Below are 1,153,433 nucleotides of genomic sequence, written 5' to 3' on the forward strand. Positions count from 1 at the left end.
TGTAAAGGTAACAATGACAAGATCAGCTGTAGCACATTTTAGAAATTCCTGTACACGCTTTGCGAGCTAATTTATTGTCCACATTCACAGGTTGGAGCCCAGGCTACAGGTGGAGGTGGGCTCTGAGCAACCCGCCCTCGCAGCGCGCTGGAACTACACTTCCCAGTGTGCCCGGCGGGGCGGGGCGGGGCGGGGCGGGCGCTGGCTCCTTCCCAGAAGCAGAAGCGGAAACAAAAGAGTCTCGCCGGCGTCCCCGCCCGCACACTCGCGCACTCTCGCGCTCGGGCGCACTCGGAGCAGGCACCGGCGCCCGGAGCGAGCCAGCGAGCGGCGAGCCCGGGACCCACCCGGCTGAGCCAGCCGAGCAGCCGGCGAGCAGAGCCCGCGACGACCCCACGCCCCCGAGCCCCGCAGCTGCCCGCCGCCCGCCAGTGTCCTCACCGCCCTCCCTGACCCATGGCGCTGAAGCGGATTCAGAAAGTGAGTGCCCGGGCCGGGCCTGGGGCGGCGGGGCGGGCTTCGGCCCCCTGCCCACGCTGACCCCGGCGGTGGTCCCGAGAGACGCGCCGGGAGGGCACAGGAGGAGAGGGTGTGCTGGGGCTGGGGCGGGGACGGGGGCCGGAGGTGCCGGCCGGGCCGGCGGGCACCCGGCAGGTGAGGAAGGAGCACCGGCAGGTCCCGGGGGCTGGAGGTGCTTGGAGGCAGGGAGCCCGCTGTGCGCTCGCGGCGGAGCTGCTCCCGGAGCCCCCGTCTGGAGATCCTCCGGGATCTCCAGACCTCCCCGAAATCTGTGCTTCACGGTCACGGCTGGATTTTGCCCCTACCCCCGGCTAGTTTTGGCCCTTGTCATGCTGCTTTCTCCACGTTGTTTTCTTAAGCCCGTTCTCTTTGATATTCTTGCTTCCCCGAGCTCCTGGGGAGGGCTAGGAAGGTGTGGTGGGCCTGCAGCCTTCCTCCGCGGAGCTGTTGGGTTTGTTCTTTCTCTCCTGTGCGGCTGGCTCTTGCTCAGATGCCCGAATGGGCTGGAAAAGCTCATTTGGGGCCGAGAAGCCTCCTGCCCCTTCTATTTTGGTGCCTCTGCTGCTGCCACTTCAGGTCACATAGCTGTAGTGAAAACATAGTTGCTGATACACAACAAGATGACCTCCTGGCTGTGATTCATGGTGAGTCAAGCCAAGCAGGTTCTTTTTCCCTCATGATAAACTTGTAAGTAAAGTTTGAGACACAACAGAAACTGTCACAAATTAAATTGTTTGATGCTTTGACGCATGGGTATAGAATGAGGAAGAAATGTATTATATTCATTACATATTTATCCATCCCAACGCAATGTGAAGAATTGTCTTACCTTGCATAATATTATCACTACCGTCTTTAATGTGAACGTCTTACAAAATTGGGGTTAGGGCATTTTCTTTCTGTTTACTTTTATTATTTGTTGGGTTATTTGGTCTGTTCACTGACGCAAGTTTTAGGTTTCGCTATTGTAGTTCATGGGGAGAACATGGAGAATTTGTTTTTTTAATGAGAAGTTCGTTCAGCCAGTTAAGCCAACAGTGGATAGCATGTTTTGTAAAGGATTTCAGAAGACATCTATGCCTACCAAAAGAATTTATCAGCTTTTTCAGGCATGAATCAGTAGAGCAGTGATAGAGATGTATACATTGTGTTCTCAGTCTCCATTGGTGGCATCTTCTGGTACAGCGGACAACAATTTTGAGACCTAGCCAATTTTTTTTTTTATTTTTGGTTCAAATACTAAAACTAGAATATTGGTTTTGTGTGTGTGTGTGTCTTTTAAGATTCCTCTCACTGTAAAACACAAAGCTAATTAGCATTTATTAATTAATATGTTTTATGATTTGAAGATAATGCAAGTACATATTTTTTTCATATAGTTAGATTCTAATTTTGAAGCCCTACTTGGCATCTATGCCATGCTTTGTATATTTATTAATGATGATGTAATATTGGCTCACATTTGAAGTAAACAGCACATATTTTCCAAGGAAGTCTTAAAATTCCACTTCCTTCTTCCCTAGTTGTGAGAATTTTTCGCAAGACTTTACACATAGAATAGATTTGAATAGTATAGAATTTGTCCACAGTAATTAGACATTCAAAGAAAATTGACACTATTTGTGAGTATTATACTGGGCAATTATCAATCATCATGCTGAGTGAATATATTTGGCTTGTATTTGTAATATGGCATGTACCCAAGTCGTATTTTTAGTAGGTATTAGTTATTATTAGTTTCTAACAGAGTTGTCTGGCAAAAAAAAAAAAATTCTTACCTAGAAATGATGTCAGACCTTTAACAAATTGATATTTTGGAGAAGAAATTTGGAATCACATAACATCCCATCTCTGCGTCAATCTTTGGCTTTCCTTTTCTGTTGGAAAAGTTGACCTGCACAAATCTCTTTCCATTAATCACATTTTCAAACCATTTCCTCAAACTTTAGGTGGTATTATTTTGTTTGATTCCCCCCTTTTCCTCTTTCTTTACCTACCTCCTTGATTAGAAGCCAGTTCCAGGGGAGGTGTGCTGTTTGCCACGTGAACAGTTACAAACCCCTCTTTGATATCATCAGTGTACAAATTCTTAAATCTTGGATGCTTCAGCAAAAGAATGTACATATTAGCTTTTGGACTTTCTTTTTAAGTTAATTAAAGTAACACTGTCAAGTACCTTCCAGGTCATTGGGTTGTGATTTTCTTGTACCCACACGGGCAGACTTTAGAACTATGCAGAACCTCAGTGAACTCTGCAGTAGTGCAGTGGAGTCTCAGAGTGGAGTGGAGGGCAGAGGAACAGCCTCTGGGGTGGTGTATGAGAATCATCCCCGGGACATTTTCAGACTGTCTCCGCTGCTGTAAATGGAGAGATGTTGAATCCCTCGGTTGGGCTGGGGTAGAAAGAAGGCTGAGAATCACTGATGTTCTAGTCTACTCTCCTTTCTGTTCAGAGAAGGAGCCTGAGATCTGGAGTGGAGTGCTTTGTCCAGGTTAATCTCTTAAGAAGTGACTTGGCATATTTGAAAATGTTAAAAAGTTCATGACTTTACATTTCTTCAGTCATGTGAAAAGATTAAAGATGGCTGAGTTAAAATTGTATGAATATACAAAGTATGAGGATATGAGTGCTTAAATATATTTTTATGCTTGAGTATGCTAAATGATTTAATACTCTAATTTAGACATCCAGTGCCAGTTTTGCATTTCAGCTCATAAATTTACACACCCATGCCCTATTTTTAGATGCAGTGGTAGATGTTATCACAGTCACCTAAGTCACTAAAGGAAAAAAATCTGAACAAAGTCTGAGGAGAAATATCTAAAACATGTCTGAAAAAGAGGGCAGTTTTCCAGCTGGGCGTTTATTATTTTCTAGAATTAATTTTGAAGTGTTTTTTCTATCAATTCTGTTTTCAAACCTTGGTAAACTTTTTTTTGGAAATAAACTTTTTTTTTTCAATACTGAATGTCTTGAAAACCAGAAAGGAAAAAAAAAGGAAATCCTAATACAGTCATCATCATCTTAGTATATTTCCCTCTAGATTTTTTTAATTTGTCAAGAAATTGAAGTAATAATCATACTAACATGATGTGATCTATCTTTTGAAAAGTGAAACAAAAGAGTTTTGTTTTGCAAATATAGCAACACAGATATCTATTCCTTAATGTATAGTTCTGTCCCCAAGATGGATTTTTTTTTTAGTAGTCAATTTCACTTAAAATGTATATGTAAATATAAATTAAAATACAATTTTATGAATGTTTTAAGCTGCTGAATTTTTCAATTTATACAATTTCACATTAAACTATTTATGTCAGTGTGAAAATCTTAGGATACTTTAAAAAAAAAAACAAGAAACACCCAGCCTTTTGTGGATGGAGCATCAAATGGGAGAAGCAGCTCTGGTTTCTATTCCTGGCTCTGAATTACTAGCTTCTTCCCCTGTCCCTAATGACGCTGCTGAGAAGTACAACCAGCATGTGTAACACATAATGATTACTCTGTGCTAGACACTGTACTAAGTGCTTGACATATATTAATTGATTTTATCATTAGTAAGCCCAAGAGATAGAAACAATTATCCCCATTTTACAGAAGATGAAACTAAGGCACAAAGATGTTGAGTAGTGTACTCAGAATCACATATGTGGTAAGTGGCAGTGTTAGGAGTCCAAACCAGACTGTTGGCTCCAGAGTCCATGCTCTTAACTATTTCACTATCCAGATGGACTCACATCTTATATCTGTTTTACCTAAATTGAAAGACATAGAGTCAGATGAACTTATGGATGTAAGTATTTTGCAAACTGGAATTTTCTATACAAATGTAAAGTGGCATTATAATTAACACTGGCATATTTAATAATTTTCATTGATGGATCACTCGTGTTGGTTATGCATTGTAAATTTCTGCTCTGCAGTCATACGCACTGGATCAGTTAACATGGTAAAAGAATAATATATCTGTACATCTTTGTTTTGTCACTTATTCATAAATGTAATTCATAAATGTTTTGTCATAAGTATCATCTCATTGTGAAGATTTCATTTGAGAAAGTAGTTTATGAATTGATCTAGCTGTTTAGTTCCTGTAATGACTTTGAATAGTAGTCAGCAGTTCAGTTTGCACAGATATGTTAGGAAGACTGGCGGATTAGAAGATTAAGCCTAAGACTCCAGGTTCCTTCCAAAAAAAAAGACACTGCTTTAAAAAGTTTTTAAAAAGAAGGAACACAGTATTCATGCTTTTTGGTAGATAAATGGTTTGTCCTGAGATGAAAGGAAAAAAGTGTTCTTTATCTAAAAGCCACTGTATGAATTTTTCTGCTTTTAAGTCTTTATAATTAAGCTCAGTCTTCCTTTGGCCCCAGTATCATGTATTTTTCTTTCCTCATCACAACAAAGGTGTAAAAAGACAAGATAACTACTGTCTATCCTAGTTTAAAAGTTCTGAGGTTCCTTCTCTGTGGAAATAAATAGCATATCCAAATATGGCTGTTTGTGCCTATTTTAGGAAGCCGGGTACATATTATAAAAACCAAACCTAGCAGGATGTGGGATTGCCTCCAGCGAAGGAGAGTAGCATCCTTACTCGTTTTAGTTCCCCGAAATACATGTAGAAAACATATTTAATGAGTGCCACTAATCAAAATGGTCAGTCTAATAGTTCCCATCAAACTGAGTTAATAGGTGTCTCCAAGGTATTAGTTCCCCTCATCCCTTTTTCAACAGTGGATGAACTCGTATTACACTTAAAAGCTATTATTGAGGTACTTGTCCTCTCTCCTCTTAACCCTGTATGCTGCAATAAAAGATATTTAGTTCTGGGATGAATCTGTGAAGGTTCAGTTAACACACATTAGATGGTAGTCCGAGGCTCCTGTGTTCCAGGGGTTGTCCTTAGTATGGGAGGGCACTGCCATCCTGAAACAGTCTGGCGCTGCCCATCTGATCACCACCTTTCTCTGCGGCTTCCAGACTTGTCTCTTTTCGGAGGTTTCCCCCACTGTTCTCTAGTCATACTACCCTGTTTGTGTGACTCTTCTCCTTCACTGACGGCACCTTGCTTATTAGGCTTCTCATCTCCTTTGAGATTTTGGAAAGCCTTTCTAACTGGGGTGAGGTAGGGGATTGGTTCCTTCACCTTAAACTTCTTTAGCCAGTAAAATTAACCTGATGGTTCTCACTCCAGGAGGCCACCCTCCTTTTGTGAGTGGTTTGGATTGCTCTGGAGGGGACCTAACAGACCCGGTGCCTGGGCTCATGTTCTTCTCTAAATCTGTAAAACTCTTGCCTGTGTTTTTACTTGCCCCAAGTTTTGATGTGTTCTGTTTTTTATTTTCACTTAGTTAAAAATATGTTCTGATTTCCCTTTTAATTTATTTTTTGACTCAAGTCATTTAGGAGTATATTATTTATTTCCCAAATAATTGGGATTTTACAGTGCTTTCTGTTCTTGATTTCTAATTTAATTCCATTGTGATCAGAGAATATGTGTTTTTATTTGACTCCTTTAAACTTTTTGAGATTTGTTTTAGGGCCCAGAATGTGGTCTCTCTTTTTTACTTACGCAATAATAGCACCCTTTTGGTGTTCAGCATAGCCTTTGAATGAACAGTGAATGAAGTTTAATAATTTCTAGTCTTCATTTTGCTGGGTGTCTGTAGAGTCTAGGTTATGCCTAAGGAATGAATGCCAAACTAAGGTCTACACCTTCCCAGTGCCTCAGTGTCTCCTTGTACTTCCCTGAGCTTTCAGAACAGGGGTGACATAATCAGTTTAGAGGATCACAAACAACATTTTAAAAATTGGAGAAGGAAATATTAGTGCTTTGGGTGTAGTAATGGTGTTGTTTTTTCAAACTTTTGTTTTAGTTATGTATATATGTCCCTGTGTGTGTGTGTATGTGTATGTGTACTAGGTTGTGATGTTTAATGTTTTTCTTATGAATTACCATGAGGGAAGATTGAAAATCATTGTTCCATAGCATAAGATCTTTAGGTAAAAACAATATTGTCAAAAATACCTGCCATATATTCATACATGTACATATATGTGTTAACATGTATGTATAGAGAAAGCAAATGAACACATACACACACATATATAGATAAAGACATAATGTAAAATATTCTAGCCTTGGAAATATTTCTATGTAATACGAACTGTCAGTGCTCTTTGTTATCTAGTACAAGTAGCAACATTTTATAGTCATAAAATACAACCACAGTATTTAAGAATAGAACTGAGTGATGCTAAAAGAGATTAATTTATGATGCAAATACTTATTAAGTGCCTACTATATCTATGCCAGCTATTAGGGACAGAGCTGTGAGAAAGTAAATATTTGGTAAACATTGGTAGATAAGTTTGTGTTTTAAGTAGGTTTTAAGAACTAGATTGCTAGTTTTTTTCTTTTTCCTTGAAGCACCGTCTTTCTTGGTTACCATGAAGTAAATAGTAATTTTTCATAATGGGGCACTCCAAATGTTCTATGTTGCATGTTCCATTGTGTGTCAAAATTCTATTATGTGTTTGAAAAGTTGTATGTAATTTCCTATCTTTTTTTTTTTTTTTTTGCATCTCAGAGTGTCTTTGAGCACAAACACTCTCAAAGCGTATGAAGTAGTGTTCATGTCTAACCTTAAGTCTCCTGGGAAAAGGTAATAAGAATTCCTTTTCATTGCTTCACTCTTCACAGTTTTGTTTCTCTTGAGCATAGCTGAAAATGTGCAAATGGCCTTAATTCAGTCCTGGAGCATTGTTGGCTCCAGTGTTGATTGAGAATAATGTGCTCTAGTTATTACAGCCTTGAGATGAGTATTGTTTGGGGTTGGGAAGGGTGCTGGAGTGGAAATCAGCTGGTCTGAGCCTTTGTCCTAGCTTTGGCTTTGTGACCTTGGCCAAGAAACTCATAGCCTTTATTCTCTTTATCTAGGAATGGATTGAACTAGGTAACTTCTATGGTCCTTTCTGATTTATAATTTTTGGCACACCTAAGTAATGTTATTTACTGTTTTGTTCTTGTTCCATAGAAAAATGGTTATAAAAATAAATATTGAGCAATGCTATATGAAACTTGAGTTAACATTCTATTTATTTTAAATTGTCAGAATTGAAATAGACATCTTAATGTATAAGATCAGTGAGCCTCTAAAGACGTATTACTTTTTGATTAAAGAGCATTTATTTGTGATGCAAATAAGATGTATTTCTGTTTTTGTACTGGTAACACAATGTACTTTTCTAATTCCATTTAGCATCCATCTGTTTCACAGGTATCTTTTATACTTTGAAGATTATTTTATCCATGTATTTAGACAACTGCCTTACACAACTGCCTTTCATGTAGATTTTTTAGATTCAAGTTAATGCATTTAGGCAGCACCTTACGTATATAAGGCATATACAAAATGTAATAAGGAGATATTTAGGAAAGTAAGGATAGCCAGCATTGTCTAGAAAATTTAAAACTAATAAGGGTATAAAACATCTTCTGTCTAAAAGGAAATGATGTTTGAAGCTAGGGGCAAGATAGCATTTTGCGGAATTTAAAGTCATTATGACTGGTGTAGAAAACATTGGGGGAAGTGGGAGAATATATGAGGCTAGAGAGGAGTCAGATCCTGGAAGGTCTGCTCAGCCATTTTAAGGATTTATAGCATTTTAAGGATTTATACATCTTCTGTTAAGGCTAATGAAAAGCACTGATACGGTTTAACGTGGTACTTTAACAAGGTGATTTTGACCCCACTGTGCTGGTAGAGAAATAGGAGGTCAGTTAGGACATCATTACACTTGTTAAGTGAAACCCAAAAGGATTTGAGCTAGCGTGATGGCAGAGGACATTTGGAAAGAGGGGTATGTAAGAAGGGTATGTAAGAAAATTACATACTTGGCCTTTTTGAATTGGCCTGACCCACCCATGCCTGCCCCTACTTGGCCCTGCAGGTCACACCTCTAAGGCTCGGCAGTCTGGCCAGTCTTCCGCCTACTGCCTAGTCTGTTCTCAGATTCCTTCATAGCATCTCCCTGGTTTACACTTTTGGCTTCTTACCCTGAAATGTCTCTCCTCTGGCTTTTCTCTGATGCCCTTTGGACCTCAGGTTTTTTTTATGACTAGCCTGTTCCTGGGACCATTTCAGTGGGAGGATCTGTACCAAAGGAGAAGCTGAATAACTTGGTACTGATTCATGTGCGGGGGTGGGAGGGTGGGGTGGGACAAGAAGGGAAAAATTCCAAAGTTTAGAGTTCGGATTACTGGAATAAGTGCTTTTTTACTATAATACTTCGTAAAGTAGACTCAAATACAGTTTTTTTTTTTCCCCTGGGATACCTTGGACTTGTCTAAGATGTGTTTTTATTTATGTAATTCCTACAATGGAAGTATTACATGTGAAGGGAGGTGATTGAGTCTTTTCTTTAAAAGGAAGCCATGTTTTAAATTAGAGGCAAGATAGCATTTTGGGAAATTGGAAGTCATTATGGCTGCTTTAGAGAGCACTGGGGGAAAGTGGTTGCAGATCTGAGGCATTGGGTAGACAGTGTCCCTAATCCTGACCTCAAATGTTTATTCTAAATTGTGCTCTTTATAGTTCAGATTCAGTAAATATTAATTTGATGTGGTGAAGTCAATGGCATCATTGCTTTTTTGATCTTCTTCCTTTTGTGTTGAATTTGGCTGCTTTGATATCATTACTTTTAATAAACAGCCTTTGCCAGAGATACCTGATCCAAAGAGACAGAGAAGCAGCCAGGACCAGTTTGTTGAAGTGAATTTGGTCCCTATAACTTAATTGGATGTCGTCAGCATTTTGAAGTCTTCCAGCAAGAATCTCCATGGTTTAAAATAAAGATGTTCTTTAATTCAAGGGCTTAAAGAAGTCTGTATTCAGAGACATTTCTGAGAATTGTTTGACATCTCCCTATTGAAATAGCTCTAGTCAACTGGATAAGGAGATCAGAGTCTGAACTATAAGCCCATGAAATGTTTATTTACAGACAAACCAAATATAGCTCTTATATCCCTTTAGAGACAACATCAAAAATGCAATCCAGTAAGAATCACTGCCTTGTTTTAGGAGTTTTGAGATAAAGATGGTTGTGTCACATTAATTAATTGCCTGTTGAACCAGGATTTTTGAAATAATGCTTTCATATGCTTTGGATTCAGTAATTTAGAATTTGGACTGTAAATCAGTCCTTATGCATGGGCTGCTTATGTCCTTTACACACACCCGGTGGGGTATATATTATATCTATTATGGAAATTTAGACCTTCTGAATGTTGAAAGTAGACAAGAACAAAGCATTTTCAGTCTGGTCAGCATAAATTTTAGAGAATATTTACTGCATAGTGTCATATGAAGTCTGACCATAAATAAGGCAACTGACTTGTTAGCTTTCATTCTCTACTGTTCAGATTGGGCTGTTACCCTTCTGGGAGCTGAGAGATTAATGCAGCCCTCTCTTCTCTTATATTCCCTTCTTTGTTTCCTTTTATTTGCTTACTTTCTTTGAATTAGGCAGCCTCGTCTACTTTTAGATTTTAAGTCCCCTAGAGGCAGGGACTGTGTCTAAGTTGGTTTTATGGAGAACACTCAGCATATTGTGGGGGTGTTATAAACATACCATCCTTGCCAATTTAAAATTCAGCTTCAGGCCTCTCAGTACTTTTCTTTGTGTCTAGTTGGTTATAAAAATCTGAACCAGAATAGAGGTGCTTAGCCATGTAAGTCTATATAAATGCATTAAGTACTTGTTTTTGTGGATTCATAGTGCTTTTATAGTGCCAGTCATAATATAGGGACTATCTTGTAATCTACCTTTCATTACTGTATATCTTTATTTTGAAATTTAAATACCCTAATTAGTTTTTTTTATTTGAGTGTGAGTCACACTGGAACAGAAAACTGCTTCACTGACACAGATTACACAGATAACTTTAGCATTCTTTCACCAGTTTGATTGATCTGTGTTTAAGTATAAGGTTGGTTTGTTTTAAACTTACTTTGTCTCAAAGGAGAAGGAAATTGAAACTGTATTTCAATTTTAGATTTAAAAAGTCACTGAAAATGAAATTGAAAGATATACACACACACACAAAATATATGTATACACACTGTGTTTACTGTAACAAGTTCTTTTCATGTATGGGTTTATAGCTAGTATCATTATTTGATAGCCATCTTTTACATCATATGATTTCTCTGTATTCTGTTCAAAATATAGCTGGCAGTAGAATTGCTGGGTCCTTGAGCATACCTGTGTTCACTGTTAGTGGTTATTGTCAAACTTTTCCTCTTCTACCAGCAGCATATGAGAGTTCCAGTTGCTTCATATCTGTGCCAACATTTGTACTGTCTTCTTTAGTGGCATAGCATTTTGAAAAATTTTCCATTTCCGTCCACTACAATGTCACTGTCTTCACTTGTAGTTTTTGAATTCCAAGTTTGCCATTTTCTTTCCATTTTCAGCAAATTGATGAAATAAAGTTAAAGTAAGTTCTCATGGTCCTACTCAGATGTCAAACATCAGCTTAAAGGATGTGCTGTCCACTTCTTTTATGTGCAACTTTCTGTAATGAAACTTTGTAGAGCCTTGGAAGGGTTGGGGAGGGTACCAATCACATTGAAGTCTATGTAAATGGCGCCCCTTGGAGTTGGTGCACATGGCCTGTGGGGCAAAATGCAGCAGCCCTGACTGCTGCTTGTAATAACTGACAAATACACACACACACACACACACACACACATGCACACTCTCTCTCTCTCTCTCTCACCTTTTTCTGTGCTCCAGCAATCCACATTTTAACAAATGAGGATTATTTGTGTTTAAGCATTGTGGTGTGCCACAAGTTTAAAGGAGTGGAGTAAGGTAGAAACCCTGAGGCAATCCGTCTGGCTTTTCAGCATTTCCTACCTCTTATAACCTTTTTAATGTTTCATATTTGTGTTTATTTTTGATATAGAAGGTAGTTTGTGCCAGTCAAGCTATTTTATACCGGTTCCTTCCTAGATCACACTTCTGTCCTAGGAGAAACTTTCTTTCTAGCACTCCCTTGAGTGTTGTAAACCTTAATGAACACATTCAGATGGTGACCCTTGAGGCTTGTAGCTATTTTTACATACATTTTCTTGGAGAAACAACTACGTGGAAGTTTCTAAGGATCCAGAGGACCTCTTTTCTATATCTTTTAAACCATATCTTATGAAGTTACTTAAGTATTTATTTATTCATTTATTTTGTTAAGAGGGGCACTGGGGTTTGAACCCAGGACCTTGTGCATACTATGCACCACTGAGCTATACACTGCCTCCCCCATGAAGTTACTTTTTTCCACAAATAAGTTCTCCTTGAATTTCATGCCCCAGTTTAATCATTAACAAATGTGCCTGACCAGTGACTTATGAAGATTTTTATTAGCATCATAATATTATGTCATTAAAATAAATCTTTAAAAGATTGGGAGTGTACAGTTGGGACTAGAGTATAAAATCAGAATCATGATCCCTATTAGAAAGGATGTTGAAGTGCTTAATAAACTCTTGCTATAATCAGTTGGGCTGGTTAAATTGAGCTTGGAACAAGTAAGGAAAAAAAACCTCTGTCCAGACAGGCAGCTCTGTCTATGGGTAGCTCTGTCACCAAGGATTGCTAGTGTTTGGAAGACAACTTAACTTTGAGACTAGGTCAGCTCAGCACAAATCCCTAACTCCTTTTGGAAAAGCAGCCGAAAGCTATGTCCTGAAAGTAGGTCAGCAGCATCTTAAATAAACAATAAGAATGGAATGTTTAGAGTGTTGAGGGCTTCTAAATCAGAAAAACCATAACAAAAATGTCTAACAAGAATTCTGTGTGGCTTTGAACACCTTGCTAGAATGTCATACGTTCTGTAAATTGAAAATAGTTGTGGCAGTGGTATGTGTTTTTAATACCTTAATGATTAATATTCTTTTGAGGTTCATTTCTAGATGTTATTATATGTTATTATAAAAAGCTACCCCCAGTGTTTTCAAGTGATTTTTCACTATTTTCAACACCTGTTATTAAGATTTTTTTTAAATTATATGCAGTCTGTATATCTACATGAAGGAGTAATTGATTCTGATTCTATTGCCAAATCTAATCATTTGCATTCCTAAAAAATAGAAATTTGAGATATCTATGCTCTACTGATCATGTTATTCCTTAAATTTTATTGTTTAACTCAAACTATCAAACACCTGATATGAAAGGCATTGTGCTAAGTATTGTGGAGGAATCCATGAATAAAATGCATGTAAATCCTGATTTTAAAATAACATTTTGGTAGAAGAGGAAAGAAAAGGAGGAAACTAGTATTTATTAAGCTTCTGTTATACACAGCAGATATTAAGCTAGGTACTTACGTGTTTTCATTTAATTTTCAGTGTAGTTCTTCGAGGTCATCAGTGATATCCCCATATGAGGCACTTGAGCAAGAGGTCAAGCAAGTTGGCCAAGGTCACATAGCTAGTAAGTGCCAGTAGCAAGGCCAGCTCTGACTCCAAAACTCATGTTTTTTAAGTGGCCATTGGGAAGACAGCCACTGTTAAGGACAATGGATAGAATTTGGGCACAGGAAGATAGTGTAACAGGGAAGAACAAATCTGACTCCATATTAGATCTGTTCCTTTAGCTCTAACTCTTTGCTGTGTTTCCTGGGTTTAGTCATGCTGGTTCTGCACCTTTTGTAAAAGAATGTTGCCTATTGCCTGAAGATAGCCCATTCTCAAGGCTCTGACCTGTAAGGGTATAAAACTTTTTCATTCATACAGAGATAAGAAGTTTCAGAACACAAAGGATTCTGACACCAGAAAGTTTCCAACAACCAACCACACTTCTGCCCCCTTTTAGTGTTAAAAGAGCCTAAATTCTGACTTGGGTGAGATCGTTCTCCAGGACGTTTGTGCCCCATCTTCTCGGTCTGCTGGCTTTCTGAATAAAGTCGTTATTCCTTGCCCCAACACCTTATCTCTCATTTATTGGCCTGTTGTGCAGCAAATAGAATGAGTTTGGACTTGGTAACAATAGAAGGAAGGTTATTTTGGACAATTATTACAGTGAGGTGAAATTACTGGGTCAGAGACCATATTCATTTTCTGCTTTCACAGTTACTGCCAAGTTGCCCTCCAGAAGATTCTGTCTCAACTTACTCTCTCTCCAACATCGAGTGACATGCTTATTTCCCACCAAAGCCATGGGTGGAGATACTCTAATAGGTTGGCTGTGGTTTGGTTTGGGTGATGGCCTTGTGGGGGTTTGACTATTTATACAGTGCTCTCTCTGTTTCTTCCCTACAAAGCACTGTTTTCCTTTGTTTTGCTTCTGTAACACACACATATACACACAGATACAATACTTAATTAAAATGAATGGTTTAAAATGCTTTGTCTCTGGGACCTTTTACTTTTAATCAGCATGGGATAAAATCATAGCCATGAGCCTTGGATTTTGTGAGGATCCTATACATTTGAGCAACTTGTGTAAGTCAGTGTTAATTCTTAGAGAAAGAGTGAAGAACAAAGGAAGAGATTACTGGTCCTAGCATTTCCTTTTGAAATATAAGAATCACTAAACTATTTTTAATACTCCATATGTGGGTGTGATGCTAGACGTAGATAAATAAGAATGCCAATAATAGTAGAGAAAACATAAATCAATTAATAGGGTGGTTTTTGAAAACCTTGGAGTAAACTCAGTCAAAGGGAGAATTTAACAAGTATAAATAGTCCTTGATTTCTTGTGTTTATCTAGAAGTACACTGGCTTCTGAAGAGACTTAAGAGCAAAAGGGATGAGTTTTGGTTTGTTTGTTTGTAGTTTTTGTTTGTTTTATACTTTCACCTCCTTAGCACATCTCAGAATTCTTCATTTTTCAAATTTAAGACCTGTATTTTTGTGGGCAAGGGAGGGTATTTATTGTGCCTTTTGTTTTCTGTTGGTCATTCTGTCTGTGCATATGCACCATAGTTTCAGTGGCTTATTTCCAGGAACGTTTCCAGACATTTTGACAAAGGGAGAGAACATTAGAAATTTAGACCCTTTAAAAGAGTCTAGGCTGTGTAAGTCTCCTCACCAAAGTGCTTGAGTCGTTATTAGTCGTAAGGAATGATTGCTGTGACTGTTAAGAATGATGTACTGTCAACTGCCTCTTTCCTATAAGTGAGCTTTAAATAGACAACTTAAGAACCTGGCCTTTGTAGATCAGTTGTTAGATTTTATCTCTCGTTCTTAGCTCTAACTTCAAACAGGAGGTAGAATCAGGACACAAAGAAACGAGAACAAGATAACAAGTATTTTTCTATACTATTTTAAAGGGATTTGAAAGAACAGTCTGACATTTGAAATTTGAACACAATTCAAGGCTATTCCAAGTAAACTATGGTTTGAGGTTTTTTGTTGAACAAAATTAATTTGTATGTGTATGTATAATTTATTCACATATACATTACTAATAAAATATATACATGCAAGTCATCAGTTTTTTTTTAAACCACAATTAGAGACTATCATTTTCTAATTAACTAGTTTTTCTAGTTAAGGGCAAAGAAGTTCCATTTACCCATTTAAACTAATGTTTAGAAAACTCAACATGATGAATCTTTTCAAAAGCAATCTCCTAAAAGCCCAAATTTAGAAAAATGTTAAGTAAAGCACAGTAATTCTAAAATGGGGCTGTGACTTGGGAACTGCTCCTCCCCAGTCACTTAAACTGGTTAAATAATTAGAGAATTGGATGGTTGTCATCAGTTCCATATTATCTTTTTTTTTTCTGAGGGGGGAGGTAATTAGTTTGTTTATTTTTTTTTTTACGTGGAGATACTGGGGATTGAACCCAGGACCTCCTGCATGCTAAGCATGCACTCTACCACTGAGCTATACCCTACCCCTAGTTCCATATTATCTTTTTTTTTTTTTAACATTTTTCATATTATCTTAACACTTATTTGAATGCCTTCTATGTGCCAGAGACTGCTGTATGCCTCATATGTACCATTTCACTTGTTTATCATAGAAACTGTGGATGAAGGCTGTAATGCCATTTTGTATTAAAGGAAACTTAAGGCTTGTAGAGAAAAAAATGTTTTGCCCAGGATCATTTGGCAAGTGAGTGATGGTACATGGACTTGAACTGAAAAGCCTTGCTTTTTTAACCACTATCACTAGGTCAAAGACTGAAATCTTCCTCTTTATTGTTTAACTAAACCTGGACCAAAGAAGCCGCTAACTCTGTTAGTTAATTCTTGTCAGGAGGAGAAGCACGGCACCAGCTGTGGGGGAAAAAAACAACAAAAAACAAAAATGAAAGTACCAGGGTGTAGAGGGTGTATTGAGAAAGACTGGACGCCTTGGAAGGAGACTTGAGGTTGCACTTGGCCCAGTTCCTTAGCTCATATATCACTTTCTTTTCCCTACCACATCCTCTTCCTTGTTTGTCTCTATTAGAACACTGAACTCATTGCTGTAACCACTGTATTGCAGTGATTCTAAGGCGCTCGTCTTTTTCATTTTAACATTTCTAAAGTCTGGATGTGTCTTTATAATTGATGGTGTCTTAAAATTAATTGGCAGAGTTTTTTCCTTAACTATTGGTACATAAAATAAAGATGTAGTTTACAGTCAATGGTGTCTTAGATTTGCTGAATACAGTGTTTGTTTACATGTGTCCCATGAAAATGTTTATATCATTTGCACGGTTTTAAATACCAGGTGTATACAGTGCTTTTTCTGATAGCTAGTCCCTTTTAATCTCCAGCCCTGCATGTTGAGCTAAATTTTTCCTTGGTGTCACAAGGATCACAGATTCATTGTGTCTGTTTTCCAAATCAGTGTGTCTTGTAGTCGTCCCACATCTCAGTAGGTGGTATCTACCTTTGTTACATTTGTGAAGCTAAAAAGCCAGAGGTTCCACTACCAGGATTTGATTCCCAGTTCCACCCTATACTAGTTCTGTGAGCACACAGTGAAGTGTGGCACCTTTATTCTTCATCTGCAAAGTTAGGAGCATAGTAACACCTATGTCTCAGGATTGTTAGGATGGTAAAACATCAAGTAAATATTGGCTGCCACTAGTCTTCACCATACGTATTTGTGACCTTTCTCCTTACTCTGTACATGTGATTCATCATCAAATCCTGTGATAAGTAAGCCCTTCAAAATATCCCAGACCCGTCCTCTTTTACCTGCCCCTCCTCCAGTCCAAGCCCCTCTTCTTGTAGCTTCTCTTTCCCACCTCTAATCCATTCAACACACAGACCAGTCGGAGCCATCTCTTAAATCAGATCATACCACTTCTTAACATCCCTCTCAATGCACTTGGTGTAAAACCCCAAATCCTTAATATGGTGTATGTTGTTCTCAGTTTTCTGCCTGGCCTCTGCCAATTTCAACCTCATCTTATACCGCTCTGCCTCCCAATGTCACTCATTTCTCCCAAAATTAACTCTCTCGTTCTCTAGATTTCAGCTGAAATGTTACTTTCTCAAAGACATTCCCTGATCTTCCCAACTAAATTAGATTCTTCATTCCTGACATTCGGTCTTTCGTATTGAATGTGACCCTTTCATATTTGAGGGTGAGCAGTTCCTTCCAACTGAAGGGAAGGAAGTTAAGTAATTTCCCCAAGGTCACAGGGCTCGAGCTGGAATGCCAACCCAGGACTGGCCAGCTAAAGCTGCGCCGCTTCCATGTTTCTTCCTTTGCTTCCTTGAGAGCAGGAAAGAGCATATGAGTCAGTGTGCTAGGCTTCACAATGTGGCCCACTGCTCTCCTTTCTTTCCATTTAACCTGCACGTTGTTCCTGTAACACCCATCTCTCTGTGAGCTTTCACTTGACCAACTTGGATTATGAGCTTGTTGAAGTAGGATCTGTTTCTTACGTATTGCATACCTAGCACTTAATATACGTTACCTTGAATGCAGTAGATACTCATTAAATATTTTGTCTTAGGGATGTTCAAGAAAAACCGTATTTTAACCCATTTGATTTTTTCCCAAAGTTTGGAGCTGTCTCATGAAGGAACTTAATATCCTTATTCCATACTCTTCTACCTGTCAGTGACAGAGTACATTTTATGTCTCCATATTTTTGAATAGGACTGCCTAAAATGATTTTAAAATGAGTAGTTTGTGTCTTCATGGATTATTATGCATGTTTCCCTGGAAAAGAATTAACCTGAAGTATTTTTTCTTCGCTTCAGGAATTAAGTGATCTACAACGCGACCCCCCTGCTCACTGTTCGGCTGGACCTGTGGGCGATGACTGTAAGCTTTGCTCTCTTGCTAGGATTTTACTACCATTAATAATACAGGTCTGAACACTTGTTAATGACTCCAAAACTGCTTTGTTTGTTTCAGTGTTCCACTGGCAAGCAACTATTATGGGGCCTGTAAGTATGATTCATATATATGAAATTAAATCCCTCAGCCATGCTTCATTCTTGACATTTCACCTTTGAGCAGATGTTTGTGGCTAGGGTTGAAGTTTCCTGTACCCTGAATCACCCAGGAAGCAAAATATGAGTAGAGGATTTATGATGATTTTCTAGAGCCCTGGTGGCAAATACTTGCTAGGATGGCGTTGTCTTTGCCAAATCCATGATTGTTAGGCGTAGTAATGGATCGCCCACAATTTGCAACCAGGCTGCATGTTTGCTTTATCTTTTTTTAAACACAGGGAGTCAGTTGTCCAGAACTAATCATAATTATTCTCACATCAACAGTTCTAGTAGTTTAGAAGTGAGTCTAATTAACCCAGTAATGGAATTCCTACACAGAACAAGCACCAGTTTGCAGTCAGTCTCATCGCTGTTCCTGTGTGTGAGGGAGAACTGATACTTAAGTATCACAGTGGCTCTGTCCTTGCCACCTCAGGAACTGGCCTCTTGGTTTCGTTGCATTGTCTTGAACTTAAAATTATCTGCTGTTTTATGCCTGGCTTCTCTTAACACATATTACCTTTATTAAGATTTTTTTCTTTCTACACCTGAGAAGCAGTTATGACTTGAAGCAGGCTCTTCTTTCTGTGGGCAAAAATCTGATTGCATAAGAATGGGCCCTGCCAGCTCAAATCTATTTTCTGGGTGAGAGTAACTTAGTAACATGTTTCCATGAACAGCATTCTCTCCTCCTTCCCGGGACAGAGCCTTACCTACCTAGTAAGCCATAGAGTTTTTAATCTTATTCCCTTATGTTTAAATTTTAAAAAATAGAACAACTGTTGAATTTTCAGAGCAGGAGTCCTGGGCCAGTGTCTTAAATTACTAAATTGTTACATTAAGTTAGTTTTTTAAAAGGGTGAAGTGCACCATATTTATTTATCTAAGAATTTTTAGTAAGAATCTATTTGTTTTTCATTGCTTACTAAGACCTTCAAAATAGTATCATTTCAAGGCTCACCCTTGCCATTTGAATTATATAGCCCTTGACAAATATTTCTTAGGTGAATCACGTGTAGCAAATGGTGACAATTATGTACTCATACCTACCCTTTCCTTTAGTAATGTAAATACGCTGCTCTGTAGTATCGTTTGAATATCTAAGCAGACCATATCTGTTGATTGTAATTTATTTACATTTTCTACATTCCTTATAATTTTTTATGAATTAGAATTATGTATATAGTAAGAATAATTCTATAGTACAGTCCTCTAATGTATATGCAGAAACTTAAGGAGGAAGTAATGAGCTTTGCTATTATTACTAAACTGTTAATATAATACAATTGATTAAATATAAAGGAATTAAAATAGAATTTAAGGTATTTTTGCTACTTTTTTCCTTTTTAAAAAATCATCCTTTTTTTTCTCCTTGCTTGTAACATTATAAATATTTCCTAATTGCCATAAAAAGACATGGCCAAATTTAAATTCCTGTTAGAAAGTTGTTTCTTAATTTGATAATTGTATGAAATTGAATTTGTCTAGTTTTGTTTGGGGCTTTTTTGCATTTTCCATGTTATCTTCTAAACTGTTGCTAAGTGAAGATTTGATATCTAAATGATGTAGCAGTGTCACTTAGCCTTTTCATAACTTGGTCATTTCAATTCATCTCCATTCTTGCCCTTTAAAGTACCGTCAGAACTTAAGTTTCATAATTAAGAAGGTAAACAGTAGCCCCAGTCCTTTTTTCCATACTGATTGCTGCTGTAGAAAATTATTCTTTTCTCCCAACAGCCTTGTGTGTTTACTGATCTTTAAAAGTCTGTACTCATAAACAGATTTGTTTGGGCAAATCACACCACTGTGTGTGTCCTATTTTTGTTTTGTTTTAAACTGTGATGCCATTATGATTGTTGGAAAATCCTCCTTCGTGCCTGCAACGAGAAACCTGTTTTCAAGGTAAATGATTTGAACTTTTGACAAGATGGCATTTTTTTTTCAAACTGGTAACTTTGGGGGAAATCATTTTAGGTTACTAAATAAATATAGTAATCAAACACTGATGCAATTTATTTTGTAATTTCAGCCTGATAGCGCATATCAAGGTGGAGTCTTCTTTCTCACTGTACATTTTCCGACAGACTATCCTTTTAAACCACCAAAGGTATTTTTATTTTAATGATTGACGTGAGTCCTGGTCAGGGATTTTACTCTATCCAGAGATATTTTCATGATGTCAGAAGACTGTGGGTAGGTTAGCATGTTCAAACTGTTTTATAAAACCACTGAATCTAAAATATACTTTCTTACTCAAATATTGTATTGTATCTATAAATAAAAGGTAGTATCTGTTAGGCTGTAAATTAGCTTCCCTACTTGTCTTTCTCTCCTTATGTATAGTTTGGGAAGTTTTTATGGTCAAGAATTAGCATTTTCCATTCAGTCGTTCCTAGGTTGACCCTTCTTTCTCAGTTTTTAAGTCATCAGCAAACATTTATTGAGCACCTGTACTGTTCTGTTGCATTGGGGAAGACACAAGAAAATATGACACAGTTCCTTTAGTGTGATAGGAAAGATAAAAGCACATCCTTATTAAATCTAAAGAGGAAACAAATGATGGAGGTATCAATGAGGGAGAAAATCATTAACAAATTGTGTAACTGAGGAAATAATTATTTTAGATTTCTGAAAACACCTGATTAATATTATATATGAAATAATGTAACAACTCTTGTGGGAGAATAGAATTCTTGGTGGATTTCTTAGGACAAGTAAGCTGGGGCTCCTCAACCTTCCTCTGAAACAGGGTCAACACCCTAATTTTAGTTCCAAATATCTCACTTCCAGGTGTCACTTGATAATCAAGTTAAGACAAGGATTGCTTTGAGGAATGATGAAAGCAATGGTTGATTTCTTCCATTGCTACTCAGCCAGTCACACTAGCTATTACAGACTTAATTTACTACACTTTCCAAAATACTTCTCAGTTCCTTGGGGTAGGGGAAGGCAGGAAACTGACTTTATTTACTTTCACATTTTCAGTAGATAAAACTACATGTGCATAAAGTAGATGTTCATCCAGTTTGTGCTGAATATATTTCTCCTCTAAGATCCCATAAAACTGAGGACATTTTACCCTAGAGCAAATTAGTTCTGTTTGGTTTCTCAGTTTATGGATTATCACAGTTTTGTTTTGTTTTGTTTCATGTTTAGATTGCTTTCACCACAAAAATTTACCACCCAAACATAAACAGCAATGGAAGTATTTGTCTTGATATCCTGAGGTCACAGTGGTCACCAGCTCTGACTGTATCAAAAGGTAATTTCGTTTATCAGATTTATAACAGTGAAACAAGAAAAACACAGCAGGAGTATCTTAGGGAACAAAGTGTAAAAAAGCCAATCTACTATGTTTTTTTCTGCTTTGATCTTGCTTTGCTTTCTTAGCTCTTATGTTGTTCTCGCTTTTAACAGTTAGCTTGCGGGACTGATGGGCAAGTATAAATGATGAAATGAGAGAAAGTTAAAATGCTAGAGCTAGGAATTTGGGGATAAGCCTGTTGACATTTTACCCCTTCAGTTTGGGCTTTATCTTTTAAAAAAAGAGAGAGACAGAACCAGAGACACAGAGGGAGAAAGAGACAGAATTAAAAATAAGATTTTAGGACCAGTTTTTTCTTTCATTAAATGGAATTATTTATTGATACAATGCGTAAAGCATTATATCTCTTTTACTTCATGTAAGAAGAAATGTCAGATTAGTCAGATAAATGATTTAAAATGGAAGACATGGGATTGGGGATTAACAGACACACAGTACTATATATAAAATAGATAAACAACAAGGACCTATTGTATAGCACAGGGAACTATGTTCATTTTCTTGTAGTAACACATAATGGAGAAGAATTTGGAAAGAAAATATATATGTATGTTTGTGTATAACTGAATCACTTTGCTATACACCTGAAACTAACATTGTAAATCAACTACACTTCAATAAAAATTTTAAAAAAAATAAAATTTTAAAATAAAAATACACATTCTATATGTAAAAAATAAAATGGAAGACATATTCCACACTTCAGAAGAATGCAGTACATATAGCATGTTAGTCTAAACTTCAAATAATCAACAGCATCATTGTAAGGACTGGTACACAATCCATGTGGATTCTCAACTTTAACACATTCTTTGCTAAATTATGAGATATGTATATAGAGCATTGGAAATTGTTTTATTTCATTAGCCAATACTATTTGCTGTGCCAGCCTCTTAATTTTGTCTTGTTTCTCTAACAGAAAAGAACCTGAGTTACTGTTCTGAGTTAGAAGCGTCTGCCCCTGAAAGGAACTTGGCAGTTTTCCCTTTTTATAAAATTAAGAAAACTGTTTCTCTTGAAGAATCTGGGGGAGGAATCCCTAGTCATTTAAAACACTTTTTAAAATAAATGCTACCTGAATACTTGTTTTAAAAAGTGGTAAGGTTTTTAGGAAGCAGTGTCCACAACCATGATTATTTCAAGTATTAGATAAGTAATAACCCTTCAGGTCAGTTAGTTATTTTTGAATGACAGGTTTTCTGACTTAAAATGTTCGTATACCACATATGCACCCAGCACATAGTAAGCACTCAAATGATTGTCAACTATTATTACCTTTTTCCTTATCTTAAAACATTTTGATTTGTTTGCATAATAGCGAAATCAGGGGACGTGGCTCTTGGCAGCAGGAGTGGGGAGATGAAGAACTTCCCTGTTGCTTATTATTGTAGCTTAAACCTTCTTCCTTTGTTTGTACATTTTCTACTTTTTATATTTTAAATGTCTTTTTTTTTATCATGAGTTTAGTCTGGGAACTTTCTGGAGATCTGAGCCCAGATAATCTACCCTGTTGGTTTAACATACAAGACTTGAAATTTCACTGGGCAGACAAGATAAAAAAGATGAATAAAGTATTAGATTTTGTTAGTTCTTTGCAATCCCTTTCCATGTCATTTAAGAATCAGCTCCACTTTATAAATTCACTTCTGTAAGAGTAGGAAAAGATAAAGGAATACAGTAGAGTAAAGTGAAGATGAAAGATTTTTCCAGAGATTTCTTGTACCGCCTCAGAAGCGGTGGCATGTAATTGAAGCAGACAAATGAGGAACCAGAGTCCTATTCCCTCCTTTTTCAGATACTTACATTTGTTAAAAATTATAGCTATTTGCATTAGTACTTTGATGTAATGTTCCAAGAAACAACTACCATATTTTTTCAACTTTCATTTACATTTTAAAATATATGTTACGAAGTGATAGCTGTTCATATTATTTTTAAATGCATTGATATGGATAATGCACATGGAATAAAAAATTCATTGAAAATAATCTTACAAATCTTCCTTCTTTAGCACTAAGCCCAAGCTGAAAAAATGCATGAGCATGATCTCTAAAATAGTAGATTGTTAACTATCATTTGATTACTTTACCTTTAATTGATTAAACACAAATTTTCTGCATTAAAATGGAATAAAAAGTGGACAGTTTTCTCATTAAAGTAAAAAAATATCTCTAAGAAACATCTAATGCCATTCTAGTATTTTTTCCATTATGTACCATTTGGGGTATATGTGTTGTTACCTAAAAATATTTTTGTAGAGAACTTTTGAGTTTAAAGGTTATTAATAGCTACTTTGGAGGCTCACATTTTTTAAATAAGTAGAAATTCAAATTGAATTTAAAGCTTCAAAAGTTATAATAATTTTGTGTTATACATACTGTACAGTAATTTTGCATTTTAAAAAATTAGATACTTGCTACCAACCAAAGTTAACCTAAAGTGTAATTTAATGTGTTCATTTTATTATATGTTTTCTTTTTAAGTTTTGTCTATTCAGTATAGTTATTTTCACATGTGTAATTTGTATAAAGTAGAAAACTCAGAATCTAATATGATGTTTTCTTTTAAATCTAGTTTTATTGTCCATATGTTCTCTACTTTGTGACCCTAATCCAGATGACCCCTTAGTACCAGATATTGCACAAATCTATAAATCAGACAAAGAAAAGTAAGTGTTCACTTATGTTAGTTTCTCTTTGGGTACATTTTCTATGTAATCTGCCAAAACATAAGTATTATCAATGTTTTAAAATACATTTAGTTATGCTTGTTATGTTTATATTGTTTGTTTATCTTTCCAATGCAGTAAACCTTTCTTTTTTAAAAACTCTATTAGTCTTTTTACAAAGAATCTTCTTCCGTCTCACTTATTGTTTAATCCTTTATTATTTAATGGTACTTCTGCATTTGCATAGTATGCATATTTTTTGGTAGTAAAGAACTATAATTTTAGGTAGTAAATTTATAAATGAAAAAAATTGATAATTGGAAAGTATTGAATATCATATTGCTTAGCCTTTCCCAGAAAGAGGGTTACTTCTAATTCCCCACTAAACTGACCTAATTTTCAAGCTGTTTTATCTTACTTACATTGATTCATTTGCATTTTACAAATAGTGCCCATTCAGGGTTGGCGTTTATAGGTTTCTATTAGAAGTTGGTTTCTTCATTTTTTTTATGATTTAGGTATGTTTTCATATAGGTTATGAAGAGATCCATTAATTTAAAAAATCATTTTATGTTTTCTGTTTTATTTATTCATGAGCCTAAGTTACATTGACCCAATAATTAGTGTATGTATGATTATTGCAATTAAGCATATGAAGGTAGAGTATACAGTTTTATATAGATAGATTCTAAAAGATTTAATTTATGTTTTGATTATATCCCTTTTGTATACCTACAGATACAACAGACATGCAAGAGAATGGACTCAGAAATATGCAATGTAAAATAAAAAAATTTTTCATATATACCAGAGTACTGTAAAAGCTAGGTTTTTTCAACATTAGCAGTAAATTGAGCACTGTTTACTGTTTCATTGTACCATGAAATCCTTTGATTTTTACCCATTTTAAATGTATTTCTGAAGCAAGACAAAACAAACTTCCAAAAATATCCTTAAGACTGTGATGAGAGCATTTATCATTTTGTATGCATTGAGAAAGACATTTATTATGGTTTTTAAGATACTTGGACATCTGCATCTTCAGCTTACAAGATCTACAATGCATCTGAAAAGCAACCAAATTATTTTTTGCTGAAGCTAGATGTTTTTACATGGAAAATACTGTATGTGTTGTCTGAATGTCGTCAGTTTTATAAATCTGTATTCAGATTTCATTCTTTGTTAGCTCACTTTATAATTTGTATTTTTTTACTGTATAGACTAAATATATTCTATTTACATGTATGTCAACTCATTACTTTTTTCCTGTGAACAGTATTGATAAAACCCAACACCTGATAATGAAATGAATTAACTGGCTGTCTCCCCTGTCTTAAGGTATTCTGTAGGTTGCAGATTTCTTAAACATGAAATGATCTTTACACTGTAATTCTCAGTATACTGATTATGAAGAAACACTTGTTTTGATTTTGTTATACTTGACTTAACTTTATTGCAATGTGAATTAATTGCACTGCTAAGTAGGAAGATGTGTAACTTTTATTTGTTGCTATTCACATCTGAATTTTTTTCCTGTATAGGCAATATTATATTGACACCTTTTACAGATCTTAATGTAGTTTTTTCCATATAAATAAAATGCTTTTTCTACTATTTGTCTTGATTACTTAAAAAGATTTTAAAAATTACTTTAAATTACTTTATAAGTAAGGATCAATACTCTATATGAAATTTTGCATGAAAATTAATTCCAAATTATGAGAATGAGATCTATTGTATTAGGCATTAATCACCATTAGTTATATAAATTTTGTTGTTTTAGATTTGTATCTGTTTGCCAAGTTGCCAATCTAAAGGATGATATACGTTGGTTCCTTGTTATAGAAGAGAGTTTAGAATAAGTTGGGGTTTGTCTTAGATCACATCTAAAATGGATTATTTACAAAAGTACTGAGATGAATGTAGGTAGTGTTACCCAGATTGAAGAAAATCTTTATAGACTTGAAGAATAATTAGGCTAATTCATTAAAATGCCCCTCTAGGTGTAACTGATGTATTTCTTAACAGTGTAAAACTAGAATTTCTAAAATAGAATTTTAGTGCCATCACAGTTTAAAAGAGGACATCCATTTTTTACCGTAGAAGTTACAAAGAAAATTTTGAAATGATACTTTTCCTATTTTATAAATTGTCAGTTAAAAGTGATTTAAATAAGCAAGTTATTGTTGCAGATTTTAAAGAAAGCTAGAAAGTTCTAATGTTTTAACTTGGAAAAAAAAATACATCTCTGATTACTAGCATGCTTACCAAACCTGAGTGTCACTTTTAGGAAGGGTTGTAGCTCTTCTGATGATTGCAGTAGCTGTATAAGTGTGCAAGAATCTGTGATGGGTGTAGTCATTAGCAAAGCATTTAAATCACTGAAGTATTTTACCATGGTTCATTATTATTAAAGCACAAAATAACCCATTGTTAGAAAATGTGTTTTTATAAATGAATGTAAGATAATGAAATGAATTGTGAAATGGATGTTTAAGAAAATATAGGTTTAAAAAGTAACTATATTAAGTGATGTCTTGAAACAGCCATATCATGAAAAACACTACTTTACTAGCTACATTATTATAAGCTACATTAGCCCAGAATTTGAACACGCAACATCATTATATTTAAGTATTTAGTATATTTTGATAATAAAAGGTTTTGTTTCTTGAATATCTTCCACTTTTTAAAAAAACTTTTATTTGTGTGGCATTTATTTTTAGAAGTGTCTCTTTTTCCTTTATTAAAGTTTTTGAAACTTGCCTAACTCTTGTTTGCCTTTGCTTACATCTGAATTGTACAGTCACACTCTTGAGGAGTAAGCCCAAATTCTCATAATTAATTAAAAATCTTCAAAGTTCAGCAGTGGCATATTGGTCAGTCAGATCACCATTTTGAGTATGTTGTTTTGTTTAATTCTAACAGAGTATGTGAATTACCTAACTGAAAATTCCAAGCCAAGAGCCTTTCTCCATAGGTTAACCATTAATTTAAGGACCTCCTTGGAAGAAGGGAAATGGGTAGTCTTTTGGAGATTTAGGATCCTATCTCTGGAAGTCCTGGATGCTTTGAGACATAGTTGGAAACCATATTCAAATTGGATTCTGGACACTTGGTTTTAAATTGTAAATGAACTGAACTAGTAGGAAGAGGGAATATTCACGTAAAAGTTCTAGCATTTGGGGGACATTTTTGTATGATAAGATTTATTTCTTTTCTTTTTTTAAATAGAGGTGCTAGGAATTGAACCCAGGACTTTGTGCATGCTGAGCACATAATCAACCACTGAGCTATACCCTCCCATGAAGATAGATTTCTTGACAGACTTATTTTAGTGCTCTCTTAGGTTCTACTGTTGTAGAGGGAGGGATGTTCCTTTCTTACCTCGGGAGGAAGTCGCTTTGATTATGCTGGCACAAGTGCAAATTCTGAGCGGTGCTTTCCTCATCTCATTTACTTGATTGTGTTAAGATCTTTCTAGTGCAAAAGATCACTATGAGTTGTGTACGAGATTTTTTTGTTGTCAACTCTTAATATACATGTTGTGGGGAACAGTTGTGAGACCACTTGTGTTAGCACTCCTGATACACTTGTTTTGGCAGGCCTGTGACCACCCACACATTCAGTGTGTCAGTAGAAGAATTCACAAGACGAAGCATATGGTTGTGCTCACAGCTAAGATTTATTATAGCAACACAGCAAAAATACACAGCTGTATCAGTAAGGGGGAGAGACAGATCAGGCAGCGTCTTAGGAAGCCATGTGCAGTCTTCCTTGTTGCATTAGTGAGGATCACCCCCAGCATTATGCTAAATACAAATTGTAGTAGCAAGCCTTATTTGTTGATATCTCAGGCAAAGCTTTCATTACTTCAATATTAAGTATGGTGTTTGCTTCATATTACTAAGTTACCTTCTATTCCTAAGTTTATTGAGGATTTTTTATCACTGTTGAGTTACATGTTGAATTTTATTGAATGTGTTTTCTACATCAGTAAGATTATTATTGTGATTTTTATCCTTTTTCTCTTTTCATGTAGTATGAGTGATATTAACTAATGTTCAAATGTTAAATTATCCTTACATTTCTGGACCAAAACCCACTTTGAGATGTATTATCTCTTTAAAAATCACTGGATTCTATTTGCTAAATTTCGTTGAGGATTTTCACATCTATGTTCATAAGAGAAGATGGCCTGTAATTTCCTTTTTTGAGTATTTGTGACCTCATAAAGAGTTGGGCAGTATTTCCTCTTTATTTACTGAAATAATTTGTGTAAGGTTTGTGTAATTTCTTCTTTAAATATTTTGAAGAACATTCTGAAGCCATCTGTGCCTGGAGTTTTCTTTGTGGGAAGGTTTTAATAACAAATTCTATCTCTAACGTATATAGGACTAGACATATTTTCTAATTGTTACTCTGTTTTGTTAAATTGTGTTTTTCAAGGAATTTGTGCATTTCATCTAAATTATCAATCTAATTGGCATAGAGTTGTTCATGATATCCTCTTTATAGTCTCTTTATAATCATATCTTACATATTATATATTTATATTTTCATTCTTTTTTCTTGATGACTGCTAAGGGATTTTTAATTTTATTAATCTTTCAAAGAATCATTTGATTTTAAAATTTTTCTCTTGTACATTTGTTTTACATTTCACTGATTTCTATTTACAATTTTCTTCTATTTCTTTTAGTTTTGATTTTTTAAGCTTGTTGAGATTGAAACAGATAATTTTAGCCTTTCTTATTTTCTAATATGTGCATTTAAGACTATTTCCCCTTAAGCACCACTTTACCTGCATCTTACAAGTTTTGAAATATTACATATTATCATTCAGTTTTATAATTCCTATTTTGATTTTTCCATTTACCCTTGAGTTGTATATACAAATGTATTGTTTAATTCTCAGACAATTGTGTTTTTTAAATTTTTGCTATTTATTTCTAGCCAAGTTCTCCATGGCCAGAAAACATAATCTGAGTTATTTCAATCCTTTGAAATGTGTTGAAGCTTGATTTAAGGCCCAGAATATGATAAATTTTGATAAATGTTCCATTTGCATTTCAAAATAATATGAATCTGTTATTAGGTGCTGAGTTTATGTGCCAATTAGATCAAGTTTGTTAATTGTGTTCACAATATTTGCTTGTTCTCACAGCCATTATGGGAGATGTATTCATATCTTTATGATTGTGAAATTGTCTATTTATTAGTTTATTTTTGCTTTAAAGATTATGAAGTTGTGGGGAGGATACAGCTCAGCGGTAGAGCACGTGCTTAGCATGCACAAGGTCCAGATTTCAATCCCCAGTACCTCCTTAAAAAAAAAAAAAAGATTTTGAAGTCATAGTAATGGATACACATACAGTAAACTCACATATAAAAAGATGTATAGAATGCCTCATTAAGAGATATTTCTTAATGAGAAAAGGATCATTCTCATTATGTTTTATTGGCAGAATGAGAATCTTATTAAAAAATGTCTCTCTTTATAATAATGCTTTTGCCTTAAGGTCTACTTTATCTAATATTAAAATAGCTTTCTTTTTGGCTAGTGTTTGCAGTGTATATCTCTTTCTGTTCTTTAACTTTCTTTTAAAAAATCTGTGTCTCTTGTGCTCATTACATAGTTGGGTTTTATTTGATTTGGTTTTTGTCCAATATGACAGTTTTAGTATTTTAATTGGAGTATTTAGTCCTTTGCATTTAATGGAATTGCTGGTGTAGTTGGGTTTCTACCATGTTCCTGACTTTTTTTTAAACCGTGTTTAATTTTTTGCCTCCTTTCTTGCCTTCTTTTAGATTAATCAATCTTTATAATAATCCCATTTTTCCCCTCTGATAACTTGTTAGACATTCTTTTCTTTTTGTGTGTGTGTGATTACCCTGAATTAAAATATCCATCTTTGTCTTATACTTTTAGTATAAATTCTTACTTATACCATTTTCCCAGTAATATAAGAAACTTAAACTACTTGGGCCCGTTACCCCTTTCTCACCTTTTACATTATTACTGTTACGAAGTTTGACTCTACATATATATTAAATTCCACAAATGTTAATATTCTTATTTTGTATGTTATTGCCAGTATACAGACCTCTGTATTTACTTTTCTAGTGTTCTTCATTGTTTCTTGAATTTTCATGTTTCTATCTGAGATCATTTGCCTTCCTTTTAATATTTTAGTGCAAATCTGGTGACAAATACTTTTTTTTCTTGAAATGTTTTTCTGCTATCATTTTTTACAGGATATTTTCACTGGGAATAAAATTTAGCTTACTATTTTCTTTCAGCACTTTAAAGATATCATTCCATTGTCTTCAGATGCCACAATTCTGTTGAGAAATCAGCCATTTTACTGTTGCTGCTTTAAAAATAATGTCTATTTTCTCTGACTGCTTTTAAGATTATACTTTTGTTTTTTATTTTTAGCAATTATACTATGATGTTACAAGGTGTGGTTTTCTTTGTCTTTATCCTGCTTGAGGTTCATACAGCTTCCTGAACCTGTAGGTTGATATATTTTCGTGAGTTTTGGAAAATCTCAGCCATTGTATTATCAAACATTGCCTCTGCCCCATTCTATTTTTCCCCTTTAGGACTCCAGTATAAAATATATTAGACCTTTTAACGATATCCCACATATTTCCTAGCCATTTTCTGTGTTATCCTTTGTTCTTTTTTCCTTTGTGCTTCTGTTTGGAAATTTGTATTCACCTTTTTTCCAGTTCACTAACCCTGTCTTCTGTGTATTCAATCTGCCCTCAAACCCATCCACTCAATTTCAGATGCTGTAGTTAATTTCAGGTGTATCTTTTCAGTTTTAGAAATACCATTTGATTTTTTAAACATATTTTAGTTTTCTATTAAGTTCCTAAATTGTTTATTTTGTCCATGTTTTTTTCTATTGTTTGAAGTCCTTAATCATGGTTATTTTAAAAGTCTTTGTCTGCTAACTTCAATGAACGGAATCACCTGTGGGTGTGGTTTTATGCTTTTATTGAAAGCCAGATATTGTGTATAAAAACTGAAGAGTCTCTGTATGATGTTCTGTTCCACCAGAGAGGGCTCACCCTCTCCTCTGCTAGGGAATAGCGTGTAAAGACGATCACCTTAAGGCAGTTAGGATCCGCACTTAGTTGAGTCTGGTTTGCAGTTTTAAGTGATAGAGTTTTGTCTGGTTTACCCTTCTTCATATGCATAGCCTTCTAGGATTGTCTTTGTCTCCCCAGACCAGAAGATTCCACTCTGCTTTTCAATAGTATTTTTGATTCACAGCTTTATCCTCTTGCTTCTGAGAGCTGCAGAATTTGGCAAACATCTGGAGGGGTAACTAACCATACATTTGAAGCCTTTCAAACCCACCATTTTATCACTTTTGATCTGTGCAACCACCAGAAGTACTACTTGTTTTTCAATCATGAACAGTCACCTTCTGTCAGAGATGAAGCCTGAATTCTCAGCCTTATGCTAAGTCCAAATCAACAAGTGTCCCAGGTAAAAGGGGGACTGTCGATCATCAGTGTCAGCTCCCCACTTCAGTCTTTTAACTCCTAGTGTGTTCCTTGGGGCCCCTGTCTTTCTGCCGGCCTTGGTCTTAATGCTGTGAGATGGCAGGAAATTATACTACTTTTTCACAAGTTTAGTTCTTTAGCTTCCTTATCAACATCGCCTGATTCTGGCACATATCTTGAGGAGAAAACCAGTTGCGTGTTGAAGTCCTTTAAGTTTCCACTTTTGTCACTTCAGCACTATGCAACCACAGGAAGTCCTGCTAGTTTCTCTGTCCCCTAATGGTGCTCACTGCCTGTGCTCAGCCCAAATTCTCAGCCTCTAGCTTCTGCTCCAGGAGAATGACTGCAGATACTCAGAGCTCAGTTTGATGTATTTCATCCAGTTCTGATTCTCAGTAGGACCTCCGATCTGGAAACAGAAATCCCTACCTCTTCATTCTTTGAAGAGGTACTACTACAACCTCCTACCTTTTTTCCTACCCTTGGACTGTCTTCAAATTTGTCATCCTCAGAAATATGAAAGTATTTCATTTAACCCAAATCTCATCTTGTGGGTTATCATTTAAAAAATTTTAATAGTTCTCCACAGCCTCGGCAAAGAAAGAAAGAGGAGTCTGGGAAAGAAAGAAGGGAGATGCTTATGGGTTAGCCTTTGAATCCTACACTTCTACTTCAAACAGTGAAGCTCATTTTTATCGGATTTATATATCAGTGTCCTGTGGGTTCACAGGTTCATTTTCTTGGTTTAAATATCAACCAGTAGATTAAAGTACTAAGTCCTTAAGACTCTCATGATCTGACGTGACTTGCATCTCCAGACTAATTTTCAACTCCCTGGTGCCCACCAAACTTCCTACAGTTCCCATTGGCTCTTAACCTCTTCCACTTCAGTAGAGACTGGTGCTTCTCAATCTCAGACTTTGGTCAAAATGTTCATGCTGCCTAAAGTGCCCTCTTCAATCCTTTAACTCCATAATTCCATGTTTCTTCTTCCTTACCTGATGAGGAAGTGAGTAGTCCTCACTGGTGCTGACATTACACTCAATGTTCATCTTTTCCCACCAGCTTTGTTGAAATACAAGTGACATAAAACAGTGTGTGAGTTTAAGGTGTACAACAGGTTGATTTCACACACGTGCATATTGTAAAATGATTGCCACAGTAGAGCTAATTAACACCTCACATCATTACTTTTTTTGTGGTTAGAAAATTTAAGGTTTATTCTCTTACTAGCACATAGGCTTTCTTCACTCTTTTTCATTTTTTTTATTGTTTTTCTCTTCTGATTGGATAATATCAAAGTTTTTGCCTTCTAACTAACAGATTGTTATTTTGCTTATTCCATTGTGATATTGATGCTCTTTACTGTACTTTGCACTTCATTCATTGACCTCCTCAGCTCCAGAATTTCTGTTTCAGTTTTTTATGATTTGTATCTCTTTGTTAAACGTCTTAATATTTTCATTTATTGACTTCCCTATTTCATTGAATTGTCTTTATGTATATTCTTGTAGCTCATTAAGTTTCCTTAAAACAGCTATTTTGGATTCTTTTTCAGGTAAATTGCAGATCTCTGTTTTGAGGATCAACTCCTGGAAGACTACTGTGATCCTTTGTGACATCACGTTTCCTTGATTTTCATGTTCCTTGAAGTTGTGTGCTGCTGTCTTTGCATTTGAAGTAGCACCTCCTCCAGTATTTACTAACTGCCTTCAGGAGAGAAATAACTTCTGCCAGCCCTGCTAGGGATTCTGAGGCTTTCTCAGACCTTATATAGACACACCTGCTCCATACTTCTTGCTCCATTAGTGGCGGACCTCTTAAATTTGGATGCCTTTTCTCAGTCCTGTAATGCACCAGGTTGAATTCTGACAGCTTTCCTTTTGTTTTCTCAAAGGGGGCGCTAATGCTCAAGTTGCAGTCTCTCTGGCCTGCATATTCTGGCTGGCTTTCTGAGCGTGTTCACCAGCCATATGCCAAAGCTGGCTCTCACTACTGTTATCAGAAATGCATGCAGGGAGCTGGACACAGGGCGGGTGTGTGTGTGTGTGTGTGTGTGTGTGTGTGTGTGTGTGTGTGTGTGTGTGTGTGTGTGTGTGTGTGTGTGTGTGTGGTGTACCAAACATGGGATGCTTGTGAACCAGCTGGGGGTCCACAGGTGATGTGTCCCTTGCAGCTCATGGGCTGGTTTCTTGATGGAGTCCACAACACAGTATGAGCCGTGTCCCTTTAATGCCCTCCAGGAATTCTGTCAGGCATTCTCCCAGCCTCTTCCTACTCCCCAGTTCTGAAGTTCATGATTCAGTATTCTGGATGGGCTGAGAGAACTCCTTTCTGTGTTCCACACACCTGGGGAAGCCAGGTGGGCACTTACTCTCACTTTCCCTTGTTGGAGATATCACAGGCTCAGAAGATGGAGTTGAGCTGTCTGGTGGGAGGGTTGACGTGCAAAAATCCAACTGTTCCTTTTACCTTCTCCAATATGTCCAAACTCATATATATATATATTTGATTTAACACTGTCCTGGAAATAATAAAGTAAAAATAAGTGAAAGTGGCCTTGGTAGGTTTATGTGCAATTAATGAGAGAAAAAGATTAGGTGGAGAATACTGGATGTAAAACCTTGATTTGATAGCCTGCAAGAAATCAGTGTTAAGTTTTTGATCAGCAAAATGATATAATAAAAGCATTTGTCTTGGGCTATTTATCTAGCAAAGTATCAAATCTGAATTGGAATAGTCTGTCATAGTAGAATCCTCAAGCCAGTCTTAGCTTCCAGGTGTTTAACTAGTTAATGAAATCCTGGTGATTACACTTAGAAATGTCTTTGCAATATGAGCCATGGCAGAGTCTTAGTTCAGAATCTCAACCTCTTTCCTGGATTATAGCAATAGCCTCCTAATTCATCTCCTTCTTTACAGTTTCCTCGCTCCCATCAGTCAGTGCTCCTACCAAAGAGGTTTTTCTAAAAACAAGTTTAAGCTGCCTAAAAAGTTACTTGTCCATCTTTTGCTGACAAACTTCTTAGCACATTACACATAGCCCTTCACAACCTAATGCGACTCAGCCTCTTTAGATTTGTCTCATACCTCTCATTTCACATACATTTTGTGTTTTTAAGGACACCATGCCCTCGTGCATATCTGTGCCTTGTACACACTGTTTTCTTTTTCTGGAAAGTATCTCCACCCTTCCTCACTTGAAAAAACAGTTCAAATGTCACCTACTCTATGAAGCCATCCCCTATTCTCCCAGCAGATTTAAACAGATGGATCATGCCTTAGTCATCTTTGTATTTTTAGAACTTACTGCAGTATCTAACATTGTACTGGCTTCTACAAAGAACTGAGTTTTTTTTTTTAAGTATTTAAAAAGATAAAGATTACTGTTGTATTTTGAAAAAAATGTAAAACAATATGGAGCCATATAAAGTAAAAAGTGAGTGCCATCTACTCACTCCTGAAATACTCAGGTATAGTCACCATTAAACCCAATTTTGTGTGTATTATTTTGCACAATTTTTACGCATCACACACAGGCATAAGAATGTGTGTAGTTTAAAAAATTTGAGCCTGTGGTTTTGAATGACTGAATGAGTGAATAAAGGAACTTCTTTTATTTTAACAATCCACTAATTGTTAAAGAAGACAAGGAAGAGTCTTTATGAGGATGAGGATAGGAATAAACAATACAATGTAAGGGAGTGTTAAAAAACTACTGCAACAACATGACTGAATTGCCTATAGTATGCTTACATAGAGTCAAATATAATTTCAAAGCTGCAAACTGTGAATTTATAGTCAAATATAATTTCAAAGCTGCAAACTGGATTTACAGGAAATTTTTAACAAGATGAAACAAGGGAGATAATCCTTTCTATATAACTCTCTGAATACCAGTTTCCATACCTGTATAATAGAAATAATTCCACCTTGTAGGATTTATGAAAGGATTAGGGATAATACATTAACATGCTTGGCACATAGTTGAGCAATAAATTATAGTTACTATCACTTGTATTGATCATGTTTTTTACAATAATGTGAGGGCAGATGATGTAGGTTATCTTGTTTATTAATAGCATTATTCCTGCAATACAATTATTCTGAATTTCTTTCATTCTTTAAATCAGCTTTCAAATCCGGCAATGTGAATTTGGGTTTTATAAATTTGCATAAAATTATAGCTATCCTTTTTACTTGTCCTTCCTCCTGCTGACTCATAGAATCAGCTTTAAAATAGAAAAGCTATATTTATTTTGCATAATACTGCTACAGTGAGTGGCCAGAAATAACTCTGATACACTCTTAATAATTAAGGATGCTTGCAGATGTTGTTCTAATTGAGAAATAATTTGTAAACTAATTTGGGTATATGGGAACTATTAATATGCAATAGATCTTTCTTTCTAATTTATCTCTTCCATCTTTTTGTATACTGTTTTTAAAGGCAAACTCGTGATGTGATAATAGACTCTAAATGAAAGAAAATGGTTTGAAGAAAATTATACATGTAGTTTTCTTCATATATAAATTATATTACTGTTGTATTTTGAAAAAAGTTGTAAATGAAGAAAACTAACTTTATTAAAATTTTGATTTGTAGGAAAGATAAGCTCAGAGATATTCAGATTATAATTTTTTCTCACATTGCTGCAATAAATTGTTACACTTTTGTAATGTTCGTATGTTTTTACTTTATTTCCCCGGTCAAAATGTAACCCCTTTGAAACAGGTATGATGTCATCTTTTTGTACCACTTCTAGTGCCTATCATAGTGCTATCTGACTGCTGATGAGTAAATTTTTTTTAACATTTTTTATTGATTTATAATCATTTTACAGTGTTGTGTCAAATTCCAGTGTAGAGCACAATTTTTCAGTTACACATGAACATATATATATTCATTGTCACATTTTTTCCTCTGTGAGCTACCATAAGATCTTGTATATATTTCCCTGTGCTACACAGTAGAGAGTAAATTGTTTTTAAATGTAGTATTTACAGTATAATCTTATTTCTAGAAATATATTTTACTTATGAGTTCAGAATCACATCTATACCCCGTGCTGAGCCTACTAGGTGATTGCTTCTACTGTTGCTGGATTATTTATCCATTATAATTACAAAAGCAAGACTGCTTTCTCTTAGGAATATTTTTTTCTTGAAGTGATATCTCTGTATCTAACTCTGTTATTCATCAGGGAATTCTCTTGGTCTCTGACTACTGCTATTTATTGGTGCTACCTTCAGCTTTACCAGTGTGCAGTTATCAATGAATGTGATCATTGTTTTCATAGACATGTTCCCAAATTTTACACGGTTCCCATCTTGACCCATAGCTGTCCCTCCTGTTGGCCAATGACACTTGTAACAGGTAAGTGCTGTTTTCTATGGGGCTGTTTGTATATAAATAATTTGTGCAGGTACTAATCTTCTCACATTTTTTTATCTCCCTCTCTCTGTCACTCTCTTTGTCCCTCAATCCATCTGTCATGCTCAATACACTATGCTAGGTACTATAGGGGACAGAAAGAAGCAGAAGACTTAATGTTGTACTCAAGTAGCTTACCAAATGTTGAGGAAAAAATATTTGCACATAAACATAGATTAAAAACTGGAGTGCTATATGATGTCACAAGAAAATAATACAAGCTCATATACCCTAGAAGATCCAAGGAAAATCTTTTGAGCTGGAATGATGTGATGTGTTGACTGAGTCTGAGGGAGAGTCTGATAATGGGAAAAGCACAAGACAATGAATTGGAAGACCAGGTTTCCACCTCCACAACTTACTAACTATTGCAACCTTGCAACGTGGGCTTTCTGAAGTTAATTTCTCTCATCTATAAGTTGGGAACTATGATGATAATACCTTCTCTGTTGACTTCTTCAACTTGGAATTATACAATTAAGTACAATTACATTAAAATGTTCTGAAAACATTAAAGAATGATTCCAACCTAGGAGTATGTTGTTTTAGTTTTTCATCACCTACCACAGTGTTTACACTCAAACATTGCTAATTTAAAAAATGTTAAAAGTTCAATAGAAGGGGAGAAGCGATGCAGATATATAATATGTATGTACATATGCTATTTAATATGGAGAGGAAACAACCAGAAAAGTAAAGACAGGGCTGTGAAGCAAATCTGACTTTTTTTGTTTCAGGACAATCCATACCATATCTATAATTATTTAGATACTAATAATAATTGTTATGAATAATGTAAGGAAAATTATAGCCATTATTTATTGAGTTTTTACTATGTGCCAGAGGCCATGTTAAGAACCTTTAACACATTTTCTAATTTAATCTTCATAATGATCTCAAGAATCAACCATTACTGTTCCTTCACAGAGGGGAAATCTCTGGGTCAGAGAGATTGTCATCTGGCAAGGTCACATAGCTAGTAAGTAACAAGAGCAGGATTTGAACCTAGATCTGTCTAACTTCTAAGCCTCTATTCTTATTCAGTAATTTCCATAACTTTGACATATCACAGAAAATGGAACAGTAAACTCAGAGCCAGACTGAAGTGGTTTGATGTACTTATTAAATCAGAAGAAGAAGTGGTTATTTAATTAATAAATTATTTCAAACAAAGGGGAAGTGAGGAATGATGCTATAGAGGAAACAGAAAGGCCAGTTCATGGAGGACCTGTATGCCATGTATGAGAATTGAAGCTTGATTCTGTGGGTAATCAGGAGCCACTGAAGATTTCAAGTACATAGAGTTAGTGCTCCATACGTGTCTGATAAACAAATGAATAAATGGGATTTGCCTTTTAGAAAGATGGACCTGGTGACAGTGTGGAATACAGTTTGGAGGGAAATAAGACTGAAAGTAGGAGAACTACATCAGATTTTGGGAAAATATGGCAGAGCCTGAACCAGTGGCATACAGGAGCTGGTTGGTACAGCTTGAAGAGCCAATTATGTGTATGTCAGGTTCAGCAACATCCAGGTGGTACTTTGAAATCAGCCATGGTGGGAGTATTTACGCCATGGAGAGCTGATATATCATCACACTACTGGCCTGAACAAATGCAGTGGCAATAGAGGCAAAGAGGAGGGAAGTACTTCCTAGAGAATTTAATGAAGTAGAATCAGCAACTTATCATCAGTTGGTCGATGGGGGAGGAGTGAGGGAGATTATAAAATGATTTATCAATTCCTGGCTTAGATAATTTCAGTGGGATTACTGGTGTCTCTTACCAAGAGAAGGAGTTCAAGATAGGGGAAAGATAGTGAATTCTGTTTAGGGAAAACTGAGGTAGCTGTGAAACATAGTGGTAAAGATGCACAGAAGAGAGCAGTTATACAGATGTGGGACCAAAAGGAGAGATCTGGATTCAAAATAAAATACGGGAATCATGAGGATATAACTGATAGCTGATGTGATGGAAATGGATGAACTTTTAAAACATAATAAAGGGACGGAACCCTGGAGAAGACTGTGGTAAGTCTTCAAGTTTTGTAAAGTGAATATACATGAAACCGTATGCCTTTTTGTTTAAAGAGAGTTTGCATAAGTAGGTAGAATTACATTTTTTGTGTAAATACTGAATTTGGAATAAAATTATCACTGCAGTGTACATGAGTTTTAAGGAATATTGGCATCTGATGAGAACAGAAATGTTACAGATCAGATCTATAAGAATTTTACAGCAAGATTTATCAAAATGACATTTTTAAAACCACAAAAAGATTTTTTACATATCCAAAAGAAGAGTAACTTTATGTCAAACATCTGAAAGAAGAGAAATATTCTAGAAAAATGTAGAGAAAAACTGTTTCAGAAATTGTAATTGTTCATTTTTGACCTCTGCCACTAGACTTTACTGGAGGTGGGGAGAATGTCTTGCCTTCTACCTACGTTTGGGAACTTGTACATAAGAAAACTCCCCCAAACACCTGTTTCTTGCAAGACAGGGTGAGAGGTGAGAACAGATGACCTAGAAGGTCCCTTTCAATCCTGAGAATCTGTGAAAAGGGAAGTGGTGATACTTGCTTATTACTGAAAAGAAGTGGGTTAGTCCTTTGCAGCATCAAAGGGCCAGTGATTCCAAAGCTACAGAAGGATAGCAGATTCTCCGTTCCATATTACACTGCTGAGAATTTTCTAACACAGCTATCCAGCAGAGGAAAGGCTGTTTCAGGAGGCGGCTATCCTTGAAACTGGAATGTAAACGCTAGAAGGGCTCTTAGATAGCTTTAGTTTCGGTCTTCCCAATCTTTTTCATGCCATCACCCCCAGGGAGAACAGTTGTACAGCAAACGCCATCAGGGAGAACAGTTGTACAGCAAACGCCATCGCAAGGCGTACTTGTCACACGTTCTCAGAGCTTAGGTTGAGAAAACTCTGATCTGGTCCAACATCCTTAACTGCAGTGGGAGAAATTAAATCTGAGAGAAGGGATGCGACGTTCCCGGATCAAAATGTTAATGCTAACGCTGGGGCTAGAATCCGTTTCCGGACAGCTAACTAGCCAAAGTTTCCTTCCTGCAAATTAAGCATATTGCCTTGAAGACTGGGTCACCGATGGTTGCAGTGGATGGGACGATGGTATTGCTTTAAATGTGGTCCCATGACTACTGGCATTAGAACTTGTTAAAGGTTGAGGAACTTGTTAAAAATACAGATGCATGGGACCCACACAGACGTACTGAATCACGCTTTGCAGTAAAGCCCGGGAATCTGCATTTTTAGATTTGAAACCATGTTCCATTCCCCTCCTCGGCAGTGTGTAGTCGGACTCCTGCTTGCACTGAGGCGCTCAGGTGGGCTCGCAGCACCCAGCAGCCTGACCTCAGCAGCGTGGGCGGCACAGCTACCCATGTCCTCGTGGTAATACTGTTTGTTACGTCCTAGCCCTTTCCGCCGTCACAGGCGGACGCCACCCAGTGCCTGGTCGGGGTGAGGACATCGTAGTGCCTCCATCAGCCTCCAGGACCCGCGGCGGAACAGACCGCGGAGGGGGCCCGGGGGCAGAGGCGGCTCAGCAGCGCCCCCTCGAGGCCAGGGCCCTCCGCAGGCGAGCCGGGCTGCGGTTTCCCTTCTCCGCCCCCGAGCTCCTCCTCCTCCTTCGCAGTACTGCCCACCAGGGTAGCCGGTACAGCGCCTGCGCCAGTACTTCCTTGCCCCGCCTCCTGCCTAAACCGGATGTTAAGCGATTTCCCACAGTGCCCCGCGAGTGGCGGGCATGATAGCGGGGTCTGGACAGTTTCTCACGGCTTCAAGTCGTCATTGTTGGAGTTGTTCTTGTGTGCCAGGGGGCTGTACGAGGTTGGGGCTTGGTTAGTGCTTTGTCCGCGGCTGCAATGGCGCTGCTCCGGGGCGTGTGGGGCGTGCTGAGTGCCCTGGGAAAATCAGGAGCGGACCTCTGTGCGGGCTGTGGAAGTCGACTGCGTTCTCCCTTCAGGTAGGACAGCCCGCCTGCGCCTCAGGAGGCGGCAGGGCTCAGGACAGCCTGGGATTGGAATGTAGGCGCTTTTCTCCCCTTTCTGATCCTCCTAAAAGGTCAGGGCCATCTTGGCCCTTTGATTCACACCTCGACCTTGCCTAGGGGGTCGTGGTTTTGGGACCAGGCCTTACTCCATCACTACCCAGTGCCTTGGCTTCCGGCCTCCGTCCACCTTCCGCCTTCCTCTCCGCCCCTCTTCACCATTCATCCTTGGAGCACCCGGTTCGGCGTGCCCTGCGAAGTTGCTCCAAGAGCCTCCCGCCTTCATTTAGGCATGGAGAAGGCGGGGCCCAGGAGCTTTCCTCCACTCTCTGCCCTAAGGAGGTAAGGGCTTTGGGACTTAAGTTTTGCAAGCTCTTACCCCTGGATAGGACAGGATTTTAAATGTAACTAGCTTTCTTGTCGGCGGTGTCGTATTAGCATCTTGATGACATCTTATTTGGCATCTGTGTTCGTGTGCATATGAATATGGGCACTTAAATGCTTAATGATGGTTATTTTCTTTTTATTTGTATGTAGTTTTGCGTATGTACCGAGATGGTATTCATCCAACTTGACTGGTTATCCAAAGAAGCCTATGACTTCATACGTTCGATTTTCTAAAGAACAGCTACCCTTATTTAAAGCTCAGAACCCAGGTAAGGAATTTTGGGCTTTGTACTCTTCCCTGATGTAATAAAGAGATCATTAAGCAGTTAGACTGCAAACGTGATTTACACTACTAAACCACCTACTGCCTGCAGAAACATAACCGTTCAGTTTAATGGACTGTAAAATAGGAGGGTTTTTTTGTTTGTTTGTTTGTTGGTTGGTTGGTTTTTTTTTTTTTTACCATAAAGGTGCTTTAAATGTAATTGAGGACTAGTGAAAGATACTTTAAAAATAGTGTATAGAGGGGGAAGCACCCAGGGAAGAGGATGAAAAAGCTGGATTTTGGGCCTAGTTGTCAGTGGCCTAGAGGACCATTGATGAATCATTTTATCTCTTGCTTACTAGATCCTCCTTCTGCCTCAGGGAATTGTTAAAGTTGCAGTGAAATAACTTTGTGGAAGTGTTATGTAAACTTTAAAGCTCTGCACAAATTAATGTTAATTTCAAGTGCTTTTTCACTGAAAATTGGTTCTTGAGTTCCTGAGATTTCCAGTTAGGTTTGTTGACTCCCTAGAAAGACTGTGGGTCTTCATTTGGGTTATAGTGTGAAAATAATGACTAAATTAGTAATAGCCTTTGCTTATGATTTCTAAAGCCCTTTCACACACAGTGCATCACCAGGCACTTGGGAAAATCAAATGAGTTGTAATCTCACATTATAAAGAATTGGTTTAAGACACATGCTTAAGTACTTACATCTTTTAAAATGTAGGAGTTGAAACTAACAAGTGGTTTGTTAAATCATTTATACCTTGTTATTCCAGTTAAGATGGGGAAGGAAGTGGGGAAAAATGATTGATTTTAGGATGATTTAGTTTTTTTGCAAATGGTATTATGAAATACAAGGAGGTGTTATGTGAATCAAGACTATATTTTGTTGTTTAGTCAGGTTTTATGATCTTGATAATTACTGAAAGACTTGAAAAAATTGTTTCAATGAAATATGAAGTAAAAATCTTGTAGACATTGATTACCCAATTGCTTAAACTAATAATGAATTTCTGAGGACCATTTTGGTAGTGTGTGATATATTCCTTAATTAATCGATAACAGACTTTAACACTGTTAAAGCATTAAGTTATTTATCATTTAAATTAGCTGGTTAAAGGAAAGATAAATCATTGTATTAAGTTGTGTGAGTATAGGGGTGTCTGTAAAAATACTAACTTTCAGAGCTAGTGGATTATGTGTTCCTGGAAGTCTTTAGAAATTAATCCTGAGACATAAAATTGTGACATCTTTTTTCACTATTCCATTCTATAGATGCGAAAAATTCAGAACTGATAAAAAAAATTGCTGAGCTTTGGAGGGAACTTCCTGATTCAGAGAAAAAAGTAAGCATATAGGTTTTCAACATTGCTGACCAGTTATTCAGTTAAAAACAGTTGTCATCTCCTTTAAGGGACCAGATGCCCTGGGTTTTACTTAACATCCATTGCCCAAAAGGAACTTCATACCTTCTGATCCATGTAGATGATGAGACTGGATATATGGGGGTGGCAGTGAAGAGTTGGCAGGAATTTGAAATTGGAAGCCAATTGCTAGATTCTTACCTTGGTTATCATGTATATGAAAAATACGTGATTTATAAATGAGATTGCAAGGCACATTTTCTACCTGGTGGTTCGGTATGTCTTTACCCAAAGTTATGTAATTGTCTCTCCCTGGCAGATGTGCTATGTTTAATTAGCCAGCAACAGCATAGTGACTTCTTATTTGGGTCTTTTAATTTATAGATATATGAAGATGCTTACAGGGCAGACTGGCAGGCATACAAAGAAGAGATAAATAGAATTCAAGAGCAACTAACTCCAAGTCAGGTGGTATCGTTGGAAAAAGAAATCATGCAGAAACGTTTAAAAAAGAAAGCGTTAATAAAAAAGAGAGTAAGTATCATTGAAATATTCTTTTCCTTTGACAAAGAACTGAAATTTATGTATCTATGAATATAGGTCTTTTTTTCTTATTTTGATGATATATGTGGCTATATGGTAGAATGTCATCAGGTGTACTCCAGTTAGGAAAAAAGGACAGTTCCCTTCTGCCACTAGAGAAGCACTTGCCTTTGAGTCTGTGTTGGAAACCCTTGTTGATACTTTTGGATGTATCTGAATTTAAGATATATAGTTAGGACTAGCATGAAAGCTGTAGGAACATAGTTTTGAAATAGCTAAATCAGGAATAGCAAGAATCTTCGTTTCTGAGTCTTATCTAGAATAGCCTGCTGATTTGAATTGTTCTATAGCTAATGGTGAATTTGATTCTGAATATTGCTGAAGAGATTGGTCTGAGAATTCCAGCATTCCTGCCATGTCTAGTTCTGATGCTTGCTTTGTCTCTTCAGATTAGGTTTTTCACCTTTTAGTATGCCTTGGAATTTTTTCTTAATAGCTAAACATGATATGCTAGATAAAAGGAACTGCTGTAAATAGGCCTTGCTAATGTGGTGGTAAGGTGTGGGGGGCAAGGCAAGTGTTATACAGTCCTGTGATTAGGTCCTGGTCCTTTAATGAGCCTATGCCTTTGCATCGTGAAGTTCACAAGTGTTCCTCAGATTTTTCTCCCCCTCCCTTTGGTGGAACAGGATGGCTTGACTGAGCTGCCACTCAGGGTATTCCTTTCACTCAGTTCAGGCTCTGATAGTACCCTAGCAGGTTAGGTTCTGATTAACTAGTTTTCCTTGAGGGCAGTCTTTGTTAAGAATAATAAAGTGCTCAGCCATTTCAAAAAATTCCTTTTCCTCTCCTCCTGCTCGGAGTAGGAGAGGATTTTTCTTGATATTTAGTGTGAGAATCTGGTAAAGTTCCTGGAGGTAAATCTCACAATATTGTGAGGGCTTTCCTATGACTGTGTCCCCCTGGAGTTTTTAAACTCTCAGAGTTGCCCATGTGGAACCTCTAGCATTTTGTTAACTATAGTTCAGGTTTTCCTACCCAGCACGGGTTTCCACTTCTGAGTTTCTCCTTCTATAAGCTCCCTGTGTTCACCTGTCTGTGTCTGTGTCTCCAATCTTGGGGGTAGCAGTTTGCCCTGTGTCCTCTTCTGTGGATCCAAGAAGAGTTGTTGATATTTTAGTCTCTTGAGCTTTTATCCTTGTTGGGACAGAGTGGTGACTCCCAAGCTTCTTACATGGGGAACTGGAAACCTGAATCTTGAGTATTTTTTCCTGCAGATTTCCATTCTCTCCTGTAGGAATTTTTCTTCCCATTAGGTTCCCAGTTCCAACTAGTTAGAGATCAGGTGAGAAGTGTGGGAACCAGGAAGTTGCAACTGAAGCATCTAAGAGAGAAAACTCTAGTAGTAGCTCTAGAAACAGAAGGGGAAGTGATGCATGGTTAAGTTGTAAAATGCCTAGAGTCAACAGTAGTTGCATGACTGAAAGGTTCAGGAGGAAGGAAGTGATCTCTACGTGTAAATCAGAGGAGCCCTACTTTACTTATCCATGAAAATTGGGTTTGTTATTGACTATACCAAATTGCTATTAAAAGCCACATCATTTTATAAACTACAATACTATTTAAATTCAGAAACTAAATAGGCAATATCCCTCATCCTCTGAGCTTAGAAACGGAATTGATTTAGATAGCAAGGAATACTTGTATTCTCTTCCATTCCCACCCCACTTTTGATACCTAGTAAAAAGAACTGAATCTAACACATCTATTGAGGGTTAAAGGTTGAGAGACATGCAGAGAAGGAAATGAAATAGGAGTTTTATTAACAGATGTTCACGAGTTGTGGAGGCACATAGTGATTTGTCCAAGGAGATGGTAGTGTCCTGTAAGGATGAAACAGAGATTGTTTTATCTTTTAAGAAAGGTTATGTACATATGTGCTCAGTTATTCAGTTCATGGAGACCATGAAAATAATATGTAAAGGAAATGTTTTTGTATGAAAAATAATTAATAAAATTATAATAATTTTCAAAATAGTACTATCAAAAAATTCTGACCCTAAGAGGGAATAGTCACATACTTTATATAAGAATTGTAATACTCACTTTAAAGAACATTCTGTAATGCATAGTAGTGACTAAAGTTTCTGTAGGTAAAATTAAGTCTCAGAGGTTAAAACTTCATCTCACTCTTCGATTTTTAATACTCAGGAGTTAACAATGCTTGGAAAACCAAAAAGACCACGCTCAGCTTACAACATTTTTATAGCTGAACGCTTCCAGGAAGCTAAGGATGGTACATCACAGGTAAAACAGAACTGTGTTTGTTTTAAAAATTTTTTTTATTCTAATTTTTAAATACCTTGACAAGAAATTTTAGTGGTGCCATATGTCAGGTGGTAAAAAGAAGTAGTAAATACTATAAACAAGTACCATATACAAATAAGGCCCTCTTTCTTGTATCTCTTTTAAAGAAAAATCCTTTTTCTTACCACATACAATTAATTTGAATATGTAGTTGCCAATATGTATATATAGTTAACTTTTTTAATTTAAAAGACATGTAAAATTTTCAAGTTTATAAAGGTGTTAAACTTCTGGAGACTTTTCCTTTCCAGCAATTCTTCACTGTTTTACAATCACCAGGAAAGAATGAGAGTAGAGGTATAATATTTTGTACCAGGATTTGCATATCATCTATGGCTTCATGTTGTATCCTTTAGTAACATTTTGGTTATGCCCATGGCAATGTGTTACACATGTGAATGTCGTCATATGAATGTGTCAAAAAAAAAAGCTTGTCATTCCTGTTGTGGCTTAGTCTTTCCTTTATTTCCTTCTCAGAAGCTCCAAATTGGCAGTTGTATTTTTCCTTTTATAATATGACGTGGTAAGAAAAGTGTTCAGATCCCTAACTCTTGTCAGTCTGAGATTTAGGTTTTTGCCCCTCTGCCTCTTTGGGTTACTTGGATCTTTAGTTCATTTCGCACATCCTGTTAAATATATGATTAAATAATGTGTATGTTTTATGTACTTTTTTTCAGGCTACATACTTTCGCTGATTTACTTCTATTGGGATTTTGGATATAGTGTCCATTACTAAATCTACATTACTACATTACTAAAAATGCAAGCCTTTTTTTTTTTATTTTTTTAATATATTTCTATTGAAGTATAGTCAGTTTACAATGTTGTGTCAATTTCTGGTATACAGCACAATACTCTGGTCATATAGGAACATACATGTGTTCATTTTCATATTCTTTTTAACCATAAGCTGCTACAAGATATTGAATATAGTTCCCTGTGCTGTACAGTATAAATTTGTTTATTTTATATATAGTAGTCACCCTATTTATTTTTTAAGTTGAAATTTGCTCAGTCACGAATTTACCATGGACTTAGTTTTCTTATTAGTATAAGAACGTTATATGCTAGAGAATCCTTCTAAATCAGTGATTCTCAACTCTGTACTTTGGAATCGTCTTGGAATCTTCATAGCTGGGTCTTTTTCCTGGAAATTAAAATTAACTCGATTATATCATTTTTACTCATGTAAAAAATGTTGGTTATACATCCTTATAGTAGAAAGAATCAAAATAAGGTTTGTTATGAAAGATACTAGTTTTTAAGTTAGGGTCCTTACTCCTAAAGCAAATACATTTTGTTTTAGTTTATTCTTGCGGTATTTCCACATCTCTAAATAATATCCTTATATTGTTACCTCTTGATTTTTTTGAAATTTTAAGCATTACCTATTTTAGGCATTACCTCCCACTGTTTATTTAAGACGAAAATTAACTTTTTCTCATTCTGCTATTCACAGTTCCATCACCCTATTGCCCAATATAATTACCATAATTTTGTTTAGATCAGTATTGAGTACTTACTATGTGAACTGTATTCATAGGTGAGCTGTTCCACTTGCTAAGATTATTTTTCCTTTCTTATAAGACTTTTCCTGAAATTGATTATGTCTTGTTTTTTATTTGCTTAGTTTTTTATGTACTATCAGTAATTCAGCCTCAGGCTCTTCAGTTTTCACTAGCTTTGAGTACATTTAGTTGCATTAGATATTCTGTCAGTTTGAATCTGGAGCTGTTGATTTGTTCCAGTTTGGTTGTTTCCTTTTCTACCTAGTGTTCAGCTGACATCCTGGGACCTTCTTCATCCTTGTGGTGCTTTTGCTTCTTTTGTTGTCTTTCTTGGTTTACTAATTCTGTTATAGCATCTCCCCCAGTAAGAGTACATGGGAGATTAAGTTTTTGAGATTTTGTATGTCTAAAAATGTCTCCACTTACATTTGTTTGATAGGTTGACTTGACATAGAATTCTAGGGTAGAAATCATGTTCTCTCAAGATTTTTAAAAGATTGCTCCTTTCTCTTGTAGCCTTTTTAAATTGCTTTTGAGAAGTATAAAGCCATTTTCGTTGTGGATCTTTTGAATGTGATCTGATTTCTTTTTTCTCCCCTTTTCTCTCGCTCCCTTTTTTTTCCTTCTGACTCTCTTGAACTCTTACTTGTTTATGCATCTTCTGAACTAGTCCTCTGATTTTCTTAACTTACCTGTATTGTTTTCTCTTTTCTGTCAGTGTAGTTTTTGCTTTTCTTTCTGGGATATACATTTTCACTTAATCTCCCTGTTTTCAGCATGGTACCATTACCCCAGCTGTCCTGGGTATTCACAGAGCAACTGTTTGAAAGGATGAATGTCCTCCATGGTGGGGGTTTAACCTCTTTTTAAACAGACCTCTTCCATCAGTCCTCCTGTTTTAGCCCAACCTTCACCTCTATTTTATACCTATCTGGTGCTGCCAATTTCTGTGCTACTTGGGAATTCTGCATTGTAAATCAATCTGCCTTTTTGACTTTCCCACAGCAAGCTAAGTTATAAAAAAAAAAATGAGGGCATTTAAGCAATTCTTTCCAAAACTAAGAGAACAGTTATTTAGTGAGTAACTATACCTGAATATATTAGATGTGTTTGTAAAGATAAATTTAAAATGTTCAAAACATAGTGGTTGTGTAGGCTCAGATACTATTTTGTACCTTTATTTTTGTTGATAGGAAAATAAAATGCTGTCAAAGCTTTGGTCAGAATAGTAAAGTTCATTGTTCTAACTCTACTTCTTAAAATCACTGATGTTACCCTCCTAGCTTTAAACAGATACTTTTCAAATCATATTCCTCTTTCCCTCATATTCTCCTTCTCCTGTCCCTCTGTCTCTGCCCCTCATTCTCCACCCACCCATTTTCCCCTTCAGTCTTTGCTGTCTGGGAGCAACAGCACAGGCTGTGTGAGGTGTACTCACTCTCCTCTCTGCCTCTTCTCCAGCTGTGGGATTCCTGCATCCCTTTAATTTTATAGATGAAGAACCAAGCCTAAGGGAGGTAATACGACTTTTTTCCAAGTCACATAATTAAGTTCAGCTAAGTAGAATAAGGACCAGTTGTTGTTCCTATTGCTAACCTAAACACTTCGGCACAAATTTTAGAAAAAAAAAACACTAAGCTACAGAGAGGAAATAAAAACACTTAGTTTTTAAACTTAATCTATGACAGGATGTAGATTATACTCAAATATTAATATTTCTGAATCCAGAAAGACAAATATCTGCACAGCAAAAGGAACCACCAACAAAATCAAAAAGTCATCCTACCAAATGGGTAAAATATTTGCAATGATTTATCTGATAAGGGGTTAATATCCAAAATATATAAAGAATGCATACAACTGAATAGCAAAAAAAAAAAAATCTGTTTAAAAAAGGGCAAAGGATTTGAATAGACCTCTTCCAAAAGAAGACATACAGATGGCTAGTAGTACATGAAAAGGTGCTCAGCATCACTATCAGGGCAATATAAGTCAAAACTACACTAAGATATCACCTCATACCTGTTAGAATGGCTACTTATCAAAAGGTCAAGAAATAACAAGTGTTGGTGAGGATGCAGAGGAAAGGGAACCCTTGTACACTCTTGGTGGAAATATGAATTGGTGCAATCACTATGGAAAACAATTTGGAGATTCCTCAAAAAATTAAAAATAGAACTATCATATGGTTCAGCACTTCTTGTGCATATTTTTCTGAAGAGAGCGAAACACTAACTCAAAAGGATATCTATACCCGTATGTTCACTGCAGCATTATTTACAATAGCCAAGACACAGAAGCAACCAATGTGTCCATTAATGGATGAATGGATAAAGAAAATTACATATGCAGTGGAATATTATTCAGCCATTATAAATAAGGAAGTCTTACTATTTGCAACATCATGGATGGTCCTTTAGAGTATTACACTAAGTGAAGTCAGAAAGACAATGTATAATCTTATTTGTATGTGGAATCTTTAAAAAAAAAAAAAAAACAACTCTAGATACAGAAACCAGATTAGTATTTGCCAAAATGGGGGAAGGTGGGCGAAATGGGTAAAGGTGGTTAAAATGTACAAACATCAGTTATAAATAAAGTCCTAGGATGTAATGTACAAGAATTGGTGAGTCTCTGCCCATGATTCTTGATTATCTGAGTTTTTGTTGTTGCAATGAATAATTTAAAAAACCTTCCTCTAGTCACTGAAGTCCCTATATCTGGTTCTTAAACATACATTGTTTTACAGGTAAAGCTGAAAACTGTAAATGAAAACTGGAAAAATCTCTCTAGTTCTCAAAAGCAAGTAAGTAGTATGGTTCTAGTCTCAAGTGTCTAGTTAGAATATCTATGAGAATATATTAGGACAAGTCTTGATTCATGTGAAAACAACGTTATATCACTAAGTTCACAGTTAAAATATTTTAAAGTTATTTTCGTATTCTTGGAACTAATTTGGCTTTTTTCTTTTGGTAGTTTTTGGCTGCAAATAAAGTTGGTTTTTAAAACATTGTCATTTATAACTTAGTGTTGCTCTATCTAGTGATGATCACAGTCTGCTCTTGCTCCTTTTCCACATTCCAAGCCTTGAAATTGTAACAACTTCATTAATATTTAAAAATCTTTATCTCTTACCTTTTTCTTGTCTAATTTTTACCTCACAGAAACACTCCTTTTCAGTCCCCCTTTATACATGCACAATAGTAAGGTAATTTATAGGGAAGCATTTCAGAAATTATTTGCAGAAATTCCTCTAAAGAAATCATTTTAACAATTACACTTTTTCTCAGGTATATATTCAACTTGCTAAAGATGATAAAATTCGTTATTATAATGAAATGAAATCTTGGGAAGAACAAATGGTTGAAGTTGGACGAGATGATCTTATACGTCGCAAAATGAAGCACCCAGCAAAAAATGACACTGAGGAGTATTAAAATAGAAGATTGAGTTATGTTCATAATGGATAGACACAAGAAACCAATTAGGTCTCAATACCTAAAGCTGTTGTAAAATTAGAAAGGATAAAGTTGGTAAACATTTTATATTTAATTTCTTTTTCTTTAGCCCATGGACTTCTGCCAGCCAGTTCAATACATTTTGTATTGGTATCTTGCTTTGAAAACCCAAACAGATGAGAGTTCATGCGGAATTTATTTTGTGTTTAGGAACTACTGAGGATCAAAATAATCGATGAAAGGTAACAAGTGAATCATTTTACCTTTGATAAAGGTAAATCAAACTGTGAGGGTTTTTTTTTTTTTTTTATATTTGATGACTATGGAAAGAGTATTCTTGTTTCCTTATATTATGGAAGCAGGAGTTTCCTGTTCAACAGTGTCTCAAATTTTGTGGAAGCCATAGTGTGCTATGATACAACTGTGCATTTTTAAAAGAGTGTCCAGAACTCATCTTGGTAAATTCCAAATCCTAGGTGTAATTCATATTGCAGTCAGATTTGATGGTTGTACATGCGAGGAACTGCTGGTGTCAGTTGGAACTTTTATGAAAGGGATGGTGAGATTTATAAATCTTTTCCTCATGGTCTTTTTTCCTAAAGTAAAAACTAAGAAATTATGTACCAAATCTATTTTGCAGCTTTCTGTCTTTTTTTTTAAAGTAAGATTTGTATTCTGAATAATTTTCTCTCTCATGTAAATATATTTATCCAGAAAGTAGAAAACTTGTCTGGTATAAGCTTTAAAATGAGAGATATAAAAAAACAAGTCTCCAGAATCTCTAGACTTGGAACCTGTCATTTTAAAACATGTTGCGTAACCTATAAAAGTCTAAAAGGGACAGCCAGCTCTGGCCTGTTGGCCGAATCCAGCCTGCTTCTCATGGCCTTGTGAGCTAAGAACTGTGTTTATATTTTAAATGTTTAAAAAAAAAAAGAATATTTCAAGATGTAAAAATTAACATGAAATTCAGTTTCCATAAGTAAAGTTTTACTAGAGCAAAGTCATACCATATCCTTTACTTATTGTTTATGGCTGCTTTTGTGCAACAGTGACAGAGTTGACTACTTGCTAAAGAGCTGCATAGCCTGCAAATGCTGATCCATATAGTGTGGCATGAGATTCTCTTAAATTATTTGCTGTGGCTTGGTAAAATGAACCTTAAGAGATTGCCGGTTAGCACATAAACTTCATCATCTTTTAGCATTTGTTTATCATTTTAGGAGGGTCAAAGCAAAGGTTTGTAAAATCCACACCACCTTTTTGAGCTAAATAATTCAACTGTCATCATCAGTTCACAAAAATAGGATAACTCAAAATTTATATGTACTTTATATTATGCAAAAGATTACACAAAAAATTGTATATCCTAGATCTCCAGAAACAAGTGAAGATTTTTGTTGTTTGTGGATAGAAAATAAGTAAAAAGTCACAAAAAATGACTTTTTATATACTGAACTTGATAAAGGTAGGGACTGTAAAGAAAAATATAACTTAAAAGGAAACATAAGATTTACATATATAAAGTTGAGTGTTTTCAAACAACTTTCCCTGTGGTTAGGAATACAGGATGGAGTCTGTCATTAGATAAATAGACACCAGGGGTCTGAGGCTAGACTATTTTTGGGGGGAGGATTTAGGAAAGAAAAGACGTGTGCTAGTGTCTGTCATAAGTTTTTCTCGGTTAGGTTTCCAGGAGAGAATTAAGCTGTATTCCCTGTAGCATCTAGAATAGTGCTGATTTTGTCCTTAGGAAAATGGAGAAAATAATCACTCGAATCATTTACTGTGCTTTATGCTTCAGATGAGCCCAGGAGCCAGTGTTTGTAATGAATATTATAGAATGGGTGAAGTAGAAAAATGAATTATGTAAACACCTGTAGGACAAATGTAGTATAAAACATGACTTTGCAATTACCTTCTGAGCTCTTTTGGTACTTTATAGTGAACATATTCAAATCATGTCTTCCCAAGTATATTGTGGAGTTCAGTGTCTAGTAAGTTCTCAAGTATTTACATCTTAATATGGTGAAAAGAGCTAGAGCAAGACCATTTTATGATAATATTTGGGTTTCTATGTTTCTAAAAAAATTGTTAATGCTTCAAATATTAGGATAACCTGATTTTACACCGTAATAAAATTTAGTACATGTTGAAGACTGGCATGCCATATATCAGATACCATCCAGTTTAACAGTATACACAAGTTTTCTGTTGTTACAAAGAGTAAGAATTTACATCAAAAACCATTGGCCAGTCATATAAATTCTTACTTTTAAGGCTTTTAAGTTGACCCAACAAAGTAATTGCTGTAAGAGGTAAAGAAGAGTGCCACGAGAAGGGATGCTGAAGAAATGAAAGTGGTGTTTATGGTGTCTGAGCAGTTGGTCATAAAGAGATGTTTACACTTTGGTTCATTAGCATACCAATATTAGATTTTTTGGAATAATTTGATGATGGACAGGGCGTGTGTGATGATTTTACTTTCTGATTTTTATTTAATGAATATTGTGTGCAAATTCAGCCTACTGTAATCATGTAATTTTGCTATTGCTTTTGGCTAACTCCTTTTTTTTACAAGTTTTTTAAATAGTCCCTGTGAATGTGTGTATTTAAATTTCTGAATTAAAATGATACTACTTACAAGTGTAGTTAAAGTAACTAGAAAATTTTATTGATTTGCCTGACATTTACTATACCTAGAGTCACCACCAGGTTGTGCTAAAGTAGCAGGAAGTTTTTATATGGTTAAGTGATAGTACCCCATTATTTCTTCTAATTTTATGTATCTTTACTATAAGAATATTCTCTCCCTTTCTTTCCTGTCCTCACAGCCACTCTCCCTCCTTCTCTTCAAAGCTCTAAGCTGTTACAAATTTGAAAATGTTATAAGTACAGATTGTATGTATATGTTTTGAAATTTTAAAGCAGTAATACTCTTTTTTAAAACTGAACCTTTGGGAAGAATAAGAAACAGAAAGCGAAACTATACAAAGCTAGTATCATCAGTCTCACATTGTTCACAAATAAAATACTTTTGGTAATTGAAGGAAATAATAAAGATCAGAGCAAAAAGAGAGACTAAAAATCAGGAGAGAAGACCAATGAAACTAAGAGCTGGTATTTTGGAAAGATAAAATTGATAAACTTTTCATCTGCCTCATTAATAAAAGATAGAAGGCCCAAGTAAACAAAATTAGAAATGCAAGGGAAGTGACAACTGATATCACAGAAATACAATCAGAAGAGAATTCTGCAAATAGTTATATGCCAATAAATTGGGCAACCTAGAAAAAAATGGATGAATTCCTAGAATCATACAATTTTCCAAGACTAAATCAGGAAGAAATAGAAAATCTGAATATACCAATTACCAGTACTGAAATTAAATCTAATTTAAAAAACTTCCAAGAAGCAAAAGCTGAGGACTGAATGGCTTCACAGGGGAAGTCTACCAAACATTTAAAGAGTAATACCTATCCTCAAACTATTCCAAAAAAATTGAAGATATTATATATAGAAAACCCTAAAGACTCCACCAAAAAGAAGAGGAAATACTTCTGAACTCATTCTACAAGGCAAGCATTAACCTGATAACAAAACCAGACAAAGATGCTACAGAAAAAGAAAATGCACAGGCCAATATTCTTGATGAATATACATGGAAAAATTCTCAACAAAATCAGAAACATAAATCCACAGAATGGATTAGAGAACCAGAATAAACTCAAACACATACTGTATGACAAAGAAGATTATACAATAGGGAAATTACAATCTCTTCAATAAATGGTGCTGGGAAAACTAGATAGCTACATATAAAAGAATGAAATTGGAACATCTTTTCCATATACAAAAATAAACTCAAAATGGATTTAAGACCTAAATGTAAGGCTTGAAATCATAAAACTCCCAGAAGAAAACAAGTAGTATGCTCTTTGACATAGGACATAGCAATATTTTTTTGGATCTGTCTCCCCAGGCAAGGGAAACAAAAGCAAAAATAAACACATGGGATGTAATCAAACTTAAAAGCTTTTGCAAGGCAAAGGAAACCAGCAACAAAATGAGAAGGCAATCTACTGATTGTGAGAAGATATGTGCAAATGATGTGATAGGTGTTAATATGTAGAATATATAAAGAACTCAAAACAACTCCATATCAAAAAAGCCAAACAACCTGATTGAAAAATGAGCAGAGAAACTGAATAGGCATTTTCCCAAAGACATACATATGGCCAACAGGCACGTGTTAAGATGCTCAGAATCACTAATCAGGGAAACACAAGTCAGAACCATAATTAGGTATCACCTCACACCTGTCAGAATGGCTATCCTCCAAAAGACAAGAAATAACAAGTGTTGGTGAGGATGTGGAGAAAATGGAACCCCAGTACATTGTTAATAACAATGTAAATTGGCACAGCCACTGTGGAAAACTATGATGGTTCCTCAAAGAGTTAAAAAATCCAGCAATTCCATTCCTGTATATATATCCGAAGAAAATCAAAACTGTTTCAAAAAGATATGTGTACCCTAATTCCATATGTAAATATAAAATGTAATTATTACTCAGCCATAAAAAAAAAGAGTAAAAATTTGCCACTTGTGATGGACCTGGAGGGTATTACACTTAGTTAAATAAGTCAGACAAACAAATATTGTACGTTTTCATGTATATGTAGACTCTAAAAAATAAACTAGGCAATATAACAAAACAGAAACAGACTCATACAGAGGAACAAACTAGTTATTAGAGAGAAGAGGGGCAAATAGATGAAGGAGATAGGTAAAAACTACTACGTATAAATAAGCCACAAGGATATAATGTACAGCATAGGAAATACAGCCAATATTTTATAACTATATGAAGTATAATCTATAAAAACATTACATCATGATATACCCCTGAAAATAGTGTAATACTGTAAGTCAAGTATACTTTGATTTTTAAAAAATTACTTTTTTTAAGTTGAAATTTTTATTCATTGAATCTTGGTTAGGGAAGCAATGAGAGGAGGAGTCTAAAGTTGTTTATTATTATTAATTATTATTAGAAATTATTAAAGCATTATGACCATTCTTCTACTCAATTTTGAATTTTTTTCCTCAGCAGTCTGAACAGTTCTTCAGTAGTTGTGTGACTAAGGTGAACAGTTTTACTGGTGGTAGTTACCTAGAATTGCCAGTAGTTTTTCCAAGCTGAAATTTGTACCCTGACTATAATACTTTGTAGATGGGGAGTAGTGGAGATTTGTTAAAAGTAGAAACATTTTCTTATAATTTTGACATGAATAGCATCTGAATTTATGTATGTTTAGTATCAGATATTAACAGTTTGAAAGATTTTTCCAAAACTCCTCACCTTCAGTTTTTACTTTTGCTAAGCTCCTAGTTGTCATTTGTAATAAGAGCCAGACTGACAAATTGACTGGTGACTTTACAACTCATAGTCAGTACTATTATTGATGGTGTTATCTTGGATTCAGAAGAGAAGTGTTCCTCTTAGGGAAAATGGGAATTGATTGTTGATTGAATTTGTTGCTGGGTGGTAAGAGCTAGAAAATGTACACAAACGAAACAACCACAATAACTAGTCATTGTTCTATAAAAACCAAGTGATGAAAAAAAGGCTTGAAAATGATGAGACTAAGTCTTCTTTTTCCCTCTTCCAAGGTTTTATTAAAGTGACTAAAGAAATGCAAAACAAGTATAGCAGACAATAAAGCAACATTAGAAAACAGGAAACAGTACCATCAACAGAGCAACAATTTCTAGGTATTTTTGGAAGTTAGGAGTTAGGAATCAAGAGGTGCTCATTAAAGCCAATATGAGCGAACCACATAGAGTGAGTGAAGTAGAAACACAGAAGTCTCACTAGTTCTGGGTTTGGGGGAAGGCGATAACAAAGGTTAATCCTTAAGGTGAGTGGAGAGACATTGGGATTGGTTGGTGCAGGAGAGGAGTTCATGAAAATGGACAGACTAGAGTTTGTTTCTTCCCGGTTACTTTGCTTAAACTGAGGAAGTAGAGTGATGCGCTACTGCAGGGCAGGCTCTGTTTGAACTAGGTGGTGTGATTCTCAGCGCTTGCTTAACAGAATCAGCCCTAGAGCTTTTATACATACAGATGTTTAGGCCAGAATCTGGAGGATAAAACTGGCATTGGTGTTTTTTAAAAGTCCTCTAAGTATAGTAATACTCAGCTAAGCTTGAGAACCAGTTCGTGGGAGCAGTGCCCTAGCTCAGAGCTTCCCAACCTGATAGAAGTATTTGGTATTGAGAGGGTTATAGATAAGCTAATCATAGCCCATTATCTAAGCTGGGAGATTTTTGAAAAAGTGGAAAACTATTAAAAGTTATACCTGGACGACAGGCAACATGACACAGTTGCTCTAGTTATGAATGTTCTTGGTTATTCATTCCTTTCACCTCTTCATGTAGTCGGCTACTGCCTAGAAGAGCCAGTGCTTCATTAGGGAGCCTCTTCTGTTTACTCCAGTATGCCTTGTGAATATTAGTGTTTTTTGTATGCCATGATATGAAAGATGGGTAAATATGGTTTCTAGCCAACTCTATGCTACTTTTAACATGTAGTAAGATACGAATTTCCTCTGAAATAGATGCCACCTCCCATGGTGTTGAACCCCCAATATAAACCTTGGCCAGTAGGCTTAATGCTATTGAAGCGTGGAATCAAACTGACTGAAAGACTGTTTTCCCTTTTTCCCATGTGTGGCCAAACATATTGACTTTCTTTTTAAGAGCACATGGAACATTCTTCAGAATAGGCCATATATGTTAGGTCATAAAACAAGCTTCTGTAAGTTTAAAAAGATTAAAATCATACAAAATAATCACAGTGAAACAATAAGAAAGTTTGGGAAAGTCACAAATACATGAAATTTAAGCATCACATTCCTAAATAACAAATGTGTCAAAAAATGAATCACAAGAGAAAAGGAAACTATTTTGAGATGAGTGAAAATGAAGACAACATACCAAAACATAGTGGGATGCAGCTAAAGCAGTGCTTAGAGGAATATGTATAGGTACTCCTGCCTACCTTATAGACAAAGATCACAAATCAACAACCTAAACTTTCACCTTAGGACAGCGGAAGAAGAGCAAGTTAAGTCCAAAGCCAGTGGGTAAAATGAAATGAAAATTTCAGCAGAAATGAGTAAAATATTCTGTCTGTGAATAACCGGGTGACCAGCAAATTATCTCTGTTGCATTTCCGTTATAATTATTAAGTGATATAAGATAACCCTCAAGCTCAGAAGGACCAAAATTTTGAATTTGTGGAGGAGCTTGCTTCCGTGAACAAATTTGTCAGTGAACAGTAGCCAAATTTTAGGGCTCTTGAACTTGAGCTTGAGGCCAAATGGCATGGCTGGATGCCCTTCTCGTAGATCCTGGATCTGACTTCAACAATGTGAGACTTTATCATCACAGATGCTTGTTCTCTGGTTACTGTCGCATAGTTTCTCAAAGACTGGGCCAAGGATCTGGTGCGCCAGAATCACCTTTTGTGCTTGTTTTAAAAAAACCCAAAAAACCAAAAAACCAATGGGCCAAAGACCTTAACAGACACTGCACCAAAGAAGGTATACAAATGGCAAGTAAGCACATGGAAAGATGCTCCCCATCATATGTCTTTAGAGAAATGCAAAATAAAACAACAATGAAATAACACAACGTAACTACTAGAATCTGAAAAGGCTACGTACTGTATGATTCCAACTATTAAGACATTCTGAAAAAGGGAAAACTGTGGAGATAGTTAAAGATCAGCAGTTTCCAGGGGTTAGGAGAGAAGGAGCAATAAAAAGGTAGAACACAGGAAATTTAGGGCTGTCAGACTGCTCTGTGTGACACTGTAGTGGTGGATACACGTCCTTATACATTTGTCCAAACCTATAGAAATGTGCAACACCAAGACTGAACTATAATGTCAACTGCATACTTTGGCTGATAGTGGTGTGTGTCCATGTTCATTCATCAGTTGTAACAAATGTGTCACTCTGGCAGGATATGTTGTTAATGGTGGAGAGGCTATACCTTGGCAGGGGCAGGGAGCATACAGGAAATCTCTCTACCTTCCTCTTAGTTTTGCTGTGAACCTAAAACTGCTCTGAAATATAAAATCTGTTTAAAAAAAAAACACCCTCCTCCCCATGCCAGGGCCCAACCCTAGCCCTACTGAGTCCCAGTCTCTAAAGGTCCCTTAAATTTTCATTTTCAGCAAGTAACTGAGATGATACCTATGCCCACTAAAATTTAAAATCTGCTGTGCAAGAGGACATAGACACCCTCAGCTTTTTCATCAGCTGATGCTGCCCAGTTCAGGAACAGCTCAGTCCCCAGCTGGCTGTGGCTGAAGGCATCAGAGTCTGACAGCGAACTGGAGTGAATGTCAGCTGTCTTCCTTCCAGAAAATAATCTTCCCTCTCTCCTCTGCTTTCTTAACCTCAGCTAGTGATGTAATACACATACTGTGCTGCCGCTTGATTTTTGTTGTTATTTTTACATTTAGCAATATCTCAGGACATAGAGAACTTTTTTAAGAGGCTGTACTGTATTCCACTGTACCATAACTTTTCTTTAACATATTCCCTAATGTTGGTTTTTAAACATTTGCCATTACAAAAAATGCTACCATAAATTGTCTTGTGCATGCATATATGTAGATGCCATTTTGCTCCTTTGTGAATATATCTGTAGGATATACATGGTAATGCCAGATTAGAGTTATATGCATTTGCATTTTTGATCTGTGGTGCCAAGTTACCCTCCACAGAGGAAGTACCAGTCATAACACCCATCAGCAATATGTGGGCACTACATAATTTTTTTTAACAGCTGCATATTATTCTGTTATAGGGATTGCCATAATTTGTTTAATCTGTCTCCTGCTTGTGAACATTGAAATCGTTTCTCTATCACATTTATTTTGCTCTCAAATCCGCACTGTTCTATTGTACTATGACTAAGCAACCCACCATGAGGGATTTGACAGTCTCAGGAGGGTCCTTGTGGTTAACTTATTATTGTCATTATCATAACAACAGCACTACAAACTCTTTCCTAAGGGTGTCTGTGTCTATGATCTCACTTTTGTGGCTAGACCTCACCTCTAGCCCCTGGAAATTTCTTCTGTGAACCCAGCAGGATGACATCCCTCAAGTCAAATTCCACAGCTTTGAAGCAGATCAGGAGATCAGGGCCCCCTAATGACTGATTACACACAGCTCTGACCCCACACAGCTTCAAGCTTGTTGATTTCTGCAGCCTTTCATCCCTGCATCCTGAAGATGAGTCCACCTCTTCCCCAGTGGGAAAGCAAACAGTGGAGCAGGAAAAGCATGATGCATGTCCCCCAGGCTATGCAGAGGGGAAACACTCTGATCTCTGCAGTGACTTGTTTGCAAATGCCTTTCCCTTAATGCCAGAGGACCCAAGAGAGAAGTGGGAATGGGGACTGGCACCTGGAAACTGAAGGTTTATTGGCATGAAGCAATATACAAAGTGGTTTCGGCTGAGCATCTCCAGCTTCTCATATCTTAGTACTGCTCTAGCCTCAAACTTGGATAGTTTCATACTGTTTGTCAAAGAGTTCCCAAATATTTATAAGTTTTCAGAGATGATGGTCTTAGGGTAGGGACAGTTCTCAGAAAAGAGTGCTACAATTCCTGCCATGGTGGCTTTTTCTCAATCTCCTTGGCTTCTCTAGATTGTATCCAACTAGAAATCAGAGTGACATTGAAATGCTAGTAGAAATTATTTTGGCCAGAGACACATGAATATTTAAATCCTACCAAAGAATAACCAAGAAAGGCATATAGTCAAGGAAGGTTAACAAAGGAAAACAGAGGAATGCTTGATTGAAAAATGTGCTCCTTGACCCCTAAACCCAATATAGACAATTCATATGAAGTTGTCCAAAGAGGAAGCCTATCCTTACTCAATTTCACCCATCCAAAGATCCCCAGCCACAGTTCTGGTGTACCACAAAATGGCCATGAGGGAAGAAGAGGGACGAGAAGGAGATGACTACAACCCGTGAGCATAGACCCTGGACCTTACCACCTTAGCAGCTTGGAAGGAAGACAAAAGAGAACCACACTTCTATGGATGCACCTCCAGGGGGAAGCATGATCAAGCAAGGACAAGGTAAGGGCATGCTTCATGTGTCCAAAGGACAGCCCCTCATCCATGGATTTTATTATTCAATCCATGAATCTGGCAAGTGTTTTGTATTGCAATTGATAGCTTTGGATTTAATAATTTTAAACATAGTAGCCTTCAGTTCTTGGTTGCACTGAGCAATGTTTTATTTAGAGCGTTGTTTTGTTTTGCTGACATACACTTACGCTTCCTGGCATAAAAAATTCTGAAATCAGTGATGTTCTCCTAATCACTAACTATGATGGTGGTATGGTTACAAGGATCTTGTAAAGATGGATAACAGACCAAGAAAAGTCAAAATTAAATTAACAATACTGGCAATAAATTAAATGCTTTATTGGAAGTCTTCTCTTGGACCCATAGTTTATGAAAATGATTTATAATTTAATTGATCATATGCTTTACATGATCTTTACATGATCTTGATCTTTACATGAAAATCAAGAAATATTTGAAATTACTCCCACTCTGCTATGAAGGAAAAAGTAAGCTATATCAAGAGGTCTGAGTCAACACCTTGGCAAACCTGAATGTCAATTGGCTGCTTCATTGGGAAGTAGTTTTGTTGTCTAGTTCAGTGGATTTTTCCCAATTTCTATGAAATTCAGACATCCATAGCTATTCACCCTGGATAACTGCAGCTCCACGCATACTCTCATCAGGCTCTGTTTTAGCGTTTTTCAAAAGTAGTTTATTCCACAAACATCAGAGGGCAGCATTTGATAGGGATTTCAGAAAGGCAGCAAAAATTCCCCCTAGCTCCACTGAGCTAGGCTTTTCTCTCTTCTTTTCTCTCTTCTTTCCTGGTTTCACTCCTGTTTTCAAGCCAGGAAATGCCTTTTTTTTTTTTTTTTTTTTTTTGCTACCCACTGCCCGCTGCTCCCTCTAGGGACACAGCGAGCTGGCTGGGGTTCCTAGTGGGTTAGTGCTTGGCACCCCTTTCCCCTCCTTTTAGGACTCCTGTCTGTACCACATAGGCTGGACAGGCAAAAACTCAATTCCCTTACAGTTAAGGTTCCAGATGTGATTTAAGTTTGTCCAATCAGATGAACTTGTGGGACGTTGGAAGACAGATACGGAGACTGGACATGGAGAAGCACAGTTACTGCTTCTGTTTCTTGTAGGCAAGCGTGGTGTGGGGCGGCTGGGCTTTCTGTAGTAGCATCACCATGTCCAGTCACTAGCTCCGTGGGCGTCAAGGCATGGGGTCTTGACTGTGGATTTGGATGATGCCAGTCCAGCAGCGTGCCTTTGAAGGCTAACAGCAGCACCTGTGGGGCATCATGCTTCTCAGATTGCTGCTTAGGCTGTGAGTTTCCGGAGCTAACAGTTCCAGGACTGTTTCCTGATCCTACCTTCTCGGTTCTACCTGGTGCCTTGGTAGGGCAGTTTTGTCATTTGGGAGCCATTCCTGGAGGTCCTACCTCAAATTTACTTCTCCAGATCTTCTAATATTTTATATTCACCCCATTCTTAAATCCCTTCCTGCTTACAATAGCTAAAGTGGTTTCTGTTTTTCTAAGCTGAGCCCTGGGCTGAAGGCAAACAAAAGCTGCAGCCCAAGTATAGCACTGTCATCCGGATCTCTGTGCTCTTGGGAGCCATCAGGTGAACCGATGAAGCACCAGCAGGAAATCGCAGGAGTAATGAGCTCCTTCTTCCCGTGTGCTTGGCTCCATGTCTAAAGCATGCAACCGTGACCCCACTACTGCTGCTATTATAAGACATGTGAGGTGGTAATCTCTTGGACTGCATGTTGGCGACCAAGCTCGCAGCCATAATTCATTCAAAAAGTGTTTACCTAGCAGATGACAGTGAGACAGTTTAGGAAGGCTTCTTAGGACTAACCACACTAACATTAGTGTAGCATGGCTTCGCTGGCCCCCCACAGACACACTGGCTAATGGGTTCTGCTATCACTGGCTTGAGGGACCTACAGCTCCGAGGATGCCTGCCAACTTCCTCAGCTATTCTGCATGCTTTCCTTGTGTATGAGACACAGCTGGGATGTGTTTCCTGACACTATTCACACACTAGTATGAGAAATATCTAGACTGATTCAACTTCATGGGATAGATCCTAAACCAGACACATTCTACTTACTTATGCTTTTCAACAGCTGCTCTTGGAGTATTTGAAGTCCAAGGGCACTTTCCATGAATCTGCAGTATACCAGCCACTCTTAGAACGACTTCATTACTCCAGCTGGTATATCAAATACAGAGTCTCCAGTAAGTGGATTCTTTACTGGATAAATGTCCAGATTTTTACACAAGATACTTGACAAGACTCCAATTCAACCTGCAGCTTACAAAATCAACCTCAGAGTTTGATTTTCAGAGAGTCGCAAACTGAAATTACTCAAGTTTTTTTATGACCAGCAACCTACAAGAATCCCTAACTTTTGTAGCTGCAGGGCTGAGACTGCTATGAGAATTAGTAAATGAATCAGATTTCCAAGTACTCAATCTCAAAAGCCCACCATTAAAATTTCATTGCATAAGGAAGCAATTCACTTCCTTGTCTATAGAAACCATTCTTTTTGCCATACTAAGAGCTCTGTTCCAAGAGGAAGCTAATAACTCCCCTCACGCTACATCTACTGTCATCAGGCCAGGGACTAGGACCAGCTTTCATTTGTTGCCTGGAGTCATATGCAAAACCAGACATTTCAAAAGAAAGTTTATGTTCTGAAAGCATTGCAAGAATTGGTTAATTTTTATCAACAAAAGAAAAAAAGAAAGAGAAAAATCTTTCTATTAGTAGATATTGAGGCTACTTGGCTCAGAAGCATAGATGGTACTTTCAGGTGGGGCTAAATTTGTTTCTCTGGGTACACAATTCCCTGATGGTCTACACCCTACAACTTGCTCCCTAGAACCAATTTTCACGTGTTAGAATTCTTCAATTGTAAACAACATAAACCAACTCTGGATAACTGGAATGGTGTAGTGATTAATAGCTTCGGCTTTCCTGGGTCCAAATCCTGATTCTTTAACTTACTAATTATGTCACTGGCCAATGGACTTCTACTTGCAAGAGCTAGCTTTATTTCTGTAGGAACATGCTGCCTCATTTCACTTTGAACCCCCCACAATATGTACATAAGTCCTTAATAAAGATTTGTAGAATGAATGAATAAAGGTCTGCAGAAGTGTTTCATAACTTGCTTCAGATTACCCAGGAAATGTATTAACTCATTAAGCATTTATTGAGAACTTACTATGTTAAGACTAGTACTTAGAGTTAAGCAACACAGACAAGCTACCTATCCTTACGGAGCTTAAATTCTAGTATACACTGATGATAAGGATACTGAGAATAAATAAGGAACAAGAAAGTAGCAAAATAGTAAAAAACTGCTATGTTGGAAATATGTAATAGAAGTGATTGGCAGTGTGGTTCTTTATGTGCAGTGGTTGGAAAAGTCTGCAATGAGTAGACTTTTTAAATTGTAAAATATACATAATATAAAATTTACCATTTAACCATTTAAAAACGTACAGTTCAGTGGCATTAAGTCAATTTACATTGTTGTACACCCATCACTGCCCTCCATTTCCAGAACTTTTTTGTCATCACAAACTGAAACTCTGTACCTATTGAAAAGCACTAACTCTCCATTTCTCTGTCCCCTCAACCGCTGGTCACCACTTATCTACTTTTCATCTCTATGAATTTGCCTGTTCTAGGTGCCTCGTGTAAATGGAATAATACCATATTTGTTCTCCTGTATCTGACTTATTTCACTTAGAATGTCTTCAAGGTTCATCCACGTTGTAGCATTTATGAGAAGCTGACTTTTTAAAAAGCTTTTAGTTGCAGTATAACATACAAATAGAAAAATGGATAACTCCTCACAACCTGAACACATCAGCGAGCAGCATGTAGATAAGAAATATAGTTACCAGCACTGCAGAAGACCCCTGTCATGCTCCCTTCTAGTCATAATCCCAATGGTAACTTCTCTCCTGACTTCTAAGAGCATAGATTAATTTCACCTGACTTTAACTTTATATAAATGAAACCATATAGTATTGGTTCTTTTTCTTTCTGCTTCCTTTTGCTTAGTGTTATGTTTGTGGCATTCATCCGTATTGTTGTGTCTAGATATAGTTCTTTTATTCTCATTGCTATGTGTGAATATTCTCATTGCTACGTGTGATTACTCTCATTCTTTTGTGTGAATATACCACTGTTTCTTTATCCATTATGCTGTCGATGGGTGCTTTGGTAGTTTCTGTTTTTAGCTATTATAAATAGTGCTGCCATGAACATTCTTGAACATGTCTTTCAGTGAACACATAAATAGACTTATTTATATGTATATATGATGTATGTTGAATATATAGTACATAATATAAATATATAATATGAAAATATGTACAGGTTTCCCCTGCTAACCGAAAACAGGGTGTTCTTGTGAAACCTTTCATAAGCCAAAACAGAGTAAAGTGAAGAAACAACTACCTTAGGACACATCTTGCTGGTGGAGGCACAGGATAAGCAGAGATAAAGCACAGGTGCTCACGGGCACAGTTCAGAGCCCTGGTGGCTTGATGCTGCGATGCTGAGTGTAGTTCCCTTGCTGCCTCTGCAATGGCTTGCTGCAAAACAAATGCTGAACGCTGCTTTTGTTTTTCACTTTTTTTTTTTTTCAAAAGCAAAAACCCTCTTCAGATTTATTTTGGTTAGCAAAAACAGGTACTAAGTTGGGTCTTTGATTAACGTGAAGGGGTATAAAGCAAACTTTTGAAAAGCGGGGGATACCTGTATATGCATGTACATGCATATTCAGAGTTGGAAATGCTGAGTCACAGAGTGTGTATGTGTTCAGCTTTAGTAGCTTTCCAGAGTGGTTTACCCATTTAGAAAGGATCACCTTTAAGCAGAGGCCTGAAGGACGAAGTGGGGTGGAGGCTGCCTTGAGATTTCTATCTTAACACCTCCACACCATTCTGCCAAAAATATGCCCTTTCTTAAAGTGGTTAGTGTCCAATGGGAGAAGTCCTCCCACTCCTTTCTGCGTGGTCTCCCAGTGACACTGTGGTGAGAGGAGCCTCTGTCATTTTGGGCAGACCCAGGGCGATGGGAGATGATGACTGATGACTCAGCCTCCCCAACTCCATTCCCCAGGGCTCCACTCGCCACATCAGTGAGCCTGGCACTGGGGGGAGACGTAAACACAACACGATGTTGATATCAATTCTAGCAGAGATGGCAAGAGCCACAGCCCGAGAAGAGGAGGAGAGAATCAGGGTAAATAAGCTAGTGAGAAAAAGACCAAGTGAGAGACTCGAAAGGCATGTGCAAAGAATTGTTTAAGTAACAGTGGCAAATGGAAACAAAAGGCCTGGACTGCTAAAATAATCAGTGGTACCTGTCTCAGATTCCCAGGCATCTCTGTGTTTTGGGGAGGTCTTGGGGCCCGGGGCTTGGCCAAATGTGTGGCCTGGGAGAAAAACCATCAGTAGAGGCTGGAATTAGGGCTTTCTTTTCAACAGAAATGAAAGGAGGCAAAAAAATAAATAAAATAAAATAACTGGCCACAGTAATGCCTGTAAATGGTGTGTGGGTGTGAGGGCCTGCCTCTTTGTCCCAGCTCAGGAAGTATAAACAAAACTGGTAGAAATGGGTCATTTTGGGAAAATGTTTCCAGTGGGAAAGAGAAGACTCTAGTTGCTTTGCCCTTCAGTATTTTAAGTTCCTTCAGGGTACAGAGAGATTCAAGTGGGCATCTTTCAGATGCTGCTCATAAAGTCCGATTTTTTAAAGAAAATAAAGAGCAAAAATGGTGGGTACGTCAAGGTGAGGTTTCCTTTTGTATACAGGTGGCCACAAATGACTGATCCCTTTTCAAACTGCTGTGTCTTTAAGGTGGCCAAGCAGGTGTGCAGCCAACTGCTCTCAACCACAATGCCCAGGGCTAGAAGGGACTGAGCCTTATGCCAGAATCTCTTTTGGTTACTTTTGTTTCTTTAGTATGTACAAAAAGATTTTAAAAGTAGCTCAGGCTCATCATTCTGAACTATAGTTGAGTGTTCATATTAATAGAGTTGTAGATGCAGACAGTATTAAAGATGGGAGCGTACATATCCTGTCACAGTTGTGCATATGTACGTTCTAAGAGAATTTCTTGGATGACATAATTCTCTTTCATTTATTTGTGTTTCCTAAGAGTTTTCTGGGAAAAAAATACAAGTTAAATTAGCTAAGAAAATTTCAGTTAGCTGGGTTCTACTCATCTTGGTTTCCCTATATACAGGGATAAAGGAAAGGAGAAAGAGAGAAAGAACCCATTTAAACACGGGGCCCCAAGTGGTCCAGTCTGTACGGTGTGTCACATTCAACTAAACACAAGTTTCACAATCAGACTCATCAGAATGTAGTTCAAATACTTACTGAGACTCTCAAAGAAAATCAGAAGACTGTCTTGGGGAAGTCCTTAAAATGATTTCTTCGTCGCTTATTCTATTCCCTACCCACTCTAAAGTTCTTTCCAAAGGCTCTCTCGGATCATCTCACCAGATCTCTTTCTCATCCCTGTGTGCACTCAGAGTTCTGCTCTTTCCCCGCTTTTCTGCCCAGACAGAGTAAGTTTCCCCCCTCTTTCTAAGGTTAAAATTATATACACCCTCAGTTTGCCTATTATCTTCCAATACTCAGATCTTTCTATCCATTGTCCTGATTAGCTTCACAGAAGGCCTGGAGGCAAGCACACAGTCACAGAGGGGCAAAGTTGTGAACTCTTACACTGTAACTTTTTGGTGCCATCTGCACAGTAATTTTAATATAATCCATATGACAGACTGTTTTCCCATCACTAAATGGCAATTTTTTTTTTTTAATTAGAGGCAAGGCTGACAGAGTTACCCAAATCCACATTTTTGAAAACTTGAGGAAGGGATGTGGGAAAGAACTGAAACGTGGTACAAGATGAGCAACAGCTTTGAGCAGAGCTGTAATTCTGCTTAGACCCACCTCTTTCCCTCCTCTGAGGACATCACATAGGCTTGTACTTTTCCCTGCAAGCCCCATTTCTTAAAACCTGATGTCATAAACCAATAAGTCTTCCCCTTGGAAATTTGCCTTTTTGATGGTTATTTATTTGATCAGAAGACAAAACCTAAAAGGGAGAGAACAGAACTTCAAGGTTAAGTTTAGCCATTCCTTTGCTGTCTCTAGTGCCTGAGAGTTTCTTCATTAGGACTCTCTTTCTCTATTAAAATCAAACAGTCTGATCTCTGCTTAAAAAGGGGCTGGGATTGTCCACTGCTGGTATTTAATGCTGAACCTGAAGCCAGGACAGCTAAGGTGCTTTACCTGCAGCATCCTCAAACCAGAGCAGTCAGAGAGGGAGTCTAAGAGCACACAAAGTAAAAACACATAAAGATATGATTTGATAAGATATAAGCATAACAAAAAGAAGAGAAAAATACTACATACACGCTAAATATAAACATGCTGAAGAGATCGTCAGATAAGAGGGTTTTGATAGTGTGACAGAACAAATAAAGAAATATTTCCTCAACCAATAGTATATTTAGAAAATTTCTGTGTCATTTGTACTTGTCTAGAAAGAGCTATTTCAAAAGCATCTAGATGTCTTGAGATTAAACTTCTCAGCCCTTAGGGAAAGAAGCAATTGCCTGTTCATTTACTCATTCATTCAAAATATATTTAAGCAGAATTTACACATACCAAGCACAGTATTAGGCACTAGGAATAGGACAGAGACTAAGATCAGCATGGTCCCTTCCGTCATGCAGCTTACAATATGACAGGGAAGGCAGACATTGAATAGGTTACTACTCATTCAGACATTGAATATGTGCATTGATATGATGGAGAAGTGCATGGTGCTTTGGAAGCTAGTCAGTCAGGGAACAAAATGGAAGAATATGAGTTTAAAAAAAAGGAGGTTAGGATTGCCTTCCTTTTTTGGCCTGTTAAACCAGGTGAGTGTCTGTTGAGCAATCCAGGTACCACTGCTGTCACCTCTGGGCAGAGTCTTTCTCCTTTGCCTGAAAAGAATACATTAACATCAGATTAAGCAAAGAGCTCATAAAATGCTTGATGGCGCACTGACCAATCAAAACATACCAAGCATTCTTTTCCAGAGGATTGGGAAAGAGATTCATTTTGAAATAATTATCTGGCAATAGGTTCAACCTGAAAAAAATAAACATGAAGCCATAATTATTTTTCAACAGAACTGGAGCCTTATTCATCCTACTTGCTGAAATTGTATATCTATTTCATAGCACTGGAAGCTCAATACTGTGTTTTATGTTCTGAGGGTAAAAACATGATGTCTGTTTTATTTCACAACATGAATTGAAAGCATTTGTGGGACAGGATGTTGTTTTGGTTCAGTAGGTTGTTCAAGGTTCCTTAGGAGTTTTATCCAGTAACTGCTTTCAGCTTTAAGATATTAATGTTTCCATTTGGTTTTCAGATCCAAAGACTGCATAAGCAGATTTTTCTGTTTTTGATGCCTTACTCTACTGCTAGTGTGGTTTAAGGTAATCAATCATATAACTGAGAGTAATAAGGGACTTTGGCTAGGAGTTTTTACACAAATAAAACTTGCGTTGGTTTGAGTGGGGATGGCGATTATTCAAGGATTGCAGGAATTGCTTGGAGTCAGACCTCAGAAATGTCCCAGACTTGCAGCTCATGTGCTGTTTGGGAAGGCTGTCCCTCATGTTAATTCAGGTAAGATGCTGGCCAGGCTCATGCTAGGAAAATGAGAGTACCTGATGGTAACGATAAAGTGACTGATTCCCTTAGGCTATCCAGCAAGTCTCTACCTGTAACCTCAGGAATCTTTCTGCCAAACACCAGAAGGAAAACCTGCTCTCTCTTTTCCAAGTCCAGGGTTTGTGTTTAGGAACACAATGAAATAAGTCAAATTTGTCATGGACTGTTTTCCCTAGGACCCTTTTTCCCTTCAGGAGTGTGTTATTCCCATTTTCCAGGACTCAGAACTCTCCTACTGCCCTCTAGAGTTCACCACTGCGGAGCCCTACTTTGGTTGGCCCTATTTGGCACAATATTGCTACCTGTTTTGATATTTTCCCCCAAGTTTTATGCTTCCCCAACATTTTGGCTTCCAATTGTTGCAACAGGTTACCTCAAGTCAGGGCTTAAACCAGCACAATTTTATTATTTTACAGATCCGAAGGTCTCACTGGGTTAAAATCAGTGTTGGGCAGGGCTGCATTGCTTCCTGGAGACGCTAGGGGAGAACCCATTATCTTGCCTTTTCCAGTTTCTATAAGCTCTCTTCCATCTTCACAGCCAGCAATGTCTGGTTGAGTCTTAACTCAGATCATGTATCTCTAACTTTGCTTTTGTCATCACTTTTTACTCTGACTCTTACTCTCCTAGCTTTTCCCTTTCCAAACATAACACTCTTCCCTACCATTGGTGGTAACCACTAACCTAACTTCTATGTTTCAATTTCCTTGCTTTTCATTTTAGTTTTGCCGCCCAGTTACATATCCCTAAATAATATATTTTTGTTTGTTTTTAAACTTTATATAAATGAAATCACACACTACATATTTATTGTGGCTGACTTTCTTTTTCCATTAAAAAAATTTTTGAAATTAACTCAAATTTACAGAAAAGTTGAAAATATGGGCTAAAACTTCTCTTTTCCTGCACTATTTGAGATAAATTGCTAACATAATCATCATTTTAGAATTCTTTAGTATTTCTTACAAACAACATTCTATTGCATAACCTCAATGCGATTATCAAAAGCAGGAAATTAGCATTGATGTGGTACCATTTACTCCTTAGATTCCATTCAAGTTTTGTAACTTGTCTCAGTAAAGTCCTTTATAGCTAGTAGACCCAGTTTAAAGTCACATGTTGCATTTTTTTGTCCTGTATCTTTGGTCTCCTACAACCCAGAATAGTTCCTCAACCTTTCCTTGACTTTCAGGACCATGAAACTTTTACAGATTATAAGTCAGTCAGTTTGTAAATGTCCCTTAACTGGAGCTTATCTGATGTTTCCTCTTGATTAGATTTAATGCATACATCTTTGGCAGAAAAACTCTAAAAGTGATGTTATGTTCTTTTCATTGCATTCTACCAGATGGCACATAATTTCTATGTTCCATTATTGTTGTTCATTTTGATTAAGCTGATTAAGTCTTCTAGGCTTCTCAACTGTAAATTTACTCTAATTAATAGATATTTTGTGGGAAGATTTCATTTTATTTTATTTTTTATTGAAGTGTAGTTGATTTACGATGTTAGTTTCAGGTATATAGCAAAGTGATTCAGTTATACATATACATACATATATATATACACATACATATTTTCAGATTATTTTCCATTATAGCTTATTATAAGAAATTGAGTGTAGTTTCCTGTGCTATACAGTAGATCCTTGTTTTTTTTCCCATCTATTTTATATACAGAGAACAGTATGTATCTGTTAATCCCAAATTCCTAATTTATTCCCCCCTCCCTTCCCCTTTTGGTAACCATGGTTTGCTTTCTGTGTCCATGAGTCTATTTTTGGCTTGTAAATAAAATTTGTATCTTTTAAAAAATTCCACATATAAATGATATTATAGGATATTTCTCTTTCTCTGTCTGACTTACTTCACTTAGTATGATATTCTCTAGGTCCATTCATGTTGCTGCAAATGGCATGATTACATTCTTTTTTATGGCTGAGTAATATTCCATTGTGTATATACACCACATCTTTATCCATTCACCTGTCAATAGACATTTAGGTTGTTTTCATGTCTTGGCTATTGTAAATAGTGATGGTATGAATATTGGGGTGCATGTGTCTTTTCAAATTATAGTTTTTCTCAGGATATATGCTCAGGAGTGGGATTGCTGGGTCATATGGTAAGTCTATTTTTAGTTTTTTAAGGAACCTCCATACTGTTTTCTGTAGTGGCTACACCAAATTACATTCCCATAAACAATGTAGGAGGGTTCCTTTTTCTCTTGTGGAAAGATTTTTTGATGATATTGAAGTACCTTATTTAAATATCCCACAAAACTTTTAGTTTATTCATTTTAAAATTTATATTAAATTTGAGTCATGGTTTCCAATTTTATTAAGTGGGCTATAATGCTTTAATAATTTATTTTGATGCTCAAATCATGCCAGACAGTGGTCCCTTCAGGATAGTTCTTTGCCCCTTTGACCTGTCACCATCATTTTTTTTTAGCAATTCTGCATTTTCTGGCACAAGAAGACTGTTCCAGGATCAACTTCTATTTTCACGCCCCTACCCTGGAACCAGCTATTCCTCCAAGAAATTTAGCTGTAAGATTCCTTTTAGTGGGTATTTAGAGAACAAGGTCTGGGCAGTTGGTTTGCTCATTTCTCTTGAGTGTATTGTTGCTCCCATGCTCTCTTAGTGGACATAGCTAAAGAATATAGGTATGTGTATGCATACATTTATGTGTATATATAATATTCACACATAACAATACATATGTACACCTATATTTATTTCTCTATCAATTTATCTACGTGTTAAAAACTATGAGTCCACAATGATAACTCTAATTTTAATTCAGTACTAGTTTTTCTCTTTCTACATTATTACTCCCTTTCTCCCAACAGTCAGAAAGCTGCTTCCCATTATTCTTAACAAATTTACTTAATTGATCAAGCCCTTGTAGGCAACCAATCTCCTATCACTGCTTCTGGTCCCTTCCCCACTTTTAAGCTCTCTTTGCTTTACTGGTGCTCTGACACCATGCAGTAGGCCTGTGACCAGCCTTATGACCGTTTGTAATCCCTCTGCCTTGCGCCTCCCTAAGCAACCATTGATCTCTATCACTATAGATGGGTTTGAATTTTCTGGAGTTTTATGTAAATAGACTCATACAGTGTGTACTCTTTCATTCGGCATAATTAAAATTCACCCATGTTGTTGTGTTCCCAGTTCCTTCCTTGTCATTGTGGAGTAGTATCCCATTGTATGGACACACAAAAATTTGTTTATCTGTTCACCTGTTGATGGACATTTGAGTTGTTTCCACTTTTTGGCTAATAAAAATAAAGCTGCTATAAACATTCATGTACAAATCTTTGTATGGTCATATATCTCCTTTTCTCTTGAGTATATACCTAGGAATAAAATAGCTGGATAATATTCTAGGAATATGTTTAACTTCTAAAGAAACTGCCAAAATCTTTTCCAAAGTGGCGTGCCATTTTGTATTCCCACCAGCAGTGTATGAAAGTTTCAGGTTTTTGACATCCTTGTTCATACTCTGTAAGGCCAGTCTTTTTAATTTTAGCCATTGTGATAGGTATGTAGTACCTCACTGTGCTTTTAATTTTTCATTTCCCTAGCGACTAGTTGAACTTATTTTCATATGCCTTCTGTGTATCTTCTTTGGTGAAGTACCTGAGTAAATCTTTTGTCTGGTTTTTAATTGTGTTGTTTGTTCTCTTACAGTTGAGTTCTGAGAGTTCTTTATTTATTCTGGATACAAGTCCTTTATCAGATATATCCTTTGCAAAGATTTTCCCCAGTATGTGGCTTGTCTTTTCATTCTTTCTTTAATTTAATTTTATTTTCATTCTTTTATTTAAAAAATGGTTTTCAAAGAGCAGAAGTATTAAATTTTGATGAAGTCCACTTGATGAATTTGTTTGTTATGAATTGTCTTTTTGGCATCATATCTAAGAAATCTTTGCTTAACCGAAGGTCACCATAAGTATTTAATATTTTTGCTGCTGTTATAAATGGTAATGTTTTTCAATTTAATTTTCCCAATATTTGTTGCTAGTCTATAGACGTAATGCTATATAGTTCCTCTCCATCATGTCTGGAGGCACATAATGTCTGGTTTTTCCACTCTTAGCCATGTTGAGATTTGAGTTGAGATAGTGTCAATATGATCTATCCGTGGAAAAGTTCCCCATCAACCTTTCACCTAGTATTTCTGGACCACCAATATTGCCTAAATGAATTATTTCATTAGGGGTTTCAAACTGATGATTTTCTAATGCTATCATTCTTCTTTTTTTTTTTTTTAACATTTTTTATTGATTTATAATCATTTTACAATGTTGTGTCAAATTCCAGTGTAGAGCACAATTTTTCACTTACACATGAACATATATATTCCCTAATGCTATCATTCTTCTTGAATTTACTAGCTATGGTTCACTTATAAAGAAGAAATTTCCTTGGTCACTTATTTTGTTAGCCTGAGGTAGTGTACCGGGAAACAGTGTACAAACTTGATTGTTTCTTTTTATTTATCATTTTTAGAATAAAGATTTCATGCTCTAGCAACTTCTAATATTGATCAATGAGTTTTTATTTGGAGTATCATTAGGGACACATGGATTTGTATATATTTGATGTACTTCAATCCATCAGAGCCATTATATTTTAGATGCTTGAGTTGTCCCATCTTGGCCTATATGAGCCCCTTCTAATTGGCTCGTGTGTTCTTTCAGTATCTCTCTAGTAGCCACGGATACCTTTTTAGCTTTCAGGCCAGGCAAGACATCTCAGATTCATCCTGTACATTTCCTGTTACAGATTTAGAGCTGCCATTTCTATAAGGTGCCCTGGTTCTCTTTTTGGAGACATAATATAAAGAAATGATCACAATATACATGCTTTGGTCACTCATTGCTCTGGGACTGTCATTATTTCTTTCAATGGTGTATGTTCGTAAACAGAAGTATTTAATTTAAATTTAGTCAAGCTTATTAATATTTTTCTTAATATTAATCTTATATGTTTTGTGTGTCTTGTTTGAGTATATTTTCTTACCCTGAAGTTCTAAAAATATTCTCCTATATCATCTTCTAGAATGGTTTATTGTTTTGCCTTTCCTATTTAGTGCCACGAGCTAACTGGAATTGATTTTGCTGCATGTCAAGTGTTCCAACATCATTTTCCCCCAGTAATGCTCCACTTCCCTGTCGTTATGTATTGAAAAGTCCACCCATTTCTAACTACTCTGCAGTACTTCCTTTCTCCTAAGTCAGCTCTCCATATGTGCAGGTCCCTTCTGGAGCACACATATTTTCTTCCATTGGTCTATTTGCCTATCCTTGCACCGCTACCTCATTCCACTAAGTACTATAGTTTAATGTCTTACTTTCCAGTAGAGTCAATCTTCCTATTGTAATTGTTTCTTGTGTATTTTTGGGTTTTTCTATGTATAGTGTGGACATTTTAACAATAGTAATTCTTCCAATTCATGAGCAGGAATATCATTCCATTTATTTGTGTCTTTTTCAATTTTTTTCTTCAGGCTCTTATAGTTTTCTGAGTACAGGTCTTTCACCTCCTTGGTTAAATCTATTACTTGGTTTTTTTTCTTTTTGATGTGATTATAAATGATATTAAAAACTCTCTTTCTGATAGTTCATTATTAATGTATAGGCACACCACAGATTTCTCTATACTGATTTTGTATCCTGACATTTTACTGAATTTATTAGTTCTAGGTGTTTTTTTGGTGTCTTTAGAATTTTCTATATGTAGTGCCGTGTCATCGACAAATAGTGACAGTTTTACTTCTTCCTTTCTGATTTGGATTGCTTTTATTTCTTTTTCTTGCCTAATTTCTGTGGTTAGGACTTCCAATACTGTGTTGAATTGCAGTGGTCGGCGTGGACACCCTTATCTTGTTCCTGATTAAAGGAAAATCTTTCAGCTTTTCACCATTGAGTATGATGTTAGCAGTGGACTTGTCACATATGGCCTTTATTATGTTGAGGTACATTCTCTACTTCCTTTGTTGAGAGTTTTTTTTTTTTTTTTTAATCATAAATGGATGTTGAATTTTGTCAAATGCTTTTTCTGCATCTGTTGAGACAGGTGAGATGATCATATAGTTTTTACCCTTCATTTTGTTTATTTGGTGTATCACATTGATTGATTTACAAATGCTGAAACATCCTTATATCCCTGGAATAAATCCCACTTGATTCTGGTATATGATCATTTTAATGTATTGTTGGATTTAGTCTGCTAAAATTTGTTGAAGATTTTTGCATCTATATTCATTAAGGATATTGGCCTGCAATTTTCTTTCCTTTTTCTTTAGTGTCCTTGTCTGGTTTTGGGATTAGGATAGTGCTGGCTTCATAAAATACATTTGGAAGGTTTCCCATCTTTTCAGTTTCTGGGTAAAGTTTCAGAAGGATAGGTATTGAATCTTCTCTGTGTGTTTTGTAGAATTTGCCAGTGAAGCCAACTGGTGCTGGGCTTTTGTTTGTTGAGAGATGTTTAATTACTGTTTCAATCTCCTTACTAGCAATTTGTCTATTCAGATTTTCTATGAAATAACAAATTTTAATTTTGATTATATATCCAGAAATCTTGCTAAACTGAATTAATAATATATTTCTAGATTATTTTTGTATTTATATGTATATATAATCATACCAAATAATGACATTTTTGTGCTCAACCTATATTGATCATGTTTCTTTGTCTTACTTTATAGTTTTGACTAGAACTTTTAGGGCGGTGTTGCCAGGAAGTGGGATAATGGCATCCTTATTTTGTTCCTGATATCAAACAGATAATTTCCAGTGTTTCCTCATTAAAAATTGCTTGTGGGTTTATAAAATTTATTTTTATATACTATTTCTAAATAAGGAAGAGTCTTTCTATTCCTAGTTGACCGAGCATTTTCTTTTTAATCACAAAAGAATGTTGAATTTTACCAATTTTTTTCTGCATCTACTGAATTGATTTAAAATTTTTTCTTCTTGAACTTCTTAATATGGCAAATTCCATTGGTTGATTATTTTTAAGTGTTAAACCAACTGAGAATTGCTGGTGTAGACCCACCTTGGTTTATATTATATCCTTTTGCTATATTACTATATCTATTACTATACTGCCAGATTCAGGTTGCCACCTTAGTGGGGTTTCAGAGGTGAGTGAAAGTAGGTGCATGTTTTCAGCCTGCCATCTTTACCTCCAAGTTAATAGTCCTTGATTTTTGCCAGCTGATTTACTATGTTGGCATCTTCACTTCTATGTGGTATTCCTTGCCACCTCTCTCTACCCTGAATTCTGGCATCCCTAATTGAATTATCTTCTGGTTGTAAACTAATATGAATGTTCCCAGCATTGTGCTGGTACTACATTGCAAGTATTTTACTTGTGCTAGTTTTCCTTTATTGGACAGTGAACCCCTTGAGATCCCAATCTTGCTTCTTTGTCTTTGTGCTGTCAGATGCCTGACACAGTACATGTCTAGTAAATTTGTGATGAAGGAAAGGCTGGACAGGAACCTCCATTTTCCCCTGATATGTATCAAAAAATCCCTTACCGCTACAGTACCATTTGGCAACTGCTAAAAATGCAGCTGCCAAATGATGTACAAGACTGTGTTTAAATGCCCCATTGGGTACAATAAATTCCACTAGTATAGAACCATTCTGTTTAAACTTTCAAAGCATTTTAACAATAGTCCTCTTCTTTGATCCTCACAACAACTGTGAAATAGGTATATTAGTAGCTTTATATGTAAGTAAATGAGTCCAGAGAGACTAAATATTTACCCAAAACCATATGGCTAATGTTTGGTCAAATTTAGGTTAGAATCCAAGTCTCCAGACGTTAAACTCAGGCTCCTCTAAGTAGAACAGTTGTTCTCAACCTGTGGGTCTCAGGAGCTGCCACAGAATGAGGATGGGAGTAGGATGGAGGGTAAATGATCAGAGATCTGAGCCCTCCACCCTTGTCACTGTTCTGCCTTTGTCCCCTCTATGTGTTACCATTCCAAGTAACTTTTCATTTGGAAACTAGCTTTGTTGCTGATAACAACATGAATCCCCTAGTTTTTAAGCACATACTTACTTTCTGGCACCATGTGATGTTTCAGTTTTACTTTGTAAATTCCTGGTCCTGTACTTGGTTTCAGCCATTTCTCCAAGGAGTTCTGGTTCCTTTTGGTCAGGAATGAGTTTTAGAATACAACACCTGGGCTCTAGTTGTGCTCATGGCTACTGGTGATCCCCCATTTTTTCTAGCTCTTTTCAGGGAAAAGGGAAATAACATTTTTTAAAATCCTGTGTTTTTTACTGATATTACATGTATCAAATGCAATGTCATAGTGTTTCTTATCTTCTCCCATTCCATTTTTTTATCTCCCTTCTCCCATAGTGAAAACTCTGCTATCCAAACAACACTGCAAACAGTATTTTGTCATTTTCTCTGTCCTACAGTGTACACGAAACATTTTTAGAACAGTAACACCAATACCCTTATTCAACTCAAAACTTCTGAATAGAGTTCAAAATTTCTTTGCAGTTCATTTTTGTCTTTAGGCTATACCATAGTAAGTGTGAACAGTCAAAGAATTGTGTTCAAAATTTACTTGAATTAAATTAATTATTTTCCAGTGTGGTTAAGTGTTCTATCAATTTGATTTATAGATACAGTCATTTGTTTTTGTTTGTATTCAATTTTAGAGTTTGGGTTTTAAAAATCCATTTTGATTTGACTTAAAAATATTTATGTGTTTCACAGTTGAATATGTATGTTTACATAGATAGATAGATATGTGTGTATTTACTCAGAGAAGTCCTGAGCCCTATTTTTTCACTCCTCTCTTAGTTCCCAACTACTCCACTCTATTACTCCAGTCCATATAATCATTTTCATTTGTAGTTTATCTTTTCTCTGCTTCTGTATATACATTTTTTTCTTCTTTCATATAAAATGGCAGCATACTCTATACCACTCTAATGTATCTAGCTTTAAAGTTTTAAAAATATATTTGAATTTATCAATTTATGACTTTAGTAGTTTTTGCGTGTTGTTTAAGAATTCTTTACCTGCCCGAAGGTCATGAACATTTTCTACTGTATTATCCTGTAAATTTTTAAAGTTTTGCCTTTTTCATTTAAGTCTTTAATCAGTCTAGAGTTGATTTCACACATGGTGTAAGGGAGCAGTCCATTATTTTTTGTTATTGTTTGTTTTGTTTTGTTTTTTAATATGAATGTCCATTTATCCTATTTATCCTGATATACTTTGTTGAGTAGTTTATTTTTTACCCACTGATATTTAATGTCAGTTTAGTTACATAATCAAGTGTCTGCACTTTCATGAGTTTTTTTCTGAGCTTTTGCTCTGTTTTATTTGTCATTTCATCTATTTTGGAGAAAAATCTCTAATTTTAAAATTTCAGACATATTTTTTCATTCTAGAATTTTCATTTTAAAAAATAATTACCATTTCTCTTTTGGAGGATTTTCTACTGTTCACTCATTATGAATGTTTTTCTTCTATGTTCTTGAGGATAGTTAAAATAAAATCTTTGCTAATTCCAATAACTGGCCAGTCATTCTCCACTGATTGCCTTTTCTCTTAAATATGCATCACATTATTCTATTTATTTATATGTCTGGTAATTTTGGATTATATCCTGGACACTGTAAAGATATTTTGTAGTCTCTATTAGATTCCTCTGAGAATGTTGATTTTGTAGGCAATTAACTTTTCTTACTTCAAGCTCCTAACTCTCTTTACCATGAAGGTAAAAATCTATGTTTATCTCTTTCAGCCTTATCAAGGCTATTTAGAGTCTGTTTCATGCATGCACAGTTAAGAGATCAGCCAGATATTTGGGTAGAATTTACATCCAGAATTAGGGACTTTCCCTTTTTGACTTCCTCCTTTCCTGGATCTCTCCCCTCACCTTTCAGCTATTGTTTTTGGCCCAAATCTGTTCTTCGGTTTTTAAAGCCACTAAGATTGCTGACTTCCATCTGAGTTTTAGCTGACTAATGCCTGTGTGCAAATAAAAATCCACTTGAAAATGAAAAACTCACCCAGTTCCATTACCTTCATCTTAGTGTAGACTCCTCCACAGTTTCTACCTGCTTTTAGTTGCTTTCCAGTTCTTTCAGGGAATTGTTTTTATATTTTTTCTAGAATATTATTTGTTATATGTAGAGGGTTAGTCTAATAGGTGCTATTTAATCATTAATAGGAGCAGAGTACCACACTATTTTATTTATTTTGGCTTTTAATTAAACTTATATCTTGTATAACAAGTCCCCTCACCTTAGTCTAATTCTTCAAAGTGTATTAGCTATTCTTGTGTAGAACCTGAAGTCTTAGCTCATACACTCTTCTACTTTCCAGGATAAATGGAAGGACTCTGGAATTAGTCATGCCAAAGGAAGAATACATGTAATACAGGAAAGGAAGCTGTTTATGCTTTGTACATGCATCTTTAATGTCAAGGGTGGTGGTAACCTGAGGCATAGACATGATATACACATGCATGTCTGGTGTGTTGAGGGAAAGTCATTTAACACAGGACAGAATATCTGAGAAAAAAAAGTATTTTAGTTGAATGGAGAAACACCTGGGAATTCTGAAAATGGAGACATGGGTGGGTTAGTTGAACAAAAGCAACTGTCACTGAGAATGCAGAAAGGGACCAGATATGAAAGGGAATTAAAAACTGATAAACTTTGTATTCAGTGATATGTTGCTAAAGGAGATACTTATAAGGATAAAAAAACATTTCCTCCATCACTCAAATCACAGCACGTGTCAACCTCTTACTTTGCTTACACATATAATAACACTATAGAAAATCCAGAAAAAACAGGAAAAAAACATCCAAAATTCCACTCTCTTTATAAAACCACAAATATTTTATATTCCCTTCTAAGTCTTATTCAGAAACAAACACATATTTTTCATATATGTAATCATACCCTGCGTTGAGTGTCCTTGATATATCATAATTTTTATTATTTCTATCACCTCAGTGAATAAGCAATTTTCATCTTGCTGATCTTCATAATTACATCTTTTTAAATATCTGCATTGTGTTCCGTTTTTTTCAGGTACCTGACTTTTTGAATCATTATTCAATTTGTTGGACATTTATACTGCTACTAACACTATAAATAATGTTCCATGAACATTTTTAGTATATTGTTAGTCTTTCCTTTTTGTGGGAGACAGATTGTCAGCAGTAAGATACCTGTCCTAGCATAGATACATATAATGATGTTTCATGCATCTTAATATTTACTCACTAGAGCCCGGATGTTAAAAAGCCCTTAGGGGGATATGTGTGAGAGTCTTTCTATTCCAGATCATTACTAAGAGAAGGGACTTTGCCTGTTTGTGGTTTTAGGATCTAGCATAGTGCCTATTATTAAATAGACTCATAAGAGTTGTGTTTCAAATGAGTCAATCAGTGAATAAATGGATGATTAGTTTAGTTGTCTTGTGAGGAGAGTTTTAACTCAATTCTTGCCATCTGGATGCAATTTGGATACAAATGTACCCTATGAGGTTGGCAAGGTCTAGAGAGACATTTAGAGAGTTACTCCTGTGATTTAAAGAAATCTGGAATCTTGCCCTAAGAACACAATTCACAACAGTATCTGTCTGGGATTTTTACTTTTGCTTCCTGGATCTCTTCAAATCCAAGTACTTTCATGGGCACCCTTCTCGGGGGAAAAAAAAGAATATGATCTTTTCTTTTTATTTATTTATTTTTTGTTTTTTAATTTTTAAAATTGAAGTATAGTTGGTTTACGGTGTGTTAATTTCTGGTGTATAGAACAGTGATTCAGTTATACACATACACACACACATATTCCTTTTCATATTCTTTTTTATTATAGGCTGTTACAAGGTATTGAATATAGTTCTCTGTGCTATATAGTAGGTCCTTTTTGTTTATCTGTTTTATATATTAGTTAGTATCTGCAAATCTCGAGCTCCCAATTCGCTACTCCCTTCCCCCCGGTAATCATAAGTTTGTTTTCTATGGCTATGAGTCTGTTTCTGTTTTGTAAATAAGTTCCTTTGTGTCATTTTTTAGATTCCACATTAAAGCAATATCGTATGGCATTTTTCTTTCTCTTTGTGGCTTACTTTTTTCTTCTGAAGGAAACTTTCCCATTACTTTCTACCTCAGTGCAATAGGTAGAAAGGTAGGGCAGGCTAAGCTTGGGCCAGAATGTTTGGATACCTTGGCTCTGTTCTCTCCTGGGCATCAGAGAACAACTGCGTTCACGCTCAACTTAAACGGGGTCAATGTTTCTGTTTTGCTGTTTGATGCTTTTTTTTTCTTTTGGTGGTGGGATAAAGGGAGAGAAACAATTTTGGTTCAGATCAACTTGTAAAAAAGAAGTTTGCTTTGGGATTTAGCTAATCAGATTCATAGAATTGTGGAAAGGAGATTTTCTATCAATGTCACTTGTATTTTACTAAAAATAATAATTACTACCGAAGACACTTTGTGCCAAGCTTTTTTCTAGCACTTTGCTTACATAACTTGGCTTGATTCAATCATCACAACAACCTAACCCTAGGAAGTAGATAATATTATTATTATTGTTTCCGTTTTGTAAATTCGGAAAATGATGCTTGAAGTTCTTAAATCACCTTTCCTTAAGCTCACGGAAGTGATGAAGTCAGGATTCAAAGACAAGTCTGCCTGATACCAACGTCCATGCTTGTGTATCCATTTACAGAGCACTTCTGTGTAAATTCCACTCTCTGATTCACAGCTGCAGCAGTAGGAAGGAGACTGGGATTAGTCCTGCATGGCAGAGGTAGAGACAGGGATTCAGAGATCCTGGTCTTTGCCATCCAGGTTCTCACAGGAAAGAATGATAAGAGCCGGGCTGCGCATGTAGACCTTCTGGTTCCTCATCCCACACCCTTCCCATTGCTCCCCCTGGAGATCTCTCTGAATCCTCCACTTTAAAGTTGAGGAAACTGGGGCCCAGAGTATTGCAATGATTTACCAAGGTCACACAGCTGGTTAGCAAACTAAGACAAGAGCCCAGGTTTTCTGCCTCCCAAGCTAGTGTCTTTTCTATCATGTCTACGTGGCAAACAAACGCTAGTTGTTAAAGAATGTTCAATGTGAGTTATATTCCAAACCAGAAAAGATATTAACACAGGCCTTCCAGGGCCAAGACCTTTAACATCGATTTCATTTTGAAAAAATGTCCTCCATCATTTGAAATACCTAGTCTATCTGTTAACCGTCAAATATATACTGAATGATTAATAAAAATGTGCTTAGCACTGGGGCCAGCCCCTGAGTGGGGTCTCCACAGTCATTCTATGAAAAGTCTCAGGATTAGCAACCCTCCCTCCCCCAGTGTAGACCTCAAAAGAGCCAAAGTAAATAGAATTTTCCGCCTCAACAGCTGTATTTATTTTGGGCTGTTTCTCCACCTACAACGCCCATTTGCTGTCCTCGGAGCTTCTGAACCTGTTTATTTTCAACCTCCCAGAGGCAGCCAGCTGTTGTATTCCTGTGTCAAGGCAGAGAGAAGTCTTCTGGAGGGAAGCAAGCCATTTCAAAAGCTTAAAGGAAATAACCCAAAGGAGAATTTACCAATTGAGGCTATCTCCTGAGCAAGACACCATCCCTGCTCTCAAATATCTTAAGTAGCTTAACAAGACGTAATTGGAGATAGCACTTGAGCACTGAAAATTACACAATAAAATAAAAAGGGCTAAGTAGCAATATAAGCTCAGGTTTTAAGTGGTATCAAGTGAATGGGATTGAACAGAGTCTCCTAGTTGGTGGGCTGGACTAAACTCATGGAAATATTTTGCCTGGGCTCTGAGTTTGTTTCTGCATGTATTTGCTTTTTAGTAGCCAGTATTAGAACATTAAGAGCCTAAAATCCAGATTTCTGACTCCAAGCGACAATTACTATAACAAAACCCCAAATGACAATTACTATAACTAATAATAGTAGTTACTTTTTTGTGGGGTGGAAGAGTTTAAAATTAACTTTTAATCTTGTCTTAGGGCAAAAGACAACCAAAAAAAAAAAAAAAAAAGCAAAAAAACCCCCAAACAAAACCAACCCCAAATTTAATTTATGCACATAAATTAAAAGACTTTTGTTTGGAGGATGGGCTTATTCTCTGAGTGACCTTTCTTTCTCAACTAAGCCTGTGTAACATGTTCCAACGGAGTTTTAGCAGACAAAACATTTCAATGTATTTTCATGGCTTCATGATTCATGGCACATTTACATTTTATTGTGATGTTTGATTCTCTTGAGTTTTCTCTAGGGTAAAGAAACTGGCACATTTAAATTGTATTTAAAAATGGTGTTTATTTGCCTTTGCATGGATTTGGGGAAAAAATAAGTTTCTATGTTGTTCATCATTCACTTTTTAAATACATTTGAAAATTTCTAATAGTTACTTTTATTGAGCTATTTCTGTATTCCAAACAATTTGTTAAATAACTTACATGCTTTAAATTTGTGAGGGATTTATTATGCGGAGACAATTCCATGTGGGTCCTGAATTTCTGCACATCTTATGAGCAAGGTGCTGGCTGGCTCCCCTCTGTTCCAGACTAGCTTTTGAAGGATGCTTGGATAACAAACAGCCTTGGAAGACAGACAGGTGTCTCCTGTTAGAACAAAGGACAGGCATGTTTATTGACCATTATAAAAGATTCCTGTTCCTTAAACTCAAGGTTTCTCTTTTGTCACACAATCCTCTTTGCATCTCCAGTGGGAAATGGGGCTTGGGGAGCCAGTGCAGAAATGCTGATTCTCTATCTACTGCTGTTGCTGTAAGTCATCAACTGTCCTCTGTTTCTGACCCAGGAATCTTCTATCTTCTTCTATCATCCATGAACGTATGGCAGGCTAATCTATTCTTGGGCAAGTAGGGTAGTATCTCAGAGTCTACACAGTCCTTTGAAAGATTTTATTATTCCCATTTTACAGAATAGAAACTGAGGTTTTAGGAGGCGTTTTCAACTGCTAGTATGATTATATCTGATTTTGTACTTCAGTTTTTCCTCTGGATAGTCTGCCTTTTAGAGATTAAATTGCCATTTCAAAGTGTATTTCTGGCACCCAAGTCCTAGTTTGATTCTCAGTTCCTCAGACAGTCATCTGTCCGTCTATTGAATGTTTACTCAGTGCATAATATTGATCTTGTTCTCATCAGTTCTTCCAGGGAATGAAATCTATCTTTGAACCTCAGCTCCCATAACTCATAGTATTGTGGTGGAAATTAAATAAAAATAATGGATATAAAAACATCTAATACAAATGATTCTCAGACTTTAGGTGGCATGTGAAATGCCAGGATTTAAAACACAGAACCCAAGAAAGACCTCATCCCAAGAGAATTTGAATCAGTAGATCGAGGTGAAAACCAAAAACCAGAATTTTCACTGTCTAGTCCTTGCTTACCTCTTGTCCTGTCACTCTACCTTGTGCTTGACTTTCTAGCAACTCCTAGGAGCATGTAATTCTTTCTGCTTCTCCTCTTCTGCACCTTGGCCATATTTCTTCTCCACCTAGAAGAGCTAACCCCTTTTCATCCTTTAGCTCAGGTGTCTCCCCCTTTAGGAAGCCTTCCCCATATGACAAAGGGACATCCTTTTTTTATCCTCCCAACATTTGCTGTGTTTACCTCTATCATTCACTTAGACCTTTTATTAAATGCCTATGTCTGTCTCTACCACCAGACTATAAACTCCTTGAGGGTAAGTAATTTGTCTTGTTCACTCTTATACTTTATACAGGAAGCCTTTTATGGGATAGTAGAGTATATGGTTCCCAAAAGGTGTTGGGCTTTGAAATCAATTTCTGTTGAATGAATAAAAGAATGAATAAATGGTGGAATGAATGAAGCCATTTGTTTGCAGAAAACTTTCAATATAAAATCCCATTAAAGATATACTCTTGATTTTCTTAGCTACACTGATTTAATGTGAGGTAATCCCAGAAATGTGAGGAAAGGGAGAGAGAGCAAGAAGTTAAATTTTAGCATGGGTAGAGAGAATGAAGATAATAGAGCCTGGCCTCCTTACTTTACTGAGAAGGAAACTGAGGTTAGAAGGAATAAGTGAGTAACCCAACATTACACAGCTTGTTAGTGGGAAAGCAAGATTGGAAACTTCATCTTTTGCTTTTCTGTCCCAAGTTCTCTAGACTAACCATGATCCCTCCCTTCCACTAAGTTATTACCCTACTCCAAGCCCAGCTAAAGTTTTCATTATCCTGGCTTTTATTAACCTCATCTGATATTGATAATATTGTTATTTCACATTATCTGAACAATTCTAATACCATGTTTTCTTTACATAAATTTGCTTTCTCTGATGTATACCCAGTATTGTTTTTTTAACTTTCATTGTGTTTATACTTAGTGTTTAATTATATTTTTGTTTTTATATCCTGTGAATCATATTTGCTTCCTCATCTTGACTGACTAGTTTTGATATGATAGGTTTTTCCAGAAAAATGATTCTTTCACTAGTATTTAGGGGAGGAAAATGCGGTATATTAAAAAATAAGCCTCCTTGGTTTCCCAAATTCATCCAAAATACAATCATCTCCATCTGTGTTTCTTCTCTCACTTTTATAATCAGATGTGGAAAATATTTAACATCCCATTGAGTCCTCCAGTTTAAGTCAGCACACATGATAAATTGCATGGGGGTGTTTAATTTGCCTCGCAGTGGAAACCTTTATCTTTGCCCTGCAGCCTGACTGTAGTTTAATGAAAGAAAGGCCCTTTGACTAGATCTTGTGCAATATGGGGTCCCAACCAGGTCTATGAATAATTTATTAGGCAAAGATCTTATTTCTGTTTATGAAATACTATTCTGGGACCAGTAGGGCTAGACCTGTGCAGTAGTCACAAAGTTCTTCTTGAGTTCCAGCTAGGACTGTGCAGAAAATTGTTGCTAAAACTCCTCAAACATATGGCAAGGTCCCGGGCAATCTGTAACTTTTTTGTGTTGTGTCCAAAAGTTTCCAATTATCAACAAAAGATGGCATACCAGCTCAATTACTCCCGATGCATTCCAGTCAAGGATTCCAAGTAACCCTAGTTGTGTGGGTGTACATGGCCTGAAATCACAGGATCAGTGAAAATTTCAAGCGTAAATACACAATGGAGATCATTTACATATCACAACCAGACAAACGTCTCCCACTGAGCTGAGTGTGCTTTCAACAGGAAGCAGGAATTTTTGGGCCACCTCCCAACCCCTGATTCTCAGCGGTTGTAAACTATTTCAGATACATTTTGTTTCCAGTTTTGCAACAAACTTCTCCAACAGCTTATTTGCTTCATGTGTCAACAAACTTGAAAAATTAGTCTCTTGCATAAGATCATGAGAAATGTGAAAGCTATTGTTAGTGACCTGTCTCCCCCCAAAACTTGGGCAAAGATATTATGGACTGACATGGAAGCAGGCTTATCGTGATGGGCCTTAGCTCGTCCCTTCAATTCCTAGATAACTCTTACATGCATTGGAATGAATTGGCCGGGGATCCTTTTAAAGGATGTTTATATTTAGTGACTCTAAGAGCCAAAAACTAACAAAGTAAGAAAGGGAAAAGAAGACTTTGCATGGTTCCAGGAAAATCGTTGCTGCCTGCTTTGGAGGCAAATCATCCCCAGAGATGAGGCTACAGGGAGATCCCTGAGGGCAAAGCCCCGATAGCCTAGGTCCTGTGACGGCGCTCAACATTTTCTTTATCTGTTCAGATATTAGCAGAAACTACCAAACCTGTCTGTGAAAGTGGCACAAAGTCAACCTTGATCTTCCCAAACTGCAGCTCAGATCATGTCACTGAATAGTTACTGGTTCTTCCTCATTTATAAAATCAACTGCAGAATTCTCACCCTGGCTCTCAGTACCCTCCCCAAATAATTATCCAATCTGATCTTCCATTCATCATACAGATTCTAATAAAAGTGGATTATTGGTGAGTCCATGAGATAGCCCCTATCTTTTCTATTTTGTTGTCTTTGTCCATGTGGTGTGACAAATACTGTTGACAACGGTACTGTTACTAACTCTAGTATTTGTTGAGTACTTGCTGTGGGCCAGGTACCATGTGACAACGGTCCCTGCATTGTCTTATTTCATTCTCATCACAATCTGTGAGGTCAGGACACAGAGTTGCTGCTTACTTGCTTAAGATCACAGAACCTACAAGTGGCAGGGTAAGGAATTTGATCCTGTCCTGTGTATGTTTGACACGAGAGCCCTTGTGATACTGCATCTGAAGGTCTGTAAAAAATCATATCTTGGAGAGAGTTCATTTTCTCTACCATTCTTTATAATCACTTCGCAATCTTTCTGACCCTCTCCCTAATGACATGGTGAGAGTGGGGAGCACAACTTTGCATTTTCTATATCCCATGCAGCACCATGGTCTTGCACAGAGTAGGTGTTTATTTGTTCTAGATGACTCTCTGATTATCTGGTGATGAGGACAGGATTCTGAAAAGAAAGGGAAATAAGATCCAAAGTGACCTCTGGCATCGCGGTGTTCCCTCTCTGTGCTCCTCTTTTCCTCCTGGGAGAAGGTCCCATTCTCCAGGGCACCATCAGAATGGGGAAGCAGAAAGCTGTAAGTGTTCTATCAGGGCCAGAGCTGGTTTGTACCACTTCATGAGAATCAGTAACGAGTATGTTTTCTAAACTTTATGCTCAGAGGGAGTAACATTGGAAGCTTGAAATTGACCATGTGGGCACATTTACACCATGGAAATCAGCAAACACTACAAATTAGGACCACCCCCTGCCCATCTCCCAGAGAGCTGGTTTTGCCAGTACCCTAGAGCCTGCCCAAAGATGTGAGGGCCCCATGATTCCAACTGCCTCTGCTCCCTTTAACCATCTCAACTTTGGGACCTGCAGAACTTTGTTGAGTGCCTACTGGAAGCAGATACTCTGCCAGGTGATATGAAGAATACTATGATTACTGCCATCGGGTTCCTCAATGAGGAAATAACAGATAATGAACAACATGAGTAATTGCTAACTGATGATCTCATTTGTTTTCTCTCTTCATTAGTTTTAAAATTAAAAGTATGTCTATTTACCTCTATGAAAGTGTAGGAGAATTGTAAGTGTCATGAGGGCAAGAACTTGACTTTTCACCACTGTTACCCACATGCTGGAATAGGGTGGGGCATGGTGTAAGTGTTAAACAGTGAATGAATGAAATTACACATGAGGAAACTGAAAAGAATATATTAAAACACTGACAATACTTACCTATGAATGGTGGGGTCATGGGTTATTTAAATTTTCTTCCTCTTCTTTTATTATTTGGTGGGGGCCTTATCTGTAGTTTGGAAAATTTTAGTAATGTGTATGTATTACAATGGAAGCCAAATACAAATAAAAGGAGAAAAACATCTGTAATTATGCAAAGTGGTGAATGTTAAGAACCAGAAGACACAGAAACACAAGCCTTAGTGAAGTCTAGTTTCAGGAGAGTCTTGTTGGAAGGCTACTTGCAGAAAGGCTTGAGGTTTGAGACAGGTTCAAAATCTCTTTCTGTCAGTCATTGTAGGCTAGCTATCACAGGAGAAGGATCAGGTAAAACAGTTAATGCTAAGGGCTGAGTGACTGGCAGCTAATGATACCATCCCTCCAAGCACTGAAAATTCAAGCAGGTGGACTATGCAGTAAAATCTTCTATGGTGTTGCCAATTTTTCATTTGCTTCTTTGTCAATTACTGAGAAATGTACATTAACATCACTCACTTTGGTGGTGGATTTGTCAGTCTCTCCTTCAGAAACAGCGATTCATTCTGTGAAATGTTTTTCAGATCTATTTTCCAGGTCACTAGTTTTCCTTTCATCTGTGTCTAAACCAATGTTTAAACCTTCCTTTGAGGTTCAAATTTTAATTATGAATTAAAAAAAAATCTTTAGACACTTTATTTGGTCGTTTACCCCTTTGTCTCATCAATGTTGATACTTTAAATACTTTTGTATAGTTCTTTAAACTTATTTTTGTGTTTGGTATCTGATCATTCCATCATCTGCAGTCTGCTTAAGGCTGGTTCTGCAGTTTATTTATTTCATGATGTTGGTGATGACTTGCTTCCAAATACACTTAGAGTCTTTTTAAATTGCGCACTAAATTCCTCTGGCAACTTTGAGGCCCATCTTTAAGTGTGTTCCTCAGGAGAGGACTGGCTTCTTCTGTTAGGTGTTTTATGGCACTATCCACCTGGGGCTGTTTAGATGTGTGAGTTCTAGCTCCAAATCTGTGAGGTGGGCTCATGATGAGTTAGCAATTACCAGGGGAGATTTTTTTTCTTTTATTCTGCTCCTTCTAGAGCTAAGGCTGAAACAGCATAGTGTTCCCACTACTGTTCTTTCATAAATTTTTCCTCCTAATTTGTCCACTGAACTCATTATCTTTTAGGGGCTCCTGAATTTACACAGTGGTCTATGATACAACCTCCCACATTTCAGTGCTTTTGCCACTTGTGCATAGACTGTTAGACTCAAGCTGTCAGCTACTAGAGACTTATAAAATGACCCCCAGTGAAAGGTGGTTCCAATGCTTACTTTTTTCTTGGGACTTGTACTTTCTTGTTATTTCCTCTTCTCCCCACTAGTTCAGCTATGTATTGAAAAATATGAATTCTGTATTTTAGAAAACATTTTTGGATGTTCTGTACTTGGAGAGCCTTTCTGGAGTATAGATTGCCTTAGTGTCAAAAATAGATGTCCTGGGTCCAAGCAACAACTTGCTGTCCTGTTTAAGAGGAGTCAGTGCCCTCATTACCCTTCTCCTCTGCAAGTTTCATTCTTCCTCATCCTCCCATCATCATTTCATCTCTTCCAACTCATAAGTAATAAGAGCTCCCATTTTTCTGAGCACTTGCTATGTGTCAGTCATTGCCCCAAGTTCTTTACATGTTTTATTTCATTTAGTCTTTAGAGTAGTCCTGAGATGTAGGTAAAATTTGAATCTTTATCTTGTAGAAGAGGAGCCTGAGCTTCAGAAAAGTTAAGCTATGTGCCCATGGGAGTCTGCGTGCTTGTCCACCAGGCTAAACAGTCTGTCATGACTGACAGGCAACTTGATGTGGCAATCTCAGTGTCTTGAACTCAGATATGTTTAGGAAACCCAGGTAATTAGAATTAAAGGATTTTCTTTGCAGAGAAATACAGTAAATGTGCACTGTGAGTCTTTAAGGGAGTGAAGTATGTAGCTTTCCCCAAATTCCTTCGACCACAGAACTCCTCTTTTTTTTCCCCCCAGGGGAACATCTCTAACATCAATGTCATAGAACACATTCTGGGAAATGTTACTATAACATGATGAAATTTATCCCTCTCTTTCTGCACACTTAAGCATCAAAAATTTTGGAAGTTTCAGAGAAAGGTGAAAAACAGTCTTTATAGTGATGATGATGATAATGATCAACACCAAATGGAGGGTCCCAGCCTGGCCATCCTTTTAATCGTGCAAATTTGTCTTCACGTGACTTTTCCAGTGTTTACAACCAGCCTCTCATGACTTATCACCAAGGGCATCAAAAGACTATGTCACAGTCTAAAGGGAGCTAGTTACCAAAGGGGGTTCCCTGACTTCCTGCTATGTGGAGAGCATTGTTGGCACAAGTGTAAGTGTCAGAGGGACATTAAAGGGGCCACCCTCACTAGGAGTTATACATTCAGCGACACTAAAATCCCAGCAGGCTCACCAAAAGGAATTCACAAAAATGTTGACAGTGATTATGACTGTTATTTTTCTCTTTAAACTTGTCTGTATATTTAAAATGTCTACAATATTATGTATGATTTTTTAAAAATTGAGTTGTGATTGACATATAATGTTATATTAGTTTCAGGTGTACAACTAAGTGATACAAGAAAAGGATTTTTCAAAGAGGAATCTTGTAACTACTTACGAGGGCCAGTAAGTTTTAAAATTTTTGGAATCTGAAGTGCAGGGAGGAAAGTGGCGTTTCCAAAGCCACACGGTCTGTCAGAGGTCAAATTGTAGTTCTTTACTTCCCTGGCCAGGATGCTCCTCAGGATACGGTGTTAAATTACCCAATCGTCACCCAGGGTGAGCCACTGCTGGGGCTGCCCTTCCTCAGGAAAGAAGTTCCCCAAAGAAGAGAAACATGTGTCTTCTGGATGAGTGAGTCCCCACCCTCAGGATAAACAGGAAGCTATGCTGCCTGTTCCACGAGTTCTCTTGCCCACGCTTCAGAGTTACTCTGTTTTTCTCTCCCAAAGGGTGCTGTGAAAGGAGAGGGAAGGGCTTGCAATAGGAGTAGGGGAGAATTTCCCTCTCTCTCCAGGACACCCTCCTATGATACACGGGGCATTGTTGCTGCTGTTTTTGTTTTTGTTTTCCCAGGCTGTTTATTTCTATTGAGAACCCCCAGAAGACATGGAGAAAGAATGTCACTCGGCCTCCTTTCTAGGGAAGAGTGGCTAGAACCACCTAATGTGAAAGTTTGGGGGATCTTTGGTTGCGGAGGTTGAGAGATTGGGAGGTCTGTGGTGATTCTGGAACTCATTTTACAAAATAGACAATGAAGTAATTGATTGATTCACTGTTTTCAATTAAGATTGCATTTTTGTGGTTTTTCTTGTGGAAATAAGAGCTCAGAGGGATGACGGTATAACATTGGAAGAAGGATGTTGGAACCTCACCCACCTGTATTTGCCCTCCCATACAACTTGAGCAGTGGAAGCTGGAAAGTGGGGGATGAAACGAGGACTAAGTCCTAAGTCTAAGTCCTCCCTCATCGTGGTGTAAGACTAGAAGGAGCACCCAGAAAGCCTTGGTGCCAGCCTCCTCAGTTCTCACATGGGGGAAAGGAAATTTTACAGAGGAGGCAATGATAGTTATTTACATATTCATTGACTATCTAGGATGTACTACATCCCGAGCTAGGCATTGACCGTACGGCAAAAAACAATACCGGCGAGTCCCTGCCTTCTGCAATCTAGAGATTCAGTAAGTGAAACAACAACCCCCAAACCAGAATCCAGATCTCTGAGGTCCCAGTCGGTGGTCTTTCTTACGTTTTCCATCTAATACACCTTGGGCACCGAAGTTTTTCTATATGATTTTGAGCAGCTCACTAAACATGTGTAGGCTTCGGTTTTACTCATGTACCAAAAGAAACTGATACATTTATTCATTCATTATTTATTTACCAAATATTTACTGAGAACCATCTATATCCCAGGCTTATAGAACTCAGAATAGGATCTTTTTGCTGAGAGCAAATTTCCGTCTGTCAGTCAGGAGTTCTTTCCAAACAGTAACCAATAGGTGGCTGGAAATTCCAGAGTTGGCTGCATTTTCTTTCCGCCATTCAAAGTTGACTTACTCCTCCAAGTACCTGAACCCCAACTGGATTTCTTTCCCCTTCCTTCCCTTCTTCTTTCTCTTCTTTCTTTCTGCCCACCCATCTTCTTTCCACCTGATGTGTAAAACTTAACCCCAGTGAACTGATTTACAATAAGAGATTTCAAAGTCATAAAGCTGGATACTTGCACTGGCACAGTTAGTATATTCTTGCTTTGTAGCTGCTCCTCATTGTAACCTTTATTTGTTATTCCTAAGTGAGAACTTCTAAGTCTCAAGTTTTTATTCAACAAAGGGGATGTCAATACTGGATTACATCTACCACCATGTCAGGAAAACATGTTGCTGGCATTAATCCCATAGAAGGCAAGAGTAGGGGGAAGAAAAAGGAAAAATGCAAAGTGACATGACTGATTCTTGACAAGTTCAGATAAAAAGGAAGAAAAAGGCACTGGTCCTTATCAGGGCAAATAGTGTTATCTCTCAAAGTACATAAGAATTTCCAATATTAACCAACCTGTACCCTTCAAAAGACGTTTTCTCATAGCTGAAGAATCACATTCATGTTGGCAGCTGATTTATAAGGGCAGGAATGTGGTTTCTTGGACCATTGCCTCATTAGAATGGAGAAAATGTAGAACTAAGTGGGGCTCATCTGTTTGTTTTTTCAGTTCACTTGCATGTAATTTTTTCTTTCAACTTTCAGGAGATTAATGAAAAGTAGTTACTTGAAATTAGCAAGAGTTGATGGGCATAGTTCGAAACACTGCACAGTAGCCCTTTCAGGGTCTTATTTCAATAAGTGAGCAGGTGAATCTACATACTTTCTTTGAAGATCATTGTTAGAGCAGCGTAAAGATGGACCATCTCATTGAGATATTCCTCCCGTTAAGCTGGAAGTTCTCCCAGACACTCTGTGTCCATTCATTGCTCGTGGTGTGTGTGAAGGGGGTAGGGGGACTGTTTCAGAAGGCCCTGGGAGCCTCAGCAAGTACAGTTGATAGATCTATGGTCTAATTGGTAAAAAGGGCAAGTCCTGACTGGAGAAGCACAAAGCTGGCCCCCCTTTTTGGCAGGATCTTGATGCTGCCAGGACTTGGTTTTTCTCAGGTCGGAAGTACTCTCCTGGAAGCCAAGTGGGTGCCATTTCAAACATTTTCCTATGGGTGGGGAAAAAATGGCAAAGTTAAAAAATACACACACACACACACACACAAAGACACACACACACACACCCTTATTTATTTATTTAGTGGAGGTGCTAGGGATTGAACCCAGGACCACATGCATGCTAACTGAACTATACCCTCCCCTACTCCCCAAAATGTCCAGTTTTAAAGTTCCATTCTATTGAGAGCAAGAAGATCACGACCAAACAGTAGGCTGGAAAGAAAACTGTTCTTCAGAAAATCCCACGTGATGCTCCATTGTACTGTTTGTTTTATTTTTTCACTTAACGTTTATACTTCTGTTTCCGCGACAACACCTACCTATTGCACATGTGCGTTTTTCGCAGAGCACCACAGGTAAGTGTCTTGTATCCCTTAGCTACAGTTCTTGCTACTCTGTACCACTACTACCTCTGTGACTGCCATCAGTCTTCCTGTAACTACTACCCTGGGTCATCTCAGCATTGTATTTGGATGCTCAACAATTCTAATATTATTCTGAACTCTAGAAAACTGTGATGTTTTAGAAGTCTGTCTGTAGGTGACAGAAAATTTAACACAAACTGGGGTTAAGAAAAGAACATTAGCGTTTCACTGTTGACTATACAGTGAGCTAAGACAACCTGAAATCTTCCCACGACAAACAAAAAGAAATGCTCCATGAATTTTTTTCTTGATTTTAAACCATGAATTTGATTTCTCAAATATTTTTGGAGTATTCACATTATTTGTTTTATCAAGGATGAGTTTTAGTATTTCTGCTTGTTTTTACTTTATTGTTTTTGGGCATTTTGACTTTATTGTTTTTCTGTTTTCTATTTTATTGACTTCTGCTTTTACCTTTATGGTTTCCTTCTTTCTACTTGCATTGAGTTTATTTTGCTCTTTTTTCCCTAGTTTATCAAGGTCCTTTCTGTTAGCATTTAATGTTATAAATTTCCCTCTAAGCACTGCTTTAAATCATCATATAAATTCTGATATGTTGTATTTTCATTTTTGTTTGGTTTAAAATATTTCCTAATTTCCCTTGAGACTTTGATGAATGGGTTTATTTTGAAGGATGTTGCTTAATTTCCAAGTGTTAGGTTTCCTGTTATCTTTCTGTAAGTATTTCTGTTTTAATTCCATTATAGTGAGAGAGCATACTTTGTTTGACTTCAGTTCTTTTAAATGTGTTAAGGTTTGCTTCATGACCTGGGATATAGTCTATGCTGGTGACTGTGCCACATGCATTTGAAAAGAATGTGTATTCTGCTGTTGGATGCAGAAGGTTCTAAAAGTATCAGTGAGATCCAGTTGGTTGATGGTGCTGCTCAGTTCATCTACATTCTTGCTGATTTCCTATTAGTTCTATCAATTACTGAGAGAGACAAATTGAAGTCTCCGTAATTGTGGATCTGCCTATTTCTAGCTTTAGTTCCATCAGTTTTTGCTTCATGCATTTTGAAGTCCTGTTAAAGGTACAAACATATTTAGAATTGCTATGTCTTCTTGGTGAAATGAGCCTTTTATCGTTATGTGATGCCCATCTTTGTCCTTAGTAAGCAGTTTTCTCTGCCGTTTACATTGGTATTAATGCAGCCACCATAGCTCTCTTTTGATTAGAGTTTGCCTAGAATCTCTTTTACTATCCTTTTACATTTAACCTACCTATGTCATTAAACTTGAGGTAAGTTTCTTAGAGACAGTGTATAGTTGGGTCAGATTTTTTATTTATCTACTTTGGCATTCTCTGTCTTTTAGTTAGTGTGTCACAACTGAGGATCATTTTGACACCTCTCTCATAGTTGTGTCAACCCAAACTGTCTCCAGATACTGTCAAATCTCTCTCCCTCTCCCTCAATATTTCTTTCCCTCTTTCTCTGTCAGTCAGCTGTCTATCTACCTACCTACCTACCCATTTGCCAAATGTCTCTTGATGGGCAGAATTGCTCTCAGTTGAGTGCCATTGCCCTAAAGACTTCCATATGCATCCTTAACTTGTCACAGTCTGTCTTACCAGTACACTTCCTGAAGAATGTTAAGAATCTTAGAACTTGATTCCATTTGTCCCAGTCCTTTTAGTGAGCTGTTGTCATATACTTTACACTGTGTCATGTGTTCTAAGTTCTAAAAGATGTTATTATCATTGTTGCTTTGAAGTTAGTATTCTTTTCTATTTATCCACAGGTGTATACTCTTTTCAGTGCTTTTCATTTCCTTCCTCCCAGTTTTTTTGTGTTTCTAGCTGAGAAAATTTCCCATCTACCTAAAGAAGTCCCCATAGTACTTACATCAATGATGTGCTACTGGCAACACGTTCCCTTTGTTTTTGTTTGAAAAAATATTTTCACTGGCCAATAATTCTAGATTGGCAGTGTTTTTCTCTCTCACAACTTTAAGGAAGTCATTCGATTGTCTTCTGACTTCCATAGTGTGTCACTTTGAGTTCCCTGAGGAAAACACCAAGATGATATTAAAGATGCAAGAAAGACTTACTGGAGGAAAAATGCTTGTGAAAAATAAAAGGAGAAGGAGAGGAGGAGGTAGGGAGAACCTTCAGTCATCCAGGAAGTTCCGACACCCGTGAAAGATGAGAAGGAAGAAAGGATTGGTCAGAAGGCCTCAGACTATCAAACAATTGTAAGAAATGCTTGGCCAGACCAGTGGAGGTCTCCTTAGCTAAGCTGCCTGTTAGAGAAATCCCACATCTACTCAAGTGGCTTGGTTCTAATACCTTCTTTGTGCTCATTCATTGGCTAGAAGCGGCCTAAAGGAAGTGTGACTTCGTGTGAAGGTTTCAGTGAATCTGAACATGCAGCAGCTGTCAATCAGATATGCTCCCTGCAGTAGGGTTTCTTGAAAGAAGATGTGAGGAGTGCACTTCCATGGCCATCACACACAGTTTCTCCTGAAAAGGTAGCAGTCCGTCTTCCTGTAGCTCTCCTTAAGACAGTGGGTGTTTCTTTCTCTGCCTGCTTTTAAGAATTTCTCCTTTAAAAAAATAGTTTCTATAATATGTCCACATATGAGTTTTCTTTATGTTTACAATGTTTTGGAATTGTTGAACTTCTTGAATTGGTGGGTTGATGTCTTCCATTGTTACTGGAAATTTCTCAGTCATATGTTTTCAAATATTCTCCTGCTCCATTTTCTCTCCCACCTCTCCTTCTGGGACTCCATTCTGCCTATATTACACTGTTGGAGTATGTCTCATGTTTGGACATACTTTTTCTTTCCAGTTTAGTTTTTCTCTGTGGTTCAGTTTGTGTATTTACTACTTATCAGCCTTTGAATTCAGTAATCATGACTTTTATGTCCTGTTTGCTCTTAAACCCACCCAATATGGTCTTAAATCCAGAAATTACATATTTTTAGTTCTGAAATTTTTGTTTTATATTGTGGATTCTGGTTTTCTCTTTAAATCCTGTATCATTTCTTCTGTTTTCTTTAACATGTTAGGCATACTTATTGTATTCCACTTTTACTATAACTTCATTATCCCAGTCCTCTATGGGTTTGTATTTATTTTATTTTTTGAGTATCAATCACTGTTCCTGCTTCTTTGAATATATAATATATTCTGAGTGTATGCTAGGCATTGTGTGTAAAAGGACTGTAGACACTTCACTTCTGATGATATCTTCCATTAGAGAGGGATCCTCTTTTTCTTTGTTAGGAAGATAAGGTCAGTGGCTAATCACCTCAATTCAGTCATAGACGGAGTTGGAATAGGGCTGGATTTACAATTTTAGCAAGATTCTGTCTATCCCTGGTTTGTCTCTGTCCTTTAGGCAAGGCCTTTCCAGGCCTTTCATTGAGAGCCTGGGGTGTCTTCGTCTTCCCATCCCTTAGAAAGACTTTTATTTCATCTAATTCTCCTCATCTTCTTGATGTCTTTAACATGTTTCTTTATCCGTTTGTTTTTTAGTTGTTGCAGAAAGAGCTTTGACCTCCTGTAACCTCCTACATTGTATCCAGGAGCAGAAGTGTATCTAATCTGTTAGTCATACTAATAATATTGCAGTACGTAATCTTGTACATGCTTCATTTCATACAAATGCAGTACAGCTATAGGATAAATTCTTATACCAAAGACACATACATTCGTAATTCTGGTAGATTTTTCCAAATTGCTCTCCTTAGAGACTGTACCAATTTACATCTCCACCAGCAGTATATGAAAATACCTGTTTCACAGCACTATTACCAGTACTGTGTGTTAACTTTGCAGGTCTTTGTACACAGAGTGACATGATCAGAGCCTTGCATTAAGGTTAATTCAGTGACATTTGATAGATGGATAGGAAAAGGCCAAGGACAAAGTTTACTTACCTCATAGTTTTGTTTTTGTTTCTAACGATCTACCAAGTGAAAGCCAACTGTACTCATGCTTGAACATGTTCCCCATCTTTTCCCATCAGGCTTCTTTTTAGCTGAAAAATTGATGGCTCCACATCCTTTCATGGGCTTGGACAAATGTTAGGAGATTTTTAATGGCTGTATGTCTGTTTGTCACACCGATCTCAGCATTGGAGTCAGGAACAACCAGTTTTGTGATTCAAGAGTAGAAGGGACAGAGATGGCTGTGGTTTCCCCTTAGGGCTCCAGCAGAGGAGACAATCTGGGGACAGCAAAGAACATGTGATGATGTCTCTGTTAAGAAGAAATCTGTTCCTGCCTCATTCTTGGCCCAAACAGCCATAAGCCTGATAAAACAATATTGCATGTTAGCTTCAGGAATGTAGCTCAGCCATTTCAGTGTTTCCTTTCTGGGTCTCTGTGGACTTCTAACCCTCACTTTAACAGTAAGGCTATATTATCCTCATTTTCTCCTGCCATCACTCGGCTGTTTTTCTTTCTCCTGGGTTCAGTGAGTCATTTCCTCAAGTCTTCCCTGGTTTGGCTTCAAAAATTTAGGGTAATCATCAAGAGCTGTCCTCCTCTCCCCTTCAGGCTTAAATTCCTCTCAGTGTTAGAGACCTTTCACACCCCAGTGTCTGAGGTGGGTGGGCTCCAGCTAATATCTTTCCTTAAATCTTGGTGTGTGTGCTTGAGAAAGCTTGACAGTTAAATCGCGAGAAAGAGGTTAACAAAATGAATATTACAGGAAAGAAAGAGAGGAGAGAGAGAGGGAGAGGCAGACTCATGCTTCGTCCAAATTGCTGATATAGATGCATTACTGAAATATTTAAACCACTGGACATTTCCTTCAGAATAACATGAAAAAAAAAAACTGCTTTGTGAGAAACTGACATAGTTTTTGTTTTGCCTTCTAGGTCTCTGTGTTCTTTAACTCTATGTAGATAAGCTCTTGAATCCTGAAGTGAGACAGATCTGGGTTCAAATACTGACCTACCACCTTCTAGCTTTCTGATCGTTGTCAGGTTATTTGACCTGCATGTGTTTTCCCTTTCTTATCTGAAAACGTGGAGAGTATAATAGTATCCATTTCACAGGACTGGTGGAGCCATTAGATGAGGAAAGCTTCATAAATTGTAATCCACTATTTGCTCGTATGTTTTTCTGGGATGTTCTCATGTATTCAGTAAATAATTAGGTCTACATCAGGTGTTGTCAGACTACAGCCTACTGGGCAATCTGGCCCACGCCTTATATTTGTAAATAAAGTTTCATTGGAATAAAGCCATATACATTTTTTATATATTGTCCATGGCTGCTTTTGCTCTACAGTTGCAGAGTTGAGTATTACAACAGAGACCATGCGGCCCTCAACAACAAAAATACTTAACTGGATGGCCCTTAATAGAAAAAGTTTGCCAATCCCTGGTGTAGATCATCATATTTTAAGTGTCTTAAAAGTAAACAGTTGTGGATAAATTTGTAATTCTGTGTCTCGGTTTCTCTAAGTGAAAAAAAAATGCATATATTAGGTAAGATGACTCCTGAATAGGATATTCCTAGAACTATTCAGCTATTGTAACTTGTGGAATCTGGGAATTTGCAATTGGTTTGGTCTTTCTGGTGGGCCCTTCTATAAGCTGGAAGGAGAGATGAAAAGCAGAAAACAGCCCTCAGTAACTCAGATGTCAAATATCATAGTGAATCACAAGGAGAGATTTATTCCAGAGAGGGGGATGGCAGTTTTGTGAGGCTTTAGCGTTTTCCCTCTGCAGCCAGGTGCAGGAGATTTTGGTCACCACTGGGCCCCTTCCTGGCTGATTTAACAATTTCCCCAATTCTCTGGCTTAAAAAGAAATCATTCTATCCGTCTTCCCACTGCCTGCTCTCCATCCCCCTCCCTCTCCAGGTTGGCCCCTGACTTTTTGTCCTCCTCTTGTCTGACTTCTTTCTCCAGTGGTTTCTCAGCCCTCGGCTCTCCACCCTCTCCCGCCCCCAAATGCAATAGAGGTGGACTGCCCAGTGTCCCAGCCACCCTCGACTATGCCACCAGTACTGACTCCAGCAGAGCCTCAGCTCAGGGCCTGAACTCCAGGCAGCTGGGGGACCAGCAAGCAGTATGAAAGGGAACTACCACCCACCAGTAATCATGTGACTCATGTGTCCTTTGAACTTTAGGGGTGGGAAGCAGAGAAACCTGGGAAATGTTTGACCGTTCCTGCTGGGTACCCGGGGAGCCGCCTCAGACACTGAGTCAGGACTCTCTGTTTCAGCTCTGCCCCAAACCAAGCGTGGAGTCCTTGGGTGGTCCCTTCTCTTCCCTGAGTCTTAGTTTCTCTGAGTAAAGTGAAAATCAGTCCTTTCCTGCCTTCCTCACAGCGCTTTATGCTGGTCACATGTACCTGAAAGAGCTTTCTTTTTTTTAAAAAAAAATTACTATTTGATTTCTGTTTTTTCCTTTTCAAAATTGCATCATGCTTATGTGCTATAAGAACATCTGTCCTTTTCACGGCCACCCAGCAGTGTCCACCATTCTTCATTACAGAACCCTGATTTCCTTTGGGAGAGTCAACCTGCCACCATTGTGTGTAATCTTGCTGAGATAAAAGTCCAGCTGCCTGTGCCCTGAAGGTCCAGATGGTTTCTTTCCTGCCTCCTGTAGCCAGAAGGCGGGCAGTGGCTTCAGCTGGGCTGGTGGAAGCTCTCTGCTGGGACTTTGACTTCTGAGTGTGTGAAATTGGTCTGTGAAGGGGTTGGCATTCTTTTTTCCCGGCAGCAACATCCCTGCCAGGACCAATCCTATAATTCCTGCTTTCTAGACCCTGAAGCTAAACTGGCTTCTGCCTATTTCTGGTTGGAGGCCTAGTTCTCCAATTTTCCTGCATTGTTTTAAATAGATTTTATTTAAGTTGGCCAGAATTTACTTCTGTTACCTGTAATCAAAACCCCCAAATGACACACATGTTCATTCAGGATCATTTATGGAGTATGGGTAAGGCCATGTACTTAGAGCCCTGTATCCATTATTTATTTAATCTTCCTATGAGCTGGTTATTATTATTTCTAAATAACATATGAGGAAACTGAGGCTTGGTGAGGCTGAATAACCTACCCACATATGCGTAAGGAGCAAGTGCCAGAAATGGGTATTAAACAAAGGTTTGATCCAAGATGTCTTTGATTTTACACTTTTTAACCTTTATATTATGTGAAAATGGTACAACAGTGGACATTTTGTTTTGTAGCATGTGCTTTTTTGGTTTAGAAATTTATTATGAGCATCCCCATGTCAATAATATTCTTGACCAATATGACATATAATGGCTGCCTAATAGTCCATCATTTGAATTCACTAGCATTTACCGAAACAAATTGATAATGATTAAAATTATGCAATACACTTAATGAATATCCTTAAATATCTCAAATTTTCTCCTTAAAATAAGTTCTTAGATGTGAAATTTCTGGGTTTAAAACTCCTGCTTAATATTAAGATTTTTGATGCATATTGACACAATGCCCATCAGAGAAATCTCAAATGTTCCCGTTCTTCTCAAATGTTTGGGTACCAACAAAAGGGCTTTCTAAATGGGGGAAAGTGCTAAAAAGGTATTAAGAGCCCACAAATTAATGCCTTTCTTATTAAAAAAAAGAATAAAATGCCTAAGTTATATCTATCACAGGAAAATAATAGAGAAATAAAAATAAATAAGGGTCCAAAATTAAGGTACAACCTGAAATGTAATTAGTATTCAAAATGTAGGCATTGGGTTTGTATACAGATCCTGGAGAAAGGGAATTACTTTAATTTTGAAGGTTTTTTTAAGGAGCAGAATCAAAGAGGGAAGCAAGGGGAAGGTGATGGTGAGGCTGGAGAGGGGGAGGGAGAGGAGGATCCCGCAATGCATCTGTGGTGGTCATAGAAGCTGCTTGGATTTACTCCCAAGGCTTTTCCTCTGCATTCCTCAAGAGACAAAGGAAAGTGAGGTTTCTCCCCAGACTTTTGGTAGCCCCTGTGGTAAGGAGGCAGCTGGGCCACCCAGACTTACATATTTGAGGCAATAAATAGTGATCAAAGCAGTATGCCTTGAAGGGAACAAAACTCTTCCTCTCCGTATACCACTCTTTTTATTCCTCAGTAAGTGCACTTGGTTTCTTTTGTAAGAACTTCTACATTAGGATGAAAACTGACATCTGAAAATTCTATTGCCCATCATGAAAACTCTAGCTATAATTGCTTTATAATTTTTATTCCAATCATTTAGCAAGACCTAAGAGAATGAGATACATGACTGAATTATTTTCAGAGGGACAAGGCAGCATGAGGAGGTAAAATCATCATGGTTAGCAGTAAGGGACACCTCTAGGAAGTTTTGGAGACATTTGGGAAATGAGTGGGAACTTGAGGCTTCAGGGAGCCTGGAGTGAGGGTGTGAAGAACCACTGGTAGATAGAAAGTGGGTTGTGTAATAGGGAGAAACAAGAGTGAACTTTGCACTACTTGATAGACTAGTATAGGTATGTTGTAGCAAATGCCAGTAATGTGTCAGGGCTTAGAATAAGAAGTGAGTCTCCCAACACCTGAGTGTATCTCATTGATTCTGGGATCTAGTTCAATATCACTGAAGATGGGATGCATCTTACAATCAATGGTGTGTCATTTGGTAGTATCTTTTTCTTTATTAGTGGTACATAAAGAAATGGTGCATATTCGAATCTATGGTGTCTTCAACCTGTGTGTGTGTGTGTGTGTGAAAGAGAGACAGAGAGAGAGAAAGAGAGAAGGGGAGAGATGGAAGGAGAGAGAGGGAGAGAATACTGTTCATCAAAGGAAATGTCAGAAAGAATATATATTGACTACATACTCTATTTACCTTAATAGTTGGTATCCTCTTGGTTTTCATTTTTCATTTATTCTTTTCTTTTTTGGAGAAAGAAGCTTATAGACCACTGAACCTGATGTCTTCATTCTGCTGATGAGGAAATGTCCCTGAAGTATTAGGTGACATTGTGTCCATCACATGCGTTTGGGGAGCAGTGATCTGAGTGAGCGTTTGGAGCATCACTTCTCGAAAATGGCTTACAAATTACAATGGTTAGGAACCCCAAGCAATAGGGTCTGTTTGGAGTAGAAGGACTAAGAGTGATGAGAGGTGTGCTCTGTGAAAACCACAGAAGGGGAGGGAGGATGAAGACACTGATCAGGGTCCGGGGTAGTCCGTAGTGTTAACACTGGTTCCATTTTGCTGACCGGACTCCCCACCCCCACTCACTTTAAGTGGCTGTGAGGCATGGTCAGATACTGGATTTAGTTTTCCCTTTGAATGAGGAGAATCTCTCTTGCCTTGTTGGCCAGAGAAGAGACACCTGTTGTTTTATGTCCTCTCCCTACACCTATGGGAATCAGTCAGCATTGCACTTGTTATTTACGTGTAGATTTGGGTCCAGGTGGGCCCGGACAAAGCAGCATGGTCACATTTTTCCCGCTGATCACCCTAAAATTGTCCCACCTAATTTTTAGCCCCCTTACTGATGCTGTAACCTCCCTTCCCACAATTTTCTCTTTCTCTAATTAAATGATATTCTGATCATCCTCAGGTCTAACTGGGACATGGCTGAGGAGTGTTTCTGGATCTCCTTTTAGTCACTATCTTCTTTGAGTCTTAGTGCTGGCGTTTTAGCCATGTGACCCTGGGAATCTTGAACCACAATTTGCTCATTACACATAGGGATAGTGAGACAATTAAATGAAATGCACACGAAGTCTTTTTGTTTCTCAATGTCAGACACAATGTTCAATAAATGATAGCTATTTTAAATTACTTTTTATGGTAGTTCCACTCCCCTTCCTCAAGCACTATATTACAATTTTTTCACCATTATAGCAAATTTATTCTCTATAAATTATAGCTTTTAATATTAATGAATGATGCTTGTGTGATTTTTAAGTTGTTACTCTCCCAAGAGGGTTTGCATGCCTCACTTCAGTTTGTTTTTGTAGAGCATAGACCCTTCTTATACTGAAGGAAGTCTAGTGAAGTCATTTCAGGGGGTACACTGGTGGGGAGGTGAGGAGGAATGTCTTCCCATCCACTTTGTCTCCTCCTTCCATCTCTAGGTAAGGCTGATCCTATTGTCTACCCAGGCATTTCCCCTTGTTCTAAATGCCCACTCTGTGGCAGTCCCAGTCTTGTATACACCAATTCTACATCTTCCCCATTTAACTTCTCTGTTCCAGAAAACCATTCCAGGTCTTTTAAAGTAGAGAAATATTCTCTCTCTTTTTCTTTTTTTCCACTACCACCTACTTCCTTTCTCTCGATGATGATACCCCAGGCAAAACACAATTGAGTTATTTTCACCTCTCTCCCATATCTCAAATTCTCTTTAGCTTTCTCTTTCTTTCTACTTCTGCACAATAAATTGCACTGTGTCTTCTATTTGTAAATCCAGAAATGACTATGATTGTAAGTAATAAGGAGGAGACTGGAGACTGTGGTAAGAACAGTATCCAGGAAAAGAAAGCTGTAAATATTTTTGTGTTTTTATTGGATTTATTCAGATTATAAAAGTAATACCGAGTCACTTAAAAAGTTTGAATGATATAAACATGTATGAAGGGGAAAGAGAGAGTCTCATATAACCTCACCTACAAGAGGCAACCACTGATAACATTTTGGGGCATATCGGTTCAGAGATTTTCTTTTTCCTAGCGGTGTTAACTTTTGAGGTGTAATTAGACATAATGGAGAAGAGCTGGTTTCCTAAAGCTCTAAAGCACATTTGAAAATACCCAGACCCACTCTTAGGAATCAGCATAAAACCTCCAATAAAGTCTGGTCTTCTTCAACCCTTCTTCAAAATACATAAAAAGAATCTGTATTCAACTTGCTATTTTGTTTAATAACGACCATTGCTCAAGTATTGTATGGCACTGTTTTCTTAATAAACAAAATGGGTTTCAGATTCGTGATAAGTAGAACAGGCCTAACCTGGAAACTTGGCCACCATTAAAATATTATTTCTGTAAGAAAATGTGTACTGACAAACTTTGGAAAGATAATTTGGGAACAGCTAATATTTACTTCCAAGTGAGTGAAGCTTTTGGTCAAAGCATGCAGAAAAGGACCAGACTGGGAGCAGATCTCACTTCATTGGGTGTTAAAGAAAACCTGGCTTAGAATCCAGCTCTGGCTTAGATGATAAAACCTTGGGCAAGTCATCGAACTTTGCTTGGTTGTTTGGCTCTTGCTAGGAAATACTGTAGCAGGTATCATCTGTATGCATGAATATTACGTGGTGGCTGCCACGAAGGCAACAAATAATGGTTTGAGAATGGAAAATGGGACCGTTTTGTTTAAAAAAAAAAAAAAGTGCAGTCAAGTGTTTTTAGAAAAAAAAAAGTTGATTTTAGGGCTAAAACTAGCAAAGTGCAGCAAATTAAGAACAGCTGAGTCAAACAGGCAGTGACAGTGAAAACCCGGGAACTGAGGCTATTCCACAACCTTTCAAAGGCAGCAAGGTCTGCATTCTTGTGTTTCTCTCTGCATGCTGTCTGTCCCTGCTCTCCAATAATTTTGACTTATAGGTGATGGCTCTGGCTGTGAGCTTGACTCTGAGCCAGACTTTGATATCTTTGAAACTTGTCTTCCCCAGTGAATTGAGCCAGTCTTTCAGTGTCCCAATTTCAAATCCTGAGAGTGGAAAAATCTGATTGGCCCAGATTATGTCAAATGTCCTTCCATCATCCAGTCAACTGTAACTAGAGATGCAGTAGGGGCTCGGCTTGGGAGTAGATTCTCTTAGAAAAAGCTGTGGTAGTGATGGCCACCATCTTTGACGTAACTTAAGAGAAAAGAAGGGGGGGTGCTTCTTAATTTCTGGTTCTAATTCTTTGATAGCTTTTATTTCAATGTAATTCAATTCGACAAATACTCAGATCTCTTCAGTTCTAAGTCATACTTTTTCATAATTTAATGTATCTGGTATCTAGTCATGCCTCAATCACTGTGTTCAGCCAATGATTTAGGTTGTAATATTTCTTTTTCCTCCTCCCTCATAGCCAAAAACTATTACTAAATTGATGAGATTTTTGGACCAAGGAGATACCGCCTATATTACCGACAGGGCATCCATTGCATTCCATGGAGGACATAATAAAGTTGCCACTAGATATGGGGCTGGGTTAGAAGATGGGGAAATATTTCAATGTCTTCTTCCCACCACATCTTAAACACTGCACCAAAAGACAAAGGAGGCTGTTTTCCTCTTTGCTGTAAGAGATGAAGTCTATTAAAGATTCTGAGGTGGTCTTAGAATTTATAGCCCTGGGAAGCAAACATTTATTTTATAGAATAATAACTATCAGTGCTGACTGAGCAGGAAGCCAATGCTAGAGCACGTGTGGGTACAAAATGTAGCTTTGTATGCAACCAAATTCCAAGCAATTGCCTCGTCTAATTCACTCAGAATTTTTTTTCTTGAATGCTTCCTTTGGAAGTGAAATTCTTTCTACTTGGTTTCAGCCCAAAGGTGAGCATTTTTTTTTGAGAAGGTTAAATCTTTTCAGATGTTTTTGAGGTGTACAAAGAGGAAAAGCGAAACCATCCTCTATTATGCATATTTCTCGCTTCCATTACCCAAATAAGTTTAAACTTTACTATTTTTATTCTATTTTGAGAGTCCCATGATCTGCTCAAAAAGTAGCTTATGGAAAAAAGAACTCTTCTCGAATAAGTCCTGAAAATAGCAACTTTTCTGCTTGCTTATGAGAGTAAACTTTTCAAACTATGTGAGAGGTACACATAAGATCTATATATAGAAACTCATCAACTGGAAAACTGGCAGATAGAATCTGGTACATTCCAGGAAAAACTTGAATCAAGTTTTTAAAAAAATAGTTAACCTTTAAAGCATCCATGGATTGGCAAAACAGAGCATTCAAACTAATTATGGAGGCCGCACGTACAGTGGGTCAGCTTTGATGCTTAGTAGCTGACTGTGGTTGGTTAAATTGCTTCCCCTTTGTTTCAAGTTTCTCATTTGTAAGAGGGTCATAATAAAATAACTTATTTCAAAAGATTGTTGTGAGCAATAAATCAGGTAATAAACCCAAGGCACATAGAACAGTGAGTAGCACATTGTAAGCTATCAGTAAATGTTTTTTATTGAAATACATGAAAACTACTTTAAGATAGCTACAAATACTATTTAACTGAGAAATCAACAGTGCCATTTTAGTAGTCATTCGGTGTTTCAACTCATTACTGTCAAACTTAATGGCATTTTTTTCTCATGTCAGTGATTTCATGTGTTTCTTTACAGTTGGTGCAACCTGCCAAATGCAGACTGGACCAATTGGAAATGGGACAGTTTCTGAGTATGAGCATTCCGTATGCATAGTAAAAATTCCAAGCTACTCACTAGACTGCACATTTGGAGATACTCTCCTGACATTTGATATGTCTCTGGAAAAGCAAAAGTGACTCTTGTAGAAACAGGAGACTGTTGGCACCCAGCAGACCCTCCTGGGCCCATCCACACCCCACCACCTCCAGTGTTAACTTTGCCGGAGAACCATAAAACGTGGGGGTATCACTGATGCCACCAACAATTTCTTTAACTGGCTTACTACCTTTCTTTTGCATGAGGCTAAAAGATTCCCGATTTTTCCCTTTAAGGCTGGCTAGGCCAGAACTCCATGCTCAGCATCAGTGACCATTTTGCATAACACCCTGAAACAAGGCAGACACTCAATTTGATCAATGTTAATAAGTGAAGGACACATTTCCACTGTAGATGAATATGGATTTCCATGCTATGTTTGTTCCTAAAATGTGTGCTGTAGACTACTTTTTTATAAATTGAAATTGATCATATTGTCCTTTCATAGACATAATTTCAGGTATCTTTTTACTTGTCTACAGACATGTAACATAAAGTTTAAGTGTTTCTTTCTTTTTCTGACTTCACAGCCTACTAATACTGACTCCCTCTTCTCTGTCAAGACAGTCATGACATGCAGGCATCTCTTTTGAATTAGAATTATCAGTTCCACCACTCTCCCCCTCAACATTTGCTTCTTGCAAATTTTAATTTCCAAGTGATAGGTTGTCTTCAAGTCAGGGCATACCTATAAATATATTTATTGCATCATCAAAAGGCAAATAGAAAATAAATTTCAAAGGTAGATAATGTTTCCAATTTTATAATCCTGAAATTAGTGAGTAGAAAGAGTATCAATCCTAAGAAAATAAAAGATGAAAGTTTGGGGTAAAATCTCTTAAACGTAACAAAAAACTCTGTTACTTTTATGACACAAAAACCAAGGTACCTATTTTCCCTTGGCATAAATAGTATGTGTTGGCTAGCTAGGAATGGTTGTAATTATGTGGTATACAATAAAAGGTTCCAAAGATGCCAAAAACAGAAAAATGGGTGAACCAGACCAGAAATCATGTATTGGGTAAACAGCTTCCCAGACAAATGAATTTAGCTGATTTTAAAAAAGCAGTTTCATTTACTTTCAGTTTTATGATCTTTATAGGTAGATCCAAACTCTGTTAAAAGATTTAGGTACATGGGTTAATATCACATATTTAATTCCATGAAATAGTATAGTTTAACAGAATAAACTGACCGTACTTTGGGAAACTACTTTTAGGACTTGAAACACCAAGTAACTTAAAGCTAACCTTTGTACAAGTTATAAAAAAGGGTGGGGAGGAAATTAGATCACTCTTGATTGACATCTTGAGGTTTTTTATTTGTTGTCGTTTTTTGTTTTAGTTTTGTTTTCTTCTTGGGAGAAAATTTTAATTAGATTTAACTCTTTTTGGTAGTAGGATGCACAATAATTATGATTTTGAACAATGTCTAATCATCTGGGATTTAATATAAAGTATACATTTAAAATTCTAAATTTAAGATAATTTATATTTTCTCAAATAAAATAGAAAATACAAATAAGCAGAAACATTTTAAAATCTGTGATATTTTTCAACCAGAGATAATCACTGTTAACTGTTAACTTCAATATATATATATTCAGTCTCTTATTCCCCCATGATTTTACAATCAAGATTTTAAAAAATAGCATATATATATATATAATGCCATACCATGAATATTGTTCTGAAAGCTGTTTTTCTAACCTAACAGTATATAGCATTGACATGGTCCCATGTCACTCTTTGGAAGTTCTGGCATTTCCTATTTTATGTATAGGACCAAACAGGTGCAGGAGAACTGATGGCTTTGGAAGCAACCAGCTATTGTAGACTTGGCAAAGACATTGACATTGAGATGTCTTCAAAGAAGTTTTATGAGACATGGACATGGTTAAGTGGGAGCTGGAACATTACATTGTGGATGTCTCATAATGGGTTATGCTAATAGATTGATGTGTGACAATATATAATGTCCTCTTTGAAGAGCCCTTTGAGGTGGCACTAAACTTCTGTTTTAGCTGGTGAAGAAGTGCTTGGTGAAAGATAAATGTGACCCCATTTGCAATCACAGTCTGCTGAAGGGGAACCTGATATTTCTGTTTCCTTATGTATACATTATACATTCACCATCACAAATAAGTTATCAGAACTCAGTCAAGAAAACAAAAAATGCACTATTATTTTTAGCAAAGAGAAATTTTTGAGCATTTCCTCCAATAGGTTTTATGTATTGATAATCTGCTAGAGCACTTCACTAGTTTTCATACATTTCATATTTAATCATCATAATAAACCTGTAACCTAAGTATTTTTCCTTTTTATTTTTTCATTTATTTATTTTTTATTACATTACTTTCAGGTGTACAACATAGTGATTCAATATTTTCTCAACATCAAAAACCAAACAACTCAATTAAAAAATGGGCAGAAGACCTGAATAGACATTTTTCCAAAGAAGACATACATATGGCCCACGGGCAAATGAAAAGAAGCTCACCACTGTTAATCATCTGAGAAATGCAAATTAAAACCACAGTCAGAATGGCTATCATCAGAAAGTCTACAAGTGAAAATGTTGGTGAGGATGTGGAGAAAAGGGAACCATAGTACACTGTTGGTGGAAATGTAAACTAGTGCAGCCACTGTGGAAAGCAATATGGTGGTTTCTCCAAAACTGAAAATAGAACTACCCATATGACCCATTAATTCCACTCCCGGGTACATATCTGGGAAAAAAAATGCTAATTCGAAAAGATACATGCACCCCAGTGTTCATAGCAGCAGTATTTACAATAGACAAGACATGAAAACAACCTAAGTGTTCATCAACAGATATATACACACACACACACACACACACACAAGGATATATTGTACAACAACAAAGAATAAAGAGAAATGAATCTAAAAATATTTTTATAGGTTATACTCCATTTAAAGTTATTATAAAATATTGGCTATATTCCCTGTGCTGTATAATATATTCCTTGTAGCTTATTTATTTTATATGTAGTAGTTTGTATCTCTTAATCCCCTTCACCTATCTTTCTGCTCCTCCTTTCTTCTCCTTCTGCTGTGGTCGGCTGACTACAATGGACAGCCTGATACGTGTGAGTGGCCCCTAGTCTGGTTGGTTGCTGGGCCCTCCTTTGTGTAGAGGCTACCAGCTGTTGGTTGGCATGGCCAGGTCATAAGGAGGGTGAGGCTGGGGCCCTGGGACCCTTCAGCCCCTTATTATACTGGTCCACTGTTGGGCAGAATCATGTTCTAGAATAAATAGTTGCAGGGCCAGGGTTCCCAGTGTCGGCCTGCTGATGATGGGGCAGGTTCCTGACATGGCTGGCACCAGGTTCCAGGGTGTTCCAAAGCTGGTGCTGGCCTGCTGGTGAGTGAGGCTGTATCCCGGGCTGGTGGGCTGAGGGGTCTCAGGTGTTGGTCTGGTGGTGGGTGGGGCTGAGGCCCAGGGCAACACGAGGCTCATGCTGGCTCACTGGTGCGTGGAGCCAGGTCCCATTATCTCTGGCTGCAGTGCCCTTGGTGTCCCAGGGCTAGTGCTGGGTCACCAGTGTGTGGGGCTGGGTCCTGGACCCTCTGGTGGACAGGCCTGTGTCCCAGGGTGGCTGTGGGATCAGGGGGTCTTAACACAGTCCACCTGCTGGTATGTGGGGTGTGTCCCTGCATGGCTAGGTGCTTGGCCTGAGGCATCCCAGGGTGGTGAGTGCAACCAGGTTCTGGTGCTAATAGGCTAGAGGGAGGATTCCAAAATGACACTCTGTCCACATGGCAGAACAAGCTCCTCAGAGTGGCTGCTGCCAGTGTCTGTGTCCCCGAGGTGAGGTAGAGTTGCCTCCTGCTTTTCTGGGAGACTCTCCAAGATCAGCAGGTGGGTCTAACCCAGACCCTTTTCAAATTACTCCTGCATTGGGTCCTAGATCATGTGAGATTTTGTGTGCTTCCCTTAAGAGTGGCATCTGTATTTCCCATATCCCTTTGGGTCTCCCCAAAGTAAGCCACGCCAGCCTTCCAATTCAAATATTCTTGGGGCTTCTCTTCCTGGTGCAGGACTTCTGGGCTAGGGATTCCAACTGGGGGCTGGAGCCCTTGCTCCTTGGGGTTAACCTCTGCAGTTGTAATTATCCTCCTGTTTGTGGGTCGCCCACCTAGGGGTGTGGATCTTGATTCTTGACTATACTGGGTCTCCGCTCCCCCCTACCCATCTCATTGTGGGTCCTTCTTTATATCTTTAGTTGTAGAAGATCTTTTCTGTTGTATTCTAGTCTCTCTCATCAATAGTTGCTATGTAAATAGTTGTAAATTTGGTGTGCTTGTGAAATGAGTTGAGCAGAGGATCTTCCTACTCCCCCATCTCCCTCACCCTTCTAACAGAAAGCATTTAATACAGGAAATTGATTATTCAGTATTGGACATAGGCAAAAAGGGAACATTAAGGTAGTACAGATAAACACTTGCGGGGAGCAACTGTGATCCCCATGGCTGGGAGGACAAAAGGAAGAGCTAGAGTAACAAAACCTGCAAGTGTGGAGGGGCCCCGAGAAGCTCCAGCCACCACCTCTACAGAGGCGGTGCCACCACCTGCTCTTGGTACCTCTGAGTAAGAAGCTAATTCCAGCAGGGGTGGAAGAAGCTCAAAACTGCAACTAACCTGTGCTGCTGGCGCCAAAGGACATTACTGGGACAGTGATGACAGGAACAGGTGGCACAAAGGACAGAGCAGATCCCTTCTTCCTCCTCCAGCCTTCTCGTCTCCTCTATTGTTTCCATTTACAGAACCTAACAGAAAGTGCTTTTGCAAAAGAGAGATGGCATGTGCAGAGCCCCGGGCCCAGCATCATGGAGCAGATATAAAAGAGCCAGTTTGTAGCTGAGAGACGGTAGCTTAATCCCTCACAGAGAGTGCTCGAATATACACATGATTCCCATTTTGTAGTCACAAGGTGCTAAATGAGAGCTGGACATTCCTGTTTCTCTGGTTATGAGTTATTAATCCATAAGCACAGGCGAAAAAGCTTATGAAGAAGACAAGTTGTCTAAGAAGGTAAGCATGGGTTCATGGTAATTGAGTTCTCCACTAATCTGTGCTTAGTAAGTAAATCCAATTGATTTTGTCAATAAAAAAGTAGCAGTAGTTTCCAAAATTATTTTAAAAACCTTTTTTGACAGAAAAACTTAAAATTGAAGATATTCAATTGTCAATTTGGTATTTTTAAATCAATTGGGGGAAATGTTATTTTATTTACTTGAGAATCTGAGCATTAACCCAACCCTGCATTCTGCCGGACATATTTAGAACCAGCATCAATTTGGTAGTAACTGGCTGTAAAGAGTAGATAGGCACCACATACTAAGGGCTAGTCCTCTTTTACTGCTTGTCATTTAATCCCTTCCTTGAAATAGCTCTTCTTCTAAAGTCCATGAAAATAATCATTTAAAAGCCATATATATATATGGTTTTATATATATATATATAAACTGTCACTTAGAGCCAAAAAAAGCAAGAGAGAAATTCTATTGGTTATTTTGTGCTTGAGCAGAACTCTTGATGTTTTATCTTTTCCCCTTTTCGTTCAGTTTTGTTGGAAAGTAGAACATTAATTCATTCACTGTATTTAGTGTCTCCAGTGTGTTAACTTTGTTTAGTGCTGGGAATATAAAGATAAAGAGACTGAGCCTTCTCTTGAGGGACTTAATGAACTAATAGATAAAGATGGGTTTGCATACAGTAACTGAATTGTCAGGTACCACAGCAGCATCAGGGGACAGTGCCATGAAGACACTAGAGCAGTGGTCAATTCTGCCTTTGGGATGGGGGTGGATAGGAAAGTCTCCACTGAGGCATTGACTTTTGAGTCTTAAAAATGAGAATGTATCAATCAAGTAGGATGCATTGATCCTTCTTCTTTCCATCCCATCCCTTTCTTGTGTGGATCAGATGTTTTATGTGGAAATATCAGAGATATTGTACCAGTGAAACAGTAAGAACAAAACCACAGGTGTAACGGCCCAAAGAAAGAAGAAAGAATTCAAAAATATAAAGATCTTTGCCAAGAAGAGCAAGTTTGTTTTTTTTTTAATTGTTGGTTTGACCTTGAGCTTTCATAATACACTCTTCCTCTTCCATTTAGCTAGTCACATACTCCCTTCAAATGTTATTTTAGCCATTTTGCCTTTGGCCTTATAAAATGCAAATTATACAATGGAAAAGCAATTTTAATATAGGAATTAAATGCAGACTCCATTTGTTTTCACTAAGTATGTGCTATAATCAGGGAATACTGAGCTGTATAACTGATGGTAGAATTTAACTTGGAGTTAAAATACGGCAGTAATTGAAACATATTTGAGGGAGGATTTCAATCACAAATATGCGGGGTTTGAGTGGTTTGGATTTTTGAACAACGTGTTTGAACATGGGTTGAAGGATGAGTCTGGAAGATTTTTGGTTGATTTTCAAGAGGAAAAATATCATTGAAGTGTTTAATTTCTCTTTATATTAAAAAAAGGAATATGTAATTGGATACCTTATTACTTCAGTGAAAGGAATATTGCAGGAACTGACTATATCCCAGTCATTTGTGCCCCAGCCAGCAAGACCCAACTTTAGAGAAAGGTGTGACACCTGGACATAGAGATTATGTTTTGTTGGAGTAAGAATTTAAAATAGTGATTTTCAAATGACTTCTGGGTCTTCTGGAAAACATGTTAATGTGTAGATCTTCAAGCTCTCTTCCTCCATTTCCCTCTGTGAGATTCAGATTCAGTTGGTTTGGGAAGAGTCCCATAAATCTGCATTTTTAGTAAGTACTCCAAGTGATTCTAACATAGGTGACCTTGGGCTACATTTGAAGAAAGGCACCATAGAAATTTCATTCTGAAAATTTTTGTATCTGAAATTCCTTCTTCATAATGCAGAATACAAAGCCACTGAAAGGCAAAAATCTTGGAACAATTCTTAAATTCTTCTTACTGATTTCTGCTAAAGTAAGATGACTTTCCTAACTTAATGCCTGTAAGCATGAAGGCAATGATGGTGTATGGTCTTGTTAGTTATCGTGTTCTTTTTCTTTTTTCTCTCTTTTAAGATTTTTCTGTTTTTCATATGCTCTCCTGGTTCTTCCTCATTTCTTTCTGTTGTATTGTATCTACATTGTCAGCACATAGAGACATTACAGACTATACTGTCTCCTGTATCATGATCATTTAGTCTTAGTTCTGCAGGTAATATATGTTTAATGTTCAGTCCTTATATTGGATATCTCCCAAATCATTTTGTGTGCTGAGAGCTTAAAGTAGATTCTTTAGAAGACCCCGTAAGAAGGGCTCTTGGGAGCAATATTTTCTAAGTATACTCATAACAGTTTATCTGTAGCCTTGTTGTACTAGTAAACAAGTTTTAGCTGCATATAGAATCCTTGATATGGGAGTTTTCTTAATTTTTTCCTTGAATGCCTTAATTTTCTCTTCTTGAATATATTATAATAAATATAAAATAAGTTGAATATATTATATTAAATGTATTATTTCTCTGACTTGTGGCATAAAATGTTGCTGTTGAAAAGTCTGATTACGATCTTATTTTCTCCTTATAAATGATTTGGACTTTTTTGCCTGGCAGTCCGAAGACTGTTTTTCTTCTTATTTAAAAAATATAATCACTTTTACTAGAATATTCTCAGGGTTGGCTATTCTAGGTTGATTTTCCTAAGTTCTGGAAGACTCCTTTAAATATGTAGAGTCATATCATCCTTTATTTCATGAAAGTTTTCTTAAATTACAGTTTTTAGTATTGTTCTGCTCCATTGCTTTGATTTTCTTCTTCAGAGACTCCTATTATGTGGGAGTCCTCCTCCCATTGTTCTAACTCTATCACTTTCTCTTAAATCTCTTTAAAATATATCTTTCTTTCTTTATTTTTCCTTAAAATATTATTCTCCTTCAATTTTTCTATTCCTCTTCTGGTATTATTCATTATGTCTGTTTACTCTTTAGTTTCTTCTAAGTTAGTGTTGATTTCTTAATTTAAATTTGGTTAATTCTTTCCTGAGTCCTTTTTCCTCTCTTTCAAATCTCCATTTCCTCCATTCATATTAGAGTTTTTAAAATTCTTATTTATTTCTTCTTTCCTCAAGTAGAGTTCTCAATTTCTCTACACAAAACAATTATTAGAAATAATGTCCATCATTTATTGAGTATTTACTACATTCCAAGTCCTGAAAAAATTAAATGTTTTATAAGGTATTAGTTGATTTTTATCACACCGTTTGGACGTAGCCACTTTATGCCTATTTTAAATAAGGGAGTTCACTGATGAATATAGATGCAAAAATCCTCAACAAAATACTAGCAAACTGACTCAAACAATACATTAAAAGGATCATACACCATGACAAGTGGGATTTATCCCAGGGATGCAAGGATTTTTCAGTATCTGCAAATCAATGTGATACACCACATGAACAAATTAAAGAATAAAAACATATGATCTCAATAGATGCAAAAAAAGCTTTTGATAAAATTCAACGTCCATTTATGATAAAAACTCTCCAGAAAGTGGGCATGGAGGGGACATACCTCAACATAATAAAGGGCATATATGACAAGCCCACAGCTAACATCATACTCAGTGGTGAAAAGCTGAAAACATTCCCTCTAAGAACAGGAACAAGACAAGGAGGCCCACTCTCGCCACTTTTATTCAACATAGTTTTGGAAGTCCTAGCCACAGCAACCAGAGAAGAAAAGGAAATAAAAGGGATACAAATTGGAAAGGAAGAAGTAAAACTGTCACTGGTTACAGATGACATGATACTATACATAGAAAATCCTAAAGGCACCAGAAAACTACTAGAGCTCAATGAATTACTATTAGATCAATACATTCGGTAGAGTTGCAGGATACAAAAGTGACATACGGAAATCTGTTGCATTTCTATACACTAACAACAAAACATCAGAAAGAGAAATTAAGGAAACAATCCCATTTACCATTGCATCAAAAAAATAAAATGTTTAGGAATAAACCTACCTAAGGAGGCAAAAGACTTGTACTCTGAAAACTGTAAGACACTGGTGAAAGAAACTCTGACGTAAATCACAGGAGTAATTTTTTTGGATTTGTCTCCTAGAGTAATGGAAACAAAAGCAAATAACATAAACAAATGGGGCCTAATTAAACTTAGAAAATTTTGCACAGCAAAGGAAACCATGAACAAAATGGAAAGACAACCTACAGAATGGGAGAAAATTTTTGCAAGTGATGCTATCAACAAGGGCTTTGTTTCCAAAATATATAACAGCTCACACAGTTCAGTATCAAAAAAAAAAAAAAAAAACCAAAAAACCAAAAACCAAACAAACAACTCAGTCAAAAAATGGGCAGATCTAAATAGATATTTCTCCAAAGAAGACATACAGATCGCCAACAGGTACATGAAGAGATGCTCAACATTGCTAATTATCAGAGAAATACATATCAAAACCACAATGATGTATTACCTCACACCAGTCAGAATGGCCATCATCAAAAAGTCTATAAATTAATAAATGCTGGAGAGGGCATGGAGAAAAGGGAACCCTCCTACACTGTTGGTGGGAATGTAAATTGGTGCAGTCACTATGGAAAACTGTATAGAGCAATGATCCAGTAATCCCACTCCTGGACATATATCCAGAGGAGATTCTAATTTGAAAACATACATGCACCTCAGTGTTCCTAGCAGCACTATTTACAATAGCCAAGACATGGAAGCAACCTAAATGTCCATTGACAGATGAGTGGATAAAGAAGATATGATACATATATACAATGGAATACTACTCAGCCATAAAAAGAATGAAATAATGTCATTTGCAGCAACATGGATGGACCTATCACACAAAGACAAATATCATATGATATCATTTATATGTGAAATGTAAAAAAATATGGTACAAATGAACTTACAAAACAGAAATAGACTTGCAGACATAGAAAACAAACTTATAGTTATCTACCAAAGGGGGAAGGGGTGGGGAGGGAATAATTTGGAATTTGGCATTAACAGATACACATTGCTATATATAAAATAGATAAATAAGGACCTACTGTATAGCACAGGGAACTATATTCAGTATCTTGTAATAATCTATAATGTATAAGAATCTGAATATATATATATATATGCTGAATATATATTCTGAATATTCAGTATATAACTGAATATATATATATATATAAAATATATAACTGAATCACTTTGCTGTACACCTGAAACATCATAAATCAATTATACTTCAATAAAAAAATTTAAAAAATTTTAAAAACGGATAACTAAGGTTTAAAGAGGTAAAATATTTGGTCCCAGGTTGGAGTAGGCAGCTTCTAAGATGGTACTAATGATTCCTGCCTCCTGTTATTAATGCCCGTATGTATTCTCTTTACCTCATTATGGACTGGATTAAATGACTTGCTATAATAAACAGAGCATGGAAAATGTGATGGTATGTCACTTCTGAAATTAGCCCACAAAGAGACTATGATATGGCCACTTGCTCTCTCTTGCTTTCTTGCTTGCTCATCCTGATGGAAGCCAGCTGCCATGTTGTATGTTGCCTTAGGAGAGACACATGTAGAAGGAACTGAGGGAGGTTTCCAACCAATAGCCAGCAAGGAGCTGATGCCCTCAGCCCCAAAGCCCGTGAGGAACTGGATACTGCTAACAACCATATAAATGACTTGCAAGTGGATTGTTCCTCAGTTAAGCCTTTGAATGAAACTGCAACTCCAGTTGCCGTTTTGATTGCAGTCTTGTGAGAGATTTACAGCCAGAGGCACCCAGCTAAGTTATACTTAGATTAAAAATTTACTAATAATATTTGTTGTTTTAAGCTGTTACTTTGGGAGTAATTTGTTATACAGCAAGAGCTAAATAATGTACAGGTCATAAAAGTAATAAGTGTGATAGCTGACTTGGAACACAGGGGCTCTGGTTTCAACGTCTATATTCTTTACCTCTTTGTGACATTGACTTTGAGTAGCCTTTACCTTTATGAGCTACTATTTCCACCATAATGAATTTGATGGTCTTCCTGTTCTTTCTTTATTCTATTTATTCTTCTTTGAAAGAACTTTTTCTAACTAGAAACTGTCTGTTGCTGAACTGAGTAATAAGTGAGCACTGTATTTAACTCATAGAAATTTGGAGTTAGAAGGAAACTGAAAATTCAGATAGTACAAACCAAACTGTTCCCAGTTTTTACACGTGAGGAAATTACGCTCAGTGAAATTAAGAGACTTGCCTAAAGTTACAGAATTAATGAAAGAATGAGAGTTAAAATCCAGGGCTTCTAATGTCCGGTTTAGGGCTGTGAGCATGTACCTACTGATAATTCTGCATGATCATAGCTCTTTACCACATTCTGAATCTGGAGTAGATTCAATTTGATTCTCATTCATTTCCTTTGTACAAAAACACAGGGATCCCCAAGGGAATAGCTGGCAGACAATGAGTAGGATATTTACTTCCTTTGCTCTTAGGCTCACCTTCTCTGAAGGAGGGGTCCACAGCCTGTCCAACTGAAAGACTATTCGTCTTCCAATCCCTTAACCACAGCACTGGATCCAACATGGCAATGAAGTTGCATTTTAAGAGCCAACTCAGAATAATTTGTCTTGGCTCTTTGGACTTACTGAGAAGCATTTCCTGAACTGGAGTGGAAGGGGCTGTGATCAACAAGTAATGTCAACCATGAGTGGAGGTTGAGGGTGTGGTAGAGTATGTGCCATGTATTTGGCCACTGGCATTTCTGCAGTTTTGGGGCCCGGTCCTTCCTTTGATGATCCACACTTTTCCTATGAACCATTTTTGCCATTCAAACTGCCCAGGAAGGCTCACTTTCAATGCTCCGTTGGCCCTCACTCCTGGAATCTTCTTCTTCTCATTTGACGTGAGGTTCAGCACATAAGTGGCATTGGTAGAATTTACCTTGCAACTGAGTGTAGTGTTAGAAGCAGAGCCAGTTCTCACATCCCTGAAGGTTGGATGTTTTTATGGCTTTGTAGGCTTCATTTCTGGCTGGATCTAAAAGTCTCATTGCCAGCAGACTGTCAGTCCATCAGAAAAAAATGTAGCAAGGTACAATTTTGTACATGCGTAATCTGTCATCTTTTGCTAAACATTCCATCTTCCTCAGTCCCAGGGAGTCATGAGAATAAATTTATGTGTGAGAGTTAGTCCATGTATCCTGGACGACAGGGTGAAATACCGGTTTAGTAGATCAAAAGCACAATTAACATGTGTCTTGAAACTTGGACAACTGTAGGAGCTATGAGGCTGAGGCTTATACATCTCCATGGGTGGTAGTTTCATCATAGTACTGGTAGCTGGTTTGTTTTTTTTTTTCTTTTTCTTTCCCACTTTAGCAAAGTGGAGTGTTGGGTACTATTAGAATTCAGGTAAGTGACTGGAATAGTTCATTTCTTTCTTTTATTCTTTTGTTTGCTGTTTAACTTTCTTCTTCCATTTTAATCTGCTCTATTCTCTTCAATGACCCACATTTTCTCTCTTACTTTTCAGCCCCGGGGTGTTGAAACCCCAATGAACATTTTTACTTTTCAGAAATTTTTTTTTTTATTAGAAGCCTATTTTATTGAAATAATAAGAAAATCCTAGGATATTCCCTGATAACAAGATATCCTCTGCCCTTGACTTCTGGAAGACACAAAACCCTTCTGATGAGAAAGCAACAAAAACCTGAACATGACTTGGTGCTTTGAGCTGTGGAATTTGGGCAAGTCACTTTTGCTCTACTTCATTTGTACCCAGGTATAAATGTGTGTGAGTGTGTGTGTGTGTGTGTGTGTGTGTGTGTGTGAGTGTGAGAGAGAGAGAGAGAGAGTGAGTGAGAGAGGGAGAGAGAGAGAGAGAGTGAGGGAAAGAAATCAGTAGTTTTCTGAGCCTTTGGAATCCTGGGATCATGGAAGGCAAAGACTGAGCTAGTGAAATACCCTGTCCTTCTTTGACCAGAACAGCTTTGTTATTACTAATTTTCTGTGAGAGCTTTCTGCCTCAGAGTTTATGTGGAACACAGATTCTAGTTTTTAAATGTGAAGACTGCCAGCATCAATGGGCCTTAGGTACCTCCCACCTCTAAAATTTTGCATTACCTGCATCCAATCAGATCGCCTCAGGTAGGAGGGAAATCCCATGTGATTGTTAAAAACACCATCTGTGTCAGATGTCTCTGTGTTTGAATCACAACCACTCCAGACTGTGGGTCTCCAGGCATGTTATCCTCTCAAGGCGTTAGCTACTCTCTTCTTTAAGATGGAGGTAATAATTGTACCAATCTCATAGGATTGTGGTGAGAGCCAGGCGAGATAATTAACAGTGTCCAGCAAATTATAAATGCTCAATAAGTGCTAGGTATTATTATTAGCCCGAAAAGACATTCACATTACACATGGTATGCTCAGCTTCCTTTATTACTTATTTATGTATATTTCAAATAAGCCTCCACCTAGAACCATCTCTGAAGGCATGAAAATAGAATGTTAACTACATGGCTGCTCTTTTAACTTGACATCACAGGGAAAATTTACATAGTTTTAGAATGGTCATTTAAAAGCAAACTAATCTCTAAAATCTACTGCACCATACCATGGCTGTATAATTTGAGGCCAAAAAACTTCATTGAAAAGTTAAAGTTAAAAAAAAATTGAGGTGAAATAAATTGTTTCTTGGATGATGCTTTGCTAAAAATCAGCTTTTTCATAAGTTTTAAGTGTATATTTGCACATCTTAATTTTTGTTTTGAGTCTGTGTGTCTCAGTTTTTTGAATTGTGAAGTCAAAGGACTGGACCAGATATTTTTTTCAAATTCAACACTGATGATTCTAAGTTGATATTCACAAAATGTGTCACCCTAATCAATTGGTCTTATTTCTCCAGTCCTTTGTTTCCTCAGTGGCAAATTAAGAGAATGTTCCTGCCTATCAGCTGCTTTTAATTCTAGCATTAGAGTTTTGACTTTTCTTTTATGTTCTTCTTCAGCTGAGTTATTCTTTGGTTATATAATCATCGAAACTGTATCAAAAATAATTTCTAAACATATGTTTCTAAGTGCATAGTTAAAAGCTTGTTAACTTACACCAGGCAATTGCTGGGTGTTGGTGACAATGATGTAAAGACACATTTCCTGCTTTCAGAATCTCAGACATCAGATAAATAATAATAATGATGATGCTTATGATGATAATAAAGATAATAGATGCAAAGATAATTGCTTTGATGGGAATGAGCACAGCATTCACTCGAAACAAAAGTTAAAGAGAAGCTAAATCCACCTGGTGGTGAGGAGCTTGTGAAGGTCAGGTGAACAAGATGGGAGAGAGTATTCCAGCTGCAGTGATACTTTTTGTAAAGCAGCGCTCCAGATAAGAGCGCAGGGCTAGACCAGGAATTACAAATTGTTCTGTACTGTTGGAGGGTGAAATGTAAAAAGAGAATGAGGTGGGCTCGCTAAACAGGAGCCCGCTAAGAGCTTTGCAGGCCATTTAACTGAATAATATCTGGACACATACTGAGATTATTCAAACATAATTGAAATGCCAAGATTTTAAACTAAAATAGAAAAGAGATTTTAATGTAAATTGCTGAAACTCTTACAAAAGTACATAAGTTCAGGATCAATAGTTTTGTATTTTGCCTTAGAAGAAACTAACTCAGAGAAACTAATTAAGAGAGTCTGGGAAAGAACACCAGCCTATTTTACTTTAAAATGTTCCCAGAGGAGATTTTTTCATCAGATTACCACTAATCAAAAAGTCCAGCATTCATTTCTAAAGTAAATGTAACATAATACTGACTTCTAATTTTGTTTTGTTTTTAATCTCCTATGGATTTTCATATTTTGTAAACTTGAAGACTTAAGGTGATCTTAGGTACTCAAGTTTTTCTCAGTGATTTGCTTTTTGAGAGCCCTGCTCCACTAAAATAAAATCTACAACGTTGATTCTCTGGCATCTGATCTGTTCCTATACTTTTGGGTAATTGAAATTTATTCTTTTATTAAATAATGTAGGAAGATAAAGGCAAACAAAACAAATATACTTAAAGAGGACAAAAAAGATTGTCAATTATTCTAATTTTGGTTCAATTTTTGTAGGAAAGCACTGCACTTAAAGTTGTGAATTCAAGGTTCTGTTATTTATATACCATTTTAATGACAGTACTATGGATTAGTTCATTAGCTTTTCTTTCTTTTTTTTATCTTTTAATGTTTTTTTATTGAAGTATAGTTGGTTTACAATGTGTTAATTTTTCGTGTACAGAATAGTGATTCAGTTATGCATATATATTCCTTTTCATATTCTTTTTCATTATAAGCTATTAACTTCATTAGCATTTCTAAAATTAAAGTTATGCATCCATATGGTTTACAGAATCAAATTGTTCTAGAAGACTTGTATAACAACCAGAAGTACCATATGCTTTCCCATTTCCTACAGGCAACCCCTGTTAACACTTGCAGCTTCATTCTATTTTTACCTTCATATCTCGAAATAACATGCTTATATTGCTACTTCTTGATTTTAAAAAAGTTTGAGTCATTATCCATTTATGTTCCCCTAAAGCAGATGAGGTTTCACTTTTTTTTAACCATTGCTCCCCAAAGCACCCACTACCCACATGCATACTTCCCAGTCCCTCAATTCCTAATCTAGTTCTATTTATAACTTAGGTTAAATCAGTATCTGTGGTTTACATGATTACAACTACATACATCCTAGTTATATACATACACACATCCTCAGCCATGTAGCTTACTCTGACTACTCTAACTTTTCAGCATAATGCTTTGCTTTTCTTGGAGTTATCAACTGTCTTTATTTTTTTTTTTTTTGTTCCATCGTTTTCTATAAACCAATCATGACTTTAACTCCAAAGTCTCCACCAACTTTCTTAATCTCCTCTGAATATGTTCATACTCAGGAATTCTATCATTTAATCTAGAAGAAATCTCAACCTTTGAGACTTCCGACCTATTTCCGTTTTTGTTCTCCTTTCACCATCATTCTGAGGAGCCCCTTTGCCTCTATCATGTGCTGGATCTCTTATTTTCCTTGTTTCAGGTTTTTCTCTTCATCTCGATGTACTCCCTTGTTGTGGTGGCACAGTCTTGCTCAGATAGAGTGTCAGGAAAAGAATCTTCTTTGAGACCTCTCTTACTTACACATGAATTTGTCCTCATGTTTGATTGAGAGTTTTGCTAGGTTTTACTTCTTTAAGAGCTTGCTCAGTGTCAGGAAAAGAATCTTCTTTGAGACCTCTCTTACTTAACACATGAATTTGTCCTCATGTTTGATTGAGAGTTTTGCTAGGTTTTACTTCTTTGTTGAAGGAGTTGAAGATGGATGTTGAAAAGGATCCATCAGGCACTGCTGCACTGCCTTCTAGCTGCTGGTGTTTCATCTATTTGGCAGGACTCCTCTGTTTTCTCTGTGCCTGCACCCAAGAAGCTTAACACTGGTGGAGAAAGTCAGGACAAGCAGGCTGATCCCATTATAAATTTATAACTACCAACATCAACTGGGCTTTCAACAGTACCAATTCATTCTTTTAAACATTTTTTATTGAGGTATACTTGATTTAAAACAGCAGCATGTCTAACTCATTCTTTTACAGATTCAAAAGGCTATTTTAAAACTTTTAAACACACACACACACACACCCACACACACACACACACCCCTTTACTTTCCTCAAACCTCTGGTGGCTCTCCTCCCAAACTCTCAACAGATAACTTTGACTTTTTTGGGGAAAATAAATGCCATCAGATGGGATTCCCTTGTGTTCTAGAAACAAAACCTACAAACTAACCAACATTTATACCCATCTGTTCATCTTCTGATGAACTGTTTCTCCTCTGCTTGTGTCTTGGAGTCTATTCTGTTTTTGTTTTCAGATTCCTATAATATTGATTCCTCCTTTTATTCTTATGTATTCAATTTCTGTCAACTGGATCATGTGTAGTGGTTTTTCCGGTGCTCAAACCTCACCTTTTGATTGTCATCCAACCTAACAGCCAACCAACCCAATAAACAAGAAATATCTTCTACCCACATTATTCTTCAGCTACTGCTATTTCCTCCCCTTCTCAGCCAAACTTCTCTCAAACTGTTGCCTTTACTCTTCATTTCATTAGCTATCTTCACTCCTCCACCACTCCATTCTGGCTTTCTTGCTAAGGTTCCAGGGACCTCCCTCAAAAAATTTGGACCTCCCTTACTATACAAAGATGATCACACTTTCCTTTTGGAAATAATCCTTTTCCTGGGCTTACATGACAAAACTTTATTTGTTTTGTTTTTTTCTTATCACTTTTTTCATCTCCTTTTCCATTATACTGTGATCTACCAGATCACTAAATATTAGAATTTGTGAAAGACTCTTTCCTTGGTTTTCTTTAACTCTTTTCTCATTCCTTAGACAGTAGTAGCCATGTATATGGCTAGAATTACCACCTAGAAACAAATCAATAAAATGTTTTAATCTCTATCCAAGATCTTTTCTGAACTCCAGACCCATATATTCAGTTGTTTACTTGACACATCTTCTTGGAAGTCTCAATGGCACCATAAACTCAATATGTCTAATTCAACTTCATCTTTCCTCCAATGTAGTCAGTCCTCTTCCAGTGTTTCCTATTTCAGTTAATGGTATCTATCTCTCTCCGATTATGTTAGCCAGAAGCCTAGAGTCATTCCTGACATTTCCCTCTGCACCACCCCGTGTCCAATTTGTTACCAATCTAGTTGATGATATTTTCCATCAAAGTATTTCTCAAATCCTCGCACAGTTCTCTATCTTCATTACTCTAGAAAAGCTACCAGCATCTGTTACCCAAACTTCCTGTATAGTCTCTTAATTGGCCTAACTACTTCTATCCTGTCCCTCAGTCTGTTCTCCATCCTATAACCACTGTCATCATTTTAAAATGCAAATCTAAGTAAATCATCCTTTACTTAAAGGCTCTACATGGCTTCCTTTTGTTCTAAGGATAAAAACAAAAACTCCTTCACTGGACCTATAGGGTTTACATGCTCTACTCTTTATACATCTCACCTGCCTTGGCAAGCACCACCTGCTTTCTTATTGTCTTTTACCAACTATGCTGGTTTTCTTTTGGTTCCTCCAATGGAGGGACATATGCTGCTTCCTCTAACCACGTTATCTTTGCTTATGCTGATCCTACTGAGAGCTGATAGATAGCTTAATGGCTAAGCATAGGGCACCTGAAGTCTGATTTTCAAGGGAGACTGTCTGGGTTCAGATCTTGATTTGATAACTTACTTGTTTGTAGAACCTTGAGTAACTTACTTTACCTCCTGTGCCTCAGTTTCCTCAACTGGAATTAAAGGATAATTTTATATTTGATCATAATAATGCTATTATGAGCAAACAATCATTTTCAGGGAAGGCTCTTTCTTCTCTCTTGCCCAGTTGATATTTTCTCAAACTTCTGTTCTTAGCCCCAGATTCATTTTCTCAGAGAAGCTTTCACTGACCTCTCTGAACCCCATTACTTTATTACAGGTTGTCTTGTATGTTGAGTCTCATTTGTAATGCTTAGTACAGGTAGATCTTTCTACTTTCCTGAGTGATTTATATATTTATTTTTGGTTGCCATTCTGTCTTTCTCACTAGAATGTCAGCTCCAGGAGCCAAGGGATAGTGTTTATTTTTGGTCACTATTCTTTAGGCCTACCACAGTATCCATCACTTGGTAGGTTCCCCCCCACCAAAGTATTTGTTGACAGAAAAAGACTGTAAACATCTTTGATAGAGGGCTCCTTGACAACCTGTTTTGATGCTTAAATTAAAGTGCTTTGCACAGTAATGAATAAGTTCTGAGAAGGAACACATGGTGGTGAATCAAGCACTTAAGCTGTGCATCTGCTCCTGGGTCTTCAGGAGGACCCTGAGCAGGAGGGCTCTCTGCTCACAAGGCAGGGCTTTGTGGAGATGATGTGTCAGGTGCACAGGCCTGGGTTCAACCCTTGGCTCCATTATCTGCTGCAACCCTTGGCTCCATTATCTGCTGCTGTGTGACCTTAGTCATGTCACTTGACTTCCCACAGTCCGGTTTCCTCATCTGTCAGTCATATCACAGGACCCAGCACAGAGTCAATTCTTGTTAATTAGGCAACTGAATCTATAAGAATTTTGACTAATCTTAAGCATAGTACATGACTCTTTATGGGCTCCTGCCAATGATACTGCTTGCCCCTTGTGTAGGCCAGTACCCAGTCTTCTTGGCTGGTTACAAACTATCTCATTCTCCGCTTCTCACCCTTCCACCCCCCCCCCCCCCCATAAAAAATAAAGTATTTGTGCTCTTGGTCACAAAAGAGGGTTATGAATCAGTGTGAACGGGGAAAATAAAGTTTCAATGGCATCCCTGATACAAACAAGTTTCTTCTTCCCTGGTGCTTCAAGTCCAAGTTTGACAGTGGCAGTGATGGGCCGACCTGGGAAGGTGGGATCAGAGATTCCTCTGCTGGTCATCATCTGTAAGAGACTGACCTTGGGAACAGAGAAAAGCCCTCAGTCCCTGACAAGACAGCTCTGCCCAGATGCCGGCTGGTTCGGGCTAACCACCACAAGACTCTCGGAGCCTCTTTCCTCCTGAGCCTGTCTTTTTTTATCAGCTGAATCCATTCCTTGAGAATTACATAGAAAATGACTCCCCCCTCACCTCATTTAAGAAAAACAAAATCCCATTCCTCACAATAAAGAGTAAGCCTCCTGTCCTTCCACCTGGCTACTTTGCTGGGATGAGAGGAGCCATCTGCTTTGAACTTTTAGTAGAGGAATAAAGTTCATGTAAGCAACGACCACAGTGATGTCTGCTAGGGATGGACATTGTTTCTTCCGCAATCCTTCCCTTTTTCTTCTTCCTCCTGTTTCAAACTTGTGGGACCAACCAGGGCTGTGCGTTTTAGGGTGAAGTGTGTGTACGTAAATAAAGTGGGATCTGTGTGTACTCCGAGTGCGATCAGAAGGGTGCTGTGCTGCAACCGGGCCAGGCTCTGTGTTGGAAGAAGTGTGAAAGTATGCGTGTGAGACCAGACTTATACGTGTAAGCGCAGGAGAGTGGCAGTGTGTACGTGGTGAGTGTGTGCGCGAGCCGAGGGCCGGCCGCCCGCCCGCCGCGGCTCCCCGTGGGCCGGCCGGGCCAATGAGCGCGCGGCTGCAGGCGCGGCGGGCGGGGAGGGGGCGCCGGGCCCTGCGGATGGAGGCGCGGGCGGCGCGGCGCGCTCATTCCGCGCGGGCGTTGCTGACGGGGGGCGGCGCAGCCACTGGCCCGGGACCGGGGCCGCGACCGGGGGCGGCGGGCGGCGTAGGTGGCGCCCGGGGCTGGGATGCGCCGGGGGCTCCGTGGCGGCGGCGGCGTTGGCGGCGGCGTCGGCGGCTGCGGGAGGACGAGCTAGCGCCGGGGCGCGGGGAGCCAGTCGAGCCCGGCCGGCGAGCGGAGGCGGCGGCGCAGGCAGAGCGGCGGCCGCAGCTGGAGTCCGAGCGCCGCGTGCCCACCATGGCCGCCCAGGGCGAGCCCGGCTACCTGGCGGCGCAGTCGGACCCGGGCTCCAACAGCGAGCGCAGCACGGACTCCCCCATGCCGGGCTCCGAGGACGACCTGGTCGCCGGGGCGCCCCTGCACAGCCCCGAGTGGAGCGAGGAACGCTTCCGCGTGGACAGGAAGAAACTTGAGGCCATGTTACAAGGTAGGCATCCCCGCGCGTTCTCGGACACACCGGCTGAGCCCCCGACTCCTTCCCGAACATCCTTGCCTAGCGCCCCAGCGCACGCCACTCTGGCCCAAAGCCGACTTAGTTTCCTTGTCCCTTCCCCCGCGGAGCCGGGGGACACCCAGGGAGTGGAGACCTGGCGGGAGTCTCCACCCTTCCACGCCTCCCAGGTCTCCACGCACGGGAACGCTGTGCTAACTTGACCGGCTTCAGAAAGCCGAGGGCAGTGTGTACACCGGCGCGCCCGAATTGCGTTCTTGGACTTTAGAGGTGCCAACTTTAGTTCGGACACCTGGGCTGTGACATCCGGACTCAGTCGGACCGCACAGAGTGTGCGTGACTCTCCCCACTCTGGCAGTCTTGAGGTCTAGCTGTTTCTCTCTCTCCTCGTCAGTATCCACTTCCTTCAGCTGAGGGGCCTTGTCTTGCTATTGGGAAACGCTCTGCAGATGTCAAGGCTTAAGACCAGAGCTCCCGCCCCACCCCCACCTCCACCCAGGAGTAAGAGGGGCCAGGATGGGGGTGAGCGGCCAGAGCGTGGGGATTGTGTCAGGGCAACGCTGCTGAGTTGGAGGACAGTGTGTGTTCATCTCCTGACTGGTTTATAAAACACATCTTGAGTTACACTAGATTATTAAAAATCTTCCCGTACTGTGGGCGTCAGACTTTGTCTTTCACAACATGGGGTTTTTAAAAAAAATTTAAATTTTGTATTTTTTTAAACTCCCTCGTTTCTGTGGGACTTTCCCAGGCATAACAGCTTTAACCATATCGGACTGGGAACAAATTCTGATTTTTAATGGGAATGATTGGAGTTCTCAGAGCGAATGCCAGGATGTCCAGGGTCATTTTTATCTTCCTTAAAAAAGTGTTAATTACTAGCCAGTAGTAGTCAATGTGGCTCATTTCCCTCATCCATAGAACTGTTATTCTTAAAATACTGTGGAGGGACCAGGCAGTACTTTCACTAAGGGTGCAGTAGTGGATTCATTCAGTAGCTGGTGTCCTTATATCAAGGGAGGATTGGAGCTTTCCAACTTTCTTTTGTGGTTTGGTGCATAACTTACTTTGACTTTATCAGTTAGTGCATCGCAGTATGGGAGCTATTTAGCCCTCCGTGGAAGTGCAGTGGTTTTTTAGAACAATTAAGCAGGTTATTTTAAGACAGAACAAGATGTTTTCCAAAACAATAACTTGGTGGAAACAAATAGCAGGAGTGTTTGGCAGGCATTTTTGGATGAGCTACAGACTTGTCTCCCTTGTGCTTATTTTTATTGATAAACATCCCCAGGGCTTGTCATGTCTCTGTCCTTCTCCCTCTTTTTTTCCCCCGTTAAATTATGTAACTTTCTAGGAGAGTTACTTCTGTGATAAACTGTTCAGGTTAAGAATACTGCAAAGTAGATTAGGAAATTAAACCCCAGTTGCATTTTCAGTAGCCTATTTTAGTTACTTCATTTGTCCCATGGTTTTTTTCCCCCTAGTATCTATTATAAAACAAAATATTAAATTTACTCAAAAATATTATTGTGAGCTTGTTTGGGTTGAACTGATAACATACATACCTATCCTTTCAACAGGTTTCCAATTTGTTTTCCACATGAGTTTGGAAGGATGTGAAAGATGGATCTCCTAATAATGCTGTGTCTTCCTTACCTGTCTTGCCTGGGTGCATACAAGTAACCACAGTCGTGGTAGCTTCTAGGAAGCCCTCTTGCATGACCTGAGTTTTAGAAGTGGATTTCTTTTTTGAATTAATTCCCATTTAGAATGAAATGAAACATGAATGAGGCATTTTTTTTTAAATTTGAAGGCTGTTCCCTTTGTAGATATGACATTCTGACATGAGATGGTTGGAAATTGCTTTGCTGTGGTAGTTTCTTTTACAGAAAGCCTTAATAGAGTTAGCATTTCTTCAGCAACATATGTATCAATGAAATATTTACACTTAAAGTGCAAAGAGTTCTTTAGTAAACGAACATAATGCTTTGATTAATGTTGTAAAATCATTAAGTGAATGATGTCTTCTAAGAAAGTAAGAAAGAAACCTAGCACACTAAGTACCAAGGCATTTTGTCATGTGGGCTTCCTAGTGTCATGTTTTGTTGGAATTACCACGTTTGAAGGAATAAGACTAGTTTTCCGAAGCAAACATAATCATGTGTCTCATTGCTTTTATACCAGGTGGTTAAAGCAAATGTGGGTACTAGAATCACTCAGATCTAGGTTCAAATCCCAGGAGGACCTTGGGACAGTTTCTGGGCACCTCTCTGTCTCAGTTTGCCTGTCTGCAAAATGGGACTGATATTAGTACCTTTCTCTCTCAGTTTTGTGGGAATTAAAAGAGATATTGCCTAATAAGCTAAAACTTGCCACACTGCTTTGTAAATGATAACAGCTTAATATGTCAGTTACTTTTGTTACTACTAGTAATAAATATAGCATGGATTCAAAAGATTTCCAATGCCTATCACAATTTCTGGCATATAGTATATGTTTAAATATTTAGGGAACAAAGAAGAATTCTGTAATTTCATAATTGTGGAATGGAAATAAAATAGAGAACAAGGTAGAAAGTTTGGAAAGTCAACAAATGTTCTAGTATTGTTAGATATTCTTGGGTGGAAAGCTTTTCATTAAAAAAAATGCCGAGTAAGAAAAGTCTATATTTGCCTTGTTGAGTTTCTGATTATTGTGAATTTGGATTTGCTATTTTTTTTGCACAGTTGCCTTAAAATATGTGGAGGTTTCCAGTTTAAGTCAGGATAAGTAAGATTCTCTGCCTTTAAGTCTGCATAGTGCAAATTGGTGATTATAATGCTTGGAATTTGTTTCCAGAGAGACTGTCCTGGGGGTAAGTTAATCTTTAATGAGTTGTATTTTTATTAGTAGAGAAATTCTTCTACGCAATGGACCAAAAATTTAGTGAGGTTAAAATATGGGCAGTAGGGTAGTGGTCAAAGAAATGAAATATCATTCTTGGATGATCATTGAATCCCAAAAGAATTGATATGCATAAAATCCACCAGGCCAAAAATGTAGGGAAAAAATCATTAGCTTTTTATTTTTTAGTTTTTATTTTGTCTGAAAATTACTTTGGAACAGCCATGCAGAGTATCTCGCATTTTTGTTTGAATCTAAATTAAAATCTTATTAGTCAACAGTTTTGTAAATGGGAATTTATTTTCAAGTTTAGTTTAGGTTTTTGATGGGTATGATCAGCCTTGGAGTGGATACCATGGACAGCATTATAATGACAAAAATTGTGTTTGATTTATTGAATTCTGATCTTCAAAATTTAGACTTCATACTTCATGTGAGGTAGTATCGATTCATTCAAGTCAATTAAATGTGCGTTACGGTGGGTAAAGAGGAAGGTAGGTTCAGAGCAAGGTCTGTGAGAAAGTAGGAAGTAAATGGGTTAAATGAGTCAGAAATACAGCCTTGATGTTTGCCAGAGTCCTGAGAGGCAAATGTGGAATTTATATATTTATACTTTTCCTTTGTTTTATACCTTACTATTATACTTTTATTTTTATGTTAAAGAACATATATGTGTGCCATGCAAATAAAAATTCCTACATAAAATTTAGAGGCATAGGCATTTTCAAAGTTCTGAATTCCTTATTTCATCATAGAAGGAAGTGTTATAAGGGGGGCAGCGACCTATTTTCATGAATTGAGGTTGACATCTGGTGGGCTTTTAGGATATTGCTATTAAACACTTTAAAAACCATGTTGCATTTTTACAGTTATGGGCACAACAAGGATCATTGACTGCTGCTTGCTTGAGCAGCAGAACTGGCCTCCAAAACAGCTAATCACACATTGATTGAAAGTAAAAGCAGCAATTACATAGTTATGTATCTTTTTAATTTGGCAAACTTTAGTGAAGATTGTCTTATGATTTGGTAAATAGATAATAGTTTTTTAGATTAGTTTTTGTGGGAGCAGGGAGAAAGATGAAGTAAACTATATGAAACTGGGGGAGTACTGAAATTGAAAATAAATAAGAGCTAAGCTTATATAGTTTTCTAGTTAAGGCTTGATTAAGGCTGATAAACAACAAGAATAAATCAAATAACTTTATGAAGCTTAGTGTTCAAAAGCAAGGGGCCCTTGGCCAGATCTGGATTTGAGTGTCGGTCTTACCTTTTAATAGAGAGCTTGGGAAAATTCATTACCTGTAGCCCCCTTTCTAAAAGAGGGTGTTAGTCATAGTGCCTACATCCTGAGGTGGTTGTGACAACTAAGAGAAAAAAAGATGTATGTAAAAACCTCACAGTGCTGGCCACTTAAGTGCTGAATAAATGAATATTAACCATATTCATTATAAATCATAGTTCATAAAATGCACATTCTTGCATTGAAAATGAAAATCAAGTGTATTGGGAAATGAATTAAATGATCTTATGATAAATGAATGTTCACAGCTATGTAAATATTATTATTGGCCTTCCTGGTAGCTCACAGCGTGCTGAGGGTATTAGCCCCTTGTAAAGGTGGATGAGTACGTTCTGAGTGAAGCCGTATTAGACACGAGGGTGGAATTGTAGATTTTGCTCAGGATGAAAGGGCTTTACACCCTCTTGTCATTGTTCTTGGCTTGCATATTTTTTATTCTTTGAACAGTTCTGAACCAGTCACTTCTAATATTTTTACTAGAGATTAGCTGCAAAATCAGTTAATCACCCTTTTAGTTTTATGTTGCTCTGAACTTGTGGTTCATTGGTGTCCAGAAAGAGACTTTTTCGAAGAAAATATTGTGCCTGGGCTAACGTGTTCTCTTTGCTCTCTTGTAAAATGGGAACAATCATAGTCCTGTCTTCCGGGGATGCTGTGAGCACAGAATGAGGTGATGTGTGTGAAATGCATAGCTCACTGCCAGGCACACGGTGCTTGGTCACTGTTACTGCAGCAGCAGGAGCAGCAGCAGCACCGTGCCTTGTGATGGACAAGGATTTCAAAGGCTTAGTTGGTTGCCAGGCTTTTTTTCTTGAAACAACTGCATATGAATTTTTTTTTTTTTTGACGGAGGGGAAGGGGTGATTTGTTTTTCAGTGAAAGTCTTCCTCCGATCAGAAAAGTTTATTAGGACGCATGTAATAGAATCAGCAGAACTGAAGGTTAAGAATGTTTTCTAAACTAAATGAAAAAAATCCATCAGAGGTTGTGGAGCCTGGCAGTAAAGAGCTCAGGAACTGCCCTCCAGCCGGCCTGGGTTGGGGTCCTCACTTTGCCTTTTGCCGAGTCCCAGGAGGATGATGTGAGGTGGGCCCTGTGCTCGTGGGCATGGGGTCAGTGCTCTCAGTAAATGTACACGCTCTCACTCAGTCTTATCTCTGTGCAGACTTCTGGGGTTTTGGTTAAGTTGATCATTGATAAGTTAAAACGGAAAGGCTTGTCAGATCGATGATTTTAACAGGCAGGAATGTATTTGGCTGCAATTAACAGAAAGCCCAACACAGAGTGGCTTCGTCAAGCCAGGGGATTATTTTCTTGACCAAACAAAAAAACTGGGGCTAAGAGGTCCAGGCCCCAGTAGCTGCCTTGAAGGAGCCCAGCAACTTCCCCCACGACGTTGGCCATCCTTACCTATGGCTTTTGGACTTATTGTTGCGGTCTGGCCTGGGGTAAAAGGAGGACAAAACTTGTTTTTTATTCCAGATTTCGCCTAAAAAGGCAAAAGTGTGACAAAGAGTTCTCCCTCCTGGAATTTCCCACTGTATTTCTTTGGCTATTCTTTGCTACAAGAGATTCTGGGAAAGTAGCTTCTTTTCCAGCTTCTCTAGCAGAAGTAGGTGAGGAGGAAGGGAGTCAGAACCGATGCAGAGTGATCCAACCCATGGTTTCCCCACAACAGGCGAAGCAGGGGGTGTTGTGACAGAAATTCCAAGTTGTGTCTGAAGCAAAAGGTTACCTGTGTCAGACACTTTGGCCTGCATTGATAATCTCCAGAAATCTAGATTATTTGGCAATTTTTATGTGGGTGGACTTTCTTCTTGGCATTAGTCTGGGAATAAACCTAATTGCCAAAGAGAAAACACTTTTGATCATGGAAAGCTGCTCTCATCTTGTTACTCCATTTGCAAACAGGACCTAGGGCCTCTTAATACTGTAACTATCTTTCCTTCCTCCAGTATTTTCTCCCTGTCAAGTGTTTTGTTGTTTTTTTTCACTGAAAATTACATGACACAATACAAATGCCTGTTTTACCTTTTATTACTCTAAGATTTCTTTTCTCCTCTCCCTCTTCCTTACCACCCACCACCCATCTCAAATTGCTTTTAGAATTGATGGGTTCAGTGTAGTTCATGCTCCTGCCCTTTTGGCTTTTCTTAGAGTGGTCACTGCAATAGAATCTGGCTGCAAAGCCAGAATTTGTTCAAAAGATGAAGTCATTTTGGAAGCAGTTTGGTAGTAGAGTTATCATCAGATTTGTGCCATGTTTTGCTGTTTGAAATTGCCCAGAGTGATGAGCTAATAAAATATACTCATTGGCTCATCCTTGGTTTATTCTGTTGATTTTAAAATATAGTTCTTAAAAAAATGCGTGGGATAATAGTGCCCAAATGATTCCTTTACGTAAAATGCTTCATAAACTACCTGGAGTGAGGCACAATTTTAAGGTTAATTTATTAGTGGCTTTTGCAATGTGTGGGGGTGATCTTGGCAAGAAACCCTCGTTGTTATACCGCAGAAGCCACCACATTCGATTTTTAATCCATGCGGTACTAGCACTTAGGGCAGTGTGTTACCAAAATGCACAAACCATTAATAGAAACATTTTGTGGATAACGTACATTTATAAATCAATTTACTACCTAATAAGCTACTAATAACTGAAGTTGATAAAAGCATTTATATTTGTAACATGTATTAAATCTTGTTCCCATTTATGATGCTGGCATATAAAAATACCATGCTCACTTTCTAGCTACAAAGTAGTTCCTCTGATACAGTGAGTAAGATAGACCACGTATTAGTCGGCATATTGACTTGCTCTGGAGCTTAACTACATATCTGGTGGAAGAAGATGCTTAAACATAAGATCTAAAAATTAGCCATTGCGTTTTTTCCACATTGTGAAAGTAATACAAACTTATTATAGAATACTTGAAAGTACAAACAGATGTAAATAAGGAAACCCAAAAGTCACCCCTAAGTCCAGAATCCAGCAGTAATCACTGATAATATTTCAGGAATTTTTTTTACTGGTCTTTAAAAAGTATGTTCACACATAATTTATTTTTGCACAGATATTGAGTTCCTCCTATAGTCAGGTACAGTGTTAGACAAAACCAAAATAAATTATGGTCCCTTGTTTGACTTGTGTCCCTTAAATTCTAAACTGGGGTCACACTTCCTTTCTTTTTCACTTAACATTGTATCATGGGTATTTTCCATTTCATTTAAGATTTTTGAAGAACATAGTTTTAAGTAGCTATATAATATTACCTTGACATATCATGATTTGCTCAAACATTATGACATTTTATAACATTTTCAGGTGGCCAGGCAGTGGGAAGAACCTAATGTTTCTATTCAGACTGTCCCAGATATAGATACTGGCTTTATCATTTATTGATTACATGGGCTGGGACAAGTTAATAACTTTTCTGAGCCTCAGTCTTCTCATTTCTAAAATGGGATAAATATAATTCCTAGGTTGTGAGTGTTAAAAATAGTACATGTAAAGCATGCGACCAGTGCCAGATGTAGTGCACATACTCAATATTGGCAGATGATGAATATTGACACTGCTACCCCAAACCCTTTTGCCTAAAACCTTTTTTTAAGAGGGCATCTTTAATTATTCTTACAGGAAAAATTCCTACTAGTGAAATTTTTCAGGCAAAGGGAATAGATATTTTTAAGGCTCTTGACAAAGTTGCAAAATTATTTTCTGAAAAGAGCCACAGGTTAGGCAGAAGAGACAACAGCTTTGCAGGATTTCTGCTCCTTGTACCTTTGATCCCAAACCTGACTTATTTGAGCTGGTGATTGTGAGAAATTAGGAAATAATTGAATTACCAGTCCAGAGTTAGGGTTTGTTTCTTTCACCAAAAACTTTGAGTGACGTTTATTGTACCCAATTAGCATGTCTGGGAATTAATCATTCTTCAAATCTGAGCATAAAATTCACCTGGGGAGATTGTACAAAATGGCAAACTCTGGGCTCTCAAGAGATTCTAGTTCTGTAGGTTTGAGGGCCATAGTGGTGGAAGGAATCTGTAGTTTGAAAAGAATCTCATGTGAGTCTAATCTACATGGTCCCAGGAACATACTTTGAGAAATATTGCTAGATATTTAGATGAAGATGATCAAAAGTAGGAAGACTGAGATCCTTTTCTTTGATTCCGTTTACCCCTGAAGCTCGTAGTTTCTCCATGTTATTAAACCATTTTGAAGCATTTTTAGTCTAGGAGCATAGTTTATAACTGGCACAGTGTTGTTTAGAGTGGCCTATCCTAAGGGCCTTGGAGGAACAGCACAAACCTATATACTCCTGTGGAGGAGATACATTGTCTTTGTTATTGCACAGTGGGCTCAGAGTGCATTCAATTTTCCTACAAACTCCTATTGAGTTAGGTGTAATAGACACCTTTTGAATATATTATGAAACAAGTTAAAGCACACATTTTTTTATTACAGAAATTTAAAAAGCCGTATGAGGAGAACTTTTAGAAAAACAATCACTGGTAATCTAACCATTCTAACAGCCATTTTCATTTTTCTGCCGTGAAATGTAGTCCTTGCAATATGGTCCTTGACTATTTGCATAGAGTTTATGTAGCTGCTCTTGTAGCACTGACTACTGTTTTGCATTCAGCACTAATCTAATATATTAAGTATTTTTGTATTTCTAAGCAGTTTTCAGAATTAAAATTTTATGGTTACATAATGGTGCATTTGGTCCAAAAATATTTCTTTGCAGTTACACACCACCTTACAGTGAACATGAATTATGTAGCTTTTTTCCTCTTTTGAAACTATATTCTGAGGAAAAAAATTTGAGGGCTATGGCTACTGAAGAATGATGGTGATTTTGAAAGCGGTAGTTGAATTTAACTGAGCACTTACTATGTGTGAAATACTGTTCTGATGCTTTATGCCTGTACAGATGCTGTTTGGATCTGATTCATAGACAGAAAAGCTGTTAAGTCCTTTCAATTTGGGGCCTGGGTTTCTTTTTGGAATTCTGAGTGGATCTACATACTCATTTTCTTCTTAGGGTTGTCATAGATTCATAGCTCTTAGGTAGTATGGAGACATATCGAGTCTGAGCCTAGAATGATAAACTGTACTCCAGAATAGGTTCCAGTGCTTCCCCGGCTCCCAGCTGAAATGCAGAGGGGTTTGGTGGTAGGACAGGGGTGAGTTAGAATTCTTGGTGAGAATGCAGACGTTCCAAAGCATTGCCTTCTGCCAGCTTTGGTTAAGTTTTCTCTGTTTCTTCCTTTGTGAAATGAGGATAATAATACCTTTCTCCTAGGGTTATTATGAGGATTATATGATAATGTATGTAAAGTTGGCTTGCAGTTGGTGCCCTGCAATGGTCTGTGTGTTTCAAATTAATTTCTTATTCCTCTCCAGCATCTATCCCAGTGCTGTGAAAATACACAGAATTTCTATGTTTATGAAAAAAATTCTGTGTTTATAGAATAAATGACTCACGATGAATCTGAATTAAAAACTGTCCCATTTTGGGCTGGTGGACCTGGCATTGACCTCATAGAATGGAACTTTAAAGCTAGGGCATGTACTTGACCTTAAGAAACACCAAATAGTTCTGCTTTACATAAATAAGGCAGAGTATTTCTCCACATACAATGTAGTCTTTCTTCACCCTCAGTCTGGGCTGTGTAGAATGTTGTGTTATTAGTGACAGTACATTAGTGTGGAGTTTTGAGTGAGGATATGCAAAACTTAATTCAAGTGAGGTTAATGTTGGATAATTTTTGTCTGTGTCTGATCTGGATTAGTTTTACAGATTAAAATTGGTCAAGGTAAATATAATTTTTCAATTTATTTGGTTACAGACACTAGATTATCTTATTCTTAGATCAGTACATCTTCAGATACTTGTTTAAATATGATTTTAAGGCTTGTCGAATAAAAGATAATCTACTTTTAAAATAAGTGGACTTTTATGTTAGTTTACTCACTGTACTGGGATAACTCATTGAGGTATTTTGGGTCAAAGGGAAATAAGTGGAGTGGGTGACCGGGTGTCAGGCGACTTGAGTTCATGACCTGCTTTTGCCACTGGCACGGTCACCTTGCACGGTCATTTAACCCCTCAGAGTTTGGATTACATGCCCCCTAAAATCCCTTCCAACTTCAGCATTCTGAGTCTTTTGCGTATTATACAAGCCCAGCAGTACTTGGCATGTGGTGTTGGAGCCTGACTCAGATCTATACCCCTGAGAAATTTTGGGAGTGATTTGCCCTGATTTGAACCCCACACGTGAACATTCACAGCAAATGGGGAAGCTGGTGGAATGAAAACTGTTGGAGTGTCTTTGGAGGGGCAAATACTCCCAAGACAGCTGACCATAAGCTCTGCTTTCTGACATCTTGGCAGTCAGGTTGACAGTGCCCTGTAGTCTGTGAGCTAGATGTTAGCTAATTTAAGGTTTTCTGCAGTAATTGAGCAGGAATGTCAGTGTAAACTATAGTTGAGACTTGTTGGTGTTGACATCCCATGTTAGGTGAACAAAGGAGGTTGTATGCGTCCCCAAGTAGCATCTTTTTGTCACATTTTCCTTCCTCCTCTGCCAACGTGTTCAGTTACCAAGTTTCACGTTCCAGGGTTTATACGCCATGTAAACCACTAGAGAAATGTAGCAGGGAAGCATATTAATGTCCATTAGAGTAAAATCTCAATTTAAAGGACGTTTATATGTTCGAGTTTTAGGTATTTTCCAAATTATTGTAATTTCTTGATTATTGAGAACTAACGGTATTTCTCTTATCTTATACAGAAGACCATAAGGCTTATATTATCTGTTTTGAGTTGGTTCCTATATCATATTTTGAGCTTTTGACGTGCCAAACAAAGGCAATATTTTGGCAAGCTTCTATTATCTTTCAAATTGCTTGATTGTTATAATTTAATTTTATAAAGCCAGGAAGATACATGTTTAGCTTGAGTATTACAAGAGGAACCATATAAAGAAGTGTTTATTTTAACCCAGGGGGAATGTTTTTCTTAAGTTAAAAAAAAAATTGTATGGGAAACAGAAACCCAAGATTAGCATAGTTCTATAGAGTTTTAAGTGTTTTTTTTATTTTAACAAAGATCTCTAATTTAGTAAAACATTGTTGACAGTCATATTGTCACCTGAACAGAAAGATTACCTTCAAAAATATATTTACTCTTAGTGAATGGACATCTGGGATGCATTATCTATGGAAAGTTTATTTGACTAAGTTAAAACAAGTAGGCTTGAGCAAAAAATATTATAAAAATAAATTTGAAGGAAGTTCTACATAAATGATTAGCTTTCAAGCTTGTGAATATTTTCTCATTATAAATCATTGAGACTTCTGGGCATACCCAGAGGGAACCTTACTTAATTCAAAAAGATACACCTGCACCCCAATGTTCATATAAGCAGCACTATTTACAATGGCCAAGACATGGAAGCAACCTAAATGTCCATCAACAGACGACTGGATAAAGAACTTGTGGTATATTTATACAATGGAATACTACTCACCATAAAAAAAATAAAATAATGCCATTTGCAGGGTGGACCTGGAGAATGTCATTCTAAGTGACGTAAGCCAGAAGGAGAAAGAAAAATACCATATGATATCACTTATGTGTGGAATCTTAAAAAAAAAAAAAAAGGACAAATGAACTTATTTACAAAACAGAAACAGATTCACAGACATGGAAAACAAACTTATGGTTACCAGTAGGGGAAGGGGTTGGGAAGGGATAAATTGGGAATTTGAGATTTGCAGATACTAACTAATATATATAAAATAGAAAAACAGGAAGTTTGTACTATATAGCACAGGAAACTATATTCAGTATCTTGTAACTTGTGGTGAAAAAGAATATGAAAATGAATATATGTATGTTCCTATATGACTGAGGCATTGTGCTGTACACCAGAAACTGACACAACATTGTGAACTGACTATACTTAAATAAAACTATATAATAAAAAATAAATCATTCAGGAATAGTGAGGCCATTTGAAAAACTCAATGGGAAATTATGGCATGTGTTAAAATCGTGAGGTCTTGTAATGGAGCTGCACAAGTGAATGAGGCCTTTTACCTTTAAGAGGAATACAGTCTAGTGGAAGAGAGGAAGCCTGTCTGTACTTGTTCACAGAAAAGAAGAGACGACCCCACAGAGTAAGGCCCTACTTACTTAATGTGCATCTTTGTCTGGGGCTGCCTACCTCAGTCGCACAAGATAAGGATGTGTGACAGCTGGTTTATTTGGGAATTGCTCTTAAGTAGAGTCACATGCGGAAGAAGGAGGCAAAGCCAATACAGTGATGCATTATTGAGTTGGTTACCTCTGAGGGTGATTGCTATTTCTGGTGAATCCTAGAGTCTACATCCATAAATCTCCCATCTAAGAGACTCAGAAAAGTGTTAGTCTATCAGCTTCTGTCACTCTTTGAAGAGGATTAAGGGTTGCTCCATGAGGTTTGCCTCCCGTGTACTTCTGGGTTACACATGTGTGACACCTACGAGTCCCTACAGGCATCCAACAGACTCTCAGTGCAAGAAGTGAGAAGTCTGTCTGGTGTAAGTTTGAGATGAGGCACTGTCAGCACAAAGTGGTGTTTTTGCCTTGTTTTTTTTTTTTTTTTTTGTTTGTTTGTTTGTTTGTTTTCTTTACTGTAGCCTGACTGGAATCAGAAATGAAGTGCAGTGGAGGTGAGGTGTTGTGTACAGTCCAGTATCTTTATATACTTTAAATGCAAAAAAACCCCCAAAAACCTTCAGAAAGGGAGAGATAGAGGTGGGCATTTGAAATGTTTCATACTTTTGTTCTAATCAAAGAAAAGTCTTTACTGTAAATTCTTGTTTACTTCTGTTGTGTATGTTTATGCTGGGTTTGCTGTATTGTGAGATTACAGAAATGAACCTGCCTGTGGTCAGACAGATGGTGGAGTAGGAAGCTCCAGAATTCACTCTCCTACAGAAACACTGCTTTAACAATATACAGGTCAAAAAGCCACTATGTGAATGTCAAGGCAAACTCAAAGGCAAAAATGGCTGCAGTGAAATGGGTCAGAAAAGTGCTTTGACTTTATCTACATCAGCCCCCTTTTCAAGCTGGCAAAGCTAGCAGTTGAGAGGAGAAGCCCAATGTGCTGCTTTTCCCTTGGAAGGCAAAGAGAATAGTGGAACTTACAGCCAACATTCCAGTTTTCTGGGGGGACAACCTGAGGGATAGGTTTCTGTTTTGCCTGACTTGGAGTGCTGATGGGGAACTGGCATACTTTGGATGGCTGGTGGCTGTTGAGAACTAGAGAGAGCTCAGCAGCCTGTGGGGGCACCAGAGAACCTGCAGTGCTGCAGACAGACATCAGAGGGGCAGGAGGCTAAAGCTGTATGAAAAAGAAACCAGCAAGCTTCCCCAATTGGTAGATCACACACACAAGCCCAGAGAAGATGCATCCTTGTAAAAAGTTTGAAAGGCACCCAGAATATCTAACTGGGCTGATTGATGGAAGTCTTCCTCTGTACGAAGCCAGTTTGTAAAGGCTGGGAGAGGTGGCTGTCTTTTAAATGCAAAAACCACAACAGAAAATGACAAGGCACACCAAAAAGCAGGAATACATGGCCCAATCAAAGGAATAAAACAAATCTTCAGAAACTAACCCTAAAGAAATAGAGATCTATAAATTACCTGACAAAGAATTCAAAATAATTGTCTTAAAGCAACTCTGTGTGCTGCAAGAGAACGTAGTAAATGAAATAAGGTAAACAGTGCATGAACAAAATGAGGCCAGTCAACAAAGAGGAGTTATAAAAAGAGAACCAAACAAAATCTGGAGCTAAAGAATGTCATAACTGAATTGAAAAATTCACTTAAAGTGGATCAACATTGGACTTGGTCAAGCAGAAGTATCAGTGAACTTAAAGACAGATCATTTGAAATTACTGAATCAGAGGAATGAAAGGCAAGAAAAATGAAAAAAAGTGAAAGAAGCCTAAGGGACTTACAGACACTATCAAGTTGACCAGTATGTACTGTATGGGAGTCTCTGACAAGAAGAGAGAAAAACAGGGAGCTTATTTGAAGAAATAATGGCAGGAAACTCCCCAAATCTAAGGAAGGAAATAAACACCCAAATTTAAGAAGCTTAAAAAAAAAAAACTCCAACTAGGATGAACCCAAAGAAGTCCAAACATTATGATCAAATAGTCAAAAGTCAAAGGCAGAGAATCTTGAGAGGAACAAGAGAAAAATAACTTGTTATGTGCAAGGGAGCTCCTGTAAGCTTATCAGCAGGTTTCTCAGCACAAACATTATAGGCCAGAAGGGAGTGGGATAATCTATTCAAAGTGGTGAAAGAAAAAAGAAACCTGTCAACCAAGAATGCTGTATTCAGCAAAACTGTCCTTCAGAAATGAAGGAGAAATAAAGACTTTCATGGATAAATAAAAGCTGAGGGAGGTCATCATCACTAAAGCATATGAAAATATGAAGAAGTGCAAATCAAAACTGTAGTGAGGTATCACCTCACACCAGTCAGAATGGCCATCATCAAAAAGTCCAGAAATAAATGCTGGAGAAGGTGTGGAGAAATGGGAACCTTCCTACGCTGCTTGTATGAATGTGAATTGGTGCAGCTGTTACGAAGAACAGTATGGGAGTTCCCTAAAAAACTAAAAATAGAGCAACCATATATTCCAGCAATCCCACTCCTAGGTATATATTTTTTTTAACGTTTTTTATTGATTTATAATCATTTTACAATGTTGTGTCAAATTCCAGTGTTCAGCACAATTTTTCAGTTATTCATGGACATATACACACTCGATGTCACATTTTTTTCTCTGTGAGTTATCATAACATTTTGTGTATATTTCCCTGTGCTATACAGTGTAGTCTATTCTACAATTTTGAAATCCCAGTCTATCCCTTCCCACCCTCCACTCCCCTGGTAACCACAAGTCTGTATTCTCTGTCTGTGAGTCTATTTCTGTCCTTTATTGATGCTTTGTTTTTGTTTGTTTGTTTGTTTTTGTTTTTGTTTTTTAGATTCCACATATGAGCGATCTCATATGGTATTTTTCTTTCTCTTTCTGGCTTACTTCACTTAGAATGACATTCTCCAGGAGCATCCATGTTGCTGCAAATGGCATTATGTTGTCGGTTTTCTAGGTATATATTTAGAAAAGATAAAAATTCCGATTCAAAAAGATACATGCACCCCAGTGTTCATAGCAGCACTATATACAATAGCCAAGGCATGGAAACAACCACATGCTCATCACCGTAAGATTGGCTTAAGAAGATGTGGTGTGTACGTATATGTATAGACACACAGTGGGATATTTCTCAGTCATTAAAAAGAATGAAATATTGCCTTTTGCAGCAACATGGATGGACCTAGAGAATATTATACTTAGTGAAGTCATACAGAAAAAGACAAGTATATCACTAAGTGGAATCTAAAACTAATAGAAATGAATCTATATACAAAACAGAAACAGACTCACAGACATAGAAAAGAGACTTAGGGTTACCAAAGGAAAAGGGAGGGTGGAGGGATAAATTAGGAGTATGGGATCAAAAGATATGAACTACTGTACCTAAAATAGATAAGCAACAATGACTTACTGTATAGCACAGGGAATTATATTCAATATCTTGTAATAACCTATAATGGAAAATAATCTGAAAAAATATATAATGAATCACTTTGATGTATACCTGAAACTAACACAATATTGTACATCAACCATATTTTAATAACAAAAATGAATTATAGACCTAAACATAAGACCTGAAGCTCTTAGAAGAAAACATAGGGAAAAGCTTTATGACGTTGGGTTCGGCAGTTATTTCGTGGGTGTAATATGAAGAGCACAAGCACCAAAAGCAATAATAGACAAATGATATTACATCAGAGTTAAGTGCTGCAAAGGAGACAATCAGCTGAGTGAAAAGGCAACCTATAGAATTGGAGAAAATATTTGCAAGTCATATATCTGATTGAGAGATTAATACCCATGATAAAGAACAATAAACAATGTAATTAAGAAGTGGGTAAGAAACTTAAGCAGCCATTTTCCCAAAGAAGATGTACAGATGGCCAAAAAAAAAAAAAATGAAAAGGTGTTCAACCTGAAATAATCATTAGGGAAATGAAGTTTAAAAACACTGTGAGAGACCACCTCACACTCATTAGGATGGCCATTATAAAAAAGACCAGGAAATAACAAGTGTTGGTGAGGATGTTGAGAAGTTAGAACTCTTGTGCACTCTTGGTGGGAATATAAAATGGAACAGCTATGGAAAATAGTATGAAAGTTCCTTGAAAAATTAAAACTGTCATGTGATCCAGCAGTCCTACTTCTGGGTATATATGCCAAAGAATTGAAAACAGCATCTCAGAGAGAGAGGTTCACATGCATGTTCATTGCAGCATTATTCATAATAGCCAAGTGCTGGAAGCAACCTAAATGTTCAACAGTAGATAAATGGATGAAGAAAATACAGTATGTACATAGAATAGAATGTTACTCAGACTTAAAAGAGGGAATTAAAAAATGATTCTGATAACTTTTTAAAAATTATTTTTTTAAGTATAGTCAGTTTACAATGTGTCAGTTTCTGGTGTACAGCATAATGTTTCAGTCATCCATGAACATATTTATATTCCTTTTCATATTGTTTTTCATTACAGGTTACTACAAGATATTGCATATAGTGCCTGTGCTATACAGCAGAAACTTGTTGTTTATCTATTTTATATATAGCAGTTAATATCTGCAAATTTCAAACTCTTAATTTATCCTTTCCAACCCCTTTCCCCTCCCTGATAGCCATGAGTTTGTTTTCTATGTCTGTGAGTCTGTTTCTGTTTTGTAAATAAATTCATGTGTCTTTTTTTTAGATTCCACATATGCATGATATCATATGGTATTTTTCTTTCTCTTTCTTGCTTACTTCACTTAGGATGACAATCTCCAGTTCCACCCATGTTGCAGCAAATAGCATTATTTTATTCAGAAAGAGGGAAATCTTATCACATGCTACAACATGGATGAAGCTCTAGGACAGTCACAAAAAGACAAATGTATACTGTTTGATTCCACTTATATGAGGTATCTGAAATAATCAGACTCTTAGAAACAAAAAGTAGAATGGTGGTGCCAGGGCCTGGGGGAAGAAAAAGGAAAATTGGTCAGTGGTTTAAGTTTCCATTTTGCAAGATGAAAAACTTCTGGAGGTCTGATGCATGACAGTATGTGTGTAGTTAATCCTAGTGTACTGTATACTTAGAAAAGGTTAGGATGGTAAATTTTATGGACCACCAAAAAAAAAAAAAAAAAAAAAAAAGAAAAGAAAAAGGAAAAAAGTCCTTTGTGCTGATTTTTTACCTAATATGACAGATTTGCCTTAAATAAGCCTTTATGAACAGTCATAATCTTTTAAAAACTGAAAGTTTTCAGCATGAAAGAGAAAAGGCACTTAAAGAATCATAACTAGTTCTTTATCTTTTGTTCAAAGTTTAGAGAGGGGAAGCAGTTTTATTTCAGAAGGGTGAAAGCATTCGTCCATTGAAACCTGAACCATGAGTATTTCCTTCTGAGAGATGCATAAAAATAAGCAGGCCTGAAGGCAGAGTCCTGCAGTAACTGGAACCTCGTAATAGCCTTTACATTTGGTTCTAACACGCACATAACAGGAAGAAGGATTCAGTTATTTTCAAGCCCTCAAATCCCAAATGTGCTGAATAAACATTTCTTTTAAAAAATAAATACTCAAAATGGATTTGTATGACTTGAAGTTTGAAAGAAATGTTCTTGCATTCCATAGTTAACAATTGTAACAGTATCACTTTCTCAAATTCCCATATTTTTAAAGTGGACTATTGTGGTTTGGCTTAGCTACTAAATTAAATTATTGCCTGCTTGCACATTCCTGCTGGTTACACTATAATCTTTACCTCCGTTGGAAAATATGCCCTATTTTGAATGTTTGTTTCGAGCTACTTGGCTTGAAATACCTCTGTTTAGCTGTGAGGCATAGATATGTGTGTGATCTGTGTTATGAATCTAGAAAGAAAAGAAATAAAATTGTGTTACACATACACGTTACTTGGGCTATGAGGCACTTTAGAAGTGGAATGAAAAATACTAAGTACAGTTAAATTGTTTTGACAGTTGGTAAGAATGGTTCTAATTATATACATATACACATACACATAACACATATATGTGCATATGTGTAAGATACACATACATACATGGCTGTATATGTTATGGAGTGAATTGTGTCCACCCAAAATTCATATGTTGAAGTTCTAAACCTTAGAATCTCAGAATGTGATCTTGTTTGGAGATAGGGTCTTTACATAGGTAATCAAATGAAAGTGAAGTCATTAGGGTGGACCCTATTCTGGTGTAACTGGTGTATTTATAAAGAAGGGGAAACTTTAGACACAGAGGCACGTAGAGGGCAGACAGTGTGAAGAGACACAGGGAGAACCTGGCCTTCCCTCACAGCTGTCAGAAGAATCCAACCCTGCAGTACCTTCACTTTGGACTTCTAGCTTTCAGAACTGTGAGATGGTAAATTTATGTTGTTTAAACCTCCCAGTTTGGGTACTTAGCTATGGCAGCACTAACAAAGTAATACAGTGTGTTTCTCTATTATGCTGCAAATCAGGATGTACTTATTTAGCTGTAATACAAGATGAGTCTTTGAACATTTTAACACTTCTTATTATCTCTTAAGCACTCTTTCTTTTTTTTTAATTGAAGTACCATCAGGTACAATGTGCCAATTTCTGGTATACAGCACAGTGTCCCAGTAATGTAAATACATACATATATTCATTTTCATATTCTTTTTCATTAAAGGTTATTACAAGATATTGAACATAGTTCCTTGTGCTATACAGCAGAAACTTAAAAAAAATCTATTGTTATATATAGTGGCTAAAAGTTGTAAATCTAAAACTCCCAAATTCATCCCTTCCCACCCCTTTTCCCCGGTAACCATAAGATCGTTTACTATGTCTGTGAGTCTGTTTCTGTTCTATAGATGAGTTCTTAGTGTCCTTTTTTTCTTTTGTTTTTGCAGATTCCACATATAGAGTGATATCATATGGTATTTTTCTTTCTCTTTCTGGCTTACTTCACTTAGAATTACGATCTTTAGATCCATCCATTTTGCTGCAAATGGCATTTTATTCTTTTTTGTGGCTGAATACTATTTCATTGTATAAATATACCACAACTTCTTTATCCAGTCATCTGTTGATGGACATTTAGGTTGTTTCCATGTCTTGGTTATTGTATAATTTGTATATTGCTGCTATGAACATTGGGGTGCATGTATCTTTTCAAATTAGAGTTTCCTCTGGATATATACCCAGAAGTGGGATGGCTTGATCATATGGTAAGTCTATTGTTTTTTTTTGAGGAATCTCCATACTGTTTTCCATAATGACTATACAAACAACATTTCCACCAGCAGTGCAAGAGGGTTCCCTTTTCTCTACACCCTCTCCAGCTTTTATTATTCATGAATTTTTGAATCATGGCCATCCTGACTGGTGTGAGGTGATACCTCATAGTTTTGATTTGCATTTCTCTGATGATTAGCAATATTGAGCATTTTTTCATGTGCCTATTGGCCTTTTGTATGTCTTCATTGGAGAATTGCTTGTTTAAGTCTTCTGCCCATTTTTGGATTGGGATGTTTGTTTTTTGTTCATAAGTTGTATGAGCTGTTTATATATTCTGGAAATTAAGCCTTTGTCAGTCACATCATTTGCAAATATTTTCTCCCATTCCATAGGTTGTTGTTTTGTTTTGCTTATGGTTTCTTTTGTGTGCAAAAGCTTATAAGTTTAATTAGGTCCCATTTGTTTATTTGGTCTTATTTCTGTTGCTTGGATAGACTGCCCTAGGAAAACATTGCTAAGATTTATGTTAGAGAATGTTTTGCCTATGTTTTCTTCTAGGAGATTTATTGCGTCTTGTCTTATATTTAAGTCTTTAAGCCATTTTGAGTTTATTTTTGTGTTTGGAGTGAAGGAGTATTCTAACTCTTAAAAAATTAGTTTCCCAGTTTTGCAGGTTGAGAAATTCAGGTTGGCTGTGATGATGAAGCCGTTAGATTTGAAAGTGGATCTAGAAGCTCTGACCCTGCTCTGTACAAATACAAATCAGACCTTATTCAGGAGTTTATGAGATTGTGCAATTTATATCAATGGTAGAGTCCTCTAGAGACCTAAACAAACCCACTCTCATCTAGCACCAAAAAAAAGGGAAAAATCTTGAAATTACACATACCGGAATTAAGTTTTCTGGAGATTAGAAACAGATGTCATCAAATGACCATTTTCCCCACTGCCCCAAGGTATACGTGCCTTTTTCTTGTACTGATGTTGTCATCAGTAGAAGGGACATGAGTTCGGTGCTTGGAAAAGTGGGAGATGCAGTGTTCTTTCAGCTATATGCCTCTACAGTCCAATGCATACCCCGGTTTCCCATATCCCATGTCTGAGTAAGTGCATATCTGAGTTTATGAACCCCAAATGATGCGAGAACACACCTGGCTTACCCAAATCTCTGACTGGGGAATATTGGAGTTAGTGCTAGAGAAGAAGAAAGCTATTTAAAAATGCTAGGTATTATTGTTGTTGCTGTGGATGTTGAGAGAGGTTAACCTTTGGGTGAAGAAGTACTATACCTACTTCAATTTGGTGGATGAAGGTAGTGAAGGCTGTTAAACTGGCCTGAGCAATGATTTTCACAGTAATTTTTAATTAAGAAAGTGAAAGAAACTACGTTAAATAAAGCTAGCCTTCTTCCAGTTATGTTATTGGCTGTTTGTCTAGTAGTCTAGTAACTCAAAATACACCAAGGTGTGTCGTCTAAAAGTTCTTGGTGTTTACTGTTAGACTGTGCGATTTTTGGAGTAATGAAGACCCTATATCTCTTGGAAAAGTTGACCTAGTCATTGGTAGACTTTTATGGTCTATTCCAAAAATGAATTTCATCTTTAGAAAATAGCTAATCGAGGGAGATTATATGATTTATTGTGTTTATGAATTTGAATTATTGTTTGTTGTCGCTCTGAGTGCCCTTTCTAAATGTGGTGTGCTTTTTTATGACTATTCCAGTCATAACATTTCAAACCCACGGCTTTTAGTTATAAAATAATCTAGTCAGTCACTTCAGAGTAACTTTTTGTTTTTATTTTTAATATTTTAAATTGTGAAGTGTAATACAGATACAAAAATGTGGCAGAAATGAACAATAAAGTATTTCCATCACTCAGGTCAAGAAAGAAAATATTGTCAGCATCCCAGAAGCACTCTCTTCATGCTCACTCCTTGCCTTTGAAGTCCCAGCTTCCTTGTTTGGATGCTAATCTCTGTCTTAGTTTGCTGTATAGATTTACCACCTATATGTATGTGAATCCCTGTATATTTTGTTGGCTTTTGCCTTCTTTTAAACTTCATGTAAATACAGTTATATAATATATAATCTATTGGGTCTGGCTTTCTCCCTTAAAATTTGAAATTCATCCATATTCTTGTATATATTAGAGTTTATTGATTTTTTTCATTGCTGAGTTTTTCTGTGGTATAAACATATTTTAGTCTATCCTTTCCACTCTGACAATCCTTGTTTTTTAATTGGAGTGCTTAGTTCCAGAAATACTTAATATGATTTTTGAGATAGTTGGATTTTTTTTTTTTTAGTATATATGTTGCTGAAACAAGCATGAGATAGTTGGATTTAGATACATAATTTTATGGGGTTTTGTCTTTTTTTTTTAAATTTTACTTCATTTTCAGTAGACTTTATTTTTCAGAGCAATTTTAGGTTCACAGGAAAACTGAGAGGAAGGTACAGAGATTTCTCCTGCATTTCCTGTCCCCACACATGCAGTCATTGCCAGCGTCTCCCACCAGGGTAGTACAGTGGTTTCAGTCGCTGAACCTCCATCAGCACATCGTAATCACCCAAAGTCCATCGTTTACATTAGCGCTCACTTTTAGTGTACATTATGCGGTGAACAAGTGTGTAATGGAATGTTCTTTGCTTTTTCCTATCCAGCCTTATTTTGACTTAATTGATTACTTACAAAATTTCCACTTAACTTATCTAATAGCTTTTTGGCAATAGCCCTTTTTCTTATTCATGGTGGCTGTAGGATTATACGGCCATATGTATTTTAAAGCCATATGCATTTTAAAAAAATTAAGATGGTAAGTTTATTTGTGAATCTGTTTACATAGTTGCCATTTCTTGAGCTCTTTATTTCTTCCTTAATATCCAAGTTTCCATGTAGTACTTAACTTTCATCCTGAAAAAAAAGATCCTTTTATTACTTGTAGTATAATTTTTGCTGGAGACCAGTTTTTAAGGTTTTATTTGAGCATGTTTACTGCTGTAAATTTGTACTTTTTTTGCTCTGGAGTCTACCATTGTATGCAAATACTACAGTTTTTTTGTACTACCAGTCATGTTATTTTTGTCTGTTCACTATTATGAATAAAGCTGCTATGAATGTTGTTGTGCATACTGTTAGGTTGACTAATTTCTATTGGACGTGTGCCTAGGGATGAAAATGATACATGGTAAAAAATATGTTTAATTTTAGAAGGTATTGCCAGTTAGTTTTCCAAAGTGGTTGTACCACTTTGCACTTTATGTATAAGCTTAGAGTCTTCTAGCTGCTCCATAACTTTGCCAGTAATAGGCATTGTCACTTTTTAAAATTGTGGTCCTTCTGGTGAGTGTGTAGCAGCATTTCATTGTGGTTTAAATTTGCACGTTCTCGATTACTAATGAAGTTGAGTATTTTTTTCATGTTTACTGGCTATTTGGATGGTCACTTTCATGACACATTTATTCAGTATGTTGTAATCTTACATAACTCCAGTGAGTCTTACATAACTCCTGACTTTTTAGTTTCTAGCTGAGAGCATGATGTGGGTTCTCAGATGCCCTTCCTGAAATCAGCATGTGCTTCCCTGGGAAGGCCCCAAATCTGTCCTCCCCTTCCCGGTCTTCTGTACCTCACTATATTCCTGGCTTGGCAATTCTTCAATTTCTTTTTAATTCTCTAATGCCTCCAAGATTTAAAAAAAAAAAGTCCATCTTTTCTAGATAACTACAGTGAGAGGATCTCTGTTATCTGTTACTTGGTCTTTCATTACAAAAGTGGAATTTCTCAGTGTTTTTTTTTTATCAAATGATTCCAGTTTTTCTAATAATTTTAAAGATATGGAGGAAAACATCATGAGACATTAAGTTTTAGAGGGAGTAACTTTTAAGGGAATTTGTATGGAACTTCACTTACGGTTTTGTTACAAATTATTTCTTGGCTTTCAATGAATTTTTCATATAAGAGCTATGCTTAAATTTTCGGTTTTCATTTTGCAATATTATTTCTTGATGTTTTAAGAAAAAATATTTTGGCTACACTTGAACTTTAAAATAGTCTAGATATATAATTATGGCAGCAAGTAAAAAAGCACATTCTTTCACAGTAATTTCTTATATATCAGAATATCTGCCCTTTCAGTTGAGTTGATATAAATAGACTGACTGGATAGATGTGGATTGTGTTCTCATAGAACTTACAAAATGTAATACAGTGGGTTGGGGCACCAGGGATCTGTCTTCCCACCTGGACAACAGTTGCAGTGGCGGACTCTATCTGCTGTAACTATTTTGGAACTCTGGAGTCTGACACATGCTACAACATCGATGAACCTTCAAGATGTTATGCTAAGTGAAATAAATATGATTCCTCTTATATGAGGTACCTAGAGTAGTGAATTCATAGATACAGAAAGTAGAATGGTGGTGCAGGGGGCTAGGGGAGGGAAATCGAGTGTTACTGTTACAAGTAGAGTTTCAGATTGGGAAGATGAGACAGTCCTAGGTGAAAACCACCTAGATGGTGGCGGTGGTCACACCTCAGTGTGACTGTACCTAATGTCACTGAACTGCACACTTAAAAATGGTTAACATAGTACATTTTATGTTATGTGTATTTTACCACAATTAAAAATAAATGATAAAAAGTGATACAAAACATTGGAAAACATTTTATTAATTCTTGCTCCTCAAATATCTAAATGAAGCCACAATTTGGATGTTTTACATGTTGTAGCTATGCATAGAAATCATATAGTGAATTATTTTCCTGAAGCGAGGCCTATTTTTGACCTGATGTTTGTTTTTATAGATTTAGAGTTTTATATATTTAGTTTCTTTTAGTGGGACCCATTGTCTTGATGTGACATACAACTCTTTTAGGTGAGGGAGCCTTCTCCATCTAATAAAATAAATCCTTGACTATTTGTAAATTATTGTTGGAAACTCGTTCTAGATTGTAAATTATCCAATGAGCATTGTGTATGTGCATTCTTAAAAATGATATGGCTGTGGTAAAGATTGTGTAGGATGAGCAATAATAGTTTTCCTGACCATGGCAACTTTTTCAGGAGAAACTTTATAAAGACTAGTAAGCAAATGAATAAATAATTGGAAAACCAAGTTCATCCATCCAGATTATTCAGTACCAAGTTACAGGCTCAGAAACAATTTACTTTGAAAATACAGCTGAATTATTCTGCACGTCTGTAGGTCCTGCAGGCTTTGTATAAACAACCCTTGTTTTACTGCAGAAGTAGTATGTCCCTCACGTATGGCCGTTGTGCTGCTTGCTTCAGCTTAGCCTTTTAGATTATTTTAGTCACCTTTTAATTTAGGATGTATAGATGTGCATTTTAGTCTTGGTTTTTAATTAAATACTTGCATTTACACTTCCATAAATCTGCTCTTGCAGGTTGATTTAAAAGTTATCCTTTAGGTGGGAGGGTATATAGCTCAATTGATAGAGTGCCTGCTTAGCATGCAGGAGCTCCTGGGTTCAATTCCCAGTACCTCTATCCCACCCTCCACCCCCCAAAAAAGCAAATGAAAGTTATCCTTTGGATATATTTTTAAGAATAATTTCATTCTTAAAGTTTAAAATGGAAAATTTCAACTTTGATTTCTCCTTAGAGTATTTATTACTATGGTACTGAGTAGTTTGGCTGTTTTGTGACTGCTTTATTAGATACGAAAGTATGAGGTTTGATGTTAACTTGTAGTGTTTTTCTGCGTCTGAGATTTGCTCATGATCTTGTATCTTGGATTTGAATGGTTGTGACTAGCTTGAACTAGCCTGACTTCAATGTTTTTCTTTAAATTCATTTGATATATGTAGTGGAAATAGAAAATGCCAAGAAAAGTGGGTACTCCATTCAGGCCGATATTTGGCTCATATTCTTTAGGTATTTGTTGGAGGAACAGTGCCTGGAGAGGCGAGCCCTGCGTGGGGGAAGGGTGAAGTTGGCCCTCTGGTGGCAGCTCCAGGCTTCTTTTTCTTGTTTCAGGAAATTTTGTTGCTGCCCAAACTTGCACATTCCACCTAGTGAAACAAGCCCACCCACCCCTTTAATTAGTCCTGCTCTCTCGGAGACTCTTTGACCTGTCTTTTGTGGAGTTCACTGTTTATGCAAAGAAGGTTATCAAGTTATTCTCTCCCAAACATGCAGCATCCTTTCTGTGTTGGGCTCTGGTAAATACCATTTTCTCTGTCTTACTGTGTTTGGTTATGTTCTGGTGCCCTAGAGGTTTAGAGCCCCTGCAGGCTTAGCTCCCTGGAGAGCAGCTCAGTTGGGCTGGCCCTTATTTCAGCTCCAAAAGAAGAAGTCCACACAGGTGCCCAGGGCCTCGTTCCTCTTTGTCTCACTTAATGAGCCCATGACCATCCCATTATTCTTGATTCCGAAAGGTAGACAGGAGTTAGCAGAGTGTGTGTCATTGTATCTTATTTTATCTGTTACATACCCATCCTGAGCCTTGATTTCTCTTTTGAACCAGAACTAAGCAGTTAATGCTGTTTTGACATTTTTAGTCCTGTTGCCCATTATTACTAGTATAATTGAGGATACTTCTGGGTCATGAGACAAAAAATACTATTACTTGTATTAGCTTATGGACATTGTTGCTGTGTCTCCAAGTTAACTGTTTTTCGAATTTCAGGAGTAATAGGGTGGAAGGTGCAGAGCTGTAAGTAAGTGGTAAGTGAAGTGGGTTTGGATATTAAAACTAGGGAGTGGTGGGGGTTAAGGCAAACTGGAGAGGCTGTGCCTGGCCTAAAGGGAACACCTCTGCTACATCAGGTTGTGGCCCTGTAGAAACGCAGGCCAGGTGTGGCCAGATCTTTCTAGTGTTCAAACAAAAAGGCAGAAATTTGATTTTTTTTTTTTACGTGCAGTCTCCCAATTTTTATTATTGGCAATGAGTTCAGATTAAAAAAAAATTATGGAACAAGTAAAATAGAACCCTTTTCAGCCTCCAGTGGAGAGTATAGGAAGCTGGTTTGTTGCCCCTCCAGGTAGCAGGTGATGCTTATAGAACGTTCCTCCAGTGAGGTGTCAGGGTGACTAGTCTTGTAGGAGTCGGCTCTGGGGCTCTCAGGAAAAACTCAGATCCAGATGGCACTCGCAGTTGATCACAGTTTTACCTGAAATGAATGGTGCTCTTTATTATTGTAATTTAACTTGTTATCTTGTTATCAGTAGTTTCAAATCGTTAAGAAAAAAAAATCAATGTAACAGTATCAGTTTTGGAATCCAGAGGATGTTTGTACTTTTAAAAAAATGATAGGCTTTAAAAAATGATAACCTATTGGCCTCCTGCCTTGTGAATGTGTCAGCTTTTATTTTATTTTTAATATTTAAGGTATGAATCAGACTTCTAGGTGCATTTTAAATTGATACCTAGAGAAATAATGGAGGAATCTTATTTTCTTCACTGGTAAGAATTTTTAACTCATTCTTGTAGCATTTTTTTTAAAGAAAATTTTTTTAGAGCAATTTTAGATTTACAGAATAGCTGTGAATATAGTACAGAGAGTTCCCATATATCCCACACCCAGGTTCCCCTCATTAATAATATCGTACATTAGCGTGGTACATTTTCACAGTTAATGAACCAATAATGGTGTATTATGACCCAAAGACCATATTTTATTCAGATTTCCTTCTTTTTAACATAATGTCCTTTTTCTGTTCCAGGATCCAATCCAGGACACCACATTACATTAATTGTCATGTCTCCTAGGCTCCTCTTGGCCTACAGTTTCTCAGACTTCCCTTGTTTTTGATGGTTTTGACAGTTTTGAGGAGTACTGGTTAAGTGATTTGTAGACTGTCTTTCAGTTGGGACTTGTCTGAGGTTTTTTTTTTTTTTGATTGGACTGGGGTTCTGTGTTTTGGGGAGGAGGACCAGAGAGGTGCAGTACCAATTCTTACCACACACAGTGTGACCTGTTACTATGGATGTTAATCCTGATCACCTGGCTGACTTAGTATTTGTCAGGTTTCTCCATTGCAATATTATTCTTTAAAAATTTCCCCTTTCCATGTTGGACACTTTGGAAGAAAGTCACTAGGTGCAGTCCACACTTACGTGGGGACTTATGCTGTACCTTCCTGAGCAGGGAGCACCTATGTAATATTTTGGATTTTTTTTGCATGGGAGGTAGGTTTCTTCTCCCCCTTTTCTTTATTCAATCATTTGTGTATATCAGTGTGGACCATGGATATTTATTTCATACTTCGTGATATAAGGCAATACTACTTTATTGCTCAGATTCCAGCTTTGCCCATTGAGAGCTTTTCAGTTGGCTCCTGTGTCCCTTTGGCATATTCACATCATTGTTGTACCTTTTTTTTTTTTTTAACTGAGCACTTTCTTACTTTCTGGCACTGCACGATGGCCATGCTCATCTTTTCTAGCCCTTGATCAGCCCTAGAATCAGCCACTTCTTTGAGGAGTCCTGGTGTCTTTAGTTGGAGAATGGTATTAAAAACCAAGATCTGGTGTGCTCATGGCTGCTGAGATGTGTTACTTCTAGGCCCTCTCACTGACAGAGCAAGAAGCTATACTGTGCATAGTAAGCCATGTATATAAACATATTTCTCTTTGCATCCACTTGTATCTGTACTAAGCTAAACATGAGCTCAGAACTGGTTGCTCCGACTCTAACCTCACACATGGATTGTTGGAGCTTTCTTCTCTTGTTTGTAAACTCTTGCTCCAACCATGAGACATCTGGCTCCCACGGTCCACCATTCATTTCCTTAATTGTTCACCTTCGGTATACAGTGTATAGTGGTTTTAGAGTTGTTTACTAATGCCTGCTGTGAGAAATAATTTTATCCACAGTTCCTTTTGCCTTTACCCTTCCATACTGCAGTTATCTCTGAGGATACTTAGGTTGGCACTTCCCTCTTCCCACTTTGGTGAGTTTATGTCACACATTTGTTAGAGTCCTTTGTCACAGTCTGCATTCCATCCTGGGGTTCTCCAACCTCATAAACAGTTTAAAATTGGCATACATTAAGGTTTTCTCTGTATGCTGTAAAGTTTTACGGGTTTTGACCAGTGCACAGTGTCATGTATTCACCATTATAATTTACAGAATAGTTTCACCATCCTAACCATCCCATATACTTTACCTATTGAACCCTCACCTCTTCCCAACCTCCTGGTGACGACTGACCTGTTTACTATCTTTGTAATTTTACCTTTTCCAGAAGGTCACATAAATGTAATCATATAGTATGTGGCCTTTTCACATTGGCTTCTTTTACTTAGCTATATGCATTTAAGATTCATCCATATTTTTGCATGACTTTATGTAGTTCACTGTCTTTTGTTTTTTTGGTTTTTTTCCTGAATAGTATTCCACTATAGGGAAGATAGTTTCTTTTTATACATTTACCTGTTGAGGCTGTTCAATTTTTTGGCTATTATGAATAAAGCTTCTATAAACATTCTTACACAGGTGTTTGTGTGGACATAAATTTTCAAATGAATTGCATAAATGCCTAGAAATGAGATTGCTGGTTTGTCTGTTAAGTCTATGTTTAGCTTTATGACACTGCCAAACCATATTCTAAAGTGACTGTGTACCCTTTTGCCTTCCCACCAGCAGTGAATGAGAGTTCCCATTCTGCATTTTTGTCAGCATTTGGTATTGTCAGTTTTTTGGATTTTAGCCATTCTAATATATGTATAGTGGTATCTCATTTTAATTTCCTACTTGGTGTATTTTCCTAATGATGTGTGGTGTTGACTAGTTTTTCACATGTTTATTTGCCATCTGTGTATCTTCTTTGCGAGGTTTGTTCAGATCTCTTGCCCTTTGTTTTTTTGTTTGTTTTTAAAAAAATTTATTAATATTTTTACATATTTGATCATCATGTTAAATACTTTGAAATATTTTCCTTATGCTACTCATCTATTTATTGATTTATGCATTTCTCATTTAAGCATGTATGCTTAAATTTTATATAGCATTTATAGATATTTAAATTTATACTTATGAAAGGAGATTATTCTGATAATGATTTACTGCTTTGGGGAATTCTTGTAGTAGAACTTCCCAAATTCTTCAGGTTGGTTTTTCTTTCTTTCTTTCTTTTTTTTTAATTGAAGTATAGTCAGTTTACACTGTTGTGTCCATTTCTGGTGTACAGCACAATGTCATACATGGGTATACATGTATTCATTTTCATTTTCTTTTTCACCATAAACTGCTATAAGATATTGAATATACTTCCCTGTGCTATACAGTATAAACTTGTTTATCTATTTTATATATACCAGTCAGCATCTGCAAATCTCTAACTCCCAGTTTATCCCTTTCCACCCCTCTCCCCCCATCTTGCCCATTTTTAAATTGGGCTGTTTATTTTCTAAGTGTTAAGTTTTAAGAATTCTTTGTATCTTTTATATGGAATTCCTTTATTGGATATGTGTTTTGCAAATATTTTCTCCCAATCTTTGACTTGTTTCTTTGTTTACTTAGTAGTATCCTTCACAGGGAAGTCCAGCTTATCTTTTCTTAGATCGTGTTTTTGGTACGTATCCAAAATTTCATCATCAGACCCACGGTTGTGTAGATTTTCTTCTGTTTTTGCTTCTGGAACCTTTATAGGTGTTTTTTTTTTTTTTTTTAATTGAAGCATAGTCAGTTACAATGTGTCAATTTCTGGTGTACAGGAATCTTTATAGTTTTGCATTTTATATTTAGGCCTATGATCCACTTTGTGTTGCTTTTTGTTAAAGATCTAAGCCTGTGTTTATTGTTACTAATTACTTTGCGCATACATGGCCAGTGGTTCCAGCACTATTTGTTGAGCAGACTGTCCGTTTTCCATTGAATTGCTCTTGTGCCTTTTTTCAAAAATCAGATGTCTATATTTGTGTGGATCTATTTCTGCTCTTTTAACTCTGTTCCATTGATCTATGTGTCTATTGTTTTGTCAGTTCCACTCAGTCTTGATTGAGTTTGATCTTAATTGGTATTAAATTTTAGTTGAGAGTTGAGAAGGAGGTTCTCATTCAGTTGTATAACAATGCTTGTGTGTTCGAGTGTTCTTAAACCATTAGATCTTTTATCTCCTTCATCTTGTCATTTACTCTTTTTTTTAAACTTTTTTTATTGAGTTATAGTCATTTTACAATGCTGTGTCAAATTCCAGTGTAGAGCACAATCTTTCAGCCATACATGAACATACATATACTCATTGTCACATTTCATTTTCTCTGTGAGCTACCACAAGACCCTGTACACATTTCCCCGTGCTGTACCGCATAATCTTGTCCATCTACTCTACACATGCCCATCAGTATCCACAAACCTTGAACTCCCAGTCTGTCCCCTACCACCCTCCCCTTGTCAGTTACTCTTAACATTGCGCATCATGTTTGTTTTCAAGTGACATTGAGAATGCACGTCTCTAGTCCTCCTTCGTATCTCTGTAAGAGTGGCTACAACTGCTCCCTGACATGTGATGTACTTATTTACTTGTTTTTCATCTGTTCCTCTGTTCCTTCACAAGAATTGAAGACCCACTGGAGCAGGACTTGGTGGTTGTTCACTGCTTTATCTCTTTCACCTAGGACTTGCCTGGCATATAGTAAGTGCTCAGTGATGCAGTGTAAACTAGGTGAAGGGAATATGGTGTCTCATCTTTATAACATCCTTGAGCAATAGGTTACCGCACAAAGGTGCATTTACCAAATAGCTAAGCATTCTAATCATGTAAGCGTTAAGCAGGACTTACAATTGGAAAAATCTGCAGTTGGTGTTGTCAAAGCGCAATTCCATGCTTCTCTCATTTCTTAAACACACTGTACTGAACCCAATGTATTCTTTCTGCTGTCTCATACAGTATTTTGACCAGAAATCAAAAAATTGAGTTAAAGGACTATTTCTGAAATTCACTAACCAAGGGATCATAGAAAAGTTACAATTTCTTTGGGTCTTGGTGGACCGCTGCTTTCAGTGACCAGATGAGCTCTTTAAGACCCCATCAGTCTCTAAAATTCTGATTGATAAAGACCTCATTCCTTGTGGCAGAGAATATATGTCTTTCCTCAAAATAATGTTCATGTATGTAGAACTGTTATCTCTAACAGCAGGTGGCTTCAGCCAGCCATATTTTTAATTATTAAAAAAAAATCATACGTCTGTCTTTTGTTGCTAAGTGTTCTTGTGTTTATCTCTGTATTTTCCCCACTGAATTGTTGTTTTATTTTTTTTTTCATCCTCATTAAATTGACTCCCACAGGGCTTGTCCATCTTATATTCTGTGAGTGGCTTTCTTAGTAAATAATAGATGTGGTAGGTGGCAGTTGTCCTAAAGTCCACATCCTAATCCCCAGAGTCTGTGAATATGTTACCAGGGCAAGGGAAAATTAGGGTTGCTGGTGTGAAATTAAGTTTGCTTATCAGCTGACCTTAAAATAGGGGAATTAGCCTGAATTATCCGGGTGAGCCCACTGTAATCACAAAGGTGGTAAGTGAAACAGGGAGGCAGGAGGGTTAGAGGGATAGAACGTGAGAAAAACCCAACTGACCCTGCTTGGCTTTAAATGAGCCAAGGAATGTGGCTAGCCTCGGGAAGCTGGAAAAGGCAGAGAGACAGATTCTCCAATAGAGCTTCCAGAAGGAACACAGCCCAGCCAACACCTTGATTTTAGCCCAGTAAAACCCATTTGGGACTTCTGGCCTTGAAAACTGTAAGATAATAAATTTGTGTTGTTTTAAGCCATTAAGTTTGTGGTAATTTGTTACAGCAGCAGTAGGGCGCTAATGCAAATACAGCTGTCTAGTGCAAAGAGTGCTGTGTGAATCAATTTCAGAAATTAATTTTCTGAAAATATTTATAAAATATATCAAACCAAACAGTTTTTTGGGAGGGAGACCCCCTATTTTTAGCTTTCTGTAATGAATTATAGTGATCATTTTGTATGCTAAAACATCTTGTGTCATTTTCAAGGTTAGCTCTTTAGAAGTTTTGCCAGTAGAGTACAAAAATTATAAGAAATTTGAAAGTGTCAGCCTGCTGGGTCTGGATGAGAGGACATTCACTCATATGATTACAGTTTTAGCTTCTTGGTTACTTACAGTATTTGAGGGGGATAGTGACCTACAGAATTTAAAACATCAAATAATTTATATTTGAATTTGGATTATGTTGGATGGCTTAGAATAAAACTTTTATTTTAAAAATAACTAAAATTTTTATTGTGTATATTTAAAAATAGTTAATACTAAAATGAATTACATATTATCAGCATTTTAACGGGTGATTTCTTACTAGCTGGCAAGTGGAAGGCAGGAATTGATTGAATTCAGGGTTGTTAATCCCTTATTAGAATCACCAGGAGCCATGAAGATTTGCTGACGTCACACTGATTCCAGCAGTAAGGAAAGCTGTGGTTCAGCGAGGGTAGTTGAAGGGATTAGCTCAGGTTAGCTAACCTAACTTACCTAGCTTTGTTTTAGAACCCTGAGCAGAGTTTGCATCTCTGGGTTCTGACACCAGTCTTTTTCTGTCTTGCTGCACTCAGAGGTAAGGTAAAAACTAGAAAATTTTAAGCTCTTAAAGTTAAACTTCATTGCTTCCATTAATTCTGCAGTTACGTACTTTTCATAAAGAGCCTGCAGGATATAGATGCTCTTTCTAGATGCAGCATCTTAGACAAACAGGCATTTGTATTGTTCAGTTTCTGAATTTTCTGCTTTTTCATTTTTCTTGTAATGCAACCGTAGATAGCAGTAGTTCTGGAAATATAAAGAAATGGCCAAGAATCAGATAAAATGCTGGTTTCTTTGCTAGGATAAAATGCTTTGTTTGCTTTCCCCAAAAAATGGAAGCTGAGGTCTAGCATATTCAATATAAGAATTACTTTGTGCTTTGGACTCATATGAACACTTGATAAGGCAAAAATGAAGGACCTAGTTTTAAAAATTTAGTAGTAATATTGTTTTAACTGTCTGATTTTTTAAACTTTCTACGTAAATTACAGGTAGTTTTTTCTTCCCCACCTTTGTTAGAATTTAATTTTGGTATAAATTCTGCTACATTTTGCCTACCTCTTTTTCTATAATGCATATTAATATGCTATTTTATTTCTTCATAAGCTTAATTATGTTATGTTTGTTTCTTTTTTGGCTTTGTGTCTGATCAAGAGCATAACAGAAAAACAAAACAAAGCAAAACCAGGCTATCAGTTTGACGAAGCTGAGTTTAGACTTTAACTATAAATAAGGTACCTGATCTTTTTGTATTGGCAGTCATTCCTTATTTCACGATTGTAAGCATGTTACTGCTTTAAAAAATGCAATGCTTGGATTTAATAAATAGGGGATTGCTAAAATGTTAAAAAAAAAAAAAAGAGCACAACCAAATGTGTAAACTCTGAACTCATTATTTTCAGTTTGCATGTTTGTTCAGATTTCGTGATAGATACTTAAAAGTCCTTTCAAGAGTAAAAGAACAAATCATAAGTAACTCACACATAGTGGGGAGAGTAAAATCATTATTTTAGTTAAAATTGTTTAGCTTTAGAATAATTACTTGGGGAAAAGTACATTTTTGAGATTTAAAAAATTTTTGAGTTATGTTCAGATGGTGCAAACTTCTGAAACTTGCTGTAATGCACTTTCTGTGGTTATGACAATTTCATGAATATCAGAGTTCTTTTACTGTTGAAGAGAAGGGAGGCTGTTGGATTCCTCAGGTGGTTGGCCTTACGGAATGAGGAGCAAGCTAACAAGTGCAGCTTGTGGTCCCAGATACTTCACCTGTTTGATTGAATTAATTACACCTGAGCAGCATTGCTTTTGTGTCGTGTCGGGGAGAGAGCTGACTGCCCAGTTGGTCAGAAAGTAGAGTCCGCGGTAACCCTACCAGGAGTCCTAAAACATCCATATAAATAGGCACATTTTCACTTGTGATCATCGAGATCAAAAAAGGGAAGCTGAGTCCAGGTAATGAGGTTCTCTGTATGTGGAGTCAGTTAATTTTCAGTGAGCCCAGCAGCATTCCCGCCTCTCCTCACGATAATGATTAGCAGCCCGTGGCAAGGGGAGTTTCAGGGAGTGCTCAAAAAATGTGTGTCAGTGAGGCCTCTCATGTGAAACGAAATGTTGGCCTGGCATGTCTGGAACCCAAACGATGGCCAAATGGGTTTGGCCTTTGTTAAACAGAGTTTTAATCATTAAATGGAAATAGATGAAGTTGGTGAACTATAAATATAGTGGCTTCAAAGCCCTGATTTCTGTTTTTAAATAGTCCCTAACCTTGCTTGGCGGAGAGTCAAGTGAAATATTTCACCGCTGATGTTATCACTAAAGAGAATTAGTTCTGTAAATGGTCCTCGCTTCTCTAAGCATGCCGTTCTACACTGAGGATCAGAACCGTCATTCCCGGTTAAGGTAGCATTTGGGTGGAGAAGTAATATTAAATTGTATGTTTTTAAAAATGTCTTCCCTTTATTTGCTTAATTATGTTTATTTCGATAATTTATACATTACAGAATGAGAAAGCCTATTTGTAAGACGAACTTCTATTTAGATGTGTTGGAGGATGGTTAATATTACGACCAATTATTAACTTGGGATGACAGTTACACTCCCCAGGTTGTGCTAAAAATGTGACTTTACTGCTGAATGGGAAGCCTTGATTCTGTCTAATTTTTACTGTCATTGGTGTGTGCATGCAAGTGGAAAAAGATTAACTTTGCTCATTTGCAGTTTCTCAAATTCTGAAATTGCGTGACTAATTCTAAAACGTTATAATAAGTCACTTTGGTCATGCATTGAAGCATTTCATGTGAGGAAAAAATGTATAAGTTACTGAAATTCTTGATGGGCCATAAATCCACTCAGCATAAAAGTTTGCAAACTGGTTAAGAGTATAAAAGGGAAAAAGTTTTCAAGAAATGTTACATACAGAATTTTGACATAGAGTTAAGTTAGCTTAATTTCATTTTGTCCTTAGAATTAATTTGATTGCTAGAGCACTTGATGCAGGAAGACAGGAGCCTTGGCTTTTTTCAGATCACTTTTTTGATTGTTTGTGAGTTCTTTTAATAAAAGAGCTTTTACAGTATTACAAATATACAAATATTGCTTGCTGCAGAATTTGCTGCAGAATGCTTGGAGTGGTTAAGAAAAAAACCAATCTTAAATTACTAAATCTGCAGATAAAGGAGAATGTTCCAGGCATCAAAGTCCAAAGGAATCTCAAATTTTTTCATACGTCTGTTTCTTCTCAGTCATACTCAGTTTATATTGTATTTTAAATATCATGTATTCTCTTGCATTATTATTATTTTTTGTTTTAGTGTAACATTTTTAGTAATTTCTTCGTATAGGGTGTATAGTAGGCAGAATTATAGTTTCCCCCAAATGTCCGTGTCCTTATTCCTGAACCCTGTGAATGTTTCCTTACACGATAAAAGGTACTTCACAGATGTGACTAAGTTAAGGACCTTGGTGAGATAATTATTTTTCTTCTTTTTGAAGAATTTCTTTTACTATTTCTTACCCTTGAACATTCTTGTTTTGCCTTCATTTTTAAAAAATATTCTCACTGGGTAAATAATTACAGGTTAACCATTTTTTTTCCTCTCTCATTACTTTAAAGACGTTTCACCATCTCCTGGCTTACTTTGTCTCTGAGAAATTGATAATCATTATCTTTGTTGCCCTGTAAATAATATGTATTCTTTTCTTTAGTTGTTTTAAAGATTTCCTCTTGAACACTGGTTTTAAGCAGTTTGATGACGCTATATGTCAGTGTTGTTTTATTCATGTGTCTTAAGCCTGGAGTTCATTGAGCTTTTTGACTTTATGTGTTTATAGTTTTCATCTGATTTAGTAAATTTTCAACCATTATTTCTTCCAACGTTTTTTTCTGTTCCCCCTCCTTGGGGCCCCATCTACATGCACATTAGACTGTTGAAGTTGTGTCACAGCTCGCTGATGCTGTTTATTTTTTCCAGTACTTTCTACCATTGTGTTTCATTTTAGTCTCTATTACTATGACTTTAAATCTACTAATATCTTTTTTTTTTTTTGCAAATTGGTTAAGAGTATGAAGGGAAAAATTATCAAGAAATACGATTTACAGACTACTGACATGGAGTTGACTGTCTGTGACTGTCTTAATGTGCTGTCCACCCAGTGTGTTTTCCACCCCACATATTGTAGTTTTTCCTCTCTAGGAGTTCAGTTAGGATCTTTTGAATATCTTAAAAATTTAAAAATTTCACCGTTGTTTATGTCCTCATCTGCTACTTCTAACACGTGCCAGTTCTGGGTCAGTTGTCCGTAACTGATTTATCTCCTAGTTATGGATCGTATTTCCCTGCTTCTTTTCATGCCTGCTCATTGCTGATCAGATGCCAGACATTGTGCTTTTCATCTTGTTGGGCACTGGGTATTTTTATATTCTTGAGCTTTGTTATAGGATGTAGTTAAGTCACTCGGAAAGGGTTGGATACTTTCATGTCTTGCTTTTAAGCTTTCTTAGGCAGAAATGAAGCAGCATTTACTATAATTTTATCACCTCCTGAGGTAAAACCCTGCTAAATACTCGACCTGATGTCTTGTTAATGATGAGATTTCCCACTCTGATTGGTGGGAACAGGAGGAGCCATTTCCAGCCTGTGTGGGCCTTTGGGGATTGTTCCCTCTCGTCCTTTCTTGTGGTTCTTGGGTCGTTTTCTCTCGCACATGGCTCGGTCAGCTGAAGACCCCAGGGGGAACCCAGCATACCTCCACGTGTCTCTGTCACCTCTTCATCTTTGTGCTGTGCCCTGCTGACGGTGGACATCAGCCTCCTGGAACCGCTGGCTCCATCTGCTCCGCTCAGGGAGCTCACCAGCCCGCCTGGCCTTGTGCTCTTTGTGCTCCAGTCTGGAAATTCTGTCCAGGCAATAAGCTTCATGTGGTTACCTTGCTTGTTTCCTATCTCTCAGGAATCACTGTCCTTTGTGGCTTAGTGTCAAGTGTTTTAAAATCATTTTTTAAAATATTCTGTCTACTTTTGAGTTGTTAAGTGTGTGGATAAATCCAGTCCCTGTTTGTCCATCTTGGCTGGAAGAGGACGTCACTTGCCTATGTATGAGATCATAATGATCTCCAAGTAACAGTCTTAGGATTGCCTTGTTGTTAACTTAGGATGCCTCTTGTTTAATAAAAACACCCAGACTTTTGTTCTTTTGCTGTGGCTTGAACAGTATTATGTTGTTGTACATTTAGGATGACTGATGACTTATCTAAAGGCCTATAAGACAGAGTAAAAACTTCAGAGTTCAGTGAGAATGCTGGAAGGTATTAAAATTCACATTCTGAATGACTTAACAAAACTGAGAAATGGTAGCATACTTACTCACTTTTTTCTGTTTTAAAAACATGTTTTAAGATCAGAGTGCAGCTATTATGTAGGTTGTGTGTATCTGTTTTCTGGAATACATAAAAATTTAAATTCAGAAACAATGGAGTGTTTTAAAGTTTCCTTGAGTGTCTCTTAGCGACAGCAAACAAATAATTTTCTTTGGATTGCATTTTTATAGGTGATAAAATTTTTCGTGATATGACAAAGTTATTGAAATTTCTTGGGAAACAGTTGCCAACGTTTTCTCCAGTGTTTGCTATAAGAAACAGGTTGTGTAGTTGAATACCCAAATGCGTGTACTTAATTACTAATGGAATCCTGTTCCACATTTTATTATATACAACTTTTCCTTTTGACTTGCAAATGGAAAAAAATAAAAGCTCTGTGCTATTTGCTGATAGCTATGTGATCAAAGTTTGCAGTGAGTGAAAGGTGATGACATGTTTTAAGCTGATTTCAATTAGAAATCTCTTTGTTTTAGCTTTATGTTTTGGTTATGTATCTGGGCAAAGCATAGTAATTTGGGGTCATTTTCAGTCTTCCTTTTCCCTTTCTCATTTTGGGCTGTTTAAAAAATAAAATGGTTTTAAAGCAAAGTCTTTCACAAAGTGCTTTGCTCTTAGTTACTGCTTATTTGCCATGGCCCAAAATCAAGTCTGTAAATGAGAAAATGGTCTGGGCTCCAGAAGTGCCGATAGCCACATGGAACCATCGGGGCTCTCCTTGGCTCTGCAGGCGGCGGGCACTTTGTGCTCATCATCTCAGAAGCCCTGGGAGCACTGCAGCGACGTTACAGATGAGGGACTCGATCCTCAGTGAGGTCATAGGAAGCTGCCCCTCCAGTCACACCACCAGCAAAGGGCTGACTCTCTGGGCTCTGTGACACCCACGACATTGTGCTGTCTTCTGCCCTATCCTTTTGGACAGGTAGAGACAACTTTTGGCTCTTCTAGGGCCCTTGTCCTGTCGTAGAGATAGGTACCTTCAGCCAGGGGAGCACTGACCTGTCAGTTACAGTCGTGAACTAGTCTGTAGGGAAATTCCACCGCTTTATTGAAAGTGGGCTGTGATAACCATTTTATATGATTTTAGGAAATGTGGATGTGAATGGCTCTGACTGTTTAAGAAAAGCCTATGAAATGATGTCCTTTTAGGAACAATTAAAGAGTATCTATGAAATGACACACTTTTGTGCATAATTTTGTTCTCATATCAACGGAAAAGGGGAATAGGGAAGAAGAAACTATTTAAGAACCTGGGTGCTGGCCACTTCTGACACTCTCTTCTTTTTGATTTGCATCTGATTTACGTATGTACCATTTTTGCTTCATTTTATTATAAGCCAAACCTTCCAGCACTTTTTCAGATTTGCCAATTCATCTCCTGGGTATAACGTGAATATTTTTGACTATTTGTGTTCCTGAGTTAGAAGGTCATAGTTTGAAAATCGAGGGAAAGATGCATGTTACGTTTAGGATTTTATCGGCCCTTATGCTTACTATATGGGATTTTAGCAGGGAGGCACAGGTGAGGGATCTCTGGCATGTGTCTGCTAGTCCCTGTGCCGAGGGACACAGTGTGAACATGGCAGGCCCGGGCTCTCATCTCCAAGGGCTTGCAGTCAAGGATTGCAGGACTTTTGGAACCTTGAACAGAGGCTGAGCAGAGCCTCCTTGATCCTGTCCTCAGGGGAGCTGGTCGGTTAAGTGGGCCAGAAAGCTCTGCCTCTGTGCAACCCTTGGAGGTTTAGGAAAGAGAACAAGCCTCTGAGGGAGAAGGCAGACTACCCCTTGTCCTCACGGTAGCTGGAAACCACTGTCCCCCCAGCCCGGACTGCCTGCCCTGGGAGGACAATACTAAATTCTAACGGAAAGATAAAATACTGTAACTGGGAGCCCTTTGTCGTATTATGTAGATCTCTCTTTGGTTCAGGTTGTAAAATTGATTAATACTCTCAAAGTCCTTGAGAGTCTGTGCTAGCTTCTTCAACTAATCTGTGGAAGAAGCGGGGAGATGGCATTTTTAAAATGAGGGTTTGTGATGTAGTGCTGGTCCAGGTAAATATCCAGGCCAAACCCAGATTTTTCTCTCTCCTTCTTCTATTTTTCTCCTTTTTTTAGTTTTTCTTCCTTTTATTCTCTCTTCCTCTCCCTCTTTTTTTCCCTGTAAAGAGGGCTAAGAAATGCATGAGAAATGTGTTGTTTAATATTTCCCATCTATGAACCGAAAAGTGTGCATGTATAAATGAAATTTCAGTGAGTAAAATGTTGGATGTTGATTTTGTTATCTTTTGGGGGTGTGGCTGTACTTACGCTAAGCTTACCTGTGTGCTCTTTGTTTGGACCATATCTGTAGACTGACTTTGTGATTTACACATCTAAAACTGTTAAATATTACATATATGTGTGTGTATAAGTCTGATTATAACCATACTAAAATGCATTTTAAAGATTTGTAGGTGGCTTATAGCAATTAAAGTACTTATTCTGAGACATTCATTTTCCTGAAGCTGAGAGGGTCAATTAATAATCAGAATGTTGCTTGGTAACGCTATAGAGCAGATCTTCAATTAATAAATAAAAATAGCTGATAAATGAATGTGGCCTTATAGCAGAAAGGGTTATCCTAATTTAACAGTATTTCTGGAGAACTGAAGCCTATACTTTTAACTCCCAAGTGAGTAAAAACTGTATTTCAGCATGTATTTTTCAGGTTGTAAAGATAATGTATGATTATTGTAGACAAAGTTACAAGAAAGGGTAAAAAAAAAATAAAAGTGCCTCTATTTTAACTATTCTGCAGTACTTTTTTAGTGATAATCACTGTTAATCTTGGTTTTATCTTAATATCTTTACTTTTTTCCCATGGCTATATATGCTTGTGTCTGTTAAAAATCAGCATCAGATTGAGCATATTGTAAAACAGATAAAATTTTAAGTTTAGGTGCTTCTGAAATTCTTTATACACTTTTCTGCCTTCTTGAATACACTGACTTTCTTAGTGTTTTAAGATCACGATTTTGTACTGTAGGGTGTGAGCATTTTATTTTTGTCTCCTGGTCTGATGTTAATCTGTATCCTGAAGTTAGGCTCCTAACATGTCCTCCGTTCTTCTACATTGTGGTTCAGTTGTGCTGTGACATGGTTTAGCAGGTAACTAACCTTTTTAGGAATTTTGTTAAGAGTCAGTAAAATTCAGAGAGAGGACTTAAAGAATAAAGAGGAGGCTTTCTTGCTGGGATTCATGGTTTTATTTCCATCAATCTCCTTATAGGAGGCTGACAAATCCTCCCTCCCCCCAAGATGTCCATGTCCCAGTCCCCAAACGTGTGAATATATTACCATATATGGCAAAGGGGTTTTGCAGATGTGATAAAGAATCTTGAGCTGGGGAAACTGTCCTGGGTTATCCAGAGGGCCCCATGTAATCATTGGGGTCCATATAAGAAGAAGGGTCATAACAGAGAAGGAGACAGGAGGACAGCAGCAGAGGTTGGAATGATATGCTTTGAAGAGGGGGGAGGCGGCCTGAGCAGGGAATGTGGACGGCCTCTCGTAACTAGAAAAGACAAGGGAATGATTCTCCCTAGAGCCTCTGGAAGGAATGTAGCCCTGCCAACACTGTAATCTTAGCCTGTAAGATCCATTTAAGATTTCTGACCTCCTGAGCAGCTAGATCATAAATTTGTGTTGTTTTCAGCCACTAAGTTTGTAGTAACTTGTTGTAGCAGCAATAGGAAACTAACATACCCCCCAAACAGTGAGGTTTCTAGAGGGCAGAACTTTCTTACATTTTAAAATCTAATGCAGAACACAGTGCCTGCTAACTAAAGGTACGGAAGAAGAAAAGAATGAGCAAATTAGGAAATGAGTACTGACTTCAACACTGGAATTTAGTTAAACTTACAGTCTAGGGGTTGTCAAAGTTGACAAGAATGAAATTTTGAGGTGGTGGTTTTCAAAAAAAGGCTTCCCTAAATTTAGAGGAATTTGTAACAGAGATCTGTTAATTCATTAAAACTCAGCTGTGCTTAGGGATGTAATTCTCCATTTAATTAAAGAATGTTTGTGTTTAAAACACCCTTGCAGCACAGCAAGTGCGACACTTTTTTTTTTCAGGGGGGAAACTCATCTTAACAGTTAGTTTTCTGAAGTCTTGCCAGGAAGTGGCCAGGGACATCGAGAACGGAACTTGCTTTCTCATTGCCAGCTGGAGCAAAATCACTGTCAATAGCTTTAGTGGGAAAAAGACTCTCAACACCTTCTCCTATTGCATAGGTCAGCTGAACTACCTCAGCAAAAAGACCAGTGTCTGTAGTAACCGTCCACGCCTGGGAGGCTTTGGCGGCCATGAGACGTGGTTAACGGAGGGCGGTGCCATCCTGACACGGCCCGTGCTTCCCGGCGGGCGGACACGGTGCCGCCTCCGCTTGTTTTGTTGGCAGGTAACCGCTTCCAACCCAGGCGTCTATGAGAAAGGCACTTACTGCGAACCCGAGTGTTTTCCTCCGTTACTCAGTTTCAGCAAGTTTCCTTAGCTGGGCCGAAGTCTGCAGCCAGCTGCAAGTGGCACATCAGAAGCTTAGAGAAGGAATCCTTAGACCAGTCGCTCCGACGTGGTCAGCGTGGAGCACCGTTGGAAACCTGATGGGAGAAGTAGGAAATGGTGTGAAAACTGAGAGTGGTCTGGGGATGCTGCCCCTCACGTCCCTGGAGGCTGTGTGGCATTGTCATTAATGTTCGTGGTGATGACCTGGGTTCAGCTGTCTCTCTGTGCCTTATGAAAGGTGTGGAAAAGGTGTCTCATACGTTTGTAGAACACTTCATATACTTAATGATTAACTTCAGTTTTGTTGTAGTTGTTTTGCTTAGGAGTATAAATTTCAGTTTTCTATGATTAATTCCCTAAAAGTGCCCGAAGTGTTGATCTCATGAACCAGTCTTTACCATAAACCCTCAGAAATAATTTGAACTCTTTGCCCCTTTTGTGAGAGCTGTGAAAAGAAAGAAAAGTGATTTGTCGTTTCTTAAAAAAGGAAATATACAATGTATCTATAATGAAATAATACATAAAATATATATCTATTTCCTCTTCCTCCCCCCATAATTGGCTTATTTGACTTTGATGCTTCAGTATTTGATTTGAGTTTTTAAAAATTTTTAATTTTTTAGCTCCTGCTCAGTGCTATAACTAGACTTGTACATAGTATAGCCGACAAGAACTTAAGACCAGCAGTTTCAAGTTGAGATTTAAATAAATTGCTTATTGTTAAATGGATAATTTATAGTGGTATTTTTCAAGTTCCTAGTGTCTAGAGATCCCCTGGCCAACTGTGTCTGGCAAGGTGGTGAAGGCTGCCCCGGTGGGGGTCGTGAGATACCATCATCTGGTTCTGAAGTGAACTTCTCAGGCAGGGACAATCAGGCAGAGGCACCTTCTAGCATAAAGGCTCGGGTGTTAGGAGGGAGGCATGGTCTGCTCAGAGAGATGAAGGATGTTAGGTGATCAGAATACTGCAGGGAGGAAATCTGAAAGACAAGAAAGAAAAAAAAATGTTAATCTCTCCTGGAGTAGGAATTTTGCAGCCAATGACATTCTAATCCTAACTTTCCCACCACATGAATTTGGGTAATTTACCCCACGTCTCTACCTTAGTTCCCATCTGCACAATTGATGGTGCTAATAGTGTCTGTCTCTAGGAGAGCTTTCATAAGAACCAGCTGAGATGATACAGAAACTTCTACGACACTGGCTGGAATCAAGTCCTCTACATGGGATATCCCTCCTTTTCTTCATTCTCCTCAGGACCCCTAGTGACCATCCCTGGGACTCTGAGCAGGCTGGATCGGACTGTTCAGGTGCCAGACAGAGCCCCAGACTTGTATGGGAAGGGCCTGGCTTGGGAATGCCCTTGCTAAGCACCGTTTGGTTTATTTCCTTCAAAGAGGAGTTCCCCCTTAGAGGTTCACACACTACACCTGGGTCACATTTGTTTCAAGGCCTTCTAAATCTAATTTTGTGTTGCATAGTATTTTTAAAATGTTCCAGCAGGTTATCTCTTCACCCCAAAGTTTAAACTGAGAAATCCTCCTGGCAGGGATGAAAGGAAGGGAGGAAGGGTTGCTGGCCAGCAAAAACAGAATAGAAGAGAAGCTTGTGCATGGATCGCCCACATCAGCACACCACATCCACTCCAAGGAGGCAGGAGGTTTCCCAGTCCCCCACATCCAGCCAGGGTTTTTTTAGGTAAGGGTTGGTCTTTGTGTTCGCTGTTTGTCTTGGACTTCTCCACACTCTTTCCTGCTCCTGGTGCTCCATCGCCTTCCCCCCACCTCCCTCACCTTCTCTCTACTCGTTGGATTATCAGAAGAGAGGGTAAGAATCATATCTGAACACCTTCTGTAAGAACGACATGAAAATACCAAGGCCTTTCTGAAAGAAGTAGTTTCACCTCCCAGCTGCTGGGCCGTGGGCTCTCCTTGCGGCGGGATGCGGAGACCGCTCAGGCCTCCCCTCTCTTACCTTCTGTGTTCCTAGGGAAAGGTTTCCCCCAAAACCAAGTCAGGACCTTCCACTTTTTAGGTTACGCTTAAGAATTCTCAGTTTGGGCTTAAATTTTTTTCTTTTCCTTCTTCAGATAGCACAGGTAGGGAAATGAACCTGGGTGTTTGGTAAAATGCAGTTACAAGTGCTGTTTGTGTGCTTTCTCAGGTTACGCTGAAAGAGGGGAAACAGCCCATCAAGTAATGTGTTGATTTACAGTTCATACAGTTGGTACAGCCAGTGACATTCATCTGGAGATGGTGCAACTCCACGTTTATCTGTGCAGCTTTCTGGAGGGTCTTCAGTCTCAAACCCCTTTAATTACCCAGAGTTGCCTTGTCTCCCTTGTTACTGTTCCTTCACCGCAGGGAACGTGGGTCCTTGACATAACATTTTAGCGTCTCGGTGGCTCTATACCACAGTTGAATGGAATGTCAGGAGTCTTTCTGGGGGAAATACTTATTTTTATGAGTGTCCTTCAAACCTATAGCCTTGGGAACTATAACTCGAGGTGACTTCTTGATCACCTGCAGTAATCAGCATAGAAGCAGCATGACCGCCCAGCCACAGAGCAATATTGAGATGAATGTGTGTTTCTTGGTTCTGGGAAGCTCAAGAAAATTTCGTAGGAGTTTTAGTTAAAAACAATAGGTGCAGCGTCTAGTTCTGATGTCAGGCTTAGAGAAATTATCTTTGGCCAAGGTTGTCTTCTATCTTGTCTTGCAACATTGAAATGCCTGCTGCAGCGTGATGCCTGCATGTGCTTTTCCTGGCTCACTGCTCTCAGAAGTTTGGCCCTGGTAGGCTTAAAGGTTCTCCAAGTTGGCCCAGCTCTCAGGACGAGCTCTTTGAGTGTGATAGGCTGGAGGCAATGGCAGGAGCAGCCAGGATAAGTGGAGCTACGATTCTGGTGTTGAAAGAGGATGAAATGGAGCTATTCAGAACAGATGCAGAGTTACTCATTCCAATTGATCCCGTCTTCGTAGGCTTCTTGTCAAGCTTTAGAACTGCTTCTTACTTTGGCTTTGTATGTTTATCTTTCCCTTAACTTTCTAGCCATAATGTATTTGAGCCAGCAGAACCCAGAATTTGTGCGAATACACTTTGGAAACTTAAAGGTTAGGGAAGTTCCGTGTCAATAGGAAATTTAACTTAAACCAGAACTGGGTGTGTATTTCCTGGACCTGAACCCATTTAACCTGGAATCACTAAGCCAACTGGTAATTTAGCGTTGACCCAACCTAAACGGAAACAAATGGGTAGCAAGTACAGTTTCGGTCAGACTCTGCCAGATGCTCTTGCTTTATGTGAAACATAAAGTAGGATCTTGGTCACCTTGGTCAGATGTTTCACGACACCATTTCTGTTTCGGGTGTGTGAAAATACTGCTGCTGGTCTTTTTTTGTTCTTCTTGCATAGAAATATTTTCTTGACTCTGGTCATTTTCAGTACCCAGCAAAGGTATCCGTTTCACAAATTTCCCATTTCCTTTACCTTCTTTTGTCATTCCTGTGTATCCAGTGCATTCTAGCCTGGTTTGTAAGCAGTACGTGAAACAATTTGAATTGTGAACCTGACTTCCCAGTTTTCTTATTTCTGCTTCGTAGCCTGCAAGTTTTTAGGAGGGCACTCTGGTCAGAGCTGACCAGTTCTGAATGGAGTAATGAGAATTCAGAGACTTGCATAAGTTTATTTTGGAGGGAGCCTTTGTCTTTCCACTGGCCCTGTCAAAGTACCTAGCTAGTGGAAATGCTTATTTCAAAACTTGTTGAATTGAGCTGATACAGTCAAGCAGTGTATTGTTTTTATAGATGGTGTTGATGGAGGCCAGATTTATAGAGATTACCTAGAGGCAAGACTGTATTACTTCCATGGGGATTCCATTATTAACCTAATATGAAAACATCATTTGTGGATTCAAACAAATTTCATTAAAAATAATATGATTCTTTATGTGCATAAAACTGAAAACCACACAAAAAAATCACCCTTAAACATTTAACGTCTCTCATACCTCTATTTGTAGATAGATATTTAGCATATATATTTATACTTAAATATGTAGAGAAAACTAGGCGGACAGTATGCCAAAAAGAATTATCTTTGATGTTAGGAAGCGTGAGAAAAAACAGCCAGAGAGAAGAACACCATGTTGGTGTATGTAGGTATGTAGTTGGTGGTCCCCTCACTTTTGGAGGGAGAGGGAAATAAAATACTGTGAATGTTTTCCATTGTCATTGGCTATTCTTTGAGAGCATGTTTTTCTGTGGTATTCCATCATATGGATATTTAGTTTGTTTTGGTTATTTGGGGGATGGGAGAGAAGATTTAGTGCTTATTATTAATAATTCTTCATCAGGATTAATGGAAGAAAACTCAGGCGGACAGTTGACATCTGACTTCGGATTTCGTACTGTCTGAAGTCGTACTTCAAGCAAAATGACTGTACAACGCCGTGATGTGGCTTCAATTTTGGAGGCTGCGTATTTTCCCTTCTCAGCTCCGTCCCACTCTTCCAACACTTTCTCTTCTGCCTTCCCTGCTTCCTCCAGTTGCAGGTGGGGCTGCGCTAGTGATTGTGCTGGGATGCCCTGAGCTGACTACCTTTTTGTCTTCTGAAGTGTCAGGCCCAGTTTCTAGCACTTTTACAAAGGCGTAGCTCAGTGCTGGCTCCTTAAAGTAGTCAATGGATGTTTGTTCCCTTAACTACTTTTCTTACAGGAGAAGGTAGCTAGATGACTCATAAAAAGGTAGCTAGACTCTGAAGTGCATCCATTGGAAAAATCTTACCTGGCCTTTGTCGGTACTGAAGATGCTGGCTTTGTAAAGCTTTTGAGCCCTTCTAGGCAGCTCTTAGTTAGGTGACAGTGCTGGACAAGAAGGAGTAGGCATTTCTGAGGCCACAATGGTTTGAAAGAGGTTTTGCTAACACTACTAAACTAATTTGATGGTTTGTAGTTCTTGGTCCTTTCTGGAAGGTATTCATAGCCTCATAGGCAGCATAGGTGAGGGCTGTAGGTTTGCTCCTCAATAGCCTTATGCCAGGGAGGGTGTAACTACTAAAACAAATTTCACATGGAAGTCTGCCTCACATGCAAAGCCTTATTAATGAGCAGGGCCCAGTATGGCTGTTTCATAAGTTCAGTGAGATCCTAACTCTCTGTCCTCCTGTGATGTCCTTCCTACAGTCCTTGTGTGATGTTCACTCCAGCCAGAAGGGAAGTTGTTCAAGCACCATGATTAACTTTTGGTCAACCCATGCACTGGAAGTGCTAAGCCTAGGGTGCTGATCCAAAGGGGCTGGGCCACTGGACTTGCTCAGTTCATGGGCTCTGTTTGGTCAAGGGCTGGGGTACTCTACAGTCTTCGTAGCCAGTCCACATTTTACAGATATTGCCATTTCTCCCATGAAAACGATTTTTAACATTTATTTTGCTAATTAACAAAGCCTCTGGTATTTAAGAAAGGGAAAGAAAAATTCACATGCCTGCTGGCTGACCTTGGAGTGTGTCCTGAGTGGAGGCTTTCAGATACTAAGGAAGCAGGCCTGCAGTGGTCTTAGCTGGAGTATCCAGCCATTCCTGGGGTGTGGGTCAGAACCAGCCAATGTGCATTTGTCACATGAGCTGTGCTGAAGTATTTAAAATATAATTGCAGAGAACACAATAGGAGGATGCTTTGTGATTTTTCTTGTATGTGAGAACCAGATTGGGACATGCATTTGGACACAAAAATGTTGAAATATAAGGAACATTTTTGTGGTTGATGGGAAAAATTGGAAACATATTTGATGCTAAGATGGGCCTGGAAAACCTGGACACATGGTTGCCAGAGAAGAGGCCATTTCAGTGCTGTTTTCTGGGCAGAGGCAACTTGAAGTGAGATAAAAACACAGAATGCTAATAAACTTTGCATAAACTAGAAATGCATACTGAAGTAAGGTATATTTACAAATACAAAGTTGATTATATGTATGGATTGCATATGAAAGCATACACAGCCTTTTCACCTTCAGCAGTGTTTAAATATTTGGTCTCTTGGCCCTTTGAATTTAAAAAAAAAATTTAAGGACTCCCAAAGAGATGTCATTTGTGTAGATTACAGCTGTTGATATTGACAGTATTAGAAATTAACATGGAGAAATTTTAATATATTTATCAGTACATTAAAACATAAATCTAAACCCATTGCATGTTAATGAAAAATTTTTTTTCATGAAAAATTCTGAATTTTTCCAAAATGAGACTTTGAGATGAATGACATTGTTTTATGTTATTGCACGTCTCTGTAGTGTCTTCTGTACTGCAAGGCAGCTGGATTCTCATGCCTGCTTCTGCATTCAGTCTGTTGCACTCTTAACTCTTCATGTAGCCTCTGAAAAACTCTAGTGTACACTTGTGAGGACAGGAGAATGAAAAAGGCACAGAATGACCGAGTATTGTTACAAAAATAGTTTTAATCTCTCAGACTCCCCTGGAAAGGATGTCAGGGGTCCCCAAGGGTCCTGGACAACACTTTGAGAACTTTTGCTCCAGTGTGTCAACAAGTGCCCTTTCACCCACTTAACACCAGCCCTGAGAAGCAAGTAGTGTCTCCATCTACAGCTGAGGGAAGCAGAAGTTCCTGCAGGCCTCCCCTTGAGCACACAGATCCTGAAAGTTCCTCAGGTGCCACTGCAGCAGTGTTTCAGCCAGGGTCTTCTCATGGTTCTGCTCACGCGGTTGGTCCTTCTCAGTAATGTCTTCATTTACCAGAGCTTGTGTCTGCACATCAGCGAGGGGGAAGCATTCGCCGTCACTGAGGCAACTTCACATCAGAGATTTGTTGTTTGCAGAGTTACAGCTCTGGGTGATTTTACAGATTTTTTTTATATCAGGTTTTCACTGTAATATTTTAATGCTTAATGAGCACTTACAAGAAGAGTAAGTGATACTCTTTACTATGGTTGTTTTTTTTTTTTTTGTAATTGTTTTTAATAGGTTGTTTCAGGACAGTCAGTCATTTTATTTTTCTCACCTTATGTGGATAATATTTCACACCTTAGAAGGGAAAGTGGATTTGGCAGAATGTCACCTAATGAACTATGTTTATACTCTCCACAAACTTGTGCCCTCCGTGGAGGTCAAAGCAAGTCTCTCTCCCAAGTCTTTCAGGAACAGAGCTATTGAGTAGGAGCTGTACTTTGAAATTTTAAAATTGTGGTAGACTGTTCCTTTTTGTTCCATGTACTGTTCCTTTAATAGTCAATGAAAATGAATTATGAGAAAAATGAAAATTACTAGAAAAGCAGCAGAGATAAGCCCTGCTTTTTAAATTATTTTATTCCATATACATGTGACAACTCTTTCAAGTTACTGTAAAAGTTTCTAAATGCTTCTCAATTCTGTTATTCAGTGTCATCTTGCTGTCTGGGAACAGGCCACACTTTGAGTATCATTCAATGTCCATTATAACCACTGTGCCTTCTCACATAATTCAAACCTGGAATTTTAGTCATTTTACATCCCACCTTCCATCCTTAACCTCAGTTTAAACTAGAAAATTCTTATATATTCTGTGCCTCCTCAAATAATGTGTAAATAGTATTGTACCTTGGAAACTATGTTACAGAAGTAAGGTGTATATATTCAAAGTATAATATTAAAAAGGATCACTTAACTCTTCCAAAAATACACTCAAACATGAGTTCAAGTAACACTGTTCTGAACCTTATTTTCTCACCTAACAACATGTCAGCACTGGCTTCCTTGTTTGAGGACAAAATAGCAAGTTAGTGAGAGATAGAATCCCAGATGGCTTGAGTTAAGGGAAGGAATGAGTGGTTGCTTATTTTTTCTTTACTGGATTCTTCGACAGTCATTTGGTGGAAGGCTTGTGGATGAGGAGGGGAACAGAGCCACAGCCAGTCAGAAGGGGTGGCAGCTGAGAAAAAGAGGGAGAACAGAATCAAACAGGTCAGCCAGGAGCAGAGGGGGCGCCGGAGACAGCGAAAGCCACTTTATATCAGATGATGTTGGTTTCCAAGCTGTCCAGCTGTCTACTGGACCTGTGGCTGTCGTGGTCAGCGCTGGGTCTCTCTGGGCATTGACCACTTATTGGATGCCTACCACGTGCCAGGCAGGGGCTGGTTTCTTTTCATGTAACCTCACTGAATCCTCACGACAGACCCAGGGAGGAGGGCAAGAGGGCAGTGAAGCCCATGAAAGTGAAAGACTTCTTCAAGGGCACACGGCTGTTAACTCGTGAAGCTGGGATTGGAACCCACATCAGGGTGATGCCACAGCCTGTTGCTCCTCCCTGATGCTGCAGGTGGAAAAGATCAAGAGTTGAGACCGAGGTGGGCCTACATGAGAGCTGCAGTGTGTCTGGGGCTTACTCAGTCCGGTGTAGATTCCTACCCATTCCTCCAGGACTTCTCCGGATAAAGAAGATGGACGATGAAGTATCTGTTTCCAGAAACATTTTTAAGGAAATCAGAGAGAGGCCAAGAGGGACTTAAGTTTCTCCAGAGAGGAAGTTGAGAAACTCAAGTATAGCAAACCACTAATGCCAGATGTTATTTATCCAAAGGTTTTTGGCTGCGTTGCAATGCTTTCTGGATCTCTGCTAGTTCTCTGCAATCTCTCTGAAGCTGCTTTGAGTTTTATAAATATACGTACCTGAATTTGAAACCATGGTCATTTAATCCAAAATACGCTCTTAAAACCCTAAATTCTTTGTAATAACAATGGTGGAAGCACAGAAGGAATCACTCCAAACGATTATTTGAAGTATTATTTTATTCCAAGTGGAAAAGATATTTCTGCACTGGCAACTATTTCGGCTAGAGTAAGCTGTGTTTTTGCTTTAAAGAAAGTCACATTTAGCACTGTCTTACTACATACACATGGAATGTTTCCTACTTAAATTTTTAATTATTATTCCTTAATGGAAGGCCAAAAGGAGGTTCCACTGTAGCTGACTTCGACTTTTCTACCTAAGTGATATCAGAAGCTTTTATATTTAGTCATAAGGCAAAAAATAATTACTTACTACCACGTAAAGTGTGTGGAGAAGTGGATATGGGGGTAAGGACAACTAAAATTTTCTCTTGTAAAAAGTACTGTTGATTGGCGACCTCAGTTTCTAATTATCCTTCTTTTCCTGTGTGACATTTTCAGTAACATTCCAACTTTGATATCTTTACTTTTGATCACTTTTTTCTCTTCATTTAGAGAGTGTTTTCAAGGGAGTATTTTTTTGTTCCAGAGACTTAAGAATCTCTTCCCATTGCTGTTTTTTATTTTTCTACCAGTACATTTTGAAATCTGTTCCTCAGTATAATCACACAGCCCCTAGTCTAGGGCTCACGGTGTATTCTAATACACCTTCCTAATTGGTGGAAAACTTGGAGTGTATTAGTCTACTTAATTTATTTTTCTTCCTAATAAAGAGTGATGCAGAAACATTTTCTTCTCTTTTTGACTCTGGCTGTTGAAAATGTTCCTAAAATAATAGCCCACATTCCTGCCTTAGTAAGCACAGTGGAAATGATTGCCTCCTGATGGCTAAAAACTTTGTAGTGTTTGAGAGCGGCTTTTCCAGATATCACTTCTTCTTAAACTGACCACTGTGTGGTGAATGGGGAGATTTGAAAGGAGTGGAAATAGACAGCTTCTGGCATGACTGTCAGGAGGCAGGGGATCTGGTTGCTGTGTCCCCGTCCATGAAAGAGGAGCTCGGAATCTGTGGCTGAGCCGTGCTTCTCTCCCACCTGTGCGTGTGGGAGTCGCAGGTGTGCAGACTTCTCCCCGCGCCCCTTTGCTGCTTCTCAGTGAGAGCTTTCATCCTCTTGTGCATGTGAAGGAAGAAGTGGCGGTGTTGAAATAAATCCTCATGACACCTACATGACTTACGAGTTGATCCCTCGTGAAAGTCTGGGCTGATGAGGACTTGATGAGGTGCTCAAAGCTGCCCTCGTGCTGGACCACTGATGGCCACCCATCCCTGCTCTGCTCCCCCAGAGACCTGCTGCCCTGATTCGCTTGTGCCTCTGGCTTCACTGGAACTTCCCTTACAGCTGGTTTGGAAGTGAGGCTTCGTGGGTGGCCGTCTTGGGGATGGGCTGCTCCACGTGGGAGAAAAGACACCCTGACTTTACTCTCAGGTTCCGCTGAGGTGGCCTTACACCTGTGGTAGAGGGAGAAATTTCCTTACTCAGGAGTCGCTGTGTGTGTGCGGGTGTTCCTTGGTGGCAGACACCATAACAGTGTCTCATGTCACTGTGGTCACACCCTGGAGCCTGGCCTGGGGTGAGGAGTGTTTCCCTGGCTGCACTGTTCTTATGTTGCCGAGAAATTTAGGGCTCTCACTGGGTGCCGTCTTATCACCGCCAGGGGATTAGTTCCTTCTCTCAGGAGGGAGGCGGAGTGGAAAGTGCTCAGTCCTTCCTAAGTTATGAAGTGACGGGAGAGTTTTCTCCCCAGCAGCTGAGCCAGTTGTGAGGCACCGACGCCTCCCCTGTGTCACCTGTGTGCCTCTGGATTCCTCTGGCCATTGAGCTGTGTGCTCCCAGAGGGAACGCAGGCTCATCAGCTTTAAGGGAGCATGATTAGAAAGGTAAATCTACAGGGCAAAGGAAGCCCTGAGGTCTTCCAGTGAATAAAAGAGCAGCTTTTGGGATTACCAGTTATTTTAGATAATATGATGTGTGCACTATCCACTCTTTTTTTAAAAATTTAATTAATTAATTTTAAAAAAACTGAGTTATAGTCAGTTTACAGTGTTGTGTCAGTTTCTGGTGTACAACACAATTCTTCAGTCATACATGAATATACATGTTCATTTTCATATTCTTCACTGTCCACTCTTACTCACTCCAGTTTAGTTCCGTAGCTGTGTGAGAATTGACTCTGTTCCATTTTCCTCTGAATTTGATGCTTTGGGTTTTTTGGCTCTCTGTGCTACCAGCCTCTCCTTCCTGATTTCAAACAACATTTCCTTTAAATTTGAAAACTTAATGGGGGATACAAACAAGAGAGATTAAACTCCGTGTATAACAGAGCTAGTGGTTTTTCAAGATCAGCATCAGAGGAATTTTGTGTTTAATTTTTAAGTCAGCTTAAGATGTCTTAATGATGGGAGTAAGAACAGAAAAATTTATGTGACAGCTATTGTAGTTGATTCTAGGAAAGGTTTTAATCAGGGAGAGCCACGGTGTGGTATTCAGATTTTGAAGTTGTGCACAGAAATCTTAGAGGCGTCTAAGAATTATTTTCTTTTTTTGTTTTTTTTTAGATTGTGATACAGTTGACATGTAACATTATATTAGTTTCAGGTGTACAAAATGTTTTGATATTTGTATATGTTGTGAAATGATCACAATAAATCTAGTTAACATCTGTCACTATACATAGGTACAATTTTGTTTTTCCTTGTAAGGACTTTTAGGATTTCCTTTCTTAGCAACTTTCAAATATATGATACAGTATTATTAACTGTAGTCACTATGCTATATTATTTTTCTTTTAGAAAATAAATGGTAACTATTTCTTGGTCTCCTGAAATCAGTGAAATTTTTCTCTTGTCCATATTTATTAAAGGAAGTAATAAGAACCTGTTTATATTCTCATTTTTATAAGGATAATACAATGTCTCAGATAACTGTGCTTAATAATATCAAATGTTTCATACACTGAAGCATCTTCTTAAGCATTAACTGAACTACTTTTAGTAATAGTCCTTTCCTAAATTTGTGTACTTCAGAGAGCCACAAAAAACTAAGTGGTAGTGATTATATTTAGAATGTTAATCAGTTTATTATGATATTAAGTCATTCACTGTCAACTTGTTTGTAATCATACACATACATGTTTAATACTGATTTAGATGTCTTCTTTTTCTTGATCCATAGATATTGATTGATATGGTCCTTGAGAGAATGTTTGAAATACAATCCAGGTTTTAAAAAGAGGATATTTCAACTTTTCATGTGCCTCTGTTTTGTGGTTCTTTTAAAAAAAAGTTCAAAGGATGGATTTTGGGTATTCATCATGCTGTATTAGAACTAAGAGGAGGGAAGTGCTGAGGGACCCCATTTGCTCCAATTTGGGGAGATTGAGAAAAGCTCATCTCTTTGCTTTGAATGGATAATACATACACATGGTAGATTTCAAAAGATAAAAATATACATTAAAAGTAAATTTTTTCCATTCCTTTCATCATCAAATTACTCTTTTTTTTTTTTTTTTTTTTTAAGATTACTATTTCTACCAGGTTCTTAAGGTTTTCTCCACCCACAGGTCATCTGTGCATATATACAAGCATATGTTTGTATAACCTGTTTTGTTTTCAAACCAAAATTCTAGCATTTTCTACACACTTTCTGTAAGCTTTTAATTTTTCACTTAATACTTTGAAGGTTGTCCTTTACCAGTACTCATTCTTTGTAACGTCTGGCTGGATATACTAATACTATTTATCTAGGGCTCTATTGGTGAGTATTTCTGTTGGTTTCAAATAGTTTTAGGGTATGTGCAAGTTGATTTCAAATGATACTACAAAGCTGCTCTCCGTAGACTCCCCACTTTGTATTCATGGCAGTAATCAGTGAGATTGCCTAGTTTTCTGCATTCTCTCCAGCATCATGTAGTCTAACTTTCTACCTTTTATTTAATCTGATAAATAAAAAATGGTGTTTCAATGTAGTTTAAATTGGCATTTCCATTAAATGAGGTTCAACATCAAAGAATACCTTTAACTGTCACGAGATATGATTTGAGCACCAGCCTGTTAGGCCCTTTTCTTTGTGGTGTATATCCTCTGTCTAGATGATATATATTCCTATTCAATTACTATCCACTCAGATGTCTCAAAGTCCACTTATATTTGGTTCCTATTGGTTCTGTAATAAAGCACCACAGACTTAGTGATTTAAAACAACACACAATCATTATCTTACAGTTCTGGAGGTCCGGAGTCCAAAACGGATCTCACTGGGCTAAAATCAGTGTGCTGGCAGGGTTGTGTTCCTCCTGGAGGCTCTGGGGGAGAATCCCTTTCCTTGCCTCTTCTGGCTTCCAGAGGCTGCCTGCATTCCCTGGCTCGTGGCCCGTTCCTCCATCCTCAAAGCCAGCTGTGAAACCTGACACTGACTGACTCTTCCATCTTTTAAGGACCTTTGTGATGACACTGGGCCCACTCAGAGAACCCAGGATAGTTGCCTTACTTTAAGGTCAGCTGCTAGCAATTTTAATCCTATTTTAGCCCATGTGCTTCCTACCCATGTGACCGAACCTGTTCACAGGTTTCAGTGATTAGTGTGTGGGGGCCATTATTCTGCTTACCATGACTCTTAAACTGCATGTATCCAAAACAAAATTCAGCTTTCCCACCCTAAACTAAGTCTTCCTCTGATGTTCTGTGTTTTAGGAAATGGCTCTACTGTCTGTTGGTTGAGCAAATGGTTACCTCAGTGTTGTCTCTGATTTCATCTTTTGCTTTCTTTGTATGTAATCTATCGTCCACTTTTGTAGATTTTGCTTCCAAGAAAGCTTTCAGGGCAAAGAAAGCTATCTGTCTCTGCTGTACCTGTGCCAGGGCACCTTTTATATCTTGTTTGAACTGCTGTAGAACTTCCTAACTACTCTCCCGGTATGTTTTTTTTTTTTCTGCTTTATTGAGGTATGATTTGCAAATGAAAATTGTCCAGTCAGTCCTCTGTATTCGCAGGTTCACGTCCACAGATTCAACCAAATGCAGATTGAAAATAATTGAGAAAAAAAATTCCAGAAAGTTCCAAAAAGCAGAACTTGAATTTGAAGCTCGCAGGCAACTATTTACATAATACTTACATTGTATTTACAACTATTTACAAAGCATTTACATTGTATTAGGTATTATAAGTGGTCTAGAAATGATTTAACTATACGGATGTGTGTAGGCTACATGCAAAGACCGTGCCATTTTGTATAAGGGACTTGAGCATCTGTGGAGTTTGATATCTGCCGGGGCCAGGAAACCAATCTTCCTGTTGATGCTGAGAGACGACTGTATATATGTGGGTTGTACAACACGATGTCTTGTAAGTGTACAGTGTTTGGGTATGTCCTTTTGACCTCCTCCAGATGTTCTCCACATTTTAGCCTGAGTGATTACTTTAAAAAATGCAAATATGCTAGCGTCACTTCTCTTCTTAAAAGCTTCAAGATAAAAAAGTCTATGATGTGGCTTCAAGACTGTACTACTGTTCCTTTTCTCGTCATTCTCTGTGGTCCTTCTTCCAGTTTCCACTGTGCCTCAGGGCTATCATGTGGACTCGTCCCTCTGCATCTCTGCCACCACTTGCCATCTTTACTTAGTTAACTCACATTCATTCTTCATATTTTGGTCAGTACACTTCCTCACGGAAAACCTTCCTTGTGCCCATCACACTGTGTCAAGAACCTCAGTTGAGGGCTCTTGGACTTCTCTGTACTTTTTCTTCATAACTGTTGTCACAGTCTATAATCTAAACTACTTTATTGACTAGTTGAGTGTCCTTACTTTGAATGTTAACACACCACACACGTGTACACATGCATAATTTTTCAGCAACTGTTCTTGGCTCTGGTATGTTGAAACTCCCTTTTCTGTGAGGTAGAGTATAACGTTCCTTAATGATGTTTCAGAGATGATAACTTTCCTTTCTCATTTCTGTGTTTAAGTCTCAATCTTGTGGTTTTTTACATCTTTTATCTTCAAATCAGGAATGGGAAGAAATAACCTCTTCCCCCATGAATTCTATTCTCCCCAAAAGGTGACCATCCCCTGTGTTGTCAGTTGCAGTTACATATTGACTAGGGTTTGGGTGGTGTTGGGACCAGTCCTGGTGTCTCTTAGTAATATCTGTGTGGAGGGCTTCCCCAGCATCTGGTGCCCCGCCGCTACTCTGTGAACAGGTTCTGAGGTGTCCTTAGCTCTGGGCCTTAGCTGTAATTGCGGGTACAAGGACTGTTGCTGTGATGCTCTGCTGATTTCTCATGGTGTTGGCTAATTAATTTCTCTCTTCCTTATTGGGCAGTGAGGTTCGTGTGTATAAGAATCATATCTGTTTCTTCCTCTTCATTTATTTCTTAGTGTGGGTGACCAACTATCCCACTTAGTTTAGGACCGATGGGTTTTCTGAAGAAATAGGACTTTCAGTGCTAACAATGGAAAACCCCTGGGGAAACTGGGATGAGTTAGTGTAGTTCAGTGTTTTCTTAGTACAGTGACTAACACAGTGGGTATACTACACTTTTTGAATAAATGAGTACAGAAGAGTTTGACAAAGTCTAACATGATTTCAAGTGTTCCTGTTTTACTCAGTTAATAAAAATTCAGAATAAATAGTCATTGTGCAGCATCACCTGTATAGTTATTAATTTCTTTCTCCTTAGATCTCTAATTGGCAAGTGTTAATTTAAGGAGTTTTGGAGGTAGAGAATGAAAAGTGGAATTCAGTTGACTCAGTGCTGTGTAAACCAGATCAACAATCTGTGATATTTCATAAGACTGGAGTAATGTATTTGTATAGTACTTCTTACTGCTATTCTTTCCTTTGGTTTTGAAGAGTGTTTTGCATGGTCAAGTAAGGATCAGGTGGTCTGTGTGCTCTGTTCCTATCCAGGACCATGTGACACAACTCCCTGTGTGGTCATTTTGAAATTCACTTTTTTAAAAAAACAGCTGTGTTTTCTCAATAATTATTGTTAATTCATTTGTTCATTTAATTATAAAAATTCTAGATAGTGTAGGTGTCATTTTCCCAGTATGACAGATAATGATATATCTTCAGCGAGGTAGTTAAGATGTACTGTTACTATATGTTAACAGATGAACAACTTTTGTTTTGAAAGGTAAGGTTTGGTACACTACACACAAAATTCACAGTATTTCTAATATACATTTTGATTGTTTTCTTTCAGTTAAACATTATCGTTTAAGAGAGATCCTCACCTTAAAGTTTTTCTGTAACTGTACAGTGAGCTTATACGAGTTAGTCGTCAAAATGTAGGCACGTGCAGTTTTCTTTATGAGGATTAAATCCTCTAAGTAGAATAACTGAAAAATGCTACTTATTTCCTTGATTCTTTTGTTTCTTAATCCATGTATTCATTCATTGATCCACCCATTTAATGTATATTGTAGGTCTGCTACATTTCAGGTACATAGATTAGGGGATTGGTGAGTAAAAAACAAATGTATAGGTACGATTCCTGTCTGGGTGGATTTCAAGCTCTACAGTTCCTGGTAGCCCCTGTTGATGAGCAGTTAGCTCTGCAACGCGTGCCGAGTACTGTCTCAGGCATTGTTGCTAGCTGCCTGAAATACAAAGCGTATAAGATCTGCACAGATTTCCTGCTCTCACATGTCACGTAATAGATATAAACACACACATGCACTATACACATACAGACACTACACACTATATGTGTATGCAAGTACATATACAGGCATAGAAGCATGCAGTTACATATAAACATATGTACCTTGTTTGGCATTGTGTGTGTGTGTGTGTGTAAATCAGTGAGCTCACGGAATTGGCTTCAGTGACTTCTCTGGTCAGGTTTGCCCACACCTCTGTGAGAGAGACACAGGGATCTGCCAGTTAGCCTGCTCCCAGCTATGGGGTTTATTTGCGTGTCTTGTGCAGAAGATGTTACCACGGTGGCATAATTAAGACCTCATAAATATTGAGTGCCACATGGCTCATGTATAATTTGCACATCATGAATATTTAGTACCTCAGGTGCCTCATGCGTATTTACAGCCTTACGAATATTATCTGCCTTTTGTATATTTAGTGCTTCATGAATTTTTAGGTGCCTTTTGGTCCTTCCATCCCTTTCTGTGTTTGCACACAAATGTTCAACTTTGTCACGTCTCATTACTTATCTGAGCTTACACGTTTGAGGAGTTTCATTTATCCATCTATTTTTCCTGTATCATTGAGCTGAATTTTCTGCCCTATTGACAAGAATTGAATTTTCTGAAACAATACAGCAGGTGTACATTACAGATGGCAGGTTATGAAGTTCCCTGAGCCTCATGTGCAGAAGCTTCAGGTAAAGGAAGAAATATTTCCCATAGTCAAAATTTCAGATCAGTATTGTGAAGTTTGTGGATGGAGATAGTAATGCTGTTTGAAACACTTTTTTGTCCTCAGGATTTTGAATTTGATCTTAGTTTCATTCTTCTACATTGTAAACATTTTTAATATAGTTATGAATCAAAGTTATAGTGTTTGGAAGTGTTATTTTGTAAGATAAAGTGTCAGACTAATGCCAGTAGGTTTTGCGTGGCTAAGAAGCTCCATTTCATTCTGACCAAGAGCCAGGTCTTCATGAAGCTCCTGGCTTTTGAGTAAATCTGAGAGCATGTTTAAGGTTAGCAGGAATCAATAGGATTGTTTGCATTTTTCTGTCTTGTGGAAAGTAGTTCATTCTTTTCATTAATAACCGGTCAGGAAGGGGCCTAGAGTTTGGTTTCTTGTCTGCCATTTTCAGGGAGAGTCTCACGTAGATGGTTCGAGGAAGTACCTTTGAACAGATACCCCAGCCACCCGACGTGTACTACCTGGAGAAGTGGTTTCTGGCTGTCTACTGAGAAGTGGTTGCAGACAGTGGAAGGGCTTTTCCAGTGTGACTCAAAGAGGATAAACTTGGATAAATTGGGGGATCATACGAAAAATACACATACTGTAAATATTTATACCCTTAAAATATAAATATACTTTGACTTTTGTTGTTGTTGTTATAGGGCCAAGGCATTTTCTGAATATGAAGGATTATAAATAGTCACATTTTTCAGGATTATTTATTTGACAGACATTTGGGAACAGATGCAGCTGGTGGGGGTGGAGCTGCCCTGGGGTGTGTGTGTGTGTGTCTTGGCAGCCTCGAGGGTTCAGGGCCGTCTTGGGCATCGGTCACTTCACTTTGTAGGAGAGCAGGGAGAATGTTGGTGATGTGGAAGGTGACCAGGAAACCTGCTTCTACTGGTTTTGACATCTTCAGTTCTCTTTTATCTCTAACCTGAATTTCAAGCTGAGCGTCTCTGCTCCGAATCAGTGACAGAGCAGGTAAGAAAGGTATCTCTTGCGTCAGAGCCTCTCCTTTGTGGCATTCTGGAGCCTTTGAAGCAGGCAGGGCCTGAGCAGTGTTCTCCAGCGGACCCAGCTCCCCACGCGGGGCCCTCCCTCCCAGGGAGGGCGTGATGCCCGGTGGGCACACCGTGGTCTAGGCACCTCATGTCTCCCAGGTGGTGAGAGCAGATCCCATGACTCTGACGTTAGTGTGAATATACAGATATAGCTCTCATCCACCGCTGAGTGCTCCTCCGGACTCAGCACTCTGCCTGGAGGAGCACATCCCATCCCCATGATGGATGGCAGAGCAGGCGCTGGCGGTGCCCCGCCATACCCCATCCACTCACAGCACCAGGTAGGGGGGCCAGTGGCTTGGTTTGCCTGGGCCTGAGGGCTTTCCTGGGAGCTGGACGTGGAGCTGAAACTGGCTGATGAGTTGGTCCCTCAGGCCCCTGAGAGCACTGCAGGGTTTGCTCACGGCAGAAGCTGGCCTCCCCCAGTGACAGGCTAGGGCGGGGAGGTGAATGCCCGCCTCTGAGCCTCGCAGGGGGCAGCACGGTGATGTCTCTCTGAGAGGTCCCCACAGAGGGGACCCCTCACACACACACCTGTACACTTTCTTCTTTCCTGCTTCATTTTCCCTCCTCCCCTGGGATCAACTTCTGCATCATTTACTTTCACTCAGGTACTTGTCACGGAGTCTGCTGGGAGGATCCAGTCAAAAGCATAATGACCAGGAGCCATTTCTTCCCTCATTTAACAGAAGGGGAGACTGAGGTGCAGGGAGGTGAAGTCACTTTGCTCAGCGTCATTCAGGGGACACATGGTCAAACTAGTAATGAACTTTCTGTTACTGCGTAGTGCGCAGATTCTGCTTTGTCCATCCTCGCCCATTTGCAGTTATTTCCAGAAAATCTAACATTTTATTCACATGGAATTAACAGTAAGCAGCCATCCATCCAGTGGGATTGTGGATGGTATGATATTTATTATTTTATCTCTGCTCCCTTTATTTTTGGAGGATTGAGTGTGGAGCAGAAACCTCCTCTTAAGAGGGTTTGGGGTGTTTTCACTAAGGAGAAATCCGTCTTCTATACAGAGTTTCCCAGATCAGCGGAGTTGCTGACTAAGGACGCAGTGCTGATCCTTGCCCTCGCGACGCTCAGTCTGGCCTCGGCTGGAAGGAGGACGTTGACGTCTCTGGCGGGGTTGAATGTAAACGGCCTGCTTGTGCTGAGCACTTGTGTCTGCTGCTCTTGGCTCTCACCCTTCAGCTCTCTATCTATGAAGTGACTCATTATAAGGAAGTCCGTTAGGAACAAATCTCCCCTGTGTTAGAGCATCTCTTAAAATTTCTCTTTAATTAAAGAATTTTGGTGCTTTTCAGTTCTAGTTACTACCAAGAAGCGTAGTGTGTGCGTTGAGGGAGACTGTGATAATTATGGTACTTGAATTTCTCGTAAAGATGGATGCTTTGGAAAATGGGTGTATTTCCCCCTTGTTTGAAAGAAGGAGCCTTGGGAACTTAAAAACTTAAAAAAAAAAGCTTTCACTGTAGACCTGCAGCCTAACTGAAAGTGACTCCCTACGTGAGCGTTTCAGTTCCTTTCCCACCGTTCTCCATCCCTCACAGTTTTATAGATTCTTTAGATTCTCTGCTGAAAAAAAGGCAACTGCCTGGCAGATGGTCCACAGGAACGAAATGAGATTGTGCAGAAGTGTGGAATATAACCATATGCCCATGTTTAGGAGTCAGTGGGAAATATTTTACTATAAAAAAGACATGAAAGAATTTTGCTTTTGCGAAGCCGATCTTTGACTGTAAGGGCTCACTTGCCTTCTCTAGTCTGTTCATCCTTTCTCCAAGTGCGCTGCTGCCTTTCCTCAAAGATCTAAACAGATACTCCCCAGTTTTGGGAAATATGCCCTCATTAGTCACATCTGGCTCCGCGTTTTCCAGCTTCACATCTGCCTCACATCCTGCGCTCTGAAGTGCCACAGACGTGTGTGCTTGTTCCCGTTGCGTTAGGTGCTGCTGAGTCGTGGGAAGACGAGAAATGCTGGGAAGGACTAAACCCGGTGTGGGTGTGATTTGGGGGCCTCTTCCCTCGGGAAGACTGGAAAACATTCATTCCCTCTGTTGTGGCATAGTAAGAAGTACGGGATGTTAAGCTTAACTGGCGGGGAGGTTGTAAGATGCAGTGAGAAAACGATATTGTCCCAGGTGCTCTGAATTCTTCTTGTATGTAGTTCTGTCTCTAGGCTGTGCAACCAAGTATCACAGGTTTGATACCTACATAAAAAGTAGTGCTCAGCCATGTTTCTCAAGATGAGGTGGTGATGACTATTTTTCTAGAACACATAGAGCATAGTTCCTGGGATGTGAAAACCTTTGCATTCTCTCCATACCTTTTATAATTTTATACATGTGACTTCATGATATCCTTAACTTCTCCCTAGAATGAAAGTTTCCACAGAATATTTTGTTAGGGGAAAAATATCCTCTAATAAATACCTCATTCATTATATTAATGGGTCTTATCTGGACACAGTTCTTTTTTCAGGTGTCATGATGAGAAATACATGCAGTAGTGTGGCTATTATTTTGGTTACAATCAGGATAATATTCTTTGTCCTCTCTTTCGTTGTTCATTTTTATTTTTGTGTGTGGCGGAGAAGGTTGGGGACAGATTTTGAGTCACTATCATTAGAGAATAGTCTGCATAGTTGAAAATAGTTGATTTTCCTTCCTAACTCCTTAAAATAAGTTTTGAAAAAACTCTTCTTCATTTTTCTTTTACTTACCTGTCCTCTTCCTCCCCTGTTATCTCCACCTTGGAGAGGATTGGATCCAGTGTCTATTGCTTCATCAAAGATCATCTCCATTTAAAAATTCAGAGACCAGTTTCCCTCCATTTCAGGGCAGAAGGGGGACGAATAAAGGAGACTATTTTTTTCCTTCCGATGGGAGTATTTCTTCATAAACTGTAACCACCTGAGTATCTCCCAAATGACATTCTTGCTTGAACCAGTGCAAGACAATGAAAGACATTTGATTGTCTTTCACAAAGTCTAGTAGAACAGGGATGGGAGGGAACACTGGTGCTTCTCTGCTTTGTGATTCCTTACATTTTTGGAAGTTCTTCAGGCAAAGATTGCTCAAGAATTGCTTCAAGATGCATGTAGGGAGGCTCAGGATAGTCTTTGCTAAGTGTTCGGGGTGAGCTTTTTGCTCCTCCCTTTGCGTGCATTGTCTCTGCTGGTGAGTGTGAGGGGGGTTTCTCGTGGTTCGTCCAGCAGCGCTATTTTGAGAAGTTGAATTCTGGCCCTTGCTGCTGTAACAGGCACATCACATGGCACCCCATTTTTTGAGATCATTTTTGTTGGCTTGTGATGGTGCTTGTAAAAGGTGCTTATTTGGAAGGCCCACAGCTGTAGAGTTCTGCTTATAGCCACTGAGTAGGTACAGTTAAGCTAAATGCCTTGTACCCAGGGAGTCTGTGTGGATTCAGGGCCGGGGACCAGAAGATCAAGGCTGTCTCTGAATCGGCGTGGTGGGAGGAGCTTGGCAGGACCTGCTGGAAGGCAAACATCCTAGCTTGGGTAGACATTTGAAGAATTTGGGCAAGATGTATTCTTTTGTGCATTCCTTTTGACTTCGTTAATCTTAAAATATTCTTAAAATATTTGGAAGTTTAGATTCTATTGGGTTTAGTTAGCTATATGAGTAAACACAAATTCATAAAGTCCTTATTTTCTCAAAGGAGATAATTTAAAAAATGAATAGACTTATGATAAACACTTACGTGGTTTTTACTTTTATGTTATGTGTGTGTCTATATTTTGGGGGAGATCGTTTTCAGTGTACTCTATTTATATCCCTAGAAAATTTTGGGGAGTAAAAATACATATAATGCTATAATATAGTGATCATATTCTTTCCTAGCATACACATTTTGGCCATTTAATGAATGGCCCTAGTTTTTGTGTGTATACTAAAAGAATAATAGTTGTAATCAGTATTGCACATACAATTTTATGACCCATTTACAAATCATGCCTTATTTTATTTGTTTTTTTTACTGGATAGTTAATTGTTTTTCTCTTACTGCTTCACCTTTTGCAAATCATTAAAACTGTCTTTTCAGATAACCTTAAAATGTTTGAATCAGTGCCTGTGTCTGTATCTTCTCAGCTCTCATATTGCTTTTTCCATGCCCTTTGCTTATTTATAAATATTTTTAAATGAACATATTTATGCCAATAGTTTTTCCTTTTTACTTCATGTTTTGGGTTATATTCTTAGGATCTAGTCTCCTAGAAATAGAATTACTGCATAAAATACATGGAAATTATAGGTACTCTTTATATAGATCACATTACTTTCTAAAATGATATACACACATTTGCATTTCCCTGGGCAGGCACTGTATCCTTACTGGTGCTTACAGTATTACTGAATTTCATGGTTATTATAGTTAACATAAATTGTAAAACTTTTACTTACTTGAGGTAAAGTCTTTACATGCTCTGGGAAAATATACCATTAAAAAAACAAAAGGATGCATTCAGGTATTGTATCTGACCCATTACATACCAAGAATTTATTTTCAAACCATTCTGAAATGAACCTAAACAGATTTAGCAAAATTGGAAAGATAATCTAGAGAATTTTTACACTTTAAAAATTAGGATAGGTGCTTTAAGTGTGAACATCTAGAACTTGACAGAGCACTGCCAGCTGTCAACCCCAGGCTGGAAGAGAAATTTTCATTACCTTTTTAGAAAAGCTTGAATATTTTGAGACTGGTGAATAGTCTAGGTCTAAGACATTTAAGTTCCTTGAATGTAAGAAAAACGAGCTTAAACTTTCCAAAGTAAACAGAGTACCAGAAAACTGCTGAGAAGATAGAACTGTTCAAGGAAACGAATACATCCAGGCCCACTGTGCTATTAACAGCAGATTCATTTTAATTGAGATAGAATGTGGTCCTTAACCAAAGTTACAATTCTGGGAATAAGAATAAAGCTATGGCTTAGAATATGACCACCACGTTTGCATCATAAATATACGCACATATTTTATGAAAGGAAATCGAGGTACTGATACCGGTCGTTAACTTTTATCCTAGGCCAAAGACTATTACCTTAAAATTACTCTTCAAGCATTGTTTGAGATGAAAACCACATTTAAAGGTGGTTTTCTGCCTACTGATGAAAAACGAATTCATGTTAACAAACCAAGGACCTTAAATGGAATAAATTATAATCAGATGTTAGATTTCAATCAGCTTTAACAAAAACAAATGATTCCTTTCATAAATGAGAATTGATGGCTTAGCCCTCAGAGTTTATCTTTCTTCAAACTAAACGTCTCGAGAGGAGGGGATCTGCTTAATTTCCTAAAAGCAGACTTGTGATTTATCGGCAGCAAACTGCTGAGTTCAAGAAATAAGAGCTCCCCTAAATGTTGTCCTAGGCATTCTGAATGAGGATGCCTTGATCTGTAGTAACTTGATTATGCAAAGCCACATTGTACAGAAGGTTGAGTTGTGCGGCTGGCCGCAGAAGCAGGACCTGCGGAGATGGTGGTTCAGAGCCCCTCTGAATGAGTACCTTTGCTGTCTTCCTTTTGCATACCTGCACTCATTCCATAACCCTGTGGATTATAGACCTGGTCCTCTTGAGTGGAGGAAGACGTCCTCCAGGACTACCGGACACCTGCTGACTGTCTTAGTACTTTACACTCCCTCTCGTGAGATGTGTCAGGCCATGTTGGCTCAGCAGTCCTTGAGTACAGCAGGTTTAGAAAGAGGAGGAAATGATTTTAGTAATAAAATAAAAGTCTGTGACCGCTTCTGCTGTTCTTTAGTTAGTCCTGCAAAGCAGCTTCTCTGGGCTGTAACGAATTATGCTACATACCCACACCACTGGCATGGCCTTAATGCGAAGAATGACTTATGTTGTCAGATGTAAACCTTTCACCTGTCTCAGTATAATTGTATTTCTCTGTAGTCCTGGGGTTAAGGTGAAATGTGCAGAAGATGGCAGTGGGGGCAGCTGGCCAGGATATTAGGAAACCAATTTGATGGAGAGTTTGGAAACAAAAAGCATCCATGTCACCATGTGATTTTGGTGATGTCACAGTGCTTGAGACTTAACTGTTTGTTAGAACTATCTGGCATGTTTATTAAAATGCAGATTTTGGGGTACCCATAGCAATTAAGATTCAGTCTGAGGGTGAGGCCCCAAAATATGATTTTTTTTGTGAGCACCCCTCTCCCCTAGTGTGTCTTCAAGTTGCTATGCCTACAGTCCACTGGGATGTTAGAAAGCCCTTGTCCAATTGGTTTGTTTGCTTAAGCAGATCTGTCTCATTCGAGCTAGTGGGAGCGTCCAATGAAAAAAGATACGTTTTGTGATAATAGTTAAATTTATTGACAACTTAAAAGATGACAGAAAGGTCAGGTGAATGCATTGCCCGCTTGGTAGTTCACAGGTTAATTTTGTGGAGAAAGTGAAAGTACCTAGACAGTACGTTGACAGAGGTGGAGTCCTCCTTGCAGTGAAAATTACAGTCTTCCATCAGGAGTGGGAGGTCAGTAACATTCTCTTGGTACAATTTCTAAACTCATAAAGGAAATCAATAGAAGAGTGGACAATAAGGCACGCATTTAGTCCTGGATCCAACATGCAAGTAATATTAAATATTACTGGTATTAGGTAGGCCTGTGGAATTTTTCTTAATAATGGTCTTCAGATAAGTTCAGATCTGTCTGTTGTGTGCAAAAGCCTCTCTCCTTTCTTGACAGCTACAGGCATTCTCTGCCCCGCTGCCTTTCCATTTGGCCTTTTTCTGCTTCTGCCTTCCGACAGGATTCTGCACTGCCCAGAAGACTTCAAAGCACAAGGGCTCTTCCAGTCTGCTGCCCCTTGAGTGATTCACTTAATGCCACCATTATCCCGCAGCATTCTAGTAGTAGAAGAACCCGCAAGTCTTGCTGCTGCTGTCTTGAAGGCTGCAGTGATCAGCTACCGTTTTCTTTTTGTTGTTGCTGTTTCATAATCTGATATTTAGACCACTCAACTTTAGTCAGAATCTTTTAAAATAAAATATAAGTGTACAGCCTCTAAGATCAAGATAAAAAAATTAAAAGCATGATTTCTATCTTTACATATCATGGAAGAGCATTAGCTCTGCTTTGTACTTAGCAAATGTAGTTATAATGGTCTTAGGCCAAATGATCACACTTGCCCTTTGTATTCTTTCTGTGTCCAGAGTACTGAAATTGTCTGGTACGTTAAAAATGATCATCAAATAATACATATACACAGTTTAAAAATGAAATTGTTTAAAAGGTTTATTAGGAAACCATAGTACCCTTTCCTATAATATCATGTACTATTCCTTAGTTGCAGTTGCTTTTTACTCTTTGAGCTATTTCTTCTAGTATTTTCTCCATTTTCTAGATTATTTTTATTGCTTTCTCTTGATTCATTTATTTCAGACATATTCTACTGAACTCTTCTGTGTTACAAATGGTTTAGTTGTCCACTTTTCTCCTCCCCTCTCTTCCCAATAAAGATAAGTCGCAAGTTTTAGTTAAATCAGTATTTAGTCTTTATATTATATTATGTATCTGCTGCTGTTCCCTGACAAACCCAGGAGTATACAGAGATTTCATTTCCTCCTTTGTTAGAATTTTGTTTTCCCTGGAGTTAATGATTGCCTTGTTTTTTCCCCCTCAAGCTTAATATTCTTTATACCTATTACAAACTCTTCCCACACTCTATATGTCCTCCCAGTGTAATTTTCCACATGGTCAAGGTTTCAGATGATTAATCAGTTACTCCACTCCTCCCCCACCCCAAGAACCTTCCTCCTGAAGCTAGTTGTTCTGCTTCCTCCTTTACCATTTGCCTTCTGTTCTGGGTGTGCAGCTGTCATCTTGGAATGGTCCTACCATCTAAGGAATTATTTTCACTTCCATCTTGGAATCCCCCCCCCCCCCCCCCAATCTGTCTTTAACTCTCGATTTCCTATATTTGGGAAAGTCTCTCACTTCCTTGGCTGAGTTCCTCATTTGGTAGCATGCAACTTATAATAGTGCCAGGAACTAGTAGGGAAATAATTTTTTTTTTCAACTTTGCCTGAAAATGTCACCATATCCTTTGACTTAATTGAAGGTTTAGCCACGTAAAGAATTTGGGGTTGAAAATTTCCCTTAGAATTTGACTTTACTCCATTATCACATGGCTTCCTATGGCATGAATGTGAATTCTGATGCCATTATAATTGCCTGTGACTTGTTCTAGTCTCTCTGGAAGATTTTAAGATGCTTTTATTCCAGATGTGAAATTTCAGTAGGCTATGCCTTGATATGGGTAATTTTTAATTCATTTAGCTAGATATTTAGTTGGCTTTATCAATAAAAACTTATTTTTTTAATTCTGAAAAACTTCTGGGTTTTTGTTTTTTGTTTTTTGTTTTTTTTTGATATTTTCTCTCCAGTTTATATTCTGTGTTCTCTCCTTCTGGAGAATTTGATTAGTTGGTTTTGGACTCTTGGACTGGCCTTCTTAAAAAAGATATATTTTATCTTTCCTCCTTTATTTTATATACATATGTCATCTTGTTTCCTTTCCAGAGATTTAAAATTTTTTCTAAATCTTGGATAGAAATGTATTATTTTTGTTATATTTTTAGTTTACAAGATTTTTTTCTTATTCTCTAAATATTCTCCTTTTAAAAATATTGTCCCATTTTGGGAGTGCATTACTTTTCCTTCTCATTTTGATAATACTGTAGGCTTAAAAAAATTCCCCATTCTCCTTCCTCTGTCTTCCCCTGTTCCCCACCCTGTCCTTCCTTACTGTCGTCTCCTCCTTCATCTTCCTCCTCCTCCTCCCCAATCCTCCCTTCCTCTTCTACCCTTCTCCTTTCTTCTCCCTGTCCTCCTCCTCTTTTCCCTTCTTCTGCTTCTCCTTCATCTCCTCCTCCCCCACTTTCTTTCTGTCATTTTGTTTTGCTCTTGTTCATATTTTAGAGTGAGGCACTAAAACCTTATCTGCTTTGGTGGGATTTGTTGACAGGTAGTCCTCACCAACCAGAGAATGACCTTGTATGCTGATACTTTCCAAGGTGAATAACTGCTCTGTGGCCATCTTACCACAGTGCAGTCCTCAGCACGTAGAGCAGTGCAGCAGCTGTGGACCGGAATTAGAGTATGCTGCACTAGAATCGGACATGTGCAGTACCCAGGAGCAAATTTTAACCCTGAGTAGGAGCAGCTGTTGTAGTTTTCATGGCAGTGCGTGGCCCTTGAGTAAGTCTAAGCCACTGATGGTTCAGAGAGAAGAGGCAGAGATAATGTGCTATTTAGAAGATCATTTACTGCCCCATCTTGTGACGACAGCAACGGAAAACACCCATATATTTCCAGACACTCCTCTGGGGAGCATTGCCTCCTCTGGTAATGAATCTCTGTGAGCCAACTTGGGAAAGTCACGTTCCCGGTCACTGGGGAGCTCCCTGTCCTCTCTGCTGTCCTGCACCTACAACTCCTTTTAGGAACAGGTGCTATTTTAAGGGCTCTGAAGCATATAAAAGGGAAACTGAAGTTTTAGACAGACAGACAAGGGTGTTCACAGCATTCTGCCTGCCATGTCTTTTCCACATCACCCCATGTCTCTTCTATCTCTTCCCTTATTTAACAGTCTGCTCAGAAGCTCCATACTGTATTCATATTTTGAATTCCTATTACCTGTAACTCTTATATGTATAATGTTCAACTTTTCAGAGTCTTGTCATTTTTTTATTATTGGTCTCAAAGAACTTACAGTCTTCCTGGTAAGTTCTTTGAGACCAAAGTTATGAGCTTTCATTTATTAAGTTCTTATAGAGTGCTTATTTGCATATTTTAGAGGTGAAGATAGAGCCTTCGGGAGGCTGGATGACTTGCCATTACACTGCTAGTAACTGGTAAACCTGGAGTTGAACCTAGTTTTTTCTGATGCCACAGCTTCTATCTCCTCTCTCTATGCCTCAGGTGCTAAATAAGTAGTGTTTAAGTGAATCAATAAATGAGCCTTTCAGCATTAAGATGATTGGAGTAGCCCTGATGAAAGCAAGCCCACCTTTGCGCTCTCCTGCCCCTGTGCCCACTTTGGTGGAGAGAATAACAAATAGTTCACTCTGTCACAGATTTTCTGCGTATACCTGAACTTTAAACATGCCTGGAACACATTTGGTTCTAATTTGAAAACCAGTTGGTGTGCTCCATTGCCATGTTATTACAAACACAAAAGAAATATAAACTTCATTCCATTAAATAACCATCCACATAAACTCTTAAATAGTTTTGGGTTGGGACAAAGCTGGATATTAAGGAAATGGTTATTAATGTTGTATGTTTAACTCAAACTACTCTAATACTTTAACTCTCCCACCACCTCTCCAGACACCAACCAACCTTTTTCTTTTTTCCCCTCAAAATGTTTCCCAGGATGTTGAGACAGATAACAGCTTTGATTTCGAGCTGCCGACGCCCACTATTTGGAAGTATTCCTTGTTTTCAGTCCTTTGTAGCCTGTCACAGTGCTCTCTGCTTGGATCTTTTCAAACCTCCTTGGGTCATAGCAAAGCAAGTTATTATCCCCTATAGTATAGCACTGTGAAACGGAAGCGTAATGTGTGCCACAATGTAATTTAAAATTTTACAACCATATAAACAAGAAACAAAACAGGTGAGATTAATTTTAATTTAATTTTCTTTGACCCAGTATATAAAAAATTATTTCAACATATAATCAAAAATTATTGATGAGATTTTTACTTTTTTTTTGTATTGTCTTTGAAATCCACTGTGTTTTGTAGTCTTGTAGCATGTCTGGATTCAGACTGTAGCCACGTTTCAAGTGCTCAGTAGCCACAAGTGGCCAGTGGTTATTGTTTTGGACAACACAGGTCTCTGGCAAGACCAATGTGAGCTACATAAAGGCTATGAACATCCTTTAGCTTTTGGTAAAGCTAGAAGAGTATTGATTAAAAAAAAGTAAACTAATATTATGTAATACTCCAAAGTTGTCAAATAGTGCTTATGACCACAGGCTGAACTAAATGGTGCTTCAGAGATTGCTTATTTAAGAGAAATAGGGTTTATCCCTATCAAATTATCTAGGACATATTTCACAGAACTAGAACACATCATAATAAAATTTATATGGAAACACAAAAGACCTAGAATTGCCAAAGCATTACTGAAGAAAAAGAAAGAGGCTGGAGGAATAATTCTCCCAGACTTCAGACAATTCTATAGAGCTACAGTAATCAAAACAGCGTGGTATTGGTACAAAAACAGACATATGGACCAATGGAGCAGAATAGAGAGCCCAGAAATGAACCCACAAACTTTTGGTCAACTCATCTTCGACAAAGGAGGCAAGAATATACAATGGAATAAAGACAGTCTCTTCAGCAAATGATGTTGGGAACACTGGACAGCAGCATGTAAATCAGTGAAGCTAGGACACTCCCTTACACCATACACAAAAATAAACTCAAAATGGATCAAAGACTTAAGCATAAGACAAGATACAATAAACCTCCTAGAAGAAAATATAGGCAAAACATCTGACATACATCTCAGAAATGTTCACCTAGGGCAGTCTACCCAAGCAATAGAAATAAAAGCAAGAATAAACAAATGAGACCTAATTAAACTTACTAGCTTCTGCACAGCAAAGGAAACCATAAATAAAACAAAATGACAACCTATGGAATGGGAGAAAATTTTTGCAAGTGAAACTGACAAAGGCTTGGTCTCCAGAATATATAAGCAGTTCATATGACTTAAGAAAAAACAAACAACTCAATCCAAAAATGGGCAAAAGACCTAAACAAGCAATTCTCCAAGGAAAAAATACGAATGATCAATAGGCATATGAAAAAATGCTCAGTATCACTAATTATTAGAGAAATGCACTTCAAAACTATGATGAGATATCACCTCACACCAGTCAGAATGGCCATCATTCAGAAGTCCACAAATGACAAATGCTGGAGAGGCTGTGGAGAAAAGGGAACCCTCCTTCATTGCTGGTGGGAATGCAGTTTGATGCAGCCACTGTGGAAAACAGTATGGAGATTCCTCAAAAGACTAGGAATAGACTTACCATATGACCCAGGAATCCCGCTCCTGGGCATATACCCAGAAGGAACACTACTTCAAATAGACACTTGCACCCCAATGTTCATAGCAGCACTATTTACAATAGCCAAGACATGGAAACAGCCTAAATGTCCATCAACAGATGACTGAATAAAGAAGTGGTGGTATATTTATACAATGGAATACTACTCAGCCATAAAAACTTACAACATAATGCCATTTGCAGCAACATGGATGTTCCTGGAGAATGTCATTCTAAGTGAAGTAAGCCAGAAAGAGAAAGAAAAATACCATATGAGATTGCTCATATGTGGAATCTAAAAAAAAAAAAAAACCACAAAAACATAAATACAAAACAGAAATAGACTCATAGACATAGAACACAAACTTGTGATTGCCAAGATGGGAGTGGGAAGGGATAGACTGGGAGTTCAAAATTTGTAAATACTGACAGGCATATGTAGAATGGATAAACAAGATTATACTGTATAGCACAGGGAAATATATACAAGATCTTGTAGTAGCTCACAGCGAAAAAACAATGTGGCAATGTATATATGTATGTTCATGTGTAACAAAAATTGTGCTGTACACTGGAATTTGACACAACATTGTAAAATGACTATAATGCAATAAAAAAATGTTTAAAAAAAAGAGAAATAGGGTTTGAAAGCAAAACACTTGACATGACCAAAGTTTCTGTTAATCAGTTGGACTGAGAGTCCATTGACATACATTAAGATCATCAGCCCACAAGGAAGTCTTCATTGTCAGGCCAATAAATTTGAAGTCTGAATAAACTGTTAGCCAGGGTTGCTTGAAGAGTTCAAGTTTGCTTGAAGCAATGAATCATATAACTTAGATGTTCTCAGATTTTTGTGAAGTTCGTTTTCCTGCATTTGACAGCAACAGATGCTTTCTGAAACTAAAGCCCGTAGATTAGAGAACGCTGGCCTTTGCTGGAGGCTACTCTGTGCTCTGAGTGTGCCAGGGCCACCACTGTCTTAGATTGTCCCTTGCATTAGACTGTTGGCAGAGCTTTGTTGCCCTGAGAGATTTAACATGAAAAAAAAATCCCCTGCAATACTAGTTTTGAGAGATGTGTAGTCTGCAAAGGACTTAACTTAGAGTTAGCAGATGTAAGCTTTAGAGAGGCAGCAGTGGCCTCCGTTGTTAGAAGAGATCAGGGCTCCTCTTCTCACTCCATCATCTTTGTCATTCCTATTAGCTCTGTTGAAAATTTGGTGGGAAAGGAAATTTTTAAAAAGTAGCTGCCGTGGATGTCTTGGATGATTGGTGTAGTTCATGCTCTTTGCCCAAATTATCATAGATAATCCATCCCTTTTCTTTCAGACTCTTAGCCATTGAGCCCTTTTAGAATGTGGTAAATTACTAAGGTGTTATCTGTTTTTTTTTTCTTTTTTCCTGTTTCATTTAATGTGACCTTTCAGTAAAAAATGGCTTTCTTTTAAAACTACAATTTATTATTGATATATAATTAGAAATATATGGTAAAATCATTCTCTTTTTATTCCTGCCTTTTAGAGAGCATCTCTTTCTGTCTTTTGGGTAGCTATTAAATTTGGATGTGAATCACAGAGGGTTTCCAAATACTGGATTGTTTAGTGTTTTCAGCTGTGAAGTTTCTTACCCTAGGTGTAAGTTGGTAAAACTTCCTTACTGAGAGTTAAGTTGCACATAATCAGTAATTCAGTCTAGAAAATGCCAAGTTAAGTAAGGCCTATGATGTTCCGTATTTGGTGTGATTTTATTGACTTTTATCTGTAGCTGATACTACATGATTCATTTGTCTCCTTAGTTAGCTTATATCCACATTGGACCTTCAGATATTTGCCAGGTTGTCTCATACGCTGGGCTGAAAATGAGGCTGTGACAAATTTGTAAAGGTAAAAACCTTGGTTCACTCTCTAATAGGAAGAACAATTTCAAATGATTTTTACGTGATTTTTCACCCTAATTAAAGGCTATTAAAAGCTATTTATTTAGACTTTTTAAAGATACTCTGAAAAATGCAAAGGAGGAAGGGATAAATGACCCAATAATTCATCCACTCAAATAAGACTTGTTAATATTTTTATGTTTATCCTGTAAGTCTTTTTAAATCTAGCATAAACATTGTATGTATATGCACACATGTATATATAAATACAGAATTGATCATTTTGTACATCTTGTTTTATAGTCCTCTTTAAGAATTTTTTGTATTTTTGGACTTGGGAATTTTTTTAACTGGAAAAATAAAACAGTATTTAAGGAAAAAGCCTGAAGCTGAAGAAAACCATCCTGAAATATCCAGCCACTACTAAGATAAAAAATTTATTTTATTTTATTTTTGTTTCTTGTTGGTTTTTCTTAGTAGGCGTACATGACTCTTTTTTCAGAGTGGCTGAGTTTGATTTGTTCTCAATGGACTCTGGGAAGCAGTGAGGGAGTTTTAGGAGAGACAGGGTCTGAAAATCCTCACACTTACTGTGATACACAACCTTCCGATGACACTACTTTCTACTGGAGGGACCCTCTTGGAGATGTTCTTGGGAGATGTTCTTCAGTTGGTTAGAGTATTTGAATGATTTTAATTGTGAATCGAAGAACCTTTAAAATTGACTTAATGTCCGCTATTTCTGCATTTAGTTCTCAGAGCTGTGCACGCCAGTCCAGAGTTTAGATACGATTCATGAACGTAAGTTCTCTGGGGATATACAGAAACTGCATCTTCTACAGCTCTTGCTGATTCCTCTCTCAGTAGAATTGGCCAAATTGTAGGGAAGTTTTCTGAAAACAGTAATATATGAGTAAAATATATGGTATAGCTCTTTTAGCATGTAGATTAAATTGATACATTAAGTGAATGTTTAAAAAAAAACTGTTAGTAAAATATTTTTGCAGGCAAATCAGACTAGCTAAATGGTTACATTTATCTTACAGGTGCCCTTAAGATACAGCAGCCTTGTTATTTATAAATGTGCTACAGTTAGGTTCTGTGGGGGGGAAAAGCGAGGAATGCCCTGAATCTTTATAGATTTGAAGAATTATTTCTCAATTTTTTTTTATAATTTGAATTTATTTTTTCTTGCTCAAATTTCACAAAGGTGAAAAAACTCATTGCTTTTCAAAGGAATGTTTAAACATATTCCATACTATATTTTAAATATGAAATACATAGCCCTTGTGTTTTTTTATTTGGCTGCATAAAGCATCAGATGTTATAGTGGAAAAGCATTTCAGAATGAAAAGGATATTTAAACAAGTTTCCATATGCCCGGTGAAGAATTTAAAATTGAGCTCTTCCCCCCCTCTTTTTTAATTCAGTAATTAACTAAACTTGCCCTGTAGTTGGAGGGACTGTAATAGTTTACACCTGTTTCAACTTTGGCTGTTTTTATTGGCTGGGGCTTTTGCCATCCCATATTTCTTGCGAAGCAAAAATATGAAATAAAATATAGCAGAGCATTGGAGAAATTATAATAAACATAAAAAATGAATTGTTCAGCTTAAAATATGAAATGCTTACCTGCACAATCCACAAAGCCAGGTTTCAGTAGTATTGAAGTAATTTATTCTTGGAGTTCTGTGTCGTGAAAATAAAGACAGTTGCTTTCATTGGCAGGAATAACCCAGGGTTTTGTTTTTTTTTTTTTTTTTTTTTATAATCAGATGATTAAATTTTGGAACATCAAGGCAGAAGGCATATTGTAAAGACAGAGAAAGCCTGCTAAATCATCCTGTGTGTGCGTTCATGTTACTGTGAATAAAAAACCTGAGGGTGTGCCGGTGTGTAAGAGAGTGAAGACTCCGTAGATCTGTTGTACCACAGAAGAGAGTCAGCCTTCAAAGGTCAGGGCGTGCTGCGATGGCAGGCGTGGGCTGGCTCATTTCACAGGCAGCGTTTCCCCCTCCAAACGTAATGAAAAGAAAACTGTTGGGTCAAGATAGTATCATATCATGTTTTTTCTTGCAGTCCCACTTTCAGAGGGTCCCCCAGAAGCACTCTTTATCCTTCAGTCCTGACGTTAGTTGCTGAGCTCTGGTGTTGGGTAAAGAGTAAGATGACTAGCTTCTTAGTGCATTGTCCAGAGTAAGAGGAGCTAAATTAAATTTCTGGTAAGTTTTAATTTGGATAGAGTTGTGACTGTAACAAGATCTTTGGGAAAATTGTCTCTAGAACTGAATTTTAATTCTTGATTCACCTCACTAGTTGGATGGCTGTGCCTGTATGAACCAAGGTTGCAGGTTGAAGGAAGGCAAGGCCTTGCCTGTTTCGATTCACCAGCAGCTGGTGAGAGACTGAGCTGCTCTTTCCTTTCTGGGTCTGTCAGATGAACATCTTAAATACCTGAGTTTACACGGAGAGAGAAATATTCTGCAAACCTCCTCCCCCCACTCTCTCGTTTCTTCAGGAGTTTATATTTTAATACCGAGGAGTTTAGAGTAAGTTTGAGAACTGGCCCCTCAAATGTGAGCACAGGAGGACCCCTCTTTGCAGAGGGGAGAGAATGATTTTGGTGAAGTGTTGCTCTCCCTTGATTGACTTCTTTGGTCTTGACAGCGTTGCTTGTGTGGGGTCTGTAAAAGTCATGTGGGAGACCCAGCAACCTGGCTCAGTTCTGGAAAGCAATACGAGGCACGCCGTGAGGACATTCCCAGCACAGGGCCGCTGACCGGGCCTCCCCATGGTCTGCGCCTGACACAGTGGCTGACCGGGAGCCCAGCCAGGGGCTGTTCCCAGGTGTTTGCGGTCTTGGAAATGGGCACGTCTCAGGATTCAGGGGAAAATCGGGCCCAGATTTGGAGTTTCTTGTACACTTGGACTTAAAAGAGCCCCAGGTTTTTGGTGCCAATGAGAGTGCCATCTCTGACTCCCTGCCTCCTGCTCCCCCTCAAATTGTAAGGTTGCTAAAAAATGCAGGTATTTGGTTACATTTTAGATGCTTTTCCTGGGAATACAGTTATAATTTGGGTCTAAGTAAGGAAATGTCCCCTTTTTTATTCATCCAGGGATTGAAAGGCCATTCTATGAAGTCTGTTTAGCTGGACTTGGCATGAAGGGGCATTTCAAGGTTGTGACATAATGCACTTGCCATGAGGAAAATAAGTGTCCTAAAAGAAGTTTCTGTAATAAAATGTAATCGTATCATGAAATTAAAACTGAGAGATTCTAAGTGGTGAAGCAGCCCCCTGTGGGTGAAGGGGGTGTTCATCTGCCTTGCTCGATAGGCCTTGGAAAACATCTTAGTAAAACTTCATTTTAAGGAAGAGTTCCCTCCACGTCACTGCAATTTTTTTTCCAATCTTTGTGCCCTGGTATGCAATCTTCATTGCCAAGCAATTGTGTCATCGAGCAGGGGCTCCCTTTAAACTATTTTAAAATGGAGATAAAGATAGCCCAAGAGGTGGCTGGGTTGAAATGCCCCCAAGGCTTTTGTGTCATTAGGTCTGGGGGCTGACCTACTATCTCGCTGGCCCCTCTGGCTGGGATCAGCCACGTTTGCCAATTTATTTAGGAAGAGTGAGCTTTGTTTTTTTGGTTCAAAATTGCTTTTTATGTTCTTTCAAAAGCTTTAGTGTTGGCATCTTTCCAAGTCAGAGTGAAAAATTCATAACTTGTAGAGTTAACTACAAAGAGTCTGTGTAAATGCGTGATTCACATGCTCACATCAGTGTCTCTGCTCAGTTCATGGTGTTGATGGTGTGGTGTTTGTGTAAAAAGTACAGTTAAAATTATTAGTTTCATTTTGGCGCTGTAACAAATCACCACAATTACAGGGCTTACAGCAACGTAAACTTATTTTCTTGCAGTTCTGGAGGTCAGAACGCAGAAATGCACTTTACTGGGCTCTTTCAAGGTATTGGCAGGAGCACACTTTGTCCAAAGGCTCCAGGGGAGAATCTGTTTCCTTGCTTCTCCCAGCTGCTGGAGGCCACCTATATTCCTTGGCTTGTGACCGCGTCCTCTGTCTTCAAAGCCAGCAGGGTAGCTTCTCTGTATCTTTCTCCACTCTGACCCCTTTCCTTTTGTGAATTGAGATTTTAATACTTATTATTTTCAGAGCAGAGAGAATTTCTTGGAGTTTTGAGTTCTCTACTTAATGGGAAGATCTGCCACACCTCTTGGGTCTTTAATAATTTTAGCGAGTGCCCTCGTACATACACACGCACACACACGCGTGTGTGCACCCACGTGTATGTGCAGTGCCCCTTGATGACATTGCCCAGCAGGTGTTTGGGCTGCCGTGGTCTTCTAGATTTCAGTCTCCGGGAGTTCTTGCTCCAGCTCATTTCTCCAGTTAGCCACTCTTCCACCCGGGGCCTGAAGCTGACACTTGGTGTCTGCCTTCTGAAAAGTGCAGTTTGAGGCTGTTGCAAGCAAGATGCTGTCAGCTCTTTGCCCCGTCTCTCCTTTTAGTCAAATTTCCCACGCCTCCCCACAGATTAAAGAAAAAATGTTCACAGAGTTGTAAAAGTTTTGAACGTACAGAACTGGGTTTGTCCTTTATTTGTAGGCTACCATTTAGATACAAAAACAAATGTTCAAACACAATGACCTTTCAGTTAAACTCACATGAAATTTTGTTGTCTGTTCCCCTCACCATTACTTTTTAGTCCTCATGGTCCCTCTCTTTGTAAATGTTGAATAAAGGATTGAGTTAAAGTAGTATATGATGCCAGCCGAAATCCGAGTAGATTATATAGTCATTGGAAAGCATAAAACTGAAACAGCTCCTAGCAGGCCTTGTCAGATAAGCCATCATTTGAAAAGGCAACCTCATGCCTGGGGCTGATTACAGACAGGAAGTGCTCACAGCACTACCGCTGAATATTACAATGCATTGTTCATGTATGTAGTTGCTTAACAATCAGGGGACAATGTTACTTTCATCCATGTGTGAAAACAGACATTTGGAGGCTTCCAGACAGAAAAAGGGGTGTGAAGTTATTAAAGATGTCTAGCTGATTGGATTAGTGCATTATGCTTAGCAATGTTGCATCACAGATGAGGCCTGTAATAAGCGTGCGCTGGGCTTTGGGAGAGCAAGGCTCGGGTCTTGTTTACCTTTGTATTCCCATGCCTGATACTTGAGAGTGTTTTGAATGCATAGGTTGAAAAATGAAACTATTTTAAATGTATACATTTTTATTTACAGCTGCTGCTGAAGGAAAAGGCAAAAGTGGGGAAGACTTTTTTCAAAAGGTAAGTTGCTTTTTACTCCTACCTTGGTGATAATTAAGGAGAAATATACCTGTCCGAGTTGCTCCAGCAGAGGCCCCTGAGAGCTCCCCTTCCATTTGAAGGGGCGGGGAATAGGTTTCAGTAAGCTAGCTGGAGCTGCTGGTGGGGGCAAGGAAAGGGCAGCAGGCTGTTTAGGACTTAGGCTTCTTCTGGGCAAATGTAGTCAAGTTTTTGCTTGGAGGCAAGGAGGCCTTGAGGGCTGCCAGATGTGCTGCCTAGATCATCCCCCTTTCCTGCTGCCGCCCACTTCCCCCTTCCCCAAACACCTGCCTGACTTGGGTGGTGGAAAGAAGTGGTCGCTCACAGCCTCTTCATTTTTTTCTGGTCAGCACGACCGTGAGTGGGTTAAATATAATCGACAGAAGATGCACCGTTAGACCTGCTTGCTCACGCTTGGTAACCATGTCCACTGTGTCCCTCGCTGCCCTCTCTAAGTTCTCACCCTCCGTGAAACCAGTCTGGCCAGTCATAGATGGAAATAGGAGTGGAGCTGATTGAAGATGAGACACTATGAAGAGAAGTTGATTAATTCTAGTTAGCTGTGTTTTAAAATAAGTGTTTTATGTAAGGGAAGATGCCTGTCCTTTCAAAGAAATGGACTCGAGTTAATTTTCTTCTTTCCTTTGTTCACTGGAATTCATTAGATTTGTGTGTTGTTGGGATCCAGAAAGCATGTGTGTAGGGGCAACCGTGCAGGTGTCCTAGAGTGAAATGCAGCAATTATGGATGAGGCTAAATATCACTGTAGAGGGTTATCGAGCTTTTGGAAAATACCTGTGTGACCAGATGTGGCTTTTACAAGCCTCTTCATTCTCTTGCCTTCTGTGTGACCTGCTCTTTTTTGGGGGGGGGGGTCAACTTCATCCTTCATCTGCATTTTCTTCCAGAGATATTAAAAGTGAGTATTTTCAGATCTGACACTGGTATTGCCATTTCTTCATTCTGAAAATACTTAACCACCTGCTGCATGCAACACGCTGGAAAGACCAGAGTGAGCAAGGCATAGTCCCTGCCCTAAAGGAATCAGTCTGGTGTTTGATAATGCAGTCACCTAAATAGCAGGAAAGTCTGGGGCCATAGAGGATTAAGTACTTGACTGGGACTTGAGATTAAAAAGGACTTCTTGAGGTCTTTAGAAGAGTAAAAGTTAGCTCAGTGAAGAAGTGGGCTTGGGTGGGTTGGAAGGGCAATCTAGGGGAAAAAACAGAAAAGAAGAAGGCTCAGAGGTGGAAGAACTCACGCAGCTCTCAACGTCAAGTACCTGGCTGGCACATGACATCTGAGGGGTTCATGGTGCAAGGTGAGGTACACTATCCTGTAAGACCAAATACCTTCTTTATGTGGGCTGCCTTTCCTAAAGGGATTTCAGTGTTAAAAACTTAAACATACTGTGCCAGCCGAGTAGAATGTGCCAGACCACAGTTTTCCACCCCTGCTTTTTAGGCTCATGCTGTTGAAGTTTGTGTCCTGTGCCTGAAGCCTCTTTCATTGGCATTATCTGCCACTGGTTAATATCCAACTTGTACTCAATCCTTGGGCGATTCAGAATACTCTGCTTTTAGCTGGGGCAGGCTTGCCGCAAGGGGAAGAAAAGAGAGGACAAATAGCAGAAGTCACAGATTTGCCTTGGGTTGCCTGGGATGGTACAAATACACGCGATCTGTGGAGGGTTTTAAAAAATGTTCTCAAACTTACAAAGAGATGTGAAAAGCAGATTGCTCAGCTTTGTGTGACTCAGACTTTTAAAAAGCTGAATCAAAACACAGTGTATGTGGTTATAAAGGACCTTCATTCTTGGAAGATTTGCTAATATTTATCACTCTTTGTGGAGCCATATATACATTCCAGCAGTTTAAACGGAAACACATGTTTGAATCCAGAAACATGTGTCTGTCCCACAAACTGAGTTGGAATCGTGGATTCCATTCTTGGTCACAGGTTAATGAGGTTTCTGAATAACTAAATGGGAGTACTTTTCTTCTCATTTTCTTCTCTAGTTCAGTAAAGACTGTCTTCCTGATTGACAAGTGTCCATATAGGATTTGGATATTTACTCTGGAAACAAGCCATGTAACTTAATACAAGGCAAATATCCCCAATTTCCGGAAAGTAATTTTTAGTGTTTTGACCAGACAGAAGTAGACATTATGGTTCATCTGCAGTAGAGTGAAGGAATGGAGAAGTATGGGATTGTCCTCCAGAAACTTTCTTCTAGTCTCACGTCTACCAATGAAAAATAATGGCATTTTGGGGAAACATTGAGGAACAAAAAATAAACCACATTGCTAGTCATTAGCATCTTTGAAAAAAACTTTCTTCTTCCAGGGAAATGCAAATATAATGATTCTATATGCTTATTATTAGATTTTTTTTTTTTTTTTGGTTTTGACTTTTGGGCATGTATCACAAACCAAAATCAAAATCTCTCTTGAGCTGAGTTTAAAATTTGACTCTCCTGACTTTAAAAACATCTGAGTCTGAAAGGATACCTCTCAGATTCATACTGGCTCTCCCTAAAGAGGGGATTGGAGGAGAAGTGTGAGACTTTTATATGTTACTTTTTTTTGGTACCATCAAAATATATGTAAAATGATAACAATATGATTATATTAAAGTAATCATTCCCATTAATAATTTTTGCAATTAAAAATAAAGGAAAAACTTAAATATCTTTAAGAATAAGAACTGGTAGATTTCTACAAAGGGTCAAAATTGTAGTTTAACAGCTACTGAGATCATTAAATACATTGTCTCAGATTTGGAGCTGTGCTAGTAGTTGTTCAGTTTACTCTACCCTTACACTTCTCCCACAGAGTCACAGTTACCGTTTCTTTCAGAGATCAGCCCCGATTTTCTGTGTACTGTTCTATTGTATGTGTTTAAAATGTTTCATTTCCACTGCTACTCTGTTAGGATAAAAGACCAACTTACTGTAGCAGTCGAGCCATACAGTATAGTACCTTGAGGAAAAGTTATTTATTTTACTTCCATGTAACGTTCTAAGGAGAATGTTCCTGCTTGGTGGGTGGCGTCATGCCCTGCTGCCAGTTAGAGACCAGACCCCTTCTAAGACATAGCTCTGCTGTTCCTTAAGGCATGGAAGTCACCTCTGTGTCTGAAGCCGGGTCATCACCGTGTCGGAATGTGAGCTGGTGAGAAAGAGGGAGAGACGATGGAGGGAAGTGTGCCACGGTCTGAAGGCCCAGGCTCGGTTCTGGCACGTGTCACTTACTCTCACATTCCACTGGAGAAAACTCATTTGTGTGGCCTTACATAACTGCAATAATAAGGGTGCGAGGAGGAGCATACGGAGGAAATACTGATTTTGCAAGCACTATCTACCAAAAGACAGATTGGTAGGAAAAAAATACATGTGGTCAAAGTGTAATGTCTCTGCACACTATGCTTCAAAACCTTTTGTATTAATTTTTAGGGCTGCTGTAAAAATGTACCAGAATTCCAGTGGCTTAAACAACAAAAACTGGTTGTCCCACAGTTCTGGAGGCTAGAAGTCCGAGGTCAGGGTGTGGACAGGGCTGGTTCCTTCTGAGGCTGTGAGGGAGAAGCTGTTCCACACCTCTGTTCTAGCCCCTGGAGGTTGGCTTGCCGTCTTTGGCATTCCCGGCTTGTAGAGGCATCACCCCGATCTCGATCTTCTTCACCTGGTGTCTCCCTGTGAGTCTCTCTCTGCCCAAATTTCCTCTTTTTATAAGGACACCAGTTGCATTGGATTAGGGCTCACCCTAATGATCTTATCTTAATAATTACATCTGCAGGGACCTCATTTCCAAATAAGGTCACGTTTGAAAGTACTCCCGGTTAAGATTTTCACACATGAATTTTGGGGGACACAATTCAACCTGTGGTAGCTTTTAATGGGTGAAATGATTTTGTAGAAAATTTACTGTAATTAGAAAAATTTGGCAAATTTGTAAATGTTATTATCATGTTTTGATGCTCAATTTGATCTATGGATTTTAACTTCCTAGTCATTTAAACCAAATCATTTTCCTTATTACAAGTCATTTTTAAGTTGTCTGTAACAAGTGTATAATTAACATGCAGGAAAGAGAAAAAAAAATCTACATAGTCATGTCACCTTTGAAAGACAACTACCATTTATACACCCTTAGTCCTTTTTTCTGTGTCTACTAAAAATGTATATAAAGTGCTTTTTAATGTTCTCTAATTGGCTGATGGCATTACAAATTAGACTGTTTGCACTGGATGCATCCCAAATATTTTTCTATGTTAAAACTTTGCAAGTTCTCCAGTTATTGTAATTTTCATTCTTTGGATCTAACTGTACTTACAAAAGGAGAGAATGAATACAACTTTATTGATATTCTCTCTAGTTCTTTGTCCACTTCTCATGGCAACTTTAATTGAAACACATGGAAATGATCTGCCAGGATTTTTACAGTCCTTTGGGCCGTTGTTCATGGCTTACTCACTGTCTGTCCTGCTTCCTTTTAATCTGTTCTTTTTTTCTTTCTCTTGTGAAATGACTATGGCTAGATCTTGGAGGGGAAAATGTGTTACAGTATATTAGGTGGGGATGAGTAAAGTGATTGTATTACAAATGTGAGTCATCAAAGCAAAATGCTTTACGAAAGCTGAATCCCAGTGGCTGAAGAAGACAAAATCCAGTCAACATCATAATTGATAAAAGCCAAGTTTTTCACTGCATTGAGTTATATACATCATTTCTTCACAAAGTACGTATCACATATTTTAAATGTAGGGGGATTTTATATTCTCAAAATGTGTCAGTTTAGGAAACTGACCTATAAGCTGTGGCTTTTCAGAAGGGCCATCAGTAAGATTCATATAAATAAGATACTGTTTGGTGGTTTATGTGGTATATTTTTATTACCCTCAAACTCATCCTTTTTAGGCAGACAGATTACTTTTGTCATTTTGGAAGTTTTATGTGTCGGCTTCTGGGGAAAATTGCTGGGAGGAATATGGGCTCCCTTTGTGCCTCAGAATGAGTCTTAGATGGGGGCTGCTTGAATCTTTCTATTGGAGGGAGGCAGAAATCCCCAAGTAAAATTGCTTGTTCTTTCTCCACTGGCCGTTGTTTTGTATAGGTTGGATGGATCATGTTACTCTGGTAATAGAAATAACTTTTGTTAATTATTTAGAAGTGAATTCAGTTGACTATAGCCCATGATATACTTTCTCTGAGTCTTTATGCTTAAACATGTAAAATTTTGATTTCAATAAAATTAGGATAGTTAAAATTTTGATCTTAATATTTGTTTCAATAGGTAGTAAATTCACATGATTCACAATTCAGACATTACAAAAGGGTGTATATATAGGGAAGAGTATTTGCCGTCATGGTTCTGAGGACATGCTGAGAAGGCTGTGCAGAATTAGTGTCAGTTTTGATTCCAGACTTAAGCAAGGGTTATCAGCAATGGATGTCATCACTAATGGACAGTTAGGCCCGAAAGCTAGCATTCAGGGACACTGTGTTCTTGTTCTTGACTCTTCTGCATTACAGCCCTGAGAATAAGCTTCACTTAGAGAATCTGTGATCACTGTTCTCTCATATGACTGGCTAAATAAGGGTAACTGGCCCGCACAAGACTTAGAAGAAAGGAACAGCCCCTAAAATAGGCTATCTGGTCATCTTCTAGAAAGTTGTTACAGATGAGAATCTGTCCTATTTTTGTATCTTTTAATTTGGTCTCTGTCTTCTACCCAAGAGTCCAGCAGATAAGGGCTAGTGAGAAAAGATTAAGAAAAAGGCTGTCTTAAGCTCATCACCCGTTCTTCTTGCCTTCTGAGCTGTGTCTTTGTGTTCATTTGGACACGAGAAGCCTGGGTGTCACACCCGTATTCTCAAGCACGTTGTCACCTGTTGAGTTCTGTCACAACGTTGCATACTCGGCTTTTATTTTGGCAGTCATTTCACACAACTGCTCTATAAAAACCACATTTGCTGTTTTATTCCTCTTTCTGCAAACATGGAAGCAGGGGATGTCCGTGAGATTCCTTTAGAGAGTGTGTTTCATGGCAGTGAATATACCCTAATTGCTATTTTGATTTTTTAAAGTGAATAATTGTAATAAATTTAAATCTGTATCTTGTGAAAGTTTAGTTGTTCCTGGTTGTAATGTTCTTCTCTCTTCTTGAAACCAAACTCAAAGCATGGGATCATGTGGAAAATCAAATTAACTTTATGATTGGATTACTGTATAGGCCTTAAAAATCATGCTTTTTTGGTAAATACTTAATGACTTGGAAAATCGAATATCATGTAAGTGCAAAAATTAGGACAAAAGGCATATAAATAGCTTGACTCGTTTTATATATATATATATATATTTATGCTAGAAACATTACTGGGGCAGAAATTATTCTAAAATGTTAACAATGTCTGTCTCAGTGGTGGGATTATGGTTGATCTATATTTGTTCTCATTACTTTCTGTACAGTGAACCCCTATTACTTCTAAAACCAGGATTAATAACCACCACCACTTCATGGAGAAAAACAGATTGTAATGGCTAAACTAGGTTGAGATTGCCCATGAATGCATAAATTATTGCCAGTTTATAGAACATACCATATTTCGTTGAAAGAAGTCTGAAAGGTCGTTTGGTTCTGCAGTACTGAAGTTCCTTCTGTATCCCCTACAGCAAGCAGGTATAAAGACAGTACGGGGCTCAGATGCGAGGTAGATCATTTTCAGTCAGTGCTAATTTTCAGAAAGTTTTCCCCTTTCTTTCATCCATGTGCCCTTGTTTTGCCAGTTGGAGGTATAAAAATTTTTTGAAGGTTTTTTTTTTTTTTTTTTTTTTAGAAAATCTGTATGTCTTCTTTTCTTCAGACTAAAGATACTTTGATTTTATTTATCATATGCCTTGATTTTCAGATCCCTTACCATTCTATTCACTTTCAGGAGCAAGATCAAGGTTGCATTTTAAATGTGGCAGCAATATCTGGGTACAGTATTTTGGCTATAGCCTAACCCTGTACTGTTACAGTGTCCATGGTGTGGATGGATGGGATCCAGAAGCAGCTAAAGATTATGTAATTCTCAGGCACTGTTAAATGGTCACAGGCATGAGGAGTTGACGTTTGTTTTACCGCTCTTCATCCAATCAAAGAGGAGTGTTTGGCTTCAGTTGTCATTGCTAGGTGCATGTAAAATAAGGATGCTAGATTTCTGACTGGCAGGTAAAGCTTAGAGATAGCTCACGTATTCTGTCTCTCACTGTAAACTCTTGACCTGACATTTTGCTTGAAGACCACATGGCCATTAAGGTGGCCAGAACATGGAAGTGTGGGAAGCATTCCTCTGAAAGATTTTACCCGGTTCTGTGACTGCGTAGTTAGAACTCCTGTGTGATGTTCTTTCTTCAGTATGCATCCACAAGGTTTCCTGGGGAAAGGATTCGGCCGCAGGAGAACAGTCCATTAGATGATGGGGACAGTACGGTGCCTTTCAGTGTGACTCCAGTGAATGCTGTGACAGTTAGTAAAGAACTTTAAGCTTTGCTGATTTAAAATGGGTTTTTGGAAGAGTCAGTGCATTTTAAAACTGGGTGTGGTGGTGATGTCTTTTTCTTCTAGACAATGATCTGAATAGTCTTTGGTTGATTTTTTTTTTTTTTTCAAAGTCAGATAGTTAGTTGGTGGCAGCTAGGACTTGAAGAGTGCTTTCCTGACTTTGTTTGACTATTCTTAATAAAACATAAATGATTTTCTTTAAATCAGATGTTATCATGTCCTCTAAGGTGGATGGTGCTCCTGTCATGAGAGTTCTGTCTAGAGCTGTAAGTTTTGCTGAGTAGGGCTCTGAATTAAGGTCATTGTGGTACATTAGAGGGCTAAACAAGGGGCTAGAGATAAGTTAATATAGTGAAATAAATGGTGTTGATTTTGTATTCTTTTTTATTTTGTTGGAACACTCAGATTTCAAAATCATATTAAATTTGTTCTGAAGTCTACACCTGATATTTTACTATTTTACTCTATCTAGGAGACTTACAATAATGGCTTATTGTCATCTCCTGAATCAATCCTTTCTTGAATTTAGGAACTCTGTTTTTTAAAAAGCAGCCTTCTGCTTGATGTGTTTAACATTTTGCACTTTATTTAGACAAAACAGATTGCTGTGGAATTTGTCCTTTCGCTAATTAAACTCTTACCTTGCTTTTTGTCTCTGAATAGTACTTTTAAATGTACATACCTTGTCATTGGTGTGATTGTATGCCTGCCTTCCCACATACCCTCCCATGAAAAGAGGAGAGGGGCAAGCCGTGTTTTACATCACCTAACTCTATTGCCCAGCTCTTCCAGCCACAGCTGACAGATGTAGATGTGGGCACCAGACCCAGTGATGACTCTTCCACAGACACTTGCCGTGGCCTGTGTGACTGGCTCTGAAAACTCACTGAGTGAGACTTGTTTCTAGCAAAATGGGAAACTGAGACCTGCAGTAATGATGGGAATGGGATGGGAAAGGTCCTTATGTAGGGTGGGGGTGGGGAGAGAAGCCGGGGTGGCAGTGTTGACCACGTGGAAACGCTGGAGTCATAGGGAGAAGAAGCTGTGAGGAAGCAGCGGAGGCTCACCCACAGAAGGGTGCGTGGAGCAAAGAGAAAGAGAGAGAAGTGGACAGGCTGGAAGTGAGTGATGCCTCTGTGGAGGGCTGGCCATTTGTGATGCTTCTCAAGTTTAGATCTGTCGGTGTATTTGCAGTCTTCTTCCTTCTCTTGACTTGGCTGAGAACCTTTGTGAGGCCTTGAAACTAAGATTCAGACTAAAAATGCACAAAAGACATTCAGTTACTTGAATAATTGCATAATCATCCTCTTCAGAAGGCTATCCATGCACCTGTTCACAAACATGTGGGATGTGGGATGTTGAGTAGCTTAACCCCTCAATGAGTATCTCAAATTAACTTACATCTTTAAAGGAGCAGCATTCTAGGTAATACATAAGACATTCTCCCAAAGCAGGTCATTAAAATATGTCTGTAGCAGCAATACCTCAGTGTGCTGGAAAACATGAAAATGTACTATACTGGTACCTGATGAACACTCTGAATATAATTCATATATATGTGTATATATGTGTGTATGTGTGTGTGTGTGTGTATACATATATATGAATTGTATTCTCATTCAAGGTGTGTTTCTTTTTGTAAGTCAGTTGCCAGCATTATTCAAGGAATAGTAAGATCATAATTGCTGTTAATATCTTAGGTGGAAAAAGCTTGTCCTTATTTTCCAAAAAGATTTTGTTGTGGGCTTTAATTGTACGTTTTAGGATTTCTCCTTCTCTTTGACTGCTGACACTAATAATTGTTTTACTCAATATTGTACTTTTTGTGGGAAGTTTGCAGTCAGCCAACATACAGATGGGTTAGTACAGCCTAAAACATTTTCTATTTTTCTTAATAGTGGTTAGGGAGAACACTTTGTTACTCTCTGCCTCTTTAAGTAACTTGATCCTTAAATATCCTAAATGTTACTCTTTGATTTTGTATGTTTAGCAGTTGTGGTTTGTCTCAAACTAGTTCTTTTGCAGTTTTTAAAAATTTCTTTGGAGGCAGTTTCCTTCTTGAAAGGAGCTGCCTTTTGTCACTTTAAATGGTGAAAAAATAGATTTCATGACCTTTTTATTTTCCTTTGGTGGAGTCAGAATGGTCTAGGAGAAGTGTATCTGTTTGTCGTTCTATCCTCACCGTTGACCGCTGCTAGTCCTCTTGTCACCCTAGGTTATCATCCACTTGCTCAAATTTGCTGCTGCTTAGTGGCTAAATTGATGATGGTTGGGAGTGAAGGCATTTAGCCAGAGGTGAAACCAACTACAGGCAAATATATAGAGGCTTCTGTGTTTCCTTCTTGATTTTCTTTCTTGAGTTCACCATCAATAAACTTTTTTGAGAGAGAGAAAAAAAAACCAACTTCAACTCCCATGTGCCTGTTTATTTTGGAGTTACCAGGAAACCCTAATCCTATGTGAATAAGAAAACTTTAAACTCCTTTAGCTTGGAGTTGTTTTCTTAAGTAGACTGTCTTCCTGTTGTATTTTTGTAGGGATTTTCTAAGATGATGGTCCAAATCCACGTGTAAGTCAGTAGGTGGTGCAGTATCGAAGCTCTGTGGCTCTTCCCTAAGTTGGTAGGTTTGGAGAGCCTACATTTTTCTTGGTTTCAGCCAGTATTTTGAGAATTTTTAACAAAACTGACTGAAATACTATTTTTCACTGTTCAATTGGAACATAGATACTGAGTTTCTTCTCGTGTATGAGTACGACTTCACTTCAGTATCCCACTCCTCCGTTAACATGTATGGTGTGCCTATGTCATACTCTGTGAATCTAAAACCTTCTATTGTCTTCTATTTTCATAGAAACGCTAAAGAAGAAATAATCTCTACCTTCAAAGAGCTTTCAGCCTGAGGGGGAAAGATGTTTACAAGAAGGGGTTAGAATGAGTGATTAAAGACAGGCTTTACAAAGATGCTAAAGAGGCCATTCGTGAGATGTTTACTGCCCTGCCTGTGAATGTGGCACCGCCCAGGTGCACGATCGTGGTGGGGGGAAGCGTGGCCATCTGGCCCCTGTCCTCAGGAGGGTCACACTGTACAGAAGAGATGACAGTGTGGCAAGAGCAGGTGATGGGGAAACAGGAGGAGTGACTTGTTCTACTCTGAGGAATCCTGGAAGGCTTCCCTGGGCAGAAAGTGAGCAGGGATTTGAGGAAAAGGTAAAAAGAGTATGATTAGTATGTTGGGTGAGATTAGGTAAGGCTTTGTGGGAGAGTTTCTGAGCAGAGAGCAGGGTTTAGATTAGGTTAAAATGCCTTCTTAGATCTGTGATTCCATGACCTAAATGTTTTAATGGAGGCAAACAGACAGGCATTCCTCGCAGAAAGAAGGAACTGAGTGCCGTTGCAAAGACAAGAGTCAGTGGAGAGTGTTTTTCTGTGCTATGACCGAGAAAGCAAATGTGTTAAAAGTGATACATATCATTGTATCATTTTATCTGAGCTAATTATTCAGATTCAAGGGAAAGGGTGAGAGGATGAGTAGGAGGTTTTGAAATCCAGATTCAGTTTAGGAGATCCTGTTGTTCGTATTCTTTTGTCTACTGAGAGATGATGAGAATTAAAGACAATAGCTGGGATAACCAAACACTTTGCAGTACAGTTCGTTTTGCCACTTTTGACTTCTTTGTAAGCGCTGGGTATGGGATGTATTACTACTTTTTTCTTCCCTCTGCTTTCCTGGAGGGTAAATACATTCCAGGAAGATTAACTTTTTAACTGTGCTTTTGAAACACAAGTTTTCAACTGTTGTCATACTTTCATTCCGTTTTGGACAACAAAATTTCCAAGTTTGGAATGGTGGCTCTAAAAGAAAAAGCATCATTTGACTAAGTCCTGAACCTTCTATGATAGCAGTTTTTAAAAAAATATATTTTCCAAGAAGACTGTTGAAAGTTTTGGTTTTGCAATTTACTTCTGGCCGTGTTTTATGGGAATCAAAGTAAAACTTCTGAGACCAATGATTCAAATTTGGCAAATAATAGAAAATTTGGTTCTATTTGTACTAAATTAAAGCCTCTCTTAAAGAAATTGTTGGCTATCAGTGACTTAACATTTTCTAGTATCAACGTTAAACCACCAGTATAATGGTGAACAGGTACAGAGAAGAGAAGGCCAAGAACATTCAAGATCCAGTATTATATGCAGAATAAATACAGCCAATGCTGAATTTTTTAGGTTAAAGTTTTCTAACTGAATTAACTGGAATTCATGTTCCTTCCCTTTCACATTTCCCCAACTCTATCATTAACCGTTTTAAAGTTAGTAAACTCTTAATCTACAGCAGTGTTCTTAACCCTCATTGGTGTAGGTTTGCCTGAGGATCTTGAAAAGTGATTGATGCCCAAATTAGAGATTCTGATTTAATTGTTCTGGAATTGAGTATTAGTATTAAAAAAAAAAAACTGCTCAGGTGATTTTTAACATGCAGCTGAGGTTGGGGACCACTGATATGGCGTATGGGTAAATGCAAAGAGAAATTGTAAGTTCATGTTGGTCTCTAATGCTGATTAAAAGGAAGGCATTGTGTGTATTTTGTGTGTGTTTGTGTCAGTTATAGATGGATTTCACTTTCTTTTAAGTTTCATACTCTGAGGACTAAATGTTTCATGATATGATTTCGAAGAGGGTATACTGTGGAACACCAGTTTCTGCATTGTTAGTAAATATCATACTTTTAAAAGCTCCATGATTAGGAGTTGGAAGAATATACAGTTAAAAGTTCTTTCCTGCAAAACTGCTTCCAGCTGTTAATGTGATAATTATTTGCATTTTGTGACTTTTTAGAGGCACATATAGTATACAGTATGCTTAATACTGTTTGATCAATTTTTTTTCTTTGGTGAAAATCTAGTCTAAACAATCAGCGAATCATTTGGAAATCGTTTTTCACTGACCAAGATTTGTGTTAGGGCTGGACACATCGTTATACAAAGGAGGCTTTCTTAAAAAGTGTATTATCAGTGAGCCTCATGATAATGTTGAGTGTAAATCACTTGAAAGTGCATGATTCTTTCCAAAGACACAACTGCTATTGTTTGATAACCAAGCTCAGAATTTCTTTAACATCTCTCCATCACTGTCTAGATGAAGCTAGTTGTCTACCTTTGGCTTTGAGTGTTCATTCCAGTCTGGTTCTTTCCTGTTTATTTACCTTTGTCTCTCATTGCTCCTCAAACCAATCTCCCTGGTATCAACCAGTGGTTTCCCCAAGCTGTAATCATTCCTGACTCTTGTGGCTGGAGATAAAATTATCTACCCACCTAGGTCTTTCTCACCTTGATCTCTGACCCTCTCCAGTTGTGTAACAAAAAGTCCCACCATCCTGTGGCATGTTCTGGGCAGTTCCAGTCCACATTGACAGTTTTCATTTCTTTATACATTGCACGTACATAATGGCATCATTTTGGATTTTATTAAAAAGTTTATTTTCTTGCATTGCCATTCTGTTGCTCTGGATTGATATACTAATAGTCCAACTCATTTCTGAACTCCTGAAAGACTCAAGTATTTTGGGCCCTAACACATTTCTTTGTGGGTATGTTTGGGGCTAAGTAACTTCTTAGAATCTTGATACTGCAAAACTGGGAGGGGTCTTAGAGATTTCCTGGTTTAGCATACAGATGAAGGAAGACCTAGAGAATTTAATTCATCTGTCCAAGTCATGTAACTTCCTAATTCTTGAAGCTGGGGAGGAAACTCAATTCACTGTTCTTTTCATTACACGGACAATTCACATCTTAAAAAAAAATCCATATGTTCTTCCAAGAAAAAATTAAAATCTCACGTCCTTATTTCTTGTTAATGGTAAAACACAGTAAATTATTGTTACTTAAAACAGATCAAAGCAGTAAGAGTCAGTGCTGTCATGCTCCCTACCCTCCCACACCACCTGGAAAGATACCTTGGAAGCTCTTCAGGAGCACGTGTCTCTGGTGGGGTCTGGGAAGCTGGTTTTTTTAAAACTTGAATGTTCCGAGAGGTGATTACAATGGACATTCCTTTATACTGTCGTCTCCTTATCCCTTCTTCCCTTTCCTGATTCATGCCATGTCCTCATTCTGAATCAAGCAGTGGGTGAAACAGATAAAAGATGTCCATGTTACCAAAAAACACTAAACTAGGAGCCATGAGATCTGAGTCCCAGCACAGTCCCAAACTGAAATCTTGGGCAAAGCATTTGGTTGTTGAGACTCAGTCCTCTTGCAAAATGGCGACAGTTCCTTTGTGAGGAGAGAATTGTTGTTAAAATCAGTTGAAAGTGAGCAGTTTCAAATCAGATGAAATCAAAAAGCTTCGAGCAAATGTGAGAGACAATTGGATTCTTCAGAGAGACATCCTCTGCCAGTGCTTGCATCTTTGAGGCCGAGGGCAGCCTGCAGGGCTTTATTGTGTGAGACTTTGTCTTTAATTGCTTGGAGGAAAAAATCACACACATGTCTATAATATTGTTGGTGATCTTCTCAGTTTAGAGTGGAGTGGGGATAGTAGCCTTCATCTGAGGATTCTACTTTCTGGATTCTTATGCTGAGAAAAGATTTCCATTTATTGGTTTTTTTAATTGACATATGTTGATAAGTATTTTTGTATTTTGCAGTAAAAATGTTTGCTTCTTTAACGGTTTTTTTTTTCCCTTTCTTTTTATTTTTTCTTGAGGTGGTGTTGATGGTGTTAAGTTCTTGTGCAGCATGATAGTTTGTCACTTATAGAAATCCTATTACTCCTTTGTTATGAAATGGAGAATTGTCAGGGAATGAATGGTAGGCTGTGGCTGGGTGAGGTTTGCTACCAATGAAGAATTATCAGGGCAAACTCAACTTTCATTTTGGATACAAAAAAATATTTTTGTTCTGCCTGGCAGAAGAGGATAAAAAGAAAATCCAAGCAACTTTTTGATTCAGGAGCTGCCAGTTCTCTCCATGGCTCAAGGACCGTTTGAGGTCTCGGCCACAAGTATTTGCCATCTTGGTTCAGATGTGCACCATCTTCCCTCCTCGTGCGTGCTCTGCTTTCAGCTTGTGGCTTCATGACTCTCTGCTCGGAGTGATGAACGTCTTTTGAAGACTACTCATGAACTCCTCTTTCTCCAGCCCACTGACCTGTTGACAGGGCTAGTGGGAGCCATGTGTCATTACTGTTTGGAAGGCTTTTGTTGAATATGGAATGCAGGGCACTGTTAGGCTTCTGCAGGGATGTGATAAGACAGTAGATTCTGTTGGTTGCTCACCATAAGGGGAGGCATGTAATTGAGGATCAGTACAGGTTTGAATACTGTACCTGACGATTACATTGGTACAGGCATGGTGGACTAGTGCTGTGGGGGTTAGGGGGAGCCACTTAAATAGGACCGTAAGGTGAAGAAGACCGGAAAGTTTGGGCAGATATGAGATAGGAAGATAAAGGGGCAAATATGAGGAAATGGGAGTGAGGAATCTTGCTAGCAACTAGTAAAATGGAGAAGAACATGAAAGAATGAAGGATGATGTCAAAGTTTCTAAGGCGTAAAGAACAGACATAGTAGCGTCTAGCAGGAGAGCTGTTTTAGAGTCATGGTGGAGACAGTAGAGTGTAGCAGAGAGATCAGGGCAGGAAATAGTGACTTATTTGGAATCACTTGCATTATTCTAGAAATGGAGAGGTGATTCATGTAAAATTGCCCATAAGCTAGTTTTCTTATCCATCTTCTTAACATTATGGAAAATAGCAGTTGTATTTTATGGTAAATAAGTATGTTTTTTTTTTTTCTCTTAAGATTTGGAATAAAAAGAAGCCGGCTAGAAGATATCCAGTAGGAGGTGTGGGCATATGTGTATTCTTTTTGAAATGTGGGTCTGGGTTTGGAATCACTCCAGCTGCAGCTAAAGGAAGAAAGCTTCGTTTCTTCGGCTCTTGCCTGCTCTTCTCTCTCCCTGTCTCAGGCTCCTCTCCCCTAACTCTCCTGCCCTCACTTTGGTCTCAGTGCTACTGAGATGTACGCCAGTGCCTCACTGCCACATGTGCATCAATACGTGGTTACCCAGAGTTCACAGACTTGAAAGTTCCTTCTTCTGAAGAGCCACGTGTGTCACATCAGCCTGCCCAGTGGTTTTGTGGCATGGTGGTAACGAGAAAGGAGGTCCAAGGCTACTGAACCCAGCTTATTAATAGTTATTGGGAAAAGAGCATTGGATGAGGTGAAAGAAGGGGGAGGTAATCCCAGCGCTGGATGTCTTTTCTAGGTCTCTGGTTCCTTTTTCATTATGAGAGGCTCAGAACCATCTGGTCTCTAAAGCTCTGACACTGTTTTTTTCGTACCCAGATCCATGCCCATACCATAAGCATTCCCAATAAATCAAAACAGAGTGTAGTAGCCACTCATAGAGCATATTTGTTCTTCATGTGAGATTATGTAGCACTCTTGCATTTGCCAAGGCTTTTATTTTCCTACGCTCCCCAGAAGGATAGTGTAGTCGGAAGGTCTTCAGCTGTTCAAGTAGTCTTGATAAGCAAGCCTGCCATTGAAATGAATCCAGGTTAATCTTCTCAGGAACCATGTGGTCCTGATAAATGGGGTCAGGTACAAAAAAAGGGATTCAGGGTTTGCCCTGGGCCTCATTACTAGCTCTTGTTAACTGCATTTTGGACAGAAATGGTAATTTCTCATTAAGCGTAAGAAAGCATTATCTTTAGTACTCCCTTTACTGGCAGAAGCAAAATATAGTGAATTAAGCAATATAAGTGTCTCAGAAAGGGTTGGATGAGAAAAAGAATTGAATCCACAGCATAGTTTCTGTTCTAGATTCACATCATATGCCCTACATTTGTTTAGGGGAGACATTCCTTGCAGACTCTTTTCTGTTTGGTACTAAAGGTGTTGGTTTTATAGGAAGAAACAAAAGTGATGGCAGAGCCATTATACCAAAATGTTTACCTGTAAACAGGTGGGGCTATTGTGAATTGTAATAAGTAGTCTTTATTCATATTGAGAAAGCTGAATTGTGGTTTTTTCACATGTGAAATTTTAAGGTGTTTTTAAGTCATTGGATTTTAAAGAAATTAACAAACTACCCCTCTCTCCATTTCGTGAGTTTTTAATTCCAGAGACCAAGAAAATTTACATATGCAGCTTATAGACATTTACTAAATCTTAAGATGGTTGTAGGGATCACGGAATAAAGTTACTCAGTACATATTTGTTGATAGAATGAGTGAAATGATGAATTTACTCATTAAAATGATTTTTTTGAGTTTTTTAGTGTGTGCTAGGTACCGTGTTGGGCATTAGGAATACAATGGTGAATAATTTAGATTTAAGTTCTGCCATTATGGAGCTAACAGAAATTTTACTAAAGGATACAGACAAAATATAAGAAAATAAGCAAATAAAATAATTATGGATTATAATACATCTATGAAAGAAACATGCAAGGTGCTGAAATGGAGGAAGGCTAGGACAAACACATCAAGTAAAAAACTCAATTTTTAAAAACAAAGTAATTTCAGGGGACAGCTAAATTTTAATCATTTGCTTTGAATAGACAGAAAGCTTTTTTAAGTATTTACTTCAGCTTTCAAAAGCAAGTCTTTACCCTCCCACTTACTCTAACACATTTAAGAAATCTTACCCATTAAGAATGTAATTGTATTTTCTTTCAGTTGTCTTGATTGGAATTCTTTTACAGTTCTTCCCAAACAGTGATACATTCCTTAGAGCTAAGCCTCAGCAGGAATAATGAAGCATCTCATTTGATGTATTATTCCATTACCTATGATGTCAAGACGGTTGGTAAATAATTTCTTTTTATAGAGCAATCAGAGTGGAGGGGGAAGGGGAGAAAGAAGGATTTCACCCCCAATCTCAACAGTCTGGTCCCTAGGAAGTGATTTAGGGAGGCTCTGGCATGTGACGACTGCTATTCATTATCTGCTCTCTGTTGGACAGACTTGGGGTTTTGTTTGCCTTTTAAATCAGGGCAACACTTGGATTGTGGTTTTGCTGTCGTGCCCTTTCTTCATGTGGGAATTTTTCTAGGGCTTGTTGCAAACTCCGAGGCAGATGTTTGTCTTCCTGAGGTTAGGGGATGATTTGGCGCCATCTAGGTTGATTTCTGTGCTTTTCCTGAAAGAACATTTGCTCAGTAGTTTCAGGCAGTCACGGCAGCTGAAAGGAAGTGGGAGGGTGGTACCTTCGTGCCCCGAGCTAGTCAAGTATCTGTTAGCCTCAATTAATCATTTGTAATTTTAAGTTCTAATGATGGAGTGAAACTTATCACTCATATTTTAGGAAACCAATAGCTTTTATACTTTCTAATGAAAGATGAATTGGCCAACTGGTTAATAACATGGTTAGTCAGAGAAAAACTCACTTTAAGGGATTCTTTGGTTTTTGTTATTTTGGTGAAATACACATACCACAAAATTGATCATTTTAACACGTTTAAGTGTGCAGTTCAGTGGCATTAAGTCCATTCACATTTTAGTAGTACTTAAACTCTTGCTATGAAATAGCAGCCCATCTGAACTGATATTTTAACCTTAAGATAGTCACATGTTTACAGGGAAAAGAAACTTAAATTGAATCACAGATCCAAAATATTCTGCTGGGAAGATAAAATTGGAACTGTAATTGCTTTACAGTAACTGGAATAGCCAGAGTTCTTAGAGGCCAGCTTTGTGCATTTCAGTGAACGGTGTCTAGTCACTCTGGAGCAGGCAGTTAGAATTATTAAATAGTTGATCGATGCTGAGTGCCTCAAAAGAAGCTCAAGGAGTTGTCTGCATTTGTGAGGGTAAGATGCCCTGCACTTCAGGAGTGAGTGACAATAAACTGCAGCTGCTTCTCGTGGCTCTTACTTTGCGTTGTAAAAGGTGCTGGTGGGGGAGGGCAGAGCACAATCCCGTCTAGAGCCCTGTCCATCTTCCTGGAGGTGTTTATTAAGTCTGTGTGTGCTGTGTTCCCATGTGGAGAAGACTGACGCTGGTAGGGCAGAGAAGGAAGTCAGAGAGATGAGTTCTAGGCTGGTGTTATTCCTGGAACTTTGTGGAACTTTTTCTGTAATGAGTTCCTGGTAACTTGAGACATCTGTAAAACCTTGCCGTTTTTTGTGTCTGGGCCATGAAGTCATCACTCCTGTTCCACCGGCCTGGCCCGTCGTCCTCTATGCAGCCAGTGGACTTACAGGAAGGTGTGGTTGACTGCACAACCCATCACTGAATTTGACAGATCAGCAAACAACACATATGCTCCTGAAAACATAGACCATTCATTTCTATTATTCTGAAACCTTAATTGCCTATGAGGTGATATTTACTTATGGGGCTTTTCAACCAGATCTGTCTTCTCTGGGACACCACTAAACGAAATTTTGTGTTGTCTGGCTTTTTCAACTAACCATTACTTAAAGGAAAGCTGAGTTGACTTTCTCAGCTTAAAAACTGGGGAGTTGTAATGCCTGTGGTTGGTTAGCCTCCTGAAGGCTTTGTGACGGTGCCAACCTCGGATCAGGACATGAGCATCCGAGGGAGGGATAATATTCTCGCTTACGTGATGGCCTTGTGCATCCAAAAACATTTGGCTGTATCTAGCAATTTGAAGCACCCTCCTTTGATTACAGAGGTCTTAGTCGTCTTCTTTCTTTGCATCTAATTTTGTCAGGCTTCCCAGATATTTCCTGAAGCAGTTTCCTCCCGAGTCATCAATCACCATCTGTCCATCAGAGAAACCTTTCCATTACCTCCAAACTCGAACTTGGCTGGCCTGGGTTGAACACAGCAATGTTAATATTTTTAGTGTGAATTCCGAATGGCAGAGTGGTCAAGCTTTAAGATCCACTGTGTTACCCCTTGTTCCAAAAAGGGATTTGAAGTGATTTAATAATCTACTAATCTAGTAATTTAATAATCTAATAATTTAGTAACAGACTGAAAGAAATGCAAGAGGAAATTGGTGTGAAGGGAAAATTAAGAATTGGAAAATAATTTGAGGTGAGGAACAGTAAAATTTGTCTACAGCACACACCTCAGAATCAGAGCTTTGCCCCATGGCCAGAGCCAAAAAGGAAGCCTGACCAGTTGTAAGAATCATAAGGTCCAGGAGATTAAAACTGAGTCAGGGACTCAGGAATATCACAGGTTTTATTGCTCCAGGAACCTCAACCTCAGAAGAGTTTGCCTGAATTTTCTGAAGGAGGCACTGCAGTATGTGTCTGGTAGAATATGTTGTCAACAGCAGCCACCTAGCCCGGTGTATGATTGTTCCTTTTCACCTCTCTGTATAGGAAAAATAGAGTTGCTGCTGCGTTTGTGCTAATATGAATGAGAGCAGTTCTACAAAAGTTAGGAATTTAGGGTTCCTGGGATGACTTACACAGCTGTGAAGCAGCCCTCTATTCTCCCAGCTGAGTTAGGTAAGCTATTGCTTGTTTATTTTTCATTGTCACTAGTAACTCTGGCGATAGCACCCCTTACGGCACGCAGCCACCCTTTCCTGTGCCTGTAATGCATCAGACATGGTACTAAGGCACTCACTGCAGGAGAGCTCTCGTAATCCTTGCAGAAGCCCTGTAGCTTTATCCTTATTTTAGGGCAAAGAAATTGGCTCAGAGAATGTGACTGACCCGGCCAGGTTTTCATGGCTGCCTGGTGCTGACTCCATCACCTGAGACCAAGAAGTGGTGCAGAGAAGGCAGTGCAGCTCTTTTGAGCCAAATCTCAAAAGCAGTCCGGGGAGCAGCCTTTTTTCCACATTAGCTTGTGCAGCGCAGACATGGCCCCCACCGGCCGCCGCCGTGCTGGGGCGCCTCTGTTTTCTGTTTAGCCCCGGGTGTGTTGCCCGCGCGCTTTGTGACATTCCACAGCTGGCTCCCCTTAAGACTCAGACGTGGGCATCCAGGGCCACATTAGAGCGACTGGAAAAGCAAGATTAGAACAAGTTCTTTTTTTTTTTTTTTGCTTTGATTTTTAAATATTCTTAAACTTTGAAAATATAATTAAATTTAATTTGGCTAATGTTACCCGGAAGGGCAGAAAGGGGGGAAAAAGTCTTCCACATAAAGATATCTGAGATCTGATAGTCTTTCTGCCATGTCCTCTTGATTAAAAATTTAAGTTAAAAACAATGTGTATATTATCTCTTTCCATCATTTTGACGGTATGGTGTATGCTGAAAAGTATCTTTAATATGGCTGTATATATTTTAAGCTAGAGGCAAGGTTACTTTTAAAGGTCAGTTGTTAATAACATCATTTGTTGAATGGTGTTGTATCCACATTCTAAAAGGTTTAATGTATGTTTAGACAAAGTGTTTGCTTTATATGGACAGATAGGCCCCCCCCCCCAACTGCCCCATTACACACACATCATTTTGGTACCTTAGGTCAAAGTAGAGAAGCTGATGGTAAGTTTTAAAGAGAGAAAAGATATGCAGTTAGAACCATATTGGCATTTTGGCAGGTATTTATTTTTCCAGGGTGAACGTGCTTTCGGAAATTGCCAGTAGTTGCTAGGCAGACTTCAACAAACACAAAGGACATTACCCAAGCGTCCAACCTGGCTGGTTTCTCAATTTAAATTTTGTGATTCTGGCTCACAGAATGTAGTAAACTCTATTACTCTTCAAACTCGGAGTGCAGAATTTTGTCAGCAGTCCCACTGGCATTTGAGGCAGTGATGAAGTTCTCTCCCCAGGAGGCCAGGTGACTGACTTTAAGCAAGGGTGTGCTATCCAAGGTTGTGGGCAAGGTCATATGAACTGCCTCAAGGGTGGAGAGAAACTATATAAAGAAAACAGCTCCCTCTTGCCAGGAGCGGTCGTCTTTTCCTTTGGTGCTTTCCTTTCTGATGACTGGATTTGCCTGCCGAAGATATGCTGGCTTTCTGTATCTTTCTCTTTCTTCTGGCAAATGAACAAAATTTTGTTGTACTCAGTCTTTTACTTAAATAGCTTTTCTAGATGAATTTTGAGCAATGAAACTGAAGAAATACATGCCTTTTCTGCACTAGTGATTAGATGTGAAAAACTTAAAAAAAAAATTACTGGTTAACCATAGGTCTGTCCATTGATTGTGTTTTGTTTTGCACTGACCCCCCCCACCCCAGGCCAAGAACAGTACTATGCTATTTACTATGAGTTAGAAAATGCAGATGAGGTATGAAGGCTCAAAGTTTAAAAGACAACACCTCTTAAATGTGTCCACCATGCTATGGGCAAGATGCTGATAAATATAACTTTTCTTTCTGCTTTCCCAAATAGAGTAAACATGCACATTTGGGATAGTAGTAAGAATGTAAAATAGGAAATTTACCTTTATCTGTAAAAGGATTGAGTGACCCATTGTTTGGGCTGAAATTCTCCACAATACACTAACAGAAGTAGCTTTACCATGCGTTCTGGTGAGGTATGACTGTCATCTGTCCTTCCAAAAAGGCTTCGGGTCTTGCAGGCTGCCTGCGTTATCTGTTTGGATATCATTACATAGAAATGAGGCTACAGCGGTTACTGTAAAGATGGATATCCTTCTGTGTATTGCTCTGACTGCTAATAGCCCTTTTTAGTTAGTCTCATGTGTCTGGAATATTTTGATGGAGGCTTGCATAGTATCTGTGCCTCCTGCACAGAGCCTCTTAGGAAGCTCACAATAGAAATAATGGGAGTAACAATTTTATTTTAGGTCATCTTTTGTGAAAAATGCAACAGGTAACCCTGCAGTTGAGAGACATAAGGTCTCTCTTGCCTTCTTCTGAATTTAATTTTTTTTAAACTAACCACTAAGGAGTTTACATGCTGGATACAACAGAAGATGTTTCTTTTTGTAAGTTTATACTCCATTTGGAAAAAGACCTTTTTCTTTTTGGTAAAAAATGCTTTATACTCACTGAAAGAAAAAAAAAAAAAGCAGAATTGCTGAGCAGAAACTAAAGAACAGCCAAATTCCTCCCTGAAGATAACATACAAATTTTGGAAGCATCTCTCTGCTCAACTTCCCATCATAATTTTGCCTATTAATTTTTATTTAATTGTCACTTACTCTCTCAACTAGTCTATATTCTGTTTCTTCTAGTCATCAACTTTTCTTGTTCGTAACTATGGATTTGAACGTCCTGTTTGGTGATCATGGAATCACTTAATTTTCCCATAATAATATGAAAATATTTTACTAGAAAACTAGCATTAAACATTGAAAATTTATCTATAGGAACCATTGAAAAGAGAGGATGTTAAATTTCTGCTGCAAGAAATTTAGTGTATAAAGCATTGAAATTAGGTTGTCTTAGGAAATAGCAGGAATGTCAGAATCTCTCTGCTGCTTTAGAGTATCAGAAATCCTTGGCTTTTAGCTTAATTCAGAAATTTGAAAGAACTTACAGATAATTCATGAGTTTAGGAAGTATTTTAACGTCATAAAATACTAGTTATCTGGAATCCAGAGGAATGAATCATAGTGGTTATAGTATCAAAGACTGAAGGAGTGGTTTTCCCAAGGTGATTTTCCACACTCCTGAAAACCATCATCTGCACAATAACCTGTGTCTTTTGGCTTGTCAGCACTTTGGAAACCTAAGACTTTTCCAAGTCACAAAACCCTCTTTGGCTCTTCACAACTCCTTTTCTGTCTTGTTGATGGGATATAAAGAGCTATCCTTCACCATTGCAAGAATGTGTGCTTAAGGGATTTGGGGAGTGCTTTCTCAAAAAAAAAAAAAAAAAAGAAAGAAAGAAAGAAAGAAAGTGTGTAATCATGGGAGAGAAGCATAGCACAGCCCTGCAAATGTGAAACCAGGTGAAATTTTCTCCAGCCACCTTTGGTCCTTCGCTTGGTCTCGAACTACAGAGAAAAGTTGACAAGCATTGCCGTGATTGACTGTTACTGTGAGTGTTGTAAACTTTTCGGAGGACACACTGTGTTCAGCAGTGTATTTTCCAGAAATCACGACATTTTTTCCCACCCCAGCTTCAGGACACGCTGAGTACTTCGTCAACTTGATCTAGTGTTTTCATGCCTTATTTGAATTTGGAAAGGTTTTCAGAAATAAACATGACATAACCAACTATAAAAAAAAAAAACAAACCAAAAAGAATCCCCGAAGATTTTGCTTGTTCAGCAAGCCACCAGGCCATCCCAGTGAGCGGTGTCACCGCTTTTGATGGAGACCTTTCACAGTAGAACATGGCTGAAGTCATCATCTGCTGCAGGAGCACGTGGTACTTGGAAGTTTTAGATGCTCACAACATATAAAAATATTCCAGCAACTCTCCTCTCTGAGCTGTGGTCTCGTACACATCCCAGTGCACGTGGAGTCTGAACTGGTACTGATCCTTCAACATTTTCTTGTGCTCACCCGTTTTAAATGCCATTTCCTTCTGCCCTTTTTCAGAGAAGCCTTTGCGTCTAAACTATAAATGGTTTTTATCAGACACAGAATTTTATTCCATGTTGTGTACTGCACTCCTGTGTGATAACCACTCTGCTGTGACTTAGTTTATTACTGTGGAGATGTCCTATGATTTTAAAGGCCGTAGTAGAGCAATGCCATGTTTAGCCTCATTCTCTGAATCAGTCAGTCTCACTCTGTCTCACACCCACACACACACCCACACCCACCATCCTGTATCTTTAACTGCCAGAGCGCTGAGGCACAGAATGGCTCTCTGTTGTTGGAAATCCTCTCCACTGCCTAAGCATAAAGCTCCTTGGTCCTTCTGCCTCTCCTCCTGATCATGTTGACTTCTGACCACTTTGCTTCTCTTTCCTCTTAGCTTTTCTTGTTTTCTTGGTAGTTCCACTACACAAGATTTGCGCAGGACCTTGTCCTGTTACCTCATGATTGGCACCGAGGACACTGAGTGGAGGGCCGTGTGTCCCTGGCATTCTGAAGAGAGCTTCAGAAGAACTGCCAACCCTGGAATCCGTGCAGCTCTTCACACTTCCTAAGAGGTGGCAGAAGCTGCTGTAAGAACAGTAGCCGCTACTACAAGCCACCCCTCTTCCCTGCAAACCCCCTTCCCAGTAAGAAGATGGAAGTGGGAGGAAAGAGGTGGAGAGTCGTTGGTGATATGGGGCTCGTCCCCATGAAGAGGTGAGAAGGTGATCTCTTGGGAGAAAGGACTTCGCAAGGAAATCTCAAAGACTGGACGTGTCTGCAAGAGGAGGCGGGCCACTGTTTTATTACCTGCTGGTGCAGATGTGCTGATGTGCCCCAATGCCCATGTGAGATTTGAAAAGAGGACTGGGCGGAAATTCTCCTGTAGTTCACTGTGGGTCCAGTAGATACCACTGAAGATAACTTGACTGGAGAGCTGTCTTTCTGGTTACTCACCGCTAGTGAGTGGAGCTCAGCATCTAGAGACCACTGGGTGTTCTGCTGGTGTCAGAGGATAAGGACACGTGGAGGCTGTTGGTTTTCTCATGTCAGGGAAGTGTGCAGTGGAACCAAGGATGCTTCTCAAAGCCTCATACAGATTCCCCACAAGAGAGCCACACCCGCAGACCTTCCCTGCTGAGCCTGTCAGCCGCTGGTTAGCATTAGCCAGGGAAGCACTGGAAAGCAGTGGAGAAAAGATTGCTGATGCAGCCAGAGAAGTAAGGAGGCATTTTTCTTCCATTCCATCTTCCCCTTAATAGCTGATCTTCACTGGCATGTGCTGTCGGCTTTAATGTGTTAACTCATCTAATCCTCCCAACCACCCCAGACCATAGTTTCTAATACTGTTCATAGTTTAGATACATAGGAAACCAAGGCACAGAGAGATTTAGTACCTGGAATTTGGATCCAGGTGGTCCAGCTCCCAAGGACATGCTGTAACCACCATATTGTGTTGTCACACCATCCGAAATCAAAAGAAGTGATTTTCAGTATTTTGACTGTAACCAGCAGTAAGCAGTACATTCTACACCCTGACCCAGTACATATCTACATAAAAATAAATGATAAAAGTTTAATGAAATAACATTTACATGTAATACAACCTGATCTTTTCCTATTCTTTTCTCTTCTGTTAAAAAAAAAAAATGCTAGTTCCCACCTACTTCATGGATGCTCTGGAGCTTGGAAGAGATTTGAAGGGAGGAAAGGTCAGTGCCCCCTCCCCAGTGTGCCTTCTCTCTGTGTTGCTCTCTCCTCTTCTGTCCCTTCTCCCATGCCGCCCTGAGTTTCCTGAGCTGTAAATCCAGCTGGTCATGGCGCATGGGGTTAGCAGAATCGGTTATGAGGGTGGGGTACTGCACTGAACTGGACTGAGTTTCTAATACTGAAAGTGACCAGAAATGTGTGTATGGATGCTTAGCTTCATGAGAAGAGATGGGGAAGAGGGGTCCAGCGAGCCCTGTTGAAAGTAGTGACAGCAGGGTTCATGGTACTGTCCCCTGCCAGTCGATTTCTTTGTGAGCTGGTGATATCAGCCTTTGACTAAATGACTCTGTGAGGGGCTGCAGTCTGACTGAGATGGCCTGTCCTCTGTGGGTCTTGCCTGCCATCCATGGAACATAGGCTACACTCTTCTTACTCACAGCTGAAGTGGAGCTGTTAGGTTTCTCATTTCAGACCTCAAGCTATTTGGTATTACTAGCCCAGAGCTGATTTTTATCGAAATGGCTTATTTTGCTAGTTCAGACTTACTTATTACTGCATTTATTACTTATTGCATGTCATAGTCATTCATTCCTCCTTGGTGTATAGTTTATTTTCAGTAAAACTCAGCCTGTTTATATCCTTTTAATAAGCTTTCAAAGTCAACCTGGAGCTCCTTTGTTAAAAATAAGTCAAGAAGAAAAAAATGTCTCAGTAGGAGAAGATGAAACCAATGGCAGTGAGTCTTGAGAAATTTATAAGAAGGACAAATGTTAATGGCAAAACTTCTGATAGAGTTCATTGAATCACGCTTTCTAGAGACCAAAAAATTACTAGGCTCCTCCTTCACCCCACTCCCAACTTCCAGATTACTTTTGTTGGCGATGAGGAATGCCTGCCTTGAACACTTTCCAGGCTGAAGTGATCGTGACCAGGCTCTGAGCTTTGTGACCTTAATCGCCCATTTGTCTGGGAGTTGGAGTGAAGCCAACTTCTCAAAGGGAGATTTTGGCCTTTTTTGCCTGTACTTCAGTGCTTGCATGTACTTCTGCGGCCCAGTGAGGTGGGCTGTCTCTTCTTTATTTGGCACTAGGCCATCATCCTGTATTGAGAGACTGTGAGCAGAGAAGACCCAGCACATGCCAGTATTGTGGAGGACACTCACCACATCACAGACTGGACCCTATGGGGAACCTCCAGGGAAATTGCTTACAGATCTTTTTTTTCCCCCAATTCTAATTTTTTATTGAAGTGTAGTTGATTTCTGATGTTAGTTTCAGAGGTACAGCAAAGCGATTCAGTTATACATATACATACATATTTTTTCAGATTCTTTCCATTACAGCTCATTATGAGAACTTGAATAGAGTTCCCTGTGCTATTCAGCTTGTTCTTATGGTTTATCTATTTTATATATAGTAATGTGTATCTATTAATCTCAAACTCCTAATCTACCCCTCCCTCCACTTTCCCCTGCTGGTAACCTCAGTTTGTTTCTATGTCCATGAGTCTATTTCTGGTTTGTAAATAAAATTTGTATTTTTTTTTTTTTAGATTCCACATATAAGTGACATGTGATATTTGTCTTTTTCTGACTTACTTCACTTAATACGATAATCTCTAGGTCCATCCATGTTGCTGCAAATGGCATTATTTCATTCTTTTTTTGTGGCTGAGTAATATTCCAGTAATATTCTTCTTCTGTGGTGTATATATATATATATATACACACATCACATCGTCTTTATCCATTCATCTGTTGGTGGACATTTAGGTTGGTAGCATGTCTTGAGTATTTGTAAATAGTGCTGCTTTCAATATTGGGATGCATGTGTCTTTTCAAATTATAGTTTTATCAGGATATATACCCAGGAATGGGATTGCTGGGTCATACGGTAACTGCTTTTAGTTTTTTGAAGAACCTCCATAGTGTTCTCCATAGTGGCTTCACCAATTTACAGAGTTTACAGATCTTAATACCAGCTTACAGACCTTAATTCCAGCAACTCTGTGCTTTTGCCTTGAAAAATGGAGCTTACTTTTTAGCTTTATGGACCATGTTGAATACTATACAAATGTGGTTTCTCTTTTTGCTGGAGGGAAGCAGGAGTCAGATTTGCAGCCCAAGGAAGTGACCATTCAAGCCCGTGTGGTGTGAAATTCTCTGCTCCAATCCTTCCCTTGGCTTTATTCTTCTCCCATTCTAATTTTCCTTCTGGGATTCTCTTGATTCTTCATACAATGCTTTTGTCTCATACATGCTTTTTAAGACACCTCCAGTCCTCATGGTGAATTATGTACATCCAGAGTGCTGTTGCCACATAAGTGTAACGTGTGTTCTTAAAGCTTTAGCCTCATTCATCTACTGCCTTAAGTAGTGGTTGTGGTTGAAAAATATGTTAAGACTCCAAATTCATAGTGGGAGAATGAGACCACAGCTTCTCTACAGACCTTGAAATCTTGTTCCAGGTTTGGCAAGGGTAGATATGATTAAGATAAAAGTGAATTTTTCTTCAGATAATAGGATGAAGATGATTGAAAGGTCATGTTAATTACTCAGAGTTACCTAGGAGATTTTAAGGAACCATCCAGAGGGCCGTCCCAAACTGAGTAAAGAATTTGGACAGAAAGCATATTAAGAATTCTTACTCAACAGTTCAGAAGGTGGAATGTGAGGTGTTGATACTGAGAAGCAAGAGAACTCTTAAGCAGCTGCACTGCTTTGAGAAGCTGCTTTCCCTTTTTCAAATTAGTCATCCCCTCTGTAAAGTGAAGAAACTAGGCAAAGTGAACATAACAATCTTTCCAGCTCTAAAGCTCTGTGATTTTCCAAAGGCAACTGAAATAGAACCTTGAAAAGAGAGTTTACCATCACTACTTGTTGTGAGTAGAAACTTGGAAGTCTTGGGATTCGGGGCCCTTAGTGGTGGTGGAATTAACCTTCATCCACAGACCTGCACTGCAGCCTCTTGGCTGAATGATTGGCCTCCAGACCCAGAATACAAGTGTTTTTCTGACAATTTGCAGTATAGCAAATGAAAGTAACTGTGTGTACACACATGTATGCAGGTGTGATGATAGTCGTTACCAGGAAGGTTACCAATTCACAGTCATGTTCTCAGTGAGTTTTGATATGCCCATTGTGGGTGTTCAGTGTTTACTGTTCTGACTTGAATTTCACAGCATTACCCATTTAAAACAGTCAGTTATAGAGAGGTGCCAAGATGGCAGAGTAGAGAGACTCACAGCTCACTCTCTCCCACAAATACACGAAGAATTACATCTACAAACCGACTGAATCACACAGGACACTTACTGAACTCTGGTGGAGTGTCTCTTGTTTCAAAATACACAAGGATTCTCACAAAATCTGATAAACAACAAGTTTATACTGTATAGCACAGGAAACTGTTCAATATCTTATAGTAACTTGTGGTGAAAAAGAATATGAAAATGGATATATGTATGTTCATGTATGACAGAGGCATTGTGCTGTACACCAGAAATTGACAAAACATTGTGAACAGACTATACCTCAATAAAAATATATACATACACAAAAAAACCCTGGTCAATTATATAATGCCTTGTTACTTTACCTTAGAATGAATTTTTAAACATTTTATAGAGACATAACATTTTAAAGTTGGAAGGGACCTTAAAATCTACCTTGTTAAGCATTTTAGTTTTGTGAGTTTGGGGACAAGGGTATTTAATATTGCCTGGCTGGATGTAGCTTGCTTTTATTTGTTTTACAGAACTCTTAAACATAGTCTACACATTTGGTAGAAGAAAACAAGCACTTTGCCTAGCATGTAGTTGGAGCTTAGTTTTTTCTTCCTTTCCTCAAATGATTGTCTGCTGTTAGTGGAAGACTTCATAATTTGCATGTGTACACGTGGAGGCTGAGCTGAGGTCTCCTTGACGGCCTGGTGTATATATGCACTGGAACGTTTTGGCCATGGCAGTAAAGACTTTAACCACTAATACAAGAGACAAACAGGGAACAGATTAGTAGACTAGCCACACAGTAGCACATAGTTACTGCCTTAGAGCTAATTGTTGAGTGCTTTTAATGTGATTGCAACATTGTATTTAAAAAGCTAGTTATTCTCTACAATGTGTATATTTAGCCAGGGTGAATGAATTTTGATGGTTTGTGCTGCTGATTGGTAGCTGCCAAATTTCACAAAAGAAAATGCATTTTCAGTGAGGAGGAGCAGACACAGATACCGCCCTGAGCTTGGCCAAGTAACCAGAAATAGTTTGGGGATTCATGGAGTTGTCTCCAAAATTCCAGGGATATTGCATCATCTTCCTGGGTCTGGTTTGTTTTCGGTTCTTTTTGAAACTGAGCCCCACTGGTGGCACAAATGCTCCATAAATCACACCCATACTAAGATTGTGCACACCAGAGGCATTTGCGGAAATTTAAAGCCCCCGTCGTAAGCATCAGACTGGACAGGTCTCTTCTGAAGTATGGCTTTAGGTCTGTGAAAACAGCATTTCTTCAAGGTTTGAACTCAGAATAGTTGAGCATGAAAAACTGCTGAAGTCTAACCTTCATTTGCCATCTGTTCAATCCACAGTCCTGTTTGAATCAGGGTACTGTGTATCCTTTACCCAGTATTACTGCCGCTGCCTTGTTCCACTCCAGCAAGTACATGTTTAGCCTGTACGGATTTTGACTTCAGTAAGGAGACATAGTTTTTTAAATCACAGAAGTTCTAGTAAGTTTGGTCTTGCAGAATTTTCATGCCTTAATTTTTATTTTTATTCCTTAAAATATTCGCAATACTTTATTTCCGAGGATTCTGTAGGCAAATAATGTTTGTATTAGTTTGTATCCGTATTTGAGATCAAATTCAGTAATTGTTTCGTGATGCTAATAAGCATCTGAGAGATTAAAGACTTACTTTCCCATCACTATTAATATTTTACTTACGTTTTCTTAGTGCTGTCTCTGCTAGCAGTATTGACTTTGTCAGTTGTGTTAGAACTATTTAAAAATATTTTTCAATATATGGATTATGTTCTGCATGTAGACATGTAAGATTATGTTAAATATGATCATTTCAGCAGTAGTGTCAACCATGTACTGAGCAGTTACTGTGCATCACGGAGTGCCAAGTTGGTGGGTTTTCCTAAAAGCATTAAATATTGGTCTTTGATTCCACTCCCCATCCCCAAAGATTTGATTGGTCGAAGGGACAGCCTGGAGTATTGGGATTTTTAACAACCTCCCCAGGGGATTCTTTATTAATAGGTAAGTTTCTCTTTTAAATAATTTTAGATCTCCACAAATGTTGCCAAGGCCTCTTGCACTCCTGTCACCCAGATTCCCAAGTGTTAACATTTTCAATGAGTTTTCTCCCCTTTTTATTAATCTATGTAATATTAAATAATGAAATAAGGTTCCATCAACCCCAAATACTAAATGCTATGGAGTGTACCTCCCCCAAAGAAGAACACTCTCCTGCGTGCACTTATATTTACAATGACCACTCTAGTCTTCTTCCCCCTTCACCTCCATTCTTCCTGCCCCATTTGCTTGGGTGTCAGTGTCATCATGTTGGGGGTGGGGCAGAGTAAGGCAAAGGAAAGTAAGGGAAGGAATTGGAAGAAACTGTCTATTAGCTGTCAGGAAATTAGCATTATACAAAACCATCATACGGTCCACACACTTCATTCAGATTTCACCAAATGCCCCAGCAATGCCTGTCTTTCCCTTTCTAGTCCAGAACTGTACGTATGAGCCTATGTTGAATTTAGTTGCATGTCTATCTGTCGTCTTCAGATGGAACACATTCCTTTGTCCCTTGCTTGTTTTTCACATTCTTGAGAGACGATTCCTTCTGTAGGGAAACCCTCAGCCGGGACCACTCAGTGTTCTCCCCTGACAGGACTCAGGCTGTGCATTCTTGGCAGGGGTGATGCCATGCCCTTCAGAGTGCATCACGTCACAAAAATACTCCGTTGATCTGTCCTGCCACTGGTGATGTTAACTGTGATCACCTGATGAGGCTGGTGAATGCTGACTTCTCCACTGTGAAGTCACCATCATCCCCTTTGTATTTAGATTTTATGAGATGTTCCCAGATTGTGCCGATATCCTGTTCTTCATCAGTCTCCACCCATAAGCCCTTGAGTTCATTAATGGTCCTTCCTTTTCAGGCCTCCCCCTCCCCTGAGAGATGCCGAATGGTGACTATTTATTTTAATTTTCCCATCTACATTTGTTAGTTGACATTCTGTAAGGGCTTTCTTTTCTTCTCTGTTCATCAGTTTATTTATTTACTTGTTTATATCAGTATGGATTAATAATTCTCATTTTATTCCATGGATTGTAATCTGATAATTTCATTATTTCGATAGTCAGATTGCCCCAGATTTGAGCTCTTTCCCATCGACTCTTGTGTTCTTCTGACAAATTCCCATCAATATTCTCTGCCCCTGTCCTGACCCTTGTTCTTTTGAGGAGAATCATGATCTGGGTACCAGTGGTGTCATTACTTCTAGGCCCTCCCAGCAGGCAGAACTAGGAAATAATACATAAAAGGGGAAAAAATTCAGTAAAATATTAACATTTAGGAATCTGGGTGACAGGAGTGCAAGAGTTCTTGGCAACATTTTTGGAGACCCAGAATACTCACGTGTATATCTGTGACTATTTCTGTATCTTCCTCTGTTTGTATAACTTAAAAAAAAATGGGTTTATTCTGATCAATTTGTAATTCAATTCCTCAGTATTCTTTCAATTTGTAATTCAATTCCTCAGTATTCTTTCTAGCCTTCCTTCTCCAGAAGTTGAGAAAACTGGCTTTCATTATCCGCAGTGTATTAATCTTATGCCCAATTAATTAAGTCTGCTAATGTAACCAATATTGCAACTATTCAGGAATTCTCTTTTCTGCCATCTTTGTGCTCCCCCGTTCCCCTCTCTCCCTGGCTGTCCGCGCACGATTCCCCCACCCCTCCCATCGTGGCCACACTTCTTTGGATTTCAGCATCTTCATGCCGGGAGGGAAGAGAAGGGGATGTAAAGAGAGAAGTCTCCCCTCCACCCACTGGTGATTAATTGTACTGCCAAGATTGAAAATCACTGTATTTAACGTGTTACGTACATTAGGTCTGATTTAAATATTTCAAAACATATATTTCTTTCTCATGAAGATTTGAGAAGATATATCTTTTTAGCAGCTTAGCTTTTTATAATTAGTCCATTTCTCCCGTAAATGGAGTCGAGAGCAATTCTTATAAATTGGGAGGCTCTAGCAGGGTATTGATAGCTGGATTTTACTCTAATGCTTTTAATTTCCTTCGTGGTAGTAGGATATGCGTGATCTGGTATACTGGTAGCAGCCTGCTTCTGGCGGTGTTTTTAAGTGGGGAGATTCTTTTCTTTATATTTGTGGCTTTAAAGGGGCTCGAGTCCTGAGCTTGGATTTTTCTGATTTTTCTTTTGGTCTCTGCAGTTCTCTCATGCCTCTGCTTCTGCTTCTTCACTCACCTCGGGAGCACTGACATCAAGATGGTCCTACGTCTTCTCTCCCTGGAGTTTAGAAATGGCATTTGAAAGCAGTAGCACATCCCCTAAACTAACCCCTGTCTGTCCCTTTTAGGAAATCTGGAGGGAGAAGTGGTTGCGAGCCAGTGGTCTAGACGATAAAAATCAAAGCCCCCAACCTGATTGGAGTCAAAAGAATCCTAGGAGTGATCTAAAGTGAAATGCGTTGCTGTGTGATTCATGATGATCTAAGACTTTGCATCTGTTTTTCATTTTCTGAAGATTGTTAAGTTGGTTGCTATTATCGACAGTGTTTAGGTTTAAACAATTAAAATTGAGGTGTAGAGTTACCTCTGTATGCTGTTGTCAGATTTTGCTTATTTGTTGGCACATGTTCATTCTGCAAAGGTTCTATGGCACAAGTTTACTTTAGATAATCTCTTACATAGTGGAAAATATCTGAAGTCGGTTGGAGGATAACAGAGTACTTGATGTAAAATTTCACTTTTACTTGAAAAATTGGATTAAGTATTATTGAATTTATACTAATTTCAAATCTGATACAGTTTGGATTTTAAAAATATGAAACTTGTAGTATTCATTTGACTAAAGGTTAAATTTCATAACTGAGATTTGATCCAGTTTTAAAAGATCAAGAAGTCAAGAAAGGAAAAGCATAAAAATTAGAGTGTAGTTTGAGAAGAAAATTGGGAAAAATAGAGAACTGTATTTTTAACTTCGAGAACTTCCGTATTTTGGAATTTTCAAAAATGGCTATGAATGGGGGATACACGGTTGTATCTCTTACGTTCTGAATTCCTGCTCGCTGTGTTTTCACGGTGATGACGTCTGTGTGAGACTCATAGCATCACGCAGTTCTGTCATCTCAGCATGTGTGTGGAGTGACACCTGTCATCTCATGTACCTGAAGGAAGCATCAGGGACTGTGGAATTAGTAGTCCATACAGGCCGAGATATTGTTGACACAGTTCATGGAAATATTCTACTAGAAGCATATAAATGTCCCAAAGGCTTGTAAAAAAAAATTAAGATAGTGTTAAAGCAAAAGAAAAAAGAAAAAAAAATTTTTTCTAAAGTTATCTCTGTAAATTATGCCACCTAAAATAGCTTCTTCAGCAAAAAGATACTCCATTTAATTTTTCTCATTCTGGAAAGTATATTTTTTATAGGGATATTCCATTTTAAAAATGCCTGAATGAAATGAACCTTTTAAGAAGGATTTTCGTATGTTTTCCAGTAAGGATAAAGAAGGAAGTTCAATATAAGACTTTTAACTAAAACTGGGAATAGTTTTGTTGTCCTTCAGTTCTTACATTAGAAATACAAAACCAGACATCAGCTAAGTCGCCATAGCAATCATCTCTGTTTTTGAGATGAATAACAGATTTCAGTCTGAATTTTTGGCAAATTCTTGAAAAGTGAAAAAAAAGTTCACCAAAAACATCAGGTGTTTTGACTAGAAATTCAGTCATTGATTATTTTGCATTATAACTAGAAAGTGTGACATGACCACTGATGACATTCACAGCTTTCTCACTTGGGTTCTTATCCGTGGGAACATAGGAAAGAACTATTTTGTTGGTTAGACTGCAGTTTCATATGGTTCATGGTAATAAATATATTGTAAATCATCATGATAAAACAAAGAAGAGTTTGTAATGATCTGTTAAGAAGATGGAAAAAAAAAAAAAAAGAGTTCTGCCTGATGACCTTGTCAGCCTGTGGAAGACTTGTACTAAATGAATTTGATTGCATTTGTTCTCATCTGCTACTTTTCCAAATATTCAGACTCTTGCAACTGCAGTTGCACAGTGTCTAGAGTGGTGCTGGCTACGTCGCAGGTTCTCAGTCAGTGTTTGTTGAATAAATAACGTGCATAATATTTTTATCTGTAAGTTGGTTTTGAAAATTCAGTTAAAAGAGCCGTTTCCTTCCCCTCAGCTTCCACACCTTCCTGCCACAGATCTGTTTCTCCCCCTCCAGTTTGGCCTTTTCCAGGATGTCATTTATGTAGCATCATGCAGTATTTAATCTTTGGCATCTTCTTTTGCTTAATAATAATCTTTCGAGATGCATCTGGGTTTCTGGGTATATCAGTAGTTTATTGTTTCTGTTCTTAGGAGAAGGAGAAATCTGTGGTGTAGATTTACTACTTTTTTGTTGTTGTTCACTCACCAGTTCAGAGGCATTTGAATTGTTTACATTGTATGGCCGTTATACATGAAGGTTCTGTAGAATTCACAGATTGGTCTCTGTGTGGCCATACATTTTTATGTCTCTTGGGTAAGTGCCTTTGATTGGAGTTGCTGGCTCATAATGGTAAGTGTGTGTTTCACTTTGTCAGAAACTGCCAAATTGTTTTGTAAAGTGGCTCTACCATTTTGGATTCCCACCAGCAGCGTGTGAGCATTTCAGTTGTTTCACATCCTTTCCAGCGCTTGGTACTGTCCACCTTTCTAATGTCGGCCCTTCTGGTGGATACCTTAGTTAATTTCTCATTGTGGATTTATTTACATTTTTCTGATGACCAGTGTTGCTGAGCAGGTTTTCATGTGCTATTATTGGCCATTTCTATGGAATCTTTTGTTCAGTGTCTGTTCCACATTTTGCTAATTTTTCATTGGGGCTGTTTATTGAGGAGTAAGAGTTCTGGATGCAGGTCCTTTGTTGGGTGTATGTTTTGTCAGTATTTTTCCAGTTTGTGCCTTTGTTCTACATTTCAAGCATTTTCATTTTACTCTTTCTATATAGTTTTCATCTCTAGTAAACTCACCCCCTCCATATGTACACGGTGATCATTTTTGCAGTCAGATCCTTATCATAGTTGTTACTGTTTTAAATGTCCTGTCTGATGCTTAAAATCTGGGCCATCTTGGGGTCTGGTTCTGTTGACTATGTCATTTGTTAACAATCATGAAAAAATATAGAATAAAATGGAAATCTTGAATACTCTTATTTTTAGGAAGTAGTTTTAATTTCTCTGTTCTAGATTTTTTTTCCTTTAAAAATCAGATGTGTTACCAAATATCACAACTTTTGGGGTAGAGGTGCTGCTCCTTTTACTACCTTCTTGTGGAACAGGTGAAGAAGAGTGAAACTGGATAAAGGCAAGGAAGACAGGGGAGAGGTGGAAGGGAAGAAGGGGGTGTGGGCATCCATCATCAGTTCCTAAAAGGCCAAATTCACCTTTTAATGTAACTGAAATGTTTAGTTGAGTCTTTATTTTGCGAATGAGAGAATAGAGTGTCAGAGGTGACTGGTATTTATAAGATCAATATGTAAGATTTATTGCTACTTAATGGCGAAGCCAGGACTGAAAGATGCTCCTGATTCAAAGCTCCATGGTGCTAAACAAGATCTTTGATCTCTCTAAACTTCCTTGTCAAGTGTCGAAGGAGGAGCATGCCTGCTTTATAAGGCTGTATGGATGAGGTGGAGATCGTGTGTGTGTGTGTTTACGAAGTGTTGATGTATACCAGGTGCTTGGTAAACGTTTCTTTCCTTGGTTTCATCTTGGCTTACTGTAAATTACTTTTTTTGTGGACATACTAAATAGAAAGTTGGTAGTAAATGCAGAATTAAATCTTTTATGATCCTTCGTTTTTTTTCCCCCCAACAAAATGCACAGGGTCAGACTGAAAGTAAGACTTCTTTTGGAAGATTCCCTGAATCATTTCAGCTTCAGAAAATAGAAGTTTTATATCATCTTTAGATGCTCTGATTTCAGTCAGTGCATATTATTGCCTTGGGTCAGGTATGCCAATTTATACAAAAAAGCAGTTTTGAAGACTTTTCCTTGCCTTTTCTTCTGTGAATTCCTCTTGTTGTGAGCTTTTGATCTTCACTGAATGACCTTGGAAAAGAAAGGGAAAAGATCAATAAAGTGTAAATCTTAAACTTTCCCGTCAATTTTTTTTCCCACATGAATTCACAGCATTCTGAATCTCACCTAAGGTCTGACCCTCATTGAAGAAAACCTCAAAAATTTTCTTTGGCACAACAGCCTGCATCCTAGGAATCATTTCTGAGCTTTGCACTACTTTGTTTGCCCTTTTAACGAACACACATTCCAAGGATTGCATTAGTTTAAATGGATGGTGTGTGTAACTCGAAGTTCTCTTACTTGGGAAAACTCAGTTTTATTAGTGACATTGAGTTCTTGTGTTTGTTTACTACATTTATAGAAAGCGCTTTGCTTTGGGCCAGTTACAGTATGCAAACCAGAGCCCATCAACTTGTAAAACAAGATTTCTTTTCCTTCTCTAAAACTGGTGGGTGTACCTAGTTCAATAATTTTTCTGATCAGACCAAAGAAGAATTTAAAAACTGAGGACTTGGGACCAGCCTTGTGTTCACGTAGCTATTTCTTTTTTCTTTAACAGTAGGGTTCCAAGAAGAGATAGTGTCTAGATGTTTACTTGAGGGATTAATAAACCTTTCTTTTGGAGTTTAAAAGGATTGTAAAAAGTTTTATACAGTAAAAGTCCAAGCTGATAGCGTGAGCAGTTAGGAAAGCTATTTGTCTTAGAATATTCACCAGACTATATGTTAAAAACTTCACTGCTGACAGTGAGCAATAAATCATAGTTTCCTAAGCCGTGTTTATGAATATGTAATTAAAATACTTCTGCTACTAAGTGAAAACTCTTTTCTTGTGTAGTATCTACAGTAGTGCTTGCCACGTAGTAAGCTCTCTGTAAGGATTGGTTGAGTGAGAGTAGATATTGAGCCTTTTAATTTGTTACTGGTTTTGAAAATACAGTTTAGTTAAATTTTTTACTTAAAAGGATTATTTGAGCTTAGGGCTCAAGGTGTGGCCTGTGGTCTGTTCAAGTCAACATTCTCGCTTAAGTGTCCAGAGAAGAACCAAGGTGCAGAAGATGGAAAGAGGTTGGCTCCGTGGGGAAGGACTCTTCCTCTGCCTCATTCTCTACCTGCTGCTCCAAGAAAGAGAGACACTTTCGTTATTAGTGACTTAGGTCTTGACCAGCATGGGATAGATCCTGTGGTCCAGCAGTGTTTGACAGAAATGCTTCCATCCATACATCAGCCACAGCATTCCCACTCATGTCAGCATCTCCTTCACATGATGACATCGTTCCTGTGGCTAAATAGGATCTAGTACAACCCGTTGATGAGGTGGAACCCAGAGGAATGTGGGGGTGTCAGGAAGTGCAGCATGGCAGCTGAGAACCTGTGGCTTCCAGATACCTTCACTGAGGAGTTTGTGGATGTGGATCAGGTGCCTGCAAGTCTCAGGGCTTGTGTCAACAGTGAAGGTCCATCAGATACGATAAGCCACTATGGGTGGTCAGCATCTGAAACCTGGACATCTTCTATTTCCCCATTGATGAACAGAGCTTCACACTCACCTTTGGCGCTTTCATCTAAACCAGTGGCCGTCAGGCACAGGTCCAGCTTCTACATGATGAACCTTCTGGTAAACCGGTGGCTTTCTGCTTGTCATCAGTGCCTTCAGTTTCTAAGTGCTGGCAGAAGGTGAGAGTCGTGCCCCATTCCAGATGATACTTCTGCAGGACCACGTTATCTTTCTACCCATGATGAATGACTTATTCCTGGCCACTGGCACCCCCTCATCAGTGTCTGCTTGGCCCTGTTTATCTCTGATGGTGCAGGTCAGCTTGCTGGAGACCGTGTTCATCACCTGCTTGTTGTACCTGGCCCCCACCTATGCCTTGGGGGGCCACTCTCTGTTTCTATGTTGCACCAGCCCAAGGAAATGCTGCCCCACTGCATACCAGGAGGGAAACAAGGGTCTAGGTCTCACCCCCGGCCATCTACCTGCCCTGAAGGTGCCAGGGACCAGAGAGACAGAGTTAAATGGATGCCTTGCATCAACAAGGGCCGCTAGGAACGTGAGACTCAGAAGCAACACTTGGTAGACCTGTGGGTGCTGTTCAGCCACACAGTAGACACTCTGTCTGCTCTTCCACCTCTACCTGCCCTTCTTGGCCTCCTCAGTCAGCACCGTCATTATTCTCCAGAACACCTCGGCCGACGCCCATGTGCAAACTCCAGTCCACAGCTTCTCTTGCCCCTGAAGACCAGTCAGGCTCTCATGCCCGTCCAGGTCCCAGCCCCACAGCCCTGGCAACCACCTTGTTTTTAACTCACAAATTCCTGCTGTACTTCTTTGGTTGAATTATCCCCAGTAAACTCCTTTGCAGGGGGAAAAAGGGGGACAATTTGACTTTATTTTTTGAAGATACATTTTTGGTAGAATTTAAGCCCTTAATAATTTTATAGTTGCTAATGTTTTTTTGTGAAGAAAGATCTAGGAGTTTTAAGTAAAACGCTTGTGTTTGATAGTGTACATTGAGAATATAAACAGTATTCCTAGGGAAACTTAAAAAATACGTTAATAAGTAACATAATGTGACATTCAGTATGCCAGTAGTAGTTACATACTTGTTAAATAGGTCCAATGTATGAAACTAAGAAAATAGTATCCCTCAAAATGTTACATAATTCAGAGTGACCATTATTTTCCCTATATTAGCTGGAACTTTCCCCATTTTCCTCCTGAATTATTGTTTCATTGCTTAAAGTGCATTAAAATATTTCTGTTTGACTCTTTTTCTGCAAAGTACATATTTTGGGCCCTTGATGATTTCAAGCAGCATAAAATTAGTTTTCTTTGGTGACTGAACTGGTTACAAATGCCTTAGTAGTAAACATTCATGGATTCACAATAAAAGGGAAGAGGTGAAGGGAAGGAGGGAGGGAGGGGTGCGCTTGTCTGTAATACTGTGAAGTTACAGGTAATGCTTTTAAAGAAATGTGGTTTGGTTACTTAAGGCTTTTCTACCATTTTATTATAAAAAATACAAAAAATTTCAAAGGATGATGCAAGGGCTACCATATACCCACTACCTACATTCTGTAACTACTTTTTCCATACTTCCTTCATCACATGTGGATCCATCTGTCCATCTTTCTGTTTATTCGTCCATCCATTTTACTTTTTGATGCATTTCCAATGGATGTGCAGACATCAGCACACTTCAGCCCTTCACTGTGCATACCAGCAACTGGCATTTGATACGTATTCCTAGTGTTTTGTTGCTGTTAAATTTTGAGTAAGTGTAGCATTCAATATGTTTTGACAAACATACACATCCCAGTAACCCCAAGTCTTAGGAAGATATAGACTATGACTTGAAGTTTCCTCCTACCCCTTCCCCCAAACTCCCTTGAGTCTCCTATCCCACCCACTGTGACAGCCACTCTGAGTTTTTTTTTTTTTAATCAATAACCTTTTTTGTTCTAGAATATTACATAAATTGAGATCTACCATATGTACTGTATGGTGTAAGACTCACTGAGCATAATGTTCTTGGGGTTTCATCCATATTGTCACGTATATCAGTAATTCGTTCATCTTTATTAATGAGTTGTATTACACTGTATGGAACCCACCAGAGTTTATTTCCTTGTTTATGGACACTGGCTGCTTCCCGTTTTTGATTATTATGAACAAAGCTGCTGAGAACAAGTCATTTACTTGCTGGGTATTTCCATTTGATTAACTCGGGGACTTGAAAATTAGTGTGCTCAAAATTGAGCTCACCTGAATGTGTCTCTTCTCCGTGAGTCCCTGTGTCAGTGAGTGGCACCACCCTGCGCAGTGCTGCCCGACTCATAACCTCGGGTGCCGTTCTCGACTGCCCCCGTCCCTGATCTCTCAGCCATAGTCAGATACAAAGTCCTGCCAGTACTGTCTTCGTGTCTACTCACTTTGCATTGTGCCATGATCACTATCCTGTTGGAAGTTGTCACCATTTTCCTCTGGGTTGCCAAAATAACCTCCTTACTGGGCTCCTTGCCACCTCTCCGGGTTCTCCATTACTTTCTCCAAACTACGGTCAAAGATCTTTGAAAAAATACACATTCGATCACATTATTTTCCTATTAAAACGTCTAGTTGTTTCCCATTGCTCCTAGGATAAAAAAGTAAAATCCTTAGTTTGCAAGGCTCTGCATTGATTTGACTCCCGTATCTTCCCTGGTTCTTAAATTTCTAACCACGTTGGGTCTGCACATCCCACGTGCTTCTCACCTTAGACTTCATCTTCCTCTATCTTGGAATGTCTCTCTGATCAGATCATTCCCACTTACACAGTTGTGTTTTAGTGTCTCCTGTATTAAAAACAGACCCAAACTGCCTGTATTATTTGGGATTAGAATTGTCTGTGGAAACGGAAAGTGAAAGCAAAGCACAATGATGGTTGTTTAAGTAAGTTGGAAGATTATTTCTCCTGAAAGGATTCTGCGTGTACAGTTTCCCACTCCGAGACTGTGGCCCTTGTCTTCATAATCCAGATTGGAACTTCAGACGTTGTGGTCCAATCAGCAGGATGGAAGAAAGGACATGAGACAGTCACTATTTGGATGGTGAGACTTCCTGGAGCTGGCTAACACTTCCCTGGGCAGAACGTAGTTACCTGACCACACCTGTTTTCAAGGAAGGCTGAGTACTTATGTTAGGTCCATATTCCCAGGTAAAAACTGGAGATTCTAACTGGGAGAAAGTCAACATTGGGGTAGGCTGTTTGCAACTGCCAGACTTCCCTTAACCTCACATTCCCCTCCAGCACTGTCTTGTTTTTTCTGCTGCTTTTTATAATCAAAACTTGAAAGAGTTGTCGACTAATGATAATTCTCCTTTTTCAAACCCCCTTCTCAATTCTCAAGTCACACCAACTCCTGTGCTCGTTTTCCACTAAGTTGATTATGTCAAGGTTACCCTGACCTTGGTGTTTCAGAAATCCAAAGAGTACTTAAAAGTCTTCATCCGATTTGATTTCTCAGTAGCTTTCAGTTCTTTTCTTTTTCCCTTCAGGGACGCTCCTGTGTGCAGATCAGCCTTGAGTTTTTCATTCATTTTCTGTGACTTCATCTGCCACTATTCTGGAAGCTCATTACCTCTTATTTTTCAGCCTCTCCTATTCTGCCCATTGTCTGAATGCTGGAGTTTCTCAAGGTTTAGGTGTTTTTCGTTTGTTTGTTTGTTTGTTTAATTGTAGTAGCAGACACATAGCATAAAATTTACCGTAAAACTTCAGCCATGTTTAAGTGGCATTAAGTATATTCACATTGTTATGCAACCATCACCACCATCTACATGCAGTACTTTTCCAGCTTCTCAAAGTAAGACTCCATAACCATGAAATAATACCTGCCCATTTCCTGTACCCCCAGTTCCTTCCAGCTGCCATTCTGCTTTGTCTCTTCTTGGTGTCCTCCCTATGCGAGAGCCTCAGTTTCCATGACCTTAAATGTCACCTATCCAATTCCAAATTTATGTTTCAATTAGATTTTTTCCCCCTTTGATCACTAGATTCTTAAAACTTTAGCTTGATATTTCCACTTGGATGGAAATCTACTTCAGTGGCTCATAGACTTTAAAAATACAACTTATCTAAAACTTAACTCTTAACTTCCTCAGTCTCATTGCTTCTTCTCCTTTCTTCATTGATGGCACCAGCTATCCAGTTATTTAAACCAGAGATGTGGTTGATAACTTAATAACTTCCTTTCCTTCCCACCTCCCCAATCAAATCAGTCAGTAGTCTTGTGCGTTCTGCCCTCAGTACATGTGGATTTGATTGACTTTTCTTCGTTCTGCCATCCTAACCCTTCTCCATGCTCCTGTCATCTCTTGCCCGGCAACTGCAGTGTCCTCCTAACTCATCTGTCTACTGCCAGTCCTGCCCCCTTCAGCGTGTTCTTTAAAACACAGATTCAGTCATGTTCCTCCAAAACTTGGAACCCTTCATTGCCTTCCTAGTGCTCTGAGAATAAGATCCACTCTTTCTCATGACTTTCCAGGCTTTGTATGAAGTTGACCCTTCTCTCTGCATCTCATCTGTTGCCACTTTCTCCTTCCTTTCTGGTCTTTCAATTCCTTTAACACCGAGTTCCCTCCTGCTTCAGGGCTTTTGTGCTGCATTGTACTCTCTGTCTGAGATGTCCTTTATATGTGTGTGTGTGTGTGTGTGTGTGTGTGTGTGTGTGTGTGTGTGTATAATTTTATTGAATTATAGTCAGTTTACAATGTTGTGTCAATTTCCAGTGTAGAGCACAATTTTTCAGTTATACATGAACACATATATATTCATTGTCGCATTCTTTTTCACTATGAGGTACCACCAGATCTTGTATATATTTCCCTGTGCTGTACAGTATAATCTTGTTTATCTATTCTACATATGCCTGTCAGTATCTACAAATTTTGAACTCCCAGTCTGTCCCTTACCACCCCCCTCCCCACTGGCAACCGCAAGTTTGTATTCTATGTCTATGAGTCTGTTTCTGTTTTGTATTTATGTTCTTTTTTTTTTTTTTCTCTTTTTAGATTCCACATATGAGCGATGTCATATGGTGTTTTTCTTTCTCTTTCTGGCTTCACTTAGAATGACATTCTCCAGGGACATCCATGTTGCTGCAAATGGCGTTATGTTGTCATTTTTATGGCTGAATAGTATTCCATTGTATAAATATACCACACCTTCTTTATCCAGTCATCTGTTGATGGACATTTAGGCTGTTTCCATGTCTTGGCTATTGTAAATAGTGCTGCTATGAACATTGGGGTGCAGGTGTCATTTTGAAGTAGGGTTCCTTCTGGATATATGCCCAGGAGAGGGATTCCTGGGTCATATGGTAAGTCTATTCCTAGTCTTTTGAGCTTTATATATTCTTAACTTCCTTCAAGTCTTGGCTTAAATGACCCTTCGTTGGAGAGATAGTCCCACCCAGTGTAAAGTACACACCCTGTTATTGTTCTGATTCAGAGCATCCTGTTCTTTTTTAACCCCTCTCCCACTTTAAAAAATGATTTCTTCCCCTCCTTTCTCCATTTCCTGAAGTAGACTTATTTTGTTAAAAAATTTGTTCATTTCCCACAGTAAATTGTAAATGTGACCAGGGACTGTTTAAATTCTATTCACTATAGTATACCTAATGTTTCACACGATGACTGGCACATGTTTGGCGTGTAGTAAATATTTGTACGTGAATGAAAGCTGATCCTTCTCCCTGGCATGATTCATGTTACCCCCTTTGATGTAGCCATGCTCCATACCGTGGCTTACTTTTTCAAGGTAGCTTTCCCTGTTACAGACTACGTGACATCCCTTTTTTAGGTGGTATCATTGCAACTTCTAGATTTCTTTCATGAAAGGTCTTGTTCTGTGTAATTATACATTGGTAAGGGTTGTTTGGTTGGTTGTTTTCCTGACTATACGCTCAGCCTCGTGAGAGCAGTGGCTGGACCTGTGTTTGCCTGCCATTGTCGTCCCATCAGTTGAGGATAGAGTCCCACACTCATCTTGTGTTGTAAATGAATTCATGGCTGTGAAAGTATACCTCACCAACGGGTTCGCATTTCATAATGTGATAATTATATGCCATTTTATCAGATGTGGCTAGGTGCTGGAAACTGAGGATGTATTGAGAGAATCTTAATTTCTTGAAATTAGCATTTGGAAAGTTTAGTGCTTTTTAATTGGATTCTCCTTGGATCTTTAAGAACCTAAAAATTCACAAAGCAAAAACTGTTTTGAAACTTTCACTCTAAGAATCACATGAAGAAATCTGAAATACTGCTAAATGTGATTCTGCACTGTTGCGGATTAGTGAAATCCTACATCTGCATGTTTGTCTTTCCAGGTCTCCCTTGTGACATCATTAGTGAGCTACAGCCTCCAGAGAAACTTCTTTGGAAATTTTCATAATCAATTAAATTCATTTTTGAAATGTGTGAATTCTTTGACTGTTACTCATAACTTTTTATGGGCTCCACACATTTTCCTTTATCAGAAAGATTTAAAATTACTTTCGCAGAAAAATACATTTGGAGTACAGGAGATATTTTCTACCACACTGTATAAATTAGGTGGGGTAACACTTTATTTATCTGGCATCCTCTTGGAAGGAATTATTTCCAGTGTTGATTCAGGAAAGTCTAGTGGCTTTTAAAATCCTGCCATGTGCCAGGGGATTCATGTACAACTTTGTGTTAATTGGCCTCAGTTTCCCAGCAGCTTTTAACCCTAGGCCTCCCCACCATACACCCTTGACCAGAAGTCAGGTGCTGGGCTCCAAAGCTGTCTGTTCACTCTCATTCTCCCTAAGATCAAAGCCTAGCTAGGTATAAAATACCATAAGGCACTGCGTTTTCTGATTCTGGTAGCAGCACCGTCTATGCACTCTTTTGGATACTGCCCCTTTCCTGTTGAGTTTCTTTTAATTTAACTGAGGTAAACAGGAAATGGACGGGTAGCTTGCTGGTTGTATTTGGCATACAAGCCTGTTTCGTTAAGTCCGCACTATATTCGTCTGAGTAGTGATTTTTGATATGTTATGTATCTGCCAACATTTAAAAGCAAGGAGATTTTACATACCAATCTGGTTTGGTAGCTTTTCTTGAAAAATCTGAGAGGCTGGGTGCGTTGGGCCAGCTCCTGTACATGCCCATTGGAGCTGGTGATGGTAGCCCTGGGCAGGACAGGTGCTCTGTTTGTCTCACCCCCCTGCCACGCACTGTTGTTTCCCTGACACTGAGGTCCAGTGTCCATTACCATTTATCCTTGTTGTGAGACTGTTGATTTTCTCAAGGTGGACTAAAATAGTTCTTGTACCCCTGTCTGGAAGTCAAGGGGAAAGGTGATTGGGAGGGCAGTGAATTCCAAGAAAATGAGAGAAGGTATATTTGTTTGGGGGAAATGAGTAATTTTCATATGTCTTTTTCTTTCCTTTGTGGAATGTACATCTGAATTAAAAGCATGCACTGTGCCCATTCATTCCCCACAATTCCTCGCTTGGCTCTTCTAGACATACGGCTGTGTAGTAGTCCATTGTATATATTCCATTCTTCTGTCTATGGGCACTTAGATTGTTTCCATATCTTGGCTATTGTAAATAATGCTGCCATGAACATAAGGGAGAGTGTATCTTTTTTAATTAGTGGTTTCATATTCGTTGGATAAATACCCAGAAGTGGAATAGCTGGATCGTATGATAATTCTATTCTTAATTTTTTGAGTACTCTCCATACGGTTTTCCATAGTGACTACACCAGTTTACATTCCCATCAACAGTGTATGGAGGTTCCCCTTTCTCCACATCTTCTCCACCATCACTTGTTATTTCCTGCCTTTTTGATAATATCCATTCTAATGGGCAAGAGATAATATCTCATTGTGGTTTTGATTTGCATTTCCCTAATAATTAGTGATGTCAGGCATCTTTCATATGCCTGTTGGCCATCTGTATGTCTTCTTTGGAAAAATGTCTGTTCAAATCCTCTGCACACTTTTTAATCAGGTTGGTTTTGTTTGTTGTTATTGAATTTTATGAGTTCTTTATATATTTTAGATATTAATCCCTTATCAAATAAATGATTTGTAAATATTTTCTTTCATTTAGTAGGTCATCTTTTCATTTTATTAATGGTTTCCTTTGTTGTGTAGATGCTTTTCAGTTTGATGTAGTCTCATTTGTTTGCGGTTGCTTTTGTTTCCCTTGCCTGAGGAGACATATCGAGAAAGATACTGCTAAGTCTGGTGACCAGTTGCATACTGCCTGTGTTTTCTTGTAGGTTTTTTATGATGTCAGGTCTTAGATTTAAGTGTTTAATCCATTTTGAGTTAATTTTTGTTTATGTGTAAGATAGTGGTCTAGTTTCATTCTTTTGCATGTAGCTGCCCAGTTTCTCCAACACCATTTATGGAAGAGGCTATCCTGTGTTCTTTGCTCCTTTACCATAAATTTATTGTCCATATATGTGTAGGCTTATTTCTGGGCTCCCAGTTCTGTTCCTTTGATCTATGTGTCTGTTTTTCTGCCAACACCATGTTGTTTTGATTACTATGGCTTTGTAGTATAATTTGAAATAAAAGTGTGTGCTCCCTCCAACTTTGTTCTTTTTTTTTTCTTTCCCTAGAATTCCTGTGGCTATTTGGCATCTTTTTGATTCCATACAAATTTTAGGATTGTTTTTTGTATTTCTGTGAAAAATATTGTTGGGATTGCATTGAATCTGTAGATTACTTTAGGTAATGTAGACGTTTTAACAGTGTTAATTCTTCCAGTCCAGTGAGCACAGAATGTCTTTTCAGTTCTTTATGTCTTCTTCAGTTTCTTTCAGCAGTGTCTTACAGTTTTTAGTGTACAGGTCTTATGCCTCCTTGATTAAATTTAATCTAAGGTATTTTGTTAATTTTGTTGTGATTGTAAATGAGATTGTTTTCTTAGTTTCTCTTTATCACAGTTCATTATTAGTGTACAGAAATGCAACAGATTTTTGTATATTGATTTTGTACCCTGTAACTTTACTGTATGTGTTTGTTATTTCTAAAAGTGTTTTGGTAGAGCCTTTATGGTTTTCTTTGTATAAAATCATGTCATCTACAAATAGTGACAATTTTACTTCTTCTTTTTCAATTTGGATGCCTTTTATATCTTTTTATTGCCTAATTGCTCTGGCTAGGGCTTCCAATACTGTGGTGAATAAGATTCGGCCATCCTTGTCTTGTTCTTGATATTAGAGGAATAACTTTTGTTTTTCACCATTGAGGATGATGTTAGCTCTGGGTTGTCATATATAATGTGTGTGTGTGTGTGTGTGTGTGTAGGTATGTTCCTGTATACTCGTTTCATTGAGAGTTTTTTTAAAAATCATAAGTGGGGGTTGCATCTTGTTGAATGCTTTTTCTGCCTCTATTTAGATGATCATGATTTTTATCTTCTATTTTGCTACTGTGGTGTATCACATGGATTGATTTGCAGATGTTGAAACACCCTTGATTCCCTGTAGTAAGTCCCACTTGATCATGGTGTGATCCTTTTAATGTATTGCTGTATTTGGTTTCCTGATACTGTTATTGAGGATTTTTTTTCATCTATCTTTGTCAGAGATATTGGCCTGCAGTTTTCTTTTCCATGTGTTGTCTTTGCTTTTGGTATAGGGGTGATGTTGGCCTTGTAAAATGAGTTAGGAGACTTTCTCTCCTCTTCACTTTTTTGGAAGAGTTTGAGGATAGGTATTAAATTTCCTTTGAATGTTTGGTAGAGTTCACCAGGGAAGCTGTCTGGTCCTGGACTTTTGTTTTTTGGGATGTTTTTGACTGCTGTTTTAATCTCCTTACTAGTGATTGATCTATTCAGATTTTCCTTTTCTTTGTGATTTGGTCTTGAAAAGTTGTATGGGTCTAAGAATTTATCCATTTCTTCTAGGTTGTCTAATTTGTTAGCATATAGCTGTTCATAGTATTTTCTTATAATCCTTTATATTTCTGTGCTATGTTTTTGTAATTTCTCTTTTTTCATTTCTGATTTTATTTATCAGAGCCTCTCTTTTTTCCTTGGTGGGTGTAGCTAAAGGTTTGCCAATTTTGTTTATCTTTTCAAAGAATCAGCTTTTAGTTTCATTGATCTTTAGGTATAAGATTAGACTGTTTATTTGAGATTTTTGTTTGTTTTTGAGGTGGGCTTGTATTGCTGTAAACTTCTCTTTTAGTTCCTCTTTTGCTGCGTCCTGTAGATTTTGTTATGTCATATTTTAATTTTTATTTGTCTTCAGGCATTTTAAAATTTTTCCTTTTGTTGTTTCATTGACCCAATAGTTCAGTAGCATGTTGTTTAGTTTCCACATATTTGTGATTTTTCTAGCTTTCTTCTTGTGATCAATTTCTAGTTTTATACCATTGTGGCTGGAAAAGATGCTTGATATGATATCAGTGTTATAAATGTATTGAGAATTGTTTTGTGTCCCGACATATGCATTTGAGAAGAATGTGTATTCTGCTGCATTTGGATGGAATATTCTATATAAATCTAAGTCCATCTGGTCTAATGTTTTATTTAAGGCTGCTGTCTCCTTGTTGACTTTTTGTCTGGATGATCTACCCCTTGATAAAAGTGGGGTTTTAAAGTCCCCTACTATTATTACATTGCTATCAATTTCCCCCTTCGGGTCTGTTAATAATTGCTTTGTATGCTTTGGTGCTCCTATGTTAGGTTCATATGTATTAATAACTGTTGTGTCTTTTTGATCATTTGTCCCCCTTTTCATTATATTATGTCCATCTTTGTCTCTTGTACCTTTCTTGTCTGTTTTGTCTCATGTGAGTATGGCTGCACCCTCTTTCTTTTGGCTGCCATTTGGTTGGTATCATCTTTCATCCCTTCACTTTGATCCTGTGTTTGTCTTTAGAGCTGAGATGAGTCTCCTGGAGGCAGCACATAGTTGAGTGTTGTTTTTTACTCCATCTGTCTAGTCACTTTGTGTCTTTGAATTGGTGACTTTAATCCATTTACATTTAGAGTGATTATTGATATATGAGGACTCAGTGCTGCCATTTTAGCTTTCGTTTTCTGGTTGTTCTGCATCTCCTTTTTTCTTTTCCGTTGTGTTGGTTTCTGACTGCCATTTTATTTTGGCAGTTTTCTGTAATATTTTTCTCAGTTTTCTCTTTTATGTTTTTGCTCTAGATTTATGTTTTGTGGTTACCATGAGATTTGTATAAAATGTTTCATGGCTAAAATAGTCTTTTTTATGTGGATAGCATCTTACCTTCATTTATGTCTATGGGTTCTGTTCTTTTCCTCTTCTCCTTTTATGTTTTTGTTGTCTCAAGTTACCCTTTTTATGTTGTGAATTTGATACCAAATCAAGTAGCTGTAGTTTTTTTTTTTTTAAACTGCTTTCCCCCCTTTAACCTTTAGGTTATAATTAAGTGTTTAACAATTACTGTGATACAGAGTTGCATTTTTCTGATTTCTCCTGTCTGATTATCACCTTACTTAAAAGTTTTGTGTATTTTTGCCTTTTCGTTCCAGGGAGAAGAGCTCCTTTCAACATTTCTTGTAAGACAGGTCTAGTAATGAACTCTCTTAAAGTATGTTTGCTGGGAATGCCTTTATTTTTCCTTATCTATGAAGGATAACTGCTGGATAGAATGTTCTTGGCTGACAGTATTTTATCTCTCAATACTTTGAGTATGTCATTCTACTCTCTGGCCTGTAGACTTTCTTCTGAGAAATCTGCTCATAGCTTAATGGGGGTTCTTTCTAGGTTACGGTCTTTTTTCCTCCCTGGCTGCCTTTAAAATTTATTCTTTGGCATTGACTTTTGGCAGTTTTAATGTAGTGTGTCTTGGTGAAGGTATTTTTTGCATCAAGCTAGATATCCTCTTGGCTTCATTGACTTGTATATACAGTTTCTTCCCCAGGTTTGGGGAGTTCTCAGCTTTTATTTCTTTTTCTTTTTCTTTTTTTATAGAAGTATACTCAGTTTACAATTTTGTGTCAGTTTCTGGTGTACAGCATAATAGTTCATTCATACATATACATACATATATTCATTATAGGTTACTATAAGATATTGAATATAGTGCCCTGTGCTATATACAGAAGAAACTTGTTGTTTATATATAGTAGTTAGTATCTGCAAATCTCAAACTCCTAATTTATTCCATCCCACCCCCTTTCCCCACTGATGACTATAAATTTGTTTTCTATGTCTATGAGTCTGTTTCTGTTTTGTAAATAAGATTGTCTTTTTTTTTTAAGATTCCACATATGAATAATATTGTTATTTTATTTCTCTTTCTGGCTTACTTCACTTAGAATGACAATTCCAGGTCCATCCATCTTGCTGCAGATGGCATTATTTTATTTTTCAGGGCTGAGTAGTATTCCATTGCTGTTATTTCTTTAAATAAACTCTGCTCCCTTCCCCTTCCCTTCTCCTTCTGGGATACTCATTAATTTTATCTTGCCCTTCTGATACATCTTACCCTTCCTAATGGAGTCAAGATTTTTTTTTTTCCAAATTTCTTTACTAGAAACAAAATCTTAGCCCTCTCTCCTGGGTAATTTCTAGATTTCTGTATTCAAACTTACTAATTCTGTCTTCCATATGGTCTGCTCTGTTTCCAGTGCTTTCTAATGTGTTTTTCTAAAAAAAAAAAAAAAGCCTCATTTACTGAGTTCTTCAGTCCAGAATTTGTTTAGTTCTTTAAAATTTTAGAGTTTCAGTCTCTTTGCTAAAGTATTGTTTCCGTTCACAAGTTTTATTCCTGAGACCATTGGACTATCTTTCTCATACATCACTGAGTTTCTTCATGACAGGTACTTTAAATTCTCTGTCATTCAGATTGCAGTATTCCTTTAAGAAATGACTTTAAGTTTGGTTTCTGGAGAATTGTCATTTTCTTTTTGCAATACTATGTTACCATGGTTTTTCACGATGCTTGATGAGTTGTTCCTCTGCTGGTGCATTTGAAGTAGTGAATGAATACCTTTCTTCCTTAGGTAACGCTTTTTTTTCCACTTGATTCTAACAATACAACAGGTTTGTAAGTAGAGGCTTTTCTTTCAGTAGATGGCGCTGTATCACAAGTTTTGTATTTCTCTTACCTGAGCTGCCTTTTGGCTATCTTGAGAATTGGCACTTGCCATCCTCCACTGCCTCTCTGTCAGTTATGTCTCCTGATGCCCTCATTGTCACTGTTTGTGCCTCTGGGGTTGCTGGTGCCTTGCTGCTGCTGGCGTCACTGCTGGGAATAGTGGGAGGGTGGGCACCTCCACCATGTCTGGGCCACCTGGGTTGCAGGCACTGCTGCTGCAGCAGGTGGAGAAGGAAGGATGGGGAGGTGAGTTGGGGTCATGGATACCTCTCTGCATCCAGGGTTTTGGGGTTCATGGGCACTGTTGCTGCATGTTGAGGGGGCAGCACCAGGGTTGTAGGCTCTGCTTCTGCAGCTGCCCAGTCCCCTGGCTACAAGTGCACTTGCACCTGGGAGGCCAGAGCCTTGTCCACTGACTCTCCTGCTGCTGCCGAGTTCTCTGGTTTTGCTGGCTCAGCCGCTGTGGCTGAGGGCCAGGGTCATGGATGCTACCTCTGCTGCTTCCCTGGTCTCACCGCCTCCATGTGTTCCAGTCCACCCATTTTTAGGTATGCGGACGTGTGGATGTCTCTGGTGGCCTGGTGTGTTGGGCAGAGGAACCTTTGTTGAGTTACAGATGTTTCACTAGTTGTAGATTAAAGGGGAGAGACAGAGGGAGCATCTCATGCCACCATAATGCTGATGTCACTCCATCTTAACCATTTTTAATTGTACCGTTCAGTGGTATTAAATACCTTCCTCACCACCATCCAGCTCTATAGTTCTTTTCAAAAAGTATTGAAACTCTATACCCATTAAATAATAACTCCCCTTTGCTTTCTCTCCACAGCCCCTAGAAACCACTGTTCTACTGCTGACTCTATGATTATGACTCTTTAAGTTTCTCATATAAATGGAGTCACACAGGATTTGTATTTTTGTGACTGGTTTATTTCACCTAGCATGATGTCTTCGAGGTTCATCCATGTTGTAGCATGTTAGGATTTCCTTCCTTTTTAAGGCTGAATACTTCATTGTATGTATATATCACATTTTGTTCATCCATTCATCCAGTGATGGACATTTGGGTTTTCACATTTTAACTCTTTTGAATAGTGCTGCTATGAACATGGTTGATACATGGAAGTACAGATGTTTCTCCAACACCCTGATTTCAGTTCTTCTGGGTATATACCCAGAAGTGGAATTGCTAAATCATATGTTAATTCTATTTTTAATTCTTTGAGGAACTGTCATACTGTTTTCCACAGTAGCTGTACCGTGTTACATTTTCACCAGTAGTGCACAAGAGGTCCATTTTAGCCACATTCTTTTCAACACTTGTTACTTTTTTTTAGTAACTATCCAGATTGGATATGAAGTGGTATCTCATTATACTTTTGAGTTGCATTTCCCCAGTGTTCAGTGGTGTTGAACATCTTTTCATGTGCTTATTATCCATTTTGTATATCTTTATTGGAGAAATACCTATTCAGATTCTTTGCCCATTTTTGGATCAAGTTGTTTGTCTTTTTGTTGTTGAGTTTTAGCATGCCTATTTTTAAGCCAGTCCCTGGCAATGGGAGTGACATCTGTCTTAGATAAGTGGGTTGAGTTTTGGACTCTGGGTAGGCAACTTACCACGCCCAGTTGCATGGAGAAGAGATTGTGTTCAGTTTAAACACGTCTAAGGAGCTAGTGAGATATCAAGGTGGAGACAGGCTTAAAAGGCTGCGTGTCTGAAAAGAGCAAGGGAAGGTTGTACCTTGGAATAAGATCTCGGACTAACTGATGCTGAATCTTTTAAAGAACTATCTTGCAGAGGCAGTAATGCCCAGCAAATATTCTAGGTGCCCCTTGCATGTCCCAGTTTCCTTTGGGTCTGCAGAGCTAGATATGTAGTCATGGCCAACAGACTGTGAGGGAGGTAGTGTGTTTTCCTTTTAGGCCAGGGCAGTAAAAGATCAATGCAGGATTCTTCCTGTTGTTCTCCCAAAGGGAGACTGAGGGGGCCATGGACTCCAGATGGGCAACTGTAAAATGGAAGGGCCTCCATCAGCTTGGGTCCCTGAATGACTGTGTAGAGCCAAACCCCTTGCTGACTCATGCAGGCCATTCAATGTGAGAGAGAAATAAACTTTTGTTGTGTTCATCTACAGAGCACACTACATGTGGAGTTGCTGCAGTAGCACAGCCTGCATGGAGTTTTACCTCTTCTTGATGTTTCAAGGACATTGTGCTATTGTATTGATCTGCCATTGCTCATCAACGTCAGTGCCTTCAGGGATGACTAAGCTAAGTAAGGTTGTTGCTCTAAGAAGAGTAAGATGAGCTGGGTGGTATAATGTATTGCCTAAAGAAGTATTTAATGTGGATTCATATGAATGGAGTAACTAGGCATATGAAAAATTGGAGGTTAGAAAATTAACAATCAAAGGTTGGTAACTTAATTTCATTAAATATATCAATAGCATTGCATCCCCCCTACCCCAAGCTGTATGCTGTTACACTCAAGTTACACAAATGTTAGAATCTGATAGTTCAAATGTAATAAATCTCTATAGCTACTCATGATGTCATGTAGAGATCTGCGTAATCCTTCTGAACAATTATAATAAAGTGATACTTGGAGAATAAAATAGCCTGAAGAATCACAGATCATTATGTCTCAGGGGAATCAAGAAACCAAATTTTCACTAACATTGTAGGCCGTCATGAATAACTCACTCATATGCCCTGAAAATTCTCCTTGGTTTGGAGCATAGATCAAAAAGTGGAAACTAGATGTTTTTCTTGCCTACTAAGTGTTTTTACATAATTGAAATGAGTCCCAACGTTTAGAAATAAGGAGATTTAACACAAAAATCTGGCTCATCTTTTAAAATGAGTGGGCGTGCTCCCTTCCCCCACGGCTGTGCCAACCGTAGGCCAGAAAAGAAATGACAGAACTTAGGTTTCCCACTTTCCGCAGCCTGTACTTGGCCCAGCTTGCCCCTTGCTGTACCTATCCCACCGCTTCAGACATCTTGGTTGAGGGGTGGGTTTCCTCTATCATAAAGCAGATATACCCTGGGGGAATTAATCCTGTCTGTGGTCTAGAATTGACTTTCATTTAATGAATATTCACTCAGTTCATTTATTCTGATAAGCATACTCCTCAAAAATACCACGTTTTGGATGAGTTAAAGGAGCCTTTGTAGATGGAACGGCCATACTGTGTAATCCACCGAGTGCTATGTAACTGGAAAGACTTGTGTAAAGGGAGTCTCCTCTTGCCTTCCTGATGCCTCCTTCATCACTGCTGACTATGTCACCACTGCTTATTGAGATCCCTAGTGCAAGATTCTCATGTTTAAAGATGGAGAAAATACAGTTGTTGGCCACCAGGAGCCGAACTCATTGGTGGGATTGGTTACATAAACGAAGAAATAAGCACTATAACATTGTTGCTACAGAGTCTGAATGGGGAGGGGAGAGAGAAGGCTGACCTCTGACTGGGAAAGTTGGAGGAATTTTCACAGTGGAGGGCACATTTGAGCTAGGTTTTGATTGATAAGTAAGAGTTCTCCGAACTTTTTGAAATAAAGTAGCTAAACCTGCCTACAGTATAAACAATTTGAAACTCCTTATCAGTGATTTTCAGTGGGGCATAAAAGGTCGTCCTCACCTTGTACCAGTGATGTGGGACCCTCAGAACGACTGTGCAAGCTGAAATCGTGCGAAGCCCTTTTAGCAGTCAGTGGGAAAGTGGAATGGTCTCCAACCTTTAAAACTTTGTCAAAACATTAAAAAAAAATCTCTTGTCAGTCATGAATGTATAGGAAAGTGGAAAAGAATAGAAAAACTGATACTTACTCAGAACACCTGATTTAAACATTAGAAATACTGAGAATGTGTTTTCATTTGTAAAAAAAAAAAAAGCTTGTCAAGAACTTGTCGAGTTGGAACAGTGCTGGCTTTCTTTTTGTTGTATAACTTGCAGTAGGGAGAGAGTATTTTCTGTGCCTCAGTAAAGTGTCATAATCATACATCTGGATCAGATTCAAATATTTCATCCTTTGTACTTTCAAAATTGTGAAATATCTCCCAGAGACTTTTTTATGTGAAGTGTTTTGCTGGTGTGTCTTCCCCTGGGGCATCTTAATCCTTTTTGTCAGAACAGCTTTCATTCTTTACGTTGATACCTCTGTCCTCGCTGAGTTCCTGTGTGTATTCAGAGTCTCTCAGACATCGGCAGCGTCACCATGCCCCGTGTCAGCTGTTGATCTTACACCCATTGACATTTGATTCAAATTTCAATTCCAGCCGTATAATTTTTTGTTTCTTTGCTGCACTTTCATCTTTGTTGGCCAGTTTTCACTTTTGGTTATCCATTTTTCATAAATGTCACTTGGTTTTACCACTGGAAGATGAGAGTTCAGCACAATTCCTTGCTTTGCTGTCTGTGCGTGAACTGATGACAGATGTCCAGTGAATAATCACAGACAGACTCTGAAAGAAGCACCATGATTGGTCACTAGTCAAGGTGAGCATCTGTTATATATGTAATCATTTGTCTACTGAAGAGCTGGCAGTGGAATTTGTAATTTGATGCAACCACTCACAATCACAATTAATATACTGTGGTAACTGTAATGTAAACTTGTGTTGTTTGAGGGTTGGTAGTGTTTCACTGAGCTGTGGTAACTGAAATTCATGCATGTGAAAACCGTGCAAAGCCAGTACTGTCTCTGTGAATATCTTGAGTCAGTTTTCCCACCCTTTGTTGGAAGTTCAGCATCTGGAGTGCTGGCCGCTGGGTGTCACTGTGACAACCAAAATGCTTCCCACATTCTCCGTGCGTGGGGATGAGGATACTTCCCTGGACTGAACCATTCTGGAGCCATCTATGAGTCACTCTGTTATTAATTGATCAGAGTGTTGAGGGGCAGCCCCTCACTGCTAGTGACTGTGTCAGTGTGGCAGAGTTCAGACGGTGACCTCCCCACAGTGTCTGGTGCTTTCCACTTTCTTCATAAGCCAGGTGAGGCAGAAATCGCCCTTGTGCAGGGAATCATGTGACTTAGGATCGAGCTGGGCTGTGTCATGTGCCTCTCTGCTGCTTAACCTCTTTGAAGCCTGATTTCAACTGTGAAGCAGGTGTCACACGTCTGATTTGCAAGATGATTGTGAGGACTTGGGACGTGTGCGTGAATGTCAGGCAGATGTGGGCAGTTGTTCTGGGGATGATGAATCATTGGACATTTCTTGGATTTGGAATGAAATACAACAGAGGCTTCAAATGTCTCAGTAAAATAAACATCCTCAGCTTTGAGACACCGCCTCGTGTGAGAAGTTCACTGCTTTCCCATCCCCACTTTTCAGCGTCTTCTAATTGGCTTTTTTCTCCCTTAGCTCCTTTTATGGTGTGGTTCGGCAAATTGACTCATAATCCCTTAGTGCACGAAGTGACTTGAAACAGCCTTCTCCGTGAAGGTGGACCTTCTTATTGTTACAAGGAAAGCAGAGCACACATGAGCTAGTCTTTTGGAGACGCAGCTGCAGATGGCTCCCAGCTGGTAGCCATTGTGGGCGATGAATTTTCAATAGTTTAGAGTCTGAATGCCGAGTGTTCTTTTCCTGGTCCAAGAATAAATGGTTCAAGTAAAGTCAGCATAAATAGACCTGTCTTGGGTTGATCTGAGATCCTGATTATTTACCTGTGGATTTTTCACCTTACGTCTGGATTGAAGAATTGGGTGAAATAAGCACGTTAGTAGGATGTTGTTGGTTTGGCCAGGGTTTCCTTCACCTGTAAGATATTATCCTATAATTGCTGCACAGACTTGCAGGATGTGTGGTATAGAGAACACTCATAGATACGTTCTCTTTCCACATGGTGTGCTAATCCGGAAGTTGTTGGCGATGGAATACAACTATTATAACTTGAGCATTGAAGGATTTAAGTGGAATTTTTAAAATCATGAATCTACATGAAGGATTTGATTAGATTGTGCTTATTTTATTCTAATTTTGGCAAGTTATTTAAGAAAAGTGATATAATTTAAATGATTGCATGTAAATCTGAGGTGAAATTTTTTTCAATAGCTGATAGAACTTGCTTCCAATCAAAAAACTTCCGTATTCCAGCTTCTGTAAACGTCACTCCCCCTTCCCACTCTCCTTCCCTTACTCCCCACAGAAACTGAAACCAAAATAAGAACATAGGGTCCCAGGTTTATTAGGTACCTTTTTAATATAAAAAGCAGTGCTGCTACTCTTTGATGAGGAAATATTACTCCTTGTTTATGAAAAGCAAATATGAATTAGAAAGCTAAGATGACCCTTTAGGTTCCAAAGCTGTTACCTGTCCATAAGATTTTATCTTCATCAGACTTTCCACGATGAAATGTAACCTTAAAAATGAACTATAAAAGTACCTGTTCTTTCTAATGTTAACAATCTTAATTTTAATTGCTGTATATATTCCAAAATTGGTTTTCTTTGGTCAGATACTTTCATTACAATGAATATTTGCATTTCATCATATAGGAGATTAGCATAAGAATTAAGTTCCATTTTAATTATGAATCCCCTGTAAATAATGAGTGCAGTAAGTCTAACAATAGAAATTTAAAAGTTATTTTTCAAAAAGTTACATTTTTAGATAGGCTTCTCCAAAATTTCCTCTCTCCCTGTGATATACAGGATTGCTGCCTGTTATCAGAGAGCAGCTAAAGAAACCTAGCAGAAGTTGGTAGGATTGAGAAGGGTTTCTTTTGACAGTGAAGATGTCCGGAAGTTGAAACTGACCAGTTTGAGATGTCGTAAACATACAGCCTCCAGAATGATGACTTAGAACAAGTCTTTAAAATATTCAAGATGTCTTTTAATGTTTATTGAGAATGATTCAAAATCACATATTTGTTCTTGGAGCTTTGATTTTGTAAAGGTGGAAACCAGGACAATAATACAATTTAGGGGGAAAAGAAACTAGCTAGAACTCACTTCAAGATTTTTTTTCTTTTTTCCTGAGGCAGAAGATAGTCATTTTCTCCTTAGAGGTTTTGTGGCTTTGCATACCTAGGCATTCCTAGCTCAAGCAATGTCAGGGTATGTGTAGTTTTAGTCTTGAAAGGAAACGTTAGTCATTTTCAGCATGTTCCCTAGCTTTCAGTTCAAATTTCACACAATGGGGGGCATCAGCATCTTATTTTGGTCAGCGTTCGCCACTTAATTGAGTTATTCCTTGAATGCAAACCGAACACTTTGGACATCATCCTGATTTGCTTAAGAATGAGGGTGTCTTGTGGGTTTCTGGGAATTGATTTCTCTGTGAAGTTCTGCAGGAATTAATTGGATAATGGAAAATGGAGACTATCCTCTTGAAAAGGTATCATTGTTTCCATGCATTATAAGATCTATAAAATGAACTGCTTTTAGTGTCCTGTTTCCATGATTTTTTTTTTAAATGTCACTTGAATTCTCACGGTTATCTGTTAAACCTGTCTCGATTTTGTGAGGATGGTGAGACGGCCCACAGCCCCTGTGATAGCTGCTCCTGCTGATCTCCTTGCCCAACGTGCTGACCCATTGGATGTAGTGGTAACTTGTTGCATCCATAGCCCAGTCTACTCAGTGACTTACACATCATGTGTGTCCACACCCAGGCTCTTGTTCAACTCAAAGACATGGCCTCTTTGAAAAGAAAAGGAAGCGCTTAGGTCAGGGTTGTCTGGAAGCCCTGGGACCTCTTTTTAGAAACATGTGGAACTGACCTGTAAGCTTTCTAGCTCTTTTTGCCCCTAGGAGGAATCCTAGCTTTTTCTCCGACCTTCACTCATTAGCTGCTTTATTAATGTACAGCATCCAGAATTACGAGTTAAAACAAGAATCTTTAAAATGTTTAAGGTGTAATTTAATGTCTGTAGGACATGATTCAAAATGAGTAGTTCTTTGAACTTTGGTTTTGTGCAGGTGGAAATGGGCCATAATAAGATTAAAAAAAAAAGCTGGAACTCACTTCAGGACTATTTTGTGTGTATGAGACATGATGGTAATTTTTTTTTTCTCAGAGGTTTTGTGGTTTCTTTGATTTCAGCCACTGCTTCCTGACCTCCCCTTTTCCAGTTCCCCCATCTACCTGTCTTGATGACCCTGTAGGGTATCTTTTTAAGCATAACATGCTAGATACAGAGCTTCTGACCTGCTTGGTGCCCTCCTTTATGCCTCTGAACTCCCTGACCCCCACCCTTACCCCACTTCTGCCAGGGGACATGGCTGCCAGCTCCCTGTTCCAGTAATTCAGTGTCGGTCCTGGGGTTCCTGGCCCAGCCTCCACCCACACTTCCAGCGGAGACCTGTACTCCCCCTCCTCCTGATCATGCTCTCTGCTGCTGGTGTCTCCTGTACCACTGCTCCTCCCACAACTGGCTGTTGTGAAAACCAGTTAGCAGTGTGCCATGTCTGAGCTGTAGAAACTGGCTTGGGGTCACTGTAGATGATGATTTGAAAAGCTTCATTGGTAAATTCCTATGCGGAATTTTGACTGCCTAAAAGTGAAGTATGGCCCCTTCCCATTTGTAGTTAGCCTGCCAGTTCTCAGAGTTGACGCCTGGCAAGTGACAGTGAGCACAGGCCGCCGGTGGCTCTGGTTTGTGTGGGGTCTTCAAGTCTGTATTGCGCATGTCCATGCACAGAGCCATAGAAGGGTGGTGAAGATGAGGGACACACTCCCTGGCCTGGATGCATAAGGTGAGCCTTGAAGCAGCTCCGCTGGCTGCATGAATCACGCTCAGGCTTGCTGGGGTACCTGCCCCCTCTTCTAGACCTTTCTGCACGCATTGCTCTTCTGCCTTGGTCGCTTTATCCCCCCTTTCCCCAGCTAGCCAGCTCTTTCTCCTCCTTTAGGTGACAGCATTAGCGGCATTTCCTTGAGATAACGTTCTGTGACTGTGCGCGACGGGGTCAGGATCCCTTCTGTACATCATACTGGCCTGCCCCATTCTGAAGCTCGGCGCACATGGTACCTAACGGTGGCTTAACTTGTCTTTTCCCCTGTTAGACCACGAGCACTCCCTTGTTTGCTGTTGTAGCCCTAGTACCTAGGACAGTGCCTGGCCAGGTGTCATCAGTAAGGAACGAACACAGCAAGGGTGTTACCCAGCACTCAGTGTGTGCCAGGCTCTGTGCCTGGGGTTTCCCACGTGTTTCATTATTGAAATCCAACAGCAGCTGTGTGAGTAATTAACTGTATAGAGGAACAAAGCGAGGCTGATGAAAGTAATTTGCCCAACACGGTAGCAAGAAGGCGGCAGAGCTGGTCTTTGATTCTTGAGCCACGTGCCCTTAGTATTTTAAACACAGCGATGAACAAATAAAGGGGTGTCTGAGAAGGCATCCAATCAGAGCTCCAGTGGGGGCTGCAGCCTAGTGAACGACCCCCGAGGTTGGCCTTGGCTGGCCACAAACAATCAGTGGAGTTGGTTTTTTCCTAGTCATATGGGAAAGGTCAGCTACAGGTGCCCAATTCCAAAAGTAGTATTTTTTTTTTTCTTTAAAAATTTTGACATTTACTGCAGCTCATCGAATTTTGGAGATCACGTGGTACGGAACGATGGAACTCTGATTTTAGAATTAGGGATACTAAGCTTGGGATATCCTCTCTTCCCCTCATGGACAGTCTTGATGTGGGTAGTTCGAAAGTAAGTTTTTTGGGTCTCACTTCTTCACTGCACAGTAGAGACACTGGACTGGTGTGAGGTTTAGAGGGAGTGTGTGTAATGAGGCATTTTGACTTGGTGACTATTACCTACTGTTAGGATATTTTCTGTGGCACATTATTTTCTGTCATAGAGCATCTATTGGTGTTTAATATAAAGAGATGATCACATGCAGGGTAATTTCTGCAAATAATTAAGATTTCAGAAAGTTATGTCTTCCAGCAATATTCAACAAGGAAGCTTCTCTATTACAGTATTATAATGATGGCACTGGACATAGTTTACTGGTTTAAATGGCCAAATTATTTAATTAAGAAAAAGTATATAATTTTCTTCCTGCTCCCACACCAATAGCATCATAGTGAGATTGTAATTCTCCATTTTATCTCTTAAGGTGTCTTAGCCAACTTAGAGGAAAATTTTGAATCTAATTTTAGTCACTTTGGAGATGCACGTACAGTAACTGGAACTAATAGGTGATAAAGTGTGACCAGTGAGAAACCCCTCCTACCTGGGCCTTCCTGCCCTCGTTCAGTGACTAGTGAACTTGCCCACAGATTTGCGTTTACTTGGCTTTTGGGACTTGAGTGATTTTGCAGGTTTTATCTTGGAGAACCCTTTACTAACGTCCCCCCGACCCCGACCTTTCCGGAGAGGAGCCGGGGCCCCTGGTGCGCTGGTTCTGTGTGGTACCCAGCCCGCTGCCAGACAGTCGCCCTTTTTTGTTCCTCCGCATCCCTGACTTGACTGTGAGCTTGTGAACACAGGGAATCGTTTCTTGTTGCTCTGGGCCCTGGCACCTGTGGCACCTAAGGAGGCTTTTGATAAATATTTGTAGGTTGTTAAAACCAGACAGTCTGCCCAAAGTACACACATTTGAAAGAGCTAGAGGCCCCGTATTCAGTGTAGTGCGGTGGCTGAGCGAATGGTCTTTGTCTGCGCTCTGGGGCTTTCCTCCCCGCTGCTTCCCTGCGGCTGTGTGGGGAATAAAGGAATCTACTTCCTCAGGGTGTCGTGAGGATTTATGTACCCAAATGTGTGCTGGCTGTGTGCAGGGTAGAGAGCTTTTATTTTGCAGAGACAAATGATTAACAAAGAGAAAAAAGGAGAATTTCAGATTGTGATGAAGGTTAGGAGGGAAACAAACACAGTGAGGGGTTGGGGGATGGGGTGCGGGGGAGGGCGTTGGGAGGGTGGTGGGTGGGGACGTGAGGGTAGGTGCACTGCCCTGAAGGGGACACTGGGCACATTCTTGGGGGGCCCAGTGCGGCTGCAGCAGAGGATGTGGAGGAGGATAACATTTATTTTATTTTAAAATGTGGATTTAGAGTTAACTGAGCAATTTAATGGTGAAGACAATGAAACACGTTAACACGGACAGTGTAGATGGGAAGAGAAGAGGCAGGGGCCAGGTCTGTAGGATGCGGGTGACAAGCTTACCTACCTTCAGGGCCAGGCGGGTACCTTGACTTTGTGAAGATAGTGTGAACTCACTTTTGTTTGCCAATTTTTAATAGAGACAGGGGTGCAGGGAAATACTTCTCCAAGACAAACGGCAATGCAAACACCATGATGAATGTCAAGTTCTGTGCCGGCACCCAACCCATTGCCCTGCAAACGTGGTGATGATAATGGCACTTGGCTCTTGATCTCATTATGGGAGACCCAGCCTGCAATCTTCCGACCCTGAGTGAAGGGGGCATCTAGTCCTCAGTGCCAGCTGGGTGTGGCTGGGTAGGAACGTGGGCTCCAGGTACTGAATCTGCCACATTTTTCCAGAGAACCAGAATCTGAATGTCTATGTGAAATTCCCAGGTTTAAGAATGTCGGCTCACATTAAAGAAAGAAAAACTTTATAATGGGTTGACAAAATGCATCTGTGGGCTGCCCATCCGAAACGTCGGCTGCAGGCCCTCTTCTGCTCTGATCAAGGGGATTAAGTGAAGTATAGTGCACGTTAACATGCTGACCCTCTCACCTCGTGCCCAGTGCATAGCCAACACCGAGGGGAAAGGGTGCTTTTTATGCATCGCACTGTTGGTGCGTTTCACTGCCTTCACCATTCATTTGTTTTGTTAACTCCAAATCTGTATTAAAAGATAAATATTCTAGTGATTAAGTGGTAGTTGCTGTCATTTGCCTACTAATTTGTTTAGCTGTTTGCTCTGTTAGATTGATTAATTTTATATTCGTGGTATAAAAGTAAATATGAATCTAGGCTAATTCATGTGATAAAAGTGGAGAAAAACAAAGGATGAGTGTGTTTTGGTTACTTACTCTTCTCATTTACCGTCAACATTCTCTGCTTTGCACACATGACTTTCATCCCTGCTCTGGGGCTTTCGCACATGGGGGTCTCAGGTCCTCTTGGCCAGTGTTAGCTGTGTGTAAGTGGGAAAGAACTGTGGCAAAAATGCTATTTTAGACCAGGCGAAAGGTGATGGGGAGTGCAGCTTTAGGATGACGTGGTGTTCTGTTTAGATGCTTTACGTCAGTTTTAATGAAGTACAAATGTGCCCATAGCAAGTCACCCCACCCCCCGAAAAAAAAATCTTCATTAAGTATGGCCTAACCCACGTAGTTTTGTATTACAAGGATCATGTTTGGTGTGTTGAAATCCACTGGCGATTGTCTTGGGGAATTTTATTCAGTGTAAGCATCTTGAATGGTTTGGCATCAAACTGGGTCAGTTACTTATTCGTGTACTTTTTGGTCTTGACGTTAAAATTCTGGGGCATCACAGAGAGGAACATGGGGAGTAACAAAATATAGTTGAATATTTTAATAGATTAAAGGCTTATAAAAATGCATCTCTTTTTTCCCCCCAAGGGTTTATTTTTTTGCATTGTTTTAAGAGAAGATCATTTTGTTGCATCAACATGAGGCTAAGGACTTGAAAATAATTTTTGAGGGGAGAAATCTTATCTGTAAATACAAGCTCTTAATTGAATCAACATTTTTCTTCTCATTTTTGTTACAGATTATGGAGGAAACAAATACGCAGATTGCTTGGCCGTCAAAACTGAAGATTGGAGCCAAATCCAAGAAAGGTAAATCATGAGAGATGGAGAAATTGGTAGTTTTGATAAAGGAGACTGTGGAATTCTTGCAAGTTTGCCAGGGAGAAAAATCAGCCTTTATCCTTACCATGTTTGTCCCCAAATATTTGTTAAATAGCAGTGCTTTGGGAGGATTATCATAATGAAAAACAATGTACAGCCTTTTATTCGATAGCAGAATGATATTTTAAAGTATTTTATTATAATAGAAATGTTATTCCAGAAAATGCCATAGCATGTTATGATTTCAAGGATGACCACGAGTCATGGTAACTCTTCACAAGTAATCGCGTGTTTTCAACACATGAACTCACACTGTTTACATTTTAGGCTTCCTTTTTCTGTACCACACAGATTTAATAGCTGATTATTTTCCCTTCCAATATGATATGAACTTAGTTTCCTTTCTCGTCGGCTTCTTCTCTTTCTCTGTCACACAGTGAAGAACCCACTAGACTTCTCTTTCAGGCTGAGCATTTCTCTAGCCTGGCCTTCCCTCGGCTTTAACCTAGAGGACACTCACGCACACTTGGGTGGTCAGAAATGGAAGTATGGGACCCTTAGTTTTCTCGCAAGGTTACATCGTATTTTCAAATGATCTGCCAGTATATATTTTTATGGATAGTTTTTCTTTTCCCAGCATAACCTCAGTGTCAAGAAACTTGGTTGTGTGTAATTCATTAAAAGATGCACATAGTCACTAGCAGATAATGGAAGCTGCTACCATCAAGCAGTTTAAAAACCAGTGGTTGTGCAAGCTGGCCATCATCTGCTAGCCTTTTTCTTGTTGCTGTTTAGTTTTGTGTTTGCTGTCCCTTTTCCCTGTGACTTTTCATGCTAAATGGTCCTAAACACTGCAAGATTTGCAACTTTTTTTCTTTTTGTCCAGATTCCCTTCTTTTAATCTCACGTTGTTAGAGTTACTCCTCACATAGAGTGTAAGTTACTTTACAGCTATTGCTGTGAGTGCTATTAACTGGACTTCAGTGCACTGGAATTCCTACTGAAGTTCTGACCTTGTTACTATCTTTTTTGTGACCATGGTGGTAAGAGAAGGGAAACTTATGTGCTCAGCCGTCATAAGAAGACATGGTGAATTTCTGAGTGGAATTCCACAACTTTGTGGAAACCTTGCATTTGCCAAGTGCTGTTGGATAAGTTTCTCACCTAATCTTCAGTGTGCTGAGTTGCTGTAGACTCACTCTGCAGGAGAAACTGCCTTTAGTGGGCTGTCTACCTGTTTGGTTGTTTGTGGCCATTCAAAACCCCTGGCCTGCAACTTGAATAAATTGTAATTTGGACATGTCCTGTTGTCAGGTATTTTAACTTAGAGAATGAAATGAGCTTCATTACTAGCTTAATAAAAATGTAACTTGATGTCTCCCCAAAGAAAACCCCCAAGGAAACAAGAATATTAAAACAACCTCAGATAATTTTGGATGGCTTATTCCCTTGCGTCACCCACACTACAGTTTTCCCCCCACGATCGTGAGAAATGGAGAATTGATTCATTTTTTAGTTTAAAATGTGGTTACAACTTTAGAGATGTTAAATAATATGGAGATGAATGGATTAATGTTTTAGATTTGTTTCCAGTCGTTGACACATTTAACCCATTCAGAAGGGCCAACTATATTCCACATTTTGATTATACATTGTGCTCTGAAAATAAGAATATTTCAGCAGTACATTTGAGGGCATTTAGCATAATTTCCACATGGTTAAAGTTAACCTTTGGAATTATGCCTAAGAATTGATTCCTCCAGGCCTGGGTCTACAGACATCATTTTGTTTTTTTATTATTTATGAAGTGCTGTGAATGTACACAGTACTGCACGATGAGCAGGATGTGCCAAAAGAGAGAGGCTGAGTTCAAGGAAGGGAAAAAGAAATCAAAAGTTTTCCTTAGAGGAAATTACTGTTCAGAGTTTACTTGAGTTGCTCTTATTACTTAAGCATACAGCTGCTGAATCAGTTCTTGGCTAACATTCTTGATATGATGAATATTCCTATATTATTTTTAAAATGGTCTTGTTCAGAGATGAAGTTTGTTTGACTGCAGTTTGTGGTTAGTGAGAATGCCATGCAAATGGCAGGAGGAACCTGAGGAGGTAATGGCTTGCCCTTTCACCGATCGTGGCTGTCCTTTCTCACCTCTGAACGTCGTAGAGGAAAGTTAGTGGTCTTTATTTTAAGCCTTCTTCATCCCAAACTATTATTATTTCATGAGACCAAAGAATAGAAATGTATCTAGGGCCCCGTGCCACGTTTTGGATGGTTATTGAATTCTGAGTCCCAGGGTGATGTGGAGATTTGGAAGAGACAGGCGAGCCCTGGCGTGCTGGAGAGACAGTACAGCCGTGTGTTTGTGTTGTACCTCACTTTCTAGATTTATGATGCTTACTGGTTGAATATTTGAGCCTAGACAAACATTTTTCATGGCTACTGTTACCATAGTCTGTCCCTTTCTTTACCTTATTGGAATTAGTCCTGTGTTTTTCAAATGAACTTCTAGTAGTCCTGTCCCAACTTTATATTTTTAAGTCATCAATCTTTTGTCAGAGCCGCCATATGACAACTGCCTGGATCCTGCCTGGCAGAAAGGCAAGAAGCCACCAGCTGGCATTTGCCATCATTTAGGAAATGAAGATTCTTCTCTAGAGATTCCGGGTCAGTCGGTCTGAGGTGGGACTGGGAATCCATATATTTAACAAGTTCCTCCAGTGGTTCTTAAGGTTGAGTTTGGGAAACCAGAATCTCACCACCTGACACAGAAATACCATGATTTAGTCACTGAGGAGACCATGTGTTCAGAAAGGCAGCGAATGATGACTGCTATTGAGAAACAGGCAACATCCTTCAGTGGTGGTTGCTCTTGGATAATGTCCATCTTGGTTTCTAAAGGACAACACCTTTATGGATTCATTCATTTTAAGTTTCTTTGCAGTCAGTTAACATGGATAAGTGTAGAGTGATGATCACCTCGCTGTTCAGTGTCCGTGTGAGATAGTTTTGGATAAAAGATCGTGTGGTGTTTGTCCTGTCCCCTCCACCTCTCTTTCTCCTGTGCCACCTTCTCCCCTCCCTCGTGTCCTTTCACTCGTCTTCCATTCATCTTTAACCACAGAGAAGATAGTGGAAAAAATGGAATAGGAGCATTGTCATTTAGTAAGCAGGACATTTTGGGGAAGTGCATGTTTTATGATACAAATTCAGGGACTATAGAATTTTTAAAAATATTCCCTAGCATTTGAAATTATTGGAAGATTGAATCCTCATTCAAGCCAGAAAAAACTTAAGAATTTAAGAGTCAGTACACCAGAAATTGACACAACATTGTAAACTGACTATAACTCAATTTAAAAAAAAAAAGTCAATATACTGGGCACTTAACTAGGCCAGTCTAGGAGTGTCTTAATGTGAGTCATGATTAAGAAAAATAAAGCAATCCTTAGTATTTCTTCTGTATAACATAAATTCATTTTGAGTGGAAGAAAATGAAGCTCCAGCTCTTGGGGTCAGAATACTAGAACGTTCTGCTTTATGTAGAAAAACCTGAGGTTTGTGCCTGTGAGAGCAGTATTTAAGAACTAAGGTATATAATACTGTAAAAGCTTACTAACATAGAATAACTTCAGGCATTCATTAGAATTTTGAATGTTACTCTGAATCACAGCCTATTTTAAAGTAAATGCAGCTTTATTAAAGTACAAGTAACATTTGGAGCAAGTTTAACTGTTTTGCCAAATAGAAATCCTGCCAAAGCTGCCTTAGCAAATAGATAAAAGTGATTTGTGATGAGAATTTATCACCCTGGTATGATCACGCTGCGTGCTTCGTGATGCCAGATGAGTGTATTCTTTCACATAAAGGAAACATTTTTCTTACAGTCCTCTTCTTGCTCTTAACTTGCTCATCAATCTCTTTCTTCTTCGACTGGCAAGGGTAAAGTGGGTAAAAATTGTTGACAGTCTTCATGCCAGATTTCAAATAAATAAGGTCAGCATTCATGAAGCTTGATTGTCTTTTGTTCTGGGAAGAGCTGTCCTGCAGAGTTTAACTAAGTGATGGGAACTGTTCTCTGTGTGCGTTTCTCTGACGACCACGTAGGACGCCCCAGGACAGCGAGGGGATGAAAGGTGTTGACTGGGTGGCTTGATGCATCCTGTTTTGGAGGCCATTTGGCACCAAGTTTGGCTATTCTCTTCCTCCTCGAATAAACAAGAGAATCATCAAAATTCCATGAGGTTTTATTATTTTTGGTTGTGTTCCATCAGAATAAGCAATATCTGGTAGAAAAATCTTAGCATGGGAAAAACCGTAGGCTGTTTACTTCATTCTTTTTCAGAGGAAAAAATTTGTTGAGTGTGCTTCTACTTTGGCTTTGTGTCCTCACCTGGGACGAGGTGAGGCCTTTACCATAGTGACACTCAGAGGGCAGAAAAGAGGCCTGGCGTCGTGTGCTGGACCACAGTGTTTCCAGGGGTGGGTTGTGACCTGTTCGTGTATCATGAATTAATTTAGGTGGGTTGTGACCTGTTAGTGTATCGTGAATTAATTTAGGGGTCACAACCAGCTTTTAAAAAAAAATACAGCTAGATTAGAGAAGAAAATACCGGACTGTGCAAGTAGTGTCATGAACCTTTTTGTCATATACGTATGTTTATACATACGAACAAATACACACATGTATATGACTAGGTCATGATGTAAAATGGGTGACAAAGGTCAGAGAACCCTGTTCTAGGCAGTTAGCTCCCCAGAGGGTAAAGAGTACATGAATTTTGTTTATCACTGTGTCCCTAGTGCTGTAACCAGCACATAGTTGGCACTGAGTAAATATTTGTAGGTTGTCTGGTCCCTCAGCTCAGTTCACTCATGGTTATAGTGGAACTGCTGATACGGACGGGGATGTCTGTCACTACGGTGTATTGTGTAGGAAGAAGGTTTAGAACCACAGCCTTCACGAAGGAGTGGCATTCACTATTATGAATTACTATTATCAGTACTGTGACTAATGGTATCTTTCCTGTAGACCTCTTAAGTGAACGAAGGTGGGACATGATTTGTGGCTGAAGCTTCCTTTCGTGGTTCTGAGCAGCCCTAGCTGGGGAAGTGGAAAGAAACGTAAGGGAAATTAGCTGGTGGTTGTCATTCATGGGACACCTGAATGTCAGTGTATCTCTTTCTACATGAATAACCTCATTTGTAGATAGTGCCAAACGTGCACACTTGAGTTCTTTTCTGAATGTGATGTTCTCATACACAGACACACAACACATGCACACACACACACTTCATGTTGTGGGTGAAACGATTCATGCTATGTGACACCTTATCTGGACTCAGGACCCGAGCTTGGGTTTGTTTCTCGATCTCCAGCAGACTCCGTCTTCTTCCCTCCTGAAGGCCCCGGGATGGGCTTACTTGCTCTTCTTGTAACTACTGCAGGGCAGCTGCTCGCTCCAGTCTTCTCTCTGTCTCCTGTGCCAGGGCCGGAGAGGAAAGTGGTCATTGCTTTTCAACTGTCCCCTCAAACCTGAAAAAAGCAAATAAATCTGATGGTTTTTTAGAAAGATATTTTTCATTAACTTAGTTAAGGAAGCGAATTTGGGATAGAATGGAGAGGTGAGAAAGTCAATGGAAAAGTGAAAGCATTAAGATAATAAGGAGACAAACCAGAGACTGGGAGGAAATATTTGCACAAGATATATCTGATAAAGGGCTATTACTCAAAATGTGCAAAGAATTCTTAATACTCAACAGTAAGGAAATGAACATCGCAGTTAAAAATTGGGGAAAAGGCCATAATAACATATACCTCATCAAAGAAGGCATACAGATGGCAGATAAGCATGTGAAACGATGCTCAATATCATATGTCATGAGGGATTTGCAAATGAAAACAGTGAGCTACCACTACACACCTGTTAGAATGGCTGCAGCCAAAACGCTGACAACCCCACGTGCTGGTAAGGACGCGGAGCAACAGGAACTCTCACTCATTGTGAAATGGTACAGCCACTTTGGAACGTAGTCCAGCAGTTTCTTATAAAACTAAACATAATCTTACCATACAGCCGAGCGATTGCGCTCCTTGGTATCTCCTCAAATGAACTGAAAACTTAGATCCACACAAAAACCTACACACAGATGTTGATAGCAGCTTTATTCACGGTCAAACTTGGCAGCAACCAAAAGGTCCTTCGGTAGGCGAACCGGTACCTGCAGACAGTGGGATATCATTCAGCGCTGAAAAGAGGTGAGCTATCAAGCCTTGAGAAGACATGGAGGAACTTTAACTGTGTATTACGAAGTGAAAGAAGCCAATAATAGGTACTGTATTATTCCAACTATATGACGTTTTAGAAAAGGCTAAACTGTGGAGACAATAAAAAGATTAGAGGTTAGTATCTGCTAGGGGTTTGTGGGGAGGGAAGGATGAATAGGAAGAGCACAGAGGATTTTTAGGGCAGCTCAGCTATTCTGTATGATCGGAAGTGGTGAATGCATGTCATTATACAGTCATCAGAAGCTACAAAATAGGTTTTGATGTTGGTGTGATGTTGATGGTAGGGGAGGCTGTGCCTTTCTGTGGGGAGGGGCATACTGAAACTGTACTTTGCATCAGTTTTGCTGTGAACCTGAAACTGCTCTGAAGTAAAGTCTGTATTTTAAAAAGTAGTCATATATATTGGGTGCAACACTTTAATCAGCATCTTAAAATGTATTATATACAAAGATAATGTTACGTGATCAATAACTCTTAGTGTATAAGTGTAAAAGCACCACAAAATCTCTTAAGAACCAATGAAAAGTTTTGTAAAATTAAAAGAAGAAAGCAAGAAGGACGGTTAAATGGTAAATCACACCTTTTTTTCCCCAGAAAGTGGCTGGAGCCAAGTCATGAGCTCTCTTAGCTTACCTGCCTCTGTGACCATCTCCTTGGAAGAGTTCCTTTTCCTTCAGCCCTTTTCTTTCCTGAACAGGTGTTTTATTTGAAGTCCGTTGCCTTTAGTGAAGAAAGTGCCACCCCAGGACCCTGTCTAACTACAGTTCTTTCTTCTTGTTAAACCCCGTGAGGGGGAAGGGCAAAAATATTTCTTACTTGCCTCCCTTGTAATAGGCGTGTTCTCGGTGTGTTATCTCTCTTAATCCTCACAAAATCCTACATGAATGGCTGTTATTAGCCCTGTTAAACGTGTTAATAACTGATGCGGAGAGATGGTGTAACTTGTCATGATAGTGTTTGAAGTGATGGAGTTAGGCTGTAAACATTGATTTCAAAGTTCAGGGTAATTCCCACCACTCCACAAGCAGGCATGTTGGTGCTAATGATGAGTGCTGGTGACCAGACAAATGAAGATTCACTTGCACATTCATTTAAAAACACTCAGATTTAGAGTATGTTTCTTAACTGTCTTCTTCAAGAAGAAATGAAATCCCAGCTCCTTACTCACGTTTTAGAAGCTTGCTGAATGTCCATCTTTTACAGTTTTCAACCTAGATTTATGTTTATTTTTCCCTGTGCCTTTTGCAGTATTTTTTCCTTCCTTTTGGCCTCTTTTGAGACCCATTCATGGTTTTACTGGGATTTATGTACTTTTATCTGGAGTAGTGGTTCTCAAGCTGGGACGATTTCATTCCCCCGGGGATGTTTGGCACTGTCTGGAGATATTTTTGGTTATCACAGTAGCCAGTGGTGCTACTGGCATCTGATGAGTAGAGGCCAGGGATGAGGCTAAACATTCTGCAACTCACAGGACAGCTCCCCCCACAATGAGGCTTATTTGATGCAAAATGGCAGTAGAGCGAGGTCGAGAAATGCTGAGCTTAGAGGAGCAGGCGTGGTATCAGGAGACTGCTGTCTGCACAGCACTGGATTCTTAGGCCATTTCATGAAGCGCAATGCCCTGTGTAACTGGTTTCCTTTTGCAGCCTTAGAAACAGGATAGTTTATCTATATTGGTGACTCCCGAAGGAAGGGCATACCTAGGTAACAATGTAGGCGAACTGACAGAATTTCAGTAAGAGAGAGAAGACATGGTAGGGGGGCAGGTGTACACATTTGAAAAGCTGATTTGCAGTCTATTTTGATTTGTGGAGTTTGTGCAACTTCAACTGCTTGTTTATTCTCTGTGAGTGTTTGAACTGTGTTTTAAGTTGTGCCTGTAGCCCCAGGGCTGGGGAATGACGGATGCACCAGCTACCGTCCCCATTCCTGCTGCCTGTGTCTTCTGTCCCTCTTTTCTGGAATGTGTGGTTGTGATCACTGTGACAGTTTATGACCATGTTTGAACACTGTGATGGTGCCGTGTGCTCCTCTCTTGGCCTGGAGATGGACACCAGATTTTGATGGTTTCCCAAACCACGTGTGGCATTTCCCTAGCTTTCCTCCATTAGTCACGGCACTGCTGGACAGAACTGGGTGACAATCTGTCAAGCCTGTCCGTAGCCATTAGATGATTTTCCCGAAGCCTTTTGCAGTTGCAAACATTACCGAGCTACCATGTGGCATTTCTCATTAGCTACAGAAAACAACAAATCATAGTGGCATCCTCATTTCTTCAGATGGTCTTTTTGTGGCATTAAAGGATGGTTTGTGGCTTATTATAACATTCTTAAACAAACCTTGGTACTAACAGGCATTTTTATCAAAAGATACTAGAGAGATTTCAGGAATGAGGAGTTAACGTTCTTTTTATATCCTGTTGCCAGACATGACTCTTAAAGCAGAATAAGCCCTGCCTGAAATAAAAAACAAGAAAACAGAGTATGAATGTGGTTGGCTCTTTGGTCTATGCACAGAGCTCTGTATTATCGCTTTGTGAAAATGGGCTTGTTCTATGCACACACACATTTTTTGCAATGGGGTTTATCCACTTAAATGAGAGGATATTTTCCATATAAGCACGTAAATAATAATGCTATTTTTATAGCTGTATGAAATGCCATTGTGTGTATGTGGGGTATGGATGTATCTTAATGTATTTTGACAGATCTGTTTTGCTGGACATTGGGCTATGTTCTCTATTTTTCTGCAATGAATGTCCAATTTATTTGTGCATTTATATATAAGCTCTTTTGTTGCATAAATTCTTACAAGTAGAGTTCTGAGGCCACAGGTAGTGAGCAGCTTTGATAATTTTTAGGGTTGCACCTTGTCCTCCCAGATGACCATTGAACCCCTACCAGGCAGGGACCCACTTCTGGAAAGGGACTGGCTCTTCCCTCCCGTCTTTGCCAGCATGTGCTTTCCCATCCTCGGGCAGCCTAAACAGTGAAAAAGACGTGGTCTCCTGCACTTTGGTAATTAATAGAAAAATTGAACACTTTCACCTGTTTATGGAGCGCTTACTTGCATCCTATCAATTGTCCTTTTGTTGATTTAATCATACCCTTTCCCTATTCTAGTCAGTAGTTCATCTGTTTTTTCCCTAATGAAATAAAGTCCTTTAAATTGCTTTTTTCTACTCGGCAGTTTAAGATTACTTATGTGTGTCTCTAACTGTATTGTCCAAATGGCTCATTTCTCACTATTAATATTTATTTACTACTAATTCATGGATCATTGCTATTTGAAACTAGAAAGAGATGAATTGACTTTAAATGTTAATAATGTGTTAATTTTTGAAGGATTGTAGAAAAGTGTGCATGAATACTTAACACACTGGATTTCCAAAGTAAACTATTTGAAGATTAGATCTTTAATATTAATAGCATGGAATTTGTCTAAACATATATACACATATACATATACATATGTATATATATGTACGTGTATGTGTGTATGTATTTGGCAAGGCACGAGAAATGGAATATTATTTAAGAATCATTGAGCTCTGGTTTTATATTTTAGTGGAGAAAGTTTCTGAAAATTTTTCCATTCCCTTATTTTCAAGGTAAAGATGCTTAAATACGTAATTTTGGGTTGACCTGCATTCCATTTCTACATTGTCTGCATTTTTAGAGTGGGATCCATAAGTAAGAATATTTAGTTGTTGGTATAATTTACTTCCTCTTCAGCATTCAGTTCACTTAACAGAACAAAAACCACCTTCTGCATTGCCCTGTTTCAGAAATGCCCCTTTGCTTTCTTTGTTGTGATTGCTTTCTCAAATCTGACACAGCCCCAAGGGGTTCTGATTTATTTCACTTGGCTGGGAGGTATGTATGAATTCAGGAAAGTGAGGGAGAAGAAAGCAAAAAGGACTTTCAGCCACCAAGGACATACATGTTTGAAATCAAACTATATATCTTAATTTCCTTCACTTTCATGATCAAATGGGTATATTCTACTTTAATCCTCTTGGCAGGGAGAGGGTATAGCTCAGTGGTAGAGTGTGTTTAGCATGCACGAGGTCCTGGGTTCAATCCCCAGTACCTCCATTAAATAAGTAAATAAATAAATAAACTTAATTACTACCCACCTCTCCACCCCCAAAAAAGGTCCTCTTGGGTTTTCTCCTTAGGTCAGGTTTTGAGTACAGTTTGTTTCAGCAGCACTGACTTCTGTTCAGTTCCCCAGCCCATGAAGCCATTTCACACCTTTACGTCTGCTGTGTCTGCTGTGTGTTGACTCTTCATTTTCCTGTTGGTCAGCTCCTAGTCATCCTTCCACATCCATCTCGGATGGCGTGTCTTCCTGGAAAGCTTCACCCACACTCCAGATGGAGTCTGTACTCTGTTCCCTGCATGAACTCAGTTCTTAGACATACTTACATTTTGGCACTTTTCATGCTTGTGATGTAGTAGCCTGGACGTTGCCCTTTCCTCCTGGACTGTGAGCGCACGGACCTGTGTCAAAGGCCAGCACATCTTCCTCCCTTCCATGTGCATGTGCCTGTCAGGAGTGGACTTAAAGTTTACATTATCGTTTAGGTTTAGAATAAATGTGAAGTTAATTCAGCAATGGTTGAAGTCATTCTGGTGTCTTTTGAGTAATTTTTGAGAAAGTGAAGAAGAGCCCTGGCAGTTGGCCACACTGAATACCCCTCACAGAATATAAATGATCAGACAGGGCTACTCCTTGAGTGTGTCTGAGGCCAGGCTGAGACTCTGCAGCCACGAAAGTAATTAAGCCTCTCTCTCTCGTGACTGACCTAAGTGATCACTGCTACTTTACCAATGATGACTCTGACTCTGCTTTAATCCTCTGCCTTCTACATTAAATTTTCCAAGATACTCACTGAATACATTTCCCTTACTTCTGGACAGTTTACAATCCAAAACTGGCCACTATTTCCTTACACCTTGGAATCACCGAAAACAAACCCAGATTCTATAATAAGCATACTTCAGTTTCCTCCTCAGGTGCCGCAGTTTCTTTGGTGTCTTCTCTCCTGCTGTAGCAAGCTGAAGAAGTCTCAGGTTACTGACTGCAGGTGTGTTCCTGGTGGTTTTTGGGTAGTGGGCACCACAGTGAGTGTTGGAGGAACTTAGGAAAGAAGCACTGATCTCAGTCTCTGCCCCTTGGATATTTAGTTTGACCCTCTGCCCTACTCACTTGCAACAAATTTTTAAAACTGCATTTGCTGTCAAGACTAGAATCATTTAGTGGAGAAGGAGGAGAGTGCAAGCCACAGCCAAGGATGATATTCCTTAGGAGTTGGGAGTTCCTTGTGTGGATTTTGGAAGCGTGGGTAGGGTTGAGGCATTCTATGTGGGAAAGACTCAGAGCTGAGAAGGATCATTGTGTGTTAGAGGAAGAGAGGAGGCTGGTGAAAGGGAGAGAGTTCGAAGGGTTGGTAGCTAATAAGGTTGGACAGGTGGGGCAGATCAGTGAGAGCTGTGACCTCATGAGAACCTCGTCCATTCTGTAGACAGTGTAAAGTCTGGGGAAGGGGGTGGTGGTCACAGGAGATAATTGACAATTGTTGTAGGAGGAGGGTAAAGACTGGAGGACAAGTGTGATGGATCATATTTGATGGCAGTAGGATCAAGGAAACTTTTTTAATTGAAGCATATTCAGTTACAACGCATCGATTTCTGGTTTCTTAAAGGGTGAGTCGGCAGAACATGGCGACTTGACAAAAGCAAGGAACTGGGTAGTTGGCTGATGTAACAAATACTGTTCTTAGGCTCTTGGTCTATCTCTGCCTACGTTTACCTGTGGTGGGCATTTCCCACGCAGGCTGACAGCTTCCCACCTCAAGTGCTGCGTCCCTGACCTTCTCTCCCGGGTCAGCACTGCGAGAATTTACTCCTCTGGGGCAGAGCAGCCAAGTGCTGGCAGTGATGCTGGTGTGTGAACTCTCCCGGGGACAACCTTCAACCAGTGAAGGACTGAGGTCAGAAAACAAATGTCCAGTTTCCCCTTCTCTCTGTGGGACAGATCTAAGGCAACTTCTTCACGTCCCCTCAGAACTCCCTGGGGGGATTGAGCCCCAGCAGTGACTGTTCATTCCGTTTTCTTGGTTGGCTTCCCTCTCTCTCTGTCGTGTTTTCCTTGCTCCCTAGCTTGTGCTCCCTGGGACCACCTCTCAAATAGACAAGCCCAAGAAACACACACTAACCCAGAGTCTTGTCTCAGTGTCTTTTTTGAGGGAACTCAAACTAAAATGGCCCTCTTGGATGATTGAACAGTCATTATGCCATGGAAAAATGGAATTGGCATTCTTTCCCCGTCGTTAATTACCGACTCTTTTGTTTAGTGAAAAAATGACTTCAGTGATCTCAAGTGTATTTTATATATCAGTACAGAAATATGGCAAAATGATTTAGAGTTCATGGCTCATTGTGAGAAAAAAAAAATGCTCCAAACCATCTGCAGAAGTATTAAAATGATCCCAAGTGGAACATAGACACTTGAAGCAGTTTCCAGGCACATTAGATTGTTGTCAACAAAGAGAAAAATATCCATTCTGGAGAGAAGCAGGAAGAGAGAAAGGGTCCGGAAACCTGTGATTTTAGCAGGTCAGGAAAAAAATGTTAGTGGGTGAGCAGGCAGGAGCCCTGAGCTTCCTCACCTGGGTGTCATCCAGGTAGTTGAGGAATCCTAGGCCATTGGCAGCTCTGGTGTGATTCTTGCCAGGTTAGGGAGCACTGATGATCGATCACTGGGGAGAGACTCAGCCATAGCATCGTTTCTGTCCACTTGTCCTCTCCTGAAAGTCATGCTTAGTGGCTTGAGCCAAGTTAGGAAAAATATTTCCGTTACTAACAATGTAGTTGTTAAGTGTGCTCCATGGGGATTCTGAAGTACTTACTTGACAGTAATCATTAATTTCAAATCAATTTCATTCTTTTCCTACTTTTCCTTATGATCATATTAGCATCCAAATATTTTAAAAGTCAGCACTTGATGGAGTTTAATAGACAAATGGCAAGAACATTGCTTATAACTAAAAGAAGCAGTGAATCCAATCAGTTTCCATGAACAGTCATACCTACATTCTGCAGCATTTGGAACTGATGCTTGACTGAAAAGATGCCCATGCAGGGGTGGTCCTGTCTATTACATTCTCTTAGAAAATGAAACCCTGGCTTTCCTTAGCCCTATGTTCTGTGTTGGACCTTATTCTAGAAGGGAAAGAATAGTGTTTATTGATGTTTTTCTCCTAACATCTGTGAGTCAGAGATGCTTAATTCTGTTGAAATGAGTTTAAAACATGGATAGTTTGTTTACCATTTAATATATTTTGGAGGGTTCATATGCATTATCATGTTATAAACTCATCAGTCACTTGAATTAAGGGATAAGATAATAAGACATGAATTCTTTTTAGGAACATTTTTTTTTTAAATCAGATCTTCACCTCCATTGAATAAAACATCATATATAGGAAATTAAAATTAAGTAATGATCACATCAGTGGCCTTTGAGAGAGCAACAGAACCTAGAATACAGTGATCAGGAAGGGAAGAAGCAGCAGCGAAAGCTGAAGGGCACCTGTCTGTGAGACAGGATGGCAGCAGACGGGGCGATGCTTGACACATCGTGGGCTGAGGTGAAATTAGCTTATTTTTCTTGTTCTGTTTCATCCTTACAAGAATAAAAGTCAGTTGAGTGGATGTCTAGGCTGAGAAAGTATAGAGAAGAGCATGGCACTAGGGAAAATAGGAGACCAGGGCTAGATTTAAGAGAACATGTGTTGGGGCTAGGATTAGTTCGCCTTGGGCTATTCACCTCAATTTGTGAGTCCTTCTGCTGATATGATGCTCATTTTAATAAAATAACCTACTTCAAATTTTGGTTTCTGTGGCCCTCAGTTGACTACTAGGTATGCTCATGAGTTTAATGAGCCAGGTCGTTAATTCTGCCAGGTCCTTGCCTAGTAGAATGCTCGGCTGGTAGTATGTCCTCAATAAATGTTTATTTAAACTGGTCTGAACATATTTTCCTGAGTTTGGTGAGAAGGAGGTGAAAAGAGTAAAGATTATTATAGATTTAAGAGAAAGGGGAGAAAATTGAGTGTAAATTTCCTCTACTTTTTCTCAGTCTATTTGGAGATGAAGTCATCTCTTGGGAGCATAGGGGGATAGTCTGGACACTTGAAGAAACTGAGGAGAGTTCAGAACAGCTGCTTATGGAAAATTCAATAGAGATGAATAAAAACTTGCCAAACCAAGTTAGTATCCAGCTGAGGCTACATAGTATGTATTTGTAGAATTTGTAGTTCTGGTTGTTTGGTCACTCAGAAGTGGAGAGCACAGATTGGGGGAATTTCAGGGTGTGTGATGAGAAGGTGAAATGGATGACCAGGGAAGACTGAAGGCAGCAGGAGGCTAGAGAGAGGGCAGGGAACCAGCAGACACGATGACCTAGAGCACCTGTAGGGTTGAGGGCATTCAGGAGCTGCATTGCTGGGAGAATGTATCCACAGAAAGAAATCATCAGTTAGAAGTGGCATGGTCTGGGTTGTGATAAGGTTCAGTTTATGGCTGGCTGAGTTTGTGAGTTACTAATGCATAATTAATTACACAACTTAATAATTCTTAGCGCCTTTAAGGTCGCTTAGCAGAATTACATTGGATTCTTTAAACAAGCAAAAAGAAACTTGTTAATGAGTTAAAACCAAGTAAGATTGAAACAGTTAGTGTCATTATGACTCCAGTTTACCGAATTTTATGTGATTTTAAAGCTAAGTAGCCAAGCTCATATTCCTTTGGTAATTGACTTTCATGTATGGAAGAATGACTTACATAACAGCCTATCAGTGCTTTTGCTAGCCAGTTTTAAAATGTTACATGTGCAAACACCTCATAACTTATGCATGTTTTCCAGTGAGAATTACATCATAGGTCGAAAGAAAATAAATGCATCCATGTTTCTTAGATGTTACACAATCTAGGAACTACATAACTTCCTAGTTACATAATTTGAAGTCATTGTGTAATCTCATGGCTCCTGACAAGGGGGAAAAAGTTCTATTTCTTATAGAAGTTCAACACAATGATTGGCTAAAGAACATTTGTGTGTGGGTGTGTGTGTGTAATTTTTCAAATACGCAGATATTAAGTACTGGTTAGAATTGATCTGACCCTCTCTCTGGCTGCTCCCTCTCGACCACCCAATGGACATCTGGGTCATCTCTCAGTTCCAGAACATCGGTAGTTGTGACCTGTGCCAGCCCAGAGCTATGCACAGGGTTCCTTGGAGTCATAGGGAGTATTGGCCACCCTCCCACCCGTTCCTTCTCTGCCAGGCCTTTGACTCTGCCTGAGTGGCCATGTATGCTCAGCCCTCCTTGTCCCACCAGCATCCCCTGAATTGGTTGCTGCAGTGGCGGGGCTGGGTGACTTCCAGGATGTGTAGGCTTTGGCTTACAAACTGCCAACTCTGGAGCACGTCTGCCCAAAGCCACAGCTGCCACTGTCATGACAAGGCAGACAGTGCACCTTCAGGTCTCTGATTCTGATACCTCCAGTGACTCATCACAGGGTCTGGCCTCCCTTACTGAGAAGGGAATTGGAGAGATGAAGGCAGATCAGAGTCTCCACAGATCTTGCTGCCTGTTCTGGCTGCCTGTCTCTGCCCCTTTACTAGCCAGAGTCTTATTTGAACGCAGATACCTGCCTGGTACAGTGTCAGCTGAAGTGCTCTACTCCCTTTGAAATCCGTTTTGCTCAAATCCCTCCTCATTTGCAGTGAGGCTCCGGAGTTCTCTCTAGCCATGTGGGTAGGGGGTGGGTTTGGGGAGACGGTCATCTAGCTGGTCATTTCTACCTTATTTAACGTGTGGCTTCATTTCCCGCCTGTGCTCTTTATTATGTGTTAATGGCAGGGAGCACAGTCTTTCCTTTTGGCTCTGTTTTACAGACATCAGCCAGACGAGACGTGTGTGTTTGTGACCGACTTAAATGTGCGCTGCAGCGAGAGATCTCGCTTAGTCTGCGCTTTTCCTTGGAGACTCTCTGCTTCCTGGCAGCCCCACCCTGCTGCAGGCTCTACTCTGGGCTCTGCCCACACGTAATTCTGCAAACATTTTAAGACGTCAGATTTTCTCTCTGCCTTCATCTTGATTCTGGGCCCCATTTGGGCTTCTCTGAAGTGTAGATCATCTGGTCTAGGTTCCAGCTTGTGAAGTTACCTTCTCCCTCACCTACCCGTCCTTAAGAGGGGAGAGGAGCAAGCTGGGAACATGTTTCACCACATCATAGCAGAAGGCAGAAATAGCTACTTTGGGGAATTAAACCTCATGTGTTTGTGTTGTGTGTTTGCTTGCTTTACTTTTACAAATACACTTGGTTCTTGAATCTTCAGACTGTGGTGGACCTGTGGACCCTCATCTAACTCCTGGGGCCTTCCTGGCCACCTCAGGATTGGTAGATGGCTTGGATTACTAGTCTTGACACCACACATTTGGAACTGCCTGAGGAGATATCCTGTGGGCTCTTGGTTTCCTGAAAACTTGTTTTTAGGGGAAAGTTAGTAAAAAAAGATTTTTGTATGCTGAAGTATGTTGTTGAAGGCTTGCCTTATGATTGTTTTGATTGATGTTTCTTAACTTTATGGGGAACGGTTGCACACTCAGTGCATTAAAAATACCCTTTATAATTGGGGATGCCAAGATCAACTTTAATGTAGATTTAATGTTAGTGTTGTTTTTACTTATAAAATTATTTAAAAGGTTTCTGCTGCTTTCCCTCTCTTATCCATAAGGGATTAGAATCTGTTCCTTTATGTAATGTAATTTTAATTAGAATGAAAATTGAGTGATTTGATCAACTCTTCCCTTCTCATTAAAATTAAGTCTTTAGAGAGGAGGGTATGGCTCAAGTTTAGAGCATGTGCTTAGCATGTATGAGGTCCTGGGTTCAATCCCCAGTACTGCCTCTAAAGATAAATAAGTAAATAAGATCCTCATTAACCCTCCCCCCAAATTAAGTCTTTGTCCCCTTGAATGGGAAGAATTAAAAATAAAAATGGAATCAGATAATAAACATGTCTATTTTCATTCAGATAAGACTATATTACTATCCACAGTGGGTTTAATATTTTGACCTGTTTCAATAATAATAGTAATCAACTATTATTTATTGAACACCTACCAAGTCAGGCACTGGTTTACAGTGTATATGTTTTATAATTTATCTCACTGTAATAAATTCTTTGAACTAAGCATCTCATCTCAAATGCAGAAACAGGCTCAGAGAGCTCCACATGGTTATATAGCTCGTAGGTGCCCTAACTGAAATCTGCATCCACAGTTCATTCTGTGGTATCCTGTCCTCTTGACAGTGCTTAGAGCTTCTAGTATAGAACCCTGGACCAGACGTTTTGTACTCGGAGAACACAAACATACTTTTGAGCACTTTAATCTTTCTGATTTTATAAGACAGTGCTTTTTATTCCATGTCTTATGCATAGAGAGGAGATGGCTGTGCAGCCCTCGTCCGCCCTGTGTCTCTTACTTGTACACAAAAGAAATCAACTGGTTGCCTTTTCTTTTGGAACAACTAGAATTGGCCTCCTACCTTTTTTTTTTTTTTTTTTTTTTGATCATGATCTTAAAAATATCCACCTATTACCATGGAATGTTCTACATTTGTTTCTTAAGGTTGAATAACTCAATTGATGGTAAATATCTTTTAATCTGTGTACAAAGGAACAAGTTTACCCCAGGGGAAAAAAATCAGATCTTCAGACTGTTACGTAAGATGAAACCTTTTCCTCCTGGAACTTGGCAGAGTTTAGAGTCCAGGAGGAAAAGAGTATGTGTGTGAGAGGGAGATTGAGAAAATGTGAAGAAGTTGCCTGAGAAATGTAAGCAATTGATTGAAAAGGAAGCAGAAGCTATTCTTACAGAGCTTTGTAACTATCTTACTGATGTTAATGTTTGCCTTTAAAAGATGATAGAATTTATTATAGCTCTTTTTGTTCCAAAACCCAATTGAATTTTACTGAGAGAAAATGGAATTTTCCATGGGACAGTGAAAAAGTAATACATACGTGATTAAAATGTTCATTCTGGCTACAGTTTACCTATTTACTTCCCCTTGAGAAAGCTTAATGCATATGTCCAAAATCTCTAGCCAGATAGTTAAAAAATGGTTTTCATACTTGACAATTGCAAAAGGATTCATAGAAAAGTTCTATTAAAAAAGTAGATGTCTTTTTGTATTGAAAACATAGTCTTTAAAAATAGGATTCATGTTCATTTAGCAGTACACCTGAGTAATACCGCTTAAGAGCTTAAGCAATAAGCTATGAATGTATGGGGAGATTAGATAGACAATCATGATGTAGCTATAATAAGCTGAACTCTGTGGACACCTGTAATCCTTCTCATTTTTATAAATCGCTAAGAATAGGACTTTGTGAAACAGTTGCCAGCTCTTGAGGTAGTGCCGGTGCACGGTAGTATTCAGAACGTTTTTTGAGTGTGCATGTGTGAATAGGAACATGCATGGTTGATGCCTGGGTCGGTGGTTTGATATGTGACTACATGGGTATAACACCTCCCTTTGCTGCCGATGCAGTTTTTCCTGGTTCTAATACACAGCCAGTGGTTCCTCTTCTTTTCCCTGTCTCCTTACTCTGATACACTTAGATATGTGCTCAGGGAGTGTGCTGGCTTAAAACTGGAAGGATAATCCCAGGCACACAGGCCAGATAAATTTGGGTGAGATTTATGTTATGGAGGTGGTGTTGGTAGGGACCAAGTCTCACCCAGAATAGCCTCAGCACCCTGGACATTCTCAGTCCCAGACTGAGCTGAAGCCGAGCAAGTCAGAGGGCTCGCTGGCTGCCGCAGCCACCGCGTGGTCAGTCAGCCTGGTTGTGGTGAGTGCAGGACTGGCTGATCCTGATTATCTTGGAAGCACTTTCTTTTATGCTTTAACGGTCTCAGCCTAGCACAGAGTAATGGTTAGGACCATGACGTCTTGATCCAGAACTGCATATGTTGGAATCCTGGCTCAGCCTACTTGCTCGTTATGAAACAGTGGGCACTGGGCCCCCTTAAACCTCTCAATTCCTCATCTGTAAAATGGGAACACAAGTACTAGCTATCTCTTAGGAGATTTGTATTGATGTCCACCTTCGACTGTGAAAGCTGCACTTCCATCCGTGGGAAAAGTCTTTTCTTTGAATGTGGTCACTGACGTGCCCAAGGGTCTGAACAAAAATGAGGAGGATTCTAACATGTAGTCAGGGCTGTGTTTAATTATTCATCTGCCACCATGCCTTGGTCATCTGCAACTACTGGGGAGCGAACGCTGTCTCCCTGTGACTCGTGAGCTTGGTGAGGCCTTCGGGTCTCTGTTCCCATCAAGTGCCAGTGTTTAATTAAACTCTTCGGAGTCTGTGATCATGATGATAAAAATGTTCATCCTGGAAAAGTTTGAAAATGCTTTCTGGTTAGAATGAGATTTTTAGTATGTTTTGACTGTGATCTTTGGCTATAAATGCCTGAAATGCTGACATAGTTGAATTTATTTTTGTTTTAAATACAATTGCTAACATTTCCAAGCGTCCATATGGACTCGATAAATACTTTGCTTCTGCTTACTGTATATAGGAACTGGATGAAAAGGAATGATTATGATTTGGGGAATCCTGAACATTTGTCTTCATTTAGCTTGATGCTGAAGTGAATTAGAAATATTTCTTTGTCATCATAATTTGGGGGTTTCAGAATTGTTTGCATTTTCAGGAAATTGGTGGTAACTTTATGTTAGCTGGGGAAAGTGAATTTTAAAATTCTCCTTGAAGAGGCAAATGATCTATTTTTCAGAGGAAAAACTTATTTTTCAAGAGAATTTGCTGCCAAACTATCTGCATTGGCTTTAGGCATTGCTTGATCTTTTGGCACATCAAGAAATTATTTTCTTTGTCTAAATATTAAATCAGTATTTGGGGAAGGCTGGGTATTAGATGGGGTGCAGTGTGAGGGCACAAAAACAGTCAGCTGTGCGTATTTCCATATCTGCAAGCGGATTTAGTTTCTGCAACTGTCAGTCAAGCAGATCTTATGGAATGAATTTTCATTCCCCCATGAGTTGCCATACAAATTCTCATTCTCCAGGAAATAAATCACAATGGCCTTTCTGACAAAGGTAGATGGTGAAAAACAGTAAGAGGATGTAGTCCCTCCACTGTTAAGCAGAAGTAAATTGCTTGTTTTGTTTCTTTTATACTATTAAAAAAAAACAGTTTCTTCTAAACATGCCTTATCTACGTGGGGAGAGGCTGTGTTCTTTTTGTGACTGTTTACTTCTGCCCGCAGCGAGGACTGCTTGGAACATGCGGTCTGCTGGGAGGCCCTTGTCGGGGCTGTTTTCTCAGCCTCTCTACGATAGCTGGCTGGTGCGTGGCGGCACCTTCGGCTGTGATGTGCCACAAGCTGTTGAAACCTTTTGATGCTGAGTTTCACAGGGCACAAAGCCCTCTAGGATGTATTTTATCAAACTCTTCCGTGTATGTGTCCATCTTGTGGAGAGGTTGGTGTTACTTGTGCTTAACAAATGTGTTCACTGAGATTGGAAGAGAAATACAAAGTAAACTTTTTTAAAGCATCTGCTATATCTCAGTCAGTGAGCTAGACCACAGCCACCCTGGGATTACCTCCCCACCCCCATGCATGACTGGGAAACTGATACTGTGGCATTTCTGGGAAGCTGTCCAGCTAATAGGTGTGGGTATCAAGCTTGTATCCTTTAGACTCTAAAGCCCACATACCACACCAGTCACCTCACTGAATTTTACAGTGACGTGAACTATTCAGGATCATCAGTGAATATTGTCAAGCTGGAAAGAAATTCACAGAATTCCTGTCTGTGTCCCAAGCTGTGTTATTTGCACCGTTAGGTCCCTGGATGAAAGTGGATTTCTCATAGGTGCCTTGTTCTTAGCTTGACCCCAAGTGAACTTATGATCTCCCTAGATTTGTCCCTCTTTTTGAGTTCCCGTTTCAGATGCTCAAGCCAGAATCCCAGGAGTTACCCTTGACCCCTGTCTCTCACCCTCCACATTTCATCGGGCACAAAGTACCATTGATTCCAGCTGTGAGGCATCACTGTGTCCGTTGGGAGAATGTCTGGGGAAGAAGCAGGGTAGAGGCCTGGTTTAGCTCTGACACCTGCGAAAGGAGATTGCGGGAGAGGAGACTGGGTCAGGGGCGCCTCAGACTGTGACACAGGTCCAACAGCGCCTCTGCTGGGCCAGCAGCAGTTCTGAAGCAAAAGTTGCCTGTTACGGAAATCCCTCGTGAACAGAAAGGACAAGATCCTGATATGCCCCTGGGCTTAGTCTTTGGGGGCTGCTGGGGGAGAGTGTCCTGGGCTTACAAGCGGAGGTGAACCCTGAGCTCTGCAGCTGGAGCAGTCTTGCAGCTGCACTGCAAGTTCTGAAAGGGAGATGGGAATAGTGCCCCTGACTGGCCACCAGCATTGCTCCAGTCTGTTCACCCCGACCCCAGTTTCTCCTCCCAAAACCCCGCCCCGCTCACCTGGGCTACGGTACTCTGGCCACTGGGTCTCCATTCTTGTTCCACTCTGATCCATCCCTCCAGCCGTTTGGTTTTCCTTTGGTTTTTAAGAAGGAGGCTTGATTCAACAAATGCAAATTTAAAAGTTTCTGCTTCTTGTAGGCTACATCTCGAAGTAAGACCACGTTTAAAATGGATTTGTACAAGTCACCTTGAATGAATTCTCTTTGGCAGAATTATGGCTTATTTGCTAACACCTTTTAGGTAACTTGGAAACCAAGAAATAGAGCCCTCAAAGGAGTTATATACAAAAATACCGACCAGTGGCAACAGGGAGAGATTTTCAATAAATTTTCCCTGGTGTGACTTTTAGACCGCATGAAATATTAAAACTGCGAAGTCTTGCTTAAGGTGAAAGGACGTGTTTCTTTGTCCTTCTTTTCTTTTTTCTTTTTCATTTTGTTATAGTGTCACTACTAGAAAATAGCTAATATGACACATGAAATGGGATATTTTTTAACTTCCTGTGGTTCCATGCCAGAATTTTTTAATGAATGCCATCTTAGACCTCTAGTATTTCTAACCTAAGGCCTTTGAGCATCACAATACATGCATGAAGCCAAGGTTGGAGGACCACCAGTATACAAACCGAGGAATAGTCAGGTTTATCAGAATTTCAAGATGATTTCCTTTCCATGAAAGGCTTTGGGTACATCCACCCTGATGATCAGATCACCTGGCCTCAAGGCCTGGGGAGAAATTCTCTAGTGGGCCATTGTTTATTTTTCTCCTGATGTTCCCTCTTTGTTTTCTCTTGTCCTCTTTTTGGACTCACCTCTAATGATGTAAATAGTGATCTTATCACACCTTTATTTTTTAACCCCCAGGCTGAATTCCAGACAGGGCCCTGAAGGAGCTGTCCTGTGTCCACCACTTAACCTCTCATCCCCGCTCACCCTCGACCCCAGTGTTGGAGAGCAGACTCTGAGTGGGAGTTTCGTGTCGGAGACATTTGTGGGGGGTGCCCTCCCCCTGGAGACAACATGTGGGGGAAGGCGGGGTGGAGAAGAAGGCTTGACGGGGGAGGGAGGAGTAAGCTGCAGGCCCGCCTCCATGGCAGGGCCCCCTACCCCCGGGAAGCTTTGGCATTGAGAGGCCCTTCAGAGCTGCCCCAAGTTGGGTCACAGGGCCAGGCTTTTATTTATCATGAGCTGAGAAGTCCCTAAATGCTAGTGGAAGGAGGCTTGACCAGGCAGGGGAGTTTCTCCAGCAGGGGCTGGCCACTCCCAGCATCCTGGGGGAGTGAGTCCTGCATCCTGCAGGGAAACCGGCAGGGCTCGCCTCCGCTGGGCTCCTGGGCTGGATGTCTCCTCCCGCGGCCCCTGGGCCTGCTTGTCTGCTGCTCCTCTCACCCGCACACTTCCTATTGGCGGGTTCCTCCCTGCTTTGCCTGTTTACCTCCTGTTTGCTCTTCAGATCTTACCTCGTGGCTCTCCACCACAGGGAAGCTCTTAGCAGACTAAACTCTTGTTATGCAAAACCCAAAGCTATTTCTCTTTCTCCTCCTTTGTAGTGTCATTACTTGTTGAGGGTCTTCATTCCCTCTGAGAGGCCCCTTTGTGAGGCATGGCCCACTGACTCCCTCAGGGGTGGTACATGGTGCTGCCAGGCATTCAGCAAACAGATTTTGATTCAACAAAATGAGGCAGTGTTAAAATTACTTATTAAAAAATTATTTTGCTTTTCAAATATTTCTTCTCTCATAAACAATTTAAATAATACGCAGAGTTCTGTGATTACATTTGGTACTTGCTTTATTCATTACTTCCTCGAATGTAACATGCTATTTTTTTTTTCTGGTGCTTCTTGTGAAGAGTCAAATACTAAATAACTCATGTGAGTCATCATAGAGGTGGAAATATTGGTCAGTTTGGAGCATTTATGACTGACTAAATTTCCGTAAAATTTAAGAAACACTACAATGCTATATTTCTAATGGACATATCTGTGATTTATTGATGCATTTTTAGAAAGTATAAACAAGCAAACAGATTTTAAAATTATCTCCATGCTGATTAAAGAAAGACCATGTGTGAAGGTAAACATGTATTTACTTACAAAGCAGTTAAATTGAAGGTCAGTGTTACGGTGTAGAATTCTCGTGTCAGTGGAAGACTTAGTAGAGCACAGTGCTCACCAGTACTTGACAAACAGCAGTGAGCTGAGTAGTTTGAAGGAAACGTAAGTCTTAATTGTTTGTCATATTTGTTTAAGATGAGAAACATTGATTTGGTTGGAAGAGTAAAGAAAATAGAATTCACGAAACTTTGGTTTAATATTTTCTGTACTTTACTTCCAATAATTCTTACATGAACTGCAAGATTTTCCCCTCATGTTTTTTTTTTGAGATAATATAGATACATTTTAGTATAACAAACTCCTTTGTTCTTAGACTGAGCTTCTTTAAATTGAATTTATAAGTTCTGTCAAATTTTAAAAATATTTATATATCCTTTTCAAAGGAGATGTTAAAGTTTCTCCCTTTATAAGGAAATAAAAAGTACTTTTGATGACTTGGTTTAGCACTCTCAGAGATTGGTATATAAATCTTAGGTGAATGGCTCATGTGGAAGCCTACTGGTTAGAGAAGGCTGCCCCTTTGAAATGGACAGTCTGAGCAAGTCTTTGGTAATTGGCTCCATGGAAAGTCATCCAGTTGGCCTGGCTTTTGGTACTATTTTGTAGCTTATAGAGTATGTGCCTCAGCCAGGGAGTCACAGGGTCTGGATTTGAGTCCTCACTGGGTCATGTCTAGCTGGATTCCCTTAACCTTTGTGACCAACCTCCTCATCTGTGAAATAGAAATAATGACTCCCGCTTCATTGCGTAGCTGCAGGATGTACATGCGGGCGTCTGTGGGGAGTGCCCTGGGGAGTCCTGGCACTAGGCCCCCAGCAAATGGTAGCGATTATTATTATGACCAGTGTCTGGAAATAGCATATGCTTTTATTTCCTTATTTCAAAGTTAATTTTTGAAATGAAGGTTTATTTCCCCATCGAGTTCTAAAAGTTTTACACGTGTATAAAGAAAAGACTGTTACAATTTAGAAATTATATTTTGGAAACTTATGAGACTCTTAAAATTTTGGGGCTATTCCCTGAAACTCCTTTGACATTTAAAAGTTGTTAAGACACCATCAGTTAATTCAAAACGAGATCAGGTCTGATTCATTTGGATGAATCTGATGGGGTCTGAATTTATTTGATTATATTGAGGCTTTTTGTTCCCAGTATTTCCCTGGATCTTGTGTGTGTATGTATGTGTGTGTGATCAAGGGGAAGTATGGAGTGCCTGGGATTTTGGTGGAAAAAAACTCTTTGGGAATTAATAATTTCTAAATCAGTGTTTGTATCCTTTACTTTTGTTCTTGAATCTTAATAGATCCCCAGGACAGAGTTGAGAACAAAGTGCTGTGGAAGTCCACAGAAGGAGTGACTAACTCATTCTGGAAGGAGTGACATTTGGGTTGGCTTTGAAGGATGACTTGTTTGCCAGATGGAGAACGGGACGGGTGTGGGGTGGCTTTTACAGACCAAGGGAGTGATATGTGAAAAGGCAGAGCCCTGGAAGCACACGCATTTCATTAACAGTAAAAATATTAGCCACTGGAACCGCAAGCAGTTACAGTGTGAACGCTGCTCCCAGAGCTGTGCTAGCGGGGCCTCAAGTTGGGCAGGTGTGAGAGATACTGGAAGGGGATTTGGGGCCCAGTTGAGAAGGGTGTGTTTCTCATGGAGTTTGTTCTTTTCTTGGAAGGCTGTGCTCACGTTTGTATTGTAGGGAGGTTTCTGGGTGGAGCAGTTGCTGAGGAGGTGAGAGAATAGAGGGGCTGTTGGAAGGCGTAGACCATAATCCCGGTGAGAGATGAGACGTGGTGACAAGTGAGAACCAATGAGGTGAAGAGTGGGATCCTTAGGTGATAGGATTGATTTGCAGAAGGAGAAAGGATTTTAATTAATATGTATGGGATGTCATGAGCTTTAACCTCATACTGAATTTTTTTTGAAGTGAAGAAACAGGAAGTTTATTTTCTAAAGTGCATCCAGTGAGTATCTTACATAATTGAGGAAATGGTTTCTCTTTTAGGCATCTGACTCTTTTATCAAAAGAAAATCTGTCCTGCTGAGCCCCGCCCCCAGGGGGACAGAAGCAGCCCTGAGCAGTGTTCTGGTCCCAAAGTGAAAGGCGGGTGCCCGCAACAGAGCCCCTTCAATGCCCAGACCCCCTAGGCCTGGTAGGACTGCTGTGAGGGGGGCAGCACCCTAAAAGACACCCACATTTCCCCACACACAGCCACAGAACCCATGACATAGGTTAGTATTTTGCAACCAGTTGTTTTTTTTTTTTAAGAAGAAGAAATGTCAGTACATTCCTTAAAAAAAAGTAAGACAAATAAATTTGGGAAAGAGTAATTAAACAAAGTGAAATAGTTTTTGCTCTAAATATGTTATTCCTCATAATCTTTAATCTGATAATATGCTTTGTGAATTCCAAGAGAACAATAATAGAATAACAGAAATCTATCTCAAGATCTATTTGTTTTCTTTTATTTTTTTTAATTCTTAGATGACTCATATCCTCACTTTACAAAATGGGTAACTGAGAGCAAATAAGATTAAATATCTTGTCCAAGGATTTTATAGTTAATAAGAAGTCCTTATATTTAAATCCGTGCTGTTTATTTTACATGATACTGGTTCCCTTTTGAAATTGTTGGGTTTAGGGTTTGAGGATAAGAAACAAGTCAAGGCCGACTCAGAGGCTTCTGGTTTGAGTGACCACAGTTGCTGGCACTTTTAACTGAAATAGGAAATGTGAGCCAGGGAGCAGTTTTGTATTTGTTTTGTGTGTGTGGGAACAGAATGGATAATCATTTAAGCTTTGGACTCGTGGCATTTGAGGTAGTTGGTGGAGATGTCTAGTAAACAGTTGGAATACCAAAAAAAGGAAAGGTGTATTTTTTGTACTTGACAGAACTGTAACTTTTTCTGCTATACAATGGGCCAATAAAGTTTGGATATTCAATTGTATTATGACTTTAAATAGAAGTTTCTAAGCTGATGTCTCAAATTGCCACAGCAGTCACTTTGAAAGCTTCTGGGTTTTTTTTTCTAGATGAGATTATCACTTCACACCCAGGTAGCATACTTTATTTTTTGTGTGCATATTTTATTAGAAAGCTGTCTAGAAAAAACTTGAGAAAAATATGTTTAATCTTTTTCTTTAGAGAGAATTATGCTGTGTCTAGCTCCTCTGGAGAATTTTAAGAATTTCCTGACACCAGGAAGCATCCTTGTGAATAACTGTTGTATCACAGTGGTGTTTTCAAGAGTCATTCATCTCTGCTGTGAGGTTACGTGTATGATTTTTTTAAAAATTATGTTCTAATAGTGTGTCTTATACAACTTTGGCTTGGTCCGCTTAAAGATTCATACTTCACTGTTACTACGTTGTTGATTGTTGAAATCAATATTCCTTAGTTTTTTGCCATCCCTTCTATTACTGCCCAGCTTACTGGAGAACTAGCCATCAGATCGAGAACTGTAACTCCCTCTTCTTTTTTTTTGTATTTATGTATTTTTAAATTGAAGTATAGTCAGTTTACAATGTTGTGTAACACCCTTCTTAACTGGTCAGTATTACATAGAGGTGAGGTAGACCCCTAAGTACTCTGGGATGCATGAAGTTAATGTCAAGTAAGCCATATGAATAACATAGTTATGTCAATTCAGAAGGCATGTGTGCTGGATGGGGCTTGGTCATGGTTTTATAGACCATTTTCTCCTTGTAGGAAGGTGGCTCAGAGGGCATTCCGGTGGTGGGTATGATGAGGGAAAGTCAGAAGGGCACACAGCATCTTTATGGAATGACACGCAGGCTGATTAGGCTGGAATGCAGGGTTCATGGAATACTGTAGTTTGAGATAGGCCTAAAATAAGGTGGCTTGGAACTAAACTAACTTTACAGTATCTGTTTTTTTAAGAAGATTCAATCTCCAGGTCTCTAAGTATGAGTCTGGCTATCAGCCTTCCGTGGGCTGATGTAAGACCACAGGGCCAGTGCAACTGAAGCTGTAAAATGGCACACGGATGCTGCCAGCCAATTAGGATCTGGTCCTCCCCTCTTCTCTCCTGAATTTTCATTTCTCTGATGCCACTTGATTTCACCATTTGGGCAAATTTTCTGATATTTTGATGGTGATTTTCAGATAAGCTTAAAGAAAAAGATGAAATTAGCTGAATTTATTTTAAAATACCAACAGAAATTAAACAAGGAGACAGCAGCTGTAAAAACATACACCAGACTTGTCAGTTACGGTCTTACCGTGCCAGCGTCGGTGCGGGCTCACACCGTGTGCTGTGGTTTCCATGACTACTGCTGGGCAGCAGGTCCCCCAGGTTGGTAAGCTCTAGCTTCAGAGTTTTTCATGGAAAGGAAATTTAAGACTTTTCAAAGACTGAAGTCAATACTTCTTTCTTTTTTTTTTTTCTTTTAGCAGATGGGTTATACATTTTTAAAAAAAGAAAAATGGTCACCACAGTTTTGATTTCCAAGTTATAAGTGAAGCCAGACTTGAAGGCAGTATTTCAAGGGCTTTGAAATTCTGGCATCTAAATGGTTTCTCCTATATCGTCCCCATGACAACAAAACTCAGTGCAGGTATTGAGTGTCATCTTTGCTGTAAAATATTCATGCCATGAAATTGCCTTTAGGTCTTCATGCTACTTAATAAGCTAAGGCAGGAGAATTTAGCTTGTTTACGGTGTTATATGGACAAATATTTCAAAATCTTTTTTGTTTTATGAGCTTAATAAAATTAGAATTATAAATGAACTGCTAAGAATTGAGTGATACACTGTATTATAGTCTTAATGTTTTGTTTACTTAAAAACAAACATTATTTCAGTTGCCAGTTGGAAAAAATACTGTTTTATGATTGAAAATTTTAAATTCCTTAAGCACAGAAGAAGATTGTTGTTTTAATAATGCTGATTTTTGTAGTGTAATAAAGTCTCTCAGTATTCTCGAATACACCCTCTCCCCAATTCTGCCAAACAAAAACTTTATTTCCCGGTTAACACCTGATCAAGCCATACATTCATTGAAAGATGTAATTTAAAATAGTTTTCAGTGTTTTAGTTCAGTGGCCATTTTAATGTGTGCTTTTTGAAGCTTTGTAAAGGATTTAAACTGTTACCCAGGTATAATGAATGGGGTGCTTTTAAGGAATAAGCTGTTTATTCCTTAACCAGAAACACTTGAATTTTAAATCTTGTATTTGTTTATTGTTAAATATTCTGTTTTATTTTATTGACCATTGAGGAGAAAGCATAAAATCTTAAATTCCATGATGAACTTTCCATGATTTGACATCTTTATTCTTATCTTGGGTAAGAAACCATTTGCTGATCCCATTTGTCAAATCCAGATGTCTCTGTGTGGTGTTCAGTACAGTGTCCACTTCTAGACCACAATTCCAGGAGAAGGATGCAAGAAGTCATGGCAAAGACATTGGGAGGTGGTGAGCAGGGGTAGCTATATAAGCTCTGAACCACGGAAGGGAAATTAATTACAGCAAATGGACAGGATGTCTGGTCTGGAAGAAATGAGAAAATTTGACTAATTTTGAGAGATCTTACAAGTGCATTTTTACTTGGTGTATTTCCACAGATTCAGTCAGGCCTTAAATTAGATTTTTCTTCTTGTCTCCTGTTATGACTTTATTCTGATACATCCACATTCTTGATTAAATGTTGCAACATACCACTTCCCTCACTTTGACCACATGGTAACTCTGATTTTCCAATGACTCTTCATCACTTTAAATTTTAGCCACAGGATTTGGTTGTTCATGAGGTGTTCTCTGCAGCGTTATATCTTTCATAGTGGAAACCAGTGGCTGGCAGTGTGGGCACTGGAGCCTGACTACCTGGGTTTGGATCCTGGCCCTGCCAGTGACTGGCTCTGTGACCTTGGGCAAGTTACTAATGTCTGTTGTCACAGTATCTTCATCTGTGAAATAGGAATAGTAATGGTACCTGCTTCTTAGGATTATAAAGGAATTGAAATAGCAGAGTTGTCTAATATGTCGGTTTTCTACCACTGCTGTAACATATTACCACAGCCTTACTGACTTAAAATAACACACATTTATTATCTTACGGTTTTGTAGGTCGCAATTCCCACACAGGTCTCACTGGGTCACAGTCAAGGTGTCAGTAGGACTATGTTCCTTTCTGCAGGCTCTAGGGGAGAATTCATTTTCTTGCCTTTTCTGGTTCCAACAGGCTGCCCACCTTTCTTGGCTTGAGGGTGCCCCATTCGTCCACCCTCAAAGCCTTTTCTTCTGTAGTCACATCTCCCTCTGACTCTCCTCTTCTGCCTCCCTCTTCTCTTTTTAAGGACCCTTGTGGTTACATAGAACCCAATTATGTAATTCAGGAAAATCTCCCTACTTTTAATATCAGCTGATTAGCAACCTTAATTCCATCTGCAACCTTAAATATCCTTTGCCATGTAACCTAACATATTCACAAGATCCAGGGAGTTAACATGTGGAAATCTTGGGGGACTGTTCTGTCCCTTTTGACCTCATGCTGGTGTTACAGGGTAGATGTGTTTATATTTTCGTATAGTTCTTCTCTGTTTTGGAGCAGATATGTTACCACAGGCAGAGAGAGGAGTCAGAGAGAGAAGTGGGAAGAATTATTTGCTGATGCTGGTTTTTTGCACCCACATAGACTAGGGATAATTTCTCTGTCATACTTTCGTAGCCATCCAAATTGGCCTTCCCCTTTGGTTAGTGCCTCTGAAAGTTTGCTAGTAGCAGTTAAGAAGATATGAACAACATTTAATCCGTTTATCCTTGAGAGGTTGTTTTTCTAGTGAAATTTTTTTTTATCCATAAAATATGACCTAACTACATCAACTATTATGATTTAGAGTGGGCAAAGACTCAAAACAATGAAATAAAATGTATTAACATTGGCGAGGTGGCTCACAGGTTACAAATGTTTTCATAAAGATTATTTTATGAAGCCTGTCAGGATTTTTGAGAAGTAAAGCAGCCCAAATCTTTTAGACAGCAGAGTCATCTCTAGAGATTTGCTTGCTCATTGCTTCTGCTGAGGAGGACGGGGCAAGAAAAACACCTGCTTCTAACTTAATTAAAATTTGGCCTAAGTGGGATCCGTGGGAAGAGGGAAAAATGAATGCGTAGGTGACTTTTCACGTGTGCCGCCGAGGAAACTGAGGCAAACGTGACGGCTGCCTGGGTTTGTGCCTGTGTTTCTCCGTCCGTGTGGTTCTCTGTTCCTTGATGTGACTCAGTTTGCAGGGGTGGGACAGGGGAGTGGAATTCTTTTCCTTTCCTAAACCAGGCCAGGAATATATGAAGGCATTGTTCTAGTGCAGCGTACAGTTACCAGCACACTCAGTGATCACATGTAATAAAAAGGAGGTGGAGGGAAAAATCTGTTCTGAGTTCACAGAACTCATGAAAGAAAAAATTTGAAGTCAGCTGATATGTCAACAGCAGCGAAATAATTCATTTTCTTCAAATAGTGAATGCCAATAACAATAGCCGTGATTCTGGCAGCGGAATAGTGCTTGCGAGGGCGACTTTCAGCCCTTGGCTCTCTCCTTTGCCTCCGTTTCCAAAGGACATTCTCCCTAACAACAGAACCGAATGATTTATCCTTGCTCATGTAGCAGCCGAGGTCCATGGGACCACACAGTGTGGTTGGGGGGCCAGGTCTGTCTTCCTAGGGCTATAATTGCAAAGGAAGTACTCTTTTTACAAAAAAGAGAAATACAAAGTGATATATTAGTTACTAAACCCTTTTGGGATGCAACGGAGATTAGCTTTGGGGTGCCAGAGTAAATTACATTAAATAAAGTCATGAGCCTTTTACTACTGTCTTCATTGGCCCTGAAGCTTGTGAGGTCAGTGAAGTGAATGAGGCAGCCTTCCCTTAATGTCCACCTTGCTTGTGTCTCTGTATCAAAAATGTTGAAAGATACGGGAATGAACTTTATGTTGACTAATTATTTATAAGTAAATAAATAATTTATGTAACAAGTTGATGTAAGTCTCCACAACTTTTTTCATTTTTAGAAGGTATAGATTTTAAGTAACATAAACATTAATGTGCTTTCCCTAAAAATAGGCATTTGAAAGCTGCTTATAGCTTTTCATTTGCTTTTAAATATAAAAGTAATAATAGTTGTAGCGCTGTTGCTTTTTTGATCAGGGGTTGGCAAACCACATTCCACAGACCACATCTGCCGTGTTGCCTGTTTTTGTAAATAAAGTTTTATTAGAATGCAGCCACATTCATCATTTACATATTGTCTCTGCTTACTTTCCTGCTACAGAGGCAGAGTTGGGTAGTTGAAATAGAGACCTGATGTCCTGCAAAGCCAAAGATGTTTACTGTCTGGCCCTTTACAGAAAAAAAATATTGTCAACTCTTAGATAGGTAAGGTATATCACACCACACTAGGTGATGTGGGTTCAAAAATTATTTAAGGCTGAGTCTCTAATAACTTACAATATAATTAGAGAAGAGACATCCTCAAGTTGAAGTGATAACACAAGTCAAATTTAAATTCATTTATTCATTCACTCAAATTGAGTGACTTTTGAGTGTCTCCTGTGTGGATCTAGAAGTAAGCCGTGAAGACGAAGTTTCTGTCTTCATGGAGCTCACAGCCTTGTAGAGCAGGCAGATGATAAAGAAATGAACATACAGTGTAATGGCTGGTATGTGCTTTTATTTTTATATGTATTGAGATGCAATCCTGGGGCCCACCAACGATGTTGTTTGTTTTCAGCAAAAAGAAAATAGTTAATTTTCCTCAAGGTCTTAATCTCCAGTGAGATTCAGATTTTTAAAAAAGGGAAGAGAGGGAGAATGAAAACATCTCAAACCAATAATTCTTTCTCTGCGCTTTTGCGCGTGGTTCAAAATTATATTTATACATTGATAAAAAGTGGCAAAGACGGCGTACATGTTTTGGTGTGGTAGAAGAATATTTGATCAGGCAACAGGAAACCTGTGTATTAGTCCCTGTTAAGTCACTTTTTGGCCGAGTGGCCTTTAAAGTTTCTTAATGTCTCTGCAACATGTAGGCGGTTGTGTCCTGTCAGTGCCTCTCAAAGTTGAATGTGTATCAGAATCATCTGGAAGGACTGTTAAAACCCAGATTGCTGCCCTGTCCCCTGAGTTTCTGATTTAGTGGGTCTGTTGTGGGGCCTGAGAATTTTCATGTCTCACGAGGTCCCAGGTGAGGCCAACTCTGCTGCTGGCCTGGGAACCACCCTGAGAGAATCACCACCCTGCGTGATTGTGGGGGGCCCTCTCAGTCCCGCGATTGTTTTAAACTCCCTGAGAAAAGCTTTGTAGCTCTTAGGACCAGACTAGAAGATCCCACTAATGGTTTGACCAAGGTGACTACTTAATATTCAGGACTGTTTACTGAGGAAAAGCTTCCAAAGAAGTGAGAATTATAAAACACTTTCCCGTGGTCACATGGATTGATATGCATTTATTACGTTTTCTATGGCTTCTTTAGGAAAATTAATGGACAGTAAATTCTGAGGGTGGAAGCCATGATTGTTCATGATTTTCTCCTCTTTGTATCCCAAGCCCACGGTTTGCAGTACGTGCTCAATACTAATATGTTTAATGGACCTACACTTAGAGAAAGATGGACTGCATCATAAGGTCCTCTTCCTGAGTGCTGTTGGTTTCCTGTAAAATTCCACTTAGAATTAAGGAGCATTAATTTCATTGGATGCCAGAAGTCTAAAATGTATTCTGTGTTTGCAAACTGTAGTGTTGTTATTTCTATAGAAATTAACCTCAAACCTTCAGTGATACTCAGTCTCTCCCCTTTTGAATGTACAGCAGAAGAAACAGGCAGATACAAAACAACCAGCATATTAAAGTAAATGAAAGTTCTCCACACTTTTCATTATATATGATAGCAACCACTTACTTAGTTCAGTGTAACTGAAGACATTTCAGTTAGGACTTTTGCAGAGCATCCCCCAAAGCTGTAACGTTAGTAGGGTGGGTTTTTTCTCTAAAAAGTAAATATTTATTTCAATCTCTGTTTATAAAACTGCTACTGTGGGACTACGAAGATAAAATTTCGACCATCAAGAGACTTTCAGACCCTTAATTGGATAAGGCAAGGATTGCACATTGAAATGTCTAAGAAGCTGGGCACCCAATACTGAAACTTCGGATTTTTGTGATTTTTTTTTTAATGTTGGCTCCAGTTAAAAATAAAACATAAAGTGAATCAACAAAACGTAGTTCACCAGCTGAATTCCAACCTGAGGCCTTCCGTTTGTAATACCCAAATACGGATCGTGCAGACATAGTATTTGGCGTGCCTCAACGAGTTGGGGGGTGAGACCAGATACAGATGCAGAGATTAGAAAAGGCTGTTTAGAGAAGGTGGTATTTGACATGGACTTTGAAAGATGAGTAAAGGTTCAAAATCTAGAACAGTGTCAGGATAGTGCATGAGGAAACAGCAGGAGAGAATGTGGGGACGTGCTTAAGGGAGGTGGATGGAGCAAGCGTTTAGGGCATCGTGAGCAGTTTATTCCCAATAGCGGGACAACCAGCATCGTCGCTACTGAGGGCAAAGCCTGATAGAAGCAGTTGGGACTCTCCTGCGTGGGGGCCCTACTGGCCGGTGGGAAGGCTTGATGCTCAGTTAGGCAACTCGAATCACCAGTCACGGCCAAGTGCTGCTTACCTGGATTGTATTTATGCCCTGCTTTATTGATTCCAGTGCCACGGGACATACATGTACAGCACCCGGGGAGAAAAGAAACGCTACCATTTAAACTAAGATGCGGTCCTTTCTGGTCATTTGGAATTATTATTTTAAGTTTCTAAGAGCTCTTTTAGAAATGTTTGGACACAAATGTGAAAATATGAACCTTTGTGTCCCAGTTTGCACAGTAATGGAACTGTGCCATCCATGACCAGCACAGGACCAAGGGCTGCGGGAGCTGTCAGTTGAAGGTGCATCACAACTTCACTGGTGTTGAAATATACATCTTAAAATCAGTGAAATACAATAAGTAAGATTTCTACTTGCTGGATATTATGTTTCTGCCCATAAACTGGATTGAGTGGAAGATTTTTGAAACTAAACAGCTAGATCATAACTAACATTACCGTCCAACTGTTATCACTTCCAAGTGAAAAGTTTTTTTTTTAAGAAAGACCTAAGTTTTAGAAATCTGAAGGGCACCTGCTTTTTAATTGGAATCAGTCTTTACTCTTTTGAAGCCACAAATATTTTCTTGCGGGAAGGGTTCTCACTGAACACAGCTGATTCCCATTTCATGTTTGTGTTCTTTTTTGGAAAAGTCTTTTGCTTCCCACATTTTTCTCTTTCTAAAAAGAAATGTTAAGAGTTTATGAAGTTGATGCACAACCCTGGAGAATCAACTATTAATCACAAGCTGATAGAAGAGGTTTGCAATGGAAGATGGACACACCCAAATCAATAGCAGCGGGGGGGGAGCAGGGCTGCTGGTTTCCAGGAACTGTTCTTAATTCAGAAAGTGCCATGGGCTCAGAATGATTATAGTTGTTTTTCTCATCTCTGGTAATTTTTTTTTAAATCATCCATTCCTGTAACTTATCTAAAATACCCCTTTAAAATTCTACACTATGAAGTGATTCTAACATAAATGGTACAGTTGCTAAAATACTGATCTTAACTGTTTCCTAGTGTCTCTACTGTGATTTTGACTGGTGTCAGCTTAAACATCTCAGTTTTGAAATGTTACTGGTAAATGTTTGTAATATATAGATGTCAAAAAAAAAAAAAAACTGTGTCAACCATAGATGTCCTTAAAATTTAACTAAGTCTTTTATTAATAGTATCTGAGATATGTTTTGTGTTTATGAAGGAACATGCCTAGTAGGAACTAGTTCATCTTTTTCTGTGTGTGTGTGTGTTTGTGTTACAGTTTTGGGATACAATACTTACCAGTTAAGATGCAAAATATTTCACTACTGGAGCAAACAGATCAGTATTGGTGGAGAAAAACAGGAACTAATACAACCCCAAATATAACCGGGGCTTACTGTCACTCAGAATGCATACTCTGCTTATATTTTATTTTTATTTTTTTGCTTATATTTTAATTTTCCTTTATTGAACTATAAATGCTTCAAATTTTGTTTCTAAGAGGCAATGAAAGTTGATTTATTTTTAAAGTGCCTGTAACATTTATCCATTTACGTGTATCTTTGGAACCAAAAATTCATAGGCTCAGTGTTTTTAGGTGATCTAATTCACTTGGGAATTGAGACTGTGCTTTTTTTTTCTCCCCCCTGGAAAATCAAGTTAAAGAGAAGGTGTTAAAATGGCAAGTCTCCCTGACTGTTATAAACTTCTCTGCGGTGTACTTCGCTGTGATCTAGCATGAGCCTTTGGACTTGTGCAGTGTTGCTTATTCTGAGACCTAGAATCGAATGCTGTGTGCGTTTTTTCTTTTATACCGTTTCAGGTAAGGAGGGAAAATGCGCCCCCACCCCAAATCCAAAAACCAAAACCTAGTTTGGTGTAATAGTAGTTCTGAATCTGAGATATTTCTCAATTGTTTTAAAAACTCTGAAATGTTTTACCGGAGGCATGGTTGGCCCACTGGCGCTTGGGTTATTGTTGAGTTGTTGCCTGAAACATATAAACCAGCTTTTGTTATCATCATTGTATTGATGGCATTTTCAATGGACGGTTATACAATTCTCTGATCTCAGAAGTGCTCAGGGGCAGAGTTTGAATATCTCAGTAGATGGACCTGATTCTGTCTCACACAAGTGCAGAGACTTCTTAACTGTCCCAGTGTCCCTCTGAGGCCGATTCCACCCTGAAGGCCTTTGGACCCTGGGGTGGCAGCAGTTGAACCAGGACTCAACAAGGGTGATGGAAGAGCTCTTTTCCTCCAACACTATTATCTTCCTTGGCCGCTGACCACTTTCTGTCTCATGTCTCTTCCTCCTGAGTCTTCCTCTGATACTCAGATCCTCCACTGGATATTTTAGAGACGCTGTTGATTGAGGAATTAGTTTTGATTATTTTCAAGAGCACATCTGCTCTGTGTATTAGGAGACATTTTCAAAAATAGTATGGGCATAGTTTTGTCAGCCTTGGGGATATGTAGCATTTACTTGATCATGCACTGTCGTTCATGGCTACAAAGAACAGAAACCTCAGTCAGCAGTAGTTTCCAAAAGCAGAAGCTGTGTTTTTCCTTGCATCACAAGAGATCTGGAGGCCAGCAGCCTAGGGCCAGTTCCACTGATGGATAATGTTTGAGGCCAGGCTCCAGGTGCTTGCATTCTCTCAGTTACATGCTGATCTTCATGCTTGTCGTCTGTGGTCACAGGATGGTAGCCGCATCGCTAAGCCATCAGGAGGAAGTGGGGAGGAAGAAGGCCTGTGTGATATTCCATCCCTCCTTCCTCTAATGATGGAAATTTAGACTGCCTCTGCTGGTCTCCCACCAGCCCAGAGGCTCAGAGTTACCTGATTTTTTTGTTTTCCTGTTTGATTTTACCTTTCAGGTGTAGATCTTTGATCCATCTGGAATGTGTTTTTGTATATGATGTGAGGTAGGGATCCAAATTTATTTCCATAAAAGGATTCAATTTTCTTAGCACCAGTTTTTAGGAAATCTAGGCTTCCCCACTGATTTGTGATGCCATTTCTCTTGATAACTAAGTTGATGTACATAGACATACAGACACACACTCTCTCTCTTCCTCCCTCCCTGATATTTTTCTGGAATTTGTTCTTTTTGTCTCTTAGATGTCATAACATGTCTTAGTAAATCATAGGCAAAGACTGTTTTTTCTAGTCCTGTCCTGTCCTTCCTGTCCTTTTTGTTTTCTATTTTATCCTAAGATTTTCTTTTCCTTTTTTCTCTTTTTTGCTTTCCCCATCTTAAAATTGACATTGTGGTGGAGGTGGTGTCTCTGCATTCTCATTATGTGGTAGAGCTTATCAATTTTTGTGTTTCTATTTCACTGATCACCAATTTAAAAAGCAAGTTTGAGGTATTAGGTACACAAGAAGACTAGATTCAACAATAACCCCTGTAAAAACAGCAATATGAAAATCATACTATGCTGGCTACCACAGAAGTTCGTGGTTTGGTTTGATTTTCTTTGTTTCTTTACTGCCAGATGGAACAAAGTGTTCACCTAAAACTATAACATTTGGCCCTGAACAGTGTGGCCTTTTTTCACTCTTGTACCCTCCTCATCCCTCTTATCTGGCTAAAACGGAGTGTACTGGGAATTTAGAGTGAATAACTTTGAGAGGAAGTGCTTATTTTCTTGTATTCCAAGTAGAAAATGACATTTTGGATTCTGTTGAATAGTACTTGAAAGACTCTGAATAAATCTAGCAAATTCCATCAGCCAACTGGAGAGTCCTGAGGTTGGAAACATGAAGGTCTACAAAAACCAGTCACAGGGGATTAAGGCACCTTTGGTCACAAGTTGTTTTAAAAAAACAACAGCAGCAGCAAACTCTGCAGCTGTTGTAAAGTGGGCGTTTCCTCTTGGAGAGAGGTGCAGTCTCTTGGAATTCTATTTGGATTTCTTTCTAACCTGCCAGAGGTTGGCAGCCTCTGCTCAGCTGATATCCCACACTGCAGGGAGCAGAAGGAACGTCTCATCTATGTCTGGAGTGTGTGGTCTAGGGGGAGCCCAGGGACACCTTAGGCGTGGCTGGGAATTTTTCCTTCTGTGGCCGTCTGTACTGTACTGGCTTTAGGGAATAATGAGTGTGTGTGTGTGTGTGTGTGTGTGTGTGTGTGTAATTGTGTAAGACTCTCCTTGAACTATAAGGAATTTTTTACCTTCCAAATAACCAAGAGAAAAAAAGAGGAAGCCTGAAAAGGGACTTTGGATGTGAAAATGCTCTTCTTGTAGCAGACCAAAATTGCAAGCGGGTACCCTGCAGACCTGAGGCTTATTGCTGCCATACCAGACGAATTACAGTATGTATTGTAGCCATTGTATTTTAGGTTACATCTGCTTTCTCTTAAAGTTCCTTGGTAAACCGAAACTGTCAGTGAGTAGAAGCCTGACTCTGAACATTTGGAAAAGCAACCATGTCCAGATCACAAGACTTTCCTTTTGTTTTTGTTTTCATGGAGGAATTGTTCTGGGTTTGGTGACAGTTTATTTAAACCAAGTTCGAATATAGGGAGCTAAACAGCCTTATTTTACCCTTATAAACTTTGGTTTGTTTGATTCCTTTTTTTAAAAAAAAAAACCTGCCAGGGCACACATTTTAGTGTCTGCTCTGCTTTCTGTCCCCAGCACTGCTGTCTCGCCCTTGGTCGTCTTGGGGAAAGAGGCAGATGACAGCATTTGTCCTCTGATTGTTCTCCGCCTTACAGCCTCCGCGCCCAAAGCCAGAGGGGCTGTTGAGCTAAAAACTGAGAAAAGCGGGTCCCTTGGTGGGCAGCTGAGACTCTTCATGTGACTTTGGTTTACATTTGGTCGGTTCACATTACAGTCCATTTGGTGAATTCTTTCTTGGGCTCTGGCAACTCCGCACCACTTCCCAGGTTTCAGTGGGGGTTTTTCAGCTACCTTCCTGGATTATTTATACATTTTTTTCTTTTTAATTTTTGTTTTCCCTTGGGTGTATTAAATGACAGCATGGAAGGGGGATTCTGATTGGGTTTTGGGGAAATCTTGGCAACAGCGGTGGAGTCTAGAGTAGACCCGGCCGCACCCACATCTGGAACAGCCCGGGACTCTGCTGGTGGCACTGCCCGTGGCGTGGTGATGGTCACCTCTCTGTTCTGCTCTCTCGGCCGTGAGGTGACCTCGCTTGCCCCGTAGGTGCTCATGGGCCCTCTGTCTGGTTTTGCCCACCTCTCCTTTCTCCATTTTCCTCTCGATTTGTTCCCCCCACATTTCTTTATGCCATTACTTCTTCTCACCCTTCAGATGTCACACCTCTGCGTGTTCCATTTTCACTAGTGTCTTGAAGTTTTGCGTCTTTTCCTTTGGAAAAAAATTCCTTTTTCCACATGTGACCCATTCTAGCATCGTCAGGATGGAGGCCTTTTTTCAATTCCCTTTCACATCTTTAGAAATCAGTAGCTTTTCTCACTCAAAGACCAGTTGGAAAGGCTTCTTTTTGCTTTTCTGCTTTTTTGCTGTTCCTCAGTGGACTCGGTTGCTTCTTCCTTAGAAACCACAGCATTCTGGGTGAAATGAAACTCACTGTTTTGAGATTGTGTGTGTGTGGGTAGAAGAGCAGCATATTGAGTCTCTAGTCTCTGCCTCCCATAGTTGTTTTTTTTTTTTTAACATTTTATTGATTTTACCCTGTTTCTATATTTAGGACAAGTTTACTGAGTTTGCCTCTGGTTCTCTTTCTAGCAGGACACCCAGGAGCCCTGTTTGTTTGCTTCTTCTTACCGTAAACGTTCTCCGGGTAGACACACCTCTTTCCATAGAGGTTCTTGGTCATCGGAACTCTTTAGCACCTATTAGGGTTTTTGCTAGAAGGTTCTCCATGGTAATAATGACATATTAAGTTAGCAGCTAATTCCTTTGTGAGGAAAGGCAGGAGTTGAATAAACAGAGTGATATTTGTACAAGTATATCTGATTTGACACTTTGGCAACATTGAGATACCTTTTTAAATGGGTTCATCTCACAAAGAAAAGAAATAACTTTCTATCCTTTGTGTGCTGCACTGTGCAAACCATGCTATCAAAACTTACCTGTCTGAAACTCAGGGACCTAATAGATCCAGATAACGTGAATTTATTAGACTTTGGTAGTGAAGAATCCTTGTATGGTATTTGCAAAGAATTTCCCTAGGTGCTAACATTAAAATTTTCAATTTATTTTCTTGGTGCTTTAATTTCTTATTTGCTGTGACAAGAAAACTCTTATTATGCATAGAAATAGCCATATGTAATTAAAATGCACAATGCTGAACATAATTCATGTGTATAATCAGATACCTCACTTTAGAATAGACAAGGGGTGCATGTAAGATAATACCAGTTCTCTGCCTGGCATGAAACCAGCCGCCTCGTTGGACGTTAACACTACCGGCATATTGTCTTCTGTGGATTTATATTTGCTCAAGAATGTGTGGACATTTCTCATCTGTGAAATACAGATTTCAGTAAGTTCTTTGAAATCATAGCACATTCTCTGTAGGAGGAGTTTTTGGCTTTACCAATTCATTTTCCAACTATTGCATTTCTGTGTCTACTGGAGAATGCATGCCTAACTGAGATGTAGGAGGTGAAAATCTCACCAGATACCAAAGTGCCTCTGTGTGGGCATTGCTTTTTGTGTGAAAGACACAAAAATAAATGTCAGAGAGTCCACTGCCAGCGTGTAGCTCAGGATCATGAGTGGATATTCAGGATCTCTGACTTAGGGTTCCGTCGCTTCAGGAAGTGTTGTCTGGAAAGAGGGGCAGGAAGGGCACAGGCCTTTTCCTAACTGCGCACCTGGGTAGCTCGCGTCCGGCCCCGTCGTTCTCAGGCGCTCTGAGTTAGAGAGTAAAGGAGGTGGCAGGACTGGACCAAGAGAAGACGTTCATCAAAGATGATCTGTATGTTTAGGTTGCTCATGGGTAAAGTGTGTTAGAACCCGAGACGCTACACATACTGATGCAGTCTGTCCTTAGGCCTGAAACCTCCAGCTCACATCAGCTGTGAGCAACTGGCCTGCTCATCAAAGGCTTCCCTTTTTGCTGTCGCAGCAAGAGGTTTGACGTTCTTGGAAGCTGGCGACGCTGAGAAGCTGCGCAGCCTGTCTCAGAGACAGCCTTAGAAATCGTGCTTGCTTTTCAGAGCGGTTCTGGAGAAGACAAGACGTACTGACGTGCATTTGCATTATGTTTTCTCTGTCTTAAAAAATTATACATCTAGATTCTTAGTCACCCAGTGGATTATTAGGCCTTTGGGAGCCAAACCTGGGACCAGAGCCATCATATTAAAAAAATTTTTTTCTTGGCTGGGAAAATACATTGCATATTTTCTACAACCAGTCCATAAAAACCCTTCTAGAATGCACCCTGTTCATAAGTTTGTAGTCCACAATGTGCGTTGAGCATGTGCTGTGTGTACCCGGAGACACTGAATTACGTGGGAGCCCTCACTGTAGGTGCCTAAAGATTGCTGGGTGGTTTCTCCCCCTCCTCCCGGACCAAATGAACACTTCACTGAATTCTGCTGAGTAAAAAGGGAATTTGTGGTAGATCCTGGTGGAGGCAATTCTGTTGCTGTCATGAGTGTGATACTCAGTAACAAGCAGTTACTGGCACACAGTTATCTCTTTTTTTCTCCCCTCCCCCATGGGGGCTGTGACTGGAAAAAAAAAACAAAAACAAAAAACAACAACAAAACCAGCCCATTATTCTTCCGATCTCCCATTTGGTAAAGACAAAGTTACTTCTAGTAACCAAACTGTTGGACTAGATAATTCCATTTCAGCCCTTTAGACCATTACCAAAAGCTGTCAAGCATCAGAAATATTTCCCCAGCCACTTCTCACCATCTGTAGGTCCAAGATAATGAAACAAATGGGACTAACTTTTATTATTTCTTACTTGTAAAAAATTTCTGTTGCTCTTGGGACTAAAAACTATTAAGTTCTGTAAAGTGTGATCAGAAAAAAGAAACTGGAATTAAAATAAAAACTGAGCATTTGTTCCAATGAGGGTTTTTTTTTTTTTTTTTTAAGCTGGCCTCTTGCTGAAAGCTCAATTTAGATTCCATGGACAATACCTTTAGGCATTAAAATAGAAGTCTAAACATATTCCAGTATAAACAAAAACAACCAAAAAATGTAAAACCTAAAGTCTTTGTAAACTGTTCTAGAGAAAAAAATCAGATTGCTCTCTGGGAAGTAGGCATTTTAAGCCCTTTTCTGGCACGTGGAAAGGATTAATTGGTAGGAACAGCTCCGCATGCTCACGGTTCGTATTTGGGTAGTGCCAAGGAACTTTCTTCCCCGACTTACAAGTCAAAGTAGGGGAGGGATGAAAACGGCTGAATTGCTCTTTCATTGTTAAGACAGTACTTTCCGTTATTCTTTTTCTTTGTTGTAAAAGAAACTCCTTGTTCACCTTCTGTTTTGTGAAACCTAAAAATACAGTTAGACTAAGAAGAAGGACAGAAAGGTGAGGAAGTTTCACTTCTGAGGGAATTGTGGTCGTTTGAAACATGGCATCGCGTTAGCTGTTTTCCATAAACACATTTTAAGCTGACACGTTCTTAGCTCTGTTTTTGGTTTTAATAGTAAGTCCACTGTGAATTCACACATTGTGGGAAGAGCCAGTGGTGCTAAAAGGAGCCTGGCTGTTTGTTGCCAGGTCTGAGAATGGGGTTGGTTTTCTCACGGAACCCTTATTCCACCAAGGGTGCTCAGTTACTGTAAATTACACTCCTGCAGCAGATTGGTGAGTCCCCAACTGACAGTTTCCACTACTTTCCAGCTTCTTAATGCATCTGTGCCTGATAGTTTTGCTTCTTGTTAAGCCGAAGAACTCATACATTATGAATCTTCCACAGAGAAGCTCACGTGCACCTTCTAGGTGCAATCTCACTCACCACAATAAATACGTCACCACCAAACACTGGAGAATACGTTTCCTAAGTCACTTATTTGAACTAAAACTGAATGCAGAGAAATTTCTCTTAGCCAAGAAATGCTTTTTGGAATCTATTGTAATGGGATTTAAACTGTCTTTGTTAATGGCCTTGGGATTATTTGCTTTAGGGTTAAAGGATAATTTTCCCCTCAAATGGAAAATCCTGACTCTCATACAGATATAAATTGAACACATGTTAGAGATTTTATTTATCTCATTATTAGTGAGAGAGCCAGACAGATGTTATAACCTTGCAAAGGAGAAGCACGCACTTTCATGGAATAAAGGAACGTCAGGATGAATTTACAAATGAATCTGAAGCGGGCTTTTTATCTAAAGGGAAGGGGGAAGGAAGTCAAGTGATTCACCAGGGGACAGAATTTACTTGCATGTGTGAGACAACACTTATTCTGCTTTGCTCTCAATTACCTAAAATTTAAGGAGTTATAAATAGTTCAAAGGCACTGCAAAGCTAGCGTCAGAGAACCTGGGAGGATGCGCCCTGAAGGACGTGCGGTTCTCCGCAGGAGACACCCCGCAGTCTCGGGTGCTTATCGTTGGCTCACATTAGTTGTGAGGGACACGGATGAACATTCGATGGTGCCAGAGGAACCAGTTGAGCCATAACATACACAGCCTCCCTGTGTTTTTTCCTGAAAGGTCACAGGTTATTTTAATTCCTTTACAGACAAAGGAACATCTTCATTCACTGTCATCAAGGATGTAAAGTTCATTCGTTAGGGGTATGATTTAAGATTCTGTAAGGTAAGACACTAAGAATTTATAAACAGAATGATGAGTTTGTGTGAAACTAGATGATGCTGAGAAAACCTCTCCTTTGCGAGGTTATAACATCTATCTGGTTCTCTCACTAATAATGAGATAAATAAAACTCTTTAACGTGTGTTCAATTCCTATCTGTATGAGAGTCAGGGTTGTCCATTCCAGGAGAAAAGTATCCTTTAACTCTAAAACAAATAATTCCAAGGCCATTAATAAAGACATTTAAAATCCCATTACAGTAGATTCCAAAAAGCATGAATGGAGGTCACTCCCTCTGTACCAGCTGTCTGTAGAAGGAGAAGGATGGGGCTGGGAAGAAAGTTGATTCCTTTCTCATTGGAAAACGAGATGTACAAGTCCTTGAGGAGAAGGCAGTGACGAGGTTTTAAATCTACAAGAGAGAAACACTGAAAAATGAGTCAGTGAAGGACTTTAAGCTCCATGGAGCCTAATCCAGTTTCCCTTTGAAGGAACTGGCAGAGATACCTGTCCATATAGCATTTTAGGGATGGCTTATTGTGATTTCCCTTGTACGTTAATTAGTTCCATCTGTCTCTCTTTATTTTGATAAAATCACTTAGAAAAATGTAGACATGTTTGTGTGCTTAAATACTATAAAACAGCAGGAAAGGGTGTTGTGCCCCTGTAGATAAGGGTTGTCGAGAATAATTGACTAACAAATGGTCCAGGCTGCTGATTCCTTGATTCTGTTTACGAAAAATAAATAAATGAATAAATAACTGAAGGCCGTGACTTGGGCTCCTCTCCTGGAGACCGCAGAGCCGGCACTGGCGTGGGAATCCGATTGCTGGACTGTGTCACCATCCTCCAGGAGTGCGGAGTTAAGTGCCTATATAATCCTTTCCATCAGCAGATTTTAAGAACTGATGGGTTTTGAAGTTCACATCAGCCACTGAGAAAAGCAACCATTTCCATGATGATTTTTATAGGGAAAAAGTTCTTATGAAATATTTCCATCAGGAAAGAACTGGGAGTCTCCAGCCAGATGCAGATACGTCCAGTTGTAGAAGTCAGCTTTGTTTGGTAGGTGTGAGTCCAGGTTTCTATCTGAATCCTTTTTCAAGTGTCTGTTGTCAGCTTGGCACTGCTTCCCCCACGTGTCACTGTTGTTGATTTACATCGGAAAGAGGCTGCACACCCTGTGGCCCCAGCCTGGGACAGGCCCGTTCCTCCTCACTTGAGTGGAAATTTGTGGCCAGGAGCCTCTCTGAGCCTATCAAATTCAAGGCCAAGTAAGTGAAAGCTGAAGAAAGTGCAAACACAGAAAAACAAAAATCATGGAAACTGGAAGAGAACAAGACAAGAGACTGGAAGAGGTGACACCGACATGAGGAAGTCGGGTCAGACATTGAGATCTGATTTGCAGCCAGCTTGATGGGAATGTCTGTGAAATATTGGAGAGGGTCATTGTCAGGCTTGCTGAATACAGTACAAAATGTCTGAAGCATACAGTGGAAGTGCCAAGATCAAAAATCCATAAGGTTTTCCATGGTATCTGGCCAAAAATGTAGTCAACTTTGTTTTCTTTTGTTTCCACATCATGTGGTTAGAGAAAGAGGAGTAGGTTATTAGGTGCCTGGCATTCTTTACAAGCCCAGGGGTCTGGGTCTGCCCTGCTGCAGGTGAGGTCCGGCCTGTCTGGTTAAATGAGTGGACTGATTGTCACAATGGGCCACTTGGGCCAGGTGACATATGTGGCATTAAGCTCCTGTACATTCTCTCTTCAAAATTTTCTTTACATGGCAATTGACTTGAGTTTTTATTGTGAGATGGAAATTAAAAGGCATTGGCCAAACATGCAAGTGTACTTTGGAACTTAAAAAAAAAATTAAATAAAAGAGTATTCCTCTCTTTCTAGATTTGCCTTATAATCACAGTGCAGTATTTGGGCAATTTCATCTTTGAACAAAGGATGGTCACTGCATTCTTCACGGCCACAGCAAACCCCCCTCCCTGTGTGGTTAGACTCAGTGGAATAGAAGGTCTATCTGAATTTCATAGGTTCTAAATGAAAAATGAAGTCAGCTCTATTATGTTTGCTGTTTCAAAGCCCTGTGATCTCTTTGTGAGTAAAGGAAAGGTAGGGGAAGCCACTGACAATTGAGTTGTTAACATGAAGTGATTTCCCTCCTGATACCCAGATGTCGTTCTGTCAGATCTTCATACTGACCCAATCTTGCCATCCCTACCAGGGATAAAAATAATAGAGTTTTCCAGTAATGAATAAACCTTGAAAAAATAGGATAGTTACTTTAAAGATATTGGAGACTTTGGGAAGAATTATTGCCTAACATGTATTTTATCTTCTTTTCCCTATATTGTTCAGGCAGCGGCCACTGTAGCTGATCGTACAAGTTGGCCAGCTTTTAAAGGTGATTTTTGAACTATGAGCATGTAGCCCTGAGCTTCTCCTAAGACAGCATCCCCAAAAGACAAGTTAAATCTGGTTTAGATGAAGGAAGAACATGTTTGCAGATAAAAGTGAACTTCATAAATTTTGGCCTTATTCAAAGAAAAAAATAAATACAGTGATTCCTAATAATGGTTAGCGCCACCCTGGCGGGTGCCGCTGAAGATGAATTACTCACGGTGGGGAGAGAACCAGGAGGAATTCAGTTCTGAGCACAGACCCTGTCAGGTGGGACAGGATCACATGCTGGTGATCTGTTCATCTTTGAACTATTTTTTTTGCACAAGCATGTTTCTTCCTAAACTCTGGAGATGCCCATTTCTCCCGAAAGCAGAGAGGACAGTAATAAATTTTGGACCTTCCATGTTGAAATTGGAGAGTGTAAGGTTAGTGAGAAGTTGTTTGCTAGTGGCTGGAACTGTAGGGAGACCAAAGCTGGGAAACTAGAGCTGGAAAGCACCGGGGCATTGGGTGGGAGTTAAAGCTACACTAGTAGATGGATTATCCAGGCAGATGACACAGACAAATGCCAAAGGGGATACCTCGGGAGCAGAGGCAGAGAAGGCGGGAAAAGAGTCTGAGAAGGAATACCGGGTGAAGACTCAGTCATAAAATTGCTGTAAGTTTAGTGCTGTTTGGGGGCCCCTGGAAGGTGTAGGTGCAGTAACACATACTAATGTTCACTAAGCACGTATTAGGAAATAGGCAGTTTATCAAAACCGTTTTATGAGAAGGAAACAGAGTTCACATCAGTAGAACCAGGACTCATACTGATTTTACTTTGATAATAACCATTTGCCTACCTTAGGCTTTTGAATGTTATTAGGCAAATGTTCAAACACAGAGAGCTAGAAATGACTGCAAATTGCCAGAAACACAATTCCATCAAGGATCTGTAAGAATTTAGCTTGCTTACCCAGAGACCTTAGACGTGAGCAGCAGATGTGGAAAAAATCTAGTTTATGTGACTGTGGGGAAAATCTGTACTTGGCATGTGGTATCCTTTTCCGGACACCTTATTGGCAGGGAGATCCATTAACTTGGAAGGGGCCTGAAATTCACTTGTGGATGAAAAAGCGAAAGAAATGCTTAAGGCAGTAAAGCATACAGAAAGTGAAGAAGGGGATACGTGTGTGTATGTGCTGATATAGCAGAAGGGCAAAAAGACCTGAGTAAGAGTAAAACCCGCCCCAGACTCAGGAGAGAGAAACAGAGAGCCTTGAAACTGAGCCATAATTTCCTTTTTTGGGGGTTCCAGGTCAAGTGTTTCCCACTTTATTTCTAAAACAGGAAAAAGGGTTGGTTTTAAATTTTATGCCTTTAATTTTCTTTAATCCCTGTCTAATAGAGAGAAAAATATAAAATTAGTGGGCTGAAATTCAGGGACACTGAGGAAATGAAAATGGAATAAAATTGGGCAAGTTCACTAGCCTGTCTGGGAATAATCAACAAATTATGTGAGAACAAACATTTCAGTAAATCACGACTCATCCAGAATAATCAGTCTGTGTTAACTAGGAGAAAATTTGAATTCAAAAGCTATTATTTGAAGAAAGTTTTCTTTCCTTCCTTTGGGTTGTATTATCAAATTATTACCTAATACTCCTGAGGAGACTAGTTTAATGACTAGTTGTTATGATTCTGTTGGTAGTTTATGGTTTAAAAGGTATAAATTTGGCTTCTGAAGGACCAGATGGTGTTCAAATAGCATTTCTCTAGCCCATTTTTGTTTACATTCATTTACTTATTAGCACTTTCTTCATTTCCAAAGAAAAGTAAACCCCAGCCTGGCTCAAAGCTTCCTTGTTTGAATTGGTGACATTCACATTAGTGAGGCTGCACATAATAAACTCTCAGTGCGAAGCCTGAAACATGTTCTCTGACAAGGATATGAGAATCCCTTTAGTATCTCAGATTTGAAAACCTACTTGAGCACAGTTCAGGATAGGCCATAGCACAAATGAAGCAGTCTAACCTTTCTCCAACTAAAATTTTTGGTTCTAAGATATGGACTCAGAAGGGGAAAAGACTATTCTCCTGCTCCAAAAGGGTACTTCTCATGCTTCTGTACTTACGAATACTTTTGTCAGAAAAGTTAATGCCTATTTCACTTCTTCTGAGCTCTATTAAGAGGAAAAAAGCACCGTTAAAATTTAATCAACAGAAGCAGGTGTTACAGAGAAGGGTAGGTCTGTTGAAAGATGCCAGTGAATCCGACTACCATAACTACCATCTCTTTCCCAGGCACACGATAGTGTTAGTCCACAAGGCACATGAAATCTTTCAAGTCCCAGTAACGTCAGAGGACGTGTTGTGTTACTGGATGCAGTGCGGAATGTTCCCTTTTGGCCCAGTTCTTAGCCCCACATCCCCAACCCCCAAAGCTTCCTCCTGCTGGTTTGAAAATCTTGATCACTCAGGCCGGACAGTAGTACTGCTCTCCAGTTACACTGCTGTGAGTGTCTGGTGGTTGCACAGGCGGTTCATGCTGATCATGTTCCAAGAGAAAGCAATCCATGAGCCAGAGTAAGGGCAAATCTCGTCTTGGGTACAGGGCCGTGGGGAGGGGTAGAGAGGCGTGGCAGGGCAGCTGGACCTTGATGGAATACTGTAGTAGGAGAATAGCCCCGTGCATGTATTTTTAAATGTCACTGCTCTCCCTGGAATGTAGTAGGGAGAGTAACTGAGTGTGGGTGCAGGAAAATGTTTCACTTCCTTGTTAGCACATACACTTGTGTGTGTTATGCAAATCTTAACAGTTGGATCATCTCAGAGTTATCAACTGAAGGAGCTAAGATATCTTCTTCAACAATAAAATCTCTTAATTTTTGAAGCAACCCCCCCCCCTTTCATGCCCATATTTCATTAGGGAAGGATTTTATACCATTATGAAAATGAGTACCATGTCATGTATTTTCTTCGATTTTAAATTTCTCATTTTTCTCTATCTCTTAACTGGTATTCTCTGAACCACTATTGGCCCAACCATAGATACATAAACAGGTCTAAACTTGAGCATTCAATAATTGTTATCTTCCTTTGGAAAATATTTGTGTGAATATTGATGGCTTTTTTATTTTGAGGTTTCACCTTCATCATATGTTTTATTTCATTAACCATATACCATGTTTATATTTTAGCAGCTAGGAAGCTGAGAGGATCCCCAGATATTTAAGATTTGGGCCTAAATTCCTAAAAGTGGGAATACATAGAAAATGCTCAATAAAGTAGTGTGGGTTAGGGACTTTTGTACCGATTAGTATGAACATGGGAGATTTTTGGAAATAGGACTTGCAAAGTGTCCCAGGTTTACATGTCTTTATTATATGGTCTTTCAAAGCTATCTGAACCAGTGGTTAAGTTTTTAATTACCATTGCAAAATGAAAATTCCTAAAATTTTCTGAGTAATCATTTATAATATGTAGCAGATATGACCTAGTTTAACTTCTAGAAGTCTTGCTTAAAACTCCTTTGCTGGGTTTTCTAATTTATAATGTATCATTGAGAGATTCTGCTATGAAAAATATAAATCATAGAGATGTGATGGATTTATGCTAAATTAGTCTTCATTGATTTCTCGGTTTTAGAATTCCTATTGTGGCCATAATGATCTAATCTGATTATTTTGCTTTTTGGTGCAGGGAGCGGGGAGGAACAATGAGGTGACAACAAAGTGGATACACCTCGTTTTAATCCTTGCCTTTCTCTTCTCAAATGCTCTCCTCTCACAGGCTGCAGAGGGAGTCTGTCCACTCTAGGGAGTTACTGTGCTGCTGTGTTGGACGTTCCTACTACTCCTTAAAAGTGAGGGAAGGTGGGAGAGTACAGCTTAGTGGTAGAGTGTGCTCAGCATGCACGGGGTCCTGGGTTCAATCCCCAGTCCCCCCATTAAAATAAATAAACAAACCTAATTACCCTCCCCTCCCCCCGGGGGGGGGGGAGTGAGGGAAAGTAAAAGATCAAATGTCAAATCGCATATAAATGTTTTCCTAAAAAGCCCGGAATAAGAGTTTATCATATTGTCTTTTATTAATCTCTCTTCATGATGCGAACAGTCCAATAGGAGTTTCCCATTAAAAAAGAAATACTCATGTAATAAAGCTAATCAGAGACATGTTAATGTAATTTATATTAAACCCATAGTAAAAGAGAAGTTGTTGGCACTTGATGGGACAGTCCAGGGAGGAGAAATGCAGCGCTTACAGCAGGGGGTGTGAGGGTGTGCCAGAGATTAAAGATTCAAAAGAATTTAAAATTTCTTCACTTAAAGTCAGTTCCTAGAAGGGACAAGGGAGGGAAGCAGGGACGATTGCCCCAGAACAAAATGATGGCGAGTGTAGCTGGTGGCTGTGATGGGTGTGCCAAGAGCAGTGGGCTTCTTTGCGTGGAGGAGGTGGGGACACAGGCATGAAAAATCTCAGTCAGTCTCATGAAAGCCTGTCATCCAATGCCTGGATTCTAAGATGCAGTGAGCAGCATATTCTGTGGAGGATATAAACATGCACACAGTGCATCCCGTCAGATCAGGGAGCCTGCAGACTGAGGAGAGTGGTAGGTGTGTGGATAATAGGGAGCATGTGCAGGACTGCTCAGGGATGAACAGTGACAGGAGAAGCCAGCAGGGACCTGATGAAACGTGACGTTGGGGTTGACCTTAGGTGGGCGGATTGGACAGGTGGAGCTGAACGTAGGGAACAGTGTGCTGTGTGATGACTTCAAGCACAGAGGCGTGGAGATAGGGAGTCATGGGACGTTTCGTTGTAATGGTGAGTGTTTAGGTTTGGCTGTAGCAGGTTATGAAGGGAAAGAAGGGAAGTGAAAGAGAAACAGCTGAGTGAGATCCCAATCGTTAAGGTTTTGAAGAGTACAGCAAACAGTCCATGTTTCTGATTCTGTAAAGTTGGGGAATCATTGGAGGTTTATGATGAGGAAGATGGTTTGAAGAGAATTATTTTTAACAAATAACTTTTGCTGGTTGCAAAAGTAGTACACTTTCCGTCAATAAGATTGTAGCAGTCTTGATGACAGTTCGGGAGGAATGTTACAGAGAAGAAAGCTTGCTGGGAGTGGGGAGTTTTAAAAAACTGGGCCCTCAGTGAACCTGATGAGGGAAGAAGGGGTGGGGATTAGGACTCAGTTCCATTCCAGGTCTGAAGTTTTTTGATATGATTCAAGTTGTTCTGAAACAAGATTTCACATCATCAGTTGAATAAAGATCTATTTCTGGAGCAGAATGATAAAAGTTCTAGGATTTTTACTCTTAAAAAAAATAAGAGTTTTTAAAAAGAAATAACTTGATTCAGTTGTGCCTTCTTTCACAGACTTTCCATTCTTTCTGATTGTTACTATTTCCTCCTGTGTCTCTTAAAATAACTGAGCGAAGTTATTGAACACAAGTTTGGGGTCATCTTATTGGTTAGCATTCATGTTTTAAATGTAATTGCTGAAATTATATTCAAAAGTATAACTGTTGAAAATTTCTGAATAGAAGATAAATACCAGCTTGCAGTAGTGCCAAACGAAAATTGAATATTTGAATGTTTTAAAATAGGCTCTCCTAATGTCGAAAAAAATTCCATACTCCTTAGACCAAGACTTCTTAACATTTTCAGCCTTATTGAGACGCTATAGATTCATTCAAAAAATTTACGAAAGCAGGTGTGCACAGTCTTTGAATGCAATTATAGGCTGGTTCACAGGCCCCACAAAAATGATCCATAGACCTTTCCTGCCCAGCAAGGGAGTCCGGCTGTAGAATGATGCAGTGGTTTAGAGAAATTCCACTTCTGTAGATTTGAAGTTGGCACAAAACAGATCTATGTATATGTTTAAAATAGTGGTCTTTTTGGGAGGCATGCAAACAAATACTTTAGAGGTAACAGTTGCATAGAAGCCCAGAAAATATTACAGAAATTTTTAAGTGCTGTTGAATCCACACATGTTTCTCAAAGGTCCTATAAACATTACAACACATTTATCTAGGAACATCTGAAGGTGCCAGGATACTTCTGGTAATGTACCAGGGTGAACATGACCATATGGTGGAAATGCATTTGCATAGCCTGTGGAGAGAGAGACAGAGAGACAGAGACAGAGAGATAGCAATGGGTGTGGGGGGAGGGAGGGACAGAGGAGAGAAAATAAAGAGAGAACTGTATTACGGTTCTTTACTATAGTTGTGAAATTGGCTGTGTTGAGCAATAAGAGGAAATCAGTCTTTTCTGAACATGTCTGCTAAGACCTAAGGAATATTATTTTTAACCCATGTAAGGAAGGCATAGGGTCCACCCCTAATGGTGCCTTTGTGGAGAAGAGGTGGCGCTGATGCTGAAGGCCGGGTCCCCCACTTCACCACCTCAACCTCAGGCACACTTTCTTGTCCAGAGAAGAAGAGGAGTTGTTGGTGGAAAAGGTGTCCTCTCAGTCTTAGTCTGACAAAAGCCAAAATCAACTCCCAGTGATTTAAATAAACTCAAACAAAGGAGCGAGCTACTTAGAGTAGACAGAGTAGATGTGCGGAGAGTTATTAATAGATGAAGAGGCACAAAAACTGGCAATAGCTGGAAACCATTTGCACCCAAGGGCTGAAGGGGCAGGGGGAGGACAGAGTGGTGGGAGCCTGGGAGAAGGGGCGGGGCCGGAGGGTGCTCAGTGGTGTCCCCGCCATGGAGCCACAGCTCCAGCCAGAGATGCTGGTTCAGCTTCCTGGGCACAGAGCAGAGCGGAGGAACCTGGGGCAGAGGTTTTCAATTCTTGGACTTCTGTGCTGAGCAGACAAAGAAATTGTTACTGCCACCCTGCTGAAGCTATTTTTGTTAGGAGGGCACTGACTTAGAGATGATTACTTACTTACGTTAATCGGTGGTTTAATCGCACTGTGGGAATGATATGTAAGTAATGCTTCTCTCAATGTCTTTGCTTGGTGGGGGACATGGAAGAATTCTTTCAAGAAGGAGCACTATAATCTCACTACCAGGATTGCTTTTGTTTCCATTTATTTTGGAAACAATTGCTGAAGAAAAAGAGACATGTGGCCATAAATGTTGGAAAGAATTCCATGTGTAGTGAGTGGTGGCGACGAACACATGCCTTTCACCAACTCTTTGGACTCTGTTCCGGCTGTGTCTTTCCACTACAGTTCACCCCATCATTATACAGTCTTGCTCCAGTTTCACTGGGGAAGTCTGTGTTAGAGCCAAAGTACGTCGATAAACTATGAAGGGCAAGGGCACAACAAATAAAAAGAGGTGAAGTCCAGGAAACGCCTGGCAAGAAGCCTGTCACAGAGTTGTAAGTGAGAAAGAAGGAACTTTTCTAACTGAGAAGGCACTGTTGTTATAATCGTGCACGTTTTTAAAGGTCTCAGTTTTTAAGAGAATTCTTCTTGAAATATTGTGCTTGGAAAACAAGGAGTTCTGACTTAAATACATTTTGTTTTAAAGTACAAGGATGTAACGGGAGCAAGGTGTTTCAGGTTTTACTGATACAGATGATCTTCTTTTAAAATATGCATATTTTTCTCACATTATAAACGTATTTCTTTTCATAGTAGAAAATACAGAAGAGCCTGAAGCATAAGTAAAATGAAAATTACCTGAGACCCAGCTATTTAGAAGTAGTTGCTATTAATTTGGTTGTTTTCCTCTTTATTCTATGGAATATGTATGTATGTATCCTTGAAATTATGATATTATGAGTCTTCATTAATATTTCCAAATTGCTCTCCAGACATTTTTCACCAGTTTTTATTTCCATCAAGAGTATGTTAGTTTGTCTAATTATATCCTTGTTAGCCCTACAATTTAAAAAATCTTTCTCAATTTAAAAAAAAATTTAATAAATTTTATTCATGTTTATATATTGCTTTTGTTGATGATTTAAATTATCTATTGATTGGCCATTTTTCTATTAGGTTATTTATCCCTTTTTTTTTTTTTTTTTTTTTGCCTATTTTCCTATGAGACAATTAGTATTTTTTCCCTTGATTTAGAGGAGCTCTCTGTATGGAAACAAATTTATTTAAGATGATCAAATTTCTTGTTAGAAAAGATACAACAGATTGGTCACGCCTTATCAGGTGACATTTGTTTTCTGTGATTTTTGATGAGACGCCCCTACGTCCTTGTTCTCAAAAGATTAGTCAGTTTTTAAAATACTGAACTCTCCAATTTTTCCTTATTTAAGATATTTAAGCAGGAGTATTACCTTTGGATAAATATTTGGTGAATACTGAATTTAGAAATCGTTAGGCCTCAAGGTAACTTTAGATTTTTTTTTATTAAGAACAATAAGGGACCATTTTAAAGTTATTAGATAATTTAAACTACATTTCCCCCAGAAGACAGAAATCTCTTAGGACTGAGAAATTAAGACACTTGGTTCCTAGTTCCTGGAAACAGTTACCAGAAAAGTATGAGTGAGTGAGCGAGAAAAACAATACAGAGAATAGTTTACAGCCAGACACAGGGGATGACTATTGTTTCCAAGCTGTGCGGCCGCATAAAAACCAGTCACCTGCCAGCTGCTGAGCGGGTCTGTGGATGGTGCAATGGGGGTAGGAGGGAAGGATTGGCAGGTAGGCATTTTCCAAATAATTTTCAGGCTCATTTACCTAATATTAGATACTTTCAATTTTTTTTTGTAAACATTACTAACTTTCTTGAGATCACAAAAAAGATTGAACTATCTTTACCACCCAGAGTCATCTGAACGCTTAATTAGCTGGTCTGCAGTGCAGTCTGTAAAACTTCCTCACGAGATCTTACGACAAAGAAGAGAAAGGTGGAGAATTTTAATGCCAGTCTCAAGCTGGTGAGTTATTTTTAGAACTGAGCTCGTAAATTGTGCTATGTCTTACATAAACCCTTAATTGTGCCTCAAATACCTTTTTCAAAAGACACAATTTCTGTTTTTTAAATTTCTCCTCTGCATAGGCCAGACATCAAACAAAGGGACCATGTATGTGGTGTGACAGGGTCACATCTTCATTGATGGGACGTCCCTTGTGTAATGTGTGTGACTCCTCAATGTCTGGTGGCTTCTTTGTGACGGCAGCCAGAAGTTACGTGTTAAGACTTTGCATGAGTGGTCCCAGCTGCTGCAAGACGGAGCAGTCTGCCCTGGCCACAGATGCAGAGTTTGGGGTTGAGACCACAGGCAGTACCGCTGGGACTGCCATGGACACTGTGGGCATCAGTATTCCTTGGAGAGAGACGGAAGATCAGTCACTTCTGGCTCCTAGAAGTTCTTGCATAACTTGCTGTTATCTCAGTAGTTTCCTGGGGATACTTGATCCTGGCACGAGCCTCCAACCCCACTTTTGGGCTCCTTCCTTTATTAGATGGACCACTGAGTATCAGACTGGACTCCAGTTCCACTCCACGGGGCTAGTTTTTTTTTCCACGCCCCTTCCTCATCCCGGGTTCTTGCATCCTGGATTTTTGCTTTTGTCACGCGATGTGGCTTGGGCTGCTTGCCCACTGTCACCGAGTTGCCCATCTCTAGTTGTCCATATGTGGCGTTCTTCCCGGGAATAACCTCGCACTGCTCACACTTTCTGTAGACTTAGGTAAAAACCATCCTGACGATTCCAGATCTCCTCCTGGCACTTCCTTCCCCTTCCTCTCCCTTCCCAGAATCCTGTTCCTTATCTCTGGAGTGCAGAGCTCGGATGCCAAAAGACTTGAAGCACTAATTGAGTTAAGCTTTGTGTTTTTAACTTTCTTTTTCCACCCCCTGTGTTCCGAAGCTAGATTTCTCTTGTGCTTTGAATTTTTTTCCTCCCTCCCTCTACCTGAACAGCAGCTCTGCAGTTATGCTCAGAGTTCAATTTACGCTGCATAAGATAAGGTGGTTTACACGATAAGGTCGTTAACTGTTTTCCAGTTCTCACACACCTTAAATACATCTGTTCTTGGTGATCTCATCTGTTATGCCTTGAGTTTGCTTTATACTTTGTTTGCATTTTGTTGTTTTTCTCTGAGATTATTTCTAGGTTTTTGCTGAATCCCTAAAACTCTGTTTCTGATTAAATAAATACCTTTGATAGAGTACAGAGGAATCTTAACAGAAAAGAGGTATGTGCACAATTTACCTCCTTTTTTATGCCTTATTTCCTCCTCAACTTGAAATATCAGTAAAGAACAATTATAATAGCATGTTATCATTATATTTGAACTGTCTTATTGCTGATTTTGTTGGGAACGCTGGTATTCCATCAGCAAAAGCTCTTATATGTCTTCTAGCTAGCTGTAGATTTTCTCAGGTTGATAGCAAGTTTCTGCCAACTTGATGAAGGGTCCACATGCTCCATCTTGGTACGTGAGTACACCCTTTCATTTCGTTCCACAAGAACTCGCCTGAAGTGTTTATTTCCATAGTGAAGAGGGCGCCCCATCTCTAATCACTGCCAAATACTTAACTGAAAAATGTCTCGAGGAACTTGCCATAGTTTCTGTCTTTTCGTTTGTTAGTGTCATTCATGCCCCTGTCATGTCAAGAATACCCTTTCTCTGTTGAGTACTGTTTCATTCTGCCAAAAGGAATTTTGACAGGAAGTTATCTAAGGGCATCATGGTATATAATGGAAACATTTTTTTTCCCCTGGTGAAAACTAGATTTTTGAATTTAGAATATATTTGCTTTTTCACATCTCACTGTTCCTTTTCTCTTCTAGTTGACTGGCAGGTAGATTAATTTTTTTTGTTTTAAGACAAGGTAAATAAGGCTGAACACAAGGCTTATCCTAAAGCAGCATAGTTGCCTTAGGTGAATTTGTTTTTTCTCGATCCCAGTTGTAATGTCTAACTGTTACGGCCACTCACCAACATTTTGCCTTAAATACTTAGAGCTTCGGCTCTTCCTGTCCAAATAGACTCTTTGCCCTTTTACCCTAACTCAGTTTATTGAAATTCTTGTTGTCAAAGAGCATCCCTTGAAAGAATCTGGCAACTATATTACTGGCTACAAAATAAGCTTAAAGTGCATTGACTTCCTGTTACTCTGTTTCATTCTTTTAAAGTCATTTCCAGTCAGGTTTAATAAGTGAGTTCAGGTTTTCTCTCTCTGTTGACAAAGTGTCTATCTTTACTTCAAAAAAAATTGTGATACTGGTGTTAGTTGACCCATATAACATTTCTGTCTAAAAAGGAAAGTCTGTTTCTCAAGAAGTCAGATGGAAACTCTTTTTAGTTTCACAGAAAAACTTGGGCCATGGCCAGTTGACTGTAAACTCAATTCACTTTTGCTGATCAGCAAAGTGACTTTCCAGCCTAAAGGAAAAGTGATCAAAACAGCAGACGTATTGGATGGTGTCTAATTTTGAACTGGGACACTGTTCAAGTAGGGCTGGAGGTAGAATCCCACCTCCATGTGGGGTTGTCGCTGCATTGTGTGTGTGCGCGTGCGCACGCCTACAAGCACCTTATGCAAGAGATGCCCGTGGGGCGAACACTTGATACACATGTCCGCGTTCCTAGAGTGTTGCGAAACAGAAGGAAAGCGCACGCTGCCGTGTCTGAAGCCGGGGGGGGGGGGGGGGGGGGGAGGGAGGGTGTCTGTCACCGCGGTTGCACAGAGCTAACCTTCCTCCGCTCAGAAGCAGATTGCTCTTTCAGACATATTTGTGTTTACTCCCTGCATCTTCAGGTTCTTGGAAACATTTAAGATTGTGATATCTTTGGTGTGAGCCACTTATCATGAGATAACCAAAAAATTGGAAAATAAACCTGTTTCTGAGGTTAGTTTTATTTAAGAACCTGTTAGGACTGCGTCACACCAAAGAAATTTAGATTTGTGAGAGAGTATAGCAATGATCTGACCAAACACCCTCGTTTTTTTTGAAGGAAGTACATACTCTAGAGACTCAGTGGCCTTTCCAAGGTGGCAGAGCTTGTTTTTGCTTAATGGGATTCAGAACTTAGTATCACGATGGTAGAATCTACATCTTTCCCCACAACATGAAGGGAATGTGTAGCCTGTGGCAGAGTCAGAGACGTGGAAACTTCCCCCCTTCTCTGTGGGCTCTGCTGGTTTTCCCTAGCATCTCCCTGTGTGATCCAAGTCAGGCAGTGCCCTTGAGATGTGTGGGGCTTTTTCTGAGACTTGATGTATTTTGGCTGTTTGACAGAATTCTTACCCTAGAGCCAAAGTCTTCCTTACTTAAAAATGTTGGCCGTTACTACTTTGGAACTACTTGCCAATGGTGGATATATCTGCAGTGGTCAGAGGGAATTTCAGAGGAAGTTGAAATCCTCTGCCTGTCAACACCGACTACTCCCAGTGGTGTTGATGGACCTGTCCCCAGTCAGTGTCCTTCTTGGTTAGACAGGTTTAAAGGCTAAGACTCTTTAAGGAGAACATGAAATAGAAGTGAAGAGAGCTCCAAACCAGGAGGAAGTGAATTCTGTCCACTGGTTTCTTCTTACGGATTTAAGGCCAGTTTGATCGTTTGTTTATAGGCATAAGTGTGCCAAAGCCGACTTGACTTTAGGCCACAATATGGAACAGATGCGCAGTTCTAATGTGATGTCTTTTATTTTGAGGTGTTGTGAGTGGGAGGAGTGGGGTTAGTCAAACAAAGGATTTTCTGTTGTTTTCTCTCTCCAAGAGAACATGCTGAGAATGAAAGCATTGCTTTGAATTTTTCTGATTGAATCTTTTCACTCGACAGCCTTCAATCATGGAGGCAGGAAGGCAGTTACAGACAGATCATTGGTGGAACACTGAAGGCTTAAATTCATCAAGTGTCAACAGCGCCTTCCTTTCTGTAGCATAATAAATGCGGTGAAATGGCCAACAAGACTTTTCTATAGATTTTTGCTGTGGGATAGGAGTGAAATGGAATGGGGTGAGGAGTGAGACGCTGTGGAACGGGGGTTTAAGCTTGAGGAGAGAAGGAAAAGACAATCAAATACTCATCAGTGTTTCCAGGAATGGGAGTGTTTCCCAGGATGGAAGACCAGAGAGCAGAAACCAGAGTTTCAAGAGATAATCTTTTAAAACCATAACTTAAGCTTGTATAGACATCCCAACTCTTTGAAATGTTTATCTTTACTGAAAGTATGGTTTTTAGCATGTTCTTATGAAAACAATTGTTGCCTTACCAAGTCCTTATGAATTTCCATATAGAGTTGTGAAAAAAAAAAAGAACAACTTTTTTTTTGCCCCAAAGTTTAGCTCTTTTGCAGGGTACACGTAGAAAGCACCCATATCATATCCTTGTCCGAACAGCTTCATGTTACCTATAGAAGGCTGGATCACTGTCTGGTCTCCTCTCTTCCATAGGGTGACACCAGAGAGCAGAGCAGACTGATGTGATAGGAACCTAAAAAACCAAAAATCAGGATGAATATCTGACAGTTTTCTGTATTTTCATAGAGGTACTAAAATCAGAATATTTGAAATCAAAACTGTTTTGGAAGTGCAGGATACCTGGTCACCTTGGATAGGAGGTTTAGACTCTGACTACAGATTTGCAGCCCCTCTCTGTGTTTAGCCATCTCCAGAAATAGGGGAGCCATCAGTCTTTTCAGCAACAGTTTGCTAAGTATGTGCTCCTTATTTGGCAGGGTGGAAGTTACAAAACCAGTTAAGACAATCCCTGTGTTCAGAGAGCTGGAGGGTGGATTGTACAGCAGTGGTTATGGTTTCTAGAGTAATGGCTCCAAACTGCCATGCCCACATTAGAGCTGTCCTCCAAAGCAGTTAGCTTTGGGGAGGGGGAGACTACACACTTACCTCCTGTTTCTCCACCAGCTTCCAGCAGTCTTCATGGCTGACCTTTTCCTTGTGTTTAGGTTTATTAATATGGTTCATACTTTGATTTTTCATCTCTCCATCAAGTTTTTCCAGAATGGGTCTGAATGAAACCTAGTTCCTTGTGGTATTACATGGACAAGCCTGAATGGTAAACTGTAACGCTCATTGAAAGCAGAGAATTGTACTTTGCGGTTTGAATGAGCACATTAAGTTCAACTGGGAATAAGGGCTCCAATCCGGTGGATATCTTCTGACAAGAGGGAAAAGGGAATGACAAATACAAACTACTGGCCACTTAAGTAGTCTGAGCCAGAATTTTGTCATTTTTGTTTTACCCCGTACTTACAAGACTTGATTATCTAAAGAATCACTTGGGTCCTGATTTGGGTCCTGGAGACAGCTGCATGCTGTTGGCGACTTTTCTGTCGCGTGTGTCCGTTGATGGTTTATACTGTTGGTCACTAGATGGTGCTCTTTCACTTTGAAAGACTTTTTTTCTTAATTGAGGCTTTTGCTTTTTTATTTTGTTTATTGTTCTGTTGACGCAGAGATGGTGGAAAATCAAATTCTTTCCTAAATTGGATCTGAGGTTTCCTGTCCCTCTGAAGATGCATAGGAGTTTTAATGTGATTATCCAGACTGCAAAGTAATAGGTTTTCAGATTATCATACCACTCAGTACTTACTGTTAATTTATTTTGTGAAAAAACTTTTTTTTTCTTTAGAAACATTTTATGTTATATATACTTGGCCAATACATAAGAGACTACAATTACATTTTTTATGTGGTTTGATCTACTGTGTCCAACCCTTGATTTAAGAATCACTTGGGAAAACAACAGAATGCTGATTGCTGGGTCCTGGAGACCCAGGAACCTGTGTTTTAGCAAGTGCTGCAAGTGCGTCTGATGAACAGGCACGTTTTGGGAAGCACCAGGCTGTGAACCCCCGCTGGAGGAATGAGCATTTTTAGTAGACATTTATGTCAGAGTCAGCCTACAGTGGTTCAAAGCAAAGTTGAAGATCGTTGAGACCAAACTTTTGAGTGTCGACAGCTCTTGAGTAAATATTGTCTAGAGGAGTCCTAATGGATATGATAGGAATTCCTAAAGAGAATATTTGTTTACGTAAGTGTGTTAAAGTTGGCCAGAGCCTCACACAGAAAGGGCGGTTCCTGTTAGGATGCATTAAGGAGCAAGCAGTGTGGACAGGAGGCTCTCCCAGCTTATGGTGGTCCAACCTCAATTTTCCCCTACTTTTATTTAGGCTCCTCTCCTTATAATACCTGATATTTAAACATTTTAGAAAGTTTTAACCAATCTTGAGGTCTTTGATCTTCACAATGTACCTTTGACGGGGCAAATGTCAGAGGAGGGATTAAAGAACAGGATAAGGAGAAGTGCCCAAGCCAGGAGCCTCCACTGGGAGACACAGTCTCGGGAGAGGGTGGGGCTGGAGGTGATGGCACCGACTCAAATTAAACACAGCTGCGGGGAGGGCTCCCCAGGAGGCCAGATACATTCCTGAGCTCTGAAGCTCCATGGTGTATTGTTGTTGACTATGATTGCTCCATCCTGGTCCTGAGAGTGGGTAACTTTAGAAAATGGTTTCCTTCCTCTTCCAGTCTTTCATTCCTGTCTGTCTGTCTGTCTCTTGATTCTTCTCTCTCTCTTTCAATGGCATTGATGACTGTGGGGTGGAGGAGGATAGCGTAAATCAGTTTCAGGAAGTATCCATAGTTTGACAAAATCTACACTAGATTGTTTTAGATAATCAGTGGTTTAGAAGGACTTGGGCAGAACTGCTTGCTCATTTGGAAGTTGCTCAGCAAACATTAGCTAACTCTGTTGTTGACCTAAGTGTATGAAGTATACTTAGCAGAGAAGGCAGTGTGTTGTAGGCAGTCAGTAAGATTGGCATTATTAATGACTGTGATGATGGTAAATTTTCTGTTATTCAGCTTTATCACTAAAGCTAATGGTGTAGAACTTTCCGCTTACTCCAGGATGGTAGGGTAACAGAACACCCAGACTGCTGAAGAGACTTGAAAACCTGATTAAAGAGAGAATCCAAGAGGCATGTCCCCTCACCTCAAGAGCTTCAGCTCCGATGTCTCCCCGCACCTGGAAGATCCTAGCTCAGCCAACTGCCTCGCCTCCCCTATGCCTTACTTCTTAGTGAAGCCTAATGCCCCTTCCCATAGCTGGTCTTCCTGATCCTTTGTCCTGTTCTCCTTTTTCTTTTTTTTCATAATAGTTATGTTCTGATATAGTAGGTAATTTGTTTATTTGATTTCTTTTTGCCTCCCTGCACAAGACTGCAAGCTCCATGTGGACAGAGTCCTTCTTTGCTTTTTCATTACTGATGTATCTCCCAGCCCCTGGAATAGTGCCCAGCACATGGTAGAGGTTCAGAAAATATTTGCTGAATGAGTGAATGCTTGACTGTATAATATTCCCTGGCAGCAGTAAACAATAGACATAGTGCATATATATAAATTTTTTTTAATTGAAGTATAATCAGTTACAATGTGTCAATTCCTGGTGTACAGCATAATGTTTTAGTCATATATATACATACATATGTTCGTTTTCATATCCTTTTTCACTAAAAGCTGTTACAAGATATTGACTATAGATCCCTGTGCTATACAGAAGAAATTTATTTTCTATCTATTTTTATATATAGTTGTTAATATTTGCAAATCTCAAACTCCCAAATTTGTCCCTTCTCATCCCCTTTCTCCCCCGGTAACCATAAGATTTTTTACTATGTCTGTGAGTCTGTTCCTGTTTTGTAGATGAGTTCATAGTGTCCTTTTTTTTTTCTTAAGATTCCACATATGAGTGATATCATATGGTATTTTTCTTTCTCTTTCTGGCTTACTTCACTTAGAATGACAATCTCCAGGGCCATCCATGTTGCTGCAAACAGCATTATTTCATTCTGTTTTTATGGCTGAGTAGTATTTAGATATAGCATGTATTTAGTCACTTGATACTAATTCTGAATAAATATTAAATATTACTGAGTGAAGATTAAGTTTTTTTCTATTAACCTTGATCCATAAAATATCTTCTAAATTATCACATAGTTTAAAGTATGGATCCAGAGTTAGAAATCACTGGATTATAATAAGCCCTGAACAGTTTTCTGGGCAAGTTAGTAAACTGTTCTGTGCCTTAGTTTCCTCTGCAAGTAACCTCATAAAACCATGTGTAGATTAAATGAGTCAGTGCATTTAAAGGCTTAGATCAGGGCCTGGAATGTAGCAAGAGATGAATTAATAAGTTGAATGCTTAGACTCCTCCCTTGTTTAAAAAATAATCACATGGTATTCTTATTTTGCAATTAAATTTAAAGTTGGGTTAGCTAGTGTTTAGAAGTAATAAAACGTAGATAAATGCACGGTTTGGGTATTTTTCATATTCCTGTTTTTAGCACAATGACAATACACCTAGAATAAACCAAGCACCGGGTTTATTATGGCATCACTTTTCTTATATTGTAGCATCAGTTTTAAAACAGAGTTTGGGGGTTTCTTATGAGCCCTTTGTTTCTAATTTCTTGTAGATCCCCATATTAAGGTTTCTGGAAAGAAAGAAGATGTTAAGGAAGCCAAGGAAATGATCATGTCTGTCTTAGACACAAAAGTAAGTGAATGTTAAGGACACTCAGATGTCAGAACCTTGTCTCTGCAAGGGCTACTTCATGCTGTTATGAAAGAATCATTTGGAGAAGAAAAACCAGGAGAAAGTAATGGTGGGTTTTAAAATAAGCACGTGTGATTCTACAATGGATGTAAAGTTCTGTTTAAAATGTGAATAGGTTCTCTCATACTGGGTAATTGAATAATATATTCTCTCTCTCTGTATATGTATATGTATGTATGTATATATGTATGCACATACGTACATATATGCCATCTTCAGAAAGTCATCGACCCCGATTGGTATAGGGCAAGTAATAAAGATCTCAAGAATTAGCATATTTGCCTTCATGATGCCAGTGGAAAACCAAAGGAATCTGTATGGCTGTGTGAGAGATGGCATGAAACTTGACACTTTGTCCTGTATGTTCCTCTCAGTGCAAGTATATGTAGAGAGAGACAATAGGGAAATTAAAGTATGTAAAACTGTGTACTTATTTGTGAGAATTTATTTTAATAAACACTTCTAAATCACTTACTATATGCCAGGCACTGAGCTATGCACTTTACAAATATTAATTTGTTTAATCCTCATACCTTAACTCAGCACAGAGATAGATGTTGGGGAATTTGCCCGGGATCCAGTAGCTGATGGGTGGGGAGGTGATGTCTGGTTCTTAACCACTATGTTTTGCCACCTAGTATTTACTGAGATGGTTTCTGATCTCTTCCTCTTTCTTTTCTTGTTCCTTTTTGTTGTTCCTGTTGTTTTTTATTTTTAAGAATGATTCACCTTATAATTATTAAATATTTTAGAATTTTCTCTCTAAAAAGGATATCTTTTTCTTTTTTTTTCAATTTTAGAGGTTAAACTAAAAACTGTTTAAAAACTAAAATATTTCATGGATATAAGTTTAAAATTTAAGAATTCAGAAGATGTAACACTATTGATATTTTTAACATCTTGCTGTATTTTGACTTTTTAATTTTACTTTCTAAGGACTGAAGAATTTCAATATCAATTTTGTAATTGATTCATAATCATAATTCATAATTATTTATGAAGCCTTAGAATTTTACATTTTGCTTTAATATAACTAATCTGACACTCTGTATTGGTTTACTCAAGCCATTTACCCTGGAGTTCTGTACTTGGTGGTCCCTTCATCACATTTCCTACCAGCAAGAATACTACATCTCCTTTGTCAAATTTGACATACAGTGACAGAGAAGTTGTGGAAACATTTGTAAATACTTTTTTTTTATTCCATTCTGAGTTTTATTTTTACTTCTAGTTTTCTCTCATTGTTCAATAGTCCTAGTAACATACATACTCAGCCTTGTAATTGTTTTCATATGTTTCTAGTTATTTGAATTATGTTTCATGAATAAGGCCTATTAAAGAAAAAATGAGTTATTTATTTGTAATTGTATCTGAATTACGTAACTGCCACTTTCTAAAACATTGTCTTGGTAAAGAATGTATCTCTCTATTTCTTCTGACAAGTTTGTCTTTAAATGAGAATTTTTTAACACCTTCCTTGTGGTATGACTCCTGTACAGTAAACTACACATATTTCAGATGTACAATTTGATGAGTTTTGATAGGTGTATAGTGGAAGGGCATAGTGCAGTGGTAGAGTGCTTGCCTAGCATGCATGAGGTCCTGGGTTCAATCCCCCGTACCTCCATTAAACAAACAAGCCTAATTCCCCCCAACAACAAAAAATAAATAAAAAGATAAACTTAAAAAAAAAAACCCTGAGAATTTCTTTTTTATTAGCCAAAGAGAAATAGATAGAAATTGAACATTCATAGATTAAGATTATCTCATTAAGAAATCTGTAAGATCTCCTACTGGGTCACTTTGTTAATACAGTTCCCTTGGGGGAAAGGTGTTTGAAGGAATTGTTCTTTCCTTTTTCATGCATCAAGAAATAATACATTATTTCCATGTAGAGCAATCGGGTTACCTTGAAGATGGATGTTTCACATACAGAACATTCTCATGTCATTGGCAAAGGTGGCAACAATATTAAAAAGGTGATGGAAGAAACAGGATGCCACATCCACTTTCCAGATTCCAACAGGAATAACCAAGCAGAAAAAAGCAACCAGGTGCTTTGTCTTTTCACATGAACTTTTACGGGACAAATTAAAGCTTGATTTTTCTGTATGCGTGTCTTCTTTTGGGAGAGGAGAGCAAAAGAGTAACCACGGAGACAGCACATGGATAGACTGTGTGTCCTCCTCTAAGGAGACCGGAGGTGCTCTGCTTTTGTAAAGAGATGAGTTGTAGATGGGCCGTAAGTTCTTGGTCTCTACATGGGTGGCGGAAGAGAGGGAAGGATGTCAGGGCAGCATACAATGCGGTCCCTGTGGAAAGGCTCAGAAGGCCTGTGAGTTAGGAGAGGACCTGCAAGCTTGCCTGGTCCCAGCTCCTATGTTTTTCTGGGATTGTGCATCGCACAAGCGGTCCTCCTGGCTACGGCACATCACATTCTGAGAGACAGTGAATGAGTGTCCGACTTCCTCAGGTTGACTTAAATTGTGTCTCTCTTTAGTTTATACACATTTTTTTCCAGTTCTTGTGGTTGAAAATAAGTGGAACTCACCTGTCTACATGAAAAGGCTTTTAGTACTTGAAGAACAGGTGGTATTATTTGTGCCATTTAGAAGTTTTCTCTCCTGATCTAATCACACTACTAGGAATTAGGTCAGCCACGAAGATGAGTAAGATAGTGTTCTCTGGGGGGGACTGATGGTGACAGTGGGCACGTACATGAGGAACTGGATAGAAAGCCATGAATGAAGCGAGGGCAGTAATCAGAATATGTGACAGCTGGTGTGGCTTGGGCATGGCTCACGAGAGCAGTGTCCTGGAGCCCCACCCCTTCCCCTAATGCCGAGAGTAGTTCTTTAGTGGATGCAACATAGGAAGGCCCAGGAGCTCCCAGGGGAGGGCTGCTGGAGCAACGGTTTTTTGCCAGGCAGCATGGGAGTAGTTCATTATCTTGAGAACTTAGCGCAGCAGCATCACTGCACGTTGATGTCCATCTCGTATGCAGAGAGTTTGAACCAAAGGGAGAACATGCAGTGAACAGGAGAAATTATGAAGGGGGCAGGATGGCCTGCTGGGGCCTGTGATGTTTTAGGTAAGTCCAGGAGGTGATGTAGATCACCGGACACGAATGTTAAAATACAAATTCTGATCAAGTAGGTCTGGGTTGGTGCCTGAGATCCTTCACTTTTAACGAGCTCCCAGATAAAGGCCCTGCTGTTTCCTTTCCTGGACAACACTTTGAGTAGCGAGGATGTAGATAACTGGAAAAACAGATGTGGGTCCAATTACAATAAATCTGACTCTTTGTTTTCTTATTTTTGTAGGTATCTATAGCAGGACAACCGGCAGGAGTAGAATCTGCCCGAGTTAGAATTCGGGTAACTATTTATTACTTTATGGACTGTAAATCAGTGTCCGCGATGCTTGCATTGTAAGGCAATAAAAATACCATAGTTTATCAATCTATATCCAGGTCATATGTTCAATATGTAGGAAATAGTGACAGAAATTGTTTTAATGTATTGAAGATGTTTCTTCGACTCATTCTGGATTTTATCTGACTTGGTTTCTCTGATGATTTTGAAATGATCAAAAAGATTCCTGAGGAAAAACGCCACAGGCAGTCCAGGTTACATAGTCTCAGGTTTCACCAAAGGCTCCTTTCATTTAAAAAACTTTATACCGTCTGTCTAAGTTTATGGCTGTAATAAAAGCCTTATGCTTTAAGATTCCATCTTTAGAAAAGAATGAATGAATTATACACATCTCTAAATGTCCAGCGATTTAACTGTCTGATCTGGGTTCTCATAATTTATTTTCAGGAGCTGCTTCCTTTGGTGCTGATGTTTGAGCTACCGATTGCTGGAATTCTTCAACCAGTGCCCGATCCTAATTCCCCCTCTATTCAGCACATATCACAAACGTACAACATTTCAGTGTCATTTAAACAGCGGTCCCGCGTGTATGGTGCTACTGTGATAGTACGAGGGTCTCAGAATAACACAAGTGCTGTGAAGGCAAGTGGTTTTGATAATTCTGAACATTGTAGGTGTATAGATCATGAAAGTTTTATTTTTTAAAGGATTTTAGATGAATTTGTTTCCCAGAATTTTTTTCTCTTATTACATTCTGGTTTTTAGAACGTGTTGAATTTTTCCATAGCTGTCAGAAGTGCAATAGACTCTTTCCCTTTGTGTGGACAGTTACTGTATAGGATTATTTCTCTCCCGCCCTTCCTCCTAGGAAGGAACTGCCATGCTGTTGGAACATCTTGCTGGGAGCTTGGCATCCGCCATCCCCGTGAGCACACAGCTAGATATTGCAGCTCAACATCATCTCTTTATGATGGGTCGAAATGGAAGCAACATCAAACATATCATGCAGAGAACGGGTGCTCAGATCCACTTTCCTGATCCCAGTAATCCACAAAAGAAATCCACCGTCTACCTCCAGGGCACCATTGAGTCTGTCTGTCTTGCAAGGCAATATCTCATGGTAGGTTTACTGAAATTAATGTTACACTGTACCCAGAGAGGTAAAAAAAAAAAAAAAAGATATGTTGCTGCACATATTGTACCAGTGTGGTATTTATAGAAGCACTTTGGAATCCTGGTCAAATAAGGAAGTGTCTTGGTAAAAGGAAATAAAAGAATAAGGTATATAGTGCCTCACAGACTTAATTTCATTAGCTAGGTGAGTAATTTCCTTGCAGTCTTTGTTTTTTTAAACTTAGACTAAACATGGAAGAGGTTACAGTGAAAGAATTGGCTGTATTTTGTGAAAGGTGATTATTTTTATCTGATGTATTAGTTTGCTTTGATAAAGAAAGTCTTCTGTTTAAACAGAAAAGTTAAAAAATACATTAAAAATTTTTTAAATTTTTTATTGACGTATAGTCAGTTTACGATGTGTTAATTTCTGGTGTACAGCATAATGCGTCTGTTTTATACCTTTTGAAAATACATTTAAAATTTTACCCTCAAAGACATAAATTTTGGTAGCATGAAACTTTGAATATTTCATAAATCTCTGAAACAATTTAAAAAATGCTATTTAAGCCATGAATTTGAGTGTCGTGCATTGAAGAAAAATAGCAGTTATATAATGTACTACTGCTTCCAACTTATAATTTGCAATTTTTCTTTCCTTCCTATATTCATTTAAAAACTCAGTGTGTAGGTTGATATATAGTAACAAAATGGACTGACATACTCTGGACTCACAAGTTTTCTTATTATAAACACCATTGTATTCTCCTGTTCAAGTTAGACCTTTAGTGACATTTGAATCCGTAAGCTTCAGGTGTGACCTTTGCTTTTATTAACTTACAGAATTAGTTTTTGAGAAACTTAAAGAAAATCCAAATTTGTATTGTTGATCCAATTCTTCTGACAGACGACAATCTGTTATAATCAATAAAGGTTATAATACACTAATTTTAAGAAATTAATTTTGTGCATGATTTTTTGTAGCCAAGCTGAGTTAGGCTATTTTTAATATGCTACTAATTAGATAGCGTTTTTGTATCCAAAGATTATTATGATTATTCTTCACATTTTTTTGCACTGTTCAAGTTCTTTAGATCTTATTCTGAGCTCAGTGAACTTTCAAGCATTCTGTGCAGTAATGAGTTCATATTCATACTTTGATAATACCAGCCAAAATATGGGTGTGCAGTGAGATGCAGTATTATTATTGCACAATCTTGAAAGACGTGAGGAAAGGGTAAATTAAAAGGCTTTAACTTATGTTTTAAATGCCATCACTTTTTTTTTATAGCAATGTCCTTACAAACATCACTTATCCAGAGGAGAAACGGAACACAGTGATTTCATTTTAGTTCTAGTATGTTTGATGGTGACTTCTGAGACTTAACATGCAGACCCGTCAGTCAGTGGGCCAGCACTGAGTATCCTGTGCATCAAAAAAAAAATGTATGGGTTGTGGTTCCTATACTTAGTAGATGAGGGGACAGAAAGAAAGCATCAGAGATAAAAAAAAACAGTGCTGAACTCTGTGGTGCTAAAAAGTGAGATAGTTTAAAGAAGGGATAATGGTAGCAGTTTACTCCAGGAAGGAGGTAAGGTTTGAGCTGCATCAGAAAAGAGGTACCCCAATACTTTCGATAAGTAAAGACCCCGATGGACAGCATTTCTTTAAAAGATAGTCAAGAGGGTGGTCTAGTCTGGAGGAAGGGGCGGATGTGTACACATGTAGGCCCATGATTGCACAAGCAAAGCTGGGCTGAGATGTGGAGATTTTAAAATGCTGACACATGTTTAGATTCCATTCAGGAGGCGATAAAAAGCCACTGCTGCGAGTCTTTGAGCCAGGGCACAGTATTGGTACCCTTGATGTGGTTGAGAAACTAGTTTCTGGCATTACTAACAAAACCAAAGTCAGAGAGTGGAGGAATTTTCCAAGGTGGAGAGTAGGTTAAAAGTTCAGAGCCAGAAACAGAAACATAAGATGTGTATTTTTGTCATCCAAAAAATAGTTTCCACCCCTCAACATTATTTCCACACCAGCATTCTAAGCTGTGTGAAGGTATGTAACTTAGCTTTAATATTTTGGCTTACTTCTTAATCCATAAGATACTGCATTCTTTGTAGGCATGTTACATTATTGGATGTTTAAATGAGTAACCTTTTAACCTCCCACACTTTCTCTCATGATGTTTCCTAGGGTTGTCTTCCTCTTGTGCTGATGTTTGATATGAAGGAAGAAATTGAAGTCGATCCACAGTTCATTGCTCAGTTGATGGAGCAGCTCGATGTCTTCATCAGTATTAAACCAAAGCCAAAACAGCCGAGCAAGGTGGGTTCAGAGTCTGGACCCAAAGAGAACCGCATATCATATCACATTCTGTATAGTTTTATTTTCATTTAAGTGTGTATTTGCCTATACATGAAACTAAATATTCTATATAATATCCATCATTATGTGTTATACTTAGTTATTTTATATAGATACAGATTTGTAACAACATTCATTATGATCATTTTATCTATGTGTTGGTTTTTGGAGTCCATTTGTGACTATTTTTATTATATATGAGAAGGAAAGAGAAAACTTTTTTTATTAACTTGCCATCTGGTAACTTGAAGGTTTACTAAGCTGCCAGAGAGTTGATAAGGCTAAGTAAACGTTACGTTCTGTGTGTCAGTATACATGTACATACCCGATGCAGTTCAGCAAATACCTAGGTACTTACTGTTTGTGAGCCGCTGGGAGATTCAAAGATTAGGTGCCGATTCTCCTTCATAAATATTTTACATAATGACATGTCCCCAGTTCAGCCTTCTTGGAATTTCTCCTCTAAGATGTTGCAAAATTTCATTAATTACATGTACTGCCCAAATTTAATGGGATAATTATGATGATATCAAGTACTAGTGAACATGTGAGGAAAGAGGAATGTTCCTACTTTGAATCGTGTACATTGGCACAGCCACTTTGAAGAGCCATTTGTAACCATCTGATCATGCTGGAAAAGCGGACGGGCTTCCCACCCGCCCCCAGCAGTTCTGCTTCTAGTTAGACATGCTGATGAAGCTTTGTATCAGAAATCAAAGGACAAGGACGGTGTTAAAAAAAAAAAAAAAGAAAAGAAAAGCAAGTTGTGGAATAACATGTACTACATGATAACATTCATGTATACATTTTATTATAGTTGGTAAAACACCAAACAATTGTAACTCCCATTTTTTAAATTTCTAAACTGTGAATTTTATCATAGCTGCCTATGGTATACATGTAAGATGCATTACTGTATACAATTTTGTATATGTGTAAATAATGTGGTGTTTGGTGGCCAACTTAAGAAAAGCAAACACGCCTTCCTCAGAAGAAAACCATAAAGGAAAAAATAGGATTGCTTCTAAATGAACTTGACATACTGAGTTGCACGTTAGAGAATAGGATACTAATTTTATGAACCGTGGAGCTTTACGCTTGACTAATCTGCGCTGACTGGAGTCACTGTAGGTACCAGGACTGAAGGATACAGACAGAAGGGACCTCTGAGGACTTGGGCATGTAGAGATGCACAGGCATAGGAAGATTTCTAGATTTGAGTGAGAAGTGAGCCGGGGTCAGGGGAGAACAGGTTGTGAGAGCTCTGAGAGCTTGAGTGGCCCCAGGGCCGTGTGATGCTGCCTCGCTGGCCCTGAGGCTGACCACTGCCCTCACTGCTTTCTCAGCCACACGTTTTCTTCATTGTTCATTGGAGGCTTTCCCCCTTGGGTGCACATTTTCAGTTCTGCAGATGGGTCCATTGAGGAAAAAAAAATGATTTATTGTCTGGAAATGAATTTTACCACAAGCTTTGCCACAGATCTGTCATCGAGAAATAGTGGCACCTCAGGGTCCGTTAGTTAACTAGTAGACTGTAAATGTCAAATGTGACTGTTACTGTGCAGTCTATATATGGTGACAAGTTGGATTTGTTTTGGAAAGACGAGGTGCAGGGGGAGGGGAGCTTTCGTGTAAAAGCAAGAGGATGTGAACGAGAAAAAAAAGAATGGGCTGAGGGACGGCCCCAAGTTGCAGCCCTCTGACTGCCCCTCCACAGCTGCGCCGTGACCGTGGGCAGCGAGGCCCTGAACCTCACTGAACAGGAATAAGAATTCCCACCCCATAAGGGTTTGGCAGGAATTGAAATATATGTGCAGCTTCCATCAGTGCCTGGCACACAGGCCACACCCAGCAAATGGTGACTAACATTTCATGGCCTTACCAAAAGGACTGAGCTTCAGAAATAAGGGGTTAGAATTTGCAGTTGATTTTAAAGCAGCATTAATCCAGTGCCTGAGTGGAATTCTTATTACCATATTCATTTCTCATCCTCCTCCCCAGTTCATTGTGGACTACTTGCATGTCACTTTTTCTTTCTCATTATGTGTTTTCATAGTCTGTGATTGTGAAAAGTGTTGAGCGAAATGCCTTAAATATGTATGAAGCAAGGAAATGTCTCCTCGGACTTGAAAGCAGTGGGGTTACCATAGCAACCAGTCCGTCCCCAGCATCGTGCCCTGCCGGCCTGGCATGTCCCAGCCTGGATATCTTAGCTTCAGCAGGCCTCGGACTCACTGGACTAGGTATAAAATTTATTATTATAGCCTTTCTTAGTCACTGGGGGATTGCATATCCAGTTCCCTTTCTTTCTGTCATTAGAGGCTACATTTTAAAGGCAATACTTCTCCCTCTTCAGGCTCTTAAGATCAGGTGAAAAGCAACAAAACTCGAATCAATCCATTTTGATTTTTTTTGTTAGACTCTATGGATTTCTGTTAACCAGATTCTTTTTATTTCAGCATAAATAATCAAGGTCTGGCTGTTTTATTTTCAGTGGCTGTGTTTGTTCTTCTAAATTAAGAATGCCATTGAGAGTGAAATGAGCAGACTGACTGTAATTTATGTGTTTGTTCTCCCTTGCATTTGCAATATTGCCATCAGTCCCTAGAGATAAAGATTATCCAGTGTGCTTTTCAAAAAGTAATTGCAAATCTGCAAGAGAGGTGGGGAGAAGGGGAGGTGAAAGCAGGCAGGACCCCCACTCCCACAGGCGAGGCCTGCCTTGCCCAGCCACAAAGGAAATCTAGCCTGTGGCCACCAAGGGAAGCAGACGGACCTGTATTTATATCTAAGGCGAAGAAGAGAAAGATGAAAGGACAGCAGGATCTCGGTGCTTTAGTTCCTTGAGAGAGTAGATGTGTGTTGCCTCATTTACAGATTCCCATCTTGCGGGCTGAAGCTCACTGCTATATTACCGTTATGCTGGGTTCACTACTTTCTTGCACATTATATTTAAAGTTAATGTAACAACCCTCACAAATCATTCTGCCTCATTCAGTGTTGATTTGAGACAGAAAAAAAATATACTTTCAGCAGGCTTTAAATTTTTTAATAGCTATTCTTGCTTTTAGAAAGTGTAATACGGTTATACTATGATTAGGATTCCAAATAGCCCTGCCCAGACACCATTACAGGTAAAGTCAGATTCCTACCCCACCTTGGCCCCTAATCTCCTACAGTTGAGGAGATCTGAAGAGTCGTAGTAACACTGCAATGCATGTGAGTTGGGAAATTGCCAGTCAGGCGACTTAGCAGGAACTGAGTTCCTCCTGCACTAGAGAGGAAAAAAGTGGACAAAAGATCAGAGTGACTTAATTTTTAAAAATGTTTTCATGACTGTCCCTATCCTGTAATACTTAATGCTCTAAGTATTCCCGGAAACTTATTATACAGATTCACTCTTCAGAACATATTTGAAATGCCTAAAGGGAAATTTCATTACTAAATCAAACATTTAATCCTTAAAAGAAGCAAAAACCCCCAAATACTATTTTCCTGAGAAAAGTTTTCATATGCGTTGGGATGGACCACAAAGAAGTCATGGATGTGTTTTGACATCCACACGAAAACGTTTCCAGGTAGGCTAGCCCGTCTGCAAATGGACAGAAGGAAGCCATCCCACCGCAGGCAGACATCCCCTATCCACAGCTAATTGTAAGTGGTTTGAAAAGAGGTTGTTTGGAAGCTGGTGACAAGTGAGTTATGCAGATAAATAAAAATGGGTTTCCACTGGAGCAGAGCTGTGCTCATCCTGGCAGTCGAAGTGAGTCCAGAGCTGCAGGGGGGTGCTCAGTGACTGGGCTGCTGTCCTGGTCCGGGCACACCTGTCTTCCATTTCCAGATCACCATCTACTTCTGGATAAGCTGGGTCCTGTGCTGGAGTTGTGCACATGCAGTGTTTCATGTGAATATTTGAAAGAAGGTAGTCTATCACTCATATGTTATATTTAGAAAATATCAGATTATGTGTGTGTGATTTTAAATGGCAATATTGGTGCCATCTGTATTTTAAAATTTTAAATTTATGTGTATTGACTTCACATTCATTCATTACAGGTCTTTTGGGACCCACCACCTTGTCTCTAAACACTTCGACTTCTCCGAACTCACTCTTGAATGCTCTCAATAGCTCAGTCAGTCCTTTGCAAAGTCCGAGTTCTGGCACCCCCAGCCCCACATTGTGGGCACCCCCACTTGCGAATACTTCAAGTGCCACAGGTCAGTATCATTTAAGTATAACCAAAGGCGTGTATCCTTAGACATGATCAGTTTTTAAATGAAATTTATGAGTGGTTCTGTTTCCTCAGGGAAAAATTATGGTTCAAAGCATACTGTAGCCAGACAGATTCCCCAGTGTGTAAATTAGCTAAAATGAAGCATAGCAAAGAAGTGAGTTTTTTCATAAAAGTAGTATGTAATCTTCCAATGTGACAAGCAGATCAGGAATAAGAGCATGATGTGCAGGGGGCAGTGGCAAAGGCACGGAAGGGTCACTGACCCGGCAGTGAGGAAATGCAGGTTCTAGTTTGACAGATTTGCTTGGTAGCCACATGCACATGCTGAGTCCAGCTAGTGTCCTCCTCTGCACAGTGAAGAGCTTGGATTAAATATTCTCTAAAGTGTTCTTCCATTTTCATAATTTTTGTGTTTTTATAGTAATGTGTTAAACCTGTTAACAGAGGTATCAAAATTGAATTCTCTTCTGAATGTGCAGCAACAAAAATGACATTTTTTGTTGTCATTACTGAAAATGATAAAATAATACGTGTTGATTCTGAATTTTTTTCCTGTCTAATATTTGCCTTCATGCAATGTTGTAGGTTTTTCTGCTATACCACACCTTATGATTCCATCTACTGCCCAAGCCACATTAACCAATATTTTGTTGTCTGGAGTGCCCACCTTCGGGCACACAGCTCCATCTCCGCCTCCTGGCTTGACGCCTGTTGATGTCCATATCAACAGTATGCAGACAGAAAGCAAAAAAATCTCTGCTTCTTTAAATGGACACGCACAGGTAATGCCCTTCAGCTAGAATCATGTGATCAGTGCTGTTTGTGAGGGATAAGCCACAGGTGACACATTTAAGCTTTCACTGAAATGAATTTTAGAATTATGACCATATCTGTATGTTATTTTTTCTATTATTATTTCAGTCTCCAAATATAAAATATGGTGCAATATCCACCTCGCCGCTTGGAGAAAAAGTGCTTAGTGCGAATCATGGTGATCCTTCCAGACCAACAACTGGATCTGAGCAGGTGTCTCCCAAATCAAATCCTGCAGAAGGTACCTTTCCTTCTGCTCTGCATTTTGGATAAAGGGGATTGTAGAAAGTCTGTGCAGTGATTTTAAGTTGGTTTTGCTAACTGGTCATAATTCATCCTGCCTCTAGTATGCAGAAAGACATTATCTTGAATAAAATTCCAAAGAGCATGGTGATAAACTGAAAAGGACTTTTCCACAGAAAGAATCACTTTCCCATTACATTGGACTCCCTCAATTAAAGTGAATGTAATTGTGTAGCAGGAAAGCATCAGTTTACTCTGTGTGTGTGTGTGTGTGTGTGTGTATAATTTTTTCCAAGTAGAGTATTTCTTTTTATAACTCCTTCATCCCCTAAGAGTCTTTCAAAAATATGAGCATCTTTTCTTCAAAGTTCATCTTGAGATTTTGAGACAGCCTGAATTTAAGATGTCTTCTCTGCAGCTGAAAATTGTTACATTTATGTCTCTATAGTGTTGGATTCTGATTTGTTTCCACTGCAGGTGATTGTTGATTTTAAGGTGATGATCGGATTTTACTTTTTTCTCTCCTCCTCTGCAGGTTGTAATGATGCTTTTGTTGAAGTCGGCATGCCTCGAAGTCCTTCTCATTCTGGAAATGCTGGTGACTTGAAACAGATGATGGGTCCCTCCAAAGTTTCCTGTGCTAAGAGGCAAACAGTAGAACTATTGCAAGGCACGAAAAACTCACATTTGCAGTATGTATTTTAATCTTAAAGGCCCTTGACCCTTTGATAGAAAGTGTATAATAGGCTGGAGTTGTTTTAAACTCAATAGTTCATGCTCTTTAGTTCAAGTGAGTTTGATTTTATCTGAGTTTTTTCATTTCTCTTTATAATTACCCTTTCTTTTTCCTTTTAAGCTTTTTAAATTAAGAAATAATACCTGGTAAATTTCACCACTGCTATAAAACAAAATTCAACTGAGTAAATTTAAAGATCAAATTGGCTTTATTTAACGATTCATGCATCAGCAGCCATCCTATTTAGCAAATAGAAAGGAGCTCCAAAGAGCTGCAGGAAAGATTTTTAAAAGCAGAAGGAGGGTGGGACAAAGGATTCATAAACAAAAGAAAGGTTTATTTCAGACAAGGTCACCTTCCTTTGGGAGAAGGCACTGATCAGTCAGGTGGATTACCTCACTAGTGCTGGCCAAGAAATTCTAGATAGGGCTGGTTAAGATTACATTCCTAGGAGAGGCTGAAACTGGTTAGGTCAGGAATAAAGTCTTGGTTTGCTGACAAGGGGTTTAGCACAAGTGACTCCATTTTGGGACTGTTGTGTCCAATTCTCTCCTTTTGATCAGACTCAGCCTGAGCAAGAGATGTGAAAATTTTGAGGCGTTAGTCCCACTCTCAGGATTCTGTAGTTCTTACAGCTTTTACTTATTCTCTATGTGACATTCACAGGTCATGATTTTTTGTTGTTGTTGCATCTCTGTGGTATTCAGAGGTCATGACTTCAGGCTCACAATTGTTTGCTCAGTCATTTTCTTCATTTCTTTTCTGGCATTTAGCTGTTAGGGAGATCATTTGCTTGGTGGTTAGTGGCTGTGAACGTGCATTTAAAACTTTTGAGAGAATGCAATGCACCAGGGAGATCATTATGACTATCTGTGGTCCCCCAGACTCAAACCAACCAAAATTAAATAAGTTAAAGCCCTTGCTGAAAGAGTCATTTTTTTTAAGCCAAATGGCTTTTGCTCAGTGACCTTATGTAACTGGCTTGTAGCTTCCCCAGAAGTGTTATTCCAGGTGCAGCAAGGGGTGTTGGCCGCAGCACAGACACTTCCTTGCTCAGCTAAAAGACAGTCAGAGGCTATCCCATTGTCAAGAACAACGCTGGTCAGAGAGTCTAAGGATGTTTGTTGGGCGTCTGTTATCTTAGTAGTAGATTCTACAGTATTTTCAAGAGTTAAGGAGAGGTTCCTGATAATGGTTGACATAAATTTACTCATAACCATGGGGGTAGGGCTCGGCCATGGAATGTGAATCCTGAATCATGAAAGCCTCTTGGTAAATCTTTTCTAAATCGACAGTGTAAATTCAGGGGAAGTTGCTCAGTGAAGTGTCTCAGTTTGATCGTAAATAATTAGGGGCACAGTTAGAAGACCTAAGAGACATTGCCCAGTTAATGCGCACGCCATCTAGGCATCCATATCCCAGGGAGAACGATAGCCACCACAGACAGAGATAAATGCTGTCAGGGCACAAACTACTTCCACTGAAGTGGCTCTGTTCGGGGCTTCATTCGCAGGGGCTGTTGCATTTGCCCACTCAAGCTACTAGTTTGTTAAGTGTTCAGTGCCTTTAGAAAGTAAATCTAACGAAATAAGTTCTAAATGCCAGAGGTTACCCCCTCTTAGCAGTGGCCTTGGGATACAGGTGACGGTATTATCTTTCCAGTACAATTCTGAGTAAATGAAAGAAAAGGAGAAGTATAAAGTCTCGTTTAAAGTATAAAGTCTCGATCTCGGGTCTTGGGAGGAAGCAGTCTACCTCAGTCACTTCTCTCACTAGTCAGCTTGAGTCTTCGGTCTCCGGCTGGTGTGCAGGACTGGATGTCGGGTGGAGGCGTCTTCAGCTGTGAGATGTGTGCCTAGGGTCCTGTAGTTTAGCTGCCATCCGGGTAGTGAAGATGATCTGACATAGTGCCTTCCAAGGAGACTCAAACACTTCTTCTTGTGATAATGTAAGATAATAAAATGCCTTTGTGAAGAGATGAAGTGAGGGGAATGACGTAGGCATTGCGACGTCGTGTTAGGCTTCTACTGACCTGGTGGTACGTCAGAAGGAGTATCGTCTGCTCCAGGTGGTCCTAGATCGTTGAGCCATGATGGTGTTCATGGCTGGGGATCCCAGGATGGAGTGGAGGGAGATGGCCACTTCACCACACTTCTCAGAGAAGTGCACTGTTTAAAACTTACGGCTTGCTTATTTCTGGAACTTTTTATTCAATATTTTCAGACCGAGGTTGATTGTGAGTAACTGGAACCATGGAAAGTAAAACCGCAGATAAAGGAGGACTACTGGATTTAATTTACTTATTTTATATGAGCATTTAATTTGTTAAGCCATTTAAATAGAGGTTTTTTACAAATTAATTTTGGCAGTAACATCTGAAGGTGGAAAATACCATACATCTGCAACACATATGTAGGCACACATAAATAGTCTCAAACAGAGACCTTTTGGATTTCATTTTTAAATCACTGCCATGAATCAGGTACAATAATACAGAATTCATTAGTTATGAAAGAAGTTGGATTTAAGTTGTTTTTCTGGTAGATGGAGTAAGTTAAGTTTACCTACTCAGATGGTTAAAGCATTTGTGGGGAAGCCACTTAAAAGATTTTTTATCTACCTTTGTTTCAATGACTGTTTCCCTTTTGTTTACCTTCTGATAAGAATTACCTCCCTGAAGTTTGTAGAATATTTACATCTCGGAGGTACAGGGAAAGAACGCAAGTTTCTCCAAGGACTTTGGTTTCCTAAGGGTAGAATTTCTACAATGCTTATAAGCCTTTTGGGATAAATAGGGGAGGTCTGAGGATTGGAAAAAGGCGTAGGTGGATTTTGAACTACCTCTAGAGCTGTATTTCTAGTTTTGCAAAGATTTGTGAGATACAGTTGCTCTGAATTCCTTAAAGAATTGGGTTGCAACCTAAACAACATCATAGTTTGATCCACCCATCCAACTACATTATTCTTAATTTGCTTTAAAAAAATTATATATATATATATATATATATATATAAAATCAGGGAGAAGATTTCTAAGATGAAAATCAGAAGATTTCTAAGATGGAAATCAAAAGATTTCTAAGATGGAAATCAAAAGATTTCTAAGATGGAAATCAAAAGATTTCTGTGTTTTAGTAAATCCCTTTCACAAAGGCTTAAGAGGGTTTTTCTTTCCCTCTGAGTTTTTGACTTAAGGGAAGAGGCCTAAAAAGAATTCCTATCAGGCTCTGAATATAAGCTTCCAATTTCTGACCAACTTCTGACTAGAGGGCTACTTTAAAAAATTCTTTTAACCTAGTGTACAGTAGGGACAAACAGTAAATGTTTCTGGCGGTAGTGAACAACCTCATGGATTTCAGAGGTGCTCCCCAAGAGGGTGCAAAAGATATTTTATTTTCCTCTCTTTATTGGGCTCTACAGACAGAGCCCCAGGAGCGCTGACTCTGGTAAGAATTCTCACCTTTAACCAGCTCCTGCCAGTTTTCCTGGATGCCATATGCAGACCCCAAGTGGGGTTTAAGGAAGTGGATGTAGCTCAGTATTGGCCAGAATTTGGCAGTTTTTCATTAATTTTAATTTAGTTTCCCTTAGCTATTTAGGAGAATAATGTAGCAGTTTACCAGAAAATTCCTCAGAGTCTCAACAACTCTGGGAGGGTCCCATAGAGGGGCTCTCCCTTTGACAGTAGATACGAGGGTCTATAAGACCACTAATTTGGCAGACTTCTGTTTAGTCTTGAAGTCTCTTCAGAGTGGAGACATTTGAGACAGGATTACTAGAACAAGTGCTCAAACAAAGGAGGGTAGAGGGGAGCAGGAGGAGTCACATCAGTCTCATAGTCCCTTGTTTAGGTACCTCTGGTGTCTTTAATTTTTCATTAGCCTTTTTGCAATGAATCTTTCAATGAATCTGTTTTGGAATTTTGAAGCCGTTTGGAGGCGTCTGCATGCCAATTAAAATAGGTGTCCCATTCTGTTTGATTTAGGAGCCCTTGCTTTTAAGTACAACTTCTTAAATAATGTTATCTATTTGGAATGTTCTTCATAATGGCCATTGTAATTCTGTGTTGTCTTTAGTAAGACTTGGCCATTTTTGTAGATATCTGTAGCTTCCAGGATCATAGTTCTTAGACATAAAACAAACAGGTGTACTGGCAGATAGCACACTTAACTCTTCGGGTTTTAAGAATCCCATTTTTTTTAGCCAAGCTATTTGTGGCTTGGAGCCAGGTTAATACCTAAGAAGGATGTGCCACAGGTTTTGGGATTCTGTGGTGTTTTACAAAGTGAACCTTGTTGCAAAGAAATCTTTTTGACGTTGGTGGGTGACCTAGTGTCAATCTAACCTGCTCTGTGGCCTAACACAGGAGCCTTTGTGTTAGGCGGCTAGTGCTTTAACAGCTTTTTAAGTGTGCCACCTGCACTCACCAATTTTTGAAGCCTTTTGGCTTCTGACATTCCTGTTAGCAATAGCCTTTATCTACACAAAACAAGACAAACAAATGTGTACACTTCATCAGTAACCAAGAGATGCTGTGTCCTGGCCCAGAAAAGGCCCTTTGTATACCGCCAACAATTCCCAGCATGGAACATTGGCCTGGGAAAGGACTGAACCAGAAGTCCTCAACAAATGGGAACTAACAGTTCCCACATGGGTCTTGGGACAGAATCAAAGCCTGGGTTTTCCACCAATTAAATGAGAATCGTGGTCTGAAATAAAGGCTAGGGGCTTGGGCTCCAGGCAGAATTGTCTGCCAGCTCAAGCTGACCTGCCCTGTACTGGAAAGCCAGTTAGATTGGGAGCTCCCTGCAAAGAAAGCAGAGCTCAGAACCAAGAGGAGATTACCTACAGCCCTCAGACACAGTGAGAGAGACAGAGAACTCGAAAGGGTTTGCGGGTGCCACACCTGTGTTTCTCATTTGTCCCCAAAGCTGTTGAAATCTCCTGCAGTCCTATCACTGCCACTTAATGAGTTAAAAAACAAAATCCAACTGAGTAAATTTAAAGATCAAGTTTTCTTTATTCAGCAATTCCTGAATCAGACAGCATCCCATCTACAAAGTAGAAAGAAAATTTGAAGAGCTGTAGAAAAAGAAAGATTTTTAAAGGCAGAAAGAAGGAGGGACAAGGAAGTCAAAGAAAGGATTATGTCAGTCAGTCGGTCAAGGCAGGGATCTATCAGTCAGCTTACCTCCCTAGTGTTGGCCAGGAACGTCCAGACTGACTGGCTGAGGTTGTATCGCTAGGAGAGGCGGAAACCGCAGTCAGGTTAGGGATAGTCTTAGTTTGCTGACTTGGATCTTAGAGCAAGTGACTCCACTTGGGGCCTGTTGTCTCTTTTTCAGTACCTTTAAGTCTTCTCTATCGTTTATGTCTGGGTCTTCTAAACCATCTATATGCCTCTGAGACTTTAACATTCTCTCTGCTTTTCAGGAATCAGCAGGGCAATTTTTACTCTCTGATTTTTGCTATTAGAAATTTTCCTGCTGTGAATTCACCTTCATTTAGCTTTGAGTTTCTAAGCTAAACTATGGCTCCCTTGTTCCAAGGTAGTTAATTGTTCACCTTTGTAATAAATACTTGGCAGTATCATGATTTTAATTACTACAACTTACAGTAAGTATAAATACTTAGGTTAACTATAACTGTCTCTTGCCATGGCACCGTTACAGATGTGTTACCCTTACTCTATTTTCTTTTTCCATTTATTTTATTTTCTCAAATAGGCAGTCTATTCACGTTTTTTAAAAAAGCAAAACAATGGAATGCTTCTACATTGAAAGGTTTTGCTCCCTAGCACCTCCATCCACCCAGTTTCCTCTATTTTCTTACCTGTCTGCACAGAATAGAGTATCTTTAGGCAAATATAGCATATATATTATTTCCTTTTTCTCAATAAAATGTTTGTTTTTATAAACTCTGGTTAATTACCATTGTCTTCATTTTGTCCAAATCTGTTTTATCTGTGTTTTTATTTACATGGTACTAATACCCCAAATTAACATTATTTAGTATAGGTCAGAGAAATGATTTTATTTTCTCTCTATATTGATGCATTTAAAGTACATAGCTGTTACTTGCATCATTAAATGTGATCCCTGAGTGTTTTCTGACTTTTTATTTCTTATCTGCATTAAGCTGCAGTTTCCAGAATGGTCTCCCTGCCTCCAATCTCTTATTGGCTTGATCAGTCCTTTATTTTGTTCTAGTAATTTCTGTCACATTCTGGCTTTAAAACCACCAGTGATCTGCCTTACATGCTTCCTTTTCTTTGCTTATGCTATTCCCGCTGAGTTGCTCTTCTCTTGGCCTTTTGCACTGGTGAGCCTGAAGGTGTCCTTTAAATTCCAGTTCCCATACCTGTGTGAAGCCTCTGAACTTTTGTCAAAGTCCATTGCTCCTCCTCTTGTATTCCAACAGCCCTTTCTAAATTCCTCTGAATTCCCCTGGCACAAGTGAGTAGTGAATGATAAAAAGAAGAACGCACGAAAACATCAGCTCTTTGACTAATACCGTTTCTTATTTCTGATTTACTTGAGCTTACTGTGCAGTTGGATTTGAACTTGAGATGCACGTACAGGGCATTATCAAGTCTTGTAGCTCAGATAAGTGTCCCCCATTTTAAGAAGCACTTTCATGCTCTTCCCCTGCACCCTGGACAGATGGTAAAGGATATTTATTTATCTGCTACTTTTATCATCACAGACTTATTAGCAATGTCATGTATGTTTCACACAGATGGACTGGACCATCTGCACGCCTTCAGATTAACTTAGTCTGCTTACGTCAGTGATATCTCCTTGATGTATACAAATTAAAAATCTTGTCTGTATGTCTATTTCATATATACCAACTACAGTATATCGTTATATTTAATATGTGTGAAAAAATATCATGAATAGTTTCAGCACCAGCTCTGGGGTCAGAAAATCTGGGTTCAAATCCCAGCTCTACCATTCACCAGAGATGTGACCTTAGACAAGGTACTTCCCTCATCAGAAAAATAGGGATGGTAATACTGCCTTCCTCATAGTAGTGCCGTGAGGATTAAATGAGGTAATACCTGTAAATGGTTGACAGCGGTAAAAGTACATAGTAAATGTGGCACCTAGAAACATTGGGTCCATTTGTATGGAACAGTGGAGCATTCAATTCCAAACTCTCTTTCACAGCAGCACTGACAGGTTGCTCTCAGATCCTGAACTGAGTGCAGCAGAAAGCCCTCTGGCTGACAAGAAGGCTCCAGGGAGTGAGCGCGCTGCAGAGAGGGCTGCAGCCGCCCAGCAAAACAATGAAAGGGCCCGCCTGGCCCCACGGCCATCATATGTCAATATGCAGGTAATGATAAAAATAAAAAGAAATGGGTAAGTCATCCAAATGTAGGGTGCGTGGGTGAGGGAACAGGGAGTTCAGTGAGTCTTAAGCAGCAGAACAGAAGTTAAGTTTTCCTTCTGCATGCTGGCCAAAATTAAATTTAACTTTATATGCACTAGTTAGGAATTGGTTTTGGTATAAACATTAAAAATGAAGTGCAGGATTTAGTTTAAGTGAGAATTCTTTAAAATATAGTATTAAAGATGACATAAAATGGTCTATATCACTATGTCTTATGCAAATGACACTTTTCATCTGTTAAAAAGAATTTAGATGAATGTGAGAGCTGTTATTTCTCAGCATTATTGCCTCATGTCATAGTCATAGTCTTGGATAAATAGATGTAATATCCTTCTGTCTGTGAAATGGAGATAATAACTTTGTTTGGTGTCCTTAGTCATTATAAAAATAACTAATGTGAGGCTTTAGTTTTCCAAAAGTAGATGCTAAATATGATTGATGATTATGTTGGTTCACAGATTTTTATGATTATTTTACACTTTCTTCTGCCAGGATTTTCTCTGTATCCATTTTCAAAATACTAGGTTAAGTACTCAAAGCAGACTATTGATCATGAAATTCAGAATTCTGATCTTTATATCGATTGCAATATGAAAAATAAGGATTTTGTGCTTTTAGAGATGCCTATAAACTTTTTAGTATCGGAATCACTGGGTAGACTTACCTACTTTATTAAGGGATTTATCATCCTTATCCTCCACCTCCAAAAAAGGGAAAACTTTTCACAATATCCTGCAAACAAAGACACTGTCACAGGTATATCCAAGAAATTAATTCATGGAACTAAATTGTACTTCTATAATGCCAGTGAACACTACAGTACAATCCTACTTGTCTGTTTTTTAAATCCTTTGCATCTGAACATTTTCATGAGTTTTTAGAAGAATGTTTTTATAAAAGCCATGGCCTTTATAAAGTACAAAGTTAAAAAAAGACATTTATTACATTTTCTCTGGTGGGTTTATTTTCAGTTAATATAAATTAAAATTCTCTTATAATCTAAGAAGTATCAAATCCCTTTGTGATCCCTTTATGGTTTTTGTGCATTTTGTGATTTTCATCTTTTCCATCAGGCTTAAGCCTACAGTGAACCATTTTCATGGTCCTTTCTTTTAGGATGGATATGAATATTCTTGGTGATAGTGTTTCAACTTAAATAGATGTATTTATGCCATTAGTGAAGAGCTGACTCTTAAAAAATCACTAAGAAATCAATGATAGTCACTGAGCATTGACAGGGAGGAAGATGGAAGACTTCCCTGATTCCTTCAGCTAGAAATGATCTCTGTCTCCTGATTGTTCTTGGAGTTCTGTATCTCCAGCTCTCTTTTCACATGTTTCTCACTTTCTAATTTATTTTGCAGTGATTTCTTTCACCCATTCCTGCTAAGACTCTACATGCTTCGAGGCTATAGATTATTCAGTTCATTGTTGTCTTCTTCCACAAAGTGCAGCACAGTCCCTTTAACCAAAAGGCACTCGATAAATATTTATTGAACAAGTGAATTTAGAATCTCCCCACAACTTGCCCTTATACATTAGTCATGAAAAGCTGATTTTAACTCCCGGAGCCATTTTTGACCTACGATTTCAAAAAACATCAAACCGTGTTATCTAAAAATCTGACCTTCCCAGTTTACTGGCATGTTCTTTCTGGTTTGTCGGGATCAGCCCGTTTACTTTTTATGATTTTGGACCAATCATTTGTAGCACGGTTTACTCTCAGAAGTGCCCTGTTTCAGACCATAAATTATATGGACACCCTACATATGATGGCATAGTCCTCCTGGGAGGAAGGTCCAAAGAGTTCTTGCCAACTGGTTCTTGACCCTCCTGGTAGACCCTTGAGACATTCTTGAATTGAGTCTAAGGTAGTTTCTAAATTGGGTAGTTGAGAACACTGCGTTAGCATTTGAGATGTAGCTATTGTATCTGGTCTGCTTTCTTCAAAACAACCTACCTTGGTCCCTACATAGCCCTGACTGTCACAGCCACTCTTTCAGTGTGAACGGGAAGAACAAATGGTGTCATCCTAGTCCTATGCAACAAAAGATAACTAGGTTTTATTTTTTTCTTTAGGTTAATTTTTTTAAATTTAGGTTTAATTTTAATGTGTTTTAAAAGCTAGACATTTACCATTTGTGTCATTTCAACAGCAAAGACAATGCTGATTAGGCTAAATAATCTCCTGGGTTGTCTTGACATCATGCCACCTTAGGCCATGCTTTACCTAAATGAAGAGGGGACTTGGAGAAACAAAGGAGGCTGACAGAGAACCTGAAAGCGTTTTGATAATGCATTGTTTTGAAATGTAGCATAACTATCATTAGGCTGTGCCCTATACTTTAGCATATGTTGGTCCTGGTGTGTTAAATATTCATAGTAAATAGGATTTTTTTTTCCTTTTGAAGGAAAATTTCTAACTCTTATCACTGTCATGACAAAGTCAGAAGTAATAATTTATTATTCTAGTTAATTAGTTTTGAAAGGATGTTCAAGTTTATCAGACAGTCTGGATTACTGTCACATTAGCATGTGTCCCTGGCAGATTCATGGGCTGTAGTCAAAATCTTTGTTCCCTAATCATGGGGAAGACATTAAGATAGACTGGCAATAAAGATACTTTCTCTGATTTTCAGGCATTTGACTATGAACAAAAGAAGCTATTAGCAACCAAAGGTATGTGATATGTTAATGATCTATACTTTGATTTTTTTTTCAACAGACACATAAAAAGGTTTTTCAATATTTATGTTGAACTGTGAAATTGAACCTCCATTTATAAAAAGAAACCCAGAATGTTTAGGTTCATGTTGCACAAATTTTGTTGAGGTGGAATAGATTATTAGCATTAGGTCAATTAAGAAATATGTATCATTTAAAAATTTACCATTACTTTGTATAAAATGTTTCATTTGTGAAGATATTTTAAGGCATTCTGTGTTAAGAAATAATATTCAGTGATAATAATTTCTTTACATGTATCAAAGAAACAATACTCATCAATATTTCATTTAAGAAATACATTTAAAATACCAAACATTTATTTTATGTTCTGTTTCCCAAAGCAATGTTAAAGAAACCAGTGGTGACAGAGGTCAGAACACCCACAAATACCTGGAGTGGCCTCGGGTTTTCTAAATCCATGCCAGCTGAAACTATCAAGGAGCTGAGGAGGGCCAACCATGTGTCCTATAAGCCCACAATGACAACCACTTTTGAGGTTTGTAGCGTCATGCCCTACCCATTCTTCCTGTCTGTTCTCTTCAGCGAAAAGAGAACAATCATCTCTTCCCCTCTCATTCTGTATTTACATAAGGCAAGCCATTCATGGTGATTTTTTAAAAATTTCTATTTCTGTAAGTATATTGCTGTGAAATTGATACAATCTAATTGCAATCTTTTATATGTCTTCTGTAAGTTGTTGACCAGCTGAGAAGGAGATGTAAATGTGGATAAACGTGTTTTTGTTACGGGGGAGAGTGTCGTAAGTGATACAGCAGGGCTGAGATTAAGCAAAGGACAGATGTATCACTAGCAAGCCCACCATAGGGGGAAAAGGCAAATACTCAAGAAAAACAAGTTCTCAGATATGAGTTAAAAATTCAGTGTGTTCACATGTGCCAGGAACACAGCAGGAAGTATCACAAACAAGAGCTCCAGAGCGTTATGTTTCCCAGACGCCAGCTGCACTGCTCGCGGGGGACTGGGAAGCTAGCATCCTCAGCATATGGAGAAGGGATCCCGAGTCCCAGGCTTCTGGGTCCGGCTCTACATGACTCACTCAGCAAGGGCCTTTCAATAGGAGAGTGTCAGACTGTGGCTCTGAGCCTTTTCTAAGTGACGATGGAGTCAGAACGCACGTACACACGTGGTACTGGGGAGACCGTGTAAACCCAAACGTGGATGAGAATGATTTATCCAAGAATCGCCGTGTTCAACCACAACACTGTAGGCTGAAAAAGAGATACTGGTTCAGAGTTTATCATAATTGTTAGCCTAATGACTAGCATTTAGAGACTGACCTGCTTTTCTCCACCCATTTTCTTTGTAATAAATTAGAATGTCAATGAAAGGCGAAAACAAACATGCAATTTTTTTCTTTGTCCCTTTGAGTAAGTGAAAAAGAAAATGCTATTGCAATACAAAAAGAACAGTCTCCTGTGAATTTCATGGTCAGACTTACAGTAGCAACCTGGCAGGCTGTATTTAAAGATTGAAGTTACTGTCAGCAGCTGGAATGTCGGAACCATTATGAAAAATTTGAGGCTCTAGGAGGTACACGCCTCTTTCTGCTGTTAAAGTTCTGAGAGGAAATAAGCATTTCCTTTTGTGGGCAGAAACCTTAAAACCGCTGTGCTAATTCTTAGGCTTCCACTGGTGCGCCTACAGTCGTCCACTCCACTTACCTTTGTCATTGGCAGAGTAGAGTATTAGAGATGGCTGATTGAGTTTTTGTAGTTTCAGAGAGGAAATACTCCACTTTAGAAATGCTAATTTGGTTCTCAAAGACCAACAGCAAGGCAGGTTGAAATGGTGAGCATTCTAACAGCGTAGTGGTCAAGTGCAGGGACCGAGGGGTCTGACAGCCACCACCGCCAGTTGTACAGCCCCGGTGAGTGACTCTACTCTTCTGAGCCCAGTTTTCTCATTGGACTTGTTTCGAGGATGACATGGGAGAGAACACCCAGTATGTAGCATGGTGTGTAGGAAGTTCTCAGTGATGTTTACTGAGAAATAGGCTACTGTTATTTCCACTCAAGAACTTAACTCTGAAGGAAACCAAGAGCCCGATGAAAGATGTGATCATGTCTGTGAATGCTGATGCTGGGAGTATTTCTGCACATTCAAACTAGGTATGTTTCTTATATTTAAAGGAATAACTTAGAGCAGTATATGAACATATATAAAGTACTAGTAATAATTATCTTAAATCACATTCATTTATTTCTTTGTGGTTTATTAGGTACATTTTCATCCATAAGCTTATTTGATTCCTGTAAGCTCCCAGAGGGAAAGCAGCCCAGATGGGTTAAGTGCCTTACTTGAGGTCATGGTGGTAGGTGTCAGAGAAAGAACCTGAATTCATTTTGCAAAATTTCTTATACTCCTCTGCCTAATGGTTTAACTCAAGAGGATACATAGCAAAGGTGCTAGGTAAATGTTCTAGAACCATGTTGCCATACCTTAACAGACGTAAGAATCACTTGGAGAACGTGATAAAAATGCACTCTCCCCCCAGGATCCCATTCATCAGTTAGGGAGCCAGCACAAACCAGTAACCTGCATTTTCAGCAAAAGCCTGGTGTGATCCAGTTGAGGCACCCTTCTAGAAACACTACCCTACAGGGCTGTAACACCAAGAGGGATGACACAGAAATGATGTCAGAACCGGACTCTTCTGCCCCAGCACTTGTCCAAGGACAGTAGACTGCTTCCTGTGGGCAGTAGTGTGCAGGGTCCTGACACAGTGGCTGAACCCCCTCCTGTGGCTTTTCGTGCTTTGGGCCAGTCTGTCCCGCCTTCCTGGCTAACATCTAACAGCCCACTCACACTGAAGGTGGGGGAGAAGATGTGACGAGCTAGATTAGGGCAGGGTATCCACCGTGTAACCTGCTTTTATCCTGGCCCCTTTAAACACTGCTGATGGAGAGAGAATCACACTCTCTTTGGGAATGGTGTTCTAGATCCGTCCTGGTGTGCAGGACTTGAACTTTCCCTCGGGCATCTCAAGTCCACTGAAATGGGGTGGAAGGGCCCTGGTAGCATGATCTGATATTCTGCAGCAGTTCCTCTCTGCAGCTGCATGCCTTTCCCTTGTTTCTGTCGCAGCTCAGAGGGATTAAAACTGGGCAATTAGTGAGGATTGCTTCTCTGGGTTAGGACATGGGGATGGGATGGGGTTGAGAAGGACCTGGGGAAAAGTGGAGAGAACTTAAAAAAGTTTTTTTGAAAGATTGACCACATCTCTGCTTGTAGCACTAATATTTTCAAATTAGAGGGTAGCTAGAAACATTCTCTTTCCTTATTCTTAACGGACGGGAGTAGATGCTGATCTGGAGCAGCACGTTTAGCCAGTAGGTCCTGGTGGGTGTGCGGGGGATCAAGGTACAGGAGCTTCCTGCTCTAGGAAGCTTGCTTAAGGCAAGAAATTGATACTGTGAACACCTTGTTCAGATGACTGAGAAACTAGATTTGAGCAACTATTTCCAGTTTTAAGGCAGTTTTGAGAAATTAGCCTTTTCCAACGAGCTCCTTTAGATAAGAAGCAGATAGCTTGAGGCTTATTTTTGTTTTCTTCAAGACTCAAAAATATGATCTTATCCACTTGTTGATAGACTGGGACACCAAAGGGCAAACAAAAGGCTGCTTTGACCTGCAGTATTTCTGTCGCATTAACAGAACTACAGAAGGTTTGGGATTTTCCTTTTCTTTTTGCCACTCATCTGTTAAAACCATTAGGAACGGTTCCATATTCTCTGGAGCAAATAAAAACCTGCATTGGGAATCAAAAGTTTTTTTAATTTGCCCAGCACTAAGAGTGATGAGGTTGTCTGATTATTTTAAGTTTTACAAACCTAAGAGTGGAGGTGAGCTGCTCTTTTGATACTTTAGTTAGTAGATAGCAAACTATTAAATATTACAAGATTGTGTTTGACGTAATGTTTTTAGAAAACACCGTGTTTAGCCAGGTCTGATACAGCTGTGTGCATTAAGTCAGCTTACAGCTTAGATGAGTGGTTTTTTTATATTCAAAGAGTTTAGATGCAGAAGTTTTAAAATATATAGAAATAATGCATAATGATCTCATTAATGCTTGTAGTAATTACCATTCCTTAGTAAAAGATTCTGTTGGAATTAGCCAGTAAACATAAAACTTTTAGAATCAGAGAACCCCGACTCTTAATACTCTAGATAGAGTACAAAGTAAGGTGCCTATAATACAGTGATTTTAAAAATGAATAAAGAATGAATAAATGCAAGTTCAGTGCGGATTTTGAGATCTTTTAAATTACTATTTCTATTTAGATTTGGAGGAATTAAAGGAAAATTTTCCCAAGTATTTGTAATTTGCTGGGAGATCATATACTTACCTGGATACAGAAGAAATGCCAGCTCCCTCTCCACCTCCCACTCTGAGAGCCTGGGTGCTCAATTCCTGTCAAAGCACTGGGCGTAGCTACACCTCTTCCCCATTCGTCCTTCTTACGTGATACAAGGCAGAGAAGCTCCACTCTACCAGCTGGAAGATTTGCCTTGTGGTTCCCCAAAACAGGAGTCTTAGTACCCACTCTTCCAGGTCTTTAGGAGTGAATCTTTATGCTGGGGCTCTCAGAACTCCTCTGGGCACCCTCATAATCTGCTCCCTCATAATGAAGGAAGAACACCTCACCGTGCGTATTACCAAGTGTCCTTGGTGACTGGAGGACAAAGGCTACAGACGGTTATTGCAGCCTCTTGAGAATCAGCATCCGTGGGTAACTGCAGGGGCTAGCAATCAAAATTAACGGTAGTGGTCCAAAGTGGATTCCTTTCTCTTCCTACCCCAGGAGACCTACCATTTTAAACATTTCCTTTTCTGGCTTTGATTGTTTGCAGGGCTCGTCGATGTCCCTCTCGAGGTCCAACAGTCGTGAGCACCTGGGAAGTGGAAGCGAATCTGATAACTGGAGAGACAGAAATGGAATAGGACCCACAAGGCATAGTGAATTTGCAGCTTCTATTGGCAGCCCCAAGCGCAAACAGAACAAATCAAGTGAGCTTTGACTTTTAGTCATACTTTTAGATGTAACCAGCTTGGAATTTGTTTATTTGGTTTAGGGTGATGTTCAAGTATAAACTCTGGACTCCATGCCTTCAAGTGTTTCGGATTACTCACAGAAGCCTCTGAGAAGCCTTCCCTATTTTTCCAGGGAAGCAGGCCACGTGGTTCTCTGCTTTCACTGCATTTTGTATATGTTTTCACTCTCACATTTGTCGTATTGAAGCACAATTACTTACGTATCTCTCTCTTTCTATAGAATTTGAGCTCCATGAGCCAGGGACTGTATTCAATCTGTAAGCAATTATTTAGTGTCCATGAGCCAAGCATTCTTTCTGCCTTATTTTTTTTAATTGAAGTATAGTTGACATACAATATTATGTTAGTTTCAGGTGTTCTGATAGTGATTTGACATTTGCAGGCATTATGAAATGATTGCTACCATCAGTCTAGAAATCATTTATTCCTATACAGTTATTACAGTATTACTGACCATATTCCTTGTGCTGTATATTACATCCCTGTGGTTTACTTATTTTATAGCTGGAGGTTTGTACCTCTTAATCACCTTCATCTGTTTCACCGCCCCCACCTCCCCTCTGGCAACCACCCCTTTGTTCTCTGTATTTACATGAGTCTGTTTTCATTTAGTTTTGTTTTGTTTTTTTGGATTCCTCATTTAAGTGAGCTCACATAGTATTTGTCTTTCTCTGACTTATTTCACTTAATGAAATACCCTCTAGATCATCTATGTTATTGCAAATGGCAAGACTTTATTTTCTTTATGACTGAGTAATCCATTGTATGTATGTATGTGTATACACAGACGCACACAGAGCACCTTTTCTTGAATCCAGTTGTCTGTTGATGGACACAAGTTGCTGCCGTATCTTAACTATTGCAAATAATGCTGCAGTAAACACAGGGGTACATATAGTCTTTTGAATTAGTGTTTCTGCTTTCTTTGGATAAATACCCAGAAGTGAAATTGCTTGAAATGGCAGTTCTATTTTTAATTCTTTGAGGAGCCTCCATACTGTCTTCCATAGTGTCTGCTCTAATTTTATAATGCCACTAATAGTAGGCTGTGCCTTATTTCTTAATTTGTTTTTTCCTCCCAGATGTCTAATGGGGTCTGATACCTCATAGGTGCTCAGTAAATGTGTGTGGAATGAATGTGTGAATGAGTCGTGCACACATGAACATCGAAATTATGAGGAAAAGGCAGGGATGTAAAGGAGTTGAACAGAATGTGGTCAAATTAGTATCTTGGACAATAGAAGAAAGTCTGCCCAGCTACCAAAGGTGAAGAACAGGATTTTTCAAACTGACAAGATGTAGCTAAATGACATCAACAGGAGAAAAAGTTTAAAGCATAGGCTTTGAACAAATATGAAGACTGAGCATGAGTCTCGTGGTTGTGTCTGTAACAGCACCCATAAGTCTCCATAAACAGACATGAATTGACACAGTAATCACCAGGTATGCCCCAATGCCTTTTTTTTTTTTTTTAAGGGTTTCTGGCAATTTTGAAAGCCTGAAACATATAGCTTGGAGTATTTGAAGAATACTTGAAGAAAGGCAATCTAAATGAGCACAGTAAACACTCAGTAACAGCCAGTTGTTACCATCAATCAAGAGTCTCAGATTGGAAAAGGCCGGTCGTGGTGTCGGCCAAGTCTGAATAAGAAAGCATGGTCAACTCTTTCATTCCCAAGTATGCTGTCCGTGGTACCTAGAGGCCTCCTTGAGTCCTGGGCTAGGTCCTCCATCGCCCACAGGGGATGGAGCTAAGAGGCTGGCTGGTGCCAGGGGCAGATCTCAGGGTGAAATGATCTCCGTTTCACATTCCAACATAAATTAGCTCTGTGCATCTCTCCTCTGTCTTTATCTCCTTTCCCTTCACTTAACAACGGATAATTAAAATTGACTATGCAACTTAGCTGCACTGAAGTTCAGAATTGGGGTTAAGATAAAAGATTGATTAAAGAAGAACTGTTCTTTGGCTTTTGTCAGATGTTTTAAGAGCCTAGCGGATTTAAAAGAGACTATAGACACTGTAAGTAAAGATAAAAAGAAATGTAAAAAAAAAATGGTGTATCATTATAAATATTTGTCAGATAAAAATATTTTAAAACATTTTTTCAGCTTTTACTGATGTACTTGCTTCACCCAATATATGTAAAATATTATCATTTAAACATGTAATCAATGTAAAGACATATACTTTATTTTTTGTGGTAAGTCTTTAAAATATGGTGTGTTGTATTTTACACTTACGGAAACATTTTAATTCCCACTGGCACATTTCAAGTGCTCAATAGCCACATATGGCCAGTGGCTACTGTATTGAACAACAAAGTTTTAGATAATTTTTCCTGACACCTTTACCAATGTCTAGGTTTTCTCTGGGCATCCCTGTTTCATCAGGTGTCCCACTATAATTCTCAGTAACTCTGTCTTTTTTTTTTTTTTCTCAAAGTAACCTATCATTTGGACAGTAAACTATGTGGCCAGCCTGCCAGTGAAGTCCATGTTGTCAAGTCAGTGGCCACTCCAGTGCGTGTCACACTTGAACCAGGACCTCACTGGTCATTCATTCCTCCTCGGTCTATTTTGGTGACTCTGGGGCCTTACCTTCGATTGGTGGAATGTTCCAGGGCTCAGGGCCTCAGGGCTTGGTCCTGGATCCTTTTCTCTACACATTCTTCCCACAAGAGATGAAACATCTATTTTTAAAAGAGAAACCTTATCAAGAAACTTCTTCCACCTGAGATATACATAGGACTTTCAAATGGGAGATGAAAACAATGACAGAAAGTAATTAGTGGCACCCGGTGCAGTGCAGAACAAGATTCTTAGATTTGGTGAATGCACGGATCCCAGTGGAGAGTAGATGGATCTGATTAGCTTGGTGAGTGTCTTCTGTCCCCATCAGTCTGGGAATCCCTCCAGAAGCTGCGTCTGGTGTAAGAGGATAGAATCCCCACAGTGGTGACAGTCGGTTGTCGGTCAGGTAGGAATGGCTGCACAGCTCTGCTTGATTCTGTAGATGGCTACGGAGGGCCATCCTGCATCCAAAAGGAGCCTGGACTTCCTGTAATTTTCCATACCTTTATTGTGCCCTAGGGGTCCTCCTTCCAGTTCCTCATTTAATTCACATCAAATCAATTAGAAAGAGCAAATGTTTCAGAATGCCTGGGGAGAATATGAAGAATGATTATGAACTACAGAGGCACTGTTGCTGAATTGCTGCCCCCCAAGTGTAACCTTTTAAATGGCAAGAGCCTCCCTGAAAGCAATAACCAGCATTTCTTTAATGAAAAGCCAATGCTTCAGTAAAGGATGGCTGTATTGCTGCAGCTACTGCTCTATTCAGCCCAAAACAATGACTCTGGAATATTTGAGTGATTAAAACTTTTAATTAAACCACGTTCTCTCTGGGCATTTGTGCTTCAAGCCTGCCTCTCCTTTCCCTTTCAGCGGAACACTATCTGAGCAGCAGCAATTACATGGACTGCATTTCCTCGCTGACAGGAAGCAACGGCTGTAACCTGAACAGCTCTTTCAAAGGCTCTGACCTCCCTGAGCTCTTCAGCAAACTGGGCCTGGGCAAATACACAGACGTCTTCCAGCAGCAAGAGGTCAGTCATTATGTGTTTATTTTCCCAGGCACCTTTGTTTTGGTTGTGTGTATGACGACTTGCAGAATGGAACCACTCGCTGACCTAAGATGACTGTGCTTTCACCGAGCATTTATGCAAGTCTCACAGCTTGGTTTTGCTGCTGAGAAAAATCGCCCTCTCATTTCTTATTTATTTAGTGCAGCTGGTAAACAGGATAGCAGAAACAGGAAATTGTGTTTGCAAAAACACATATAGCCATCCTTCACCAGTTTCAAAACTAAAAGACCTAAGGAGTATATTGATTCGTAGGAACTTTTGATTCACGGCTTCCCTAAGGTCAGCAGCAAGTCTATATTTAATATGATTTTCCTGTTTCATCTGTTGCTATATCTTCATTTGCGGCACTAAAAAGTAATAGCATCTGAAATAACTATGGTTGTTTTCATGTTACTGAAGTCTGTTCTCACAGAATATAATGCGCTTTTTATACATGTTAACTTATTCATTAATTTACTGTTTGGCTTTTACCTCAACTGAGACAGAACTAAGATGTCTCCTGAAACATCCTTACCATGGATTTTGGTCAAACTGATCAGCCGTGGCCATGCAGCACTGGCATAAAGAAAAAAGCTCCTAAGCATGATTCTTTCTCGTCATCTGATCTAGTCATAACACCAGGGCACAGCTAATCCACGGCAACAGGAAGTGAGAACAGTTCTCTAAATCTGTCTGTTTTTCAAATCCTGACATGGTCCACGTTTCATGCCAGTTGGCTTTATTTCATGCTAGAGAACATCTGATTATGTCAGTAATCCCCAGGCATGCAGCAGTCAATAAAGAATCTAAGATTTTCATTAGGCACTTTATATCATAAATCTAATGTCATGCCCATGGTTCAATAACTTATCAAGTTTAATTGCTGAACTTTTTTAACACTCAAAAAATGGATATTTTGGACTTCAGGATAATGATTTTGTTTTCTTTTCCCCACGTCTAAATGAGTGTTCATTTAACTGAGGGTTTTTCTAAGTTGAATAATAATACTTTCATCATCAGTACATTAAAGAACTGCATTTACTTAGTCTTGCTGGTTAGATATAGGTGGCTGAGAAGCTCAAGGGCAGAGGTATTTTAATTTGTTCATGTATAGAAGGTTTTAGAAGTAAGTGATTAGATGTTATTCAATGATATTCTGGGTTTGTTTTTGATATATGTATTTATTTCCTATTTGAAGAAGCACAGAAATAAATTGACCATAGTTACTGCTTATCTAGTTACTTCAAAAAGAAAGAAAACATAATATAAAGCCAGGATGGCTTATCTAATATTAACGGGAGCAGGGGTCAGCGAATTACAGCCTGCAGACCCAGTGCCTCATTTTGTAAATGAAGTTTTACTGGGACACAGCCATACCAACTCATTTACATATTGCCTGTTTGCTTTTGAGCTAAACCAGCAGAGTTGAGTAGGTGAACCAGAGACCATATGGCCCACTAAGCCTAAAATATTTATTCTCTGGACCTTTAAGAAGAGTTCGAGGATCCCTGAAATAATCTTCATTGACCAGAATTTCTAAAAAACATCTCTAGACCTGTTATAAATGATAAATAAAAAGGTTTCTCAAGATCTGGATGTACCTTCCAAATCAAAACAGAAAATTGCAAATTAATTTCCATATAATTTGAGTAAAAAGTATATCTTACTATTTGCAGGTGTGTTGAAATTTGGTACTGTTGCCTTCATGGAGGATATTTTCTAATATTCAGATATGACTTAACAAGAATCCCCCATTAAGCAACCTTCTGAGATTTATTTTAAGCAGGATGAAGATTTATTTAGCAGCTTTCACAGATGATCTGTCTATATGCATTGTTACTAACCATAGCTGCCAGCTCTTTTACCCCTTTGGTGAGTGCACTGCATTGTATCTAAGATCATGTTTAATGTCCACTACAACCCTGTGAGGTATGGTCTTGTCAACCCTAAGCGCCTACAACGCATAGTGGCACAGCGTCTGAGCCAAAGTCTCTCTGGCTTCAGAGCCTGTTGCCTTTCTGTTCTTCCAGACAGTCTCCAAAGGAAGGTGAGACTCTTGGGCTGCTTCCTTCCACACTTTGTTGCTGATGCCAGGTTGTACAGTTACACTGTTCCTGGAAATACTTCATATATGCCACTTTCAGAGATCGTCTGCTGGGCTGAGCCAAGTGTGTCACGGGTCTGAGGTAGTTGGTGAATTCTGCTGTGACTCTTATGTAGACTATAATGGAAGATACCACTTATGGTGCTATTTTTTTTTTTAATGGGGAGACATTTAACCAAGTCAGAATCCAAAACTAAGAAATATTTTCTCGCTTGAACAGATAAGTGTTCCTCCTTTCACCAGTTCACAAAAACCGTGTAATTTGTGTTTTCCTTTTTGCCCTGAGTGCCAGGATGCTAAGACCTAAGTTTATATCTCAGGTGCAGTAAATCATTGGCTTAGACTGTCTTTGGCTAGAATTACCGCCTTCATTTTACCACCTCTGTTACTTAACTCTTGTCCCTGAGGTTTGTGACACCACCATTCTTTTCTGGAAGTAAGCAGAGCATAATGAATAAACAAGTGTAATAATGAGTTGAACCTATAAGGAGGAAGAAAATAAGTACTTAATATATTGATTATAGATTACTTTTTCACCCACAGATTGATCTTCAGACATTCCTCACTCTCACAGATCAGGATCTGAAGGAGCTGGGAATTACGACTTTTGGTGCCAGGAGGAAAATGCTGCTTGCAATCTCAGGTGAATATAAATGTTCTTATTCACATCTTAAAATCTGAAGAACCTCTGCCAGTGGTCTCAGCCCGCAGGGCTGGTTCTGCCCATCACTCGCTTCCTGTCCTGGGACTTCGTGGTTGTGCAGAGTGTTTTCCCACCAATGCTGACATATGCCAAGAACACCCCCACTCCTTCATTAAGGCATAGCCTGAAAACCTGCCTTGACAATGTCATTCCTTAAAATGGATCTCTTCAGGAAGGTCTAACCCAAATTCCCCTTGCAGAATGTGAGGATGAGGGAGCAGTTTAATTCTCCATTTCGTGGTTGTGTTAACTTATGATCACTGGGTTTGTGAATAATTATTCTGGGTTGGTTATCATGCTTTAAATGCATGTGCCCTCATAAACCAGCTCAGGTCACTGCACCAGAGAAAAAGAATATGCTCCTGGGTATAGCTGGAACCTGGTAGTGTTTCTTGTCTTAATGCTTTTTAATTTTTCTCCAAGTTTTAATAGAATTTGTGAATCATAGAAGAGTGTAGTATCCTAAAAATAGTCACAGGATGAAGGAGAGTCTGAAGGTCTGTCTCCCAGACTGCCACTTTAGTGCATCTTTTGCATAAGAAAATATTCTATATGCATTTACTAGGTACCTCCGCCAGGTGATGAGTCGGGAGTTGGCAAATACTTAACGATGTACCTCAAAAAGATGTTGACAGAAATGAGGAAGAAAATTAGGGGGCAAAAAAATGATGTGCTTACTTTCTGAAGACTTTCTGATAAAGTTCATGAGTGTTAATTTTATATGTGTGCCAGTCTCTCAAAAAGACAGAGACACCAGGTGTCAGGTGTGGTGAGAAAATGACTTTGCTTTTTCAAAACACGGAATTTGCAGGCTTTGCTAGTTTGAGGCCAGCAGTGGCCTCCAACTGGTGAAAGTCCTTTCTTAAACAGCATTCTCTGATCAGATCATCAAGTAAAATTAAAAGCCTCCGTAGTTTTCCATTTTATTTTAGCAGCAGATCAACGCTACCCACCACCCCAATATCTGCTTTAGATTTTAGATCTATATAAGCAGAGTAGCTTTAGGGCTGGAAATTCAGCCGTTGGGCAGCCTGTTAGGCTCCTCCATGGGTAAATAGAGTTCTGCACACAGCAGACTGAGAAGCCTTCTTCCACCCGGTGCACCCAGGCCGCTGCATTAACGGTGCTCCACAGGGCAGCCGCTGTTTCTTGTGCTTGTATCAGCTCGGTACAGTGGATAGAACGCTGTATTCAGAATAGGAGAACTGACATTTGCTTCTCCACATCATGAGCCCTTGGATGAGTTTCCAAACCTCTTTTGGTTTTGGTTTCATACCCATGACGGTGGATTGGCGTAGATGATCATGTAGGGTCACTTTCCATTTCTAAGCCCTGCCCTTCCATGTGATGGCTCACCAGGCGGAGTGAAGCGAACCTGAGGTTTTACCAGTACGTGTTATTAGGAGGGGTCCCTTGTTCTTTTTTACTGTCTATGCCAATATCATAGTTTTCAACTTGTTTACCCTAAAGCTCAGCTTCAGAGGGCTATTTCTGGATCCAAATTAACTTTATATATCTTTATATTCTTTTAATTGTTTGAAAGTAAAATTAATATACTGCTTGAAATTTGATTAACTCAGTCACCACACCAGTACTGTTAAAATATGCCAGTGGGCTAGCACATTTACACCAGAGAAGTGTATGTTTCAGAACGCCATAATCTTTCACTAGAGATTTGTGGGATGTCCGTGACAGTATAATGAATAGTCAGTCCTTTCTTTGTGCACCAACCCAATTACAAACTTTCTAAAACTTCCAGCAACAAGCACACATCTCTAAATATTTTCACAGGTTCCAGTTGCATCGTCAGTACCTCTGCTCTGGAATACATAGGTGATGTATTCCAGGTGTGTTCTGGGGAGTAGGGTGTGAAACAGGAGGCGTTTTGAGTCCTTGTTTAAAAAATATTTTCTTTAATCATCATCTTTAGTGTGGTTCTATTGAGATTGTAGCCTGCTTCTCCAAACTGCCTCTCAGTGGGTTTCACAGGTCCTCTTGCTTTTAAAGGGAATTAAAGACTGAATAAGATGCCTTATGAATGCTCTGCACAGCAAGAAGTATTTGATTATTTTAAGGATGATTTTGCCTTACTTTGTTGAGTGCATTTGTTTGAACCTGGTAAATCATTTTCTCTGCAAGAAATAAGTTTTTATAGAGAAACACTTCATCAAAAAGCTTCTTTTTCCAATTCAACTCATCTGATAACAGACATTCATTTATAGTCTCAGAGCACTTCATTTCCAGATAGATGCAGGGTCTCAGGGCAGCCTTGACTCCCGTTGGTCTTGTGGTTACACAGTTTAGCTATAGAGTTTGCTCAAAATTCCTTTTAAAAATTTTGTAGATTTTTAACTGGAAATCAAGAGTTGTTCTTTCAGTGTAAGGTTTTGTTTTGCTTTTAATCTTGGGCCAGAAGACATTTATTTTAATTGTTATAGGAGTTAAGATTTATCTCTAATAGAATGGACCAGAGAAAAAAAATTCTTTTTTCCCCCAAATTCACAAGTCGATTTTTCTCTGAGAATTATAGTGATTGGTTACCTAAGTGTACAGGAACTAAGTGAAAGGAAGTTTAGCATCCTGTTGACAGGCTTGCCGCCACGGCCTCAGGTAGATCTAACATCTCCCGACCTATTCTTTTAGTTTGTGACTCTGTTCAGATCCGCACCAAGATCCTGAGAGCTGCCAGGATTGTGTGAACCTTGGAATTTCAAAGAAAAAAGGTTGGTATTTTCCCAAACTACCCCTTAGGCCTACTGAAAAAAAAAATCAGAAGAGGGAGTTTGCTTTTTAATTTAAAAAACAACAACAAAAAACGGAAGTCTCTTTGGTAGGACTTGATTCTTGATAATCTCTCTAAAAGACTTACCTGTGTACTTCACACTCTTAGAAACTACATCTTTAGGGAATGGCTGACTTTCTTCATGATCATTTATTCTCTCAAAAATCTGGGGGATGTGACTTTTCACATTGAAGTTTTCAACATCTATTTAAAAATGTCTTCGGTGACCCGATCGTTTTCATGTGCTTAATTGTACATGTTTTATGTGCTAGGAGAGAACGGTGTTTGCCGCCTTCCTTTCTTTTCCTTCTCTATAGTGTGGGAGTGTCCTGGATTCATGGGTTATCCCCCCACGAGAACATGGAGGGCAAAGAAAGTCTCCTCATTTAAAGGCGATAAAAACTTTCCCAGGCTATGTTTAAGAGGATTCAGATATTTTTAATTCTCCTACAAGTGTGCCTTTAAATATATTCAATTGTCTTGATTTCTGAATTTTTTGTGTTTGTTTTTTAAACAGGACACACGTGATAGGAATGTCATTGCTACTGTTTCTGGGGGAACTTGAAACAGTAGCCATCCATATGCATGCCTGCATGTTTTTTACTCCTAATATCTTCCTTGCTTCTTTAGAGTTTCTAAGCTATGTTTTTCTGTTAAAAAAAAAATCAATTTAGTATACATATAAAGTGCGAAACGAAGGCTCTGTTATCCAGCATACCTGAAACTACCAATTTCTCAAACTTCTATTCCCGATGCCTTGGGTGGTCTCCACCCAGTGGGTAGATCCCTGCCACCCACAGCATGGACCTTTGCCTCAGGCAGAAAGGGCTTCCTACTTCATCCGTTTCTGAAACTCAAGTTTTCTTATCTATAAAATGGAGGATGGTAGTATTACCTGCCCTTTAGAATGTAAAGTACTTGTCATATTAATAGGCTCTAATAAATCACTGTTGTTTTCTTTTCTCCCCTAAAACCTAGAGGTAAACAACAAAGAGGTGTCTCCCCTCTTGGAGTGCCCCTGTGGGGCAAACACTGACATTTTGGGAGGCAGTGGGGTGAAGTGTTAAGGTCACTGGTCCATCTTTCAGAACTTGGGAGACAAGAGCATGTCTGGCCAGATGGCTGTCCCTGGACACCTCTGACCCACTGCAACCTGCCTGAGTCTCTGTTCTCGTCCTCAGCTTTCCTGTAGCAGGCCATCGCTTGCCCTGTAACTTCAGAATTCAAAAAGGGATTGTATGTGTGTATGGTTGAAAAAGCACCGAGCACTTTGTAAATATTAGGTGCCGACTCACTTGCTCCACCTGACCCCCACCCTCCCAAAGAAAAAGACAACTTTAAGCACATCATCTATATAATCCCTCTATCTGAGACTGAATAAATTTAAAGATACAGTTGACCCTTGAACCACATGGGCATTAATCCCTGTATAACTTAAGTCACTCTTTGTATCTGCAGTGCCTCCTTCTGCATCTGCAGATTCAGTCAACCACAGACCAGGTAATACTGGTATTTACTATTGAAAAATATCCACGTAGAAGTGGACCCAGTCAGTTCAAACCCACATGATTCAATGGTCAGCTGTACTTGCATTTGGCAGCTATCAGAAACCCCACTTTCCACAGACTGACAGTTCTATCTACTTGTATGAATTCATTAGTGAGAATTGTATCAGTTGACTTGAGGATTTGTGAATGTGTGTATGAAGGGGAAGATGGGACACTGCTTCAAGTGTTCACCTTTGTGGTTAATCATTTTGAGTTGGGAAAAGACAAATTAAACAGTACTGTGGTTTCTTTAAAATTAAAATTGAGCATCTTAGTTTTTCCCTGAAAATTTAGATTCAAGTATTGGTCATTTTCAGTTGTGTTAATTTCCTAAACTGTTGCTATTTTTACTAAGTTGATTTTTTTACTCAAAGAAACCTGCTGGTAAGCTTCTTCGGATAGCTCTTCCTGACTCAAGGAGTGTAGGCAAATGAGTCCCTGGAGCCATGGGGCTGGGGCTTAACTCAACTCATCAGTATGCTCCTCCAATGTTCTTGTGTTTAGATGTGGAGTCTTCTTTTCATGTCTGATTTAAATAATTAATGACTTCTGTGTTTGATATGGGTGAGTTTATTGAGCTGTAATAATTTTCTGGGTCACTGGTAATGCATCCTCTCAACTGCCTTTTACCAGCTTCGATGGTCCCCCTCCCTTTGCCTCAAATGACATCTGGGATAGGTCGAACTGTTTATATTGTGTATCTGGACTTCAGAGGGTTCTGAGAATGACATATCCCCTGGGTAGTTTACAAACTGCAATGAAAACTATTTGCTGTCCTTGGTTCTCTCAGCTACAAGATGCTACCTTTCATATCAGACGTTCTAGCATTTCAAAAATGTCTTGACAGTGGACTAAAGGTTTTCCTTTTTGCTACCTACTTAACTTTCCCCCCAAAACTTAACCACATCACCATTTCTGAGCTCTAATGCCATGTCCTGAAGATTACAGAACTTCCCCACTGAGCTAACAATCCTCTCTTTCTCTCTCTAGAATTAAATAAAAACCGAAGAAAGCTTTTTGAACCACCAAATGCACGCACCTCTTTCCTGGAAGGCGGAGCAAGTGGGAGGCTACCCCGTCAGTATCACTCAGACATTGCTAGTGTCAGTGGCCGCTGGTAGCAGGACCCTTCAGGCACATGCCCGCCAACTCTGTCAAGTGGACACAGGAGCTCTTTGAACAGTCTTCACTGCACACCGTCCTCAGCACTCTGGGTGTCTGGTATCAGGACCAAAGCATCTTATTCGCACCTGAACTTTGTGCCAGAAAGGAAGAAAAAAGAGAAGATGTTCTTATGTCACCATACAGAATGCCACATGTGGATCACTTTTTTTTTTAATGGCAATTGGACAGAATTTGCAATATGAGGATAGGGCTTTTTTTCCCCGTTTTTATTTACCTATATAACATGTGCACTGATTTTTTTTACTTAAAATGAAGGATGAGTTGACATCTGGGATGCCAGAAAACATAGAACTTATTTTGTTTGCTTTTTGGTATTTGGGGATTTTTAAAAAAATAATCAAAGTGGAATTTCCTGGCACTGCTTTAGAGCAATTGCTGAGGGCTTGCAGCACTTTACGCTTTCTAGCTTCTCGTCCTGTGGAAATGCTCTCTTTCATTTTCATGTCACTTGATGTATTGGTACGAATCGGATTTAGTCACATCTTTTCTGCGTTAAATTTTTATTTGAATTAGTACTGGATTATTAGTTTTTGTGCAGAATATTCTGTGACTTTGGGAAATAGTGACTCCACTTGGTTCTGGACCAGTTCTGTTCATTTATGTCAGCATCCTAGGAACACTCAGCGTTGAACCTAGTTCACCGTAACAGGTACAAGCAAAGAAAGACCAAATGGACTTTGCAATATTAACCCTTTGCAGTCATCATATTTAGCTGCTGCCTTTATTGCTAAAATGATCTTAATGGTTATCTGAAGGCAAAGGGCTATTCTTAGTATACTGCCACTAAAGGACACTTATTTATATCAAACTTTTATTTTTAGATATTATAAGCATACAGTACATAACTGATTAAATTGATATCTACTAGAGATTTATGATAGAGAATGGACGGCATTCAATAACTGGAGCCCTAGATTGTCACTTTATTTAAAAAAGACAAATAATCATCTGACAAGACAGCACTGTTGCCATTAGGAGGAGAAATACATTACTGTCTTTATGTACACATTAGCTGTGCTCCATATGGTCACAGGACTTACCTAAAACCACATCTGTCTGCTTGAAGTAGACTTGGGTTTGTTGAGAATGGAAAGGCTTTATTTGAGTCTCCAGGGTAACAATTTATAAAGACAGCTGAATTCTGAAGGAGGGGGAAAAAAAGACTATTTTGTAAGTGGCTAACTCATCGTTACAATCTTATACTGTGAAAGTCCAAGAAATCAGGCAACATTGTTTCCTAGGTCTTTTCAGACATCTTCTTATGGATTTATGAAGGGTTTTCAATCCATGAAGAAAATCACTAAGTGCCTTTCTTTCTTTAAAGCATTATTATTTCCAAGTGTATTAATTTGTTGGAAAACTTTCCCATAGGAAATGTTGTGACTTACCTGTACTGTAATGACTTATTTATGTTCAGTATTCAAGACTTTCTACGTGGACATAAACCACTGTCACGGGCTCTCCTCAGAAGGCATTAGATAATCATACAGAACAACTGGGGACTTTCATACAAGTGCGGGATCAGAAATACTTGTCTGACATTTTTCCATGGCTAAGTGTTACCATTAAGGTAAGAACAAGAATTAAAATTTTGCACAGAGAAAAATTCACTTAAAAAAATTGGTTACCTTGAAGGCATAGATAATGGACCTGTCATAAAATTATCAATTGTAACGGCTCTAAGGGGATGTAGAACTAACTTGCTCCCTGTGCAAATACAATGGTATCATCCTGCACATGTCACATGTATGCAGGTCACTACGGGAAGCTCCCTGCCTTATGGGGCTGTATGAACACATCATGCTACACATTCAGCACAGGGTAAGAATTCCAGATCTGTTTCCTGTTCAACAACTATACTTAATAAGACCTTCCCAAATAGAAAATAATCATTTAGAGTTTTATCCCAGCTCTCAACCTGTTGCATCTGTAGCAGGAGGAAGATGGAATGGATTTACAGTGTTAAGTTGATACAGGTTTTATGAACAGTGCTTTAATATTATGCCAAAGGGAAAAGTGTCCCAATTAAACTAGATTAAATAGGGTGGCTAAAAAAAATAAATAAAAACACTGGAAATGACTTTTCTCACTTTCTCTTGATGCAATGAAGGGAATATGACACTACAGTATACGGTGTTATCAGTGTTATATGATGCACAAAATATTTGGATTATTTGAATAAATGTTAGTTTTTAATCAATCTGTGCCTTAATAGTGACCGGTTATCTGTAAATATAGAACAGATACAGATTGTATTTTTGTGTGGGTTTTTGTCCTTTTAGTGATTTTTTTTTTTAAAAAAATGAAAGATGGAATTAAACATTGAAAATGGGAATTTTTCTAAACTAATCAATTGTTATATGAAAAATAAATTTATATAATCCGTTTGTATTGCCCTTGCTAGATGAAATGAGTCTTTGTTTTCTAACTTTTTTTTTTTCTGTTTTCAGCAGAATTGAATATGCACTCTCTGTCCTGTTGTCTTGCATTGATGGTCCTCATTTTCAGCTAGAAGCTAAGGCACTTTATTTGAGCCAGAGAATCAAGGACCAGTAATCAGCCATCCGTTCTGTGGCCACCCATAGGTACATACAAAAAGAGTAAGATTATGAACAGGTTTATTCTTCTTCTTTCTTTTATAAAGACTCAGGTATACGATTGCTTTGATGTCTTCATCCATCAGCAAAGGAGCTCCTTACTAAAGTGATGCTGGGCTTCTTGACCCAGGTTCCCATTTCAGAAACTAACCACTGTGCTATCATGCTGGATGGTTACTGTGCCTTGCCCTGAGATTTGTCTAAATCTCAGAAACCCTAGCCCTCCACCCATTATGCTCCCAGAAATATCTCCACTTAAATTACGTGTGCCAATGGTTCTTAAAAATTGTTTCTAGCACAAGAGTTCTTTTGATAACTAGAAATATTACTTGGGAACCCAATATTAAATAATTCATCCGTTAACTCATTCATTCATTACATAAATACTTAATGAGAGCTAAGTACCAGACCCTGTTCTAGGGACACCAGTAATTGAACCATAAAGCCTTATCCTCACTAGGCTTACATTCAAAATGAAGAAAGACGAAAGTGTTGTAGATGAATAGAAGGATGGAATACCCTACCCTTTAACACAGGCCTCCGTGAATTTATAGCACTTCAAGCCAACTCGAGTGCTGCCTAGAAACCCTGGTTTTTGACAAAACTTTTGAAAGTACCTATCTCATAAAAACAGGCCTTTGCTCCCAGTGCAGCATATTGACACCTCCCCTTCCTTTTTCTAGGTTTCATAGGTTTAATCACATTCTTAAAAGGAGTGTGTGGCCAAAAGGGTTATGACACACCTTGTACAATGACCTGTCACTTCTTAGATTTGACTCCAAGTGACTTTGCAGTATTTGGGAATCAAGTTTACCTTGAGAGAATATGTGTTTGCTATCCCTGAGGATACTCCAAGAAGGCAGTCATAGAGAGATGCCACCCGGATGGTAACAGGTTATTCCTGACTTTGCTTCCCTTCACTAAAACAAAAACTAATCACTATTGATGGACAAGACACCACTAAGGAGGGGCTTGCAACAACCGGGGCTCAGGTCTTGGCAGTCTGAGTTCCTCCCTGCAGTGCCCAAGTAGCATTCCCAGCCAGCGGTTTTGCTCATCTGCAGAATCAAGAAGGGAGCACAGTCTGACGAGGAAACTCAGAGGGGTGCAGGGGTGCCGGTCTGCCTCATTCAGGCCCTGGGGCCTGGTCTGCCCATGCCAGGTAACGGAGCTGAGTCATAGCTCCACCCACCGCCAATCCTGGCTCCAGGCACCTTCTGACCAGAAGCCCTGTTTGGGAAAATCTGGGAGTTACCTGAAGCGGGCCCTCCCAGTCCCACTCAGGCAGGAGGGCCGAGTCATAGCCCCAGCCTCTGTGGAGTGTGACGCTTCCACTCCATCTGACAGGAAGGGGCTGTATCACAACACCTGGAAGCTGCTGCAAAACCCAGTAATGCTCAACCTGAGAGGCGGGAGATCAGAGATGACCTCCTTCAGAGCAAAGCAAATGGCCCTGTGTGGGTTGGGTTGAATCAAAACCACAAACAAAGAGACTTTCATGGGCGCTGCTCCTCCCACTGCATTAGGGAGGGAAATGAATTCATATCGTTACTCAATGTTGAATACAGCCTTCAGGCTGCCTGACTAGAGAACCTAATCAGAGAACACCGCAGAGCCCCTCTAACAACCCTGCTTATGGCAGCCCTTAAAAGGAGCAAGCCATGGCTTTTCCCATCTGCAGAGCAGAACCAGTGGCCTCATCTGACCAACGTATTCAGTGCACGCTCTTGCCTGATTCCAGTCCCCAAACAAGCTGTGTAGCCCCTGGGTCCTATCCTACAACCCTGCCAAGCAGGCTAATTCATAGCCCCACCTACTGTTGAGTATAGTACCCAGTAGTGACCATTTAATAAACATCACCAGAGAATCCAGGCAACTGCGGAGCCCATCCTACAGCTTCCCTGGGCAGGGAACCAAGCAGCAGCAGTCTGTCCAGCTGTTCTCAGCTATGGCTCATGCCTCACCCCAACCTCAGAGCTCAAACAGTTGCCTTGCTCCAAAATAGACCTTAATAGCAGTTGCCCACCTGCCCAAGGATGTTACCAGCAGACACGCCCAGAAAAACCAACTGAGCTGACCGGTGAAAAACTGTCTCTGCCTAAGTAAACCAGCAAAGTCTGGAAGGGGAACCTACTTATTCAAATACAACAACATAAGAAATAAAGGATCACAAAACATCAGGTAAATGTGGCAACATGCAAGGAGATTAATAAATCACTAATAAATGAGCCTAAAGAAATGGAGGGCTAGTAAATGTCAGGGAAATAATTCATAATAATCCTCAAAGAAATTCAATGAGATACAAGAACATAGAGGCAACACAATGAAATTCGGAAAGTAGTCCATGAACAAAATGAGAAGTTCAGTAAAGAAAAAGAAACCACACCCCAAAAAACCATACTGGGAATCCTAGAGCTGAAAAAAGTAGAATAACTGAATTGAAGAATTTGATAGAGAGCCTTGAAAGCAGGCTTGATCATGCAGAAGAAAGAACCAGCAACCTGGAAGATAAAACATTTAAAATTATGTAGTTGAGGAACAAAAAGGATGAAAAAGAGGAGGCAGGTTGGCAGAGCAGGAGATTCTGAGCCCAACTCCTCCCACTGACACACCAAACTACATATAGAACAACTTTCTCTGAGAACAACCTAAAGACAAGTAGAACAGCTCTTCTACAACTAAGGATATAAGGGAAAAAACCCTTGAGACAGGTAGAAGGGGCAGAGACACAATCTAGTCAGGGCCAACAACCCTAGAGGGTGGCCCACAAGCAGAAGGGGCTATCACAAAGTTGGAGATCCCACCTAAGAAGTTAGGAGTTAAAGCCCCAAATTGAGAACTGCAGCCCTGGGGATGGCACTGGGAATATAAGCCCCCTTAACTGGTTTTGAAAACCCTTGGGACTTACAATCAGGAGTGCCAGAGGACAAGAGGAAACCAAGAATTTGCTCTTAAAGGGGTCACTTGCTCTAAGTTTCAGCATAGAGGCAGCAGAATGAAAAAAGTACCTGTTACTCTAGCCAGTCTGCTAAGACAGCCTTAGCATGCCCCTCACCCCCCAGCCTATTCTGAGCTCCAGTTCTAGACCTCCTTACCCACCAGGGCAGCAGTTCCCAGTGCACCACAGGAGAAGCCATGGTCTATAATGGGCTCCAGTGGCCCTCACCCTAACCAAGGTGAAGACCCCAGTGTAACCTTAGAATCCCTGGCTTTTAGCAGGCTCTGACCCCAGCCCCTAGTCCCCAACCCCTACCTACCAAGGTGACTGTCTTGGCATGCCCTGGGAGAAACCCTGGTCCATGACCACTTCAGCTCCAACCCTTCTGCCAAAGCCACCAGACACACAGAGTCTGCATAGGGATGCTTCGACACAAGGGCATACTTTCAAAACTGGGAGAGTAATTGTCACCTAATTTGTAAACACAGAAATCAAACAAAATGAAGACAGAGAATGTGTTTCAAATGAAAGAAAAAGGCTGAACCCTACCAAAAAAACAAACAAACAAACAAAAAAAAACACTAATGAAACAGAGATGAGTGATTTATCTGATAAATAGTTCAAAGGAATGGTCACTAAAATGCTCCCTAAACTTGGGAGAAGAATGGAGAACACAATGAGCACTTCAAGAAGAATTAGAAAATATAGAAAAGAACCAATCAGAGCTGAAGAATGCTATAACTGAGACAAAAACTACACTGCAGGGAATCAATAGCATATTAGACATAAAGGGGGAAAAGTGACAGTAATACAGTAATAGTGGGGAACTTTAACACCCCACTTACATCAGTGGATAGATCATCTAGAAAAAAAACTAATGAAGAAATAGTGGTTTTTAATGACACATTAGCTCAAATGGAGATTATATATATGTATATATATCCATATATCTATATCTATATATATAGAGAGAGAATATGAATGAGAGAGAGAGAGAGAATTCCATCACATAACAGCAGAATATACATTCTTTTCAAATGCACTTGGAACTTTCTCCAGGATAGATCACAAGCAAGGCCACAAAACAAGTATCAGTAAATTTAAGAAGACTGAAATCATACCAAAGATCTTTTTCACCCACAACATATGCAACATGAAATTAATTACAGGAAGAAAACTTGAAAAAAAACACAAGACACTGAGACTAAACAATATGCAACTAAAAAACCAATGGGTCAACAAAGAAACCAAAGAGGAAAAATTTTTAAAAAGCACCTTGAGATGAATGAAAATAGAAACACAACTTTCCAAAATCTAAGTGACACAGCAAAAGCAACTGTAAGAGGGAAGTTCATAGTGATACAGGCCAACCTCAAAAAATAAGAAAATGCCAAATAATCTAGTTTTACAACTAAAGGAATTAGAAGAACAAAGCCAAAAGGTAATATAAAGAAGAAAATAATAAATATTAGAGCAGAAATAAATAAAATAGAGACTAAAAAATAAAAGCAAAAATCCATGAAACTAAGAGCTATTTTTTTAAAGATATAAAAAAAATTAACAAACGTTTACTCTGACTCATAAAAGAAAAAGAGGACCCAAAAGATAAAATTGGACGAAAGGGGAAATTACAACTGATACCACAGAAATACAATCAAAAGAGAATATACAATTATATGCAAACAGAATGGACAACCTAGAAGAAATGGATAAATTCCTAGAAACACAATATTCCAAGACTGAATCAGGACTAAACAGACTATCTGAACAGACCAATCACTAGTAATGAAATTGAATCAGTAGTCAAAAAACTCCCCCAAAACAAAAGTCCAGGACCAAATGGCTTCATGGGGGAATTCTACCAAACATTTAGAGTTAGTACCTTTCCTTTTCAAACTATTCTAGAATACTGAAGAGGAGGGAATATGCCCAAACTCATTTTACAAGGCCAGCATTACCTAATACCAAAATAGAAAAGGACACTATCAGAAAACTACTGATCAATATCTTGGGTGAATATAGATGCAAAAATTCTCAATGAAATACAAGCAAACCATATTCAGCAGCACATTAAAAGTATCATTCACCATGGTCAAGTGGGATTTATCGCTGGATGCCAGGATGAATCAAAATATGCAAACCAATCAATATGATACATCACATTAATAAAATGAAAGAAAAAAAACACTATGATCATCTCAATAGATACAGAAAAAGCATTTGACAAAATCAGTATCTTTTCATGATAAAGAGTCTTAACAAATTAGGTATGAGAAAGAAAAATGCCATATATCCCTTCTATGTGTAATCTAAAATAATAAGGACACAAATGAACTAATTATTATTTATAACTCAGATGACTGATTTCTTGAATATGTGTAAGCACATCTGACTGTCCTTTATGATTGGATTACCACATTCTGTTTATTCTTATTTTGTGGTTGGGTTTATTCCTTTGTTAACTATGTAAGTTTAAAAAGCTAAAGCTCTAATCTGTTCTTAGAAACAATGATCAGTACATATATTTAAACTAAAAAAAATGTGCAGTATATTGTGTATATATATATTCACATGCAATATAATGTTTATGTGCAAAAAAGTAAGGTATAAAAGAAATGTATCTCAATGTAATAAAGCCCACAGCTAACATCATACTTAATGGAGAAAGGTTGAAAGCTTTTCCTAGAAGACCAGAAATAAGATAAGGGTGTCCACTCTCTACACTCTTATTCAACATAGGACTGGAAGTCCTAGCCAGAGCATCAGGCAAGAAAAAGAAATAAAATCATCAAAATTGAAAAACAAAGTAAAATTGTCTCTCTCTGCAGATAACATGATTTTATATGTAGAACATCCTTAAAGATCCCATTGAAACACTGTTATTTCTAATCAATGAATTTGGTAAAGCTGCCAGATGCAAAATTAACCTACAAAAATCAACAGCATTTCTACCTACTAACAAAAATTACCTAAAAAATAAAGAAATGGATCTCATTTACAAAAGAATAAAAATAGTAAATACTTAGGAATAAATTTAACCTAGGAAGTAAAAGATCTATCTCTGAAAATTGCAAGACATCAAAGAAAGAAACTGAAGAAAACAAATAAATAGAATAATATACCATGGACATGGATTAGAAGAATTCATACTGTTCAAATGTCCATAACTACCCAAAACCATCTGTAGATTCAGCATAATCCCTATCAAGATTCCAATGGCATTTTTTAACAGAAGTAGGAAAAAACCTAGATTTTATATAGAACCAGAAAGACTCCAAATAGCCAAAGCAATCCCGAGAAAGAACAAAGCAGGAAGAATCATCCTTCTTGATTTCAAGCTATACTATAAACCTATAGTAATCAAACCAGTATAGTTTTAGATAAAAACAGAGAAATAATGGAACAGAAATAAACCCAAACATACATGGTCAACTAATATTTAAAATGGAGCCAGAGATAGTCGACAGAGAAAAGGCAGTCTTTCTAATAAATTGTCATTCACATGTAAAAGAATGTAACAATATCCCTATCTTACTTTGCTCACAAAAATTAACTCAAAATGGATTAAAGTATTAAATGTAAGACCTGAAACTGAAACCATGAAACTTCTAGAAGAAAATACATGAAAAAAGCTCCTTGATGTGGGTCTTGGCAATGATTTTTTGATACGACTTCTAAAGCCCAAGCAACAAAAGCAAAAATAAAAAGTGAGACTACATCAAACTAAAATGCTCTGCACAGCAAAAGAAACAGTCAACAAAATGGAAAGATAATCCAGGAATGAGAAAAAATATTTTCAGTCCATACATCTGATCAGGAGTTAATATCCAGAATACATGAAGAACTCATACAACTCAAAAGCAAAAAACCAAAAAATCCAATTAAAATAGGGCAAAAGAACTGAATAGATTTTTTTCCCCCAAAGAAGATACAGGAATGGCCAACAAATACAAGATAGGATGCTCTACATCACTAGTCATTAGGGAAATGCCAATCAAAACCACAATGAGGTAGCACCTGATGCCTGTTAGAATGACCATCATGAAAAAGATGAGGGAATAAATGTGTCAAGTGTGGAGAAAAGGGAGTCCTTGTGCACTACTAGTGGAACCGTATACTAGTATAGCCACTGTGGAAAACAGAGTGGAAGATTTTTTTTTAAATTAAAAATAAAACCATCATGTGATCCAGCAAATCCACTTCTGGAAATATATCCAAAGCAAACAAAGACACTAACTTGAAAAGATACCACCCCTATGTTCATAGCAGCAATATTATTTACGATATCCAAGACATGAAAGCAACCTAAAGGTCTTATCAATGGATAGAGTTTAAGATTAAGAAGTTGTGGTAAATAAATACAATGGAGCATTCATTATTCAGCCATTAAAAATGAGAAAATTCTGTTATCTGCAACAACATAGACTGAACATGAGGGCTTTATGCTAACTGAAATAAGTTAAAGAAAGACAAATGTAGTATTATCTCACTCACATGTGGAATCTAATTTTTTAAATTCATAGAAAAAGATTAGATTTATGGAAGCCAGAGGCAGAAGGTGGTTGAAAGGTACAAACTTCCAGTTATAAGATAAGTACGTGATGATAAAACATGATGACTATAGTTAACACTTCTGTATGATATATAGGAAAGTGGTTTAGAGGGTAAATCCTAAAAGGCCTCATTACAAGGAAATAATTTTTCTTGCTTTTTCTTTTTATTGCATCTATGTAAGATGATGGGTGATAAATGTTGCAGCAATCATTTTACAATATGTGCAAGTTAAACTATTATGCTGCACACCTTAAATTTATCGAGAGATGTATGTCAATTATAGCTCAATAAAACTGGGGGGAAATGCAGTAATATTCAGAAGTTAATTCCAAAAATAGACCTCCCAATTGTTTTATGTATCCCTTAACAGCCTATTGCGGATATGGATGATTTTAGTACTTTTGTCTTTTACCTTCCTACTAGCTTTTTGCATAAAGGATTTCTGACCTTTACTGTATGTTTGCCTTTACCAATGAGCTTTTTAATTCCATAATTTTCTTGTTTCTAGTTGTGGCAGTAATCATGAGTAGAGGAGACTACAAATGCAGGGTTTTAAAAATGCACTTGATATTAAGAGATTGGCAACTTAAAACAATTTATACACACACACACACACACACACACACACACATATACTCATACATATATACATATACATATATATACATATATATATATATATACATATATATATATATATATATGTATATATATATATATATATGTAGAGAGAGAGAGGGAGACTGCTATATAAAAAACTCATGGTAATTACACACCAAAAATTTATAATAGGTATACACACAAAAAAAGAGAAAGGAATCCAAACATAACACTAAAGGTAGTCATCAAATCATATGAGAAAAGAACAAAAGAAAGGGGAAAAAAGACCTGCAAAACAACCCCCAAACAAGTAACAAAATGGCAATAAGAACACACATATCAATAATTACCTAAAATGTAAATGGACTAAATGTTCCAATCAAAAGACATAGAGTGGCTGAATGGATACAAAAACTAGACTCATATATATGCTGCCTACAAGAGACAAACTTCAGACCTAAAGACACACACAGACTGAAAGTTAGAGGATGGAAAAAGGTATTCCATGCAAATGGAAATCAAAAGAAAGCCAAAATAGCAATACTTAATATCAGACAAAATAGACTTCAAAATAAAGACTGTTACAAGAGACAAAAGATACTACATAATAATCAAGGAATCAACCAAGAAGAAGATATAACAATTAGAAATACATGCACCCAACATAGGAGCACCTCACTATACAAGGCAAATATTAACAAACATAGAAGGAGAGATCGACCTAATACAGAACTACTAGGAGACTCCAAAAACCCCACTGACATCAATGGACAGATCATCCAGACAAAATTAATAAGGAAGCACTGGCCTTAAATGACACACTAAATCAGATGGACTTAATTGATAGAGGTATACATTTCATCTGAAGGCAATAGAATATACTGTCAAGTGCACATGAAACATCTCCAAGATAGATCCCATGCTAGGCCACAAAACAAGCCTCAGTGAATTTAAGAGAACTGAAATTTTATCAGACATCTTTTCCGACCACAATGCTATGAGACTAGAAATCAACTACAAGAAAAAAAAAAAAACTGCGAAAACACAAACACATGGAGGCTAAACAATGTGCTACTAAACAATCAATGGATCACTGAAGAAATCAAAGGAGAATTCAAAAAGTACTTAGAGACAAATGAAAATGAAAACATAATGAACCAAAACCTCTGGGACAAAGCAAAAATAGTTCTAAGAGGAAAGTATATAGTGATACAAGCTTACCTCAGGAAACAAGAACAATCTCAAATAAACAACCTAAACTTACACCTAAAGCAATTAGAGAAAGAATAACAAAACCCAAAGTTAGTAGAAGGAAAGAAATCATAAATATTAGAGCAGAAATAAATAGAAATTTAAAAAACAATAGAGGGGGGGTGCCAGGATGGTGCAGTAGAAGGATACTCCAAGCTCGCCCTCTCCCACAAATACACCAAGAGAGACATCCACAGACCCACCCATTCACTCAGAACACCTGCTGAACTTTGACAGAATATCACCTTCTTCAAAAGACAAAATTTCTCACAAAATCTGGTAGGAAAAAAAAAAAGGAAAGGAAATTAGCGTGGTACTTGTCCCACAGGGAGGGAGAAGCAAAGAAGAATAGCACTCTTATGCTGGGATGCCCCTTCTCCAATGGAGAGGTCAGTGGGGACAGAGGGATAACCTCCAAAGCTCAGAGGAATGCACAGCAGCCTCTTGGCCAACAGAACTGAAACCAGCATAAGGGTCTCTGTGATCCCCAGTGCTAGACATGAGCCGGCAGGGGTGGGCAGGGACTGGCTGCCCGACCTGGGTGGCAGGTTGGGGCAGACTGTGCAGAGGCAGCCTCAGGGGGCTGGAGTGTGCTATGGGCTGTGGCTGGGATTGTATACAGAATAAAATAGCCTGGATCCCCCATTAAAAAAAAAAACAAAACACTGCTGGTGTGTGTTGTGGGGAGGGGTGGAACACAGCTTGGCCATAGCCACTGTCTTCACAGGCCCAGGCGTTCTCATGAGAAGAGAGGCGGAGCTCAGCAATAGCCACCATATTCACTGGTGCGTGGCTCTCAGGCAGAGGTGGGGTTGAAACCTGAATCCATACCCAGGGGTTCTGCAACTTCATACCTGGGACTGAGGTTTATTTACAGCTCCAAGAACAGGGGACTGATTTGCTCCACAGGTGCTGTTTTTGGACCCATGCCTCTAAGAAAAATGAGCAAGGAGAGGAGTTCTGTCACACAGCAGGGGCGAGGGCTAGTGCAGCCATTTTCAGCGGGCCTGAATACAATACAAGGATGTGGCACTGGGGACGGTGCTGACCTGGTAGCATGACTGCACAATTGCTGCAGGCCTGGAGACTCTAGCAGTGCAGGCCTCTAAGATGAATGAGCAGAGTCTTCACAGCAGGGGTGAGTGTAGGAGCAGCATTTTAGCGAGCCTGCTTACCATGCATGGACGTGGTGCTGACCCAATAGCACGCCACAATCCATGTGTGTGGCCCAGATGTCAGTGGATCTGCACTGGTAGTTCTGAGGGCAGAGAACCTGGGGGACACCAGAGCAGAGTACTGATATTCCTACCACTGAAGTGGGGACAAGGGCAGCATCAACAAACAGAACTTGAAACACACCAACCCTGCCTACCATGCACTGCAGCTCAGAACCAGGTCTGGAAGCCTCCCTTCCACAGAAGAGGAACAGACCTGGCCCCTGTCAGGGCTGTGACAACCACAGAACAAAAAGGAGGACCTGCCCAACAACCAGGGCAGGCTCTGATCACAACAAAATCAGCCACACCCCCAAAGGGATAACAGTCAACACACACAGAAGTAAGACATGGCAACCATCTATACTAGAAACAGACCATGCGACAAAATTATTAGAGATACACAGTCTACACAGGAGCACATCCTTTTTTTTTAAGCCCTCTAAGACCATAGTAGATAATTGATACTCCATAATCCACAGTGCCAGAGAGATCTAAGTAAAATGAAGCAGCAGAGGAACTACTCCCAATTAAAAGAACAAGAGAAGTCCCCTGAAAAAATGATCTAAGAAATAGACCTTGATAGTCTACTAGATCACGACTTCAAAAAGGGGATGATAAAAGCACTGAAGGAAATAAGAGAGACTATGAATAAACATGCAGAATACCATAAAAAGAGGGGCCAATTAAAAATAGAAAACTCAATGGCTGAGATAACAGCCAAGCTAAAGGCAGTCAAAAGGAGACTACATAATGCAGAGGGACAAATAAGTGACCTAGAAGACAGGATAACAGAAATCACCCAATCAGAACAGGCAGAAAAGCAAGTGAAAACTAGTGAAAGAAATATAAGGGACCTATGGGTCATATAAAGTGCATCAACCTACACATAATAGGGGTCCCAGAAGGAGAAGAAAGAGAAAAGGGGATTGAAAAGGTAATTGAAGAAATTATGGCTGAAAACTTCCCAAACCTAAAGAAGGAATCAGATATCCTAGTATAGGAAGAACAGAGGGTCCCAAATAAGAAGAACCCAAATGGACCTAACCAAGACATCTTATAATTAAGATGGCCAAGGTTAAAGATAAAGAAATGATTTCAAAGGCATCAAGAAAAAAAAATAATCAGTTACAAGGGAACCCCCATAAGGCTTTTCACCTGATTTCTAAACAAAAACATTGTAGGCCAGAAGGGAGAGGCAAGATATATTCCAAGTCCTGAGTGAGAAAAGGCTGTAAACTAGGATACTCTATCCAGCAAGACTATCCATTAGAATAGAAGGAAAGATAAAGAATTTCACAGACAAGCAAAAACTAAAGAATTCAGCAATACTAAACCTATGCTAAAAGAAATACTGAAAGGTCTAAATAGAAAAGCAGGATGCTACAGAAATGAGAAAACCATAATTAGAAATGAGATAACTACAATGAGTTGCAACAGAACAAACATGAAGATGCACAAGAGGACATCAAAATCATTACAGGTAGGAGAGAGGAGCAAGAAAATACAGATTATTTTTCTTTTTTTCTTTCTTTTTAGGATATGTTTGAGCTTATATGACTATCAGTTTAAAGCAAACAGATATAGTAATGGGTTAATATACTTGAAAAACAGAGTAACCACAAATCGAAAGCATTCAATAGAGTCACAAAAACCAAAAAGAAACCAAGATAATACAAAAGAAAATTATCAAACCACAAAAAGAAACAGAAAGGAACACATATCTATCAATAATTACTATAAATATCAATGGACTGGATGCTCCCATCAAAAGACACAGACTGGCAGACTGGATAATAAAACAAGAACCTACAACATTCTGCATATAAGAGACCCATTGTAGAGTGAGGGACACATAAAAGATTGAAAATGAGAGGATGGAAAAAGATGTTTCATGCAAATGGAAACAAGAAAGCAGGAAGAGCAATATGGATTTCAGATAAAATAGACTAAAACAAAGACCATAAAGAAAGATAAAGAAGGACACTATATAATGATTAAAAAAGCAATACAAGATGACAATATTACACTCATAAACATATATGCACCCAATATAGGAATATCTAAACATATAAAGCAAATACTAACAGACATAAAGGGAGACATTGATGGGAACACAATCATAGTAGGAGACTTTAACACCCCATTAACATCACTGGACAGATCTTCCCGACAGAAAATCATTAAGGCAACAAAGAAACTAAAGGACACAACAGAATAACTGGAGTTGGTTGATATTTTCAGGACATTACATCCCCCTAAAACAGAATATACATTCTTTTCAAGCATGGAGCATTCTCCAGGATAGATCATATTTTCAGGCACAAAAGAAGTCTCAACAAATTTAAGAAGACAGAAATTATTTCAAGTATCTTTTCTGACCACAATGCCATGCAACTAGAAATCAACAGAAAAACAAAGGAGAAAAAAATGACAGCATAGAGATTAAACAACATGCAACTAAAAAAACACCAATGGGTCAATGATGAAATCAAAGAAGAAATAAAAATACTTTGAGACAAATTATATGAAAACACAGCCACACAAAATTTATGGGATGCAGCAAAAGCAGTTCTAAGAGGGAAGTTCATATAGAAATAGGCCTTCCTCAAAAAACAGGAACAATCTAAAGTTAACAACCTAAGCTATCACCTAAAAGAATCAGAAAGAAGAGCAAACAAAACCTAAAATTAGCACAAGGAAGGAAATAATGAAGATCAGAGAGGAAATAAATAAAATAGAGATGAAAAAAATAGAAAAAAAATCAATCAAACCAAGAGCTTTTTTTTTTTTAAGTAAACAAAATTAACAAACCTCTGGAAGGCTCACCAAGTAGAGAAGAGAGAGCACAAATAAACAAAATAAGAAAGGAAAATGGAGAAATTACAACCAATACCACAGAAATACAAAATATCATAAGAGAATACTATGAACAACTACATGGAAACAAACTGGACAACCTAGAAGAAATGGACAAGTTTCTGGAAACATACAGTCCAAGACTGAATCAAGAAGAAATAGACCACTTGAACAGATTGATCACTAGAAAACGAAATAGAATCAGCAATTTAAAAAAGAGTCCCTGCAAACAAAAGTCCAGGATCAGATGGCTCCACTGGGAAATTCTACCAAACATACAAAGGAGAACTCATACTGATCCTTCTCAAACTCTTCCAAAAGACTGAAAAGGAGGGAGTACTCCCAAACTCATTCTATGAAGCCACCATCACCATGATACCAAAACCAGACAAAGATACTACCAAAAAAAAAAAAAAAAAAAAAAAAAAAAGTACAGGCCAATATCACTGATGAACATAGATGCAAAAATCCCCAACAAAATGTTAGCAAACAGAATCCAACAGCACATAAAAAAGGTCATACTTCATGATCAAGTACGATTCATCCCAAGGACACAACTATGGTTCAACATACAGAAATCAATCAATGTGATCCACCACATTAACAAAAGAAAGGACAAAAATCACATAATCATCTCAATAGATGCAGAAAAAACATTTGATAAAATTCAATACCCATTTATGATAAAAAAAAAAAAACCTCTTACCAAAGGGGTATACAGGAAACATATCTCAACATAATAAAAGCTATTTATGACAAACCCACAGCCAGCATAATACTCAATGATGAAAAACTGAAAGCCTTCCCACTAAAACCTGGGACAAGATAAGAATGCCCACTCTCACCACTTCTATTCAATATAGTCCTGGAATTCCTAGCCACAGCAATCAGGCAAGAAAAAGAAATAAAAGGGATCCAAATTGAAAGAGAAGAGGTAAAACTGTCACTATATGCAGATGACTTGATATGATGTATAGAAAACCCTAAAAGCTCCACACAAAAACTACCAGAGCTGATAAAAGAATTTGGCAAGGTAGCAGGATACAAGATTAACATCCAGAAATCAGTTGCATTTCTTTACACTAAAAATGAAATAGCAAAATGGCCATCACTCAAAAATCCACAAATGACAAATGCTGGAGAGGCTGTGGAGAAAAGGGAGGGAATGCAGGTTGGTGCAGCCACTGCAGAAAACAGTATAGAGATTCCTCAAAAGACTAGGAATAGACTTACCATATGACCCAGGGCATATATCCAGATGGAACCCTACTTCAAAATGACGCCTGCACCCCAATGTTCATAGCAGCACTATTTACAATAGTCGAGACATGGAAACAGCCTAAATGTCCATCAACAGATGACTGGATAAAGAAGAAGTGGTATATTTATATAATGGAATACTATTCAGCCATCAAAACCGACCACATAACGCTATTTGCAGCAACATGGATGCTCCTGGATAATGTCATTCTAAGTGAAGTAAGCCAGAAAGAGAAAGAAAAATACCATATGAGATCACTCATATGTGGAATCTAAAAAAACAAAAACAAAAACAAAAACAAAAACAAAGCATAAATACAAAACAGAAACAGATTCCTAGACATAGGATACGAATTTGTGGTTGCGAAGGGGGAAGGGGGTAGGAAGGGATAGACTGGGATTTCAAAATGTAGAATAGATAAACAAGATTATACTGTATAGCACAGGGAAATATATACAAGATCTTATGGTAGCTCACAGAGAAAAAAATGTGACAATGAATATATATATGTTCATGTATAACTGAAAAATTGTGCTCTACACTGGAATTTGACACAACATTGTAAAATGATTATAAATCAATAAAAAGTGTTTAAAAATGAAATAGAAGGGAAAGAAAGTAAAGAAACAATCCCTTTTAAAATCACATCCAAAACAATAAAATACTTTGGAATAAATTTGACCAGGGAGGTGAAAGACTTATATATGGAGAACTACAAAACATGATTAAGGAAATTAAAAATGACTTATAAAGAAATGGAAAAATATTCCATGCTCTTGGATTGGAAGAATCAATACTGTTAAAATGGACATACTATTCAGGGCAATCTACAGATTTAATGTGATCCCTATCAAATTACCCAGGATATTTTTCACAGAACTGGAACTAATGATCCTGAGATTTATATGGAATCACAAAAGATCCAGAATTGCCAAAGCAATATTGAAGAAAAAGAACGAAGCTGGTGGAATAACCCTCCCAGACATCAGACAATATTACAAAGCTACAGTAATCAAACCAGCATGGTATTGGCATAAAAACAGACACATGGATCAATGGAAAGAATAGAGAGCCCAGAAATAAATCCACAAACCTACGGTCAATTAATCTTTGACAAAGGAGGCAAGAATATACATTGGAGAAGAGATAGTCTCTTCAGCAAGTGGTGCTGGGAAAACTGGACAGCAGCATGTAAATCATTGAAGTTAGAACACTCCCTCACACCATACACAAAAATAAACTCAAAATGACTTAAAGACTTACACATAAGACAAGACATGATAAAACTCCTAGAAGAAAACATAGGCAAAATATTATCTGACATAAATCGTAGCAATGTTCTCTAGGGCAGTCTACTCAGGCAACAGAAATAAAAGCAAAAATAAACAAATGGGACCTACTTTAACTTATAAGCTTTGCACACCAAAGGAAACCATAAGCAAAACAAAAACAACCTATGGAATGGGAGAAAATATTTGCAAATGATGCAACTGACAAAAGTTTAATTTACAGCATAAACAGGTCATACAACTTAATAAACAAACAAATCAATTCAAAAATGGGCAGAATACCTAAACAAGCAATTCTCCAATGAAGACATACAAATGGTCAATAGGCACATAAAAAAATCTTCAATATCACTAATTATCAGAGAAATGCAAATCAAAACTACCATGATGTATCACTTCACACCAGTCAGAATAGCCATCATTGAAAAGTCCACAAATGATAAATGCTGGAGAGGGTGTAGAGAAAAGGAACCCTCCTACACTGCTGGTAGGAATGTAGTTTGGTGCAGCCATAAAAACAGACTAATCATATGATTCAGCTATCCCACTTCTGGGCATATATCTAGGAGGGAACTCTGATTCAAAAAGATATATGCACCCCAAAGTTCACAGCAGCACCATATACAATAGCCAAGACATGGAAGCAACCTAAATGTCCATCAACAGATGACTGGATAAAGAAGTTGTGGTATATTTATACAATGGAATACTACTCACCCATAAAAAAGAATAAAATAATGCCATTTGCGGCAACATGAATGGAGCTGGAGGTCGTCATTCTAAGTGAAGCAAGCCAGAAAGAGAAAGATAAATACCATGTGATATCACTCATATGTATTAAAAAAAAAAGAAAAAAAGAGGACACTACTTAACGCATCTACAAAACAGAAATGGACAAGCAGACATACTTAACAATCTTATGGGAAAGGGGGTAGGAAGTAATGAATTGCAGCAATTGAGATATGCAAACATTAGCCACTATATATAAAAGTAGATTTAGAAAACAAGTTTCTTCTGTATGGCACAGGGAACTATATTCTATATCTTGCAATAACCTTTAATGAAAAAAATGAAAACAAATATATGTTTGTATATGCATGACTAAGACATTATGCTGTACACCAGAAACTGACACAATGTAACTGACTATACTTCAAAAAAAAAAAAAAATAGAAACGATCAAAGAAGCTAAAAGCTGGCTCTTTGAAAAGGTACACAAATCTGATAAACCTTTAGCCAGACGCATCAAGAAAAAAAGGGAGAGGGCCCAAATTAATAAAATCAGAAATGAAAAATGGTAAGTTACAACCAACATCACAGAAATACAAAAGATCATAAGACACAACTACAAACAACTATGCTAATAAAATAGGAAACCTAGAAGAAATGGACAAATTCTTTGAAATGTACCATCTCCAAAGATTGAACAAGAGGGAATAGAAATATGAACAGCCAATAACCAGTAATAAAATTTAATCAGTAAATTAAAAGCTCCCAACAAATACAAGTCCAGGACCAGATGGCTTCACAGGTGAATTCTACCAAACATTTAGAGAGAGCTTAATACTATCCTTCTCAAACTATTTCAAAAAATTGCAGAGGAAGAAATACTTCCAAACTCATTCTATGAGGCTACCATCACCTTGATAACAAAACTAGAAAAAGATATCATAAAAAAGAAAATTACAGGCCAATATCACTGATGAACATAGATTCAAAAATCTACAACATAATATTAGCAAGCTGAATCTAACAATATATTAAAAGGATCATACACCATGGTCAAGTGGTATTTATCCCAGGGATGCAAGGGTTTTTCAATATCTGCAAGTCAATCAACATGATGAACCACCATAACAAACTGGAGAATAAAAACCATATGATTACCTTAATAGATGCAGAAGAAGGTTTTAATAAAATTCAACAGCCATTTATCATTTTAAAAAAATCTCCCAAAAGTGGGCACAGAGGAAATATACCTCAACATAATAAAGGCCATATATGACAAACTCACAGCTAACCTCATAATCAATCATGAAAAGCTGAAAGCATTTCCTTTGAGACCAGGAAGAAGACAAAGATGCTTAGTCTCAACACTTTTATTCAACATAGTTTTAGAAGTCAAAGCCACAGCAATCAGAGAAGAAAAAGAGATAAAAGGAATCCAAATTGGAAAGGAAGAAATAAAACTGTCACTCTCTGCAGATCACATGATACTGTACATAGAAAATCCTTAAGATGCCAACAGAAAACTACTAGAGCTCATCAATGAATTCAGTAAAGTTGCAGGATTCAAAATTAACATACAGAAATCAGTTGCATTTCTATACACTAACAATGAAGTGTCAGGGAAATTAAGAAAACAAGCCCATTTACCATTGCATCAAAAATAAGATACCTGGGAATAAACCAACCTAAGGAACAAAAAATCTGTGCTTGGAAAACTACCAGATACTGATAAAAGAAACTGAAGATGACACAGATGGAAAGATATACTGTATTCTTGGATTGGAATATTAATATTGTTCAAATGACAGTATTATCTAAGGCAATCTACAGATTCTGTATAATTCCTATAAAATTACCAGTGGCATTTTTCACAGAACTAGAACAAAATATTTTTAAAATGTTTATGGAAACACAAAAGGCCCCAAAGAGCCGAAACAATCTTGAGAAAGGAAAGCAGAGCTGAGGGATCAGTCTCCCTGACTTTTGCCTATACTACCAAACTACAGTAATCAAAACAGTATGATGTTGGCACAAAAACAGACAGATCAATGGAGCAAGATGAGAGCCCAGAAATAAGCCCACACACTTATGGTCAATTAATCCACAACAAAGGAGGCAAGAATATACAATGGAGAAAAGACAGTCTCTTCAATAAGTGGTGCTGGGAAAACTGGACAGCAGCATGTTAAATAATGAAATTAGAACATTAACTAACACTGTACATAAAAATAAGTTCAAAATGCATTAAAGACCTAAATGTAGGACTGGGAACCATAAAACTCCTAGAGGAAAACAGGCAGAATGCTCTTAGACAAAAATTGCAGCAACATTTTTTCAATCTGTCTCCTAAAGCAAAGGAAATAAAAGCAAAAATAAACCAGCAGGACCCAATTAAACTTGAAAGCTTTTGCACAGGAAAGGAAACCATCAACAAAATTAACAGGCACCGTACTGAATGGGAGAAAAGAGGTGCAACTGATATGACCGATAAGGGGCTAAGATCCAAAATATATAAATACCTCGTAACACTCAACATTAAAAACCAAAAAACCCAATTAAAAAATAGGCGGAAGATCTGAGTAGATATTTTCCCAAAGAGGACATGCAGATGGGCAAAAGGCACATGAAAAGATGCTCAACATCGCTAATCATTGGGGAAATGCAAATCAAAACAATGAGATAACACCTCACACCTGTCAGAATGGCTATAATCAAAAAGAACACAAATAATAAATGTTGGCAAGAATGTGGAGAAAAGGGAACCCTCATATACTGTCAGTGGAAATGTAAATTAGTGCAGCCACTGTGGAAAACAGTATGGTGGTTTATCAAAATAGTAAAAATAGAACTACGATATGACATAGAAATTCCACTCCTGGGTCTATATCGAAAAAAATGAAAACACTAATTTGAAAAGATACATCAACTCCAATTTTTAATCACAGCATTATTTACAATTGCCAATGTACAGAAGCAACCTAAGTGTCCATCAACAGATTAATGGAGATAGATAGACAGACAGACAGAAAGACAGAAAGGAATCAATGGAATACTACTACTTAGCCATAAAAAAGAATTAAATTGTAGCAACATCGATGGACTTGGAGGGCATTATGGAATGAGTCAGATGGAGAAAGACATTTATTGTATGATACCATTTATATGTAGAATCTAAAAAATACAGCAAACTAGCAAATAAAACAAAAAAAGAAGTAGACTCACAGATACAGAGAACAAACTAGTGGTTATCTGTGGGTAGAGGGAAGGGAGGGGCAACATAGGAGTAGGGGATTAAGAGGTACAAAGTATTATGTATAAAATAAGCTGTAAGGATACACTGTACAACCAAGGGAATAAAATCATTATCTTATAACAAGAAAAAAAACAGCTCTCCCAAAAGACACTGGACAACGGAATCATGGAGTCTCTCAGATGACGTTTCCAAGGGAATTTCAGTCTCTTGGCTATGTAAATCTTGGTATACATTATTAAATTGGCTCAGGATTTGTCCTGAGTAGTTATTAACTATATTCAATTATGTTAATGTGCATTTAACTTAATTTGGATAATATACTGAAGTTTTTTCAATGTTACATAATTCCAGTCTTCACCAGAGGCTATGATCCTGCTTTTCCTTCCCCTTACAATCCTGCTCCAGGTAAGTCTTTTCCTTTTCTCACCTCAAGAGTCATTCAGATAACTTTCAGTGAATTTGGCTGAGTGGTGAAGAAGCTGGACTTCGTAGTTTGACAAACATGCACTCAGATCTTGACTTTAGACCTCAGGAGAATCCGTCTTTGCCTGACAGGCCCTATCTGTAAAATGGAAATAACACCTACCTCTTAGAGTGGTTGGAAGGGGAAGTACAAGTCCTGTGTTAGTCACCCCACGTGGTACATGGCACATAGTGAGCAGTGATTCAGGAGCAGCTACTTTGGTTACTAGCTGGGCGTTCCTTTCACTGTATGTTTCCTTGCTCATCAGGGAGCTTCACTGTGTTCATCTGCCTTCTGCTTCAGGAGGGGAAGCCCATTTCCTGGGCCAGAATATTAATCATGAGAACCATAAATTCCAGTGTCAGGTACCTGCCTCCAGACTGAAGACTGAAGTCAGGGCACTTTCCTGAAGGTGAAGGTCAAGGACCTCACACTTTGTACAGAAATCTGTACTGTATTTGATTGCTTTTTATTTTGATTCTTTTAAACCTCTGACTCACCAGAGTTCTGATAACAGACTTCTCCAAACGTGTGGAGAGGATTTAGCAGCTAATTCTAATAGTCATATACTTTGTGCCTAATTGTCATGTTCCAGAGAGTTCTTACTACTTCCAGATGGCTATTTTTTCCCCTAAGATCACCTCAAACCTACTCCCTGGTTTTGCCCAATTTCTCCCATTCTAATTCCCTTGGTCCCACCACTACCCTGAGATTTAATACTGGTTTCCTTTGGTTGTGTATAATGAGCTTTTCTTTTCTTCTCTTTTGGAAGTAGCCATTTGCCTAGATTTGTGCTAAGTTTAGTTGTTTTCCACTTTAAAAAGTGAGTTGAATTAGATAATAGTTGACCATTTCCACAGATGTGGCCAGGGCATTTCAAAAACACTTCATCAAGGGATTTCACATTTTGATTGCTTTTTAAAATACTTTGACTCATTCTGCAAGGAGACAAGTGGAGCCTGAAGTTCCCTTTCTCAAGGATTAGGCCATGAGTGTGTTTTGGAACAGATTTTTGGGAACTGGATTCTCAGTCTGACTGTGGAGGCAGAATTTCAGTGTGGGAACCAGAATCTTTAGGAAAAAATTACAGTAACTAGAATGTTTCACTTTGTAATAGACTGTTTGGATGGATTACAAGAATAGCTCAATAATTTGGTGTGTGTGCCCCCCCCCTTTTTTTCAAGGCCAGAGAAAATAAGTGACTCTGAAATTACTGTGTTCAGTGCTTCTTAATCCCTAATAGAGAGGTTGTGGGAATTAGACATTACAGGACTTTAGCAAAACATCTAGAAAACAATTTAGGTTCAAACAAAATTTTCACTGAAGTACTACTGACTTTGTCTGAACCGCTGATGCAGTCTGATACATAAAGTCATTGTGGATGCTGTTCTTCAGTGGTTTAACTTTGGTGATGTGGGTGGGTGACACTTCCTGTATTTTTTCCCTTCTTTGCCAGAATCTTCAACTGGCACTAACAACAACCAAATGAAATTGCTCTACTTAAATTCTCTCTATAGGTTGAAAGAGTCTCCACAGTGAAAAGTTATGCTACCATCTGTTTCATAAATCTGAGTTAAATTCCTCAGCGGGGGTGGGGGAGTTCCATCCTATTACTTTCTTTATATATTTTAAATCTTTAAAGGACACATAAAACCATCTTAAATATTTCCATCAAAATTGTGGGAACAAGGTAGCTTTAAGGACAGTTACAGCTTTCACCTGTCATGAAATAAATTTTGAATCAGGTACTCCCATATAATGATGTCTTTAAAAAACTGACTTGTTAAAAAATATCAGAGAACATAGAACTGAGTTAGAAAAGAGTATCACAGGAATGATAAAAGTAATACCTATCTCCTTTGTATTTTTAAAAGCCTAGTATAAATGCAAACTTTTTGGAATATCCAACGTATTAGGAAGTGGAAACATGAAAAATGGATCCCTTAATTTCTGGTCACACTACTTTTAAGGCAATAATAAGTTAACAAGACAGAGAGGCCAGTTAAAAAGTTAAAGAAAGAATTTAAAAGCAAACCTTAGGTGCCTAACTATACGTCCTCCTTATACAGCACTTCTTGCTGAGGTATTCTGTATTTCTGCCAGTTTGTTAGAAACAATTAAACCTAGGTGATGCAAACCTGGGTGTTATTCCGGTGCTTCCTAAACCGTTACGTGATTAAAAAGCCAGCTTTTTTCAATGCATTTAAAAAAAATGAATTCATTTGACTAATACAGTTGTAAAATACAGTAAAACATTGTGGCAGTATGAAATTATTATAGTTTCTAAACACTTCCTCTCACTTCCTGTACTTACTGGAGACCAGGGATAGACAGTTCTCCCATGCACACCTGTCCAGAGACCACTCTTAGAGGAGGACTCAGTGATAAGGTTTCAAAACAGATACCTTAAAAACGTATCTGAAAGGATCCACATGGAATTACTGTCATCGCATACTTTACCAGCTGTGCCAGCCTAGAGAGAACTTGGATGTGCTTTCAAGTGTCTTTAAGACACAGCAAGCTGAATAAATCTCCTGGAGAAATACTGAATGCGCCTCCTGTGTGTGCTCAGCATCAGCGTGCTTTGCTGTTGATGTCTGTTCTTTTGCCAGCCCTGTGGCTACTACTGCTCCTTCCTCTGTGCTTAGTGTATCAAATTCTCCCTCTGCTGGTTTCTCCATCTCATGCTGTCCCGTGAATTTATGCTTCCCCACAATTGAGGGGAAATAGCATTTTCAGGCACTTGGAGGAGAGTTTATTTTGTGTGGCAGTACCTCTAGGATCTGGCATGCTCTCGAAGCGGAAAATATTTCCTTTGATGTTCTCAAGATGGTGGCTTGGAGGGTTCCAAAGCAAAGGCTGGAGGGGCACGCATGTAATATTATAGCATTTTGGAGGCAGGCCCGTTGTCATTTTCACCTTTGCAAGGCTAATCCAGGCCACTTTGTTTGGAGCCATTCTTTATTAGCAGATGTTAGAACTTTACCTCTTTAGGATACTCTAGGAATTTGATTTCAATGTTTCGCTAAAGTAGAGGAATCATCTCAATACCCATGGCATGCAGTGACAAGGATACACTTTCAGCAGCAAAAAAAGGAAGCAAAATCCCAAACAGTGGCCACTCCAGCCCACAGCCTAGAGAAACAAGTTGACAGTTATGTGAAGAGGATGTCCAAACCAATGTGCCTGCTCTGGAACCAGAACGGAGAAACCACGTGGAGCAACTGTAACAAACCAACTACAGGCTGGTTGAGGATTATGAGGAACAACTGTTCACATGAAAGGGAAAGGAACCAAATACAATAGTAAAAAGGAAAAGAGAGAAAGTGGGGGACATGCTACAGCAAGCCTCTGCACACGGCAGAATGAAATCCCCGGGACTGTGTGTGTGGACCTTGGATAGGTTCTGCGTCCAAATCCTCCAGCCACGCAGTGGGAACTGCTCCATTTAACAAGCGGACTCCTGAGATGGTGGCTCCATGAAGCAGCTTCCTTTCCAAGGACTGCTCAGGCCTTCCATATCTCTTCTAGTTCTTTTTGGGGTAGAGAGGGGACAGACAAGAGCACTGCCATTCCCATGATGGGAGGAGTGGGGGAGGCACCATGGCAAATCTGAAGTTAAGCCATGATCAGAACTTGGACACAGAACCTTCCTTTGTAAATAAATAAATACACCTCCTGCAGCTACACATCTACTGTCCTGCCTGGGTGCATGGGGCTGCGTGTGTACAGTGCCCGTGACGGCTTGGAGGGTCGCGTATGATACTCTCACTCCTGGCTCTCAGCCTCAGCTCCACTTGTGAGTTACAAACATTCATTCCTGCCTTGTGCTTTTTTCTTTTTTGACTTGCCATGCTTCTGCCCATACATCTAATTTTAATGTTTACTGAATTAAAACCAATAGTTTTGAAATACAGATGTCCCAGCTCCACTCTTAATGAAAAATTTCTGGGGGAAGGTTCAGGGAATCTGTATTTTTCTCAAAGCTTCCCAGATGGTTCTCTTATATCAGGGCTAGAAGCCCAGCCTTTGTAACCTTTGGACCAGACCATTGTTAAGTGATCATTTCAAATTCAGCATTTTCTATTGTAAATTTGAGTCTAAAACCACCTTTTAAATACTATGTAAAGAATTCTGGTAGAGGATGAATTGCAATTTGCTTTTGTTTGACAAATCCATTCTTCAAAGTGTAAATAAAAGGGGGGCAATTAAGAGTTCTAAATGGGGCAATCCTGAGGAACATGCATTCTAAGCTCTCTCACACATTAAAAACATGTACTGTGTACACATCAGTTGCAAGATAATCGAAAATCAGTCACAGATTCCGTAAAGATTTGTATAAGGCAGTGGTCTGAGTATTAGACTAATGGGTTGGACATTGTACTGGGAAGGGACAAAATTACATTATTAGAATTCTGCCTTTCAGACTGGCCTCCCTTCCCCCAGTTTGTAAAGCACCCCCCAACCGCTTTAAAAGTCAATTTTTGTTACTGAAGTTCTTTTTTGTATGATAAAGCCTAAACCTCCATGTCCTCAAGCTCATCATTAGAAGTAATGATCTGCCGCATTCTGTACCGCCATATTCTCTCCCTCTTTTCGTACACCAACAGGTTTCTCCCTCTGAAGGGATGAGATGTTAGTCGGGACCCAGAGCAGGCAGTGGCACCTGTGTGCTGAAGAAGGCAGCTCGCATTGTGGGTCTGGGAGCCCACGCGCTGCTGGGACTTAAAACATTTCTCTTCCCGGACTGTCACTGTACCCGAAGCCCATCATTAAATCTGCCTCTTGGGCAAAGACAGCTATGTTCCTGAACAAGCTGCAACAAGATGTGGAGGTGGGAATCTGTATCACTGTACCTCTTTTTATCTTTCCTATGTTGCTGGATCCCTCGGTTCTGAGTTCGGTCAGCTTCATGGACATATAACCAGTGCAGCCACCCAGGGCCAGATGCTTAGATAGGCCTTGTGCTTGGTTCAATGCTCTGCTGTTGCCATCTTGAAATTCTTAGTAATTTTTGAATAAGAGGCTATGCGTTCTCATTTTGGGCCCACCAATTATGCAGCTGTTCCTGCCTCTAAGGTTGATCCAGCTCCCTATGAATGCTCAGAAACACTTGGCCAGTCCAACTTCCTTTCCATTTTTGTGGCTGTCACATTAAACTGTGCAGCAAAATGAATGTGGAGAGGTGACCTGATTCGGGGGATTAGACATAGGTCTTCTCACTGGAACTGTGATGGGGAGAATGCTTCCCTTGGCCCATTTCCCCTACTTGGCAAGACACATAGAGCTCCATCTGAGCCACACTTGGCCCGTAGACTGGGCTCCATTCAATAAACAGCCAATTCGGCATATAATTTTATCATTATTGTTTCTGTGGAGAGTTTTAGGGAAGCCAGAATCATAAAAGAATCCTTTCTTCCTGGCCTCTTGCTTAGGCTGGGCCATGGCATGTGTGTGAAGTAAAAGGGCCATGTGGTCTGGCCAGTGACTGCCATTAACTTCTTGTTCATTCTGACCAGGGGCTTTGCAAAGGAGCCTGCAGGTCCACTCTTCTCCCTTTTTGGATCATCTGCCTTTCTGTAATCTTTAAGCTAAAACCAGCTTCGTATCAAGTGGGACATCAGGAATAAAATGAGAGGGGGAGTAAAATGAGAGGAAAAAGGGATGTTGGACCAGGACAGGGCAGGTCAGTGGAGAAGGAAAATTGTTTTCTTTAGCCTAGGGCATTGGACAGGAAGGAGGTAGCATGTAGTCAAATGAAGGTTAAAACCCTTGCCCAGAATTGCTTCCTGAACCCTTTAAGTAGCCCATGATTTATGTTCTAAGATATCCTGGATTTAGCCTGATATGTATCAGGGAGGAGAAAGGTCAGATGGAAGAGTCAACATGACAAGTAGAGGTGGCACTGGGAGGAACAGTACCTGGCTAAATTCTGAGAACTGCAGAGATCAGAAGTTACTCAAAGGAGAGAAGAATGTGAGTGTCTTGGTATTTAAAAGTGCTGGGGACTTCCTGGCAAGCACAGCCTGCAGAGGGGGTCAGTCTCTTCCAGAGAGCTTTGCACACATCAGGATGTGAAAATGGGCAGGCTGACTCTCAACTGCTTACTGAGCTCTTGCCAAGTACTGTACATGCACTGTGCTAAGTAGTTCACACAGATTATCTCATTTCCTCCTCACAGTCACCTTCAGAGAGAATGTATTGGTTAGCAGTCCTTAGGTTGCAAGTGACAGAAACTCATCTCAAATGTGTTTTAGCCAAAAAGGGAATGCATTGACTCGTATAACTGAAAAGACCAGGGAATGCTTTAGGCATGGCTGGATCCCTGTGCTCAACAATGTTCTTAGGAATCCGTTTTTCTCCAACTCTCAGCTTTGCCTTTCTTTCTGTTGGCTTTATTCATTAGCTCTCCCCAAGACAGCTGCTAGCAATTCTAAGTTTATAGCCTATGGAAAGATGTCTTTCACAATATTCTAGCAAAAGTCCTGAAGGAGACACTTACTGGCTTATATCAGATCACATGATGAACCCTGACCCAGTCTTTGACTTTGATTAGGCAGGCTTGGCTTACACACCCATGCATAAAGCCCACAGAGCCACATGGATTGAGTAGGGGAGGTGTAGCGCCCCAAAATAAAAAGGACTGTTGTTGGAAGGAGATGAAAAAAAATATAGCATGGAAAACAAAATCTTCTATTATAAAGTGGCACTATTGTCACTCCCTCTTGCAAATGGTAAAACTGATGCTGTCATTTACCTAATTTGTGGGAGGTCATAGAATCACTGGGAGATTAAATGGGATTTAAACACAAGTTCTTCTCCACTCTTTTCCACTATGCTGAGATGCAAAAGATCTGGGGCAATGTGGGCTGGGCTGATGTGGCTGGGTCGCAAGTTGCCTATTTGTTTTTAGAGTGGAATTATGGGTTAGAATATTGGAAAATGACTTGAAATGGAACATCTCTGTCTCTGGGAGCAGACAAGAGGGTGGGATTCTGTGCAGCCTGCCCTCTGCAGGCAATGCTGAGAAGTGCTGATCAGACTATCATGTACAGGCAAGGGTCAGAGCTGAACGTGCACAGCTTAAAAGTGGCAGGACCTCCTCCAGACTGTGTGTTGAAAACTCTTGACTTGGGGGAGTCACAGATGGGAATAAATGTGGAAATGCTCTTTCCTGACACTTTAGCCCTCTTGGGGGATTCACATGCTCTGATTTCTCTAATTGTCAAAGAACCTAAAGAAGCCTTGACGTGGAAAATAATGAAAGGGTTATGTGTTTTAGCCAAAAAGGGAAAAAACTGACTCTGTTTTCCAACTTACATACACTGTTTTCCAACTTACCTTTTTTTTTCCAATCAAGAAAAACACTGCAGTTATCACAGGAAGGGGAAGAGGCATGGAACGAGGCAGATATCCCCCATCCCACTTTTACTTTCACCCTCCATTCCCAGCCCTTCTTCCTGGAGGGGGAACATGTCTGATGTATCTTTGAATTCCTCCAATGGTATTGCTGGGAAAGTGTTTAATTCCAAACATTCTGCTGTGCTCCTCCCAGAGATCTGATGGAATTTAAAAGGTGACTATTGGATTTAGCCCACTTAGCAGCTTGTCATTATTCCAGAGCAAGGTATTTGGCTTCTCTGACACTCAGGCTTCTCATCTTAAAGTGTAGTTAACAAATGACTACTACCCAGGGTTATGCTAAAGATTAAATAAAACAATTGGGCTTAAGCATCTCACTTGGTATCTTTCAATCAGCATGTACTCAATACATGTTCATATCTTCTCCCCTTCTGTCCCAGTTATCTTTGGAGGGCAGCACTTCCAAAACTGTTGGAAAAAACAACTACTAAAGCTATCTGCTTAGAAATGACATTTTGAAATCTGACATCCAGGTTCCTTGACTCTCCTGAGGTAGATCTTCCACATAAAATAGTTGTCAATGTCTCCCAGCCAGACTCACAGGGAGCACACCTGGAGCTGATGACTGGATTTATTCTCCATTGCAGGGAGGAAGAAAGCACCCTGGTGAACTGTGGTGTCTCAGTATGTGGTGTTAGGAAGGCCTTCAAGGGCCATAAAGAAAGATAAAGTAGGACATTACATAATGATTAAAAGAGCAGTACAGGATGAGGATATTACACTCCTTAACATATATACACCTAATATAAGAGCAGCTAAATACATAAAGCAAATACTAACAGACATAAAGGGAGACATTGATGGGAACACAATCCTAGTAGGAGACTTTAACACCCCATTAACATCACTGGATAGATCTTCCAGGCATAAAATCAACAAGACAACAAAGAAACTAAAGGACACAATAGAATAATTAGAGTTGGTTGACATTTTCAGGACATTTCATCCCCTCAGACAGTATATATTCTTTTCAACTGCACATGAAACATTCTCTAGGATAGATCATGTACTTAGACACCAAAGAAGCCTCAACAAATTTAAGAGGATAGAAATTATTTCAAGCATCTTTTCTGACCACAATGCCATGAAACTAGAAATCAACAACAGAAAAACAAAGGAGAAAAAAATGACAGCATGGAACTTAAACATGCTACTAGAAAACCAATGGGTCAATGATGAAATCAAAGAAGAAATTAAAAAGAACTTGGAGACAAATGACAGTGAAAACACAGCCACACGAAATCTATCGGATGCAGCAAAAGCAGTCCTAAGAGGGAAGTTCATAGTGATACAGACCTTCCTCAAAAAAACAGTGTCAAATAAACAAACTAACCTACCATCTAAAAGAATTAAAAAAAGAAGAGCAAACAAAACCAAAAGTTAGCACAAGGAAGGAAATAATAAAGATCAGAAAGGAAACAAGTAAAATAGAGGTTAAAAAAAAGACAAGAGAAAAAAATCAATCAAACCAAGAGCTGGTTATTTTTGAAAGAGTAAACAAAACTGACAAACCTCTGGTCAGGCTCACCAAGAAGAAAAGAGAGAGAACACAAATAAACAAAATAAGAAAGCAAAATGGAGAAATTATAACCAATACCACAGAAATACAAAATATCATTAGAGAATACTATGAACAACTATATGGAAACAAATTGGATAACCTAGAAGAAATGGACAAGTTTCTGGAAACATACAGTCCAAGACTGAATCAAGAAGAAATAGACCACTTGAACAGATTGATCACTAGAAAATGAAATAGAATAAAAAAAAAAAAAAAAAGCCCTACAGGCAAAAGTCCAGGACCAGATGGCTCCACTGGGAAATTCTACCAAACATACAAAGGAGAACTCATACTGATCCTTCTCAAACTCTTCCAAAAGACTGAAAAGGAGGGAGTACTCCCAAACTCATTCTATGAAGCCACCATCGCCCTGATACCGAAACCAGACAAAGATACTGCCAAAAAAGAAAATTACAGGCTATATCATTGATAAACATAGATCCTCAACAAAATATTAACAAACAGAATCCAACAGCACATAAAAAAGATCATACATCATGATCAAGTAGGATTCATCCCAGGGACACAATGATGGTTCAACATACAAAAATCAATGTGATACACCACATCAACAAAAGAAAGGACAAAAATCACATAATCATCTCAATAGATGCAGAAAAAGCATTTGATAAAATTCAACACCCATTTATGATAAAAACTCTTCCAAAGGGGGTACAGAGGAAACATAACTCAACATAATAAAAGCTATTTATGACAAACCCACAGCCAGCATAATACTCAGTGGTGAAAACTGAAAGCCTTCCCACTAAAATCTGGAACAAGACAAGGATGCCCACTCCCACCACTTCTATTCAATATAGTCTTGGAAGTCCTAGTCACAGCAATCAGGCAAGAAAAGGAAATAAAAGGGATCCAAATTGAAAGAGAAGAGGTAAAACTGTCACTATATGCAGATGACATGATACGATATATAGAAAACCCTAAAAGCTCTACACAAAAACTACTAGAGCTGATAAAAGAATTTGGCAAGGTAGCAGGATACAAGATTAACATCCAGAAATCAGTTGCATTTCTTTACACTAACAATGAAATAGCAGGAAAAGAAAGTAAAGAAACAATCCCTTTTAAAATTGCATCCAAAACAATAAAATACTTTGGAATAAATGTGACCAGGGAGGTGACAGACTTCTACATGGAGAACTACAAAACATGATTAAGGAAATTAAAAATGACTTAAAGAAATGGAAAAATATTCCATGCTCTTGGATTGGAAGAATCAATACTGTTAAAATGGCCATACTACTCAAGGCAATCTACAGATTTAATGTGATCCCTATCAAATTACCCAGGATATTTTTCACAGAACTGGAACTAATGATCCTGAGATTTATATGGAATCACAAAAGATCCAGAATTGCCAAAGCAATATTGAAGAAAAAGAACGAAGCTGGTGGAATAACCCTCCCAGACATCAGACAATATTACAAAGCTACAGTAATCAAACCAGCATGGTATTGGCATAAAAACAGACACATGGATCAATGGAACAGAATAGAGAGCCCAGAAATAAATCCACAGATCTACGGTCAATTAATCTTTGACAAAGGAGGCTAGAATATACAATGGAGAAGAGATAGTCTCCTCAGCAAGTGGTGCTGGGAAAACTGGACAGCAGCATGTAAATCATTGAAGTTAGAACTCTCCCTCACATCATACACAAAAATAAACTCAAAATGACTTAAAGACTTACACATAAGACAAGACATGATAAACCTCCTAGAAGAAAGTTTAGGCAAAATATTCTCTGACATAAATCTTGGCAATGTTCACCTAGGGCAGTCTACTCAGGCAATAGAAATAAAAACAAAAATAAACAAATGGGACCTACTTTAACTTATAAGCTTTTGCACACCAAAGGAAACCATAAGCAAAACAAAACAATCTATGGAATGGGAGAAAATATTTGCAAATGACGCAACTGACAAAGGCTTACTTTCCAGAATATATAAATAGCTCATACAACTTAATAATGAAAAAACAAACAACCCAATCCAAAAATGGGCAGAAGATCTAAACAAGGAATTCCTCAATGAAGATATACAAATGGCCAATAGGCATATGAAAAAATGCTCAATATCATTAGTTGTCAGAGGAACGCAAATCAAAACTATAATAAGGTATCACTTCACACCAGTCACAATGGCCATCATTCAAAAGTCCACAAATGATAATCGCTGGAGAGGGTGTAGAGAAAAGGAACCCTCCTACACTGCTGGTAGGAATGTAGTTTGGTGCAGCCATTATGGAAAACAGTGGAGATTCCTCAAAAAACTAAAAATAGACTTACCATATGATCCAGCAATCCCACTTCTGGGTATATATACAGAGGGAACTCTAATGCAAAAAGATACATGCACCCTAATGTTCATAGCAGCACTATACACAATAGCCAAGACATGGAAGCAATCTAAATTTCCATCAACAGATGACTGGATGAAGAAGTTGTGGTATATTTATACAATGGAATAGTACTCAGCCATAAGAAAGAGTAAAATAACGCCATTTGCAGCAACATGGATGGACCCAGAGATCGTCATTTTAAGTGAAGTAAGCCAGTAAGGGAAAGATAAATATCATTTATCACTCATATATTGAATCTAAAAAAAATAAAGGACACTGTGAACTCATTACAAAACAGAATCAGACTTGCAGACTTAGTAAGTAATCTTACGGTTACTGGGGGAAGGGGGTGGGAAGGGATAAATTTGGGAGTTTGAGATTTACAAATGTTAGCCACTATATATAAAAATGGATTTTAAAAGTTTCTTCTATATAGCACAGGGAACTATGTTCAAGATCTTGTAATAACCTTTAATGAAAAAAATATGAAAACGAATATATGTATATGTATGCATGACTGCAACATTGTGCTGTACACCAGAAACTGACACATTGTAATTGATTGTATGTCAATTAAAAAAAAAAAAGAAAGGTCTTATAGGATCTGGGCTGGTGTTAGGTGATTTGGGGGAAGGGTTTAAAGGAGGGGTTTTGCTCTGGGTGGGATGCTGTCAGGAAACAGGGGTAATTCTGACTGGGTAAAAATGCATTTTATCTAGAAGGATACAGGATAGGATAAAGGTGTAATATGTAAAAATGCAACAAGCAGTGACTCATATGAGCTAGGATAGTGGGATGTTTGGAATTCTGAGGGTTGGACAATGTTCATGTTTTGTCTATGTTCAGACGTGGTGATGGAATGGTCTCATTTTTGTCTTCATCTATCACGGTCACAGAGTGGCCTTTTCTGATGTTGATGTTGTGTAAAACTGTTTGTGTTCAACAGGAGAACAGTGAGTTCTGGCTGTGAGTGCCAGGCAGCACTCCCAGATGTTAGGGGCTACCTTTCTCTTGTGACTTTTTTGTTTTTGTTCTGGTTAAGTATTTTCTTGAGCAAGCTAATTTATGTATAGCGTTGACTATCTAGTACATGCCAGGGATTGTTCCAAGAGCTTAACTGATGTCAATACATTTAATCCCATAATACCCTTGAAGAGGTGAGTACTTTTTTTAAACCCCCATTTTACAGATGAGGAAACTGAGGATCAGAGAGATGAAATAATTTGCCCAAGATCATGGCTCATGGCTGACAGAGCCTGGGACACAACCCTATGCAATCTGGCTCATGAGTCAGGGCTCTTAAGCTTCATCAATGAAGACAGATTGTGTTTGTCCCAGAAGGCAGCCATCTGTGTCCTTTCAGCAATCCCCATCCCTGCACAACCACATGAGTTTTACCTGCCTGCCCTTTAGGACAGCTCCTGCCATGCACACAAGAAGGAAGAGATTTTGAAAGGGCATGTCCCTACTGCCCTGATGTCTGGGACTGAAGCTTCAGAACTAGTCCTGGGACAGCTTGGGAGAGAAAGGCCAGAAAAGGACAGAAGGAACATCAACCACAACAAGTTCTCATGGTCCACATAAAGGTTTTTCAAAGTTACTTTTGAGTTTTGCTCTTCCTTGGATCTTCTCATTCCATCATTGACTCTGGATTCTCTGCATTTGTTCATTCAAAATTCTTTAACTGAATACCTACTGTGTGTACACAGTGTGTGTGTGCCTATGTGTAACCCAGACATTGCCAGCCAACCTGTGGGCAGTCTCCCTTCTCTGCTGCACCTATGTCAAAGAACCGGCACACCGGCCCCTGTTTATACCAAAGCAAGAGACAGGTCACTCTCTCTGGTTCAGTTGTTGGCAAGGGAGATAGTGAATCTTGAGGGCAGGTCAAGTCACAACCTCCTACCTGCCAGCACTTGGACTGTGTGGCCAACACCTGAGCAAACGGGATGAGACGTTTACATCCCAGAGAATGCTGCAGCAATTCCAGGTGTTGCTCAACCAGAGTGACAGCGTGGAAGATGAACTGATTAGGTTGGGAATGGCTGACCAACCATTCACTACTGTTTTAGTGCTGAGGTCAGAGAGTGGGAAGATGCAGGACCATCTTCCTACATGGTCAGCTTATGGACACAGTGACATTGGCTTGAGGTTTCTTTTGGCAACGCATCTTCCAAAGGAATTATAATCGAGACTCCTCCCAAAGCTATAATCTAAGACCATCAGCAATTTCTGTTGTCTGCAGTATTTCTCCAGAAGGAAAAAATGCAAAGACCCCAAAGAAAGTGGGAAATGCATGTGGAAATGGCAAAGATAAGCTCAGAGCTGATAAAGACGTGAGATTCTGCTTCTAGGGGGTCAAATATCAGTGAACAAAAAGCCCACCTTCCCTCTAGTAGCCTATCTTGTAGAAGCTACTAGGAGGGAGCTCTTCCTTATGCCTAGTTAAATCTCTCCTTCTGCAGCTAGTTCACCTCCTCTTTGCATGCTTAGTTCTTTTGCATTGGAGAGAAACAAAATTATCTGTGGGGAAAAAGCTGTAGAATGAGTACTCTATCCTTGACAGGCTCTGCGTTCAGCTTCCCTTCAGTCTTCTAGACCCTCCAGTTTCCCCTCCTGTATCTATTTTCATAGGCTCCCCAGCCTGTGTCCCCTTCCTCGACAAATTAGTTTTGCTTTCAGGTCAAATAAGCTCACCTAAGGAAGAGAGGGAGAAAAAAATCTGCTTAGGTGTGAATGGGCAAGAAATTCTTTTAATTCTCAAAGTGGCTGTTGGTAACTTGTCCAGAAATAATGACTTTATCCAACAGAATGAAGAACCAATGGTGGAGTATCAGGCATCAGCTGTTGTCCTTTCTAGAAAAGATTTTCTGTATGGTTTTTGTAAAACTTTGAATGGTACCAGGGAACCAGGCACTTGCTCTGTCCCCATTAGAGGCTCCGTGGAGGACTGATGATCATCATGAGTTAAATAAATAAATAACGATCATCATGAGTTAAATAATGCTGTTGCCTGTTTTGTGGTCAATGCAAGGCATCCATAATCATTATGGTCTATGAAACTGCTTTTTACATACTTTGGTTATTACTGAGATGGGCAACTGAACCTGCAACTGGAGGTCATGATCTTGGAGAGTAATAGATTCAGGCTGGGTTTAATATGTGGGAGTGCCATTTGCCCCATCTCCACTCCAGGGTATCCTGTTCTCAAAGGACAATTGGATGTACCTTTAGGCCTTGCTGTGCTTTTTGTAACTAACCATGTGATCCCAATTGCTTTTTATTAGTACATGACCCTGGTAATTTATACTCTGACATTCTGAGCTAAAATATCCTGTGAACATCATCCAGGACACAAGCTGACAGAGGCTTGGAAACTCACATTGGACATACACCAAAGATGCCTGAAACCAGACACTATTATAGAGATCTATGTGGATCTGAGCCAAGTCATGTCCCAGTTCTGACATATTTATCAGGGAGGTAAGGTTTTCATTGGCTAGCTTTGGGGGAAGTGAATCCCCTCCTTGCAGTGCTCTAAGGTCATTCCAGAAAGACAGGGTAGGCTTAGCTGCAAATTACAACATGAAAGCATCCTGGGTTAGACCCAGTGACATACAATGATATACGAACAGGTTCCTTTGGGGATGATTATGCTTCTCATCCAAGCTCATGCCTCAGGGTAAATGAGAGTAGTCATAGAGGAACCATCATTGGGGATGAGGCACGAAGGCATTTACACAATACACTGAAGTCTAAAGTAAGAATGATGTAAAATTAAAAGTGGAAGGGGGCTAAATCTAATTAATGTTCAAACTGGTTGTTGTGGCTCTTTTCTTAGCTTGGTTTCCCCAAAATACAGAAGAAAATCTTTTGTGTTAACACTTCACTGGGAGTGCACTGATCAACGAGGAGTGAAGATAAAAGGGGAGTGAGTCAGAGAAGGCAGGACTGTAAAGATAAGGCAGTGCATCCCCAAGCTGGACATAGCTGTGTGACGAGATGATCGTGGGGTCTTGCAAGAAGTGTTCCAAGGGCCACGGATCCCCAGTCTCTCCAACCAGCCATAATCAGACTTATGCTCCCCCAAGCATCAATTCCCACATGCTTCTTTCTGGGGTTGTGCATGCATGGGTTCCAAGAGGATCCCTTTGGGCCTCACACCTCAAGGGGGCAAGCAACCCCCAAGCAGATGGTACACAGTACGGGCATGAGCAAGATACTGTTGTGACAAGCTCAAGAGAGACTGAAGGATCAGGACCAACCCACACAGCAGGCCCTGCAGTCCACGGCAGGAGATGGAGGCAGAGATCTGACTTTCTGACAATAGCGCAAGCTAAGGTTAGGGCTGTTTAAACCAGAAAGCAAGGAGAGGGTACAGGTCTACATTTCCTATCTCCTCCTCACACCCTGGAGGGTGCTGAAACGAAATGAAAACAGAGTTTGCCTTTCAGCCCGCAGGTAGCCAAGAGTCAAGAAAGCCTGAGTTTAGAAGAAGTGACCCAACAAATTAAAAACTCTCTGGACAATGGCCTTATAGTTATCGTTCAGAACAATGGGATAAATAAATAGATCAAAGCCATGGAAAACAAAAGATACTGCTTTTGATGCAGCAGAAGAGTTCATAAAAGGATGTCACCATTTGGAGGAAGGGGTAGAGGCAATTAACATTTTAAACAGTTTAGAGGGAGGGATTATAATAAGAGATTTTCATAATTATCCTATTAATATTATATTCTTTTTGCAATGTAGTCTAAGAAAAGACAACAAGAATAAATAGGAAAAAAATGTCCTGAAGGGCACCTTTTTGGAGGAAGCTAACGTATTTCAGAAGATAGGTAGGGGCTAATGAGAAGGCAGTATTGATCAGACTGATAATCCTGAGTCGGAAGGGGAAAGAGACCAGGGTTGGTAAGAAGAAAAGAATGGGTGAGGTCCGTGGATTCAGAGTAACATATATGGATTACAAAAGATTGTGTGGGGAAACAAAATACAGAGGGGAGCCTGCAGAATGTTTGAACTGTGTAACTACAGAGTAAGGTAAGCCAAGGACACCGTGGATGTTAGAGTAGAGGTGCTTCTGCCATTGGGGTAGGACACCTGTGACCTGTGGGGCTCCTCCTCAGGAGAACACCTGCATACAAATGAGGTAAATGGTCTTTAGAGGTGTTACTATGGGTGGGAATTCTAGAATTTGAGAGCTGAGAGCAAGTATGAAGAATGAGGTGAAGGAGAAGAATGTGAGTTCTGCAAATAGAGGTAAATGGAGCCTGTGTGATCCTAGGGTCCTGGAGGGTTTGGTTTTTGTAGAGGTTAGAGCAAGTATTACAAATATCAAGCAGTTTCTTACCCACATTGCTTCCAAGCTGGACTTAACAGCAATGTTGCCTGAAGGAACTGAGGGATGAAGAAGTGATGGACACATTCTCTCTGGGTTGCAGCGAAGGGTGAATGGGGACACAGCTGTTGATGCATAGATTCTCTCTGCTTTTATTTCCAGGAGGATGGTCTGGCCCACCCAGAAGGGAAAGACAGAGTAGAACAGGAAGGCCTCAGGGAATAGTATCCAAAGGGGAAATGAAGTGCTTTTTTTTGTTAACAGCTGAGTCCATACCCAACATTACTTCCAATTCCCCCTCCCAAAGAGGGCTTCTTTGACAAAACTGAGTTTGGGAACATGGTTGAGGTAAAGTGAGGTATCCCTTCCCTCTGCCATGATACTGGACAGTTGGGTCGATGGAGCGCAGTCTGAGTTCATCCCTAGGGGCTGGGCCCTGGGCACGCATCACATGGAAACAGAAAGTGGGAAGAGGAAGTGAAAAGGGGGCCCATGGGGCAGGGACCAGAAATGGCACGAGGCAGGCTGAAGCCTGGATTCTGTCTCTGAAGCTCAGCACTAGCCCACTAGGAGTAACAGATCCAAAGAATGCTGGAGGCTCTGCCAATTTGATCTGTAAATTTTCCTTTTTTGTGGAGGAATATATGGGAAAGACCATTCAATGACACTTCTCTCCTAGATGTTAGCTGACCTAGAAATTTAAGGTGACAGACAGGAAAGTCATCCCCACCTCAACATTCCCCAGTTCCTCAGATCAAGGTTCAAGTTCCTTATTATAGTTTTCAAGACCCTCCACACTTCGTTTCTAGTCTCATCTTCCAAGACTCATAACACATACCCTCTGATTAGCCTGAGTAAACAGCTAGATAGTCCTTGAACATTCTCCATATCCAGGAGCACACGTCCATGTCCCTTCAGCCTGATGTGCCCTCCCTGACACTCGCTGGTTGGAGAAATCTTACCCATTTCTGCAGGCCCAATTCCAAAGGCAGCTCCACCATGCAGATTTCTTGATTGCCTGGGTGGAAGTATCTTATTCCTCCTTTGAACTGCTGTAGCTCTAAGTAGCCCTCTCACATGGTTGGTCAAATATTGCCTTGTAACACAGTCTGAGGATGGATGCTAGCTTTCATTCTTCTTTCCACTGCCTCAGTGGGCGGCTAGGATGGTGCCTAAGGTAAGGACTCAACCATACGAGCTCAGCAAATACTTGCCAGCATGAACTGAGTTCAAGGATACTTGATGGAAAATAGGAGATACCATAGAGAAGTGCAAATGACCAGCATTTCTCTTCTGCTTCTGCTTAATAAATATTACTGCATAATCAGTTACAGCGGAGGAGGTCCTGGAGGTGCCTGAACTAAGGCAGGAAGCAGAAGGGTGGAAGACACATGAGTTACAATTATCTTCTTTCCAAATTCAGAATCTGTTGTTCTTGAAATGGGCAAAAAGCATGCTCGGCTGCAGCTCAGTGTCATTTCACAGCATGAGCCATCTGCTATAATTGCTCTGTGAATATTTGTTCTGACATTTGGTTTGATGTGTGTGTCAAAGACCAAATGATGAAACGGATAAGAATTACTGAGAAGAGCTTCAAACTGGAAAGGGGAAATGGAACTGAGAACAAAAATGAAACATAAGTAGGAGCAACTAGGGGTACTATCTGGTGGCTGATATCATTGTGGAGTGTACTGGGAGTCAAATCTGCTAAATAACACGCTTAGCAATGAGGACTTTCACTGGCCTGAGAAGAGGCTGGTACTAGAAACCAGGAAATCTAAGTTCTTTTCATAGCTCTAATCTCCTCTAGCAATTAACTTCGATCGACCTCAATTTTTCCATCTATGAAATGGTCCTGATACACTGCAAAACATCTGTCTCCCAGAGAGTATGGAGCACACAAAAGACACTCCTCTCAATTCACGTCCTGAGAACCCCTGGCCTTTAATTCTATTAGAACAACAGGTCATGCAGGACAACACAATTTGTATCAATCTATTCCAAAATTATTGCGTAAGTAGCTACTGTGTGTGGGCTCTGCAATATGTTCTGGGAATGGAAAACTGAAAAAGACAGATACCTTTTGAGGCCAAATTGCATTTGATATGATTGTAGCCAAGTTTGCTTTACGAGTATGACCTTGGGCACCCTGCTTTCCATCACCAAGCCTGTTTCCTTACCTGAACAAATAAGATGACAATAAAATCCAACTCAAAGGATTGTTGTGAGGATCATATAATATAAAGATGTGCAAAGCTTTCAGCAGAATGTCTGGCACATAGACCACTAACAAATGTAAGCACTGATGATGATAATGATTTGAGTGTATCAGAGTGACAGAGAAGCTAGGATTTGGAGGGAGGCATGCAGACCAATCTGAGTCAATCACATGACAACTTTTAAAAATTCAGATAAATCATGGTACATTCAGACAGTGGAATATTATTTGGTGCTGAAAAGAAATGAGCTGGAGAGTGACTTCACCAAGATGAAGGTCAGGTCACCCCTGACTTCACTCCCCCTCACAAGAAGAAAAACTAAAACTATTCATGGACAGGACACCACTGAGAGAATCCTAGAACATGGGGATGAGGCTGAAGCACCTCCAATACCACAGAGACCAAGACAGACTGCACTGAATGGGCAAGAAGAAATGGCTACATGCTGACCACGTTGCCCCCACCCCAGGCCAGGGTAGTACCATGTGGTTGGTCTCCTCTGAGTCTGTAGTTCCTCCACAGGAAAACAGAGCCTGGGAGGGACATCTAGCTCCCCGCCAGTGTGTGGCTTGGTGGGAGCCCCCACTCTAGTGTCACCCCATGGGAGTCTACAGGACTCAACCACTGGGCATTTGACTGTGAAGGAGAAGAGAGGAGAGGCTTGCAACCACAGCACTCAAATCTTGGCAGACTAAGTTCCTTCCTGCCAAGCTGCAAACCAGCAGATTTGCTCAAGTGTAGAACTAAGTTAGTGGTACACTTTGACCAGGAAACTCAGTGGAGTGCAGGTCTGCCTGATTCGAGTCCTTAAAGTTTTGCCAGCCTTAGAGCCTGGTTTGCCCATGCCCAGGCAAGGGATCTGAGTCACAGCTCCACCTGCTGCTGCAAGCATGACTCCTGGCCCCAGATGACCAGCTGGGCTGGAGGGAAGCTAGCAACCTAGCAACACTCCACCTGAGAGCGGGCAGAGCTCACGTCCAGGGCAAAGCCAGTACCAGGTGTTAAGAGCTCCGCTGCTACGTCCAGGCAGAGGAATTAACCCATAGCACACCTAAGGCTGACGTTAGCTCCTGGCCCCTCCTGACTGGAAAGCCTCTTCAGGAAAACTAGGAGTTGCCTGGAGTGGCCCCTCCCTGCCCCACGCAGGCAGGGAACTGAGAGCTCACCTGCTGTGGAGCCTGGCTTCTGGCCCCATCTGACCAGAAGAACTAGAGACAACACCTGGAAGCTGGTAACCCAACAATGCTCAAGCCAAGAGACGGGCAGGCAAAGTTTAGTCTGCAGAGCAAAGCCAGCGGTCCTTTTCAACCCAAGGGAAGTTGAGGCATGGGTCAGCTTGAGTTAAGGCCACAAACAAAGAGACTTACTGACCTTAGAGCTGCTTCTACTGCTGTGCCTGGGCAGGGAAGCTACTCCGTAGCCCCATTTATGCACAAACAGGGAAACTAATCAGATCATACAGGAAGCTGCAATGCCCATTCAACAGTGCTCACTTACAGCAGCACTTGGACAGACAGTACAGTTTTCCCATCTTCAGGGCAAAACCAGTGGCTTCACATGGCAGGGAATTCAGTGCACACACTTGCTCGACTTCTCCAAACACAAGGCATATAAGCCCTGGGTCTTGTCCTACTGCCGTGGCAGGGCAAGGAAGCTAATTCACAGCCCTGCCTACTGCTGAGTAAAGTACCCAGTCAAGACCATCTAGTAAGCAACACCAGAGAAACCAGGCAACTGTAAATTCCTTCTTACAGCCTCACTTGGGCAGCAAACCAAGCCAGCAGGCATATCCAGCTTCTCAGCCAGTGGCACACCCCTCATCCTGAACTCAGAGGTCAAATAGTTGCCTCATCCAAAAACAGACCCTAATAGCAGGCCCTGCCTACCAGGGGCATTACTAGCAGACATGCCCAGAAACCTAAACTGAGCTGATTTGTTAAAAAAAAAAAAAAGTCTCTGCCAAAGCAAATGTGTAAAGTCTAGAGAAGAGTCTGCTTATTCAACTACGCAGATACCAATGTAAGGAGTCTACTTATCTGAAAAGTTAGATAAATATGACACCACCAAAAGAAACTAATAAAGCTCCAATAACTGACTGTAAATAAATGGAGATCTATGAACTACCAGACAAGGAATACAAAATAATCCTCTTAAAGAAGTTTAGTAAACTGTAAGAAAACACAGACAGGTGACTAAAAATTAAAAGAAAACAATGCATGAACAAAACAAGAAGTTCCAAAAAGGAGTAGAAACCATAAAAAAAAAAAAAAGACATCTAAGAGCTGAAAAATGGAATAACTGAACTGAAGAATTCAATAGAGAGCTTCAAAAGCATACTTGACCATACACACAAAACACTCAGCAACCTGAAAAATAGGCCATTCAAAAGTATCCAATCTTAGGAGCAAAAATAAAAAAGAACAAACAGGAGTGAAGAACGCCTATAGGACCTATGGTACACAATGTGAAGAAACAACATTATGGAATTAGAAGGAGAAGAGAAAGAGAAAGGAACAGAAAGTATATTTAAAGCAATAATGGCTAAAAATTTCCCAAACCTGGGGAGAGAAATGGCATCCAGATCCAAAAGGCCCAAGAGGACCCTAAATAGATTGAACCTGAATAGGGCTACATTGAGACACATTATAACTGTCAGAAGTCAAGACAAAAAAATAATTTTAAAAGCATCAAGGGAAGAGAGAAGTAATATACAAAGTAGCCCCCATAAGACTGTTGGTGGATTTCTCAGTGGAAACATCTCAGTCCAGGAGAGAATGGGGTGACACACTCAAAATATTGAAAGAAAAAAACTGTCAACCAAGACTTCCATACCTAGTGAAGCTGTTCTCCACAAATAGAGGTACAAAGACTCTCCTAACAGACAAAAGCTGAAGAAATTCATTACCATTAGATATGTCTTACAAGAAATGCTAAAGGGAGTTATTTTAGTGAAAGCAAAAGAACACTAATTAACACCATAAAAACAAGAATGTAGCATAAAACTCACTGGTTAATGGTAAATATATAGTCAACATTAGATTCTGTAATATGATAACGGTGGTACATAATTGACTTACAATTCTAGTTTAAAAGTTAAAAAACAAATGAAGTCAAAATATCCATAACAACAATAATCTTATTAGTTACACAATATAAAAATACATAAATTGTAGCATCAATAACCTAAAATGTGGGGAAGGGGGAGTAAAAGTATGAAGTACAGGAATCCTCTTGAAGTTAAAATTTAAACCCTTATTTTAAACTGGTAACAGCTTAAGATATTTAACGTAAGCTTCATGGTAAACACAAGGGGGAAATTTTTAGCAATTACACAAAAGAACATGATAAAGAAGTCAAAGCATACTGATATCAATAGACATCAAAACACACAAAAAAAGACAGCAGTATAAGAAACAAGCAGTAATGGATTTATAAAAAACCTGAAAACAATTAACAAAAAGGCAATAGTAAGTCTTTGCCTATTCATAATTACTTTAAGTGGAAATACATCAAAATCTCTAATCAAAAGACACAGAATGGCTAAAGGAATAAGAAAAATCAAGATCCAACAATATGCTTCCACAAAGACTCACTTTAGCTTTAAAAATGCACACAGACTAAGTGTGAAGGAATGAACGAAAGGTATTTCAAGCAAATGTCAGCAACAACAAAAAAGCAGGGGTTCTATACTTATATCAGAAAAAGTAGACTTTAAACTAAAAATGCTAAAAAAGAAACAAAGAAGTTACTATATAATGATAAAGAGGTCAATCTATGAAGAAGATTAAAAAATTGTAAATATTTATGTACCCCATGTTGGCGCACCTAAATACGGAAAGCAGAAACTAACAGAAGGAAAAATAAACAGGAATACAATAATAGTTGGGGATTTGATATCTTGCTCTCAGACAGAGAAGCAATAAAGAAATAGCAGATTTGAACAACACTATTGGCCAAATGGACCCAACAGACATATTCAGAACATTCAATTGGACAACAGCGGAACACACATTTTTCTCAATCACACCTGGAACATTTTCTAGATATGTTAGGCCATAAACCAACTCTCAGAAAATTCATAAAGACTGAAATCGTTCCAAGTATCTTCTCTTATCAAAATAGTATGAGCCTAGAAATCACTAGAGTAAATCCGGAGAATCCATGAATGGCAACACAATATACCAAAACTTTTGGGATGCAGCAAAAGCAATTCTAAGAGGGAAGCTTGTAACAATAAAAACCTACATCAAGAAGCAAGAAAGATCCCAAATAAATCACCTAACTCTAACTCTACTCCTTAAGGAACCAGAAAAAGAAGAATAAACTAAGACCAAATTTAGCAGAAGGAATAATATAGATTAGAGCAGAAATAACTGAAATAAAGAACAGAAAAACACTGGAAAAGATTAACCAAACTAAAAGTTGATTCTTTGAAAATAAAAACAAAATTGACAAACCTTTAGTTGGACTAACCAAAGAAACAAGAGGAGACCCAAACCAACAAAATTATAAATAAAAAAGGAGTCATTACAGCATATACCACATAAATACAAAGGATCATTAGAAGCTACTACAAACAACTATATGCCAACACACTGTACAAACTAGAACAAATGGAAAAATTCTCAGAAACATACAATGTACTAAGACTGAATCAAGAAAAAACAGAAAATCTGAATAGAATTACTAGCAAGTAGATTTAATCAGTAATCAAAAATCTCCCAACAAAAAAACACCCAGTACTAGATGGCTTTGCTTTTGAATTTTACCAATTATTTAAAGAAGAACTGACACCAATCCTTCTCAAACTCTTCCAAAAAAAAAAAACAAAGAGGAGCTCATTTTTTATGAGGCCAGCATTATTCTGATACCAAAAGCATAAAATAAAACACTACTAGGAAAGAAAACTACAGGTCAATATCCCTGATAAATATAGAAGCAAAAATTCTCAACAAAATATTAACAAACCAAATTCAGCAGCACATTAAAGGGTCATTCACCACAATCAAGGGGAATTTATCCCTAAGATGATAGGATATTTCAATAACCACAAGTCAGTCAATGTGTTATATCACGTTAATAATGATGAAGGAAAAGCATGATGTTATCATCTAAATAGAGCAGAACAAGTATTTGACAAAATTCAATATCCATTTAGGATAAAAATGCTTAACAAATTAGGTAAAGAAGGAACATATCTCAATGTAATAAAGGTCATATACAACAAGCCCACAACTAACATCCTTAATGAAGGAAGATTGAAAGCTTTTTCTCTAAGATTAGGAAGAAGACAAAGGTGCCCACTCTCACCACTCCTAGCCAACAGTGCACTGGAAGTTCTAGCCAGAGCAACCAGGCAACAAAAAGAAATAAAAGGCATCAGAATTAGAAAGAAAGAAGTAAAACTGTCTCTATTTGGAGATGATGTGATTTTATACATAGAAAATCCTGAAGACTCCACTAAAAACACCTTTTATCCTAGTCACTCTCTTATTTGTGGGGGACACATTCGAAGACCCCCATGGATGCCTGATATCACGGTTAGTACTGAAGCCTATGCATGCTTTTCCCTATACAGGTACTAGTGGGCAGGTAGTGTATATAGCATGCACATGCTGGACAAAGGAATAAATCACATCCCAGGCAGAACAGAGTGAGATGATACAAGATTTTATCACACTATTCAGATCAGTGGGCAATTTGCAATTTATAAATTTTTTTTATTTCTGGAATTTTCCATTTAATATTTTCAGACCATGATTAGGCTGTGAGCAACTGAAACCACAGAAAGTGACACTGTGGATCAGGGGAGATGACTATATATCTAATCCGTGAATTCAGTAAAGTTGCAGGATACAAAATTAACAAAAATTAATAGTGTTTCTATACACTAACAACAAAATGTCTGAAAAAGAAATGAAATTGATCCTATTTACAACAGCGTCAAAAACAATGAAACTTAGGAATAAATTTAACCAAGGAAGTGAAAGTTCTCTACTCTAAAAAATACAAGACATCGATAAAAAAAAAAATCAAAGACACAATTAAATGGAAAGGTAGGCCATGTTCATGGACTGGAAGAACTAACACTGTTAAAATGTCCATACTACCCAAAGCCGTCTATAGATTCAATACAATCCCTGTAAGATTCCAATGGCACTTTGTACAGAAATATGAAAAAAAATCCAAAAACTTATATGGAACCACAAATAGCCTGAATAGCTAAAACAATTTAGAGAAAGAGGAAGAAAGCAGGAAAGCTATAGTAATCAAAACAGTATGGTACTGGCATAAGAACAGACAAACAGACCGAGGGAAAAGGATTGAGAACCCAGAAATAAACCCTAGTATACACGGTCAACTTATATTTGACAAGGGGGCCAAGGATACTCAATGGAGAAAAGACATTTTCTTTAATAAATAAATGGTCCTGGGAAAATTGGATATTCACGTATAAAAGAATGAAAGTATAACCCTATCTCATAGAAAAAGAAACCATATTTATTGTTACCAGAGGTAGGGGGTGGAGGAGGGGATTGGAAAAGATGGTCAAAAGGTGCAAACTTAACAGCTGTAAGATGAGTAAGTGCTTGGGATGTACTGTACGACATGGTAACTATACATACAGCTGCTGTAAATACATATGAAAGTTATTAAGAGAGTAAATCTCTTAACATCTGTCATAAAAATGGAGTTATCAAGTCACAAAAAGACATGGAGGAAACTTAAGTGCATATTACTAAGTGAAAGAAGCCAATCTGAAAAGGCTACGTACTGTATGATTCCAACTATGCAACTTTCTGAAAAAGGCAAACTACAAAGACCATAAAAAGATCAATTGACAGAGATGGAGAAGAAGCAAGAGGGAAACACATCGAGGATTTTTAGGCCAGAGAAAATACTTTATATGGTATGATAATGATAGATATATTGTCATTATACATTTGTCAAAATCCACAGAATGCACAGCAGCAAGAGTGAACCCTAAGGTAATCGATGGATTATGATTATGATTATGGTGAGTCAATGCAGACTTATTCTTAATAACAAATGTACCATTGTGGTGAATGATACTGATAATAGGGAGGCTATTCATGTGTAGGGACAAGGGGCAACTTCTTCTGAATTTTACTGTCAATCAAAAATTACTCCAAAAAATGAAGTTAAAAAAGTACTTAAAAAAAAATTCTAATGTCCTGAATAAAATCCTTCTCTTGGGTTTTGGTCACTTAGAAATTCCAAACATTTCTACTCTTGGCTTGCACTTAGCAGATGTTCTATTCAATGTTCCTAAGGTCCAGGATTCAGTGTTTCAGTGTTCAGTCTCTAGCTTCTGTTGTTGGCACTTAGGAACTTTAAGTAGTCATGACCATGGCTCATGACAGCTTCCTATCCTGGGGAAGGCTGGGAAGGGTGAAGAAGTGAGCAGGGGCAGCCCATGAGGGACACTTGTTTTCAGCTTCCAGCTTTCCCAAGGTGCCATTTTCTGTATTTGAGAAGATTAGACTGCCAGGAGTGACAGAAATTGAGACTCAGAGATAGTTAAGTGGCTTGCTATTTAGGATTGGGACTAAAACCTACATTTGCTAACTCTCACTGCAATACTCTCTCCTTTATGGTACATTTCACTGAGTTTGTTGCATAGCAAATGATAGAAAAGAACAAGGAGGGTCTGTGGTCTTAAATCTGTATCTCTCTTGATATGTTTTTTGTCATCAACAAGTTCAAGTAAGTTTTAAGTTAACTACGTATAGTATCCAAGATGGTTTTATGCTACTCTGCATTGTAACGGGTTAGCCCCAGTCTCCTTTTAAGTACTCCCAAAGCACATGTGGTTTTCTTTTCTTTTCTTTTTTTTTTTGGAGCAGCAATATTCTAAGGTAAGTTGGGTCCCTCCTCCAGGTACAAGGAATGACCCACAATGTTTCTAAAGCCCATTACACTAATCTCAATGATTGGCTTTGTTCCGGCCAATGAAATATAAAGATATATCTATTAGGGACTTTTGGGAAAGAATTTCCTCTCTGACAAAAAAAGAAAAAGTCTTCTAATAAATTCCTTCTTATGTACTCAGCATGGGAGAGGCATTTTCCTTAACTTCTTGTCTTTGGCTATTTCCAAAATGATGAGATGTTGTGGCAGCCATTTTGTGACCATGAGACAAAACCAAGAGAATTGGAGAGAAGTCATTAGGCTGTTGAATTGCTTAACTCTGGAACTCTCTAGCTTCAAGCTTCTTTTTACATGAAATAATGACGACTAATTATTTTAAATATTCTGCTACTTAGAGCCAAAAGCATTCTAACTGATTTTGGAAACTTCCTGGAGGAGACGAGAAGTAGGTCTTAAAAGACAGTAAGATTTAGACAGAAGGTAGACAGAAAGGAAGTGGGGCAATCTTCTATTAGAGGATGAGCAAAGGCAAAGAAATAGAAATTAGCTTAACCCATTTGGCTGGTTGTGGAAAATGTCAAATGAAATAACTGCGCCTTTAGAAACTCATAGTATTTACTTTTACTCTGTGTATATGGATTTGCAAATGTTTATTTGTTTGCCGATTTTTGTCAACAGGATGAGAAAAGTGGTTTGGCTCAGGTACCTGAGATGAGGACAGTACGGTTTTTTTCCCAGCTTTTAGTCCCTGGCCAGGCCCCACAAGTTTTTTCTGCAGTCTTACGGAGCGTGGCTGCAGGCAGAAGCCAAAGGAACCCTTCTCACAGGGTGTTGTATAAGGCCGGCCCAAAGCAGAGGCTTTGGTTTTCAGGTAACTAGACTCCACAGAGCTGCGGCAAGGCCAACACTGTGTGGACTGCTTTAGCCAGCTCTAGGGGCACCAAAGGCCTGTGGACTGGGCTGCATCGTTGTCTCCTGGAGGCGGGTATGAGCAGCTGTGCAGGAATTTCTCTCTGAACTGCCACAACATGGGTAGAAGCTAAGGGAAAAAGCCTACATGACCCAGGTACAAATTCACCTGAGACAGTTCCTGCAACACAGAAATAATAGCATGAGACCCTGAGGGGAATGAAGTCCTTCACTGTGCGGCTGGGCCTGATTCTATGAAATATAGTCCTTACAGTCAATGCGGCTCTGCTGGAATTCTCTGGCAAGTGAAGCTAGATCAGGGTTTCTCATTATCAGCACCACCGATTCTTGGGCCAGATGAGTCTTTGTTATGAGAGCTGCCCTGTGCATCATGGGATGTTCAGCAGCATCCCTGGCCTCTACTCACTAGATACCAGGAGCACTCCGCCTCCTGAGCTGTGATGACTAAAAGTGTCTCCAGACATTCTGAGAACCACTGGTCTAGAGAACCATGGGAAGAATGAGTGAGTGAGTGAGTGAGTGAGTGAATGAATGTGTGTGTGTGTGTATGTTTGTGAGAGAGAGAGAGAGAGAGAAACGCACACACATGCATGAGAGAGAATGTAGTATCTGTTAGTCATTTACATTTATATTTGTCGATCATTTAGATTTCCACCTTTTCACTTTACAAAAGCTTCAGTCAACATTTCCTTAGTTTAATCTTTGTCAACATCTGTAATTATTTTCCTGGGATAAATTCCTAGACATGGAGTTGCTTGGTTAAAGAACAGTAAACTTTAAGGCTTTTTATATACACTGACTAAATGGCCTATAGAAAGATTTTTCCAAATTAGATTCCAATCAAATTCGACACCTCTTTTGAATCTTTCCAGAGTTTAGGACCTAGTTTTGCACATGGCAGGTCCTCAGTGAATACTTGCTAGTTAATTGACTGAATGTTGTTTGTGAGTTTCCACCCCTCTTTTTTCCAACAAATACCTGGTCATGTTGGTCTATGACACTTCGTAACAATTTCTGTATGGGCTGGGTCTGCAGAAGAATATATAGTTACATATATTATTTCCTGTAGATCCACACCTCTTAAAGTGTGGTCCTTGAACCCATGATCTTCACCTCGGAACTTTCTAGAAATGCAAATTCTCTGGTCCCACACCTCGACCTACTTTGTGTTTTAAAATCCTTCCAGGTGATCCTCTAAAGCTGAAGTCTGAGAATCACTGCAACAGACAGTAAGAATGAACAAACACTTCTCTCATTAGCATGAAGCTGCTCTTCCTTAGAACTTCCCTCTATAATGGCATCTCCCTGGTAGGAACTGGCCAGCCTGCTGTTTGTTCATAAGAGATCGTGATCCTTCACAATCTAAATGTATGTAATGCTGTCTCATTCCATCTGGTACCTGGTTGGTCTCTGTAAGGTTCTCCTATACCTTATACTAAGGCTAACTCAGCCTGCCTGATGGTCTACTGCCTATAAGCCAACAGCTGAGATGATCACAAGAGACCCAGAATTGCCAAAACAATACTGAAGAAAAAGAATGAAGCTGGAGGAACAACCCTCTCAAACTTCGGACAATACTACAGAGCTACAGTAATCAAAACAGCATTGTATTGGCATGAAAACAGACACATGGATCAATCGAACCAAATAGAGAGCCCAGAAATAAACCCACAGACCTACGGTCAATTAATCTTTGACAAAGGAGGCAAGAATATACAATGGAATAAAGACAGTCTCTTCAGCAAATAGTATTGGGAAAACTGGACAGCTGCATGCATATCAATGAAGTTAGAATATTCCCTCACTCCATACACAAAAAATAAACTCAAAATGGCTTAAACAAACATAAGACAAGACACTATAAACTTCTTAGAAGAAAACATAGGCAAAACATTCTCTGACATAAATCTCAGCAATGTTTTCCTAGGACAGTCTACCCAGGCAATAGAAATAAAAGCAAAAATAAACAATTAGGACCTAATTAAACTTATAAGCTTTTGCACACCAAAGGAAACCATAAGCAAAACAAAACAACAATCTATGGATTGGGAGAAAATATTTGCAATTGATGAGACTGACAAGGGCTTAATTTCCAGAATGTATAAACAGCTCATACAACTTAATAATGAAAAAACAAACAACCCAATCCAAAAATGGGCAGAAGAATGACACAAGCAATTCTCCAATGAAGACAAATGGCCAATAGGCACATGAAAAAATGCTGAATATCGCTAATTATCAGAGAAATGCAAATCAAAACTACAATGAGGTATCACCTCACACCAGTCAGAATGGCCATCATTCAAAAGTCCACAAATGATAAATGCTGGAGAGGGTGTGGAGAAAAGGGAACTCTCTCACACTGTTGGTGGGAATGTAGTTTGGTGAGGCCATTATGGAAAACAATATTTTGATTCCTCAAAAAGGCTAAAAATAGACTTACCTTATGACCCAGCAACCCCACTCCTAGGCATATAACCAGAGGGAACCTTAATTCAAAAAGATACATACACCCCAGTGTTCATAGCAGCACTATATACAATAGCCAAGACATGGAAACAACCTAAATGTCCATCAACAGATGACTGGATAAAGAAGCTGTAGTATATTTATACAATGGAATACTGCTCAGCCATAAAAAAGGAATAAAATAATGCCATTTGCAGCAACATGGATATACCTGGAGATTGTTATTCTAAGTGAAGTAAGCCAGAAAGGGAAAGAAAAATACCATCTAATGTCACTTGTATGTGAAATCTTAAAAAAAAAAAAGACAAATGAACTTATTTACATAACAGAAACAGACTCACAGACATAGAAAACAAACTTGTGGTTACCAGCAGGGGAAGAGGGTGGGAAGGGATAAATTGGGAGTTTAAGTTTTGTAGGTACTAACATATATAAAATAGATAAACAAGTTCATACTGTATAGCATAGGGAACTATATTCAGTACCTTGTAGTAACTTATGGTGAAAAAGAATATTTTCACGTACGACTGAAGCATTACGTTGTACACCAGAAATTGACACAACATTGTAAACTGACTATACTTCAATAAAAAATATACATATACAAAAAAAGGATACTTGCATGTTCAACCTCATTTGCTAGATTGCTCATTAGATAGATAACCCTATCTTGGCCAGATATGAAGTACCCTGTGAGTAAGGTGGCCATCTGTTCAGGACTGGGTCCTTCCTCCAATATAATCAGAGATCATGGGACTCTAGCAGGCCCCCCTGCCAGAGCAAAGAGCAGAAAGGTCCCTGGGGCCGAACTGCACAGGTGGCTGTGAGCAGGGCAGAGGAGAAGATGGGGTGTTGCACACACCTTCCAAGGCTGAGTCATTCTTTCCTCCATAAAGGACAACCCCAGGGCATCCAGTTGTCTTTCCAAAGTGTAGGCGACAAAGTCAGGAGGTCAGTTTGGAAGGGAACAGCTGCAGTTGGCAGGAACCTTAGTGCTTGCACTCACACCTGGTTCCCCTCCTCCCTCGTGGGTTAGAAATGAGTTTCTGTACTAACAGCTCCTGACATCTGTAATCTCTGGGAACTACAGGATTTTTTGTATGTGCGTGTGTGTGCGCGCGTGCATGCAGTTGCCTAATTAGACTGCACTCTCTTAATTAAAGGCAGGGGCTATGCCTCTTACCACATGCTCAGCCTTGCTTATAATGGGGATTTTTAAGTCAGACTGCCTGCAATCCAAATGCTCATGCATGCTGAAGGACCTCATCTTCAGGCTTCCCAGGGAGCACTGTGTGGTCCTGCTCACAGGACACATGCTTCTGAGAAGCTTAATTGTATAAGAGATTAAAAAACCTAATGAAAAACAATTAGTCAAAATTCTTCATTAGGGCCAGTTTCAGATACTGCTTTGTAACTGAGAAGTTTTTAAATGGTGAAATGTATCACTATTCATGTCTGACATCTCTATCCCAGGTTCACGGCAACCTATCTGATGACCAGTTCAGAGAGTCAGCAGCTCAAGGGAATGGGGTTAAATTCTAAACAAGCCGGGAAGCTCTACAGCCCCTCTGGCTGGGAGGCAGGAACTAGTCAAAATAATCCCATCTGATTTAAGCAGACCAGGTCAGTGAATAAAGCCACCATTCTAAGGAAACGGGTGCCGGCGTTCGAGCAGTACTAGCTGAAGTGAGAGTCAGAATAAAATGCGCACAGTCAGAACACGTTTGCATGACTGGAGGCCTCTGTAGCTGTGAAGAGCACAGCTTGACATGGCTGGAATGCGCTGGAATGAAGAATCCTAAGGTTTCTTGCTAACCTGACCCTAACATGAGTGGACGGTGACCAACTGTTCTGGTTTTACACTCAAAGTCTGTGTCCCTAGAAGTCCCTCAGTCCCAGAAACACTAAGGTAGGTCACTCTACCTGGCTTCTGGACGTCTTCTCTGACAGTCTCTTCCCGCAGAGTTCAGAGATGGCTGAATTCCTCGTGAGATACATTTGATGCAGTCCTGGAAAATAAGAAAGCCAAGTCAGCTATTTTGATCTGAACTTTTCTTCTCTCCATGAAGTGTGTGCTTGGTGTTTGTAGATTTTATATGTTTTTCCTACCTCTCAGATCTACGGCAGGGAAGCAGCAGGTATGGCAGTCCTAAAGTGGGGCAGCTGCTCGTGTTGGAAGTAGAATCTGCCTCAACACTGGGGGCCAGACTTCCCCGGATCCTTTGAGTTTCCTCCAGGTGTCTCCCCTCAACCTCTGGTGTTCCAGCAAGAGGTGTTGGGTGAGGTGATGTGTTACAGTGGGAGTGTGTATTATATTGCTACAAGTTTCGGTGTCTTTCCCATTCAGTTACTTGGTTATCACCTCTCTCATTCCTAGGACCCTGGTCAGGCGTGTTTCCGTTTACAGGCTTATCAATGCCCTTTTGGATTTTTGACACTGTCTGGCTACAAAGTCTAAAATTCTGAGAAGCACTTAGGTTCCAGAATATTTGAAAATAGAACAGTAGAATATGTTGAGAGTATGGTTTTTGGATTCAGACTTCCTGGCTTTGAATCCCATTTTTTTCCCTTTAATATGTATGACCTTGGGCAAGTTATTCAAATTCTCTGACCTTAGTTTTCTTACTATAAAACAGGGGTAGTAATGGTATCTTTCTCATAAAGTTGTCATGAGAATAAATGAGCTAATTTATAAAATAAAGTGATTTTCAATTAAAAAATTTCTTTTCCAGTTTTACTGATATAATTGACATTAACATTGTCTAAGTTTATGGTGTTCACTGTATTGATTTGCCGCATTTACATATTGCAAAATGATTACCGCTAGTGTTAGCAAACACCGCCATCACATTGTTACTATTTCTTTTTTTGTGTTGAGAACATTTAAGATTTACTCTCTTAGCAACTCTCAAGTACGCAATACAGTATTTTTAACTATAATCATCATGCCCTGCATTAGATTCCCTCGAACTTATTCATCTTATAACTGGAAGTTTGTACCTGACAGTTTTTCTTTCATGTAATGCAAGTGTCTGACTGAAGCTTTGATTGCCAGGGATCCACTTCAAAGAGGCATCCACTTCAAAGACAGCTATCTTGAATAAACACCTTGCCTGCCACATGACTAGATAAAGAGCCAGGCTCGAGCTGCTCCCCCACCACTCAGGCTCCTTTGTTTCAGAGTTTTTTCTTTAATAGCAGTAGCTTTATTGAGATATAATTCACAAAGTTCATATCTTTATATCTTTAAAGTATACAATTCGGTAGTTTTTATATATTTACAGAGTTGTGCAAACATCACTGTTATCTATTCCAAAACAATTCTAAAATTCCAAAAAGAAATCCCATCCCTTTTACCATTTCTTCCCGTCCCCTGGCAACCACTCACTGACTTTCAGTCTCTATAGATTTGCCTATTATGGACATTTCATACAAGTGGAATCATACAGTATGTGTGGCCTTTTTCACTTAGCGTAATGTTTACAAGGTTCACCCATGTTGTAGCACGGGTAAGTATTTACTTCCTTTTTATTTCTGAACGTTATTCCATTGTTTGGACAGACCAATTTTTTATCCACTCATCAATTAAGGAACACTTAAACTGTTGAAAAGTAATACTTTTAAAATTACACAGCTTAAAACATCAATCCCACATAATGTATGTGTGGACTAGTAATGATCAGTAATATTTATTGTGGATCTACTATACACAAGGGGTTGTTCTAAATGCTTGTAAGTTTCAGCCCATTTAATGTTCACTACAACCCCATGAGGGGGCTGTCACTATTACCACCATTATTTTTACACAGAAATTGGGAAATAAGGAGATTAAATGACCTATCTCAAGATAAACAGTTAGTATATGATTCAAACCTAGGAAGTCTGTCTGCAAAGCCTGCATTTTATTTTTCATTAAAAGAACTATTATATAATAAAACTGACTTTTTTTGTGGGGGGGGGATATACAGTTCTATGAATTGTAATACACACCACCACAATCAGATAAAGAACTATTCCATAACCCCCACAATACTCTTTATATCCATCCTACCCCGTCCCAACTATTGGAGGAGGTCACTGAGAGGATGTGACAGCTGGTTTCAGAGATCTTGGTTGATTTTGGTAACTGACCACTTGGGCTGCTTGTTTTTTCCCTTCCTGTTCTATGTCTTAAGTTCACCAATAAACAGAAGGCCTTGAAACCCTAGGTCCCCACATTTGATCCCAATAAAGGCAGAACCTCAGAACTGCTGCCTGATTTTCCCTATTCTTGACCTCACTGTGTGGGCTGAAGTATGCTGTGTAATTTCCAGGACCTTCGAGTAAAAATCCTTTTTATTCCCCAAAAGTTTTCTATTATTGTTGAGCTCATCTTGCAATCATGATAAGGACCACAAGGGCCAGTCCAGCAACAACACTGGTTACTGATAGGTTGAGACCAGTATGAAACAGACCCCTTGATCCACATCTCCCCTTTTTCCCTACACCTCAGCCCTGGGTAACCAACACTCTCCGTTTCTATGAGTTTGGCTTCTTTAGATTCCACATAAGTGACATCATACAGTAGTTGTCTTTCTCTGACTTATTTCACTTAGCATAATGTTCTCAAGATCCATTCATGTTGTCTCAAATGGCAGGATTTCCTTCTTTCTCATAAGTGAATATTTTCCTATTATGTGTATTTATACTACAACTCCTTTATCAAATCATCCCTTAAGGGACAGTTGGGCTGTTTCCATGCCTCGGCTACTGTGAATAACACTCCAGTGAGCATGACAGTGCAGATATCCCTTCAAGATATTGTTTTCATTTCCTTTATGTATACTGAGAAGTGGGATTGTTGGATCATATGGCGGTTTTATTTTTAATTCTTTGAGTAACCTCCATACTGTGTTTTATAGTGGCTGCACAAATTTTCCCACCAACAGTGCACAAGGGTTCCCTTCTCTCTACATCCTCATCAATACTTGTTATCTTTTATCTTTTCCAAAATAGCTATTTTAACGGGAGTGTGGTGATAACTTATTATGGACTTGATTTGCATTTCCCTGATATTTAGTGATGTGGAGCTTCTTCTCATGTACCTGTTAGCCATTTGTATGTCTGTTTTGGAAAAATGTCTAGTCAGTTCCTCTACCCATTTTTAATCAGATTTTTTTTGCTTTTTTAGTTGTATAAGACCTTTATATATTTTAGAATATTAACTGCTTATTAGCAATATGATTTACAAACATGTTATCCCATTTCATAGGTTACCTTTTCATTCTGTTGAAAAAGAGCATTTCTTTTGCTGTGCAGAAATCTGATGTAGTTCTACTTATTAATTTTTGCTTTTGCTGCTTATGGTTTTGGTGTCATATCCAAAAAATTACTGCCAAAATCAATGACAAGAAGTTTTTCCTATGTTTTCTTGTAGGAGTTTAATGGTTTTCAAGTCTTATGTTTAAGAATTTCATCCATTTCAAGGATGGGATGATGTAGGCAAAATGAATTGTCTTTCTTCTCTTCTTGTGTAGTTATTCTCAGACTCCACCCACCCCCCTCCCCATGTTGCTGAAGTTTATTAAGCAGGCTCCAGGGCTTTTCCAAGAGCGGCTTTTGTTCATGGATAGCTTTCTAATTGTTGATCTTTGTGAGGAAACGGAGGCTGGAGTGATGTCACCTCAAAGAAATGCTTAGAGCACAAAAGGAGTGCTATGTAAACACTTGCTATAACCATTATGCCCATTAATATTATGGCTGCAAGTGGAAAGTGTTTAAGAGAAATGGCTCCAAAATATACTTTTATTATTTGCTAGCTGTATGGTTTAGGCAATTTATTTTACCTTTCAGTCTCAGTTTTCTTACTGGTAAAGTCATACCCCATCAGTTTGTTATGAGAACTAAATGAGATAACTAGAGTATCCAGCAAAATGTCTGGCAGCTGGCTTGCTGATTCTTTTCTACCCATAGTAAGTTAACACAGATTTGGTGCCAAAATTATTTAGTCACATTATTCAAGTAGTTACATGTAAGGCTGGTCCCTGGATTGTCATTGCTCCTGGGTTGGGTGCAGCGTGTGCTAAACTTTATGCATGATTAAAATTGACATCCATGGTCTCTTTGTAACTTCAATGGCAAGGGCTACTGAAAAAATTTCTCTGAACCCCATAGCTCCTGAGAATATATAACTTCACTTCACAACAATGCATATTTTCATGAGTCATGGAAACAGTTATCAACTCCCAGAAGATTTTGTTAACAATCACAAGATTGCTTATTAGCTATAAATGAATGCTTCGGTCTGGCCAGAGCCAGCTCAGTACCATGCAGTATCTGGAGATGTGCCAACTAGGGCACTGCGGTCTTTCTCCAGATGGTGCCATTACAGATTGCCTTATGTCTCCATCCCTTTGATCCCCTCCTTGCATGGCATGGCCTCACACTCCCCCTGCTTTTTGCCTCTGTTACTTTGTCTGACTCACAGAAGAGCACGCACAGCCCTCCCTTCTCCCACCCCCGACACAAGACAGCTTCTACATAGCATCACATTGTCTATTTGTTCCTCCTGCTTTGATTTCTTGGAAGAACCAAGCTTTCAAGCTTGATCTGTCTTTCCTTGAGAGGACAAGAAATGAGACCCTTTCTGACCCATGTGTAGGGTTCATGCCTCTACCATATGGTTCCAAGGAAAGTCCACAGCTGTTCTGGGGCCAGGGAGCCCCATGCTAGTCACCACACAAGAAAGGTCAGCAGCATAACTCTCTTTACCTTACATGCATACTCCCATTCTTTTCACCAGCTTCCATTTTTATCAGAAGGCCAGATAAATGGATCATGGATTCTAGACAACTGTTCTAAGCCACACTTCTGAGTCTTTAATAGAGCAGGTCACGTCTGGGTGATAACACTTGCATCTTTTCATTACCTTAAACAGTTCACACTTCTGGGTATCTGATATGAATGTAAAGATGAATAAACAACACGATTGTTTCACGGGTATGAGATCATGTCTCTTTACATCACCATTTGACTGAACTTTTGTTAGCCACCCACTGTATGCCATGCTGTGCCAAGCCCTGTGAGAACAATTCACATAACACGCAACATATTGGCACGACACTTGTATTATGGTGAGAGAGAGAAATTCATCAGTGATAAGAGGACCATGAAGTAAAATCTATGACAGAGACATACTGAGGGGAGCACGCTGAGTCCTCGTTGGAGGCGAGGGAGGTGAACAAGGGGGAGATTTTGCAAAACTGACACTAAGCTGACTTAGTGTGGAGCAGTGGTTAAAAGCCAGATGGATAAAGACAAGTGGGAGAGAAACCCACAGCTCCCTTAGCCCTCTGTCCCTTCTGATTTTGTCACTGTAGACTACACATTGTCCCTGCTCTCTCTGTGCATTATGGACTCTGGAATTTTCACATAAAGAAATGGAAATCCCTGTTCCTCATAGTACAACAACAAAGTAAAATCTCTATTCCTTGGGAAACAGTGACTGTTCAGGGTAGTTTTGCTCCACTCTGTACTCAGACATGGCCTGTAATTTTAGTTTTTGATTTGTTCTCCACTAACCCCTTATGATACTGGGGCTGCAGATGGAGCAGGTTCTCCTGGATCTCTGAACTTGAGAAGACAGACCATTTCTATGATGCCCTGTACCCTCATCTTTGGGAATCTGTAATCATGGAAACAGGGCAGGCAAATTTCATGAGGAAAGGGTTTTCTGCTTGGAGAGTTCAGTCCTGTGTAAGTGGCAGGAGAAATGTCTGAGTAATCAGGGAAGAGTATGAGGATTCAGGATGCCAGAAGAATGTAGGGAAAGAGGAGGAAACTTGTAAGGGAAATAAGGTAGCTTCAAATATAAACTTGGTCTTCCTTGCAGCATTTTTGTTGCATTCTGATTACGTCCCTAGCTAAGTTGCTCTGGGCAACAGAAAACGAATTATAGCATTTCTTAAGAGATAATCAAGCCTTAGCAACAACCAACATCTGTAGTGGAATTGCAAGGACTCCCACGCAAGGATGCACATCCAAAATTACCAGCTCTTTCCTAGGGAAGGACTTTATTTTCCGGAAATAATCTGTTGTTCCTGGAAAACTAAAAGCCCTCTGCAGTCTTTTAGGCCTGACTGAGTATATGGTTTCTATGCTGCTAAACAGGTCAGGATGGATGCTACGGGATATGCTAGCAGCTGGGGTGTGGGGTATTCCTGTCCTCTGAGGTTCAATTTCACCCAGAATTCTTTAACACCAGCTTCTTGTCAAGCCTTCACTAGCTGTTTATGATAATAACCAACCATTATCTGAGTCTAGTCTGAGAACCTCACATAACCTTACCCGGAATTTAGAGCTGGGATAGAATTACAAGTCCAGAATTAGGATTTCATACAAGGGCCAATTAGGGAAAGTTGCATCACCCCTCACAGTTCATGCTGCAGTAAAGTCCAAAGTAAAAACCACAGCCTGTTTGTGATTATTTAATATTGTTCTGGGACACAGTCTACTCAAATGCAAAACAAAATGCAGTTTATTACATTATGCTGAGAAATAAAATAAAGCATACTGTAATCATTAGCAGAATATTTTGGGGGAAAAGATGATTCAAAGACATTTTTTTCTTTTAGTCAAAGTCACCTCTTCCACTGGACATACTTCAAAACTTTGTAACCAATACCTATTCTAATTCTTTTAAGCAATACAGGAAGGAAACAGTAGATGAAAAAACAATTTCCCTTTTGAAGAATAATCCAATCCAAAGAATGTTGCACAGCAATGCTGCTAATAACTCTGAAATTACTTGAGATAATAAATGTAAATGTAAAATTATGATTATTCAAGAAGAAAAATAGAAATAAGATAGTTACATAGTAAGTAGTATATTTCTGTACAGAATTGTCAAAGGTGTTTCAAAAACAGAATCATAGTTATCAGTCTAAAGGGACAGTTACAGCTGACATTCAGCTTCTCCAGAACCTGTTCTGATCTGTTTTTGCTTCTGCCAGAGCCTGTTCTTGAGACTAAATAAAGATTTCATCCCCTTTTTAATTATTTGTTTATTTAAAGAAGAATCAAGAGGCTAACTGAACGTAAGAACTGAGAGTGACTGCCAAAAGAAGAGTCAGGAAATGAAATGGGAAGTACCTTGAATCATGGCATAAATATATTGACTGGGGAAACTGAAGCAGCTCTCCTCGGACAATGAACATAAAAGCCCTTATCTGTTATCGTTAGTGAAATGGTTTCCCAAACACGGGCTGATGGACCTGGGAAAGCTAACTCTCACTGGATGTTCTCTTGCTATCTTTCTTTCTCACGCCTACAGAACTCTCACGGGCATAAGTACTTTCTTTCTCGGATGGTGACTTGAGAATGAGACAGCTGTGATACCTGCCAGCCCTCTGACTGCTGGGGTTGATGTAACTGATCTGGCTGCCATATCCTTTTCCTCACTCCTCACATCATGAAGAATCCTCCCGAAGTTCTGAAAGGATGTCTTTTCTAAGAAAAGAGGATTATTCTTTAATAAAAGGAAAGCAATCACAGTACTCTCCTGCAAGGCTAATTTAAGTAGAAAATGGTGATTATTATGAGGGAAAGGGGATATTTTTAGAAGAAAATATAAAAGAATATTTTCATGATCTTGCCTTGTTATAGTTTTCTTCATGTTTCTTGTTCTTGAGGTTTGTTGAGAATCTTGCATGTGAGTTCATAATTTTCATCAGATTTGAAACATTTTCAGCCATTTTTTCTGCAAATATTTTTTCTTTATTCTCCTTTCTCTTCTCTTATCCAGGGACTCCAGTTGCACATATAGTATGTTGCTTGAAATTGTTGCATAGTTCATTAATGGCCTGTTTGCTTCTTTTTGGTTTTTTTCAAATGAACCTTTTTGTTTCATTTTGGATAGTTCCTATTGTTATGTCTTCAAGTTCACTAATCTTTTTGTCCACAATGTCTAGTCTGCTATTAATTCCACCAAGTGCATTCTTTGTCTCCTGCATTATAATTGTCACCTCTAGAATTTCAATCAGGATATTTTTTATGTCTTCCATACTTATCAGGTTTCATTTTCCTCTAGTTCTTTTAACTTAAGGAATACAGTTATAAATGCCTTTTTTTTCCCAGTACTTGTCTGCTAATTAAAGCATTTACATTACATTCAGTTTCAATTTTTAATTTATCTTCTTATTGCGGGTTTTTCTGTTGTTTCTCCTTATTGCCTGGAAATTGTTTAATTCGATGGCGGACAATGTGAATTCTACCTTGAGAGGTGCTAGGCACTTTTGTATTCCTGTTGAAAATAGTTTGATCATTTTAGGCCTTGCTTTTAAATTCTGAGGTGTGACCACAACACTTATTCTATGGATAATTAATCCCCACTGCTGAGGTAAGAGCCTTCTGACTACCCAATTTCTTCTCAATTATAAGATTCTGTAGTTTGGTGGGGACAGGAGTCAGGAAAATAATGCTTTCTTAACAGACTGCTGGTACCTGAATAAAAGGATGTTTGAATGGCAGACAAGCCTTGGGAGTTAAAGATAAAGGGCCCTTGGTACTATTAATAACTGACTTAGGGATCTTCATCCTTTATCCCACAAAGAGCATTTATGTTAAAAAGCAGAAGTCTTCCTCTCTCTGGAGGAGTAGTGGTATCAGGTGTACAGCTCTCCTATATAGACCCCATGCACACACAAGAGATTTTTGCCCCCAGTGCATTGCCCTTTGGGGAACTGGAGCATGCAAGACTGATAACATATGTTCTGAGTAATTAAAAATTTGTCTCTGATCTAGAAACCTCATGTTTCCTGTCAAAATAATTAACAAATATAGATATAAAAACTTATTAACAGGCACATTCCCAGTACTGTGTGAGCGCTGAATACATTTCTTCTAATCCTTTTGCATGGTTCATTTCCTAGCCTTGGATATTTTTATCACAATCATGTGCTGATTCGTATTCTGCTGTATCCCTTTGCAAATCTTGAGTTTTATCTCTGTTTATATTTCTCTCCTCTGGTATTCTGTCCTGTGAATTCTAGCTATAGGATCTCCCTGGACCCCTCAGCTCTGTTTCTTCAGCTTAGGGAAAACACAAAGCTTTGCCTGAATTAGTCCTTACTGTACCATAACATGAAAATTCTCTAAAGGCAATAAATTAGGGCATCAGAGGGCTCACCTCACTTTTTTCTTGTCTCTTAGAGATCACTGTTTTTTGTTGACTAATGTCCAATGTCATGTATTTTTTGTCCAGTGTTCTGTTACAGAGGGAGCATTGGTCAACAGAGAAAATTGTAAAGAGAATCAACTGCTCATGTCAGAGGAATACAGACATTTTCTGATAACCATACAGTGATATACACTATAGCTTGAATTTTAATGAAAAAATCTGACATAAACAGTATTTAGTGCCAGAGACATACATACAACTGCCTCCTCAATATCTCTACTTAGTATAAGTGAAAAAGTAACTTGTGGGATAATATGTAGATTATCATACAAGATAAATGTGGTTTAGAAAGATGCAAATCCATACTATTATATATTAATTTTGAATATGTACACATGGAGGATGAGCATAAACATTTCTACTAGAATGATAAGCATCCAATTGAAACATGTTTATCAGTTACCTTTTGGGAATAGCATATATTTACAGTTTTATTTCCTAAAATATTTGGTCAGTATCTAGACATCTGATTGTGGACAAAACAGCAGCTCTCTTCAAAATGCAGCTCTGTGGTGTTTTCTGAACTTATTCCAGGAAACTCAGATTTTAATCTGTGTTTTCAACAGTGATGTAGGAATACATGTAATATTCTATATAAGTCCCTTTCTGCTTAAAGTAATTAGAGTATATTCAGGTCTCTGCAATTAAACTTGACTCATATAAAATACCATTCAAAAAAAGGAAGAAATGGAACATGAAGAATGTGTAAATTTAAATGGGTAGAGATGGGGGTAAGGTATTTTAGGTAGAGAAAACAGTAGAAAAAAAGGATCTGGAACTTCTCCATTTACATTTAAACATTCTTAATTCACTCACGTCTTAGAAGAAGGGCCAAGTTTCCCTCTGTGCACTTACACCTGGTTTCTGCCAACTAACCTCCTTTTCAATAAAATCATTAGACAATTTCAATCTTCAGATTACTTGACCTGTAAGTATAGTCATTGTTCCCAATTATAAATTCTCTTTCTTGAGCTTATAATACTATATTCTGCCGATTTTCCCCTTTTTCTCTAGCCTTCTTTTCTCAGACATCATTGCAGGCTCATATAGCAGGCCACTTAATATTGGACTTCTTAAAAGTCTGCAATAGGTCCTCCTCTCACCTCAATACAGTATCCCTAAGGAATATCACTTATGCCCATGGTCTCAACTATATTCATGTATAAATTTCAAATTTCTATCTCCTGCCATGACATCTCATGTGAGCTCCATCTTTTATATACACCCAACTACTTAGTAAATATTTCCAATTAGTAAAGGCTCATCAAACTTAACATGTTAAAAATCAAAAAAGTATTATTTGCTTTCAGTCCGGTATGCAAGTTAAGCACCAATTTTACAAATGAGGATGATACTTGGTGAAATCAAGTAACGTGACAGTTACAGGACCCAGGAATTTAATGAGGCAAGTAAGTCTTGACATTTGTCAGCACTGATTAAATATGTCATGACTGTATAGATTAAACCCCATTCAGAACTGATCATCACCCTCTAACAGTACAATTGGTGCAATGATGAAAAAAATTGTTGAAAGTCTAATTTCCATGAGTGGATCTGGTATGAATTATAATATTTAAACAAGTTAAGGCAATTAAAAGACATACAATCATACATCCTTAATGTGAACTTCCTTAGGATGCCCACTCTCACCACTTTTATTCAACACAGTCTTGGAAGTCCTAGACAAAGAAATTAGGCAAGAAAATAAAGTCATCCAAATTAGAAAGAAAAAAATAAAACCATCAATGTTTGTAGATGATATTATATATAGAAAATCCTAAAGACTCCATCAAAAAACTGCTGAAACTAATAAATTCAATATAGTTGAAAAAATCAATATACAAAAATCTGTTGTTTCTATATACTAATAGAAAACTATCAGAAAGAGAAGTTAAGAAAACAATTCCATCAAAAAGAATAAAATAGGTAGGAATAAATTTAGCCAAAGAGATGAAAGCTCTTCACTGAAAACTACAAGACACTGATCAAAGAAATTAAAGAAGGTACAGATATATGGAAAGATATTCCATGTTCATGAATTAAAAAAATTAATATTGTTAAAATGTCCATACTACACAAAGAAATTGACAGATTCAATGCAATCTCTAGCAAAATTCCAATGCCATTTTTCACAGAAATAGAAAAAAAATCCTAAAATTTGTATGGAATCATAAAAGATGCCTATTAGCCAAAGCCATCTTAAGAGAGAAGAACAAAGCTGAAGGCATCATGTGCCTTGATTTCAAACTATGTTACAAAGCTGTTGTAATCAAACAGTATGGTACTGATAGAAAAAGACACACTGATCAATGGAACAGAATCAAGAGCCCAGAAATAAATCCAAGCATGTATGGTGAATTAATTTATGACCATGAAGAGCCAAGAATATACAATAGGAAAGGACAGTCTCTTCAATAAATGGTGTTGAGAAAACCAGACAGCCACATGCAAAAGAATGAAACTGAACCACTATCTAACACCAAACACAAAAATTAATTCAAAATTGATTAAAGACTTGAATGTAAGATATGAAATAGTAACACTCTGGAAGAAAACAAGCAGTAAGCTCCTTGTCATAAGTCTTGGTAGTGATTTTTTTTAGTCTGACACCAAAAAAGAAAGCAATAAAAGCAAAAGTAAACAAGGCAGACCATTTTAAACTAAATTCTCCAATGAAGACATACAAATGGCCAATAGGGCACAAGAAAAAAATGCTCAGTGTTGCTAATTATCAGAGAAATGCAAATCAAAACCACAATGAGGTATCACCTCACACCAGTTGGAATGGCCATCATTCAAACGTCCATGAACAATAAATGCTGGAGAGGCTGTGGAGAAAAGCAAACCCTCCTACACTGCTGGTGGGAATGTAGTTTGGTGCAGCCTTTATTGTAAACAGTATGGAGTTCTCAAAAAGACTAAAAATAGACTTACCATATGATCCAGCAATCCCACTCCCAGACATATGTCTAAAGGGGATTCTAATTTGAAAAAATATATGCACCTCAATGTTCATAGCAGCTCTGTATACCAATAGCCAAGACGTGGAAACAACCTAAATGTCCATTGACAGACGACTGGATAAAGAAGCTGTGGTATATTCATACAATGGAATACTACTCAGCCATGAAATAATAAAATAATGCCATTTGCAGCGATATGGATGGACCTACAGATCATCATTCTAAGTGAAGTAAGCCAGAAAGAATAAGAAAAATACATATGATATCACTCATATGTGGAATATAGAAAAAGAAAAAAGAAGATACCAATGAACTCATCTACAAAACAGAAACAGACTCACAGACATAGTAAAGAAACTTATGGTTACTGGGGGAAAAGGGGTGGGAAGGGTAAACTGGGAATTCGAGATTTGCAAATATTAACTATCATATATAAAATAGATAAAAAACACTTTTTTTTTCTGTATAGCACAGGGAAGTATATTCAATATCTTATAGTAACCTATAATGAAAAAGAATATGAAAACAAATATATTTTTATCTGTATGCCTGAAATATTATGCTGTACACCAGAAATTGACACATTGTAACTGACTATACTTCAATTAAAAAATGGGCAGAGGATATGTTTGGATGTTTTTCCAAAGAAGACATATAGATGGCCAACAGGTACATGAAAAGAGGCTTAACATCACTAATTATCAGGGAAATGCAAATTAAAACCACAATGAGGTATTACCTCACATCTGTTAGAATGGCTATCATTTAAAAGACAAATAAGTTTTGGCAAGGAAGCAAAAAAGGAAAGTGAATTTTGTGTACCATTGGTGGAAATGTAAACTGGTGCAGCCTCCATGGAAAACAGTAGAGAGGTTCCTCAAAAAATTAAGACAGAACTACCCTGTGATCCAGCAAATCCATTTCTGGGTATTTGTTAGATGAAAATGAAAACACTAATTAGAAAAGATATATGGACCCCTTGTTCATTGCGGCATTATTTACAATATCCAAATTAGGGAAACAACCTAAATATCCATTAATGCATGAATTGATCTGAAAAAATGTGATACACACGTATACACAATGGAATACTATTCAGCCATAAAAAAGAACGAAATCTTGGCATTTGCCACAACATGGATGTACCCTGAGGGCATTATGCTGGGTGAAATAAGTCAGGCAAGAAAGACAAATATCATATGATCTCACTTACATGTGGAATCTCAAAAACAAAACAAAACAAACCCCCAACAAACAAACAAAAACCCCTCAACAGAGAATAGGTTGGTGGTTGCCAGAAGGGTTGTTAGAAGGTAGATGAAATGGGTGGTCAAAAGGTACAAACTTTCAGTTATAAAATAAATAAGTCCTGGAGATGTAATATACAGCACAGTGAATATAGTTAATAATCCTGCATTGAATATTCCAAGTTCCTAAGAGAGTAGGTCTTAAAAGTTCTCATCACAAGAAAATTTGTAACTATGTGTGGTGATGAACGTTAACTTATTGTGGTGATCATTTTACAATATACATCAATATTTAATTCGTTTATACCTGAAACTAATATAATGTTATATGTATAAATATCTCAATTAAAAAGAGGAACATTTTTAGCATGGTTTAATTTGAGCAAATCATTAATTAACTAGAAGTGTTAGAGGAAAAGATGAAAGATAGGTAATAATAATAATAGGTATTATTTAGGACCCTTACATATGGGAGTGTAATAGTTGTTTTTCTGTGTGTTGGGCTGACACCTTGCTATCATGAATAGCTGTTTAACATGCAGCAGAGTAATAGTGGAGAACTCATATGTGTTCTACACAGAGATTAGACTTTTTTGAGGAAGAGCAAAGAGAATTACAAAGAACAATCAAACAAAAGTGTATTTTCATAACATATAATAATGTTTTGTTATACTTGCTTGTTTTTTTTAAAAAGAAATTAAACTAAAGTCCCTATGTGTTCACTGCTCCTATTTGCAGACTACAGAATCCACTCAGTTGAGCTGAAAGGGGTTTTTAAAGGGTAGTAAGGTAGTGCATAAAAATCTCACAGAGGGTAGAGGACCAGGCTTGATGCTACATAGCCAGGATCAATGCAGCCGAAAGACCAGACCAGCCATCATGGGTCTGTTGGAGCAGAAGCACCACTGCTGTTGCCACCCATTACTCAGTACTTATGATGCTAGAGTTTTGAAGCTAAGTTTGCCACAATGCCTCAGAAGAATCACGTGCTTTCACCGTCATGCATTTCCTCAGGCAGAACCACCATCTCACAGAGCTGACTCTCCTGTTAAAATTGTACACAAGGTCTCTGCTTGGCAGAACCTAGGCCATATGAAGAATATCAGCTGCAAGACAAACTAGAAAGGGACAGCATGAGTGTGGAGCAGACAATCAACGGTGTTTATTCACTCTAGTCCCTTTGATCACCACTACTGGTCCCTTTTTCCCTGTAACCCCTTACCCTTCCTCCCCCAGAAGTAACCAGTATACACATTTATCTGTAAACAATACACATTTTTAATTTATATTCATTGTATCTTCTTTACATGGTTCTATCACTTGATTTTTCCTTTTCACATACTTGAGACCTATTCATTATCATATTTTACTCATGGGTACCCTCCATCTAAATATGTGCCATTTTTCACTCACTTTTGATGGCTAGTTTGTCTTCTTTTTTATTATAAAAACTGGTAAAATTTATATCAATATACATATATCCTTGGGCATAATTACAGAAATTACTCGAAGACAAAAATCTCTGGAGGTAAAATCACCTGGGGGGCACTTACTATAAACAGAGCTTTCCAGGCTCCTCCAGAACAGTCAAGGGTCAAGTAGGAAAGTTGGAAAACTTAAAAAAAAAAAAAATGCTGAAACAGGTTAATTACAAGGGGATTATTTTCAAAACTAAGTTTATAAGTTATGGGTGGGAAAACCTTTTCTGTCAAGGGCCAAACAGCAGTGTTTTAAGTTTTGTGGGCCATATGCTGTCTTGTCTTCCTCGCCTTTTTTTACAATGGTTTAAAAATGCAAAAAACATTTTGAACTTAATGGCTGTGCAAAAAATAGGCTGGTCATTTGCTGCCTCCTGGTTTGGTGAAGCAAGGAGTAGTAGAGTCATCTTGAGACAGGAAGGGGGCAGGGTCCAGCCATTCAAGGAATGCTATAGCAGTTAACATCAAAATGGTGAAAGATTCAACCCCCAGTAGGCCTTGAGGCTCAGGATGATGAGATTTAACTTCTAATAGATCTTGAGCTTCATTATACGTCCATTGTAGTATATTAACATGGTGAATAACATGCCCACAGTCACCATGGCAATCCCAAGGCTAGCCATAAAAGGTCAAAGAGTGGAAAATGGCCAACTTCCTGCGAATCCCAGCCCCTTCCCCTTAGACTGGTCCTTCCACTTATTAGCATATGAAGCCACCAAGCCCATAAAAACCAGCAACATTGCTCCTAGAGGCCAGGTGCCCCTCTCTCTCTCCCTCTTCAGAGACGGCTCGCATTCTGCCTATGGAATGTGTACCTACTTTTAATCCGAGCACTCAACCCCCACACCTTGTGGCCTTTCTCTTGCCTTTCAATGTATCTTTCTGAATAAATCTACCTTCACTCAACTGTGGCTCGCTCTTGAATTCTTTCCTGTGCAAAGCCAAGGACCCACACTTGGCGGGGCACGTCCCAGGGGCTCAACTGAAACCTGGGACACAGCCCTTCTCATGCCCCACATCTGTTTTCCTGCATCAATCTGGTGCCAGTAGCAGTGGAGCTTTTAGTCCCCAGATCCGAAGGGAAGAGAGAGGTTACTGGGACTTGAAAGGAGAAAGAGTATCCTCTGGAGTCAAATGCATGCCTTGAGGGGAACTGTGAGAGAGCCTGCCAATGGAGATATTCCAGGAAGAAATTAACATCTGAACCTCACTCCTCTGCCCTCCTGCTGGGGCTCGCTATTTGGCTAAGCCAATCCTGAAGCCAGGGGCAATGGAGCCCTGTTATGCTGTTATGCAATCCTGCCTTCTGGGACAAAGAATAGGGTGGGTGAGGGTAGAGAGCGGGTTTGGAGGAATGAACAGAATGCATCCAGGAGGCTTCCATTCATGATTTGAGTTAGTATAGCTGGGATGGAACCTGGGAACTGCTGATTTTAACAAGAATCCAGGTGATGCTGACCAAAGCTTGAGAAACACTGTTCAAAGGTGTACAGCTAGAAGTGAAACTGCTCGATCAGAGAATATTACCCATTGAATATTACCCAGTGAATTACCCATTTTAGAGCTAAATTATTCTCCAAAGTGACAATATCAATTTAATCTACACCATCAGAATACAAAACCAGTTTTCCTTTTAATCTGACCAAATACTTGATATTGCCAAACTTTTCCATTTTTGGTAATTTAATGGGTGAAAAATGGAGTATATTTTGGTTTTGTTGTAACTAACATTTATCTCATTTTCAGTGAAAGTGAACATATTTTCATTTATTTGCCATTCTAATATCTCTCCTTTTTTGAATTTATTTTCTTTGCCCATTTTTTCTATTATATTATTTGCCTTGTATTATTTTCTTAATTGGTCAGAATTTTTTACATATTCTGGATATAACCCCATGTCTAATATATACTTTGTATATATGTGAAGGAAAAGCCCAGATGGGCTAACGAGCTAAGTCACAAATCTAAGTGTGATAAGTGTTGGTTTACTGATATAAGTTCTGCCGGGCTAACTCGTAAATCTGAAGTTTAGTGTCAGTTTACTGGGCTAACAAGCTAACTCGTAAATCCAAGCTCAACAAGTGTCAGTAACGTGATCTGTTCTGAATTGATAAGCTTCAATGTACTGATTCCTTGCTTTTTGTTGTTTGAACCTTATTGGCTAATAGCCCCATACTTGTAATTAACCCTATAAAACCTCATGCGCACGTCTTGGAGGTGCTCAGAGCTTCGGAGCAGAAGCCCCTCTGAGCCCGCCGGCGTAATAAATCTGAGTACTCCAACTCTCCGAGTGGTGCTTGTTTCTTGACTGGCCTGTCGTTTCTGTAACATATACACCTTTTATACACTTTGTATATACACCTTTGTCTAATACATCTTTTCCTAGTCTATGGCTTACTTTTTTCATTCTGTTGATCTTGTCTTTTGCCATATAGAATTTGAAAATTTTATGTAATAATTTTTTGATTTATACCTTTTATGACTTGACTTTTTATGACTTCTCCTATCAAAAGTTCATTAATACGTGTTCCATTACTTTCTTATAATGTCATAGTTTTATTTACCTTACTTAGTATATCTAAAATATTTCCAAACATAATACACTAAAAGTCATATAAAATTATGCTGAATTAAACTATTAATTCAAAATTCATTTAAAGGATTTACATTTTTCTGAGGGCCAACATGAGCAAACTATTTATACAACAGATGTTTGAACATACCAATTAAGAAAATTTTGAAAGAAAATATATTCGGCTTTGGTTAAAATAAAAACTACTGTATGAAGTAAAATCAATTTATTCCAGTTAGCATTAATAATGAAAAAATATTTCTCAATGTAATATTATTGTGTAATACAAGAACAATCTAATATAAAAATGTTTAAGTTGAGTCATCTGGCTAATAAGTAACCTATTATTTCTATTAAAAATTATGGAGAAAGTGGTGCTTTTAAGAAATGGAAAAATGATATTAAGATAGTATTTTTGGAATCTTGTCAAAAGTCTGGCTTCAGCACATACATCTACCTCAAACATCCCAAATTTCTATTGAAACAAGAGAATGAGTTGAAAATAAATGTGATAATAAAAGTTCTGAAATAAAAGACAATCAGCAGTAAACCAGAACATTTCAAGGAAATCCTGGAAAATATAAAATATATGGAATCAGATTAACGAAAGAAAAGGGAAAAGATTAGGGGATGCCACAGTTTTCCCCAAACAGAGGCATAAACTCTCCTTTTCAGGGAGCATCCTTACTGCTCCAAGCTCAAAGTGAGCAAAGTGCTGGATAATTATTTAAAGACCCACTGTGTTAGTCTGTTTGGGCTGCTATAACAAAACTACTTAGACTACGTGGCTCAAACAAAAAACATTTGTTTCTCACAGTTCTGAAGGCTTCAAAGTCCAAGATCAAAGCACCAGGAGATTCACTGTCTGGTGGGGCACGCCCCCAGTCAATGGTGGAAAGAGCTCTCTGCAGTCTTTTACGAGGACACTGATCACTTTCCAAAGACCCCAGCTCCAAATACCATCCTCACATGGCGTTCACATTTTAGAGGGGAAAGACAGGCAGTAACAGAAATTCAAATTCAGAAAAAGGCTAAGAAGGAAATAATCAGGATAATGTGGAAGGTGGTGTGGAGGCTGCTTCAGAGAGCATGTGAGAGCCGGCCTTCCTCAAGTAACAGATGAACTTAGATCTGTAGCAGGAAAAGGAACCAGGCATGAGAAGAGCTAAGTGGAAGCACATTCTGGGCAGTGGGAGGAGAGCGAGCCAGGCAGCGCTCCTGTTTTTAAGGGAGTGTTGAAGAAACAGACCTACACAGATAAACGGTGAAGGACTTCCGTTTGTCTGCCAACTTTCCTTTTTGCCCCCTTTAGTTTTTCCCTTTGAGCAACTGCTACCCAACCCGCTCCAATTAATGAGGGGATCGTCAGCCATGGGGTTCTTCCTCCTCATTCCTACTCAGGTGAACCTATAGCCTCAGTGATGCTTTTGCTAGGAGTTTATATCTTGAGTGGAGCACTTCAGGGGAGAAGTGTTTGGTGCTATGTCATTTTAAACGTAGCTCCTTAAATAGGCTGCCGATTACTTTCTGCGGCCCGCTGGCTGCCTGGCACCTTTCCTTCAAAGGCAATTTTCTAGTTTCAGTTCTATGGCTCTGAATCCTCCTAGTGAATTTTGCATCTTCTTAAGTTAACTTTTTCTTCATAACCAAATTATCCTAACTTTACAGAAGACCAATCCAGGCACCTATGGTAATCAGTCTAGTTCTTTAATCACTGAAAAAACCTGAACTAAAGATCACATGACATTTGGGGAACACTAACAGCAAAAAAGTTATTAACCAAGAAGAGCAACTAGAAAAACTGGTATCAGAGTTAGCAAAAGCACAAAGTGATGATTATAAAACATAAAATAAATATTATAATTTTGATCATTAAAAAAATACATATAACAAACAATAAGGCTACAGAGATGCAAGTGGTTGGACGTATACATACGTTCAACTTCTCATCTTGCACAGTGGGAAGTCAACAAACCCCTTAGTATCGACAACTGAAGCCAGAGAACTATGAATATATTATTTAAACTTGTAATAGTCAACACTAGAAAATCTTAAAATCAGGTACTACCTAAACTAACTACTTCAGGGAGACATTGATTTGAAGGTGGGGAACAAGAGGATTTTAAATTTTAGACTCTTGCATGGTTTGAGTTTTTTAAACTCCACCTAGTTATTAATTTAATTAAAAACTAAACCTAGTTAAAATGTAAAAACATAATTTGTATTATGCAAATAATGCATATTGAGTTAACACCTGCCTATGTTTATTTTTAAATAAGAAATTAAATCCATTAAGGCTAGGATATCCAGAAAACTCCAAATCTCATTCTTAACTAACGACTCTTCCCCAAGGGTCCACAAGTATGAAATATGCACACAGGAGGCAAAGCAAGGCAAACCGAAGGCAAAGTAACCCTTTAGTCCTAGCTGTGGTCTTATCCCACAAACCAGTGCTCAACATCATGACACTAGTTATCTGGGCTGTGACATACTCGGCACTTTCTTCCTTAAATAACCTGAGAGTCAGTCAAGCAGGCTGTGAGGCAGGCTTGCTTTTCCCCACCTATACCAGAGTCAGAGCACACACTCCGATGGTAAAGAAGTCCAATCCTGAGTTCACTTGCCAACACCAGAAAATTTGAAGCCCTAGAGTCAAAAGCCCAAGAGAAAAATAACTCCCCTCCCACCAAACTGAGGAGTGGAAGCTTACCTCGGGAGAGCGAGCCGCCTGTGCGTCCTCCATTTTGGAGCAGCTCTCAGCCCTTCCAGCTTCAAGTCGTATGGAAGCAAACAGCAGGGAGAGAGGCAAGAAAGATCCCACCCACGCGTGCTGACCCTTACCCAATGGCTTGCAGCCTGGCTATACATAGAAATCACCTGGGAAACTTTAAGCAAAGGCCTGTGCTATAGCCCAGAAGTTGATTTAATTGTTCTCAGGTGCCTCGGAGATAGGCGCTTTAAAATTTCTCTATGTGGGATATGGATTAACAATTCTGAAACTGCGTTTTTCTGTATACTCGAGTCAAAAAATAAGTAAATGGATGGTGGATGGTGGCTGACAGTTTTCTCAGTCAGAGAGGAAAGTTCCAGATAAGCAAGAAAGGAAGGCTAGAATGAACCTTGTGGTGCTGGAGTTGGGGACATCAGTATGAATGCACGTTTAGCTACACACACACACACACAGACACACACAGACACACACAGACACACACACACACACACACACACACACACAGTGAATAGTACAGAATACAGATACGTGTTTATATATAGACTAATACACAAATACATATTACTTAGCTCGGTTCACTGAAAGCAGTGACACTCCAATAGCAGCAAGCATTCCCAGTTCCTAGATCTTGGTTGTTAATGATCGTTCCCCCAATAAAAGTAACCAAGTCTCTTTGGAGAAATGGCTGGTTCTGGGGCCAGAGCAGGGAAAAATACAAAATAAGCCTGGAGTATCTTGTACTACCACAAAGTAAGGCAGTGCTCAAAAAAAAAATAAAAGGATGGGGTCAAAGGGACACAGGAAGCAATCTGAACGGACTCCCAATGACTAAAGCTGGAAGTATTTGAGAAACAAAATAAATAACATAGTATTTGATTATAACCCAAAGTATGAAATTAATACACATGAGTTCATACTGATATAATTAAATAACTGAATTGATAAGTGAGAAGAAAGAGACAAATCTTTTGTACAGAATAATTCCAGGTAATTTATGTAGATACTATCTTGTCCAGGAAGTGGAGCTTCATTCTTCCCTCACCTTCCTGAGGGTAGGCTCAATTTTGTGACTTGTTGTTAAAGAATAAAGTAAGGGAAGGGAAGATAGTAACTATTTAAGTGGAGGAACCTGGAAAACACTAACCAAGTGATGAGGGTTAACACTGCCAATGATGTCACGTGGCTAGCTCGGACCCTCTGATGTGATGAGAAGGGCATTTGATCTCTGGTACAATTTTCATAAACCCATAATTACAGTCTAATTATGAGAAAAGTATCAGACATACCCAAATTGAAGGACGTTCTATAAAATACCTACTAGTACTCTTTAAAGCTTTCAAAAAAGTAAGAAAGGAGACTGAGAAACTTATAGACCAGAGGAAATCAGGAGACATAATATCTCAATGCAGTGCAGTACCCTGGGTTGGATCCTGGAAGAGAAAAGGGAAAAACTGGTGAAATCTGAATAAAGTCTGGATTATAGTTAATAGTAATTTACCAATGTTAGTTTCCTAATTTTGACAAATGTACCACAATAATGGAAGATGATAATGTGAGAGGAAACTAAAACTGGGTCGGGGTATAGGAGAAATCTGCACCATCTCTGGTACTTTTCTGCGAATTTAAAATAATTCCAAATTGAATTTTACTTAAATAACAACAACAAAAACGACAACAAAATTAAGCGGATAAAAACTGGCCAAAAAAATGCCCATGCCCAGAAGAAGCAGGGATGTGCACAATGATCTTAAGAAAGTTCTGATGTGGGAAAAGCAGATTCCCGAGCTAGCCATGTGACGTCACAGGCAGTGTTAACCTTCATCACTTGGTTAGCGTTTTCCAGGTTCCTCCACTTAAATAGTTACTATTCCCTTCCCTTACTTTATTCTTTGGAAACAAGTCACAAAATCGAGCCTGCCCTCAGGCAAGTGAGGGAAGAATCAAGCTTCACTTCCCCACATGATTCTAGTAGCAACCACATTTGAGAATCCCTGTTTCAACCCCTTTGAAAGCTTTGTCACTAGAACAGGTGACCAAATTGGAGTCTTTGATTTTGACCAAATATTCCACTTCCTGTTGAAATGGAAAGAGGAGGCGGCTTGGGGAAGTGAATATAAGGTCTTTGAACTACTTACTCCACAGGCCAGCGAGCTAGATTAGGGTTGTAGAGGAACACTGTGGATTGCGGACATTTAATTTTTCTTATTTTTCTCTGACAGGCTCTTCAGGCATATTTAGGAAAACACAGGAGGAGAACTAAGGATGAAATCAGCACTGGCTTGTAACGGGAAATGGTATTGATAGTAAGGGGGGATCTGTTTCAGCAATTTAACCAGGTTCCAGAGAAACTGAAGGAGCATGCTATGCGTGTTCAGTGGTTAATGTTTCCTTGCCATGGCACATAGAAAGCACTAAACACATACATACTGAATAAATGGCTTAATGTCTTCCAGCGGCCAGTACAAGAGATTAGAAAAGAAAATTCCTGAACTTGAATCACAAGACATTACTTATGAGAGAAATTGGCAGCATGCACTTAAAAAACTTGAAAAGATGTACAGTCTGGCATGTTAGAAATGCGTAATAACGCCCCATTTGTACTACTTCCACCAATCTTTGTAATTTATGTACTGTGTTATGGGGGAAAGAAGAAATGATCCTAAAATGAGGAAAATCTACTTTTTGTTTTTCAAGGATTTACTTAATTTCACTTCCTGAGGTTCAGAGGTATTTTCAGAAAACACAACTTCCCTCTTTACGTATCAGTGAAAAATACACTTTCTTAGAGCTCAAGAATTCTTGCTATCCCCTGGGAAATGTGGTAGGACACTGAAAAACTTCATTCCAAATGCCAAACCCATCTTGGCAGATGATCTCATGGCTTATGTTTTCTGGGGGAGAAACAAGATGAAAATATGGCAGAGAGAGGAAAGAAGAAAGAGGAGGGAGGGTGATTAGGAATGAGTGGTGAGCTGTGATGCAGGAAGAACCAGACAGTTCAATAGGAGAATTAAGAGTCAGCCTTGTATCAGGGAAATTAGTCCTGGCCTAAGAGGAGGTCTGGAAAGGACAGGGGGCAAGGAAAATGTCTTGAGAAGATCTGGTCCAGGACCTCTCCAAGGAAAATAGTTTATAAAAGTTTAACAAGGGAAAAGATATCTGGGATTTGTCATTCCCCGGGGGCCTTTCATTTTGTGTTTTGAACTGAGAAAAAGAAGATTGCGGCAAGATAGGTTCACCACAAATAGAAGTGCTCACAGGGTGCCCACTCCCCAGATCCCCAAATTGAGCACATCAAGCACACAGGGCAAATGTGGGAAGCTGGAGGGATGGAAAATGTAGCCCACAATGAAAGGCGGGAACAAGGGGTGTATTTATCAACCTCAAAATAAGCATTGTAGAAGTTGTCTTCCCAGATCCTGACCATAATGGAAAAATCTTTCATTATCAGAAATAATATCTACTAAGTGGTTCCTTTTTTTCACTATTGGCAAATTTTTTTTAACATACAAAAAGCTGTGCATCATTAATGTATACAATTTGACAAGTCGGGAGATAAGTATACATCCATGAAACCATCACCACAATCTATGCCATAAACGTATCCATGACCTCCAAAGTTTCCTTCTCCTCTCTTTCATTACTTTGTAAGAAGAACACGTAACATGAGACTTACCTTCTTAACAAAATTTTAAAATAATGAGTCGTTCTTTAAAGGTAAGGAACTTGAATTAAATGGGGGGGGCTGAGGGCTAAATGATTCTGCCAACTGTCTGTTAACACTGGTGAAATCTGAATAACAATACGAGAGTCTACAGGATATGAGTCAGTGTCTTTCAAACCAGGGCAGACTGAAAGAAGGTAATTTCTTTCCTAAATTAAACTAAAAACTCAATTCCTTGGTTCAAAGTATCCTATCTCCCTTTTTTTTAGGGCAATATAGTATGCTTAAAAAATTCAAGGAAAGATTATTCAATCACAATGGAGCTTAAACACTAGGCTTTATCATTACTTGCTGAATATCCATCATGTCCCACGCATTGAAGAGGCACTCGGGACACCAGGACAAACAAGAAAGAACATCGTCTTGCTTTCCTAGCTTGTAGTTATCGCCCAGTTAGCAACAGGATCTTTGAGAACCGCATAGATTTAGCTCTCATTTCAGAGTCTGCAGAAAGCATAGCTCCAAATTTCTGCAGTGCACGTCTGGGCTTCTGACCTAATGGTACACAAGGATAGACAAGTGTTACACTTGGAGAGACAGTTTGAGTTGTAAAAAGATGAAATATATGCCTCTATCCATCTCCATTAAGAACAGAGACATGTTGGAATAGTGCAAGTGGTAAGAACGATTCCACTAAACTTGACCAGTCTCTGACATTTTAGAGTGAGTATATCACCTTTGGAGATCACTGATGTTTTAAATAAAGCTGTGAGAGCTTGTGAAATTATTTATCCTTTGAGCCTCAGTTTCCTAGTCTGTAAAATTGGGATAATACCTACTTTACAGAGTAGTCATGTGATATCAATATCAATCTAGTGCTGGGTACACAGCTGATCCTCAAAATGGTTGATTTCCCCCCCTTCTCATTTTTCACAATTTAAATGGCTGATTGATGAAGTGGCAATTATTCCGTATGTGGAAATATTCATTACTGAGGTACTGGAATGAGTAACAATTGATAGAGACGATACAGAGACAAGCCACTCATCAGAAAGGACTAGAACACGTCTGGATTGCTTTCCAACTCTGAGAGTCTTTAAAAGCCTTGGTTGGATGTTGCTGTGGAACTGTGGTTTCTTCTGCCTTAATAAGCAAGTAAGGACACCCAATCTACTTTAGAGGTTCAGCTGGGCCTAGGTTGTTTTCTTAAGCATCTGATGTGGGAAGCACATTCCAGATTATGGCATTTAATCCTTCCAACACCCTGGTGGGAAAGGGATTTTAAGATACAACAAAAAAGACTCAGCAAGATAAAAATTCAATGTAAACTGAGCATAATAATATTTAATGTAACAATTCAATATAAACTTAATGAGTAAGTGAGAGTTTGAACTCAAGACTTTCCACTAATTCAAATCCACATCCTTCCCTCTCTTCAGTACTCAGGGTAAGATGTGGTTAGAATGGAGCTCGATTTATTTGGCAGAAGAGGCCATAGGTAACGGGTACGTTGGCCCCTGGTCACTAAACTCTGCATGTGCTCTGCTAACTTCACGTCAGCAAGGGCCACCTGTGCTTCTCACTGTTGCGGAGGCCACTTGGACAGCATTTTACCCACTGGGTTCTGGGAGCACAGGTGTGAGGACTAGAGTAAAAGCAAAAAATTGAATGATTTTTAACTCCCAAAGCATGGGGCTCAGGGCTCTCAAGCCCTGAACTGAAGGCACAGTGGAAATAATGAGAAGCAGCTGCATTGTTTTCCATCATTTTTAGGTTTTAGAAGGGTGCGGGGCAAAGGAGGTCATTGTAAGTGATGTATTTTATAAGTTCCTGGCATATTAGAAGAAAACCTTTTAATATTTGTCATGTCATAGTTGAATATGAAATGTAATTGCATTTAAATTTTCTCATCAAGCCTGGAAAAAACAATTTTGCCCAGAGGTATCCATCTGGAAGTTTAGCAAACCAGGCACCAGATACATTTCATAACAGACTGGAGAGATACCCAAGAAAACTAGGGTGTGCTGGCAGAAGTGCTAATTTTCATTAGGTCAACTGTGGATGGTAAGAATTCCTCCATGAGGCTTTGAGCCCATTTATCCAAAGGAATCTCCAAATAAAGTTCTCTTTTCCTAAGTGACCAACAAAGGCTGACAGAGTTGAAAACAGAGGAAACTCGCTCTCTTTTCAAAGGTCTGCTGGGCTCTGGTTGTTAAACCCACAACATCTAGCAGAATATTTAGACACTATTTTGCATACTGAACTCAAACCTGCATTAAATATTTGCAGCATGGAAGGCAGTAGATGTGGAAGATAAAACCCCAAACAAAATATTCTTTACTGCCCCCGTGTAAGAAGTAAATGAACCTTCCTCCAGTATTTGCTGTGATCTGTGTGCTGTTGGGATCTTGTGCAGTTACTATGGAAATGTCAGGTCTGAAAAAAAAAGCTATGATTTCCATTAGTACTGCAAAAATGACCCCACTTAGCACAGTGAATTGATTGAACCCTGCCCTGAAATTTGGTTGAAGGCTTAAAGGCCTCCAGTCTCTCTCACTGTTCTTATTAAAAGCAGTGGGCTCAAATAGCTTGTGTTAGAGAGTAGTAAAGAAATGCAATGGTTTAGTTAAAAACTAGACCATATATTTAAGGCCGCACATATCTTTAGAATTATAATATCAAATGATGTTTCATTTCTATTGGAAGTTTAGGAATGTGAAATGGTTAACCAGGCTCAACTGGTAGTATGCCATTTATTTTATTTCTCAGTGAGAAATGATCATTTGTTATCCACTGCAAATTTATTCTGAGGTTTCAAGGTAAGCAGAGAAAAAAATGTTTAATTTTTCACGTTTGAATTGGCTAGGAAATCACAGAAGAAAAGAGATGAGTTGTTACCAGATTTGATATTTCCATCATTTGAAATATGTCTAAACTCGTTACTGTTCTAACTGCACTTTTCATCAAAGGAATTGACATGTAAATTATACACCACAGTGATCTGAATATTAGAGAGGTGAGATCCACTCTTCCCTATTTGCTGATGGGTGGTGAGCTGTCAGGGAGACAGAGAACCCTGCCAGGGAATGAGGAGGGCAGTATTTCCTTTCGAGTTGTATTTTCTTCCAAACCTGGGCTACCCAATTACTTTCCAACGTCTCCACAGCACCACCCCCCCCAATTTAAAGATGTGATGCTTTGTGCCTATTATTTCATCACAAGCTCCTTGCCCTCAGCCACCCAACACATACTTATTCAAATTCTACCTCCTATAAGCCCCAGATCAGAGTTCTCTGTAATGCTGCCTCAGCTGGTCCAGTCAGCATCATTAAAATTTCTACAAATGAAACTTTTTCCCAAACCACTAAGCCACTTGTACTCTATGCCAGTCATTGCATTTTCCCCAGTGAATCCAAGAGCCTCTCTTAGTTTTCAGCCTTACCAACATCTCTGCATCATTTGGCATCACTCACCAGACCTCTCTGCCCATGTCTACCATGACTCTATCCTCTCTTGGTTGCCCCTTACCTTTCTTAATGCCCTTTCTCTGGTCCCCTGCTGCCTTCCTTTCCTTTACACAACATTTGTTCATTCATTCATTAGACAAATTCATTAAAATTTATGAGTTGCTTATCAAGTATGAGGCTCAGTATTGAGAATCTGCAGATACAAAGATGAATAAGATTAGACTCCCTCCATCAAGAAGTTTACAATACAGCCTAAAGGAGAAGAAAGGTCAGCAAATCAGCTGTTGTATTGTAATGATTCCTTTCCAGCTACATGTAATGTCCACTGCTTGTGAGAGCAGAGACGAAGAGTTTTTAAAATCCAGGTCAGAAAAGGAATTAAAGGCTTCCTGCAGAAGGCAACCCTTCCTACAGAAGCTAAGTCTTGATGAAGGTGTAAAACTTACTCAGATGAAGGAAGAAAGTGAGTTTTTCAGGCAGAATAGCATGCGACAAGGCATAGACATGTGGCATAGCATGTTCGGGGAAATAAGGAGCTTGTGGGTTGGGAGACAGTGTTGTATAGTAGGGAAAATGATAGTCCCTGGAATTGGATGTGGGATTGGATCTTGGTCATATGACCATGGACAGATTGCTTAACCTCTGACTCAGTTTTGTCATTTATAAAATAAGAATAATATCTACCTTGTGGTGTTCTGGGGTGAGGTTTCATGATAAATAACATTAGGCACTTGTATGAAACCTGGCAACATAGTAGACACCCAGTAAATTTTTAACTATGGTTATTACGGTAATAATGATACAGTGGTTAATTTTATGTGTAAGCGTGGCTGGGCCACAGCACTCAGATATTTAGTCAAAAATTATACTGGATGTTTTCTGAGAAGGTGTTTTTTGGATGAGATTAACATTTAAATTAATGGATTTGAGTAAATAGATTATTCTCCATAATGCAGGTGGGCCTCACCTAATCAGTTGAAGGACTTAAGAGAACAAAGACTGACCTTTCCTGAGCAAAAAGGAATTCTGCTTTTGGACTTGAACTACAACTCCTCCCTGAGTCTTGAGCCTGCTGGCCTACCCCATCAGATTTTTAGACTCATCAAACCCTCCACAATTGTGTGAGCTAATTCCTTAAGATAAATTCCTCTCTCCTTATATACACACAGACACACAGTTAATTCTATTTTCCTGTAGAACTCTAATATAGATGGCTTACCTGAACCAATATCCAACTGCCTACTTGAAATCCTCACTTGGCTAATCAGCATTTCTAGTCTAGTATGTCCTAAACTGAGTTTCAGATTTACCCTCCCCCACCCCTCGCACCAAACCCTACTCTTCCTGCAATCTTTCCCCTCCCAGTAAATAACATCTCCATTCTTACAGTTGTTTGGGTCCCAAACCTTGATGTCATTCTGGACTCGTCTTTGTCTCATACTACACATTCAATGCACAGGCAAGTCCTGTTAGCTCTATGTTCAAAACACATTCAGAATTCAACCACTTTTCACCACTATCCCCATGATCCAAACCACCTGGATTATTGAAATACCTTTCAAAATTGTCTTTCTTCACCTCCTTCTCAGAAACCAGAGAGATCCTACCATTCTCTGCTCAAAATCCTGCAGGGTCTCTCTGAGAGTAAAAACCTGAAGTCCTTACCTGGCCCTCAAGGCCCTACTCAGTCTAACCCCTTCCCTCTGCCTCATCTCCCACTATTCTCCTCTTGCTCATTGTTCTTGGCTGCTCTGTCCTCCATGTTGTTCCTCCAATTCACCACATCACAAAGGTCTGAGAGTACTTGCTATTCTCTCTGCCTGGAGTGCCTGCCCCCAGATTTCTGTGTAGCTCGCCCCTTCTCTCCTAAAGATCTCAGCTGAAGACAGTGATGACATCTCTGAAAATCCTGTCTAAAATTACAACTTCCTTCTCCCCATACCCTCTCCACACACAATTCCTGTCCTCCTTCTTTGCTTTATTTTTCTCCTTCACACACTTATCACCATCTAACCTACTAGATTTAAATTATTACCTTCTTTACTCTCTCTCTCTCCCTACTAGAATTAGGCTGCATGAGAGCAGAGAGGTTTAGTGTGTTTCATTCAGTGCTGCAATCCCCAGTGCCTAGAACAGAACCTGCATAACAGGAGCTCAATAAATATCTGTCAAATGGTCAAATGATCAAGATGATGATAATGAGGAGGAGGAGGAGGAGGAAGAATACCTAAAACAGAGGTAGGGTCCTGATGTGTTATCTATGATATGGGAACATGTCCGTCTCTCAAATCTCCCAGCCTCAGAAATCTAATACCTCAATGTTGGGCCAACTTCCCCTTCCATTTCCACCAAGAATACTTACTTAAAATGCGGATCGGTGGGTCTTACTTCTGAGATTTTGATTCAACAAGCTTGGGGTAGGCTGTAAATCTTTATTTAAAAAAATGACATTGATGCAGGTGCTCCTTGGACCATACCTCAAGAAACAATGACTAGGACTGAGTTCCAAATTGTGTAAGCCATGTCTGGCTCACAGATGTATTTCATTTGGTCCAGAAAGTATTGGCTCACAAAATGCTTAAGAAAAGTGCATTATTTATCGACATCTAAAAATGAAAATATTTCCTATATCATCATTATTCCCAGATTTCTGTAATGACTTGATGACCTGGCAACACTGGTCCTGTCTTCCTAGATAGCAAAAACTGGCTGAAGCTGGGTGGCAGCTGCAGATTTCTTCTAAAAGACGTATCTAACTGCCCACTCCAGGTTACCACAGATACCACCTCCTCATTATGTCTGAAACACTGCACTCATCTACATTACTCACAAACCCCAGGAAGCATTTGAGTGTAAGGCCACTCCCCTAACTGAGACAAGCCCAGGATGGGAGTGGCGTCAGGTTGGCATAACTCTGTACACAACCTGAAACTCAAAAAGTCTTTCGGCCACTGCCTGAATCTGGGATGCCCAGAACAGGAAACACAAAGACCACAGCTGTGAGGATCATGAAGAAAATTGCCTTTTTCTTGTTTTGCTGATTCTGTTCTACAGGAAACATAAACCACTGAGTAATTTCTATATCAAACTTTTAATACATTAATCATTTTACTGGTAAGGAGCAATCAATTTTACATGAAGATGTAAAAGATGTACCTAAAGATATACATAAAGTTTTTCATAATTCTTCCATAAGACATGAGTGATCAGTTCGTGGCTCCTCAGAAGAATTCTGCTCATCTCACCAGAAGAAAGACAGACACACACTGAGAATCACACTCCAGAAGGAATATTCTGATTGGACCAGGCACCTGCTCTGACATATCAGACTTCTCTCCTAGGAGGAAGCCTCTTATGGTCAGCCTGGCAGTACAGTTTTGGTTGTGATCTGGCTGTGCCACTCAAATATAATCCAACCCAGTCCTAAGTAAACTTTTTCCAGTTGTCTCAAGAGTGGATTAGAAGAAAACAGGCAACCACACTTTGGAGAGCCCAATCTAAACATAACCCCCACTCTGAGAGTCCCAGCCTCTGAAAGAGTGGCAGTCTTATGACAGCAGGAGCCACAGCTGTGACACTGAAGGACCATTATTGGCAGAACTAGTGGCTCGCCAGTCAGGCTGGCAGGCAGTTTGGTGAAATGTGACCTTGATATTGACAGTAAACAGACGTAACAGGCTCTCAAGGGGCACATGGAGACTTTGGGATCGTACTAAAGTAAGGGAGGCTACTCCAGCTTCTAGTGACTGTAATTGGTGTAGCCTTAGTCAAAGATATTTTCCATTGTTATTGTTATCCAGGGCCTTCACAATCTCCCCCAGCTTCTAAGGCCTAGGAAGCAGTGGCTACATTGATAGCGGCACCAGCATTAAATGAGTTCAAATATTTTTATCCTATTCAAAGGTAAAAACGCTGAAGATCCTTTTTCCTGTAGTTTTACAGGAGTTTTAAAAAGCTATCGGTCCATGCAAAACCCACTGTATTAAGATGGTTATTTCCTTTTTTCACCCTCTAAGTGTCTGTCCTAGGATTCCCTAAGACTGCTAAATGCATTAGATGAGCATCCAGTCAGATGCTATCCTTGAGTTGGCAGCCCCACCCCGCTCAATCAATTTGAGGATGGGCACCATTTTTATATTCTTATTGGTCACAAAAAGGACTCTACAAGAGTGTAGACCAATGAGGAGAAAGACTCTCCTCCCCTGGAAAAACATCCGAGGACGAATGACTCATTTCCAGTTTTCACACAGAATGCAGCATGTTGGGAAGAGAGCAGGTCTGAGGCCTGAAGAACTTGGGTCAGGACTAAACCTCTGCCACTTCCCGGGGGACAGCCTTGAGTACTTTATCTGCTCCCTGGAGCCTTAGTTTTGTCATCTGTAAAATGACGATAATAATTCATTCTCCATAGGGTTTGGGCTCAGATGAAATATAACACGTGTAAAGGATCTAGTCCACTGCCCGGCTCACCAAGGCTCCACGAAGCGTCACTGATTTGGTTATTGTGACTGTTTGGCCACAGTGGATGTCACAGGGAATCAAAGAGCCATAGAACTGAAAGGGACCTTAAGTTTTCTAATCCTACTTTCTTTAAGAGGCACAAAGCATTTCAGATAAGGTATTATCCAGCCTTTGCTTCAAATTGTCATTTGCACTCATTGACATTAATATTCCCTAACGTTGTTTGCATACTGACTATGTGTTAATCTCTGGTGTTGAACGCTCACTCCAGTACTATCTCCCTGCTTTCCAACTGAGGACTTGGAGGCGCAGGCAAGTTCCATCACCTGCCCAAGGTCAGACCGCTGGCCTGGATCCCTGATGCTTTCCCCACCATTCTATGTTGTCTCCATGTTCAGACTTCCAAGGTCAGTCCTGCTGCCCACACAATCCCTTTTTTAATCCTTCTAAATAAAAACCAGGCAAATGGAACACACATACCTCCCAGGCATATAAAACCCCTGCTGATACCAGAGTCTCAAAAAGTAAACACACCTGATTCATTAGCCTTCTGTTTTTTGACCTCTTTTCACCCTAGCTGTAGCTCACCAAATTCAGAAGCTAAAACCATTTTAAATGCCCTTGGCTTTTCTGTGATGATGGGCAATAGGACACCTTTCTGAAATCTTTGCCTGAGAGATTCTGGTCTAAGGTTCCACTTCATGATTTTACATGTTGGGGTTGCTACATGACTATGTTCGACTGGGTTATTCCAACGTGCTCTAGTGGTGACATCGTTACGGGTGTAGCTGTGAAAAGGTGAACAGGGAATTTAAGGGACAAGGTGAACCTGACAGAGCACTTAAGGATGGAGTCTGGCTAGAGGGACACTAGGGGTCAGATCAGTCTGAAAGGAGGTGGCAACATTTGTTTCAGGGTCTGTTGCTGGTGCATAGAGTCTGGATAGGGGAGGGTAGGAACCTCCTCTGTCTTCAGCTTCAGGGGTAGTGGTCTGGCTCTTTGGTGGGAAGAGTGTCTGACTTAAAACAGCAATATGTACTCTATAAATATTTATGGGATCAAGGAACAGGAGCAGCTGAGGAAGGAAGAGAAATGTGAAGACAAGGAGAATGGTCTTACCAGCAGTGACAGCAAAAAAGGGATACTTTTCGGGTGACAAGCAGAGAAGTAGGTGACTTTTCAGGTCAGGCAGCCAGTCATACATAAGTGAGAGTTTTACTACAAAAATAGGACACAAAACTCCATAGTAAGTTGTGGATGGATAAATGAATGGATCCATCCACTAGAAGTTTGTAGGGTTTATAACTTGGGGTGGAGATGATGGATGGTTTTATTTCCTTCTTTTTGTTTATCATTGTTTTATTATTTCATTGTCTTATTCAGGTTTGTTAAAGTTTACCTAAACATTATGCTTGGGTGTGTCACAGCTTGCAATTAACTCTGACAAAGCCTCTGTCCTTTTGTCTCATGTGGGACTGACTGAAATCTGCAAGTCAGCTGAGCCTTAATGAAGAGAATTTTTCTTAACTTACCCAAGGTTTGTTTGACTCTCTCTGCTTACCCACACCAGCCAGCGGTTGACAGATGCGCCTTTCTTCATGACTCTTTCTGTCAGTTCTTCCTAGCCCTTGTTCGAGTGCTTTCCTCAGCTTCCCCAGACATCAGTTAAGAGAGGGATGTTTACATTATCTTTTTGAATGGACAATGCCCTATTTTCTTTTCTTATGTACAATCTCATGTATAATAAAATCTTATTAAATATTGGTAGCTACTACAGAGACTTACAACAGTAGCATAAGAGAAGCTGTTTTCTCAGTCCAAACGATTGTAGAATCCTATTGGCTTTGCAGGTGAAATGTATCTCTGACATTGACTTTGGTATTTTCCTTCTTGTCTTGCCTCCCTGTTTTTAGCCTTAGAGGTGGTGTCACCTGGGGCTTGATGCCAACCTCTGGGTGCTCAGCAGGATAAGAGGCCTGGGAAAATATTGTTGGACATAAAAGAATGTTTAAAGTTTATTATTTGTGAATGTGCTGTTGTGTACAGAACAATTACGCTACACCTTACTGACTTCCTTTTTTGCTTGGAATATGCCTCGGCTCTGATTTGCCTGATGGTTATCTACATGTAGCCTCTCTCTCCCTCTCTCTCTCTCTCATTCCTGCTCTTGTTGCTCTCATAGATAAAATAGCTGAAGAAAATAGAGGTGAAGAATGGGAACCGGGAGGAAGGTGTTGAGATTTTTCAGCATAACTACTGTAATTTGAGGAACAGATATCGGGGAAGATCCCCTTACTTTCTGATGAATTTAAAAATTCAGGCTTATGTATAAACAGTTTGGAACCCATGTGATCTCTACTTTTAAAGGATAAAATCCTGGTGTGGTAACCAGCCCCATTTTTTAAATTGAAGTATACAGTTAATTTACAATGTTGTATCAATTTCTGGTGTACAGCAGACAGATTCAGTCATATGTATATATACATATATTCCTTTTCATATTCTTTTTCATTACAGGTTACTATAAGATATTGAATAAAGTTCCCTGTGCTGTACAGTAGAAACTTGTTGTTTATCTATTTTATATATAGTAGTTAGTATCTGCAGATCTTGAACTCCCAATTTATCTCTTCCCACCCTCTTTCCCCCGAATAACTTGTTTTCTATGTCTGTGAGTCTGTTTCTGTTTGGTAAATAAGTTCATTTGTGTCATTTTTTTAGATTCGATATATAAGTGATATCATACGGTATTTTTCTTTCTTTTTCTGGCTTACTTCACTTAGTATGACATTCTCCAGGTCCATCCATGTTGCTGTAAATGGCATTATTTTATTCTTTTTATGGGTAGGCAGCCACATTTTATAGTGAACTCTCTGAAATCTAGGTCTAGGGGTGACCAGAGTCCAAGGGATGGAACAGTAGGCTTGGCTGTTTGCTTCCTCCTGGTTTTCCCTTTCTACCCCATCTTTCTTCCGCAAGGTACTCTTGTCTTCATCAGGACCTATCCCTTGGAAGGAACGGATATCAGGCATTTATACCTTAATGTAAATGGAAGTTTCTGTGTTAGCCTTTGTGAGCATTTTAATCTTCATCTCTCATTTTGTGTCAAAAGATAATACTCTGAGAATTTAGTAAAAGGTAAGAGGTACAAATCAAGTCTGATAAAGGTTGATTAACTCCTCCAAGACACTGTGTCCATTAAAGTGACATCCATCAAAGGTACCAAGGGAGCAGTGGGTAGGTTCTGTTCAGGTAGATAAGTGAGAAAGGCAAAGATATAACATACTTTCAAGGTTTTTTTTTATATTAAACAATTACATATTAAGAAGAGGATGCATGTTTATTAACTCATGTTTCCTGATCACAAGCCAACTGTAAGAGCTGGAATAAAAGGAACGTAAACATTACGTACAAACTAGAGTTTTTGTTTCTTTTGTTTTGTATTATTTTTACTACTTCAAAGCAATAAACTACACCAAGTTGAGTTTTTTTTATACCTAGAATAAGACTATTATTATATATGTCTCTGTATCTGTGTATCTGTTTTGTCAGGGATAATAATAATTAATGTGTTTTCTTTTTCCTCCTCACCTGCTAAAGAAATTTTGATATTTGCCCATTCCATCTCTCTCTCTCATTAATCTCTAATGAAAATACTCTTTGAGTGTTCAGTTTCTGGGCCTTTGTAATGCAGAAAGGAACTGCACCAGATACAGTCAGTTTCACCCTCAAGAGACATAATTTCAAGAAAAATGAGGGAGGCTAAAGAAAGGAAAAGCGAGGAAGACTGGGAAAGAAGGGGAGACTAGAGACGGTTTGACAAAAAGGTTTGGAAGCATGGAATTGGGAAAGAGAACTTTAAGAAGTAAATTGGGGTTATATATTGATATCCTTTGAGAAAATGGAATAAAAATTTTGATTAGTTTTGATTACTAAAGTGTTTTCCTTTGAATAAAAAATAGTAATAAGAGAACCATGATAAATCCTTCTAAATATAATCAGAGTTCACAAATGCATGCATATGTATTCTGTATTTCATTTCTGAGATGATTATCTAATCTGTGGTTATTGATTTTAAGATGCATCCTCATTTCATAGACCTACATTTAAGAAAGAGAAAAACACTTTTAATCATTATTTTAACAAGTCACCAATTACAAGATACGTCTGTTTCAAAGATATTAAAATGTGAATAAAATGTGTATCAATAAAAGAGTATAGAAAATAACAGAATAAATACACCAAAATATTGAGTACTTATCAGTAGATTTTGGAATTGTAAGCTATTTTTGTTTTCTTCATGCTTTTATGTGTTTTGAAAGTGTTTCACTCTGATCACGAGTTTCTTTTCTAATTAGAATCAAAAACATGGTTCAGATGTAGTTTTGCCAGAAATTCACAGGGAATGAAGCCTTTTGCTTCTGGGAAGTTCTGATCTCATTGGCAAAAATCTACAACTGCTACCACCATCAGATAATTCTGTTCTGAAGTCCAGCAAAAGAGTCTTTGAAATTATTGTAACAATTTGTTCTCTGGATTTCCCAGGACCTAGTGAGTGTCCCTGCCAACAAAACAAACATAACCTTAGTTAGCATAAATTATTTGTACATCTATAAATGCAGACATACCCTTTACAAAATGTAATAGTGGGTGAATTTCTAAATAGTGCAGTGCACAATTTCTTTTCAATGGCCAGTAAAACGTTAAAGTCTATCGATGTTCCTTAGGTCTCTTTGCTTCTCATGCTTGCTTAGCTCATCTGATGGCCAGTGGGTTCAAGGTTTGAAGTATCTGCCATGTAACCTTAGGGCTTAACTCTTCCAAATGACTGTATTCAGGGGGTTAAAGTGTCATCTCCCACCTTCCCGTAGTGAAGAGTTCAATGGAAGAGAGAAGCTTAATCAGGAAAAAGCTTTCATATTTCCTGTGGCAGAGTTTTCAGCTTGAGCCAAGCTCAGTATGCCTAAGAATACAAATGATTTTGAGTGAGAAGGGTAGCTTGGGAGGAAGAAGGACAATGATTTCATTTCTGAAAAACTTTCCCCCAAAGCATCATCACCTTTTAATGATTTTTTAAGATAACCATCAAAAAAATCTCTAAAAGTAATAAAACACTGGTGGTCAGACAGTGAGACATGCAGTCAAAGGGTGGTGGCTGTTTATGTGCTTGCTCCCAACCCAAAGTGCTTTCACTCCCAGCACCATCAGGACCTCGTTTGCTTAGAGTCTGGGCACGTCTTGAGGGCCTGGAGGGCCAATCCCCAGGGTGCAGAATGGGAAAGACTCATTCAACTGGATGAGGGAGTTGGGTTCACAAATTCAAGCCAAGGAAAATAGGTTGGAGTCAGAGGGCAGAGGTAACTCTAAGTCCAGTGGAGTGTCTGCCTCTCAGTATGTCCTCTGGATCATCTCTTGCAGAGTCATGGATTGTTTCTGGAAGATTACTTCAACAGAGAGGAAGTTTAAAGAAAAAAGAAAACAATTCTAATAAAACCTCAGGAAGACCAGGAGAGAAGGGAGTGCCGTGGAGCAGAGGGTGTGCAAGTGGGGATAAAGGAACCTTCTTGCCTTGAGGAGGCCTCTGGCACATGGAACAATCTGGCTTACATGCAGACTGGAGACAGAAGCCTGGGAGATGAACCGTGGAGCCCCAGCCACACAAGATACTCTGCTAAAGAAGAGATGGTTGACCACAGTAGCTTGAACAGGAGCAGAGGGAAGACAGAACTTAAATTGCAGCCCAGAGTTGAGGCTAATGAGCATGTGATGTGTTCTGTAAGGAAGTATGCAGAGGCAGTCTGAAGTGGGGCAGGCTGGTGTTGCAAAAATACCAGTGAGGGCAGAACCGCAGACACACTGTTCTGCTATTCTTTCAGTAGCACTGTTATGACTTACAGAATCTGGGTTACATACTTAAACCACTGTTCTAAACCGGGCACAGAGTGACTCCTGATTTTGCATTTGGTCACTGAGGCTAGAAACTGAATCTGTCCAGGGATCATGGCCCTGAGGCGGTGTTCGATGTCAGAGATAAGACTTATTGCTGGGCGCTGCCCCTCTTCTAACACAGGAGGCTGGAGGACTTCAGGACTCTAAACTTGGCAACCTTCACATAATTTAGAGCACCCCAGATTTCCATGGGTTCTCCAGGTTTCAGAAGGAATCCTTTCCCCAAACCAGTATTCTTATTTCCCATCAGGTGGAACTTGGGAATCCATTTATTTTTTCAGAAGTATCCATCCAAGTATTTCCTGGGAATCACCAAAGAACAATTAAATATTCTGGTTTTGGGTTTTTTTCTTTCTTTCTTTTTTTTTTTTTTGGTCACCTGAGAAGAAAACTACAATGCAGAAAAAAAAAAAGCTTAGAGCTGAATAGAGACACCACTCTTCCTAAACTTGTTGGAAATGTCCTTCTAGAAGGTTCTTTACTTGACATTGTCACCAGCTTCCAGAACTAAGCCTACCCCCTCTCAGAAATACGCCTTTGAGCAGAAGTTCCCAGTATTCTGGCTCCCCAACTTGCAGCCCAAGAGTGGAAAGTGTCGCTTCCTCCTCCAGGCTAAAACCTTCCCCATTTTCTCTCTTCAGGTGATTTGAGAGAGGAGACATAGGTTTTCTTTAGAGGAATGCCATGCTCTTGTTTATAGGATTTGGCCTGGCTCCCAAGTCATGGGATAGAGCGAGTACAATATCTGGACAACAAGACTTGTCCCAGTTGGAAGTATGCTACTTGGGGCTTTTAGAAGACCAGCAGAGAGTGGGTGCTGGCAAATCCCATCCATTCTGTTTAATGATCCAGCCACCAGCATGAGGTAAAGACATGCCAGACCTCATCTTTCCTGCCATCAACCAGTCTCAGCTTCTAATTTCTTGTAGGTCATCCTTAGACATCACACACACACACACACACACACACACACCCTTCATAGGAACAAAACAATACTTTTTTGTGGATAGAGATATCTAGACTAAAACAAAAAAAATCTTAATCTGTAAAGGCACAATCAGACATCTCATCTGTGTTACTAACTGTGTGTTGGGAGCAGTGTTCTCTAAGAGAAATGGGTGAGTACTTGTGCTACAGCTGCATTAATAAAAGCACCAGCTCAGATGGCCGTTCCCAAAGACAAATTCTGGTCTTTACTACAGAATAAAAAAGTCTGCACTCAGATGAACAGTTCCTAGCTTTGATAATTTAAATTTTCATCCTCCACTGGCACCTTCCTTACAGAAATACATTAGTAAATACAATCAAATAAGACCTTGAGAAGCTGCCTAGTTTCAAACACTTTTAAGGCACATTTGAATGATTTTGGTTAAGGATAGTCTACTAAGATAAATATTTGGATAAAAGTGGTATTCTGGCCTGATTCATTTCCAGAATATTTTGAGTTAGGATCTATGAAAAGGAAGAGAATAAGCACTTGGATTTCATTCTGGAATAACTTTCTTACAAGCCAGCACAACTCTGTGAACTAATAAATACCTCTACCGCCTTTACTTTTACATTTAGAAAAGGACTTTCTTCTTGTCTTTTAAATGGTCCTTTGGAAAAATAGTTTAAATCCTCCTGAGGTTTTTTTTTTTTTTTTTTTTTTTTTTCAATTCTAAGCCTAACCTTTTGAATCACTACTTGCTGGCTTCTCTTTGGGATCATGTTTTTCTGTTTGATTGTTACAGTTCCAACCTAGTAAAAGGTTCACCCAGGATGAACATAGTCAAAGCAATGGAAATGGCTACCTACGTGGAGTTCTCCAGTGCAGTGCTCATCAGGGGAAAAAGGGAACTTCTGAGGTTATGCCACCTGGACCCCTCATGGCCTTGGAGATAAATAAAGTCTTTGCATTTTATTTTTATTCACTCTCCTAGATTTCACTCTACTTTCATTTTGTTCCTCCAGATGTTTTGTTCCTCTGATTTTTTGCCTAGCACCTAGATAACGATCTATTTCCTAGACAATGATGCAGCTGCCTAATTTTATTGTATTAAATAAACATTTATAAAATGTTTTGCTCACTTCCTTTTCTTACATTAGTTTTCTCTCCCCTCTCCTTTATCTAGTAAAGACTGAAAGGAGATAAGGGAGCTAGCCATATGGATAAAAATCTGGTGAGAAAACTTTGCGGAAGAGGAAACAGCAAGTTCAAATCCTTGAAGAGGAGTGTGGCATGGCTGGCACAGACTGAGCAAGAACAAGAGGGTAGAAAAGATGAAGGAGAAATCAACTAGGCTTTATCAGCCATGAAGAGGGTTTGGTTTTCACTGAGTGAGATGGAAAGCCCCTGGAGGATGCTGATCAGGTTTAACCTTCAGTTTTAAGAGGCTCACCCACACTAGCAGATATGTTGAGAATATAGTATGACCGACCAAGATAGAAAGGTACAAAGGTGAGAGCCAACTGAAATAATCTAGGAAAGGGATAATAGTGACTTGGACCAAGTTAGTAGCAGTTAAAGAGATAAAAGAGTTGTTCAGATTCTGGATATATTTTGAAAGTAGAGCCCACAGGATTTGATAACCAACTTGATGTGTGATGATGAGAGAAAAAGAGATAAAGGATGAATCCAAGATTTTGGCATAAGAAACCGGAATAAAGGAGTTACCACTAACTGAAATGGGAATGGCTGGGACTGTGGGATAAGAACAAGATTAGGAGCTCAGTTTCTTTGGATATATTCTCATTGGGAGTCCTAATAAATACCCAGATGCAGATGTCAAGTAGGCAGGTGAATTTATGGATTGGGAATTCAGGGGAGCATTTCAGATTGCACATACAAATCTAAGAATTCTCACTATATAGGCAGTAGTTAAAGATGGGAGAGTGAATGAAATTTCTAAAAGAGTAAGAGGATAAGAGCAAGAGATAAAAGGGAAAGGAGGTCCATGGATAGCAGCCTAATCTACTCAAGTGTTTTCATCTTATGTCCCATTACTCTAAATGTCTCACTGGCATAGCAGTCTGTCCTCCCTTTACGGGAAAATGCCCAGAGAATAAACATCCTATTGAGGGCCTTTTTTCTGTTCCTTCCATAGAGTGCACACATTCATTGGCAGTGATCCAAGAACAAATGTGTGTTTGTCTGTGAATCTGTGTGTTTGTATATTTTTTTCTCCTGATTTTGAAATATGTTGAGTGCACCAGAGTGATGGGAAGTGTCATCTATCGAAGGAGGAAAACATACCAAGAATTGTTAGAAGAAATAAGTTAATTGATAAATCTAGAGAAAACTGATGACACAGGAAGAAGAATTTTGCTGAACGTGTATTTCTTGCTACCACAAGAGTGAGGTGAGCAAGAACGCTATTACAGCCTGACCAGATGGGAGAAACGCTTGGCTGACTGCACAAGTGCCATCCCTGGTTGCCTTGGTTACAGGCAATTTATAACACATGCAAATGAGGTAAATGGTAATTAGCAATGGAGCAACAGGTGACCTAGCTAGCACTACCTTGGGGGAAGGCCATGTGGCAGGAATAGGATGAGGACGGGAGACAAGGAACTTAGGTGAATAACAAGGGCAACATTAGGGCTGCCTGTTCAGGAACCTCTCAGTGTGGTGGAACTTTTTGTATCTTCCACTAACTTTGTTCAGCCTCCATGTAGATAACCTACATCATTGCCACCCTGGTCCTGTCTACTGTCCTTCTAGTGCTGAACAGAAGGGCACCCTAGGGAGAACAAAGTGGGTGGGTGAACAAAATCATTTAAAGAAATCTTTGTTCTCACAAAAGGGAAGAGGACGTTCTGAAATGCATCTGAGCATTTTAGCATTAATTTCCTTGGAAATCTCTGCGGGAATATACCCTCAGATATTAGCTATGCATTATTCCAAGATAAAGTGAAATGGAAAATAAATCATTAATAGAATCTATGAACATGGTTCTGATTGCTCAAACCTTCATAATAAATCCAAATCTCACAAGTAACATAGGCAACATTTAAGGCATGAGATTGTTACTGCCATTATAGGGATCTGGTAGTTTGATCTGAAACAACTCAGAATTTCTCTGGAAGCCTAGGTGTGAAATTAACTCCCTCCTCCCCAACTGGTGGGTTGGCCTAATTGGGTTAATGACGTCTCAGGAAGAAGCCAGCCCTCTTCTTGTGAGGGTTGTGGCACAGCCTCATAATTTGGAGCTATCAGAAGCCACAATGAGTAACAGTATTACAACTGGGGCTCCTTCTTGAAGCATTTAGAACCAATTTGATTTTGATTCTGCTCCCTGGCACAAAGATACTTTGGAGGTGCTGATTTGGCCATTTCAATATTGGCTTTACAGGAATCCTACAATGTTTTGAGGGTTGGATTGAGGAAATAAAGGTAGCCAGGAAACAAAGGAACTTATTTCTGTTTCTAATGTTGATCCTCTGCCACCTGGATAGAGCGTACATGAGTGGGAAATGGTGCACAGTGTAGATTTCAGCCAGCAAATTTGGGAAGTCAATTATTTTGCTCCATGTGGTTTCATCAGGGAAAGAAGAAGAAGGTTAGGACCATCGGAGGAATGCCAGATACAAAACATGCTTCCGCAAGCGAGAGCACATTGGTCATGTTGTTTGAGCAAAGGCAGAGAGAAGCTCCAGCCATGAGCACAAGCAGATGGAATATCAATTTTTATTCTTGGCAAAATAATAAAGTCAACACTTCAAAGCTTTAAAAGCTTTTCAAATTATTCAATATTCACCCAAACATCAATTCTTCCTGTTAATGTTTATGCCGATAGGAAGAAGTACCTTGTGGCTAAATGAAGCCCATAGACAGGCAATTACCACAGTGTATTAGGAATGCTCTGTGTAAGGGAATACTTTAAATAACTAGTGTCTCTTTGCATTGAGATATCTTTTCCCCCTGTACAATCTGAACAAGAACATCAACAACCTACTTTCTCAGAAATAGCATTAATAACAGTTTAAAAAGGAAATTTTTACGTATAGATGCTAACTGCTTTGAGAAGACTCATTCTTAAAGCGAACAAAAACATTTGGAAATCAAAAGCAGAATCTTCTTTTCTTTAAATAAGATGGAAGGAAGCAGAGAGTATTTAAAGCTTGACTTTGTTGAGTATATGCCTTCAAAGAGAAAATGCTGAAGGACGACATTTCTTCGTCAGGATGTTTTCTTTTTTAATAGAGATGGTACGCGTTTGTGTAATCCACACATTCTGTTTATGCAGCAAGCATTGACTGTTTATTATTCTCTTTATTAAAGATGTGCGCCATCCACTTTGTAACATGTGTGACCCAGCCCCTGCCTCTTGGATGTGCCCGAGAGAACTTAGCAGTTAGCTTTCTGACTAAACTCAAGGAGATAAACTTTTACAAGCTTATCCCATGTGGAAATTACTGTAGTTAACTAGAAATTAGAAATTACCATAGATGCTTGTTATTTAGATCTTTTTTAGGTCTGGATGTAGGTCTTGTTATTTAGCATGTAAATAAACATATCACTATATCACAAATTTGGTTTTTTAGATGTTTTGTATTTGACTATAATTGGTTTCCTTTGTGATTTTACATATTTTATGCATTTAAGGACCTTATTCTGAGAAAGTAGTCATAGTAGTCTCACCAGAGTGCCAAAGGAGCCATGGCACAAGGAAAGTTTAAGGACTTTTTTGCAGTTCTTGTTTGTCTGAAAAAGTTTTTCTCTTGCTTTTGTTTTTGGGAAAAAAAATTTTTTTTTGTCGGATATTAAACTCCAGGTTGGCTATTATTTTATTTCAGCATATTGAATGTATCTATCCATGGTATTTTGGCTTTCATAATCGCTACTGAGATGTCCCTTCTAATCTAACTGTCACTACTTTGAAGATATTCTCCTTTTTTAAAACTACTCTTAAGGTTTCTTTCTTTCATTTTTCATTTTCAGTGAATTAGGTTTAAATGTGTTTATTTTTTTATTTGGTTGGCTTCTTGAAGCTATGGCTTAATGTTTTTCAATAGTTTTGGAAAAATTCTCTGAAAATTCTCTTCAAATTTTGCCTCTGCTCTGTTATCTTATTTCTTTCAGGGACCTTTTCACTCTGCCGTATGTCTTTCAGTCTTTCTTTTGTATCTTACATCTTTTTGTCTACTCTTGTGTTATTTGGTTATTTTCTCTGGTCTGTCTCCCATTTGTCTGATTATTTCTTCAGCTGTGACCAATTGGCTATTATCATTGTCCATTGAATTCTTAATTTGGGTTTATAGTTCTAGAATTTCTGTTTGGCTTATTTTCAAATCTGTTAGGTTGCAATTTCAGAGCCCTTGAGTTACAGCTTTTTTTTTAAAACTCTTCTACTTTCTCTTTTCCAAATCATGTTTCCTTTCCTGCATTCATTAGAACCACATGTAGATTAAAAGGCACAATTAAACTTTGCTTTTAAAAATAAGTTTAAAATCATTGAGTTCTACATAGACTAGAACTTGGGCACTGGAACTTCTCTCTGGGCCTCAGTTTCCCTCTCTGTAACATGAGGGGACTGGGAAAGATCAGTAGCTTCCAGAAATTGTCGGATTTTACAAGTCAGTAAAATTTCCAAAAATAATTTGGTATGCATTAAAGGGTTGTCAATCCTTTTTATGTTTCTAAACAAGGGTATTAGCAAAATAAGCCACCATTACTTCTGAGAAGAATGGGCATTTAACACAAACAAATTTTGAAATAATGATCAATTCTTCCAAAAGAAAGTCAGCTTGCAACTTCCATGCTCTCCTTATTCTTCTCATTTTTCTGCAGACCAATCCTGGAAAGAATGAGTCCTCAGACGCAAGTTTTGGAACCAGATGAATTAAGAATATGAAGTTCATTCCAGAATTTACATTATCTGATTTCTAAAAGAAAGTACTAATTATGTAGAATTTTTAATGAACACAATCGGAGATTCATTAGAGAGATAAGATGGTTTAACTTTGTTGAGCAAAGTTTCACAGCAGAGTCAAGACTTTCACTGGAACTGTTCTATTTCAGCCTAAGAATTGTCCTGGGGAGGTTTAAAAATTCCCAAAGCTCAGGGTAGTGCCATTCTGATTCTGATTGAACTGGTCTGGGGTGGAGCCCTGACAGGGACAGTTTTTTACAGTGCCCAGGTGACTCAAATGAATAGCCAGGATTGAGAACCGCTGTGCAAACCTTACGGGCTTTGAAATTAGAAAGTTTGAAATTTAGAGCGAACCCTATTGCTTATTTAGTATATGTATGATTAGGCCACTCAAGATGGTGGTTCTCTTGCTCTCTGTACATCCCCTGGTCAACCAGTCCCTGCTTCACCTACACCCTACTCATATGACTATCCAATCCTCTTAATTATAGGGCATAATCAGTAACTACATGCTTGCCCCCTGCTCTAGCCGCTGGTTTCCATGGTAAATGATGAGCCAACCTGACATCATTTCCCGCTATAAATGGTAGCCTTCTCCCTGGAGTCGGGAAGACTGTTGTCCTGTCTGCCATACATGGCTGGGTCTCACTCCAGGACCTTTTGCTTCTTGTAAGATTTCCTATCCAGTAAATCTTGGCTGTCTCTTTCTCTGGATTCTTTCTTCAGTTTTGTGGCTAGGCAGTTATAAGGCCTGTAGACCTGTGGAGTGCAGCCCAACACTATGTAACCTTTGCAAGTTGTTTAAACTTTCTGGCCGTCAGTTTCCTCATCTGCAAGGTGGGGATTATAAAGCCTGTTTCACTGGATCAAATCAGATAATACATGAATATTCCTTTGTAAACTATAGAATACTGTATAATAAATCATGTGATAATGTTATCATCTTTCATTGTTGTAATGAAGGCAGAGAGACCAAAGACAGCCTAGTGCGTGTGGAAGTGATAGAACAAAGACAAGCTTGACTGTAATGGGGAACAGTGAAAAACAAAGATTTATTGGGTCTTCAGTGTTTGGCATAAGTTTCAAATTAAAGCAAAAGTTCTGTATTACTCATCAGAGTATTGGAAATATTCCCATATGAGAGGTACTTTTTTTAATTGGGTGCCTACTAGATTGATGCTAGGTGCTTTACCTGTATTATTTATAATCTTCAGAATGGCCCTACAGAATCTTAGTATCATCATTTGACAAATGAGGACACACCTCAGGAAGCAAAATCACGTTATCTAAAGGTTACCTAGTGCATAAAGAGCAGAACCAAGATTTGAACTCAGGTCTTTCTAGCTCTGACTCCTGTGCTCTTTGCATATGTAAGAACACCAGGGTGGTATTTCAGTTCTGGGTTGGTCAACAATCACTTTAACATCTTATTTTGTAAACTAAGTTGTCAGCTCTTAGAAGAGGAAAATATGTTTTAAGCCAAATCATGTAAGCTAGGTAAAAATATCACTTGCAGATAGACCCAGCCCTGGTATTTCTGAAGCTCAAGTTCATAGGATGAAACTGATCTCGGAGAGTCCTCCATCCCTTCCCTCATCAAATAATCCTCCCATTGGGAGAATTTTCTCCATCTCACTCTTGTGAGTTTCACTAGCAAATAAAACAAAATAAGAGACTGGCAGCAGTTCAAATATTCCCCTTCCAGGGGTACCTGCATTTCAACAGGGAATTCATCAAGCTTGAAACACATTCAGGACTCAAACAAATGAATCGCCTATTATGGAAGGTTAGAAACTATGGTCAGCAGCTGGGGAAAATATTTTAGGACAAAGCACTTTAATTGAGAGCCTCTGGAATCATAGCCCTGAAATGTACATGAAAATGCACAGTTTATTTTTACTAATAGTGGTTTATTAGAAGGAAAAAGAAAAGAAAGATGAGAAACATTTCAGTATTGGGTAGTGAGACATGGAAGCAAGGGTATCATCCTCACAACTTAAGATACAAGAGCAGCCACAGGAGTCTGAAGCCAGTGGGTCTAGACACGACTCAAATAGTTTTTGATGCTCTGAAGTTAACTCTTCAATCTCTGCTAGTCTCCATGGGCTGCTTCTTCCTGTTTGGCTCCTAGCCACCTCCTTCTAGATTCTCTCTTCTCTACTAGTGACCTTCTCTTGGTAAGATTTCCTACTTGTGCTACTTTGGCCTCTGCTTACTCTCACTGTAAGTCCCATTCAAAATCTCCAAAACATGATGAGACTAATTTGAACTGCTACCATCTGGTATGAAATGCCCCCACTGGGCAGAGGTCTCAAGGTAGACCGCTTCAGAGGGCACAGACCATAGACAACTGTCTGTAGCTCAGATGTTAACTCCTGGTCAAAATGGCTATAATCAGGATAGCTGGAACCCATCGTACAAAGTGGGGTGACTTTTGGTTAAAGAACCACCAAAAAGGGGACTAAAAGAATGATAGGCATTCAGTATGAACTGTTAAATACATGCTCCATGTAGACACAAACATATTCCATATACTTCATATCTGATTACTGTTCAGATGTCCTACTGAGCAGGGCTGGGATTAGGGGAAGGCAAGAGAAATAAGGTGCAGAATTTTAAGAGGCACTCAATTTCAGGGTCCTGTAAGGACAGAATCAGTGCCTAAGAGTGAATGCCTCCTTAGGTTTTGTATCCTAGGCACTTCATTTGCCTTACCCTAGTCCTGGCCCTGCTGTAGAGAGGCAATTTCCTTTGCTTTGACTTCCTTTTACTGTCTATCACTTAAGTTTTAATGGCTGTCTACTACTAACACTGGTATTCCAACTATTAAAATCCATAGAAGTTCTAAAAGCCTGTCTATATGGTTGTATTTTCTTTGTAGAGGTAGCATTTAGCAAGTCTTTCTAAAGGAATTCTAAAGGAAAACAAAAGATCAACCAGGTTTCATTTCACTTTCATAAGGGTTAATTAACAGTTTAAAAACTTTATCATCAATTTGGTTCCTTTTGGTATTGAAAGAAACATAACAAACAGCCCATGTAGTTATTTTCTGAGCTGAGCTCCAGTGAACTGCACACATTTTAATTCTCTTTCAGAGGTGAAGAATGAAATATCTTGTGATAGAGGGTCAACTATTTTTCACAGAACAGAAAAAAAAAGGATAACTTTTTCCCTTAATGAATTGCTTAAAATTTGAATCATGTGGTGTGCAACTAGAATTATTTGCATCAGGCTATAAGCTGTTGCCAGTATTGGTCATATTCCTACACAGATGAGTCATTCTATAATATCTTAAGTGGCACATCTCAAACATATTGGACTTGAAAGTAAACCAAAGGGCAATTAAAGAGCAAGCACTAAGGGTAAATGGCAATTTTTCTTCCCTAGTAAATTAAATGTGGATCATAAAAGCTTTCTTTGGTTAAATAAATAATAAGACCTATAGTGAGTGCACCAACCAGATCCTTGTTTAGGAAATCATTCCTCCAGCTGGCAAGAGTGTTAGCCGCTGAAGGCTCATGACCATGTCCCTATTTGGGGAACTGCCCTCAGTCTACTGATAACTGCTTTACCCAAGGTTTTGCCCCTTTCCAAGGGAGCAGCCTGCAGTCAATAACTGGCTGGTGCAGGGATACAAAAGCCTGAAACTTTTACCTGTTACAGACATCTCTAAAGAACCATCCCAGCTTCAGAGCATCCTGTAGGATCTATGAGGGTATTGCAATTGCATCATAGTTCTGCTTCTCACTCTGCCCAATTCTTTTTACCCTGTATCCTCAGAGGTGTTGTTCCTGAAAACATCCCTCAAAAACTCTCTCACATATGCAAACCTCAGAATTGCAGTATTTATCTCCTGATCTGTGAGAACTGGAATCAGAAGCTATCCTAAGAAGCAGACTCTAAAATGAGATTTTGGAGCTGGATAACCCCCTAGTCGGGCAGCAGTGAGAACCTGATCACTGGTGGTAGGTGGAGGACAAGTAGTGCCTGACATGCTATAGGAAAGGAATTGCTAATAATTAATTGGTGCGGAACTGGGATGTGATACTAGTAGAAGAAAATGCACTGAGAGGTATATCTCAGATGTATAAGAGATATGGGTATACTGTCTTTAGAATATGGCTGTAAACTTTTTATACTGCTCCCATTAATAGGTAGGAACTATGTCCTCTATCCGTGAATTTGAGCTTTTGACTGTTTTGAGCAATAGGTTATGGTGGAAGTGATCCTATGTGATTTATGAAAATGTCATAAAAGGCCTTGCAGTTTTTTTTCTAGATTTGTTTACTCTTTTTCAAACAACAGATTTTTATTTATATATTTTTCATTTTAATCATTTATAGTGTATATGGCTCAGTGACAGCATTATTTTTGAAACTTCGTACCACCATGTAAAAATTCAACTGCCCTTAGGTTCCCATGCTATGAGGGAGCCTGTCACCTGGAGAGGTCCTGGAAGAGCCTAGCTGTTGAACTGTCCTAGCCCAGGTGCCCAATATATGGTGGAAGAAGCCTCCAGATTAGGATTTCTCAAACTTAGCATTATTTGCATTTGAAGCCAGATAATTAATTCTTCATTTCGGGGGACTGCCCTGTACACTGCAGGATGTTTAGCAGCATCGTTGACCTCTACCTACCACTGCCAGCAGTACTCCCTTTCCCCTAGTTGTGACAAACAAATATGTTTCTGACATTGCTGTATTCCAGGGGACAAAATCACTCCCAGTTAGGAACCATGCCCTCAGATAAATTCAGCTCTCAGCCCTTTGTATAACAAGGTATTTGAGCCTTCCTAGGATGTCTCCCAGAACCATGAAGCCGAGAAAAGCAGTATCTCCCTATTGTGCCATGTCTAAATTCCTGTCCTGCAGAATCAGTAAATATACAAAAATTGTTGCTGTTTTACACCAGTAATTTTGGGAGTATTTTAAGCAGTATTAGATAATCAGAACAAGGGAAAAAGAGTAATTATGATGACTATGGAATTGAATGACTATAGCTGGAGGCAATCAATACATTGGAAAAGATAATGAAAACTGAAGATGTTTAATCACTAAATTAAAAAAGTGAATGTGAAAGCCAGAGGTTCCTGTTGGCAACATATAAAGAGATTTTTATCTCCAGAAAGCTGAAAATTAGGTCCCAAATCTTAATTATAAAAGTAGCAGGACTATAGAAGAGACTGAGTTCTCAACTTTGGCACATTTTCTATGCCAATGGCAGGGCTATATTTGGAGAAGAGAGACCCTGGGACATGGCACAGAGAAATTTGGGGTGATTATCTAAAAAATCTTGAATCCCTTGATTTTCCTTAACGTAGTAGGCCTGAAAAAGTGGCCCAAACCTCTCTTAAAGTTCAGTTCTCTCCACTTGCTGAAGTCCCTTGCCTTGCTTTCACTTCCATCCTTCGCCACCAGGTGAATAACTAGCACTGAGTCACCATTCAGTCCAGCTATGAAAGTGCTGGGACTGATGAGAGAGGAAAGGGGCTATATTCTGAGGATGTGGAGTTGCAGGCCCGAGTCAACATGTGTCAGCAAGAATTGGGAGAGAGTGTACAGTACTTAATCCTGAACTTGCTGGATCAAGCAGGGAAGAACATATGGGAGAGCTTATATAGAAGCACTTTTGAGTAATACAGCATTTAGCACCCTGGAAAATATATTGAGAGATGATGTTAATGCTGTCTTTGAGGACGGCTCTTAGAAGCTTTGAGGGAGATAAATTCATAGCAACAAATAAAGAAGATATTAAAAAGCTAAGTTAATTGGACATGCTTGAGTAGATACATCATATAATTCAGGAAAACCCACCAGCCCACTATATTCTGTGAGAAGGCCCAGAAGACACTCTATTTATTGATGTCATAAGGAACACACCAGTAAAAGGGGAACAGCATTGACAAAACTCTTAGTTATGATCTTCCTCTGTAGGCCAAGGTTGATAGTAGGAGATGTTGTGTAGAACTGGGTCTCTTGACAGCAATAAAGTAGACAGGAGAGTGATTTCTGAGAATGATTAGTACATTCCTGGCTTCTATTAAATATCAGAAGTAGAGAGTTACTGTAAGTGTTAAATTAGATAAAGTATATCACATTACTTCTTAAACTATAAATGCTATTCATATAAATGTCCAGGATTGTTATTAGTAAGTTGTAAGACTAAGCCATAGTAACTCTGTATCTCAGTCAAATAGCACAGTGCCTGGAATGCAGAAGGGGCTTAATAAAGGTTTGTTGATTAAATGATTGTGAAAATTAACCATTCATATGCCCAAAATTCTCAGAAACGTGAGTGACGTGAAAGAGTCAAAATATCTATTTTTAATATCAAAATTGCCTTGACAACAATCAACCACATACTTATCATAAATTGTAGAGGAAACTCAATTTAATAAAAAATTAACATGTAATTTTTAATCTCTACCCTTGAAGACAAGCTCTATAGTTAGAGATTATAGTTGGAAAAACTAGACTCACAGCAAAAACAGTAAGAGAACAAAAGGGAACAAGACAAGAGAGCATATTAAGTGTACTGTAGATCAGAGACTTTAAAGATCAGTGCAGGTTGAAATGGCCATGAACAGCAAGGGGAAAACAAATAATTAATTATAAGGGAACCCCCATAAGGCTTTCAGCTGATTTCTCTATCCAAACACTGCTGGCTAGAAGGGAGTGGCAAGATATATTCAAAGTCCTGAATGAGAAAACTCTGTAACCTAGGATACTCTACCCAGCAAGTCTATCCTTTAGAATAGAAGGAGAGATAAAGAATTTCACAGACAAGCAAAACCAAAAAGAATTCAGCAATACTAAACCTATCCTAAAAGAAATACTGAAAGGTCTACTCTAACTAGAAAAGAAGCAAGAAGCTACAGAAAAGAGAAAACCATAATTGGAAATGCAATAACTACAATAAGCTGCAAGATAATAAACATGAAAATGTAAAAGAAGACATCAAAATCATAAAAGGTGGGAGAGGGGAACATAAAAGATGGGAGAGGGGAAGAATGTAGATGTTCTTTGCGTTCTTTCTTGGATGTGTTTGAGCTTATATGACTACAAGTCTAAAGCAAACAGATATAGGAATGGGTTAACATACTTGAAAAACAGGGTAACCACATATCAAAAGTACACAATAGAGTCACAAAAACCAAAAAGAAATCAGAACAATAAAAAAAATTATCAAATCACAAAAAGAAAAACAAAAAGAAAAAGAAATAAACAAAGAAATATCAAATCAACTAGAAAACAAAGTTCAAAATGGCAATAAACACACATCTATCAATAATTACTGTAAATGTCCATGGACTAAATGCTCCAATCAAAAGACACAGAGTGGCAGATTGGATAATAAAACAAGAGCCTACAATATGCTGCATATGAGAGACAAACTTTAGGGTGAAGGACCCACATAGATTGAAAATGAGAGGATGGAAAAAGATATTTCATGCAAATGGAAATGACAAGAAAGTGGGGGTAGCAATATATCAGACAAAATAGACTTTAAAACAAAGGCCATTAAGAAAGATAAAGAAGGACACTATACAATGATAAAAAGGAGCAATACAAGATGAGGATATTACACTCGGTAACATATATGTACCAAATATAGGAGCACCTAAATACATAAAACAAACACTAAAAGACATAAAGGGAGACATTGATGGGGACACAATCATAGTAGGAGACTTTAACATCCCACTAACACCTTTGGACAGATCTTCCAGACAGAAAATCAATAAGGCAACAGAGACACTAAATGACAGAATAAAATAGTTGGACTTGGTTGACATTTTTAGGACATTACATCCCCCCAAAACAGAATATACATTCTTTTCAAGTGTGCATGAAACATTCTCTAGGACAGACCACATACTCAGACACAAAAGAAGCCTCAACAAATTTAAGAGGATGGAAGTTATTTCAACTACCTTTTCTGACCACAATGCCATGAAACTAGAAATCAATCACAGAAAAACAAATGAGAAAAAAATGACTGCATAGAGACTGAACAACATGCTACTAAACAACCAATGGGTCAATGATGAAATCAAACAAGAAATTACAAACACTTTGAGACAAATGACAATGAAAATACAATGACACAAAATCTATGGGATGTGGCAAAATTAGTCCCAAAAGGGAAGTTCACAGCAATACAGGGCCCCCTCAAAAAACAACAATCTCAAATAAATAACCTTATCTACCATCTAAAAGAATTAGAAAAAGAAGAACAAATGAAACCTAAAGTCAGCAGAAGGAAAGAAATAATAAAGTTCAGGGAGGAAATAAACTAGAGATTTAAAAAATAAAAGAAAAATCAATCAAACCAAGAGCTGGTTTTTTTTGAAAGAGTAAACAAAATTGGCAAACCTCAGGCCAGGCTCACCAAGAAGAAAAGAGGGAAGACAAAAATGAACAAAATAAGATAAGAAAATGGGGAAATCACAACCAGCACCACAGAAATACAAAAAAACCCATAAGAGAATACTATGAACAACTATATGGCAATAAATTTGACAACCTAAAGGCTCCACACAAAAACCTACCAGGGCTGATAAGAGAATTCAGCAAGGTAGCAGGATACAAGATTAACATACAGAAATCAGTTGCACTTCTTCACACTAACAATGAAATATCAGAAAAGGAAAGTAAAGAAACAATCCCTTTTAAAAATCACACCCAAAACAATAAAATACTTAAAAATAAATCTGACCAAGAAGGTGAAAGACTTACATGCAGACAACTATAAAACACTGATTAAAGAAATTAAAGATGACTTAAAGAAATGGAAAGATATCCTAAGAAATAAACAGTGGAGAGAAGACAGTCTCTTTAGAAAGTGATGTTGGTGATACTGAATTTGTGCCTACGTATTACATAGATATTAATTACATGGTATGGGTGACTTATGTGGAATGTGAGTTATATCTCAATAAAGCTGTTATAAAAATAAATAAATTTTTTTAAATGTTAAAAAAAAAAGATAGGGTACCAGAAGGACGTTCAATCCTGGAAGCCACACCCTAAGTTGGCACTCCTCATGTTCTTTAATTGGGAAAATATTTGGAATTACAAGACTTAGAGGGAGCTCAGGACCTATGGAGTCAAGAGTCTAAAGCTAGATCAGAAACTTATGATCAGAAGCACTGACATTATCCAATTGGTGGCTCTGTGATTCTCTCTGAGCTGTGTCTAATGATTGACATCATTAGTAAGACTAGGGTTTGGGTGGGATGTGGGGGGTTTGGCTGATACACAGCTATACAAACATGAGACAAAGAGGTTATCAGAGAGGGACAGACTGGGAGTTTGAAATTTGTAGATACTGACAGACAAATGTAGAATAGATAAACTAGATTATACTGTATAGCACAGGGAAAAATATACAAGATCTTGTGGTAGCTCACAGCGAAAAAGAATGTGACAATGAATATATTTATGTTCACAACTGAAAAACTGTGATCTACATTGGAAATTGACACAACATTGTAAAATGAATATAACTCAATAAAAAAAAAAAGAAAGTGATGTTGGGAAAACTAGACAGCAGTATGTAAATCAATGAGATTAGAACACTCCCTCAAACCATAAACAAAAATAAACTCAAAATGGCTTAAAGACTTAAATAAAAGACAAGACACTATAAACCTTCTAGAAGAAAATTTAGGCAAAACATTTCTTGGCATAAATCTTAGCAATGTTCCCCTAAGGGAGTCTACCCAGGCAATAGAGATAAAAGCAAAAAGAAACAAATGGGACCTAATTAAACTTATAAGCTTTTGCACACCAAAGGAAACCATAAGCAAAACAAAAAAACAACCTATGGAATGGAAGAAAATATTTGCAAATGATGTTATTGACAAAGGTTTAATTTCCAGAATATACAAACAGCTTATAGAACTTAATAACAAAAAAACCAAACAACCCAATCCAAAAATGGACAGAAGACCTAAACAAGCAATTCTCCAATGAAGACATACAAATGGCCAATAGGCACACGAAAAAATGCTCAATGTCACTAATTATCAGAGAAATGCAAACCAAAACTACAATGAGGTATCACCTCACACCAGTCAGAATGGCCATCACTCAATAGTCCATGAATGATAAATGTTGGAGAATCTGTGGAGAAAAGGGAACCCTCCTACACTGTTGGTGGGAATGCAGTTTGGTGCAGCCATTGTTGAAAACAGTATGGAGATTCCTCAAAAGACTAAAAGCAATCCCACTCCTGGGCATATATCCAGAGGGAACTCTAATTTGAAAAGATATATCCACCCAATGTTCACAGCAGCACTGTTTACAATAGCCAAGACATGGAAACAGCCCAAATGTCCATCAACAGATGATTGGATAAAGAAGTTTTGGTATATGTATACAATAGAATACTACTCAGCCATCAAAAAGAATAAAAGAATGCCATTTGCAGCAAGATGGATGCTCCTGGAGAATGTCATTCTAAGTGAAGTAAGCCAGAAAGAGAAAGGAAAATACCATATGAATATCATTCATATGCAGAATCTAAAAAAGAAAAAAAGAAGACACTAATGAACTTATCTACAAAACAGAAACAGACTCACAGACATAGAAAACAAACTTACCGTTCCAGGGTGGAATGGGGGTGGGAAAGGATGAACTGGGAGTTCAAAATTTGCAGATACTAACAACTATACATAAAATAGATAAACAACGAGTTTCTACTGTATAGCACAAAGAACTATATTCAATATTTTGTAGTAACCTATAATAAAAAGGACTATGAAAACAAATATATGCATTTATATATATGACTGGGACATTATGCTGTACACCAGAAATTGACACATTGTAACTGACTATACTTGAAAGAAAGAAAGAAAGAAAGAATGAACGAGTGAGCCATGAAGGTTTCCAGGAGGAAGTGGAATTTGGGTTGTGTTTAAATGAGAAGAGAGTACCCTTTTAATTTTTACTTCTTAAACAATTCTCCCAGTTTTAATAATATTTTTCTAAAATATTTTTATTATTATTATTCTTAAAAATCCACATCATTTCATTTTATTTCTCTTGGTTTTGATGTCCTGTTATTGATTATACACAGGTTTCAAATACATTTTTTCCCTCTTTTCTCCTTTTTTAAAGGTTTTTAAAAGACATCTCAACCCAATTGCTATTCTGCTTCAATTTGCTCTTCTATTATTCATTATACACTGTTTTCAAACCTTTTTTTCTCCCTTCTTTTAAAATTCTCTTTCTCTCTTTTTTTTAAAGTTTTATTCCTACATAGGCATTAGATAGATAAATAAATAAACTCCTTAAGGACCACAATAGATAACTGATAATCCATAAACCACAGTGCCAGAGAGGTATGAGCAAGATGAAGAAGCAGAGAAACCATTCCCAATTAAAAGAACAAGAGAAATCCCCTGAAAGAACAGTCAATGAAATAGACATCAATAGCCTACTAGATCAAGAGTTCAAAAAAGGAGTGATCAAAGTACTGAAGGAACTAAAAGAGATAGTGTTTAGAGATATAAAATATGTCAAAAATGAAATGGAAGCTATAAAGAAGAGCCAAGTAGAATTGGTAAACTCATTGGGTGAGATGAGAATTGATCTAAAGGCTGCGCAAAGCAGACTAGATAATGCAGAGGAACGAATAAGTGGCCTAGAAGACAGGACAACAGAAAGCACCCAATCAGAACAGCTAGAAGACAGGACAACAGAAAGCACCCAATCAGAACAGCTACAAGGTAAACAAATAAAAACAAATGAAACTAGCATAAGGGACCTATGGGATAATACAAAGCATGCCAATCTTCGCATAATAGGGGTCCCAGAAGGGGAAGAAAGATCAAAGGGGATTGAAAAGGTACTAGAAGAAATCATGACTGAAAACTTCCCAAACTTAAAGAAGGAGTCAGATATCCAAGTACAGGAAGCTCAGAGGGTCCCAAACAGGAAGAGCCCAAACAGACCCACCAAGACATATCATAATCAAGATGGCCAGAGTCAAGGATAAAGAAATGATCCTAATGGCAGCAAGAGAAAAGCAAAGAGTGAGTTACAAGGGAACCCCCATAAGGCTCTCAGCTGATTTCTCTACACAAACACTACAGGCCAGAAGGGAGTGGCAAGATATATTCAAAGTCCTGAATGAAAAAAAGATGCAGCCTAGGATACTTTATTCAGCAAGGCTATCCTTTAGGATATAAGGAGAGATAAAGAATTTCACAGACAAGAAAAAACTACAAGAGTTTAGCAACACTAAACCCATGCTAAAAGAAATATTGAAAGGTCTACTCTAAGTAGAAAAGTAGCAGGATGCTACAGAAATGAGAAACTCACAACTGGAAAGGTGATAACTCATGAATTACAAATAAAATAAACACAAAATTGTAAAAGAAGACATCTAAATTATTGAGGGTGGTAGAGGGAGGCAGGAAAATACAGAATTTTTTTTCTTCCTTTTTTAAATTTTTTGTTCTTGGTAGGATGGGTCTGAGAGCATCTTACTATCAGTTTAATAAAAACAATGATAGTAATGGGCTAATAGACTTACAAAAAATGGTAACCACAAGCTAAAAACTTACAAGGAAGTCACAAAAACCAAATAAAATCCATGATAATACAAAGGAAAATTACCAAACCACAAAAGGAAGAAGAAAGGAACAAAGAGGAAATACCAAATCCACTACAAAGATAAGTTCAAAATGGCAATAAACACATATCTATCATTAATTACTGTAAATGTTAATGGACTGAATGCTCCAGTCAAAAGACATAGAGTGGCAGACTGGGTAATAAAGCAAGAACCTTCAATATGCTGCATACAAGAGACCCACTTTAGGGAGAAGGACACATACAGATTGAGAGTGAAAGGATGGAAAAGGATATTCCATGCAAATGGAAAAGCCAAAAAAGCAGGTGTAGCAGTAGTGATTTCAGACAAAATAGACTTTAAAACAAAGTCCATAAAGAAAGGTAAAGAAGGACATTTTATAATGATTAAAGGAGTGATACAAGATGAGGATATTACACTCATTAATATATATGCACCCAATATAGGAGCACCTAAATACATAAAATAATTACTAACAGAGATAAAGGGGGATATTGATGGGAATAGAATCATAGTTGGAGATTTTAACACCGCGTTAACATCACTAGACAGATCTTCCAGACAGAAAATAAATAAGGCAACAGAGAAATTTGTAAATAATACAATAGAAAAATTAGATTTGATGGATATTTTCAGAGCATTACACCCCTCAAAAATAGGATATACATTCTTTTCAAGTGCACATGGAACATTTTCAAGGATTGATCATGTACTTGGGCACAAAAGAAACCTCAACAATTTTAAGAAGATACAAATTATCTCAAGCATCTTTACTGACCACAACGCCACGAAACTAGAAATCAACAACAGAGAAACAAAGGAGAGAAAAAGGAAAGCATGGAGATTAAATAATATGCTATTAAAAAACCAACGGGTCAATGAGGAAATCAAAGCTGAAATTAAAAAATACCTTGAGACAAATGAAAATGAAAGCACAATCACACAAAATTTACGGGACACAGCAAAGGCAGTGCTAAGGGGGAAGTTTATAGTGATACAGGCCTTCCTCAAAAAAGAAGAACAATCTCAAATAAACAATTTAACCCATCAGCTAAAAGAACAAGAAAAAGAAGAACAAAAAACCCCAAAAGGCAGCAGAAGGAAGGAAATTATAAAGATCAGGGAGGATATAAATAAAATAGAGATTTAAAAAACCATAGAAAAAAATCAATCAAACCAAAAGCTGGTTTTTTGAAAAAGTAAATAAAATTGACAAACCTTGAAGAAAAAAAAGAGAGCACAAATTAGCAAAATAAGAAAGGAAAATGGAGAAATTACAACAAATAACATAGAAATACAGAATATCATATGAGACTACTATGAAAAACTATATGGAACCAAACTGGATAACTTAGAGGAGATGGACAAGTTTCTGGAAACATACTGTCAACCAAGACTGAATTAAGAAGAAACTGACCACTTGAGCAAACTGATCACTAGAAATGAAATCGGAATAGCAATAAAAAAACCTTCCTACAAATAAAAGTCCAGGACCGGACGGCTTCACCAGGGAATTCTACAATACATACAACAAATTCTACCAAACATACAAAGAAGAACTCATACCAGTCCTTCTCAAACTCTTCCAGAAGATTGAAAAGGAGGGAATACTCCCAAACTCATTCTATGAAGCCACCATCACCCTGATACCAAAACCAGGCAAAGACACTACCAAAAAAGAGAATTATAGGCCAGTATCACTGATGAATATAGATACCAAAATCCTCACCAAAATATTAGCAAATAGAATCCAATAACACATAAAAAAGATTATACATCATGACCAAGTAGGGTTCATCCCAGGGACACAAGGCTGGTTCAACATATGCAAATCAATCAATGTGATACATCACATAAACAAGAGAAAGGACAAAAACCACATGATCATCTCAATAGATGCAGAAAAAGCATTTGATAAAATTCAACACCCATTTATGATAAAAACTCTCACCAAAGTGGGTATAGAGGGAACATATCTTAACATCATAAAAGCTATATATGACAAACCTACAGCCAGCATAGTACTCAACAGTGAAAAACTCAAAAGCTTCCCACTAAAATCTGGGACAAGACAAGGATGCCCACTATAACCACTCCTATTCAACATCGTCTTGGAAGTCCTAGCCACAGCAGTCAGGCAACAGAAATAAAAGGGATCCAAATTGGAAAAGAAGAGGTAAAAGTGTCACTATACGCCAACGACATGTTACTATATATAGAAAACCCTAAAAGGTCCACACAAAAGCTACTAGAGCTGATTGAAGAATTCAGCAAGGTAGCAGGTTACAAGATTAACGTTCAAAAATCAGTTGCTTTTCTTTACACTAACAATAAATCAACAGAAGAAAGTAAAGAAACAATCCCCTTTAAAATAGCACCCAAAGTAATAAAATACCTAGGAATACTTCTAACCAAGGAGGTGAAAGAATTATACACAGAAAACTATAAACCATTGATGAAGGAAATTTAAGAACTTTAAAAAATGGAAAGATATCCCATGCTCTTGGATTGAAAGAATCAATATTGTTAAAATGGTCACACTGCCCAAGTCAATCTACAGATTTAATGCAATCCCTATCAAATTACCCAGGACATATTCCACAGAACTAGAACAAATAATAATAAAATTTGTATGGAACCATCAAAGACCTAGAATTGCCAAAGCATTACTGAAGAGAAAGAAAGAGGGGAATAACTCTCCCAGACTTCAGACAATACTATAGAGCTACAGTCATCAAGACAGCATGGTATTGGTACCAAAACAGACATATAGACCAATGGAACAGAATAGAGGGCCCAGAAATGAACCCACAAACTTCTGGTCAACTAATCTTTGACAAAGGAGGCAAGAATATACAATGGAATAAAGACAGTCTCTTCGGCAAATGGTGTTGGGAAAACTGGACAGCAGCATGTAAAACAATGAAGCTAGAACACTCCCTTACCCATACACAAAAATAAACTCAAAATGGATCAAAGACTTAAACATAAGACAAGATACAATAAGCCTCCTAGAAGAAAATATAGGCAAAACATTATCTGACATACATCTCAAAAATGTTCTCCTAGAACAGTCTACTTAAGCAATAGAAATAAAAGCAAGAATAAACAAATGGGACCTAATGAAACTTACAAGCTTCTGCACAGCAAAGGAAACTGTAAGTAAAACAAAAAGACAACCTATGGAATGGGAGAAAATTTTTGCAAATGAAACCAACAAAGGCTTGATCTCCGGAATATATAAGCAGCTCATATGACTTAATAAGAAATAACCAAACAACCCAATCCAAAAATGGGCAAAAGACCTAAACAAGCAATTCTCTAAGGAAGACATACAAATGATCAGTAGGCACATGAAAAAATGCTCAATATCACTAATTATCAGAGAAATGCAAATCAAAACTACAATGAGGTATCCCCTCACACCAGTCAGAATGGCCGTCATTCAAAAATCCACGAATGACAAATGCTGGAGAGGCTGTGGAGAAAGGGGAACCCTCCTACACTGCTGGTGGGAATGCAGTTTGGTGCAGCCACTGTGGAAAACAGTATGGAGATTCCTCAGAAGACTAGGAATAGACTTACCGTACGACCCAGGAATCTTGCTCCTGGGCATATACCCAGAAGGAACACTACTTCAAAAAGACACCTGCACCCCAATGTTCATAGCAGCACTATTTACAATAGCCAAGACATAGAAACAGCCTAAATGTCCATCAATGGATGACAGGATAAAGAAATGGTGGTATATTTATACAATAGAATACTACTCAGCCATAAAAACTGACCACATAACGCCATTTGCAGCAACATGGATGCTCCTGGAGAATGTCATTCTAAGTGAAGTAAGCCAGAAAGAGAAAGAAAAATACCATATGAGATCACTCATATGTGGAATCTAAAATCAAAAACAAAAACAAACAAACAAACCATAAATACAAAACAAAAACAGACTCATAGACATAGAATACAAATTTGTGGTTGCCAAGGGGGCGGAGGGTGGGAAGGGATAGACTGGGATTTCAAAATTATAGAATAGATAAACAAGATTATACTGTATAGCACAGGGAAATATATACAAGATCTTATGGTAGCTCACAGAGAAAAAAATGTGACAATGAATATATATATGTTCATGTATAACTGAAAAATTGTGCTGTACACTGGAATTTGACACAACATTGTAAAATAATTATAAACCAACAAAAAATGTTAAAAAAAAAAAAAACAGATAAATGAGAAGAGAGGACACTGGCAGAATGCGTGAAGTTGGTGTGGTGGTGGAGAACAGATGAGGTGTGGGAGGTCAACTAGATTGAAGGCCTGGAGCCAAAATCCTAAAAAATATACAATGGAGAAAAGACAGTCTCTTTAGTAAGTGATGTTGGGAAAACTAGACAGCAGTATGTAAATCATATTTGAGTGTGGTGAGTTTATAGATGGAAAGGAAACAGATTCCACCACATACTCTGGTGGAGTGTATGTTGAAGGGTAGTGGATGATTTGCTATGGTAAAAAATGAGGAGTCACTGGAAATTTTTTAGCATTGGAGGGAGTTATGTGCTCTTTCCAGCTCATTTACCCTTATCCCTACACAGTATTCCTAAGGCACCTCCAACCACTAAGATAAATCATTCAGAGCATTTTAAGATTTCTCTGTATTTTTCCTTTATGTGTGTGGCTTTATGATGATGCTTAGTCCTGTATCCTTTGAGGATAAAGTTAATGTATTTTTCTATTTCTTTATTATCTTGCAGCTCATCTATAAAGATGTGAAGGAAATGGCACTTAGCAACTGTCTTTGACCTGCCTCACCAGCTCTTTCTGACTGGCTAGGTACATTCCTATTTATAACGATCATCACTCTGCAATTGCAGTCAGCTCTTTTTGATCTAGTTACTGTTCTTTCTTTCTGCGTACTTTTACTAAACTCTTCTAGGGTAAAGCATTATAAGGCTACTGAAATTTAGAATGGTAAATGTCTAAAACAATATTTAGAAATTATTTCATCAACCAAATTGGTTCTTTTTCATATGTTAAAAATATGTTCCCTATTAAATCAGTTCCCTAGGCTTGTATATTCTGTAGAATATATAATTTGTGAATAAAAACATTCCTTTAAAAAGTCCTGAAACTTGACAGCATCTTTTGCTTAGAGGAAAAAAGTTAAGGAAAGAAGGAAGGAAGGAAAGAAAGAAAGAAAGGAAGGAAGAGAGGGAGGGAAGAGGGTGGGACATAGGGAGGCAGGGAAGGAAGGACAGAAAAAGAGATAAAGAAAAGTCATGTCTGACATGGAATCTGTCAAGTCACTGCTATTTTTCCTGATGTGTGGTTGTGTGTTGGTCAATATATATTGAGACTGCATTAGAAGATTTACCATGTAGGAATAAATTTGCTAAGGCAATATTCTTGGGGTTTGGTTAAGAGACAACTGGTGAAACATTCTAGGGTAGAATGTATTTCTCTTTTCAAATTATTTCAGACATGAAAAGTGACTGCCACCAAAGTGTAAACTTCAGTTTTTAAGCACATCTTTAAATAATTAAAATGTAGCCTTTTATTGCTTGAATACTGATTGAATTGAGAAAAGATGGAACATCACTTTTAAAAATGCCATTAGGAGCCACAAATTGGCATATTCTGTAATCTCAACCATTTAAAAAATGATCAATCATCTAAAACTGGTAGTCTCTGTGAACGGAGCCATAAACTGCTGAAGTTTCTTTATGGTTATTACTCTCTGGAATAGGTTTTTGTTAATAAGTGGGTGACAGAGTTCTTTCCAGTTGCTTGGTTGCTTGCATTTTTGTTTGTTTATTTAAATCTCTTAGGTTTTGGACCCTATTTGTGTCATGTTCGGTGTGGGGATCCTAGTGGTCTGGTGAAGAGAAATGCATTTTCATAAATGGCTATTTTGACAAACTCTGACTGAAATTTGCCATTTTGTAGTTTGTCACCTCAGATAACATGGCAGTCCACAGAGGCAGAGAACAAGTAAAGACTAGAGTGATAAAGACCTTTAGACATCCTAGTTCACATCTTTTATTTATAATGATAAATGAGAGACTAAGATCTGGAGATTCATCCCACAGAGATGGGAGAACTCAGAGTTCTTAACTCTTGGGTTAATTTATCTTGCCTGACTTTATCTTCTCCTCTACATACTAAATGTTCCTCTCTTCAGCTCACTCTCATTTGCTCCCCTGCTCACACACAGACATCACCACAGGGATGATTCTGTTGAAACATTCATCTCAGCACATTCTAACTTGGCCTTATCAAATATCAGTGGCTCAGATAAATTTGTATTTGGAATACTTTCTGAAAAGGACCTCCCTAGCCACCATAATTTAAATACACAATATTTATAAGCAATATACAATAATATATGAGTGCTTGTATGTGGCTTTTTTTTTTTTTTACCAAATGTGTACTCACAGAAAACTCTTAATGCACTTTTAAATTCTGATGCCTTCAGATAACTTTAAAAAAATTTTAGGATCCTATATTAACTAATCTTCAGAGGTTTAGTATTTTTCAGATTATCCAAACTAAAACACTCTTTCATTTAAACACTTGCCTCACCCCGATGACCCTTCCTTACCAAGCATAAAATATGGACCATTAATTTTAAAAAAATTGAAGTATAGCTGATTTACAATATTATGTTAGTTTCAGGTATACAGCAAAGTGATTCAGATACACACAGACCCACACACACATATATATACACATATATTCTTTTTCATGGGCCATTAACTTTTGACTGTCAATCTCGTCTTGTAAAACTTCCATCTAAACTTTAACCATTATTTAGGACTGGTTAAATATATAGATCTTTAGAATCTGGGTGTTACTGATGGAAGGCAGATAGCTTCTCATTAACTCCACTGTTCTAGAATAGCTCGTCTATGATTGCCTTTCTTGTGTACCAGAAAACTTCTTTTTCATTTTGACTTTTAGTCCTGTTAACCTTGAATCACACTGGTCCAGGTCAACCATGTCAACAATTCAATGAATTCCAAATTATACCCAGCAGCCAGACTGAAGGAGCATTAACTGAAATAAACTGCCCCGAGGGTAAAGGTACCATGGGGGAAACAAAACAAAAAGCCACAATTCTATTCCAGATATAGGTCCAAAGAGCCTCCTTGACTGATACTCTATCAAGCTGTTCTGCCCATACTGAAGACCATTTAGCTAGGGGAATAAAAAAAACTAAAATACCCATAAAGCCGTATTTTTGAATGCCTCTGTTAACTAGTATTTAACACCATGATGCTTTTTTGTAGATTTAAGGGTTTCACTGGATTAAGTTTTTATTAACCAGTTTCGCAGGTGTTTCTATGATTACGAAAGTAATATAATTTCTTTATAAAATGCCCATATTTTACTGAAAAGCATAAAATGAATCACTTGTCATTCTATCAGAGATAACAACTGATAATATTTTGGTGTAAAGCTATGCAGACAAATGTATGCATATTACAGAAAGTTGAATCATGCTGTAATACTGCTAATTTCTCTAGATCATCTTTTCTATATAAAATCAATTGTCTTATGAGTGACTCTACTAAATTCCACTTCATGGACATGGCCCAGTATCATTAACTTGTGCCACTTTTTAAGTAGCTTCTAATTTGAAACTGTTATAAACAACACTGCTGTGACCATCCTGTTTATGCATCTCTGCCTCTTTGTCTAGTGCTTTCTTAGGATTAATTTCTGTATGTTCAATTTCTGGGTAAAAACATACATTTTATGGATTTGGATGTATACTGCCAAACTTCCTCTCAGAAAGTATGCCTAGATAGACTCCTAGCAACAGTAGAAGAGGACCCTTTCCCTCACTGTGTGCCCCACACAAACAATAAGATTTAGAATTCCTTTTACCTTCGCTAATCTGAGACGTGAAGAGGGAATTTTGCTATTTTACTTTGCTCAAATACTAGTAAGGTTGAACATCTTTTCACATATGTTTTGGGTCAAGTCTAACTAGAAAGCAACTTAGAGGAACTCAGGTAGAAATTGTATCTAATGTTGATTTTATTGAACTGAAATAAGTAGGATGGTGAATGTACTCTTTGAGGCTATTAAGTTAACTGAAAGTAGGAAAACTTTTCATTGCTGAGTCTTTTACAACAATAGAAGTTTACTGAGTACTTTTATGCCAGGAATTTTTCTACCTTTGTTGAATTTAGTCTTCATAACAATGCTGTGCAGTAGGTACACTATTTTATTCATTTCATCAATGACAAGATTGAGGAACAAAGAAGGTAAGTAACTTACCCAAGTTAGGTAAACGGCAGAGCTAAAATTTAAACTCAGGTCCTGCCTCCAAAACTCACACTCTTAAACTCTACGTCACTCTGGCGTTTTTACCTGCACACATACCCAAGATACCTTGATGGAAGGTTATTAGTAGTATCTTCCTCTATTTTATGTGTTATTAATAACTTCTCTACTTATTAATAATAATATTTGTACAATATATCTATTGATAATAATACATATTAATAAATAATAAATAGAGAAGTTATTGATAACTTTTTATCAGTTATATCTTCTGCTATTTTGTATTCATTATTAATAAATTCCTCTATTTTATATGCTATTAAAATAGAGTTAATAAAGTAGTTTTCTTAAAAACTTTTCAGAAAATATTTTAATTTTACTTTAATTTTCAGCTCTGATTTATATATATAAAACTAAAATTTGTGCTCTGCTTTTGGGGCTGAATCCTCAAACCTTCAGAAATACAGACTTAAACTTTCATCAATTTAGTCGTTTAGGCTAAATGTTGAAGCCCTCACTGGAAAACAAAACTCTTCGCTTTTTTTTTGGCTGACTTCTCTTCTGCTCAGTAATGACCTAGTTTTCTGTATTCATAATTACCTGAATTATCAAGCTGAACTGCTATTTTTTGAGATTTGGAATGCATATCCAAGGTTATAGGATTGGATGTGAATATATAAAACAAGTTTATACTTAAAAAATATTTAAATGCATAAGCAAATGTGTATGTGGTTGGTGATACATAAGTAATGAAAAGGCTGCTACCATGGGTGACTGGAAAAGTCAGGATGAAAAATTACTTGATATCGGCTTATGGTAATGAGGATTAAAAAATGAAAAACATAGTTTTGACTTAAAAGGCCAATCATCTAGCAAACGCCAGAAAATACTAATTATTTACCCTCAACCAGTTCAGAGTAAGAGACCTGAGTGCTGATGGTCAAGATCCCCTTACCTATGAGATGAAGCCTCACAGTTCATGGCACTCAGGTCTCAGTGCATTAAGTGCTTCCTACACTCATGGAAATCGATCTTCTCTTTGGGTTTAGGAAGCTTCAATCCCAAGTTCTTGCCTGAACTTGCAGGGATTCCAATTTGCTCTAAGTATAAGGGGGGCTCCAATCTATTTGGGCCAGTGATGCTTCATATTCTAAGTTTGATTTATAGAGCTGAGAAAGGTAGAAAGTGATTTCTTTTGAGTACCAAACAGTATGATATTTAATTCACAGTAACTCCACGGGCAGGTCATAGCACACTCAGGTTGGAGAGATGAGCTCCCTTCATTCAAGGAACAGAAAGATTGCTTGGGAGACTGGCAGCACTCCCTTTGTGATACTCCCCTCTTCCACCCCACCACCATCCTGCTTAAATACTTAATGCTAAAAAGCTTGGTCACAAGAATGTGATAAAAACAACTGCAGTCAAAGAAAAAAAGACAACTCTACTGATAGCCCTAGAGATATCCTAGTTATCTTGGGAGTTGAATAAGATGCAACAACTATCATTTTAAAAATCCATTTTTTTTACAAGATGTACATTTCAGTTAAGATACAAGCTTTATATGAATTCTCTTCCAAATCTCAATTATTTCTCCCTTCTTTGCACCACACAACTAGTTAAAATGTGAAAATTTACATGGTCATCTCTTGCTCTCTCATTTTGTAGATCAAAAATCCCTTTTCAGTCTTAATATTACAAAATAGTTTATTTGATTGCTTTTCTTTTATTATTGCAATGAGATGGACATATAGAAGTTGTGAGTATTAACCTCAACACTGTCTCTTTTTCCAATAGGACTAACAGCAATAACAATAGCCAACAGTCATATATGTGTTCTACTCTATTTATATTCCAAAATCCTTCTCTAATGCAGTTAGTGGGGTCCAAATAACTCAAAATTCTAGAGAAGCATGATTTAAAGTTCATTGTTAGACGGCTAGGAATTTCCTGGGACAATTATAATCCATCCTTGTTCTGGCTATGGCTTGACGCCATCTGGGAGCAATAATTCTGGATCCTGAAATCCCAGCTGAGGCTCCCAGGACAGTATGAATGATTCCAGGAGTCTCTTAATTAGGTGATACCCATTTCTTCAGCCCAATCCTAGGATATATGATGAGTAGAATTCTGGGGTCATAGGCTGGACCAAGGATGGGAGTGAACCAGGTTATGTGTGAATGTGTGTCATCGTGGGGATAGTTATTCTAGGAATTGCTTTCTGTATTAACTCGCTAAAATCCCAAGGTAAATACTATTGCTATCATCCCCACTTTTCAGGCCAGAAAACTGTGGCATTGAAGACTGAGTAATTTGCCCACATAGCTAGTAAGCGGAGGAACTGGGATTCTAACCCAGGCAGTCGGGCTGTACTCTACTGCCCCTTTTACCCTTGTCTACCCCGTGATTCCCAAGGATGAACCATGTATAACCTTGTGAATTATTACCCAGGACCCCCCTACCTGTGTGCTTCAAGCGTTTTGGTAATGGCAGAGGGATTTATTATTGATGTACGCAACAAAAGAAGACAATTGCATCTCTGAGACAAGAAAGAGGAGAGGGAGCAATGGCCACCTGCCTTATTCTAGTACCTGAATGGAGCTTCGGGAGGGCTAGTGTTGGTGGGGACTGACTCAGGAAGTCTGTAAAAGCCAATCTGCAGTTTGTGAAGAGGAGTCATAATCCTGTCATTAGTTGTTAGACCCATCAATACTCCTGCAGCGTGACAAAGCCAGCAAGGTTCCAGAATGCTAACCAGGTAATTATTACTGTGCTAGGGCTTCTCTTGTTTTCCTTCTTTGCCTGAAAAACATAAATGAAATTACGTTGCCGTTCATTTTATTCTTTATGTCCTCTTACTGTTAGGTTCTTTCTTCTCTTTCCCTGCTGTTAGCTAGATGAAAAAGGCTGCATATTTCAAGGCTTTCTGTTGACCTTTGAGACTTAAAAGTCTCCCACAAGGGAAAGAAAGCATCCCTGAAATAAATGCGGATTCACGAAACACCTCAGGCTTGCAGAGGAAACAAATGACTCCGGGTTCTTTTCAACTCACAGCACATCGCAGACAGAAAAGCAGCAATTTGAGATTTCAGTGAGTCTGCGAGCCCCACAAGATAATGCTGAGGGTTGGCAGTCAAAAGTACTAGTAAAGTGTTAGTGCTGCAAATTTAAAATGTTCATAGTGCCCAGGATTTGAAAAAATAAGGCAGCCATAAGCTTATTAAATTTGGGCTGTCAATAGAATTTTTAAAAATTTATCAATTTGGAGGGAATTCCCTTGCTTTTATTTGGTAAAGAGACATCTCGATTGCACATATTCATAAAGAATTCTAGAGAAATGAAAATGTTATGCTGTAAAGGAGACACAGCATAGCATACTACAAAGATTATCAGCTTGGAAGGAAGACAGACTTGTGTTTGAACTGACCATTGAACAATTAATAATTCTGTCTTCTTGGGAGGATCATTTAATACCATCACTGTCCCTGAATTAGCACAGTCAACTCCTAACTTGTTTTTCTTCTTCTACCCTTACTTGTCACGCTTACGATTAAATCTAAATATGAAGTCCTTGCTATGACCTATGAGGATCAACCTCTCACCTTATTCCTGACTAATCCCCCTTCTTCTTCACTCTGCTTTAGCCACACTGGCTTCCTTGTTCTTCCTTGTTCACCAAGCACAGATCCACCTTGGGCTATGAACATGCTGTTCCTTTGCCTGGAATTGTTCACTCAGCTGGCCCCTTCACTGCATTTGGTTCATCTCAATTTCATCTCTTCAGAGCAGGCTTCCTTAAACTAGTTTTCTAAAAAAGTACGCCTTGCCATTTTCGATTCCCTTACTTTGCTTTATTTTTCTTCTCAGTTCTTATCTCCATCTGAAGCTGTTTTAGTTTACATGGTTGCCAGTCTTCCCAACTACAAGATAAACTCCACATAGACATATTTCTCATCTGTTTTGTTCATCACTCTATCCCAAGTGTCTAGAACAGTGTCTAGTACACAAAAGGAAAACAATAATTATTTATCAGATGTGGTTTGGTTTCTCTCTCATTAAAGTGAAGATGGAAAAAAAACCCTTGCAGCGTTTACAAAGACTATAAATAATGTATTAAATGGAATCTCAAAGTCCTCTAGCACATTTCAGTAAAATTTGTCTGTGCCTCATCTGTTTCCTTCAGGCTTTACCTATTGTGTGTACTCTGCTGGACTTCCAACTGCCAATGCATGCTGCTCTCTGCCCAAGGACTATTCTTGAAGACTTGGAAGGACAGAAGTGCCTGGGAAATAACACTCTCACCCCAGAAGCCCACAAATTATGACTCTTAGGTGCTGGTGCATAAATATCTCAATTGCCTAGCAGCTCAGGATAATTCTAAGGCTTCCCACTGCTTCTCCAAAAAATCAAGCTGTAGCCAATCACTGCAGTAGCTGGCTTAACAACTCATCCTTTATTGGCTGTGTTCCCTTTCCTTTATCATTTCTCCACTCCTCCTGTTGTTTCCCAATAAAATAATTGCATTGAATTATTGCCTCAGGATCTGCTTCTGGGGGGACTCAAACTGAGACATTTAAAAAATGGTAGTTATTAATATATAATGACTTCCTCTAGTCTACCAGGTAAAAGGCAGAGTTTTTAATGTAAAATAACTGTACCGGTATAAGTGTGTGCTATTCTACAAATCTTAATAATTATTAAAAAATAATAATATATTTCTCTGATATTTAGCTCATACCCAAATATCTTACACTGCAGTCCTCATCTCTGCACTGCATATTTATTTTCTCATGCTTCTTCCATGATGCTTAAGTGTGTTTGATTTATTTATATCTGGCATAACTATTTGATTGTTATATGGTTCTCACACCTAGCTCTGTTCCAAAATTATCCATATTTTTTGGGTTACAGATCATGTATTGATACTTCAAAAATCTCTTTCATGGTCTCCTGTGCAACTAAAGTGGCCAACTCTGGTAAGTCTTCTGTAATTTCCCCCTTTTCCACGATTTCAATAACTTTCTTTTTTTCTCCAGAGTTCTCTGCAGTTCTATATGCTCACAGAGCTTTATTTTTTTTTTATCTTAAAAGCCTCTTTTCTCTGTTTTGTTAGCATTTGTTTATGGGTTATCAGAGTTTCAAAGTTAACAATTTTTAAAATGTCACTTAAGTCATTTAAATATTTAAAGCCTTAAGATTTTGTAACACAGCAAACTGTTGATTTCAAAGTATGTGAATACATTTAAGTTAATTTATAGGCATTTTAACCTTCATTTAAAAAATACTAAGCATTAATACAATGTGGTATTGGCATAAGGATAGAAATATAGGTCAACAGAAGAGAAAAAAAGAGTCCAGAAACAAATCAGTATGATAGTCAACAAAGGTGTCAAGGTAATGCATTGGAGAAAGGAGAGTCTTTTCAAGTGGTACAGGAATATCAGATACCATATGGTATTTGTATATATCAAAAACTTTGACTCATAATTTTACAAAACACAAAAATTAACTGAAAATGAATCACAGGCCTAAATTTAAGAGCTCAAACTATAAAACCTCTATAAGAAAATATTGGAAAAAAATTGTGACCTTCCTTGGTTTAGGCAAATATTTCATAGATACACATTACAAGCATGATCCATTAAAAATATTGGTAAATTGGAAATGCAGTTTGGTGCAGCCATTGTGGAAAACAGTATGGAGACTCCTCAAAAGACTAAAAATAGACTTACCATATGATCCAGAAATCCCACTCCTGGGTATATATCCAGAGGGAACCTTTATTCAAAAAGACACCTGAACCCCAATGTTCATAGCAGCACTATTTACAATAGCCAAGACATAGAAACAACCTAAATGTCCATTGACAGATGACTAGATAAAGAAGTTGTGGTATATTTATACACTGGAATACTACACAGCCATAAAAAGAGTAAAATAATGCCACTTGCAGCAACATGGATGGCCCTTGAGAATGTCATTCTAAGTGAAGTAAGCCAGAAAGAGAAAGAAAATTACCATATGATATCACTCATATGTGGAATGTAAAAAAAAAAAAAAAAGACAATGAACTTACTTATAAAACAGAAGCAGACTCACAGACATAGAAAACAAACTTATGGTTACCAGCAGGGAAGGAGGTGGAAAGGGATAAACTGGGAGTTCTAGATTTGCAGATACTGACTAGTATAAAATAGATAAACAAGTTTATACTGTATAGCACAGGGAACTATATTCAATACCTTGCAGTAGCTTACGGTGAAAAAGAATATGAAAATGAATATATGTATGTTCGTGTATGACGGAAGCATTGTGCTGTGCACCAGAAATAGACACAACATTGTAAACTGACTATACTTCAATAAAAAAGTTGGTAAATTACACCACATCAAAATTCTATACTTCTGCTTTTCAAAAGACACCTTTGGGGCAATGAAAAGACAAGCCATATACTTGACAATGATATCTGAAAAACATATAAGGGAATTATTCAGAATAAGCAGATAAGGGAATTATTCAGAATACATAAAGAATTTTTATAACTAAATAACAAGAAGACAACTCAATAGAAGAATTGAGCCAAAAGTTTTCAGAAACAAGTTCTCATAAGTGGCTACTGACTACCTTCACCTGTCAGTATTAGTATCATCATTTCTAAATTAACGTTTGTGATTTTCAGGTGGTCATTAGATACTTTCATATTCTAATTGGTTATCATGATCACATAAAAATTATATTCAGCTCAATATTGGGCAAACATACTTAAGCAATTTGCACATAAAGATATTTGTTCAAAGGTAAAGAAAGTAAATGTATAGATAAAGGTGAATCTTGTGGAGATTCTCCTTTACCAGAGTGTTTCTAAAGGGCCAATTACAATTATGTTCTAAAGAATGGGTAAGGTGCCTTCTACTTCCAAACAGAATGTAGTAATTCATGGTAGGTAATGACAAGATTTAGTAAGTTATGCCCCTGAGGCCAACAACTAGAAAAAGCCAGACAAATAATAAAAATCATATGAAAAGAATTATACAATAGAATACTACTCAGCCATAAAAAAGAATAAAATAATGCCATTTACAGAAACATGGGTGGACCTGGAAATTGTCACTTTAAGTAAAGTAAGCCAGAAAGAGAAAGAAAAATACCATATGATATCACTCATATGTGGAGTCTAAAAAAAAAAATACAAACAAACTAATTTACAAAACAGAAACAGACTCACAGACATAGAAAACAAACTTATGGCTACTTGGGGGGAAGGGAGTGGGAAGGGATAAATTGGGAGATCAAGACTTGCATATACTAACCAGTATATATAAAATAGATAAACAAGTTCATACTGTGTAACACAGGGAACTATATTCAATATCTTGTAGTAACTTATGGTGAAAAAGAATATGAAAATGAATATATGTACGTTCATGTATTACTGAACCATTATGCTGTACACCAGAAATTGACACATTTTAAACTGACTACATATCAATAAAAATATATATATATATACACCAAAAAATCATATTAAAAGAATTAGAGAGATATAGAAGTCTAAGGAACTACTTGGACTAAAATTCCAGAGTGGGGAGAATCATTTATCGGTGAGTGGACAATTAGCTACGTGTTTTTGCCTGAGGCACATGTCAATTTTTTGTTTAGGCTGATAAATGGAACTTGACCCATGTATAAGGCTGATACTGGGGAATAGATAAATCAATAAATCTTTAAAAAATTGGAGATTTTAGAGGCCCCAATTAATTTTTTGGTTTTCTACAAAAGACATTTGCTGTAACCTGATGTTGTATGAGGGTTAAGAGATAAAGAAAAAAAATCTGACAGGCTGAACAAAATCTCTTGCAGTACTTAAGAAACAAAGGTCAACCAGGCCAATCCTGAAATTAAATTAGGCAAGAAATGAAATCCCTAGAGGAAGTATATAATTGACATTGAATATATGTCTTTTCACCTGGGGACACCTCTTCGGGGAAGGGAAGGAAGAACACAGGAAGAGGCTGAAAACCCAAGTTTGGCCCTGGCAAAAGCTGCTGTTAGGGACAATAGCATAGTTTTTGGCATTCACGCCGGACTAGTGAGTTGAGATTCCTCAAACACATTGCTGGTCAAACATCTGACAGATTTGAAGCTATGTCAGGACACTAACAAACTAAACTGAAAAACTCTGAAGAGTAGAACTACTGAAGTTTTATAGAGCCAAGACGACAAATACTAACCAGTCTTTAAAATGAAAACTCCAGAGGACCATACCCTAGAAATACTAGCAAATCAGAGGTAGACTGAACTTTAGCAAAACCAAAGTCCAGAGAGGACCTATCTCAATTCCTGAATGGATTCAGGTTGAGTAGTCCCTTACTCGACTTAACAAAGGAAAAGAAGACCCCTCTGTGGTGGGAAATAACATCATCTGGGAACTCTATGGTTCTTTCACACACACACTTTGTAGCATACAGGAAAAGTATGAGACATGTGAAGAGGTAATACCATACAATAGATAACTGGAAAAAAAAAAGCCCAGACAATAAAAGATCAAATATTGGAGTTAGCAGATGAGAATATAGATGAGCTCTGATTAATATGTTCAAGAAAAAAGAGAGAAAAGAGAGATAAAATATAAAAGGGTGGAGAATTTCACCAGAGTACTGTAATTATAAAAAGGGAATCTAATGGATGTTCAAAATATAATAGCTGAAATTAAGGACTGATGGATTTAACAGCAGATTGGACAATAAAGAATCTAGAGTCAGTGAATAAAATTGGTCAGTAGAAAATACCCTAACAGACTGAAAGAGAGAAAAAAAAAATGGGGGAAAAACTCAGATGTGACATAAAAGATAGGTGAAACACAATCAAAAGATCCAGTGTACCTGTAACTGGAGTGCCAGGTAAAGAAAAGGGAGTGGAATACAGCAATATTCTTTGGTGTTTTATCCAAGAATTTTCCAAAAATGATGAAAATCAACTAAGATTTGAGAAATTTAGCAAAGGTCAAGCAGGATTAAAAAGACAAAAACCAAAAATCCCTAGACACATCATAGTCAAAATACTGAAGGGAAAAAATCTAAAACTTGCCAGAACTTAAAAAGCAAATTAATTTCAAGGATTCACAAACTGAAAAGCTAATTTCTGAACAGAAACAACTTCCAAAGCCAGAAGAAAATTGGACAATGTCTTTAAAGTGCTGAAAGAAAATTAATTGCCGACTTGGAATTTCATACCTAACAAAAATATCCTCCAGAAATGAAAATCAAATAAAGACATTTTCAGAAAAATTCTGATGGAAATCATTGTTAGTATGGTTGTATTAAAAAAAAAAATAAGAAAAGGGCTTTTTCCAACAGAAGGAAAATAAACAGAAAAACATGGAAATGTTGGAGAAAATGAAGAATACCAAAAAGGGTAAATATGCAAGAAATAGAAATAAATATTGACTATTATAAAATAATTACAATGTTTATATAGTTTAAAATGTAATTAGAACTAAGTTCATGAGAACAGTAACAAAAAACTTGATAATGGGAAATTAAAGGGGTGAAAATGTTCTAAAGTAGGTTTTGGGGAAGTGATAATTATTTGAGTTAGCTATAATAAATCAAGAGTGCATATTGCAATCTCTAAGGTGGTCATTAAAGGAATAATATTTACTATTTAAAAGAGGAAAACTAAAATAATACAAAAGTGATTGATCCAAAAGGAGAGAAAGAAGAAAAAAAGGAATATAAAATATGTGAGAAACAGAAACAAATGGAAAAATTGTAGTTATAAAATCAGTTATATCAGTAATTAAATGTAAATAGATTAATATTACAATGAATAATGAAGATTAATTGAATCAAAACCACAAAACCCAACTGTATGTTTCTTACGAGTGAAGTATTTTAATTTTAAATAACATTACAGAAAAGTCAAAAGTGAAAGGATGGGCTTGGAGATCTTGAGACTACAAAGATTGCTACTCCCACACTTTTATAAGAACATAAAGAGCTGTGCAATTTTCAAGTTCATGACTTTCCTTGAACCCAAGAGACTGCAGTACTTAAGAAACAAAGGTCAACCAGGCCAATCCTGAAATACGGACAAAGATGGGACACAAGAGCTTGCTTTCCTGGGTAGATGCAGCCAGACACCAGCAAGAAGAATTCAGCTAGGATAGTTGATAAATAGGCAAAAGTAAACGCAGGCTAGAGAGGGAGCTGGAAGACCTTGAGGTCCACAGATGTAGGAGAGGGGAGGAGTTTACATCCTCTTGCAAGTTTTTTTCTCTACGAATCTCTACAAATCACAGGCACTCACCAGGAAGACTAAGGAGAATCGTGAGAAAGAATCTTTCATGGTGTAGGTCAGGGAAGGAGAAGAGCAGCTGTTGTGGCAGGAGTACAAAGCTCTGCACCGATCTTTCTCCTCTATTTCCCCGTCTCCTCTTTGGAACAAAGCCTTGCTATACAGCGCAAGGAGAGGGCAACAAAAATTGTTGCACCTAAGGTAATGGTGAAAAACTCCTCATAGCTGAAAGAAGGAAACAGAGATGTTACCGTCTGCCTCTGGGGGAGGAGCTTGAATTTTTCTTGGGTCCAGAGCTATAGCTGGAGGATAGGCAAGAGGATTCTAAAGGCTACAGTCCCCAGACTCAGGGAAACAGTAACTTTCTAAGAGTGAGGTTTAATCAGAATATCAGAGCACATAACCCCTACTTCACTGCCTCCATAATGCAAACAACCATTGAGTGAAAGAATCGGGTGGACGACTGCCTGGAGAGCTGTAATATTCATACCCTCTATACAGCGGAGCATAAAAGGGAGACCTAAAGCTGAGATTGGAACAAAGAATGAGAAACACCCTCCTGGCAACCAGCCCCCAATCTAAACACATGTTATCATTAGAGAAACTCTGCATGCAGTGAGAGCAAACTAAGCAACAACAAACCTCAAACCCAAGCTGAGTCTTTGATTAACACAAACCCCCCAATACTAAAGGCCTATCAGAAGGAAAGGTGTGTCCATTGCAAGTTCAAAATCTACTTTACCTCAGTCTCTATTGTCCTTCATAAGTCAAACACACACTCACACTCACACTCACAAGAAGCAGAACAGTCAGCAGAATCAGATGTGGCTATTATAGGGATGTTGGAACTGTCTAACAGATAATTTAAAATAACTGATTCATATGGAAAAGACTCAATAGAAAAGTTGGACAATGTGTAAAATTATATGCGTGATTTCAACCAAGACATGGAAACTAACTAAAAACGGAGTTACCATATGATCCAGCAATCCCATTCCTGGGCATATATACAGAGAAAACTATAATTTGAAAGGATACATGCATCCCAGCATTCATAGCAGCACCATTTACAATAGCTAAGACATGGAAGCAACCCAAATGTCTACTGACAGATGATTGAATAAAGAAGTTGTGGTATACGTATACAGTGAAAAATGACTTAGCCATAAAAAAGAATGAAATAATGCCATTTGTAGCAACATGGATGGACCTAGAGATTATTATACTGAGTGAAAGTAAGTCAAACAGAGAAAGACAAATATCACATGGAATAAAATATTTGCAAGTCATATTTCTGACGATATTTGTATCTACCAAATATAAATAATTCACAATAATAATAAGAGAACCAACAACTGATTTTTTAGCTAAGTGATTCAAACATACAACCAAGTTTGGAAACCTCTCTTCAATGGCATCTTCTCTCACTTATGTGAGAATCATAACATCATAACATCTCTTCTATCTTAGATTAGAGTTGGCTGTGAAATATAAATCTAAACTCCAGGCTCACTCAGATTCCTTTGAATTTGTGGTGGTTTCTGGTGTGTGTAGTGGCAGCCTACAGACATCTGGGCTGGTATTTCCCTTCTGGTCCTTCTGTCACTTGTTTATTCTATTCTTTCTTAGCACCTATAGATTTCAATTTGGCTTATCAGGCAGGCATATCTCTTGAAAGGCAAAATATGGAGTGTAAACATCTGATATTTGCCTTTAAAAGATGCTTCTCAATTTATCCTTATAAACTTCTACACTGATAAAGTTAGGACATCTTTGAGCACCTCTCCATGAGCAATTTGGGCATGCCTCTTTTCATTTAGGACAGACCTTCATGCAAACCCATTAATAGTAGAAGAATGGTGGCAAGTTAGTTAATTCTTCTAACATTGAGTTTTATAATTTGCTCATCAGTTTGTTTCTAAGGACAATTTCCTATTAGAGTGATGATATTTAGATTTTAGCAGGCATAAAAATTACCTAGAGAAGTTTTAAAAAATGTAGATCCTTGACCTCCCACCCCCAGAAATTGTGGGTAGTTAGCGTTGGGTAAGCCCCCCAAATCTATATTTTTAAATAAGTACCTTCCCATGATTCTAATGTAGCTGGGACTGTAGAAGACCCCTTAAAAATCCTGGTAAGGATCATCTCTGAGAATTTTGTGTTTATGCATGTCCTGTTACTGAAAACTAGCATAGATATTTAACTTCACCAACGCAGACATTGTGAGGCAAAAGAGAGTTTGCTAAAATATAACAGGAGAACATCTAGCCTTGAAAATGAGCCTCCCTTTCACTGATGCTTTAAAAAAAATTTTTTGTAAATGACAACTTTTGTGAAATGACTCACTGGAGACTTATTATGGGCCACGTAAGTGATAGTCATTCATATTCTGGCCACAAATGCATTTCATTTGGTAAATTCTAGGCTCTTCAAAGTATAAAGCATCTAATGTAATTGCATTCTGCCCCTAGGACAGCAGACCCCAGGGTAGCCAAGGATCTCTCTCTTGTAGCCCTGGATAGAAGCCTCAACCTGTGGCCCTGAAGTGGAGTTGTTTCAGTTTTCATCCTTCCTCCTATCTCATTTTCTTTTAGACTACTCAGTTATATTCAGAATCAGAGGGAAGAACATTTTTTTCAGTCTTTTCATCCTAGGGTCCTGACTGAATATGAAAATATTCTGTTTGGAAAGTTAGTGTAAAAAATTTATTTCCATATATATACAATTATGAAACTAGTAAGGGAAAAGGGGATATCAATTTGGTTATCACCACTGTACTGTGTATTGCCTTTGCCTTTTGATTTTTCCTCGGATCTTAGCCATTTCTTTAGTGAGGAATCTTGGGATATGTTGTCATTATATCCACCCCCAAAATACTTACCCCATCAAGTGCATTTTCTTTCTTTACTTCATTTGCAATTTAGCTTTCGCTAAGTACAACTGGGAATGGTATTATGGTCTCAGATAATAGAAGAAAAATTAAATGTGTTGAAAAGCTCTCTGGTGCCTTTTCTGGGAGGGGGAGGCTCATTGTCATGCATGGACCTATTGGTTGACTTCCAATGCCGAGCATAGGAGTGTGAATCTGGAAAATCTTATTGTGTTTTTTGGGAGCTCAGGCAAGCTGCATGGTCACCACGGCTCAGGCATCCCATCCTTTGCATTTGTTAAAATTATATTTCTCATTAGAGATAACACTTGTAACAAGCCAGAGGAAAGTAGGTCTTGCTGCAGTTTAATTTGAGGAAATTGATTGAGATAAATTTTAGATTGTGCCCATCTTAGAGAAAAATGAAATAACTCATTATGAAAAGAACAGACTGCTTTCTATTATTCTGATAGGGAGCAATTTAATGAGCAAATTTATGAACTGTTGAAGCTAACTTCTTGGCATTTGCAATTTGCCTCGTGGTTCCTAAAAAAAAATAACCCACATTAGGACGTGAGCAGATGTTAACACAGAAAAATTTGGAAAATACACAAAATTACAAAAGACAAATAATATTGTTAACATTTTGATGCATGTGCTTCCAGCCAGTTTTCTATGTGTGTATATGTTTTTTGACATCATATTTTATATACTTCTCTGTATACTGCCTTTTTTGCCCTATTCTTTGAGTGTAAGCATTTCCCAATGCTATTAAAATATTTTCACAAATATAAATGTAATGTTTGTATAATGCTACCTTTATTTATGCACTATGTTTTAAGTAACCATTCTTTTATAATTGGATATGAAGTTTATCTATAATGCTGTAATAATCTTGATCCATCATAGAAGGTCTAACAGTTTTATGAAAGATCTCGTATTTCCAAAAATAAATTAAATGGCAGATGGTGAATTCTGGATCTTCCTGTTTATATTAACTAACTCACCTCTTGAGAAAATATGAAATGTTAAATAAGATTGTAGGCCTTAAGGACTGGTTATTTTGGGAATGTCTTTTTGTTATATTTGGTTTATTTCTGGAGTTGTGTCCATGTTTGAGGTCAATGGATTAAAGCAATAGTTTCAGTCTTTTCTGCAAGAATTGAAGGAGAAAAGGGAGGGAAGATAGATTACAGCTCCAAATCTGCAAAGTTGTGGAAATTCATCATGAAGTCTCTGAGCTGGGTATGAGAAACTGATCTCAGAAGCTCTGATTAGGTAAGGAAAGGGAGCAAGGGTCTATGGTGAGAAAAATGGAAGTCTGTGAAATCTGTGAAGTGACTAGGACTTGACATGGAGATACTTTGGGGAGAGAAGTGATAAAGTAAATTTTTTACCAGATAAAAGTTTGAGATTTTCTAACACTACACATTTGGTTGGCCACATCAAAGGCTAATTTTGGAGTGGGAAAGCCCAACTGAAAGCCTGAGTAAAGTGTTGAGCATCATAAGTAAGTAAGTGGATGAGTGAAGAATAAATGAATGAATGAATGAATGAATGAATAGCTCTTATTTCCCAATTCTCTAAGACAAACTGGAATCCAACATTTCAATTCAATTCTGACACTAACTCCCGGATTTATCAACAAACCCCACAGGTTGAGGGTTCAGTCTCACAAGCCTGCCCTTCTGTCTAGCTTGACTGGAATGATTCACAGAACTTAGGGAAATTCTATACAGTAGTCTCCCCTTATCCACAGTTTCACTTTCCATGGTTTTAGTTACCTGTAGTCAACCTCAGTCCAAAAATATTAAATGGAAAATTCCAGAAAGAAACAATTCATAAGTTTAAATTGCATGCTCTTCTGAGTAGTGGTGTGAATTCCTGTGTCATCCCACTCTGTCCTGCCCAGGACATGAATTGTCCCTTTGTCCAGTGAATCCACACTGTATACATTACCCATCCCCTCATCACTTTAGTAGCTGTCTTGGTTATCAGGTTGACTTTTGCAGTGTCATGGTGCTTATGTTTAAGTAACCCTAATTTTACCTAAAAATGGCCCCAAAGCACAAGAATAGTGATGCTGGGAAAACCACAGTATTTATAGGATTCAGTACTACCCATTGTTTCAAGCATCCATTGAGGATCTTGGAACTTATACCCCATGGATAGCGGGGACTACTGTATTTACTACTGCAGTTTATTACAAAGGATAAAAGTGAACAGACAGATAAAGAGGTACATAGGTTGAGGACCAAAAGGGTCCTGAGTGCAGAAGCCTCTTTCTCCATGCAGGTGGGGCACACCACCCTCTGAATACTTCAATGAGTTCATCGTCTTGGAAACTCTCCAGACCTTGTCATTTAGGAGGTTTTATAGAGGTCTAGTTGTGTAGGAACAATTGATTAAATAACTGGTCATTGAGGGATTGAACTCAATCTCTGGCCTCTGCCCCCACCCTTCAAAGGAATTTAATTTTAATTGAGAAAGCATCTTAAATCAGTCAAGCTTCACTTTATAAAAAGTTCTTGAGACTGCCCAATAACAAAGGAGGGGATTTCTTCAGGTCTTGCCTGCTATCTTCCCTCCCAAACCCATTTGCTCTGCCTCAGAGGCAGCATTTCCTCCTGTGAATCATCTCCAGTAGGCCTCTTGATGGGTAATACTTTGATCCCAGTCTTGATTCACCCCACAGGAGGGCTCCTGGCTCTGCCTTTGGCCCATATTCTGCATTCACTGGCAATCCCAGGTTCATTTAACCTCCGCCCTGTCTTGAGCCTTGTCTGTCCAGGAAGGGAGAAGGGAACACACACAAAGTAACATACAAAACAAGTTCTATTCAGAATTGCAAACTGGCTCTTTGCCATAATATTAACAATATTAATAACAACAATGTTAAAAACCAATAGCTATAGAGAGCTTACTAAGCACCTGGTATTGCTCTACCCACTTTATATGCATTATTTTAATTAATTCTTATGACAGTTCTATTAAGTTGTTATCACTATTTTACAGATCGGGAAACTAAGTTACAGAGAGATTATTCAAATTGTGGGTGGAAGAAATAGGATTCAAACCCAATCATTCTGATGCCTGTACTAAGGCAACGTGAAGCTACACTGATAGACGAAAAAAGGTGAATTAGGGAAGGTTTCCTGGAGGAAGGTTTGTAATTTCTTTAATTACAAACTGGATGGGAGGGGGCATTCCAAATCAAGAAAATGCTCTGTACCCATGCTCCCAGAACCTAGTGTGATTTCTCTTAGCCTAATGTCTTTGCCCATGTTAGTTTCTGTACTTGGTATGCTTTCTGCCTTTTATTCATTTGACTAACCCTGGTATAAAACTTAGCTCAGATACTATCTTGTTTTGAAGACTTCCTTGCATAAAATGCTCTTGGTTTATTGCTCCCCACTCACCCTGTGCTGACTTCTGACATAGCTCATGGAAGATTGATTGTAAAAAATGCCCCTACTTGTCCACCTCTCTCTGTATTCATGTACTTTGCCATGTACCTTTGCAGCCCTGTCAGGAGGTGGGATCTATTTCCTTTGACCCTTGAGCACAGGCTGGCTTTATGACTTTCTCTAGCCAGTAGAAAGTGGTTTGACTGATAGCGTGCGAATTTCAGCCTGAACTTCCAGAGATCTTGTGACTTCTGGTGTCTTAGAGCTCTGCCTCTCCCATGAGAACAGGCTGGGATGCCTGTTAGAGGGGGAGGAAGCCCATGGAGGAGGGCTAAACCAACCCCCTATAAATAGATCATAGATACATGAAGGAGCCCAGAAGATAACTGTCAAGTCTGGTCCAGATAAGCAAAACTGCCTAGTCTACCGGAGACATGAGAAACAACAAATGGTTACTGTTTTAAGCAGCTAAGTTTGGGGATGATATATTGCACAGCAATTACTAATGCACACAGAAATTGATGCCCATAACAACATCCTCATTATGTGCCATTGGTTTTGTGGCATTTGAGTGATGAGTGGAAGCAAAAAATGACGGGCAACTGTAAGCTCAGGCTGGAAAAAATGATGAGGAAATTTTTAGGAGAGGCTGGAAAAACAGTAACCCATGTTATATAGTAATGAAATGATTAGCAAACTTGGAGCAAGGGATATATGCCTAATGACCTTTTCGATTTGGCTAAGAAGATCTCTAGGCACAATGTTGAAAGTATCAGTTAATTTCTGTTGGATGAAAATGATAAGGTACAGAAAGAAGATGTGCTTAAAAAAAGACTGGTCAGGTTTCAAAATGTGAAGAATGGAAAATAAAAATGTTTCTCATCTCTAGCCAGCAAAAGACAAAATACCCCATGCATCAGAAAGACATAGCCTTAGGGTAAAGATGGACATGGAAACAGGGAAGCAATTTATAGAATATAGGAAAACAGATTTTGATCTACTAAGAAAAAACATAATTGGTTAACATTGAGAAATTAATATGCAAAAAATCTAGAAAGGACTGAGATAGCTTTAAAATTTGTTTTTTATTTTAAACATTTTTTTTATTGAGTTATAGTCATTTTACAATGTTGTGGATGTGGACTTATGTCTAAACCCGTCAACTTCTTTTCTCCCCATAACTATCATCCTTTTCTCCTTCTCCCTCATTTGCTCTATTTCTTTTTGCTTACTCCTTTCCTATCTCTCAGTGATGAGAACAACATAGTAATTTAAATATAATATCCCTATAATATTTCCCAAACCATCCTTTTTATGTAACAGACTCTGTATGATGAGTCTTAAGCATAATTATGATAATTGGATACCTGGTAATTGCATTATTGAATAAATGTATACTTTTAAAGAAGAAAGTATAACTTAATACTCTTTTATTATTGTGGTGGGTAAACACTATTTAAATTTGAAATTACAGGCAAATCAATTTATCAAGTCCTAGGTGTCAACTGAAAGTCCCTTAAAACAGAACATTGTGGATATCTTTCTTTTTTATTTTTTTGGTAAGCAAAATAGTTGTAGAGAACTTTTTTTTTCTTTTTAACCACTCTTGGATTTGGGTCTAGTCTGAAGCCTAGCCTTTTGGGCTTCTGCTTTCTACAAGTCACAGGGTGGGGATGTTTCTGTTTGCCAAAATTGAAAAGGCCAGAATAAAAAAAAATCGTATGTTGCAATATTCTGTTTCCATTGCCAGAGCAGGCTTAGTTCCTTCCTGGTTAGACGAGGTCAAGTGGAGATCTCCTTCTGAGTCACCTCTGGAAAAAGCTATCTGCAGTCTCCACATATTTTCAGTGAGTAGATGATGATGATGATGATGATGATGGTGATAATGATGATGGTAGTGATGATGATGATTAACATTTTTCAGAATAATTCTTGGAATGCAGTTTCCCACTGCACAAAATGGGTGAAAGATGTGATATTTGGATTCAGAATAGTTTACCAGTGTGGTATGCTGGTTAGCAAGGCAGGATGGGACACATCAGCAAAAGAAGTGAAATATGATAAGCAAGTCTCTCCTTTCAACCATACCATGGCTGAAAGTTCACCCAAACTAGCATCCGGTCATGAGTCTCTGTGCTCTGAAAGTTGTGAATATGTTGGGGGTGTTTAGAAGCAAGCAGGCAGAGTCATAAGTCCAGCCTATACAAGATTTAAAGAAAGGATCAAAGAGTATCCAAGACTATTAAGAGTATTTGAGTATCTAATGGTCATAAGTAGTGGGTCAGGAAAGCTGCCTGATCACTAGGACTTCTGTTTCTGGCATCATGGAATGACTTGTATCAAACTAATTCTCCTGCCAAGACAAACTGTAAAAGCTGGATAAAACAATAGTTTGAAGATACTGGGGAGCAGCCAAGTCAGCCAACACTCGAAGGGCCAAGAACTCTGAGAGAAATGAGGTGCTGAAGAGAGCCCACATTTACTTCCACATCTTACCCTGGGTCATTTGCCAATTTATAGATCAAGGAATAGAAGCCTAGCAGGTTGACACAGCCTGGAATTTTGACATTCTCATTAGGTGAGGAAACAGATATTGGAGCTTGAGGCTGCCAAGATAGCAAGGAATTGAAGACCCAGAGTCCTGGAAAGAAGGGAATCTTGGAGAAATGAGCCTGAAATTCTGTGTGAAATTTTCCCTGAGACATCCTTCAGATCCTAGCTGTGCTCATGTAAGATAAAGTAAGCCATATCTCTGAAGAAAACAGTAGACAGCAACAACTGGGAAGCTAAGTAGCTGAGCAGAGATTTTGGCAGTCATCTAACACTGGGTAGACAGAAGTTGGGGTTCAGGGCTCAACAAGGTAGAGAAGCCTTGGAAAACACTCTCATGCTTTTAGCTGAGACTCCAGAAGGGGAATGCACTGAGGGCTAGGGCTAAACAACAGCAATAAAGACAGTCCTGAAGTAGACAATGTTCCCCTTATCTCTTACTGTTTTCCAACCTTTCTCAGAAGTTAGGGACTGAAGACAGTGACTTATTATTATCTCTCACAGTTCAAGAGGTTGACAGATTCATTTGGGTGGTTTTTGTTTGGTGTCCTTCATATGCAGCCAGATAGTGTTTGATACTGGACTCATTTGAAAGCTTCTTCACTCACGTGTCTGGAGCCTGGGTTGGGAAGTCTGGAGTAGGTGGGGAGTTGCTGAGCATTTATCTCTACAGGAATCCTCTCCACATGACTAGTTTGGGCTTCGTCACACATGGAAATCTCAGTGTAGTTGGACTTCTTATATGGTGACAGGTTTTTCCCAGAGTGGACATCTCAAGAGACAGGAAGTAGAGCTGGCAATCTTTTATGATCTTGGTCCAAAATGGCACAGCATCACTTCTACCATATTATATTGGTCAAAGCAGTTCCAGAGCCCATCCAGTTGTCAGAGAAGACCTAAACCCTTCAACTGGGTGGGAAAAGTGTAAAAGAATTTGAGGCCATCTTTATTATGCCACAAACTAGTTCTAACAAAGCTTTAAGCCCAGCCTTGACTGAAGTTGATATTCACATACTCACCTGCCTGTCAGACAAAATTAAATCCTCCAAAGAGAAAGATCACTTCACCCAGACATTCTACAAATTGTTCACGCAAAATGTTGAATAGTCAAGGAAAAATTACTAAGAATGCCAAGAATCAGGAACAGACTAAAAACGCAAAATAAAAAGCAAATAATAGAAACAGGTTCAGCTATGATACAGGAAATTTAAAGTAACTATGATTAATATGATCAAGAAGATTTTTTAAAAGATAGCTTTGCCAGAAAACTGGTTATCTATAAAAAAGAACAGTCAAATGGAAATTGTAAAACTTAAAAATACGGTATCAGTTACTACGCATTCAGCAGATCACACATGGAGTAAAAATAGGTCATTAAACTGAAATATAGGGTAGTAGAAAATATCCAAATCTAAACACACAGATAAGAAAAGAATTGAAAATACAGAAGGAATTTAAGAAATATATGGTAGATGGTTAAGATGACTACCACGTGTAGTAGGAGTTCCAGGAGAAGAGATGGAAGGAAACAGAAACAACTCATTTGAAAAAATATTAGTAAGGAATTTTCTGTAAGTCAGAAAACATTACGCTTACATAGTCAAGAAGTGCTCTAAACCCCAAGCAGGATTAACACAAAGAAGACCACATCTAGACAGAAAATATTCAAATTGATAAAAAACAAAATACTCAGGGAAAAATCTTTAAAGTAACAACAATAAAATAGACATCCTCCTTCAAAACAATAAGATTGACAGTTGTCTTTTCAACAAAAATGTTGAATGCCAGAATTCGGTAAATTGATTGCTATATTTAAAGTGTTGGGAAAAATAATTGTCAATTTCAAATTCTGAATATACTAAAGATGTCCTCTAAGATAAAGTAAAATAGAGACAGGTTTAGACAAACAAAAATGAGAGAATTTGCTTCCAAAAGACCTGCACTAAAAAACTACTAAAATGAAAATTTTATTTTATGCAGAAAAAGAAAAATATGACCTCATATGGAAATAAAATAATTCAAGAAGGAATGAAGATCACTGTGGGTGGGGAGAGTGAGGAAATCTAAATAAATATTGATGATTGAGAAAAACAATTACAAAATCTTCTATGGTTTAAAATATATAGAGTGCTATAATCCATGAGAACAATTGCGTAGATGGCTATGGGGAACAATAAAGAGAGTTGCAGTGATGTATCTGGGAAGCAGTAAAATAACTACTGTTAGGAAGACTTTCATAAATTAACAATGCACCTTGAAATGTCTAAGATAACCACTAACACCATTCTTAAAGAAGAAAATAGGAAAATAGTTTTAAAGACATTTGATTTTTTTAAAAAGGCACAAAAAAAGGATAAAAACAAAAATAGATGCAATGAATAGAAAATAATCATGTAGTAGATTTAAACCCAAATTTATCAATAATTACGTTAAATATAAATGAGGTAAATACTTCGATTAAGAGACAGAGATTGCTAGAGTGTATATACAAAACAAAATCCATATATATGCTTCTTACATGGTACAAAATTTAAATATAAAGCACAGGTAAAAATAAAAAGAAAGTATATCATGCAACACTAACCAGAAGAAAGCTGAGATAACTATTCCAATATAAGACAGAGTAAATTCTAAGGCAATAGCACATTACTAGAGATAAAGAGATATTTTACCATAAGATGATAGGCACACATTATATAAAGAAAAAATCTAAAAAATAAAAAAGCACTTGCTTTGGCAGCACATATACTAAAATTGGAACAATACAGAGATTAGCATGGCCCCTGCGCAAGGATGACACACAAATTCGTGAAGCATTCCATATTCTTTACTGACAAGTATATACAGAATAGATAAACAAGTTTATACTGTATAGCACAGGGAAATACATTCAAGATCTTGTAGTAGCTCACAGTGAAAAAGAATATTGAAATGAATATATGTATATTCATGTATGACTGAAGCATTGTGCTGTGCACCAGAAATTGACACAACATTGTAAACCTACTATAACTCAATAAGAAATTACACACACACAAAATAAAATAAAATAAAATAAAAAGAAATGAGAAAATGACAAATCCAAGATCACTGACTTGTCTACTTTTAACTCAATAGTCTTTGTGATAAATAGAACAAGCAGACAAAAGCAAGCAAGAAAGCATCAAAAGGAAGAAAGCATCAAAAGGAAGAAAGCATCAAAAGGAAGAAAGAAAGCAAGCAAGCAAGCAAGAAAGGAAGAAAAAGAGAAAGAGAAATGACCAATAAGGATATAGACAATCTCAACAACATATTAATGAACTTGAATTAATTGACCTACATAGAATAGTACACCACAAAACTACAAAAAGTATTCATTTCAAGCACAAATGGGATATTTGCTAAAACAGACGTATGTTCAGTCGTTAAGGAAATCTTAACCAATTTCAAAAGGATGAAAATTTGATATTGGGTTATTGTACAACATGGGGAATATAGCCAATATTCTGTAATGATGTAAGGAAAAAAAGAAAAAAATTAATACTATGTACTCTGACAAGAGTGAAATTAAACTAAAAATCAAAAACAGAAAAAGAGCAAAACAAAGAAGTCCCTAATTTAGGAAATTAAGTAATATACTTCTAAAAACCCATGGGCCAAATTTGAAATCACAGTCTAAAATAGAAAATGTTTTTAACTTTATGACAAAGTGTAACATATCAAGATGTGAGGATGTAACCAAAGCAGAAAAATGTAGTCTTGAATGTTTGTCTTAGAAAAGAAGACATGCTGAAAATCACTCATTTGAGCAAACATCTCAGGAAGAAACAGAAGAAGAAACAATACTTAAAGAAAGTGAAAAGAAGTAAATAAGAAGGAAAAGACTAGAAATCAGTTAAATAATGAACAAGTACACAATGGGAAAAAGCAAGAAAGTTAAAAATTGGTTCTCTGGGAAGATTAATAAAATTGTAAAGCCACTACCAAGACTGATCAATAGAAAACAGAAATTATCAATGTTAGAAACAGAACAGGGGACACCAATACAAATTCTACATTCAAAAATAATTAAATATTATGGCAACTATATGCTGATAAATTTCACAATATGCATAAAATATACAAATATTTTGATAAAGAGAAATAGAAAATCTGGATACTCCTGTAACTAAAAAAGGAGATCCCAGAGCCAGATGGTTTCACAGGCAAATTCCACTAAATGCTGAAGAAAATTAGCATGATTGTTACACAAACTCTTCTACTAGTGCCCAGTACTCTGTTAAATGCTAGCACAGTATACACTGCAGAAGCATAAGGATAGGGTTTTGTTTGTTTTTTCACTGAAGTATAGTTGATTTACAATGTTGTATTAGGATAGGGCTTTGATTACATGCAGTTTATTTGTTCTGGAGGAACAGATCTTTGCAGAGAATGTACAATTGAGTTGGGTCTCTAATGTTAGGTAGCAAAACCTACCAGACACAGAAAAGGAAGACCTGACATTCCAGGAAGTGAAACAAGGAGAGCAAAAGGGTCATCTTGAGTATGTTAGTTATGGTCAGTGTAATCAGCTTGGTGTAATGAGTACAGGTGCCTGAAGCAGGGAGAAGGCAGTGAGAAAAGGTAATCAGTGAGCTACTGCCTGTCTTGTTTCTTTCACTTTGACTCTCTGGACTCCCATAGTTGATTTCATCGCTGTTTTCTCTTTGCCAGTTTGAGGTGAAACAAGCAACATTTAAATTACCTTGGCAAGAGGCAGGAGTGTAGGGAGCAATAAAGGGAAGACTGTGGGATGAAGGTGGAGAGATGCAGGAAGTAGTGAGAGGAAAGACAGCTAGTATCTGCCACTGTCCCAGATATGTGATCCTGCTGCCCCAGCAGTGACAGATGCACTCTGGTACTGATCCAGAATCCCAGCTGTCTCCACTCCTATATGTCCCAGTTCCTGCAACTTGACTTCTAGTTTTGTTCTCACTGATTCTTGATATTTTTATGCCCAGGCTTCTATGAATGTGGGCACAATAAGGGTCAGGGCTGAAATTGACCTGTTACTGAATGGATCATTATCATGACAACATCAGGGCCCTAAAATTGGAGCAGCCCATCTGCCACTTTCTCCTGAAGTCACAGCAGGACAATCGGATGCACTAGGGAGACCAGACCAATAACCATTAGAGGACAAAAGAAGGTAGCATATAATTAAGCTGTTATATTGTCGATATAAGCTTCCAGTCGTGTGGCAGAAAATCACAAAGAACAATAAGGACTTCTGAAGTCAGGGGAGTCCTCATATGGATGATATTTTTCATCATGACCACCCGGGAAAGAACAGAGCATAAACATTTTTGTTTTCATAAAGAAACAAAGAAAACCCTGGAGAAAATACCGGGAGGAGAAAATATTGTCTATTCATGTCACTTAGTCTATATTGATAGGAAACAAAAACAACCAGTCAATGCAGTTGACTCAATGTTAGAAGAAAACATCAAGCCTGCTGCCTAATCAATTTTGTTATTTGACTGAGCTTGACAAAGCCTTGAAGAATCTCTTGTCTTCAGAAAATAGGAATAGGTTCAATAGTCATTGAAAGGGGTTAGTTTCAAATAGTTTGAAAGTCCCAGAAGTAAGGCTGGAAGTAGGGCCAAAGACCTCGAATGCTCTCTGTGATTTTACCCTTGATTAATTGGCCTTGGCCAGACTTTTGTTGTGTTTTTGTCTGAGGTTGTTTTGGATGGCATTCCACTTGTCACATATCAAGACTTTGTAATTAGATGCTGCTGGTTCTTACCAGTATCTCCTCAAATGCCTTCTGTTTGACGTCATTTTCTCTTCCTCTCAAAGATGAATTAAACAATAACTGAAACTGTTAAGAATATTGTTTGTAACTGGTGTTAGAAATGGTTAGCCTATTTTGACTAGTTGGCACTAAGCTCTGGACCCAAGTAGTCAGTTTAACTGCCTGCAAATGTTTTGTTCAACCTGAGAAGTTTGTTGACCTGAGAAAAGTAGATTCATGAAGTCCATTTGCATTTCCTTTTTAAAAAAATTTTTTGTTAAAGTGTGGTTGATTTACAATGTCAGTTTCAGGAGTACAGCAAAATGATCCAGTTACAGATATATATATATACATATATATTTTTTTCTTTTCAGATTCTTTTCCATTATATGTTATTACAAGAAATTGAATATAGTCCCTTGTGCTATACAGTAGGTCCTTGTTGTTTATCTATTTTATAAACAGTAAAGTGTGTCTTTTAACAAACCCCTAATTTATCCCTCCCTGCCCTTTCCCCTTTGGTAACCATGGTTTTTTTTCTATGTCCGTGAGTCTGTTTTTGGTTTGTAAACAGAATTCATATCTTTTTTCTTCAGATTCCACATATAAGTGATATCATATGATACTGGTCTTTGTCTGACTTGCTTCACTTAATATGATAATCTCAGGGGGGAGGGTATGGCTCAATGGTAGAGCACATGCTTAGCATGCATGAGGTCCTGAGTTCAACCCCCAGCACCTCCTCTAAGAATAAACCAATGAGTAAACCTAAATACCTCTCCCCACCAAAAAAACCAAACCAAAACAAAACAAAATATGATAATCCATCCATGTTGCAGCAGGTGGCATTATTTCATTCTTTTTTATGGCTGAGTAATATTCCATTGTATGCATGAACCAGTCTTTATCCAGTCATTTGTTGATGGACATTTAGATTGCACCCACATCTAATAGCAAAATGTAGTAAAAGATTTTGGTTGGTCATTTTGGAAATTTTGGCTCTCATTCACTGTTTGTGTCAAGTGTTTATTGACAGACTACTATATTTCAGCTTAGGGTGTTTTGTGGGAATATTTAGGATAGTGTTTTCTAAACTGAACATCAAGATGTTAATAGATGTTCCTTTGATAAAATGGTTTTTGTAACACAAACTGTCCTCTTTGAGTCATAGAGCATGTTAGAATAGTCAAGTTTCAGGTAAGTCTTACAGCAAAGAAATCTGCTTAATTTTTCTTTGATTTAACCCAGCATTCTCTTTTCTTAAATTATTTCTGCTCATGTAACCCCTTATTTTGGAACACCTGTTAAATTCCATGGGATTCCTGGGAATTCTGGGAAAAGAGGACTGAACTAGTCCTGTCTGCTGCCCACCCCGACCCCAGCCCCTTATTTACTGGGGATGGACATTGATGAGGCTTAATGATACACCACGTGTCAGAGAAGTGCCCAAAAGCAATGGCTGTTATGAAGAATCTGCAGTAAAACATGTTAATGGCAGAAAAGATCCAAGATCCATGTAAACATTTAGTCAAACTACTTTTTCTCTCTCATTTTCTCTTTTTGTCTCCTTATTTTCATCTCTGTAACCTTTCTTGAGCCTCAGGCACAGAGAGGCAGTAATTCCTTTTTCTGGAACTGTCTTATTGGTCACCATACTGTGCCTTCTCTCTCTGCCAGTTTCTTAAATTATTTGTTTTAAGTGAAGTGTAGTTGATTTTCAATGTTGTGTTAATTTCTAGTTTACAGCATAGCAATTTGGTTATACACACATACACATATGTATACTCCTTTTTATCTTCTTTTCCATTATAGGTTATTACAAGGTATTGAGTAGAGTTCCCTGTGCTATACAGTAGGACCTTGTTGTTTACCTATATATAGTAGTTTGTATCTGCTAATCCCAAACTCCTAATTTACCCTTCTCCTCCCCTTTTGATTTTTGATGCTGTACCTACAACCTATGTTAAAAAAAGGTTTGGATTTACCTTCTCATTCAAGATGCGTGACCAAGCCTCATCAAGTCAAAAACTGGCCAACAAGTATGAAGGAGATTATTTGGAGACAGATTCCCAAAGCAGTTGGTGGCTGCGCAGCCAGGAATCTTTCCCAAATATGAAGAATGTCCCTAGAGTGGGTAGAAGACCAGAAAATTGCCCCAAGTGCACAATTAGGTTAGTTATTCCAAGAATCAGGGGGATCATTAAAATACTAGGGGTGTCGGTTAGTCTGGTGAGTATGACAGCACCCACATTCCCTTGTGGAGGCTGTGAGGGAGAATCCATTTTCTTGTGCTGTCCAGCTTCTAGAGGCCACCCACATTCCTCGGCTTGTGGCTTCCTTCTTTGATCTTCAAAGCCAGCAACATAACATCATGTGACCCTGCTTTTGGTGCACATCTTTCTCTGACCAAAGCCAGGAAAGGTTTCCCTACTTTTTAATGATTCATGCCATTGGAATGGGTTTACCTGGATAATCCAGGATAACACACTTATTTCAATGTCTGTAACCTTAATCATATCTGCAAAACCCCTTTTGCCATGCAAGGTAACAGGTTCTGGGGATTAGAGTGTAGGCATCTTTGGGTGGGGGTGGGTGGGTCATCATTCCTCCTACCACAGGCAGGGATGACTCTGATGAGGTAAGCAAAGACCACATCATGGATGGAAGGCCCTGTGTGTCTGCCACGTTTTTGAACAAGGTTCTGGTTTCTCTTTTCCAGTTTGAATTGATTCCCTTGCCAGTGCTCTGCTATTTGGGGGCTGAAGCTGGTCTCCGGTCTTTGTGGCTTATTGACAAAGAGAATGGCTGAGGGCTGATTGCTTTTCATTGTTCTCCATGGTGCTCCCTGACCCCAGGCAACTTAACCCCTGTACCAGTAATTAAAAAGCAATCTGCTTCCTCTTCATTGTATATCTGAAGACACACACCAAGATCAAAGGGAGTTTGACTTCCTACAGATTCTGCCAAGCCTATTTTCTGCCAGATAGTGCCATCCTTCTCTTAAATTTGATTTTCAGTTACATGCACATAAAAAAGATATGACAGATTCTACATATATTCCTTCCAACTGACTTATATGAGTTACTAAAGATGAAACTGGTCCCAAACCAGTTCTTGAAATTATCTTGTTCTGTATTTTATAGAAGAAATCTTTGAGACAGTCCAGCATTTCTCAAACTTTTGTCCTCTTTCCACACTGTTCCCATGCTCAGTCAATCTTCCTCAGAAACAGCACTCATTAAAATAAGTGATTCTTAACGGAACATAACTCAAAGTTTGAGAATAGTGGATCTGGTCAATCTCCATAATTTTATAAACTAGAAAACTGATACTCAGATAGGTTCAGTGCAACGTGATCAATGTCACATAGCTACTTAACTGAAAACCCAGGATTTGACAAGACTATCTACACTTTTAAGCTTTAGACTTCACATCAATTTAGTTTCAAATTTAATTTTCTCTCAGGATTTCCAATTACTCCTTTGTTTAAAGGAAAATAACTTTTCATTTAAGTCTCTTGTTTTCTTTGGGTTTTTTGTTTTTGTTTTGGCTTAGTCCTATATTTTAGAGGCTTTACTACCTTTACTGGAAAGGTAAAATTTAAGGACCAAACACTGACAGGTAGTCTCCTACTATTTTTGACAAGGAGAGATTAGCTTTGTTGGCTTATGTTTCTTTTTTTAATCTGTTCTTTTTATCTCCCTTGTAAGACTCACACTCCCCTCACTTCCTCTTCACTTCTAGTTCTCTTTCCTTTAATAAAATCCTGCACTCTATACGCCTCCTTGTTTCCTTGGGGTCTAAGACTAACAACGGGCAGACACAAATAGCTGCAGCAGTGGATGTGGATTTAATTGTTTGGCCACATTCTTACTTTTCTCCTAATTTTCCAGATGCTTACCTAATTTTCCTCCTCCTTGCTCTATTTTTTCCCTTCTAAAGAAAATGCACCCAGCCCCATCCACATCACAATTTTCTGTCAGCTCAGGCAAGGAGTCAGCATCCCAAAAAAGATGGATATATTGAGCGTTTATGTAGCACCTGCCCCCTCAGCCATTGAAAACCTTCCATGGGGGAGAGATATGCCATCTCTATTACGTTACTGATGAGAAATGGAGGCAGGGAGTAGAAGGAGAACGCTGCTGGAAGGTGGAAAGAAGATACATTACCAGTTACACTTTACTGATGGAGCAACCAAAGTACAGATTAGGTCTACCCAACTATTTCCCTTTATCATTTGGGGCCTGGGAGGAAGTCATAATGTTGGAGCATTGATCAGCAGACTGGCTTGCCAAGAAATCAATCCAATCCTGTAGCGAAGATACCTGAAATAGAGAGATCTACACAGCCCACAGAGGAGAGCCGAGGTGGGACCAGCTGCCATAGAACACAGCAAGGCACCGTGATGAAAGGCGCTGCATACAGGGCTCGGACGCTTTTCTATCTTTCCCTCATTAATCTCCATGAGCCTGCTATTTCTTGTCTGTGAAACTGAGAAGGGCAAATATGCATTTCAGGGCTGTTTTCAGTGTTAAGTGATTTTTAAAAAGTCTTGAATTCAGTTAAAAGCTGGAGGGAAAGATTCAGTATAAAGCAAAAAATTTAAGATAGGAGAGGAGATAATTTATAAAGCAAGGTCCCTCCCTGATAAAGCAGGGCAGGGGATGGTGCAGGGTTAAACCCTAACTAGAAAGAAGGGCCTCTCTTCTATAGTGACAGGAGGCAAGGTGGAAGAAAGTCTGCATAAGTGCATGGGTCTGTCAGTGTGATGGTGGGAAGTTGGAGATTGTCTCCTCTGAGGGTCTCTATCATCTCTGTGAGGTAGGAGTTGATGCCACCTGTTTTGAGTACTGAGGGATGTGAGGAAGTTAAAGAATTAAGGACAATGGAGAAAGTATGTAGTCCTCACTGTAGAGAATAGAAGAGAGAACTGGTGAAAACTCAACTGAATTTCTGGGCAGTGTGTCACGTCCTGTTGAAGATGCTGACAATGAACACATAATGACAAGACTCTGCCCTGATGCTTTTTCTGCAACCATGCTCAGCAACCTTGGTCGATATTTGGATTCATTGAGAAGCCAAGTAGGTTTGACAAAAGGATAGTGGGGCAAGGGAATTGAGGAAATTGATGAGAGTGGTCGAAGTAAACGAACACTGAATATAAGTAGAACAGGGAAGGAAGTGAGGAATGAGTACACTGATAAGTGAGAAATTGTGAGGGTGGTCCAATGAATTCAAGGAGCTGGTTTTACAGAAATAACAGTGTGTACCACTTGGAAGGATAAGAGTTGTGACATGTCTGAGTCGTTGATTTTGAAGGCAGAATTGTTCTGGGTGGTAACAAGGTCCATGGAGTGGCAATAAAAACACATGACCCAAGTTGGGAGTGGAGTGAAGATGACAGAAGATGAAGAGTTCAAGGAACCCAGCAGCCAGGATGCTGGGTATTAACATAAATGAAGTCACATGGGATGGTGACATTAGAATCTGGGGATAGAGACCATGATTTGGTAGATAATAGTGACAAAGAGCAGTAGAAGATGGTAAAGCCAAAAGCAGGAGTCTTGGTGGAGCAGGGGCTTTTACAAGAGGGTAAAAGAACAGTAGTGCGCAAATGTCACTGTGGAGTGAGGAGGCCCCTTCAGACTCTAGGATGTGTGGCTGAGCAAATACTCCTTGAGAAAGCTGTGCAAAAAGTTTTACCTCCAGGAGAGAGCGAGCAGTCTACAAAATGGGGACAAAGAACAGTCAACCCTCTATCCGCGGGGCCAACCAACCGCAGATTGATCCAGGGTGGGTTGAATCCTGGGATGCAAGGCGTGGGGATGTGGAGGGCCCACTTCATCACTTTGTATAAAGGACTCGAGCATCCAGGCATTTTGGTATCTGCGGCGGTCCTGGCACTATCCCTCTGGATACAGAGGGACGACTGTACCTACACTACGGAGTTATCATGATTAAATGCGATACTGCATGTTGAAATGTCTGCCATATAAAATGACGGTCTTATATATTTAAACAATAGAATTTACAATGCACATGATACTATGCTAACTACATTTTGTGCATTATCTCATTTAATCCTAACAGTCTGATAGGGAAGTACTGTTATTATCTGCATTTTATAAATGAAGAAGCTGGGTTTTAGTGGGGTTAAGTAACTTGCATGGGTCTCCCAGCTCAGAGGTGTCAAATGTGAACCCAGGCAGCTGAGGCCAGAGCCCACACTGTTAAACATTAGTAGAAGCTGACTATTCTTGTTTTGAAAACAGCATTATTGGGTTGTTACATATGAATGAACTCAACATATGAATTTCTTTTGAAATCACTTAAACTAGGCCTAAACTAAGTTAGGCACAATTTAAGGGTAGATACAAAAATTCTCAAAAGTGTAGTGTTTATGTTATTTTCAGCATGAAAATCACACTACCATCATACCCTATTTATAGGGCCAGGAAGGAGGATTAAGTCCAGTTAATAATTTTTTTTGAGCCTGGTGCCTCAAGGCAAGTCTGCAAGGCTATTTTGGACTGTTTGATCTTGAATGATGACTCTGAAATAACAGTGTGAGTCAGGGAAGAGATGAAAATGAGCGTGGAGTAAATGTAGCTGATAGTTGGAGTAGGTGGAGATACAAGGAAATATGTTGGCAGGTGTGGGATGATGGGAGGGCTAGAAAGGGAGAACCAGGGGCTCTAGTTGCCTGCATCTCCTTAATGTAGATCAGAGAAAGGACAGAGGAGGGGATGCTGTTCCATCCCTCATGGGTCTTGCAAGGGGGAAATTGTCACTCTAGGCTATTGGGGACATTCAAACATAATTTAGAGTCCCAGAATTCCAAGAACTCTGAGTTCATCCCCAAGAGGGAAAAGTCAGGAGTGGTAATGGTCAAGTCACAAGAACATTCACCCGGTCTTGGATGCTTATTTGGATCTCCTTGTCCTCATACAACCACCACACTGAAACTCTGGGTGAATGTTCTCAGTCTTTTCTTCTCTGAGGAGCTAAAGTCTCCAGGACCTCAATGCAGTGCTCTAAAATTCTGCCATCAGGATAGTGCTCTCAGCCATGGGCACTGTGTGAAGATGGAAAGGGTGCACAGAGATTCAGATGCAAACTAAGGTCATTCTTGATCACATCTGGGGATGGTGAAATGATAAGCATCACTCACCACGCTAGTGGTTGAGACTGGAGGAGAGATGATCATGAGAAAAGACTGATGGAGTGAATACTGACATTTCCCTTAGTGTTTTCCTTTTTATCAAGAAGATTTTTTTTTGTCCCATCACTGAAGGGACCAAAATGGTACCCTAGATGATCCTTAACTCTTTGGGACCCTGTACTATTTTCCTCCCCTGGTTTGTCCCAGGAATGTGAAGTAGTTACTTTTTCAATTTATGGAACAAAGTGATAAGCCTGAACATGTTCATGAGCTGGTGGCACTGTTTTGAGTAAAGAAGATTTTTTTTTAAAGTACATTCAGAGCCAAAGAGTTTCAGGTAAGTTTTTCTGAAGTACCCAGTGAGAACTTCCAGACAGCCACATCTTTTTTTTTTTTCCCTTTGTTTCAGAAGCCCAGTCCCTGAAGTGCTCAGTTCTGAGCCTTGTTAGGAAAGATGAAACTCCTGCTGGCAGGTACTGAGAGGTTTGGTTTGTTTGGACTCTGCACTGATCCCAGGAATGTTGAAAGGCATATTTTCATGCAAACCACACCGATAAAAAAGATGACTATGGCTAAATCCAGTCCCATGGGGTAGCTAAAAAAATAAAAATATGTGTATGTTGCAAAACCTAATGCTTCTGTAGCCAAGTCTGACAGGTTTACAGAGGGGAGCTTTCTGGAACGTTTTACACCAATGCTGTCTATTCTGATTAGGGTGGCAGTCCCTAGCTTTTTCAGTTATGGTTTGTCAGTTTTTCCATTAAAGATGACGGCTTCTCGGAACACAAATTTCTGGAGTGTTTCTAATCCCTCCCAAGTCTTGCTGATGGCAGGCAAGCCAATGGCATGCAACACACACCCTGCTCCACATCTCTGTCTAACTTTTTGGTGTGAAATTCCAAGTTTTGTAAGTCTAATCTTTCCCACATGATCCCATACAGCTGTCTTCAGATCCAGGAAATCTTTGGACAGAGAGCAGAAAATCAGATCCTCTGCTTTCTGGAATGTGAGGAGTTTTAAACAAGGGAGTAAGAGATTCCTGGCATGTAACGTGGAACAAGTTTCAGTTGTTTTATTTTCTTTTGGAAAAAGTCAGCATTGTTGGCCAGATGTACTTCTGTTAGCATCTAGAACAAAAAAAGCCTGACTTGGTCAGGAAGCCTGGATTAGAGTTCCGGCCCTTTCACTGAGTAGCTGTATGGCCCTGGGTGATCATATACTCTCCATGGGAAATGGCTTCCCCTTTAGTAAAATGAAATGGTTGAGTGTGTTGGAATCTAAGCCTCTCCTAGCTTTCCAACCCAGTAGATTCTGGAGAAAATGAAAACGTCTTGTCATAGGTTTCACAGTACTACCCCATATCACCAGTAGATGGCAGAGTCGCATTGTAATTTGAAATTGATACCGTGATGTGATACCAGAAGTCCCAATGGTGATGAAACCTGTCAAGGTAGGTACAGTATAGTCACTATTAAAAAAATAAAAAGATTCTCGGTTACCATTAAACCCAGTGGGGACTCCACACCTGAACAACTGGCATCCTTTCAAACTATATTTTGAAAGGCAACGTACCCACTGGAGCAAATCATGCATTTCTTCTCTCACTTATTAATTATTAACTTTCATTTATTAATTAAAACTCAACAACTATGTGTCAAGTCCACTATGTTCCAGGTCCTGGGATAAGTGCTGAGGATACAGAGGTAAACAAAAAAGACTTCAGCACTCAGGAAGCTCATCCCCCAGAGACTTAGTCCATTGAACAAGTAATTGTTGTCATCAAGGAGAAAGTCTACAGAGAAGCACAGAGGAAGACCCTGAAGCATGGGTGCTGAGAGGCAAAGGGTGTCAAGAATAACTTCCTGGGTAAAGTACTGGATATTCGAGAATCAGTGAAGTTTGGTTTAACAAACAAAAAATTAATTGGAGAAAGAAGTGCTCCAGGCAGAAGAAAAGTATGTGCCAAGAGTCAAAGGCGAGAGAGGGTGAGGAGCATTCCAGAAGCAAAAGAAGCCAGAATGCCTGTGGCATAGAACCAGGCAGAGAGTAGCATAAGAGGAGGAAACTAGATCTCATGGGGCCATCTAGGCCATGAGAAGCAGAAAACTGGCTTGATAGAATTCTTGATTTCCCCATGACACCATTGGCAAGGGCAATTTTGTCAGACCAGTTAGTTGGCATCTTGGTGGGGAAAGGAGCCTGGTCCAATAATAATAGTAAAAGAGAGAACAGGTTCAATTTGTCTGGGAAGTAGAAGACAGGAACATGGAGATCTGAGAACCAAAATGGACTTGGATCAGTTTAGACCAAAAGAGTATTCATTGCATTTCTGGGGTTAACTGATCTACCCCTCGCTGGCCAGCACCCAAGATGGCCACAGCTAGCCTGTCAAAGTGCCGCAACAACCTCTCACATCTGTGTACCGTGGGCTGTATTCTCCTTAACACTGCTCACGGCTACTTGTGTGCCAGACACTGGGAGTGCCACTTGCACTGCAAGAATTTGCAGCACTCTGGAACCACACAGCTTGGCTGAAGAGGCCTGTGTCACCCCTCATTTGCCTACCATCCTCTCACTCATCATGACTCTGTATCAATTAAGCAATTGTTTTTCTCTGTAAATCTCAGCTCTCCAATAACATGGCTGCTTAGCAAATGACACTGTGAATTAGCTCCTGAAGTGTTTCTACAGAGTAGAGGGAACAAACAACATGTCATTATGGATTTTCTGGCCATAAAACCAAGACATGTATTAGATTTTAAAGACTTACAGGCTGAAGACAAGGAATCACTTAGTTTCAAAAGCCAAGTTAGGTTTGTGATCTGCTGTGAGTCATGGAGTGGTCACGAAGTTGAAGGTAGAGGAGTTGTATCTGTGAACTCAAATGACTAGCCCTGTACAATGCCCCCTTCCCCAGTTCTGTTTAAATGCCCAGAATAGTGAGTACTGTGTACTTAGACATTTGCTTGAAAGCATGCAAAATCCAAAGTCAATGAATCTTTTCCCCCTGCCTTTATGTGGAGCTAAGCACATTTACATAATGCAATTCTGTGTGTGAGAAATCAGATGCTTTGGGTCCACTGGAAAGTTTTCATTTAGCTTGTAGTGACATTCTTAGACCATGTAGAAAAAAAAATCAAGAACTATTTGTTTTCACACCCTGGCTGCAGTTTGGCATAATACGGTGGCCAGCCATTTATTTTCACCCATCTCCTTGCCTGATCTAACCATATGTCCAAAAGTAGGTTACTATAAATATAATGAGGATCGTTTGGGGACGTGAGCCCAGCGTCTTAGACAGTTTTAATAGTATTCATAAATATTTATGTTACAGATGTAATCATATTATTACAGTTTTGTATATACTCACATAAAATTCATAAGCTACTAATTTTATCAACTCAGCCATGCCCCCACTCCTAGGCAGAAAAATATATTAGAGATTATAAAAATAAAGACCTATCAGTATCTTGGCCACAATGCTTCTAATTGAACCATAGTGCTTAGGGTCAGCCTGACCCACTGGTGGGTCAAAAGGCTCTCCCCTCCCCATATTGCTCTTCTCTCCTTCCTGGCCTGAAATCCTCACCTTTTGAGACAATCATGGATGGGACTATCAGTTAATAGATTTTTTCCACTGAAGGAGGCGCAAGGGGTAACCTCCCCATATTAAACACAACTACGGGTTACCTAAAGTTATGTACAATTCTCAGTGCATTAATTAAATTCCCACTTCATTTTCCACTCATAAAATGTAACTGTATCATTTACATAAGATGTGAACTGTGAGCAAACCAATACACAGAGCAGTTGTAGTGAGAAATAATCTCTGATATATCCCCTGTTATTGATTCCAGGTTACAGTCTTCAAGAGGTCCAAGGGAAGACTCCAGAAAGGAGCCTACAGGGCTTCACTGACTATCTGAAGAATAAAATAATTATATAAGAATAATAATCACGGCAGTTATTATCACTGGAATGCCAAAGGGAAGGGACAGAAGCAGCATTGGCCAGCTTCTTAAGAAGTAGAAATGAAGATCAGAGCACCTTCCCAACAGAACTGTGATCATCAAGACAGTAGGGTTTTCTCTGCACATGTCCATGTGTCCCTGGATGGACGCAGTAGGGGCACATGTACTGACTAGATAACTTTGAAAGGCTGGATAAAGGAGGGATCAAGGGGTGCCATTTCCTGTCTATGTCTTGTTGCACCGAGGCTGACAGAACGTTGGAGCTAGGAGGAACTTAAGAAGTCTCCCTCACTTTCCAGATAGTTGAGCCAAATCCAGAGAGGATGAAGTTCACCCAGGAGCTGTGACCCAGAGCTGCTGGGGCTGTGGCTTGAACCCACTTCTCGTAATTACCAGTGAGGTCCAATTTCCCTCACAGTGCATATTAAAGCAATTTATAGGAGAAGCAAGGAGGATAAAGAAACAACAGTTCAGTTGCACCCCCAGGAATTCCTTAGCTTGCTGAAATGGATACTTCCATAAGAAACAGTAAAATGCAATCCTCACATTACTCTTGGTTAAATGATGTAATGGACAACAAGCCTTTGGTGTGATCTGTTGAATACAGTCCTTTCTCTAAATTAATCCGTTCTCTTTGTCCATTTCACACAATCCTGGACCCCTTGTGCCTTTTGAAATTCCCCACCCATGCCTGATCTCCTCCTTCTTTTGGCCAAAACAAATAGTTGCTTCCATATGAAACATACATCTTTTTAATTTTGTCCTTCAAGGTCAGATGTCTTTTGCCCAGCAAGTGTCTAGCTATATAAGCTGCTAAACCTATTCAAGTCATCATAGTGAGGAAATCTAAAAGGTACTCCTAGAGTTATCCTTCCCTACTTAGCTACCTTGCCCTGCCTATAAGTCCAGCAGCATAATGGAAAAAGGAATTAGAAGACTGAATTTGAGTCTTAGCTATATGACCATGGGCAAGACTCAATGTTTTTGAGTTTTAATATTCTCATCTATAAAACACAAATTTAAAATCCCTCACTTTCTATGCCTTACAGTGTGGTGAGATCCCAATGTGAAGGTGCTTTGATAAACTTAAAGCACCTTGTAGATTCAGTGCATTGTTAGTAGCCCCTAGGAGTCACGCAATGGTAGGAATCTGAATCCAGGTATAGAGAACTCCTAAGAATTCTTAAAATTCATGCCCTGGTGACTCCTTGTTTAACCTGCACATAGAACCAGCTGTGCTAGATTTTCTCACTGAGAGAATTATCATCTTCATGGAGATAAATACACAATATTACACCATCCCTAATACATCAGAAATTGCCTCTTTCCACTGTTGCAACTAACCCAGAAGCATAGATGGTTCAGGAAAGAACCAACTTTTCCTTATTATCAGGAAACCATGTGGGTTTTCCTTACAGTATCTTTCCAGAAGATGCCTCAAAACTTTCCTGTGGCCTCCTTGACTATCTTGATGATACCATGACAGAAACTTCACCTGGTATGCACACTTTTTCACCAGTCATGAGTACTGTGCAATAGAAAAATGTTTTTTCTCATTGCCTTGTAAGCCAAGAGTACCAAGATTTGGTTTTGCCTGCATTTTCCGAACGAATTTCCTCTGTAACAAATTTTTGTAGTAAATCTTTCTTGAACCTGGCATATCCTTTTCTTTTCGCACATTTATCCCATAAATTCACATCTTTGTTTTCTCACCCATCTGACACCCTGACAGACAGTATAATTTACATAAAGAATTAAATGTGCTCTGCCTTTACGCTCTATAGGATGCCGCCCAAGCACAGGCCACGCACCTGCCCTTTCTCACCTATGACATTTATGGCTTGGGCTCCATCAACTAATCATGTTTGCATCCTTCCAGACCCAGTTTACACTGGACAATCTTGGAATACAAATCAGATCAAGTGCTGATCATTTGGCAGATTATCTGAACTCAGTCTGTGCAGAAGCCTTGGGAAACAGATATTTCCAGGGAGATGAAAGGATTTGAAAAACATTAACAGTTTAGGTAAATGTGTGTCCAGTAAATAGAGGGGACATGGTTGAGTTCAGGTGGTGGCCCAGAAAATTGTTAGAAGGCGTCCCATATCTCCTACTATTTTTGACCAGGGTTCTTCTAAGACTGAGGCTTTTTATTTTATTTTTTGCCCTGTCAAAAGGATGAGTTGAATAGCTAAACACACTCTGTAACAAGAACTATGTAGAGGGACTGAACATTCCTACATACAACAAATTGTACCTCTGTGTGTGCATGGGTAGTTCATGTCAGCTTCCCATTCCTCTTACTAAGGAAAAGATGGCTAAGGATATGTTTTATTTAAATTATTTGGATTTATTTTTACCCCAACTTTCCATCTTGAAAATTTTCAGATCTACAGAAAATATTATAAAAAGTAAAATGAATTGCTGTCTATCCTTCACCCAGATTTATTAACTGTTAAATTTTGCCACAATTTGTTTGATCTCTGTCTTTATATTTCCCCCTTTCCCCTAGAATGACTGAAAATAAGTTGCAGACATCATGATAATGCTTCACTCACAAATACTTTAGGGCATTTCTCCTAACAAAGGCAATATCATTATTATATCTATAGAATTTAACATCAATATAATTTTTAAATAAATTTTTACAGTGAGACAATTTACATATAGAGAAATATATGGATGTGTACAATTCAACTGGTTTTAACAAATGCATATAGTCCATGCCTCTATTAAGACACGTCTCTATCAAGAAAAAGGGCATTTCAGTCACCCTAGACGATTCCCTCGTGCCCTTTCCCAGTCTTCACCCCAGAAGCAAACACTGATCTGATTTCTACTGCCACAAATTCATTTTGCCTCTTCTAGAATGTCACATAAAAGGAGTCAGACAGTATGCATATTTTAGTTTAGCATTTTTTCTCTCAAAATTTGTGAGATTCATTCATGTTGCATAGTATATCAGTAGTTCATTCGTTTTTATAACTGATCAGTATTATATTATTTATGTAGCTCAGCTTGTTATTTACCTCACCAGGCTGTTTTGAGTTTTTAGGCTATTATGAACAAAGTTTTCTGGACATATTGATGCAATATTCCTAATATATAGTCTATATTCAAATTATTCCAATTATCCCCCAAATGTCTTACAGTTTTTTTTTTTTTCCATTCCAGGATGAAATCAAGGATCACACATTACATTTGGTTGTCCTTTCTCTTTGGTGTCCTCTAATTGAGAACAATCCTGCTTTTTAAAAATATCTCCTGTGTCATTTGGAAATATCTACACTGGTCTTTGAGCATTTTGAGGGAATAATTTTAACTCTAGTTCAGTCTGGACCTTCTCTGTGGATCCCAGAGTCTATACAGCACTGGGATTTCTGTCTCTTGTTTCAGATCCCCTATTAATAATTGCAGAATTAATTTAAGTAAATACTTACTGAGCACCTGTCAGCACCAGGCATTGTTCTAGGCCCTGGGATACAGGCCTAGATGAAAATGTGACTATAAGAGAAAAAAAATCCTGGGTGTTATAGAATTTACATTCTAGTGAGAATGTCTCACATTTTGCTTACATAATTTTTCAAGTTGTTCTAAAGACCAAGCCTTCATCTCCTGCTTCTGTAGAGATTTTTTTTTCTGCTCTTTAAAATACAGGCTGTTTGCTTCTTTCTTAATTAAGGTGGCAGCTTATTGCCATAGATCTTCTTTCTCTCCCTCTCTCTCCCTCTCCCTCTTTTCTCTGGCTCTCTCATCTCCTGAATTCTTATATTTGAGTTCCTTTTGGTAGTTACGTCTCCTTCATAGGATCAGCCATCCTTTCTGCACTATGACAATGAGAGAAGTGTTTTAAATATTTTGGACATGAAAAAAGTCCCTTCCATCTCAGAGTCCAGCTGAAACTAACTTCTATATTCTGCAGCCTCATGATACTTTCTGTGAAAGACTATTAAGTTTCTCCCAGAGGCAGTCATTTGGGGCATTACTGTTTAATCACAGGAGTTCTAATTCTACTATTAATTCTAATAGTGCATGGGCTGTGTGAGGACCTAGATGATGTGAAGCACACAGTCAAAGCACAGCTGATGCCTATTGACTGTAACGTAATAAACCCTTGGGTTGATGTGACTGAACTGACTGACTATACATGTGGCTTGCTGTTTTAGTATTACGTAGGTCTTTTATTTTATGTGGAAGGTTAAAATCCTACTCAAGACTATGGTCATTTGGGGCTTCTTTCCTGTGCAGAAACTGCTAACTCTAAGCAACAAAGACTATTGATCCCTCTTCTGTTTCCTTAGATTTCATATCAAAACCTTCTTCTACTTTTCCTCTATACCAGTGTTTCTCAACCGGGGAGCAATTTTATCCCCAGGAGACATGTGGCAATGCCTGGAGATGTTTTCAGCAACATGACTAGGGGGTGCTATTGACATTTAATGGGTAGAGACCAGGATGCTACTAAACATACTACAATGCACAGGACAGCCCCCCACAACACAGAATCATGTGGTCCAAAACATCAGTAGTGCGAGGTGGAGTAATCCTCTATACGCATGGTCTCAGTCACACTATAATACATAAAAGTGCTAATACCCAGAGTGTAAGTGATGCCTGGACATAGCCCTGGAGTACCATAAGCAACCGTAGCACTGGTAATGGTAGCAGAATCAAATTTTAGGAGCAAATGAACAATCTGAGTTACTAGGGGAACTGAGTTTCACAAAGAATGATCTAGAAAGGGTTTGAGCTTTTGCTGCTCTCTGTGGGCTTTTTAAGGGAATTCTACTCTGCCATTTGTATTTTTTCTTCACTGTTTCCCTCTTGGGTACATGTGAAGAGGAATGGTCCAAGGACTCCAGTAAAAGATGCCTTTATCCCTTCCTTGCCTTACTAAGCCTTTGTTTCCATAACCTGGCTTGGCCTAACAGTCCTCACCTTGCATTAGAAAGCACCGATTCCATTCTTGAAGCGCTGCCACCCTCACCCTGTTGGTGTTTAGGGGCCCTGCTTCTGGTGCTGGGCCATCAGCTGCTTCCACAGCCAGCGAGCAAGTGAGGTCACACAAGCTGTGGTGGCAGAGGTTTCACCAACTTTTTCATTTGGCCTGGAATCCCATGAAGCATTCAGTCCCCTCTCCTGTGGTGCTTTTGTGGGCCTGCCCCTAACAAATGCCTGCTTGTTCTTCCTCAGAGCTCACAGGGTGTCAGAATCTAAGACTGAGCCCTCATTTGCATTCCCAGAGCCCACTGGCATGACCTCAGGAATCCTGCAGCTGCAGCATGAATGGAGCCATTGGACGGTTTAGCTGAGGGCTTACGTGGAGTTGGATGGCACAGAATCCTCCCATTTAACAGCACTGTCAAATCTTCAACCAGACTCAAACGAACGCTCTTTGGAAAAATCACTTGCTTGTCTGAGTTCCCCAACTTGCAACTCTGCAACAGAGAGCATCAGAGATCAGGGTTCTGCCCCACAGCACCAGCACTGGGCTTGGCACACAGTGGTCAGTAAATATTGGTTAAACCAAATGATTTAAGCCGAAGTGCCAAAATAAATGAAGCCTTATGCATTGATTGGGACTCTAGGGAAGAAAAAGAAATCATTTTTCTCCACCCATTTTAGCTTCTCTGGCTGGAGCCCTATAAATTAGACTGACAAAAGACAGATTAACAAGGGAAAGACACAAGTTTATTAACATGTGCATCATCCATACACATGAAATACTCAGAGGAGTAACTCAAAGGAGTGATTAGAATTTGGGCTTATATATCAACTTAGAAAAAGAGCAATACATTTTGGAGAAAGGACAAGACAAAGGAATAGGACTTTGAGTTTCTAGCAGCGGCAAATTGTGAGAAGGCAAATACGGGGGAAACCAATGGCAGATAAGTGCTAGTTTTAGTGAGGCTTGTTACATGGATTCCTCTGGTGCTGTCTCTGGACCAACAAGGAATGGTCCGGAGTTGTCTCTGTTGGTTAACTTCTATTCTTCCTGGTTGGGGAAGCACTTTTACAAATTTATGACCTGCTTTTAGGCAAATAGGGAGAAGGCAGAGAGCTTTTCTTATATATGCTTCTTCTCAATTGCTTTCAGCTCAAAATAATCCTCTTGCCAAAGTGCCATAAATTTGGGTAACATTCTGTTACCCTCCAGTACTGTTTTTCTTTGTCCCCAACCCCATCCTATTGCCCCTATTTTTAAATTTAAAGAGCAGCATTTCCTGAAAGGAGTAGTTTTCAGGAAGAGCAATAATATGTTTCATTACAGTCAAAGAAATCCCAGCCTTAACACCAGCCATATTGTTCCCATATAGCAAACAGACTGATCACTTTTAAAATGCAAATTTGACTATGTCCAACCCTCAGGGAAAACCCAAAGTCCTTGGACAGGTTCTGGGATTTTCCACTAGTGGCCTCTGTAACCCTCTGGACTCAAAACTGAACACTTCTCCTCCAAGTCTAACACTCCTGGACTCTGAGCTCACCAAACCCCTTTCCACTCACCAAACCCACTTTGCTGTCTCTGCCACTGAGCCTTTGCACATTCTGTTTTCTGTAATACTCTTCCTGCCTGTCTTTGTGGGGCTAACTCCTACTCAGCTGCATTTACCTTAGACAAGTGGGTCTCAAAATTTGCTGCATATTAGAATCAACTCGGGGAGCTTTTCATCACCCCGCCCCCGCCCCATACCAATTAAACCAGACTTGCTAGGGGTAGAAGCCAGGCATCACTAGTGTTTTCAACTGCCCAAGTGATTCCAGTGTGCAGTCAAGTTGGAGAACCAGTGGTTTAGAGAGGTGTTTCTCACACTTAAATTGCATAGGTATCACCTGGGGCTTGATGCAGCTTCTGACTCAGTAGATCAGGGTGAGGCTGGAACTGCCACCTTTCTAACAGGTTTCCAGGTGGAGTCTATGTCATGATGCTGCTGGTCTGCAGACCACAGTTTGGGTAGTGTAGGCTGAGACTTTGGTTCCTCTAGGACTGTGGTTCTCAAAGTGTCATCTCTAGACCAACAACATCAGTGGCCTGGAAACATGTTAGAAATGCAAATTCTCAGGCTTCCCCTGAGACCTACTGAATCAGGAACTCTGAGGTGAGCGGATCTTATGCACACTCCTGCTTGAGAACTGCTGCTCTAGGAAATATTTCTGAGACCCCAAGTCTAGGTTGATTTCTCTCTTTCTAGCCTCCTCTGCTTCCCAGAGCATTCTGTGCTCCCCTCTGCTGTAGCATGTTTTATTCACACTGTTCAACTGTTCATTGGCCTATATCTCAAACTGGAGGGGAAGTCTATATCCCTGGGCCCATGGGATACCCATGACCTAGCAGCTCAGTGCCTAACAAGCACTCAGTAATATTTGTTGACTCTGTTACATAAGGACAGAAAGGTAAACTGCATCTCATTGTGTCATTCTTTCGAGGTAGTTCCCTCTGTGGCTAACATAAAGAATGAGGCCAAGAGAAAGAAAAGGTTATAAAATACCATCAAGGTCACCTTGGTGCCTGAACTCTGTCCTGAAGACTGGCCCTCAGAGGGCAGGGCCCGAGTTTCCATGACTCCTCTCTCTTGAGGAGAGCTACAAATGGCAGTTTAACAGATGCCTTTCTGGGAGCAATCTGAGTCTGGCAATAATCAAAATTGGGGAAGGCAGAGGGGCAGCTGTCTGATAGATTTTCTTGTAGAACTACCTGGCAGTAGTTTCTTTCCACTTTTGCTGCAACATGATGAAAAGAGAGTGATTTAGATTCCTTTCACACTGCACTCTCTGAGGTTTTCCCCCTTACCTGATGGGGTCATCTCTCTGATGCTCCTCTCAATAGGAGCACCTCCATTTCTACCAGGGAACAGAGGTGGGGATGTGCCAATTGCTAGGGATCATAAACATGATTTTTTAGCAGTAAGATATAGGGAGAGAGACTCTTGCTATCCCTCAGCCACAGCTATCAGCAGGTTTCAGGGAGTATCCCTAGCAAATTCATTTTGGTTGGTATAATTCTGTTGGAAAATGTAAAATTGCTTCTAATCTACCCAGAGAGGCATAGCAGGCATCCATAATTCTCCTCCCTGGAGTCACAGAATCCCCAGACAAATGCCTAGACCAACAAAATCAGAATCTCTAAAAATAGGATCTGGGCATGTGCATTTTTAAACGCCCCAGGTGACTTTAATGTTCAGCTTCAGAACCACTAGATTGGTGTTAAGACCAGGTAGGGGCTAAAAATCACCCAATCCAATACCACACAGTGGTGAAAATGAATGAACTAGATCTCTGCACAGAACAAAACATCACAGCATGGAGTGCAAAGAAAGCAAGTTGCAGGACAGAAGTGTAGAAAGATTCAAATTATAAAATGCATCCCCAATATTATATATTCTCTGTGTTTTCATATAAGTTAAAAAGGTCTGCAAATAGACTCAACGGAAGTGCTTAATTTCTTTCAAGTGGTTTTCTCTGCAGGAGAGGAAGGGGTCTAAGGAGGGAGGATCAAGGGCCTAGAAGGGGCGTCCATCTTCTGTTGTGCTGTACTTCATTTCTATTTTAAAAACAGGTTTTGAAATAAACATTACAAAATGTTACCAATCCTCTCTTTTTGCTGTAAGGTAGACATAAATAATTACATTCCTTTGCATTTTTCTATATATTTTAAACGTTCCCAAAACAAAAATGATAAATAAAAAATAAAGATCTAGCACCTAGGTTTTTCTAAATAAGAACTATGAGGCCCTGAAGCGTATTTGACCGATCACCATGTCAAAGGCAGGGCCTGGGCCTCTGGACTCACCCGAGGGCTCTGCTATTGACCTCTGCTGAGTCACAGATCGCCCTGCCTGGAAAGCTCTTCTCAGCGCTCCCTCTCAGCATCGGCTTAACTGCCTCCTCTGATGGAGGTTCACGGCCTCCCCAACGCAGGGGCTCTGGGGTTGGACGGCTGCCGGCTGATTTCTCCGCCTTGGCCCCTGTCCAGTGCGGCGCCGCCGGCCCGCTCGGAGCCAGCGCGGTGCGCTCTGCTGGGCAGCCCGGCTCCTGGGCACCGCGGCGTGACCCGGGCAGGCTGCGGCAGTGGCCGCCGCAGAGCGGGCGCTCAGGTGGGCGTTCCCAGGCGGGAACCCTGCAAGGAAGGCAATCAGTCCGCTTGTATCCACGCTGAAAAGCCCCCTCTGCAGGCAGCAACTCAGACACAAAGCTGGATAAATGTGCTTCGCTGCAGAGCATGCAGCTGGATTATTGACTGGGGCTCAGAAAGGCGTTGAAACGAAATCGGGAGACTGAAAAGATCTACTCTTTGATTCGGCTCTTCCAGAACTCTGCAGGCTCCAGATGGCCCTAGTCCAAAGTTAAAAGAAAAAAAAAAAACCCCAAAACCAAAAAAAAAAAAAAAAAACAAAACCCTCCCAGTGATCCTAAGCTAAAATTTGGGGGAGTCATCTGAGTGAATAATTTTCTCTTAATTAAAAGCAAGTGCACGATAGCACGTGCTGGTTTTTCTCCCCTCCCATGTTCTGATGAGGTTGGCTCACCTGTCACTGAGCTGTTTGAATGAGCTGGGTTTTTCCTCTTTCTTAGCAAGCCCTAGTGTAAAGCAAGCTGGTGCCTGGGAACAGCTGAGGAGCCATGTTCATGGAGTAGGAGTACAGTGGCAATTATGCCAGGCAGTCAGAGGCTTTAATGGATGAATAGCTGTCAAAGCACAGTGGGGTGTTTGATAACCTCTAAGGCTGCTTATTGTGAGTGGAAACCACAAGGTGAAAAAAGAGACAGGGATGGATGAGCTTATGTTTCTTTCCCCTCCTTGCCTTTGACGAGTCTGACAATACTATCAAGTATTCCTTGGGGAGGGTACTCTTAGGGACCTAGCAGGACTCTGGTTTGAGGAATGAGGAGGAGAGCCACAACATTATGGAAGGAAAAAGCAGAAATTGGGGGCAGGGCTGCACATTTAATGCAGGAATTCAAAGCATAGAAGTTCCATGGAGGGGAAAGAGACCAAAGCCCCATTATCCAGTATCCCCAGAGGAGGAGCTGGAGTCACTGAGATAGGATCCCCACCCAAGGTCTCCAAACAGAAAATAGGGAGACGGAAGTAGAAGCATCTGTTCACTTTTAAATCGGTCTCTCTCAGGATTTTGCCAGCTCCAGAAACTGAGCTTGAGGGGTGTTCTAGGCATCAAAGTGTTTTATTGCTGGATTGCAGTAGGAGGAATTTTCCTTAATGCCTGGAAACAAGAGGGCATTGGCTCTCTAATGCAGGGACATCAGACAGAGCTCTGTGTACTTGCCAATGCCATTTGAATGGCAGTGGCTGGCTGGAACATTCAGTTCAGTCAGGAATGGTTTTAAAGTCAGATCCAGGCTCTAGGGGGAATATTGCTTGATTGATAAGTGACATCTCTCTTGGGTATGGAATGGTAAGGGTAGTACATGTGCTTCCGAATTGTCATCTCTGCTCGGGATGATTTTCCTTCTGTAGGACACCACCATCACTGACATTAATGTAATAATCTTAATTTCAGACTTTTCTGCTAAGGAGCTTTCAATTTAAAAGGGAAGGTCAGCCATGGTACTTATTTCTAAATTTTTTAGGTCCTAAGAATTTGGCCCATGTATAAATCAAGTGGCACTGAAATGCTTTCCACTGGCTTGCCACCATTACCAAAATGCCTGCAGTCCTTATGCCAGAGAGAACAGACCTTTTTGTGCATAGATTCATCCTCTGAAATTAAACTTGTATACTTAGGCTCATCTTCCCCAACTGAGCAACCAGAAATTTACAATTATATGGCTACAATAAATGTTCAGTGACTAAGTCTTTCAAGAGCCTGATGTACGTAGTTTTGAGCACAAATCCAATTATGCAATGTATCCTTGGGCTTCTTGAGCACTAATAACGCTTATGGTGAAATAAATAAGGAAGGGTAGCTGGAACAGAACTCTGCCACCAACGTCTTGCTCCCTACAGGAGGAAGGAAAAGCCCAGAGATGACTCAGTATTCGAATCCAGACAGAGCTGAGTTGAAGGGCAGGGAAGAGAGAAAAAAGAATGTGAGAGGGACTCAAATCCTTATTGCAGACAGCCCCAGCTTGTCAAAAATGTGAAATACTCAAGTTCATCATGATAGCCTGTGGTAGGCTGAATGACGGCCCCTCAAAGACACCCAGGTCCTAATCCCTGGACCTGTATATGGTAAAAGGCACTTTGCAGGAAAGATTAAGATTATTTGAGATGGTAAAATTATCTTGGATTATCTGAATAGACCCACTGTAATCACAAGGTTCCAGTAAGAGAGAGGCAGGAAGACCACAGTCAATGAAGGAGATGTGATCAGGGAAGCAGAGGTCTGAGTGACCCAGGCCATGAGTCAAGGAATGTGGGGAGTCTCTAGAATCTAGAAAAGGTAAAACAGGTTCTTTCCTAGAGCCTCCAGAAAGAACACAGTCCTGCGGTCCCATTTTAGATTCTGACCTCCAGAACTGTAAGAGAATAAATGTGTTTTGCTCTAAGCCATTAACCTTGTGCCAATTTGTTAGAGCAGAAATAGGAAACTAAGTCAGAACCCCGGCTGACTTCTAAATTGTCTCCTCCATTCCCACAGCCTTCAGGCTTCTCAGTCCCATAAATGCCTCTTCTTAGGAAAGGAGGCCACATCGTGTGTTGCTTAGAATAAGTTTTAGTCACACATTTCAGTCAACCTCAGCAGTGTTTGGCTAATGGCAAATTTTGACCATGTTAAAGGAATTCCAAGCATAAGGACCCCTTCCTAACCCTCTACATTTAAGGCTACTAGCTTAGCATCAAAGGAATAACTATGTACAAAGAATCTTTAAGGTGGAAAATCCTTAAAATCCCAGACTGTGACCTGTTTGCCATGATAAGGTATCACTAAACCAATAATTAAAAATTTTTTTGTTGCTCTGTCAGTTATGAGACTATAAGACATATCTCTACATCACCCCATTGAGGGAAAGAGTTACTTCAGTCAGGCATCTAAAAGCATCTGTGTCTTTTCAGGCTAGTGAAGGTAAAATACATTGAAAACTTCTTTGAGAGAATTAACCTATAGGTTCCATGAGGCCAGGATCAGGGCCTGTGTTTAGCCATCAATGTGTTCTAGCAACTAGCAGAACACCTAGTTCAGAGCAGACATTGAAGCAATAGATCTCAGATGGATAAATGAATGAACCAAGAAGTAAATAATCTTTGATGGTGGTCATTCAATATGTGAATTTCCTAGAGGGAAATGACACATAAAAAATACTAGAGACTATTGTTGATTTTTACAAGAACTATAGTAGTCCTTAATATGGAAGAAAAAAAAGAAGATTTCCCTGCATGTGATCCTTGATATAATTACAGGAGATTTTCATTTTCTCCCTCATCTTTGTCTGTATCTTTAAATTTTGCATGGTTAATATAATTTATATTTAGAATCAGAAAAGAAAAATTTAAAGTAGGTACTTAGGGAATATGGTTAGTTGGCTAGAGTTGGATGACTTTCCTTGGGGATGGATTTAGCTGTCAGAGGGAGGCATTCAGCTCGTGAATATAGTTGATTATTTATCCCTAGTTTTCTTACAGGAAAGTAAGACATGGATACAGCCAGGAGGTACGGTTTAGTGTTAAAGGTCAGAAGCAGTGGCTGGAGTCAGAACTTGAGTCTGTCCCTTCCTAGTTGTTTGACTATAAACAAGTTACCTAGCTTCTCTCAGCTATGATGTTCTCATCTGTAAAATGGGGTAAACATACCTCACAGGACTACTTAGAGGTTAAGTGAGATACTGGCTGTAAAGCAGTTAGCCCATGCCTGGCACATTACAAGTACTCAATAGATGTCAGCTCTTATTACTCTTCTTATGAACAAACTGAACATTCTTGGCCTGGATGCTGACATTTCCTGCTGATATGCAAACTGGTTTTTCAGTGCACATACATGGAGGGCACTGGGAATTCCTGCATTTTTTCTTAGCAATAATTAGAAATGACAGAGTGATTAGGTGGTTAGAGGACATAATTAACCTCTCTGACTCTCAGCACTCTTCTCTGTAGGAGAAGGGAATGGAATTGGAAAACCTTTAAGATTCCTCCCTGCTCCCTGTTTAAGATATATTTTTTCACTGGAAACCTTCATTCAGAGGATAATGACTTTTGTAAAATTCAGTTTTTTAAACTTTTTTTTAACTATGATCCTCCTACAATCTATTATCCCAAATGAACCTGGGAACATAATAAGAATGATCCTGGTATCTGGCCAATTGTCTTTGGATTCTATGTACAAGGCTAGAGGTAGATTCTAATTTTTGTTGTCGTTGTTGCTTGAGAAAATTAAACAAAATTTGTCTTGGAAATGTACTAGAGGATGAGGAGGGCTAAGAATTTTTAAAACTCACATATTGTTAAAGAGAGTGGGAGCTAACCATGTCAAGGTGAGCTACGGCTAACATTGTGATGGAGAAATTTAAGACTGTACCTGACTAAAACGAGTAGTAACTTTTGTTTTATAGATGACTGCCGCATGGCTGCCCAGGGCTACCAATTATGGTGCCACTTCATCTAACCTCTCACTCTGTCCCTTTCCTCCTCATCAAAACTTACCTGCTCAATGTTTCATCCCCCTCAGGGCCTTGCTTCTAGTTGCTATGGTAACAGCTAGCTAATCCAAACTTAATGTGCCCTTCCTGCCTTCTCAAGCGAGGGAGACTTCTGCAGACATCTCTTCCTAGACGTGAAATGACACTAATGGAGGAATCTCAAACTAAAAGTTAAGACTGATATTTCAAAACAAGTAGCTTGTTGCACCCCTCAAATTAAAACATGGAAGCAGTCTTCCTTCCTACCTATATGTATAGCCAACTTGGTACCTTGTTACTCTTGTTCGTTCCTTTTGCTAAACACCTGAGTCCTATCTGCTGTGATAACAGTGGCATGCTGACTGTGGTCTGTCCCATGGAGAAATACTGAGCACTGTGTCTGCACAGGTGATATTCAAATCCAACTAGCTAGTACCTTTTCCTGGACTCTCAGTAATGCAGGAAGAAATGACACTGTAGGTAAAACAAAACAACCTCTGGCAATTTCTCACCTTGTGTCTGATTGACTTCTTTTACACCCCAGGGAGGTATTGTCAAACCAGCAATCCCCCAGAGCTGTGTTGTCTTGGAGATGCTAAATTGCAAAGGGAAAACATCTCAGTGTTAAGGAGGAAGAGCGCTCTGGATGTGGAATAATTATAAGGTGGAATAACCTCTGGAAAAATGCTGCAACATCTCAATAGTCTTATACTCTAATATTCTAGTTCTGAGATTTCCCATCTCAAATGCTCAGACTTCCAAACTGTATCTCCCCCCCAACCATACTTTCTAGCATTTCAATGCACCAAAGAAGGTAAATGAGTAACAACAGTTTCATGTTACCCATCCCCAGAGATATCTTATCTTGACATGGAATGAAGAGGCAGTTCAAACTATAGTAGAATTCAAGTGTAGAAGCAGGAAGGGATAAGAGGAACCCAAAATGCAGATGATTCTATAGTCCAGTAACCTGGAATGAATCCCATCTGCACTTCTGCCTTTGAGCAAGTCACTTAACCTCTTTAAACTTTCATTTTCTCACCTATATTAGGGGATCATAATTGTTCTATCTCATAGAGGATGTTCAGAAGACTAAATTAGTTTATCCATATAAAGCGTCAAGGGGTTGAGTACATGCCTAAGAAATGATGGTTTTTGCTATAAATAAAGCTTTGAGAGAAGTAAATTAAGACTAGTTGTGGAATTTAAAACATTCTTTCTTTCTTTATGCAACAAATGCTTCTTAAGCACCTGTCAAGTAAGTCCATGTACTGTTCTAAAGGCTGGGCTGGGAGAACAGCTATGAAAAAGGGGGACAAATTCTCCATTACTGAGCCTACATATTAGTGGGGAGAGGCAGGGAATAAACAAATGCATATATAGTATAATTTCAGGTACTAATAAGAGCTATGAGTGAAAATAAGTGGGATAAGGAGATAGAGTGATACGGAGGGGGGCTATTTCAGACAGGATAGGCAGGAAGATCTCTGAGGAGGGGACATATGCACAGAACTTTAAGTGAAATAAGGGAGTGAATCAAGTGAGCTCTGTTGGAAAGAATCAGCAAATCAGTCATGCTTTGTTGAAAGATTGGTTTTTCTGAAAATTTCCTGTTACCTCTAAAATTATATCAATAGATGGAAATTTACTTGGCTAAGGGTAAGACTGATCTTGAATCTCAGATTAGGGCTAGATAAAAGAAGGAAACCAGAATTTGCTGAGTTCTTATTATGTGCCAGGGGTTGTACTCACTGCTCTAAACACGTTCATTTTGTTCTCTAACTACCTAATCACTCTCATTTTTCATAACAGTCTCTGATGTGATTATTACTCTCTCAATGTGGAAGCTGAGCCTTGAGAATTTTCAGACACTTGCCCCCAAATAGTAAGGGGCGGAAATGGAATTTAAACAGATTCCACTGATCCCTGGTAGCCCTCCTTTAGATAGTACACTCAGTAAGACTGTGCCCTGGAATGCCTTGGAAAGCAGCAGCTACTCTCCTTCCCCTAGAAAGCCTTTAAAAGCCATAAGCCCTCATAGGGTCATTGAGAATGTATCCAAAAGCCCTAAATCTTCACTGAGCACAAGCACAGATTACAGTAATCTGACCGTGAGCCATCTTTAAAAAGAGTATAGATTCTACTTGAAGCAGAGAGCTGCCCATTTCTAGACTCACCAAGGGGAGAGCTAGAAAGTAGGCATTCTGTTGTTACAAGACGACATTCTATTGCTACCTTCCTGTGCCACTATTTGTGGGCTCAAAGAATTTCACAGAAGACCAGCTGTTCTGCTCTGTGGGGAGTTTTCAGAGGAGTTAATGATTTTTTTAATGTGCAGTCAAGTGGCAGATTGCCCACAATGGGCCTTTGGTCACTTGTAGCAGGTGTAACTATAAAGAATATTACCTTTTTGTTGTCTAAAGGAGCATACAAGGAGGTAAGTGTAGACAAGAAGGTTGACCCTTGGGAAACTTCACTTATTTAAGATGCTGCCTTTGCTTAAAATATTCTACCTACCATTTAATTTTATCTGTTTAAGAGGTAGGTGATTTTATCCCCTTTGTGCAGATGGGGAAATCTGAGACACAGAAATATTTGTTGAGTTACCTAATTTTAGCCATTTAGTAAGCTTAGATTTGAGCCCGTATCTGTCCAGATATGCCAAAGTCTGTGCCCTTTCAACTAAAGCTATTTCTTTTGAAATTTACCTTCAGAATTGGCAGCATGTTCTTTCAAATAACCCCACTTGTAGCTGACCATTGTCCTTTCAAAGTAGAGTCAGGTTCATTTGAAGTCAAGACTAAGTGGATGACCACATTGCATGATGTCATTTCTCATTCATCTTTTCTGACCTCTAGCACAAATACGGTATTTTACACAGTCGATCAGTGTATATTTTTTATTTAAAATTATTTGTGAAATATTACACATTGATCTGTCATCAGCCATCTATACTTAGCATTAACTTGTTGATTAAATTGTCTGTCAGAGAGGAGAATCCTGAAAGAATAGGATAGAGAACAGGTGAATTTTGATGGTAGGGTTAGGATGCAGGAAGGTCAAAGGAGATGGGGAGGCTGGAAGGTAAAGGATGAGGAAGCTAAAAGGGAGGAGGTGGGGATCCTGTGGGTAAAAAGTATAGATGGGTGGAGGGCAGAGGTGAGAAGTGTGAGAGCAATGAAGACATGACTATAGGACTAGCTCTCAGAAATCGGGCTGGAGGGGAGAGACTAGAAGGAACAGGGAAACTTACCTTGACAGTCTTTTGAAAGAAAGGCATTCTGGGAGTAAACTATAATAAAATGTTACATAAAATTATACTTCCAGGAACCACTTAACACCTTGGAAGAGGTCATGGTAACCTCATTTGCCTCAGGGAGAGCCAAGTATTTTTCTCACTTGATTCACCATGGAATTAACTCCAGCTAAAATATAAATCCCTCTTTTTTTTTTTTTTTTTAAAAGAGATTTAGTAACTTCCCTACCTCAAATGTAGCTGTGGCCATTGTGGAATGATGATCTACCTTTGACCTCATCCATCACCAATAATAAGCAAAGGGAAATTAATTAATTAAAAGTAATTAATTAATGTCTGAATATGCTTTAATTTACTTGGGCTGGGCAGGCTTCTCTTTCCAGTTAAATATTTACTGAGAACAAATAGTTACATGTTAAACCATAGAATTCTAAGAGCATACATACAGAGGCTTGTACACTTTACCTTAAGTAGAGGATAATTCTTGGAAATGGAACTTTAGTAATATAGCCACCCTCACTGGTGGAGCTATAAAAAGCAGTTCCAATTTTAGCAAGGCACCTAGAATATGTTATAAAATGTCTGCATATAATTAATTCAAAATACTCTCATTAAATCATGTAATGATGCTTTGTGAGCCCACATAAGCTTAATTAGGAGTAACGAAACTAAGGAGACTGAGATCCAGAGTGCCATAAATAAAATAACAGTTAGCAGCTCCTACAGTATAAATTTAGATCATAAGGTAGTCTTGAAAATGTCCCAAGATTTGTTCTAGGTTGATAGTCTCTATGTGAAGACAACAGAAAAACTGCTAAGTCTTATCACTGGAAGATCTGAAGAGTTTCACTTAACAGTCAATAAATTCCTTTCAGTCTGCAGTGGGTGAATGAGTACAGCACATTCAGAGGTCCCTGGAGGGTGGGACATTATACTGTAGTGAACAGAGTTCTGCAGATTCAAGGACATTATGTTTGACCTCAATAATTTGTTTCCTCATCTGTAAAATGGGCAGAGTGTATTGAAGATGAAATGAAAAAACTCATAGAGTGCCTTGATACGGTGCCTGGCACACAGGAAGCATTCAAAAAATGCTATTGGTTTTCCATGCCCCCAGCAAAGAGTGTTCTGCACAGTGTAAGAACAATAGATAATTGTTGACGTGACTGAAGTGTGCCCATTGAGATTACTTCCCTAAGAGGGTGGCCTATATTTTCTAGTCAGACATTGAAGCAACAAATGGAACCCCAATCAGATTTAAGGCACAATCAGGCTAATGGCAAAAGAGAGACTGGATAAACATCACAGGGTCAATTGTGAAAGGAGTCAACTCCTTGCTCTCCCATGACGGGATCCCAGGCTGAGGGCAGAAAAGCAGACGTGTGCCATTTGTTCTGCTATTTCTCCATATGCCCCTATAGCCATTATTAAGTGACCACAGCCATCTGCCCTCTCTTCCCAGATGGGTCCTCAGATTCCTGAATACAGCATTTGGACAGCCATTCATAATCAGGTAGTGCTGGCATTTGTGATAAAACCAGCAGAAGAGTACAGCCCACTGCCTGATGGACCCTATTAGTTGAATCTCAAAAGAAGAACAGCTACTCTTCTCCTTCTCTCCCCTTCCTGAATCCCTTCTAAAGCAAGAGGAAACGGCTGAGTATGTTTCTCTTTGTAGAGTAACTTTTTAGTCTATAGGTGATTCCTTATATTTGAGCCTTTATATTTGGATACCACTTCAGAGTTTGTATAATATTTTAAAGTGCACTTAATCCTGATAATAACCATGGGTGAGAAGTGCATTATATATTATTACCCTCACTGTATATAGGAGAAAACCAAGGCTCTGAGAGGTTAATGAATTTATCTAAGATATCAGTAAGTGGCATAGTTGGAACTTGAAGATTGGGATATCCAACTCCAAAATCTGGCAATGATTTAGAGACAAATGCTGCCATTAATAAATAACATCAGGGAGAAGACTATAGACAATGATGGCATATGAATGCTCCTTAGAGGAGAAGCTAGTCTTCAAAGAGAAGATAAGATTTGGAATTGAGAAGACATGGCAGGATGGCATTCTAGGCAAGGTACTGTGAGCAACTGTATGGAAGTACAACTTTCTGGGCATGGCAAGCAGTGGTGGTTGGTATCAGCCAAGCATGGAGATGGCCACGACTGTATGGGAGGTCACAGGAGGATGCTAAGGAGTATTAGGAGATGAGTGGACAAGGAAGGTACATCTTCTGGGGAAAGCTTTGAATGCAAGGCCAAACATGCTGAATTACTTGTTTTGATTATTGAGCTATAAGCTCTGATTTTATCAAAACCCTTTTGGAATCAGTTTATATTTTCAGTTTGTCAGATATGGTCACCATCTAAATTTCCTTGCCTTGATCCTAAAATAATGCCTTTGAAGAAAAGAAGAAAGGACTAATCTGATATTCTTTAGTTCGCAAACATGTCTCTATCCTTTCTTCTTACTCCTCTAGTGACTTTTTATGCTGCTATATCTTGGGGCTATTGGCCTTTCTTGGAAAATAAGAATACTGAATAAAATTTAATATACAAAAGTCAATAAGGTTCATATATACAAATCCTAGCAAGTTAAATTTTATAAAGGAAGAAATGATCTCTTTCAAAATATCAAAGAAAAAGAATCCAAATCCATGAAATAACTAAAAACTAGGCTTAAATAAGAAATGTGCAAGATTTATGTGAGTACATTTTTAAATGTTAAAGAGGGATACAAAATAATGACTTGAACAAATGAAACTACACATATACTTTGTTTTTGGAAAGACTCATCATAAATATATCAATTTCCTTTAATTTAAAATATACATTTAATGTAATGTATATGTATACATGTGTAACATAATGTCATTATCAAAATACCCTCAGGTTTTTTTTAAACTAGATAATCTGTTGCTAAATTCATCTGGAAAACTAGAAAGCAATAACATCCAGAAAAATTATGAAATAGAAGAGTAATGAGTTAGGCATAGTCCTATAGGATGTAAATTATAAAAAGACAGTAATTAAAATAGAACAATTAATGGACTAAAATATAGTCCAGAAGTAGACCTCAATATGTATTTAGTATATGATAAAAGTGGCATTGCTTATCATTGGGATAAGGGATTGTTCAGTAAACATTAAAAGTAGAAAAAGAAATCAGAAGTACTAGAAGAAAAATAAATATATATATATATAAAATATGTATACAATTCAAAAAATAAAGTCTATATTTTTACATATAGACTACATATTACTATATATCAAGTATATTATGTATTATATATAATATTTTTATATATAAGTGAATATATATATATTTGCAGAGAGGGGAATGCTTTGTTAGGAATGACACAAAAATCCAGAAATCATAAAAACTATCCATATATTTACTGGGATAGATCTTAAATTTGCAAGAACAAAGAGCACAAACAATCCTAAATGGACATCTAAGAAAAAGTATTTGTAGCATATCATAGGTTCATTTTCCTAATTAAGTATAAGTGAGTATGAGAAAAAACTAAACATTTAATAGAAAAAATTAGAAAAAATATGATGAAATAGTTCATAGGAAAATAGATCTTAAACATTTAGAAAGATGTCCAGTCTCACTGATCATGAGAGAAATACATATCAAAGCCACAGTGATATTCCATCTTCACCCATCAGAATAGCAATGATCTTGTTGACCCTGCATTGTGTTAGTGAAGATGTAAGGAGCAATCCATATCAGACATCAGTGGCGGGACAGTGACTGGTGCAACTCTGTGGAATGCAATCTGCAACATCTTTTAAATTATAAACGCACATTCACTTTATCTCAGAAATATCACTTCTAAGAATTTGTCCTATAGGTATACTAGCACATACATATGTAGAATATGTAGAAACATATAGGGTATATCTATGATGGTTTATAATAGTCAGAGATTGAAACAACCTAAGTGTCTGTCAGTATGGTGCTGGTTAATTAAACTTGGTAGATATATATAATGATATATGCATATATATAATGTGCAACTATTAAAATTTAAAAGTAATAAATTTTAAATATTAGCTCTGTTTTGACCACTGCAGAGCTCCAAGTTCTCTTTTCATTTTTGGCAAAATCTCAAAAAGTTATCAGGAAGATGGGAGGGACTATGAGTGGTAACTTCTCTCTCCAGTTAAATTCGTTATAATAGAGTAATGCATTAGAAGGATGATTCATTATATTTTAGACAGGCAGAGTGAATAGACTGTGGCTGCCCTTTAATGTACATCCCTGAGAGTGAAAAGGAGATCATGAAAAAGATAGTTGTATGTCATAATCAGGAATGTTCCTGGAAAATCTCTAAGGAGACATAAACGGAAAATCTCTAGGTCCAGTTGTACAAGAGGCTGTGTAATCTGCAACACAGACACAGACCAAGAGAGATGGCCTCAATATGGCATAGCAAAATGTCAGGATCAGGACTCCAGAAGCTAGGCCTAGGGGCCATGGGTTGCTGGAAGCACAGTGCTTGCCTTCCTGGTAGACTAAGATACTTCCAGGTGCTGATATGGATGGGAATTGGGGCAAGGGATAAAAATCTGGGGGCACTTTGTGGAGAGTTGTCCACTGTCACTATGCTGCGAGCATCCCTGTGAGGAACAAAGGAGGACATTGTGGGCCAACATTTATGCAGACATATCCTTTGATTACTCCAAGGGTTCTCAGGCTCAACCCTGCCTGCTCATTACCTGGAGAATCACCTGGGTTGCTAATAAACATTTACCAGTACCTAGGCTCCTCCACCAGTGGTTCTGATTTAAGTGGTCTGGGTGTGGGCCCAGGCATTGGTATTTGCTAAATTTTCCCCCAAGTGATTTTACTATGAACTGGCTATTCCCCAGGTGATTCTACCAGGTCTGAGATCCTTGGGACTGTGCTCTTATAGCTCTTTTTTTTTCCATGCTTAGTAATGCTTGTGTGTAGAAATGTTTAGAGTTCGTGAGTTTCATCTCTGTTACTCCCCAAACTCAGTTGGGTCTCTCATCAGGCTTAAGAGAAAGAGAAAGAGGCAAACAGAAAAACAGATAGAATCATTGAAAAGAAAACTCTGACAGAGAAATTTAAAAGAAAAAGGGAGTGAAAGGGAAGTGTCGAGTTCTTCACTCCAAACTCACTCCAGAATCTTTGAGGACAGGACCTAAAATTCTTCGGAAGTTTATAAACTTCTGAGTTGATTTTTTTATGCACATTTTAAGTTTGAAAGCTCAGATCTATTGGGAGATCCATTTAAAGTAAAATCAATGAGAGAAGCAGATAGGGCTCATGTGCTAACTGGTGATGGGTGATGGAACAGAGGGTTCCATCATCAAGGAGATGTGGACTAAGCAGAGGAGCTTGTGTAGATTGCTTGTACTTTGCCTAAACAACCTCAATTGTTTGAAATTGGGGGGCTTTATGTGAAAAGCAAAACCTAACTACATCCACTTTTTGATGGCAAACCAAGCTGAGTTGGACACTTGGAATGAAGCTTGTCACTGACACCCATCATTGGATTTAACACCCATTCTAATCCACTTCTTCATCTTAACTTGATTGGGTCAGCAAAGACCCTCTTTCCAGATAAGGTCATATTCATAGGTACCACAGGTTAAGATTTCGACATATATTTTTTGGGAACACAATTCAACCCACTACAGATAACTTGTGCAAAGCTGTCTTCCATTTAGCTTAAAGCTATTTTACCTATGAGACCAGCAGTGGCCACACTTTTGAGATCCATTTTTCCTACCTCTTCATTTATAGACCTATAAAGTACTTTTTCTAGAGTGGTACTTCCATTTGGTAAAAGAATAGCTGAGAAACAAGGGATAGTGACACTTTACTTTCTCCATCACCACACTGATAGGCATTAAATTACACTGACAAGACAGATGCCCTAGGAGCAAATGGCCAGTTTACAGAGAAAAAAAGAATAGCAATCAAAGTACATGTGAGGAGAGCTCATTTTAGACCTCCTTTTCCTGCCCATACATTGGAATACTTATTTGAGCACAAGAAGTTATTTGGCTTCACATAGCCACATAGCCATTAGTTTTTTCTGTCCCCAGTACCTGAAGGTCAATGTGAGAAAGCACAGAATTCCAGAGACGCAGGTTAAGTAGCCCCTTGGGATTCTTTGGGAACATTTTGGTCTAGTTATTTTTTTTCCTATTAAAAAGGAATAGTTATAAGAAAAACTCCTAAATCTAGTTCCAACCCAACTGCCTTTAAATCCATGTAAATACTCCAAACAAAGAAACATCTTTGCTATTTGGTCACTGACTAGGAATAGACTGAGTTCTTACTCAAAGAGCTTTTATTTCCACTGGGACTTGTAGGCATGATTTTAAGTGGACAACTCTAATTCCAAACTGTTAATGAACAGAGCCATTGGCATCAGGTTGCCAGGATCTAGGGTCAGGATCATACAGATAAGTGTGTATAGAGGAGAGAAGAAGTAGGGATAATAAGGAAAAAAGGGAGATCAGAGGAACAGATGTTATAATCAGAAGGAAGGTTATTGAGCTGAATGGGAGCAGGATAAAATATACAACTAAACCCCCTCATTTATGCCTATATGACTCAGATAGGATGAATATACTCAAAAGGTTTAGGTTGCAACTATGTTGGCATTATGCATTAAGAATTGGGGGTTTCCCACACACTGAGATTTAAGGGATCCTAAGAAAAGGTCCCCTCAAAAAATTTTCCACTAGGACTCCACAGAATTCTCACAGCTTGTACTTCCTCGCAGAAAGTTAATACCCAATTAAGAGATGTAAAGCAGCCTATAATGGTAGCTCTCCAAGCCAGTCGCCATCACCATCTTCACGGCTATTCTGTTTCCCCTGGTTGGAAATCTCAGCAAGTGTCATGCAGGAGGAGCACTGCCCTCTCACCTATTCTACTGACCAGCCCCTGTGAGCACCACCCCTCCAGCTTTCAAGAAAATGAATAGAACCATCTTCTACACAAGAAGTTAGGGCTCCCTGAGTTAAAGCATTTAAGTTACCAGCTAACTACATATAAAACATTTAAGTCTTAGCAGTCTTTAATGTATTAGTGTAAATTTAGAAGCAACTTGACATAGAAGCCAAGTGGGTACAGACTTGGACTCAAAAGGCCTGAATTTAAATCTCAGCTTTTCATATCATTGCCGTAAAAATCTGGGGCAAGTTATGTAATTTTTTTGAAGCTCGTTGTCTTTACATGTAAAATACTTATCTCACAGCATTGTCCTAAGGATGGGATGACACATGTGTAGTTATGCTTGAACACAGTAGGGAGTTAATAAATGCTTATCTAATAAATAGATGATTACATTTTTCAAAAGGCTTTTATACAGATTACCCACTTATTCTAATTCTCCAATGAGATAAGACAGGGTAATGAGGGCAGAACCAAGATGAGAATCCAGGACTTCTGACTTCCCAGGAGTAGATCTGGTGTTTCCCAATAGCATAAATACAAAGGGAATAATGGAAGAGCACATCCATCTACTTAATTACTCAGGAAATTAAAGAGTTAGATTGAAACGGAGGGTAAACAACTTGCCCTCTGAATAAAATATTCAGCTGTCTCTCCTTATTTGGTAGATAAATTCATTCGCTCCCAGGTATTGGGCTGTGTCTTACAACTGTTCCATTTGGGAAGCTCGTTTCAGGAGTTTAGCACAGCAAGTTTCCCCTGGACAAGTCCCAAGAGGCCATATGAAGAACCTAAGCAGTACAGCCTGAAGTCAGCGCTGTCAGGCTCCTCAGGGGCAGCTGACACAATGACTGACTTACTCATTGCCAGCTCATCTGTATCGAGTCACAGGTTTTCTCAAATCCCTAGATGGACTCCCCCTTTTTATTTTCACCAGTTATCGTGCTTTTGAAATAGTTCTTTTGGAGGGATGCTAGTCCTCTTTCTCAACCCAGGAGATTCAGAGAGGTAGACTCACCTGGCTCCAACATGAATTGCTGTCTTTGCCAGAAATGGTTATTCTCTTCAAATGCCAGGGTGAGCAGTCAGGAATACTATTGCTCTTTTTGGGGTACCTGATAAGTGAGAAGTGTGCCTGTCCTAGGGGACGTTCTCTTCTATCTTAAAATTACAGGAATTTACATGAGTTCATGTTAGCTGTGGCATAAATTAACGTGCCTATGAATCCTCCTTTTAAAATATTTAGTTAATTGGAAATGAGGATTTATCAGGTAATTCCATAGTAGCATCTCAAAAAAAAGGGTAGTTTCAGTTTCTGAGGATATTTTTATTTTAAAGGCCACCCAGCAAAAAAGTTCAACATAAACTTTGGTTGTTGTCTCTGAAATGGCTCTAAATAGTGGTAAAAGTGTTTAACTTGTTTCAAAGATGCTAATTTGAGCCTCAGACAGCTGCTGTGGTTATTAATGTGAGCACAATGGCTGACAATCTGACAACAGCCTCTAGTTTTCATTTACTGCTTTCATACTAAATGTCCCTTTTGTGCACAGGGTGTAAAAACCATGGTCAGATGACTGAACTGGGAGACATGCCTGTAGACTGGCCAGCATCTAAGAGCCTTTTTTTTTTTTTTTTTAAGAAAGTGATACCCTTTTATTAGGGAAATTGATAGATCTTATACTAGGTTATAAATCTGTAACACATTATTAGTCTTTCCACAGTGCAGTAAAAACTCAAGAAGAAACTTATTAATAAAATTAGTGAGGAGTGATGTGTTCTTAATGCATATTTACTCTAGATAAATTGACCTATAAAGTGTCATGGGACATTGGCCTAGTGTTAGAACAAATAAGCAGTTCTTTGTCATTCGGCTGAAATGTGATTTAGAGATAAAAATTTAAATAAAAGTTACATTTTGCCTGCTTATTCCTTGTAATTTTCAAAAAGTAATGCTATCTAAATGAAAAAAACCTAAAACATCTACAGAAAAACATCTAATGACATGTATTTTCTTTTCATAGTAGTTTTATGAGTCTGAGCCAAGTGGATGTGTATTTACGTGTGGTCTGTGGGTTTTTCCTACAGAGCACCATTTTGCTTGGTTGAACTTTGTTTTGTAAATGCACAAAGGCTTAAATCATCCTGTGAGCATCTCTGCATGTGTCACATTCACCAGACAACTTGTCCAACTCTGTGAATGTGTTTCTTTTGAGGGACTCAGCTGATCCATTGTTTGAATAAAAGCAAATAACCAGCTATATTCTGAAAGATGTACAACTTAGTGTCTGTGATCCAGGCTCAGCCAAAGGCAGAATTATAAAATATAAGCATTTATTTCTATAGTGTATGATTTCACAATTTAAAATGAGTATCTTAAGAAATTACTACAAAGAGATTGATTAATTAGGAAATTACACTTTACATCAAGCAGTCTGTCTTCCCAGCCAGAAGGCAAGTACTATATGGCCAGAGAAAGTGTTGTTTCACTGTACCTGGTTTGGTGTCTGTCACATGAGTGAGTGAATGAATGAATGAATGAATTCTTATAGGACCTGAATGTAAATTGTTTAATTCTCACTACCAGTATTCAATGTAGGCGTTCCTATTATCTTGTTTTACAGAGAAAGAACGTTAAATACAGGTTACAATGATTTGTCCAGTGTTATCCAGCTAAGAAGAGTAGAGGTGAAAGTTGAATCCTATCTTTTCACTCCTAAGTCTAGGCAATTTCTAAGTCCTCATAATGTCAAAACCCTGTCCTTAGAATTTACTTCTGCTCCTATGTTGATCTTATTCTAGACCATTCTTTATCTTTTAAGTGTAAGCAATCTTTCTGTGAAGGACCAGAGAGTAAAAATTTAGGGTTTTGTGGGCCATGAGGTCTCTGTCTCACAGTTTCTCAATTATGCCATTGTAGCACAGAAGCAGCCATAGACTCGCTACATCAACAAATGAGCACGTATGTGTTTCAATAAAACCTGATTTATAAAACATGGTGGGCTGGATTTGGCAGTCCTCCAGAATAACAGAACAGAGGATCATTCTTGGAGAATATCAGAGGATCTAAGTCTTAGTCCAGGGTATAGTATGAGAAATGGAAATAGTAAGACAATAAAAATAACAACAGCACATTAATTAAGCAATTCCAGAAAATAAGTGCTTCATCAAATTTATCTCATTTAATAAGCCTACATACAGAAAAGCTATCCTATTCATTCAAGGTCACTGAGCTACTAGTTGTAGAGCTGGGTTTAAACCAACTCTGCCTACTTCATATCCCCTCAAGGCTTCGGAACAATGATAGGAAGCTCCTGCTCTCACCAAGCTCAAAAAGCTGTGCTGCAGAATCTGAAAGAAGTGAGTCCATCATCTTTGGTGACATGAAACCCAGGAAGAAACTATGCTTTTTGTGTTCCCATTGGCTGGAGTGTGGGATGCTGGCTGCCTAGAATGAGCCCATGGCTGCATGATGCATCCACTGGTGACACAGGACTCTGGAGAGAGCAGGCGCTGGGGGATACTCGCTCCTCCTCCTGGAATTTACTAACTATTCTCTCTAGGCTCTGATTGCTTTCTAGTACATCAATTAAAATGTTTTCCTTTCTTTGAATATCTAATAAATAACTCATTTAAATAGAATTATGCAAAGATCGTATAAGACAAGTCACCATGCCAGATTCAAAGTTGTGTGAACCTGCACTCCAGGCCACAATACCTTTTCACCATCTCATCTTCATGGAATGCATGTCTGGTGCCAGACAGGGACAGACAACCTCACTTCATGGGCGTGGCCACCAGACAGTCTCCCAGACTGAGTGTGTATATGTTACCCTCAGAGCTTTGGAAGGGTGCCCTTGCTGAGACAGTAGTACTAGACTCCTGGCTGCAGGTACGTGGTTGGGTGGAAAATTGAGAATTTTGGACAGGCACGACTCAATGCAACAATGGTCAATATAGAGAGCTTTCACACAGGCAAAATGTGCAAGTAAATTTCCAGCCTTACAAGAACCAAATAGTCTTCCCCTCATTTTCTTCCACTGGCAATCCATTCTTTGCCACTTGGTTCACAGACTCCATAGGGAAGATAACATCCTGAGACCGTGGCATCTTCAGATCCCTTTCCCCACTGTTGAGATAGACCAGAGCAGCAAAAATTATATGGCACCATAAGAAGGTGAAGAAAATGGAAGAAAGACACAGAAAGAGGAAAAGATGAGCAAAATACTGCCTTTGATTAGTTTAAAAAAGAAACTGGGGGAGGGATGGGTTGATGGTGCTCAATGGGTATAAGAGCTTTAGTTTTGCAAGATAAAAAAGATTTAAAAGTTTTATTTTTTTAAATTGGGTGTTTGAGATTTGCAGATACTAACTACTATATATAAAATAGATAAACAGCAAGTTTCTACTGTATAGCACAGGGAACTATATTCAATATCCTATAGTAACCTATAATGAAAAAGATTTTTAAAATGAATATATGTTTGTATATGTATGACTGAAACATTATGCTGTACACCAGAAACTGACACAACATTGCAAACTGACTATTCTTCAATTAAAAAAAAGTTCTAGAGATTTGTTGCACAATTTGAAAATCCTTAACACTACTGAACTATACACTTAAAAATGGTTAAAATGGTAAATTTGATGTTATATGAGGTTTTTTTTTTACCATAATTGAAAACTTTAAAAAAGAAGAAAAAGTTCAAAACCTAGCTCCATGACTAGCTGTGTGAATCTGAGAATGCCTAGCCTTGTTTTCTTTATTATTAAAATTGGGGTTAGGATTCCGACCTCATTCGGTTGATGAAGGTTAAATGAGATAATGTACATAAAGTGCCAAGCGGAGTACTTCACACCAGCAGAATCTCAATAAAAGCTAGTGTTCTTTTCCCACGTCTATCACTTTCCTCCAGCAGTTCCTCTCCCTGTTGCTGTGGTAGCAGATTTTATCTTTCTATGGAATATTTTTTCCAAGGAGGTGAAAAATATTGCCAACTGAATTTAGCTTGCTTTTCTTTTCCCTCATTACTCAGCTGGTGTGCATATACGTTGTGGTCCACCCAGTGTGGTGAATAATAAACTAACAGTTACATTTATTCCGCATTAACTCTTGAGGCCATTAAATTGCAAAGTATGAACTCAAGGAATGTGGGATGAAATGAGGTAGAGAAGCATTTCCTGAGTGTCCCAAGGAAGAATATGGGTCATTAAACAGTGCTAAATCTCCAGGCATGACAAGATTAAGGAAAGTTAAATATAGAATATGAATCAGGAAATGTGATGCTAATGAACTGCCAGATGTCTCCTTCAAGGACAGTAGTGGAAGCTGGGGACCACATTGGTGAGGGCTATCTGTAGCATTTACTAAGAATTTATATTTCACTCGATGCTTTCTAGAGGCAAGGTGATTTACCTTAGTCTCCTTCCCATAGCCTCAGATTTAGTTTGACATCAAGTGTTTCATGTAGAGACATGTATGGTACAGTTTTATACAACCTACTTTTTTCAGTGGCCCTTGGCTTTTGACATAAATTTGTACCCCGTGCCTACTCTGGGCATAGAGCATAGTGTAGTGCCGCATGTCAAGAGGAATAATGAGAGAATGCCAAGGGTCCTTCCATGGTCTCCTGGGTAAGAAGGCAAGAATGGAAGTGTGTGAGCATACGCAAACACACAAGCACATGGACCAGTTAAGCACAGTGCAGGGCAGGTACATTAGTAATTACAAACCCGGAGCCTTGGACAGTCACTGCTTCAGATGTTTACAGAAATGAGAACTCAGGGTAACATGGATCAGTGTTCCTCAAACTTTAAAGTGCAATTGAATCCCCCTAGGATTTGTTAGAATGCAGATTCTAATTTGGTAGGTCTGGGATGAGACCCAAGAGTCGGCACTTCTAACAGGCTTCTGGTCCACTTTGTTTGTTTATGCATTTGTTCATCATTGATTCTGCCATACACCATGCATTGTGCTATAAACTGGGGGTAAAATCATGACTAAAAGGTAGCCTTTCCCTCAAGAAGAAGACAGGTAAAGCAAAGATTATAACTTCATAATTGATAGAACTATCCCCCAAGGTTCTTTCTGAGCCCAGAAGTATAGGATGCAGGCTGATTTATGAGGGATGGATAAGAGTTTCCTCAAGAAATTAAATCACTAAGGGGAGGAAAGAGGTGGGGCAGTTCAGGCAGGAGAAACAGCATGTGTGAAAGCCTGGAGATATTCAACAGACTCCTTAGGGTGCTTTTACATCTGGTGATATGATCAAAGCAAAGGCTCTGGGTGGAAATGCACAGGGAAAAAGAGCTGGACAGTGGTCAGGGGCAGGGGCTAGGTCCAGAGGGCCTTGTGTGCCAAGCCAAGATGTTGGCATGACATCCAAAGAGCTAAGTGAGGTGTGGAAGGGAATCCAGAGACAGCTCAGAGGTCCCCTGTCTGGATGGTGTGTCCAACACCTTGTTCCTTCACTCTCAGGGGACCATGCCACCTCCTCTGCAGCACTTAAGCCCTTATTTATGTTTTATCTGATTTGATGCCCAGTCCTCACCCCGACTCAAATATGTGAAGCTCTGCTGCTCCTGTTTCTGATGCTCCAATGATTTTCTTGAGAAGAGGATGTGATGCCCAAAGTGGGGCCTCTCAGAGGTTAAGAGAAGCTTCAGCAGCTTTCAACATTTGAGTTTCCTGATTTATTTAAGAAATAAACATGAATCAAAAGAAGGTGACAAAGTTTACAGTCTATTTTAAATATTCCCTTGAATAATTAAAACCTTTACCATAAGAAGTGTACCACAAGTGTATGCTATTTTAGAGATAATTATAGTTTTATAAACATTAAAGTACATTAAAAGCAGAATGGAGCACAAGATTAATACCTGCTTTCAATTTTGCATCTCTGTGGTTGTATATATAACCTAATTTGTAGACAAAAAGTGAAAATATGTAAATGTGAGGCTAGGGCAGACTGCCACTCCACTCCTAACCTCCCTACCCATTCATTCTAATAGGCTCTGATCCAGGAGCTTTGGAAATTCTATTTTCTGCTTTAATTATTGGAGAAACAAAGCCCTAGACCTCACAGGGAAAAGCAGCGCACTGACTGAACAGTATGCAAAGTCAAGGACCAAACATCAGTGACCTTCAAAAGCCACCTTGAGGGCCAAAGAACCCACTGTGTTGCTCCAACCTAATGCCAACGCATGGGCACTTTGAGCAAAATGACAAAAACCACTGAAGAGGAAACGGGCATGTCATCACGTAAAAGACAGACTAGCTGGTCCTCTATCATCACCTCTCTCTCTCTCTTCCTTTTTTTTTTCCTCTTTTTTTCGGCTTAGTGGAAGATTTCCTGATTTGAAGAGACGGGTTTATTTCAGAGACAGTGAAACACAAATGAATGCACAAACAAAAGGCGTATCTGGCAGCAGCAAAAGCAGTTTGGAGTTTAAAACACAACGGCACAAACCAAATTTAGCTCCCATCCCCTGAACAAGCTGAAAACTCAGCCACTGCTTGTGCTCAGCAAGCCACATCCAGCACGCAGATCCACCTCTGTGCTGCGTTTGCTGGCCCTGTACTTCAGGGTTGCAGATATTTGTAGGAATTGCTCCTGGGCTTTCACGATTTTTTTTAGAAAAATAAAACAAGACCTTGATCCTTACAGAGTCCTATGAGAGAGCTTACTGAGAGAAAGGGCTTTATCATGAGTTACGAAGAGGAAAAGGGATTCCAACAAGGGAAAAAATAATTCAACTACTCTTTAGTCACTTTGATAAATGAACATTGCCTAGCCTGGGCAAAGATCTGACTGTCCAGAGTGAATCTGGGAGTGACATTTTACAGTTTTGTCTTTTAAAAGCCATGTAAATTGGCAAGCATAAAGCTGACAGGACCTGCAGGCTTCAGAGAGCACACACTGTCCCTCTCATTTATTTACAAGAACGCTGCCCCAGCTCAGAGGCCTGCAGTGAGCCGTGCCACTGCGGTTTGGGTCATGAGTGCTTGATGCAGTCTTGCGGGAGGGTGGGGTAGCACCAGGAGCATTCAAATGAGAAAGGAGTCTGCTCTGGAGAGACAAAGGAGCCACAGAGCCATAGGCATTGGTCCAGGAAAATTCCTATGTGCTGCCCTTTCCGACACAAGAGGATTTTTGGCATGGCTGAGACCTGAAACTTTTCCCCTGAGAATTCTGAACTCTAGTTTTTGGAATTAGGATTTTAGGGCCTGACAGAACTGTAATGATCAAAGTAGGTTAAATTGATCACTTTGATCCATCTCTGATTAAATGCCCTGTAGGATACAGAGGTGTCTGGTCCAGAGGATAAAGAGGAGGTTGGAAACTATAGTTGAAATGGGAACAGAGAAGTTAACCAACTATGAGGATGCCAGAGCAGAAGCGGCTTTAGAGGTAACCTGGCCAGATGCCCTCATTTATACAGATGAGGCAATGGAGTGAGACCTCAAGTGATTTGCTTAGGGTCATACAACGATATGTCGTTGAGGTAGAGTATTTACAGCAGTAGAACGTCTGGTTTATGTGAGTTCGGCAGATTTATTGCCAAAGTGCCTCCAATTCTTTCCTTCTTTGCATTCCTCTCTTTAACTAGAGAAACCCCCAGCCAGGGCCTGACCAAGATCAGCAGAAGCAGCCAGCCCACTGTGGATTTGTGAACAACAATAATAGCTGTTGTTCTAGCCCCTCGGTATTGGGGTGGTTTGTTTGTGGCATTCTTGTGGCAATACTTAACTAGTTGGTGGCACTGTAATGAGAGGTCAGTCACTGAGACGAGAAAGCGGTAGCAGGATAATCTGCCAACTTGTTAAATGCTGCAGTTTCCCTCATCTGGGAATAGTGGAGAACTTGGAGGATGAGAATACGTGCTGGAAATGGGATTCCGGAAAAACCTCCTCAAAGTTGTGTAGTTGTGTGCTCCATTTGCTAGGAGATCCTGAAGCACTTGTGTCATCACACAGTGAAGCTGGGACAGTGCTGGAAATAGTCCCATCCTGATTTTACAGATATGGAAACAGAGGCTACGTAGGGTTTAGGCAGAGTTGGCCTCATAATTTGAGGGATCCAGTGCAAAGTGAAAATGTGGAGCCCCTTCTTAAAAAATTAAGAATTTCAAGACTGTGACTGCAGAGCACTCAACCAAGTGCTGGCCCCTTCCAGGTGAGGGACTGAGGGACGCTTATGCAACTCGTTGGTCTGAAGCCAGCCTGCAGTTAAGCAACTGGTTGAAGGACACACCTTCAGAAATCCATCTGGTTAATTTTTACCAAAGTTTATAACTTATTTGTTAACAGCTAATTGAAGATGTAAGGCAAGAATCTAAGGCCTCTAGTTTCTACTCCAGTGACTCATTTTCTTTATTTTGGGGCAGGCTCATAGAAAGAAAATCTGAACCAGAAACAATGTGGCTGGCTTGGGGTCTGACTCAGAGGGAAGAATTTCTAATTCTTCATTGAACGTATTGAAGCATGGGAATTTGGATTTAGGCAAGGGAAGTCTGAAATTAGAATTCTTACATCAAGTATTTGCTGTGCCCAATTATAACTTCTTTGATACTTTCTTTGTGGAAGTTGATTACTGTTCCTTACAATAAATTACTTGAACTGTCTGTCTCTTTATTTAGCTATTTTCTAGTCTTTGCTTTCTTGTTTTTTCTTTTTTTTTCTTTTTTGGTAAGCAAAACACTCTCAGGTACTAAATGACAAGGGTTTAATTCTTTTTTGTTTGTTTTACTTTCCTTATGACATTAATAATTTTCCAAAAGCTCTGAATTCTTTCCTTTAGAGCTCTGGATAAATGGTAGCTTAGTATGTGTGTTACCCCATCCTTAGCCAACTTCATCACTATTTTGAACATTCTTCTTTTGGACTTATGCAAGACATTACAGTTAAGTATTATTAGAATCTTTGTTTCTATTGGAAATCAGTCTCCATTATTTTATTTTATAATTAATTAGAAAGAAAATGGAACCCTGGGCTTTTTTTTTTTTTTTTAAGGCGTCTATAAGTTTTTTCTCATTGTCTTATAAGGGGGAATTCAAAAGGGCTCTTTAGGTAACAGAAATGAGTTCTTGAATTAACAAAAAATTATTTTAGAAAAGACAAGGTTTCTGTGACCTCTGTTTTTAAAGACAATGAAAGTGATAAGGCAAGATCTTAGATGATTAAGTTAAAGGCATCACTAAAGGCAAAAGTCAGAGATGAGAAACAACTGTAAGAACACATATAAAAAGCTTGTGGTGATGTCATGAGGAACAGAGCTCAATTTTGCATCGAAGTTTAAGCTAACCGAACACTAATGCTTCAATCCAGGTAGAGTCCCTGCTAGGTAGAGGCTGGTTGCTTTCTGCTTTAACACAAGTGCTTGCTTTAAAGGTTGCTTGCTAACTCACCAAAGACATATGTCAGCCCTGTTATCTGCATCCTTTTTTAAGGCTCACATCCACCCTGGCTTTGTCTATGCAGCTACAAAGGAAGGCTAGGTTCTCAGGGCATTTACCCTCCTCTCCACTTCTTTTCCTTCAAAAATCACCATTCTGGGCTTACATTTAGCCAATGGCATCTAACTGGATTAATGAAATGAAATGCCTAATTTAATTTGGAACAGTGAGCCTTGATTCTACTTTGGCTTGTTCAGGTTTTTATTAAATCAGAATACATTTTCATAGTCCCTAATGGAAATGGCAATTTTCTCCATCAAGGTGGCACAGCACTTCCATTATCAAAGAAGTTTACAAACCACTTTTCAGAGGAGGTCCCTTAGGGGTTAGAATTGGTCAAAGAACTAGGGGTTGTAATACTCATAACCTGGTTCTGGTTATTATCTTTTGGGCCTGGTTTCTCTTCTGCTATCTGTTGTTTCGACCCCCCATGTATTTCTTACCTCTTTTCCTCTTTTCTCCCCTATATTTCCCCCCAAATACCAAAGCTGTGATCCTTCTTTATGTTTGCCAAGGTCACACTGGCACAGAAATCTTTCTGCAGGCTTCCCTCAAGGACAAAATCAAACTGAAACTTTCTGCCCTTAAGCTAAACACTGGGTAAACTTCTAGCTACTTGGCTTCTGTTTGGCTTTTATTTTCTCTTCGTCTTTTAGGTACTCTTTGCCCTCTTCTTATCCCAAATACCAGATACTCTAGATTCCTTTCTCTGTCTCTCTCCTGCTTTCTTTCATTTGACCCTGAAAGACAAAATGCTGATAAGCTCCATCCCTTTGCCTCATTAAAAAATTGCCATAAAATTTACAGCTGGCTTAGGCCAGCCATCACTGATCTTCTTGATTTAGTTACTGCCAAGAAATGTTTTATGATTATCCACTGACTTATTTACAACAAACACCACAAAGTCGTTGGTGTTAGGAATCTGTATAGACTTTCTGATTTGTTTGGAAAATACAGTGGGTACTTGAAGTTCCTTGTGTGGAATGAGGTGGTTTGGGTGGTCTGACTTGCACATATTTATACAGGAAGATAAAATCCCCAAGCCTTAAAATGTAATAGCATCAAATCATTTTGCTGTTGAGTAGAAAAGGTATACAGCTCTGAGACAACTCAGGAAACTTTCCAATACTTCCCTAAGCATTAGTTTCAGAAGGCCATTAGTGAGGCTGGTAATTAAAAACAAACTGTATTGGTGACGTTAAAATTGTATACTGGTGGAAACTGTTTGAATAGCTGAATGTGATGAGGTTAATTGATTATACAAGAGTGATTTAGAGGCTGATGGAATAACCGCTAGTCTTGAGTCTGCTATTTGAAGGATGAGTCAGAGCAGGAATGATTTAAACGCTATAAACATTTGAATTATGCTGATTATTCAGTTGTATATTTGAAACACATGAAAGTGATCTCTTCCTCCTGTGACTCGTATATCATATTGGTCACTATGTGAATTTAAGGTGTTCGATAGTACCCAAAGGTCTCTAACAAATGATGTTTTTTCTCAGCAAAACACTGTAATTATCTGGAACAGATCCTTAAAAAAGAGTTCTGATGTGTGTTTCCAAAAAGAAATCTCGACTGCATCTTTTGGAAGTTCACTCAAAATTATGATGCCAGTGGTTATTTGAACACTTCACTGTCATAGAAGGAGTCATCGAGGAATGGTTGTACTGTTCTGCCTTCTCTAGTTACTTTCTCCAACATGGCTGAGGCTAGGTTTGGGATCTGGGGTCATGGCAATGAAGGTTGGGTGTCTACAACTGTACCATCGACAACTGTTCACTCCTTGGATGAAGGCAATGCTATTCTATGGGGAGTTCCTGGTGGAAAAGAGCTTGTTGGTGAAGGTAGAAGGCTCATTTGCATAAGTTTAAGGTGCAGTTCCCCCAATAAATCCAGAAGTCACGAGGAGGAGCAATCATGTCAGCGCAAGCCTGTCACAGCACTGTTACAGAAGCGCCACTTGGACATTCAGGACATGAACCAAGTACAAACTGGGGCCCCGTGTGGCCTCATCTCCACATGATGCTTCATTAAAAAGAATGGTCCAGAAACCAAAGTAGTTACAACTCAAAGCTAATTGTTAGTTTCATCTCTTAAAGATCATGAAAGTAGATTCAATTTATAATCCACAGTAAAACACCTTTCAAAACTCCCTTTGCTTCCTTCTCAGTTTCTCAGACTCCAAATCTATTGCAGAGACTCCCCTATACACTTATCTCATGTAACACGTGGACTGCACATCCCCTGTCCCACCCTTTCAGTCTTCATTTTGCAAGTCTACTCTGCCTGTCTGGATTTATTCCCCTATCTTTTGTTTAATGTGGCTCTGCCTATTCTTACAGAAAGGGCAGTGTGAACGAAAAATACTGCAAACCATATCAGTAAACAAAGACTGCTGAAACCATCAAGTCATCATCAGCTGCTGCCACCCCCCAGTGAAGAAAAGCCTGCAGCCCAGCCCCTGCAGCCCAGCCTCTGCAGCCACTCACAATGGTGCATTCTGAGAGGACTCAGAATAAGAAAGGACAGGATACTGGCCCTAGATAGCTAGGTGCTTGTCAAAGAAATGAATTCAAAGAGCCCAAGTGTTTGCTTCCTCCCATACATAGAAAAGCACTAAACTCTTTAATTTGAGGTGCCTGGTTTTCTTTAAATAACAAGCAATCATTTATTGTTCCAACTACCTGGTCTTCGCTGTAAAGCTCCTATATATCCTAGCTCTTCGGAGCAGTCCCTCAGAGTGATCTGAGAGGCTATCATCCCGGCTTGAGTCCTCCTGCCAAATAATACATAACTCTCAACTTTTAGGCTGTACATTTATTTCGGTCGACAGTAGTACTTTGGAAAAATTCTCTTACAGCGTAAGGCAAGGGCAAGGGGAGAATCTGAGCAGGTAAAGACAACGTTCTCTTATTAGCTGGGGTGGGACCAGGAATGTCAAATTACTGCTCAGGTTACAGGTAAGATAACTTGTCCCTAATACAATTGACAATAAAAGCCAACATTTATTAGTAGTTAACATGTTTCACTCATTGTTCTAAGTGTTTTTACATCATGTAATAACATTTTGCAAATTTGTAATAACACTTAAAAATAAGGCAATTGTAGTTTAGAGAGGAAAGTGAGTTACTTGCCCAAGCTTACATAGCTGGTTAATGGCAGAACTAGGATTTCTGGTCCTCAGTCTCCTTCTAAAGCCCCTGTTCTTACCATTCATAACTTCAGGGATCAGCATCCCCCAGTGGCTGAGGTTATACTGACAATAAAGTGATCATTTAAACACAATGACACTGGTTTGTACATAAGAAATACAATTTTACTCCATCCTTGAAACTTTTTACCCTTTTATTCAATTTTTTAGCTGAATGTACCATTTTGGACTCAGATCTGCAATAGCATACCTCTTATTAAACGTTGGACAGTTGTCTACAAATTAGTACTGGAATTTCTCAGTTATCAATGCTTGGGATTTGGGAGAGCAACTTAAAATTTAAGTTTCTGTTATTATTTTAACTTTTTTTTATTCATTTATTTTTACTGTTTACTGTTTTCCTCCTAAAAGTTCAGAGGGTATTCTGTGGCTCAGGATTACAATCTTGAGTGTGTTCCCTCTGAGTAATTCACTCATCTCCACTGGCCTCATCTGTGAGGCTGGAGGAAGGATTTAGAAGGAAGATTAGGAGCTCATCAGAGCATGACAGTGATGAATGGTACCCAGAGTGCATGTAAGAAACTCCAAAAGCAGTTGTCTGTAGGCTCTGCTGTCAAGAATGCAACTCAAAAATTATCTTCACATTAAATTTCTACTTTTTGAACAAATTTCTTTTTTGGGATAGATGTTTCTGTACTAGCTTGGTATCCTGACTGCAAGTGAAATGCTATGCTTCTGATGAGATTCCTCATTATTCTTTGAAAGGTAAGTCTTAACCCAATGCTTTCCATTTTTCTTTTTCAGTAGATGCCTTCCACAAGGAATACATGCGTTGAGTTAGTCACTTTCATTTTCACTGTCTGGAATTGGTGTTAACTCACCATCTTGGTAGTGAATCTCAGGTCAATTTTCTGGGCTGCTGATTGGTTCTCTCCTGATTGAAATTAGAGTTTGAGCTAGTTATTTAAAGGAAATGGAAACAGAGGGATAGGGGATAGGGGAGGCTGGATGTAGGACTCTTACCATACATTTGGAGGCCTGGGCTTTTACAGTTAAAACAAACACCTGAGCTATAAAAAGAATCATTCTAAGTCATGTCCTCAGTTTCTTGATCCTATTAAAGAAGGGGTGTATGGAATTATTGTAAGAGATCTACTCATCCCTATGTAGACTGAATAAAGCTTACATCTTACACATGCATATACTATTTACATTTCAAGTGTTGTAACCAATATGATACAACTTATTTTAATAATATTAATTTTAGTGTTTATTTTATATTATATATTTTTAGTCTATATATTAATATAGGCAAGAGATCCAACTACTGTCATAAGACATTTATGAACTCTTACATTCGAAAGGAATTCTCATTTTTAAAATAGTTGGGGATCACTAATCTAAATAGTGTTGGTTCCCATGTGAACAGTAAAATGAGAAGAAGCATGAAAAAGGTCAGAAATATGAAGGCATGTCCACAAGAAAGAAGAGTAGGGGGCCCCTACCCAAAGCTATCAATTCCTGACAGGAAATTGGCTGACATATCCTTGCTTTACCTTGGAGCTATGGGAGCCTGCTGCTTGATTTAGCACGGGTGTTAAAGTACCCTGTGTCAGCAAACTCACAGAAAGAACTTGTCATTTCTACTAGTATTCTGTCTAAACTTCAAAATGGCACAGCACTCAGGTACCCTAGTATATCAAAATGTCTTTGACATTCTCCTGAGGAAAAATCACAGATTATGAGGCAATGTAGAAAAGGGAGAATACAGGTTATCCCTGACTGTGAAATTTCTGCCTCTAGTTGATGATCAAAAGGATCATTCAAGGGGCATAGCATGTACATGGTTCTGTTGGTTTTTACAGCCCCAAATTGACCTCTCCTGCCTCTGGTAACAGAATCTTTGTTTTCCTTTAGGGAATTTTCCATACCCATTGCTGGCACACGGCTCAGACTTAGTCTCAAAACTGCTGCTAGAATTACTAAGAAAGAGGTGAATTCCTCTGGATAAAGGTTTGAAGCTGGGAAGAGGTCAGCTTAGTGCTGCTTGCCTGTGGTCATTTTTGCCATCACTGGGGAGAGCCTGACCAAGAACAAAACAACACATGGGACAGTTGGCCAACAAGTGGAGAAAGAGTCCAAAAACAACATTTGAACATCTGACCCAAGTATTCCTGATTTTGACTTTTGGGTTATGTGAGCCAATCAAGTTTCCTTTGTCGCTTACATGTTTGAGTTAGGATATTGTCAGTGCGACCATAAAGAAACCTGATTAATGCAAGGTTGTCCTTCAGCCTCTGATGGAATTTACCATTCTCTTTGCATTGTTTTTTTCCACCTTCCAACTCCAAGACATATGCAGTCTGCCGTGTCAGGACTGCTGCAGCCTTACTCCATTATGAACCCTCTCAGCGTGGAACAGGACTTTTCCTCTAGCTCACCAGCTGACTCCTAGGGACAAGGCAGTTACAGCCCTGATGAGGTTCCCCACAAAATGGTGAGAAGTAGAGACCCAGAAGTTCTCCTGAAAAGCTTGACTGTTGGATGGCATGGAAAAGTCACCACAAACTGAAATGCAAACTGAAGCTTTCTTTCCAACTGGCAATAAACAGTGAGTGAAGCACTGCAGTACACAAAGGTTGCCAGCTTTATAGAGTAGCTCAGTAGCTCAGCCAGGGATTCTACTAAGAGGGAAGACTATAATAAGCACTGTTTTATAGAGAGGGGGTATTTTGATGCTGACCCTTCAATTTTGCTTCTATTCTCTTTTTCTGATTCTTTTTCATTCTTATTCCCCCCACACCATGTTCTTTTCCACTAACTGGACCCACAGAAATGAGCTTGTAAAAAGGGGACATGAGAATCCCTAAATTTCCCTCATTCTTATTTTCTACTTTATTAATATTTCAGTTTATGAGACATACAGGAGTTATTTTAGCTCACTGGCTCTTCCACTTAGTCATGTTACTGTCTAATCTGTTGCATGGAAAATTTGAATATGCATCATAGCATCTAAAACCGACATTTCTAAATCTGTCTGCAGTACATTATGTAGGAAAATACTTCAGTCTCACTTGTACTTGAGAAACCCTCATCATACATCATTTAAACCTAGGGAAAAAAAATAAGAGGGAAAAGAGGAACAGCAATATTGCAACCCGTTTATAAAGATTAAATTGTCTTGCTTAGCTTAACTGGACATGGCTTGTCTTTGATTTTTGTGTCTCCTTGTGCTGCTTAATACAAAAACAAGTAAGATAATTGTTCTTCAGTGGTATTTGCATAGGAGTAAAACAAAATCTGAGGGTAAAGTCTTCATAAACTTTTTAAAGTTTAAGTGATTTTTTTTTCCCTCCATGAAGCTTTCTGGGTTACTCCTGAACGAATGCAACTGTTTGGGTTTTTTTGGTACACTTGACTGTAGTGTCTTTTTACCTATACCATACGTCCTAGGTTATAATATACTACAGAATCCTTCACATATGCTAATTGAAAACTTTCTGCTTTAGTTGTTATTGTGTGTTTTATGTCTGGTCTCCCCACCAGGTTGTAGTGAGGGCAGAAACGGTGTCTTTTGTTCACCACTGAATCTCCTGTCCCTCCTATAATATGCGAACATAGTGAGCACTTAATAAATATTTGTTAAATAAGTGAATAAATAAATTAATGAAATAGCTCAAGTTAGAGTCATGGTCACTGAATATTAGCATGGATCAGTAAGTAGTTATCAATGACATGTGACCAGGTGAAACTAAAAGCAACAGCAACAGCAACAATGACATCATCCTTGCGCTTCAGGGTAAAGCAGCGCGATGTATTACAGGGAAGGGAAAGAGAATGATCCTCTCCTGAGTGCTTATTATTTAGAGAGAGTATAATGCCATGTATGTAAAAAATCTTCATAACCTACAGTAAAAAATACACTCTATAGCAACACTCAGTATACATGCACATTCCACTAAAACAAAATTTTCACAGAATATTTACCTTTACTGTATGGGACATACTAATATTTCTATTCTAATCCATTTTATGCTTTCTCTTTTATTTCATTAAAAGATGCTGATCATAAGCCACTAAATTGATCTCATGTCTCTCTCATGGGTCTCAAGAACCCCCCGTAGCGGTGAGGACTGAGGGTTCTGGAGTCAGACTGCTCGCTGGCTCTGTCACTTACTAGTGGTGTGACATTGGTCCAAACATCCAATGTTGTAAAGCCTCATTGCTTCATCTAAAAATGGGAATAGTGTTAGTAACTACACCATAGGGTGGTTGTGAGGATGAAGTGAAATAATGAGTGGAAAGCTTTTACCACAGTGTCTGGTACAGAGAAAATCCTCAAAAATAATGAGCCACTAACAGGTACCAGATACTACATGTACGCTTCTCAGGCATCTCCCTTTATTCTCTGAAAAGTCCCATAGTATAGTATTATTATCCCAATTTTACAGTAAGGAAATTAAGGTTTAGTGAGGTTAAATGAGTCACCCAGGGCCAAATGGTCAATAAATGGCAGAGCGGGGTACTCAAACCAGGTCTATCTGACTCTGACTGAGACCTGTGGTTTTTATAGGAAACAGCAGAGAACACTTAAAGACGGCCCCATGGAAATGGCGGGACTTGAGATGGCCTTTGAAAGATGAGTGAATTGTATAGAGCCATTATGCCCAAATGTTATTGCCCGTGTTTGAAAGATGGGGTTTGGGATGAGCCACACCTGGGTTCTATCCTTGGTCCATCATTTATCAGCTTAGTAATTGTGTGCAATTTTACTTAGCCTCCCTAAGCCTCAGTTTCCTCAGCTTTATGCTACTGATAATACCACCCTTGCAGAGGTCTCATGAATAATGAACCACATGATACATTTTTTGTCTGACCAACAGGTGCTCAACAAATGGAAGCTATTTTTATTAGACAGAATTTGCTTAGAGGGTACATGAGTTGAAACAATCTCTCACCTAGGGGTTCATTAAATTTGCAATTTGTAGACTTCAATAGATGTAATCTGCAGCCATATTGAGAGCATGGGTAAAATATACTGTATTAATCTTAAGGTCTGGTAAGTTTTATTATTAATTATTGTAAGCAGTTCCAAATAGTGACACTGAGGTTGCAGCTATTGATTGTCCTTCTGGTAGTAGAGTTTGCCCAACATAGTCTCTTCCAAGTTAACTTGTAATATTATTTGGCTTTTCAGGATTAATGTAAAGTATATTTGCCTCACCTAAGAGTCATCAGGACGTTACAGTGACATTTTGACAAGTATTATAGAGCATCAGATGACAACGGGGCCAACTTGGCAGCATTGTTCATTTCCATCTCAGCTTAATTACCAACTCTGCTGCCTGCTCTTCAAGCCTTGGGACCAAAGAGGAATCAAATATTGGAAATATAAGGTTGACTTCTGTTTCTGCCCCATCTCATTTCTACCTCTGTGAATTGGAAAACAGAGAAAGCCAAATTTCTTGCTCCCTAGGGTATCAATGAAAAACACACAACTGGGCATGCTGCTTCATCTGTTCTCAGCATTCGTTACTCTAAAACCATTCAGTTTATAGTATTTCCCCTGTGGATGCCATGGTGTGTTAGGTGGTTACTAAACCCCTGGACATCAGAGGTGGAGCATAGCTGTGACTCTACAAGGTGCATTCACAGGTAGAGAATGGTGATGGAAGAGCTTATGAAGTTGCGATGCACTCTTAAGGCTCTTAGGTGCCCAGTCAACCCTGGAAAAATTCTATCCTGCAAGTGAATTACAGAGATGCAGGGAGAATGAATGTTTTAGTCTCTGGGGCAATTAAAATACTCCTCAGACAGAACTACCAGGAGAGTGGAAACTGTTAGAAAGGTGATTTTACACACATATATTTTCTTAAGTAGGAATATGATTCCACATATCAAAAGGGAATTTTTAGTTTTTGTGTTTGGTGACAGAGTGAAAAATGCTTTAGTAAAACATATGCCCTCAAGTAATTTATTTCTTAACAAGGAGCAGTAAAAAGCACTGAAGTTGAGAGAATGGAATTTGAGCCCTCATCCTACTGCAATGGTTTCTGTTGACTTGAGTAAATCACTTACACTTTAATCTCTTTTTTTTTCTAATTTGTATAATTCAGATTCATATCCATGGAACACACAGTCCAGTTCTAAGACTATCTTTCTGATATTCTGAAAGTTGCATGTGATCAAGCTGAGATTTTTGGATTGGGATTAACCTCCATTAACCTTTCTTGAACAGCAAGAACATTTTGTACTACGTTAAGGGACTCTATCCACATAAATCAGCATATGACTTGTCAGGTGAAAGAACCAGCTGTACAATACTTCAATAAAATATATCCCTTCAAATATTATATTTATTAATGAGTAGCAATCAAAGAATGAAAACTACAGTTTTCAAGATTTTCACCCATTTATCTCATTTGATCCTTATAAAAATTCTGTAAAGTCATTTCAGTCTAACAAACGAAAGTAACTAGGATTTTAAAAGGATTATTCTCTTGACTATATTTACCTAATTAATAAATAGCAGAGATGGATCTTAGCATTCATGTTCTTGACGTTTACCCCACTGAGGAACCCAAGCGGTCATGATGATATTAGGAACCCTTTTGTATTCTGCTGTGTACATTTCAACTTTCGACTGGATGCTCCTGATCATATGTATTTGGATCAGCTAAAGCAGGAGCTTTTAATCTGTGAGATGCAAACCCCTCGGGAGTTGTTTGGAAGGTTATTTCTAAAGGCATTTGAATCTTCATGGACACTAAGAAATATCTATTCACTAAATGCCTTAAGTCAATTCAAGCTGCTATATAATCAAGCACCATAGACAGGGTGGCTTATGAACAACAGAAATTCATTTCCCCTGTTCTGCAGGCAGGAGGTGAGGGTGCCAGTATTATCGAGTCCTGGTGAGAGCTCTCTGCCACGTGACAGTCAGCCGACTTCTTGTGGTATTCTCACAAGGCAGAGAGCAGAGAGAGCTCTCTAATGTTCATAAGGACATTAACCCCATTTGTGAGGGTTCTACCCTCCCAAAGTCCTCACCTCCTAATACCATAACATGAGGGGTTAGGAATTTTGGGGAACATGAAATATTCAGAATATTCAGTCCATAACACCAAATAAGTAATACCTCAAATACATGTGAAGAGTTTTTTATTACTCAATTATTTCCATGCACTATTATTATTAAAACAAATAATTATGTGAAAACATTACTGAATTAGTATTTTCTATCCACATGTATTTTCTAAATCAATGGATACTGAGAGTTCAACTAATATTTGGATTCTGTGAAATTTTGGATATTAAAATGAGACCCTGTGAACATCCTGGGGTTAAGGAAATGTTCTGTATCATGATTCAAGTGTTGGCTACATGAGTGCATATATTTGTCAAAATGCATTATTTTGCTTAGGATTATATGCCTAGGATCTGTATATTTCACTATTATGAATTTTACTTCAATTAAAAAAAATTAGGGCTCAGGTACTTGGAAAGTTCACAACCCAAATGTACAACAACCTCTCAAGTCCTAATTAGCTTTCCCCTTTTGGCAGTATTTGTGGTGATAGTGAGGTGCCCTTCCTCTTGTTGTCCCCCATGGACTAAACTACTAAACATCACCATTAATGGTGAAATTAGACAGCTGTAGGTGCAAACTAAGAAATGTCTTATAGATGTGTGCCTGGAAAGTGTGAAAACAATTTCAGCCAAGGTGATCAGGACATAGATTTGTGAAGGCAGAAAGAGAATGTGATTGCAATTTAGAAAATGGAATCTAATTGAATGTTTAGAGAAAGGAAAGAGTCAAAATAATTGATTAGGTTTTTGTGAACAGAAGAGGGGTAGTCAATCTGAAGCATAAAAAGGAGGTCTGAGGACTGGCTAATGCTGCCCAGGGAAGAAATGTCCTGAATCTAGTAGGTTCAAATTCAGGTGTTCTCTTGGGCGGAAATGTGGGTCATAAAACTTCATCTAGTCTGGATAAAATAGGTTTAAGTTAACCATCTTCCTTTGTTCTGATCCCCAATCTTGAGGCAATCTTTTGTTTGCTGACTTTTGCTTTTCAGGTGACATAATTCTGAGAAATGGATGCCATAGGTAGAAGACATGAATATCTTAGAGAGTTGCAAAGGTCTATTCAATTAATTTTCTGTTTCATACATCAGTCTCTTAAGTTTGGTGAATGCAAGTCAATTCCTTTGTGTCTAATCATTTCTAAAGACCTCAACTTTAAGTTCATGTATCTCAAGACTATATTGACTCCTTGTATCAGTTAAGAATTTTGTTTTCAAGTAACAGAAACATAACTCAAACTTGCCTAAGCAAAAGCAGGAATTCACTGGCTCATTTAACTTAGTTCAAGTTGGCACAGCCTTCAGATGAGCTGGATCCAGACAATTGAATAATTTGGTTAGGAATATTGCATTCTTCACTGCTAGGCTCTGCTTTCCCCTCCATTAGCTCCATTTTTATTCAGTCGTACCTTTTGTCCTGACCAAATGGTCGTCAACAGATCTAAATTAGTCCTACATTCTAAGGTATTTCAGTGAGAAAAGAATCTCTATTTCCAACAGTTTCCCCCAAATCGCGGACTCATATCTAACTGGCTTGTCTTGAGTCAAGTGGCTAAGCTTGAACTAACCACTGGAACCAGGGAAATGGAATGGACCAGTTGGCCTGAGATTTGGATCCTAGACGTCTACTGCAGCTGCAGGGTGGGATGGCCCCTTCCAATTTGTGAGGAATTTGGGGAAGGGGAGTTCTCAAATTGAAAGCAGAGGTACTAACATCAGGTGAAGGAAGAATGGAAGCTAGGCAGATAAAACACAATAAATATCCAGCGCAGCCCTCAAAGTCACACTGGTCTGCGAGGCTTTGCCTGGCCTGTCCACCAATAATCCCTGACTCGTCCTTCCTCCCTCTTTCCTGTGTCCCCTCCTTTCTCCAAACAACATAAGAGACCAAGGAAGTATGAGTGGGTCATGGTTTATAAATGTCTTTTTAAAAACTAATCTATTCTAAATTTCATTTAGGAAGTAAATCTGATGTAATGTGGAGTTGTATCTTAAGGGTATCATGACCCCACTACTTATCCTTCTATAAATGGGGATCTGCTGAGAGCAAAAAGATATCCTGAAACTAAAATAATATTTTTTGAGGTGTGATCTGCTTTGGATTTTCTATTCTCCTCCTTTAGTTTACTGAGACTGTGGCTGGGATTTTTTTCTGTTTGGTTCACAATAAATAAATAAGCAAACAAATAAAGGCTGCTTTGTAACAGTGGATTATCTACTTCATTCTGCAACTAGTTATTAAGTACCTACTATGTGCCCAGAATTGATTCTAAAAGAATATAGTATTAAAATTCTGTTTATGTGATTGTGAATATGTGAGATAGTAATGATTTTAAGGATAATAATACTACCCCTCATTTGGGTGGGTATGATTAGTATTATTATCCTCAGTTTATAGATAAGGAAACTGAGGCACTGAGGCATTGTGTCTTGCTCTAAATCATACAGCTAATAATTGATGGAGCTATAATTTGAGCTTCGCCTTCAGAGTCAGTGTTGTTAATAGACTACTTGCAGTAAGGTAATCACTTAAGTACATAACTGAGGCTCAAGAAATTGCAGGGCATGATTATCAGCAGTAAGTCCAGGAGCAGGTCATGTGCAGTGACCCAGGAAATAGGCTAGTTGCTGATGTTAGGAAGGATTGGAACAAAATCCCAGGTGTGTGGTAAAAATCTAGTTCTTAGGAGAATTTGTCAGGAATAAAAGTGAGTCTCCTTCCTGGAAAACTGCTAAACCTTGGAGATTTTAGGCATAAGACTGCGGCAGCTGGGACCATAATATGGTCCAGGTCCTGGAAGAGTGTCACAAAGTGCAAATCATCTCAGAAACAAGGCAGAATCCCTGCAACTAAATGGTAGCTCATACTTAGAAATGGGCTAGCAAGGAAGCACGGCATGATTCCTCATCAGCCAGAGGGCTCTGACTAGCATGAAGTCAGCCTGGGGGATACTGAGCTACAGCTGGGCATCAGGCAGCCCCGCTAAGAGGAGGGAGAGACAGGCAGTGGGAGTAGGATGAGGCAAGTTACCCCTGTCACGTTTAGTGATGACAGTAAACTGCTGGTTTAGCAATCCCGTGTGTGTGTGTGCGTGTGTGTGTACATGTCTGTGGTGTTAATCAATCTTCTAGTGTGTATGAAGCTATTTTTAGAATGCATCCTTCCTAAGCGTACTGTGGATTCCTAAAACATTTCTACAGCCACCTTATCAAAATGACTCTTTGAAAAAATAAGCTCGTTATCTGCAAGCAACCAACCAACTATAACAACAATGATAAGAATAAATTGTAAAACCTACTCCCAAATCAATCATTACAATAAAAATAAAAATTAAAAAGCCCTTTTAAACAAAAGGGAGACTAGATTTTCAACCGAGTAACTATTTAGACATCATCTTTAAAACATGTAGGATCTTCCTAACCTTTCATTGTTTGAGAAAATAAATGCAGAACCATACAGAGTGATTAACTAAGGAATAGACTTAGGAAAAGATTGTGAGGAAATCAGCCAGATAACAATAAAGGACCTCCCTCCACTCCATTTTCTTTTTTCTTTTTTTTCCCCTTTAAATCCAAAATTTGAAAAGAAAAACCTGGCCTGGACTTTAGAAAGAAGCACTGGACCCTAGTTCTCCAGGCTGTTTCTTCTCCTGGCATCCTTTGAGGGAGAATATGGAACTGAGCTGATAACATCTGGATGAAGGACAGCTCATTTCCGTTTAAGTTTACGTCTGTTTCCAACTCACATAAAAATTAAATGTGTTTCTTCGGTATCTTACTAAAATCGAGGCTGAGTCTTATGTAAGTTTCCCACAAACTAGTTGTTAAGGAACGAGAAAATCCAAATTCGGGTCTGCAATCTATCTTGGCAAGTATCTTAAATTTTCTGGGGCTGTTAATTCCTCTGCAAACCAAACACTTTTGAGTAGATTCAAATTTTTAAGAATCCTGGCACTTTGGCAACATGGTAAAGTTTTTATATTCACAGGCTAAATATAGACAACATGCCCACATATGGCAAATTATAATGAAGAATTATACTAGTTTGAATCCTATGATCCATAAATTAAAAAAAAATTTCTTCAGAAATGGTTAGGAGACTCCAAAAATAATAACAATGTTAATGAAGTACTGAAAATAAGATTAGAGGCGGATGTTGTAATATTTTCCTTCTTCCTTTCCATGTCATTCCTTTTCTGAGGCATGTTAAATTAGGCATTGATTTTCTACCTCCAGGTGGCAATGTATAGCAATCTGGCTCCGACACTGGGGCCAATAGCGATAACAGCAGACACTTCTAACCATATGGCAGACCGTGTCCCAAGCAAGGATATCACATACACATACCCTCTCTGCAACACACACACCATTTTACAGACACACACACAGAGTTTTTTCCTAATGCTCATATATACCAACACCAAAAGCAACAAGGGAAGAAGGACAGGCCTAGAGGTAACATGGAGTGAAGGCTTCCAGGCACTAATTATGTGTGGCCTTGGGTGAATCTCTCTGATTGACCTCCTCTTCGTGTAGTATGTTGTTGTATGATCAGAAAGACTGGGTGTTAAAAAAAACTATAAACTCAAAATTAGTCAAATAATTAGACAACTAAGAGCACAAAGTACCCCTGGGAAGTGGAGGGATGGGAACCCTGAACCAGAACAGCTTTGGTTTTTCTTGGGTCTCAGGATGATAGGTCCATTATCTCTGCTTGTCAACTAATCTGCATCCAAGAGGCATTTTTAAACTTGGAAAGTGCAATTCAATAGGAAGTGTCACTGTACAGAGATGATCACAGTTAACATTTCTGTGTTTTTTCCTAATCTTTTTTCAATGCGCGTGCATGCATGTGTGTTTCGTGTGTGACCCTCTACATAGTGCAGCTTGTCAGCAGCCTGTGGCTTCCCCCACACTCATCTTCTATGTAGCATTCCACATACAATGAGCAATTGCTATGTTACCGATAATTTCAAGCAAATGAGAGAAAGGGGTACAAACTGCCTCAGAGAGCAAGTAGTATTTTGCTTTAAAAAAAATACCTGTTCTCTATTCAGCTCCTGGCTAAATCCTCTCTCCCACTGTATTGTCCCCCATGTAGGCAGTTCTGCTTCTCTTCTCAGCTTACAAATACCATAATCAGAAAAAAAGGCTGGCATCTTGCTGAATAGCTACCATGTAATATCCAGGTGAAAGCAAATATGATTCCAAGTGTCATGTACATACATGTGTAGACACATATTATCTTCTGAGAACTATACTCATATTATATATTTTTATCTCCTTTTTTCACTAATATAGTCTATTCATTTCCTCACGTCATTAAATATGCTTCAAGAAAACATAATTTTCAAAGGACTCCCAACAAGAGTAAGAACTTTTGATATGAGAAAAGCAGTGTGGATGTGACATGGACTTTGTAAGGTGCAAGATGACCTTCATCATAGGAGACTACGTGGAACTTTATCACCTACAACACTACATGAGGAAGCTGAGATTTCCCAGAGGGAGCAAGGAGGTATGGAACCTAATACTGTGTGCTTTATCCTCATTATCCTATTTAGTGTCCCCCCAAAACCTTATGAACTATTACTTTCCTATTTTTCATATAAGGAAACTGAGGCCCAGAGAGCTCTAGCTAATTTGGCACAGACCTTGGATTTGGGACCAGAGATGCCTGAGTCTAGACTCAAGTTTTTTGTTTTTTTTTTCCTATTTCACCATAATACTGTCCCTCTGAAAATGGAATCTTAAAGTCAAGTCATATAAAATGTCTCAGAACCACATGAAGAAAAAATTTTAACAAATGTTATGAGCAAGAATAGAATATTCAGTTACTCAGAATGAGAGAGAAAAATGTAATGTCAGCGTACCTTATATTTAGCTCCCGAACCTAAAATAGGAGTCCTGTGGGCCTGGCAGGGAAGCCCTTTCTCCTTGGACATTCAGGGATCTGGGGGCTGGACAAGGGTGGAGCAGCTGCTGAGATGATGTGTGGCTCAGCTTGAGGGGAGTGGAGCCAGCTCAGCTGTGTATGAACCAAGTACTGGAAGGGACTGAAAAATCTCTGTAAACCCTTCATCACTTCTAACAAGTAGATCTGCTGGTCTAGAAGGTATTCCAGCAGTGTAGGGTTGAGGACATGAAGAGAGGTCTTTTAATATATCTTGGCCAAATGTCTTAAGTGATATTTCAGAATCTTGGCAATAAAGTCCTGTACTCTACAAAATCATGATTTCTTAAGAAATTTTTAAAAATTTTATTTGCTCAGTTTGTATTTTTCCCCTTTGTCTTTTTTGACCTTCCCTTTCTAGCTGGGCCTGACTCTCTGACACAAGCAAGAAGCAAGACAAGTATTCAAGTAAGTGAACTATCAAGAAGGCCAGCAACCCAAGTCAATGCCAAGAGTTACCAGGACAATCTGTTTCCTATCTTCTCTCCAGGGTTTCTGCCAATCAGTGATGGTGACAGGTAGGCCAGGAAGTTACAGATGCCACTACACTTACACTGTTCCTTAAGCTGATGGAGAAACAAGAGTCAGGCATGATGCCCAGAAGGTCTCAAGCAGGTCACTCAGGGCATCATTTTACTCAGAGCCCCAGATATTCTCTATCAACTCTCAGGAATGGAGCCCAGACTCCTTCCAAGATCTTCAAGGCCTCTATATAATTCCTTCTCCTTTAACAACCCTGTGTACCCAGTATAGGCTGGGAGAGACACGTTCTTATTACTGATGAGCTTAATTCTATCACCTTAACATATTTTATTCTGCCAAAAAATATAACAAATTATTTCCAAGCATGAACAATCACATAAATTATGCCTTTTATGTATAGAACCTAATAGAACATACATTTCTCTTCATGTGGCTTAGAGTAACAATCTCTCTATTCCAGGCTACAATAAAGAGCAGAACTACCATCTACATTCACCTTTACCAAGCTGAGGGGAAAGGTCACCATGAGCCAGCCAGATGAGAGCAGCACCAGAAGGTGTAGTGCCAGGTTTGGGATAGGGACAGAGCCAGGGACACTGGGACAGTTCCCGAGGTGGGCCTTCAGAACTGAGGTGAGGAGGAGGGACAGCTGTGGCAGGAACTTCCTCCCTCCTTGTGAATGTTCTTAGCCACCAATAGCTGCATTGCCTCACCAAACCCATCCCAATGTCCCCTTGACTTTTCCATCAGTGGCTTCTGCTGTTGTAATGGTAGCCTTGGCCCCTGGCAGGGTCAAGAGATGTGCACAGTCATACAGTCCCTCTTCACTCCTTTCTGAGTCCTTATATAACTTCATAGACTCTTGGGTTGAACAGAATATCCTGTCAAAAGCAAGAGGTATCAGAGAAAAGGAGGCAAAGGAGAATTTCAGGGCAGACTCCCTAGTTCCCTCGAGCCTTGTCACTGATGTCTGTCATCTGGTAATAGTCTGAATTCCCCCTTTCCCAGTGTGCCCTCCTCCAGAAGCACTCACATCTCTATGGTCCAGACAGCAATTACAATGAGCTGCTGACACGCAGGTCAAGGAGGTCTGACAAGATTAGCCTCATGTCATAAGAACAGGGTGTGTGTATGACAGAGAAAGAGCCAAAAGCTTTCTTTACTCCAGAGCAGCATTTTATTTTTTATTAAAAGATCAGTTACTCAAATTCTACACTTAGATATATACCTGAAAGAATTGAAAACAGAAACTCATACAGATACTTGTATGTCAGTGTTAATTGTAGCACTATTCATAACAGCCAAAAGATAGAAACAACCCAAGAATCCATCAACAGATGAATGGATAAACAAAATGTGTGTGTGTATATGGAATATTGTTCAGCCATAAAAAGGAATGAAGTTCTAATATATGCTAACAATAGGATAAACATCAAAAAATTTGTTTTAAGTGAAATAAGCCAGACACAAAAGGACACATATTGCATGGCTCCACTTACATGAAATATATAGAATAATCAAATTCTCAGAGGGAGAAGACAGATTAGAGGTTAGCAGGGGCTGAGGGGAGAGAGAATTGGGAAGTTATTGTTTAATTATTTAAAGTTTCTATTTGGGGGTAATGAAAAAATTCTGGAAACAGAAGTGATGGTTGCACAGCATTGTGAATGTAATACATGCCACTGAATTGCACACTTAAAAATGGTTGAAACAGCAACTTTTAGGTCATATATATTTTACCACACAAAAAGAACAGTTGCTCAGTGAACATTCATTTTCCTTGCTATTCAAAAATTGTCTTTTTAGATTCTGCCAAGTTGCTGGAAATTTTTTGATGTCATCAGAGTGGCACATATTTTCTTTTCTCTTTCTGCACAGCTCCATTATCTGATCCTCTGAACAACTATTAGTAAAAATGGAGTCCCAGGCAATCTTCTGTTCTACATGACTTAAAGACTTTAATTTACGTGAAAAGTACTATCCTTATCATCCCTATTTTACTGAAGTGAAGGAAAAGCAGGTATCCTTCCCAGTGTCACCCAGCAATTAAGAGCAGAGTCAGAATTCAGTCGTGAATAGTCAGGCTCCAAAACTCACATCTTAACCATTAGTCTATGGCATCCTTGGAACTCTGCAATAGACACTTTCAGGGAACTTGTGAAAAATCAGACTCATAGCTTACCTCATATTTAAAAAGATACCCATGTGTTCCAACTTCAAAACTTACTAGAAAGCTATAGTGGTCATGCCAGTGTGGTACTGGCATAAGGATAGACATAGATTAATGGAACAGAAATGAAAGTGCCCCATACTCTGGCAGCGTGTAGAGGATGGACTGGGATGGTTAGAGACGGTTATATGAGATTTTAGAAAGAAAAATTCTGAGGAAACTGTAGTAAATTACCCAATTTAGAGACGAAGACTGGAGTATGACAAGGGGTAAGGGAGGGGAACCATTTGAAAATAACTCCATGGCATCTAGCTTGGGTGACTGATAACAGAGTAATGCCATTTTCCAATAAAAAATACTGGAGAAAGAGCAAATTTTTTGAGATGAGGAAGAGGACAATGAATTATTTCAGATTTTTAAAACTTAAGCAGCCTGTGAGGCTATCCAGAGTGGCTTGGCAACACCAGTCAAGAGGTATGGGCTAGAGATCTAAATTTGGGATTCAGGTGCGTGGCGGCATTAACTGAAACAGTGGAGGAGGTGAGATTCTCTAAAAAGGTCAGAGAGACGGAGAGCCAGGATGAGCACAGCACATTAGGGAATACTGATACTTAAGGGGTAGGCAGAAAAAAGAGGCACAATTAATGGAGGCTGAGAAATAGATGGAGAAGTACGAGAAGAACTGGAAAAGATTGCAAGGCAGACATTCAAAGAGAATGTGGACCCAACACACCCATCGACAAAGTACTTATTATGATACTTTAAGCTGCAAGTAGCAGAAATCCACTTGAGCTAACTTAAGTGGAGGAGGAGGATTTAATAACAGGATTCAGAAGTGTTTCACTCAATCGAAAGGCAGACTGTATGGTTGGGGCTCCCACGGGGGCTAGAATCAGGAACCTGACAGCTGTCAGGAACCAAGGGAGATATCTGCTCAGTTCTTTAAACAACTGCTTCATTTATTTCTCGGCAGACTATCTGTTTGCTTTTGCCCACCTCACAGTGCCTGATATGCATACTGAGTAGTTCTCTGAATCCAATTCCATGTCACTAGAAAAAAAATCTGATGAGCCCCAGTTGTCAGGTGTCCACCCATGATCCAATCAGTCACGGCCACACTGGGGACAAGGAAGACACATACAGAGCAAACATGGCAGCCACGATTCACTTCTTAAATAAAGGGAGTAGTCTCAGAGATGAACCACTTTGAATCTGGTGGATGCCCCCAAAGATATGTACTCCAAGCTTAATCAAAATGTCTGCACAAAGATGTGGGTGCCCATTCACGGAGGCATTAATTATAAGGAAAGTTGTGAGAACCCTGACTTTTCCTCTCTCTCTGTTTCTGTTTCATCTGTCAGCCCAGAGGGAAAGCTGCATTAAAGTCTGTGTTGATTTCTCCGTAACAGAGACAAGAATAAAAGAAATTTCTTGAGAAAATGCCTTGACATCCTTAGGTCAGAGAATCTAAACAAATACAAAGGATCTTTTATTTTTTTTTTCTAGGGAGAGCTAGAGCTTTCCTGTTGTTTTTGCCTTTGGCTGGGTCTCATTGATTTCCCAAATTGTACTAGATGCTTTCTGGCTTTCATTAATCAAACTGCCACCTGTGATAGACTGTTGGTCCCTCGTCTTATTTTGATTAATTCCATTCTCACATTCATCTCTCCAGCACAGTTTGCAGTGGATGATTTGTTAGGGGCAGAGCAGGATGGGGGATGACTAGAGATGTGTAGTAGAGCAGTCTTCTCCTGAATCTGACTGAGTCTATCTGTTAACAGAAATATTTTCCCCCCTCATTCCTTCCAGCTCCAAGAATAGCAGTACCAGCTGTACTTGCCTGAGCCATATCTAAATTAATAAAATAAAGTGGGATTATTGACATTTTCTTGCTTCAACTAGCAAATGTGCATCTTTGAATTTTTATCAACTAAAATGCTCTTAAAATGGAACATTCGTAGAAATGGGCTTGACTTAAAAATGAAAATGCTCACTTGACTCATGCTAATTATGCATTTGTGTATGTTGTTCTTTTATCTATTTTGCATTTTAGAAATTAGTATTAAACTAAGGCAGTTAAAGGAAAGCAATGTAACTTAGTAGTCAGGAAAGGGGTTTTGTGGTCAGACTTGTGTCTTATTGCCAGCAATACTACCTAAGACCTGGATGACTTGAGGGAATTTATTTAGCCTTTCTGAGCCTTCCTTTTCACATCTCCGCTATTACTCTCTTTTGCAGTTTAAATGATACATGTAAAGAACACACCATTACAGCCACTATGGAAAACAGTATGAAGGTTCCTTAAAAAACTAAAAATAAAGTTACCACATGATTGCCAGCAGTCTCACTCCTGGACATATATCTGGAGAATACTATAATTTGGAAAGATACGTGTACCCCAAATGTTCATAGCAGCACTATTTACAATAGCCAAGACATGGAAGCAACCTAAATGTCCACTGACAGATGAATGGATGACTGGATAAAGAAGATGTGGAAGATATAAAATGGAATACTTCTCAGCCATAAAGAAGAATGAAATAATGCCATTTGCAGCAACATAGATGGACCTAGACATTATTATACTAAATGAAGTAAGTCAGAAAGAGGAAGGGAAATACCATATGATATCAACTTACATGTGGAATCTAAAGTATGATACAAATGAACTTATTTACAAAACAGAAGCAGACTAAAAGACAGAAAATAAACTTATGGTTCCCAAAGGGGAAAGGGGGTGGGGGAAGGATAAATTAGGAGTTTGGGATTAGCAGATACAAACTACTATATACAAAATAGATAAACAACAAAGTTCTACCATATAGCACAGGGAATTATATTCAATATTCTTTAATAAACCACGGTGGAAAAGAATATGAAAAATTATATATATACATATATATATATATATATATATATATATATATATATATATATATATATATATCACTGAATCACTTTGTTGTACACCAGAAACTAATACAACATTGTAAATCAATTATAGTTCAATATTTTTTTAAAAAAAGAATGCAACATTAGTATCTGACACATAGCAAAAGTTAATTAATGTTAGTTCAGAAAAGGTGTTTTGATGTGTAGAGAGTAACTTCTCAGCCACACTATTCAGAACCTTTGTTTCAGGTGTCGAGATAGAGGAAGAGTTTAATGTGGGGATAAATCCAAGAGAGATCTGGGGATTTGATGTAGCAGGGGAGAATAGTGGAAATGGTGGAAATGGGGTCATGCTATCTTTTGCATCGCATAGGAGAACGTGACAGAATTAACAGTCTGAGAACCTGTCCATTCTTTACACTTTACACTATCTAAAGGTCTCTGGGACTGGTCCACAGCTGCCTATTTGCATGAAGGCCTGAGGAGGCTTCTGGGAAAGAACTCTTCCAGGTTTGTGTGACTAGAGGCCACAGGCCAGGCTCAGTAAGCAGGGTGATATTGAATTGAAATACTATTCAAATGTCCTGTGGTCCAGACTATGGGTCTCATGGTTAAACTAAAACTAAGAGATAAATGATCTCCACTGACACCCTTGTAGGGCATTCAGAGCACAAGGCCGCATGGCTTTGTAACCTGCTTAATATCACAAATCAGGGTAAATGAAACTTTCCTGCCTTAAGATAACTTCTAGAAGCAAAACAAGTCAAGGCTACAAAGGCCTGAGCAACACAACTGATTACCTAGAAAATTAAATAGCAAAAGAAGAAACACTTGCGGGCCCTTGGCAGCAGAGGACTAATTCACAAACACAGGCAAGACCCAGGGATCCGAGCTGCCATGGTGGGGTTATGGGCAGAGCTAAGGAAATGCCATTTGTGGCTGCTGCTGTGATGCTAATTTTACCCTCTGAAGATGTAGCCTGGGAAGTAATCGGTACCTAACAATGTTTGTGGAATAAATTTCTACTAAGTAAGCAATTTATATGCATCATACTTGTATATTGTCCTTTTCATTTATTTTGTTTTTAGGGATTAATATTGAAGTTAAAAAGTTCAAAGAAGTCTGTGTGGTGTAAACATGGGCTTTGGCATCTAGGAGGGACTTGGGCAAGTTACTTTATGTCTCCATGCCTTTTTTATTTCATCTATAAAATAGGATTGCTGGGAGATCTAACTGGACAATGGTGTCACTGTGTGTCTGATCCCAAGAATGGAGTTTTCTGCATAGCAATAATCAGACATAAGCCGCTTACCAAGAACTCACATATACAGTTGTGTCTCCCTATTCTCATAGTTGAAGATATAATCACAAAAAGGATTCAAAATTAACGTAAAATTAATGAGTAAAGATGTCTACAATGAGAGGGGCAATCTGACCCATTTGAGTTACAAATTATAATAATTTTATTGTAAAGAACATGTCTCATCCTTATTTAATACTTTCTGAAGTCTTTAGCAGCTCTCGGTTCATTTAGGTAGGTTTTCAGTAAATACATACTAATGTACTGCTTGGGCGTACCCTTCACAATTCCGGACAATAATAATGCAGCAGTAGAGCCACTGAACTAGGAGCCAGGAGACTTGGGTCAAGACCTAGTTTTGCAGTACTAATTGGCCTGTGACCTTGGGTAAGCTTTCAGGACTTAAAATATTCTTCCTTAAAGTAAAGCGTTTCCTCCAAATTCTTACCAGCTCAAATATTCTATATTTTCACATAGGCTCTGAAGAGTGTTTTTCAGGAGGAAAAAAAGGAGCACGGAAATACCAGATGGGAGGGCCCCCACGTGAAAAATCACAGTATCCCAGGCACTAACAACTTGTGAGAATCAGAGAAATGATACAGTATCAACAACAATTTGAGTGCCTATCAAATTTTAAGCACTGTGCCTTAGTGCTTTACATACATTATTTTATTTAATCTGGACAATAATCCCATGAAATAAGTATTTATATTCCCAATAATAGCTAAGGAAACTGAGTTTTAGACACTTAAAATTTTCAGTGACCACTTGCCTCTTACACAAACCTGAGAAAATCTGGGATGCCCTTCTTATTAACAAAGGGAACTGGAATTCGGTACTGGAATTATGTCCATAGCCTTGGTTTGTTTATCATGGTTCTTAACCTTTATTGAATTACAAATGCTTTAGAGAATTTGATGAATGTCATACAGATGGCAGCAGAAATCACAGACCCTTTGAAGTGCATTTATGGTTTAGAACATATCTCAGATAAAGCATCAAATCCTGCCCACAGTCTTTAATGGCAGTCTAAGAGGATCCAAGAACATCTCAAGTAACTGTTCAGAGAGTGCTTCAAAGGTCTAGCAAGGTGATAAAAACCCTTGCCACTATTATCCTTTCAAGATATCATGTTTTCTCATTTCTTAAGTCTTCTTCCATTCACATACCTATTTTACTGAGGCCAGAGTGTTTGCTTTGGAGCAATAAAAGGTGAATAATTTGCCCTAGATTTTTGCACTGCCTTTAATCCACTTCTCCATGGGCTTTAATTCTGGATCTTTACCACATCCCCCCTGGATCTGGGGGATGGAGATGATTACCCAATACTTACGGGTATTTGTGATAAGCTTGGTGACAGCACTTCAGCCTGCTTATTCCATCAACTGCAATCTGTCCGGACTGAATTAGATTATAAGGGGCTGCCATCCTGCCATTTAAAGACCCTTCAAATTAAAATGGCCAAGAGTCAGATAAAGCAGGACCTTATCTGCATTAACAAGGAGTTTGAATTATATACCAGGGGAAAATGTTGGAGAGTTTGAAGCAGGGGAAATATGACCTGATCAGATTTGATTTTTCAAAATGGCACTGTGACCACAGGAAGAAAAGGCTTGGAGAAGATGAAGAACTTGCATAGGAAAACAAAGTAGGAGAATTAGGTCATCCCACTTCCCTTTGAGCTCCTTGAAGGAGAGACTTTGTCAATCTTTCTCATGATGGTGTCCACATCACCTAGCACAGAGCCTGGTACAGTTTAATTAATCAGTGAATGAATTAAGAACTAAAAGCTCCTTGAAGGCAAGAATTCTTTGTCACGTCGATATGTGAAAGGCTACTGTTTACAAAGAGTGGGCTTGGTGTAAAAAATCACAAAGTGGCACAGTATCTTTCTCAGTAAATTATAAGCTCCCGAAAGCAGCAGCTGTAAATATTTTTCTTTGTGTCTCTGAGTGCCCTTCCTCCTAGCACTTAGCACAGTTATATCATAGACTAGTAACAAATGTTTACTGAATGAAAAAATCTGTTTGTAGACTAATGGAGTTTTTTCTTTTAAGCAAAGTGCTAAAACATCATTTTCAACATCCTACACTTACCAGGGCCTCATAGTGGGGCTGATTCTGAGAGTTACATCTATGAGCAACTGAAAGAAGTACAAGCAAAGAATGCCCAAACTGGGGAAGGCTTTAGAAGTTATCTGATCCAACTCCGTGGACTGTGAATAAGAGTACAGCTACTGTGGGTACTGCTTTATATTTTGGTCTCATGCTCGACCCCTGCCTGACTTCTCTGAGCTCTGTCCTCATTTCTTTCCAGCCCTGGGTAGTACACATTTGTATGACTCTACTAAGTCCATTTGAAAATATAAAAATGGGATGAATTCCTGGTGTGATCCAGTGCCTGTCATTCATCTTGGCTCAGATCAGCTTCTTTGGCACTACTTAAAGGAGGGCCTTGGCCAGGAAGTGCTGGGAGTTCTAGAAGTAAGTATGCGCAACCAGCAGGTTAGGGGGCATCTTTGTGGGATTTTACAGTGTGTGCCACTTGCCCCTACCAAGCACATTAATAAGCAAAGCAAAGGTTGCTGGGGGGGTGTTGGGATTATGTAAATTCACCATTTAACAATTTTATCATTAATAAAGCATTCCTGGGCTCTGCAGTAGAATTTTTATACCTCTTATCTATTTATAAATAAAATGCTTCCATGGATCTTATTTCTTTTTGTCAGTACTTGTTTTGGCACCTAAATTCTTTAAAATATCACTGATGAACACTTACTCTGTGACACACACAGTGATTTGTGTGGCAGGCCATGCAAAGAAGTAGAGTATTTGCCCGGTAACAGCACGTTTCAGTTGCCAGCAACAGAAAAACTGACTAACTGGCTGCAAGGCTATCAAGCTGCTAAAATAGCAGGCTTGGCCAAAACAGGATCTGGTAGATCTAGGAAGCCAAGGTAGCAGAAGTGAAACAACTGCCCCAGGTCACTGCCACTAGAATAAATCAACTGGTTTTCCCTATGTTTGTGATACTTTGTTAGAGCTTCAAAGCCCTGGGAGAGAATTCCAAGAAACCCTTAAGTTACCTACTTACCCTTCTGGAAAGGAAGGGCAGAAAGCTCTGATGGGCTGTCCCGTCAAGGCCACACACAACCGAAGAGAGATAACTTCCTGAGAGAGAAACAAGCTACTGTTTCCAATGTAGGTCAGTGGATACCGAATAGCCAAAAAACAACATATGACTACTACCACTGGTTTCCCTGTAGATTTTACAATCGGGCTTGGAAGACGTCATGTATGTCCATGAAGAGTTAAAAGGATGAGGGTTGAACAGCCAAACAAATCAACAGCACAAATATCTCAAAGTCTGTTTAAGTCTCATATAAATAGTCATACTGAGGATAAGAGCTGTGAATTTAGAGAAACCAATAAATGACTAGGGAAAGTCAGGCAGCTCTCACAGAGAAGGAGCAATTTAAGCTGGGCATGGAAGGATGGGTGGAATTTGATTAGGTGGGTGTTGTTCAGCATGCATTCACTCCTGAGAAGATTTAAAATAAAAGGTCCAAGGTGTGCCTGGACTAGAATAGTTCATGGGATTAAGTGCAAAAACTAATTATTGAGCAGCAAAAGATAAGACATGTAGCCTATTTAGAATAGGGCCTTTCCCATAGTAAGCACTTAACAGATGTTTACTATTGTTATTAACATTATTATCATCATTATAAGTTTAAAACTCTTCTTCAAATTATACATGGCATTAATTTTTATATGTCTCCAAAAGAGTCTAGGTCTGTGCCTTACATGTTACAGAGTCTGATAGGAACATCTGCCAAAGACTGTGTCCCTGAACTGACTGAAAACTGATTTCTGGGACTCAGATTTGAAAGGTCAGCCATAGCAATCATAACTAGATTTTCACCTAAATTAGCCAGGATATTTTTAGATGCACCCAGGTTGATATAACCATACCCTATCTAGCATGCTGTTCCAGTGTTGTCACTCTCCCTGACAAGACATTCTTATTTGTGTCACATCAAGTTATTTTGCTGTAATATTTACGTGTGCTCAAGTGTATAGAAATGGAAAACAACCTGTCAGCCTTCTCCTCATAATGATTGTTATACTTGAATGTTATTGTCATTTTTTGGCTTCCTCCTCACCAAGCTAAAAACAAGCTCTTTTCATCTTTCTTTTAAAGCTCCCCAGCTTTAAAAAATGCTGTTGTTGCTGCTTTTTTTCAGGATCACTTCCAGTTTCCACACATCTCCTTTTATACTTTCTAGAACAAAATTATATAGCTTAGGTGATCATAGGGAGTTCCTATGAATAGGGCCAAGAGACCTCTCAAGAAATAATAATAACGAACAATTGTGGAGTGCTTATTATGTCCCACGTATTGTGTTGAGTAATTTACAGACATTCTTTAGTCAGAATACTCCTATGAAGTAACTATTATTATCCCTATTTTATGCATATGCAAAGTTTCAGAGCCAGTAAATGCACAGATAGGATAGTAATTAGATCTGTTCAATACCAAAGTCTATGCTTTTAATCCTCAGGCTATATTCCAGCCAACTGAGTTTTGGACCATGGTAACAAACAGAACATTAGATGATTAAGGCCCCCAAATGCTCTACCTTAGAGCAGTGCTTGTCCAATTTTTCCCACTCTAATGTTCAGAAGACATGGCGGGAGTCACAATGTAGTCTACCAGAAACAGGAGAGATTCTTCAGGAACTCATCTTTTATCTTAAAAATTCACGTATAATTTTGAATTCCATTTAATAATATACTCACATTTATTCACATATAAAAAAGTTCAGATTATAAACACCAAAGTAAAATTGAATCTTCAGAAAAGTGCATCATACTTATGGACACTTTGAGTTCTCTAGGACTATGGGAAGCCCAAATTGAGAATTAGAGCCTTGGCCTCGGCTACAATAACTTTAGCATGGGAAATATTTCAAAGAAGTTGTAATCCTTTTCCCTAGAACCGCCCTCCCCAAATCATCTTAGCCAAGCATCGTAAGAGATCAAGCATCACTCAGAATGACATCCTGATGTGCTCTCTAATATATACTGTTTGTAAAATGTCTGTAATAGAACTCAGGGTCTATGGCATGGGGTTATTCAGAATAATCTAGGAAAATTTGGGGATATCTGCCTTAAATGATGATTATCATTTAAAAAAATGATTGCTCTGCTGCCTTTCATTCTGGTAATAATTAAACATTATGGAAGGAGTGGTTGCTTGTTAAGCTCATTCTGAGTTTGTAACAATAGTCTATGTCACCTGCATTTAAGGGAAGGCTTTTCCTTCTATTCTCTTTTAAGAGTGGTGGTGAGGAGGGTGACAGTGCATCAAGCTTATCCCAAAGTATAATTAAATAGTTATTCTGTGAAGTTAAAAGAGAAGGAAAATGTTTTCTGCTTCATCAACTTAACTTTCAACAGTAGTATTAGTGGTTATTGGTAGCTCTACTTGAGTATCAGTTATTGGATCAGGAAGGAAAGTCTGGCTCAAAACAAGGGTGATCCTATAATTTATCATTCAAACTGGGGCACTCTGGAGAAAGAAAGAGGGCACTATTAATAAATAGGCCTAGACAACAGTCATAAACTGGGACTGTTCTGGTCAAACTGGGTCACACAGTCACCCTACCGATAACCAATTCTTCACATGAGTAAAAAGCCAAGGATGGTTCATTATACTAAAAACCTAATGTCATTCTATGTAATTTCAGGTTGTTTTTTTGGTGACACTTAAGACTAATTTTTATATATGGGTGAGAGCTATGGGCTCTCAAATTTAAAAAAGCCCTCTGTCCCACTCTTGCCAATTCCTATACTAATGTGACTTTCTTCTTCCCATACTTTAGGTGTTCATGTATGTCTGTTTACTAATAATTACATCTAAACTAGCAACATCCATTGCCTATTCATGTCCAATTTATGTTGCATTTTGACCATGAGATTTTTTTTGCAGCAATAAAGCATTTAGTCACTTTCTCATCCTATATCTCAGTATGTGTGTTTGCTCTTAATTGCAATCTGTATAATTATTGAATTTCCATTCCATTTTTGAAGGATTTCTTCACACTTTACAGTAAATTTGATTCCTGCCTTTAAAAGTGTTGGTAACATTTGTCAACTTAACTCAGATGCCATCTTAATTGTTGTTGATATCACAGGACTGTTTAGTGTGACACCAATGAAAAAGGCTTCCAAGGTCATTCTAACTGCCCTAACAGATAACTCTAAAATCTCAGTGGTTTAACAAAATAGAAGTTGTTTTTTGACTCAGGTCAAAACCAAATGGTTATTCCTAATAGACTTACCATATGACCCAGTAATCCCACTCCTGGGCATATATCCAGAAGGAACCCTACTTCAAAAAGACACCTGCACCCCAATGTTCATAGCAGCACTATTTACAATAGCCAAGACATGGAAACAGCCTAAATGTCCACCAACAGATGACTGGATAAAGAAGATGTGGTATATTTATACAATGGAATACTGTTCAGCCATAAAAATAACAACATAACGCCATTTGCAGCAACATGGATGTTCCTGGAGAATGTCATTCTAAGTGTAGTAAGCCAGAAAGAGAAAGAAAAATACCATATGAGATCGTTCATATGTGGAATCTAAAAAAAAAAAAAAAAAAAAAAAAAAGAACATAAATACAAAACAGAAATAGAGTCATAGACATAGAATACAAACTCGTGGTTGCCAAGGGGGAGAGGGGTGGGAAGGGACAGACCAGGAGTTCAAAATTTGTAGATACTGACAAGTATATGCAGAATAGATAAACAAGATCATACTGTATAGCATAGGGAAATATATACAAGATCTTGTGGTAGCTCACAGAGAAAAAAATGTGACAATGAATATATGTATGTTCATGTATAGCTGAAAAATTGTGCTGTACAGTGGAATTTGACACAACATTGTAAAATGACTATAACTCAATAAAAAAATGTTTAAAAAAAGAAAACTGCCACTATCTTATTTATGTTAACTTTCAATAGGTTTATCATCATCAAGTGAATTAATTTCTAAGGAGGTTAGTTTCTTATGCAGTAAATATTAATAAATACAGTCCACATAAAAAAGCTCTTTGAGGCCTCAATAATTTAAAGAGTATAAAGAGTTCCTGAGACCCAAAAGTTTGAAAACCACCAAGAAAGAGAAAGACATTAGAACAGTGTAGGCACTGAGGAATTTCCAGTCAAGATGGTCAAGTAGTAGGACCACGAACTCTCCTCCTCTCATAATCACAACAAAACTACAAGTGATTGATAAAGTATTGATAATTAACTTAAATGTAAATGAATTATATGCTCCAACCAAAAGACACAGACTGGCTGAATGGATACAAAAACAAGACTCATGTATTTGCTGTCTACAAGGGACCCACTTCAGAGCTAGAGACACATACAGACTGAAAGTGAGGGGATGAAGAGCCAAAGAAGGACATTACATAATGCTCAAGGGATCAATCCAAGAAGATGTAACAACTGTAGATATATATGCACCCAACATAGGAGCAGCTCAATGTGTAAGGCAACTATTAACAGACATAAAAGGAGAAATTGACAATAACACAATAATAGTGGAGGATCTTAACAGTTCACTTACATCAATGGACAGATCACCCAGAGAGAAAATCAGTAAGGCAATAAAGGCCTTAAATGATGCATTAGAACAGATAGTTTCAATTGACATTTACAGAGCATTCCATCCAAAAGCAGCAGAATACATATTCTCCTCAAAGGCACATGGAACATTCTCCTGTAACACATGCTGGCCCACAAAGCAAGTCTCAGTAAATTTAAGAAAACTGAAATCATATCAAGTATCTTTTCTGACCACAGTCTTATGAGATTAGACATCAACTACAAGAAAAAACTGCAAAAACCAGAAACATGTAGAGGCTAAACAATGTGCTACTAAACAATCAAAGGATCACCAAAGAAATCAAAAAGGAAACCAAAAAATACTTAGAGATAAACGAAAATGAAAACATGATGATCCAAAACCTCTGGGACACAGCAAAAGCAGCTCTAACAGGGAAATTTACAACAATACAAGCTTACCTCAGGAAACAAGAACCATCTCGAACAAACACCCTAACCCTACACTAAAACAATTAGAGAAAGAAGAACAAACAAAACCCAAAGTTGGTAGAAGAAAAGAAATCAGAAATATTAGGGCAGAAATAAATGAAACAGAGACTAAAAAATAATTTTAAAAAGATCAATGAAACTAAAAGCTGGTTCTTCAAAAAAAATAAACAAAATTGATAAACCTTTAGCCAGACTCATCAAGAAAAAAAGGGAGGGCCCAAATTAATAAAGTCAGAATTGAAAAAGGAGAAGTTACAATTGACGCCACAGAAATACAAGGGATCATAAGAGGCTACTATGAACAACAATATGCCAACAAAAAAGGACAGCCTAATTGTAAGACTGGATACTATAAAACTCCTAGAGGAAAACATAGGCAGAACACACTTTGACATAAATTGCAGCAATATTTTTTTTCAAACCAATTCCTAAAGTAATAGAAACAAAAGCAAAAATAAACAAATGGGACCTAATTAATCTCAAAAGATTTTGCACAGCTAAGGATACCATCAAAAGACCAAAGAGACAACTTACAGAATGGGACAAAATATTTGTGAATGATGTGACTGACAAGGGACTAATTTCCAAAATATACAAACAGCTCATACAGCTTAATATCAACAAACAAACAGACAAAACAAGCAACCAAAAAGTGGGCAGAAGACCTAAATAGACATTTCTTCAAAAAAGACATCCAGATGGCCAACAGGCACATTAAAAAGATGCTCAATTTTGCTAATTATTAGAGCAATGCAAATCAAAACTACAACGAGGTTATCACCTCATACCAGCCAGAATGGCCATCATTAAAAAGTCTATAAATAATAAATGCTGGAGAGGGTGTGGAGAAAAAGAAACCCTCCTACACTGTTGGTAGGAATGTAAATTGGTGCAGCCACTATGGAGAACAGTACGGTGGTTCCATAAAAAACTAAAAATAGACTTATCATAATGTCCAGCAATCTTACTCCTAGGCATATATCCAGAGAAAACTGTAATTCAAAAATACATATGCACCCCAATGTCCATAGCAGCACTGTTTACAATAGCCAAGACATGGAAGCAACCTACATGTCCATCGACAGACAACTGGATAAAGAAGATATGGTGTGTACATACATATGTATGTACATACATATATGTATACACACACACACAATGGAATATTACTCAGCCAAAAAAAAGAATGAAATAATGTCATTTGCAGCAATGTGGATGGACCTAGAGATTATCACATTAAGTGAAATGAGTCAGACAGAGAAAGATAAATATATGATCTCAATTATATGTGAAATCTAAAAAAAATTACAAATTTTATTTACAAACCAGAAATAGTCTCTTAGACATAGAAAACAAACTGTGGTTACTAGAGGGGAAAGTGAGGCAGGGGAGAGACAGATTAGGAGTTTGGGATTAACAGATATACATTACTATATATAAAATATATAAACAACAAGGACCTACTGTGTGGAAGAGGGAACAATATTCAATTTCTTATAACATAAAATGGAAAAGAATCTGAAAAGAAAAAAAATGTATGTATATGTATAACAGAATCCCTTTGCTGTACACCTGAAACTAACATTGTAAATTGACAACTCTTCAATAAAAAATAAGAATGAAGAAAAGGTTAAAAAAAAAGGTTATTCCTAATGAACAGGATGACTCTACTCTGAGCAGTGACTGAGAAACCTAATTTTTTTCATCTTCTTCTTCTTAGGCTAGGTATGGAGATGGTACACATCACATCCAGCTATCTTCTGTTGGCCAGAATTTAGTTGTATGACCACACCTTACTAAAAGTTTTGTAAATGTAGTCTAGCTGCAGTCCCAGAAGGGAGAGGAATTAAGTTTGGTGAACACCTAGGCATTCTATGCTACAGAGGTGATTTTTCTATACCATTTGTTTGGCATCTTAAGCAAGAATTATACTTAACACAGTAAGTTCAGAACCTAGTCTATACCATATCTCCTTAATGTGCAAATAGCACAGATACTAAAGCTTTATCAAAGCCCTTGCAGAGGCAAAAGATCAAAGAGAGTCAGCATGACCTTATGTAATTCACTTAAATTCTATAAGCCTCAATTTTCTCATCTGTAAAATCTAAGTAAAAGTACCTGACACAATTCCTGGCACACAGAAAGCTCTGTAGTTAAGATTATTTCTTAAGGTCTCACAAGGAATGTGCTATACATCAGTATTTGTTTCACTGTAGTTATTGCTTTGTTTTGTTTTTGACACTACAGTGTAAACTGACTATAATACAATTAAAAAAAAGAAAGAAGCACTAGCATTAACAATTGTAAATTGTTCAAAATCAAGAACTGTCTTCAGGCCAGATTCTCATTAGACATTGTTTTCTGGCAGTGTATATAAGTGCCATTTTTTTATTTTTACATTTTCCTTCAGGAAAGAGAATGTCATGGGCTTACACATATAGTAGAGGAGGGAGGGAAAAACACACAATAATAGGCACTTACCTACATTAACTCATTATTTTTCCCAGTTGTATTGAGATATAACTGATACATATCATTGTTTTGGTTTAAGGTATACAACATACTGATTTGATATATATTTATATATTATGAAATGAACATTAAGCTATTTTATTCTAATACATATAATCCTATTAGGTATTGACACCCTCATTTTAATAAAATGAGTCAGCCAAAATTCAGAGAGATCAGTTGACTTGTCCAGTTTTGAGGGAGGCTTTAGGCTTCACAGAAGACACATGCTCCTTTCTAACCCAGAATTTCTCAAGATGTGGTCCAGGTACTACGGACTTCAGAATCATTAGAGCCCCAGGCAAGGTCTGTAGGACCCAAAATCTTGGAAGATGGCTCTCAGAAACCTATATTTTAAACAATCATCACAGGTAATGTTGGAGCCATAGTGTAAATCAGCTGGTCTCCACCACTGCTATCCCTACTGTCCCTACTGCTCCACAGAAATCAGTCTAGCTGAGGTATGCTATGACCTGCTGGTACTAACTCCAACGGATATTTTCACTCCTAATCTTACAGTCTGTCACCTTAATTTGAAGTTACTGATCACTTTCTTTTTGAGAATTGTACTACCTTGGCTTTTGAAGCAATTCCTGCTCATGATTTGTACATGCTCTGTTTCTTTTCTATCCTCTACATGAGTCCCCTTGCTCTGCCTGCACTTTAAATGCTGGTATTCTCCAGAGTTATGCCCAAGGCCTACCGCTCCCCTCATTCACACTCTCTTCCCACAGGGTTGCTAATACCTCTCACCTGCTGTTTGTTTTTGCTGCCCAGAGATTCAGACACACCTACCCAGGGGTCCATTATGTGTCTTGATTGTCTACTTCAATATCCAGTATACCCCAAACAGAACTAACCATTCACACACATGAACTACTTTAGTTCTGAAAAGAATCTATTCAACTTTTTATTGAAATATAACATATATCCTGAAAAGAGCACAAGTCATAGGCTTAGATCACAGATTGATGAATTTACACAAAGTGAACACAGACATGTAAGCAACACCCACATCAAAAAATAAGTCATTGCTGGCCGCCAGCAGCCCTCCCCATGACCCCTTCTAATCACTGTCCTCCCCATTTTAAAAGTAATGCTATTCCGACTTCTAATACCATTGATTAATTTTGCTTGCTTTTGAATATTATATAAACAGAAACATCTAGTACGTTTCCTTTGTGCCTGGCTTCTTTAGCTCAAAATTATGTTTATGAGATTCGTCCGTGTTGTTGTATGTAGCTGTAGCATGTTTATTCTCATAATTATGTGATATTCTATTGTATTAAATAAATCACAATTTATTTTTCCATTCTACTACAGATGGAGTATTTTGTTATTTCAAGTTTGAGGCTATTATGACTAGTGAAGCTATAATATTATTGCACATGATTTTTGGTGAACATATGTACACATTTCTGTTAGGTATGTATCTAGAAATGGGATTGTTGGCTCAAGGTTATACGTAAGTTTGACCTTAGTGGATATTTCTAAACACTCTTCCAAAGGATGGTGCCAATTTATACTACTACCAGCAGGATATGAGAGTTCCAATTTTCCCATCCTCACCACCACTTAGTATTGTCTTTTTTTCATTTTAGCCATTCTGGTGGGTGTGAATTTAATTTGCATTTTCCTGGAGAAAAATCACTAATCATTTTTGCAAGTTCTGTTTCATTACATTGGTGCCACCATCTACCCAATCATAAACTAGAAATCTGGGCCTCATCCAAGCCCCTCTCCCTTCCTTTACCCTCACATGCTAATTTTACCATGTAAATATTTATCAAATCCTTCAGCTTGCTGCTACCAATCCCTTCATTCAGAGCTTCACTACTTCTCAATTTGTTTACTTCCAAAGTGGTTTCCTCTTAGTCCCCAAATTAATTATCCATAAAGGCATTGGAATGATCTACACCAAACCCAAATTTGCCATGTTTCCACCATGTTTAACCACTTCCATGGCTCCCTGCTTCCTCTAAAAGAAAGTCTAAGATTCTGAAAATAGCATGTAAGACCCACCAGTGTCTGGTTTTTGTCCTCCCATTTGGCTTTATTGCTTATTATCTTCTGCCACTGGCTCCACATTCCATAAAATACACATTTTTTCCTAGTGTCTCTTTTCCTCAAGAAATGCTGTATCTTCCACTTTTCACTCCAAAATCCATCTCATATGTCCTTCTCTGCTCCTAGAAAAGTTTCAGTTTACACTAGGTCAAAGAAATGGTTGCTAAACCCTGAGGTATTTCCTCTTTATAGGATTTTTTTTTTTTTTGAGGCTGAAAAACTAGTCTCTAATTGTGGAATTTCTAGCATTAGTGTAGATGTGGAAGAAATACAAAATTACACCATAAAGCTTGCAGCCTATGCATAAAAACAGCTTTTTGAAATAACAATTTTAAGTATATTTAGGAAAGAATAAATCTACAGCCTTATATAAATCATTACACCAAATTCCAGATGGATCAAAGCTTTAAATGTTAAAAAAAAACCCAGAAGAATGTGAGAAGAAAATATTTTTTAAGATAATTTGATGAGAGGGAAAAGCCTTTCTAAACATCATAAAAAAGAAATTATGAAAGAAAAGATGGATAAATTTGATTCCATTCGGGAAAAAAGCAATATATGAAAATAAAAAGAATCAGTATAAATATGATTGAAAGACAATAGTAAACTGGGTGTGGGGCATAGGTTTCCTATATCTTTGCTGCCTGCTATAATTGGAACAGCCTTTGTGGAGAACAGTGTGGCACTTTGTGCCAAAATGTAAAACATTCGTTTACTGAGCAATCTCATTTTGGAGCCATTAACGTGGTGATACATATTGATGGAATGTTTATGGCTTATTATTGAATGGAGAAGTGAGTAGATTATAGGCTGACTTTAAAGCAATTTCATTTGTTTATAATTAGTAAAATGATATATGTATATATCTACCTGTGTGTTTATGCACAGAGAAGTGGAGCTCTTCAAGGACCATTAAATTCTAAGGCATGAGGAAAGAGACACTATTCGGTCTTGCACACACCTCTGAAAGCACAGTGCCTGTCACATAATAGGTGTTCAATAAATATTTGAGGGAGGAAAGGAAACAGGAATGGAGGGAAGGAGGAAGGAATGGAAAGATTATTTGTCAAAATGTTTATATCGGTTTATAGGCTTCAAGTTGTTTTTACTCTGAAGATTGTACTTGTTTATATCTTCGTGATTATTTTTTCCTCCGAGGAGCATGTGTAATTAGAAAAACAATAATAAAGTTATTTTTAATCAGTAAAATCTTTGTAGCTGTACAAATTTTGGTGAGATCTGGAGGATTTGTGAGAGATTCTGGAGTAGTCCAAGAGTGAGGAGAAAGGGCTTTCACACAGCCAACCAGCAAGAATGGGTTTTCATTTCAATTGTAGTTCAGCGCTGTTTTGCCACCAAAAATGTAACTACTTCCTCCTCAGGTTAAAACAGGAGACTTTCATCCTAAACATAGCAGGTGGTGCCAACAGTTCCCAAAGCCTGCTTCCCTGCACAAATGGAAGTCCCCTGAGCAAACTGGACCCAGCTCAGCTCCAGGTAGAGTCCCCTAGTTGGTATTAGCCGGAACCATGGGATTTGCATTGCTGAGCTAAAATCATCTTCACCCTCCTTCCTCTCTCCCTGTTCCCTCTTAATAACCTCCTCTGCACTTTTTCCCTCAGTCACTGATTTCCATCTTTTAGGTATCCTAGGCACGTGATCCAGTTCTAGTTTCTCAAACAGACAAAAAGGAAAATGTCTGCCTGCCAGGAGAGGAAACAGAATGCTAAAGTACTGCCACGTTGCCCCACATAAAGTGCTTCTGTCTGGATCTTCTCCCAGAATTCTTGGGAGAAAAGGGGGAGTGCCTTTTCAGATGGGTTTTGGCAAGTCAGAGATATTCTCACTTCTCTCTCTGCTGTGGGAACACTCAGGCCAGATTAGAGGAATGTGGTCTCTTTGGGATTTGCCCCTGAGAAGCTGAGGCTAGTGCTCTGGTGTGTTATCTGCCCAGGGCTCGAGACAGCCAGGCTCCAGTCAGCTCAGATGGATAACAGCACTTTGCCTTTGAAGGCCTTTCCAACCTGACTCCTAACATTGACAGAACCACCTATTTCTTTCTAAATGAATAGAAGCCAAGTTTAGTTCCAGGGCACTTTCTCAAACAATTGGTCTTTAACCTAGACAATGAATGTACTTTGACTTGATATCTTAATATATACTCTGAATACTTACTTCTGTATTGGTCAGTGGGTTGTCTTGTTTTATTTTTTGAAATAAGAATGGTTTCTCATTTTCCCCTCTCAAACTGCATTTTTTAATTTAATTTTAATTTTTTAACCCTGTCTGCTTGCTGCTTTGGAGTTACAATTATACTTTTATTTGCTTCTTGTGCAACTGATATAGTAGCTTAAGGATCAGCAGTATCCTTTCAATACTTTTTCCAAAAATGGCAATTTTTTCTAAGTATTCTTTTGACATGAAACTTGAACAGGGATTTGTTAAGACATACTGGGGCTTTATGTAAAGCCACTCTTTCCATGCAGTGTGGGGAGCTGTGGGCATTTCTGGTAGAGGATGGTGAATGAGGACCCTCATCATTGGTCTGCGAGCCTGGGTGCCCCTGCCAAAAACCAATTAGCTTACACAATTAGAAGACTTGGGGGAAGGGGTTCGGGGCAGGGGTGTGACACAGGGTAGAAAAAGTCCCTGAAGAACCAAGTTTTGGGAGGAAGGAACCAGGGCAGCTTTGGATACTTCCCAGTCTAAAAGGAGAGCATTAAAAGCTGTCACAATTCTCTTTCTCTTCGTGGCGCTTGCTTCTGCTTCTCTGTGTATGCTCAAAACTGTATATTCTCTTTTAGACTGAAATGCTTTTCTCTACCAGGTAGGGGAATGTCCTCTGGCTGTACAATCCTGTGTTCTGAGCTTTCCCAGCAACAAGGAAAGAATCCGACCCCTGAGCCTGCCTGCATCAAGCCCTTGGCCAATCAGGAAGGGAGGAGAGTTGTGGTCCTGTGATTGGTGCCTTGCTGGTCAGTCCTCCAGCTCTGGACCAATCATTGGGGCCGGTGAGGCAAGGTCACGAGGTCTTGTGAGAAGATGACCGCTCTCATTCAGAGGACTTGTTAGAGCAGTTCCCCAGGAGTAGGGTCGTGCTGGGTAGACTCCAAAAGTCCTCTGCAACTCTCCCTCAGAATACCCGTCAGTGGTTCCTCAGTCTACAGAATGTTCCTCACAAGCACGCTTGTCCTCCTCTGGTTCTACCTTTGTAGTTTCATGTCTTCCTCTGCAGTTCTGAAAGAATTTCAGTTACTCTGCCAAGCCTTTCTATTCCCCTGGGCACGCCTCTGTGTCATCAATTTAGCAAACTTCTGTTTCACTTTCAAGATTCCATTCAGATGTCACTTCCTTGGACAGACGCTCCTGCATCATCATCCTTCCCCAGGCAATTTTTTCATCCTGTGGGTCACCATAACTTCTTGTTTACATCACTGTAGTTCTTAGGACTCAAAATTGTTTATTTATGTGTTTTACTGTCTCTCTTCCTCAGGACCAGGGGCTACACTGAGCTCTACTCATCTTTGTACTCAGGGCTTGACACAGTTGCTGGCACTTCCTAGATGTCTGCAGAGTGTGCAAGTGAGTAAATGAATGGAAGAGAGGGAAGAAGCAAAACCCTTTCAATCTGACCAGGTTTATAAGCACTTTAGAAAAGAATTTATAGAAGGTTATATAATTTTAAAGCCTCCATCATCAAAGCAATTTGTATTGGAAACATGTTTGCAAATCAGAGGGTAGTAGCAGCAGAGCAATCCCCTACCTTATATTTAAATTAATTAAACTACACCTAGCAGCTGGAATGCTGGGGGAGGGAGGGAGGGAGGCAGCTTGGAACAGCCGAGAGATATAACCGAGGATAAGAAAATCACAGGATTTCAGACAGAGGAAAGCATATGTTTTGCATTTTCCAGGGTAGTTCTGATTTTAAATATTCTGTCCCATTGTCTCCTTAAGCATATTAGTTTCTTTTAGATTGTCGTTCTGATATCTGGGTAGGGCAATATAGTAAAAATATGTCTAATTAATCTCTCCCGTCTAGTTGCTAAAAAAGAAAAGAAAGGCATGAAAGTGAAGGTACTAAAGGGAACGATACGAATTTCTCCTAATTTGAACCTTTCAGCCTAGTAGAACAGTTTATTGATACAAGGCAGAGAAAAGCAAATCTATGAAAAGTATTAAATTAAACATCCAATGTTATTATTTAAACATTAAGCCTCAGTGTATCACATTTTATTGAGGTACTTGATATCTTAAATAAACATTCATTTTCATGAAGAAAAGCCTATTGCTGCCTTCTGTTTTTGCCAGACTTACTGGAAGTCTGGCCCCCAAATCAAAGTATTAATTCCCACATGTTGATAATGATGTTTAATTTTAGAGAAAAATAAAACTTAAAATGGTAGTTCCTAATCCTAGATGATCTTTTAAGTCTACTGAAGTGATAACGCTCCCAGTCTCCTTCCTCCCATTCTCTTACCAGATTCTGGCTTTAGATAGCTCTGGAGTGGAACCTATGTGAAGGCTTTTAAGAAAAGCTTCCCAGGCAGTTCCAGTCTAGAGGACTGAGCTTGTGAACAAGTTTCTCAGGTTATGGTCCTGATCTAACCCAATCAGAGTCATCTAACCACTTAAGAGAAAGTTGATTCTCAGATCCTGCTTGAGGCCTACTGAATCAGAGCTTCTGGATGGAAAGGTCAAGAATCTGCATTTTAAATATATTCCCCAGACAAATCTCATGCACACCATGAGAATGCGTGGGTTTGGGAATCACAACTAATAAGCTTCTGATTTAGAATCAATAAATATGATGACTGCTAATATCTACCTAGAGATGTATACATAAAAATATCTTGATTAACCAGAATGCTCAGAGAATTGGGAATTCTAGTAAATTAAATGTTGTGGCAAATTCATCCACAACTGAACAAGGAGAGCTCCCATCTTCTGTGCCTAATCATAAATTCTGAAATTTCCAAAATTTCCAGAAAAGGCCTACCATGCTTTTATTTACAAGTAGAACTTATGAGTCTTCTGGGAAAGTCCACCCTAAAGAAAGAGAAGTTGAAGAACTCATACTTGGTTCAAAGGCAATGGGCTAATGCCAGGCAGGAGGGCAAACAGGGAGAGGGCAGAGGTTAAAAATAAGAACTTTATTCATCAAAAATGAAAACCAGTAAAACTGGTTTTCAGTGTTGAGGTGGCTGGTTAAATGCACACTACAGAACAAAGAGAAGACTGTCCAGTCTTGACCAAGATGGAGAAGTGAGAGGGCAGCCACACATATGAATGCTGAGAAAGTCAGAAGAAAGTCCACTATGGCTAGAATTTGAGGGGAAAAGCATTGTGAGCCCTGTGAGATGCTGAAAGGCTAATATTCTTCCTGGCCCGTGAGATGCGAGCGCTGGGGACTTCCTGAAATCATTAGGGGGAGATTTTTGGATTGGGTGGTCTTCTTGTAGATAGCAGATGTGCGTCAAGCTAGGAAGTTCTCCATTGTCACTGTTTTCATGAGACTTGTAATGCCTAAGAAAACAGAGATTCTATATGGTTTCCTTGTTGGAAATCATTCTAAAGTGCTATGTTTCTGCACAGTAACTGGAGTGGAGAAGATCAACTTGCGGTGACAAGAAAGAGCACTAGACTGCATCAGAAGCCCAGTATTCTAATTCTGGGCTGTAATCTTGGGACTCATTTTCTGCTGTGCAACTTTGAGCAGGCTTTAGTTTCCTTTGTGATCTACCACCTAGGGTTGTGCTATGATTAAATTAAATAATAAATGGGAAAGTGCTATAAAAATGTAAGGTGGACTGATTGTAATTGGATTTGCTCTCTACTGAGGAGCCTTGGTGGTAAGTGAACAGTTCTCCAGAGCAATTGTTCTAGGGGTTGTACCTCAATGCCTGTAAGACTTGAAAAAATAAAAAGTACTCCTTGGCCCTGACCTTGGATATTATGACAAGAGATGAAGAAGGTATCTACATATTTTAAATTCTTCAGGTGAATCTTAGGGTCATCAGAGGTTGAGAGCCACAATGCTTTAGCATGGAGGTCGGTGGTGAGCGGAGAGCACTAGCAACCTGAGTCCTTGTTCTGCTCCAACAAATATTTCTGTGCTGCTGGAGGAAAACTGGCAGGCTCTTGAAAAGGTCACTATATTCTTCATGCTTCACTTTTCCCATTTGTAAAGTGCAGAGCTAGACCAACCAGTGAACGTCTCCCTTTTTAGGCCACAGACTCCTTTATTCAAAGAGAATTTTACTTGGGAGCTTTAACATATACGACAGAAAAAAAAAAAAAAAAAAAAGGCAGCTCTGCTCTGATTTGTGCTCAGCAACCCCCGACAGGATTTCAGAAACCATTGGCCTGGATGGTCAATAACATCCCTTCTAGCACTAGAATTCTGTTCAAGGCACAGAAAATTTTAATAAATTTGTACTGGCTCTATTTGGGAGGTTGGAAGTTTCATGGTACATATATTCTGAGGGCTGTGAGTTAAGGCAAGTGGGCAGACAGAGCTGGACTTCTACCTGCTTGCTGTCTTATCTTTTCCCTGCCCTCCTTGGTTTTTCAGATGCACTTGCCAACTGGCTGTCAACTAGGTTTGGCCAAAAGGATGCACTGGCAAGATACCAGAAGACAGGAAAAAATATAAACCAGAATATTTCAACCCTCTTTCTCTGTGTTGGGTGATGTTTCTGGAATATAGAGGCTGTCTCTTCCCTTTTTCCAGAGTCAGCCAGCTGGAGAAAAGAATGCACAGGTACCCCTGGCCTCTAATAATACCCTTCTTTCTACTGTCCCTCCAGCTCCAGGGATGGTAGCAGCTTCTATCTATAGCTGTGTGCTAACATCTACATTGCCTAACCACCACTCTCTTTGGCCTTTCAATTCTTTCAACACCTGTGTAAAAAGTTTCCTGTGTAAATTTCCCTCTCGTGAACTATCTGGCAGGGACTCTGTATTTCTGACCATATCCTGACTAAGTGGAGTGTTGAAATTACATCACCGGACCTTGAAAAGTATACTAAAGAGTTTACATTTTATTTCCTAATGTTGGGAACCTTGTATGTTTTGTTTTGTTTTTATTGAAGTATAGTTGATTTACAATGTTGTGTTAGTTTCTGGTGTACAGCTTAGTGATTCAGTTATACATATAGATATATTCTTTTTCATTTTCTTTTTCATTACAGGTTATTATAAGATATTGAATATGGTTCCCTGTGCTATACAGTAGGACCTTGTTATTTATCTGTTTTATATACAGTAGTGTGTGTTTGCAAATCCAAAATTCCTAATTAATACTTCCTCCTCTTTCCCCTTTGGTAACCATAAGTTTGTTTTCTATGTTTATGAGTCTGTTTCTGTTTTGTAAATAAGTTCATTTGTGTCATTTTTTTAGATTCCACATATAAGTGATAGCATATGATATTTTTCTTTGCCTGACTTACTTCTCTTAGTATGATAATCTCTAGGAGTATCCATGCATTATGGCATTATTTCATTCTTTTTTTATGGCTGAGTAGTGTTCCATTGTATAAATATACTTCTTTATCCAGTCATCTGTCAATAGACATTTAGGTTGTTTCCATGTCTTGGCTATTGTAAATAGTGCTGCTGTGAGCAGTGAGGTGCATGCATTTTTTCTAGTTAGAGTTTTTTCTGGATGTATGCCCAGGAGTGGGATTGCTGGATCATATGGTAACTCCATTTTTGTTTTTTATAAGCAGTATCCATCCTGGGAACCCTGTGTTTAAGGAAAATGAGTGTGGACATGGACTAGAAAAACAAATGAGAGGACATGGGGAATGGCAAATGTTACCATAATATAATGGAACTGTTTCTATATTCAACTTTATATAAAACATATTACCTATTTCTGGCTATGTTTTTTCCATTGAAAATTTATTGCTAGCACCTTGGAGGAATTCTTCCCTCAAATATCTCTTGGCTACCTCATCCAACCCTTTTCACTTTCTTTCAAAAAGAAAAGTCAGATGTCATATAGAGTGACCTGAGTCACCATGTTAAAGGAATTCCATGGCAAAGGAGATGGTGATAACCCATCATTAAGAAAAACAATTTCATTCCTAGGAATTGTTCATACATCCAAGAGAAATAAAAACATCAACACAAACACTTGCATCCTAGTTTCTTAATATTATTCATAACAGCCCCAAATTGTAAATAACCTGCAGATCCATCAACTGCTAAGTAGATGAATAAAATGTATATATCCTCACAGTGAAATTCTATTGAGAAATAATAAGGAACAAACTGCTGATATATCCCATAATTAGGCTGATGAACTTCAAAAACATTATGCTAGGTTAAAGACACCAGACACAAGAGACCACATGTTATATGATCCCATTTATATGAAATGTCTAGAAAAGGGAAATCCATAGAGACAGGAAGCAGATCAGTGATTGCCTGGGTAGGATGAGGAATGTTGGGGGTGGGGTGGGAAATTAACCCATAAAATGACATGAGCAATCTTACTGGGGTGATAGAAATGTTCTAAAATTGATTTATGATGATGGTTGCCCAACTTGGGAAATGCACTAAGAAATTATTGAATTGTACAGTTGATGTGAGTGAATTATATGATATGTAAAATATGCCTAATAAAGTCATTTTTTAAAAGGAGATAGGTAATCACCTCTGTAGTCCTCCACTCTACCAATATCTCATACACCTTAATATCAAAAAAACAAGCAACCAAATCAAAAAATGGGCAGAAAACCTAAATAGACCTCTCTCCAAACAAGACATACAGATGGCCAACAAGCACATGAAAAGATGCTCAACATCACTAATTGTTAGAGAAATGCAAATCAAAACTTTACAATGCGGTATCACCTCACACCAGTCAGAATGGCCATCATTAAAAAGGCTACAAACAATAAATGCTGGAAGTGTGAAGAAAAAGGAACCCTCCTACACTGTGGGTGGGAATGTAAATTGGTGCAGCCACTATGGAGGACAGTATGGAGGTTCCTTAAAAAACTAAAAATAGACTTACCATATGATCTAGCAATCCCACTCCTGGGCCATATATCCAGAGAAAAATATAATTCAAAAATACATATGCACCCCAATGTTCATAGCAGCAGTATTTACAATAGCCAAACCATGGAAACAACCCAAATGTCCACTGACAGATGACTGAATAAAGATGTGGCACATATATATACATATACACACACAACGGAATACTTCTCAGCCATAAAAAGGAGTAAAATAATGCTATCTGCAGCAACATGGATGGACCTGCAGATTGTCATCCTAAGTGAAATAAGCCAGACAGAGAAAGAAAATGCCATATGATATCACTTATATGTGGACTCTTAAAAAAAGGACACAAATGAACTTACCTACAAAACAGAAACAGACTCACAGACATAGGGAACAAACTTATGGTTTCAGGGTATAATGGGGCTGGGAAGGGATAAAATGGGAATTTGAAAATTGCCTTTTTGGGGAGTGATGGAAATGTTAGCTATCCTGACTCTGGTGGTGGTTTCATTGGTGTATATACATCTATCAAAATTCATCAAATTATACATCTAAAATATGTGTAGTACAGGAACCTTACTACAATAAATGTGTTAAAAAAAAACAGTTACTGAGCAGCTAAGCAACTGGTGTCTGCATAGTACTAATGCCATAAATGCTTTACGTTTTAAACATAAAAAAAGGAGATAGGTAATAGGCAGCAGAACTATTGATAATCTAGGCCTTTTTAGAAACCAAATAGTTACCATGTCATTTTCAGCTACATTATCAGCTACTATGTTGTTTTCATGGACTTTCATCTCAAAAGAGCACTGAGAGCTTTGCTGAAGTCTAACTATATTATCATTAGTCTGGTACTCTATGCTAGCATTCAGTTCCATCAAAAGAAACAGTATGGACTGATGTGGTTCAGGTTCTTATAAATGTGTACTGATTTGAAAAAAAAAAAAAAAAGGATCCTTTTCTTGGAGGTTGAGCACCTTAAATTCCCACCACCATCTAACCCCAAAATGGTTCAGAAGTTGGTAGTCTAATACCAATTCCTACCAGAGGCTTGGGGAAATACTAACTGGTGCCGGAAAGTCTGCACTGAGAGGTTCGGAAGAGAATGCTTGCCTTTGTTCTCTGCACCCGATAGCTGGGATTTAGGTGATAAACAAATTCTTTTAAACATAATTTCTGCCTAACGTGGTAATAGCTTTAATTCCTATGATCTGAAGAAGAAGCCTTTTTTATCTTGCTGTGTTATGGCAATAAGGCACTTGCTGCGAAAGTATGCTGCTCATGACAAAGCTCAGTGACTCACATAATAATCTATTGATTCTTCCTACACTGGGTTTGTCATTACCTTCAGATTAAAGCCCCCTCTCCTGACTTCAGTGTTCACAGATCTCCCATGGAAAGCCTAGTGAGTACAGGACCATAATCTTTGAAATGACTGAGCTGGATATTTAGTTTCTTACTTTTATTATTCTTTCATGCTTTCTCTCTGGGAAGGAAAATAATAGGCCCCCACCTCTCCACATTCCAAGCCTGTACCATCTAAGCATGGCTAGAAGAGGGGGGATTTCACTCAGACAGAGTTCTGCCATCATTAATTGAGGGACCTCAGGAAAAGTACTGGACCTTAGATTCATCTACAAAACAGACTTCATACCGTGCCTGTCTCCTTTAAGCATAGTTGGGAAAAGGGATGTAATAGATGTAAACATCTTTTTAAAATATTTACTGGAGGAAATATTCAGGATATTTTTGATTCTGGGCTGAAATCAAGCTGAGTTTCAGGCCTTTAGGGGGATGTATGAGAGAAGCAGACTACAGAATTAACCCGAAATTTGTCAAGTGCTGCATCACTCCTGGATTCTGAAAGCTCTCTGCTTGGTGCTCCTCCCAATGGGATCTCTGCAGCTGATTGAAGTAGAGGAGGGACAGCTGCAGGTCCTTGGATAATTGAATCTTAAGAGGACTGACAATAGATGCCACCGCATCCCCCTCCAGTCACACCTTACTCCCACTAGCAAGATGTCTACCCTCGATCAAAATCCTGTCTTCTGCACTTTTCTCCATTGCCTCTGCTCTGCCCCACCACATCTCACATTCTTTTCATCTCCTTTTAATAGATGCCTAATGCCTGCCGTGTGATGGCAATGCCTGTTCCCATGGAGTCACTGCTTCCAAGAAAGCTCGCAACAAAGACAAGGCAGAAAATGGTCTCCTAGCTGAAGATGAAAAGAAGCTGTCCTGGTGAGGAAATCAGTTCTCAGTTCTTGTCGCTAAAATCCTCCTCTTCTGCCCCTGGTTTTCTTTATTGTGCACCCCCAGAAACAAGTGCTCTCTCATAAGGCAACACACACAATAGAGAAAATATTGATTCTATAACCTAATTTCGATAAATGCAACCAAAGCGGAGAGAATGATCTACCCAAAGATAGGGCCTCCTGATTACTTTACGGTTTCATCTCCTGTTGTGCCTTTATGTTGCTGAGAGAACTCTAAAGCTCTGACTTACACTTTAGAATACTTGGAAGAAAACACCATGCCCCGTGTATCAGTCTGTGCGGGTGTACCATACACCTGTAGCTGTGTCTGCTTATTAGAATCAATGCATTTTAAAGCACCTAGCACATATCGGATACAATGCTGGGCACTGAGGAAACAAAGGTGACTGGGATGCTGCCTTCCAGGAGCTCACACATTAGAAAGGTAGGCATATGAATAGGTATCTGCAAACACTGTGCTAAGTTATTTAGAAAGTACAACAGGACTGCAGATGAGGTAGCAGAGAACTGTGGTGGAGAAGAGGAGGGAGTTCGAGAGAAAGCTATAGGAGAAATGACATTGTTGTGGAGCTTCAAAAGGTGAATTGAAATTTTGCTGGTGGGACCAGGATGGAAAGGGCACTTCAGCAGAGGTAAACTGAATAAAGACCTGGAGACATGGAAGTGAATGGCATACCTGAAGGGTTAGAGCCCTGGGTAACAATTCACCACGTATGGGCATCAGCATCACCACCATTTGGGGTATTTGTTTAATGTTTCAGCTTTTTGAGCCCCAGCCAAAACCCAGTGAATCAGAATATCTGAAAATGGGAACCAGGAATCTGAATTTTAGAAGTGCCCCCCCCCCCACCAAACCCGAGAGTGTGATGAGTAAAGGTTAAGTACCATCTGATTAGGCTGTTCTAGGTAGGGTGGGGAATACAGGGAAGGACACATTGATTTATGACTCCAGTTTGTAGTGTAGTTATGTGCCTATATACTGTTGAACAGATTGGCCAATTCAGTTCCAAACGTGTTCAATCAAATAAATAGAATTTACTGTTTGTCAATTTATTATTGTAAATTGTGAAACTTCTGTAAACACACACCCACTTATTGTGAATTGAAAGAGTCAAAAGGCAAAGATCCAGCTGAACCTGTTTGAAAGCGGGGAATGTTTCCCAGACTGTTCTCAGCTGCAAAGAGAATCGTCTCATATAACACTGGGAATCTTGATTAAAATCTCTCCCTGCTCAGCAGCACAAAACTCTCTCAAGGAGTCTCAAAAGAGATTCATCTCAGAGTGGCTCTCCCCATTCCCTCCATCCTTGAGCTTAGTTGTAGCACTGTACAGGCTTGTGCGACAGCAGAGCCACTGTGCGGAGCGAGGGCAGAGAGCAAGCTGGGAAGTTGATGGACTCCTTGTCTGAGGCACGGAGCCTGGACCAGAAGGACAGGATGCTTCAGAGAAAGATGGACCTCTTCTCAGTGGATGCATTAGCATCAGGGCAAACTGATGATCCCAGATTAGAAGCAGACAACATGAACCAGGCAGAGCAGCACAATAAAACCACAGCGAGGTTTTTTTTTTTTTAATAACAGACATCTACTTTTATTATTATAGCATGAAGGGCTTTGACAGGGCTCAACAATGACTTTGAGTTTGGTTTGTCCTAGATTCTCAGTTGGCTCAGCATCCTCCAAGCTCACATAGGCCATGAGGCTGGGAGAATAGGGGGCAGGATTTGGGGAGCACATATGTCGGGGGTGTGGCAGCAGCCTGGCACTGTATGTGGCAGTTCTGCACCCCCCCCCAAGTTACCATGCTAGGACAACTGGGTAGCAATGCCCCAAATGCAAGGAAAAGAAGGGGCTGCTAGGACAGTGATGACTGCCTCCCCCGCAGCCTAAGCAGTCCTCCCCGCACACAGCAGATGTTCCCCATCAAAAAGCAAAGTCTCCAGGAAGGAATCATTTTTAAGGTATTATTAACACCTAAGAGTGAATGAGTTTATCAGCTCTTTCCTGAAATCAGGGAGGGGAAAACAGGAAGGCACCGAGCAGCCACTTAAAGCTATTTGCTTCCCCAACCTTTCCTCAGAGGGATTTGCTGATTTCAGAGCCATATCATAGTTCTAGCCACCCATCATCTCAACAATTGCACACACAAATACCTGCAATTAAGTTCTTGGCTTAAAATTCATACATAACTCAGCCAATGTTGACTTAACGTTTCTCAACATAATCTTTTTCCTCCCCTATATAATTGCCAAAGTACTCCTCCATCAGACTCTTACTTGAGCTTGTTAAAATGCAGAGGCTTGGGTGCTACCTCCAGCCTTCAGAATCAGACTCTCTGAGGTTAGTGCCCAGGAATCTGCATTTTCACAAGCTCACACAGGGGATTCTTAAGCACATGAAAGTTGAAGAACCTCAGCTTTCAAGTACCTGGTTAAGCAGCTCTTCAGATACTGCTGAAGATAACTGAACCAGGAACCCTCCCTGGGGCCAGTCCAATGGAGTACAACTGGTATCAAAGTTGAACAGAATTGGGTCCTAATGAGGTGCAGTTTTAGGGAATGAATGAAACAAGCCAGCTATAAAAAAATTCCTGCATATTTGCTTAAATGAATAAAAATAATCAAATTATTTTGATACTGTGAAAACAGTCAAAATTCAGCTCTTTATAATGCCCTTGCATCATTGGAGCAGAGTGTTTGGGGGAGACTAATAAATCAAACATGGCTCATAAAGATTAAGGAGTCATAAAATAATAGAGCTGGAGGAGGCCGTAGAGATGGACTGACCTGGTGTTTTATTTTACAAAAGAAGAAACCAGAGCCTGGGGAGGCCTAGTGACCAAGGTCATATAGCTCATTAGTGGCTGAGAACCAAAATGTCTGGATTTCTGGCCTAGGATTCTTTCCATGGTACCGCCTCTGAGAATACATTCCTGCTACTAAAAAGGTAAAATAATATTTTCCCTTAAAAAGTGGCCTCATCTTCTCATTTAAAAAGTCACAAAACAAACAAACAAACAAAATAAACAAAAGATGCTGACTCAAGGACCAAAAGGAAACTTAAATGATTGATGATCCCAGGCTGAAACTGTCATTGACATTCATTCATTCATTCATTCAGTAAGTGTTATGGGATGATTGTTCTCCTCATCCCTAGAGGGAACAGGAAATGCTCTCGAGAGAGAGGCAGTGACATTTTGGGAAGATGACACTGCAGAGAGCTAGTTGTTTGGCTGCCAAGGCCTCCCTCATGTGTCTGCACCCTGTCAATCTTCTCTCTCACTGTTTCTCAAATTGAACTGTCTGCCCCAAGAGGCCAGACCCATTCTCCCTCTTCGTCTTTCCTCCTGCTAGGCCCCAGCCTGGTGTGCCTCCCAACCTCTCTTTGGTTCTCTAAATTCTGTCATTCAAAGACCAAGCTTGAGAGTCTGCCTCCTCCTTTAAGACGATTCTCTCTTCTTGGATCGCAAGACTTTCTCTTCAATGAACTCCTATTACCCTCAGTACAGAAAACACACTGATATTTGGTTTTCCAATATTTAGAATTTTGTTAGTGCGGCTTTGGTAGGTAGGTAATAGGGTGTGGTTGCAGGAGCACAGGGATTGTAGCTACAGCACTACCTAACTGCCCGGGTGCCCTGTGAGATGTCTTACAGGTATCCCCAGCTCAGCAACTCTCCTACTCTCAGTCCACCCCCGAAGAACCAGTTCCTCTCCTTTTGTTCCCTGTCTCACTAAATTATATGCCACATCGAGTGAAACCCAGGGGTCATCTTTTGCCATTATCTCTCCTTCACATAGTGACCATCATAAAGTATAATTTCCCTTTCTAAATATATCTAGAATCCATCCACTTTTCTTCACCACCACTCTTGCTACCATTCTTAGGGCTGCCACCCCTTCTGACCTAGATTATTTTAATAACTTCCTAACTCCAACCTTACTTCTTTCAATTTTGCTCCATTTTGATACCAGCATGCTCCTTCTTAAATTCTCAAGCTGTCACTTCCCTTCATACTATCACTTCCCTGCTTAAACCTTTGGACTCTCAGGATGAAGTTCCAATCTGTTCAAAGCCCTTTCATGATCAGGTCCCTTTCCAGGCCTTCAGCCCCATTTCTTTCTGCTTTGTCACTTTGAACTTTCCCACTTTCTCCAGCCAGACTGAACTGCTTGCATAGTACATCAGATTCTCTTTTGCTGCTGGACCTTTGCATATCCTGGTTCTTCTTCCTAAAATGCCTTTCTTTCATGTTTTTGCTTGACTGTCCACTGCAGGTTTCAGAGGACTTAGCTTAAATACCATCTCTTCTAAGAAATTTCTCTGACCCAGGTGTCACTTCTTCATATTTTTCTGAAATTATGGACTTACTGCTTGTTATAGATTGAATTGTGTCCCCCCAAAAGATATGTTGAAGTCTTAACCTTTGGTGCCTGTGAATGTGACCCTATTTGGAAATAGGGTCTTTGCAGATACAATTTAGCTAAGATGAGATCATTAGGGTGAGCCCTAATCCAACATGACCCATGATAAAAAGAGAAAGACACCATGTGAAGACACAGACACAGGGTGAACGTTATGTGATGACAGAGGCAGAGATTGGAGTGATTAGGCTGCAGGTCAAGGAATGCCCAGGACTGATGGCCAGCTAGGAAGAATCAGGGAAGGGTTCTATCCTGAGTCTCAGAGGGAACAGGGCCCTGATAACACCTTAATTTCAGACTTCTGGCTTCTAGAACTGTGAGAGAACACATTTCTGTTTCTGTTTTTTAAGCCACCCAGCATTTTGTTATAAGAGCCCTAGGAAACTAATACCCTCCCATTGTGGTACTTACTGCACTCTGTTCTGTTGGCTGGGCAATTTTGTTATTTATCTCTTTCCTTTTGCATTGAAAGGTGTTATTGAGTATACATCTCAGTCCTTAGTCATTGCTCAATAATTAGTGAGTGAGTAAGTCCAGTAATACAAAAATGAACTAAAATATTTAAAAACCTATAGCAAAGTGTCTGACATGACTTGGTAAATGTCAGCTGCTTTCCCTTTCATCACCCTAAAAGTTAAAAATCTTCTCAGGGGCAAAGATTTGGCCTTCTTTTCCCTTGTGCTCCTTCTCAGCATCTGGAACAAAGCAACAAAGACCACTGGGGCTCGCCAACCATCCATGTGCTCCCCCACATTCTCCAGCCTCCCTGGCACTTAGGGTTAGGGTCTTGTACCCAATTCTGGTCAGTGTGCTATGGACAAAAGTGAGATTATTCCAACCCATCCTCCTTAACCCTCCAGGGGCTCCTTCCCATGCCATGGCAACCTTGAGGGCCTACAGACCAAGTTAGATACAAGATGAAGGAGCTTGACCCAATCTGCACAAGACTCTCTATGAATGGGAAATAAACTTTTACTGTATTATCCACTGAGATTTGGTGGGTATTTATGACCACGGCAGAGCCTTAGCCTATTTTGACTAGTATACAAAGCAACATGGACACATGGGAGGTACCAAGAAGTCCCTGTTGGTTGGCTAATTAAATCATGACAACAAATTAAGATATCAGGGAGTCCTGACTGAATAAAACCGAGAAATACAGGCATCTTTATCCTTCCTCTTGGCATGCTTCGCTAATTTTAAAAAGTGTCTGGAGCTTGAATGTTTTGATTGAGAGAAAGCTGCCCAGCCAAGACAGCTGCTGTGGTGAGACTGTCTCGTCATGATACTGAACCAGTCCATGTGTCTGGGCTTTAAAAGAAATTGGTTCAGTGAGACCAAATTTAATTGAATACTGTCTTCTCCTCTCTCTGCAGGTGAAAGGGGTATAATATTTTTTTTTAATCATCAAACATATCTTTGTAAGAACTTATTGTTGTGATGCAGCTCTTGCCATAAAGTTAATAAAGATAGTGAATTAAGACATTAAAATCTAAGCCACAGTAATTATCTGGAAGTAAAGTAAATGTCTACTAAGCTAGAAAACAGAGCATTGCCAATAAAAGACACAAATTGAGCAGACATTCTCTAGTACAACAATTAAAATTTCACAATGTAAACCAGATAGCCACTTGCTGTTAAAATGTGCATCTAAAATTTTATTTGCACAGAGACATAAACCCCAGAACATTTGGGGAAAAGTTCCATGGTCTAATTGGTGAACTGGATTTACTTCACCTGGCTGGCTGTGCATTGGATGTTCCTAGGATGAGAAAGGAGACTTAATTGACTGCAGTGATTCTCTGATGCCCAGAGGGCAAAAGTCATCAGCATTTATTTATTATGAAGGGTAAGTATGAGTGTATCCTGCTAAGAGTGCTCACTTTTGGTGAGAATTAGGACTGTAGTGAGGCTCATCAATCCAACTATTTTTTTCTTGTCTATTTTGTCTGCACACACGTAGAAGAGTATGCTGGACCTTTTTCTCTCTTCTCTCTCTGTACCTCTCTCTCTAACTTCACTCCCAGTTCATGACAATGCTTCAGATTTTACTGAGGAAACAAAAGCAATGGCAAGAGAATGTCCACACATTCTCATAATCTCACTAATTCACTTACCTGCATCAGTTCCCATTTAGTCTGCCTTCTCTTCTATTACAAGGAAAGAAATGTCTGAGATTTTGTACTTGTGCACTAGATTCCAGTCCCTCTTACCTACTCAAGGCATCATTTCAGAAATTCTCCCTTCCCTCTCCTCCATCAATGGCTTTTTCTCCTCTATTGATTTGTTCTTACCAATACACAAATGTCAAGAACTGTGAAAGGTCTAAGATTTGACCCTACTTGCAAATCACAAATTAGCCTGCCAGTTTCATAGCTGCTGGCAGAAGCCACGAGACTCCTGGGTCAGAGACAAGGGACTTTATTACTGACAGAAACAGCAGTAGCCAGAGGATTGGCATTTTATTGTCCTGGTTCCCTGAGCCCCAAACCCCACAGGTTGTTACAAAAAGAGCCAAGTGACACCTGCACACACAGTGAACTGCATTACAGGAGAGGAACTCTGAGCTTAGGGAACTTGAATTATTCATTATACTGGACAGTAAACATGCCTACTCTTTGTTCTGGAAGGAGACACCCTCCTTGTTTGCAAAAGCTGTTCATTATACAAATATTCCTGAAAGGAAAGCTGAGAAGAGAAGCAACAGTGTCTCTGCTCACCAAGACATACAGAAATGCAAGAGACTTATGGAAATTTGGCTTGCTACCACAACATGCTTTAATTTCTACCATCATTAATAAAAATATCTGCCTTGACCTTTGTATCCGCTCTACCTACCACCCCATTTCTTGGCTCCTCCTTATAGCTATAATCCTCAAAAGACTCATCCATGATTGCTGACTCAGATTTATCTCCTCCTGTTCTCTCTTGAACACACCACCGTCAGGCATTCATCCCTACACTGCTTTGTCAAGGCCACCAATGATATCTGTGTGCTAAATCCAAAGCTCAATTCTCTTTTCATATTTCTTGACCCATCTGCAGAATCTGACACCATCGATCACTCCCTCCTCCTTGAAACACTTCCTTCCCTGGGATTTCAAGGCAACATTACTTTCTTGGTTTTGCCTTCTACTTCACCTACTGTACTCTCTCTGTTTTCTTATCTGGTTTTTCTTTATCTGCCATCATACTGGAGATTCCAGGGTAGGAACTAGAGCCTTTTGTCTTTTCTATCCACTAGGATAGATATGGATATCTATATGCAGCATGTGTAACCAGGATTGAGTATATATCACCCTTAGATATCCAGAATTATGGCTTTAAAACCATCAATGGGATGATGACTCTCAAGTTTGGCCGTGTTCTCTGAAATCCAGACTAATATGTCTATTGGCCTATTCCACATTTCCTCTGGTCTTGTAGACATCTCAGACCTAACAGATAAAATACAGAACTCCTGGCTATCCTACCCCTAAACCTGTTCCTCCCACAAGCTTGCCCATCTCATCAAACAGCAACTCTATTATTCCAGTTTCTTAGGCCAAAATCCTTGGCACTATTCTTGCGTCTTCTCTTTTAAATTTCACATTTTATTAGCACCAAATCCTGTTGGCTCTATCTTTAAAATATGGCCAGAATCCAGTCACTCTTCAGCACCTCCACTTTTACCACCCTGGACGAAGTCACCATCCCTTCTTCCTTGGATTATTATATGAGCCTCCTAAATGGGTTACCTGCTTCCACTCTTGTTTGCTTTCAGTCTGTGCTCAGCACAGAGGATCCTGTTAAAACATAAGTCAGATCATGCCACTCTCCTCATTCATAACTCTCCAATGGCTTCCCACTATATTCAGAGAAAATGCTAATCTTTGCAGGATCTCCTGCTCCTCGTCAGTCTTTGGCTTCAGCTCCTACTCCTTTCCCCTTTGCTCCACTGACCTCCCTCCATTCCCTGTGCCTGGCCATGCTCCTGCCTTCTGGTCTTTGTGCTTACTCTCCTCTCTGCCCATTACGTGCTTTTCCCAAGATATTCTCATAGTTTCTTCTTTTGTCTCTTTGCTCAAATGGCACCTGAACATATAATTGTAAATGGAAAGCATGCCCCCACCCAGAACACTTCCTATACAACTTGTAACCTTATTTTTTGTCAATGACATTAACTAAAATATGATCAGATTTATACAGTTGGTTCTTGTTTCTCATGGTGGTTATGTCACGGTGGACGCTGAGTTAACAAATACTGAACCCATGTTCTTACTGTAAGCCTTGTTCACAATATTTTCTTCCATCACCAATGCATAACCTTGTTTTATGTGTGCTTCTGTTTAAAGTCACTTTACTTAATACATATTGTTGATTCATTAACATTGAACTTACAACTTATGCCTAAACAAATCTTATTGAACACACATATTTTCTCTGTAAGGGGTATCACAACCTTCTTGCACTAGGAAACACTAGATAGCACTTTAGCACTATGCTTGTAGGACAGTTTTAAACAGTGAAATTATTAACAACACAAAAGTGAGAAAAACATTCGGTGCTAAGTAGACTGAGAAAAGTACACCTGTTAGTATGAGACAGAATGAAACCAGAAACAAGAAGGCGGAGTGCTGCCTTGTTTGACCTCATCTGGGAACATGCCTGTCGGGTGACACAAGTTTTTCACTCCTCTGTCATGTTTATAAATGACCATGAAATGCTGTGAGTATTGATTTGGGAGTTACAGATACATTTTAGCAAGTAGGCGAATTTGCAAATATAGAATCCTCAAATAATGGGAATGGACTGTGTTTACGTGTATTAGTTACGTGTTTGTGTATATAACTATTACATATTTATTGTGTTTCCTCCTACTAATATATAAACTCTGTGAGCCTGAGGATGTTTGTTTATTTCACTGATGTATCCCCAGTGTCTAGAATAGTGCCTGTCACCCAATAATGTTGAATGAATAAATGAAAGTGCCTTTCTCTCCAGGTTCAGAAATGCATTCCTATTGAAGATTCTAAAGGCCAGGACTGTTGATGTTGAAGGACAGAGCTCCAGGGGCACCGAAGCCAAGGGAGCATTTACAGCCGAATGTCCAGGGGAAACATGGGGTTGATAAGCCAGAGAAAGAAATCCAAATGGGTTATCAAACCCAAACAGGGAGAAATGCATATGGAGTATGGATTGACCTGGGGAGCTGAGGACCAACACAACAGTGCACTGAGCACTGAATCAAAATAGAAAGTAGGACAGCAGTCAGGAAAATCTCTGCAACTGTAGTTAGTATCTTTGGCTGGATAGTTCATGACCATGATGGTAGACTTATGGGAGGGCCTGATGGGTATAAAAACCTAACAACATGGAATATGTCACTAGCTGTGAGCTGCTTGAAATTAGAACATGTGTCTGATCTATCTTCATACTTCTAGGTCTTGGTAGTAACTGGCATACCATAGGTGCTAAAAAGATATTTATTGCATTGAAAAAACCTCTATTACCTATTACAATCTTCTTGGATCAGAAAGAAGAGAGAGTTTCTGCACACTCTTGGGTCTAGGGGTCTTATAAAGAAAGCCTCCATTCAGACTAGACTTCATGTTAACCAGGACCCTAACTCAGGGTTGAATTTCTTCCTCCCTGTTCTCAGCCCACTCTAACTCTCTGAGCGAGACTTCTCTGTATTGTCTTAACCCTGCTGTGTCCTGTGTCCTGTGTCCTGTGACCCATCAAGACAAAATGTTTACTGATGTGGATTCACTCAGCTGTCTTTTCCAGGGCAACAGTTCTTAATCTGGCACATATGAATTGGCCTCAAATCTGTGAACCTCCTGAAATGAAAAATGTAATGTGCATATGTGAGTGTGTCAAATTTTCTAGGGAGAGGATTCATAGATTTCACAAAAGGGGATTCATTATTCAGAGAAATTTGAGAACAATTTCTTAGAAAGATTCTGATGGTTCCTGCAGATCAGGGATAGAATTAAATATAATCCTATTCACTAGAGCTGTGGTGGGGGCTGAAGATCTACACTTTCAAAAATCTCCCAGGGTTATTCTATACACAGACATGATTAGAACCATTGCAGCAGAGGCCAGGACCAAAAGCAGCCATGTTTAAAAAATTCCACATAGTGGGGAAAGCTCTCCTTGTGGACGTGATCCCAGAAACAAACGGGAAGTTAAATATTATAGCCAAGTTTTGTTGAGAAGACATTTACATTTTATTAACCTTTGGATTTCTCTTTAAAAAGGCAAGTAAGCAAGTGACAACTTAGTACTTGTTAATGTTTTACATTCACAGAAGTCAGTGAAAGGAAACACAACCCATGGATTGAATTTCAAAATGGAATATTAGCCACGTACAGGCCAAAGTGAGAGCCATACTCAGACTTCCGGTGAAATTATTGTAGCTCCACTAACAGTGTGATTAAAATGAAAATGACTCAATTAGGGAGTTGAGTGAAATCCCAGAAGAAACAAGGATTCCAGGGACTCAAACTTTTTAGAACAGTACGTTCTTCAAACACCAAATAAGAACAATTCAAATGCATCATTAATGCTCAAAATCACCTCCAGTTATAGGCAAGAGTCTTAAGTAATTACTTTGTAATTATCACTCTCGAAATTATGAAGAGAAGCTAAACATCAATATCCAAAAACAAAGAAAACCCGTAACTTTATACCATTTCTACAAAGGACAGGTTAAAACTAAAACCTTGAAGAAAGTTTCAGTATTATTTTACTAGACATTCAGTTTAACTGAAAACTAATTCAGTGCTTATTTACCATAGTTCAAACGAGATGATTTATAATAATCTGTATGGAGTTCTTATCATGATATCTACTATAGCAAGTGTTCAATAAAATTACCCTACCAACTTAGGATTCTAGAATTTTTTAACAAGTCTAATGTGCATGAAAGCTTTCAGGAAGCTTTGGACTAGACTTTGTGACTGATGGCTGGGCTTCTCAATACAACAATTAAAATTCTCAAATCAAAGAGAGTTGAAGCCTGCCCTAACCTCTACCCCAGGCAGATGGAGATCTTTCTAAGGTACGAGAGTGTCAAGGCACATCTTTCCTGTCTTAGAACACAGTTCTAATGTTGACAAAACAGGCTCAAGTGGTTTCAGACTATTAGTTCCAAACTTGGAATGAAGTACCTGGACAGAGAGAAATGTAACCATGAAAAGCAAGTCAGATACCCGAGGCCCCCTGGTTTTGTCTGAAGAAGGTCACATTTGGAGATAAAACCTCTTGGGAATCTCTCCTGACTTTTAAATCTCTCACTCCTATTTTCCATGGGGGCCCTTCACTGGCTTTTTTCCCCCTGCCTGTACCCACCCTCCCACTCCATCCCACTCCCAGCAATTTAGTGCTTAATACTCTTCTTTGCTTCCTTAATTCTCATCACCTAAGGTCTTGTCATGGCTTTGCTCTGAGCCCAGAGCTACTGATTCAGAAACATATTTTATCAAGATCCCCAGGTCATGCATATGTGTATTAAAGTTTGAGATGCACTGGCTGAAGACACATAATTTAGCTCCCCTTTGCTTCTTGGTATCCATGGAGAGCTTTAAACTGCACATTAAGAAATTTGTGATGAATTCAGGAAACAGGGAGTCATGGAAAAATTTTTTGAGCAGCAGAGTAAAAGAGCAAATGCCTGAAATTTGTTCATCTTGCAATAGTAGTCTTGTGGCACTAAGGTTTTTAAATTACTTTGGCTGTGAGAGAATCTGAGTAGAAGCTGAGAATTTTGTATTAGAGCAAATATCGTGCAGCATTAAAAAAAAAAATAACTGGCTTAGAATCTTAAAATCGAGAACAGGATACAGCTACCTCAAGTTATGGGTGTTCCAGGTAAGCCGGCACCTACCCTCCTGCCAGAGGAAGTATCCTCACAATAACGTGTTAATCATTTTCAGCTACAACCCTGAAGAGGTCATAATAGTTGGTTTTTCTGACATGCTTGTGATTTAGTCTTATGAGTCATCCTTCTTAGCAAAACAGAAATTGGATCTGGAGCCATGGAATTGTACAGAAATAGCTCATGGTTCAGCTCCCCAGATCTCTCACTCTGCTTTTCTTTGTTGTTGTTGAAAAGCAAACTCTCCTAACTATGATTTTTGACCCCTAAAAACCACCACTGTTTGAGCCATATAATTTTTTCAAAGAACTGGCCACTTGGTTCAGCAAACAAAAGCCAAATCAACCAACAGCAGACACCAACAGATGGCAGGCAGAAATAATACTTACGCGCAATGTGAAGAATAAGCAGCAAAAGGTGAGGATTTAAAGCCATCAGGAGATAGAGGGGAATAAGGACATCCCCAACCCATTCAAATTTAGACCAGGAGAAGTGACAATAGTATAAGCTGAAATTCTGAGCCTCTCTAAAGTAAAATTAGCAGCTTTAATTTGTTGCTTAAGTATCAGATATTTAAATGTATTTTTCCCAATTCCCTAACAACCCTGCAAAGTGGGCGTCATTTTACTCCTCACAGATGAGCTCACTGAGGCCCAGAAGTTACCTAACTTGCCCTAAATTAGAGACACACCAAGGGCAGAATCAGAACATTGTCTCAGATACGACTCTCTTTGAAGCCTAAGACTTGTCCACTCTACTACAGTGGTCTTTTGAGGAAAGGGTCTTCTTCCATTTTTATGTCTGCTGAAAGTTCTCTCACCGTGAAGAGGAAGAGCTCCTGGACCTCTTAAACCAGCATTTCCCAGACTGTGCTCGATGGAACACTAGTCTTGAGATATCCTCTGTGAAACAGGGATTCTAGGGCCAGGTAAGTTGGAAACAGGGTCCCAATACACATTTAAGAAGGCCTTGAAAAATTATATGACCTTGAAACATTTTTTTCTACCTATATCTAGTATTTTAAAGATCACTATAGGAAATCTTGTGTTAACCTCTTTTATTACCTATGTCCAAGTGCTTAATAAAAAAACAAAGCAAAATACCTTAAGCATTATGGGAAACCCCTGGAGCATTACCCTGAGAGCCAGATAAATCCTCCACATTTGTGAAGGATCTCCAAGCTAAAAACTAACTCCTGAACTCTTCCCTCTCTCCCACTTCCTGAATCCACTTGGACTCTAGATTCTGATCTTTCCATGCTGCCCAAATCTGACCTCTTCAACAGGGATAGAGTAGCCCTGTTGCCATCGCTTTGCTTCTGGATCTTCATTTCCACATTTCATCTTCCACACTTCATTTTTCCAATCAACTGCATTTTCTACACTTCATCTAGAAATCTTTCTAGAAAATTAAATCTTAAGAAACACATCTGCTTGTGCCAAATTTCATTTTAACACCTCTACTCTCTCCCTGCTGCTTACTAGATAAAGTTCGACCTTTTAGTTGGCACAGGAAAACTTCACATTCTGGTTCCAACATATATCTTGATACTCTCCAATCAAACTGAGCTCAACATGGTTCCCAGCACATTCCAGGTCCTTAGTGATTCCTTAGTGCACGGTGATCTTCTGCCCAGACTGTTCTCTCTAAACTTCTTTGCATGGCAAACCACCATTCCTCTTCACACCCAGTTTAATTACTACATTCCTATTAACACCTTTTCAGCTCTCTGAGGAAGTTTGCTACTTTCTTTTTTATGCTCTTAATGGATTTTTGTTCTTCTCTCTATAGGTAGATTTTTTTTAACATTTTTTATTGATTTATAATCATTTTACAATGTTGTGTCAAATTCCAGTGTAGAGCACAAGTTTTCAGTTATACATGAACATATATACTCATCGTCACATTTTTTTTTGTCTGCGAGCTACCATAAGATCTTGTGTATATTTCCCTGTGCTATTAGGTAGCTTTTTAATTCATTGCATTCTTGTTTCTCATCCTCGCTAAACAATAAACTCCTTGAAACTAAGAACTCTTACTTTTTCAGTCTTGTTTGTAATATGTATTCATTAAATGCAGCAAAAATTGAGAGCTTGTTGTGAAGCACTGCAGATATAAAGATTTAGCTACAGCAGCCGGTCTTTTTTCTCTCTCATGCTTTGTCATTTTGAAGTGAAGCTTCATCACACTCTAAATCCCTTAGATTTTTGTGACTTTCCAAGTTTCACAATTATGTCTTCAGGACTTCTGCCTGAAGTGTGACAGTCATCATACCACTTCTTTGATCATCAAGAGCCTCTTGAACCAGGCTTATCACTTTTGCACAAGTGCTTATGATCTAAATCTTGTTTCCACGTAGAAGAGAAGCTTTTCCTTCTGCGAGGCATCCAAGCTGATTCTCAAGAACCTGAAAGTCAGTGAATTGGACACAGCTCTCCATAATGATGCATTTCTCCTTTGCTTATCTCAGAGACTTGCGGCAAGGTAGCATAGTGCATGTGTAGGACAATTCTCAAAGTGTGGTCCTTGGAATGGCACTGGCAGCATCATTTGGGAATTGAGAAAAATGCAAATCCTCTAGTCCCACCTCTGACCAACAGAATCAAAACCTCTAGAAGTGGAGCTCCGAAGACTGTTTCAACACGCCCTACAAGTAAGTCTGATGCATGCTGAAAGAGTTTGGGCTCTGGAGTCAGCACACCTGGATTCAAATTCTCATTCTGCCTCTGCACCTTATGTGTTCCTGACACCTCTTGTGTCCCATTACATATCCTCTCAACCTGCTGCACTCTTATCCTTTGCTTCCTGCTCTGTCACTGCCCCCATGGGACATCTGTAAGAACCAGTTCAACATTCTAACGCATGGCCAACCTGCAAGTGTAGGGGAGTTAACCACTTGTGGGACAACCACTTATTAAGTAGTTCCTTCTTCTGTCCCTTGAGGACAATATTGGGCCTTCTCTTCAGCTCCTCAGAGGGTCCCAGGTTAGTTGAGGTCCTGTTGCCCACTCAGTGATCATGTCAGTTGCACAACTTGGACTGGCATTCCCTCCTTCCCTCTCTCATTTTCCTCAGTCTTCCATGACTATTCCTTGGGGTCACTTTCCAAAATAAACTATTTGGTGGCAAGCCCCTATTTCAGACTCTGCTCTTGGGGGATCCCAGCCGAAGGCAAGTTCCTTCACTTCTTCAGACAATCTTCAGCTTCCTAACCTGAATAAGCATAATAATTCCATTTATCTTGTAAGTTTTTTCTTAGTATTAGGTATGATAATGAAGATAAAGTGCCTAGAATAGCACCTAGAACAAATTAAGGATCAACAAAAGTTAGGGTTACTATTATTCCCTTCTTTTTTTAATTTTTCACTTTTAAAAATTTTTACTGAAGAAGAGTTGATATGTAACATAGTATTAGTTTCAGGTGTGCAACCTAATAATTTTTATATATTGTGAAGTTATCATCACGTACGTCTAGTTAATATCTATCACCATACATAGTTACAGAAAAATGTGTGTGTGATAAGAACTTTTAAGGTCTACTCTCTCAGCAACTTTCAAATATGCAATACAGTATTATTTACTATAGTCACCACGCTATACATTACACCCCTGTGACTTACTTACTTATAACTGGAATCTCTTCTCTGTATCTATGAACTTAGGAGGTTTTTTCCTTTATTTTTAGATTCCACATGTAAGTGAGATGACATGGCATTTGTCTTTCTCTATCTGATTTATTTCACTTATTATAATACCCTCAAGGTCCATCCATGTTGTCACAAATGGCAAGACTTCATTCTATTTTATGGCTAAATTATATGTATGTATATGTACATATACATACCACATTTTCTTTATTCATTCATCCATTGATGGACACTTGGGTTGTTTCCATACCTTTTTAAATTTTTCATAACCATTTTTTGTCTGTCTGTGACAACATTTTTGTTTCTTACAGTATATGCAGACTCTAGAAATCATCTTTTTATTTTAAGAAATCATCTTTGAGAACAAATTTCATCTTTTCTTTTTTGTCTCTCGGGGGAGCTAAACTGAAATGGGAAGATTATAGTTTTTGGAGCTGGAAAGCACTGATTTCAAACCTTGCCTGCTCCTAGTAGCTGAATGAATTTCTGAAAGTGTTGCGTCTTCTGCTTTATCTGTAGACTTGGGGTGATCTTACCTACCTTTCAAGGTCGTCATGGGCAGTACATAAGATAATGCACGTAAAGGGTCAGGCACATGGTAGGTGCTCAGTGAATGCTGGTTCTTTCTTCCACTTAAAAATATGCCCTTTTTTCTCCATTTTTATTGTCACCACCTTGGTCCAAGATTTTATTACCTCTTAACCTCATCTCTTGCTGGACTTTCACAACAGGTTTTTGTTTCTTTCCTCGCTGTAATCTTTATGGCCTTTAATCCATACTGTATACCCCTGTCAACCCTTGTAGAAACACTACTGCATTTTTATAGCCTTTGATAATCTAGTCCTAACCTACATATGCAATTTTACTTTTCACTACTTCAAATTCTATTTTTCATACGTTCCACATTTCTGATCAGATACCCAAATTTTGTATTCTCACTCCTCTCTGCCCATCCTCATGCTCCTCCCACTTTCTTTTCTGACTGTTCCTTTCTCAAGCTCCCTCATCTGGAATGCTCTCCCCTTTCCCTCTGAAACTACAGTGTTCTCAGTTCCCAACTGCCACCGTCAGCAACAATCCCTCTGGTCTCTTTCTCCTCTAACTCCTCCTGCACTTACACACAGTTAGGTGCCTAAGCATCCACACTGGACGCCTGCCCTTCCAGGGCTCAGTGTCAGGGCAATGGGACAGCATCAAGTAACAATGACAAGCAGTACCTAAGCGTAGGGAAGTTAGAGTAACGTTTCTTCACTGTCATTTCAATTTCACAGAGCCATTCAGTCTAACAGCAGGACTTGAAACAAGAAGTAATTGCTCACCAAACAAAAACATCTGAAGGAAAGCTGCCCAGGCTGAAGAACATTTCAGCTATTGTCCTCATTTCACTCCTGCTCATCTCTGAAGCAGTTCTAAAAACTGTGCAACTGTCTGTATTTATTTAATGAATGAGGAGAAACTAAATCCACAGTTTTCTGCTTCCCTTTGCAGAGGGAAAAAAAGTTAAGATGTAGAATTTCATGGCTCTCTCTCCATGCTCACCCTGGGTCACCAGGTCTGAGTGCCACCCAAGGACACATGATTTGCTCACAAGGTATGAGTTGCAGCAGCTTAGTGCTTGCAGATGCTCCTTCATAGCCCCTTTGTTTTGGTGGTGAGCTGAATGCCTGTCTCAGGGAGATAACTTATGATTGCTGGAATATATTTATAATTCATGATCATTTATTTATAATTTATAATCCTTCTTCCAAAAGTAATTTTAAGTGTCTTGCAATAAAAATGAATATATACTCTTACATGGAGTTTAAAGTAGATAAGAAAAGGACATCAAATGTCACACAGAGGAAGATCCCAAGTCTCCAAGGACGTCACTGAGGAAACAAGAGCTGCCTTTATGTGGTAGTCCAAATGATTGTCTTAAAAACCATTGCCACTTCCAAGATCTTGGCTGATTCCCAGCCTCAATCAGATAATCACTCCATAGACAATCCCTTCTTCACCTAGTCATTTGGGAAGTTAGCGGAACAAGATAGAGAAGGATGAGCTATTAACAGTAATTAAATATTGAGTTAACTTCAAGCTCCTGACAGCCAAACCAAGAAAGAAAAAAGGAGAAATAAAGTTAGATATAACTCTCATTCTAATAAAAGGGAAGAAAAATGCCTGATCTTCAGAAGAGATGAACTGTCCTTCTGACACTGAGTTTGGAGAAATTAATCATAAGAATGTCATGAAGCCAAATTATGGGAAGTACCTTCAAAAGCAGTTCTTCAGAGGATGCTTTTTGGTGGCCATTTCTCACATGAACCCACAATTTAAAAAAATACAATATTAAATTGTGGTTTGATAAAGGCATGTCTACAGGGAGATGTCCAGTACAGACACATTTTGGAGGTAAATTCAAAGTTGTTCTTAGCATATGGAAAATCAGGACGATAGCCCTTGAACAGTTTGTTTGTGAGGAAAGGCAAGTTGGTGGGAGCAAAAGCAATCAAATTTACAATCTGATGGTCAGTGATTGAGGAAGGCATCTAAGAGTAGCAAGGAATTTGTCTCCATGGGCTGGCAAAATACAACTACACATAACCAAGCCCTAAGCCCAGGATCAAAACTAAAGCAAGTTCATTCCCCAGCAAGATTTTTCTCCTGAAATCTGTAGGGTGCTCCTTTGGTACAATTTTCCTTCTGGTCTTTATGGTCTCTGTGTACTTCATTTTATCTGTATAGAATGGAGCTGGGGGTTGGAAAGTGGTCATGTCGTGAAATTTTGCCCCAGATCCACACCTTTGTGATGATTCTGAGCCCTTAAACGCTTAAGACACTGGATTCCCAAGGACCCACTGTACTACACTTTGTGAAATTTAAGCCTGAATTTTATAGGCAATTCATTCAGTACTAGAATTTTCTACAGGTACTTTTAGACTTTTAGAGAGGAAGTACTTTAGTTGGGATACTCTTCAACTGAGAGTTTTCCAGCTCGGCCAACAGCAGAGTACTAACCATGGAAAAAGTGTTAAACTGCTGTTGTGTGATGGAAAAAAACAAAGTATGTGAAGTCAAAAGATATGTAGTAATTACTTGTATTTATCCTGATGAAATCATGTTACCCCTTCGGACTCAATTTCCTCAAAATTAAAATAAAAGGTTCAATTATACCATCCGTAAGCCCTAGCTGTATTATGACATTATTTGTAAATTATGGATATGAGTGTGTGTGAAGGATGTTTGTGTGTGAGCATGTTACTCCACTATGTAATACCCTTTGATGGCTCTTTGGGTAAATCCATACTCTTTAGATTTGGCTTACAAAACTCCTTATGATCATATGTGGTTTGTCTTCATCCCATCTCTTGTCACTTAATATATGTATGTGTGTGTGTGTGTGTGTGTGTGTGTATAAAATGTGCATATATGTATATGCATTTATTATATATGTATACGTATACACATATTGTACTTACATACAATTACATACGTATTATACATATATACATACTTGTATACTCTACACTATATATATTTCATATACATACTAAATGTCCAGTTACCCCAAGCTCTGATGTCTCTTGCCTGTAGCCCTTAAACATAATGTTTCTCCATCTGACATGATCTCCATCTTTCCCCTGGTTCTCACCTGCTCATCTTTCAAGTCCCAAATAATTATAAAAGCAATAAAACAGTAGTAATAGCATATAGTAATAATAATTTAAGAATAATAACAAAAATGATAGTATCAACTGTGTCTTTTCAGAACTTACTATGTCCAGCAACTATGCCAAGAACTTCACATACATTATCTCATTTAATCTTCACCTCAATTTTCTGAGGTAGTATTCTGATTCCTGTTTTAAAGATGAAGAAACAGAGGACCAAATGCCTGGTGTAGTACTTGGTTTATAGTACACAATAAATATCTACTGAATTGGATGGATGAATAAACTCAAATCTCTCCTTACACAAAATTTTGACTTAGACCTAATTAGGCATCATTGTCTCTCATTCTCCATTCTTTTGCCCATCCCTCCTTTGTGCTTGTGTTTCTAGTCACTTAGTGGATACTCGTTAGTTTTTGTTGCTCAGCATCTAAACTCTCTTCACGACTCAGTGGACGGTAGGGTCCTATCTCTCATTACAGAAGCCAAAGGCTTATAAAAATGTTACTTTGACTATGGCTAGACACTAGCTGCCATGGTAGTTTGAGGATATGGAGCTGCTCCTGGCTCTGCTGCCTTCTGAATCATAATAATCTATTCTGTAGAGGTAATATTACCTCCTGACCTGTGGATGACAGAGACTCACATGTAGGAGCTCCCCACATGTTCCAGACTGCCCCCTTGTCTGCATCCTCCCCTCCCCACCCCACCCCCACCAATGAAGAGGACAATATGAGAACTTGAAGATTCTGCTCACCTTGCCTCTGGAGTGGTCCTGGGTGCTGACCACCCATTCCACTTGGCAGAAATGCCACATAGATCACTGTGAATTATGAGAAGTATACAATGAATTTCTCAGTAAAGGAAAAAAATAACATGCCAAGATTTGTCCTCACTTGAAATCCTCTTTCTGGCTAATTTCCTTTTACTTGCATTTGGATTGCAGCCAGATCCTTATGTTTTCAAAACTCAGAGATCCCAGGACTTGATGGAATGGCCCTTTCCATTAGTCATCAGAGGCCCCAGTTTACTGCAGAGTCTTCCACAGTTAAAAGGAAAGATGGCAATCTCTGATGAAAGTCAAAACTTCACTTAAACATTTTCTCTTTCAGAGATACAGGTGCAACACAGAAGGGTATTCCAGTTATATTTTCAGGATCTACAGTTTATACCACATCATTTCTCTGTGCATGTAGACTCATTCACTTAGGGGTTCTACCATAGCAGCTCATTCATATTATGAAATTGAAGCGAACAAGAAATTTTATTGATAAGAAGGTGTAGTGTAATCAGAACTGCTTGGTGGGATCTGAGGTCCTAGACATTGTTCTTGACTTTGTTGTGGATCTGTTGGTTCCTTAGGAATGTCCTGGACCCCCTCCCCATTAGCATCTGTTTCCAGATGAAGCTGGGCTACAATAAGGGTCTAAGGCAACCTCTGAAAAGCAAAAAAAAAAAAAAAAAAAAAAAAAAAAAAAAAATTTCAAATGTAGTCTTCTGAGAAGTGTGGAAGGAGGAAGTTCAGCTGCATATGATATGGTCACATGCAGGGCCCTTCTTAGCAGCATCTGAAGTTCTCAGTGGCCCAAGTCTGTGGTCTGTGAGAATGGACCTAATTTTCCATCCTCAAGGGCAGCTCTGAGTACAAGTCAACCTTACTGGGAGAGGACTTTGACAAACTGCCCAAGTGAGAAAAACACTGCCTCTGTGATACTAAACTTTCCACTTAGGGGAATAAAGAGCCCTGAATCCAGACGTGTTGCCCACAGGGAGATGCTGGGAAACAGCTGTCTCTTGGATTGATCTGTCTCCTCTAATTTTTATCCAGATGTGTGCCAACACCAAGATCCAGCTGGAAAGTCTGTTTGCAATCCCCCCTTTTCTCATAACTACTCTGCACATGCTGGCAGAAAAAGTAAAGCAATGAGAATGGCAAACTACAGCACTAATAGGCTTTAAAAAAAAAAAACCAAAACTGCCCAGGACGCTGATCACCTCTGGTTTGCCACGTGACACCTTATAGGCCAGAAAAGGCCTGAAACGCCCGACTCCTCTGAGCTTCCTCACCACAGTCAGTAGCTGTTTGGGACATGTAATCTCAACCTCAAGGTTTCTGAGACACAATCACGTAGAAGCTCTTATTAAAAACACACATTCCTGGTTTCTGCCCTTGAAATATAGAATCAGAAATTCTGTGCAGGGAATCTGCATTTTAAATGAGTTCCTGATATGATTCTTATATACTCCAAAGTTTAAAGACTTCTACATATTTAAGAATCCAAGCAGTGGTCCAAGTGCTAAGAAGATTCACTCAACTGCTTAACCATCATAAAGAAATACTTAAGTTAGAAAATATCCCAAGTCAGTGTTCTGATAGGCTCTCCATTCTGCCAGCTCTTACTCCTAAATTCCAATCTGCTATTGCTAACTCTCATTCATCTCTTATTCCTAGTTCCTGCCCAGCCTTCCTACCTGGTTTCCTGGCTCTGCTTAGTTTCAGGAACATAAATTCTCAGAATGTCAGAATGCCAGAGCTCAGAGGGACTTTAAAGATCATCCATGTTCTGACACCCATGTCCCATGAAGGTTTGGCCTTGGTGGGGTCCCACTGAATCTTCTCTTGGGAGAGTCTATTTGGGGAAAAATTATCTACTGAGTCAAACCCACATTTTTCTAATATGACAAATAGGTACTCTGAGTCTAGCACTGTGTTAAAGGGCTCAGCTCTGAGAAGCCAGAGCCATATCAGTTCAAAGGCGTCATCAAAAGCAAGCCATACGTGTGTTGTTCTCTGTTTGTGATTAGTTCTCCCTGAGTGCAGGTTTTATGTTATTAGCATTATACTCCTGTGTACTTAGCACAGGCCTGCACATTAAGGCTCCTGGCAAATATCTGCTTAATGGTGGAAAGCAGGGAGAGATGAAAGAAAGGAAGAACTCTCTAAAACAGAATTCAGAGCTGCTCTTGATCATGTGTACCTGAACTGTCACAACAGTCTTCATGCGGCTAATAGTGCTGGGGTCCCTCAATATTCATGTCCTTCGCTTCATGAGCACAGAACCACACTTTCCTGTCTCCTTTGTGGACAAATGTGGTCTTATGACTGAGCTCTGGCTAATGAAATGTGATAGGTACCACTTCCAGTTTTGGTCCATGAAGACCTCCCACACAGGATTCTTACTCTCCTCCCCATCCACCAATTAAATGGAGTCGACTATAAGGCTCTAGAGGGAGGTAGGCCAACAAGACTGAACTTCCATCTCTGGCTGACTACGTGGAGCAAAGGTCTCACTGGCCTTCACTGGACTGTGATGTGGACAAAAAGGAAAATTTTTTGTTTCTATATCTACTGAAATTTTACATTATTTATTATATCACCTCGCCTATTCCACTAATCATGCTTGGAAATAATCACGCTTATTCTCACAGCTTTCACCCTTTGCTGTGATGCTTCATTAGCCAGGAGTCATTGAAAGAATCTGTTTCTCTGAGTCCTAAGTTTCCTGGTTCCAAGGAGTCTGCACTTAACAGACCTATGGTCACAGCCAAAGAGTCAATATCTTCCTGTCTTCTAAAGTTCATTTACAGGTGATTAACCCAAGAAAGGATCTGGACTAAACAGAGGAAGGTAATATGTTAGGCCATGTTTCACCGTTCCCTAAATGACCCATCATCAAGGCCAACTTCATGCGCATTTACTTGGTTTAATGTTCGGCTGTTGCCACTCTGAAATTTTTAATACTTTTGAACAAGAGGCCTTACCATTTCATTTTGCACTGGGTTCCACAAATCTTCTAGCCTGTCCTGTTCAACATACTTAAGGGAAACAAGGAGTTACCCTTTGGCCCGTCTTGAACATCTACCTCCTGAATGACTGGCCTCAGGACTTTCTGAACTATAGAAGTATGGCTCAAAGACGAGACCTGGCCAGTTGTTGTCTATGTACAAAAGCCCATCTCATATATATCATGCACCATGGCAACTTTCTAAACTCTGAGCTGCCTTATTCTTTGGAAGGTACCTGGATGGTGGAGGTGATGACAGATTTCACTCCAGTTTCCCAGAAAGAAAATGGAGGATCTCCTTTTTAAACACTGGCAAGAAGGTATGCCATCATTTTAAGGGCTTTCTGTGTCTTGCTTTGCCTTGATATAACCTTCTCCCCATCTTTAATGTTTGAATTATCTCTTATTCTTGTGATTCTCCTGGTTTCTGATTCTTGGCCTAGACTACCCTGATTTCTCATTACTGATTAGCAACCTCAATTACCTGCTACCTCAGATGTTTCAGATTCTGCTCTCTGTGCCAAGGTACTTGTCCATTTTTAGCTGGCTCCTCATAGATGTCCCACTGAACTTTCTAGCCTGTCTTTCATTCAGGTCCTAGAATTTGCCCTCCTGTTCTAGTTTGCCTATCAGTTCTTGGTTTTTTGACTCAAGTTACACCTCAATTCTGCCATCACTACCAGAGGTATCCCTCCCTTTTTTTTTTCTAAATGGCCTTAACAAATAGTGGCTCATAAATGTTTAGCAAGCAGCTCATCAGAGGGAAAGGGGATAAAAGCCTAATTGGTAGAATTTGACAATATCTAAGATATAAAGACTTCTGCCATGACCAATTTCAAGCTTTCAATGTGATGTCACTGAATTAAGAGTTAGGAAGAGACACATGCAACTGACTTTCATAAGCCCGTGTGAGATAGCTCCAGTATACCACTGGCTTAAAGTTTAATTTGCTTCTTTCTGAAGAACAACTGCAACATAAGTTACACAACTGCCCAAGTCAAAACGTTCCTGTCTTCCAAAGTTCCCTTGAGGATGAACAATTCATTTTATACAAGAGAAAGTCAGGACTATATAAAGGAATTAAACTTGATGGCAAGGGCTATGTTCAACTTCTCCCTCATCCTTATATTAATTGCTCACTAAATCACACATAGTTTATTTCCTTAGTAGCTAATAAATCCATGCCATCTTCTCCATTTCTTCTGACACTGTCATTTTTTGGCTACCGTATCTTTTCTTTTACCTGGATTACTTAATACTTCTGTCTTGCCCCCTTCTAATCCCTTGTCTATGTTACTTTCTAAAATGTAATGTGATAGTATTATAACCCAGGTTAAAAAGCTTTAACAGTCTCTCATTGCCTATAGGAAAGAGTCATACATGGTTTTTGTGAACTGATCCAACTTAGCTCTTTAGTTCCATCTGTCGTTCTCTCATCTCTTACCCTATGCTCCGGCTAAGATGAAAAACTTGAAGTTCCCCTGGAATGTTATGCTTCTTCTTGCTTGTGAGCCTTTGCCTATGGTACTCCTCTGCTTAGAATATTCTCTTCCTGCCTTTTTCACATTTCTAATTCCCATCAATTTTCATTTGATCCTTTAGATACTATCTCCTCCAAAGTCTCCTTGATATCCTCCAGGATGGTTTTATATTTTTAATTCCTCCTCTGATCTCATAGCACCATGTTATTCATGTTATTCACACTAATAAAGACATATATTTATCACATTCCCAACAAGAAACAGATGGTATGTTTCAACTGAGAAATTTGAGGAAAGTTTAATAGAACAAAGGTATAGGCAGAGTTTGGGGAAACCAACAAAAGATAGTATGCTGGTGTTAGCAGTATCAGAAATTATTACCACCCTAATTATTACTAGCCCTAAGCCAGCTGAAGGAAAGGGAAGGCGCAGTTACCACGACTCAGAGAGAATACCTGATGGACGTAGTTCACCATGTGAAAGCTGTGACCTCTGGTAGAAAAAGCCATAGCAAGTCTACAAGGAGGGAGCCCAGAGAATACATACCTCAGCCTCACACCCATCATGCCCTCTAATCTACTGCCAATGACTCCAGTTGGCTAAATCCAACCAGAAGTTAAAGAACAAATAGAGGAAGATACAATTTGTATGTGTAATCCATAAAGGTCAGCCTCCTAGGTCACAGAACAGGGTTAAGAGAAGCAGAGTGCAGATCCAGAGGCACAAACACAAGTTGTCCAGAACAGTCAATATTCACTTATGAAACACCCACATTACTTGACAAATGGTAGTCCTAGTTCATAAATGTGCCCTACGTTGAATATAAAGTTAGCTGTATTCTAGAAGTGAGAAAACAGGCTCAGCTAGCCAGCTAGCTAACAGGTGGCAGGACAAAGATTAAAATGCAGTTCTGTCAGAGTCTCAAGACTGAGCTCTTTCTACTTTCCGATACTACCGTTTTTGCAATATTTTGTCTCATCCACTAGACTGCGGTCTACTTGGATACAAGATTAACATTTCATTTGTATTTATATCACCAGTACTTTGTAAGGTGGCTTCCCCATAGTAGATATAAAAGATAATAGATATTTGTGTAATTGATTAACAAAATTAACAGAATAATTTAGTAGTGTAATTTATGTGAGTGGGGAATTGGGTAATGGGAACATGCCAGTAGACGTTAGTGAATTATATCTGGCACTAAGCCTCCTCTTTGTAATTGTCCTTTATAAATAATTTCCCTCCTCTTAGCATCATAAGGGGAAAAAAAGCTTATCTGGTCTCTTAACCATAATAGAGTGGAACAAAAACTGACAATAAGTGGGTTCTCTGTATGCTGATCATCCTCTTTCTTCCCTCTGACTTGGCTGAGAGCTGAGGGTAACACACAATGGAGCTTACTTGCCTTAGTCCTTCCTCTGTGACTTTTCTTCTGAGCTGCCATGCCCCTTTCTAATGGTTCATTTCTCTTTCCCTTTCACTTAACTCAGCTTTTATATATCTGTCCATCACTGCCTCTCTAACTACCAGCTAGGATGGCCCATCTCTTTTTTAAGTTTCAAAAGAAGCTGCCTGCTCTGAATGTGTGATGCTAGAGAATGGGTTTGGTAAGTCCTCAGGAGCAGTTGTTTATGTCCTTTCAAAGGTTTCCAAGTAATAAATAGTTGTTTGAAAGTGAAGGGTAAAGTGGTATTTCATCACCCTGTTCTCGGCTGTTCTTGGGATGGCTCAAATCATAAAACAGTGTTTCAACCTTCGTAGGGAGATCTCATCAGCCTAGGGTTATTGAGTGGGCAGAGACACTTGCTTCCCTACTCAGTATCCAGGGCACTACTCAATTCCAACCCAGTTGGAACTCCGCTAGTTGAACCTTTGAAACTCTGAGGCTGACTGAAGCTTCTGAGCCAATAAAAGAGGCAAAGGGCCTTTGTACTTCAGCAAGGAAATGTTCCAGTTCTTTTGCACTTTCCTAATGAAGGCTGGCCCAGCAGCCCTAGTGTCCCTGGCACACAGAGGGGGGTTGTAGGGAATAAAGGCAATTCGACTCTTTGGGGTCACTCTTCTCTTCCCAGGGACTTTTATAGATGGCTTTCCACCCATTGAGGGTTTTGCTACTCATTCAGATTTCATAGCTTTAAATCTTGGGAACCAAAAAAGAAGTGCTATTTTGTGGATTGCTGAATTGCATCAAATGTTCCAATGTATCTCACACATGCCATGTCTCATTTACATTAGTCCCTACCTAGCTTCATTCATTTAGGTCACCTGACCAGCCTTGCAGGGACTTCAGTTTGCCATTCCAAATTTAATTTGTAAATTACAGGGCTATGGAGATGTAAATTGTTCACTACTGTTAATGCTGGATCAAGTTAAAATGCTTCATAGTGTGGAATCAGGTATTAATTCCAGTACCACCCAATGCCTCCAGTAAGCTGAATAAAGGGAGGTTTCTCTCCTGACACAATTCTAGAAAATGTGAGTTTTAAAAGGCCCAAACTCCAAATTCCATTGTGACTTGTTATGTTATATATCTGGATATGGAAATTGAGGTAAATAGAACTGTATATAGCAGACCTGAAAGGAGTTTGGAATTTGATCCCCAATCCTTGACTTTATAAATAAGTTATTTGGGAACCAGAGAAATTACTGGATAGGAATTAGTGTGTAAGATGACAACAGTGTTCCCCTGGTCATCAATTAGAAATCTTCAAATTTGCAGAGCTCATTAGATTAATTATGATATAGCATCTGAGCTTGCAATGAAAGAAAGCAATGTAAAAGATGGTTCTGATACCACTCAGAAGAATCTGGCCCTGATCAGATTTCAATTTTAGACCTAGTCCTACCTAGAGTTTCCTATAAATTATTACATCAGAAGACTGAAAGAGTCATTTTTATGCAGAGAAAATTGGACTCAAGTAAAAGTTATTTTCATCACTTCATCTAATTACCAAGCTGAGCACAGAACCGTGACAATTGAAACATGTTGCAGATATAACAAAGAGAGTGAATAGCAATGAAAGATGGTCTTGACTAGCTGCCAAGGTAAGCAAAGATGGGGAAAATGATTCTCATGAATGGAGGGGAAGGTAAAGAAGCAGTAATTTCTTTTCAGCATGTTTACATACTCTGTTTAGCTAAGTATTTTAAGGGTTAGTGTTAAATATGATGTTGATTATTCCTTAGTAGCATGTAGCTTATCCCAGGAATGAAGTGTGTTCCTATTGTAACTGACTTCAAGGAATATGGTCTCCCACTGAGGAAATAAAGAGATGGATAGACTTAATGGTTGGGCCAAGGCATATGAATTTGAGCAAACAGACGTAAGAGTTTAGATTTAGGCTACAGGTCCGTATCTTTTTGGGTGATTCTTTCCTTCCTTGGGATAACACAAAAGTACATTAGCATGGAGGAGGGAAACATTAGTACTGAGGAGAGAAAATTTAGGCAAAAACAACGCTATGTTTAAAAGTGAAGCAAAAGAAAATTTAGCATGATGAGGGAGAGCTCATAAGTCAGTCAACTATTTTGAGTTGTTTTTTTTTTAAAAGCAAAGAACTCTATTTGGTTTAGAGAAAAACTCTTAACTTTCTCTCAACTCTCAATTACCTCTGGGTGAGTTAAATAGATTTAGCTTATCTAGTTTCCTTCTAATACACTGTTGCTGAAAAGTAGTCTGCGTACAAGTCCGAGAAACCTGGAATTAAATCCAAACCATGTAGTTTAGAGCCATGTGAGCTTGAGCAAATCACAATCTCTCTAAACCTCAATTTCCTCATCCATTAAATAGTATAAATCATAGTTATTTTTAGGGTAGCCATGAGAGTTAAGTGCAAAAAGATAAATCTCAATAAATAGTAGTTTTAAATTTCTGATGAACAAATTCTCAGTGCTGTCAGTTTATTCCCATTGTCTCTGGAAGTGATTGAAAGAAGAGTTATTTTCTTATGCATTCAGTTGCTCTTGCTGCCCAGCAAACAAACAACTTGGCAAAAAGATATCTTTACTCAACATGAGGGTTTGCACTAGCCTAAGATATATTACTTCCCAGAAAATAGAAGAGGCAGAATGAGATTAAAGCAAGTAATTTTCAGACTCCTATGATCTAAAAACGTACTGCACTTGCAGTTTGGCAAATCCCCAGGATTTCGGACACAGCCATATATAAATATGTTATTACATAAACATAAATGCCAGTGGCCACTTGGGGAGGTGGTGAAAGGCATCACTCCATGAACATGGACATTTTTATTTTGTTTTAAATTCTTATTAATGAGCTTCCACCATGTGTTCAACACACACGTACAGTGTTTAGATGCTTTATATATGCCATTTCATTTAATTCTCACCATTATCCTATAGGAAAGATATTATCCTTATTTTGCACTTGAGGGAACTAACAGAGAGGTCAACCTGGATTCATGACCATTGTTTACAATGTAAATTAGAGGGAGGGAAGCCAGTTAGCACTCTCTTGCAGTAATGTGGTTGAGTGGAATTGTTGGTCTGTGAGAATGGAGAGAAGTAAATTTTTTGGAAAGATTCTAGGATGTTGTTTTTGCTCCAAATGGCACATTACAGAAATCAATTAATCCAGTTAAACAGCAACAGAATGTGCAAACTTGTTCTTATGACTCTTCTGGATCATATCTTATACCTTCCCTTTAATAAAAGTAATTTATAAATAAATTAAACACACTTGAATTTGGAGATAACATCAAAACCCTCATCTAGTTTCTGTTTTAAAGATCTTTAGATAGTGAAATTGAGCAATCTCCCTTGTGAAGTGTTCAGCCATCCTGATGGCCAGGACCTGCCTTTAGAAATCTAAATAAAACTGAACCTGCAGCCGATGAGCATTATGTTGGCTCTGAAGGGATCACTATCATCTCAATAATTTACTCCAAATCTACTAAATGAAAATAGCCATCATAATCTTGTTTTATTTAGCTGTGTGTTTTATACTATCTTTCCCTTCTCTGTAATGAACCATGTATACACACAGCTGTAAAATAAAGGTATATCTTTAAAATATGTATTTCTATGAATTTCATTTTGAATAAATGTATGACTTATCTATAACCAGATAAGTTTTATGTTTGGCCACTAAAAACTTTCCTCCACTAAGCTGATGCTAAAGTCTTATATTTTGCAATCAGAGAGGCTTCCAGTATCAAAATGCTAATTACTCTAGAGTAGGGTTTCCCAAACTTGACACTCCAATTATCGTTATGGACTAGACAGTTCTTTGTTGTGTGGAGTTAGTTGCCCTGTGCATTGTAGGATGTTTAGCAGCATTCCTGGCCTCTCCTCACTAAATGATAGTGGCACCTGCCCCCTCCCTTTCCCAAATTGTGATAATCAAAAATGTTTCTAGACATTGCCAAATAACCCTTAAGGAGGCAAAACTGTCTCCAATTGAGGACCACAGCTCCAGAGACCAGACTGTTACTCTACTTTCAGTCATTGACAAAATGAAGTTATCTGTTTTTCCACATGACAAAAGTCTGTAAGACTAAGCCTCAACAGATAAGTTTATCATCATCATTATTATTAAAAATAAATTTATCTTTGTTAAAAGAAAAAGCAATATATATTCATTGCAGATAAAAGCAGAAATACAGGTAAAACTATCAGAAAATATTTACACACTTATACCATGTTCCAGAGACTGCCAGCATTATTATTTATGTGTTAATCTTCTTGATCAAACTCTTCAAAGTGAGATTATACAGTACACACTGTTTAGTAAGTTGATTATTTTTAGATTAATAATACATAAAATTTAATTATCCACCCACAGCATAATTTGAAATAGAATAGCATTCCACCGTATGGCTTTACAATTGGTTAGTCACTCATTCATTTAATAAATATAGTGAACCTCTACGTGTTAGGCGCTGTGCTTTGTGCTAGGGATAAAATAGCGAAGAAGATAGATGGGCAGGAAACTGCCTCACAAAGTTGGAGAGACCAACAAAGAAAATAAATAAAGTAAGAGACTAGGCAATGGCCTAACACCCTGTAGGAAGACAGGCCTTGACAGCCGGGGGAGGTAGATCAAGACAGATGAGAACAGAAAAGTGAAGAGTAGCTAGTGCTGAAGACAAGGTGTCATCCTATTGATCTATGTTACTCTCCATACATTTATAATTATACTGCTTAATAAATGATTGAAGAATTTAAATATTTATATAAACTTGAACATCTCCAATCATTCCTACCCTTGGTTTGATAACCTTTCTACTACTCTTCCTCCCTTCCAGCTCCCCAAGATGCGCAGGCAAACGTTTGATGTCTTGTAGCTGTGCTCCTAACAGGTCTGGATATATGCAGAGTGACCCTCAGACCCTATTGGAAGCACTCAGTAGGTGAAAATTGTGATTAAAAAAGTATATGAACTTAAATTGACATAGTGTTTTAGACTAAAGGTTTTCTTGTTTTATGGAGTTTCTTCTTAATGTAACAGCCCTATCTTTCTGACTAGTGTCAATATTCTTGCCAGGATGGTAATTTCTCTTTTTGTCCATCGGTCCCTTGATAGAAGTAGCCTTGGAAGAAGGAGTTCAGTGGGACTTTTGTTATTCCCTCCATAAACTCACAGAATCCAGAGTTGTAGGAACAAAACTTCCCTGCGTGGGTCACTAAGTGTGATTAGGTAATTAGGACCATTCCTGTTTCTATTTCTTGGTTCCTGGACCCATGTATTTTGCTAATTGAATAAAAGCACTATACAGTAGTCATTGATTTACAGTATATACTGGATTTTTAGAAATGGCATCCTCTCCTCCTTGGGTATCATTTCTAAGCTGGCACCCTAACAGGTAGTTCTGTCACTCAGGCCAGCAGCTCTAGGATGGTACAATGTGACAGGACTAGTAGATCCCATTGTAATGTGCCCATTGCTGCACTTCTTTTGTTTTAAAACAGGTCTCTTGATCTATGTAAAGTTTTGTGGGCAGTGGATCAAACAGTCTGAAAGCCAGCAGACAGTGGTGCTGACTGAGGACTCATAGGCAAGGAAAGACAAACTCATATCAGGAATAGAAGTCAGTCTCCATCAAAATGGAAACTTCTATTCAAGATTGCACTGTAGTTCCTAGCCAATGTGATATAGGAAGAAAAGGAAATAAAGCAATTCAGGTTAGGATGGAAGAAATAAAACTATTTGCAGAAGACATGCTTACCTATGTAGAAAGCCCTAAAAAAAAAAAGCCACAAAAAACCCTTTGAAGACCAAGAAGTGACTTCAGAAAGGCCAAAGAACGTATATATAAACTTTCAGCTTAAGGCACTTGTATAGCAATGGGATCAAAATACATTTACAAATGACATACAAACAAAATATAACAAAAATAATAATTAACAGCATCATTTTTATGTGATGGGTCCTTTTTTCTTTGCTTTATCATGAATATTAGTCCACTGTAACATCCTACATTGTTTGGAGGTAAGTATGCCTATTAACTTGTTCCATATGATAACTCAAAATTTTCATTTATCAAAATTGACTTACATTTTAATTGGCTGGAATACTTCATTTATTTGTTAACTCCTGATTAGTAAGCATAAAAAGAGTGATATAACTTGAACTCCAAACTATCATAATCACAACTACAAATGTAAACTTTGGCACTGAAATGCTGTGGCAATACTCAGCTTTATGTTATCACAAAAATGATCCAGAATAGGATTACATTAATTAATTTTAAAACAGTTTTCACAAAAATGTAAAAAAAAAAAATCACACAGAGACCTTCCATAATAATACAACCATGGACTATACAGAGGTTCATAGAACCCAGTTTTGAGAAACACTGATAAATACCACTCATTTGGTAATGAACTCTGTAATTATAGTCTGCTTGTATTGTGTCCTATACATTAGACCTAGGAACTTTCAAAGCTTTATTATGGTAAACAGAGTGTGTTTAGTGTGGGTTTATTTCTTATTTCCTAACATACAGAGGGTATTCATCTGATATTCATGTGTTAACATATACCCAAATTCCTCTTCAATGGATAAAATGCCTTTAACCTACATAAAATTCTAAGCTTCAGATTGTTTTCTCTGATTGTAAAAATGTGCCATCTAGTTTAAAGAGCTATTCAAATTAATATTCCCTGAATACTAAGCACTGAATGCTTTTATGCATTGCACAGGAATACAAGCTTTATCTCATTTGAACCTACCACAGCTTTATTAAGAAGGTAATGTTATCCCTACTTACAGTGCTTAGGAAAACATAAAGCCCTGAAGCTTAGAGAGGATCAACAATTTGACTAACATCACCTGGCTACTAAGCAGCACACCTGGGGTTTGAACTCAGGCAGATTGGTTTTGAACCAGAGTACCAAACCCCCAGGTTCTAATACTCAATGAATCCTGGAAGTTTCTTGGGTATCTTTGATGACATTTGCTTCCTGAGTTCTACAGTTTGCCTTCCAGCTGATTAAGTTGCTTGGAATGACTGATACATAAACATAAGTACAGAAACCTCATCTTTGGTCCATGAAGATCCCTAAGAAAATTATCTTATTTCTCAATGGGAGTTTGGTAGGTTTATTTGTACTCTGGAGTTTTATGTATCTATTTTTCTTAATAATTTGATTTGGGCAGCTGTGGCTTCCTAGAAGCATTAAGGTACTTATGTTAGGAGATTCAATTTTTATAGTAAAGAAAGAGATGATTGTGAATTTCTTTAATAATCAAAACTTAACACAGCTCCTTAAAATACCCAAGGAAAGGAACTGCTTCTCCTCCATTTTCTATGCTAACCTAGGTGGAACTGAAGGAAATTCACAAGCCATTTGGATTTAATTAGACAGTGCACTGTGTAGATATGCTGGTAGCAGCACTGCTGAGGGGAATTAGCTTTAATGGAGAGAACCTTAGATTGGGAGTCAAGAATTCTGGTTTCTCTCTGCCTGCTGTCACTAACCTCTCACTCTATGTTTTTCTTTTATCAAAAGAAAAAAACATCTCCTCTGTTACCTCACTTAGTTTTACTTTTACGTTGGCGATCAGATAAGTTGTTTGGAAATGTTTCAAAACATAAAGCACAAAAGCACAAACCACTGCAGAATACAAAAGAGTTTTTTGTTATTACTATAGTACTGCAAAAATCAAACCATGTTTTGTTGTTATTGTTGGGTTTTTTTTTAACTTTTATGATTATATGATAATTAATTTGTGACTACTTGGTCACAAACGATGGGAAACGGGGCACTTTGAAGCTCTAATTTTGGAGTCTAGTATCTCTATATCACCTCCCTCAGCCATAGAAGCCCTCCCCCATACAAGTAGAGTTTGCCTTTATTTGCAGACTTCCCTTTCCCTTACAATTTGCCTCAGGTTTTCAGAAGCTGAAATATTCAGGCATGTTTACAGGAAGTCAGAGTGTTATTATTGATTCCATATTGGGCTGAGGATTCCAAAACAGTTCAAATGAGAGAAAAATAATCTACATAGAGCTTGTAATTAGCCAGCTGTGGCTAGGGGGGGACCAGCTTCTATTAGGGGAAACTTCAGCTGGATTAAATAATAGCAGTGTACAGTTAGCTGATTCTGGCCCCAGTTTGGAAATGTAGTGACTCTGCATAGCATTTGCTCTTTTAAAGATATTTGTAGCCATCCTCATTTCATAGCCAAATATTTGGAAATTTGGTACACGCAGTGTTTTTGCAAAGTTGTCAACTGTTCATTAGGCAGCTCACAGTAGGAGGGGTGAAAAGATTGCATATCTCCACTTATATCAGACTCTCAGCACCAGTCTTGCTCTTTTGGGAAGTCAGAGGAAGATAAAAAATAAATACATAAATAAAAGAACAAGCAAACAAAAAACCAGCACATGAACACTGAAAACCTAAAAGCATCAAATTTTTTTTTTTTTTTTTTGCCAAATCCACTCTTCCGGGAGGCTTAGTGTGATTTACTAACTAAAAAACAGATTTTCATTAGTTTTATTCCCCAGCATGAAGCTTTAATTTTGTACTTTTCTAATATCTTTTTAAAATATTTTAAAGTATTATTACAAAGATGGTATGTGGTCTTGGTAGAAATATTTTATATCTATTGATAAATATAAACGAAATAAGATTAAAAAAGCAATCAACTTGGACAACCCATGGGTTTATCATCATCCTTACCGACCTTATCTCATTGGATTAAAGAAGATTAAATCAGATACGTGATATGACAGTCTTCTTAAAGGGTCCAGCTGAATACAGAATAATAATAGCTACCTTCACTGAGAGCTTACTGTGTGCCAGACATTGTACTGACCACTGTGCAAGTGTCCTTTTGCAATGTTATCCCCATTATAGCGATAAATGTAAAGCACAGGGGTATTTAGTAAGTCACCCAGAGCTACAAAACTAGTAAGGGAGAGAACCTGAAATCAAACCCAGCAGTCTGACTCCAGAGCCCATATCCTAAACCAAGAGTCATCAAATTATAGCCCAAAAGCCAAATCTGGACCTCCTACTTGTTCTTGTCAATAAAGTTTTAGTGGAACACACACACACACACACACACACACCACATGAATCATAATCTTAAAACTCAGGAATAACCTTGTTGATGGTTAGCAGGTACATCCATGGTTTTCCAATTCTTTTCTTTTTTCTTTTTTTTCTTTTTTTTGATGGGAAAGGGAAGAGATAATAATGGCTAAGAAAAGAGCATTTATTAAACTTAATATTTATACCAATTCAAGACAACTACCACTCAAATGATTTATAAGAAAGAAGTGTTCTATAATACCTCAAAGGGAATAGAACATGAGTTCATTAAACCCTTTGCACTTATCTATTAGATAGGGCTAAACCCTCAGACAGATTTTGATAATGTGTCTTTGATAAACACAGCTGGCTGTACTGTTGTCATAGCTCAGGACTCAATTAAAGTACTGATTTATGCCTTGACTCTAAGCAGGACTCTGAAAATGCTACTAAGTTTGAGATCCCGGCTTGTAAGTAAAGAATTGTGGGATGTAAACATAATTTTGAAATGTAAATACCAGTTATTCTTGAAAACAAAACAAAAACAAGATTCTAAAGGCCAGCAATTAATCAAGTGAACATCAACATATATTTATTAAGTCTATGAGAACTTAAAATAGATATTAAAAACATAACGTCTCTAGTTTTAAAAAGCATATAACCTTGCTGTTTATTCTCTTCGTGAACAGGGCTCCTTGCCAGTATACATGCATTGTTTAAAGCACGTTTTCCAGGTTATTCTATTCTGTGGGGACTGTGAATCTTTAACTGCCTTTGAACTATTTTACAACACTGTAAATTGTAAGTAACTGATAGCAGTACAAAAGAATTCTTGTCTATAGATATGCAAATAAATTTTATCCATTGTAAGTTCAAAGACTTCCCTCCTCCATATGGAAGCAACCAGTTGCGTGTCCATTTGCAAACTCATTTCAACATTCCTGATCTATAATCATGTCTGTCCTTTGGATACTCTTTTGAACTGGTTATACCATCTTACTAGTTCTCTGATTTATTTAATGCGTTAAATAAAATACCTGACATGCATTCATCATGTATTTGTTAAAAAAAATTATCCCTTAACATGAGCTTAGGCTCTGGAGTCAGTCATAGATCATCCCGATGCTAGTTTAGCTATTAGCAGCTGTGTAAAATTAACCAAAAAGTTACCCTCTCTATTAATAATACCTGCCTGGGACACTTTTATTTTTTGAACATTCTTTGACATAAAAATGCAGTATTTTTCTGGATTCATCTCCTAAAGTAAATGAAATATAAGAAAAATAAACAAACAGGAACTAATTAAACTTAAAAGCTTTTGCACAGCAAAGGAAACCATCAGCAAAATGAAGACAACCTACTGAATGGAAGAAAATATTTGCAAATGACATTGCTAATCATCAGGGAAATGCAAATCAAAACCACAATGAGATATCACCTTACCTGTCAGAATGGCTACTATCAAAAAGTCTACAAATAATAAACGTTGACAAGGATGTAGAGAAAAGGGAACCTTCGCACACTGTTGGTAAGAATGTAAATTGGTGTAGCCACTGTGGAAAACAGTATGGAGAATTCACAAAAAACTAAAAATAGAACTACCACGTGACCCAGCAATTCCACTCCTGGGTATACATCCAAAAAAACCAAAAACACTAATTTGAAAATATACATGCACCCGAATGTTCATCGTAGCACTATTTACAATTGCCAAGATATGGGAACAACCAAAATGTCCATCAACATATGAATGGATAAAGATGTGGTATGTGTGTATACAGATATAGATATGTATCTATATACACACATACACACACAATGGAATACTACTCAACCATAAAAAGAATGAAATTTTGGCATTTACAGCAATATGGATGGAGTTGGAAGGTATTATGCTAAGTGAAATAAGTCAGACAGAGAAACAAATACTGTATGATATACTTATATATAGATCTAAAAAATACAACAAACTAGTGAATATAACAAAAGAGAAGCAGACTCACAGATATAGAGAACAATCTAGTGGTTGTTACCAGTGGGTAGGAGGAGGCAATAAAGGGGTGGGGGAGTAGGAGGTATACACTATTGGGTATAAGATAGACTGAGGGATGTGTCGTACAACACAGGGAATATAGCCAATATTTTGTAATAACTGTAAATGGAAAGTAATCTTTAAAAATTGTATAAAAATTCAAAATTAAAAAAAAAACCTGTCTCATTAAACTGTTGTGGGATTATATGACATGTTACTTCTATTCTGAAACTTAGATGTACTTAATGAAATAAAACCAAAGTTTAAGGCAAGAAAAATTTAAACACCAAATGTTTTTCTCTGCCTGTTTGGGCCTCCTCTCCATCCCCCACTCTAGTGTGCTTTGTGCATCTGTATTATGCATTAACCAGACCTTCCTAATGGCAGAAATATCTGCTCAACCATAAAGATCAATTTTTCTTCTTCTGGTGCCAGCCATGTAACTCCTTAGAAGATAACATTCCTTTCTCAATCCTGTAAGGCTCCACGATGGCTGACCACTTTTCTTGTATGTGCAGACATCGTTGGTGAACTTTATGTATAATGCCAATACATTGTTTCTCTTAAAGATAGCAATTGGTATGGAACAGACTGGTCAGATGACCTGGGAATATACTGGGCCATACCTAATGGAAGTTCTTAGCTTAAACACTTTCTTATGACCTTGTTAATGTCAACTAGCTACATAATTTGTATCTGTGTTTTTTACAAGATTATTGTTTTCTCACATTACCCAATATGTGATTGAGCCTCCGGTAAAAATAATAATTACCAGATGACTTGAAACAATTGACCAAATATATAGTTCTGTAAGAGCAATGATTATAATAATGTAACTCTAGATATGGGAAGAGGTAACAAGAAGGAACCATTTCCTGAAACATAACAGACTAGTGAAACTGGTGGTCCAGAGACTTTGGCTACTATTAACAGGGCCTAGTTCAGTAATAGGACACTGAGTGGCCTATCAATGAAATTCTCACGTGACCTGGGGATGAGCATTCCTTACATCATGGGACAAATTAGTCATAAAATGCCTCCCAACCCTTGGTCAAAATTAAGACCAAAAGGGAAGGGATTGTAAAATAACAAATGGAGCCTACCATCCAGTTCTAAAGAATCTAAGAATCCAGTCATTAGCCACTGCAGTTGCTAACCTACAATATACTGTAACAAGAACTCAGGGTGGAGATCAAGATGAGGCACTTTGTGCTCTGGGAAAACTGGGACAACTGGCCTTCAAATAGTTAAATACTTTCAGGAGAAAATTTTGTGAACCCAGTTTCTTGCATCTTTCCATTCATAGGAAAGCACTAAAACCATTAACTAAGATATCTCCTCCTCAAGAATAGCAGTAACCTTCTATCAAGATGTGTGCTTGATTGCATGTACCCCTTTACCAAAATCACGTATTTACTGGCCTCTCCCTTTACCTCCTCTCAACAGTCTTCAGAGCTTTCTGAAAGACTGTCTCCCAGATTATAATCCCCAGGCTGGCTAGAATAGAATTCTCTGTTTCTTTCTTTGATTGACTATTAATTAATTTTTAGTTGACATACTTAATAATAACAAAAAAGCATTTTTTAAGGAATTAGCAGAGTCAAGGTATGAACTGTGTACTCTGTAACATCAACAGAGTAGTGTGGACCCATGTATCAATAACCAGGAAGTACAATGAATGTGACTGCTCTTCTTTTTTTTTTATACCTCTGAAGTTCCTGATTTAAGGCGTATGACTCAACTACTTAAATAGGTCAAAATGTTTTCCAAAGCCATATAAATGAAACAGTCTAATGAAGTTCAAATTCCAGTTACACATATTTAGTATGCAAAGGTTAATCAGTGAGTAATCTTCGCAATCATGTTTATATAGGAAGATACCCATAATAGTCAATTTCAAGTACTTCCTCTCTCTCAGTAAGTTTTCCTGAAGTTCTTCCTCTAAATAGTCATCTAGTGCCCATTAACTATGAGATATTTTTCAATGGATTAAGAACACAGGCTGTCTTCAAAAGATTAGTAATCCTTATCCTTAATTCTAGCTCAAATCATGAATATAATTAATTCCTCCTACAATTATACTTTGCCTTTTACATTTAGACATATTGAAACAAGCCTCTTTTGGGGGGAAGCTGGAATAAATAATTAAATAATTCTTTGAGTGGTGAAGAGCCAAATGACAAAACTGAACATATGACTGTGTAGTATTATACGCCATTTACATAAACAGTCATTAATTCCAATTTGAGGCCCCTTTCAAAATCCTTCAGAGATTAAAATGATCTCTGGACTTTAGAAGATTCATTACCAATCTTCTTAACTTCTGGAACAAAATTATTCTACCCATCCCACTTCAACATTTCCCACCCATCTTGTCCATTCTGTACTTACATGCATACAAGTTGTATTTCCTAAATGAGAAACATGAGAGTCTCAGTAAGCTCTATGTAAAAGTGACTTTGGACTACTGGATACAACATCCCTGTTGGAGAGTCACAAAACAATGGATTACTGAAGACTCTGAGAAGGCCTACAGCAATGAAGCCTGTTAAATCTAGTGTCTCCCAAGTTCCAGGCCTTGCCTCACACGATCCTCCTCTCTGCCATCTTCCTCCAGGCACATTCACCTCCTTTCATTCCTATGTCTGTGCAACAGAGCCTATAATAAATGCTGCTTCTCAGTACACCCGCACCGGATCTCAACTCTGGTCCACTCAAGAATCCCAATCCCCAGCCTAAAGGGCATCAAGGATCAATACTTTTTTCGAGTGCCGAGGTGATTCATGTTTTAGCCAGTGTCAAGAACCACTGTCCTGGGCTCTAACCTCCATGAAGGCAGGGCCTGCATCGGATTTTGTTCACCATCATTGTTCACATAGTAAATAATAAAAAAGTGGCACATAAAGGGATGAATCAAAGAACACATGTGTCAAAGGATGAATGAATAATGAATTTGTCAAATTAAGGGATGAATGGATGAGAGGAGCAAACAGGGCTCTTTGGGAAACACTGCCTTAAGGAGACAGGCTGAGATGTCTCAGTGTCTTGAGAAGTTAGAGAGGTGTCAGAGAATTTTTAAGTTTGCCAAACAATTAGTACCAGAGGGGAGCCTATTCTTCCAAGTCAATAAGAAAAAAACCCAGATTGCTTTCCTCTCACTATTCACCACTTCTTTCCCCACCCAATTTTACAGAAGAACTTCTTTTAAAAGAGGGCAGGCAGCAGTGGCAGACTAGAATCACCTGAGGAACATTTAGAACATACAAATGCCCATATTTTATCTAAGACCAATTAAAAATCAGAATATTTAGAGATGGGGTTGGGCATTGGTATGTTACAAAATGTCCCCAAGTGAATACAATGCACAGGTAGGTTTTGGGGAGGTAGGCTTTTGGCAGCGAGAAAATCTTTAGAGCAGGACATTTTTCTAGATACCACAGAGGATACAAAAATGTGTCTCTGTACTCAAACCATCTTGTAGGAAAAAACTTCTACCTGGAAAAAGATAAGTAGCCAAAGGCTACACATGCTGGGTATACGAGTGGGTAGAAACTAAATGCCATAGAAATTTAGAGGTGAAAAATCAGTGAAAGTTGGAATGGCCTAAGATTTCATGGCACAGGAGGGAGATCATTGGAAATTTAGAGGAACATGAAGTCAAGAAATGCCATCCTTGACTTTTTCATACCAACTTTGCGTCATATTTTCAGGAGTGAAGGGGACTGCTTAAAATACTCACATTTGTGGCCTAAAATTTTAAGACACCACAAAACTTTTGTAAATATAATTTATTATTTCTAAAAAGTTTCAATTCTCAGAACAGCTCTTGAAGACAATGCTATTGTTATTTTCTGTTGAAGAAATTGACATTTAGAAAAAGTAAGTGACAGCTTTAACAAAGTGTGGTATACAGGCAGGTGCATATTAGACCTAAGGGAACAAGCAGGTAACTTCTGAGGAACTCATGTTCAGGCCACTTGCCAATGTTTCTCAGAAAAGTCAGTGTTCCTTTTGCCTTACTGGTCTCTTCCTAGGTCACAGAGAAGGACAAACTTCCCCATAAGCAATGGGCTAAGCTCTAATGGCCTGATCCCCGTCTAGCAGCGTATAGTCTTCTTTGCACGTGAAATTAAAATTAGTCTTTGACCACTGTGCTCCTCTTGGTAAGAACCAATCATTTCATTTCTACTCATTTCAACCCAGTTTCTTTGCTATTGAACCTAAGGGTTTTACACAGGAAAAAAAAAAGCATAGAAATTAATGTACATTTTGTCTCCTTTCAAGAGTATCTTTTTTTAAATGTGGAGTTTGAGGTATCTAGACTTTCATTTCTGAGACTCACACCTTTGTAACACTTTAGTCAAAGGAAACTCATTAACTTTCCCTAATAGAAAAGTTAGAGGCGTCACATGCTTATTTGAAGCTGAAGTTTTATTCTAATGGGGCTGGCTTAAGATCCCTTTTTGGAGGGGATCTGACTGAACATTGACCCCAATTACTGGCATTTTTTGTGCTTCAGTGCTGCTGTTTCAGAATAAAAACCAATAACTCAACCCAACAGAGAAGCTTTATAAACTTCTCCAGTAAGTCTGTAGCTCATTTCTCTTTTTTTATGGTCGCTGATTTTTCCTTGTTGCTTGTACATGGCATTCGATTATAGTGCATTGCTAGAATCCGATGACAAGCAGCTATAAGAGAAACTACAGAACTTAAGGGGGAAATTTACAAAATTTTAAGTCTTCTCCAAGGATAATATCCCAGCCTTAGGCGTTCTCACCTGGAGAGCTTGTCATCATTTTAGGTTGCTCTTACAGGTAGTTTGGATTTTGCCTTTTGCGAGAACATATCAGTTGCCTATTAAGAGTCATGTGTAAATTGTTTTAATTTTCTATTTGAGGGTATCTCTAAAATATAAATGGAGTAATTATTTTTTCAGGCATCCTTTGGAGTTGATATTAAAATCAAGCCATTAATAGTGAGCTAGCATCCACCAAAATAAAAAGGTAAAACAAGAAAGAAGCCACGTGTTCTGGTTACAGGAATAACCCAGGAGAATGGCAAAGGATAAGAACTGTGCTGTTTCCCTTCCAGGGAAACTAGTTCAAGTTGAAATAGAAGGCCTAAATTGACTTTAGAAGGAAAGTGCAGGAAAAATGTAAATAAGAAATTATCTGACAAGTTACATTTGTGAGTGATTCTATTGAAATGCTGGCTGCCAGAGGGTGTAGAAAGACTTAAGTGTAAAGACATAGAAAAACAAGTGAATTTTTTTAAAGGATGCAATGAATAACTCTAGGGAAAACAAAAGTCATGTTCAGAAAAAGAAAATAATGTCATGACTTAGCACAGTATTGAATTACAATTATATAATTACATTAAACTAAAGTTAATACTTAAAAATATGGACATACATACCAGAAGAAACAGGTAAGATATTCGAAAGTAGTTGCCTTTAGAGAGTGGAGCTGATGTTGCTGGAGGTAGGAGAGAAGTGGCCCTTTTTTTTTTTTTTAATATAAGTTATTAGGACTATTTGATTTAAAAACTTTGTACCTGGTACCTATATGGTTTTGATTAAAAAATTAAACATTTTAAAATTTAAGTTTGTATTTTTAGCCCTTTTTTTTTTTAGCATAAGTACAAGGTTGGCATGCTTTTCTCAATGTTTTGTGGAGCAGCACTTAAGGAAAGGATTGTCTTTTTAAGCGTTTGGATCAGGAAGATTTGGTGGGATTGGTAGGATGGAGGAAGAGCTGTAGGACTAGGGTTCCATCTGGACCTGGTCAGTTTTGTTAATAACCTCTGTTGGCATGGATCCAGCCCTGATGAATAAGCAGGGAGAATTTCATAAAACTCAAGAGGGTTGAGTTCTGTGTGTTCCTTTGGGCTGCAGAGCTTTTCCTTCCCATTATTTGCTATTGGCCCAAACATTATTCTCATTTTGAAAAGTGTTCTTCTGGGCTGCCTGAGTGTGCACTGGACTTGTGTTTAAATCTTGGATGTGTTAAAGCATCTTGCTGGATCTAAGATCTTTGGATGAACATGAATACAAGAGGCTGAGGAACTAGAACACATTTTGAAAAAAAAAAAATGGACAGGGATTTACCTTGAATACTTGTCCATGAGCAGAAATGCTCTGTACCTTCTTATTCAACCTTAAAGCAATATTTCTCAGTTTGCAAAACAGGACCCAAGGCATTGTGGTAAGTTTCAGTTAGTAATGACATTTTTTTTCACTTGAATGAGTTTCTAAATCTTGTATCAGCTGGCTTTTGTAGCATGGCTAATTATATGCATGCATTAATGTTCTGTCATGCCTTAGTCATTCAAACATAGCAAAAATGTTTCTGGGACTGATAACCAGTCATTTGAGTTGAGGTATGTGATTTTTTATGATCTGAAATTGTGGAGTTGTTTACACTCAGGTTAAGAATTAAAGAGAAACACGTTTAGTGTAGGCTCAGATTAAGAAGGAACATGGTATGTGTTTGGGGAAGGAAACTAACATTACTCAGATGTCTACTATGCACTAGGCACTTTACAGGTATTATTTCATTAATCCCCACACAAACGCTGCATTATTCTCAAAGTCAAGATACAGAAAGATCATGTGACCTTTCTAAGGATGTCTAGCTAGTAAACTGTAGGACAGGAATTTTAACCAAAGTTTTGCTAGCAACAAAATAGGAAAGAGGTGAACAATTTTTATCAACATAAATCCACTTGCAGCAATATCACTTGTAAAACTTGTTAAAAAGTGGATATTGTAGGGCTCTACTCCGAACCTACTAAATCAGAATTTCTGGGAGAAAGGCCAAGGGAGTACACTATGACTTTAATGTACCCCAGAGTTTGAGAACCACTATGTCATGATTGTAAACTGTGTTCCAATTATTTTGCAGAATACATGATGCTATCCTGTGATTAAACTTCCTTGAATATTAGCCCTGTTTTAACACCTACTATTTCTCAATCTCTATGGATGCAGTCAGAATTCTTAAAAACTACATACAGAAAATATCAGAAAATTATAATTTAGACTCAAATTGGGCCACAAAAAATTAGCATTTTTCTCCTTAGACTAGTTTATGGAGTAGTGATACAAAACAATGGTGCAAATAAGAGCTGAAATACCATATGAGATCGCTCATATGTGGAATCTAAAACAACAAAAACATAAATACAAAACAGAAATAGACATAGAATACAAACTTGTGGTTGCCAAGGGGGCGGGGGGTGGGAAGGGACAGACTGCGATTTCAAAATGTAGAATAGATAAACAAGATTATACTGTATAGCACAGGGAAATATATACAAGATCTTGTGGTAGCTCACAGGGAAAAAAAAATGTGACAATGAATATATGTATGTTCATGTATAACTGAAAAATTGTGCTCTACACTGGAATTTGACACAACATTGTAAAATGACTATAACTCAATAAAAAAAAGTAAAAAAAAAAAGAGCTGAGAAATTTTCTGTGCATGCATTCATGGTAAGAACCATGATTGTGCTGCATCTGTTTACCATGGCATCTTAACTACTGACACAAGTTTTAACTGATATATGCATAGATTCCCCGCCCCCATCTATTCTGATGGATCAATAGCGATGTTCTAGTCCTTTTTTATTCTCTTTCTCTTTCTTTTGGCAGTGCTTATGCATAGTTTATGCCTTGAATAGCTTAGAATTTGAGAAGACTGAATGAATGTTTCCAGAATCCCTGGGAACCTATAAAAAGATAAATATATACAAAAATCAAGTGCAATGTAAAATTAAGAAACACAGGAAAGAGGATAAAAAGAATGGGAGAGTGTGTACTGGCCTATTGTTCCCATAAACCCAGGTAAAAAGGCCATGCCCTAAATATACCAGAGCAGAAATGACAAGCTGAAAAGAGATAACTGCAGTGTATGCTCTTCCTACTGTGTCCCTTTTCAAAAAAGGAAACTTGCTAATGTAGAAAGATGGGAGGTAGGGGTTTGGGCAACAGAGTTTGGTTTTTCTTTTCTAATAATTCAGTGTATTTTGAAATAAGAGAGCATAAGGTCACTAGTTCAATCTGTAATATTCATTCTGAATTTAACAAATATTTATTGAATGGCTTCTATATTAAAGTCCTCTAAGTTTTGAAATGCTGAAATCCTACTCAGGGAATTAAGACACATGAATTTTAGGCTCAGTTAGTTGTGTGACCTCTAACTGGTCACTCATTTCCTCTGACCCTTAACCTCTTTCTCTGGAAAAGCAATCAGATGTTTCTGAGGATCTTTCAAGCTCTGTGAGTCTGTGTATGCATTGACAATCATATCAAAGGGAGGGTATGAATTTTTTTTTGGTGGATTAGGAAATTTTGAGTGAGGTTATAAGTTTGTTTAAACTGATGAAAAATTATACTTGTACGGGAAGATACTTAAAGCCAACATGGCAGTCATTTGGGATAATAGATTCAGTTAATATGAGTCCTATCAAGGTTCCTAGTTAGCATCTGTCTATTTCTGAGACAGTTATCAAGTTAGCTATTCTGCTGATAAAATAAAATGCTAATGTTTAAGGTGTGCAGTGAAGAGGAGAAAGTAGTAAAATATCTGCATCCTCAACACCCTGAGGTGGTATCTTCTGTGCATACTACTGTATTCTGTTTGCTTTCTAACAGCTTTATTGAGGTATAATTGACATGCAGTAAACTGCACATACTGAAAGTGAAATTTTATGAATTTTGGCATGTGACATATGTCCACATGTTTAAAATGACCTATGAATCCATAACTACAGTAAAGATATTGAACACGTAAGGCACTCTCCAAAAACCCCTTTTTTTCCTTTGTCATCTCTCCCTTCCACCCTTGCCCACAACATCCCCTCCTACTTACCTGTCTGGCAAAAAATTATCTGCTTTCTGCCACTAAACATTAGTTTACGTTTCCCAGAATTTTATATAAATAGAATTATATGATAGTTTGTATTCTTTTTTTGTCTGGTGTCTTTTAAACTCAGTATGCTTTCATTTCTCCTGGGTAAATAAATACCAAGGAATGAAATGGCTGGATCATATGGCAGGTATATGTTTAACTTTATAAAGAACTTCCCAGCTGTTTTCCAAAGGGATTGTTCTATTTAACACTTCCACCACCACTGTGTGATACCTTTGTCATTATGAAATGATAGTGTTAGTATTGCATATCTTTTTCGATATTTTTACTTTTAACTTATTTGTGTATTTATATATGAAGTGGTTTGTTCATATGCATCATACACTTGGGTCTCAAATCTTCATTTAGTGATAATCTCTGCCTTTTAATTGAAGGATTCAGACTATTTATACATCATGTACTTTACTAATATGGCAAGATTTAAATCGACCTTCTATTTAATTTCTCTTTGTCCTATGTGCTCTGTGTTCCCCTTTTCCTCTTTCTCTGCCTTTTTGTTTTGTTTTGTTTTGGATAACCTGAGCATTTCTTATGATTATATTTTATCTCCTTGGTTAGCTTATTCACTAACAATTCTTATTCTTCATTCTGTTATTTTAGGGGATGCTTTAGGATTTAGAATATACATGTTTAACTTATCACAGGTTATCTTCAAATAGTAATATATCATTTCAAGTGATATTATAAGGAATTTATAGCAGTTTACTTCCATATCCACCCTATTAGTCTTTGTGCCAATACTGTCACACATTTTAATTTTAGATATCTTATAAAGCCCACATCTCATTGTTATTATTTTTACTTATGCAATCAATTATCTTTTAAAGATATTTAAATAATAAAAACATAGATCTTTACTGCCTTTGTATAGATCCAAATTTCCAACTAATATTTTTCTTTTGCCTGAGGGCTTCTTAAAACATTTCTTATAGTACAATATTACTGCTTATGAATTATTTCAGTATTTGGATGTTGCCTTTATGTAACTTTTTTTTGGAAATGTATTTTCAAAAAAAAGCCTTTATATAACTTTTTGGAAGGACATTTTTGGAAAGACATTTTCACTGGGTATCAAATTCTAGATGGATAGAGTTTTTTGCTCTTCCGGAAATTTTAAAATGTTGCTTTGATGTGTTTCCACTGGCATTTTTGACAAGAAACTTGCTATCATCCTTATCTTTGCACCTCTGTATATAATGTAACATTTTCTCTGGCTACTTATAAAATTTTCTCATTATCATTGGTTTTGGAAAATTTGATTATGATGTACCTTTGGGTAGTATTCTTTATGTTTCTTATTCTTGGGGTTTTTAAGCTTTATGAAGGTTTACAGTTTTCATAAATTTGAAATTTTTTGTTTATCATTTCTTTATCTTTTTCTGGTTCCCACCTTCCTTTGGGAACTCCAATTACACATACATTAAGTCACTTGAAGTTGTGCCACAGTTTACTGATTTTTATGTTCTTTTAAATTTTGTAGTCTTTTTTGCTTCATTTTGGATAGTATCTATTGCAATATCTTCAAGTTCACTAAACTTATATAACGTTTAATCAGCCATAATCCCATTAATGTTTTTTCATCTAGGTTTTATTCCTAGAGTTTATTTTCTTGTTTTTGTCTCTAAAAGTTTGACATGGGTCTTTTTTAAATCTCACTCTCTAATTATGATATTCAATTTTTCCTCTAGCTTTTTGAAGAAATGAAATATAATATAATGATTTTCCAATGTCCTTGTCAGTTAATTTTAACATCTCTGTCAGTTCTGGGTCAGTTTTGGCCAATTTGTTTTTCTCCTTATTGTAGATTTTCCTGGTTTTTGGCATGCCTGGCAGTTTTTGATTGGATGCAAAATATTGTGTTTTCCTTGTTAGGTGATGGATATTTTTGTATTCCTATAATGATTTTTGGGTTTTGTTCTAGGACACAGCTAAGTAATACGGAAATGGTTTGATCCTTTCTGCCACTGCTTACCAGATTTATAATGCAAGGCCTGAGCAGTGTTTTGTCTAGATCTAATTATTCTCCACTGCTGAAGCAAGACTATTCTCAGTATTCTATCCAGTGGTTCATGAATTATGAATTTTTCCTTTCTGGTAGAGGATTGGTCTAGTCTATTCCTTAGCTGATCCCATTAGTCCTGGCCCCACGTAGGATCTGAGTGCTGTTGTCTCTAATCTTTTTGAGTACTTTTTCCCTAGCCTCAAATAGTTTCTGCACATGTATGCCCTGATCATTATTTTGCTGCATACCTGAGGGGGACCCTCTGCCAATCTACAGAGAACTCTCTCTTTGCAGCCCTTCTCTCTCCAGTATTCTGCCTGCAAACTCTAATTGCCTTGATCTCTCTAGATTTTCAGTTCCATCTTCTCAACTCTAGAATTTTGCAGCCTTTGCCTGTGTTTCTCTTCAGTATGCATTGGTCTGGGAACTCTCTCAAAGCAACAGATTTTGACAGTCCTAGGGTTCCCTCATTTGTTTGACATCTCTTTGAGATCACTATCTTTCATTGCCTGATATCCAATATCTTGAAAATCATTTCTTAATTTACTTTGATTCTTTAGTTGCTTCAGGCAAAGGAACAAATTCAATCCTTATTACTACTTCTTAGTCAGAACCAGATATCTTCTCCACTTTTTTTTTTAAAGGAGTAACCAGACAATGCTAAATAGAAGTAAAGGCAAAAACACAGAAATCATTTGGGAAGAAATTCTACAGCATTTGGGGAAAAAGTATAAAATTCCTTTGAATCCTAGTGAATGTGATTGACCAAATGTTTATTTAAATATATAAATGAAATAAGTTAGGAGAGGCTTTGAAAATCCATCTTGTAGAGAGTCTCAAGAATAACTTTGAGAAATATATCATTTACAAGCATACTATTATTATTTTTACATATTCTCAATGCAGAATAGAAAAGGAAAAATACCATTCCAGTCATAAAATCTGTGTAGTTTAAAATGTGACTATTTCCCCGACCCCAACTTGGCTGTGCTGATCCATTTACTATGCACTGAGTAACTTGCATCTAAGGGCACTGTAGATGGCAATGAGGTTTTGAAAACCTTCACATGAGACCTAAGTCTCATCTTTGCAGAATGACGCAATAGATCATTACTGTTGATGAATTTTAAACAGAACAATCGTTTTGATTGCTCAAGTCTGACTCAGTAAGCCTGCAAAAAGCATTTCTCTCTTCATGCTGAATCCTAAACAAATCTCAGGATTCTACCAGACATTTTCCTGAGAAAATCTGAGAAATGTCCAGAGTTTCACATATTACCACCTGGCCAGTGTGACTACTTTTCCTATGCCATGGTCTATGTGCATTAAATGGAAAAAGAGAATACAGTACTAGAGGATAAAGTTAGGGAGATTAAAATTAAACCTCAAATTTCATAGTTGGTTCTTATACTTCCTTCCTCTTTTTTATATATTTAATCTCATTTCCTATTCCATTTTCTGAATTCTTTTTTTAGCTTTTAAAAAGTATAGTTAGGGTACCTCAAATTCTTTAGGAAAGGAATGGGCAATAATACATTCAGTGCATGTAAATAGCATTCTAGTTGGTTACAGCAGGTAGCTGACCTGTTTGGAGAGCAGACACTTCACATCCTTAGCAAGTAGAGAATCAGTCATAGCATGATGTGATGCTAGAACTGGAAAGACCTTCCGTGGTCAAGGGATGGAAAGATTCTGGCATTAAGGGCCCTTGTTCCTCTATCCCATGGTTATGGCTAATTTATCACAAAATACTCTCCCATTGCCTCAGGTTTTATCTCAGCTGTCTCAACTCAGCACCCCAAGCAGCTACTCCCAATCACTCAAAGTAGGACCATAAAATAAATCCTATTTGCAATTCAGCACCTGGTCCATTCTCTTACTATTATAGTTATAGAAACTGAGGCTTCTAATCAGCTGCAGCGCTCAGATTGATCCCTAACTCTGAGCACAGTTATTTCAGAATGTCTCTATAGTCCTAGAGGGCCAAATATTTCTGTGTGAATACACAATGACAAAGCAGTTATGTAGACGCTGGATGATAGAGCTGGCCTGGAAAGAAAGATTAAGAGGCTTTCATCCTATTCTGCTTGTTGCCACACTGAGCCCAGGTATGAAATGGAAAATTTTACCAAAAGAATAAAAAGATTTTCAACTGATTTAGGAACTAATCCTGTTTGTCAAGCAACCCAGAAGGAAAGGGTAACGTGATATTTTTGTTTGTTTGTTTTTGTTTTTGTTTTCTTAGCCAGCTTTATATAGACCCAGAGAAGAAGAATATCCAAATAAAAGTATTTCAGAGTCACTGGAAGTCTCTACCCACTTCAAAACCCTTCTCCCATCATCAGTTCTTGATACATGAAGTTCCTTTAGTAGATATATAGCCTATCAGTACTCGCTGAATGATTATACTGAAAAACAAATTCCTCGGGAGAGAAGGAAATCTTGAATAAGGTGTCAACAAGTATCAACAGGGTATTTTCTACGAGCAGTTTATATAAAGAGGGGAAAACAGAAAGAAAATACTTAGCAAGAGAGACGTGAAAAAGGAGGCTGAGACAATACAGGGTAGTTTTAACAATACTGAGGATAAGTGAGGATTAAGTGAGTTGCCCAAAGTCTTTCAGGTGAAATTGAATTTTGAATCCTGAATACCTTGACCTGATTCACATTACACTCTGCTGCACTGCACACAGCCCTGGCAGTTCCTCAGAGACCCCCTCCATGAACAAAAAATATCTATCAAAGTTCCAGGTAACAACCACTAATATTAGGGGAATACTTACTGTGTGCTAAGCTATATGCTTACTGCTGCTCATCTGTGTTACCTCACTTAGTACTCACAGAAAACTTATGAAGCACATTCTTTTATTATCTCCAGTTTGCAGATAACAAAATTGAGTTTTAGAGAAGTTAAGTGATTTACCTAGGGACTTCTGGCTAGAAAGTGATAGAGCAGAGATTTGAAGCACAATGCATCTGATTGCAAGCCAAACTTCTAATCACTACACTAATATGCTTTCAGTCTTTCCAGAGTCAAATAGAAGAATCTTAGGCTGGATTTATATGTTCCTCAGTATTAAGAATGCAATTATGGGACAATATATAAGAATGCTAAAGAATTCATATTCTTTCTTCAGTTTTGCAAAAAATCAGCAAAACATGTGACTAGATCTAAGATTCTGACAGACAACATACTGTATCTATATTGAGATATCTGTTTATCTATCTACCTACCTACCTATATAGAGAGAGTGACTGAGCACAAATATAAAATGATAAAATTATAATAAAAGCTGGTATATGTTAAGTACCAAAAGTCTAAGCCCACTACTAATGGTCACTCAAGTTCCAAGGAAGAATCAGAGAGTGATGAGAGAAGTAAGCCAAGGAACCTAACTCACTGTTTTATCCAAGAGGAAATAAGACTCAAAGAGAAATTATTTGCCTAAAGCTTTAACAGCCATAGTAGTTCCTCACTGAGCCGAAATCTCCTGAATCATTGGTCCAAGGCATCTGCTATTACATCAGGCTGTCAGGGAAAGATTCATGAAGCAGAAAGAATTAAGCTGACCCTTGCAGAGATGTAGAGATTTTAACATTTTTTTGTTATCTTGGGCTCGCTTATTGGAGGTGGGAAGTTCAAGATCAAGGTGCCAGCAGATTCCCTGTTTGGTGAGGGTCCACTTCCTGTTTTATAGACAGCTGTTTTCTGTGTCCCAACATGGCAGAAGGGACATGGGAACTCTCTAGAGGCTCTTTTATAAATGCACTAATTTCATTCATCCCACTCTCATGACCTAATCACCTTCTAGAGACTCCAGCTCCAAAAGCATCACATCAGGGATCAGGATTTCAAAACATGAACCCTGAAAGAGGACACAACATTCAGCCTATAGCAGTTCCTAAGTCTTTGAGCACAGTCTAGGAAGGCAAGAGACAACGTCCATAGACGGCTTAGGCAGAAGACATGTCTCTGTCACTCTGTTCTGGGAATGCTACAAGGAGTACGTATCTATTTGTATCTCAGGGGAAAATACTAAGACCCTAAATCTCTACTTACACAGCAATTCAAACATGTAAGTTGAATGGTCCCAGGTCTCTCTCTGTGAATTCATGTAAAATCACGTAATATTAATATCTTCATCATTTGTCCAAAGCTACTACCGCTAATGCAGGACTTCTGGTTCCTTGCAAGATTCCTCAAAAAGGGGATGGAAAATGTGGAATTAGGTAGTGGTGATGGTTGCACAATATTATGAATATACTAAAAGTCACTTTAAGATTATTAAAATGGGGGGAAGTGCCAAGATGGTGGAGTAGAGAGACTCACAGCTTGCCTTCTCCCACAAATACACCAAGAATTACATCTACAAACCCACTGAATCACACAGAACACCTACTGAACTCTGGTGGAGTGTCTCTCGCTTTGAGGCAGGGCTACAATCTGCTCTGACCTTGCAGCACACCATGGATTCAGGCGTGTGACTGCATGCTTGCTACAGTGGGTCCTAGCGCCTGCATTGGCGGATTTGCACTGGTGGTTCCAGGGGCCCAGAACCTGGGGAATACCACAGAAGGTGGCTGACATTTCCACATCTAAGACTGGGACAAAGGCAGCATCAACAAAGAATACTTCGTAAGTTCACGCAAGTGACAGACAACACCACAGAAGGCACTTCCCAGTAGACATCTCCTGTGGAGGTACATTCAGCAACTCTTTTTCCCAGCTGAAGTGCTCCAACCTTGCCTACCATACACCACATCTCAGAAATGGGTCTAGAAGCCTCTATTACAGCAATAGGGGAGCAGACCCAGCCCCTGTCAAGACTGCAACAACCACAGAACAAAAAAGGAGGCCCCACTCAACAACAATCAGGGCAGGCTCTGATCACCACAACACCAATCACACCCCGAATCAAAAGGTTAACAGCCAACACACATGGAAGAAAGACGTGGCAACCACCCATATTAAGAGCAGCCCTCATAACTAAACTATTAGATGCACACAGTCTACACAGGAACACTCCCACTTTAACTAAAAACAAACAAAAAATAAAAGAGCCCTTCAAGACCACAGTATATAACTGATACTCCTAATCCACGAAGCAAGAGAAACGTAAGTAAAAGGAAGAAGCAGGAGAACCACTCCCAATTAAAAGAACAAGAGAAGTCCCCTAAAAGAATGAAACATGAGATAGACCCAGACAATCTACTAGATCATGACTTCAAAAAGGGGGTCATAAAAGCACTAAAGGACTATGAAAAGAGACACAGAATACTATAAAAAGGAAATAGAAACAATATAAAGAGGAGCCAACTAAAAACAGAAAACTTAATGGCTGAGATAAGAGCCGAGCTAACTAAAGGCAGTCAAAAGCAGACTAGATAATGCAGAGGAACAAGTAAGTGACTTAGAAGACAGGATAACAGAAGTCACCCAATCAGAACAGCAGACATAAAAGCAAGTAAAAACCAATGAAAACAATATAAAGGACCTATGGGAAAATATACAGCATGCCAACCTACACATAATAAGGGCCCCAGAAGGAGAAGAAAGAGAAAAGGGATTGAAAAGATATTTGAAGAAATCATGACTAAAAATTTTCCAACCTAAAGAAGGAAATATATTCAAGTACAGGAAGCAGAGAGGGTCCCAACAAGAAGAACCCAAACAGACCTACACGAGGACATACTATAATTAAGATGACCGAAGTTAAAGATAAAGAAATGATTCCAAAGGCAGCAAGAGTTAGTTACAAGGGAACACCCAAAAGGTTTTCAGCTGATTTCTCTATACAAACACTGCTGGCCAGAAGGAAGTGAAAAGATATTTTCACAGTCCTGAATGAGAAAAAGCTGCAACATAGGCTACTCTAACCAGTAAGACTATCCTTTAGAGTAGAAGGAGAGATAATGAATTTCACAGACAAGCAAACTAATTCAGCAATACTAAACCTATGCTAAAAGAAATATTAAAAGGTCTACTCTAAACAGAAAAGAAGCAGTGAGCTATAGAAACAAGAAAATCATAATGGGAAATGCAATATCTGCAATGAGTTGCAAGAGGAAAACATGAAGATGTTACCAAAAAAAAGGCATCAAAATCATTTAAAAAAAAAAAAGTGGTAGGGGGAGCAAGAAAATATAGATTTTTTTTCTTTTTTTTTTCTTTTCTTTTTCTTTTCTTAGTTCTTTTTAGGGTATGTTTGAACCTACATGACTACCAGCCTAAAGCAAACAGATATAGTAATGGGTTAACATACTTAAAAAACAGGGTAACCACAAATCCAAAGCATAAAATACAGTCACAAAAACCAAACAGAAACAAGCTAATACAAAAGAAAATTATCAAACCACAAAAAGAAAAACAAAAAAGAAAAGAAAGGAACAAAGAAGAAATACAAAATCAACTGGAAAACAAAGTTAAAAATGGCAATAAACACACATCTATCAGTAATTACTATAAATGTCAATGGATTAAGTGCTCCAATTAAAAGACATACAGTGGCAGACTGGATAATAAAACAAAAGCCGACAATATGGTGCCTTTGAGAGACCCACTTTAGAGTGAAGGACACACATTGATTGAAAGTAAGAAGATGGAAAAAGATATTTCATGCAAATGGAAATGACAAGAAAGCAGGAGTATCAATACTCATATCAGACAAAACAGACTTTAAAACAGAGTCCATAAAGAAAGATAAAGAAGGACACTATATAATGATCAAAGGAGCAATACAAGATGAGGATATTACAATCCTTAACATATATGTACCCAATATAGGAGCACCTAAATATATAAAACAAATACTAACAGACATAAAGGGAGAAATTGATGGGAATACAATAATAGTAGGAGACTTTAACACCCCACTAACATCACTGAACAGGTCTTCTAGACAGAAAATCAATAAGGCAACGGAGATACTAAATGACACAATAGAACAGTTGGACTTGGTTGATATTTTTAGGACTTTATATTCCCACCAAAACAGAATATACATTCTTTTCAAGTGCTCATGGAACATTCTCTAGGATAGACCACATACTCAGGTACAAAAGAAGCCTCAACAAATTTAAGAGGATAGAAATTATTTCAAGCATCCTCTCCAACCACAATGGCATGAAACTAGAAATCAACCACAGAAAAACAAATGAGGAAAAATGACAGCATGGAGACCAAACAACATGCTAATAAAATGATTAAAATGGTAAATTTTATACTATGTAAATTTTATCTTAAAAAATACAAATTGCCTTGAAACATTTTCAAAACTCAAACAATGCTTGCAAATGCTTACAAAGCCAGTCCAAGACTCCTGCTCACTTCTAGCTTCTACTACGTCACTGCTTTTTAAATTTTAAAAAATATACACAACAAAACATTTCAAGCACACAGAAAATATCCACCATCCAAAATCATATCACCACTCAGAACCAACAAATACCAACATTTTGCCATTTTCAGATTATTTTCACTTCAGATTTTTTCATTAAAAAATGAAATGTAACATACATTTGAAGACTTTCCGTCTCATTCTCCTCTCCAAAGACAGCGACTCTTCTGAAGCTGTTACACTTCACTTCTGTAACACATTTAAAGATATTTACCACTGATAAGTTTTTTCATAAACTATATACAATGTTATCTCACAAGTTTAAATTTGGTAAATAAATGGTATCTTACTGCACACAAATTTTTATTCCGTGTTGTATTTTCAAGATTTTTGTTGGAACATGTAAATGTGTTTAATTCACTTTAACTGCTGTATATTATTCCATCATATGTATATACAGTTTTCATTCAACCCTTGTTGATTGGCATGTAGGGTGTTTCCAGATATTTGTTATTTCAAACAAGATAGCACTCAGCATCATTGTTCTGTCACTATATGCATACTTCTATGAGTTTCTCAAAAATGTACATATGAAATAAAATATGTAAGATATTACTAAGAGCCTTTCAAAAGAGGTTTTTGCTATTTTCTCACATCTTCCCCCACATTTGTTATATCTGCACTCCTTATTTTTATTTCCCTAAAGGATGAGAAATGGCATTTCCAGGTTTATATTTCATTGATTATTAGTGAGTTTGACCATCATTTCTTAAGGTTTTTGGCCATTTGTGTTTCTTTCTCTGCAAATTTGCACTTCATAACTTTTGCCAGTTTTCTGTCTGTTATTTGTCTCTCTTACTAATTTGTGGAAGTTCTTTATAGTCTGAGTTCCACTCTTTTGATTATACATCTCCAAGCTGAAGGCATATAATAAAAAAAATTAGATGTATATATAATCAGATTTATCAGTCTTTTCCTTATGGTTTCAATATTTGCATTTTATTTAAGAACTTCTGCCTCATCACAAAGACATATTCTATATTTTATTAATAATTTTACTTTTTTGCTTTTTACATATAAGTATTTGTTTCTTGCAGGAATGTTTTGGTAATAGATCTATTTTTTCCCTACATGATAGACAACTGTCAGAGCAATTGTTACTAAATAGCTCCTTTTTTCCAATTTAACATAATGTCACCTCTCATATATACCAAGTTCTGTTGCTGCACTCTTTTTCTGTTTCATGTACATATTCATTTGTTCTGAAGTCAGTACCATGCTGTCTGAAGTACTATAGCTGTATAATAAACAGGTTTTGATATCTGAAAGACAAAGTCCTCAGTCACTGGTTGGATTCCAGTGGGGAAGGGAAACCCTGAGATATATATTAGTATGCAGGGGGTTTATGAATTCCTCTTGGAATTAAAATATGTGGAAGGGAAAGGAAGGAAGCTGAACTGGGCTGAAGGAGAAGTTGAGCTGTGATGCAGTCCCAGTGAAGGTCTTAGGGAACCTTACAGGGATCTCTGGATCGGGGATAGCCTTTTAGGGTATAAAGTCTGGGCCTTTGTACCCCAGCACTGATCAGTAGACTGCCCTAGATAAGGGGCATGGTTTTGGGCTGGATGGCTGTCTTCAATCGGGGCAATATCTGAAGGCAGCTGACAACTAAGGACTGTCTGTCAGTGGCACTCAGCATCTGGGGCATGAATTCCTTCACTCCTGAAGAGGGATCTGGGTGGCACGTTGCATCCTCCCTTTTTTCCTTATTCACAATTATTTCAACTATTCATGGCTGTTTACAGTTGGTATGAATGTTACAATTATCTCATAAAATTCCACAAAATCAGAACAACACCTGTTGAGGTATGACTGGAATTTAGAATGCATAAATTGTGAGGAGACAACATTTATGATACTGTTTCCCCATTCACTGACCATGGTCTTTCTATTTATTTAAGTCTTTTTTTTAATGTCCTGCAATAATATTTTATAATGTTTTCCACAATGGTCTTGTGCATCATTCGTTAGATTTATTCCAAAAGTATATCATATTTTGCTGCTGTTACAGTTGGGATTGTTTTAATTACTATTACATTTTGAAAACTGTTTGAAGTGATATATAAGAATTCAAATAACTCTTCTATCTTTTTTTTTAACATTTTTTATTGAGTTATAGTCATTTTACAATGTTGTGTCAAATTCCAGTGTAGAGCACAATTTTTCAGTTATACATGAACATGCGTATATTCATTGTCACATTTTTTCTTTCGCTGTGAGCTACCACAAGATCTTGTATATATTTCTCTGTGCTATGCAGAACTCTTCTATCTTGATCTCAAATATGGCAAACATAATGAATTCTTATTATTTCTGCAATAAGAAATATTCCATTTGTCTGTAAATTCACTGGGAATTTTCAAGAAGAGAAAAATACCATCAGTGCTATTAGGTAGCTATAACAATAAAGCACAACACTGAATAGACACACCAATAGTTGATGTTCCCATTCTGTTCTTGACTTTAAATGGAATGCTAAGTAACCTTAATGAGGTTAAGAAAGTAACCTTCAAATTCTATTTTTTTCCCTAAAAGGACTCTTTAAGTCAATGTACATACTAAACATTTTAGAGATAAGATATTAACAAGTTAATATTGATGAAGCTGGCACCTGATCAAGTGGGCACTATTATTATCTAATTTTACCAATGAGAAAATTAAGGGAAGTATCTTGTTCAAGATCACACAGCTAGTAAATAGGATTTGAACACAGAAGCCTATCTTCAGGGTACGTGTTCCTGTTCTTATGGTTTTTTTGCGTGTGTGTAAGGGGGTAGAGAATTGGGTTTATTTATTTGTTTGTTTGTTTGTTTATTTAAATGCAGGCACGGGGAATTGAACCCAGGACCTCATGCATGCTATGCACTTTACCACTGAGCTATAGCCTCCCCCTTCCAGGGTGCATGTTCTTAATGGAACACTTACGGCCTCTCAAGTTCTCTAGCAAGCTCACCCAACCTCCTTGACATTATTTCCTAGTATTTTATTTCTACCTTATTTTAATTTTGTCCTTTTTTTTTTTTTTTTACTCAAAGTCCCAGGCTAATGATAAGATTCCTTGCCACTTTCAGACTCAGTTTTACAGAGGGGGAACCCTAATGGCATACTATCTTTGAAATTCGTGCAAGAATCTCAGTTCCAGCTCTCTGCCTTTAATAGGGCAAAGACTATATTTCTGGTCCTTGCTTGGGAACTAAAACCCAACATCCTGGTCATTAGGATTATATTTGAGAATAGTACCCCATTGGTCAGTCATCGTGGCATTAAGCACATGTGTTCAGTATCTTGTTTTCATATGTCTTCTTTATTTTTAACATCTAATATTTTTCTTTTTGCTTGCATTTCATCATAATTTTTTGTTATATTTTATTCAACTCAATGGGCATGGGAAGGAAGGGAGGGTCCCTCAGTGTCATGTCAGTCCAAGTGTTGCTGGAATTTCTACCTCTTGTCTTGTCTCTTCTATGCTCTTTTCAGCATTTCCCTGGCCTCTGCCTCCAGTCACTTTGTTAACCTGGCTTGTTCACTCCAAATTTACTAATGATGCACAATTCTGCAGTCCTTGTGAAGCCAGAAGGAGAAGGTTCTCTCCTCTGTGACACTTCAGTGCTGGTGTCACAGGGACAAAGCACTTCCCTGGGCCTAAACGTGGCTCTTTCAGTGTTCTCTAAATCAGAGTAGGTTTCAGCCACTACTCTGTACTCTGACCCACTGCTCCTCTCCTCCCCTCGGGCCCTGTTGCTGACTCTCATTAAACCAAATTTTTCTTATCTAATGATGAACTGGATTTCAGTGGCCCTGTCATCCTTTCCGGCGAAGCTTCTGCTGGCATCCATCCTTCCCTCTAGTCAGCACCCACTCCCATCTCCAGAAGACTCACGAGATGCAAAGAGATACTTGAGCAGGGACAAGGGTGGGATGGAGAGGGGTGTCATCTCTCTTTGATTGTGGATTTGCCCAGTCGCAGCTCTGGCCCACCAAGACCCACTGCTCTGTACTAAAATCAAACATGTGATGTAAATCTTGTTTTAAAAGAATATATTAAAACATTTTTTTCAAATGGAGCTGTTTTCTATGCAGTAATGAAGTTTCCCATAAGTTTTCTGTTCATGAAAGACGTAAGTAGAATGACAACAGAAGACCTGAATCCTGGTCCCACCTTTGCAAGGCCTTAAATCAACATTCTAAGACAGAATGTTAAGTCTAGATAATATGTGAATATCCACAGTTAGGGAGCAAATCTTGTGTGGGGACCACTTCTGCTTACTTGGTAAAGACCAACTTCTTCCACATTAATTATTTATTTACTTATTTATAACTTATATACATTAAAATTCACCCTTTTTTGAGGAGTATACAGTTCTATGAGTTTTAACACATGCCTAGATCATATAACCATGATCACAGTCAGAACAGACACTCCATCACTCCCCAAATTCCCTTGTACCTCCTCCTATAATCATACCTTTCCCTGACCTGTAACTCCCAGCAGCCACTGATCTGTTTTCTGTCACTATAGTTTTGCCTTTTCCAGAATGTCATATAAACATCACATAGTATGCAGTTTTTTGAGACTAGCTTATTTCCTTCAGCAGAATGCCTCTGAAGTTCACCCATGCTGTTGTATGTATCAGTAGTTTCTTTCTGCTTAATGCTGAGTAATATTCCACTGTATTACTACAGTTTGCTTAGTCATTCACCTGTTGAAGAATTTTTGGGTTGTTTCCAGTTTGGGGTGCTTATAAATAATGCTGTTTAAACATTTTTATACAGGTTGTTGTGTGACTGTAAGTGTGGTACATACCCAGGAGTGGGATTGTGGGGAAATACAGTAAATATATGCTTAACTTCGTAAGAAACTTTGTAAGAAACCAAACTGTTTTGGAGAGTGGTTATGCCACAAGCAATGTATAAAGGTCCTTATAGCTCCACATCCCTTGCCAGAGTGCCAATTTTGGGGTATTTTGTTATTATTTTTTAAATTTAGACATTCTACAATAGGTATGTAACAGTATAAACAGTAAATAAGCACACAGAAGAGGCTGAACATTATTAATCATTAGGAAAATGCAAATCAAGCTCTTCTAGCACTCTTATGAAAAGGGTATTAGGTTTCATACCAGAGAGACGTGAAATTTTTTTTTTTCTGGAATGTAATAGCATAGCAATGTTGGCAACTAGATGGCCTATGGATGGGGGAGGGAAAAAAAAAGGAGATTCAGTAAAGATTCTGGAAGAATGCCTGGTCCAGAAATAAGAAAATACACTTCACAATGTCCTGAAAGTCACTTGCTGTGTATGTCTGATCTGTTGTTGGAAATCGGGTGTAGAATTGATTTTCCAATAATGGATTTTTGACAGTTGTTTAAAAAAAGGCATTACATTTGCAGTTGAAAAGCGTGATTTTTCTGTGCTGTCTGAAAATTCAATGGTCCCTTCACTACAGGAAACAATGTGTTATATACAGATAAATAGAGAGAAACTGAATTACTGGACATCAGTCCCACCAAAGGGTTCTATAAAATTGAAAGAGACCCTTCACAGTTTGTAGAAGTGCCAGAAACTTGAGGTCAATTTATAGCCACAGACTTAGAATTCTGCCAGCAGATCTTGCCCTCCCCCAACAAGTTCCAAGATCCTCTGTCCCCCTGGCCTTCTCTAGTTTCCCCTCAGCAATCTGGAATTATGAACCTTTTCCTCCTACTCACTTCTTCCCAAGTCCAGGTCTTTGTATCTCATCCTGCCTCCAACTCTCCCCAAACCTCATCCCCAGGCTTCAAGGCAGGGACACTGCCCACTCACTCAGCCAGGCAGGGTTCCCAGAGTTGAAGGGGCTATTTTTCTCTTTGTGGCCTCTGAAGGCCCCCACAGAGTCCCTCCAAATTTGCTTTCCTACTCTGATGATTTCATCTCTATTTGTCGTCAGCCCTGAGGACACAGTTCCTCTACTTTGAGCCTTGGCAGCACTATTGCTAAACCCCACAAGTCACATTGGAGTCTCGCCTGAGTTACTTTCCTTTTCCTCTAGATTGCAGTAAGTTTCCAATTAGTTTCTTCTTAACGTATTTCATACCTTTTCCAGCTTTCTTTGACCATTTCTGTGCCAATAGACATTGTGGACTATTTATTTAAAGTCATTTAAGTCCAATCCTAAATTGAGGGCCCCACTGTCCAGTGAATGATCAGTGTAATAAGAATGCTACCATTTTCCATTTGCTTTATTATAGGGTCATTTCTATGGTACATTGCATCTGGAAGGTATTTTGAACTCAATTATTTTGATCTATTCATTCTGGAAATAAGAGATAATATTCTTTGAGAGGAAGGATGGCCTGAGAGAATTTATGACAAAAGCTTGGCACTTCAAGCACAGACAGATTCTAGTCCTAATTCTGTTGTTGACTCATGATAGGACCACAAAAAAGCCGTTTAGAAGTATGCTTGCCTGTTAAGTGAGAATGAACTGACTCTTAGGTTTCAGATGAGGAATAAATTGCCAAACAACTTTCCTAACACATTGTGTTCTGTAGCTCATCCATTGTCAGGGACCTGAGCTAAGAAGCAGGGAAACGGCTCTCTGGATTTCATCACATATCACTCATAGATGACTCAATTTTTCTAGGCAATAGAACTCACTCATGGGACCTAGAAAAACAAAAGTTTTAACCAAATCATAAAGAAGTTAATTATTTCAGGCAATGGAACTTATATAAAGAAACCTAAAAAACGTTTTATCTAAAATTTGTTAGCCTTAACTTCATTTTCACCTAATTTATGATGTTGCAAAATGGGGTTAACCTAGACTTGGAGCCCACAAGGCCAAAAGAACTTGAAGGTATTTTCACCTATACCACTGAGGGGCACTGTAATTAATAACAAATGATTTAACACCTTTCTTGCTAACAGACTGTAAGTGCCATCAGAGCAGAGTTGTGTCCTATTGTGTTCAATATACAGTTGTTAAATGAACTAGTAAGTGAAAAAATATGACTTTTGAATTAAACAGCTAAAATATAGTTTACAAGTGAAACTGATGTCTGGATTTTGTTGTGTCAGGGATTCCAAAGTACTCAGGAGTTGAACATTCAATTCCAGTTGTCAGGTGTTACTGGCACAGCTGACAACTACCATTTGGTGTGTGCAGGCAGGCACAGATTTTTTAGAGGAGGTTGGTCTAATTTTTAGTGAGATGGAAGGTTTCTTTCTTTCTTTTTTTAGTGTTTAAGTCTTCTAAGGGGGAACTTATTTAGCCTACAAATGTTGGACCTGAGATATAAAAATGTAAATAAAAGACTCTATTTACATAGGCTAATTAGATTGGCAGTCTGAATTGGGTTAGGAGCACAGAATTTAATCATCAATAAAATATGCCTATTCCCATCAATTTGGCTTCTAATCAGCCCCATATGTCGAAGCCTATTTTTCTCTAGTGTGTCCTTGAGTATATACAATAGCAATAGTCTCCGCCCACCTCCAGAGTTTTGTTCTTTTGTGCCACTGGAACTACATAGGATTCCAACTGTAGCTGTTGAGCTCCCTCTGGACATAGCTGGGGCTCTGCTGGAGGTGGATCATTAAGCCCAAGGATCAGAGCTGGACTCGTTTTAATCTCACTGCTGTAGTAATCACTGACTTGGCAGCTCAGGAATAATCTTCCTGGTAATCTGCAATGGCAATCCGACATCAAAGAAGAATCCTCACTTCGTTGTGTTCTGATCTTTAGGACATTCACGCACCTTCCTCAAATGCCTTCAGCAGGTGGCTTAGTTTTTGCCTCTGCCACCATCATCCCTTTCATCTTCATAATAAGTTTTGATAACTCATCCAACTCTTTTGTCTGAACCATCTAAATTGTAACCCCCAATTTAGAGATCAAGGCTATTTAAAACCACTTCAGACACTGAACCTCAAACTCTATAGTCTGTGAAAAAGTATCATTCATGTTAAGGTGGAAAGAATGAGTAAAATCAGAGAGGCAAAAGGAAGAATGATTGAGGGAAAGGAACCCATAACTCTAAAGGGTCAACAATGAGTGAAAGAGAACCCCGCTCTTTTAAGGAGCTGAAAGACACTCAGCATGGCAGGGCAAAGATGAGAAGTTTCCTCCTAGAAGAAAACATAGGCAAAACATTCTCTGACATAAATCTTAGAATGTTCTCCTAGGGCAGTCTACCTAGGCAATAGAAATTAAAGCAAAAACAAACAAATGGGACCTAATTAAACCTATAAGCTCTACAGCAAAGGCAACTATAAAGAAAATGAAAAGACAACCTATGGAATGGGAGAAAATATTTGCAAATGATGCAACTGACAAGGGCTTAAATTCCAGAATACACAACAGCTCATACAACCCAATAACAAAAAAATAAACAACCTAATCAAAAAATGGGCAGAAGACCTAAACAAACATTTCTCCAATGAATACATACAAATGGCCAATAGGTACATGAAAAAATGCTCAATATCACTAACAGAGAAATGCAAATCAAAACTATGATGAGTTATCACCTCACACTAGTCAGAATGACCATCGTTAAAAAGTCCACAAAGAATACATGCTGGAGAGGGTGTGGAGAAAAGGGAATATAGTTTGGTGCAGCCATTATGGAAAACAGTGTGGCTATTCCTTAAAAAAATAAAAACAGAATTTTCATATGATCCAGAAATATTCCTGGGCATGTACCTGGAGGAAACTCTAATCTGAGAGGATACAGGCACTCGGATATTCACAGCAGCACTATTTACAATGTCCAAGCAACCTAAATGTCCATCAACAGATGACTGGATAAAGAAGTTGTGGTGTATATATATACAACAGAATACTACTCAGGCATAAAAAGAATAAAATAATGCCATTTGCAGCAACACGGATGGACCTGGAGGTAGTAAGCCAGAAAGAGTAAGAAAAATACCATATGATATCAACTTACATGTGGAATCTTAAAAAAATGAGACAAATGAACTTATTTACAAAACAGAAACAGACTCACAGACATAGAAAACAACGTTGTTGTTTACCAGAGGGGAAAAGCGTGGGTAGAGAGATAAATTGGGAGTTTGGGATTTGCAGATACTAACTACTATATATAAAACAGATAAACAGCAAGGTCCTACTGTATAGCATGGGCAACTATATTCAATACCTTGTGATAGAAAAAAAATATGAAAAGGAATATATATATATAGAACTGAATCTATACATATATAGAATTGAATCACTATGGTGTACACCAGAAATGAACACAACATTGTAAACTGACTATACCTCAATTAAAAAAATTAAAGAGTTAGACAATGCAGGGCACTGGGAGTCTTAGAAGTCACATTAAAGAGTTTGGACTTTATCTCAAACCCACTGAAGGAGTTCCAGCAGAATTCTAATAAGGTAAGAATTACAATTTTGGAAAGATCAATCTGGCTTACATATAGAGTAGGGATTTGAGGAGGATTAAGACAAGTAGCCAAGAGACCTATAGGAGCATATTGTAGAAATCTAGGAAAGACACATTTGCATGAACTTACGCAGTACAAATGGGGAGAAATGTATGAATTACGGAGGATTCCAAGAGGGAGAACTGGCAAGCTTTGGTGATAAATAGAATCAAAGGGTAAAAGCGAAAGGCTTGCTAAGACTGACTCTCAGATATGTAGTTTAGGGAACTGTATGGTGGAGGAAGGTGATTAATTTGACTTGAGAGAAGTTTGAATTATGTCAGAAATCCAAGGAGAAATACTTGTAAGATATTTAAATAGCTGTATCTGGCTATTAAAAAAGAAGGGTTTGGGTCAAAGATACAGACTGGGAATTTGTCTATACATAGATAGTAACTGAAACCAGGGGAGTGGATGAGGTTGCTAATAAAATAAAATTGGTAAAGGAGACTAAAAAGGCTGATAAAATGCTAGAAAGGTAGGGGTGAGGAAGGGCTTGAAAGTGGGGAGTGACAAGCAAATAGGTAAGCTACATTCCAGCAAAATGAGTAATTCCACAAGTTCCCCGCTCCCGGTACTATTGCTAATGATGTTCCCTTTTCTTAAAGTATCTCCCCCCTCAATCTCACTGTTAACCTTGTAATTTTAGTCATTTGGCAAGTAATGAATGACTTCTGCACTCAAAGTCTTTTATTATCCCTCTCCATCCAAACCAGAGGCCACTTCCCCTCCTCAAACCACTATGGCACTTACTACACCTTTCCCTCTGGGCTATTGCTGCCTATGTGTATGTTGTAAACTCCTGGTTATCTCCTTCAATGTTTGGCCAGTCCTAGAGGACTAGGGATTCCTGTTGATTGTAAATTATATGAAGGATGAAATTATCATTGAAAAGCTGCACTCAGAGGTTATCTACCTAATATGTCAAAGGACTGAATTCCATCATGACAATTCCCTAAAGCTCAGACTGTGGTGAACAGTAAGTTGTCTGGGTCAGGAAGTTAGAATGAACTGGGCTTCACTCCCTTCATCTTCTTGCTTCACTTTTTGTCTGCCTCCTTTTGCCAGCTTCTTTTCTCTACTCTTTCCCCATCCTCTTCTTTCTTCCTTCTTCATGGTTTTCTCATTCTCTCCTCATTTCTTTTCAGCCCATTTGTCCTTTCTCCTTCCCCTTTTTCCTCCACAAGTGTTTTTTAAGCATCTATTATGTAGAAAGCACTTAAAGTGAATCAAATTATTGATCTCAAGGAAAAGAAAATCTAACTAAAGCAAACAGAACACACACATCTTAATATAATTCTTCAATAAGTGTCTGGAACAGGCCTCTCTATTCCTAATATTTGTTGCCCCTTTCTCTCTCGCCTTGCCGCCCTTATTCTTGTGTCCAGTTCCTAACAACAGTAGCTTATTTTCAACTGGCCATCAAAATGCACTATAGCTTTGGGTTTGCAAACTTGGGCTTCAAACACAAGCAAGCCTTAGCAGAAGGCCAGCTCTACCACTAGCCAGCAGAGTAACTGTGGGCCAATTAAGCCTCAGCTTCCTCATTGGAACAGTTAAAATAGTATGTTTCTTTCTTAGGATTACTGTTAGATTTAGAGATAATTATGTAAAGCACATGACAGAGTATCTGGGATAGAAGTACTGCTCAATAAGCAGAACCATGCTAATGATAATCATCATACTACATCGAGTATTACTGAGTCACATTCTACATTTTATGTTTGAAAACCATGTTTGATTTTTAACTATAGTCAGTTTACAATGTGTCTGATGTACAAAATAGTGATTCAGTTATATATATATATATATATATATATATATATATATATATATATATATATATATATTCTTTTCATATTCCTTTTCATTATGGGTTATTACAAGGTATTGAATATAGTTCCCTGTGCTATATAGTAGGACCTTGCTATTTATCTATTTTATATATAGTATTAGTATCTGCAAATGCTGAAAACCGAAGTTTGAGATAAACTATAGCTGTTAAAAAAAATACACAACTAAAGAAGCTGCTTATATATCACATGGCTTTCGATACGGGTAGGGGGTGGATATGGGAGTTACTGTGCTCTGTGGGAACAAGCAAAGGAGCATTTTGCCTACATATGGATGGGTGAATGGCAATATCCATCCTTGATCTCCCCCTAACCCCCCGCCCTCCCCCTTCCAATGACTAGGAAAAGTAGACCTTCTCAAATGAAAAGAGAGACTCTGTTTTCTTTATGTTTAAATTTAGTTCCACACTATAAATTTCTAACTCTACTGTGGGACATGGGCTGCTTTCTGTTAAGAAGATCCCATGAAAGGGTCAGGCTAATGTTTTTTCCAGAATTGTGTTTTTGGTATGCTGTTGGAACTGACAGTCCCTATGGTTACACACTCTGTTAGCCAGAGCACTTTCTGTGAGCAAGCAGAGCAGTAAGGAACCAGGGCAGAGGCAGCGGCAGGCGAATGCCCAGCAAGCAGTCTTGTCAAGGGAAAGTAACAGGGTAGGAATGATAGATGAAAGAGTGGCTTGTGAAATGGAGACAAGCAGAGGCAGGAGGAATAATAACCAGGCTGAAAAGGACTCTGGAAATAAAAGGGAACAGAAAGAATTTACCATAAAAGAACACAGGGATAAAAATACAGTAATTATTAATATAAAGATAGATCACAATGAACTTTAAGTTCCTAAAATATTATGTGGAGAAGAAAGAAAAGTTATTTTGTGAATTTAAGGCATTTGGAATTAGTTTGTAGCTGCTAATATTTTTTGCACTAAAATTTGGAAGTCAAACCTATCTGTTACACAGATTCCCCTACACCTACAATCCCAGAGAAATGGTTCTTCAGCTTTTTGGAGCCATGAGATACTTTTTAAGAATATGATGAGAGTTATGAACCCTCCTTCCTAGAAAACAAACTACACTTATAAACAAAATACTACACACATAATTTTATTCATTTATGGATACAGACATGCTAAAGCTTATTTATGGACTCCAACAGTCTCAGATAAAGAGACTGGAATAAAATCTTTCACCCTCATTTGACGGATGTCTTAGCTAAAAGAAATCATTGTTTTCAGAAAGGAATCATGATATTCTTCAATGGTAAATATTGGGAAGGACAGAAAGTTATTACTTAGTCCCAAACTCTAAGAAAGTATTAAAAACATTCACCCTGTTAATGTTATAATACAAATTAAATATAACATTAACAAGGCTGTCAGATTGACCTGACAACCTCTGCTTATGTGTTTTCTCTAAGGGCCTAAATTATGTAAAAGAAAGTAAAAATTGTACATTTCAGCTAATCTACTTTATGTATATTACTCTCCTGGTCAGAAGCATGGAGTCTTCAGAGATGAGACAAGGCAGAGAAAAAAGGGGCCAGAGAGGGACTGTGAATTGGAGAGAGATTTACAAACCTAGTGAGTATGGTGAATAAATGATAAACACAAGAAGTTGAGAGAATTAAATAAGGAAATGGCCAAAAGATACAATTGACTTAATATAAGGGCTTTGTAGGACATAAATCCTAAAACTCAAAAGTGAAATTTACAGAACCATGCATTGCTAAATGAAATGTATGATGCTAGGTTGGATTCTAGAAAAAAAATAGTTCATCAGCAGAAAAGCTAGGGAAATCTGACTAAAGTCTATGGTTGAATGAATAGTATTGTACCAAGGTTAATTTATTAATTTTCATAAATATCATGGTTATGTAAGATTGGGAGAAGTTGAGTACTATCTTTGCAACACTTCTGTAAATCTAAAATTATTCCAAAATAAAAGATAAATTTTTTTAAAGAATCCTAAACAGAGGAGCTAAACTAAAGCTTGAAAAAAATCACCAACTATGATTTCAGAAAACTACGTAGATATATGTATATACCACAACTTCTTTATCCAGTTATCTGTGGATGGACATTTAGGTTGTTTCCATGTCTTGGTTATTATAAATAGTGCTGCTAGGAACACTGAGGTGCATGTATCTTTTTGAATTTGAGTTCCTTCAAGCTAAATGCCCAGGAGTGGGATTGCTGGGAATGGTAGGATTGCTATATATACAATGGAACACTACCCAGCCATAAAAAAGAATAAAATAATGCTATCTGCAGCAACATGGATGGACTTGGAGACTGTCATTCTAAGCGAAGTAAGCCAGAAAGATAAAGAAAAATACCATATCACTTTTACGTGGAATCTAAAAAAAAGAGACACATATGAACTTATTTACAAAACAAAAACAGACTCACAGTCATAAAAAAACAAACTTATGGTTACCAGTGGGAGAAGGGGGTGGGAGGGGATAAATTAGGAGTTCCAGATTTGCAGATACTATCTACTATATATAAAACAGATAAACAACAAGTGTATACTGTATAGCACAGGGAACTATATTCAATGTCTTGTACTAACCTATAATGAAAAAGAATATGAAAACAAATATATGTACGTATATGTATGACTGAAACATGCCATACACCAGAAATTGACACAACATTGTAAACTGATTATACTTAAAAGAATAAAAATAAAGACATTTCCTCATCCAAAACAACAACAACAACTAAGTAGAGATCCGTCCCACTTTGAAAAAAGATTCCACCTTGCTCCTTAGTAAATCGCCCTCCCATTTGATCTCCCTTACTACCATAGTCCCACTTCACGTTTAACTCGGTTCCTCTGACTATGTTTTTCATTCTTGAGGAAAGGGAAATGCTTGGTCGACCATGTTTTAGCCTTTCATTTTCTTGAGCTAGCTCTTCTATTTCCTCGAGCAAAAAGACTCCTCTTTAACCTTTTTCACAGACTAAAGTAATCCAGCAGTTAATCGTTTCCATGCTGCTCAAATTTGCTTCAAATGTCAGTTTGTCCTAAGATCCTGTCTATGCACACTCAGTTTAGTTGGCTGAAAAATATCTAATGCATACTATTAAGTGAATGCCTTTGTGTGTGAGCAGTAGGGGAAGAAAACACTGCTTTTCTAATGTTCAAGCAATTATATTGTCTGGCTTAATAAAAGCAGATCCATTGAATATTTTTATGTAATCCAATACAATAAATGTTTATTGAGAATCTTTTATGAGCCATGTGCTGAGCTAACCAATAGGATAACAAGGCTGACTAAAATGAAATCCCTGACTTCAAGGAGATTCCATTTCGGGGAGGATACAGAGAGGGAAAGAGTTAATTTCAGTGTATTAATTGCTACCAGAGAAATACATATGGGATTTTAGAGGACTGCATGAGAAAAGTCTTGGGATTGTGGCCAAATGCATATTTAATCATTCTTTTGTTCAGTGTTAAACACCTATAAAACAGACTAAAATGGTGCCTCTCCCATGAATTCTTTTAAAAACCAATTTTTTTTCCCTACACACAAAGGATCTTTAAATTGTTCTACTCTAGACACAAAGCATCTATGACATGCCATTTTCTGTGAAACACATTGTTGCATTTTTGTCTAACACCTTATTTTCCCAGTGACTATTTATCATCTGCTCTATGTTTGTCTAATGAACAAAAAGTGTGAGGCAATGAAATAAACCTCAGCAAAACAATGAAAAGGCAACCATGCATCATCGATTCAGCAGGGTAAAGGAGGAACAAACAAAAAAGGGCATAGAGGTTCAGTTGCTTCTGAATACCAGGAAAAGGCATCTGTGTTTCTTAACAAGTTAATAGCACCAACTGAGCCAACTAGTTGGAATCACTGAGGGAAAAAAAACAGCCAGATTATAAACCAAAATAAAACAAACCAACCCCATTCAGCTGTATTCACGTGCTCCACAGTATGCAGTCAATCAAGAAGCCAACAAAGCAGCCGTAATAAGATTTCACATGTGTCCATACACAGTAACTTCTCCTACCACTACTACTAATTCAACCAAGGAAAATGTATTCATATTTTAAAATAATTAATAAATATCTGGAACTACTACTCATGGATCTATGGGATTTTGTTAAGGGCACTCAAGGTGCCATTAAGAAATACCACAGATGAGGCAAATTAAATAGAAATTTATTTCTCACAGTTCTGGAGGCTGGGAAGTCCAAGATCAAGGTCCCAGGACAAAAAAGGTTTCATTCTGAGGCCTCTTCTCTTGGCTTATAGGCAGCTGTCATCTTACTGAGTGCTCATTGTGAACTGGGGTTGGGAGCAAGCTCTCTGGTATCTCATAAGGACATTAATCCTATCAGATCAGGGTCCTACCCTTATAACCTCACTTAACCTTAATTATTTCCTTTAAGGGCCATCTCCAAATACAGCGATGCTGGAGGTTAGGGCTTCAACATACGGATTTTAGGGGGACACAAACATTCAGTTCTTAACAACTTACAAAAGAAGAGGGAGGTGGTGGAGGGGGTGCTGAGGAATGCAAAACATCAACTGAAAATAATATAAAACCACAGGTTAAAAAGTTAGTTCCTGGATACACATTTTCTAAAAGCAATGTCAACTACAGCAACATTTCTAGAGATGTCAGTGCCTGAGGTGTACCTTCCTGATTGTCAGAACAAATAGTGTGTCCTGGGAAACGCACATATCACAAATGATAGGAAGTAGTGCAGTGGTTGAATTAGGGCTAGAAAAAAGGCAGTAGATGCAAAGATGACAGTAGAAGAACAATATTCTCCAGGAGAGTATTTAAAAACCTGAGAAATAGTAACTTTCTAAACTTATGTTTGTATTAAAATAATACATTGATGAATTTCTGAAAGTAGCTTTGGAAGCATGTAGAAAGGCATTTTAAGAGGATCTATGGTGCTGTGGGAGGGGGGTGTGTGTGTATTTCCCCAGTTCTATCCTGAATATGTAGAGTGCCCTAAGACAGAACATTTTTAAGTTCTCTGTGTCTAGGCTGCCACATTCATTATGTAGAATGGTATTGATAAGTATTTTTTCATAACTTACCACATTAAGACAGAGTAAGTTTTTTTCAATTAGGAGAAAAGGGATCCTAATACAAACACAAATGCAGCTCATACATTTGAACAATGTACTTAGCATCACTAATTGTTAGATTCCTTGACTGTGAAACAAGCATGTTAAACTAAAATCTGATATCTAAGATTCCACTCAATTTTAAGACTGTATGCTTTTTTACATGATAGGTTTAACAAGACCCCCAGGGAATCTTTATTATTAGATAAAACTTTAAACCTATTTTCTTATTATTCTAACTTAAAGGAAACCATTTTGCTTTATAAAGCCTTAAGTATATATAAAAGTAATTTCTCTTATCTTATATTTTTTCTCACTACTCTCTGTGAGACGGATTTCAGTCTCCATTTTCAAACAAGATAACTGAGTCCAGAAAGGTGAAATGATGTCCAGGGAGGTGAAATGACTTGCCCAAAGTAAACAGAAGAGACTGAATGCATCCTTTTGACTCTAATCTAATATCCTTTCTACTCTACTGTCTTACTAGTAAATTGTACTCTTTAGTCCACATGAATATCATTTTCAAATGGAAATTAAAAAAATTACTCTTCAGCCAACCATACTATTTCACATGAACTTACTGAATATTTATATACTTGGGCTGGGATTTGAGGTTATGTTAATTATGTCAGAGTTCTTGCAAGATCCCTTTCTACAAAGCATCTATGAATCCATAAACATGATTGTAAAACTGAAGTTTCCACCACTTGACAATATTTTCCACTCACTAACACATCTTACTAATTTTTAGTCTTCCTAATTTCTACCCTTTCCATAAGAATAAGTCACTAAAGGAGATTCCATAACATTGTACTGTCTTGATGTGATAGAAAGATCACCTCATCTTTCCATGTTAGACCACTTGGAGTTGAACATGCCATGTACCAGTGTAATTACCATACAGTATTTCAGCTGTTTGAGCTATTTAGTATCCAGAAGAAGTTTAGAAAGACAGTTTCTAAATATAGAACTGAAAATATAGGGACTTTGAGAAAAGAATATAGCTTGGTAGTTAAGAGCACTGGCTAGGGAGACACAATGATATTTGAAATTATGGGTGCAAAATAGAGTTGGATTTGAAGTGAACGACTGAATTCTAGACTCAAGTTTAACAAGCTAAGAAGAGTGAAAGCTCTCTGGGCCTGGACCAGGCTGTGGTGTAGAGTCGACAGGAAAGGATGGCCTCAACTTGTGACAGGGGTCACGAATGAGGCTATATAATTGGGAACTCTCATACCTCCTCAATTAATCACTTGTTAAAATTTACTGAGGAAGGACTGTTCAAATATCTCCACATATCTAAACCAAGCTTTCTAGCAGGTTTTATTCCCAAGTCCTTCAGGCAAGACAGTTACATTCTTACTTACGTTAATTTGGCAACTGAAGTCAGAGGAGTGGATCCATGGGAGTCTTGGGGTCAGGGAATATTGCTAAATATACATTTCATTTCTGGCCTAAAAGACCTTTAGCATTAAAATTAACTACTTGGTTTCACTTATATGAAAAAAACCACATTTTACATTGCTGAAACGCAGCTGAGAAGCATTTGTGTTAAATAATTATTGGGCAAGAGAGAAAATGTATAAAAAAGTACCTTCATTAAAAGGTAAGCGTTACTTTATTAGTATTCACACTCTGCAATCACTGGTTCATGAGAAAACTGGGAAGAAAAAAAAATGAGGCAAGGAACAAGAAAATGCTAATGGCTATTATGTTTGTTTTTGTGTTTTTACAACACTGTACACATGCTACACATACCTAACTATGCTTACATAATAGCAGGTTACATAAGGTCTTACATAGTTATTAGCCAGGTTATACAGTCTTATGTTTACCATGGAAAGATCTATATTCTGTTCCTTAGGCAACAAAATGCTATTTTATGCCTTGGAAAAAGCAAGTAATGAACAGGCTAGAAATACATTTTAATTTCCTTAGGATTCATAAGTAATATTGAGGATTTGTTGGATTCCTCAAACTCCTTTGATCACAGATACAGTCTGATTAAAGCAACTTCATCCACATAAAAGACATATGTTCTTCTCTAAAACAAAATTTAAATTTTGTTCTAGTGTATTTAACATAGCTATAAATGATCCTGTGTTTTAATTTCAGGTATAGCTGTATTTCAACTTTTTTGCTTTATCAATTGGATCTATCAGAATTTTAAGATTTCTTTGAGCTTATTTGATTTTATTTTACTGTTTGGACTTATATTTTGAAAGCATTAAAGCAATATGTATTTTGATTTTGCTTTTAACTATATGTACTTTGTTTTTTATCAAAAATGTTGAACTATTACTTTTAAAACTTGGTAAAATAACCATGAGTGATATCAATATTTAACTAAGCCTTTCTTAAAGAAAGATCCTAAGAATAAGTTACTTAAGTAAATTCCAGAATAGCATTTACTGGAGATAATCAACTAGACTGTTAATGCCATGACCCAGGGAATCTATCTATGTCCAATAATAATCCAAACTTGTGAACAGGAGCTATGACCACAGCTTGATCAGATTCTATCTTTGCAGAAAGAGTAGGAGGCTCTGGTTTTTATTTTGTAATCCTACAAGATATTTTCTAAACATGCAAAGCAAAAACCATGGGTGAATCTCATGTGATTTTGTTTTTTGGTTCTATTAGTGGAATTTATGGCTTTCAGTGTTAAAAATGAGAAAGTCTCAGGCAAAGTGAGTTGAGTTGGTCACCCCACTAATTATCCTTGCCGCTTCTCCTACCTTAAAAATGAATGTAATGTCTAGGGATTTAACTTTCATCTTGAGACTATAAGGACAAAAGCTTTATACAGATAGAAGTGAAAACAGATAGCGAAAAACCTAGGTCCCTAATGCCCTATCTGAGCAGCTATTTCAACTTTGAACTGACTGCCTCTAAGTTAGGTTTGGAAAACCAACATGGTTTTGTTCAAGTAACTGTATTAGTATTTCCAGGTAGATGCAGCCAATTGCATTTCAAACTCATGAACACATCCAGTTAGATCTAGAATTCAAAGAAATTTCTTAGAAAACGTGATTAATTTGAGTCTTGATCAAAGAGTAAAAACTAACAAGGCAAAGAAAAGCTTTTAGCTTGAGGTCAAGTCACAGTACACACTTCATGGAATGACTAAAACTCGACAGAAAACCTGTAATCTCTCTGACATGAAGAACCAGCGGATAAAGTCCACAGCCACTGGAAAGTAACTGTGTGGGATGGGGGCTGGAGGATTGCATAATTCCAAAAAGGAGAAAGCCAGAAAATATGAAAGGCATCCAGAGGAAAATGACCTATAAACATAGGCAAATAATAATACCTCACAAATAATGGAGACCAGACAGTAGTGGAACAAAACTGCTAAAGTGATGAAAGGAAAAACCTGTGAATCCAGAATGCTACATCAAGTGAAAATATCCTCCAAAAATGAAGGTAAAATAAAGACATTTTTCAGATAAGGGAAAACAATTCAGATAGCCTACCTTAAGAGAAATGTTTAATGAAATTCTCAAGGTAATAGGAAACGGCATTAGATGCTTAGAACTACAGGAAGAAGTGAAAAAAAATTTCAAATTGTAAATATATTGGTAAAAATAAAAGAATACCTCCTTATATTTATTGAAAGAAATGACTCTTTAAAAATTATACCACTGTGTTATGGAGTTTAATTTTACAGATGTAATAATGAAGACTACAGTATAAAGGATGAAGAGCAACAATAAATGGCCTATAGAGGTACAAAGTTACTACATTTTATACTCTAATAATGTTAACTCTAAGCATGTTGTAAAATATTTACTATGTATATTAGAAATATAGCTACATAGTCCACAGATACATTAAAATAAAATTCTAAAAAAAATTCAAGTCATCTTAAAGAAGGCAGCAAAGGAGAAACAAAGGGAAACAGAACAGAAGGGAAAAGCAAAATCGAATAATAAAATATGAGATCTAAATCCAACCATACCAATAATTATAATAAGTATCAATGAACCAAATGCTTCAATTAAAAATTAGAGAAAATAATAAAGGGTTATCAAAAAAGGTACCAATATATGCTCTAGACAAGAATCAACTTTAAAATATAAACACAAATAGTTTGAAAATAAACGGATGGAAAATATATAGTATGCAAACAGTAAGCATAAGAAAGCTGGAGGGACTCAATATCAGATAAATAAGACTTCAAGATAGAATACAACCAAAGATAAACAGGAACATTTCATCATGATAAAAGTTGAACTCATAAGAATTAACAATCATAAATATGTGTATACCTAACAATAGATAGTGTTTCAAAATATAGTTGACCCTTGAACAATGAATGCAGGGGTCAGGGGCGCTGACCCAGAGCAGTTGAAAATCTGTATCTAAGTTCATAGTTGGCAGTCAGTGCCTGCAGTTCTGCATCTGTGGATTCAACCAATCATGGATCATGGATCATGTAGTTCTGTATTACATATTTATCGCAAAAAATCTGCATATAAATGGACCCACACAGTTCAAACCTCAGTTGTTCAAGGGTCAACTGTGAATGAAGCAAAAATTGACAGAATTAAAGGGAGACATAGACAGTTTCATTATCACCTTAAGAGTTATCAATACCCCTCTCTCAGCATCTGGTAGATCTAGGAAAAATTCAATAAAGACATAACTGATATGAATGGCACTATCAATTATCTGCCCTTAAATAACATTCCAATAACTACAAAATACACCTCATTTTCAAGTGCACATGGTATGCTCAACAATAAAGGAAATAAATCAAACAAAGTATCTTTTCTGACCACAGTAGAATTAAAGAACTCAGTATCTGTAAGATATCTAAGAACTTGCTGGAGAGAGAGCAGAAGGATATGAGAAGAGAAGCTACTACAGGAAGGACTGAAAGACAGTAGTATTGAAACGTTTGTCCAAATATTGTCACATGGAATTATTATATATCAAAATAATATAAAACAAAATAATTATTACAAAATGCCCAAATTCCAAGTTTTGGGTAATAATCAAAGCCTGCAGGGGATATCTAAATATAAAGATTCCTAAATTAAATGTGGAAGGAAGAGAAACTATCATATAGATCAGTTAGATCTTAGAGTAAAAACATACATTTCTAGGAAATGTCAACAGTGGCCATTTCATTCAGAAGCCCTTGTAGAGTGTCTATCTTGAGAAAAAGCAGCTTCACAACTGGTTCCTGTTCAATTTGGGAACCCAGAGTACATCAACTCAACTCTTTGTATTCTAGTTTCTTATTTATTCTTATCCACCTTGGTCATGGGCTCTTAGAAGAATTAATGAACTGAATTAACAAATTGAAACCATTTGGGGCTATCTGAGAAGATACTGTTCATTTGGGTTTTATGCCCTTAGAGTAGAAGTACTACTGGACATTCAGTGGTTATACTGATACATACAATATATGTTTTTCTTCTAGAGCAGAAGTTTGTGTATACAATTCTTATCTGATCAGTTTCTTCTATCTGGTGGCGCTTCAATCTATTGGAGCCATTATCCTTTTGATACACAAATGCCCATCTTTGGCTTATAATAGCCCTTTCAAAGTTGTCTCTTGAGTCCCCTTGACACAACCACAGTGGTCTTTGTTCACTTCCATGCTTTCCAGCATAATAAGATGTTCCAGGCTAATCTTGTACATTTCTTGCCAGGATGTGGCATTAGCCATTTCTCCTAAAAGCCTTGGTTACTTTTAGTAAGAACAGAAATTTAGAGATTTCAATTTGGGCTCAGTGATTTATTTCTATTGTGTTGATATTACTTCCAGGATCTTTTCTATGGATAGACCAGGGAACTAAATATTTTTTAAAAGGAAAAATGCATCATGAATTTATGATGGCATTAATAATTCAATTAAAATTAAGGATTTCCCCTTAACTCATTTAATATCAGTATTTGCATCTCTTTTCACTTACTCTAAAATAATAATTCCTAAAGATATTAATGTAATTATTTATGGGTAAAGTAAATAAATAATATAATGAATTATATGAGAAACTAATACATACATATATTAATTATAAAATAGCAAACCAATATAATTACTAAATATCTTTTACATTTTATCTTTTGTCTTTTTGTCTTGAGGATATATCTCCTAAGAACATACATTCAAATTACTGAGTTTTGTAGATACTTGAAAGATTTCTTCTATGTTTGACTAAACTACCAACTTGACACAAAGTTAGTCTTATTTGTTTCATCTATTATTGATTTTTAAAGGAATTTCTTTGTTTTTCAGATTACTTCGACTAGCATGATTATGTATACTTTGCTTATATAGTTACCTTTTCAAAACAATTTTAAGATATAATTTATACAATTCACCCATTTAAACTGTACAGTAAAATGTTTCTTAGCATATTCATAGTGTTGTCTGACCATCACAACAATCTAAGTTTATATCATTTTTCTTCACGCACAAAGAAAGCCTGTACTCATTAACAGTCACTCCCCATTGCCCACCACCTCCATGCCCTCAAGCTGTAGGTAATTGCTAATCTAATTTCCATCTCTATAAGTTTGCCTCTTCTGGACATTCCATATAAATGGATTCATCCAGTATCATTGTGATTGGCTTCTTTCATTTAGCATAATGTTTTCAAGGTTCATCCATGTTGTACAGTCTATAAATACTTCATTCCTTTTTATTGATGAATAATATTCAATTATGGAGGAGAAGATCAAGAGAGCAGAGTAGGAAGACCATGAACTACATCCTCCCACAGACACACCAAAATTGCAACTACTTACAGAGCAACTGTCTATGAGAGCAACCTGAACTAGCAGAAAAGATTTCCCACAAATAAAGATAATAAAAAAAAAGCCACAAGAAGACAGGTAGCAAGGGCAGAGATGTGGTCTAATCAGGACCCACACACCCAGGTTGGTCCACATACAGGAGGGGTATCACAACCACAGAGGACCTCCCTGAGGAATGAGGGGTCCAAGCCTTACATCAGGCTCCCTCGCCCAGGAGTCTTGCACTGGGAAGACAAGCCCCCACTGAGTCAGGCATTGAAAACCAGCAGAGCTTATGTTCAGGAGAGCCTGAGGGCTATAAGAAATAGAGACTCTGCTCCTAAAGGGCACATACACAAAAATTTCACATGTTCTGACTCCCGGGGGAGAGGCAGTAATTTGAAAGGCACCTAAGTCAAACCCACATGCTAACCCTGAAGAGCTTCCCAGGGAGGCTGGGAGTCACCTTGTGGACTGAGACAATGATAGCAGCTATTTGGGGGATCTCATTCTACCATGCTGAAACCATGCTGGCAAGTGCCATTTTGGGATCTCCCTCTAGCCTATTAGAACTGGGGGTGTGTCCCACCTACCCGCAGACCCACAGCAGTCATGCACCTAATGTATGATGCACAAGGAGCCAGCCCCACCCTTCAGCTCACCTGCAGCCACTGAACAAGGCAGGGCCTCATAGCCACTTGGGCTAGGTGCAACCCCACCTACCAGCAGGCTTATAGTAGCTGGCCCCACCACAACAGAAGCACACATGCAACTCACATCCCAGGTACATCCTGGGAACATCCAGCTCAGGTGGCCAGAGGAGAAAGTGATTTTGGGCCCCACAGAACAACTCCTACATAAGGTCAATTCTCTAAGATTGGAAAATGTAATAGACCTACCAAATACATAGAAATAAACACAGAATTAGACAAAATGAAGAGAAAAATATGTTTCAAATTAAGGAACAACACAAAACCTCAGAAAAAGAACTAAATGAAATGGAGATAAGCGACCTACTCAGTAATGAATTCAAGGTGATAATTATAAAAATGATCACTGATCTTGGGAGAAGAACAGTGAAAACTTCAACAAAGAATTAGAAAATATAAAAAAGAACCAATTAGAGCTGAATAATAAAATAACTGAAATGAATAATACACTAGAGGGAATCAATGGTAGATTAGAAAGATGATATGAAAGAATGGAACAGCAATCTGGAAGATAGGGTAGTAGAAACCACTCAAGCTGAACAGAAAAAAAAAGCAATAATCAAAAAAAATGATGACAGTTGAAGGGAATACTGAAGGGACAACAGCAACTGTACTAACATTTGCATTATAGGAGTCCTCAAAGGAGAAGAAAGAGAGAAAGGGGCAGAGAACTTATTTGAGGAAGTAATAGCTGAAAACTTTCCTAATTTGGGAAGGAAACAGACATCCAAGACCAGAAAGTACAGAGAGTCCCAAACAAGATGAAGCCAAAGAAGTCCACACCAAGACATTATAATTAAAATGTCAAAAATTAAAGATATAGAGAGACTCTTAAAAGCAACAACAGAAAAGCAATTAGCTATACAAAAGTGAATTCCCATAAGAATATCAGCTAACTTTTCAGTAGGAACTTAAAAAGCCAGAAAGAAGTGGCATGTTATAGTCAAGGTGCTGAAAGAAAAAAACCTACAACCAAGAAAGCTTCACCCAGCAAGATTATCATTCAGAACTGAAGGAGAGATAAAGAGTTATACAGTCAGACAAAAGCTAGAGGAGTTCATCACCACTAAGTCGGCCTTAAAGAAATGTTAAAGGGATTTCTCAAAGTGGAAAACAAAGGCCACAACTAGAAATAAAATTATGAAAGGAAAAACTTACTGGCCAGGCAATATATAGTAAAGGTAGTGGGTCAATCACTTATAACGCTAGCAGGAAGGTGAAAAGATAAAAGTCATAAAATCATCTACATCTACAGTAAAAAATAGCTAAAGGATATACAAAATTAAAAGATGTAAAATATATCAAAAACACAAATGGGATGTGGTAAAAATGTAGGCCTATTAGAATGCATTGAAGCTTAAGAGATTATCAACTTAAAATAGGTACCTATATATAGGTTGTTATATATGAACCTTATGGTAACTCAAACCCAAAAGTTTATAATAGATGCACAAAAACTAAAGAGAAACAAATCCAAACATAACACTAAAGATACTCATCAAATCTTAAGGGAAGAGAGCAAGAGAAGGAACAGAGAACAACAACAAAAATAACCAGAAAACAACTAACAAAATGGCAGTAAGTACATACCTATCAATAATTACTTTAAATGAAAATGGACTAAATGCTCCAATTAAAAGACATAGAGAGAGTGAATAGACAAACAGGAGACCTATAGACATATATATGTACATATATATATATATACACACACACACACATACACACACTGCCTACAGAGATTTATATCAGATCTAAAGATACACGAACTGAAAGGGAAGGGGTGAGAAAAATATTCCATGCAAATGGAATTGAAAAGAAAGCTGGGAGAGCAATACTTACATCAAAGAAAATAGACTTTAAAACAGACTGTAACAAGAGACAAAGAATGGCATTAAATAATGATAAAGGTATCAATCCAATAAGAAGACATACTACTTGTAAAAATCTATACACCCAACATAGGAGTACCTAAATTTATAAAGCAAATATTAAGAGACATAAAGGGAAATTTGACAGGAATATAACAATAGTGGAGAACATTAACACCTGACTTCCATCAATGGAGAGATCATCCAGACAGAAAATCAATAAAGAAATATTGGCCTTAAATGACACATTAGACTAGATAGATTTTATAGATATATACAGAACATTCTATCCAAAAATGGCAGAATACACATTCTTTTTAAATGAACATGGAGTATTCTCCAGAATAGATCACATGCTAGGCCATGAAACAATTTTCAGTAAAATTTATAAGACTGAAATTATTTCAAGCATCCTTTCTGACCAAAGTGATATGAGTTTAGAAATTAACTACAATAAAAACAACTGAAAAAAATAAAGATTCTAAACAATATGCTACTAAACAACCAATGTGTAATTGAAGAAGTCAAAAATGAAATTTAAAAAAACCTGATACAAAAGAAAATGGAAACATAACATTCCAAAATCTATGGGATACAGCAAAAGCAGTTCTAAGTGGGAAGTTTACAGCAATACGGGCCTGCCTCAGGAAACAAGAAAAATCTCAAATAATAATCTAAACTGACAGGTAAGGAAAGTAGGGAAAAACCCAAAATTTAGTAGAAGAAAGGAAATAATATATACCCAAATGGAAATAAATGAAATAGAGACAAAAGAAAAAATATATAAAAAATCAACTGGTTGATTGGTTCTTTGAAAAAATAAACATTGATAAACCTCTGCCAGACTCATCAAGAAGAAAAAGAGAGCCTAAATAAAGAAAGTCAAAAATGAAAGAGAAGTTACAACCAACATCACAGAAATATAAAGGATCATGAGATTACTATGAACAATTAAATGCTAACAAGTTGGATAATCTAGAAGCAATGGATACACCACTAGATGTACAATCTTCCAAGAATGAACAAGGAAGAAACAGAAAATCTGAACAGACCAATCACTAGTAATGAAATTGAACCAGTAATTTAAAAATTCCCAGCAGACAAAATTTCAGGAACAGATGTTTTACAGGTGAATCCTACCAAACATTTATAGAAGAGTAAACACCTATCCTTTTCAAACTACTCCAAAAAAATTGCAGGAGAGGTAGGAGAAGATGGCGGAGTAGAATGACGCTCGCAGGTCACCCTCTCCCACAAATACACCAAGACCCAATCTACAGACCCACTCAGCCAACCAGAGCACCTGCGGAACTCCGACAGAACATCGCCCTCTTCAAAAGATAAAGACGTCAAAAATCTGGTAGGAGAAAAGAAAAAAAGAAAGAACAAAAGGCAAAGCAGCGCGGGACGGGTCCCGCGGGGAGGGAGCGGCAAAGGAGGACTGGCGCTCACTCGCTGGGTCTCCCCTCTCCAACTGAGGGGCCAGCGGGACGGAGGGGGAGCCTCCGAGGCTCGGACCTGTACAGAGCAGCCCTTGACTAACAGAACTAAGTTAAATGGGCACAGAGCGTCCCCCCGACACCCAGCCTGAGACGCGGCCGGCAGCAGCGGGCAGGGCCAGGCTGCCCAAGGCGGGCGGAGGATGGGGGCAGCTGCACGGAGGCAGCCCTGGGGGAACGCAAGGGGCTGCGCGCCAGTGGCTGTGAGTGCACAGGGCAGAACAACCTGGGCCCTCCATAAAACAGCAAGGTTGATGTGCTCCCGGGGGAAGGGTGCACACCCCCATCTCTGAAAACCCGCGGAAAGTTTTTGGGGGAAGAAAGGCGGGACTCAAGCGCAGCCGCCATATCCTCCACGCTGAGCACTCAGGCGGGGGCGGGGCGAAACCTGCATCCACACCGAAGGGCTTAGCAGCCTCAAAGGCCAGACTGAGACTGGCCTGCAGCCCGGGGCAGATAGGATCCTTCCATCCTGGTCCCTCAGAGAACTTGCTCCACAAAGACAAACAAGGAGCTGGGTTTTGGCTCGAAGCAGGGACAAGGCTGCCCCTCGGTCTTCCCCGAGCCCACCCGCGGAGCGCCAACCAGGGCGGCGGAGCGCGCAGCTGCACAGAGAGCGGAACTACCGGCAGCGCAGGTAGAGGGAGAGCGCCCCCCCCCCCCCCCCCCGCCTTTCGGGCAGGAACACAGCCCCTGACCGAGGTGCTGGGAGGGGGCACGACCCGCCCTTCTACCTGGCCAGTCTGCAACATCTGACTGCGGCATCCGGAGGGGCAGCGACCCGCCCGCCCACAGCAGAGGAGAGCTGCACCTGACCCAGTGTTAGGAGGAGGCGCGATCTGCTTGCCGACAGGTGCTGGGAGCAGCACAGAAGAGGGCGCCAACGGAGGGCCTCTGAAAACAGCAAGCTGAGCTTCCAAAACAGGACAAAGACAGAAAGACTTCACATTAAAAGCACACAGACTCCAGGAGAACACGGACAAACCCCCACCCTTTTTTTTTTTTAAATCTGTTTTTACCTGTTCTATTTTCTATTACTCTCTTAATTTTTACTTCTTAATTCATTTCTATTTCTTTTGGGTTTTGATGTCCTGTTATTGATTAGACACAGGTTTCAAATACATCTATTCATCTCCCCCCCCCTTTTTTTGTAAAGGTTTTAAAAGGACGTCTCAACCCGATTAATACTCTGCTTCAACTCGCTCTTCTATTATTCATTATACACTGTTTTCAAACCCTCTTTCTCCCTTCTTTTAAAATTCTTTCTCTCTCTCTTATTTTTTTTTTCTTTTTTTCCTAAGTTTTATTCCTAAATAGGTATTAGATAGATAAAATCCTTAAGGACCAAAATAAACAACTGATACTTCATAAACCACAGTGCCAGAGAGGTATGAGCAAGATGAAGAAGCAGAAAAACCTTTCCCAATTAAAAGAACAAGAGAAATCCCCTGAAAGAAAGATCAATGAAATAGACATCGATAGCCTACTAGATCAAGATTTCAAAAAAGGAGTGATCATATTGCTGAAGGAATTAAAAGAGATAGTGTTTAGAGATATAAAATATGTCAAAAATGAAATTGAAGCTATAAAGAAGAGCCAAGTAGAATGGGTAAACTCATTGACAGAGATGAGGAATGATCTAATGGCTGTTCAAAGCTGACTAGATAATGCAGAGGAACAAATTAGTGATCTAGAAGACAGGGCAATAGAAAGCACCCATTCAGAAGAACTACAAGATAAGCAAATAAAAAATAATGAAAATAGCATAAGGGACCTATGGGATAACATAAAGCGTCCCAATCTTCGCATAATAGGGGTCCCAGAAGGAGAAGAAAGATCGAAGGGGATTGAAAAGGTTTTTGAAGAAATCATGACTGAAAACTTCCCAAACTTAAAGAAGGAATCAGATATCCAAGTACAGGAAGCTCAGAGGGTCCCAAACAGGAAGAACCCAAATAGACCCACACCAAGACATATCATAATCAAGATGGCCAGAGTCAAGGATAAAGAAAGGATTCTAAAGGCAGCAAAAGAAAAGCAAAGAGTAAGTTACAAGGGAATCCCCATAAGGCTCTCAGCTGATTTCTCTACACAAACACTACAGGCCAGAAGGGAGTGGCAAGATATATTCAAAGCCCTGAATGAAAAAAAGATGCAGCCTAGGATCCTTTATCCAGCAAGGCTATCCTTGAGGATAGAAGGAGAAATAAAGAGTTTCACAGACAAAAAAAGAGCTGCAGGAGTTTAGCAACACTAAACCCATGCTAAAAGAAATATTGAAAGGGCTATTCTAAATAGAAAAGCAGCAGGATGCTACAGAAATGAGAAACTCACAACTGGAAAGGTGATAACTCATGAATTACAAATAAAGTAAACATGAAATTATAAAAGAAGACATACAAATCACTGAGAGTGGGAGAGGGAGGCAGGGAAATATAGAACATCTTTTTCTTTCTTTTTTAAATTTTTTTAACAGTAGGATGGGTTTGAGATCATGTTACTATCAGTTTAATAAAAACAGTTATAGTAATGGGTTGATAGATTTACAAAAAGGGTAACCACAAGCCAAAAATTTACAAAGGAGTCACAAAAATTAAATAAAATCCATGATAATACAAAGGAAAATTACCAAACCACAAAAGGAAGAAGAAAGGAACAAAGAGGATATACCAATTCAACTGCAAAGATAAGTTCAAAATGGCAATAAACACACATCTATCACTAATTACTGTAAATGTTAATGGACTAAATGCTCCAGTCAAAAGACACAGAGTGGCAGACTGGATAATAAAGCAAGAACCTTCAATATGCTGCATACAAGAGACCCACTTTAGGGAGAAGGACACATACAGATTGAGAGTGAAAGGATGGAAAAGGATATTCCATGCAAATGGAAAAGCCAAAAAAGCAGGTGTTGCAGTACTGATTTCAGACAAAATAGACTTTAAAACAAAGGCCATAAAGAAAGATAAAGAAGGACATTTTATAATGATTAAAGGAGTGATACAAGATGAGGATATTACACTCGTTAATATATATGCACCCAATATAGGAGCACCTAAGTACATACAAGAATTACTAACAGAGATAAAGGGGGATATTGATGGGAGTACAATCATAGTTGGAGATTTTAACACTGCATTAACATCACTAGACAGATCTTCCAGACAGAAAATAAACAAGGCAACAGAGAAATTAAATACTACAATAGAAAAACTAGATTTGGTGGATATTTTCAGAGCATTACACCCCCCAAAAATAGGATATACATTCTTTTCAAGTGCACATGGAACATTTTCCAGGATCGATCATGTACTTGGGCACAAAAGAAACCTCAACAATTTTAAGAAGATAGAAAGTATCTCAAGCATCTTTACTGACCACAATGCCATGAAACTGGAAATCAACAACAGAGAAACAAAGGAGAAAAAAAGGAAAGCATGGAGATTAAACAATATGTTATTGAAAAAACAATGGATCAATGAGGAAATCAAAGCTGAAATTAAAAAATACCTTGAGACAAATGATAATGAAAGCACAACCACTCAAAACCTATGGGACACAGCAAAGGCAGTGCTAAGAGGGAAGTTTATAGCGATACAGGCCTTCCTCAAAAAAGAAGAACAATCTCAAATAAGCAATTTAACCCACCACCTGAATGAATTAGAAAAAGAAGAACAAAAAGCCCCAAAAAGCAGCAGAAGGAAGGAAATAATAAAGATCAGAGGGGAATTAAATACAATAGAGATTAACAAGACCATAGAAAAAATCAACCAAACCAAAAGCTGGTTTTTTGAAAAAGTAAATAAAATCGACAAACCTCTGGCCAAACTCACAAAGAAGAAAAAAGAGAGAGCACAAATTAGCAAAATAAGAAAGGAAAATGGAGAAATTACAACAAACAAAATAGAAATACAGAATATCAAAGGAGAATATTATGAAAAACTATATGGAACCAAACTGGATAACCTAGAGGAGATGGACAAGTTTCTGGAAACATACTATCCACCGAAACTGAATCAAGAAGAATCTGAACAGTTGAACAATCCGATCACTAGAAAGGAAATAGAAATAGCAATTAAAAACCTCCCTACAAATAAAAGTCCAGGACCGGACGGCTTCACCGGGGAATTCTACCAAACATACAAAGAAGAACTCATACCAGTCCTTCTCAAACTCTTCCAGACGATTGAAAAGGAGGGAATACTCCCAAACTCATTCTATGAAGCCACCATCACCCTGATACCAAAACCAGGCAAAGACACTACAAAAAAAGAGTATAGGCCAATATCACTGATGAACATAGACGCCAAAATCCTCACCAAAATTTTAGCAAATAGAATCCAACAACACATAAAAAAGATTATACATCATGACCAAGTGGGGTTAATCCCAGGGACACAAGGCTGGTTCAACATACGCAAATCAATCAATGTAATACATCACATCAACAAGAGAAAGGACAAAAACCACATGATCATCTCAATCGATGCAGAAAAAGCATTTGATAAAATTCAACACCCATTTATGATAAAAACTCTCACCAAAGTGGGTATAGAGGGAACATATCTCAACATAATAAAAGCTATATATGACAAACCTACAGCCAGCATAGTACTCAACGGTGAAAAACTCAAAAGCTTCCCACTAAAATCTGGGACAAGACAAGGATGCCCACTATCACCACTCCTATTCAACATCGTCTTGGAAGTCCTAGCCACAGCAGTCAGGCAAGAGAAAGAAATAAAAGGGATCCAAATTGGAAAAGAAGAGGTAAAAGTGTCATTATATGCTGATGACATGTTACTATATATAGAAAACCCTAAAAGGTCCACACAAAAGCTACTAGAGCTGATTGAAGAATTCAGCAAGGTAGCAGGTTACAAGATTAACGTTCAAAAATCAGTTGCATTTCTTTACACTAACGATAAATCAACAGAAGAAAGTAAAGAAACAATCTCCTTTAAAATAGCACCCAAAGTAATAAAATATCTGGGAATAAATCTAACCAAGGAGGTGAAAGAATTATACACAGAAAACTATAAACCATTGATGAAGGAAATTTAAGAAGACTTTAAAAAATGGAAAGATATTCCATGCTCTTGGATTGGAAGAATCAATATTGTTAAAATGGTCACACTGCCCAAGGCAATCTACAGATTTAATGCAATCCCTATCCAATTACCCAGGACATATTTCGCAGAACTAGAACAAATCATAATAAAATTTATATGGAACCATCAAAGACATAGAATTGCCAAAGCATTACTGAAGAGAAAGAAAGAGGCTGGAGGAATAACTCTCCCAGACTTCAGACAATACTATAGAGCTACAGTCATCAAGACAGCATGGTATTGGTACCAAAACAGACATATAGACCAATGGAACAGAATAGAGGGCCCAGAAATGAACCCACAAACTTCTGGTCAACTAATCTTCAACAAAGGAGGCAAGAATATACAATGGAATAAAGACAGTCTCTTCAGCAAATGGTGTTGGGAAAACTGGACAGCAGCATGTAAAACAATGAAGCTAGAACACTCCCTTACACCATATACAAAAATCAACTCAAAATGGATTAAAGACTTAAACATAAGACAAGATACAATAAACCTCCTAGAGGAAAACATAGGCAAAACATTATCTGACATACATCTCAAAAATTTTCTCCTAGAAGAAATAAAAGCAAGAATAAACAAATGGGACCTAATGAAACTTACAAGCTTCTGCACAGCAAAGGAAACCAGAAGTAAAACAAGAAGAAAACCTACGGAATGGGAGAAAATTTTTGCAAGTGAAACCGACAAAGGCTTGATCTCCAGAATATATAAGCAGCTCATACGACTCAATAAGAAAAAAATAAACAACCCAATCCAAAAATGGGCAGAAGACCTAAACAAGCAATTCTCCAAGGAAGACATACAAATGATCAAAAAGCACATGAAAAAATGCTCAATATCACTAATTATCAGAGAAATGCAAATCAAAACTACAATGAGGTATCACCTCACACCAGTCAGAATGGCCGTCATTCAAAAGTCCACAAATGACAAATGCTGGATAGGCTGTGGAGAAAGGGGAACCCTCCTACACTGCTGGTGGGAATGCAGTTTGGTGCAGCCACTATGGAAAACAGTGTGGAGATTCCTTAAAAGACTAGGAATAGACTTACCCTATGACCCAGGAATCCCACTCCTGGGCTTGTATCCAGAAGGAAATCTACTTCAGGATGACACCTGCACCCCAATGTTCATAGCAGCACTATTTACAATAGCCAAAACATGGAAACAGCCTAAATGTCCATCAACAGGTGACTGGATAAAGAAGAGGTGGTATATTTATATAATGGAATACTACTCAGCCATAAAAATGACAACATAATGCCATTTGCAGCAACATGGATGCTCCTGGAGAATGCCATTCTAAGTGAAGTAAGCCAGAAAGAGAAAGAAAAATACCATATGAGATCGCTCATATGTGGAATCTAAAAAACAAAAACAAAAACAAAAACAAACAAACAAAAACAAAGCATAAATACAGGACAGAAATAGACTCACAGACAGAGAATACAGACTTGTGGTTACCGGGGGGTGGAGGGTGGGAAGGGATAGCCTGGGATTTCAAAATTGTAGAATAGATAAACAAGATTACACTGTATAGCACAGGGAAATATACACAAAATGTTATGATAACTCACAGAGAAAAAAATGTGACAGTAAGTGTGTATATGTCCATGAATGACTGAAAAATTGTGCTGAACACTGGAATCTGACACATTGTAAAATGATTAAAATCAATAAAAAATGTTAAAAAAAGAAAAAAATTGCAAAGGAAGGAATGCTTCCAAACTCTTTCTAGAAGGCCAGTATCACTCTAATTTCCAAACCAGATAACAACACCACAAAAAAAGAAATTATGGGCCAATGACACTGATAAATATAATGCAAAAATCCTCAATAACTTATTAGGAAACTGAATTTAATAATATATTAAAAGGATCACACACCATGATCAAGTAGGATTTATCCCAGGAAGGCAAGGTTTATTCAATAGCTTCAAATCAATCCATATGATATACTATATTAACAAAATTAAAGATAAAAATCATATGATCATCTCACTAGATGCAGAAAAAAAATTTGACAAAATTCAACATTCATTCATAAAAACTTTCAGCAAAGTGGGTGTACAGGGATCATAACTCAACATAAAAAAGGCCATACATGACAAATCTACAGCAAACATAATCAATAGTGAAAAGCTGAAAGCATTTTCTCTAAGATTAGAAACAAGGCAAGGATGCTCACTCTTGCTACTTTTTTTTCAACATAATATTGAAAGTCTTATCCACAGCAATCAGACAAGGCAAAGAAATAAAAGGTATCTAAGTTGGAATGGAACAAGTAAAACTGTCACTATTTGCAGATGACATGATATTATATATAGAAAACACTGAAGACTCCACCAAAAAACTATTATAACTAATATATGAACTCAGTAAATTTGCAGGATACAAAATTAATATAAATAAACCTGTTACATTTGTATACACTAAAAACACACTATAGAAGCAAAAGAAAACAATCTCCTTTACAACTGCATTAAAAAGAATAAAATACCTAGGGATAAATCTAACCAAGGAAGTGAAAGTCCTGTACTCTGAAAATTATAAGATATTGATAAAAGAAACTGAAGATGACACAAACAAATGGAAAGATATACTGTGCTCATGGATTGGAAGAAGTAATATTGTTAAAATGTCTATACTACCCAAGGTAATCAACAGATTAGATGCAATCCCTATCAAAGTAACCAAAGGCATTTTCCACAAAAGTAGTACAATAATCCTAAAATTTGTATTGAACCATAGAAGACCCAAAACAGCCAAAGCAATCTTGGGAAAGAAGAATAAAGCTTGAGATTACATGCACCCTGATTTCAGACTATACTTCAAAGCTACAGTAATCAAAGCAGTATGATTCTAGCACAAAAAGAGACACATATAACGAGTGTTGGCAAAGATATGGAGAAAAGGGAACACTCATGTGTTGTTAGTGGCATTGTAAGTTAGTGCAGCCACCTTGGAAAACACTATAGAAATTCCTCAAAAAATTAAAAATAGAACTATCATGTGACCCAACAATTCTACTTCTAGACATTTCCCTGAAGAAAAAAAAAAAACACTAATTAGAAGAGATATATACATCTCTACATTTATTGCAACATTGTTGCAAACAGCCAAGACAAAGATGCAACCTAAATGTCCACTGATACATAATAAATAAATGGATAAAGAAACGGGACACATAAAAGCCATAAACAAAGAATGAAATCTTACCATTTGCGACAACATAGATGGATCTAGAGGGTACTATGCTAAGTGAAATAAGTCAGACAGAGAAAAATAAATACCATATAATCTAACTTGTACATAGAATCTAAAAAACAAAACAAAGGGACAAACAAAAGGAAAGCAGAGTCATAGATACAAAGAACAAAAGGGTTATTGCCAGAGAAGAGGAGGGGGAATAGGGGAAATAGGTGAAGAGGTATAAACTTACAATTACAAAATAAATAAGTCACAGAGAGGTAATACACAGCATAAGGAATATGTTTAATAATAATGAAATAACAGACAGTTACTAGACTTATTGTGGCGATTTTGTAGTGTATTTAAATGCTGAATCACTAGACTGTAATTTGAAATTAACATACTATATATCAACTGTATTTCAATAAAAGAAAAAAAGAATTATGTAAAGCATTTCTAGTTCAACATACATTTATTACCTTCTCAGACATTCTATCTTAAATGAGTTATTAATAAAAAAATCCATTATATGGACATTCTATGATACATATTTATCCATTTATCAGTTGATGGGTATTTTGGTTCTTTCTACTTTTTGATATTACAAATAATACTATTATGAACATTTATGTACAAATTTTTGAGTGAATATACATTTTCATTTTTCTTGGGTCTTTATAAGATATATTTCTTTCTCATTATAGAAGATAGTAATGACGCTATTGTTTGTCATGTAATTCCAGACCTAGTACTAAGAACTTAGGTACTACCTTATGCAATAATTCAGAAAAATATCTTAGGGTAGTTGTCCCTGCTTTCTTTTATTTAGTAGATGTCCAAAGGAAAGACGTTGCTCTCAAAAAAGAACAAAGGAAAGTCCAATTTCACCTAAACATTAAAAGGTACTTACTGAGACAGACAGAGGAAATGGAGAATTATGTAGTAGGAAAAGCATGTAGTTGAAAGTAAGAGATCTGGGTTCAAATCATCACTGTAACTCAGCAGCAGTGTGACCCAAACAAATTACTACTTAGTTTTTCTGTACCCAGGTTCCTTCCCTGGAAAAAGGCAAATGACACAAACCTAACTAGTCTTGTGAAAATTAAATTTAAATATTATGAAATACATAGCAGGATGCTTTACATGTTCTATGTACTTAACAAATGCTGGTCATGATCCTTTTTATTGCATAATTTCAGTTTAAGACTGAATGATAATAAGACAGAGTGAAAAGAGTTTAGTAACTGCACTGAATTCTTATTCTACAGGCTATATAATTTATTATCACCAACTCAACAGGGGTTTAGAACTGGCATGGTAGTGAGTTGTACACTGGGTTGCCTTGACAAATTGTCGTGGGAAAGTTGTAAATGTTCTGCTTCCAGCAATTTGTGTTTCTTCCTTCTTTCACATACCATAATAAAAAACCTGGAACACTACTCAAGAGGACAGATGAGAAGAATGTGTCCTTAAAAGTGACTACCGATAAGACTCCAGCAGCTTGGTCCCTGCCCAGAATTTCCCCATTAGTTAAAAGTAAATACACCCATTCAGCATTTTCCGCTGAGACTTAAATCTCTTCTAGTAATAGCATCTTCTATGCCCGTTATCCTTAGGAGAAATAAAATTAATTTCTCTAGGTTGAGTTCCTGTTAATATTATCATAATAGGTTCCTGTGTTCAATCATTGAATCTAAGTCAGTTGGTCATGACTCAGCCCCATTTGTTTCAAATTATAATTATGTTTGCCAAGTTAAGTTTATTCATAAATCTTCCCAGGTGTCCAAGGGTCTACATTATGCTCATAATTTGTTAAGAATTGGAATGCAAATTTAAGTGTAGCACCATTTAAATTATATTTTCATTTATTCCATTTAACACTGTGAATTGCAGAGCTGGCAATAAGCCAAAACATCTTTCATAATTCTGACAAAATCATTGTGTTTTACTAAATTGCTCTCAAGTTGACACTTCCTTCTTTGCTAATGGGGAACAACACAAAATTTTCTAAAATAACAATCATTCTATAGCAATAAACTTTTAAGAGACCTTATTCATCAATATTGTTTACATAATTATAAGTGTAAACAAATCTGTAATGCCCTATAATGCCCTGAGGTCCATTTAAAGAATCATTGTTTATCTCCTACATATAAAATTTCTGTTATAAAAAATAACATTAGGCAGGATAAAAATGCATAATTTTAGCAGCTTTTTAAGGTATAGTTGACATACAATAAATGTACACACTTGAAGAATGAAATTTCATACATTTTGACATATGGCTATATACCCCATGAAACCATCAACGTAATTTAAAAAAAATCATTCCCAGTATTTTTCTCATGCCCCTTGGTAATCTCTCCCTTACACTCCTCCTGTCCCCATTCTCCCACTGCAGATTCATCCTTTGGCCATCACTGATTTGCTACCTATTCCTATAAATTTGCTTGTAATATAAACGTATTGTACAAATAAAATGAGTAGGTATTCTTTTTTATCTGTTTTCTTTCACTCAGCATAATTATTTTGAGATTCACCTATGTTGTAATATCTCACAGTTTCTTTATCAATTCACCTGTTCATGAATATTTGGGTTATTTTTAGTTGGGTTATTATAAATAATGCTGCTGCAAAAATTTGGCACAAATCTTTATATGATCAAATCCTTTTGTTCCTCTTAGGTAAACAGAAGGAGTAGAGTGGCTGAATAATATGGTACTTGAATGGTTAACTTTTTAAGAAACTGCTCATTTTTCAAAGTGGTCGTACCATTTTACATTCTCATCAACAGTGCATCAGAGTTCCAGAATATCCACATACCTGTCAACACTTAGGACAAGCAGTTTTTTTCATTTTAGCCATTGTCACAGGTATGTAGTGGTAATTCACTGCACTTTGAATATGCATTTCCCTAACAGTTCATGATGTTAACCATCTTTTTCAGTATTTATTTAGCATCTGTATATCTTTATTGAGTTATCAGTTTTCCTCAGTATTGAGTTTGAGAATAATTTATATATTCTGGATATAGGACTTTTATCAGGCATATGAATTTAAAACATTTTCTCCCTGTCTGTGGCTTTTCTTCTCATTTGCCTAAAAATGCCTTTTGAAGAGCTGAAGTTTTTCATTTTGATGAAGCTCAATTTTTATGGGCTGTGCTTTTGGTGTCCTGCTGAGGAAATGTTTACCTAACATGAGATCACAAAAGATTTTCTCTTAAGTTTTCTTCTGGAAGTTTTATAGTTTAAGGTTTCAAATTTAAATGTATGATACATTTTGATTAATTTCTGTTTGTAGGGCAAGTTATGGATTGAGGTTCCTTTCTTTTGAAGGTGGGGTATAAACTTCTAATTGTTTCAGTATCATTTGTTAAAAAGATTTTTCCTTCTCCACTGAATTACATTTAAGCCATAGTCTAAAATCAGTTTCCCAAATACATGTGGATCAATTATCATCAGAAAAGTGAGACAGTTGCTTCCCAATCTTTCAGCTTATAAATTTTCTAATTTCCCACTTGGTCTTCTTATTCCTAGGTAAACACACCAGTTATTTCAATTGCTATCCCTAGTCATGATACAATGATGGATATTTTTCCTGGTTGGGAGTCAGAAGAATGAAAAGCAGTCCTCCACTTACTATGGACTTTAATTCTATTCCCTTTTGGTAATGTTTATTGTTTCATTATTTGTCTTTAAAAATATAACAATTTGGTAATCACTGCCCCTATGTATATGATTATAACTAAGGTTCTAAGTCCATCATTCAATGTCAGTGAGACACAAAGGCACCAAAAACCTTCTTGTGCACATGTGACACTGCTACAGAAAAATCCGTGTAATATAGCAGGAGGGCACACATTTCACAAACCCTTTTACATATCTGCTGTGCCTAAACTAGCCAGGTAGATAAGTCCCCCTTTATCAGGGCAGGATAAAAACATGCACAGAATTGAAAGTCTGCAGACAGAAATAGGAAGGAAAGTATGCAAAAGGAAGTCAAAGATAATAATAGGGGGGCAATGGTAGCATTGTGCCTATTCCTAGAGTATGTTCTCCTATAGTGTCTTTCCTAGAGAATGAGCAATCCCTGATATCATATATAAGTATTTAGCCTTTCACAGGACAATGACAAGATCAGGGGGCTACTGTAAGACACCACTCAGAATACTTATGTGTACACACACCCCCACCCCAGATTGAGTTTCTGAAATATTTTGCTTTGACTCACAAGAAAGCTACTGAGTCACTTAGGATAAAATTCTAATAAGGACATGAAATTAATAGCTAGCTAACTGGTTTTCAGGGCCTTTACCATACTGCTGTATCTTATTTATATTAAAAAAATACTTTTCTCCCAATATTTAGATGCCTACTTCATGAAGGATAAAGAAATAGAGAACCCAACATGTGAAATAAATTAAATAATTTCTTTAATTCTAATTATCTGCTAAATGCCTGATAGGGCAGAAAAGACTCCATGTAAATAATATGACTAACCCTTCCCTAAGTCAACCAAATGAGTCAATGTATTTATAAATTCAGGCTCAAGCTTATTGATTAGTGTGGCTTTTCTTATCTATGGTTTTCATTAGGCAAGGTATTTTTGCTCCTTAGCACAAGTTGAGAGGGGGCTCATAATAAAAAAACTTGCATTATCATTATAAATCAATAATGATAATGAGTTGGCCTACTATTTTTATATCTAAATGTAGGTGATAGTTAATGTGATCAGAATAACAATGTATGAAGTTCATGTTTGCAACAACTTAGTGAGCAAATGTCCATAACTCTCCTCCTATGGAAACGTATCACCTAGGAAGCTATTTATACTCAAGATATACTAATAATCATATTTTCTAAGTAAGAGGAGAATAAGAACAGGTTATAGTTGCAGCCAATGGGTTTCTCAACAGCCTAGAACAAAAGTAAAAGTACATTGCAATTGTCATTAGTATTTCATAAAACAGAACTAAATTGTCCTTTGCTTTATACAGTTTTTTTGTGTTTTTAAACCTTAGTTACATCTAAATTTTCCATAAAAAAAAAAACCAAAAAAAACCCTTAGTTACATCTAAAACCTCAAATCAAATTATTTTCTTTCATAATTACTTCTGAGTCACTAGATAATAGGGAAATGTAAAAAAAAAATAGGGACAACCCCTTTGGGATTCTGTATATTTAATTATGCAACAACTGTTAAATAAAGACTCATAGTTCTTTAACTGTATTTTAAAAATATAAGCACTATACACATTAGGATAAGTCAACTGTTTCCTTTTGGATGTTGATCCCAAGTAGGTCATCCCAAGGGCTTTGTCTACATATGGCCAAACCACCACCTGCTCGCACAGGACATCAATTAGCTGACTCTCTTAATGATCCAAATAGGTCACTGCACAATTGATTTGTATGTGGCACATTCAAATAGACTGAATAAGTTTGCCAGTTCCATTATGTTTGTCCATTTTTCAACTGCCAACAGCTTCTGTATTGTGTGCATAATTAAAAATTAAGGAATAGGGGTTTGGAACACACTTGTCCCAAAGTTTAAATTTTTCTATAGAATGAATATATGAGCTACCTTAGATATTATTAACTAAACAACACTTGACTGAAAATGTGTAACAAATGACAGACCCAGCTCTCTCTTGCTTTGGGGGAGAAAATCCCTATCTTTTGATATAAAGAGGGAATAGCTACAAACACATAATACCTATCATGTACCACATAATTTTCTGCCCATTTTACATTCATTACACTCATTATTGCACAACAACTATATGAAATGGATCCAATTATTATCCTTATTTTATAGAGGTGGAAACTAAGGCACAGAGGGATTAAGTAACTTGCTCTAAGTCTCAAAGTAGTAATTGGCAGAGCTGGAATTTCGATCCTGTTTGACTTCAGAGCCTGTACCAACAACCATTAGATACACTACCTCTCTTTCCTTTTGCTTCCTTCGTATACTTACCCTCTTGCTATGTTTAAGCTTCACTTCGATTTCCAGAAAGACTTTTCACAACTGCTATCCCTTTATCAGTGTGCCCACTTGCATATAGGTTGGGGTGGGGATGGACCAGAAAACAGTTGAGTTGAGAAAAAATGAGCTCAATGATCAAACACGGTTTATGGGAATAAATATAAAGAGCTAATAAATAGTAAAATTTTAAAGAGTAGCAATGGCAAAAGTTTCAGGAAGACTAAACATCTGATGATTAGTTTCTGCAAAAAGAGAAAACATAATCTCTCTGGATTTGAAAGAACATAAAATGGACAATTTAATGATCTGAGATTCCTGAGATGGCAAAGAAATCCTCACTAAGCAATGTGAATCTCTAAAAACAACAAATACTGGCAAATCATGTTCTAAATATATTTTTGAAATCCTCCAAATGGTAGTTCAAGCAATAGTAGTAGAATGCAGGATTGGTAGTGGCAAAGAGCAACAGCCCGTTAGCTTTGCAGTGGTGTGTTGATAAAGGTTTTAACAACCAGATGGGAGGGAGCTGGAGGATTCCTGATTTGCACCGTTAGTTCACTCATTTTTGTGGAATAAATGCTCCTGCTATGGACGATTTCAAGCTACTAACTTAATATCACTGAATACAGAGTATAGAAGACATGTGCAACAGCACGCTGTTTTACGGTGTTTCCTCCATTCAGATAAAAATAGATGTCAATAACATGAAAAACATAGATGACAGCAAAATGTGTAAAATAATGTTTTACATATTTATAAATTTGTGTACACTTTATCTGTAGGTTTATATAATTTAATTTTTAATAATAGCTGTGTTTAGCAACCAGCTGCAACATTCCTGAAAATTTACTAATCAGCTCTTGTGAGCTGATGTGAACTGATTACAACACACTACTGTCACCAAAAAATGTATAGATGACTTTGTGAGCCATAATGTCAAAAAACAAAAGTCCACTAAATTTTACATGCCTGATATCAAGTAACTAATTAGAGGTAGGACACATCTCCAAGTTGTCTTACTCTGGAACCCCAAAATAAATTCTGTATTATAATCAATTACTGGGAAGGCAAAAATGTTTATTAAGAATGTTCTCCTAACATGGAAACAGCCTAAATGTCCATCAACAGATGACTGGATAAAGAAGAAGTGGTATGTTTATACAATGAAATACTATTCAGCCATAAAAAATGACAACATAATGCCATTTGCAGCAACATGGATGTTCCTGGAGAATGTCATTCTAAGTGAAGTAAGCCAGAAAGAAAAATACCATATGAGGTTGCTCATATGTGGAATCTAAAAACAAAAACAAAAACAAACAAACCATAAATACAAAACAGAAACAGACTCATAGACATAGAATACAAACTTGTGGTTGCCAGGGGGAAGGGGGGGTGGGAAGGGACTGGGATTTCAAAATGTAGAATAGATAAACAAGATTGTACTGTGTAGCACAGGGAAATATATACAGGATCTTGTGGTAGTTCACAGCGAAAGAGAATGTGACAATGAATGTATGTATGTTCATGTATAACTGAAAAATTGTGCTCTACACTGAAATTTGACACAACATTGTAAAATGACTATAACTCAATAAAAAAATGTTTAAAAAAAAAGAATGTTCTCCTAGCCAAGAATATACAATGTAGATGTTGCTTGGTAGGAAACTATCTTCCAGAATTGCCCTAACTGAAACAAATCTGTGTTTAGAAATTCTATAATCACTAGAGAAGGAATATAGATTGACTATCACAGACTAAATAACTGGCTGATAACACACCATTGATTCTAAAAGAGACAAAGTGTAGCACAGTATTGAAATCCATGAACACTAGAGTTAGACAACCTTGCTTCAAATCCTGGCTCTTGCACTCATCATCTTTGTGGAGTTGGGCAAATAACTGTTTATTTCATCTGTAAAGTGGAAATCAAAATAATATCTGCCTCAAGAGATTGCTGTCAGAATTAAATAAGTTAATACACGTAAATTCTGAGAACAGTACCTGGCACATAGTAAGTGCACATTCAGGGATTGTCCACTGTTAAGAATAGAACAATAGAATAGAAGAGTAGAACTGCTACCTTGTTGAATTCTTTATCAGCTCAAGTAGTTTTTGTGTGGAGCCTTTAGAGTTTTTTATATATAGTATCATGTCATTGTCAAGTATCAAGTATAAAGGTTAACATACAGAAATCAGTGGCATTACTTTACACTAACAATGAAATATCAGAAAAGGAAAATAAAGAAATAATCCCTTTAAAAATTGCATCCAAAACAATAAAATACTTAGGAATAAATCTGAACAAGAAAGTGAAAGACCTAAATGCAGAGAACTACAAGACACTAAGGAAATTAAAGATGACTTAAAGAAATGGGAAGATAGCTCATGCTCTTGGATTGGAAGAATTAATATTGTTAAAATGGCCATACTACCCAAAGCAATCTACAGATTTAATGTGATCCCTATCAAATTACCCAGGACATTTTTCACAGAATTAGAACGAATAATCCTAAAATTTATATGGAATCACAAAAGATCCAGAATTGCCATTACTGAAAAAAAAGAATGAAGCTGGAGGAATAACCCTCCCAGACTTCAGACAATACTACAGAGCTACAGTAATCAAAACAACATGGTATTGGTACAAAAACAGACACATGGATCAATGGAACAGAATAGAGAGCCCAGAACTAAACCCACAGACCTATGGTCAATTAATCTTTGACAAAGGAGGCAAGAATATACAATGGAGTCAAGACAGTCTCTTCAGCAGATGATGTTGGGAAAACTGGACAGCTGCATGCAAACTGATGAAGTTAGAACTTCACACCATAAACAAAAATAAACTCAAAATGGCTTAAAGACTTACACATAAGACAAGACATGATAAACCTCTTAGAGGAAAACATAGGCAAAATATTATCTGACATAAATCTCAGTAATGTTTTCCTAGAGCAGTATACCCAGCAAACAGAAATAAAAGAAAAAATAAACAAATGGGACCTACTTAAACTTATAAGCTTCTTCACAGCAAAGGAAACCGTAAGCAAAACAAAATGACAACCTATGGAATGGGAGAAAATATCTGAAGAAGATGAGACTGACAAGGATTTAATTTCCAGAATACATAAACAGCTCCTGTAACTTAATAATAATTAAAAAAAAAAAACCAATCCAAAAATGGGCAGAAGACCTAAACAAGCAATTCTCCAGTAAAGACACACAAATAGCCAATTGGCACATGAAAAAATGCTCAGCATTGCTAATTATCAGAGAAATGCAAATCAAAGCTACAATGAGGTATCGCCTCACACCAGACAGAATGGCCATCATTCAAAAGTCCACAAACGATAAATGCTGCAGAGGGTGTGTAGAAAGGGAACCCTCCTACACTGCTGGTGGGAATATAGTTTGGTGCAGCCATTATGGAAAACAGTATGGAGATTCCTCAAAAGACTAAAAATAGACTTACCCTATGATCCAGCAATCCCACTTCTGGCATATATCCAGAGGGAACCTTAATTCAAAAAGGCACATACACCTCAGTGTTCACGGCAGCACTATTTACAGTAGCCAAGACATGGAAACAACCTAAATGTCCATCACAGATGACTGGATAAAGAAGTTGTGGTATATTTACATAGTGGAATACTACTCAGCCATAAAAAGAATAAAATAATGCCATTTGCAGCAACATGGATGGACCTGGAGAATGTCATTCTTGGCGAAGTAAGCCAGAAAGAGAAAGAAAAATACCATATATAACTTACATGTGGAATCTAACAAAAAGGAAAAAGACAAAGTTATCTACAAAACAGAAACAGACTTACAGACATACAAAACAAACTTATGGTTACCTGCAGGGGGGAAGTGGGTGGGAAGGGATAAATTGGGAGATTGAGATTTTCAGATGCTATCAACTATGTATAAAATAGATAAGCAACAAGTTTACACTGTATAGCACAGGAAACTATATTCAGTATCTTGTAGTAACTTATGGTTAAAAAGAATATTAAAATGAATATATGTTCCTATATGACTGAAGTATTGTGCTACACACCAGAAATTGACACAGCATTGTAAACTGACTATAGTTCAATAAAAATATTAAAATAACTAAACAAAATTTTAAAATTTTAAAAAGAATAGAAAATACACCCTTTTACTATTTTTCTGATCCTTTTCCTTCATTTATTGTCATATAGTAGTAATAACATTTTCAATTTATTGAGCACCTATTTTTGCCAAGCCTTTTATGTATACATGTGTGTGTCACAACTCAATTTACAATGAAATTTAAGAAAAACACATATTACCTCTTCTTTATAGTTGAGAAAAAATGAGCTTTGGTGAGGCAACATGACTTTCACAACTGACACAGCTAGTAAGTGGTGGAGATAACATTTAAACTCAGTTCTCTCTGATCTCAAAGAATGAATGTACCTTTTCCTTATTTAACACTGCCCTTCTGTTATATCCCATAATTTGATGTTCTTGATCACACAACCTACTACTTGAAATATTCTTTTCAAGATTGCTATGACACTTATTTTCTCTTGATCCTATTTCTACCTAATCATCCCTATCTCAGTAAGTCATAGCCTCACATTACAAACCATATTCATGTGGTATTTATTCTCTGTACATGTCCATCTCCATGTCCACATTTTTCCTTTTTTATAAGGACAACAGTCATATCAGATTAGGGATCATTCTAATAACCTTAATAGTAAAACCGTATTTCCAAATAAGATCACATATCGAAATACTGGAGGTTAAGATTTCAACATATGTATTTTTCAGGAGGAGACACAATTCAACTTGTAACAATGCTTACCCCCACACTTATTTCCTCCTAATGAGAAATTTCTGCTTGGTATTTTACTGTTTACCCAAGCATTTTTTCTGGGCTTTCATTTTAAAACGTATACACTTGCAAAAGAGTGAATTTTGCAATTATTTTTTACATCCTACCTCTTCCAAAGAGAATTTGCAATTATTTACAATACAATAAAATGGATAGACTAGATATATAAAATAATAAATGTGAAGATAAAATAAGTATAGACTATAAATATAGAAGTTTTTTTTCTTTTTGTTATGTTTCAGGTGGAGAATGTCATTCTAAGTGAAGTAAGCCATTATAATGTGACATCTGTATACACCACAAAGTGACCATCACAAATCTAGTGATCATCCATCACCATACAGTTGACCCCTTCAGTCATTTTGCCCATCTCCTAACCTCCTTCCCCTCTGGTAATCACTAAATGGTTCTTAGTATCTATGAGTTTGTTTTTGTTTTGTTTGTTTTGTTTAGATTCCACATGAATATGGTATTTGTCTTTCTCATCTGACTTACTTCACTTACCTCATACCTTCAAAGTCCAACCATGTTCCTGCAAATGGCAGGACTTCGTTCTTCTTTATGGCTGCACAGTATGCCACTGCATATAAATACCACATCTTCTTTATCCATTCATCTGTAGATGGGCAGTTAGGTCTTTCCACTTCGTGACTATTGTAAGTAATGCTGTGATGAACATAGAGATTAACATATCTTTTCAAATTAGTGTTTTCACATTCTTTAAATAAATACCCAGAAGTAGAATAGAGGGTCAAATGGTAGTTCTAGTCTTAATTTTTGAGGGATCTCCATATTGCTTTCCATACTGGCTACATCAATTTACAGTCCCACCAACAGTGTACAAGGGTTCTCTTTTCCTCACGTCCTCTCTAAGATTTGTTATTTCTTGTCTTCAATTATAGCTATTCTAACAGGTGTAAGGTGATACTGCATTGTGGTTTTGATTTGCATTTCCTTCATAATGATTTTGAACATCTTTTAATATTGTCTCTTGGCCATCTGTATTTTATGTACTTTGGAAAACTGTCTATTCAGATCTTCTGCCCATGTTTTAATCAGGTTTTTTTGTTGTTGTTGAGCTGTATGAATTCTTTATACATGTTTTAGATACCAACTCCTGGAAGTTTCTTTTTATTTTATATGCCATGTACAATAACTAGAGATGAGTTTCAAGTATGGATTATAATAATTTAATATGATAAAGAACTTTCATGATTATAAAATATCACATTTATTGTAGAAATTGAGAAATACAAAGAAAGCATTAAACCCATACTTAATCCCACCACCATAAAATTTGATACATATCATCCCAAGCTACACTATAGCTATATCAATAAATAGATATATATTTGTAACTTGGAAGTTAATTGTATATACAATTTTTTAGGCTTTTTAATTTATGATATTGTGAGCATCTCTCTATGGTTTATTACTACCATAACTTATTTAACTCATGTGATTTAAATTTTTTTTTAAATGAGTGGCTAAGGGCATTGTGATTTTTTAGAGAATTTGACCAAAGATTATAAAATCAAGAACTCTATGTTAAAATTCAATTTTACCCAAACAGAATAGGCAGAGCTGAATATAATTTAGCAAAGAGTCCACCAAAAAATATAAACCACCAAAGAGAGAGTTCAGTAGAATCTCATACAACAAAAGGGCACCAACAATATTTGAAAGACTCTTATTCCATTTAATCCATTGATAACTTTTAGGACACAGATTGAGCAAAATTACTCAGGCATGTATGTTCAGTAACTTCTTTTTGACATGCACTATTCCATTCTACCATCGGAACTGTTTCTTATGAAGAAGATATAGTTTATTAATGTCAAAAAGTACAAAAGTCCTGAGATTTCACCCTGCTTACAAACTAATAAGCTAACCTGATACTATTTCATGGATGCTGGCAGAAGACACAAGACTCCTGGATTAAAGACAAAGGACTTCATTACTCTTAACAAAGCAGTAGCCCAAGCTTCCTGTTGGTTTGCTTTGGCTCCCAGTGCCCTTCCAAATCCTACAAGGAAAATGCAAGTGGGCCTAAATGAATGCCTTCATAAACACTGGGCTGTATTCCAGGAGAGGAACATGGAGCTTAGGGAATTTACTACTTTCATAGTAGGTGCAAGTAAACCTGTCCTCTGTCTGAAGAAAGAGATTACCTCATCCCTCAAGGTTACTCACTGCAAACACGAAACTGAGGGGTGGCCTGGGCAAAATGTAGTCAAGCTCTTGCATTCTTGGAATACCAAGTCAGAAAGTACAGGAACCCTCATAGCCCATGGCATATTGCTCTGTCGACAATCTCCATTTTCCAGTCATAAACTCAACGTCACCAAATCTTGGTATTCATGAGACTGTTTTTCCCCTCTTAATTCAAATGTTTAGATTTGCTTTTGAATAGGCCTTTAAAAATGGACACTTTAAAAAAGTTTTTTGCAGTCCTATACATCCATTTATGTTAATAACTATAAGTAGTTATCGAGAACCTATTATGTCAGGAAATATGTAACATGCTTAACTAGCCTTGTTCCTGATTCTTATCTCTACTATTTTCTCTCAAGAATCATTAGATATACAATATGTTTTTCTTTGATATTTACCAAAGTACCAGATTTTGTATTTTTTTCTTTATATATTTTCTTTCTCAAATTTGATCCTTCCTAATCAGATTAATTTTTTCATGCATGCTCTTCCAAGTCTCTCATTGCCTACTATTCCATACCTTTTCAAGAATCCATCATTATAGCTTAATAAATCACCATAAAGAAAATAAGACCCTATTTTCCAATAGCATCTGCATAAGCAGTTTTTAACTTTTGCATTCTGCTTTTTGTGCCAAAGTCACAACTCCCAACTTGAGATCTAAATCCATCTGTGCCCCTCCTTAGTCTTCCAGATTCCCTCCCTAAACTTCCAAGTCAGTAAAACTATGTTCCAGGTTTCTTCTGGCTTCCTCAATCCTCCTGTATAAATCTGTTTTCACGGAGAGCAGTTGGTAGGTTTCATGTATCTTGGCAAGCTTGTTCATGCATCCTAGGTGCTTACTCTAGGAAGGGAGCACACATTTCAAATGACAATTCAATTTCAGGCCAATAGATGCCTACCATGCTCTATTTCTCACTAAGGAGCTGCATACCACCATATTTTCCTTTTCCTCCAAGAAGTGGTAACTTGATTCCAAACACCTGCTATTGACCACGGCCCTCCTTTTGTTGGTCTGGGAAGCAAGGAATGTCGCGTCATCTTCAGAATGTACAAATTCACCATTAACTGTATTGAATTTCTACTCCTCTTTCTACTCTGTGGCAGGTTCTACTTTATATTAACCTATTGGCACTGGTTTTGATTGCCTTTATCTCCTTGAATCTTTTTTCTTTCTGATTTGCTTTCTGATTTTATTTTCCCACCTTATCTAAGAAGCCTTAGTCCTGACATGTAAGCCTTAGTATTGACATACATTCCTCAGTTCCCTCAGTTTCTCCCTTAGCAGGAAAGCTAGCTTGCATAAATATTATGCTGGATAGAAAGGCAAAAACATCATATTCATGCTAGCAATTTAAACTGATACCCTAAATTTGTACTTATGGATCCTAAGTTGAAATTTTCTCCTTGGAAGCTGTTATAGTAATGATTTGATAGGCCTGTTTACCAGAGATTAAAGGAACTCTTACAAACATTGCCTTAACCTTGCTTGGCTACTCTGCTCCCCTTTCAGGTAATCTCTGCTAACATTTAAAAATAAATAATTATTATAACTAATTTTACCAGAACAACAATCTAATTTTTCCTTAGTAAACAAATAGCTATGTTACATGATACTTAACATTTAATGAATTCCTGCTGTGTGCCAGGTGCTTTATTTATCAAATTCTAGTTTAGATAGCTCTTAAAATATGTTTTGTAAGTGAAAACTATATAATTCTAAGTGCTTTCAAGTATTAAAATGGTGGAGCTGGGAATCAACCCCAGGCAGTCAGATTCCAGATGTGTGCTCTTAATCACTGATACGTATTTAATTTCCACAATAACCCTGCAAAGCTACTTATCCACAATTTTAAAATGAGAAAACTTAGGCAGAGAGAGGTTAAATAAATTTCTCAGGGCATCCACCTATAATTGGTAGATGTCACATTGAAACCTAAGTTTCACTGACCTCTTTTCACAAAGCATATTGCCTCTTGTATAAATTATTTTCATCCTAATTAAAACTTGCCAAATAATAGCACCATTGTATCAGTTATCTAGTAACAAAATAATCCTACATAACAACCGCAAAACCTCAATGAATACATTTTTTAAATGTATTTATTTCATATGTCTGTATGTCTCCATGTACTTAGGCTGGGTTTGTTCATGCTTCTGTACTCATCAGTAGGTCAGGTAAACAGATTACTGATCCTGGCTAGACTCATACTCATATGTCTTGAGATTGGTTGACTGTCAACTGATTTAGCATGGTATTAGTTGCAATGATAGGGAAATCTGACTTTGCTAGCCTGAATATGTTCTCATGGCAACAGCAAAAAATCAAGAGAAAGCGTGGAAATACGGCCTTTTTCAAGCTTCCACTTTTACCATGACTGCTAACATCCCATTAGTCAAAGCAAGCCATTTGGCTGGTTCAAGAATATCAGCAGGAAGACATTACAAGGTTACACGGCAAAGGATGTGGATACACGAGGGGTGAAGCATAGGGCAATAACACAACAAGCCTCCTGCACTTATTATCACTAGGACTAAGTAACCAAGTTATATAATTATTAATTTAGTTATGAGAGCTAAGTACTAAATTTTCAGAAATTCTGCAAGCCAGCTGCTAAACCATTAGCAGCTTGAAATCAACCCATAGCAAGAGTATACCACAAAAACTAGTCAAAACGCTGTAAATCAGAGCTGTGCATAGCCATTTACCAGCACACTGTTGTTTGTATCTCAGAACCCTCAGTCTCCCTGCTGTATAGAAAAATTCAAGAGGGGGGAGAGGTAAAATTGTCACTATAGGCGGATGACACGATACTATATACAGAAAATTCTAAAAGCTCCACACAAAAACTACGACAGCTGATAAAAGAATTTGGCAAGGTAGCAGGATACAAGATTAACATACAGAAATCAGTTATATTTCTTTACACTAACGATGAAATAGGAGGAAAAGAAAGTAGAGAAACAATCCCTTTTAAAATCACATAAAAACAATAAAATACTTAGGAATAAATCTGACTGAGGTGAAAGACTTATACATGGAGAACTACAAAACATTGATTAAAGAAATTAAAGATGGCTTAAAGAAACGGAAAGATATCCCATGCTTTTGGATTGGAGGAATTAATATTGTTAAAATGGCCATACTGCCAAAGGCAATCTACAGATTTAGTGTGATCCCTATCAAATTACCCAGGATGGTTTTTCACAGAACTAGAATAAATTATCCTAAAATGTATATGGAATCACAAAAGACCCAGAATTGCCAAAGCAATACTGAAAAAAAAGAACAAAGCTGGAGGAATAACTCTCCCAGACTTCAGACAATACTACAGAGCTACAGTAATCAAAAAGCATGGTACTGACATAGAAACAGACATATGGGTCAATGGAACAGAATAGAGCCCAGAACTAAATCCACAGACCTATGGTCAATTAATCTTTGACAAAGGAGGCAAGAATACACAATGAAGAAAAGACAGTCTCTTCAACAATCGGTGTTATGAAAACTGGACAGCAACATGTAAATCAACGAAGTTAGAACAATTCTTCCCACCATCCACAAAAATAAACTCAAAATGGCTTAAAGACTTACACATAAGACAAGACACAATAAACCTCTAAAAGAAAACATAGGCAAAATATTATCCAACATCTCAGCAATGTTCTCCTGGAGCAGTCTACCCAGGCAATTGAAATAAAAGCAAAAATAAACAAATGGGACCTAATTAAATTTATAAGCTTCTTCACAGCAAAGGAAACTATAAGCAAAACAAAACAACAACCTACAGAATGAACAAAATATTTGCAAATGATGTGACTGACAAAGGTTTAATTTTCAGAATACATAAACAGCTCATACAGCTTAATAACAAAAAAAAAAGAAAAACTTAATCCAAAAATGGGCAGAAGACCTAAACAAGCCATTCTCCAATGAAGACATACAAATCGCCAGTAGGTACATGAAAAAATGCTCAATATCACTAATTATCAGAGAAATGCAAATCAAAACTACAATGAGGTAGTCAGAATGGCCATCATCCAGAAGTCCAAGAATGATAAATGCTGGAGAGGGTGTGGAGAAAAGGTAACCCTCCTACACTGTTGATGGGAATGTAGGTTGGTGCAACCACTATGGAAATGGAAATTTCTCAAAAAACTAAAAATAGACTTACCCTATGATCCAGCAATCCCACTCCTGAGCATATATCTGGAGGAAGCTCTAATTTGAAAAGATACATGCACCCCAATGTTCACGGCATCACTGTTCACAATAGCCAAGACATGGAAGCAACCTAAATGTCCATCAACAGATGACTAGATAAAGAAGTTGTGGTATATTTATACAATGGAATACTACTCAGCCATCAAAAAGAATAAAATAATGCCATTTGCAGCAACATGGATGGACCTGGAGAATGTCATTCTAAATGAAGTAAGCCAGAAAGAGAAATACCATATGATATCACTCATATGTGGAATCTAAAAAAAGAGGACACTAATGAACTCACCTACAAAACATGAACAGACACACAGACATAGTAAACAATCTTATGGTTACCAGGGGAAAGGAGGTGGGAAAGGATAAATTTGGGAGTTTGAGATTTTCAAATGTTAGCCATTATATATAAAAATAGATTAGAAAAACAAATTTCTTTTGTATAGCACAGGGAACTATATTCAGTATTACTAATAACCTTTAATGAAAAGGAATATAAAAATGAATATATGTGTGTATACATATATGGGGACATTGTGCTGTACACCAGAAATTGACTCATTGCAACTGATTATACTTCAATAAAAAAAGAAAGAAAAGAAAAATACAAGTGATTATATAATCAAGTTACTTTTCCATCTTGCTTCAAAGAAATAATATAGGTATTATAATCAGGTTGCTATTATTTTTCCTTAGTTGCCTTCTATGTATGCAAATAGCTTAAAATTAATAGTTCTAAATATAGATGGTTCATCATTTCTTGAATAGGTATTGTAAGAATAGTAATTAAGTAAACATCATCAAAGAAATTAGTTATGAGTCTAAAGATTCCAATTTACTATTTTAATTCTCATTCATTCTGTGTTTCCAGCAAATCTACTGTAGACAACCCCAGGGGCAGCATTAATTTTGTCTTAAGACAGTTGAAGTTGTAATTTAGGCTGATTTAGAATCACAGATCACATGTGGAGTCCCTTCTGTCACTCAAAGGATTTGAGCATAGGTGTGTCTTTTTTCATAAATAATAAAATCAAGATTCCTTCTATTTCAAGTACAAGCATTTCACAAACTGTGACTGATGAAGCTGGGGATGCAGGAAATGCAAATCTTTTTAACCTTTTAGCCACTCCCCAAGTCTCAGGTATCCCATCACTGTCATCATCAAGAAAAAGAAAGAAAGAAAGTTGCCAACAGGTAATTATTCAAAAAATAATATAAAACTGGAAAGAGTTGAAAATGACTGTGTAACTATGTTCTTTCTTCTGTGGGTAAGGAAAGTGTGAAGTGAGTCTTCTTCCTCCGTAAAAATTTTATAGCAGTAAGTTGTAAAATTGAATTCAGTGTTTCTTTCTTATTAAGCAACGAAAACACTGAATTTGAGTAGACATATATACGCATATATACAGAATACACACATATATTCTTTCTCCCTTTCTTTCTTTCTCCATGTGTGTGTGTATCTTTTCTTTTTTCTTTTGAATATAAAGATGTCTGAAGCCAAACTACTTGACATTCAAGGTCTGAAATTTTGAGCAAGTATTAAACTTCTGTGTTCATTTTCCTCATCTGTAAAACTTGGATAAAAAGAGTATTCACTTCAAGGGTTGTTATAGGTATTAAAGGAATTAATACATATAAAGTATTTAGAATAGCGCCTATAAATTCTCAAAAAATGTTGCCTGCCATTATTATATGATACCCAAACCATTTTCATTCAAGTCAGTTTTAAAAAAGTCATCAGTTAGCTCAAAAAGTTTAATCGTATTAGTTGTCATTATTTAAGATATTTCTTTATTTCTCCAGAATCTGTGTGTTACATCGATACAGTTTAGGAGTGTCTAGACACAGTATGAGGACGGCACCAGCAGTTCAGACTCAGGATAAAGACACAGACCTCTCACTTCAGCTTTGATGGTCATGTATATTAATATATACAGAAGTGTATATAAGAAACACCTTATGAAAATATGCAATCACTTTATAATCTTATATCCCTGAAATTATAGGATACAGAATAGATCTTAGTGTGCTTACTAATTGTCCTTACTTTAGGTATCTTTTAACTAGGAAAAAAATCTTAGCTGTAATAGAAATATTTACTTGTATTTTTATCTTTTAGTAACTGTAATTTCACTACGGGGTCAAAGAGAAAGTGTGAACTGTTATCTCTTAATGGTATATGCTTGGCAAAAGCCCAGAAGACATAATGGGAAAAGAGAAGAGTGAATGGTCCTGGTAATGGAATATGAAGTATAAAAAGATGACTTTACAATTTTATAATGTCCTAGCTGAGATAAAAAAGACATTTTTATATTTCATAAGCATGGAGCTTAATTACATAGAATAGATAATTGGAAATCTCACATGTAAGAAGAAGACATGCATATCTCAATGAAAAACTTACTGAGGTAAAAATTTGCAATTGAAAAGTTATATTCTATAAAATGATTTTTATTATGCAGTGCTTATAGGTAGAGCAAAATAGACTGGTGATGCTATTTATAAATCTATTTGGAAGTCATGTGCTGTGGCACTATTAGGCAGCATCTCTACAACAGGTACTGTTTGTTTTCCTAGCCTTTATTTGAGGACATGGGCAGAGAAAAGAATTATTGAGGTTATAAACATGCAAATTGCTATGGTTTTTATTGATAAAGATATAAATATATATTCTTATATAATATATAGATATATAAATATATAACATATAAGTATATTATATATTTACATAATATAAATTATAGAATATATACATTTATTCTTATATTTATATTTTAGATGAGAGAAATATAAATTATATTAATATTTATAGATTAAATAGCCTCAGATACTTTCAATGTAATAGTCACAGAATATACATAAGAAAACAATATTAGATAACTTTAATTTTAATTTAAAAATTAAAACTTATGATATCAGAGAGTATCACTCAAAATCAACCAGAGTTGATTGAGAAACCCAGATTTTTAAAAAATAATACTGCCAGACCAACCTGAGTAATCCTTATAGACGAAACAAAAAAATAAAGACTTTAAATACTAGCCTTTTTAATAGTATGAAAGTATTTTATAGTATACACAAGTACTTTCATTACATTAAATGAAATTAAAGTTGTCTATATAATTGACCACGTTATTCATCATTGTTAAATAACCTCTGTACACACAGCATTCATCCTTTCTACTCATTATAAGGTCTCAATCTGAAAGAATATATCAGGTACTGACATTGGGCCATTTAATTAAACAATTTTTTCCTGATATATCAATAGAAAAGAAAAAAAAATTGTTTTGGGGATAGGATGAATGCTTCTGTGGATCCCTCTACAGGTTAAAATGGTTGACTCAGCAGCACTTTGAGTACAATGTAGAGCCTAGAGAAACAACCTGATAGCACTTTAGTTTATTGTACTTAACGGCACTCAGGACAAGTGTTTTATTCACATAGATTTCCCCTAGCTGAAATTAATTTCTCCCTTCTTTGTGCTTACACAGCACACAATTTCTTCCTCTCCTGCAGCATTTGCTGCATTTTGCCTTCTTCTAAATTCTACTTTTTTGTGTAAAAAGGTGAAACATCAATACTTATAAATATCTTAATAAAAATTTTAATCTTTTTCTGTATCTTCCCTCCTTCTTCATATACCCTTCTCCTCTAAATCAGTATTAGAAAGCACAAGCTTGCTACACAGAATGCAAGTGTAGATCAATCAGTACCACTATAAAACAACATGGAAAATGAAAGAAGAGTGAATTAGGGTGAAGGCACAATGTCATATTTTATACGTATTTTAGGGTGTACACTGGCATGCTAGAAAAGTATCAATGTCTTCTTTCTCTCTGACCAAAAAAATGGTTATGGCATATCATGAAAAGCAAATTATCTACATGAGTTTGAGGTCTCCTCAATGGCAGTAGCCTTATTTTCTCATGGGTAAATTCAATCTCACAATAAAGTCTTACACCTCTCTGTGTCCTAGCTCTTATGGCCCTACACATAGGAAGTACTAAAAATCTTTGTTAAATTGCATAAGTCAAACCAATGGAGTTTACATTTGTTGATTCTAGTCTTCAAGCCAATGATTTGGCAAACATCCTTCTTCCACTCAGTATCCACAGGCCACTACCATCCAAAACAAAAAACAAAAATGAAAAAGAAAAGTTTTTAACTGACTTACTTTTACTGTTTTCTTTGTAGTCTGGGGAATTGAAGGACAGAGAACAGATAGATCTAGTCAAGGGATCATGGATGAAACTTGAAAGCTAAATTATCTTATAACTCAGCTATATAAACAATTTCACAAGTTTATCCTTTCAAATCCTTTAGAGGCCATTACCTTGATAAAGGCACTGAAGGCCCAGGATTGAGAAAGAAAAGACAAGAGCCTTGAAACAGAAACTTAATATATTCAAATTAAGTCTGCATGTGAAGTGGTAGAAGAAAAAAATTAATCACTTGTTTCTGACCCATAAGGATTTTTCTGCTCGTCCATAGGAAGGTGAGACCAGTAAAAGTATCATTTGTACCATCTACTACTATAGATTCACAGCCTCTTATGAAGACATGAAATAAAGTCATTATGAACAGTGTTTTAAGAAATTCTAGCATGGTTTCAATAAGATGTTCAAAAAAGCATTTTAAAAGACTCGTAGACATAAAATACAAACTTGTGGTTGCCAAGGGGGCGGGGGTTGGGAAGGGACAGACTGCAATTTCAAAATTTGTAGATACTGACAGGCATATGCAGAAAAGATAAACAAGATTATACTGTACAGCACAGGGAAATATATACAAGATCTTGTGGTAGCTCACAGTGAAAAAAAATGTGACAATGAATATATGTACGTTCACACATATAACTGAAAAATTGTGCTCTACACTGCAATTTGACACAACATTGTAAAATGACTATAATTCAATAAAAAATGTTCAAAAAATAAAAAACTTTAAAAATAAAAGTATAAAACAAATTAGACACTTGACTTTTGATGTGACATCAGACAAATTAGTTTGAATACATACTAATATATTTGCTGAAGTAAACAGTTGTTCATCTATAAAGCCATCCTTAAGAGAGCAAAATAGAGCTGACTAATAAGGGCCTATAATGGTCCAATTGAGTATCATATCTGTATTGTTTTGTCCTCTTTTCCTTCCCTGATCCCACAAGGGGATTTGGCTACTATGATAGGAAGGAAGGAAGGAAGGAAAGAAAGAGAGAAAGAAAGAAAGGAGTAAAGAAAGAAAGGGAGAGATCTAGACAGAGTGACTGATCCATGGATGTAAGACAGTGAATAAGGAAAAACAGAAACCAGGACAACAGAATGTAGTGTGCAGCAAAAATGAAACTAAATGTGCCTAATGTGTCTTAAAAGTTCAATTTTGCCAGGTGATGGCTTAGAATTTAACTCTGTATTTCTATCAGTCTGGTTCCTGGGAGTGTTAGGACCTTTTCAGTGGGGTTACTGTCTATGTAGTGTCTCTGTAGAGTCTCTCTTGGCTATGTTTGATATAGGCCCTTAATTCCTCAGTTTTGTGATATTCCAGACCACTAGTTTAGCTGAGCAACACTTTTGTGGAAGAAGTAAACGCAATGTCGGACTATGCTGTAATAAAAGTATTACATGAGAAACCAAAGAAATAATCCCCTTTATCATTATAACAGCATCAACTAAACCCTTATAAGGCTATCAGGTTTGCTCTGTGAATATCTGAAATGAGGCCCCTTTATTGCATTTCATGGACTGTCAACACCTTCCACACCATGGAATATTAGCACACTATCTGTCCTACAAAATGTGTGAATCCACAGACAATTTTTATCAAGCTTCAAATAACATATTCTGATTTAAAGGTCTTAAGGATCATAGAGTAATCAACAGACTACATAAAATATAACTACATTGCAGTACTTATCTCATTTTTGATATGTTATGCATAATTAGCTTTAATGTCATCTGTGATTTGTAAAAATGAGAACCGTAGGCATTTCTGTAACCTAGAAAACAGAAGTTCAAGAAGGTTGTGGGGAATAATAAATGCAAGTTACTGTGAAGGACTTTCCAAATACAAATAGTCATACGCTGTCAAATAATGATCAAATAACATTTTTAATGTGAATAAACCGTCAATTTATGTAAGAGTACATGTTTGTAAACAAACAGTTCAGATGAGTTGCTTCACTGTGATCAGACGACCCCCATTATATTGTGTGTAGTTCTGGGCATTATATTTTAAGAGGGAAATATATAATTTTAGAGCATATTCAAAGGAAATCAAGGACTCAATATCTTTTGAGTCAAGCTGCAACATATGGGAAGATTTAACCTAAGGAAAAGATGAATCAGAAGAGATAGCAATGTTTTCAATTATATATATATGGCTGTCATGTGAAGAATTAACAATGTCTTCAAGATAAGTGGAGAAACCTCGACAGTGGAGGAAGTTTTTAAGTCCATACAATGTCGACTCTGGAGCTCTCTCTAGGTATAGCAGGCTACTTCAAGAGAAAATCATTTTCTAGTTGTGAGACATAATCATATACAACTTGGGTTAGCTATTGTGGAGAACTTTCAAACAAGATAGTGGTAAAACAAATCTTCCAGTCTTTAAAACATTTAATACCTTTATAAATATTATACAATGAATATGAACACATATTGGGACAACAAATAGTCTCATTTGTGTGTCCTAATGACAGGGACATTATTAGAAAGAGCAGAAGGTGATAGTTATCTATCTCCATGGCCCTCACTATTGCCACTTTCTAGTTGAAGCCCCTCCTGTGAATAGCTGCCTCGCTAATTTTTATGATGCCATCTCCTCTTGCTAAAATTAGTCAGAAGCAACTCTATTAATCTGCAGTATAGGATAACAACAGTAACATGGGGTAAGGGGAAATGTTGACATGAGCAGTGTCTTTGTATTATCACAGAAAAACCTAATGACCACTCAATAATGTGTACCAACTTCATGTATACATACATACATAAATACAAAAATAGCATTGAATCATCATTCAGTGGATGTCACTGACTGAGTAATCTTTTTAATAAACGTCTGCCCACCCTGATGCTTTTTCCTTATGGATCTTGGCCTAGCAGGCGTAGCTTGGATGAAGTTAGGAAAGTTAAACTCCAATTGAGTGCAGGGTAGTAGTTTTGTTTATTCAAATATTACAAAGCAAATCTCAAGGCCAGATGTGGTTGTTGAATCAGGGCTTCATATCATACTAATGAGTGTATTGCAAATTTGAGCTAGCGAACTCCACCAATGTTACAGTACAATTTGAGTTGGAACTGGGTGTTGAGAACAATGAGAGAGCTTTTAGAGATCCTATAGGCATTTCTTTTAGTCTAGAAGGGACTCTGGGAAACCAGAGTGTGTTAATCATTAAAAAAGTCACAGCTCCAATTCTGCCAAGATAAAAATCCTAGAAAAAGAATCAGGAAATTTCTGTGGTTATATTTAAGGGGATACTAACTAAATCAGGATTTCAGAAAAGCATTTTTGAGCTGTGTTTGAGGGGAACAGACTAGAGATCCTGTTTGTCAGTAATGTAAATATGTAAGTGAATGGTGAAAAACTCAAAACTAGAAAGATACATCTATGAAGGCAAGAACAACCTAGAACTGTGGCAAAATGATTGTGACTATATACTCACATATCTCTGTTCACTATATATAATTTATTTTCAAGATTCCTGACATGATATTTATGGAAGACTGTATAGTTGAACACATTCTAAAAAATCTCTGTTCTAATACATACTGAATAGAAGGGGAAAGAACAAGAAAGATAAGACAAAGGCTATCAATCAAAGTTGGTCAGTCTACAGGGAAGTTCTTTCTTCTCTATACCTCCCAATATTTCTTACCCCCAACAACCAACTCCTTTTAAATTTTAACTAGTTTTGATTTGCATTTCTCTGATAATTAGTGATATTGAGCATTTTTTTCATGTGCTTATTGGCCATTTGTATGTCTTCATTGGAGAAGTGCTTATTTAGGTCTTCTGCCCATTTTTGGATTAGGTTGTTTGTTATTCTTGTTATCAAGTTGTATGAGATGTTTATATATTCTGGAAATTAAGCCCTTTTCAGTCCCATCTTTTGCAAATATTTTCTCTCATTCTGTAGGTTGTCATTTTGTTTTGTTTATGGTTTCCTTTGTTAGGCAAAAGCTTGTAAGTTTGATTAGATCCCATTTGTTTATTTTTGCTTTTCTTTCTATTGCCTGGATAGACAGAACATTGCTAAGATTTAGGTCAGATAATGTTTTGCCTATGTTTTCTTCTAAGAGGTTTATCATGTCTTAGCTTATGTTTAAGTCTTTAAGCCATGTTATTTTTGTGTGTGGTGTGAGGGAGTATTCTAACTTCATTGATTCGCATGCAGCTGTCCAGTTATTCTAACACCATTGCTGAAGAGACTGTCTTTACTCCATTGAATGTTCTTGCCTCCTTTTTCAAAGATTAATTGACAAAAGTTTGTGGGTTTATTTCTGAGCTCTCTATTCTTTTCCATTGATCCATATGTCTGTTTTTGTACCAATACCATGTTGTTTTGATTACTGTAACTTTGTAGTATTTTCTGAAGTCTGGGAGGGTTATTCACCCAACACCAGTCAGAATGGCCATCATTCAAAAGTCCACAAATGATAAATGCTGGAGAAGGTGTGGAGGAAAAAAAACTCTCCTACACTGTTGGTGGGAATAGAGTTTGGTCTAGTCATTATGGAAAACAGTATGGAGATCCCTCAAAAAATTAAAAATAGACTTATCATATGATTCAACAATTCTAATCCTGGGCATATATCCAGAGGGAAGCTTAATCCAAAAAGATATATGCACCCCTATGCTCAAAGCAGCACTATTTACAACAGCTAAGACATGGAAACAACCTAAATGTCCATCAACAGATGACTGGATAAAGAAGCTGTAGTATATTTATACAATGGAATATTATTCAACCATAAAAAAGAATAAAATAATGCCATTTGCAGCAACATGGATGGACCTGGAGATTGTCATTCTAAGTAAAGTAAGCCAGAAAGAGAAAGAAAAATATCATATGATATCACTTATCTGTGGAATCTAAGAAAAAGACAAAAGAACTTATTTATGAAACAGAAACATACTTACACACATAGAAAACAAACTTATGGTTACCAGTGGGGAAAGGGGGTAGGACGTTTGAGATTTGCAGATACTAACACATATAAAATAGATAAACAAGTTCATACTGTATAGCACAGGGAACCATATTCAATATCTTATGGTAACTTATAGTGAAAAAGAATATGAAAACAAATATATGTATGTTCTTGTATGACTGAAGCATTATGCTGTACACCAGAGATTGATAAAACATTGTAAACTGACTATACTTCAATAAAAATTATACATACAGAAAAAAATTTTAACTAGTGACAACAGAGTATTCTAAAACATGCTACTCTGAGAGCCATTTTTAGTTGAGTTTTGTTTATCCACAAATACAGAATAAAGACTAGATGGTGCATTAGTTCTTGAAGTTAATCTGCTTGTATATCATTGGCAAACAACTATGTTATTTTAAAGATGGAAGTAGTATGTTCAAACATTTTTCTTGCTTCATATGCCATATGATGCTGTACTATAATATTAATATTTACAGCATATAGCCATCAATAATATGAGTGAACAATTTAACCTTTTAAAATATCAAAGAACCTCTTCTTTTTGTGATTTTTAAAAATAATCTCAGAAAACAATAAAACAACACCACTCTCTGAAATCCATTGCTTCTTTTACATTCCCAATTCTACTGTCTTAATCTATTATACCTTATTTTTTGCCTCAACTATAATAATCTCCTAAACTTTTATCATCCTCCATTCCATTCATCCTATGAAACATGGGCAGATTAATCCTCTCATAACATTGCTTTGCAATTGTCATACACCTGCCTTAAGAACTTCAGTAACTCACCATTAACTACAGAACAAAAAGAAGTAGGTACTGTAATTTATTGAGCAAGTTCTGATTAACAAAGTGCTTTAGTAGGCTGATCTCATGAAGAAGGGGGATAGGAAGACTATGTATATGATAATTTCAATTATCTGATCAAAATGATGAGAACTTAATGCATTAGCAGTACTTATAATTCAGGAAAGGATTACACATCCAAGAACTATTGCAAAATTTTAATTATTTTCAAGAGTTTCGTTTAAATAGGAAAAGAGAAAATCAGAAAACTGGGTAATACTGGATAACTAAAGGGTTCTGCTGCCAGTGACTATAATGAGGAAAGTTAAAAAGAGAATCATTTTTGGGAATGAATTGATCAATTAGAAATGGTTATGGGAATGTAAATAAAACTGTTAATTGGAAATAGGACAATGGCTTTTGTTTATAGTTGGGAACTTGAGATAGGGATCTGATGATAAAGGTGAGAATTTCACTAATAAAACATTAAAATTTATGGGAATGCATGCATTCTCAGAGGAAATGGCTTTAAACAGGAGAGAACATAATGTCAGAGGCTGAACTTTAACAAACACCTACACTCATGAGGGCGGCTTAGAAACTAGAGTTGATAAACATTAAGCACTCATGTAGGAAAAGAGCCAATAGCGTTCAGTGCTACAGATGTTCAGCAGAAATGAACTGCTGAAATACCAAAGAGGATGCAGATGATAAAAGGCCTTATATTTGGTGATGTGAAAAATATTAGCAAATCCAAAGATGATTCTGAAGAGTAAAAATAAGAGTAGCAGAGATGGCTGATCAATTGTATGAGGAAACAGAGGCAATGAATAACACTTTTATGGCACTTCACAATTTAGAATGGGCTCCTTCTATATCTTAGAATATTAACATATTAGACAGTAATTGGTTGGTTCAAGTAAGATAATTTTTAAAATCAAGGAGATTTGGTAATATTTAGAGACAAAAAGGAGAATCAGAAGAAAAAGACCAAAGCAGCTGGAGGGGGTAAAAGTAGGAAGCTAAATTTATTCTGCAATACACAGGCACTGAATGGAGAGCACAGATTAAGTAGCAAGTTTTACCAGGACCTACGGAGCTACAGAGAAGAATAAAAGAACTTCAATCTGCCTTCATTTTTTTTTTTTCCAGAAAAGAGAGAGGGAGAGATCATCTTGTGAAAGTGAAAGTGGAGGTGGGGGTTTCAAAGAGAAATGGTCTGCAAAAGCTACTGAATTGTTAAGCTAGCTGAATTTTGACAGCATGATAGATCATTATAGTTCTCTACCTTCTCCCATCAGTATTTACTGAAACCAGAATTAGGAGTGCAGAAATCAAATACTGGGCAGAGATTCAATACTGAGTATTTGCTTATGGGCTTGGCAAAAACCTACAATTGAGATAAAACTCAAAACAAACAAAACCAGGCATAATTTTTAAGGGTCCCAACATTCTACATCATAAAGATATTCTAAATATGGAAGTTCTTAATGTTTTGAAATAGCTATTAAAATACTGTAAAACTGATCAGATATCCTTTCCTAATGGCATTCTTAGTGTCTCATGATAATAACATCCTAACTTTCTGAAGTGCCTCACAGCTCACACACTTTCATATGAGTTATCTCATTTGATCTTCACAAGTCCAGACTTTACTTGAATCAAGATAAAGAATTTAGAATATGAGTTGTTTTCAACTTTGTCTCTGTCAATCATGAGTTTTCTTTCACACTGCTATTAATAATAAGGGCTTAGGAAAAGTTACGGTAATGTTATGAGATAAAGAAAAAAGACTCCTTTGTTTACTATGCATTTTTTGGAGTTCGCTTTTACCTATGGTTTTGGTTCTCATTCTTTTCCTTCTACCTAGCAATAAAAGAAACTGGGTTGTGCCTATGGCTGTGGGTCCTCTAAGAATGACTCTCTGCACTTACAAGCTTACCTAACCTACTTTTTCTTGGGGTTTGATAAAATTCTGGGCTAGTTGCTGCAACAGACTCAAACACATTTAAAGAACTGAATGAACTTCAATCAAATAATTCTATACTATCTTCTGTATGCAAAAACTATGTGCATAAAATTTACAACATCACAGGGAAAATAAGAAATGTTCAGATATGCGGTATAGATTTTATGTGATTATAAGCTCAGGGTGTGTAAGCAGAGTGATACAACATGACTGGCATATAGAGCAAAGACATTGATAGACTACTGTGTACTCCTTTATATATTGTATTTATAATATAATTTGTAATATGCATATTAAATGTATATTATATTTCCACGTCTAGTGTGTTCATCCAAGATCTTTTAGAAAAATTAAAGCTGTCCAGGGGAGAGTGTCCAGAGTGATAGAAGGACTCAAAGTAATGTGATATCAGAAATGCTTGAAAGAGCTAGGAACATTTATCCAGAGAAATGAATATACATGGGCAGCAGAAAGAAGGATTATCACTATTGTGTATGATCAACAGAGGGGAAAATTAAGGTCTTTGTATTGACCATATAGGAGGCATATTTGGGCTTGGGATGAGTAAGGCTTTGAGTTACTTCATTAGGATTTTAATTAACCATTTATTAAAATATAAACAATTTCCTGTCAAGGACTTCAACATTGGTTAAGGGATCGAATTGGGATGTATTTCGGGTCCTTTTCAAATTTTAGCCTGATTCTTCATGTATAATAATAACTTATAAATCATAGTGTGATTATGTCTGTAGATAATTATAAATAAAGTGCCATGTAAAGAAAACAAAAAGATCTTTGGCAGATGAAATTTCATTCACTGATATATAGGTGAGGGAGAATAATGTGCTTGTAGTCTAACCCAGTCTGAGTTCAATAGTATTTAAATCAGTTCCTTTAGGTAAAGATCAGCTTTTTTAGGTAAAATCCTCAGTCCTTCAGATTGCTACCTTTTCACTTACATCCTATCCTGATTTTTCCCAAAGATCTGAGAACAGGGGCAGAAATTTCTCTGTACTTGAGTCTTCCCATACCTATCTGGATATTTCTAAAGCTACAACCCCTTACTCCACACCCTCAAGGTGAGAGTGAGTAGAAATGTTATTGGTTGCCTTCCTTGAGCACTTCTACCTCTTTTCCATAATTCTCTGAGCCAAAGGGTATAGGATTTTCTTCTACTTTACCTACCTCATAACCATCATCTAATTTATACTAATCTCTGGCCTAAGCCTTATGGTGGACTGGGATATCTTGTATTCACCATAGGAGAAACTCTTATCATTTGGATCAATTGGCCTAGTCTTGATATATTAAACCATGAACGTATTTATATTTCACCTGTTGACAATGTATTGATTTGAAGCTTAACAACTTGCTTAAAAAAATCCTATATAGAATGTCAAAAGTTAAACATTAACTTTTCCTTTCATATTTCTTATGTAACAATCTAAATTCTTAGCAGAAAGGTGCTTTGGATTGAATAGGTCTTGTACCCAGAAAAATCACATTAATATTTCCAAAACATTACCCCCTTTCCCATTACACAAATATCCTGGCCCACAAATTTGATCATGGTAATTTCCTTTTTAAAGCCCTTCAACCGTTTCCCATTCCTTCAAAATTAAATCCTTCTAGAGGCTTTCCTAACTAACCAGACTACAGTAGGGCCCCTGTGTGCACTTCCACAAGTTTCCATACTTCCTCTTTCATAACACTCATCAGAATCTTACTTTGTCAATGTCTATCTTTCCCAATAGATTTGAACTCAAAATTTCCAACATCTAGTGTATAGTCCTTGGACATAGCAGGTGCTTATTAAACACTTGTATGAGATATAATTTTAATTATATGCATAAATTATGTTTCTCATCTGTAAATCAATAAATTGGTAATCTAGTTTACACAGTTCCTTTTAAGATTTGTAAATTTGATACCATAAAAGATGACCTCACTGTATTTGGGCTGACAGAATCAATTTCTAGTCCTCCAGAGCTAGGTTTTGGAACATAGAAAATTCACCAATAAGCGCCATCTTGTCATATTTCTTGACAAGTAGTAATTTATCCTCTTTTGGGGGACACCCCTACCTTGACACAAAAATTCTCTCAAACTACATGAAGGATACCTAAGTTCACAATAAGGACGTTTCACTTTAAGATACCCAATTATCTTCTACAGATTTTTATCAACTTTCAGTTGTGCCAAATTTTCTCATAGGCTTACTTTATCTTAAGCTGGTCCTTCTGTTTTAGGAGGCTTCAATTAACCATATTTTGTCACGTTATAGCTAAATGGATGTGCCTAGAAAGGGTAGCATATAGCAATCTGTATGTGAATTGTTACCTTATTGGCTAATATTTAGGTTTGAAATTGGAAAAATCAAGGAAAAGAAACTTTAATTTCAAATAAAAAGGCACACTAAAAAGAGGTGGGGTACTATTTTTGATCCCCAAGATAGCAACAAAACTAAAAACTATTCCAAAGAAGTAAATGGCAACAGAGATCAATAGGTTGTGACCTATTTCTATAGTATTAAAAAAATTTTGTTTTGCACTTCCACTGAGTGCACTGCAGAATCTTAAGCCACATTAAAAACTGGGCAGACAAGTTCAGGGTAACTAAAGGAAGCACATTTTTCCACTGTGGAAAAGGTCCCTTCCACAGTGATGAGGTCAGGTACTGTCTTTTCGCCCTTTCCTGGCGCCCAGAACAATGTTTGTTGGATGACTGAATGGATGGATGGATGGATGAAGCTAGACTGCGAACGCTAAAAGATTAGTGGCTGTCGGCCCCCAAAGCACGTCTGCTGCGTTTCCAGCAGGCTGGCTAGCATCTCGTCATTCCCTCACCTTTCTGGCAGTTCTGAATTCCCATCTTGCCCTTCCTTCGGGATGACCAAAATCCTGACCCTAAACCGCGCCTCTCCTCAGTTAATTGCTCATTACTCACACAGACACAGCTGTTTCCTAGGAATGGCTGGCTGAGCAAGCGGGGTTTGGACGGCCAGTAACCCGGGACCTTGAGGGGGCGAAGGTAGCCTGCTCGCTTCAAAACCCGATGTAAAAGGGTCTGGACCCCCATTTTTCTAATCCTTGATAAACAAACAAGCCTCTCACTCTCACCTCCCCGAGCAGACGCCGTAGTGCCCACCTGGTTTTCCACTGACACTGTAAGGAGGGAAAGACGCCAAATCGCCCTCACCAGGAGAGAGTGAGAGACGAGCACGCGCCGCCCACGCCGCGCCGTCCGCCGTTCCCGCGCGCTCCGCGGTCCGACGCTTCACGCGCAGAGTGGCGGGTGCAGAGAGCCACGAGGGCAGCCGGGGGCGCGTGCGCGAAGAGGGACTGGGGAGGGCGGGGGGAGATAGCGCCGCGCGCCAGCAGGTGGGCTCGCCCTCTCTCGCGCGTGCGCGCGGCGCGCCTTCTCCCTCACGTTCCCCGTTCGCCGCGTCCCCTCCCCGCCGGGAGCGCGCCGCCTCCTGCCCTCGCGCCGGCTCTGTCTCGGTCTCTCAGAGCTGCACGCTCTGCGGAGCTCCTGTCAGTGCCGTCGCCTCGGCAGCGGCTTTCTAGCCCGGCGGCTCAGCCTCGGCCCTTCAGCGCCGCGTCCTAGGCTGCCTTCCCTCCCTCCACCACTCCCCTTCCCTTTCCCGCTCTTATCTCCCACACGGTCCACCGAGAGAGCCTGGACACGAAGATAGCGGGCTTGAGAAAGGGGTTGGGAAAATGGAGGTGCCGCGCCTGGAGCATACCCTCAACAGCCCCACCAGCCCATGTGAGGAGGTGATCAAAAACCTCAGCCTGGAGGCCATTCAGCTGTGCGACCGGGACGGTAAGAGCGGGACCTTGAGAGGGGCCGAACCCGCGCTCGGGCGTCGCGGCTGCCGGGGCTCCGCCGACCCTGCCCGCCCGGGCAGCGGGGTCTTTTGTTGTTCTCCCCACCCCCGTGAAAATGAATGCTGGTGGGGGCTTCCTTTCGCCCACCTACCCTCCCCTCAGACTCCAGAAACAAAAGGACCCCGGGGCTCGCGCGTTGGCGCGGAAAGTCGCCGTCGTCCTCGGCGGTGGCGCTTCTCGCCGTCCTCGCCTGCCTGGCCCGGGTCGAGGGGCCGCCCCCTCTAGGGCGCAGTTGCAGCCGGCGGTTCCTGCCCGGGACGAGGCGTTTCCGATCTTTGCCGCAGTCCCGCTTTCCTGGGTCTCCTGGCACCGAAGGGGAGATACCTTCAGGATGTTTCTAGCATCCCCTCCCCCCCGTACACACTGGTTAGCGGTCTCTGCCCAGAAACTTAACAGTTTCTTTTTTGAACCTCCCATCTTCAGACCTCCTACGTCTAGAAGCCTTTTTATCCTCTCAAAACGGGATTGGGGTGACAGCTTCGTTTCAGTGAAAGGGCAGAAAGAGTACATTTCAGCACCAAGGACAGCCACAAGCTTAATGGTTTGGGGCTGTGATTCAGATACTAGAAAATCTGTAAAGGAAGTGGCCTAATATATCTGCTGTGATTCAGAATACGTGGCGAGTACTCACCATTGTGTCTTGATATTATATCACTTATTCTGTTGTTAAAGTTGGTAGTCTTCTAAAGAAGGAAATTGATTAAGCATAGGTCTGAGTGTTAAAGAGATAAACTAGTACTATATGCAGTATGGTTAGTTATAGGGCTTCTGTTTTAGTTGGAGTAGTTGGAGAGTCGGTGCTGTTTCAGTGGTGTGGAATAAAACTTCATTTGTAAAGAAGTCGTCTGGTTAGTATTAATTGGCCAAATAATTGTAAAATTGTACATCTGACAAAGAGAAAACAATTTACATGTTGTTAAGATGATCCCAAACAGTTTTGGCTATAAATGAAATTAATGTTTAACTGTGTATAGAGATTATGATTTTAAAATGCTTTTTAGCCAAGGTTATGTAGGTATACTAATATCCTCACAATTAAGGTCGTAAAATTGATCAGTATGTAATCCAAGAGGAGAGCTGAGGTCTTGTTTCCAGAGTCATTTACATGGTGGTAACTTAGGCGTTGCTATACAGTACAGTTTAGGTCAACTGAACACCGAGTTTCCATTTATTTATAAATTTAGGATAATCGCCCTTTGAGTAATTACTCTTTGAAGCCAACGCCACTTTAAATAATTCTGAAACAGAAAACAAATAATTCTGAACCAGGTGTAGTATGAATAATATTCTTGTAACAGCTACCTATATTTCTCTTATCCTTAGACTAGTTTGGTCACCATAGTAATAGGTGCACATATTTATGGCATCTAAAAAGACTCCTTGTTTTGGTATTCCATATATAAGCCTGCACTGTTAGACCATGCAGATTATTTTTAATATACCACGTAGGAAGTCCTATGGGTTTTAGTTTATACTTTTGTGAAATGACTTTTTCTAATTTTACCATTGTAAATATTTTGATTTTCCTAGATTGGTTTGACAGAAAACCAAGAGTCTAATAAAAGTAGATTTTATTTTCATTTACTTCAATGATTTATCAAAAGCTCATTACTATAGTTATTGGAAACAGGCAATCGATGGTTGCTCCTCAGAAGCCTTAATCAATATTTAAAATTTCACTTACCACGTTTCAAAGATTCTAAAAAAAATAAAGTTTTAAAAATTATATTTAGAGTTAATAGCATAGAGTACAAAAATTAATGTGCTGCATTTACCATTGTCTCTTCTCCGAGTAGTAATTTTATTTTGGCAATATTTTTTAGTTGTTTCTGTTCACATTATTAATCCTGCAAAATGAGCAAATTATATAATATTTCATTTTGGGGGGTACTGGTAGTAGGCAGTATCTATGAAAATTACTGCTTATTTGCGGATTTCTAATTGATTCAACATAGATTAATTAAATAGTGTTTCATTTTATAAAATAGCTTATACCAACAAATACAAAGGGCTAACTCTTTTATTGAAGGATGTGGAATTTGAACGTATCTTGTGTAAAGATGTTGTTAAATGCCTAACTTTTCTTTTTGTGACTCTATATGTCAATTCCAAAAATGTTAATTTTGCCTCATAGGGATAATTTAGAGATGATACAGTTATTTTTACAGAACAACTTTTAAATGTACCTTTAAGTTTTTCAACTGGATTTTATTTATCATAATTATATATTGAGAAATGTTCAGGTAGATGCTATTTCCTTCCTTCACTCCCTTCCTTTTGGTCTCTCTCAGGTCTCATTATTTTTTTCTTCTATAAATATAGAACATAGAAAAATTAGTATGTGACAGATCTATCATGTGCTTAAGTACATATAAAGTGCTATATTTTCATAATTTGATAATTATAGAAATAGATTTGTCTTGTTTGCTCTTTACTTTTCTTTATTTTACTCTATTAATCTGATGATGGGAAAAAATTAGAACAACATTAAATCCTTGGAAGTGAAATAAAATAGATTAAGAAAAAGTGTCATGTGATTATTTAATAAAAATTTCTTTTTACCCTCTCCACTTATAGACATTTTAAATTTTATAATATTTTGCATATCAATTAAGAGCTGTAGCTGTTGGTAAACATAACTGTATGTCTTATGTTTTCCTGGCTCTCCTCTTTTATGTTTGTTTTTTTTTCTGTCCAGTTTCTAATAAATTAATCTGTTTACATTATTAGCAACGATTTACAATGCTTCTTTTTCTCACAGTTCTTCAAAATATTTAATAATCTCTGAAGAATATGGAATAGAGTCCAAGTGGTCATATAATTGGATTTTTTAATTAAGCAAGAGGGTTCTTATACACACACATTATTTCATGTGTGCTTTTATCCTAGGCATGTGCATTTTGGTTGTGAGTATGTGGCCCTTCCTAGATGTTACCAGTAGTTCAAAATGAGGATTCTGGATAGACTTCTGTTGGGGAGGCTCTGAAGATGTACTGTAGATCTAGTAGTTTCTATAATCTCTGTTGTAAGTGAAGGAGTGTTTCTGATTTTCCATCTCTGCTGTGCTGAAGCATCCTCAAGTTGCATATATTATGTACTTTAATTGTGGCTTTTCAAAAAAAATCAAAGAAAAAAACATTAATATCTCATCTGGAAGCATCAGTAATATGGGAACTCATTTCCAGTTTTGTTTCTTCACATAGATACTTCAGACCCTCACTGACTTATGATATGACAAAACAGCTCTGACCCCACACATAGAATTCTATATTAGTTCTCTTCATCTTTTTTATCATGCATATACATATTGAAGCTCTTTCCTTGCTGAGAAGAAAAGATGAATCTTTATGTTGCTTTATATACAGCCAAGCCCCCGTACTCTTGTTATAATAGTAAGGAAGAAAATACAAAATTAATTTGTTGTACAGCACTTAAATTCACCCCCAAGGCGTTCTAGCTTTAACAAGTATTATTTCCATGATTAGAGCATTATGACTGCCTAGATATGGTTTGTGGAGTTTATGATGCTAGTTAGCAAGGGAACACATTTTAAAGAAATTGAACAGACAGAAGCTGGCCCATTTCCCTGTCTTTGTCTCTAATAGTAGTTTTGTGGAGGAAAAGGAAAAAAGTTTTTTCTTTTACATATTTTAAAAGATAAATTTCTTTGAATTTGGACTCTATCATATTTATTTAAATTATAAATCGGTTCTTTTTTATCCTTATTGACATGTGACTTAAATTTTAATTTTGGAAATAAAGTAATACAGAAGTGCTTAGTAGCACGATAGAGTTAAATAATTCCTTTTTAATATTTTATTTACTTGGGGGGGTTATTTGGTTTTTGGGTTTTTTGCAGAGAAGAAGTAATTGGGTTTATTTTTTTTTTAGTTATTTTAATGGAGGTACCGGGGATTGAACCGAGGGCTTTGTGCATGCTAAGCAAGCACTCTACCACCGAGCTATACCCTCCCCTCTGTATTAGATAATTCTTAATGACATTTTCTAAAGCAGAAACCTAGGAAGAATGCTCTTAAGTATTACCTTTAATAGTACAAGAATGCAGGGTAGGCACTACTCAATCTCACTGACATGCACACAGCATGGTGGTAATACATACATTTTAGAGTCAGCCTCTGACACAATATTGATAGCTATGTTACCCTAGGCAAATTATTTAACCTTTTTTTTAGCCTCAAGTTTTCCCATGTAAAATGAGTATAATTCAGTTTTGTAGGGTTGTTGAAACAATTAAATGAAGTATTACTTATGTAACATTTCTCACAATTCTTGACACAAAATAGAGAATAATAATTATTACTGTAAATGGAATATTATTCTCCACATGCCTTCTTGAGTTAAACTGCTGCTTTTTAACTCATCATTTTTGGCCAGTGTTTAGATCTTTGGGGTTTTTTTTTTTTTTTCTCGTGTCAGTTATATTTGGTTTACACAGCAAATCCTTCTTATGTCACTTCATGAGTAGTCAGTGGAAACTATAAATTCTGAATTTTAAAAGAATAGTAAAATCATAGTTACAGTACTTTATCCTTTGCTGATATTTCTCTATCCCATCAGTAATATCCTCAGTATTAATCCTCAAAGCTATTTTCAGCTTCTACTTCAAACCTGCTGTTTGCAGTTGCTTTGATGACCTTGATACCTACTTTGGGTAGGTATTTGCATCAGAGCCCTTCTCTGTTCTTTATTTAACAATTTTTTTTAGGATTTTTTTTTTTAAATATACATCTGTACTGGCACATGTGACCTCTGGATTCGTTTCTTTAGATATGACTATAGAAATGCTGTCCATTTTTATTAGTATGAAACAACCCAAAAACAAAATAAAAACTAAAAGAAACAAACAAAAAGCTTGAAAAACATCAGATTACATTAAAACAATTTATATTCTTGGTAGCGTTTCTAATTCATTTCCAGAGAAGACCAGGAAGTTATTAGAGTAAAAGTCACATCAAAGGATGTGTGACCAGACTCCCTCCAGTGGTAGAATGACTGATATGTCATAAGTAGTAACATTGGCAACTTGCTTTGTTGCCTAGGTAAGTCAGCCAGTTAGAAATTCACTCCATAGAACACTATCTAGACAACTTCCAAGTCACTTTTTTTCATCGCTGCTGATGTTTCCTTGTCTTTAGGTCTAAGTTTGATTTTTCCTTTAAATTAGGTGAGTAGTTTCATGATAACTTTTATATTTTATCCTGGTTTTTAGGAATAATGGCAGCTGTATCAGTTACTGCAGTAAGCATAATTCTTCTACTTTTTGGTTTTCCTTCTCTGCCCTTAGTAAATGTATAATTTAAGTTTTCTTTATAGCATTTACCTCTTTCGTGGGTTTGTTTTCCTTTTCTTTTCAATTTCCCTGTAAGAATCTTTTTATTGTTTGTAAATTATTTAAAGTCTGTCTACCATTCTAAAGCATTTGCCTCATTTTAACTGTTTAAAATATTTTATTACTAGACAGTAGTTAAACTGTCTTATTAACATGACTGTATTTTATACAAATACATTTGAGAAGTAAAATTAGAATTTGGGAAGACCTGTACAGAAATAGAAGAGTTGAAGAGTCTCAACAGGAAAAATAGGCAGCCTCAGTGTGTTCTCTACATGGGAGGACAGTTAAGCAGGAATGGTACTAAAGAAATCCAAAAATCATTACCGAGCATTTGTGATTGAATTTTCAAACAAAATGGAAAGTGACCAGGACTACTTTAGGATTTAAAGTCTGGGAAATCAGAAGAATCATTGACAAGAAAGAAAAAAAGGAGAAAGGAAATAGTATTTAGACATCATGATGACAGTATTTTATGTCTCAAATTTAAGGTCTTATTGGACACCTAAATAAGTCCCAAGTGCCTTTTCCAGAGGCACTTCCCTTTCAGAGAAATCATATGCCCAGAACAGTGTTATATACTGCCTTCTTACTGCTTCAGTGGGGATCTCCACAGGAGAACACATTTACATTCTTTTTAGACTCTGCTTTTTCTTGATCCCCACTGTTTAGGGCTATTCATCATCCAATGATAATATTTTCAGAATCATTACTAGGTAAAAACTAAACCACTTGATACCTTATAAAGCATTATGAAATAGAGATTTTTGAGTCATCTGCATAAAGGTAGTTTTAGAGTCTTAGGAGAATTTTCACAGGCATTTAGTAGAAAATGAACAGAATTTGGAACATTAAGACTTTTGAAATCTAAGGTAAGAGACTTCCTTGGAAACCTGAACATTTAGCAACTCCACTTGTGTTCTAGGGGGAAAAGTTCCAGAATGAAGAAGAGAATTGTTCATAGAACTATATATTCCACTAGGGAGACTACAACCTAGGTGAAAAAGAAATATTAAAATTTGACTTCAGTTTGGGAGTGACCTCTAATGAGCTTTGTGTTTTACCCTTTGAACGTGAGGAGTGATCACATGCTGGGGAAGGCTAATTTTAAACACCAAAGATGAAATAAATCTACAATACGGGCTTTTAAAAAATGTGAACAAGTGCTCTGCATTTTGAAATCGCTCACTAGATGTGAGATGAACAAAAAGCATCATACTCTGAATTGTGATTAGTTTTGTTTGTGATATTATGATTATTTGGGCCAAGTTTGTGGTTCATTTTAAAGGGGTTGTGGGATTTTTGCATATATACTGTTAGTTGTAGTGGTTGTGGCAACCAGTATAGATAAATCTTTTTGTTCTCTATAGCCTGTGGAAGTGTTGCTATCTAATAATAGTATGAAAGGCTTATAACTTCCCTAGACATATGCTATGCCATTAAAGACAAGGCACAACATTTTTTTCATATGCTTTCTTTGAGTTTTTTGAGAAATAGTAAGAATTTCTTCCCAAAGTTAAATCAGTGTAAGTCCTTTTGGAGGAGAGTGATAAAACTGATTCATTCATCAGTTCATTTTTTTCATTGTTTAGTGAGAAAATAATGTGTCTTGTAATATTCTGTGATACTTGTTGATAACATTTTTAAAACAGTCCTATTTGTGGTGATCTCTTAAAATTTCAGAATAGCTTAATTTGATTTATTTGAATGATGAATCTTAACTCTAAGGATCAATTTCATTACTGATACTTTATCTGCATTTATAAGCTTGGTAATGTGTTGACTGTATTGTCAAATCCAGTTTTTTCAGCTTGTTACAAAGTTATATAGTCAATATTTATTTATGTTTGAAAGATATTTGTCAAAGGACTTTTTAATTAATAAAGTGTTTTCATATTTCTTTTGAAATACTTACACTGTGCTTCAGTATACCCACCTAAGTTTGGTGTGAAAAAATTAACTTTGAAATTTTCTATCTGTACCATTACAGTTAGCTCAAAAAAATAGGAGAAAAATCCATCAATTTAAATGATTGTCTATATGTAATTAGGCAAAACTATATTGAAATATCTTAATATCCAGTCCTTATTACTGAACAATTCCTACTCAATGAAAGCTGACAATAGCTTTTACAGAATTTAAAAAAAAATTTATCTACTTCCCTCAATATAGTTATCTCAATAATTCTGACAGTTTAGTTGATGGTGTGTTGATGGTAATCTAGACATTAAAATTTTCTTGTCCATTGTGTGTTGTTTTTAGCATCCTTGAATTTACCTATTTGGGAAATTTTAACAAAAGTAAATGGAGAGACATGCCACATTCGTATTCTTATGCAGTTAAATTGGAAAGATCCTGCATAATCTCAACATTTGAATTAAGCATAGGTGATGAATAATTTTGTATTCTCTGCATTTTTAGTCATGTACCAATATTTCTTTCAGTTTTTTGATAACAATTTACCAATTTAACATATTTGTTGCACTGTCATGCAGGATTTACTAAGATTTTTTTCCAGTTGTGTATGCTATTGTTTATAGGTGATGACTTTGTTCCGAGCACATTTTAACTGCTAGATTTACAATAACTTTAGGCATACTTCTTTTTTCAAAATTACAGAATTTTCAAAGACCATATCATTACAGGTTCCCCCCAACTCCATATCCAAAAGAAGAGCGTATCTCTGAAAGCTTTCCTAAGCCAAAGTGATGTAAAGTGAAGAAGCAATTACCTTAGGACACATCTTGCTAATGGATGCACAAAATAAATCCATATAAAGCACAGGTGCTCACAGACAGTTCAGAGTTCTGGCGGCTTGATGCTGAATGCTGACTGTAGTTCCCAGGGAGGAAGTTGGCTGTGCTGGTCTCCCTGCTCAGGGTACATACTGCCTCAGTAATGGCTCCCTGCAAAACGGATGCTGAAGATTATATTAGCTTTTCACCTTTTTTTTGTAGAAGGGAAAATCCTCTTTGGAATTTTTTGGTTAGCAAAAACAGGTACTACTGTAGATATTTTGTAAGAACCAAGTGGCGTAAAGCAAATTTTCGGAATGCAGAGAATATCTGTATTTGCAAAACCTTGACTACGAAACCCCATGAAAATTTACCAGTTTTTATCACTACACTGTAAATTCTACCAACAGATGACTACCATTGAAATTTAACATTGTATTTTAGCTTTATTGAGAGCTCCCAAATGTTAGCTGAAAAATCAACTGCTACTAATTAGTAAAGACTTTGAGACACCTGGAGCCAATTCTGTCTTAATGTTACATCAATTGTTAACATTTGTTTAACATTCCTGCTTTTAACTAGGGATCCAGTTCTAGTTTTATAGGTAATTATTTCATAACCTATGCTGGAAAAAGTGTAACTCTAACCCAAACTTAGAATAACTTCACAAATAAAAAGAAGTTCACAAAATTCAAAATGAACCCTCTATTTAATTTGTTCTGATGAGTTGAAGGGCCAAACAGATGCACCTGAGCCTTGCCTGCAACTAATTGAACACTGCATGCAAGCACATAATGTTTGTAAAAATTTTACTTGAGTAATACTTGCTGACTTCAAGAAAACAAACATGAAACATGATCAGTGCCATAACTTTTTATACATTGTGCCATTTTGTGCACTGAAGTAACAAAGTTTTATTTTGATGTTTATGCTAAATCATAAAACATCACAATTTAATGTATGCTGTAGTATAGTTTTTAAAATAGTTCAAAATTATTAAGAAGAAAGTTAAATGATACTGTTTGCTGAACCTCTTAATCAGCTGTGTGTTAAAAAAAAATGAAATCACTTGTCAGAACCAATTTAAGCCATTGGTTCTCAAAATTTATCACCTGGAGGGCTTGTTAAAACAGATTGCTTGACCCCACCCACAGTTTCTGATTCGTTAGTTCTGGGGTGGAGCCCAAGAATTAGCATGTCTAACACATTTCCAGGTAATGCTGATGTTGGTGATTCAGAGACCACACTTGGAGAACCGCGCTCTGTGTAGCTTGACCAACGATGTTCTTAGGTAAGGAAGAGATATTACATATCTGGTTTTAATATATCATTTTGAGGAATGAACTGGGATATTAAGCTCAAGCGTCTAACCTCTTACAGGGCAGTTAGAGATAATAGGAATTTTAAGAAAAGGTAGATAAAAATTAGGGGTGGAATTGAACATTTTTGAAGTGAAAATCTGTTAACTTTGTAATTAAACTGAAAGTGTGCGATATGAAAAAGGAGTTGTTGTTAATGGCTAAGTTTGCTAGATTGGGAGATTGGGTACATTTTGACACCAGTAAATAAAGTAGAAATTGTTGGCTGGAGAGAATATGAAGGAAAAGCTTTGATAACAGGCTACTCTCAAGCTATTAAAGTGTTTTCTGGATAAATTAGGTTTGAAATATTTGTGGAATACCTACCTAGATGGAAATGTCCAGAGGTGGTTAGAAATATCTATTTGTGTCTCAGGAAGGGAGTTTGAGGCTAAAGATGAAATTTGGTGGTCCTCTACAAGCTGTTTTTCTGTTGCTCCTGTATCTCCTTTATTAAGTGTTTCTTCCCTCATCTTCTTGTCAGTCTTTTAGACTCATGTCAGATTGTTGAACCGCTTATTAGAGTGAGTAAATTCAAAAGTTGGTGTCTTTTTTGTGGTGTCTAAAAGGAGCATTTGAAAATTAATTACTTTTGATATAATTAACTGTGGCTTGGGAGTGGTTATTTGGGGCAGTTAACATGGAAGAAATAACACTGACCTAAGTTCTATACTCGGTAGATTTCTCTCCCTTATATTGATGGAAAAAGTTAAATGTATGATTTTCTGTGCTTACTGTGAAAATACACTGGACTAATTTTTCCCTCCTTGGCAACATAAAATTGGCAACAGTGCATAAAATAAACTGTTGGAACTCAAATTAGCAGAAAAATAATGACACTGGAGCCTAAAGAAAAACTAAAATCTTCACCAAAGCTATTTCTAAAGCTTTCATACTGAACATGTACTTCCAAGACTTTATTTTGACTTTAAACATGCTAATTTTAATGTTACTATGGTCTGTATTGGATGCTAGTCTAAATAAGAGTTTTTTTTACACTTAATTTTTGTTCCTTACAGATTTGGGGGTCTAAACTTAGATAAATCTTCCATTTTAATAATAGTTTTTATGTAACTTTTTCAAGCTGCACTAAGTTTGGGTGTTTGAGCCTATTTTTATATATTTTCATACAGTTTAGTACATCCAGTATTAATTTCCCTGCAGCTTGATATGGTTTTTTGTTTATTATTTTTAGTGATTAAAGGGAAGAAAGGAAAGCCTAATGACTGAAAAAACAGTGATTCTGGAATTTGCTGTTTGCACTGTATGTTTTGCTAAAAGCTTTACTCATTCCAATTCTACTAATAAAATTTATATTAATAAAACTTGAGGTTGAAGTAGTGATAAATGTTCCACATGCAATCTAGCCATCTCTACCAGAATTTTTATTCTGCACCAAGTATGTAGAAGTGTATCTTCATCTATATAAATATTTCAGGAGCTACACAAATATTTCTAAAAGCTTCATATGGATCAACAGTCATTGAACTTTTTCTTCACTGCCTTCATAGTAATTTGAAGAATATTTTTCCCAGTTTTTTGCCTTTAGTATTAATACATTACAATTTAATTTATTGACATACAAAGACAATTGTGTATTAATAATTTAATGAAAAAATTAAATGTACTTTCCTGGATACCTGCATATATCCTGGATACTACTTAGGACAAAGAAAAGTGTACGTGTGTGTGTATTTACTTAATTTCACTGCATTTTAAAATGCAGGTGTGCTGTCCTTTAAGAAAATCTGAAATATGAAATCTAAACTTAGGAAACACATTCATCAGGGAATAATTATTTTCCCACAGTAATGTTCTCTGTCATTTCTCTAGTGTTATGTTTCCTTCAGAAGAATGTGACAGAAGAGCAAAGTGGCAGTAAAATATAATACCAGCTACATTGTCTATGCTTTCTTAAATTATCTTGGGAAATTTTTACAAGAGGACGTAAATAGTAGACATTGGAAATACAAAGATTTAACATTTTTAGCTTCATCTCTATATAAATCATGTCTAAGATAGCAAAGTTGTTATTGTGCTGACAGTTAAATTCAGAAACACTCTAGAATGCTGCATTCATATCATTTACTTACGAGTCTGCAAAGCTTTTTGCCCAGCATTTCTATAAACATTTCTTTAATTTTTTTCTCTGGGCACACAGAACTCTTGTGAAATGTCAACAACACTGTTTTTAAGTAAAAGACTCCTAAGAAAGCTAAGTGTGATGATGTAAGAAAACAGAAAGGAGAAAAAGGATTTTACCCAGAATAGTTTTTGTTATATTGAAAAGTAGTTCTGCAGAATTTTTGCATTGACTAATGTTATTATACTAACAATATAAGATAACATAATTTATTGTGGTGCCAGAATTTACTTAGTTGCTTCTAAAATGACTTTAATTGTCTTGTATAAGCATTAAGCGTTTCTGCAAAAGGCTGTATTTATCTGTTATACTCTGCTACTTTTTATGGGGAAATTATATGCTTTGTTTCTACAGGATAAGGACTTTCAAAAGTATCGCATAAATGCTATAGGTATATTGTGTATAAACCCCAGATGTCACATAAGATAATCAGTTGGGCCATGGAAGAAGTAATAGAAGTTCTATTAATATTTTTATCTTATCTAATATAAAAAAGTTTGATTAACCTTATCTATATAAATATTTCATATGTCAAACTATCATCTAACCCTATGTGCATGGGATGCCTTTATATGATTGGTGTATGGAACTGAGAAATAAAAATTATTAATGTTTCATAAGACACCTACTTGCTAATGCACTTTTTCCATTCTGATGTACCCATTCTTGTGAGGTATTTTTTGCAAATGTAACAGCCCTTAAAACCAGGTATCTTAAATAAGTTTAGAGGTTGTCATTCGAATTGCTATATCATAAAATGTTAAATCAAGATTATCAAAATAAGAACACATATTCATATACTTATTTTAGTAATAAAATATTTTAAATACCATATTTTTATTATATTAAATTTCTATTTTGTCCATAATCTACAATTTTTGTAATGTAATTGACCCTTGAAGAACGCAGGGTTGAACTGCACAGATCTATTTATGTAGTTTTTTCCAATAAATATTACAGTACTGTATGATTCACAGTTGGTTGAATCCCAAGATGTGAAACCTGAGTTACAGAGGGCTGACTGTGGGACCTCAGCATCCATGGACTTTGGTATCTGCAGTGGGTCCTGAAACCAATCCCCCTCAGTTATACCAAGGGATGACTGTATATTATACAGTAATATGTGTATATAATTTACAAAGAAATCTCAGCTTTTTTTATATGAGGTGTAAGATCAAAAAATTTTTTTAATTTATTGGCATATAGTTGATTTACAATTGTATTAGTTTCTTGTGTACAGCAAAGTGATTCAGTTTTGTATGTATATATACGGAAAAGAATATGAAAAACTGTGTGTGGTTTTTCCACTATGGTTTATTATTGGATACTGAGTATAGTTCCCAGTGCTATACAGTAAGACCTTGTTATTTATCTGTTTTACATATGGTAGTTTGTATCTGCTAATCCCAAACTCCTAATTTATCCCTCCCCAACTCCCTTTCCCCTTTGGTAACTATACGTTTGTTTTCTGTGTCTTTGAGTCTGTTTCTGTTTTGTAAAGAATTTCATTTGTATCATATTTTAGATTCCATATATAAATGATATTATGTTGTATTTGTCTTTCTCTAAAAAAAGTTTTAAGAATGAACTTTTTATTCTGTTTTTACACACCTTGCTTTATAGAGCAAGGTGTATTTGTAATAAATCCACTCAACATTCAAAAGTAGTCATTACGATTACATTACATAATTAAATACTCTTTATGATCAAAACCATTTCTTAAATGTGTTTTATAGAGGTATAATGATATAACAGTATATTAGCTTCAAGTATACAATGTAATAATTTGATATTTGTGTATGTTGCAAAATGACCACAAAATAATTCCAGTTAATGTCCATCACCATACGTAGTTGTAATTCTCATGATAAGAACTTTCAAAGTATTCTCTCTTAGTTACTTTCAAATATGCAATATGGTATTATTAATTATAGCCACCATGCTGTGCATTATATCCCCATGACTTACTCATTGTATGACTAGAAATTTGTACCTTTTGACCCCCTTCACCCATTCCATCCACCCACCCCTACCCCTGCTTCAGGCAACCACCAATCTGTTCTCTATACCCATTTATTCAGGGGATTTTTTGTTGTTGTTGTTTGCTTGCTTTTTGTTTTTGTTTTTTAGATTCCACATATAAGTGAGATACAATATTTGTCATTTTTTGTCTGATCTATTTTACTAAGCATGATACCCTCAAGATCCATCCATATTGTTTCAAATGGCAAGATTTCATTCTTTTCTATGAATGAATAATATTCCATTGTGTGTGTGTACATTTTCTTTATCCTTCATCCATTGATCGACATTTAGGTTGTTTTCATGTCTATTGCATATAATGTTGCAGTGAACATGGTGATGCATATATCTTTTTGAATTAGTGTTTCATTTTTCTTCAGATAAATTCCCAGAAGTGGAAATGCTGAATCATAAGGCACTTCTATTTTTAATTTTTGAGGAATCTCCACACTATTTTCTACAGTAGCTGCACCAATTTACATTCCTACCGATAATGCGCAAGGGCTCCCTTTTCTCCACATCCTCACCAATACTTGTTATTTCTTGTCTCTTTTGATAATAGCTATTCTGACAAGTGTGAGGTGGTATCTCCTTGTGGTTTTGATTTGCATTTCCCTGATGATTAGCAATACTGAATATATTTTAATGTGCTTGTTGGCCATCTGCATTTCTTCTTTGTAAAAATGTCTATTAATTTCATCTGCCCATTTTTTAATTTGAATTGTTTATTGTTTTGCTATTGAATTTTGTGAGTTGTTTATATATTTTATCAGATGCCTTATTAGATATGTGATTTTCAGGCATTATCTCCCATTTAGTACGGTACCTTTTTCATTTTGTTGATGGTTTTCTTTACTATGCAGGAGCTTTTTAATTTGATGTAGTCTTGCTTATTTATTTTTGCCTCTATTACCAAATGAAAAAAATCGTTGCCAAGAGTGATGTCAAGGAGCTTACTGCCTATGTTTTCTTCTACAGTGTTATGGTTTCAGGTCTCATGTTCAAGTATTTAATCCACCATGGGTTAATTTTTGTGGATGGTGTAAGACAGTAGTCCAGTTTCATTCATTTGCATGTGGCTGTCCAGTTTGCCAGCTTCATTTATTGAAGAGACTGTCCTTATCTATTGTATATTCTTCACTCCTTTATTGTAAATTGATGCTATAGGCATGGGTTTATTTCTGGACTTCCTGTTCTATTCCATAATTCTGTGTCCTTTTATGCTCTGTACCATACTGTTTTGATGTCTGTAGCTTTGTAATATATTTTGAAATCAGCGAGCATGTTACCTTCAGCTTTGTTGTTCTTTCTGACGATTGCTTTGGCTACTCAAATTCTTCTGTGGTTTCATATAAATTTTAGGACTTTTTTTTTTCTATTTGTGTAAAAAATGCCATTGGAATTTTTCATAGGGAATGCAGGGAACTGCAAATTGTTTGGGGTAGTAGGAACGCTTTAACAATGTTAATTATTTCAATCTATGAGCATGGACTATCTACTTATTTGTGTTGTCTTAAATTTCTTTCATTAATGTTTTATAGTTTTCAGTGTAATATCATCCCACAAAATAAAATCAGTAATAGGTATACTTCAGAAATGTTTTTCAAACTGTTTTGTTAATACTTTATTATTTTTTTATGTACATATTATAATTTACAAAGTAAAAGTCAAACTAACATAAACTGCAGTACACGTGTCTCAACTTTGGCAGACTGTAGTGATTACTAAAGAGACCACAGATTATGGTAAATTGATCAGTTGGCTACATGTACGAGAATTCCTTTCTAGTGACTTGAAAGGGAGCAAAAGAAACCTAAATGGTTTTATTGTTACAGAAATCTACATCAAGGTCAAATTCCATGAAAAGTCTTTATATAGCTAAAGAATATATAGGGTGTATAGAATGTTTATAGGGTTTATGCCAATAACCCAGGTTTCTGAAAAACTTTACAAAAAGACCTATCAAGAGGTACAACAAGTCATAGAATATGCTTTAAGTAGGTACAAATACCAACAAGGGCATAACTTTCAAAATATACAAACAGCTCAAATAACTCATAACAAATAACCCAAGCAAGAAATAGACAGAAGACCTAAATAAACGTTTCTCCAAAGAAGACATACATATGGCCAGTAGGCACATGAAAAGATGCTCAACATCGCTAATTAGTAGAGAAGTGCAAATCAAAACTACAACGAGGTTATCACCTCACACCAGTCAGAATGGCCATCATTCAAAAACCTACTAATAACAAATGGGGGTGTCGATAAAAGGGAACCCTCCTACACTGCTGGTGGGAATGTAGTTTGGTGCATCTCTTATGGAAAACAGTATGGAGATTCCTCAAAAAACTAAAAATAGACTTACCATATGATCTAGCAATCCCACTCCTGGGCATATATCTGGAGGGAACTCTAATTCAAAAGGTACATGCACCCCAAACCCCAATGTTCATAGCAGCACTATTTACAATAGCCCAGACTTGGAAACAACCTAAATGTCCATCGACAGATGACTGAATAAAGAAGTTGTAGTATATTTATACAATGGAATACTACTCAGCCATAAAAAAGAATAAAATAATGCCATTTGCAGCAACATGGATGGATCCGGAGACCATCATCCTAAGTGAAGTAAGCCAGAAAGAGAAAAAAAATACCATATGATATCACTCATATGTGGAATCTAAAAAAAGAAAAAAGACACAAATGAACCTATTTACAGAACAGAAAAAGACTCACAAACATAGAAAACAAACTTATGATTACTGGAGGGGAAAGGGTGGGAAGTGATAAATTGGGAGATCAAGATTTGCAGATGCTAACTACTATATATAAAATAGATGAAGAAGTTTGTACTGTATAGCACAGGGAACTATATTCAGTATCTTATAGTAACCTATAATGAAAAAGAATATGAAAACAAATATATATATATATATATATATATATATATATATATATATATATATATATATATATACACACACACACACATATATATATGACTAAAACATTAGGCTGTACACCAGAAATTGACACAACATTGTAAACTAACTATACTTCAGTTAAAAAGAGATAAAAAAAAAATAGAACATCAGTAAATGACCTTACTTAAGAATATCACAAATGAGTTTTATTTTGTTCATTAAGTATAACTTTAGCTGCTTTAGAGTACAACATCTGAATAAACCAAAATACTTTTTTAAGGCCAACTGATTTTGTTTATTCTGTCACTAAATAAAAGCTGATCCCTTTCTTAAAGTTAAACTTGTATTTCTGATTTCGTATTTCCCTTTTTCAAAGAAAGGGCTTATGTTATTTTTCTACAGGTAAAACCGAACTGTGAGTGAAGTGTTTCCCTAAGTAGCTATGTGCCCTGTAGTTTATGGGCCCTCATAGACTTAGAGTCATCTCAACGTAACACTTAAGATTATATGATAGATAAGCTATATGTATTCCCAATGGTGTAATAATTTTCTAAATGTAGATTTTATCTGCTCTTCAAGTTGTGCATCATAGATATTAAATTAATGATAAATTATAATTCAGTTTTTGAGTCAATTTGATTTGATTAGAAACTGTATTTGTTGTCTGTCATTTTCAAGGTGTCACCCATACTTTGTATATGGTTACAAATTATAGCTTTTGGTTAATAATTTGTAGAAGACTATTTATAATGTGTAGTAAGATCCTAAATCTGTTTGGATAAAAGGACTTTAAAAAAGAAAAAAGATAGTCTCATTATTTTCCTCTGCACTTTCTTCAGTGCTGCCAGAGTGGTTTTTTCGAACAAAAATCTAATCATGTAATTTACTACTCAAAATTATTTAGTGGTTGCTTATGTCTGTATTATTAAATATTAACTCTCTACCATAAAAAAACTATGTGACTTTACCATTGTCTCCTAATCAGGCCTTATTTCCTGCCATTTCTCCTGTCTTTTTCTAACAATGTCATTCTGCTTGCTTTGCCTTTAACACCTTGTGCTATCTTTTAAAGCTTCAGAATATTTTTAGAAAATTAATATTTAAAAGGTAGCTTTCAGTGGTAGGATAACCAACTGTAGGTATGTTTACCATGTGAAATGGAAAATATAAAAACAATGAGGTGATATGAGCTCATGTTCAGTGATACGTATTAGGTACATATTAGGAGTCAGTTGCTGGGGATGGTAGTGAAAATTCTGGTAATTGTAATTATGGACATGAGTTTCAGCCACAGAATGTAGAGCAGAGACCCAAAGGCTGCATTTTGGGGAATGCTCACCATTGAATTGTGGAGGGAAAATCAAATTGTGTAAGTTAGGCTTCTTGGCTACGAACAGCCAAAACTACTGTGTTTAAGAAACAAAACACAATATATTAAAAGAAATTCAAGTGACTCTTAATCTGTGTTAAAGCCAGAAAATCTAGGTTGGGCAGAAAACAAGATGCAACACAGCTAAGATTCTGCCACAACAATAGGCTACTTTAGGTACTACCACTAGTGCCATTGCCAGTAGATGCTCTCAGCCATTGTCACTAACTCTTCTACCACTAGAAACGCCTGCTATGAGTCTGGACTCTTAATAAGTGGTTAAGAGATGTTTCTAATGCTTGAGGGAAAAGATGGATTATTCAATAAATGGTGTTGGGGAAACTACATAGCCATTTGGATAAGAAGACAAAATGGATTCCTACTCTACCGTAATTCCATACAGATCAAAGTTGTAAACATTTAGAGAATAAAACCATAAAAGCACAAGAAAAAAACATGAATATTTAAAAATATGTACTCTAGGAATGCAGCAGATGCTCAGGGGTGACACAAAACCATGAAATCATAAGAAAGATTGATAACTTTTAATACAGGGAAAACATAAAACCAAAAATACTCTTAAAATTTAAAATAAAATAAATAAAATTAAACTTCAGAGTTTATCCAGTTAGCAGCATAATTACACAGAGAGGAAGTATTCTGAGTGACTTGAAAACATAACAGTTACAGTGTACCTCCCTCGTGATATATACCCTACAGAAAACAGAGCTGAGGAAAAAAAAACTAACAACTGTTTACAGAAATCATATTGTTGGTAGTAACGTTATATTATCTCAGACTGTTAATGTGTGGATTGTGGGATTTAAAAAAATGAGTAAGTAGTATTCTAATTTTATCTTCCTAGTCCCACTGAGAACCAGACATGAGAGGAAGGAAGTAGGAATATAATTTGAAGGGGTTAAATTAAAATCCTATAGTACTAAATTTGAAATAGAAGTATTAGTAGAACTCATAATAACTTTCCTCTTTAAAAATAAAACAATTATTTTTTAGGTCTGTCAAATGAAAAAGCCTAAAAATAAAGATCAACCCAATAGGAACGAATATTTTTAGTGCCCAAATTATGCTCTTAAAATGTCATTTTCCATGAAAAACAGCTAAGAAGAAATTGAAGAAATGAATGATTCCAGATCTGGAAAGGCAGATAACAAGGCTGTGTGCATAGAATATTCTGGAAGGATATAAGGAAAAACTGTTAATAATGGTTATTGTTGCAGAGGGGAATTGAGAGGCTCGGTAACACTGTAGATAGTACACCTTTTATGGTACACTTCTTTCCTTTCTTTGAATATTATACATTCTTTTCAGAATGATAAAACCATTAGAATTATTTGGAGAGATAAATTCTTGCTCACTGTTATTGTCTGCCTGAAAGAACATATTATTTGGGGCTGGGGTTGGCAGGATTTACCCATACAGTGCGATAGCAAAACACTGTAGTGTCATGCGTGTTTTAAAGTATACATAACTTCTTTATCGGATCTATAAAAGTGAGCATTGCTTTCTAATAGGTTACCAACTGAGTAGTACAAGAAAAAATGGATAATTTCTTTTATTATGAACCTTTGGGAATCAAATAATTAAAATTTCCTTTGCCAATTAAGTGGTATTTTAGAAGCATAAAAATAACGTTCCATTTATGAATTTGAGGAATGGACTGACACTTAGTTCATGTATCCAATAAATATTTATGTTAACATTGTGGAAATATTGGTAACAAGATGGACATGATCCCTGCATTCATAGATCTTATGATCAAATTAAAAGAACCAATTAAAGATAAAAATAAACAAATACAAATTATGGAAGAACTTTGAAGGAAAGAAATAAGGAGCTTATGAAGAGTATCTGTAATAAGAGGAAAAACTTAATTTAGATAAGAGACCTGAAGGATGAGAGGGAGCTTTTTGAGAACTGGAGGTAAAGCATTATATGACAGGGGAAGCAGACTTCAGGGAGAAAAGAACTTGAATTTTTGAACAATTGAAAAAAGGTTAGTTAACCTGTATTAGTTGTTGAAATCTAAAATTTTTAGATGCAGCATCTGGGCAGATGCTGAGGCCAGTTTACTAAAATGGGGGAACACTGGGTTGGAGCATAAGTTGGGAAGGAAAATCAAGGGTTCTGTTTCAGATATTTTAAATTTGACATGTCTGTGAGACATCCAAGTGGAGGTGTTAAATACACTTCAGATCTTGAGATATAAACTTGGAAACTGTAAGCAGAAAAGATGATAGATCACTTAACAGGGAGAAGTAAGAAAAAAGGGCTTTCTCTAAAGCTATGTCGTCCAGTATAGTAGCCATTAGGGTCAAATGAGTATTTAAAATTAAAATTACATCAAACTTGAAGTGTATTTCTTCCTTCACGCTAGCTACATTTCAAGTGCTCAATGGTCACATGTGGCTGGTGGCAACCATACTAAACAGCACGTAAGAAACATTTATCATTGTAAAAAGTTCTGTTGGACAGCACTAATGTAGACCTCTGAGAAACACTAACTTTTAGTTAGTCACAAAGGTCTGGAGAATATGAAGGAGTAGTGAGATAGGAGAAAAACTAAGAGCATGTTTTAAGAAGCAGTAGATGGTGACCTGTGTTAAATGCTGTTGAAAGGTAAAGTCAGGGGAGAACTGAAAAGTATACATTGGATTTGCTAACATGGAGTTTATTGGTGACATGACATAAGGACTTGGAGTGGTAGAGGCAGAAACTAGATTTGACTGGGTCTAAGAGGGAATCAGGGGTGAAAAATAGAGATAGCATGTTTTGGCAGGTGTTCAGAGAAGTTTTCGTTATGAAGGGAAGCAAAGAAATTGATCACTGTCTGAAAGGGTATATAAGAGAGCTTTAAAAATTGACATGTATATATACACACTTATATACATATGCATATATATATGTTTGCTAGATTATAATGTAAGCTTCTTGAAAGAATGAACTCGTGTCTCATTGATCGATCTTTTAATCTCTGGCACTTAGGCATTCAACTAATGTCTGTTGAACATACCAATCAATTAGCTTTGAAACTGTATCTGAGAAAACAGTTTGTAATATTTATTTTATTTTGCCATTCTTGGAGGGAGATTCTAATACTCAAAATTTATGTATTAAGGAGAACTGCCTTTTCATAACCTTGAGTTAATAAGTAATATTATAGTAGACTACATTTTGCAAAAACACACATACACACACCACAATTGCATTATCTATTTATCCATTGTGTGTGTGTATGTATATGTATATCAAGTAATCATGATGTATACCTTGTATAAAGGTATATTAAAGTATATACCTTATATAAAGTTGTATAAAGCTGTATTTTGAAATTTTAAAAAAATAAAGAATAGGTTAAAATTGGCTAGATTTCATATATTCAAAAAACTTTTAACCTGCTCTGTAGGAGTGGATCTAAATAACGTGTCACCTCAACCTTATATAACTTGGAAGACCTGCTTTAGAAAAAAGAATACATAATTACAAATAAAAAATTATGCACTAGGCCATGGACGAAGACCATGCAAATGAGGTTCCCTGAATATTAACCTTCATTAGCATCATGGTAAAGCATTTCATTACAATATAGAAGTACAGATTTTGTATACAATATTTATTATTTTGGGGAAGCTGTGGAATTATCATATTGAATAAGTTTTATTGAAATTAGATGGTGTTGATCATATGCATAAAAATTATATCCTAAATATTTTAAAAGACTTTTTGGTATCCCTTAGTTGTTTTGGGACTGTTTCCTGCATGTATTCCATTAATAAATAAGAAAGTAGTATTTAAAAATAATAAAAAGTAGAAAGCCAAGTAAATAGAACTGTGAACAAATTATAGTGTTAATTGATCAGTGACTTGCTTGTGTAGGTATTTTTTTAGACAGTTTGATATTTACGTTCTGAAATGTAATATGTAAACATGAAGCATCCATCTATAAGTCTCGTACAATAAAAGTGCTTTTAGTTACACAGATGGGAATAAATAAATTAAATGTGGTTCACTAACTAGTCTCTAGATAGAGTTTCATGAAGCAGGCTTATGACCCAAAGTGTTCTATCCACAATTGCTTTTATAAGTCACAATATAATGCTAATTGGATCCATTTATATGAAAAGTTATTTATTTTTCACTTTTATATGAATTGTGACCACGATTTTGTTGAAGTTTTGAAAATTGATGCTCATTATTTTACTACGTGGAAGTACCTTCATTTATGTCAATTAAATGAATTTGCTTATATATTGATAATTTTTTAAGATTACTAAATATACTAGGGAAACAAGGGTCATTATTAGAGAAGGGTAAGGAGGGAAGAACTTTGAGTTGACATCCATAATGGACAGTATCTTTTTCCCTGAGAGAGGATTATTTCATGAAATAATTCCACTTCAAATGTATATCTTCCTCTGCATTTCTAGTAGACTACAAGGTATTAATCACAAAACAGATGTCTTACTGAATTCATATAAAAATAACAAAGCTCAGGTAAATTGAAAAAGCAAAGAATAGGATTATGCAAACAGTTCGTGTTTGTTCTGTAGTCATGGAGAAAAGGAGCAGCAAAAGCAGTTCAGACCTTAAGTTTAAGGTAGATTCTGCCTCCCTTCACACCATTTTTATGCTGAATTGCTAATAACTAGCAAAATAAACTGATAGGCCCCTTGCCTGTTCCCACTTTTTTCTACCCCTAGGTGTCCTTGTTGAGGATTTAATACTATAAAATGGCAAAAAGACAGGCATAAATAGTCGACTTTTAAGTAAATTAAAGTTGATCAGTTCTGCTTTTTATCATCTAGGCTTTTTCAAATCAAGAAAAATGTAACATCTCTAAAATTAATGGAACACATTGGCAAGTCCCCTCAATTTAAAGAGGAGGAACTTGAGTTCAAGAGAAAGTAAGTGACTTAGCTAGTAACTAAAAATGACTTAGCTAATAACTAAGGTCGTACAACATGTCAATAAGAGAACTTGGACCAGATACTAAACTTCTCTATTCCTACTCTACTACACCATGATGTCCCATTTAATGGCCCTATTGCAAGGAAATATTATGAGAAAAGAATTGAATTCTTCGATAAAAGGATATGTTTAATTTGACCATGAGGTGATGGAAAATTTTGTTAACTAATACATGCTAGAAGCTCAAGAAAACTGAACTTAGAAAAAATGTGGTAGCCAAGTGTGGAGACGGAAGTGACTTCAGAGAGTATCTAATGCAGGTAAGTTCTCTTATTTTACAAGTGAGTAAACAGAGAAGGTTAAGTGATTTGCCCAAAACAATACAAATATTCTAGAGCAATGATCATAAGGCAGCTGTAGTTATAGCAGTTAAGAAACTACAATTTAATGCTTGCCTCCTGGGTTGAAATTTTGGCTTTTATATCAGCTATTTGACTTTTGTCAAGTCATATAACCTCTTTTTACCTCAGTTTCCTCATCTGTTAAAATGGGGTGATGATAATAATACTAATTCATAAATTTTATGAGGATTCAAAAATACATGTAAAACATTCAGAACACTGTGTAGTGGGTACAAATGTTTAATAAATGTTTCTATTACTAAAAGGTTTTGATTGAATGCTATACTTAAATCTTATTATAGTTGACCAAGAAACCAAGGTATAAATAGCTTGATTTGCCTAGTTAGTGAGAAAACCTGGGCTAGCCTTGATGTTTACGGTTGTCATCTAGTGTTTGTTTTCAGTCATACAAAATTGTTTCTCTTCTTATAGATTTCTTTCATCATGTCATTTGTCACAGGTGTGTTCTTCAGTTTTATTCTCCATATAGGTTTGACATTTGAGTACCGAAACAAGTGAAAGACAGATTTATCTTATCTTTAAAACTTGTTTAACACATTTTGGCTTTTATAAGGAGAAATGACAAAAAAATCATAGCTATTTTAGTTATTTTAAACCACGTATATATAATTTTTGGATATTTCAACTGAAGAGTAGATACTGAATGAGTTTCACTTTTTTATTTGCTGCTTATTTACTAGAGCTTCAGTTCAACTTTAGGGGCAGGGATCACATCCATTTTAAAACTGACTAGGCAGTTTAACTCAGAATTTAACACAGGATACAGCCAAGAGAGATAAGCCTACTAATAGTGTGAAGCATTAATCTTGTGCTGCTGCTTATGTCAGTGAAAGCCAGACTCTTGTTTCTTCTGTGAAATGAAGTATCCAGTGCTATCTGTGAAGGATCAGCATCACAGAAATCAACCAGTTTTCTTGGTTTCACACAAAAGAGCAAAATACTGTAAAGTCCATGAGCACTGTAATTTAATTACATTTTAGATTCTTTTGAATATTGGTGTCTTGGACTTCAGGAGTCTGAGGTTCCAGGGTGATCATATTCCCCTGCTTTTGACCACATAGATTGCCTTTACAGAGAAGAAAAGTTTTCATTAATATTCTGGTGCCAGTGTTCCCTGTAGAACTATTTTCCTAATGTTGCGATAGTTGGATTTTTATGTCCTCCGTTTGTAACTCCTAACCTCTAGAGTAATGAGAAGCTGTGAAAAAATGTTGGTATCAGGAGGTTTCAATAGCCCTGCAGCTGGTTCAATAAATGCAGTTTCATCTTTGGTGAAGAATAAAATAGTACCTCATAAAAGTTTCTTGAAAAATAAATTGGAATTCTCTTAATAGAGAAGTACTGTTACATGGATTTGAAACAACCCCAGGAAGGATAATCACAGAATAGAGATGCTAAGATCCAAAATAGGGGTGAAATGCCATTTGGAAACTATGGGTATAATTGGGAAATATGCTTTCAAAAATATTAATGATTTGGATGTGAAATAACTATGAAAAATGTACAGATAATTAGGATGTGCTATGATCATAAATCTGAGAGAAATAATTCAGAAAGAGAGGCTTAAGAATTAGGTGCATAGAAAAGAGGTAATAAAAAATGATATATTGTACAAAAATAAAAACTAAAGGCCTGTGGAAAGAAGGAATACTCCAAGCAGGGTGGCAGGCTCTAAGATAAAATAACACTCTAAAGACAATAAATAAGGTGTGATTTGTTTTTGTTTTTGTTTTTGTTTTTATAAATGTTGAGTATATTCAAGCAAGAAGCATGAGATAATTAGATATTATTTATACTCAAATGTCACATCAAAATTAGGAATTTATAGCCTCTTTTAGCATATATGGATTACTAAAAATAGTTGCGTGTATCTGGACACTAATGAATGTCAGCATATTTGAAGGATTTCCAAAGAAAATAATCATTCAAGACACAGAGGCACTGACGTTCTGGAGTGAATTAGAAGAGTGAATTATGCATTAATTAGACCAAAGGACAGAGTGAATTTATATTGCTTTTTCTGTTAATGTAATGTTAAATTAGCTAACATTTATTGTCTACTACATGCTAGATACTGTATTAAATGTTTTTTCTGTCTGTGTTACCTGATTTAAAACTCATTGACCCTGTGAAGAAATGGAGGCTTAGAGAGTTTTGCAAGGTTTAGACAAGATCAGACAATTCCTTGTGGCATAGCTAGAATTCAAACTCTTGTCTGCCTGCCTGGTATATACAGTCTTAGCCAATCTGTAATCAGTAGTTGTGTACTTGTGTGTGTGCGATATGCTGTCAGTGTAGGAAATTAATTTGAGTATTAGCATAATGGAGATGTATAATTTGTGATATTTAGAGATAAACAAACAAATGCAGGTTACCTTATTAAAAATGGGACGCAAAATATTTGAAATGCCTTTGGCCTACCTCTGAGATCTGTTCATGGGTTCCATCACTTTTCTTAGCTGTGTCTGTTTCACATTTCCCTCCCTGGATTAGTCCTGCAATTTATTCTTTGCTCTTCCTGTGTCCTCTTTCAAATGCTGCCTCAATATGCAAGCCTGTTCTTACCTCTCTTGTGTAGTGTAGCATAATCTTTAGTTTCTATCATGTCTCAGTCCTATATCTTATTTTCTATTTTAATACTTAAGGGATATTTATCCTCAGTTCCTAGTTTCCTTTAATTCTGGAAGTTGGATGTCCAGAATTACAACTATCTTAAATCTGAAAAACATGTATTCAAGTGGATAGGATACCACTAAATAATGTATAGTAAAATAATAATAAAAATAAAAATAACTGAGTTCAGTGATATAAAAAATAAGTTATTAACTGTTTAGGTTATTTTTCAAAGGACTTATACATTAACATTAAGCAACTGACTTATTTGAGGTTTTTAACTTAACTGATTGAATTGATTAGATATTTTATGTCATGGACCAATGAAGCTTCACAGAGTAAATTCACTAGATGCCAGTAGCACCCTCCCTATGTTGCGTTGATAAAAAAAATATTTCTAGACATTGTCAAATATCCCCTGGATGGGGGCTGAGGGGTCAAAATCAGTAAAGGTATAGAGTAACGTACATTTTTTATTAGAAACTCTTTCAATTTAATTCCAGATTTTAGAAATTAATGAATTAAGTGAAAGAGTCAGAGAAACAGTGCCATGTGAAATTATACAAATCCAGTGTGACTATACCATTAATTTACTTACTGGTAAATTATGGAAAAGTTCCATCAGCATTCCACTCACTGAGGAGTCTCTGTTACATAATTTACACGTGAAATTCCCACTATAGAAAGGACTGTATAATTTTGACTCCTTTTCCTCAGAAAACCATGTGTTACTGCAGGAAATATAGTGGAGAAGCTCTTGGAAGGGACATGATCTAGAACCCTTTGATCTGGTGGATAGAGGGATCAATGGGAGCACAACTCCACTTGAATTTTCCTAGTTGCTGTGGTTCAGTGGTCCTTGAAAGCAGGTATGCTGTGGGCCACAGAAAGTGGTATTATCCACTAGTACCACCTGGTAGGTTTGAGGCATATCCCTAAAATAGTAAGACACTTTTCTGATGTGAGAATCAGCAATTAATGAAAGAATCCAAACTTGGCTCTACATTGTAACTGGAGGGAGGCTTCAGACCAGACAGAATGCTAGAGGTGGCAAGCTGTCCTCTATCAGTAGGTTAACCAAAACCAAGAGTATAAACTGAGATGATGTTTCTGTCCTCAAATTATCCATGTCTCTGGTTCTTTTTCCTCTTCATACAGACTTCAGGATCTCTTAACCAGAAAAATAAATGCATAATTGCCCCTTCAGATTAAGACCTAAGAGGAGAAGTTTGATAGCATTCTCTTATAGCAAGCGAGGAGATAGATCCTTTGCCAGACCTAGAAATGTCTTCTTGTTCAAGGATAAATACACAGAAAAACTAAAATGAGACCTATCTATGAAAAGATTCTACAAAGAAATAGGTGGAGAAAAATGTAGCAATAAGAGGTATAATAACACTGCAGAGAAAGATTTTCTATAGTAAAACCATGTAAATGTTATAGATTCTGATTTGTATTCTCAATAAAATTCAAGATTGGATTTAATGAAACAAAAAATGAAAGATTAGATAAGATAATAAACTAGTACATAAAGAGATAATTAATATATAAAGAGACCTAATTGTGAACAGGAGAGAATATAAGAAAATTTATAATGCCATACCAATTCTGAAACTTTTATGATAAAGAATGGAAGCCACACTGAAGGAAAAAATCAGAGATATGGAGAAAACACTTAGTTTTTTTGTTCAGAATATAAAAGAAAAGGCAGAGGTGAAAACAGAAGATAACATATACCTGGAGGTCAGAAACAGATCCACCTAAACAAAAGATACACTTAAACCAAATTTACTCAAAAAGATTTAAAGTAAAAAATAAAATGCAGAGATGAACAAAGATATACCATACACATGCAAATAGAAATAAATCAGGATACAAATTATTTTGTATAATTAATACATTACATATATTAAGGTAAAAATGGTTATTTTTAATTGAAAAGGCTATAATGCCCAATGAAGTTATAAACACACACAGACACACACACACACACACACACACACACAGTGGCATCAAGATACAGAAAGCAAAAAGGAGAAATTAGCTGAAGCATTGGTAGAAGGGCACTTCAAGTAGGCAAAAATAAATAAAGGTGGGGAGGGTCTGAGTGTTTTTCCTTTTATGGATCATGCATTTGCTTTAAGTCTAAGAACTTTTTGCTTAGTCTAGATCCCAAAGACTTTCTTCTGGTTTTTTTTTTTTCCTAAAAGTTTAATGGTTTTGTGTTTTACATTTAAGTTTTCAGATCAATTTTGAGCTGATTTTTGTATAAGGTGTGTGGTTTAGGTTAAGGCTCATTTTTTGCTTTTTTAAGATAAAATAAGATTTCAATTTTTGCCCATCAAAACTCTTGGATATTTTATTTTACTTTAGTATAGTCAATTTAAAATGTGTTAATTTCTGGTGTACAGTATAGTGATTCAATTTTACATATATACATATATTCCTTTTCATGTTCTTTTTCATTATAGGCTATTACAAGATATTAGATATAGTTCCCTGTGCAATATAGTAGGACCTTGTTGTTTATCTATTTTATACATAGACATTTTAAATAGTAATACATGGAATTAATAAAAGTACAAAAAATACACATTCTAAAACTGTAGTTGGGAATACAAATTGATGAAAACAAATGTGATTCAATGTTTGCAGTTCTTGGGATTTATCCAAAGATAAAAAAATCATAGATATGCATAAAATTTACATAGAATAGTGTTGATTGAAGTATTATTACAGGAAAACACTGGATAAATCTGTATATTTGGTATTAGGATGACTGATTAATAGAATACAATATACCAGTATTAAAATTATATATCATAGGAAATTGTTCACAGTATAGTAAGTGAAAAACAGATTATAAAACAATATACTGCAGTATGTTAACAGTATAGAGATTACAAGAGATTTTTATTGTTTTGTTTTTTCCTAAAAGTTCCAACAATATTCAGTGTTACTACTGAGAGTATTTTGTTTTGGGAGTTTATTGTGAATAAAGTGGAGAACAGTTTCAGATTTTGTTATAGTTACTATTTTGAGTTTTATTACTGTCTTAATTAGTTTTTCTTTAATGACTTTAAAAGTATTGCAGCATTTTAATGTTTTATGAAAAGTATTTTTACCACAGCAGACTGTATCTCTTATTTTATAATGAAAATTATTAATATATGTATTTAACATATATATACAATTTTCATTGTAAAATAAGCCCTCCTGTTTGTACTATATGGTAGCTGATTTTTTTATCATTAAAACTTTAGGAAGAAAAAAAGATATGATAAGAGAAAATTTTTCCTGATTGCTGCTTTTAAGGGAAGTAAACCTAACACTTGTAATTTTTTTTTAGAAGGACAGCCTAAGGCCCATTTTTAAAACTAACTACCTTTATTACCTAATACTCTTTCTTTTATGTCATTTAAACTGAGTTATTTATGCCCTTTTAACTACTGTAACTATGATTTTAGATTATCTTCTAGGGAAGATAATATGAGGAAGAAAAATTACTCATTTTTACAAAATTTGTGGGGCCAAGGGACAATGATACAAAAATTTTGCTACAAACAGGTTCTCAATAAATAGAAACATGTTATGTTGCAATTTTTGTCAGAGTACATCTGTTTATTAGGTAGTTTACATTTTTAATCTTAATTCAGACAAAACTATTTTTGGATTAATCATTTTGGGGGAGACACTTCATGAGGTAATTCATGAGGAAATCTTGATAACCAAGTAATTTTTTTCCTCTGATATATCTTTCAAAAAGGTAAATATAAAGACATCTCAGGTTGTAAGGAATTTAAGGATTTTGATAGGTAAATAAATCTCTGAACAAAGCAATTAAAAAGAAAAAATATTGTATCATTATATATGTGTGTATTATATATTCACACAGATGAATGCACTGTGTGAATACATACATACACATATGTATGTATTCACATATATACATACATGCATATATAATGAAACATACATATATAATGAGATGAAAAGATTATGTTGCATGATTTCTATTCTGAAATATGGCCCTAAAATAAAAGAATAAGGATTATAAAGAAAATACAGTTGCTTAATGCTTTTTCTATTGTTTCCATTTAGAATGCCATGTCCTCAGCTCTTTCACTACTGTCTTCACCTGTTAAAATTCTGCCTCTCCCACAGCATTGTGATTATAGTTAATTAACAATACTGTATTATGTACTTCAGAGTTGCTAAGAAACTGGATCTTAAGTATTCTCACCACAGAAAGGAAATGATAATTGTGGGACAAGATGGTGCTATTAGCTAACTTTGTGGTGGCAACCATATTGCAGTTTATAAATTTTATTAACATATATGTATCACAGTCAACACAGTTATACAATCAAGATAGTTAACATTTCCATCACTCCTCAAGAGGTGGAATTTTCAAATTCCCAATTTATCCCTTCCCATCTTCTTTACCCCCTGGTATCCATAAGTTTGTTTTCTATGTCTGTGAGTCTGTTTCTGTTTTGTAGATAAGTTTGTTTGTGTCTTTTTTTTTTTTTTTAGATTCTACATATAAGCAGTATCATATGGCATTTTTCTTCCTCTTTCTGGCTTCACTTAGAATGATGATTTCCAGATCCATCCATGTTGCTGCAGGTGGCATTATTTTATTCTTTTTTATGACTGAGTAGTATTCCATTGTACATATATACCACAGCTTCTTTATCCAGTCATCTGTTGATGGATATTTGGGTTGTTTCCATGTCTTGGCTATTGTAAATAGTGCTGCTGTGAACACTGGAGTGCATGTGTCTTTTTGAATTATATTTTTCTCTGGGTATATGCCCAGGATTGGGATTGCTGGATCATATGGTAAGTCTATTTTTAGTTGTTTAAGGAACCTCCATATTGTCTTCTGTAGTGGCTGCAACAGTTTACATTCCTACCCACAGTGTAGGAGGGTTCCTTTTTTTCCCATATCCTCTCCAGCATTTATCATTTGTAGCCTTTTTAATGATGGCCATTCTGACTGGTGTGAAGTGATATCTCATTGTAGTTTTGACTTGCATTTCTCAAACAATTAGTGATGTTGAGCATCTTTTAATGTGCTTGTTGGCCATCTGTCTTCTTTGGAGAGATGTCTATTTAGGTCTTCTGCCCATTTTTTGATTGGATTGCTTGTTTTTTGATATTAAGGTGTATGAACTGTTTGTATATTTTGGAAATTAGTCTCTTGTTGGTCACATCATTGGCAACTATTTTCTCCCATTCTGTAGGTTGTCTTTTCATTTTGTTGATGGTATCCTTAGTTGTACAAAAGCTTTCAAGTTTAATTAGATCCCCCCATTTTTTTTTTTTTTTTTTGCTTTTATTTTCATTACTTCAGGAGCTGGTTCAAAAAATATATTGCTGTGATTTTTGTCCAAGAGTGTTCTGCCTATGTTTTCCTCTAGTTTTATAGTATCTGGTCTTATATTTAAATCTTTAATCCATTTTGAGTTTATTTTTGTATATGGTGTTAGAGAATGTTCTAATTTCAGTCTAACTTCCAGTTTTCCTAGCAACACTTACTGAACAGACTGTCTTTTATCCATTGTATATTCTTGCCTCCTTTGTCATAGATTAATTGACCATACATGCATGGGTTTATTTCTGGACTTTCTATCCTGTGCCACTTACAGCTGTGTCTGTTTTTTGTGCTAGTACCATACTGTTTTGATAACTGTAGCTTTGTAGTATGGTCTGAAGTGAGGGAACATAATTTCCCCAGCTCCATTCTTCTTTTTCAAGATTGTTTTGTCTATTCGGGGTCTTTTGTGTTTCCATACAAATTGTAACATTTTTTGTTCCAGCTCTGTGAAAAATGTCATTGGTAATTTGATAGGGATCGCATTGAATCTGTATATTGCCTTGAGTAGTATGGCCATTTTAGCAATAATGATTCTTCAACCCAAGAACATGATATCTTTCCATTTGTTTGTCATTTTCAACTTCCTTCATCAGTGTCTTATAGTTTTCGGAGTACAGGTCTTTTGCCTCCTTGGGTAGATTTATTCCTAGTATTTTATTCTTTTTGGTGCAATGGTAAATGGGATTGTTCCCTTAATTTCTTTTTCTGCTATTTCATTGTTAGTGTACAGAAATACAACTGATTTCTGTATAGTAATTTTATATCCTGCAACTTTACCAAATTCATTGATGAGTTCTAATAGTTTTCTGGTTCCTTCTTTAGGGTTTTCTGTGTATAGTATCATGTCATCTGCAAAGAAGTTTTACTTCTTCATTTCCAATTTGGATTTCTTTTATTTATTTTTCTTCTCTGATTGCTATGGCTAAAACTTCCAAAACTTTGTTGAATAAAAGTGATGAGAGTGGGCCTCCTTGTCTTTTTCCTGATCTTACAGGAAATGCTTTCAGCTTTTCACCATATGGTATGATGTTAGCTGTGGGTTTGTTATATATGGCCTTTATTATGTTGAGGTATGTTCTATCTATGCCCAATTTCTGGAGAGTTTCTATCATAAATGGACATGGAATTTTATCAAAAGCTTTTTCTGAATCTATTGAGATAATCATGGTTTTTATTCTACAACTTGTTAATGTGGTATATCACATTGGTTGATTTGAGGATATTGAAAAATCCTTGCATCCTTAGGATAAATCCCACTTGATCATGGTGTATGATCCTTCTAATGCACTGTTGGAGTCAATTTGCTAGTATTTTGTTGAGGATTTTTTCATTTATATTCATAAGTGATATTGGCCTGTAATTTTCTTTTTTTGTTATATCCTTGTCTGATTTTGGTATCAGGGTAATGATAGCCTCATAGAATGAGTTTGGAAGTGCTTATTCCCCTGCAATTTCTGGAATAGCTTCAGAAGGATAGGTGTTAAATCTTCCCTAAATGTTTGGTAGAATTCCCTTGTGAAGCCATCTGGTCCTGGACTTTTGTTTGTTGGGAGTTTTTTAAATTAGTAATTCAATTTCAGTACTTGTAATTGTTCTATTCATACTGTCTATTTCTTCCTGGTTCAGTCTTGGAAAATTGGACCTTTCTAAGAAATTGTCCATTTCTTCTACATTATCCTTTTTGTTGGTGTATAGTTGCTCATAGTAGCCTCTTATGATCCCTTGCATTTCTGTGGTGTCGGTTGTAACATCTCCTTTTTCATTTCTGATTTTATTAATTTGGGTTCTCTCTTTTTTCTTGATGAGTTTGACTAAAGGTTTATCAATTTTGTTTATGTTTTCAAAGAACCAGCTTTTACTTTTATTGATCTTTTCTATTGTTTTTTACTCTTTACTTCATTTATTTCTGCTCTAATCTTTATGATTTCTTTTCTTCTGCTAACTTTGGGTTTTGTTTGTTCTTTCTCTAGCTGTTTTAGGTGTGAGGTTAGGTTGTTTACTTGAGATTTTTCTTGTTTCCTGAGGTAGGCTTGTATCCCTATAAACTTACCTCTTAGAATTGCTTTTGCTGCATACCAGAGGTTTTGGATCATTGTGTTTTCATTTTCATTTGTCTTAAAGTATTTTGTGATTTCCTCTTTGATTTCTTCACTGATCCATTAGTTGTTCAGTAGCATATTGTTTAGCCTCCACGTGTTTGCAGTTTTTGCAGTTTTTTTCTTGTAGTTGATTACTAACCTCATAGCATTGTGCATATAAAAGAACATACAGGTCAATAATTACCTTAAATGTAAATGGATTAAACACTCCAACCAAAACACATAAACTAGCTGAAGGGATACAAAAACAAGACCCATATATATGCTGTCTACAAGAGACTGACTTCAGAGCTAGAGACACATGCAAGCTGAAAGTAAGAGGATGGGAAAAGATATTCCATGCAATCGGAAACCAAAAGAAATCTGCAGCAGCAAGACTTATTCCCAACAAAATAGATTTTAAAATAAAGACTGTTACAAGAGACAAAGGAGGGAACTACATAATGCTCAAGGGATCAATCCAAGAAGAGTATATAACAGTTGTAAGTATGTATGCACCCAACATAGGAGCACCTCAACATATAAGGCAATTGTTAACAGACATAAAAGGAGAAATTGACAATAACACAATAATAGTGGGGGACCTTAACAACCTACTTACATCAATGGACAGATCATCGAGATAGAAAATCAATAAGGAAATACAGGCCCTAAATAACACATTAGACCAGATGGACTTAACTGCTATCTATAGAGCATTCCATCTGAAAGCAACAGAATACACATTCTTCTCAAGTGCACATGGAACATTCTCCAGAATAGACAATTGATTTTTGCCAAGAGTGCCAAGGCAACTAAATGAAGAAAAAAAATAATCTTTTAAAATAAACAGTGCTGGAACAACTGCATATCCATATGAAAAAAAAAATGACCCTGGACCCCTACTTCACGCCATATACCATGAAAATTAACTAGGACTGGATCTAAAACTTTAACTATTAAAACTGTAAAGCTCTTAGAAGAAAATTTAGGTGTAAATCTTTGTGACCTTGGCTTAGGCAATGGTCTCTTAGATATGACACCAAAAGTACAAGATAGATGATAAGTGTGAATGAGGATATGGAGAAATTGGAACCCAGTTACACTGCTGGTGGGATTGTGAACTGGTGTAGCCACTTTGGAAAATAGTTTGGCGATTCCTCAGCAAGTTAAACATAAAGTTGCCATATGAACCAGCAGCAATTCCATTCCTAGACATATACTCAAGAGAAGAGAAGAACATATATTCACACAAAAACTTACACATGAATGTTCATAGCCACATTATTTATAATAGCCAAAAAGTAGAAACAATCCAAATGTTGAGCTGATAAGTAAATAAACAAAAGCTGGTGTATCCATACAATGAAATATTATTCAGAAGTGAAAAGAAGAATTTATATAACATGGATGAACCTTGAAAATATTATGTTAAGTGAAAGAAGCCAGTCATGAAGGACCACATATTCTATGATACCATTTAAATGAAATACCCAGTATAGGCAAATCTAGAAACAAGAAATAGATTAGTAATTGCCTAGGGCTGAGGTCAGAGGGGACATGAAGAGGTTGGGGTTGGGGAGTGATGACTCAGGTATGTGGAGTTTCTTTTTGGTATAAAAGAAAAATGTTCTCTGATTCATTGTGTGGAACGTGGATGGATGCATGACTCTGAATCTACTAAAAGCCATTGAAATTTTACACTTTAAATGAATAGTTGTATGGCACATAAATTATATTTCAATAAGTCTGCTTTTTAAAATCTGATCTTTTTTTCCTAAGGCAACTTAAGTTCAGTGAAAGAAGAGCCATATATATGAAATGAATCAGTGTAATTTGGCCATATTTTCAGTTTGCATTTTAATAATTGCTGTTGTTAGAAACGTGCTTTTGAAATGTTTGTTCTGAAAAAGCAACTTTATTTTGGATGGATAAAAAGTGCCACTTACTGGTTCTCCATTCAGTATTACCAACGAGCAGTACAGCTAGAGTTATGAAAATTGTTTGGCACGTAGAAGCACGTAGCTAGAATTACCCTAAAGACGAAGTCTTACTGATAAAGGGAAGCTACCTTTGAAAAGAAAGTACACTTGATCGTATAGATCTGAGGTAGAATTGGCTAGTTATTGAATATGAATGTCAGGTGGATCACTGTTTCACCAGTTTTAAAGACAGAATCATTGTCTTCTGTCATTTATCTCAAAATCTCAGTTAAAAATTGATGCACACAGCATGAAGAGGAAGGAAGTTATATGTAAACTGATACTCTATACTAGTTTTTCCCAAGAAAGCTGCATGAAGGCTAATCTGGGGGGGGGGGTTGTTAAGGAGTATAAGTAGCTTGAAAATGAGGGTTCTTGATAAACAAATTGTTTCTAGGTTTGAGCTTTATATTGTTCTGAATGGCAAATTATGATGTGAGCAAAAGTTACCACATTTCAATAAAGGTAAATTTTTTCTCAAGTTTTAATAATTAGAAGAGAAACTGTATAAAACAAAGTATTATATTCTAGAAAATAATTATTTGTAACTTTAAGGTTGAATAAAATAATAATAGAAGTTGAAATGACAAAATATATTATTTTAGTGTCTGTATTGAAGTTGTATTTTCATTAAATTGGATCAAATGCAAAATAGCTTTTTTTCTTAAGAAACAATTTTTCACTCAGTTGTTGTAAAATTACATGGACAGTCATAATGCATATGATTTCTACAGAAATTTCTGCTCTTAAGAGTCCAGAAAAATTTTCATTAATGTTGCTTAAAGATATATTAAAGATATAAATAAAGATATCCTGACTACAGTCAGAATAATAGGTTAAAATCTGAGCTTTTCTAAATAGAACAAAAATCACTATTTGCATATTTTTTGCCTTCCCTTTCCCAAGGCCATTAACAGGATGCCACTTGGTTTCTTCCTTTCACTTTCCTTATGAAAGACTTCAGGCCAGAAGCAATTTGGGGATTCTGTGAGGCCAGGTGGAAGGAGGAAGAAGATGAAGGAGTAATTTTTCTGGGAGTTTTATGGAGTGGGGGAAACTGGGATATGATAGAAGCACGTAAGAGAAGAAAGAAGGATTTTTAAAAGTATTATTCAAGAAATGACAATAAAGAACTTTCGTTATTTTGAAATTATTTTTTGATTGTCATACAGTTTCTCTGGCCACAACACAGCTTGGGATGAGACAATATGGGTCAAAGATTTAATAAGACTGGGAATTGTCAAAAGTTTTCTATCAGTAATTGAGATGGGAGCTTAGGGGTGGAGAGCGCAGTCTAATCTGGAAATGGAAGGTATTGCCACAGGTGACATTCATTATTGTTGCTTTTAGTTTTTGTTGATCAAGATTTGCTATTTTATTCTATGTAGGAACAAGCTATGTGGCTGATTTATGACCTACCATTTTTATCATGAATAACAATGACATTTATTGAATTTTATGTTGGTTTGGGGGCGGAGGTGGGAAGGGAACATAGGAAGGAGAAGTGGAGTAACATTTGGTCCAGTATGCCTTCCTTATATATGAAACAAACGTGGCAAGTCTATATTTTCTCTTTTTGTCTTGTCATTTGTCATATTCTGCTCTGTAATGTTAGCCAAAGTGAAAGCATTTTCTCTATCTTGTGGATTGTTTTCCTGCAGGTAACAAATCACAGGACAGTGGCATAGCAGAGATGGAAGAACTTCCGGTACCACATAACATCAAAATAAGCAACATTACATGTGACTCATTCAAGATTTCATGGGAAATGGATGCAAAATCAAAGGATCGTATTACACACTATTTCATTGACCTTAATAAGAAGGAGAACAAGAACTCCAATAAATTTAAACACAAGGTAAAATCCTAACACATCCTTACATTCATTTGTGTCTTGAAACTTTCTAAATATGATGACATTTTGACAGAAGGAATAATGTTGTATTAATTACTTATGACACTGGGAAGAAACTCTATTCCTCTAAGAAATTTTTGTTAGAAAATGAAATGCCAAGTATATTGCTAAAATAGTTTTTTCCAGAAAACGTGAAACTTTGAGTTTCATACAGAAAATGAACATGTGTTAAAGATTTTATTTAACTCACTAATGAGGTAACTGATGTGGTATTACAACCAATTCAAAGGATGATCCAAAAAAAGGCACCTTTATGGATCAGGACATTGAAATAAATGTAGAAGTGGAGGCAAAGCCGGTCTGGGGTGGGGTAAGGGGCAAGAGCAGGAGGGGAGGGTTGTACTTCCACTGGACAAAGTTGACTTGCATGTATTTAGACAAGAATAACTGAATTGTTATCAGTTGTCTACAAATCACAGAGTTGTAAAAATAGAACCAGAAGGAGGTAGGCAGAAGTGTGCTACAGACGATTCATAGTTTTCCACTGAAGCACATGTTTTCATATAATAACTGCCAAAAGAAGAATGTGATGCAGCTTACAAACTTTAGGATATTTGTGAAAATACTTTAGGGCTGAAAATTGTTCTATGTAGTCAATTTTATTTTATGGTTTGAGAATAAAAATTAACCTTTAGGTATTTTAGACATGTAGCAATTCTGGTGTTCATTCTCTTACCTGCCTGCTTACCACATCTTTTCTGACAGGCATCCCCCTTCAGAAGTAGCTACAGAAAGGATAATAGTTACCTGGTTTAAGAATTCTTTGTGTTTCAGTATTTTCACTGATGATGAAAACTGACCTTTTTTTTTTTTTTAATATTGATACTAAATTTTAACTTGGCAAATCTTTTGGAAGAATTGTCTTGTCTGGAAGCTATACATTGTAGTAGATGTGTAATTATACTACTAATGGTAAATGAGGCTTATCCATCCAGATAAGTGCGAAAGAACAAGATTGGCAAGTCGTTATTTTCCCCATGTTTCTATTGTAATTGTTCTTCCTGGTCTTGCATATTCTCTTTGCTGACATTTGCCTTCTTGAAGTAGTTTTGAAATATTTAGCATTAAATGATGAGGGGTCAAATCAAGATTTGATCCTCTGTCTTCATTCCACACTTAGAATATCATATCTTAGGAAGTACAGTGAATATTCAACTAGCAGGTTTAACTACCTTATTAATCATTGTTCAGAAATGTCTAAACTTTTCTGTGACACATAGACTCCATACTTGAATACAAGTAAAGCAAATGTCACCTCATTTGTATGTAAAACTGATCATTTACTTTTAAAATGTTCTGTCCCCTCACATATTTTTAATAATGGGCTACTCGTATAAAATTATTGTATAGTATAAGTTAAACAAATATAATATTTTAAAATACTAAATCTGTTGAATTTTTATTTGTTTTTGTTTGTGTTGCTTTATCATTTAATATTATAATACTGCATTTTAAGGAGCATATTAAGGAGTGTACGGAGAAGAATATTATACTGGAAATGGATCCAAGTACATTTATGTCATTAGCTAGCCTGTCTCTTGATCAAATTGGGCCTTAATTTTTATACCTGGAAAATTAGAGATTTGAATCTAATAATTGCTAAATATCTCTAAACAGAAAACTTGTCATCAGCCAGGACTTTAATAAGTTCTTCCATATTATTTACAATTGATTCAAGTTATACTGCTGAATTTGTTTATTTCCTTTCTCCCTTCCTTCTCCTCTCCTCTCTTTCTTCTTTCCTTCCAACTTCCCTTTCTTCCTTTCTTAGGATGTTCCAACAAAACTGGTGGCAAAAGCTGTTCCCTTGCCGATGACTGTCCGTGGACACTGGTTTTTGAGCCCAAGAACTGAGTATACAGTAGCAGTGCAGACTGCCTCAAAACAGGTTGATGGTGATTATGTTGTGTCTGAATGGAGTGAAATTATAGAATTCTGCACAGCAGGTAAGAGAACCGGGTACAAATACAGGGGAAAAAACTTATTTAATAGTTCCTGGAAAGCTAATTATAGAAAATATATTTTTTGTAATTATGAAGTGATACATCTTGCATTGGTCATTTTTGCATTGCCACTAGCATTGTGACAGAGGGAGCTGAGGTTCTCAGCAAAAACTAGGTAATGGCATTAAATTACTTCTGTGCTACATGCACAGTTTGATTTTTCAAAATGAAAGCTCTGCAAATAAAAATTGATGCAGCTTAAAAATATACTCAGCATATTTTGAGATTTATTTTGAGAGAGAGCTTTATTTTTCTTCCTTTATTTTTTTTTAATTTCTTATTTTACAACTCTTAAAGAAGCCAGGAGCATCCTTTCTCTAAGGGAGGTGGAGGCTGATCTCAATGACTAGCAGAAATGTCATTGGATTTTTCACTTGAATGCTGAAAATCTCTAAGCTAAAGTCGTGTGTGTGTGTGTGTGTGTGTGTGTGTCTGTGTCTGTCTTTGCTTAATTAGAAAATATCTCAGCCATTTAGCACTGGGATATCTGATGTGGAGAATCCATCCCCTTAGATCATGAACTGTACCTTAATAATAGACTGGTTTGTAAATGTTACCATTCATCTTATTCATTTATCTATTTGTTTATTTATTCAATCAAGAAACAATTATTTATTGAGCACTTAAGTAGGTGGTGAAGGGCAAAAATATATCTCTATTTTAACACATCTGTCATCCTCTCCTTTTGTCTCTGAGAAGGGGCTTTGTTTCCTCTTTGTCTAGGTAATTGTATTCTCTATAAAATTGTAGAGAGAGGCTGAGTGTTTCAACACAAAGGAGCTTGTGGAAAAAGTCTTTAAAACAATTTGCCTCACCTATTGCAGGTTGCTTGGCAACTTTCCCCAGCTGAGACATCCTTCAGATAAATCAGCTTTTCTTCCCCCATAGCCTCACACTTGCATTTTTTTTAGACTCAGTATGTGCTTAGTTACTGCTGTATCTCTCCTTAAGATGCCATTGATTATAATAAGAGCCACCATTTTATGTATCACTAAGAAAAAACACTGCCAATTAAACTGCGAAACAGTGTTTTGTTACAACGTTTATTGTCAGACTCATGTCAAAGATGCTAAAATGTGAAAAAATACATTTTAAAATGAAATATGGCATACATCATAGTCCAGTAAGCAGTAACCACATAGCTAAAGATTTCAATATTATATAGTGTGTAAAGAATTCTTACTGATTTGACTTTTACCTGTATTTGTGTCATACTAAAATTAATATATCCTTTCAACTGTTTCCTGAATTAAAATTCCTCCTTGGAATCTACCTCATGTTTACTCTTATTTACACGTTTCCATTTACTTTTATTGCATCCTACCAGGGAGGTTTAATCTAAGTAAGACACAGTTAAACAGTATCTTTTGACACTGTTTTAATACATAGTATTTTCCCTAGGACTGCACCAAACAATACCATAGTTGTTTATTCATTTTAAAAAGCTATAATTTACCTGCTAAAACCCGATTTGACAATAGGGAAAGGTGTGAAATATTACTTCTTCTTTAACATAAAGAAGCCCTCTGGCATTTTCAGTTCAGAAATAACTATATACATACACACATATACACATATTCACTGTCCTATATATAACTACATTAGTACATCTTTTATTTCTACGTCTGTCAAGAAAAACCTTGTTGTCTTACTTTTCTTCAGAGTGATCTCCCTATTGCTCTTTTATTCAGATGCATCCTATAACTCTAAGGAAATTATAGGATAAATAAATAAGGAAAATGCCAGCTTTTAAATGTGCCACAATATTTTTATGAATTATTTTGCATTTTTATTTTTAGATCTTATTAAATCTAATGGGAGCTTAAGCAGTTCAAAGCTTGTTATTTCAGTTTATCAAAATAATTCATAGCTTATTTTGCATAAACTTTATCCATAACCTCGACTCTGCACATTTTGAGAAAGCTATTTTATACAAAATGCCTTTCAATCTAGACATATAATTCACTCATAATTTATTGGGCATGATTGTGCTATGCACTGTGTAGAGTACTGGAAATAAAACAGAATGCCACTGACTAATTTCTAGTCTAGTCCATGACAGAGATAAAACCCTGTAAGTCATAGTTGTCTGTATATTTACCTCTTTCCTTAGACAGTGAATTCTTTGAGAGGAAGAAAAATATTTTTTTCTTTTAACTTGATCATTTAATTTTGCATGATGCCTTGTACATCATATGTTCTAACCTAAATGTTTGTTGAGCCAGTAAAGCAGTGAGTAAACAAAGTATGCTGCCATGAGTAGTTCAACTAGGTTTCTCTTGTTTGGAAAGTCTTAAAATCTTTATAGACCAAAATTTTTGCCTAGATTGTAGTACAAGAGTTTGGCAACAATCCTCAGTTTTCGAAACAAAAAGTTGGTGAAAAGATCAGATTAGTTTGAGAGATGCTTTAGACTTTCATGAGTCTTGTGTATTCAAGAACTACCAATCAGGAGCCAGAGATCTAGTCTCTAAGTTACAAGCTTTATGGACATTTGGCAAATTAAACTGTGACAAGCCTCCATCTCTGCATCAATAAGATGGTCATACTTAATTTACCTTGCCAACTCCAAAGATTTAGGGAGTAAATTAAGTGACCATTTTTACTGTTACTCCTTTAAATTCCATCTGCTACTGATTGCAGGTTACAATAAATCTTTTATTTGGTTTATCAGTTGATTAAAGAAAGGCTAGTATGGTGCTGATTGACATTACTTGGGCTATGCAGAATCTGCATTCCTTATTTAACATTTTGGTTTCAGGATCTTTAATTTCAGTGAATGAAAAAAAATGCAAGGGTATTCTAAAAAGCAACCATAAACCATAGCAAACACTTTTGCAGAAAGAAAAAAAAATATGCCTCACAAAGATAATGTTTTCCTGTTTAAGTGTAATTTCCTATTCACTAAGATGAATTTCCTGAAAGTAAATTTTAATAGTGTACAATGTAATAAGCCTGTAGTTGATGCTTTTGATAAATGTATTTTTAATAAGACTTTTTTTGGTTATTTTCAGACTATTCAAAAGTTCATCTAACACAGCTGTTGGAGAAGGCCGAAGTGATTGCAGGACGGATGCTTAAATTTTCTGTTTTTTATCGTAACCAGCACAAAGAATACTTTGACTATATTCGGTAAGGATCAAAATATGTACACTGATTTGCTTTACTAAGTGCCATTCCAAATTCCTAGCTCAGGTTTCCCCTGAGTCTGCTTCTGTGAAACAGCAATTTCATCTTTCTTCTCAAAACAGTTGATTATACTCTGACTTTTATTTCCCAGAAATAATTAAGTAGAAAAAGTCAGATTGTGGGATGTTTTTTCCACATCACTTAGATTCCTTTCCACAATCATTTGTAATACCAGTTGCTATCAATTTGAGTGGAAGATCTTAAACCTCCAGGGTTAAGACTGATGAGCATTTCATATACAGTTACACACTCCCCTAATTCCCAATAAGTCAGTGCCTTCTGTCTCATACAAACTACTAAATTTTCTCCTTTTCTTATGGGTTTCTGAAAATGAGAGAATAAAAGGGTGACCCTTTAATAAAATACTGTGGTGAATCAGGTGAGATTTTCAGGCTTATGCCTACACAGAAATCTCTCAGCCATTATCTTGGGTTAATTATTCATGAGGAAAATCTGTTTACTTTTGAATTCTAGTGTTTATCTAGTATTTCTAAGATATCTTATGTTTATCCCTGGAAGCAGTTTCCAAGAATTCAAAAGAATTTCACACTACAAGTAGTTTTAATACTTACAGCCGTTTAATATTTATAGGAAGTTTCAGGAGAGTGTTTTAAAGTGAGACTGAAGCTTTTAAATTGATAAATGCTATATAGGTTCTAAAACTTCTACATGGTAACCCCTGTAAATTGTCATTTTAAACGCTTTAGTCTCACTTTAAAACTCAAGTATTCTTGACGGGATTGTATATGAAAAAAATTTAGGAAGTTTTGTTATTTTTTGTTTAACTCTAGTTTTTCTTAAATCAAAATTGTAGTTCCAGATCTAAATAAGCTGCAAGCTGTGGAAATGCAAAGGGAATCACAGAGAAATGAATTTAGGCATGTGTGTTCTTCAAATTGAGTACTTTGTAATATCATATATTTTTATATTTTTTATTGTGAAAATTTTTCCTGCCTTCTGTTGGAATATCCTATACAGAGTTTAGTCCATAATTTGCTTAGCTATAAAATTATTTACCTGAGTCTATATAGTTCATGGCAGATGCCATTCATCTAATTTAGAGAATATGAACTGGGAGATGCAACACAAACTACACCTGTTGATGTTGAATAGGGATGACCATACATACTTGGTAAGAAAGGCATTTCTTTATATTTGTTAAGCATAAAATGAGAAATAAAAGATCCACTGTTGCTATTTTCTTTAATAATACATTAATAGGATAAATCATCTTTGGTACTAGGCTGATTGCTGGACTATTGCCAGCATTTGCTGTAGATGGCCACTAGAGGTCACCAGTTCTCTGATTTTTCTCTGTCCTCTGGGAATTGGCCTTCTGTTTCCAGGTCCTTGCATACTCTAGAATTTGTTCCATTTGTTTTCAGAGATCCTTCCAAGAAGAAAAAAGATAGAGAGCATGGAAAATGGAAAAAAATATTGTATATATGATTGATTCCAATATATTAGTATGAAAGGTGTATTTACTAACAAGGAAATTTACCTCTTGGATTTTCCACGATAGTTGTAAAATCCATGTAAATTATATTTTGATGCAGTATATGTACATATATTTACACACACACATATACACACTTGCCAAAGCATGGGTACAATTTTTCAACGTTGGTTTTTTAAAAAGCTGTATTAACTGAAGCTACGTTAGCATCAGTGAATCCTATCCTTTTAAGTAATGCACTCTGTAATCAGTGCACACTTTATCAGGATTAATTTAAAATGTCATATTGTTATTCACAGTGCTTGAATAGAAAGGAACCTTTCACTTAGCTGACACACTTTCCAAATCATTGAGTTATGCAAAAACCCTAGATAAATTCTGACTCAGTTCACATGGGATGAACTCATTTTGGTATCTTCCTCTAGAAATGAATTCCTAAATGAATATTGCTTTACCTTACCCCAAATCAAAATACGCTCTCTCTCTTCCTTCAAGTTCACTGCGTAGTCTAACTGTCCTTAAAACACCTGTTTTCTCTTCAGGAATCCACTGAGATGGCAGACACGTATAGGAACTCCAGCGCTTTCTGGTGCTAGATTGTATTTCCTCAAAGATGACGTTTGTCACTGGTGTTAGGGCATTTCTAGTAGCCCGAGCGCCTGTTGAGATTTGGTCAAGGCTAGAATTTAGCCACCTATAGGTAATGTCAAAAGATGCATTATCCTTGATCTGATGGTAGGATGGATGAGTACTCAGGCTTTTAATACCAAACAGTTGACGTTCAGGCCTATCACCATTGAACGCTGTACATCAGTAGCTTTACCACAGCTGTACCAAGCAGCGACCATTTGTTTTCTCTTGCAGAGAGCATCATGGGAATGCTATGCAGCCCTCTATCAAGGATAACAGTGGCAGCCATGGTTCTCCCATCAGTGGAAAACTAGAAGGCATCTTCTTCAGCTGCAGCACTGAATTCAATACTGGCAAACCACCCCAGGATTCACCTTATGGAAGATACAGGTTTGAGGTTGCGGCAGAAAAACTTTTTAACCCCAATACTAACTTATACTTTGGGGACTTCTACTGTATGTACACTGCTTATCATTATGTGATTCTTGTTATTGCCCCAGTGGGATCACCAGGAGATGATTTTTGTAAGCAGCGCCTTCCTCAACTGAATTCCAAGGATAATAAATTTTTGACCTGCACAGAAGAAGATGGGATGCTGGTTTACCACCATGCCCAAGATGTCATTTTAGAAGTCATTTACACTGACCCTGTGGATCTTTCTCTAGGCACTGTGGCAGAAATCACTGGTCATCAGCTCATGAGTTTGTCTACTGCAAATGCAAAGAAAGATCCCAGCTGCAAAACCTGTAATATCAGTGTTGGACGCTAATGCCCACTTTTCTTATTCTTAGTCCTTTTCTTCCCTTAGGAGCATTGATCCTCTGTAGTCCATTTTCATCACCAGATGTTTTCCACTGACGCATGCACATGCCGCTATCACCAAAAGCAAACTGCCACTTTTCAAATTTCATTCAGAGCTGTTTTAGTGTTTCCTATTCCCTACCCTTCCCACTACGTTCAATGATGAAATAGCCTCAGTTGTCCTTCTGACACTTTCTTGCCTAGATGCTGCAATGTTTTTATTTTTTCTTTATGCCAAATGTAACGAAACAATTATATAAACTGCTTTAGCAAAATACAAAATAATAGCTTATAAATGGTGTTTAAATATGCACTCATTTTAATCTACTGAACAAATATTGGGATAACTCCAAACCGCATGAAAGGGTGTAATTGCAGCATGAGTTAAATCCTGAAGCTTAGAATTGTCAGCACTTCCAACTTGTTGTTTGACAGTGTTATTTATATTAGCTAACAGGAAACTACTGTGTTTCAACATAATAAATATAATAGAAAAATATTTTATTTGTATTGTTGTATAAAATATTTACAATCTTATAGAATATATAGAGTTACATTTTAATAGCAATTGTATACATGTCATGAAACCATTTCCCTTATCAAAGATGTAGTTTGTAAACCTCAGATAGCTGTGTAATCTGTCCTGTTACAAGTAGATGACTTAATTAAACAAATGTATGAAGGACATTATTCTGATTCAAGTTATAAACCACCAGGTAAATACAGAGAAAACAATAACCCTGTGAAAGTGTGCTTCTGAAAAGTCAATACTCTTCCCATCCAAACTATATGAAAATGTGAATACAAACATGGTTGTTGGTATTAAGAGAAAAATGTTGACCTTTTACTTATTTTTACATAAGCAAAAAGTAATAAACATGTGGTTTGGTACAAAATAATAACAAAACAATATACACTAAAGTTCATGAAGTAAATCAAATACTCTGGCTTCACTTCCAAGGTGTCATAACAAACCATTTTCCAAACCTTTCATTTTATACAGAATGAGGAACAACTACAGCTCATGAGAAAGTTTTTTGACTTTACAAACAGACCTTGGAACATTAAGAAAAACACGTATTCCCAATGGAAAAATAGTTATATAATCTTAGAGTAAACAAAACAATTAGCAATCATAACTGTGATCACATTAATTATATACTACAGACACATCTATCCAAAATACCTATTTTCAAATTTCAATACAATATTTTAATATAAACATCTCTCAGTTATAGACAAAGATAAATGCACAAAGTACATGCTATCAGAATGAACTTTGGTAATCAGAAATGTAAAATTTTAAGTAACATAAAATACTGTGCTATTTTTATATAGAAATAAAAAATTAGCAGTAACACACTCTAGTATATTTTAGGGTGCTTAAAGCCTAGCAGACTTAAGGGACAAGGTAGTAAATTTTTTTTGTCACTTAAAAATCTATTAGAAGTTTCAAATAAATTACATTCTTACTAGCTGTATCCCTTCCTACATGAAATTAAGATTTTTCTTCTTCTTACTGATATTTTAAAGTCATGCTGTTTTCCATATGTCAATATAAGCAACCTTTGGACACTAAATAGACTCTCTCTGACAAGTGACCCATTGAACATGGTGATGCTTTGTGTTATTTAGAGTTGATAAAATAGCTGTTTTCTAACATAATTATACTGAGTTTTCTCCTTGTCCTGGAGAAGGCTGAATTTTATTTTCCAATTGTACTGTTACTTGTATTTCCCCCCCCCCATTTTACTCCCTTCTGTTCTTAAAACAGCTAATACTACCACTAAAGTGCTTCAGTTTTCAGTTGTCAAAAGTACTTAGCAAGAATGGCAGAGGAAGATAAACAACTCTCTCAGGTGAAAGCAATCACAAACATTTTCTGTACCTCAGATAGTTTTGGCCACATCCTGCTTGCTGATGAGGACCTCTAATAGCCTCAGTTTGGCTTTGATGTGCTTGTATTCATAGTACTCATCTGCCATGGGTATCTTATCTTCCTTTTGTGGACTTCTGCAAAAAAAAAAAAAAAATACCATCTATTAGTTCATAAGGAACCAAGTCATTAAAAGTCCTTTTTGAATTCTTAAATGAAAAAAAGGACAGGGTAGCAGTTTGTACTTGATTTCTACATCTTTTTTTTTTCCCTTCCCTTTCATCTTCATTCACTCCCTCATCCATGTGTTACTAGGTCTCAATATAGCAGTACTTTTTGAGAAGCTAAGTATCATAGGTATTTTGCAAATATGATCCAGTGCATAGACATATAATGTTGAGGCAACTGAAAAGGTCTGAGTAAAAAATAAAAAAATCAGCACCTTCAAGGCATTTCTTATCTAGTCATTCTCCCATTACCCACACCACAGTTCCATGCTGTGCAGTGTTTGGTCTTTAGAGTGATGTTAAAAATATCAACCAAAAAATACTACAGAAATTATACTAATAGAAACAACAAATTTATAGTGATAAGAGGAAAACTCAGTATCTACCTTAAAAACATGAAATATTTCTAAGTTTTCTTGTAATTATTGTATCTGTCTCTGCTACTGTATAGAAGAACCACTGAGAATTGAGAATTTCCTTTAAGGAATTTATAAGTCTAAATTGTAGTGATTCCCTTTGCACACTAATTCTACTAAGACTAGGTACATGATGATGCATCTGTTTTTATAAAAATGCATTTTAACTACTACATGTTCTTGACATTTACTTTGAAGAATACTTGGGTAACACCTGGAGTTCAAACTATTTGCCTTCCCACAAAAATACACTGATTGCCAGGATATGTTTTCTAAAGGACAATAGCTACTTCAGGATCTCAGAAGGGTCTTTTCTCCTTACTTAATAAAGATGGCCAATTGCTTTTAGAATATTCCATCCGTAAGTTTGAAGTACGAAGGGTGGAAAACACACGTGAAGTCTCCACAATTGCTACTGAAAATAAGCACGAGCACTCTCCAATTAGACCACCGGGCAGGCAGCAAGCACGGAACATTCCACCTAGACCCTGTCTACTTTCCCAGTACTGATAAGATTACAAATAAAAGAACCGTTAATCTATAAATAGAACCCCTAAGAATGTAGTTATCTACTTGTGGTGTAACACTGTATGCTGCCCTGAAATAATCTTGTTCAGAACAGAGAACAATGCTCAAATCTATACACGGGGTTCTTTTTAAATGTTGTCTCAGTTACATAATTCTTTGCCTCCATTCTGTGTTCTGGGCCAAACTTATAACTGGGTGTCTAAATACTATCTTAATTTGTGTAAACAGATCTAAGTGAAAAAATGGTCTAATTTACAGGGAAACACTAATAGTCCATTATGTAATTTTCTCTGGCCCTGCATACTCCATTTTGGCTAATAAACCAGGGTACACTGGCCAGAGTGAAAATCTTTTCAAAATATTTCCTTAAGCAGTTTTCCTATTATATAAAATACACTACTGTTAAGCACAGTTCTTGGCTCATAACTTAATAATGTCATATGTATATAATTATGCTTCTTGCATGGTGAATATTACCAAGAACATTCACAGTACCTTAGAATTTTTAATAATCCATTTGCATGATTATTTTACCTATGGATAGTTAACCTTTCCCAATGAAATGTTTTAGGAAAATAAGATTAAGATCCATATTTTCTAGCCATTCAACTGTTTGATTTTACTTGTAACATAGCACCGCTTCTGCAGTTAGTTTAAGTGTGTTGCCACAAGAGGGCATATAACCTCAGTCAACTATCAGGCGCATGTGAAGTCGGTCTGGGACTCACTTGTGCACAGAATGCTAACAAGCAGAACATTAACTTCCCCGTATGTGGAAAGGCATGCAAGTGCTGCTGCAGACCATTAGGCAGGACCACTAACACATGGGGCAGCTCTCCAACTCTTCAAATTCCTGGGTTCAAATAGGTTAAAAAGATGTAAAAATTGTATGGTAATTTTGTAAAGGCAGAAGTAGAAATGGAAAAAGCAAACAAGAAATTACGTTTCATGTTCTAAATTTAACAGCCATATAACATTCCTCACTAGATAGTTAGCAGCAGCAGCAAGGTAAGTAATTTGGACTTCTAGTCACCAACTGGAAGGAAAGATTCCAGCCAGAACACTTGGTGGGCTACCTCTGTACTTGCAGAGAGGAAGAAGTCTGATAGGTCTAGTCCGAGCGAGCCAGCACTGGCGACCTGAAATGGAAAGTTACTAAGAGGTGGCTAGACTAAGCTTCCAAGCCGCTTTTAGAAAACAGTCCCTTCTCAATCAGGGCAACCCTCGAGCTGCTGAAGTCAAAGCCATTCAGGAGAGGCAGGCACCTAGACGGAGAAGAATGCTGAGGAGCGAGTGTATCACTGACGCCCATCACTGACTCTGCCACCTTAACAATTTGACTTTGGGAAAGTTAAAGACTGATGTCCCACGTGACAGCGACAGCTTTCCAAAGAATCCCAGGGACTCCAATCATTTCATTTTACAACTGTGGGAACAGGCTCAGGACAGCTAAGTGACCTGTCTCGGTCTCTTCTAGAAGTAGATAAATAACCCTTATCTCATGATTTTATACATATATACATACATACCTGTATTTTTATATTTTTACATATACATACATAATTTTGATGGTACACCAAAATTTATAAGAAATTAACAGAGTGCATAAAGAATCATGGGTTGACATAGAAAAGTAGAGGATGTGACTAAACATTTATTTAAGGGATAGAAAGACTATAGCTGTGAACGTTTGACCAAACTCCTGAAATAAAATAATTAAGGGTAGATCCCGATGCTTAAAGGATAAATGTAAAGCAAATGAAGAATTATTTAAGTAGGGAATAAATTGTGGAACTAAGGAACTAAGAACAAAGAAGTTATATGGGCTGAAAAATTGATTTTTTAAAGGGTTAGATAAATTCAATAGCTATAATGAAATTTATTATGCAAAGTTGGGGGCTTGGGAAGTTCACCTTTTTTTTAAATCTTGATGTCTCATACCTGATAGCTACAGCCTCCCATAAAACATACCCAACAACAGCACTATTAGAATGTTGCATTAAACAAATCCTGGGTCTAAGTCACTGTGCAGATTATTTAGGTCTTGTATAAAGTCACTGTTCCTGCAAAAAAATTGCAACTCACTCTTACAAGTAGTTTTCTAGGAAATATTAGCTCAGAAATATCTCTGCCTATACTTACCTTCCTGTTTGTTTAAAAAACTGTTCCTCAAATTCTCTTAAGGCTTTCCGAAGTCTCTTCTTGTCAGCCCTGGTTTCTCGGAGATGATCGAGAAGTACAGGCCTGTGTCAGGTAAAACACGTATTTGCCATTAGTGAGCTCCAGCGTAACTGATTATCATGAGCTGATTGACCTGTTTAGCAAAAGTATATTATGATGTAGAAATGTTCTGCCTACAAGAGTGTCTTCTGAGTAAGTTTGGCACATGTAGAGCCTGACCAAGGGAGCACATCACAGAGGAAATAACTTGATGAAAACAATGTCATAAGAAAAGAGAAAGGACAGACAGGAGGCAAGTGGACTGAGTCCATTATAAAAAATAATGAGAGTAAAGGACATATGAACACATGAGGGAGAGACAGACATTCTGGAGGAATACTCATCAGTACTTGGTGACAGACTAAACTTAAGAGGCACATGAGGAAGAGATTTTAAAGAAAATTCTACCCTTCATCTAGTATAGAGAGAGAATGGCAAAACCCTTGGGAATGAAACAAAGAGCCAAAGAAAAAAGCTGTAATTCTGTTGCAGGTTCTACTCCATTCTCCTAAGAGAGAAATTTAGAGCAGGAATTTTCATCTGGGGAACTTATATCTGGTTTCAGAAATGTTGTGAACTTCCTTAAATTATATATGCACATTTTCCAAAAAGAAAAAGATTGCATTGCTTTAAAAAAAAAAAAGTCCAACACCCAGCAAAAGTTAAGAATAGCTGTTTTAGAACTGCCAGCAAATGAAGGGAGGGAGGAAGATTGATACTCTGCTTCCAAACAGGTCACTCTTCCCTGAGCTAAAATTGGGGTACCAACTGATACAAGCACAACTCAAATCTCAGCTTACAACTTAGTCCTTGGTCTTGCCTCCTTATTTGTGGGGATTCCATCTCTATCTTGGGGCATACACTCACTACAATATAATACACGTTAAAGAAAAATCTCGTAATCTGGCCTATAATACACAAACCAAAGAAGGCCAAGTGATCAAGAGGAATGCCAGCTACTGAATAATGGTTAACAATAATGATAATATTAATGAATAGCCAAATAGCTCCTGACTGAGGGGCCATTAGGATAAAAAGGTCAGCTCATTTACTTGAGGCCCAGTCTGGAGAAACCATTTTATCTAAATGGAATAGATTAGGATAAGGCCCAGTCTGGAGAAACCATTTTATCTAAATGGAATAGATTAGGATAAAGGCCTTGACAGCTGTGGACCCAACACTGGATCCCAGTTCCTTTTGGTCCAGCATTTTCAAAGGGCAACTCTGCTTCGCACGGCACCAAGCATGACACTGGAGCCAGACCCCGCTGAAAACGTGCAACCGTAGCAAACTGAACATGAGCATTCATGACATCTTCAGGATCTGATCAGAAGCCTTGGTTCCTCGTGGCTTTGTTGTCCCTATTTTTCTGGCAAGAGGATAGATAACCAGATTGTGCTTTTAAGGCTTCTCTCTGGTAGACAGTATTTTTAGAGAGTTTAATAGCTCTTCTGAATTTTGTGTGCACATATAAGGTCCCCCAGACCAGAGGAGTTAAAAGGAAAACTCCACACTTAGGATTCACACTCACATGGTGGCCTCGTGTAAATTGGACATGGAGAGGGCTGGCTGTTTGATTTCTTTCTTTTCATCTGGCAGCAGGACCCTAACAGGCTCAGTCTCACTAGGGTAGGTGAGGTGGTCGCCAGCAGGGAGGTGGGATGCTGGATTTGGCAAAGAAGGTTGTGGGCTTCCCTGTGGACAGTCTTCATCAGAGTCTTCTTCCTCCTGCTTATCATAGGAAGAGTTAAAGTCACAAAATGCTAAGTGCCTCTTGAGGAAGCAAGAACAGGAAGGGGAACCGTAAACAGACATCATGAGAACAGTGACCTCTGTGCCTACTGAGAACCCACAAGGAGGCAACCAAGAGGAGCCCTTGCTCAGTTGCACCAAAAAAACTTGCAGAAGTTAATGAGCCAAGCAGCAGCCATCCTGGGCTAAAACGCTCACCAAACCCAGCTCTCTTCGCTGGGCTAACGAAGGCGTAGACGTCTGGAAGGCAGTCCGGGCTGGGCCGCAGTGCCTACTAGTTCTCCCCTTTCACCCAGACCCCTGGGCCCCAGCTTCGTAACAGTGACATGGGTTGGACTGAGATGGACTACAGACTCTGTCATCCAGAAATACCCACAATCAAGTTCTATGTGGGCCACTTTCAGATACAGAGGATACTCAGAAACTTGAAAAATTCAGGGAAGAGCTCTACAAAGGCCAAAACAAAATGGAGTTACTCCTTAACCTGTTCTGGTAATGCTTATCACAACCAAAAGATGTTCTTGCAAGGAATCAGTATCGTCTTTATCTTTAGAATTGTGGAAGTCTAAATGTACTATAGTATACTTAAATTCATATTTGTTAACACTTATTTCTTTTAATACTGATATCTTGAGCAAGTGTCTGTTTTAATATTGATGGAGTAGGATTTGTGGTGTTTTTTCTAGTTCTGTATTCCCATAAATCATTCTTTATTAAAAACAGTCTAACTCAATTTCCACATTCATATTTTCTAATGCAAAAGATCTACTTATATCTTGCACAGTGATGGTCAAATGGTATCAAAGACAAATGTTGCATTATATTAAGGAACATATTAAAGGAGAAAAAGTAACAACACACACAGAAAGTCTCTGTTTTGTCTAGCTCTGCTGTAAATTAGATAACGCCAAACTATAATCTATTTTATTCTCCTCACCCAAGCAATGAAAGCAAATGTTAAAACTGGCTTCAAAAACGGAGTTGCTGTATATTCCTATTTGGTGACAGTTTTATCCGTCACTGTTAAGCACACTGTTGGGGCTGAGGGAGACCACATTTCTACTTTTTGAAATAACAGCTGGCCTTGTTGGCAGCAAACAGTGCCAAGAAGGCGCCTTTATAACTGTCCCTAGCTAAACACCAGTACAAGCACAAGGACAGGTTTCCAGTTAATGCAAGTATCTTGACTTACAATTGTTGGGATAAGGGAAGGCGTGGACAGGATTTGCTTGATAATTCTGTATCGGTCATAAAGAGGCTTTATGAGGTTCTTGTCTTGCTTAGTCACCTGGAAAACATGAAATTAATTATTGTTCCTTTCTCAAACAAGAATGAAAACATGTCAGTATTTCTAGCAGGCCAAAAAAAAAATGTTTTGAGGCCTCAGAGTAAGGGTAATAATACTCTAATGCATCGGTAATTAGGAAAAGGTAGGTCAGTCATTCATAAGATACCATATACATTACATGCCAGTTTTCTTCGAGGAAAGGTTTCTTAAAGAATAGGTCCAAGTTTAGAAAGATGTGTCTACAGCTTTCTGAAGGAGTCCACTGTTTAAACAGTGAGGAGCCTGTTCTTTAATTACTTTTTCATTCTTAAAAAACCAATGGGTGATCAAGATCTATCCATTTTTCTTCTGACACATGCATTTTATCTGGACTTTCAAGGTTGTATCCACAGACGCCAACCTTGTCCAGGTCTTCATCTCTACATGCCTGGATTATATGCTAGTTTACTGGCTCAATCTGACATAAACTAAATACTTTGGATAAAACCTCTGAGTTCTCAATTTCCTACCTATACGACAAGTTAAGTTGGAGTTAAAATTTCCTTCTGACCAAAATATTTAATAACCTCTTGGTCCACTGATGCATTCTATTACCCCTCTGTTCTTTGACTCATCCCTAAGCACACTTTATAACATGTCACAATGTACATACAATTTTAAGGTTTCCCATTTATCTATTAGTCATCTATTTACCTACCTACCTACCCCTACCTCTCCATCCAAAATTACCAAACTCCTCTGCTTGCCTTGGTTTTCCTCCCTGAGGTGTATCCTGTGTTAATTTTCTACATATTTACTACACACCACCTCCTTTTCGCTCCAGTCCAAAGGTTCTCCCTTGGCAGGGAGTGGGGAGGGAATGGGAGAAACAGCGCAGAGCATAATCTCAGGTATCTTTCCTCAAAGTGCACGTGCCCAAGTGTCTTGAGTCTGCTTCCAGATCCGCTAAGAGAATCTTGAGGGAAAAGAAAATGGCTCCAGCGTGTGTATTTTTAAAGCCTTCTAGTCACCCCATGCTTCCCGCCCCTGTCCCCGGTGAGGACCGCTCCGGCCAATACTCATCTCCCTCGTCTCTGAACTTCTCCGTGTCTCACTGTCTGGGCCTTAGCTGTTTCCCGTGTTTCAGTCCTATCTCCCCAAATAATTTACAAGTTTCCTGAGGACAAAGATTATATCATATACCCCTTTAAATTCTCACAGGATCCAACACGTCCCTTTCCCTACTACCAATCTAACAACCCAGGTTTACATGCAAAAGTACTCTAGTTTTTAATAATCATATAAATTCCACAGGCTATAATCTAAGGTTCTTTTATTTTCAGTAGAAAGAATATTTCTCTGTGGAGCCTTTTAAATATTGGTTAAGTAACCCCAAGAACCCTTCATTTTCTAGCCCCATCATTCCTTAAACATTTTCAGTCATGACACATCTTTACATGAAAATTTTTTTTCTCTCATATATTCCATGAGATTTCATGTATTTCTTAGGTGACAAAGAAAAACATCTCTAAGTTCAGAAAACACTGAAATAATGTTCTTTACTCAGTATCTCATTGGGACATACTCCATAGAGAACACTTCAGAAAATGATGTATGTAACTATTACTGGCATCTCTCTATTACAGTTTGATTTTTGTGATTTTATTTATTTTTAGTGTATTTTCTGGATTCTAGAAAAGCTAAATTTAGTCTTAAAAGAGAAAAAGAAAAGAGTGACCAAAAAGCAACTTAAAATGATGAATGCCTTTAGAGAAAAGTTCCTTCCACAGACACTAGGTGGATGTCAGGGTATGTGTACAAGGTACGCACCCTCTTTCATTTCAATGATTCCATGTTTTTACTCTTACAATCATCACCAAAGCAATCCCCAAAGAGAGATTTGAGGGTTCAATGGCTGTAAGTAGAGGAAACTGTCAAAACTCTAATACCCTAAATGCTTGTCTTCAAGTATGTTTCGACAGGAAGGCAAGCTGCCTGCAGGAGGAGGGTTAGTGGTGAGACCGTGGGCCAGGAGCTGGCTCCTACTCACAGGCCTGTGGAGACAAGCTATTAGGAGGCCTGTGAAGTCAGTCTTCATGCTGGAAAACAAGTCAAGAGGTAGGCTCTGCTGGACAGGTGCCTCAAATCTAAGGGGCTATTCCTCAGCCATGTTCTACTAAGAATCAGAACATTTTGTCCTCTGAATTCAATGGCCCTCTTTTTCTGAAATGCATCCTCCCTCCCTAATTCTGTATGTTGGTGGCTGACTGTGGTATGTTAGTAGCATATAACCTTTGATTTTTATCTAAATGAAGGAAATAAGGACCATGTTGAATAACCCCAAAGAGCCAGGGAGAGATACCAAGGGAGAGAATGGATTGTCAGGTGTTAAAGATAAATGTAAGGAGATAAACCCTAAAGCTAATTATCCTTACTTCCTGCTCCTCCATTTCTGATGGCATCAGAAGGAATGAAACTTACAGGAGGCTGAGCAAGAGGGGACTGTGCATAGTAGAAAATCTGACATGTTTTGCTGACAGCCTGACAACTCTGTCATAAAAAAAAAAACTCCTGGCCCCCTAACTAGTAGGTCATTCAGATCATCAAGGTGTGGAGTAGCAGTCCCCAAATAAGCTGGCTGTCCAGGCAGAACTGCTGCTGAGTGGCTAGCCCACGTGTTCTTCCTTTCTGGGCTCTGGTCAGGAAGCTGTCTGCGGAAACCTACCATAGCTTAAGTGCTTTAACCACCATGCTCGTCTCCCTTTCTCCCCATTGCACTGGTCCCTCGTATTCTTTCACAGTAAACCACAGAAACTAATAAAAATCATTCGAACCGCCCCCATAAACATGCTCTCTCCTGGAGACGGAAGTAGAACTGACACTCTCCGCTGTGGACAATGAGTGGTGGGAATCTATTACTCTTTAGCTTAAGGGACTAAAGTCCTGCAAAACCTTCCCTGTGTCTAAGTCTCCCCAGTCCCTCACTGAGGGAGACAGTATATGTGGAACAAGTCTGACCATCTGAACTAACCGGTCTGTCAAACAACATGGAAAGTCAATAATGAGCATTATCATACAAAGCAACTGCTGAAGAGAATGGCTTCGTCAATTCTGATTTCTAAGCAGATTGCAGACTAATATTGGCCTTGAAAATAGAGGCCATGAGTTCAGATAACAAGATTCAAAAATTACACACTATTTTTAATTTGGAAAATTATGAAACCTCTGAAACTTCATTCTTAATATGCAGAATGAGGATCGCTTCTAATTATCTTACGTAAATGCCTCTGGCACAGAGTCAGGGGCCCTAAATGTTATCTAAGGTATCAAGCTAGTTGATCTGAGGGTACTGTCAACATCGTACCTTACTAAACAAGGAATACTATGGTGCTATTAAAGAATAAATTTCAAAAATAAAAAAAATGAGAAGCTGTCTATGACTTGATATAGAAAGCTATCTGGAATATGCAAAATGCAAAAAGGAGACATAATTACAAAGACTGCTCTGCTACCTTTGCTTAAAAGGGGCAAATTAAGAATGTATATTGATACTCTCTGATATGCTTTGTATAGAAACTCCAAAAGAAGACAAAAAACATTAATAACAAGAGTTACCTGCTTGGGGTTGGGAGACCTCAGAACTGGAGATGGCAGACTGGGTGGGAAGGAGTCTTTTTAATGAGTAGCCTTTTATATATTTTTTTTTTTTTTACTATGTGAGAAAGTATTACCTAGTCAGAAAATTAAATTTTTGTTTAAAGGAACTTCCCATCTAGGAAGATGGATCTTCCTTCTGGTGCCCTTTACCTGTAAGTCTCCCCTCACTCTAATGCACAACTCACTAATCAGTTATTAAATTTTTATTGGCTTAAAAAATAAAATGAATTATGATGTTTTTTTAAAAATCTGCTTTTCTCCTCAAAGATGCTGCAGCTGATGAAGGGCCAGAACAAGTAACTGCCACTACTGTGGTAATTCGTGCCGTGCACCTGACCCCACCTACAGTTCTTGGAAAGGACCATAGAAAGGGTATATATGCCAGTACCAATTCAGAATTTTCAAAAGAAAAAGACAAATAGGCACCACAATCAGACCTAGGGGATGACTCATTCATTTCTAGCGCTCAGCAGATACTCTGCGACCCAGAAGTGATTATCTCCCTAAATCAACCCTAGGTGACAGAGGAAGATTACTCAGCAGCAGGGTCTGAACTGACGAGGCCACACTGCAGGACTTCCCAGCGTCAGTGTGGGCTCTGACTGAACACCAAATGCAAACATTTCAGCAAGAGTCATAATAAAGGTCTCTCCAGAAAGAAATAACTCTTCATCTTGGAAGCTTTAATATTTAATGCATTTTCAGCAGTAAAGCAAAGACCCCAGATGAAAAACATCTGTCAATTTGAATTTAAAGAAATAGGACCTAATGAGATAAACTCAAATGCTAACGAGCTCACTGAGAAGCCAGGAATAATACAAGCCATTGTGGGAATGTATTATCCTCCCTTTCCTTCTGCTGTGTCTTCTGGACTCCCCCCCTCCCCCCAGGAGCCACCCAGTAGCTGCTCAGCCACTTCACGCTTCACCGTGTTAGCCTCTCCCAGGAACAACACTGCGGTGGAGGACACTGAGGCACACGTGCTCTACAACCAATGCTCTCTACTCCAAGGGCCGAACTGCAGCCTCCTGAAGAGACATTAGGTTTATCTGAAGGGGCTTCTGACTCTTACTAAACAGTTCAACAGGTATTTCATTTAAAATAGAAATAAATTTCCATTTACACAAAGATGACTTACAAGGAATGCAGAGATTTTTCTCCGATCTTCAGACTTGCATTTGCATATTTTTACTTGACTTAGGTGCCTTCATAGGGTAATCGACCTTCCCAGTTTTCCCAGGACTGAGGCTTTTTGTGGGCCATGGAATACTCAGTGCTCAAGTCAGGAAAGTCTAAGGAAGCCTAGGATGGCTGATTATCCTAGTCCTCAAAGATCTTACTATGCCCCAAACAGACCCCACTCCCACACTCAACCTGCTGCTCCTCCGGTTTCCCCCGTCTCCGTAAGTAGATCCATCATCCCCTTGGTTCTTCCTTTCCTTCACTCCCTACCATCCAATAATTCAGCACGTCCTTTTGATTCTATATCCAAAATATACTTTGAATATGTCTACTTCTTTCCATCTCCAAGACCACCATCCTAGTCCAAGCCACCCATTTCATCCTCCCTTTTCCAGTCTTCTCTCCTCTGATTTATTCTCCACACAGCAATCAGAAAGATCTTTTAAGCATAAAGCACACCGTGTCACTTTCGCACTTACAACCATTCAACAGCTTCCCAATACTTTCAGTGGCCTAAAAGGTCCTGTGTTATGGGCTCTGATCTACCTTTCTGACTTCATCTCATGCTACCCTGTGTTCCAGCCCTCAGACCTGAGAATTCCAACCACAAACAAGCTCCTCCTTCAAGGCCTCCAGGCTTGCAGTTCCCTCTGTCTAGAATGCTTTTTGCTGCTCTCTTGGCCTGCTGATCCTTCTACATTAAATGTCACCTTATTGGCCTTCCTAATCACCCTATATAAAGTAGAAACCATGCTCATTATTTTCTATCATATCATCTGTTTAATTCTTTGCACAGCACTTATCAAAATCTTTAATGATTTATTGGGTTATGTCTTGTTGTGTCCCAACTCCCAGAAAAACATGAGCTCCATGAAGGCAGTGACCCACATCACTTCTCTATCTGGCTTATTTTTTGTATCTAGCATGTATTGTAGCTCACAACACAAGGCACTCAAATCTTTCCGCAAATGAATGATTGCCAACAGTCACCAGGCACCTCCCTTGAGTGTCACAATAGTTATATAAATAGGTATTATCTATACTTTACAGATGAGGAAGTTGTGTTTCCGAGAATTAGTTCGTTTAGCAAGTGTTTATGATTAGCAAGTGGCTTGTTCAAGGACTGAGTCCTGCTCTAAGTCTATTACACCAGTCCCAACTCATCCCTCTCTGCCCTAATCAATTGAGGAGAACACAGAATTAGGACCTGGGTGTTCATCAAGTTGCTTGCATAGATGTGGTCAAAGTAACTATAAAATACAGGAAAGACCATCAGAAGCACGGAAGGATGGAAAACCACAGATATGCCTGCATATGAGTGTGTTTACACACACTCACCCTCACAAATAAGTCATCTACTTACTCACTGACTATCACAAAAGTCTAGAATCTCTAGGGGTGGGAGGAGGGAGACAGGTTGGCTGAGTGGATAAAAAATCTTCTATTTACTCGTCAAAACATATATTGGTTATTTTTAAGTCTAAAGTATTTCACAAAGACAGAGATGGCCAAGGGTCCATTTCTACTTGTAGGTCACATGTACCAATGTAAATGACTTGACCAGGGGTATATGGTGAGCCTTCTGGGATTTGGCATATGTTCCACCTTATGATTAAGACTAGATAATGTAAAGCCAGCATTCTTCTCAAGAAGACTTCATTTCAAAGTTAGTTATGCTAGTTTGTTCACTCATCTATCCATTCACTCTGCAAACATTTATTCAATACCTACCACGTAAACACACTGCAGGATCATGAGCAATAAACAGACTAAACTCAAGAAGCTTAAAGTACTGTAACATGAGAGACAGAAAGTGGCACACAGCATAGTTAGAACTGAGACAGGGCAGCTGCAGATTACTCAAGAAATAAAAGGCAGCCACACCACTCTGAGCGTTCTGACAGGAAGGACCACAAGGAAGGTTCCATGGCATAAGTGAAATGTAAGCATGGATATGCAGGATGAGGAAAGATTAACTAGGGAAACATGAAATCACTTCACAATCTTTTTGTAAAAGATAGTAAATCTCTTTGAGCTCCAGGCTCATGTATCCAAAACGTGTAACTGAAAACTCTACCCAGGCGTCTCGCAAAGATTTCAAAACGATGATGTCTAAAGCTGAAGTCTTTAGTCATATTACCTAATAATCCTCAAGAAACCCTAAACTCTCCATTCTTGTCATATAAAATACCAAACCACTTCCCTTACTATTTATACCTCATCCCTGCTTCATTTTGTACATAAAACATACAGTAAAATGAGATGGTAATCCTAGTCTTGGATTCATTTGCTAACTTACAGAGGGAAACCAGGGGAGAAAGGGAAGTGATATATCCTCGTGTCTTTACCATTTGTTTCCCATCAACATGCAACACACTCTCCTCCAGAAAGGCAACATCCTGGAATCATGCGGCAGCACCCTAGGTCACAGCTAATAATCCACTAGGAACTCACCTGACTGAAATTTCAGAGCCAGTCACCTAAAGATGTTTATGTGGTACCTAAGTGCTCTTACAAATTGGTCAAATCATGATCTCACTGGCACGATGTGGAGTGCTGGGCCCTGTGAAGGTTAGCAAGGTACCTTAGAATCCTCCTGAGAAGGAAGCTGCTCCCTCTTCTCCTTCAGGCATGTCAGCACAGCATCTGGAGTCTCCTCTCCAGAGGAGCTTGGCTCAGGGCCCGCAGCTTCCGGCTTCCCGTTCTCTCTGGGGACTGCGGCTTGCTCACAGGACAGGTTTCTAGGTGGGCCTTTGGGAACACTTCCTTGTTCTGACAGCTTCAGCTTTAGTTCTAAGAGAATTGCCACAAGTTATCAAGAGAGGGAGGACTCACTGGCCCTAATAAGAGCAGAGAACCTGAGGACTCCCCTCCCCTAACACCAAGATGGTGGAAATGAACAGTGCTGATGACGGCTTTCCATGGGGCAAGGGCAGCCTCAATAACTGAAGCCAGCAACACAGGCTCCCAGTCAGACGTGAAGAGAGATGGCTCTTGAGGCTGGGATCTCATGGAGGGGAGGATCATGTGTGGGAGTAACTCAGTGGTTTAGAATTCAGAGGAGCTGTTCTGGAGGAAGACCAGTGGTACCTGGCCCCAAAGTTTTCCCCTGCTATCTACCACAGCACCTGAAAGTCTGCACTCAAGATCCATTTACTTGGGTTTTGAAAGTTGTGCAGTCAGTAAGAGCCTCTGTGGAAATGCAAGTGCTTCTGGAAGGCATTACACATGCAGACATCTGAGGATATGCAGGAGGGATGGGAAAGGGGAGACGGAAGTGCCAGCCCCAGCTTGACAGATTTCACAATTTTGTCTAATGCCAGTATTTAGAATCTGGAAATCACCATTATTGCAATGTGGCTTTATAAAAACCTATAGAATTAAAAATAAAAAGGCCACCTGGGAGTTACCAGGGAATTACAAGGGACTGGTCGTTGGAATGAGGCCATTTATATTGATTTCTCAATTACATAGCTCATTCTCTTTGTTTGATGTTTGTTTTCCAGTTAGACATTGGTGTGGTGTTTAAACACTACACATTTTATAAACCTGCCACATCACTGTAGTTTAATACCACTGATTAATATTCCTTTCCAGTTCTTTATCGCAATCCTTTTAGAAATGTGGGAAAACTCCCATATCTCTAAGTATTGAAATAAGAGTTAGAGGGAAGAAGAAAATATATATGTATTTATTTTTGGTAAATGACCACAGTCCCTAAAAACAGATTTTAGAGTTAATGAATCTTCACACCACCATCTCCAGAGAGACAAAGAAAGAAGAACACTGGATAAGGAGGCAAGAAAACAGGTTTTACTCCGAGCTCAGCACCTCCCAGCTACGTCACCTTTCCCTCTCTCTGGACACAAATGTCTTCATCTGTGTAGTGGGGTATGTGGAGTAAATGACTGCTCAGGCCTCTTCTGTTTATAACATCCAAGAATCCAATAACCCAGGGAAGTGAATTCTCCACACACTGAAATGTTCCTGGCACTGAAGTGAATCATTCCACCTGGGAATCTGGAATTCCCCAGTCTCTTCACAGGGGGACTTATTAAAAGGCATTGAACAATGAAGGGGACTCTTTACTCCTTATTTCAAGATGGGGCCTCCAGTCTAGGCAGGAGACAAAGTTAAAAAGAACACAGGTAGAAGAGAATCAAAAACTCCTTGGAGCACATTATCACTGTTTTAACTGCTTCCTTTATGAGAAAGGAGACCCTTAGCTGGCATTTACCTTTGAGCTGCTTACGACCTTTAGCCAAATCATTCATCCATTTCAGGACTTCAGGATTAGATGTCTTGTCACCATGTGAAGGCTGAGAGGGAGGGGAAAACGGGGGTGTAAGGGGAGAACGGAGGGAAAGGGAGGGAGGGAGGAAGTGGGGGAAAGAAATAGAGAAAAGGAAAAACAAAAATTTTACACAACTGAAGCAAACAAAGATAGTTTAGGGACATATAAAGCTGGGAGAGAAATTCAGGCGTGAAATTTGCAGCTGATGGAGTTGCCTCTGAAAAACACAGTAAACATTCTTGACCTCCTCCACTCTTTCATCCTTGCCATGGACGTCATGTCTAAACACGCCTGATCACCCAGCAATTTTTACATTGTCCCAGCCATGCCAATGCCCACTCCAGTCTAACTCTCAATCACCTTGTGAGCTACCCACACCCAACACCCCACTGCCAGTCCATTCTTTCTGTCAGAGTAGACGGCTGCATGGATGCAAACCAGTGCTTACTCCCTTGCCTCTGATCATGACCAATGACTGCAACCCGCCTGGGGAACACTCACCACCTGGACACCTTAGCCCCAATCAGTCATATCCTCCAAGCTGAAGAAGAGAGATCTCAGTATCTCTAAAACCTGACAATCATCTGAGAAGTCAGTATGTCAGGGGAACCCATATTTTTACTCCTCTCACTGTCTATAGACTCAATATCCTACTGGGCTAACATTAAAGTAAAACTTAACCTTTATTTCAGTGTGAACTTGGGCAAATTATTTAGCCTCCCCATGTCTCAGTTTCATCTACCAAGTGAGGATTATAATAGCATCTCTCTCACAGGGTTGCTTTGAGGGATAAATTATTGAGTACATGTAAAACACTGAAAAGAGTTCCATGCATGTGGTTAACACTGTAGCTATGCTAGCTACAATTAAACATACTATTATTGTCATTATTATTGGCAGAGGTGCAGTGGTAGTAGTGTTACTATCAGACCTTCAAAGGAATAGTGAATTAGGTTTTCACCAATAAACATACATGTAGGGGTTTGTATGTCCTACCAAGTAGCTAATCACACATGGATGCGGCTAAAAGAATGTATTTTTAATTTTAGAAGGATATGACTCTGTTCATACAAATCATTCACCGTGATTTCTGGATTTCTTTTCAGAGCATAAAAGTGAATTTTCTACAGAAAAGAGAAGCTAGGGGAGAAGAATAGCCAAAACACCTAGCCTGCACCCCCACAGAGCAGCAGGGAACTTTTTTAAACAAGCTGTGGCCATGCAGGCTCTGGAAGATTAGTGGCTACTGTGAATTGGGGATAAAAGAGCTATACAGGAATGCTCAGGAAGACATCATGAACATCCTAACAGTGCCAGAAAAGTGTGCATTGTTAGTGACGAGGTCTGGGGGCTCTGCCATGTTTAAGGATCCACTAAGTATAACAGCAAGCTGTTGCTGAGAGAGGTATAGGGAGAGGAATGAGTTCCTCTCAAATTCAAAAGGAAAAACAGTGCTTGTGTGACAGGATCACCAAATGCACATGGGATTAGATATTTAAATTATGAAACACAAGACACGGTTCTGTCACTTCTATAGTGATGTAGAAAACATACATTTTAAATTCAATGTGGAAAATAAGACTGAGGGAAAATGACAGTGATTTTTTTAACCCTAGGGGAACCCAGAAGGGAGACTGGCTTCCGGGAGGGAAGCGCTGGTTTCAGGACCACGGACAGTGGCATGGGGGGCACACCTCCAAACTGCTTTGCCTGGTCCTACCCATGGTCTGCGGGAATGCCGCACTGTACTACTTCCCTGATACAATGTTTAGCACTTTGGTTTTAGGTGCCAGTCTGGTTATATGAACAGTCACTGTTTTACATTTGGTTTCTCGAAATCCTCACAGAATTCTCCACTCTGATCTGAAAACACATTTTATTCTCTGGAACGTATTGTTTTCACTGGATATGCTCCACAGAGTTAATGCCATCTTTTGAAATACCATTAAAAACAAAAACAACAAAAACCTAAGACCCTCTGCCAGTAACCACCAATGAAATAAGCTTTCACTACTGCAAACAGGACTTAGTAGAAATTTAAGGTTGAATTTTCTGACAAAACATTGTAAAGCCTGAAATCATTTTCTGAAATAAATTTTCTATTTCCCTACTCTGGAGGGAGCTTTCAAAAGAGGTTAAATCATGCTCACAAGGAAGGCAGCTCTCAAATCACATGGAAAGTTTTCACGTACAAACTGTGGATGGAAGGCTTGAAGAAGCCTTCTAACTACCGAAATGAAATATTTCACTTTAGTAGACCCTAAGGGCCATAACCCAAAGGTTACAGTTTAGATTTTGTTCAATGTAATTAAAATTGAAGTTCTAAATGACATAATTGAGGGCACCACTGGACAGAATCTGTGGTCTTCCAAAGACAGTTCAAAAGACACTTAGATTTGAACTGTCTTCCAAAGACAGTTCAAAAGACATTTAGTAATGAAAAGACCTGAGTTGTTACCTTGGCTAGATCAATTCTTTGCTGTGTGAACCTGGGGAAGTCACTTCCCTTCTCTGGGCCTCAGTTTCTTCTATGGTCAAGCAAGACTAGCTGATCCCTTCTAATTCTAACACCATCTAATACTACTGGAAGAGGATACCTGGTTGAAATAGCCTTAGTTAAATGTAAAGTCAATTGTAGGGAATAAACATGGTTTGGGATAGGAAAGTGAAATGGTCACATTTAACGGAGAAGGAAAGATGTATATTGTACCAGGGCATCACGCTAGCACAGAGGCCCAGCAGGAGCTCGGATTCAAAAATTAGCAGCGGGTGCTATTAGTTCCACAGTCAGGCTGCCAAGAAGGAAAGCCATACACACAGCAACCAATTAAAGCCCACTGACATGTCAAACCTCTAACCACAGCCTGGCACCCAGACAGGAAGGATGAAGGGAAGCCCCATTTCCTGAGACATGGAAGGCTCTGATTACACCAAAGATTTTCACACACACAGAAGCAGTGAACATGATGGCTTCTTCCTTTACTGCTCCCAAATCCATCCATCTGCATGTTTAAGTGTGTGGACGTGTAACTTCTCTGGCTCTAAAGCTTCTCTAGACAAAAGCAGGGGGTGCCAGGAGAAATTCTTTCCTAAAATAGTTAGCTGCTGGGTGGCTATTTAGCTGAGAGAAATAATCCAGGGTCTGTGGCTGCAGGTAGAAAAATCCAGTGGAAAATGTGTACAATTTTATTTTTTGACAAGCAGAGGCTGCCATGGGATAGCCTGTTCAAATATCATTCAAACAGATTAAAAAGTTAATAATATCTAGGACTACTTATCTATCTCCTTTAGCCCAAATTGTAATAAGCATTATATATGCACTCCCTAATTTAAAACTCACAAACTTAAGAAGTCACTACTAATATTAACTCCACTTTACAGATGGGTAAACAGACTCAGAGAGGTAAAGAAACAAGTCCAAAGTCACAGTTTCCTAAGTGGCTATGCTGAATTCAAATACAGATCAGTCCGATTCAACAGAACTGCTAGGTAGGAAATACTACCATGCCCTGGGAAAGGAGCCCCTACATGTTACTCTGCAGTTTCCAATTTGAGGGCATCACAGATCCAATAACACTCCAGCAGCAAACAAAGAAAACCAGCTTCTCTCAGGGTATCTGGAGCTTTCAAAATGTGGACACTTACTCCTCCACCGCAAAACCTACTCATCTGTAACCACCCCACGCCTGAGCTGACAGAACACAATTACCTTAAGAAAGTTACGTCTATGCTGGGCCTCAGTTTCCTTTCCTGTAAAATAAAGGCCTGGACTCAGGATGTCTTGAGCCCCCTCCTGCTCCATAACAGACAGTAAGTAGCTCTGATTGCCTGGCTTCAAGGAAAAGAGAAGCCTTCAACACCCTGACTAAGGCTGTCTAGAGAGCCAATCTGATTTTTTTTTTTTCATTTGGCAAAGTTAAAAATCACTCCCTAATATCCCTCTTTTAATGAATCTGAAACCGCTGTGTGAGACACAGGGTAGGAAGAACAGAAACCACCCACTCTCACCTCCCTCCTCAGAACTTACCCGCACACCAGGAACCTGCAGATCACCTCTGTACTAAGTGCTTAGTGAGCCTTTAAATATTTCATGATGGATGCAACATTATTCCCTGTTCTCTTTCATTCTAATAAAACAGCCCAAGCTGTTCTGGGCCCTCTGCCAAATACCCAATATCTTCATGCAATTCTACATGGATTTATGATTTCTCTCTATGCCATGGTCACTACTGGAGAAAATAAATAAAACTAGCACTGGCCATCAGGACACTCACCTCTGACTCTATCATTTCTTTTTTTAAATTTTTTATGTAAGAAAAGAAAAGGTTCCTGACTGCAACCCTACAGCACCAGCGTGAAGCCTGGTGTCTCTGACAGAAAAGGATGGGTCAGGGCTTGTTCTGAGAGACCTGAAGAGGTGTCACTAGATGCATCTCTATCCATCAACCAGAAAGTACTTTACTGTCAAAAAAACCCACTCTCTCCCTCATTCTGTTCCATATTTAGAGATTCTGCCCTTTGGGCCCTGAGTAGGTTCTTATCAAAATGCCAATGAGAAAAGGTTAAAGAAAAAATAAGACCATCATCCAAAAGCTTAAGGAGGGATCAATAATCAAACAGCTTGGACAGGGCTGTAATCTGTTACTAGGACATATCTTAGCGGAGATCAATTGGCAGCCTGCGTGGACAAGACGGATGCAGGAGGGAAACTCGATTTACGATGGGTCTTGGGTTGGCCAATGGAAACCGAGCCGTCCCCTGGCACAGAGAGGCACTCAGGAAGGGAGGCAGAAAAGCCCATACACCTGTGACACGATCCACTCAGTTCAAACCACAGCACGGGGTCCTTACCCGGTATTTCTTTTCTTGTTCAAATTTTTCTTCAAATTTCCTAATTTTCCGCTTGAGGCTCTGGATGTGCTTGGTGAGCTGAGTAATGGTCTGTGGCTCCTTGCCATCACCACAGCTGCCCCGTGAAGAGCTCCGGGGCCTGTGGAGAATACAGGGAGGGAAATAATCATCAAAACCATGGTCTTCCAGTCAACACCACGGCTGGTCTACCAACCAAGCCTCCTGGATTCTCACAGAAGTCCAGAGGGCAGTTCATTATTTGACCAGTCCACTGGGGTAGTATTTGCTCACTAGTGGAGACCCCTGATCACAGCACTCATTATGGGCAAATGTCATCAGGGACTTTAGTCTACAAATGTCAGAATATTAGTCTAGGAAATGCATTTCCTACAGCTTGGAGGAAACCAATTTCAGACTAAATCAAGACAGTCCTGTTGTGCTATTATCCTCAGTAAGTTGCGTAAGCCCCACTTAGCAACATTTTCAAGGGAGATTTAAATGAGTAGTTAACTTTTCTTGGTATAACACAGGCTTTGTGAATCTGATGAAAGGAATAGAGCTCCTCTCCAGAAAATGAATTCACTTTCTCACTTGACACACTGTGCAATAGCAATAATTCTCTAACTCCCTCAAGTCCATCAGTAGACAGCCCATGGACTGAGGTTTGGATAAATTCATGAATAGCAAGAGTTATTAAGGAGAAACTAGGAATTCCCTGCACATATTTTTAGTCATAGGAGACTCATTTTTGCATCAAAACTATTTGCAAAACTTCAAAAAAAATAAGAGCACATGGTTTCACATTTATATTTTTGTGTGGGGGAGCTATTGCAAGCTACCACTTTTATAGAATCTAAGACTAAGCGGAGATGGACCACTCCCAAGTGTTGCCAACCACAAAGGCCCCTGTTGGACATGGAAATACTTAGTGAGGTAACCAAGAATGATACTCCTGGTATTTGCATGCACGTATACTTTAAGATTCTGGTCATCTCACCAAAAACATTCCAACATGTGAGCCCCAGGGCAGCCTGCGTCTCGAGACCATTTCCTCCTGAGACAGGAGGACTGAAACAGCACTATTCTCGACGTGAAAGTACACTGGTTTTTTGCCATTTATTGCTCAGGGCTTGCAGTTGCATTTGGTACATCTGGTAGGCACGTGTGCTCTACTTCAGACACAAACCTCACTGTAGTTTATAACTGCAGTATTTGAAAAACCTTTGTGAAATGAAGACAATAACAAAACAAGATTTTCTTACATCATAAACTGCTGAGTGCTGGGTGGAGAAGGGGCTGATTCGGGGTCTAAGTTGAATCTCTGGCTTTGGCTGAAGATGGAGCATCGCGGTGACAGCAGCGGGTTGTCGCCATCGGTGATATGGGAGAGCAGCCTGCTAGTCTCGGCACCCTGGAGGTCCTCTGGAGCACTGTCTGCTTCAGCCAGCCCATCTCTGTGGCCTGGCACGGGGGCTGAGCAAACAAATACATCACCAAGACTTAGAAGTGACAGAGGGCTTGAGACTGCCATGTTCCTAAATAAAGATCATCAACATCCATTATAATGTCTTGGCTCTTTGTCACTTCTTCTTTCTGGAGACAGGAAAGCCTTTTAAAATACTGTCATGTTTGTTCTCACAGAACTGGGACAGAAATATTACAAAGCCAACACTCATACAAAAATGGAAGCACAAGTTATTTCGGTTTCAGTTACAGAGCCTGCAAAGCCCAAAACTACAAAAATTCTTTGTTTCATATAATTTACATATGTCAGAGAGTATATACAAAATGTTAAAGTGAAAAAAACAATAAAGTAAAATGAAACTGGAGCAAAAGAGGATAGATTATGAGGAGGGAAAGGTATAACAGAATTGCCAGTGAAGAAAGGGAGAGGAGGGAGTAGGGAGGAAGAGAGGGGAGAGGAGTCCTCAGGCAGAAAATTATTCAGCACTCATTAAAAATAATGGAAAACTCTGCTTATCAACATGGGATGATGTTCAGAATATGCTAAATGGAAACCACAAATTTCAAAACAAAATCATGACTCCGTTTTATATAAGAAGTATGCATTTATGCGTACAAAGCAATGCACTAAAAGATCAAAGAAGCTACGGAGCAACTACAAAGCAGGCTAGAATTAGGAATGAATCTATTTCTTCTCCAAAATTTTACGTAGCATTTTATTTTTGGACAAAGACAAAAACCAAGAACCAAAACCTGCTCTAAATCATCTCCCCAGCAATGCAGCTCTCTACCTGGCTTCTCACTGTGATTACTCCCCTTTTAAATGGGCTCAGTATCTCCCTGCCCCCATGGCCAATCCAGAAGCCTTATGCTCCAGAGGGAAGGGCAGTAGAGTGGGGAACTTTAGGACACTGGGTCAGGGTGGCCAGGATAAGAGTCTCTCCGTTCCAGGGCGCTGTACAGAGTGACTCAAGAGACAGCCAAAACAAACTCAGTTTTGCCCAGCAAACAAGTCAGGACAACCCAAGGCTTTCTTTTATTTCTACTACCCTAAAGAAAGAGGAAAAACAGATTTTCTGGGTGAATAAGCAGAATCTGAAAATACTGACAATCCACTTTTCCAAAACAAACATTTATCACAATTTGTACTGGATGAATCTTAATCAGGTTTAGAATGGCTCACTCTCTGGAGCTTGAAATGCAATTTGCTTTGTGCAACAAAGGTCTGATTAGGTCCTCCTGTGTTTTCAGTTGGCTTCTCCCCTGCTGGGCTGTAGGCTGGGAGTGGGGATAACATCTCCTGTTGTAACTCTGGAGCTCACTGACAGCACTTCTGTCAGGGGCTGAGGCTGGTCAGAAATGGACAGGGTCAGGCCTGGGGAAAAGCTGGAGCCAGATGAACGTTGATGCCCAGGCCCAGAGGCAAGGTATGCTGGTGGGACTGACACCACTTGCCACAGGCAACACCCTTACTAAGAAGAATTTATCCAGAAAATGCTGCCATTGTGGCAAGTGCTGTAAGGAGTAATGGGAGTAACAGTTACTAACCAGTAAATCACAGCACACACTAACAATGACCTTCAAAACCCACCAGGAATCATATGAATTCTTCACCAATTCCTTTTCTTAAACTATTAAGCTCTAAGAAGAAATGCATTTTAATTATGTTGCCTGTTTCTGGGCAGTAGCTTTTGGTAAAAATGATGGGGAAGAAACGAATCTTTAGCAAGCACCTGGGATCAGCATATTTCTCCTGAAATGGTAAAGGTCTGAGGCCTTCTACCCTTCAGCTCAGCTGTGGTGTCAGGGTCAAAGCTAACAGGAGTCTCCTGGTGCTGTCTTAGAATGACAAGACAGGAGCACTTGGGTTCCTGACCACATGACTAAAGGGGAGGTGAGGAAAGAGCTCAGCTTCGGAAACCCAGAGCCCTAAGACATGACTCCACAGAATCACAGGCCGGTGTGAATGGCTCTTTCTGAACCACACAGTGACAGCACCTGTAAACTTCCACTTACACAGCAACTGTCCTTTGTGGGCACTCGCATCACGGACCAGTGCTGCCTAATTAATATCCTGACCTGACCTCTCTTCCCCCCAGTTCACCACTGAAGGAAGCAGTGAGCCCCAAAGACCCCAAAGTCACTGTCTAGTTGAAAGCAAGAAACAGTCAAAAAACTGGTAATTAGGTAGGGCCTGAGTTCTCTGATTAAACTCACTGAGTTATGAAGTGGCTTAACTAAATGAGTGAGCACATGTCTGTGTGTGTGCATTTGTGTAGACAGGATTATTGAGCTCCTTGTTCAGAAGGGGCTGGGGTAGATTCAGAGCCAATCATCATTGCTGCCATCCTGGGAACAGAGCCCAGGCCTCCACTTACAGACCCTGCTCCCCAACAGAGAGAAGCTTATGGCAATATTAAACTCAAGTGGCTTCTGGTGGGACCCTGGGAGCACATGGATTTTTCTTCCAAAGGAAGGGGAAGCTTGCCAGGGCCCAACATGCGACGCAGTGTGGTTTAGAGGAGGGTCTGGGAGCCAGGAGTTCAGGTGCTTATACTTTCTTGTGGGGCTCCAGCCAGTTCACTGACCTGTGTGTCCTTGTTTGGACCATCTTTCAGGCTATGACAGAAAAATCAAAGAAGATCTGCTGTACAACATCCAGCCTGTAGCTAACAACATTGTACCGAACACTTAAAAAGTTAAGAGTCTATATCTCATGTTACATGTTCTTACCACAATAGTTTTTTTTCTTTTTTTCCTTTGCATTTTCTGAACTTCTGTAATGAACCTGTCTTAATTTTTAAGGAAGGACAAAACAATAAAAGTTAATATAAAAATTTCAAAAAAAAAAAAAAAAAAAAAAGAAAAAGAAAAGCATTCTTGAGAAGAGAAGTGAGAAACAACCCCAGGGGCAGCACAAGAGAAGGCAAAGATTGTAGTGTGAATCCCAGGTCTACCACCTGTTAAGAGGTACTTCAGAAAGGGTAGCCTTTTTAAAAAACATCAGTTTCTTTAGCTGTAAAATGGGAAAAATAATGGTGCCCGCCTCTCAAGACCAAGTGAGGATGAAAAGAAAAGAAACTGTATTCCCTTCAAAATTTTTGCCATATCCACATAAACCTATTTTTAATATATGTATATATATATGTGTGTGTGTGTGTGTGTGTGTGTGTGTGTGTGTGTATATATATATATATATATAAAATCTTTATTTTAACCTACATTTTTAAAATTCAACTTCATTAGACAATGATGGCCAAGAAACATGAATCTGATGTGCTAGTTAGCTTTTTAACTAATACACTTTAAAATAAATTCCTAATAAAAATAACAACGTTCACCCATGCACCCTCTGTACAACATATTTGTTGAAACACTTAAGATAAGCCATAGAATATGCACAGTAACCAAGAGAACCATCATTTTAACAATTAGTATTATCAAAATAATAAAGTTGAATATTATTTTCTCTTAGTAAGCACCAACCACACTAGGCGTCCTTTTGGGGTTAATACGGGAAACGAGAACTAACACACTCCTCAACATACTGTCCCTCCTACCAGTTCTTATTTATAAGTTAAGAAGAATCAAATCTAATACTTATGTAGTGACTCACTATGTCCTCAATCTTGTCCTAAGAGTTCTTGCAAGTATTTAATCTTCATAACAACCACAGGAGTACTATGAACTCCAAGCAAACCTCAGTACGGAAGGTGGTATGACTACGCTAGCTGCATGCAGAGAGGGTCTGACCAATGCCCATGACAGAAGACTCCACATCTCTGAACCTGGCAGCCCACTCACTGAGCAATAGGGAAAAGAGAACTAATCATCAGGTGTGAAGGCCAAGAGCCCACTTCTGATCCGGCTGCAACCCCAGGCAGGAGCAGATGCTTTATTTCAGCTGTTACATCAATCAGTCAGCCTGAAATTTATGCGTTTCTAACATGAAATTTTAAGAGATTCAAATTGTAAATCAACTATACTTCAGTAAAATGTTTTAATTAAAAAGTTAAATAAATAAAGTGATGCAAAATTTAAATAAATCTCTATCTGCAACCCCTTGAGATGGACTGCTGAGATCTGAGTCACAAATTAGCCATGGGCTTGTGGGTTTGTTAATTTGCACTCCTGGGTTTGTCCATCATGGTAGGCTCATAGATGGCATTCAGAAACATTCCAAAATGCCATACATCAGCCTTTGATGGTTTTAAAAACTAAATGAGCCAGAAGTATGTGTCCATGATTCTCATGAAGCTCAAGCATCAGACAAAAAAGGCCACCAAAACAAAACCAAAAACCAAAAAACACCTGATAGATACACAATGGATTCAGTTTAAGGTGTGTTGAATTTAAGCGCCTGAAGGCAATAAGTGTTCACAAGAGCGAGAACATGGGTAGCCTGAAGTCACCCTAATAACTAGCCATCCCAGTAAAAGGGATTCCAGGTACATGAGGCTGATCGAGCTACAGAGTGGGACGAGGCTGGCACTCCAAAGCAGGTTTCTACATGCCAGCCTCTGTGGACGACCACCAGAAACATCAGGGAGCTAGAGGGGTGAGGTGTGCGTCACCGTGAAAGCAGGGCTGGGATCTACAGCAAGCAACCTGCAGATCCCACGAGGCAGTTTGCTGTCAGGAATAAAAGCATGAGCTATAGTTTCAGCAACGCCTAGATTCAAGTCACAGCTTTGTCCAATGTGCTACCTGAGACCTATTATCCCATCTTTTTCTATCTCAGTTTTCCCATCTGTATAATGAGAATGCATCCAATTCAACAGATGTTTACTGACCATCTCTGCAAGCCAAGTCCTGTTTCAGGCAAGAATGACATCAGTATCTACCTCATAAATTGTTAGCAGGATTAAAAAGAGATAAGGAATCTCAAGTGCTTAGGACAGTGCCTGGGGAAAGGGGTATAATAACTCATCAATACATGTTTGTTGTTGTTTGTATTTGTGGTGGTATCTTTCACCTTGTTAGGTAATTCAGGAGGGAAACCAAAGGGAAAAATGAGTTCAGTTCTGGGCACGTTAAGAAGCACTTATGGTCACCCAGGTGGAGATGCCCAATAGGTCCTACACGTGTGTCGGTGTGAGCTCAGGAGACATAATCTAACTGGGTTTGATCTCAGCATGCATTTCCCATTTAAACCCCACTTCTGGAGCGGGGGGTGGGGCAGTCAGCATCATTTTTATTTTGAAGGAGTCAATGTCCTGATTTCAATTAAAATGAACCACCAGTAGATTAGGTCATTGGGTTAGCTGAGCAATGAGAAATTTTAAAATCCTTTCTGAAAACTGGAAAACCACATGGATCAAGAAACCTCAAATCTAAACTTATTCCCTGCCTCTGCATTTTGCATTTTTTGTAATTAAATTTGTATCAGTAAACACATATCCAGGTTATAGGTTTTTGAGTAGTTTTCAAGATAAATTAATATTATCACTCCTGTTCCCTAAAGAATTACAGAAAGACAATTTTGGAATATTGTTTACTTGAGTTGCTGCTACTGTATCTAACATATACAACACTTTCTGCCTAGTAAACATTACCATCTAAATCACAGAGAAACATAAACACATAAATCTTCAGGGTACACTGTCACTGACCATTTTAGAAGTTCAATAATAACTTACATGTACTCTCCTAAGAGACTTTTACAGTTCTTTTTTAGTATTTTCACTGTTTCAATGGTAAAGATAAGGAATAAATGACCTCCAGTTTAAAAAAATGTATCACCAAAAGCCCAAGGAAAGGAAAATCACAAAGTCACTGGGCTAGTATGTTGCTTACAGTATCATTTTGGGAGGTGTAAACAATTTGAACTCACCCATATTTTCAGCATTATAATGATACTCAATAAATGTAAGTGCCTAGATGAAATTCAGTAACTATCTTAAATACGTTTTAATTTCACATGGTAACTAGCCTAGCAAAGCAAAGTCCCAAAGGAAAAGGAGGGAGTAGGGACCACTAGATTGAATGGAGACAGAGAAAGACAACGTGGCAAGGCAGTGGGTGGGAAAGAGGAATAGCCAGAAAGCCGTGAGGGAAGAAAAGGAATAGAAACACAGACACACCACGCGGTGGGGGTGGGTGAGAAAGCAGGCAAGGCTAGGTGACAAACGTTGAGTTCTTTCTGAGGAATCGTGCAGTGAGGTAAGCTTCTAGCCTGGGGCAGACTGAGGTCTTTACACACTAGCAACTTTACCCTAAATCAGAATTGTACTGTGGGCTACCATAACATGCCTGCACCGGGGACAGGTGTGAGATCTCCAGATCGCTGTCACATGGGGAAAGGAAAGAAGTCTATTCTTTGCATTGTTCTGTAGTAAACCAATGAGGCAGGGGCAATTCATACTTTTGGAAGCAGTTTCTATACAGCACCACACCAAATGCACAATTTGGGGAGATAAGAAGAAACAATCTTACAGACAAATCTACCAGGTGACTAGACAAATCTTTTCACTTTCCTCTGATTAGTGAAGACTTACTTCTTTGCCTATATGCACACTGTCAAAGAACAGCTGAGAAAGAGCCAAGGAGAAGGGCCAGTAACCAGTGTCTCATCTCTGAAGGCAAATTTTCCCCTCCCTGTGTCACAAAAGTGGAGTCGAGTGCTCAGCTGAGCTGTGGGGATGACAAAAGAGCAAGTACCACGCACAACAGTGTCTGAGATTCAGAAGCACCCTCCGCATACACGGGGAAAGCTGGGTGCTGTGATGCTGTCATTTTTCAGTCTCAACAACTCCCCACGTCTTCTAGTCGATTCCTACACAAATGATCCCCTCGATGGTACAGCTGATAAAAATCTGCTAGTAAGGTAACAAGAGCCATTTTCAAAAGGGGGTTTTCATTTACAAGCAGATGTGTTTTGAGAAGCAGAAGGGAAATCCTATACAAAGCAAACAGGAGGACGACTGAAAGAAATTCCAACCTTCAGTGCAGATGGTGTCTTTAGAGGCTCATTTAGTGTCAGCTCGGAAAAATTAGTCCAAAAAGCTGGACCCTCAGTTCCATATAAGGGTAAGGAAAAGTCTGATTCTAGGGAACTGAAAGAGACAGGAGAGGTTGTCCACCTTGGGCTGGGGGCTGTTTAGGGCAATGTCAGACAATAAGCATCTAGGCACACCATCTGGTCACTTCCAGACTATTCTTAACAAGCATGAGAAAATGAATAGCCAGAAAGGAAGGCTTTTAAATGACTGTAATATCCAAGAAATTATAGGCAGGGGAAAGGAGGCATATGAGAACTCTACTGGATGCTTAATTTTCTATAAAACCTCTTAAAAATAAAATCTGTTAATTAAAAAAATAACATGACTCTAAGCCTACTGGTTAAAAGCCCAGACTCTGAGATGCCACATGCTCATAGCTGTTATGTCCTTGGCCAGATGAGTCTCTTCAGAGTCCTTTGTAAGAAGCATGGCAAGAACAATTGGGACAATGGATACACCACAATCCTTGACCTGACTTAAAAACTGAATTAAAAAAAAATTTTAATAATCACCTGTGGTTTATGCTGTAGGACTGATTTTCCCATCCTTATAAGGCAGTTATAGAAGTGGTATCAGAGAATTACACTGTCATTTATGGATTCTGAAATCATTTTTTAAATGCTTCCTTTGGAAAACAAGGGGTTAATGTGACGCTCCCTCTTCCAGAGACTATGACGATGGTTATAAAAGCATCAGAGAAAAGTTATTCATAGTAAAGCTCTTTCCTAGCCAAGTCATGTCACAGGTTTAGCACAGGATAGATTTTATGATAACAAATGTAGTTTCAGCTTTAATAGGAGGTAATTATTCAACCCTCAGCTCTATAGATTATTGCTGTTATAAATACCTTTTGCTTAAGGGAACTAGTGTAATGTCAATCATATGCAAGACCCTAGAGAGGACCTAGGGAATAAACGGTACTAAATGTCATTTCTACACCTTGACAGTAGTTATAAATTATGATAGAGTAGACACTTAAAGGCAAATGTAAGCATTTTCAACTGGAGGGAAGGCACTATAAGCTCTGAATACAGTAAGAATGCCCAGTTTTTAAAATAACGATAGCTGACATTTATTGAGCCTTTACCACGGGTGATATGCGAAGAAGCTCCTAGGTATTATGCTATGTCATTCTCACAACAATCCTAAGAAGTCGATCCTATCCTTTTTCCCTTTTTAAAGAAAAGTTAACTGAGGCAGAGAGGTCAAATAACCTCTCCAAGTTCGCCCAACAAGCACATCAAGTACAAAGAGCTATGCTTCTGAAAAAGGTAGAGCAATGAATATAACTGGGGATTTCCAGAAATCTACAGCATGGTGTTCATCCCAAGACTTGCTTAAAAACAAAACCAAATGATGGTTGGGCTACATATTTTGTAAAGGATAAAAAAGACTCACTTAATGATATGCCCCAAAGAACAGGGTTGAATTCGTTTCTTAACGACAGACACATCAGTACTAACCCTTGCAAACGGATCCTGGATTAGTCTCATTTTATGTTTCAGAAATGACATGGAAGAGGAAGTACAATCATGAGTCTGAGCTCGCAGATGATGTTAGTATTTTTCAAAGAGTAAAATGCTAAGCACTGAAGAAGCTCCCAAACCATGAGCAGACTCCATTGTGGCAGATGACCTTCCCTGTGGGCCAGGAGGCAATGCAGCTGGAAAGAAATGAATCCACCTACTCTTGGCAAAAAATAAGCACTAAACTATCAGTTTGATACGGAATAGGATTTTTGGAGCTCTTATAGAATATAGTTATATGACATAAAAGCCAAGAAAAGAGTGAGCATCTCTAGGAAGAAGATGGAAAGTAATCTAACAAACATAATTACTTAGTAATTATTTTATAAAACACCCCCTGCCCATATTTTTCAGGCATGCATTCTTTGTTTTTTAAGTTGAGATCATTGTTGTTTCAAGTGTAGGAAATAAGAGACAGATCTTTTGTACCGTTGGCCCAATTTCCCTCAATGGTATCATTTTGCAAAAGGATAGGATCTGTGCCCATTTTCACAAATAAAATTCTACCACTTGACTCCATCTGGGATACACTAGTCAGGTCAGGTAAAGACACATCGAGAAAGGCATAGGGGCCTGGAGATGGTTTAGATCAGAGGTGCTGAAATGACTACAGGAACAGAGGGGCTGCACCAGGTTAATCTAATGCAAATCTAGGTCTCTTCAGTCCAACAAAACAAAGTCAGAGATGGACTGAAAACTGACTTTAAAACACATTAGTTATGTGGAGTGTATACAGGCCTCAAGTTCTAGAATATGAGAACTATGTGGACTTAACATTTAGGCAGATGGCAAATGACACTGTTTGAAATACTTAGACCATGGAGTCTGATTGGGGAAACTCCTCCCTTCCTCCCTTTCCTCCCAATCCCCCACCACTCAGCACCAGGACCATCAACAAGTTACATTAACTCTGTAACATCATGTCCTCATCTTTCATCTGGGGAGATAACGGCACCTGCCTCACAGGGTGGGTGTGGAGGTAAAATAAGAAAATTCATGTAACAATGCCTGGCGCAAGTGAAGAGGTCATTGTTAGCTAATGTTGATGCTATTCATTTCAAGACCTTTAAACTTTGGCACTACTGACATTTTGGACCAGATAATCATTTACTGGAGCAATGCAGGGCGGGCAGAGGATCTTGTACATTGTAGGATGTTCAGCAGCACCCCTGGATCCAACCTACGAGATGCCAACAGCACTCCCACAGCAAAAAAAGTCTCCAGATATTGCCAAATGTCTCCAAGGGGGCAAAAAAAAAAAAAAAAAAAAAATCAACCCAGGTTGAAAATCACTGCTTTAAGGGAATCAATTTAGGACAAAAAGATGAAGTACCACTTTCTACAATGGTAGCCATCTTCAAGTTAAAGCAACTGGTGCTACTTACTGAAAACACAAAAAGGTTCAAGAAGGACTTAGAAAAAAACACAAAAACATACACAAACTCTATGTATACAGTTTCTAAAAGACAGCTGGAATTCTGTGCACTTCCGAGGTTGAGGTAACGAAGACCCCCCTTCTGTTGACTGTCAGAGACCCTCTAGGGCTGCTGCAGGCAGGATGAACCATCGTGTGGATGGTCAGCCCCACCTAGTGGGATACTGGAGATGCTTCCTGTTCCCGAACCAGATTATAAACTGGACCTGCAGCAAGAACACCTTTCATGTTGCCCTTGGAGGGGTGCTGTGTTCTAGAAAGTGTTCCTGAACCTCCCTGAACATCAGAATCATCAAGGGAGCTTATCAAATATGGGGATTTTCAAGTCTCATCTCTACAGTTTAATTCTGCATCTTAGGCTGAGTAGCCCAGACATCTCTGAGTTTACTAAGCACTCCAAAGTAACTGGGAACTTCTGATCAGGTAGACAGTGTCTTGAAATATGACAGAGAAGGTCAATTTCTCTTTGACTCTACCCCAATTCAATTTCAACATTAGGAAGAGACCTACAGATCATGCAGAATTTGTTATGGGAATAACTATAGGCTGTAAATAGATATAATACATCAGTATTCACCAATAAGCAACATTAGCACTGAGGCTCTTACCCTAATGGAAAGTTCAATTTGAATATCAAGATTTTAGAATAAAGTAAGTAATTAGGTATTGCTTTGAAACTATTACTACTAGTAATAAGTCTTCATTATCTCCAGCAATAGCTTTTGCTAAAAACTATCACCTGTGGTCAGACAGCACAGGGGTTACTAAGCTTAGCCATATGGAATGTCAAGCAATCCTTGTACAAACTTTGAAAAAGACAAGCAGCCAAGAAGACAATCTTCATTCCATTTTCCAATAAACACCACCAGAATAGACGCTTACTAACGCCACAGTGGAAACATTTGCTGTAAGAGGCTGTTGATTAGAGGGATTTTGAGCCTAAGTACTGTGTGGGTTTCCAGCTCACATTATGTGGTTTGCAACCTACAGGTATGGTGAGCAGCTGTCCTGGACTGTCTGGAGTTGAGGATTTCCCAGCATGTGGAATTTCCAGTGCTAAAACTGGGACAGTCGGTTACTCTCTGTGCAGTCCCAAGGCTGCCTTGCAGCTGGTACCCCCTCTATCACTTTTCCCTAAGAGTCTCTACATCCTTCAAGTTTGTTCCTGTCTCCATGCCATTCATCTCTAGCTCCAGCTGAAGCAGCTTTCTCCTCCTGAAGTAGAATATCTGAGCCAACTTGTCACAGACACTGAGTTCTAAGTCCACGTGGTCTGTGAGCTTCTTCCTGCTGATCAAAGAGAACCTGATCTTCTCTAATTCAAGACACTGTCCATTTAAATTATGGTGGTTCCCAATATTTAAGAATTTTTATGAACTATAAAGACTCCAGGACTTCCAACCCTAGACTGTCTAGAGAATTCCCATATACAAAAGCTTCCTGGTAACTGTGATGTGCAGGAAGATTCAAGAATACTCTCTGTAACACAGTGCCCCTCCGGATGCCACACAATCTGCTCTTGCTGCAAGTGTAGTTTGTAAGTGGATTTCTAGAACAGGGGAGCATCTCAGGTATTTTACTAGATGAGATTCATCTTTGTATCCTATAAACACAAGTTAAAACTCAATATTTTGATCTCAAGACATAGAGAATACAGTATTCTGCTCAGAACATCATTTCAGATGCCCATAGTCAAAGCTGAACAACTTTACTTAAGGCATGCTTTAATCAAGTCTAAAGGACTTAAGTTTGAAACCTATTTAAATCACACCAATTTATATCTCTGAATGTCTGCTGTGGATGGTTAATTGGTAGCATATTCCATTCAGACATTCCTGTAACAATCACCTGTTGGATCTTGTCCTTGTTATACCAAATATTGACATCAACAAACATTAATCCAAATTTTAAAAATATATGGCCCAGGACAAGATTTTAGACTGTAGAAGTTTTTAAGCTACTGTAATTTTTTACAGACTTACGGCCATCTGTGCTAATCTTATGCAATCACACTGTCATCAGGGCTTTGTGCTCACACAAAAAAACTATAGCTTCAGAGTGTTCAAAGATCACTCCAGATATCCATGCACAGGCCCTGAGTTAAGAACTGCTGACCTAATATGAGCATAAATTTCTTCCTATTGAGTAACACATGGACTAGAAAATGCATGGCGTTCCTGTATGAGTATCTTGGAAGCCAATGAGACCAAACCACCCCTTAACTTGAATCGTGAAAGCCTCTTCCAAATGCTCACCACTTTCACAATATTCCTGCCAAATAAAAAGACTTGTTAGGTCCCCGAAAACATCCAGTGAGCAGTTTCTAGATTTTGTCAGGGGGATTTCTGATAAAACTAGAGCACCAAATAAAGCATTCCAAGGTTCAATTACAGGGACTGGGACTTCTTCACTTTCCCATATCAATTCCCATGTGGTTATTTTAGCTAAATGAGATTCCTTATTCATAAACTCTGCAAAGGTGCAAAACATCAGGATGGGTTTTATCTCTGAACACCTGCAAGAAGTGTTCTTGCCCAGTGCGTGTGCACATGCACGAGCACACACACCCCGCAAACACACACTCAACACAGGGTGGAAGCCTCTCTTTTTCATAAACTCTCTTGGAAGTCTCTGGAACATCTCAGATTCACTTACATTTTAAAAAATCCCTCATCCAACCAGCAAGCCTCCTCTGTAAGGCGCCTTCTGCCCATTTCCATCATTTGACACTTCTCATGAAATACACTGATGGTTTCTTTGTGTGGGGGCCATCCCTACACCAACTCAGTACACATTTCTATTTTACAAAGAGTGTGCTAATAAGTTTGTTCAAAATCCTGTCCATCCAGAATGAGAAAATGTAAAACTATTATTGACCTTTGGGGAAAATAAGACATATATACATATAAAAGTCATGATTTAAAAAAAAAATATATATATATATCCATATCCAGCATGCAAAGAATATTTTATTGGACAGTCTTTGCCAGATCCTTGTGAAGCTATACAAAACATCAGATAATTCAAAACTTAATGTGTGTTTGGCTTGAGACTTCTTTGTGTTTTGTATGTTAATTGTTACAGAGAGTGGAATAAGGGGTTGGTGGAAGAAGAAGGGTATTGTCTCATAATCTGACTCAATTCCCTAATTGGTCTGACATTGGCTCCTGCCCAGTGTTACTCGCATCTCATCCAAACACAACAGCCAACAGAGTAGAAGAGCTCACCAGGCGTTAAGAACAGCCAACTGGCCACCTGCATCCATAAGGAAATAATTTTCCACCTACCAGTATGGTCACACTAGGCCTCAGTGTTCTTACTATGAATGGTATTATTTCACAGGTTTAAGGATTTAATATAACAGCTATGAAGTGCTTAGAACAGTGCCTGGATCAGAGACAGTCTTCAATAATAATAGTAGCTACTACTACTAGCTATCATTAGCCACTATTACTAATATACATTGAAACACCGAAGATGACTGTCCTGCCTACTTAGACCACGTGGGTTACACAGTAATGTCTTAAATGCACTATTGCTAATGATACTGAAATAGGTTACCTTTGTAAATCTCTTCCTTCAATTCCTGGCGATAAAGGACATCTCATGAAGCAAGCTAACCTAAGTCTATTTCTACCAACCATTCAGAAACCAGTCTGTAAACCTTTGACTCATTTCTGTTAGATAAGCTATGTTCTCATTTCTACTCATGTAAATTAGTGTTTCTTTCCTATCAAAGTCCTCCTGGGGAGCATTTGCCTTTTGCTTGCTAGCCAACCTACTATTCCTGAGATTAAAACTAGAGAAACCAACAGACAAATGAGACTCAAGTGTGAGACTTTTCAACACAGAAATTAATGCTAAAAAAATGAGACAGAAAAGACAATATAGGGTCAGAAGGAGCTGTATCACTCACCTCCACCTCCCCTGGGTTGATGGATCCTCTTATAAGCAGTTAACAGAAGAAATGAAATAGCAATGTTGAAACTCCCCCAATCTCTCAATCCTTCAAAAATATCATGAGTCTCAAGACAGCACAGATACTGTAAATCCAGTGACATGAGCATACCACTTGCTTGTCACAGGAGACCAAATAGGAAAATGAAGACAAGGAATTGTGATGGATACTTTTCACCTGACAACATTTATGGACATCTGACTCTTGGCCCCCAGTTTGAGAGAGAGCTCTAGGCTCCAGCAAGTCTTAATTCCTCCTGCTCCCTCTCAGCTCCCCGGGATCCCTTCAGCCTTCCCGTTGCATCAGGCACTGTTTCCCACAGGGGCCACATTCAGGAGGAAGCAGCAAGGGGACTAACCTGGCCCGAGAGTAGAACTGAGGACCTCCCCAGCCCAGCCTCTTACCTGCAGCATCGGCCCCCTCGGCGGGCACACTCTGGGTCAACGCGGGGGCTGGGTCCTTGACTGCCGGCACCTGAGCAGCTTCTTCCTGGTTTGTCAAAAAGGCAGAGCACAGATCAGTTTCCAAGGCTTGGAACTTCAGCAAGGAATTCTGCCAGCAAAAGCAGAACATCAGGCTCGCTCAGTTCGATGCCTAACACCCAAGGCTGGGTTTGCAGCTCCTTTCTCAGCACCTGGCACAAAGGGGGTCTCGGCCTCAGGTGCTTCAGGCTGAGCTGGTGGTGCCAGAATCAGATCCACGTTATTCCACAGGCAGCCTCAGTGTCCGCTTCACTTAAATCCTAATGTATATAGGTATCTGTGACACTTGGGATTGGTGATTTCGTCAGCAAGAGACGCTGCACCCAGAGAACCAATCTGAGACGTTATCTGCTGCCTGGATGCTTGAGGCTTTACGCTTTGCAAGTGTTTCATTCACTGTGCTGACATCAGGAGCGGATGACATTAGGCCCCTCCCAGGCTACCATTCATAAAAGCCAGCATCCCTCCACTGCAAAGCCTGCAGCAGACCGCAGTGCACAAAGAGTTACTGCTGCAGAGTCTGCCTGGCATCTGGGAGGTGCTTCGGGGCTTCCTTATCTACATCTGCATGTGGGCTGCAGGAGGGTGTGTGCGTGCATGAGTGTACGTGTCTTCTGAAGTTACTTTACTTTTCTCACACAGGATGGCTACAGCTGCCTTTCATCAAGAGCAGAGTGGAGGGATTGAGGGACATGACCTTGGCCCCTCAGTATGACCCAGCCACTGAGGGGAGAAACAATTTATCTTTCCAAACTCCCAGCACAACCTCCCCTCCACCCGCCCTTTTTTTCTCTCATTTTAAATTTCTCCCGTGGTCCTTAATAAGAACAAAGTCATACAGACTGACGCAGGGACCCTGCCGCGACGCAGACGCCCAGCAAATGCACTCCCCCGACCAGGTGAGAGTGAGCCGCTCCGCGTCCCTGGCAGAAGGGAAGCTCTGCAGCCCTCAGCAGCCCCGCCGCCCGCTGGGGTCCCGGCAGGGGTGGCTACTGGAGAGGAGCCACCGGTCCTTTTCCCTACCATGACCCCCCAACACACGCTCACACACATACACACACACGCACACACGCACCTACTTACAGCTTGCCCTGCACATAACCCATTCCCCACACACCCATATCCTGCATAGCCAGCTGCCACACTGACCTCCATACACAGTCCATCCCATACACCCCTCACACCGGATTCTGCACACACTCTGACTCCCTGCCTTGTGCACACCTTCACCCCTGTATTCCACACCCTCGTGCCCAGCCCCCCACCTTCATACACACTCTACTCCACATATACTTTTAACACCCCATATACACTCTCCTTCCTACTCCCACTCACCCCTTTTATCCCCTGCTCCACACACACACAAAAACAGCCTACTTTATATACACCCCACACACCCTCATCCCCACCTCCCACACTCATGTCCTATACCCACACACACCCACCCCTAGTCCCCCTACATCTGGCCCCCTCCACACACACACCCCCTCATCTGTTCTGTGAGTGTGAGTAAATATGAACAGCAGTGTTTGAAAAGCCACTCATTGAGGAATGTCTTGAATCTGTTCTCTCTTGGCAAGTCTGTAAGTGGCAGGTGCCTCGCAGACTCAGGACCTCTCCTCCCCTGTGCACAAAGATGGAGCAAGACAGGGCACAAGCCTCCCTGTGCTCAGGGGCTGCAGCCGAAGAGCCCATAGCTCGGACGAAGCCCCTGCCTGCCACCAGGCCTTTTTTTTTTTTTTTAAACAGCTGCTGCTTCTTTTCTGGGACGTTCTCCCAGCAGCTAAGTGTAGAAGCGAGAGCCCAAGGTTACTGACAGGAGGTACAGAAGGAGTAAGGGCACCATGTCTTGGGAAAGATTTAGTAACCAAGGAGGTTACTGGAGGCGAAAGGAATGATTCCAGGCAAACTTCGTACTAAAGGACCTTGGAAATCAGAGTGACCTCTCAAAAAGAGTACAACTCTACTGAAAATTAAGAACTAAGACCCCGAGAATGTTAGATGGTACAGCTGCTACAGAAAACAGTATGGTGCTTCCTCAAATAGGTGGTTCTAATAATAGGCAGTTCCTCAAATATGGTAGTCCTAAACACAGAGCTGCCGGGTGACCCAGGGCGCACACTGCTGTGCATACCCCACAAAAGAAATGAAAGCAGTGACTCAGACAGATATTTGAACACCCAAATTCAGAGCAACATTATTCAGAATAGCCAAGAAATGTATTACGGACTGACTTGTCTCCCGCAAATCCATGCGTTGAATCCCTGACCCCCACTGTAACTGTATTTGGAGACAGGGCCTTTAAGAGGAAACTAAGGTAAAATACGGTCATAAGGGCCAGGCCCTAATCCAATGTGACCAATAAGAAGAGAGAGAGAGAGACCAGGGATGCACACACACAGAGGAAAGGCCGTGCAAGGGCACGGGGAGAAGGCAGCGTCTGCAAGCCAAGGAAAAGGCTTCTGGAGAAACCAATTTTGCTGGCACCTTTATCTGAGACTTCTCACCCCTAGCACTGTGAGAAAATACGTGCTTGTTGCTTGGGCCTCCCAGTCTGAATTATCTATTTTTTTTTTAATGGAGGCCCTAATGAAGTATTAGCAGATTAATACAAGGTGGAAGCAACCCAAGTGTCTATCTACCTGATAAACAAACTGCAATATATACATACAATGGAACCCTACATTTAGCCTTAAAAAGGAAGAATACTTTGATGCATGCTACAACACGAATAAAGCCTGAGGATAATATGCTGAGTGAACTAAAAGGGCTTAATGAGCACAGTGCTTCAGACTAGGAAGATAAAGTTCTGGAGATGGATGGTGGTGATGGCTGCACAACAATGTGAATCTGCTTAATACCACCGAACTACGTATTTTAAATGGTTAAAGTGGCACATCTATGTGATGCATATTTTACAACAATTAAAAAAGAAGTAAAAGAAAACCACTCTTTCCCTATATTGAGAGGGAGGATGTGGACCAGCTGCTTCTCGTAAACTCTGTGCTGCTGTATATTCCACAAAGCAGACAAGGACACGGCCCCACACAGAACTGGAGGGCACGTCAGCTCTGCTACATACCAGGCATGTGACTTGGGGCAAGAGTCCTGGCTATTCTGAGCCTTAATTTCCTCATCCATGAACAGAGGCAATAATGACAGTGACAGTGGCACCTGCTCTAAGCAGCAGATGAGGGAAGGCCTGGAGAGCGCTTCACTCAGCACCAGCCCATGGTCAGCACTCAAGGACTGGACACTGTGCTTATCAAGAGTATCTCTGAAGCCCAGAGGCTGCTGGGCAGAGCGCTGGTCTTGCAGGAGGCTGAACCCCACATCTGCTCTGTGACCTTGACTCATCACTCTACCTCCCAGGGCCTCACTCTCTGCATCTGCCCAGGAAGGACCTGAGACTAGATGACTGGTAAGTTCCGTTCCAACTTCCAAGGAGAGAAAAGCAAATGTGCACGTGTACTGAGGCTGGTGCAGAGTCTGACAGAGGGGCTGCCTGGACAGTGCTTGTGGAACTGAACCAAGTGTTCACACAACACAAACAGCGAAGAGTTTCACTGCATAGGAGCTCGTCGGATCACGTTCAGAGGCCTCTCCACATCCCCGAGTGGGGTATAACGCTGAGACTGCGTTATGGCCGATGTCATAACGGGGTTGTTCTCTCCCACCTCCCCTCTCCTTCTCTCTCACTTGTACTCACACTGAGACACAACCAAGACTCCGAGCGTCAAAGGAGATCCATTTGCCTGGTTGGTTTATGCCTCTCTGACATACCGGGCAGGAGGAAGCTTAAAGGAATGGGGAAGAACAGAATCACAAATAGAACAGGAGAAAGGGACAAGAGGACCTCCAAGTAGAAGGGAAAACCTTAACTGCTATAAATGAGGCCAAGAGGGAAAAATGGGAGAAACCCCGCAGACCAGCTGTCGTCAGCTGTGTCCCTTCCCCACCCCGAACTGACCCATCCCCTGAGGACCGCCTGCTGTTCCTCAGCACAGAAACACAGGGTGGGGACTTGGACACCCTGTGTGGGACAGGCCCCGATGACCAGGGAACCCAGGAGGCTTTACCTATGAGCAATCTACACCACTGTCACATACGTGTCCTTCCCATCGTTGACAGGAGACATCCAGTCCAGCCCATCAGACTGGAGCCCCACAGAGCCACCCCTGGGAAGGCTGATGGACCGCAGGCACTGCACTGGCAAGGGTCACGCCCCATGCAGCTGTAACACCACACGTGCAGCTGCCGGGCTCTGGCATCAATGCACAAAGAGCTGCGCTCGACAGCAGCGGGAGACTGATGTCAGCCCCTTCCTCTTGGGGCTCCAGTCTGGTGGGGAGACAGCTAATAAACAAGCAAACAAATCAAACAATGATGACAGTTATTACTGTCACCGGGCGATGGAGGGGAAAACCACAAGCCCAGGGAGAGAGTGAGCAAGCAGCTGTTTCACTCTCTAATCCTGCCTGACTTACTGACCTTTTATGCAGGAATAAGCTTTCCCCTTCCAGAAAAATGAAGGCCAGGAAACCCCTGTGGTCCTGGTGCTACTTTAGTCCAGCCTTTCTCTCACTCAGGGGCTTCCGCTCCCTGTGAAGGTGCCCCCAGCCTTTCCCCCCGGGGCCAGCCGGCCAGTGCTGCTCCAGGTTTACATCCAAAGTCTCCCTGACTGGGTCTCTGGGAACTGCAGGAAAAGTGAACAAAGGCTGACGAATCCTCTGAAGAACAATGACTACCTCTGCTCCCCCCAATGCCCCCATCTGGTCACGTAAGAAGCCAGAGGGACATCCGTGAAACCTAGGTGTGGTTTTCTAAAAGCTAATTTTTCCCCTTTACATAATGGAAAATAGGCTACTTGTTTTAGAAAATACTCTACTCATTTTCTGTGGTCTACAATTACCAGGTCCCACCTTAGCTGAGTTGGAATGGAGAACACCCACACAGGCTGGATGGTTAAGTATTATTTTAGGATGCCTGTGTCTGCAATTCACCAGTTGCAGAGCAGGGACAGCTCACTTTTCATGTCTATGAGGAGGTTTTGAGGCCCTCTCCCATCCCTTTATCCATCCAAGAACTGTACACAGATCTTCAATGGTGATATGAAGCAAAATCAAATTGGAAATCTGCTCAAAATTGAAGATACAATGGAGTCCCCAAACATCCCCATTTCTACTTACCACTCTTTTTCCCTGAGCTTTCATGTTTCATGTGTACACTACCCCACCACACACACACACACACACACACACACACACACACACACACACACGACCCTTCCTTTTCATCTGCTCCCTGCCCCTACCTCCCCAGGCCAAATTCAGCTATAGCTGATTCACAGTCAAATTTCCATCAAATCTTGAGCCAGTTCTGATTACCTTATCTGAACAGTGCCCCCCAATTTCTCTTTTAGCATCTTGTGTATTTCCTTCCCAATCCTCACCATAATATGTAATTTTATTTATTTCTCTCCTTGTTTATTGGCTCTTTCCAACCCCTGAAGGGCTGGAACCACGCCGCCATTGTTCACTGCTGAACCTCACACAATGAGTAGAACAGGAGCCAACCATTAAGGACACTGCCATTGTGTATTAGTTTTGTTTTCCTAGACCCATTAGGTGGTACTTGGGAGGCCCTTCTGAGTATCTAATTTCAAGTCTCCCTGCTGCCCTGGTTCAGAAATTTTTAAATGCTTACAAATCACTGGGGAGTTTGTTGAAGACGTGCACCCCCAGGCAGCGAGAGACTCGGATTCTATGGTCTGGGACAAGGTCCCTCAGATGCAGGAGGTCCAAGGTCCACTTTGAGAAATACTGCCCTATTCCCTAGGGCCTTGACTCACTCTAAATGCTGCCTTGGTTGCTTGTTTTAGCTCCATGGATCACAGGAACCATAGCTTTTCCCCAACCCCCAGCCTTCTGACACCCTCATCAGCCTCTAGTCCTGGCACCCCTCCCTGGAGCTGGACCCCCACCTCAGGAAGTATAAAGCATGAGGTGCTCAGAGCAAGGCAGTGTTACCTCCTGAACTGATGCTGCTGCACTCCAGATGCTCTTCCCAAAAGAACTGGGACCTCTTCCAATGCTGATGGCTATAGGAAAATGCCACATTCACCCCATCCCGAGGACACTGGGCTTTTGGCTAATCCATGTGGGGCCTTTGTGGCTTATGTCCCAGCATGCTTTGCAGCCAAGTCTAACTGAAGGATGACAAATCTCGGCTCAGCCCATCCCAGCTTCCTCCGCTCAGAATGCGCAGCCCTCACTGTCCTGCACCACCCAGTGGAGAGACTCAGTGTAAGAGAACAAGCTATTCACTTCAAGCAGTCCTCTGCTGACAAGAGGATCCAGGTCCTGCTCTGAGGACAGCAGCACTTCTTTGTTAAACAGGGACAATCTTGCCACCACACACGACAACCCAAAGCAAATTTCCTTCCAGCCAGATGATTTGATTTCAACTTGGGAAGGGGGAGTTCTGCAATTAGTTTGCCTCTTTGTGATATCCTCACTATGTCCACTTTATTAAACAAACAATAAAAACAAGATGTTTGAGAGAATAATGCAGTTTTATAAACTCATATTTTAATTCAGGACTCTGAGCTTTTCTAGATGATAAGACATTGATTTTCTAAAAACAGAGTATGTCATTTTCAACTCATGGAATGGATTCCAATAGTTTCTCTTTATAGCTTCTAGTACCTACATTACCCAAAAGCACAGGAATTAAGATCAATAAACTCCCTAACAGGTCATTTTTTCCAGAACATCAATTATATTCCTTGGGCTGAAGTCCACAAGTCTAGTCCATGTTGTAGCCCATATGGTTACTTCTTTGTGGCTACTTAAAGTTCCAATTTCTTTTAGCCTGGAAAAATATTCTGCTTAAAAACTAAACTCAGTAAGATGTATACATAGTACAGGGACCACTGGGGCTTTTAATCCCAATTTTACCATTTGCTCCTTCTGTGTCTGCGGGCAGGTCCTAAAAAGGCAAAAGATACCAATGCCAGCAAGGCCAGACTCTAGGATACTGAGCTGATGTGTGTCACTACAAATCCCTAAAAAGTGGGGATTCATCCTTCTGCTGCAGCCCCAATATCCCACTCCAGTTCCCACCCAGAGTTCGGTGTGTATCTGCTTCTCAAGAAATACTGTTGAAAGAAAGAATTACTCCTCAGAAAAAATATCCCAAAGGTCAGAGCTTTCAGGCAAAATTCTGGTATTAGGACCAGCAAAAATATTTTGTTAACATTTAGGATGGGTTGGGGGAAGCAAGTATTTCATGAAAGCTGTCAGCTTTATATTCTGCCAAGTGAGAGCACGTGGGAAAATAGAGAGACAGAGAGAGAGAGAGACAAACAAACCTCCCCATCATTTAATCACAAAATGAAGTTTTTAAGAACAATCTCTAAATTAAAGAGTTGTTTGCTGACTCAGCTTTATGAAAAACCAACTACACTATTCTTAAATTTCTCCTTTAGCTACAAAGCAGTGAAAGCTACCACACAGGCTGACCCCTGGGAGCCACTGAACTAGACACAGTCCCTTTCCAGCCTCCTGTGAGACAGCAGGGAATTAGTAGCGTGAAGAGGAGTGAACGTACGAGTGAGCACAAAGGAAGAGGATGGTGGTGCTACACCAGAGCAAGGAGCAGGGGCAAGCAGGCAAAGCTGTGTGGAGTGGGAGATGGCAAGGCTGGTAGGCAAAAGGCAAACACAGGTGGGTCAGCTATGGTGAGCCTTGCACAACTTCTCTGCTCAGCCAACACCCTTGAAGTTTCTCCAAGTCAATTCCCAGACAAGGAAGAAGATGAGCAGCTGCTGCCACCTTTTCTGCCAACACCACTTTAAGGATTCCCCTGAGGGTCCTGACTACAAACCTGGTTGCCCTGGAAACAGAAGCTAGGCTGGATGGCTGCCTCTGAATACTGGGTCAAAATAAACGAGGCCTGGAAACAGCTCAGAGTTTCTTTGCTGTGCAGTTCATTCAACTGGGAAAGAGAACCAGGGTTCACATCATGACCACATTAGCTGCAATATGTAATTGTTGACACTGACAAGACAAGTGGGCTAAAATCAAATGAATTATATAGCACACCGTTCCTGCTGAGGAAGAAATGTTGGTAGGGAAGCAAGGTCATAGCAGAAGGAAACCATACCAGAAAGATGCCAAATAGCATCCTGCAGTGGTCCAGCACACAGGAAAATTACCTTGGATATTATGCTTCCAGAGACCAATATTTTGCAGCCCAGCATCCATTTATCCATCTTCTAATCCAAGATGGGAAATATGTCTATGTCTAGTCAATCAGCTTATTCCAAACCCCACAGTCTTAGTGACTGGTTCAAGAATGGGCTACAGACCCCAAGCCAGATAAACGAGACTCAAGTATGGGACTCTATGGAGCTAGAAAGGACTCTTCTTCCACTGTGTGACAGGCAGAATCTTAAAGATAACCCCCAAGATTTCTATACCCTGGTATTCAATCATACACTAACCTCAATGCTGCTATGAAGGGATTTTGCAGGTATAATTAAAGTCCTAACTCAGTTGACCACAGATACAGAGATTATTTGGGTGGGCCTGACCCAATCAAATGAGCCTTTTAAAAGCAGAGTGATTCTTCCAGCTGGCAACAGACGTCAGAGAGATTTGGAGCCCAGGAAGCTTTGGTTCCACTGGCTCAAAGATGAAGGGGTCCATGTAAGAAGTAATGTGAGCAGCCTCTAGAAGCTGAGAGCTGCCCCCAGCAGTTGACCAGCAAGGAAACAGTGTCTACAGTCTTACAACCACAACGAAGTAAATTCAGGCGACAACCTGAATGAGCTTGGACGTGGACTCTTCTCCATCTTCTCTAGAACTTTCAGAGAAGACTTTATCACAGTCAATGCCTTGATTTGTTTTGTGAGACCTGGAACAGAGAATCCAGTTAAGCCTACCTCATTCACGACTTACGTAACTGTGAGCTAATAAATGCGTGTTTGAAGCTGATAAGCTTTTGGTAATTTGTTGCACAGCAGTAGAAAACTGATATACACTGGAATTACTAACTGGAAGAATAATGTGTCCCTGGAGAGAGGTCGGCCTAAAGATACAGTCAATAAAGGAAAGCAAGACTCAACAAATGGAAAGAGACGGCATCTAAGGACAAGTCTTATAATCCCTGAATCTAACCGCACGTGAAGCCTACCCTGGTCCTAAAGTTTCAAGTGTGTGGATCAATGAAATCCTGTTATTTATTAAAGCCAGGTTAACCTGACTTTCAGTGACAAGAAAAAAAACCCAATACTGGGGGGAAAAAATCCCCAGTCAGTCCTGATCTAAGTCCCAACCCTGCAGACTGGGTTTGCATTTCAATAGAAAAATACAGCTGCCTATTCCTACAGAAAAATTACCATTCAGCCAACTCGGGAATATCAAATGCCTGAAGAAGCCTCTTGCTAGACCACTTTCTCAAAATTAAAACAATTTTCAGGGAGAAACACATCTTAAACGTAATAGCAAGTACCATCTTGGGTCTGATGTGACTTGAGCCAAAACGTCTATACGCTAACCTATGGATGGTAATAACAAGACAGTCAAACCCTTCACATGGAGACACACACACACACAGACATGCATGTGCATATCGGCTCAAAGAGGGACACTGCCAATGTGCACACAATAAAACACAAGTGTTAAGGAATTCTTCATAGACTTTAAAGAGGAAGAGATCTTAATATTGAAGGTACTACTGAGCTATTTTGAATAGTATAATTCAACAAATAAGAGATACCCACAGTATACGAAGGAATAAATTTTTATATTGATTTCAGATAGACAAATGACCTCTTTCATAGCCAGCTAAATAAAACAGATGTTCCCTTTGAATAAGAACTGTGATTACAAATCTAAGGTTTAACTTCTTGTTACTGATACTAGGTCATTACTGAGCATGTCACAGGCTAAAATTTATTACATTTGTTTCTTACAACATAGACCTTAAAATTCCAATAGTATTCCCAAGAGTTTTATTCCTTCATGGTAGGACCTCTGTCAGAATATAGCAGAGCACAAGACCAAATCCAACCTCTCTCTGAGCATCTTTTTTTCTTCTAGTTTTTTACCAGTGAGAGTGACACCACACATATGTCCTAGATCTTTTTGGTAAAATCAAAACTGCACTTCAAAGTAGCCATAGGGATAGAGCACATTTCTAGGATGCCCTGTAGGGTCAACTGACACCTCAATGAAGGTGAGATCAGTGAGTGTTAAAACGAAAGCACTCTCAGAGTTAACCCATTTCAGAACACCCTATCTTGATTCTACAAATAAAAAACTAAAAGACGTTGATGTGATGCTTTATGACATGTCTAGGAGGCGGAAAAAGTAGTGTGAGTATCCAATATGGCATGTTCTCTCAGTGAAGCGGAGATCCATTAGTTTTCTTTTTACATCTGTTATTTTCCTTAAATGAAACTAAAGGCAGGAATGGGATCTCCTAGGATGTGGAGAAGGAAAACAGTAATTTTTCTCACTTAACCCTTCAAGCAACTTTTCAACCTATTCACTGATTATTGATTATATGGACATGAGAAAATAACTAAAACCAAGGATTAAGGTGAATGAGACACTGACAGACCTTAAGTTCAGAATATTTTCCAATCAAGATCCAGGGGACCCCAACAAATGAAGTCTCCTGATGTCTTACAGAGACAGAGTCCGACAACTCAGGACAACAGTAGGAGGGAGACTTATTCAGTTTTTCAGAAACCAGTTCCTATAGTATTATAGACAAGACACCAAAAGTCATGGAATGGAGATACAAATCCCACCAAGAGACTGACCCAAGGTCAAAAACTGGGAGCTTGAGACTGGCAGAAGAAAAGAGAAGCTGGCAGGAATCAAATCTATACTCATGCCAAGCACAGAAACAAGAAGTGAGCTTTTCAGTTTACTGGCAAAGCATGGAGAGCACACAGAGAGACAGACACTCACAGGTAGATATGACACATTGTATATCACCTTACTGCACAGAGGAGCTCTCAGGTCAAGTACCAGCTCTGGAATAAATATAGCTAAGCCCCATCTATATGTGATACCGCAAGCAGAATTAAGAAGATCAAAAAGTAGAGGTGAAAAACCAGATTTGAGGAAAACAGAACGCATATATGTAAGACCTTAAAATTGTTATAATCAACAATTACAATATTAAGGTCCATGGAAACGTCTGGAAAATATTTGTAGACCATGCTTCTCATGAGGCTCAAGAAACTCTCTTTTGGACCTTAGACCTGCAAGTTGGAGTGGAAGGAAGAAAGCAGATATGCAACTAGAGGGCTTTTTTTTTTTTTTAGAAGACTTCTTAGAAGGCTGTGTTGGAAGGGTGGAATGTAAATAAAGGAACAAGGAGCAATGAAGATGGTTAACACAACAAGAAAGTCCACTTTACATTTCCATTTAGAGATACAAGGAATAATACTCCTGTAAAAATCAGCTGTGCAAAGGGTGAGCAACATTGCTGACAAATAATGACTGATCATAAAAGTCAAAAACTAGAAACCACCATACAGTGGGTTATAGCAAGGAAACCAGAAAACTAAAACTACATGCCATACACGTATGAATCGCACAAACATAATACTGAGTAAATAACCAGACTCAAAAGAGTATACACATCCATTTATAAAAAACTCAGAAATAGACAAAACAAATCTATGGAAGTCTGAAGAACAGTTATACTTATAAGGGAGTAGTGACTGAAAGGAATTAAAAAGGGGTGTCTGAGATGTTAATAATGCCTGTTTCTTGACGTAGTTGATCATTACACACTTTGAAGAGAATTCATCCAGCTGCACACTTACGATATGTACACTTTTCTATATGTATTTTCTACTTGCATTAAAAGCAATAAAGCAGTATTCCCCACCTGTGTTCCATAGGACTCTGCTGCCAAAGAAAAAAACGTTACTATGAGGTTCTTCCATAAAAGATCTTAGTGTTCTCTAAATTTGGGAAATGTTAGGAAAGTCCCAGTTAAATATATTCCCACTCTACAGGATATCTCCATCGATGTTTCTGAACATAATGACACTCCCTGTTTGGCCTTGGACCATGAACTGGCCTTGTTCAAGCTTTTCTAAGGTTTCCTCTAACCCTCAAATCTTAGCCGCAATATGATTTGCACACACGATTTACCCCAACTGGAACAATTCCACTTCGAGCACACACTCACTGTTATCAACCAGTCTGGATCAGCAGCACCACCTACTCATTGAAGAGCACACATTTACAATATGGTGCGGACTGCTCTTTTGGCTATATGTCTCCACTCAGCACTCTTGCATCTATGTAATCACAGGGTAGTGAGCTGGCATGTTTCATATAATTTGCAAATACAGTATAGTGAAGGCATACAGAAAAGCAGATTTTCAAATAGCTTTTTGCAATTGAGATTTGAGAATGCTCAAGTAATCTTAGCATTCTCACGGGGTTCCAACACACAAATCAGTTTCTCCCAATTACCTGAAACCTATCACAAGTTGCTCTTAAAATCACCTCATTTTTCTAGTCACTTAGGTCAAAACAAATCAGTGCTTCTTTACAACTAGCATTTTGATGTTCACAGTGGGACAAACAGCAGTGTTCATTGATTCAGGTTCTTGCCTCTTTTCTCAAACTCTTTTTCACTCCTATTACCATAACAGAGATTGTGGAATTTGAAGCTTGTCTCTATGCACCAGGAAATAACAAGTTTTGTGTTGTTATCTTTAGGACTTTTCTGCAATCTTAGTTTTTTAATTTAAATTGGTTTAATCAGGCACTTGGTTTACTTTGACTATTCACTTCTGCCAACCTCTACAGTAAAAACGGAAAAAGAAAATCACCTAAGTTCAGTTCATTACCATTTTTTTTTTTTTTGGAGAAGGAGAGATGGATCTTCAAATGATGAACAATTTGCCTGAAGCCCATCACTTCTCTCCTCGACATCTGAGCATTAAGTCTTTTCATTCTTTCTGCTATGATCCTAATCAGATATACCACCCACTGCTCCTTCACTATACAATGAAGGGAAGAGAAATGAGGCAGATTATTCCAAACCAATGTCTTAGGCTAAAGCATTCATAACGACAGGGATCCTAATTATATTATATTGATTTCCAATAGGAGGATTAAATTATATATTTTAAAGGAAACCCAGAACAAGCTACTAACATTGTGATGTCCAGTTCAAAGGAAAACCATTCGGATTGGAAAATATGGCTTCAGTGTCTCAAAGCATACTAGAAGACCATATTGCAAACACCAAACTATAGCATGTTCCATGGAAAAATAGTAAGATGATCATATTTGAGACTGCAAAAACCATTAAAAAAGCAGGGAGTGGAGGGAGAAAATAAAATTAAGAGGAAATTTTTACAAATGTAACTGTCACAGCCACGGTTATATAATCCTAAAGCAAAGTTGAAAGAAGTACAATGAAATGAATGCTGGACTCGGTTTAGCTCCAAGACATAGTGAGCAGCCTTGCAAATAATATTTTAAATATATTTGCTCCAAAGCAAGGAAAAACATTACCCAAAGAACTGCAAAGAAAACAAGTTCACTTAAGAGCAAAAATACTTAAAAGTTTTAATCAGAAAATATTCGAGTCCTAGGAAAAAGAATAATACATTTCACAATTGGCTGATTCATGTCCATACAACCAGCAACGACTGCACCTACCTCACTGAAGTCCTGCCGTGTTTCAAAAGCATCCTTTGGCCAAATGGCAGCCCTCTGGTCTATTCTATAAAATACAAAGAAAAATTATTTCCATTTAAAAGAAACCTTTAAACACTGCTTACTTAAATCTGGTAGCTACAGATTTGGCCATATCCCTGTTAAAAACTCTCAGTGGTGTCCTACTGCCTGAAGAATAAAAACCAGACCCCATGTAATAGCCTGCCACATATTACAGGGTTGAACTCTGCCCATCTTCTCTCCCACCACCTATCACTCTCACCCTTGACCCCTCCCTCCCAGTCTCCCTGGCCTTCTGTTTCTTGAACACACAGTGCTGGTTCCCTGTTCAAACCTTCACATTTGCTTTCCCCCCAGATCTTCACAAAGCTGACTCTTCCCAGCATCATCTATGCTCCTCTGTCACCTCCCAATGAGGTCCTCCTGATCTCTCTAATACAAGTCCCCTCCCCTTCACTCTCTACTGCACTGTCCTCAGATTTTCTTCTTAGTGCTTATTACTACCTAAAATTACACTGTTTATTTGCATTTCCCCATTAAATTGTAAACTCCAAGAAATCAGTGATTCTGTCCATTTTCTACACTGCTAAGTCCTCAGTACCTAGCACAAATCCAATGCTTTTTCATTCATTCAAAAAAATTTTTTTGAATACATGAATATGATCTGTTACAGCTGTTACAGAAAGTTACCATTTGTTCCCTGAAGATAGCTTCTGGAAATGTCATCCTATCTCTTAACACAATAAACGTTATAGCAACTGTTGAGTAACATGTAAAGCGAGATTTTGCCACTTCACAATTTCCAACGGAAGAAAAAGGACTTAAAATCACACAAACTGACTCAGAATACATTTTTTAGGTTAAAAACAAAAAACCCAAACTCCACTACAGGCAGATGCTTAGCTCCAAATCATGATTCATCAAATGCTATGGTTCAATGGCATCTATTACATAACACTGAGGTTTTTCCACAGCAGTTTGCTATTATATAATAAATATATTCAATTATAGTTATTATCCTTATAAAAAGGCCTGCTATCTTAAGGAATAAAAGATTTAGTCAGTGCTAAGTCATTTATAAAAAGATTTATTTTGGGACATAATTATTTACAGTTATTATTCTGCTTCAGTTTGAGTCCTACAGAAAGCACATAGGTCCTCCGAATGATCATCAAGGTTAATGATTTCTAAGAGTCATGATGCATGCTGAGAAATGCCACAAGCCAAACTCCTTCAAAATATTCTTAAGAATGCAAAGTTCTCTCAGTCCTAGCACTGGGAACTGTGCAAACAATTTACTTCTAATGAGAAAAATGAGATGGTAAAACAAAACTGTGATGCTCACACTGATGTCTACAATGTCTCTCCTGGGTGTGAGAGAAGTCTAAGGGTCCCAAACATGAGCTCAGGGAGAGAAAGCTCAAGTGAGAAAAGAAAGTGAGGAAGAAGGCTGTTGACACACCCATTCTCTGCACATCAATTCCCTGAGCCATGAACAATGATTCCAAAGCTTCTGAAAATACCAAGTAGTGCTTTCCTACTACAAAATGGGGGGAATCCTGTCCCCCTTGGGTGTAGGGTTTAAACCCAACCTATCCAGTAACATCTAAAACTTTGAATGGCTCCTAATTTCTCTGTAACCTAAAGTGGTTCTCAAATTGTGTTTCTAGAGAGTTATGGTAGCACCAGAAAAACGAAAGTCAGGTTCTCTAACGGAAAGAATATTTACCATTTTACAGTTTTCAATCAAAAATTTCTCCAGGGCTTTGATGCCAGCAGATTGTAAAACACAGTAGCAAATACTAACAGAAGAAAGCAGAAACAGACTTTGTTAAAAATATACAGTAGGTATTACTGAGATGCAGAGATTACAGCCTACATGTAATTACTCACACATTCTTCCAGGAAAACTATTTGTAGTCGCACATAAACCTCCAGATCAAGTTTGAGAACTGCAGTCTAAGCCTCAAAGGTGCTTTAATTTGACACCCATCTGAGTGTCTCCTGTGTGCCTGGGACAGTACTGAGGAGATAAGAATCAACAAGCAGACTCTAGGCCTTTAGGAGACTTACAATCTAGTGGATTCTGAAGCAGAGAATAAAACTAATTAATACCCAGTCTTGAGACAGTTTCCATAAATCAAGGATCAGGGCATGGGAGCTGATACTAGAACGACAGAGAGGAACTGGGGTGGTAGAGACACAGAAGAGATGTTTTCAAGGGTGAAAATAAGCAAGAGGTCTTGGGTCCGTATTCAAAGTATGAAACGAAAGAGATGGCGTGATGAAAATTCTTCCAAAGTTTTGAGCCTGTGTGACAAGAAAGATGATGAGTGGTCTTCTACAATGGAGACAGAAAGATATGTCATTTGTTGGGGAGAGCGGGCAGCTGGCGTAACAAGAGGCAATTCACGAGTTTTGACTTAGATATTTGAAGCTTGAAGCAAGGCTGAAATATGGAAGTGAAAACCCACGAGCAGGGCTCGCCCCAGCACCGGGTGCTCAACAGTGGGTTCAGGAGAGAGAGGCTGGTGATGACAGTGGTGACACAGAGGCTACAGGTCCTGTATCAGTTTTTAACTCACTGTGTGGCCAGAGCCCAGCACAGTGCCCAGCACACGATACACACTCACTACATGCCTGCTGGGTTGATGAATAAATGAAGAAGCAGAAGGAACAAGACCCAAGAATGACTTCGTGATCTACCACCTTTTAGGTGTGTGTACCCACAGGCAAGGTATTAACCTCTCAGCCTCAGTTTCCTCATCCGTAAAGTGAAGATAACAGCAGGTACCACAGCAGATAGATAACTCAGGAGGGAAACTGAAGGACAGTTCATGAACAATGCTTACTGCTACTGTTAACTGTAATAAACGTAACACATGAATTCTATAATTAAATTTAAAAATACCATTAGAGATTTATAAATGATGATGATTAATGGTTCATTTTATTAATAAAATAACTGAAGCCTTGTAAGTAAATAAGACGAAAAAGGGAAAAGCTGCAGTCATCCTTACTCAGAGCCACTGGGTAGATCTCTGAAACTGGCCAGTTAGGAGATAAAAGAAAGAAGAGACATGAAGAAAACAAAGATGAATCAGTAAGAAGAAAAGAAGCCAACCAGAACAGCACTCTAGAACTAAAGAGAAACATGTTACAAGAACGATGAGAGTCACGCAGAGCCCAACAATTTCAGTAAATTCCAGGCACTCTACTGACATTATTTCATTCAACCCTTGTGGTAACCACATGAGATTAGCACTACTAGATCCATTTGACCTAACAGGAGACAGTTCAGGCAATTAAATAATTTTATCCATTCATTAAACAAGTATTTATTAAGTACCAGCTTATGCCAATTGCTAGTGCTGAGAATAAAACAGGGAATGAAACACATCTCTGCCCTAATGGAACTTATGTTCTCCTGAAAGCAGAGAGAACGTAAGGAAATAAGCCAGTGATCTCTGGTGCCCAGGTGCTACATATTAGGGAGAAAAAGAAAATGAGGCAAGGAGAACAGGGCATGCAGGAAAACTGCCCAAGCTCACGCTGCTAGGAAATCTCAAAGTCATCTGGAGCTAATGAGGATGAACTAATGTGGAGACATAAAAGGCCACTGGATCCGAAAAGATAAAGGTCAAGGCAGAAGAGAAATCTAACAGAAGCTTCTCACCAGAGGAATTTAGCAATGAAATGAAAACTGGAACAGGTTTTCTTTTTAAGATCTTTCAAGATAATGCTTGAATCATTTACAATCCTGCCTGGAAGCTGGCCTAAACACCAAAACTGGGTCACACCAAAACACTCCAATTCTCTCAACTCCCTTCACCCAAAACGACAGTAGGAAAGCGGCCAAGCACATCTCCGTCAGAAGTGTGCTACTGGAGAGGGCAATGAGGAGACGGCCAGTCAATTCCAACACAACTGTGCCCTCCAGCCCAGGCCAAGGCCATGGGAAATGCAGCCTGGACTCCTGATACGGCTTCAGCATTGATGCCTCCAATCACCATCACTCCCAACACCCTCCCCACCCCCACCCCCCCACCACCACCATCACTGCTACCATGATGACCACCACCATGAGAGACTTCAAAATAGAGAAACAAAGAGAACTGTGTGCTGATGTTAAGAGTTTCTTTCTGGATTCTACAACTGCAAAATTGTGGATCGCCTGTGGCCGTGCAACTTTTTCAAAAACTTCTGGTGTTCCCACATTGCTAGAACCCAAAGCCTGTGCTGAGCCAGCCTGTAGGGTCATCCTGCAGTGACCTTCCCTTGGGAAGTGGACTGGAATTCAAAGCAGCAAAACAAACAAAGCATTAAGATATTTTTCTTGGCTCAAGGATAATGTCAAGCCACAGATGTGATAATTTGTGAAGAAGCAGTATTTTAGCATAGGATTGTTGATTTATATCAACTTTCTATAATTAAATTAGCAGATAAAAGCATTCCTTATCTCAGTGAAAAGCTTCCTCATCTATCCAGTTGCTCATGAAAGACTGAGAATTATCTAACACTCTCCTCTCCCTCAAGCCCAATATGCCAACCCATTAACAATTCCTTCAATTTCTTATCCCAAATAACGTTTGCATCTGTCCCCTCACCCTCTCCCTCCCCCACGACCACCTTAGGCCACATCACCATCATCTGTCTTCTGGGCCACCTCCCTGATCTCCTTCTCCTCTACCCTCCGCAAACCATTTCCCACACAGAACATCGTCACCACTTTTCTGCACACTTAAAGACCAAAATTCTTCAAGCATCCCGTGACATCCTGAAGGACTACATCTGCCGACTTCTTCCACCTCCATTCACCTCCTCCTCCTCCTCCTCCGTGTTCCCGCTACACCAGCAGTCTCCCAGTCCCTTGGACACACCACATTCCTTTCCACGTCAGGCTCTCTCACATGCTGTTCCTGGGCCCCTAATGCTCTTCCCTCTCCACTTTCCTAATTAACTCGCTCATCCTTTAGCTACCAGGTACCAGACCAATCAGGTCTCCCTCTTGTATGTCTCACTAAACTCTGATCTTCCACGTCTGCCGTGTAGCACGTCTCAGTCCCTAACCGTGTATCTGTATAATTATTTGATCATCTCTGTCTCGTGATAGTAAGCTCTATGGGGCACAGGCTGTATGAGTCTTGCCTAACATTTTATTCTAGAGCTAATCCTGGCATTAGACACATAGTTGACACTCACATGTGGTTAATAAAGTATTAACCCCAGGGTTATGTACAGCTGCTGATTCTGATACGTTCCTGAGTGTGTGCAATGATTAGGATAAAACTCACACTCCCTCCTCCACCTGGAGCATGCTAGCAGGACTGGCAGGATGGGATGACTCTTATTCCCACCTGCAGGTACATTTCTTGCAGAGGAGACCTGCTAAAGATTAGCAAGTGGCTTTCTAACCCATGTTTAGAAAATCTAGGCAGAAAGAGTAAAAGGAGAGGCTCCATCACACTTTTCATGGTCCTTCATAAACAATCAGAATCTTAAAGCTACACAGTGCCTACCATGGATCACATCTTAAGAGTTCAAGGTATTCCACTGCCTCTGATTAAGCCCTGTGTTAGAAAGCAACACAGGATACGCTAATGTATACCCGGATGACAGTCAGCCGTCCGTATGACTGATGTTTTTCCTGAAACCTTTTTGGAAACAAAAGGTATATCCCAAGAGGACAACCCACTGAGCAAAACAGTCTTTATGTACAAACAATAGCTCTATATGCAGACACAGACAAAATGGCAACAAATTCCAGTAATATTATTAGAAACAAGAATAGCCCTCAGAACCAGTAAACATAAAGTTCCTTTCCCTGCAGCCTGTAAGCTGTGTTAAAGCCAATCTCTTCTTGATTTTTTTTTTTTTTTTTTTACCAAATTACTCTGCTAAAGGACTGAGATCAAATACTGGGCAGCCCACTTCAAAGATGGAGAAACTGGGGCACAGAGTTTCAAAGGACTCTCAGAGAGACAGCTGACAGAAAACAGAACTAGAAGTCGAGAGACATTCATAAACTGACTTTTCAACCCACGTATCTCTTTGTCCAGGTCAATGAACTCCCACAGTGGGCACAAGGGTGTCAGTGCTAGAAGTGGAACGCTGACCCCCAAAACAGGCCCTCCAGTAGCTGGGATCCAAGCCCCAGTCCTACCTCCCATCTTACACTTCTACACAGATTCCTGGACTCACACTTCCTGAATCAGAACTTCCAGAGGACTGGACTGCCGGTGTGTATTTACCAAGCACCCCAGGGCATTCCCACCTAGTTAACATTATCCTCAAAGTCCAGGGGCAATGACCTAGGAGGAGACCAGCAGCTGAAGGGTGCAGCTGAGGGACTTCTAGGGGTACAGGAGTGACCTGGGTGTTTCTGGCCTGGCCTCCTAGGGAACACATTCCAGAAGAGCGAAGGGCTAAGTCCTTGGAGACACACTGAGAAACTCTGAACACAAAGCAGCCCAACCACACGGGGATAAGCACCACTCCTTACCTTGGTGGGCTGGAATGGACACAAGAAACAGCCAGAACCATGTCAATGCCTGGAGAATACATGAAAAGGGGACTCAGGCCCCTAAGGCCAATGTCAGGATGGGGAGAGGGAAGGAGGAAGAGTTTGTGACAGGATCTTGAAGACAGGAGATCCAGCAGAAGTAGAGGTCCCAATAAAGTATCATCATTAATAATAGCTTGGTTTGCTGAGCAGGACACAAAGCGGTCGGCTCCCATCACCTCACTAACTTCACTCACTGAGTACAGAATAATGAGACACCTGCTCCGGTGCAGAGTCCTTAGCTCAGGAGGCAGAGTGGTCTCAGCAGAGCTTCCGGCCCATGGACAGCTCTGCTCACTCACCTTTCCCCACTTCAAGTATTTGCCAAGTCTCTTCAGTTTTCTGCCGCAAGGGTTTTGTTTGTTTTTAAGACAGAGCTTGATTCCTTAGCCTGAAGGTGTGGGAGAGTTACCTCCACTGGGGCCAAACCTCAGCCAGCAGAGCAGAGAGGGGAGTGTGTGGATAAACACTGCAGCGCCCCAACTTCCAGAGGGATACATCTGAGGACTTTCTGAGGATCACACTGTAATAGTGGTATGTAATAGCTTCTATCCCCACGTATAACTAGATCATGAACATGTGCCCATGTTAAGTAAAGACTCCCATAAAACATTTTTAAGTTTTAAGTATCCATCATGAAGATTGGCATTTCTTAAGGGGGTGATGGTATGCCCTCTAGGGGACATTTAGGAAACTGGGGACACAGAGGCTTGGGGTGCCCACTGACACCCTGTGAGCTAAAGCCAGTGCCCTTGACATGCACAGAGCAGTCCCACATAACAAGGAACTGTCCCCCACAACCCTGCATGACTGCCAAATGTTCGGTGGGAATGTGAGAACCAGAGGCACCTGCCTTCAGCACAATCTGAAGTAGAAAACGATGAGGGCTAGTGGATGAAACAGAAATACCTAGAATACACAGGTATGGAGGAGGGAATAAGACTTAACTGTCTCAAACAATTTTACTCAGAGCCACTATCCTATGATTCCACCACATATAGAAAGCCACGTGACTTCCCACCTACTTCTCTCAAAGTTATCGATTTTCTATTATAACCCTGTCTTCTTCCATGATTGATAATCTCCAGATCCGACAATGAAACATGTCCATCATAAGTTTCACTATGGTTAACCATTTCAAATCCTACGCCTAGGCAGCTTTTACCCTTAAGCACAGACCAAGGAAACTATAATGTATGTATATACAAAATATTTTTATATGATTCTTACTATAGCAATACCTATAAATATAAATCCTAGAAGTCATCAAAATATCAAGTAATTTGGAATTAGTTAAATAAAAGATAGTATATTCATAGAATAGACTATTTCATAGCCATGAATGTTTTATGATATGGAAAAACACAAATTAAGTGGGACAAACAAGCTACAAAGAAATATGTTTCTAAGATTTCATATATATGCAGAAAATTCATGTATCTATTTCACATAGATTTCAAATATTCTCTTTCATATATATCTATTTCATATGCATATACAAATTAAATCAAAAATGTTTTTACCTAGAATTGGTAAAGGATAAAAGAAAAAATAGAGGCAGAGTGGTGGGAGCTGTGTGTGTCGTTACATACGATGTGTGTGTATGTGAGATATTTTAGTCTTGAAAAGGAATGACCCTGTCGATAATACCAGCAGCACTGGAGTAGCCACTGCCTCGCTGGGAAGACAGAGAGTAAGTAAAAGAATAGCCTCATTCCCATGTCCTCAGGAACACTGAACACTTAACCAGCTAATCAAAGTCCTAAATCAGATTTAATTTTATACACACTCTATCTCCTATAATCATTATTGACATTTCTCTCTTAAATCTATTCCAAGCTAGGCTAAGAAGTTTTCCAAGATGTTGATACGATAAGGACAAAAGTTTTCATTCAATTTCCTAGAAGTATTATTTCTAACACAGGGTTATAATGACACCAAAGTTTGCAAAACAAGTTTCTAATAGAAAAATGAGTTTCTTATAGAAAACTGTATGTTAAAGTATTTGGTATAAAAAATCAAATTTGTTCACCATGGCCATAAATGATCTCACTAGCTTTGTGATAATTAACCCATTACTCAGCCTATGTATAAAGACTGTATAGTCAGAATGCACTCTGGTCTAGCTAGCTTTATACTCTGGGGCCTGCTTTAAATAAACAGTGCTTCTAACAGATTCAAACCCTAATGCATCAGAAAGCCTCTTTCATACATCATTCTTTTTTATGTCCACATTAAAACAACAGAGACAACATAAAAATGCACACTACAATGGTAACAGAGGTCATATCTGGGTGGTAAGATCACAAGAAATTTTATGTCCTTGGAATTTACTGTTTCCCAATATAATCATGTTTCACTTATTTTATTATTATTTTTAATGAAAGAATGAGTCTCCCTTTTATTTTTACGCTAGTCATTGTCCAGCCAAAGTGCTAACATTTTATCAAGCAATCAAGGGCAGACTCCTCCAAAAAAAAAAAAAAAAAAGATTTCATTCCCAGAATAATCAAGTGTGGGCTCATTTTCAATCAGCAGTTTAAGGATTTGGTGTGGGGTTTGTGCGTATGTGTGCGCACACGCACGTGCTCTACAGTAGGGAGGATGAAGTATTTTTATCCGGGACTGCAAAAGCTTGTATTATTAAGCTAAAGTCTTTCCATGTCTAATCCTTTAAACAGCTAGAATGTTGAGCATTTTCAGTGTTGGAGCCAGAAGGGGCTTTAGAAATTATCTGACCCCAACTCTTATTAGAGGAGGGAACTGAGGGACTTCAGTGAAGTGGCCAAGGTCATCTGATAGACATAAGACCCTCCATTTCTTAATCTGAAGGTTCTTTCCATTCCACCAGACTGCTTCTGTGCCCACAGGGTGGAGGCAAGATTTGGGGGTGTGGGAGAGCCCTCACTATACGGGCCCCTTTCTACACCGTGTAAGAAGAGAAAGCTATTTTTAGAACCTCCTCACTACCCAACTGCATACCAGGGAGTTTCAAAACATTGTCAAGACAAGCTAATTTAAAAAAAAAAAAAAACTCTACCTCACCCCATTGCCCAATTTAAAAAAAAAAAAAAAAAGAAGAGAAAAAAATTCTAAGAGTACACCGATAAGAACATGCTGATGACATGCAGAGCTCCCGCTCTGGTACAGTCCAAGAAGGCAGACCTTATCTTCTTTATTATTAAAAATCTCTGGATGCTCATTCTCTTACTCGTGTTTTTTTCTTTTTAGCAGAGCCCATTAAGACTCTGCTTACTTATATGAAAAACATTTGAACAAGAAACAATCAGCTATTAAAACACATACAAATTGTCTCTCTCAAAAACAAAAGATGAAAGGATTTATCCCCCATGGAAAAGTTGCTGCCAACAAAACTTCCTCTTTCCATAAAGCAACAAAGCCTTTTCTTTTATCTGGAATGTTACAAAAATAGTCAAAGCCATCAAAGGCTGTTATCCTTGCTAATACCCCAATCTTCAACCCCCTCTAACTGGGGACTTCCAGATGAAGAAGCTAATGAACTTCAACTGGCAAATGTAACCACCAACTTAATTAGTAGTAACACACTGCTATAGAATAGCTCCTGTTTATACAGAGGAGGTCTTTAACGACATTAAAAGGCTTAATGCTGTCATAAATTCTAATATAATATTTTAAACACAAGTGAATTAATCACTCTCAAAAGTAAATTTACTTAGCTGGGTAAGAAATCCCCAACTTCATTAGTATTCTCGTACATTCATAAATTCCCCTTTGTCATATCTTGAGCATTTACAGGATTGGCACTGGCTTTAGCTATAAAAATCAATCAAACTAATGCATATTCATCAACTCACTGCTCTCAGCAGATTGATGGCACTTGTCTTGGTTCTATTACAAGGGAAGTGAGGGCTTAAGCCAATCACAGCCTCACAGGGTATCAAACTAGAAAATGAGAGGGTTGTATTAAATGATTACTAAGGCTTCATTCTTGCTCTAACTAAATGCAGTTCAATAGTTTGACATGTTTTGAAAAACTCCAGGTACTGAGGAGCATGCTAGGGTAGGGTAATTTGTGGCCCCACCACTCAGATGCACCAAAAATCCAAGTTAGAATGTAAACACAGCATCTTGGAAAAGGAAGCATTAAGGCATTATCAGCCCTTACTTTATTAGGGCTTAGCTCCAGGCAGCTAGAATCCAAAGGATGAGCAGTTGCTGGCAAGAAGAGGATTGAAGCAGGCATTTTAAATCAAATGCCTACAGGAGCCAAGCAAAGAGCATAAATAAATGAAGAGATCTGGGTGAGAACTGTGAAAAAGTGGAGAGCTGCTTCTCAGCTCTAGCTAACTGCTGCCTTGTAGGAATGTATGCCCTGGGTTATCTCATCATATTTTTCAAAAGAACAAAGATTTGTAAAACTTGATTTTTAAATATTGAAATAAAGTATGTTAAAACATTCTACAAGCCAAATATGTCTCCATACCAGATACTAGGACCCCATATCTGAGATCTCTGATGTGGGGCACTGTACCACCAAGGAATATAACAGAGGGACGTAGGGATATAGCAAATAGGAGGAAAGATGCAATGGAAAAGGGCAGAGTGGGCTCAGTCAATATCTGAGGCTGGCTCTGTGGAGGGAATGCAAACTTGGATTTAAGAAGAGATTAAGACAGTGAGTCTAAACCTTTTGGGGGGTCATGGGTAGCATATGAGATTCTGATAAATGCTTTAGAGATTTTCCCTGGACAAATAAACACATGCAGTAAGCAAAATAATGCCACCCACCAGGATGTCTGTGTCCTCACTCCTTGTCCCCCTCCTGACGTTACCTTTCGTGACAAGAGATTCTGCCAATGTGATTAAGTTAAGGACCTTGAGATGCAGAAATTATAGTGGGTCATCGGAGTGGACCCACTAATCACATGAATCCTTAAAATCAAAAAACCTTTCCTGCCCATGGCTGGTAACAGAGAAGAACAAACCTGACTCCATATTGGATCTATTCCTTTAGCTCTAGTACTCTGTTGCTTGTGCTGAGTCATGCTGGCTCTGCACCTTTTGTAAAAGAATGTTGTCTATAGCCTGAAATACACATATAGTCCATCTCAAGGCTCTGACCTTTAGAGTTACAACACTTTTCCATTCATACAGAGGCAGTTGCAGAACAGAGAACAACCTTTGTTTTGTTGGAGGTTTACAGGAACAGTGTGATCAAATAAATCTACACGGAAAGCTGCAAGAACAAAAGATTCCAGCACCAAAAAGTTTGCAAAAATCAGCCAAACCCTCTCCCCTTTCAGTATAAAAGAATTCTGAATTCTACCTCTGGTAAGATGGACCTTTGGGCACTAGCCCACCTTCTTCTCAGTCTGCTGGCTTTCTGAATAAAGTAGCTGTTCCTTGCCCCAACAACTCATCTCTCAATTTATTGGCCTGTCAATGAGACCTGCAGTAGGAGCTTGGACCCAGTAACACGGTCAGAGGGAGACACACGGAAGAAGGCTCAGAGAGATGCCATGTTGCTAACTTTGAAAATGCAGCAAGAGGCCATGAGCCAAGCAGTGTAGACAGCTTCTGAATGCTGGAATAGCCAAGGAAATAGATCAATTCTCCCTTAAAACTTCCAGAAAGGAGTGCAGGCCTGGTGACGCCTTTATTTAAGCCCAATGAGACCCATGTTGGTCATGTATCCTACAGAATTTATAAAACTATAAATTTATGTTGTTTTAAGCCACAGGTTTGTGGTCATTTGTTACAGTAGCAATAAAAAACCAATATAGTATATACACATTCAGACTTTGGCAAAATCATTCATATGCCTCCCTGAAGCTCACCCACAAAGATAAAGGCTCCTGGTGCTAGAAAGAGCTAACAACACACTCTCAGCGCTGTAAGGTATGAAACTGTTTCCCCTTGGCACACGTGGGAAGATAAATACTCACCCCATGCCACAATCAATTACAAAATCTCACTTCTACAATGATGGAGTCACTCTCTGAACACTAACTACTCCTTTGAGACTCACCCAAATTGCATGTGACCCCTTGATGGCTCGTTGCTGCAGAAGTCTTTCTTCCTTTTCTCAAAGTGTTCATTATGCTAAGAACATGCTTCCCCACCTCATCCCCAAGAAGGTGGCATTTTACACCTGCTGAGATTTAGCCTGGATTCTTCCCTCACTTTGAGCCAGACCTAGGTCTGGCATGTCCTGTTACAGTACCATGTCACCATCAAGTTCTTACTGGGCATGGTATTCCCGAACCTGGCCATATGCTGGCTTAAAACGGAAGAGGAATGTTATCAGGAATGTGAGCTACCTGACTCAAAGTTGTTTTTAGCCTCAGATCTCATTTCATCAGTTCATCAAATTTCACAATCCCTGTAATATTTTGAGATTGTTTTTCTTTTAAGTTCCATTAGAATGACCCTAGGTAACGCCACCATGGTTGTGACAAATAACTCTGCAGTTTAAAGGTTGCCATCCCAATCTAAACACTAAACCTAATATACCAGACACAACTAGCCTAACAAAGCTCCTGATTTGGGACTTAACACCGGATCCTGTGATTGCCAACACTGGTGCACAGACAATTCTGGAATGCTGCTGGCTCAGAAAGCTAAATCCTGTCAAAGCAGAATATAGAGGCTAGAAGGGAAAAAGAAGAAAAGAACAAGGTATTTGGGGTCCTATGGAAGTTTGCTAAAATGAAGAGGAAGAAAGACTAGAGACCAGATCTGTTTTTGCAAGAAACGGCCTATCTACTGGGGAGAGAAGCCTGACTTAGTGAGGAAGGCTGCCCAGTGACCCTGTATCTGATTCCTTTTCCCGACATACAGAAGAGGTCTAGGAACCTCCTAAAAATTTACATTAACTTTTGTGTGTATGTGCATCCCTTTTGTTCTAGGGAAAGGTGCTATGAATCTGAGAATCTTAATGAAACTCCCTACCCCCAAATGTAAGAAATAGCTCAGTGGCAGAGCATCTGCTTAACATGCACAAGGTCCTGAGTTCAATCCCCAGTACCTCCATTAAAAAATAATCATAAAAATTAAAAATAAGTAAAATCTTACAAGAAAAAGAATTGCTGCCTTTATGTTGCCCCATGAGGGCTTTTCTAATTCAATACACTTAGCTCTTACTAGTCATATGTAAATGACTCCCACCACAGGATCCTATTAAATTGCTGACTTTCCTTTTGATGACATTAATATTACCATTTACCTTCTCCACAGTACATGGGATATAAAGTGGTTTTAAGGGTACCAAATATCAAGTATCTTGAGAAGGGTAACTGCTAATGTAATTTTCTTCATCAGCTTCTGTGGAATATCCACCCCAAAGGGCCACCATCTATTCCTTTTGTTTTTAGTGTTTTGCATTACCTTTTTTATTATTCTGAAATACGCATGGGAATATATAGTTGGCCTTATTCTTGCTGAGAGAAGCAGTCACCAGTCTGATGTGGGGGAGACAGGGTCACTGCCTAAACTGGTTCCAGCCAGCCTAAAACTGCTTTGTTACAGTAAGGCCTCCAGAAGGAGGGAGAGTGTCCTGGTCAGCAGAGAAATGACAGGGCTGAGTCTTACCGAACCTGACCTGAGATCAAGATAAACAGACAAGAGATGGTGACCAGGAGTTGAGGCCAAGATGGCGGAGTAGATGGATGCAGTGCCCACCCTCTCCCACGAACACAACAAAAACTACACTTACATGTGAAACAACTTGCACAAAATACCTACTGAACTTTGGGAGATTATCTCTTACATCAGAAATAAAGGGAGAATCCTCATAAAACTGGATAAACAAGTTTACACCATATAGGATGGGGAACTATATTCAGTATCTTGTAGTAACCTATAATGAAAAAGAACATGAAAATGAATACATGCACATGTATGACTGAAACATTATGCTGTTCACCAGAAACTGATACAACATTACAAACTGACTATATTTTAATTTTAAAAAATTAAAAGAAAAATTTTTTAATTAAAAAAAAGAGAGATGGAGGGTGAGAAAAGGCACCCAGGAATCCAACCAGATAATCAGTCCTCATCAACCCTCTGGGGCTCTACACATTTAGTAAGCTGAGTATTTAAAAGCACAATTTCATAACACAGCCAATCTTGTCTGTAGTTGTTGATTCATATCGACTCTGCTGCCTTGGAAAAAATTTCTAAAGGTCATGCTCAGAAGTATAGCCCTCCCTTTCCCTGAGCAAGAGCTATGATTACACTGTACACAAGATCCTACAAAGACAGCTGACACAACTAGCGGTTGAATTCTTTCTTCTGTTTATTTCCAGAAGAGACTTTCCATAGACAGCTGCAATGCCAGGCTCCCATCCGAAGGCCAGGCCAACCTGGCTACAGACAGCCTTCCGCCCACATTCCTGCCCTGGACCCCGGGCTATCTCCAGCAAGTCTAGCAGAGCAGAGAAGCCAGCCTCAGGGCCACTTCAGGGCTTAAGGGCACCACTTGGATCAATCAGCACAGAAGCAGCAGCACCTGCTATGCTGTAATCAGACATCTGGAGGTTCAAATTCTGGCTCAAACTTCTTACTGTGCAACATTAGACAAACACCTGAATGTCTCAGTCTCAGGCTCCCCTGCCATAAAATGAGGCTAGGAGTACCCAGTTTCTGGAAAAGTGGCGAGGGCCAGATGACAGAAGATGTGAAAAGCAATTGGCTTGATGTCTGCACTGTCATCACTAATCATTATCACAGAAGAAAACCTAATCACCTCTAGCAGAGAATGAAAGCAGACACAATAAAATCAGCATTTCTCTAAGGGCAGACTGGTCTCCACTCCCCTCTGAGCCTTAAGGCTCATTATCTTCCAACTGAAGGCAGAGAAAGCAGTTATTTACATTTCTCTTAAGCTCAGAGTCAATGATTCTCCGTCTGGGCCTCTTTAAGCAGCTTCTCTCACCTCAAGGAATGCCAACAGAAGTGCCTTGCCTCTTGAGTGGGGGTAGCCAGCACAGGCATTAGCATTTCTGGGCAAGGACTCCCAGGCCCAATGCAACTTCTGTCAACAAAGGACCCACCTTGGTTGAACTCGCACGGTTTCTTGGCACCTAAAGGTATGGTCCTGTGGACTCTGCTGAGCTGGCATTCCTGTTCTCCCCTGACACTCTGACTGGCTGGGTACCACATGCTCTGTCTCCTGCAAGAAAAACAGCAAAAGCAGATGAACTGTCAGCAGCCATCAGTTCCTCAGTGTCTCCGGCGTGGGGTGGGTCTCAGGTCAGGGCAGCAGCAACACCAAACACACGCTGCCGATGGGAGAGGGGAAGCAGGCCAATGAGGGACCCAAAAGTTAAAAAGCCTCTTTCTATCAGTCAGTTGCTGCAAAGTTACAGAATAAATAAAAATAATAATAAAAATCTAAACTTTATAGACATTAACAATATTAGAGAAGAGTATTTGATGAACAGACATATCTAAAAATACTATCTCCAGAATATTTATAGCATAGGCTCATTTTTGCAAAAACAAATGTATGAATGTATACACACACACAGACACAGACACACAGAGATTGGGATAAAGTGAACCAAATCTTAACAGTGACTAACACTAAGATGTCATTTTTTTTTCCTTTGAGCATCCATCTATATAAACATTTTTTTTACAACAATCATACATCATTCCTGTAATAAGAAAGAAATGCGAGTTAGTCTGAAAACTAAGGAACAAATTATTTTTATAAATTCCAAATCCCCAGCATGCTCGGTCTCCATACGTCCCTCTGTCCCTTCCTCCCTTCACACCCCCCCCCAACACACCCCTACACGTGTCACTGGCTACTCTACATCCAAAGAAATTACCTTATTAGTTCCATCATCCCATGATGAAATCTACTCAATTTAGAAACTCCCTAGAAGCTAATTCTAGAGAGTATCACAAACATGCCCAAGCTAAGATGAACCTGTATTCAATACAAGGACACACACCCAAAATGAAAGGCATACGTAAGTTCAGCAATTGAATCACTATGGTCTTTAAGCTAGGCCAAACCTCTGACAAATTTTCCTTAGGATAATATAGCCCCTCTCTACCTGATAAATGAAACACTAAGGCCAAAATCAGTGAGAAATTTAGAAAATCCAGATGGCTACTGTCATGCAGTCAAAAACATTCATGTGATGCAGTGAATCTGGGTCTGACTGTGCAGTTTATTGTGGTGACAATATAGACCAAGTTCCTCTAGTAGAGATGTGGGTTGAAGTCAGTACAAGTGCCAATACATCAGGTGTCTCAGAAGTCACTTTTCCAAAATAAGAATAATTTGGTGGGGCTATTTGCCAAGTAGTCATCACAAAATCATAGTTTAGATGCCTTCCTATAAAAGGGATAGAGTGGACAGTGGGGAGCAGAGCTAAGGAAAAGGAATGAATTAGACCTACCAGGATCCTTTCTTTTATTCCATTTTTCTAAGCCTCCAGCTTGAGGCAGGAGAACACATTATATGAAAGGCTTCCATTAATATACAATAGTTCCCTAGACATAGTAGCTACTTGTGAAAAATTCTACAGCTACCCAAATACTGGCCAAGATTATCCAAACAATGGTTTTCAAGTGAGATAGCTCTGCCTGCAAGTATTCTAGGTATGTGACCTCAGGTAAATTACATCAGTTAGCTGGACCTCAGTTTTCTTGTCTATAAAATGGAGCTAATACTCCAAACTCACAAAGTTGTTGAACAAAACGTAGTAGGGAAGAACAAACTTGACTTCATATTAGATCTGTTCCTTTGGTTCCAACCCTGTGCTCTATTTCCTGTGCTTAGTCATGCTGGTTCTGTACCTTTTGTAAAAGAATGCTGCTTGTAGCCTGAAATACACATAAGGCCCATTGTCAAAGCTCTGACCTTTAAGGGTACAACACTTCCCCATTCATATGAAGATAAAAAGTTGCAGAACAGAAAATAACATTTGACTTCTTGGAGGTTTACAGGGACATCACGACCTGACCACAGGGACAACTACAAGAACAAAGGATTCTGACAGGAAATTTGCAACAACCAACCATACCCTCTCCCCTTTTTAGCATGAAAGGAGCTCAAAATTCTGACTTGGGGAAGATGGTTCTCTAGGACATTAGTCCCCAACTTCTCTGACTGCTGGTTTTCCGAATAAAGTCATTATTCCTTGCCCCCACACCTAGTCTCCCGATTTACTGGCCTGTCATGTGGTGAGCAGAACGAGTCTGGACTCAGTAACAAAGATGCTCTTTTACTGCTTACCAACTGGAGGCACACAGCGGATGGAAGTTGTTGATGATGATATTCCTTTTATAAAGATTCCCTCAAAGCTCAATATTCTGAAATTAGTATTAAGGAAATCCTTGGACACTTAACCCAAATGAGTTCAGCAAAAGCAACCTTATTTTTGTGGTAGGATGCTTGTTTCAGGTTTCTATACTAATAGTATTATTTTAAACATCATATTGAGAAGCCTCCATACTCATAGACCTAAAGAAACAGCCCTCCTAATCTCTAAAAAATTTGAACCATAAATTTCCATTTTACTAAAACTTAATCCTTTTAGGGAAGAGCAGGGTTTTTTCCCCCAAAGACAGTGTTTTATCTAATCCTTTGAACCAACGGAGGTTGAAAAGGGTTAGAAGCCACACACTGCTAGACTCCCATGGATTTTATGAACAAAAGCAAAAATAAATAAATGACACTACATCAAACTGAAAAGCTTTTGCACAGCAAAGAAACAAACAACAAAACGAAAAAGCAGCCTATTGAGTGGTAAAAGATATTTGTAAATCCTGTATCCGATAAGGGACTAAAATCCAAAACATACAAAGAACTCACACAACTCAGTAACAAAAAAAAAAAAATCTGATTAAGAAATGGGCAGAAAACTTGAATAGACTTTTTTTTTTTAAGGAAGACACACTGATAGGCAACAGACACATGCAAAGATACTCAACACCACTAATCATCAGGGAAATGCAAATCAAAACCACAATGAGATATCACCTCATACCTACCAGAATGTCTTCTTGATAATAGCCAACAAATAAATAAATGTTGGTAAGAATGTGGAGAAAAGGGAACCCTCATGTACTATTGGTGGAATATAAATTGGTACAGTCACTATGTAAAACAGTATGGAGTTTTCTTTAAAAATTAAAAATAGAACTACCAAATTTTAACTGAGCAGGACCCTACTGTCATCAGTGACCACCTGATATCTGTAATGGTGTTTGTAATGGCTTAGCTGTATAATGGTTTCAAAGGTTTTTCTCCTGCCCCCGCTGACCAGAGTTAGGCTGGAAAGGAGGGAGGCTTGCGTGGTCCGCCCAACCCCCTTGTGGTGCTGGTGCTGCCTGCAGGGATCATGCTCAGTGACCTGCTTTTGCCCTCAGTGCCTTGTTCTTGACACCAATGCCCTCCTCTTGACTCCAGTACCCTCTTCTGGACCCCTTCTGGTTTCTTTGTATCCTGTTGTTGAAGCTGCAGGTCCCAGGCCTCAGGCTGCTTAAAGGCTAAAAGCATTTATCAACCTGACTCTGAACTATACAAATTTTTCTCTAGAGCTCTTTTCCATGGAGCCCCTTCTTATGCATCCTTTGTTCTAGGTACAAGAATATTAAGACAGTTCCAAAGCCAGAGGTGAACTTCATACCCAGTAGAAGGAAGATCACTGCATCTACAAAAATAAGAACAATTTTGCAACAATTTGTTACCCTGTAAGTCATCTTTATGGAAACTAGCTCCACCCCCTTGAACTTTTACTATAAAACCCCCTGCCTTCTCTCCTCAGCAGGCTCACAGTCTTAAGAGTCATTACCCCACAGTAACCTTTGCCTGGCAAAGAAATAAGGCTGCCTTGTCTACTTTATCCAAAACTCTGTCCTTGAGTCTCAATAAGGTAAGTGGGGTACAGAGGCCATGTTTCAACAACAATAGGATTCAATGATTCCATTTCTGGGTATTTATCCAAAGAAAATGAAAACACTAATTCAAAAAGATACATGCACCCCTATGTTGAAGCATTATTTACAATAGCCAAGATATGGACGCAACCTAAGTGTCCACAGAAGGGATAAAGAAGATGGTACATACACACACACACACACTGGAATATTACCTAGTCATAAGAATGAAATCTTGCCATTTGCAAGACTAGGATGAACCTAGAGGGCTCATTCTAGAGGACACTATGCTAAGCGAAACAAGTCAGACAGAGAACGACAGACACAATATGATTTCACTTACATGTGGAATCTAAAAAACAAACAAGCAAAACAAATAGACACACAGATACACAGAACAAACCAATGGTCACCAGAGGGAAGGTAGGTGGGGGATTGTGCAATATAGGTGAAGGAGATTTAAGAGATATAAACTTCCAGTAATAAAACAAGTCACAGTTATGTTATGCACAACATAGGGAATACAGTCAATAATACTGCAGTAACTTTGCTTGGTGACAGATGGTTACTAGACATATCATGGTGATCAATTAGTAATGCATACATATGTTGAAACACTGTGTTGTGCACCTGAAACTAATGTAACACTGAAAGTCAACTATACTTCAATTTGAAAAAAACAATCACCACTATTTACAATAGCCAAGACACGGAAGCAACCTACATGTCCATCAACAGATGATTGAATAAAGAAGTTGTGATATATAATACACACATACATACACAATGGAATACTACTCAGCCATAAAAAGAATAAAATAATGACATTTGCAGCAACATGGATGGACTTGGCATTGTCATACTAGGTGAAGTAAGCCAGAAAGAGAAAGAAAAATACCATATATGATATCACTTATATGTGGAATCTAAAAAATAAAAGGTACAAATGAACTTATTTATAAAACAGAAAGACTCACATAGAAAACAAAACTATGATTACTAGGGAAGGGGAGGACGGAGGGATAAATTGGGAATTTGGAATTTACAGATACTATATACACTATTCAGTATCTTGTAATAGTCTATAATGAAAAAAACATGAAAAGGAATATATCTATGTTATAAATAAATCACCATGCTGTACACTAGAAATTAACACATTGTAAACTGAATATACTTCAATAAAAAATTTTTAATAAAATTTAAAAAAACAATCACCAAGAATATTGATAATTAAGAGAGGTATATTAAAGTAAGACATCCCCACCCCCAAAGAACTTTAAAAATTGACTTTCTGACAAAGACTGAAGTGTGAGAGGGCAGACACTACCTTGCCTTCTTCTATGTTAATGTGTTTGTCAAATGAGCAGGTCCAAGTGGACCAAGGCGAACAAGGGAAGTAGAAGCCAAGACTCCCTCCTCCAGGCTTATCTTCTGCCACTTGGCCAGGCACAGTCTGGATGGGCATCTGTAAGAGCAGTCATCCTACATCTTTTCCTGTTCTCAACTGTCCTCTTCTACCCTTCGACCTCACCTCCAGCATTTCCCAAGTCCAGCCTCTACAAAGTGATTTGTTGGTTCTCTGCTATATGCAGGAGCAATCAAATCGACTAAGCTCTGAGATATTTTACAAGAAACATATTTTGGTTATTTTCTGATCCATGAGCAAAGGCTAGGATGGTAGAGAAGTTATTAGGTTGAAAGGATCAAAACCCCAGCTGAGATAAGAAAAAATTAGCTGCCCATAAGCAGAAATGGTGAAATACAATATTTTGTACTTATTGGGATCTTAGTGAGTCCAGCTGCTTCACAGAGAACTTGAGAGAATCTAGTTTTAACTCAGTGGCATGGCCACTGCTTCAGGCCCTTCCAAGCTTCCCAATTTGTAGAGATCCATAAAGCAGAAGAAAGAATTCTTCACCCTCATTCCAGTTTTTGCCCATCTGCTCTAGTTTGCCAAATCAGAATATTACCCTTGGGCCTCAAAGACATATGCTTCCTGTAAATCATCCTTCCAAGGTGTGGTCAGTCAAAACATTAACTTTTTTCAATATTCTCAAACTTGAGGTTTTATCTGTGTCCATTTTACTCCAAAATTGATTTAAAATGCTATTTTCTCCAACTGTTGGCTTAAATTTTAAATTAAGTGTTTTTATAACTAATCACTCCATTGCTAACAATGTCTTGCATTTATGAGAGCATGTTCTTCCCAAGAGCTCTAATTAGTACATGATTAATGCATCTGATATCTTCCTAGCTCAGAAAAGCATACATATTCAGCTCTTAGAACAAACAGGGAAAGTGCTATAAATCTACCCTCTATCACCCTAGACTTCCTCTTACTTTAAACCTGAACATGTCTGTGAAAGTAACTTAAACTCCTGCTGAATAATCGGGAGTTTTAAAAACCTTTACCTCTGATTAAAAGAGCTATTCAATTATCACATTCATTTCATGATTGGGGGAAAGGAAGCCCTGAAAGAGATGATTTTAATTTCTTTTTAAAAATGTATGTCTGATTATTACTTAATGTTCTTGTCTATTAAGAAATAAGGAACTTAGATAACTATTTCTTTAGTCCTATCAGTCCATTTTCAAAAATAATTTGTCTACCTTAGTCACTATTTCAACACACAAAAAAACATATGAAGGAAGGCAGGCATTGGTTCAAAATCCACACATATGCAAAAAGTTGGATCTCTGATCCTATTTCCTTATCTGTAATAGAGAGATATCACCATTATAGTTTCAAGAATTTCTAGTAGAAAACATTCAATTTAAGTTGTCTATCTTGTCCATTTTCCAAATCAAGTAACATTCACTGAGTTCCTGGTCTGTACCAACCACTAAACTAGGTACTTTTAACCTACATTTCCTCATTTAAAACTAGGAGGTTGATTTGCCTCTTCCAGTTTCCCCCGTGAGAATATTCAAGAGAAGACAAGACAGATGACTTACCTAGGCTAGGAAGACTGTCTTTCATGCAAGAGATGCCTTCCTGAATTCCCTGAAAAATCTGATATTTATATATCTTAAGACCATTCCCATACAGAAGACATTGGGTATTTCTGTTCACCAGGTAAAGTGGAAGTATTTCAATAAAATAAACACAACTTCTAATTCAATAGACCTGAACAGCTTTCAAATTATGCAAATATTGATAAATTTGGGGGACTACATTATTTCAAACTGTTTGCATTGAGACATAATACTTTATATTTAATATTTAATTCAAAATTGCATAAACTTTATCATTAGACCTAGAGAACTCAGATCCTAATCTCAATCTCCTAAATCCAAGTTCAGAGTTCTTTCCACTATGTTTCAACATCCTGAGTTTACTACTGTCAAATGACAAAAACTAAAACAATTTAGTAACTAGTTTGATGTCTTTTATTCAAGGGAAAATGATCCATGGGTTGGGGGAGTACAGCACCTATCAAGCAGTAGAGTGCTCTTCTTGAGGGATTATGGGCAAGAGTGAGTATTACAGAGCATTAGAAGAGGCAACACAGAAACAGGGCATGACTGGCTAGGAGGCCAGGTATTTCCTTATAAGGCTAGCTGGGCCTATCTTCTGGTGTAAGGTAAACTAACTAAAGATTAGTTGGAGGATTGTTAATTGATGTATGTTAGCTTTCCTCGATAGGTGTTTCCAGTAGGTGCAGGCTGACTAAAGTATTAGTATTGGAGGTCCTGGCCAGAACAATTAGGCAAGAAAAAGAAATAAAAGGCATCTAAATTGGGAAGGAAGAAGGAAAACTGTCACTATCCGCAGATGACACAACATATAGAAAACACTAAAGGCTCCACAAAAAAACAGAATAAATTCAATAAAGGTGCCAAATGCAAAATCAACATACAAAAATCTGTTGCATTTCTATACATTAATAATGAACTATCAGAAAGAGAAATTAAGATAACAATCCCATTTACAAATGCATCAAAAAGAGTAAAATATCTAGGAATAAATGTAATCAAGGAGGTCTAAGACCTGCACACTGATAAGGCATTGATAAAATAAATTTTGAAAAAGACACAGATAAATGAAAGGATATTCTATGCTCACGAATTGGAAGAACGAGTAGTGTTAACATGTCCACATTACCCAAAGTAATCTACAAGTTCAGTGCAATCCCTGTCAAAATTTCAATGGCATTTTTCACAGAACTAGAACAAATCATTGTAAAATTTGTATGGAACCACAAAAGACACCAAATAGCCAAAGTAATCTTAAAAAGAACAAAGCTGGAGGTATCATGCTCCCTGATGTCAAACTATACTACAAATCTTTACTAATCACAACAGTATGATGTTGGCATAAAAACAGACACATAGATCAATGGAACAGAATAGAGCCCAGAAATAAACTTATGCGTATGTAGTGAATTAATTTATCACAAAGGAGGCAAGAATGTCAACTGGGAAAAAACAGTCTCTTCAATAAATGGTGTTGGGAAAACTAGCCAGCCATATGTAAAAGAATCAAACAGGACCATTATCTTATACCATACACAAAAATTAACTCAAAATTGATTAAAGACTTGAACTTATAAGACCAGAAACTATCAAACTCCTAGAAGAAAACATATGGTAAGTTCCTTGACATCATCCTTAGCATTATTTTTTGGCTCTCACTCCAAAGACAATGGCAACAAAAGCAAAAATAATCAAATGAGACTACATCAAACTAAAAAGTTTCTGCACAGTGAAGGAAACCACCAACAAAATTAAAAAGCAACCTACTAAATGGGAGAATACATTTGCAAATCACAAATCTGATAAGGAAGGGGTAAATATTCAAAATATACAGAACTCATACAATCCAACAACAAAAAAAACCCCAAAACCAAACAATCCAATTAAAAAATGGGCAGAGGATATGAAAAGACATTTTTTTCAAAGATGACATAAAGATTGCCAAAAAGCACATGAAAAGATGCTCATCATCATTAATCTCAGGGAAATATAAATCAAAACCACAATGAGAACTCAAAACCAGAATGGCTATTATAAAAAAAGACAATAAATAATAAGTGTTGCCAGGGATGTAGAGAAAAGGAACCCTCATGCACTGTTGGTGAGAATGTAAATTGGTGGCAACACTATGAAAACAGCATGGCAGTATCTTAAAAATAATAAAAATAGAACTATCTAACAATCCAGCAATTCAACTCCTGGGTATTCACCTGAGAAAAAGAAAAACACTAATTTGAAAAGATGTATGACTCCAATGTTCACAGCAGCATTATTTACAATAGCCAAGATATGGAAGATACCTAAGTGTCCACTGACATATGAACGGATAAAGATGATGCAGTTCGTGTACATATACGTGTGTGTGTGTATGTATACAATGGCATACTATTCAGCCATAAAAAAGAATGAAATCTTGCCATCTGCAACAACATGAATGAACCTTGAGGGTATTATGCTAAGTGAGAGGAGTCAGAGACTCATATTGTATGATTTTACTTACGTGTGGAATCTAAAAACCAAATGAAACTCATAGATACAAAGTGGTTATCCAAGGAGAAAGGGATTGGAGATGGGCAAAAATCAAAAACGGTGAAGGAAGGCAACTGCGTGGTGAAGGACGGTAACCAGATTTTTTCTAGTGTATATCAATATTCAATTATGTTATACATCTGAAACTAATACGTTATATATCAAATTTACCTCAATTGAAAAAGAAAATATTTCTTCATAATGGTGGTTGTTAATAGCTAGCTAACTTGCACCTACTTACATTTTGATACGCCCTCCATCAAAAAAGTCTGAATTTCTTCTCTTATTTCCCCAAGTCCGCTAGTGGTTTATGCTGCAGACTTAATCTGGAGGCTTTACCAAGTCCCCTAACGGCTGCCATCTTGCTTTCTTTAGATTAAGGGGTACTTATTATTTTCCCTTGAAATAATCCTCCCTAATTCAACTAAATTTACTGTTTCTGGCTGCCTGTGCACAGTTCCTGAGACCTTAAGTCTCACCATGAAAACCCAGAGTCTCTCACATCCCACCTGGAAAACTCAGGATGAACAAACTCAGCTCAGAAGGCAAAACAAGCCAAGCCGTATCCGAGGGAAGCGCACTGTAGAGCCCGGAAAGCGGCCCCAGGCGCAGCCAAACAAAAGCCTCTGCTCCTACCTTCACCCGCATCTCGGAGCCGGCCCGGACCATTCGGCAGCTGTCTTTGCGTGTCATCTCCTTAACCACTGTCCGAAGACAAAACTAAAACAACTTAGTAACGAGGGTGGTGTCTTTTTCTCAAGAGAGCGCAATCCGTGGGTAGAGAAAGCCCAGGGCCTCGCAAGCCGTGGAACACGCTTCCGGGAAGGTTCTGGGCAAGCGTGTTGGCAACGGCCGCGCGGAAACGGGGTATGATTGGCTGGGAGGGCGGGAATTCCTTTTACAGCAGGTGGGTCCTATTTTCTGGAGTAAGATAAACTAGCTAAAGCTGAGTTGGAGGGTTGTCGTCGGTTTGTGCTCGATTTCCCTGACAGACAGGTGTTTCCCATATGTGCAGGCTGACTCCCGTTTAGATATGTGAGGTGAGCTGGGTTCCGTATACAAATTAACATCACCAGAGACCTGAGAAGTAGCCCATGCAAATAAGTATCAATATGAATGCAGGCATATTAAACAAAAAGTGAAAGCTGGGCTGGGGTGGGGCTATTCAAGTGTAAAATCAACAGAGCATACAACAGGGTATAAAAGAGAATCACAAGGAATTTGGGTTCTCAGGTATATTTATTTCTTCTCTGCAGCATGTAGATAAAGGACACGGGGACTCCAGATCGAGAGAGAGATTAAAGAAATGAAGGTAAATAAAATAAAGAAACGAAGGTCTTCCTTTAATGAGCTTACACAGACTGGGAGTTGGAGGCCGGCAGGGAGTAGCAGGATTAAACAGCAGCATGAGACGCCAAGATTAGCCGCCATGGATGTTGTGACTACCCAAAATCCGAGTACCTCACTCCAGGAATCCTCACATGTCAGCTCCTGCCCCACTGAGCAGTTACGCCGTGTTCAAGCCTCCAACTCTCCCACTCACTCCAAATGCAACACATACTCGAGTCTGCAGAAGGCCTCAAACTGGACGAAGCGTGAAGGAAAGCAGAAGGCAGATTCTGGTCATGATCACTTTGCTCTACTCCCTAGTGGCACTGGCATCTCAAAGTGCCCCACCCAGGCCCTGAAAAGTGCTGACAATGACCTTTGCACCAGCCTGATCCCTCAAGGTGAGTGAAGCTTCTGACTTGACCATTATAACTGCTGGGATTCAGGAAAGGCCACCTCTCAGCATTATGGGCTTCCTGGGTTTCTGACTCCAGTTAAGCCTTGAACAACTTAGCGGTTAGGGATGCATGATTTCCCCACCCCTGTCCCCACCCTCCCTGTTGAAAATTTGTGTACTAGTGTCTCTGCCTCAAAAACCAAGGAATTGATCAATGACTCACCAAAGGGCAGGAAGCTGAAACCGTCTGGATAGAATCAGGACTCAAACCCTAGTTCTTTTGATTCCACACATTGTTCTCTCTAATCAACACAAACTTTTTCCCACATACAAAGATCTGAAAAGTGAAAATATACTTACTATATTTTTTGAAAAAAATCTGCATATATTTGCCCCCCAGCATTCCAACCTGTGTTATTCAAGGGTCATCTAAACATTCATTTATCGTTCAAAGATGTGGCTCCTATCAGGTGCTACATTCAGTGCTCCTCCTAGTTCTTGCCCTCAGGGAGCTCGTGGTCTAGTGGTGACAATAGAGGGGGTGGGAGTGACACAAACCACACACAGGCTAGTACAGTACAAAATATCAATGCTATAGTAGGATAAAGGTGTGTGGGCGATACTCTGGGGACATGTAGGAACGACACCAAACCCAGTTCATGAGAGAGGCTGATCACTGAAGTGGTCTAAAGGATGGAGCAGAGATGGGGAGACAGAATGTACCAAGGCAAATGTGTAAGTAAGAGTATGGCGTGTTCGAGGAACTCAGAGTGGTTGGCAATGTTTGGGGTTAGAGTCAAGCACAGGTGAGAATGGTGACCAATGAGGTGGGCAAGGCATAGGCAGAGCTAGATCATATGAACCCCACGAGTTTGGGCTTTATTCTGAAGGCAGTAGCAAGTCCCTGAATATCGTAAGTAAGACATGTTTAGATCTGCACTGGAGAAAGATCATCTGGGGCCTGTGAGGCAAGTGGATTAGAAGGTGAGCAGGGAGAGTGAAAGGAAGGAGGACAGTTAGATAATTAGAGCACCCCAAGCAAGAGATGATTGTCACTGGCATTACAGAGGTGGTAGTCAGAATGAAGAAAGACTGACTGATTTAAAAGAGATTAAACAGGTGGAAACAATAGGCCTGGTGATTGACATACTGTGGTTGAATGAGAAAGAGGAAAGACTAAAGATGATGCCAAATCTCTAGCCTGGAAAATGGAATGAGTAATACTGCTGCTTCCCGAGATGGAGACTGGGAGAGACACAGAGTTGAGCAAGAGTTGGGGGTAGGGCCCACACAGCATCCAAGGAGGCATGAAAATAGAGGGACTGCAGTCCCAGAGACAGATCAGGGCTGGGGATATATATTTGGAAATAAGCACGAAGGCGACTAAAACTACAAGTGGCACAACTCCATTCAGCATGTGCAGAGAAAGAAGAGAAAACCTAGAAGAGAACCCTGAGAAACACAAATATTTAGGGGACTGATGATATATCATTAAATTAAAAATTAAGCTGCAAAATAGTATACACAGTGAGAGCCCCTGGGGAAAGGTGGAGGGGAAGCTCAAATACATGTGTGTGTGTTATTATGTACTTAATTTTTTTAATGCGGGACATGTTAATTTATAAACTACTCTGTTATTTGAGTTATTTAATGAATATGTACTGTTTTTATAATTTAAAATAAAAATATTTCATTTTAAAAACATTTAAGAGACAGGCAGATGGGAGGAAAACTGCAAAGGAGACCAAGAAAGAGAGATGGGAAGAAAATGTGGACAGAAGGAAACTTACTGCCTGACGCTACCTATCTGTTATCTCACTGTAATGCTGAAGGATTTTTACTCCACATGGAAAATCAGGGTAAGGAAATAAAAGAAACAATACGTATTAGTAATGTGCACTCAAGCATACGACTTCTATCTGAAAATGTTATAAATAATGTTCTTTAAAATAAATGCCACTGTTTCTTACAGTCTATGTATTTTAATAAAGACATAGAATTTTCATCAGCAAGTAATCAAAAATCATGACCAGATGGGAGTAATGAATCAGCACCTATAAATATGGCGACACTGAGTTAAGCCTTCCGACTAGAGCTCGGTCATACCCACAGGGCAGACGCATGAAAGAAAGGCTTAATGGCACCTTCATCAAGTCTGTACTCCCTCCTCAGCCCCGTAGCCTCTTAAGCCTATGACAGAAGCTAGTGACTAACTTTCACTTTAAAAGATTACTATAATATTAAGAATCAGAAGTGCTAATTTCTGTGATTTTAATATAAATGAAATATTTAAGTATATTTTAAATCATCTCCCTTTGAGCTGAGGCTTACACTATTTTAAATACATCTCTCCTACTACAGCACGTCACCTCCCCAGGAAAAACCACCTTTTATTCCCCTTTCACTGAGAAAGTAAACAGCCTGTTGATATGGAAACTCTACCATGTTATTTTCTGAAATGATTAAACTATGTCTGTTATTCTTTGCTTTCAAATATCCCTCAGTGTTTCATTTCACAAGCTCCCTTGTTTATTTTATTTAGTTTAGCAAGAATCAAATGATTCTTCTATTCCCAAAGCAGTCATGAGAAAAATCCAAACATACCATCCCAAAAATTACCCTAGATCCTCAAGCTTCTCCACTAATGTCAAGCACAAGGAGAAACTGGGATCCTTAAAGAGAAAGCTCCATATTCAGTGAGCAAGTGGCAAAAGGGGCCCTTTCAATTCTAGTTACTAATGAACTCTATAGTTCCTTGATGGCTACTCATTCAAGGATATTCTGAATACTTTCTATAGTGCCAGGGACGGTTCTAGCTGTGGGACTACAGTCGCAAACGAAACAGATCATCGCTCAGGAAAACAACAACAACAACAACAACAACAACAACAACACCCTACTGTATAGCACAGGGAACTATATTCAATTTCTTGTAACATACAATGGAAAAGAATCTGAAAATACATATATGTATATGTATAACTGAATCACTGTGCTATACACCTGAAACTAACATTGTAAATCAACTAGACTTCAATAAAAAATTTTTTTAAAAAGGTAAAGGAAGAAGAAAAGAAGATGTTCTAGGTTTTTGCTAAGTCAATGCAGATTCCTCCCCATTTCCCACCTTCCATAGTATTAATGGACAATCAAATTAATAAGCCTAAGAGCACCACAAGATACCTGATATCTTCTGAGAAGGCCCCTCAGTGCCCTGACCACCTTTCGACTCAAACCGTTTGCTTTCTCAATGCACTTCCCTCATTCCTGGGATGCCTGCCTTGTTCCCATCTTATTTATATCCTGTTTTAGTTCAGACTGATGTAACACAAATACCACAGACGGGGTGGCTTAAACAACAGAGATTTATTTCTCACAGTTCTGGAGGCTGCGAAGTCCAAGGTCAAGGGGCCAGCCAATTCGGGTCATAGAGAAGGCCCTCTTCCTGATTTTCAGATGGATGCCTTCTTGCTGTGTTCTTCCGTGGCAGAGAGGAAGCAAATCCTCGCTTGTCTCTTCCTACAAGAGCACTAATCCATATCCCAAAGGCACCATCTCCAAATACCATCACATTCAAGACTAAGGTTTCAACATAGGAATGAATGTTGAGGGTACACAAATATGCAGTCTATACCATATCCCATGAGTCCCCCTCAAATCCCATGTCCTCTGATGACTTTAGGCCACATCAACAGCCCTCTCTCCTTCTGGATGCTCCCCTCATCCTCCATGTGTTTAATCCTGTATAGCCTTGTTTCTGCAGTCTCTGCAGAATCTGTGCGCTTAGCTGATGTCCCCCAAGTTAAAATGTAAGCAAGCACCCCAACAGAGGACTTCTGTGACTTGCATTTCTTTTATTCTAAGTGTTTCAGCACTTAGTAAAGTATTTGTTGATTCATTCAGTCAGGCATAACCTGTCCATTGAGTACCAGTGCCTGATGCTGAGAATCCATCATTTATGGATTTGGGAAATACACACACACACACACACACACACACAATTTCCACAACATAAAAACTAAATATTTTTTACTGAAACACCAGGAGCTCATTGCTTGCATGCTCATTTCTGTAACTGGAGTGAGGCTAAGAGAGTTTGGCCTAGGGAACGGCCTGCAACAGCTGTTTTACTGAATAAATAAGAAACTGCCAAAAACTAACAGCAGCTTGCATTTGCAATATGTAAACCTCTCAAACTGCTTTCCCATCCATTAGCATAATTTATCAAGTATGTTTCTTAAATGAAGGCATCTAAGTACTTGGAAAGAATCAGAGTTTTACACATTATTATGTTTATAATAATGTTATAATATCATCGTTAGTATAATCCTGTCTCCATTATTATGTCTAACAGTTTTTCATAGCTGATGGTCATGTAAAATTCAACCCAGACTTTTTCTTACAAATTCTGAACGAATGAAAACGTTAGGTCTTCCTCTAGAACACTGAGCTTCATCCAAGTGCTGAACAAACACAGCATTAGACAAGGCTGTTTCACAACTCTCAACACTGGGCTCTAAGCATGTCCCTGTATTAACAAGGGACATGTGTCTCTCATCCTATTGAACCAGTCATTGTGGACTTTTGGGAAATCTAACTGTTCTTACAAAATGTGGAACAGTTAACATAAAGGAGAATCGTGTCATTCCAACATTCTTCTTTTTTAAAAAAAAAATTTAACACCTTTATTATGGCATGACTCCTGTACAGTAAACTACATATATTTCAGATGTACAATTTGATGAATTTTGATAGATGTATATACCTATACACCAATGAAACCATCGCCACAATCAAGATAGCTAACATTTCCAACATTCTCCTTTTAAAGATTTGTGGAAGCATCAGATCTCTCCCATCTTTAAAACACAAGGTTTTGTTTTTGGCTTTTTTTTTTTTTTTTTTTTGAAGGATGTTGTACAAGGCAGTGGAAGGAGAAAGAGAAGTAATGTTATCTCTGAAACCAAAAATGCTTGAATGGCTTTTAATTTCACAGAAATTTATTTTCAAAAGCATTTTATAACTGGAATTAAAATAAACTGAAGTGAAATGAAATAATATGTACTACATTCACTCAAATTTAAAATCAACAGCAGTAAGAATATAAATCCTGACCAGAATACTATCCTAAGATATCTAAAGAGAATAGATGTATCAAAAATAGTGGTATCTTGTGAAGACCTAACATTTACCTGCATTATGGCTTCTTGTCCATTTTAACAGTAGTCAAAAGACACCAAATCTTTGATGCTAGCTTCCCTTGGTAATACCCCGGATACAAGACCGTAGGGGATCCCACAAAGGTGAAAAATACTAGCTTCTTCGCAATATTAGTACAAACCAGGATCAACTCTAGAAATCAAGACTTGTCTTATCAAAGGCCACACAAGCAGTGTCTCTGTCTAATTTCCCAATGAACAGTGATTAGGACTATTTATCTCCAAGTCTTTTAACAGACTCTCAGCTACAAGTAGAATATGTAAAGTTTTTGCTTCAAAGGGGGGTGGTCTCTATTTTAAAAGAATGTTTCTTTCCACACAGTAAGATTGGATGACACAGTGGACTAAACTGAATACTCCAAGTAACAGTAACTCATGAAAAATGTTTTTATGTAGAACTGGGAAAAGTCTAAGAAGATTCTATTAGACCCAAATTCTTATTGTAGCATCACTTACGCTGAAGAAGCTTGTCATTTAGAAACCCAGCAGTTACCCGGAATGAAGAAAGAGCTTAACACCCAGAACATTTGAACTCAAAAGCATTTGGAGCTCAACAGATATCTGGCATCTTAAACCCAAAAGTCATAGCTTCTTGCTCCAAATGGGTTTACATAGAGCTTCAAGACACAGGAAGCCTTGGAGACAAGATTCCACCCAGTGAATGGTGATAAGAATAACTGAAGGAAGCCCATAAGAAGCCATTCTACAAATCAGGTCACCTCGCTTCCTTAGGTTAAAGTATCTGCTAGCTCTCCATTGCCTGCACTGTGCTTCTTAACCCAGGTCAAGTCCCCAGGGTTAGGAATGGCAGGCTTTAGGTGCTGTGCCAGGGGGATGCAAACCCACAAGATATATGTTGGAATAAAAGCTCCATTATGAGCTAATTTTCCATAATATCACACAGAGGTTCTCAATAAATATTTGTTGAATGATGAGTTATTAACATGGTATAGTTTCTTGGGACATCAAATTTAAGTGAAGATTTGGAGGGGGGGAAGCCCTGTTTCCATTAAAACAAATATGTTAATAAACTGCAGGATCCTTAAGACTTTTAAGATGACATGCATGTACCAGTCAGGATTCTTCACTTCAAACAATGGAAACAAACTCTAATTTAAGCCAAGAATGAATCTACTGGGAAGCTTACAAAGTAACCCAAAGGTCTGGAGAAGCAGACATGGAGCTACAAGGCCAAAACTGCTCAGAACTGGTCCAGCATGGACACTTCTGCCATCACTGAGCATGCTGCATCTCCAATGCCACTGACCCTAAGACCACCATGTTATTATTTTAGTTTTTAAGGAAAAAAGTAGATAATGCTGCATATCAAACTCTGTTACAACATTGGTTGTCAGGAGCACCCTGATTTCAACAGGACTAAAATGCTGAGAATATGGGAATCTTTGGATTATGAAGAGGAGTCAGTCCTGTGGTGTGCAACGCTCACCCAACCCACCCACTAGCCACGGGCACCACCACCATGACCACCGCACACAGCCCAGGTCTCCTCTCCCGCTGCATCTGCTCCCACCCCAGGTTCTGCCCGTGTCCTAGCTGAAATGGAGGCTGGAAAAGCAAATACTGGCATTTTGGCTTCTATAGTGGAAAAAAAGATTCTGCTTTTTTCCCTCCTGTGGGAAATTCTCCAAGCACAAGAACAGAGTTCAGATGCTGGGCAGCCAAAATAGAATAACAAATATCCCCTACAGGGGATTTCAAAGAAACACCCTCTTATGGTAAAAGTTCAGTCTCCTCTGTGGTTAGGACTTACAACGTTAGAAAAATGTTTGAGAGGCACCAGCACAGGAAAACTCCTTAGGACAGACTCCAAGCCCCATACAATCCAGCCCCTAAAGACCGTTCCAGTCTTAGTTTCTATCACCCCACCCTCTGCACGCCCCACAGTCCAGGGATGACAAATAGGTAGCAGCTCTTGAACTGCCACCATCATCAATCATGTCTTCACTCATGGTGCTTTCCCTCAAACTAGAACTCCCTCCTCCTGCAGTTTTTCTCTACTTAATACCTACTGCACAACTTGGATCAAAAATCACCCCTCATGTGAACTCTTCCATGTGACCTCATCTTTGCAGTCCCTTAGCACTTTATACAGATCTCCACTATGGAAGGAAGAGATCCCCACTCAATAACTGAACAAAAGCTAAATTAAAGCTTGATAAAGCAGGGGAGAGTTGCACTTTCACAGACCTCACTGAGCAAAGCAGAGAGACCTGATCGTATACAGGGTTTGGAGATTCACGGAGCTGAGGGGCTGGGAGACTTCCAGAGGCTGGACTGTTGAGGCATTAGTGGATCTTTAGGTACAGAAGCCAAGCTGGAGTGAGGATGGGGTTGACTGGCTGATTTGCAGCAGTGCACTGGCTGGAATTAAGCTGTTGCTGACCATCTGGCTTTATAACTGGGTGTGTTAACAGGGTTGAGGGCTGCTGTCACTGATGGGCTAGATTACAGAAGCAGGAATGATTGCTGTTATTGATCAGCTTAAACAAGTGAAAAAAGGTTCTGATGGCTACTGGTAACCACGGTCACAGAACAATCAGTCTCTTTCTAAAAGGAGACGAACTTTTCATTCCCACTATCGTGACAATATATGAGGATATAATAATCCTACTAACAGCAAACATGCTAATATTTATTGAGCTTTTACTATGTACTAAGCATTAGAGGAAGTACTTTACAAGGCTTATGTCATGTAATCCTTGAACAACCTTACAGCAGGGTATTATTACCCATCATTTCACATCTGGGTAACTTGAGGGACCTCACTGGAGTCCAAGTATAAACAGAATGACAAGAGGCAGCGCTCTCACCCAGGGCATGGTAACACACACAAAACCAGTTTTAACTATGTGAGATGATGGATCTATTAATTCTCTTGATCTTGGTAATCATTCTACAAGGCAGTATATATATAAATTATCAGGTTGTACACTTCAAATGTATACAATTATATTTGCCAATTTTTCCTCAATAAGTTAAAAAGACAAGGCTGTGCATGATCATTACCACAGAAATAATATTTTCATAATGATTCCAGCTGTCCAGATGTGACCTACAAGGTCTGAGCCAGGGCTTCCTACTGCAGTAATATTGGCAAGTAAAGGACACCCAGAAGTGATATCTGGGCTTGAAGATGAAAGCCTTCGATTCATGTACTATCCACTTCTAAAAACACATGGAACGGACACGGTGCTAAAGAACCATGCCAACAGTGAACACCCGAGTATACATCCAGAAACTTCTGGTTATCCCACTGTCTCAGTGATGAATGAGCCTGCCCCTCTGACTCCACCCCTAGAAGAGCCCATCTGACCCTTGGCCCGTGTTAGGTTTGACTCCAACAAGACGTGGGACTGAATCTGTCCTCGGTCAAAGGAAAGCAAAGTCAGCGTGGGTAACGCAGCAACAGGTGTGTCTTGCTGCAACGGCCACCCTGAAGTTTCACTGAGTGTCTGCCTTGTTCCTGTCCCCAAATCCCACTCTGTGCCCCACTGCAGTGACCGGATCCCAGTCCTATACGCACATCTCTGCCCTGCCCGTCTGCTTAGTGGCTCACATCCTCCTGGACTGGAATCCTATCCAGCCCTGGCCAGTTCCCCAGGAGCACGGGGGAGCCAGCCTATGCACAGTCTAACTTCAGGAAGCCCCTGGTGTTTCTTTCCTATGGCTGCTGTAAAAGTTATCATAACTTGGTGGCTTAAAACAGCAGAGATTTATTCTCTCACATCTGTGGAGGCCAGAAGTCCAAAATCAAGGAGTAAGCAGAGCACGTTTTCTCCAGAGGCTCAAGAGAAGAATCCTTCCGAGCCTTTTCTAGGTCTAGGAGGCTCCTGGAATTCTTTGGTGTGTGGCAGCGTAACTCCAATCTCTGCCTCCATCTTTCCGAGGCCTCTTCCCTGGGTCCCTCGAAGTCCTCCCCTCTTCTTATAAAGACACCAGTCATTGGCTTCAGAGCCCACCCTACAGCCAGATGATCTCATCTGTACTGTTACATTAAATACATCTGCAATGACCATATTTCCACATAAGGTCACATTCTAGGGTTCCAAGTGGACATGAATTTTGGGGAGACACTACCCAATTCATTACATTCCTCAAGCTACAAGAGGGGAAACAGATGCCCCCTCTGGCACACTCAGTCCAGCATCACCGATGAAACACTGGGTTACTGAGTCTGCTTTGGCAAATCAAGCAAAATTGATAGATGGTTTTGCCCAGGAAGGGATTATTATTGAAACGGACAGTCTGGGAAGTAAAAGAAGAGGCCAGGTCAGTCTGCATAGAGCAGGCTATCTTTGAAATAGAATGTAGGTCCTCAAATCACTAAAGCTAAAAATGGTGACATTAAAATCATCCATTTTGATAGAAGGAGACGAAGATAATCTGTACGCGTATTAAAGACATGCTCTTTAGTCTTGTTTGCAGTTGAAAAACCTCCTTCGAAAGAATACAATATTAAAAGGCTCTGAGATAAATCACTTTAAGCAATTAGCTCACAAGTAAGAGGAAGCCAAAACAAACAAACTTCAAAAGTACCCTAGTCAATGACAAAATGTACTCACAGTTACAGCATTGCAATCACACTGTAATAAATTTTAGAAGTGTCATTTCAGAAATTTTAATCAAATAATGAAATTTTCAATTACAGGAAAACAATGTTCAAATACAGTTGCAGCTACTGCATTTTCTGCAGTAATATCTCCTAAAATCATTATCTACAAAGACTTTCACTGTTTTGTGAATTCAAATTATATCACTGCCAGAGATTAGATCCCTGTTTCTTTTCCAGTGTGAGTTCCCTGCTGCCCTCTCATCTGATGCCTACCTCAAGCCCACCTTTTATCTCCTGGGGCCCCTCACTTGCCTCTAAACCCTGGAGACTCAAGACTGCATCAGCCACAGCAGAGCTCAGCAGGTTCCTTCCCTGTAGACAGCCCAGGGATAGCTCGAACATCCAGACCCTGGTTCTCCAACTCTGTCACATTAAGAACCAGTCACCGAGTTCCCATCCTGTTTTTTAGCATAAGGTGAAAGTGAGATAGAGTTTTAACAGGGTGTGACGTTTTGGTTTTTTTCTCTGTTTCCATCTTGATGTTTCACATCTGGTAGAAAAGATCACACTTGTCAAATCTTTATAAGTAACAAGGAAAAAATAAAATAAAATAAAATTGTAAAAGGAGGCTTAAATCATTAGTATATGTCTGTTTTTTATTTAGAGCTGAACTAATTCAGTCTTTTATTCAGTTCACTTGTCTTTCAGAGTTCACAATATCTGGACCAGGCTCTCTTGGTTTCTAAATCAAATGTCAGTTTTAATACGACTGAGAAGACAGTAGGCAACAGGGAGGGACACAGGGAAGAGGTGGGAGGGAACAATGCTGTTCTGTGGATCCATCAGCACAACATTCAGCGATCTTTTCCTGGTGGCTTTAAAGCTGGTAGGTCATACCTTCAGTACAGTCGGTGTTTTCTGGGTTAAAACACACTAAAAGCCAACTGTTTGCTCCCACCACACTGGCAGACTAATTAAGAGAGCTTTAAACTTTGACAGTATCCTGTTGGTTATTTCATGCTAGTTATAGCTGAAAACTCTGAAAATCTAACATTGGGATGACCTTTTCTATAGAAAATTTATCTGGCACATGGCAACATCACCAAGCCAAGCAATCATAATATTGTAGTTCAGTGTGTTAAGGAACAAAAGAAGCAGAGCTGAACATCTTTGTTCCTGTAAGAAATCCCCTAATTGTGGCTACAACTTATTAAGCAGTAGTTAAAGTTGCAGAAAGTTCAGCTGTTTAAAAAAAGAAAAAAAAGATTCAGAGCAAAACCAAGCAGGGCTTTGCTGAGTGGGAAATCAAAGCACCATCATGACTCATAGACCACCAGATACTATGCCAGAAGTCAATCAACTACATAATGAAAGAATGCTTAAGACAGGAAAGCCATTCTTGCACGTGGCACTAGCCTCAGCCTAGAGCAGCAATTTTCAAAGCAGCATCCTGTCTGGCTGTTTATCCTCAGTACAATTCGTGCTCAAAACACCGCTATCATTCAGTGTCTGACATCAATTATGTTGTTTTCGATCATTTTAACACAGAAACAGGCTGATTAAAGTCAGCATTTCTATTAACTTGATGACAGTCACTGCTCATAGCAAGGGGCATCCAGTGGGATCGTCTGCAGACTTTGAGGGCAGATTTTCAAGCCTTTCCCACTTTTACCCAGTTTTTAAGGCTTTGTCATCCCAAGAAAGTGGGCTGCTTTTTCCAGAATGTTTCAAACTGTTTGGACAATAACGATGTGAAATAAATACTGCAATAAGCCTCGAGATCTGGACAGGCTGCTAACTTCCCTTCCTGTACCTATTTTAACTATCCTAAAGGGATCAAACTTAAAAAAAAGTTAGTTCCTGATATTCTCTGGCTAAATGGGTGCAACTAGTTACTCGTACTTTGGAAGAGGAGTGAGGTTAAATGTGCAGGCCATTCATTCTTGATACAGTCACCATATTTAGTTAATAAAAACTCAATGTCCAGTTAAATTTGAATTTCAGGTAAACAATGAACAATTTTGTAGTGTAAGTATGTTCCATATAGATATTTGCTTGCACAAAACAAATTCCTGTTGAAAGCAATATCTACGTGGGACATACTTATCCTAGAAAATTATTCATTGTTTCTCTGAAATTCAAATTTAACCAGGAATTCCATATTTTATCTGGCAACTACATCTCTTGCAAAATATGGAGCCTAAAACTGCAGGCTTGAGGTTGATATGTTACGTCTCAGTCTCAAAGTGATATTTAACCATGTTTGATAAAGTTTAGATTGGCAATTCTTAGTTACCCAAAATGTCAGTTCATTATGTTTCTGCTCTCCAGACTTTCCAAACAGCTTCACTTCCAAGCTCCAAAACAGGCTGTCTAACTCCTCGCTAAGCTGTTTTCTTTGCCTAAAGAACACCCTGCTCTTGGATAAATATCACCAAGTACATGAGGATGTGAATTTGCATATCCGTGTGTATGCAATCACAGCTCCCACAGCTGACAATATCCCAATTGTCAAATCTACTTTCTATAGGAAGGATTATTTTGGGGTCAAATTTTAAAATGCCTCTTAATCACAGCCCCACAAGTTTAGCTGACATAAGCCAAAGTCACTACAATCTTCTGTCAAGAAGAAGACCACAATTATTTCCAAATAAAATAAAACTGACAAACTCTGAAGTTTCATTTGGCTATGGAGACAAAGTCAATAACTAAACCTACTTCTTTTTTCCTGATCATAATGAAGCAGGTGTTTAACAGAAGGGATGTTTATATAAAACTCCAATTTCTGTTCAGACCAACAGTATAATGCCATGTAGCTCCTTTGGTGAGTTAGACTAATTAATGTTCTTTTTCTTCTTCTAGTCCTTGACATTAAGAACATTGATACATCAGTATTTTGAAGGACCGGAAGAGGCAAAAGACCAGTTAACTTCTTGCTTTAGGTTATATACTAGCTTGAGAGATGTGGAAGTCATTAGTGCTGCTGGCCAGTATTTCATTCTCCCCCTGGGCACGCATTGTAGGATTAGAGTTCCTTGCCCCTGTGTTATACAGGTGTGGTTATAGGGGAAACACATGACCAGCTCTGGTCCATTAGTAGAGAATGGAAATATTGTGCGGCTTCAGGCTTAAATCTTTTAATTATTGTTTCAGAATCCTCCAGAGCTCTATTTTCTCTCTGACTCAAAACCACACATCCAAAACTGTCACTATTTTGTTAGTTTGAGTCCTTAATTGACCGCCATGAACAAATTCTTCCTGGTGACCAATGACGGATATATAGCAGGTACAAGAAACACACTTTTGTTGGTTTTAACTACTAAGGTTTTGGATTACTTGTTGATGCAGCAGAGCCCAGCTGAGCCTAACTCAGGAGACATGCAGTTATTGAAATTTTAGTGTTATTCAGCCAGATGAGTCTATAAAACATTCTATATACTCTTTTTAGCCCCATGAAATTTGCTGAACAGTTAGGTTATATCATTATCACTTTCAATTCTCAACAAACTCTAAAAGTAAATGCAAATTATTATCTCTGCTTTATAGATGGAAAACTAACACAATGAGCTAGTAAGTCAAAGCTTAAAGTCACACAGAAAGTAAGTGGCTGAGAAGGAATCTGAATCCATATCCACCAGGAACTACAGATCATACTTTCCACCTCACTACACTGCCATTCAATTATTTACCTCTGGTTGTTATTAGAGGAAAATTCTCCATAGTAGAGGGAGTAAGTCTTGGAACCCCATGGAGGGACAGCAGGTGCCAAAAGGGACAATGGTGTCCCATGGACATGTTACTCCTCTTTCTATATGTTGGTGGGTCTTGATTATTGGCTGAATGTGTAGGGCTATATATATGATATGAGAAACCACCTTGGGAACTATGTAGAACAAAATCAGAGATTCTTTAAATAAGAATTTATTTATCACAAAGGATGCAGAGGAAGAAGAAAAACAACAAATTTAAGAGCCATCCTATATGGGAGCCACCTGCATCTCTGCTAAACATTATAGGCAGCATGTGAGTAGAGATCAGTCCGTGCCATCCTCCACTGCTACACTCAGGTGAACCAATACCATCAACACTGTCTTGTTCATGTTTTTAAGGGAATTCTTCTGTATCCATCAGAAGCAGAGTATCAGTTAAATAATGTGGCCTTGAGCACTACAAAGACAACGTTTTAAGTATCCCATTGCTCATAAGCTTGTCTCAAACCAGTTATTTGAACACACACTGCCTTGAGTGATGACTTTTTTTTTAACTTTTAAGATTCAATGCCCAGGCAAACAAGGCACATCACTTAATTTTAAGTTTCCTTCATGTCAGTATTAAGCTAAATATATTTGTTCACTTGAAAAAAAGTAATAAAGTTATATTACAGACATTCCAGGTTCCTTCCTAAAAATATCTTTCTGAATCAACTTCATCACTGAGAACAGGCTGGCTGTTATTTCAAAGAGGAGGATCAGAATCTGATACACCATGAGAAACAAGTAAATCCGAACACTGACTCAGATGGCCTCACTTTCAAGGACCTTGAATTTCTCAGAACTGTATCCCCCTGAATCTCAAACATTTTACTCTCAGAGAAGTGATGGGGAACTTGGAACAAAAATCTAGAGGATCACCTTTTGTCCTGACCAGTAACAAGTCTTCCCCCACATCCACACCTAAACAGGAACTGAAGTAAAACCTCTACACTGGAGCTGCAAAATCACATGAGAGAAATAAAGCAACAAAAACGAATGTGTCAAAACAATTATCTAAGACCAATTGTTAGAATCACAATGAATTCAGGCTTTCGACACACTGCAAAAAGAAATCCCTCAAAGGCATATTCAGAACTTAAAAGTCTTCCTTTCAGGGAAAAGCAAGTGAAATTCTATTTGAAGTTCATTTTAGCTTTCCAGGGCTCTCAGTTTCAAAGTCAATCAGCTGTACCAGTTTTCTTGCTTTTACCATGTGCACTAGCATGGTGGTTCAGTAATATATTAAGAACAATGTACATAAGGTAGAACTATAATTGGAAACAGAATCTTAGTTCCTTTTTGGGTAAAAAAAAATGACCCAGAATTAACTTTGTCTTTCTCTTAATTCAGAGTCTAACGCAGGAAGAATAAGAGCTGTACTCTCCAAAAACAGAAATGTAGTAAATACTCCACAGTTAAGTTATTTTGCCTGAAGAGAGGTTAGGGGGTTTTCATTTCTGCAGAAAGATAAAAATGCAATTTTCACAATCAGTCCTGGATCCCTTTCCAGGCTCTTAACACATTTACAAGAGCCAAGTGGAAGAAACCTAATGCTGATGTACACCAGACCGAACAGCTGGTCTCCCCAAGGAAGTGGATTAGCAGCACGATCATAGTACACAGCTCAGTGCAGAAGAACTCTCTCTATAGCCTCCTACCTTTTGTCTTCTGCTAAAGTACCACCAGAGGGGGAGGACAGAAGGATGGTGCATAGCCTGATGCCACCTGGTAGGAAGTGAAGATGGTAAGACTCGATCCACCAATGCTAACTCTAAACGTCCTCTGGACACTTGTGAGGTCCAAAACATGAAGCTAGTTCTGTTAGTCAAATCTAATCATCCCCAGATCAGGTTGTTAAGGATTAATACTATAGCAATATAGAATCACTTCTAATTTTTCACAAAGTATTACAACATATAAAAATCTATTGCCTTTTTTCAAACCAAGTTCATTTTAATCAGTAATATCAATAAATAGGGATTTTTTAATTAAATAGTAGGTTTCTAAATTTTTCACCATGTAATCAGGAAAGTGTGAATATAAAAAATTGACGTGAGACAAATAGTTCTAGAAAATGGTAGAAATTGTACCAAAAACAGGAAAAACTGATTAAGACTGGTGGTCACACTCAAAAAACAGAAAGTAAATAACAGAGATGGTCTCACAGTCAATCCCAAAGTTTTCCAAGGTGAAAAATTACCTAAATATTCTATAGGGGAGAGATGAAACCTCCAGAGCTTGTTGTTAATCATGGGATAAGGCATACATATTTCTCACTGAGATAAAACTGGTATGACATCATAACATAATGAATTGACATATGTATATATTGCAAAATGATCACCAAAATTAGTCTAGTTAACATCCATCACCACAGTTAACACAATTTTTTGCTCTTGAGAACTTTTCAGATCTACAACTTTCGAATATGCAATACAGTATTATTAACTACAGTCATCATGTTGTACATTATATTCCCAGGACTTATCTATCCTACATCTGGAAGTTTGTATCTTTTGACCACCTTCACCCATTTCACTCACTCCCCATATTTTGTGTAATTTTTCATAAATTATTACAACATATATGATCTATTGCCTTCAGTCAGTTCTCCTCCTTGGAAAGAGTGTTTGCTATTTAATAAGACATTCCACAGGATAGCAAACTGTTAACTGGAATATACTTTGATGAGGAGTTTCTGCTTAGCACAAACTAAAGTCTTGTTTTAACTTCAAGTTCATTATATCAATAAACTCTAATATTAGCATCAATAAAACTTGACCTTTCAGGAGACAGGTCATTAAATGGTCCTTATCCAAGCCACTTTTTTTTTAACAAAGCCCTCTGCCTAAGGAAGAAAGGAATACACAAGCAAAAAGGAAAATTAAAACTGACCCTCGTGAAATGAACATTCTCCTTCCTCTAAATATCTTAACTTTTCTTTTTTCTTGAAATATAGTTGATTAACAATACTGTGTTATTTTTCAGGAGTACAGCAAAGTGATTCGGTTACATGTATTTTTTTTTATTCTTTTCCATTATAGGTTATTACAGAATAATGGATATAGTTCCCTGTGCTACACAATAAATGTTTTTGTTGTTTATCTATATTATACGGTAGTATGTATCTGTTAATCCCATACTCCTAATTTACCCCTCCTCCACTTCCCCTTTGGTAACCGTAAGTTTGTTTCCTATGTCTGTGTGTCTATTTCTGTTTTGTCAATAAGTTCATTTGTATCATTGTTTTAGATTCCACATACAAGCAATACCATAAGTTATTCGTCTTCCTGTCTGACTTACTTCATTTAATATGATAATCTTTAGTTCTATCCATGTTGCTGCAAATGGCATTATTTCCTTCTTTTTATGGCTGAGTAACATTCCATTATATATATATATATATATATGCACACATACATACATACACCACATCTTTTTTATCCATTCATCTGTGGATGGACATTTAGGGTGCTTCCATGTCTTGGTTATTATAAATAGTGCTGCTTTGAACATTGAGGTGCGTGTATCTTTTCGAATTAGAGTTTTCATCTTTTCCGGTTATGCACAGGGATTGCTGGATCATATGGTGAGTCTATTTTTAGTTTTTCAAAGAACCTCCATATTGTTTTTCATAGTGGCTGCATGAGTTTACATTCCCACCAACAGTGTAGGAGGGTTCCCTTTACTCCACAGCCTCTCCAACATTCATCATTTGTGAACTTTTTAATGATGGCCATTCTGACTGGTGTGAGGTGACACCTCATTGTATTTTGATTTGCATTTCTCTAATAATTAGTAATGTTGAGCATCTCTTCACATGTCCATTGGCCATCTGTATGTCTTCTTTGGAGAAATGTCTATTTAGGTCTTCTGCCCATTTCTGATTGGGTTGTTTGTTTTTTGATATTGAGTTGTATGAGCTGTTGGTATATTTTGGAAATTAAGTCCCTGTCAGTCACACTGTTTGCAAATATTTTCTCCCAGTCTGTAGGTTGTCTTTTCATTTTTTTTTTATGGTTTCCTTTGCTCTGTAAAAGCTTCTAAGTTTGATTAGGTCCCATTTGTTTATTTTTGCTTCTATTTCTTTTGCCTTGGGAGACTTATCTAAGAAAATTGTGCTACGATTTATATCAGAGAATATTTTGCCTATGTTCTCTTCTAGGAGTTTAATGGTGTCATGCCTTATATTTTAATCTTTAAGCCATTTTGAGCTTATTTTTGTGTATGGTACGAGGGAGCATTCTAATTTCATTGTTTTACACATAGCTGTCCAGCCTTCCCAACACCACTTGCTGAAGAGACTGTCTTTTCTCTGTTGTATATTTTTGCCTCCTTTATCAAAGATAAATTGACTGTAGGTATTTGGGTTTATTTCTGGGCTCTGTTCTGTTCCATTGATCTGTATGTCTGTTTATGTGCCAATACCACGCTGTTTTGATTACTATAGCTTTGGGGCATTGTCTGAAGTCTGGGAGGGTTATCCCTCCATCTTTGTTCTTTTTCTTCAGGATTGCTTTGCCACTTCTTGGTCTTTTGTGGTTCCACATAAACTTTAGGATTATTTGTTCTACTCCTGTGGAAAACATCCTGGGTAATTTAACAGGGATCATGTTAAATCTGTAGATTGCTTTGGGTAGTATGGCCATTTTTAACAATATTAATTCTTGCAATTCAAGAACATAGGATATCTTTCCATTTCCTTTAATCATGTTTGATTTCCTTTATCAACATTTTATAGCTCTCAGTATATAAATCTTTCACTGTTTTGTTTAGGTTTATTCCTAGGTATTTTGTTTTATTTATATATTTATATAAATATATATATATATATATTTATATAAAGTGACTTTATAAACAGTATTTTTTTTTACTTTTTCTGATATTTCATTGTTAGTATAAGGAAATGCAACTGATTTCTGTATATTAATCTTCTATCCTGCTACCTTTTTGAATTCACTTCTCAATTCTAATAGTTTTTGTGTGAAGTCTTTAGGGTTTTTACATAGAGTATTATGTCATCTTCATATAATGACAATTTTACCTCTTTCCTTCTGACTTGGATACTTTTTATTTCTTTTTATTGTTTGATTGCTGTGGCTAGGACTTTCAATACTATGTTGAACAGAAGTAGTGAGGGTGGGCATCCTTGTCATGTTCCAGAATTCAGTCGGAAGGCTTTTAGCTTTTCACCATTTAGTATTACATTGGCTGTGGGTTTGTCATAAGTGACTTTTATTATATTATTTATTTTATTATCTTTATTATATATAGATATTAAATATCAATTTCTTTGAGAACATTCTTGCATTGCCTTCCTGATTCCCAGACTTTTATTGGATCAGCAAATACACCTCTTTTAAATCATTCATTGTTGGTGAAAAACTGGAATCACATTCGGACATACACATAAAACCTCAGATTCTGTACTCTACCCTCAGAGAGGTGGCCAAAACCAAAATTAAAGAAAAGTTGTTGTAATATTGAGTCTGATCCTTCATAAGTAGACTTTTTGATTCTGACTTTGGGGCTGATCAGAAAGGTAAGAAAGATCCAAACTTTCAATGGTTCCTATCGGACCCCTTCTCCTTTGCCCACACCCCCATTCCCAACCTGGTTAGGATCAGACTGAAGATCCACTCTGTGATGAGAGAACCCAGAAATGGCAATAGCTAAACTCTTATAATGGTGCCCTTCAGCTTCAAAGAGGGTTCCTTCTAAGTTCATAAAGCTGTGCCTGTAGGTTCTTCACAGGTACTTTTGGGGAATGATGATTTCATAACAGACCAGCTAGAACTGTGTTCTGATGACAGCAACCAGTGTCAAGCAGGATTTGTAGCATAAGCTCAAGATCCCCAAATAAATCCAGCTTTATGAACAGAACTACTCTCTCTACCACAGTGCATGGTAAACCTAGTTAGTGGGTCATTTACCCTTTGATCCAAACTCTTATGAAATATATAGTTCTATCAAATTCTGGTATATTTGTTCCAGTCCTATGGAACTTTGCCTGATAATATTAGACAACAACGCTATAGAGTAATCAGTGATAACTGTGGTTATTATTTAAAAACTAGACTTGTCCATGGCCTTACTTCTTTCATTTGAATCTGGCATCATCCAGGCCAGTGGTTTTCAATCAGGACACACAACAGACTTGTCTGCGGAGTTTAATAATAATGCAGATGTCCAGGACCTACACCAGACTTAACGAATGTCTTACTTGATACTCTTGGCATCTTCTTTTAGGACTATTATGCTATACTTTAAAGTTTTTTCATCTATAAAAATTATATTACTCCATTTTTGTAAAACCAGAAGTAAATTCTCTGACTTCTTTAAAGATAGGCTTATTTTATTATCCCCTGAGACATTCTAACTTGATGGGAATGGTTTCACTATCTTGTTTTCATGTCACATTATGAATCATTTTTCTTATGAACTTTCATCAGACTTTTCACATTTGAAAACTATTAGTAGTAAATCAATGAAAATAACTGTCAGTTTCTGTGATCTATAGATGTTTGTTTTCTTCAGACACTTGCCTTAAGGTTCTACTATCAGCTTCAGGTCAGGGTCTCTGTCATCAACTAAGAAGAATATTCTCAAGAGTCTCATGGTAAAGGCCCAGATACTTTAAATAACTGACATTCCAAAGAACAGACTCTTGGGTATAGGTGTCTGATAACACCAGTGGGCTGGGTCAGGACTTGCAGAACTTTAGTCCAGAAGCAGACAACTTCTTGCTATTGCTAACCCAAGATCAAGTGGAACAAGGTTTAACTACACAGAACTGAATGGACTGATAAGGGAAATTTTACAGTGGTTATCTGATTGGAATATTGTTGTTTTAATATAGTCTGTCTTCTGGCCCCATAAGAAAGTCCTTTCTCTTTCTACTTCAACTATTTGTTACCCGTACTATTTAGTAGATTTTTATAGCAAACAAGATAAATGACTTGCCCTGGAAATAGAAATGTGCCATTCATATGCAAACTAACAAATCCAGAACCCATACGCTGAACCACCTCCTCTACCTGATTCATACACTCCAAGAAGCAATCATCCTTTGCCCTAATCATCCCAGGGCCAGGTACCAGACCACTAGAGAGAACCCCTATACATCAGAGTTCACGGAAACTATTCAAACTAGCCAATTCTAAGCCTGCTTACTCTGCCTTGCTTTTCCTTCCAATAAAAGCCACAATAATGCCTTCTGCCCATGCTCCATCTTCCTCCTGACCAACCTTGGTGCTTCCCCTTGTGGCACTGCATGACATAGTATGCCCCCCTCTCTTCTTAAGAACTATGAGTAGGAACTTTTCCAAATGATAGTCATCTTCTGATCCATCGGCCATTCTGTTATATATATTATATATATAACATATATAACCATTCTGTTATATAAACTTAAATGAAATATTTTTAAATTATACCTGAATCTCACTAAACCCTAGAATCCAGAAACTCATACCAAATGTCCTTACTTTCAATGGCAATAGAATTATTTCATATATTCAATAATAACATCTTCTGTTTTACCAAGACAAAATTGGATAACTCTATTACATAACTAACATCTTGCCTGAAATGTCATACTGATCTTGGATCAGGTAGAACAGGCTGATTTCAAGGAACTAACGTGGCTTTAATTACAGAGTCAATGCCTACAAAGGACTCCTAGGATAACTAGCCTGCTATCTAGTTTAGAGGGTCCAACCTTATAGGTGGTAAGGACCATCACTTCCTTGGAGGCCAGGAATCTAAAGTTATTTTGGGGACCTTAAGAAAAGAGGAATTCACCTAAATGCATAAGTACTGCAGGTGAAAAAAGGTGGAGAGAATTTCTTCAATTTGGTTCCCTTGCCTTGGGATTGCAAACAACAGGGGCATTAGAAGTCTAATCTGAGATTCCTTATGAAAGCTTCCAAAGAGAAGTTCATTCTGTAATTATTCAAAACTATACGGCTCTAGATTTTGCAAAGCATATGTAAGAAGAACTAGATGGTAAATTAACACTCTTGCCATGCCTGTCTAGGTAAATAATAAGGCCAAACCTAAGGAGAGTAGTCTTATCTTGCGATCAAAGTTAATCTTTCTTTGAGATTATCATGATCACAAGGAAGAAGAAGGGAGGGAGGTCGAGACTGTGAGGAACAATTATAAAAGACTTTGAAATTTAGTGGATGTCCTGGCTAGCTCACCTATCTGAATAATCTCTGCTTTTTGTTCGTCTATGTAGAAATAGAAGTTAACTTGCAGAAACTGATGACAATGCAAATAACTTCTCTCCACAGAAATGCAAATTGTGTCCACAGCAAAGTAGTTGATTATCACGCTATGGATACTGCAAGTATGGCCAATTTTGTGTGCACTTCTAAATTTACTTCAGCATTCCTTGGCAGACTGTAAATGTGTGGTATTTTGCATTCTTTTTTGTATTGACTGTAATATCTTATTGGTTCTGTCATTAATTCACAATTTAAATAAAATCTTTGACACATCTTTACTTTGTATCTGTATAAGAGTCATGATTATATCCTCTTTTAAAATGAGACTTTTTATAATTGAAAAGATATTATGCTTCCACTTTACAGAAAAATATGGAAGACCTAATATGCCATTTTACAAAAAAGTTATGCACAATATATATAATAAATATATACATATTTAGGTGTGTATGTATATATATATATATATCTCTTACCAATTTTGAGTCATTCAGTGAATAATACTGAGTGACTGAGTGCCAGAGATCCAAAGACAGACAACAAAGACTGATTCACTGACCTCAAAGAACTTAAATTCTAGTAGACCTAGCATTCACTCAACAAAGTGTGCCTAACTGATGTGACCAACATCACAAAGCTTTAAGGCAGAGAAGAAAATCACACTTGTAAAACTCCCTCAAAGTAATCCTTTCTAAATAATAATTACTGCTTAGCAACACAATATATCACCAAAGGAAAAAAATTCCAGGGTGAAATAATAGGTTTTATATAACAATTAAGGTATGAGTGATATAAGGGGGTAAATAAATCACTAGACACATAGTTGGAAGTTCTGGGTACCTTTTGTTAGAAACACTATGATTTATGGAAAAGACATTCTACTCAAGTTCTTCCAAATCTTACTAAAGTGGTTAGGTAATCTCTCTGATCCTTAGTTTTTCCACTAGTACAAAAAGATAATTGTCATAAATATGGCTACATGCCTAGAACACAATAAATGCTTAAATAAGTGTTAGTGGATTTTATTAATAATATTATTTATAGATGCTCAGTTCTTGGTCAGTACTCAACCAATGTTAATTATATCTCCTTAAAGAAAATGGGAAGAATGATATCTGTTTCAATTTTCTCCAAAATATGGAAGACCTAAAATAATATTATCAAAGTTCTCTTAGTCATTAGAGGGGAAAAAAATAGCTCATTGTGTACATAGAGATGTTAAGAATGAACTGGAAGTTTTGCCTGCAGTCCAGGGTTCCGATGATGTACTACCAGCAAAGACTATACAAGCATATCTCTCTCCTGAAATCTTTCTGTGCATGAGCAACATGTTGGGAATTACATGCCCCATTAGCACCTTATTACAAGTGATAACTGTGCAATTTCTATGAGGCCAGACTACAGGATGACAAGAAAGAGGGCATTCCAGGAGAGATGGCTGGTCACCCAAAGCCCACAATGTCACAGGTGACACTTAGTGGGAGATTCAAGGTCAGAGCCTCCCGGAACCAGCCAGACTGTGCAGGCAGCCCTTTGGGTACCTGTGTCCTCCCCAGCACCACACTCCTAATCAAACAAGTGCTGGGTACATTCAGCAACAGGCAAGGTCTCAAGTTTATCATAACTTAAATGGTATTTCACACTTAACCTCTCTCTGCAACTCAACTCAGTTTCAAATAATCACAACACAGCTTCATGAATGCAGAGGGCATTTCATCTCCCTACAGAATTAACTGACTCAATAAGAGGTCACCGTGCCAAAAAAGAAATGAAATGAAAGTCACAAGGCAAATAAGAAAGTTATAAGGTCAGGTAAACTGCCCAGCTAAAGCTATTCTAACAGGAAGGAAGACCACCTGGTGCCCCTTTACTGAATAGGACTGGACTTAAATTTATTACATAATTAACCTATTACGCTTAGAGCCTCCCACATTATTTAACAGTTAGAGTGTTAAAAAAAAAAAAAAGCAAAGGTCACATTAATGAAGCACCTACGTCCCCAAAACTGCTTTAGGTGCACTAGAAGTATAATCTTAATTTTGGGACCATCAACCTCAAGATTAAAATGGGATATATTCATTTAATCTCTTTTAAAAGCACCATAAATTATTTGAGGGGCTTTTAAGATTTTTTAAAATCACATTCTTTAGTACATCCCTCTACAACTAGAAAAGTAAAATAAGTAAATACGTGCATGTGTGTATATAATGCAGTACTTGAATCAATTTGAAAAGATGCTTCTTTCATACATTTAAGTACTTATTGACCTCAAAGAACCAGATACTACACACACATACAAACAGGCACATACAAGCTTGAGTGTTTTTCCGAAGCCGCTAAATCACAGCCTAAGAATGGCTCTGGAGAAACTTGGGACTTTTGATTTGCGAAAAAGAATCTCTAGGTTTGGGGAAAGAGCTACCTGCCTTAGATACATGAAGGTAACTGGAGGTCTTCCTTCACTCTCCCCCAAAATGATGCAGCAGCTCCTCTAAATCAATGTCAGACTTCAGTATTTAAGAATATCAGTTTGGAAGAGCGCTAAATTGTCAGCCTGTCCAGAGCGCTCCACTATTAACGCACGGTGCAAGCAAGCGTCCCAGGCCGCTGGTGCGCAAGTCACATTAATCGCCTCTCGCAAAATAAAGTGCTCAGACCATCACCCGCAACTGTGCCCTCGCCTGAGAAGCACCCGTCTTGGCAAAGGGCTGAGGAGGTCTACCTGGCTTTCTCTGTGGCTTCTCCCATTCTCGGCCTTGAAGGTGGACTTGGGCTTCCGGGACTTGAAGTTGCCCATGCTGGGTCGCAGCAGGCCGTCCAGCAGTGCGGTCTGCTCTACATGCTGCGGCGGCGCGCAGGACAGCGGCGCGGGCTCCTCTAGCGGAGGCCCGGCGTCGGGGTAATTTTCTTTATGGTCTTCATCTCTAGAACAAGAAAGATCCAATTTAGAAAGCACCAAAAAGAGTATAATAACCTGCTGTGGGAAAGAGAGGCTGGTGATACTGGTTGCTGCTCTATTTATATATACGGTACCTCCCAACTTGTTAGTGTAGACTTAGTTTCAGAGGAACTGAATTTCACTCGAGATCACGCCCATTCCCTTCCAGTCTTTGCTAATGGATGTATACTTTTTGTAGTTGTAGCTTCGTCCATACTATCATAATCTGCTTTTAATTTTTCACTTCAAGATGGATTCACATATATCTTGTTTTTCTCTCACAAGAGTAATGTGATATAGATGGCTTAGTTATTGTCACCCCAACTTTATAGACTGACTATAAAACCCAGAGATTAAGTGCCGAATAGAAGGGCTAATTCACCCAGGCCTGGAGTGGTCAGGTGGGTCTCCAGCCTCTCATGCCTGTGTCCTTGGTTCAAGGTATAATGCTTCCTCCTCACTGGAAAGTCTTTAATCATCTCCTTACAACTTAAAGAAGCATTTAAAAGTTTAACAGGGCTCTATTTTAATAGGATATACTACCTGAGTAAAATATAACACAAGGGCCAAATTTTACCTGACCAAGCCATAAGAACAACACTCAATGCAAAGCTGAAGATCCCGGCATCTGGGTCCTATTGGTGCAGAATTGCTGGAGAAGACTGAACAGGCCGGCATTACCTCCATACACTTAGGGCTGGGAGGACAGTGTTCATTTTTACTCATCAATCAAATTCAACACAATATCACCCTGGCATTTCAATTTTCTCAAAAATAATGACATAATAACACTCTTCTTTGAAGTCATTTGTCTGTCTTAAATCTAGATGTATTTTATTTTCTTATTTTGCTAAGAATTCAGCAAGCACCATGGACATAACCAAATGGGAGCATTCCCTTTGTTTAAGCAGTATCATCATCCTTAACCTATTGGCAGTCATTCATTACCAGGTCATACAATTCTGCAGGAGTGGACACTTCCCCCAGGTGGTGTTTTTCCCTCCTGGTCCCCGACCAGAAGCATCCATAAAAGAGATTTTGGCCAGGTCAGCTAAGAATCAATTCTTCATGGCTCAAGGACATGTAAAGTCAAGAGACAAGACCAGCAAAGGAAGGATTTCTACCCTCTACTCAGGATGCCTTTTCACGAATGAAAGAGATTAAATTCACTAAGCTGATAGCAAGAGGATGAGCTCCAGGTAGTCCCTGAGGGAAGATCAAAGAAAACATCAGGACAGGAGGTCTGGAGCCTGACCAGAGTGCATGCAATTGGGCAAAACATGGAAATAAAGTTATGCGAAAGAGTTAAATTTAAGCCTTAAAACAGATAGTATCTGGTAAAGAAAAACCCAAGAAGTGAAATAATTCATGTTAGTAACTGAAAAACAAAACAAAAAGAACTACACTAATTTGTTTGAAATGCATTTCTCTCACTAGAAACAATTACTACCCATCCAAGTACTCTATGTTCCTGGGTGTGCAACAAAAGAAAGAACAGCTGCATTTACAGTAACCCAAACGTTCCTCATTCAAGGAGAATTCCAGAACACTCAAAATAAGGGGAACAAAGTGATTTTTCAAATCTAAAATGACTCTTGGGGGAAGGTATGGCTCAGTGGCAGAGTGTGTGCCTAGCATGCAGGAGGTCCTGGGCTCAATCCCCAGTACCTCCATGTTAAGTAAATAAATAAGCAAATAAACAAACAAACAAACTTAATTACCTCCCCTCCGCACAAAATGTATAAATAAATAAATAAAATGTCTCTTGTGATAGACTCATTCCTAAAATAATATCTGAATTTTATTTTTATATCATATTTTCAAGGTGCCCCAAATTTACCAATGTCATCTCATTCACTTCCTTGGCTTGAAAAGCAAGGAAGGTGGGGGGGAGGAGCAAAAAGCATCTGTCTCTCATTACACAAATATAAAACCTAATACAAAAGTCATGTTTAGAAATATATTTTCCAACTGGTTCCTCAGAATCCCCAAAACAGAATACAGGTAATTTGTCACTGCTCATTGGAATCACTTGTAACTGAGAATGAGCATGGTATTCTGAAAAGAACAGGAGTCCAAAAGATCCTCCCACTTGTTATAACACAGCCTGAGCCACACCACTTCACCTCTGCGACTCTTGTCCATAAGATGCCTGGAGTCTCTACTTTGCAGAGGTAATAGTCTCTGTGAAATGCCTACCACAGAAAGTTGGCTCAAGGCCACAACCCAGTAAGTAGGGGCTATTATTACTCTCACTTAGGGCCTTAGGTGAATGGTTATTCGCAAAGAAAAAACATGAGGGCTATTTTTAGTCTTTCCAATACCTCCAGGATAAATTATAAACTCCTTAGCAGGGCACATGAATCCTTCAGAATCAGGTCTTTGTTTATCTCTGGAACTTTATTTCTTACCACTCCTAGCCTCACCTCTCAGGGTTCCTGCCATCCTGAACTGCTTGCTGTACCTTCAACTTGAATTATTTTCTCTATCCTCTATTGGCTAAGTTGCTCCCTTTGTAGCATCATGATGTTTTGGCCTTATATCCCACCCCAAAGAGTCATGTGCCATGTGTAATTTTCTTTAGGAATCCATCCCAGAAATCTCACTAGACTACACTAAGTCTTCTAAGTGAATCCTCTGCCTGATCCCAGTGAAACAGCACTCAGTGCACAGCAGCGTCATCACCTGTGTTCTTGCCTGTCTCCTCCAGTGGACTGAACTTCTGGGAGCAAGGATTGGTTTGTCTTTCTCTACCCCAGATCTCCACTGGTTTCTGGCACCCAAAATAGGCCTTCAACAAACGTTTGTTATCCAACAGTGGACTTTAGTGTCAGACAGACCTGAGCTCAACTTCATTCTCAGAGTGGCTATGTTATCTTGGATGAGCTATCATCCCTCTGAGTCTCAGTTTCTCCACCTACAGGATGAGAAAGGAAACATCAGCTTCCTTTCATTGCTTAAATAATAAAGAGTATCTGAAAGTGCATATCTGAATAAAATGTGGAAGAAATGGTGACAGGAAGGTTTTGCCATTGTATCATGAACCCCTTGATAACCAAGACCACACTCCAGACATGGGTGGTGAATAAAGCTAGAACCTCTTCCTTAGGATCTACGATGGGAACATTGAAAGGGGCTAATCAGTGTTTAATTCAACAGGCATTTATTGAGCACTCTCCATGTAAATGTACTGTCCTGGGGAGTATCCAAAAGTAGACAAGACCAAACTTCCTTCAAGAGCTGATCATCTATTACAAGAAATCAGACCTGAGAATAAATTATTAGAATTCAATGAAGAGACTTAAGACCAGACCCAGATGGTTTCTGTTCTTCATAAGAAGCAAGCAATGGTGGGTCATACCTGAGACTGGAGCAGTCAGTCTGATCTTCATGCAGAGAGACTGTGTCTTCGTCACACCTGGGGAGAGGGAATAAAACTGTATCAGATCCAAATGTATGCTGCAGTAGAAACAGCAACAGTCTAGGATTATCTTAAGATCAGCCCAGTAAACTTAAAAAATAGAACAATATTTACTGCTTTCACCTAAACCAGCAACGATTCCCTGAAATTCTACCAGTTAATGATACCAATGTTGTCATATCATCTGAGCTTAAATGCTCAGAACCAGAGGTAATGGCCCTTTTTCCTCCACTGCTCTGCATCACCTAACTAACAAGATTTTAGCAAGGATCTAAGTGTTCACAGTGCTTGAGGGGACATTGGACACCAAGATTGGTGGACTGCTGTTGGCTCCAAAGAGACTCTGCTACATGTCTCTTGGCATTACCTCTGCCTTAGGCAGTCCCAAATCACACCAGCTGCCATTTGGTTTACTCCATTGGCCACCAGACTTTCTCAACCTCTTTCCTTTTCACAAAATCTTCTCAAATAACCTTGTGAAAAATTCTTGGCTCTTCCATACTGAAAAATCTCCAGTGCTCCACATTGCTTAAGGGAATCTGGAGTAGGACCATTCTCTCACTCTAGTGTATGAGGGAGCTTCTGTTCCCATTCTCAGCCATTCCCCACACCACTCCAGCCTAGAATGCTTTTTCCATCTTCAACTCCTACTCAGCCTTCACTGCTCAAGTCTCACAAGCTCTGTGAACTTTCCCAGCCAAGTTCACCCACGTGCCATGTTCCCACTTTAATCTAAATATATACATGTTTACTCTTCATTCTGAGGTTTCAGGAGCCAACTAATTTTGCCTGGCACTGTCCAGTAATTCCTTTGTACCTCTGAGCTGTGTTTAATTCGTTGTTAATTCCATGAAAAGAAATAACCATAATTTCTTCTTCTAGATACGGTGCCACAGTGCCCACAGTGCTAACCCAAAGAAGACACTCAACAAATGCTTGAATTGAATCATTAACTCTGGCCCCTCAGCAAGTCTAGTCCCTGATATAATTTAACAAGCATTTACTGAGCATTTACTGCCTTCCAGGCACTGCAGTAGGCACTGGAGCTGTGCTTCTCAAACCCCTTGGGATTCAGGATGGACCACTTGGTTGTCTATTTCCAATCCACTGTGGATAGATAATTTGGTAAAAATGCCACAGGAATGCCAAATCCCTATAAAAGTTATTAAATGCATAGTCCCTGTTTCGGTACTTTTCTTGTCTCAGACATATTACAACCTGTGAACCCACACTTTGAATAGCACGACTACTAAAGGATAGAAAGTTGAAAAAGAACCTGGACCCTGCTCTGAGAGATTCATAATGTGATAAGTGGACCACAGTAAATAAATAAATATCTACATACATAGATATCACCATAATATTGTATTTATCCTATATGAAATCACTTTTAAAAATTTTAAATATTGCTTCCTGGCAATGGTGTATAATTTAGCCACAGAACAAACTGATGACAGCTTCAGTTCTCTCCCCTTACTACCTTACTTCCCTTTAAATTATTGTTTTGTAACGAATTAAACAAAGGCCACCAACCCTCTCTACCTGCTGAAATATTTTGCTCCTGCTGACAGTTGAAAAAAAAAAATCCATTGCCTTAACAAAAATGCTCTCCTTGACAAAATGAACTATATATCCTTGCTTTCCCACTTTTTGACTCTTAATAATCCACTTTGTCCATCTCATAGAAAGCAACAATTAAATTCCTAAATGTTGCCTTGTTCTCCTCCATTAGAGGCATTTACTTTAATAGATCATAGATCATTGTAATGTGAATAAAGATGTTCCCCCAACAAAAGCAATCTAGCTAAGCAGAAAAATCAATGAAGAACAGAAATCTAGAATTACTGCTTCCAAAGAACTAGAGTTCAAACAGAGGCTCCACCTCAGAGCTCAACAATACCTATTGTTTGGGAATTTGGCAAGAACTTTTTTTTCTCCTCCTCATTTGATTTATTAATCTTTCTTCTCAAAGGATAATTAGTTAAAAATGGAAACTTGGCACCAGAACATACGAAGTTGCAGATGCTTTCTCAAGTATGAGGCCAGACCTAATTAGCTGATCTAATTTTAAGGACTACTGAACAACTCTAGACACCACTCAAGAAAACACAATGCCTAGCTTGCAGATATAACAATGCAATAGATCTCCCTGTGGCTTCCATGGTGCACATATACAAGCTCTTTTAGTTGAACTGAGTTTTCATTTGCTTCAGTGAAGACCATCAAGTTGTACTTAATTAGTATCTTTCTGATTGCTCTACTGATTCCTTGCCCAGAGCCCCCTGCAAATGTACAATATTGGCCCAATAAAAAAAAAAAAAACTGGATTCCACAGTGGGAACCCATATTTAGATAACCCTATACCTGAAAGAGAATCAACTCAGATCAAGTGCCCAACTGGCCTTGGGCATGAGATTTTTCTTCCTACGTTGTAGGAAGAATTTAAAGACCAATCTTTTTAATGATCTTCGTCTTAAATATTCAAAACTGGACACCTTCAAGTACAATGTTTTTCAAACTGTATATTGTGACCTATTGAGATTAGACAGCAGCTACAGCATGTTGTTGTTACTATTGTTAGAGAAAGAGAATAGAAAATGTCAATATAGTGAGGGTTATTTCATGAAACTTGTTTAAATAATTCATGTATATATGTGTGTGCTGGATTGCAATAGAAAATGTTTTTCTTACTGTTGTTCACAGTAAAAAAAAAAAAAAATTGTGAAAGATACCTCTATTAAATGACTTCCCTCTAAGCCCCAGAGTTCTAATTTGTGGTTGCCCAGACAATATATGGGTATTTTATCCTTGCAATCAGCAAGGGGACTTCCATTCACCTGCAGTACCATGTTCTTTGAAGGCAAAGTTGCAGAGGTGCAGCCTGCAGTCCTGTGGGACTTCTCAAAGTGTGACACCAGGAACCTCTTGCGTCAGCACTACCTGGAGTGCTGATTAAAACAGCAGGTTCCAGCCTCATCCCCACCCCAGCCCTACTCGATCCACTCTCCAAGGGTGGGGCCCAGGCATGTGGGGTTTTTTTTAACCAGATTGCTCTTCTTCCCACATAACTAGTGTGCTTCCAAAACGTTTACACTGACCTAAAGCTTTACAAAACTCAGACTAACACTAGGCTAACTGCCACACAATCACTCATTCTGGTTTCCCACTTTGGGATAAAACTCAGGAAACTGGATTTTTTACAAGCCCCAGTCCCCTTCTCCAGTTGGTATTGATGGTTTTTGAGAACCACTGGATGATAATTAAGTCGTTGCAGAATTCACTGCTGGCCAGGCATCATTTCAAATAGCAGGTTAGGCAGGGCACCACAGGAAATGACCATGGAAAAATAACAGATGAAAGAGTGCTGCAGATACAAAAGGGAAGGCCAAGGCCATTCTGATCTTGGATGAACTTGGGTAGAAAAAGAAACCGACTTGGTCCAGATAGGGCCAGGCGTGGGAGAAAGTAAGAATAAAATACGTCCTTGAGTCCCTCCCAATTCCCCTGCCCTTTGACTCTTAGAAGATCCCCAGCTGGCTAAGCAGAACCCTGTTAGGTTAGACTATCTGATAACATAATTTATATTAAAGTATTAATGACACCTTGAATCCACTTCCCAGGGGCACAGACTTTTTAATTCCAATTTAATAAGGGTCACCACCAGAGTCCTTCATCCAAAAGAAACCATCTCTAGGTGGAATTTCAGGTGCTCAGGAAGAAACGAACACATGGACAGGAGGAAGTGGGAGTAGGGGGACAAAGGGAAGGGGAAGTTTTCTTGTATCCAAAACATATAAGAGAGGCAAGTGCTTCCTCTTTATATGCCAGGACCAGATCCAAACATTTACTGAGCACCTGCTACTTCTTTGTCCCAGGATAGTGCATCCTGGTCCTGCTGGCTTTGGGGTCATGCCCAAAGAACCAGGGGAAACAGTTCGCATTACTGAGGGGAGGAGAAATGTTATATTAGACAATGACTGGTTTTAAATGACCCTAGTCTGTTCTGTTACACCTATGAAGATTTTGGTAGGTTTTAAATATGCTCCTCAGATTTTTAGATTAGCCAGATGGCATTCCAATTGTCACTCAGTGCCTTTTAAAATAAATCACTGTCACTTCTCTGAAAACAACAACAGGATCTTATGCAACCAGAACTCCCTGGGGAGTGTCCAAAGACAAGGCACCAGACTATCCCCAGCATTTACCCATAAAACCTTATTTTTTTAGAAAAAATTGTCCACCTGAAATCTGAAACTAAGTATCTCCATTTTGAAGCTGCTATGCCTGTGGCTGACTCTGGGGATTTGGCCACATAGGGGTCCTGAGAATCAGGCCCAGAAAGCACTTGGTACTGGAGGCACAGCGAAAGGAGGAAAGCAGTACCTGCGCCCCTGAACCAGGAAGTCACAGCCTCATCTCTGGCCTGTATACTTCAGCCTGCCTCTCTCACCTGTCTCAGGCGCTCACAAAAGCAAAGTTGTAACATTGTTACCAAGCAATCTCATTAATAGGATGCATGTCCCAATGAGTATTTTATATTGCATCTTCTAAAATCAACCCTGGGTCTTTTTTTTTTTTTTTTTTAAGTAACTCCACTTAAGGGAGCAGGAAGCTCAACACCAAGAGAATATCGTATCTAAACAGAGAAACAAAAGCATGTGAAAAACAAGAGGGCCTGGGAATCTTACCCTCCATCACCAAGACATTTGACAGGGATAAGATTTGAAACACATAATTTATTTGCTGTTTAGGGAACTTGAACAAACAGTTTCCAAGTGACCCAACTTTCTATATCAAACTTGCAGCATTTTTTAAAATGTCATTGAGTATACAACCTTATACACCTCTTTTTCCTGAAAAGCTATTTAGAGTGACTTCTGTCATAAGGTCCCAGAAGTAAACATCATGAGTTAGCCTAGAGAAAGACTGCTAAGTGAAGTTAGATATTTCAACATACATATGTAAATTATATATGTTACATATAGTATTAGCATATACCTATTAATTTTTAACACTTAGTATAGTATTAGGAAAACATTAAGGAAGGGATGACAAGGATTAAACCCATAAACTATAAATATCTAATAAAAAATCATGCATGCTCGCCTTGAGTAAAACATTACACTCCTTCATTTCATGTTTAAACGGTGTCTGTCACCCCAGTCAAAAGCTTTAACCATAGGACTAGATAACTCATTCCTCCTATAGTCAGATCTTTGAGGTCAGAAGACAAAATTGACAAAGGGCATGAAAGAAAAGTTCACTCTACTGTGTCTTAAAAATCTGTAGACAAGAGAGGGTGAGGATAAGTTCAGCCTGTTTATCACATGCTGGAATTCAACTCAAGTCATTTCACATCAATCTCCCATTTGCTCTAAATGTATACAAGCGTGCTCCGTGAAAACACACCAGTGTTGGCAAAATACAACAATGCTTCCTTTCTGACATATCAAATAGATTTATTTTTTAAATATCTGAACTCCAATAACACACATCTTGAAGCACTGAGCTCCCGGAAGCAATTAGTTTGTTTTAATCTCTCTCCCATAGTTGCTAAAAGGCTGATTTCAACCTGTAAAGATCTCTGGGCCCCATCAGTCCGCATGCCTCACAGTCTTCACAGCCCCAGATTGCAGGAGACAATGCATCTAGTACCACGAGCGGCGGGGGACGGTGGAAGATAGTTGCTTCCAGAGAAAAGCATGCAAGTCTTATTTTATTGACAAGAATCACTTACTCTGTTACAGCGGTGCTGCTGAAGGAATTATCCTGAAGGCTGAAACAGAAACAAGAAAACATCAGCCAAGTCCGGCCGGGGAGCCGTCTCCCTGCTCGCTCTCCGGGAGTTAGAGCACATACACAAACATGGCATTGCAAGGCAAGTCTCAGGGCTCGCCCGGCACGCTCACTCTACCTTGGGCTGCTGTCTGCACATGCTCGTAACGACACCCCCAGCAGGGGCCCAGCCGCACGGGCGAACCACAAAGCCCAGCAGCCTGCGAGGCTGCGGGGACAGAGCTGGGCGGGGCGCAGCCACGGGGCCAGGACCCCGGGACCCCCGCCAGGAGCACCTGAAGTGTTACCGAGCGACCGACCGCAATCTTGCCAACACCTGGCCGCGTTTAATCCAGGCCTCCCGGTGCCAGCCACCCCCGGGGAAAGCCCAACTGTTTCTGCCTAGGTGAAATCCCCGGGGGACTTGCTTTCTTCCAGACGTCTCCTACCAGTTTTACAGAGCTACCCCCTCTAGGGATGGAGGCTCGCAGAGATTCATCAATCGTTCAGAAAAAGCTGGCAGGGAACGAGAAGGGGGAGGGGAACATAGCTGCTGTTTCTGGTGTGTGTGGTGCGGTGTGTGTGGTGTGGTGTGGTGTGGTGTGGTGTGTGTGTGTGTGTGTGTGTGTATGTGTGTGTGTTGCCCAGGCAAAAGAGCCTCTGAAGGAGGGCTTGCTGCATCAAATCTGATCTGTCTGCACTCTGTTATTTTAGTCCCTAAGAGGAAGCGCCCAGCCCTGGACCTCAGAGCTGTGAATGAGCCCACACAGGGTGAGTGGAGAATTTATTCCAGACAAATTTATTCCAGGCATTAGCCAGTAACTGGGGAGACCGTGCTGCAGGTGGGGCTTGCTCTGCCCAGAGCAGCTCGCCTGAGCTCCACTCCCACCACCTTTGCAAAAGATGAGAGCTGGAATCCACCAATGGTATCTATCCCCTTTAAATAAAGGCAGCCCTCTTGGGAGAGGGGAAGGCTGCCAGCCCCTACTTGCTTGTTTCCCATGGACATATTTGTCCAGCCCTCTTTCCATTGTTAACTTCTCCTGCCAGGTTGACCTTGATAAGAAGGAGAGAACAGTCACCTGGGAAAGATGCTTCTTTTTGAATTTTGAATTGAGAATATCCCCATTCCCTTCTTTTAATCTCTCCACTCCCAGAAGCAGCTGAGATGGTAGAGTTTAGTCCAAATTATCTAAGCAGATGAGTTAACTTATAACACAAAAAAATCAAATTTTTATTTTCAGATTAGAAAAAATATCCAAAACTTAGTAATAAGGGGAAAGAGGGAGACCTTTCACACTGAGACACTATTTCTCAGGTCTACCCAAGGACTGATTAATTCGCTAAGAAACTGGACTTGTGTCTGACTTGCTATTCACTATTGGTTAGATCCCTGACCCTGTAGATTTACAGGTTAACATGGCACATTTTGTCCACTCTGTCCAGAGGAAAAGGTGACTTCAGCATTCATGGTTTCATTGCACTGTGCAGCTTTAACCAATTTTGTGTCTAACCTAGCAATCTTATACTAACATTCTTTCTAAATGCCTATAAATATGCAGATCCTCAAAATGCTCTTAGAACCAAGAGCATCATCATCTTATAGATCCTCTCATTATTAAATTAATAGATGTCTGATTGTGCCTATATTTATATGAGTCATATATTTAACTTTCAAAGTTATACCTTTGAAAAAAATCAAAATTTACTTTTCAAAGAACAACAGGTTCTTTGCAATTTTCCTTTCCTTTCTCTAAATATTTTTTAGGTAACTGAATAAAAGCATAATACAGGCATTCCTTAGAGATATTGTAGGTGCAGCCACACACAATAAAGCAACACCACAATAAAGTAAATGTTGCAATAAAGTGAGTCACATGAACTTTTTGGTTTCCCAGTATGCATAAAAGTTATGCTTTCACTATACTGTAGTCTACTAAGTATGCAATAGCATTATTTCTGAAAAAAAAGTACATACCTTAATTTAAAAATACTGCTAAAAAATACTCATCATCATCTAAGCATTTAGTGAGTTATAATCTTTTACTGGTGGAGGGAGTGTCTTGCCTCAATATTGATGGCTGCTGACTGGTCAGGGTGGTGGTTGCTGAAGGTTGCAGTGACTGTGGCAATTTCCTAAAATAAGACAATGAAGTCTCCCACATCAATTTACACTTCCTTTCATGAATAATTTCTCTGTGGCATGCAATGCTGTTTGACAGCATTTTACCCACAGTAGAACTTCTTTCAAAATTGGAGTCAGTCACCTCAAATTATGTCACTGCTTTATCAACCAAGTCTGTAGTATTCTAAATCCTTTGTTGTCATTTCAGTAACCTTAACAGTATCTTCACCAAGAGTAGATTCCATCTCAAGAAACTACTTTCTTTATAATCCATAAGAAGTAACTCATTCATTAAAGTTTTATCATGAAATGGCAGCAATTCGGTCACATCTTCAGGATCCACTTCTAATTCTAGTTCTCTTGCTATTTCCACCACATCTGTAGCTACTTCCTCCACTGAAGTCTCAAACCCTTGAAAGTCCCCATCCGTGAAGGTTGGAATCAACTTCTTCCAAACTGCTATTAATGTTGATATTTTGACCTCTTCCCATGAATCACTAATGTTCTCAATGGCATCTAGAATGGTGAATCCTTTCTAGAAGGTCTTCAATTTACTTTGCCCAGATCCATCAGAAGAATCACAACCTAGGGCAACTATAGCCTTACAAAATGTATTTCTTAGACAATAAGACTTGAAAGTCTAAATCACTCCTTAATTCATGGGCTGCAGGATGGATGGAGTGCTTTAATTTCCTTCAAGAATATTTCCTTTGCATTCACAACTTGGTTGTTGGGTGCAAGAGCCCTAGCTTTCGGCCTATCTTGGCTTTTGACATGCCTTCCTCACTAAGTTTTATCATATCTACCTTTGATGCTAGTGAGAGATGTACAAACTCTTTCATTCACTTGAACACGTTGAGGCCACTGTAGGGTTATTAACTGGACCAATGTCAATATTATTGTGTCTCAGGGAATAGGGAGGCCTGAGGAGAGGGAGGGAGACCTAGAGTGGCCAAATGGGGGAGCAGTCAGAAAGAACACAAAGAACATTTTTCAAGTTCACCATCTTATCTGGACATGGTTCATGATGCCCCAAAACAATTAAAAGAGTAATTTCAAAGAGCACTAGTCACAGATCACCATAACAAATACTAATAATGAAAAAGTTTGACATATTGAAAAAATTATCAAAATGTGACACAGACATGAAGTGAGCAAATGCTGCTGAGAAAATGGGGTTGATAGAGTTGCTAGACACAGGGTCGCCCCAAATCTTCAATTTGTAAAAACACAATATCTGCAAAGATCAATCAAGCGAAGCACAATAAAATGAGGTATGCCTGTATGGTCTTAGATCTGAACCCTATGGACTAAGATAAGTTTAGAAATAGTCATCCCTTGAATGATTTAATATACAGTATATATACATTTCTAAACCACCTACTGCCACAAATGAGCTATGTTCAGGAGTGTCTGACATGGCCTTTTCACTGTATTTGTGTATACATTATTTAGCCATCACAAAATGAGGTCTACTCTTTGTTTTAATGAGCCCAATAAAGGTAAGTTTATATTCAGCATTCTTAGCTCTAAAAATTCAAAAGTTGCCAGTTTTCAGAAATCCTTTTTACTCATTTTCTGTGGTATTGATTCCAAACGTTCTAAGGCAGCAAAAGATCATACTTTTCTCATTTAAGCATTCCCAGTGATCCATTTGGAATGGAAAAACATAATGCATTCAACTTTTAAACAGGACTTGTACAAGTATATGAAATAATGTGGGCCCTTTGAAAATAACATGAAATAACAACTGTATAAAATAAATGCAGGTATTCAATAATGTCCACAGAAAAGAAACAAGAATTCTCAGCAAATCCTCATGGGAATGCAGTTTGGTGCAGCCACTGTGAAAAACAGTATGGAGATTCCTCAGAAGACTAGGAATAGACTTACCATATGATCCAGTAATCCCGCTTCTGGGCATATATCAAGAAGGAACTCTACTTTGAAAAGACACCTGCACCCCAATGTTCATAGCAGCACTATTTACAATAGCCAAGACATGGAAACAGCCTAAATGTCCATCAACAGATGACTGGATAAAGAAGATGTGGTATATTTATACAATGGAATACTATTCAGCCATAAACACTGACAACATAATGCCATTTGCAGCAACATGGATGTTCCTGGAGAATGTCATTCTAAGTGAAGTAAGCCAGAAAGAGAAAGAAAAATACCATATGAGATCACTCATAGGTGGAATCTAAAAACAAACAAACAAAAAACATAAATACAAAAGAGAAACAGACTCATAGACATAGAATACAAACTTGTGGTTGCCAAGGGAGTGGGGGGTGGGAAGGGACAGACTGGGATTTCAAAATGCAGAACAGATAAACAATATTATACTGTATAGCACAGGGAAATATATACAAAATCTTGTGGTAGCTCACAGCGAAAAAAAAGTGACAATGAATATATGTATGTTCATGTATAACTGAAAAATTGTGCTCTACACTGGAATTTGACACAACATTGTAAAATGACTATAATTCAATAAGAAAATGTAAAAAAAAAAAAAAAAAAGAATTCTCAGCAGCTCCATGAATAGATGAATAGCAGGGACAAAAATAAGATTTTCAGTAGTACTCTTATTCAATGAAAACATTTTGTTGATACAGTTGATTATGGTTAACAAACAAAAATGTCCCAGAAAAAAAAAAACTCAGTTTTGGCAGTATGGAAAAAAATTAACTACTTAAATTCTTCTAACATTATTTGTTTTCATCTTAAATCAGGTTTAGAGATTATAGTGTCTGGAGCTTTGTTTTGTAGTATTCAACTTGGAACAGGACAATACTGATGAATAATCATACAACATCTGGTTATTTTGGAGACCCTAACTGACTAAATAGTAGCTCAAGGTGAGTTCAAAAAGAGAATCAGAAAAGCTAATACTGGAGTTCTAGAAGAAGTAAGTTCTAGATCAGTGTTTCCCAAAGTGTCCTCAGTAGAATTGTGTTTCCCATATGGTTCAAGAAAAGAAAACAAAAGAAAGTTACATGATCAAAAATAAGTTTTGAAAGGATATATATTATAACTTAACCATGCATATTAGGCAGCAAAGCAAAGTATTTCATTGTTTTTAACCAACATTTCTCAAACTCAATGAAGACCACACAGTTTTTTGTTATATATGTTACCTATTAGTATCAAGTTGAACTAGGATTTTTGAGGAAGAATACCCTGAATATATCAGGGGAAAAATGCAAAGCAGATTAACTGGTATAATTATTAACTGAACAAATGAATGAAGGAACAAATGATGCTACATGCTTGTCGCTGTTCCATAGCTATGAACAAGACAGACATAGTCCCTTTCATCATGACGTTTCTAGAGTAATTATTTATGTATGTATATATATGTAATGTATATTGTAAGTACAGCCCTATTTTATACAATTTAAGTAGACTAAGGGGGAAATGGAAACACTAGATTTTGAATATGGTTAATTCACTGACATGTTCAAAGTTTCAATGTATTACTTTTTCTACCAATGTTCTTAAAATCAACATCTGAATTTCAGACTTAATAACAATAACTTAGTCTTTATTACAATTGAAAAAAATTTAATTCTAATGTATTGACTTGGCTATATGCAAAATATAAAGCAATAAAGTAGTGGTCAAGAAAGAAATTTCTAGAGTTGCCAGGGTTTAAGACCTACCAGTTACTAGTAGTCTGAACTTGGACAGCCACTCCATGCCTCAGTTTTCTCAGCTATAAAATTGGAGATAATAATGACCTTTCTCATGGCTTCCAATGAAGATGAAATGACATGACTGAAAATGACAGAAAAAAGTCAATAAATGTTATCATCATTATCATTTCTATTATTATTATAATAAATAAGAATATATAAACATAAAGCTTGGAACAGTATGTACAAACCGCTGTGCTGGGATAGTAGGTTTACAGATAATGTTTTCTATTTCCCATAATGGCCCTGTGTTTACAAAGGTTTTTTTTTTTTTAAGTACAATAAAAATGAAAACTCTACTAAACGTAGATGGGTTGCTCTTAAAAATGAAATCAGCTCCATCCAGAATGGCTTTGTGCTCACTTTACAGCTTTTGATTTAAAATACTCACACATCCCTGGAGAAACATTCAATTCTGAGAAATCACTTTCTGCAAGACCCTGCGGCAAGGAGCCAGGAGTGTACAATGCCAGGAAGTCAACAGAGGCCTGCTCTCCTGTCCTGGACACAGTGACTTGGAGCTTCCTGCCAGGACCCCTGGGAGTGACCGGGCTTCCCTGTGGAAAGAGAAGACTCTTGCCTGAAAAGATAATTTTCCATAAAGAAAACTCTCCCTGGTTCTCTGTCTTCTTATCCTTTCCCTCACCAGCCCCAAGACCTGGTACAAGAACTAAAGAGGCCTCATTATCTGAGCGGTCAGTATCTGAGCTCCTGAAGATTCAAAGATGCCCAGGGAAGCAAAGTTGTGATACCAAAAATATAAACTGATGGTGGACTGGTTTTGATCCTGGTCTCCATTCAAACATCCCCCCACCCATTAATGCTAGTATACAGCAAGTTCACCTCTGTCTGAAAATCTGATTCTTCTGACAGCAAAATACAGATACAATATAAATTGATTGCTAAGCAAAATTGTAATTTTTGCAAATTAAATTCTTCAGGATTTCATGAAGTCAGTGGAAGTAATGGTGGAGAATGGCTTGTATCACGTTCAAAACCAAAGGTTTTGGCAATAGCAACTAAAGAATAAAAAATTAACAAAGATGGTGACATGTCAATTCCAAAGGGGATGAACTGACTATCAAAGGATTAAGAGTGGTTCTTAGAAAAATTTATGAAGCCCTTAATTAATTTTGTAAATGCTACCTTTTAAAATTATGCAGTGAATGTTAAATGTGAGCCGAAGGTTATCATTTTGAGATGTTAAAATTTTTGCAGAAAAATTATGTTTATCCTCTCCAATGGGCATAATTTACTCTTTATTGTTTCTAAGAATTAGTTCACTATCACAATTATATCCCAACTATAAGTTAAGAACACTTTTATAGTGTATTTACTGTTTACCATCATCTACCAGGCCGTATGCGCTCTGGCCAAGAGACAACTGAACTTGTCTCCAATCATATTGGCCTCCCTGCTCTTACTCCAATAGGTGAACTTGATCCTTCCCTAGGCTCTTTGCACTTACTATTCCCCCTGCTGGGACAACCACCCCAGATCTGCTCAAATGTGCCTCCTTGGGGAAAACATCTCTGACCACACCCTTTAAATCAGCAGCTCCCATCACTTTATTCTGCCTTACTTTCTTCATAGGACCTGTTACTACCTGATATTTAATATTTGTTTGCCTCTTTGTATTATAATTGTCTCTCCCACTAGAATGGGGGCTCTTTGAAGGCAAAGATTTGTGGGTCTTATTCATTACTCTATCCCCAGGGCTGAAAATGGTGTCTACCGTGGTAGCTACACAACAAATGTTTGTAGTATGAAATAAACAAATGAATATTGAATATCATTTTTTTCCAAGATAAAGCTCTGTTCACCCTTAATTTTTTCTATTTACTTTGAAATACTAGCTTCTGTTTTAAGTGACTAACTGTAGGTGGGATTTTTCCAAGACAAGTTACCTTCAGGTAATGAGGTTTTCCTGTATTAGACATTCCTTTCTTTGCTTTGCAGAGATAACTAACAGATTTCATGCTGTTATGCTGATACGGTTGATGGTACCGGCTTCCCAGAGCATCGTTGGTTTCTAAGATTTGGTTGCAGATCAGCCAGAAAGAGCACTGGGATTGATCAGTCAGCAGTATTTGCTACAGGACAGAATGAGGACATGGTATTAGAATTATTGAATTAAAACACCTTATTAAAACAAAGATTTTCTTGGGGAAAACACATTTCATTATTAACAGCTTAGCTTGAATGAAATTTTAGATAATCAAATACATCCTTCCTATTGGTAAGATTCTCAAGAACCTCAGGAGTTACCTGGTCCAATTCTGTTTTAATATCTAAACTTGTACCAGGACAGTCCCCTACCTGCTGCTTGAAACCTTCAGGAACAAGAAATTTATACCTCACAGACTCCTTTATTAGACTCCTCTAATTCTTGAGAAAATATTTTCCACTTGAGCCCTTCCCTACCTCTTGCTACTTTCACCCATGATTGAATGCCCCTAAAAAATTAATCTACTCCATCTCCTGATCTCCAGGTCAGATCTTCCCCACTCCCTCAGTACATTCTCACATGGTGTGATTTGGAATCTCATCTATGTCTTTCTGGGTTGTGTAGCACTGGATAAACTGTGAAAACACCCTCTTAAAATGCATCTGCTACCCTAAACATGTTATTAGTCCAGGCATGGTTTGTTCAGTGAAGAGTGAAATGGGATTTGCACCTTCTTCTTTTTAACATTATATTCTTTTCATGTGACCCAAGATCACTGTGAGTGGTTCTGCTGGTTTGATCACACTAGAGACCCAGAATGTTGGAGTCAACTGCTACTCCACATTGTAATTGACTGTACTTCAATAAAAAATTTTTTTTTAATTTTAAAAAACAAATTTCTTCTGTATAGCACAGGGAACTATATTCAGTATCTTGTAATTACCTTTAATGAAAAAGAATATGAAAATGAATATATGTATATATATGTATGACTGGGATATTATGCTGTACACCAGAAAGTGACACATTGTAATTGACTATACCTCAATAAAATAAATAAATTCATAAACAAACAAAAAAAGAAATAAACTGCTACTCCAGATCCACATCTGTGCCTTCTGAAAGGAGAGCAACTGGTTGGTTGAACCCAAGTCCCAGCTTTGCATACATTCCTATGAAATTCTATATTGTTTGATCTGACATTTCATACTATCAAACTAACCTTTCACATCTTTTTAGAATAAACGTCTTAGCAAAAATTACATTGGCTATCTCCTCCAGTTTCACAGAAGCAGTACTCTGTAGATACAGTCCTTCCAAAAACTGGAGCATACAATAAATATACTTTTATTCAATTCATAATGTTTTCATTTATATAAATAAGGAAAAAAGTCTTAAATAATTATTTACTATAGTAAAACTTAGAATATTTGAAATTACATTACTTTAGGGGTGGTAGGTGGGCAGAGAAGAAATGATAAAAATGACTTGGGCTCAACATGTGGGGGGCTACTAGAGTGAGAGATAGCAATGGGGGAACCCTTGGGTTACCAGGTGGTAGAATGATTAAACCAATTCAAGGTAGGAGTGGCAATTCCATCGTCTTCAGCACCTCTTCCACCCAGCAAAGTGCTACAGCTGAAGCTCTAGTCAAACACATAGCAATTTAATGACTCATCCAGTTGAAGAAGGACAGCTTCACACTTCCTGGGGTTCACATAAGCAGAACACATCTAGGATACCTGGGGCCCACTCAGCAAAACCTCTTTTGTTCTATGAAGGGGAAAGGGTATTTTCTCCCCATAATTCCTCCTACACCTTTCAAGAGAAATTTCTAAGTTTTTCTTTCTCCTCCCACAGTTCCATTTAACTACTCTGTTTTTAAATCTCAATAGCATCCTCTTTCTCTATACATGAGCTTCGGCCCATGTAACTCTGCTCACATTTCAACTGGTAATCTTTTTATATAAATGCCTTCACTCACAACATAATATTCTGTATCTCTTTAAAATTCTCAACCTATGTTGTTCCAGTTATCTATTGTATTTATGACTTAAAAATTTTTTTTTCTCCTGATTTTGAGGGTTAGAAATCCCAGAAGAGTTCAGCTGGTCATTTCTGATCAATGTGGTATCAGCTGAGGCAGGTGGAATGGGAGGACCGCCTTCTGAACTGGCTTCTTCACCCAAATAGCCAATAACTCAATGTTCCCGGCCTTTCTGTCCACACAGCACCTCATCCTTCAGGGCTTCTCCATGTGACCTCAACAGCATAGTGGTCTCAGGGTAATCTATCCTCTCACATGGTGGCTGACCTCCAAAAGACAAGGTAGAAGCTGCCAGGCCACTAAAGGCTTGGCCTGAACTGGTATGACATCACTTCTGCCATACTCTATCACTCAGAGAAGATATAAGTCAGCTCAGATTCCAGGACAGGATAATAGACCCACCTCTTAATGGGAGGAGAGTCAAAGAATTTGTATCCATTTTAATCTGCCACAGACATTTACATTGGTTATTGATTTCCTTATCCTTAGAGTCATGACAGCAGATAGCTATACTTCTCATTTCAATGGACCACTAATCTATAGATTTTTGGGTATAATATATATATATATGATATAGTTATTAATTAAGAAGAGAGGCAAGATTTCCGGTTTTTTCAAGGGAAAAAATTGAGCTAATCCAAGCAACCGTCCTCACCAGTGTTGTTTCAACACCGTGGCATGACATGATCGAACTTGCAAGTTGTTTGTCAAATACTGACCTTTGCGAATAACTGAATTTCAAAATAATAAATTAAAGCAGATCCAAGCTTTTTTCTATAATAGCATCACTCTGTCTCCCATGCATTCTTCAGTGGAGGTTAAGGGACGAAGTTGTTGCAGCTCTTCCACTGGGAACTGCTCACAACCCTGGCACACTGATGGAGAAATTCCACATCCCAGCCATCATCTATCCCGCGTGGCTTAGAGGGAAAAAAAAAGAAAGAAAAGATTAAGAACTCCTAGCTTAGAGCAGGTTGCTAAAGAAACCAGTATTAGCTAGCTAGATGAAAGCTGGATAAAATCCAAATATGAAGCAGTTAAAAATTTTATTTTGCTCAGTAGCAACAAAGAAAAATCTTATTGCTGTGTTCTTTTTCTCTTCTGCCTCTCTCCTTCTCCCAGCCATTTCCCCAGAGGGCTCACAAATGTGGGCAAACGACACTTAGTAAAATGTACCAGCTACCAATCATACTGGAAAAAATAACTCAAAAGTCATACATTGCTAAGGCTGGGCAGGAATACTATTTGCTAATACTAAAAACAGCAGATATTTATAGTTCCAAAAGCATAGTGTCTCATTCCACAACTATTTCTAATTACTAAGCACATACTCATAAAATATATTTTGCCCTTATCACCTCCTTGAGACAATGGCTTAGCTCCACTTTCTATGGACTTTGTGAGCTGCTTGTCAGTTGCAGGTGGTTCACACACATCCACAGGGAACCACATTCCCTCCGGCCCCTGAGCAGTCAGGGCTGCTATGTTTCTATATTTGGTGTCAATCCCTCAGCGCAGGACTCAGCTCACATCTGCTGGGCCTGTTGTTACTGGGCTGGACTTTGCACAGAAACCAACTAACTTCTTAATGGTCCTCAAGAAATCATTAAACATTCAGTGATACTGTGCCTTTCAGCCAAAACAGTAAATATCAAATTGTAGAACCAACAGGATATGAATTACTAACACAAAACAGATCAGAAATGGTTAGTCTAGTGAGCAAAAACGGAATATCTAGAATCAACTGACAAAGAAATATCAATTTTAAAACATCACCCATTAGAGATACTTTTCATCTAATAACTAAAATGCTAAAAGCTTAAAAACCTAGAAAGCAGCATAAGGCAAGAAAAAGTACAGATGGAGAGTTCTGGGGCTTGAAAGCTGCCTCAGCTCTACTACTAACACATTCAACCTTGTAGGGTGAGTGACCTTTCCTGGACCTCAGTGTCCTAAATAAGAAAGCAGCTAGATTTGACAGTCTTTAATGGCTTGGCCAACTATAAAATTTTGTGGTTCTCGGGAAATGTAAAAAAGTTGCATGGCCTGTTTTTGGAAGAGAGGGAGGAAGAGAAAAAAAGAAAGGGAAAGAGGAAGAAAATAAGGAAAGGGAAAAGGGGAGAAGGGGAAAGGGGGAAAGAGAGGGAGGGAGGGAAGGAGACAGATTTAAAAAAAAAAAGTAGAGTAAAAGAAAAGCTGGAATATAGATACAGATACATATATATGTGTGTGTAGATATACATATATATATACACACATATATAGATACATCTGTGTGTGTGTGTATGGAAAAAAACTTTGAAGTTAAAATGTTATCTAGGCAATGACCACATCAACACAATAAATGACTTAATGAAGTGGTAAAGGCCCAGCCAGGGATTAAGAATTTGAACTAATGGTATTGCAAGACTACTTAACATTGTTTGGCTCATTACACAGAATGTTGATGGGTTCTACTTACAAACTTCTAAGAAGCTTCAATAAACCAATCAGAAAATTGTGCTCTATTTTTGGAAATAGAATGGGACTGTTTCAATACTGTCTGCCTCCAATTTCTGCTGCATTATGGGTAAACTGGCTTTTGTGGGCTGGCCTGGCTACTGTGACTCCACCATGTGTGAAGTTGTTTCTATGGGAGGAAACTGAAGGGACTAAGATGACTTCCTCTCTCCCCACCTCATTACAGTCACTGAAGATCTTGGAGTAGAAGTGGAGAAAAGGAAGTGTTTGGAGGCTACTGAAGCCAGGCTCAGAAGGAGAGAACAAGGGATTATGAGAAGCACGAATGAAAGTGAGGAAAGAAATGGCAAGCAAAGTACGTGTGGATATCAAGAGGCAATGGAAGTATCCCGATTTCCAATCAGGCCCTGGGATTCTCCCAACTGCCAGGCTCCTATGCTGTTTACACACTGACAGTACCCTTACTGGTTTGTATACCATCTTCCTACCATCAGAAGAAACAACTCAATAGAAGAGGGGTCACCTCACACTCTCCAAGCTCCAGAGTAAAGTCCACCACTGATGAAGAGCATGCTCGTAAGAACAGCATTGCAGCCTGGGTCTGCCTGTACCACTCATGAGGGGCCAGGGATGCTTTGTCATGCTATATACTGTCAAGAATTGTGCTGGGAGTTTTGTGTTCACACCCCTCAGATGGAGGGAGACCAAATCACAGGGCTATGGGAGGCTGACACCAAGGCTCTATTTTCCAGCCTGCTTATCACGTTGTCTTGAGCTCTCATCACTCACTCACCAGCTCCTTTCCTTGGCCTCCAGCCCATCTAGGTTTTAACTCAAGGATTTTAGCTTTTTTTTTTTTTTAACTTTCCCAATATACACAAAAGTAGAGAAACACGTGTAACAAGCCCCATATGTACAAGATTCAGCTTTTCCAATTATCAGTATTCAAGCCATTCTTCTTTTACCAAATGCCAGCTCCTCCAAAATATCATCAAAAAAGACTTTGATACAACAAAGCTAAGTTTATTCTTACCTGTTAAGGGAGAACACCACCTTGCCAGACTTTCACTACCCTCTTAAAGTGAGGATGGCAAAGTTGGAATATTTATGAGATTGTGGGGTCTAGTTGAAGGTGGATCATTCAGTGGGAAGGGGACATGATTAGGACAAGTAAGGATCATGATATAATGATTTATGACCTGTGGATACAACAAGGTAAGGATTTTGAGGTAGAGTTCAAAGAGTCTTGAGGCATACAAACACTGGCTTGCTGCTGCCTGCTGAGGAGGTGATTAGTTTTAATGTTCATTTAAACAGACTTTAGGGGAAGTTCCTGAAACAAGCAATAAATATATTTGCAACTTTTATCTTCCTGGGCAAGAATACCCTGGAATAGTGAAATTAAATTGATGAAGGCAGTGGAATAATAGTCACATTGGTTAAGCAGCTGAAAAGTTAAGTTGTGATAATGTACACGGTAAGTTCTGTGGATGGATGTCATCAAGCCGCCACTTACTTTTATTGTATTATTATTTGCTAGAGTATTTTAAATTATTCCTTACTTTTTTTTAAAGTTGCCAAATGGTATCCAACTCATATATACAGTCTGTTATCTCTAATAAACAAAACCTTCATATACATGTAATTTTTTAAAAAATCTTTCAATTTTTCTGTTCATGGCTTTATCCAGAAAGCCAAGGAAATAACCCCATGCTAGGAATTCACTACCACACTCAGGAATAAAAATGTTGAGGACTGTTCAGAATCTCGAAGAGCTCTACACAGACATCATCGCCTTATTTGGCCAACAGCCAGTCAGCCGTGATTACAGGGGCAGAAAGAACCAGCAAGTGGGACTTCAATGTGAACTTTGTGGGGAGAGTGAGGGGAGAGGTCGGCTCCTTTTGAGTAAATGAAGCCATTCTTCTGAAGGAAAAAAACTGCCTAAAGAAAACGTACCATGAAGTGGATATCTACTCCTGTGGGGTTTTCGTAAAAATATATGTGTATTCAGGCTACAAACATTAACTGAGCACATTTTAAATGCGGGGCCAGTAGGAATTGTGCAGAAGGGAAAAGCCATCTCTGAGTTTTTGAGGAAAGCCTGCCTTGGTGGAAAGATCACCACCTTCAGAGCCAGACTTGGGTGGGAATCGTGAAGAAATGACTCAATATCTAATTTCTTAATGCTTCTATGTTTCAAATTCTACTACAAAAGCTTGCAAGCTTTTAAGGATGGAAAGAAATAATGTACATATAGTGGCTGGCATGTAGAATTTATTGTTTATTGTTTTAGTTGCAATTTCTGCCTTTGAGGAGACTGGTGAAGGCCAAGAGTAGGCAGGAAGGCCTGCAGGTCATGTTGGGTCCAGCCACCTTGGGCCCACACTGCCATGCTAGACAGTATTTTGTGCATCTGTGAATACTCCTGAGTACGATCCTGTTACGATTAGAGCCACACTTCAGGAGGATGAATCTGACAGCCAGTGTGACCCTTAGACTCGGGCAAGAGGGGCTCTGCACTGGGCACATGCTTTAAGGACTGTTAGCGCACACATTATGCCTCTTGGGTCCTTTGGGGACTCAGCACCGAAGGAGTGTGACCTGTAGTTAAACGTTCACTCCTGCCTCTGATGCCTCATCAGCCTCCGGCAACTCTGCTCCACGTCTCTTGCCTTATATTCTTGGAGAGAAAGCCACTGTGTCCAAATGCCCCAGTAGTTTGCATGTTTTCCCACAGACACAGCTCCAGAGAACTGGGAGAATCTGAATGACAGAAAAGCTTGAGTAAGAGAAAAGACAAATTAGCTAGTTTGTCAGTCACCCCTCTTAGAGAGCTCAAATGCACTAGCCTCCTGCATAATGAAGTATTTCCCAGGAGAACCGAGCGCCCATTAGCCCCTGTTCTTCCCTATTCATAGTTCTAGAGACACTCTCAAACTAGTGAGGTGCTGGCAGCTGAAGAACATCTTACAACATGAAATAATTCAAATAACTTAAATGCATATCAGTTTGAATCATATAAAATTGTCCCTTTTTTTGTAGATTAATCTGCATGGTGCAAACACACACACGCACACACACACACACGCACACGCACACACACTATATCTAAAGGCATATATACATGAAGCATGATAGCAATTCTTTACAGTACTATCTGGTTCTAAAACTGCTTTAAGATAGGGTGAAAATAAAGGGATAAGTGTAATAGATTTATATAATGAAATTAAACTATATTACAATATTTTCTGTGATCGTATTTTACCACATGCAGCCCTATTATGGTGTTTAACCATGATATGTAGATTCATGGCTTGTATATGATATTTAAAGTTCATGATTATTTCCAAATCGAAATATTGCTTTAAGCACTTTTTTGACAGTTCCAATTGCTATTGCTTTAGGAACATAAAGTTTCTCTGAAATAAAGTTAATTAAAAAAACCATCTAGAACCACAATAACTCACAAGGATGTCATGGCTGAGAATAGAGCACAAATTATTAGAAAATCTTGTTCTAACAACCTAAGTATTTGTTTTGCTGAAATAAAAGCAAGACCCATAAATATAAAATGGGCTAAATATAAAATGATTCATAAATCATGTAGATCTTTATTATTCCTTAAAACATCACTAGCTCATTCAAAGAACCACCATATAGGTGCAAAAATAATTTGGAAAAATCAGCCATCTTTGACATTTTGCCAGATTTAATTCTATTAAACCTATAGCTTATAAGATATTCTTGATTTGTTATTACAAAGATATATTTGCCACAGTAGGAGGATAGGATGGATTTTACTTAACAGTTTGTTAACTTGCTTTCTTACTTTTAAATATCTGTATTCTTGCTGCAGATCCCTCAGATGTTCAGAGAAGGCCTTTTCCCAGCAATATCTTTATTTATCAGTCACAGTTAGTCATTGGTACCTACAACATGCCACATAGATTGGAGAGAATACAAGTTTAAAGGTGACTAGACCACAGAAGAGACTCCTGCAAGGCTCTTTGACTCAAAGCCTAAAGAGGCCAGGCAATTATCACAAGGCAGTGAGGCAGGTGGGAAGGAGTGATAGGGAACGGTGGGGACTGTGGTGAACTGGACAGAGTTCCTGTTCTATCTGAGGGAGGCGCCTATGGCTCAGCTGCAGCCCACTGTCCCACAGTTGCTATGGGGGAAAGTAGGTCAAAGATTCCCAGAAAGTATCTTTTTTTAAATTAGGAATATGGATTTTTTTATATAAAATCTTTGTTAAAACTATGTAGATCAAACAAAATATTTCTATGGACTGGATTTAACCAATAAACTTCCACTTTGCAATCTCTATTTCAGATGGAGGTACAAAGGACAGGAACTAACATTTGCCTTGTGCTCTTTTGCCATTTCTCATTCCTCTCCTCACTGCTGAGTGTCTGTTTCCTCCTTCTCCTCTCCCCGCCGCCTCCCTCTCCTCTCCTCTCCCCTCTCCTCTCCCTCTCCAGTTGGACTTTCTCCGCTTTTCTGTGCCCTTGGTGAATACACAGCTGGCACACCCATTGTCATTTCAGTTACAGTTAGAAACTAACCAGCCAAGGAGAGAGAAGTTTCTCAGCACCATATATGTATGAACAGGGAGAGGAGTTTCTAGAGAATGTGGTTTGGGCACCAGAGGGTACCCCCAAGGAATGACAGCAAATTGACTGATCCAAGATTAAATTCCCTTGAGAAGGCATATTTGTATTAAAAAAAAAAAATCAAAGGAAATTTTTGTACCCAAATGACCAAATACTTGCTATTTCTCAAGTTTACTACTTTATATGCATAGTTACCAAACCTATTAACCTCATAGTCTCTCACATTTGAATAACAAAAGCCAACTTGGGATATTAATAATAATCCTTATTATTATTCATGTATGTATACAACCTATGGCATAATCTAATTAAAATTGTTACATACACTCAGAATGGATGATCATTATCCATGAAGATGTGTTCTCAATTATAGATGGCAGTACATTTAGGGGTAGATTTTTTTGTGCTAACACAGCAACTCCCACACAAAGGCAACAGGAAAGAAAACAACAGGGGCAAGAAGAGAAAGGTGCTAAGAAAATTATCACAAGAACCCAGCAAGAGAATTGGCAAACTGAAAGCCAGAGGTCTTACAGTGTAGCCACAAAAGACTGAACAGGATAGGAAAATTGCATCTCACTTAATATTCTAACACTTGTCCATTTCAAACCTATTTCCCCCATTTCTTCTCTGAAATCTTCATTTTCATTGTTCATAGCAGTGACATTTCTTTGCCCTAAGCAGCTATTTATAGAAGATCAGACATTTAAAATGTCAAATAATATTCAAGACAGCAAACACTTAAACATAAAATACACAATTACTCATCAGGGATTACAGTGGCTTCTTGACATGCAGGCCCAAAATGACAGGCTCTGCTTTAAGGAAAAAGTATATGGAATCAGAAAAAAGAGGAATCACTGTCTCCCTAATCTTCTACAGTAAATCATTTTTCTGTCTCTTTCATCCCCCTCAGTAAAGCAGGAGTTTCTGCCATACAGCTGACACATCTATCTTGCTAGAAGTTTACACAGATTTCTTGTGTTTGGCTTTAACTGTAGGTGGAGTATGACCTCTCACCACTTTACAACACACCTTTTGTAGGTGAGTACTAAGAATTATATGGTCAGCAAGTTTTAGAGTTATAAAGTCCTTAGACATCTATCTCTCACATTTTATAGATGAAGATCACAGACCTAAAGACATAAATTGACTTTGGGGGCCAAAAAGCTAGTAACTGGCAGAGCCTGGGCTTGAATTCAGAACTCCTTAGCTTTAATATCTTCCTACTCTTTTACACAGAACTTTCTAGTAAGACAGATAGACCCTTTTGGTGGTTAATTTCATGTATCAACCTGACTGGGTCACAGGATGCCCAGACACTTGGTCAAACATTATTCCGTGTGTTTCTGGGAGAATGCTTTGTCAGATGAGATTAACATTTAAACTGCCAGGCTTTAACATTAGATTAAATTAACATTTTAATAGTGGAGTATGCAGATTGCCCTCAGTAACATGGGTGGGCCTCATCCAATCAGTTGAAGGCCAGAATAGAACAAAAAGATACACCCTTCCCTGAGGTAAGAGAGAATTTTCTGGCTGACTGCCTTCAGACTTCATCTGCAATGCTGGCTCTTTCTGCCTGACAATTTTCAAATTAGAACATCAGCTCTCTGTAGGTCTCCTGCACTATGGGCACACCTTGCAGATAGTGGACTTACCAGCCTCCATGATCATATAAGCCAATTCCTTATAATAAATCTCTGTACATGTATGTATGTAGATAGATTGTCTCTCATTGGTTCTGTTTCTATGGAAAATCCAGACTAAATATTTCTGAATAGGTCTATTTTCCTAAATGATAATTTTCATGCTGCTTCTTTTGTATTTTTACTTTTTCTAAATTTCTCATATTATATAGTTTCAAATCAGAGAGCAGTATTTTGTATCAGACTGAATCTTGTATGCCAACTCCAGTTGGCCGACGGTCCCCTGCTTTCAGGCAACAGCTGTCTCCTGGACCACAAGCCACTGGGAATTCACTAAATTCCCTGAGATGGGAGGTATGAGTTAAATTCTCAGGCCTCCATGGCCCCATGACCCTCATGCCAAATGATCCCTGCCTTTTAGGACACAAATACCATACAGTGGCTTCCTAAGCTGCCAAGGGGACTGATGGCACAATCTAGAAATGTGGAGAGTTAAGTCCCTGAAGAGTGAAACTTGACCAGTTGGAAATGAGGGACAGGAGAGTGTCAGACAGATCATCTGCTTTCCCATCCTACTTCTGCAGACTGCCTGAAGGTGCATGTACCCCTCACAGTCCTTCTGGAGGGTCCTCATGCTAAGTGAGCCTGCCTCCTGAATGACTTGCCATTTCTCTTTGTGGCTCATTGGGACATGGTAGCCATAATGGAAATACATCACATCACATAGCATTGCATCTTTCTTTGGCTCATTTGCCTTCTTCCTCAGCTTTGCCACCCTAGATTTATATCTCTCAAATAAAGTTTCAGCACTTCAATCCTTGCCTTAGGCTCTGCTTGCTAAAGGATCAAGGAAAGACATGCTTTCTGAGTTAAGATCAATGATTGCTTAATAACAGATTGGTGTGGGAGGTAAAGGATAAATTTGTTCAACAATTGACTATTTAAAAAATCAAAATAGAAGTTGTGTTGTATATTTTTATATGGCCAGATAACATCTTGCTAAAATATCCAGGGAATGAAGGACACCATTATATAAAATTCCTGCCTTGCTTATAATTAAACTCCTTTCACTCCAAAGCAAATTAAAAACTTTTGTAGTTCATGATTCCACCTTTATGAACGAATACAGAAAACAGACTGTATATTGACTGTCTGGTAACTTAAGACTTTTCAGAGTTTTGAGCACCATCCATCACAACGACGTGGTACCAAACACAGAGATGATGACTAAAGCCGGGTGGATGACTGCCTTGGGTCTGATGAGATACCTTTTAACCAAGTCTATCTGTGATCTGTCTCCTTCCCTTAAAGTGACAAGTTTAGAGTTAGTCTGATAAGTTCTAACTTAACCAAAGTTTTCCTGACTATTGTGGACTGAACATGTGTGCTCCTCAAAGTTCATTCGTTGAAGCTCTAACCCTGCAATGTGGTGTTATTCAGAGGTGGGGTCTTTGAAGGTACTTAAATTTGGATGAGGTCATGAGGGTGGGGTGCTTGTGATGGGATTAATGCCTTTATAAGAAGAGACCAGAGAAGTCCCTGTCTCCCTACCCACCACATCAGTATACAGGGTGAAGATAGCCATCCATAAGCCAGGAAGAGGCTCTCACCAGGAACAGCAATCAGCTGGCACGCTGACCCTGGACCTTTCAGCCTCCAGAACTGTGAGAAGTAAGTATTTGTTGTTTAAGTCACCCAGTCTATGCTATTTTTTATAGCAGCCTGAGTAGACTAATACATCGACACTGATACCTTATTACTTGTTCTCTCTAAACCAGTCTGTAAAAACAGTCAGAATTAGCGGAGAGGAGAGTAAGAAAGGCAAATGATCAATGAAGGGTTCAGAGCAAAGTTGAAATGCAGTAATTCTGCTGGAATCTTCTCTAAACACAAACCATTAGAGAAATAAACTTGCTCCGAAACTCAGAATTGCTGATGTTGACCTTGGCCTCTACAAATACCTTAGGACGTCAGAGCTGAATGCTCTGGCCTAAATCCCATGGAAACAGGATTTAGTAGTTTCATCCAAAGTCACAGTTCAGGCATACTCTGGTCAACAAAAGGAACAAAAGTATCATCTGCATCTCCTTAATTATATTTGCCCTAAGAGTTAATTTAAATTTGTTTAGTTTGTTATGCAGAGGGAAAAAACATCATCTCAAAATCCCAGCGTTTCACAAAGCCAGGGATCATGGAAGTCAAACCACAGATTCAGCCACATACATCACCAGTAATAGACATTCTATAATTAGAGATTAGCCAGCTGAAATCATTTCTGATGCTTCACACAGCTGGATCAAGCTGATTTCATCTCAGTTGTGTCAAGCTGGAATGTCCCATTTTTGCCTTTTTAAAAGAAATCAGCAAATAGTGTGACTCAGAAACACAGAGATTCTCTTCCCCCACCCAACTCCCTAACGAAGTATTTTTGTACCTATACATTTTTTTTTTCTAGCTTCACACATCTTCCAGATAAAACACTTTTATTGCCATGTTGCTGCTGGGTGAGATGCCTGGAAAATCTTTCATCTAGACTTCAAATTGATGGCATTAGGAATGGTTCTTATGAACTAAATCCTACGTTCAATCCCACACGAAAGAACCACTTGGTTTATTTTCTCTAGCACTGGCTGGCTGAGAAAACCTAGGATTAATGATCACAATAAGAGCAGTGACAATGATGACTTCAACACCTTCATTACTAATGGAAAAGTAAGCATTCCAGATTCCTTCCTCCTAATTCTAACTCACTGGGCACTCCCACTCAGCCTGCACCTTGTGCCTCAAAGTCCTTCTATTAATATCTAAAGCTGCAGATGCTATTTTGTCCATTGTTCTCATCATCACTCTGCCTCATGAGATGGGAGGCTGGCTTTACATTTTAATGGAGGTGACAAAGTCAGACTAGCAATAAAGTATTCCTCAGTCTTACTTGCTTCTAAGATGGCATCAAAACACTAATGATCTTCCACAACTTAATAGGATCTCTATTTCACAGTAGTTAGAAAAGTTGTTTGCATGGTGAACGTTAAGATTCACAACTTTTCCAGTTCCACTAAAAAAAGAAAGAAAAAAAGAAAAACTAAACGATTAAAATTTTTTTTAAAAGTCAGTATTGTCAACTTTTTTAATATTAGGATTGTAAGATATGGCTTGCAGGTATCAGCTAGGATTGTTTTTCTCACCTACCCTCCGTTCTCCAGCAGTTGGTCAATATTAGGATGAATGACTGTGTTCTCTTTAAAGGGTCTGAGAGGCGGCTGGGCCAAGCTTGGAGGCTGGAGGAGGTTGAACTACCCACCCGAGAGGCTGTCCCACACCGGCATCTGTCCTCTATGGATAAGAGGGCGGCTGGGAAACACTGAGTGGTGACTTCCTTAATTTATTTTCTGATATTAGATCAGGCCACTTGGGAATTCTCAGGCAGCCAGAGAGATAGGAAGCCACCCTTCCCACCTGCTGGGCACAGGGCCCACACAGGTGTGCGCTTCCACACCTGTTTCTCCCATCAGACTGTATACTCCTGAAGATCAATTTCTATGCTTTATTTACATTTTACCTCTAGAGTTTTGCATAGTACCTGACACACAGTAGGTTACTCATACTTTATTTAATGAATCAATGAGTAAATGAACAAATGAATTAATGTATATCATATAAATTACCACTGTTGCTGACAAAGATAAATTTTCTACAACATTCGAAACCAGCACTGAAAGTGGGCAAGATCTAAAGATGAGCCAAGTGCTGCAACACTCAAACCTCTTTCCCTAAATGCAACAGAATATTGGATTTGAGGCTTTTGTAGCTAAGAGCAACCTGGTGTTTGTTTTCACAGGCTCCTTCCACCATTTTTCTGCTTAAAAAAATCTTTTACTTCTTAGCCAACAAGGCTACGGGACTTAACAGGTCACATTTGCTTTTATGTCCATTATTCCATTTGATCCACATGCCTGTAAAGGAGGTATTATTATTTATTCTGTTTTATAGGTCTGGAAACAAAGGCCTCTGAGAGGTCAAACTTTGCCCAAGGTCACAGTTAGTAGACGCAATATGGGGTTTAACTTTACATCTGCCTTCTTCATGGACCACAAAATATACTTAATGTACAAAATATACTTCATGCACCAATTTCATTATGACTGTTACCCAATCATATGACTGGCAAAGTGAGAATCCTAGAGATGGTCCATAGAAAATTGCAGAGTCACTCACACACCCAGATGTAAGATGGACGCCACCAGGACTGATGAGTATACGATGGTCTCCATAAACACAATGAATATATAGTAAAGGTTTGGTTATGTGCGGGAAAAGCACGAACACACACAAACATACACTGAGATAAAAATATATCGAAAGGTTAATTTAAACGCAGTAGTTATTGGTCATTTTAATTTTAACTTTCTTCTCCAGATTTTCAAGTGTTTTTCTTATTTTTGCAATAAATGTGTTATATGCATACAATCAGAGCATGTTATTTGAATAAAAAATAACGTCTAAAATTGAATAAATGGACAGCCCTACTGAATATCTTAGAAGCAAAGTCAACATCTAAGAATTGAGAACAGAAGCTCACCTGCTTATGAATGTTCAGCCTAGAGCCCTAGACAGTCATAAACAAAACCACAAGCCAGAGAAAGGTCCTTGTCTTTGTCCACTGCCAACAGATGGCACTAGTTCTTCCTGGGTTTTTTGGATGTAAAGACAAATGGACTTACATACAATCTTCAGAACTAAACTGTTTTTAAGTAGAAGAGTCTCCAAATATGGCAAAAAGAAGTACCACTAATAAATGGGAAGTTTTTTTTTAAAGTACTGACTTTTATGAAAAAAATCATAGCATTATTTATAAAAACAAAAATTTGAAATTCACTTAATTATCTCAAAATAGGGTAATGATGCAATATAAAAGGTATGCCTAGATTATGAGTTATCATACAGCCATTAGTTGTGTTTACTAAGAACTTTAATGACTTTAGGAAATTGTCAAGATATGATGCTATTTTAAAAAGTCAGGATGCAAAATTGCACATACATGTAAACAATATAAATATATTATGTACAGAAAAGAATTTACACCTAGGAGTGAGTGTTTCCACATAGGAGAGTTATATGGTAAATTTTATTTTGTATGAATATTTTCTCTATATTCTATCATTTTCTTCAATGAACATTTATCAGGAGGATAAAAATTAAAATCTTTCTTCTCTGTCTCTGTCTATCTATACCTCTCTATCTTTCTCTCTCTCTGTCACATACACACACCCCTGAAGGGAGAAATCCAAAGTTTGAAACAAAACAGATTTAAAATGGAAGCAGACAACATCCTGAAAACTAAATAAACCCTTGGGTGAGCAAATTAAATGATTCTGCTGTGAACACTCAAACCCTTGGCTGACCTTGGTTTTTATCTACCCAAAAGACCCAGGTCCTGGGCTTGGAGCTGGATGGCAGATAAAAGATCTCCAACTGCCCAGGCCAATGGAACTGCTGATCTATCTTGCCAATATTCTCAACTTTTTTTCCCACAACTTTCTGCTCTGCAAGGTGCAGATTTCCCCAGGCAGCAATATTCAGAGCTCTAAGAGTGCAGCAAGATAAAAAAAAGAGTTGAACAAATTACCTTGAAATTCATCATAAATGTGAGATTGGAATTGATGAATCACATATATGATTTATGGTTCCTAATTTACAAAACACTTTGCACATGTATTGACGTACAACCACAGTGTGTGATAAGTAGCCATATTCTGTGTATCACTGCTTCACAAAAGTATTTAAACTTTTTGCAAGAACTCAAACTTTTCTAAGTTACAGAGCCTCACTTGAACTCTAGGGTTTCGAATCCAATCCTATGCTCCTTTCACTAAAGCATGTTATTCCTTAAAAACAGTGTTAGTGCTTCCAGCTAGAAATATATTTATCATATTCATCTTAAGAAAGCAGACGCTCTGTCATGTACAACTTTCCCAAGATTCTTAGGATAATTCTAAGACTATTACAGGATTGCTCCTGATTCCATGCCCGAGCACAATTCTATGATTGCCTTATGGGGGGAAGAATGGACTGCATACCCATCAGACAATGTGCTTGTTCCACCAAGTTTATGAGTCTTGAATTACATTAAGCTTGGAAGTCATGCTCCCTGTATTAGGCTCAAGTTGCAAGTGACACAGATCCAATTTAAACTAGTTTAGGCGAAACAGAATTAACAGGCTCCCCTTGAAATTACCAGAAGGAACGAGGTGCAGTCGGGCCTCAGAAACAACTGCAATCGAGGTCTTGACCACAATCAATACCCTCTCCCTCTCTCATCTCTGCTTTTCTAGGAATATTAGCTTCATTCTTTCAGACTGGCGTCTTTTGCCTAGATCCTGACCACTGGCAACTCTTGAGCCCTAAAGTTCCCACCCTATGACTTCATTTAAGCCTAATTACTTCCTTAGTGGCTCCATCTCCAAAAACAGCCACGCTCGGTGTTTAGGACTTAAACAGATAAATTCAGGGGGACACAAACATTCAGTCTATAACGGGATGGACCAGTAATTTTCTAATGAAGGCTGCTACTTCCAGAAGAGGGAAATGATGCTTGACAGACAAAGCATTAGATGGCCCAGTGATTGCTGTCAAGACCTGGACCGAAGTTATCCTAAACTTCTGGTTACATGTGGAAATGTGTATTTTAACAACCAGCCAAGATAAGATATGGCTAATTTTCTTTTGTGAAAAATGTGAAGACTGACAAGCATATACCATTTTACTTCTGAGCTGAGAGAGGAGGCTTACACTGGCCAAGCAGCCCCTAAAAAGGTTGTATAGGAATTGCTGAACCATATGGTAGTTCTAATCAGACTCACAGATAGAGAAACTTATGGATACCAAGGGGAGAGGGAGGGGGGAAGTGACAAATTAGGGGTATGAGATTAATGCAGACAAACTACTATGTATAAAATAGACAAAAATAACAAGGATATACTGTATAGTAAAGGGAAGTACAGGCATTATCCTGTAGTAACCTATAATGGAGCATTATCTGTGAAAATATTGAATCACTATGCTTTATAACTGAAACTAATATAATATTTTAAGTCGACTATACTCCAATTAAAAAATGGGGGGCGGGGAGGTCGCATTGGTTTTTCTTTAGTACAGAAAAGGTAGTTGACATAATGGGATACTACCTTACACTTGCCAGAAGGGTTATTATCAAAAAGTCTACAAATAACAAAGGTTGGTGAGGCTATGGAGAAAACAGAACCCTCATACACTGTTGGTGGGAATGTAAATTGGTGCAGCCAGTATGGAAAGCAATATAGAGGTTTCTCAAAACACTAAAAATAGAACTACCATATGACCCAGCAATTCCACTCCTAGGTATATATATGGGAAAAAACACTAATTCAAAAAGACACATACCCCTCAATATTCATAGAAGCATTATATTTACAACTGCCAAGACACAGAAACAACCTAAGTGTCCATTGACAAAATACTACTCAGCCATAAAAAAAAAAGAAATTTCGCCATTTGCAGCAACATGGATGGACTTGGAGATGAAATAAGTCAGACAGACAATGACAAATATTATATGATATCACTTATATGTGGAATCTAAAAAATACAACAAACTAGTGAATATAACAAAAAAGAAACAGAAGCACAGATGTAGAGAATAAACTAGTGGTTTCCAGTTGAGGGGAGGGACAATACAGGGGTTAGGGATAGGAGATACAAAGTATTGGGTGTAAGATAGGCTCAAGGATTTACTGCACAACATGGGGAACATAACCAACATTTGCAAATGGAAAGTAACCTTTAGAAATTACATTAAAAATTTTTTAATAAAATAAGAAAGAAAAGGTAGTTGAACCCACAAATTCTACACCATAGATTATAGCCAAAATAGTGTTACCTTGGAAAACATTTAAAGCATCAGATCCTCACCTATGAAATTAAAAATGTAACTGTCAGGAAAGCCAGAGAATATTTAAATTGTGCACTCTGAGCTCTCCTCCAAAATAAACCAGTTGCAAAATATAACACAACATAATGGAAGAGTTAAAACTTGCCATATAAAAGTGTTGGCTAGAACACAGTTGAGTGTCAGACTAAATCTCATCCTCCCAATATAAACTCTTTGGTATTAAACATTTGATCTGAATCTTTTCTTTTCTCAGTAGTAATTACAGAGCTGGTTTGGTTATCTATTAGGGGCCCTGCTGGTTCATGGTAATAAAATCATGACGTCTGCATTATCAAAGAACGTTTATCTATCTTCACTCTATGGAAGACAGGTATGTCTCTATTCCAGGCAAAAGTAGTTTCAGGACATAAAGCTTTGAATTAAATAGGAACAATGAATGGGACACACTCCTGAGGTGAAAATTTCTGTGAGATTAATCAAAATAGCGTTAACAACCAACCGTGACACTTGAAGTCATATTAAGTCTGTACCTGTATCAAAAACAAAGGATTGCTTTTAAGCTAATCAACTGAACCCATAATTCATACTTGTACACTGAATCAAAGACTGGGGAAAAGTAGATAAAAACCCTGAAGCTGCTTCAATTAGTCATAAAAGAATTCTCATTCAGTTAGTGATGAGTAAAACAGCATTTATTTGCTCCTTGATTATTAGAATTCCGGCCCCCAAAGCCCAAACTTGCAATCAAGAGAGAAATGTATATTTTAAATGAATTGTATAATAAGGTAATACATCTTTCATTTTTTATAGAAATTTTTCAAAAAATGAAATACATTATTACTCTACAACTTGAGCAATATATATGTTCTTTATAAAGAAATGTATAGTGGGCCCCTGGTGCTGACTCTTAGGTATGAGTCATGAACCAACCCACTCTGTACCCATATTTTAACATTAAACTACATAAGCTATTACAGTCTATCCCCTTCAAAACTTCACAATGTTTGTGGTGATGGAAGAAGTACCTCTCCCTCTTTGTGTGTGTGTGTGTGTGTTATTCATAGCACAGGATGCTCCAAATAAATACTCTAAATATTCTCACTGAATCTCCATTCTTTCTATCCTTTGCTATCCTCTAAGGATAGAAAGATCCAGAAGTCATAAATAATTCTTGAATATTTTCTTTGAAAATCTGCATGTTGGTGGTTAGTCTTTCTACCCTATTTTATCTGATTCTACAACCTCTTGATATCTCAGTGTAAATTTCCAAGTTAGCATGCTGCCACAGGATATTAACACAATTGCCAAGGGGGGTACTGAGCCCCCTTGACTATCCTTGGTTATCAGATGTCATCCAGAAAATCCAGACTGTTCTCCTGCAGAGGGCTCACTTAATTTTACTTTTTATAGTTTCTCATTCACATAAATACAAAATATTTTTAAATTCTCACAAAAAATGTATGGACTGAATAGATTATGTGTCCAAACATAGTTTGGAATAGACAACATTCTGGGTCGAGTCAAATGAGACTTTGCTATCATATTGAAAAAAGTGATTTCATTGGCAGGGTATCTATCTTCCTAAGGTGTTTTATTCAGATTGTAAGAGCTTCTGTTTGTCTGCTCGTTTGTTTGGGTAACTGTGCAATGAAAGAGTTGATTAGCAAGCAGGTTCAGATCCTCAAAGTTTGGAGTTATGAGTTTGATATGCAAAACTGGGAAACTGAATCCGTCTTGCCAAGTAGACATCAAGATCTTATCTTCATACATCTGGCACCTGTTTCCCATGGCCAAATATGCTATCCAAATTCAGTTCTTCCTACATCTGTTTATTAAACCTGAGGGTTTTTTTAAGGTGATTTTAAAATTACAATATTTAAATTTGATTTAAAGAAAAAATGTGATGGTCTTTTCAGGTCACGCTCAACTGGCCAGTGTTGTTTTTTTAAAACAGGCACTTGAATGACTATCAGGTTTGTGGTGGCACAATGCAGATGGATCTCTTTAAGCTCAAATAAAATACTGATAAAGGGGGAAGGAATAAACTTTCCACTGAAGTATCAAAGGCAGAGTTTTAAACAGGCTTTGAATAGCAATAGGCCACAACAGAGTTTTAAAGATTTGATCCACCTTTCTTCTCTCAGCTTCTGGCCTGAAAATGAGTAATGGACTCTGGGACAACTAGGCTGCATATTAAAATGTTGTGTTTATTTTTCCTAGGGAAAAAAACAAATCATACTGAGATAGTAATAAACAGAGAGGGTAACTTGACACAACAAATGGTGCTGACATCAAAATTAGACATGCAGGTCGTTGGGAGTCACACGAGCCCAGAAGGCATTACTTAGAGTATAGCTCATGTGGGCGACATACCCTGGAAGTTCTGCAGTGTGGTGGCTTTTGGATGGAAATTCTCTGGGGTTTTTTTCTTAAGCTACCATATACATCACCACTGTCAGGTATTAGGTATATTTAGTGTGAAATTTCTCATTTAAAGTGATGTATCTGATTCTAAAAAAATGTTCCTACCCTGGATCTTTGGTTCTTAAGATTATTTGGAGAGAGAAAAATATTGTTCAGGTCTAGTAGAGTCCCTGATAAGGACATCAATCATCAGTGAAAGAATATATTTCAAAGTGAAGAAACAACTATTAACAAAATAACTGCTGTGTTTGTTGTGTCTTTTTTTTCCATAGGCTAACTGTGTTTGATAATAAACATCTGCTTTGATTGTTTCTATAAGCTTTGTAGTTTGTTTCAAAATTAATTCTTTTAATCAATTTATATGCAATTCATTTCTTATGATTTTTAATTGGCCAGGAAGGGAAAAAAAAGGAAACAAGTTCATATTGTATAGCACAGGGACCTATATTCAATATCTCATAGTAACTTATGGTGAAAAAGGATATGAAAACAAACATCTATATATGTTAATGTATGACTGAAGCATTATGCTGTACACCAGAAATTGACACATTGTAAACTGACTACATTTCAATTAAAAATATATATACATATCAAAAAAACCCACACATATACAAACAAAAAAAAGAAAAAAAGGGAAATCTCCACTGAGAAGCTACTATTCATTGTAGCTGTTCATTGTTACATACATTTTTCTTTTTTAATTCTCACTGCAAGCTTAGAGGGTTAGCGTTATAATCCTCATTTTTACAAGTGAGAAAAGAGATAATGAAAGTAAGAGTAAAACAAGAGCAAGAGAGATAAACTAGAACTATTTACTTCTCCTGTAATACTGCATTCAGAAGATTATATTAAATTTAAAAACCTTTTTTGTTCACGTTTTTATAGATGATGATTTCCACATTAAAGATGGAATAATTAAGATAAATAAATGTCAATAAAAGAATGTTCTGCAGGGAACCAATCTTCTAGTTCCCTTTGATTCTAGATGGAAACCCCTAAGACCATAGCTAATCCTAAAATTCAGGTCCCCAGAGAAAAACTCTGCTGTAGAAAATTATAATAAATAAATGTTACATAATCTTATGAAACCAAAAGAAAAAAAAAAAAAAAAAAAAACGATGAACAATTCAGGAGAAAGACAGGCAAATGGTGTTACTAAGAGGGACCTGTAAAAGCAGTGTGGACGGAGAGGAATCTTCCAGTTCTCCCCAAGTCTAATATAGGTCTTCTCTGTGACTCCTACACTCCTTATCAGCCATGATAAAAAATTAATCAAGGAAAATATATGATCAATTTTTAATAATTAAGGAAGAATGGGAGGTTAGAAAGACAGTAACATTAAAACACTAAGGAGGAGGGAGAAAAAAAGAAATAAAATACAGATTAAAACGAGAGACTAAAAAGCCTAGCAAAGGCAGGAGATTAACAATCAAAAACAGTAAAAGAAAATAAATGATGTTTAAAATAAAGCATAAAAGGCAAGGGCTAACAAGATTAAGGAATAAAAATCTAAAGACGAAAGAGATAAAGAATAAAAAGCCATTCAATAAAAATAAAACCCATATAAATATAGGAGATTAAGGATTAAGAGCAGAAATTAGGAGATAAAAAGGTAAAAGTAAAAAAAAAAAAAAAAAGAAAAACATCAATATGAAAGGATTAAGGAAAATTATGTATAAAGGTCACGGAACTTTAGAGAAATCATTGGAAAGAAACGATAGAGCACAAAAGTGGACCCAGTGGAAGGGGATGTGGAAACTATCAGTAGCTCTTGGGCTGAGCATTTTCTCTTCATAAGGAGCTTCCCTTTGTGTGTGGTGGTCCTTGCAGGTAGGATGGAGAACAATCTTACACATATATTCCTTGGTCTTCCTAAAGCACAAATCAGTAACCTATGGTAGACTGACCTCTAGACACTTCTAAGGCAAGCCTCACAGAGAAGTTAAGTTTCTTCAAAAGACAAAGACTAGAGGAGAAATGACCGAAGCATCTAGAAGAAGAGGTCATAGAGAAGAGGCGAATATGGATTTTTTTAAACCAAACCTCTTTCTACCACTTATACAAAGAGGCAAAATTAAGACAATTTATGAGAAGGCATTTTTACACACAAGTTAACAAACATGAAATTCATAGCTCAAAGAATTAGTATAGAAAATATTTAAATAGTTGTTGAAAAGATTTGGAAGACAAAAAACTGGCAGAATGCAGTGTAGAAGAATTGACAGACATGCCTAAGGTTCTAGTTCCAGCTCTGCCACTAGCAGACCTTAGGTAAAGCGATTTATGTTCTTGTATCTTACTTTGCTTATGCATCTGCAAGAAGAATAAAAAGGGCTGGATTCGATATTCTCTAAAACTAACATTCGAGGTTGGTATTAAGAAAATGAGTTTTTGTCATACATTGACTATTGGACTGAATGGGTTGTGGATCTAGATCTGTTAACAGGATTGAAAATAATAATTCTTAGAAGGGTTGAAAGGTTAAGGAAATGAAAGAAATGATCAGGCCTAAGACAAGAGGGCTGTGAACAACTGGAAATACATGTCTCCTCTAAAGGTCAGGGTCATTGGTCATTCTCAACTATACCTAATGGTTGCCATACTGAAATGTAGGCAGCCAAATGTTCAGATTTTTCTATGAAAGTCAGAAATTCACCAAATGTGAAATTTTTTTAAATTAAAAAAAATTTTTTAATTAAAAAAAATCACTAGATGAGCCAGCTGAAAACTAATCTGCTAGTTCAATTTTGCCTCTGAATCACTGTTTACAAACTCTGCTGAGTTGGATTTTTGATGTTACAGCTAAGAAATATTTGCTTGTATGTTTTCTACTACACTCTATACTTAAAGGTTTAAAATTTAGGTGATTCATTTGATTTAGTATCTGTTAATGGGATGAGGTATGGATTAAAGTTTTGGGGGGGTTTTGTTGTTGCTGTTGTTGTTTTTGCATACAGTATCCATTGGGAGACAATTCTCCATGGATCTTACATTTCTTCATATCTTATAAGAAAAGCCACCTTTATTTCAGACTATATTTTCAAGGACATTTATAAGACCAAATTACAGTGGAGGATGGGGACAGTGTCTCCCTTCAGAGGAAAAAAACAGATTGGTTACCTGTCCAGAATAAGTAATTACAAGAAGAAACCTGGAACATTCACAAATGTGTGGAGATTAAACATCCTCTTGAATAAACAGTGGTCAAAAAAAAAAAAAAAGCAAAGAAAACATTTTAAATATCTTGAGAGAAATTTGAGAGAAAAACACCAAAACTTATAGCATGCAGCAAAAGAAGTTCTAAGAGGGAAGTTCCTAGCAATAAAGGCCTACATTAAAAAAAAAAAGAAAAGAAAAGAAAAGAAATAACCTAGCTCTAACCTCAAAGAACTAAAAAAGACCAAACTAAGCTCAAAATTAGTAAAAAGAAGAAATAACAATGATCACAGGAGAAAAACATGAAAGAGAAACTTTAAGAGATTAATGACATTGTTTTGCTAAATATATAAACAAAATAGACAACTCTTAGCTTACCAAGAAAAAGAGACATGAATCAAATAAGTAAAATTAGAAATGAAACAGAAGACATTACAACTGATATTTGACAAATACAAAGAATAGTAAGGGACTACTATAAACAATTATACATCAAAATTTTGGAAAGTCTAGAAGAAATGGGTAAATTGTTAGAAACATACAACCTACCAAGACTGAATCATGAAAAAATAGAAAATGTAAACAGACAAAACTCCTAGTAAGGAGTTTGAATCAGTAGTTTAAAACCTCCCAACAAACAAAAGTCCAAGACCAGATGACTTCACAGGTGAACTCTACCAAACATTTAAGAAAGAATTAATTCCAATTCTTCTCAAGCTCTTCCAACATTCTTTCATGATGAAAACTCTCAACAAACTGAGTACAATCAGTCCCCTATATCTGCAATGCCAAACCCATAGATACGGAGGACTAAATGTACTATTCCATTTTATTTAAAAGACTTGATTAGTCATAGATTTTAAAATCCATGGGGAGTCCTGAAACCAATCCTCCATGGATACCAAAAGATGACTGTATAGAGGCAATTTACCTCAATATAATAAAGGTGATATATGACAAGCCCCCAGCTAACATCATTATCAACACACAGACTGAAAGTGAAGGGATGGAAAAAGGTATTCCATGAAAATGGAAATCAAAAGAAAGCCAAAGTAGCAATACTTATATCAGACAAAACAGACTTTAAAGACTTTTATAAGAGACAAAGAAGGACACAACATAATGATCAAGGGATCAATTCAAGAAAAATATATAACTATTGTAAATATATATGCACCCAACATAGGAGCACCTCAATATACAAGGCAAATATTAACAAGCATAATAGGAGAAATCAACAGTAGCATAGTAATAGTAGGGAAATTTAATAGCCCACTTATATCAATAGATCATCCAGACAGAAAATCAATAATGAAACATTGGCCTTTAATGACACATTAGACAAAATGAACTTAATTGATACAGTTATTCTCTGCAAACACTTTTGCCCTCTAGCAGGAAAGATGACACGTTAAAAAACACATACAGAAATATAATCCACAGTGCTATAAGATGGTAGCGTGGGAACACAATAATACTTAAACCCTGCCTGGGGATCTTGGGAGGTTTCTTAGAGACAATGACTATATTTGAAGAACAAAGAGAATTTTGACAGACGGCAAGAGAGGAAACCAGGTTTGGAGGAGAAAAAGACAGGGCATAAACCAGAAATTGTGAAATTTCCTGTTTAATAATGTCTGAAGGGCACTGATGGGAATATAGGTTGAGAAGGCAAGTTTAAATCTCAAGGAGATGTGAATCCTTGAATATTCAAAATTAGCACCTTGAATATTATGCTAAGAATTTGGACTTCATGTGCCCTTTGCCTTTGGGAGATCCTGAGAATTTTTCAGGGGATGTAATAAGGTTAGAACAGTGATTTAGAGTGTAAAGTAGAACAGAAAAGGGGAGAAATAAATAGAAAAGAGAGAGAAGACAACTTTGAGCGAACTTCTTTTCTTGACAAAGCACTTCAAGCTTAGGTCTAGAAATAATATAAAACCAGATGGAAAGATGTCAGTACTGAAAATTATTTTATCACTATTTTCATCCTACTTGAAGAAGCATGCCTTTTTTCTTGTACAGCAAACAATCTCTTTTGCTTGGAGCCATTTTCACTTGGAGGCACTACAGACTGACACTGATATTACTGATGTCTACCTCTGTAAGTTCCTTTGCCCAGCAGGAATTAAGGCTTGTAGGTCTGGGTATCTGAAAACTCCACAGAAGTGAAAAATCAAATCAAAACAGAACAGAAAGTCATCAGTTCTCATGAATCAGTTCTTCTCTGCAGCAAAAGAAAATGGAGGACCACAGTCTCCCACTTGGCTTTATTTATGGGAATTAGGTTGAATTTGGTGTACAGAATATATTTATCTCGATGAAATTTAAGTGTGGCACAGAAGATAAAGGGTACTTACTTTGAACTGGAATTGCTTTTCATTTTGGTGTCAGGGTGATTGAACATTCACGTATTTTTCCTCACTTTTCTTACATAGTCACGCAAAGGTGTATTTCAGCAAGGAAATCCTATATGAAAGGAGGATCTTAGGATTAGCTCTTGAAGATTACTTCTAATTCAAGTATTTGGAATGTCTTTCAATTGTACGCATTCAAAGTGATTTGGTAATCCATGGGAAATAACTGAAGTGTTTCAGGTAATACTCCATAGTGTTAAAATAAATAATCACTGTATCCAGAATGATTCAAGAAGAAAGCTAGTGGGATGCTGGGTTACTTAATTTATGAGAAAATGCAGACTCACATGCCCAAATGTTACTTGAAATTTTTAATATTTTTGTTTCTTCCTGTCCTTGAACAACCTTCACTGGCATTACTTAATTTATTAACTTAACATCTGCATAATTTCTGTTATAGATACATAAAATAAGTAAATAGCCCCTAGGACTTAGCCATGCACACAATAGGAGAGTGCTGATGATAATCATAATGAACACTTTGATTCGCACATCTGGTATTTTCAGTATTTGGAGATTCTTCTACCACATTGTACCTTCCTCTTTGAGCCACTGTCTTTGCTATACATGTCTTGACCATAAATCTATGGCTAAGTACTCTTCAATGTATTCTCTAACAGGTGATTCTTTATTTTTTATAGACTACATTGATCAATTCTGTACCTTGTGGATCTCTTCAATTCAATGTCTGAGTAGATTATATAATTTAAAGGTCCCTTGGGAAAAATAGAACAGGACAGATACAGAGAAGTGGTTGGGCCATTTAACATTCATATCAAATTCACTCTGTGGCCAATTCTATGAACTGGGCAGACATTAGCTATAAGAAGGCCAAAGAAAAACAAAAAACAAAAACAAAAAGCCTGGAGTCACTGAAAAATGATTGCTTCAGTGACTGTCCAGAGAGCTGTCACTGAACCTTTTCTTGAATCTCCAGAAAGACAGTTGCTAGGAGTCTGGCAGTCAAATATTGCTGCAGAGCAAGGGTAAGAAAACCATGGCATGACTCTTGTTTTGATACTAAGAGTGATTGTTACATTTTTAAATGGTTGGGAAAAAAATCAAAAGAATAATATTCCAAGATACATAAAAATTATGTAGAATTCAAATTTTAGTGTCCATAAATAACATTTATGTATAAAATATTATTTCTTCTATATAAAATGAATGAGTGTGCCACAGCCACACTCATTTATCTACACGTTGCCTATGACCGCTTTCATATGACAGTGGATAGAACTGGAGAGTTGAGACAGACTCTGTAGCCCACAATCGTGAAATATTTCCTATCTGGCCCCTGACAGAAAAAATGCTCCAAACCCTGCTATAGCACAAAAGCCAGTTGTTCATGCAACTTTTACTGCTTTCAAGCTGGATTTGTTGGAACCCTTTTGTCTGTGGCGGAAATTCAACTCAAATATGGTTTAAGCAAACAAGAGGATTTATTGGATCATGTAGTTTAGGAATAGATCTAGCAACAAGCATGACAAGATTCAAGAATGAGCTCCTGACCCAATCAGGGCCAGCCAGTGATCTTTCCTGTGACTGATGGGCAGATTCTGAAAGAATGATGCTGACTACACCCTTCTACTGGTGTTGCTAACCTGATGTCTTAGGCCTGCGGCTCTCCTCCAATGGTGACGAAGATGACGATACGACAAAGATGAAGGTGGCACTTGATGTTACCAGCAGAAAGAGTTCACCTTTTTTCCAATAGTTGCAGCAAGTCCCCAGGCTAACTCTAACTGTTCTGAATTGATGGGGTCCAGGATACCATAAAGCAAAGCACACGGACTGAGTGTGGGGAGAGGTATTTGTGCACAGGAAAATTGGAAAGGAGAGGAAATACCCGCCAAGCAGGCATAGCCAGCAGACGGCCACTGCAGTGAGAAAAGAGAGCACCGGTTCTTCCTTTTTTAGAGGTAAGACTACCTAATCTCCAAAACGTTAAAAGACTTATTCAAAATTACCCAGATGGAGAACCCAACCTGTCTAACTCCTGGTCCATTCTGTACCAAACTGTGATGCCTTTCCAAATGGTAGTTGTTCAGGTGCCAAGCATGCATATGTTGGCCTGAAGGAAAGTTTTCAGTCTTCCATAAATTAGATTTCTCTAATGTTAAGTAAATATCTCGTCAACTACCTTGGCTCAATACTCAAATTCATGTTTATTAAATTAACTTCAACCATTTAGCCAGGCCCAAGGGAGAGGACCTTAGAGGATCAGTTTGGTGCAGAGGGAGGGAGCAAGGGAGTGGGGAAAGTTTCAGAGCAAAAGGTGTCATCTGATGAGAGAGAGCCACAGTGTCCAACCATCAGAACCCAGGAAGTGATTGGGAGTGTGTCTTTGTGTGTCAAGAAGTTAAGGAGTAAATATGCACTCAACGGAGGCTTGAGAAGAGCTGCTGGAAGACAATTTCTGCCTGTTTCCCAGTCTCACCACAGCAGGGTCCTGGCACCCTCCTCAGGTGTAAATTGGTCTCTATCCAGAGCGTAAACTAGGAGCAGACTCAATATGCTAGACATTTCCATTTGCTTTAGGCAAGCAATGAGACCATTTCTTGATAGCTTTCTGACAATAACGAAAGTGCACGGCTCAGCAAGGGTGACTCACTTGGTGAGTCAGTTGTTTAACGCTCTTTATAAGTCATCACTCAAATCAAGTTCCAGCATACACCAGTGACTGGGGCCTCATCTCAGCCCAACTTAGGAAGAATCTTCCAGTTCAACCCACTGGCCACCTGCCCAGCTCATCCTTTACTTTGGGAGAAGATACTTGGCATCTGTATACATGGAACATGACAATCTTGGGAGCTACGGCCAAAAGAAATTAAAAATTGTCATCACTATGGTTTTGTATTCAGTTACCAGATGAGCAAAAATGCCTTAGCACCTTCTTTGTGAATTCAATTCAATTTCCAAACATTTAAAACAGCAGGGATGTAACAAAGCAGACATTTAGCTGAACAGTGAATTGAATTCTGGTCTGCACAGAAAACATGAACTAGACGTTAAATAAATGTCAATATTCAGCAAGCTGTTTTCCATTTCCAGACTAGAGAATTTTAGCTCCCCATAAATTTCTTAGGAATAAAAGTGTAACCATAAGCAGAGCTTTTATTAATTCAGCTGCTCCAATTGTCTCATTTGATTTTGAGCTCTGACATTCCTGAAAGGATATAAGTCTTTTAAATCTAAACCAAAAGAATGTTTCAACCTCTGTTAGAAAAGGACGTTTGGCACATCAGGATTGTAAACAAAGGCAAATCATGTTACCATCCCATACAGAATTCTTTAGCCACTACAGTCTCTTGCACTTGTGTTAATAGCTCCAGATTGATGGAGGAATTAGACTTTTTGAGAAAAAGAAATGTAATTAACATGAATTCCTATAATATGTTGGAATGAAAAATTATTTTTTCCTCTTCACCCTCTGCTAATTTTCTTTCCTCTCAAGCTTAATAGTGGTATACCCCAGGCAGGTTAGAGAAAACGGTTCTTTTGTAGACTGAATGGGCTGTGATGAAACCAGCAAGGGGCAGACTAATAAGAGAGAACTGGGGCCAAGACTTGATAGGATGGAAGCAGAGCAGAGGCTGCTAAGAGGTGGGGACAGAGGGCCTCCAAGACCCATTTTGCCCCTCAGGAGCAATGTCATAGGAAAGAAGTGTTTGCTCTGGGCCCTAGGGAATCCTTTTTGGTTCAAAAACTGGTAACCAGCAGGCTACACGGTAAATATCAACCGCTTCTGCCTGCCTATCTCTTTTTCCAGTAATAGAAATCATGGCTCTTGTCCTCTGTTATGTGACCTCACTTGACCTCACTTCTTTGCTCCCCCCTCACCAACCATGGTGGTCACACGACCCTCCAGCCTGACCATTCACATAACCTATTCCCTTAGCCTCAGTGATTGACTCACAGTTGGGCATGGAACCCATGCTAGTCCAATGGGAGTCTAAGTGCTTCTCTGGATTTATTGGAAAACAGCCAATAGAATTTCCCCCATTTTTCATTTTCCCTAAGCTTGTTAAACAGGTAGATTGGAAATTGGGTCAGAACAAGACCATTATGGAAAACAGTAGACCTCAGTGACAGACGCCCACAGACCCTACATAAAGATACTAGCATCCTTTGTGTCCCTCAACTAAATCATGCCTGATTTCCCTCAAACTTCCCAGTTACATAAGCCAATAAGTCAGCCCCTGTATAATCTAGTCTGAGCTGAGGTTCTGTTGTTTTCTTAATTACTTGCAACTGAATTAATTTTACACAGGTTACCTATTTTCATTTTCATCCTGGATTACGATAGGAAGCAGACAAAAGGACAAAGAAATACGAAAAGGATAAGGAGACATTCTGCATTGGTGTCAAGTAACAGGCATCCTTCAAATAATCTCCTACTTGGGAAACCAAGAGATGCATTTTTTGCAGCAAGCTGTTTTTCTTTCTCATGAAGCTGTTGGAGGAGGATTATTATCTCAAGAGAATTTTCTCCTACACATTTTACTACTCAACCCATCATCTAGTACACTTTCAGTTTGAATGAATTCTGATACCCTCTCCAATTTGTGTTATGACAACCTAATCTTCAAAATACTCTGTAGGTTCTGAATGACACCTGGGATAAGACTGACTCAAAGCAATGGAAAAGCTTATAATGAGTAATCATGATCTGTTATAATGCACCTCTAATTTTTATGTTTAAAAGCCTCTCATCTGTAGGTACTCTGTCCAGAAATAACTAGTATCAATTTTCTCATAGGTATGAACATAGCAAAGAAGTTCTCCTGTCGTGTGATTTAGATAATGAAGGTGAATACATTGATGCTCTTTTAAGCACTCTACCTGGCTGTTGTATTGTTGTCGTTTTTCAAAAAGGAGGTGAAAGTGGTTAAACAAGTGACCAGTACTGGATAAAACCACTGTCTCCTCGGAACCTTGTTATTTTCTGAGAACAATGAGTCACGAAGCAAATGAGCTTATGAATCACTCTCCCCAACACAGAGCACATTTATAATAAGGTCTTCAGGTACATTCATTATTTATACTACAAAGATTTTCCTAGAACAATCCAAAACACTAACCATAACCTATCCACTATTCTTAAGTATCTATTTGATTGGTTGGAGGAATAAGAGGCTAAACAACAAGGACCTGGAAATATAGGTTCAAGTCCTGGTTCTGGATGAATCGCTGAACATCTCTGGACCTGTTTCCTCTGTGAATGTGCTGTGGGACCAAACTGTGCATTGGACTTTGCATCCATGACAAAATCAGAATATGATTGGCCTGGTTTTTATGGCTAAGATAGTGGTATTTAAATATTACACTTTTTAGGAGCTGAGGAGACAAGTCAGTAACTTATATCTATAAAATCTATAAGCTTTGTCCACATAACACCAAGCATCTACTTTAAAAGTAAAAAAAAAAAAATTAAGTCAGTTGGTTTTTACAGAAGCCCCCATTCAACAAAATAACTGACATTTTCCTCTGACACAGTGAATTTACCAGTAGTAATTAACGTTAAGTGAACTATTTTTGTTTGTAGAGGGTGTGAGGGTCCTCCCCAATACCAACCTTAATATCTGTTCAGGCATGAAATCACAACCTGCGGGCTTGCCAGCTTTTTGTTGACTTTTTTCTTGGGTGACAGAAATTTTTTGGCTTACCTCTTATTTTCTACTATTAATCTTGAGGTCTTAGAGGCTTCTGTGTATCGTCCCTGTCCCTCACATGAATTCCCAATCCTTTGCATTCTCTACCTCGCTAGTGACCTGTCTTACTCCTTGACTCTGCTTGGCGGACATGCCTATGCCTTTTCTCGAGCAAATTTTCTTACAATGAGAAGAGCAAAGGATTTAGGACAAAGAGAACTGGATTCTTATCCTAGCTTGGACTCTGTTCCCTACTGACTTAGTGACACTAAGCAAGATGCTTTGCCTCACTGAATTTTCATTTCCTTATACAGAAAATAGAGGTAACAATGCTATTCGCCTGTAGCAAAGTTAAGAGTGTTCAGTAAAAGTAACAATACGCTATTTTGCATTAACAATGACTGATTGACAAATGCTAACATCTAGGCCACTGCATCCCACACTGGGCTGATCCTGCCATCCTGCACACTTTACTGTTTATTAAGCCTTCCAGAGTTCTTTTTATCCAGGGAAGGAGCAGCTGGGGAAACTATGCCTCAGTTGCATAGTCTTCCAGAAACTTTGAGGGGCTCTCTGGAGCACTAGTTTGGGGGAGCATATCTTCTCCTACATGTATTCCCCCAGATTTACCAGTCAAGTCATATGGTCATGGTTGTTAGGTGCTTTGAATGCAACTCCCCATGTTACAAAAATTATCCTCCTTCCTCCTTGATCTCAGAGCTGAATTTCTATCCCGTTTTGCGAGCCATATGACAGCTGTCTAAAGAACCTTTCCTGGGTAGCCATATCCCCCTAACTCAGTGGTGTTCAAAATGGCACATCAGAAATCACCAAGGAGATTGGATTCCCTGGACCTCCTTCTCAACCTACTGGATCAGTCAGAATCTCTCAGAGTGGGGCTACCATGTATATATAACAAGATCGTTAATTCATTTCTCAACTTTGGACTTAGTTCCCTTCCCGTCAGGCCAAAAATCCATTTCCTCTCTGATTATCAGTCCAATCTGACAGGCACATGAGCCAGAACCTAGCGTCTTACTTTCAGTTTTATTAGTATCTCTATTCTGCAGATGTGGAAATGAGGACTCAGCTATAAGTGAATTGCCTAAAATCAAATAAAGAGCAAGGGGCAAAGGTATACCTTAAACACTGATTTCCTCATGCCAAATCCCTGCTCTGTCACTATGCCACGGGATCCTCCTCCCCTGCCCCAGGCATCCTGCTAGCATGGCTGGCAAGTCCATCCTCACTTGTCAGCCATGCTAGCAAGGTCCAGGTCAATAGGGGATCTTATCCCCTCTCCCTAATCCCCAATCCTTACTCACCATAGATAACCAGTGGGTCTCAAGTCCATCAGGGAAAACATCAGACCATTTTGAAGCAGACCAAGAAAAAGAGATATGCTATCTAATGGAACTTTTCCTCAAGGACCTCCCCATGTATGATCAAGATTGATTTTTCACTAAGCACTTTCATATCAATTAATCTACTAACTTGGAAGAATAGTATATTGTCCCATTTTGCATTCTTTATTTCATTAGCTTCATAATATTATTCTCGTTTATAAATTAAAGTTGTGTGTTGATATCAACTTTAGGGGAAAATATTTTAAATGTTTTATCATTTTTGCTTATGCTGACCTCATGATACTTCTCGTGCTAACAAACATCTCAGTTGCTTTGAGGATTCTCAGTTTTATAATCATGTAAGTGTCCCATAAAAAATCAAATTAGTGAAATAATATATCCAGTACTTAGCATAATCGTATAGATAGATTTGTGATTTTACTCACCTTAAGCCTCTTTCCCACTCAGAAATTTTAAGGAGTCAATAATAGTAAATAAAGTCAATATATATTTAAGTGAAGCAGCGGGGAGTCAAGGCCTATTTGAAGATTATTTAGTTACAAAAACACAATATGTAAGTAATGGATGGAAAAATCAGTGCTTGAGATCACAAAAGTGCTCAGTTATTCATAAAAAATTCTGCCAATAATCTGGATTCCCAACCACAGAGTAGTGAATACACTTAGGGACTAAGATGGATCCTGAATAATATTCCTGAATTGCTCACAGGGAATTTCTCAAATTTTTATTAGTATGAGTATTTGTTATTCTATAGACAAAAAAAAAGTCTGATTCACTGAATGTTTAATTCTTCAGCTGAATGGTACATGAGTGGAATTCATGCAATGAGAAAACCAATATATTTTACACTGTCTGTTAAGCCCTCTTCTTTGAGTTCTTTCCCATTTATTCAGTGATACCTAGGGCAGGTCCCATGAATTTCCTGGTGACTATCAGAATGTGAATCATCCTCTGGTCCCTTTTAGTCCCAAGACTACTCATTTCAGGCATTAAAATGCTCAGTTCTGGCAAAAGTAAAAACTCAAAACTCCATTCAAATTAGACTTCTCCCTTCCTTCAGCCTGGGGCTACTGCATATGGGAAGCCTCCATAGAGTGGGATTCTTTGGTTTCCCAGGAGGGTGTTTCCACTCCTCTTTCCCCACCTACAAAGCTGCTTCTGACCTCCAAGGGCCTCAAGTAGGAGGAGGGGGTGGAGGGGAGGCAACTGCTGTCATTGCTCTGCCCATCACCCGTCATGCTGAGTGCAGGGCACCCACGACTTCCACCGACTGTGGCAAGCCCCATGACCCTACATCTAAGGACTTCCTTTGGCCACTGGAACCCATTCCTTGTGCACCCAGAGTAGGCAAGAATGTCTGAGGAATTAATGTTCCTGAGAGCAGCCCTCAATAAATGACTGACAAGAATTGATGGAGACCCAGCTCCCTTGGCTGGAATAACTCTGAAGTGCATTCTATACCCAGAGCAGGAGGATTGAGCTTCAGTTCCCATACCAGTAGCCTACTCAATTTCTAATGAGTTACTGGCTTCCTTCCCTTCCTTATCTCACTCACTACCCACTCCCCTGCCTGAGCTTCTTGGGATCACCTCCCAATTACACTATGTGAACTCACATCCATGTCTAAGAGTCTGCTTCTGTGGGAACCCAAATAAAAGAAGAGGAAAAGTACAGACACTGTCTTCCTTGAAAAACAAAAAGATGTCTTGGTTTTCTCTGGCTGCAGCAGACAGTTTAAGTAACTCTCTCTGAACTTGCCCAGTGCCTAAAGGGGCTCTCTTTCTTGGAGTTTATAAACAAGTTCTTTAGGAACCGCTTCATTTCTGAAGCTATCTCATTCTTTATTTGAGGTTCCTATATTTGGGCAATAATCCACTGCAGCTGGCTAGATACATATAATATATAGTGTTATATAAATATATAAAATAATTTTTATACATAGTTACAGTTATTTATGTGTTTATTTTACATATATATATAATAAAGAAATGTATTCTAAAAAATGGACTCAGGATTATGGAGGTTGAAAAGTTCCACAATTTACCATTTGCAAAATGGAGACTCTGGAAAGTCTGTGGAGTAGTTCTAGCCAGAGTCCAAAGGCATAAGAACAGGGAGCACTGATGCTATTAAGTCCTAGTCTGAGGGTAGAAGATGATCAATATTCCAGCTCAAGCTTTCAAGCAGAGAGAGAGAATTTCCCCTGCCTCCACCTTTTGGTTCTATTCAGATACTCAACAGGTTAGATGATACCCATCCACATAGGGGAGGGCCACCTGCTTTACTCCGTCAGCCAATTCAAATGTTAATCTCTGCTAGAAACACTCTCATGGACATACCAGAAATAATATGTAACCAAATATCTGGCAACCCTTGACTCCTTCAAGATGATTCAAAATATTAACTGTCACAGACTGTCAGTCTTTGGTTTTCTGGTAGACCACATAATGACAAAATTAAGAGTTCCATTGTCTGTAGCCACGCTTTTCATGTCCAAAGTCCCTTTAAAATGACTCTGAGCCTGCTCTCTGTACCAACATACTCACTTCTCATGCATTTTTTCACACTGACAAACCCTAGGATTGCAAGCTATTTCCAAGGCAATAATCTCTTTGGCTGCCAGCTTCACTTTCAAATCTTTAGACTTCCCCTTACAAAGGCTTTACATTAGCCTACAGTCTCTATGAATCACAGGTCAAGCTTTTCAAGTCATCTCCTTGAAATCCTCTAAGCTTTGTGGTAAGAGGTTTATCCTCCTCTCTCTCCTCAGAGGTACACACTGCATCTCCCTCTGAAGACATCTTATCTTTAATTCCCCATTCCTTGACCACTTTATCTTAAATCTACATATACCCTCAAAGAATGAGTTGCCTGGGATTAGCTCTAGGAGACATGGGCACCTGAGCCAAGGGAGGTCAAAAAGCCCCTTCCTTATCTGGACTCAGGACCTGAGGCACTGTCCAGACAATCTCTCCTCAGAAACTGAAGCTGTAAGGTGTAAAACCTGAGGGCTTTCTGCAGTTGTGTGGGGAACGTCTGCCTGTGGAGAAAGAGATTGGCACTCAGGTGCAGAGAGAACAGAGATAGGAATTGATGAGAGAACATTCTGGCAACATCAGGACTGAGGGCTTCTATACGTGGAGGCCCTGCTGGATCCCTGATCTTTCCTCTTACTCATTATTCTACCCTTCTATTGGTAAATTCCACTTTTTGCTTAAGGTACTTCAAGATGGGTTATGAAAAGAATCCATAATTAGTATATATTTGTTCCTTATGTCCATAGACCAAGAAACGAACTCAATGTTTATCTAGATCATGAACCTAATTTTACAGGTTAAATTAAAATAATAATAACAGTTATTACTTACTGGACACCTGCTATGTGTTAGTAAATATTTTATATACACGATTTGTAATACAATAGGCATCCAAGGTATGTATTCTCATCTCCAGTTTATAGAGTTTATAGGTGAGAAATTTGAAGACCAAAGATGTTTATTACCCATAGGCCATAAAGACAGTTTAGGGGAATTAAGAAGCCTCAATATTTTCCATGGGTTATTTTTCTCTGCTGGTTTATACTAAATGATGAAAATCTATGATGAAGTTTGGAAAAGTCAGATGACTTTTCACAAGAGTATATGAAGTTCACCATAAAAATTGTAGGGAAAGTAACATTTTAAAAATGATTAACATTTAAAAATGATATAATTTTACAACTATCAAACTGCAAAACAGAACAAAACAAAATTTTGCATGAATATAGATGGTGTTATGCAGGAAATAATACCCTCAGACGTTGCTTGTTGCTGCCGACACTGGTGAAGGCTTTTTTGGAGAGCAATTTGGAAAAACATTTCAATAGCCACTCAATGCTCACATCGTTTGATGCATGTAATTTTACTTCTGGAAAAATAACCTTAGGAAATAATCCAGAACTTCATTCACCAAGATGTTTGCTAAAGCTAAACTTATAACAAGACAAATTGGACACCTCTGAAATGTGTAAAAATTAAGATTTGTTTAAGGATGAATTTGTGGGTTTATTAACTCATTTAACCAGCAAACAATGAAATACCTACCATGTGCCAGACGCTATGCTAGACACAGAGGTGCACAAAGGTAAACAGGCAGATACACAGCCCTGCCCTGTGCAAATACTGTGCGTTTGTGTGAGCAGAGAGAACACTAGAACACGAAAAATAATTTTGTATTTCCATTTACAACTCTTTTTCTCACTCAAAGGACGGGAAGAGGCTTATATCACCATAAAACAGAATAAACAAATGCAGGACCAGGGAAAATTCACGCTTTGACAGAAAATCAAGTTCAAGGAGGAAGAGTACAGATACTATTTGGTTACTGAAGTTGGAGCTCAAATTTGGTTCTGCGCTTACAGGCAGGTAAAGGGAAGTATTAATAGTAAGTGATTTGCCTTGTTAATGAAAAGAAAACACCAAGGTTTCTCAGGAGAGATCAGTTACTCCTTATATTTTGATCTCAAAGATATCTCTCTTTTTGTAAATTGTCCATATGCAATATTATTGGCATCTCGTAGGAGTTTGGAAGATTTTTAGAAATGAAATATTCCAAGCATATGAAAATGTATACAGAATAATGCAATGAGCATATGTGTATCCCACACATGGTCTAAGGAATTAAAATATTACAATTAAAACCTTTTTGTACCTCTCCACAATTCTATTTCTTGGTACCCCTACCCTGGAATAATTACTCTCCTAAATTTGGTGTCTCTCTTTTTCAATTCAATGTAAATAAAATTTACTCAATTTAAATTTAAACTTAATTTAATTCAATTTTCAATTCAATTTATACATATGCCTCCATTGTTTTCATGAAATACATAATAGCATTTCTATAGACGAGAGGTGTGGGACCTCTAGATTGTTCACTTTTTACTTCTGAATAAAACTGTATTCTGTGAATATGCCACAATCTATCCATCCCCCTATTGATAGACATTTAGGTTATTTCCATTCTTTGGCTATCATAAAGCAGCAACAAACTTCCTTGGATGTACCTTCTTGCCTTCTGTGTGAAAGCTTCTCCAGCACTGTATCTAGAGTGAAACTGCTGGCCAGGGAATATGTGCATGTTTATCTTTACTTAGTATAGCCAAATGGCTCTGCAAACTGGTCATACCAACTTACATGGAGGATAATTAAACGTGAAGGTATTCAGTGACAGTACAGCCAGGGATGCAGCAATGCTCTGCAGACTACCACCTCTTCCCTGCCCCTGCAAGGTTCCTACTCAAAGGATAAGAATAGAATTGAAATTTTAAAAGTACCCTTCAAGCCAGCATCTGATGACCCTTGAGGCAAAGGCAAGGAAATGAAATTGGCGGCAAAAGGCTTAGATCTTCCACTGCCTCCTGATTCTAAATCCTAAATTCTCTCAGACACGTGTGTAAAGAGAGATAGTTTGCAGGAATAGGGACCAGAGGCCACATGACCTGAGTCAAAAAGAGGTCCAAATGGGGAGAGTAACAACTCTCAACTCACCTTCCTGCCACCTACAGGGAGCAGAAGGAAGAGTCAGAGAGGCTCAGAGGTGGTACTCCTTTGGTAAATGTGGTCTAAATGATGATCGTAATACAGGAAACTACTCCTTCCCAAAAGAAGAGCTAGCACTTGGAGTGTTGGTGAGAATATTAGAGAACTGAGCAAGGCAGAGTTCCCGTGTGACTGTGGATAACTTATTTTACCACAATGATAAACAAGCAACATTTTTTATTTTTTTTAGGGGGGGGGGGATTAGGTTTATTTATTTATTTGTTTTTAATGGAGGTAGTGGGGATTGAACCCAGGACCTCATGCTTGCTAAGCAAGCACTCAACCACTGAGCCATATACCCTCCTCCTAAAAACCAACATTTTTTAAAGTCTTCCTTAAAGCATGATAGTGACTGAGATTTTCATTTCTTCTTCCCTCATGAAATCATAAAAAATCTTCAGCAATGGAAGGGGCTGATTAGGAAGTTCAGGCAGGGGTGAAAGCCACATACAGATAGCCAAAGTTTCTGCTCTGGGAAGCTCTCTTTTTACAGTTATAGTGAAGAGTAGAATTACTATTTTGTGTTACCATATTGATGCTCCTAGAGTACCTTCAATGTAATTTAGTCTATTTTTTTCAAACTATAAATGCCTTGGTTAATTTCAGGATTATTAGTTTAATATCCTCATTTTTTGATAATAGCCAGTATTTGAGAGCTTATTTGTGAATTTGAATTCACCATGTTGGCAATGTCATTTCTGCTGTAATAAGAACTTTAAAAAGATCTTCAGATAGCTGTGTATAATTATAAAGGAAAAACATTTGTATAAAAAGGCTTTTTACTCGGCTTCTTACCCATTTGTGACCACCAAAGATGACCTAAAAGGCTCTCTTCTCTCTTTTTTCTTAAGATACTAGAGAGAAAGGAGATATGGCAACTGCCAAAAATCATTATATAAATAAGCAGTAAATAGCCATTAAAAAATATATTTCCCACTTCTCACATCTTCCAACTCCAACTGCAGATACAATCAATAGACAACAAAGGACCTGAAGTGGTCCAAGACTGTAAGGGTCATAGAAGTCCTGACTGTAGAATCTGTGTTCTCTCAAGGTCTTTCAGAGGACGGTGAGCACCTAGTCAAATATTACTTACTGTTGAGAAACCCTTGAAAGTCCCTAAGGAAAACATCCTTCCAGCCCATTCATTTTTGGAATGGAAACATTGTTTATTTTATATTTATGTTTCCTACATCTTTATTTGGAAAAAAAATTGTTCTAACTCCCAATAATAGCTCAACACTCTCATCTGGATTTTTCTGTAAAATCATAGGAAAAAATGTTTTATGTAAATTCCCAGCCACCTACATTCAGTCTCTATGTTATATAAGAAAACAAACAACTTTTATTTAATTATATTGACGTTTCAATTCCTTGTAGCACAAATACAATCAATCTTAACAGTTATATGTCGGCCACCCCTCTCCGTCTTCCGAGATGGCCCACATTCTGTCTATGGAGTATGTACCTACTTTTAATCTGAGCACCCAACCCCCACACCTCGTGGCCTTTCTCTTGCCTTTCAATGTATCTCTCTGAATAAATCTACCTTCACTCACAAAAAAACAAACAAACAAACAAAAAAAAACAGGAAAAAAAAAGTTATATGTCCTTATAGTGACAACTATTAAATGCTGGTAATTCTTTACTCATGTTGTTTCAGCTTCTGCCTTGTCATTCTTACAACCACCACAACTGGAGCCCAAACCCCAGTATTTCATAGCTGGATTGCTGAAGGAGCCTCTAAACGTGTACCCTTCTCCAGTATTTCCTCTCCAATTCGGTTGGTATTCACCAGATTAACCTTTTAGCAAAACCCCCTATAATCATTTATTTCCCATAATCAGAAATCTTTAATGATTTCTTACTAGTTTAAGTCTAAAAACATGGCCTGATCTTCAGGGCACTCAGCAACATGGCCCCAGTCGGCCTTTCCACTCCATCTTTAACCACCCCTAATGCTGTAACCTTTCAGTCTACTTCTAACAACCTAGTCAGAGTCCCCTGGACACACAGTTTATTCCTACCTTTGTAACTTTCCTCATGTTCTCTCCTTAATTTGGCAAATGCAGATTCACCAGGCACTGGGCATAGTGGTAAGCATGGAGAGGCAAAAATGAATAAATCAAAGTTCCTGCTTTCTTCTCTCTAGCCACTTATTGCAGGCTGAATCATGGCCCTCAAAGATGCCCATGTCCTCCTAATCCATAGAACCTGTGAATGTGTTACCACCTGTGGCAAAAGGGTCTTTGCAGAGATGATTAAGTGAATGATCCTGATTTGGGAGATTACCCTGGATTATCTGGGTGGGCCTTCAATGTACTCACAAGGATCTTTAGAAGAGGGAGGCAGAAGGGTTAGTGGGGTAGGGATCCAGGGTGTTGGCGATGTCACAATGGATTGGAGTGATGCAGCCAGGAGCCAAGGTATGCCAGAAGCCTCTAGGAGGAGGAAGAAGCAAAGAATAGACTTACTCCTGGAGCCCAAAGAAGGAAATGGCCCTGCTAGCACCTGAATTTTACCCCCATCAGACTCCTTTTAGGCATTTTATCATTCCAGTAAGATCCCCCACATGCTCATTTATAGTCAGTCCCTGTTGCACTCCAGCTCCAGGAACAACTAATCTATTTTCTGTCTCTATAAATTTGACTTTTCTAGACATATCATCCTTCCTTTGAATCTTTAGGGTCCTATCAGTCATGTTTTATGTGAGAGTATATATCTGAGGACCTCACATTACTGAAAACTGATATATTTCATATGAATATTCTCATGGAGGAGATAAATACTTCTAATGTCTGAATCTATATATAACCACTGTAGATTTTCTTTAATTCTGCTTTTATTTTTTCACCATTATCTCTAATCTTTAGAAGAAATTCTTGCAGGGTGGGGATTGCTTTCACTTCTTTTATGTATTCTACTCATCACCTTTATTTTTTGTTCCAAAGATCTTGGCTTGGGTCCACCCTCCCCCCGCCCCCTTTTTTTTAACATTAGCATTAGCTCTTATACTAGCATGACCACATAATGAATACTTAAATGGCTTTGTTACAGAAAACAACATTTTAAATTATAATAATGAGTGTTAAAATAATAGGACAGTAGTCATCAAAATAACATATATATAAACAATAGCTAGCAATTCTGGCAGTGTTGGGTATTCCTACTTATCAGCTAAAGTGGTACCAAAAGTTTGCCACAGTCAAACCATGAAAAACAATGACAATACACTCAGACAGTCAGCTGTGAAACTGGGGCACTTTTTTTTTAATTTGGAGGCCAAAATATGAGTGTTATTAATAGCTTTATATTGTTCAATTTAAAATTCATATAAAATGTGACCTCATTTACTCTTTTTACCACTCATTTGACACATGATAGAAGACCTTGATTATTCTAACTGCCCAATCTCCTTAGGTATACTAGAAGCTTGCTTGCTTTCTTTTTTACTGTTTTTCCCTTTTTAAAAAAAAATTAATTTTTTAATGGAGGTACTGGAGATTGAACCCAGAACCTCATGCATGCTATGCACAGTGAGATATACACCCCCAAGCTTTCTTAAATCTTTCGTCCTCTCACTATCTGCTTCCCCCTCCCTCACTTCTAGCATATATTAAAACACTCTGTGTGGGCTACTGGACAGTACTTCACTCAAAAACTATTCCGTCTTTTGAAGACCACCACCTCTTTGAAGATTTATAAATAATTACTCTAAGAAAATGCAATTTATGTTACAGTAAAATGACATTTTCTTATTTCACTCATGTGCTTCTAAGAGAGAAAAGAGAGAACAATGGATCAACTTATAAATACTTTAATTTATATAACTCTGGTATCCTAATTTGGAAGAATATTTCCAACTATTACCCAGTATCACTTTCCCAGAGTTCTTACCTTTTTTGGTATGAAAAATTAAGCTAATAAAAATCTAAGACTACTTTTCCTCAATAATGATAATGATCTTAAGTTGTTTCTAGTCCCTTTAGGACATAGCCAGTGTGGAATTAGTTTCTTCGTGAATGGAAATGTAAGCTTTAACTCAAATTAAATTTTTCCCCAAAGACTTTGCTTAACAGAGCTCAAAAGAAAATTGAGTCAATAAGGTTATACGTAACAAAACAGAGCGATGGCATTTTAATTCACATATGCAGTTCTCCAAAGATAATGAAGTCATTTAGTAATGATTTATAGGTGGAATTTCAAAATATTAGAGATAAGTAGAGGATGATGCTTGTCATTAGTCATTTAAATGCTATCCCCAAAGCACTTAAAGGTGGTATATCATTCTCACAGCAGAATATTTTTGTTCAAATAATTCTGTTCAATAAAATAGGCACAAATAAGATTAAAAAGTTATTTAGGGACTAAATAATGGCTTTTGGCATTCAGCCTTGAGTCCAACTCCAAAGGTCAAATCATTACAAATCTTTAATTGATTTTCATCTGTTTCTGTTAACTATGTCACCTAAAGTGAACAAGGTCATAGTAGTCCAGTTACTGGATTCCACAGATTTAGACATCTTGATTAAAGCACTGTTATTAATCTGTCTAAATAGGGCAATGGAAGTGGGGTAAACAGATTATCTTCAGGGGCATAGTTCTCAGACACAAAATTGTTGCTGTTCTTTAATCACATGTCCAAAGAAGAACAAATTACTTTCCTGAAAACCCCCTTTTATGAAATGGGTTTCTTAAATCACGGAGAATGGGACATCAAAAAAGTACATCTTCATTTCCTCCACCCCAGTGGTCAAGATAACCAGAAAGAAGACTTTGGGGAAAAAAGATACTAACCTTCAAGCAAGGTTCTTATAATAATTTTTAAAATAAAGATATCTAGCTTTTATTTGATTCTTACTAAATGCCAAGCACTTTTACATGTATTATCTCATTAAACTCAAATGGTAATCAGAGAAGTAGGCAATAGTGTCATCACCCTCATTTTGGCTCTATGGAAACACAATTAGAGAGATTAGATGACTTAAACAGCATCACATAGCTGAGCATGGAAGAGCTGGGATGTGAACCCTGACTTCCTGTCTCCAGAGCCTGGGTGGGTCATCCCTGTGCCACAGCTGTGTGAGGACCAGAAAGACCTAGACAGATATCTTGTCCAGTGATCATATGCCACCCTCCTTTTTGATGTTGAGATTTGTGTTCATGTTCCCATAATGATATTATTTGTTCCAAAAGATTCAGTTATTTTATTATTGTGAATTTATCATTTATCATTATACTTATATAATGATACAATTTATATAATATACTATGTATCATCATAAATATTTTTTGTATCATTAAATGCTTTTATCCATGAATGGGGGGTTGCCTCATACTATTCATGTGACGTCTGCTTTCCTTTGTTTTTTGCAGTTGCCCATGTATCTTTGCTTATTCTTCAAACTTTCTGAGTCATTTTGTTAAGATGTATGAAAGAAAGCTAATGTTGTTGCAGTAATTACACAGGGTCAGATAATTGAAAGAATGCATGGATTCTTGAAGTTGTACTCAGGAAAGGATTCAATGAAGGTAAGGATTATAGCACAGCAGCAGAAATAAAGCCTCGGCAAATATCAGAGAGAAGCGAGTTTCTAGGCACAGATTCCAAGGTTCTTTCTCAGATTCCCAGGATATGCTTTGACTTCAGGTCCAGACACCAAGATACATGCAAGATTCTTGGTCTCAGAAGAACCACTTATTCAAAGAGGAGTCTCTTATACCCACTCTGGTCGCACAGTCAAAACCAGAACATAGACTAGATTCAATAGTAAAACCAAGAAAATGTAAAACAAATGCAAAGCAATCTATCAATACATTTTCTATAAAATGTGCTGACTTGCTTGGTACACGTTGCCCCTGATCCATCTTCGTGCCCTTCATTTAGGTTTAGCCAACGGTTAGCATCATGGTTTGAGGTATCCCCAGAGATAAGCACAGCTGAGATTACCCAGTACTGACCCAGTCTACCCCTGATCCTTGGTCACGCCTTCTTTTTGTTGTTGTTGTTAATTGAAGTATAGTCGTTTTACAATGTTGTGTCCATTTCTGGTATACAGCATAATGTTTCAATCACACATACACATACATATATTCCTTTTCATATTATGCCTTAATTATAAATTGCTCATCATTTTTCCCTCTGCACCTTTTACACTACTTCTAAAACAGAAAAAGCAGGAGGATAAACATCAAAATACTACTCATTTGTCTTTTCCAGTGAGGTTTAAGACTGCTTTAAGGAAACATTTCAGTTTAGCAAGTATTCTAACACAAACTTATTCTTCTTCATGCACAAGCTGGACAACTCACATCTCCCTCCACTACTGACTTTGAACTTCATGAATAATACCAATAGTTTGAGTCAAAGTAATAATTGATAATTAACAAAATCTACTTCTTTCTCTGGCTCATCGGTTTCCACCAGAAGAATATCTGGGGAGAGTTTTCACTTATTCTTCCAATTTGGTTGATCATCATTATCATATTAGCATAGCTTTGAAGCAAACTTTTTCAAATATTAATAATGTGACACGTACTTTGCTTTGGTTTTCAGTTGCCAGATATTTTTCTGTCATTCTTTGACAATCAGTCTTTCTGAATTTTAGGAGTGTGAAAGCAAAATGGACATATTGCCCTGAGTCATTATGAGTATGTACATTGTGACCCACCTTCAGAAAGGAAAACAAAACAAAACCACTTTGCACGGAGACAAACCAAAAATAACAGGTCAGTTTGTCAAGGTCTGGTCCCTGAAATAAATGAAACATTGAGCACTTCCTGTTCAAGGAAACAACTTTACTCCTAGTGTTTATAATAATGTGTGAAGACATGCCCTGGCCCTTGCCACTACAATAATTGTGAGAAATGTCTAGTTTTTTCAACATGTTCAGTTCATTATGAATTAGTAACGGTGGAAATCTTATATTTTTTTCCTTTAAATGATATTATATTTTTATTTGGTGAGAAAATGTTTCTGATGTCCAACTCCCTTGCACTTCTTTGAAAGTAACATTCTTCTCTTTTCCAAAATGCTGTTGAGGCTGTGTTTTCCTTTGACATATGTGTCTCTTGCTATCCAAGTAGATGATACTTCTGTTGTTCTCCTTTTTTGTGGGGGGAGTCACTAGGTTTATTTGTTATTTTATTTTATATTTTATTTTATTTTATTTTATTTTATTTTAATTTTATTTTATTATTATTTTTAATGGAGGCACTGGGGATTGAACCCAGGACCTCATGCATGCTAAGCACGCACCCTACCACTGGGCTGTACCTTCCCCCCACCCAATGATACTTTTAAAAAAAAATGATTCAGGGCCATTTATTGGTTGCTCTTCTAAAAAAAAAAAAATAGAACTTTTGTCTTTGTGCAGGAAGAAGGAACTATGACAGAGCAGGAATTTAGGGGGAAAGATGTGATAGCCTTGTAGTTCTCCCTACTTTAATTCCACTTTCAACAACATATTCAGCATCTATTAAGCAGCGGTCACAGCTTTAAGCTCAGGGAATACACCAGTGAACTAAACAAATGGTCTCTGACCTTATTGTACTTCCATCCATTTGAAAAAAAGATAAACAATAAAGAAACGTATAAGCATGTGGTGGTTGGGGTTGCGTAAATGCCTTGAAGAAAAATAAAGCAAGGAAGGAGAATAGAGAGTCACTATGGTGGGTGGCAAGTTGTGTTTGTGGCCTCTCTTATAAAGTGATAGAGTCACAAATGAAGTAAGGAGATTAACCCTGGAGATATCTGGAGAGAAAATAGTCTAGGCAGAAGAAGTCGTAAATGCGAAAATTGTGACGCAACAGCTTGTGGGGCCAGTCTGCTGGGACCCGAGAAAGCAAGGGAGCGAGCTAGGAGATGGGGTTGGAAGGGAGAGGTGGGTGTGGGGTAGATCTTTTAAGGCCTATAGACCATGATGAGGCCTTGAGCATTGTAACAGGAAAGCCCTGCTTGGGTTGTTTTGAGGTGAGAAATGGCATGATCTCACATTTAGAAGGAACACTGGCAGCTGTGTGCAGAATAGCCAGCAACAAACAAGAACTCTAGCAAGGAGACCAGGTGGGAGGCTGTTACACAATGGTCCAGATGAGAAAAGATGGTGGCAATGGAAGTGGGGGGAATTTGTCAGATGCCAAAATTTGGGGGTTTTCTCCTTTTTTCTTCTTTTCAGTGGTAGCCTATGATGGAGAAGGCAGCATAGTCTGGCTGGGTCATAGGGAAGGTAGATGGATAATCAAGACAGAAACAAAAGATCTTTTAAAAATTTTATGTGGGCAGTGATGGTGGTTGCCCTCTCCTCCTAAATTTGTCTAACCACTGAGAACTGAAGGATTTGCTACAAAAAAATAACAGGATGCCAGTGGGGTTAGGAAACAGAAAACATCAAATCAACTACATCTGGTGGCTTCCACATAAGAGGATAAACTGAGAAATTATATTAGCTATGTAGTACAAAATTTTTCATTTTAACTATTGTTAAGTGTACAGCTCAGTAGTATTAAGTACATTCATACTATTGCAGAACACATCTCCAGAATGCTTTTCATCTTGCCAACCTGGAACTCTATACCCATTAAGCAACAACTCCCCACTCCTCTCCTATCCCTCCCCACTACTGGCAACCACTCTTCTATTTTCTGTTTCTGTGAATCTGTCTACTTACTCTAGGTATCTCATATAAGTGAAATCATACAGTATTTGGTTTTTTGTGACCAACTTCTTTCACTTAGAGTAATGTCCTTGAGATCCATCTGAGTTGTAGCGTGTGTCAGAATTCCTTCCTTTTTAAGGCTGAATAAAATTCTGTAGTATGTATTCACCACACTTTGTTTATCCATTCATCTGGCTTTGCCCATTGTCTCAATGGGCAATTTGTCTTTGCATTGTTGAGTTGCAAGAGTTCTTTATATGTTCTGGTTACAAGTCCCTTCTCAGATATACAATATGAAAATAATTTTTGCCATCCTGTTGTTGTCTTTTTTCCTTTCTTCATAGTGTCCATTGATGCAAAATAGCTTTAAATGTCGACTAAGTCTACTCAATCTATTTTTTCTTTGGTTGCTTATGCTTTAGGTGTCCCATCTAATAAACCACTGCCTAATCCAAAGTTACAAAAATGTATACCTGTCTTTTCTGCTATGATGTTCAAATTTAGCTCTTACATTTAGGTCTTTGATTAACTTTGAGCAAATTTTTGTATATTCGTATATCTATCTATACATGTATATGTGTATACATATATACAAATACATATATACTAACATGTAAAGTTATGATCTGAAGGAGTCAAATGATGTACTACAAAATGCTAGATGGGAAAATAACCCTTAAAGCTAACACTTATTAAGCACTAATACATTTAAAGCAGTCTGCTCACAGTTCTATGAATGATTATCTAATGTAATCTTCATAACGACCCTATAAGGTGGGTCCTACTTTAGGTCTAATTTACAGCTGAAGAATTGGGAACTGATTCCAAGTCCTGCCTAACCAGTTGCTAGAATAAAATTGTGTTCATTACGTTCTTAACGTAATTTCACAGCAAGGTTTAACTTCCTAATATTTAGGTCCTGTCTGTGCCTAAGCAACACCTGCTTATACTCACAAATTCCTTTTAACTTCAAAACACTTTTGTAAGAGGTCTTTTAAAATTTTCACTTCATTGATGAGGAAACAGAAATCCAGAGATTTGGCAAAGGGCGTGGCACAACCAGGGTTCAAGTGGAGAACTTCTCACTCCAACCTTAGTTCTCCTCCTGGTACACCAAAGCGGCTTCAAAATCGAGTTGATATGCACTAGGAACACTGAATTTATATTTAATTTGGTAACCATAAGTAATTTTAACAGTTCTAGAAGCTGACTCAAAGCCTGAATATAATGCCAGTTAAAAATAAGCTGAGCTGCTATAGATTCTGCAGCCTTCTTTGTCTCAGCACAGAGCAGTCTCTCTTTTGAAGGCATATATTCTCTTTCCGTTGGCTTTTGTGTGAGCAAAGATGGATGTTTCTTGCATCCTCTGCGGATGTCACTGTGCATTGACCCATTAGCCAACAAGCATATATTGAACACCCACTGTGGATAAAGGAGTTGACACAAAAATAAATGTAAAAGAAAATCAAGCAATGAGGAATTTGAAATGTAGATAGATATGAAAGCCCACAGCTCTAGCCTAACCTTTGATACGTAAGTGTAATCTGGTCCTCATGTGGTCCAGCCTTCAAGTGGAGTCACAGTGAAAGACATAGCTATCTAACTCCACAGACACTGAGGAACAAGGTCCATTGTTACAGTAGTTTTCCTTAAGGAAGCAGTGTGGGAAGTTTACACAGCATCCCCAGAAAGTTCCCTTAAAAACATCGTTCACAGACATCTTTCTCCCTTCTCAAGTCATCCTGCTCATGGAAGCGGCTTCATTCTGCCCCTTTCCCGCCCCATGATTTGCTTTTCTCACTGCTGTGCTGCTGTTCTCACTCACTCACTTCTACCTCAAACATACAGGGCTCTGGACATGTGAATTCCCTGTCACAGGCAACCCCCTAGCAACTTTCATTTTCCTCCAGCACCAACTCCTCATCTTATTAAAATTAGAATCAGTTATCTGGGAATTCTAGTAAAAGGAACTGTTGTATGGTACACACCCCAGGGATTCCACTCAACGTGCCATTGCTTTTTGTTAAAATGGTTAAAAGAACCAAGAAGGCAGAACATCTGGTTATGACAACAGAAATTTTTACTGCTGACAAGTCTCTCTCTTCCCAGCATGAAGGCTGCAGGCTTCTTTATAGAAGCGAATCTGGATCCATGTTTCAGTCCATGGAAATTTCTTTGCGATTTGTCTCCTGCTGCCTTTTAGAATCTACTCACTTTTTTTACTCCCTAGGCGCTTTCCCTGATTATAGACTCTTGGCTTCTTACCATAGTTTTTGTCTGTTTCTTTGTTTATATTTTGGTTTAGCCCTTCACTTCTTTCCTCTGTTTTGATTATTTTGTTTTGCCACTGTCATACATTTTCCTACAAGTATTCAGTGAAAAACAACTGTAAAAAGTAAAGAGTAAACATTTCCCCTCTACTTAACCAGTTCTCTAGTTAGACACAGTTAATAGTTTAGGGTGTATCTGAATACTGACCTCTACATACAGACACATATAGGCATAGACACATTTTAAAAATGTGTTTCTATTTGTAAGTAAATTTTTACTTACTAATAAATCATGGACAGCTTTCTATTGTAGAGCTTATAGATGTATCTCATTCTCTTTAATAACCTCTTAGAAAGGGGCACTTTATTCAGAGTCTTCTTGGCTTTAGATCCTGTCTTTGCAGACACACTATTTTTATTCTCTCATGTCCCATAGTCCTGGGACTTGGTTAGCCCAGTTCTAGTCCTTTCCCACACACAGCCCAGGGCCTTATAAACCACTGCAGGGACAGAACCAGTGGTGGGCTGGACTTGACTTTAACTGTCTCATGAAAGCCAACTGTTAAAATTTCAGGAATTTTGTAAGTTGGTTGTCAAGCTCAGCCACTATTAAAAATTAAATTATACATTTGGTGCAGCCATATGGAAAACAGTATGGAGATTCCTCAAAAAACTAAAAATAGACCTACCATATGATCCAGCAATCCCGCTTCTGGGTATATATCCAGAGGGAACTCTAATTCAAAAAGATACGTGCACCCCAATGTTCATAGCAGCACTATATACAATAGCCAAGACATGGAAACAATCTAAATGTCCATCGACAGATGACTGGATAAAGAAGTTTTGGTATATTTATACAATAGAATACTACTCAGCCATATAGAATAAAACAATGCCATTTGCAGCAATATGGATAGACCTAGAGATCGTCATTCTAAGTGAAGTAAGCCAGAAAGAGAAAGAAAAATGCCATATGGTATCAGTCACATGTGGAACTTTAAAAGAAAAAAAAGGACACTATGAACTCATCTACAAAACAGAAACAGACTCACAAACATAGTAAACAATCTATGGCTACCAGGGAGATGGGGTGGGAAGGGATAAATTTGGGAGTTTGAGATTTACAAATGTTAGCCACTATATATATAAATAGATTTTTTAAAAAGTTTCTTCTGTATGGCACAGGGAACTATGTTCAATATCTTATAATAACCCTTAATGAAAAAAATATGAAAACAAATATATGCATATGTATGCATGACTGGGACATTGTTCTGTACACCAGAAATTGACAAATTGTAATTGACTATACTTCAATTAAAATTAACTTAATTAAATTATACAAACTTACAATTAAATAAATTACATTAAAAATAAGGGTAATAAATACTAAAAGACAATCCTATCTGCATCTTTTTATTACATTTTACTACTATCTATGCTATCAAGTTTATTATTTATGTCCATTGTTTCTGAATAGTGAAGATACTACACAATAATGTGCTATCAGTATTTCTTCCCAATTCTTCATCCAATAAGCTTTCACTGACAGCTTGAAATCTGCCATGATGGGAATATTTACACTGTGGAAATCAATAAATAGTACAAATTGGGGTTCAACTTATAGTTTTGTTGATTGTCCAGACTAAAACGGTGATGAAGAAAACATCAATAATTCAGACTGAACTGAAAACTGTGGGTGTCCATAGTCATTAGATTGTCAATATCACAGTCTATGAAAACTATTGTCAGCTTCAGCCAAGAAATCACTCATCTCATTGTCAAATGGGTTACCTCACTTTTGTATGTGCAACATTTATACTGGAACAACACTTGGTTGTCAGTGAGGTGAGTAACTTCTTGGCTAACCGGACAGTCATCATAGTTTGATTTTGTGACACTACTATTGGCAACAGAATCATAAAAACTCATAGACTTTGTAAGAAATAGCAAGTCACACTGAAGTTACACGTATATGGAATTTATAATAAAGTATATTGTACTATTTTATTATTTATTTATGATATATATCCTTTCTATCTATAAAATTTATAATAAAGTTGTGTTTTTATAAACATGCATACTTTTTTGAGAACTGATCATTAAACACTGGCCATCATACCACTGCAAAAGACCCTGGGGCTCCACTTGCCTCGAAGGAGAATTTGGGAGAGGAGTATAACTTGTACTTTGCTATCAACTAAATCTCTGACCTTAGACAAGGTTTCTGGATTTCAGTTTGCTCTTTTTAAGATGAGGGCTTTGAGTGTATGTTAACCATTTTTTCCACGATGGATTCCTTTGGGAATCTAATAAAAGCTTTGGACATCGTGAGAAAAATGGATATGTACACACATATTTGTAAATTATTTCTGGAGGTTTATGGACTCCTCAAGTTCACCCAAGTACCCTAGGTTAAGGATGTATATGTACTCTCTAAATTCCTTCCAGCTCTAGAAGCTATAATTCTGGGATGTCAAAATGCAATCTCATAAAATATTTATAAAAATATTTAGAGAAACTAGTTTTTCCTCTGGCTTCAGCAGTAAAATCAGAGTAATGCAAGTTGGAGTTAAATCAGCAAATGGATTTATTTCCAAAAAAAGATAATTGAAGAACAACCCACAAGCCGAACCCACATGGCAAGTCCTCCTGCAGAAAATTCTTGTTCCTAAATTTGAAATGTCCCACTCCTACTGCACATAAGATAATATTATTATTAGCAGGCAGAAAATTCATCGTGACACCGATTTCAACAAATATTTATTTGGTATTTCTGAAAAAGGTAGGAAAAGTAAGAGCTATGTAGATAAATGTGAAAGGATTTCCAAATCCTTCAGGGTAAGCAGGATATGAAGGAGGGAATGGGAAGGAAGAGACACACTTTTTCAAGCTGCCTGAAAAACTAATTTCAGTTTCTGGAAGAGCAGTGCCCCATTTGTGAGGGGCAGCATATTCCTTCCTGAAGAAGGCAGGGGCCTGAGAATTCAGATGTTTCTAAATAACCAGATCCAGTAGCAGCCCAGGTCCAGCATATATTGTAATTGCCCAATGATTTATAAAGTTCACTCTGTAAATTTGTCTCACAGAATTTCCATGTGGTGATTTAAATTGCTATCAATCAATATGCAGAGGCAAGTACATGGGAGATAAAGTTATCACAAAACTGTATGCATTCACATGATTCAATATATGTAAAAATTAAAAAAGGAAATGGCATGTTAAGTATTCACTGAAAAAATGGGAGATTATACAGCAAAATACTAATGGTTATTTCTAGATGGTAAATTTTTAAAAAAATTTTCCTGGGTTTTTAACTTTTTTCACCAATAAATGTGTTATTTCCATAATCAGAAAGAAAAATATATAAAATAATTCTCATTTGAAGGATAAAAGGTCCTATTACATCAGAACTATTAACATCTAGGCTTTGCTCTTGTTTTTGCTTGTGTCTTATTAAAAGGTCAAAATACAAGTGGTTTTTAAAATGTACCAGTTTTTAACTCTATTGGTATATTCTATTTTGAATACTTAAGTACTAACCCAAAATAATCTTCATCATTTTTTAAAAGTTGAAAGGAAGTAATCAGCTTTGATTTATTGGTGCCTAGTGTTTGGATTCACACAGACACAAAAATGAGGATAGATATATTCTCTTTGATGAACAAAGAAACCACTAATTGTCTTTATAATGCCAATCATTAAAGAATTATTGAGTGCCTATTTGAATAAGGTGTGCTGAAGGATACGTAGGTTCATAAGACACAGCCTCTGCTCTGTAAGTTCTATAAAATCTATAACTTCTAGATGTCAAACATACAGCTGGTACAGAATCCAAGCCCAAAAGAGTATGTTCCCCAAAAGATTAACACTTGGACTCTTAAATATAACTTTAGTGAATTCTTCCCTTCCTCTTCCACCTCAGTTGAATACACTGCATCCAGAAGGCATACATGCTAGAGTCTGAAAAAAATTGAGCTGTCAAATTCTGTAAACAAAGAAGGTCAATTATAGGTAGAATGGGTGATAGATTGCTTGGTGTGTAGTGACGTGTGCGAGGCTGTCCACTGGTCAAAAAGAAGTCTATCTCTACCAGGACCTCCAGTAACCTGAAATTCTGGTATTAGAGATTGGTTGCCTTGAATTTCAAAGTTTTTTTTTTTTACTTTTCAAATATTCCTTAGAAATAGGAAATCATCCTATGGGTGACAACAGCTAAGTCATCATTAGCTCACATCTTGGAAAAATTAAGCCCTTTGATTCTGGGACGTAGGTATGCAGCAAAGAAAGAAAGAAGAAACTGGGTACCAGGAGAGGGTATAACTGGAGATGCTGAAAGCAAGGTGTACTGATTCAAGCACACACACACACACACACACACACACACACACACACACACACACACACTTCTCTTAAAACCCTGGATTGTGCCCAAGATTGACCCAAGCCATGGAAAGGTCTATACTTATATTACCTTACAGTTTAACAGTAAACACTTGCTACTTAATAGATAATAATGAATGCCAGAGATGAAGTGGTTATTAAGATTTGCCTGAAAAGGCAATGTGGATGAGTAGGCAAAAGGGAGAGCCATCATGCTATCAGTGCTTAAGAAATATTTATTGAGTTAAATAATTAAATATGTGAAAAAGATAAAGGCACATATGATAATGGTAATATTATTAATTATAACAGCAACAGCCACTTTAAAGTGCAAAATGTTTAAGATCCATAAGTAACTTTTTATATATCATCAAATCTTCACATTCGTGTTTGGAAGAGTGCAAGACATGTCAACTCTTTCTCAGGGAAAAAAAAAAAAGTCTAACAAACAAGTCAAAATACCAAGTCTTGAACACTTTCCTATTTCTTTGTTATTTTATTTGTTCCCTTTTTCAAAGTGAGTAACTACCGACATTCTGGGACACTCATAAATTGGCCTGGAGCTCTTATTTCCACTGGGTGACCTTAACATGAATCAGAAGCAACCAAAGTCTTTTGCTTTTATTAATTACAGGTTCTGGACTGGTCAAAAACTTTATCTGGGCAAGACTAGCTGGTGTAAAGTCTGCAACCTAGACTTAAGTGAGGCATGTGTCATGCTTCACCATCAGAGTGAGGTTTAAGAAAAGACCAATCTTCCATTTAAGAGAAGTGCTTTGCACATGTCGAGCAGAAACCAAGCAACTCAAACCAGAAGACCCTCTGCTGTATTTGAATGCCTGGGCATCTAGAATGGCTGAACTCTGAATGGATTTGACAGTTTCTTCATGAGGTCTCCCAAGTTTTCCAAGCCAGTGGAAAAATGTAGTGGTGGTACAGTGACTCTCCCTCATGAATTTTCTAGGCAAGACCAGCATTTTGAATAATGGATCATCTTCCACAAAGGTATTAGCGCATTTACCATACACCATGATTCAGGGTTCAGAAGAAATGGCCTGTGAATTTTGGGATCAAATATCTTCCCGTACAATAGCTCATGATTACAGAATGATGCAATAGGATTGTTGGCCTTGTTTAAATTTATTATGTTGCTATGGACTACGGAGAATTTATCTTGATGTTTAACCTACTTTTTTCATAGACGGAATACTACACCCCCAAATGCCCTTGAATATAGCCGACTTTCCACCTGATTATAGTCCAGGGTAAAGGACAATAGATAAAAGGAAAACATTAACTAAAATACTAAACAATAATAAAATGTTCATGTTAATCAGATTGTTTGATTACAGAAGGATTAGGCGGAAGCAACTTCTGCAAAAATAGTTTCCGAAACGTATGAGTCATTCTTCAAGTATAAATATGGTGAATGGAATTAAATCCATTTTAGGGGTTCAGGTCATCAGTCTAGACTTTAATTTTTCGGGGATTATTTCTGAAAATAGACTGGCAGAGAGTGCAAGCCATTGGACTAAAGCTACACTGACTTTAAGATAGTTTCTAAATAATATTTGGGGCAATGGGCTTTAAAAAATTTAACCTGTACAATAATATTTTGTTTTTTAAGTTGTCTAAAAGGATTTCAGCTGTATTTCTGATTGGAGGTTCTGTTTAGTAGGATTCTATTTAATAAATCTGACTACCTTCTACATATTCAGTCTTTTGCTACCTGCTGTGCTCCGTTGATCAAAGTTTTACTGCTGTTTTTTCAGATAGCTTCTCTAAATTTTAGATGTTTATTCTTACTCTCATTTGAATGCCTGACTTTATCTTTGTCTGGTGTTTGTGGGAGGTGTCTGTGAACCTTGAATAAGAAATACCATCTGTAGTTTATTTCTTTGGCATAAGGGTCCATTTAGGGAGATTTTTGGCATTTAAAATCAAACTGCTGTGCTACCCTCTGGCTGCTTCTGATAAAATCTAACAGAAGAAACTGCTCCCACGTTCCCTTACAGGTCTTTCTCAGTGTGGAATTTCGTGGTTGTCTCACAGCCTAGCTGAGTATCTACTCATCTTATCAGGTTGACATGTTTTATTTCTCACGGATAGGACTGCAGACACAGGTGAAACAAATCAGCGTGATCCTGCTTTCTGTTAAAGTCCTCTGCGTGCGCACACTTGTGGTAATTTTCTGGCCAGTAAGCTTGAGTATATTTTCTAACAGTTCAGATAGGCCATTATTTTCCATTTTCACTTGTCCTTTTTTGATGCCTGCAGATTGGGGAAGGGCCAGGGGAAATGCCACTTTATCTGCCCTACATTTTGCCAAAGGTGGAAGATTTTTAATGGTCCCTCTCTGCAAGCTTCCAGAGGGGGATAAATGACCTATGCAGTGACACTTATAATCTAATTAAGATAAAACATCACATCTTTCCAATTAACTTCACTTCAGATTCAGAAAGCCTAAATGTGATCTCTACTGAGGGCACATTTTTATCAAGCCTACCCTGAGAGCAGAAAAAGATATCCTCTTTCATCATTCAAATAGCAATTCCTTTCTTCCTTTTCCAAGATGACAACAGTCTATCGAATTCACAAAATTTTAAACAATATTTGTACTTTACATTTATAAAGGGCCATTTATCAAAACCTCTTGTTTGAAGTAGCTTTTAAAATCTAAAAGGTAAATGTTAAGGGACTTCTGGTTTTAGCTCTGACAGATAAAAAAACTTTGAAGTTGTCACTTCCACCCTTAGAATAAGAAAAAGCTGAACAAACTAAAATCTGGCTCCACATACCAGTGGGCCAACACCTGCTCTAGGACACTCCAAATCCCACAACCAGCCATGTCAAGAACCAGCCTCATGCACCAATAGGCAAACACAAGCCCTGGGACCCCACCCCAGGCTATGACCCCATGAATGAGTAGGCAAACACTAGCTCCAGAACCCCTGACTCTGCAGCCAGCAGCCCCAAGACCAAGTTCTCCCCACCAGCGGGCCAGTACTAGCCCCAGAACCCTTCAGGGCTCCACAGCCAGGTCCCTCCCGACCTGGCACTGCCCTCTAGTGAGGCAGCATAAGGAGAAAGACTCCCCAAGTCATGCAGCCAGCTGTGCCAGGACCCAACCCCGCCCAACAGTGGCCAGCAGTCTCCATACTGGGCAGGGTCTGGCAACCAACCAGAATGAGGGCCAGCCATAGCTACCAGCATGCCTACAATAGTTAGCCCTTCACAACAGAAGAATCCACAACACACTTAAAGGACACCCTTAGAGTATGTAGCTTTGCTGAACAGTGAGGAGTGCACTCCTGGGTCTCATCAGATGTCTCCTACATAAGGCCACTTCTCCAAGATAGGAAAACATAGCCAATTTACCAAATACATAGTGTAAAAAAAAAAAAAAAAGTATTAGGCAAAATGAAGGGACAGAGAAATATGTTCCAAACAAAGGAATAAGATAAAACCCAAGAAATGTACATTGGTGCAGCCACTATGGAAGACAATATGGAGGTTCCTTAAAAAACTAAAAATAAACTTACCATATGATCCAGCAATTCTACTCCTGGGCATATGTCTGGGGGAAACTATAATTTGAAATGACATGTGTACCCCAATATTCACAGCAGCATTTTTTACAATAGCCAAGACATGGAAATCTAAATGTCCATCGACAGATAAATGGATAAAGAAGATGTGAGATAGATAGATAGATGGAATGGAGTATTATTCAGCCATAAAAAAGAATGAAACAATGCCACTTGCAGCAACACAGATGGACCTAGAGATTATCATATTAAGTAAGTCTGACAGAGAAAGACAAATATCATGTATCACTTATATGTAGAACCTAAAAAAAGAAACAAATCTTATTTACAAATCAGAAACAAACTCAGACATAAAAAAGAAACTATGGTTACCAAAGGGGAAAGGTGGGAGGAGGGATAAATTGGGAGTTCAAAATTAACAGATACACACTACTATATATAAAATAGACAACAAAGGCCTACTGTATAGCACAAGGAACTACACTAAATTTATTGTAATAAGCTATAATGGAAAAGAATCTAAAAATATATGCATATATCTATGTGTGTACTGTATAACTGAATCATTTTGCTGTATACCTGAAACTAACATTGTAAATCAACTACACTTCAATAAAAAACAAAATAAAAAAAAACTGTACACATAGAAAGGGTACATTGTATTATATGCAAACTATACCTCAATAAAGTTAATTTTAAGTCAAAAATGACTACCAACATATAAAAATTAAAAGAAAAATTTTAGACATTAAGAAAAAAATAAAACCCAAGAAGACAAATTAAGTGGAGATAATGAAATCTACCCAATAATGAAATCAAGATAATGATAAAAGCACTTGGGAAAATAATAGATGAACACAGTGAGAAGTTAGAAGTTTCTAACAAAGAGTTAGAAAATATAAAGAATAACCAAACAGAGCTAAAGAATAGTTTAACTGAAATAAAAAATAACACTAGAAGGAATTAACAGTAGATTAAATGATACAGAGGAATGAGCCAGCAAACTGGAAGACAAAGTAGTGGAAATCATTTAAGCTGAACAGAAAGAAAAAAATAATTTAAAAAAAAATAAAGACAGTTTAAGAGACAGAATCAAACATAATAACATTCACATTATAGGGATCCAGAAGGAGAAAGAGAGAAAAAGGGGTAGAGAACACATTTGAAGACATAATGGTTGAAAAATTCCCTAACCTGAGGGGGAGGGGGAAAAAACCAACAACAGACATTCAGGTTTAGGAATCACAGAAAGTCCCAAACAAGATCAGCTCAAAGAGGACCACACTGAAACCCACTGTAATTAAAAATGGTAAAAATTAAAGATGAAGAAAGAATATTAAAAGCAGAAAGGGAAGACAACTAGTTACATACAAGGGAACTCCCAAAAGACCATCAGGTAACTTTTCAGCAGATTCTGCAGTCCAGAAGAGAGTGGCATAATATATTTAAAGAGTTAAAAGGGGAAAACCTACAACCAAGAATACTCTACCTGGCAAGGCTATCATTCTTTATTCGAAGGAGAGATCAAGAATTTTATAGACAAGTGAAAGCTTAAAGAGCTCAGCGTCACAAAACTGGCTTTATAGAAATTTTAGAAGGGCTCCTCTAAGCACAAAAGAAAAGGCTACAACCAGAAATATGAAAATTATGAAAGGAAAAAGCTTATTGGTGAAGGCAAATATACAGTAAAGGTAGTAGATAACCATGTATAATGCTAGTAGGAAGATTAAAAGACAAAAGTGATAAAATCATCTATATCCACAATAAGCAACTAAGGGATATACAAAAAAAGGGTGTGAAATATGTCAAAACATTAAAATTGAGGGGAGAGTAAAAAAAAAAGCAGGATTGTTAAAAAATGCATTAGAACTTAAGAGATCAGAAACTTAAAATAATCACATACATAGTATAAACCTCATTGTAACCACAAAGCAAAAATCTACAATAGACACATACATATACATACAAAAGAGAAAGGAATTCAAACATAACACTAAAGTAAGTCACCAAATCACAAGTGAGGAGAACAAAAGAAGAAGAAAGGAACAAAAAAGAATCACAAAAACAACTGTAAAACAATTAACAAATTGGCAGTAAGTTCATACCTATTGATAATGACTTTAAATGCAAATGGACTAAATACCCCAAGGACATAAAGTAGCTGAATGGATACAAAAATAAGACCCATCTATATGCTACCTACAAGAGACTTACTTCAGATATAAATAAACACACAGACTGAAAGTGAAGGGATGGAAAGAGGTATTCCACACAAATGGAAACAAAAAGAAAACCTGAGGTACCAATATTATATCAGGCAAAATAAATAGTAAAACCAAGACTGTAACAAGAAACAAAGAAGACATGACGTAATGATAAAAGGATCAATCTTAACAATATATAACAATTGTAAATATATATGCACCCAATGCAGGACCACCTAAACACATAAAGCAATTATTAACAGACTTAAAGGGAAAAACAGACAGTAACACAATAATAGTAGGGGACTTTAACATCCCACTTATATCAATGGATAGATCATCTGGACAGCAGTCGATAAGGAAACACTGGCCTTAAATGACACATTAAACCATATGGACTTGGTAGCTGTATATATAGAACATTCCATCCAAAAGCAGAATACACATTCTTTTCAAGTGCACATGGAACATTCTCCAGGATAGATCAGATACAGGCCACAAAAGAAGTCTCAGTAAATTTAGGAAGACTGAAATCATATCAAGCATCTTTTCTGACCACAGTTCTCAGACTAGAAGTCAAATACAAGAAAAAAAATTGCAAAAAATATAAATGCTTGGAGGTTAAACAATGTGATATTAAACAACCAGTGGGTCACTGAAGAATCAGAGGAAATGAAAACAAAAACACAACAATCCAAAATCTATGAGATGCAGCAAACGCAATTCTAAGAGGGAAGTTCATAGTGATACAAGCCTACCTAAGGAAACAACAACAGAAACTCAGACAACCTAGCCTTATACCTAAAGTAATTAGAGAAAGAAGAACAAACAAAACCCAAGGTTAGTAAAAGGAAAGAAATCATAAAGATCAGAGCAGGAGTAAATAAAATAGATACCAAAAAATAATAGAAATGATCACTGAAACTAAGAGCTGGTTCTTTGAAAAGATAAACAAAATTGATAAACCTTTAGCCAGACTCATCAAGAAAAAAAGATAGAGGGCCCAAATCAACAAATCCAGAAGTAAAAATGCAGAAGTTACAACCCACACCACAAAAATACAAAGGATCATAAGAGATTAACACAAAAAATTATATGCCAACAAAATGGACATCCTAGAAGAAACAGACAAATTCCTAGAAATGTACAATCTCTAAAGACAGAATCAGGAAGAAACAGAAAAAATGAACAGACCAATTACCAGTAGCAGTAATTTAAAAAACAAAACAAACCAAAAAAACCTCCCAACAAACAAAAATCCAAGACCAAATAGTTTCACAGGTGAACTCTACCAAACTTTTAGAGAAGAGTTAACATCTATCCTTCTTAAACGATTCCAAAAACTTGCAGAGGAAAAAATGCATCTGAATTCATTCTATGAGGCCAGCATAACTTTGACTCCAAAACCAGAGAAAGATATCACATAAAAAAGAAAATTATAGGCCAAAATTACTGATGAACATAGATACAAATATTCTCAACAGAATATTAGCAAACTAAATTCAGTAATATGTTAAAAGGCTCATACACCATAACCAAGTGGGATTTATCCCAGAGATGCAAGGATCACTTAATACCTGCAAATCAATCGACGTGATACATCACATTAACAAATTAAAGAGTAAAAACCATCTATTCTTCTAAATAGATGCAGAAAAAGCTTTTGACAAAATTCAACATCAATTTATGATTTAAAAAAAAAAACTCTCCAGAAAGTGGGCATAGAGGGAACATACCTCAACATAATAAAGGCCATCTATGATAGGCCCACAGCTAACAGCACACTCAGTGGTGAAAAGCTGAAAGCATTTCCTCTAAGATCAGGAACAAGACAAGGACGCCCACTCTTGCCACTTTTATTTAACATAGTCTTGGAAGGCCTAGCTACAGAAATCAGACAGGAAAAGAAATAAAAGAAATCTAATTGGAAGGGAAGAAGTAAAACTGCCACTGTTTACATGACCTAACACTATACTTAGAAAATCTTAAAGATGCCACAAAAAAACTATTAGAACTTTTCAATGACTTTAGTAAATTTGCAGGACACAAAAATAAAAATATACAGGATCCTGTTGCAGTCCTATACACTGATAATGAACTTTCAGAAAGAGAAATTAAGAAAACAAACCCTTTTACAATCACATCAAAAAGAATAAAATACCTAGAAATAAATCTAACCAAGGAGGTAAAAGAGCTGTACTCAGAAAACTATAAGACACTGATGAAACGATTAAAGATGACAAACAGATGGAAAGATATGCTCATGGCATGGAAGAATTAATATTGTTTAAATGACCTTATTTCCCAAGAAAATCTTCAGATTCAATGCAATCCCTATTATAGTACTATTGCTATTCTTCACAGAGCTAGAAAAAATAATTTTAAATTTTGTATGGAAACACCAAAGACCCCAAAACAATCTTGAGAAAGAACCACAAAGCTGGAGTTATCATGCTCCCTGACTTCAGAGTGCATTATAAAGCTACAGAAATAAAAATATTATGGTACTGGCACAAAAACAGATACAGAGATCAATGGAACAGAACAGAGAGCCCAGGAATGAATCCACACTTATATGGTCAATTAATTTACAACAAAGGAGGCAAGAATATACTATGAGGAAAAGACAGCCTCCTCAATAAATGCTGTTGGGAAAACTGGGCCACTACATGCAAAAGAATTAAACTGGACTACTGTCTCACATCACATATATGAGCTCAAAATGGGTTAAAGACTTAGTATAAGGCCTGACATCACAAAACTTCTGGAAGAAAAACCTAAACAATACACTCTAAAGCATCAGTCTTAGCAATATTTTTTTGGATCTGTCGCTTCAGGCAAGGGAATAAAAAGCAAAAATAAACAAACGGATTATATCAAACTAAAAAGCTTTTGTACAGTGAAGGAAGCCATCAAAAAATATGAAGGCTACTTACTGAATGGGAGAAGATATTTGCAAAAGATATGTCTGATAAGGGATTAATATCGAAAATATACAAAGAATTTATATAACTCAGCATCAGAAAACAAAGAATCTTATTAAAAAATGGGCAGAGGACATGATTAGACATTTTTCCAGAGAAGACATGCAGATGGCCAACAGGCACACGAAACAATGCTCAAAATCACTCATTCTCAGGAAAATGCAAATCAAAACCACAGTGAGGTATCACATCACACCCATCAGAATGGCTATTATGAAAGAGATGACAAACAACAAGTGTCGGCGAGGATGTGGAGGAAAGGGTACCCTTATGCAATGTTGGTAAGAATGTAAATTGGTACAGACATTATGGAAAACAATATATGGGAGTTCTTCAACCTATTAAAAATAGAAATACCATGTGATCCAATAATTCCATTCCTGAGTATTTACCCAAAGAAAATGAAAACACAAATTCAAAAAGATATACGCACCACGATGTTTATTGCAGCATTATTTATAATAGTCAAGATATGGAAATATCCTAAGTGTCCATCAGTTGATGAGTAGATAAAGAAGATGCGAGGTACACACACACACACTCAGCCATAAAAAAGAATGAACTCTTGTCATCTGTGGCAACATGGACAGACCTAGAGGGTATTATGCTAGGTGAAATAAGTCAGACAGAAAAAGACGAATAATGCATAATTTCACTTACATGTGGAATCCAAAAAACAAAAGAAATGAACCAACAGAATAAAGCAGAAATAGTCACAGATACAGAGAAAAAATAAATGGGTGCCAGAGGGCAGGGGGTTAGACAGAGAAGAGAATAGGTGAAGTAGATTAAGAGGTACAATCCTCCAGTTAAAAATAAATGGGTCATGGGTGTGAAATTTACAGTGCGGGGAATGTAGTCAATAATTATGTAATATCTCTGTATAGTGACAGATGGTAACTAGACTTATCATGGTGATCATTTTGTGGTGTATAGAAATATCAAATCACTATGCTGTATACCAGGAACTAACATAGTATTGTAGGTCAATTATACTTCAAAAACAAAGAAAGATTAAAAACAAGCCCATATGAAAAAAATCACATTTGTAGTTATCCGAAGTGGGGAGTAGGGGGAGGAGGAATTGGATGAAGGCAGTCAAAAGGTACAAATTTTCAGTTATAAGATAAATATGTCCTAGGGATATAATGTACAACATGATAAAAATAATCAACACTGCTATGTGTTATATGTGAAAGCTGTTTAGAGAGTAACTCCTAAGAGTTCTCATCACAAGGGGAGATTTTCTTTCTATTTCTTTCATTTTGTATCTGTATGAGACGGTGGGTGTTCACTAAATTTTATGTAATGATTTCATGAAGTATGTAAGACACATAATTATACTATACACCTTAAACTTACACAGTGCTGTATGTCAACTACATCTCAATAAAACTGCAGGAAACAAAAAGACAAATATACATGATATCACTTACATGTGGAATCTTAAGAAGCCAAACTGATAGAAATGGGACTAGAATGATGTTTTCCAGGGACTGGAAAGTGAGTGGATGGGGACATGTTGATAAAAGGGTACAAACTTTGAATGATAATATGAACAAGGTATTATATATATATATATAATATAACAGGGTGACTATAGTTGGTAACACTACATTGTATAAGTAAATTTGATGAGAGTATAACGTAAATGTTCTCACTGAAAGTGGGGGAGGGGTAAATCTGCAAGGTGATGGATGTGAATTAATTCAATGGGGAAATTCTTTCACAGTGTATATGTATATGAAATCATAACACTGTAACTTTATATATCTTACAATTTTATTTGTCAATTACACCTCAATAAAGCTGAAAATAAAGTCCAACATTAGAAGAAAAATGCTGACAGAATTTATCATAAGCTCTTCAGAGAGAAGTAAATTAATACAGGTCAGAAATTCAGATCCGTATTTAAAAAATAAAGCAAATCAAAGAAGGAATAAATTTAGATAAAATAAAAATCTTTTTATCTTTCATATTATTAATTGAAAAAATAGATCATTGTGAAATATAATTGACATGCTAAGAGAGGAAAGAAAATGGAGTTATATAAATGTTCGTTAAAACAAGAGAAGGCAGAAAAAGGCCAAAAAGAAAAAAAATAAAAAGTAAGGGCAGCAAACAAAAACAGTTCTGATATGGTACATATCACTCAATCAATAATCACTTTAAACCTGAATGTTCTAAACATTACAATTAAAAGTCAGAGATTATCAGAGATGATACAAACAAGACCCAACTACAATGTTGTCTACAAGTAATCCACTTTAAATAAATAGACCATAGATTGGTTAAAAGTTAAGGGGTGGGAAAAGATACACTAATCATGCTAGCATTAATGCTAATAATAACTGAAAAGAGTTCTGGAATAGTTGTATTAATTTCAGACAAAGCAGATTTCAGGACAAATAAAAGGACTAAAGACAAAAAAAAAATCAAACAATATCTAACTAAGTAGAAAGATATTCTATGTTCATGGATTGGAAACTCAGTATGGTTAAGTGTCCATTTTCCCAACTTGTAGGTTCAATGAAATTCCAATCAAAATCACAGCAAACTATTCTATAGATATGAATAAACTGACTCTACAATTTATATGGAAAGGTAAAAGACCCAGAATAGCAAAATATTACTGAAGAAGAAGCAGCATAAACTCTGAGGACTGACACTACTCAACTTTAAGACTTTACTATAAAGCTATCACAATCAACACAGCAAAGAATTGTCAAAAGAATAGAGACATAAATCAATGGAATATAACAAAGAGCCCATAAATAGACCTACACACATATGTAAACTGAACTTTAACAAAGAAGCAAAGCTAATTCTGTGGAAAAGAAGAGTTTTTCCAATAAATAATGCTGGAACAACTGGACATTAAAAAAAATTAATTTAGACATAGACCTTATCCCTTTCACAAAAAGTAACTCAAAATGAATCATAGACCTAAATGTAAAACACAAAAGTACAAAACTTCTGGAAGAACACAGGAGAAAATCTAATTGACCATAGATTTGACGATGAGTTTTTAGATACACCATCAAAAACATGATTCATGAAGGAAAAAACTGATGTTAGATCTTATTAAAATCAATAATATCTAGTCTGTGACGGAGAAGGAAAAAATAAGCCATGGATTAGGGGGAAATAACTGTCAAACACATCTGATATAGGGGTTATATACAAAAGATAGAAAGAACTCTTAAAACTTAGCAATATGGAAATAATCTGATTTAAATTAGGCAAAAGATTTAAACAGACACCTCATTAAAGAAAATATACAGATGGCAAATAAGTGTACGAACGATGGTAAACAACACATATTATTAGGACACTGGAAATTAATACAATAAAATATCACTACTTATTTATTAGAAAGGCTAAAATTCAAAACATTGACAACATCCAGTGCTGGTGAGAATGAGGAGCAACAGAAACTCATTCATTCCTGGTGGAAATGAAAAATAGTACAGCCACTTTGGGAGACAATTTGGCAGTTTTTTTACAAAGCTAAACATAGTCTTACCATATTATACGGCAGTTGTAGTCCTAGGTATTCATCTAACTGATTTGAAAATTTATGTCTACACAAAAACCTGCTGCAAATGTATACAGCAGCTTTATTCATAATTGCCAAACTCTGAAAGCCACCAAAATGCCCTTCTACAGGTGAATGGATAAATGTGATACAACCATACAATGGGGTATTATTCAGTAATAAAACAAAATGAGCACTAATATTCATAACAATATTATTCACAATGGTCAAGAAAATAGAAACAACCCAAATGTCCACCAACAGGTGAGCAGATAAACAATATGTGGTATTATATATACAATGGAATATTATTCAGCCTTAAAAAGGAATGAAATTCTGACACATGCTACAACATGGACGATCCTTAGAAATATTAAGCTAAATTTTAAAAGCCAGACATAAAAAGACAAATATTGTAAGATTTCACTTATATAAGCTCCACAGAATAGGCAAATTCATAGAGACAGAAAGCAAATTAGAGTTTACTAGGGGCCAAGAGAAAGAAGAATAGAGAGTTATTTTTTAATGGGTTCATTTTAAATTCAGGATGGTGAAGAAACTCTGGAAATAGTGGTGATGATCATACAACAATGCGAATGTGCTTGATGCCACTGAATTGTATACTTTAAAATGATTACAGTGATAAATTTTATGTTATGTATGTTTTACCACAATATGGATGACATAGTAAATATGCAATAAATATCTGTTGAAAGAAGGGAAACAATGAAATGAGCTATCAAGCCACAAAAAGACAGGGATAAGTCTAAAATGCATATTGCCAAGTGAAAGAAGGGACTTGATGAGATAGCACTTTACCTCTATGGTCCTCCTCCTCAAAACCTATCATACAAGTCCAGTCACGAGGCAAAGATCACTATCCTAGTCTCTTCTTGACTATCCTGCAAATCTAAATCTTCTAAAAATGTTTCAAAAAGCATATTGAGAACAAGAGAAAAGATGAATATTCTCAAATGATTTTCAAAAACTCTTGAGTGAGGAGTTAGAAGAAGGGAAGGTGTTACAGAAACACGGTATGGTTTTACAAAACGAACAAACCAACAAACTAAGTCTTTACTGAAATTTTTCAAAATAATTCACATTTAGCTTAAGGAAACAAATTCTACTGTACTTTATGATACATTGAGGTAGTCCCAGGTAAGTCCTCAAACTCTTAATTATTAATGCACCAATTCACTTGGAAACATAATTTAACTCCTATGATTTTAACATTGTGCCATGTCTCAGGCTATAATGATAAATCAAATTCAGCATATAACTTCACGGGGCTCTGTCTGATGGGAGAAACCAGTTATAAAGAGAAAGCTAGAAGGATGCAGTCAGATCCCTAACTGTAGGAGAAAACTGTGCTGTGGGCACACAGAAGAGGAAGGGACAAGGGGAGGCCAGAAGAGGTGATGTTTCTCAAGGCTGAGTAGAAATACATGAGACCTCACAGGTGAGACTGGAATGCTTTTTACTTTGCAACTGTTTAGGTACAGGAAAGAATGTGTGCAAAGGCCCTGTGGCCTGTGGGACTGTAACTGGGCAGGCCCCTCTCCCACATCCTCTGCTGTAGCTCCTCTCTGAAGTACGCAGATCATGCATCTCTTGCATGTTTCCTGAGTTTTTCAGATGCTAAAAGCCACCACCAAATGGAAGAAACTAACTACTTGATAATCGAGAGCACATGGCCCCCAGATCTTCTGTTGACCCAGGCATGCTTCATCACCATGTTAACCTACAAGGGACACTTCACTTCTACTAATATTCCATTAGTGGGAACTAATTACATGGTCACAGGTAGATTTGAGGGCAGAGGTAGTGTGGCCGACTGGGAAATGTAGTCCTCGGCTGGGCAGCACGTACCAATCACTGGTCCACACCATGGCGGCAGAATACTCACCTTGACAATGACTAGCCATCTCTGCCACCTGGCTTGAGATCCTAAGACTCATTCTTATAAGCAAAGAGAACCCGGAGAGCAAGTATGAAAGCTGTGGCTAAAATCCACAAAAATGGGCATTGATTGCAACAGGAAGTGATAGCCAACAATTTGTCTTTCTCCCATGGGATAATGAAAAAGAAAAGACGGTGTGTGGACCTATTTTACACAGCAGAGTAATCCATCTCTGGTAGTAAGTTCCCAGGTTGCAGGAATTAGATGCCACATCGCCTAAAGCCCAGTTACAATAAAGCATTCATAAAGCTAATGTATTGATTCTCACTGACTCTTTGGGTCTGTTTCCTACCAATTAGAGCCCAATGGGAGGAGTGATGAGGAGTTGGAAGTCCTACCCTTCAACACAGGTAAGTGAATGAGATAAGAAGTTCAAAATAATCCTGTTATATACTGCTGTATATCCCAAATCCCCAAGTATAATCAGTTATAGAGAAACAGTACCAGCTCAAGGCACTTCTTTTCTCTACCCCTTTTTCTTACCAAATAATTTGAACCTACATCAATTGTCACTCATATACTTCAGGGGACGTAGAAAAACGATGGGGAAATTGTGAGATGTATGACCTGTGGTTTCTAGATGTCAGCTCCAGTGTCCGGTGAAAACCCAGTTAGGATGTGGCATTTGTCTTCAGTAGCAGCGACTCATCCCCGCTGCTCTCTGAGGCAATGCATCGTCCCTTCACCACTGAGCTGGGCCTTTTCACATTGCAGTGTGTCCTGGAGCATGAATGCCCTTAAGCAAAATTCAAAAGGTGAACTCTTGCCTAGGGTGGCAGGAGGAGGAGAGAGATGGGAGGCTAAAAATTACTACATCAAAATTTTCCATATTCAGAGAAAATCTCCTCATGGATGATTCCTTTCACTGAGCATCAGGGAAAGAATGCTGGACTCTGTTTCTCTATTCTAAGATGGCATCCAGCAGCAGATGTGCACTTGTAAACAGAAGGCCAAGCATTCAGACCACACCAGCTGTACTGGACACCTCGTCTGCCCTGTTGCTCACCCTTTTATTCCAGCTTTTGCGTGGCAGCCAGCTGTACACGGATGCAACCTGACAGCACCTTGCTCTGCTGCACATTGGGCTCCCTGGCATCTGCTGGAATCTCCTCAGCCATTCTGATGTGTGTGCCCATCTGGAAGCACGAGTTACCCTGGACCAACAAAAGTCCCTGGATAAACACTGCCCTCTTTCTGCTCTGGAGGGAACAATTCTGACGTGCACTCCACATGGCTCCTCACAGGGTTCTCAGGAGATCCATTTGCCCACAGCAGTGACCAGCTTTCCCAGCCTCCCAATTTCATTCTTCCCAGACTCCCACTCCTGTTCCTTGGGTTCACTTCCCTAAATAAACGACCTCCACCTAAGACTTGGTTGCGGACTCTATTTTGTTGGGGCATTAGGAGGAGGGTAGGGAGCTAAAACACCGGTTGAATGGGCTTCCCAGATGACAACTGTAAAAGACCACAAAAACAACAGGACCATCAAGGTGACTGTCTGTCTGTCTGTCTATTTATATATAGTTTATTTCTTTCCTTTCTGTTATGGAAATATTCAAATATGCATAATACTCGAAAAATAGCATTAGGGACCCTCACATATCCATCTCCAAGCTTTCATAGTTGTTACCCTTCTCCCTTTTCCAGTAGATTTTTAAGGGTACCTTGTTTGCTAATAATAAATGTTGAGATGCTGCGATCATCATGACTGCCTAAACCATTGGTATAAAAGTGCCTATGTGCTCTAACAATCAGAAAACTAAAATGAAAACTACTGCTACCCACTTACCGCAGTGATTGGATCAAACACGGATGTGTACTGGAGGCCTAATTCAGGGCGTGGTCTTCTACTCCCCCAACCCCCTCACCCCATCCGCATCCCCACCCCAGCCCCAGGATGGCATCTGGATGGGCAGACTTGACCTATGAGTCTACTCAGACTGAACTCAGCACTTTGTTAGATAGTTGTGGAAAGCGACTTTCTTGTTTCCTATTGGAGAAAATAAGGCAGCACCCATCCCCACAATTTCCTGGTAGCCACCTGCGTTCATGAAGCAAGCTGGCCTCAAGCCAACACCATAGAAAACACAGAGAAGCACTGGGTGCTTGTGATATCACTGAGCCATTGGCTCAATTCCTGTTTGATGTGCCCATACTTTAGCGTTTTCATTTATAAGAACCATACATTCCTATCACTATTTAAGACAATATGGGGAAGGGTATGGCTCAGTGGTAGCGTGTGTGCTTAGCATACACAAGGTCCTGGGTTCAATCCCCAGTACCTCCATTAAATTTCTTTTAAATAAAGAAATAAATAAACCTAATTATCTCCCCCCAAAAAAGACAATACGGATTTTCCATAACTTTCATACATACACATTCTAACTAATCGATTTCACTTAGAAGTCATGGCATTTTGCAAGTGTTTTCAAAGTCTTTTCCTCAAACATGGTTATAATAAAGTTAACGACAGTTTTAGGTATCAGGAAAGTAAATTTATGTCTTTATTTTTATTTCAGGGTTACCCGATAAATGAAGTCTTGTTGGATAAGATCTGAGCATATCAGAACTTACTGTTTTTTAACCATAAGATCATCACTAATCACCAATTGTTTCAAGAAGTTTCATGAGTTCTCAAGTATTATGAAAACCTTATATTCAAGAATGATGCACAGATTTGCATGAAGGTCTCTTCATTTTTGTTGCTATTTTTGTCAACCCCAAAATACCACTGCCACCCATTCCCCTGCTTCTGGAACTGCAACTTAGTCTGGCACTCCCGGTGGCATCCTGAGTCCTAACTGAACACGACTAAAGACAGTAGAATAAAATAACTTGCTCTAGTTCACCTTCACCAAGCTAATGCTTTCAGACATCAAACAACTTTTTCAAACTCGTATCTTCTTTCCTGGATTTTCTACAACCAACAATTTATAGTACTAAACCTAGAAGAAAAATTCTATAACCATAAGAATTTATGTGCTAAAATTTATGGGATAAAGTTAGGCAGAGAGTAATTGCAATTGGTGTTTCTTCAGAAGGTAGCAAAAACGGGGTCAGTACAAATGCCCTTGGGAGTCCTGAAGCCAGCCCTCCCTGTTACTTTACTGATGCTTTTATTGCTTTTATTTCTTAAGTGTGGAATGTATTTGCAAAGTCACTGTACACTCTCTGTGTAGAGAAATAAAGAAAGCCACAAAGAGTCCCACTGTGATACAAAAATGTGAAATATACTGTTCAGTTAAAGAAGCTTATCCAGCCCTTGCTGAGCCAGATGACCATGGGCTCCGAATAATAGGAAATAAGACAGAGGAGGGAAAGGTGGGTGCACACGAGTAGGGCCAAGACAAGAGAAAGAGTGAGAAAACAGGGGTAGGGGAATCAAGGGAGAGAGGGAGACCAAGGACTTGGCTGGAAGAGTGTGCATTCAGTGGGATAAACTTAAAATCACAGAAGGCCTTTGAGTCTGCCTATAAGACAGGAAGAGAATATACAGTGATGATACGTTCCTGTGCAGGATAAATGCCACAGGGATGTGTTATTCAACCAGGGCTAGACTCCATTTTCTGTCACTCTTTGCTGGGAAAACTTCAGTGGTTTCAATGGCCTGTGACTCCAGGGACAAACACTACCTAGACATTGAAGGTTTTTCATAATCTAATTCCTATTCTTCCTAAACAACTGGATATTGTTTTACTCCGTATAACTGGATATCTGTTCTACTCCCACCATGTGATGACTTCCTACATCCATGGAGAGTCATTTCACCACCTTACCTGTGTCCACAGTGCTGTCTCTCCCTGGATTGCCCTTCTCATTCTTCACACACACCTCCAGGAAATCCCACCCAAACAAGAGGACACAAATCACATGGCACCTCCTCCCAAAAGCCTTCCTTAACCACTTCAGCCTCAAATGATCCCCTTCATTTTCTGAGGCTTGGCTAAACTCAGCCTGGATCATTCTCTTTCTGAAACCAGTTGGAGAATGAAGTAAGTAAAGTGTTCACACTATTCATATCCATTCTTAACCACTCATCGTCTTGCTCTGTTATCTGTTACTTCATGCATAAATCTTTCTCTTTTCATACAAATTGCACACTCTAGACAAATAAGAACATACTAGACGCAACATCAGAAAAAAGACATTTAGTACTAGGACTTCTCGCATCTCTGCCTTCACTAGAAGAGCATTTCCTTAGTAAAAAAAATCAAAGGAGAAGAGTGTTCTATGAGAAATTCCTCTTTGTCTAAACATGTTTGTGGAACTTGGATGCTAGCAGATTCCGTGCTTTAAAGAAACATCTTCTGCTTCAACTTTTAAGAGACAGGAAGCAATTTCTGATCATCAAAAGAGGTATCTACACTAGCGGTTCTTCTGGAAGGAGAGACAACTCCAGGTCTGACAAAAAGACAGGCACTGTCTGCTGAGCCATGTGGAGCCAAAAATGGAAGCAATATCACGTGAGAGCTGCCCTACTGATGTGGCACCTCTTTGTGTTATGCCGTTTTTAAATGGTGTTTGAATATCCACGTTCCCTGGGACCACCTGGCACCGGAAAATCCCTCTTGGAGTAAACTTGTAACAGGGGCCACATTTCATTGTGAATTTTATGATGAAAAAGAGCTTTGATTCTGATGTTTAAAAATTGTTTTTAAATTTGTGAAAGTCAGTTTATTTGATCTTCAATTTAACCACGTTAGACAAAAATACAGACAGGCTCTAGTTATTAGAAGAGACACAGAATGAAGCAAGCATTGATGAGAAGACAGTTTTGTTTCCTGACAAAACTGTATACTATCTTAGGCCACTTGGGCTGCTGTAACAGAACTGGCAGCTAAGAAACAACTGTGAGATTTATTTTTCACAGTCTGGAGGCTGGAAGTCTGAGATTGGGGTGCTAGCATGGTTAGGTGAGGGCCCTGTTCTGGACTGCAGACTTATTGTATCCTCATGAGGGAGCTCTATGGAGCCTCTTTTAAAAGGGTATTCATCTCATTCATGAGGTGTCTGCCCTTAGGACCTAATCACCTCCCAGAGGCTCTTTTAAGTGATCTTCCAGATTCCTACCCCACTGATATCTGACTGGTCTTCCATTAATATATTTTGCCAAATCATTAGTAAAATGATGACTCAGGCAGGGATGAGGCCCGAGTCATGTGGCAAATCACTAGAGACTTATCTCCAAGTTTGTCATTATTGGTCAATCAATAATAAATTTCACATAACTGTAACACAGACTCTATCCTTTGTCTCCTCCACCAGGAGAGCAAGAAAGCCGTCGTCAGTCATCTCATTAACATCCAGACATGCTACGTTGAAGCATTCTCTGATTTTATGGCTCTAATAACCCTATCAAGATAGGGGCTTGGTTTAGTACAGTATACTTCACTTTTGGTAATTCCATATCAACTGTAAGTGATCATATCATTGCTTGAATCATCTGTTTGATATTTTATTCCAGAATTTTGCTTTGGAGAGACCTCAAGCTCATTAAAAGGAAATACCTTATCCTTTCTTTAAAGAAAAAATTTTCTTCCTTTCAGTCTGCTATGCTTTGAATGTTTGTGTTCCCCTAAAATTCATACGTTGAAATTTTAACCCCCAAAGGTGATGGTATTAGTAGTTCCCTAGCCTCTTCTACCATGTGAGACGACAAGAAGTCTGCGACCATGAAGAGGGTCCTCACCTGATCATACTGGCACTTTGATCTCAGACTTCCAGTCTCCAAAACTGTGAGAAATAAACTTCTGTTTTTCATAAGCCACCCAGTCTGTGTTATTTTGTTCTATCAGCTGGAACAGGCTGAGACACAGACTTTTTACATGTCTTCTGGTCCAAAAATTTGCTCAAAGAAAATGCTTCTGATTGCCAAGTTCTCTCTGTGCCTTGCAGAGTCATCTCTTCAGATGAGGAGATCTGAATTTATTTAGGGCAGAATATTCAACAGAAATCATCCCTATCTGAACCTTCATTTCTCCCTAACTAAATTGGTCCTGGCCTTCCTGTCATTCTTCAAAACTGGAGTCAAGCAGAACTTGGCTAGTTTTATTTCATCTTCAGACCCCTGAGGTCACATTTAACAACCACGTGGAGCTCTTTTAATTTTTATTCTCTCAAGTTTCTTATTTCATTAAGAAATTCAGCTGCAACCAACCACAGAGTAGTAGTCTGAGAACTACCATCTTCCCAGGAGTATTCTCCCCAGCCCTCCATGGAAGAAGGACCATTCATTTCCATGTCATTTATAGAAACTCTTTCCTTTTTTATTTTTTATTACTTAAGTCCTCTTCCACTTTATTTATAACTTATTTGTACTTCACATTTCATTTCAAAATAAATTTCTGAGGCTTAATACCCAAACACAGATTTTCAAATAGTTACTCAGTCTGATGCTGTTAACTACATCCAAATGGAGCCACCTCTCACCTCCAGGCAGCCCATATAGAAGCAGTGCCCATGGGAGGCAGACACAAGACAAAAATTATTACCCCAAGGGTGTCAGAATTCTTGTGATTCATTCCCATTTCCATTCCTGAGGTGACAGCAAGAACCACAGGTCAGACAAGTGATTTCCTAATGTAGCCATTCTTTCTCTTAAACCCTGATCTGCTGTCAAGTGCTATTCACTTGGCATCTGCAACACAATGCAATGATTGCATTTGGGTATCTTTGTTGGTTTTTTGTCTTTTGTTTTCTAAGAATGAGCAGATGATAGACAGGTCATGCCCTGGAGAGATTCCTTCCTGAAGCCTTTGCCATTAAACCAGAGAACACAGCAAATTCTGTGCAGGAAAATTAAAGCCAGGCTGGTCCGGAGAAGGTAAAGACCAAGGCCGGTTGTTTCTACTGGTGCAAAAAGCCATGTGCCCCTGGAGGCATCATCAGTGAAAATGAGAAATAAGGCATTAATTTTGATAGTTAAAACTGTCCTCCATCTTGTGGAAATCAATTTCAGCAATGACTAAGCACTCAATAAATGTTAGAAATCATTTTTATTATTATAATTTCCTACCAACAATAGGGGATTTTTCGCTTTTTTAAAAAAATTTAACACAAGGGGCCAGTCCTCAACAAGGTCACGAAATAAAAGCTTGTCCTGTTCAGGACCTCCACCCTAGTTCCAGGCTCCCTTCTTCTCCAGGGAGACCCATATGTCTCAAAATTCCCAGTTAGCCAGTTGGACAAGCACTATTCCTGGTCTAAAGGTCTATTCAGTTATTTCCTGAAGATGTTTGAGTTCTGCAGTAATAAGCCCAAGAAAATACTTGGCCTTTGGCAAGTGTCAGGCTACCTGGGAGTTGAGGGTAGGAGGGTGTTGAGGGCCTTGAATGATGACCGTCTCTGTTCCTGAGTGATGTGCAGTGGACGAGACCCACTCTTCTATTGGATTACATAACTCTGAGGTTGACAGGGTGCTCCTGGCTCAGTGGGGCGCTCTGCATGATTGATTCTGGCCAGCCTCATTCCTGGCCCCGACCTCCCATCTTCTGACCAAGATTTTCTAGGGGAAGAACCCAGGAATCTGAATGTTTAATGATCTTATCAGGAAAATTGGGAAACCCTGCATCAGGGGACACTGCCTTTTGGGTTGGCAGCCCTTTACAGAAAAGAAGCACCACACAGCTCCCAGGGCCCAAGGCCTTAGGACTAGTAAATTGTAGGGCTGAGTCTGAGCTAAGGGCAAGCTCTGACTGTACCTCAGTCTAATATTCCCTCCGCCCTCTTCACCCGCCTTGGTTCCCTTCCTTTAGGAAACAGAAGCAGAAGCACTGAAACAGAGGGTCCATCATGATCTGAACATTCTCTTCTTTCTGAGAGTGGCATACTAGTCACTATGACAAGCCTCAGTGACATGGCCCTGACTCAGAGTCACACCGGAGGAAGTGAGGAGAGACACTGAGGAGCTCACCTCAGCTGTGCCAAGTGCAACTGACACTGCAGACTCAACAATCATAAATGCTGCATTTAACCCTAAACACTCACTTTGAACTTTACCACTGCTATGTGAGAGGAGGTGAAGAACAGACAGCACATTTTATAGGCTCTACAACTGACTGAACATGGGCTCTGCCATTCATTAGCCTCCCACTCTCAGCCTCAGTTTCCAAATCTGTAAAATGGAGGCATTTACACATAGCCATTCCAGAGCACTATTGCATGCCCAGCAATAAATTCAACAAATAAGTCCAACAAATTCTTTCCCCACACCCAAGACCCAGGTTGGAGAAAAGGGAAGAAAGGTATCGTGGGACCTGGTGACATATAGGGTCATGGAAAATTAAGGAGAGCACTTGGATGGACACCCTGTCTTCACAGCAATGAAACCATCCATTTCCCCAGATATAAATCTACATTATAACTCTATTGGCTGTGCAGGGAGCCCCTGAGCCCAGAGTAAACAAAGGTGCCTGGTGTTGTTTTCCTGTCCCATACATGCAGACAGGGAGATGATTAAAGACTGAATGACAGCTTTCAAGAGCTTGCCTGCAGTGGTGCCCTATCTGACATCTCAGATGGTAGAACTAAAGCCCTGAAGGATAATAAAGCTTTAGAACCGCCACAAGTGTCCAGGACTTGTGCTTCTGGTTACTCTGCCCTCCTCTCCTACCCCACCACAGGGCAAGGCAGAGGTAGTCTCATTCACAGCCCTCTTTAACCTGGAGCCACCTGGTGCTCCTACTTCACATTTAAGCCAAGCACTAGGAGACAGGGATAAAGAGAATTTAAGCAGAGACTTTGATGAGGCAATTTCACTTCTGGATCTCCTAGAGCAGTGGTTCTCAAATCGTGGTTCCCCAGAGCAGTAGCACCATCAACACCTGAGCACTCATGAGCAAAGTAATGTCTTGGGTCACAACCTAGACCACCTGAATCAGAAATTCAGGGAGTAGAGCCCAGCCTCCTCTGTCTTCACAAGCCCTCCAGATGATTCTGTACATGCTCAAGTTTGAGAACTAATGTTCTAGACATATCCTTGTTCCTGTGTGAAAATTCATTGGAAAAAAAGGTATTTTTGCAGTGCTATTTATAACTGTAAGATTTTTTTAAAAAGGAAATAGCCTAAAAGTCCATCAGAAGGGATGCATTAAATGATTAGAGCACATCTAGGCAACAGAATATTATGCACACATTAAAAAGAACAAAGAAGCTTTGTATGTTCTGAGATTAAGAGATCTTAGAATGCACAGTTAAACTAAAAAAGTAAACTTCAGAACAGGGAGTATTATATTCTACCATTTGTGATTAAATACACACAGTTAGACATTTAGATATTAAGTATATGTCTAGAAATTTATATTTAGATATATGTTATCGAATGTGAGTCTTGTGCTATGGACTAAAACTTCTAGAAGTCCTAGAAACCAGAACTCTAGGTTCTGAAGGTAGTGAGGTAGACCCTGAGGTCCACACAAGAATTGGGAAGGAAATGAAATGACTGTCACTTAAATGTCTTTGGATTGGTTGATAACTGCTAACACTAAACAGCTTGCACGTCTACCTGGCTGTCTGCAGCAAACCAGGGGGCCAAGGAAACTCAATGCATCCTCTTATCAGCTCAGACCTAAAGGACCAGGGTTCTTTGCTGGTTACAAGTTCAGTTAAGAGACAATGTGAAAATGGCCACACACACACACACACACACACACACACACACACACAAAATAAAACATCTTATCACCTTAGGCTCTTTGATTAAATGTAAAAGAACTGGAGATGTTCAGGTGGAGAACAGGAGATTTAAGAGGATGTGACAGTTTCCTTTATGTATCTGAAAGGAAGATGGATTGGACACATCTATGTTTAGATTCAGGACAGAACTGGGATCATAAATTTTAAAATGTTAAAAGAACACAGATTTCAAATCAATTAATAAAATGTTTCTAACTGTTAAAAGAAAGTGTTAATACACCTGGATGCCTCATCAGGTAGCAAGTTCCCTGTCACCAGATGTATTCAAGAAATTCTGGGGTTGTTTTTAAATGAATTAAAGTATTGGGAAGATAACTGGATTAAGAAAGCTTCTAGTTTCTTTCATTTCTGAGATACTTTGATTCTGCTCTATGCTATGGCTGTGGCCACAAAATCATGTGCCTGTGCAGTCAAATGTAAAATATCTGCTAGAGTGGGCATCTTATTCTACCTTGTCTTGTTCTTACTTATTTTGGATGAACCCTTGCTTTCCCCATTCTGATGGCACAGAAAGTACATGAATGATTCATAAACCTTTCAGCCACATGATGACTTTGATGCTCATCTTCCCTGAACACTTGGGAAACGTGGCTTTCCACTGAGGGATGACCCCGAGAAATTCATGTTCAACTTGTAAATTATGGCTACCTGCCCAACAAGAGTGACAGTTCTGAAGAAGCAGTATTTTGGTGTGTTTTGCTTTGTTCTTTTATCCTGAGGAATAGTAAAGAAGACCATATGAAAATGTTCACAGGGACATGAGCAAGGTCTTAGAGAGTTTTTGGACCATCACTTATAAGAGAGCTCCATGGATCTGAAGGGCCAAAGCTGGGACCCAAAGTGAATATGACAAGATAGATTTTTAGGAGAGAACTTTACAGTAATTAGAGCTATCTGAAAAATAATGAGGTCCTTTGTGGAGCAGTGAGTTCCCTGTCAACACTGAGGATGTTCACACCACTTATAAATTAGAACCAGCCTCTGGGGAACTAGACCAGATGACTTCTAAGGTGCCAGTGGTGCCAGTTCTCAAAAGGTAGGTCCACTATTCACTGCTGGGCTAGAAGGCTCTTCCTAACAGCCTAAAACTGATTCATAAACATATGCCTTCTACTCTCTTCTTGGACAAATAACACACAGCTCCCAAGATTCATTTTATAAGTGCAAAGAATCTTCATGACCTACTAAGAAAGTTATTAAGGATAATTAAACTTTAATTATTATTGTAACATCAAATTATTTTTATTTAAACTGATACTCAAGTACATTTATGTTTGTTTTCTACTGCTGCATAACAAATTACTACCAACATAGTGGCTTAAAAACAACATCCATTTATAATCTCAGTTTCTGCATTCAGAAGTCTGGGTATGGCATGGCTAGGTTCTCCTGGTGTCTGAGATTTGATGAGAAGTGGAATGTTTAAGTAATGAATTACATACATTTCAATGCTCAGGGTATCACAAGGCTCAAGTCAAGGTGTGGGCCAGGCTGCTTACTTCATCAAGAGCCCAGGTTCCTCTTCTAAACCCGTATCTTTGGTTCAGACTTTAGTTCCTTGCAGTTTTAAGACCGAGGTTCCTATTTCCTTGCTGGCTGTCAGCGAGAGGCCAAGATTCTAAAGGCTGCCTGCATCCCATGACATGCAGCCTTCTTCAACAATGCAGAATTTCTCAAGCATGGAATAGCCCCTCATGCTTTAAATCTTTGATTTTTTCTGCCTCTGACCTCTAGACCCAGATTTAAAAGGCTCTTGGACCAGGTCAGGTCTTCCTGAAAAAAAATCTCCCTTTCTTAATCAACTATGCCATGAAATATAATCTAATCACAGGGATAAAATCCATCAAATTCATAGTCCCAGGGATTAAGCAAGATGTGTACACTAGAGGGTGGGGATCTCAGGGGCCATCTTAGAATTCTGCCTGCCACATTTTCTTGGAAAGTTAAAACATGAAAAGACTAAAGTTCTAACTGACTGCTAACCACATCCACCAGAGATATCCACTTTATCAATTTGACATTTAGCCATCTGAATCTTTTGTGGGTTTATATGCTTATATATGTATATGTAAAACATGTGGCATAGTTTTTAAAGAAAGTTATCATACTGTTTTATAGTTATTGTATAGGTTTATAATTTGCTATTTTCGCTCAAGAGTATGCCTCGAAGATTTTTGTGTATCAGTTCATACAGATCTATCTCATTTCTTTTGTATGGCTATACCATAGTTGATATAATCACCCTCTTATTGATAGACATTTCTATTGTTCTCCATTGTTAACTACTATGGACAATGTTGCAGTGAGCAACATTGTAAGTGCCTCCTGGTGTCTGAGAATGAATGAGAAGTAGAGTGTTCGAGTATTAAAATATACACATTTTAAATTATAGGAGATACTACAAAATTGAGCGGCAGTATTTTTAAATATAAAAATCCATGTTAAAGCTTACAATGTCTCTCTTATAAAGTAACTCATATATGTGCCTTTTTGACTCTTATTACCATCAAATTTCTTTCAATTAGAAACTGAAAGCATGAAGTAAGGTGGACCATACATAGGATTTGCTGCCCTACCTGAATTGTGAGTTTACTATTGACTTGTGAAATATGTGTATTTTGCGTATAGGTAATCATAGGCAGCCCTTAAAATGTGGGAGGTGCAATTTCCCTCTAGAGTGGGGGCAGGCACCCTCATTGCACATGGTTTTTCCCAGTTGGGAGTATCTCTGGGTGCCAGATGACAAATCCTGAAGTAGCTCTGTCACCCACAGGGGTGCTTCAGTGGGGCTGGCAGTAGGTTAACCCTGTCTTAACCATGACTTAAATTCTATCTGCCAAAAATTCAAAGATTCCATCAAAAAAACTATTAGAACTAATGCATGCATTCAGTAAAGTCAAGATACAAAATAAATATACAAAAATTAGTTGAATTTCTATAAACTAACAAGTAACTATATACTAAAGAGAAATTAAGAAAACTATCCCACTTACAAAAGCATCAAAAAGGATAAAATACTTAGGAATAAATTTAACCAACTAGGTGAAAGATCTGTGTACTGAAAACTATAAGATATTGATTAAAGAAACTGGAAAAGACACAAATAAATGAAAAGATACACCATGGTATGGGTTGGAAAAATTAGCATTTTTTAAATGTCCATATTACCTACTTCAATCTACAGATTCACTGCAATCCCTATCAAAATTCCAGTGGCATTTTTCACAGAAATGGAAAATACTATTCTAAAATTTGAATAGAACCTCAAATAATCCCTAATAGTCAAGGCAAGTCTTTGCTTTGAAAGAAGGAAAAAGACAGAGGCATCACAGCTCCTGGTTTTAAACTATATTACAAAGCTATAGCAATCATAACAATATGGCAATATGGCACTGGCATAAAAACAGACACATTGATCAATGGAACAGAATAGAGAACTTGGAAATAAACCCATGCATATATGGTCAATTAATTTTTGACCAAGGATCCAAGAATATACAATGAGTAAAGTATTATCTCTTCAATAAACAGTATTGAGAAAACTGGATATCCACATGAAAAAGAATAAATCTGGACTATACATGAAAATCAACTGCAAACGGATTAAAGACTTGAACATAATCTTCAGCCATAATAATTCTAGAAGAAAACATAGGGAATATTCTCCCTGACATTGGTCTTGACAATGATTTTTTCTTATTTGACACCAAAAGCAAAGGCAACAAAAGCAAAAATAAACAAGTGGGACAACATCACACTGAGAAGCTTCCACACATCAAAGGAATCCGTCAACAGAATAAAAAGGCAACCTAAGGAAAGGGAGAGTATTTACTAATCATACATCCAATAGGGGTTAAATCCAAAACATACAAGGAACTTACACAACTCAAGTGAAAAAACAGCCCAATTTTAAAATGGGCAAAGGAACTGAATAGACATTTTTCCAAAGAAAATGTACAAATGGCCAACATGTACACAAAAAGGTGCTCAGCAGCAATAAACGTCAGGGAAATGCAAATCAAAACCACAATAAGATATCACCTCATACCTGTTAGAATGCTATCATCAAGAAGACTAGAGATAATAAATCTTGGTGAGGATGTGGAGAAAAGGGAACACTGGGGCACTGTTGGTGGGAACGTAAACTGATGCAGTCACTATGGAAAATAATACAGAGGTTCCTCATGAGATTAAAAATAAAACTACCATATGATCCAGCAAAACTCCAGCCTTAAAAAATAAGGAAAATCTTTCCATTTGCAACAACATGAATGAAGTTGGAGGCCATTAAGCTAAGAGAAACAAGCCAGGCAGAGAAAAACAAATTCTACATGGTATCACTTATATGTGAATCTTAAAAAAGGGAAAATGTCCAACACATAGAAACAGAGTAGGAAAGTGGTTGCCAGATCCTGGAAGGTGGAGGAAATAGGGAGAAGTGAGTAAGAGGGTACAAATTTTCAGTTTTATAATGAATAAGATCAGAGGATCTAATATTTAACACGGTGACTGTAGTGATAACACCATACTGTAAAATTGAAATCTGCTGAGAGTAGAATGTAAATGTTCTCACCAAAACAAAAACAAAAAAAAGTAAATACGATAGATAATTAGCTTGATGGTGGGAATCTTTTCATGATGCATATGTACATCAAATCGTCTTTTTGTAAACTTTAAATATCTTACAGTTTTGTTGACTAAACTTCAGTAAAGCTGAGAAGAAAAAACAAATCTCTGAGGAGGAATGATCAGAGCACTGCAGAGCCACTTACAGGAAGAAAACATAAATTATTTTCCCCCAAAGGCCTTAAGAAACCAGTAAACATTCATTACTGTATGAGGCAGTTGAGGAAGGGAGAGTAACTAAAAGCCTTTGATAGCATGACCCAATAACCAGAGGGCATCTGATTTCATACCCAGCCAAGCTGCACAATACATTATTTGACCTCTGCAGAACCTTATGATACCCACACTCTCTCCCTTGGCATGGATAGAAATTGATACCTTAGGTCCTTTTGGATGGATTAGGCCTCCTTCTTCACCACCACCTTGCTTTGTGTGTAAATGCATATCGAAGCTCAAATGACCTTGGTTTCACTTGGCATGCATGTAATTTTCTTCAGCGGAAACAGTAGGTCATCACCGTGAATTTTATGCTCTAAGTCTCTACTAACAGTGCTCAGTCTACACCAATAGTAATTATTCATGCTCTGTCATTTTAATACTTGCATGAAGAGAAAATAGTGAAGTCAACAGAGTCTCACCTTCAAAGCTGATTAGGGACTATACTGTAATATTCAAAGACTGCTAAACATCTGTTCATTCTAGCTGGCCCAGTTGCAAAATAAAGAAATGTTTAATATATTATTTTGAAAAATAAAGAGAGAAAAATAAACTTGCAGGTGCTGTCAAAAAAATATTCCTGTCTTATAAACAAACATTTGACAGAATTTCAAAGCTTTAAGTTCTTTCCTTTTTCCTACAGAGACTTCATCAGTAGGAGGAACCAAAGGCTAAATTATGAATCAGTCTGCCAGAAATTCATATTCCTTGAGTAAGACACTTAACTTCTCAGGCGCTTAGATTCTTTTCTTGAATTGTAAAATTAGGGGGTGGTTAACTTTTTCAAAGTTACTTTCAGCTTTAATAGTAAAAAGACAAAAAAAAAGCCTCTCAAACATTGAAAAAAATGTCATTACCAACATGTGCAGAATTTCACTATGATATGCATTCACCTTTCTGTTGCAAGGACAATCACATGTTAATGGTAATTACATTTAAGAGGCAGAAATGTAAAATGCATTGACGTTTTCCCACCCATTCACTCACTATTGGGGGTTTAATCTAGTGAATACTTCAAAAAATAATAACACTGAACACTCCTGCTATAGACTGAATGCTTTATGTCTCCCCCAAATTCATGCTGAAACCTAAACTCCAATGTGGTGGTATTTGGAAGTGGGGCCTTTGGAAAGTGATTAGGTCATGAGGGTAGACCCCTCATGAGTGGGATCAGTTCCCTTATAAGAGAGGCTCCAAAGAATTCCCTTTTCCCTTTCTGCCGTGTGAGAACACAGCAAAAAGACAGCTGTCTGTGAACGAGGAAAAGGGCTTTCGCCAGACACTGAATCTGCTGGCACCTTGACCTTGGACTTCCCAATCTCCAGAACTGTGAGAAATAAAGGGTTTTTGTCTATAAGCCACGCTATCTATGGTAATTTGTTACAGCAGCCTGAATGAATTAAGACAACTCCCAAATCCCCTTCATATTCTCTTCCATTTCTCTTTTAAATGATTCTAATAAAGATGGTAAAATGATCTACATTATCATTTTTATGTTTTAAGAATCACCTATTTCAACAAACACCTTCCAATTTCTTCTACATTTTAACACACTGTGCTCTGCAAGATTGATAGTGATAATCTGCAGTGGTAACAGTTGACAATATTTGACCTTGGTCAGAAATTAGATGGACAATAGTGAAACATCATGTCACCCAGCAATCGTAACATGATTTATAGTTTGAGTTGCATCCTGGATGAATACGGTCCAAACAGGTAATCAAGACTTAAGATTAGGCAGCAAGAGAGCATTTATTCTGCTTTGGTGTTCATTTCACTGAAAAGAACTGACAAGAGAAAGGGAAAGTGAAGGAAGGGTCAGGAGGAGGTAACTCAGCAGCTACCACTCATGGCGTGAGAAGCAGGGCTAACTGCTCAAACCTTGACTGGGTTACTGGACCACAGACACTGGCAGATGCAGTGCTTTTGAAATTAATGTTTTGGGAGCTTACTGTGCCATTTTCTATGCTGAGTTCTTGGGTAAGTCCAGCCAAAATCCTTGCAGTCGGTTTCTTCATATATTTTTCTGCATTCATTCTACTCAAGCATTTTTCTTGGTCATTTAATTAGGGGAGTTGGCTGAATGTGGGTAAAGTGACTTCGGGTATACCTTTTCTCCCCTCAAGAAAACTGTGGTGGGGAAGTTTTATATAATCCATGTCTTTCTTAAGTTTGTGGTCAATATTTGTACTGAGTTCTGCTCTAGATAGCATCCTGACTGGTTTTCCCTAAATGTGAGTGTGCATCACAGCCCTCTGGGGAGCTGTTCTAAAATACTGATTCCCTAACCCCACTCCAGATCTCCTCTAATTCAGCACATGTGAAGTTTGCCAAGGCATCTGTTTTCTGCTGCTTCTTCTTCTTATTGTTGTTGCTGTTTTTAAACAGCTTCCTAGGTGGTTAGGATGGAGATATGGGATCTGCTGGGACTTGACTGAGACACAGAAGACTTGATCTCAGCCCTAGTGCTTAATGCTATGTGATCCTGGCTGAATTTTATGCTCTCTGGGAGTCACTTTCCCATCTCTAAAATAAGGGATGTGAATGACCTGCCCTGCCCTTTATGATTGATCCAAATGTAACTTTCTCTAAAGCTAACAAAGTCAATAAATAATCAAGATGCTAAGGACATCAATTGGTGCCCTTTTTTTAAAAAAAGAAACTCATTAAGTCTTTTAATGAACACATTTTCAATGGCATGGATAACTAACTAAAATCATTAGCAGAGTGAGTTAAGATTGATTTATCTGCATTTTAATTTTAAAAAACTCAACTGAACTATGGGTATGTAAGTCTGTGGAATTTGCATTACAGCTCTGGCTATACATTTGTCTTATTGGATGATTTTCTGTTTTCACAAAGGTATATGTGTTATCTTGTAAATCAATAAATTTTTAAATATTAGCACTAAAGAGTCCTCAAAGTGGAGAAATAGTGGACACATTTTAGTAGGTCAATGACTTAATTTTGTATATTAAGTAAACATATCTAGCGTTAAGTGAACAGAATCTGGCAAGCAGGTGGGAGCAGGTGTGGTCATGCCTCACTGGGGAAGTTCATAGGTATTAAGCTTGAAGGGAGCCATGCTTAGAAGGGGTCTGCAGAGAGGTGGCTACATGCTGGGAGTTTGCAGAGGAGAGTGTGGGGGATGTAAGGTCTTATTTGGAAAATAAAGCAGGAAGAGAAGGAAAGTCCTTGAAATTGAGCTTCAAATGAGAGGAGCAAAGCAGGAACGAAACTTTTTTTTTAAGTGTCAGCACCAAGCCACAATTTAAAGCATGGACCAAAAAAAAAAAAAAAAAAATAGGGGGTTACTTAGTACCATCCACCAAACAACAAGCAGCCTTATGCATAGTCCAGCAGAAACCCCAAGATCAAGGATAGATTCCTAATGGGACCAAGTTGTCAAATAGATTTGGCCATGGCCTTTTCGCTCGGCACTGAAAAATAATACAACACTCTGAGATAAACGACCCCCAAAGATAGGTGAAACTGAACTAAAACAAATGAAAAATCTTACAGTTAGGTCAAATAAGAGTACAGAATGGGAGAGACAGACCAGGTGAAACCAACTGATTCTCAGTTAAGGCAGATGGAGACAAACACTTCACAAGGGTGATGCCTCTTAGTCAGTGAACTTGTGGAGACTGAAGTGTCTAGAGAGTCTGTACTGACAAATCATAACCATGGCTACTATTTATTTGGCCCCAAACATGTGCCAAACATTAAGTATTATCTCATGAAATCCTCTGGAAGAGGTACTGCCGTTAGCCCCATTTTACATGCGAGGAAGGCAAGGTTGGGCAGGGATGAGTTTCTTGCTCAAGATCACATGGTGGGGCAGGGTTCAAGCACAGGCCACTTGGCTCTGGGGTCCACATGCTTGTCCCTCATGCTCTCTTGCCTTCACTGGCCAGGAGTGGTAGAGTCTTGAGAAATCAAGCCCCACATGGTTGATTAAGTGATCCCACTCACCCTATCCATCCTTAGGAGTCTATGATTCCAGACTCGGCTCTGTCACCAGGTAAGTATGTGTACTTTGAGTCTTTTCCTTGGATCTCATTTCCATTTTCCATTGGACTAGAAATCAGAGGAGCTTTAACCATTTGTTAGCTGCTGAATTCTTCAAACAGAATCTTGCTGAAGCCCAATGTTACACAATAGGCGAAATCAGGGCTCCGATGATTGAAATGTTAGGTAGTTAGAAAAGTGGCGGCACTGGGCGGACAGGTGGAAGAGAGAGAGGATGGTCCAGAAGATGGTGTTATGCTGCCATCTCCAGCATAAACGGACTTTACTTCTAAACGAATGCCAACAAGAAACCGGTTAGAACCCAACAGCTACAACTGAGCGATAGAGAGAGGGACCTAATTCGAGAGGGCCCAGTGCTCATTGTAATATAATTAACAGTGTGGTTTAGGCACCTCCCACGGTGGGTTTTTCTGTGTACGCCATGGGTAAGGACACATGTAAAGGGGTCAAACATAACTAAGCATTCCAGGGGCAAGAGCCATCAATCAATCAAAAGACCATCTCTAAGCGAAGGTATAAGAGAAAGGGCAGACAAAGACCTCTGTGTTTTCCACTCTTGGATCAGTCTGCCTCCTGTTCTTGGAGGTGTACTTTTCCTTTTCTAAATAAATCCTTTAAAAATCTTTCACTACACAATGCACCGTCTCCCGTCTGTAATCTTATCTTTCAGGTATGACAAGAACTGAGGTCTTTTGCCTTTTCCTTTTAGGGTAACAGAAGCAGAGGTGGGAGCCCGCTCAGCCCAAGGCAGAACCCCCCACCCAGTTTCCTCCCATGGTTGCCCCTGGGGTCCCTGCTCTGAAGCTCTACATTCTACTGAACACATTTGAAAACCACTGGGCTGGATTGTTTCTAGGATCTCTCCCAAGTGCAGGATTCACAGATCCATGACCTAGGTGTTGTCAGAGGCATGCGATATTAGCAAATTAAAGTTGGCTCTTTAGCGCGCAGAGTAACCTCTATGGATGTAACTTGGAAAGGTTGGTCCCTCCCTTCAAGAGCCTAGGGAGAAAGCCAGTGGCTCAATTTGTTCTGAGAGATACTTGGAAAAAAGATTGTTTTTCATCTTAGGAAACTGGTTTATTGAAAGAGCAGCCAGTTATCGGGAATTCAAGACAATGGAACATTAACATTAATGAAACAGGTGAGTTGTGAAACCACCACCACAATCCATCTTAGAACATTTTCATCACCCTAAAAAGAAACCCCTTACCTCTCAGCAGTCCTTCCCAATCCCCTCAGCCCTGGGCAACCACTAATCTACTTTCTGTCTATATAGATTCGCCTATTCTGGATATTTCATTTAAATATAACCAAACAATATAAGATCTCTGTGACCGGCTTCTTTTTTTCATTTTGCATAATGTTTTCAAGGTTCCTCCATGTTATAGCATGTCTCCATAGTCCATTCCTTTTCATGGGTGAATACACCATCAACATTGTATGGATGAACCATATTTTGCTTACTCATTCATCAGCTGATGGACAGGTGGATTGTTGCCAGCTTTTGGAAACTGAGCAAGTGTTCATGGCTCCATGTTGTCCCCTCCCCATGTGCTGTCACTGCTGCCTTAAGAGATCACATTAGAGAAAGTTTTATTCCCCCTTGACTGCAGGCCTATATAAGCACAGAGTAAATAACATCTTAATTTAAAATTTCATTCAAACCTGGGCTTGTGGACTGAGATTCATACTCACAAGAGACAGAAATGAGTCAAAAAGGAGACTAAGTACACCAGTGTGTGATTAGGACTCAGAAGACCAGTGTCTCAAGCCTTCCCTCTGGAGTAGGAGGGATAAGAAAGAGCAGAAGAAAAGTCAGTCAGTCAGACAAATCCAGGAAGGCAGCCATTCACTATTGCTTAGGACGAGATGTGGCAGAATATGAGGGATGGAATCTCCAGTAACCACCAGGTGCTCAACAGACCACTAGGTACCCTGAGCATGTCCTTCATGTTATTTCTATTTGTAATCTGTACTTTATCCTGAGCTCCATGGTGGGCTTTTTTGTTTAAGTAAAAGACTGTAGTCTAAAAGCTATATGCTTTGTTGGAAAATGCATATATATATATATGTTATGTTGGAAATAAATATATATACACACATATACACATACATACATATACACACATGCACAGACATATATATGTGTGTATGTATATCCTTGTGACCATAAGCGACTACTTTGCTTTGTTATAGTGATGGGTTTCTATAATCACAACTCATTTACTCCCATCAAAACCTATTTCACAGCCAGCTTGCAATCACTGAAAACCAAAAGTGGGTGGATAAATGTGAATTTGGAAGTAAATTTTAGTAACGTCTTGGGATGTGCTTTTAAGAGAAAATTTTCCTCCCACAGGAGGCAAAGTCATCATATTTGTCCTTTCCACCAAGGGGGAGTTTATTTATCCATTTATAGTTTACAACTCTTACCTTTCCAACTGGGTCACCCACGTCTCCCTATCACTCATCATTTATCAGCCAAAAGGACCTGCTTAACATTTCTCACGGACACACCAGTCCTCTGTGACTTTGTGCAGAATGTTCCATTTGTTGCATCTGTTTGCACAATCCCTCCCTTCCTGGTTCCCTCAGAGTACTTGACAAGTGCTTCTGCCTCCAGATTTTATTGAAAAAAGCTAAATTCTCAGCTTAAAAAAAAATCCACTTAATTGAAGACCCAAATATAGGTTTAACTTTAGGACAATTCTAAAAACAAACCAATTCTAAATACATAGTTGGAGACCATGAAATCTTGAGGGCACTGTCTTGTTCTGTCTTGTTAATTGCATCTCCAATGCCCAGAAGGGCATCTGAGGCATAAGTCAATAGGCAATGAATTAATGAGTGAATGATTTAAGATCCATGCTTTACTCTACCCTGTTTTGCCCGTGTTACCAAAAAAACTTATTTTGTATTTCCTTTTCCCTAAGCCATCAACATGGATGTTTTGCTTGACCCAACCTTCTTGTTTCTACTCAGCCCCTTCCTCTCCTTGAGGAAGTCTCAAGAATCTCAGCATTGTGCAGAAAGAGGACAGGTAATACTTGGAAGCTGACTGTCATTACAGACATGCGAAGTTCAGTACCATTACCGGGTATCTGAGCAGAGGAAAAGCTATTGGAAAAGCATGCCTTTAGATTTCCCAACCCCAGATATACTTGTCTCCACCTCATTAGTGCCCCCATTGACACAAGTTTGTTTCCATCTCTGTGGCTTTTCTCACAGCTCAAATTATCCTTCAGTAGTTAGAGACCCATCACCCAGTTAATGCACTTTATTAACATGCAGCAAACCAAGGAAATTATTTTAACTTGTCAGTCCCCTCAAAGGGAAGGAAATAATTTGCAGTCTTCCAAACTACCCAGAAGCATATAATGCTTTTCATTAGCAAAAGGCAATTTTGCCAGGCATTATGTTGGCTCCACATACCCTTAAACAAAACCTTGATGCTAATTCTCAAATCCATCATGACAATTAGTCTGCTCAGCACTTCACTCTCCAAATAGCAACATGACTTGAGAATTCTCCTACAGGTCACTTCCTGAAAGCAGAAATTCTGGCAAGCAGTTGAGCTTAGGGGTGTGCAGCAGGGTGGTCTGAGTACATGAGGTGGGGAACGGGTGTACAAGCAGCCTTGTAGCTCTCTCTTCTTGGCACAGTGATTGAGATCCTACTGAGCTCAAGGACAGAGCAGCAGGGGGCAGCGGAAGCCCTGGGTGGAATTCACAAAAGCGGTGTTCCCAAAGATAGTCCATTAATCTCAAGTCTAGAGTTAGTTCCCAGCCAAGAAACCTCAAGCAAGTGGCGTATCCTCTCTGAGACACCTCCCTTTCTCATCTGTAAAATGGAGACAGTAAGACACAACCTTGTCTTTTGTTATGAGAATCAGGACAGAACATATCTGATTCCATGATGATTCCAAGAAGTTTAGTCATAGATAACTGATTAGCTTAGGTCCCTGCTCAGTGTGGCTTCTGTAAATTTAATGGGATCTCAAGAAATGATGCTACTCTGTTCTATATAGTTCTTTATTTTTAATTGAATTACAATTCACATACTGTAAAATTCACTATTTTAAAGTGTTTGATTCAATGGTTTTTAGTATATTCACAAGGTTGTTTGAATATCACCACTATTTAATTCTAGTACATTTTACATTATTTAATTACAGTACATCTAAAAAGAAACTGCATACTCATTAGCAGTCACTCTTTTTTTCCCTCCATCCCTCAGCTAGACAACCAATAATTTACTTTCTGTCTCTATGGATCTGCCTGTTCTGGACATTTCATATGAATAGAATCATATAATATTTGGCTTTTTATGTATGGCTTCTTGTACTTAGCATAATATTTTTAAGTTTCATCTATGTTGTAGAACATATCTGTACTTCATTCCTTTATATGGGTGAGTAATACTCCATATTGTAAAAACATTGCACAGACATACCACATGTTTTGTTTATCTGTTCATCGGTTGATAGACATTTGGTTGTTTCCACTTTTCATCTATTATGAATAATGTTGCCAAGAATATTCATGTACAAGTGGACATGTTTCCAGTCTCTTAGGAATATAACTTACTCCTAGGAATGAGGTATACCTTAACTCCTAGAAATACTGCGTTATATGGTAACTATGTTTAACTTTTTTAGGAACTGCCAAACTGTTTTCCACAACAGCTACACCATTTTATATTCTCACTAGCAATACATGAAGGTTCAGATTTCTCCACATTATCACCAGGCTCATTTACTTTTAGGAACTAATTTTCCCTCAGTCATGGAACATTTTTAAGGGGAAAAGAAATTTCACCTTTTTCTTATGTCTTCTTTTTTTTCCTTTCTCTTCTTTTTCTCTCTTCCTGCTTTCTTTTCTCCCTCTCTTTCTTCCTCCCTTCCTCTATCTTACTGCAAAATGCCTACCTAAACTAAAGTATGATTTAAATGACCCTAATTCTCACTAGATTGTAGTTGAAAACGTATGGAAAATTTTGTAGCTTACACAACAGATCAATTTTCCTTAAAGTTAATGTGACTGAATGACCTGCTTGAAAAATTAACAACCTTGTTCCCTCTGCTGCAATCACAAATTGGAGAGAGGGGTTGAAGTCTTGGGCATGTGTGTTTTGCTCACCCTCTGTGAAGAATTACCAGGTCTTTTCCTTTTTTAAAAGACTTTGATTAGCCTGAGCAGATGAGAGGGAAGCTATGATATTGAAGGGCTAATGGAAAAAGAGCCTAATCCTTGAATGTGGTTCCCTAGGACTTTGGCGGACAGGAAAGGGAAGGTTGCAAGTCCTACAGAAGGGCACAGCCTCTGGAATGGGAGCTTCAGGGATCTCTGGGGAGCTTCGGTGAGGGCCCCTCTGAGCACCCTGGCATAGAGCAGTGGTCTCTACTACGATTAGAGCCGTCTACCCAAATAAACTCCAGCAGTGACAGTACGGGATTGATAACCTGTGGCCTCTACCCTCATTGTCTTTACAGTGGACTCTTAGAGGCTTTGGGGAGTGGAGCTCAGAGGTAGATTCGATTTACAAAGTCAAGAAGTCATCTAGCACACTGAGTATCACGAAGGAGCTCACACCTGTTTACACCTGCATAGCATGGGGGGAGGGGGCAGATATTATCCTTATTTTTATGAAAAATGTAATAGACGTTCAGAGAGTGTAAGGGATTTGCAAAGCTCACATAACTAGTGAGGGGTAAAAGCTGGATATCACATCCTGGTGGGGCAAAAAAACAAACCCTCTCCCACCACATCACCCTAGCCTTAGGATGCTAGGGCCTGCAATTTACAATCTGAGACTTGGTAATATTGGAGAAGGAAAAGAACCTCCTGTCAAGCAGCATTTTCCTCTGGCCTGCACTCCCCTTTCTCCATCCAAGCAATGCTACTGATGTCTGATTCATCCTTCCTTAAGGGAGTGGGGACACAGTGGAACTTATTTACAGCCGAAGGATGGCTAACTTCATCTCTACAAGGAGAGAAATGATGAGCAAGTAGGACATTCTGCTGTTTTTACAGGATCAGGAAAATGTAAGCTTTGAAAAATCAGCATCTACTCTACTAAGTGTTCTTCAAACTAGGAATAATCTTTAAATTTTTTCTGTAATTGCATCCATCAACTTAGATTATATGTTTTAATTTTGTTTGGAATTTTATTTCATCTATTGCTTATTTTTTTCTAAATATTCCAACACTTCCAATTTTCTTTCTCTCTTTTTTTTAACTCAAATTAAAACCAAAATGATGTAGTCATTTTTAAAATTACATTGCTTCATTCATCATTTTCTTAGTTCACTTTCCTTCTGCCTAAGCAAGAAACCAGCTGGCAGGATCTTAACCCTGGGAGAGAACATTAATCAAATCCCAGACTTTGAGATGATACATTTATAATGCAACCACAAATTATTAATAACATCCCCTTCATGAAACAGAGTAGGACATTAACCTGAAAAAAAAATTAATGAGAGAAATACAGGAGAAAGAATCTGATTGTACTGAAATGGAATGTAAAATTAACTTTACTTGTTAGAAAATGAAGCTTTTTTTCCCCTCTAAGTTTACATTTTTCTATACCTACATCACTTTCATCTTTAATCATCATTTCCTAGAAAGTACAACAGTTCAGGTCTTCATTTAGTGATTACGTTTTAATATTTCCTTTTATTTCACTTTGAATTTTCATCAGCTCTTTTCTGGGAGTTTACAGTATGATGTCTTCCTCATGTTTCTCCAAGGAAGGGCAGAGATCACAGTGGGAGTTTATGACACTTGCTGAGAGGGAATCACTGGATGAGGACACTGCTTAAATTACTGAGTTAGAGAAATTCACATTCAAAATATATCCCTAATTCTTTAATTACAGAATCCCATGCAGTGGAATGATCTTTGTAACACCTTCAAAAATAGTGAACCAGCAACAATGAAAGGAACCCAATTTAAAATAGGTGAGACAGAAGAGAAAGAGAGAGCATTTACTGACCAATGGGATGGGCAGGGGAAATTTCTGAGGAGAACAGAAGTTTTTATCTTTTTAAATTCCTTCTTCTCTGTTTATTTATTCCTTCCTTCTTGCTCTTTTTATCCTCCTCCATTTTACTACAGAGTCTCTTTCCAAGTGTTAAAGAATGTTTGTGTCCCCACCAAAGTTCAAATGTTGAATCCCTAACCCCCAAAGTGATAGTATTTGGAGGTGAGGGCTTCAGGAGGTGATGGGGTTTAGATGAGATCATGAGGGAGGCACCTGTCTTGGGATTTGTGTACTTATAAGAAGAGGAAGAGACCAGATCTTTGTCACTCTCCACCCTATGAGGACGTGGTGGGAGGGCAGCCATTTGCAGCCCAAGGAGAGATACCTCACCAGACACCAACCCTGCTGGCACCTTGGTCCTGGCCTTCCCAGCCTCCAGAGATGTGGGAAATAAATGTCTGTTGCTTAAGCCACCAGTCTATGCTATTTCGTTATAGCAGCCTGAGTTAAGTCGCCAAACTAAACCAGACTTCTCTACAGCGGTAATTTGAGCAGTCAGTATTTTCACTGGATCATACCTGAAGTACGAAAACTAGTGAACAGCAGAGCGATTTTTGAAAAGTTAATGCTTACAGAATTTAAGGATGAGTTTCAGAAACCTGGTATCTTGAATTCGAACTGGGGATTGAACTCAATACCTCTCTCTTATCTCATCTCAGCTTGTTTTTACATATTGATCAAGCTCATTACCTTCTACTGCAGACAGGACTTCCCTGGGTGGGTGGCAGAAACATGACCACTGAGAGTTTGGCAAACCTATGCAATGAACCACACCACTTTAACAAACCCTGGATATCCTTTCCATGCACTAACTGCCATAGGCCACCAGAAATCACTGTTTATATAAAAACAGAAGTCACTGTAACCTTCAAAAATGTACAAATTTATATCCTTACATGTTTCTTTATATTTCAACAAAAACTGCATATTGCTGTATCTTTTAAAATAAGACAATGCAGGATAAGTGTTTAGGCCTCCAGCTACACAGTTTATTAAGAGACTTTTTGAAAGCTTCCTATCACAGAAGCTAATATTGTAAGAGCCCAGCCGTGGCCACTTGGTTCATCTGCTTCTTGTGGGCGGCAGGAAATACACAAGCCAACGGAAGTAGAAGTCGCTTTTGTACTAGGACACCACTTTGAAGCTTTACATCATTCATGTTTAATTATCACTATAAATTTACGAAATTTTTACCAAACTTTAAAGCCATCTGTTTGGTAACCGGTTTCCTGGCCCTGGACAAAGAAGGAACTGATTTTCACCTGACATTTGCTGTGTTTGGAGCTTTCTAGATAGCACAAATAGTGAGTTTAAAGTCACATTTCAGGTTGAGAAGGAACGTTTATAATTTAGAGTCAACAGCAGCAGAACTTAGCTCAATGGTAAACATCGGACATGTGAGAAACACGAAGTCACCAGCTATTAGCAATTTCTCTCATACCATTTGTTAGTTGAGAAGCAACACAAGAAACATTCATGCAATTTGCTCCTCAGAGAACATCTTAGCTTTTTAGAAGGCAATTACCATGGAGGAAAGAGCACAGGCTTGTGTCAAAAGCAAGACAAAGGAGTGAATCTTCCCTCCACCACATACTAGTTGTGAGACATTAATTAAGTCACTTCACTTTTCAGAGACCCTGAAAAGTGATCACAGTTACTTCACAACGTGGTTGTGAGGAGTAAATGAATCTTTAAATGTACCACATAATGAGTACCATGTACAGCATATTTTAAATGCACAATAAATGCTAGTTTCTTTCCACTCTTTAAAACTGAGAAGTGGGCCATTGGAAATAAGAGGGTTGTGTTCAAATATTCTAGAAAAACATTTGCCTGATTTTTTTTTATCCTGTTGGAAAAACCCTCACTTGATCCAAATTTTGACTCCAGTTATTGGCCATTTCTTGGCTCCCCCTTAGAGAAAAACCCAAAAGAATTATCTGTCTTTGCTGTAGCAAATTTCTTTTCCGACATTCCTTCTCAGGCTCACTGTAATGAGGCTCCAAAAGAAAACAATCACGATGAGGTCAGTCATGACATCCTCCCTTCTCTATACAGTCACTCCCTTGATGATCTCAACCAATCCCATGACCTTAAAATCTACCACCTTTACACTGGTGACCCCCCAATGTTTATCTCTATCTTGGCCCTCTCCCATGAACTTTAGGTTATTATATTCAATATTACTTGCTCAAAAGCCATACCTGGGTGTTTTGAAAGACACCTCAAACTTGACATGTTCCAAACTAAACTCCTTATCTTCCCTTCATAACCTACTCTTCCCATAATCTTTCCATCTCAGTCAATGAACATTCTATCCTTTTTCAGTTGCTCAGGACAAAACCCTTCAAGGAATCTGTATCCTTGAGCTTTCACTGAATTATGTTACTGTAACAATAACAACAACAACAACAACAACAACAACAACAACAACCACCTCAGCATCTGACAAACCAATGTTTACTACTTGCTCGTGTTACATACCAGCAGCTGCAGGGGGTGGGGGGAGTGGGCAATGGCTCTGTTTCATGTCTTCTTTGCCCCAGCGTCCAGACTAAAAGATTAGCCCCATCAAGGACACTGACTTTCTCCTGGCAAAGAACAGAAGATGTCCTACATAGTGGCATTTAAAGATTCTGCTTGAAAGGGGCACCTTATTTTCCATTCCTGATTTGTTGACCAGAGAAAGTGACATGTCCAAGCCTGATGTCAATGGGATGACGGGATAATTCTCCCAGAGGGATGGGCCCAGTAGAGGGTCAGCAAATATTCTGGCAATAATACAAGAAGCTGTGAATTCTTTCTTGTAGGCCTCATATCCAATCTGTGAGAAAATCTTAGAGTCTTTCTTCAAAATATATCCAAACTGCAACCATTTCTTATCACCTTCACTGCTGTCTCCCTGGTCCAACACTCCACCATCTCATGCATGGAATATTACAGTAGCCCCGACTGGCCTCTCTGCTTCTTCCCTTGTCCCCTTACTCTTCATTCTTAATATGACACACTGGGTAATTCGGCAAAAATGTAATTTGGAACATTTCACTCCTCTGCTTGACACCCTTGATGGGTCTGAATTTCTCTCAAAACAAAGTCAAAGTCCTTACAATGGGTGATGGTCCACAAGACCTTCCATTATTTGCTCCCATTTCTTTTCTCACCACTCCTTGATCTCCCTACCTACCCCAATTCCAATCCAACCACACTGAACTTCTTGCTGTTCTTCAAATTATAGGTACACCTCAGCCTCAGGGCCTTCGCACTGGCTCCTTTTGCTTGGAAACCTCCTCCCTTAGGTAGATGCCTGGCTGGCTCTCTCCTTCAGGTCTTTGTGTGTGTGTGTGTGTGTGTGTGTGTGTGTGTGTGTGTGTGTGTGTGTGTGTGTGTGTTTTATTGAAATATAGTCAGTTTACAATGTTGCATCAATTTCTAGTACACAGCATAAAGCTTAAGTCATATATGAACACACATATATCTGTTTTCATATTCTTTTTCACCATAAGTTACTAGGATGTATTGAATATAGTTCCCTGTGCTATGCAGTATGAGCTTGTTGTTTATCTGTTTTATATTAGTTATTATCTGCAATTCAGGTCTTAAATGTACCTTCTTAACAAGGCTTAACCTGACTACCTCATTTAAACTTTCAGCTCCTTACCCTATGCTAATTTTTACTGTGAGATGATACATTTAAAATCTAGCCACAAGTTATTAACAGCATCCTCTTCATGAAGCAGGGTAGGCCACATTACATTTCAACTTACTATGTAGTTTACTTATTATTCTATTACCACATCTTGCTAAAATGTAAGCCCCTCAAAGGCAGGAATATTTGTTTCATTCTCAGATGCGTTCAGAGGCATCTAGACCCCTAGACACATCTACCAGATTCTGACTAGAACAGTGTTGGGAACGTGTAGGTGATTCAATATTTGTCAAATGAATGAATTGAAGGAATGAATGACTCTCACATAATTTCCTCACTCTGCCTCATCAATTCCCTTCCCTAACATTGTGAAGTTAGGAGGTATCCAAATAAGTATCTATAGCTGACATCAACATTTCTTCTTTTTCATTAGGCTTTATTATACCTCAGTAATTTTCTGAAGAAAAAAATAAGAATTGGATCAACTAAAATTGAGAGTCATTTTGGCTGAGCAAAAATTTTGCTATTTCTTTAACTGCATTATAACAATAATATTAACAATTAAAACACTTGTTTTTTAATTGTTTTTTTCAGATATTTTTTGCATAGAAGAGGTGGGGGCAAGTATTTTAAACTAAAACTTAAGTCTTAGAGACTTTGAAAAAGAAGCGGCAAAAGAATTCATGCAAAAAGAGTGACATCTTAATTATAATTATCTTTGAAAGCAAAATACACAAAATAACTAGCTCGGGAAAAAGGAAAAATGATAAGTGAAAATATTTCCAGATAATACTAAGTTATTTTTCATTTTGAATAAGACCCTATAGTTAAGCTGAGATATTTTTGCAGTTGTGCAGTCTCCTTGGAGGAAAACCAATTTCTTTGGTTACTGGCTCTCTTTCAATCTTTCAAAATAGATTGAGCCAATCTCTCCCTGCTATTTCATATGCCATCATTGATAAAGTCTCAGCCAATTTCTCTTTATATTAATAGGAGTCAAAATAATTAACCAGGGTGGTATAAGCATTAAAACAAAAAGTAACAGGTAGAATTAGTCCAAGAAAAATAAAATTGTAGTAGTAGACACATTGGTTCTACATATAATAAGCAGGTTTCATGAATAGATTGTTGGAATGGACTAAAACCAAATGTATATTCTGTTTCATGATCAGAAATAAATAAATGAAAATATTTCAATGGGTATGGCGGTAGGGACTATTGGGCCAAATGTACCAAGTCAACAAAATGAACGGTGATATTTACAACAGTCAAGACATGGAAGCAACCCAAATGTCCCTGGACAGATGACTGGATAAAATGGTGTGTATGTATACACACACACACACACACACACACACAAAATGAATACTACTCAGCCATAAAAAAGAATAAAATAATGCCATTTGCAGCAACATGGATGGAACTGGAGATCATTATACTAAGTGAAGTAAGTCAGAAAGAGAAAGAAAAATACCATATGGTATCACTTATGTGGAATCTTAAAAAAAAAAAAAGACAAATGAACTTATTTACAAAACAGACTCAAAGAAAACAAACTTATAGTTATGAGGAGGGAGATGGGGTGGGGAGGGATAAAGTGTGAGTTTAGGATTTGCAGATACTAACTACTATATACAAAACAGATAAACAACAAGATCCTACTGTATAACACTGGGAACTACATTCAATATCTTATAATAACCTATAATGGAAAAGAATATGTAAAGGAATATATATATGTATATATGTATATGTATAACTGAATCACTATGCTGTACACCAGAAATTAACACAACATTGTAAATCAACTGTACTTCAATTAAAAAAAAAAGAACAGTGATCATACACACTAATACTCTATAATGGCAGAGAAGACAAGCTGTCCACCCAAAATTCATGTTCCTCCTTTGAGAATATAGAGTTGTTACTGGAACGTGTCTGCCCAGCCAGGGACTACATTGGACATCCAGGTGGGGCCAAGGGCAAGCTGTCATCTGTGAAATGGCAACAGAAAGGATGGATGCCACTTCTTGGCCATGTGGTTAGGAAGCAGGTATCTTCCATGCTCCTGCCCCTTCTGTCAGTGGGAAGCAGACCCTGTGGCCCTAGGGGATGGCCAACCACAGATGGAAGGGACCTGGGTTCCTGAATCACCATGAGGGGAAAGCCTAGAGACCAAGAACTCATTTGGACTGTCATCTTTTTTAAAAATCCAAATTTGGAAAGAAAAGTCATGAAAAGTTTCCTTTGAAGCATTATTTATAATAAAAATGGACATAAACTTTAATAGCAGGAGAATTCAGGAAATGATGATTCGTTCACTTAGACTGGTTATCATGTATTGTCTGCACAAAGTTATATAAAATATACCTTAGAGCTGGTGAGATGAGATTGTTGTTGGAGAGGTGAGGAAGGCGAAAGATGGATGGATGGATAGATAAAAGAGGGATGGAGGGAGAACAGAAGGTAGAATGCAAATGGTCAAACTGGGCAAATCACTAAAAACCTGAACTTAAGAAGAATCATATTCTATTCTGATCCCACAGCCACATTAAGAGAGAGAGGGGAGAGAGAGAGCAGTGTTGTAATGTCTGGGGAGGTTTCAGCTATTACGTGGAAAGCTACCTCTCTCATTGTAGTCTGAGTGACTGGTTTTTTTCTCCCCTACCATTTCCTAGAAGCCAGACTTTACAAATTAGGCTAAGACCAAAAGAGCTCAGATTTTCATCATCTATACTTTAGTGGCTTAGAAATGAGTACCCTTCCCTATTAGTAACTTCCTTTCAGGAATAATTATAGTCTATTTCCTACAAAAAGTTAAGCTCCTTGGGAGCAGGGCATGTCTTGTGTACCTCTGCATCCCTGCCAATGCTAGCACACAGCAGGCTCTTCATGAACTCATTTAGACATCTACAACTGTTTCCATGCCTATTATGTGCTAAGCCTTTTTCTAGGCACTAGGGGCAGAGTGGTAAACAAAGTCACTGTCCTCCTGCAGCTCGCATTTGGAAACACAAGTGAGGTCAGTGCTACCTGCTTCCCTTTCTCACTCACACAGAATCCATCTGGGCTGAAAGATACCACTAAAATACTTTCAAAATAGTTTTAAGGAGCCTTTGCCACTACATACCCAATAAGATGGCTATAATAAAAAAAAAAAAAAGAGAGAGAGAGACAGATAATAACAAGAGTTAGAGAGAATGTGGAAAAATTGGAACCCTCATACACTGCTAGTGGGAATGTAAAAGGGTGCAGCCACCTTGGAAAATAGTCTTGCACTTTCTCAAAAGGTTAAATGCAACTACCATATGATGCAGCAATTCCACTCCTAGGTATACATTCAAGAGAAATGAAAATATGTCCATATAAAGACTTCTCCAAGAATGTTCACAGCAGCACTGCTCATAATAGCCAAGGATGGAAATAACTCAAACATCCATCTACAGATGAATAGATAAACAAATTATGGTACATCCATACAATGGAATATTTACATAGCCATTAAAACAAAGGAAGCACTGATACAAGCCAAGACATGAATGAACATTGAAAACATTATGTCAAGTGAAAGAAACTAGTCACAAGGAATCATGTATTATATGACTCCATTTATAGGAAATGCCCAGAATAAGCAAATCTATAGAGAAAGAGGGTAGATTCGTGGTTGCCTAGGGCTGGGGTGAGTTGGGAGCTAAGAGGAGCAGGGCTTCCTTTAGGGTAATAAAAAGATCTAAAACTGATGGTGGTTACAGTTGCACAGCTCTTGTAAATATAGTAAAAAAAAAAAAAATCACTGAATTGTACACTTTAAATGAATAAATTGTATGCTGTGTGATTTATATCTCAATAAAGCTGTTTTTAAAAGGAGGAAAAGGAAGAAAGGGAAGGGGAAGAGGAAGAGGAAGAAGCAGCAGCTTCCAGTGCATAAAATATCAGTGCTCGGTTTGCAGGTTGGGTATTTGGAGCCACTATGTAAGGTTCTGCATGAAGCCTGGCAATTATTTTGAGGATCTGAAGCTCCGTCAATAGAACTCAGTCGTGTTTACAAGAAATTTATCAACAGTTTTAAATCTCTTTGAAAAATTGAAAAGCGGCATCCCATGACAACAAACTATTTTTTTTTTATTTAATGGAAGAGACATTAGAAAAAGTCGTCAATCCTTTTTGCCATGGAAATATGATTTCCAAAGTTGCACATCTGGAACACATCAATCGACTCAGACGGTTTCTGCTTCCCTAATAACCATTAGCAACAATGAGTCAGACAGAAACAGATCTGTCTGAGCAGATAGATCTGTCTTTCTGTCCAGCTGGAATACACTCATTGAATAACAGATGAGAAGAGCAATGGTGTTAGACTTCTTTCAATATAAGCCTTAAAGTAAAAGGATCCAAAAATCCTTACTGGATATTGCAATATGAATTTTACAGAAAAGTGTTTGGAGCAAACTGGTCTCTATTACAAAAATGCAAATGAGAACATGAGTTGTCCTCACAGTAGTCTGAAATTAATCCATTAATCTGAATTATAATGCTGATAATTCATGGCCAGAGGGCTGGCCAGGATTCGTCTCCTGACCACATACAATTCCCAAGTGACAGGAGCAGGAAGGTGCTGGGGCTCAATTCAGTGCCTGACATGGCCCAGCTTTCTAGCAGGCTCTGGGGGTTGGTCTGTTTGATGCCCTGGGGCAGGCCAGGCAGAGGAACACCCTGTTCCATCCCCACGTTGCAGCAAGCCCTGGTGATGTTTACTGTTTGGTTTCCTTGATATGATCTCAACCTCGTTTCCCTGTTTCATTCTGACAGGGCCTTCCTCTGGATTCAGTGTTCTGCATCTGTTGATTTAGACTTCCACACCATGCAAAGATCACAGAAATCTCCCTTCAAAAACAAGACCGCTGAAACCAGCAGGTGAATTTATTCAAACAGCATGCTGGCTTTCACATTTTATTTAAACAAAGAGGTCCTTTGGGTGCTGATGCTACACATGTGGCATGATTTCTCTGTTCTCATCTCTTAGTTCTAAGGAATAAAATCTCATTCTTGAGATATTTTTATGTAAATAATGGCAGAGGGCCTTGCTAGGAATAGTCAAAAAGGTCAGAGAATTGACACACTGCCGGAGGGAGCACCGAGTGAGATGCAGATCACACTCCTCCCTGTGTACCCAATCCAGCTGTGTGCTCTCAGACAAGGCTTTCTCCCTCTCTGGTCTCATGAGAAGAGATTAAATTAGGTGTTCTCTAAGGCCTTTTCTGACTCTAAAGTACTTGTCTTTTAACTCAGCTAAAACTGACCTCTATAGAACCCAATTAATTCTGTTTCTCATTAACAGGCAGAAGTATTTTTATTGAGAAATTAGCTCTTGGCTACTCCTTCAAGGGAAATAATCACAATTTGTAGCAAACGACACATGATTTATCTTTTTGCACTTAGGATTTTGGCTTTAATTTGAGAGTCAATTCCCGAAATGCAAAATGAAAGAATTTAAAACAAGCAGCAGCCAAAAGCTTCCTGGCCAAGAAACTGCCTCGGCAGCAGCTTGATTTCTCGAGTCACTTTTGAGATTTTACCCTGCAGTTGTGTTCTGGCAAATCTGATTAAATCAATATGTCTTTTATGGCCAGGCTGGGTCCTCCAGCTTCATCTATCTTCTGTTCTAGAAAAAGCCATTGAAGTCAGCAAAAAGAAGTTGGGGGAGGTTTTATTGCAGAGAGTGAGTCTTTTTCAATACAAATACTGACCCTACTGGAAAAGTGTGAATGTAGCAGTTGCAGAAATCAAAGTCAAGGTCATCTTAACCATTAGCAGAAGAAGTTGGGGCCCAGGGAGGTGTGAGTATTGGTCTAGTGGAGACCTTCCCGATAAAATCTCCCTGACCCTCACTTAACCTCAGACTACAATGGGAAATACTCCTTTAGATCAGCAAGCACCCTATTTTAAAATAGAAATTTTCTGTTAGGATGTCAGAGAGGAGAATAAGAGCCAGTGGGGGCTCAGAGCAGTGCTGGGAGGACTGACAGGGAGCTGGCCATCAGGAAAACCCCTCAAGGACAGCAAAGAACAGGAAGGAAAATAACTCCTGAGACACACCTCCCCACATTTCTCAACAATCTTGACATTCGTTTTTTTCTTTCCAGCCAGATTCTATACTGGGAAGCAGGCAAAGCACAAAACAGAACTATTGACTACGGCTTGGTGCTGGCTGAAGCAGAAAGTTGGCTGCTCTTTTTTTAAGTTGAAAGGAAAAGCCTTTGTCCTTCCCTATCAGGCAAGGTTCTGTAGCTACAAAACCCTGTTAAAGCTCAACCTTGAAGAGAATTTCTTCACCACCTTTCCAAGCAGGCACGCCTCTAAACAAGACAACACAACAGCTCCAAGTGGAGGTACCTCTGTCCGGAGTGGGCCTCTGGAAGACCGTAAGTAGCCTACTAGGAGGCTCAGTCCTTCAAGTGTGGATACTATGTGAACCAGACAGCTTGAGGCTGTGGTTCTTGGCACAGAAGGTCCAGTTGCCTTGGGATTCTGAGGTGTGAGGATTAGCAGCCGCACTGGCTGACCCTTATACAGAGATGCTTCACTTGGGGAAGCCATTGCTTCAGCACATCAAGCAGGCAGACAAAAAACCAATCACTGTACCTCAGACTCATCCCCAACAGGGTCAATGGCCACCTATCTCCCACTCCCCTGCAGGATCCACCCTGCCTCCAAAGGGCAGCCTTGGTTTGGAGGGGATGTCAGCAGCAGAGAGGACGAGTAGGGATGGAGCCAATCCACAGCACAGGCCCTCCTGAGAGGTGCTGAGGCTGAGGTCCCTGCAGAAGCTCCCAGCTCCTAGTATGAGGCAGCAAGGTGGATCGCTGGTACAGACCCCCTGTGTGAACTGTGCTCTATGTGCAGATCAGTACATCTGCTCCACGAAGCCTTTCTTGACCTCTGAAGTCCACATCGATTTCATCATGACTGCCTTCCTGCAACTTCTGAGACTTGAGGAGTTCATCTTACTCTCAGATTCCAGCTATTCAGTGGGGCTCTCTGGGGGACCAAGTGGGAAGACATCCTGAGCCAGCCCAGGGCTTAACAGGTAAGAGTGCCCTGGCTGGGTGGTGATGCCTGCCCTGCACCTGGCAGGCAAGAGCAGTGACAGTCCAACCACACTTCCCGGCAGGCAGTGTGCTGCTTACAGTCAGGTTTACCTTCCCTTCCCAGTGGGGAGATGAAGTCCTTCAGCCCAACCACCGATCATTCTGCTTCTCCTGAATTCTCTCCCACTGCCCAGCACAATGCTCGATGCACTCATTTATTGCGCTTCAACTATCACAAATTTTCGGCAGTTTTAGAAGCACTGGCACTGAGTCTGCAGGGCCACCATGTAAATTTGTAACACAAGCTGTGGAATCACCGCAGAATCTCTTAGTTCGCGCAGCCTTCCTGTCTTTTTCTCTCCAGTTTGCTCTCTCTCTCTGTGTTAGCAGAGAAGATTAGGTAATAAAATGACATACATTAGAGAACACTGCCATATGGTATATAATCAAGTGCTAAATTATGTGGCACAAATTGTAGGAATGCAGGGATAACAGACATCAACGTTGTAGACAATGCCTTGTTGGTTAAGTGGATTCTCTCATTCCACAAATATTTAATAAGGGACACAAATTTACGAGCCAGGTACCATGGCAGTCACTGGAAAATGATGGTAGTAAGACTGGCATGGCCCCTGGGCGTTTATGGGCTCTTCCATTCCAGCTGTGCATACAGATGGTTACCCTAGTGTGCTAGGAGCAGGTCTTGGATCTGCTGCCCCTCAAACCTCCAAAAACAAGGACCTCTGAGTCCCTTCACAACAGAGCATCTACCACCAAGTTGGCAACCACCGCTCTTATCTTTTTTCCACTGTAGACTAGTTTTTCCTATTCTAGAGCTTTGTATACAAGGAATAATATAGTACGTACTCTCATGTGTGGCTTATTTCATGCAGCATAACACATTAGAGATTCGTCCATCTGCTTGCTGGAGCAGTGTGCTCCTGTGTGTTGCTGGAGGAGTCTGCCATATGACAGACCTCGTTTGTTTCTCTGTATTTCTCTGCACCAACCCCTGGGCTGTTGATAGTTTAGGGTTTGCCTCCTCTTGCCTGTTATTTTGCCTCCTTCCAGCCCACATGGACTTCCTTCCACAGTTAGGCAACGGTCACTGGAGTAACACTGACATTGAGCATATTATTGGCCTCTCTGACTCAGTTTGCTCCTCTGGGAGTGGTGGTAATAACATCTTACAGCAGAAAACAGCTCTAAGACAGGGACCTGGAAAGCAGCCAGTGTTCAATAATAGGAGCTTTCCTTTTTATGTCTATTGTATTCGTTTCTTAAGGCTGCCATCACAAAGCGCCACAAACCTGGTGGCTTAACACAGGGGACACGTTTTCCCTCGCAGTTCTAGAGGCTAGAAGTTTGAGATCGAGGTGTCAGGAGGGCCATGCTCCCCCAGAAGTTTCTACAGCAGGCTCTGTTCCATGCCCTTCTCTGAACTCCAGCAAACCCTGGAGTTCCCTGGCTTATAGACGCATCGCACCAGTTTCTGCCTCCTTCTCATATGGCATTCTTCCCCATGTCGTCTGCCTCTGTGTCTCATTTCCTGTTCTTACAAGGATACCAGTCGTATGGGATTGAGGGTCCACCCTACCACAATATGACCTCTTCTGACTAGTTACACCTGCAACAACCCTGTTTTCAAACGAAGTCACATTCAGAGGTTTCAGAAAGACCTGAATTTGGGTTTGGGCATGGTAGGAACACTATCCAACCAAGTACAGCTATCTCCCCTGCTGAATTATAAAGTCATCTGCTTAAAAGATGGCGTCCTATATAATACTTCTCTGCATCTCTTGCACACACTCAGTGGTCAATAAATATTCGATAAAGCAGAAATTGATCATGATAATGAATTTAATTTGTCCTCTGGGGAGAGGTAAAAAGAAAAGACTCAACTGCAAGATAAAACAGATTTTTAGCCTTAATTTCTGTAGGTTTTGCTGTACTATTTTGGAAGCTTTAAAGTCAAGAAACGAATGTGCTTCCACAAGAAATTAGCACTTTCATCTAACTAATCAGAGATCCATGTAGTTCCATCTAGGAAACTTGATTAAAGATAAAGTTAAAGATTGAAAGTGATTTTCAGATTTTATTCCAGCTAGAGTAACACATGTCTTTAATATCTGTTCCCAGCTACAGTGCTATGACATTCTACAAGGCCTGGCAAATTCCTCCTAGGAGGCAGAGACTGCCCAAATACATAATCACGTCCCACAGAGTCATTCATTTCTCAGTTTTTTAGCTAAGAAGGAAAAAAAATCAAATTCAGATCCTTGTTTACACAAGAATAGATATTTATAGTGGCCACATCTATTCTAATTTCCTTTGTCTCTTCTCTATTGTCTACGTAACTTTGCTTTCACAGCCTCATATTCCATAGGGGTAGAGTATGTCAAGCATCAGAATCACAATTAGATGTAAGTTAGATAATAAAGTTTCAGTCTTGTTATCTATGACATCCAAAGGGTAGGATATATGAAGCCTGCCTAGTTTCCTCTTACAGTCCTCAATCACTCTTTAGGATGAAAAAGTACCAAAACTCCCCCAATGGTGCTGTGTCTCAAAGATGCTGAAGTGTTAAGATTTTAGTGGCTCAAAAAATAATGACTGTTTTCTCATGGCAGTCTTCTATTTAGTTTTGCAAGCAACCTGGTTGTAGTAATAGGCATTTTTTCCAAAGGACTCGGTAAAAGTGCTTTCATTTTGAATGTAAGTCAGATAAAACTAAAAGCCACTTTTATTTTTTCTAAACTCACTCCAGTTCTAAGATAGTTTCTCTTCACCCCACTAAAATCACTGCTTGAAATTTTGCCAAAGTATCCAAACCAATTCTCATATCCCATAAAACACAGCAGGACCAACCATACAAATACAGAAAAATGCCAACGGCCTACATACTGAGGGATATTGCTCAAAAGGGGAATCCCTGTAGCCCAAATACAACTAAAGCATGTTCCTCCACCTTTCCTGAATTTCCTCCATCATAATCCTGTTGGGTTTAAGTTCCCAAAGGCTTGGGTTAAAATGCAAACCCTTGCTGAAAGAGGTAACTAAAACAAACAAACAAAAAAGTAACACTTGCCCAAGTAAATGTACACTGTTAGATTATGCCTGGATAGGGACATGAGGGAATGGGACCCTAAACAGGTACAGTTTTACAAGTATGAGAACAATATTTGCAACACTCCTTATGGGTCATACAGCACATCTTCCTTTTCTATATCTTCACAATAATTTAACAGAAGATTTTTTTTCACTGACGTTAAATTCACATGATATAAAATCAACCATTTTAAAGTATACAATTCAGTGACATTTAGCACATTCATAATACTGTACAACTATCACCTCTATCTAGTTCCAAAACATTTTCACAACTCCAGAATAAAAAAACCCCATATCGCCATTAAGAAGATACTCCCCATTCCTCCCTCTCTCCAGCCCTGGCAACTACCAATTTACATTCTGTCTCTACAGACTTACCAATTCTTGGTATTTCATATAAATGGAATCATGCAATATGTGGCTTTTTTTGTGTCTGGCTTCTTTCACTTAGGCCTAATATTTTTGAGATTCATCCATGTTGTAGCATGTAGCAGTACTTCATTCCTTTTTTATGAGTGAGTAATATTTCATTATATGGCCATACTACATTTTGTTATTCCATTCATGTGTTAATGGACATTTGGGCTATTTCCACCTTTTAGCTAACATGAACGGTGCTGCTATAAATATATATGTCCAAGTACTTGTCTGAGAATCTGTTTTCAATTCTTTTGGGTAGAACTGGAAGTGGATTCTTCCACTTCTCCAGAACTGGAATTGCTAAATCATACGGTAACTGTATCTTTAATTTTGAGGAATCACCAAACTGCTTTTCATAGCAGCTGAACTCCCTCCAACAATGTATAAGTGTTCCGATTTCTCTTCATCTTTTCCAAAACTTATTTTGTTTCTTTTTCTTTTTTGTTTTAAATTATAGCCATTCTCATAGCTATGAAGTGGCATTTTATTGTGGTTTTCATTTACATTTCCCTAACGACTAATGATGTTGAGCACAGAAGTCTTTTTTTTTTTTTTCTTCTCAGCCCGTTCTCCGAAGGTGCAAAGCCTCTGTAAAAACCTATACGGTGGCCTATGCGATTTTTGGTAGATTACACAAGGACAGTCAGTTAATAAATATGTGCTCTTGATTGTTAAATATCATCAATGATCTTTCCTCATTGCATAAATATTTTTAAGTATATGTTTTAAGGATTAGAATTCACCTACTCTGTACTTTTGAAGAACAGTATATATATTTTAGATATTTAATTATAATTATATACTAATAATATAATAAATAAAATACTATAATTACATAATAACATTATTATTGTTATTGTTGATTTCTTTAATACTTAATCTCAACAAATCTCCTGTCATGGACCACAGTATTAAAACTATGCTGTGAATACAGAGGTGAGGACCACTAGCCTAGTCCATGTGTTTCAGAGTGTTTCCCAGTCTGGGAGTAGTTTATGCTTCCATTTACGTAAAATTTGGAAAATGAAAATGAGTCAATAGTAATAGGAAAGAAATCAGTGGTTGCCTCAGAACAAAGGGGAGAGACAGGCCAAAGGAGAGGCATTAAGGGCCACTAGGGAAGAGAAAGGCAAGGAGATAATAAGGAAGTGCTTTGGTGTGATGGGTATATTCATAGCATTGATTGTGGCTGGGGGTTTCACATAAACATGCCAAAATTCATCAAATTGTATACTATAAATATGTATAGTTTATCTTATGTCAATTACATCTCAGTAAAGCTGGGTGAAGTTTTTAAAAGAAGGAAAATATTATGTATTCTATGATCACATTCTCATAAAAATTATACCACACATTTATGCATTCATAAATAATTGGGACAATATTTTCCAAAATATTAGCAAACCCAAGCTAAGAGTTTCTCCTATGTTTTCTTCTAGAAATTTTACAGTTCTAGTTTATGTATATGGGTCGAAGGTGGCTTTTTTTTTGTATATGAATATCTATTTCTGCACCATTTCTTAAATCATCCCTTCCCAATTTGACTGTCATGGTTTCCTTATCAAAAACCAGTCTCTCTGTATTATTTCTGTACTCTACTTTGGTCCATTGATCTATTTGTTTATCTTAATACCAAATATCATACTGTCTTGATTATGGTAGCTATATAGTAAGTCTTGAAATCAGGTAGTGTTAGTCATTCAAGTTTGTTCTTAGTTTTCAAATTTGTTTTGACTATTTAATGTCTTTTGCACCTTCACATAAGCTTTAAAATCAGTCTGTCAGTGTCTACCAGAAACCTCCTGGGATTTCAAATTGAGTAGTTGGATCCATAGATCATTTTGGAGAGAACTGACCTAATATTGAGTCTTTCAATACATGAACATGATATATTTCCCCCATTTCATTAGGTCCTCTTTAATTTCTCTCAGCAATGTTTTGTAGTTTTTAGTGCACAGGTCATGCACATCCTTTGTTAAATGTATTCCTAAGTATTTCTTGTATTTTGGTACTACTGTGATACTCCAATTTTCAACTGTTAATTGCTAGGGTATAGAAATACAATTCACTTCTGCATATTGACCTTATGTCATGCAATCTTGATTAACTCATTTATTATAGCAGCTCTTTTGTAGGTTCCATAGAATTTTCAACATAGACGATAATATTGTCTGCAAGTACATAACAGTTTCACTTCTTTCTTTCCAATGTATTTGCTTTTAATTTCTTTACTTTCCAAGATGCTTTGTTCTCACGGTTTAAATTAATGAAAAGGTGTGAGGTTTTGTGGGCCAAGTGGACTCCACATAAGACCTAGGCTTCAGTCGTCTTGCAAGGAGCCACCCAGAAGTCTCAATTATAGAAGGGAATCACAGTAGCAACCGTATGTGAGGTGAAGGTGGACGGCCTGGAGCCAGAGCTGGGAGCTGGCAGACTAGGGTAAGCTGAATCAGAGAGAGACCTCCCACAGCAAGGAGCAAACACTGAGTGGGGGGTCCCCCTGACCCCACAAGACCCAGCACTTAGACACCTGACACACAGTGGACTTCTGTGGCCCCGCAGTAAATACTGGCCAGAAAAGCATCACCAACCAACAGAAAGAACAACACAACCAGTCACTTAAATAAGAGATGCTTGTCCTCTTTCTTCCTCCTCCCTATTCCAACACAGTGAAGGGTAAGAGCCCCCAGAAGAAAAGGAAAAGGCTAAATGAGCTTATTCTGTCCCCCAGTATGAGGGAGGGGGGTGCAGAATAAAACAGCACATCATAACCCTCCTTCCTGACACATACATACACATGACAGTCCCTATGAAAGTGAAAATTTCTGAATCAGATATGAAATTGAACTTTCAAATATCAGACTTTTGAAAACCAGTACCCAGGAAATTATTATTTTTTCCTAAGATGCTATTAAGGGAGCTGTTGTATAGTCGGAAAGGGAGATTTAACATAGGTCATGAGGGATATGACAACAGAAAAATAGCAATTCAATGTACCCCGCCAACTGAGATAGGTCAGTAAGCCGGATATATATGGTTTGAAGATGTCTATTAAATTAATTGAATGAACATAATCAGTGAATTTATCTGGATAAAACCCACTGGAAAGACTTTCCTATTTGATGCTAGAACATCAGAAGTGTTCTAGCAGATCCCATGACCTGGGACCCCCTGAACTGGGCTGAAGCACCTGTAAACTCGAAGCCATGGTCTTACTGAGTAAGAAGACTCATTTAAAATGGACTTGTGGGGTGGAACACTCTTTGATGTAAAATTTAGCAATATATTTTGGATCTGTCACCTAAAGCAAAAAGAAATAAAGGCAAAAAATAAACAAATAGGACCTAATTAAACTTATAAGCTTTTGCACAGTAAACAGAAAAAATGAAAAGACAACCTACTGAATAGAAGAAAATATCTGCAAATGGTATGATTGATAAGGGGTTAAAATGTAAAATATATAAACAGTTCATACAACTCAATATCAAAAAAAAAAAAAAACCCAACCTGATTTAAAAATGGGCAGAAGATCTGAATAGACATTTTTCCAAACACATACAGTTGGCCAACAGGCATTTGAAATATCCTCAATATCTTTAATCATTAGAGCAATGCAAATCAAAATCACAATGAGATATTACTTCACATCTGTCAGAATGACTATCATGAACAAGAACACAAACAACAAATATTGGTGAGAATGTGGAGAAAAGGGAAACTTTGTACACTGTCAGTGGGCATGTAAATTGGTATAGCCACTATAGGAAACAGTATGGAGTTCCCTCAAAAAACTAAAAATAGAACTACCATATGATCCAGCAATTCCACTCCTGGCTATTTATCTGAAAAACTGAAAACACTGATTTGAAAAGACACATGCACCTCAATATTCATAACAGCATTGTTTACAATTTCCAAGATATGCCCATCAACAAATGAACAGAAAAAGATGTGGTACACATATACAATGGAATACTACTCAGCCATAAAAAAGAATGAAATTTTGCCATTTGCAAAAACATGAATATATTTGGAGGGTATTATGCTAAGTGAAATAAGTCAGACAGAGAGAGACAAAAAAGGGAATAATATCACTTATATGTGGAATCTAAAAAATAAACTAGTGAATATAACAAAAAAGAAGCAGACTCACAGATACAGAGAACAAACTAGTAGTTACCAGCGGGAAGATGAAATGTGAGAGGGGAAAGGTAGGGATAGGGGATTAAGAGGTACAAACTACTATGTACAAAATTAAGAAGCTACAAGGATATATAGTATAACATAGGGAATATAGCCAATATTTTATAATAAATATAAATCAAATATAACCTTTAAAAAATCATGAATCACTATGTTGCACAATTGAAACATATAATATTGTACATTAACTATACCTCAATAAAACAAGACTTTGAAAAATAAATCAATTTTAAAAAATAATAAAATGAAAAAAAAAGGACACTATGAACTCATCTACAAAACAGAAACAGACTTGCAGACACAGTAAACAATCTCATGGTCACTGGGGAAAGGGGGTGGGAAGGGATCAATTTGGGAGTTTGAGATTTACAAATGTTAGCCACTACATATAAAAATAGATTTTTAAAAGTTTCTTCTGTATAGCACAGGGAACTATGTTTAATATCTTGTAATAACCATTAATGAAAAAGAATATGAAAATGAATACATGTATATATATGCATGACTGGGGCATTGTGCTGTACACCAGAAATTGACACATTATAACTGACTGTACTTCAATTAAAAAAAAAATACTAACTTAAAAAATAATGCATTTGTTGGGTCTCCATCTCCTAGACAGTAAAATGAAAAAGGTTGGACTAAATTCTCTCTGATCCTCTCAGTGCAACTGTCTTTCTCAAAATAACCAATTTATATTTTCCTCTTGCTTCTAAATAGTTGGGATTTATCTCAAAAAGAATCACTTATCTGTTCCTCAAACACACCATGCCTGTGCATGCCAATGAACTCAGCATGTGTTGCCTCCTTAGCCTAAAATACCTCTTTCCCACTCACCACCTGGAAAATAACCTCACCATCCTTCAGAAGATCGGCTTCTGGGAATCCCTCTCACTCCCCAGGGAAGAATGACTGCCTACCTTTTCTGATTCCCACTGTACTCAGTTTATTCCTCCATGGGAAAAAAAAGACAAAGAGAGAGAGATACTGAGTTGTGTCTGCTGTCTTCTCCCTAACCCATCTCTCCTTTAAGGAAAAAAAAAGTCCAGCTTCTAGCCAGTTCCCAAGCAAGTCTTCATCATACAAAACTTGAGTGATGGAAGAACAAGAAAAGCGAAAACAATCGTAGAGGTGAAGCCTAACAACATAATGAAGAGATAAGCCTGAGCAGGGACTGGAGAGCAATCAGACAGACAGCATGGGCCAGGTTTGTGAGAGAGTTTGGGGAAGCTTGCAGTGAAAGAAGGGAGAGCTTTCAACAAACGCTGCTGGAATCATCAGATATCTAGTGTAAAAATGGTACCTGGGTGCCATGACAGCTAGTGCAGGTGTGAGATACGCGGGGAGGGAAGGAAGCAGATGTGTTCTTAGGCTGTATGAATGGGGCTGCCTTTGGCATTTTTAGAGAACCCTCCATAGAGTTTAAATCGTTTTTCATTCTGCACTCAAGCCATTGTGTCTTTGAACAAGACCGCACATTGAGGCTGGGACTTTAAGCTAATGGCATCCATCCTGCAAATCTGAGCTACTTGTAATTCTATTTTCATGTCTGTTTTCTCCTCTCACCCACCCCTATCTCCCTGAGAGCAAGGATGGTGCCTTGTTTATCCATTTGCCCTGCTTCTATGAAGGAATTATTCACCTAGAAAAGGAGACTTTCTCTGGAACCCTACACACAGTCCCCAGACAGGTTCTGGAAGTATACAAATGTATACATATGGAAGGCTTAAGAGCTCTGGGGTCAAATAGGTTTGGATTCTAATCCCAGCTCTGCCACTTACTAGCTTTCGGACCTCTAACTCCGTAAGTCTCAGTTCCTTCAACTGCAAATGGTGGACATCCCTGTACTTGCTACATAGAGCTGTTCAGGGGATTAAAGGAAATAACACATATTAAATACAAAGTACAGTACCCAACACAGACAGACACACATATTATAGAGACACAGACATGACACACCTAACTATACTCAAACATACACAGACATATTCAGCTTCCATTCCAAATCTTCCCTTAGAAATGTCCTTATCCCTTAGATACATGTATATTAAATCCAGTATTTTCTAAAAAGGAAGGGGCAGTAACACTATCACAAGTGTTACAAGTATGTTTAACTGACTGAAAGAGAGCACCGAGCACATAAAACCTAAATGTATATTCATCACTTTAAAACTATCAATCTATTTCACATCATACGTATCTGTCAGGCAAAGGTTAATAGAGAGTTTATGAAACTGGGAATGCAATTAAGTCTCACAGGAATCTCAGTTAGAGGCCATGCCAGTTTCTATGGCAACCAAAGGGCTCTGGCAAAAAGTGGGGGAAGGGGAGTTAATTTAAAGGCAAGATAAGCACATAAATGTAGCTCATATCTACCTTTTCTTCTGAATTCCAATAAGCAATCTTTGCTGCATTTCAATTATTACACAAAGGAAAGTACAAATCAGATTGGTTTTTCACTTCCCAGAATTAAATACATTTTTGCAAAATGTATAAAGGTGATTCCAGTTTTTAAAAAGGTATCACTTCTCTGGATACCTAGATTATGAAGTGTGTCAGGTATGTCTCAAATTCCTCAGGGGAAAATAGGAGCAGGGACTAAAAGAACAAAACAAGGTGTCCAGAGTGATTAGAGCAAACTGTGAATAACCTTCTCAACATTAGCTAATTAGCTTTTATTTATGATCTTCAAAGTTGCAATCAGGCCAAAGGGAGAAACTGTGAAGAATTGGTTTTCCTGTCACAAATTTCACATCATCACTGAATTAAAGAAGACTTTAGCAGGCACCTTGTCAAAAACCTTAATTTTATCACTAAAACCACTTCCCTTGAGAAATTAACTTAGCTCCCTAATTTAGTTGAGAGAACTAGATACCAGCAGATACCATGGCCAGAATCTGAGACCCCTGACTACAGCTCTTTCCTGTTATCTACATATCACTCTCTTGTCCTTCACTTTTTTCTTATATGCAAAGCTTAGGAATGTTCTTAACCAAGCAGTTTCCAACTGTTGAATTCCCTGATCTCTAGATTATTGCAGATGGTCTGATTCGTTTTGTAAAATCAGATGAATCTTTTTTTGGTACCCTCCACATAAGCTCTTAATTTGGTTCACATTAGCAAGCAACTTCAGGTTTACCATAAAAACTGCTTTATGGAAGTTCTGTATTTACTTACCTGTTTTATCTGGCAGTCCAGCAGCCCCATGTTCATTGGCAGCAACGTGCTCCTGTACATGTCCCACACAGTCTGTGTAAGAAGAGTCTGATGGGGAGAGGAGGCCAGAGAAATTCACCCAGTTATTAATACAAAGAAATAGATGTCATGGCTGTTTCAAACCCATGTCTTAAAAGGGAAATCTTATAAGAGGAAATCTTTCCCATGCTTTTAAAACTGTGTTTGGGCTGCATTTGTTGTGGTGTTGTGAGAACCTCAAGACTGTGATATAGTGGAGAAGAATGGGTTGCAGAAAGAAACACCTATCTAGACAATGGTCAAAGGGAGAATTCTGGGCTCATTTCACTGGACCCCTTCTCAGGACTCTCTCCCCACTGCCTAGTGGTTGATCTGCTCTGGTGAGGCTGGACTGCCTTGAAAAGCTTCTGCTCTCTGCGACACAAGGGGCTTCAAATTAGCATCAACATCGTGGAATGTTAGAGATGGCTACGCGAATTCGACGGGGAAGAATCAAGCCTTGCACTAATTAAATTGAGAGTCAGGAATGAAGAACAGCTAAAGGCTCTTGAGAAATTTAGGAAAATCCTATTGCATAGTCTCAAATTCTTATTCTGTCATTTCAAGTTAGTCCTTTTTAAAGAGAAGAGAAAATGGGATAAGACAAGATAGAATAGGTTTCTCTATGTCTGTGAGTCTGTTTTTGTTTTGTAATAAGTTCACTTGTCTTTTTTTTAGATTCCACATGTAAGTGATATCACACAGTATTTTTCTTTCTCTTTCTGGCCTACTTCACTTAGAATGACAATCTGCAGGTCCATCCATGTTGCTTATGGTTGCTGCAGGGCAGGGGGTGGGAAGGGATAAATTGGGAGTTTGATATTTGCAGATACTAACTACTTATATATATACACACACACACACACACACACACACACATACAAGTTCATACTGTATAGCACAGGGAACTATATTCAATATCTTGTAGTAACCTGTAATGAAAAAGAATATGAAACAAATATACATATATGTATATTATGACTGAAACATTATGCTGTATACCAGAAATTGACACAACATTGTAAACTGACTATATTTCAATTTAAAAAAAGAAGACTAAAGTTATAATTCAGCCTGCATTTTTAAAACAGTGAAGTCCTGCTATTCTCCCAAGGTTTGCATTAAATGAAATCTGAGTTTCTCATTTTATTTCAAATAAATGTAACAGATTCCACTGTGAACAGCTCATGGTGATTTCTCTGAGCCTCGGCAGGCATGTGAAAAGGGTGCTTGGTGCAAGTGAGGGGACAGGTGGCTGGACTGGAATCTAATTCTCCATTTCTAACATTTCGAGACTGAGGAAGGATATCAAAAGTATAGATAAGACGCTGTGCTTATCTCTATAAACCACATTCCCTCTGAACTTTTGTCTTCTCATTTATAAAACAGAGATAAACTCAGCCAACCAGACCTCACAATGTTATTATGTGGATGAAATGAAATTGTAATTGAAAATTTTGATTTATTGTGAAATTTACCCTGGGTTTAGCAGCCATTGTGCTTGCCCTGCCTCTTTGTCCTTCTAACGGACGCTTCCCCACCCAGAGCCTCTACTAAATAGGCAGTCATGTTTTTTCACGTAAACCTATTGACTTTCACATGCCCATTCAGCTGATGCAAAGGACCACCACCACTCCAATGCCTGGCCAAAGCCTTGTGTGGCCTTGCTCAAAACAATAAACTAGATCAATCAGACTAATTTTCCCAGAAATTCAAAACAAGATGCATGTTTTAAAAAAAAAAATAGTGTGTGAGTAGTGGGAACTGTGCTAAAAGGTCCAAATGGACTGAGCCAGGTCAAGAAGCAGGAAGTATGAGGGAGCAGGAGTCAGTTGGTAGCAGGACAGAAAAGAGACCTGAGGAAGGTAGCTGAGTACGAATGGAGTAGCGATTCAGGAGCTGTGGCCACCAGATCTCCCCAAAGCTTGCTGGAAACAAGAGTCACCCAATCTTGTGTAGCTCACACCTTAAATAGTTCTCTGTATCTCCCCTACTGCCACTTTGGTCCATTGTTATGAAATTAATCAACTAATTGTTTAATACCCCCAATCATTCAACATAATTTTTCCTAATTTTAAGAGTTTATTTGAGCAAAAATTGATTCAAATTGGGCAGCATCAAGCCAGAAGTGGTTAGAAGGGCTCTACCAACAGGAACTTAGAAATTATATTCATAGAAAAAAAAAGTGGAAGCAAAGTAAAGCAATTATTAATGGGCTACTTTGAAAGCCTAGTGAGCTATTTGTACTTGATTGTCCTCGGTGTTTTGATTTCATAACCTTGAGGCATTCACAGGCTGAGACTTGGGTTTGCTTACATAGGCTGCCAAGGCATTAGAGCCACATCAGTCTAACAGCCTCCTTGTTTAATTAATTTAACAATTCTCCCTTTTTGGTCATCCATTCATATGTGAGAGTATTGGTATTAGCACCCCTCTCAGTCACTATCAGAGTTAGTTGCTCTTGTCTCATTGTGACACTCATAGGTTACGATGTCAGATCCGTGGAAAAATTGTTCTTGCTGTTTATCTCATTGTTCATCTTGTTTTGTTTTCTCTAAGCATACTGAGACCATCTGATTTACTGCTGATGGTTGTGGACATGCATTTAAGTCCTTTGAGAAAACACAAGTGCACCTAGACTACAATGAAAACTGTTAGGACAATACCAAGAGACTGAAGTATACTCATTAGCCAGGGCCCCCATAAACCAAGCTGGCTAGTAGCAAGTAAATCAAAGAATGTACCTGAAGGAGCATCAACCTATTTTAGCCAAGTGGTTTGTTTGTTAATTTCTTGTATTTGCTACAAGACCAGAGGTGTTGATTCAGCAGCAAGTAGTATTTGCTATGGCCCAGGCTCCTCCTTGTTCAGCCAGTAAGAAATCTAAGGCAATTCTATTGTCTAAAGCCACCTGAACAAGAAAATGTAGGGACTCTTGTTGTGCAGTTATTATAGCCTTAGCAGTAGATCCAGCAATAGTTGCCAGATTTAAGGAACATGATCTTCCTGTGCAATAAAATAGAGAAAAAGTAAGTCGTGAAAAGGCAAAAGGCGTAAAAATTTTATGTTGGAGATGAAGCTTTTGATCCGTGATCTTGGGAGAACTGTCTACCACAAGATGCCATCTGCTTCTGGGGAGGAACCTTTCTAGGCAATTTTAATTTTAGATCTCTAGCTGATATTCAGTTCCAAGAGTCTGGAGGACCCCTTTTTAACTGGGGAATGTAGACCCAAAGTTCAAGTCCCTGATGTATGACTGCCATCTGGGTAGTGAGGAGGATCTGGTATGGTCATTTCCAAAAATATTCTGGGGCAGTCTTTGTTCTCACCAACTCCAAAACAGAAGGATGGGAGAAAACTGGAAACATAAGTTTGGAGAGTTATAGCCAGATAGTTGAGGAAATCAGAAGAATTCAGGATCTAGTTCAGTTTACAGGTAGACAATAAAACCACAAAGACAATGAACAGGGTTACAATCTGATATCCATGAGGCTATGTTACAATATTCTACTGAACAATTTTTTTTCCTCTATAATCACCCTCATTACTATCAAGGATAATCACAGTAAGACTAATTTGTTTGCAAAATAAGTCTAGTCTCATTAAACTTGTCCTTATTATTTACAAAAGTGTAGTCCTATAAGGAAGGTACAAGGGCATTGTTTACAAAGAGTTTTTATTGGCTCCATAAAGTCAACCTTAGTTCCTTATAACTGTGTGGCCATATCTGATTTTATGTGTATTCTCAAATATGACATTCCAGTCAAAGTCTTAGTAATATAACCAATGTTTCCAATTGTGCCCTGTTATAAGGAGAACAAATTCTTACTCAACTTATGCAAACAACTCTATTGCCATGAAAATAAGAATACTCAATAAGCTTTTGAATTCTGGAGGTATCAGGTAGGAAGAAAAAATAAATGTTTCCATTTTATTTACAGAGATATACTTGAAAAAATTCCTAGAGGTCATAGATGGCTTAAGAGAGAAAAGAAAAAGATTTCCTTAAAAGTGGAAAAATTGGGGATGGAGATCAAGATGGCAGAGTAGGAGGATGCTGAGTTCACCTCCTCCCAAGAATGCACTACATGTGAAGCAATTCTCACTGAAAACAAATTGGAGACTGGCAGGAAGACTCCTATACATCAAGGCTGTAAAGAAAGAACCACAGGGAGTCATGTAGGAAGGGAAGAGAAGCAATCAGGTTGGGACCCGGGTCCTTGGGTAAGGACACATAAGAGGAAGTGGTTTACATGGGCTTGGAGATCCTCCCTGGGGAGTGAGCAGTTCAAACAACATACTAGGTTTGGAGATTTAAACCAGAAAGACAAGAGCCCTTAGCTGGTTTGAAAAACCAGTGGAACTAACAGGACAGTTTTAAGAAACCCAGAGTCCACTCATGAAGAGTGCACACATGCTCCCTTAATCTCAGGAACAAAGTGGGGGGAGCACATTGAAACTGCCCCCTAGGGCAAGGGTGCCATTGCCAGGGAGAGTGCACCATTGCGGGAGATGGAACCAGCTTCGACCTGGCACTGGCACTGCGAAGGGTGAGGGTGGCCATCACTGGCAGCAGATGGAGCTGTGGAGCTTTGTAACTGGAACTCTGACTGGTATGCTGGGACCACCCCAGCATGTAACCCAGCCCACACCAAACACCCACTCCAGACCCTCAACCTCTAGCGCTGCTCCCCAGTGGGACAAAGGTGCCAATGTTGAGGAAGGAGGGAGAGCAGACACTGAGAGGGAATGGAAACAGCTTGAACCCAAATGTAAGGACTTCTGCGCCAGCACCTTGGGACATTCCCACATCCCCAGTAGGTCGGCATCAGTCACTGTGCATAGGAGACGCCCTAACTCACAGCTGGCTCTGGCTCTAGCCCCTCCATCTCCAGCCCACCTCCCACCAAGCTGATAGCTGCCAGCACACCCTGGGGGAAGACATGACCTGTGCTCACCTCAGATCCATCTCTCCCATCAAAGCCACTGGGCACACACAGACTGCAAAGGGACACTCTCACACAAGTGCAACCCTTCAAGACAGGAGTAGGTAACTGTTTCACCTAATTTTATAAAGACAGAAAGAGAAAGTTAAGCAAAATGAGAAAATAGAGGCATTTGTTTCAAATGAAAGACAAGAAAAAAAACCTAAAAAACAAACAAACAAACAAACAAAAAAAAAACTAAGAAATGGAGATAAAAAAATTACCAGATAAAGAATTCAAAGCATCAGTAATAAGAATGCTAACTGAGCTAAGGAAAATAATAGATAAGCACAGAGAGAATTTTAACAAGGAACTAGAAAACATTTTTTAAAAATCAGAAGTGAAGAATACAACAACTGAAATTAAAAACATACTAAACATACTAGAAGGAATTAACAGCAGACGAGGTGATACAGCAAACTGATCTGGAGGACAGAGTAATGGAAATCACCCAATAAAAACAGCAAAAAGAAAAACAAATTTTTAAAAACTGAGAACAGTTTAAGAGATAAGAAAGATCTCAAATGAACACTGTAACCTATCATTCTAAGGGAACTAGAAAAAGAAGAACAAGCAAAGCCAAAGTCAGTAGAAGGAAGGAAATAAGAAATACCAGAGAGGAAATAAATAAAATAGAGACAAGGAAAGAAAGAAAGAAAAGAAAGAAGGAAAAGAAAGAAAAGAAAGGAAAAGAAAGGAAAAAAGGAAGGAAGGAAGGAAGGAAGGAAGGAAGGAAGGAAGGAAGGGAAGGAAGGGAAGGAAGGGAAGGAAAGGAAGGAAGGGAAGGAAGGAAGGAAGGAAAGGAAGGAAGGAAGGAAGGAAGGATCTATGAAACCAAGAGCTGGCTGTTTGAAAAGATAAAACAAAATTGAGAAACCTTTAGCTAGGCTCACCAAGAAGAAAAGGGAGAAGATCCAAATAAACAAAGTAAGAAATGAAAGAGGAGAAATAACAACAATACCAAAGAGATACAAGAAAAAATCCTAAGAAAATACTAAGAACACTTATATCGATCTACATGTTCTGCCTTAAATCAAAATTTTATTCACGTGAGGCCTCACACTGGACTCAGTTCAATTTAAGTCAGATGCAGTCTGACCCTGGACCCAGTCCAGTTTCTAAGTTGGAACCAGTCCAGTCCAGACCCAGTACTATTCCAGTTAGTTTCTGGATCCAATCCAAAAAAGGAAATGCACAAATCAGCTGAATGCTCATAATGCAAAAGCTGTGGAGCTAGGATCCAGGATCCAAGAGGGACTTACCCACGATCTCCAGAGGCAGAGAGCAAGCATCACGCTCAAGGGACTCGACAGGTACCCACGCCTGTTGCTCACTGCTCCTAGGAGCCAGCAGGGCTCTCCTTCCCTTCCCTTTTCTGACAGAAGGTAAACTGAGGCATAGTAAAAATTGTAAGAGTTTATTTGAGCAAAATTTGATTCCAATCAGGCAGGGCCAAACCAGAAGTGGTTATGAGCACTCCTCAACATAAATTCTTAAACCTATTTTACATGAGCTAATTTGAGTAGGTCTCTGCCACCAAAGACTCTTACAAATACTTGCTAGTTAACCTTCACCCTTGGCTTAGAAAAAAGGACTTTACTCAAGTGTTACAGTAACACTTGATTTGACTACCCAGACTTGTGTATTTTTGTCATCCCTTAGAAGCAACACACACACACACACCCCTCTATACTACTGCCCAGAGTCTCCAACATTAATATGTCTTATGCTAGACAAGGTATTTTTTCCCATTTAGGAAGGTAACACACTAACTGGCTAATCCATTTAAAGAGATTTGCTTATATGATTAGATCTTTTCTGGAGGAGAGGCTTAGTGAGGTTAAAGAGTTTCAAGACCAGCTAAATTGCCAAACAATCAAATAAAGGTCCAAGGCAGCAGGAGGCTGGTTTTTATTTGTGGATCAGATAGTCCCACAATCCACAGAAAAGGCACAGAAGAATGTTAGAGCCAGAGAAGACCTCTCAGGTCATCTATTCCACCCCATGCCATGATCAGAAAACAGGCAGGACAGGGAGGTCACATGGCTTATGCAAGACACGTCACTGTAAGAAGCCTCGTGAGAACTCAGATCCAGCTACGTCCCTGGCTGAGACCCTCCCGACCGCAACTCACAACCCTTGTCGAAACCCAGCTCCATTTCGCCATCTCATTTAGCCACTGACAAAGTTTCCTCAAGATCCCAAAGACCAACATTTTAGAAATAGGGCTTGCTAAAATAAGCATGAGTGTCTCATCTACATAAGCACAGAGGTATGTCAAAGCAGAAGCATGTTGCTTCAGAGACTTATCAAGACTGACAGTGCTTCTGTAATGTCACGTTTCCAAGACTGAACCTCCCCAACAAGGGACACCATCCCAGGTTATCTGCAGGGATTGACGTATGTTTACATTTAGATAAAGGAGAATGAACAAATTCAGTCATTTATTTTCCAGGCATTTCACTTCTCTAGCTCTGAGCAGAGCTGCTTCTATCATATCTTATTTTTAGTTTGAGAGAGAAGGAAAGAATGACTGTGAACTTTGATTTTCCAATTTGAATCTCCCACTAGTCCTCTGCTGATACATTGATAGTTCTTGGCTTTTTTCTCTACTTCCATTCTTTCTCCTTCATTACTCACGGGACGGTGACTCTCTCGCACGGTTGCTCCCATTTTCTTGCTTCTCTTTCTCACTCACACAATATACAAAGAGACACCCTCGTTCTGCTTTGCAATCACAGGTTTTCCAGCAATTGGGTCCCTAAAAAAGTTTTCTGAGTATTTCAGGATACTCTCCAGATGACTGTGTGATTCATACTGTTAACTAGTTAACAGTTGCTCATTGTTCCAAGCTTCCCTACACAAAGACTTGTAAGAATAATCCTCCACACTGAGTTCTAACAGCATCGTGATAACACTCGTGATGGATAATGATGGATGCAAAATGTCCGAGGCAAATCCCTTTGATGAGTCCTTAATATCATTCAATCATATTTTCAAGTCTCCTGAAAAGTTTTAGTTTACTTTGCAGAGTTATGCAGCAACTGTCCAGAAAGCATACAAAAATCGGCTAACTGTATTGCATTTGGTAAATTTGTGTTAGGACTGCCTCACTGCAGCCTATTTCTGTGGAAGCTGGCACTTGGCAGAATGAACAGTCTGTTAACTACAATGCTCAGCTTTGTGAGAAGCACCAAACCAAGAGCCTGGGGACTAAGCTCCCAGAGCCAGCTGGGGAATGACACTTCACTGCTCCGGGTCTCAACTTTGTCCTTTTCCAAACCATGGGGAATTTTTTAAGTCTCTGAAGTTTCTTCCAGCTGCCTAATTTGACATGATGAGATTCAGACAAGAATTTAGGATCCTATAGTGCTTAAGAAGCATAATTATTCAGTGGAATAAATGTTTACTGAGGATTTTCTAAGGAAGATAATTAGAAAAGAAATTATGAGAGAACAGAAGTGAGGGCAGGACGTGATCTCTGCTCTCCAGTTTTCCTGAATCTATCCAAGAGGAGGATGACATAGGAATCATCAGCCATGATGCTTTGTGTCCTTCCTCAAAAGAGCATCACGGGGAGGCAGCACTGGCCCATATCAGTGTCAGTTCGATGCCTCTGCCGCTGTGACCACCTGACCCCTTGGTCTGGCCCATGTGGGCTCAGAATCCAAGGGGCTGAAGCTCCAGTTGGAAATCGTAAGACATAAAATGACACAGTGACATCCTCCTGACATATGTTCAAGGACTGCAGAAGACACAATGATTAATGCATTTGAGAAACTGGCAAATAGGAGTGGGGGGAGAAACTACTTTTCTGATCTGCAGCTTAGCTAGTCCCTAAATTGTCCAGGAACATGAATATCCAGGGGTGTGACAGCAGTTCAGAGGACTATGATCCAAACTGAAAGGAAGAAGAAGAGGAGGAAGAGGAGGGCAGGGAAGAGGACAAGGAAGGCATCAACCCCACAGACACAGAGGACTATTTTGGAGGGGTAACCAGTGACCTGGAGCCGCAAGGAGCCACTGTCTTTGATCCTGATGCCTACAAGGAGTCCAAGGGTGCCCTCAACGAGCACATGACAGGCTTAGTTTCTGTGCTGAAGGCTCTGGATGCTCAGTGCCATCAGCTGAGTCCTCCCTATGGCACTGGACAGCTGACTGCAGTGACGGATCCCAATAGAAGAAGGAGGAAATCCATCCTGAATAAAGTCAAAGCACAGAGCTGGGCAGCTGGTCACAAAACTGCTGAAAAGTAAACCCACAACCAAATCACTGCTGGAGTTGTCTTAACTAAGCTATAGGGAAATTCTAGTGCTATCTCCTTGCAGAGAACAGGTCAGGGGCTACACAGGTCAGTCATTTCATCTTACCAAGAGAAAGATCATCTCTTCCTCCAGCTTTTGCCACTTGTCATATGCTCTTTACCCCAGCCACACTGACCGTCCTTTGGTGCATGAATAGCCTTGTTCCTCCCTGCCTTCAAGATATGCCTGTGTAAGTCTTTCTGCATAAGCACACATCCACCCTTGGTGCCTACCTTCTTTCTCCCTGCTAACTTCTCATTATTACTCAGGTTATGGTTTTCTCTTCTGCTTACTAAAAATGCAATCACTTTCAAAATTGTCTTCACCATCAAATCGTGAGCTCCTTAGGACAAAGAATTCATCTTATGTGTTGGTCCCTGGACCTCCCAGATCCTAGAGCAGTGCTTGGTAAATGGTACATCTTCAAATGCTATCTGTGCATGAAAGAATGAAAAGGTCCTTTTGGATTATTGGGCAATGATTATTTTTTTAAATGTCATTTCTCATGGATTGCAAAGTCTTTATGATTCAGAGATGATTTTAATTAGATTTTGTGTATCTAGTGCTTAGTGCAGGCCCTGACATGATAGACATTCCATGAATATTTATGGAGTGAATGAACTAATAAATATGTATTTATTGAATGCTTAGTATGTACTCAGGCTGCACAAGGCATACTGATGGGTAATGTATTCATGATCCCTGGAAAATTTGAGATCTTGCTTTTTTTAACACAGACTGTTTTTGAGAATTCAGTCAGTTTGTGAATAATATTTCTGTCCTGGTTCAGGTTACAATTTTCTCACTGAGCACTTGAACCAAAAGCAGCATCAGTTTAATGACTTTGTGGCTGTATACAAATTTGATTTCCACAAATTTAATCCATATATGGATTTGGTTCTGATTAGATTGGTCAGGTATCTTGTTTGCAAACAGAAAAAAAAAATCCAAAATTATTTCAAGCAAAAATGAGAAATTATCTAAAAGACCTTGGTTATCTGACATAAAGTTAACTGCAGAAGTTCTCAGAGTTCAAGTGTATTGTGAATCTTCTAAATTTCCCTACCTTATTTGACCATGAAATGTATTTTTGTGGTGGATATTTTTCCTGAATACTTTTTAACATCTTGTGAAACACTGGGATTTTGTAGAACACACACTAGGAAACACTGTATTAGAGAGAAGCCCTTTATCATTTCTCAACTTCCCTCCCACCTAAAGGTCATTGACAAATATTCAAAAAGCAAACCCACCAGATCAGTAGGTGATCCTATCCCAGCTTGAGTAAAGGCCTAGAACTAAAAGTGAGACCTGACAAATGTTTCTCATGAACAGAGATTGCAAAACTTCTTTTAAAAAGTTATTAAATTGAATCCAACAATGTATTTAAAGTATTATACCTCATAATTAAGTGGGATTAGTTAGTATAAACTTTGAAAATCAATGAAAATCATAACGTGAAGTCTAAAAAGAGAGAAAAAAAAACAACATATGGTCACTTCAAAAGAAGCACAAAAGCACTTGGGAAAATCCAACATCCATTCTTCATGAAAACTTTCAACAAATGAGAAATGGAAAATTATTTCCTCAGTCTGAAAAAGGGAGCATTTTTGAAAATCCTACAATTAACATCACACTTAACAGTGAAAGACTGAAAGTTTCCCCCCTAAAATCCAAAACAAGGCAAGAATGTTCATTCTCACCGCTTCTATTCAGCATTGTACTGGAGATCCCAGCCAGCACAATAAAGCGAGAAAGAGCAATACAAAGCAGCACAATTGAACAACAAAGAAATGTAATCCTCTTTAGTCACTGACATATGATTGTTTATGTAGAAAAATTTGGCGGAACCTACAAAAAATGTACTGGTACTAATGAGTGAATCTGATAAGATTCCATGATTCAAGGCAATGTAGAAATACCAATTGTACTTCTATATATGAGAAACAAAATTAAAAATTTTAAATAACCATTTAAAACAGCATGAAAAAACATGCAATACTTAGAAATAAATTTGACAAAGGATGTTCAAGATCTTATCCTGAAAACTACAAAACATTGCTGAAATAAATTAAAAGCAATGCAAATACATTGAGAAATATACCCATCTACAGGGACAGAAAATAAATCAATGATGGGTGGGAGAGGCAGGGAGGAGTGGAAGAGAGGAATTACCAAGGGGCAAAAGGAAACTTTCAGAGATAATTCTTATGTTCATTATGTTGAAGTTTTGATAGTTTCACAGGTGTAACATTTGTTAACACAACAAATGTTATACTTTAAACGAGTCAATCATTATGTCAATTATACTATAATAAAGCTATTTTTAGCTATTTTCCAAAAAAGGTCAGTTCAGAATATACCACTAATTCAGATTAACTATGTGTAGAAATTAGGAAAATTCTATATAGTACAACTAAGAACTGAGTCAGGATGCTCCTCATATCTGGAAATGTATAATGCAAAAACCACAAGGTCATCTTTCTTTCCTGCACATTTCTCTTCTTATTCCATCTCTATGTTCTTATGCTTTCTTATGCTTTCTCTATCTTAGAGTAAATCAAATAACAGCAACAGAGATAATTAAAATAAGGACGAAGAAGAGAAAGGGAAGCAGAATCTTAGCATTATTTTGCTACAAATGTTCTACTTGGAGCATTATTTAGTCAGAGAGAAATGATTCTCTGTCATCTGTTCTCTATCCCCTGAATGCAACATGGACCAGTTTTCACAAAGGTAAAGTGCAAAGAAAAAGTTGCATTAAAATGATGGTTTTATGTGCTAGGGTGCGTGCCCACGAGAGAAATTCATTTACAAGCGTGAAACACATGGTTCTGTGGAGAACAGAGGAATGGACAGCCTGACTCATATGCTTCCTTCCAGTCCCTGGATCCTACTTCTTATGTCTTTTATAGCCGTCGACTACAAGTGTATGATATAACACATATTTTCATATTAGCCAAGAAATTCAACTTCAGTACATTTTTTTTTTATTTAGAATTTGTATTTGCCAAGGCAGACAACTCAACCTCTAGAGGATGCTCACTTGGAAAATCTCTCAGGCTAAACCCTAATCCATTTGTTGGTTGACATCACATTTCCTGATCATAAACAATTTCCTGGGCTGTGGGCGGAGTGGGCATGTGAAGCGGACTGGCTGACTACGGTGGTACTTTCCCACCAGTTATTGGGGTCAGGATAAAAGATGGCGGGGACTCTGGAGATTTCAGCCACATTTTCTGGGGATGCTGTTACATCCTACAAAATAAGAAGACATGCCCTCAGCATTCACATTCACCTGTCTAGAATGTACCTCCAAACTCTCTACTACAGAGGCCTTAGATTTTTTTTTTCCTGAAACAATCTCTCACTGCATGAAAGCCATGTTTTATTCACGTGGCTCATCATCCATGTCCTCATCTCCTGTGTGCTCACATTAACCATGTCCTTACTTCTCTCAGTGGTGATCTCATCTCCCATTAAGTCTGATCATGACAGTCCCTAATTCATTACTACCCCACTTTTGAAGCTTCAGCTGATATTTTAAAATCCCACCACGAAGCTCCTCCAGGATATTGATTTTTTTTTTTTTGAAGATCCACTTGATGGTGTAAGGAACAGACATTGAGCTGGGAATCCAAAGCTACTGCTGCCAGTGGCTCAACAAAGCCCTTTGTTAAGAAAGAAGGAGAAAAACTGCCATAGTCATTCCACCCTGCATTAGCAAACACAGACAGACCAGGAAAAGTCAGACGCCAAAGCCTTGATACCACTGCTTACTCTTTTCATTCCTAAACTCTACCTGTTCCTGTTAGGAGATTAAAAATAGGCTTTTGCCCAAAATGGCATCTATATGAATAAACAGCCAGCAATCCAACTAGCTGCACTTAACTTACCAGGTAGAGTCAGGTAGAGGAACATTATCAGTATGGGAGTGACCTGACCCCCAACTTCCTCTCTGGAAGATCACTCTGTCTTTTAGAGAATAGCCGATTGTCCAGAAAATTATGGACAACAGAACAGTGGCCTTTGGAATCACCACAGGGCTTGACAAGACTAAGAACAATTCTGATTTTGTCTGAGAAACATTTTACAACCTGAAACTGAACAAGCTCCCACCCCATCCCCAGGGGACACATGACTCTGATGAGGCAGGAAATTGAGAAGACTGAGAATATGAGATGTCTGGGTAACAATTTGCTCCAGTACATCAGCAAACATTAGTGCTTCTTGGTGACTTCCCACTTCCCCCTGAGAACGGCAGGAAGAAACCTCTTCATTCCCAGGTACTACGGGTTCCTGAGAAGACAACAGAACAGTGACATGGGTCCTAATTGGAGAGGGGGAGAATAGGAGGCACTGTGACAGGTTTTTCTAAACCTCAATTTCAGTGCTGTCAAGGCTGGGAAATGAAAGTAGAACTCACCCTCTTCTTTCTTTCCTTAGGGGATCCTAAAGAGGAAGGAGGCCAGGTGACAGATGTTTGTTAATGGGACCCATGCTTACATGGGTTAATAATACTGATCTGTATTTTGAAAGAAAACCTAACTACAAGCTTTCTTGGGCATTTTATTGAAGGAGTTTGGGACCTTTGGAAAGGAGCTGGATGGGAACCGAGGGTGGGTAGAAGATTTTGACAAAAGTGAGGCAGGGGTGCAGCCATTATGGAAAACAGTATGGAGATTCCTCAAAAAACTAAAAAAAAAGATTTGCCCTATGATCCAGCAATTCCTCTCCTGGGTATATATCCAGAGGGAACACTAATTTGAAAAGACGTATGCACCCTAATGTTCATAGCAGCAACATATACAATAGCCAAGACATGAAAACAATCTAAATGTCCATCAACAGAGGACTAGATAAAGAAGCTGCGGTATACTTATACAATGGAATACTACTCAGCCATAAAAAAGAATAAAATAATGCCACTTGCAGCAACATGGATGGACCTAGAGAATATCATTCTAAGTAAGCCAGAAAAAGAAAGAAAAATACCATATGATATCACTCATAGGTGGAATCTAAAAAAAGAAAAAATACATTAATGAACTCATCTACAAAACAGAAAGAGACTCAGAGGCATAGTAAACAAACTTATGGTTATGGGAGGGAAAGCAGGTAGGAAGGGATAAACTGGGAGTCTGAGATTTGCAAATATTAACTACTACATATAAAATAGATAAACGAGTTTCTTCCATATAGCACAGGGAACTATATTCAATATCTTGCAGTAACCTATAATGAAAAAGAATATGAAAAGGAATGTATGTATGTATATGCATGACTGGGACATTATGCTGTACACCAGAAACTGACACATTGTAACTGACCATACTTCTATTAAAAAAAATAAAGTGAAACAGGGAAGATGCTGAAGAGTACTATGTTAGAGCTCCCATTAAAAGTGGCAGCAGTGGATATGCCCAATCTCCCCCTCATTCTTCCCCCATTTACCAAGTGCCACAGAAATAGCTGCCACTGAATCACCCACCAAACTCCCCTAAACTGATGCGGGGGAGAAGCAGTAAGCAGAGCGAGCAGGGGGTAGGATGGCTACAGCCAACATGGAAAAAAAAATGAAGTGGTGGTCCTTCCCCTAATAAGATATGTAACTTAAGTTAGGTAGGAGCTAGTCAGGGACTGCATCATTGGATTTAGGCCTACAAAGGGATGTCAAGTCTTGGTTCCTTAAACCTTTAGCCATAAAGACTAGTGAGGTTGAATATTACATTTGCCACTATTCAGCCTACTTAGGTTTACATGATACTGCCAAGAAATAAGTTGGAAGCATTCAGGAGATATTTAAGATTAAGTAGGGTAGGCCCTCACAGGAATGTTTAGAAACAGAGACCTGGTTGGCCGGCCACCCTCCTCATGTCCTCAAAGAAGCCTAAACTCCCTGAACTGATGATCTCCATCCACTGGCGCACAAAAATCATCTGAGCAGTTGGCTTTTGTTTGTTTCAGGCATGTTCATAAATGCTCACTGAAGCATTTTTAAGTTATCCGCTTTCAAATACTTATCAAATAACCCCAACATATGTGCCATCTCCATGTTGACGTCTACTGATTTTCTTCTCTTGGTCAAGATGAGATTTTCCTGGTTCTTGGCAGAATGAGTGATTTTTTTTAAATTATATTCTGGACATTTTGGGTGTTATGCTTTAAGGCTCTAGATCTTACTGAATTTCTTCTTTACCTGACCTGTACTGAAACTGGGCTGATGGTGGTAGGAATACACTAACATCTTTTCCTCTTTATTACTAGGAGGAGCTGAAAGTCCAGATGCTCCCACCCATTACCACCAGATGTAGGTGGAAATTCAAGCTCCCTGAGTGGCCTCCAATGAACAGTGGGATGGGGGTAAAGGGAAGGTTGTCTCATCAGTACAGGACAGGGTGGAAATCCAGGCTCCCTACCTGGCTTCCTTGTACACCACCTCAGCATGGAGTGGGGAGAGCACCCCTACCTCTGGTCCAGAGCAGAAGTCTAGGTCCTCCACCCAGATTTCTCTACCTTTCTGACAACGTCAGTGTGTGACATGGTTTCTTCCCTGATGTTTTCCTGGAGTAGGGCATCTATTGTCAAACAGTTTCTGTCCAGCTAGGCTGCACCTTTCCCAGTCTTTTGACAAGAGAGAGCAGGCTTTTCTTGGGACTTTGTGCCCACTGAAGTGCCTGAGTTGCCGGCTTCTCCAGCAAGAAGTCTGCGATATGTAAGAGGTGAAAAGAAAAACCAGAGAACTCATTCATCATATCATTCCTTGAATCCTGGGGTCCCTAACCAGTCCACCCTCTTCTCTCCACCTTTCAGAGAATCCTTATGTTTGTTTTCTATGTAATACCCAGAGTTTTCAGCTGCACTTAAGGGGAGGGCTAGAGATAAATGCATTTACTTCATCTGTCTGGAACTCCGAGTCCTAGAATTTGGGTTTTTTGTTATTGTTTTTTGTTTTTGCTTTAAAAAAAAAAAAAGAAGAAGATTCTTGTCCAACATCCAACTAGGAAATTCTGCTTCTATTACATCAGCGTGAAACCCAGAACACACTGGAGGAGTCAAATCCAGACAGAGAGTGGAGGACATTGTTTAAGCTCCATAAAACAGCAAAACTGAATCATATGGTTCTAAAAATGGCCATAACAATCTATGAAGCACAGTCTGTTTTCAAATGATTGTCACATCCCATGACCTTTATCCTTATACCACTTACAGAAGAACTCAAGTTACACCCGATGATGTGACTTGTCCAAAGTCATATCAATAACCACAAAACAGAATGAACTAGAACCCAGATTTTCTGATTTCTGGCTCAATTTTAGCCTGTTTCAACTTTGGAATTCTTCTGTATTTACAGTTAGCTCTCAGCACTCCATGTTCTCCTTTGGGTCAGTAGTTCTCCATCTGGCTACACATTGAAGTTATTTGGACAGCTTTAAAAAAAAAGTGTTAATCCCCAAATTCCTTTCTCCCCCTGAGATTTCCATCTCTGTTATGGCTTGGGCACCAGGATTTTTCTTAATCTCCCCAAGTGACCATAATGTGTAGCCAAGGATGAGAACCACTGTTTTGATGTCTAATTCTACCTCAAACAAGTATCTGTAATCTCTCTTTTAAGGAAAAATCCAATGGATTTTCTAATAGCAACGAGGAAAAACACCTGGAGGTAAGATATTGCCTTCTCAGCCCCCTTGTTGCTAAGCCTTTGTCACTATTGTGTGATAATAAACTGTCACTGCAGGTCAGGTCTCTAAAGTGTTCATAGGGATGAAAAGGTTCAGAAGGTGTTAATATTAAAATAAGATGTCGGGACAAAGGAATTAAAATGAATTAGCCACCAAGTTTGTTACAAAGCTAGTCTGCAGCTGATAATCAAGGGGTGGCTGGAGTTGCCCTCGCATAGTTCAGTTTTGTTACTATGTGGATATTTCCACTGAAATTCCCAAGTTAACGTTTTTAGGTTACAAAAAACAAGACAGCAGCAACGATCAGGAGCACAATACTGACCCCAAGTGGAATGAAACCTAAACAACACTTAACATCCCTGCAGAGATGAGAGTCAAGGTTCTGCTGAAAAAGAAATGCCATGTTTAAGACAAACCTGCTCCGCTTTAAAGATGCTTGGAAGAAACAAATATGTTAATTCCTGTATCTGTAATAAATGTCAATGTAAAAGATAGTGATTCATGAGAGAATATTTGTTGTCTAGTAAGTGTCTTACAAGGTCATCATGCACATAAATTTCCAACTATTTGTGTATATGGTTAAGGTTAATAATCATAAATTTAAGGTATTCTGAATTTTTTTTCTGAAAAACAAAAGCAAATTCCAAGGATTCTCAATAAGGTTCTCAAAATGGAAATAATACATTTTTTTACCAAAGCATTTAAAAGAGGGTTTTGTAATTTGGTTTCTCATACGTAATGTTGAAACTCATTTCTGGGTTCAGTATTTAGGAGGAGATGCTGAAGGGCAGAAAGTATAAGGGCTCTAAAGGAGAAGATGGGGTCCGGTGCTCCTAAGGCAAACACTGAAGGCTACAAGCCTGTCTCAGCTTGTCCATCCTTCATCAGTCACTCAAATGTATTCACTTACCTGAGTGTTAAAGAGGGGGAAGGAAACAGCAGATTTGGAAAGTAATTGCATAAGCTTTTTAAATGACTCTGAAAGCCATCTCTCTGTATGTGATGTAGCCCAGCCTATTGCTTGGTGTCCATTTCTTGGGAGATAGTCTATGGCCAATCAACTCTCTCCAAGTTCTTTTGACCAAAAGCCCTGTCTGATTGGTTACCCCAGGGCTGCTTGGGTGTACAGTATGGAGGGGACTGTGGGTGATCTCACCCATAACTGATTCTACAAATGAAGAGGATGCCTACCAGCATATGTGCAGGGACAGGAAGGGAAGACTGGGTAGAAGAGCTGTGATCCAGGCCCTTAATGAGACAAGGTCACTGCTCTGAGTCTCCTTCTCACCCAGAAGCTAGATATTCTCATCAATTTGGATCATGAAAGCCACATACTATGAAAAAAGGGCAAGACTTCCTATAAAACAACATGAAACTAAAACAGAACCTGGACATAGGAAATTGTCTCTTCTCCCACTCTGCAAAGGCCTTGCTCCAGACTGAGCGTGAGCAGCTCAGTCTGGAGCAAGGCCTACAGCTCAACCTACAGCAGCATCTGTCAGGTTTTCTTGATGACATGCAATAACTGCATCCTTGCTAGATGTAGAAATTCCCAGCATCCTCCCCCTGGGGCCTATCCCGGATCCCCGGAATCCTAATCTCCAGGGCCTGGGAATCTGTATGTTTCATATCGCCCCAGCTGGTCCAGAGAGGGAGACAGACACTCACTAGATAATCATGTAAATATCTAGTGCCACAACCAAAAAAGAACAAGAAGCTTTGTGGTCACTTACATAGTCTGAGTAGTCCAGGAAGGCACCCTAGAAAAGCACCTTTTGAATAGTCACCTAGAGGTGAGTCAGAGCTAATTAGAAATGCCGGGGCGGGGGGGGGGGTGCGGGGGAGGGAGGACATATATAGGACATATATTTCAGGTATACCGGGCAAAACTGTGCAAAAGCTCAAGGTAGCTGATAGTAAAAGCAGAACATGGCCCTCAAACACTGGAAAACAAGATAATATGTTTTAAAGGTCATGGGGCAGGAGGCCATGCAAAATGCAATAAACGTTTAGAGTCAGAAAAGGAATTGGGAAAGTGTGAAGGTGTAGGTTTGAAAGACTCAAAGAATTTCCATCAGAGATTTCAGCTTTCCAAGCATAAGGGAAAGGACAAGCAGAGGTAGGGAGACAGATGAACCCCAGGACCATGCATGAGATGGAGGCCCATAGGGTGTGGAAAAGAATATGGGGCTTTGAGCATCAGGCTAAAGGGTTTTTTTCTCTCCTGACTGTAGCCCCACCTCCATACTCCATTTCTGGCCTAACCCATGGAATCCTTTTGCCTATGATCCATACTCCTACTTAAAATCTTCTCATCCCTTTCACTCTTTGGCACTTCTGGTATATTTCCTAATTATTTAAAAAGATTCATTTGTGACAGAACTCTCGCCAACTGTCATCAGTTTCCCAGGGAGTAAGAAATTATAGACAGACCCTGAAGGTACATGGGCACCCGTATGAAAGCAGTGGTACAAATGGCACTGGCTGGTTATTTTCCATTGTTCCTTGTAATTAACTCAGCCTAAATTAACTGTGATTTTATTTTCAAATTAGTGTCCTCAAAGGAAAATGTATTTGATTGAGGCTTTTCATTTGGAAAACCATAATATTCTCATTACCATTTCAATGTCCATTTGGTTATTATAAGTGATAATTCATGCTCATGGGCAGCAGCCTGGAATCCAGGCCAGTTTGAGAGAGGAGAGCATTCTTCAGGCTTCTAGGCTTCAGCTGCTAATGTCCTCTAATCTTGTCATAGTCAGGGTCTATCTTCTCAGCGCCCAGGCCAGTCAGGCAGATGCTATAAAAGATATCCATGTTGTAGCAGCATGTAAATCAATGAAGTTAAAATACTCCCTCACTCCATACACAAAAATAAACTCAAAATGGCTTAAAGAATTAAATATAAGACAAGACACGATAAACCTCCTAGAAGAAAACATAGGCAAAACATTCTGACATAAATCTCAGCAATGTTCTCCTAGGGCAGTCTACTGAGGCAATAGAAATAAGAGCAAAAAATAAACAAATTGGACTTAATTAAACTTTTAAACTTTTGCACAGCAAAGGAAATCATAAGCAAACAAAACAACAACTGAATGGGAGAAAATATTTGCAAATGATGTGACTGGCAAAGGCTTAATTTCCAAAATATATAAACAGCTCATACAACTTAATAACAAAAAAACAAACAACCCAATCCAAAAATGGCCAGACGACCTAAAAAACCAAGTCTCCAATGAAGACATACAAATGGCCAATAAGCACATGAAAAAATGCTCAATTATCAGAGAAATGCAAATCAAAACTACAATGAGGCATCACCTCACACCAGTCAGAATGGCCATCTTTCACAAGTCCATGAACCATAAATGCTGGAGAAGTTGTGGAGAAAAGGGAACCCTCCTACATTGCTAGTGGGAATGTAGTTTGGTGCAGCCATTATGGAAAACAGTATGGAGATTCCTCAAAAAACTAAAAATAGACTTACCATATGATCCAGAAATCCCACTCCTGGGCATATATCTGGAGGAAGCTCTAATTTGAAAAGATACATGCACCCCAATGTTCACAGTATCACTGTTTACAATAGCCAAGACATGGAAACAACCTAAATGTCCATCGACAGATGAATGGATAAAGAAGTTGTGGTATATTTATACAATGGAATACTACTCAGCCATAAAAAAGAATAAAATAATGCCATTTGCAGCAACATGGATGGACCTAGAGATCATCATTCTAAATGAAGTAAGCCAGAAGGAGAAAAATACCGTATGATATCACTCACATGTGGAATCTTAAAGAAAAAAAAGAAAAAAAAAAGGATACTATGAACTAATCTACAAAACAGAAACAGACTCACAGACATAGTAAACAATCTTATGGTTACTGGACAAAGGGGGTGGGAAGGGATAAATTTGGGGGTTTGAGATTTGCAAATGTTAGCTACTACATAAAAAAATAGATTTTAAAAATGTTTCTTCTGTACAGCACAGGGAACTATATTCAATATTTTGTAATAACCTTTAATGAAAACAAATATATGTATGTATATGCATGACTGGGACATTGTGCTGTACACCAGAAATTGACACATTGTAACTGACATTGTAAAAATTTTTCATGATATCCATGGTATAATGCTGCTTGCAAAAGATTTTGTAATTTAAATGAGTCTCTTGTTATGGTTTAATTTAGATGGAATGAATGACTAGTGGCTTGAAACTATACTGATTTGTCAAGCACAGATTCATCCCTGAAGAAGGGGTGTGGTTTGGGCACCTATGGGGAGACTTAATGGAACTAGAACATATTCAGCAATTGAAGTGGATCTTGAAACCAGGTGCTCCCTCTGCCCCGCTCCTGGGCCATCTGCTCTCTCTCATGCTGTCACCGTCTCTATGCTCGGCCTCCAACCTCTCCAGCTCACTGAGTTGGGCTTCCTCACAACTCGGTCTTGCCCAGAGCCCACCCTGGCCACAACCCTCTTCACAATCCTCTTGATGTTCTGACTCCCATTCAAAGGTCCCACTGGCCCCACCTTCTAAGTACAAATTCTTGAGAGAGAGAATAAGACTGGCTCATCTCATCCCATTGAACCAAAGGAGCCAACACCAGGCTGGGGTGACCTTCAAATGACTGAATTTAGCAATTAGCTCTGCACTGGCACTGAGCAATCAAAGAGGCCTGCAGCAGAGTCCTCAAAACTCCTTAGCCTGCCAGGGCTTACCTCTTTAACTGCTGGATTGTGGGGCATTGAGAAGAGAGAGGGTAAAGACAGATCAATTGAAGGGCACTAAGCAGGCTCAGGAAAGCCATGATTTCGCATAGATTCAGAAAATTTTCAATGTTTTAGTAACCCATTTCACTACACTGATGAAAACTCAAAACCTCTGGGGGCAGGGAGACATGCTATATACCATATGGTCACCTTAGAAGGTGTCTGGGATTAACAGAATCACACTGCTATATATAAAATAGATAAAAAACAAGGCCCTATTACATAGCACAGGGAACTATATTCAATTTCTTGTAATAAGCTATAACGGAAAAGAATCTGAAAATATATGTATAAACATATGTATGTATATGTATAACTGAGCCGCTTTGCTGTACACCTGAAACTAACATTGGAAATCAACTCACTTCAATAAAAAATTAAATTTAAAAAAAAAGAAGGTGGTCTGGGTTTAACAGGCATTTAAAGCACAGCCTGTCCAATATCTATGTATAGATTTGAAAGTGTTATGAACCATGAGGGCAGTAAGAACTTAAGTGTTTCGTTCTTATTCAACTCCCCAAAGAACAATTGATGCTTTCCTACACAGGGGGGAACTAGTCCATCATTCAGTGCTGTCCACGGACTGGTGAGTGAGGGCTCCCCTGGGTAGGAGTCCTGGCTTTGCACATACACAACTACAGGGCTTTGGATGCAAGGTCTTAGTTTCCTCAACTTTAAAGTGATGAGTTTTATTGGGTAAACTCTGCAATCCATTTCCCACTTCAGAAACCCCTCATGTTCAGGGGGCTTCTTTTAAGATTTGTGAACAGAGGTACAAGCAGTACCAACTTCAGGAGCGGGAGGAAGGCAGGAAATTAACCTTATTTGAAGAAATTCAGCACAGTGGTGATGAACACAGGCTCTGGGATCCCATCCTGACTCAGCCAACTGTAGTCTGTTACCACCTTGGACAGTCTCTCTGCCTCCATTTCCTCATCTGAAAAATGGGAATAATATTAAAACTTCACAGAATTGTAATAAAGAATAAAGGGAAAAATCATTGTAAAGTGTTTAAATCAGTGCCTAGCACAAAGCAAGCAATCAATAAATATTCGCCAATATTATTATTAGAAGCCAGCCTCAGAAGTTTGCATTAATTATATAATTTAATTATTTCAACGACCATATAAGTGCTATTAATCCCATATTATCAATGAGAAAATCTGAGGCTAAGAGAGAGAGAGACTTTAATTCATTTAAGTCAATGATTGCTAAACTTTTCCTTAAAAGGCCAGTTAGTAAACATTTGAGGTTGGCTGGCCGCATAATCTCTGTCACACTGCTCAGTTCAGGCACTGTAGCTGAAAACAGACAACTGTAAATAAATGGTCAGGGCTGTGTTTCAGTAAAACTTTATTTACCAAAATAGGCTGGATGGCCCTTGGCAGTCAGCAGTCATTTGCCAACACCTGGCCTAAAGTCACACGGCAAACAATCGGCTGTCAGGATCTGAACCCAAGGAAACACACTCTCTACACACTACACCGGAGATTTTCTAAGTCTTCTTTTAGTCATGGCAACATTTTCTACAAACAGAATTTTATGTCGACTCCAAGAGATAAATTACAGCTAGAAACCCACTCCCACTGTCTCAATCACCCCAGCTACTTCCCTTAAAATAAACCAGTGCTTCTCAAACCATGTGAATTTGTGGAAAATGTAGATCTGGAGGTCTCTACTTCCACAATTTCTGGTTTAGATGGCTTAGGGGTGGTGCCAAGTGATGCCCATTGTATATAAACTATCCAGGTGATTCTGACTTAGGGGGTCCACAGACCACTCTCTGAGAAATATGGAACTAGTTAGGATATTCTGATAAATGTAAGAGAACTGAATTCTTAAGGTTGGTTTTTCTGAAGATAGGAGCACAAAAGCACAGAGCCTGAGTTTCACTGACTTTAAATTTTGCCTTGGATTTGGGTCAGGGATTAATCTATTTTTGTATAATCAGTGCCTTTGCCTAAAAGCTGTCATTTGCCTGGAAAAGCAATGAGTTTCTCCTATTTATGTCACAGATTTCCTTGGTACTTGATCTTATTAATGTGAAATACATACAGAATCTTTCCTTAATCCTGCTGTGATACTAACAGGAAGGGAGACCAGCACAGTAAGAATCCCATTAAGATACTGGCACAGAAGACTGATGACAGAAAATTATCCCATAAGCTGGCCCTTGAAAGGAACTTCCTAGGGCTCTGACACACCTGCAGGGAGTAAAGGCCACACTAAGTCACATGACCAAGATATCAAACGAGTGTCTGCTGTGTATGGCCAGTGACAGCTCAGGGCAGGAAGAGCTTAATACAGGGTGCCAGGAAAGCCGGTGTCAGAGAAGCGGGCACTATCTAGTTCTGGTTCTAAAAGAAGACTGTGCACTGAGCAAAGCACAGGCATTCAATTTCAGTATCACTATAAGTGCTGGAATGTCCTCACAAAACTTGAAAATCCGGGCTTACTGGGCCCACAAAGAACAGTCTGCACTTTTCTGGGCTGTAAACTTGTCTACATGCAGTGCCAGTTAAGAAGGGCCTGTCTTTCCTTTGGCAGGCCCTCCTCTTCCTTGGTCTCTTGGGAAAGATTCTCCAGCAGCTCTGGATGCCCACACCTGGCCTGTGCCCTAGCTGCTAAAGATCTCCCCATTAAATAACCCTTCCCCCAGACAACTAAAAGCTAGAAACCACCTGCGGACCCTACCTGTCAGGGTCTCCACCAATTTCCTTCTACTTGGCAGAACCTTCCTCCCTGCCCTGCTCAGACTTAAATGCACACAGCTCCTCCAACAAATTTATTGGAGGCTGACCTACAAAGGCTATTTGCCAAGCACTTTATCTACGCTATACTCAAAACTCACCTCAACTATCGCAGGTTGGGTTGTTGAGGTCACTGCTACCCAAACTTTGGTCCGAGGACAGGTGGCCTGAGCCTCACCAGGAAGCTTGTTAGAGCAGCAGTCTTGGGCCCCACCCAGACCTATTAAGCCAGCTTCTGCATTTTTAACAAGCTCTCCAGGTGATTTTTGTGCACTTTACGATCGGAGACACGGCAGTGTAGCTCACAAACTAATAGCTCCATTGTGTCCCTTCCTTAGTATTGGTTTTCTTACCTGAAAAGATGAGGGAGTTACTCATCATCGCTTTCAGAGAGGCTGGTTTTCAGAGTCCCAATTTACAAATCAAGAAACTAAGGCCAAAGCAGTAAAGTGGCTTCCCCATTTGCTAAGTTATTAAGAAGTCAAGCCGGGAGGCAGACCTTCCCTGCTTCACTAAAAGATAATTTGGAGATTGTCATTCTAAGTGAAGTAAGCCAGAAAGAGAAAGAAAAATACCGTATGATATCACTTATATGTGGAATCTTAAAAAAAAAAAAAAACTTATTTACAAAACAGAAACGGACTCACAGACACAGAAAACAAACTTATGGTTAAGGTGGGGTAGGGTGTGGGAAGGGATAAATTGGGAGTTCAAGATTTGTAGATACTAATATATACAAAAAAGATAAACAAGTTTATACTATATAGCACAGGGAACTATATTCAGCATCTTCTAGTAACTTATGGTGAAAAAGAATATGAAAATGAATATATATATGTTCATGTATGACTGAATCACTATGCTGTACACCAGAAATTGAAACATTGTAAACTGACTATACATCAAAAAAGTATATACAAAAAATGTTTTAATAAATAAACATTTTTTAAAAAGATAATCCCTATTCCTCTTACCATGCTGCCTCTCCCAGGGGATCGCAGGGATCATTCAGCTCTCAGTATCCAACTGGCTTGACACCACAGCTTACTCTACAGAGTTGTTACCCAGCAGCGTTCCATGAACTCCCTGGCTCCTGCTCTCAGCTCCTCAACTGCCTCAATGCATCCCATCTGTCCACGTGGGTCAGGCCCCAGGCTTTCAGAACCTGCGATCATCAGGCTGCCGCGTAGCCGACTGGTCTGCTGCTCCTCAGCATGCTCCACAGCAGCCAACAACCCACTGATCATTGGTCACATCTGCTTCTCTGCGGGTCAAGATCCAGCCTCACTTGAAAACTCGCTGGGAATAAGCCTGCCTCTTCCCAGCCCCTTTTAGATCCCAGGATGCTCCTAAAGGTGTTTCTTATTAAGAGAGACAGAGCTAGCTCAGTACAATTTATCACTACATCTGACTCATTCCTGATGAGGGGAAAACACTGACATGTTTAAAGCCCTGTCACATGTGTTAACTTAGGGAAAAACACAATGTAAGAGTTGTGAATTTAAGTTTTGTTCAGGGTCTTACTGAGCACTACTGAGTGCCTAGAGACAGCCACTCAGTTAATACTGGGGAACTACTTCGAAGAGGTAGGGGAGGGGCCAGTATACACTTGATGTTTTTGGCTAGGAAATAAATGCAGTCAAGAATACTTCTTGGTAGTGGGGAGGGTATAGCTCAGTGTTAAGTATAGCACATGCTTAGCATGCATGAGGTCCTGGGCTCAATCCCCAGTACCTCCATTAAAAGAATAAATAAAATGAAAATAAATAAACCTAATTAGCTTCCCCCACCAAAAAAAATACATTTTACTAAAAGATTACTGCTAATAACAAAGGACAGGTATCTCAAGTTAATGATTTTAGTCCTTTTCTTTTTTTTTTAACATTTTTTATTGATTTATAATCATTTTACAATGTTGTGTCAAATTCCAGTGTTCAGCACAATTTAGTCCTTTTCTATGTATGGGAAGATGTAAGAATTTGGGGTCATTGAAATTCTTCCTAAGGTACACATCTAACTCTCTAGAGGCCCATATATCCAAAGCACACAGTGCCTCATCTTGCTTTTCATCCTGAATAGCTCTCAGGGTGCATTGTCAGTGGCCAGCTGCAGTGGGTTGTGACTTAACCCTGTGTAACTGGGTGATGCTCTTCTGTGTTCATGCTTGTTTTCTAGTCCCCTCTTTCATTTTACAGGGGGCACTTTAGGTCTGTAAAGGGGAAGTCCATTTCCTTTACTCTCGTGGTCAGAAGACCTGTGTAACAGTTGCCCTAGGTCTCCTGAGATGGAATTTTAGCCATCTTATTATACCCTGTAACATTATTATCACTTATTTATTATTATATTCAACAACCAAAAAAACCCTCAACATGTTCTGTGTCTCCAGGAAGCCTACTAGAATTATAAAGGCTTAAAGAGGAGATAAATAAAGTAGAAGAGGGAGAAACAGAAAGATGAAAAGAAGGAAGGAGAATATACATAAAGAATCTTGAATCACTTTTCACTAATTCAGAAGGAGTAGATTAAAATTCTTCAATAATACTAGTAAAAGTAGCTACCGTTTACTGTGAGTATCCTATACATTAGGCACTCTTAGGCCTTCTTCACCTCTTGAAACCAAGCCCCCACAAAGCCCTTACTGAGTTTATGATTAATCTCTCTCTCCAAAACTTTATTCCCTTTCTTGTACCCTCCGACCTCAGTCCTGTGCTAACTGAACACTAATCAGAGTCTGATGACTGAAATTGCTGCTGTTGATAACACTGTTAATGTGCTAAAATCACAATTACAGATATCATCATTAATATACAGACTCGGGTTGTTTTTCCAGGGCAAAATGAGCTAACAGATCCCCGAGTCATGGACATTGTGGCCAGAGAACTTAGTTAAACCAAAAACCTCCTGACTTCTGAAACCACAATTAAGAAATGTCGCAGACATGTCACATGACAATGAATAACCTCAGCTTCTTTATTCTCCCCCTTTAAAAATGCCCTAAGTCAAAGACCAAGTTGGAGTGGACCTGAGACTTGTCACCCATACCCCTGCTTGGCGCCCTGCAAATAAACCCTTACCTTGCTGCAAACACCCGCTGTAGAGTTTGGCTTTCTGTGCCGCAGGCACACAGGACCTTGCCTGGTTACACTATGACCTTATTTCATCCTGACAATTCTAATGGGGTACGATTATCAGCCCCATAAGGAGGAAAGTGAGACCTAGTGGTTGAACAGCATACCAGAGTCGGCAAGTGAGAGGACTGAGATTCAAACCCTGACCGGACGCCTGCATTCTGCACCCTGACATGACAGGAACCAGGGACTTTCTCTCCCTTCACCACAAACTTCTAGAGATGCCCAGGGATGGCAGCTGTAGCATGACCATGCTGGCCCCAAAACCAGAAAAAAAATTTTTAAAGAAGAATCAGGTTTTATTTAGTGATGTGAATATTGAGAATTTGCCTACATAGTTGAAATATTCACAAAGGACTTGATCAAGTTTCCTGGCCCCAAACTTTAGGCAGAGAGATTGAATTTGGGATACCTTGACTACAAAGGCAATGTTCCCTCATCTCTTGGATTCTTGTGCTACTGTGGATGCTTTGAAACAAATGTTGGACATTAATCAGCTCCTGCCCTTCCCCCTAGAAAAAACAAAAGGTTCTCTAGTTCCACATTAGCTGGTTTCTCATTATATAAACAGTCTGAGCCATCTTCATTCAATTTATTGCTACATTAGTCCCCAACCTGGCTAGGGAAATACATTAACTTTTAATAATATGACTTTGATGACTTGTACAAATCAGTCTCTGCCAGCTCCCTTTTTCAACTTACCCTTGTGAATCAGGAAACAACCGGGGGAAAATGGCAAATTAAACCTGGTGTCCTACTGCAGCTGAGGGAGAGAAAGGAATTTGGAAGTCTTAGGAGAATTTTTAAAATATACCTAGTGTTTAACCATCTGCTGGAAGCACATGGTAGTAAACAGTAAAAAAACAAAAACAAATAAACAAAAACCTTCTTGAGGCAATTTCCAGGTACTGCCCATGCCTTTTCTAAAAATTCTCGTACAAACTAGCATCAGGGAAAGGGAGGAACTTACTTAGAACTTCTTTAGAAGTTACTCTTCCTGATCACAGCCCCACTCTCCCAAGTAGGGAGCAATTCAGGTTTTATTCATTGCTGTAAGAGACCTGAAATTAATTCAGAATTTATTCACAAGAAGAGCCTGAGAATCCATCCAATTTTCGGTCAACATCATTATCATCACCATCAACAAATGTTTATTGAGCATCTAGGACACTAGATGCTGGGAATACAAAGAAGCCTGAGGCCCTCTTCCTGCTCAGAAGGAGCTTCAATAGAGAGGAAAAATAACAACATATATTAGAATTCACTCAAGATAAATGGAGTTACAGGAGATAGGCTGGGATGGTGAAGGAAAGCCAGAAAGAGGAGGCAGCACTGGCAAAGGTACAAGGTCAGAATTCAGGGAGGATGCCCTTAACGTAAGATTCTGGAGCGGGAGAGTGATTTATACTGAGTGCACTCAGGAAGACCTCCAGCAGGCTCGTGCAGTACAAGGATAGAGAGAGTCTGGGGAAATGGTCCCTGGTTAAGCAAGGCAGATACAGCCTCTAGGGTTGGCCTGTAGGAATATAAAACAAAGGACCACTATACATGGCAACAAAAAGAAATAAGAAACACACAATTCCCCCTGTATGCCTCTAAAATTATCTGTAGTTTCCCACTGATCATTCTACCCATGACAGTAAAGCAGAGAAATTATGCTGAAATAGTTTATTTTTTACTCTGACTTTGCTTTTCTTCCTTAGTGTATTTTATTTAATTTTTTACATTTTACCCTATTTGAAATGAGGCTTTGTTTTAAACAATCCCATTTTAGTAACACATATTCCCCAAAGAGACTTTGTGAAGGTTGTTTATTAAGTTGACAGTATCAATCGAGTTTTTAGGACTCCTCTAAAGAAAGATGCTGGCTACTGTAAAAGCAACCACAGGCAGCTGGGGTTGGTTTGCTGCCTGCGGCTTTATTTTTTTAATTACTATTGGAATAACCATGACCTCTGAGGGCTGACTGACTCCCCTAAACAATGGCAAAGCCAAACCCATTTGGGTTGGACATCCCCAAGTTATGAATGAGTTGTGTTTTGAAAACATGGGAATGTCATCTGAAAGTCAGGTGAGGCACAAGAAATCAAGGATGGGCTGCTTTTTGGTTGGGTGGCATAACCGAGTCAGCTCTTCCCCTAGTGAAGGGCAGCACTATTTGAGCAGAGAAATATGCTGGAAAACCATTAAGAATTAGCCAAGTTGGAACGGCATTACAGAGAATCATTTTTAACAGATCCTACTTATCCTTACAACAAAACATGTTGCGCATTGATTATATATGCAATGTTCAGAACAAATTTTAAATCATATTTATTCATATTTTTTAAAATATTAATTTGAGTAATCAAAGGAACAATATATTTATCAATGTTTAGCTCTTTCCCATTCTTTAGCCACTGAGGAAATATCAAAAAAAGGAAGGGAATACGGACTTCATATTTAGTAGCCACTATGTGCAAAAGCATATCACTAAATACTCTGTGTACAGACTATATCCCATATCACTATGTACTCTGTGTACAGAGTATATATTGTCTCTGTACGTAGTTACTTCACTGGGGTGAGAACTCCCCGGGGAAAGCTTCATATCTGTCTGGTTCACCAATGTCTTGCCAGCACCTAGCACTGCCCCGGCACATAAATAGTGAATACTCCTGTATTGCAATGAATAGTCCTATAATAATACTGATATAACTGAATATCAAATTCCATCATACAGTTTCAAGTGGTTTAGAAGGACCAAGAAATAGAAAGATAAATATAGCCCAGATAATGAGGGAAGTTTTGAAAAGGAAATGAGACTTAATCTGAGTTATTAAGGATTTAAGTCCATGGGCCACTTCCCCCCCTCTTCTAGTTCTTCTTTTTCTCATCTCTATTCTGTCTACAATCACTCCCTGGTAAGCTCATCTAGCCGTATGACTTTGAACACCATCCATAACTCAGCAATTCCACATTTTTATTTCCAGGCTTCAATTCTCTCTAGAAATTCAGGCTCATATATCCAGCTACATACGTGTTACTTCCATGTAGAGTTCATTCAAAACTGAATTCTTAATACACCCCAGCACCTGCTACCACTGCTAACCTGACCCTTCTCAATCTTCCCTATGTTGGTAAATACATTCTCTAAGTTGCTTGTCACCTTTGACTCCTCCTCTTCTCTCTGTCCCCACTTTCAAAAGCAGGAGTTGTTGGCTCCTTGAGCTATAGATCAAGCAGATCCATATATCCACAGCTACAGAGCTTCTCACTGACACAATAACCTCCTGCCAGAGTTTCTTCTGTAACTTCCTGACAAGCCATCCATTCCCACTCCTGGCTCCCTCCAGCCCCTTCTCCAAGCAGCAACCAGGGGAGCTCATTAAATATCCATGGGGTCACTGAACTCTTCTGTTCAGAAGCCCCCACTGGTGCTTCATCTTATGCAGAATAGGGGAACACCCCAAGTCCTTACTACCACGACGCCACCTGATCTCACTGACCTGCCTCCTATTCCTCACACTGGATGAGCTCTAACCACCCTGACCTGTAATTCCTTTGCTCTCCCAAGCATACTCCAGGCTCAGAGTCTTTAAAGTTGCTGTTCCTTCTGCCAGAGAGATTCCTGCAGATATCCCCACAGCTCACACTTTCATCTCTTTCAGGTCTTTGCTTAAATCTCCCTGACAACACCATTTAATATAACACGTCACTCAACACCATGACTCTTAGCCGTTCACCTAGGTTTCACTATCTAAGATTTTGATAAATTTTTCCATAGATTATAAATCCATGAGAGTAGGGATTTTGTTATATTCACTGCTGTGTTTATATATTTATATAAACAAATTAATAAAGAGTGAATCTATGATTCAGGTTAATGGAAAAGAGGATGAAGATTTGCAGGGAGGGTCCCAGCCTAAACAAAAGTCACAGGATGGGACTATGTATGATATGGGGAGCAGAGGGGAAAGAACGTGTCCAGAATGTGGTGGAAAGTTCACACTAACACACAGTTGGAACTGGCTGAGTTTAAGACAAAGCTCTAATGAGATATACTGAGATAAATACTGTCTATGTTATCAGGGAAGATTATCACAAGATAGGCAACCTACACAGAAGGAATAGTGTGTGATACATATAACACACAAAAGGAGAGAGAAACTGGCAAAATGTTAATAATAGTTACCTCTGTGAAAGATTTATATGCTGAGAACTATCAAACATTGATAAAGGAAACTGAAGATGATTAAAAGAAATGGAAAGATATCCCATGCTCTTGGATTGGAAGAATAGTGTTAAGATGGGAATACTATCCAAAGCAATCAACAGATTTAATGTTATCTCTATCAAATTACCCAGGACACTTTTCACAGAACTATAACAAATAATTCTAAAATTTATATGGAACCATAAAAGACCCAGAATTGCCAAAGAAATTCTGAAGGAGAAGAACAAAGCTGGAGACATAACTCTCCCAGACTTCAGATAATACTACAGAGCTACAGTAACCAAAATCGTGTGACATTGGCACAAAAACAAACATATGGATCAATGGAACAGAATAGAAAGCCCAGAAATTAACCCATTCACTTATGGTCTATTTATCTTCAACAAAGGAGGCAGGAATATACAACGGAGAAAAGACAGTCTCTTCAGCAAGTGGTGTTGGGAAAGCTGGACCACTGCATGTAAAACAATGAAACTAGAATGCTCCTTCACACCATACACAAAAATCAACTCAAAATGGCTTAACGATTTAAATATAAGACAAGACACCATAAAACTAATAGAAGAGAACATAGGCAAAACATTATCTGGCATAAATCATAGCAATATTATCTTATGTTGGTCTCCCAAGGCAATAGAAATAAAAGCAAAAATGAACAAATGGGACCTAATTAAACCTGTAAGTTTTTGCACAGCAAAGGAAACCATAAACAAAACAAAAAGACAACCTACGGACTGGGAGAAAATATTTGCAAATGATGTGACCAACAAGGGTTTAATTTCCAAAATACATGAGCAGCCCATACAACTCAGTAACAAAAAAACAAACAACTCAGTCAAAAAATGGGCAGAAGACCTAAGTAGACATTTCTCCAAAGACATACAGATGGCCAATAGGCACATGAAAAGATGCTAAACATCTGTAATTATTAGAGAAATGCAAATCAAAACTACAATGAGGTATTACCTCACACCAGTCAGAATGACCATCATTAAAAAGCCTTTTAAATTAAAAATGTTGGAAAGGGTATGGAGAAAAGGGAACTCTCCTATTGCTGGGAATGTAAATTGGTGCAGCCAGTATGAAAAACAGTACAGAGGTTCCTTAAAAAACTAAAAATAGAGTTGTCTTATCATCTAGCAATCCCACTCCTAGGCATATATTTGAAAAAAACTAATTTGAAAAGACACATGCACCCCAATGTTCACAGAAGCACTATGTACAATAGCCAAGACATGGAAACAACCTAAAAGTCCATCAACAGATGAATAGATAAAGAAGTTGTGGTACATACATACAACGGAATATTACTCTGCCATAAAAAATGAAATAACATCATTTGCAGCAGCACAGATGGACCTATAGATTATCATACTAAGTGAAGTCAGAAAGAGAAAAATAAATACCATGTGATATCACTTCTATGTGGAATCTGAAATATGATACAAAGGAATTTATTTATTAAAGGGAAGGAGACTCATAGACATAGAAAACAAACTTATGGTTACCAAAGGGGAAAGGGGAGGGAGGGATAAATTAGGAGTTTGGGATTAGAAGATATGAACCACTGTATATGAAATAGATAACCAACAAGGACCTATTATGTAGCCCAGGGAACTATAGTCAATATCCTGTAATAAACCATAATGGAAAATATGAAAAAGAATATACATATGTACAACTGAATTACTTTGCTATACACCAGAAACCAACACAACTTTGCAAATCAACTATATTTCAACTTAATAATAATAATAGTTACCTCCGGAAGGTAAAGTTATGATGACTTTAATTATTTTCCTTCAATTTTCTGTTTTTCAAATTTCCTTAATAAACATGGACTAATTTTACAAATAAAAAAATTTAAGTTGCCTTTGAGTTCTAAAGTACTGAAAGATGAGTTCCTCTGGAAAGTCACTATGCTCTGTATGAAATATGACTATTTATAAATAGGCAAAGATGGGAGAAGAGTTGAAAGACAAAAAAGAAAATTTCAGGACCTCTCCAAGAAATGACTTTTGAGCTGGACATAAATGACAGTATGAGCCAGCGATAGACTGAGGAAAATTTTCCAAATTTTCCAGGAAGAAGGAATAAATGCAAAGGCTCTACAGTGGAATAAACTTGAAGCGTTTGATGCTCAGTGAGCTTATATGATCTGATTTACATTCTCCTTCTGCTGTGTGAAAAATGAAACGGGTTGGGGCTGCTGGGATGGGTGGGTGGAGGGAGGCAGTAGTAGAAGCGTGGAATGCAGTCAAAAAGGCTCATACATAAACCTAAAAACATGGCTTGGTCCCGGTTAATAACAGTAGAGATGGAGAGAAGTGCAAAGAGTTGGAATCTGTGTTAAAGGCAGAGCCAATGAGACTTACTAATGGACTGGTTGTGGCAGGTGAAAAACAAAGAGAAATGAAGGAAATTATCATCAAGTCATGTGGAATCTATCCTAAGCCACCAGCAGCTTCTGGATTAGCTTTACACTAGAACACAACACTGAAACTCCCAAATTACTCCTCTAAAGACAGCTACACCCCAAAGAGAGGAGTCAGTTACTCACTGTTATCAAGTGTCCTTTAGGTGCTCAATCACTGCAGGGGGGACAGTGAAATATGGTGTAAAACAAATGGGAGGGATGAATCTTTTTCTCCTGAAGTTTATGAACTTACAGGTGAGACAGGACAAAAACAAAGATATATATAAATGCAACTTGAGCATTGACAAGAACACACACTCTGATTAATCAAGATGCTGATGTGCTTATCGTAATTTCATCAAGAATCACAGCTCTAGCAAATTACACTAAAAAAATCCAACTCAGTGGTTTATAATCACAAGATCAGGAAATGATCACAGTTAAAAATATTAATGGATAGAGGGAAATCAATTCCCATGCCCATCTTTATCTTTCATGGTTATATAATGGCATGTCACTCTGAATGACAGGCCCATCAGTCTATTTTATTCTAGAGGTGGATTTATCCACCACCAAAAAGGAAAAGGCCACCTGAATGATGGGCTAAAGTTTCACTTATCACACATATGTTTTGAATTCTGTAATATAGACAGAACAGAGGGAAATAAAAGAAACGTGCCTTCTAGGGAAACTACCCAAGGCAAATTTGCCATCAGAATGAAACAAAGATAGAACTGGAAGAATTTCTGATCATTAGGAGTCATCTGCAGGCTTGCTGTATGTAAACATGAACTCTGAGAACAGAGCAAATTTTAAAATTCAGGTAATTATGGGATGGTTTCTAAATTAAGAATCATTCCATACTGACAATTCATTAGATTCTAGGAAGTCTTACTTACGCCCCTAATAAAACCAGAGAATGAAAATAATTATTGAACTCGGCAGATTTCTTATTCTACATAATTTATATCTATTGAATCTCCACAAGCTTCGGCCAATGACTAATCAGTTCATAACTTTTCTTTCTCTCCCTCATGGTTAAACTATGATTGCTAATTTTATTTTTGACATGTTTATTGACTACCAGTAAGAATAAGAATTTCACAACTTGTTCAGTTGCCAAAGAACCTATAGATCAATGTATTAATGGTATCAGGAAGATATCCTTCTTTCTTGAAAAAATGAGTGTCATATAGACTTAAAGGGCTGGAATATCTGGGAGTCCATTCTCTCATCTGGGAACTGCCAACAAAGGAATCAAGGCAGGGTTGTTGTTAAGAACAAAAGAACTGGAATCAGACATTGAGTTTTAAACCCAGCTACTCTGTGTACTTTGAGTGGAACCACTGTCACATTAAACTCCCTCAAATGTAAAATGAGAATTCTAAAACCAACCTTTAGAGATTAAGCAAAAGAATGTGTTAAGTTTTGGGTACAGTGTTCTAAATTGGCTAAAAGGACTATCCAAGAAACCTTCAAACTCTGTGTGTAGTTTACCATTACTGCTGCCTCCTCCAGGCCACTACAGCTCTTAAACTGTGCTCATTCCCTGTTCCTCTGTTTATGCCTTCATTTACTCAATATTTGTTTATTGAACAGTTATTTGTGCCAGATGTTGGGCCAAGTGCTGAAGACATAGCCATAAAAAAGATTGATGAGTTCTCCATCCTTACTATCTTATGGGAGACTTAGGGTTGGAAACAATATAACATGCTGTTTGCCTTGGTGTGAGAAATGTAGGCTATAATTTGATCCCCTGGCTCAGATTAGGTTGGAACCTGGACTTGAGGGTCAGGGAAGGCTTTCTTGTGGTCAGTATATTTAAGTGGCAAATAAAAGGAGAAGGAGTTACTAGGAGAAAGGAAGAATATTATTTTAGGTGGAAAGATCAAAATGAACAAAAGCCCATGGATGAAAGACACTGGTGCAACATTCCCAGTGGTTAACGTGTAAGACAGACATGGGACATGGCTCTGGAAAAACAGCAGAGCCCAATCATAAAGACACCTATTGCTTTTTTCTACCCAGTAACCACCAGCCTGCTCCCCATGCTACCTAAATGACTTTTATAGGACCTGCCATGTGTTCACCAGACCTCACTCCCTCTCTATGGTTGATGGGTCCAGAAGTCAGCACTGACCTAAGCTGCAGCAATGACCTCCTTCCCTAGGATTTCTGGTCTTCAAGGTCAGGGAGTAGTGTTATTCTTTCTCTGCTGCTTGGAGCAGCAAGATACAAACTCAAGAGCCACCAGCTCATGTTTTATGCCCTGTGGAGAAGACAAGAGAAAAGAATGAGAACACAGAGAATCAGATGGGAGACAGGAGTCCTGACTGTGTTCCAGTCCATTTCCAGCTGTCACTTCCTAAGGTCCAATGGCACCTCTACCATCCACAAGGCTTGCTTTTTCTATGAGTACTCCAGTATCCTTAATCTGGGGTACTTAGTTTTTTACTTAATCTGGTTTGAATTGGGTTTTTATCAGCAAACAATTTTTTAGAAAACTAAAAATATTAATAAAAAAAGAAAACTAGAAATATTGATCCAAATATTTTTAACTTTAGTTTTTCCACTCAGATCTATATTTCAAAAGAGGTCTCATTTTGTGTTAAATTCATAAATACTTTTTGTGCAATACTAGAAATAAAATAATAGACAATAGAAGGAATTTCCCCACATGCCTGACTTATTATAACAGGAAATCAGACCCAATTGCCATTCCGCATATTCCAAAAGAAATTTCTTAGGGTGAAGTATGCTAGTTCGTGTAGAGCTGGAGATTAAAACTATTTCCTTAATTATCCGAGTCTTTGATATATGAATTGGTTATGAGAAAGAGTGCATATTGATTAAAAGGCTCTCTGACAAATTGTACAGTATTGAAATCAATTATCATAAATTAGAAACTTTGAAACATGATTCTTGCTAGGAAAAGATTGGGAAATACATCTTGAGATCTTGAAGTCTTGATACTTTTTAAAAAATATTCCACATGCTAATTAACAAATCTGCCTTACTTTTGTTGCCTTACTTTTAAAGATAAAGATCTATAAAAATTCACTTGCCATATGCATCAAAATTGATTGCTTCAACCCCATCCGAGTTTATTCAGAGGAAGAAGGTGAAGCACCACAGATTTCCTGGCATTTGTCAGGTACACTCGGCAGGATTTTCACACATGTTATTTCATTCCATCCGAACAGCTCATTTACAGAGGAGGAAACCAAAGTTCTGAGATGCAGCTCCATTTACTAAAGGTCATGCAAGTGTTTAAAAGGGAAAGATAAAGCCTTTCACATTCCAAAGCCCACACTTGAAATAATAAGGTCCTAATCATTTGGCAATTTAAATTCTCCATTATCATTAAAAAATAAATGGGTTAGTGGCAGGCCTTGAAAATGTTTAAAAATACAGTATAATACTCTACAGTAAAATGGAAAAACTAAAAAATGTGTAATTTGAGGATGGCTTAGTAACAGCTGTAACTAATAGAACAGTTAAGACCCAAAATGAAGTGAATATTTAAATTAGCTAATGATGACTTTTTAAAAAATTGAGGTGTGGGGATCAGTAGGGAGACAATGTTGGCAATAAAGCTTTTATTTTTTAATTTTTTGTTGCTTGCTTTGTTTTAGGTTATGATAGAAGCTGCATTAAATCCACTGTAGGGACAAAGATTTAATACTAACAAACCACAAGAACAAATATGCTCATTCAGCTTCTATTTTCCTTCCATCTGCTGTCTAAAAGCATTGTCTGTCATATTGGGAAAGGGGAAACTTATACTGCTAAGAGGGAATGGAAGCCGCAGATGGATAAGGAGGTTGTAATGAGGACTGAGGTGGCCTAAATGAGCTTCAAGCTGGACAAAGAACAGGGCAGGGATCACAGAACTGTTGCTGTAATCCCTGAGGAATCGGAGAGAAGGAAGGCTTAAGAATAATCCCCATTCTCACAAAATAAAAGAAGAAAGTGGATTCTACAAGCTCTAAGTAGTTTAAACACCCTAAGATAAATAGAAGACTTCATGCCACCCACCAGTGGTGCTATGGCTGGGGGAGGGGGCCAGGAGGTGACAGAAGAAATCAAACCTGTTCCTTTTCTTCAACTAACTTTTTCTTTGTACTTGAGGGTAAACAGGAAGGGTATTGCGTGTTCACTTGATGTCCAAACAAAAAGCAAGGATTTGGAACAAAGATCTGTAAAATGGTCACAGGTGAGCACCTGAAACTCCCTGGGAGTTGAATGATTATGAGCATTCAGCCCCAATTCTTGATCTAGATGTAAAGTAGGGCAGATGGATGATGCACTTGAAAAATTCACTTTTATTCATACATACATTTCTTCCTGCCATATGTAAATGTATATATGGCAGCTTTTGCTAAACTACTGTGGATATGGAGCATAAAGGTCTGACACTTCCAGTGCACAAATCTCCCAGCATCCTACATGGGAACATAACTGGAAGTATTTTACAGGGCCATTCAATGTAAAATACTCCTGAAAGGGAAATTTCAGTAAGAACAAATTGTGTACGAACAAAATTAACAGGAAGATACTACCATCAGGCTACGTGGCTCTTGAGTTCACTCCTGCAACCAGAGGTCCCGAGTTCCACATGTCATTTGTGGTGGTGGATACCAGACATGTATAATATGTAAGATGAATTCTATTGTTTCAACTTAATGCTGAAGAACTGTCAACCCCATTTCAAGGGAGCATTGGCATATGGAGTCTGACTCGTGCTAAGAGAGTTGAAAATTACCTTTCAGTAGCACATTAGTCTTCATTTCCCAGTTTATTTGTAGCATTTTCAGACTGCAAGGCATTTTTATAGCACACATATATTACTGTAGTTACAGAAAAGTCACATTTCATTCTAAAGCAAAGATAGATTATAGATAGTCTGTCATTCTCCAGTCCCCCAGAGAAAACAGATTGCGGAGTACGAGAGTACCAAAATAATCTGAGATAGCAGTTGAAGTGAAATAAAGAGTAGTTAAGTGAGTGTCGGAACACTAAACTGGGAATTGAGAGGCACAGTTGTATTCCTAAAATTCAAGATGTGACCTTCAACATGTTCATTTTTTTACTATTCATCTTCCTATTTGATAAGTTAGAATGATATTCCAAATCTTATCTATCTCATGGGGATGTTCTGATGCTGCAAGAGATGAGGCTGGAGACAAGGAATCAGCAGAGATACTCCAAATCTCTGCCTGTTTCCTTCCCTTACCTTGCTCGTTAGAATAATAAATTTCTCAGCAGTGCTCCCACGGCTCTTACCCATGCCTGTATTACAATATATTCTCAATGATCACAAGTGATCATTTCTCAGTGATCATATATGTTGCTTTTTTAATGACTTTTATTAATAAATTGTGGTTTTTCTAACTTAGAAGGGAAAAAAATAAATCCTAACCGCAGGCAATTTATAAACTGGGATTATAGGGGGAAAAATCCTGGAGTTAGTTGATGCAGAAATCCACTGAACTCTCAGATGTTACGCATCCTAGTAATACTATGCCCAAATTAGTCCAAACTAGTAGGAACTAGTACATCAACAAAGTGGCTGGTATCCCACACCTAGTGGTCCATCAGTGCTGACCATTTCTACGCATGTCTGTCCAAATTCCCACTGCCAATACCTCAACTCTCTGCGTAAGGGCTTTCTCTCACCACCGGAACCCACTCTGCTCCTGTGGGACAGACCAGGAACACCAGGGAATCCATGCTCTCCAGGACAGCCTTCCACCAATGACTGACAGGAGCTGATGAATCAACGCTCCAACTTAGTTTCTAGGCCTAGTTTCTAGACCAATCAGTGCTCAGATCCAGAGCCAACCAACAGAAGTCAGTGAAGGCATTTTACCTGCAATACCAAAGCAAGTACACAAGAAACTTCCCCATATCCTACCCCAAAAGGACCTGTAGCCATTTACTCATATAACTGTACCTTGAGGAGAAGGGAAGACAAGTGGCCTGGAGGCTGACAAAGAAATATCGGAAAAGGCAGGAATCTCCAGCGTCCAAATGTAACCTCTTGCTCATTATGCCCTCATGTCAATAAAATTAGCCTTGCAGATTAGAAGTGCCCTTCATGCAACGATGCCATGACACTTCCAATCCAGACTAAATAAGGGCAAAAATCCTTCCTCCCTTCAGGAAGGAGAAGTTAGGATGAAAATCAGGGAATACGACCCCAAACCCTCCCCAATCAATATTCCGCCCGTTCATTTCTATACCCTATGTAACCAACTTGCCATAGGAACTCAGGGCAGTCATTCACACGAGCCTGTCCACTCTCCCCTTGAGAGCATACTATCCATCCCTTAATAAATCCTCACTTTACTTTCCTAACCTCTGTGTCTCACACCCCTGAATTCTTTCTGCAATGGGACAAGAATCTACTCACCCACAACAGTTTCCATTAACTCCCTTCCATGAACTGACAGGCCTCAAACTTGAAAAAATCATATGAGATAGTAAAGTTAAAAGGGGGCAAAAGTGGCGGTATGGAGGCAAGGAGCAACTGTAGCAGAAACCATCAAAGCCTTGTCGCATCCCCTTGACACTTACCATTTTCTCCATTCAATTTCAAATTGCCAGCACCCTTAACCTCCTGCCTGAAGGCTCTCTCTGCCCTGGAGCTACGGCAAGTGCCAGGAGCACCCAGCCTCCAATGCCAAGGGGAACTGGTAGACAAATACCCAGATCCCTCACTCCCTCATTGAGATAACTCTGAGTCCCATCTTCTACACTGTCTCCAAGACTTCTCAGAGGAATTAATTCCTACTGCCAATAGTGATATCTTGTTGTTGCACATTCCTTTTGTTTGGGGTTTTTTTTAATTGAATTACAGTTGATTTACAAGGCTGTATTATTTTCCAGTGTACAGCACAGTGATTCAGTTATACATATATATATGCTTTTTCATTATAGGTTATTACAAGATATTGAATATAGTTTCCTGTGCTATACAGCAGGACTTTGTTGTTTATCTATTTATATATATTAGTGTGTATTTATTAATCCCAAAGTCCTAATCCAGTTCCCCTCCCCCTTTGGTAACCATGAGTTTGTTTTCTATGTCTGTGAGTCTGTTTCTGTCTTGTAAGTAAGTTCATATGGATAACATTCTGTTTTGGCTGCCCTTCCTTCTTTGTTCCGTTTGCCTACTCCTCTGCAGTGTTTTCTTTGATCATATTCCAAATAAACTTGAATTCTTATCTCAGGTTTGTTTTTGAGGTGACACAACTTGCTAGGGATATATATTCTGTTAGACAACTGCAAAGGAAGAGGTATTTACTGGATAGCATCTCTTCTGTAAATAAGCAAAGAAGATTTGCTCCTTTCCCATGTGTAAACCCATTGTGTTCATCCCCACCTAGAGGACTCAGTATAGCTTATGCCTTGTCCTTTAGACCTCCATGTTCTCCTTAAAGATCTTGATAAGGGGGTGGGAGCAGTTATGGAACTTTGAAATTCTTCGCATTTGGTGGAATTAATCTGGAAGTGAATGCATGCAGAATGGAAAGGTTATGATTTTGACAGGTAATTTATTCTGCACATCTGTAGACTAGATCCTCTGTAAAGTGCCTTGATATATTACTATTTCCTTTTATTCTCACAGCAACTTTATGAAGTAGTTAGGATTGTTATCCCCACTTAACTGGTGAGAAAATGGAAGCACGGGGCATTCACACCGCTTTGAAGATTCAAGCGCGGGCCTGGCTGTCTTGGAATTTCACGCATGCACTTTCCCTTGTGCTACAGAAACTCCTTGCAATAAAACAGCCTTTGTACATCTTCTAGGTTTAGAGCTTGGAGCACAAACCAACTAGGGCAATCTCCAAAACCAGAACCATTAAAAAGCCTGAGAAATAATGTCAATTCTAAGAAAAAGGATGAAAATGTCTTAAATGCAGTTGGTACTTACCAGGACCCCAACCATCACCTACACTGCTCAGCTGGCTATAAAGCAAGTAATCTAAGGTCACCCAATGTGAATAAAGTACTGAAAGTATGAAAACATAGGAATGCACCAGAGTGCTCTACTCAGTTTTCCTTTTAGTTGCAAATATGCACACCTCAGGAAAATAAGGCTAAAAATAAAGTATGACACTAAAATCAGGATCCATAAGAGGAAAAATTGATAAAAAATTGAAAACAGACTACATCAAAAGCAAAAAAAATTTTTTTTTTGCTGTGAAATATCCCCTGAAGAGCATGAAAAAAAATAAGTCACAGACTATAAGATTACATTTACAAACCATATATTCAACAAAGGACTCATATCTAAAATACATAAAGAATACTCAAAACTCAACAGTTTAAAAAACAAAGCAATTAGAAATAAATATCTAGAAAATGGGCAAATGACATGAATAGGCATTTCACTGAAGAGGATAAACAGATGGCAAATAAGCACATGAAACAATGTTCAACCCCATTAACCACTAGGGAAATGCAAATTAAAACTCCAATGAGCTAACATTACACACCTATCAAGGGGGCTTAAATAAAAAATAGTGATTAAAAAAATGACAAGAATGTGGAGAAAGTGGACCACTCATACGTTGCTGGTGGGCATGTGAAATAGTACAGCCACTCTAGAAAAGAGAATGGCAGTTACTCACAAAAATAAGCGTGTGCTTACCGTGTGATCCAGCAAATATTCTCAGGCATTTATCCCAGAGTAATGATAACTATATTCCCACAAAAATCTGTTAACAAATGTCCACAGCAGCTTTACTCATAATATGCAAAAATTGGAAGCAATCCAAATACCTTTTCAACCACTAAATGGTTAAGCAAGCAGCAGTACATCCATGTGATGGAATATTACTCAGCAATCAAAAAGAATGAATTATCTGTACATGTAACAACCTAAATGGATCTCAAGGGAATTATGCTAAGTGAAAAAAAAAAAAAGAACCCCAAAGTTTATACACTGTATGAGTCTATTTATATAGCATTCTTGAAATGATAAAATTATAAAGATTAAGAACAGATTTAGTAGTTGCCATGGGTTAGGGAGTGGGGCAGGGAGGGAAGTGGCTGTGGTTGTAAGAGTAGCACACGTGTTCCTTGTGATCGAACTGCTCTATATCTTGAATGTGCTGGTAAGTCTACACATGTGGTAAAACTGTATCCAACTAAACACACACACATTGCACACGAGTGCATGTTAAAACTGTTGAAATCTGAATAAGGTCAATGGATTATACCAATGTTAACTTCCTGGTTGTGATACTGTACTATAAATTATGCAGGATGTCACCATTGGGAGAAGCTGAGTGAAGGGTATATAAAATCTCTCTGTAATATTTTTCACAAACACATGTGAATCTACAATTATCTTAAAATAAAAAGTTTAAAAAAATTTAATACAGTGGAATTGGATCATGTAATATAGCAAGTTTCATGTTTGCTTATATTGATTAAAATGTAATTTTACCTTCACAAAATGATGACTGGGGAACTTATTTACATTTTGATGCCAAAGTTGATCACCTTTTTTTTTTTTTTAGTAAATAAAGCCATGAGATCCAGCAGTAAATTAAAGCATATTTGGATCTCCAACAAGAACTTTTAGTTTTTTATGTCCACATGAAACTCTTAGTTCTTGTGTTCTCAGAGCATGGTGCATATGAACTTTCATGGTGGTTGGAAGCTCTCTGCTCTAAGTCTAGTTTTGCCTCTTTCTAGCCCAGGTCAGATCTGACCTCTAGTAATAACATAACACAAATATAACTTTCTTTAAAATGACAGTATTTAGAATGTCCCTCCTTGCTGGATATTCTTTTTTTTTTTTTTTGGCTTATATTTTTTAAAATTTTATTTTATTGAATTATAGTCAGTTTACAATGTTGTGTCAATTTCCAGTGTAGAGCAAAATTTTTCAGTCATATGTGAACATACATACATTCTTTGTCACATTCTTTTTCACCATGAGCTACCACAAGATCTTGTATATATTTCCCTGTGCTATACAGTATAATCTTGTTTATCTATTCTATATATACCTGTAAGTATCTACAAATTTCGAACTTCCAGTCTGTCCCTTCCCACCCCCCTCCCCTCTGGCAACCACAAGTTTGTATTCTATGTCTATGAGTCTGGTTTTTTTTTTTGTTTTTTTTTTTTTGTATTTATGTTCTTTTTTTTTTTTTAGATTCCACGTATGAGCGATCTCATATGGTATTTTTCTTTCTCTTTCTGGCTTACTTCACTTAGAATGACATTCTCCAGGGGCATCCATGTTGCTGCAAATGGCATTATGTGATCTTTTTTATGGCTGAATAGTATTCCATTGTATAAATATACCACAACTTCTTTATCCAGTCATCTGTCAATGGACATTTAGGCTGTTTCCATGTCTTGGCTATTGTGAATAGTGCTGCTATGAACATTGGGGTGCAGGTGTCTGGATATTCTTAAAGTATCTTATTTAACTTATAGCAGGCAAGAAAAATTTTCCTCGTATTTCTCCCAACGAATTCATATGCCATAATCTAATCTTTTTTTAAACAAATGGGTGGAGAACCTCAATCATATTTCTAAACTTTTAGACATCTGTTTAAATAGCAAGATGTCCCCAAGTCAGAACTTCTCAGGTCTCTTAACAGACTTCATTCTAATAAATTCACAGTGCTGATATCCTAGAAGAGCAGGCTTTTCCCACTAACTCACTCTATCTTCAGCCAAAATAAAACTTGAACTCATTCCAAATGACTGTCATTAGAGGAACATTTACTAACTGGGTGCATTGATCTAACTCTACTTTCAACAAAAATATAGCATGATCTATAAAGAAGAGGAGGGACATGATGACACGGTCTCAGGGTTTTTCTTAATCTTTGGCTTATATCTAAAAAACAAAGGTTCTAAGCTTTAAAAATGCCAAACCATGACTTTGTCTTGCAATTAATGTTACTATGTTCATGTTTTAGTACCTATCTGACTGATTCTGGTTTTTTTCCCCTCTTGAATGTTGAGTCAAAACATTGGAAAGCTGAGGGGACATGTTGTAATGTGGGGACTCCTATCCCCAATACTTACCCTGTTTATGAATTTAATCAGGCAGGCTTTGAAGGAACTTTGGAAAAAGGGATGGCCATCCCCAGTAAATACAGGCAATGGAAAGAGAATCTGTTAGAAATTCCTTTAGATTAACGTTGAAAGAGAAGGTTTTGATGAAAATAGTTTGTAGTAAATACTCTTTAAGGTTAGAAAAGCTTTGAATTTTGGCAAATACATTTGAAACTCATAAGAGGTCATAGATACAAAATGATCTTTAAAATTCTGAAGATCAAAACAACAAAGATTTACAGGACCATATAAATAGGCAACATTTAAAGCTACCATCATAAAAGGAATCAAACCTTTAAGTCACTATATAGGGTCTAAAGGTCTAATTTTTTTATTATCTTTTTCTTTCTTTCTTTCTTTCTTTTTTTTTTTTTTTTTTTGATGCATTGGTGGGCACTGGGTATAAAATTTTGAACCAGCCAGTACAAAGAAAAAGAAGTTTCTTCAGAAACTAATGGATCTCTGTCAAACAATAAGTAGTAAATATTTATCGCCATTAAACAGTTATTTGCCACTAAAAACAAGCAAATAAATTCACGTAGGCGGGAAGGGTATAGCTCAAGTGGCAGGGTGCATGTTTAGCATACACAAGGTCCTGGATTCAATCCCAGTACCTCCTCCAAAATTAAATAAACCTAATTACCTTACCACCCACCCCACCCACCCACCCACTCCCGCCAATAAATACATTTTTTTTTTAATTCACATATGTTTCCATGCCACCAACCGCCCTCCCCCAAGTAAGTCAAGGCCTGTTTGGGATCGTTATTTCCTTGGCATAGGCTCCCTGAGGTTCTCAGCTAGGACTTTATGAGGTGAAGGGCACAGGTGATGGTGTTAACGGGGAAGATTTTGGTGTATATAGACATTTCTGGTGATTCTTGCCTTATCTTTCTCTCATCACTGCAGCCACCACTCCCCCTACCATTATGTCAAAATAACGACTCAGAAACAAATAAAAATGAGGGAGGAACTGGGTGAAGAAGTAAAAGAAAATGGTTTCCTGATTTCTCTCTTTTTTTGGACCCCCCACAGTCTAACTGCAGAAACCCCACCAGTTCCACGTGCAAAGCATCCAGGTATCACCGTGCTCTCTATGGTATGTTTCCGTTTGCTATCCCCCAACCTTTAGCAAAGTCTTCTTATGACTTTCCAAGCTGTTCCTCGAGGATATTGTGAGAAAAAAGGGAAGGGTCAATTGTCCATGGTGGGCCTCTATTTCTAAAAAGGAGAAGGAGCGCACAGTGAAGGCAGTGGGAGTTAGAAGAGATCCCAAAAGGAGAGCAAGTCTTTGGTAAGTGCTGGGGTCTTGTGCTCCTGCCAGCCCAAGCACAAAGACATCCCCTCGCGGGACAGCTCTGGGTTTGTTTCCTCAGTCAATTCGGTAAGAATGGCATTCCCTGTGTCCCGTCCCACCTCTCATACCACTTCTGAGCCCATTCACTGCCTGAGGCTTCACCCTCTGCACTAAAATCACCGAAGCCAATGTGTCCAGAATAGCATGCAAAGCTGGATACCCATCAAGACCAGGCAAACTACCACCCTGGGGCCAAATGTGGCCCGCCACCTGTTTTTAATCAATAGTTTTGTTTCTTTGCTTACTGAGCACAGGAGAGGCCAGGCGGCCCAGTCCGTGGGCATTTGGAACACAGGCTCAGATCAAGATGTAAAAGTGAGCGCTGGGCACGGCCATCGCCATTATGGGTAAGCCGGTGCGAAAATTCAGTAAACAGCGCTCTCCATGGCCCTGCCGGCTACGGAAGGACTTAGCTACGGCGACTGATGGGAGCCAAACTTCCTCAAACTAAATCCCACAAGCAACCCTAGTGATCTGGGTACTCGTTCCTTCCCCAAGCTCCACCTGCACTGAATACCCAGATCTTCATGCCGGGTATCTTTTTCAATCTTGTAATCTTTCTTGTTTAATCCAATAACCCTGTTCTGTTTAAAAAACAAAAACAAAAACTAACAAAAAGAATAAAAAAGGCAAAAATAAAGTTTTATTGGAAATCTGCCATGTCCATTTGTACTATGTATGGCTGCTCTCATGCTACAGAATTGAGTAGATATAACAAAGACCACATGACCCTCAAAGCCTAATATGTACTCTCTGATCTTTATAGAAACATTTTGCCTAATGCATAATGATTCATCTATACATACATATATATTCTTTAACATATTCTTTTCCATTATAGACTATTATAAGACATTGAATATAGTTCACTGTGCTATACAGTAGGACCTTGTTGTTTATCTATTTTATATAGAATTTTCTTGTTTTTGATGACCTTAGTTTTGAGGAGTAATGGTCAGGTATGTTGAAGGATGTCCCACTATTGGAATTTGTATAATGTCTTTCTCAAGATTTGACTTAGGGTTATGGGGTCTTGGGGGAGAAGGATCACAGAGGTAAATTTTCATTTTCTTCACATCATATCAAGGGTATAGAGTATTAACATGATACATAACTATTGATGGTAGCCTTGATCAACTGGAAAAAGCAGTATTTGTCGGGGTTCTCCACTTTTCTTCCCCTCTCCTCCATACTGGTCTCTTCGGAAGGAGGTCACTGTGTACAGCCACAGTTAAGGAGTAGGGCGCTACGCTTCACCTCACTGAGGAGGGGAAAGCTACATAAATTATTTGGAATCCTTCTGCATGGGAAATTTGCCTCTTCTCCCCATATTTTAATTCATTCAATCATTTCCTCGTATCATATCCTCGTGGAAATTTAGCTTACATTTTGGACTCTAAGAGAATGCACTTTGACAGAGCTCTAAAATGGAGTCTTCTAGAGGAAAACAGGAGTGAGGATTCAGGCCCTGCCTGTGCGGCTGAAACAATCGATGCTGTTTATTGGAACAATCTGTTTCCATGTCCGGCTCCATCCCTCTGGGGATGGTTCTTCCGCAATGGAAAACAGAATTAAAAGTTAAATGCAGAGCCCAACCTTTCTCACTCCAGCCACACCTGACTTGTGGCTTCTGCCTGCAATACTCATTTAAGAAATACTGGCGAAATGATCCATCAGTGGAAGAATGAGTCCCTAAATCTCTTAAGAGCTCTGTCTGAGTATCAGAGAATGCGGTAAAGAAGATTTTCCCCCGGATACACTCTGGTTCAGACAGAAGCCCTGATTCTATAGAGAACTCTTTCTCTTTTATTTTCCCACATATAATCCTTGGATTCTTGACTTTCCCAACAAATAGGGGGAAGGCACACCATTGCCGCTGTAACTGAATTTTGATTTTGAACTAAGAATCTCTCATTCCTCACATGAAAATTCAGATAAGCACATTTGGATTTTCAGTTCATCACCCAAAAGACAAGGGTCTGCTGAACCCAGGGGAGGGCATTTCCTGAAAAACAAAGCACTCCTCTAAGCGGGGGTCAGGATCATGGGCAGGGACAGCACCTGCTTCCCTGTACCCTTCACACCACATAGAACAGATGATAAATACACGATGAATAAATAAACTAAAAGAAAGACGATGAGGATCATGCATAGGAGATCTTGGTCCTATTCTCCAACTAGCTATCTGTCCTTGAGTAATCACTTCCTAACTCTGGGTCTCAGCTTTTCTTGGGCAGGGATAGGGAGAGGCTGCTCTTTCCAACTATTAAAAAGCAAAAGCATTCGCTATACCTTGTACTGGAAGTTCTTAAGCTTTAAAATACGTTCTAAGAACCCTACTGAGAAAATGCCTTTGCGGGGTGAAAGCAGCCAGATTGATTACAACTGCGTGACAGTCACAGAAAAGATTTAAGGAGGCCACTTTCAGCAGCTTCAACAATTGCTCCTGAAGTGAAAGGGGCGGGGGGGGGGGTGAGAATAAATGATATAGCTAAGTTTTCATAGCTTTTTTCCTCAATTGAGCCAGATTCCAGTAAACTTGAGAACTAAACAGGCGGGGCTTTTTCATTCTCTCCCCCTGTGTGTATTTGGTATAATAATTTTTAGAACAACCTTTTATAATAATCTGTTATTTACACAAACAAGATGTAGGCATTGTGAAAAATAATACAAGCAAAACTAAAAAAAATAAAAACATCACACTTTTACCACACAGAGATCACCCCTGCTAACATCTTAATGCATGTCATCCTGGGTCCTTTTGTACATATATATGTACGTGTTTAACTGACATGAGATCATACACTATCTTATCATCTATTTTTTCAATGGATGATCTCTACATTATTATGTCAGCTAATATCCAGACTATATTCAAATTTTGTCAGTTGACCCCAAAATGTCCTTTAGCCAGTTTGTTCAAACCAATATCTAATCCAAGATGATGATGATGGTGTTGCATCTTTTTATTTTTTTCCCTTCAGCCTCTTTTAACCTAATTCTGACATGAAATAGATGTCCCCAAATATCCTGGAAAATGCCCCACCTTCTGGATTTGGATTTGTCTTTGCTGCTGTCTTACAGTGTTGTTTAGCTGTTCCTGTACAGTAGAAGTTCACTCTAAAGGCTTGAATGGATCCAAGGTGCATGACACCAGAAGATAGCTAATATGTCGGCATACGGCAGGTGTCGCTAAGCCTGGCCCCTGGATTAGTGTGCTGATGGTCTAATAGCAAATCATACTGTAGAGTTTGTGCCTTGCCTCTGAGTGTGCATCTGTATGGTATTACTTTGGCACTCTAGGAATGTTCAGTTGTTCGCTGACTTTCCATCTAGTGACTTTTTACACAAACTGATCATGCCTATCTAGATCAATACTTTCATTACAGTTTCCAAAATGATGTTTTCCTATTTCTTTCCTTCTTTGCCTATAAAGTGTCCATGCCCCTTTGAGCATCACAGCTGTCTGGGCCACTTGTGGATTCGAGCTATGTCAATGGTCCCTTTAAGCTTCCTGCCAGGATGGCCACATGTGAATGCACAGGTATCCACGTCTGCCTTGTGTGTTAGGCATGGGGGAGTCAACCTGGTGACATCTTTATGAAATAATGCCCAATGCCTCTTTGTTTTACTACCACACTATTTGAAATGACACCCATGTAGGGCAGCTAGGAAGGGGTTGTCAACTTCCTAAGCGGGATCATGAAACAAGTCTTGGAAATAGGCACATTCTGAAGCACTTGTGCATATTAATAATAGGAAGTATTCAAAACTTTTTTTTTTTGATAAATGTTGGAGAGGGTGTGGAGAGAAAGGAACCCTCCTACACTGTTGGTGGGATCGTAGTTTGGTGCAGCCATTATGGAAAACAGTATGAAGATTCCTTAAAAAAAACTAAAAACAGACTTACCATAGGATCCAGCAATCCCACTTCTTAGCATGTATCTGGAGGAAGCTCTAATTTGAAAAGATACAAGCATCCCAATGTTCATAGCAGCACTATTTAAAACAGTGAAGACACAAAAGCAACCTAAATGTCCATCTACAGATGACTGGTTAGAGAAGCTGTGATATATTTATACAATGGGATACTACTCAGCCGTAGAACAGAATAAAATAATGCTATTTGTAGCAACAAGGACGGACCTGGAGAATGTCATACTAAGTGAAGTAAGCCAGAAAGAGAAAGAAAAATACTGTATGATACCACTTTTATGTGGAATCTAAAAAGTTGACACCAATAAATTTATTTATAAAACAGAAACAGACTCACAGACATAGAGAAAAAACTTATGGTTCCATGGGGGAAAAGAGGGTGGGAAGGGATAAATTGGGAGTTCAAGATTTGCACATGCTAAATACTGTATATAAAATAGATAAATAACAAGGTCATACTGTATAGCACAGGGAACTATATTCAATATCTTGTAATAACCTTTAATGAAAAAAGAATATGAAAACAAATATGTGTATGTACATGTATTACTGAAACATTATGCTGAACACTAGAAACTGACACAACATTGTAAACTGACTATACTTCAATTCAAAAATAAAATACTGGTTTCTTTCCTTTACTGTAGAGTTTACCCTTTCCCACTCCCTCTTTGTCATCACTGCCCCATTGTTCTCTTCTGTGAGATCTAGTAGGAAGTAGCAAACCCTACCTAAGTTCACTTGCCCTCATCGTTTCTCCTGTCTGGGCCTCATGACCCAAGAACACACGCCCACTGGGATGACACACCCCTAAAATTCCTGAGCTGTGGATGCTGGAAGTGAAAGAACACAGTTTTATGATCTCATCTTGTGTCAGCATTCTGCTAGCAACGTGTCTTAGCTCAGGCTGCTATAAGAGAAAACCATAGACTGAGTGGCTTACAAACAACAGAAATTTATTTCTCATGGTTCTGGGGGCTGGGAAGTCCAAGAGCAAGGAGCCAGCAGATTCAGTGTCTGGTGAGGACCTGCTTTCTAGTTTATAGACAGCAGTCTTCTCACTGTGTCCTCCCATGCTGGAAGAGGCAACGCAGCTCTCTGGGGCCTCTTTTGTAAGGGCACACTAATCCCATTCATGAGAGCTCTGCCCATATGACCTAATCACCTTCCAACTCCCCCCATACACACACATCATCACAGTGGGCATTAAGATTTCAACATATGAATTTTGGGGAGACACAAATATCCATTCTATAGCAGAACATAATTCCAAAACACCAACTTACGACTGAAGAAACTGAGACTAGAGATATTAATGTAAGCAGCTCTTTGGCTTTTTTTGTTTGTTCATCTTTGTTTTCCTCAGACCTTAATCATCAAGATGAAATCACTACGTAACATTTAACCTAACTCCTGATTTTCACTTTACTGAATGCACACAATGCCTTGCCTAACCTGTTGATTCCTCTCCTGGATCAGAAGGAGTAAGGAAGAAGAATTAAGTAGTTAGAGAATGACTGACTCTCTATCCCTTAGCTTTCTCTTAGTAAATCTGCAGGCAGACTACACAGGCAAGACAGCACCCAAAGGAAGAGTAGAAGTCAGCGGGTCTGCACGCAATGGAAAAATGATGAAGAATCTGACCTCTTATCTTAGTGATTAACTGAGATCATTTTTCCTTTTTCCCTTTAAAAATGGTCATGACTTTTAACAGCAGAATCTTCAGAGTTGGTCTTGGGACACAGGAGTCCACCTTCTCCCCAGATTGCCAGCTTTTCTGAATAAAGCAACTTTCCTTTCTACCGACACTTGCCTCTTGATTATTGGTTTTTGAGCAGTGAGCAGCCAAATGTGAATTCAGTAACATGAAGGTTCTTGCCCTGTGTTTCAGACACTTAGTTGTCTATCTAACCACATTCCTCTCTGCTGGCAGAGTCCACCTCCCACACTAGAGGCCAAAAATGTCCCAGCTGGGGCACGAGCATGGGGCCATCCAGGCCAGTGGTACTCATAAAGGAGTCTTCAAGGGGCTTCTGAGACAGGTGTCCATCCTCATACAAAGGAGTGCATGAGAAGAAACTACCACTCTCCACATTTTTTTTAAACATTCTTTCCTCTCTTGACTCTCAGTTCTAAGTCTCTTGCACTGTGATGTTCTTGCCCCCAGATAACAAATTCTCTTAATCCCTGTTAAAATTTCCTCTCAGCTACACCTTGGGAAAATGTTAAGGATGAGATAAGAGCCTAAGAGTTTGGGATTGGCTGATGCAAATTACTACATTCAGAATAAACAACAAGGTCCTACTGTATAGCACAGGGAACTATATTCAATGGCTTGTAGTAACCTATAATGAAAAAAATTATGAAAAATATGTATGTGTGTGTGTTTGTGTAACTGAATCACTAGAAGCTGTACAACAGAAACTAATAAAACATTGTAAGTCAAAAAAAAAAAAAAAAGGAAAGGAAAAGCAGCAATTGTTGAGTGTTAAGTTATTCAATAAGGTTCTGCTAGTGGCTAATGGTGTGGCCACAGGCAATCATCAACTGTCCTCTCTGGACCAGTAAGGAAATTGGAAACTCACCTTTCTGGAAACTCATTGCTTTCTATCAGAAGCAAATGATAAAGGGACAAAGTCATACAGGTGGCAAACATTAGAGGAGTAGTGAGGTTATGGATACCCATGAAGCTACTGTCCCATTCATCAGTTTCCTAACACCATTTATTTTCAACCAGTGCTGGCCAAACCAACACGACTTAGTGAGATTCAGCTGCAGGTTGGGTTGCAGATTCTTGAGTGAATGCAGTTTCCAGGGTGTATCACCAGCAGCCAGGAGCTAATTCCTAACTTGGAGCAACCCAGGACATTAGCTCAACATTTTACTGTAACAGCAGCCGGAGATGCCAAGTTCTCTGGCTGAGCCAAGTCATCTGTGAAATGTGGACACAATTCAATTTAAATAATAGAACAGTAGCAGCCTGGATTTATGTTCCTGCATGATTCTCTGCTTAGTTCAATTTGGACCCACTACACCGCCTGATTTCTCAGCAGGCAGTATGCCTGTAGGAGACGTTCCATATCCAGAAACAAATCTCATTTCCTCTCAGACTGAGGGAGACAACAAAAGCCAGATGGCCCTTCAAGGCTGTTAATTATGCTCTATGATCCCAAGATGGACGCAGCCTACGTCTGGACTTTTTCTCCTACACCACAAGGTGGCACTGAAGCACAGGAAATGCTTCTGAAGCTGGTGGGTGTCACCCGCGAGGAGGGAGGAAAATAGGGAAGAAAAGAGATGTCATCTCAGGTGGCTGAATTAAAAAGGAAGCTGCAAACCTAGGAAGGGCCTAGCAAGGAAGCCCTCAGCACTGAGCGAATTCCCAGCTATCCTTGTAAATCCACAGGTTTCAGGAATTTAAGGCTGCAGGTAAATTAGGTCTGAAAATTCAAAGGAGCTTAAAGAGCAATTAAATCATGCTTTGGTTTGTTAATGAAGCCAGCACTAAGCAATGGGGCAAGTAATTAATGTAACTGAGCTTAGAGCTGAAAAAGCCACCAAGTCTCTGTCGTAAACTCTACACCTGTTAAGGGCTCTGTGCGCTTACAGGTGGTCTACGATGAAGGAAACCCCGGAAATTCTAGACAATTGGGAGGTCGCCTCCCACAACCCAGGAAGCAGAGAGAGAGAGAGAAGACAGCCTTCCCCACCACCTTTCTAGACCTGCGCTGTCCGATACGGTACCCATGTTGTGTGGCTGTTGGGTACTTTCTGAATTGAGATAGATTATAATTTCAGTGTTTTTGTTTAATTTTTCCCCCTAATGGAGGCACTGGGGATTGAACTCAGGACCTTGTGCACACCAAACATGCGCTCTACCATTGAGCTATTCCCCCCTTCCCCAGACAGGCTATAATTTTAAAAACAGACACTGAGTTTCAAAAAATGTGAACTATCTCACCAATCACATTGTATATTGATTGCATGTTGAAATGATAGCATTTTGGATCTACTGAGTAAAATCAAGTATTAAAATTAATTTCCATAAATTAGGAGTTCAGGATTTGCAGATACTAACTACTATATATAAAATAAATATCAAGGTCCTACTGTATAGCCCAGGGAACTACATTCATTATCTTGTAATAACCTATTACAGAAAAGAATATGTGTAACTGAATTTCTCTGCTGTACACCAGAAAATAAGCTAGCATTGTAAATCAACTATACTTCAATAAAAAATAAATTAAAAATAAAATAAATTTCCCCTGTTTTCTTTTGCTTTTTAATTTGGTTCCTAAAATTTTTTTTAATTACCTATGACTCAACAGTGTGTTTTTATTGGATGTTGCTGCTCTAGGAGCAACAATACTGGTACAACCATATTTTTTGTAAAATACTGCAATACTTCCATACCAGTGGGATGAGAAACACTATCCTAGTACCCGGGCCCTTCTTTGTTGTCCTCACAGCCTTGGCCGCTGAGTCCCTCAGCCCTGCAGTGCCCACCACCCAGCCAGCTCACGGTGAGCCCCTCATTCCCTTGTGTTCACCCCAGCACCCCTGGAATGGGCCTGGAGCCACTGGAGAGTTGGCATTCTTGGTGGTGGTGCTGGCCCCTGCAGACAAATGCCCCATCCTCATCCGGCCCCCACTTAGTCACACCACCAGGGTTGCTGGTGAGAAATGCAGCCTTTGCAGTGATGCTGCTTGTCAAATATTTTGTGTCTCACCCACACCTACAAAGCCTGCACTTATCTCTATCATGACATGTATCAATTTGTGTTCTATTTGTATGCTGGTCTCTCCAAGTAAAATGAGCTTATGGGTGGCAGGGCAAATCTTAACCTGTCTTTTATTCTCTGCTTGCAATACCATGAGTAAATGCATAGATGTATACATGTATGTCGTTTGCATATAGGTTTGTTGAAGGTAAGAAATGGAAAGATTCCAGAGTGGTCAAGAGGCCACACAGCAGCCCTCAGACCAGCATCTACATTCAGAAAGGAGGCTGACTTCTCCCAAAGAGATTCCAGAGGTCAGTTTCCCCCTTAGGGTTAAGCTACTTGGGAAAAACAAGGAGCAGGCAATGTCTGAAGGATTTACACAGTGAAGAAAGCTAGAATCTAGAGTTTAACTCTTTAGTCAGAAATCCTCATGGCATAAAATGACCAAGTCACTTTCACTCTCTGCTTCACAGTCTCAGTCTGATTTGATTCTTCAAATCCCATTCATTCTGTTTCTCATTTATAGATGTCTTTGTCTATCTGAAACCAAGTCCCCCTAAAACTGAGTTCTCTTACTGAGTTTATGATTAATCTCTCTCTCCAAAACTTTATTCCCTTTCTTGTCCCCTCTGACCTCAGTTTCCTGTGCTAACTGAACACTAATCAACCAGATTCAGGTGACTGAAATTGCTGATGGCGGTAACATCATTATGTACTAAAATTGGCTATTATAGATAACATCATTAACCTACAAACTCAGGTTGTTTCTCCAGGGCAAGATGAACTAGCAGACCTCCAAGCCATGGACCACCTGGCCAGAAAATCATAAACCAGAGACATCCTGACTCCTGAAACTACAGTCACAGAAATGTCACAAGATGATGGTGAATCTCAGCTTCTTTGTTCCTCCCTTTTAAAACATCCCTCCCTAAAAAGAACAAGTGGAGTGGATCAGAGGCTCATCTCCCACTCCCTTACTTGGTGCCCTGCAACAAATACTGTACTTCCCTTCACCACAGCCTGGTGTCAGTAGATTGGCTTTGCTACGCATCGGATGAGCCAACTCAAGACCAGGTCAGTAACATCTCCAAGCTCTCACTGGACTCAAAAATTCCAGGATACAGGATAGTTAAGTTTTCACTTCTCAGACTGCAGCTCTTATATAATCCTTGCAAAAACAGGCCTTGGAAATGAAGCCATTTTCATTTAGATCTTTGGAAAAGAGCTGATATTGCTGCCCTGGCTCAGTGATGAATCCCTTGTCAGCCTGAAAGGACAAGGCATTGGATTATTGTGTGCCCTGGGGGAGATGGAACATGTCTGCACATCTAAAGGAATCAGCCCTGTGGCCTCACACCTGGCAAGCACAGCAAGGCTTTCATTACTGTAGAGAGTAAGAACTCTGCTCCAGGGCTTTCTCTCAGCTCTCAAGTCACAACTGCTGTGGAGCTGACAGATGGTGTGGAGGAAACGGCTGGCCCATCTAAATGCATAGCACTTGGAGTGGTTCCCCAGACTCCGGTGCTTCCACTAGATGAGGAGGCAGAAGCAGCAGGTATGAGCCCACAGTGACAAAAGTAGGGTGGCCTTAAGTAAAAGGAAACATGGTGCCTTCCAAGATTAGAGCCCCCAAATCATGGCCAGCCTTGCGGTTACCCCTCACTAAGTGCTCACGAGGTCCCAGACTCCATGCTAAGGTGTTTCCAAACCTTACCTTAATCATCATTCCAAAGAGGTAAGTACTATTATTGATCCCTACTTTACAAATGAGGAAACTGACACTCAGAGGGGTTAAGCAACTTGCTTGGTATCACACAGCAAATAGGTGCTGTGATCTATCTAAAATCAAAGTCCATGTTCTAAATCACTACAAAGTGCTATTCCTCATACATGGGAGATATTGATTAAGCAAGAAAGGACTGTGCCAAACAGCCTGGCAAAAAGCTAAATGTCACCAGCCTGTCTATGTACAAGCAATGAGGAGGGGACAAGACCTGGCACTGAAGGAGGGGAATGGTACTGCCTTGCATGTGTATGGTCACAGCTAATACCTCATGACTCTTCTTTGAATTCAAGGTCTGGGGCTGCTTGATGAGCGTAACAACTGTCAGTCAATTGTGAGTGTGAAAGACACAACTGTGCTCACCTATTGTGGAAAGCTACAGGAGAGAGGAAGAAAGAGAAGGCTTACTGAGGTACATAAATACATCCCTTCAATTCAACCTTCACAACTGTAGAGGAGGGACCCGAGGCTCAGAGAGGCTAAGTGACTACAACTGTCACACAGTTGGTAAGAAGCAAAGAAAGGATTTAACCCAGGGCTCAATCTCCAAAGTAACAGGCTGCTTCTCCCAGATACCTTCTCAAATCTTATGACCCTGTGACTTTAGGAGGAATTCAGATGCTAAAAAGAATTTGAAATTACAGTGTCTGGCAAAAGGTAATCCTTGTTAATTAAATGTCATGTTCCCGCTCCTCTGTATTATGGTAGTTCTTGTTGTATAGGATTTATCACATTTATACTAGTCAAAAATATTGATGGAAATACAATCATCTAAGGGATTGGAATTTTCTCCTTAGAGGCATGGGCCATCAGAGTCAGACAGAAAACACTGATTTGTAGCCTGCTCTGGTAAGACACCATATTTAATAGTTAAGTGAATAAAGTAGACATTGTCCCTACCAATTCTCAGTAATGACTCGTCAGGAAAGCCAGACACTCAGACTGCTATCTTTCCCTTAAATTCTCATGGATAATGCATCAATGAACCTATTAAGTCAGCCTCCTAAATGCGCCTCCTCTCATCCTTTCCTCCACAATTCAAGTATCCATCATCTTCATCTGGACTTTTGAAACAGCCTCCTACAACCTGCCTGCCTCCACTGTTGCCCCCTGCCTTCTGACACCTGCCTGAGATTGCTACCAGAGGGACATTTCTAAAATGCAATTTGACCACATCACTCTTATGCTCAAAATTCTCCCTCGAAGTATAAAATGAAAAACTGGGAGATTGTTATAACAAAAAATATATTTCTACCTCACAATCCGGCAATTCTACTTCTAGGTATTTCTCCCAAGGGAAATAAAGACATATACCATTTAAAGACTTGTACAAGAATAGTCACAGCATCTTAATTCATATTAACCAAAAGCAACTTAAATATTCATTCACAGGAGAAAAATTTCCTAATTGTGGTACATACATACTATAGAGTACTGCTCAGCATTTAAAAAAAAAAATAAACTACTAAAAACAAAACAATATGAGTTAGGGTTACTAGATTTATCAGATAAAAATACAAATATTTCATGGGACATACTTTTACTAAAAATTGTTGTTTATCTGAAATTCAACTGGGCATCCTAAACTTTATTTCACAAACTTAACACGTCTTCATCTCAAAAATATTATGTTAAGCAAATGAAGTCACACAAAAGCACAGATTCTAAGTGATTCCTTTTATATGAAGTTCATGAAGAGGCAACATTAATATCTGGTGATAGAAATTCAGCGGTTGTCTCTGGGTCATGGGGATTGAGGGGAGGGGAGCCTAAGGAAGATTTCTAGGGAAAGAGAAATGAAGATTGGGATGGAAATTAGACAGTGTATACATTTAGTAAAACTCATCAACTTGTACACTTAATTTTACCTCAATGAAAAAAAAAACAATAACTATCTTCCATGGATTCTCAATACTTAAGCTTTTTAAAAAATTATTTAAGTATACTCAGTTCACAATGTTGTGTCAATTTCTGGTGTATAGCATAATGTTTCACTCATACATATACATACACATGTTCATTTTCATAGTATTTTTCATGATAGGTTACTACAAGATATTGAATATAGTTCCCTGTGCTATACAGAAGAAATCTGTTTATCTATTTTATATATAGTAGTTAATATTTGCAAATCTCAAACTCCCAAATTATCCCTTCCCACCCCCTTTCCCCCAACCCCATAACCATAAGTTTGTTTACTATGTCTGTGAGTTTGTTTGTTTTGTAGATAAGTTCATTAGTGTCTTCTTTTTTCTCTTGTTTTTTAGATTCCACATATGAGAGATATAACACCTAAACTCTTGATTCTTGCATACAAGTTCCTTCCTTCTCTTGCCATGATTTATCCATTATCCTCCCATTACCCTTAATGAGTTCTGCTGGCCAAGTATGATGAAACCCTTACTCATCATTTCAGCTTTAAGATGAAGAGTTTTTTAAGATGAAGACTTGCCAAGAGTGATTTAGAACCACTTTCTTCTTTGGTCCACTGTACCCCCCAGTCCCCCTCCTGCCCCACTGCATCACTGTCATCATCTCCACTGCACTCAGTTGTAAAGTCCTCTTTGAATTCATGGCACCTAGTATAAGGCACCTAGTAACCATCCATAAATGAAGGAGCTAACCATTCGCTCCAATCTCTCTCCTTAATTCCCTACCAAGAAGCTCAATACTTTCACTAAAAAATTTTTTCAAACATACTATTAAACACATATGCCCACATATAAAAGATTTTCAAATGGTCAGAAAAGAATGAATAAGGGGCAAGCCTCCTTCATATCCTAGTAGCCCACTTGCCCTAAACTTCAGAGTCAACCACTTTATTTTATTCTAGATCATTCTGGAAATGTTCTATTCATAAGCAAGCATATTTTATGCATATATATGAATTGAATATGTATATTTCTGCATATATGTATATATCTATATATTCTTCCTGTTTATATAAATGGAAGATACTGTGCTACTTCTCCATTTGCCACTCCCATTCTTGATCCATTTTATCTCCTATTTGCCCCCAAGAGGTGGCCCCTGTGTACCTCATCACCCAGATTCCCCTGCAGGCTGGTTTCCAGCTGGGTCTATCCAGTGAGAGACATAGAAGGGGGTTGGAGGGGGGGAGGAGAGAGAAGTTTGGGTATTTCTTCTTCTGCTTTAGCCCCATGTCCCTACTGGCAGCTGCACACCTCCACATCTAAAGCTCTGGCATGCAGCCCCGACTCCAGGCTCCAGCATTTCAGCCCCTTCCGCTTCAAGGATGTACCTTAACCTAGGTTTCCTGGAAACAGACTCAGATGGAGCGGTACATGCAGATGGTTTACTGAGGAAGCTCTTGGGAGACACACCTGTAAGGAAAGGAGGAAAGCAGCACTGGGAGGAAGGAGAAACTAACATGAAACACAGTTCAGTGAGGCCTCAGATGATGCTCCAGGGAGCTCTGGAGCTGGGGTGGCCTTTCATAAAGGTCCCAAATTGAGAAAAGGGGGTTGGGCCTTTGTGTTCCTGCATCAGGGAGTCATTGGCCATGACCACCCCCAGGAGGAAGTGTAATCTGAATGAAGTTGTCTCTTATAGTGGCTGATGGCAACCCAGCGGAAGGTCAGCTGTGAGCCAACAACAGCTGATATTCCCAGCCCATGGAGAGGAGATCTGGGTGGAGAACCTCAGTTTCCACTATAAGGAGGTAGTGGCTTCTTCCCTCTGGTGCTCAGGTCTAAGTGCTTCTGTCCACACTTCTGTGCACAGTGCATTCATTGAAGTCTCAACCTTTGAACCATCTGGGGCAAATTTTGTTTCCTGATGGGATCCTGATTGATAGACAATACACACATACCCCTACCTCAACACACACACACATACGCACACACACTTTCACTTGATGTCTTAAAACACATTCCATCTCAGTCTATTATCAAATGGCTGCACTATGATTCACTGTATCAATAATATAATGCAATTATTAGGTCCCTTTCTTAGACATGGAGGTTATTTCCAGCTTTGCTCTTGCAAACAATGCTGCAATAAGCATTTGTGCACATCTTTGCACACATCTACGAGAAAAGGATAAATTCTTCATAGTGAAATCGCTGGATCAAAGAGTATGTACATTTTAATGCTGACAGAGATTGCCAAATTGTCCGTGAACAGTGTGCTTCATTATCCATTATCACAAGTGTATAATAGTGACTATCAGCACTTACTCACCAAATGTGCATTCACTACTTTCAAGGTAGCCTGTTGGATTTGAGGTCTCCCACGTGCATGCGTCCTCCTACCCATCTCTTCCACCCCCACCCCACATGCCTATTTGGATACATGCTTATTGCTGGGCTGGAGGGAGACCACTGATTGACAGGCCCGGCTCTGCCACCCATTTTCCTACAGTCTTTTTACCTTTCCTTCATACAGACTGAGGAGCTTGGCCCTCAGGGCTACTGTGTCAGGTGTGATTAATGGAGAAATTTCCATCTGTTCTCTCTCCTCTCTGAGTTCAGGATGCTCTTGGTAATTCCATCAAGTGTCTAGAGCTAGAAAACCAGAAGTTATCCCGAAAACCAAAATAATGAAACCTGGCATGTGCAAATGCGCCTTACTGTGTAATCAGTATTCAGATCAGTGCCCCACATTCTGCAGACTCTCAGACACTCTGCATGGGTTTGCATCTTGAGGAACTAGTGATCTCACCTTGATGCCTTTTTAAATAACATCTCAAAGGAGGAAGGATCCATTTCAGAAAATAAAATTCAGCTTCATTAATTCCACCACCTCAGTTCCAAATTTTCCCTTGAATGCCCTCCTATCCAAGCCTAACATATAGATGTATTTCATGTTTTGACTAAGAATACTGATATGTGAACTACACTCTCTAAAATTAGTTCTGGAACATTCTTGGAAATGGAAGAGAAGTTATATAATTTTAGGAACACAAAATGAAGGGCCACCTGTCATCTAATATGTCATTTCATCTAATGCTTTAATCTCTTGGTTTTAAAAGGAGCTATACTTGATTTTAACTGAAGTGGATGTCATCCAGCACAATCTGATAGTCTTGTCACAGCCCATCAACCTTTGAGACACAACCTGTGAAAAAAACAGACAACCTGGAAGGGCCCAAGAGAAGAGAGCGGAGCTTAGAATTGATGACTTCCAGACACTGAGGCCTCACTGTTCAAGTACCATGGTCAGGGCTCAAAGTGGTCCTTCTTTCCCCTCCTGTTACCAGAACCACATCACACAGGGAAGCAGATCTAGGATGCTGATCACTCGAGCTTAGTGCCATTCCACTCGTAGCCAGTGGAATCTGACTGAGTAAGAGATGGTCAGAAGTCCCAGGTGCTCATCCCAGCCCTGTGCCCTGAAGCAGTGCCTCGGCCACTGGAGTCTTCAGTTTGCTCCTCTGTAAAATGGTGATAGCATCACCTGTGGCCTCTATCATGTGGTTATTATGAGGATCAAATGAGATGCTAGATAAGAAAGCATCTTGTAAACCAGGCAGTGCTGTACAATCAAAGGGGGTTATTTTCCACACTAATCCAGAGCACCTGCCATCCAACTGGAATGTCTTGTCCCAGTTTACTTCACGGTAGAGACAACTTTCATAGCAAAGATGGCCAGGAGTCACCCATTAGTCAGACAGACCTTTCAAGGTGTTTCTCCAGGACTGTGGATGAGTTTGTAACAATTTGTCTACACTCTCTCAGGTCAACCCCAGAGGTATTATCATGCATGATCAAAGTCAGGAATTTGTTTCTGGCCATGAAACAAAGCAAAACTAATTGACCCTGTATTTAAAGCTCACATAAAGACACAAACAGTAATTCTGCTCTCAAGTCAGACAACAGAGTTAACAATATTTTCATTGTACGCAAGAATAAACCTCCTTAAGAGTCGTTTATCTTCCTGGTCTCCCATTACTTTACCCCATTCTCTTTTGAATCCACTCTAATAAGACCCTAGTGTGCTGAATGCTCTTCCAAAAGGCTTATCAAGATCAGCAAAGGATCTCCAGGCGGCTCAAGGCAACAACGCATCTGCAGTGCTCACCTTGCCTGACCCGTCAGCATCATTTAGCACAGCTGATCACTCCCTCTTCCTTGAATCACTTTCTTCAGTTGGGTTCAGGGACACTATTCTCTCTTTTTTCTCCTATCATACAGACTTGCTCCTGTTCAGCCTCCTTTGTTGGTTCCATCTTCAGAATTTCTAAATATAGAACACCCAGATCAAGTCCTTGCCCCTTTTCTTCTCTAGCTACACTCACTCCCTAGAGATCTCATTGCAATGTGTGGTTTTAAATCCTTTCCACGTGACTGGTAACTCCAAATGTACAGGCAATGGCCCTAAACTTTGTGCCTGTGCATCCAATTGCCTGTTCAGCAGCTCCACATGAATGCAGAGTGGCTATCTCAAGCTTGACCTGTCCACAGCAGAACTCTCATTTTACAACCTGCAAAACATCTCTGCAAATGGAAACTCCATCCTTTCCACTGATAGCCACAAGCCTTGGAATCATCCTTATTGCTGTCTCTCTCACACCCAACACCAAACATGTCAACAGATCTTCTTAGCTCTGTTATACTTTCAAAGTATAACCAGCATCTGGTTACTTCTCATCACCTCTAGTCTATTCTAAGTCATTTCTCAACTGAATCTCTCCAACAGCTCCCTACCTCATCTCTCTGCTTCCTACCTGGACTTCCTATAGTCCATTGTCGGCACAGAAACCAGAATGATCCTCTTAAAACATGATTCAAATCTGTCCCTTTCTTCTTTCCTCCCTCCCTCTCTCCCTACTTTCCCATCACTAGAGTTGTCTCAACCTTATTTATAGGAAAAGCCAGCATCCTTACAAAGGCCTGGAAGGCCCTGGGTGAACACTCAGAAGCTCCTTCACTTCTGATCTCATCTCCTCTTCAGTTCACTGTACTCCACCCACCAGTCCTCAGAACGCTCATGCCTAAGGGCCTCAGCACCTGCTTCCTCTCTGCAGACCCGATTCCTCCCTGGACAGCTGCAGAGCCTGCTCTCTCATTTGCATCATGCCCTATTCAAATGTCAGCTCCTAGTGGAACCTCTTCTAAAATCACACTTAAAAACACTCCCATGCCCTGGCACTCTCATCCATCTTTCTCTGCTTTTCTTCCATTGTAAGTATATAATGGTACACACATGCACACACACAAGTCTATTTGCTTTTGCCTTTCTTACCTAAAATCTAAGCATTTTAACGACATCAAGTGGCTGGCACAGAGTGGGCATTTAGTTATTTTTATAATAAATAAGATACAGGTATACTTAAGCATTCAATTTTTTTTTAAAAGTTAGCACATCATGTGACATCTCAGCATAGGAGGCATGATTTTTAAGTGGCAGTCAGTACTATTCGTCTAGATTTTAGATGGTCAGAGAACATCATCCATCAGGTTCTCACAATGTTGATTTGGTGTGTGTGAGCAATGTGATTTGAAAGTGCTGTCTCAAGGAGTTTTACATGAGGTAGTGAACTGAAAAATCTTGACCCCAAATCCCATGGTATCAGCAGATTTTCCTCAATGTTTCCTCTTAGAAACTGTCATAAGATAGCTGATTAAAAAGATAAGTTATTTAATAAGTAGGACATTTAACTAGTTGTTTTGGAAAAAGTAATAAGCTTGAGCCCTAACTTGATGCTTACACAAACACATATTTTAGGTGACCAAAGATTTATATGTAAGAAACAAATCAGCATGACTCCACAATAGTGATTCCTTCCTTCTTCCTTGCTCACAAAATCCAGATCCTGCTCAGCTATGTGATCATCATTTGCTTCAGGCTTTTCTCCAGTACTAGGGTTAAATCTTCATCAGCCATTCTTGCCAATTCTATCTCCAATGCCAATGATTATGTTGGAAATGAGCAAAAGACACAATTCAGACTTGACTTGCCGCGGGGCTTCTTGAGAACGATTTTCCATGCTCTCAAAACCTGAAATCTGAGGAAATACCTCTATTTTGTAGGTCTGTAGTTGTTGGCATATGATACCTGGAACAGTGGTGGCTGATTCCAGGAGAATATTCAGTTTAAGAGTGTAACTATTATGCTTATGATTACAAAACAAAAGAGGCTGGTCCTTGATGACATTGTTGGGCTACAAAATTAACACATGCTGGGATTTTCCTAGCTCCAGATTTTTTGCTATGTGAAATAATAAATATTCTTAATATACTCACAATCTTTAGTTCCATATTCTATAGCTTGTACCCAAAGATAGTCCAATACATTAATCATCTTATACATGCACCCCAGTGTTCATAGAAGCACTATATACAATAGCCAAGACATGGAAGCAACCTAAATGTCCATTGACAAATGACTGGATAAAGAAATTGTGGTATATTTATACAATGGAATACTACTCAGTCATAAAAAAGATAAAATAATGCCATTTGCAGCAATATGAATGGACCTAGAGATCGTCATTCTATGTGGGGTAAGCCAGAAAGAGAAAGAAAAATACCATATGAGATTGCTCACATGTGGAATAAAAAAAAAAAAGGACACTATGAATTCATCTACAAAACAGATATAGTAAACAATTTTATCATTACTGGGGAAAGGGGGTGGGAAGGGATAAATTTGGGAATTTGAGATTTACAAATGTTAGCCACTATATATAAAAATAGATTTTAAAAAAGTTTCTTCTGTATAGCACAGGGAACTAGGTTCAATATCTTATAAAACCTTTAATGATAAAGAATATGAAAATGAATACATGTAGGTATATGTAAGACTAGAACATTGTGCTGTACACCAGAAATTGACACATTATAACTGATTATACTTCAATAAAAAAACAAATAAAAATAAAAAAATTAAAATCATCTTAAAGTTGAAAAGGCCTTCCTAAGTATGACAAAACTTATAAGGCATAAATGGAAGTGTTCATAAAATTCAATCCATAACACATCAACTTGATGTTATAATTATAGGAATAAGTAAATAAAAATGCAAAAACATGTACATAGCTAAAATCTAAAATACACAAATTCTTATTTAAAATCAATTTGAAAATATCCAATAAAAGAGTCAAACCTAAATATTAAAAAGCTTCAACATAGCAAAAGATATCATAAACAAAGTAAAAAGAAAAATGACAAACTTGGAAAAATTACTTTCAACTTTCAGTACAAGGGGCAAATATCCCTAATATATAGTCTCTAAAAACAGAATAAAATGGCCAATAATTCTGTAGAAAGAGTTCACAAAGAAAGAGATTCAAATGTGCCTTACACATATGAAAAGATGCTCAATCTCACTCAAAAGAGGAGAAATGCATATTAGTACTGCACAAAGAAATCTAAGTATCAAGTTGTGATAATCCCTGTAAGCCACGTGATTTAATCACACAGAATTTATAAGGGACTAAAACATAACAGTCTAATTTTGCATCCTGAATAGGTTACTCTAAGGGCAAAAAGAGCTGCAAAAAAAATTTAAAGTGTTTTCACTAATCATGTTATTCATAATAGTAGTAATATCATTATTTTGAAATGTTATACACATGGTAGGATAGAACAAATACCGTCATTAGAAAATCAGGATTTTCAACATCAAAGAATAGAGTTTAAATGTAAAATCAATGAAGTTAGGTAAAAATACATGATCCTCAGTTTAAACTGGAATGATCGGCAATAACTCATAATGCATTTTTTGTTGAAAAAACAATACCTATTTCATAGAAACAATCTCCAACTCACTAGTGATGAATACCACTAGTGCCTAGACTGTGATCTAAAAACACCCCACAGGGCTCCTAGGAGGAATGGCTGACTCCAGGTCTGGGCATAAAATGTACAGGATGAGCCTAAAAAACTGTGTCATCTCAAGAAGTAAAGAAATAAGCAAAGACTATTGAGTTTGTGTCATTAGGACTCAGGAGTCAACTTGATGGAAACATCTGAGCATCCAAAAAGAAAAAACTGCAATTGCTAGAAACCTACCACCCCACTCCAAATTTTAAATCCATGAGTTCATAATGAGCTCGTGGCAACATGGGGAACTCATTGGTGACATTTGGAGGATGCCAGAAAACTAACCTATTTTTCTGAAACTGACAAATAAAGAGAAAGAATCAAATGCATATCTTGCTTTTCTTGTGCCCTCCTTTCCTTGGGGAAATTGATAGTTGACAAGGAAAATCATCTCTTTACAGAGATATGTCAGCTAATAAATGAAGGAATGATAGAATACCACCATTTTGCAAACTCTAATGAAATAATGCACACAAGCAACGATCATAAATAGACAAAAGCCATTACATGAGGAAAGTATTATGGAGAAATGCATAATAGATGATCATGCGAACCCACTGTTCACTCTTAACAACAAAAAAAATGAAGCAACCAGATATTTATGCATCTTGATGGAAGTACACACCCATAAATGAATTTTTTCTTACCCAAGTAAACCTGAATTTGGCCAATCCTCTAGCTATAACACCCATTTTCCAGGTAATACGGGGTACAAAGGAATATATTAAATGATGCCAGGAGGGTGCAACCAGCAAAATCCAGAATGTGGGAAAGTGTACAAGCCCAATAATCTGATTTCCTTAACAAATAAATTGAAGAAATATCTTAAATTAAAAGAGACTTAAGCTTCATATCAATCAACTATAATGTGTGGTAAGATTTTTAAAATATGCTTTTGGATGACAATACCTAGAACAGCACTGCCCAATAAATATATAATATGAGCCTTATGTGTAACCACATTAAAAAAGTAAAAAGAAACAGATGAAATTAATTTAAATAACGTATTTAACCTAATATCACCAAAATATTCTCTAATTATAAAATAATCATTAAACCTATACTCAGTATTTCACACTATGAGTGGGTATTTTACTTTTCTTGTGTGTACTTAGTCTTTGAATCCAGTGTGTATTTTATACTTACAATACATCTCAATTCAGATAGTCTTATTTCAAGTGCTCAGCAGCTACGTGTTTCTGGTGGCTACCACACTGAACAATGCAGAAGAAGGTTCTTACTAGTAATAAAGTTCAGGTTACATATTAAATGCCTGTTTGTTTTCAAGGGGAGGGAGTGATGTCATGAACTTCTAGATGTAAAGAGTGAAAAAGGAGAGTTCTGTTCTGGACCCTGCCTCTCTCTGGCCCCCAGTGTTTTCCTCTGTGAGGTCAGGGGGTTGGGTCAGGTCATTTCTGAACGTGCTTCCACCTTCCCATCTCCAAAAACAGACAGGAGCTGGGTCTGGACCTGAGACACTGGCAGGGTGACCTTGAGCACATGGCTTGATTCACTTGATTCCTTGGTTTCCCATCTGTCCCCTGGTGATGGTGACTCCTTCAGCATAAGTGACACTGCCCAAGGAGACTGCCTTCTGAGCAATAAAATATGAATCAAACATCATGCCTCTGAGCAGATATTCGCACAGTGGTCTCTAACCAGTAGCACTTTGCTGTAATCTGATTAATGTATCAGGGGAGAGAACAGGGGTTGGTCAGCCATGGTGCATTTATAAAAGGATTGCCATGGAGGCAAAAATTGTCCACGCCCAACTCTGCATGGTCCAGAGGCAGTGCCTCAGAGTGGTGAAAGCTGAACCAGGCTGTTTTCTCATAGCGCTATTAAATCCTCACATCATTCAATGCACCACCATGGCCCTGATCTCAGGAACCTCAGACACCTTCAGATTAGTACTTAGCTTCCCCTTGGACTTACCTACCAGGAAAGGATGACTAGCTAGTCAACTGGGAAGTTCTCATACAAATTAATACATTGGCATTTTGGCCCTATATCCATTTGGGGGGGCATCTTAATGTGAGTCAGAGGTGACCTAACTAAATTGGGACAAAGCTGAAGGGCCATCCCAGCTGCAGAGCTTCCCATAAGATCTGAGGCTTCTGCTCCAACCATAGCTCTGGGGCCCTGACAAGCTCAAAAAGGTCCAGAGCCTTGTCTACCTTGCTCACAGTAACATCCTTGGTACCTGGGAGAGTGCCTGACACATAGTAGGTTCTCAGTTAGTATGTGTTGGGGGAATAAGAAGTGAAGAATCTGGACCTGCCAAGAGAAACCCAGACCTTAAATGGACCAAGTTAAAAGGCATCTTTGTGGCATCTTGATAGTCAAGCAGCCAGTCTTGCCTGATGACATCCAATCTTTGCCAAAGTCTTTGGAACTTAGGACAAGAGATGGTTGGGAAGTGTCTGAAACAATACTGGGCACATATAGGCCCTCAAGAAAGATGGCTCCCTTCCCCCTCTGCTCTGATGAGCCTGCATGCAGGGAATTATCCTACTGTATCAGGATCGCAGGAGTCTTCAGTCAGGTTTCCTGGAAGTTCATTAGACAGCACTTTCCAGAAAAACACCAGTAAGAGAGCAGGGAAAGCAGGTGGGCAGTAGGAAAAGTTGAGCTGTGATGTAATTGCAACAGAGGTCTCGGCTCCTACAGAAAGTTCTACAACTACGATGGCACTTCAGAGTTGTCCCAATTGATCAAAGAGTCCCTTCATCAGTCATTGAGACCAGGGTCATTGGAGTCTGGCTTCCCATGAGGAGGGGGTGTCATCTCTTTAGCTGAAGGCAGCGACCAGAGTGCAACTCAGCTGTGAGCCCTCAGCAGCCAATCCTGCTTGGCCCCTGAGGGAGTAAGCGCCAGGGTCCTGCAGGGATATCTGGATGCACACCACCATCCACTATAACAACAAACACAGATACCTTTTCTCCCCCCCCAGGACAATCTCACAGAGAAAACTGATCTGAAAACAAATACTAGAGTACCATGGGATCCAATTTGTGCTTTAAGAAATCATCGTGAACACAAGGACTATGTCCGTCCTGTTCATCACCATTACCTCAATGCCTGTGTGCCTGGCACATGGTGTGTACTAAATAAAAATCTGTTGAATGGATACATAAATTGACAAGTAAGTTTTTAATAGTGGTTTCTGCATTTATACTTAATTGGATTTGTTGCTCCTATTAAACCATTAACTCCTCAAGGCAAGAGGCTTTCTTAATTATTCTTGTATTTCTAGCATCTAGGACAGGTCCTGGTACTGATAACAACCACCCCTCCCTCCCCCCACCACACACACACACACACACACAATTGTTTGCAGAACAACAGCTCAAAAATAACCAGGTGAGACAAGAATCCAATCTACCATATATATTCTGTATCTACTATTTTGCCATATACTTCTTTTATGATATTGGGGTTCACTAAGATACCACTCATGGGAGCATAAGAGTAATTTCTAGTTTTTTAGAAACTACGACACACTGCACACTTCACACATATTAAAATTAAGTAGTGTTTCTTCTTCTGAAGTGTTTTCCGGGCAGCCCCTTCACACTCCTGGCACAACAGCCCCAGCTCAGCGGGGAAGTTCAGTATCAGGATACAGGCGAGGGAAGGCCGGTGGAAAGGGCGGCACCAGCCAGAATGACTTGCTCCAGGTCACACAGCCACCAAGGGCAGAGCCCGGCCCAGACAACCGCTCCCTTGTGCGGGGCAGCCGCCCCGCCCACCCCCCACCCTGTTCCTCGGGCCCCTCCCTCTTGCTTTCCCGACAGAAGTTGTTTCCCAGAAGGTAGTAACAGTACTGCCCATCAGAGGAATCTGTGCTGAGTAACACTTGAGCGCTAACGGAGGGAACTCCGGGGATTTCAGGCCCACTTCCTCTGAAGAACCGTGCTCCAAGGCTCCCACGTGAAAGACTCGCCTTCTTGGGAACTCAGTGCTGTCTATATTCATAAACCTTCCGACAATTCAGTTCACCACTAACAAAAACTGAGCTCATGGAGTTTAACGAACCCAAGATGACCCATCTGGTGAGACAGTAACTGGGGAGCTAGGCGGTCAAAGCCGGCTTTGTGGGACCCCACATCCCACTCTTCCCCTCGCCGCCCTGCCATGCCACACTATGTTCTCGTCTCCACTTGTCCTTGCCGTCCAACTTACCAGGCCCCAGGGAGTGACGGCCGCCCTCCGCGTCGCGCCGGATTTCCTGGGGGCGCGCGCCTGCTCACAGGGCCGCCCCCACAGCTCACGGGCTCTCAGCTGGCGCCGCCTCTCTGCTGAGAGCCCGCCCCCTTCCCGACGTTCCCTGAGGAGGGCGGGGTTAGGCGAATCCCTCTCAGGCAATGCTAATAACCCGCAAAGGACGGCTGCCGCCAACTCCCTGAAGAAGCCCAGCGGAAAGGAATCTTCCTCTTGCCTAAATGCAGGTCTTTCTGAAAAGACTGGGCTGCCCCATTTCTTGAAACAAAGTCTTCCTGTGATGTTTCATAGCAGCTGCTTCCGTGGGCTGTGTGCTGAGATAACGAAGACACATCCAGCCCCCAATCTCTCTCTCCCTCTCCCTCTCGCTCTCCCTCTCTCTCTCACACACACACTTTCTCTCATGTATCCTTGGGACATCTGTTCCTAGTCCCGTCAGAGGAGGCTGCTGGGGCTCCTTGACGCTTCTGTTGTCACCTTTCCTTGATTCACACCACCTTCCAGGGCTTTGAGAACAAGGCATGGGGTTCTTGTCCCTGCCTGTGACTCTCAGCTAGTGACTGCTAAAATGCCCCTTGGAAATTATAGTCATTTTCAATCTTGAGCAGAGGAAGGTCCCATTTCATCAAACAAATGTACAGTCTACATTTCTGTCCAGGAACCGGAGCTCATCCCTCCTCTGTGTGCACCATGGCACTGTCATTGGCCTCAGATGATTCCTCCACCTGGCCCTTGTTCACACATGACCTTTAGGGAGATGCACTTCCCTCAGGAGGGGATCTTGTCTCAGGACTTTCCCAAATAACACCCTCCCAGCAGCCTTAGCGACTGTATGCAAATGAGCTGCTGACCCTGGTCCATCATTCCTTGGAGGTTGATATAGTCCTACCTGGTCTCCTTTGTTCTTAGGATGCTAGAGTCAACTGGGCTAGTTTTAGAAATGCCCTATTACAGCTGTAGCTATTTGGGAGTTTTTTCAGAACTAAGTTGGAGGAATAACAACTCGCCCTATCACACTGGGAACATTTCCGGGAAGGAAAAACAGGCATATCTCTGTGGCTATGGAGTTTTAAGGTGACCTACCACAGCTCAGCACGCTAACCACAGTTATTCTTTTTCGAAAACATGCTGTTTACCAAAGGCTTTCGACTGGCACTTAGAAAAAACTGATGACATTTTTAAAAACGTATACCTTTTTGTTTTTGAAGGGAGAGAAAATAAATAACGCTTTAGGACAAGGAATGCATATAGTAAAAAAACAACCAAGGTGACTGAGACCTGCTGGAAATAGAATCCCAGAAGACCTGGCAAGGAATTAACACTGCATCAAGGGCACATCTCAAAGGCATGTTGGGGAGGCAGTGAGGTAAGGGCCCTGAGCTGAAGCCAATTAGTGCTCCATAAACAAACGGGAGCATTTGCTTTGCCCCATTTCACTCCCACCTTCCAAGCAGCTTGGGTGACAAGTTCTTAAGGAAAAAAAATAAAAGTTGAAATTCCCAGAGCAAACCAATTTACAAAGTTGATTCTATTTGATTTGTGGAGGAACAGCATGGATTTTGTTGGGTTTTGTGTCAGAGCTTCTGAATGGCAATTTCAGAAAAATGTACTGAGTCATGAACCCCTAAGGAGAAAAGATTTTTGACAAGAACATGCTTGAGGGGCAGGAGCTGTGACAGCTGTACAAGGTAGAGATAACAGAGGCTCATTACTCTCCTTCTAAATGAGGCCCTCAGATGCAAACATTTACCCCACACCTGTGCCCGGAGAACACTTGATACTTCCCCCGGGTACTCGCTAAAGAATGATGACAACAAAAATAATAATAGCAGATATAGACTGAACGTGTGCCAGGTATATACGTGGGTTATCTTATTTAACTCCCACAATCGCCCTATGATGTGTATGACAAATGAGGAAACAGGCTTTGAGATGCTAAATAATTTGCTGACAATCTGTCAACCACAGGAACCGGGCTAGGATTTGAAGCCAGTAATCACAACCTTAATAAGTATGTCCACTATCTTTCCTTATATTGTCCATGTATTCCTAGATCTTTGATCATTGTAACTGATTGTGCTTAAACTCCTTACTGGCATTCTTCAGACACAATTGACTGGAGAGTGAAAGGTCCCAAGATTGCTACTAATGAAGCAGAAATTGTAAGGGGCTGCTAATGTAAATGGTGTATTTTATGTGTTCAATATAATAGTCCTTCTAAGTGAAAGAAAAAAGGAGACCTTCTTTTATTTTATTCAAAACAGAGCTCTTCTTTTCCTGTAACGTCCTGAGTTGAGATAATCCTAGAATGATGGCTAGAAGCTGAAGTTATCTGAAGTCACGGGACTTTCCGGCCAGCACAAGACCATAGACACAAGACTCGGTCATAACCTCCCAGTGAAGGAACTCCTGATTCTTGGGAATTGTTCCTCATGGGGCCTTTAAAAGTTTATGCCTGAACCTTCTCCCTTGAAGCCATAGTCACCCTAGAGAAAATCAGATCACCAACTGGCTCCAAGGAGGCTCATCAGAGAGAGGGATGGTGGGGTGGGGAGGGTGAGGGGGCAGGAGGCAGAAAGGGAGGAGGGTTAAAGTCAGAGAAGAGGGTCCCTAACAAATTTTCTTATTTCATACATTTCCCCAGCTCAGCCCCAGGCACTTGGAATGCCAAGAAGTATCTTCTGAGTCACAAAAGAAAGATTATATTCTAATCAATAACATCTCATTATTAAATGGATTTTTTACATGCCTAGGAAGTAAGCAAGTCATGAGTAATTATTTATATAAACATGACTTCTCTTTTCACTAAAGGATTGGCTCTCCAGCAATCATCTCAGCTAGGCCCCATTTCCTAGCTATGTTAGAAATCAAAGAGTTTGCCAGAAACTTTCTCCTTTTGCCTCAGTTAATTACTTGTCTATGTGGTCCATATCATGACAATCATGTCCTATACCATACCATGAGGATCATAATCCTCACTTTACAGGGCTGTTATGAGGGATGAATAATACAATGTGCTTGGGACATACCAAGAATTCCATTAATGATTAGCAAGATCAGTATTAAGAATCTCAAAGGGGAATCTGTCCCCCTTTCCTCAAAAGGATTCTGTTGGACTAACATTTTATCTTTTTGGAAGGCAATGGACAAAATAGCTTAGCAAACTGACTTTTGAATATGCTAATGTCCAATCACCAGATTCTGAATCTGAAGTGAAATCAAATAATTTAGCTTTTTACATTCAAGTGAAGTGTCAGTGTAATTTGGGGGAAGGGGGACTGGCTAGGAAAAGAAAAAGCAACCAAACCGATGCAAAACAAACAAAAAATCTTTTATTGTGAACTGAAACTCATTCCCTAGACAACAGATAATGCACACACTGGATGACATTCATAGACATGGTGAAGGTGCACTTGGACAGTTATCAGCATTGATGAAAGTGGGACATCATAAAAGTTAAGAAAAGGTTAGTGGATTTCCTGAACGTGATACTGGCAAAAAAGAACTTTTAATACAAAAACATTTAGTTTAATTTTTTTTTGAATGTCACTTATATTTTACTTACTAACCTTGACAGTGACTAAAGAATGAGGTACAGAAAACTTTCCAGACATCTGAGTGTGGAGCAGAAGTCAAGGCGCTTTGGAGTCCCATTATTGCGGTACTGAGTAGGATTCACTCAGTTATGAAATTCCCCATACTCCAGGTTTACTGCATAGAAAAGCACTATTGACCTACCTCACTGAGGTGTGGTGGGGATTCATGCTTATAAAGTGCTTCAGGAGCCTTCAAAGAAAGGCAGCATAGGAATATAAAATAATCTTAACATATTTCAAAAGAAATGAAAAGACAATTTTGGCACAATGGGAAGAGTGCCTCCTATTTAAAGAACCAAACTTGTCTATTCATTAAAAACCCCTCACCTCCATGGTTTATTGGCGGGGGGGGGAGGGGGTAGTTGTTTTTTATTTAAGACAAGAAATGGTTCTCTATTGCCAGTCTTAAAATAGTCATTCTCAACTCAGATTGTACTCTCAGAACCACCTAAAGGGTTCATTAAAAAATAGAGATGCCTAGCCCACAGTCTAGACTACAAAATTAAAATCTCTACTAGTGGTACTCAGGCAACCACATTTTTTAAAGGATCTATAGAAGATTCTGATGCATACCAAAGTTTAAAAAACATTTCTTTAGAAACATGTCCATTTAATAAATGTTGATTTTTCTTCTTAGAACATTTTTCTTAAGCTTAAATAAAGTTGAATAAGGGTATCAACTTCTTATTGCATTTTTCCCTTCCCATGTCACACACAGACTCAGCATCACGCATCGCGCACCCGCGCGCACGCGCGCGCGCGCGCACACACACACACACACACACACACACACTGTTTAGTTTTGTTCTTGAATTAAAATTTGACAGTGGTAAAATCTGATAGTAGCACACAAATGCTTCGTGAAGATGCAATTCATCCCCACTGTGCCCAAAGCAAATGGATGTTTCCCATTTGCCAGAACGGAATGGTTTAAATATACATTTCCAATTTGGAAACAGGTAACATCAGCACTTCTTGGGAAACATAAGCTGAATGGATGCTGACAAAAATGAGTGAGGTTATAGCAGCCAACCATGAAGAAAGGCTACAGTGACTACTCCTCTGCCTGGAGATTGCCTGCATCTCAGCAAACACCTTAGGAATTGAAAGGATGTTATACTCAGTGGGCACCAAACATATGGGTGCTTCATCAAAAGTAAACAGAATAATGAAAACTGGTGACTATGATTTAAAATATCATTTTTAAAAATGATCAGTTTGTTCCACTGCTATTCTTTTAGTAACCACTTTCATTTCCTGACTGGCTCAAAGTCTATTTACTAGCTAGTCTAACAGAGAGAAGAGAGTGATTTAGTCCCTAGTGGCCTTCACACATATCTCATCATGCTGCTTGCATCAGTTTTAAAGCAGAAGAGTCCCTTCTGGCTGCCTTGCAATGGAACTAATGGAATCTGCAGAGAAATTATATTTCTTTACATGGAGAAAGCCCTCTGAGGCTGGCCAAAAGTCTCACAATGTCAAGAATTAATGAATAATAGTAAAACAGAATAGGCCCACTTTTTGGAAAAAGGGAAAAGGAGAAAAAAAAAGGAGATAAAGGCTGCATATACAGTACATAGAGAATAGGATATGTAAAAAAAAAAATTCATTCATATCAGCCACAGTGAAATTTTGCTATGAGAAAACAGTCTTTAGTGCCTTCTAATATTCCTCTAAACATTAGAGGAATTAGAGGCAACTTTGTACAAAAAGGTGGTTGGAGCTGGCTTGGGAACTTGCTTGTTGCATGTATCCCAGGAAGGCAATGCTGCCAGCAGCAGAATGAAACCTCCCAGCAGGACACAGAAGCCACTAAAATAAAATGCAATGTCATAGGTCTGGGTCCAGTCAAAAAACCAACCTGAAAAGAGAGTAAGAAAAAAGTGAGCTTAATAGACACACTATGAATATGAATACTCTAATTTCCTCAACTTATATACAGTTCAGATTAGGATATATATTACCCAGTCTACTCCCAAAGTGGACTACTGGGAGGAGTTAGAAGAGGAGAATTTCTCAAATAGTTGGACAAGGATAAAAAGGAATTTTGGGTTTCTCCCAAATAAAGAATGAACACAAATTCCTGAGCAAGTATATTGGCTTTTCCAACTCCATCAAAGTGATTTTGAATAAATCATGACCAGGACACATTCCATGCAGATTTATTTTGTGTAAATCTGTGCTATTATTACAACCTGAACTCCTATGCCCAGAGATGTTACAAAGAAGAGCAGTGAAATGGGCTGACTTTAAGATAAATATCTTGGGTAGAGGGTAGGGTAAAGCTCAGTGGTAGAGTGTGTGCTTAACATGCATAAGGTCCTGGGTTCAATCCCCAGAACCTCCATTAAAAATAAATAAATAAATAAACACAAAAATAAATTAAAAGAAAATCATATTTTAAAAAGATAAATATCTTACCAACAATCGGTGGTCCAAGGCTATTTCCAAGTCCAGCAAAGAACATTAATATCCCATAAGCATGGGCTAATTTTTCAATTCCTACAGTCTTCGTGGTCACATACGGAAAGATGGACCAATTACCAGTAAGAAACCCTACGATCCCAGAAAGTATTGCCAGTGTGACATAACTTTTGGCAAATGGAATTGCACACAAGGCCAGGCTCATGATTATTAAGGTAGCTACATAAAGATACAAGGTATTAATCCACTTGAAGTCAGCCAGTATCCCTAAAATGAGTTTACCAACTGCTGTCATAATGCCAATAATGGAAATAAGAGGCATAGTAAAGTCTTCCTCTTTCACATTTGAACTCCTTGCTACATCTTCCATAAGTAACGAAGGTGGAAACCCTCCAATGTCAAAAAGAAAGATGGCAATAAAGAGTGCTGAAAATACTTTGTTTTTAAAAAGAGTCACAGTTTCTTCGCAGTAGTTTTTATATAATTGCCATTTCCTCTTGGCCAGCTGTTTGCAAAAATAAGTCCGTTCTGCAACTTTCTTTTTGTATGTTTCAGTTTCTTTTGTGTGAGCCATTGTTGTTGGGTTTTTATGAAGGAGACTCTCCTGTTTGCAGTCACCATTGGCCAAAGTGCTCTTGCATGTTTCATCACCCCGGTAGCTCTTTTCAAGAATGTTTATATTTTCTTCCAGGTTCTTTTCTTTTTCATTGTAAACCAAATATCTATCTGGCACATTTTCCAGGGCTGTTTTTTCAGGCAAGGGGCGATCAGAGGACCGGAGGGGTCTCATCAGACTGCCACAGGCTAATATATTTAAAGCTAAAGCACCCACAATCAGTAGGCATCCATCCAGTCCATAGAACTCAATCAGCAGTCTCTGGAGAGCAGCATATATAAAAAGTCCAACACTTGAACCTAAAAAGGAAATGAGAACTGTTTAATCTTAATCTCTTATCACTTGAGGCTCTCAGGACAAGCAAGATTAGTATTAGAATTCGACTTCTTTTTTACACTGGCATTGATGTGTGCGTTCAAAAATCACAACAAGAATATTGAAAATAATGATAGTAACAACAATAATACTGACAGATTTATTTTTTAGATTAGCATTGTAGTTCAGACACTGTGTTAAACACTTTACGTTGCATGACCTTGTTTCATCCTTATAATGATCCTATTGGATGGGTCCTATTATTATTCCCAATCCATAAATGAAGTGACCAAGGGCTGGGAAGGTGGAGAAATTTGCCACAGATCAGTAAGCTACAATTGGCGTAAGTAGGATTCACACTCAATCAGTCTGAATCCAGGAGCCCATATTTCTAACTAATACCTTATGCAACTACTTTTTTTTTTTGTACTTAGAGGCTCCATGCTATATATAGATTCTTTTCGGAAAAAAAAAATTGTCTACTTTTATTTTTTGAGACGAAGGATATATTTTAGTTTGGGATATTTATAGTAGTTTAATAGCTCAAATCTATTGCTGAATCACCAGAATGAATGGTTGATATTAATAAACTATGAGAAGGGTAAAACGAATTTGATAGGGTATGAAAACTACAAAGCATGCCTGGTTTGCACATTTGTGCAACACTAAATATTCCATTTTTTAAGCACAGATCACACTAAACACCAATAGAATGGCAGGTTACATCAGCCCAATCAATTTGCAGTATTCTTATATGGTTCTGATTTCAATTTTTTAAAATTATTTTAAAATTTAAATATCACTGACAAGTGCCATGTGAAAAAAAACAGTAAATAAGTAATAGATCTGTAATTTAAAAAACCAGTCTAAAAAGGCTGATCATATTTTTAAAATGGTCTGTACCAAATTACATCATAAACTCAACAGGATACCAAGCTTATGGTAAAAATCCATCAAAAAATTCTTACAAATAACAAAATGGCTCTTAGAGTTGTAAGAAAACTTTTTGGTATCATAATTGTCCCTTCCTAACATATTTAAACTCCTTCATCCCCAAAGAAAAAAAGTCTTCACTTGCAAATGTTAATCATCACATCAATGTAACAGCAGCTAGAATAGTATCTTTTTGTGGCTACTAAGAAAGTATCTCTTTGCTGACTATTGAGAAGTAATAAAAGTAGACAAATTGAATCCTTCTTTATCTTTGTAAAAGTGGCACATACTTCAAAAGCTAAAAGCACTTCAGAAAACAAACCAAGATAACTGAAAACAGGACCATCTGGTATACTTCCGGACTGCATTAGCATTCCTTCACTACTAATTCATATTCTTCTCAAACATCATTTCTTTTAAGAAATTCTAACAAAGTGCCATATGATTAGATACTTAAAAATAGGCTTCGTGTTTTGAAAGTTCTATATTTTGACCTTAAGTTGAGAAAATTAAAAATTCCCCATTGCTCACCAACCAAGTTTATCTGTCAATATCATGAACTATAAGAGAAACAAATCAAAGCAATTCAGCACTTATTTACCAAACATCTATGATATGCTAAGTATATGACAGGGCAGTAAAATCAAATACCACACTGGACCCTAGTTTCTTCAGCCCATATCCCATGAGAACGCAGTCACGGCTTAGAAAGATGCAGGAATTACTTCAGGGCAATGCAGAGTAATTAGAGCTCTCTTACAGAACTGTGTAAACTGTAAAACTATAATTTTTAATCTTGAAAAAGAGAACCCTAATTTAAAAATCATCAATGTAAAGGAAAAAGTGAAATAAAGCACTCATTATGCTTCTGTGCATGTCTAAAGTATATGTTATCACAAAAAGGAAAAATACTAATTGATGTTCGGGGAACCTGAAACAGTAAGAGATATATTCATGCTTTGACTTAGCTTATTAAGACCAGGGGTCAACAGACTTTTTCTATTAAGGGCTATGGAGGAAATAATTAAGGCATAGAGGGCCACATAATCTCTGTCACAAATGCTCAACTCTGCTCTTGATGGGTGAAAAAAGCCAGAGAAGAATCATGAAGTATGGTTGTGTTCCAATAAAGCTTTATTTATGGACACTGAAATTTTAATTTCACATAATTTTCACGTGCATGAAATTCTTTTGATTTTTTTCAACCATACAAAAATGTAAAAATCATTCTTAGTTCATGAGCAGTCCAAAATGAGGTAGTAGACCAGATTTGGCCCATGGGCATTAGCTTATCAACCCCTGTTTACCGGGGAGTAAGATCGTTTCCCCAAAATCTTTTTTCATGCCCTTGTTTCTTTCAACTAGGTCACAATATTTCAAGTATTTTGATTTTGAGTTTCTTTTTTTCAGTTTAAAAAAAAATTCTGCTGTGAGTGTTGTTTTTCTCATCACCTCTTTCACTTGAAGGTGAATGCTATAGACTGAATGTTTATATCTCTCTAAAATTCGTAAGTTGAAATCTTACCCCTCAGTGTGATGGTATTAGGTGTGGCCTTTGGGGAGGTGCTTATGTCATAGGGTGGAGCTCTCATGAATGGGATTAGTGCCCTTATGAAAGAGAACCCCAGAGAGCTTCCTCTCCCCTTCTGCTATATGAAGACAGAGAGAGAAGACGGCAGGCAACCTAAAAGACTGCTCTCACTGGACTCTGATCATGCTGTCCTTGACACACTGCTCTCAGACTTCCAGCCTCCAGAACTGTGAGAAATAAATTTCTGTTGTTTATCAGCCACTCAGTCTATGGCACTTTATAGCAGCCTGAATAGACTAAGACAGGGGCTTCATGCTTCTCCCTAATTTTGCCTCACCTAGCTTCAAGCTCATGTGTTGCAACTGAAAACTCCTTAATTCAAATCTTGACTGTCCACAGTCAATCTGTTTAGATTCAGTGTGCCCTCCTCTTTAGACTGAGTGAGAGCAAGGGCAGCTCTCTCAGTGTACCTTTTCCCACAACTTTAGTACAAATAAATTTGAACATTAAGGGAAACCTAGGTTATAATTATAAGGGCTAACACTTTTAGAGCCCTTGCTTTGTGCCTTACACATATGCTCCTTTAATAGTCCCAGTAACCTGATGTGATGGGTACTATTATTTCCCCCATTTTACAGTTCAGAAAACTGAGGCTTAACAGTTCATTTCACAGAACAGTTAGGTAAATTATCCATCACCCGACATCTAGTGAGTGACACGGGCAGGATTCAAAACCAAATGGTCTGGCTCCAGGGTCTGGGCTTGTCACCTTGTTATAGTGTCTCTACAAAAAAAATACAGTATAGGTAGGACCTACTGTCCTTTAAGCTGCCATACCTGCTCTCACACTCCCTCCCACACTTGTGGGAGGTGCTGTCAGGTCCTTTAAACTGCTTTCCAACTGCTCTGGATCTTCCATCTTCTGTTTTTTCTACTTCTTCTCCAATTCAACTTTAGCCATGTCCTCAGACTCCAGCCAGCCTCCTCCTAGACCATGATTCACATTTCTTACCTGGCAGTGCTTCCTTACACCATGTTGGGTAAATATCCAGATGGATTTAATTTGATCTGGAATCACTTTGTTGCTATTGGGTTGGCCATTAGTTTGGATCTTGTTGCCAGATATACTACTGGAGTAATTCAGCTTATCTGAAAGTCTGACCTCCCAGGAATACGCACCCATTAACAAGTAGCAATGTCAACTTACAACTTTCAGTAAGCTTGGCAGCTTTATCTCCTAAGCAAACATAAAATACTGGCCACAGGCATTTTGATAAGTTCCCTAAATAGCTTAGAAAAAAAAAATCCACCTGAAAAATGAAACACCACTTTAAAATATCACATAAGTCCAGAAGGCTTTTATACTTACACCCCTGCCTCCACCCCGCAATCATCTCTTAATTATTAAACGAATAACAAAAGCAAACAGTAATTGTTTGGATATGCACATAGGCCAGTGAGATGTATTCGTAAGTCAGTACTTTAAAAAAAACTGTAAGTTCCACAATAAATGGAGGTGGATGTGGTGTCAGCATCATTCTTTCTGACAATTGTCTGAAAGGTCTTCATTTTCCTTCCATTCCTCCTATCTTTCTCAGGGACAAGGTACTTTCCTTAAGAGCTCTTTGCTTCTTTTTACAAGGCTCTTGCCAGCATGTGACTCTCAATTTACTGGACTCATAAGCTTCCTTTTTCTATATTATATTGAACATCTAATGCCCCAGATTTTTCATATGTGTGTGTGTGTGTGTGTGTATGTGTGTCTGTCTGTCTGTCTGTCTGTCTGTCTCTCTCTCTCTCTCTATATATATATCTTAGGGTTGTTTTTTTTTTAACGCTATATCCATATTTATAGTGGAAAATAAAAATTTCCTTCTAGGACTAGAGTAAAAAAAGTGCTGAGTGTTGGCTGGGGAGTGGTTGGTTAAACATATCTGTGTCTTGGTAATTTTTAACTTTGATTAAAAGACTCAATAGTGGCAAGGCTATACTTAATATTGGAAACGTACCTGTTGAAATTAGGCCAAGTGCAAGGCCACGGCGGCTGTCAAAATACTGGCATGTGATGGTCACTGTTGCAGTATATAATAAACCACATCCAAGACCTAAAGATAAGAAGACATTGCATGAATTAAGACAGACTCTATTACTTCAATGCAAAAAAAAAAAAAAAAGAGTCATCAAATAACTCTAATAGGACACTATTTCTGATTGTCTTACACTCTTCAACATATGGGCTTCTAGATCCCTCCCATGGACACATTGGGCAGCCTCGATTTTCACTCCACACCCACCTTAAGGTCAAAGTCAAGTCAAAAAATAATCCAATTTCTAGAGCATGAATGAATAGTGCAAATTTAATAAGACCTTATGGGAAGATAGAGAAAATGGTTAAATTACATACCAAATAGTAAAATTTAATCAAACCTGCCCAATAAATCTGTCTCTCTTCCAAGAACTTTCCCTCAGCTCAATCTTCTTCCTCCTCCAAGTCCCCTAAACAATTTCATAAAATCACCTTTGTCATCCCAAGAGATTTTTGCTAGACTCTGTGCCTTGCACACCCCAGTGCGCCAAACAAAGGCCTTTGGGCAGGTCTTCTGGGGCTCTCAGATCATCCCTTCATAGTACAATGTATATTTGCAAGTTTTTATGTGTTAGAGATGCAAACTACTTTATTTAGGATAAAATGTCATGTCTTTATTTTAAAATACCTTCACACACACAAAAAATAAATAAAAAGAGGAAGCAAATACAATAAAATAACAATATTTAAATGTAAGTGGTAACCATATGGTTGCTTGCTATACTATTCTCTACTTGTCTGTAAATTTGAAATTCTTTTACAATTAAAAAAATACATTACAACTAAATATCCCTGTCTTCAGAACTCAGGGCAATATTTAGGGCTTTTGGTTGTTGGCTTAATCTTTTTCTCCCTATGAAGTACCTAATAACCCCAGTTTGTTTTTCATAAAATTTTTCTCTGGCTTCCAACTCATAACTTTTCTAACTAACTCACTTCCTTTCATTTCAACTAAAATTCCTTCTAAAGTGTTGCCTTTTTTTTGCAACATCATCTGTTCTTGAGGATCACTTTATAAACAACACAAAAGTCATCGTCTAGGAACTAAATTTTAACCATGACCCGTTAGGTGGATTATTAAGATCATTTTTATTACTTTCAATTGCCACCCGGACTATGATTAGAAAGAACACGTCTGCTTAATAAACATATGGCATAAATATTTTAGGAAATCAGCACTTAAGGCAATTCAGGACTCATATGATCATCTGTGCCTGCATAAAAAGTCTTCTTAAATGAGACATATTAAAATAATTGCATTTTAAATAAACCTTTTAAAATATAGCACCCTTTTGTATGATTTAAAGGAAAACATACTATCTTATTAACTAAGACCTGGGTTGGATTGATTTAGACATTTATCATTATTACATATAAGATACCTTAATGAAATAAGACCTGTTTCTGAACAATCAATTTTGTGAAGCCAAAAAATGTCACCCTAAACTAAAAGTCTGTTTCAGAAAGACTTCGGAAAGAGAATACATTTACTTTTCTGTGATTTGGTTGTCAGGGACCCTGTCATGTTTGTTAGGCAACAGAGACCAAGAAAAAAAGACATTTCTGATTACTAAATGCCAATGCCAGAAACGTTAAGACAGTAACTTTTAAACTTTTTACCTTCAACTAAATACATTTACATATGAAAATCTCTCCCTGCAGTATTATTTTATGAAAAGGAAGTATTTTAGTGCATTCTAATATGGCAATCTTAAAAAGTGATGAGGGGGAAGGAAGTGTATAGCTCAGTGGTAGAGTGTGTGCCTAGTATGCATGAGGTCCTGGGTTCAATCCCCAGTACCTCCCTTATAAAATAAATAAATAAACCTAATTACCTACCCCCCCCCAAAAAAAAAAACAAACAAAACAAAAAGCGATGAGGGTAGAGTTACAGTATCAGACTGTATGTCTGAAATGGGGGTCAGAGATAATGCCAAGGACATTCTCGGTTTGGCCACTAAGGAAAACCCCTTAGTCCTGGGCAAAGCAGGACAGTTGGTCACTCTGTGTGGGGACCTGCCTCTTGGTCATTTAGGAGAATTCCCCTTCCCTGTGTTCTGAAACAAGCATTTGAGCACCTCTTAGAATAGCTGGGCCAGTATGATCTATCATCTTGACCAAAGGTCAGGATAGATAACTGCACAGAGTATTCCAGAAATATCTACTTCTAGAAGTGAAATTGTGAGACTATAACTTTGGATGCTGAAAAAGGTAAGTTTAAAGTATCCAAATGTTTATGTTTCTAACATCTACATGGAAAAAGTTAAAAAGTTTAAGCAGCTGGCTAGCTTTTGGATTGACATGGTTTATAAAAGCATACTGCTTTGACACTAGCTTTATAAAAGCACAGACTTTACATCCTTTGCATGAGTACCCTGAGCATGACATTGACAGATCAAGAGCACAGCCCTGGGACCCAGCAGGCACAGATTCAAATCCCAGCACTACTGCCTATTGGCTATGTGACTTTAGTTTCCTTATCTTTAAAACAATCTCATGAGATAGTTGTAAAGATTAAGAGACATTAAAAATGTAAAAGACTTTAGTATCTGTGCTTGGAATATAATAAAGTACAAAAAATAGCTATTATACTGATACGTTTTTTTACTTTTCACCTGAGTATCATGGTATTATGTAGCTATAGCCTCAGACTAGTTAGAAAATGATAGCTTCTTATTATAATTGAACACCTATGAGACAAAAGACTATCTTCAATGGCATAATCATTAAAAACAAACAAAAAGGCGCTTATAAAACTCTAACTGCTAAAGTGAATATCCAGAAAATGACCTTTATCTAATTTGCCATAACGCAAGTAGAATCAGATTGTCTATGAACATGGGTTACGCCCTCCCCAAGCTCCACAGACAAGGCAGATATTGCCGAGAAAATGGAAGAAGAGAAAATTGAATTTTCCTAAAATCAGGAAGAGACTATTAGTAAAACAGTAATCAGGTAGCTAAATAACAATATAATCTGAAGAAAAGAGAATGCAAGAAATTGCTTTTGAGTTGTGCTTTTCAGAAAAGCAAGAGAAATAATTGGGAAGAAGTTTGAGCAATTCATTAAGGCACATTTCCTGTGCCCCCCTCTCCCCACCCTACCCCAGGCTCCCACCACACTTTCTTTTTCCTGATTTAGTAAAGTTACTGAGAAAATAGGAGCCTGAATCACCAGGTTTGGCAGGACAACTTACAGTCTCTTGAAAGCCTGCCATTTTATTTTAGCTACAAAAATTGAATAAGGTAACGTCAATTTTCAAGATGGTATTTTTTAAAAATGGTAAAATAGAATTATGCCAATTAATATACTTCAGTATTCTTTTTGTGTTTTATATTATAATTAAACATACTACAAAGCTTTCTTTTTCTATAGTGTTTCATCTGTTCTACAAATATTTCTGATTCAGTAGAACTTCTTCAGTAGCAAAAAACCGCTGCTGTGGTCTTGAACTAAGAGATCAGAAAAGAATTTAAGGGGAAGGAAACAACTATGCATTAAACACCTGTGTGCCTCTCCGTATACATTATCTTATGAATAGTCACAGTATCTCTGTGAAGTCATAGGAATCTCATTTTATAAGAAATAAAAATGGAAGCTCAGAGAGGTTGAATAATTTTCCAAGGTCACAAAACTGATAATAATGGTTATGCTAGGTAATATTTGTTGCATTATCTCATCAATCCACAAAATCCTATACGGCAGATGCTATTATTATGCTCAGTTTAAAAAATGAGAAAACAGAAGGTAAGTAGCTTGTCCACAGTCCACGGCTGGCTGGCAGGCGGGGAAGATAGGATTAATCCACACAGTGCAACCCTGGAGCTGGCCTGTTAGCGCTGGTCCCTTCCTACGCCATACTGTCTATCTTAAGAGGCCATCTAGTTCATTCCAGACAAATGAAAATGCTTAGAATACTGCACAGAATTGGTGCTCAATATATGTTATCGGTAGAAATGAATCTTTCTTGTTTTGGTTTGTGTTTGTTTTATTGACGTTCACTCAGTTACAATATGTTAGTCTCTGGCGTACAGCACAATTTCTCAGTCATGCATATACATACATATATTCATTTCAAATTCTTTTTAGACTGAATCTTTCTTGTTTTTTCTAAGGAACTCATAAAACAGAAAGGAGAATGAGTTTAGACTATGTAGTAACTTCCTGTCACTTTCTTTTCAATTGGATACTCTACTTCAAATGATGACAGAATGGAAATGTCATTGTTCATTATTTATCCCACAAATATTCCATGAGCCCTAAACTATGAGACAACTGATGAAATAAAATCATAAAGAAATCAACCATATCGTGTTAGTAATAATCTGCTGGCAAGGAGTTGCTCACAAGGGCCCAATTATTACTACAGTGAGCGATTCTTTTAATTATTGAAATTAAAACTTAAAATAGTTTTTAAAATTTTAAGTTATTGGAGAATTTAAAACTATTACTGGAATTAAAATTAAATTGACTTTTTATTATTGAAATCCAACTCAACTCTTTTATTTATTTTTATTTTTATTTTTATTTTGTTTGCCTTCACTCAGTCCTTGCAGGACCTAAGTAAGGCAGGTTTCTTGGCCTGCCTTTACAGACGAGGGGACAGTCATTCATGGAGGTCCAGGCCCTTGCTCCAGCTCACAGGCCCTATGTCTCCTTACCGGAAGCCCAGGGCTCTCTGCATGAGCTGACAATTTCCTACTTGTCACAGGAATTCAGAAACTGTTGCCAAATCAGGGTCGTATAGTCTTCAGACCTGGGCCTGTTTTCTGACCCAGAATTCATGAATTGAAGGAGAGGCCAAGATTCCAGAAGGAAGGACATTGCAACAGACACTGCGACAGATATATAGATAATAATACCCCGAATCCTTCCCCGGAAACAGCTACAGTCACTTATTTAGGTGTCACGCACCAGGGAAAGTGGGGTGCCTTTTGAACACTGTAGGACATGGGGAATGAACTGGCTTGTTAACTAGGGGCCTGAAGCATTTACAAGCGGCCTCCCCTTAGAGTGGGGTCCTATGGGGCCCAGGTACTATATGGGATCATGGCCCAGGTCTGGCCCAGAGTGGTCCACTGAGTCCATGGGCCCACCTAACAGCCATCTCCCCCGTGCTGATATTCACTTGGAGCACAAGTGCATGGTAGGTGGTATAACCTTCTGTATTGTTCCTTGGCCAGTGGAGTAAAAGCTACCTTAGTGGGGAAAGTCTAGTGGAAGTGCTGTAAGCCCACCACCACCACCACCAGCCAAAAGAGTAAATCAGGACCAACATCAAATCCTGTCTAATTGACCGAAGTTCCTGGGGGACAGGGAACAGGCTTAGCTACTGAAAGGTTCCAACAACATAAGCCAAGTAAAAGTCAGTTCCACAGGTTGGTAAAACTCTCCCCATTGCTATGGAAACTTTGAAATTTAGTTATGGGGGTTAGTTAGTTTTGTCATTTTCTTTCTATATAGCTTTAGATATTCTTTTTTAAAATTTAATTTAATTTTTTACATCTTTTTTAATTGAAGTATAGTCAGTTTACAATGTTGTGTCAATTTAGATATTCTTTCAAAACAATCATATGTGTCTAAAATTTTAGACAATATACACTAATTTTGTTCTTTTTAAAAATTCGTTTTTATCCATAGGCAATGCAAACGCTATGGTAGCACTCACTTTTTGTCAATTCTTAAGTCAGTGTCAACTGTGGATGTGTATTCACAAAGGCTATACCTTAACCCTGAAGCCACGTGAGGAAGGAGTAAAGCCCCATGACATTTTAAATGCTTAGCCCAAAACTTTGGGGAAAATGCCCAAGTCATAGCAATGGCATGATGACTCAGTTTTCTATGTAAAAAGGGGTTTGTCCTAAAAGGAATAATCTGATGTTCATGCACAAACATAGATATCTACATTTGTATTTTTATGATTTTAGAGAAGAATGCAAGATTATTATTCAATGGTACTTTCAAATTTTACACCAGAGATTAATATATTTACATGCACAGGTTTAAACTATATTAAGCACTACAGGGACTAGGTTATACAAAATACCAAACATACAACCTGTTCTCAAAGAACTAACAAGTGACCTATTTATTTAGATTACTATCTGAGTAGTATTTGGGTACATAGTTAAATTTAGAAATGAACTTTAAGAGTTCTAAAAGCACTAAAATTAATTACAAACATGGCAAAGAGGTCAGGATCTGGTATCAAACTGAAGGGATTCATCCTTAAGTCTCCAGCTCTGCGGCTTTAGTTAGTAATTCCACTTCACTAAGCTTCACTTTCTGTCTTTGTAAAATGGGTTCATGTGAAGACTAACTGAGATCACATACGGCACAGAACCTCGTACACAGCAAGTCCTCAAATATAAGTGGCTATTATTTCTGTTATTTATAATTGGGGAAATATAACCATGTGAAAAAGAGGAATATTGGTAGTCAACAAAATTAAGGTCTTGCAGACGTTAAGAAGAAACCTTGAAAGCCGGAATCTTTTAAAGACTCCCTACCAACAGCTCCTAGGAATACTGAGTCTGCTGATGTTTAACACTGAATACAATGAGTACAATACGTCACAAAAGCATCCCCCATAAACCATCAGTGCTCTCGGGCCCCGGAACCTCTACTCTTTCCTCTCCTATAGCCAAGATCATCACCATCATCCCCACTGCTCAGTTTTCTTCACTTATGCCTTATCATTTAAAAATTATTATTATTATTGTTATTGTTATGTGCTATAAAAATCTACCTTTTACCTCTGCTATGACTTTGTGATTGGGGCCCTGGGGACAGATGCTGTGGGACAGATGCTGTGGTACAGCGGGATATTTAGAACACAAACAGTTCAACAGAGCCCTGCTTAACTGCCCACCAGAAAAGGGACCACTTCCCAAATCAGTGACAAGTGACAGGTGTCAGTGACTGATATCTAAGTTTCATGCCCCCTCCACTTTTCCTTTTTTGTCCTAGAGAGACAAGTGGTGAGATGAAAAACCTTCCCTGTGCTGCAAGAAAACATAATGTGCATTGTTAACACACATTTATCCTTTCAAATGTTTTGATTCACTGGGTGGACATTTTATGAAAGTAACAATTTTGGGGGAAGTGGTCATTGAAAGTGAATTATTCCTGAGCATTTCAACTGAATAATAAACTTTAATCCTGGCAAAATGACATTTAACTCTTGAAGCTTAGAAAAGTTACGGTGACCAGGTTTCTTACCTACTACAATGCCATAGGAAAAAAATAGAAAGTAGATATTGGGGGCAAAACTGCTCAACATGAGGCCTCCCGCCACCATGAAGCCACTGAAGATTGTCACAGGTCTTGCTCCAAACGATGAGACACACAGGCTGCAGACAGGACCTAAAGTAACATAGGAAACCTTCACTTATTTAACAGTCATCTTCTTTCCAGAATCCTATTATCCATCCCATCATATGTTTAAAATAACTCTTTCCATCATAAAATAACAACAATAATAAAACTACTGTGTATTTCTTATGTGTTGGACACCCTGTGAGATACTTCACATAAACAATCTCACTTCACTGTAATCTCACTGCACTCCTGGCAGGTAGATGCTTTTGACAGCCTCATTTTTTTTTTTAATGAGGAAATTAAAGTTTCAACGGAGTGAGGTCACAGAGTTAAGAAAACAGGGCTCTGGGATCAGACCTCATTCAAATTCAAGCTCAGCTATTTGCTAGCCTGTTTGAGCTCAGGCAACCGATTTGATCTCTCTGTGCCTTAGTTTCTTCATGTGAAAACTGTAATAATAATAGAACCCACTGTATGGTGTTACTGCGAGGACAAGTGATCACAGACACAGCGCTGATCAGTGACGGTTCTTTAGCAACAGAGGAACAGCAGCAGCCACCATCAAAACAGCAACAAAGTGAAACCCCTGGCAGTCTGACTCCTGAGCCCGCCACCTTAACCATCACATTCTTCTGAGGATTTTGTCTCCCAGATATGCCATGTATCTTTTCTGCCCCGAGCTCCTATCCAGCATAAGGCCAGTCATATAAGTGATGACAAAAATAAACCTGGTGATTGACTAAATGCAATCAATAGCAACCTTACAGGGGAATGAAGTGGGGGGTGAAGTGGTTACTCCCTTCCTCGAGAATATTCTGGCAGATGGGACCCATACCTCCACCCTACCTGCCCAGGCAGGAGTTTATCAGAACCACTGTCCCACATATCACATGTAACATGGAATTTGGGAAGGAAGTGTACTGTTGACTGACAGGTAGAAGTGCCCATTACCTGGACCGGTTCTTCGCAGAAGTGGGCAACTGCTCATGTAATAGGATGTACGTGATAGTGAAATTCTTTAATAAAGGAAACTGAAGCTCAGAGAAGTTGTCCAAGGCCACAGTAGAAGAAAGAGCCCAACATTTGAAAGCAATGAGAAACATCTTCATTGAGTTCACAACAACCTTTCAAGGTACAAATGATGATCCCCAATGTTTGAAAAGCACACTCACCAGGATGGCTAAATACAGACACAGTGTTAACAAGGATGTGGAGCAATCTGAACTCTCATCAACTGCTGGTAAGGTCTCCTGAAGCGCAACGTAACACTGTCCCGCCCGGAAGTTCCACTTCCGTGTGTCTCTACACCGAAAGTCGTGTACACAAACGGTCAGAGCAGAACTACTCAGAGTGGCCAGCACCCACAAACCTGGATGCTCATCAGCAGTAGAAGGTACAAGCAGACTGTGGTGTGTTCTGACAATGGGCTATCAAATGGCCATGAGAATAAATGAGCTGCAGCTACACATGGCTATGTGGATGGATCTCACAAACATGTGGAGTGAAAGACACAACACGAAAAATGTACACATGGTGTAATTCCAATCATAAGAAGTACAAAAACAGGCAAAATTCATCCACAGTCAGAAGTCAGGATAGTGGTGATCTCTGGTGGGGGTAGGGAGCTCTAACCAGAAGGAACATAGCCCTGCTTCCAGGTACTGCTAATGTCCTGCTTCTGGATATGACTGTGCTCATTACATGGGTGTGTCTGCTTTGTAAAAAATTCACTGAGCTCTACTCTCATGAGATGTATGCTTTTCTGTATATATCTTTTACTTTGATAAAAAATGTTTTAAGTAACCTGAAATGGAGAGATGGTGTTATCTGCTCACAGTCTCATTGTTAGTAAGTGGTAGAGCCAGGACCCGATGATGCCAAGACCAACAGTCTTACGGATACCAGAGTCTCTTAAGCACATATTTAAGAGCAGGTTATGACCACTGAGACACCACCTGCTTTCAGTGCCTATGGCCTTCCCACATTTCTCCCTGGTCATGAACTGGCCCCTGTCATTTCAGGCCTCCTAGTGTGAGCCACTACAGAAGAGATGACTGATATATTTATATGACAAAGAGAGGGGAATATTCTGTGCCAGTGTATTAGGAGGAAAATCCATCTGAAAAACCAAAATTATCACCCAATAGTTGAGTTGTCTCTATACCCAATGAGAAACACTTGGTTATTTCAAAAATAGACATGATTTTAAGAGTAGTATTTCATAAATGGATGTTTGACATTATAAAGGCATAACCCTTCTCTGTTGTTTACCAAATTGTATTGACATTGAGAGTCGGTGTTTACAAATTTAACAGGCACATGGAATTGAAATAGAGATTACTACTGGCATGTTTGAAAAGTTTCAAGTTTCATCCTCAAAGTAGGACTTTAAATTTACGCTCCTTACTGCATGTTAACTCTGCAAGGAAACCCAGAGCTAGTGGTGGGATGAAAGTAACAATTTTCATACCATGTAAAACCAAAACCAGGACTTTGTAAAAATACAGTATTATTATCAATTTAAATTGAGAAATCATTTTTGCCTAATACATGATTCTTTGAAAAAAATTAAGCTGAAGGGAGAAATGAGCAGAAATTCTTTGACACATGTAAACAGCAAATTGAAAACGGTTTTTAAAAAATTCTCACCTCACACCTGTCAGAATGGCTATTATCGAAAAGATGACAAATAACAAATGTTGGTGAGTGAGGAAGCAGAGAAAAGGGGGCCCTCATGTGCTGTTAGTGGGAATGTACATTGGTGCAGCCACTATGGAAAACAATATGGAGATTTCTCAAAAACTTAAAAATAGAACTACCATATGATCCAGCAATTCCACTCCTGGGTATTTATCCAAAGAAAATGAAAACATGAACTCAAAAAGATACATGAATTCCTATGTTCATTGCAGCATCATTTATAATAGCCAAGATATGAAATCAATCTAAGTACCCATCAATAGATGAATGGATGAAGAAGATGTGGTATATCCATGCAATGGAATATTACTCAGTCATAGAAAATAATGAAATCTTGTCATTTACAACAGCAAAGATGGACCTAGAGGGTATGGTGCTAAGTGAAATAAGTCAGACAGAGAAAGACAGATACTGCACGATTTCATGTATATGTGGAATCTAAAAAGCAAAACAAATGAGCAAACATATCTAAACACAAAAAGAGTCATAGATACATAGAACAAAGAGATGGCTGCCAGAGGAGAGGGGGAAGGGAGGGAGGAGAGAAATAGATAAGGTAAATTAACAGGTACAAACTTCCAGTTACAAAATAAATGAGTCACAGGTATGAAATGTACCATGTGGGAAATATAGTCAATAATTATGTAGTATCTTATTGTGATGATCATTTAAAAATGTATAGAAGCATAAAATCACTACATTGTGTCCTGGAACTAACATAGTGTTGTGAATCAGTTATATCTCAAAAACAAACAAACAAGCCAACAAACAAGCTCAAAGAAAAAGAGATCAAATTGGTGGTCACCAGAGTCTGGCAGGAGGAGTAAGGAGGAAGAATTAGATAGAGACGGTCAAAAGGTACAAACTTCCAGTTATAAGATAAATACTAGGGAGGTAATACACAACTTGATAAATATAACTAACACTGCTGTATGTTATAAATGAAAGTTGTTATGGGAGTAAATCCTAAGTGTTCTCATCACAAGGAAAGAAAATTTTTTTTCTATCTCTTTAATGTATCTATGGTGAATGTTCATTCAACTTACTGCGGTCATTGTTTCAGGATGCAGGTAAGACAAATCATTATGCTGTACACCTTAAATGTATACAGTGCTGTATGTCAATTATATAGCAATAAAACTAGAAGAAAAAAATGTCTATTTCATACTGCCATCTCCTGCTTACTTAGAGAAAAAAATCTTGATGTCAGAGGTCAAAGACAAAGAATTTTACAGAGCTGAAAGAGGCCTTGGAGAGGGTCCAAAGACCTCACTGAAAAAATGATGAAACTGGAGTTTAGAAGGCTCATGTGATTTGAACAAGAATCCATAGCTAATCAATGACAGGGGTACAGCCAAAGCCAGCTCAGCATTCTTCCCAACTCAGAAGTATTTCCACTGGCACCTGAGTATTTTTTCTAGAAATCAAAATATCAGTTAAAAAGCACCCATGTACCTTTATTAATATCTCAGAGCTTAAATAGTTTTATGAATTTATGGCAGATGAAAATACAGCATTCACGCTTATTTTGGTGTTGAAAAGTTGAGAGCAAATTATTTCATTCCTACCTTCAAAGCCAGGGTATTCCTAGACTCGATTTACACAGCTTTAAACCACAATAGTGCCATGTTTCACCAATAACAAGTGGGGAAAAGCGACCGCTTCCAATAACTGGAAGAGACCATTAAGTCACACCCACTCAAACCTGATACGTTAATATTTAGCTCTTTCTGTTAACAGGCAAGTTCTCCAAGACGATTGCTCCTCAGCACAAGTTTCAATTCAAGAGATTAATTAAATCAAAGGACTGCTCTCAAGGGAGATTTCTTATGAGGCTTCAGGTCTTTTACTCTGCAGATGGGACCTCTGGAACAAAAGTCAGCTAACTCACAATATGAACCAGTGGCTCCAACCGTTGGGACCTGTAAAAATTTTTTTATAAAGGGAGGAGAGCTTTATCATCTAATTGCCAAGTTTTTATTTTAACAAGTAACGTCATTTTTAATGTAACAGCCACCTATTACCATTTCATTAGAGAAGAAGGAGGAACTAGTGAGAAGTCCTATGTGAAGGAGTTCACAACGCCTGGGGGTAAAACTGAACAGAGGTGCTCAAACCCAGATCTGCCAGTACTCACAACATGCAGCAAGCCTGTTGGCTACAATGACTCACTAGATTAATCTGGGGATAGGTGTACTGACTCATTGGCAATTTGAAAGCCTTTGGAGGAATTAATGACAAAAAAAAGGAGGAGGGGGGAAGGACACTGTTAAATCTTCTCTGAGTACAAAACCACAGAACAAAGCTCAGAAAAAAAACTCTTAAAATACGCCGCCTTCTTCTTTAAGGAAATGGCGGTGATAATAGATGATTACTACATTAAAAAAAAAAAAAAGACTTTACTTGTTAAAATAAAAACTACAGATCTCCCTGCTGTATCAGCAACTCTGTTGTCTGAAAAACAGCCCCACCCTTCTCCTTGAACTTGAAGAGTGACATCTCAGAGAAGAGTGCTTTCTCTCATCTTAAAACAACACAAGGCCATGATCGCCCTCTAGTTCAGGTACTTCCCATTCCTACTGTATCCTTCAGGGATCAACCAGAGAAACAGAACCCAAAGAAGACATATATTAAGAGACTGACTGCAAGGAACTGGCTTTGGCGGTGGAGGGGCCCTGCTGGGCAAGTACAACATCCCCAGGACAGGCTGTGGGGAAGGGCAGACCATGGGGAAGGGCAGGCCATGGGGAAGGACAGGCTGGAAGTCTCTGGCACAGGCTGAACCTACATCCACGGGTGGAATTTCTTCCTCCGGAAAAGCTCATTTCTGCTTTTAAAACCTTTCAACAGATGGAACCAGATCCATCTAGATTACTTAGGATCATCTCGCTTACTCAAAGTCAACTGATGATGGACTTTGAGCACATCTATAGAATGCCTTCAGAACAACACCTACATCAGTGTTTGAACAACTCAGGAATGGAGCCCAGCCCAGAGCATCACCATCCCTCCTCCTCCAGCCAAATGTGCTCCATCAGAACGCGTCACCTGCAGTGCACGTGGGGACTCTGCATGGACAGCTCTCTCCCACCCGTCCCCCCTGCACAGTCCCTCCTCCCACTCCTCAGCCTATCTACATAAAACTCCAGAGATTTTGTTCTTGCTATTCTTGGTATTTGGGGTGAAGTCTCAAAGAGTCGCTACCCTTCTTTCTTCCTGTCTCTTCCCTGAGACCTCAGATCCCTTATAGCACAGATGATGTCTTCCATCTTGAGCTCCCTCGCACAGAGAAGAGGAGACTCTCTGCATATAAGTAATGAGGGTGGGCTTGTTCACCAGGCGTAACTCAGGGAGGCAGAATTCTTGATACTCAGCTTTAATCACCCCAAGGATCACCTGGACAAATAATTCAGATAAGAGGAACAAGTATTTGCTCCTCAGTTACTCAAGTTTCAAAGACAAAGAAGATTATCAGGAGTGTAAAGTTAAAACTTGTGTGTCTTTGCACAGTTTCAATATGCTACTCCGTCCAAATCTAGGTTTGGCAGGGACAAGGGGTGGGCCTGTAGATCCAGATGCTCAGGTACAATCTTGACTAAGTTCCAGCTCTCCCTCCCACCCGGCCCCCTAGAAATGACTTCGTCTCCAAGCTGAAGGGTCCCTTTCTTTCACAGAGTCTACAGTTTGGTTGGCACTGCTTGGGAAAGTAATTTTATTTATGGGTGACTTTTATTCTCTAATAACTAATATTTGTTGAGTACCTACCATATGCCAAGCACCATCTCAACTATTCTATGTAACAGCCATATACGGTAGGTACTTTTATGATCTCCAATTTAAAGATGAAGAAACAGACTTAACAGGTCAGGAAAACCAGAGCCTGGGTGTCACTCTTCCTCTTAGAGAATGTGCGTCATCTTAGGTCACTGAACCTTAAGGACACTCACGCCTACTTCAGCGTGCTATTATAAGAATCAGCTAAGATCAAGTAAGTGAAGGTGGCTGGTACTGAGCCAGGCACACAAGGGACACTATTCCAACTAATAGGACAAGTACGTGAAAAGAAGAATTTTTATGTTGCTTGGCAGATGCATTTATTCTGCTGCACTTGCTCAATGAGAACTCTCCAGAGGTCGGATCACAGAACTGGCCAAAGATGACACCTACCAGGTCATCTCCGGACAAAACGGGGTAAACTCACATTTCTCAGTTATGACATGGCTTGCTTACATCAGAATCATCTGGGCAGTTAGTTAAAATGAAGATTCCCAGAACCACTCTCCATCCCCACCACATGGCTCTGATGAGCAGGAAAGTGACTTTTTAGACAAGCTCAGGTAATTCATAAATACTCCTGAATTTAAGAGCAACTGTATATATATATATACATGAGCCCAATTTTAATCAAAAAAATATATAAATTAATTTTTACCAAAAAGGTGTTTTTTCACCAGGACTGGGGTCACTGGGTACAATTTGTTTGTCATAATTTACATGGCATAAACAGTGACACAATGAAGCAGAAATCTACAGGAGTTCCCTTTATAAATAAGTCAAAGCCAGCTGAACATGGGAGAATTATCAAAAAGTGTAAGGTTGAAATCTAAGCAAAAAGGGCATAAGCCAGTGGTAATTCCCAACTGAAAATCATTTTGGGGGCTTTAAAGAAATTCGCATACATGAGCCCCATCAAAGACTGACTGAATTAGAATGTCAGAGGGTCAAATCCAGGCATTTATATGCTCAAAGTTTTTCTGTAAATGATTCTAATTATCTCCTTGGTTGAGAACTACTGATAACCATCATGAGAAGTGCTTTTTTTACTTCCAAGGTAGTACTGATCTGTTTGTTTCTGTGTAGAACACAGTTGTCAACAAAGCAGAAGATGAATGTGGCTCACACAGTGCTTGACACCTCCTGCTAAACCTGTGTCACCAGAGTTTTCAGTATTTGTCCCTTCATTCATGCTATGAGGAGCCAAGGGAGGCCAACATCACGTGTGTTCAGTGGACACCAGCTAAAGTACACACGCACATGCCCATGAGTGGCAGGTCTCCAGCCGTCGTTTTTTCTCACCGCTTCCTCATTCTGGAACCCTTTGGTCTCCGTATTCTATGCTTATCTTCAAGCCCCTTGATTAGCTGGTCTTAGTGTCTCCTCATCTACCTGCACGAGGTCCCTCAGCTACAGAGTGATAGAGCCAGGACTTGAATGAGCACTAACACTGCCCTAGTATTTGTTCACTCCCTGGAACTCCGGTGGGATGCGCACTCTCTCCAGCCCACCGAGCGGGGCTGGCCTCGTGGGCACATGACCAATGCAGTTGCAGAGGGCTCAGATCTGAGCAGGGCTGTGCACTCGGTTTACTATTCTGCTGTTGCTGTATTGACATTCTTCATTTTTTCAACAGGAGGTCCTGCATTTTCATTTTGCACCTACCCCTTATATAGCTGGTCCTGCCTACAAGTGAAGGGGGCTGCTGGTGGCCCTGAGACACTGGTCATCCACCTAGGAACTTGGAGAAAGTGGAGATTCACAGTTCAGTTTTCAGAGTCTGAGCCTCAGTTCTGACCAATAACCCACCCATCCTTACAAAGATCTCCACTTCCCTGAACCCTCAAGTCCTACCTCCAAAGGCTGCGTGAAAACAAGCTTTGTTCTCCAGGTATGTGCTAATGGAAACAGCTTCTCAATTACCCTTAGACCCTTGCTAGAAGGCAAGGTAATTGCATTTCTGTTTAACTTTGTATTTGCTAATAGAAATTATGACTAACCGGAGAACATTTAAAATTCTCTTCTCTTCTCACCAGATCATTTTCTAAAAATTATACCTTCAAACATATCAATCATCATCCACTTGTATTTTGACAGCTTTACAAACAATCCACATTTTGAAAAACTTTTTCAAACAAATCTTGGCAAACGTTTCCTGTTTTTCTTAAGCTCATAATGATTGTTATTTTCATTTGTTTAGTTATGTTTAGTTATCTTATCTGACGTGGCCAGATGATCCAGCATTGTTTTTTGAGTCTTGTTTTTAAATTAACAAGGTAATATGCCATTTGGAAGCAACAGTTTTTGTTTTGTTTTGTTTTGTTTTGTTTTGATAAATCTCCTTTCATGATCAGGAAAGGCGACATATTTAAAAGAAGGAATGGCCAATGCATTTGTTTGGAAATCATCCTAGAGCTAAAAAATACCTTATAGATCACACATTCAATGTTCTTATTTTCCCCATAAAAACAGAGATTGTGATTTGCTCAATGAATCATGTCAAGTTCATAGCACAGAGGAAGACTCCAGGGCTATGTCTCAGAGCATCTGTTCTCAACCAGTTTCAATTAAATCAGACTGATGATCATTAAATATTACTGCAGAGTTCAAACCATGACTCCGGAAATTGAAGTGTATGATTTTAATCCTTCAAAAAAATAAAAATAAAGACGCCTTTACTGTCCTCTTTGAAGATGGTAAGAATCACTATTATATCATACTTGATAAGTGTTTATCAAGAATACTTCTTTTGAATACTTTATATGAAAGTTACGTAAAATCCACATGTCATTATATATGATACTATATTTAAATCCTTAATGACACCATCATTGTGATATGTCGAATTTTTCTTATGAAGGTGACACAAATGTAGGACATGCAATTTGATCCCAGTATATCTGAATCAGAGAGGAGTCACTATGAATCACAGAGGAACTGTTCCCAGGACTGGTGAACATCATTTGGTCCTTTGGTCATCAGCATTCATTGGCTATACCTGGCTCCCTGCCCTCATATCCCTGTATCATTCTTATTCATGGAAGTACGTAGACTGTAGACTAAGTCTCTTCAGGCTAGAAACGATGTGTTTGCTGTTCAGCCTATCATATCCACAATCAGGCACACTGCCTGGCACACAGTAGCAGATAAATGAATAATGAAATAAATGAATGGTTGAATATCTCATGGAATTCCTGTATTTTCACACAGATTTATTACAGTGAGAGAGTGGTTTATCCTCTTCATGAAGACAGGAAAGTATGTGTTGTACTTAAAAAAAAAAAAAGCCTCCTCTGCCTCACACAGTGTTAATGATGCGGCAAACGTAATTAGATGATTAATGAGTGAGAGTGAAGAGACACATAAATTAAGCCACTTACTTGCCAGCAAACCAACTCCACTTGCAAGGGATCCGATCCAGGCTGTTTTCCCTTTCCCTTCACCAAACGCGTCCAGCCATTCTATATACAAGACGCCAACAGCTAACGGGGACCCGTAACACAAAAACTGAGTGACGAAGGAGACGAGTACAATCACCCAGCCCCATCCACCATCAGGGGACCTTTTGAATTCCATTGTCATGTGAGATCAAGGAGGTGTTTCTCTGTAGGTCCTAAGCAAAAAGAAAAAGAAAAGAAAAGCATGGTCAAGAGTGTAGTAAGGCATGATATTCTGGATCAAAAACAACTCCTCCTAAATTAAAACATCAAAAAATGTTCTTTAAAAATATACAAGGAAAAGGATAAAATATCACTGGCAGATCAAATTAACTTCAAAATCTTTATGATTTGAATAAGTAATACATCCACACATAGAGCTGGGCTGAACCTTCAGAGCTGCCCTGAGTTGGGGGTGAGGAGCTGGCCCTTCACACCATCATGTTGATCATTCACTGAATGCAGGCCACCCGGCAAGGGGGCGTGACCTTAGGTGAGGGGACTCTTCAAAGGCAATCATTAGCCATGGGGGCTGTCATCTGAAGGCCAACTGTCATCACCTTCAGCTACTGAGGCAAGAAATCTTTCATTCCTAAAGGGTGTCTGGAGGAGAACTGGCAGCACAGCACAAGGTTCACTGACTGGAGTAATCTTCCACGGTGTCTTTATGAATATACAAGCAAGACTGAGCAAACAGTCTTAGCTTTCCTTTTTTCAAAAAAAAGTGGATCCTGTACATTCTATTCCGTACCTTGGTTTATGCACTTAATATCCTTGGAAATGCTTCCTATCAACACATAGAGAGCATTTTTAGTCTTTTTTTTTTTTTTCAAACAAACACCCACAGCTATATAAAGGTTTGTCTGTTTTCCTTATTGATTAGGCAAACCATAATTCAAAAATGAAAAAAAAATGACAAAAAGTATACAGTCTTCATTCATTTCCCACCTGACTTCCATATCCTCCACAGGAAACCAACATTTCTTGTTTCTTTTATATCCTCCTAGAATTAATTTATGAATACATAAGCTAACTCAACTACAGATTTTCTCTGATTTTTTACACACAAAAAATAGCATGTTATATACACTGGTATGGTTCTTGCTGTTTTTTCACTTGACAAAATACCTTGATCTTTCACATCAATGCATAGTAACCTTCCTCATTCCTTCTTTCAGCTACACTGTGTTCCAGTCATTCCTAACTGTTTAACCAGTTCCCAGTGGCTTCCAATGAAAAACAATGCTGCAATGAATAACCTTACCAACACACGTATCTTTCTGCATATATGCATATCTGACAGGAATTGCTGAGTTGATTACAAATGTATCTTTCTGTTATTAGTATTAGCAAACTGACTTCAAGGTATTAAACCAACTTCTATTATCCTCAGCAGCTTTCAGTGTGTTGTGCAACTTTTGGATTTTTGCCAATTTGCTGGCTTTAAGTATTTCATTATAGTTTTAACCTGCATTCCTCAGCATTCTCTGAATGATGTGTGTTGTTTCATAGGTGAAAAACCATTTGTAATTCCTGTCTAATTCTTGGGTGTATACAGGCGTTTCTGGACTTTCTTTTCTGTTCCTTTGATCTGTCTATTGACTCACAATTACCACATGAGTTAAAATCATGTCTTTCTCTTTTTTTTTAAGTTTTTAAAAATATAGTTTACATTCCAGTGGGAATAGTTCTTTATCTCCTTCTCCATCACTGCACACTTTTCTATATTTTCTTGGCTCTTCTTGGTTACTTTTTTATATGACCTTCAGAATCAGTCTTTCTGGTTTTAAAAGAAATTTGATGGTGTTTTCACTAGGGCCGAGTTAAACTCATACATTGATTTAAGGAAAAACACTCCTTTTATGATGCTGAGTCTGTCTATCTTTCACTTCTTATCTTTCCATTTGTTCACATCTACTTTGGTGTTCACAGTGTTTAAATATTTCCCCAACATCTCTTTTTATTTTATCTTTAGATATTATATCCTTTTTGCTAACATTTTAATTGGGCTTAATTCTTTTATTTGTTTTCCATTTATATGTGAAAAAGCTATTAACATCTGTATGTTAATTTTGGATTCCACTACCTTACTGCAAAATCTCTTGTTTGCAGTAGATTTGGGGATGATTCTCTTGGGTACATACAATATATAATACAATACAGTTATATGACCATCTATAAACAGTGATAGTTTTACCCTCTTACTTCGAATTTTTGTGCTTCTAATTTCTTCCTTTTGCCTTTGCATGGAACAAGGCACCCATAACAATGCTAAATAACAAGAGTACACATCTTTGCCTAGTTTCTAACTTTAGTGGAAATGCCTTAAGGTGCCATGGTGCTGTCTCTGAGGCTTAGATAAATTTCACAGTTAAGAAAAAAAGTTTCTACTTTTGAGTGCTATTATAAAGAATGTTTATTGCATTTTCTCAAATGCATTTCCAACACATAATCATAGAGATGATTTTTTTTTTTTTAATTTTCAATGTAATAAAATCTGTATTTTCTACTATTAAACCATCCTTGAGTTAGTGGGGTAAATCTTCCTTGGTTCATGCACTATTTTTTTATGTAAGTCTACTTCAGGGGGGTGGGGTTTAAATTCATAAGTGAAATAAATCTATTTTTGTTTTTAATTTTGACGAGGTTTTGGTATCAAAATGATATTTTTTAAAAATTTGAAAATCTTCGTTCTTTCTAAGTTCTGAAACAGTCTACATACCCATGGATTTGGAGGCCCAAGGCCTGAACTTCCTGCCCCTAAGGGGCCTCCCACTTAGTCGTCCACGCCTACATCTCTTCGCCATGCCAGGTTTACAGTCAGGTTCAAGGGAGTCTGCTTTGCCCACAGATTTTGCCAAACTATCCCCTTGGCTCTGGTTTCATCAGATAACAGGTAAAAACAGTAGGAGTATCATTCATCCATTCATGCGCATCCCTAATTAGATGGTGAAGCATTTGGCTGTCTTAAGAAAATCATAATTATACCCATCAATTTACCTGGGCTTCAGCGAATTTCTTCAGTTTGACATTCAAAGCACTGGGCAAAAATCACGTCACCATCTGCCGCAGGCTTTTGTACAAATTAACTTTCAATATTTCATAACTGAAAACTGAAAAGATGTTACAATTTGTGAACAAAACTGTAGAGTCTAAAAGCCAGTCTCGCCAGTTCGCCAAGGTCGGAGGCACGGAGCGGGGTGTTGGCAAGGAGGGCGCGCCGTGTGCATGCTGACTGGGGCCTCTTGCGGCTTCCGCCAGACGCTGGCCCAGTTCCTGGCCCTGCTGCTGCCTCCTGGCTCCGTGCTGGTCCTAAGCGGCCGCAACGACGAGGCGCTGCGGCAGCTGGAGGCCGAGCTGGGCTCCCGGAGGCCCGGCCTGCGCCTGGTGAGGGTGCCCGCCGACCTGAGCGCCAAGGTGGGCTTGCAGCAGCTGCTCGCCGCCGCTGTGCGAGCTCCCCAGGGCCGAGGGCATGCAGTGAATGCTGCTCGTCAACAACGCGGGCACTCTTGGGGATGTGTCCAAAGGCTTGGTGGGCCTGGCTGACTCAGCTGAAGTGAACAACTATTGGGCTTTGAACTTGACCTTCACACTCTGCCCGACTTCCAGCAATCTGAAGGCCTTTCTGGACAGTCCTGGCCTCAGCAGGTTAACATCTCATCCATCTGTGCCCTGCAACCCTTCAAGGGCTGGGCACTGTATTTGCAGGGAAGGCTGCAGGTAACATGATGTGATGTTTCAGGTCCTGGCCACAGAGGACCCGAGTGTGAGGGGGCTGAGCCCCAGGTCCCCTGGACACAGACATGCAGCAGTTAGCCCAGGAGACCTCCATGCACCCAGACCTGTGAGAAAAGCTGCAGGAGATGAAGACAAAGGGGAAGCTTGTGGACTGCAGGGTATCAGCCCAGAAACTGCTGAGCATGCTGCAGAAGGCCAAGTTCAAGCCTGGAGCCCACGTTGACTTCTACAGTGAATAAGCTCATGCCCTTGGCTTCCTGGGGCTTTCTGCGCCTCCCCACATCCTGCCACAGCGGCACTGCCAGCTCTGCCCTCAAATCCAGCCAGCCATGAGGGCCCCAGTGGCTGAAGTTTCCATCTCAGGAGTCTGTGTTGACCACCCTGAGTTAGGAGTAGGCTTGGGAGAGACATGTTATGGGTTTTGGTGTTCTCCCACCCCAGGAGTAGAATTTTAGGGATGAGAAAAGCAGGACAAGAAGCTAAAACGTTGAAGACAGGAGGTTGGGTTTCCTGCCCATGGCCAGTCCAAGGGGAGGAGGACGCTGAGCTAGTATCCAATAGGAGGGCCCATGTGATTCACAGACGGCCGGAAGGGGAGGGAAGACAGCGCAAGTCCCGGCCCACAGGGACGCCCCTTGCTCAGGGTAGCAGGACCTTCTGTTAAATTTCATGTCCTCGGTCTGATGCTTCTTCCCTCCAGAAACTACCATCCATCCGCCACATGGGGGAAGCGGTTCTGAGAATTTATGTACACATTAAAGGCAGATACAAATAAAATGTGGATTGGCAAAAAAAAAAAAAAAAAAAAAAAAAAGCCAGTCTCTCAGACCACATGATTGTGTGAGCAGACAGACTCCTCCAAACTTCCAAATATCGAAATCCTTTGAGGTAATCAGATATGCCCCTTCATCAGCCGTTTACTCTCTCTAGTATCTAAGCTATTGCAAAAAGTAAATAATATAATTCCGGTCCTTTAATGACAATTTAGTACTACTTCCTGTTTAGAACCCTTTAAAAGAAAAGATAGTCTTCTAATTCCCTAAACTAGATAATATGTAATAGCAATAGCTAAACAGCTAATGAGAATAAAAGGTTGTGTAAAAACAAATGCATAAGAGATTGTCCTTCATTTACATGTTCAAATTATAGCACTCCCGGAAAAGTATACATTGGTACAGGCAAAGCACCAGAATCATAAATAAAGCCAGTATTTCCTGGAGGGCAGGGAGAGGAGAGTGAAAGAGTGAGGAGTATCTCCTTTGCCAGTTTTCAGACTGAAGTAGACAGAAATGCCTTTATACACCAAATGCCTTCGCCTAGCCTTGCCCTGCCTTGGGTGACATTTCAACACATAGGACAGGAGCCAGAGAAATTCTTCTCACAGTCAATATTTGGGAAAGCAAACCTTTGAAATACAAAGCTCCCATATGTATCAACTCAGACTAGAAAGACGAGTTTTTACAAAGAGTTGGCTAACAGCTTCTGACCTTTCATTGTCTCACAGTTTGAGAGACACGTAGTCTCAATAGAACATGGTGAAAAATACCATTTAGTGATTTCTTGTTTTCTGTCAGGGCGATACCTTTCTCCTACAGTTTCTGCTATTCCTCAGATGTCTCACCTGCTGTTTCTCTCACAGTCTATGTTCTTCTGTAAGGGGATTTCACAAATAGAGTAGCCTTCATTTCCTCCTCCTTTTGTAATGGCACCCAACTTTCTTTGAGGTACTTGGTCTTCCTTATGGGTAGATGGTTGGTGGGACAGTTAATCAAGGTTCCTTGCTCTTGACCCATGGAGCAGAACCTGATCCAAGCAAGGCCAGTAGGACCCCTCTCCCAGGATCCTAAATTGTGAATGAAATGCTCTAATAAAAGATAGCTATTTGGAGTTGACTGACCTCAGTGGTTACTGCATTAAAGAAACCCTCTGTCAGTTCCTACTATCTTGGCTCCCTAGGGATACCCAAGCCTAACTTCTCCCCCTTCCACCTCATTGTATGAGCTAACCTAGTAAATTATTTTGTTAAGTTAGCTGGTATTCATGTCTTTTAAGTGCGACAGAATAAACATATTGTGAGTATGCTGTAATTTCACGTTGATTATTTTAACTATTCATACCCCATTTGATCCTATTTGGGCCAAAGGTTAAGCTTAGGAGTTTAATCTTTGACAACAAAACATAGGAAATATAGATACGCCATACCTTTTTGTTTCTGAAAATTTCTTCTTATTAATCCTCCTTCTTTATACTTCATGATGCAATATGATAAAAATATCTCCCCTGGCATTCTTTTAAATAAAAAGTCTAAATTAACTGAAATTTCTGCTAAACCCACTTATCCTAATATTTACAGAAATTCAGCATTCTAAAAGCGGGATCTTTATTCTAAAGGTTTTTTGATAATTTTCAATTTAAATTACATTGCAGTAGATACCAAGGGAAATCAGAAGAACTGTAAGACATCACCCTTGCCATCTAGGCGCTTATAACCCACTAAGGAAGGTAAGATATGGGCACAAAAGAGCACATGGTTGAGTGTCAAAGACATGGGTGGATATTAAACATCTAGGAGTCAGAGGGAAGTGAAAGCAGTCAGGGCAGGAGCAGGAGTAAAGTCCTTGCAAAGAAGGTTGGTTCTAAAGAACAATGCAGAGATTCATCAATGGGTGGCTTAGGCAAGAGGATCAACATAAACATGGGTGTGGAATTAGGGACAGGCCTAATAGATTCGGTGTGAAGTGAAGAGGGCAGATCTTACAGGGCTCACAGAGGAAAACAAGATTAGAAAGATGGCACTCTCCACTGAAATTGCAGAAGAAAGTGCCTCAAAAAGCCTGTCTATTGCCCCAAGGTAGGATTATTTTCACACTTTATGGGATAAATCCTGGCATTAATAACATTTACAATATCCAAGTGGTAGAATTTTTTTCCCCCTAAAAAATAGTAAGATCTATAAGTCCCAGAAGATGTTGTCTTGTTTGGACTAGTGTTCCATGAGTATATTCAAAGTTTGGGGTTCTTACTCATATAATTGTATAAAAGTATGCTTCTAAGAAACACATACATTGTAGTATATTCCAGTACACCCTCTGAGAATTGGGAATCTTTTAACCTGTGTTAACAAACTAAGACTCCAAAATTCAAAATTAGAAGCCATTTTGAGAGACCATTTGAAAAGCACTGCAATTTAAGGGCAGTTCTGCCAATCTACAGGGTCTGACAGAATATCACAAAATTAACTTGAACTTATAATTTAAGTGTATTTCTTATCTTTAACTTAAAAGTTAAATATGTTCAGGAGAGGGGCCAAGATGGCAGAGCAGAAAGACCCTGAGCTCACCTCTCATGAGCACAGCAAAATCAAAACTATCTGCAGAACAACCATCGATGAAAAAAACTAGAATCTACCAGAAAAGACTTTCTACAACTGAAGACAAGGAAGGAACCTCAACAAGATGGGTAGGAGGGGTGGACTAATGATATAATCAAATCCCATACCCCTCGGGTGAGCAGCCCACAAGCTGGAGAATAATTATAATGCAGAGGTTCTCCCACAGGAATAAGAGTTATGAGCCCCACATTGGCTTCCTTAGCCCAGTGGTCTTGCACCAGGGAGACAAGCCCCCAGAGCATTTGGCTTTGAAGACCAGCAGGGTTTGATGTCTGCAGACCCCCAGAACTGGGGGAAATAGAGACTTCATCCTTAAAGGGCACACAAAAAATCTCACTGCACCAGGACCTAGAGCAAAAGCAGTAACTTGATAGGAGCCTGGACCTGACCTACCTGCTGGTCTTGGAGAGTCTCCTGGAGAGGTGTGAGGTGGCTGTTGCTCATGCTGGGAACACAGACACTGGTGGCAGACATATTTGGGAACATTCCTCACCATGAACACTATTTGAGGCTGCCTTGGATATTTGAAAGCCAGTACTGGTGCTGGCAGGCACTATCCTGGGATCCTCCTTCTAGCTCATTAGAGCCAAGACCTGGCCCCACCCAATAGCCTGTAAGCACCAGTGCTAGGATGCCTCAGGCCAAACAACTAACTGGGTGGGAACACAGCCTCACCCATCAGCAGAGAGACTGCCTAAAGACTTCCTGAGCCCACAGCCACCTCTAGACACGGCCCTGCCCACTAGAGGGCCAAAATCCAGCTCCACCCACCAGTAGGCAGGCACCAGCCCTTCCCTCTAGGAAGTCTGCACTAACTTCTAGACCAGCCTCACCCATCCTGCAGCCTGTGGATCTAGCCTGTCCACAACTGGCCAGACCTACCCTGGGACCAGCTGTGCCCTGGCCTTGTCCACTAGGAGGCCAACATAAGCTTCAGGATACCCTGGACCCTATACCCTACTGTGTCAGAAACTACCCCCACCCCCTAAAATGATCTGAAACAAGCTCTAGGACCTAAGTCCAGGAAGTGCAGAGAGTCCACATAGGATTAACCCAAAGAGGAGCACACCAGGACACAGTGTAATTAAAACGGCAAAAATTAAACATAAAGAGAGAATATTAAAAGCAGCAAGGGAAAAGCAACAAATAACATACAAGGGAACTCCCATAAGGCTATCACCTGATTTTTCAGCAGAAAATCTGCAGGCCAGAAGGGAGTGGCACAATGTATTTAACACAATAAAAGGGGAAAAAGCTACAACCAAGAATACTCTACCCAGCAAGTTTCCAATTCAGATTTGATGAGAAATCAAAAGCTTTACAGACAAGCAAAAGCTCTGTTAAAAAATAGACAAATAAACCTAATTACCTCCCACACCAAAAACAAAAAACAGACAAACAAAAGCTAAAAGAGTTCAGTACCACCAAGCCAGCTTTACAACAAAAGTTAAAGGAACTTCTCCCGGTGAAAAAGAAACAGCTACAAGTAGAAACAAAAAAAAAATTATGAAAAAAGCTCCAGTGAGCTTTTTAGGAAATCATCCACATACAAAGCTAGTAGGAAGGTTAAAAAACAAGAGTAGGAAAATCATCTATATCCACAATAAGCAGTTAAGGGATACACAAAACAATTAGATGTAAAATATGATATCAAAAACAGTAATCATGAGGGGAGGAGAGAACAAATGCAGGGTTTTAAAAATGCACTTGAAATTAAGAGATCAGCAACTTAAAACAATCATGCACATGTATAGGCTGCTATACAAAAACCTCATGGTAACCGCAAACCAAAAATCTGTAATAGATAAATACACAGAAAAGAAAAAGGAATCCAAACATAACACTAAAGATAATCATCAAATCATAAGAAAACAAAAGAAGAAAGGAGGGGGAAAGACCTACAAAAACAAATCCAAAACAGTTAACAAGATGGCAATAAGAACACACAAATTGATAATTACCTTCAATGTAAATAGGCTAAATGCTCCATTAAGAGACACAGAGTAGCTGAATGGATACAAAAACAAGGCCTGTGTATACTGCCGCCTACAAGACTCACTTCAGATCTAGAGATGCATACAGACTGAAAGTAAGGGGATGGAAAAGGTATGCCGGGAATATGGAAATCAAAAGAAAGTCAGAGTAGCAATATTCACATCAGACAAAATAGACTTTAAAATACAGACTGTTCTAAGAGACGAAGAAGGACACTAGATAATGATCAAGGGATCAATCCAAGAAGAAGATACAACAATTGTAAATATATATGCAGCCAACATAGGAGCTCCTCAACACATAAGGCAAATATTGACAGACATAAAAGGAGAAACTGAGAGTAACACAGTAATAGTAGGGGACTTTAACATCCTACTAAAAAACCCCAACGAACTAGTGAATAAACAAAAAAGAAGCAGACTCACAGATACAGAGAACAAACTAGTGGTGACCAGTGGGGAGAGGACAGGGAGGGGAGTTACAGGGATAGGGGAGTGAGAGGTACAAAGCACTGGGTATAACACAGGCTTAAGGATGTACGGTGCAACAAGGGGAATATAGCCAATATTTTGTAATAACTGAAAATGGGAAATAACCTCTAAAATTGTATTAAAAATTTACAAACTAAACTAAATAAAATGCCTAACAGTGTCAAATTTTTTTTCAAATTAAACATATTCCACATATTATAAACCTCCCTTGGAGAAGAAAGGAGAGCATGAAATAAAATCAATCATAATAATATTATTCAACAAAATGAGATTATCATTGGTATAAAGGATAGTGTATCTCCTAAAGCTAGAATTTGTTTTGTTAAAGGGAACAGAGAGTTAAGTAAACTCTAAGACATTTCCTTTGGAAAATGAAAAGGATTGCTGATGAAAGTCTACCTTTCACTCATAGTAAACTTCTAAGCTCCAGCGTCTTAGACTGCATTCAGTTCTGTTCAAACGATGCCAATTCTCTGTTATTTCCTCAACTCTACACTGGCTGAAAATTTCTATTCTCCCGGATATAGGATGTCAGAATTGCACATTTGACATTTATGAACACTTGATGTTGACGTAGAAGCTTTCCATCCCTGAAATGTATGTAAATACGTACACTATTTTTTGCCAAATACAGAGTGATTCACAACTGTTTGATCTTATCTTCAGTTAACTTTTGCCTCTTGCCTTTGTTCCCCCCACAACAATTGTTTTCTAACAACTCCTTTTTAAATGTTGTCTTTAAATCTCTCACTGAAGATTCCTAGACACATTTTTACTTGAATTATAGGAGATAAAAATAACAAATTTCTATTTGAATCTCAATCACTTCCAAATTACCTGGTGTTGAATTGTCACTTTATTTTAATTGACAGCCTAGGAGTATGTGACTACACCCTGGGGAAAAAATGGTTGACTCCAGGTTGACTTTGTCTTAACTGAAGCATCCGTGAGGAGTGTCAAGACTCTAAATCATACTAGGTTTCTTGACCTTCCTTCAGGATTTTATTGTATGTGTATTATACCTCAATAAAGCTGATTTTATTTTTAAAATAATTAATGCTATAACCACACAGACAGTTACAATGACCTGATTTGGAGATAAAAATCAACCTTATCTGCATAAGGCCTTTTATAAATGTAAGGCCCCTCCCCGGGCCAGCTCCTCCCCACCCATGTCCACACACCTCCCCAGACACACCCAGAGTTTTAACCCAGAAACAGGTTTAAACAAGGGCAATAAAATCAAGAGATTATGTTTTGTTATTATTGTCACTCCTCAAACAAGAGTTAACAGAGCTTCTGTTCAAATGCAGGGATGACTACACATCATAAAAGAAGAATCTAAGCAATGAAAATTAAACATAAATTCAGGGTTTCTGAAATAAACATCAGTGATCATTGGAGAAATTTTTTCTAGTATCTGGTTCCACTTGGTAGGAACTGAGTAGTGGTTAAGATCATAAGTTTTGTTATTACATGTATATCTGGGTTCCAATCCAGTGTTTTTGAGCCAATTACTTAATGTCTCTGAGCCTGAGTTTCCTCATCTGTAAATGGGATAATAGCGAATTTAAAGTGCAAAGCTCAGTGCCTAGCACATAGTAAAACACTTTAGTAAATATTAGCTATTCTTATTTTATGACGAGATTTCCAGTAAATTGATAGCCATTTTCTAAGAAGTAGTTACTAGTTACTCACACCAACATTCTACAGCAACTAGTTACTGAATCATTTATAAATCAAGGGCTTCTAAGACTTTCTGATCTTAAGTTATTTATTAATACTTAGAACATTTAAACCAAGATCAAAACATTGGCAGACTGCAATTTGGAATGATTCAAAACTGGTGTTTACTACTAGGATCTGGTTTCCTTTCAAGTTTCAGGTTCAAGGCCTATGCATTTTTAATACGTTAGGAATCCCAGAATTTACATTTTTTAAGTCACCCTGTGTTTCTGACCCAGGTCATCCACAGATACACTCTGAAAACTGTTGCCCAACCACAGTGATTATCAACCCTGACTATACTAGAGTCATCAGGAAGTTTTTAAACAACCCTGAGGCCAAGTCCCACTACCAGCCTTCTCTGGGAGTGGAGCCTGACCCTGCCATTCTAATGTGCAGCTGTGGCTGAGAATCACTGCCTGATAGGATAGAACACCTTCTGACCAACTGTCCCATCTTCCTTCCCAGTGGAGGAAGGACACACTGAGGGAGCGAATAAGATACGAAGCAGCTGGGGGTAGGGGCTGAATGAGCAAGTGGCAACTCTCTGCCCGGACCCCACCCACCCCAATGCAGCAGCCAGCCTTTGGCTGTCCTTTTAGCTCTACCCTGTCATCTATACCATCAAGGACAAAGCCCACTTAACCTAGAAAATCTCTACTGATCACCAGATCAAGATTTCAAGTAGAAAGCAAAGCAAAAGTTCTTATAGGAATGAGGACTATAGCAAAAGTTAATTTCTTGATTTTCTACAAAAAGTTTGGGGGGAAAATGCAGAAGGGGATCATTGCCTCTGACACAAAATTTAAAAGATGATCACATCACTTTATCTGCAGATTTGCAAAAGCTAATTTTAACGAAAACAGGAGAAAGTGGTGTAAGAAAGTGCATCAAACAATCCCAGAAAACAACCTCCAACATGCTAAAATGCCTAAGCGTATTAGAAGGTTACAGAAAAGTAAGCATCTCTCTCCAAAGAATCAAAAGTTTACAAAACAGGAGAGCAGAATAATTGGACCTTCTCAGGAGAGCATGACTTTATTTTTCTAAGCACCCTGGAGTGCCGAGGGAGAAAAAAGGAATGGATGGTTGCCTGCTCCCTCCTCTCTTGTGACAGCTGGCTCTGTCCCCACTGGTGGAGGCAATGCTATTTACTCCACACTTGGATATGGCAAGTCCCCAAAATCTATCTTTTGGCTGGTTTCTGGCTAGAGAATGAGCAGTTTCACCCTTGCAGCTCCAGAGAGAGCGAACACACACCATTGTCTTTTCCTGTCTCTTTCCTGTTGTCCTAAATGTCCACCTGGGTGCACTGCCCCTAGAGCATCACTCAACCCCCTATAATGCCACCCTCCAGCTACACAGCAGAAAAGACCTGGGAGAGGCAGCTCCAAGATTCTCCAGGCAGCCTCTACTAAGACAGTCGCCCCATCTCTCTGGGTCCAAGCCACACACCCCAGCCACCCTCTGCAGTCCTTAACTGGGCAGGCAGGGGGTGGCAGATGAAACTCTGAGAAGATCCTGAAGATGAGGATAATGTTAACAGTAATGGTGACAATTATAATAAAGTTGTCAACATGACAATGAGGTCACTTATTAATTTGTTCAAATTAGCAAAATAACCTCTCACTCTGGGGAAAGTAGTGGGGTAGAAGCTGGGATATTTTGATAATGGTGTTATGTGGTCCTAAAGAATGGTTAGAATTTCTACTTTTCTGTTTGTTATGTGGATAGCATTTGGAAGGTACTGCATATTTATAAGAAAACAAGTTGAATGCATTTGGAAGGTATTGTGGAGCGAAGGTGATGTGGCCCCTGCCTCCCTGGAGCTGAGAGCCAGCTTCCATCACTGAATCTGAAAGCCTAGCTAAATACATGGGTAAAAATAAAGAAGTTGATTTTTTTAAATCCAAATATTTTAACCAATATAACATCAGATGCCTTTAATGATCAGATAAGTACCTGATTCTTTCAGATTTGGTTTCAAATGTTAAAAACATTTAGAGCCGATTAAACCACTCTCTGAAGTGCAAGGGAGGGCTGACTCATCACTGGAACCAGGACAAGGGCAAACTGTGGCTCAGACTTGTCACTCAGAGCCTTCTATTGGTCCTCTCTCAGTCAGCTCAGTCACAATAAGGTATGTGGTTTCTCTGAACATGCCATTCCCATTTTATTTACTCAGATGCTTCCTTCCCTTTGTCAAAGTCTGCTCTGAACTTTTCAGCTAGAGTCAGGCCCATTTGTAAAACAGGCCATTGGCATAAAGCAAAGAGCACATCTTAGCTAATCAGATCCAAGAAATTCAGCTTTAAAAGCATTACATTAAAGAATTTAACTGCATAGTTCTCCTAGAAACCAGAGTAACTAAAAATAATTTAGGATTGGAATCACATGCAAATTCATTACTTTTGTTCTCATTTTTATTTTTTGGATCCATATAAATATGCTTAAAAAAAAAACCCACCTAAATTCCGTATTAATTTATAAAAGACAAACCAAACCTTAACTTATTCACCTCGTTGCAACTGAAGGACAGCCCCAGATAGCTCTGTTTTGAGAAGAGAGACAGACTACAAGGTGAAACCTTGCCAGGGTAAAGACGATGAAGATTTCTTTGTCTAAGCACCATAAGACAAGCCTAGAAATACACCTTGTCCAAGTGGAAACCTGGATCATTTTTTGTAGCTGGTTATTACCTCGCACTGCGGGGAGAAGGAAGAGATGAAGGAAAATGTTTACAGATACAGTTCTGGGTCCTAGAATTAAACCCCACTAATTGTCCGTGAAAAGGATAATTAACACAAGTAATTAACTGCAGGGCTTTTGAATTATGTCAACAGCATAGCCACTGAAAAAGGACTTTTCTCTGACCTTAAAGATCTGGTAGATCTATCATAGTCCAGCATTTGCCAAAGAGCTCCTCCAAAGCTATTGTAATTTAGATATGGTGAGTACTGGGATATGTTTCAGCAAAGGTGAAAAAATGGGTTAGAGATCAGAAGGATTGATCTAGGATCATGGCAGTCTGAAGCCAGAAGGAAGCTTGCAAATCATCCGGCAAACTGGCAGCGTCACATCAAATCTGATCTCTAGATCTCTAGAGGTGTTTGGTTTGGCCTGCCCAATTTTTATTTTGTTTCATTTTTAGCCATTTTGAATGAGTTGCCAATGTTTTCACATACAAATCTGAGTTTCCAGATTCTCTTGAGGCCTCAGAAGATCTGGCAACACTGGGCCCTTGTTCTTACATAAGAACTAGCTAGAACTGAGCAAGCTGGCCCTCGCTGAACGGGCATGTTCTCTCCAGTTCCTCCCACTCCCTATCGCCTCCCTGACGCAGGACCAAGGCTGACTTGCATTTAGAGTTTCACCTGTGCTCTCCCGGCCCTCTCACCCCGGCCTGCCTTGCTCATGTATGATGCCCGTCTCCTCTGCTGAACTTTGTCAACTTGCCGCCACCGACCTTAACACTGCAAGTTCCCCATCCGTACAAGGAAACTGAGGGTTACAGATGTCACACTCAGGGAGAGACCAGTATCCCAGAGCCCTTCCTAACCAATCCAGCGAACAGTCACCTATTTCCCATCCTGCTCGCAGGCTCAGAAGAGAAAACAGTGGAATCTATAAATCATTCAGAGTCTGAGAAAAGATAAAAAGATCTCGTGACTTAACAGACCTCAATACAGGCAAAATGAGGGCCAGACACTTAGACACAGGTGGGTATCTCCCTTTTTCCCCACACTCTTCTCACGCTCCCTGTGCTGTCAGGCTCGTTTCAGCTTGTCTCTAATCCACACAACCCACATCCCACAAGGCTTGGTCCAAGTAGTGTTGGTGAAGTTCTGGTAAAGAAATCTCTGATGATGCTACCTACACGCATGTGTTTTGTTTTGGTTTTTTTGCTTGGTTTATGTTTTGTATAATTTGCACATAACTATATATAGAGTCTAATCTGTTGTCTGAATATACACTTCAGTATGTCATGTACAAACTAGTATGTTTGCTATATCACTTTCAGTATAGAAAATCAGGACCCATGATAATATATACAAGATGCTGAAATACAAAAAGACCTGATGTGTTTGGGGGGTGGTTATTAGGAATAGTGAAAAGAATACATGAAGTTGACACTCTTCCAGAGAACCCGGCGATTCTGGTCTTTGTATTTAATGCTGTTACTACATTCACTAATGTTTTTCTCATCTTATATCCCATCTTTTCTCAAGGAGCTTAGGAGTTGCTTTTGAGTGGGTCATAAAAGTACAAGATCATATAATAGTTTAAAGATGTGTTAAAACATTTAAGTGTGTCCCAGCGTTGAATTTGTAAAATAAAATGAGCCAAAATTATGTACAATATACAGCATGGTGATTACAGTTAACATATTGTATTATATATTGGGAAGTTGCCAAGAGAGTAGATCTTAAAAGTTCTTATCACATACACAAAAAAATGGTAACTGTGTGACGATGCATGTTCATCAGACTTGCTGTGATGATCATTTTGCAATACACACATATCTCAAATCATTACACACCTAAAAGTAATGTTAATATGGCAATTGTATCTCAATTAAAAAAAAATAATAATCCCTTGTTGGTTGCATTGTTTGCAAATATTTTCTCCCATTCCATAGGTTGTCCTTTCGTTTTGTTTACGGTTTCCTTTGCTGTGCAAAAGCTTTTAAGTTTAATTAGGTCTCATTTGTTTAGTTTTGCTTTTATTTCTATTACTCTAGAAGACAGATCTAAAAAATACTGCTGTGATTTATGTCAAAGAGTATTCTGCCTATGTTTTCTGCTAGGAGTTTTATGGTATCTGGTCTTACATTTAGGTCTATAATCCCTTTTGAGTTTATTTTTGTATGTGGTAAATTTAATCTCCAAAATATATAAACAGCTCATGCAGCTCAATAACAACCAAAAAAAAAAAAAAAACCCAATCAAAAAATGGGCAGAAGACCTAAATAGCCATTTCTCCAAAGAAGCCATCCACATGGCCAAAAGGCACATGAAAAGGTGCTCAACATTGCTGATTATTAGAAAAATACAAATCAAAACTATAATGAGGTACCACTTCACACAGGTCAGAGTGACTATCATTAAAAAATCTACAAATAACAAATGCTAGAGAGGATGAGGAAAAAAGGGAACCTTTCTACACTGTTGGTGGGAATATAAATTGGTGCATCCATTACAGAGAACAGTATGGAGGTTCCTTAAAAAACTAAAAATAGTTACTATATGATCCAGCAATCCTACTCCTTGACATATATTCAGAAAGAAAGAAAACTCTGATTTGAAAAGATACATACACCCCATGTCCATAGCAGTTCTATTTACAATAGCCAAGACACAGACACAATCAAAACATCCATTGACAGAGGACTGGATAAAGAAGCTGTGGTGTATTTATACAATGGAATATTACTTAGCCATAAAAAAGAATGAAATAATGCCATTTGTAGCAACATGGATGGACCTAGACATTATCATATTAAGTGAAGTAAGTCAGACAGCAAAAGACAAATATCATACGATATCGCTCATATGTGAACTCTAAAAGAATGATACAAATTCACAAAACAGAAATAGACTCACAGACATAGAAAATAAATGTATGGTTACCAAGGGGGAAAGGGTCGAGGAGCAATAAATTGGAAGTTTGGGATTAATAGATACACAGTATTATTGATAAAATAGATAAACAATAGGGACCTACTGTATAGCACAGGGAACTATAGTCAACATCTTGTAATAACTTATAATGGAAAAGAATCTGAAAAAGAATATATATATAAAACTAAACAAACAAAAATAAAATAAAATCAGAATGATGGAAATAAGGATGTAAAGAAAAAACAGAGAAACACTTCTCCTACAGGTAGCAGGTAGAATTTCTAACTTATTCATAACAGTTATCATATATTATGCTCCTGTTATGCTATCTTCTTGGATTCAAATCTTGGTCCCATCATTTACTTAGCTGAGTGACCTTATTAAATTCTCAGACCAAGACAAAAATTATGCCTCCCCAAATAAAATAAGGTATGTGGCTCATCTGACATAAGTTTAATAAAGATTAATAATACTAATAACAATTATTATTAGCGGTGTATTATTGGTAATTGAAACAGAGAACAGAAAGTGATTTTAATGGCCCAGGAAAGTGGAAGTGTTTTCCTATCTAAAGTTTTAATAAAATTAAGAGATGTTATACTGTAAGATTGCAGATTCAGTGGGGGAAATAACTGCTGGATTTCAATAAAGCATTAAAGGCTATTTGAAACACATTTCTCTGTTACAGAAACATTTATAGGAAGAAAATATCACTGAGATTTTATCACTTACTTCTTAAGGGGGAAGCTCACAAAATTGAACTCCAATGTATAAACTACCGTTAAGGATGTTAACATTGTTGGTATAAATACAATAATAATGTTCAATCACATTTTAATTTCCTAGCATATCTTGTCATGTCCTCCATAATCTAGCCCCATCCTACCTCCCAGCCTTATCTATGTTGAATTCCAGGCTCCAGCCACTCCAAACTGCTCTGCTTCCTTTGAATGCACCAGTGTTGCTCTCTTGTTCCAACAAGCCTCCTTTCCATCCCGGAAATCCTCTTCCTTCTTCAAGTCCCAGCTCAGATGCTACACTCACCACATGACTTCTCCGTTCCTAACCTTGAATGGACCTCTTTTTCTCTGCCATCAACAGCACACTATTGATGTCCCTGCCATATGACTCCATTTTTATTATCTCATATTGCAGATATTTGTAACATGTCTATCTTTCCCACTAGACTAAACTCTTTGAAAGCAGGGGTCATGTGTTCTTTCCTGCAAAGTTATAGTTCAGTCTCATTATCTTCAGGGAATACTTTGATGTCTGCAAAGAACCTCCCAAAGTAAAGGCCAACTAGCTAAATATACACATTCTTGCAATTTTTAATTAAAATTAAAGTCTCTATGTGACACTGTCTTGTAAAAGCTATAGCTATACAAGCAAGACATTCTTTCTTTTGTATTTTCCCACAGGCTTTCTATACTCAATTGCATTGTATGAATTAAGTTCCAGAGATAGCCCACTTTAGAAAAAGACAACAAAAAGTAGGGGTTCAAAAGACTGGAGTGAGAAAATAAAGATTTAAAGTCTGACCACATCTGTCTGTCACCCTCTAGCTCTAGTTTCATGACCAGATCCACCCCCAAAGCACCGTGATCTGCCCTGATACAGATTCAGACATCAACCAATGCACACCGTCACCATTATCTTTGCAGAGTTACAATCAGAAGTCAGAAAAGATTTCCTAGTGTTTCTGATCTACCTCTGCAACTCTTTTGTCCTTCCCTCTATTCATCCCACAGACACCAAGGGTCCTTGTTACCTCTCTTGCCTACACAAAAAAGAGAAGAAACAGAAGAATGTTCTTAAGCAGTCAGTGCTGCTAAAAGTACGAGTTGTTGGAAAATGTCAGGTTAAACTATTTTATTATGTAATTCCCACTTACCGGGGCCTTAAAAAAAAAAAAACAACTTATTTCTGGCAATAATATGGGTACCTACCCTGTTATATGTATTCACATGTTAACAGAAGGTGTAATCATATAATAAATAATTGATCTTTTCACTTTGGAATCTTCTGTAGCTTCCTCAGTGCTCTGAACCAGCCAGATCAACTTCTCACAGCTAAGGTTAACTCAAATCTAAGAACCCATTAAGACATAAACAAACTAACAGCATTTGGTGGAACGACTGGAAGTCTTGGGGGTGGGGGTGGGGAGTGTTGCAAAAATCCACCTGCAATCTGAACTAGTACCCAGGTAATTCAAGATTTAAAAAATACACCCAAACTAACTGTGCCCCAGGAAATTGATCCCAAAAATTACATTAAATAACTTACTATGTAAGTAACGTATATTGAGTGTAAATCCTATCTAAACCTCTGGGATGGATTGCCCGGCCCGGATTAGACAAGGCATCCTGAGAAGCATTGATCTGCTTTTGATGACCAAGTTTTTAAACGACTATCAGCTCTTTCCAAAGCCTCCGGGAGCTGCCGAAGCTAGAATAGGTTACTTAGGGCACTACAGACGAGCCTCAAGCACCAAGTCCTCCCACGTTCCCGTTCAGACTCCTGCGCTCGCCCTGAGCTGACCCGGTGGTGCTGAACCTGGCGCCGCGGTGCAGAACCCGCCCGCCACGCGCGCTGCTTTCCTCCCAGCCCAGGAGCCCTCAGGGCTCCCCATCCCGACCCTCCCGGTGACACCGGGGTGCACTAGCTCCCAACCAGGGCCCTCGGAGGCCTCGGTGCCCTCTGGGAAACCGGAGCTCACCTGGGTCGCTTCCCTCCACCCCACGTGCTCTGCCACCAGCAGTCCCAGAAGATGTCTCAGGATTCCCAGGGCAGATCTACCCTGAGTCCACTTCGAGGGTGCCGTCCTCCCTCCTGGACCCCCTTTCTTTCTCTCCCAACTCCATGCAAAATGCCGCCCTGAGAGCCCTGGGAAAACTGGTCCACAGTGGAGAAGCACCCCACCAAAGCGGGGTAGATCACGGGGTGGGCGTGAGCGCACCGATGACACTCTTTCAGTCCCCGGCGCACATCCCAACAAGAAACTGGTTCCGAGCTGCTTGGCCGCCGATGACAGCGTGGCCGCTGCCTTCTCCTACTGCTCGGACTCGAAGGAGTTACTTCTCGCCTCCGGTAGGCGAGGCGGACGGTTGGCCGCCGACTACTGGGTCCCTTCCCTCGAGCTCCTTTACCTGGATACCCGCCTCGACGGGCTCTCCGGGACGCAGCACAGGGCGCAGTGCCCCGGGTGGGTGGTGCGGGGAGGACCGTGGCCGCCGCTCTCCCCTGCAGCTCCGGGCCTGCCGGGCGGCTATTTATTTGGGGGCCCAGCCCCGGCCCCGGCCCCTGCCGGAGTATTGGGCAATCGGTCCCGCTATGCGCTGCCCCGGCAGCCGCCGCCCTCTGCCCCCGCCGAGCCCCGAGGCAGCGGCGGCGGTGGCCACATGGAGGGAGGGAGCCGGCCCTCCTCTGGGCTCCACCTTCTCGTTCTCCTCCTCCTCCTCCTCCTCCTCCTCCTCGGGAAGTTAGTCCCCGTGTTTTCCCCACTCTCACTCTTCTTTGCGGGGCACTCTGGCCAGTCTAAACCGGTTGTGACTGCGCGGGTAGCTGGGGGAAGGAGGCGGCGGCCGAGGAGATGGAGGTGGAAAAGCGGGCAGTAGGGGCGCTGCTCCTGCTCTCGCGGCTCCGGGCCGGGCCAGGGCGGCCAGGCAGAGGGAGGGCACTGCGGGGGCCGCGGCCCGGGCCCGGCCCGGAGCCACCAAGGCCGCGGGAGAGCTGGACCCCGCCGGCCAGGCGCCCTGTGGGTGCGCACACGCGCGCGTCCCCGGACGCCCCTGCGCCCCTGCCGCCCACCGCGCGCCCGCGCCCGCCCTCGCCCTCCCAGGACCATGCGCGTTTGAGGGGAGCCCGGGTCTAGAGACGAGCGCCGAGTGCTCGCTGGTCTCCCAGGCTCCAGGGCCGCTGGGCGCCCTCCTGGCCGAAGCTGTATACCCAGCTGGCAGTAGTCCCAGAGCACAGGGCACCAGGACTTTGTGGAGTCGGTACTTCAGGGCAGTGAGGAGTGAGAATGCCAAGTGCTGTGCTTTGTGACAGCTCTATGGAAAAGGAGAGCTTCTCCGCAGTGCACATAGTGTGCTGAGGGAGAGAGGCTGTATCTACGGACGTTCGGTCTGTGTGGCAGGTGGGCTGCACTCACAGTACACTCCTTCTGTCTTTGGCTGAAAGGAAATGGGCGTGGGCTCTGAGATGCTCACAGTCACTGCAGCAGACTGGCGACAGTCCATGGGTAGGTACCTGGGGCTTACTGGGTGTGGCAACGCCCCCAAAGTGATGGACACTTTTTGTGTTCCTGTGTACATAAGTAGTCTGGGAAAGGGGCACCATACCTTATACTGTCTTCTCAAAGAGGGCTGGGACCATCCATCACAGGGAGGAGAATTCCCTTTATATACTGAACCTCAAAGACCCTACATCTTACAAAGGGTTGGTTTCTGAAGTCCACATGAAGCTGCATAAGCTTACTGAGCCTGGGTGTCTAATCTTGCCTGCATCCAGAAGTCTGTGTGAGATGAGAAGTCAAAAAAACCTGCATACCCTGGCCACACTGGCAGGTTTTCTTACAGAAAGGAAAACAGCAGTTCATCTTTTTTTGCCTCATGTCATTGCTTTCCATGCAATTTACTGACTTTCATTCGGGTTATGGGGAAGAGAATGGCCAGTGCTCGTTGATATTCTTTTGTTTTCTCCTAAGAGGGAGAAAAATTAAGGGGGAAAATTAAGTAACAGTAACAATCAGAGGGAGGTGGTCCCAGGAATAGTTTCTGGAAGGGAAAATGAAGCAGTGATGCTGTCAACACCATCCATCAAAAGTGTATTTTTGAGGAGAGGAGATAAAATAGGGGCTTTTTACCCTCTTCTATTTTTTGAACTTTTGACCTGGTTTGCGGTCACTCAAGTGTAGTTTACTTTGAAATAATGTATTGACCTGTACACTGATAATTTATGTACATTTCTCTATATGTTTCAATAAAAGATAGTTTTAGAAAGTTTTTCTTTATTCAAATAATCCCTAACCACCAGAGCAAATGTCATCTTGATTGTAGGTTGAACCAGTCAATGTATATGAAATTATATTTGGGAGACAAGGAAACCCTGCTTGAAAAATATTTCTGCGTTCACCAATTGGTTTCTGAAGTTGCCATGTCCCTCCCTGTTCTCTACCAAGTTTTCCCAGATTTCTTTTAACAAGAACTTATGACCAGCATTCCCATGTCTGCTCAGGCCAGTTTACGCCTGTCAACTAAGAACTGAAAATTAACTCATTTTTATACACAGCATAGTTCCAACTTTAGTGTAGGACTGAATCCCAGGGGTCAAAAACTCAAATGACTGGAAGTCCAGGCTCATAATGTAATGAATAAAGTGGGCAGAATGCAGCCTGGAGAATTTAGGGAGACTGAAAGCTGGCTCTGGGGGAACTGGCCACTTAGCTTAGGGAATTATCGCCAGGCTGGCATGTGAAAATTGCCCCCACCTCCTTGTGTAGGTTCACTGTTCCGTCACACCTAGCAGAGCACTTAGACTTGCACGAGAACTCAGGAATCAAGTCCAGCCTTGACACTTTACCAAAGGATGAAATTTAACCCAGAGGAGCCAGGAACTGTTCCTGCTCAACCCTCACCCCAGGACTGAGCAGGGAAGCAGGTTTGGCAGAGATGATGCTGTCTGGTTGACTTTTCAAAGCAATCTCAAGTGGTTAAGTATTGTTATCTCCATTTACAAAGGATGAAACTGGAGTTGAGAGAGGTTCTCACTTGCTAAATCCCTCAATCCCTGAAGGCTTAAACGACCTTCCTACCACCCAGAATTTTCATTCCCAGTGATGTGAAGATGCCAGATCTGCTTATAAGGAGAGGATCAGAGAAGTTCAATATTGTAGGCTTTGCAGTTCCGTGCAGTCCCTGCCCTCGGGTCTCTCACAGCCTCAGAAGTTGGTGTACTTTCAACAAGGTGGAGTGAGAGGGAAAGGTGGGTCATGAAATAAACTGGATTTAAATGAGCCTCCCTTGGGAAGAAAGAGACCTAAGGGAAAACATTTAGAGAAAAATTGATACAGAGATGGTGCCCTTGAATGAGTAGGAAACGAAATAACTTCCCTGATGCTAAAACTGTTTGCTGATTTTTTCTAAGAAATCCTGCAGTTTACTTTCTCTCCCTCACTGCTTTTGTGCTAAATAACCCCCAAACTGCTCCCTTACATACTTTACAGTAGTTTTAACCCAGAGGCTGTGCTCCAGGAGGAAGGTAATGGATGGATAATCTCAGAAGAGTGGACTGACCCTCTGCAGTTCCCTCATGAGGCCAGAAAGATTCATGGAGGTTAAGGGGGATGTAGCAGCACCCTGTAAAGCACCCTGATTGTTACCACCTTTTCTGTTCCATACAGGTTTTCTATAAAATTTCAAGACCCCAACTCCAAGATGGATACACAGTTTCTAAGGCATGAGCTTGCAGTGACTCCCTTTGCCTGGCAAAGCAATAAAGCTTTTCTTTTCTAATCTTCCCCAAACTCTGCCTCTGAGTCTCAATCCGTTTACGGGGTATAGAGTCTGGTTTTGTGGCAAGACCCTGAAAGAAGGCATTGGTCTTTTGCCTTGTGTTATTATTACAGAGCATTTGTTAAGAAGTGTGTGACTTGTGAAATAGTCTACTGTCCCCTCCTTCTCAGGCAATCAGCTGCCTCTAACTTTTAGACAACAACCAAGAGAAATGCAGTCCTCTTCCCAGCGAGGAAGCTGGAAACAAGAAGGATGGAGGAAGGCATCAGTTGGTGAGGCAGGTTAGGGCATTTGCACAGCTTCTGAGGTACTGGTCCAGTGCCTGCCTGAGTGACCAGACTGCCCTCCTGGGTGATTACATCAGGGCAGGTATCTTCTCTTTTGTACATTTTATTCTTCCCCTATTTATGTTATATTCCTTCTTTTTAAATTTATTATTATTATTATTTTATTATTTTTTTAACGGAGGTACTGGGGATTGAACCCAGGACCTTGTGCATGCTAAGCACGCGCTCTACCACTGAGCTATACCCCACTCCCTTCCCCTGTTTATGAATGACAGCACAGCTACATAGACACTGCACTTTGAAATAAAAATAAACTAAAGAAAATAGAATTTAGGGGTTTGATAGCAGTTAGCTCAGAGATCTTAAGATCTATTAATTCCATTTCATTCACTCACCCTCTAACAGATAAAAGATCAGAAAATAGAAGAAGCTGATAAGTCCTTTCCCCTCATGCTTGTAGAGGTTTTGTTGAAAAGGATAAATTTCCAAATGTCAAAAATGACCTTAAGTCAGTTAGGAGATTTCCAGTCAAGATGGCGGAGTAGTAGGACCATGAGCTCGCCTCCTCTCATGATCGCAATAAAACCGCAACTGACTGCTAAACAACCATCGATTAAAAAAACATTGGAATTTACCCCAAAGATCTCCTTCAACTGGGAACATAAAGAGGGAACCACAGCGGGATGGTAGGAGGGGTGTGCTCATGATATAATCTGGGTCCATACCCCTAGGGTGGGTGACCCACAAGCTGGAGAAAAATTATATCACAGAGGCCCTCCCACAGGACTGAGAGTTCTGAGCCCCACGTCAGGCTCCGCAGCCTGGGGCTCCGGCACTGGGAGGGGGAGCCCCCAGAGCATTTGGTTTTGAAGGCCCGTGGGGCTTTATTGCAGTAGCTCCACGGACTGGGGAAAACAGAGACTTCACTCTCTTGGGAAGTGCACAGACTCTCACATGCCCAGGGACCAAAGGCAGAGGCAGTGATTTCATAGGAATCTGGGCCAGACCTGCCTGCTGGTTTTAGAAGATCTCCTGGGGAGGTGATGGGGTGGCCGTGGCTCACCCTGGGGACATAAAAGCTGTTGGTGGACATTTGGGAAATGTTCATCTACATGAGCTTTCCTGGAGGCTGATATCCTTCAGTCCTTAGGACCAAGACCTAGCACCACCCAACAGCCTGTAGGCTTAAGTGCTGTCACACCTCAAGCCAAACAACATTCTGGGTGGGAACGCAGCCCCACCCACCAGCAGACCTCCTAAGGCTACAGCCGCCTCTAGACAGGCTCCTAGACACAGCTCTGCCCACCAGAGGGCCAGGACCCAGCTCCACCCAGCAGTGAGTGCGCAGGCACCCACCCCTCCTAGCAGGAAACCTGCACAAGCCTCTAGTCGAGCCTCACCCACCAGGGGGCAGACACCAGAATTAAAACAACAATCCCACAGCCCATAGGAGTCTGCAGACACAGGCCAGACTCTACCCTGGGACTGGCTGGACCCTGGCCCTTGGGTGACCAGAGGGGAGTGCACTGCTGGGATGCATAGGATGTCTCATACAGAGGGCCACTTCTCCAAGATCAAGAAATGTAACTAACCTACATAAAAATACAAATAGAAATTTAGCCAAAATGAGGTGGCAGAGGAATATGTTCCAGGCAAAGGCACAAGATAAAATCCTGGAAGAAGAAATACGTGATGAGAAGATAGGCAATCGACCTGAGAAAGAGGTCAGAGTAATGATTGTGAAGATGATCAGAGAACTTGGAAAGAGAATAGATGCACAGAGCAAAGTTTTTATCAGAAAGTTAGAAAACATAAAGAACAACCGAACAGAGTTGAAGAATACAATTACTTAAATGAATAACACACTAGAAGGAACCAGAAATAGACTAAATGAGGCAGAAGAACAGATCAGTGAGCTTGAAGAGCTTGAAGGTAGTAGAAATCACTACCACAGAACAGAAAAATGAAAAAAGAATGAAAAGAAATGAGGACAGTTTAAGAGGGCTCTGGGACAACATGAAGCACAAGAATATTTACAAACCAGAAATAGACTCACAGACATAGAAAACAAACTGTGGTTACCAGAGGGCAAAGGGCAGGGGATAGATTGGGAGTTTGAGGTTGACGGATACACATTACTGTATGTGAAATGGGTAAGAAGCAAGGACCTACTGTATAGCACAGGGAACTATATTCATTGTCTTGTAATGATCTGTAATGGAAAAGAAAACTGAAAAAATGTACATGTATGTATGTATATGTATAACTGAATTGCTTTGCTGTATACCTGAAACTAACACGGTAAATTGACTACACCTCAATAAAAAATAAAAATAAAAAAAAGACCTTAAAGACAACCTATATCATTTTTTACTTGCAACTCCCCAGAATATTGTTTCGTCTTTTCTCGTCTTTTTTTTTTTTTTTTTCATCATGCTATCTGGTTCACATGGTTTTTAATCTTAGGGGAAGGGGGGAAGAGGGATAAATGCTACTCTTTGAGGGCCTGGTAATTGCCAAGAATGATGCTATCTCATTTACTACTCAAAGCAGTCTCAAGTGGTTAGATATCATTATCTTCATTTACAGACAAGGAAACTGGAATTCAGAGCAGTTAAGTTACTTGCTCAGTGTCTCCATCAGTAAGTGATGGAGTGAGATTCAGGCCCCGGTCTGGCTGATTGCTAAGCCTGTGCTCTTCCCATCTACCTTAGACAAATCACTCTCACTTGTACTAACTCATCTTAGGCTCACCCTAAACCTAAAAAGTGGTGCTTTATTATCATTCACGTTTTGCCAGTGATGAAAATGAACTAGAGAGAAGTTAAATAATTTGCCCCCAACCATACAGTTAATGAAGGGTAGGTTGGGGTTCAAATCCAGTCATCCACATTACAGAGAACCATGCTCTAACCCACCACTCTGCTGTATTCCCATGAAAGTGGAAATCAGAAATGTAAAATCACATAGAATATACCTGTCCATTGTGTGTGTGTGTGTGTGTGTGGGGACAGGTGTTGGACTGACAGCATCTGTAATGTACTCATGGTCTGTGTGCATAGCCAAACTATACACTCCTGAGAGCAGGTACCAGACCTGTCCTGTTCCTCACTGTTTCCTCGAGCATAGTGGCAGCAAGAGTAGAATTTTGCTTAACAAGCTTTTGCTCAGTGAATGAAGGAAGGAAGGAATAAAGGAATGAATGATCCAACAAGTGATAGAATGAATGCATTCCATCCAACTGTCAATAATATATATATTTTTGCTACAACACATCATTGAACTTCAGTTGCCTTACTCTGCCAAGCTCTGTTCTATTCAATGTCATTATAAGAATCGTCTCATTTAATCCCATAGGGCAAATACTAATTTTTACCCATTTCATAGATGGGAAAATAAGGCCCCTGAGGTTAAATGAGCTACCCAAAGTGAGGGCGCCAAGGCAGCAGAGACAGGCGGAAACACAGGCAATGTGACCCCAGGCTCCAGCCACACTTGTAGGCTGGGCCGTGTGGCCTCTCCCTGTACTTGTTCTCAGCTCTAACCCAGGTTCTAGCATAGTGCTTGGCACACAGTAGACCCTCCATAAAAGTACTGACGAGAAGGAGGAACTGCCCTCTTGTGTCTGTTAAGACCATTATCCACATTTTAATGGAATTGTGTGTCTTACAAATTCAGCCTTTGTGATCGATCATATGACACTGGATAATAAATTACCAGAGAAGCGTTTATACCCAAAGGTAGACTGTCCAGTTCAAATGTACCCACGGATCCAACTTCTTGTGAAATTACAGGTGCAATTGATGACTGTTATTTTCAAATAATCGTAAGACCATTGAACTGAATCTTTTTATGAGACAGTGCCAATTTTTTTAATATGTCTCTGCCTAAGTGTCGGACTTACGTGTATTACATAACAAAGTTTCGGACAGCTCCAAACAATATTTCACTTCAAAATGATAAATTTTAGGTTTCTTCTCGTCTTCATTACATGACATAGGAGAAGAAGCATGACCTACTCTATGTTCAGGGTCCATTCAGTCCAAAATTTGTGGGCAGTCCAAATACTTTGCTTCCATGGTTTCAGCAAGTAAACATTTTTTTATTTGGAAAATATGGTTACCTTAAATCTATTCAATATGCTGCAACTTTGGTTTGTTTGGTGCAATTTAGAAGATGGTACCTAACCCATGAAACTAGAAATTATAAAGAAAAACTATACCCTGAGGGGATACATGTAAAGTCAAACATGTTCTGTAAGGGTTTGAACATAGACTGGAATTGATGCAGGTGGTCTCACTGTAAGAGGATGAATGAATTCCCCCACCCATCCATCCCCGCTCTCACGGTTGTGGTCACATAGGAAGGTACACTCATCCCTGACCCTACCATTCACCACACTGTAGAGCTTCTTAAACTTTCTCATCTTGGAATAACTACTTTCAGGAGTTATTCCAAGCCACAGGCAAAACAACCAGCTGTAGAAGTGAAATGTGTTTTGAGACCCTGTGCTTTATTTTAAAGATGTATGTGAATCCTGCTGTCTACTTAGTAGCCATGTGTCTTTTAATATAATAATGATATTCAATAGTAATAATTATCTACTTAATTTAGATATTTCCTATTAATAATTTTCCATATTAATAATATAATATAATCACAGCTCACATTTTTAGCAATTAATATATACAATGTATTGTCAAGTTCCAGGCAGGAAACTGAACTTATCCCAGAGAGCCAAGTGAAGGAATCTTAAGGGAAAGCACATTTATAGTGATGTGGACAGCATTAAAAGAATAAACAAGAGGTGCCCAGACGAGACAGTCGGGTGCGGTTACTGTTCCTGGGCTTTAACTAACAAAGCGAAGACCTAGTGTTACCAGCGCCTGAGACAGCAGAACCTGCAAAGGAGGGACCAACCAAAGAGGGCTGGAATCGGGAAGAGATATCATTTTATTGCCAGAGACCAAGAGCCAAAATGAGGGAGGAGAGAATGCCCCCATCTCTCTCTCTACTCTCAGATCTCTTGGTGGCATCCACCTACTCCCTTGGCCAAAGCCAGGCAGAAGCCAGGCTCCGAGGGAGCCCAGGAAATGCTGCCCACAAGGGGTCAGCCTCTTGGGCACAGAGCAGGGCAAAGAAGGCAGACATTGGACTGGACTGGGGAGAGGGGCAAAGGGAGAGTGACTGGAACCACTAGGCACTGTGCTAAGCACTTTACATATATGTGTATCTCCCTGTGAGGTAGATACTCTGTCTTCCACTTTACAGATGAAAAGAAAAACAGAGGTATGCAATTTAAATTCAGGCTGTTCGATGCGATTCTGTGCTCTTAATCACTACACTATTTAACCAAGCAGTATTAAAAAGTACATCTTCAAAAATTACTTACCTAGTTTTAAAAGAAGAAACCAACAACTTAGCTTGTAAAATAAATGCTCAGTATTTGTCACATGACTCTGTGACCATCATTATCCCTACTTTGATGAATTTACCTTAATCTCATCAGTAATTTACATTCTGGTGAGTCTCATCTATTTTACATTCATTCTATGACCTACAACTTGCAACCCATTTTCTTGAATTCTGGAAATGTGCCTCACTTGCTGTCTACAATATAAATCTCCATGCATGGAGATACTACAAGCTATATTGTCAATTCTTATTTATTCATTCATCAAATAATTCTTAATCATTTATGTTGTGCCAGGCATTAAATGAGAACAAAGGGTCCTGCAATCTAAGAGGGAAGATTGACAGATAAATAATCAAAGGGATGTCCTAAGTACCTCAGTCAAAGTACTCATGCTATGTTAAGGGTATACAGAGATAGAAACGCTGCTTGGGTTGAGAGGGGGCATTCTAGGACGGGAAGAAAGTTTGCAAAGTCTCAATGGCATGAAAGACTCCCAGGCTAGGGAACTACAATGGATAATTACAAATGGTTAAAGGTCAGAGTTTCTGGGGAATGTGGGAGGTAACAGGAAGAGGGCTTCTGATTGCAAGCAACAGTTCCCACCTCTTGGCAGGACAGCATACATGGAGGACCAGGGCAGTCTCAGGTCCACTTGGAGGTCTAGTTGACAGGGATTGCATGGCCTCATCAGGAAATAAATGGGCTCTGACTGTTTTCTGCATCCTTGCAGGATTTTGTTCAAGATTCAAAGTCCCAGAAGAAAGAGTGTGACTGGCCTCGGGCAATGTAAATGATATCTCAGGGGAACACAAGGTACTTTGAGGGGACTCTCCAAATGCAAATGGGGATACCGACTAGCCAAAACACAGTAAGTGTCCTCTACAGTGGGTTAGATCATGTGAGTTCTTGCCTTTCTGTGAAGGCTTCTCCAGGAAGCAATAAGGAACCGTTGAAGGATTCTAAACAGTGGGATGACACAGTTGCATTTGTGTTTCAAAACCATCACTCTTAGAAACCACGCTGGAAGATGCACTGGGAGGGAGAGTGGTCAGAAGCATTCCTGTAAGCAACCTGAAGTTATGGTATATATACACATATATACATATATACGTGTGTGTGTGTGTGTGATGAAATACTACTCAGCCATAAAAAGTGAAATAATGCCATTTGCAGTAACATGGATAGACCTAAAGATTATCATACTAAGTGAAGTAAATCTGAGAAAGACAAATATCATGATATCACTTATATGTGGAATCTTAAAAAAAATGAACAGATGAACTTATTTACAGACCAGAAATAGACTCACAGACATAGAAAACAAACTTATGGTTACCAAAGGGGAAATAGGGAGGGAGGGATAAACTGGGAGTTTGGGATTAGCAGATACAAAATACTTTACACAGAATAGATAAACAACAAGGTCCTACTGTATAGCACAGGGAACTATATTCAGTAGCTTGTAATAATCTCCAATGAAAAAGAACATATATATGTATATATATACAAAAACACACATACATACGTATTACATACAACTGAATCACTCTGCTGTACACCAGAAATTAACACAACATTGTAAACTGACTATACTTCAATAAAAAAAAAAGACTTCCTATAGTGACAGGCAGGTATGATACCCAGCCCAGGAAATCAACAAAAGTCCAGTGACCAACAAAGCCTGAAAATTAACCTTTTAACCAAGTAGACCAGAATCAGTCCTCAGGTGTCACCCTGACCCCACATCACCCCAATATTTCTACAATGTGGGTCCATCCTCTGTCAACCATGGCTTTAATGAACTAAAGGGATTGATTCTGACTTAGATGTAATTCTTGGAAAGGCTATTAGTTCAACTTTTCTTTGGCTGGTCAAGATTATTTTTCGACAGGTTCTTTAGCCAACAGTGTTACAGGATACCACCAAAGAAATCAAGAAATGAACATTGCTGTGGGTGGGGAAAGAAATACCGAATGCAACTCCTGCCACGCTGATAACTATGATCTGCAGGAGGTTTGATTCACTTAAGTGTGGCCCAAGGAGTATATTTTATAAGGAGAAGTTTGCAGTTAATGAATACTAGAGGCCAAAAACTCAGTTTGCAAAGGGTCTGCTTATGGAAAATAAACTATAAGAATAATTCATACTACAAGATATTCCTCCAACCACAACAACTAATAAAGTGAACCACCTAGAGTAGAAAACAGCACAGAAAGTATCCAGCACCTCGAATATGCCTGGCTTAGAGTAGGTATCCAGTGAGTATTAATTGAATAAATCTTATTTGCATCAACAAAAAAATACCTCACATTATCTTGAATCTTTATTATCTGACCTAAGGTACTTGAAGGAAATGTGAGGAATTTCTTTGGTAATTAACTTCTTGAGCTGATGTGAGTAATAAGGAGCCCAAATAATGAGCTATGATTGTTAGATAGCATAAAACAGAGATTTAAAGAAAACAGATGAAGGTTGTAAAACTCAGATCAAGAGAATCAGAGAAAATAGTTTCATCTTTAGCCTTTATTTCATAACCTACCTGTTTAACGTTTGAAATCCTGAGGATTACCAGGGTGACAAAAGTGTTCTTTTCCCATTAGAGATCAAGAGAAAATAGTTTCCAAATGAA

General features: G+C 38.6%; 6 protein-coding genes, 1 long non-coding RNA gene and 3 pseudogenes across 26 annotated transcripts; 7 read left to right on the plus strand and 3 right to left on the minus strand.

The window, feature by feature from the left end:
* Positions 1-248: 248 nt before the first annotated feature.
* On the plus strand, positions 249-26,739 carry UBE2D1 (ubiquitin conjugating enzyme E2 D1). Of its 2 annotated transcripts, XM_074374037.1 has the most exons (7): positions 249-480; positions 17,745-17,808; positions 17,902-17,933; positions 20,011-20,088; positions 21,138-21,243; positions 23,881-23,974; positions 24,713-26,739. In XM_074374037.1, exons 1-7 carry the CDS (start codon positions 457-459, stop codon positions 24,756-24,758), a joined length of 444 nt encoding a protein of 147 aa, XP_074230138.1. In that variant the 5' UTR covers positions 249-456; the 3' UTR covers positions 24,759-26,739. The 2 variants fall into 2 exon arrangements, with proteins under 2 accessions (XP_074230138.1, XP_074230139.1); XM_074374038.1 differs by lacking the exon at positions 17,902-17,933.
* Positions 26,740-40,673: 13,934 nt separating this feature from the next.
* Positions 40,674-53,496, plus strand: TFAM (transcription factor A, mitochondrial). The gene is made up of 7 exons (XM_010957959.3): positions 40,674-40,924; positions 41,486-41,604; positions 42,881-42,951; positions 43,354-43,503; positions 45,724-45,819; positions 50,137-50,193; positions 50,678-53,496. Exons 1-7 carry the CDS (start codon positions 40,824-40,826, stop codon positions 50,822-50,824), a joined length of 741 nt encoding a protein of 246 aa, XP_010956261.1. The 5' UTR covers positions 40,674-40,823; the 3' UTR covers positions 50,825-53,496.
* A 145-nt stretch (positions 53,497-53,641) lies between these two features.
* BICC1 (BicC family RNA binding protein 1) lies at positions 53,642-380,058 on the plus strand. 4 transcript variants are annotated; one of them, XM_074374042.1, is made up of 22 exons: positions 128,450-128,917; positions 208,923-208,969; positions 273,252-273,321; positions 337,502-337,581; positions 339,537-339,695; positions 340,965-341,018; positions 341,463-341,661; positions 341,888-342,135; positions 344,326-344,457; positions 346,553-346,739; positions 348,553-348,714; positions 349,317-349,513; positions 349,653-349,785; positions 350,323-350,479; positions 357,695-357,860; positions 360,557-360,596; positions 360,986-361,140; positions 365,517-365,673; positions 369,163-369,323; positions 371,989-372,088; positions 374,792-374,871; positions 377,468-377,603. In XM_074374042.1, the coding sequence occupies exons 1-21, from the start codon at positions 128,728-128,730 to the stop codon at positions 374,845-374,847; spliced, it is 2,850 nt and encodes a 949-aa protein (XP_074230143.1). In that variant the 5' UTR covers positions 128,450-128,727; the 3' UTR covers positions 374,848-374,871; positions 377,468-377,603. The 4 variants fall into 4 exon arrangements, with proteins under 4 accessions (XP_074230144.1, XP_074230142.1, XP_074230143.1 ...); XM_074374043.1 differs by lacking the exons at positions 128,450-128,917; positions 374,792-374,871 and adding an exon at positions 53,642-61,020 and having other exon boundaries at positions 377,468-380,058; XM_074374041.1 differs by lacking the exon at positions 374,792-374,871 and having other exon boundaries at positions 128,449-128,917; positions 357,698-357,860; positions 377,468-380,058.
* Positions 222,654-249,790, plus strand: LOC123617677 (5-hydroxytryptamine receptor 3C pseudogene; annotated as a pseudogene).
* Positions 360,940-739,421, minus strand: LOC105071308 (uncharacterized). Of its 5 annotated transcripts, XR_012510238.1 has the most exons (8): positions 739,284-739,417; positions 718,273-718,434; positions 671,500-671,569; positions 432,787-432,872; positions 377,517-377,732; positions 368,317-368,408; positions 365,477-365,584; positions 360,940-361,873 (listed from the first exon to the last, which is right to left on the minus strand). It is a non-coding gene; the product is annotated as an uncharacterized LOC105071308 (long non-coding RNA). The 5 variants fall into 5 exon arrangements; XR_012510237.1 differs by lacking the exon at positions 718,273-718,434 and having other exon boundaries at positions 739,284-739,421; XR_012510236.1 differs by lacking the exons at positions 671,500-671,569; positions 718,273-718,434; positions 739,284-739,417 and adding an exon at positions 543,164-543,796.
* LOC123617711 (U6 spliceosomal RNA) lies at positions 520,213-520,312 on the plus strand (annotated as a pseudogene).
* A 186-nt stretch (positions 739,422-739,607) lies between the features above and the next one.
* Positions 739,608-785,463, plus strand: PHYHIPL (phytanoyl-CoA 2-hydroxylase interacting protein like). Of its 3 annotated transcripts, none has more exons than XM_010957958.3 (5): positions 739,608-739,961; positions 776,999-777,195; positions 779,024-779,198; positions 782,270-782,387; positions 784,765-785,463. In XM_010957958.3, the coding sequence occupies exons 1-5, from the start codon at positions 739,856-739,858 to the stop codon at positions 785,297-785,299; spliced, it is 1,131 nt and encodes a 376-aa protein (XP_010956260.1). In that variant the 5' UTR covers positions 739,608-739,855; the 3' UTR covers positions 785,300-785,463. The 3 variants fall into 3 exon arrangements, with proteins under 3 accessions (XP_010956260.1, XP_074230150.1, XP_074230149.1); XM_074374049.1 differs by lacking the exon at positions 739,608-739,961 and adding an exon at positions 743,243-745,211; XM_074374048.1 differs by lacking the exon at positions 739,608-739,961 and adding an exon at positions 749,281-749,402.
* Positions 783,632-898,500, minus strand: FAM13C (family with sequence similarity 13 member C). 6 transcript variants are annotated; one of them, XM_074374045.1, is made up of 15 exons: positions 897,750-897,920; positions 891,953-892,009; positions 888,376-888,577; positions 852,798-852,916; positions 837,180-837,243; positions 823,390-823,474; positions 808,864-809,074; positions 807,602-807,740; positions 802,694-802,775; positions 801,041-801,249; positions 793,543-793,638; positions 792,130-792,329; positions 790,521-790,622; positions 787,220-787,344; positions 783,632-783,834 (listed from the first exon to the last, which is right to left on the minus strand). In XM_074374045.1, the coding sequence occupies exons 1-14, from the start codon at positions 897,809-897,811 to the stop codon at positions 787,221-787,223; spliced, it is 1,752 nt and encodes a 583-aa protein (XP_074230146.1). In that variant the 5' UTR covers positions 897,812-897,920; the 3' UTR covers positions 783,632-783,834; position 787,220. The 6 variants fall into 6 exon arrangements, 5 of the variants coding, with proteins under 5 accessions (XP_074230146.1, XP_074230148.1, XP_074230147.1 ...); XM_074374047.1 differs by lacking the exon at positions 783,632-783,834 and adding an exon at positions 898,237-898,500 and having other exon boundaries at positions 785,816-787,344; positions 897,750-897,788; XM_074374046.1 differs by lacking the exon at positions 783,632-783,834 and adding an exon at positions 897,927-898,228 and having other exon boundaries at positions 785,816-787,344; positions 897,750-897,788.
* Positions 898,501-1,096,203: 197,703 nt separating this feature from the next.
* SLC16A9 (solute carrier family 16 member 9) lies at positions 1,096,204-1,144,997 on the minus strand. Of its 5 annotated transcripts, none has more exons than XM_010957953.3 (6): positions 1,141,736-1,144,997; positions 1,121,569-1,121,801; positions 1,111,616-1,111,759; positions 1,104,318-1,104,413; positions 1,098,911-1,099,828; positions 1,096,204-1,098,350 (listed from the first exon to the last, which is right to left on the minus strand). In XM_010957953.3, the coding sequence occupies exons 2-6, from the start codon at positions 1,121,768-1,121,770 to the stop codon at positions 1,098,163-1,098,165; spliced, it is 1,548 nt and encodes a 515-aa protein (XP_010956255.1). In that variant the 5' UTR covers positions 1,121,771-1,121,801; positions 1,141,736-1,144,997; the 3' UTR covers positions 1,096,204-1,098,162. The 5 variants fall into 5 exon arrangements, with proteins under 5 accessions (XP_010956255.1, XP_010956254.1, XP_045374742.1 ...); XM_010957952.3 differs by lacking the exon at positions 1,141,736-1,144,997 and adding an exon at positions 1,141,306-1,141,448; XM_045518786.2 differs by lacking the exon at positions 1,141,736-1,144,997 and adding an exon at positions 1,129,148-1,132,380.
* On the plus strand, positions 1,124,782-1,125,602 carry LOC105071325 (sepiapterin reductase pseudogene; annotated as a pseudogene).
* Positions 1,144,998-1,153,433: the final 8,436 nt, after the last annotated feature.

The sequence above is a fragment of the Camelus bactrianus genome, chromosome 11 (assembly GCF_048773025.1).
Source record: "Camelus bactrianus isolate YW-2024 breed Bactrian camel chromosome 11, ASM4877302v1, whole genome shotgun sequence".
Lineage (NCBI taxonomy): Eukaryota > Metazoa > Chordata > Mammalia > Artiodactyla > Camelidae > Camelus > Camelus bactrianus.

What these genes read in the sequence shown, in the direction of transcription:
- UBE2D1 (XM_074374037.1), top strand. Translation starts at nt 457, where the DNA reads ATGGCGCTGAAGCGGATTCAGAAA. An exon ending in CGCTGAAGCGGATTCAGAAA is followed by an intron (nt 481 to 17,744) that starts GTGAGTGCCCGG and finishes TCTTCGCTTCAG; the next exon opens with GAATTAAGTGATCTACAACG. An exon ending in AAGCAACTATTATGGGGCCT is followed by an intron (nt 17,934 to 20,010) that starts GTAAGTATGATT and finishes TTGTAATTTCAG; the next exon opens with CCTGATAGCGCATATCAAGG.
- TFAM (XM_010957959.3), top strand. Translation starts at nt 40,824, where the DNA reads ATGGCGCTGCTCCGGGGCGTGTGGGGCGTGCTGAGTGCCCTGGGAAAA. An exon ending in ATTTAAAGCTCAGAACCCAG is followed by an intron (nt 41,605 to 42,880) that starts GTAAGGAATTTT and finishes TCCATTCTATAG; the next exon opens with ATGCGAAAAATTCAGAACTG. An exon ending in TCTCTAGTTCTCAAAAGCAA is followed by an intron (nt 50,194 to 50,677) that starts GTAAGTAGTATG and finishes ACTTTTTCTCAG; the next exon opens with GTATATATTCAACTTGCTAA.
- BICC1 (XM_074374040.1), top strand. Translation starts at nt 128,728, where the DNA reads ATGGCCGCCCAGGGCGAGCCCGGCTACCTGGCGGCGCAGTCGGACCCG. An exon ending in CTGCCCGAGTTAGAATTCGG is followed by an intron (nt 341,019 to 341,462) that starts GTAACTATTTAT and finishes ATTTATTTTCAG; the next exon opens with GAGCTGCTTCCTTTGGTGCT. An exon ending in AGCCAAAACAGCCGAGCAAG is followed by an intron (nt 344,458 to 346,552) that starts GTGGGTTCAGAG and finishes GTGTTTTCATAG; the next exon opens with TCTGTGATTGTGAAAAGTGT.
- PHYHIPL (XM_010957958.3), top strand. Translation starts at nt 739,856, where the DNA reads ATGGAGGTGCCGCGCCTGGAGCATACCCTCAACAGCCCCACCAGCCCA. An exon ending in TCAGCTGTGCGACCGGGACG is followed by an intron (nt 739,962 to 776,998) that starts GTAAGAGCGGGA and finishes GTTTTCCTGCAG; the next exon opens with GTAACAAATCACAGGACAGT. An exon ending in GAATACTTTGACTATATTCG is followed by an intron (nt 782,388 to 784,764) that starts GTAAGGATCAAA and finishes TTTCTCTTGCAG; the next exon opens with AGAGCATCATGGGAATGCTA.
- FAM13C (XM_074374045.1), bottom strand. Translation starts at nt 897,811, where the DNA reads ATGTTTTCTTGTTTCTGTTTCAGCCTTCAGGATAATTCCTTCAGCAGC. An exon ending in CACGGCAGGACTTCAGTGAG is followed by an intron (nt 823,475 to 837,179) that starts GTAGGTGCAGTC and finishes TTGACAAACCAG; the next exon opens with GAAGAAGCTGCTCAGGTGCC. An exon ending in AGGTCGTAAGCAGCTCAAAG is followed by an intron (nt 801,250 to 802,693) that starts GTAAATGCCAGC and finishes CAATTCTCTTAG; the next exon opens with AACTAAAGCTGAAGCTGTCA.
- SLC16A9 (XM_010957953.3), bottom strand. Translation starts at nt 1,121,770, where the DNA reads ATGACAATGGAATTCAAAAGGTCCCCTGATGGTGGATGGGGCTGGGTG. An exon ending in TTCCTATGGCATTGTAGTAG is followed by an intron (nt 1,104,414 to 1,111,615) that starts GTAAGAAACCTG and finishes TCTTATCTTTAG; the next exon opens with GTCTTGGATGTGGTTTATTA. An exon ending in CCTTGGACCACCGATTGTTG is followed by an intron (nt 1,098,351 to 1,098,910) that starts GTAAGATATTTA and finishes CTCTCTTTTCAG; the next exon opens with GTTGGTTTTTTGACTGGACC.